The 942,480-nt window shown below is 43.3% G+C and overlaps 5 protein-coding genes and 4 long non-coding RNA genes across 22 annotated transcripts; 4 read left to right on the top strand and 5 right to left on the bottom strand.

Moving 5' to 3' along the window:
- Nucleotides 1-134,890: 134,890 nt before the first annotated feature.
- LOC310764847 lies at nt 134,891-652,571 on the bottom strand. The gene is made up of 3 exons (XR_014549272.1): nt 652,341-652,571; nt 641,006-641,145; nt 134,891-135,310 (listed from the first exon to the last, which is right to left on the bottom strand). It is a non-coding gene; the product is annotated as an uncharacterized lncRNA (long non-coding RNA).
- On the bottom strand, nt 526,937-582,323 carry DOK5 (docking protein 5). 2 transcript variants are annotated; one of them, XM_083619101.1, is made up of 8 exons: nt 581,909-582,323; nt 547,122-547,229; nt 538,952-539,066; nt 538,709-538,828; nt 536,234-536,423; nt 534,611-534,746; nt 529,652-529,772; nt 526,937-527,502 (listed from the first exon to the last, which is right to left on the bottom strand). In XM_083619101.1, exons 1-8 carry the CDS (start codon nt 581,972-581,974, stop codon nt 527,444-527,446), a joined length of 915 nt encoding a protein of 304 aa, XP_083475227.1. In that variant the 5' UTR covers nt 581,975-582,323; the 3' UTR covers nt 526,937-527,443. The 2 variants fall into 2 exon arrangements, with proteins under 2 accessions (XP_083475227.1, XP_083475228.1); XM_083619102.1 differs by having other exon boundaries at nt 536,234-536,384; nt 581,909-582,302.
- A 3,199-nt stretch (nt 652,572-655,770) lies between the features above and the next one.
- On the top strand, nt 655,771-657,013 carry LOC310764922. Its single transcript, XR_014549361.1, has 2 exons — nt 655,771-656,734; nt 656,786-657,013. It is a non-coding gene; the product is annotated as an uncharacterized lncRNA (long non-coding RNA).
- A 1,138-nt stretch (nt 657,014-658,151) lies between these two features.
- Nucleotides 658,152-664,927, bottom strand: PFDN4 (prefoldin subunit 4). Its single transcript, XM_083619282.1, has 4 exons — nt 664,732-664,927; nt 661,604-661,711; nt 661,071-661,211; nt 658,152-658,543 (listed from the first exon to the last, which is right to left on the bottom strand). Exons 1-4 carry the CDS (start codon nt 664,753-664,755, stop codon nt 658,412-658,414), a joined length of 405 nt encoding a protein of 134 aa, XP_083475408.1. The 5' UTR covers nt 664,756-664,927; the 3' UTR covers nt 658,152-658,411.
- A 17,555-nt stretch (nt 664,928-682,482) lies between these two features.
- On the bottom strand, nt 682,483-684,269 carry LOC310764863. Its single transcript, XR_014549291.1, has 2 exons — nt 683,926-684,269; nt 682,483-682,797 (listed from the first exon to the last, which is right to left on the bottom strand). It is a non-coding gene; the product is annotated as an uncharacterized lncRNA (long non-coding RNA).
- Nucleotides 684,270-684,306: 37 nt separating this feature from the next.
- Nucleotides 684,307-700,766, top strand: CYP24A1 (cytochrome P450 family 24 subfamily A member 1). Of its 2 annotated transcripts, none has more exons than XM_083618817.1 (12): nt 684,307-684,414; nt 686,051-686,241; nt 687,358-687,451; nt 689,010-689,106; nt 690,149-690,240; nt 691,515-691,626; nt 693,133-693,278; nt 694,792-694,958; nt 695,519-695,597; nt 696,931-697,122; nt 698,025-698,137; nt 698,984-700,766. In XM_083618817.1, the coding sequence occupies exons 2-11, from the start codon at nt 686,087-686,089 to the stop codon at nt 698,133-698,135; spliced, it is 1,245 nt and encodes a 414-aa protein (XP_083474943.1). In that variant the 5' UTR covers nt 684,307-684,414; nt 686,051-686,086; the 3' UTR covers nt 698,136-698,137; nt 698,984-700,766. The 2 variants fall into 2 exon arrangements, with proteins under 2 accessions (XP_083474943.1, XP_083474942.1); XM_083618816.1 differs by having other exon boundaries at nt 684,339-685,273.
- A 46,142-nt stretch (nt 700,767-746,908) lies between these two features.
- On the top strand, nt 746,909-802,314 carry BCAS1 (brain enriched myelin associated protein 1). Of its 7 annotated transcripts, XM_083618676.1 has the most exons (13): nt 746,909-747,078; nt 752,540-752,619; nt 756,112-756,199; nt 763,500-764,071; nt 776,995-777,171; nt 781,343-781,387; nt 784,078-784,212; nt 786,421-786,456; nt 787,330-787,557; nt 790,215-790,376; nt 791,230-791,295; nt 796,656-796,901; nt 799,253-802,314. In XM_083618676.1, exons 2-13 carry the CDS (start codon nt 752,548-752,550, stop codon nt 799,325-799,327), a joined length of 1,902 nt encoding a protein of 633 aa, XP_083474802.1. In that variant the 5' UTR covers nt 746,909-747,078; nt 752,540-752,547; the 3' UTR covers nt 799,328-802,314. The 7 variants fall into 7 exon arrangements, with proteins under 7 accessions (XP_083474802.1, XP_083474805.1, XP_083474804.1 ...); XM_083618679.1 differs by lacking the exon at nt 784,078-784,212; XM_083618678.1 differs by lacking the exon at nt 791,230-791,295.
- An 85,902-nt stretch (nt 802,315-888,216) lies between these two features.
- LOC310764929 lies at nt 888,217-895,547 on the bottom strand. The gene is made up of 2 exons (XR_014549367.1): nt 895,364-895,547; nt 888,217-888,457 (listed from the first exon to the last, which is right to left on the bottom strand). It is a non-coding gene; the product is annotated as an uncharacterized lncRNA (long non-coding RNA).
- Nucleotides 895,548-905,929: 10,382 nt separating this feature from the next.
- On the top strand, nt 905,930-938,854 carry ZNF217 (zinc finger protein 217). Of its 6 annotated transcripts, XM_083618442.1 has the most exons (7): nt 906,368-906,891; nt 923,844-923,955; nt 924,874-926,639; nt 929,379-929,504; nt 930,449-931,990; nt 934,624-934,750; nt 936,210-938,854. In XM_083618442.1, the coding sequence occupies exons 3-6, from the start codon at nt 925,238-925,240 to the stop codon at nt 934,731-934,733; spliced, it is 3,180 nt and encodes a 1,059-aa protein (XP_083474568.1). In that variant the 5' UTR covers nt 906,368-906,891; nt 923,844-923,955; nt 924,874-925,237; the 3' UTR covers nt 934,734-934,750; nt 936,210-938,854. The 6 variants fall into 6 exon arrangements, with proteins under 6 accessions (XP_083474570.1, XP_083474572.1, XP_083474568.1 ...); XM_083618444.1 differs by lacking the exons at nt 906,368-906,891; nt 923,844-923,955 and adding an exon at nt 905,930-906,186; XM_083618446.1 differs by lacking the exon at nt 923,844-923,955 and having other exon boundaries at nt 905,942-906,891.
- The last annotated feature ends 3,626 nt before the right edge of the window (nt 938,855-942,480 follow it).

Here is a 942,480-nt window from a genome sequence, read left to right as displayed (position 1 = left end):
GAATTCAGTTTCTTTTCCATCACTACTCTCAAGAAGGGAAATGACTTCAAAAGTGGATGTCTTATGGAATTGAGTGCTTTTTAATATATTTTTTAACATCCTTGATATGTTGGTTTTGCATTATGTTTCAGCAAAATCAGACAGGACCACAAATCTATCAACCAAATTCATAATCATCAGGTCCCTTTCTCCCGAAGGTGGCAACCTGTTAACTTTATTGTGATATCTGTGGGGGTTCATGAATGATCTGAAATTTTCAGGGCCTGGCATGGGGTTGCAACAAGACTTTGTTTGGACACTTGCAGGTGGGGGGGGGGCGAAATCACCTTATGTTGTGGATGTTGAGCTGGCTAAGAAATAGCTGCAATTTAATTAAAACCTGGGTCCTATATATCTTTGAGTGCTTAGTTGTTTTTAATGAAATTTTGAGATAAAAGAAGTCTTTTTAATTATACTCCTGCCTCCTGGTGACGGTTTCTTATTCATTTGCGCTATCATGTTCCCCCGATGCACCAGGCTGGAATGGGTCACAGAAGACTTCCCTGTCTTATTAAAGGTTATGGCAGCAAAAGACAACACCATGCACTAACCAAAGCACAGACACGATTAATGTAATCCTTTGATTTGATTAATGTGGCATTTGCCAAATACTGATGATTTGAATTTCAGTTGGGAATGCGCAAAGGATTTGGATGAACTGCAAATCAGGAACAGAACTAGGGGTGCTGTGTACAGATCTGGTGCTTGTCTGAGCCAAAGCAGGATCTTTTAGATGTTACCCAAACTGAAGCAGAGACCTTCAATCTGCTTTGGGGTGCTTCTTCCCAAGTTTGCCATATAAGGAAAATGCCAGTGTATGAAGAGAGGACCTCTTCTGTGATTGACAAGTGTAGCTTCTAAGCAGAGGGAATGAGTTTATCAAGGCTCTCCCATCACAGTACTTTGAGGAAGGAATGTTGATGCATCACCATGCTCTTGTCTGTTCTGTGTTTGGCCTGGCTTTCTTTGAAATTTCACATTTCAATAACTTGCCACTCATTTGAGGGCGCTTTAACCTTTAGACAAAATAATTGCTGAGCATAAACATTATTTACATCAATCTCGTCCTAAATTGTAAGCATATCTAAATCTATAGCATTATGAATGGAGAGTTAATTAAGAAGCGACAGAAGTGATTTGAGATAATGAAGGGATGAGCACTGCTTATTTGGAGACATGCCAGCTACTGGCAATTAATTGTGTTAGCAATTCAGTTACGTACCTGCTGATTTCTAAATCAAGTGGACACTTTGCTGAGAGGTTTTATCACCCACTATTCTGAAGATACAGATAGGTAGCCGTGTTGGTCTGCCATAGTCAAAACAAAAAAATTTTTTTCCTTCCAGTAGCACCTTAAAGACCAACTAAGTTAGTTCTTGGTATGAGCTTTCGTGTGCATGCACACTTCTTCAGATACACTGAAACAGAAGTTGCCAGATCCTTCTATATAGTGAGAAGGTGGGGAGGGGTATTACTCAGAAGGGTGGTGGGAATGGGTGGTTGGCAGATAGCTGAGATGAGCCTGTTGATGACTCTTAACGACTGCAATAGGTCTTACAGGAAAAAGCAAGGGGTGAGAAGGTGAAAAATGGCTTTATCATGTATAATGAGATAAGAATCCAATGTCTTTGTTCAGACCAGGTGTCTCCATGGTTTTAAGTTTGGTAATGAGTTGCAATTCAGCAGCTTCTCTTTCCAGTCTATTTCTGAAATTCCTTTGTAGTAATACAGCTACTTTGAGATCTTGTATAGAATGTCCTGGGAGATTGAAGTGTTCTCCTACTGGTTTCTCTGTCTTGTGATTCTTGATGTCCGATTTATGTCCGTTTATTCTTTGGCGTAAGGTTTGGCCTGTTTGTCCAATATAGAGAGCTGAGGGACACTGTTGGCATTTGATGGCATATACAATGTTAGACGATGAGCAATTAAATAGTCCCGAGATGGTATGTGTGATGTTGTTGGGGCCAGTAATGGTGTTGTCCGGGTGTATGTGGCAGCAAAGTTGGCATCTGGGTTTATTGCAGGCTCTGGTGCCAGTGTCCGTGTTACGTCTGGTTGTAGTATTATTGTGGGTTAGGAGTTGTTTAAGATTGGGTGGCTGTCTGTAGGCAATGAAAGGTCTTCCTCCCAGAGCTTGAGAAAGAGAACAGGTAAACAGCGTTTCCGGGCGCTGCTCTGGCTTGCCAGAAGCGGCTTAGTCATGCTGGCCACATGACCCAGAAGCTGTATGCCGGCTCCCTCGGCCAATAAAGCGAGATGAGCGTTGCAACCCCAGAGTTGGTTACGACTGGACCTAATGGTCAGGGGTCCCTTTACCTTATACCTTTTGTTGTTGCTGGAATCTGTCCAGAGGACAGCATGTAGCTTGTTAATAAAAGACAGACAGACAGACAGACAAACAGACAGACAGATAGATAGATAGTCTCAAGATCTGGGTTTTCCTGAGCTACGCCCTGTGCTTTGCTAATTTAGGCTGCAATCCAAACCCTGATCTGCTGGGCTGGAGATCGTTTTAGTAAGGCAGAGGTATCCCTCACCCCAGCTCCACTGATCTCTGCTGGTGTGGAGTGCCCATCCATATGGAGAATGTGTGGAAGCTCCTGCATTGGTATTACAAATGGCAATGACCTGTGCCAACTCTTGAAAAAGCACATTTTGGAGGTGAGTGAGCAGGAGGATCCTAATCCAGCCCTGTTGCCATTATGTGATAGCAACAGGCCTGATCTGGACCTCCTCGTTGCACCAGCAAGGGCAAAGGCATAATGAAAGGGCATTTCCCCTGCCCCACCGCCTGCCACTCTGGCTCACACAAAGGGCAGTGCTCTGTATATGCCCTACTGCTGCTGGCCAGAAACTTGGATTATTCTTTTGCAGTATCCTGAAGCCTTAGAAGAACAAAGCAGACAACTGAGGGTTTTGAGCAATGCATGGAGTCCAGGACATGGATGGGAAAATAGAGAAACAGTTTTACGTTTTGCATAATACACGTACCTGTTCAGTAAAGCAGGCAAATTTTGAAGGGATGGGCTTTTTTAAAATAAAAAATAATTCACCCCAAAAAAACTATGAATATTTGGCTCATTCTTACCCCCAAACTAATTATGAAGTTAAGAATTTCAGTAAACGAGGTGTGTTCTCCTGAATAGTTTTGTTATTCTGAAGTACCATATTGTATCTTAAAATACAGATCAAATTAATTTTTTTGCTGTGCCTCTAGTTAAATGTGCTGCAAATAATGTGCTCAAAATTACCAATTTCCACTGAAATAAGGAATAGATTTAACTAACACACTGATATTCCATTGGCCAGCATATTTCAATGGCCATCATTTTGCCCTTATGGGTCATTACTTCCCAGCCACACCATAAGAGTAGCCAAAAACTTAGCAGGCATTGTTACACCTACACTGCAAGAATAATTTAAAACTCATTTGCAAATGCAAATCTAGCCTTGCACTTTTCTTTGCAGCACACAGAAGCCACAAGCTGTGTGTTGAAACAAAGCGTTTAAATCCAGGAATAGGAAAAAAAAGGGAGGGGGTTATTCAGATGCAACGTTGGTGCTTGCTGTATGATTAACAGCGATGAGGAGGAAGTGCTAAAGTAATTGAATAAAGGAAAAGCAAATGAATCATTTAATTACTGGGTTGATTAAGCCCAGAGACTTGTTACACAGCACGTTTTTCATTACCAAACATTTATACTCTGAAGAGTCCCCCACCACTACCATCTCTTCTCCTTCAGGTACAATAAGGTGCAATTTCATGGAGGACTTATTTGACGCCAAATGAAACTGCTGAGGCACTCCCCGTTAATTCTACACTGGATTCAAGTCTTCCTGGCAAAGTTTCATTGTATAAATCATCATCTGGCACTGGAGTCAAGAGCACCAGAACTTCAAGATGAAAACCGCCTGGGAAGAAGAGAGGTGGTTGGCTCATGAGACTCCCTAAGCTCACAACAGAATTGTAAGAGAAGCCCGTTTTCATCAAGGTGGTTTAGTAAGGTTCGGGTAAGCAGGGCTAGTTGAAGACATTTTGCTGAGGAGAAAGGCAAGATACAGCCCCCCTTCAGAGCCGCGGGCTAAGTTGGTGTGTGTGTGTGTGTGTGTGTGTGTGTGTAAGTAATACACACAACTCTGTCCTCCAACACCTTACTACTGCTCCTCACCTTCCAGCATCTACTGGTTGAGGAGGGTGTCTCATTTTGCCAAATGGTAGGACTAGCCTTGTAGGTAACTGCTAGGACATTTGCAAAGCTAAGCAGGGTCCAGTATGGTTTAGTTTGATCCTGTCCTGAAGTTGCCTCAGCACAGTTCTCAGAGCAATAAAGCCCTCTTTGATGTGGGATATTTAAAACGTAGTCCAAACCAACAATTCCTGTCTTGCTAGACAGGCACACGATAGGAGCTGAAGCTCATAGAGTTTTCCCCTTAAGTTTGCTAGAGAGAACTCTGTGAGAGGTATACCCACTAGACTAAACTATGTCTTTGTAGCTGAATTGCCATTTTAAGCCTGCCTGAACAAAGCTACTGTATCTGTTACTCTTCAACAAGTATTCTGAGAGAGTAAATGTTATTTTTACCTTTTACAATACAGTTTTATTGTTTTAAGGGGGAGAAAAGAGGGAAATACCAGGAGAATCAAGCCTGCCTTAAAGCATCCTGGATTACTTAAACTAAAAGGCTAAAACTGGCCTAGCTAAGCCTCCTTTTAAGCTGCAAAGGGATGCAGCCTGCTTAACTCACAAATGTGAGGGAGGATAATATCTAATAAATATGTCCTCTACTGGCAGGTGTTACTGATGTCAGCAGTGTACCAGACTGCACTTTGATGGGGAGTGGTGGAGAATCAAACCAGGGCCCTGCCCTGTACAACATCATTTATTCAATTATTTGCAAATGTAAAGCCCACTCAAACCAGCTCAAAAATTAATAAAGAATACTATAAAAGCCAACTTTGAAATATAGCACAATGAAATTAAACAACAGCAGAACCAAAGGCTACCACATTATTTCCAGCTTCAGAATCTCAAAGGTGCTACCGTACCTGATCCCAAAGGTCTTTGAAAGTCGTCTGAATGTTAGAAGAGAATCAGTTCCCACTCCTCAAGAGTGAATTCCAGGGATTGGAAGCCACCCTTGATCTTGCCACCAGGTAATGCATACTTCTGACTGTGACTGGACACATGGCAGGGCCACATTGCACATTTCATGACATGAAAGGGAACATGGATCCATTGAGGATACTTGGAACAATCAATGAGACTTGGTATGTTTGATCAGGATGCATGATTCCAGACACATTTCCACCACATTTTTAACATGCAGATGTTGTTGATCTTGGCATAGATGGTTGAATTAGCAAGCTGATGACATTAGCTGTTAATGGGGATGTGTTCAAGTAGTGGAAGGAATTGAAGCTGCACTGCAACTGGTGTTAATCGGAAATGAAGACTCTTAGTTTTGTCTTTTATAAGCCAAAGCTGCTGGACCACAGGTGAAATAAAAAGAACATGGAAATAAAAGTTCCAGAAAGGTAACCCAGTTAGTTTCTTGAAACAAAATCAAGTGTCCTATGGCGCTTTAAAGGACTAACACATTTATTATGGCATACGTTTTTGTGATCACTGTGCTTTTTTTTCATCCAGGGAAACTTCAGCTCCTAAAACAATTTTAGTAAAATTGTCACAGGCTCTACCTTTTGCATTCCATGGCATTTGACCCCACTGTTTGCTACCACTTTTTTTTTACCCTTCTGCTCCCATGTGTATATTATACCTGTCAATGGGAGATAACATTTCTTGCATCTGAAGAAGTTGGACTCCAGCCCATGAAAGCTAATGCCATAAGACAATTGCCATTCTTTGACAGTCTCCAGGATTTTGTGTTTCTTTGTATGAAAATAAAGCAGGTTTCCCCCCAATAATTTATTGTTATAAATATTTATTAAATGTGTATACCACCCTATACTCATAGACCTCAGGGCAGTTCACAACATAAAATGACAATATATAAAAAAATGATATGTAAAGTTTTTGTTTGGTAAACCAAACTAAAACAACCTTTAAGTTAGAACTAACACTTAAAGAGAAATATGTATTAGCTGGATGAAGCAAGTCCTCTCCCTAATGATTTTTCTTGCAGTTCAGAGCCATTGTGGTGCAGTGGTTAGAGTACTGGACTAAGGCTGGGGAGATGTGAGTTCAAAACCCAGCTCATCCTTGAAGCTTATTGCATGACCTTGGACCATTCTCTCTCTCTCTCTCTCTCTCTCTCTCTCTCTCTCTCTCTCTCTCTCTCTCTCTCCATCCTCTATCCTGTCTCACAGACATTTAGAGGATCTAGAGAATACTATAAGAGATAATCCTGACTTCACAAGGCAGACAGGGGCCTGGCAAACACAGTCAAACCTTGTGGTATCTATTTAAATAAAATGTGTCTCTTTAAGACTGGAGACTGATAAGCTAAGCTGCTTTTATTACCCATTCTTTGAAGCATCCTCCCAGATACAGGGATATCATAAAGGTCATATAAAACTTTCACCTGTTCTCCAACCTTGTGAGTTATCTTACCATCAAGAAACTGTGTTTCTTGCAAGGTTCTCAATAGAGAGAGAACCTTCATAGATGTATTGTAGTGTGCAAATTTATTTAATCAATTTAATTGATTAGAAAGTAAACTGATTTTAAAAATCTTTACTTGATTGACAGACCGCAAAACCAATTTTCAGATTTGTGTAGTAATCAGGTCATCTTGAACTATAGGAGTGTCACATTCCATTTTTTTATGTACTATTTTTAATGAAATCTGCCAAAATCTATACTTCCATCAGGGGCTGCCATACGTCTGGATTTTCCCTGACTTTTTGGTGATTTTCTCCCAGATGCTACTAACAAGGGCCGGATACTGTCTTTGTCCAGGAAATTCCGGACATTTGGCAACTCTGTGTGGCTTCTAACCATGATTGCTATGTTCTACCTTCAGTTTGGAGGTATCATACCTCTCAGTACCAGCTGCTGGGAAGCACAAGGGCAGGGAATGCTCTTGCATCCATGCTCTGCTCAGGGGCTTCACATAGGCATAGTGGTTGGCCACTGTGAGAACAGGATGCTGGACTAGATGAGTCTTTGATCTAGCAAGCAAATTCTAATGTAATATCCTCACAAGTGAGTGAGGTCCAAGCATCTTCACACAGCAGTGGCTTGTCAGGTGGAGCGGCTAACTTCCCAGCAGGTGAGTTGCTGTTTCTTATTGGGAGAAGGAGGGGCGAGAAGGTTGGTGCAGTGCAAACACACCTGAAGAGACAATGTGATGCTCCTGCTGGTGTGCTTATACCACACTGAGCTCCCCACCTCACCACCTTCCACTCCTGAAAAGCATCAGGGACCCATTAGGATAGTAGCTTTTCCTTACCTAGCAAGCTGCTTCTGACTTCACATATATGCTTAATGGACAATTCATGGCTGCTTCCTCTGCTTTTATATACTGATATATTTACTTGCAAAGCAGCCAGAAGTGAAACTCTCCTTTTTTATTGACTGCTTCATATGATGTGTCTCCAGTGGTTTGAACTGCGTTGGTGGTTTCTGCCTAACTAGCTAATAGTGAATTTGAGTCAAGAGCCATTTGGGACCTCAGGCGCTGGGAATTTTGCCCCTTTAGAAACCTAGCACAGAATATTTATCTAAGAGTGCAATAAAGGTGTTGAAAATGCCAGGCTTAGGTGGAAATTTGCCCTCTGGTTCCAAAGGTAAGTGACAGCTCTTGGATGCTTGAGATATATAGAGCTGGCCTCAGAAGTTAAATGCACCTTCAAGCCAGAGTTTCTTACTCTCTAATTTCTCCTTAACCTTTGTGAAATGAATCAGCTTTCTCTTTCTGTTCTGTCCTTCCTGCTTCTCGTGAAGCTTTCTCCGCTGTGTTTTATTTTGTGAATGTGTAGCACAAGGTTGTTGTTTCATCAAGGTTCTCAAATATGCCCTTGAAATTATAAGGTAGATATTCTAATGCAAGCAGGGTATTCATTAGTATGAATAAAGTGCATTAATAAAGATAATGAAACTCTGCCAATTTATGGGTTTGTTTGGCCGAATCATGGGGTTTTTTTATTAGGAAATGTCAGGAAATGTTGATCTCACATACAGCTTTCCTCCCCAGAAGAGACAACACTGCCACTGACAATAATTCAAATGTACAGAGAGGCAAGGTAAGTAACGATGCATAAAAATGTATTTACTGCTTTGCTTCTGTGAAATGAGCAGTTAGAACAAGCAGGAGTGGTGGGTTAGAGATATGTGGCACTTGTGGCTAAAGGGGTACCTTTGAATGTGGGAAACCCATGAACAACTCAACTATGAAGCTCACCAGCTGGCCCTGGGCTAGTCATTCTTCATACATGCAACCACATTTGGAAGGGGCAGAACCACACCCCACTGGCCATACCCCAAATGCTGCTGCTGTGGCCAGCATTTATGCATGTTTAACTATATACAACGGGCAAGTGGTGAAGTTAATGGATAGCCACACACAGAAAACACACAAATCTGCCTTATACTGACTGGACTGTCTAGCTCAGCATTGTCTACACTGACTGCTGCATTCAGGGTTTTAGTCTATTTTAGCCCTGCCTGGAGATGCTGAAGATGGAACCTGACATCTTCCTCATCCATGGCAGATGCTCTGCCCCTGAGCCAGAGATGCACACAAGTCTTATGCAGTCTGCCCAACAGGAGGTCAGTGTGTTGTTCTCCTTAAGGTCGAGGGCCCATTTCCTCTATACCAGTTTGGAGCAGTTTGGCACAGACCTACTCTGACTGGGTTGCCATGCAAAATTAGGCTGCCACATACAGGCTAAGTGGAAATTAGTTTTTCCTTCTCTCACATTGGTGGCAGGGGTGAATAGGATGCTGCCTTCTTCTGAGTCCGACTATTGGTCCATCTAGTTCCACAGGGTCCATACTGATTGGCAGTGATTTTCCATGATTTCAGACAGCAGTTTCTACCAGCCCTACCTGGAGATGCCAGGGATTGACTCTCGAGACTTTCTGCATGCAAAGCAGATACTCTACCAATCAGTTATTATCTTTCCCTTTTTGTGCATGCTGAGGAACACAGAAAGCTACTTTACAATGAGTCATAACATTGGTCCATCATTCTCAAAACTGTCTACGCTAAAAGTCATCTGCCTTTCAGACTTTCAGATCCACCTTTAACCCAAATATGCACTAGAGGATCCAATTCTTCATGTTTTTAAACCATCTATTGATATGGAGGCAGTGCTGCTGTTGTGACCCACCTTAGATCAGGCCACAACTTGGTAGTGGGTCCCACCAACCTGCCATTTGAAGACCAATGGTCTACACCCACTGGCAGCAGCTCTCCAGGTTTTCAGGCAAGGGACATTCCCAGCCCTAACTAGGAATGCCAGGGATTGGATCTGGGACCTTCTGCATGCAGAGCTCATGTTCTACCACTGAGATGCAGTGAATAGTTTTGTAATCTGTTCTGCACTTTGATGTCCTGATGCAGTTTCCTTATGTGAAACACTGAATTTGTGCTCAACGTGCCATTTTATGTGATACATCACAAATATTCATACATGACTTCATAGCATCGCACTTGGTTGCAGTACATTCAGTGACTGGCACTGTTAAGCCATGTTTGTAGTCTCTGCCTTTGGAGGGTAGTAAAGGGAACTTCTCTTTATATGGGTGTGGATTGCTGTCTTCACATGTCTTCTATCAGCGTCCTTTGATACAGTCGACCATAACATCCTTCTGGATCGTCTAGAGGGGCTGGGAGCTGGGGGCACTGTTATACAGTGGTTTCGCTCCCTCCTCCTGGGCCGTGTTCAGAAAGTGGTGGTGGGGGATGAGTGTTCAGACCCCTGGGCCCTCACTTGTGGGGTGCCTCAGGGTTCCGTCCTCTCCCCCATGCTTTTTAACATCTATATGAAGCCGCTGGGAGAGATCATCAGGGGGTTTGGACTGGGTGTCCATCAATATGCAGATGATACCCAGCTCTACCTCTCTTTTAAATCAGAACCAGTGAAGGCGGTGAAGGTCCTGTGTGAGTGCCTGGAGGCGGTTGGAGGATGGATGGTGGCTAATGGATTGAAGTTGAATCCTGACAAGACAGAAGTACTGTTTTTGGGGAACAGGGGGCAGGCTGGTGTGGAGGACTCCCTGGTCCTGAATAGGGTAACTGTGCCCCTGAAGGACGAGGTGCGTAGCCTGGGAGTCATTTTGGACTCACAGCTTTCCATGGAGGTGCAGGTCAATTCTGTATCCAGGGCAGCTGTCTACCAACTCCACCTGGTACACAGGCTGAGACCCTACCTGACCACAGACTGTCTTGCCAGAGTGGTGCATGCTCTAGTTATCTCTCGCTTGGACTACTGCAATGCGCTCTACGTGGGGCTACCTTTGAAGGTGACTCGGAAACTACAACTAATCCAGAATGCGGCAGCTAGACTGGTGACTGGAGGCGGCCACCAAGACCACATAACACCGGTCTTGAAAGACCTACATTGGCTCCCAGTACGTTTCCTAGCACAATTCAAAGTGCTGGTGTTGACCTTTAAAGCCCTAAACGACCTCGGCCCAGTATACCTGAAGGAGCGTCTCCACCCCCATTGTTCTGCCCGGACGCTGAGGTCCAGTGCCGAGGGCCTTCTGGCGGTTCCCTCATTGCGAGAAGCAAAGCTACAGGGAACCAGGCAGAGGGCCTTCTCGGTAGTGGCGCCCACCCTGTGGAACGCCCTCCTATCAGATGTCAAAGCGATAAACAACTACCTGACATTCAGAAGACATTTTAAGGCAGCCCTGTTCAGGGAAGTTTTTAATGTGTGATATTTTAGTGTATTTTTGGTTTCTATGGAAGCCGCCCAGAGTGGCTGGGGAAACCCAGCCAGATGGGCGGGGTACAAATAATAAATTATTATTATTATTATTATTATTATTATTATTATTATTATTATGTTAAAGGGGGAAAGGCCCATTACTTCACCACTATTCAGCAGCAACTCTCTATAATGCCAAAGGGCTATCCATTAAGAAATATTTGAATTATTAGCTTCAGGCTGTCACGGTCCGGGTTGCAGGCAGTCGGAGTCCTGGCTTGGTACGTCAGGACTGGGGCAGAGGTCAGGAAACAGGAATCAGCAGTCCAGGGGTCAGGAAGCCAAGGGTCCACGAATCAGGAAACCGGGAATCAGGAAGCCAAGGGTCCAAGAGTCAGGATACCAGGAGTCAGGAAGCCGAAGCACAGCTAGGTGGGTAGTGTGTTGCTGTGGCAAAGAGCCAGAGGGAGATGCTGGTCTTATATACCCTCCCAGCCCTTGCTACCAGGTGCTACAAGTCTTCTGATAAGCCTCACCTGTGCGGCAAACTCAGGAAGGCCCGAGTGCTGCGAGGCCCTACCAGTCACAGGGCCTGGCTCCTGCACACACTCCTGACACAGGCATTTACCCATATGGTAGTCTGCAGCCTGGCTGTTTAAGAATGCAAGGAGAGCCTGCTGGATCAGGCCAATGGCCCAGCTAGTCTAGCACCCTGTCCTCACAGTGACCACCCAGATGCCTGTGGGAGACCCCCACAGCAACTGGTTCCAGCAACTGGTATTCAGAAGCACTACTGCCTCCAACTGTGGAGGCAGAGCATGCCTTTGGGATTATGGAAACTGCTTATCACCATACATATGTCTGAATCCCCCTAGTGAAGGGGAAACAAAGGACAGCAGCATAGAAGAATCCATTCTGTTTCTACGATCTGTGAATTGCCATGGGAAACCACACTCATGATTATACCTAGCCAAGAACTCCGGGTGACTTGGGAGAGGATATAGCGCCAATGTGAGAACCAAAAGGTACCAGGCAATTATCTACCTGTGTCGAAAACTCCTATGTACAGATGGACCATTATAATCCTGGGTGTCAGCCAAGATGTATTAGTTTTGCATGTTCCGGTTTTTTTGTGTAGGATAGCATAAAAAGGACACTTAATTAGAGGAGATTTAGAAGACTGAAATCCCAACGTCTGTGGAGCAGCTATTGGCTGCATCCACTTCCCTTGAGCACCTGAGAGGATGAACCTTGTGGATGAGGTGCAACAGTCTGCTAAAGACCTGTGGTAATTCTGTAACATTTTCACCATGCTTTTTAATTCACCGGTAGGATAAGAAAATTAGTTCATGTATCTAAATTTAGGATTATTTTGTATTTCTGGTTCTAGGGAATTAATAAACTTCTCTCTGCTTTTGACTAGGAATCAGGCTAGCATTATTATTACTACTATTACTATATTTATATCGCACCTTTTTTGCTGATGACACTCAAGGCAGCTTGACAGGACCCACTCCATGTCTCACAAGAAGGAGCTCTGAAAGCAGAACACTGTATAAGAGATGGGGGAACATTCTTTAGCCTGAGGGATGCATTCCCCACACATAGGCAACTTTCTGTGGACCAGGTGTCAGTAGGGCAGAGGACCAGAGGCAAAAAGTGGCTGAAACAAGAGATGTGATGGAAGGAAGCTTTTGTGCAACAGGCCACATTCCAGCTGTGCTAAAGTCACAGTTTTCAAGATGGTTTCCACCAAAGAATCCTGGGAGCTGTTGTTTGATAAAGGTGCTGAAAAACATTGGGAGACCCACTATTGTCCCTCACACAGCTACATTTCCCAGATTGGTTCAAGCATCAAGGCCCTAGAGTTTTGAATTCATTTAAAGTAGTTAGGTGTTCCCTTACCACCTCTTTTCCTATCTTGGGCTGCAGCACAAAGAAGACACCAAACATATGTGTCTCTTCTAGCATATACAGACCATGCTATTCTTTTTACTATCTATGTAAGTTGGATACAGACCCACCCTATGTAATGAAGCACTGGAATTTGGCTAGCAGCCTATTGCAATTTTTTTATTATTGGCATCGATCATTAATCATTGATCAGCTGAAACATTTACTATTATAAAAAAAATTCAGTGTCGCAAAAGTTTATGCGATGTGAGATGAGATGTTCACTTTTAGTATACTATTGGAAGAGCATTAAAGACTTGTCATTTTCTTTATAAGAATAAAGTTCACCTCTCACTTGGGAGCTTTACACTGCACTGCATCTAAATATTAAGGCTGAATTGATTTATGGATACTAGTCAATAAAGATATAAAGAAGGGGGAGGTAATTTGGGATATTGCTGGCAACAGGGGAGTAGCAAAATTTTATATGACACGCTAGTACCGAAATTGACGTTTTCTTTTGCATATTCATAGTGGAGTTCATTTTAGCAGGCAATATCTGGAACTAAGCCTTTTTTAAAAAAAAATCCAAAAACCTTGTTATAAGGTGTGTGTTTTTTTAATAAAAAAGGATGTCATTCTGTAGAATATTAGTGTTTTGTGATGTTAAATTCCTTTATTTTATTTGCAATTGGTTAGAGACCCAAATCAGAAGTGGCTGACCATCAGCCCTTGTTGTTTTCCAGATTTAGAACAGGCAAATGAGGCCCTACAGCAAAAAGTTACAGTATGAAGTGATTCTGTTCCATTTACTCTGTTCCATTCACTGTACATACCTAAGCTCAGTAAGGCATAGTTGCTCAATCAAAGCTTATCTGCAGCTAGGTGCTCTCTTATCGTCCTCCCTGCCTAGGAGCAGTCAGCAACTAACCTGGAAGGGTGGGGTCATTCTAGGGCCTGAGGATATTAAACTGCCTTTGCAGAGGCAGATGAACAGGTCATAGTGGAGAGTTTTGTCCAAACGTGATCCACCTGGAGGAGGAACCGGCAAGCCACTCCAGTATCCCTGCCAAGAAAACTCCATGGACAAAGACAACAGGCATATAAAAGATAATCTCACAGGGTGGCCTAAATAGCTCTATTTAGTTGGACATTTCCCAGTTTCCCTAGCAGCTCCTGACACCTCCTGTGCCTATTAATTGTCCCCCACCCCCAAGCCTCAGTTGGCAGCAATGGAGGCTTCCCTCCCAGGGCTAAAAGCCGGTGAGGAGAGACCATAGTGGGTGAGAAAATGATGAAATCTCCCCATCATCACTGCCACCACAAATATAAGTAGCAGTCCCAATAAATATCAGGCCCCTCTGCACTTGGTTCATGTTCCATGTTGGGTGAAAGATTCCTGTATTGCAGGGTGTTGGATTAGAAGACCCTTGTGATCCCTTCCAACTTGATTCTATGAAATCATTCTTTTTTAAAAAAGTGATTTCTTACAATGGGTGGGATTCACCCAACAAACCTCATCAGCAGAAGACCTGCACAAGGGCTTCTGCTTGTGCAATGGGACTCTCACCCCAACTGTGCTCCCTGGGTGTGGGGAGCAAGGTGATATGTTTGTGCATCTGCAGATGGAACATTTGTAATGTTGAATTTCACCCACAATGTTTAGGCACGTGCCTAATTTATCCCTAGTTTTCTAATCCTCAAAAATCAAGGGGTAATTGGGGAAGTTATTTACTTTTTAACAACCAAATACAAATTGACAAAGTCCATTCCCCCCCCTTGCCTCATCAAGGTATCTGAATCTATAAATGATATGTTTTTTTTAAAATGCCTTTGCAAATCTTAGCATCCTGGAGACAGACAGAGTTTACTTTTTAACACCCTATCTTTATGAGTGACATGGGTCTTTTTTCAGTATCTCATAATGACTTGGACAGTTACAAAGGTTCTCCTGGAAATATAAACTACTTCCTTTTTAATGCAAACCCTGAAGCAGCAGCCTCTCACCTGTCTGTGTCAATCAGGCGATATATATAATAATTCTATAGAGCAATGTTGCAATTTAGCCTTGCGCACTTCAAATTGAAAGGAACAGCCATGCTCTTCCAAGCCCCATTATTCTAAATGATGACCTACATAAGCCTGGGTAAGTTATGGCCTTTCTAGTGGAACAAATTTTACCAGGAGATTGAGTAGAAAGAATCCCCGATGCTTACAGAAATGTGCTGTGTTCTTGCTCTGCAACAAAGCTTTCCCCTTGTTTTGCTCGAAAGATGAGACACCAGCTGCTGGAGCTCAGATACATCCAGCTGTGGGATTCCAACCCCCTGCCCCTGGTACTTCCTCTTCTATTTAAACTATGTTGTTTTTTTAAATAAGTGAGAAGGGGAACACTTTAGAAATGTTTCTTCCAATTTTTAAAGGAATACTTTTGGGGAAATCATTTGCTTTAACGATCCTTTCACATATCATTACCAGAATCTGAATGTTCCCCATTTCCTTGCTCCTAACTGCTCCTATTTTTTTTTTTTTTGTCTCTACAAATCTGGTCTACAAATTTAAATGCAACCCCTGAGCCAAGGTTGCTGTTGAAATAAAGCATGGAGAATCAAAGTTAAGTGCTAGGCAAGTAATTAATAGAACTATTTAGGCCAGCAAGGGAGGTTAGGTAGAAGGCATGTAAGAACATAAGAAGAGCCCGGCTGGATCAGACCAAACACCCAACTAGTCCAGCATCCTATAGCCAACTGGATGGCTGTGGGAAGCCTTCAATCAGGTATCATCTAAAGCAGCAGCCCCATGTCTTCCACTAGGGCCATCCCTACCATTAGATGGAGTGAGGTGGTGCATGCTGTGGGTTGGACAGCAACAAGGTGTCTTTTAAACTCCCTGACAGCAGCCCTCTAGGGTTTCAGACAGGGTTCTCTCCTGGCTTTACCTGAAGATGGCAGCGATAGACCCTGGAACTATCTGAATGCAAAGAAGATGCAACCCTTCCCGGGGAAAAGGGAGGAAGGAGCTCTGCAGCTCATAGCTGTCAACTTACAGATTTGAAAATAAGGGACCAGCAGCCTCGAAAATAAGGGATCAGCAGCCAAAATAAGGGATTTTAGTCAACCAGCTCCTTTCCTTTCCCCCATAACAGTCAATCGAAGGAGCCTCCAAAACAAATCCAAAAGCCCCCCCTCCTACGAGATCGCCGCCCGCCATTGTACTCAACCAGCTCCTTTCCTTTTCCCCCACCATGTGCGCCCGCTCCAGACAGACCTTTTCCCTGGCAAGGGTGAGTGGGCCGTTGATGACGTATCCATCCGATTCCAAGCACAGGTATGTTCAACTTCTGAGCCCCTCTGAGCCAAAGACAGAAAGCCCAGCCAGCAGCCAAACAAAGCCTCAAGTGGTGGTTCCCACAGTGCAGCTACCCGGCAAAGGGGATGCAACAAGGAAAACCACCGTCACCTCTCCGCTGGAAAGCGCTGAGCAAAGGCGAGTCCACAGGCAATACGGCCGGGCACAAGGAATGCAAGCTCCACCCCCCAGTTGTTCTTAGACTCCTTATTGGGTGAGCAACGCAGCCAAGCAATACAGTTGGAGCCTCCCTCCTCCCCGGCCGGCAGGGAGGGAAGGAGAGGAGCTGCTTCCTTTGAAACCTGGGAAATCTAAGGGACATCATCAATAAGGGACAGCAGCGGGAAACGGCGCTGGGATAAGGGAGTTTCCTGCCAAATAAGGGACGGTTGACAGCTATGCTCCAGCTACACAAGACATTTTTGGTAGACCCCAATGTGTCCTTTCTCCAGGGCACTATCAAACAACTAGTTTCAACCTGAAAGCTGCACAATGTTGCACATTTTCGCTTTGTGCACTTGGAGGTACCCTTCCTTCCTTCCTTCCTTCCTTCCTTCCTTCCTTGATGATTGGCACATACTTGCTTTTCTTTTGTCCAACATAAGGTTCATTTTCAGTACTGCCTTCTGTGCTGAATAGTGTCTGACTAACCAAGGAGGCTCAACAAACATATCAATTTATTGAGCTCAATGAATGCTACACATTTTGAGATGGAGATGGAGAACTGAAGCAACCATTTAAGGAGTTGCAAATGAACTTCACCTGAAGTGTTTGTTTACAACAAATACACCTCAGAATGAAGACTTGACTGACAAGTCACTGACTTGACTGTGGTGAAAGGCCACGACTTTATTAACTATTTAATTGGAGATCTGCAGCCATTCAGCCAACATTAAGCTGTCCTGCTGTGGGCACATCTAACTAGCAGAGATGTGTCCTCTGGTGAGCAGCACCACTTGCTTGGCTCAAAATCTGGTAAGCCTTTCATTGTCTGCCCACCTTGAAGGTGAGCTGAGGGTGCACCTGTTTGACCACTCCACTCTAACTATTCAGAGTTCAGAAGTGTATTTCCTTCCAGATCCTAAGAGCATCAAACCAATACAACCTCCTCAAAGTAGGTCAGCAATGGAATGTGTTTTGTAAAAAAGTGCCTCAGGGTGCTTGCCATAGATAGCTATTTTACATCCCTACCAACACCAAATGCTAAAGCAGTAGTAGCAGCTATTATTATTATTATTATTATTATTATTATTATTATTATTATTGATTTACCCTTCACCCTTAGGTCCCAGACAGATCACAACAATTTAAAACACAACATTAAAAAACAGTTTTAAACCATTTAGCACCACAAGAATAGGAGGGATCATAAAGGCATACATTTCAAGTGTCAAAGGTCAGTGTAAAGAGGTGTGCCTTCAGCATACTAAGAAAACTGTATAATGAAGGTGACAGGCAGTTCGGAAAATCAATAACAGCAAGCCCAGTGTCAGGGACTGGACATTGGAGGAGGAATCCTGGAGACTGCCCCCCCACTTCTCCTGAACCTTCCCAAGAAGAGGAGGACAGTATAGATTTACAATGGTGGTTTGCAGAGAGTCACAGCTCAGAGATAGAAGAGGGGCAAAGCTCGGAAATAATGGGAGAAGCAAAGCAGGAACAGCTGGCTGACATGTTATCACTAGAGAGCATTCCAGACCCCCCCCCCTTCTTCCAGAACCTGGCGAACACTGAAAACCAGAGAGCAGAGAGCCCAGAGGCAATTGTCTCTAAGCAGACACCATTAGGGGTGTGTGGCTGCTGCCAACTGAGAAGGGAAGGGGGGAGGAAATTATCTGGAGCAATGAGAGGCGACATTTCTGAGCCTCTCTCTGTGAACTTTGAATAAAATACATTGGTAAGAACTTCTTGTCTATCAATTACCAGCAGCCTGCCATGAGGGGGAGGGAACAGATTCCCTGACTCCTGAAACCCAAGAACAAAAATGAGCTGGGTGGAATGTGTCCCAACAGTTAATAATAGGACACATCCCAAAATTTGGGTCCCTTCCAACTCTACAACTCCATGATTCTATGATTCTTACTTGGTTCCCAAAGGGTGAAGAAGTAATATCACACTATGGGTGGGTGCTGAAGCCAAAGAATAGGTTGGTGGTGCCTTTTTATGACTGCGGAGGCCATGGCATTGCATACATCTCTCCCACCCAGCGGGAAGTTTCATGAGGCTGTCTTAGAGCTCATCCACACACTTTCACTTGACCTGTATTTTGATCGTATTATGTACCGATTAATTCCCCGGAGTCTGAAAGCATTTCTTTTTTAGCTACGCAGCTGTGAAAATCTGATGTTATATGCTGAATTGAAGCTCAGTTAAGCAAAATCCCTCTTCAGATATTCTGTGCAGCTGCTAAGATCCGATACAGAGGGAAATATCAGATTTTCTCAAGGCATAGAAAGCCTTGAAAAAGGTTCTTGGACATAGGAGAATTAATCAGTACACGATACTGCAAAGTGTACAGAAATAGAGTATCCTGATCAAGGGAAGCAATTGTATCACTCTATACGGCCTTGGTCAGACCACACCTGGAATACTGTGTCCAGTTGTGGGTTCCACAATTTAAAAAGGATATTGACAGGCTGAACATGTGCAGAAAAGGGTGACCAAGATGTTCAAGGATCTGGAAACCAAGCCTTATGAGAAACAATAGAGAAAGTTGGGTATGTTTAGGCTGGATAAGAGGATGCTGAGAGGAGACATGACAGCCATCTTCAAATATCTTAAGGACTGTCACATGGAAGACAGAACAAGCTTGTTTTCTTCTCCAGAGGGTAGGACTCGAAACCAATGGCTTCAAGTTACAAGAAAGGAGATTCTGACTAAACATCAATAAGAACTTTCTGATGGTAGGAGCTATTTAACAATGGCACAGACTCCTAAGAGATGTGGTGGACTCTCCTTCCTTGTAGGTTTTTAAGCAGAAGTTGAATGACCATCTGTCACGTATGAGCTAGTTGAGATTCCTGCATTGCCGCGGGTTGGACCAGATTACCCTTGGGAAGCCTTCCAACTCTACAAATCTATGATTCTATGTGGATGAGCCCTTAGAGGCAGAAGAGAAACATCCTTTTCAGAAAATATATCCAATAAATGTTCAGAAAGGAAAAAGATATCAATAATAGTAAGATTTAATGGGGCCACCAAGTTCCACTTTTGAATTGAATTGTACCTCTCTTTTGGTAAAACATCCAACTAATCTCTAAGAGAGGACTTCCACATCAGTGCAAACATTTCAGCTTGTCAGATGCAATGATCCATCCTTCCACCATGTACTGTTTTGGTGGTTCTCATGAAGATCAGAGAGCCAATTGTGTGGGACAGAAGGTTGGAAGGAGAGGGAGGAAAGTCTTGCTGTGCAAGTGGAAGACTTTGCACAGGGCTTACGCTGACAAGGCTTGTTAGGTGAATCCCACTCATAGATTTGATAAGAGAAGCATATTTTTCTCAGGGATCCTACTCATCCCTAATATGCTGCAATACTTGCATCAATAATTGCAGTATCAGTTCCAGAGGGTTGAAAAAGGTGTTCATTTCAGCTCGACAACTGTATGATTGCAGGATGGAATGAAAGCCTCTAATCTGTCAATTATGCTCTTATTCTGCATCTCATCATGTTTGTTTAACAACCAAAATCATTCCATCATGTAAAATGCATAAGCTGCCAGTTTTTATTATGAGATGGGTTTAGATCAGATGAATAGCCTTAAGATTGTGTTGGGGGAAATAAAATCTTTTTTTAATGCACCCATTTAAAGTGGACCATTAATCTTCCATCATTCACATCCTATGCTAAGCAGAGTTTGTTGGATGGAATATTTCACTGTTATAAAGGAATTAAAAAGAACAATATTCAAATCAATGCTTCCATTCCATTTTATCTTGGATTTTCTTCCTCTCCCATTCATATACATAAACACACTCACACATACAAACTTTTCAAGCACCTTTTGGTCTACAAATGACAAAGAGAGGACCATACTAGGTATATTTATTGACTAAGCACATGTCAATATGAGTTTCATTTCAGCACAAGACGAATTTTGTACCGTTTTTTATTAAGTTTGAACTTGTTTTACTTCTCTCCCCTGCCTTGCGACTGCAGAATGAAAGGTGGCATATAAACATTTGTACAAATAATACAAAACAAACATTTCCAAGTTTGACTTCCCCACCAAATTGGAGCAGTGCAATGGTCTCCCCATGTTTTTCTAATTTATTTTTAATGTCTGAAGATGAATTGGGAAGTACCTATCTTAGAGCACTTGAAAGCTTTGATGCAATTTCCCAACCCAATGTAACAAGAAGCTAATTCTCCAACAAAAATGACTGTTACTGCCACACTGCTATATATATATTAAATGTTCCAATTTCTCTTCATGATAGAGAATCAAAAGCCTCAAAACTGTTTTCAGTACAAAGACCACCTAGGAACTCTGAATTAATTAAACCACAATAATAGCACACAGATACTAAAAGGAATCTCCAACTCACCTATTGGTGAGAGAGATAGGAGCAATTTATTTGCTGGTGTAATATCCAGCCACTCTTTTATATGTGGATATAGCACCTGCTATACACCAGGCATTTGGCCCTCAGGAGTCAGACCATTTAGATCAGGGTTGGGGAACTGTTTTCAGGCGGAGGGCCACATTCTCCCTATGTAACCTTTCAGGGGCTGCATGCCATTAGTGGGTGGAGCCAGGTGCAAATGTGGGTGGAACAGTGAATGCAAATTTTGCCTCTGTATAGTAGGCTGCTTTCCATCCAGGCAAGTAAGAGATATTATCAGAGTTTGAGGACAAAGCCACTCAGGGAGGGCTGTAGCAGAACCAGTGTGGGGTATGACAAGGAGAGAATCCTGAGGGCCAGATAAAGAGGCTTAGAGGGCCACATTCAGCCTTTGGACCTGATCCCTTAATCAGCCTTCTCCCTTGTGAGAGAATTCTGCTATTTCATATGAACTTAGAATCCACTATTGCACACCACCCTGACAAGAAGTTTTGGTATCAGTGAGCACCTTTAAATTTTCACAAGCATCTAGTGAGTGGTTCTCCATATTCTGTGCTGCCTGCTTGATACTAAACAGTTCTATGTGAGGGTGGACATAATTGGCATCCTTCCTTTTCTACGTCACGTATTCACGGAAATCGGCACACTCACACTCAACCTGCTTCCACAAAAGCAAATCAAAACAAAAATGTAGCCCACTCTTGAAGCAGGCTGGGGAAAACAGGCTAGCTTCCCTGTGCTGAGCACGAAGGTGAAATGGTCTTCTGTTCTGAAGGCCTAGGGAGGGTTGCTGACAGCAGCTGAAACCTCTGGTGAGCAGCTGCAGATCTAATCCTTTGATTTCCATTTCCTTTCATTTTTTTCATATATATCTATATAACACGAAGGCAAAGGGAAATACTTTGACACCACATGTATCCTTTGGGTGACAAAGGGTGGGGGGAGGCATTCACTGGTCTTAGGCTGAAAGTTGCCTGTTTGAAAAAGATCAGGAGAGCAAAAATGTCTGCAAACAGAACTGCCTCCTAGAATCATAGAATCATAGAGTTGGAAGAGACCACAAGGGCCATCGAGTCCAACCCCCTGCCAAGCAGGAAACACCATCAGAGCACTCCTGACATATGGTTGTCAAGCCTCTGCTTAAAGACCTCCAAAGAAGGAGACTCCACCACACTCCTTGGCAGCAAATTCCACTGTCGGCTCATGTCAAGTTTGTGGTCAACCAAGACTCCTAGATCCTTTTCACACATACTGCTCTCAAGCCAGGTGTCACCCATCTTGTATTTGTGCCTCTCATTTTTTTTGCCCAAGTGCAATACTTTACATTTCTCCCTGTTAAAATTCATCTTGTTTGTTTTGGCCCAGTTCTCTAATCTGTCAAGGTCGTTTTGAAGTGTGATCCTGTCCTCTGGGGTGTTAGCCACCCCTCCTAGTTTGGTGTCATCTGCAGATTTGATCAGGATGCCCTTGAGTCCATCATCCAAGTCCTTGATAAAGATGTTGAATAAGACCGGGCCCAAGACAGAACCCTGTGGCACCCCACTAGCCACTCTTCTTAGTCACTAGAAGATTCTGCTGAAGTGTGGATGTATGTGTGTGTGTTGGGGGGGATACAAAGGTGAAAAAACTCATTCTTTTTTGTTATTAATAATCACATTTGTTTTTATTATTCATTAGAATTACATTTTTTTTAATGATTTGGAGCAAGTTCATTAACTTCCCATTCTGTTATGTTTGCTTTGGATTAGCATGGAAGATCCAACTCGTATTCTGATGTTTCTAACTCTGGTGTTTCCTATCAAATAAGTATGAGATTTTCAGATATTCTGCTACTCCTCCAAGGCATCTTTGCACACTTATGATGCCCACCAGACCTGTAAGCAAACTTTTTTTTAAAAAAAGATCACAGAGTTGTAAGTTGTTTTAAAAAGGATGAAACTCCCATCCATCTTGAGTTGCCTTCTCTGAGTATTTCTGACCATGGTATCTCACCCTGTAGTTCCTTAAGCTTTTTGAATTTTTCTGATCTTATAGATCAGTCACTGAATTTTAAAGCTGAGGAATGATTTGGGCCTAGGTTTTACAATCCAATGCACTGCCCACTGACTTGACACCGTGCAGCTTTCTCAAAGAAGGAATTTTCACAAAATACTTTCCTGTGATTACGTAAATAAAAATAGCTGCATACTTTTGCTTGGACTTCTGACTAAGATTTCTCTCAGGAATTACTCTTGTTAAAAGCTAGTGCTGCCCTTTGACTGGTGGACATTGGCCCAAGTGAGTGGGATTTAATCCTACCCAAGCTATGGATTTGTTGGGTAGCCTTGGGCAGGTCTACGAATCTAAAAATGGAAATAATTTCCTCAGTAACGAGTGTTCTGAATCTAATGAGATAAGGAAATATTGTCATCTGCTGCAGGGATGAAAGGGGTGTTAAATGAAATGAAATGAAATTCAGTTGAAACACATTTCTATCTCAGTAACACTTTCCTGTTTGCCTCGTGAGGCCTATATCTGTCACACTTTGAACAGCTTGTTTAATAGGGAAAAGGGATATTTAGCATGATCCCTCATTTTGCATACATATATATATATTGTTAAGTAAATTGCAAAATGAGGGATAATGCTAAATATTCTTTTTTCTTATCTATCCTGCTTCGGGAGCTGATGAAGCAACGATTATATATTACCTTTGATAAGAAGAATGCAACATGAAGTAGTTTAGGTTTCCTTTTTGTTTTTATTTTATTTTATTTTTTACAATAATATTTATTAATTTTCAATAGCCATAACAAAGAAGAGAATATGCAACAACACAACAACATAACCACAACAACACAATAAAGAAGTGAAAAATAAGAAAAAAATGAAGAAAACGGACTTAACATACCTAAACCAAAAAAAAGAAACTCAATTAATTAAATAAAATCCATTTTCATAAACATTTTAGTTGACTTCCTCTAATCTCCTCCATCTGAATTTCCTCTTAATTTGAATGTAGCAGTTTCCAATATCATTATTTCATAAAACAATATTACAGTCGTATTCCAATTTCTTTACCTTTCTTATAGAACATTTTCTTATTTATACATTTAAGTCTAAATTAGTCCTAGGCCTGATTGGTTCTTTCAAGTGGTTACATATCTTTAATATTAGAGTATTTATTCAAATAGTCTTTAAATTTATTCCAATCTTCTTGGTAGTCCTCTTCTTTCTGGTCGCGGATTCTCCCGGTGTCACAAACCCATGTGGTATTGTTGTTGTTGTTTAAAAACACCCTAATATTGTTCATTCCACGGTGTGCAATTTAAACACCTTCTTCCTAGTGCTGGAACTGGTGTCATTTTCACTTTAAAACAGCAGTCCTGTACATCACATATCCCTCTTTAAGTCCATGGGTAGAGCCTCTCAAATCAGAGCCCAGGAATTACTGTATCAAGAGCCCTATATCATGCTCGGTTCCTGCTGTTAAGCAATGAGCTATAGCAGCCCTCATTTGCTGTTCAGCTGGAGATCCAGACCTCACAGCCCAGCTGTAAAATTAGGAATATGCAATATTTCTGCCTCATTCTAAGACATTTTTTTTAAAAAACTAATCTTATCAACGCTTTTTTGACTTTCCTCGGAGCTGTTCAGATACTTCTTTTTTCCCGAGGAGAACTCTCTTTCTCCAACAGTTGTTTCTAATCTCACAATAGACACAACACAGGATAATTGGGGTGGTGGTGTTACATTTAAAAATTGTCTGCAACATTTCAGTCAAAACACCTCCGACAGCAGCTATGGACAGGGAAAAATTCAATTAAACTATAATTTATTTATTTATTCTTTCAAAAAGAATTGCATTTTTCAATATACATTATACATTCATATTTACATCCCATCGGATCCTCTATGGACTTCCCAACCTATGTTTCCTTGACGTCCTTTTACACATTCTTATGTTTGCTACATTTCCATTGATTATCTGCTCTTTTCTACTTCTATTCATAACCCTTACTTTTGTTTGCTGCTGCTCACAGATTAATCCCTGTTTAATTATCTTGATATTACAATCTTTCAATCTATATTTCTTATCTTGGCCATCATGCTTGCTAGTTAGATATAGTCTATTAGTTTAAGCAGTCATTGGTCCTTTGTCGGAATAACCTTCTCTTTCCGCATTTTAGCGTACAATATTCTTGCAGCTGCTGTTGGATATAAATATGGGTTTTTAACTTTGTCTTGTATTTCCTGTCCTATTATTGCTAACAGGAATGCTTCTGGGTTTTTTTTTGGGGGGGGGGAGTACACTTATGGTAAGCATCTTTTTAAATTCCTTGTATATCATTTCCCAGAAAATTTTCATGAGTTTACATTGCCACCACATGTGGATTAGCGTGCCCTTTGCATCTGAACATTTCCAGCATAAATTGGATCCTCTTTTATATATTTTTTCTAGTTTGCTGGGCATGAGATACCACCTGTACATCATTTTTTGAATGTTTTTCCTGATTGTATAACACATTGAAATCCAGCTATCATTTAAAGGTGAACCTACCTAACTCAAACTTTTCAGAGCAATACATGAACCAAAACATAGTTGTCCTTCAAAATTCCAATTTTTCTGAATTTTGTAATGTAGTTCTCCAGCAAACTAATTCGTACACACACAGCGCTAAATTGCACATTTTAGTGAAAATGGTTTATAAAAATGCATTATATCAGGAGACATTGCTTTTCACCTTTCCTGGGAGCTTTTTCCTGGCTGGAGTGTGTCCTTGAAAGCTGATAATGCTGTTTGCTTGTCTGCATGGAGGATATATAGGACCCCCGCATGGTTAAGTCCAGTCAAAACCCCGCGACTACGGGGTTGCAGCACTCATCTCACTTTCAGGCTGAGGGAGCCAGCCTTTGTCCACAGACAGATTTCCAATTCATGTGGCCAGCATGATGAAACCGCTTCTGGGTGCAACAGAACACCGTGACGGAAACCAGAGTGCACAGAAATGCCATTTACCTTCCCGCCATAGCGGTACCTATTTATCTACCTATTTATCTACTTGCACTGGCAAGCTTTCGAACAGCTAGGTTGGCAGGAACCAAGATGCTCAGTGGTTTAGACCACAGTGCCAACAGCATACCCTGGAGGATATATAGAAGAAGAAGTGTTTGGATTTGATATCCCGCCTTTCACTCCCCTTCAGGAGTCTCAAAGCGGCTAACAATCTCCTTTCTCTTCCTCCCCCACAACAAACACTCTGTGAGGTGAGTGGGGCTGAGAGACTTCAAAGAAGTGTGACTGGCCCAAGGTCACCCAGCAGCTGCATGTGGAGGAGCGGAGACGCGAACCTGGTTCCCTGGATTACGTGACTACCGCTCTTAACCACTACACCACACTGGCATATAGATGTGTATGAAGCTGTGTATAACAAAGCCAAAAGGTACATGTGTTGCTGAACCTACTTCTTTGGTCTCTGGTCCTGCCCACCAATTGGCATGTAGGCCCCCAAAGGGAATGTGACCTTTGGAGTTGAAAAGTGTTCTCCCTCGCTGGCCTTAATGGAGTGTTTGATGTCAAGCAGAAGCCATTCTGTGCTCCCACATTGATGCCAACCACATTGTGCTCCCACCTATGATGCATCATAGGGCTCTTGTCATATGCCATGTAGGTCTTTAAGGATCAATGCGACAGAATGGAGAGCATTACAGCATGTTCTGCAGGAAGCACCTTCATATTATTTTAGTCCTTGTGCCTCGTTTTTTATGGTGACTTACATCCTGACTTTCATATAAAAGAAAACTCTGTTGCAGGAGCTCAGTTTCATTTTGATTCAGAATTATTTAGGTGTGTGGGACTAAGGGAATGAAAATGTCTATGGAGGTCTACTTCTCTCCTTTAAAAAAAAAAAGCACTGAAGCCCACCAAGCCGACCTCATCCACCAGCTTTCTCTAAAATATTTTTTTGAGTAGGCTCTATCTAGATTATTTCAGAAGTCTGAATTAAATGTTTTCTGTTTCTGCCTCAACTTCTAATCTGTCTTTTGGCTCCTGAAGAGACTGTTTGCAAAGATGGTGGTACATAATATCGAAAACAAATTGCTCAAATATTTGCTTTGCCATTCATTCCAGATCCTAATTCTGCCAGTCAGTTTACTCTACATCAATGGTTAAGCCCATTATAAATGCAGGCAATGTTCTCTCCTATTGCACATTTGACCTTGCCCAGATGGTTTGCATGAGTTTCAAATTTCATTCTCTCTTCCTCCACCAAGCATAATTTTGGGTGGCATACAAGTTGCAGCAAACTCCGTCAAGTTGATAGGAATATGGCACAAATGTGGTTGCATGATCCCATGAGAAATTCTACTCAGCTAGCTTGGGCAACAGTCACATTAGGGAGGCTTAAGACATAAATCATGATTAGTGGTTCTTATCCTCATAGGAGATAGTTCAGCTAAATTAGGAGTGAGTCTAGTACTATCCTAACAGATGGCCTTTGAAACAAAGTATTTCACAAACTCTGTGTATTCCTCAAGCCAGGAATCTCTGAGTTTTCATTTGCTCCCATAAATATCCCAGAGGCTGAAATCCCACGCATACTTATCCAATGGAATTTACTTGCAAGTAGACATGGCTAAGATTGCACTGTCCAGATAGGTTGATTTTAAAATGTGCAAAAGCAATACATTAACATGCCATTTGTGCTCACTGCCCCCAAATCTCAGAAAACAGAACAGCCCCATTCGTGGAATGTCCTTCCAAGAGAGACTCACCTAACGCCTACACTATTGTCTTTTAAGTGCTGGATGAAAAAGTTTTTTATACTCGCAGGCCTCTTCAATAGCCCGTATTTTTGGATCAGCTGACTGTTAGTGCTTACAAAGGGCTTTGCAAGTGCAACTTCCCTCCCCTTTTCTGTCCAGCTGTATCTTTACCTGCATATCTGCACCACAAATATACAATGTCAGGTGTAGGACATTTTGGTGCAGATGTGCAGGTAAAGACAATACTGTAGCTGTTAGGTATTGTGCTCCAAATTAGGCCCATAGCCTGGCAGTTTCCCACTAGTGCTGTCGGATACTGTTGTTAAGTGTTTGCTCTATCTTCTCGCCTTTGTCACCATAGATATATGGTTGGGTGGGAGAGCTGGATGGCTCATGTCTCAGACCACAAATGATGGGCCCATTTATCGCCATAGTTTGAAAGCCACTGCTTTATTCCTTTTTAATCTATTACAATATAGACTTTTAACGAAGTCATGCGAAAACCCAATTAAGAATGTCTTCGTATTTTATTACATTGCATTAAATATTAAAGGGTCATAATTTACATCTAGTCAGCAGATATAATTCTCTTTATTTTATTTTTTTAAGTTGTGGAACCCTAATTTGATTTTAAAGCCCAGGAGAACATATATTTGCATAATATCCAATTATTTAGCCGCTAGATCATGCTCTCGCAATGGCAGTAGTGTGGTTATTGGAAAGTCAAAAGGTGCCAAGGTAGTTTTAAAATACTTTTTTAGTAATCTGCTAAAACAGATGGCTCTAGCCGAAGTATTATTTTTCTATCCTGAGCTAATAGAGAAAGAAAAGGGGAAAGTTGAGAAATATTTAATACATGGCAAAGGAGATAGCCAAAAGTGTTTGCACTTAAAGTACCCAGAGAACTCAGCTCTCTGCAGATAAGTATGAAAATTCACTTTACTTGTTCCACCAACATAAAACAAAGCAAAAGAAGTTACACCATGAAATACCACGAATATCTAGAACAATATGCAGGTGTTCCATTTATCCAGTTGACACAAACAACTCAATTCTCATTATGAAGCAGAATCCTTTGAAAATTGTGGAATTTTCTTCTTGTCCCCTGGGGTGTAGCTTTGATGAATCATCATACACCAGCTAGGAATCAGGGCAGAATTAATTCATTTTGCATTTGAATATGAAGCAATCTAATTCACATTTCCCAAACCAATACACAAACCTAAAACACAGCTATCCGTGGAAATTTTCACTTCTCTGAATTTTGCAATGTAGTTCTCCAACCTGAAAAGAAAGAATGGATGCATTCAAGGGAAAAAAGAAGAAATAAAAAGCATACATTAGGCAAAATTGCATTAAAAAAATTGCTTTGTGGGTAAAAATGATTAAAAAACAGATAGTGAAAATAACAAAGCAGTATTAAAAGCCCTTTCCTTAAAAGCAGTCAGTTCCCCAAAGCCTGCCAGAATAAAATAGTCATCACCTACCAGTCGAAGGACAACAAGGAGGGAGCCACTGTAAAATAGTGCCTCTAAATCCAATCCCACCAAGGTGGACCAGGAGGACATAATGGTTGAAGGTACTGAAAGCTGCTGAGAGGTCCAGCAAAACCAACAGGTACGCACTCTGCCTGTCCAGTTGCTGGCGTAAATTATCCACCAAGGCGACCCAAGCCATCTCTGTCCCATAACCAGTCCTGAATCTAGACTTAAATGAGCCTAACTGATCAATCACATCCAGAAACCCCTGGAGCTGAGATGCCACCATATGATCCAGTACCTTCCACGGTATTGCATTATTTGAAAATGGCCGATAATAATCCAATATGATGGGGTTCAGGTAGGGCTTTTTCAGTAGAGGTCTTATAGCTGCCTCTTTTATGCATGTGATAAGCCCTGCCTTGTTGTAAGGAGATATAACTGAAGTCTGTATTGCTCTCAGTATTTCTAGAAATAAGCAAATTCTCCTTGTCAAATCTTTCTTTGGTTTGATGCTCATAGTACTTATCCCGGGCGGTGTTCATCTAATTGGCATTTTACCATTACATCAAAGCTTAACTGCTAAAAAAAAATGAAGTGCAATGGACTACGAGCAATTTCACGAGGGAAACATGCAATTCCAATTTCTTGTTGGAATTGTTGAACAGCCATAAAAAGGATTGTTCTGCTAGATTTGAACTTTTAGGACAAGATTGTGCACATCCTGAAGAGTGACTAGCTATGCCAGGTATCTGCAGATGCAATCATAAAATACCTGTGCAGGTCATGCAGACCAAGTTGGAACTGAATACATACTCTTTAAATAAATATGAAGAAAATAAGGGGGAAATGGGTCAACACTTTACCCCACAGTGCTCAAAGGGTCCAAAGATGCTGTGAAATGTCACAGCTTCAATGTTAGTTTATTGAAATGGTGAAAATTCAGCACATATTCGGCTGAAGCAAGGCAGGCAAGTTACAAGGGACAGGCAGAATTTGATATGAGATCTGGGACATCAGGCTGAGGTGGAGGTAGGAGAAAACATTGAGGCAATGAAACTGGTTCCCAGTCCCAGACAGGATCCAGTAAAAAGAAATGCCCAAGAAATTTCAGCAGGTGAAAAGTGCAGAAACTCAGGAGGGTCATTTCAGTCATGACCCTTCTGACTTTCCAGCACTTGCTGTAGTGTCTGGTTTCCATGGCAACGCTAGCAAGCAGAGTCAGGTTGATTAACTACAGGATCCGTTTACAGAGTTCTAGCAACAACTGGGAGAGAAACAAAGTTTAAAGCAAGCATACACTCCAATTGGTCACCTTGTCATATTCACACAAGGCAGGGGTGGGAAACTGGATTTGGGCACCAGGCTGGATGTTTAACTCCCCCACACATGCATGCCACAAACCAACTTTTGCAGGTGGGAGAAATTGCTCACCTGCTAGGCATCTGACATCATGATGAGATCAGGTGAGACCTTCAAAGGGGTACATTGTGACCATGGATTGTGTGTCAAGGCCCCCAAGCCACCCCCAGGAGAATAAAGAGACAAGGACACAGAATTTTAGGTTAAATGTTAATGGGCAAAATTTAGGCCACAACTTTATTGGTTACAGAATGTGAGCGGTATTGGCTTAGGCATTGGCACCAACAGACTATATCTGACTTCTGCCCGCCTTGCAGGAAGTCTGGTAAGGGAAAACCTCCAGTAGGGGGAGTCCAGCCAATGTGGATTGACTTGAGCAGCCCCTGGGTTCCCAATGGGGTCGTGGCATGGCCCTAGCCCCTCCCCAGGCTTTGGACAAGATCCACACCCCCGGATTCCTTTAATGGAATCCCCTGAAGCATGGAGGGGCAGGTGATGGCCACACCTCCTCTTCCCCACATGTTGCTATTCCATTGTCTAACTGCCAAACCTTACAAAGTTGTGACGATTGCTACGAGGTAGGTGAAAACCAAGTGGCTGGTGCCAATTTGCCAAATGGAAAAAGTCCTACCAGGCCCCTCAATGGCGACCAACCGAAGTCCATAGCAAGGCCAATGACGCAACCTAAAAAAAGGGTGGGAGGGCAGGAGATGCGTGGCGTGAAGCTGAAAGAGGAAGCCTCAGAATCGCGCCATGGCTTAAATTGTCCCTGGCCATGCCCCCAAGTGACCTGATTGGCTGCCTGGCAACCTGACATGGCTGGGGTCTCCCCCAGCATGACGCGTGATGCTGTCCTGCCCCAACACTGAGGGGAGTGGCTAGGTGGCCAGACCGCAACCCGGCCCCACCAGGAAGTGGACCCCATTTGGCTGATTGGTGGTTACAGTAAACCCCTTCAAAGTCAGTTTTCAGGTAAGAGTTTTTAAATATTTAGTTTTCATTTCTCAAAGGTGAGAGGTTTTTCCTCTCTTTACCCTCTGTTCTCCAAATGCAAGGAAACATCCAATTTTGTGTGTCTTGTGTGTGTGTGTGTGTGTGTGTGTGTGTGTGTGTAATTTAATGCACAAAGAATGAAGAACCAGCAGTAATTTCCTACCAAACAGAAGATGAGGCTACATTAATGCTTAAAGTTATGATCATGTTTAGGCATTTTTCTGAACTGGGATATAACTTTACATAGTGTACTGTACAAATACTGAGTTTTTGGTGTTTTTGGTCTTACTTAAATTTCTGTTTTGATTATATATTTTAGTACCTCATAAAAATGCTGGGAGCAACAGAAGAATGCCTGTGTGTTTTAAATTCTGGAGTGAAAGAAAGGAACGTTGGCATTTTATGTACAAAAACTCATGGATTGGGGAAGAAGAACTCTAATATTTAGGACATCATTTCTGACATTGGTGACTTTTGCTAGAGTCCCTAGGCAGCAGAAAGGTTTAGTACGTGTATCCCTAACTGGATAATGACCTGCAATGTGCAAGTGGCTTCGGTTGTGTTTTCTATCTTCAACAGGCATGGAATGGCACTGCATGCAAAGTCTTTAATTACCATATTGGCCCAAATATAAGCCGTACCCACAAATAAGCTGCACCTTTAAAATTCAAAGGAGGTGGGGAGAGAATTCCCGAATATAAGCCGATCCCTTAGAATTGGGTTACAGGCTGAAAATCGTTGCAGTTGGTAGAATTGTAACTCCGAGCCCATTTAAGCCTTTGATCTTGCAAGCCCGCATAAGTTACCGTATAATCGCTAAAATCACAAATCGCTATTCAATTGCTACAATTCCGCAGGCACTCATAGCCATAAATGGCAAATGAACAGTCTCAAGCTCGCAAATCAGAAATGAAACATTTGTTTGTTCCGTTTTACCATATGTCTATTTCTACAGTGATATCGTAAAAGCCAATGTTTGTAAGGCCGCAAATTCAAGCCGCACTTTAACTTTTTACAAAATCAGGGAGGGGAGGAGTGTGGCTTATATTTGGGCTAATAGAGTATTAAAGGAAGTTGATCAACTTTTGGAAAAATGGACAAGACTCGATAACCAATTCTAGCTGCCTTCACCCTCCTAAACAGTTGATCAATAGCACTTTAACCTCTTTATGTTTGTAGCCTCAGTGGATTTGTACATGCTGTATTGTATTACAGCCAATATTTCCAACATTTTATGCAAATAATTGAACAATATAAATCAGAAAAAAAATTCACAAGGGAAAAAAAAATCACTGAACACAGATATCACAGAAATACAGAGTACCTGAGCCTCACTGTTGTCGAGACTCAGAACATAGATGATTCCTCTTTAGAAAAAGAAGACAAAAACCACCCACATTTCCTCCTGAAAGAATTTCTCTCTTTTCTCTTCCCACCAGCTTTGTGGTTTGTGATCAAGTTTCAAAAATCAACGCAGCTCTAGTCAGGCACATTCCAAAGTTGGTACCTGATTCGCAACTCAATCTATATTTCAGCTTTCAGGGCACCCCACCCACAGCAGTGATTTACCCCCACACACCCCATTTTCCCTTGAGAAGCTGAGCTAGGAAACAGTTGCAACTTTCAAAAGCTTTGTTCCCTTTGGTCTGACTACCCTCATAATGCACAGTTTTAAAATCTCCATAATTATTGAGCCATTTCTGCTTCATCCTTCAGCAGTCTTGGTTGCAATGAAGTGTGTGACAGTACTGATATCCAATAGCATCAGCATAAAGGCAGTAAAATGGTCTTCGCCCAAAAGAAACAAAGTAGCAAATGTGAGTGAGAGGGAATAGTTTTAATGATGATTATGATGATGATGATGATTCTCTTAAAGGGACCCCAGACCATTAGGTCCAGCCATGACCGACTCTGGGGTTGCAGCGCTCATGTCGCTTTATTGGCCGAGGGAGCCGGCGTACAGCTTCTGGGTCATGTGGCCAGCACGACTAAGCCACTTCTGGCGAACCAGAGCAGTGCATGGAAATGCCACTTACCTTCCCACCAGAGCGGTACCTATTTATCTATTTGCACTTTGATGTGCTTTTGAACTGCTAGGTTAGCAGGAGCAGGGACCGAGCAACGGGAGCTCACCCCGTTGCGGGGATTCGAACCGCCAACCTTCTGATCGGCAGGCCCTAGGCTCTGTGGTTTAACCCACAGCGTCAGCCGTGTCCCTGATGGTATGCAACTCCTTCATTTTGTCAGCACAAGGATTTCCAGTTGTGCAAATAGACCTTCCCCACATCTACCCAACACTCTCCCCACATCTACTCTGGTGGGTTGAGGGAACTCCCGAGACATATTGGGGGTGTGTGGGGGAGGAGAGGAGACTTTTGTTGCACGGGTGGAAATCCTTGCATTGATGGAATGAGAGAGCTAGAGCTACACTGTATTCTAATTATTGTTCTTGTTGCACGTTCAGCAGTACTAGTAAAAGCTTCCCCATTGCAATGATTTTTCAATCATCTATTGTAAAATGTTAGCTAATTAATTTACGTTATCACCAAGTGCCCTCATTTGCCCTCTGTGATTGAATCTGATTGGCCATAAAGGCCCTGTGACACCATTCTGTGCAGAGTGTTCCTTAGCAGAGGGGGATTACCAAGGTGACGAATGAGGGAAGGGAGAAAGGAACAAAAAGGCAGCAATTTTGTTTTGCTTTTTAATGGTGCTGAAGCAGCAGTGAAAGGATCTGTGGTTCTGAATAAGACTGAGCAAAGAACTCTGTCTGCTGCTTCAATGCTGCATTGGATAGCTTGCAACCCATCAAACCAATCTGAGCCTGACAATCTGAGCCTGTATGGGAGCCCACTGGGACCCTGCTAATCCTCTTCTTTTTTTGCTATACTTGACCATGCTAAAACATGGGGCACCTGGCATCCAATGAGCATTAGTACATGGTTGGTGGGCTATAGCAGTGCTCTGAGCCAAGTGTAGTTCAACCTAGAAATGAGCTGATTTCTTCATTCTGTTTCATGATTTTTCCATGAGTTGGTTATGCCCTCCACTCTGCTTTGCTTCCAATCTGACTTATTACGGAGACTTTGTAGTTTAGCTTCGGAACACCTACAGACAGCTTGCTGCAGCTTTCTGGAGCTTCATTTCTTCATGTCATTTACCACCCACTCCATCCACATGGAGGGTGGTCCACAGGGACATGGAGGGTGCTAAACCACCGAGCCTCCTGGGTTTGCTGATCGTAAGGTCGGCAGTTCGAATCCGTGTGATGGGGTGAGTTCCCGTTGCTCTGTCCCAGCTCCTGCCAACCTAGCAGTCCGAAAGCATACCAGCACGAGTAGATAAATAGGTATGGCTATAGCAGGAAGGTAAATGGTGTTTTCATGCGCTCTTGCACTTGTCAAAGTGTTCCATGCACCAGAAGCAGTTTAGTCATGCTGGCCACACGTTTCGGAAAAGCTGTCTATGGACAAATGTTGGCTCCCTCGGCCTGATAGCAGAGATGAGTGCTGCACCCCATAGTCAAATTCAACGGGACTTAACCACCCAGGGGCCCTTTACCTTTACATTGCTGATACATACAGCTGTTTGTGAACAGTGATTTTTTTAATACATGCAAAAAGAAAAAGAGATAAAAGAATCCCATGGGTTTAAATTTTTGCACATCACTTCACACCCACATTTTTGCACACAAGTACTCATGCACATTCGTGGTCTAGAAAAGGAGGAAGAAAACTATGTACCAATGAAAGCAATTTAAAGTTGTGGCAAACTTAACATGCTCCGAAGTCTGAACAATGCATGACCTTCCAAATAAGAAATTGGGGAGATTTCTAACATACGGTGAGTGCCACTCACCAAATGAAATCCCAATATCTGGAGAGAAATGGAGATAATAAGAATTTGGAAGAGTCCACAGTACAACTCCTCTCTTTCCAAGGTTTATAAGGCCAAATTATTCCCTAATGGATATCGCTGTGGCCTACTCAAGCAGCAATAAGGTAAAATGAACTGCAGTTCATGAACTTTGTCCAATAGCATAACATTTCCCTGCTCCTATGACAATGCTATGACAATCACTGCTAACATGGCAAAGTTCTTTAAATGTGTTGCAGACTCCAAGGTATGTTCAACCAAATGGGTAATGAATTTCTCACCCTGTGCTGTTTCCTACCATGTCAGTTGTCTTTCATTTTCTCTGTAAACCATGGGATAAGCATGGGAAATCTAATGCAGTGCCTGCAAGGTATTGTTGGACTCCACCTCCCATCATCTCTGACCATTGGCCATGTTGGCTGAGGTTGATGGTAACCGAAGTCCATCAACATCTGCAGGGTACTATGTGTTGCGTTCGCAAAGTAAAGGAAGGATTGAACTCTGATTAATAAGAATGCACACAGAGACTTGACCCAGCAAGACTCTGGGAAGGGTGCGTATAATCGTATCTCTCTGTGCTTGTCCCAATCTGCAGCCCCCTCGCCCAGGTAGTTTTTATTCACAAAAGAGCTTTTTGCAGAGTGATCGTAAGAACCAATCAGATTTCTTCTGAGCATTTCCACAAACCCACGTGGGGACAAGTTAAACTACTAAAACTAATCAAGCACAAATATTTCTGGGGTAAACAAAGAACAGAACTACAAAGAAAGACATTTTGCAACCCCGGAGGTCATAAACAAGCAATACATATGATAAGGAGGATGGCCAGGAGGATAGCAATCAGTATCACCTTCATGTGAGATCTGTTTCCTGGCCCTAAGATTAACATCCTAAGATTACCTATTAGAAACTACAAAGACGAAACTGCCCAGTCTTTGAGGACACAGGATGCCTGCCTGTCTAAGTGTGTACTTGATTTGTCAGGCAAGGGGAAATGGGCAGCAGGGGCAAAAGGGCATGAAAAGGACATGAGTGTAGAATCTTATGGGATTTAATCAGAAATTATCGTCAATATATCAAACCCAGTCAACACAATGCTTTCATCGTGGACACGATGGCTTCATGTATCTTTTATAATTCCTCATGGTAATCATAGAATCATAGAATCATAGAATCATAGAGTTGGAAGAGACCACAAGGGCCATCGAGTCCAACCCCCTGCCAAGCAGGAAACACCATCAGAGCACTCCTGACATATGGTTGTCAAGCCTCTGCTTAAAGACCTCCAAAGAAGGAGACTCCACCACACTCCTTGGCAGCAAATTCCACTGTCGAACAGCTCTTACTGTCATCTGACCCATCCCATCTGACCCCTACACTATGCTACTATGCTGGCTGAGATAAACCATGACCTTGAGCTATGGAGAAGACGTCTACATGCTATTGAGTTTGTGACTGAAATCTGCCTCACGTAACAGCAGCCAACGACATTCGTGATAGATCTGATCAAGCACAGCTCAGAGATGGCTTGAAGGGCAATGCCACTTGACCTCTTGGCCAACTATGTTTCTAGTGAGGGTAGAAATTTATTGGGGAACCAATTACACACCTACTGCTTGGTCCTTAAACTAAATCCAAGTTGCTCTAGATGGCATATCTACTTACCCATAGAATGGGTAATTCATAGGAAAGTTTATAGTGTAGTAGTAGTCACAGTATTTTAAAGGGATTTCCAGCAACATGTCAGATGGGTCACTTGCAACATGTCATAGACATATTTTTTGAAAAGAACACAGCACCATAGAAAAGACAGTGAAAAAAGACATTTGTAGATCTATTCCATCTTTGAAATACTCTTTGCTTAGTGCTGTCCAAAGTGGTGGGAAAATACATTTCTGACCCACTTTTAATAGTTCAGTGTATCAGAAAAGGGGGTGAAGACTCTTGCTCCAACACCAATGAGTCCAACTCATGTTTTATGCAAAGTGGAGTTGCTAAATGTGAAGTAGCAGGTCATACCTATAGAGAGACTGTGAGGAGATGAAACACCGGTTGCCTGTGTCTACCTTTTGAAAAAGCACTGTAAAGACAGTCCTTTGACAGTGTGACAGGGGTCATGTTTTGATGTCGTCGTTTCAAAGTGTATACTCCCCACTTCTCTTTCAATGCAATGAAAACAAAAAACCTTAGAGGTGCCGGGATGTCATTCTGATGTTCACTGATTCATCTGCCGCTGTATATAGCTGCAGTCCCCAAGCATTAATTGGTAGGCACATTGTGAACCCTTAACAATGGTTTCCAGAACTTAACGTGCAAAGATATAGAAATGACAAGGAAATAATAGGTTGTGATAAATGCCCAAAGACAAGCCTCAGGTGATGAAAGCATAATTTCACAAGTTTGTTGTCTATATTTTTAAACTACATATTAATATAATTCAATTTTTATCAGTGCTAAGATGGGAACAACAAACTAGTTGCTTTGTTCGGTATCTCTAAGTTTGTGTCAGATCACATGGAACTATGTCCTCTGGATAAACAACAGGGTTGACTCAGTCAAAGGAAAAGATGTGACTCCCCCCCCCCAAAAAAAACCCCACTAAGCAGAGACATCACCTTGCCAACAAAGGTCCGTATAGTTAAAGCTATGGTTTTTCCAGTAGTGATGTATGGAAGTGAGAGCTGGACCATAAAGAAGGCTGGTCGCCAAAGAATTGATGCTTTTGAATTGTGGTGCTGGAGGAGACTCTTGAGAGTCCCATGGACTGCAAAAAGATCAAACCTATCCATTTTGAAGGAAATCAGCCCTGAGTGCTCACTGGAAGGACAGATCCTGAAGCTGAGGCTCCAATACTTTGGCCACCTCATGAGAAGAGAAGACTCCCTGGAAAAGACCCTGATGTTGGGAAAGATGGAGGGCACAAGGAGAAGGAGAGGACAGAGGACGAGATGGTTGGACAGTGTTCTCGAAGCTACCAGAATGAGTTTGACCAAACTGCAGGAGGCAGTGGAAGACAGAAGTGCCTGGCGTGCTCTGGTCCATGGGGTCACGAAGAGTCGGACAACTAAACGACTAAACAACAATACCACAACACCACAGAGAATATTAAGCAACATTCAGTGGGACTTACTTCCAAGTAAACGCGCATAAGATTGTGTTGCCTAGAGTTTAGTCAAATTCTTTTGCATTTTGAATATTTATTTAGTCAGTCTATATTAGTACTAGTAAAGTGAGGTGGGGACTCAATGTGAAGAAGAAGTATGCAAACAGATGCTGAGTATCCAAATACAACACTCATATCTAACATCAACTATCAGAAAATTAACAGTTGCAAAAATCCCAGATGAAAAGGTAAGTTTTTAGTAAGAGTCTGAAACATGCATGCATGTGGAGTTTGGAACTGACAGGGTCAGAACTCCGAAGTGTCCTGTATCTAGGGGGAGGAGGGGGAGTAGAAGGAGGAGCTTGTCGCAGAGCAGTGACTCACAGTGTGTGACTGCTTCCAGACTTCCTTTCACTTCTCGCTGAGCAGCAGAAGCTGCGAGTGTGCTTTTGGAAGCACGGCTGAGAATGCCTCCAAGTTCCGATGGAGGAGACTGATTTATGGCTTGTAAATAAACGCTTCTAGAGATAAGAACCGAACTGTCTCTGGACTTGATTTATCCCTCATCTCACACGGACCCAGGACTGCTGCGACTCTGCTCCCCTGCCAGGTCAGCTTCTGAGCAGAGCTGCGCAATGGAAGCGTGACTGGACGCAGGGGTTTGATTTTTCCAAAGGTTATGGACGTATCGCGTTTCCTGATAAGTGTGAGAAGGGAGAAGGCTGCCAGCGACGTGTTGCTGTAATCCTGCCAGGCAAGGGCAGTGGGAGATGCCGGAGAGCGGAGCCAAGAGCCAGAAGGAACGGCTGCTTCAGAGGTCCGGCTTGCTGGCAAACTTGTGAGTACGCTGAAGCCCCGGGGGGAGGAAGAATGGCTGCTGCACAGGCACAGCAGAGCCAAGAGAACTTCCCCGGTGAGAGGCTGAATGGGGCCAACTGGGAGGCCTGGTCAAGAAGAGCAAGGGGGTGGTTTGTGGCCACAGGGCTCTGGAGTTCAGTCCAGAAGGAGCTGGCCCCACCCATACAAGCTACTGCTCTGCTGAGTGAAAGAGAGCAGAGAGAGCTTTGCCTGCTGAAAGCAAGCGTGGACGCTTTGCTGTTGCCCCACCTGGAGGGCGTTAAATCGGCTCAGGCCGCGTGGCAGGTGCTGAGGAGCCTGTGCGAAGGCTCAGCAGGAGCCAAGGGCCGTGAGGAAGCCGAGGGCCAAGGGAGCAAGCCCCAGGCTGAAGGGAGAGCCAGACCAGAGGGGGCTGTTCCGGGAAGCTGTTTCTCTGCTTCGACACGTCTGTGTGATGGACTGTGTGCTGGAGAGCGGCTGAGAGCTGTGGAACAGGGCAAAGGCTGCACCCCAAGAGCGAGTGGGGGGGCAGGCCAGGCAGGCCATTCCAAGAGCTCTGAGAAAGCGAAAGGCTTCGAAAGTTGTTTGTGCTTTGAGGCGACGTCCAACAGCGCTGGGAAGCATCCGCTAGAGGCCCAGGCTGCCAAGGACACTGGCCGGCGTGGAATGTCAACAAAGCAGGTTCCCAGGGCCGGTTCCCAGCAACGACGTGGGAAAGCAGCAGGCCAGGAGAAAAACAAAGACAAGGCGTCTTATCACCTCACAGCTGCGCTTGCGTCTCTGAGAAAAGACAAGAGCCTTAGCCGGGGAGAGGCTGTGGCCATGGCAACCGATGGGAGTGTGAGAAACGCCACGGCATCTGTGGAAAACAGCCAGAGACACTCTTTATCTCTCGTTGTGGATTCCGGAGCGTCGCATTGTCTTGTGACCTCTAGAGGGCTGTTGAGGAACTGCAAGACAGTTAAAACTGGACGCTATGTTACTTTAGCAGATGGGTCTCAAAGACCACTGACTGAAACTGGGCTTCTTTATTGCTCTTTCATAGATCATTGGGTAGAAGCTTTTGTGGTACCAGAGCTTGCTCACTCTCTTTTAAGTGTGCCAGCCCTTATGGCTGCTGGGTTTGATGTTTTGTTTTCTAACAATGTGTGTTCCTTCTACAGGAATGGGAAGAAGATTCACAGTGTCCAGAGAAGAGGCACGCTCTTTCTGGTCGAGATGCCCATTGAAGATGGGGCTGGTGGGAAAATGGGGCTGGTGGAAGATAGGGCTAGTGGAGAGTCCATTGACGATGCCCAAGGGCAGTGTGCAAATGTCCCACCACACCATGATTGTTTACACTTATGGCACCGGAGGTTTGGGCACGTAGGGTGGTCGTATGTGAGGAAGGCCACAGACAACACCATTGGGTGCAGGTTCAAGGCATGTGACAAATACCTAGATTGTCAAGCCTGTAAGCAATCAAAGGTCACAACATGCTCATACCCCAGGTCTGAGAGGAAAACCAGTAAACCCTTTGAACTTGTGCATGCAGATTTGTCGGGACCCATGCCGACACCTTCGTTAGCTGGTTCTAAGTGGGTTTTGGTTCTGGTTGACGATTTTACAAAACATTCGTGGATATTTGCGCTGAAACAAAAGTCAGAGGCAGCTGCACTGATCAGGGATTGGATCACAGCGGTAGAGCTACGGTTCTCTACCAAAGTAATTTCCTTTCAGTCCGATCGTGGGGGGGAGTTTACAGGTTCTGCGCTGCAATCGTTCTTCAGGCAGAAGGGTATCAGTCATCGACTGACGGCCCCCCACTCTCCGCAACAGAATGGGGTTGCAGAGAGGAAGTTTCGCACGCTACAGGAGTCAGCGAATGCTATGCTGGCAGACTCAGGTCTGCCACAGCGCTTTTGGGCTGAGAGTTATAAAACAGCATGTTTCCTGCAGAATAGAGTGTTCAATTCCAGTGTAGGAGACACACCATATTTTCTGCTTCATGGGAAAAAGCCCAAAGTACATTTTCTGCGCACTTTTGGGTCTACAGCTTGGGTTCTGATTCCAAAGGCCATGCGCAGAAAAGGTGAGCCAAGATCCAGGAAAATGATCTTTGTGGGCTATGAGCCGGGTTCAAAGGCGTGGCGCTTCGCATACCCTACTGGCAACCAGTCCAAGCTGCTTATTAGCGGCAGTGCTGAGTTTTGCGAGCAGAGTGGGTGGAAGCGGCTTCACGGAAATCCGGATGTTCTGGTAGAATCAGATGAGGAAGAGGAAGAGGGTGAGGCTGAACCTGTTGCTGATGAGCACAGTCCACAGCCACAGAGTCCAGAGCCGGGATCTCCAAGGGAGAGGCTCCGTATCTCTCCAAAGGGAAGTCCCAGGACCCCTCCGCAGGTCTCTGTCAAGTCTGAGCCAAGGAGTGAACCATCCCCACCAGCAGAGCCAGCTGTTCGCCCTAAACGGCGCAGCAGGTCAGAGGGGGATGATGCTGACATAGAGGATAGGAGGGTTGATCCAGGTGAATCAGGCGCAGTTCCAGAATTCACGCTGAGGAGGTCAGCAAGATCAACCAAAGGGAAGCCACCTGAAAGGTATGAAGCCACAAGTGTCTGGGTTGGTGTGGCTAGATGTGAACCTGAATCCTTTGAGGATGTTCAGAAGCTGCCTCGGGAAGAAGCCAGCAAATGGCATGAGGCGATGCAGAAGGAGATGAACTCAATGGAGTCTCTAGGAGTGTTCTCACTCACACAGCTGCCGGCTAACCAGCAAGCTGTTGGCTGCAGATGGGTTTACCGTCTTAAACCCACAGAAGCAGGAGAGCCACAGTACAAAGCGAGGTTAGTGGCGCGTGGATTTACACAGAGACGTGGAGTCCACTTCACAGAGGTCTATTCGCCGACTTCAAGGGCGGAGACTTTGAGAATGCTTTTGGCAATAGCAGCACAGAGAGGTTGGAAGGTGAACCATTTTGATGTAGATGTCGCCTACCTGAACTCAGATCTCCAGGAGGAGTTGTACATGCGTCCTCCTCCAGGGTTCGAAGTCAGTGAGCCAGGCGTTGTGTGGCGGTTGCACAAATCCATCTATGGGTTACGCCAATCTGCCAGGAATTGGAATATGTGCCTACATGAAGCCTTAGAAGAGCTAGGTTTTAAGAGATCTCTTGCAGACAGTTGTCTTTACATTAGAGATTCAGGCTTGCAACAGCAAGTGGCACAGGTGTTTGTTGATGACATTTTGTTGATGACAAGGACAAGTGAACAGGTGGAGAAGTTTGCTAAGGAGCTTGGTAAGCGGTTCAAGCTGAAGCAACTTGGAGATGTCAAGTCCTATCTAGGCGTAGAGATCACAAGAGCAAGTGATGGAAGCTTTTTGCTTCGCCAGAAAGGTAAGATTGAGCAGTTGCTTGAGAAGTTCAGGATGTCTGATTGTGCAGGTGCCAGATCACCCATGGAGACTGGGTACGTGAAGGAGTGTCAGCAAGTAGAACGCGTGGTGTTCGAAAACACTGAACTCTTTCAGTCAGCTCTGGGTAGTCTGTTGTATCTGTCACAGTGGAGCAGACCAGACATAGCGTTTGCTGTCAATCTGCTCAGTAGAGAGGCTTCAAGTCCTAGTGTGCAGGCCTGGAATGGTGTTAAGCGGGTGCTACGTTACCTGCAAGATACCAAAGACTTTTGCCTCAAGATGTCAGCTGAGGGTGATGTCAAGCTGACCGCCTGGGTGGATTCGGATTGGGCTAACCTTGAGGACCGCAAATCAGTGTCAGGCCTAGTGGTGAAGTTTGGGGACTCAGTGATTGGGTGGAGGTCCCGAAAGCAAAGTCTCATAGCGCTTTCATCTACTGAAGCTGAGTTCAGTGCGCTATCAGAGGTTTGCAGAGAACTGGAGTTCTATGTGTGTTTGGTCGAGGAAATCTGTGAAGAGGATTGTCTGCCCGTTGTGGTGCATGAGGACAACCAACCATGCCTTAAATTAGCTGAGACAGGGCAATTCAAAGCGAGGACCAAACATTTGGACATACGCTTCCGAAATGTATGTCAGAGCGTTCATGAGGGGCTAGTTGCTCTGAAATACTGTCCCTCAACAAAGAACCTCGCTGATGGTTTCACAAAACCATTAACCTTCCAGAAGCACGAGGAGTTCTGTGAGGGTCTGTGTATGGGGAAAGCATTGTTGGCTATTGTCCCCAGATCCAGGACAAGAGGGGGTGTGGAGTTTGGAACTGACAGGGTCAGAACTCCGAAGTGTCCTGTATCTAGGGGGAGGAGGGGGAGTAGAAGGAGGAGCTTGTCGCAGAGCAGTGACTCACAGTGTGTGACTGCTTCCAGACTTCCTTTCACTTCTCGCTGAGCAGCAGAAGCTGCGAGTGTGCTTTTGGAAGCACGGCTGAGAATGCCTCCAAGTTCCGATGGAGGAGACTGATTTATGGCTTGTAAATAAACGCTTCTAGAGATAAGAACCGAACTGTCTCTGGACTTGATTTATCCCTCATCTCACACGGACCCAGGACTGCTGCGACTCTGCTCCCCTGCCAGGTCAGCTTCTGAGCAGAGCTGCGCAATGGAAGCGTGACTGGACGCAGGGGTTTGATTTTTCCAAAGCATTGGTGCCCCCCTCCCTCACAATTGCAAGAGAAACCATTCCAAAGAAGGTCCACATGTGTAATGGTTATATGGGGTTGCTCGTGCGTAAGTTGCTGCCGCTCTTGGCGAGGTTGCCTGATTAAACCTTTTCCTGGCTGGACAGCCCTTCACTTTGTGGCTGTTTCAGTCGCTAGCAGAATCCGTCAGTGGGCATTTCTTGAACCTCTTCCAGCATAAAAGTTCTTTGACGCCAAGTCTCTGCCTACTCTCCCTGCGCGGAAGTCTTCTGCGCAGGGTGGGTGTGGGCAGCGGAGGACCCATGCTCTCCCCGCTGGTCTCCGTCAAGGAGTCCTGGAGCCCCCTCTCCGATTCTCCCATCTGCCCCCCTTTCTCCCTGGTGTCACGCTGATTTCCTTCCCCAGCCGATGAGTCCCCTCTCTCCCTGCTGGGCCCTTCTCCGGCATCGCTTGGGAGCCTTGCCTCCACTCCTGGCTCCGATGACAACATGTGAATCTGCAGGATTACAAAATCCTTCCTCATTACTGGTGCCACATTACTATAATAATAATAATAATAATAATAATAATAATAATAATAATAATAATATATTATTTATACCCCGCTCATCTGGCTGGGCCTCCCCAGCCACTCTGGGCGGCTTCCATAGAAACCAAAAATACACTAATACACGTTAAAAACTTCCCTGAACAGGGCTGCCTTAAGATGTCTTCTGAATGTCAGGTAGTTGTTTATCGCTTTGACATCTGCTGGAAGGGCATTCCACAGGGCGGGCGCCACTACCGAGAAGGCCCTCTGCCTGGTTCCCTGTAGCTTTGCTTCTCGCAATGAGGGAACCGCCAGAAGGCCCTCGGCGCTGGACCTCAGCGTCCGGGCAGAATGATGGTGGTGGAGACGCTCCTTCAGGTATACTGGACCGAGGCCGTTTAGGGCTTTAAAGGTCAGCACCAACACTTTGAATTGTGCTCGGAAACGTACTGGGAGCCAATGTAGGTCTTTCAAGACCGGTGTTATATGGTCTCGGCGGCCGCCCCCCAGTCACCAGTCTACAGTCTACTAATGCATCTGTGGCTCTTAACTCAAAGCATGTGTGCCACATCTTTCTTTCCAGGTATGGATGCAAACAGCGGTCATCAAGTATTAAAGAATGGTAACAGGCAATCTGGCATAGAATTTTAAGGTATACATTTCTCCCACAATAGAAAACCATGGGACTAGATGGCAATTGTGCAAAAGGACTTGGTAGAAGCCGATTTCATATTGGCTGTGTATTGGGAAGGCTGCTTTTGATGTGATATAAATACATAATGAGATTGATTCAAGAAGAATTAATATGACTTAAAGACTCGTGATTATTTGTAAAAATACAAATCTTACTTAATGGTTTTTAATTTATTGCAATACCCTCTGGAATGCCCGCTAATGACTTCATACTTGTATACATATAGATACTTTTAAAAATTTGATAATATTAAGGAGATGGGTTTATTAGCTGTGCATACATATGCATAATTAATAAATTCATCTTCCTAATCATTTTTTAAAAGAAAATATATCAATATGTGTATAAAGTCATTAGTAGGCATTCCAGAGGGTATTGCAATCCCTGAGCTGGCAGACTAACTTCAGGAAAGCTTCCAAACCAACAAGACTATAGCTTAGGGCAGAGTCGCTTTATAGACTTACAGCAAGATTTTCTCCTGCCAGGGCTGGGTCTAGCTTTTGTTGACTCCCTGCCACATTTGCGAGCTCCTATTGTACCCATTCATCTCCCCACTGCAATGCACAGTCTCCACTCAACTTCCCTTGGAGGATAAGGCTATCAGTGGTTACTAGCCATACCTACAGTGCTTTTTTTCTGGGGGGATGCAGGGGTACGCATACCCTTAAACACTTTGTGAATCTAAGTTTGGCCCCATTGAGGGGCAGTATTTCAATATGCGTAGGAAAATGAGAGTGCCCCTAAACATTGTTTTAAAGAAAAATAGCACTGTATACTTATGTTCTGTTTCCACTGTCTGAGGCAGTATGCCTCTGAAAAGCAGTCACTGACAATCACAGGTGTGCAGTGCACTTGCAGGCATCCTATAGGCATCTGGTCAGCCATTGTGAGAACAGGTTGCTGGACTAGATGGGCCTTTGGTCTTCTCCAGCAGGACGTTTCCTATGCTCTTGTGTTCCTTTGTCCTCCTGCTCCCTCCCCATTGTATAAAACTCTGCTATCAACAAATGAATGGATGGATGATACTGTTACCTCCCCCGAAGAAGAGAAGAGAGAGAGGCAGGGGCAGAGGCAACAACACTAGCTGTGGTGACGGTAGAGGAAATGGAAGAGGCATCACAATGGGAAAGGAAGAGGTGGTGGTGGCAAGAAGGAGATGCTGGGCCCTTGGAAGTTGTCACTCCCCAAGCATCACCCTCTGAAAACAACCATCCAAGTAGGACCGGAGCCACTGCAAAGCACTCCTTAACAGCCACTCCAGAAGGATACCACAGTCAATGGTATCAAAAACCTCCAAGAGCATCTGCATCTGGTCCATGACCACCTGCCCAATAACTTTGCTGAAGAAGGGGTGACTGGCAACTGGTTGGTAATTACTTAGCTTTTCCAAATCCAGGGAGGGCTTCTTGAGTAGTTTTACCACTATCTCTGTCAAGCAGGCAGGGACCACCCCCTCTTGCGAGGAGGCAATAATCACCTCCGTGGCCCAGTCAGCTGTCCCCTCCCTGCTAGTTTTTATCAGCCAATAGGAGCAAGGGTCCAAAGCTGAAGTGGTCACTCTGACCAATCCAACCACCTGGCCCACATCCTTGACACTAACTGACACTCAGCCAACTAGAGCTCTGGACACCTCTTGAGATTCATCTGCTGTAACAATGGAGTCAAGGTTCTGGTGGATGCAAGCAATTTTATCCTCAAAAAAGTCACAGTGAGCTCCCATTGGTTATGTCACCCCCTCGGGCCAGACTGTAAAAGGCCCTACACTACCCAGAAAAGTCTCCTGGATGGCACAATAGAGGCAGTATTCCACCCCAGAGTATACACTATTGATTGTGAAACCATCACTAACTGATTGGGAGCCACAATGAGAGACAATTGCCTACAAACCCTAGTATGGACAATGTCAATGTACTCTGTAGCAGCAGAAATCCAGGGAAGGAGGGGGAGTATTACTGAGCCTACTGCATTATCAGGGGTACACACCCAATGCAAGTTGTTATGGCTACCATTTGGCACCCTTGAAAAAGCATTCTTTTTTCAATCAAATGTTAAGCATAACACATCTTTTCAACATATTTGCACTTTGTAACTCGTGTACCTTTGGGATGAGAAAGCGGTTTTTTTGCAGTTTAATGGTTTAACCTGAGTTGAGCTCTTGGGATCAGTCATAGAATAAATCTAAATGAATGAAGCAAATGCCATTTGTGCCTTTGAAAACCTGCCTCCAGACCCACCACGCTTCCTTCTGTCGGTCTTTCCAACATGGATTTACCTGCAGAACAAATATTGCTAGGGTGGGGGGATGGAGGTCCATGCATAGTTGTTTCTGTGCATTTCTTTGTCTCCAACCATCTCCAGCTAAATACAGTCCAGAGATTCTGCCTCCATGTCTGAGCCCCCCCCCCAAAAGGGTGCCTCACTGGCTGGCTGGCTGTCGAGGGTGGAGCTAAACTGCTTCTCTCTCAGAGACAGAATTGTTCATTGACTTTGTGGGTGCCCAACCATCACAAGTAAATTATTCTCGGTGCCCAAGCACCCATAGCCCCCTGGAGTTGACTCCTATGCCAACTGCCCATCTAGTTGTTGTTGTTGTTGTTGTTCTCCTCCTCCTCCCCCCTCATTTCTGAGCACAATTCAAAGTGTTGGTGTTGACCTTTAAAGCCCTAAGCGGCCTCGGCCCAGTATACCTGAAGGAGCGTCTCCACCCCCATCGTTCTGCCCGGACACTGAGGTCCAGCGCCGAGGGCCTTCTGGCGGTTCCCTCATTGTGAGAAGCAAAGCTACAGGGAACCAGGCAGAGGGTCTTCTCGGTAGTGGCGCCCGTCTTGTGGAATGCCCTCCAATTAGATGTCAAAGTGATAAACAACTACCTGACATTCAGAAGACATCTTAAGGCAGCCCTGTTCAGGGAAGTTTTTAATGTGTGACATTTTAGTGTATTTTTGGTCTCTGTGGAAGCCGCCCAGAGTGGCTGGGGAACAAATAATAAATTCTTCTTCCTCTTCCTCTTCCTCTTCTTCTTCTTCTTCTTCTTCTTCTTCTTCTTCTGGCCAACCAGGTGCCAGGGGAAAACCCACAAGCAGGACACAACACAAAAGCACTCCCCCAGATGGGTAAAAAGAAGGCCCGGAGCTTCATTGGAATTCCTTCTCATTATCATAAAGGGCTCAATAAAGTGAGATGTGAGGTGGGATTCTGAAGAAAAAGAAAAGCAAAAGACCCAAACACCTCTCAGCACTTAATAAAAATGTAACAGTTAGCAGGCATTTCAAACACATTCTAAAAATAAAAGGAAAAGACTAAAAACCAACAGTAGCTAAGAAAATAAACTGAGGCACATGCCAGCATTCTACATGGCTAAATAGGGCTCACCTAAACAAAAATGGTTTTAAGCAGGCACTCCAAAGAATATAGCGGAGGCACAGAAGAGTTGTGACCTCTGCGCAAGCCCATTCTCTCTCACTTGAAGAAAGCAGCAAGAAGAGGTGCTTGTGTGGCTTTGGGCAGGAGGTGTGAGGACTTTAACATAGAGTTCATCTGCCTTTCCCCCAAAGCCTAGTAAATGCTCTCATGCGTCCTTCCCAATGCTGCTGCCACCCCAGGAGTTGCTTCCACGGCCCTGCCCAGTGGCCGGGAGAAATCAGGGTGCCCTGGGGTCAAGTCAGAAGCTGTGACAGCTTTAGGTATTCCAGGACCATCCCAGCAAAATCAAGGCACTTGGAAGGTATGTTCTCCCCTCCTGTGGTTTCAAGCAACTTGTATTCAAATGCCTCCATTTATGGAGGCAAAACATAGACATTATGGCTGGTATTGAAAAATCTAAGCAGCAGGGTGGAGGGAGATGCAGCAGTGCTTGAGTTAACCAAATCCCATAACTTCAATTTCATTTGAAATCAGGCCATTGACACAAATGCCCTCTCCTGTTTTGTGGAGCCCACTTAGCTCCCTAGTATACCCCAGCGCTCAGGGTAATGAAACAAACTGGGAGATAGCTTGAACGCGAGTGGAAGAAAACTCCAGTCAAATGCCATCAAGCACTAGTCATCATTCAGCCTACTTAGTTGTATCTTCATTATTCCATCCACGTGGTACATGGCCTTTTATAGTCTGGTCCAAAATTGGTGGTAGAACTGATGGTAGCTCACTGTGACTTCTTTGCAAAGCATTTTGAGGATAAAATCACTTGCATCCACCAGGACTTTGACTCTGCAAATGAATCAATAGGGGTTTCCAGAGCAGTGTCTAGTCCTGTCATGTTGGATATGTTTAAGTAGGTAAGGCTCAAGGATGTTGACAATGTGCTTGGATCAGTCTGGGTGACTGCTTGCACTCTGGACCCTTGCCCCCCTTGGCTGATAAAATCTAGCAGGGATGGGACAACTGGCTGGGCCAGGGAGGGGGTGGTACCTGCCTTCTTGAAGTAGTAAGTTCCCTGGATTCAGGAAATCTAAATAATTAGATTATTAGATAACCAGTCCTTGCACACAGTTCTTGAACAGGTGGTTGTGGACCAGATCCAGCTGCTCTTGGAGGAAACTGATTTTCTAGATCCATTTCGGTTGGGGTTTTGGCCCTGTTTTGGCACAGAAACTGCTTTAGTCACAATGTGTGATGACCTCTGTTAGGAGAGAGACAGGGGAAACGTGCCCTTGTTAGTTCTCCTCAACCTCTCAGTAGCTTTTGATACCACCAGCCATGATATCCTTCTGGAGCAGCTGTCTGGGTCGGGGGTTGTTTCAAGTGATTTTAATTATCACTAAGGATCAGGCAGGAGAACTATAAAACAAAGAGCTTTATTTAAACAAGTTTTCTTTATCTCCTGATTCTTTCTAACCCTCCTGCTCTCTTTCTGTTCTGTCTCTGCTGAATCAATTCCTGGTAGCTGTTTCCTTAACCTCCGCCTTGCCTCTGTGTCACCAAGTTTCTCTCTCTGACTGCTGTCCTAAGCCTGTTACTTAGTTCCATGTGCATTGATACATGTTTCCTCTTATAACTGTAGCAAAATTAAACAACTTTTACAGTTAGCTATATAGTTTCAAAAGTCCATGTGCCACCTTTCCCCATATGATCCAATCCAGACCCTGCAATAATCATCTGAGGCCCTTTTTCACATGCCTCCTCCCTAAGAGGACCAGAGGGTGGCAACACTAGAATGGGCCTTTTCTGTGGTGGCTCCCCATTTGTGGAATGCTCATCTGGCACCTTTGTTGTGTATCTTTAGGTGTAGACAAAAACATTCCTCTTCTCCCAGGCCTTTGACTAATTAAACAATCTATGACCTTTTAAACTGTGGTGGGGTATTGCTTTTGTTTGTTACTATGGTGTGAATTTTTGTGTTTTTATTTTGAAACCACCCTTTGATGTTTGGCGGGATAGAAATTTAATAATAATAATAATAATAATAATAATAATAATAATAATAATAATATTTCTGGAACAGATCCAGGAAATCATGTTTCCCAATAGATTAAAAACCTATTGTAGCAGTGGCACTGTACATAGCGTGATTCAGAATATTTCTTTAGGCAAGTCTATCCAGACACATGTTGGTGTGTTTTAATCTCTTTTTTGCTGTTAATTTTAATCATATTTTAATGCGAGAAAGAAAGTAAGCCACTTAGAGGTTTTACCACAACCAAGCTATAACAATTTTGCTCTTTTCAAAGGGAAATCTAAGCCTAATTTCTATGTAGCAGACTTAGAGCCTGGCAGTTAAGTTTTTCAGTTCTGTTCTCTCTGGGACAAATGCCACACTAAGCGAGAGAGTTAGTCCTACTCTGTTATCAGCACAGAGAAAATGTAGGATTCAAGGATCAGTCGTTAGGCTCATAGGTCATATATTTCCTTTACCAAGCAGGACTTACTCAAACATTACAGGAAAGAAGATTAATAAAGTTACCAATGGTAAAGTTAGTGATAGCATTAAAAGATATAAGAACATTATAAAGTACAAGCTATCATTACAAAGTAGTCACTACTTATTCAGAGCTGAGAAGCCCTAATTAAATCAGAATTACCCAGAGCAAAGCTAGAATTGGACAGCAAGCAAAGGTGAGATGGCTCCTCTCAAATGAAACAGTGAGAGAGTCACAAAGGAAGTGATATTTATATCCAATTTTTCCTTTTGAATGAGATATTTTTTCTGAACTTTCTCAATTATCAAAAATGTAGAAGACTACCACCCACAAAATATCCAGCTACATGAAAAATGCATATGCAAAAATACATATATTGCAACTTCTGTAATAATTTTGGTTAAGCATAGGACTCAGCTACATTAGTCAAAATGCAGCGGTATAATGTGTTATAACATTGTGACACCAGATGGTGTTGTAGAGCTGAAATCACAACTCAGTGATATTTTCAACTGTGAGCTTTACAACGGTTTTTTGCAGAGCGCTTCAGAGCACTTTTTATAGCTGTGTAGATCTAGCCATAGACTACTGTCATCAAAGCAAGATAATTTTTGCAACATATGATAAAACTGCAACAAATACAAAGAATTGTTATTTTTAAAAAGCACATCTGGATAGCAGCATCATATACATACTATCAAAAGCTAAATTATATGAGAAAGTGTATGGTTGCTATCCGAGCATACTAAAAGTGTAAGTGTTACAAAATAGCATTTTCTTTAACAAATATCTAAAGGTGGGGTTCATTAAACCAAACCAATTGAAGGTTTTCTTCTTATAGCAGGAGGCAAAAGGGTATTGGTTCAAAATAGGGAATAGGCATTAGCTATGTACCAGTCTGCTTTGCATGTCTGGTTTATCTCCAAAGGACATCTCAAAAATAGAAAGGTGTATTCTATTCTCATTTTAGTAAGTTTAACTGTGTTGCATTGGAGTAAAGAAAATCAGCTCTAGGTCTGTTCCAATGTCTCTGGAACCAGTCAAATATGGTGCAAAAATGGGTTCAGAAGTGGCAATATTTGCCACAGATGGTAAAAAATAAATTGTTAAACAAACAAGCATGTATATACGTTATAAATACTGCTGAAGGAAAAATGGAGAAGCTGTGTGATCTATCAATGGCCTTTGAATGAGGTCCCATTTAACTGCACAGGCAGTGTTATACTTCAGGGAGAGAGGGTGAGATTGTTACCATTTTGTGGCTTCTCCTCTGAGGAAAGAACAATGAGGTAGATATATTAAGTATAACACCAGCTACACATCCCTCCGCATGCTCAGAATATTATTTTATCAGTTCCAAAGGAACATATCCCCTATCCAGAAATATTGCCTGGAGCTACAAATTAGATCCTATTATTCCCCTCTCTAATAAGGGTGTGATTGTTATGTATATTAAAGAATCAGGGTATTACAAGTTGGAAACTGTCCCATTTCCACATAGGGCACTTATTCAACCTTTTTGCAAAGAGATCATGAGAGAAGACAATGAATGTCTCTTTCCTTTTTATTGCAACTAAACAGGCTCACTGACAAACAGTTCTTCATTTACAGGTTATGCAGTGCTACCCTGGAAATCCTTCATGCCTAGCCCATAGGTCTCTTCTTTAAGCTACAGCTGAACACACACACTAATATATTTATTTGGCTTATATCACAACAACTCTAAGTGGCATGCAATGGAGATTTGGAATGGAATTGCAGCAATAAATAGCACAACTAACCCCTCCCCAGTCAAATCAATTTTAAAATATACTTTTCTTCCCTCCTCACTTATTGTCAAATCACTTTATTTGCTCCAGATCTCTGACTTTCAAATTTCTTATCTTCAGTTTTCATTTCTTGCTTTACTTTCTGACTGAATGATTCAAATTACAGAGCAAACACAGGCCATGAATTTCCTCTTGGCCAAGCAAATCAAACAAGGCTGTTCTACAAGGGAATTGCAGGCTTTTGGTGCTCCTCATTCCCTGCTAAATGGCAAGATATTTTCTATGGGACACAGAATAAATCGGTGTGATAAGTCCTCCATTTCTTCTGATCTGCACTAAAAAATAAATCATTAGAGAGGAAAGCTGACATGAGGCTTGTGAGTTCTTATCGTACTTTGCAAAGGTCAAGTTTAGTTAGCTACTGATTGCCATGGTTTGCCCTGCCAATAGGCAGGGTGAGGTGGCTGCCTCAGGTAGCAGATGCTAGGAGATGGCCTGAGTCCTCTAAGCTAGCTTGCTCTGCAGCTGTTGTTGTTTAGTCGTTTACTCATGTCCGACTCTTCGTGACCCCATGGACCAGAGCACGCCAGGCACTCCTGTCTTCCACTGCCTCCCGCAGTTTGGTCAAACTCATGCTGGTAGCTTCGAGAACACTGTCCAGCCATCTCGTCCTCTGTCGTCCCCTTCTCCTTGTGCCCTCAATCTTTCCCAACATCAGGGTCTTTTCCAGGGAGTCTTCTCTTCTCATGAGGTGGCGAAAGTATTGGAGCCTCAGCTTCAGGATCTGTCCTTCCAGTGAGCACTCAGGGCTGATTTCCTTCAGAATGGATAGGTTTGATCTTCTTGCAGTCCATGGGACTCTCAAGAGTCTCCTCCAGCACCATAATTCAAAAGCATCAATTCTTCGGCGATCAGCCTTCTTTATGGTCCAGATCTCTGCAGCTACTGCCCTCAAATACAGTAAAGCAGGGATGAGGAACCATTGATCCATTAAGTGTTGCTGTACTTCAACTACCATGATTCCTGACTAGTGGTAATGCTGACTGGGGCTGATGGGAGTTGGAGTTCAACAACGTCTGGAGAGCCACAGGTTCACCATCCCTGAAATAAAGGATGCTTTCTCATTATCAGGGGCTGGATCTACACAGACCTGTTTAATGTTATATCCCCCTCTTAAAATGATATTAGATATGTTGGTCTAAAATGTCACAGGACATACTTGCTAATTAAAATGTTTTTTTACCTTGTTTTTCCCCTGTGAAATATAAGTATTACCTGACCACACCATTTTCCAAAACGCCATTTTCCCCCCTGCTGCTGGTCACTCATTGCTCAGCTCCACCCTCCGGTGTCACATTTTAATTCTTCCTCCTTCCCTCCCTCCATGTCCTTTGTTATCTGCCCCTAAGATAGCATTAGAGGGGGAGTTGGCATTTGAATGCAGTTTTAAAAAGGGTAAAACACTACATAGGAACATACGAGCAATGTTTCACCAATATACAGTGGTACCTCAGGTTAAGAACTTAATTCGTTCTGGAGGCCCGTTCTTAACCTGAAACCATTCTTAACCTGAGGTACCACTTTAGATAATGGGGCCTCCCGTTGCCACTGCGCCGCTGCCGCACGATTTCTGTTCTCATCCTGAAGCAGAGTTCTTAACCCGAGGTACTATTTCTGGGTTAGCGGAGTCTGTAACCTGAAGTGTCTGTAACCTGAAGCATCTGTAACCCGAGGTACCACTGTAGGGGCATAAAATTATTTAAAATGAAGTGATAAAAGGACAAGGTAATAATGCATGATGAACGCAAAATGTAGGACACCATGTGTCCATCTATGCTATCAAAACCATTCCTTAACCCAGTGCTTTTTTTCTTTAAAAAATGTTTAGGGGTACTCTCGTTTTGACTCAAGAAAATCACCATTTTATAGTTCAAATCTGGAAAAATAAGGACAGTAAATGGACAAAAGTACAAAGAACATGCATTACCTCATGTTACACAGCTGATAGCTCACAGTAATTCCACATTGGCATGAGGTTGTGTGCACTAACATCTTCCCTCCTACTTTCAGGGAAGTTTTTAATATGTAACACTGTACTGTTTTTAACACTTGATTGGGAGCCGCCCAGAGTGGCTGGGGAAACTCAGCCAGATGGGCGGGGTATAAATAATAAATGATGATGATTATTATTCCAACTCCTACTTCACACATAAAACACCCGCTTCCATCTGAGATTCAGGAAACGCCGTGACAGGAAATGAGGCCACCATTGGGGGTAGCAATGGAACTGACGATTCACCATGCTAGAGAAGAAACAAAACTTTATTTTTAAAAAATTTCTTTTCCAGTTAGATTCACAAAATGTTTAGGGGTATGAGTACCCCTGCATCCCCCCAGAAAAAAAACATTGCCTTAACCCTTCCTTAACATTAAAAACCATGAGTGTAGATCTGCCCAGGGTTGAAATTAGATTCAGTTGGATTATACACATCTTTCAGCAAAGTGTGGGCGCCATCTTGTCTTTCACTCTAGGCAGCAAAATGTCTTAGACTAGACCTGCTGATTGCCTCAGTTTGCAAAGGCACTTGAAAGGTTAATAGCATTTTACTGATTCTAAGATATGCTCATATTCTTACTCTCCTAATCAATAGATAAACCAATAAAAGTCATATAGGAAATTATGAAAGCATAAGGAGTGAAAAGTGCTTTCCGATGCAAGTTCTCTAGAGCCCATAATAGACTGATTTCATTACCGGTTATTTCCCTAGGTTGATACAACAAATTTTATTTTCACATTGAGTAGATTTGAAATGGTAACACACTTCTAAATCCAAAGGAATCCAGAGATGTTTTTGATAAGATTTGCCTCCTGATAATCTTCTGTTGCATTTTCCCCATGCTGGAGATGAGGCTGTCATTTCAAGTTATGTGGCATATTCTCAGAAACATTTGGAAAACTTGTACCCTGGGACAGTTTTATAGTGTGGTAATTTCACTTTGTCCATAACCTTGAAGAAGTTATAATTGGGGGGGGGGTGTTGGTGGGGAGAGAGAGTTTGTTAGTGGCAGGGATTATAGCAATAACGTTTGAATGCACTTTCTCCCCTCTTCTGTGGAGTTTATCACTTTTTCATTATATGAATGTTAAAGAGGCTAAGATTCAGTATTCACAATGTATTGTAAGTCTTTAAAAAAGAGTCTGTTTCCAACTTTTCATCTCCTCGTTATGAAAAAATGCTCACAAGCATAGGGTGGAAATATCAACAAGCCTTCACAACTTGTGATCCCCCATGCTATACCCCACTATGTGTAGTTGTTGACTCACTAGTCATTCAGTGGTTGCAGTGGTTGATTGTGTGAGTTTTTTGGCCACTGACCTGTACTCCAGTATCCTTGTGGGGACTACTGCTGATGCTGGGCTTGGTGGCTGTGCACCCACAACACTCTGGGGCATTGTGAGAAATTTAACTGGCAGCTCCAAGCAACACTACCTTTTATGGGGGTCCTACTGTCTTCCACATCACCTCAGCTGATCAGAGCTCCTGGGGGATCTCCCACTGTAGGAGCAGTGCCACCAGAGGGCACTATGCTGAGGCCTTCCTCAAAGTTGGAGATGGCCCTAGCTCACTGAGTGCCCATAGGCAAGTTCTCTTAGTCCCCTTCCCAGAACAAGCCCGCCCATGAGGTGGAATAAAGCAGCCATTTCAGGTGTCAGAATCCCCACAGGGCAGTGCCCCTGTGAGCAGCCCATCTGCCACTGGGGTCTCATGGCTGTGGTGGCAGCAACAGTTTCCAGTGAGACTTTGCAGAACTCTCACGAGATCTCACTGGAAGTTGTCACTGCATGACCCCAGTAAGTGAGACTTGGGAAGGCAAGGGAGAATAGCACCTTTCCTTTTCACCTCAGGTGGCAAAATGGAACAGACCATCCCTACTCCTTCCATATATGGAAGTAATAATGTTACTTGACTTTGCAGATTTGTTGTCAGAATGACTGGAATAACATATCTGAATTTTTGCTTAGGGAAGAAGTACTACGTAAATATTCAAAATGAGCTGAAGATTCTGCACATCTTTTTAGAAAACTCACTAATGAAGAAAGGTTACAAAATATGTAATCCACTTTTATTGAACCACTTTCTGTCGGAGAAATAGTATGGAAGGTTTTACAAATACAGTAACATCAAGAAGAATGGAAAGATAACTCAGTCTGCAATCTGAACACCAGCCTACCTGGGAGTAAGCCCCATTGTATTAAATATGGCTTACTTATGAGTAGGAGCAGTTAGGATGGTGCTGCAATTGCATACAGATCAAGGTTACTCTTTACTGAAAACCTATTAGTTACTTCGAGCAGCGAGTGTCTGCATCAAAACAAATACTGCACTTCAAATAAATATCATAAATGGATTAAATGGCAGGGTTAATAATGTTGCTATTTCATAGTGGCCTATTATTATAAGACTGTCGTAGAACAATCTGACTGCTATGGCAGCCTGCAACCATGCTGATGATTAAAAATGTCGTCATTGATAAATAACCATCTTTTATATAGATACAATAGCAAGCTGCCTTTCTAGGTTGCCTGAGTAAGAGGTCTGTGTACCTTAAAAATATGTATATCCTTACAAAAGATTGGCAAATAAATGCCATCACTTCAGTGACTTTCTATATTTTATACATTTAGACAAGCATGGTAATACAGAGAACAATTTTATTAGCCCCATTTGTGCAGAGTGATATATAGCCTTGCCTGGTCTATTTGATGGGTTGCTGTGATCCTTCCTGTGTGGACAACTTCATACCCAAGTCATTCAGAGCAAAATGAGACTTTTGCATACCTCCCCTACCAGCTTTGAGCAGGTTAAGCACACAAGAAAGCCCTGCCAGATTAGACTAAAGGCTTATCTAGTCCAACAATCTCTTCACTTAGCAGCATACTTGTGCACATGGAATGTTGTTGCACAAGAAAAAAATGCAAATATATTACCAAATATTGTTGCATACTAGATTTCACAAGAGCCAGCTGTTGCTCAACATACTTCTGCTAGCACAGCAGTTGTGAGGAATGTCATTGTTGCATAACCTTTAAACTCTACCACCCGCTAGTGCCAGGACTCTTGTGCTAGTGGACAAAGATTGCAGGATAAGTCTCACTACTGTGATTTATATAGAAATACAATATGGTGGCAGGGTATACCAAATGTCTTGTGTGCTGGTCTGCTGATCAGGCACTGCAAACTTGATGGGCAACTTCAAGACCCCTTCTGATCTCCCTTTTTATGGCTCATCTTTAAAGCAGACTTGGACCGACTTGGACCAGACAGCCATCGCACAGGACCGTACTGTGACAGCATTTCAAAATATAGGTCTGTGCTCTGTAAATGAAGACACATGACTGCCCTAATTGAATAGTTCCTGTAGTAGAATTGGTTTCCACATTAAATATGGCTTAGCGGTCATTGATTGATATGGAGGAATCATATTGGAAAGTGTAACTTTAAATAAGGGACTATTATCCCTGATTGTTACATTTTGATGGACTGTTTTCTTGGCTCAGTTAAAACGTCATTGAAGCCTGTCATTTGGGTTTCAGCTGTTTATAAAGACAGCTAACACAGAGAGTTCACTTTTAAAATATACAGGAAATGCTCTTGGTCTAGTAAGTCAATTTTAAGATCAATATCCTTCAATTATTTAGCACCCAGTCCTTGTGGAGCACGCTCTGTTGTTCTGTGTTTAATGGGAGAGGGAAACGGAAAGGTTGTTTGTCTGCCAGAGCACTCCCTGACTGACATGAACACACATTGTTATATGGTTAGATAAGAGTAAGAGGTGATGAGGATTGCACCCATAAATAGGGATGTATTGTTAGAAGGACACTGGAGAGAAATGCTGGAATCCAAGCACAGATTCACATGCAGCCAGCGCTACCTCCCATTGTGAAACCTCAATTCAGAGACATAACTCACAGACCCAGCTCTAACCTTGGGTCACCATCACCAGTTTCATCTTTTCCTTCTGTGAATGCTTCAGGTTTAGGAAGCGGAGGGTTCCCCAGACATTCCTGCAATGATTTTGCAAAGTTTTTTTGCAGATAAAGTCGCTCAGATTCGAGAAGAGGTAGACTCCACCGTGGGAGCAGGGCTGGGGCGGGAGAGTGCTAGAGTCCTGTCTAGTCAAGTTGTATGGGATCAGTTCCAATCTGTTACCCCCAAGGATGTGGACAGGCTGCTTGGACAAGTGAAACCAACCACTTGTCTCCTTGATCCTTGCCCATCCTGGCTTATAAAAGCTAGCCGGGAAGGATTGGGTGATGGGCTTCGTGGGGTGGCGAATGCTTCCCTCCGTGAGGGAGCCTTCCCAGACCCGCTGAAAGAGGCGGTTATTAAACCGCTTCTTAAAAAAACATCTTTAGATGCGGCCACGATGGCCAACTATCGCCCAGTCTCAAATCTTCCATTCTTGGGCAAGGTGATTGAGCGAGTGGTTGCTGAACAACTCCAGGCACGCCTGGAAGAAGCAGACCATTTGGATCCCTTCCAGTCGGGATTCAGGCCTCATCATGGGACTGAAACTGCCTTGGTCGCACTGGTTGATGATCTCTGGCGGGCTAGGGACAAAGGCGAGAGCTGTTTCCTAGTTCTGCAGGATCTCTCAGCAGCGTTTGATACCATCGACCATAACATCCTTCTGGACCGTCTTGAGGGGCTGGGAGCTGGGGGCACTGTCATACAGTGGTTCCGCTCCTTTCTCCTGGGCCGTGTTCAGAAAGTGGTTGTGGGGGATGAGTGTTCAGACCCCTGGGCTCTCACTTGTGGGGTGCCTCAGGGTTCTGTCCTCTCCCCCATGCTTTTCAACATCTATATGCAGCCGCTGGGAGAGATCATCAGGGGGTTTGGGCTGGGTGTTCATCAGTATGTGGATGATTCCCAGCTCTACCTCTCTTTTAAATCAGAACCAGTGAAGGCGGTGAAGGTCCTATGTGAGTGCCTGGAGGCAGTTGGAGGTTGGATGGTGGCTAACAGATTGAGGTTGAATCCTGACAAGACAGAAGTACTGTTCTTGGGGGACAGGAAGGCGGGCAGGTGTGGAGGATTCCCTGCTCCTGAATGGGGTAACTGTGCCCCTGAAGGACCAGGTGCGCAGCCTGGGAGTCATTTTGGACTCGCAGCTGTCCCTGGAGGCACAGGTCAAATCTGTGTCCAGGGCAGCTGTTTACCAGCTCCATCTGGTACGCAGGCTGAGACCCTATCTGCCTGTGGACTGCCTTGCCAGAGTGGTGCATGCTCTGGTTATCTCCCGCTTGGACTACTGCAATGCGCTCTACTTGGGGCTACCTTTGAAGGTGACCCGGAAACTACAAATAATCCAGAACGTGGCAACTAGACTGGTGACTGGAAGCGGCCGCCGAGACCACATAACACCAGTCTTGAAAGACCTACATTGGCTCCCAGTACGTTTCCGAGCACAATTCAAAGTATTGGTGCTGACCTTTAAAGCCCTAAGTGGCTTGGGGCCAGTATACCTCAAGGAGCATCTCCACCCCCAGCGTTCTGCCCGTACACTGAGGTCCAGCACCGAGGGCCTTCTGGCGGTTCCCTCATTGCAAGAAGCAAAGCTACAGGGAACCAGGCAGAGGGCCTTCTCGGTAGTGGCGCCCACCCTGTGGAACGCCCTCCCATCAGATGTCAAAGTGATCAACAATTACCTGACATTCAGAAGACATCTTAAGGCAGCCCTGTTCAGGGAAGTTTTTAATGTGTGATTTTAATGTATTTTTTGTTTCTGTGGAAGCCGCCCAGAGTGGCTGGGGTACAAATAATAAATTATTATTATTATTATTATTATTATTATTATTATTATTATTTCTGCCTGCTTAGTGTTACTGGCTAGAGGTTGAGACAGAGGGAAAGACTTCCTCGCTTTAGGAAAAGGGCTGTGGAAGCCCACTGTATCTTCTGCTTCATAGCTCCAAGGAGCTGAAATCTGTCAGGATAGGATTTCTCTCCCTGGATTTTTACCCTGTTCACTGCTGAAGTGAGATGTGGGAATGCTGTTAAAGAACAGCCAGTCATTGAAGCAGAATGAGAACATAGAGAATATCCACAGGAAGAAGGCTGTGTGACTTGAGATGCATCCAACACTGTAGAGGAGCCATCCTTTGTTCTCTGGGACCAAAATAAGGTTCCTTTGGTACTTTATGCACCTTAGAGCACTTTCTGTGTGTTTGGAAGGCAATCACAGTATATAAGTAGAATACAGTACACGTCTTGGCAGGTACAAATTGTTCTTTCAAGCCAGTTGTTGGGAATCACAGTTGGGAAAGTGCTGTTGCATCAGGGTCTGCTTGCAGGCATCTGGGGTAGTAGGATGGTGGAATAGATGGACCACTGCCCGGATCCAGCAGGCTCTTCATATGTTCTTGTAATCCTAACCCTCCTTCTTTGCTGCTCCCTCCTGCCTGTCACTGCCTGAGCTCTTCCTTTAAAAAGAAGGTCATTGGGACTCCAGTGACATTGAGATTTACTCAGAACAAAATCAAAGATTTGTAGAATATGCATACCAAGGATTATCTAGCCCAACTCTCTGCAATGCAGGAATCACAGCCATGATGATGATGATGAAGAAGAAGAAGAAGAAGAAGAAGAAGAAGAAGAAGAATTACATTTCTATACCACCCTTTATCTGTAGATCTCAGGGCCGTTTGCAAGATAAAAACACAAAATACATAATAAAAACAAGAACAACAACAAGCCAAACCAATAACCTTCCACCCCTGCTTTGAAATCAATTTGCCTTCATTTGTTATGCCCATTACCTTCAATGGGTCTACTCTGAGTAGGACTGGCATTGGAATACAACCAATTATGTTCTCATTAGAGCTTTTTCCTGAAAGAAAGGGCTCAGGCAGCATGCCGTTCATTATAGTGCTCTTAAACCTTATATGGCAATATGCTTGGGGCCATGCCCACTTATGGTACATTTAGCATTGTCCATTTGAGTTGTTTCTGAGAAGGGGCTTCTCTGCATGCATATACACATGCGTAACATTATAACCACAGTGTGGTTTTTACATTTTGATAGTGGGTCCAGAAATGTTTCAATCTAGCACAGAGGCTGTTCCAATGTAGGCAGCAGTGGCCCACCAGGTGGGACGTCAGTTTGGCGCTGGTGGTCGGTTTGCATCTTGTCAACTTCCCTGCTATTTTGTCCCTTGTCCTCTTCCTCCCAAGCCAGCCACCCCACCCAGCAGGTTGCTTCTGAAGGTAATTTCCCCATGCTTGACATGACTTTTCTTGTGTGACTTTTTGTGTGCAGACTGAGCCTTTCGCTGCTCTGGATGACCCAGCTCAACCCCGCCATGATGTTTCCTACTGACTACCACATCCTGCAGGAGTGGACTCTTGACTGCAAAGAAGAGTCACTCTTCTGAAATACCTTCCTTTCCCATTTACATTGGGGCAATAACACAAACAACCCTCTGCACTATCATTTTCATCCGAAATAAAGGAGAAAATGTGATTACGAATGGTAAATACGCTTACCTTTGCCAAGAACAGATCGAGTGCAATGATTAGCTGCTTTCTAATTCATTTCAGTTTGATAGCCCTGCATAATCTATGCTCAGCCTAGGACATTGATTTCCACAGTGCTCCATAATGTGTTTTGCTACTTTTAAAAGAGATTACCAATAATACCCACAGAGATAACAGATAATACAGTGATTTTGATGAGAAGGAGTTGTCTTTGGAAATCATTGTGTTCCTTCACACCTCAGTTGTGTGACTAAAGTTGGCTTAAGAGACCTGCAACAGTGAATCTGTTTCACCCTCCTCACCCCCCTAATTGATTGATTAATTAATTGTGCGGTATTGTGGTTTACTAGGAGAATGATTGATGGTCTCCAGACAGAGATTACTGACTTCTGTATAGTTATTCAATTTGTCTGCCCTGGGATTTCACTGAGTGGAATACAGTCCAATACCAGCAGAGACTTGCGTACTCAGATAATCTTTCACTGTTGATGCCAGAAGAAACTACGGAATGATTTAGAGGCATGCAATAATAAAATAAGGATTTACATTGTTTCTATGGGAAGGAAATGTTCTCCATAGACAGCCTTGGAAAAAGAAAGATTGTTAACTACAATGTATCCTTCTATGCAATGGGATTATGATTTATAGCCATCAAAACCCAACAGACGGATACAAAAGGAAATGGCCTTAACTAACAAAATATATATCCTCAAACCACAGCAAACATAGAAATGGAAGAAGCAATTCTAAACAATATCTAAAGCCCAAATGTGCTTTCTCTGCAGTAAAATGTGCAATTTGATGCAGAGGTTATTCATTAGTTTTGATGCACATTGTACATTCTATCATCAGTAAAGACTTATATGGGCTGGAGGAACATATTTGGGTTTAAGATAGTATTTTATATGTACATATTATTAGGTGCTTGGCTGTTACCTGCCATTTTTACACCCTCGTTATATGTTCTGTCTGAATTTGTATATATTTCTTCCTGTATATTAAATGCTAGTCTGTGAGTTAGCATAATTTAAAGGCATGTCATCACACACTGAGGAAAACGAAATTTGCAGTTTTCCATGGGAAGGAAATGTTGTCCATAGCCTTGGACATGATATAATGATTTCTAGCTACAGTTTATCCACCTGTACATTCTGCACCAACTGCAGCTTCCGGATCAAGTGGGAGGGAAGCCCCACATGAAATACAGACTTGAAGTAACAAATGCATGAACTATTGTGGCCAAGAGTTCCCAGTCCAGATATGGTTGCAATTTGGGTACAAATTGTTTTTGGTGAAAGGCAAATGTTTGTACCACAACTAATTTAAATTTAATTTGACCTTGAGTCATAAAGGGGGGGGGAGTGTTACAATAAGTGCTCTTATTGTAAGTTGTGGCAACACATTGTGCCACAACTTAGCATTTTAAAAACAATGCAGCTGGGTTGGACCCCACACACCTTTGCTTTTTGCCAAGACAGCCAAACCATACCACTTTCAATAATGCACTAAATAATCTCTGATGTTTTAAAACTTTTACAGGGTGTCAAGTATTGAAGTCAGAATGAGCCTTTTATTTTACATCCTCTGAATGCGGGACAAATTAAGGAATTGAATGCACAGCAAAACACACCCTGAAACAGTGCCTGTTCTTGATAACAACATGATTTGCTGTTTGCACAAATGTACTGGTGCTGTGGGTTAAACCACTGAGCCTAGGGCTTGCCAATCAGAAGTTTGGCAGTTCGAATCCCTGCGACGGGGTGAGCGCCCGTTGCTCAGTCCCTGCTCCTGCCAACCTAGCAGTTCAAATCCCCGCGATGGGGTGAGCTCCCGTTGCTCAGTCCCTGCTCCTGCCAACCTAGCAGTTTGAAAGCACGTCAAAGTGCAAGTAGATAAATAGGTACCGCTCTGGCGGGAAGGTAAATGGCATTTCCATGCGCTGCTCTGGTTTGCCAGAAGCAGCTTAGTCATGCTGGCCACATGACCCGAAAGCTGTACGCCGGCTCCCTTGGCCAATAAAGCAAGATGAGCGCTGCAACCCCAGAGTCAGCCACGACTAGACCTAATGGTCAGGGGTCCCTTTACCTTTACTGTTAAAAACCCCCCAATTAACCTCTGCTTAAAAATCTCCAATGAAGAACTTGTTGCATTCCAAGTGGAAAGGTGGTGGACTCTCCTTCCTTGGAGGTTTTTGAGTAGAGGATGGATGGCCATCTGTCATGGATGCTTTCCGTGAGGTTCCTGCATTGCTGGGGGTTAGACTAGATGACCCTTGGGACTCTCCCAACCCTAAAATTCTATGGTTAGATGATTCAATGGAAGTTATCTCTCAGATGGACCTGCTCACCTCCATTACATTCCAGAAAGACAAAGCAAGCATGCCCTTAACTTACCTAGTCTCTCAGTACCGATCCTGAAAACTCCTTAAATCAGTCATTGTGTGGGGGTGGAAAATGTGCCATTTGCATCATTTCTAAGTCACGTCAACTAGCTGCACGATGCCAGGAGATTGTTCTTCCTCCCCCTTCCCTCTTTGCCACCCCCAAGGGAAAGGATTCTCAAGTAGAAAGTTTCCTTCCATTTTTCATTGGGAGAAGAAAGCGGAAGAGATACAAATGGAAATGAAAAATAACCCTTGACTTTAATGCCATTCATTGCTCTCTCTCTCTTTATCTCTTGGAATATCTGGAAGTGGGTGATTGCATTTCTGTACTCCATCCCGAGAAGATGCTATTTAGTTCTGCCACTGTTTACTTGCAAAGCAAAAGGAGAACTCCAGTGATTATGGGCCGAAGCCATCTAGCGCAAGACTGAGCTGTGGGCAGTCAGGAAGATAAATATTTCCCTTTTCACTTAGCTTTAAAATGGGAAAGAAAATTAGTTCCAGATGATTTTAAAGAGCAAATTGGAAATATGTCACAGTTGGTTCCCAAGGGCTTCTGGGACCGCTTTATAACAGTGGCTTATTATACTGTGGGCTAGCACAGTGTGGATATTGTTTCATTTTGAATATGTGGGTTCAGGGTGCTTTCTCAGGACAAATTGCAGGATTTTAAAATGAGATCTCATTCTGATGAGGGGGTGTATTAAAGGCTGGCCTAGGGTAAAGGTGTGTGGGGGGGGGAAATTAATTTGATTCCTGTTTTAACTCGAGCCTTCCAAATTCAGTTACCCGACGAATAGGTACACCAAAACACACTTACCGATTGTTGAAATTCCCACTTCTCTGAATTATGTGATGCAATTCTGCAAACAAAGGGTGTTTTTTAAAAAATAAAAAATACATTGGAGAGAATAATATATGCCACTATATTATCTTATGGGGAAATTGCTTGCAAAAATAAGTCTACTGGGCAAAACTGTGTGCAAAACAAAAAATGTATATTTTAGGAGACAAGTGCAGGAAAGTACATGTAAATTTTCAGGTGGTTTTTTTAAAAGAAAAAAGAAAAATTCACAAAATAACAAGGAAATGGGAGAGCTGAACCTACGGCTGGAAAATGAGAAACTGAAATTGACAGATTCATTCATCCCCAGCCACAGGTTGCCAGTTTTGCAACCAGCCACTGCAGGTTTGATCTGAAGGTACCACAAATATACTTCACAGAATGGAATGTGACAGACTTACTACATCTGGAATTCTTTTGCTTCCTGTGCCATCCAGGGAAAGAATAATTTATGAGCAAGAGAATAACATTCAGTATACACAGTGAGTTCCTCTGCCACAATAAATGTGTATTTGCATTTAGTTTGCAAGTGTTGTTGCTGTTGTTGTTCAAATGCCAATAGCATCCACTGTGGTTTATGAGTGTGTGTGATAGTTATTAAGGCTTCAGCAGGCAAGTAGGGGAATTTTAACCCTTCCCTCACCTGCATACACTTGATTCAGTGCTGTCCAATTCAGTATTCAGGTGAGTTTGTGGGGAGCTAAGAGCATGGGGCATCATGTAGAGTTAGGAGAAGTAGCAAAATAAGGAGTGCTGAGGGGAAAGGTACATAATCAGAGCAAATACTAGTGTGAGCCACGGAGTCGGGCTTGGGAAGAGCACAGAACCCAGGATAGGCAGTTATCCCCTACATACCTATTTGCAAGTTTATTTATCTTAGTAGCTGTCTTTTTACAATGGTATTTGCCTTTCAACGGTTATATTCTTCCTGATGGTTTTACCTGCTGCAAGCTTTCAGGAACACAGCAGGTTAACACTCCAAATAGGTCAATATGCAAGCAGAGAGAGAGAGAGAAAGAGAGAATGTAATCTGAAGCTTCTTCTTGATTATCAGAATTCTAAATAACCCAACTTTTGAGGAGCACACGGAGAACTCAATAATTTATTTGCTGCTTTGCTTCCTCAACAGAGCATTTCTTTTTTTATATATAAAAAAGGGGAAAAAAAACATTAAGGGCTGTCAATGCATTTCAAAAGCTGTTCCTTTTCATGGACTCCCTTGCCAGAGACACGTCTGCTTCATCTAACCGTCTGTACATGTTGAGGTTTAATTACTTGCTGGAAAGTTCACACACCACATCAGGAATCTAGAGCTTGTGCTCATTATTTAAAAGTCTACCAAAAATTCCTAAACTTCCTGGTTGAACAACAGTGAGAGCATTGCAGAGGGTTGGTTTCTGTTTCCCTCACTGAGCAGCTGCTGCTAGTCACAGGACTATGTTTTCATTCCACAGTCCAGATACTGTTGGATTCCCACGGGAAAGGGAGACGGGATGTGACGTTTACTGGTTTCCTGTTTCCTTTGTACTGTCGTTTCTTTGTGGAGTTGCTCTCTGCTTCTCACAGAGACAAGATGTATATTTGTATGCTCTCAGCATAGCTTAGTAATAAAGCTGAGCAATGTAGCCATACCTGCCTCATCCTTTCGTTGCGGACTCTGGGTTATACTCTGCTGGGCTCAGGCCAAGATGAGCCGTATCAGCTTGAAGGACCGGAGCTGAATTTAACTAACAGACAACCCTCGGGTACCTTCCAGCTCTTCAGTTCTTTTTTTAAAATAATTTTTATTAATTTTAACATATGAATTATAATACATACCACAAAACTTCACCACATATACAATCTTTTTATGGACTCCCATCAGCACCTCTGATGATTCCCCATTTTAGCCACTTCTTATGCATTTCTTAAATTCATATTGCCTTTAATTATTTTAACTAATCATCCTCCCCTTTATCCATTTTTGCAATAGTTCCAATAATTCACCTCACAAAACTTCTTGCAAACCTACAAACATAGTTTGATCATCACTATTACTTTTCAAATAGTCTGTAAATTTACACCAGTCTTCTGTGAATTTCTGGTCCCGCAGATTTCGAATCCTTCCTGTTAGTTTGTCTAATTTTGCATAGTCCATTAATTTCATCCTCCATTCTTCTTTTGTCGGTAATTCTTCTTGCTTCCAAAACAAACAAACAAACAAAAACAAAAAATCCAGCTCTTCAGTTCTATGATTCTGTAAACTTAAAAAGAAGTATTCAATCTAGGATCAATTCACTCTGTTATCTTTTGGACAGATTTCAAAACCAAGCTGATGACTTGACATCAATTTGGTCAACCAGGAGGAACAAATCTACTCTGCCCTCAAAGTTAACTAGCCAGGCTCACATTGTTACCACACAGGTGGGCAAGCAAATACTAAATGTTAGACAACTCACATGAGGAGGAGGGACAGAGACATTTTTCCTGGCTGAAGATACCTGTTGTTGTGGCTAGCATCATCAGCTACCATGCACAATCTACTGCAGCCAACACAACAACCCATTATAGAGCTTGAAGGAACATTGTAAAAGAATTGTGTGGATTTGCCCTTATCTTGACCAGCTGTCTGTAGAGGTTTAATTCATGTATTTCAGCACAAGATGGATTACTGTAATATGCTTCCAGCTGATCCCTTGGAGGTGAATGTTGGTAAAGTATGAGCAAAATGTTGCTGTCAATGAGTTGACGTTTGCAAAATGCAATGCAGGTGATTGTGTCAGTTTCATACTGACTGTCGGTTGCTGGCTGAAAAGAATATGAAATTAGGGTTGTCACAATCAGGCTAGCAAAAAGAACTGGGAGATAATGATACAAATCCTGAGCAGCCCATGTCTCCCAGTCCTTATTGTATGTCTGTCTGTTTGCTGTATAGTCAAACTTATTGACTCAACAAACACCGTTTGTACTGGGGAAGGGAAGATCAGCATGTTTCCAGTATATGCTTCTTTCACATCTATTTATTCCCAAGTCTCTTCCGTACTGTTGTCATGATTGATGGGAATGCCCACCACAATGAATAAGTCATGGCCTAAGTAAGGGGTGTGTGTCAGTAGTTTCAGCCACACAGAAAGACCAAGCCAAGGCAGATCAGTACCCTGGAGAGGTACCTAGGTGTGGGTTTTAGAACCATAGTTACTGAGCCTGCAACAGAGGTGGAACATGCAAGATGTCTTCAGCAGTGTCTTTGAGACCTGGTTTATCTTTATAGCCTGGGCTAGTTATTCACCTAGACCAGGCACCCCCAAACTCAGCCCTCCAGCTGTTTGGGGACTACAACTCCCACCATCCCTGACCACTGGTCCTGTTAGCTAGGGATGATGGGAGTTGTAGTCCCAAAACAGCTGGAGGGCTGAGTTTGGGGATGCCTGACCTAGACTAAAGGTCCCATGCTCTGAATGATGCATCTGGTCAGTTAAAGGGCCAGTGCTTCCCTCTGCAGCTGTTGGCTTCTTCTAGGCCCTTGGGTTTCAAGCTGTGGGGACGTCTCCTTGAGCAGTTTAGCTGCCCAGCAATTCAACACTAACTATACCACACCTCTCTATGTAAAAAAGTAATTTCTCAACCATCTGTCATATTTAAGAGTCCCAGCAACAGGTGGACTCAAGGATGGGGTTGAATGTACACAGCTGAAGAAGCTGAATTATGCAGATAAGAGCAGGTTTGATTACCCATAGCTGAGGACACCAGGACATCACCCACCAGGGTGTAGGATCACAGCAATTTATGAGGCACAGGTACAGTCCCTGATAAATAGGGACAATTTGGGCATAGGTAAAACAGTGGTTTTATAGACGGAAGTTTGTTGAATGTGTATCTATTCAAGTGAATTGTATTATTATGAATTGGGGAGGAAAGAAGAAGGTATGAGTGTATGTGTATGTGCTTTCCTTTCATTCTATTCTAGTCTTTCTTTTAAAAGAACACCTATTTACTTGCAAGTCATATTTTATTTACCTGTATTCAGAAGCGTCAAGGGAGGGGGAGCAGAAGAGAAAGGTATAAAAGCTTCAAAAGCTATGTCAAAGAAAGATGAATGCCCAATTTGTCTGAGAAATGCAATACCCTTTGATGTAAGATAAAAGACAGTGATTTTTCATTTACTTTGTTAATTATAAATACAATAGGCAGAGGAGACGGAAGTTTTTAATTATTTTGTTTCTTCAAGAAGCATGTGGTGCACGTCTTTTAAAAATGCATTCTCTGAAGTGCATTGAAATCCTTTTGGCAAGCAGGCTCTAATATAGTCATCAGAAAAAGACGGAGTTTTTCTTTGGAGTGCCCTGTTTTAACAAAGAGGGATGGCAAACCATCTAGACCTATTTTACCATCACACCAGAATGAAGACTTGAGTCAAACAATATTATGAGAAAACAGGTTATATTTATTAAAATATAATAAATTGGAGGATCTGCAAATCAACTTAATTAAACCAAATTAAATACTGGTACATCCAGGCAGGTGAATAGTAATAAATAGCTGCATCAGCAGAAGTAGAATGTCCCAATCAAGGGAAGTCATAACAATCACTCTGGTTGTTTTGCCTTGGTCTGGCCACATCTGGAATACTGTGTCCAGTTCTGGGTGCCACAACTGAAGAAGGATATTGACAAGCTGGAATGTGTGCAGAGAAGGGTGACCAAGATGACTGAGGGTGTGGAAACCAAGCTGTAGGAGGAATGGTTGAAGGAGATAGCTATGTTTAACCTGGAAAAGAGGAGACTGAGAGAAGATATGGTATCTAAAGGACTGTCTCATGGAAGATGAAGCAATCTTGTTTTCTCCTTCTCTAGAACCAATGGCTTCAAGTTACAAGAACAAAACAACAGGAAAGTTGTTGAGCCAAAAATTTTGATTTTCCAATGGACTTCCAGGACAAAGCACCACATTTCAGAAATTCCCCCCAGATGTCAATTCCGCCTTTAAATCCTGGTAGTGTCTGGGAAAATCCGGACGTATGGCAGCCCTAGCTTTCTGACAGTAAGAGTTGTCTGACAGTGGAACCGACTCCCTCGGGAGGTGGTGGATTCTCCTTCCTTGGAGGTTTTTAAGCAGAGGTTGGATAGCCATCTGTCTTTGATGCTTTAGTTGTGATTCCTTTATTACAGTAGGTTGGACTTGATGATTCTTGGGGTCTTTTTGAACTCTACAATTCTATGATTTCATGACTTATTCCCTTGCTTATTCTCTGCCTTTACCGTTCTCTGTTGTGTTAGCCCTGAGGGCCATTTTTAGTGGCGTTTTTAGGTATACTTTTTCACCACCTCCAAACTAGGACAATTACTTAAATACAGTGAATATTCTGGCTCCTCCACACACACCTTCTTTGGTTCAAATAGTCAAAGCTTCTAACGGAATAATTCTCCCACATTGTTCTTATGGGAAATGGCATCAACAAAGCAGAAATGCACTGAGGTTTCAAGCATATATTTCCATAGAGATGTCTGAAGCTTTTAGCACACAGTGGCAACCTCTCTGTAGCCTTTGTGTCTAATATTTCTGCCATGAAGGATCACCTAATTGAGTATGTTTCTGTTCAAAGAATGGAAGAGAAAAAGGAACACGAACAAATCAAAGACTGGAGTTGTAACTCACCAAGATCAGAGCATCAGACACAAAGATCGATGGGAATTTTGAATATTTTTCAGTCTCATTCTGCTTTTCTGATGTTCACAGAAAGCAAGTATTACGTGCTGCATGCAAGTTTAAAATGAAACCCCTAGAGAGAAAAATCCTAGGTATTTTGTTTGTATTTAGAAAACGGAGCAGTGCTGGGGAGGTATCCAATAGATCTGCATAATTTCTCATAAGTATTAAAAGAAAAAAATATTTATTTTCCTTAAAAGCTACCATGCTTTCCTTTAGCATTTATCACATATTTCAGATATGCACAAAATGTGTCCAGTTAGGAAACTGAAACATCCACACTTCTTCCCTTGGGATGTAGAAGAAAACCAATTCATTTTTTCTTGCATTTTGATAAGAATCTTGTTTGCAATTTGTGAACCAATATGGGAACTGAAACACAGCCACCCTTTGAAATTCATGCTCTCCAAATTTTGTGGCACAGCTCTCCAACCAACCAATGCGTACAAAAATGGACACATTAGGAGAAACTACTTTAAAAATATACATATTAGTCTAAACTGCATACAATAAAAAAACATACATTTGGATAATTTTGCGGCCAAATGCTGAATTGAAATTGGCAGATTTGCCCATCTGCATTTCTCCCACCCACATGTATAACTGCTGGCTCCAGAAGCAGGAATCGTAGGAAAAGGTATGTTGCTTCTGCTCTTGTGACATGACTATTTTCTCCTGGGAGAACTATTTCCAGCAATGAAAAATAGGCAGTCCAAGAAGAGACAAGTAAGTTTGAGCCAAGGGCCAGCTTGTACAATACATAGGCTCCATATCTATCTGTGCCTTTCTGTATAAGAGGGAGGTGGGTTTTTCCTTGGAAGAGAAATTAAAGCAACACACAAATTGCCAGTGCAGGATTCCTGATCCAAGCTGGGACCATTGCAAGGGTGGCAGCAGGTGGTGATTTCTTTTTCTGTAATATTTTCTGTAATATTTATATGGCACCTGATTGTGAAAAAGAAACTGCAAATAAGTTTGCCATTTTTTTAAATTTTTTTTTGCACCCGTAATTTCACCAGGAACCCTGGAAATATGAATTGCGGGGCATTTCCTTTACAAAATGAAATCTGTTCACTTTTAACTCATTTAAGCCAATCCCACATTTTCAAATCCATGTTTTCCACCTTGGAAAGAGGTGGCTGAGATTCTTCTGCTTGCTGTGTGAGAAGGTGCACCTGACTTCCCATGCTGAGCACGTTTCTCTCTTCCACACCTTTAAGTTTCTCTTGAAGTTGCATCAGGATATGCTCTTTCACTTTATTAAAACTCTGGTTATCATTTGCTTCTTGCTAAAAAAAAAAAAATGTGGTTAAATCCCACTTCCCCCATGCTAGGGTCTCAGTCTAGGCTGGCTTCCTATCTAGGATCGACACACATTGTCAATTTAGGTTTTGAAACAGCAACCCTGCACTTAAGAGTACAGATCACCTAGTAAGGCCCTCAGAAATGACACAGGCTTCTAAAGGGGATCAAGGGGTAAGCCAGGTCAGGATCTGTTAACCCTGTAAGGAACGGAGGACAGGAAATCTCATTCAGCTTCCTGAAGCCTGCTTCACTCTCACTGAAACCTTTTTTGGTGAGATGGAGAGGGCTTCAAAAATGCTTAGCAAAATGTTTCCCAGACAGCCCCACCTTTTTCACATGCACAAGCAAGCAAGCAAACACACTTCTGTTGCACCCCAGACAGAGAAATGGGCACAATGAACAAACTGAAACAGAATTCTTAAAAAAAAGAAAAAATCTAGCAAAATAGATCCTTTCATTTTTTCCCTCTTGTTGTTTCTTAAGAAAAGGTACTGGGGGGCGGGGAGAGGTTATTTTCATCACTGCAATGCAAGATCCTGATTAGAATTCATAGTGAGTTTTAGTTCTTATCTTTCTGAAATATATGTAAGCATAAATGCCTAGAGTCCCAGTCTCTTTCTTCCCTCCCCAGTTTCTTATGTATTTCTGCCTTGTGAGATATTGGGGGTAGGGTAGAATCATAGAATCATAGAATCATAGAATCATAGAGTTGGAAGAGACCACAAGGGCCATCGAGTCCAACCCCCTGCCAAGCAGGAAACACCATCAGAGCACTCCTGACATATGGTTGTCAAGCCTCTGCTTAAAGACCTCCAAAGAAGGAGACTCCACCACACTCCTTGGCAGCAAATTCCACTGTCGGGGCATGCAGTCTTCTGAGCCTGAATGAGAACAGCCCAGGGAAAGCCATTTGCACAGCAGTGACTGGCTTCACCATTGTGTCTATCCCTGTGTCATCAGCAGGAATTTTTTGTTTCATATAACAATGGTAGCTGGCAGCAGCGATTGCTGCAAAGCAAGTTAGCACCATGTTAACAAAGAGGAGGAGTGGGCGGACTGTGTTTAGAAAGCACAGGCCAGACACACAGAGAAAAGAACCTCGTGTTTCAGCATTGCTCGGGTGCAGAAGGTCAGAATCCTTTCAGGCAATGTCAAGGCTATATTTGGGAAGCATTTAATCATTTTAAAGTTTTGATTAGGCTCACTGAACACCAAATCTGCCTCACTGCTGAATTGCAAGCTTGACTAACACCCAAGTCAACATAGCAATAAATTAGCAGAGTCAATACAAAAGGAAATGTGTGTGTCATTGTTTGAAGGCTTGAGAGAGAGGACAAAGCTTGGATGCTGAGCGTACCGGAATGTGTTGCAAATGAGAGGAGAATGAACAACGCAACTCTTGGTTGTGTGATGGATCTGTGATGTGGAATTGCACAAAGTTCAGCCCAAATGATTGGAAAATTAGTGAGATGAGCTCACTGGGTAGCAAACAAAAAAGATGCAGTGAATTTGATTATCGCTGCTGGAAGAGAAAGAGAGCAACCCCAGCAAACTGTGTTGCATACCATGGCAATTTCCCAAGGAGCCTCCTGATATCCACTTTATTTTAGAAGGCTCCTTCTAACAATGGCATTCATTTAACCAGAGCTTTTACAGTGCTGTCCAACTTCAGATAGTAAATGAAATTGACCAGAAAGTGCACTTCATTGCATTTTCCTTTAAATGCATGAATCATTTCATTCCATTATCTCTGTACAAGTCAGGACTCAAGCCTACTGCAGCTCTTAACTTGAAGAAGGAGGAGGCAGTGATTTGGGCTGTATGACACTCCATAGCCCTGGTTGAAGGATGGATCAGGCTCAACAGCCAAGGGAGTTTCCTGATCCCATAAATGCTTATGGATTTGCTCAGTTGTTTGAAAAACAAAGGGATATGCTCTTGAATCTGAATTCAGACAAGGCAGCTTGTGGCACCTAACAAATGTAATCATGAGACTGATGACTTTCCATTTATATGACCAGATCTGTTTCACTCCAGTGTAACAATCTCCAGAGGTGTGGCCATGTTAGTCTGTGTTGTGGCAAACAGAACAAAGGTTCTTGTGGTGCCTGGGAGATTAACAAATTTATTCATGAGATTGATGGATTTCTATTTCATACAGCTAAATCTTCTGAGGATTACACGCCATGCATCTGATGAAGTGGACGCTAACTGATGAAAGCTTCTGCCTTCATAAATTAGTTAGCGCTTAAGGTGCCACAAGATTCTTTGTTAACTTTCATGAAATAATTCCAATGAAGCTTTCTCCTTTTCAGCCTTGGAAAGCAAAAGAAACTGTTGCTCCCTCTGTTCTCTCCTGGGTCTTTCCACTCTGCTGCTGGAACGGGCTCCTAGGTGTTCCTCGATGTCAGCTCAATTTGCCATCCTCAGATTACATCCTTGGATCACTTCCAGTAAAACCCTTTCAACCTGAGAAGCTACTTAGAAAACTGTGAAGGAGAGAAATTCTTCCCGAGAAGCAGTTGCTCCTTAATTTTTCATAGACATTGTGATCTCAGCCGATATGGTTAAGTAATTAATATCAACTTTGCTCAAATGTATATTTCTCTAAAGCTCAGGTGACTTACTGCAATCTCAAATGCATGGGATCGACTTGGGGGGGGGGGGGAACCTTGAGGTCAATGATAGAAAAATTATTGTGTTGATTCACAGAGCCCTAAACCTCCTGGGGTCAGTGAAGGTACTTCACCTTTGGCTGAAGTGACCTGAAATGAAATAAGCCAGTATGCCATCGTGGTTAGAGTCTTGGCCCAAGACCTGAGGTATCAGAGTTCAAATCTCCACTCAGTCCACTCACAGTCTCTTGGCTTAATCTACCTCATAGGGTTGCTGTGGTGATAAAATGAGGAGGAGGAGTATATGCACCACCTTGAGTGCCTTGGAGGAAAGGTGGGATATAAATATAAAAATCACTAAATAAATGACACTGAGGTAGGCTCAGGGTCAACCTTTCTGAAAGAGCATTCCAAAACCTGGGAACAGACACCAAGAAGACCATTTCTGCAGTAGCTACTAGAGATAGATGAAAGCCAGTTTCAGTTTATCTCGGTTTCTCATTTTTCCATTCTTAAGTTCAGCACACCCACACACAAGTACACAAGTTCAGTTCTCTACATTTCTGCATCAGTCTGAGCTTATTTTTTAAAAGAAAACTCTTGTGAAAATTTGTCAGCATCTCTCTTCATAGTCATTCTTGTTGTTGTAAGCAATTTCCCCTTGAGCAATGCATTTTTAAACACTGTTTTTTGCCAAGAAATGCATTTTAGGTGTGCTTTCCCCCTAATATGTGGGTTTTTGTACGCAATTTGGTTGGAGACCTGAATGGGATAGATAGGTGCACTTCAGTGCGGCGTAGATTATTTTGGGAACTGAATGTCCTTCAGTTGACATGGTCCCAAGCTGTGAAAAGAAGTTAAGCAGTGGAGGCTGGTCCATTAAGGCCCCTCACCAACCTCAGTCTGTGTCCCCAACCAGCCCCCACCTGCCTGCCTGCCTGCTTGCTTCCTGGCATCCAGTGAGTTTTGTCTTCCTTGGTTTCATTCTTGCCCTTGTAGAACTCAGCAGGGAAGAGGGTGGGAGCAAAGCTGCCTCTGTCTGTCATTGGCTCTCGTTCCACCCATGGGACCACCCTGCCTTCCACCCCACCACTCCCAATGGACACCAGCCACCACTGATGTTAAGATAAAGTGAATATTCTGAGTTGACCCTGGAAATTGGCAGGGAGTCAGTGGACCTGGTGAAGAATGAGTGTAATGTACTTATAATGCTCAGGCTTAGTTGGACTGTTGCTGCTGTCTGTGGATCATTTACCCCCTTTGTTTATCCTCTGACTTTATTTCTCCATAATAAAATAAACACAATTTAAAAATATCACTGGATGAATGCTAAATGAGCTTTGATTACTCTAGGGAAATTTATTTGGGGTGCAGTGGCTTGAAGTAGGATATTACATCTTCTTAACACTGCCACCAACTTTGGCCCCAAGTCAAAACGCTAAGATGAAATTTGGAAATTCCTGCTTACGTGAAATTTCAAAGGTAAGTGAACATTTCAATAAAATAAGCAACATTACTCTGGATAAAGCATAGAAACCCTGTCTCTGGAGACATTTCACAAGTTAAACTTCTTGCAGTATTTTTTTTTTAAGTTAATATTTCATTCACAGGTTCAGCAAAGTGAACCATTAAAAGTGAAACAAACTTAGTTGAGCAACAAATTAAAATGTGCCTCAAGCAGCCGACACATTTCTTTTTTAACTCCCATCTGTCGAGTGTTAGCTTCTGAGGTATGTGGCAGGAAAAAAGAAGAGAAAAGAAGATAAAGAAAAAGAAAGAAAAAAGACAATATTTGTTCACTCACGGCACTTCCCTCTGTTGTGTGGTTGTCAATCCTATTAATAGGCAGTGGCTCTGTGAATATATAGAGTTGTAGTCAATCAACCTTTCCTCAGAGTAGACCCACTGAAATTAATAAACCCAAGTTAGTCATGTCTGTTAATCAAAGCTGGTCCATGCTGAGTAAAATGTAGTTGAATACAACTCATAGGATTTTTACTCAGAGCAGATCCTTTGAAATTAATAGGCACAAGTAGCTTGGATGTATTCATTTTAAGAAGTATACTCAGTAAAATTTAGTTGAGTCTGACCCATAGTGCATGGCTATGGAACACCTGCTGACCCACCCTTCCTAGTCTGTTAATTAAATGAGGATAGAGGGGGAATTTGATTTTGTTCACATAAAATTTTGCATTTCCTGAAACATATAATGCAGTGTCCTGCTATGGGCCACACACCCTTTCTCCTAATCTAGGGTATCCTAATGTCCTACTTTACAGAGGACAGCTATCTATATGAAGGTGTCCTGTGTTTGAAGAGCTGTCTGATCCAAGCCCAGTTTATAAAGATAAAGAGCCATCAGAAGAAAGAGCAGCAAGAGCCTTGACATCGCCCACTGTTAGCACCCGACAGTAGAATGATCAGGCAGACAGAGGTCATTTGATCAGACCTTTCTCCACTATGGTGAGATGCATCATCTTCTGTCAGGAGTCCAGGTTCCCAGCATGATTACACAGTAAGTGTGGGTAATTAAAAAGGAGGCTTTATTGCAAAAACAAACAGATAGCTCCGGATGGCTCTGACAAAGCCTCTGGCATCATTGCCCAAGATGACCCTTCTGAAGACTTCTTCTGGCGTCTACAGAAGATATTGAACTTATGACCTTTATGTCTCTTGTTTTGCTTCCTCTCTAGCAGCCCTCCCATTCACCGACTCTTCAGACTTAGTGGATCAGCTCCAACTTCTTCCTGTTCTGAGAGGCTGTCTCTGAATCTATTCGCTCCTATTTGTGCTTCCGGACAGCTTTGGCTGTGTTCTATCCTGCTCTCAGCTACTGCCTTATCAGCCTGCCTGTCAAGGTCAGGAAGAGCTGAAGTCTGCAGCTGTAGGCTCTCCCCTGCCTGACTAACATCTAAGCCTTTCTGTTCCTGGCTGCTTTCTGCAGTTGGCTGCAAACCTTTGCTTGGAGCTGGCTCATTATTTCTTATTGAAGCATTTCCTTTTTCAGGGAGTCATGTGTAAGATGGGCCAACCTTCTTGTGCCATTATGTGTCTGGAGAAGGAAAATTGGAGGAATGTCCACACAAGCATTTCCTGTTCCTTTCAAGAAACAAAATTCAGGAACCTGCAATGCCCATCCATCATTCTGGGGATCATATTGGCAGTTAAGGAATATTTGTGACCTTAAGGATCATCTAGTACAGCTTTCTTCAATGCAGGAATCTCACCTATGACAGATGGCCATCCACCCTCTGCTTAGAAACCTCAAAAGAAGCAGAGTCCACCACCCTCTGAGGGAGTCTGTTCCACAGTTGAGCAGCTCTTACTGACAGAAAGTTATTCCTGATTTTTACTCAGAATCTCCTTTCCTGTCACTTGAAGCCATTGATTCAAGTTGAGGTCCTACTCTCCAGAGTGGAAGAAAACAAGCTTGCTCCATCTTCCATGTGAAAGCCCTTGAGATATTTGAAGATGGCTGTCATATCTCCTCTCAGTTTCCTCTTTTCCAGGCTAAACATACCCAACTCCCTCAGCTGTTCCTCAGGCTTGGTTTCCAGACCATGATCAGCTTGGTTGACCTCCTCCGTACAAATTTGTCTGCTTATGAGTGAGCAAGCAAGCACCCAGGTCTGTCTTCTATCCGTTACGCTGTCATCTGCTTATCCAGTTAGCACATGATGAGTGCACCTCTGACCACGTGCAGAGCATGTGTCCTGCCCAACATGAATCAAGCTGGAGAAAAGCTCATTGGCCACTTCTGGAGCAACCACTGCCATCCCCACTGTAACTCCCTTCCTTACATGAGCAGCAAAGGCCATGCAACGCTTGGAGCCAGAGACCTCACCTGCCACTTGTTTCTTCCAGGCTGGGGTGACTCTCCAAAGGAGAGAGAAGAACCCCAGGGTAGGGACATTAGAGGAAGTGGGATGGCAGTGCAGACATTTGCCCCCTATGATAAAATCTGCAGCACTGGCACTGAGCCAGCCTTTTTCTCCTTGGGTTGCCTCAGATAAAAATATATCTGATACTGGGACCACCACCCCAGACTTGTACGTCAGGCACATGGTCAATATATGTATGCATGCATGTTCACAGATGTGTGTACATAAACCTATTTTGTGTGATAAAGCTATTTTTCCTGTACTCATTCCCCCACTTCCCTTTCTTGGTGTTACACATGAGTCAAATGCCTGAAGAGGACTCCTATTTATCCTGATTCTTTAACTTTCTCTGTGTACAACTAGGGAAAACCTTGATCAAATAAATATGTCTTGAATAGAATTTTCTATGCTTGGAAGGGAAAGAGATGGAGGGAGAGCAATGTACACGGCTTTTTCAGACCTACTGGCTGTACTGAAATATTTAAAAAATACCTCAATAATTAATAGGGAGGCTGAGACACAGAGGAGATTCGCAACACAAATAAATTATATACAATACTTGATTCGAGATAAAACTTAATTTTGTTGGAAAAGATCTATCTGAGCTTGAGTAGTTCAACAAATATTTAATTTAACTTCTGCTCCCTTTGTTATATCAGAGCTGGCTGTGAAGCAAAATTGGAATTGAAGCTCAGCATTAAAAAAAAAAAAGGCGATAAAATATATATGATAGCCTGCTATCTATAAATACATTCCTTCTTCTAAAGAAAATGATTACATTTACTCATGAAGAAGATAGGCCGGGAATGAAAAGACGCAACAGCATTTTATTTTTAATGGTGTACATAAACATATTCATCAACCCAATCCTTAGATAGCACTTTCGCATTTGTATTTTGAATCTTCTCAGCAACCAGGCTTAGCTTAGCAAAATGCAACCCCACCAAAGCTTTGTCTTTTTATGATTCTCAGCTAAAGTTTTTCCCTCCCTAATTAAATACTTTATAGCAGACCAAATGTTGCATTTGTGGAAAAGACAGTGTACAATAAAAGACCGACAAAGCTTGAGTTGTGCTTTATTTTACTTCTTACAAGGTAGCCTTGATCTGTCTCTATATTCATAATGTGGCTTTAAAAAATATATATTTGCAGTTGCAGTTATTTGGGCCTCAAGCTCAGCCCTCCATGGGCATTCAGGGTTGCTAACAATATTTTGAAATCCAAGCCAAGCATGAATTGCAGAAATATTTCCCGATAGAACTGCCCAGTTAACTCTCAGCCACCAGAATTTGTCTGCTTGTCTTTCTACTTACTTGAAAGATTACACCCTCAACTTTTCAGCTCTAAAAACGGGTGATGAATTACATGGGTAAAATTAATTACTTATCAAAATGCTAAGATCAATTTAGTAACAATTAAAAAGAAATGAAAAAGTCAACAGATTCAAACAAGCAAAAGAAGAATAAGAGAAATAAAGAACATCAATCAAACAGAAAAAAACTTAAAAGTTTCTGAAAAGGAAAGAAGAAAAGAAAAGAAAAATCTTTAAGACCCATTTAGGATTTTAAAGATGAAAACCAGCACTTTGGAAATGGATCAGTAGCTTGCATAACAATGACTTTATATGCTTCAAAAACCTGGTGTAAGCTGACATTTCCAAAGTCTACAAAAGCAGCTCTAGGCAGAACATGTCACAGCAATCTGGTCTCCCATTTTGCCAGCACCTCTCTGGTCTAAGTAGGTAGCGTTGGCCACTTTTGGCCCCATGAATTCTTGCCCAGAAACTTCTGTTGAAGCACAGTCTCTGGACCCTTCAAGGAATGACACGTCTCTCAGTGGAGCTCATGCTAGTCATCCATATTGAACGTTAGCTTTATTTAATGCTCAGTCTGAGATTCCATATTGCTATGGCAGATTTCTTGCATCAGCAGGTGTGGGTGGGTGGGTGTACTAGATGGTTTTCAACATCCCTTCCAACTCATTGATTCTATGAAGTAACAGGTGAGCCTTCTGCCAATGTATCTCTGCCGTGAACCCTCTATGGAGCTCTCCAGGGTACTACTTGCATCATGAGCTCCTGCTTGCCTTGCTTTTCTTTAATTTACCTTGCTTTGGACCAATAATTTGCCATGCCTGCTTGCTTGCTTGACCCTTTGCTAAATTCTCACACTTTGCTCAGAAGCCTCACACTGCTGTGATAATTGTTTGTCATATAAAATAATGACACCCTCAGCTAATCATGACATCATAGAAGGACATTTCATAGGGCCCTAGATGCTGTGATCTCATTAGATCGATGTTGTTAAAATGTAGCTATTCTTCTAATTTCTTTTTCACAATTGAATCGTGTTGCTATTCAGCTTTCTTGGACATCTCCAGCTCAAAGTATTAGACATTGATTTATATCCAGGAAATCTGGAGTCCAGCTCAGATTGCAGCATGGCCTAAGACTTAAATTCACAGTATGCTAACCCTTTGCACATACAACACTTGATTCAGAAAGGGAATCCAAGTGTGCTTTGTCCTTACTGGATTTGAGAATGCATCTTCCTTTCTGGATTGACCAAAAAAGTTGAACTACTTGCAAGAAAAATCACTCCAGATTCACAAAGTGTTGGTCATTGACCAGCCCTGCAGCGATCCATTTCAAGTATTATGATATTGTATTTGTATTTAGAATATTTGTCAGTTGTATATGTTGCACAGTGATTTATACACTGCCATTTTACTAAATAATTGTTTAAAGGAGTATAACTCTGGGACAGGAATAGGGGTATCCTAACAACTCTTAGCATCCTTAACAAACTACAGTTCCCAGAATTCTTTGGGGGAAGCCATGACTCTTTAAAGTTCTTTAAATGGTGTGAATGGTGTGAATATGGCCAGTATGCTCATCTTCTATAGTAGCAAGGAAGCAAAGCCCAAACATGATTTCACAAGTCTTCTGTCAAGCAACATAAGCTATTGGGGTTTGTTGGTCCTTTCTGCATTTAGCAAAAAGTTGCAGTTTTATTTAAATTAGCATTTGACAAAGTAAGTTTTCACAAATAAACTCAGCACCTTCAAAACCAACTTCCCCTCCCTCCCCACCTGTACACATCTATTTTGCAAAAGTCTGTCATCATGGATTAAAATACAAAGTTTGCCTCCTAGGCTAAAATTAGCATATCATTTTAAATGTCTGGCATTCAAGTCTGAAAAAGAACAGGCCATTTATTTCAATATTATTGCCCTGTCCCTTTAGAAGGGGCATCCATTATGGCCAATTACTGGTTAATTGGGGCTCATAATTCAAACACTCGCTGCTTAGAAATTGAGAAATCATTGTATTTGATTCCACTGCTGTCTGTGAGATCTCAAAACCCTTTAATCAGGAAATAAGTCACATTTGTAATGTGAATTCTATTTTTGCTAGTTTAGCAACAATGATGCAGTAAATCAGCAGCAGTAAAATTAAGCTGTGCAAGAAGCATGGAGCTCATGTGATGTTGAAGTTGCTTGTAATGCAAATAGCTAAACATGATGAAGCAAGAAATGCAAGATATTAGCCCTCCTTAGACATTTCAATTATGTAAGCACAATTATGTAAGCACATATGGGGCTAGAGGCATGGACACACTAGGTCCATTCCCCTCTCTGCCATCTCTGTTGGCTTCTAATTCATGGTAGGTGATCTTGTGAAGCAGGGAGCCTCCTCTGCTTCTGAAAGCTCCCCGTGCATATTGGAACCTTGATATTCCAGGGGTCTAAAACACACATGAGACTCCACAAACACAGGAATCCCCTCACTTCAGAAGATCACCTATCAAAAATTGGAAGGAGAGGTGAGGGGAGCTAGTTTGCTCATGTATGCACAGGTAGCATCTGAAGAGGGTGTTAGAGACATAAAATGCTATGACTGGATGCACTGTATGTAAAATGCTATGCAGAGAGCATTGCATTAGACATGAGTTTTGTTTGTAGCAAATGCTTTTTCCAGTAAAGCTTTGTGGTGGAGAGCAAATTCATTTCTACTCTGCGCAAGTTCCAGATCAAGGATTCCATTCCAGCATCTCTAAGATAGGTTGAGTATGGTTTTTTTGGGAGGGGGGGGTTGAGTTGAATGTTCTGGATTTCTCCTTTGCTTCATCTTTCTCTCAAGAACATGTGAGCGTGCATCAGAATTGGAATTGTTCTTAAGAGGTTGTTATTCTTTTGTAACTTGTTTGCCTTCAGAAGGAGGGATGAGATATTTATTTATTTATTTATTTATTTATTTATTTATTAATTATCAGTAAATAAGGTCATTGGAAGAACACGTTGTTTCAGGCCCGTGGCTCATCTAGTCCAGCAACCTGTTTGCACAGTAGGCAGATGCCTATGGGAAACCTGACTGTAACAATACTCTCCCTTCCTGTGGCTTCTGATAACTGATATTCAGAAGCATTGCTGGTTCCAACAGAGGAGGTAGAACCTCGTCATCAAGGTTAGAAGCCGATATCCACCCTCCTTTATCTTAAGCTCATTATACTAGACCTCCGGTGTGGGGTAGGTGAGAAAAAGACTTCACCCTCATCTTTCTGACAGCTCTCTGAGGATTTGAAGAGTACTCAGTCTTCCCGTCTCAAGGCTAAGTTCCTTCAGCCTTTCTTCATAGGACTTTTCTGACAATTTTTGTTGTTCTCTATTCCAGCATGAGCTCCATCTCATATATAGATGAATGGCTAGAGCTTTGCCCTCTAAAATCAGTGGGAAATTCTTTGCTGCCTTTGAGGCACCAATCTAAGTTCTCTTTGGCTTTGTCGCTTGATGAAGTTCCACATTCAGAGTGTGGAGACAAAGAGCCACCTTCAAGTATTGTGCTGGGGAAATCAAACCCATCAATGAGGCCGAGGGCAACAACTAATTTTTAAGCTTCACTCCGGGAGAGCATTTACTGCATTGCTGTGCACTTTGTGGCCATAATTAGAAGTCAAATTAGCTGGAAGATGCTCAGGTGTTACGGCAATCTCTGCAGAGAAATAAACTAGATGAGGACAGAACAGAGCCAAGAAGTAAGGAAATTACATTCACGGTTTTCTAAATGCAGGTAATAAAAATGGTTCATGCCAGGTTTCAGAGAAGGAGTATGGGCATGGCACAGGGAGAGAGGGATGGAGGAATTGAGAGAGAGAGAGAGAGAGAGAGAGAGAGAGAGAGGGAATGAACTGCATGCACAGCTAGAGCATTACTTGTATATTGCTTTGCAGCTGTTGCTTCTGCCAATCAAATGCGTTCCTTTTTAAAATTTAAACCACCATAGCTCATCTCTTCAGCAATGGGAATTGTTGCAGAGAAAGTGAGATCAGAACTTATACTATGTGCATGATTCTGTTCCCGGCATATGAGCATACCGTACTTTGGATCTATGTGCTGGTCAGGTTTTTGTGGTATCACCAGGGATTGCCCATACACTAGCAAGCACATCGCTACAACCACGAAAGAGCAAGAAACATTTTAAATATGAAAAGTAAGATAAGGAAGCAGTTGAATTCTGAACCTAGTTGCACATGCTGCACTGCCAGGAACTCCTACAATCATAGCGTTGGGAGAGACTTAAAAGTTGATTTCGATGAGGTGTGTGTTGGGGGGCAGCGGCAAATATGTTTGTGTCTTCCGTATCTTTTAAAAACCCACCACCCATCTTGAATTCCCTTTGCCTCGAGCATTTCTCATAACAGGATTCCACTTCATTCTTTCTTAACTTATTGGAATCAGCTGCCTGGGCATGTGATACAGCTACCTATACTTGTTTTTAAAAGTTTATTAATCCTTTATCGTTGTTTTTAATTATGATGGTTTGGTGCATATTAGTTTTTAACTGGTTTGCAAATTTAAGCTGTGCTTTATCTACAATTTTACTTGCCCACCTCTTGGGCAATCCAATGTAAGGCTGGAGTAAGCTCTAAATTCTTTTCTCTCTCTCCTTTACTTCATACTGTGGAGTTTTCAAGAGCATTCGACACCATTTGTCAACAATGCTGCAGAGAAGGAGAAAAGCCCATAGGGCTCCCTCACCAGGACTAAATCTTTAGACAGGCAGTTTACTGAAGCTCAATTTAAAAACACGATTCCTCTGGATTATTGTCATGACTGTGGGCTGTTCTCAGGGCAAGTGGAATAACAACTTTCAACAACTTTACTTTAACTGATATATTTCTGCAGAACCATTCTTTAAGGAAGTCAGCAAGCAGGTTGAATTCTCCAATCAACCTAGTCTCCTATGTGGAAAAGAAAAGAATCATGAATGAAAAAACGATGGTAAAGAGCCGGCAAGATGCCATTCTGTTGGTTTTATTTTTGTTTTGTTTGTTTTTTAATGCACTTGGCAGCAGCCCGTCATTCATTTTTCATCCCTGTCTATTTGTTACATCAACAATTCTTTTGAATGGAAGGAGATTTGGCACAACACACACACACGATAGCTGCTGGGCTCTTGATGCATTCAGGAATCATTGCTCATCTTCTTCTTCATCTTAACGTGACACAAAGGGGCTGTCAAGGTTCCCCTAATAAATTAGGACTCTTGGTGATCTATGGCAGGAAGTTGTGGAAATGCATTAATATTAAAATCTGTGTCATCTAGGAAAAGTAACCACTGAAAAAGTTGTCAGTTTAATTACTCACCTGAAAAGCAAGGCCAAAGAAAAACACTGAATATTTGTCAGCGGGCAAGTGTCTACGAGGAGAGAATTTTTTAAAGCCTAAGTGGCTTAAATGGAAAACTTGACTGCAGTAATTTTGCATTCAGATGAGGCCAAGCCACCCCAGTTCATAAAAGCATAGAGTTGCAGGCTATGCAATAGGAAACAGTAACACAGGAAGCTGCCTTAGCAATTATTTGCCAGTCATTCAATTGGTCCAGCTAGCTCAGTATTGTTTACATTGACTGGGAGTGGTTGTCCAAGGTTTTAGGCAGGGGCTTCTCCCTCCCTGGAGATGCTGGGGATTGAATCTGTGACCTTGCTGTACCACTGAGCTACAGCCCTTGCAGAGCTAGGCTGGGCACCCAACAGATGGCTGTCCAGCCTATGCTTGAAGACCCCCAATAAGGAAGTTCCTACCACCCCTCTTGGCAATTGGCCCCATCGCCAAACTGCTCTTACCATCAGGAAGACTCTCCTATTGGTTCAACTAAAATATACCCTCCTGAAGCTTAAATCCATTTGATCTAATCGTTCTCTCTGGGGCAGCAGGGAACAAGTTTATCAGCAATCTACTCCCATCATTATTACTGGAGATAACAGAACACATAGATCTTGATGAAACCCTTGCTCTAGTAGTGAATCTACTTCTTTTTTTATCAAACCTGAAGTCGAGGTACTTGTTTTTCATTCATAAAGCATAAGGGGAGAGAGGAGGGAGGGAAGAAGAGGGAAGAAAGAGCTGGGGGGGGAATGCAATGATTCAGGTACACAAATTATATGATAGCGTAAACAGTAATATTTATACTTGTGTCTTTCTTTGTTGGGAAGGACTTACATTTCCAGCAACTGTTTGGGAGTTTTTCTTTCTTCTTCCTGTGCAACAATTATGTTCAAAATTATGCCCCCCTCCCAGTCAACTGCTGAACTCCATCTATGTTGGGAACAAGCTGGTGGGTGAAGAATATTACACCAGGAGTGGTGGTGGTGGGAAACAAATAAACCTTAGCTGAAGGTTGAATTGGGACTCAATGGCCATCATGGGGAATGGAGCCCACTCTGAATCACGCCAAGTGGGTGCAGGCCCAAGAAGACCCCAGAGGGCTCCCCAGAAGACCCTAGGAATGGGTGGAGACTGCTGTGGAGGCGGCATGATGGGGTGGGGGAAACTGCCAAGGATGGGGTGGGGGAAACTGCCTATCTTCCTACATATATAAATGTGTGTTCCTCTGGCAATTGGAAACATCCCTTTTAAAGCAAATTTTGTGATTCAATAGTTGCTCAATGTGTTGATTGTCAGCATGCTGCTCTTTTGCTTTTTTCGGCCTTTTTCAGTTTTTAGCATTGTTAATAGATGATTGAGTTATCGTTGCTTTAATGCTTGCTATTATTGGTAAGCTGCCTTGAGAAATTCATTTGTGGAGGACAAAAGAGGGGTATATACATTATTAAGATAAATAAAAGAAGGTATGGAATTTACCAGTGCAAGAAATGATAACAGTTGCTAGGGCTTGAGTGCTTCATACAGTAAGGTGGGATATACATTGAAATATTAAAATAAATAAATAACTAAATAAATACTCATCAAGCCAATTCTTATATCCCATTGTTCTGGTTCCCAAATGTAGACAATTAAAAATGAGACAGTGGACCCAATAGTGTCTGTAAGACCACCCAGTTACCTATATGTGTGGGCTTTTGAGTGATTGATTTTTCAGAATTTTTTTTATAAAGTTTCAATATGTTTTGACAATATTCATTTTTTTTTTTTCAGATACAGGAGAATAGACACTTGTTACCTATGTTGAAGGAAGGATATTACTCATCTTCCCAACTTCATGAAGTGTTGAATTGCAAAATTCACAGGAATGTTAGCAGCATTTGTCAAATAAATCAAAGTATGGTCTTTGAGATAAATACCCTTCATACAGACTCTGTCCGACAGAATGAAGGCAGACATATGAGACAGGGAATCTTCAGAGTCATTAGTAACATTAGAGAGACTCAGAAACATAGCCTTTCTTTCCAGTATATGTATTCATTATCCACCTTGATGAGGAAGCAGATGTTAAATACCACCTCTCTCTCCCCACCCATGGTCTCATCAAAATATATTATCTTCTCTGAGAGTTTGTTATAGGTTTTTAATAATTTAGCACAACTGAACTTACCATTGCATCCAACACCATAATGAACCTCATCCCAGCTGTTCAGAAGCATCCTTATGTGAGCAACTGGATGATAGAGATTGCTTTTGTGCCTCCTAAGACACTAGTAAGATCAAGGGTTCCACAGAAAGGGATGAGGAAGTAGAATTTCCATTCTTGCTGAGCTTTCCCTTCCTCTTCTCTTATACAGCGGTACCTCGGGTTACATACGCTTCAGGTTGCATACGCTTCAGGTTACAGACTCCACTAACCCAGAAATAGTACCTCGGGTTAAGTACTTTGCTTCAGGATGAGAACAGAAATCGCGCGGAGGCAGCAGGAGGCCCCATTAGCTAAAATGGTGCTTCAGGTTAAGAACAGTTTCAGGTTAAGAACGGACCTCCAGAACGAATTAGGTATGTAACCAGAGGTACCACTGTAGACTCATGTAACAATAAATATCCAGAAGGAAGAATAGATGATACATCAAGACATTAATATCTGGACATAAGAAGAACCTGAGGGATCATCTAATTCAGCATCTTGTTCTCACAATGACCAGCCAGATGCCTGTGATATACCTGAAAGTAGAACCTGTGCACAAGAGCACTCTTTCCCCTGTGGTTTCTTGCAACTGGTATTTGGAAGAATTGCTGCCTCTGACCATGGAGGCAGGGCATAGCCATCATTGCTACTCCTCGTGAATCTGTCCAATCCTATTTGAAAGTAATCCAAGTTGTTGACCAGCGCTGCTTCCTGAGAGAGAGCAAGCTCCACAGTTAAACTATGTGCTGTGTGAAGAAGTAGTTTATTTCATCTTCTAAAATTCAACTTCATTGGATGTCCATCAGTTCTAAAGTTATGTGAAAAGGAGAAAAACTATTTTTCCATCCAGTTTATCCATGACATGCATAATCTTATCATGCCACCTCTCACCTTTTCTCTAAATGAAAATGTGCCAAACAATTCACTCTTTCTTCATAGTCACTCCATCCCCATGATAAAGTTGATCAGCCTTTTATGAACCTTTTCCAGCTCTGCAATATCCTTTTGGGGTGAGGCAATCAGGCACCAAAACTTTCCACAGGAGCATTGTGAGTGGGTGGAGAGTGCACCAAGAGCATCACAGCCACTCACCGTGGCTGCAATGCCATTCCCACCCAAACAGTGGGGGGGGGGAACTGGCCACATCTCTCCCCTCCAAAGAGGACTTGGGGGGGTCAGCTGACTGAAGGGGCCAATCAGCAGGAGGAACAAAGCTGGCTGTTATAGGATTGCTCCTCCCCAAGCTACCCAGTCTGCTCTTTGCTGCATCCTCCCTCCCTCTCTCCCTCTGCAGTATGGGCTTGGGCTAGTCACCTGGTGTAGTGATTAAGAGCGGTAGACTTGTAATCTGGTGAACCAGGTTCGCGTCTCCGCTCCTCCACATGCAGCTGTTGGGTGACTTGGGTTAGTCACACTTCTCTGAAGTCTCTCAGCCCCACTCACCTCACAGAGTGTTTGTTGTGGGGGAGGAAGGGAAAGGAGAATGTTAGCCACTTTGAGACTCCTTCGGGTAGTGATAAAGTGGGATATCAAATCCAAACTCTTCTTCAAGGGCGGAGTTTTTAAATAGGCCCTGGACTCTCTATTTTTGCCTATGTCATACTGTTGGGAGCATTGTGTTCAGAGTAGCATTGTTTTTGGTTGGTTTAACTGGTGGTTAGTCTGGGCTGCTTTTGATGCTTTTGAATTATGGTGCTGGAGGAGACTCTTGAGAGTCCCATGAACTGCAAGAAGATCAAACCTATCCATTCTTAAGGAAATCAGCCCTGAGTGCTCACTGGAAGGACAGATCCTGAAGCTGAGGCTCCAATACTTTGGCCACCTCATGAGGAGAGAAGACTCCCTGGAAAAGACCCTGATGTTGGGAAAGATGGAGGGCACAAGGAGAAGGGGACGGCAGAGGACGAGATGGTTGGACAGTGTTCTCGAAGCTACCAGCATGAGTTTGACCAAACTGCAGGAGGCAGTGGAAGACAGGAGTGCCTGGCGTGCTCTGGTCCATGGGGTCACGAAGAGTTGGACACGACTAAACGACTAAACAACAACAACAGTCTGGGCTGCAAAGACAGATTGAGAGTGATGCAGGGCCGCCATCTTGTCCTCAGGATTGTGCCTGCTGCCGCAATGCAGACATGCAGGCATGTGCATGTGATGCCACACATTCATGTTGCGGCGGGCGGCGGCAACTCCTCTTCTTCCTGCTATCTGCAGCCAGCGGGGCACCCTTTTCCATGGGGAGGGCCTCATGCTTCTGCATCTGAGCTCCACCCCCTGGAAAAAAGTGCCTTGCTCATGGAGCTGAACTCCTTCTCTCTCGGAGGCAGCACCACTGCCACCTGCCGGCTTTTTCCATTGAATTTGTGGGTGCCCAGACTCCACAATTATATTATTGTGGGTGCCCAAGCACCCAAGGCCCCCTGAAGTTGGTTCCTATGGAGTGATGTGGTAATCAAAGGCAGCACTATTGAATTAAGGGTGCTCTTGGCCACCCTATGCTTTGCAACAATCATTAGGGGTGCCCTTATTCTTGGCATGTGTTCTGGGGTGAATGCTGAGCCAGAGGGGCCATGAATTTGTTGATTTCATATACCCAACGTGCTCAGAGCAAGGAGGAAGGGTTCCTTCCAATCTGTTTCTCTGACACCACAGACGGTGCCTGCAAACATGCTCATGAATAGGGAGGTTCTCAAATTATCCAGATTAGGAAGTTTCCCTGACTGGACTATATTTAGATTTGGTTAATCAAGTTATTGTTGTTGTTATTTGCAGATCCTCAAAATTGTTATATTTTAATAAATATCACCATCACTCAAAGATTGTGTCTTGAGTCTAATTTGTTGGCAAAAACCCTTTAAGTGGAAAAGTGATGAGAGAAGTCTTTGTTATTAGCAGTTTGGGGAGAAAAAAACCCTTATCTTCTCCTGTGCCCCTGAAGACTGGAACTCCCCCCTGTTTTCATATCCCTCAGTAACTGAAAAAGAACATTTGGCACAATACAACAGTTCCCTGCATCTGTTTTGCATCTAGATTGGCAATGGGACAAGAGGGAGGTGTTATCTGTCCTGGGGCAAGGTATGACTCACTCTTGTACTTTTGATGATCCATAACTTCAAATATTTGAACAGGTGAGGCTAAGAGTTATTCATATACCTAAGCTTGGAATGACAATGCAAGTTCTTTGTCTCTCCTGTGGATCTGGATATTTCAAATAATTAGAATCACACAAAATAATCTGATACCTGCTCTGGTTAAAGAAAACAATTGCTCTCCAGTTGGGCTATGAATATTGCATCTGGTCTTTAAAACAAAACAAAAGGTGGTGAAAACAACAGCAACACAAAAACTGTGAGCCTGACATCCTTTCGCATGAATTTCTACCATTATCACTTAGCACTGTGAGTACAGCAAAGATGCATCAAATGGTTTAAGCGGGAGGCAAAAAAGGAATTAGGACAAGCAATGATGTGGCAATTTATAATAGCTGGAAATTTCTCAGACTCACAAGAATCAGGCACCTACTGTAATTTAGGCCACTTAAGGAAACACAATCCGTGTAGGATGAAAGAATTTCATAATTTTAATGCCGAACATTAAACACAGCCTTCCAAAGTAAGAACTGTCACTCATGAGGATAATTAATGATGACTTTGTACAAATGGAAGGTTAGGAAAGCAAGCTAAACACGCAGTGCAATGCAATTTGTGAATTCTTAACTCCAATAATTACATAATTGGAGCATATAATAATCCTTGTCAGAAGAACGTATTTTCTTCCTTTTTTATTTCATGCATCTGTTTCTCTCCCCACCCCCCACCCGCCGGCAACCCTTGCTAATATTGTGGATTCATTTTCTAGCTGAAGAAATTCCGAGTGACAAAAGGGACAATGAAACGGCTGTTAAATGGTCAAATATTTGATTTAATTCCATTTTCTTTGGAGAAGAGGAGTTGTTTGTTCTGCCAGCGTCTGACAATAATTTAATTTAACTGCACAATAACATTTAGAAGATCATTAATATTTGATTACTATATGGCATCGTTATAGCTGTGTCATGTCATTTCTATTCTTTCTTTTTAATTATTGGCTTTTTTTTGAAAAGAAAAAAAAATATTATCCATTTCAGAGGAAATGGATGCTCGTCATAAACAAATGATTTAAATTGCTTTTAATGCTATCATTCATTCTTCTTCTGTTACAGATTGATTTTAAAAGGACATGAACTCCTGCTAGCAAGATGCTCACCAAAGGATGGTAATGTATATTGAAGTGCAATAAGCAAAACAAGCCGCAATAATGCGTCCTTGAACATATTTAAAGCACTATGATATCACTATAAACAGCCATCGTTTCCCCCAAAGAATTCTGGGAAGTGTAGTTTGTTAAGTATCCTGAGAGTTGCTAAGAAATCCCTTTTGCCCTATAACTACAATTCCCAGAGTAGTTTCACAATCAATCCTTCTTCCCAGGGAATTCTGGGGACTGTAGTTTTTTGAGGGGAATAGGAGGCCCCTTAACAAACTACAATTCTCATGATTCTTTGGGAGAAGTCACAACTATTTAGAGTGGTATCGTAGCGCTTTAAATGTATGGTGGGAATGTGGCCTTGGCCTTTTCAGAGCACAAACTGATTAGGCAACATTTTCAGCCTTATGTGGCCTTTTTGCTAGTCTCATATCCTCTCCTCCTCATCGCTGGATCCCATTGTCCTCCATGTACTGGAGGAGAATGCCTACAACAGGGAGCCTGTTGGGCTCACACAGTTAGAAACTTGTACAATCAGGGTTCCAACTTCTAAATCACACAGAGGACCTTCATGCATCCAGCAGAAATCCCCACCACAGACTTTTGCCCTCTAATGCACGGAGAGTGAATGGCCATGCTTCTGGAGCACAACAAAGAGAATGGGGCCAGCAAGTCCTGCTTTATTCTCTCTCTTGCACATTAGAGCATTGAAGACAGCCATTTAAAACTTTGAGATGTTCAGCCACGCAATTGGTGGTGGTTTTTAAGCAGAGTTTGGATGGCCACCTGTCATGAATGCTTTAGCTGAGATTCCTACATTGCAGGGCATTGGACTAGATGGCCCTCAAGTCCCTTCCAATTCTACGTTTCTATGATTCTATGAGCTACAGTGGAACCTCTACTCATGACCACAATCCATTCCAGAGGCCTGTCCTCATGGTGAAACAGGTCACTGGTAGAAGCGCGTTGTGTGCAGGAATATTTGGTGGCAGCCCGCTTCTGCGCATGTGCAGACGACGGTGGCCGCTTCTGCGTGTGCGCAAATCACGGCAAACCCAGTGTTTACTTCTGGATTTGCCGCGGTCACGACTTGGAGCAGGCCTAAGTAGAGCAGGATGTAAGTAGAGGTTCTACTGTATTTTTAGAAATAATAATAATAATAATAATAATAAGAAGAAGAAGAAGAAGAAGAAGAAGAAGAAGGTAAAGGGACCCCTGACCATTAGGTCCAGTCGTGACCGACTCTGGGGTTGCGGTGCTCATCTCGCTTTACTGGCTGAGGGAGCCGGCGTAAAGCTTCCGGGTCATGTGGCCAGCATGACTAAGCCACTTCTGGCGAACCAGAGCAGCGCCTGGAAACGCCGTTTACCTTCCCACCGGAGCGGTACCTATTTATCTACTTGCACTTTAATGTGCTTTTGAACTGCTAGGTTGGCAGGAGCAGTGACCGAGCAAAGGGAGCTCACCCCGTTGCGGGGATTCGAACCGCTGACCTTCTGATCGGCAAGCCCTAGGCTCTGTGGTTTAACCCGCAGCACCACCCGCATCCATAATAATAATAATAATAATTTATTTATACCCTGCCCATCTGGCTGGGTTTCCCCAGCCACTCTGGGAGGCTTCCGGCAAAATATTAAAATACAATAATTCATCCAATAATTATAGTGAATGGGAAACATAGAGATTGCTTTTATACAGAAGGTCAGAAGCTGGAGTATGGACAGAAGGAGCAAGAGCACAGAGCAACTCATTAACAGATCAGAATGATAAATTGTGCAGATAGAAGGAAGATCTTGTGGCCTAATATACATACACACAAATGCACTTTCCTTCATATAATAACCTAGCTTGTTAAGGAGAAGAGTTCTTCCTAGCTTAGAATTTTCTCTTAGCTTTCTATATGTAGGAAGGATGTGTGGGAAGGAAGGGCTGGATCAAGCAATGTCCCACCTGCACTTTGAACTAGAATAGACAATTGAGAGTAGCATCATGATTCTGCTTTACTTGACTAACTCATCACTAATTCAGAATCATCAGTGTGCATAGATCAATCCTGATGCTGCCAAATATTTGATTTTTCCCCCTACGTGCAAAAAGGGAAAAGTTGCTAGTCTAGCTTTCTTGCAACATTTATCTTAAATATAAGTAAAACAAAATAGTATGCAGAGAATGGACCATGTGCTATTTTCCTCCCCACTCCCCCCTTCTAGTTTTCCTTAGAGTAATATGTCTTTTCCAGTAGAGCGGGTAGGGATGAGTGCAGTAACACCACTTGAAAAAGATAAGAACCAGGTTGGTTTACATGTGGGAATTGCCAGCTGGGGAGTGGGGTGGGAAATATATTCTTGCATTCCAGAAAACTTCACTTGACCTTAAAAGGAAACCATCTGGTTTTGCTGTTTTGTTCTTGTTTAAGAACAGCTTGTGTTTGCCGATCACAATTTAACACATGGTAATAACTGGCAGGACTTTGTGAAGCATGAATCACTTTCCCTAATGTGGCGGCTTGGGGGGAGGAATAGAAAAGAGTTTTGGAAGCAGTCGTTTGCTTCTGATGACTGGCTTGTCTTCTGCGTTGGCTTATGTTGTCACAACTGCTGTAATGTTAAAGTGAAACCCCAAAAGCAATGAAGGAAATGCAATATGAGGGAGCCAGGCTTTCTCTGTTGTTGTGTCATTCTGCATTCATTCTCTTTGGAAAATGCAATGGTTTTTTTTTTTAATGGGAGGGTGGACATTGGGTTTCCCCAGCCACTCTGGGTGGCTTCCAACAAAAGATTAAAAATACATTAATGAATGTATTTTGAATGAATGTGGAGCAATGAATGTGACTTTCAGCTGAGTACAATAGACTAGGTTCTTCCTACTTGTACATCCCTCTCAAGCCTCCATCCAGGCAAGCAGGAGACATTATCAGCGTTCAAGTGCCATTGTGCAAGCAGAAATCCTATTAGAGCTATGTAGCTGGATACCACCCATGGTCCTTCACAGGGCAGGGATTGCAAACTTTGCAATTACCACTAAATATCTCCCAGCATTTCTCCGATCTAAACTAATGTATCTAGCAGAGGGCAGCTCCTGGATATGGTTCCTGGGGTTGACCCAGGCACCCCCAACCTTCGGCCCTCCAGATGTTTTGGACTACAGTTCCCATCATCCCTGACCACTGGTTCTGTTAGCTGGGATTATGGGAGTTCTAGGCCAAAACATCTGGAGGGCCGCAGGTTGGGGATGCCTGGTTATAAATGAACTCCCTCACCCTTTTTTCTTCAAACTTTTTAAATATTGTAAATACATTTGCCTTGTATTTAAATTTCAATTTTAACTTATTGTTCTTTTGCAGAGTGAAACCCCACCAACTGCCATGGTACCTGGATGCCAGATTTCAGATGTGTACCATTGATAACTATGCACCCTGCAGATCTGATAAATAAGCAAACAGATAAATCAGACTGCCACATTCGCGTCATGTACTGTGTGTGCTGCAAAAGCCTGAAATTTCAGCTATCTTATAACCTGCCAGAAAGCTGGCAATGCACCTAGAAAAGTTAGTGAACTTCATTACGTGGCAGCTCTGGGAAGCAGCTTGCTACATTGTCTGCTTTGAATAATACCCTGTAATGAGCATCATCACAAGTTTGAGGCGTCTGCTCATTCTCTCTCTCTCTCTCTCTCTCTCTCTCTCTCTCTCTCTCTCTCCATTCTATTGGGAGACTGGAGAAATTGATGATTTGGTCTGGCAAATATATGTTCCCATATGTGCCCTTATGATATCAGGCATCTGTTTCCCGTCAAGATGTCAGTTTCATTTGAAATAGCGGAGGGGAAAGAAGCACCTCTCTACTGTCTTACAAATTTCAGTTAGAGTATTTTGCAACTATTGAATGTGTGTATAAAACAATGAAGGGTGTACCAAGTCGGAAGAAAATGTGAATGAGAGCTCTGTGTGCAAATGGCCTCTGAAAACTCTCCATCCTATCTGTGCGCAGAAAAATGCGGGAGACCCCATCACTGAATTTCTCCACAGGGAGGATAAACTCTACAACAATGTCCTGGCAACTGGGCTCATCATATTTGCCACCATTTTGCATCTTCCACAGTGTCCCAGATCTATCATTGTTCCCAGGTACTGTGATTAGGTATTCCCATTGCACAATGTCCCCTCTTCTCCCATTAAAATTCTACATGCATTAGGGTGGTGAGATGAAGGGAGGGAGGTAGAGAGAGAGAGAGTTCCTGATCTTTCAACAGCAGTGTAGAGGAAAGAGTTTCTACAGGTGTAACTTGTCCTAGAAGCTATAAATGCTATAAAAGTCCTCTCTTCCACACAACTGCACCTACCTGGAACCGAAGCTCCTCTTTGAAGGCCCTATTCCTAGTCCCCCAGCCAAGTGAAATAAGGTGGAAGAGGGCTTTTCCAGTAGTAGCACACTGGAGAGGCCTCTCCTGTTGCCTTCTTTATGGCCTTTCGAATGGCATATGAATGGCACCAATAGGATTCTTGATCACAAGGTCATTTATGCGGTTGCCTTGTCAGGATTTCTGAACCTGAGGTCACTTGTACATAAGTGCTGACAAATGCTAAAGTCATGAAGAATGAAGGTGGAGAAGGTCCATCCAGAGAGATACTGGGAAGGGACTGGAATGAGCTCTCCACCTTTCCCTTTATGCACTTTTGTTGACATATGTCCAGGCCAAATGCCTGAAGGGGGCTTGTGCTGTTAACACACCAGATGTGAGCTAATTTCACAAGGAAATGAAAACCCAAGAGCTCAGTCATATTGAATAATTTTTTTGCTGGTTAACCAACATTCTGCATCCTGCTCATCAAAATGATAGAGACAGCGGTGATCATTGCTGCATCCACCGTCTTCACGGATCTACAGGGCTTTGACAGACTTCATCTGTATTGAATTTGAGATCCCTTGTTAATTTCTTCCCCATATATTATGAGGCACTGGAAGGAGTGGAGTGGGGGAACCTGAATTAATTTAACTTGGTGACCTTTTACAGCTGTCAGACTGTAATAATTTCACCCTTCTTGATCTTCACTGGACTTGCAGAGGGTCTCCAGAAAACTGCAATAATAAATGCTTTGCTGGGCTGACATTTCACATTACATCATACTAGACAAGAAAGAAACGAGGCTCTTACCTGACATTCTGCAGTGGGGAAATCTAAAGTGAAACAATATCTCTCTATTTTTAATAACATTAAAACAACAACAACACATACATCAAGAGGAGAACTCCATAACAGGGATGACCTTCCAGGGATGGTGGGAGTTACAGTCCAGTAATGTGTGGAGGGGAACAGTCTCCCTATCTCTGTTCCATATTCAGGGTGGTTTCCAACTTTACATTATGTCTGGCTTGTGGCTGGGGTTTACAATGAGGGTGTCCCTTTTTGTGGTGATGGAGGGAGCTAGGTGTGTCAGGGTCCCCCAATTAGGAGCTGTGGGCTGGAGCTAGAGCTGTGGCAAGACCTGAGCCAGGACAATTTGGGTCTTGGCCAGGGAGTTCCAGAGCTGGAGACCAATGGACTCATACAGGGGGCTGTTGACCCAGCATGTTCCAATGGTGGATAAAGGAGTTATCCTAAATATGGGAAACCATCACAATTCATGCCAGATTATGTTAAACCAGTGTAAAGTCTGTCAGATCCAAACTCGGTTCAGGAATGGGGCTGCTGATGGCCGAGTCAGCCTAAGCCTGGCAGCAGGAAAAGAAGCCTTTAAAATTAAGTTTGTCTTACATGTTGCCAGGTCATGTGGAGGAGCTGAAAGGAGCTGGGGTCCAGTGTAAGTCATCCTCGGGGACTTCCCTTGTATGCGAAGAACAGCTCTGGTGGATTGAGCGTACGGGACCAATAGTGGGTCTAAAGGTGGTTTCTGCACCTGCTGTAGAGGGAACTGAGGGGCAGATGGGGCTTGTCAATCTGGGATGGTAGCCCATCTAGGAGAAGGAAAACTTTGATCCTAAACCTCCACTGCTTTGTGGGATATCTTCAGGAGAAGAAAAGGCTAGGGAGTAAACCCTATACAAATCCAGAGTGGAGTACCTAAGATGGTCAGATGGTGCCTTGTACACCTCCTTCCAGCAACTCCTGCAGCCAAGCTGGTGCCAAACATACAGCTCTGCTGTCCTTTGGATCGCATCAGCAAAACTGGTCTTGTCATCGGGGCAGCCCAGGACCACCATACACACCACCCATGCTTGCGCCCCAAGAAGGTCACTTCAGTGCTGCTAACATAACAGTTTGACTTCACCTCCAGAGGCTCACTCCATTGTCTCTTGAGTCAGACAGATGCCAACAGCACCAGCCTAAAATTCATTTGTCTTGGCTCATCCACCTTAGCCAGCCTGAGTGTGTCAAACCAGCATATCTCCAGCTGATCCAGGATGAGGGAGTTCCACTGGCAAAGCCCAGCTGTGCCAGGAATTAGCCAGGCCCATAATCTGCTGGATCCTAAACTGCTTATTCCTGCGGATCTTGGGATTTCATTGTTCCCTTATACTGTGAGATCACCCCCCACCTAGTCTTCTGCTGGGTCATTGCTTGCAGCTGAGGTTTCTCCCCTCCCCTCTCCTAGAGATAGAGCTATCTGAAACCAAGTAGGCACTCCTCTGGAGACTCTTGGCTTCCTGTTGGAGCCATTTTAATTAGATTTAATTTTTTTAAAAAAAATTAAAAGTGAAACCATTTTTTATTATTCAGAAAAAGGGAGAAGAGGGGGAGATATTTCCACCCTCTGCATGTTTTTGTTGCTGTTGAAATTTCAGTATTTCTCAATGACAATCAATTGAGGGTTTTTATAATTGCAGAATGAGATGCTTTCTCTCTCATGCACATACAAGCAGTGGATATATTTAGATGGCTCTATCCACATCTTAATTACCCCAAGAGTTGTTGTTTTAAAATCTGTCTTGTCAGGTAATGAAAATATACTACTTTCTCCCATTAAAAGTGATGATACGGATTCAGACTGCTCAACTATGCTAAACAGCAGTAGTAAAAATGCTGTTAATGTTTTATTCTCCGAAATGCGGTTTTTATGTGATCTTTCCCAGCATAAATAAAATATGATCAAATTTTCCTTTTCACTGATGCTATTTATCTAGCCTGACCTTTACAAGTTAGATAATCACGTCCTTGCTGTGATATCTGTTGCAGCAGCATGCCAACCAGTGTCTATCAATCTCAGTTCAGGAAAGGAAAAAAATATAGTGTCAAGTAGATTGGTACTAGCTGAGTTGACAGCTCTCAACAGCATTGCAGGAGGGTGGGGTTATTTAATGTGGTGCCTTCTAAATGTTGTTGGACTACAATTCCCAGAAGCCCTGGGCACCATGGTAAGCAGTCAAGCATGATAGGATCTGCAGTTCAACAACATCTGCAGGGCACCATGCTGTCTACACCTGATGTACAGAATTCAGGCTGTCTAGAAAACTGTAGGGCATTAAAAACAAGAGCTGTGCACTAGATTTGGCTGAAGCCCAAATCCTAAACCAAACTGGGCCAATTTGGGAAGATCTAGACTTAAACCAATTGGGTTGGAAACAATCTTGGATTGCTATGGGTCAGGCCACCTGGAGTGATCTTGAGCTGTCAGGGTGTGTTTCTGGCACTGGGCAATTGGGATGGATTAGGGATACTGCTGGTTTACTTCAATGCTCAACAGCTTCCCTGCTTGAGCTGACAGAGCTGGTCTTGGTGTGGAGGACTCCTAGAGTACTGCTTTTGGGGGACTTTAATGTCCATGCTGAGGCGACTGGCTCTGGGTTGGCTCAAGCTTTCATGGCTGCCATGACAACCATAGGGCATGTCACTCAAGATGTCACCAATCTGAAAATGAGGAATACTGACATCAGTCCCTTGTCATTATCGCATCATTTCCTGTTGAGATTTAGGCTAATGGATCTAACAAGTTTCCAAATGGCTCTGAGGGATTTTCCAACCAATATAACTGGCACTCCAGTTGAAGCCCTGGCTGACTTCTGGAACATCCGTATGGCTCGGACTGTGGACACCCCTAAGCACACTCTCCCACTTTGTGGAATCTGGCTTCTTGATATACTCCAGAGCTTAGGGCAAGGATACAAGCTGGGAGACAGTTGAAATGCAAGTGGAGGAAAGATCTGGTTGGATGCAATCAAACAATGGCGAGGGCTCATCTTCAAGCACACCTAGTGACAGTGAAGGCAGCAAAGAAGGCATACTTCAGTGACTCCATTGCAATCACATTGTGCTGTCCAGCAGAACTTTTCTGGGTAGTGCAGGACTTTTTAGAGTCTGTCCCAAAGGACACGACAGAACTGACGGTAGCTCTCTGTGACTTGTTTGCAAAGTACTTTAAAGACAAAAATTACCTGCATCTGTTGGGACCTTGACTGCATTGTTACAGCAGATTAATCTCAAGAGGTGCCCAGAACACTGTCCAATCCTGTTATGTTGGATGAGTTTCAGTTATGGTTTGAGGACGTGGACAGATCAGTCAGGGTGACCACCTGAGCTCTGGAGCCTCGGCCATCTTGGCTGATAAAAGCTAGCAGGGAGAAGACAAGTGGCTTGGTCAGGGAGGCGATTGATGTCCACTTGCGAGAGGCAATGGTTCCTGCCTGTGGACCAGACACTCTTGGAGTTTAAGCCTGGTTTTGGCACAGAAATTGCTTTGGTCACCCTGTATGATGAGCTATGTTGGAAGAGAGATGGGGAAAATGTGCACTTTCTCCTTGACTTCTCAGAGGCTTTTGATACCATCACCCATGTTATCCTTCTGGAGCAGCAGTCTGAGTTAGAAGTGGGTGGCACTGCTTTGCAATGGTTTCAGTGCAACTTGGATGGTCATTTCTAGAGGGTGATGCTTGGGGAGTGTTCTTTGGTTATGTAGAGCCTTCAGTGTGGGGTTCCTCAGGGTTTGACATCTACATGAAACTGCTGAGGTCATCTTGCTTTTGATGCAGCTACATTCCCTCTGAAGGAGTGGGTACACTGCTTGGGGGTATGTCTGAATCCACTGCTGTCACTTAAGGTGCAGGTGGCCTCAGTGTCATGGACTGCTTTCCATCAGCTTCAGCTGGTAGTCCAGCTGCATCCCTATCTGGACAGGGATAGCCTAACTTCTGTCGCCTAGGCTCTGATAACCTCTAGTTTAGGTTACTGCAAAGTGTTATATGTGGGGCTGTCTCTGGAGATGGTTCAGAAACTTCAGGTGGAGCAGAGTTCAGCAACCAGGTTGCTCATCAGGGCAATATGTTGTGAGCATATAACACCAATCCTGATCTGACAGCATTGGCTGCCAATTAGTTTCTGGCCCACTCTGAAATGCTGGTTTTGACCTATACAGATTTAAATGACTCAGGACTACAACCTGCAAGAACCGACTCGCACAGAACCAAAAGATCTGCATCCTGATTTTCATCAGCAGAATGCTGGAGAATATGTGATAGCATAATGCAGAAGCAGCCTAAATGTGACTTCCACATTTTGTTGGACAACAACTCCCATCAACCCTGGTCATTGGCTTTGCTGGCTGCGACTGAGGTGAGTTGCAGTCCGACTTCCGGGTTGGCGCCTCTGGCAATGGCGGAGCTCCTCCGATCGGGAGGAACTTGCTCTGTGAAAAGCAGGGTCTGACCGCCACGGCAAAGGCGGAGACCCATTGAAATCACAAGCGGGAGAAGCTTGTGAACCTGGGATTCGGCTGGCACCTTTTGCGCCTCCCCTACTCACGGGGAAACCCTGTTTTGGGGATCCGGAGCAACGTGGGGTGAGTGGCGCGGTGCTTCGAATTGACTGCTTCTTTCACGGAGTGAAGCCGCATTGCTGTTGCCGGAGAGCGCTGACTTTTTCCTGTGGACAATTGGACTTTAAACAACTACCCGTGAGTAGAACGGAAAATTGGATCCTTAAATACCTTAATTTGGCACCAAAACGGGAAGGTCTTAAACAGGAAGTCCGCTTTCCTCTTTTGTAAATAGATTGAAGCAAAGACGTTACAAGCTAAAGTCTTGGAAAGCCTTTGGCAAAGGATTAAATTCCCATCGGTTAAAATTATAACCCCCCCCCCCTTGGAAGCAGGAGAAGAGGGGGGAAATTTTGGACCTAGCGAGCCTGCAGGAGAGAGTGAAAAATCAAATTACCACTGAACCTGGAAAAGGGCTGCCAGAAAGAGTGACGTTTTGGGTGACTTCATTGACTGCGAACAGAACGTATTTGACAGCTAGCTAAATAAGAGAAAGATACTGTTTCCATTGTCCTCTTCTGCGTTTAAAAAGGAGGAAAAGTAACTGAAAATTGAAACTATCTTTATGGCTTGAGTTGTGTTTGAAAGGATTGATACAAGTGGAGATTGTTTCCCTCTAGAGGAAGCTTTTGAAACTGTTGCAGGAGTGTAACTGGGGAATCTCCAGCTGCAAGAGAAGAAATTGTGAGAACCAGAGATTGACCTTGGACCATTTAAAAATGTTGACAGGAGAAGCCATAGTGACTGTATTATGCAAGATAAGCTATTCGCTGGAACAGCTTCATAAGAAGACGGATGACATGGCTTTTAAAATTGACAACTTGGGACAAAAAGTGATTAATATGGGACAAAAAGTGAGCACCAAGACAGAAATAATTCAGGACTTGGTACAGGAATCTACTTTGGCAGGACAAATTGTGGAGGAGAAGGAGAAAGCTGTAGTTATTGAGCCTAAAGTAATACAAGCGGGATCTTCAGTCTTACAGAAGAAAATTGAGGACTACAAGTTGAGGCCTTTTATGATCGAATCTAGAAAAAGTCAGATTCTGAGGATCGGATCCCGGCCTGGACTGAAGAAGGAAAGTTGGAAAGATCCCTCTATGCAGGGATTAACTGACTTCTGGGACATGGACTTGGGTCTGGAGGAGATTGAAGTTCTGGGGGCCTTTGGATTTGGAGGAATCTTGAAGCATGTCCTGAAACACTTTATGGATCTTAGATTCAACTATGGAAATTTGGCTGACCTGTCCAGAAGGAGTAAAAGTATTGTCAGGTTGGAGTCTTCCAGAGATCTGCTCTTTAGAATTAAAGAATATGAAGAAGACCTGCAGAAGAGACCTGGAAAAGAGTTAAGAGCCTCGGACATAAGATCTCCAGGTTGATGGACTATATGGAATTGACGGAAAGGACTGGCAGAATCCGAAACCAGGGAGAGGAGATGGTGGAAGAAGATTGGAAAATTTAAAGTTTATATATAGAAATACTGTAAAATTAATGAGTGATAGAAAAATGGTGGAATGAAATTTTATGGCCTTAGCAGAAATGTTATAAGGAGTTAAGCATATATAAGTATTTTAGTCTTAATGGAAGATAAGGTTAAAAATATGTTGAGATATTTATAATATGATAGAAAATAGAGAAAGATGGAAAGGATTTGCTGAAACAATTAATAGAAGTGGAATACAAAAAGGGAGGTGAGAGGAGGTCGAGGAAACAAGGGAATGAAAGATAGAGTATGGAAAAGGTGTGATGTATGTTTTTAAATTGTTTTTGTTTTGTTTTGTTTAGGGTTAGGGTTAGGGTTAGGATTTTGTTTAGTTTAGTTTAATGTGTTTAGTTTAATGTGTTTAGGTTGTGTTTTGTATTGTTTATATATTGTATTGTATTGCTTTTTTTCTCTTTTGTTTCTTTTTTCTCTTGTCTTCTTTTCTTTTCTTTTCCTTTTCTGTAATCTTTAAAAGTAATAAATATTATTTTTAAAAAAAGAGGTGAGTTGCATCTGGATTGTACCATGTTAGCTATCTCTGGCACAATGAGATCAAAGGCAAAATTATTAGAATCACCACAGCCTATGGGATTAAATGGTAGTGTAGGCAAGTGGAGCAAAGAGGAGAACTCTGAATGCAAACAAATAAGGAAACTGCACTAAGAAAAACAGCAGAGAACCACTGTGAATAAGTTCAGCATAATGGCCACAAATCACATACGTATTTGATGCAAGCCTTATGAGCCAGGGAGATTTGTATTTCTGAGCCAGGAAATATAAGTCTCAGCAGCACCACTTAACTCGGAACTTGCATCCAAGTGGGTTAGTTTAGAATTGCAATCTTGTCATATATAGAGGAAAGCCGGATGTGTATATATAAAGAAGGTGAAAACAGATTTCACCTTTCTCCCCTAGGCAACGTATATTTCCCATTCTCTGCACAGAAAGCTTTCCACTTTCTTGATGTGCAGGAAAATGAACGACCATAAACAGCACATAAAACAGTGCTGCAAGGCTGTTCCGAAGTACCTGAAACTTGTAACCAACTCAAACATTTTTATCAGCTCCATAAGGATACACAGGCCAATAATAAAGCCATGATTCACTAGCCAATCCAAATCCAAATGACACCAGCTTTAAAAACAAATAGCCCAATCAAAGCAACATTGATGCAGCTCTAAAACAATAAATATTAGCTCTGTCACTGCTTAACAGCTTCAAAGCGCTATACACTGTCTGGCTGTCACCACCAAAGATCTGAGAGAGAGAGGAACTGAACAAATACAAAACTGAACATTCTGTTCAGAGGCAGCTGCAACTTTCAGTCATCTCCCCCTCCTCTGAAGTTTTGCTGCTGTGACTTTGCTTCACACACAATATAATGATAGATGGGACATATGGTTCCCAAAATTGAATTTAATATTTTGCTGCTGCACTGAAATAAGAGAGAGCCACAACTACATATGAGGAGGAGGACACTGAAAAGAGGCACTTAGATGAAGAAGCTGCCGAATTGCCAGCACTTTGCTGTTCCGTGTGTTTACGCTTCAACAATGCCACTGCAGTTTAAATAACATTATCAGCCAGGGAAATGAAAGACTTACATCCCCCTGTGGGAGGAGAGGAGGGGGAAGCACCTCTCTAATGTAATGGAAAGACACCAGTTGACACACTGACAAAGCAATGGCCCTGATCCAAGGATCCTTGCATTTACATGCCCAGCAAACACATGGCCAGACAGCCCTAATCAGTAATCACTTGTTGGAAGATTCAGTCTCTCAGCTCCCAAACTGGTGATCAGTGCTGCTGAAAGCTTCAGAAAGCAGCTCACATCATCTGCTTGCTTGTTTTGTACTCTGTGCGTGGTCCCAATTTAAATAAGGGACCCGTTTGCAGGGAACCTCTACAAACAAATTCATGGATGAAAATTCATGGGGGATTGATGACTCTGTTCTGTCTCCAGTTCTGTTAGGACTATGCTGAGGGTCAAGTCAAACTAGGCACATTTGGAGGGTTTTAGACAAGTTGGGGATAGAAAGCCACAGATTGCTGTGAGTTCTGTTAGGACTGTGCACCAGATTCTGCTGAGGGTCAAGTCAAATTGGACATATTTGGAGGGTTTTGGACAAGTCACAGATAGGGGGTCAGCAAACTTTTTCAGCAGACCTTGTGGGGGGGCAGACTATATTTTTTTGAGGGGGGAAATGAATGAATTCCTATGCCCCACAAATAACCCAGAGATGCATTTTAAATAAAAGTACACATTCTACTCATGTAAAAACACGCTGATTCCCAGACTGTCCGTGGGCCGGATTTAGAAGGCAATTGGGCCAGATGCAGCCCCCGGGCCTTAGTTTGCCTACCCATAGGGATAGTCCCACAGAGATGAGTGGTTATCGGGGGGCAGGGCATTAGCAGGAAGGAGAAGCAAGCAGGGTGTGAAGATCATGTGAAAAATGCAGAAACCTACCAGGAAAAAGTAGGTCCAGTCGTGTGACTCCCTTCCTGACGTTCCACCTGCAGGACCAATGTCCCCGCTCAACAGCTTTCCTGAAGGAAAGTCATATGTGAAACAGCACTGGGCAGGTCCAGTTCATGTATTGTGCTGGCTGCTCCTTACTGTACAAAGCTTTCCTTTAAGCAAGGAAAGTCACTTGCAAAGAAGCAGCAGCCAGCTCACCATGCAGGGACTGAACCGCAAGGATCTGAACCTGCATGGTGCTTGCTCCTTCGCAGGTGGCTTCCCTGCACATAAGGAAAGGTGTTCACAAAGAGGCAGCAGCCAGCACCATGTGCGATTGTATTCTCCTACTCTGATCTGGGGGGGGGCATATACTGGGGCAACAGGGAGGATTAATGGGTCCATGCACAGCCCTTTGGGAATCCCAAGTGCAGAGAACATCTCCTGGGGAATCACAAGCGGAGAGCAGCCCTGTATTAGAAGATGCAGTGGAACGGAGACCACACTAGTCCAGTAACAGAATAATTGGTCCTCCCTATTATCAAGAAAATGACATCATCCTGTGTCAAGGTAAGGAGGGGAGTAGAACAGCAGCTCTCTTGCTAACCAAACTCCTTTAATGTTAGTTTCCTTAGTTTCCTTCCACAAAACCCTGCTTGGGTCCTATGAGACATTAGGCCCTGAGCACTCTCCAAGTGCTGAATGTTCACTGCAAGGAGTTAGATAACATTCCTTCTTACAATAAGGAGGGCCTCTGCCAGGTTGCTTAAGGGACTTTGTTCACAAAACAAAAACAACAACTTAGTTTTGGCTCACAGTAATATCAAAGGGCTACCAGTTGTGTTCAGAGGTGAGGTCTGGTCAACCTTGTTTTATATATTTACTTACTTATGAAACTTCTCGTTCATTGACTTCTAGGCTTCACAAAGCGCTTGGAGCAATGTTCATTCCAAAGCTAGAAACATACAACACAATCATCAATGATTAAAAGCAAAAATCAAACGTATTAGAAACAGCCACAGCTCTAAAACTAAAGAGTAAAACAAAACCAAAACTGAGTATACAAATCAAGTTTCAAACGTAGCATGAAAATGGCAGCAGATAGCAAATATCTTCCCAAAGAGAAACTTGGTACCAAAAGACATGCAGGGAACTTAATAGGTGAAATTTCTCTGATGTGTTTTTCAAGCACCACAACTAAGAAGATGTGTCCTCGTGCCTTGAACCAAATTAACGCTGGCCAAAATGACTCAAATAACACATGGCTGCCTATAACTTCAGCTTGAGTCTTTTATAATAGGAGGCCCATTAATAAGGAGGGAGGAATCTATGATTTCCACTTTATCTTAGCTTCTCCTTCTCCCAATCTTAAATTCAGCTCACTCCATTTCCATAGACTTTTCTGATTGTTGTTTTTTAAAATAGTCTGCATGAAAATTAACTGCAATTATCATGCAATCCATTCATATTGTTTGCAATTTTGCCTCGTGTACGTAATATACCTGTCAACTTTCCCCTTTTCTTTTGAGGAATCCTATTCGGAATAAGGGAATTTCCCTTTAAAAAAGGGAAACGTTGGTACGTATGTTTAAAAGCAATTTCCCCTCTAACACAGCATATATATAGTTGTAGATTATTTTCACCAATGTGGGCATTTTTTTGCTAATACTCACCCTTTGTGCACCCCTTCTTTGGTTGGAGAACTGTGTCACAAAAATCAAAGATGTGTGAATTTCAAAAGGAGATTTGTGTTTTAGATAGGATATCGTTTTGGGAATAGCAAATGTAGTAGCTTCTCATGAATGGAAACTGAATGAATTTCTTCTTCAACCACAGATTGTTAAGTTTAGTTTGGGGCAACTATCCACTCCTGCCCTGTACAACTTTCCTGAAGTCATAATAAGTTATGGCTATTTATTAAATCAATCAAAAATTCTCCCGCGAGTCTTGTTTTTCTTACACTTGGCATGCCATTGGATCATTATAGTGATTTTCCTTGCCACTTTTCAAAGGCCTTCTTATATGTGGGAGGGAGTAAACAAGAGAATCATAATCTATGCTGTCAGCTGTCAACTGAGCTGGTATACACAAAGCTTTCTCTCAGTGCCAGTATGCAGCAACAAGTGACCTTGACCTGAGCTGTTTGTCTTTTCATACAAATGTCACATTCTGAAATATAATCATTAGCACTTTGGTGACATGGCCATTGTAATGAGACAGCCCCCCAACAGCTACTTTTTTCAAGATAGAGTGGATTATTCATGGGGAAAAGGAGAATACAGGGGAGTGGGGGGGGTTGGCATTCAGCAAAGGAGTTTGGAAAGCATCAACTAAATCCACATGTTGGCCATAGGGGACAATTAGCTACTCAGCCATGAAGCATTTTTGAGCAGGATGGATAAGGGTGGATAAAGCTACCAATTTGGGTCCCTCTAATTTTTCCAGTTGTCTTTGTCCATGGACCATTTTGTCCATGTCCATTTTTCCAGTTCAGCATCTTAAAAAGCAGAGACAGCACCTTGCCAACAACGGTCCGTATAGTTAAAGCTATGGTTTTCCCAGTAGTGATGTATGGGAGTGAGAGCTGGACCATAAAGAAGGCTGATTGCCGAAGAATTGATGCTTTTGAATTATGGTGTCGGAGGAGACTCTTGAGAGTCCCATGGACTGCAAGAAGATCAAACCTCTCCATTCTTAAAGAAATCAGCCCTGAGTGCTCACTGGAAGAACAGATCGTGAAGCTGAGGCTCCAATACTTTGGCCATCTCATGAGAAGAGAAGACTCCCTGGAAAAGACCCTGATGTTGGGAAATATGGAGGGCACAAGGAGAAGGGGACGACAGAGGACAAGATGGTTGGACAGTGTTCTCTAAGCTACCAGCATGAGTTTGACCAAACTGCAGGAGGCAGTGGAAGACAGGTGTGCCTGGCGTGCTTTGGTCCATGGGGTCACGAAGAGCCAGACACGACTAAACAACTAAACAACAACAACAATTTTTCCAGTTGGAAATTCAGTTTGCCCCATTTCCACATATCTGCACATACCTCCAAACACATTTTCCCTAGTATACAGGTTTTTGTACACAATCTTTTTTTTGTTTTGTTTATTCATTTATTTATTGAACTTTTAGCTCACCTTTTTTCACCAAGGAGCACAAGCTGGTATACATGGTTCTCCCCTTCCTCAATTAATCTCCACAACAGCCCGGTGAGGTAGGTTAGGCTAAGATGCAATGACTGGGCCAAGGTCACTCAGTGATCTTCCTGGATGATTGGGAATTTGAACCATGGACTCCTGGGCCCTAGTCTGAAACTCTAACAGCTATACCACACTGGCTCCCAGTAGAAGCCCACTGAGTTCTACAAGGACAACAGTGAGACTAAGGAGAAGGAATCTGAAAGGTCGTGCCATCCTCTGGGCTGGTTATAATAAAGAAGGCAATCAGGCAGGGGCTAGCTGAGAGCAGAATGAGGTTGGTAGACCAGCACTTCATCTGCCAAAGTGGACCAGCCTCTACTGCTTCCAGATGCTGTAGGACTGCCATCATCCTTGTCCATTTGCAATGTTGACAGTGGGCATTTGGATGGCACAACGTTGTCAATCCCTGTTCTAAGTAGCTATTGTGGTTTTTTAAAATGAGTCAGTGGGGGACACCTCCCTCGGCCTCACTGATGTGGTCCAAAGGAAAGTAGAGCAATACATTTGGCACCAGCTTGGCTGCAGGAGTCATACAAGATGAGATGCAACTGTCTGAGGGACTCCACTCTGGATTTGTGTAGGGTTTGCTCCTTAGACTTTTCTTCTCCAGAAGGTAAAGGGTAAAAAGGTAAAGGACCCCTGGATAGTTAAGTCCAGTCAAAGGCAACTATGGGGTTGCAGCACTCATCTCGCTTTTCAGTTTGCCCACAGACAGCTTTCCAGCTAATGTGGCCAGCATGACTTAACTGCTTCTGGCGCAACGAGACACTGTGACAAGTGCCAGAACGCACGGAAACTCTGTTTACCTTCCTGCCACAACAGTATGTATTTATCTACTTGCACTGACATGCTTTTGAACTGCTAGGTTGGCAAAAGCTGGGACAAAGCAACGGGAGCTCACCCCGGTGCACAGATTCGAACTGCCAATCTTCCGATCAGTAAGCCCAAGAGGTTTAGTGGTTTAGATGACAGTGCCACCAACTCATCTTTACCGTCCTCCTGAAGATATCCCACAAGCCACTGGAGGTTTAGGATCAGAGTTTTCCTTCTCCTAGATGGGCTCCTTTCCCAGGCTGTTGAGCTCCAGCTGTCCCTCACTTCCTTCTGCCGCATTTGCAGAAACCACCTTCTTGACTGTGGGATCCACTATTGATCTTGTCTGCTCAATCCACCGGAGCTGGTCTTCGTTTGCAGAGGAAGTCCCTAAATCACCAAGGGTTTGAGAATGTTTGAGGGTTTAGCACAGTGGCAAACCTAATTTATTATAAGGTGAGGGAACTGTGAAGGTGATACAGGGAACTGGGTGTATCACGCTCTTGTAGCTCAGCTACAGATCAGCAATTTAAATCTCGAGTCCAAAACCAACAACAGCACAGTAACAGAGAAAGGGAAGTCTCTCTTCTTTGTAAAGGTCTTGTAGAATACTGACCAGGGAAGAGATTGTGGAGTGATTACAGGGAAATCCCTAAAGCTGTCTGCTCAATTTAAAGGCTCATGGAAGAAACTACACAAGACTCTCAGATTTCCAAGAGTTGCTGAAAGAATATAAATGATATTGGAGGTAGCTCAGCTGTAGCAAGCACTGCTTAGGCCTTTCCAGATGCACAATATCCAGTAATGATCACCGACACTTTGAGGGGATATAAGAATGATGAATGTGTAAAGCTGGCTGTGATAAAGAGGTTTTAAAGGCATAAGTTACGGAGAGCACTGGAAAAAATATGGCTTTTCCAGTTAAAGAAAAGGGGCTGGTTTCTGAACAAGACTCTTTAAAATTATGAAGGCACTAGACAAAAATACGATATATTTGAATGGACAATTTAAAGTCCTGGGTAATAATAGAATATATATCAATAGGTAGCGTAACCAGAGGCAAAGAAAGAAAGCGCTCTTTCACCTTTAGTTGGGGAGAAGAGGTAGTAGTTGTTAAAAAAGCAGCAGCTTTCAAAATTCCCACTTCTGCAAAATGTTGAAAGGTACGGAAACCTTTCTCTCTACATCCTTAACAAAGGATTCCTTGGGGGTGCCAAATGTGCATTAAATGTATGCCATAAATTTGACCTTATTCCCATGGGTGTAGCCAGGATTTATTTTAGGAGGGCAGACTTTATATTGGGGGGCAGATGCAGTTGATCAGTTAGTTAAGTATTTTTATTTATTTACTTGATTTGAGTGGGCAGCTGCTGCCCCTCCCCCAGCTATGCCCATGCAAATTCCCACTACTCCAGGGATAGGGAGTCTCAGGCCTGGGAGGCAACTCTGGCTCTCCAGGGCTTTCTATCTTGCCCTTGCAGTGGCATGGCATAGCGTGTGCTGCCAGAGCCCAGGGTCAGGAGGAGGGAAGGAAACAGACAGAATACACAAGCACATTCAACCGCCTAACTGCATTGGTGTCACCCAGAAGATCGCAGCCATAGCTAAGAAAGGAGGAGTTGTTTTGTTGCCTGGAGAGGTCACTTCCTGGTTCGTATGGAAAAGCCGTTATCAGTGGAGCCGTGCGAGGGAAGCACACAGAAATACTGAGGCAGCGCTGGGTGTTGAAATTTTGCACACCTAACAATTTTGTGCCAAGGGCAACCGCCCCTGTGCCCCTCATCCCATGCTATGCCACCGGGCCCTTGGAATCTCTCTGGCTACATTCCTAGACCACACCCATTTCTTCCTAGGCTCCACCCTTCAACACCCTGCTCCATGTCCTCCTTGAGTGCCTTTGACAGAATGGAATGTGTCCTTGATCTGTAACACCTGTAACACCTGAAGGAGCATCTCCACCCCATCGTTCAGCCCAGACACTGAGGTCCAGCGCTGAGGGCCTTCTGGCGTTTCCCTCCCTGCGAGAAGTGAGGTTACAGGGAACCAGGCAGAGGGCCTTCTCGGTAGTGGTGTTTTATCTGATGTTTTATTGTGTTTTTAATATTCTGCTGGGAGCCGCCCAGAGCTGGGGAAAGCATACAGGGATAAATTGTTGTTGTTGTTACAGCATCTCTTACTTGCCTAGATGGAGCAAAGTGTGGATAGAAACCTCTGACTTGTGCGGCTGAAATAAAATCTACCATCAAAGGTGAGAGTCAAATATGTTTCTCCACCAACCTTACCTCTGGCTCTTTGTATCACTGGCATATGGGCCCCAGAAGGCTGCCCATGATGCAATGTGGCCCTCAGGCTGAAAAAGACCCCCTGCCCCCATGCACAATTCCTATGTATGGGACAGCAAGGCTGTGTGTTGGTGTCAGATCAACATCTATAGTCTGGGGAGCTGCACCTAGGATTAATTATATATATTGCCCATTGTGCCTTAAGCCAACAATTTCCATATATATCTCAGCAATCTAAACATTAAAAGCTTGGGAAAGAATCTTCCTTCAGGTTCTTGTTCTTTAGCCTCTGGGAGCCAGGACACAGCTATAGCTATGCACTGGTGCCAGGTGAAAAAAATGTTTTATTTATATATATATATTTATATTGTAATTGAAGCATTAGCATTGTTTTAGATTTATTTGTTGTTGATTTATTATTCCTTTTATTGATATTTCTTCTTTCATTTTTTAAAAATGATATAAACATTTTCTTAATGGGTTATATTGAATAAATAAATAGTAGGGTGAGCATGTGAGAGGGATGTCTGGTCTAGTTAACTGCCCAGGCCAGAAAAATCTACTGTATTGTTGTTTCATTATATATCCTTCCACATTCATTTCTTTATTACATACATTAACTGGAGTGATGGAAGGAGCAGCCATCTGGAAATAACAATATTTTCTCTTAAGTTAATGAATCTTTAGGAAGATCCTGGCACCCCTCCCCCATGTGAAATATAGCCTATCTGTAATTCATCTGTTCTGCATACCATACACTTTCCAATTGGGGTTGTGGTTGTTTTTTTAAGATGACAGTCATGGCACAGAACTTTGATGCACACTCTGAGTTCCTCATGTGTAGGGACTTCCTGTTCCCTTCCACAGCTGAGCACATGTTCTGTGAATAACCCTGCTGAGTTTCCTTCAGAACATGCCAAATACTGACACAGAACCTGAGTGATTCCCAGGGGGATTCTTTGGGGGATGGGGACCCCTGTGGTCTTCCAGATGTTGTTGGATGGCAACTTCCATCATCCCTGACCCAGCAACATCTGGAGGACCATAGGTTTCTCATTCCTGTAGCAAAAATTTATCTTGAGAAAGGCCCTACTCCCTGTCGGGATCTCCGCTCGGCCAAGCTGATAGAGCTCACCCTCCTCCGGCCGAGTCCAACGTGATTAACGACCTGAGCCTTTGATGAGGCTCAGGCACATTCCCGTTCAGCAGAGAATCAAAGCAGCACGCGGAAGTGATGAGATTTATGGCTACATTGCAAAGAGTTTTATTTTCCTAACTACGCAGACAAAAAACACATCCTCTCTCTGTGAAAGCAGAGAGCAACTGAAAACAAAGGAACAAAGGAGCAGGAAACCAGTACGTCACATCCGTCTCCCATCTCCCGTGAGACTTCCAACAGCCTGGAATGTCACTGGAATGTAAACAGAGTTCTGTGACTCCTAGCAGCTGCACAGTGGCACAAACAGAAACTAACACTCCCCACAGTGCCTCCATCCCCAAGAGGTTCCTGGTGGTCCATTTGAGCTGAGTCTCTGCCTCCTGCCTCTGCTGTCTTCTGTACACTCCCATCTTACAGGAGTGGGAAAACTGGGGACCTCCTGATGTTGTGCTTCATCCATGTTCATTGGCCATGCTGGCTGAGGATGATGGGAGTTGGAATCCAATAAAAACTGAAGAGTCGCAGGTTCTCCATGCCTGCTCTGAGAAGGCCCCTCTTTTGTATTAAAATGAATTAAGCTTGTAGAGACCAACCAGTCTGGAATCGGACTCTCCATTTCCATGAGCGTATGTGCAAAATGAGCTTTGCATTGAGCTGGTGAAAAAGAAGGGAGGGGTCCAAAATGAAATGGACAAGTGGTTAGTAGAAGGGGAGGGGCAAACAGAGGAGATGGGAGCTTTAGAAAAACAGAGAAAGCTGCTAAAATGAAAAGGACAGAAGCATAACTTTAAATCAGGGCAGAACACATTGCAGGTGTGTAACACATGGTGGGAAAGAGGAATAAAGCAGAAGGAAGTGATGCGGGTGAAGTGTACAAAAAGTTTGGGCCTTAGGAACACAAGAACAAAGGAAGCTACCTTATACAGAGTCATGCCATTGTTTCATCTAGCTCAGTATTGTCTATAGCAACTGGCAGAAGCCTTCTGGGGTTTCATACAAGAGTCCTTCTCAGTCCCTGGGATGCCGGCGATTGAATTGAGGACGTGGTGTTCTACCACCAAGCTGTGGACCAAGACCTCTGATAAGAGGAAACCGTTCACCTCCCCATGCCCCCGTTTCATAACTGCATAACTCACTTTCTGACCTTTCAAACATGGATCAGATTTCATAACATCCATTTTTAATCTGGCTGCAACTATAAGAATTTTAGCCGTCTCAGCACTTCCCATCAGTTCTATGTGTATGGATGATGTATGGGTGAATGTGAAATGAGTTTGTGTGAACGGAATGAATGGGGTGTGTATATAGCTTTGACCACTTTCACCTATGTCTTCGGGCCAGCCTGCCACTGCTATGTAGCTCCTGGAAAGTTGCCTGCAAGGAAATGATGCCCTCAGACTGAAAATCATTCCCATTCCTTGATGTGTTTAAAACTTTTATAGTGAATTTGCTTTGTGCTCAATGCATATGAAAAAAAACAATACGTCTGAAGGTTCTGACATGCCCACTTTCCTCAAAAATCTGTAATAGGAGAGAAAGATTTAATGAAATGCCCTTCTATCAGATATATTAGAGTGAACATGATTTCCTCAAAGAAGCGAGTAATTCTCAATTTCAATCAATTTCTCGATCAAACTTGCTTACAAAAGTATATGATCCTCCACCTGCACTAGGTATTTGTTGGCATCTGCCTGTCTTGGGAGACAATGAAAGAGTGCACCTTTTGGGGTGAGCTCAAGCTGTCAGACAGTTGCAGCACCTGCTGTGGCTTTAGAGACCAACGTTGGGGAGACATGTTTTGTTGCAGCTGGGGCAGATGAAGGCATCTAGTTGTGGTGCTGCAGATGTACCATGGAGTTTATTCTCTCTGTGTTCCTCCCAGTGGTCATTTCTCCTCTGGTCGCTGCTATGGATGCCCAATATGGCAGGGTTGATGTTACCAGCCTTCATATCATGTTAGGAACCTAGGAAAACTAATAAAAAAAATGGATATAGGGTTAGGGATCAGAGATAAAATAGACACTGGTTCTCTAATAGCATTAAACAGCAGCTTGGTTAAACTGGATGTGTGCATCAACCAGATTTAAATGCTGGAAATGTAATGCCCTCTGAGTGGATCTATTTAACATGTGCTGGGTTTATCAGCTATTGCAGTGTAGACTCATTATCACAAACTGTTAGTCATAATGTGAGTCTAGACCCTCACATTACATTTCAGAGATTCCCAGCATAGAATATAGAGATATTGGGAAATAGTCAGGGAATAACCCTAACCGATGTTCAGATCTAGCAAAAAGAAAGAAAGAAAGAAAAGAAAAGAAAGAAAGAAAGAAAGAAAGAAAGAAAGAAAGAAAGAAAGAAAGAGAAAAAAGGGAAAGTTGACAAGGTATCGATGGAAGATCTGGGCAGCTAATATAGCTGACAAGTGGATACCTTTCATTGCATATTGGAATAGTAACTGTTGTCATATCATATTGTATAGCAGTTTTGTGTGTGATAACAATGAAGATAGATACATTGATGGATAGATTTAGAAATGTGCCCACACACAAATCTCTCAGTGGTTTTATACATTGCATGGCCATATTAATAACATTTATTTAGTGACTAGTGTCTCTGAAATAGAACATCTGAGCTTATGGTATTTTTTTTTTTATCAGATTAAACTAAGAAATTGCAATGTCAATTAAAAATAATAATTAACAGTTCTGTGAAGTAGACTGCTGCTATCCCCCTTTGACCCCAGCCCCCTCAGTGGCTCCATGGCAGAAGTGGAAATTCAAGCCGACAAGAATCAGGTTCTATTCTTTATCAACTGGATCTCAGCATTCGCTCAAACAGCTGGAGAGCGTTTCTGAGGCAGCCCAGAGATCTAAAGAATGTGATCGCAATTCACAAAAAGCTGAGCTGCCTATACCTGATTCACGTTCTAAGGCGAGACCCCCTCTCCCTGTTAGCATTAGCTGTTCAGCAGAGTGCTGGGGAGCCCGAGGCAATTCTCTCCATTTGGTGTGCAGAAGCTGAGCATTGTTATTCATTTCTGGTATTAGACAGCCAAAGCTGTGCAAGAATATTCAAAAGCCAAATTAGTACTCATCCCTGACTCTTGTTTGTGAAGTCAGAGGCAGACCTAGGGGCAGACTCTGCTGAGCCTGGAGGCAAAATTGTTTAAATTAGTATTACAAGCATGGGAAGGTCGAGCAGTGCATAATTAGAAGGGACCTCAAGCTGCACATTTTACTTACGAACTCCCTAAACTTCTTAGTCTTGGAATGTGTATAGGGATACATAATTTCTGGTTGTCGCTGAAATATTTCACTTGGAATTTAACTTCTTTCTTTCTTTCTTTCTTTCTTTCTTTCTTTCTTTCTTTCTTTCTTTCTTTCTTTCCTGTTCAAGGATGGGGTTTAAACAACAAGGGGAGGCGTTGCCTCCAGTAGCAGTTGATGGGGCAGGAAGCTGTTTACCTGACTTCCCTTCGGGGCAGCGAGGTCAGCACAGTGCAAATGCATTGGCAGGAAAATCCAATTGACTCTGGCAGGTATGTCTGCACTGCGCCAACTCCACCTTCACCTCATTCATCTCCCTCCTGGTGTGCCACAACTATGGTAGTGACAGGAAGTCACTGCCCCAACTGATACTGGTTGCCTCCATGTCCTGCCATCTTGTAGGCATCTTGTGGGCCTCTGTTTACAAGAGGATGCTGAATTAGACGGTTTCTTTGATCCAGCAGGTCATTTCTCATATTCTCATGTTCTCATGATGGGAGGAAAGTAGGAAACATAAAGGATACCAGTGCGATGCAAAGCATGTCTACGGAGAAGTGAGCTTTATGTAATTCAGTGTGGCTATCTCCCATAGGAATATAGGAAGCTGCCTTGTACCAAGTCAGATCATTGGTCCATATAGCTCAGTACTGGTCCATATAGCTCAGACTGGAAGCATCTTTCAGCCAGGGGGCACCCCCAGCCTTACCTAGTGATACTAGGGATGAACCTGGGACCTTCGACATGCACGTAGATGCTCTACGATTAGCTTTGTCCCTTCCCTGGGACATGTGTGCAGGATTGCAGTCTTTGAGGTCCAGTTATAGAGGCTGAGTTGGTGTGATGTGGCCCATCTGAAAAGGTGCAATGAACATCCCTCATGTGCATACTTGGCTACTATCCTAACAGAAAGCAGAACTAGGTTAATGCAAGTGTGAATCGTGATGGCTGCCTTAGATCTCATTTTAGGGAATCGCCTACTGTACTATTATAAAGCAATTATAAAGGAGGTGCCTTGAAGTCATCACAATATGAATTTCTTGATATAATTACATCATAGCAAAGTCACTCAGGTATGGCTTATTTTGAGCCTGAGCTGAAACATCCAAGTGGCAGCCTCTTCCTGGTTGTTGACATGAACATGGACTTTTCTTAGTCAACTGCATTTCGAAAAAATCCTTGAGGAGTGGTACCAAAGTACTGACACATCTATGATACCAAACACTCCAATGTTTTATATTGTAAATCACCCTGCGATCCTTGGATGAATGGCAGTATAGAACATATTATTATTATTATTATTATTATTATTATTATTATTATTATTAAACCTCTAATTTTACTGAGATTTATAATAGATTTTAAATAGTTCAGAGCCAGTCCTTACTTTACCTATGGGGCAGTGGCGTGATGATGGGGGGGAGCAATGGGTCCCATGTTGTCACATGTCTAAAGAAATGATCAAACTGTCGGTGTGTATTAAATTTAACACACAAACCCCCCAAAGAGGATATGTCTGAACTTACGAGTTACATGAAGTTCTGAAAGGTGTCACATCTAGGAAGCCTGCCAAAAGTTGTCAGACAAGTGACAGTGGCATTGTTCAGGATGTTCAAGATTCTTTTCATATCATGATAAACAGATGACAATGTCATGTCACTGCTGTTAATGTGTAGTGCCTGCCAAGTGAGTTCTTAAAAGATAAAACTGGTGGGAATAAGTTCTGGAGACCACAAGAGAATATACAACCAATCTGTAATGCTGTCATGCATGTTTTGCAAGATGACAGTGGTTTCCCATGATGGTTCTGAATATGAACCATTGAAATGGCAACTCACAAATAAGATTTGATGCAACAGACTCAGGGAAGCAATTTATGTACCTGGTAATATTTACTTTTGCTCTCTCTCCAATACATCAGTGTAGGCTGGGCAATGGAATTTGTTGCAGTGTTTTGTCACTTGATCACAGCTTCCCTTCAGTGAGAAAGACTTTCCAAACAATGTTAGTTCCACAGTGCACAAACACATTCTGAACCTGTGCATGGGCTGACCATATTTTAAAACAGGGATGGCCATCCTCTCTACTCTTGGATGGAGGAGTCTGGAAGTGTATTTTGAAGTCCAAACTGACCTTCTCATAGGTGGTCAGACTTCAGAATAATGTTGCCACCATGTAACAGCAAAAGTCTCACAATGATGAAGCATGTATGTTTGGATCCTACCTACCAAACTCAAAGGATGATGCAACATTGAAGAATAGAATCTCACTTTTAGTGCTGTGCAAAAAATAATCCCCTACGTTTCATGACCACTATCCATCAGATAATGAGACAAAGAATTGCTTTTGAAAATGATCAAAGGGGAGTGGGTGTGTGTGTGTGGGTGTGGGTGTGTGGTCAAAGGGTGTCCTTTCTTTCATTCTACAAATAATTTCTCCAGCAGTCTAACCTTTTTCAGTGGCCAGGCTTCCTCAAAAGCACATGATGTCCTCAGCTGAGCTTTCCTGTAAACATGGGAAGGTAGAGAGGCTGCCTGCTTAGTGCCTGATAGTTCATTATTATTATTTTAAAATGAAGTATTTTTACTACTAAAATATATGGGGTTTTTTGTTTGTTTTTTAAAAACTAACAGGAAGAACTTCCTTTAAAAGTAAAATCAGTGTACCAAAGCGAAACACTCAGTAGCCATCGTCCCTGGAATCTCACACTTCATTTAAAGTTCAGACATCACAAAGTAACTCATTCCATGGGCCTTTTTCAGATCAGGAAGCAATGGCACCTGGGGAGGCTGCAATGCACTGAAAAATGTTTAATGGAAAGCAAAATTTGCACCACCACTACCCTTTATCTATGGCAGTGATAAGGTCAGTTCAACCGTGCCTCCACTGAAATTCTAATGGAATTGTATAGTGCCCAAGGATGAGGCAGAAAAATGGTAACCTCTTTTGCAGGAGAAGAAAATATTATTAGAAATTAGATGACAGGTTTTGACATAGCACTGATCTCTGTTATATACAGTATTTTGAAAATCATTTTCTTTCCCTTATAAGCAGAACTGTGGGCAAATTGCCACATCTTGTTTAAAAATTGGAAAGACCAGATCAACTTGCTTAAGAGCTCCAAAGGGAATTGGTGAGTTGATTGCATAGTCACATTGAACAATTTTAACTCATCATTTTATAAAGTTTTTATTCTGCTGGTTTCACCTAGTGTCTGCAATATATTAGAATGCTGGCTTTAATTGTTTAATGCAAGTTGATTGCTGTTCTCCCTTTGGAGAATAAAGGTTGGTTATAAAATTTGAAATAATAAATCAATAAAAATTGACTTCCATTTCTCTTTCCAATAAAATACCTAACTTCTCCTGAAAATAAGATTCTGGTTGTTTAGCTACAGAAGATAATTATCTTCTACTCAGGAAATATTATCTTGACCACCTGGAGTCCAGGAAATTCAGCATAATTCACCGTGGACTTTAGAAACCCAGTTTTGTCTAATCCAAGGATGGCTCTCCAGGTATTGTTGGACATCAGCTAAAATTATCAGTCCCAACAAGCATGGCCGGCTAATGGGGGAGAAACACTTTTGATATATTGCAGGAATAAGCAGATGTTTTATACAAAATCTTGATTTTAGGCATCTGATGTATACAGGCATGTGTCACTGAAAGAACAAAAATCCAGAGGAGGCTGATTTTTACTCATTCAAAGGAAGATATTTCTGCTGTGTTCAAAACTGTGTGTTATCTAATCAACCATGTATCTCAATTTCAAACATTATACTGGTGCAGTTTCTTGAAATATCTGTTAAGCCCTTTCCGAGCCTGCAGAGGAGAGGGTGTTGCGGGCAGGGCCCTCCCACATTCGCGGGGGCTTCCCTTGCCCCCGCGAGAGCTGGGGAATCCCTGGGCGTGCCTGCAACCCAGCCCGCCAATCGGCGGGCGAGGGGAGGCGCAGCCTGGGCTACTTAAGGCCAGGCACGCCCAGGGACCGCCCTCTTTTCCCCCTCGCCCAGCAGCTGAGAGGTTTTTCTTTAGCGTTCTTCGTGTGTAGTTTCCGACGTCTCGGAGTCGTTCTGTTGATTGTTTAACCCTGCCAGCAAGCCTTTTTCAGCAATTAGTTCGCGCTCCTTTCCGCCTCACCTTTGTTCGGACTGCGGGGGATCCGGCTGCGGCTGCGGCGAACGGAAACTGCCCTCGCGATCAGCTGACGGGCGGCAGCGCTCCGGGGATCTCGATCAGCTGGCTGGCGGCAGCGCGAGCGCGCAGTGGATTTTTCGTGCATTTCCAGCAGTCCTTGAAGTCCAGGTTGTACTGTTCTTTTCCACTACTCTCGGTCTGGGATCGTATTAATTGCATTTTGGTTGGGCGGAGCGGAATTTGCAGGAGCGCGGGAGCACGGGGATATTAGTCGCTTCGAAATGCAATTGATTCTCTAGGTAAAAAACAGGGCGGCTTTCTATCGTCTTAGTAGGGGTTCAGCCGCGTACGGGAGGAGAGCCGCGTCTGTTGCCTAGCCCCTGGGGTGTTTTTGAGCAGCCGCTGCGCTTGGGGAGTTAGCGCTAGTCATATCACTTATTTCTTTGTATATACACGTGTTTTTTCCTTTGTGGCGGCCATCTTGCCAGAGGCAGGTAACGTGCGATCGCAGCTGACAATCCTGCCTTCCGACGCAGCATTAACGCCGGCAGATCGGCTCCCCCCCTTTTTTCACACTGCTTGGGGGAACGGGGCGCTCTTATAGGGATAGCCTATTCGGGGATTGCAGCGGGCTGGCGCGCTAGCCCTGCATAGGTGCTGGTCTCGTTGCTAGGCGACCGTCTTGTCCGACGCCATTTTGGAGACCACGTGGCTTGCCTGGCGGCCGCCATTTTAATAGGGGAGGACTATTTCTTTTCATTGCTTCCCGCGACCCTGTAGCTAGCGCATTAACACAGGCAGGGATCAACAGGCAGGGAAAACCCCCATTGTTTTACTACGTATTTGCTGCATTACCGCGACTTCGCTGTTTCATTGATTTAAGAGGTTTAATTCCCCGGTGATTTCCTCAAGGGACTTAAATATTGCGTCCTGTGAAAGCAAGGTTGTTTAGAGGCTGCATACTGTCTGGGAACACATTGAACTCGCAGATCCGCTTGTTTTTTCCTGGAAATTGATTGATTTAGGTAGACTGCTATATTAGACAGCTAATTAACAAGGCATCTCTTCATCTCTTCACTCTAATCCTGTGGGCAGTGGTCTAATTTTACCGCGGAGTTATTTTGAGGAAGTTTACATTTGCTGCCAGGGGTGATCTAATCTGTTAAGAGATTGAAGTCTTATTGGATTTAATTGCATAAGATATAGCATAAGGCAGTCAAAGGACAACAAATAATAATTCAAAAATAAATACATAAAATAAATAAATAAATAAATAAAATAAAATAAAATAAAATAAAATAAAATAAAATAAATAATATATATATATATATATATATATATATATATATATATATATATATAAATAAATAATAAATAAATAAACAAATAAATAAATAAATAAATAAAAATTAATAAAAATAAATATAAATAAAAAAAAATAAAATAAAATAAAATAAAATAAAATAAAATAAAATAAAATAAAGTAATATAAAATAAGAACACCAGGTTTCACCCAATAGCCTTTACCTAGCGCGGTTGCCAACCGCTACATCTGCTATTCAATAGTTGTTGCTAACAATTAATAAGCGAGTAAACAAGTAGAAGTAGAACAGCATCTGTGGCATTAACGGACCTTGACCAGTGAAGACAATACTGGACTAGGCGTACCCATAGGTCTACACCGTTACTTAACTAGGTGCGTTTAGTTGTGTAGACAGTACTGAACTAGGCATACCTCAGGTCAGCACATTAACTCAAGTAGGACGTTTAGGGGTGTAGACAATACTGAACTAGCTAAAATCCGCTGCAGCGTGCCCCTTTTCTGGAGTGGCCCATTTCTGCTCGGGGGCAACTCCTGCATAGCCCATACTGAACTGTCCTTTGAACCGGGGGTTATTTGCCTGGGAGTTGGGAATGGCTTCAGGTGGTGACCAGCAGCCTTCTACTTCTGGCTCCCAGCCAGCATCCAATAGTGCTGGTGGTGAGCAGGTACCAGCCATGCCATGTGACCCTCAGGCTTTCGCCCAATTTTTTGTGGCTTTCGAAACCTTTTACAGACAATGCAGGTCTAGGGGATCGCTAGCGCTTCCACAACCCGAGCCATCAGAAGACGTGATACCTGATACGCCCCCGAATATCCAAGGGCAGCAGGGTACTGAGGCAAATCCGGTGGTCAGCGCGCACCCCGGACCCTCAGTAGCAAGCCGCCCTAATACTCGTGCCCAGGCGGCCATTGCTAGGAAGGCTAGCCAAAACGCAGGCAGAGGGAAGGCGCCAGCGAAGGGTCCCGGTAAGGGTAAGGCGCTTACCAAAGGTACCAGCGGCAATGCCCTCTCACTTGCTGCAGATATCCCTAGTGTCTTTCAGGGACAGCACCCTCAGCACAGCTCAACAGAGGACAGTGCATGTTCCGCCTCCGAGGGGGAGCAACCGGATCCTCCAAGCGCTCAGCCGGCGGCCAGCGGGAGCACGCCAATCAGTGAGGCACAAGGGGGTAAGAGGAAAGCTAAGAAGAAGCATACATCGGCTAAGAGGAAACGGAACAAGCAGTCAGAGACCGAGGATGACTCAGGTACGTCTTCTTCCGAGTCGGACTCTGAGGACCAGATGGATGGGTACTGGGGGATAGGCGAGAGCAACCATGGGATTCCTCTCTGGGCACATGAAAGGAGGGCTAACTCCCACCGCAAAACGTTCAATGGAGTGCTGGAATGGAGGGATGGGGCGCTGGTCGAGGATGTGAAAGTATCTACCAACCAGGCTACTGATTTCATATTAGGGAACCATTTGTCCCAAAAGAAGAGGAATAAGATCCTCAACGGGGACTATGTCGATATCTTTACCCTCCTACCCCCTGCCAAACTAACGGGTAAGGGCGAAAAGAGGCGTTCCTACGGCAAACGGAGGTATAGAACGCCTCGGGCGGAGCGCACCTTTGAGAATTGGTTAGATGGGTACCAGGTTTTCATGGGCGTTGTTTGTGCTGCTTATCCCCGGCGATCCATGGATCTAGTGGCCTATCTGGCTCACGTGAGGAGGGCGTACTCACTCGCGGGAGAAAATGCTGCATTAACGTATGATGAGAACTTTCGTAGGAATGCCTCTCTCCTGCCGTCCACCCGTTGGGACCTAACTGATCCTAATTACTGGGGCGAGGATGTCAATCCCTACATAGGAAAGAAAAACCTGGACCCGGCCAAAACTGGTAAGATCGAAGCAAAAAGGCGCCGACAGTGCTGGGAGTTCAATCGGGGCGTCTGTTCTCGCCCCTTTTGTAAGTATGCCCATGAATGCGAGCGGTGTTGGGGAAACCACCCCGCCTCCTCGTGCTTTAAGAATAAGCAGCAGCCCTTTCGGGGGGGCAGGGGGTACTTCCACAACAACGCCAGAGGTGCCCCCGGACCATCTCAGCAAGGACCTAGTAACCGCCAGTAATCACGAGCTTAGGTTGGCCCATACCCCTATCCGACTCCAGCCACTAAAAGCCCTGCTAGATCTTTACCCGGACCAAAAAGCTGCGCAATACCTGTGGGAGGGTTTCTCAAAAGGCTTCAGAATCCCTGTGGCTGTTCCCCCTACCCCCAGAGATCCGCAAAACCAAAAGTCTGTTAGGGAAATGCCTGACATAGCCAGGAAGAAGATAGAAAAAGAGATTAAGGCCGGTAGGGTAGCAGGTCCCTTCTCTGCGCCTCCATTTGAAGGGCTTCACCTATCCCCGTTGGGCATCGTTCCAAAAAAGACCCCAGGAGAATTTCGCATGATCCATAACCTATCTTACCCGAGGGGAAGCTCAGTCAACGATGCCATCCCCCAGGAACTGTGTACGGTAAAATATGCCTCTTTTGACCAAGCAGTTAAAATGATTCGGCAATTCGGGAGGGGAGCGCTGCTAGCAAAGTGTGATATTGAGTCAGCTTTCCGTCTCCTCCCGGTCCACCCAGCTGATTTTCGCTGGCTGGGCTTTAAATTTCAAGGGGAGTATTTCATCGACAAAGCGATGCCTATGGGCTGCTCCGTGGCCTGTGCGGCCTTTGAGTCTTTTAGTACTTTCCTCGATTGGGCCCTCCGCTTTAGAACAGGTTCTGCGGGCGTGTCCCATTACCTCGATGATTTTATTTTGGTGGCCGATAGTAGGCAGGGCTGTTCCGCCCTCCTAGGGGCTTTCACAGCCCTGGCAGAGGAGTTAGGGGTCCCCCTGGCCGCCGAAAAAACGGAGGGTCCAGCCACTTCCTTGGTTTATTTAGGCATTGAACTGGACACAGTGGCTCAAACATCGCGACTACCTGAAGAGAAGCTGTCCGCCCTTAGAACGGTGATCCAGCAGCTTCTGCCCCTTAAGAAGATCACCCTTAGGCAAATCCAATCCCTGCTTGGCCATCTAAATTTTGCCTGTAGAGTTGTTGCGCCAGGACGCCCCTTTTGCATCCGCCTGGCTAGATTGGCCGCCGGACTTAGGGCTCCCCAGCATAGGGTTCGCCTTTCCAAGGAAGTAAAGGCAGATTTGGGCATGTGGCTCCAATTCCTCGACATGTACAACGGCGTATCCTTATGGCAAGGGTCTATGTCCCTAAAGGCCGACTTCCAAGTCCAGTCGGACGCTGCCGGATCCCTGGGCTTCGGGGTTTACTTCCGGGGACAGTGGTGTGCCCAAAGGTGGCCTGCAGAGTGGCAGGGCCAATCCATCACTCGGGACCTCACTTTTCTGGAATTCTTCCCTATCGTAGTAGCGGTACATCTGTGGTCAGAGCAGTTCCGTAATCATAGGGTTTGTTTCAACACGGATAATCAAGCTGTAGTAGCGGTTCTGTCCAGGCAGTCGGCGCGTTCCCCCAGGGTCGGGAATCTCCTGCGGTCATTTGTCCTTCGGTGTTTAGAGTTTAACATATACTTTTCAGCCAAATTCGTTCCTGGCATTAACAATGACATCGCGGATGCTTTATCTCGCTTTCAGATGGAGCGCTTCCGATCGTTAGCGCCGGACGTGGAGCAATCATCGATGCCTTTCCCGGAGCACCTCTGGAGTATTGGGAGCAAGAAGTGATGGAAGGGTTATTCGGTGCCGTGGCCCCTTCCACGATGAGATCATATAAGAGGGCCTGGGCCGACTTCTTAAAATTTCGTAGCACCAGGCCCAACGCAGGGCTGTTCTCCATTCCCTCTACGAGGGAGGTTCTCTGCTACTTGGCTCATCTGAGGGGGTTGGGCAGGGCCCCAAAAACTCTTAACATTCAGTCCGCTGGGATTGCATACTTTTGTAAAGCCTTTTTCGCCACAGACCCATGTTCAGCTTTTATTGTCCGTAAGACTCTTGAGGGTTGGCGTCGGCAGCACCCCCCCAGTGTGGATAAGAGGAGGCCCATTACAATAGACATTTTGACCCAGATTCATAAGAAGTTACGGGCAATTTGCTGGTCAAAATACGAAGCGCGCCTGTTTTCGGCCGCCTATTCCATTGCATTCTTTGGTGCTCTCCGCATTGGGGAGGTGGTCTGTGAACGCGGGGCGGCTCACCTCCAGAGGGGTATATTATTAAGTGACGTGTCCCTGTCCGAGACCGAGCTAATTGTCCAGGTGCGGAGCTCTAAGACAGACCAACATGGTAAGGGGGCGCTCCTACGATTAGCGGCCGTGCAGGGTAGTGGACCCTGTCCCGTAAGAGATACACGGCGTTTCCTCTATTTGAGACCCAGTGGCCCCGGCCCATTTCTGATACATGCGGATGGGTCACTCTTGGCTAGACACCAGTTCACGCGTGTGCTTCGCACCGCACTAACAGCTTGCGGTCTTCCCGCGGCGGAATTTGCAGCCCACTCCTTCCGCATCGGGGCAGCTACCACCGCAATGCATCTAGGACTCTCCACGGAAAGGATCAAGGATCTTGGGAGGTGGAAATCCAATGCGTACAGAGCTTATGTCAGAAAGAATCTATGACTCGCAGTGATAATCCTGACCGTGGCTTTTCTGTATGCTTCCCTTTCAGAATCCAAGAAGGTGCGCATCTGGTTGGTGGGCCACAGCATAGTGTACTGGGCCAAAAACCGCGCTATGAGTTCCGGAATTGGGCAGAATTTGAACCTGCCGTCGAATGTTGAGCTGGCGTGGATTGCGCGTAGAGGAATGCGCTGGAATGAATTTAAACCAGCTGTTATGGCGAGGGCTACCGCTGAGGGGCCGCCCGATGCATTATTAATTCAGTTAGGCGAAAATGATTTGGCGTACCGCAAAGCTATCGATCTGAGATGGAGCATTTTTGATGATTTGTCTGATTTGAGGGCGGCTTACCCAAGCATTACCATTCTGTGGTCCTCGCTGCTCGAGAGGAGGACATGGAGAGATTGTGTGAGCCCGGCAGGAATCAATAAAGCAAGAAAGGTTTTGGAGCGGGCTGTTGCGCGTAGAGTGGCGGATCTGGGCGGGTGTGTCATCGGCCACCCAGGCATCCAGTACAGCAATGAGGCCCTCTACAGATGGGATGGCGTGCATCTTTCAGATGCAGGAAATGACATTTGGTTGGGGGACATCATAGCAGGGATTAGGGGCTGGTTACGGGCCTGAAGGTATTGGCGGCGAGCTTTGCTCGTGTGGCGGCTAGGCATTGGCATGGGGCAATTTGAGGAAGAAGGAGGGGGGAAGGGAGCGCCATCACCTTCCCCCAAGAAGAAGGGGTAGTCCGGTAGAGGACTCCCAGGGGGGGCGTGGCCTTGTCCGAAGCCTGGAGAGGTAGGGCCGCCGGCACGCCCCCGAGCGGTGACACCCGTGGGATCCTAGTTGGCGTACTTCAACAGGACTCCCGCGGTTTGTGTTCAACCCTTCCCGGTCTCCGTGCCGGGTAGTCGATAGGAGCCAATGCCTAGGGCCAATACCTTCAATTCCGTAATCAATAAAGTTGTGGCCTTTTACGCCCATTAACCTTAACACAATGTGTCTGAGTCTTCATTTCACTGGGGGAGGTAACTTGCCACGCAATACAGCGGTGAACAAATCTTGTATGTAATTTACTGTTTTGAACCACCCTGTGATCATCAGATGAAGGGTGGTATACAAATTTAATAAATAATTATAATAATTTAAGATTCAGACTTTGGTTTGAAATCTAGATCTTATTACAAAAAACTCACCTAATAACAGTGTCTCCCCTCCCCACCCCACAATGGCCAGTTCACTAAAACGCAAGCTTTTAAATTCAAATGTTAAATCTCTTAATTAAAAATTGAATTTTTTTTTAATGAACAGAGAAATCCTATAATCCAATTATGCCGGGAAGGAAGATATGTCACTGTTACACTCATTCAATCATACATTTATGAGATTTATTTTTAAGATTTCTTACTCACTCTTCATCATAAGGTGCCAGGGCCAGCTACAACAATAGAATATAAAATTATATTAAAAACCATTACAATGATCAAACTCATAAAACTGTTCCAAATGGAGCAGAACAGTATCTATTTACCAAAAGTGGTGAGACCCACAAAACAAAATACCTTCTATAGTCCCTTGCTCCATGAGCCATCATCTGTGTTATGGTCTTCCTTTTCATATACTGGTGGTGGTGTGCTTTGATTAGGTGTTCAGTAACAATATAGTGATGTATGGAAGTGAGAGCTGGATCATAAAGAAGGCTGATCGCTGAAGAATTGATGCTTTTGAATTATGGTGCTGGAGGAGACTCTTGAGAGTCCCATGGACTGCAAGAAGATCAAACCTATCCATTCTGAAGGAAATCTGCCCTGAGTGCTCACTGGAAGGACAGATCGTGAAGCTGAGGCTCCAGTACTTTGGCCACCTCGTGAGGAGAGAAGACTCCCTGGAAAAGACCCTGATGCTGGGAAAGATGGAGGGCACAAGGAGAAGGGGACGACAGAGGAAGAGATGGTTGGACAGCATTCTCTAAGCTACCAACATGAGTTTGACCAAACTGCGGGAGGCAGTGGAAGACAGGAGTGCCTGTCGTGCTCTGGTCCATGGGGTCATGAAGAGTAGGACATGACTAAATGACTAAACAACAAAAACAATATTTCCTATGCTTTGACATGGCAATATGGGAGGGGCAATTGCCAATATGGGAATGGCTATTTATTTTAATTTCTCCCCTCCAACCGTTGAAGTAAATCATAGAGGAATTCTTTGTTCCAGGTCTGGTGTAAATTTGTACCATCACTGGGCACTGCGAGTGGAAGAGATATGGGATGTAACCTAAGTGTGGTCTTTCTTTGTGCTGCCCCTATCCTGCCTACAACTCCATGGCCTATAGAGTCATAGAATCGTAGAACTGCAGAGTTGGAAGGGAGCATCTAGTTCAACACCTTGTGCTGCAAGAATCTCAGCTAGATCATACATCACAGACGATCTTCCAATCTCTGGTAAAAATCCTCCAAGGAAGGAGAGTCCACCACCTCTTGTGGGAGTCTGTTCCACTGTCGACCAGCTCTTACTGTCAGAAAATTATTCCTGGTGTTTAGTTGGAATCTTCTTTCTTTTAACTTGAAGCCATTGGATCTGATTCTACCCTCTGGAGCAGGGGAAAAGAAACTTGCTCCATCCTCCATACCCTTTAGTTGTTCCCCTGGCATATCTTCAGTTAGTGGAACAGGTCTACTGGTGGAGTATTCTGCTATCATATCTATCGTGGTGGAGACATGTCTCACATTCCATGGCTGTAGTGGGCCTTTCACCAAATCCACCAGCATAACCCCCAAGTATAGCATTATGCCATGAGATTTTCACATGTAAATATTTACTTGGCATAAATGTATATTAAGGTTACTTAGTCTCCTTACACTATGGAATGCTCCTTTCCTCTTCACACACATCCTTGCACCCTCAAAATCTGCTGTGGGGTTTCCCCCAATCCTTCAGAGCATATTTGGGGAGCCAGAAGCACAAGAGGTAAGGAGAGGGATGGGAAGTTCTATTGTATAAGTCGAAGTCATTCCACTCATGCAACGATTTCATTAAATTCAACCCTGAAATTTGTTTCCCTTTCTAGTAAGAAAAGGTTTAGTGCTCTCCTACAGGCCAGTGCTAAGCAATATACTGCACTACTTAACTTCTGCATGTTAAGACATATTTAGGCATTTCAGTATGTCCAAGATTCTCCATATTAGATTAATAAAGATGGGATGTGCCTTGCTACACTTTTATTTGTTAGTGTGCTTGCAATTACTCCTGGTTCTCCAAGGACATGGCCTGATAGATGATGTTGCAGGGAAACAAAATACAAATTTTGTTATTCTCAGCACCTTTTTGCATCTTAATGAGCCTGAGAAGAGAAAGGAGGGTGGGGGAGGGAGAGGCAGGGAAGAAAAGAGACAAAGTGAGAAGGTTAAGCTGAAACCAGAGTGCTCCAGGTTTGCCTCTAGGCCGCTCATCAGGAACCTAAGCCCATAACAATTATATTGTTTGTTACTGAAATAATGAAAGGGAGTAATTAGAGTGATGCTGTTAAAATTACCTGCTCTTTGTAATATATGCTTCCTAAATTAGTTTGGCAAGTGTGCTTTGTAATAGTCCGTATGAAACAAAAAACAAAAAATGTACAGAACAACACAAACTAAAGTGTGGCAATTAGGCATCCAAGCCACCATGTTGACAGCTTTTTAGAGGCGCTTTCATTTTTAATTTTAAAATAGCCAGGTCCCACTGAGAACAATATCTGTGCACTGTGGTTTTGTTGAATAGGATGGTGTGCTGTTAGCAATTAATTATAAAAAAACCTACATAAAACTTTGCTCCACTCGCAGGGAGTCAATAGTCATAACTGTCACCTTTAAGTGTAGCCCTTTCTGTAATTAACCAAGGCGTCAGCTGAATAATTGTCATAGATCAACCAAAAGCTTGAATTCCTCCTATAGTGTTGGTTGTGCTCCCTTTAAAATGTGGTACAAAAAGTTCCACTGCAAGAACAGAGGAAAGGGCCGTGGGTCAGTGACAGAGCATGTGATTCATATGCAAAAGGTCCTGGGTTCAATCCTCAGGATCTCCAAAGAACCCGGATGAGTCACTGCAAGTCAAAACCAAGGGTAGAGAACCCCTGGTCTTTCAGATACCTGCTCCTATGAGCACCACCCAGCATGGCCGATGTTGAGTGTTGGTGAGAGTTCTGGCCCAACATCGTATGCAGGATGTCCATTTCCTCATTGGTGATGTAGACAATTCCATCTTCATATTCACTGAAATTGCAAAGTCTTGTTGACTTCACCCACCCTGCATAAGGAGCTCTTCAAACTGGCCCTAGGAAGTGGTGAATGACTATTCAACACAGGGATGTCATGAATGTCACTCAGCAGTGGTCTGTGAAGAGGAACCATGGTGCCCCAACACTGGCACCACTGCAGCTGACCTGGACTGAGCTGAGGTGAGGGCTTCATGGGTGCACCAGATCAGGAGAAGCTGCTTACCTCCACCAGTTCCCTCACAAAGCACCATTCTCATCACCTCCTTGCACTGCAGGACCCCATTCCAGGTAAGTTGCAGCAACTGTATCGCTGGAAAAGCATCTCTGTTGTTCCACCCCACCTCACAGGCTGCTGCTGATCTGACTGAAACAGTTTCAGTATTTCTCAGCTGTTTTGCCCAAGTAGAGGCCTCCAAATGAACAATGACTTTCAATTCCCTTGCAACCGAGGCAATGTGATAGTCTTATTGAAACTCTAGTTTCCCTGGCAATTATTCAGCAGAATCCTCTAAAATTCACCAGGAACCTCTTTTTTAAAAAAAGAAAAAAGAAAAAGAAAAAGATGGAAGGCAGAGACAACTACAGCCCTGAACACTGCTGAGTCTGGCTCAGTGCTTGCTGTCCACTGACTAGTGTGGGATATTTGAAGTGCAGTCAAACCAACAATTCGTATTTTGCTAGATAGGCGCATGAGAGGAGCTGAAGCTCACAGAGTTTTTCCTGTAAACTTGCTGGAGAGAACTCTGTGAGAGATACTCATAGCTGTCAACTTACAGATTTGAAAATAAGGGACGAGCAGCCTCAAAAATAAGGCATCAGCAGCCAAAATAAGGGATTTTCTGGGCACAGGTATGTTCAACTTCTGAGCCCCTCCGAGCCAAAGGCAGAAAGCCCAGCCAGCAGCCAAACCAAGCCTCAAGCAGTGGTTCCCACAGCGCAGTAACCTGGCAAAGGGGATGCAGCAAGGAAAACCACCGTCACCTCTCCCCTGGGAAGCGCTGAGCAAAGGCGAGTCCCCAGGCAACGCGGCTGATTTGATCGGCACAAGGCATACAAGCTCCACCCCCCAGTCGTTCTTAGACTCCTTATTGGGTGAGCAACACAGCCAAGCAACACAGTTGGAGCCTCCCTCCTCCCTGGCCAGCAGGGAGGGAGAGAGAGGAGCTGCTTCCTTTGAAACCCAGGAAATTTAAGGGACATCATCAATAAGGGACAGCAGCGGGACATGGCACTGGGATAAGGGAGTTTCCCACCAAACACAGGACGGTTGACAGCTATGGAGATACTCCCACTGTGCCCCAACACAGGGCACATATATAGAGGCATAGCTATATATTCTTCCACCTGCCTGGGCACTCCCTCTTTCCCTTTCTATCTCTTTCCACCCTGTCAGCAATGTAAGAACACATGCTAAGTCTGAGCTCCATGTTCAGACTACATTTTAAGCTTGACTTACGTATGTCTTTGTAACTGAATTACTATTTTAAGCCTGCCTGAGCAAAGCAGTTGCATCTGTTGCTCTTCAACAAGTATCCTTTTACAAGACTGTTTGTGTGACTGTTAGTTTAATGGGCAGAAAAGAGGGAAATACCAGAAAAATCCAGTCTGCCTTAAAACATCCTGGGTTACTTAAACTTAAAGGCTAAAACTACCCTATCTAAGCTTCCTTTCAAGCTGCAAAGGGATAGCATTCTGCTGAAGTCATAAGTGCGAGAAAGGAAGGATGATAACTCATAAATATATCCTCTCACAGCTTCTATTCACATCCCCAAAACTAGCACCTCAGGGTTAGGCATAGCAAAGAGTAATGGGGGAACTGTTCCCTTTCCAAGCAGCTCAACTGTAGGCAAAATCCTGTCACCACCAAAGTAAATGATGGTGGTATTAAACAAAATATTTGTGCTAGTGTGAGGAATAATGCTAGTTCATTGGGTTTCTGCCCTCCTCCTCTTCACCTTGCACCATCCTCATATCTGCTCTGGTGGCTTGTGGGAAACCCCAGAACAGATTCAGGGGGCACAAAGACAGAGGAAAGAGTGAATGTTCTATTGTGCAAGGAGAAATCCTTCCGCTGATGGAACACTCTCCTTAGCAGTACATTAAATGCAACCCAATATGTGCACAAAACTCAATGTTGCCAAGACTTTCTCCTTGACCAACATTGTATTTAGTTGTTTATTTTGGCAACCATGCTGCCATTTCAAGGGCAGACAGTGGAAAGAAGGGCTGCTGTATTCTATTCTTAGCTCTGCCTTCTGCTGGCTACGTGACCTTGGGCAAGTCACTTAGCATACTTCTAACTGATGTTTACCCATTTATAGGCATTACTTACCACCCCCTTCTGTTTAACCTTTAATCCATGCCTTAAATCAATAGTTTCAAAACATTAGGCTCTTAATTCAGATCGCTCTTATTTTCCTTTGTAAGCTAAAGCATTGTGTGATTTGTTTTCTTTATGTCGCAAAGCCTTGGAAACCATTGTGCTGCTGAACAGCTTTGCCGGTACTGTAAAAAAGGAAGGAAGGAAAGGAGGCCAGACTCTGTGAAAATCAACGTGGCCCTCCTACGCCCCACTTAAAATGGGGACAGAGGATAATCAAGGAGTATTGCTTCTACAGCATCATCACTGCTGCCACCCAGGTAACTAAGGAGCAAGGCAAGGAGGGATTGCTTGCTGCAATGGCAGGGATGAACCCCTACTATGAACCAGTGGTGGAGCTTCATGCTCCAGCACTGGGGGGGTGGAGAGCAGGCATGGCGTGGCTGGTGCATGTCCCAAGGGTGTGGCGACCACCCGCAGGGGTGTGGCACACATCCTGGGGGCGTGGTGCACCGCCTGCGGGGGCATGGTGCCCAGCTCAGGCAGGGGGCAGCTGTGATGGCACCCCACTGGGATCACGCTGCCGGGGGTTTTGCACTCCCCCTGCCCCCATCTTCCTCCACCAGTGCTATGAACCAGGTCCAAATTCAGAGGGTCCACCTTCAGCTAGTGGTATGCTGAGAATTTTCTAAACTGAGGTGGGATTGTATTTCAGTTCTTCATTAGTTCCACATCTGCCTTCATGGCATCTTGAGTTATACTTCAGTACAAAGCTAGAATGATACAGCAATCGAAACATCCTTGTGCTGGGCTGAAAAGCAGCAGGTGAAGATGTTGCCCCACCCAGCCTCCACCAACATCTCCCTATATAGTGACAGCAGTAGGCATTTGTGAGCAGGCAGAAATGCCAACAGAGGGATCCTTGCTGGCAGAAGCCAGCAAAACACCCCAAAATGGACTGGCACAGTGATCAATATACCCTCACCTTCTGCCCTAACTGGCAGTACCCCCCCCCCCCGTTAAGTTTTGCTGGCAGTGGCTGGGGTTAGCACTGAACTCTAAAGAAGAAATAAAACTAAGGTCAAAAGCTTTAGTCATAAAACTAAGGTCAAAAGCTTTAAAGGTATAGCTCCCCCCCTTTTTTAAAAAAGTGAAGTCAATAACATGCATTTTTAAAGTTTGTTCAACAGAGAACCATTAGCACAAATGCTATTGTACTAGAGCAGTCATCCTGGAGGCAAATCTATAGCTAACATTATACCAGGTCATGACAAGTAAGCATTGGTGTCCTTCCGTCAAGGTCCTTTCTGACAAAGGAAGCATATTCCATCATGAACGGCCTTGTTGTTTGATGGTGGGCCATTTCTAATGTGCATCTAAGAACAGGTTCACACATTCATTATGTTAATGAAAATACAGAAGCATTTCACACAGGTAAATATAACAGTACCTCCAGGTGTCCCTTATTTTCCAGAGACAGTCCTGGATTTACAGAAGTCGGACCAGTTTCTGATTTGATCCCAGAATGTCCCACTTTTCCTTATGATGTTCCTGTTTTCATTGGAGAAATGTCGGAGGGTATGGAATTATCCAACCCCCAAGCCATTTGAAGGCTATATAGGGAAGGTTTTTTTTTTAAAGTTTAATGTTTTACTATGTTTTTATATATGTTAGAAGTGGCTGGGGTAACCCAGTTAGATGGGCAGGGTATAAATAGCACAAAACTGCCTTCAGAGTTTCAGCCCCTTTTGGAGTTGTTGCGATTGTATGTTGTTGTTGTTGTTGTTGCTGTGGCTGTTGTTTATTATTGGGTTTTATAAACAAGAATAATGTTATAGAAACAAGTATACCAAGTTTTCCTTTTTTATTAGTTTCTTAACATATCATTTTCAACAGTAATTAAACATACGTTTACATCTTATTCAATTTTTTTTTGAGTTCCATCAATCCTGTCTGAAAATTTTCCAATCTACCGTATTTTTCGCTCGATAACACGCACCTGACCATAACACGCACATCGTTTTTAGAGGAGGAAAACAAGGGAAAAAACATTCTGAATGAAACAGTGGATGTATCATTTTTGTGCTTCATGCTGTGGCCACAGACATGTGATCTGATGGTGAATTTGGGGTGACCCAATGCAAAAATCCTGAGAATCCCTGTGGATCCATGCTTTGTAACCACATTTTTGCACCATTGCAGCCCCAGGCAACAGTGGGTGTGTGATTTTGGGGGGGCAGGCTGTAGCCATGGACATGCTATGTGCTCTGATGGTGAATTTGGGGTGACCCAATGCAAAGATCCTGAGGATCCATGTGGATCCATGCTTTTTAACCACATTTTTGCACCATTGCAGCCCCAGGCAACAGTGCGTGTGTGATTTTTGGGGGGCAGGCTGTAGCCATGGACATGCTATGTGATCTGATGGTGAATTTGGGGTGACCCAATGCAAAGATCCTGAGGATCCATGTGGATCCATGCTTTTTAACCACATTTTAAGTGGGGAAGGAAGGAAAAATACAGAATGGACAAGGAGCACGAGAGGGGTGTGCAGAGAAGCAGCTGGCTAAGAATGCAGGAGAGGGGTATAACGGGAGGGAGGAAAGGAAGGCAAAAGTTTTCCCTCACCTACCCACCCAAGCCAGCCAGCTCTCTCTCTCTCTCTCTCTCTCTCTCTCTCTCTCTCTCTCTCTCCCTCCTGCATGTTTTCAGCAGCACCGGAGCACAGAGACGACACTCTGCTTTCCCCTCTGCTTGCCTGGAGGGGAGGGGCTTTCCCTGCTCTTTGTTCCGTTTGAGCAAACACAGCAAGGAAACAGAGGAGGGTGGGCAGTAAGACCCTGAGGCAGAATGCAGGAAAGCAGCCACTTCCTCTTTTCAGGTTTCCCTTCTCCGAGACGCGCGATTTGATTTTTGCCTGATTTTTTTTGCCATTTGGCTCCAGGGACCACACATTCGCTCAATAACACGCACAGACATTTCCCCTTCCTTTTTAGGAGAAAAAATCTGCGTGTTATAGAGGGAAAAATACGGTAATCTCTTAGTATGCATTTCTTATCTTCCCTATTACATTTCCCTATTACATATCTTTTTCTGCTTTGTAACACTTCGTATATTTCTCCTTACAAAACTTCTTGTAGTCCTACTAGTGTAATTTGTTGATTACAGTTGCTTTTCAAATAATTCATATACTTCTTTCAATCTTCTGTAAATCTCTGGTCCCACAGGTTCCGAATCCTTCCTATAATTTTGTTCCATTCTGCATAGTCCATTAATTTCGTCTGCCATTCTTCTTTCGTCGGAATTTCTTCCTGTTTCAATTTCTGAGCTAACAATACTCTTGCCGCAGTTGTTGCATATAAAAACAATTTAACATATTGCCTATTAATGTCCTGACCTATAACACCAAGTAAAAATGCTTCTAGTTTTTTTAAAAAATATATATTTCAACATCTTTTTCATCTCATTATATATCATTTTCCAGAAGTTCTTTACTTTTTTACATTCCCACCACATATGATAAAATGTTCCTTCTTTTTCTTTACATTTCCAACATTTATTATTTGTCTTATCCATTTTAGCTAACTTCACTGGTGTAATATACTATCTATACATCATTTTCATCATATTCTCTTTCAAAGCATTACAGGCTGTAAATTTTATCCTTTCATTCCACAACCTTTCCCATTCTTCAAGCTGTATATTATATCCAAAATCTTTTGCCCAATGTATCATTACCGATTTCACTTCCTCATCTTTCAAATGCCATTCCAACAGTATTTTATACCTTTTAGACATTATTTTACATTCATTGTTTAATATTTCTATTTCAAATTTTGATTTTTTTTTTATCATCAAATCCTTTTCCCTTTAAATCCTCTTTTATACATTTCATTGACTTGGCGGTAGTACAACCAATCATTTACATATTCTTTAACCTCTTCATATGGTTTCATTTTCCATTTATTTCCTCCCCCTCCCCAACAATTTCTCATAGGTAACCCAATTTTTACTCATATTTATTTTTTTCACACTCATAGCTTCCAATGGAGATAACCACCACGGTGTTTTACATTCTAATAAGTTTTTATACCTTTCCCATACCAAGTTTTCTCATGTCATTTGTATATCGCAAAAATAGCATAATAAATGTGGAAGAATATGTACAACATATGTTTCATTATTAGTGGTCAATGTAAAAGTTCTTGGTTTTTGAATTAGTTTAAACAATTAGGAGGAAGAAGAAGAAGAAGAAGAAGAAGAAGAAGAAGAAGAAGAGTTTGGATTTGATATCCCGCCTTTCACTCCCGTTTTTAAGGAGTCTCAAAGCGGCTAACAATCTCCTTTCCCTTCCTCCCCCACAACAAACACTCTGTGAGGTGAGTGGGGCTGAGAGACTTCAGAGAAGTGTGACTGGCCCAAGGTCACCCAGCAGCTGCATGTGGAGGAGCGGAGGCTCAAACCCGGTTCCCCAGATTACGAGACTACCGCTCTTAACCACTACACCACACTGGAGAGAGAAAAGAAAAGGGGGAAAGGGGGAGAGGGGGAGTGGGAGTGGCGAGTGGCAAGTGGGGTGGGGTCAGATGGTTATGCTTCTATTATTCTACTCAGTGTGTGTGAGGGGTTGTGTCAGCGTTACTTGTATGGGCTCTCTTACTATCCACTTGTTGTATTTCCTTGGTGGTGAGGGAGATTGGGTGTGGCCTAGGGTGTGGTTGGTTGTCTTTGGTTGGCTGTAGTGAGAATTGTTTTTGTGTGTGAGTGGGGTGTGAGTGTGTATTTTTGAATCAGGTTAGCCAAATTGATTTGTATGCTGTTGGGGGATTCTTGTCATTATCTTGTTGGGCTGTGAATGTGATAAAGGGGAACCAAACTGGGGTGAAGGCGTCTTCTTCTATTTGTCCCTGTGTCAGTTTCAGTTTATTGGCTAGTTTTTCTAATAAGGCTGTTTCCTATACTATTTGATACAATTGGTCCATGCTTACTCCTGACATGTCTCTCAGGTGTCTGGCTACGATGTTTCTCGCGTTGTGATTGTATGTTGATGACTCATACCCTGTCTGTGTAAAAACAGAATGGATGAGAAACGTTTTATTTGCAGCTGTACAGCTGAGTCCTAAGTCTGCCTTGCACACATTCAAGGCTGCAAAACCTTTCAGTGCAGAGACTTGTCTAGGTTTTTGTGTGAGAGCAGGTAAGAACAATGAGGACTCTGTTCTCAAATAATAAAATAATAATAATAAAGTCATCTTTGAGCATTAGAGCAAAGAAAGCTGGAAGTACTTTAAAGTCAGAGGGATTCATTCAGAAAGCACTTAAGATGCCAAGAGGCTTCTGGTCAGCCTATAAGATCCCAATGCCTCTTCCACCATAGAATGTGATCAGCATGTTGCAGGAGTCATGTGCTGCCAGATCTGGCTTCTGTGTAGATGTGGGTGAGACAGGAGGCAGAGAGCAGTCAACAACTGTATGGAATCAACTGGAGCAGGAGGTTTCTTATTTAGAATAGCTTTCCTCATGCATTTCTCTTGTTTGGATGGATGATGGGACAGCGGTTGAGATAGCCTTTATACTACCATTCCTGCTTATAACACCCATCTCTATTTGCATGTTCAGACCCAGAGACCTCCCCCCTTAATAATTGGCAAATAATTGTGTTTCTAGTTTTAGGCTAGCCCTCTTCAGGCACCCATTAGCTGTATCCATGGGGGTGGCACACTGTCACATGCCCTTGCTCCAGCTCCTGCACCCAAACCTGCCTACCCCACTCCAAATATCTCCCCAACACCTTTTCCAAAGGTCCCTGCATATGCCAGTGTGTGTCCATTCATTTCCATGTATTTTATATTTGCAGTTCTGCTTCACATTTCTGCAAAAGTATTTGAGAAGTGTATGATTGAAGGGCTATAATCGATTCATTCCTGCCAGATCTACAGAGCTGTCATTGTTGTACACAATTATTGGTTTGCAAACATGCAAGAAAAATAAAATAAAAATTCTTTGCCGTGCCATGTGTGAATGAATTCTCCTTGGGTCTTTGTTTTCCAGTCGGGCAGAATGCCTTTATGATTACCGTTTTCTCTTCCTCCAGCAGAAGTGTTTATAAGAAACAACCTGAACATCTTTTATTTTCTTCAAAGAGCAGAATGGGAGGGTGGGAACTCCCAAGCTGAAATCAGAATTCTCTGAACTATCAGGGTTTGATGTTTTCTCTGATAATACGGATGCAGCTTGCAGTTGCAAAATAGCATTCTCTGACAATGATTTAGCAAAAGTGGTAAAACTCATGCTTTATTATTGTAGAAGCTTTGAACAACTGGGAACCAACCAAGCTGAATGAGGGCATCCAGCCAAGTATGGTTTCTGGCTTTACGCTGCCTATAGCTAGATTTTATTTTAAAAAACCCAAAACAAGCACCTGATTGGCTTGTAAGCTATATACAGCTTCAGGGGCGATTGAAGGCTAACCAATACCCAGGGCGGGGTAAACCACTGGCTGCGCACGCATTGCACTGCTATGTACGGCGCATGCATGGTGATGCTACATAGGGTGCATGTGCGGTGTCACTACATACAGCGCATGCATGCGACACCGCACATGCATTGTACGTAGCAGTTCACTGCCGGTGCTGCCCGAGCACCATATGAACGGTGGCGTGATCCTCGACTCGCGGCTGTAGCAGTGACGGAGGGATCCCACCGCCGTCCATACGGCGCTTGGGTGGCGCTGGCAACAAACCGCTATGTACAGCGCATGTGCGGCGTCGCTACGTACAGCACATGTGTGCAACACCGTGCATATGTTGTACGTAGTGGTTTGCCACTAACGCTGCCCGAGCGCCGTACAGACGGTGGCAGGATCCTCTGCTCGCAGCTGCAGCCATGAACGGAGGATCTTCCACATGTGGCTGCGGCGGCGTGATGGCTGCTCGCGCCACAATGCCCGGGGGCAGCAGGGTGAGCACCTTGCAGGGTGCCTTCTTGTCAACCCCCCCCCAGACATGGCACCCAGGGCACACCACCCCTTGCCCCCCCTTGTGACACCACTGTACAGCGTGAGTCTCTAGTTGTGATGGACTGTTTATTGCAATACTTTAATGTCAAGGATCTAGGCTGGAAGCTGTAGTATTTAATTCAAAGAATTTAGGGAAAACATTTTTTAAAAAATGAGAACATAATATTTAAAACTAAAGCCACAATCCCATAGGCAGATCCCTTTGATTTCAGGGGGCAGTTAGACACATGCTGACATTAATTGTATGTTTAAAGTTGCTTAGCTGTTGATTGTAAGGTAGCAGATGGGTCTGAATGAGACCCCCCCCCCTTTTCATTAAAACAAATTATAGCAGTGGAATCAGCATCCCTAATCAAGGCTCATGCATTTGTGGAAGGAGCTGCAGAAACCCATGTGCCAGCCACACAGCCTTCCCATGTGCATGAGCATGCAGTCTGCTGGAAATCAGATTGTGGATGCTTTGCTCCTCCTGTTCTGTTGTTGTGGCATTACTTTGAATTAAGCCATTGTTTGGTTTAGCATATAATCCAAACCACTTTAGACAAACCACCAGCTGTAACTAAATTTGTACTTGGGTTTATAGGTCATGGGTTGCCTGGAGGCTACAAACTATGAGCCTGGGTTCAGGTGGCACCCTGAACCAAACCATAACTTGGCTTGCAGCAGCAGTAGAGCCGGAGAAGGAGCAAAATGGTCATAATCTTCCCTCTGGGAACTCTCACACTTGTGCGTTTGCACCAAGCCATAGTTTGGCTTAGTAGTATGTGTGAACCAACTACAAATACAAAGAAATGCATTCACTGCTGGGCCAAATTGTCACAAACCATAGAAGCAGCAAGTCTGCAGGAATTTCTTCACTGTTTAAATTTAGAAGCAACACCTCACTCTCTGGCAGCCTGCCGGTGAGTCCATGTGCTGTGTGTGTATAGACTTTTTGGCTTAGCTTTCACTCCTTTCATTTGGGCCAAAAAGTCTTCCTTCAGTGCCCGCCTTCCTTTCATAAAAGGGGTAAGGAAAGATTTCATGAATTAGAGTTATAATGAAAAAGACAGCAATTTGGGCTTAAAGTTGGGACTTTGAATTGAATGGGAAGGGAAGAACAAGTAATCAAAGTTACTTAAATAAAGCATTCTTAAGGGAAAAGGTATGAACAGGGAAGGTCCCAAATTAGTTCCATTCTTTTGAATCTGCTGTAATTTGGCAGTTGAATGGACAGAGGAAGAAAAAGTGAATAAAGGAACTTAAATCAATGGGGTTCTGATTGGGGAAAGCCATGGACAACAAAAGATTGAATTAGTTCCATTACTGTTCTATTCTTTCCAGTTCTCAGCAGGTTTTTGAAATCAGAGTATCCTCCTGGTAAGAAAATAACATGATGTAGTTCTAAAATTCCATGCAGGTTAAATAGATCTCTCTTTTAGGTGATACTAAAGCCCTCTTTCATCACTCATAGGAACAATGTAGGAGGTGGAGTTGGATTCACCTAACGACATCCATCAGCAAAAGCCCCCACCCCGTCTTCCTTCATGTACCCCATGGCCCCCAATTTTGGCTAGAGTGGAGGGTGGGAGAACCCTCAAAAGAACACATGGGGGAGGGGAGCAGGGGCAGATTTAGGGCTGTGTAAGTGGTGCACACAGGGACTCGGGTGGCACTGTGGTCTAAACCACAGAGCCTAGGGCTTGCTGATCAGAAGGTCGGCGGTTCAAATCCCCGCAACAGGGTGAGCTCCCATTGCTTGGTCCCAGCTCCTGCCAACCTAGCAGTTCAAAAGCACGTCAAAGTGCAAGTAGATAAATAGGTACCGCTCTGGAAGGAAGGTAAACGGTGTTTCTGTGTGCTGCTCTGGTTCGCCAGAAGCGGCTTAGTCATGCTGGCCACATGACCCAGAAAAACTGTCTGTGGACAAGCGCTGGCTCCCTCAGCCAGTAAAGTGAGATGAGCGCCGCAACCCCAGAGTCATCCGTGACTGGACCTAATGGTCAGGGGTCCCTTTACCTTTACCTTAGTGGTGCACACACATTGGGTGCTGAACTGAGGGGGCGCCATCTCAAATCCTGGTAAGTGAGGAAGGGTCCTAGAGTCTGTCGGAATTCCGTACGACCGAGCTGCTCCTCCGGTCGAGCCTCTGTAATCTCCTCCGATGGTGATTAACGACCTAAGCCTTTGATGAGGCTCCAGGCACGTTCCCATTCTGCAGAGTATGCAAACAGCAGCAGAAGGATGAGAAATGTGTGCTACATCGCTATGATTTATTTCTAACTACGCAGACAGAAAAGAATATACATCCTCTCTCTGTGAAAGGCAGAGAGCAACTGGTACAAAGAAACAGGAAACCAGTAATATCAACATCCCATCTCCTGTGCGACTTCCAACAGTCTGGAATGTCTGGAATGTAAACAGAGTCTTGTGACTCCAAGCACTGCACAGTGGCATAACAGAAACCTCCCGTCTCCTTCCCAAAGCCTAGTTAGCACTTTCCCAGGTTTGAGAAGGAGGTGGAAGCCAACTGCTTCCTTACCTGCCTTTAAAAAGGCAGAGGAAGAGCTGGGCGGTGGTGGCGGGGGGCCAAATTTTGGGCTTGCACAAGGTGCCAGAGTACCCAAGTCCACCACTGAGGAGAGGAGGGATCCTTCCATGTGGGAAGCTGCTATGCTTGCACATAATAGAATAACGGTGCAATGCTGAATCCCACACTTGAGTTTAAACTGTATGTTTAAACTTGAAAATTATTTCCATGTATGCATCAAATGAAAGAGAAAGGGAAAATCACAGACATCAAAGTGATTTTCCATCACTTTTAAAAGAAAACTGAGCCTATCCACCCCCAAGAATAAGTAACCTTTGGAAGCTATTTTCATGGGCACATTTCATTTGCTATTAGTAATTTTCCTCCCACACTAATGGCATTGATGGTGAAAAAACAGTATGGTCACATCTTCCATTATTCTTATGATTCTCTTTAATATCATTTAGCCACTGAATGCATAGAGGAATAAAACCAAAAGGGGCAGGAGCATAATTAATTGCAAATCTTCTCACTGTAGAACCTGATGAGTAACTGTCGTATGAAAAACACTCGCATTACACAGTGCAGATAAAAGAGTGGTAGCTTTAATTCAGAAATGAGTTATGGAATGTTGTATAAAAATATATGAAACAGAGCACCCTTCGCCAACTGGTGCCCACCAGATACTTGGACTACAATTCCCATCAGCCCTAGCCAACTGGGCAGAGCATGCTGCCTGGGACTGATGGGAGTTGTAGTCCAAAACACCCTGTTAGGGAGGTTTGATACGGAGGAACATGAATTATTGCATTTGTGCAATCAAGATATGAGTAATCCTGTTTGATGTACAATGGAAACGTTACCTCTAATTTCTCATCTGATTTTGATGACTCAGATGGTTCTCCAAAGGGATTGGAAGCAGCTATCTACCCAATGGGAAAGTATCTTTCCCCTCTTTTTTTGCCAGCAATGTTTTGCCCAGAGTGGAGATGCCTGACTCAGGTGGCATGGTTGCTGCAGAGCTCCTGGGACAGGCCCTTCACATGTGCTGTCTAATATAATGATTTATTGTACGTCATTTTATCCTCATTTTTCGCATTTTATCCTCATTTTTCGCATACTTTTCCCTAACTGATGCATCTTTGCAAACATTGTTTGACTGGTGAACTGGAGAGCAAAATTTGGGCCAGTGTGAATCTTGGTGGATAGCTGTGTTTCGCTTCAGAAATGGTGGGTTTCATATATTCAATTTTAAATGTGTTCTGAATTGAATTTCTCCTCCATCACCAGCTAGAACTGATGGGAACTGCAGTCCCAACAGTATCTAGAGGGTTTGTACCACATTCAAGAAAGATTGTCTACCAGGACCAGATCTCAAGGCATGAGGCAACCATACGAAAAGAAAGGTGTTGGAGGAGACCATACTAATATGAGCATGTCCCTAAAGGATAAGTTCAGGGTGACCAATAATTGCAAGTTTCATGCTTGCATAAATTGAAGATGGAAGAACAACTAACTGTGTCCCATTATTGCTGTTGGAATATGCAAGGAAGGGAACTTTTTTATTGAAAGGATCTGTTTGGGGGTCCCTCAAAGTGAGGGCTCTGTGCCCCTGGGACAAGCTTGCTCTTCTCTGCATAGTTGCCTCCAAGAATCTGATTCTTGGCCATGGTAGCTATGACAAAATCTGCAAATGGATTGTTTAAGGATGGAACAGTTTCCCTTCACAGACACTGCCCAAATCCTGAGTCTTCTCAAACAGCAATGGAACCATTGGCAGTTAGCCATGTATTGATGTTAACAAACTGGCTAGTTGTGAAGTGTTGCAGTCTGATTAAAATATAGTTCGGCCAGATATATCTCCAAAGTTTAAAACTCAAATTCTCTATACTTTTCCTTCTTGAATATTGCCATATCCATGTGATGCTTTCTGACACAGGTGATTCTGGCTCTGCTGAAATCTTTGCCTTGCAAAAATTTTAGTTATTTAAAACTGCTTAATATGTTAAAAGCGTATGAGCCGTGTACAATGTAGAAATGGTACACAGTATCACTAAAACTAAAATGTAATAGAAATCGAGTAAAACTGTCGTATAAAAGCATATGAAATCAAAACAAATAAATTCAGAGAATTCAGAGAATTCATCAAGACAAAAACAGGGTCCAATCTTAGGCGTTAGGGAAAGCCTGGGCAGAAAAGGTATGTCTTTACAAGACATCTGAAGCAACCCATGGCTGCTGCTTCACATACCACAGAGGGAAGCTTATTCCATAGTAGTGAGACAAAAGTAGAAAATGTCCATCTTTGGGTCTGTAGGGTACAGTACCACAAACATAATTTTCCTGCATAGTGTTAAGGAAGCTTACATGTCTATATATTCTTTTTTTTGTGTGTGTTAAAATATAGTTTCTGTTGGGAAGAGTGAGGGAGAAAAAGTCACATTATTGCATGAAAGAAACTAAATCCAGATATATCATTTCCAAAGAACTAAGGGACTGTAGAATGCTGCCATGTTTGCTATTGAGGATGCAACAAGAATTTAAAGAAAGATTGCAAATTACACTGTGCTTGATGTAAGAAATCACAAACAAACTCCCCTGCAGGGGTTGGGTTGTTGTTGTTGTTCTTGTTGTTGTGGCAAAAAAATGCTGAATTGATGAGGATGAAATGCAAGTCAGGAAAAGGTCGCTTCTATTAATTTTAATCAATGCTTTTTTTAAAATAAAAAAGACAGCATTTTCTAGGCAGTTTCAGTTAGGTTTGTGACATTTGGGAGAATACATTTGTACTGCTTTTGACATAATTAATATTGCCCATGTTCAACATAGATAAGGATATTGAAAAGGAAGTCTCTGAAATTGAGATAGGCTTTATTTTAATATAGGCCTTTACTGGTGAACCCCAAAATGGTCACGTCCACTTTTAATAGCTTTTCCTTTCATCATATAATCACATTTAATTTTCTGCTCTGCCGATTGCCGGAATGATGGGATTTATAAGCTTTTATGAAATATCTTCTCATTTTAGTGCCATCTTGGATAGTATACTAGGCAATGCGGCTTCACTTTCCATTTGCACAAATCATTAAAGACCATATCCAGAATTTCACATTAAACATTAACTTTATCTATTAGTGAAAGGGTAGGAAAGGCAGCATCTAGCCCATTGTGACTCTTCTTGGAACTTCCAGATCACTAGTCACTTACTACATGGCTCCAGTGTGGGATAATGTGGGCTGGGTGGATAGATATATACTAGGCAGGCAAAAACTTGCAAGGAGCAGCATGTCCAGGGGGCAGACAGAGAGAACTGGTAGACCACATTTGGTCCCCAGGCCAGAGGTTCTTCATCCATGCTTTGGAAAGTGTGAAACCTTGTCTAGCATAGGTAAATTCCTTTGTTCCTGAACTGGTCCTCTATCTTATCAGGATTTCATTTCAGCTTATTAGCCTTCATTCATCCCGTCACTGCACCCAGATATGGGTGTGGAATTTGCACAGCCTCAACCGGGGGCACCAGCTCCTAGGGGCTGAGCCCTTTAGGGCCCCCCTATATTTTTGGGGTAAGGGCTCCCATCCCCGCCTGATGTCCCAGAAGTGCATAGTTGAAGCACAGAGCTGAGTGTGGCGGGCAATATGCTCCAGCATTCTGCCAATAAAAATTGGGACAGAGGCTGTGGCGTTTGCTCTCCTAGGTTTGTGACATCATACTGGGTTCATAGGGAAAGGGTTAACTAATTGTAAAATGGCTAACCAATGGGAACCCAGGGGGTGGAGTTAACTGTGTATAAGATTTAAGCACAGAGGGTTTTTTGGGGAGAGTTAGAGTTAGGGTGGAGAAGACAGTCTGGAGTTAGATGAGACAGATAAGATAAGTCTGTGGGTTGGGCTAGTCTGGTGTGAGAGAATGAGAGAATTTTTTAAGAGGAGTCAGTCAAACAGTTAATCAGTCAGAAGGTACAGTGGTACCTCGGGTTACATACGCTTCAGGTTACATACGCTTCAGGTTACAGACTCCGCTAACCCAGAAATAGTACCTCGGGTTAAGAACTTTGCTTCAGGATGAGAACAGAAAGCGTGCTCTGGCAGCGGGAGGCCCCATTAGCTAAAGTGGTGCTTCAGGTTAAGAACAGTTTCAGGTTAAGAATGGACCTCCAGAACAAATTAAGTACTTAACCCGAGGTACCACTGTATTAGGAAGGTATAAGCCGGTAAAGAAACTAAAGTTAAGATACTGACAGGAGTATTATCTGAGAAACCATAAACTTGTTAATGTCTGTAAAATAAACTTGTTGGGTTTTTTTGGTTCACTTTTAACAACTGTCTGGACTCAGTGTTTTACCAGAGAGTAACTGGTTGGTGGCAGCGGGGAAGCGAGCACAGTGGTGGCACAGGGATCAATAGACCATTAAACGTCCGGGGACCCTGTGTGATCACCACAGAGGCCACGCATCTCTTTCCTAAAGCCTGGGAAGCATCTGCCTGACTTAGGGAGGGGAAAGTAAGGTCCAAGAGTCCTCTCGCCATCTGCCCAAAGCATGCCCAGCTTTGGGAAGTGGGCAGAAGAGCTCTAGCATCCTGTCAGAGGCTTGGCACCTTCTTTCCAAAGCCCAGGAAGCTTTTTCCCAGCTTAGGGAGGGAAGCACGATGCTCACGCATATGCTCAGGCCCACCCCCACCCCCCAAAATTGCCCTTGCAAGCTGACACCTCTGGCCTCAACTGATTCAGATGTAATAGAGACTTAGAGCTAAGTATCATCAATGTACAGGTGAAACCTTGCTCAGGATGCCTTTATGACTGTTCCCAATGGCTTCCTATAGATGTTAGCACTGGGGATATCTTAAATAGCACTGGAGCCCTTAACACTCACCATTAATTTTAGGCAGGCAATGCAGGCCCCTGAAGTCAGTGACTTTTGTGTGTGATACTGCCAGTGGCTGGATCTTCCAATTTTATCAAGTAAAACCCTGTGAGTCTAAAGTACCGTCAGAAAGGGAGAAAAGAGCCCTTGTTTCCCAAGAGCATTGGAGGATGCTCTTGGAAAGAAACATTCCACTTTCCCAGCAAGAGATTTGAGGACTTTGCACAGAGCTTATGTATATGAAAATCATCTTGGCAGAGGCCAAGACAATCTCAGAGGGTGTCTGGTTGATTGCAGTTAGCCTGGCACATGTCCAGGTCTACATGGCCTGTGATTACATTCTGATCAATTAAGTCACCACAATTGGTTGCAGATGGCGGAAAAAGTGCAAGGTGTGTGTGTGTGTGTGTGTGTGTGTGTGTGTGGAGGGAAGGGGAGAACTGTGAATAAATATTTCATGAAGACTTTTTGACTGCTGCTGTACACTGCAGTGCGGAATCAGGATTTTTCACCTTGCTTTTGCTGACACATTCAGTGCTGACAAGGTAGTTGTCTGCTCAGCACGGAGGGAATCGTTTATATTATGCGCGTCGGAGGGAGGGGGGAGAAGGAAGGAGGCGACTGACATTGGAGCCAGCCCAGGTTAGAGAAGAAATGTTAAACTGAGATTAAAAGGTAATTACGAGGAGCGTTGTACAACACTGATCTTTACAGTGGATGTGGATGAGCCAGACTTTGTTTGTATCACATGCAGAATATCGACGGGATCTTTACACGCACATCTTTATTTCAAACGCCTTTCTTAGCGAGTATAAATGGTGACATTAATACATTGGAACTGAATGTAGTCTTAGAACTTCACAGGGTAGAGAAAATGGCAGGTCTCTAGAGTGCAGGAAAGTTAATAAAATGATGTTGATATAGGTCGCCATTAAGCTCTGCGAAAATTGGAGGAACCAGCAGAGATCATGATGATGGGGGATGAAATATCCCAAAGTGATTAATAATAAAAACATATTTTAAAAATAATTTCAAATCCATGACAGATACAGGCTGCGGTAAATAAATAAAAACTCTACTGTAAAGGCTTATTGGAAAAGAAAGGTCTTCAGTAGGCAATGAAAAGACAACAAACAAAGAATGAAATGAAAAGACAACAAAGGTCTTCAGTAGGCAATGAAAAGACAACAAACTTGATCTGCAGTTAGTCGAGAATGCTGCAGCACAATTGCTGACAGGAGTGAGGCCTTGTTAGCACATAACACTCGTGCATTTGTAAAACACTGCATTTGTAAAAACTCAGTCATTTAGTGCGGCCGCGTTTGCACACTGGAAGTCCCTGCCTATTGATATTAAGCAGGTGCTTTCACTATACTCTTTTTTTTAATATAATAATATTTTATTAGGTTTAACAATAAAAAGATACAACCAAACATAATACAATAAAGACACACAAAATATATAAGACACAATACAGTTTTTCACAAAAAAGAAAAAACAATCAACACTCAACAAATAAAATAAGGCAAACACAGATCGCTCTTTTCTAGTTATTCATCTTTGATTGACTTATTTTCCTGACTTCCTCACACCTCCCTTTTTTGTATCCCTCTTTAGCAATTAGCTCAGCAAATTCATATCTACTACTTTGTCCTTAAATATTTTATCTCCCAAATTTATAGTTTCAAATTTTATCTCTTGTTACTAGAACCTCTTCATTTTATTTCAAAGTCATCCACATTCATACATTTTACAATACTTCTGTAAATAAATTTTAAATTTCCTCCAATCTTCTTCCACCAACTCTTCTCCCTGGTCTCAGATTCTGCCAGTCATCTCAGCCATTTCCATATAGTCAATTACTTGCATCTGCCATTCTTCCAGGGTGGGTAGATCTTGCGTCTTCCAATGCTTCGCAATGAGTATTCTTGCTGCTGCTGTAGCATACATAAAGAAAGTTCTGTCCTTCTTTGGCACCAATTGGCCAACTATGCCTAGGAGAAAGGCCTCTGGTTTCTTCACGAATGTGCATTTAAGCACCTTTTTCATTTCATTATAAATCATTTCCCAGAAAGCCTTAATCCTCGGACATGTCCACCAAAGGTGAAAGAATGTACCTTCAATTTCATTACATTTCCAACATTTATTCTCGGGCAAGTGGTAGATTTTTGCAAGCTTGACTGGGGTCATGTACCACCTGTACATCATTTTCATAATATTCTCTCTTAAGGCATTACATGCCGTAAATTTGATCCCAGTGGTCCACAACTGCTCCCAGTCAGCAAACATAATATTATGTCCTATATCTTGTGCCCATTTAATCATAGCAGATTTTACCATTTCTTCCTCAGTACTCCATTTCAACAGCAGATTATACATTCTTGATAATATCTTAGCATTGGGTTCTAACAGTTCTGTTTCCAACTTTGATTTTTCCACCTGAAAACCAATTTTTTTATCTTGATTATAAACCTCTCTTATTTGAAAATAATGTAACCAGTCTCACACCTTCCCTTTAAGCTTGTCATAACTCTGCAATTTCAACTTGTCACCTTCCTGTTCCAAAATTTCACAGTACTTTGGCCATTTTGCCTCCATGTTAAGTTTTTTCATAGCTTTCGCTTCCATAGGTGATAACCACCTTGGGGTTTTGTTCTCTAAAAAATCTTTATATCTTGTCCAGACATTAAATAGTGCTTTCCTGACAATATGGTTTTTAAATGCTTTATGCGCTTTAACCTTGCCATACCACAAATATGCATGCCACCCAAATACATTATCATAGCCTTCAAGATCTAAGATGTCAGTGTTCTCAAGAAGTAGCCATTCCTTCAGCCAGCAGAAAGCTGCTGATTCATAATAAAGTTTGAGGTCCGGCAGGGCAAACCCCCCTCTGTTTTTAGCATCAGTAAGTATCTTAAATTTTATTCTGGGCTTTTTGCCCTGCCAGACAAATCTAGAAATATCTCTTTGCCACCTCTTGAAACAGTCCATCTTGTCAATGATTTGTAATGATTGAAACAAAAACAACATTCTCGGCAATACATTCATCTTAATGGCAGCAATCCGACCCAGCAAGGAAAGCTTCAAATTCGACCAAATCTCTAAATCTTTCTTCACTTCTGACCAACATTTCTCATAATTGTCTTTAAATAAATTTGCATTCTTAGCAGTCATATTCACCCCCAAGTATTTTACCTTCTTAACTAGTGTCAGATCTGTCTCTTTCTGAAACCTCTCTCTTTCCACCGGTGTCAAATTTTTCTCCAAAACTTTAGTTTTTAACTTATTTAACTTAAAGCCTGCCACGTGACCAAACTCCTGGATTAATTCTAAAGCCCTCTTGGTACTAGGTACTGGCTCTTGTAATGTCAATACAAGGTCATCTGCAAAGGCTTTAAGTTTATATTGTTTTGCTCCGACCTGAATACCATGAATCAGCTGGTCCCTTCTTATCATAGTTAGCAAAACCTCCAGGACCTTCACTATACTCTTTTTGGCAACCTCTAAAACATTATTTTTGGAGATGCCATGCCAGACGCTTAGAAAGTCGAGGCAATTTCAATCTGTTTTAGTATTTTAAATTGTTTATGTTTTAAAGTATGGTTGTGATTTTTTCTTGATTTTCTTGTTTTCTTGTTTAAGCTTTGAGGGTGTTTTTTTTTGTTTTACAATCAAGTATAGAAATAAATAAATAAAATAATGGCACCCGTCTGATACATAATGGGAAGGTATTCCAAAGATTAGGGGCCATCACACAAATGGGATGATTCCTGCATCATGTGCAGTAGACCTCCAGAGGAGAAGTTATCTGCAGGAGGCCCTTTCCTGCAGAGAACACTGATTATCAGGTATATTGAGTATATTCTTGCATATATTAGAATTCTGAGCACTAATTGCACACTAAAATGATATATGTCAGCATGCAACCTGGTCTTCCATCTTTATAGCAGGGGGTAAAGCTATAGGCACATCTGCATTGTGATTGTTGCACAGATTGGTTGTGAATTGGTTCTGGTGATCACCTCACCGATGGGATCAGCTTTATTGCCTGCTTCCAAGGGCTGAAGTCAAGAAAAAAAATGTGTCTGTTATCCTGGAGAAATCTTGAGTGGCATTAAAAATCTGGTTTCTGTCAGTGAAGCAGCTCCCTTGAAGCACACTCTCCCTGGTCCAAGGGACAAGATATATAGTCCTAACCCCACCCACCACTTCTTGACTGCCTCTGAGCAGGTGAAAGGAGAAATGTTGATAGCCTAAGAGTAATCCTGTTACACTGAAAGATGCTCCTGAACTGCAAAATCAGACAATGTGATCAATGACATGTGCAGATCATGCAAGATCAAGTCTGACCAAGAAAGCACCAAGTTCAGTACAGTGGAACCTTGGCTGTCAAACGTAATCCATTCCAGAAGACCGATCAACTTCCAAAATGTTCGACAACCAAGGATCAAAGGGCTGTCAGCAAACCTCATTGGGAAAAAAATGAGAAATGTGCCTCAGAAGCCGTTAGACTTCCGAGGCGCGTTCAAAAACGAAAGCAGTTACTTCCGGGTTGTCGGCATTCGGCTTCTGAAACGTAAAGCAGCTGAGACGTTCGACAACTGAGGTTTGACTGTACAAGCAATTCTGAATGAGATCAGCTATTAGGTTTCTCAGGAATGACAAACTTTCTAGCTACTTAAAATCCTGAAATATGCCACTAAACCCTCATATGTGAGAAGCATACAATCCACCTCTGAGGTCCTTCTGCAATCTATTAACATTTGAACAGCTCTCTCTATATATTTTTGGTAGATGAAACATTCCTTAAGAAGCAAAAACAAATGTGGACTGAGGAACTGAAAAAAAATTATCTCCCATTTTGTCTAAGGAAGAGATGGGAAACCTCAGCCTGTTGGGCAGATGCAGTCGTTCAGCCCTCCCCACCTGGCCACTGGGATGTTCTCTAGGCCAACTTCCCCTTCCCAGCTACACCCAGCAACAGACCTGCTTTGCACCATCATTGAGTATTTTTGCCTGGCTGGAAACATCCTTGAACTCTGAAGATTATTTTTCCTTACTTAGATAAAGATTGCTGCTACTGCTGCTGCTGCTGCTGCCGCCGCCACCACCACTGCCACCACCACCAGTTTAAACGTGTTAGTCACTTGTTACCTAAGAGGTTTTCAAGTGACTTACACATACCCTCTCATATACCTCAGATGAAAATCTGGAAACACGTCTTTTTGGTGCCACGCTCTCACAGGAGCCAGCTGATTCGTGTGAAAGTGCCACACTGCTACAAGCGCTGGCTGCAAGCATTGTCTCCTCCTCCCCAAGCTCAGTGGTGGTGGTGCTGGAGGGGGAAAACAGGACATTCCAGGATCAAATCAGAAGCCAAGATGGCTTCTATCATTCTTGGATGTCCTGGGACACTTTAAACATATGCTCACATTGTAGAACATATACAGTGGTACCTCTGGTTAAGAACTTAATTCATTCTGGAGGTCTGTTCTTAACCTGAAACTGTTCTTAACCTGAAGCACCACTTTAGCTAATGGGGCCTCCTGCTGCCGCCGTACTGCCAGAGCATGATTTCTGTTCTCATTCTGAAGCAAAGTTCTTAACCCAAGGTACTATTTCTGGGTTAGCGGAGTCTGTAACCTGAAGTGTCTGTAACCTGAAGTGTCTGTAACCTGAAGCGTCTGTAACCTGAGGTACCACTGTACATAAGTACTGTATTTTTTGCTCTATAAGACTCACTTTTCCCCTCCTAAAAAGTAAGGGGAAATGTGTGTGCGTCTTATGAAGCGAATGCAGGCTGCGCAGCTATCCCAGAAGCCAGAACAGCAAGAGGGATTGCTGCTTTCACTGCACAGCGATCCCTCTTGCTGTTCTGGCTTCTGAGATTCAGAATATTTTTTTTCTTGTTTTCCTCTTCCAAAAACTAGGTGTGTCTTGTGGTCTGGTGCGTCTTACAGAGTGAAAAATACGGTACATTATAAAACTAGGGGGCAGAGCTGAACTTAAAGGCTGCACAGCTTCAGTAGCCAGTGACTCCCCCTCTTCCTGCTGCCGCCAGAGTCTGCTTCCCTGCACTTTCCCCTTTGCCTAGCTCTGCACTTGGCCTTCTCTGCCTACTTTGAATGTTATGGGGGCCTGACCTCTCCCAAAAATACTGAGGATATGAGCCAAAAGAGCTCAGCCCCTGGGAGTTGGTGCCCAATTGCAGAAAGTGAAGTGGGGTATTAATGTGGATACGCCTCCAAACTGGGATTGAAAACATATAGAGAAGAGCGGACAATAGAGTCTGATCACAGGTAATCGGTGATATCTCCACACTCTGAAAAAAAGCCTCCATGTTTGGAACATTCAGAGCATACAACACTCTGAGATAGCCTTGCTGTAACCTTCCCTGAATCTGATTTACCTGTTGGACTGTAGTGCTTCACTTGTTCTGGCGAGTCACCTGGGGAAAGCGTCCTGTGCAGTCACTTTCTTCGTGTGATAAGGACCTATCAATATGGTAGTCCTGGGTGGCTAGGGATCTGCAAATTACACTAAGATTGTGGCAATGTCTTCCCGGAGACATTCTTATCTGCAGGCCTTGCTAGACAGTCTTAAATTGGCAATATTGTACCCTAGGAAGCATCCAAATTAGAACATAACTACTTAGCATGCCTAATTTACCACTTCATTAGAGCTGTTGATAATTTATAATAAAGGATTATTATCGTTGTGGGCTTGTCTCTTAAAAAAAAAATTCAGATACAAAAGACGGGGCAGGGATGGGAGTCAGGAATGTCAACTAAATTATATGCCAAGAATATAAAGGGACATTATTGTATATGAGAAATCCATCATAGGTGCTCTTTAAAAGGTTGTTTATATGTAACTGGGTATTTTTACAGGCCCCCTTACAAAGGGGTTCCCAGTTAAATGCAGAGATATAAATCAACACAAGCAGAGGGGAAACATTCCGACGCCTTGACTGTATGAGCCAATTACCTGCTGATTCTACAAATTTCATGAATTATTAAAGAAAATCAAAGATTGATGGGATCGACTTTCGCCCTTCAGAACTTGCAATAAAAAAACTATACAGTTTCCCCTTTCAGGGAAATTTGAGAGCAGGTGGGGGTTTTTGCCCGCCCCCCCCCCCCTGAAGATGGCTTTTTCATTGTGGCCATATGCTTTGAACATAGGCAGCCTTTATTTTAATATCTTTCTTACTAATAATAAATAGAAATCTTATGTTATGTTGAGAGATCTTAAAGAGCAATTTACCACAGTCAATGGTGCGTCTGATGCAAAGCAGGACAGATGGTTAGTAGAATTTTATTGACGCACTTAAAAAGTGTGGGATGCATTCCAGTTAATTCTTCTGGTCCTCTAGTGCATCCTTTGTTGACCCTGGGTCCTCAGATGTTGTGGGACTACAACTCCCATCATCCTTGACCACTGGTCCTGCTGGCTAGTTGTAGACCAGCAGGGACCCAAGGCTGAGAAAGTCCACTCTAATACCTTGCCTCTTCCTTTTCCTCCTCGCTGTTCTTTAGGCTGCAGCAGTAGATAACAGGGCAGACAGGACAACATTGCATGCACAGCTTCCTGATGTCAAGTTTCACTGCTGCTTACCATGAAGGAGAAGGGTGGTCAGAAATGGAGCGTCTACTTCAAGAAGAGTGCTTTCATTTATTTACTTTTTTTGCATATCCTTTTTATTAATTTTTCAGATTTTACAAATTCTTTTAAACAACAAACCTCTCATATCCATTGACTTCCCATCCACCCTTCTATGGTGTTCTTTTCTTATCATATAAAGCTGCCACATTACTTATATTTTACCTATTATATACATTAATCCCAATTTAATAAACTGCCAATTATCATCTGCTGCTATACTGCAAATCCTGCATGCGTTTTAACATAACCATGACACCCCCCCCCCAAAAAATATATTCCACAAAATATTTCCATCCTTCAAGAAGTTATTCCTCATTTTGTTCTTTAATTCTAACACTGCACCCGCTTCCAGGAATATGACAGCGGAGTAGGTCAGCCATAGCGGTAGCGGAGCCTATGGCGGAAGCTGCCACAGTTGCCGTGGCCACCCCAGAGGAGGCAGAGGAGGAGAAGGAGGAGGAGGAGGAGGAGGAGGAGGAGGCAAGGCAGAAGAAACAGGACATCTCAGACTTCAAACAGAAGCCAGGGCAGCTTCTGTGAATCCAAGATGTCCCGCTTAATTTGGGATAGTTGAGTGGTGTGCAAGGCAACACTGAGACTGGGGAAGAGGAACTTGACACTCAGTGCTTGGAAAGGCTGTAAGTAAGAAACCAGGCTGGCTTTGGAAGGAGCATTGACTGAGGGCAAATGAGTTTGGTGAGGAAGAATTCTGTTCCCCTTTATGGATCACCCTCCACTCTTTGTAATACATATTTTAATGTTAGTCCCTTACTCTTGGTGAAGCTCTTATTTTGTGCCTCTTGTTGATCACTGCAAAACAAATGAACCATGAAACCAGCTGCCTTGATGGTACTTCTGCAACATTGTCGGGGGAGTAAATATAAAAACACCAAGAAATTCTGAACTAAGCCAAGGTGAGTTTGCCTATAAGCAGGCAATACTGAGTTAGACAGATCAGTGGTCTGACTCAGTGTAAATCATGTCACTCTGTTTCTAATAAGCAAAGTTTAATAAGGCCATGGAAGCCAACTTGAAAGCAGCTTTCCAGCAGAGGTATAAACCAACATCTAACCAACCAATAAGTAGCTGAATCATCAAGAAATTTGAACATCTTCCCAAGTTATTGATGAATCACCAGCTTCTTGGTGGGTGGGATGTGATACAATAAATTCTTTAAGGGCTGAGTCAATCCTTCCAAAAGAAGCATGAATCACATTTCTAGCTTCTGACGCATTGTCCAAAACAGACGTCACTGAGGTCACAGGGAAAAAACCATGGGGGAGATCTGCAGGCCCCCCCTTTCCAGCCATTATAAGAACGCAAAGAATCAGATGTGTGAGTTGCTCGTGCTTCTTCATATCCACTTCTATGGTTCCTATTTATTGGGGATGGCTCCTGTTTTCTGCTGGAAAGAGAAACATGAGAAGTGACTTTATACTGATCTAGCTCAGTATTGGCTATACTGATTAACAGTGGCTTTCCAGGGTTCAGGCAGGAGTCTTTCCCACCCCTACATAGAGATGCCAGTGATGGAACCTAGGACCATCTGCAAAGCAGATGCTCTACCAATGATGTCCATTTCACATCATGTTGCCTGTCTTGGATAAACCATGTTACTTAATTATTGCTAGCTCTTGCTCTAATTTTTTTTTAACCCTCCCCCCCCACACACACACACAAAGGAAAGGCCATAAAGGCCAAGGAGAGAAACAAAAGAAAAGCTCTGGTATATTCTAGGCAGGCAAAAATAAGGCAAAGATAACATGGAAGCAAAAGAGGGTGGATGAAGGGTGCAGCTTTGGGAAGATGTGTGGGATCTAACAGTTGAGTCCGAAAGACTAGAGAAAACCCTGGAGGTAAAAAAGGTAAAGCTAAAGGACCCTGGATGGTTAAGTCCAGTCAAAGGCGACTATGGGGTTGTGGCACTCATCTCGCTTTCAGGCTGAGGGAGCCAGCGTTTGTCCACAGATAGTCATGCTGGCCACATGACCCCGAAAGCTAAGCTGCTTCAGGCACAATGGAACACCATGATGGAAACCAGAGTGCACTGAAACACTGTTTACCTTCCCACTGCAGCAGTACCTATTTATCTACCTGTACTGGTGTGCTTTCGAACTGCTAGGTTGACAGGATCTGGGACAGAGCAATGGGAGCTCACCCCATCACGGGGATTTGAACTGCTGACCTTCTGATCAGCAAGCCCAAGAGGCTCAGGGGTTTAGACCACAGCACCAGCCCTAGATGGTCTCATTAGCTGCCCACCCAGGCCAGAGGTCCCCCACCCCTGTTGTGATATCTGCCTGAAAAAAGCTTGACTGGTTGAGTTTGTTTTGCTTTTTACTGTTGTGCCTGAGAATATATTGGAGAGAGCATAAAGATTTCAGAACGATTCCTCTTGCTGTTGAACTCATTTAGAACTTCGCATTCTTTCCTCACATCTGTGAAACGTGCCTCCTATTGCTTGCACTTTTTTGCATTCAGATTCACACCCGACTTGTCTCACTTGACATGCCAATAAGATCCCAGAACATTCAACTTCGTGTGCCTCCTCCCGCCAGGGAGACTCTCCTGGCGCCTTCATTACATATCTTTAGGCAGCAGGCAAAAATGTTCCACTTCAACCAGGCCTTTGGCTGATTAATATTCTACAACATTTCAAATGTGCTTGTTGGGGGGGGGTTGTTTTAACTATTTACTTGGGTTTTTACCTTATATTTTATGCTGTGAACCACTGTGAGATTTTGTGATGAAAGGCAGTATATAAATTTAGTTAGTTAGTTAGTTATAATAACTTAATATCTCTGATCTGCCCAATGCATCTCAGTGTCTTGTATTTTCCATGCCAATTTCCTCTTTGATCCATTTCTCTTGCTCTTGTGGTGCTCCATAGGGGGGAAAGCTGCTTTTCCTCTCTCTCATATGACCACGAATCGCCTTGATGTGTGAATGACAACAGTAGGGGGTCCTGGGAGGGCAAGTCTGGTCAACCACTTTGCCCCAGAACCATAACAATTCAAAATATAATAAGCCCTACATGCTGTAGAAAAATCAGGACAAATGGACACCTGGAATGATTAAAGCACTAAAAGGAAATAGAATAGCTCCAGAAAGGGAGGAAAAAAAGAAGTATAATGATTAAGGGCACGTGCATGTTGAAATTTTTACTATGTGATCTTTTGATATATCATGACTTTGGTTGCATTCAGACAGCGCTCCCCCCCCCCCGCAATTTTCCTGAAGTTTCCTTGCCAGATAATTTCTCTGCGTTATTCTATCTTTCACACAATGCAGAAGCCACTTCTGGAAACCTAGCAGAATCTAGAGGAAATTTCATGCTCATTTCAGTGTTAATTGCTTCTAGAAAAAGATCTGTTTGCAACCCAATTAATCCAGATAATCACAGGGTGGAGGTGGGGGTGGGTTTGCATTGTAATCTCTCTGCGGTTTACACAGATTGTTCCATTTGATGAAATTTGGGTTGATATTCCAGCTACAGTTCTCTCCCACCATTTTCATTGGTGAATCATGAGGGAACAGAAGCACACATGCACAAAAAGGGCGGTGACATGTCCAGTGTTGTCTCACAGCACTCCCATTGATGTGAATGAAATTTAGCATGGCATGGCGGTATGTTGACCAAAAAGCCATAGCTCCATAATGCAACAGGTAATGCAGTGTACAAGAAATGTTGGAATCTAGGACTGAAGTCCTAGCATCATAAGCAGGAAAACTAACACAATAATCTCCATGTCTGAATGCACCCACTATTAAGTACATTTACTCAAATCTAAATCACTTTTTGGGGCCAAATTATGTCGCAAAAATTAAGATGCACATTAGATTCAATGGCATATTTACATTCACCAGCAAATACCTTTTTTTTTGGTTTCAAGGTTCTGAAAATTGCGAGATTGGCTTCATTATTATCAGATAATGGAGGCATATAATTTGGACAAGAAAATTGGCTTCCAGGTGGAAAAATCAAAATTAGAAACAGAACTGTTAGAACCCAAAACTAAGATTTTGTCAAGGATGTATAACTTGCTGTTGAAATGGAATACACAGGATGAAACGGTGAAATCTGCTATGATTAAATGGGCACAAGATGTTGGACATAACATTATGTTTGCTGACTGGGAACAGTTGTGGACCACAGGTATGAAATTTACGGCATGTAATGCCTTAAGAGAGAATATTATGAAAATGATATACAGGTGGTACGTGACCCCAGTCAAGCTTGCAAAAATATATCATTTGCCCAATAATAAATGTTGGAAATGTAAAGAGACTGAAGGTACATTCTTTCACCTTTGGCGGACATGCCCAAGAATCAAGGCTTTCTGGGAGATGATATATAATGAAATGAAAAAGGTATTTAAATATACCTTCCTGAAGAAACCAGAGGCCTTCCTTCTGGGCATTGTCGGCCAATTGGTGCCAAAGAAGGACAGAACTTTTTTTATGTACGCTACAACAGCAGCAAGAATACTTATTGCAAAGTATTGGAAGACACAAGATTTACCCACTTTGGAAGAATGGCAGATGAAGGTGATGGACTATATGGGATTGGCAGAAATGACTGGCAGAATCCGAGACCAGGGAAATGAGTCGGTGGAAGAAGATTGGAAGAAATTTAAAGACTATCTACAGAAATATTGTAAAATTAATGAATGTTAGAATGATGTTGGATAGAAATTAAATGGTTTCCAGCTGTAATGCTTTAAGAGAATATGAAAAAAGGGTTATAAATAGGTAAAAACATAATGGTAAGGATTTGCTGAACCAACAATTTGAGGTGGAATACAAAAAAGGGAGGTATGAGGAGGTCTGGGAAAAGCTAAAGGAAAATAAGCAATGGAAAATTTGTGTGTTTTTAATTATTTTTATTTTGTATTTTTGTTATTTTTTTATTTTATTGTAATACTTTAAAAAATCTTAATAAATATCTCATAAAAAAAGAAAAAGAAAATTGAGGTGCACTAGCGCATTAGACTCAAGTAAATACTGTATTACATTATTGGTAGCATGGATTTTTTATGATTATTTTCACTGGTGTAATGACCTAGGCCAGGATACAAAAAACCCTGTGTTCAAGAAGGATTGCTGCTGTGTTTTTCAAACAGTAGCACCATAATAAACAATAAATAATGCACAGTTACACGTCATTGGTTTCCAACATTTTTCCTTCTTGATTGTGGAAAGTTTGGAAACTATGTGACTCCAGTTATGTAAGTGATAGGAGTTGGAGAGGAAATTCTTTGATGTCAGAAGGTTAAAGAAACTCTAGTGCATCATGGGAAATGTAGTTCTGAATGATGCACCAAAAGGGAGACCAGCTTTGCAATGAGGTGTGTTCTCTTCTTCAGAAGCAGGAAGTGTGTTTCTCTCCCCACGTGGTGCTTTATGATGCAAACATCTAGCAAAAATTGAACACAGCAAAAATGGTTTCATTGCCAAAGCAGCAGCATTAACTTGGATTCTGTAAGTGTGAACTCACTCTAGATTGCTTCGTTTCTCCTTCTTCTCTTCTTCCATCCTACTTCTTTTCATTAGTTTGGACCAGCTGCAGTATTCTGAGTGCAGTGCCTCTGCAACAAAGGCTCCTTTTTTTAAGTCCTCTGTTAAAACTGACACAAAGATGCTGCAAATCAGGAAGGAGAGAGAAAGAGGGAGAGAGACAAAAGAGATTGAAACTTGAGATGGAGACTCATCACTTGACCCCACTTTTGCTTGTATTTGGCAAGACATGTATTTTCTCCACCTGAGTGTACTAGAAAATTGGAAAGAGTCAGAACATTATTAAGCTACTTGAAGTGTCTTGAATACTTTGAAAATTCTCTGACCTAAGCATGACAGAGAAAATAGGGATAAAACCACCAGCGGCTACGGAGCAGATTTTAAAGCATTTATACGCAGCAGAAGTAGTAAAATATCACATTGTGAATGGTCATAACTGCATTAGAGACAGTAGGACAGCCTCGGCTCCCATCCTCTTGGATTTTAAATGGATTGTTCCTCTGGACATTCAGATGGTTATTCTAGAGTCTAATTTGTGGAGATTGTGGGAGGAGAAACAGCAGAGCAGAGATGGGAAAGGTCACTCACCCACCAAAGCCTTTTGCTGTCCATGAATCAAATAACTACAGCCTATAAAAGGGATGGGGAATGTGCCCTATGTCAGGCATAGGCAAACTTGGCCCTCCAGATGTTTTGAGACTACAATTCCCATCATCCCTGACCACTGGTCCTGTTAGCTAGGGATGATGGGAGTTGTAGTCCCAAAACAGCTGGAGGACCAAGTTTGCCTATGCCTCCCCTAGGTCCTTCCAGATGATGTTCGACTCCGAGTTCCCTCAGTCCGAGCCCGCATGGTCAATGGCCAAAGAGACAGTGGGAGTTGTAGTCCAATGACATTTGGAGGGCCACATTTCTAGTTGAATAATTCCAAGATGTTTAAGGCACATCCCCTGCTAATTGTCTCAGAGCAGACCCACAACATCATATTTCTCCACGGGACTGTGAATTCTGTCAGTCAAAGGTAACTAACCCTGCTATCCTGTGAATAATATTGATATTCCCATACCCTCTAATGTTTCTGCAATGAAAATAGGGATGTCCTGTGTAATTTAAATTTTATTATTTATACCCTGCCCACCTGACTGGGTTGCCCCAGCCACTCTGGGCAGCTTCCAACATATATAACAACATAATAAAACACTAAACATTTAAAAACTTCCCTATGCAGGGCTGTGTTACTTACTTACTGTGTTACTTACAGTATCTCCTTGGCTCTTGGGTCACATAACTCCATACCCTCCAACATTTATCTGATGAAAATAGGAACGTCCTAAGGAAAAGTGAGACATTGTGGGATCAAATCAGAAACTGGGATGGTTTATGTAAATCTGGGACTGTCCCTGGAAAATAGGGATATTTGAAGGGTCTGTATGTCACCCCAACTCCATTGGTTATACTAATGAAGGTTATTAAGTAGAAAGCTAAGGCAATTATCTTACAATTGCTTAGTTAGCGATATAGTCCCCATCAGCCTTTACTGGGTACAGGACCCCAAGAACTGGATGCCTATCATAAAAATTGATTCCACCTTACATCCACATTTTAAAAATTGCACAAAACTCTCTCCAGGCACATGGCCATTCTTTTAGTGGAGTGAGATTTTTGTCCTAGTAGTTTGTGCAGAACAGTTATCGAGGTGTGCCACCCTGATCTCTCTCTCTCTCACACACACACACACTCCCACCCACACACTCCCCCCCACACACCCACACCCCCCCACACACAATTCTGATGCTTGGCCTGAAGCTGAATAGGAACCTTGTCATGTGTCCATTTTTTAACAAACACCTTTTTAAAAAATGCCTCTCGTTTATACTATTTTCAACCCTTGTTGAGAACATATTGGTTGGTTGTTTTGATAGGGTTCAGTGCCCCCTCTTTTTTTGCATTTACTGCCCTCACTGTCACCGTGTGAGGCTGAACCTGCCACTTAATCTGATTGTGGTGATGACCCACATTGTTTTGCCAATGACTTCATGCCTCTGTGTCCAAACAACGAAGTGGCAACTGCTCATAAAGAAAATCACATGGCTAATCACAGTCAGTAGGATCAAGCTGCATTGGGAACAAATGAAGCAGAGGGCAGGGAGGGGAGGGGAGAAGAGGAAAAAATAGCACAGGGAAGGAATGGTAGCCAGGGGGACAAAGGGACTCTGAATGAACTAATGTGAAATTGGCAAGGTGACTACCTTTTTGGACATTTTATTGACTGATCTGAATGTGCTAATTTGAAGTGACAGTTGAAATTAGAGAATATTTGGCACAGACCAAAGTTCTCTCCGATCCAAAACACATTATCTCAGAGGCAAATCTTATTGATGTTGTTGGGACTTTTCTCCAAATAAATGAGCTTAGGACTGAAGCCTTTGGCAAATTAGATCCTGGCTCATGTTTTGGGATGATATACACCAGTTGAAAGCAATCTTGCTCCAGCTGTGTGCTTTCTGCTTCCTTAGTTTTCTCTCTCTCTCTCTCAATATTCTCTAAGTTATCCTGAGTTGGTGTGTGAGCCCCTCAGAGTCTAATGGACATTTTATCCACCTTCATGCCAGAGAGGATACAATTACTGGGGGCATAAGATCCCAGGCAATTATAGTTCGATCATGGCTGCTGCAACTCTGATGGAAAATGTTGCCCAAATAACCAGTCACAGTGTGAAGCAGGTTTTGGAGAACATTCAGTTCTGTGTGCACTGAAATGGAGGTTTTACGAGTGCAATGGGAAGCAAAGAAATATGGAGGGGGGAGGTAGCAAGAGAGTGTAAAAACTCTGCAGTATATATTTGCATGATATAATAGCAGTGCTTCCACCAGCAGCAAAAAAAAAAAAAAAGGAAAAGAAAAAAAAGGAAATGGAAAGAAAAGAATCCCACAAATTTTCCAGGATTTGACCTCAAATGGAATTGGCACCTGCTGGAAAAATTGGGTTGAGAGAATAATCAGAGGCTTGAGAGAATTGCTTACCCTTTCTGAACAGAAATGTGGATGTTTGATTTTTTGGAAATGATTCCGAAGGATTGAGAAGACATTTTTGTTGTTGACAGGTCTGCTTAAACTTTAACATGAGTGAAAAACTAAAACTTCCCAGTGATTCTCTGAATTTGCTGAGCTGCTGTGTTGATGGGGGGGGGGGGGCATCCAGATCTAACATTTCTAGTGGTATATTCACCACACCCTGCAATTATACATTTTGCAAAAGTGTTATGGATTTTTTTCTGCTCATGCACACAAGTTAAAATAATTAATAAATCCCACCATTGGTATTCTGGAAATTTTTTAATGTTCTGTCAGTAAAAAAAATAACTATTGCTTTCTCTATGAGACCCCTGGCCCCTACAGCAGACCCCAGAACTTCCTTCAGTACTGCTTGCCATTCTCGCTCTCCTCAGATGACAGCTAGTGAGTCAGAAATGGTGTGAAACAGGTGTAACCCAAGCCACACTCTCCACTTTTACCCAACCATGCTGTGGAACTACACCCAACGTCTTCAACATCACTGAACATACAGAGGGGTCATACCAGATCTTTCTTCAAATATAACTTTTCCAACAGTAGGAAAATCAGCTTGGTGCCTCCATTATTCTGAAATACCAGTGGACTACCAATGATGTCATGTGGAACCAAGTGGGACATTCTAGGGAATAAACAGGCATGATAACTCTGCCAAAGCCACATTTGGAAGGATCCTGGGAATACTGGTCCCAGCAACTGAATGAGCAGGAAACATTTGTCCCCTTCTCTTAATAACGTGGGCCAACTTTGCTTCTGAGAGTGCCACCTTTTGTATATATCACTATGGCCCTTGAGAACACGATATATGGTTTTACTCAGCCTTATCCTATTCTTGATGCAAGTGCACTAGAACCACAGAGCACAGCCTTTTCCATGGTGACACCCATCTTTTGGCAAGACCTGCTAAGCTGATCTGCTAGGAGACTTCATTGGTTTCCCACCATTGCTGGGTGACTGTGAACTGAGAAGGGGGAGGCTGTGGCCCTACAGATGTTTGCAGCACTATAGCTTCCATTGTCTCTGACTTAAGACAAATAAGATACAGCAAATATTTTTGTTAGTCAAATGTAAACTATTGTTTGTACTCAGATGCTGAGACTAATTCGAAGAATCATACTAATGGGTTTTTGGAAAACTCCTGTATGTGTGTGTACATCAGTACATGCTGACCAACGCACAGCCTTTGCAGTAAGGCTGTATTCCGATGGCATGACTGATTGATTCTTATCTGGTGCAGCCTTCATCCGCCTTCACAGCCATTGTAACATACCGCTTGTTATCATCCACCTGTTCTACTGTTGAGGACTTTTTGGATCATTCTTTGTCTAGCTCCTCCCCTTTGACCTTACCACCTTTGGTGACCCTGCTGGGAGTACGAGACTGCTGATGGTTTCACTCACAAGGGTCATAGGAACGTGCAAGCCCACACACCACAACAAGGTGATGATCTAGCGAGGGAGTAAAGTGTAAACTATTGTCAAGGGTAAACTATTGTTTGTACTGCAGGTGCTGAGACTAATTCAAAGAATCATACTAATGATGTGGGGTTAGATCTAGACATACTCTTCTGTGGATGGAAAGGCTCCCACTGTCAGAAAAAGGGGGAAGCCTCCTACATTGTTCAAGAGATCCTACCCCCATCACGAACAGGAAGATTTAGCACCCCCTCTCAAAAAAACCTTAAAAATCACAATGAGTAGGCATGGACAAAACTGTCAGTGTTTGTTCTCCAAGTTTCTCATTTTTTCCATTCTTAAATTCAGTTCTCCACTTTTCCACAATTTGTGACCCTTAAAAAAATAAATCTCATGAGCATTCATCAGCATATGTATGTGAATTTCTCTTACTAAACATACTTTGTGTACAGTTTTGACTAATTTTTGCAATCAATTTCCCCTTCTCTAATTTATGCTGTGTGTTATTTGAACTAATATATGCAGAAAACTACTGTGAAAACCCCCCCGAGTTAGCAGTACACATTTAGCCATTCTCCATTTTAAACCTTCATTAATACACACAGGGTTTCCCCCATTTCTGTGTCAATTAAACCAATTACTGGTATACTTAACAGGTCCTGCTTCCAGGCATTTAAGAGGCACCTAGCTGGCCACTGTCAGAACAGGATGGGAGAGTAGATGGGCCTTTGGGTTCTTCTTTCGTTCTTAGAGAAGAATCACATCTGACTAGCAGTCTTGCTGAAATGATTTCATCGTTATAAGGCTGTTTCCCACATAGTCACCTTTCACCTGCAGATCACCATGTTACTCTGTAAGCCAGGAACTAACAAATGGCACATAACTGACCTCTTGCTTAATGAAACCTCTGTCTCCCTCTCTCCAACATTTTTATTGGTTCATTATGTGAAGCATTGGGAAATCTGCGTTTCCTATCCGACAGCTCAACATAAAAATTTAAGCGCTACTAAACGCAAATGCAAATGTAAATGCTGGTCTTCTGTTAAAAGCAAGCTAACACAAATTAAGAGTGTCAGGAATCTTTACTGGAAAATAACAAAAATATATTTGAAGGGCTTCGTCAGCACATTCCAACACTTACAGTTGTTTAGCTGAGGTCATGTTGTTCTTGGACAAAATTCACTGTTCTTAAAAGAGGTTGAATCTCACTGATCACACACGTTCAAGATTTGTTTTATAGTTGATTTAGAAAAACAACAACAAAACAGCAACACACGCTCAGCTTGGCCTTTTGGCAATTGTTCTAGCTGGTTTGCTCACCTAAATTCTCTATGGGCCTCTTATTGGATATTTGCATAGCAACATATTTTAGCCAAGAGCCTTTGCTGATGCTGGAGATTCTAGCTCCCTGCAAACTTGCAAATGCATCATCATCAGATTCAGCATAGAAATACACTAAGGTTCACACAGATGGCGGCCTTTGTACAATTGCGCTTGAGAGCATATGGAGTCGCTGGCAGGCTTGCAGTACATCCAGAATTGCAGTGACACTTCCATGATGTTCAGATGGTGGCTGAGATTGTAAAGCCACTCAAAAGGGATCCTGTGATTTCACAAGTCATGAGAATGACACAGAAAGACAGCAAGTGAAGGCAAATGTTCATATCAACAACGTCTCCAACATGAAATAGGGATGCGGGTGGCGCTGTGGTCTAAACCACTGAGCCTCTTGGGCTTGCTGATCAGAAGGTCAGCGGTTTGAATCCCCATAATGGGGTGAGCACCTGTTGCTCTGTCCCAGCTCCTGCCAACCATGCAGTTCAAAAGCACACCAGTGAATGTAGATAAATAGGTCCTGCTGCAGCAGGAAGATAAACAGCGTTTCCATGTGCTCTGGTTTCTATCACGGTGTTCCGTTGTGCCTGAAGTGGTTTAGTCATGCCGGCCACATGACTCGGAAAGGTATCTGTGGACAAACACTGGCTCCCTTGACCTGAAAGTGAGATGAGCACCGCAACCCCATAGTTGCCTTTGACTGGACTTAACCGTCCAGGGGTCCTTTACCTTTTTTTACCAACATGAACTTTCTTCAGCTGACAGCCGGCACATGGCCTGGCCTTGTACCTTCCCAAAGGTACCAGTCTGGGCACCGTCAAAAAGCTCTGACCAGAATGGCTGACCAGCATTGCTGGCAGCCTCCTATTCTGGTTCCCAGCTCCGCCTCCGGGGCTGCAGCCAATTGACTGATGGTGCAGATCACATGGATGACCTACAGCCTATGGGGATGGCCCAGGGGTTGGATCAATGGGCAGGCGTGACCCCGTGGGTCAGGGAAGCTTGTGCTGGGTTGCAAAAGCCACCCACTTCATGACTGGTGAACAGTCATTAATGTCATAAAGTTCTTCCAAATGTTTAGTGGACAAGATTGGTACGGTGCTATTTTAAAGGTATAGCATGGATGGGGCAATAGTTGCAATGCAGAACTCTTGGAAAGCAGACACACTGACAACCAAATGCCTGCCAAGTGAGATCCTAATTGCTAAGCCTATTCCAAATTGATTTTTGAAAGGAACTCACCCATCACTAAATGAAATCCCTAAACCCATCAGCATCTGCAATTACTAATGTTAACAAAGACAAAAATCCGTAAGAGAATAGAAATTTGCAGTTTTGGAAACAATTTTGTGCTTTACTTGGCAGTGCTTGAGAATCCCCCACCCCCAACTTACAACCACCAGGAACAATACCTCAATGCCTGCATCAGGAAAATTTTGGGCAACACATGACAGGGCAGAGTCAAAGAAAGATGTGGTGTCCCAAGTCCACATTTTCAGCATGTTCACACTCCTGCCTCAGCGACATCTGCTCTAGCTTAGTTTATGTCCACAGAATGGAAGGTGACAGGATCCACAAGGACATGCTCTATGGAGAGCTGGTGTGATGGCCTGGGATTTGGACTCGGAGGCTGAACCTGAGGAATCCCAGCCTGCACAGGAGTCCCCGCCTCCAGAACCAGCTGAGCCGGGGCTGGGGCTTAAGCCTGAAAGGTCCTCACTTGTGCTGGATCCTCAGGTGCAGGCACCACCTGAGTCTGCTCTGGCTCCAGGACCCATTGCCTGCAGGTGCTCCACTCTCAGCCCCGTCAGAGGAAGCTGAGGTTGCCTCTGGGTCCGGTAATCCTCCAGCCTTTCCTGAGCTGCGGAGGCTCAGGGCAGAGAGGCGGAGGGAACTAAGTTCCCGGAGGAGGAGTGCTCGCCTCCAGGCCAGGAGAGGCGAGTCACCTGTGGACCGGGGCCGCCCTATGCCTCGGGGCAGATAAAAGCCAGCCAGCCCCAGTCCCAGGTTGCGGGAGCAACATTGTTGGTAGCCTGTTCCTGCCTGCACCCTGTCCTGCTCTCCTGCCAGAGTCCTGACCTCACCCGACTCCCTGCCTTGAACCCCGCTTCAGCTTTGACAGAGAGCCTCCATACCGCACCCTCGACCTCGGACTGGACTCGGACTTCGCTGCACAGTTAACCCTTGGGACCAGCACAGCTGGCTTCAGGCATCAGACCCACCGGGTGACCAACTTTGTGTTACAATGATGCAAACATAACATGAAGGCTGGCAACCCCAACTCTATTGTGTGGGAATCCCTTGCAGACAACCACAATGCCTGGAGATAGGGATCCATAACAGTGACCAGAGGAGGAATGACTGCTAGGTGGGGTGCGGAAAGAAGAAATGTCATGGTGCACCTGAAGCAGCACAACCAGATGCCTTCATCTGCCCCAGCTGCAGCAAAACATGTCTCTCCTATATCAGTCTCTACAGTTACAGCAGGCACGGCAAACTTCCATTAGTTTGACTTTAATCCCGAGACATATGGATGCCAACAACAGTTAATATGTTGTTTAGAAAAGGTAAAGGGACCCCTGACCATTAGGTCCAGTCGTGACCGACTCTGGGGTTGTGGCGCTCATCTCGCTTTATTGGCCGAAGGAGCCGGCATACAGTTTCCAGGTCATGTGGCCAACATGACTAAGCCGCTTCTGGCGAACCAGAGCAGTGCACGGAAATGCCCTTTGCCTTCCCGCTGGAGCGGTACCTATTTATCTACTTGCACTTTGATGTGCATTCAAACTGCTAGGTTGGCAGGAACAGGAACTGAGCAACAGGAGCTCACCCTGTCGCGGTGATTCAAACCGCCAACCTTCTAATCGGCAAGCTCTAGGCTCGGTGGTTTAGACCACAGCGCCACCCGCATCCCATAATATGTTGTTTAGAAATGACCCGCGTCCCATAATATGTTGTTTAGAAATGACTAAACTAACAAAGAACACAAATATGGCACACACTTGAAGTAGCATCAACATGCCCTTAAAACAGTTTATTTCTCACTATAAAGTCATTATTCAAAACTGCATATCAATGATGAAAAATGGAATCTGTTTGTCTACTTTTAACTGCCCCTCCTGCCCCGTTCTTGCACAACACAACTCTCTGTGGCTAACTTCTTCAATCTTTGATAAGAAGAAAACTATTATTATTATTATTATTATTATTATTATTATTATTATTATTATTATTATTAAAAAATCTTTCCAAAAAGATATTAATGTTTCATCCAAGATGGTCAAAGCTGGGGCGACTGAGAAAACTTGACAGGATAATACTAAGTCTGAGGAGCAAGTGTCTAAAAATATCACAGCTTCATAGACGCAAAAAGCATTAAAGTAGAACATAGCTCAGCGTGTCGTAAGGCAAAGATATGCATTGTTGAATAGATTGGCTATACATCAAGGGCAGACAAAAGGTATGTGGAAATACATTGCATTGCATAATACCAAGAGTTCCACTGGATTGCTGCACTTCTGATCAAGGAATCCTGAGGATAAAACTCTTGCAAGGAGTCCTAAGAACTGCTGGAAGTTTCATTAAAAAGTATAAAGAAACTTTCACAATGAGGAACAATGAGAATCCAACCTCCAACTTCCAAATGGGAAATTACATGGATTCTGATTTTTATAAAGAGAGAACAAAGCTGTCGAAGCTGGCTGTGCACTTATAATGAGAATTCCTCTTGCCCCCTAAATCCCACTAATACAATATCAGTGTTGCATCGTGCTGCATATACATACTATTTCTTGCTGTTCTGTTTCTTAAAAAAAAGAAAATGAAATTGGGTTTCATTTAATAAAATGGCCTGAGCTAATCTGAAATAAGTAATGTGGAGATGCAGGCAATCATTGATAAAGGACATAAAAGAGTGAATGTCAAAAACTTCACAGGTATTAGCTACAACAAAGGGATGTGTGATAAGCTGCATTTAACCTCTCATAATTCTCTCTTCTTGATTTTGCATAAAAGTAAAAATAAAAGCTAGCAATGGGTGAAACCTCACAGAGGTTGTGGACAGGTTAGTAATGTGGTAGGATCTTGCCATGATTAATTTCATCTACTTTTTATAGAGGACAAAGGCAAAATGTGTTGCTTTTCAAGAGTATATAGCTGTCCCCAAGAAAAAAAACAACAAATTAAAACAGAGGGTAGTAGTCAACTAAGTTTTACTCAGAGTAAACCCATTGAATTAATAGGCCTAACTTAGTCATTATTATTAATTTCATTAATGGAATGCCACCCAGGGAAGTCTGGACGGCATCCAGTTGTGGCAATGCCTTACTCAGGAATCACCAGTTTGGTTCCAAAGTTGTTGAGCTTTACAACGGCCAAATCCCAGCTATGTCCAGAAAATTCAATACCTCCTATGTCACTTGTGAAAGATCTCAGCCAACATCCTCTCGAAAATCCACAGCACATAAGATTGTTTGCTGCTCCTGCTCAGTTCCTCTTAAACGTGTTCACATTTCATTGGATGACAGGATTGGACACTCACCTTCCCATCCATTCTGAACAGAAGGCAAATGTGAAGAGCTCCTCTCTGTATCAGCAGGTGTGGCAGTAGCTGATGGTGCAGCTGATGGGTGGCATGCCCAATTCATTTTGTGGTTCTGTCTTCTGTTCTGCTAGAGAACAGACAAGGAGAGTTCAGAAAGGCACAATTGATTGCCGAAGAATTGATGCTTTTGAATTATGGTGCTGGAGGAGACTCTTGAGAGTCCCATGGACTGCGAAAAGATCAAACCTATCCATTCTGAAGGAACTCAGCCCTGAGTGCTCACTGGAAGGACAGAACCTGAAGCTGAGACTCCAATACTTTGGCCAACTCATGAGAAGAGAAGACTTCTTGGAAAAGACCCTGATGTTGGGAAAGATTGAGGGCACAAGGAGAAGGGGACGACAGATGATGAGATGGTTGGACAGTGTTCTTGAAGCTACCAACATGAGTTTGACCAAGCTGCAGGAGGCACTGGAAGACAGGAGTGCCTGGTATGCTCTGGTCCATGGGGTTACGAAGAGTCGGACACGACTAAATGACTAAACAACAAACAACAACCAATGGTCAAAGAGAACATCCATGTTTTATCTATAAGCAGAAAGAGCAGCCACAAATTGCCCTCTGTTCTACAAAACTTTGGATGGCCTCATTGCTAGGAAAGGGTGAATGTCATAGCCTTACCAGCTCAAACCTGTGTAATTTTACTCAAATGCAAATCCCACCATGGCTTAATTCCAAGTAACAGTGCACAGGATCCCAGCCATTATAATAGTCATTATATTCTATGTCATGTCTACTTGAAAAGCACTTTAATAGCCTGCTGGAGTGATGGAGAAAGAGGAGGGGGGGCAAAATAGACATGTGGAAGGGAGCCCAGAGGGGAAGAGAGAAGAAGAGATGGCAAATGAGAGAGAGGGGGGTGGGGGTTTGATTTTCCATCTATTCTGACAGTGCCCACTTTCAGCCACCATTGGCCCCAGACATGAGATAATATGACCCATAGGTTAACAGTTCTCCACATGTGAAAAAAGAGAAAGAAACATTTCCCACCTGGAAAGTTTTCATGAGGATTTCTTTTTTTAAAAAAATAAATAAATCACAAATTGTTGCAGAAATGTGGCAAGCTGAATTTAAGATTGAAAAAATGCTAAATTTGCATTTTTTAAAAAAAAGAAATCCTCGTGAAAATTCATCATCATTTTAGTGCAAATGTCTCCTAAACAAGTAATTCTATGGTTCTCCTAATAGAACCATGGAATTATAGAACTGTAAAGATGAAAGGACGTGGGTGGCGCTGTGGTCTAAACCACAGAGCCTAGGACTTGCTGATCAGAAGCTCAGCGGTTCGAATCCCCACGACAGGATGAGCTCCCGTTGCTTGGTCCCTGCTCCTGCTAACCTAGCAGTTCGAAAGCAAGTCAAAGTGCAAGTAGATAAATAGGAACCGCTCCGGCGGGAAGGTAAACAGCGTTTCCGTGTGCTGCTCTGGTTCGCCAGAAGCAGCTTAGTCATGCTGGCCACATGACCCGGAAGCTGTATGACCCGGAAGCTCCCTCGGCCAATAAAGCGAGATGAGCGCCGCAACCCCAGAGTCGGCCATGACTGGACCTAATGGTCAGGGGTCCCTTTACCTAAAGATGGAAGAGACCCCAGGGATCATATAGTTCAACCCCTTGCAATGCAGGAATCTCAACTAAAGCATCCCTAACACTTGGCCATCCAACCTCTGCTTAAAAACCTCCAAGGAAGCAGAGTCCACCACCTCTATTCCACTGCCAAACAACTCTTAGCAGCAGAAAGGTTTTCATGATATTTAATCGGAATCTCCTTTCTTATCATTTGAATCCATTGGTTCAGATCCTACCCTCCAGATCACGAGAAACAAACTCACCCCATCTTCCATGTGAAAGCCCTTAAGATATTTGAAGATGGCTATCATATCTGCTCTCAGTCTCCTCTTTTCTAGACTAAACATACCCAGCTACTTCAACTGTTCCTCATAAAGCTTGGTTTCCAGATCTTGAGCAGCTTGGTTACCCTCCTCTGCACATATTCCAGCTTCATTATCCCCCCCCCCCGGTCTCTCTCTCTTTTGCATTTTTAAATATTCTGCTATGTTTTGTACACATTGCTTGCATCTGCACTTTCCCAAACCTTGCTAAACCCCAAATGCAGCTGTCCTCGAAATTTGCACTTTGGTGATTGTTACGATATACCAACTAAGCAATCAGTAGGGGGGGGGGAAATGCATATATTAGGTGAAAGTGTGCATCAGAATGCATATATTGGTGAAAAGAAAAAAAACAAACAATAAATTATTATATTAGAAGAAATTGCTTGCAAATGTGTACATTAGGCAAAATTGTGTTTGAAAGTGTATATAGGAGGAGAAATGTTCACTAAAATGCTGATGAGTTTTCATGAGGACTTTAAGAAAGATACAAAGGGATCCAGAAGTGTGATGAATGCAATATGAATGGAAAAATGAGAAACTGAAATTGACAGATTTCTTTTTCTCTAGGATAGGGGTCCACTAGAGCGTATATACAGTTTATTCCTGCTCCCTCCCACGTAGTAATACAGTTAATTAAGCTTTATTATGACTACAGTAATGAAATCTTATATTATCACTACACTGACCAGAAGCAAAGGAGCACAGGGCTCATGTATCTTTTAAGAACCAGTTTGTGTATATTTTAAAGACAGATATGGACCTCTCAGAAGGTCCTGCATGACCAGCTGCACCTGCCCCCTCCCAAACCCATTTTCTATACTTGCAAGAGCCTCCTTTGCATCTGAGCAAGTGGTGGCATGCCATGCTGTGTGAGTTGTGAGTGACACCACTGTGGTATGGCCTCCCTAGGACGTTACATAAGGAGAAGAGAGCTTGGTGTGTGTAGCCTGGGTAGCATAGGCAAGGGATATGGTTACCCAGTTGAGGAACTCCCTCCCATTGGAGACATGTTCATCCCACTTGTTGTTTAGTCGTTTAGTCATGTCCGACTCTTCGTGACCCCATGGACCAGAGAACGCCAGGCACTCCTGTCTTCCACTGCCTCCCGCAGTTTGGTCAGACTCATGTTTGTAGCTTCGAGAACACTGTCCAACCATCTCGTCCTCTGTCGTCCCCTTCTCCTTGTGCCCTCAATCTTTTCCAACATCAGGGTCTTTTCCAGGGAGTCTTCTCTTCTCATGAGGTGGCCAAAGTATTGGAGCCTCAGCTTCACGATCTGTCCTTCTCATCCCACTTACTGACATCCTTTTATCCTAAAGATGCATTTGTTCTGTCCAGCCAGGGTCAGCTCTAAAATGGGACACACAGTCATCCCACATGGGGTCGAGGTGGCAATTCTATGAGCAGTCTTTCCTTCTCTACCACCACACAGTGATGTTGCTTGAGGGACAATGCCAAAGGCCCTCTTCCCCTTCTAATTGGAAGTCGTGGAAGTCACGCCGGGTGTTCGGCTTCTGAGGCAAAGTTTGCAAGCTGGAACACCTACTTCCGGGTTTGCGACTTTCGAGTTCCAAGTTGTTTGTGAACTTTTTTTTTAAAAAAAATGTTTTTATTAACAATTTCAACATAACAAAATATCAAAACATATCATATTCATTTTTTCCCTCCCCCCATCAAACCCTCCCTCCCCCCGCAGAGACTTCCCTCAGCTCCTCTCTCTGATTTCTCAGCACATATTATTCTCTGCATGTTATAAAATTATACAGATCCTTACATTATCTATCTACCATGTTATCAACCAATAAATTTGTGTATGTTTATTCAAAACCTGCCAAGGAGTCCAATTCATTTTGTTGTCTTTTTAAATAATTTGTGAAAAGTTCCCATTTTTCTTTAAAGTCACAGTTGTCCTTTGTCTCGCAGTTTGTATGTCAATTTAGCCAGTTCTGCATAGTTCATCAATTTCTCTTGCCACTGTTCTTTTGTCAGGGTTTCCTCATTCTTCCATCCTTCTGCTATTAAGACACTTGCTGCTGTTGTAGCATACATAAATAAGTTATTTGTTTTCTTTGGCAGGTCTTGTCCTACAATCCCTAACAAAAATGCTTCTGGGTTTTTTTTACAAATGTCATTTTAAACATTTTCTTCAATTCATTATATATCATTTCCCAGAAAATTTTAACTTCTCTACATTCCCACCACATAGGATAAAAAGTCCTTTCTTTTTCTTTGCATTTCCAACATGTATTTGATCCAGTTTTGTACATTTTTGCTATCTGTACTGGTGTTATATACCATCTATACATCATTTTCATATAGTTTTCTTTCAAAAGAGAACAGTCTGTAAATTTGTTTGTGAACTAAGATGTTCAAAAACCAAGGTACGACTGTATGTATGAACAGAAGAGGAGGGCAAATCATATATTTTGCATGTCAAAAACCCTCTCCAGCTCCTTCTGGTCAGTGCTCAACAGCAACCATCCACAGCACCACCAACCAGCCACTGGTGGAGTTGTTCTATGCTCAGTGTAACACCCAATTTCTTAAACTGCTTTGCAGGAGATAGGCAGCTGCCACTTAGCTCTGTTGCACAAGAGCTTTTTTCCCTTTGCACCATCTATATTTCCCCAAAATTGTTAGTAATAAGGACAAATAATAATAGCAACAATGAGACTGCAATGTATTTTTGGTGGCTGGCAGACCGGCAATTTTCTTGTCAAAACATAATTTGTCCATCCCCACCCCTATGCATCTCTGGTGGTAATGTAGCTGAATTCCACCCCCCAACCCACCCCATAAACCAGGAGATGATGCACTCATTCCCTCCCACTTTTCTTTATTTGGCAACAGCAAAATATATCTGCGCTGAGAAACCAAAGGCGATATGGATGGCTTTTGTCGCTGTGGTTTGCATGTTTGTTTTAATCATCCAGTTTCTTGGTTTTGTTTTGTTTTTACTTTGGGAAAGACAGCTTGCAAAGGCTTCTCAGATGGATGAGATTGGATTTGCACAGGGCAGAGTCACAGGGATGTCATTTTTCATCACTTAATTGGAGACAGTTATGCCTCCGTGTTAAGAAGGGGCTTTATATTGATGGTGAAAATAACGATGGCGCAACAACAAAAAATGCATGACAAAGTGCATCATGTACCAATTAGCCAGGCTTACTCTGATACTATTAGGGGAAAACAAAAGACTGAGCTAGACACAAATGTTCCATTTGGTTTCGGTGAGGCTGCTGTAAAGATGCCTCTTTCACCCTCTGAAGCTGTTATTTAGCCATAGGAATGTGTGTAATGAGGCCTCACAGGGATCACTTTCTTCATAAGTCTTATTATTGTGCTTCAATAGGCCCTGGATGTCTTAGTTACTTCCCTCCATGCCACCCGCTCTTTCAGACGGAGACTTAGTTATCATACTGTAGTTCAGTGGGAGGTAGAGGGCAAGCTATCTATTTCACAGGTTTTTGTGCTTGCCGATTCACTGAAATTCATAGGCAAGAGAATTCTTGTCCACCTGCAATCTCTGAGCAACCAAAACAGGCAAAAGTGGAGCAGAGCTACCAATGTTTTGAGAAATAAACAATCAAGTTTAGGGGGTGGGTTGGAAATTTAGAAAAGAACACCCCCCCAAAAAAAGCACATAAATCTATTCCTTCTCAAAATAGACAAATTTGCGCAGACAGACAGACAGACAAAGAAATGCAGTCATGTTTGGCTTTCCCTTGCAGATTTACAGGAGTCTTATTTATGTATTGATTTATATATTTAAATCCTTTGTATTGTGTCTTTCATTTCAAAGAAATATTAAGATGGTTTGCAGAGCAAAAGAACAAACAGCAATTGAAAGCATATCAATAAAACATAAGTATCAGTTACAGTTAGTGATTTTTGATAATTCTGATGAAAATGTAAATAGGAGTAGAAACTGCCAACATTCAGTTATACATCTTGTGCCATGTTTGGAATGGAAATCAATGCAGTGAATACGTATAGTTGTTGTTCCTGTTTGGTTGGTTGGTTTGTGCTGGTGGTTGTTGTTTTCAGCCCACAATGATGCATAATGATAGACAATTGACTTGCATTGTGTTTCCTTTGCCCTGAAATTGTATGGAATAATGCAATGATAATGCAATGATAATGCAATTAATTATGTAAAATTTTGCCATAGTGGAGAATTATATAATGTAGCAAAATGAAAACAGTGAATATAAAGTAGAACAGAAATTGATGATTTCTTACATCCCTAATTACTGTAGCCAGAAATGCCAAGAGCTGGTATTAACAGTCAGGAAAAGCTTGGGTGAAAAAAGAGGCATGTTTTTAATTTTGGAGGTGGAAACAACTGACCGTCAATACTTGCCTGATCTCTATGGGGAGATCATTCCACAGGTTAGGTACCATGAGAAAGGTATGCGCCACCATACCATTCAGATGGATAGTTGCCAACCATGGTACAAGTGAGAGGATCATATCATGAACATTCATAATTCAGAAGCCTATAGCACTGTGCTCTCTCTCTCTCTCTCTCTCTCTTTCTCTCTCTCTCTCTCTCACACACACACACTACAGCCGGGTGTAAACCCAGCAGTGGCCTATGAGCAGTCCACCAGGAAAAAAAACTATGTGGTGGCCAATGACATAGAGAGGTTCCATATGCACCAAAGAGAAGACAACAGAGGCAGAGGACATTCAACCATCATGAATGTCAGTATTGCTGACTAAGACAGCCCCTGCCTCCACCCTTGTCTCTCCACACTATATCGACAACCAACAATGGTTTTGCCTAGGGGACTAGCTCTCTGGCAACTGCTGTATGAACTGGTTTGTAGATTCTTACATTATTATAGTATGTGTGTGCTGCATGTCAGAAACACTATGGCTTGTATCCAATGCTAGTACTATTGAGAGTAGAGCTATTGAAATTAATGAACACGAGTCACTTAGGTCCATTGATTTTGTTGGGTCTGCTCTGAGTATAAATTAGGCCACTTTCTCACCATACATTTAAAGCACCATGAGTCCACTCTAAACAGTCATGACTCCACCCCCCCTCCAAGATGGAAACCATAGTTTGTTAAGGGTGCTCTTAGTAGTTAGGACACCCCAATTCCCATCACAGAGCTACAACTCCCAGAGTCCCCTGGGAAGAGGGATTGTTAAAGCACTGCAGGAATTGTGGCTCTGGGAGGGTATTGGGGGCATCTTCAAACAGCTCTCAAAACAGCCTGCAAACTGCACTGTAAGAAGGAGAATATTCTTTTCTCCTTGGCACTAGCTTTAGAGACAGCTCTCAATGCTGTTTCACATGTTGCAGCGTAACACAGCCAAGTTTGCAGTGAACTATTCATTCAATAGGGAGGCTCAACCAATCTGGAACCAACCATTTATTTATTTGAAGCATTAATTTTTTTGCCCCGCTCTTCAAAAACACTCCCAGTACAGTTTACAGATCAATAATGATACCGAAAAAAGACAAGACCGTCTCTGCCTTGTGGCTTACAATATGGAAGACATAACACAAAAGGAAAAACAAAGGGTGGGGATGGAGGAGGAAAACAATGACGAACTTAGGCATCAGTGCTTGAGTTAAACAGTTATTATAGTGACTAGCTGGAATGGAGGGAGAGGAGGAGCCAAATGGAGCTGGGTTGTTGTTGTTTTTCTAGCACGCCCCATGGAGTGGCTCTGCTTCTTGTCTTCTGCTGCAGGTTGATGAATTGTGCGATGCACACCTTTGCCACGTACGTGAAATGAATCGGCCCCATTTCCATTTCACATATTCAAGTGGATTAATAGAAATTGAAGGGGATATACTTAAAAAGCCGCTAAATGCCTGAAAGGGACCCTGAATCTTCAAAGATGACTAGTTGTAGCTCACAGCGCTGCGAAAGAGCCTCTTTCAGTGCCTTTGTACTGCCAAGGCTCAGCTCACAATCAGAAGGTAATGATGCAACAATTGCAAATAGGCACCTGCCATGGGACAGGATTAATTGATTTATTAGATGAACTGGATTAACTTTCCAATTACAACCTGAATTGTTACTTACACAAGATAATTGACTAGATAGGGAGAAGAAAGAAGAAGGGGGTGGGAGGGAGAGAAGAGAAACCAAACTTTGGTTTGATTTTCTAAGACTTAAAAAAAGGGGGGGGGAGAGACTGATTTTGCCTGCAGCGGTTTTCCTGCTGTGAGGAAATGATCTCTAGTGGCAGGGAATTTCCAGGGAGTGCAGAACGGTCTGTGTAGTCAATGGATTCCCTGCTGTTCTTTGGGAGCCGTCAGTCACAGATGCTCCTTTCTGGTCTTGTTTTATCCCCTGATGTTTTTATTAGTGGGGAACTTTTTCTTCCTAAGTGGCTTTAAGTGATATTCTTGGATTGTTGCGCAGGTGAGGATGGCAAAGTTATCCCCCTGGGAAGAAAGCAAGGTCATGACAGCACATAATATAACTGCTCCCTACAGGGAGCCATGAAAATCCAACCTTGCTGAACCTTCCCACTGGGAGTGAAAGCAGAGCCATCTGTAAGGGGGTTGTTGTTGCTCTGCAATTATTTCTTCATAGGCATAACAGTTAGGTCATGTTCTGGCTTCTCATTTCTTTCCCATATCATCATGTTGCACCTGCATGTTGTGATCTTTCATAAGAACATCAGAAAAGCCCTGCTAGGTCAGGCCAAAGCCTCATCTAGTCCAGCATCTTCTTCTCCCAGTGGTGAACCACATGCCTCTGGGAAGCCTAGAAGCAGAACCTCAGTGCAACAACACTCTTCCCACTTGTGAATCCGAGCAACCAGATCCCAGAAAAAGCCTGTCTGCAACAGTGGAGGTAGAACATAGCCGTCATGACTACTAGTCACTGATAGCATAATCGTCAATGAATTTGTCTAATATTTTTAGAAGGACTTCTTGCATATCATTGCTTGCCTTCTACTTCCTGATTTTTCTTGCCCAGGGGGAGTTGTTCTTTTAAAAGGCAATAGCTTCTACTCCAGAGGTCGGCAACCTAAGGCCCATGGGCCACAAGTGCCCCATGGGGGTCGTTTAACTGGCCCACGAGCCGCCCCCAAACCGAGCCACCCACTCGGCGAGTCCCCACGCACTGCGCTAAACCAACCCAGCATGGCGCAGGGACTCGCTTCCACGATGCCGGAAATTGCGTCTGTGCATGCTCAGACACCGAAAATTGCATCTGCGCAGATGCAGACAACGGAATTCATGTCTGCACAGACGCAGACGCCGGAAATCATGGCCATGAGCACTCATGTGCGCGAGAGATCCAGTCCATGGAGGGATCTCTGCTGGAGTGAACCGGCCCAGCCGAGGTAACCCTTGCCGACCCCTGTTCTACTCCATCAGACCTCAAGACTGAATTAATGAAAAGCACTCTTTGTAGTACTGTCTTTGGCCATGGTCCAGAAACTCGATGAAGAGTGCAGTGACTAGACTGCTGGTGGGGGCAGATGGTTGACAGCATGAGATACTTTCGCTAAAACATCTGCAATGGCTGCCCATATGTTAATGGACCAGGGGCAAGGTTCTTGTATTAATATTCAAAGACCTGGACAACTTGGGTCTATTTCAAGGATGTCTTAAGAACCATCTGTGCCCTTATATTCCAGCTTGATTACTGAGATCATCCAGAGGCACGCCATTAGTTGTCCCACATATCACTGGTCCCATACTGTGGAATATACTTCCAATAGAAATTCAGCTAACCTTCAGATATCTCTCTATAGTTGCTTGATTTACCTTTTTTAAGTTGAGTCAATAATTATTTTACTTATTTTGTATAGTTTTACAATATTTTATTATATGCATGGCCTTGACATTTGTGTGAGTGGGTAATGTGTAAATACTTTTATAAATAACTGAAAATAAGAGAGAATAGTGTGCAGTTTAACGACCCAAGAGCTGCTGCTTTGCCCTGTGCAAAATGTGGGTGAGCCCCTACTCGGAGCAAAAGAAGAGCCTGGCCGGGATGGAATGCACATGCAGGAATGTAGCTCCACCTGGGGCAGAGCCAGCAAAGAGAGATGGGAAGACAGCATGGAGAGGAAAGATTCCCTTGGGCTCCTGTTGCAAGTCACCCTGCAAGCTGCTTTCTGTGCAGATGCAAAGTATCATGCTGGGTGGGGAAGCAGGAATGGACCCAGTTCAAATGTGGAAATGGCCGTCACCCAAAAGGTCCATGTAATGTATGTTCCTCTGTAGCTTCCAGAGGGCTCAAGTGCCTCCCTAGCAAAGTGCCTTCCACCAGAAGCTGGTGGAAACTAGGAAAGGCAGTGGAAGAGAACCTGTTTCACTCTCAGACCTTCATTCCCATCTGGGCAACCTTCCAATAGTCGTGTGCAAGGGTTGGGTGAGGTCAGAGGAAAAAATGAGTGAAGCAACAGGTGTAAATTTTACCATGTACAGCAAACTGCTTTCTGAATATGCACCCCTCTCTGTTCTCCAGCCATGTAAATAAGAGCTCCAAGATTTCATTCCAGACCAGCAAAGTCTCCCATCTGGGGTATGTTAGCAGGGGTGGTGAGGAATGTGGCCTAGGAGAATGTGTGGAGCTGAGGAAGAGATGGGGCCTCAAACAAGTTCTGAGAAAGAGATAAAGGTGCTCCCCACCCCTGCTAAAAGGGAGTTGTCTGGAAGAAAGATAAGAACAGCAAAAGAATGTGGATCAGAGGAGAGGGCTAAAAGAAGAGCTCTAGAGAGGAAAGAAAACAAAGTGAGAAAGGAAATTGAGAAAAGGTAGAATAACTGAGAACAACGGAAGAAAAAGTGGTGATCTACATACCGTCAAATATTTAGCTGCATGCTTTTCTAGGATTTCCCGGTGATATACAATAACTCCTGAAATTAATATGGAACTAGGCTGACTGAAAGGTTGGGTCAAAGCTGAGTACCGACTTCATTGTTTACATCTCTTGACGAATTAGTTATTCTAATTAGGAATGGATAACTGATCTCTGGAGCAGACATCCATGCCCTGTTCAGGTTCAATGAAAGAAAACCAAGAAGGAGTGTGAATATAACAATGCACAAATCTATTAGAAAATGCAAACAGTTCAGGGGCTATAACTTGCTCAAGGGCAAGCAGGAGCTCGAGTAATTCCAAGCAGATAACTCATTGTGAAGCTATGCTAAGTGGTAAGAATGAGCAATATTTATCAGGTGTTCAGACTAAGCTGGTGGGAGGACATAAAGTGAGGATGCTTAAGGAAGAAGGCATTCCTAAACTTCTCCTCTATCTGCTTTCTCCTCTATCTGCTTTCTCAAATAGCAGAGAGAAGCAGTGCAAGACTAGCATGGATTATAAATGAGAACTGGAAGATGAATTCTCACCCTTCCTTTCTCCCTGTTTCAAATTCTTGTGGTCATGGGAGGACTGAGACTCAAAGGAGGAGAGTGATATATTGTCCACCCCCCTTGCTGTCTACCCTTGTGGTCCATCAAACTCACATGCTCTTGCTGCAATGTTGGTCAGTTTTGAGCTTAGGTCAAAGAAATATGTGAGCTCCTTGTTTCCGCCTAGAGTTGGCTGGCCTAACTCAAGGCAACTGTTTGAATCATCTGGAGCTATTTGCACTTCATTGTAGACCACATGCAATGGTGGGTGCATAGTTGGGGACTTCATGCCAATGGGTTTAACTGAAGCCAGCCATTGATGAGGCTTTTCACACACATTCATAGGCACACACCCACTTCTGGGGAGTCTGCCCATTTGGAGCCCGATGTTTAACTTTCCCCATCTGAAGAGTAGACAATGCCCCCTGCTATCTGCAATTACAGGAAAGGCCAGCCAAGATTGGCATGGGATTTTCCAGAAGTGTGGGAACCCCAGAAGGCTGCAGGGTCCAGAAAACCACAGAGATGGTTTGCAGAATGAAGGAAATGGGAGACTCACAAACACCTCTTGGCTACCTCAAAAGTTAGTACAACAAAAACACTTCCTCCAGCCCTGAAAGTTTAATAATTTTCTAATGCAATTTCATTTCTCATTAGTTGATGGAGAATGATGTGGGAGAAATTTTTGGTACAGCACTACATGTTGCAAAACAGCATCTATCACTTCATGATGCCTCTTCTTTCCTAAATTCTGTCATCCATCATCTTCCTGTGGTTTCTAGTTTCTTCTCCTGCCCTAAGTTGGTTTACGGTGAGACAATTCCTTACCATTTGCTTTCTGTTAAACTCTGAATTCTTCAAAGTTCAACTTTCAACTCACCCTTAGTGAAAAATTTAATTTTCTGTCACAGTACTCAACCCATCTATCACTGCTGTATTGTTCTTTTTTAGGCAGAAGGTATCTTCATGCATGTGGTGAATTCCCACCTTCCCTGAGAAACCTCTTTGTAGGTTAGTAACAGTTTTGTTCTGTTTTAACTTCTGATCTTGGCCATTATATGTTGGGTTCCAAATTATGCCTAGGAGAGTTTGTCTCAATAAGGATTGAGTTGAAGACCTTTGAAAAGTAAATGGTGGTTAGCTTTCCAAAAATAAGCACTTGAGAGCAGCCTGTTTGATGATATTGATCCCTTTCTGCTAAAAAGGAGAGAAAAAAACTGAGGCACTTAATGGCCCATGTTATGTATCATTGTCTAAGGAGCATGGTATTGTTCAAGGATATGGAATATCATTTTCTTCCTCTGTGTATGGGGGTGAATAGACAGAATTAATTCCAGATTGTACTAATTCCTTGCTCTGAGGTTGGTATGAAAGAGGTATTCAGCACCTTTGAGGATTAAGCTCATGATTTCTGAATACATTTTGAATCATCTTTAGTTTTTCCACATCCCCTCTCCACTCCCAAGATAATCCACTTGTAATTATTAAATTTGTCTTACTGTCAATCTTTTTACAATACACCGACAGTCTCTTTTTCCTCTCTCATTAGATTGCTTTTCCATTAGTTTCCAATGAAGTTATTCTTGGTTTATTTAGAATGTTGGAAATGAAAGTCTCAAATCCTGAAGCCCTCCATTATATCACCTTCCTTCACATCCCTGTTATTTATTTGAATGTTTGCCCTGGCCTTTCTTGAAGGCTCTGTGTAAGTTACAAAGTGCTTAACAAACAAAAAAAAAAGCAATAAAAAGAAACTCTGAAAACACATCAGATCTTACCAACTGATTAAAATCTCATCTCATCATCGCCTTTTAACAGCGGGCTGCTCAATGGACTTGTCTTCTTCTGACAGTTTCAATGCATCAGAGGAAGGGGAAATAATCTCTATTCTTTTCCCTTTGGAAAAACCTCCCAGTTCGTATTTAGACAAGGATTCACAGATTATGTTCATCTCATCTTTTTCCTAATAAAACTTAAGTTACAGCACATATTTTAGCTATCTCTGTTTTAATTTGTGTTTTGATTGTACCTTTAAAGCCCTGAGACCTTGGTCCTCTTTTCCCTTCCCAGAAGCCTTACAATGGCATGACACTGTTTTGACCAAAGGCATTAATTTGCCCACTCCCGTGTTCTATTGGACAGAGACAGACTTCCCTAGAACCAAATTAATAATTCTTAGGTATCTAGACCAATATGGTCCACTCCCTAGACCAATATGTGAACTGAAATAAAGCCGTCCTTCAAAATGTGCACTTGTCTGAATTTTGCAATGCAGTTCTATTGCACCATCACCCACCTTCTAGAGTTCTATCACTTTTGCAACTGAATCTTGTATCCTTCACTCAAGCCAGTGGCATTCTTTACCTCCGGCAACACACACCTTGCAAATTTTAAAGCACATAGAATATTGGACAACAACTCATTTCCCCTCCTTCCCCTTTCCCCCCTTAAGCTGTTCCTGCTGGTCTTCAAAATAGTTTACTATTTTTAAAATTAGAGACTAATTGGTCTAGCAGCTGCTTTTCTTGCTGTACTGAATAATTCATGCTATCTGAGTTTAAATGTGCAATATTAGGGGTATCATAGCATGCGTATAAGAAAGGACAGGTCTGCTGCAGAATTACCATCTGCAATGCTATACAGAGCCAAAACATATTTTCAAAACCAAAATCAGCCCAGGAACAATAAAAATTCTCTTGGGTGCTCTCCGAATTGACATTAAAGTATATAGTTCTGAGGAGGGTTGGAACTAGGTGGAAATTGAACACTCATAGAGGAATGTTCAGCCTCCATGTCATTATGCCGAAAGAACAGCAGATTGTGTGTGTGTGTGTGTATTCTTGTAAAGGAACTTTTCTGAAAGCCATGGAGATTTGAAGATGGAAGCCTTGAGTTTGTTCACCATATTTGTTCAGAAGGATCAGATATCATGATCCAGTTTTGCAAACCCAAAACTCGCATATTCCCGTGGAAGGAGGAGATATTGCCACTAAACTGGGTGTGGAAGTCGCACTGTGCATGTGTGAGCATTGTTGTTGTGCATGTAAACTAAACCTAAAGGCTGGTGCCATTTCTGCTTTGTGAATATATATATTTAGACAAAAAGAATGTGCTCTGCGGGGGTCCATCTTGTGGCAGAGAAACTGGTGATTGGATTACGATAGCAGCACTCCACGTGGAGCTGCCCTTAGACAGCATTTGGGTAAACATCAGCTCTTACAACCCCTGGTAGCCAACTAGACATTCCAGGCAGAAAGTCACAAATAACATTGTGTTTTATCCAACATAGTGCTAAGTAACTGGCTCAATCGCCACAAGTATTTCCTCTTGTGCAACGGAATTTTCCCCCTCCTTTCTCCTATGCACCCCCTAAATCTGTTCTGATTGTTCTCTCCACTTACCATAGCAGATATGGGGAAGCTGCAGGGGAAGGGAAGTTCCATTTTGCAAGTGTAAATCCTTGTGCTGATGAAACAAGTTAGTTGCATACAATTTCAATTATTGTTACCCATCCTTTACCATAAGACCCCAGGGTGGAATACATCTGGAGAAAGCTAATAACATAAAATAAAGGGGAGAATACCCCACCCCTAAACCCCATGCAATTGTATGACACCAAACTATTTGAAGGACCAACTCCTCTTCTACAATCCTGCTCACTTACGTGAGCATTAGAGGCCTTGGTTGGCATCCTACCCCTTTTAGTGGCATGGCTTGATGGGATGCAAGACAGAGCCTTCTTTGTTGCAGCACCCAGGATGTAGAACCTGATTATTTCCCTCCATTTCAAGCTTCAGGTGAGCTCTTAACACTTCTCTGTCTTCTTAAAAGCACCTAGCTTTTAGTCTGTGGTACTTTCTTTGTCTCTCCTGTTAGTCTACCCTTGAAGCTGATCCAGAAGCTGGTGCAGAATGTAGCTGCCAGGTTTTTGAGCAGCACAGCAAAATGAGATCACATGTCATCAGATCTTTAAGAAGTGCATTGGGTACATTATCACCGAGTTGTCATTAACAGCTTTCAGGAATCAACTGATGAGGTATCTTATTCTCCAGGCCTTTGGGGGTTATATGTCCAGTAATTATTTTGTTTGCTGCTGAGTTCAGTATATATCTGTGCCTTAAGATCATCAAATGGTGTGTTTTGTTTATGAGCAATCAGCCCAGATAGCTTTTTCAGCCCAGATATCTTAACTGTTTGGCTCGGCTCTGATGGGAGTTGTAGCCCCAAATATTTGAAGGCCATCTTGTTGGGAAAGACAGCTTTAGCTAGAGATGTTAGGGACTAGCAGCCCCAGCAATTACATACAAATCATGGATTCTTCCACCAAATTCTGGCCCCTTCCCTAATCTTATAATTAGTTCATATCTCTATCTAGGATTGCATACATGGGGTTATCCCAACAACCCTGCTGAAAGACAATATCCAAAGCTACCCAGCTCCATAATTTTCACAGCAAAGCACGATTCTGGATGCAAGTCCAATGCACTATTTATGATACAACACTGGTTCTCTTTTACATAATATCACAATGCTCCTAAATCCAGTTTAACTGTGGTTCATAATAGCTTCATCACCCTCTGGTGCATTTTATTCATCTAGTTACTTGTGCGTTGCTTTTATTTTCTTGTGAGTTGGTCTTATTTTCAACTATTGACTAAGGACCATTTCCACATTGAATATAATGTGTGGTCTGTCTCTAGTAAATGAAAAAGAGAGTCAAATTATTCATGTATTAAGAGGGCTGACAAAAGCAGATTTAAACAATAAATCCTGCATTTTTAACTACTTCTCCTTGCCCAACAACCATTCCGAGGCAAATTTAAGACTGAAGGAATGAGTTCCAGCAATGCAGAACTGTTTGAAAGCCTACAATTCTGATCCTTTTCAAAGACATTCTTTGGAATGACGGAAAGGGGTGCAGATAAATGTAATGTAAGCTCCTTGTGGATCTGCTGATTCTTGCAAAGTGCAATTTCTAGCAAAAACCTACTAAAAGGCAAGGGATGTGATGACTTGAATAAATAATTAGATGAAAGTTGAAGAGGGGGACATTTTACTTTCCTGAACATGAAAGTGATCTCAGTCTCTTAAATATCGTTAGGCAGTAGAACTAATCAAGTTGAAGTCAAATAGAGTCCTAGATTCAAGTAATTTTACATCTCCTTTAATCTTCTTATCGAATGCTGGTCTTAGAGGTGGGAACCACAGTTAGAAGAAGTTGGCTTCTAGGGAACTTGTTCCATTTTGAAAGAGAAAAGCCCATAGTATATTAGGTTTTTTTAGAACCCAGACCTTTAATGACGGGATTTTTTATATTTATCTCCCTACAGAGAGGAATATAAAGTAATATAAAACCATAATTTAGCATTGAATAGTTAGCGCAATATTCAGATGACAAAAAGAGTTATATCAAATATCTCCTGAATATCTTCAGGATCTAGCAATGTAACCAAAGATGCAAGGCATAATATTAATAAAAATGGATACATTTTAATTCCTGCATAAATATAATAATAAAACTATCATGCATCACAGCAAGATGAAGTGGTCCATTTGCTTCTGAGTGGATGCACCTGTAGCTAAATTATCATGAAGCCCAGCTTTGTGCAAGGATTTGCTTCTGCTTAAAGAGGTGGATGAAGGTGGAGCCATTTTTTACTCCCGATAGCAGTGAATGGGGCTGGGGGATTGGATTTTAGTTTTTCAGACCACAAAGCACTTAGGGAGAAAGTGAGCTGCTGAATCCAGATCAGAGATACTTTGACATATATGTCACAACACGGATGAAATTCCTATAGGATGTTGTAGATGAGTCATATTTTGCATTGGCTGGACCCTCTAGCCATGCCATATGGAAGTGGTTGAGTATATCTTTCATGAAGCAAACATCATTGTGGCTAGTTAGGAAATAACTCTTCAATTGCAAACAATGCAACTGCTTCATTTGCATGGGCTTGGACAATTTTTCTGTTGAGAAAATTAACCCAATTCTTAAGGGCCACAGCCAGATTGCGCCTTAGGGAGGAATCCAACAGCATGCTAAGGCAATTGTTCCAACAGGGCAAGCATTTAGGCTTGCCAGATGCAGCAATCTTTTCCCTCTACATATTGTTCTAGTGGGGAAGGTTCTTCCTGACCACTCCGAACCAATTTTGGGGAGTGCAGGGGCACATGAGGGGGTGTGAGAGAGGAAAGCCTCATTGTGCAAGCCCCTACACTGCTTCTTCTGCTGGGGCTCATTAATTGAAAACTGCCCGCAGTTACTAAAGTTATGAAAATGCCCAAGCATCTGAAATTTGGGGTGGCCACCTATCAGAGATGTCTGGGAGTCCATTTCCTGTATCTGCAGTGGTTTCAACCAGATGGCCATTGAGGTCCCATGCAGCTGTATGATTCTATGATCTGGTCATCAAAAGAAATAGACTTGATCATGAAATAAAAGTTTCAAATTAAAAATAATGAACTGCAAGACGGTAACTCATTTCGAGTTTTCCTTAATGGTCCCTAATGTATTTAGATGAAATGCCTTATCGTTTTCCGTGACAAAGGGGAACTGTGTTTAACTTGTCATGGAATTCACTTGATATTGGTATAAATGAGCTATAAAGCATGTTTGTGATTGCCTTCTGAATAATATCCATGCATTCCTCCTGTAAAATTGTTTCATAAGAGATGAAATATAGTCTTGGTGCCAGATTGACACTTTAGGAACCTTAGTGTGAATGAAAGATTAATGTTAATCATAGGACAATGTCATTTCCTTACAAGACATTATAACTGTCTGTGTTAAAGTAGCTTATATTTATTGGGTGGCTATTTGACTTCAGGCAGAAGCCTTTTGCCCACAATTATGAAAAAACTGAGAAACCTTAGTAGAGAAAAGTTAATATAAAACTGTTAGCAGCTGAAATCCTATCTTATTTCTTGCGTTGTATTCTATTGTATCACATTATGAATTCTAGGGAATTCAGATGGTTATACAATGTAAAGGTGGTGTTTCGCCTTCGCATTAACACTCCGGCACAGTCAGCATTGGTATTTACATTCTTTATTACATATATACAAGAAACAGCTACAGTTCAGAATTACGCATCCGAACCCATTGAATCAGATTTGGGGAGTGGCTTCCTACGATTCACACGCCAACAAAGTAGGCGTGGGAATCGTGCAAGGTGTCTTTGATCCTTATGTTTCATTTCCCTCCTTGTCTGTGCTGATTTGAAAGCCCCCTCTCTTCCTGAGTCTGAGCTTCCTTCCCGAGCCTCTGGGCGGTTGAAGGGCTCTTCAGTATCCCTGAGCCCCTGTTCTGCCTCTTCTGTCCATTGCTCCTCCAAATCCTCCCTGACATACAATAAAATACAATATAAGGAATAAAAGAAGCAATTGAAATGCAATTGAAAATCATACAGCATCTAGCACAGACAGAAAAGTCAGGGCTCTTTTTACCTGGGGGTGCAAGGGGTGCGGGGCACCCGGGGGGCACCAGGTGCCCACCGCTGAAGCCGCCTAAGCTCTTAACTATCTACCTGTTATGAAATAATAAATAATTTTGATCAAGCTAGAAAAACAAAATACATATATATCTAGGTATTCCTGAAATGTATACCTACTGTTTCACTAAAGGACTTTTGACTTTGTACACCCATTTACCAAAGATGTGCCATGCCAGAGGTGGCACTTGTCATTCACAGTGGCGATGCTTGACTCAGTGATGGTGGTTGTCATTCACAACGGCAGCGCTTGCCATTCTCAATGGTGCTGTGCACACGAAATTAACACTTACATCAAAATATTAATAATTAATTTGGGGGCTAAACTCTATTTGGGGGTGCTGGGCAGATCTTTGCACTCTGGCAGCGCATATGCTAAAGTCTGCGCTGAGAAAAGTCATTAAGTGCCCCCAACCCTCACCAATTTTCAAGTGGTTCAAGTGGAAGGGATGTCTTGGGAACTACTGCCTTAGTTAAGTCAAACAAAAAGTTTTTAATCAGGCATTAGTGAACTTCACTTCCTGTCCTTGAGGCTGGTGGATAGAGAGAGAAAAAGAGGTAATGTATTCATTACGAGAAATGTTGATTGTGCATTGCCACAGGTAACTGATGTTAATTTGAGGGAGGCTACACATTCAGATAAGCAAGAAATAGTATGTGTACAAATCTTATGAGTGTCAATATGCATTCCTCTTTTCTTCACAACTCCTTGCCCTACCACACAAAACAAGCTAAGCACATCCAGTTAAGAGAAGGTTGAAAGGTGTAAACAGAATTGTGCCTTTGTTGTGCCCCCTTTGAAGGACAGAGAACATTCAAAGGGTGCCCTAGTCTCCCACCCTTAATTGACCCATTCTCCCATTGAGCATAAGCAAGGGTTGAACTGAACTAGGATGCTGGAATTTTGGACTCGGGTTACCTGAAAGTGTACCTAGCTTTGGTACTTTTCCACAACATCATCTATAACTTTCCTTTTTGTGACACTGTAATTAGCTGTGGTGGAATGGATGGCACTGCAAAGACTGAATTACGACTTCAAGTGCAGAGTAAGCCTTAGGGCAGGTGAACTTAAAAGAAACAAAGGTGCAGTTTTCATTCAGACATCCCTCATGATAAGAAAAGGAAATGACAGATAAAGAAAAAGAAAAAGAAAAAGAAAAAGAAAAAACTCATGTTGGAAAGATGAGATACTCACTGGACTTCATTCTTCCATTCAAAAGTTTGAAGACGTCTCCTAAAATGTGTGTATGCTTGCACACACTCACACGCTACAGACACAAGAGAAATTCAAATCCATTTGCATTTAAAGCCAAATCTGTCAAATTTGCACTTATGAACTAAAACACAACCATTCTTCAAAATTTACAATTAGCCAAATCTTGTGATTCAGTTCTGCAAACCAAAGAATGTTTACAAAAATGCACGTGTTAGGGGAAAGTATGTGTGCCCAAAAATGATATAGCATACACAAATGACAATAGCATACACAAATGCATCATATTATGGGAAAGTACTTGCAAAAAAGTGTACATTAGTCAACACTGCATATACAGAAATATGTTTATTAGGAGAAAATTGCAATAAGATGCTGGTGAATTTTCATGAGAAATTTGGAGAACTCAATTGAAGACTGGAAAAATGAGAAATGGAGCGAACCAAGAATGGCAGTCTTGCATTCTTACTAACTTTGCAGGTAAGTAAGTAGGTAGAGTACCTGAGTTTTGTAGAGAAGGACTGTAGATGGGGAACAGGAGGGAGGAGCAGCTATGCTTGCTTCCTGGCAGGTGGATCACTGTCATTATCAGGAGGAAGAGGCAAAAGGCTAAGGTGGCAGGAAGGCTGGTGCAGTGCAAATGCAGTGGCAGGAACAAAGGACTGACTTCCCCAGTGCATCTGCACCATGCCAACCTCCCTGCTGCCTCCCTCCATCTCAGTAAGCAGCAGCAAGCCACCTGCAAGTAGCATAGTCGCTCCATCCCACACAGCTCTGTTTTCCTGCACCTTCCAGCACAAGCTAAGGAAACTACAATTTAAGAATTATGAGGGGTCTCTATAAACAAGAAACTTTAATGTTCTATATACTTTGTTAAAGGGAAAGGAGGTTCTAAAGCAGACTTTCATCATTCTGTTATGAGTAAAATATCCTCCACAGCTACACAATCATCTGTCACCTAGCTTTTATAAATTTTGAGAAATTCTCCATTTACACTAAGTAAGAAATCATAAGGTTTTTTCACTTAAAAGCATTTCATAAGCAAATAGGCTTCTTGCAAGATGCGCGTTTCCATTATATTGCTAGTTTGGGGCAAGTATGTGTCAGTATATACATAAATATAAAATGATATTATTTCCACTTTCTTTTTCTTTTCTCTTGGAATAATACACATTTGGGTGGGGAGTAAGGCTTTGGAGCCTCTTAAACGTTGCATTGCTTAGGGGCCTCAATGTGTCTCAGTCCCAACCTGCTCACAAGGCAGCCACTGCCCTCTACCTAATTGTAGGACCGGTCACACAAGCTACATAATGTATGGAACCTGAAGACAAGAGATCAGACTTAAATCACCAGTGGTGATGGAGGCTGTGGAAAGCGGCAGAAGCGTGTCTGGGAACTCCCGTTGATAAATACATGGTTACTACTCTGGAACTCAACTGTTATGAAAGTGCTGTTGTTAAGATCGGGAGCTATGGACACCTCTGTTTATACATATATCAGTTTTATACAAAGGCAAGGGGGGGGTAGATTGCCCAAATGACAAAGATTGTGATAATGGGAGAGAAGTGAATTGGCATAATTGGCATAAATCTATTCAAGGACTTCTGCCAAGGTGGCAGAGAACAAAACTGGGCTCCATGATTCCGTAAGACTAATCTTTGGAAGTAATTAGTCCAGCTTGAATAAGAAGGGCAACATTAGCATAAGCATCACATAACTCCTACATTAAGCCTATCATAAAAGTTCCAAATGTTTAAATGAGTTCTTCCATTAAGGCAGTCTGGGCATTCATTCCGTCTGCGCAGGGAAAGCAAATCTATTTCTCCCCCCTCTCCCTGCATTTTCAATAAACCCTCTTGGCTACAGTTAATGTAAGAGAAACCCATCTCAAGGCAGATGAGCAATGATGAATTGCAATGTTTTGTAGCATTTTTCCAAGAGGCATCAATGAAGGTTGTTGTTGCTGGGGTGTGTGCGTGTGCGTGTCTGTTTTTACATACCAAAGTATGCTTTATTCATTTGAGAGAGAAATAAATTACATGAAAGCTGTATTTCTGAGTCACCAAGCTCACAATAATCACAGTACATAACTCAGTGCCAAAGCAGGATGCAACAAAGAAAACATTGACTCTTGGAGCTGGAGATCTGTGCAGCCCTAATAGATTATGAACCATAGATCTGTACTCTGATCTAGTTCTTTCCTTCTCTGTGCCAAGAAACACAATGCATTTCTGCATAATGGCAGATTAACAATTAAGGTTTTAAAGATATTTTCATAAACAACCATATACATAATGATTGCAATATTTGAAGTTCTAACATTTGATCTTTAGGGGTTGTCACTATAACCCTGCACAGGATTTAAGTCAAATTGGTCATATTCTGCTACACAAAACTATGGATCACTGCAAGTGGGGTTGAATTGGCCCATAGTGATCAATGGCTGTCAGGGGGCAGGGCAACAGACAGGAAGGTGAAGCAGAGAAGTCATGAAAAGGGCCAAGGCATAACTGACTGGCATGTGTCTCTACCCAAAAGAAGGTAGCTGGGTGCCTGATGCCCTGCAGGATCAATGCCTCTGCTCAACAGCTTTTGATCCTCTGAGGTACGGATGCTGCTTCTCAAGTGGCTCGAATAGAGCTGTAGTTCAATCTGAGTTGCTAGCCGCACCTCCAAGGAGAGAAACCTCTTCAGTGAAAAGGGTCCAGCCTATTCCAAGAAGCATTGACTCCAGAAGCAGAAGTGAGACTGTGGCTCTGCTGGGGCATCAGTGAGCAATGTGATCTCATCAGCCCAGACAGATGCTGAAAAACAGGTCTCCCAACAGTTCTGGGGCAGTGGAAACAACTGGGGCCAGATGGACTCAGACTCCTGGGCTCATGACAGCCCAGTCTAAAGATGAGCAGTGTCTAGCCTTAGTCATGTTATTACACATAGTCTAGTATAGGTGCAGTTTGAATAAAACCACAACCTGGGCCTTTGTGAGTCCTGCATTTCATTCGCATAAATATAATTTAATAAGCTGCCTTTTACTGGTTGTATGCTCATGAAAAGTCCTTGCAGAAATTGTTTGTGACAATGAAAAATGAGGTGATTAAGTACCTCTTACCCTCTGTCCCCTCAAATAATACAAACAGCATATTGGAAGCTGGAACTTTTCCATGAAATAATGTTGACCTCCCCCTTTCACATCCATTATTCATTTGCAGATTAAATCCTGAAAGGTATGGAGCACCCGCTTTCAAATAGACAATCAATGTTTCTGAGGTTCATGGTCATGAATGACTGTAACGGTCTTTCCTTACTATTCGTGGTCGAGACATTACTATAAGTTTTTGTTTGGACCATAAATGAGCAAGTAGCCAGCAAATTAATCAGTAAAAGAGAGTATATATCTCTCTTAAAGTATTGTAGCAATGTCACCAAAAATTGCATCAACTTGGTTGTTACATCATCACCAAGATTCTGGAGAAATGAGTAGGACAAGAAGAACACTCCAGTACACTAGCATGGTAAATTATATATTGATCTAATTGTTTCTAGATACCTTGGGAGTGACTGAGGAATGGCATAAAGAATACGCTAAGAAATTAATTAAATTTGAGTAAATTTCCTCATAAAGTACCATTGTTCTGGGAACTATGGTGCACGTGTTGGTGCTTGTGTGTCAATTGGACATGCACAAAATATACATATACAACCTGTATATGTAAATACTGGTTACTATTATTACTATTATGTAGGTTCCACTAAATTTAGGCACGGCAGTTGCTTACAAGAAACAGTACCTTTTTTAGTTGCAGCACCTACCCTTTGGAATTCCATGCCAAGAGAAACCTGCTTGGCTCTATCCCATAATCAGACTTAAGACATAGCTCTTTAGGCAGGCTTTGGGGAAAAGCTGAATGGAGAGTGTTCCTTCTGCTCCCTCCTTAGGGTGTGTGTGTGTGTGATGGTTGTCCTTTGTGGGCATTGTAGCTCCCATATTCATGAGCAAAGGAACAGTGGTGCAAATGCAGCTCAGTGGTAGAACGTCCGCTCTGCATGGAGAAAGACCCAGGTTCAATTCCTGGCATCTCTAGGTATAGCTGGGTATGTCTCCAGTTTGAAATCCTGGAGAGCCACTGTTGCTAATTCTGAGCTAGAAGGACCAATATTATGTCTCAGCATAAGGCAGCTTCCTATGTTCCTAAGTAACCCACTCCCCAAATCACATGCTCCTGTCTAGGACTTCCCCTGAGGTTCGTCTGTGGTGCCCAGATTTTTGCAGGAAGGAGTGTTATACATGCAAAGACCCCCTTCCTACAGACACATGCTCTATATACAGCAGATGCCTGGGATAGGACTATTGGACACAATCCTGCACCTTATTCCCACACCCACCAAGAAGTATCTCTTTCATCACCCAAATTAGTGGGGAATAGAATGGGTCTAATAGAATGGGTCTGACATCTTCTCCTTTTATACTGGATCCTTTTCAGTTTCCCCCACTTGATTTCCAAACCTAACCACTGACTTAAATTCACTAGTTGCTGAATCAGCAACACAGTAGAGAGCAATGTGTCTGGGCTCTCACAATTTTGAAATGACAGTTTCCATTTCTAAACTCATTTAATTCCCATCGGAAACTGTGATGCAAGTGAAGGTTTGCATTTCACCGTTTCCATCTCAGGTACATAAAACCTCTTTGTCTTGTGCTTCAAGTTTCATGCTCACAGCACCAGCTGGCATCAAAGAAATTCACACCAGCCATTCACCCCCCCCCCAAAAAAAAGCCAAACGTTTCACTTCTGTTAGCACCTCTTTAAGTTGGAAAACTGATATTTAAGGTTTTGCAGTGACAGCTGGGAGGCTTCTTTCCTTTCACTGCAACACAGGAAGTGAGAAAGTGAGCAAAAAGATGCTCTCTAATGGTACAAAAATCCATTGTTAAGTTGGTGTGTGATGCTGGTTTTCTACTTTTGTTTTTTGTCATCTTATCTTGTAACTGCCCCCCAAACGAGCCAGAGGTCACTGCAACTTGGAGCCAGTGCCACAATAATAAGGGAGTCATATATCTTCTAGATATCCATATATAAGACATGCTGAGATCCTGGCATAGGATTTGGTGCAATGCCTCACCCAGCATCTGCCAGGGAAATCCCTACATCAGTCTGTGATATTACTGAATGTCGAGTTCGCAGTTCCTGCTTCAGCCCGTTTCCAAGGAATGCCTATTTATAATTAATAGAAAAGGAATAAATTCTAATTTAACTATGTAACCTAATAGGAAGACAGAAGCAGCAATAAAAAGAGAAATCCCTCTGGTTATAATTAAAAATGTTGCTGAGTGAAGGTGAGCATTATCTGCCCAATGACAAACATTAGCTGTAAGATTAAATTGCAGACATTTGTAAACAGTAACCCTTGTGTGCTGCTAATGCTTGAGTGTATGACTCTCTTCCATTGTGGGGTGCAAAGCCACTTTGATTAATGATAATGGTAAATAGGTAGGTAAACTACCTGCCTATCTTCCCATTGCATCAAAGTAAATTCTGGCCTTGTGGGGAAACCACTGCAGCTATAATCTTGAAAGCAGGCGGATTTCATATCATCAGAAGAAGCAACCATGCTTGCAAAATACACCCAATTCCTTTCCCTTTGTTTCTTTTAAAAGCAAACTTTAAAGATGTGCTGCATGAAAAACTCTGGATGTATCTATCTACAATTTCAAATAATGCATTAGCCTTGGGAGGAGCTGCTTTGCCTGAAAATTTCACCCAATTCAGTAAGAAAATTATAGCCATTTTTAGTGGAGGGAGGGGAGGCAAAGCTTCATTTTTAACAGGTCTAATTCAGTCTGGAATAACAGGTTGATTTGGACAAACACAGAGCAGCTCCAAAAACTGATGGGTCTACTTCCCAAAGCTACAGATCCAAGACCATTTTTGTGGCTTTGTGCACATCCCTGCTAAGAACTGTGATTTGTAACACTGAAAACCCTGTGATGTTATCTTCTAGTCTGCTCTTCAGATTGTTTGCTGACTACTACTGGTTATGAAACTTGTCTCCATGCTGCCCAATGTAGGCATTCCACTAGACTGGCATGCCAGGCCTCAGCTACCATCAGGATCTGGGCCAGCAAAACCAAGGAGCACTGGCTATCAGTCCAAAGGAGCCAGGAGCTAGTGCATGGTCCAAGCCAGGTTGGAACCAAGATCCTGAGCAGCAGTCAGGAGTTTAGGCAGTGACCTTAGAGCATTTGCACTGAGGAGCAAGCAAGCCCTGAGATTAGGGCTTTATACTGTTGGGTGCAGCTGAAAATGCTGCCTGGAGGGTGTCCTTGAATCAAAGGGTTTGCAATGGAGTCTGAGTGTTGGTTGCAGAGATGGTAGGGTGCAGGAGTCCCAATGCTGGGAATCCATCCTGGTTTGAGATCTCCTGCCACCATTGCCTTACACAAACCCATCTTGTACTTCAGTTTGACCTAGATTTCTTTGGGATTCACATGTGCTGGATCTTTCACTGTGCATGGGAAATCTGATCTTTGCAGTGACCATGGCGGTACTGTTGTCCTTCTAACCTGTTGAATTGTAATGCAGCCTCAATGGTGTAATGGTGCTTTATTGCCAAATGCAGATCTGATGTCAAAGCTCTAAAATGAATCGTTGTTGTTGTTGTATGTGTATTCACTGTATGTGACTTTTTTGGAAAGGAAACTTTCATCTAAAATATCAAAGTAATAACTTTGCCTTAGATTTCACTGTGCTATTGTGAGGCCTCTTGTATCACCCTATATTGCTTTCTTATAATTTTGTGGGGGAAGACAAAAGATTATGATGGGTAAAGGCCTCAGTGCTTCCAAAATAAAAAGCAACACTATACTTTATGGGTTGCTTTAAAAAAGTCTAGATTTTCTAAAAAGCACACTATTTCCTCTTTATAATTTGACCAATTTTTCAAAGTCATTTTTGTAGCTTTCATTGCTCTAAGATTTCCAACAATTGGTCAAGATAGACTCAAATTGTCCCTTGCCTTTTTAAAAATAAAAGCAATATTTAGTTGCAATTGGAAATATGGATGCCTCAGTTCTCTGTGTACTGACTAAAACAACCAGGGAAAGAAGTGGGATAATTTTAGGTCCACCTGGAATAGAAGAAGAAGAAGAGTTTGGATTTGATATCCTGCTTTATCACTACCCTAAGGAGTCTCAAAGCAGCTAACATTCTCCTTTCCCTTCCTCCCCCACAACAAACACTCTGTGAGGTGAGTGGGGCTGAGAGACTTCAGAGAAGTGTGACTAGCCCAAGGTCATCCAGCAGCTGCATGTGGAGGAGCGGAGACGTGAACCCGGTTCACCAGATTGCGAGTCTACTGCTTTTAACCACTAAACCACAGTAGCACCCACCCCACTCCAAGTGCTGCATTTACAACAGGGGTGGGGAACTTTAGACCTGGGTGTTGAATTGTAGCCTCTGGCTCCTTCTACCACAAATACAGCCCTTTGAAGGCTGCCCATAAAAGAATGTGTCTCTTGGGCTGAAACAGATTCCCCACCTGTGATTTAAAGGATGATTCTCTCCATGAATTCACCTATGGTGAATAGCATGGGGATGTCAGGGAATTTCTGATTCAGGCAATGACAATCATTCCTGCATTGCAGGGGTTGGACTAGATGACCCTTGGGACCCCTTCCAGGCTCTACAATTACATGATTCTATTATTCTAACACCCTGCTGGCTTTTGTATGGTTGCTTTATTCTGTGCCTTTGGATTGCCAGTTTTTGCTAGACTCCAACTCCCATCAGCCTCAGGCAGCATGTCAGTGTTCAGGGATGTTACAACTTGAACTTGAGCAACATCTGGGGGGCCACAGGTCTCCCACCCCCCCAATCTGTACTTTATATCACAGTTTCTGGGATTTATTCCCTGTTCATGCTCTGTGCTGTTTGTGACAGAACATATTGTTGCTCCCACAAATATCAAAGCCTTTGGTGTTGATGGCTCCACTGAGAATTCCTAGAAGTATGGAACACCTGTAGTTTATTCTGCTTCATTCATTAGTCACTGATATAGCACAAAAAAGCAACAACATCACACAGTTCAAGGCATGTGTAAAAGAGGGATTAGACTTGATCTAAACTTTACATGCAAGTGCAAATTGTATATCCTAGCCACTTGTTTATTGCATCACAAAAACCAGCGTATTGAGGGGAGAGAATTTCAAGAACATTTAAGTTAGGTGTCTCTATTCAGCTGGCAGAGCAGACTGCTACTTTAAGATTTGAATATAAAAGTACAGCTGATAATGTAATCTACAGATCATTGCCCTTGAAACGGACTAATTCTTGGGATTCTGAAGTACATGCATGCCAATCAAAGCAGTTCACTGTAAGTATCATCTAATCTCCTGCAATGCTGTGGACTTTGGTAAATGAATGAATTCGTGGATGTAATCCTTGGGCAAATGTCAAATTGGCAGTGTTAGTGGCCAGAGTCCTGTTCTTTTCCTGAATGGGTGGAACAACTACATCATCAGTTCACCAATTAGCAATTACTGTGGTTTTTTTCCTTTGTTATTGTTGAATTCTAAATAAAGTATTATTCTCAAATATATATATATATATATATATATATATATATATATATATATATATAAAATACATCATCAGTTCACCATGTCTAATGGTACCAGGGGCAGCAGCTACATACCCTCCAACATTTTCCCAATGAAAATAGAGAAGCCCCCTCCAATATTTCTCCAATGAAAACAGGGACATCCAGTGCAAATTTTCTTGAAAAAAGAGGTGCCGGAACTCACATCGCCTTATAATGGCAATGGTGCCCACATGAGAGGTGCCAGAACTGAGTACCAGTGAGTTCCAGAATGCTTTGCAGGAAGCCTTTACTGGTATCACAGCAATTTAAATGTATGGGTATGCCAAAATCCCCAACAGTTATCTTGCAAGGCAGCCTTTCCAAGCTTGGGGTCCTCCAGATATTTTGAATAATAGCTCCTGTCAGTCCTTGTCAGCATAGCGAATGATCAGGGATGATGGGAGTTGTAGTCCAAAACAGCTGGAGGGCACCAGGTTGGGGAAGTCTGTTATAAGGTAAAGTGTTCTTTGTAGAGCAGTCATCTTTGCGGATGTGAAATGTTCATTTGCAGTGGTTCCAGCAGATGGGGTACAAATAACATCTTCTAAAATATCTTTCAAATGGTGCTGTGCACCTGCAGCATGTAATGAATTTGTTTGCGAACGAGTTTTCTTTCATTACACGGTTCTCTTCATTAGCATATACCTTCCATTAAGGGATATTGTTTAAGCAGGGATTTTCAATCCTTCTAAGTAAGATCATGTTGTGCAAATTATATTTATTATTTTCAATTCTGTGTAAATTATAGCAGGATTATATCCAGGAGTCCTGAAAACAATGAATCCCTAATGAGGGCCAACTATGTACTTCAGGAAAAAAATTAAGATATCAAAAGATGCCTTTGGAAAAGAAGAATTGTAAATATGCTGTGATGGTTCTATTAAGAATTACATTTTAAAAAGACTGTAAAAAGAGCAGTGAAATATTTGTCAAACAGCACTCGCTAATATGTAACATTTACATGAGAATTAATTCAAAACAGACGCAACATTTTTCAGAATGCACAACAACTTGCATATATTCAGCTGCAGTAGTAAGCCTTAGGCATAAAGAACAAGTGTTGACAAAGTTTGTAAGGAAGTATAGCCAATGCCCTACCTCACCCCATCAGCTCTATAGTTGAGTGGGAATTTGAACTGGGTCTCTTTCAGCCTCATCTAACACTCTAACCCCAACACTGCTGTAGCATTGATCTTGTGCTCTTCCCTGGCCTACGCAAGACACCACCAGTGGCACCTATAGAACTTAAGCAGGAGAGGGTACTATACAGTGTGATGATATTACAATATTGTTGCTGTTTAGTTGTTTAGTCGTGTCCGACTCTTCATGACCCCATGGACCAGAGCATGCCAGGCACTCCTGTCTTCCACTGTCTCCCGCAGTTTGGTCAGACTCATGCTGGTAGCTTCGAGAACACTGTCCAACCATCTCGTCCTCTGTCGTCCCCTTCTCCTTGTGCCCTCCATCTTTCCCAGAATCAGGGTCTTTTCCAGGGAGTCTTCTCTTCTCATGAGGTGGCCAAAGTATTGGAGCCTCAGCTTCACAATCTGTCCTTCCAGTGAGCACTCAGGGCTGATTTTTCTTTACAGCATTGGACTTTCCTTTCACTTCCAGGCAAATCCACAACTGAGCGACCTTTCGGCTTTGGCCCAGCCGCTTCATCAGCTCAGAATCTACTTGTACTTGTCTTCCGCTCTTCCTCAGTAGCATGTTGGATGCCTTCCGACCTGAGGGGCTCATCTTCCAGCGTCATAACTTTTATATGCCTGTTGTCTTTGTCCATGGAGTTTTCTTGGCAGGGATACTGGAGTGGCTTGCCGGTTCCTGCTCCAGGTGGATCACGTTTGGTCAAAACTCTCCACTATGACCTGTCCATCTTGGGTGGCCCTGTACGGCATAGCTCATAGTTTCTCTGAATTATTCAAGCCCCTTCACCATGGCAAGATAGTGATCCATGAAGGGGGATATTACAATATAGGAAGACATTAGTTTTTGTCCCCAACAGGAGAAAGCCAGCTTGCTCCATCTTCCACGTGACAATCCTTTAGATATCTCCTCTCAGTCTCCTCTTTTCCAGGCTAAGAAATACCCATCCCCCCTCAATTGTTCCTCATAAAGCTTGGTTTCCAGACCCTTTATCTTCTTGGCCGCCCTCTGTCAGGCAGCTGCAAGCAACTCCCACAGCCGGTTGCCAGGAACGTACAAAGACAAGGAAAAGTTTCTTACTGTCTGCTTTTTATTCAATATTTGGAACACAGCCTCCTGGATAATGGCATTGTCCCAAGTGAATCTCTATCCTCCTTCTCTCCCACTTCCTCATTTGTCGTCGTCATCACCTCCTGTACGGCTGCTGCTTAGTGCTTTCTGTCTTTGAGCTTTTTGCTCTCCTGCTTTTAAGGCTTGCCAGGTTCTGGGAGATGGCGGGTCTGGAATGCTTTCTAGTGACAACGTGTCAGCCAGCTGCTGTTCTGGCTCTGCCTACTCCTTCTCTTCCATTATTTCCCAACTTTCCCCCTCATCGGCCTCTGAGCTGTGACCTCCTTCAACCCCCTGTTGTAATTCTGAACTGTCTTCCTCTTCTCTTGAAGGGTCAGGCTGGGGAGGTGGTCTCTACCATTCCTCCTCTGCCCAGTCCCTGACACACACCTCTGCACACGTTCCAGCTTGTCAATATCCTTCTTAAATAGTGGCACCCAGAACTGTATTCCGGGTGGGGCCTTGACCTTGGTCTGTACATTATACTTCTGTTGATGCAGCCTAGAATAGCATTAGCTTTTTTGTTGTTGTTGCTGCTGTATCACACTGTTGACTCATGTTAGGCCTCTGGTGCACTAAAACTCCTAGGTCCTTATCACATGTACTGCTGGCAAGGCAGATGTACCCCATCTTATTTCTCTGCAGTTGGTTCTTCCTGCTTAAGTGCAGAACCTTACATTTGTCCCTGTTGAAATTCATGTTGTTAGTTTGGTCCAAGTCAGTAGTGCCACTGCTGCTTACGAGGAAGCAGGAGGGGCAAGGTTGCAGGAAGATTGGTGCAATGGGAGCACACCTGCAGGAGCACCAGATTGGTTCCACCCAGTGGCGAAGCTGCATGCTCCAGCACCGGGAGGTGGAGAGCAGGCGGGTGTGATAGCCTGTGACTCGGGCTCGGACTCGGAACCAGAGGAGACTCAGTCTGTACCGAATCCTTTGCCTCAGCCATCATCTGAACCAAGTCTGGGGCCTGATTCTGAAGAGTCCCAGTCTGCACAGGTTCCTCTGCAAAAAACACCAGCTGGGCTGAGTCAGGCGCCTGAGCCTGCCCTGGCTCCAGATGTGGGGATGGTTCACGGGTTACCCCTGGGCCCAGCACAGTGGGGACGTGGCTGGCACACATCCTGGGGGCATGGCGCACGTCTTGGGGGCGTGGTGTCCCACCCCACAGTGGTGTGGCATGCATCCTGAGAGCGTTGCATGCTGCCCGCGGGAGCGTGGTGCCTGGCGCAGTGGGGGGGGTGCGGTGGGGAGTGCACAGCGCATGTCGGGAAGGCATCCACGATGGTAACTGCTTCCCCGATGGTGCCGGGGGCGGTGCGCTCCCCCCCCCCCCCGTTTCTCCACCAGTGGTTCCACCAATGTGTTTGCACCATGCTGACCTCAGCACCTCCTCACCCCTTTGCCTTACCTCCCAGTAAGCAGCAGTATTGCAACCAGCTGGAGGTCATATTGTCCTCTGCTGGTTGGCCTGCTGGAGTTATGTTGCCACTTAACACACTTGAATGAAGCTTGATTGGAAACAGTTGCATTTCCATTTGCAAATAAGTGTGTGCATGTGCAAAATGCTACCTACCCATTTACATGCCCAAACATCTTCAAAGCTATTGATTCTCAGTCAATATCTACCTTAGCTTCTCTATCCCAGCTCCTACCCTTCTTGGAGCCTGGAGCTCATTTTCTTTGTGCAGCCTTTTCTGTTAAAGGTCTAACTAAATCAGGAATGTTTGATGAGACAAAAGGAATCTGCCACTGCGGCAGCTTAAATTATACAGTACTCAAAGCATATCTGAAGACCCGGCTCCAGGCAAACAAATAACGGTGTGATGTGGAAGCTTCAAGATAACAATCAGAGTAATAGCTTTTGATTCGAACTTGCTTTAGTTGCTTTTAGAACAGCAAGTAAAACCGGAGAAATGTGCTCCTATCAGATGACTGTCCTTTGAGGGTTTGTAAGTGATACAAAAAGGATTTGTGTAATTTCCAAGAGTGTTTGGAGGGTGGTGGCGGAAATCAGTAGGTTCTATCAAGTCTGTACTATTTGACCCTTTGCTTTCCTTCTGACATTAGATAGATATCTAATGTACTTTTAATCTGCACATCAGAGAAACTTTGGAGTGCAATCCACTCAATGAGATGCTCAGTTTCTGATGCACATTAGGGTTGTGGAGTTTGGGCAGGCAGGCATTAATTCAGTGGCATACGCTCCCATGCTTCCTTATTTTACCAAAGGTTGTCTCAGTAGACCTAAACTGACTTGAGGAATCCTGCAAAGTGTAGCAATGAACATTAGCCCAATCTATGCTATTCTGTTATCTGTTTGAGACAGGTTTACTTGTTTTTATAATTGTAGCTGTTGTATTTGAATCATAGAAGATTTGGAAGAGACCACAGGGATCATCAAGTCCAACCATCTGCAATGCAGGGATCTTTCACTCAATGTGGGATGACCCATGACCCTGGGATTAAGAGTCTCACGCTCTACTGACTGAGCGATCCTCTGTTTGTTTTATAATGGTATGCTAGAGTGTTGTAATCCATTCTAGGACCTTATGGGAAAGGCTGGGTAAGATATACAGTACTGTATACAAATAAATGGCTTTTAAAAGGATTAGGCAGATACATGGAAGATTTAGTGGTCCAGATTGATTCAGGACTTAATGGTCTCTCCCACTGGGTTGTGCATTTTACTTCACAATGTTGTAGGCCAGCTCTGCTGCATTTGCAGGCCCTCCTACTCATTCTTCTGGGCCCAGGGCCCTACATTGATGGTGCCAGTGGACTGCCAAGTGCTGTTAGCTATGAGAGCTCCATGGAATCTCCAGGTTCAGAGGCCAAGTGACTCAGAGTATGGGATTCTTGGGGAGGAAGAAACTAAAGAAGGACAGCTGCATTAATGCTTATGAGCTTCCTGCTTAATGCTTATGAACTACCTGCTGGATGGTCGCTGTTGGTCCCAGAAAGGTGGACTAGTTTGTTGTTTGGTCTGATGCAGCAGGCCTCTACTTGTGTAACCTCAGCATCACACCAAGAAATTTGGGGAATTAATTGTTCCTTAGTCCATGCTAACAGAAACAGGCAAAATCCTAGAGGAACATGCAGCTGTGATTTGTGTTGCATTTTTAATTCATAAGTGAAAAGTCTTGTAAATTTTTGCACCAATGCTGTTAATATTTTATGTAGTAAAGTAATGGCAAAATATTTCCTAATATTATATGTCAGCAATAAAGACCTTGCAAATCAGACTGCCCCTATACTGCTATTAAATGAGTGTTTATCTCTTGTTATTAATTTATCCCTCCATGTAATGAAAGGGCAGTTTATATCATAAGAAGACATATAGCTGTTGTGCTGTTTATGCTTTAGTAATAATTATGCTGCATTTTTTTTTTAAATGTTCAGATATGTAGACCTCTATTATATTGGGTGAGGAAGTGCTAGATGAATCATGGGCTTATTCTTCTGTTCAATTACTCCATTTTAATCATCTCATTAGCATGAATCTTATTTACATGTAGAACAAAATTTAAGGAATGATGATGATGATCATCATAGTAAGGATAAAGAGATGGTTTGCAAGAATTGGAAGCCTTATCAAAGATCACCCAAAAAACCTGCTGGGCCCACGTATTAAATAAAATGCTAGCTAGCTTCCATAAAAAGGATGTGGGTGGTGCTGTGGTGTGGAGCCTAGGGCTTGCCGATCAGAAGGTCGGCAGTTCGAATCCCTGCGATGGGGTGAGCTCCCATTGCTCAGTCCCAGCTCCTGCCAACCTAGCAGTTCAAAAGCACATCAAAGTGCAAGTAGATAAATAGGTATCACTCTGTGTGCTGCTCTGGTTTCGCCAGAAATGGCTTAGTCATGCTGGCCACATCACCCGAAAAAAACTGTCTGCGGACAATCGTTAGCTCTCTCGGCCAGTAAAGCAAGATGAGCGCCGCAACCCCAGGGTCGTTCGCAACTGGACTTAACTGTCAGGGGTCGCTTTACCTTTACCTTTTAGCTTCCATAAGGAACAGAAGAAGCAGAGGTTATCTTGATCCCTGGATGGCCCATGTTGAAGGCAGAAGCTTTACCTACAAAAAGGACAAAAAGTCATATTAAATGATCCCCCAAGCAGTGTCTAATTTTAACTTCACTTTGGGGGCCTAGTTTTGCATTTTAGAAAGTAACAGCTGCTGGGGACTAGATGCAGGATGCTATTCAAACACTGTGCATTTAGCCAGAGCACAGTGGTGGAGCACATTATTTCAATATAAATGGGCCCAGGTTCAATCTCGCAGGTAACAGAGCTGAGAATATTCGCTGCTTAAGATCCAGGACATTCACAACCAATCAGAGAAACCCTGAACTGTAACAACAACAACAGGGGATTGTCACATGTTGCAATGTTCTTTTAAGGCGCACATTAGAGCCCAATCCAGGCTTTCTGACTGGGACTTATATAAAAAGATGGGGTGGGGAGAACAATCATGAGCATGCTAGCTCTGCAAACTCCCCAGGTCCCTCTGCTTGTTCCAGGGAGGCTGTTTGGAGAGAAGATTTCTGCATTATTAATCAATCAATTAATTAAATTTCTATACCACCCTTCATCCAAGGTTCACAGGGCAGTTTACAATATAAAAACACAAAAAAACACAACAAAGTAACAAATAAAACCCTCTGGACCTCTCATGGAGGAGGCACATGAAGAAGTACCTCAAATAATGATTGCAGGGTCCAGGTTGGTTCATATGGAGAGAGGGGGGCCCTTAAAAAACAACAACCACACATTTATTCGAAAGTTACCATACAGTTACAATACAATACATTGTAAATCATGTATCCCCCTCCACAGAGACCTCTGTGATGATGGTGGCATTAAAATACCCTGTTCTTCAATATAAGAGAAAAAAGGAGACCAGATTGTGTCAAAGGTATCTTTTTTGAGATGCCTTTGATTAGTTGCCAATGGTATGTGAGGAGTTCTGATAGAGCAATGCTCCAGATGTTATTAACCCAAGCCTCTATTGGTATTTTAGAACTTTCCTTCCATCACTGGGCAATAACTAGTCTAGCTGCTATGAACAGGATGGAAATTCTTTAGATTTAAAGGTAGAATTTGGGGTCAAATCTAATGATAATAAGGCAAGTGCTAAATTAAGAGGGATAGATTGTTTAGTGATTTTGGAGGTCAGATTAAAAACTTTTTCCCAAAAGGTGTGGACCATGGTACACTCCCACCAAACATGAAAATAGGAACCCAGTTCTCCACAGCATTTCCAACACAATGGTGAGCTTAAAGGATTTATCTCTGCAAGGCATGTGGGAGTTCAATGCCACTGAAAGATAATTTTAAGGGAAATTTCCTGGAGGCAAGCCGAAATTGTTTTTAAAGATGGATTTTGCCGTATTGACTCCCATGCTTCTTCACTTATTGAAATTCCTATGTCAGTTTCCCATCTCATTCGGATATCTTCCGTGTTTCCCATGAAGCTGTCTAATATCACTGAGGCCTAGCCATGACACAAAATGGAGAGGGAGTCCTTGAGGTATAAAGGTTATACCTGAGGTCCTGAGTTATTTAAAGCTTTATAGGTCAGCACTTTGAATTGAGCCCAGAAATTCATTGGCAGGTAATGCATTCGGACCAGGAATGGTGTTATGTGCTCAAAGGTTTTTGCAAGAAGCCTTCCCTAAAACAATGCATTTTTGTGCATGGTGTTATATATATATATATATATATATATATATATATATATATATATATATATATCCCATGGGGTTTTGGGGTTGAAGAACTGCATTGCAAAATTCAGAGGGGGTGAATTTCATATACAGTGGATGCTCGGGTTATAAACATGATCCGTGTGGGAGGCATGTTTGCAACCCACAGCATTTGCAACCTGCAGCGCCGCATCTGCACACACGCGGGTTGCAACTCGGCGCTTCTGCGCAAGCGTGAAGCACGATTTAGCTTTTCTGCGCATGTGCGAGCGCCGAAACCTGGAAGTAACCCTTTCTGGTACTTCCGGGTTTCAGCAGGTCTGTAACCCGAAAAAATGCAACGTGAAGCATCTGTAACCCGAGGTATGACTGTACTGGTTCAGGAAATGCAAATTAAGAAGGCTCAGATGAATTTCTCTCCAATACTTAAGCAACTGGAAAAAGAAAAACCCTTATATCTAGCTTCTGGTGCTGTTGGGGTGCTTGGATTGAGCTCTGCTATCTGAGCCAGCCTCCCACCATGCAGCTACCAAAGGAGCAAGCAGGTGGGAGGCACAACGATGGTTTCAGGTCAGAGAGCTCTGAGATCGGGTGCTCCTCCAAGTGTAGAGATGATTCTCTGGAAGCTGACTTGGTTGCACTGCTGTTGTGTGATGGCATCAGGCCTGACTATCCTGCTCTCTCTACTTTCTGCTGTGAGCAGTTGACCTGAGGACATGCTGATGTCTCCACCACTCTGCAGAACCCCACTAGCAGGGGTTGGGTGTTTAGATTTCACCCTCAGTTGCACACACACCTCCCTCGAGGCAAAGCTTGCTTTTGCTTGAGGAATTATTCTGTGCAACAAAACTGACTGCATTAAAAAAAAACTTGATGCTTGTTAGTTGCTGAATTTGGAGTGGGCCATTCCCTCGCTGTTTTATAAACCAATAGCAGAATGCACAGATTAAAAGCAACACTGATTGGATATGGCAGTCAAACAGGTACATGGTGCAAAGCAGCAATCATCCTGGAACAAAACATTCCCGCCACACACTTCTTGACTAGGTACAGCTCCTGCTGTTTTTTCCCATTTTCAAAAAAAGTTCATCAGCAGGTGAACTGGAATTCAGAAGAAAAAAAAATTAAAGACCATTTTTATTTGCATATGTTGCAGGAAGGAACACGGGGAATAAGAGTCAGTCCCAATAAAAAGCACAACTGATGTGTGAATGTGAACAAAAGAAGGCATTTATTTGCAAAGTTCTTGTAAATGTATTATTAATGCAGAAGAGAGAATGCACAAGAACAAACCCACAGGCATCAGACTTCTCTCTCTTGGCATTACATCTCCACCTACGAGTGCTCTGATCTTCCTTCTTGTCTGGCTGCTAAGGATTTTGTGAAATAGCTGGTTCAAATATATACATTTCATATTCAACATTTTCCCCCCTTGCATTCATATTATGCAGTTTTTACCCACCATAGAAGGACCTTGGTGTGCAGCTGTATGTGCAGAGGCACTGTTTATGCAAAGCACTGTACCTTTCCTTGTGGGGTTTGAGTTCAGTGTCACTGCGATGCCAGGTGATTGACACCAAGTCTGCAGGGAGTGGGGGAGATAAGGATATGGCCCACTGACACTAAGTCGCTCCTACGGGAGGCAGCAATGGCCATTTGCAGAGAACATTATTAGGCCCAGAGGAGGTGGTGGAACCAACAGTAGCTCGCTGTGACTTATTTGCAAAGCATTTTGAGGATAAAATCACTTGCATCCACCAAGATCTTGACTCTGCTGTTATAACAGATGAATCTCATGGGGTGTTCAGAACACAGCCTAGTCCTGTTGTGTTGGATGAATTGCAATTGGTAAGGCTCAAGGAAGTGGACATGGTGCTCAGAGTGGTCAGAGCAACTACTTGCACTCTAGACCCTTGCCCCTCTTGGCTGATAAAAACCAGCAGGGAGGGAAAAGCTGGCAGCACTCTCCCTTCTACTGGTTTCCAGCAACTGGTGTTCAAAAGCATTACTGCCTTTGACCCTGGAAGCAGGACACAGCCATCATGGCTAGTAGCCATTGCTGTTTGGTTTCCCACAGGCAACTTGTTGGCAACTGTAAGAATCAGGAGGTGGGCCTTTGATTTGATCCACCTGCCTCTGAACTGACGAATCTGTCAATTCTATCAATTTCAGCTCTCTCAGTTTCTCATGTTTCTGATCTTAAATTCAGCTACCCAGTTTCCCACAGGAACTTTCTCCTTGTGAAAATCTGAAGAAGTGTACAGTGGTACCTCGGGTTAAGTACTTAATTCGTTCCGGAAGTTCGTTCTTAACCTAAAACTGTTCTTAACCTGAAAGGTTAATGGGGCCTCCCACTGCCACCGCGCCGCCAGAGCACAATTTCTGTTCTCATCCTGAAGCAAAGTTCTTAACCCGAGGTACTGTTTCTGGGTTAGCGGAGTCTGTAACTGAAGCATCTGTAACCTGAAGCGTATGTAACCCGAGGTACCACTGTATCTGAAGAAGTGTGCACGCACACAAAAGCTCATACCAATGACAAACTTTGTTGGTCTCTATGGCGCTACTGGAAGGAATTTTTTTATTTTGTTTTGACTACGGCAGACCAACATGGCTACCTACCTGTATCGTGAAAATTTGTTAGCATTTTAGTGCAAATTTCTCCCAATAAATACATTTTGTATGAAATTTTGACTGTACCGGAATGGGTTTCTTCCAGGTTTTGGTGGTCGCACATGCACAGCAGCGCTAAATCGTGCTTTGCACATGTGCAGAAGCGCCAAATCGCAACCCACACGTGCGCAGTGCCGCTGCAGGTTGCGGACACTGCGGGTTGCGAATGTGCATCCAGCACGGATCACGTTTGCAACCTGAGCATCCACTGTAATGCATTTTGTGCATTATCTTCACAAATATATGCACAATTTCCCCTAATATATTTATCCCCCCCCCCCCGGTGTTGGGAGAAGAACTGTGTTGCAAAATTCAAAGAAAAGTTGTGTTTCAGTTCACGTTGTGGTTTGAGTAGTACAAATTAGGTGGCTCTTCAGTAAAATACAAAAGTACCATAAACCTTGCCCTATGCTCCTCATTGTCCTCATGTATGGTGGAGGAAGCTGTCTCATAACCATATTCAGTGCATGCCAGTGCACTCATCTTCTGTACTTGGAATGCAGAATGTACTGTGGAATTTAGTCTCGTCCTGTTTGCAGTTTACTCTCATTTTTGCACATTCCTGAAATTTATGGTCCTTTTTTAAATTGCATGTGCCTGAACTAGTAGCATAGGTTGGAAAAGATGTTCCACTTCCCATTATGGAAATGTGCCCCAAGGAATTAGTCTAAAATTCAATTAATGAACTCATGTATAATTAGTCATGAACTGCAGTCTGATCTCTCAACCATAGTCCAGTTCCATGTTCTCAGCAAAAGAAAAATGTTTACTTATTTCTCTGTGGGCAAAAGATGACTTCATAAAAAGTGTTAAGAAAGGTTGTATGGTGTGTTTTTTTCTTCATTCCTCTGAAAGGCAGCGTAGTTGAGAGGAAGGAAAGAAGTTTAATTGCTGCTAGCTTCCATTATAATTCTGAATATGTTTGGCTTATTCTAATTCTAAGGGGGAAATAAAAAAAAAATTGCTAAGTTATTTCCAGAATAAACTTTTGAAAACTTTGTGGTGATGAAATGTCAGTTTTGCTAAGGGAATCGACAATTCCCCTCAAATTGCACCCCTTGTTCTTTTCAGTGATAAATGCTCCCTCCAAGCAATTCTTAAACAATGAAATGGCAAAGAGCTTATTTGAATACTATTGTATCACATTTCATTGACACAAAGAGAGATGAAAGCATTTAATACCTTGTACTCTCCACAATTTCATTATAACAGAACACTCCTTCCTGTGTCAGGAAACCAATGCGTTATGAATAAATGGCAAACGAGGCTCCATGTCTCCTAACAACTTTCAACATCCTTATCAAACTGCAACTCCCAGGATTACTTGGGCAAAGCCATTGCTCTTATAGTGGTATAGGAGTGCTTTAAATGTATGATTATGTATTATGATGATTAATTACTTATCATTATGTATTATGTATTTATTTATTACTTATTATGATGATTGATGTATGAATAATTATTATTATTATTATTATTATTATTATTATTATTATGGACCAGAGAATCAGAAGTCCATCTAGTCCTACCCTGTACCGTGCAGGAATCATCACTAAATAATCCCTTACAGGTGGGCATCCAACCTCTCTTTAAAAACGTCCAATGAAGGAGTGTTCATCACCTTCCATGGTAGTCCACTCCGCGGTCAAATGGCTCCCACCATCAAAAAGTTATGTTTAGTCAGAATCCATTTACATTGAATCCGTTCATTCGGGTCCTTCCTACCCTATGGAGCAGCAGAAAACAAGCTCACTGCATCTTCCATGTGGTATGGAAGGCCTCTCATTTTTCTCTTCTCCAGGCTAAACATACTCAGATTCCTTAACCATTCCTCACAGAACTTGGCTTCCAGACCCTTTATGTCAGGGTCAGCAAACTTTTTCAGCAGGGGACTGGTCCACTGTCCCTCAGACCTTGTGGGGGCCCGGACTATATTTTGAAGAAGAAAAAAATGAACGAATTCCTATGCCCCACAGATAACCCAGAGATGCATTTTAAATAAAAGCACACATTCTACTCATGAAAAAACATGCTGATTCCTGGACCGTCTACAGGCTGGATTTAGAAGGTGATTGGGTCTGATCCAGCCCCCGGCCCTTAGTTTGCCTACCCATGCTTTATGTCCTTGGTCTCCCTCTTCTGCACACATTGCAGTTTGTCAATATCCTGCTTAAACCCAGAACTGGAGACTGCACTGCAGGTTCCCACCTGACCAAGGCAGAATAGAGTGATACTATTACTTCCCTTGATCGGTACTGTACTTCTGTTGATGCAGCCTAGAATTTTTGCTGCTGCATCACACTGTTGACTTATGTCAAGCTTGTGGTCTACCAAGACCCCTAGATCCTTTTCACATGTACTGCTGTCAAGCCATGTGTTCCCCATCCTATATTTGTGCATTTGGTTATTCCTGTCTAAGTGCAGAACCTTACATTTGTCTCTATTGAAAGTCATTTTGTAACTTTTGGCGCACATCACCAATCTGTTAAGATCATCTTGAATCGTGATTCTGTCTTCTGAGGTATTAGCTACCCCCTGCCAGTTTTGTGTCATCTGCAAATTTGATGAGCATCCCCCATGGATGTGATTTTATTGTTGGGTGCAGATAGATGAGAGACAGATGATATTCTGTATCTATATTTCCTTTTCTTTTCCTTTTCCTTTTGTTGTATCTTAAAACCACTTAAACTACTATGTTAATGTCTTTCAAGTTCAAGAAAATACTGCTGAATTTCATTAAAATGAAGTTAAGCATCTCTGTTTGTTTTTTTAAAAAAGAGGTGAACTACACTCTATTTTTCAAAAGTAAATTATTAGGACATAAAACGTGTCATGTTCTTTCCTCTGAACTTTAGATATTGGTTTATTTGCAAGGGATAGGGGAATTCAGGGTCACAAAGCTGCAAAAATCAACATCATTAAGCTCTATACTTTATTTATATTGGTGGATTAATATAATATATTTTTAGTTGGGATTTAAAGTCATAGTTTGGAATTAAGAATTACTCTCTTTCCTGGCCCATGACATACATAAAAAACAAAGGAACCAATATTGATCAGTACAGGTTGAGCCCAACAGCCTAACCTACCTCACAGGGTTGTTGTGAGGGTGAAGTGAAGGTCAGGAGAAGAACCGTGTGCTCCAATCAATCAATCAATCAATCAATCAATGAATTAACACACACACACCAACATGAGGCTACAATGGGAAATGTCGCACCAGGAACTGGAATTTGCAGATGCCTCTGACTGTCAATATGTCATCCAATAAAAATCATATTGAGAAGCACACTTTTTAAAGATGTGAGCTGATTTACTTCTTAGATATTTGGTGAAGAGAGCGGCATGTGCTGTTTCATTCAAACTCTATCACATTTCAGCTCTTTCTTATATGACATAGCCTTTTGGTAATACAGGATGATTTTATGCGTATTTCATTTTCATTGATTTAAGTTAAATAAGATGATGGGGTGATTTCTTTTTTCTTTTTCTTTTTAGCTGAACTGCGATAAATATTGAGAGACACTTTGTGTAAGGAATTTGAGCCCTTCATATTAACACCCAGCACTGGATCCATTGCAGTACACTGGTTCTCTATGGTTGTGATCCAATACACATTCAGCTGGGGCAAATTCCATTTAACTCAGCTGTGCTGTCAGGGGCTGGACTGAGGGGGGCACCGCCCCCCTTCGACTGAACCTTCCTGAGAACAGAAGGACAGTATAGATTTAGAACAGTGGTTTGCAGAAGGGCATAGTTCAGAGGCTGCAGAGAGGAGAAGCTGGGAAATATTGGGAGAGGAGCAGGAAGAAGAGGAAGCACCAGGGGAGAGTCAGCTGACAGACTCAGTGTCTTTGGAAAGCATTCCTGACCCCCACCCTCCCAGGACCAGACGAGAATTGAGGGTAGCAGAACAGAAAGCTCAGAGGCAGAAAGCTCAGATTAGCTGTCTCAGGGGCAAATGAAGGCATCATGACACTCGGGGCGGGGCATCGCTACATAGGGTGCATGTGCGGCATCGCTACGTACGATGCATGCAACGTACGTAGCAACGCCACACATGCACTGTACATAGCGGTTTGCCAGTGGCGCTGCTTGAGCACCATACGGACAGTGTCGGGATCCTCTGCTCGCGGCTGCAGCTGCGAACGGAGGATCCTCACATGCGGCTGCGGCGGCGCGATGGCTGTGAGCCATCCCGCGGGGCGCCTTCTTGTCACCCTCCCAGACATGGCACCTGGGGTGCACCGCCCCCCCCCATTGCGATGCCACTGCTCAGGGGTGGCGTAGAATAGGAGAGACATACATATGGGGTAGGACTTTACTTGGAGCAACTCCATTATATACAAGAGACCACATTCCTTTGTCTCTCTCTCTCTCTGTGAATATTGAATAAACTACTGGTAAGAACTCTTCTTGTTTACCTGCTTCTTGGCATCTCACCGTGGGAGGGATGGGCTTCCCTGAAGCCTTGACATGTGCTTACTTCTACACTTATACACTTACATGGGTGTATAAATATTCAATAAAACAAAAGAATTAGATGGTTGAATTTACGTTGCTGGTGGTGGTTTTATTTGTAATTGAGTTCTGTGTTCTGTTTTATTAAATATTAATAAAATTATTAAATAAACAGAGTGACACACAACTCTAAAACGTCTGTCTCCAAACTGAAAACTGCCAGCTGGGTGGCAGGAACAAAACACAGATAGATGTAGTGGGTAAGCTCATTTGGCTGGCCACCTGAAATGTCATAGTTCAAGCTGAGAGCCGAAAGTGCTGATCAAACTGTATGGGGACTGGGCCTTCTTAGCCTCTCTGCTTTGCATTGGAACCAGCCAACCCTAAGGCCAACTCCTATTCCCAGCCTTGGCTCTATTCCTCAACAATCTACTTTAACCGCCTAGCTTCTCTCATCCGACTCATTTTTAAAGGAGCATGCGACTGACACATACAACTCCCTCTCTTATAATGATACAGCGAAGGCTATCTAATAAAGCTGAATGATGGAAGATTCAGAACAGGTAAAAGGAGGTGTATCATTAAATTGTGGAACTCGTTCCCACAAGATGTAGTGATGGCCACCAGTCTCGGTGGCTTTGAAAGGGGATTGGACCAAATTCATGGAGGGGTAAGGTTATCAATGACTACAGGTTTGCTACCTCCAGGGAGTCTGGTTTCTGAATATAAGTTGCTGGGAACTGCAGGTGTGGAAAGTAGGAAGAATACTGTTGTGCTCAGATACTGCTTCCAGGCTTCCCACAGGTTGGCAGCTGTGAGAACAGGGTGCTGGACTAGATGGGACACGGGCCTCTCTTTTATGTTCTTAAACAGAGTGGATCCATTTGAATCCATCCCTCCACAAAAGACAGAATGCATCAAGAGGACAAAGGATGACACAGATAGGTCAGGTGTTCAGTGTTGAGGGATGGAATTAAATCCGCTCCTGTCCCCTCTCTCCCTTCTCAGGATTCTTTGTCTTAAAACCAGACTTGGGTCAGACTGCCCTTCAGATAGATAACTCCTTCAAACAAAGTGCCATTCTCTGTAAAGTAGGATGCATGGCCTCCCTCGGCACAAAGGAAATGCCATAATAATGATTATCAAATTCTGGGAGGATGAATAAAATGTAGTTGGCACTGAGACACAGACAGTCCTCTCAGCCATTATGTTCTTTCTTTTCTTTGTGAAAAAAAGATTCATGCACTTTGCTGTCTCTGAGGTATACAACAAAATCAAGGCCAACTGAAGATGAACAATGGAAGTGGCTCAGAATCCAGCTCATTCTGTTTGTGCCCATGTCTGGAATAAAAATGCAAGACACGGTGGTGGTGGGCGGAGGAAAACATGGGCCAAAACTTTATCAAAGAAGGACAATGTGAAATCTAAGCTGTGTGAGAGCTGGCTGAAGATGACGGCCTCATAACCTCCTCCAAATACACCTAGTGAAGAACAAGCCTGGCAGGAGAGAAAACAGCCTGAGGTGGAATAATGGACTGGCCACTTCTGACCCATCAGGCTACACTTTTGGGTGCTGAGGAGGCTTCCTAAATCTTTACCCTAAAAGCTTCAGAGTAGATGGTCCTCACAAGCCCTAAAGGGGCCTTTTCTCCTTATGTTCCTGGCAATCATCACCTTGAATGCACAGCGCACCCTTTGAGATGAAGGATTTTGGCATTTTCTCTGACTGATTGATAGGCAGCATACAAAAACCTGTATCATTATTATTTTTCCTCACTACTCTCAGTTTCCAAAACCCTGAGACACAAATCTTGGGAATCTCTTTTCACTATATTGATGCCTCAAGGCAGTCACCATTGAGGCTGCTGGCAAATGCCTTTCCCCACAGTCTTGTCCCCATGAAACCAGTGTAAATATTTGATGCCATCCACTACAGCATTTCCTCCACCCACTGTGGAAGAGGCAAAAATCTCCACTTCCATCAGCCAATTTTGCCTACTTGGGGAACAAACAACAAAACCAGGTGGGCCTAGATAAGATCAGCAAGGGGTATCATGGGCCTTTGTAGTGTGTTGGTGCAACATGCACCAGAACTGACATTTGTCCATCTTCCCTTCATATAAGGCAGCACCCTCCTGCAGACCTCACGCCCCTCCTTTGAGATCTGGGGGGAAGAGAGTAGATTAGTCACCTGTGTTTGGCAGGTGGACACACACAGCGCTTACATGCTAGGCAGGGATGGAGCTTGTAGGTCATTTTAAGCATATTGTCTGCCCTCTCTGTGAAATAATTTCTTCCACAGAGCTTTTATTTTAGATCAGGAAGTTTGGGCAGCCAGGGACACTGCAGAGTACTAAAAAAAATGTTTCATGGAAAGAAAAAGGCACAACCATCCACATGCTCATCATTGTGCAATGATAAAGCAAGGCCAATCATGTAGTCCACAGAATTAAACGGAAATTCTAAACAGCAGCGATGTTTCAGAGGAGTGGAGCATTAATGACATCATCCACCTCATGGTGCTGCTGCATTCACCAGGAGGCAGCACCAAGGTTGGAAGAGTTTCAGGAGGACAGTTTGAAGAATCATTGCAGATCTCCTTGTGGCCCTAGTTAATCCAACAATGAGTGCCTCACCTCTTTATTCCAAGGATAGGAATTCAAATCCCAATTCTTTTACAAAGCCATTAGCAACCAAAGTTTATTTCTTTAGTCATGCCTGTTGGAGCTTGTCCCTGTCACAAAAACATTTCAGACATAAACATGAGACAATTTCTGTGTGATGGTGAAGTGGATGGATTTGCCTTCAAGACTGAGCAGATTCAGGTTCCTCTTCCTTGATTCTGGCCTCGCCTTCTCACATAAGCTTCACGAAATCAGCAGTGACTTTCATTCCAGAATGCAATGGAGAAAGGAAAACACATTTGGCATTGCATTGCTTTGATGGCTGCCCAAAAAACAGAACTGACAATCTGTATTTAATCAAAGCCATTGCATTTCCCCTACATAGCAATCAGTTCATTATTGCCATTATCCTAAAAGATGGCTCTCTTCATGATAGGTATTTAACTGTCCATAACCTCTTGGCACTTTGCATTGCCAGAAACATAAACCCATTGGTGCCAGGTTCCATAATGTTTGATACGGTACATGAGCTAGCCTGTTATTAGATTTCATTATTGCACAGTGTGTGCTGGCTCTAGCTGTCAAGACTGTTGCTGAATTGCACAATTAAAGTCAAATAACTTTTTTTGTCTCCTTACTTTTGTTATATTATCTATCTTTGGCTACTTTCTCAGGCAGTGCAATCGTATTATGCATGCTTCCTTGGAAGTAAGTCTCACTAAAGTTCAGAGGAATTACTAATTAGTAGGAATGTAACAAGGCATTGTTTTCCGTTCTGTTCTGTATTCGTCACACAGAACACTGTTTCTATTCCACCGCAGTTCATCGTTCATCAAAAACCATGTTATTAGTCTCGCTGTCCACTGTGGAAAACTTACATAATTTACGTACTTAATTACTAAAATTATGTAAAATCCATTTCAATGCAAAGGAAACACAATGCAAATGGGGAGAACACAATCAATTGCATATTGTTTACAGACTGAAAGCAACAACATTAAATACTGCTCTTCTTTGCAGGATTGCTTTCCAATACCAGCATGGGCTGGATAAGTGAGCACTGGAAATTTCTGCTTCCATTTCTCCCTGGATTCTCCGACATCCTTGTTTAAAATTGTGACACTTAGTCACAAGCGGTGCTAAAAATTAGGGAGGGATGGTCACTGTGCACAATTAATGAGCACGGGTGCATTTTCATACTTTCAGTGTTTATTCTATGAGAAGAGAAAATCAATATAGGATTCCAAGCCCACAGTTGTAGTAGGATGAAGTCCACAAGTACTGGACAAGTTCAAGAATTAGTATCAGAGCACTGAGAGGCGAAATGAAATGAAGCAAAAGTTCTGCCGTGGTGAGGCCTTGTTCAGTACCAAAGGTTTCCCTGAGTGTTTTCGGAACGAACTCGTTCAAAGCATGGTGTCTTTTGTAATAAAATAGTCTATTGGCAAGGTACTGACAGTTTACCTCTCCTGTCATTAGTTCTTCTTACAAGTCACTTTTGTAAGTAGAATGCAGGACACTCAATATGTAGTTGAAGGAAGACTCCATATTTACACAGATTAAACAGCTATCCTGTAAGAAATGGGCTGGTGTTAATACTCCTAATCTCTGTGACATATTCTTCAGCACACTTCTTGTATGACAAAATGATTTATACACATGGTATGATCCACCAAATTAATTAATAAATTACTCCATTAATAAATTAATCCATGAATTACTTATTCAAAGACTAATCCGAATAAAATTGTAGTTTAATTAATAATTATGTGAAGGTTAGCTCACAGTTAGTGAAAATATACTAATTTTCAACTACACAAATCATTTCCACCCAGTCATCTGTTGAATCCATGGATAGATTAGTTTCTGAAAGCTTCTCACTATTGTATTCCAGGGTTTAAGTCTTGAGTTTCTGACTTCTAAAAGCTGGGTGTTTAACCAGAGTTCCGCAAACTATATCACTGTCATTTTATTTGCATGCCAACTTTCTGCCAAAAGCATCGTGCTAAAAGCAGCTCATAAGAAAGAAAAAATGAATACATCTCAAAATCAACCACTGCAAGAACAATTTCATAATAACATAACAAAAAAACAAAAAACAATTTAATAGCAAATATTACAATATATACAAAAAGCAACATTGCAGTATCGTAAATATAACAATATTACAATAACAGCATTTCACCCTCCTGGCAGCAGCAAAAATAACAAAGGAGCTTGGCAGTTTCAACTTGGTCCCAGAAACATCTCTTCCATGATGTCATTCACCGCCCTTCTCCTTACAATGCTTTAAAATGCAGACATTAAAATAGATGGAAACTCTTCTGCCATGATGTTGCTGACAGCCCCTCTCGTGCAGCAACTTGGAAGACTTGCAAAGGCAGGGGGTGGGAGTAGCTCCTAAGGTACTACTGATTTTGTAGTTGCTTTTGTGATATTCTGAAAAAATACAGCAGTTTTCATTGTTCTACATAAGACTAGAAACTTGAATGTTAGGCAGCCTCAAGTATGCAGAAATATTTACTGCAAAGGCAGTATGCTCTAGCATCTTTGTGACTTTGATAAGCTCTAGGGTAGCTTCCATTATGGTGAATCTTCAAGCAAACAGCCTTGGGCAGGTTTACTCTCTGAAGGTGCCAGATGTTGTGTATTTGTGATTTCAGGCTCATCACATCACAGTCAGACTGAAGGATGAGAACTGGTGATGAAAACTTCCCCTTTGAAGTTTAGGAAATCAAGTGATGTTAACCTGAATTATGGAGGGGGAACTTCTCTAGCTTATAATTAATGGACAAATCCTGAGAACTTTGAAGATGCCTACAGAGTCTGATATCTTATGATGTGTCTGTGAATTAGATGTCTTAAAATCCTACCCCATCCCTAATTGGGGCATAGTGAGGACATTTAAAAGGGTGAGCGCACTCACCTACTACAGATTGTGGCACCAATGCTGCCCCCTGTTGGTGAATCTCATCAGTAAGCCCACCCACCCCTCACTTGCCAGTAGTCACCAGTTGGAACTCTGCCAGCCCCAGCTCTCTTAAACCTGAAGCTGTCCCTGAGCAAAATCTATCTCTCAGTTCAGTCCACAGTGGGAATCTGATGGTTTCACCATACATCAACACACAGATCTGGGGGTCTTCTTCATTGGCCCTTTGTGTGCTGCTTCGAGATCCAGTTTTTACCTGCTTGCATATCGGCATCAGAAAAGAAGAAACTTGTTGACTTGGTATCGCTATTCCATCTCAAAAATGTACACGATTTTATCGTATTACTCCCACTGTTAAGCGAAGCAATTTCTGGCAGTTTTGAGCAATTCCACATAGTTTTCCAAATTACGCGTTTTCTGAGCCCAGCATACCACTCCATCTTTGTTAGCATGCCATACCATCCTATACTTGTAAAACAAATAAGCCAGTCAAATTGGACCAGCGAGGAAGTGGGAGGGGCAGGTAGAATAGAACAAGTGGGAAAGAAATACAAAGCATCAGTCATTTCCTTCGCAGAAATCTGTACCGTTCTTTAAAACAAGGAGCTCTGTGCAATAAATTAACTGGAGATTGGCAGAGGAAGTCTTGTTTAGTGGCAAGCCTACATGACAACTGTGGTTAATAGCTTGAAAGAAATGACGAAGCTAAGCAGAAATTTCAGCAGAACTCAATCAAATCAAAAGTTTGCCATACTGCACTGTATTCTTTCATGGCAAATGAAGTTGAATGAACATTGATTTCCCCCTGTGTCTGCAGGGAAAATGCTCGTAGCTCAATACAAGCAACTCCTGTAGGTCTTTCACAAATTCAGCATGAGCAAAGAGACTTGAACTAAAGCAAACCCTTCCTTAGCCTCATTGCATACAGGGAAACAACAAAGAGCAAAGTAGTGTGAAATATCAAGATTATTGTCGTGTCTCTAGTTTGCCGCTCATCGTTATCAGGCTAATCTCTTAGCTGGGGACATTGTTACTCCCCTTGATATTCAGTGAATCACATCTGTTCCTAGTTCTTTCTCCAAGTTTCACGATGGTGTGTATGGGGATTGTGTCATTTCATTGCCGCAGTAACTTTGTAAGGTATCATAGGTTGAGATGTGTTCAAACATCATTTCTCCAGAACCAATATGAGGCCTGCACCCCTCTGAATCTGTCCCACGCACATGGCCAATCCTTGATTCCATGCAGACATGCCTCATCATACTCTGGCTGCTGGATTTGCACCAGTTGCTCTCTCCAGACCATCTACAAGGACAGACGCAGGTGTAGTGAATTACAGTAGTCCAAAGGAAAGATTATTTGAGCATGGATCACTGTGGTCAAGCTGTCCCTGTCTAGGAACATGGGTGCCAAAGTAGCTGGAGCAGGGAAGGTTATAATCAAATAGCACTCCAAGAGTACAGACCACGTATTTCAGAGGAAGTGCCACCCCATCTAGAATAAAACACATGAGTAGGGATGGGCAGATCAGTGGGTTTCAGTTTCTCTCTTTTTTTCACTCTTAAGTTCAGTTTCCACATAAGCCATTGAATTTTTAAAGAAAAAGTTGTCATGAAAGTCTATCTGCATTGTAGTGGGGTTTTTCTCCCAATATACACATCTTTTTGAAGCCATTTTCCTTAATATAGTGCAGCTTTGCACATTATTTTCAACATTTTTGTGTATGCTTCCCTTTAGTATATCCATTTTTCCCTGATTATCAGAGTTGTGATCACACTTTCTGAATTGGTGTAAGTCAAGCAATGCACAGTTTATAGACAGCTATGAGCAGGCCAAATGTAAGACCTTCTTGAATCACATCTCAAGAGGCTTTGTTCTCCCCCTTGTCTCGATCCTTCTCTATCCTTCTGGGGTCCAGTGGCAAAGCAGTGGTAGCAAGGAAGGCAGCAGAGGTGGCAGAGGGCATTGAAATTCCCTGATGGTGTTCATTGCCTGCAGCAACAGGACTGGGGTCACACGGGGAAGGTCTTAACTGTGAATCGCAACAAGATCTACTCTTTGCTTTGCTGGTTTTCTTCTCCCAGCTTCTCATGTTGGCAACCTTAAGTTCAACTTGTCTCATTTCAGAATCAATTTGCCTTCTTTTTTTTCTTTTGAAAGGTTAGCACAAAAATCCCATATGCATTTTCGTGCACATTAAAGGTTTTAACCTTTAAAGCCCTATACTGCCTAGGACCCTTGTACCTACAGGACCGCCTCTCCTGGTATGTCCCACGGAGGACCTTACAGTCTTCAAATAAAAATGTCTTGGAGATCTCGGGTCACAGGGAGGTTAGGCTGGCCTCAACCAGAGCCAGGGCTTTTTCGGCCATGGTCCCGATCTGGTGGAACGCTCTGTCACCAGAGACTAGGGCCCTGCGGGAGTTGACATCTTTCTGCAGGTTCCTGCAAGACAGAGCTGTTCCACCAGGCCTTTGGCCAAGGCATAGTGTGACCCCCTTTCTCCTTCTGTAATCCTCATAGAACTCTAGCCCAACGGTTGCCATTAATGTAATTCTGAATTGATTTTAGAATGTATTTTAATTAATTGACTGTGTGATTTTATGTATACTGTGCTATTTTTACTTGTTGTTAGCCTCTCTGAGCCCAGCTTTGGCTGGGGAGGGCAGGATATAAATAAAAATTTATTATTATCATTATTATTATTTCTTCTAAGATATGTATTTTTAGTGCAACTTTGATTAACATACATTTTGAGCAAGAAATTTTCCCTAATATAATATTGTACATTAGTTTCACTTAGAACATGTATTTTTGTCCACAATTTTTGATTGGCTGAACAAAATTCAGAGAAGTGTGAATTTTGAATAATATTCGTGTTTTGGTGCTCTTAATGGTTCAGTAAGTGCAAATTATAGACGACTTTTTGTTAAACTGCAAACCAAAAGAATTTCTCCTCCATCCCTAAACGAGCCACTTTTGGGATGAGCACAAGGATACTAATACATCCTTATCTGTTATATTTGTCCTTCCCTCCTTCAACTTGTAAAACTTTAGAGTTTTTGTCATGTGGACACATTTCTCTGTGTCTTTCAAAACAGAACTGAGCAATTTCTCTCTCTGTATGTGTACCTTTTTGTTCACTGCAAATAGCCAACCTAAGACAAGAAATAAAATTGTTGGTAATCTCATTACAGACTGCAATCTGAAGCTATTCAGCCCCATTTGCTTATGCATAAAGAAGTGGAGACATCTGGTGGCAGCTTGCTTAAACTCACTGATTATCCCTAGGGGATCTCTCAAGAGATTCAGGAAACTTGCCTTTGAAAGTCAGGAGTCTCTAGTCATTGGTCGAGTTGTCATTCTGGGGGGAGATGACATATCAATGTCATTAAAAATGATTCCTTGTAATATTCTTATGGTTGGGAGCAGTATTTGTGTTGTTATTTGTTTCATTCACTGCTTCTCACCTATTCAGTTGCCAACTGGGGAAAGCGTCTAAGTAGGACATGACAATGAGCCTCAAGCTGATTATTTTTTTAAAAAAATAATGGGTTCCATTGTAAACATTTTAATCTTTAAGGTGATGCACACCTTCTCGATTAGAAATTCACAAAAGAAATACACCATCCCTGAACTGCTTGTTTATTTATGGGCAGTGTAAAATGGATTATGATGATCTCTCTGTAGAGTACTGAGAATGGCAGGCTGTAATCTACTGCTCTGCAAGTCAGCTAATATATAACACCACAAATGTTTTTGATTTTTTTAAACACACACACAATGTTAGAAATTTCTGAATGTTAAAAATATTGAAACCAAGTGCAATGTTTTATGAGATTCCAAATCATAATATAGGATGCATTTCTCTCGATGCTAAGCAACCCTGGGGTGCACTACATCCAAGTGTTTTAAACAAAAGATTGCACACACATATCATGTACCATATTAGTAACTAACAAAATGAATTGTATTTCAAAGGAGCAGAGGTCCACTGAATATTAGAATAAAAATGTGGTTCCTATTAGGGAGCCAGTTTTGGAAATATTAGACAACTTCTTTACTAATTGACGTCATATGAATAGCTATGCATTTTTAACAGTTGTACTGTAGGCCTCTGCTCATCCCAATCCCAAAGAATTACTTTGGATACGGAATTTTGCTTTGAAATAAATCCTGAGAACTTGGGGGGCATGTTACCTATGGATTTAGGCCCAGGTAATGAGGTGATCAAGTTTTGAAAAGACTTACATAAATGGTAAAGAAAAGTGAATGCCATTTCAGGATGGGTAGCTTCTTTAACGGACTCTACATTTCTAGGCCTATCAGTTTGTTGTTTCACCATGAAAACATGTAATGGATTGTAGAGAAGTGATGGTGGATTGGAACAAATCCCTGGAGCATGTCTGTTGTAACCTGGAAAGGGACTAATTTCAGTGTGTCATCCTGGCAATCTTGGGCTTGGGGAGAGGGACAGGATGCAAAATTTAGGGAATTGCAAATTTCAAAGGATGGCTGTGTTTTGGTTCACACAGTTTCAGAATGTGTGAATCAAGCAGGATTGCTTTTAGATGCAAAATGAACTGAATTCCACCACACACACACCCGTAATATTTGGTAAAAATGCATAAAATGTGTATGTGTTGATAAATGTGCTCTAAAATTCAGATGAATTATTGCAAGGGCATTTGCAACAAAAAATACTGGTTGGAAAACATGATGAACTGAAGTTAAGGTTGGAAAAATGAAAACCAAAAGATTTATCCATCTGTGCACATGTTCAGGTTATGCACCTGAAGTGGGCTGTGCATTTCCTTGCACATTGCATTCTACATCCAGCTCCAGTGAGAATGTTTCACTCCCCTTTTTTCTTTCTAAGCAAGCTTTCTGGAAAGCACTGTATGGTGAACAGAAACTTTATAAATGGACCTGTGCACACAATGGTAACAAACAGACTGATAACAAAATGGGTAAATGAGAACCGGCTTTCAAGAAAGAAAGCTACTTTATTGTGCTGTTAGTGATGTTTTAAAAGCAGAGGGTCATTCTTTAAACAATGGCTGAAACACAAACACATTTTTCATTATCAGCAAGCTTCTTTCTGGCTGTTCAGAAGCAACCCCAATTGTGTACTATAATGTCAGTTATGATGTAAGATAGGAATCCACACACTTTCCAGCTTAAAAGCAATATTGCTTCCAACTGAGTCATACTGACAGTGAGGGAGATATAACTCTCTCCTACTCTCTAGAAACCTCTGCTTCAGGCTGTGGGGATGCGACTCAGACTTTCAATCTACTGTGCTGGAAGTCTAAAAAGAATGAGGGAAAGTTAGTATAACTGACAGGAATGCAGGAGCCTGGTGGAGGTGATGCCTTAGCCGCTTGCGGAGAAATAGTCGGGTGTGTGGAGCTCAGTCAATTGGGTAAAAACAGAGACATCTGCAAAAAAAAGGTAAGATATAAGGAGGAAGGGGAGGAGGAGAGAGGGAGGGAGGGAGAGGGAGGCCTAATCTGTCCTACGTATTTAATACTGCTGTATCATACCCCCTTTAATGCTCATGGTGTAGCAGATCTGACCACTTAATAACAACCATTAATAATGTGGCAGATCCAGTCCTGCTAACTGCCCCAAATTAAATATAGTGCACCTACCTCATAGTACACCAGTTACACGAATTTCTACGATTTACCATGGATTATCTAGTGGGGGCCTGGTGTGAGGGAAAACTTAATGATTTAGAGTCTCAGGAAGAAGCTGATCAAACAAACAAGAACAGTTTTATTAAATGAAAGGAAGTTTATGAACAAAGTGTGTCAGGAAATGTGTTCCTTCAGGTAGAAGCTTACTTTAACTAACTATAAGATGCCCCAGGCTTAAAAAAAATATTATAGGCACAACTCTTCTTAAGCTTCAGTTACTAAAAGTTGGTTGGTGCACTTCAGGTAGATAAATATTCAGGTTTCCAGAATAGACAGTAAAATGCTCAACTCAGTTTCTGTCACTTAGTTATTACAATTAAATATTTTCAACTACTTCCTTCACATACCACTTCCTTCACAGCTTAATACTTTGGTTCATGAGCGAGGGGCACTTTCCCTCAGTTACACACTCTCTTAACAATCCTACACCTGAGGTATAACAGACCCAGGGGATCACCTCACCCCTTGTTACTGGTTTGGGAGTCTTCAGTACCTAGAAGAACTCTCCCCTCCTGACTATACTGACACCTAGGTAGCCTGTATTCCCACAATATTGACCTCTCCCAGTTCCATCACAGCCCTCCCAGAACACTCCAGTCTGTATACCTTTCCCAGACCCTCAATCTGGTCTCCCTTTCCAAGCCGCTCTGTCCTCTCGCTATGGATAGTCTCCTCAACGTGTATGTTTGACTTGAATTCAGAACCAGTTCTCCCTATCTCACTCCCTATCTCCCAGCCTAAAACCAATCTAACATCTCAAATCCAGCCCTATCTCTCTTCTTAAACCCAGCCTTATCTAACTCTATCCCTTAGAAACTGCTGCTTTTACCCCCCCCCCAAATTCTGCCCCCCCCCACAGTGGCTAGCTCACTCTGTAGCTAATCAGAGAGAGGCTCCAATACTCTGATGGAGTTTCAGGGTGACTGCATCACCAGACTCTGATCTGGCTCTGCTGTCCATCACACATGGCTCCCCCCAAAGAACCCTGGGAGCTGTGGTTTGTTAAGGATGCAGAGAGTTGTTAGGAGACTGCCATTGCCCTCACAGAGCTACAATTCCCAGAGTGGTTTAACAGTCAACCCCTCTTCCCACAGAACTCTGGGAATTGTTGCTCTGTGAGGACAATAAGGGCATGATGGGGATAACATCTGGAGGGTGCCATGTTGGCTACCGCTGGATTAGATCATACCGCCTCCAACACCATCCATCAAAATAGGCTTGTCACTGGTCCATCACAAGTGTCCACAAATATCTAGGAAACCATGATTTGCTTGGTTTCATCAATCTCTTTTGCAATCCTGTTTTTCACAGTTCTCCATCCATCTTCTTGCATTGTGTTTCATACAGGCTATTTCATACACTGTACAATTCTCACTGTGCTCTGTTTCTTTTTAGGTGTGTGGGTTAATTGAGCAGGCCTAGATATGCTCGTTTTTCTCTGTGTATTCCATATTCTGGTAATTAACCTTCTGGCCAGGATCGGAGACATGAGAAATTTCCTCTCCCATGATCTTTCCACTGGGATCATTTGTTATGATTGGCTTTTGAATGCTACCAGAACTGCAAGTTGAATTCTAACAACAGGCATGGTCATATATTCTGTGAACAATATCACTTGCCATTTCCCCCCCATAGACAACACAATGGGCAAGCATTTCTCTTTTTTTCTTAAACTTTTTAATCAAAATTAACACAAACAGGATCATACACTTCATCAACAACTTTCTGAAGTTGTTTTTGGGCTTCTGGTAAATATTTCTAAAATTTGTATTTGCACATCATGTGAAATTTATTTCAGGGTGCAGGAAAATAAATAAGAAGTGTGGTTTTGTGGCTGGAAGACTGGGTGGAAGACCCAGATTCAATGAGTGACCACCAACCAGTTATTTTATTCAAGCCTAACCTACCTCTCAGTATTGCTGTGAAGGTACAAGTAGCATGTACAACTTTCCAATCATAGAACACCCAAGTCCCTGCCAATTTTGGAAGTCCAATATTATAGCAACATGGATAGATGATCATCCAACCTTTACCTAAATACCTCAAATGAAGGAGAGTCCAGCACCTCCCAAGGCAGTCAAATAGCTTGCATCATTAGGATGATGTGTAGTTGAGACCCATTCCCACTTATTTGCGCCTTATCCTCTGCAACAACAGGAAAATATGGATCATCTTCTATGTAAGATTTGGTCTCCAGGCCCCTCACCACCTTTTCCATAAATTCCAGTTTGTCAATATCCTCCTTAATACATTATGCCCAGAACAAGAGACAGTACAATTAAAGAAACAAGAAGTCAGTGTGATGTGGTGGTTGGTATATTGTATCAGGAACTGATACAATAGCCATGAAACTAACTGTGGACCTTTCCACACTTAGCATTTGTAGTGGGATAGTTGCTGTTTGATCTGACCTTTTTAAGAGTGAATTTGTAGCTGGTTGTCTGCACCTTGGTTTAGATGTTGCTGTTATTAGAGTGAGTGTGGAGGTTTCCTTTCCCACAGAAATGGCAGATTGTGCCTGAATTGAGAAAAGTTCCATGGCTATAGTCACATCCCTAACTTACCCTTCATGTTCCTCCAGCTAGTAAATGTCTGAGTTATGAGCATGCACAGGGGACAGTCCTTTTGTGGCTTAAAAAAATAATAAAATTAATGCCTAGTATCCCAGAATATAGATCTTCCAGGAATATAGCAGATTAGAGGAGGAACTACGTGTCTGCCTGAATTATGGCTCACCTGAACAACCTTGTTATTCTCATAACATTTTACGCACAGCTAATGATTGCTCTCATGGGTGGTGCTTTGACTCAGTAACACCACCTCTCCCTGCCATATAGCTTCTCTGAACTGAGCCTGCAAATGGACAGTTTGCACTGGTCGGACAAAAAGTGTCACAAAACAGACATCTTTCAAAGCATGCCCAGCAAGTACTGACCCCTCTGCACAGAAACTGGGAATATGCTTGTACCATTCTGCACAACTGAAAATATTGAGGATCAGTTCTGGATATTTCACAAAAGTTGGGGGTTTTGCAGTATAAATGGGTTTCCATGTATATGGATCTAGAATACTGGCTGGATGGTGCCGATGTTTTGTGGGAACTTGCCAAAAATTCCAGTCACCATTTTCAAAGCTAGAAAGCCACCTACCTAGTCTCAAGGTCAGTGGCGTAGCGTGGGGGGTGCAGGGGGGGCCGGTCGCACCGGGCGCAACATCTAGGGTTAGGGCAAATCCACGGGTTAGGGGGCGCAAATCCACGGGTTAGGGGGCGCAAATCCACGGGTTAGGGGGCGCAAATTACTTGCCTTGCCCCGGGTGCTGACAACCCACGCTACGCCACTGCTCAAGGTTAATTTTGCTTGCAGAGAGCAGAGAAAGATGGAAACTGAGCCCCCTTTCAAGTCTATGAGCTGTATTCAACTAATCCGTTGTATTAGTGGAAGCCAGAGCAGGGATTTGTTGTTTAGTTATTTCGTCGTGTCTGACTCTTCGTGACCCCATGGACCAGAGCACGCCAGGCACTCCTGTCTTCGACTGCCTCCCACAGTTTGGTCAAACTCATGCTGGTAGCTTCAAGAACACTGTCCAACCATCTCGTCCTCTGTCATCCCCTTCTCCTTGTGCCCTCCATCTTTCCCAACATCAGGGTCTTTCCCAGGGAGTCTTCTCTTCTCATGAGGTGGCCAAAGTATTGGAGCCTCAGCTTCAGGATTTGTCCTTCCAGTGAGCACTCAGGGATGATTTCCTTCAGAATGGATATGTTTGATCTTCTTACAGTCCATGAGACTCTCAAGAGTCTCTTCCAGCACCATAATTCAAAAGCATCAATTCTTCAGCGATCAGCCTTCTTTATGGACCAGCTCTCACTTCCATACATCACTATTGGGAAAACCATAGCTTTAACTAGAGCAGGGATTACCACTTGTCATTGGCATACATCTGTCTCAAGAGACAAGGGAGGAGTGTGCCTTGGGGGGTGAAGACATGTTTTGTTGCAGCTGGGGCAGATAAAGGTGTCAAGTTGTGCTGCTGCAGATGCACCATGGTGTTTCTTCTCTCTGTGCTCCTCCCAGCAGTTGTTCTGCCTCTGGTCACTATGGATGCATGACCTGGCTGCCTGTCTCAAGGCACTGCATTCATCTGCAAGGAACTCCCACACGCTGGGGCTGATGTTGCCAGACTTCATGTCATGCTTGCAGACAGCTTTGTAACACAAAGTTGGTCTGCCAATGGGCCTGGTACCTGAAGCCAGCTCCCCGTAGAGCACGTCCTTGGGGTTCCTGCCAACCTCACTACTGCAATGTGAATTTTCCCACCTCTCCATCCACACATATCCAGCACCATCCCCAAATCTTCCCAGAAGGACTAGGGGAATTCCAGAACAAGATTTAGTGAATTAGCAAGTTAGGTGGGGGAGCTGGGGAGGAGAATGTTGCATCACACAAGGGAAATGCTTACACAGATGGAACCTTAGCATAATGTTGAATAGAAGCCTAAATATTATTAGTATGACTAGTTTCTTTCTTTCTTTCTTTCTTTCTTTCTTTCTTTCTTTCCTACCATTTTCCTTGGTGGGAGTCAATGCAGCTTACAGATAAAAACAAGATCATTAAAAACCATAGGGGGAAAAACCCATATTAAAAACAATTAAACTTTATACACATCTAAAAAGCTGTTTTAAACATACAAATATGTTTACAAACTTACAAATATTTACAATGAAAACAGCACAGCCCCAGCCCTTTCATTAAAAGCAGTCAATTCCCAAAAGCCTGTTTGAACAAGAAGGTCTTTGCCTAAGTAATTAAAAGCAGAGGAAATTAAAGAATCCAAGTGAATCCAAAACATCATTTTATAGCTATAAGAACTGAACATGTTTAAATAGCTTAATTCTGTCCATTCCCCAGTCTCATCACTAGAAACAAAATGCAGAAAGATAAGATAATAAAACCTTGTCAGAAAGGATTTTGCACAGTGGGATGGGATGGGTGGGTGGGGTAAAATATTTTAGCTTGGGTTTGCCCTTTCATCTCACATTTGTGAAATCTTGCCATTTTGAGATTATAAGGGTGGAATTGTATTGCAAGAGCAAGAGCTGCCCTTAGTTAGTCAGGTTGGGCACGTGGCATGGCCAAAAGGTTTGTTTCAGAAAATATTTTCTATATGCATATGGTGTGACATGCATTTTAATTCACCCAGAATACAATCCCATGGCTCATACATCTATAGATGGCATAGGTATATGGGCTAGTGCACTGCATGGCCGATGAATTAATATGGGGGGCATTCACAGTGGATGAGAGCCAGTCTTGGCTCCCATTCAGAAGTAGCACCCACCAACCACTAAAACAACTGCTTGAGGGCCTAGCAATGAAGGTAGTCGGGCAACACATCTGGGTCAGGCTGCGAGAGTTTATTCTGACCCGCAAGGGCTTTCAGGAAGTGCTTGACCTGGCTAATTGCTAGCACTGTGCTTATATACACGTAGGCAGAAATTGTGTCATACACACTGAGTATCGCTCACAAAATTTATCTCTACATACGTAGGCCACTTTGCCCATATTCTGGCCAACATCCAGTATAATCACTCATTCACTGGGTGCTGATACTTACTTCCAAACTATACATAACAGACCTACATGATGTTTAGGTTTTCAGTGAGCCAGTGTGGTGTAGTGGTTAAGAGCAGTAGACTCGTAATCTGGTGAACCGGGTTCACGTCTCCGCTCCTCCACATGCAGCTGCTGGGTGACCTTGGGCTAGTCACACTTCTTTGAAGTCTCTCAGCCCCACTCACCTCACAGAGTGTTTGTTGTGGGGGAGGAAGGGAAAGGAGAACGTTAGCCGCTTTGAGACTCCTTCAAGTAGTGATAAAGTAGGATATCAAATCCAAACTACTACTACTACTACTACTACTACTACTCCTACTCTTCTTCTTCTTCTTCTTCTTCTTCTTCTTCTTCTTCTTCTTCTTCTTCTAATTCATGTAGTATTGCAGGACATGGGAGGGAAAGAATAATCTCTTCTGGAGCTCAAATATTTGCCCAACTGCCTCATCTCTAACCTCTAACCAGTGGTAGCTGCTTCTCAAACATAATCTAATTAACTTGGTGCATTTGGATTATTATTTTTAACAACTCTTTTTCAAAATTAAGATCATGCTACCGCTGCAGCCTCCAACAGTACAACTCTTTAAAAAAAAAACTTTAGCAGCACCAAAACCAAAAATAGCTCACATGTATATATGTGTATATACAGTACCTTTGGTGGTGATAAATGTGCCATATAATATCATTATGCTGACTCAGTCAAAGTAACCCTTCTGTCAGGGAGCATATTTAAAGCCTGCTTACTCTGCATCTATGGACATAATGAATGCAATGACAGTCTCTCAAGATTATCTATAAAGGCCACCTCACTTGTGTTGGCCAAGGTCAAGGCATGTCTAGGCATTATGTTCCGTCCCTATGCAAATGCCTTCCAATCCACAGCGAGCAGTGCATCGCTTTCCCATGTTGAACTAATCATTTTTGATGCCTCATCCGCTTCTGTGTGTATCTGCTTTATTTAGAGATGGTTTATATTGTTTACAAGTAATTGGATTACCAGCCTTGTTTTCTGGGCCATAAATTTTGCAATTACTTCCAGTTATTGCCTTGAAATCCTTTAAGCGCCGGCAAGTGAATGGGAAACCACTCTATGGTCTCTGTAATGCCGTGTTTGAGTTTTCAGGGTGGAGCATGGACATCTTTGCATTTTCCTTTACCACAGTGTTATTATCTTTCCGCAGTAAGGAAACCTGGTTAAATGGAGAAATGATAGATTCCATTATAGAAGTTAGCAGCGTAGCATTAACGTGGAGCACACAGCATGAGAGTAATTATTGTATTTCACTGCTAACTATCACATTGTTCTAACAATGTGGCATCTCTAGGAAGCCCAGGGCCATTGGAGACAGTTGCCCTGTTCACGCTCCTTCCTCCTGTCTGCTGTATTACTTACCCTTCAAGATCTGGCATTTCCCCATCCATATCTAACTCTAGGGCATAGGCAAACTCTGGCCCTCCAGATGTTTTGAGACTACAATTCCCATCATCCCTGACCACTGGTCCTGTTAGCTAGGGATGATGGGAGCTGTAGTCCCAAAACATCTGGAGGTCTGGAGTTTGCCTATGCCCACTCTAGAATGAGGGTCACCATCATTTTGTGGTAAGTGGGCACATTTGCAATTCTGAGCAAGTGCAACCCTCCATGGCTGTGACAAAATGGTTGCTGCATTCTAAAGAGAAGAGAAAGAAACATAGTTATGAAATGTTGTGGGAATGCACCCCCTTCAACCACCCCATCAATGGGGAGTGGAGAAAGCTCCTACATCAGACACTACTGCACTCACTCACAGAAAGGAGCTCTTGGCCCATTACTTTAGTTTAGAATACACAGGTGGGCCAGTGTCTGATTTTAGCATCAATTGAAATGTAGGCATGTTTAAGGAGGTGTATCCAATGCAGGAGAGGTTGAGCCAGCGCAAACAGGAACTGCGCAGGAGAGCAAATAGTCTCTTCTGTGCTGTGGATTTCCGAGGGGATGTTTGCTGAGACCTTTTGTGGGAACCACAGGAGGTACTGGTGGGCACACTGGTCCCCTTGTGTTGCCTTGCTGGTGACTGGTTTAGATACAAAATCTGAAACATTTGCATCTCACATTGCCTTCCTTAAGTGCAAATATTTATTGAAATTAAGATTAATGTTCCACATTCAGTGCAGGCTATGAGGGGGGATACAAATGCAAACAATATTAAGGCATCAGGATATTACAAATACATTGTTGTTTTACAGGAAAATATGAAATAGGATATATATATATATATATATATATATATATATATATATATATGGTGAAATATATATGAAATAGGATAGATATATATGGTGACAGCAGCCACGAAATTAAAAAACGCCTGCTTCTTGGGAGAAGAGCAATGACAAACCTAGACAGCATCTTAAAAAGTAGAGACATCACCTTGCCAACAAAGGTCCGTATAGTAAAAGCTATGGTTTTCCCAGTAGTGATGTATGGAAGTGAAAGCTGGACCATAAAGAAGGCTGATCTCCGAAGAATTGATGCTTTTGAATTATGGTGCTGGAGGAAACTCTTGAGAGTCCCATGGACTTCAAGAAGATCAAACCTCTCCATTCTGAAGGAAATCAGCCCTGAGTGCTCACTGGAAGGACAGATCGTGAAGCTGAGGCTCCAATACTTTGGCCACCTCATGAGAAGAAGAGACTCCCTGGAAAACACCCTGATGTTGGGAAAGATGGAGGGCACAAGGAGAAGGGCACGACAGAGGACAAGATGGTTGGACAGTGTTCTCGAAGCTACTAGCATGAGTTTGACCAAACTGCGGGAGGCAGTGGAAGACAGGAGCGCCTGGCGTGCTCTGGTCCATGGGGTCACGAAGAGTCGGACACGACTAAACGACTAAACAACAACAACAACATGTGGGGTGGAGTGCCCAGTGCAAGCAATTCTCCCTTTCTCATGGCCAAATGGACACAGTGAATTTTTTTCTGTTCTGTTGCAGTCCTCCCTGCCACTTTTCTTAAAGCGATCCCTCTGGAGAGTGCTAGTCTCTATAGAGGTTTAGACAGGCTATTAAGCCAACCGGATTTGCTCAGCAATCTCTTTTACTTCACAAGTATGAAAAGCAACTTTCTCCCCCTTTAATTAACCGGTTCAGTAAGTTGTCTCACCGGTTTAAGTTTTTTTATGTTGCAGCACTAAGCATTTTGCCACAAGGAGTCACTTCTTGTTCTGAGTATCAGGTCCTTATGGTGACACCAGACCTTAATATATCAACTGTATTGCCAGGAATCATCCTTTGGTATGACACTAATTGGGCCAACCAGCCAGCAGAGAAAACAAAGCACTTATGCCATGGGCCAAACTAGGCTTTCTTTCACCTGGGTCAAAAGACTCAGTTTGGCACACACACACACAACTGCACATTTGCATACACATGCACACACATCCCTCAACATATTTGTTCTTAAAAAACAACAACACACAAACATTTGTTCTTCAAGGGCATAAAAAGTAGGCAATATATTATTTGAACACAAAATTTTAATTTTTAATAGTGTTTTTATTGATTTTCAACATAATTTGCACAACAAAATATCCAACATAACTTATAACAACAAGGAAAAACAGAAATATATATATATATATTTACCGTATTAGGAAATAAGATATATATCAACTTACAGTATTGGAATTTTAAAGCTGGTATCAATGGATCAAGTTAATCAGTTTTGTTGAATTAATTAAATAGTTTTGAATTGGATTTTGAATAAATGTGCAATCGTTACCATTTTGAATTTTATTGTGTTGTTATTTTCCTTAGCGGGTCGTGCAAACTGCCATTCTGAATCATGCCTTTTATAGGATAGAGTATGGGGCATTGGGGATCAGTTTATGGAACCAAGGGGGCAGTGGCCTGTAAATGTTTTGGGAACCTCATGGTTTTGGTGGAGAGTGGAGAATATTCAGAAATAAAATAAATATTTTATTTCTCATGTCAGGAGCAGAAGAAGAGTTCGGCTGGATCAAGCCAATGGCTCATCTAGTCCTATCGTAAATGCTTTGATATGAACAAAGTAAAATCAAACATCTGCGTGTGAAAATGTAGAAGTACTTCCTGTGATTTAAGTGAAAATGCAATGCATCTCACCATAGTGTGCAGGTGCAAATGTTGATGGGCAACTTCAGGGCCCCCATTCCCTCTTATGTTTCATTATCTTAAACCCAGAATTGGACAGGGCAGCCCTTTAAACAGAGGATGGTCCTCCATCAGGTGGGGCACACAAGAACTGGTGTTGAATAATTGGTGCCTGATGCTTCCTCTCTTCCCCTCCCCCCTTTCAAACATTTTTTTTCTTTGAAGATGACAGCAAGCTTATTTTCTCCTCTCTGGAGGGTAGGACCCAAACCAATGGCTTCAAGTTACATGAAAGGCAATTCCGACTAAACATCAGGAGGAACTTTCTGACAGTAAGAGCTGTTTGAAAGTGGAACGTCCTCCCATGGGAGGTGGTGAATAGTTCTTCCTTGGAGGTTTCTAAGAAGAGGTTGGATGGCCATCTGTCTTGGATGTGTTAGTTGACCTACACTGGCTCCCAGTACTTTTCCGAGCACAATTCAAAGTGTTGGTGCTGACCTTTAAAGCCCTCAACGGCCTCGGTCCAGAATACCTGAAGGAGCATCTCCACCCCCATCATCCAGCCCAGACACTGAGGTCCAGCTCCGAGGGCCTTCTGGCAGTTCCCTCACTGCAAGACGTGAGGTTACAGGGAACCAGGCAGAGGGCCTTCTGGGTAGTGGCGCCCACCCTGTGGAATGCCCTCCCACCAGATGTCAAAGAGAACAACAACTACCAGACTTTTAGAAGACATCTGAAGGCAGCCCTGTTTAAGGAAGCTTTTAATGTTTAATAGACTATTGTATTTTAATATTATGTTGGAAGCCGCCCAGAGTGGCTGGGGAAACCCAGCCAGATGGATGGGGTATAAATAAATAAATAAATAAATAAATAAATAAATAAATAATAATAATAATAATAATAATAATAATAATTCCTGCACTGCAGGGGGTTGGGCTGGATGACCCTGGGGATCCCTTTCAACTCTACAATTCTATTATTCCATCCCTGTGCACTTTCCCCTTGTGCATCGTGGTTTTTGTGTGTGTGTGTTTTGTAAGCCTGATGGCAGGGACTACCTAATTTTAACTGATGGTACATGAGTTACTCTGGATGCATTTTTACCTGAAGACTGGCATACACATCCTCTAAACAAATAAACAATGCACATCCTTTCCCTTCACAGCATTTTCTTTTCAATTAAGGCATGCATTATTTTGGTCAGAGGATATTAATTCAGTTGTTTGCACTTATCTTTATGCCGTGTTGTTCAGCTCGGCTTGGTTTTGATTCTAGTCAGATTAGGCCAGGGGAGTATATATATATCTCCTAATAAATATTAATCGCAGACTTCCCTCTCCAAGGGAAAACCTTCAAAGTTCTCGCCTCCACCTGTTATGGCTGTGCAATGGACATACTTCAGTGACTTCAATAAGAGGTTGGCAACTCAAACCACAAATTCCTGATTTCCCCCAGTTTAAACGTCAGGAATTGATGATTTATTGATTAGCTCATTTCCCCTCTAAGCTGGCGCCAATCTCAAAGGCCTAGTTTGAGCAACAAATCATTAACATGCATATAGCGTATAACCATGCAACTGTGCTTTTCCGAATGGCTTTTGTCATCTGGCTAAGGGAGCATTGACCTGACACCCTCAGTGGCTTGCCGTAGCAACTCTGTGAGGCATTTTAGGAATGAAATTGTTCAGATTCAGATAAACTTGGGTGCCACAGTTAGATCAATAGAGCCACCCAGTGTTCCATCTGTACTGGATCAGTTCTGATTATTGCGGCCTGGGGATGTATCAAGCTGCTTGAAAAAGGGTGGCTGACCACCTGCCCTTTGACCTCTGCCCGTCTTGGCTTCTTAGAGTATGATGTTGTCTGGGGCTGATCAAGGTACTGTCCACTTTGAACGAGGTGGTGGTGCATCACCTGGCCCTGGATGTGTTAGCAATTGCCTAGTGGCAAATGCCTCCTTTGGGGGCATGGTGCCTGAGAAGATGCTGGTGGTCCCACTTCAGACACGTTTTGGGGTGATTGAATATCCATACGGCCTGGCCATGGCATTGAAACTGCCTTGACATTGCATTGAAATTGCCTTGACATTGCCTGCCATGGCATTGAATAGCCAGTGTGGTGTAGTGGTTAAGAGCAGTAGATTCATAATCTGGGGAACCAGGTTCATGTCTCCGCTCTTCCACATGCAGCTGCTGGGTGACCTTCGGCTAGTCACACTTCTTTGAAGTCTCTCAGCCCCACTCACCTCACAGAGTGTTTGTTGTGGGGGAGGAAGGGAAAGGAGAATGTTAGCCACTTTGAGACTCCTTCGGGTAGTGATAAAGCGGAATATCAAATCCAAACTCCTCCTCCTCCTCCTCCTCCTCCTCCTCTTCTTCTTCTTCTTGGTCACCCTGGTTGATGATATTTGCCTAGGGAAAGATGGTGGGGGATTTCTTAACCTCTTTTCACGGTTTGCTACCTCGGCCTCAAGGGAACAAACTTGTTCCCATACAGCCAGGAGCTCATTGCACCATGGACACACCCATGTCTATTGTCTAACAGGGAGATAACCATACATGTGGTAGAAGGTGCAAAATAGTGGAAAGCCCTCACATGTCTTATGGTTTTCTACGTCCATAATTGTTTTTATGGCTTAAATTGCTTTATTGAGTGTTTGGATTCTCTTTAGGTCATGGAAAGGAGGGGCAGAGTGTTGGCGCGGGGGGGGGGGGAATCTGTCGGAAGTTCCCCCAAAAATATCTATAATCAAATACATTGCCTATATGATACTCATGGCATTAGTGGAAATTATTTAATGTGAGTTGCTCCTTTCTCAGTGACAGGCGGAGATGTGACAGGACTGCACAGCAGAGAGTTCTTCATCATGACCAAGTACTCCTTGTATGTGGCACTGTTTCAAGAAGCCATTTATTTCTTCCACTTTGGTTTCTTAATAAATGGCTTTCAAACCATCTAGCCCAGTGAAATTAGAAGCATATATCTTGGAAGTTGGTGGTAAAAGTCCAATTGGCATAAGTGCATAGGGGAGGACAGCTATTTGTGCCAGTAAACCCATGCCCTCTGAACTGACCATGAAGGCATTCTGGTTTTGGAACACAAAATGAGCACTCACATTTTACATTGTGGATGCCCTTTGTGGGATCGTGTGTGGTGCTACAGTTGCCAGGGAACTTAATGGCAAACAGGGGCTGGCTTGCCTCTCAGTGTTATTATTTGGAGGTTCATGCCCAGTCTCAGTAGTCAAGTTTCATTGCTGAGAGGTGGGGCCAGTTGCATTTATATATATGGGGTGGAACCGACAGTAGCCAGGCAGTCGGCTCAGGAGATTCACCCACTCTCCCCTCCCTTAGTTTAATGTTTTCTTGTTTGCAGGTTAACTTTTTCTTCCTGTTTAGTGGGCGCTGCTAAGGTCTTTGTTTGCTGTTGAAGGACCGGGAAGAAAATTTCCTGCATTGGCAGGTTTTGTCTTCCTTGTAGCAATTCATCACAACTTTGGTGTTTTATGGTCTTGGGTGGAATCCTTTAGTCTTTTCTTCCCTATATGGGGGGGCATGAAGTGGTTCCTCACCCCCCTGCAGCGGCGATTCCAGGGCCCCCTCTTAAAAGGGGTTATATAATGGGTGTCACTAGCCATACAATGAACTACCCTGCATGCAGGGATATGGACTGGGCTGCCTGCGTACACTTACGTCTTGCAGAGCACCCCCATATCCTGTTTACCCTGATGAGCCCCAGTTTCCCCCCCCCCCCCCCGGCTGCGGGGCTGTGAGGGATACACACCCAAGGCCTAAGCCAAGGTCTTCCTGCATTCGGAAGTTTAATAAAGTTGTGGCCTAATTTTAATTCTATAACATGCTGTCAGAGTCTTTATTCCTTTCTTATGGTCCCTGGGGGCTGGGGCTGTCGCGGCCTAGTCAAGCAACAAAATTTCTCCATATCTGAGAAATTTGGGGCTGTTGAATGATTATACTTTATTTACAGTAAAACAGCATGGGTGCTGCTCACAACAGTTACAACTTAAAGTAACAGCAGCGGCAGTGATGTGAAACACTCCAAAACAGATGCAGTCACTGGAAACAAGATTATTTGAAGCTCCCCCATGCAAACAATTTTGGATTGGCCGTTATACCTTCTTTGATCTGTCCAATCTGAAAGAGATCCAGTTTGGCCTCACTTCCTGCTGGAGTATTTCTCAGATTGCATTCCCATCTCTCTTCTGAAATTCACTGACAGTAGCGAGTGATGGGTAGGTCTTCAAAGGTTGTCCAAATGTCCTACTTGACAGAGGACAGTCCTCTGTGTGAATGGTTGTTGAACCCAAGTTTGGTTTAAATATTTTTATTGTATTTTTTTTTTGAAAAAAAGGAAAGGAAAGGAGAGCAGAAAGGCAAAGCAAAATACAAATAATAAACCAAGCTAACAGTTGTTTTAACTGCGTGTCTTTGGTGGTTTTTAGCTCTTATCTGTTTTAATTATTAGTTTTTTATCAACCCATTATCTTGTATTTTATTCGGATGTTTTATGCCTGTTTCCTTGTCCTCATTTGCCCTAACAATTATCGGTCAAAAATCCCAACTGCTATTTTATCTATATGCTTTTCTCAATCCTGGTCTATGACCGTAATAAAGTTCATTCAAACCAAGCTAATCTACGCTTAACTGAGTGCCTGCATGTTCTCCAAATATGCAACTGTTCTTTTTGTCATCCTCTTTTTCTTTCTTTCTTTAAAGGTGAAACATGATTTTACATTTCACCTTTTGTCTACAAGTGGGAATCTATTTTCCTTCTCCAGAAAAAGAATGTGCTTGTGGCATCCTTCACTTGTAGCGTGGAAGAAAAGCTCACCTCCTTTCTGATCATCTTCCTGGGGTAGTATATCATTGTCATCGTATTCAGTAATAGTGGGGATTGAGACAGTTCCCTGTAGCAGCATGTGCCTCATTCTGACACAAAGAAGAGAAGATGCCCCCTAATGACTAAGTATTCACATTTTGTTAGAGTGATTGAGCCAGTGGGAAATACAAAGAAGACAGTGAGAGCATTTTGCTTCCTTATTGTGTTCATCTGATTTTTTTCCCCAACAATACATGGGTTCAAAAGGATAGATGAGACATCGATCTACAGGTGTGTGAAGAGGGCAGAATTTGTTCCAGTGAGACTGAGATTGATGTGCCCATCAATGTGACTGATATCAGGCAATGCCACACCCACCCTTGAGTGGGAATGAGTTTGCCAAGCCCTGCCTCCCCCGGGAAATTATACTCTAATGGTTTGAAAAGAGGAGCTGCTGAGATAGTCACATGAGAACCAATTGGCCAATTGGAATAGGGTGGTGTTCATGCTTTATAAGCCTGCCCTGCCCCAAAATATCCCTCACTTCTTCATTGCAGCTCCCACACACCTTTTGTACTGTGGGCTTTGCTAGATGCCTGTTTGGGGGCTGAATAGAATTTGGGGGGGAGCTCCCAATTGGCCTTGGGACTCCTCTTTTTCACGTACTTCACACTGGTGAGCGTTATTTGTTGCTGTTGTTTTCGTTGGCTTTCAGTTTGATCAGGAAATAAAATTTCATTTTGGGTAAATACCTGAAGCATTTCTGGGCCAAGCGCACCCTTTGTTCACCTGCCACTGCTTTGGAGGTCATTAGCAGGGGTCCCCTTTAGGCTTGGCATGTGCACTGGGCTGAACATTGGGCCAATGGTCTAATCAAATTTATATACCCAAAGTCCTCATAGCAAAGAGGGGGAATTAACTTCCTAAGCTTTGCTGTGGGGCCACAAATGGTAACTGTAAATGTGCCCAAGAGATGATGACGATGATTTGATTTATTATTCCCCACCTTTTTACCTGACGGGCTCATGGCAGCTTAAAAATAAAATAAGAACAGCTAAAATATAGGGGTATCATTTAGAAATAAACATTAATAGAATTAAAATATTATATATATATATATATATATATATATATATATATATATATATTTATATATATATATATAATGGAGCATGGCTCCAGCTCCTCATCCATCTCCCAATTAAGTAAGAAATTCCTACTTGGAAAATATTTTGATTCAGCTAAATCTGGTTAGGTCTGGTTAATTTGGTTCTGTTTGCAGATGCTCTAGTTATATTTGAACAAATATTTTTTTTTTATAATATTTTTATTTTTCCATATAAACACAATACAACAAACATAAACATACAAAAACAAAAACAAAACAAAAAACATGTATCATTTCATATCCTAATTTCATATCCTATCTTCCCCGACTTCCTCATGCCTCCCCTTTCTGTATTCCAAATTCTTATCGATTGTTCAGCAAATCTTCCCTTATTTTAATTTAAATTTAGACTATATTTGAACAAATAAAACCTACCCCACCCCAACATAACTAGGTGTCATTTGCTTCCAGTTGATAGTTTCAGCACGAGAAAAAGAGGTAGTCTTGGTTCCAGGAGCATTGACATCCCAACAATGCCTGCACCTTCCTGTACTCTCAACATCCTCCCTGCCTCCGTTCTCCTTGGTTGTCTCTGATCTTTATATGGGAGCCGAGAGGGTAGAAAATGCTGGGAAGAGAGCTACCACCCTCACAAACAACTTCCAGCCAGACTGTGTTTACATCCAGTTGGGCTGGACACAGCACAGAGTAGACACAGGAGCCCCAGTATAGTTGACTACATGCAAGATGTCCCAAGTTCAGACCTGGGCACCCCCAAGTGAAAAGGAATATTGGGAAGCAGTAGCAGTGTATAAGATTTGGCAAAGATCTCCCAGACAGTTGTTGCCAGCAGTGGGAGACTGTGCCATGCTTGACAGATACTTGATGTGACTAGGCATAAGGCAGCTTCAATGCACGTATGTCCACAGGTGAGCAACCTGTTGAATTATTTCATTATAAATCTATATTCTGCCTGGTTGCCATTTCTCATTAGCAGGGGCCACCTGCAATTTGCTGCTTGAGGCAGAAAAGTAAATGGCGATCTGTTTGGCCAGAGCTCAATGGAGGAGCATCTACTCTGCATGCAGAAAGTCCAAAGTTCAATCCCCAGCTTCTACAAGCAGTACAGAGACAAACTCATTGGCTTCTGCCAGCCAGTGTTGGCAGTATTGAGTTAGATGGTTCAATGGCCACCCAGCAGCTTCCTATGACTCCCTTCACAGGTCAAGGTGCATAATACCCACAGCTAGCTAAGTTATTCTGGCACATGCGACATAAAATACCACCAGCACCTCTGCCTGGGAGTAAAAATACAACAACCATAAATTAAATAACTAACAATTTGTTGCCCTTTCATGACACTCTAAATCAGCAGCCAGCCCTGTCTATGAGCATCAAACCATATGCGCCTGTGTCATTGCATTTGTGTTCTATTGCTTTTAAAATGTCTCCATTTCCATTCTTCCTCTGTTTCAGCAGAAATATTTTCAGCAGTTTATTACTTTGAAGATTAACTCAGCCACTGAAGCCATAACTCAAGAACACTTATTGTACTTTGATAGCACTTTAATTCTCTACCTCTGGATGAAGCCTAGAATATCTGCACTGCCACAGTTTGTAATGGAGCAGTGAAGTGTTTATATATATTACCAGTGGCAATTTTTTAAAGCACATTCACAGCAACGCTGAGCCAATTGCAGATTTAATAACACCAGGCACACAATTAAATTATTAGCATTGTGTTTCCAACACGGCTGCAAAAAATTATCTGTAAAATGTTAAAATAGATTTTTACAGAAGACACTAGCTATCATCCTGGTTTTCCTCAGGCAATCGGTTATGCCCTGTAATTTATCGCTCCAAAATTAACCTTTTGTGCCCATTTTTGAGTGCAGATGTCATGTTAATTTGATCTGTAATGGTCCACAGGCTTGATAACTTTATTATGATTGGAGAATCAATCACCATCACTGCTGCCCAACATTGGGACAGAATCACTCAATAGTTCAAGCCATCTGTAAAGAATTCAGTCAATAATGTTGCTGCAGTATAAAGCCATGGCAATAAGGCACTTGACACCACACCTTACCTTGGATAAAGATTTCCATCTGCTTTCATTTTACACAATAAATGACATTTGGAAAATTAAATCCCCCTACTTTAGCTGGATGAAGTGGAAAAGGGGCAATTTAACATTTACTATGGCACTTACTAGTGTGCCATTGTAATGTGCAAAATCTGCAGTTATTTTGAGATACGGGGGATGTGTTCCACTTTATTTATTAGCACATTAGTGCATGGGGTGTTAGGGGAGGGGTAGTACCTCTAATAGGGACACAGGTGGCACTGTGGGTTAAACCACAGAGCCTAGGGCTTGCCGATCAGAAGGTCGGCGGTTCAAATCCCCGCGACGGGGTGAGCTCCCATTGCTCAGGCCCTGCTCCTGCCAACCTAGCAGTTCGAAAACACGTCAAAGTGCAAGTAGATAAATAGGTACTGCTCCGGCAGGAAGGTAAACAGCATTTCCGGCATTTCTGGTTCGCCAGAAGCAGCTTAGTCATGCTGGCCACATGACCCAGAAGCTGTCTGTGGACAAACGCCGACTCCCTTGGCCAATAAAGCGAGATGAGCGTCGCAACCCCAGAGTCGGTCACGACTGGACCTAATGGTCAGGGGTCCCTTTACCTTTACCTTTAGTACCTCTAATGGAGAACACACCGGCCTCCTTCTGGGGTAGTTTGTCCACCTTTGGTCCCTGCCCTGGACTCAGCTCTCACCTGTGGCTCCTAGAAACTGTCAGCATGCAACAGTAGCCACACCACGGGAAATGGCTTTGACTGGCCAGGTGAACCACGTAAGGGTAGATGGGTCTCAAACTCTTGGTGAATTAGGAACTTCCCCTGCATGTAAAGACAGGTTCCAGAGCATGGAGCGGACAAGACCAATAGTGGGTCCAGTGGTCAAGAAGACTGATTCTGCACGTGCTTGCATAGTATCAACTACCAAACACTTAGTATGAAGCCATGCGATCCCAAACGTAGCTTTGTCTGAATATCTTACACCAAACAAAGGAGGAACAGAGCTCACCAACTATTGGGAAATGAGCGACCAATACAACACATGGCAGAATATAAGTAGTCAGTCAATATTAAGCTACCCCCTAGAATCATGTATTGTGGCCGTGTGGTTACTTCAGGGCCCCATAAGAGGAGGATGGGACTGGTCCTGTAAAACTTGGTTGCATATTGATTCAGGACCTGATGATCATATAGTTTTCTCCTATTGGAGCCTGGTAGGACAGGAGTCAGGGAGCCCAATAATAGTTGGAACCGCAGTCATCCCCTGACTGGTTCTAAATAAGGCTGCACACACATAGCAGTACATTCTATTTTCCCAATGTTTCCCTAGCTTTTAATTTCCACATTGCATTTGAGCTTCTATACAATGCTAAAGCCATTGCTAGAAATATAGTGGAATATACCACAAGTTTAATGCTGATTTCAGTGTTATTTGCTTCCAGGAGAAAAAAAAATCCATTGGCAAATAACAGAGAAAAGCGTGCTAAGCTTGCACTATATTCTGCTCACATATAATGCAACCATTTGCAGGAAAAGGAACAAACTTCCTTGTGAATGCAGCCTCAGAAGGCATGCAGGTGGGGGCTGACCCAGGGCAGACCCTAATGGACCAGCTTCCACTTATCACATCAAGGAAAGCCCTTTGTGCGGGTTGACCTCCAGGCTGGTGTTCAAGTGGAGTCGACACCTCTCTGCTTCACAACGGAAACCATCCATTTCACAGACCCAATAGGGCTCTGCAAGTCTCCCACATCTTGGCAGTACACCCGCCTCTGCCTTGCTTGATCAAACTGAGCTGAAAGCTTCTCAGAGAGACAGGTCCAGGGGCACATGGAGAGATGCACTGGTCCAAGACAAAGAGGGACATCCCCAGTTCTCACCTCTTGGACACCACCAGCCTGGAGGCCAGCCTACAGAGGGTCCTCACTGATGTGTGTGCATGAGTGCACAAATTATCTGATGCAAATATGGGTTCAAACACAATAGTGCACCATTCCTTTGAAGCCCAGCACGTGTGGTTTTTGTTTATGGTTTCCAAGTAGTCAATGTACAGCACATTTCATTTCAGATTATGACTGCAAGATTGTCCGTGCTATGGCAGTACTGAATACCAGAATGTTTTGAAAGGGAAAATAAATAGGAGGGTGTGTGAGGCTGTGTGTGGGAGGGGTGGGGATAATTGTTTTAAATGCTCTCCATTGTATGCTCAAGTTGCAAGGCAATTTTCCTGAAAGGTCAGAGAGCAGGAAGAAGAAAACATTTGGCAGCTGAGAAAATTACCAGCAAATTTGCTGCCATCCCTCTTAATTGAATGCACATCATTTAAAAATAATAATTCCAAAAAGGAAAGTGTGAGGGGAGAAAGATGTAATTTTGTTGCCTTTCAGCTTCAACAGGTCTGAAATTCTATGCATACATACTTATGAGTAAGTCCAACTGAACGCCATGGGGCTTACTTCTGTGTTGCCAAGGGAATAATTGTGCTGTAAAACATGTGATTGTGTACATGGTTGTGTGGAAGAGAGACTAAATTCTGCAAGTGTGTGAAAGCAAAGGGAGTCATAGACAAGTATACTTCGAGAAGGAGAGATTTTATATGATTAAACCAAGCATGAAGGCCTTATTAAATACAAAATGATGACAAATCTGTTCTTTTTGCTTCCAAATGTTGAAGCCAGTTTCTTAATCCTAATTTAAACATTACTTGACATAACGTACAGGAACTTTCATTTCACCAGCCAGCAGTATAACATCAGAGATTCCTTCTTATTAGCACTCCCATATGTTTCAATTTTGATTTACAAATAATCACTGACCCGCTTCAAGAAGTCTTCAGCAGCATGCAGGTTCTGATGCAAGCTAAGAGTTCAGGTTTGGGCAAGCAGAGCAAGGCAAAGATCTGGGTTGAGGCAAGGCCAGGGTTTCAGGATTCAGTGGCACCCTAGACAGGTCCGTGCAGGTCTCAGCCTGGAGACTCTATAAGAGCAGACCACAAATGTCATTTCAGCACCAGTCACCCTCAGACTGAGCCTTAGATAGGAGCTGGGGCTCTATCTGATATATCTTTGAGCTGGTGGCCTCTTAGGGAGGTCTGGGGCACATGAAGACATGTGTATATCAGTTACTAGAACAAAATATCTTGAAATGGTTTACAGTAAAGAGGGTCTTTGTTTATAGAGGCTCAGTCTGCTACAGTCAGTTCTCATAGAATAAGGTTTCATTAGATCTTTTGTGCTGAAATCTTCAGGGTCAGAGGACGATAATGTAGCCTCCTAAGGTTGGAGAGGTATTTGTACAATGGCTGTGATGACAATTCCCTCTCCTGTTCTCAGTTCCCAGTCTCATTCCCTGAAGATGGGAGAAACTGTCTGTCCTGAAAGCCATGGAAATTAATCTTTTTTCTTTCTTCTTCCTCAAACATTTTTTTCCTAAGTGGTTTTTTTCCCCCAAATGTTTTTATCTCTAACTAGCTAGCTCCAAAGTTTTCACCTCGTGGCAGCAAAATTATTAATTCCTCAAAGGTGCTTTTATTTTTGTCAGTGATTGCTGTTCTGCTCTATTTTCCTGGAATGTGTGTGTATGTGTGTTTTTTTAAAGAAAAGTGTTAAATGCTGTTGGGTTCACATACATTTCACCTCTTGGTGCTAAGAGTTATTTCTGAACTGATAATAAAAAGAAACATATTCTATTTATTATCAGGGTTTTGGTTTTGTTTTAAAAAAGTTTAACACCGTGAAAAACGTATGGAGACACAGAAGCTGGATTTATGATTGATGGACTTCAAAATTAGAAGTAACTGCTGATGGTAGCCTGGTGTTATAGCTTCATTTAGATGCAATGCAGAGATCAAAATTAGTGCTGCCTTCACGTCCCATTCATATGATGCCATTACACTGCTTCACAAGATGATGGGATGTTGAACTGATGCAACTGAGTATGTCTGTGCAAATAGCCACACTGGCATGAAAGTGCAGCCACAAAAAAACACTCCAATATAGCACATAGATGGTTTATGATGGGGCAGTAGAATAGAATAGTGATTGGTAGACATCCCAAAATAGTCCAAAGTAATCAGTTGGAGCAGAGTAATGTGGAAAATGTCCCTTTTCCTTAATTTGCCAAGGGGCAGTAAAAATCCCCTAGGTTGAGCCACTGACCAGGTTTTCTAGCATCTTCTATTAATGATTGTGGGGGAATTTTGAATCAGTGTGCATTTAAAGATTAATCTACCTAATTCACATGTTCCATAACAATTCACAAACCAATATGCAGCCTTCCTTTGAAATATGCACTTGTTGGAGATTCAGCTCTCCAGCCAAGTAATGCTACAAAAAACACATATGCCAGAATAAACTGTGCCTGAAATGCATATATTAGTAAAAAAAACAACACCCACAAAATACACTGTATTAGGGGGAATTGCTTTTCAAAGATCTGCATATTAAACAAAATTGCACACAAGCATGTATCTTAAGAGAAATTCACACTAAAATTCTGGTGGATTTTCCTGAAGACTGTTTATTTTTTGCACACTGATGCTGAAACTTGGAGAACTGAAGTTAAGTTTGGAAAAATGAGAATCAGAGAAATCGAAATTGGCAAATTTACACGTCCCACGTCTGCATTGTACCAGCACCCAGGAACTGGTGTTCAACTGGAAATGTTGTCCCTCTAACTTCTGATGCAGTTCTCATGATCTGAATTTCCTATGCCTTCAAGAAATCAATGGATTGGTACATAGGCATTTTGTTGGCCACTGTGAGAATAGAATGCAATACTTAATGGTTTTTTGGCTTAATGCAATAGGATTCTTATAATCTTGTGGATTTTCAAGGACTTGATGTAATAAGGCACAGAATTACTACTGCGGTCAACAAGAACTTGGTGCTGGTGGGACTATCAATCTCAGATGTAGTAAAAAAAATGCCATTCATTTTTAGGCCAAAACTTGCTGTTCCCCTATTCTTCTTTGTTCCTACTATTTAGGCATTTAAAATCACAGCACACAATTCCTCTCCTCTCCAAGTCTTCAGATAAACAGCGGCATGATTGACAGTTAGTAGGTGTCACCTATTAATTTAAAATCCAATTTAAAATTAACCATCACATTGTAAAGAATGGTATTTCATGAAATGCATTTCATTCAACAATTATACTTAATTGGTTTGAAAGTTAAAGTGGTACCTTGGCTACAAACATTACGAGTCTGCATAATTTCCAGCCCTCTATGGGGGCACTGTTTTAATCACATACTAATGTGTTATGGGGAAAATGTGCGTTTGAACCCCAAACCAATTCCAGTTGCACTTTGGAAAAGTACAGATGACCAGTATCCTCAAAAACATTGTGACTGTTATTCAATGCAGTGTTAAGTAACCACCCCATGGGTGGAATTATTTGCATTTGTGCAGCTGGAATTTCCACCTCCCCCTGTGTGGCTCCTAAACCTGTCCTGGGGTTTTTCCCAACTTTCTGGAGCAGATTTGGGGAGGGCATGAGGCATGACCAAGTAGGTGCACTTATGCTGCATATGCACAAATCGTTGCACTGATTGTTTGGTTACTCAGTGTATTGGATGTAAGCCTTTGTTCAACTCTCCTTCACCATAGCTTTAAAAAGAACACTGAAGTAGGTAGGTAGGTAGTTATTATTGAGGAATGCGTTAAAAAATGAATGAAGTATACCTCATCCTTGGCCAGTTTCCCCAACAGGGGCTCCATTGATGTATCATGCAAAGGAGCAACTAGTGATTGGGAGGCTGCACTTCATCCTCTCTTAACTAGAAATTAGCATTCTCCTGAGCATTCTTTCCTACTGTAAGTTTGGGATTTGTAAGTTGCTTTGTCTTCCATGCTTCCATATACGCAGCAGGGTGAGAAGAATAAACTGCAACCTCAAACCGCCAGTGTGGTAAATCCATATGAGAATGCTTCCCTACACAGAGAGAGCAGCAGATGGCGTGATGCAGGTACTTACCTGACCCTCAACTGGCTGTTGAGTACCTGCAGCTTACAAGGAAGGGAGCGGGTGCTGAGGGTGGTACAGTGCAAAGCCACTGACAAGACAGCTGGATTGGCTTGACTGGTGTGTTCGCACTGCGCTGACCTTGCTGCTGCCTGCCGCCTCCGTCTCCTGGTAAGCAGCAGCAAGCTCACCCATTGGAAGCTGTGGTAAATGCCTCTGCCCCACCACACCATCCCCTACTGCAGGAGGGAGTATTCTCCAGTGGTATGCCTGCAACAACAACAACAACAACAAAAGGAAACATGTCATAGGAGGAAGATTCTAGCTTAGCCCACTCCTTGCTGTACAAGTGTCCACTTCCAGGGAATTTGGTGGAAGATTTGGATTTATTTATTTTTAACACAGGAGGGCAATTAAAAATCTTCTACCTGCACTCTGAAGTGCCACAGTTCACTCTGCCATCTCCAAACTCTTAATGAAATGATTTTACATCTGTTAAATTACGACAACAATAAGGAAACTTCTGTGCTTTTACAGCAAGTCCAGACCTCTCTGTCTGGCCTTGAAATTTACCCAACTCCAGAACCATTTATTACTTTTACAAAGTGGCTTTTTGGAGCGGGGAAAAACATCTGGCAGATTTATCAACAGTCTGCAAAAAAACCCAAAGCTACCTCATTGGCTCTCCTGCAACTTTGCTTCTGTGATTTGTGACTACCATGCCTTGTCTCAGTTAGTTATCTGCAAGCTAGAGAGAAGAATTACAGCTAAAGTTGGCCAGAAGTGTTTCGACCTCCATCAACGAACCATTGCACTTTGTCTCCTGGGTAGCTGGCAGCATCAGGTTGTAAGTAGCCAAGATTAGCAGTTTATGCAAGAGGGAGTTTATGCAAGAGGGAGTTTTTATGCAAGAGGAGTACCCAGCTCAAGAAGTTTTTATTTGGTTGCCCTCTAATCACACATGCATGAAGCCTCAGTGATAAGCAAAAGGTACTTTGCTCATGGCAAGAGAAACAGTGCCATTAACAATTTGGGCTTGAAGACTTAACCTAAAAGAATGTGTGTGTGTCAAGTGACAGGGAAGGGAGAAAGAGAGATGAGTTTTGCAAGCAAAGGCAGAGTGCTGGAGAAGAGTCCCCCACCGCCTTTGCTTGCAAAAGTTGTTGCGAGCCTTTGTGAATCTCTCTCTCCCAACTTCAAGTTTGGAGCAAGATCAGGACCTAAAAGGGATGGGGGGAGACTTGCAAAGACTTTTGAAAGCACCCTTCTTGCTCTGATCTTAAAAGGAGGGAAGCTCACAAATGCTTTTTCAAGCTTCTTTCAACTTCCCTTTCAAAGTTGGAGCTAAAGGGTGACAGGTGAGTGGTTCTCCACCTCTGGTCTAGGCAATCCATCTCTCCGGGAATGTCTGCAGTTGGTCAGCCAGCACACTCTCAATCACCTTTCCCAAAACATTGACTAGCTGGAATGCACAAGCATCAAAAGAGCACATGGTCAGCTTGCTTTCTGGAAGTGTCGTGCCCAATCAACAGGCCATTGCAACCAATTGTGAAAACAAGTTCAGTGAGTATGCAAGTAGCTTTGCTGTTGAAATGTTTCACAAAACCAGCAGAGCATTCCACCGAGTGTTCTGTCATTGTTCATTCAAGGTCTGAGTTCATCAACCCCTTCAATATTCAGAAGAGTTTTGCTGGTCAGACCTTTGAGGATGCAATGGCGGTAGGAAAGTGAGCCTCCTTTGTTGCCTGCCATCACCTGGTAGGCACAATTATGTTTTCTAACCAGTGTTGAGTCATATTTGCTCCTAGTTTTGCACCACCTGTTCTCTAACCAGCTACCAGTCTGTTGCATAGCGGGATCTCCTCAGAAACCCAAGGAGCTTTCTTGGCTCCAAGGATCCCAAGAGTTGACATGTTGATGATCTTCTGCATCTCACCACTCCATAGTGAGACAAGGACCTTGACAGGTATGCCAACCAAGCTGAATCGAAACTATCATTCAGGAATCCTCCAGATACTGTAAGTCTGAAGGGTGGGTCAGCCACAGTCAGTTCAAACCTCACCATGTGGTTAAGCATCCATGGCACTTGGGGTGATAGACATGCACACAAACCATCAGCACACGTGTAACAAGAACCCGATTGAGGACTTAAGCCCTCCTATGCTATAGACTATGATGACTTGAGTCGTCATGGTGGCCATGAAATCCTGAGCTGGTCTCAACAAGGCAGCATCTACAAGGAGACTGGAGTCTCATTCTGTCTCTCTGGCCCAACACCAGGTGCGGATCCTCACATACGACTCCCAGTTGGACTGGTTTCCTGGTGACACAGTGAATATAATGAACAACTGCACTACAACACGCACAAAGCTCCAGATACTCCAGTCTCACCTGGTTCTGCACCAGATAACTGGGCAGGTAGAGTTGGGTCATGTCAGGACCTCCCAACTTGCCAGCCTAGGTCTGTGTGATACACATCTGGTTGCCACCCAGCCATCCCGTCCATGAGGAATTAATAGGTGAGTGATCTTTTATTGTGGACCAACTTGGCATTCAAAAGCAACACCACCAACATGGAGGGCAAACTATCACGACTATGCAAGACTTGCTGGCTCAGGAGCAAGTCAAGAAAGGGGACAAGAGAATAAAAATATCATCATCCTAATTATTTGAAATTCCAAGAAAATGGGCTAATGACCCTAAGATCTGAAACATTATCATGACTTCAGTATAACCCATGCAAATGCTGGCATTTCAGAATAGGGCTGCTTGCTTATTTTCAGTTAATTTTAATTTTGCATCAGTTCATATCAGCTGTTTTCCCTACTTTTTTGGCTTGAGATTCCAGACATCAAAGCATATTTCAAATTAGGTTTTGTGGCTTGTCTGCTTCCTTTGCCTCTTCCAGTCCCTCTAGGCTATTTACTACAAAAAGCTGGTTGAACTTTTTGTAGTGAATAATTTATTTGACAAATTTACCCCTTTATCTGTTTGGAACAGAACAGTGAGCAGGCTGTGCTTCTTATGAATTTGATCATCATTCAGATGCACAATTGCCTGCGAAATCCTTAGCTCAGCTCAAGTGAGGCATGCACTAATCATTCACTTCAAACAAGTCATTGGCCATTTGCTCATTGATCCTACTGTGAAAGATTATTTGTTCGTCAATGGCTGACGAATTGGCCCAGGACTCAGGAGTTAGGTATTGATAGCCACTGCTGAGGCAACTCTATTTTTTGGTTTGGATTAGACAATACCTTTCTGCCAATCTGTCCCATATCTATGGTTAGGAGGGTCAGCAGGCTTCCCTTCCCAACCATTCAGAGGAGCAGTCCCACCATTGATGTCACTGGACCCTGTGATCACGAGAAGAGATTGGCATTCCCGCAGGTTAACTCTCTGAGGCCTGATGTAGGGCTTGTATGGTAACCTGAAACTGCTTAGCTAATAACATCCTTCTAAGCTGAGCCCTACATAAGGAGTTAATTGTATACAAATGTATTACCGGTATGTCATGAGAAAGGGCTGTGGTCTTCTACTAAGACCACAGGGCAGGGGCAGCAGCTCTTGGGCACCGAACCCTTTTGGGGCCCCCAAACATTTTGGGGTGCTGCCCCCATGTCCAAAACGCTTGGAGACAAAGCACGGAGCCAAGCACAGCATGGCTCCAATGGCTGGCTTCTTCTTCTCCTCCTCCTGCCATAGAGGGGAAGGAGGGTTGAAGTAGCCTCCCACTGGTGGCTCCTCCCAATGCCCTGACATTGTACTTACATCTTCGGGATGTCAATGTCTCACATGACATCACAAGCGCAATGTTGGCTTCCACAATCGTCCTCACAAGCTGGTGCCCTGCCACAGGGTGAGAAAGTACAGTCATAAGGGAGGTGGGCTTCCTTTATAGACCATCAATATAAAGCACAGGAGAGCTGTCGAACATCTCCGATGCATGGGCAAAGTGAACTGCATCCTTTGGCCACCAGCCCATCCTTTGAAGTCACCAATTGGAAAGTGGAAATGTTTGGTGACTTAATATACAAAAACAGCTATATAAAACCCTTTGCTTATCCTGTTTAGGGAGATTCTGATTGTTGTCTTAGACTGATGGAGCGAGAGGAAGGCACCAAGTTCACCTTCGCTGTTTTAATGTCTCCTCACAAAAAGCAAAACCCCTAAGCAAAACTTCTAAATGGCACATTAGCAGAAGTGCAAGTTTGGGTCCTTCATAAAAGGTAATATTTCATACTAGCAGTCAAAATATTTGATGCCCCACCACCTGCATTCTAAAATGGTACAGTCTAGCAGTAGGTATGTCATGTTGGTGCGTTGGTTCAACTGTTTAGAGCCTGAGTGACAAGACATGGAAGTTAGGTTGTTATGTTTAATAAAGATGAATGGAAGGAGAATCAGGACAAACAGGCTATCAAAGGCTACTAGTCATGCTGGCCATTTGCTAACGCCGGGATCAGAAGGTATGCCTCTGAATAACAGTGACTAAGAAACAGCATCGGGAGAGGGCAATTGCACTCATGTCCTGCTGCTGGAATCCCCATAGGCACCTGGTTTGCCACTGTGGGAAATTGTCATTTGTAGCAGTCAGTGATAGGCTCACCTATCCTCTAATTCTTTTAAGATGCCACTTACATTAATCATAGCATCTCATGGCAATGAACTCACATACATAAGTTATGCACAACGAAGAGCTTCCTTCTGTCCATTCTGAAGATCTAAATATAAAACAGCTCCTAGGGTCAACAGTTGAATTTGGAAACTGTGGCTAGCAAACAAAAGCAGGTGAGTGCATTCTGGCCTTCCAAGATCTGATGTGGTTTAATGCATTCATCACTGAGAATTGAAATTGTGTAAAAGAAAATATTGACCTTTTAAGAGTTGGCAGGATTTGCTTGACAAATCCACCCAATATCCCTGTGTCTCTGTGTTACATATTTTAGCTTGCTGACATCTCGTGCCTGCACAACAGTTGGAATGAGAGCTGATGGATTGGCGGGCCTTTCTATCATATTTCATCACTGAGAAACAAACACAATTGCAAGTCTCTTTGGCAATTTGCAGTAGAAGGAGAAGAAAGAAGGCTCCAAGTGTATTTGTGTAAAATTCAGTCCTAAATATTCTGTGATACTCTGGCACAACCAAGAATCATATTCATAGGATTTCTTACACACCCTTCATCAGAAAATATCAGGGTGGATTATAACAAAACAATTGTATAATTTAAAATAAAATAGAATGAATACTTAGCATAACATAAAAATAAAATTTAAAATAGAAAACAATATCTCATCTGTTTAAGACCAGGGTCTAAATAGATGTGTCTTTGGCATCAGATGAAAGCTGTACAATGAGACCATTATTGGGGCAAAAATCCGCAATCAGGTAGCTGCCACAGAGTCAGGAACATGACACAACTGATAAATATGCCAATCAAAAAACCAAATTGTGTAAATAAATAAGTGTTTGAAAATGCATTTTCAGGTAGACTCCCCCCCCCCCCCAGCAAAAGCCAGTAAAAATGTGAGTGATTGGGGGGGGCATGAAAAACCCAATGGGAAACAAAATGGATACATCGCTTATTTCACTACGCATGAGTCATCAGTGGGGCTATTACATTAATTTAACCTGGAATGGGTTCCTTAGAGGAAGCCTGCAAGAGCAGACGCAAAATCCAGTAGAACATTAACTACTTACCAGATGTTAATCTCTTCAGTCATTAAAAGTAAACTCTACTTGTTAAGCAAATGAAGCAGAGTAATTTCTCTTACGCCCTACATATGGTCTTATTGGCATTATGATAGCTCACTTAATCATTAATTTCATCATTTATCTCTAGGCCGCTGGGACAAATTAGTATAGGTCTGCTCTTGTTACGAGCCTGTGAATTTATGCCTTTCCCTCTGGTATAGTGTTTCTGATTAAGCACCCATGCACCCTGTCCTTCAAAGCAGTAGCCCCAGCAAGGACTGGCTCTGCCTTTGAACCCACTGAAGCAGATCCCTACACCGGAAATAAATAAATCTAAGTCAAATATCCACTGACGGTATCTGAATTTTCGAATTTAACCTTGAAGATTTTGTGTGTGTTTTTTAAAATAATATTTATTAAAGTTTTGAGGGGTACAAAAAGAAAAAGTAAAAAACATCATTTTAAACAAAAAAACAATACAACACATCACAATAGGTAAAAAAAAAAGGATAAGATACAAAGGAAAAAAAACAGAAAAATAAAATCCATTAAACAAAAAAGAAAAAACAAAGAAAAATACAATAAATCTTCCCATTACTTATCTTTCATTAGCTTATTTCCTTGACCTCCTCACACCTCCCTTTTTTGTATTCTAGATCGATTACATATTTCAGCAAATCCTTTCCATCTTTTCAAATTTTAGTCCTGTAATTAGTCTTAGTATAATGTAGCTTTACTTTCCCTCCTTTCACCAATTAACAGTCAGTTTTTCCCAAATTCTTTATATCATTCCTGCTAAAGTCACCTAACGTCATTCCAACATCCTTCTAACATTCATTAATTTTACAATGTTTCTGTAAATAGTCTTTAAATTTCTTCCAATCTTCCTCCACCGACTCTTCTCCCTGGTCTTAACCTTGAAGATTTTGAATGATGTTTGAAATCGGTTACTGAACTTCGCAGCATTGGCACAGTTATCCATGAAGTTCACAAACTGCCTTGATTTCATGAGGATTGGTTCGAAAGGTCTTTTCAACATTTAGGGGTGGAATTTGGTAGCAAGTGGTGATGGGTAAACCATTCCAGGCTTGAGCTGGTAATGGGGCTCATCAAACCAAGCTATATTCCTAAGTAGTCAGAATACAAGTGAGGTATTTCTGAGCAAAGTGCTGAGCTATCATAGGGAGCATGATGTGATCTCAATTATTTCTCCAGGTCTCTACAGTTTCCTTGGTTGGCTGCTGTAAAACATTTGTCTCTACCTTTTAAACGATCTGTGGCGGCTGTGGCTGAGGCAGTGAGATAAATGTGTGTCTCACACCCTTTCAGTAGCAATGTTCCAGGAAGGAGGAAGGAGGAAGGAAAACATCCCATCCCACTAAGGAAAAGAGGGCTGGATTGCAATTTCATCCAGAGAACAACTAATATGACCATAATACTCATCTCAGATTTGTTGTTTTCTGTGTTCTTAAGAATGCAGCAGCTCACCTGCTCACCGGGGTGGACTATTCTGTTGCTGGGGATGGGCACTGGGGGAGGAAGAGGAGTGCGGGGGAGCGCACCACCCCCGGCAGTGCATCCCAGTGGGGTGCCATTGTGGCTGCCCCCCCTGACCGCGCTGGGTGCCATGCCCCCAGGATGCGTGCCATGCCCCCAGGATGTGTGTCACGCCCCTGCGGGCGGCACATCATGCCCCTGGGATGTGCGCCAGCCCTGCCCCCACCTGCTCTCCACTCCCCAGTGCTGGAGCATGAGCCTCCGCCCCTGGGGGTGGGGACCTGCAGTGGGTGCCAGTTCCCCCAAGATTGCATGTAGTTTGGCAAACTTTGTATACAGTAAGCTCTGAAATGTCAAGCCAGACTGCCAGTCACCAGAAGAGCTAAAATACCTCCCACAGTTCTCGCCTCAACTCTCCCCTTTTGTCTTTGTGACCCACTCTCATGACTCACCTTGTAGACATCCATGCTCAATGTGCAGATATTGATGATGATGGGTGGTATGTGCAATATCAGGGCAGAGCCAGTGGTACGGCCTTGATCCTCCACAATTATGTGTATACCTTGTATACGTGCATAACTTGTGGTCAGGGCTCGTATGATTCTCCAAAAATGTAAGCGCCTCCACCCTTTTTTCAGCACTCTCCCACACCTGCCCTGCTTTCAGCACGTCCTTTCACCACAACCCTCTCACTTGCTGAACATTGCATACATTCCCTGACCATTAGTCTTTTCTTCCATTTTCTTCCTCTAAAAGGGCTTGTGGCACAAGCTGAACATTTTCTTCATTTATGCCGCAGTTCTCTGACCTTGAGCTCCAAGTCATTGTCTCAGTACGAATACAGGAAAATAAGATACCGACAGAATCTGTGCATACCTTTTCCACTTTGTACCAACTCAAATAGATGCTCTTGTCTGATACAAAGGGGGGAGGGAGAAGAAATTGCTGTCTTCCTTCTGCACCAAGCAGTTATGTTAAGTAATGCACTAAAAATGATTGTCTGAATTTTTCTCAACCAGAAAAAAAAAGAATCTATGTCATTATGGGAAAATAAAGAGCTCCAGTTGGGAATCTGATAAGAAGTCTCACATTTTTTAATGGTCTCACAAAAGCAATATCCTTGAGCACTCTTTCAAGATTACTCTTGTAATGGTTACCAGCAATTTGATGCTTCTAGCCTAGTTGTTTGAGGAAGTGCTTCTCTTAAGGATTGTTTGGTACACTTTCTTTTCCCATGCAGGTATATCATCTCTCCAACTCATTCTCTTCCATAATTTCCATAAAGCTTTGATGGTAATTTCAGCTGAGGTACTGTAAATTGAATAGGTCTTTTGATATTTCCCTGGATTGTTTATTGATTTAGCAAAGCATTTATTTGTGCTCTAAACTTTCTTGATTATGTTAAAGAAAGCCCAGAATGATTTATGCAAATCTCTTCGGAGTTCATAGGATCTGAAGCAAGTCAAGGTAAATATGGATGGTCAGGATGCATTTTCTATTTTTCCTAAAACCACCAATGTCATGAAAGCTAATATAAGGATAGGCTGACTTGCCAAAGCAACCCAAGTTTTCCTCTCCCCCCTTCAACTTACTAACAATAGGAAGATACAGAAACCCTGTGGCATATTTCAGAAAAGGCAATGCACTAATGGGATACTTTCATAGAAATCCACATAAACTATGGAAATCTGGCTAATGCCAGATAAAGCATTAGCATGACTGAGGTTAATCCTAACACCAATTATGTGAAAGTAAGCCTCAATGACAGCATCTTAAAAAGCAGAGACATCACGTTGCTGACAAATGTCTGTATAGTTAAAGCTATGGTTTTCCCAGTAGTGATGTATGGAGCTGGACCATAAATAAGGCTGATCACCAAAGAATTGATGCTTTTGAATTATGGTGCTGGAGGAGACTCTTGAGAGTCCCATGGACTGCAAGAAGATCAAACCTATCCATTCTTAAGGAAATCAGCCCTCAGTGCTCACTGGAAGGTCAGATCCTGAAGCTGAGGCTCCAATACTTTGGCCACCTCATGAGAAGAGAAGACTCCCTGGAAAAGACCCTGATGTTGGGAAAGATGGAGGGTGCAAGGAGAAGGGGACGACAGAGGACGAGATGGTTGGATAGTGTTCTCGAAACTACCAGCATGAGTTTGACCAAACTGCGGGAGGCAGTGGAAGACAGGAGTGCCTGGCGTGCTCTGGTCCATGGGGTCACAAAGAGTTGGACACGACTAAACAACAAAAGCCTCAATGAATTCAACAGTACTTCTGAGTAGACACAGGATTGTTCTGTTAGTCTGGAACCATTCTTCTGCATCTCGCTTATAAAGTACACTTTTTGATTGATTAAAATGCCGTATCAGAATTAGGAACAGATGTATTTGCTACACTAAAAATGAAAACAGAGCAAAGTGGCGGCTGGAAGGAGTAGCTTGCTTGTAGTGAACGACATAGCACAGCATCAGACTAGTAATAATAGCAGCAGGCAATACACCTGGGATTTGAGTAACATACTGAAAATAGTTGTTTAAGAGGCAGGAGTGGTGCATGGTGGAGAGGGTAAAATTAGTCAGAATATGTCAGCAAAGACGTTTGTTTGAACTATTCTGACTCCAAGACACATTTTTAATGTTATTTACTGCCATGCCCGGAAAGTTTGTGTCGATTAATTTAATGGGAAACACTTGCACTAAATATATAGTCATTTTTGTTTTCTCTTTCATTTTAGTTTTCTTTGGTTTTTAAATTAAGGTTGTAGAAGAGGATGGTGCAAATGGGGAAGATAAACAGATGAAATTGTCTCCCCTTAGGTTTTTATCCCAGGCTCTTAACTAGCTCTGCAACTTTAATTGTTTTAATCAGAACAGTAAATAACTTAAATTTCTGCAAGCACCAACCTCAGCATGTTTACAGTGAAGTCAGCCCTACTGAGTTCAGTGGGACTTAGCTCCTAGCTTAGAGCTGAACTGCTAGGATACAACCCTGTGCTTATTTACTTGGCACTAAATCTGATTGACCTTAATGGCAATTACTCCTGCATGGACATTTATAGAATTGCCCTGACAGTAGCTTAATCATTGAAAGCATGGATGAGGAATGTGTGGCCCTCCAAATATTGTTGGATTCCAACTCCCATCAGTCCCAGGCAGCATGGCCAAGGTTCAATGAATGATGGGAGTTGTAGTCTAGCAATGTCTGGAGGGTTGCAGATTCCCCATCCTGGATTTGAGCTCATAGATAATTTAGACTTCTGAAAATGATAGAACTAAAAACAAAGGTAAAGTACCCCTGACAGTTAAGTCCAGTCGCAGACGACTCTGGGGTTGCAGTGCTCATCTCGCTTTACAGGCCGAGGGAAGCCAGCATTGTCCGCAGACAGTTTTTCCGGGTCATGTGGCCAGCATGACTAAGCCGCTTCTGGCACAATGGAACACCGAAACCAGACCAGAGCATGGAAATGCCATTTACCTTCCTGATGGAGTGGTACCTATTAATCTACTTGCACTTTTTGGGGTGCTTTCGAACTGCTAGGTTGACAGGAGCTGGAACCGAGCAAGGGGAGCTCACCTCGTCACGGGGATTCGAACCGCCGACCTTCTGATTGACAAGCCCAAGAGGATCATATGGGCCAAACATTATTGGCTACAAAATATCATCAGCTGCCTGCCTGCTGATCAGTGTCCCTCATCCAGCTTGCCTGTAATCAAATGATACCCACGCTTAAGAACAGGCTTCTCTAACCTCATGTCCATCAGATGTTTTTGGACCACAACTCCCATAATTCCATCCTGACTAGGCCTGAGAAGAATTGTGGTCCTAATTTTTTGGAGAGCACCGGGTTGGGAAAGGCTGCTTGGGAGGCATTTCTGCATATGATCGTAAACAGAAATGATTTTGAAAATTAAAATTTTATCACAGTACCATGCTAAAATGCATAAATGGAATACAAAAGCTGTTTATAGGAGTGTGATCGTTACACAAATTGTTTTTAAATGAATAAACATAAGAGCTCTGGAGAATGGGAAGAATCCTCCATTATTCATTAAAGACTTTTAGTGCTTCATTAATTTGGTTGCTACAATCCACTTCTGATTAACTGGGTTGTTAAACAGCCATTGTCAAGTACCACTAAGGTGTAAAGTATTTGCTTCTCTCAATCCTTGAGTCCCATTCGTAAGCAGCAGCATTTCATCAGGTGTTAATGCCTGAGCCTGCTGGGCATCCAGTAACCACAGCTCCGTTAGCACTTGACGAACCTTGCTTTCAAAATGATATTTTCATAGGAATTTGCATTTACATTTAACACAAGAGGCAAACTGTTTGCATATTTAGATGCTGTTTTTCCTTCTGCAACCGGGGAAACAGCTAGGTTTCTAACTCTACTGAGTCAACAAATGCCTTCCTGAACTTCAGTGGTTAATGCATTAATGCCTTACATACCAAAAGGAGAGGGGAGAAGAATTAGTCCTTCATATGCTGAGAAGTTCCATCCATGCCTGTTTCCAGCTGTGATCTCAAGGCACCCCAATCTTAAAACGCTTTTGCTCAGTAGAGCTTTGTGCAAAGCGCTTCCTAGAATTCTCAACCCTATCTGTGAACAGATCCTTTTTGTGGGTGGGTGGGGCATTTATTCAGGGGTGGGATTTACTATCAGCAGTGCCAATAGCACAGCTTCCCTCTTTCTTCCTTAAGGCACGGAGAATTGATGCTTTTGAATTATGGTGCTGGAGGAGACTTTTGAGAGTCCCATGGACTGCAAGAAGATCAAACCTATCCATTCTGAAGGAAATCAGCCCTGAGTGCTCACTGGAAGGACAGATCCTGAAGCTGAGGCTCCAATACTTTGGCCACCTCATGAGAAGAGAAGACTCCCTGGAAAAGACCCTGATGTTCGGATAGATGGAGGGCACAAGGAGAAGGGGACAACAGAGGATGAGATGGTTGGACAGTGTTCTCGAAGCTACCAACATGAGTTTGACCAAACTGCGGGAGGCAGTGGAAGACAGGAGTGCCTGTCGTGCTCTGGTCCATGGGGTCATGAAGAGTCGGACATGACTAAACAACTAAACAACAACAACCAACATGGTGCCTTCCAGATGCTGTTGGACTACAACCTCTGTCAATTAGCAAGCCAATGGGAAGGGATGATTTAATTGGTAGTCCAACATCATCTAGAATGCACCATTTAGCCACTTCTGTTCCAAGGTGGTGGTGTGGCTGTCACTGCAAGAAGCATCTATATCAGCAGCCTAGCCATTATTTTGCATCTTCCACAATGCTCTAGACCTAGAACATAGCTTAGAACATATCTGTACTTAGAGTAGTGGACGACAGAGTGGAGCACGGTGCAAACACACTGGTGGGGGCACCGGATTATCTCCCCTGTTGCGTCTGCAGTGCACCAGCCTTGCTATCACCTTGCCACTCTCCATCCTAGTATGCAGCACCAGAGATCAGGTGAGTGCTACCACCCAACCTTCCCATCTGCTACTCTTTTCCTGCTCTGGAGGGTAGGACTCGAACCAATGGCTTCAAGTTACAAGAAAGGAGATTCCAACTAAACATATGGAAAAGCTTTCTGACAGTAAGAGCTGTTCAACAGTGGAACACTCTCACTTGGGAGGTTGTGGGCCCCTCCTTCTGTGGGGGTTTTTAAGCAGAAGTTAGATGGCCATCTGTCATGGATGCTTCAGTTGGGATTCCTGCATTGCAGGGGGTTGGACTAGATGACCCTTGGGTACCTTCCAACTCTACGAATCTATGATTCTACTCTGTTCCTCGGGAAAATAAAAAGCAGTCCAGTGACCTATCAGTAAATGTAATTCCTCATTTCTGAGAGTCTTTAATTTGAAATGAATATTGGCAATCATGAACTTAACTGAATGTGTTTAAGTATCTATTGTCTAACATTTAGAAACTGGTCTTCAGTGAATTTGAAGAGCTCTAAACTGTAGGGCATTTGAATTAGAGCTGGGCTAATTCTTCATGAATTTCAATTTTCTTCTTGAATGTACATGTTCACTGAAGGAAAAGCCTTTCATGAACACCTAAGGGCTATATGTTACCTTGAATGCTTGCAGCATTGTCTGTGGTTTTTAATTTATTTATTTTCAATGTGAAGCAGAGGAGCAATTTTCATCAAGACCAGAGCATGCAAGGAGGGGAAGTCTCCAGCTGCTGCCCCAATGGCCAGCCTAACCCCTGGCAGTTATCTTTAGTGGGGGCAAAATATTCCCACTGAGACAAATAGGAGATCTTTTTTCCTGGGGGTAATAGCAGTGTGGGGAAGAGTTTCATCAGGACTCCAATTCCCGGCATTCCGGATGAAATTTGGATCCTGCTGTCAGGGAACTGCCATTGGAACTAGAGGAGGAGGCGAGGCTCCACAGCGATGCTGGAGAGGGGCCAAGCAGGGAGAGAGGCAGGTCTCCTGTTGGGGAAGAAAATCAGCGCAACACCAGGGATAGAGGGGGGCCAATGGGGGAAGCAGAGAGCAGGCTCCAGGACTCTTCACTGGACACCAGCGGTGAGAGCACAGGTCCTCCGCTACCCACGCCCTCCCTGCGCAGAAGACTTCCGCACAGGGAGAGTAGGAGGAGACTGGGCGTCAAACAACTTTTATGTTGGAAAAGGTTTAAGAAACGCCCACTGACGGATTCTGCCAGCGACTGAACAGCCACGGAGTGGATGGCTGTCCAGCGAGAAATGGTTTAACCAGCCAACCTAGCCCAGAGCAGCGGCAACTTATGCACAAGCAACCCCTAAAGCCATTACACCTGCCCTGCGTAATATAGGGGTGGTCTGAGCCCTAAGCTACTCACAAGAAAACGAAATATATCTCCCTGGCTTTTGCCCAAGTTGGGTTGTCTTAAATCAAAGTGGGGTGTCTTGGGAAGATTTAGAGGTTGCTAGATGCAAAGTGGAATCTGTACAAGACAGCACAAGTAGCAGGATGAATGCCTGAAGTGCTTTGTAGCACCTTGGTGATCCAGACAGGGGAGGGGGAATGCTATAGACAAGCATCTATTAAAAGCAAAACTAAATGTCTTGCGCTTACCATATCACAAATAACAAGAGAGCGGGGTAAATTCATCCCTTTTGTTTACAAGCTTGACCTGTCCAATCAAAATGAAGCTCTCCATCTGCCCACTCTGCACTCTTGTATTTGCTCTTCTTCTCCAGAGGGGGCAGATGGAGAGCTTCATTTTGATTGGACAGGTCAAGCTTGTAAACAAAAGGGATGATTTTACCTGGAACTTATCCCTTTTAGTTCTCTCCTTCCTTGAAAATCAACTGTAAGGTGCCTAGCACAAAAGCCCCTGAACCTGTTTATCTGTAATTTAGCAGGTTCCGTACCCAGGAGGACCTCTCTTGTGTCTGCAATTTTCAGATCAATTGCCCACAAAACACAAGAGTGATTCCTATTTCACCCATCTCAAAACTGTAATTACTGTTCTTACAAGCAAACCATTGGAGCTATCATTTTGAAATCTGGCAGGATCCATGCTCTCAGAAGGGGCAACCTTGACTGAAAATTTCTGCCTGAAACATACTGTATTGGCCCGAATATAAGCCACACTTTTTTTTCCAAATTCTGATCGTGAAAAGTGCAGCTTATATTTGCGATCTTATGCTGCTGGCAATGCGGCGTGGCTCCCCCCCCCCCAAAAAAAAAAACCAGCCTGGGAGTGTGGGAATGGCGCCTGTCCCATCTGCGGCTCCCAAGCCACACCCAAGCCACCGGATTTTAAAGGTGCGGCTTATTTGCGGGTGCAGGTTATATTCAGGCCAATACAGTATATATTTGCTATAGATATTTCCTTTAAAATAAAGAGAGCAAATTCTCAAAAGGTCCAGCACAAAAGTCTCTGGACCAATTTGCCTGTATTTTGGTAGGTTTTTGCCACGGTCAAAAGTGGGGAAAGTTATAGCCAGTTTTAAAATTCCTAGCAGCAAATAGTGGGACATGGAGGCGACTTGGACAGACCTCATGTAATATCAGGCAGTCTATGAAGTCCGTCAGGTCATGGCATGCTGTTTTCCATAGCACTGTACAAAGGCCTGACGTGCACACAACCTCAAGCCAATTGTGGGGCCACAGGGGAAAGATCGGGGGAAGCCTCACTGCACAAACAGAAGTCCTTGTGCAGGACTTCCACTGACAGAATTCCAAATGGTTAAGCAAACAGATATTACAAACTATTATTATTAATAATAATTTTATTCACAGTAAGATCCATTTGGGCAAGTATCAGTGGGATGGCTGAGTTTACATTTTGCAAAAATGTAGGTCATTGTGGGGCCTGAAGTTTGTCAGACATAGTCTTGGATCATTATTGATACAGAGCCTGCTATTTTATTTCGTCTTCAGCTTATTTCATCTTTGTAGCAGTCACTGCAAGAAAGGATATGTCTTGCAAAGGGCTGTACTACCAAATACAAGCTAAGAATAGTTGGGATGCTTTTGGCAACATGAAATCAAAAAACAGAATTTTATATTTGAGGGTCCTATCAAATGACAGTTTGATCAGCTGTTGTTCTTTTTGCACAAAGACAGACTTTGTGACATCAGCTGCAAATGGGTTTCACACCAACTCAAATTTCTCTCTCTCTCTTTTTTCAGCAGAAAAGTAGTGGACAAATTGTGACTAAGCAAATTTCAAATTACCCTTGGCTTCACCACTAACTAACCCTGGTAGCAAATCCAGTTCTCATACAAGGGATTGCATGACAAAAACAGCACCTGCACATCAGAGGAAAGTTGTAATAGTCACTCAGAACAACTCCCTATATCAACACCTTGTGGCAAACTGTCACTGGATCTGCCAGCAGCTGCCACAAGTAATTCCCAAGTATTAAAATGTAACACACAAAATGTAAGTGTAGCTTTCTGATGCTTGTCACAGGTGTCAACACAGCATTATAATATGCCAACAAAAACAATAGGTTGTATGAAGCATCACTGTTGTTGTTAGCATCTGAAAGACAATGGAGTGCAACTCCAGGGGCGAAGTCAAACCACTGCATTAGCAGCACTGAAGTGACTTCTCCAGGGCGCAAGCCTGGAGTGTGTGTATGGAAGTCCTGGGAAGTCCCAGATGACAAGATCCACCACCGCCTCTTGGCCTCACTAATGTGGTCCAAAGGAGAGCCAAGACTCCAGCTTGGCTGCAGGAGTTGCTAGAAAGAGGGGTACCAACCATCTTAGGGAATCCACTCTGGATTTGTGTAGGGTTTTCTCCTAGGCCTTTTCTTCTCCTGAAGATGTCCCACAAGGGGATACAGAGTTTTCCTTGGGGTTAACTCCAAAAGCATTTCTCACGATTGAGTATAGTTGTAAGCCAGTGGAGGCTTAGCCTCAAGAGTTTTTCTTCTCCTTCCCAGGTTGTCAAGCCCCAGCTGTCCCTCACTTCCCTCTACAGCACATGCAGAAACTGCCTTCTTGATTGTTGGACCCATCATTGGTCTTGGCCCCTCAATCTGCCGGAATCTGTCTTCCCACGCAGGGGAAGTCCCTAACTCATGGAGGGTTTGACACCCATTGGCTGCCCTCACCTGGTTTAGCCAGCCAGTCAAAAGCATTTCCGGGGGGTGGGTGGCGGCCACTGTCACATGCTGACAGCTTCTAGGAGCCACAGGTGAGAGCTGAGTGCACGGTGGGAACCAAAGTGGGCAGCCTAACCCAGGGGGAGCACAATGTGTCCCTCACCAGAGGCACCATCCCTCCCCAACACCCCATACACCCCATCATCATTGTACTAGGTAAAGGTAAAGGGACCCCTGACCATTAGGTCCATTCGTGACCGACTCTGGGGTTGCGGTGCTCATCTCGCTTTATTGGCCGAGGAAGCCGGTGTACAGCTTCCAGGTCATGTGGCCAGCATGACTAAGCCACTTCTGGCGAACCAGAGCAACGCATGGAAATGCCGTTTACCGTCCCGCCGGAGCGGTACCTATTTATCTACTTGCACTTTGATGTGCTTTCGAACTGCTAGGTTGGCAGGAGCAGGGACCGAGCAACTGAGCTCACCCAGTCCCGGGGATTCGAACCACCGACCTTCTGATCCGCAAGCCCTAGGCTCTGTGGTTTAACCCACAGAGCCACCTGCGTCCCACCATCATTGTACTAGTTAAAGATTAAAAGCAATAATTATTTTGAATTTACTCATAAAGCCCACAACCCATTAGTACAGACTTCACAAGCCACAGGTTGGGAAACTCTTGTCTAAACTGACTGGCAGCTGTTCTCTAAGGTTTCAGAAATGAGTGTTTACCATTCCTACCTGGTGATTGGACTGGGACCTTCCTCATGCAAAGTTTGTACTCTACCACTTATTTAGCATCCTTCTCTTTAAATGGGCTGTAGTGGTGCCTTCTCTTTCATTGTCGGAATTCTGCATCATCAAGTCATCTCCTCCTCCCTCCAAAACAACAAATGGACAGAGACAAACTGACAATCTAATCTCTTTGATGGACTCTAAGGAGTTGTGTGACTTAGCTCGGCTAAGCTATGACCCAGCATTGCTGCTTCAGAAATCAATAGGTAAGCTGAAAGAAAGAAAGAAATCTAACTCTGCTAGTCCCTAGGAGCTGATTTAGCAAGATGCAGCCATCAGTGTTAATGTATTCAGTTACAAAAGGCAGGTGATATTATCAGCACCTCGCTGGGTGAGACAATTTCCTCCCGATCAGCATCCAAGCATCTTCCACCCAGAGTCTCACAATTAGCTTTGCAGACACATAACATTAGCTTTTTTGATACAGACGGAAGAACTTAATTGGCAATGCTTTTATCTCCAATATTTTTAGCATTCGATTCAGCTGATGTTCTGTGTCGGGCCCCAGTATCATTTAGCTTAACAGAAGAAGAAGAGCAAGTACATTTAATTACTGGTGCTTGTTGCCTGCTCCTGCATTGTATATTTCTTTTAAAGCCCCTTCCTGTGAAAATGAGCCAAAGATTTATAATAGAGGCGGCCTGCTTTGGTGGTTCTTGTTGTTTCAGTTCTGGTGTAAGCAATAATCTGTGTTTCGAGATAAGTTTAATTGGTTTAAAAATGAACTTTTCCCATTGAAAAATTACCCTCACATATGTGTTTGTACCCAATATGGATATAGATCCAGGAGGAGATGGTTCACTTGCAGAGAAGCTCAGCTTTTACAAGGAGCTCTGCTCAACTCTAGTAATTAAAGTCTTACAAAAGTTTTTTTGATATCTAATTGGCTTATTTAAGGTTGGTCAGCTTCTTGCTTCTCCCCTGCTCAGTTGCTCAGGGATTCTAGTTTACCCAGCACAGTGTTTCCCAAACTTGGGTCTCCAGCTGTTTTTGAACTACAACTCCCATCATCCCTTGCTAGCAGACCAGTGGTCAGGGACGATGGAAATTGTAGTTCAAAAACAATTGGAGACTCCAGTTTGGGAAACACGGTGCTAGCAGCAGATGAACCTTCCCATGTGGCTGAGCTCTAATATCCAGTCAACTGAGCAGCATGGAGATTGGGAAGGTTTCCACATCTCCTCCCCACTCCCCATGCTGCTCAGCTAGTTGGCGATTACAGCTCAGCAACATGGGAAAGGGGGTTTGGAGAGCAAAGGTGTGGCTTAGGGAAAAGGTTGTAGCATACACAGAGCATTGGGGACCGCTTTCAGAAGCCTGATGAGCTCCAGTTAGCAATTATTCCTGAGACTGTTGAAGAACAGTAACCTTTACTCACATAATGAGTCATAAGTGGTACATTTTGTTCCATTTCTTGTAAATTGCTCTGAGATTGGGTTTCATTTAAAAGTGACTAATACATGTATCAAATCAATAAAAGAATAATAAACTTGTCTTTAGTAGACAATGCAGCTATACATCTCACGTTTTTATTTTTAAAAAAGTTTGGTAAATTTTTAATTAAACAGCTTTTCTCACCTCAAATCTTCTCTTGATCTTCTATATTCATATATACAGTGAGATGGTAATTAAACTTTTAATAATATATCCAGCCTATGATTGTATCTCGGAAAATGGTTTTTTTATTTATTTATGCAGTACTTTGATTTCACCATGTCTTTAAAATGCATAGGACATTATTTCACAGGCTGTGGTTCATAAGTATAAAGGCTTTGAAAAAAGTTTCCCATATCAGTTCCACTTTTTTATTTTATTTTTCTTAACTTAATACTGGGAAAGAGAGGGGAGGGGAAACCCTCCTGTGAACCCATTTTCTCTGTCACTACTGCAGGATGAAAGAATTCTTGCTGTGAGATGAGCTTTCTTGAGAAATCCATTAAAGTTCAAGTTTGTGTATTGCATCAAGTAAAGGCTGTGCTCATTTTCCCCAGAGTAGATCACAATTTTACTGTCACTTTTGGTTTCAGGAAAATAACATCTGCAATCAGCATCCTAAAGAAGAAGAAGAAAAGTTATTTTTAGCATTTCTTGACTAATAGATGCGTTAAGGTCCTATGAAAGGATCAAAACAGTTGGAGGCCAACTTTATTTATGCTTATTTATTATATTATACCATACATTTCCTCCAAAGAGAAGCTTCTGTCCCCAGGTGCTATACCCTTAAGCCAGCTTCCAGATTCAACGGAATTGCTGCACTTGATGTCTTCCCAGTAGTAGAGACTGCCCTGTTAGGACAATTGTCTGTTTGGCTGTAAGTCACTATGGGCTGCCCTGGGCAAGTGACTAATGACTTCAATAAATAAAATAACAATAATAAATGGGACATTGCCCCACCAACCTCACACTACCCTCAGCTAGCTCCTGCCTGCCTTCTTACAACCCAAACAGGGGGGTAGTGCTGCCTATCAGCTTTCTCATCCTGCTCAGTTTCAGTGTCACCCTTGTAGAACTCAACAGGGATGATGGAGATGAAACATGAATTAATTGGATCTGCCTATCATTGACTCCTGCTCCGCCTACTGTTTGTGCTCCCTCCCTTCTGCCCCAACAGTCCCAGTGGACAGCAGCCACCACTGATTTCCATGCAATTCCCTGGACCTTTCTTATTCGCTGTCAAAAAGCAAAGTGAACAAAAAAGAGTTTTATTTTCTTATTCTTTCCATTAGTGGTCAGCCTAACCAAAAGGAAGGGGGAAAGAAAATACTCACCTAGAGTATTTTGCTGGTTTTCCCTCCAAAAGCTTTCTGTCGACTCAGAGACTTTAGGCAAGGGAAAACTGAATGTAATCAGACATGCACTCTGGACTTTAAGAAGGCCAGTTTCGAAAAGCTGAAACAGCTACTGGGTGTGATCCCATGGTCAGAAATACTCAGTGAGAAGGGAGTCCAAGAAGGATGGAAGTTTCTAAAAGGAGAAACACTAAAGGCCCAAATGCAGACAATACCAACAAGAAAGAAAAGTAGGAGGCATCTAAGGAAACTGTTGTGGCTGCATAAGGAGCATACAGATGAGCTGAGAGTTAAGAAGGGCATGTATAAGAAATGAAAGAAAGGGAAAATCACAAAGGAGGAGTATACATGAGTAGCAGACAATTGCAGGGCGAAAGTCAGGCTGACTAAAGCTCAGAATGAGCTCAGGCTAAAAATAATAAAAAAGGTTTATTTGACTATGTCCGAAGTAAGAGGAAGAACAAGCAAGTGGTAGGTCCTCCATGTGGGGAACATGGAGAAATGCTATTGTGTGACAGAGAAAAGGTGGAACTATGCAACACCTACTTTGCCTCTGTCTTCATGCAAATGGAAAATGATGCCCAACCTGGTGATAACAGAATAAATGATGTAAGGGGGGAGCTGCAGCCCAAGATAGGAAAAGAGGTAGTAAGGGAACAGCTAGCCACTTTAAATGAAATCAAATCTCCAGGGCCTGATGAGCTGCATCCATACTAAGGTAGCTTTTAGATGTAATTTTAGAGCCTTCATCTATTATCTTGAAGAATTCTTGGAGAATGCAGGTGATGTCCCTACAGACTGAAGGCGGGCAAATGTTGTCCCCATCTTCAAAAGAGGGGGGGGAGAGGAAGACCCAAGTAACTACCAACCCGTGAGTTTGACATCGATATCAGGGAAGATCCTAGAACAGATGATTCAATAGTCGGTCTGTGAGCATTTAGAAAAGGATGCTGTGATTACTAAGACCCAGCATGGGTTTCTCAAAAACAAGTCATGCCAGACCAATCTGATTTCTTTTCTTTTCTTTCAAAGGTGTCATGGACTTTGAAGACACTCGAACTCAGAACGCAAGGGAGAAACGTGCTAAGAGGAAGGTACACTTGGCAAATCCACACTGTGATCAACTCCCACCCTGGAATCAATGTCCCCACTGTAGAAGGACGGCTGGGTCCAGAATTGGCCTCCATAGTCACTTACAGACTCAGTGTTAAAACCATGTTTATGGAAGACAATCTTACTCGGCTACGAGTGATCGCTAAAGATAAGAGAAGAAGCAGCAACAACAAAAAAGCTAATGCTATTCTAGGTTGCATCAACAGAGATATAGTGTCCGGTTCAAGGAAAGTACCAGTACCACTCTAGTCTGCCTTAGTCAGACCACACTTGGAATACTGTGTCCAATTCTGGGCACAACAATTTAAGAAGGATGTTGACAAGCTGGAACACGTGCAGAGGAGGGTATAATGAAGGTGCCAGGCGATCCTCCCTGGGGAGAACATTCCACAGATTGGGAGCAACTGCAGAGAAGGTTTGTTCTCATGTTGCCACCCTCCAGACCTCTCAAAGAGGAGGCACATGAAGGAGGGCCTCAGAAGATGATCTCAGGGTCCGGATAGGTCCATATGGAAAGAGGTATTGCAGTCCTGAGCCACAGTTAGCACTCGGTGGGATGATATACATATGTTACTGTATCTTGAAGATGAATAGAATCTTAGAGTCCTAGGATCTTAGAATCCTAGAGAGCCAGTGTGGTGTAGTGGTTAAGAGCGGTGGACTCGTACTCTGGTGATCCGGGTTCACGTCCCCGCTCCTCCACATGCAGCTGCTGGGTGACCTTGGGCTAGTCATACTTCTCTGAAGTCTCTCCACCTCACTTACCTCACAGAGTGTTTGTTGTGGGGGAGGAAGGGAAAGGAGAATGTTAGCCGCTTTGAGACTCCTTCGGGTAGTGATAAAGCTGGATATCAAATCCAAACTCTTCTTCTTCCTAAGGGAAGGTCTGTTTAGTTAGCTTTGACAGTTAATAATAAAGGTTAAGTTCAGTTCAGTTCGTCATTGTTGTACAAACACGTGCGCTTACTTAGAATCATATAATCGTAGAGTTGGAAGGGACCCTGAGGACAATCTAGTCCAACTCCCTGCAATGCCGGAATATGCAGCTGTTCCCCATGGGAATCGACCTTGACGTTATCAGCACCATGCTATAAGCAACGGAGCTCTGTTTGATATCTGTTTAATACTTGTTATTAAAATGTCTGTCCTAAATGGCCCAATGGTCCATATGATGTTGAACTCCAGTCCCCATCAACTGCAGCATGGCCGATAGTCAAAGATGATGGGGGTTGTAGTTCAGCAACCTCTGGCAGGCCACACAGTCCCTGTCCCTGTACTACAGTGTAACTGAAGTTGCTCTCCTAACCAAACTTTAGGAGTAACATTAGATTACTTGCTTCTGAGTATGCATGCATAGGATTGCTCTGCTGGTTTGTTTGTTTTTAAAAAGACTGTATATTGGTTCCAAAACCTTTTAGGATTTTTTTTAAAAAATAAAGTTTTGTAAAAACTAGCACCACTGATCCTTTCTTTTTCTTTTCTTTTCAATAAGTTCCAATATTTATCCTCTTCTTAGACAAAATATTATGTCTAAAAGACAGGTTAGTAATATGCAGTACAACTGCTGTGTGTTCAAAGCTCTACATGCTCAGAATAGACAAGCAGAGGGGGGGAAATCAAACCACATCAATTGACAATGATTTCTTTTACAGGAGTGGAGTTGAAAAGGAGTCAACTGCATCGCTCACCAAAAAGCCTGGAACAAATAATGCAAAAACTTTGCGCGATGTACTTGAAAAGAAGAACTCAAACGTTATTGCTTTTATTGTCGCATTTGTAGTCGATGTGCTTCTTCTCCCCCAAACTTTGTTTCCATGAAAACTAAATGACACCTAGAAAGTAACCTCTTTCAGAATAGAACTCAAGCAAAAAGAAATTGGATTTCTCCCCACCCACCCCCACTTTGCTTGCTTGGTTGCATAACAAAATTGCATCCCCTGTGCAGAAAGGTCTATAAAATGTTAATCGTAACGATAAACTTTCCATAAAATGTTTCAATCAAGCCATTAAAATTTCATACCAAGGATCTAGCTCTGTTTCTCTCTATACTATATTTGAGCTAGTCCATCATCTCACTTATTTTCATTGGCTGTTTCCCAAAGCTCTAAAGGCAGGGGCAACAGAAGGAGGAGGAAGCAAGAATAAATAGGAGGGGATTCACATCTGTAGTAAATGACCTGTGGAGGGGTTAAGGAAAGAATTGGGGAGGGGGCTCTATGTGGTGACAGAGAGGGATGGGGAAGGGTCAAGTGGAACTATTTGTTGGGAAATAACTTGTGAATACCAATTCATCCTGAAGTCCCACATGTGTGGGGAACTACAAGAAAAATGGGTGACTCCTGAATTCAAAAATAGTGGCTTGACTCACTCTTTAGCAAAAAACCCACAACCCCCATCAGAGTTTAAAACACAAATCTATGCAGCATTTGCAAAGCACAAAAATATAGATTGTTAGACCTTTAAATGTCCCAGTATTGAGCAGTTAAAATGCTGCTCCCTGACCTATACCCCTCTCAGAGCAAATAGACCACAAACTTGAGTAAGTTTAAATGCTTTACTTACAGTACCCATAGGTCTCACTCAAGCACCATTCAGTGCTACAGCAGAAACAACAAAGGCAAGGTATGCTTGGTTACACAATACAAAAAGTATTTTCAAACATGGAGTCTGGGCATGGGAGCTCCAGCCTCATGTGATCTGCTCAGGTTACATGATTCAAGTGGGGGAGGGGACAGGAAACAAACAATACTTCCTCCCTCCCCAAAGGGGGGAGGCATGACCTAGCTGTACCATCTCTAGCAATTTACACTTCTGTGGTCTTTAACCCCTTCATTTACTAACTAGCATAGATATGCATTGTGAGTTTTGACTGCAAAAACTCCCACACTATTTGTGGGGCTAAAGGTGGCATTTGGAGGAGTGGAGGAGGAATATGGGAGGTAGGGAGGAAGGTGGGTGCATGTGTGAGAGAGAAAGCTTTAGGGCTGTGGTGACAGGGGAGATGAAAGCTGGAGAAAAGGAGGAATTTGGAGAAGATGGAAATGGATGGATTTAAAGGATGTGGAGCCCTCAAATATTTCATAGTATCTTCACACAATGCATTTCACTCTTGGTACCATTCCTTCAACATTCCTTTAGAATGGATATTAACAACAAGCATCCGCATATGTATGTACGACATCTATCAACTGAACTTAACCTGCTCTACATGCTAACTGACAGCCTTGTTCTTACAGTTCTATTCATCTTAAAGATAATGTAACATATGCCATTGTGGGAAGTACAGTGGTACCTCAGGTTACATACGCTTCAGGTCACATACGCTTCAGGTTACAGACTCCACTAACCCAGAAATAGTGCTTCAGAACTTTGCTTCAGGATGAGAACAGAAATTGTGCTCCAGCGGCGCGGCAGCAGCAGGAGGCCCCATTAACTAAAGTGGTGCTTCAGGTTAAGAACAGTTTCAGGTTAAGAACGAACCTCCGGAACGAATTAAGTACTTAACCCGAGGTACCACTGTATGTTCAAAGAGAGCAGCAGCATAGTAGAGAGGAAGAGTCATGGACTTGAGAGTGGTCTGTGCGCAAGGGAGAGTTGAGATAAGGAAGGAGGAGGAGGAAGGCGAAGGAAAGATGGGGTACAAAAGAAAGTTGAAAAAAAGCAGGAGTAAGAAGCATGGTAATGGAGGTGGAGACGAAAGGGGCTGTGGAATAGGAAGAGACAGTGACTTCATTAGTGGGCAGAACTTGAAAAGGTTGTTAGTGGTTACAATGTGTGGGAGAAGGAAGGTGCAGGAGGTACTATTATTGGGGAGCATGGCAAATTAGTTCACATTAGCTAGCTCTGCCTCCATTCTTCTCTCCTCATCCCACCCCCAATAATCTCTTGGTATACACCTCAAGCAGTGTCGGCTACCAACTCATGTCCTCAGTGGAAGAAACAAAAGCCTTTCAGCTTCCATGCAAACTGTTAGCTCTCTTTCTCCTTCCTGTTGACTGGGTATTTCCCTTCAGAATATGGAAATGTTCTGACAGGGCAGTGGGAGTTACAAGCTTTCCTTGAGTGCCTCAGGCTAATGGTGCATTTCTGATGAGCGACTGGTCATCCTTTCAATTCCCCCCACATCTAAACAAGCAAAATACAATTCGTACTCAGCCTTAGAGCTTTGTATGCCTTACGAAGACTGTGAACCACAAGGCAGAGTTTACTCAGTGTAATCGGGTTACCTGAAAATACCTCTCTTAACGAGTTTTACTTTATTCCACAAGTCCTCCCGACTATGGGATTTATATAAGCACAGCAAGTAACCTTGTTCTGGGCAGACAAGTGCACATTTTTACATCACCAAAACATTGAAGCTTACATTTAATTTGGCTTGAGTACCAAGGCTACATTTGCCCTTTCAGAGAAGATTGGAATAAGCCTGAACTAAGCCAGGTTAAGCAGCGGCAGGATTTATCATGTTCTGGTAGGTGCTGCACAAGAAGCAGCCAAGATGTTTGAAATTGTCACACTCAAGAAGCCCAGTTTCAGACGTTGAAGGCTGTGATAATGTTCCTACAGTGCCCACCTACACATTGTCAAGAAAAAAGGTGGGGTTTTGCATAAAAGCTGCATATTCTAATTCAAATTAAGAAATAACCATTGTCATACTTCCTCCACCCCATCCTTTTGATCCCAGTGACCTGCAGAACCCCAGGGTGTCTGTTACCTTCAGAGACCTCCCGGTGAGCCCTTGGGACTCCTGCCATGATTGGATCCCATCCTGTTCTGTCTACTTGTTTGCTATATTGTTAGCCCAAACCTATCACAATCTTTCTCCCCCTTCTTCATGTAACTTGTCACTGGTGTCACTGGCTCCAGATCTTCACCTAAATACTTCTCTGTTTCTTCCTACTTCCCCTCTGCCTGCCCTTCTTCTCCCATTCTCCTCTTCCCCCCTTTCAATTTCTCCTTGCCTTTGACTTTTACCTCCCACCCATCTCTCTCTCTCTCTCTCTCTCTCTCTCTCTCTCTCTCTCACACACACACACACACACACACACACACCTCTCTTCCTTTTTAGGACCTGCTGAGAATGTGCTTCCAGCTGCTCTTCCAACTCTGGAAGAGTTGCTGCCTCACCTCCCCATTTTCATCCTGACTTCTGGTGTGTCCTCCCAGCTGGGGCACAAGATTAAAGGAGCAGCGAGTGGTTTCCTCAAACACTGTCTTCCTACATTACTTTAAACTGGAAAGAAATACAATGCATCTTACCATAGAGGGGAACACTCTGACCTGGTGAACTGTGTGTTTGCTGATGGGCAACCTCAAGACCTGTGCACCCTATTTAAAAATAATGCACCCTATGAAGGGAGAGAAGAGACTGCAACTGCAATACTCTTCAAATAGAGGGCTCTTGCAAATAGACCACATTATAAAATAGCTGTTTCCCACATGAACGATTTGAAATTCCTGAGCGTCTTGTTCAGCCACTAAGGGCTCATCCATGCTTCAACTTTAACTTGCACAGTGAGACTTTCCCTGTTCCTCACACATGCACCAACTAAATCTGTTCTATGGGTCTACACAACCCTCTAGAACACATTTGGGAAGGTGTGTGGTGCATGCTGGGAGGGGGGAAAGCACCATTGCTCAATCAGAATTCCTTGCACTGATGGGACATGTTTGTTGGATACTGCCCCATGCACTGGAACCACATACCTCCAACATCCCCAAGCCTGAGAACATTGTGATGCTATGGAACAAGGCCTTGTGATATCATAGGTCTTAGGGCCATGGGGAGCCATGTTCAGATGCCCACCCAACTGTGAAAGCTCAGTAGGTGACCATGAACTCATCACTCTCTTTTAACTTAACCTACCTCACAGGATTGTTGTGAAATGGAGGAAGCTTATAAGCCCACCTGAGATCTTTGGAGGAAGATAAGAATGAAAATGTTAATAAAGAAAGAAATATTAGGCAGGGCCCAAAGGTCTGGACCAACAGTAAAGGGGAGAAAATGTTGAAATTTTGGGGGGAACCCTATAATGCAATATTTTCTCTTTCAGAGTGCATTTTGAAGTTGTATTTTAAAACAATATTGTTACTGCTGCAATTTTTTAGTCCTAATATTCCAGGCAGTAGCTGATAGCCCTGAGATCCTAAATGCTTCCACACAAGAGAATCAATGATTGAGCTTCGAAAAAACAATAACTGCTCAATGTGTGAACCTCAAAGATCATGATTTGTCAGAAAGCAGATAGAACTTAAAATGCAAAAGATGCCCCCATCTCATGTTGACATTTCATTAAACCTTACACATCTAGTGTATTGCTTTTTACGGTCTCTAGCTTGTGCAGTTCATTTCTTACAGAAGGACCTCGGTAAGCATATAAAAGGAGTTATTTACCCTGAGACAAGGCAATGACAACAAAGCTGTGAAACGATTCCTTACCAACCTGCATTCCACGACCACCCCTTCTCTAACACAGGAACCAGAGTTTAATTTTGCTTTGCAAGTGTTTGGGGAACAAGCAAAACAAACAAAGGAAGAATCCATCTTTCCTCATTGGACCAAAGGGGGGAAAGAATCAGTCCAGGCTGTGAGAGGATGACATGCATCTCCCAGATTTACAGTTTGGATTAATGGGCTAATGCAGAACAAGTCTATGGGCTGTTTCCCACTGTGTCCCTCTGCTGAAAGAAGGCTCTTTGGGAACTTCCATGGGAAGAAGAGAGGGGGAGAGTGATTTTTGCAGATTCTCCCTTTCTCTTGCAGCACCCACCCCAGGTCACCTCCTAGGCTATTAATTATTATTGTTATTGCTATGCTATCACTGTATATTCAGTATATTCTATAACCCTCTGGAGTAAACTTTTTTTTTGCAGGGAGGGAGGAAGCTGGTGAAGACAAGGACAATCAACACAAACCATGTCTCTTTCACTTACAACCTCTTCTGGTTCAATGAGCTTTGAGTTAGTGGAGAGACCCAAACCAGTCATCCAACCCTTTGAATCAGTGTTGCAAGGCATTATGGGTACCACTCCAACTTTCAGGTTTCTGTCTAATAAAGATCCCAACATTTTCATTCTAAAGTCACCCTGGATTTTGGAGTTCAACATTACCTTGTCATATTTCTTAATAATAATAATAATAATAATAATAATAATAATAATAATAATAATTTTTATTTATACCCCGCCCTCCCCAGCCAAGGCCGGGCTCAGGGCAGCTAACAAGCAATAATAAAAACAAGTTGAATGATTACAACTTAAAACAAAATTAAAATACAGCATTAAAATATTCAAACATTAAAATATTAAAATGCCTCATTAAAATGCCTCATCGCAGGAGGAGAAGGAAAAGAAAAAAGAAAGAGAGGGAGGGAATCAAATGGGCTCCAAGCCAAAGGCCAGGTGGAACAACTCTGTCTTACAGGCCCTGCGGAAAGAAATCAGATCCTGCAGGGCCCTGGTCTCATGAGGCAGAGCGTTCCACCAGGCCAGAGCCAGAGTTGAAAAGGCCCTGGCTCTGGTTGAAGCCAATCTAACTTTCTTAGGGCCCGGGACCACTTGGGTGTTGCTATTTATGGACCTTGAGGCTCTCCGTGGGGCATACCGGGAGAGGCGGTCCCGTAGGTACGAGGGTCCTAGGCCGTGAAGGGCTTTAAAGGTCAAAAGCAGCCCCTTAAATCTGACCCTGTACTCCACTGGGAGCCAGTGCAGCTGGAAAAGCACTGGGTGAATATGCTCCCATGGCAGAGACCCCGTGAGGAGCCTCACTGCAGCATTCTGCACCCGCTGGAGTTTCTGGGACAGCTTCAAGGGCAGCCCCGCGTAGAGCGAATTACAGTAGTCAAGCCTGGAGGTGACCATCACATGGATCACTGTGTCCAGGTCGGGGCGGGAAAGGTAAGGGAACTTGGAACTCCCATGGACTGCAAGAAGATCAAACCTATCCATTCTGAAGGAAATCAGCCCTGAGTGCTCACTGGAAGGACAGATCCTGAAGCTGAGGCTCCAATACTTTGGCCACCTCATGAGAAGAGAAGACTCCCTGGAAAAGACCCTGATGTTGGAAAGATGGAGGGCACAAGGAGAAGGGGACGACAGAGGACGAGATGGTTGGATAGTGTTGTCGAAGCTACCAGCATGAGTTTGACCAAACTACGGGAGGCAGTGGAAGACAGGAGTGCCTGGCGTGCTCTGGTCCATGGGGTCACGAAAAGTCGGACACGACTAAATGACTAAACAATAATAGGGAAGAACGGCAGAGGTGAATTCAGGGCAGTGTGACCAGTTCTACTGGGTGCTGAGCCTCAAGGGTGCTTCAGGGTGCAGCAACTATGATGTGGTGAGCTGAGCAGAATGGAAGGTGAGAGAGGGAGGGGCACAGATTTTTTACCATATACATGGCACCCCTGAAATTTGAAAGGTCAAAGTCCGTTCCTGAGAGGAGAGCAGAATGAAGCCATGCTACACTAGTGGAACACTGCTTGTGTTTGGATACAAGTAGAATTGATATCCTTTGTGTTAACTGTTCCATTTTCTATTTCCAAATTTTACACCAAGCCTCGTGTATGGGCAGTTTCCCCACAACTCTTTAAATTCCTCTATTCACTATACAGCCAGTGACAATGTTACGCCTTTTGTAACACAACAGTGGGTGGTGACAGCGACAAGCCTATCAAACGGTGGAGGAGAAAAAGTTGTGGTTCATAGACCATGTTGGCCATTCTTGCCGTCTAGAACCTTTTTCAGGAAAGGCTGCTATGTTACAATATATCCATTACCATTTAAATGAGGCAAGTCCTTTAACCGAATGCTTCTTTCCCTTTCCAGCCACACATTTAACTACATTCCAGATACATATAAAACACCCCAGCATTCCTGGATTCCATTCAAAAGGAGCTCATTATCAGTTGTGTTTCTTTCCAGAAATGACCCTGACCAAGAAAAGAAATGTTAAGTAGAGGTTTTGCTAATTAGCGGAACACTACTTGTCCTTTTGCCAGACAAATCTTATTTTAAAAGCCTGCTTCAAGGGAATCACCTTTAAGGTGAAAGTGGCCAGCATCAGCAAAAGGTGAAGTCCGTGGTCAGATGTAACTCTCATTCAAGCCAAGTGCAAAATGCTTGCTGAGAGATGGAATCATAGAAATTGTAGAGTTGGAAGGGGCCATGAAGGTCATCTAGTCAACTCCATGCAATGCAATAATATTTTGCCCAATGTGGAGCTCGAACCCACAACCTTGAGATTAAGCATACATGTCTCATGCCAGTTTGGAAATACACCAAGCAAGCTAAGCCCACTGGGAGCATCACCTGTACAGTGGAACTTCGGCTTACCTACGGCTCTACTTAGGTACGATTCCCATTACAAACTTCAGTAGGTAATTCAACTTATGAACTTTCCTCTAGATATGAACAGAGGCCTTGCCAGCAGTCCAAAGCTCACCCCGCCGGCTGCAGAGCAGTGCTGAAGCCTCTTCTGCCAAGTAAAGGGCCCCCATCCCACCCCCAAAGCTTTGGAAGAGGTGCCGCCTGCAAGAGGCACAGCAGGGCGCACTGCAACCCCAAACCCCGCCGAGGAACTAACCTCAGGAAGTCCAGAGAAGAACCTGGCCTGGCAAGAAAAAAAAGTGACCCTGAATCAGCTCTTTACTGACCCTTGCCCACCCCCAGCTTGTAGCCAGGTAATCCCACCCACCTTCAGCGCACATAAGAAAATAAATAATTGTTTTTTTATCTACAATACTGTCTTATTTATTTCATAGTACAGTACATTGATTATTGCCTTCATTTTATGGATCTATGGTCTCATTAGACAGTAAAATCCGTGTTAAATTGCTGTTTTAGGGGGTGTTTTTCATCATCTAGAATGGATCAATTCACCTTTCCATTACTTTCTATGGAAAAGTGCGCCTCTACTTATGTACGTTTCTAGTTCTGACCGGACCTCCGGAACGGATTATGGTTGTAAGTAGAGGTTCCGCTGCACAAAGGCCAGGAAAGGGGCAGAAAATAGGGACAGCCCAATTTCTCATCTTCAATTTCTCTCTGTTTCTCATTCTTCCAATCTTAAATTCAGTTCTCCACATTTCCACGTCAATTTGCCTAATAAATATTAAAAATGCCCTTCTGAAAATTCATCAGCATTTGTGTGCAACTTTCTGCTAACATGCACATTTTTGCAAAGTGTATTTTCTTCTAATATTTATGTCTTCCCTGCTCTAATGCATTTTGTGCTATTTTTTTACTGGCATGTGCATTTTTTATGCACACTTTACCTCAGCACATGCATTTTTCTACACATTGCTTGGCTACAGAATTGCATTGCAAAATTTGGAGAAGTGCAAATTTTGAAGGATGGCTGTAATTTGGCTTGAGTATTATCCAGGCCCTCTTGAAGGAAACTGATATTCTACATCCATTTCAGTTGCATCTTAGGCATGGTTTTGAGATGGAAACTGCTTTGGCCGCCCTGTATGATGGTCTCTGTAGGGAGAGAGATAGGGGAAATGTGTCCCTGTTGATTCTCCTCAACTTCTCAGTGACTTTCAATGCCATCAACCATGGTATCTTTCTGGAGTGACTGTGCTGGGGATCAGTGGCACTGTTTTGTTGTGGTTCCACAAAGGTGGTTCCTGTTAGAATTCCTGCTCCATGATTGCAGTCATGGGACTTTTATCTATCACATGACGATATATGTTTTGACTCCACAGAGTGGGAAGTGACAGAAATAGGATGTTTGTGTTACTGTGTTCCATGAAGTGGGACTATTGTCCTTTGTCCTTTTTCTCTTTGCTGTCTGATGCTAGAGAGAGAGGGAGCCATGTTGCAGTGCTCCGTGTGTGTTTATATGTAAATAAAAGTAGATTAGCCAAAATGCTGAGTTGCTGAGGTCTGTTACACATGATGCGCAAACTCTGCGGATCCCTAAGTGTGCCGGTGTTGGTTGGTATCGGTCACTGTGATGTTCGGGCTGAAGAAGGCTTATGAAGCTCCTGAACAATTGACCAGGAGGGAGGGAACATGCCAGTCGGGCATGTGTCTCTGCCAGGGTCCTACTCGAGTGTAGGCTGAACTCCTGACAGTTCCTACTTGATTGGTTGTTTCCAGAGGGTGATACTAGGGTTTGGCCCAGTGGAACTTTCAAGGTGGTGTTCTTTGGGATTCTATTTTATCCCGTATGCTGTTTGACATCTACATGAAATAGCTGAGTGGGGTCACCCAGGGTTTTGGAGTATGTTGTCAGCAATACGCTGATGGCATACAGCTCTACTCCTTTACACCTGCAGGTGAGGCAGTGGAAGTACTACCTGAAAGGCAGCAAACTAAATCTCAATCCAAAGACTGACACCCCTAGAAGGGGTGGGTGGGAAGTTGCCTGCTCTTGGTGGGGTTACACTCCCTCTTAGGGAGTTGGTATACAGCTTGCGGGTACTTCTGGATCAGTGTTTCTCAACCTGTGGGTCCCCAGATGTTGTTGGACTACAACTCCCAGCATTCCTAGCCAGCATGATCAGTGGTCAGGCATGATGGGAGTTGTAGTCCAACAACATCTGGGGACCCACAGGCTGGGGACCCACTGTTCTGGATCTTTTGCTGTCACTTGAGGCTCAGGTAGCCTCAGTGTTGCAGAGTGCCCTCCATCAGCTTCAGCTGGTGGCCCAGCTGCACCCCTGTCTGGACAGAGATAGCCTAACTTCTGTCATCAATGATCTGTTAACCTCTAGGTTGGATTACTGCAAGAGGGTATATGTGGGGCTGCCTCTGAAAATGGTTTAGAATCTTCCACAGGTTCAAAATTGATTGGGCAAGTTCCTCACTGGGGCAAGACAGTTTGACCTGACTTTCCGGACTAAATTCAAAGTGAATTTATAGAACCTTAAATGCCTCAGGGCCACAATACATCAGGGACCACCTCTCCCCATGTAAACTGACCTAGACACTGCACTCATGTTCTGAGGCCCTTCTTCATGTGTCCCTTCCATGAGAGGTCCAGAGGGTAGCAACTCAAGAACCGGTCTTTTCTGTGATAGCTATCTGTTCACGGAATGCTCTCCCCAAGGAGGCTCACCTGGTGCCTTCATTAAATATTTTTAGACAACAGGCAAAAAAATAAATTCCTCTGTATCCAAGCCTTTGGGCTTTAACTATGTGGCCTTTTAGTGGTGAGTTGGATGTTTTTAATGTATTTCTCTTTCCTCTTAGTTTGAATGTATCTCTATGTGAGATTTATTGCCTGTTCATTTGTTTGGTTGTAAGTCGCTTTGGCTTGCCGTGGGCAAGACAAAGTGACTAACAAATTGTTGAAATATATATATATATATATATATATATATATATATATATATATATATATATATATATATAAACTGTCCAGTAGCGCCTTAGAGACAAACTAAGTTTGTTCTTGGTACAAGCTTTTGTGTGCATGCACACTTCTTCGTATCTGAAGAAGTGTGCATGCACATGAAAGCTTATACCAAGAACAAACTTAGTTGGTCTCTAAGGTGCTACTGGACTCTCTCTCTTTCTATATGTATATATTTCGACTGCATCAGACCAACACGACTACCTACCTGAATCTAACAAATTGTTGTTGCTGTTATGGAAACATGGATTATGTTGATTCACCCTTAAATGTGAAACGGATCAAATGTTATCTGCTCCTCTCCCCTCTTGCCACTAGGGAAGGGCAGAGCACAACAGATTATACTTGGGTTCACTCATCCCTCTGGAATAGGACAAGGCTAGAGTGGCTCTTAAGTAATGTATTGTAGATGTTGAATGCCAGCATGATCTATGCTCAAATTCCAAGAACGCTCTAACTGACAGAGCACTCCAGTTCAACAGAGCAGCTATCCTTCTGCACTCTCAGTCCAAAAGCATTGCAGAGCCTTCACACTGATGCATTTAAATGCCATCCCCCCAGGAGTCCTGGAGGGAAGATACTTTAAAAAGGAAAAGGAAAAAGAAACCTACCATGGAACACAAGTACTCCAGCGACTCTGGAAAGGTTGAGTCAGAGACCCATGTCTTCCTGTACTGCTCCCTTTTCTGTGGTTTGTGTTAAATTTTTATTGAATCCTTCTTATCAAATCTGCCTGGGTGTTCAGATGCATTTTATGTCCTTCTACTCCTTTTGGATAAAAATGGATCCATCACTCTCAGTGTGGCCAAGTACTGCAGCCCACCAGGAACTGATCCTGATTCTTCTTTGGAGTTCCTGACTTTAAATTGTCTATGCCAATTTTATATTTGTATTTTTTTATTCTCTTTTACTCTATTATACACATTTGGAGGATGTGCTTTATGGGCTTTGTATCTTGTCTCAATACTGGACGTTGACCTGGACAATAACGAGTTGAGTTGAGTTGATGTAGCCACCAGGGTTGGTAGCCACTGATAGCCTTCATAAATCTGTCTGCTGCACTTATAGGACCACCCAAGTTATTGGTTAACACTACCCCTTGTGAGAGGGAATTTCATAGTTTGACTATACACCATGAGAAAAGGTACGTTCTTTTGTCTGTCCTGAATCATCCAAAATTCAGCTTCATTGAGAGTCCATCAGTATTACAAGAGGAGAGAAAATGCACAGCTTTCCAAGTTAAACAAGTTAAGTCATAAGACTGCCAAACCCCAGTCCTTTTGTGCCCCCTGAGATGATGGTTTTGCTCAGAGAATCTCCTGTCTATGTTGTTGGGGTGTTGTTGTTTTTTAATGGAAAGTAAAATATTTATTTGCTTGATACCCAACCTTCTCAGGTGCCATAATTAAGGCTGGGGGAAGATTGCATTCTGTTAAATCATTTATTGACTTAATTAAAAGGATAGCCTTAATCCCCTTTCCTTGGGGCTATGGTTTGAATAAAAATCACATTAAAAAAGCATGAAACAGGTAATAAACCCAAGACACTGACTAGTTAATTAAAATGAGGGAAAGGGAACCTCCCTTCTTTCCTTCTATTGAGTGGTAACTGATTTCGTAATTGCCACTTCAGATGATAGCCTACCCAATGCTCCAAGAATTCTGCAATGTACTGTCCAGAAAGTGGATGGAAATGCAGTTTCAGCTGATGGCATCTGGCATACTATGGACAGTTTTTAAATAGCCTGCTGCTTGCCCATAGATGTCAAAACTGCCCATAATCTCTCTCTCTCTCCTCTATTTTCTCACCACAGTCTTTTCTCAGTTTTAGAGGGCACAATTGCTTTCTTCAGGGAAGAGTTTCTCTCTGTTTTATGTATGTTATGAATACTCTTCCCAATTAATAACCCGAACTTTCTAAGTGGCTATTGATTTTCTTTGAGAACTCAGATAATTTCATGTTTTTCTTGCTCCTTTTTTAAAGGACCTTTTAATTAAAGAAACAGGGCTGCTCTAAATGTTTTAACTCTGTATGTCAACAGAAATTGTCTACTGCTGTGTCAAAGAAGGGTTGGCCAGCTCTTATGAAGCCAACTGGTTACTATCCATCCTGTGCTCTCTCAGGATCTCACTTATCATCACATAGAAGAAGATCCAGAAAACAGGGTGTACCCTTTGAACTTTGGAACAGGTGGTGACCCAACCCCATTTTAGGGTTAGGAGTGTTGGATGAGGGTCTGGGGACTATGGCTCAAATCCTCATTGATCTTGGGCCAGTCACAGTTTCTCAGCCTAATCTACCCCAAAGGGTCATTGTAAGGATTAAATGGGGAGGGAAGGAACTATGTACATCAACCTCATTGGAGGAAAAAGGTTGGCTGTGATTGTTACAATCAATCAATCAATCAATATTTTAACTTTTTCTTTTTAAGAGTTTTGTAAGCCTCCACAAGAGACCATAGCTGCACTCTAAGGTGTGTTATAGCTCTTAATATCCACAACAAGGAAAATTACTCACTAGGGATGCTTGAGGAATTTGATTTCTGTGAATTCCAGTGGAAACTGGTCAGATGATGGAGTGCAGATCAGAACATGTGTTTCACACTTTCCCAAAATTTGTGTTACTGCTCTTGCCTCGGAAAATATAGCAAAATGCACTACTAAATGTGTTAATATGCATTTAGAATTAAATACACAGTGGGATTTTTTAATTAAAACATGTAATAAAACACGTTATTTCAACATGAATTTTCATGTAAACTTTTAAGAAGATTCACAGATTAATGCAGAAACAAGATGAGGCAAGTGCATGAATAAGCATGTGGAAGATTGATATGGACCAGAAATAGACAGATTTATCCACCCCTATTCCAAATTTCTATTACTTTGAAAGCTTGGTCCAAACTTAACTTGACTCTGAAAATCTCCATTACATCCTTCAAACCCCACTGGGTCTCTCACACAGTACTTTCTTTTTAAAAAGTGTATTGCTAGTGTGATTTTACAGTTTAGCCACTAAGTGGCAACAGACTTGGTCTGCATCTGAGTGGGCATTTCCTATGTGGGTACCGTTTTTGTCAGAAGAGATTGAGTTCATATCTCACGTCTTCACTAAAGCCTTCTCAGCCTTCCATGAAATAAGGCAAATCTTTCTTTCTTTCTTTTTGTTAAATCATTTTTATTAATTTTCCATTAAAAACATCCCATTAATGTATCAAATCATAATCCAATTAAAATAAATAACTAAAGAAGAAGAAGAGGAAGAGGAAGAGGAAGAGGAAGAGGAAGAGGAAGAGGAAGAAGAAGAAGAAGAAGAAGAAGAAGAAGAAGAAGAAGAAGAAGAAGAAGAAGAAGGCGGCAAATCTGATGCTTATAGTTACCACAGCTACCTCAAAGAGAATTTACAGCACCAGGAAAAATGGGGCAGAGCAGAAACATGTGGTAATGGCGCTTGGAAAACTGTAAAAATGCTTCTTCTTTTTCTTGAATTATAGAAAAATTCAATGAAAAAACAAAGCAAAAACACCACCACCAAGTAAGAAGAGGCTGAAGTTTAAAATCTGCAATACTTTTTTTAAGAATACATAAAGCAGTGCAGGTGAAGAATCAATAACTTATTTCTCTCTCTTTCAGTTTATAGATGTTTAAAGATACTGTCACAATGACAACACCCTAAGGCAGCAACTTTTAATAAAGCAAGCCTTTTATTTTCCCATAGTAGATTCTGGAACTACATTCCTCGCTGATTTAAGAACATGGAGGGCTGAATATATATTACAACAGAACGGTTTACTTGTAGCGGGGTCAATATTCATTAGATTATTCTAGACTCGCAGCAAACTTCTGCAGCAACCATATTCATACTAAGGTTGGCTACCTTTCCCCCAGTTTGGAAGTTTCGGATGCCCTGTTTTGGGGGCTTTCAAGAGCTGACTGACGGCAGCACTTCCTTCCACCCACACATCCAGCAGATGGAATGGGGAGTTCTATGCCAGGGATGTGATGCTGGCATCACTCTGCAGGCAGAGACTGGCAAGGCTGGGCAATGGGACACCCAATCCAACATCCTTCATCTCCCCCAGGCCAGCACAAAGGGGGTTTGGACTGCAGTGTTAATGCAGAGATGTAGTGAGGAGAATTAATGTTGTTACAGGGTAGAAATAAATCTGTTATCAGAAGACGTGATGTTGTTTGGTACAGCAGCCACTAAAAATGTAAATGTCAGCTTGTTTAAAACTAGTGCTGTTGATTTTAAAGGTGATGATTGAGAGATGCCTGTGTTAATTATTTATGCTGGCCAGTTTGTATTCCTTGTATTTTGACTCCTATATAATCTGTCCCGATTGTTATGGCCTTCAGCTATGCAATAAAATTTTGATTGCCTGAATTTTTTATTTTATTTTTTTAAAAAAGCTGCAATGACATGGTAAAATTCTCCTTGCTAGGCAGACAGATGCTCAAACAAACATCTCCCTGTGTGACTGTTTGCCTTTGGCAATAAATTACCAATTGGCAATTGGTGACTCACCTTGAATAGGATTGCTGCATCTGGGGACATCTTACCCAACCACCCTAGTTTCTTGATGGTAACATGGAGAGTTGTTCTTCCCCTGGGAGATCAAGCTAGCAGCAAAACTGGTGAGGGGTGGGAACTGAAGGTAAAACAGAGATTGAGACTTGACACAGTAAGCGTAGACATGTCTACTCAAAAGTAAACCCAGCTGAGTTCCGTGTGGCTTATTTTCAGGAAAATGGATGTAGCAGGGACGGCTAACCTGTGGCCCTCCTGATGTTATTGAATTCCCATCAGACCCATCCAACACGGCCAACAGTGAAAGATGATGAGGCTTGCAGTCTAACAACATCTGCAAAATCACAAGGTTAGCCACTCCTGGATCATTTTGCAGCCCTAAGAGAGGACCACCCTATGGAAGTAGGTCTGGGAGACTTGAGAATGACTGGTGGGAAATTTGGTGGGAGCTGGAGTGGAAGATCACTATCAAGAAATAGGAACAAAGGTAGCTTTCAGATTGCTGCATAGAATGAGACCACATCTGCACATTTTAAGCATGACATGTACCAGCTTCCTTATTTTTAGTTCAAACAATTAGACCATCGAAGGTAGCATCATCAGCACCAACTGGTAGCATCTCTCCTATCATTCAAAGAGAAGTCTTTCCTAGAAGTACGTGGAGATGCAATTAAGTTTTTGCATACACATGTGCTCTACCGCTTAGCTGCAGCCTGCATCCTGCCTGCCCTAGAATGGATGTTCCTACCCATTGCCTTATCGCCTGCTCCAGGTAGTTGACTTGGCTCATCTCTCCTCTTCTTCTATATTGGCTCCTGCCAAGCCCTGTTTGCTTGCCTCTGGTGCCAGCTGCCCCTTCAAGCCCAGATCTTGTCCAGAGCCACTCCACAACTGTGCTTGGCCCTGGCTGTTAATCACTGCCTTTGATCTGATACATGATGGCATCCGAAAGAAGAAAGTGAGGAAGCAAAGAGCTTCCTTTCATTTCCAATTGTGCCAACAGCAAGTCTCGGATATATCTTAATAAGTTATATCCCGTGAACTCGCTGAGTTATCTGTTGCATTTAAAACACCTTGTAATCAAGTCCGCCTAGTATTGTCATCCGTGGCACTTTATTAACATGGTTTCTGATGGGTTGTTTGTTATTGCTGGGTTTCAAAGCCTGATTGCATGGAGAGATTTGCATTATCTGTTGGAGGACAACAAAGGAAGCCAGTGTTGTGGTTCTTTTGTTAGCCGCTCCTAAGAAGACAACAGCGGGGTGCTTGTCATTTCACAGCTGATTGTAATGTTCAGCATAAAAAGAAAAACAACCCAACAACCAAAGGAAATGCTTAATGATTCATAGATTTCCTGCTTTTATGCGATAGTAGAGTTAGATACAAACGCCTTGAACTTTTGCAGTTCTCTTTTAAAACATATTGTAATCAAGCCTGAAAGGAATATCTATTTCCAAATTGTGAACTGCTTGATTGTAAAATTCCCCCCCCCCAAAAAAAAACCAAGCCAAAAGGGAACTGCAGAAGTTGAAGGAACAAACAATGGACCCAGTCTTTGTTTCCTATGTTTTCAGTCACCAGGAGTTTACTGCAACCACTTCATCTGTTAAGTACTTCACCTCTGAACTGCTCGGGAGGCGGGTGGCTCTGTGGATTAAACCACAGAGCCTAGGACTTGCCGATCAGAAGGTGGGCGGTTCAAATTCCCATGACGGGGTGAGTTCCCGTTGCTCGGTCCCTGCTCCTGCCAACCTAGCATTTCGAAAGCATGTCAAAGTGCAAGTAGATAAATAGGTACCGCTCCGGCGGGAAGGTAAACGGCGTTTCCGTGTGCTGCTCTGGTTCGCCAGAAGTGGCTTAGTCATGCTGGCCACATGAGCTGGAAGCTGTATGCCGGCTCCCTCGGCCAATAAAGCGAGATGAGCGCTGCAACCCCAGAGTCCGTCACGACTGGACCTAATGGTCAGGGGTTCCTTTACCTTTACCTGAACTGCTCATGCTGCCAGATAGCTTTGGGTGTGACAATGGCCTGGACGAAATAGGAAGTGCAGGTGCCAAACTATTCCTGTTTCACCATCTATCTCTTGGATAAAAAAATATAACTTGACAAGAAACAACTGAGGAAAATGAAACTTCGGGAAATCCAGTGGAGTACAATGGCAAATTCCTGTGTTATTTCTGTCTTGAACAACGGTCTCAAAACAGCAAGTGATCAATATTTGCTGCAATACCCGCTTCCAAATGGGTGAGTTAAAAATGGAGTTTCATTAATTGAATCCCCACTCTGTGCATGGATGGCTATTTGTTCAGTTCAGACTCTCTGCATTATCCAAGCCTACATTTGCTGATATCCAAACATATCTCTGTGGGAGAGAGATGGGCAGTTGTCGTCATTTCAGTAAATGGTCAAGAGATCCTAGAAGGTGAGGCACCTCTGCTATCTCCTGCAAGTTTTCCTTTGACATCTGCACATAAATACTAGCAGAGACCATCAGGAAACGCTTCAAGGTTGAGAGGGGAGGGGGAGAAGCCTCGGACAGTGCACTTGATCAAAGTCAACCACAGTGTCAAGAGATGGTCATTATTGCCTAGTAGATTTATAGCTTAGGTCCAAGTAAATTACTTTGGCTTTTCTCGAAATTCAGCTGCTTCTGTCTTCCCCACACCTCCTCCACCAGCACTCTAAACTGCAAACATTTCAGATGTCACTTTGTTGGATTGGGATCCGGCTTTTTGCTTTTGTTATAATTATGTTCGTAATTGTGTTCTGCTGAAAAACAATAAAGATTCTGAAACGGCACCTCAAATACTGGCAGATTTACTGCGGTGCAGATTTAGGGTTTGCCTTTAAGGTGCACAGAGACACTACTCAGTGTAGGTTTTATTGTAGGAGTACTCCTCCTCTGAAAATTGTTTTGAACAGGGGTGGGACACTGGATCCCATATGGCTTCCTACCTGTCAATTGCCTGGCATTACAATGACATTCATTGACCCATTGTGGCCCATGCAGTTTGAGCCAAATGGGCCAAGGCGTAGTGACCACTGACCATCATCCCCTTTTGGCACAGCCATGGCTTTACCTGCCCCACAGGTAAAGGTGGGGAAGGTGGATGTGGCTTGGCTGAAGCAAACTTACAGGCCTAATGGGGAAGCCGGGTGGGTCAAATTAGGCCTGTTGGCAAGAGATTCCCCCACCATTAGCTTTTCATGTTGCCACAGTAGACAAGGCTGCACTATCTGGGCAAATATTCTGATCTTTTGGTAAAGTATTTATGTATATGGAAAGTGATCGTATTCATGTTTCCACATTTGAAAATAATAAGCACTTGTCCCCAACCTTACTCTTTCTAATTATCTTTATTTGCTTGTAAGCATTTGAGAATAAAGAATAGTTTGAAGGTTACTGCAGTCAGGTGGAAGAATGAAGACTATGAAAGAAAGAAAAATGTGTCATTGCTAATGGCAGAGGAACACCCCACATAAAGTATTGTTAGTCACACTATTTTTACTATATGTTCTTTTTTTCTTGAAAACTCTGCAGTTGAAGCAGCAAAGCAGTTCTTTTAAAAAAGAAAATTATTTTTTTATAAGATATTTATTGAGATTTTACAAAAACATGAGTTTACAAAATAGAAAAAAGTCACACAGAAAGAAAAAGATACAAAAATAAAGACATAGAATAATACATAAAAAAGAAAAAAGAAAAATAGAAATACAAAAAACAAAAAACAAACAGATAAAAAAGAATTAAAAACAAATCCGTTTTTAGTAACTTTAAACTCATTAGCTTGTTTCCTTGACCTCCTCACACCTCCCCTTTTTGTATTCCCATTTAAATAATCAAATCAGCAAATCCTTACCCTCTTTCTTTTATCTTAACTCTATATCTTAACATATTATAACTCTATATTTTCATCCATTTATCAATTCATTTTTGCATATTCTTATTAACTTTGTTGCTAATGCCACTTATTTTCAATCCAACATCATTTTAACATTCATTAATTTTACAGTGTTTCTGAAGATAGTCTTTAAATTTCTTCCAGTCTTCTTCCACCAACTCTTCTCCCAGGTCTCGGATTCTGCCAGTCATTTCCGCCAGTTCCATATAATCCATCACCTTCATCTGCCACTCTTCCAGAGTGGGTAACTCTTGTGTCTTCCAATACAGCAGCAATAAGTATTCTTGCTGCTGTTGTTGCATACATAAAGAAAGTTCTATCCTTCTGTGGCACCAATTGGCCGACTATGCCCAGGAGAAAGGCCTCTGGTTTCTTCAGGAAGGTATATTTAAATACCTTTTTCATTTCATTATAGATCATCTCCCAGAAAGCCTTAATCTTTGGGCACGTCCACCAAAGGTGAAAGAATGTACCTTCATTTTCTTTACATTTCCAACATTTATTATCGGGCAAATGATAGATTTTTGCAAGCTTGACTGGTGTCATGTACCACCTGTATATCATTTTCATAATATTCTCTCTTAAGGCATTACATGCCATAAATTTCATACCGGTGGTCCACAACTGTTCCCAGTCAGCAAACATAATGTTATGACCAATATCTTGTGCCCATTTAATCATTGCAGATTTAACCGTTTCATCCTGCGTGTTCCATTTTAACAGCAAGTTATACATCTTTGACAAAATCTTAGTTTTAGGATCTAACAGTTCTGTTTCCAATTTTGATTTTTTCACCTGGAAGCCAATTTTTTTGTCCAAATTATAGGCCTCTCTTATTTGATAATAATGAAGCCAGTCTCGCACTTTATCTTTTAATTTCTCAAAACTCTGCAATTTCAATTTCTCTCCTTCTTGTTCCAATATTTCCCAATATTTCGGCCATTTGGCCTCCATATTGAGCTTTTTCTGAGCCTTCGCTTCCATTGGTGACAACCACCTTGGGGTTTTATTTTCCAATAAGTCTTTGTATCTTATCCAGACATTGAACAATGCTTTCCTGACAATATGGTTTTTAAATGCTTTATGTGCTTTAACCTTGTCGTACCACAAATATGCATGCCACCCAAAAACATTATTAAAACCTTCCAAATCCAAAATGTCTGTGTTCTCAAGAAGCAGCCAGTCTTTCAACCAGCAGAATGCTGCTGATTCATAGTAAAGTTTAAGGTCTGGCAGGGCAAATCCGCCTCTTTCCTTTGCATCAGTTAATATTTTAAATTTTATTCTGGGCTTCTTGCCCTGCCAGACAAATCTAGAAATGTCTCTCTGCCACTTCTTGAAACAGTCCATCTTGTCCAAAATTTGTAATGATTGAAACAGAAATAACATTTTTGGCAAAACATTCATCTTTATAGCTGCAATTCGACCCAACAAGGAAAGCTTCAAATTTGACCATATTTCTAAATCTTTTTTCACTTCTGTCCAACATTTCTCATAGTTATCTTTAAATAAATTTAAGTTCTTAGCAGTCATATTAACCCCCAGATATTTTACTTTCTTAACTAATGTTAAACCTGTCTCCTTCTGAAACCTCTCTTTCTCAATCGGTGTTAAATTTTTCTCAAGAACTTTAGTTTTTTGACTTGTTCAGCTTAAATCCTGCCACATGACCAAATTCTTGAATCAGTTCTAATACTCTTTTCGTACTAGATTCTGGCTCCTGTAAGAAAATTAAAAAAGAAGTGTTTGGCCTGATCCTGAGGTCAACAACTATGTTTATTTGCTTCTCAGAGCTGGCATGCAGAATATTTTGCTAGATGAATCATATGTGGCTTCTCATGATAAGGGAAATGAAATCCTACTGAAGTAAAGAAGAATCTTCTAGAGAGGACAAGAAAGAAATCTTCAGATTTTGCATTTGGCTGAGTGGACAAAAGTCCAGAAACATTCGCTGTGGCAGCCCTTAAGATGTGCAGTTGGCTCCCCACAAACGTACATCTACCACCTTCATTGTACAGCTTTTGTTGTATGTTGTATGTATTTGAATGTCATCACACAGCCTCCACTGGAGGATTTGTAGTGCTGCATCATGAGCCTGGGCCTGCAAGTCAGTAGGGGTGAGGGCAGGTTGCACAACATGGCATGGTAGTGAGGCAGGATGTACACTGAGAAGGGAAAAGTGGTGGTTAAGACAACAGCAGATGCTTTGAGTAAAGCAGGGTTGAAGAACACTGAGAAGAAAATGGCAATTTTAAACAACAATATATGTTTGCGTAAATTAGGGAATGAGGGTCACTAAGAGGAAAACAGTTATTTCAAAAAGCAGCAGATGTTTCAGTAAACCAGGGATGTAATGTCACTGAGAGGAAAAGAGTGGTGATTTTAAACAATGGTAGAGGTTTGAGTTGAGTTCAGGAATTATACCAGAAAGCTATGGAGGTTTCGTACACCCCAGGTAGTGTGGTTGCTGACCTTGAGCCAGACATCCTGGAGAGTGAAGTCAAATGGGCCTTAGAAAGCACTGCTAATAACAAGGCCAGTGGAAGTGATGATATTCCAGCTGAACTATTTAAATTTTTAAAAGATGATGCTGTTAAGGTGCTACACTCAATATGCCAGCAAGTTTGGAAAACTCAGCAGTGGCCAGAGGATTGGAGAAGATCAGTCTACATCCCAAAGAAGGGCAGTGCCAAAGAATGCTCCAACTACCACACAATTGCGCTCATTTCACACGCTAGCAAGGTTATGCTTAAAATTCTACAAGGCAGGCTTAAGCAGTATGTGGACCGAGATCTCCCAGAAATGCAAGCTGGATTTCGAAGGGGCAGAGGAACCAGAGACCAAATTGCAAACATGCGCTGGATTATGGAGAAAGCTAGAGAGTTCCAGAAAAACATCTACTTCTGCTTCATTGACTATGCAAAAGCATTTGACTGTGTCAACCACAGCAAACTATGGTAAGTACTTAAAGAAATGGGAATGCCTGATCACCTCATCTGTCTCCTGAGAAATCTCTATGTGGGACAAGAAGCTACAGTTAGAACTGGATATGGAACAACTGATGATACCTTGTTTTGTATTTCTTACTGTTATGCTGTGAGAACGGAAGTTAGAACTTTTCACTTCCGTCCTTTTTTCTGTTCTCTCTCGGAGCTGATGAGAGAAGACACACACCACGATTATTTTTTTATTTTGAAGCTGTTGTCAGGAGTGCGTGCAGGAGCCAGGGCTTTCCTAAGTTTGTTCTGAAGAGGCAAGGCACGGCTGCACAGGTGAGGCTGATTGGTAACTCACAGCACCTGGTGGCAAGAGCCGGGAAGGGATATAAGGTCAGCATTTCCCTTTGGCTATTTGCCACAGCAACACACTTCCTGCCTTGCTGCGTTTGGTTTCTTGACTCCTGGATTCCTGATCCTTGGACCCTTGACTCCTGGTTTCCTGACCCTCAGATCCTTGGCTTCTTGACTCCCGGCTCTCTGACCCTTGGACTCTTGGCTTCCGAACTCCCGTTCTTGCTACCTCCCCGCCGTATTGCCCCCGGTCCCCACATCCTCTGCCAGGACTTCGACTCCCCATAAACTGGACCGTGACAGCTGTAAATAAAAAATCCATGCCACTTTCCTACCAATGCAGTTTTCGCTTACTCTGCTAATGCATGCACACACCTAACAGTGTTGTTGTGGTGTTTCCTGAACTCCTGAACTCCAGACGTGTGGATGTTCTGTTACGCTGTTCTGGAGGGTGTCGCAGGCTCATATTTATTGATACAGGGGAAGTCAGAGAATGAGAAAAAGAATCAAGCAGAGCCTGTATACTTATTTGCTGTCTTGTGTGTGGTTAATGTAGCAGTTCCTACCCACCTCATGTGAGCAGTTTTAGTGGCAACACTTTTTTGCATTTCTAATTGAGAGCCAAAGGTTGCTTTTCGGGAGACTGAAGATCTTTTGTTAGAGCTTGATAGGTTCTACAGGTTAAGCCTATGCAGTCAGAATCAAACATACTTAATCCAATGGAATTTGTTCCCAGGAAACTGCACACAGGCTTGCAGTCATGCTGATCTTAATGAACTTGGGTCTCATGCTATGTTCTGCTGCCTTTTGGTGTGTGGGAGTGAGGATAAATTTGGATTATGAGAATCTTTGAAAAAATGCCTCTGCCATTGAGCTTTGACAATCCCTGTTCAGGGAAAATGTCAGAGGAGTTACCGCAGAAGCCCAAAGGAGTTTGAGGAAGAGGAGATTTCTTTGGGGTGTGAGGGGTTGTAGCTCAATGTGTGTCATGGCCCCAGGATCAAGCAATAATCTGGACACAGATCACTCTGGATGTCATCCCTGTGAAGAAATCCACTGTCCTTTAAGTCATGGAACCTCTAGTTCCTTCTCCTCTGTCTGAGATTGAAAACATTCTCTGAATTTTCAGCATCTTGGGTTTAAATTTCCAATTTAAACTATCATGCGGGGGCAAGGGAAAGTGAAACTTAAAGATTCCAGTTTTCTATAGTGTTAGGCAAGTTCCAGGTGAAAGCACAAAAATTAGATTCATTTCTCAATGTGAACGAAAGGTAAACTGCCATGAAATGGGGCTGTCATTTTTAACAATGCCTCTCTGGAGTTAGAAAATCATCATGCAGTCGATAATAATATTATGCGTATTCTGTGGGCAAGTTGGGACTCTGCTGCTAAATACAAAGAAAGTTAATATTCAGGCATTTATGTGTCGGCAATCATGAAGGCACAAAAAAGGCACATCAGGACTTCCCAGGCAGATGAAAAAAATAATTTTTAAAAAGCTGTTGAAGTTTCAAAAAAAGATAGAAAGCAATAAACTAAGTAGCACTAGATTGGGTAATGAGTCAAATGCAAACCTGGACTCAGTAAACCTTGGGACGGTAATAATAATAATACTATATTTTTAAAATGAAAGTATATCAGCAAGAAGTTAATTACCATTGGAGAGATATTCTTCAGGTTCTTTCTGCATCTTTATTTCTTTTTTGAGAATTGCACCTTTATTTCTTAAAGGAGTATTTCTACATGGGTTTGGAAATCAGGGGTGGTCATGAACCAGCTGGGTTTGGAAATCAAACTTAGGTCATGATCCAGCTGCAGAAGTGAAAGGGAAGCTTGACAAGGCTTCTGTCCCAAGGCTGGCTGGCTGGCTGGCTGGCTGGCTATCTATCTATCTATCTAGCCATTTAGCTATCTAATCTTCTATGTTTCTTCTATCATGGGACTCTAGGACATACATATGGGTCCACATGAAGCCCCCAGTCAAGCACTAAACTGGCCTGGACCTGCTTAGCTTCAGTGATTTTGCTGTACTGCATGGCCTGCAGGTGTACAGTCTAATAATAATAATAATAATAATAATAATAATAATAATAATAATAATAATAATAATAATAAATGCCCATCTGGCTGGGCTTGCTTACAGCATATCTAAAAACATAAAAAATCCAGTGTTACAAACCTCCCAATACAAGGCTGCCTTTAGAAGCCTCAAATTCCATGATTTTTGTGCCACTCACTAAATCTCCATGAGTGAGGCTTACAGGTAGTGCCATGGATGCAAGAAGAGAAGAAGAGTTTGGATTTGATATCCTGCTTTATCACTACCCTAAGGAGTCTCAAAGAGGCTAACATTCTCCTTTCCCTTCCTCCCCCACAACAAACACTCTGTGAGGTGGAGAGACTTCAGAGAAGTGTGACTAGCCCAAGGTCACCCAGCAGCTGCATGTGGAGGAGCGGGGATGCGAACCCAGTTCACCAGATTACAAGTCTACTGCTCTTAACCACTACACCACACCACACTGTAAGCAAGCTGCATTCCTTGGGCCCAGTGTCACTGCCTCACATATAGGGGCATTGGCAGGGGCCCACACAAGCTTTTAGGGTCCACCAGGATCAGTGTTTTCCTTGGGGCCCTGAGCTAGGCATATATAAAGCATTTCTTTCTTTGAAAAGCTGCCCAGTTGAAGTCCAGTTTAATGATAAAGAGCCATAAGATAAGGAGAGGTGACTTTCCTTCAAGTTACCCATCAACAGGGAGCAGACTGAGTAGGCAACACAAAGGTCACCTATTCACAGCCATCCCCACTTTGCTGAGATGCACTGTATTTCAGTTTATAGTCTTTGTCTCTTAACTTTGCATATATAGGGCTCAATTAGCATATGGATATTTTGTGCAAATCCGCCTCCTCTTTCTGGCAATGCATTTCTACTTTTTAATGCGTAAGTGACCAACCTACTGGGGGCTCCTGGAGATGGCAGTGCAGCATCTCTCAGCCTTCTCCACAGTTGCTTATCTGTGGCCTGACTTCTGAGGGTGCATGAGTGGGCAGCGGTCTTCCCCATGTGGAGAGATCATTTCTGCCCATTCAGGCTCCAACTTCATGCTGCTTCTGCCATTGCAGTTTCTTGCCTGCCCTTCACCGTAAGATCCCAAGGCAAGTTACTCTGCTCCCAACTTTCTGGCCCAAGTAGTTTGCCTTCCCTTTATCCAACAGTGCATTCCATTTTCTTGCTTCTTTCTGATTTTAGTTCCCAGCTGGGTTGATGACAGACCTCACAAGCTAGCTGCTGCCCCTGTCTTCGCTACCATTGCTCACTTGTCTTGTCATGCCCACCCCCTCAAAAAAAAATATCTCACTCTCCCAGGCCTTTTCTTTTCTCTATTCAACAGGGATAGGAGTAGCTGGTAGGGTTTGCCTTTTAAGGCCACCTACATTCTCACTTCCAATGGCTGGGATGTCCCTTCAAAGGTGGTTGTATTGGTCACCCTCCATTCTGCCACAAGCATTGGTGGGAAACTGACTCACAGAGCACCATTTCAGATGGTGAAATTATGGTTGCATAATACTTTAATTTCTGATCTGATTAAGACAGGTACAGGGAGCCATCTGCCCTTTAGATATTTTGGACTCAAACTCTGTTGGAAGTGCAACAGCTGGAATCATTCATTTTTATAACTTAAAGGGTTCATGATGTCCTCCGTGTTAGTCAATTACCCAAGAGGGGTCTGGAAGTGTTTGGTAACCAGGTGGAGTAGCAGGGTCTCCACTGAGGTAGCATGTGCTCTGATTGGCTGTACAGTCATACCTTGGATCCTGAACGCCTTGGTACTCAGACATTTTGGTTGCAGGAGCTTCCAGCAGCCAATCAGAACCTGCACTTTGGTTTCAGGTTCTGAAACAGACTTCCAGAATGGATTCCATTCGACTTCCAAGGTACAACTGTACAAGTCTGAGGCAGCATTCCTCTGCATGTTTGGCTGAATATTTTGCTGCTTGCTATAAGACATGAACTAAGTAAGAAAAAAATTCTCTGTTCTTTTCAAGTTATACACTTTTCGCTCAGTTTGCTCAATAAAGTGTTATGAGGACTTCACTCTCTGGACTCCATTTGTGTTATTTAAGTGACTTTGCTAACAAACTCCCATCATGCCTGACCATGGTGTTTAACAACATCTAGAGGGTTACAGTTTCTCCATCCCCAGACAACGGGTAATAAGGTTTTGAACCTAGAAGCTATAAATAAAAGCAACAAATACACACACACACACACACACACACACACACACTTTACCTTTGCAGCAGTTTGTTTCTGTGCCTTCACAGCCCATTAATCACCTTTTCCAGGTTAGGAAGTTCAGCGGCAGCAAGGCTATAACTTTAGAAGAGCTTAATGAAAAATAATATTGGTTTCCTCTTTAAATGCATAGATGTGCCTTCAGCGATACTTCAGAGTCAGTTGGAAATTCATTTCTAAGATTCAAACAGTAACAATACATCTTATTATTAAATGTGCAACACAGGGGGTTCTCCTGGCAAATAAATCTCCTGACAGCACCAAGTTCTCCAGGACTTTCTCTTGCGTTCCATTTCGCCTTCCATTTCAGCCATCCCCTAGGCCTTCTTCCTGCCCTCTCTCTAAAGGATTTGTTTTCTTCCCATCAGCTGTCCTTTCCTCTATTGCTCTGCTGTCTGGTAAATCATTTTTGTCAAGATAACTGGAGTTTCAAGGGCTTGATGCACAGGTTAAAGTCAAAGGCACATATTTATTCTTTCCCTTAAAACCAACGAATCAATTTTCTCTCTCCCCGGCACCCGCAAGCAACTTCTCTTCTAAGAAAACATTTCCCTCTTTTTTCCCCCTTTTCACTAAACACTCATCAATACATCTTGGAGCTGAAGAACATCTCCAGCTCTTCATCTTGTTGCCCAATCTTTCTGAGATTCACAGAATGAACATATCAAAAGTCTGGCATTATGAGCATGTGTGTGTTTGCTGCAATTTGCTCATGGGTGCTGTTTCCTTTGAGGGTAGGGGGAATCGTTCAGGTTTTTTATCCCACATAGCAGCAAATTTACCAGGTCACTTTTTAATAGGGTGAGTCCAGAAAAACAAGAACTCGCCTGTGACTAGAGGAAAGACAGCCTCTAGTGCTGCTCCATAAACGTTTCCATTATGGCTGAGAATTCTTCTGAAGCAAGGATAGCAAAATCGCAGCTAAGAAACTCAAATTATATATATGATTAACACTCTTCTTTGGAAATTAAACCAATGCCCAGACTTTAACATTTACTCACAGAAACTTATATAGCTGAATTAAAGCATAATATTTACAGTCACATGCTTCTCCAAGCATGGGCTTACAATCTCTTCTTCTAACTTCCAACAACTGTATTTTCCTCTCTTTCCAGAGCTCAGAACTCAGCTTTCTGTATCTCAACTAGGCCATGCCTTGCAGCTCCTATGAGAGATTCCCATGTTTACCGTATCCTGCAGCTTTGCTCTTGTTCTTTCAAGCAAAAAAGCACTCCAACACTCTATTCAACTTAGCAGTGTTCACAGTGGATTCTAAAAGACAGTCCTCTTGCTTCACATAAAACGGAATCTCTCCTTCTCTAGATACCTCCCATGTGAGCAACATTAACCAATCACATTACAACTACTAGAGAACTCTCTAGAATTCAATTGCCAACCAATCAAACGCAAACACATAGCAATGCATACAAGCATTTACAATTTCTGTGAATTAAATTATTAAGTTCAACAGAAGTTCTAAACAGGCTAATTCTGAAGTAGTTCTCATGCTTCTGCAAGAACATAAGAACCTTGCTGGATCAGAAAAAGGCCTATCTAGTCTAGCATTCTGTTGCCACATAGTAGTTGTCCCCCACTAATGCCACAGCAGCTGGTATTCAGATGCACATTGCTTCTGTTACTGGTTGTAATATATATCCTTCAAGACTAGCAGTCATCAACAGCCTTACCTTCTATTAATTTGTCTAGTCCTCATGTACAGTTGTCTGTGTTTGCAGCCATCACTGTTACTTTGGGGATCCAATCAATTTGAGGGCATTCCAATTCCTGGACAATGCACCAAAGCTATTTGGGTTCTTCCATTAGGGTTTGATTTTGCTCAGCAGCAACCCAGTGAGACAGGGTGTAAAGCACAGCCAGAGATAATGACAAGCGAGTCAAGATTGTAGCACAAAAACAATTGGTTTGTTGGTGTGCTAAACTTAGTGGCATGGTGAAATCTGAAGAAAAAAAATATTACGAAATTTAAAGAAAACGAAGAGAAAGTTAAGTGACTTAAAGCAATGAAACATAAGCTGCAGAAAGTTATTGACAAGGTAATCAATGAAAGTAATTAATGAAGTCCCCTTCTACATTCCACCAGCCCATCTAGTTGTGAAACACTCTTGCTAAGTCACCTAAGTATATGAGTGAGCTGGAAATTAATACATAGTTGTGAATCCACAAGTTTGTGGTCTTCAGCCGGGCAAAGCATGCAAAGCAGAGTTGGATTTAGGTAGCAGGCAGCAAGAGAAAAGGGAGTTATTCAAATTCCCTTGATCATTTTGTTTAGTTTTTCTGAATCATTTCCAAACACTACAGCAACCTTTATGTGGTGAGACTGTACACAGCATTCCAACAGAGATTTGTACAACAGCATTATGACATTGGCAGTTTTACTTTCAATCCCTTTCCTAATGATCCCTAGCATGGAATTTGCCTTTTTCACAGTTGACACCTGATGCTTCTAATGGTACTCCTATGTGTCACCTGAGGCAGGCCGCTTCATCCTGGTGAATGGCGCAGCTGCTCCTGGCTAACCTGAGTTCAGTTGCAAGCATTTTGAACCGTTCTAAGGACTGGTTCAGCAAGCATTAAGCAACTTACATTGTTGATTTCTTCAAGCTAAAATATGATCACTTCAAGTTCATAATGTTTCTCAATCCACCTGTGCATTGAGTCAGCACCCAGGGTTCTTCTCCTATCAGACTTATCTTGGTTCAACACCTTTTATAATAATAAAAAATCAGGACATTTTTAAGGTGCATCGGAGAAGTGGTTCTATAAACAACACACATGCTGGGAGAAAGGGAATGTGATTTTTGTGAGATGTGTCTTGCTAGGGAATGGGAAAGATATATAGAAGAATGGATTTAAGGAGCAAAACCAACCTACAAGTTGTAATCTTGAGTTGTGAGGATGATAGAGAACCCTGAATTATGAATGTGGTTTCATAAAATGTATGATGAATCAGACCAAAAGCATATCTAGTATACCTTCCTCTTCTGTTTCCAGCTAGATGCCTTTGGATGTTCACAAGTAGGACATTGTTGTTCCTGCATTTCAGAGGCACACAATCTGGATTTCCTTAATTATTTTTCCATAGAAAAATAATATTATACTTCTTTATTATACTTCTTTGTTTCACTTCTACTCTCGCTTGCTTTGACTTACCCAAGGGATGGAGAGGCTGTGGCCCTCCAGTTGCTGTTGGACTCTAACTCCCATCAGACAACATCACCAACATTCAAGAATGAAGGGATCTGTAGTTCATCTGGTGGGCCACAGGTTCCCCGTTCCTGACTTTCACCATTGCCCTAAACATAGATATTAAATGAATCCCATTTACGTACTTTCCAGTGTTTTGATTCTAAGCTTTGGAATGTTAGGTTGGGAGGAATCTACCCTTGATAGTAGACTATGACTTGGCAATCGTGGTGCATGAAGTGACACCACCTCTGACCCTTCCTCTTGGGGCAACGGTGAAGAAGAAGAAGAAGAAGAAGAGTCTGGATTTGATATCCCAATTTATCACTACCTGAAGGAGTCTCAAAGCGGCTAACATTCTCCTTTCCCTTCCTCCCCCACAACAAACACTCTGTGAGGTGAGCGGGACTGAGATACTTCAAAGAAGTGTGACTAGCCCAAGGTCACCTAGCAGCTGCATGTGGAGGAGCGGAGACGTGAACCCGGTTCACCAGATTAGGAGTCTACCGCTCTTAACCACTACACCACACTGGCTGGTGAGGGTGATGGAAGAATCACATTGGTGTTGGAGAGCACAGGTGTCTATGTATCTGCACCTACCAACAACCTGGTGTTCTCTGGCCCTTACTGCTGCCCTTCCCCACCCTGGTCCTGCCAAGTGGTAGAGCTACTGCAGCCAAGAGCTGGTGCCCCCACTTCATATGCCACGATGGCAAGCGAGAAACCATTCCTATCAGTGACTGCCTTTCCCCCTTACATATTTCTTCCATTTGTCCTTCCTTGGCTTTGTATGAATGCCTAGAGCCATAACTTGTAGTGATTGAAAAACTGAAAGCAGAAGCTTTTACAGGGAATGTAGACTAATATCCACTGAAGACAGGAGGTGATGCCTTTTCTGCTTCTAAGCTACTTTGAAGGGGGGGATATGAATCGTTTGATCTGAGAAAGCTGGAGGTAGAGGGCTGCAGAATGTTTCTGTTTACACCTGCTGGGGTGTAGGATTGTCCTGCAACATGGGAAAGGACAAAATACAGACACCCTTCATTTCACTGGGGAGGGGATGTATATTCAGAAAGAAAACTATGTTACAATATTCTTACGGTTTCAAAATTTGAAATTCAAATTTCTTCCTGAGCATATAGGCCTGATCCAATGCCAGCAGATGATGGCCAACAATCCTAGACCCTCTTACCTGTGCGGAAGCCACATTGAGAACAATGGACCCTACTTCTCTCTTTATTTTTTAATAAATTTCTATACTGCCCTTCATCCAATGGTCACAGGGCGGTTTACAAGATAAAAGCACAAAAATGCACAACATAGTAACAAAGTAAAACAAAAGCCCCTCAGTAGCCCTCTTCTGTGTAGATTCTTGTTTATTTTATTATCAGTCTCACCTTTCCTCTGAGCAGTCCAAGGTGTCACACATGGTTTTCCTCTTCCCCATTTTATCCTCATGACAACCCTGTGAGGTGTATGAGACTGAGAGGCAATGACTGGCCCAAGGTCATCCAGCAAACTTCATGGATTGACCCCACCAGGTCCGAGGCCAGCATATCTAACCATGGCTACATACGTATAGAATTGCATTGTCCAACACCCTGGGAGGCTCCAATATGTAACATGAAGTATTGCACAATGCTAGACAATATGTATAAGCAACTCCAAATTCAGTATTTCTGTACTTTGCTTTTTTCACTCTTAGATAAAATCTGACAGAGGTGGGCAGTGGGCTGGAGAAAGAGAAACTTCTTTTCCCTCCTCAGAGTTGCCTCAACTTCCTCTCCTATGCTGCACCCGCTTTCCCAAGAACTGGTGTGTTGCAGAGCACTGTACATTTCATCAATGGATCAGGAGCCTGCAGCTTGTTTTGGTTTCTGAGCTCCTCAGGAAGGGTTCAAGAGGCTGAATCTGCAAACTTTGTGAGGCTGGAAGGGGGAAGATGGATGACTAACCTGGACAGGCTGTCTCCTACATCCTTCCCCACAACCTGTGAGTGTTCCCTCCCTGGACATGCAGAGAGATCTGCAGGTGGTGGAGACAGCAGACAGAACTCTGCAGGGCCAGCTGTAATTTCACTGACAACAACAATGAAAACTCTTAAATGCTTGGAACGTGCAAGGAGCTTGGAATGTGCAAGGGGAAACCTTAAACAAAACCTACGAACTCACACAAGGGGGAAACCATTTAAATGTACAGAATGTGGAAATACTTTCCCAGATCCCAGAACCCTAATGAAACACCAGCAGACTCACACAGGGGAAAACAACAGGTATTGTGTGTATTTTAATGAACTTAATAGAGTTGGAGATTATAAGTCATGGGTGTGTGGAGATCGTGTGTATGAACTTAACAGTGCTTAGCTTATTTTATTTTTAGTTGCTATTTTGTTAATATGGTTTTAAAGATTATAAATGCTGTACTGATTTGTTAATCATAAGACTTTTGCTGTAATTGTGATGCTTATCTTACTTTTTAGTTGCTGCTTTGCTAATAGTGTTTTATAGATAGCAATTGTTTTGCTGGTGATTTGTTAATTGCTTTATATGATTTGTGCCATATTTGTGATGTTCCACTATGTCATTTACTGTTTGTAAGCCGCTTTGGGATTCATTTGTATGAAAAGTGGCATAGAAAAACAAACACACACACACAAACCTGGGACCTGGGTGGAGTTTGGGAGGCAAGATTTGGCATGGAACTTACAAAGAAACACAAAAGACATACTCCACACATCTAATATATGTGGGCCATTGCATGGAGTTACAAATCTTTCATCCCCAAGCAATATTATCCACCAACAATAGGGTAGGGTAAAGTACAATGCCCCCACAGATCATAACACCACTTTCACTTCATGGCTTTGATCCATCTTGAGCTTTTCCAGGTGTGCCTGTTCCTACATGAGAGAGTGAAAGTGGTTGTGTTTGTGGTTTGCTTTCTAAGAAAGTGAAAATGTTGCTCACTTTTTTCAGTTTCCTGTTCTACATATAAGCAATTTCCCACATTCTGTTTGCACTTTTATTGTCTGGATTCTGTTATGATCTGTGGGGGCATCAGAATTTGTTGGCCATCTTTCTACACCGATCAGCATGGGCATCATTTGTGAACTGGAAAGGTGGGAGATATCTTAAAGGTAAAAGTAAAGGGACCCCTGACCATTAGGTCCAGTTGTGGCCAACTCTGGGGTTGCGGCACTCACCTCACTTTATTGGCCGAGGGAGCCGGCGTACAGCTTCCGGGTCATGTGGCCAGCATGACTAAGCCGCTTCTGGTGAACCAGAGCAGTGCACGGAAATGCCATTTACCTTCCCGCTGGAGTGGTACCTATTTATCTACTTGCACTTTGACATGCTTTCAAACTGCTAGGTTGGCAGGAGCAGGGACCGAGCAACGGGAGCTCACCCTGTCGTGGGGATTTGAACCGCCAACCTTCTGATCAGGCTCTGTGGTTTAACCCACAGTGCCACCTGTTTCCCGAGAGATATCTTAATAAATATTAAATGCAGAAAGTGGCAGAATCAGATAGCAGCACATACAAATCCCTCCCATTGTGTTAGCTCTTTTGCTCTTATTTAATGGTAACGTCGGGTTCCTAGCTGCGTATTTCTCCCTGTGCTGCTCTGGTCATCTGATTCAGCAGAACTGCCAATGCAGATATACTTCCATAACAATTGAGGTAGTTCTCACATTGCAGCATTCCAAAGCAACTTTTGCTCTGCCAGTGCTTCATTTTTTATGACACTTTGTCCCTAGTGGTGAATTTGTGTCTGGAAACATCTGCCTTCCCTTGGCTGCATGAAATCAAGTAGTGCAGGAAATTCATTATTCAATGTAAGATAAAAGGATAGTTCCCTCAACACCCCCTTTCTCTTGCAGAAATGCATGTGCGCTGCATATATCTCTGAAAATGCTCCTTACCTGTGTGGCACAGGGTTCCTCTAAGATTGGATGAAGTTGATCAGAAATGGCCATACCAAAAGGTCAGAGGGGCGCCAGGAGGCCTCCAGATGAAGTTGGAAGTTGAGACATTTCTCACTCCCCTCTCAACTGACCCTCCTCAGCCCCCCACCCCATTTTTGTGCATACCCACAGTGCAGAGCATTTCCTTTCAGAAGAAGGGTGACTGTCTCACCACTGTACCCATGGATCACAGTACACATGGCCTGCATCTCGCAGAGAAAACCCTTTAATCCCAATTTTATTTTGTTTTATTCTTTGGCAGATTTACAAAACAAAACAAAACACACACTAATACTGTGGTACCTTGGTTCTCGACTGGCTTGGCTCCAAAGACATCGGCTCCCGAACGCCACAAACCTGGAAGTACCGTATTTTTCACCCTATAGGACGCACCGGCCCATAGGACGCACCTAGTTTTTTGGGGGGAAATAAAGGGGGAAAAATTATCCCCCCCCTCAGCCACGGCTTCAGCGCGCCCCGTGCTCCGGGCAGCAGGCTGCTATCTGCAGCCTAGGGAGCCCTGCAGGAACTCCCGTGGGCTCCCCAGGCTTGCTGATAGCTTCCTGAAGCCTGGAGAGCGAGAGGGGTCGGTGCGCACCGACCCCTCTCGGTCTCCAAGCTTCAGCAAAAGCCTGCATTCACCCCATAGGACGCACACAGATTTCCCCTTCATTTTTGGAGGGGAAAAGTGCGTCCTATAGGGCGAAAAATACGGTAAGTGTTCCAGTTTTACGAATGTTTTTCAGAAGCCAAAGTCCGACTCAGCTCCCACCGCTTCTGATTAAGTGCAGGAAGCTCCTGCAGCCAATCGGAATATGTGCCTTGGTTTTCGAACAGTTTCAGGAGTCAAACAGACTCTCAGAATGGATTAAGTTTGAGAACCAAGGTACCACTGTAAATAAGTTTCAGAAAGGGGCAACATCATCATCATCATCATCATCTTCATCATCATCATTATTTATTTATACCCCGCCCATCTGGCTGGGTTTCCCCAGCCACACATTAGATGCAGATCTTTTTTTCTTTTTTTTAAAATCAAGACTCCCTGTTTGGAACAGGGGTAAGTCTCCCACTGCTCTGACTTGCCCCTAACACAACCCCCTCTCCCAAATCCCCCTGCTTCAGAACTTACCTCACTTTTGGCTGAGTGTGGGTGAAGGACTTCAGACAGCATAGTCCTGTCTGAACCCAGACTTAGCTGGCTCAGCCAGAGAACCACCTATTCCAAACTCTGCTCATCTGAGCAGATCTTGGGGTGGTCTGCTTCTTTGCTATTTTCTGCGTGAGAAACCGTAGCCAACAGCAAATAAAATATTGTCCTCTTTGGCCAGAAGTACTTTTTTGGCACAATGAATTGGGAAACCTGCAGGGTTTTTGCTTTGCTTTGTTGTTGTTGTTTTCTAAAATCACCTGGATTTAAACTATACAATATAGTTTACAATGTACAACAATATGCTTAAATAATGGATTTAAGATGCACAATATTATGGTCATGTTGTTGCCATCTAGTGGCCAAAAATAGAGTTAATTTGTTTAGGAAAATGAAGGCTAAGCATGTGCGAGAGCTCAAGCTGTTTATAACCCTCCCTTCAAAAATGGATACCACTCTGAGGCCAGTGTAAAGAAACAGCAGCAGCATACTTGTCGAGTCACATTTCTGAGTAGAGCCTTCACAACGCATTCTGTGAACAAAGGGTCAGTGTGTTTAAACATGTTCTTTATACACCCATGGGTAGAAGAATTTGCTTCCAGGCGAGTGGGTAATAAGACAGCTGATTCCCTTCTAGGGTTGCCATATTTCAAAATGTAAAAACCAGAACACCCTGAAGTTGTTGAGCTTCTTTTTATAAAAATGCAATTTTTCAATTGACTTGCCTAAGGTCCAGGACAAAGCATCACATTTCCACCCAGTAATGTTTGGGATAATCCAGATGTTTGGAAGCCCTATGTACTTTGCTCTTGGGATCCAGAATGCAGCAGTCTGATTGGTCCGCAGGAGCCACCCAATCCAGCTCCAGGTGGAAGTGAATCAGCGACCTCATTGGCCTGCAGGAGCAGCCAATCAGGCTTCTGGAGGAGGTGAATCCGCAACCTGATTGGCCGACAGGAACAGCCAGGAATTAGCCAATCATGCGGAGCCCATTGTGTAAATAATATATATATAGCTAGACATTCTGGGGAAATATTCATTCATTGCTACTATGAGCTGAATAAAGAGCATGAAATTCACACTTGACTCCATGTATACTTCACCTATGCACCTCCCATCTAGAAAGGTGGCATGGGTAATTGACTCAGAGACCATATTGGCCATAGCCCACCCTCTGGGCTACTTTCCAGCCATGGACAGGATGTGGTCACATAGACAGGACACACACAGGCAAACACACAAAGGTACACAGACCCCTTCCTTAGTGGATCCATGTAGATCAGCTGGGGGTGTGGTGGTCATCACCTCTCTACTCAGATGATCGACTGGATGAGTGGGGAGGAAATGGTTTGCCACACCATCATGACACTGGGCTCTGCCTTCTGCAGAACTCTGTAATTATTGTTTTTGGGGTGCCACTGCCAAAAGCAACGGGCTGTTGGGAGCCAGAAAAACATTGATCGGGGGTCCCAAATCAGGCACCCTAACTTGGAGGTTGCCACCCCTGCTATCGTTGAATTCAAGCGCTTTTTAAAAGACAAATGCATCCACACCACTTACTGGCTGGGAAAGAACCCTTGGAAAACAAATTGTTTTTTCTCCTAAGCACTCTGAAAGAAAGCTAATAAATACTGAGCCAATTCTGAATCCAGCCAAAATGCTGTTGCTCCCTGGAATCTTAATCAGGTTTGGCACCAGAAAGAAAAAAAACACTGATACAGTTGTTGGGAGGAAGAACGAGTTGGAGGTAGCCTGAATGCCCATTTCTACCTTCACGGGCAATAGGGGAAGCATGGAGAAAGGGGGCAAAAATGGGCAAAGAAATTTTTTTTTGGGGGGTGAAAGTAGCTGCAGATAATCAACCTGTTCTTTTCCAGTTTATTTAAAAGTAGATGCCTATTTTCCAGGTTGCAAACCTGCCTACCTTACACTATAGCATTATAAAATGGAGAGATGAGGAACCTGTGGCTCTTTATATGTGGCTGAATTCCAACTCAGGCTCAGCCAGCATTGCTAAGGAAAGGCCACTGGTTTGTTTGTTTGTTTGTTTGTTTGTTATTAATACTACTATCCCACGTTTTTCTCCAAGGAGAACAAGGTTGGTGTACATATTTCTACCCTGCCTCCTCTAATCTTCGCAACAGCCCTATGAGGTAGGTTAGGCTGAGAGGCAATGACTCACCCAGTGAGCTTTATGACCAAGTGGGGATCTGAACCCTGGTCTCCCAGGTCCTATTCTGATACTCTTAACCACCACACCACACCGGATTCCCTGCCTATAAGGTGGAACCACACCTGCAAGGCTGCAGGTTCCCCAGCCCTAGCTAGTGTTGTGGGAGAAATTTGTTTCAGTTCATAATTAAAGGCGAATCTTACCAAACTTACACTGTCTGAAAAAAATATGCAAACTGAAACACAGCCACCCTTCAAATTCGCACTGCTCTGAATTTTGTGATACAGCTCTCCTGTCGTAATGAGCCCAGAATTGCACGTGTTAGGATAAAGTGTGCATAACAATGGATATATTAACGAAAATGACATACAAAACTGCAATATTTTTAAGAGAAATTGCTTTCAAAAATGTGTGCATTAGTCAAAACTGCACACACAAAAATGTGTATATTCAGAGAAACAGGCATGCAAATGCTGACAAGTTTTCATGAGGATTTTTAAAAATGCAAATTTCTGAGGAAATGTGGAGGCTTAATTTAAGACTGGGGTGGGGGGGATGAGAAACTGAGAAACCAAAAATGACAGAAGTATCAATCCCTACCCATGACTTTAATGCAGCCTCAATATAGGAGAGTTAAAATATGCTAAATTAGCTTCTTGTATGTTATTAAAACTTTGGGATTGATGCTTTAAATTGGGACATCACTTGAAGCATTCCAATAATATTTTCTTTTAAAAAGCCAAATTGTTTGAGTGAAGCTTCTGGGTTGTTTCTGGGAAGTCTCTTAGTCCCCAATCATGCCCAGCATTATTCATTCTCTCCTGCTGTGCCATCATTAGAGGAACACTTTGCATTCCCAGGGATTTTGCTTTCCAGCAGTCTGTAGAAAAGATAAACCTGGCATGAAACTTTGAAAAATAGACCTAAAACAGAGTAATATCATCAACGTATAGTGTAACAACTTAAATATTGTCCGGAGGCTCTAATCAGGAAGACATTGTATGCATAGGCTTCCCATTCCTAGTAGGTCATGGGGGAAGACTTGCAGCAATGACACGGCTGGCTCTGGGAGTTAGCAAACCTGGGCATGTGCCAACGTCCATGTGGCACTAGGGCTGGACTACCAACTCCAGGACCTTTAACCTCTCTTTGTTGTCACTGCTTGCTCACCTGCCCTCTGGCAAGTACCAGAGCAGTTTAACAACCAATCCCTATTCACAGGGAATTGTAGTTCTGGGGGAGGAGGAATAGGGGTCCCCTAATAAGTCTCAGAACCCTTAACAAACTACAGCTCCCAGAATTATTTTGGGGGAGCTGTTTAAAGAAGAATCATCGTCCTTTAATTGTAGAGTTGAAATATGAAGCTGCTACAGAATCAAGGAGAAGCAGCCGCAACCCCCACTGGCCTTCTTCCTCTGGCTGTTGGCATGGATTGGGTCCAGGGAGATTTCAGTTCAGCATGAAGCATGCCACTTTGCTTTGTGATGTGGGATTTGTCCGGATCTGATGCACAGTCCTAATAAATCATATATGTGTGTACATATAAAGAAATCACAAAAGAAATCAGAAACGCAGGTTGGATGGTGTGAAGCAAATCAGCAAATGCCATATTTGAACTGGCAAAGTGGCTTTAGGTGTTTATACATAAAGAAACTTTCTTTTTTAAAATGAAGCAAGCTGTTTAAAAGGGGGGAGGAGTAGCCAATTTATTAAACAGGATTTGCTGTGCATTTTGCAAGGCTGTGTCAGAACCCTAGTGTTAAGCAAATGCATGAGCTCACATTGTTAATGAATCATCCCAGCAGAAATGGCAACAGAATCTAATTTGGTCTGGGAAGATCCCATGTTGACAGTAGCCTTTCCAAGATTAATTGCATTTACTCAGAGTAGGTCTATTCTTTCCACACCTGATGGAAATATGTCTAAAAGCTTTTCACTGTATTTCCTGTTTACATATATGAGACTGCAATTCTACCTAATATGTATAGAAGAAACACAGGGGAACAATATTTTCAAACACAAAAAAGAAATTGTGGGAAAATATTTAACCAGCTGCCAAATCTCCCTCATAGCATTGAAGGGAACAATTTCTGGTGTTTACCTCATTTTACAATATACATTTTCAAGCACTTGGAGGACAGGATTAAAGGGTTATATCCAATTAAGCCAAATTCAGAACAAACTCACTGAAATCAGCATGATTAACTTACTCTGGGTTTGTAATGGATTCAATTCTGACCACATCTCACTTGAGGTAAGTTAAAAAGATTTGCATGTAAGACCAGTTCAGAGCACTAAAGCATCCTCAATTAAAGTATACAAGCAAAACAAGTTGGTTAAAAAGCATGACAATTATAACAATTAAAACAACAAGAAACCAATGTAAACAGTAAGACCAGAAGTTGAAGTTCAGGGGAATGCATGCGTAAACAAGTATGTCTTCAAGAGCCAATGGAATGCCAATACAGTGGTACCTCGGGTTACAGACGCTTCAGGTTACAGACTCCGCAAACCCAGAAATAGTACCTTGGGTTAAGAATTTTGCTTCGGGATGAGAACAGAAATCGTGCGGCGGTGCAGCGACAGCAGGAGGCCCCATTAGCTAAAGTGGTACCTCAGGTTAAGAACAGTTTCAAGTTAAGAACAGACCTCCAGAACTAATTAAGTTCTTAACCCAAGGTACCACTGTACTGATGGGGCCTCTCTTATTTCAGCAGGGTGGAAATTCCACAACACTGTTGCCACCTCTGCAAAAGCCCATCTCCATGTAACCACAAGTGAGTTTAGAAGGGGCTTAGACAAATTCATAGAGGACTAGGCTAACAATGACTAACAGCCAAGATGGCTGTGTATGACCTTCAGTATCAGAGGTGATATGCCTCTGAATATCAGTAGTCAGGGAGCACATGCAGAAAGAGTGCTGTTATTCTTGTGTACTGTTTGTGGGCTTCCAATAGTCATCTGATTGACCATTGTAGGAACAGAATGCTGGAGTAGACGGGCCTTTGGTCTGATCCAGCAAGACTGTTATGTTCTTTCTGGAGGTACTTAAGAACTTCTATCTCAGTCACAACAAATTGGGATTGTTTCCCAAATGGAAGAATGACATTTCCTTGGATGTTTGTTCCAAAAAGAAGCAAGGCTAAATGAAAGTCTGCTTCTTTCAATTAATAATTGCAATGCCTATTCCAAGAAACAGAACTCTTTACTAAGGGGAGGCTAAATAAATCAACAAATTAATAAAGAAGGTTTTTATAATATTCCATTCCAGCTCACAGGGCTGAAACGAACGATGCACACACTACAGTTAAGGGATGTATCATTTAATAAGGGTATATATAATACATATAGACACCCCTGCTGTCATAATTATGCCTTTTTAAAATTCTGTTGCATGACTGTGTACCTTCCTTGCCAAGAACATAACAGCAATTATCTTTGGCTCTCTTGTTGCTTTAGTTTTAATGCCTTCTGCTTCATAATAATCTGAAAGAGTCTAAGAGCCTGGCAGCATTGTGAATTCTGAGATTAATGATCAAGAAGAAATGGCAAAATAATCATCAAAATTCACAAGCCAATGGTTTTGTCTAAAATACTGTGGGATTGAATACTATGATAGGAAAGTTGTCTGTGTTGTCAGGAAAGTTGTCAAGAAGATGAAATGTGCCTTCATTTTTTAAATGTTCTTGGTCAAAACAAGAATGAAATACACATTTAAAACAAATGTTTGAATAATCAGTTATGTAGTATGCTTCTTCATTTTTAAAACTCAAAAGAGTTGCTATCAGTGTGTGCCTTCAGGTGTGATGTAACATGGAAGAATCTCTGAATTGTGCTTCCATGGTGTTACCCATCATTCACCACCCGATTAAGCAACTCTCTTTATGTGTTTGTGGCCACAAGCTCCTTTTTTTCTTTGTCATCCTACACATTGGACTGAGGACTTTTGAAGGCTTCTAGATGAGCCAGGAAATAGCCCTACCTTGAGCTACTTCTGGTGCAGTAGATAATGTGTCAGCCGTTGTCAGTAATCAGTACTAGACAGGGTTGGCCTGGCCCAATACATTTTGGCACCTGAGGTAAACCACAAAATGGGACAGCCCCCCACCCCCACCAAAGTGTTAGGATATTTCCGTTCCACCTTAAAAGAGAGCAGGCTTTGTGAGTCACAGAGTCTGCGTATTTCCTGTTCACAGGAAGTTTATGTTTTCTATTGCTTTCGTTTCTCTCTGTGCTTTGAGACACCGAAGCAGGCAGTCATGTTTTCTTTGTTTTGACCAACGCTGAATAAACTTCTAAATAATGCTCTCCTGCATGCATCTTTCGCTGTGCGAATTCTGCTGATAGAGCGTGCATCAGCTCTGGAATGTGGCAAGCTATTTTCTGGAGCTCGTGTCGCTAATTGCTGATACTGTATCTACGGGAGATTGATGGATTGTCCGGAGGCGACGTGGGGGCCATGATGGGCTTTATCTCCCTGGCAGTATCCCAACACAAAGAAGGGGTGAGAAGAAGATCTACATTGTGAGCAAGGTGGGGGAATCAAATCAACTTTACCTGATGGTTGAAGTGGGAATCAAAGTATGTCGCAGGGGGCAGAGGGGCCCACTTTGAATCACTCTGTGTGAGTGCAAAGCATAGGACCTCCCAGAGGGCAGCCCCCATCATTTCCTCCCTAGGGATGGGAGGAGACCAGCAGCACCTCTTATTTGCCAAAGAACTGCTATGGAAGTATCACTGGGAAGTTTCCAAAGAGGTGGCAGCAGATCTGTCCTCCAAGGAGCACACCACAGCTGGCACTGCGATCTCGCCAGTGGCAGCAGGCAAGGCATTCCTTGGCCAGATCTGCTGCCCCTGTGGATCATGTGACCTGAGGCGATTGCCACACCTTGCCTGATGGGTGGGCCAGCCATGGTACGAAAGGCTGACCGAAAAGGGGGAAATGTTTGGCTGTGTGCGCACAGGCTGACCGAAAAGGGGGAAATGTTTGGCTGTGTGCGCACATTGCAATTGCCCCCTTTGATGGCATCAAGGCCAGCTAACTTTGTTACCTCCCTTTTCCTTGGACCTCCTGATCTCTAGTTCGGAAATGGGGTCTCATAATATGCCAGTCAGTGGAGGCCAACAGAAACAGCCTCTGCATGGCAGGCAATCTGTTTGTTGAACTATTTGTGAATGTAAGCATCTTCCATGACTGAAATTGGACTCTATCTCATGTTGCTGTCCATAGGAGCCAACTCCCAGGGGCCGTGGAGGATTCGGCCCCCACAATAAAACATTAGAGGGGGCCGGGCACCCACAAAGTTGATGGACATTCCCATTCAAATGGTGTGTGGGCACTGTATCATGTGATCGATTATGTGGGGCGGGGCTTACCTGGCCCCCCCAATATTTTGTTCAAGTTGGCACCCCTGTTGCTGTCTCACTGCCAACTATTATGCATGGTAGCTTGTGCTAGCCCACAGAACACACGGGGTCAAGGAAACCAACTGCCTGCATTTTCCTCTTTTGAAACGTAAGACATCCAGATAGTAGATCCCCATATTCCAGTAACAGAGCTATTCTAAAGCCATACAAATGAACGTAGCATCAATGAAGCTGTGGCAAGCTCCCTCAATAAAGATGGGAACTGTTAAGTTGTGGGTGAACATTTCAGACGACACAGCGATTCTTCAAACAGCTCTTGTTTATTCACAGGCCAGAACAGAACCGAACTGAAGGGTTCAGCCAGCCAGCGTATATAGAGCTCCACTAGAACGCAACAGTAACCATTTTCTGTAAATATCCAATCACTGAACGTCACTTTCAATCCCTTATTTGCATATGTGGACCTGAGTGAAAACGAATCTCTAGTATCCCCTTGCTGGCCCAGGGTGAGAACTTCAGTACGTAACAGGAACTAGGTAACATCACTGGGCTTAGACACTCCTTGTCAGTAACACTTGAGAGGTCAATGAATCTGTATGAGGTAGCATTTGCTAATATCCAGCAGCAAGGACTCTTAACTACTTTCCCCTCAGCCAGAGGATTAAGGCAAGGATGAGACATCTAAACTAAATGGAAGTTTATTTAAACACACTTGATGAGGATTAAAGCTTACTGTTATAAGGCACAATCCTTCATCTTAGTCAAAAACACTTTACATAAATAATTAAGAACTGGCCTTAAAACTTCCACTTTAAACCTGCTTCAAGTTAAACTATTTCCTCCTAGAATGGCTATTTGTTCTACTAAGCCAATACAACACTTGCGGCCCCTTCCATGACCTTTTCCTTCCTCTCAGGGAAATAACCTGGGTTACCCTGTCTAGCAAACCCCTAACCATCCAGCTAATCCCTAGCTAAGTCTTTTTTAAGACCAATCCCAGCCCTGTTTGATGTCCACTCTAACTGACAGTTTAATTGTCAGGTTCTAACTTTTTGCTCTCTACTCCCTCCTGATTGGTTGACACAGCACCCAACCCTATTTGGCTTCCGGGTTTCCAGGAGGAGAACCCAAGGTCCATCACAGGAGTAACTTTATGCTTGCTGCAGGAAGCAGTTGACCGGAATGCACAATCCACACTGATATCTAATCAACTCATCTCTAGCTGTGTGACCCTCCTGGTACATTTTTCAGAGTGGAATTGCTTTACAACCTTTATACTAGGAAGATTTGAAACAATGGGCATGACCCATACCTTTGTACCCAAACTACCAGTGTAGCTCCAGGTGGGGAGGACTACATCTGAAAATGGGAGATGTGCATAAGGCTCCCATTGTTAGTAAATGGGTACATGCACTGCTGTGCTCCTACAAATTATTATTACTATTATTATTATTGTTATTATTATTTATACCCCGCCATCTGGCTGGCTTTCCCCAGCCACTCTGGGCGGCTTCCAGCAAAATATTAAAATACAATAATTCATCAGATATTAAAAGCTTCCCTAAACAGGGCTGCCTTCAGTTGTTGGTGGAGAACAGGATGCTGAGATAAAGATTTCCATTCATGGGTGTATCCTCCCACTGAGGATACAGGACAGGGTTAAAAATGACTCAAGGGTTACACAAAGGAAGAATGACCAGAACCAGAATAACAGAAATGATAGGTATCTGAAGAAGTGTGCATGCACATGAAAGCTCATACCAATAACTTAGTTGGTCTCTAACGCACTACTGGAAGGAGTTTTTAAATTAAATTAAATTAAAATTGTTTTGTTTTGTTTCAGATACGGCAGACCAACATGGCTACCAACCTGTAACTAGAAATGATATCTTTATTTGTTTTGACAAAAGAAGACAGCAGGGCTGGATCTAGACATGTCCAAGAAGCGATTCAGTTAAACGCGTTGTAAACTCATACAGGGAAATCCAGTAGGGAAAGACGGGACTCCACTGCGCCGTCCAGTGCCACAGTGTTATATCACATTACAACACGTATAAAATGATTTTTCTTTACCAATTTAGCTGATTCCCAGGTTTTTGTGATTCTTTGTCAGACAGATAGCCTTGTTTTCCAAAAATACCAACAAAGTTGGTTAAATACAAGTCAACAACAAAGCTGTTAATTGTCTAGGGAGGCAGTGCTGCAACGTTTTATTCAGAGCTGTGCTTATTGCTTTAATTTAACTAAAGACTCTTGCATGCAACCACTAATAGCAGCTTAACCTTTTTATGAAAAAAGATGATAACAATCATGGCATAGTGACATTTCCTCTTTTTAGCTAACAGTAATTCCAAAGGAAGACAACATTTCTTCTCTTTGGCCCACTTCAGAGGCAGAAAGAAACAAAGGGTAGCATCTGAAGTACAGTGACTGGAGGCTGCTGCATGCAAGATAAACACTTCGAAATGTCACCCGAGACTTCAACACTCCATAGAGTATACGTAAGACTAATGGTAATGTTTACAGATAATGAAGGAGGACATTCAATACGGTATGAGAACATTACAAAAGCAGAACTCATTTAGTAATATATATAAGCATTGGTGAGGTACTATATAACTAAAATATATTCCTGGTCATAAATCAGTACTATTCCTTGGTGCGAATGGTCACATGATATTTTGTGGGGGGCTAAAAATCTTCCTCACAATAAATAATCATTTAAACTGCATTTCCTTTTATAAAGAGAAAATATTGAAATTATTGCAACTTTAGAAAAAAATTATTTATTTGTGTACAGTGGTACCTCGGGTTAACGCACTTTTTCCCCTCCAAAAATGAAGGGGAAATGTGTGTGTGTCCTATGAGGCGAATGCAGGCTTTCGCTGAAGCCTGGAGAGCGAGAGAGGTCGGTGTTTACCGACCCCTCTTGCTCTCCAGGCTTCAGGAAGCTCTGCGTAGCCCTCGGGAGCCTGGCGCGAAGTCGCGCCGGGCTCCCGACGGCTGCGCGGAGGTGCCTGCAGCCCCGGGCTTCGCCCCGCTCTGCGCAGCCATCCGGAGCCTGGCGCGAAGTCGTGCCGGGCTCCCGACGGCTGCGTGGAGCTGCCTGCATTCCGAAGCCTGGGACGCGCTGAAGAGCGCGCCCGGGCTTCGCGCACCTCTTCGCAAGCCTGGGGAGACTGGCGCGACTTTGCACCGGGCTCCCTAAGCTTGCGGATAGCAGGCTGTTCTGGGGGCTGGGGTCGGGGGAAGCTCGGCCTGGGGGGGAAATAATTTTTTTTCTTTATTTCCCCCCCAAAAAAACCTAGGCACGTCCTATGGGGTGGTGCGCCCTATGGGGCGAAAAATACGGTAATTCATTCCGGAGGTCTGTTCTTAACCTGAAACTGTTCTTAACCTCAAGCACCACTTTAGCTAATGGGGCCCCCTGCTGCAGCCGTGCTGCCGGAGCACGATTTCTGTTCTCATCCTGAAGCAAAGTTCTTAACCTGAGGTACTATTTCTGGGTTAGTGGAGTTTGTAACCTGAAGCTTCTGTAACCTGAAGCGTATGTAACCCGAGGTACCACTGTATTCATATTGTATATACACTGAGGGTATGCACTGCAGCACTGGGAATCAATCCGATCGGTTCCAGGTGTGCTCCACATCTTTATAATTATTGAGGTCCAAATCAGACCTATTAAATCCAAAGTACTTTCCCCACCCCCAAATTATACTGTGGAATCCCAAAATGCAAGAAACAAAACAAAACATTTTCACATAAGCAGACAAAGGATCTGCCCCGGGATGATTAATTCTGCCAAACTGCAGAGAGAGCCATCCAGGGGTCTTCATGCAGTTAACCTTTAACATTTATTTTAAACGGGTGGGACTATCTAACTTACTTTACTGCCAGATTTGAATGCAATTTGCAGGCATAGTAGTCTATTATGGGGGGAATGAAGCTTGCCAACTTTCAGAATGGTAGATGCAATAGTTTTCTCATGAGGAAAGACTTCACCATTTTGAAGTGGATAAAATAGAAATAACTTAAGCTCCCAGTTGTCCCTGATTGTCAGACTGATTGCCCCCTGTTTTGTGGGCAATCAGTCTGAAAACTGGTAACATTAGGGACATTCCCTCCAGTAACTGGGTAATAACAGCCTGGCAATGAGCGGTACAAACTGAGAGCTTAAGACACAAGCAGGGTTGGGGATGGGGAAGCAGCAGGCTTAGAGGAAGAAGGAATAAACCATAGTAAAAGTATTGGTAATACCGAAGAGCAATAAATTAACATCATGAAATCTACAGATACTCCAAAAATGAAGAGAGGGGGATAAAGCTTTGAACAAACAAGCAAGAAACTGGGAGGGAAAACAACTGGAAATGAATAAAAAGTAACATGCAAAAAACAGTAGTGTGTGTGTGTGTGGTAATAATAATAATAATAATAATAATAATAATAATAATAATAATAAATAAAATAAAATAAAATTTTATTTATATCCCACCCTCCCCAGCCGAAGCCGGGCTCAGGGCGGCTAACAACAATAAAATAATACAACATTCTAAAATCATTTCATTATAAAATTAATTCAAATCAAATTGATGGCAACCATTGGGCTAGAGTTCTGTGAAGATTGCCAAAGGAGGGAGTCAGGCTGTGCCCTGGCCAAAGGCCTGGTGGAATAGCTCTGTCTTGCAGGCCCTGCGGAAAGATGTCAAGTCTGCATCTTATGGTTCAAGCACGATTATACCATTTTAACAATCATAGTTTCTCCCCAAAGAGTCCTGGGATCTGTAGTTGTTAACTGTCATTCAGTGTGTAGGGGGGGACATTGATCTCACTAATGGTTTTGGGGATGAATTTTCTAGCCAAATGAGATTCTCACCATGTGGGGGGTTATTTTGTTTTATTTGTTTATTTCATAAAATGTATACACCGCTTGAGTGTAGAAAACTTCAGAGAGGTAAACAAACTTTCAATTACAAATCACTGGAAGAAATTAATTTTTTTTTGATAATATAAACTGACTAGGAAAGAACTTCATTAAAACTGAGTACTGACATTAAATAATGCTAATCGTTTTGCAGGGTGCTTTCCCAACTCCACAGTGGGCCTTGTCTGTGGTGGCTCCCCATTTGTGGATCGCTCTCCCCAAAGAAGCTTGCCTGATACCTTCATTACATATCTTTAGGCGCCAAGCAAAAATGTTTCTTTTCAACCACGCCTCTGGCTTGGGCTGACTAACATGATCTTTTAAATGTGTTTGTGAGAGAAGTGTTATTGGCTTGTTTTTGTTCTTGCTTTTATTATGTATTTTGTGTTCTCATTTTGTATATTTATATTGGAACTGCCCTGTGATCTTCGGATGAAGGGCAGTATACAAATTTAATAAAATAAACAATTAAGAAGTCTGCAGCAAATCTCTCCTTGGTTAGACAGATGTGATTTGTGCCAACCCAACACACTTTCTTCACATTTCCTTGACCATTTGTCTATAAAAAAATTATGGGATGTTCTACTACCTGGAGCCGCTAACATTGTCTAGGATAGTAAACACACCCCAATGGGGGGAAATCAATGGATTTGGGGATCATCTCATTCTTCAGGGTTTTCTTGTTTTGTTTCCAGAAGGAAAACAGTAAATGGTGACTGACTGGTTGTACAGATGACACTTCTTGGCAATATCCTAGAAGGACTATTCTGTAGGTCTACTTATGTGTGGATTGCACAATAGAAGGTGTCTCAGGTGGGATAAATTGAATGAAGGTTAAGGGTGCTGAGAGTTGTTAGGAAACTCCTAGTTGCATCATGCAGCTACAATTCTCAGACTACAAGAAGTCTGCACAAACCAAAGGATACATAATGGAAGACAAATGAAATGAAAAACAAATAATTAAAGTAGATTCTATTCGTTGGTAAATGGAAAGGGATTTGAATAAAAGGGGGAAAGCCATACAACTGTACTGAGGGAGAAGGATAACGGAAAGACCATTTACTGAACTCTCCTAAAAGTTTGCAAACTACGAACAGAACAAACACAAACCAAGGGAAAGGGGGGGGGACAGCAAAACGAAAGCAAATTGATTGACGTATTGATTTCTAATTGTTAGTAAACAAGGAGCCAATTGGTAAGGATGCCAATCATCCACCATTTTGCTTTTAAAGGCAAAAGTCACAGAAGAGCAACGACTTTATTAACTTTTCAGATGTACCCTTGTCTCTGTGAATGAAGGTGTGTGGGCCAACCAGAGAGCTCCCCTCTGTCTGCCTTCTCTGTTTTGCTACTGCCAGATGGAAATACTTATTTCTCCCAGGCTGCTCCACAAAACAGCCTAAAACTCACTTGGGCATCTGAGAGAACACGTCTAGGTAGTGACAGGGTCGGCTCCTAAGTGCAGGTGGGTAAAATAAGCTTTGTTCTGGATGTGATCTGCACATGGGGTGACTTTGTTTGGTGGCATGCAACCTGGAGAGCAGTGGGGGAGCACTGTTATGTTTTCCCCATGCTGTGATCACGAACCACCCTGAGGGCCTCTTTTAGGTGGAAGTCTCTCCCTTGGTCACCCAATGAGCCCCCTAGATGCTTGGCTTGCATCATAACAAGGTTCAGCGCTGAGTGATTCCCAATTCCCAATGGCATACTGTTGCACCAGCACGGGCTGAGCGGATGAAGAAATGATCATACTTCTATGCCAACCCTGCTTTCTGCTGTAGTCCATAAAGATTTGGCTTGATTTCACCCAACACCTATGTCTTGTATCAGTTATTTCACTGCTCTTACAAGTTCTTGTACACTTTGCATCTGCCACAAGGCTTCATGATCCAAGATTATAAGTTAACTAAAAGGATTTGTTTAAAAAATGTTGTTGCTTTTTAAGAGTTTCTGCCATACGTCTGGTGGAAGCTCAACAAAGCTCAACAACTTTGGGAAATTTCTTAAAAAAAACAACAACTCAACAATTTGTTTGTGTTCAGATTTTCACTTCTTGAAATGTGACACTCTATTTTTAACATGCAAATGGTTATGTGCACACAAAACAATTCCCAAAGGAGGAAGAAAAATGCATCCAGCTAGCCATTAACTGTTTCCCTAAGTTTTTCATAGGATTTTACATCAGACATGCAGCTCTCTCCATATCCTCCAGCAGAGTGTATAAGATCTTTTGTTCTGAGATCCTCCTAACCCAATAAGCCCTGAAAGAAACTCTCTGATTTTACTTTCTAGCCACCTTACATCTTATATCCAATACACAAATATCCCAAACCTTGAAAGAAACACACTTGTTTCCATCCCATCTGCAGACTGGTCTGATCACAATCCGCATCTTGCTTAATTAATTTGTTACGTGTTCTAAAGAGTTTGCCAGCCAGCAAGGGCTGACTGCACACAATATATTAAGTTCTTTTTAAACAGTCCCAGCCCTCCCTATATCCCTTGTGTGTTTGTGTGTGTGTGTGTGTGTGTGTGTCCCGTTTTGGCAAAACAAAAATCCTCCTCCCAAAAATAGAGATTTGGGATACAAAACCCAAAAGTTATAAAAAGTCGGCTGAGCCCTACAACAGCAGGATATGTCTGTGCCTCTGTTCTAGTCACAGTCTCCCTCCCAGTAAGTGGAGTCGAGTGGCAGTTGCCTAGCAACTCTCAGCAGAGAAGACTCTCTTTTCTCCCCCCAATTCTGCTACAATAGTCTAGTTTTGGTGGGGAGATGAAGCCTTGCCTGGAGGTTCTGTTTGTGAGAACAATGGAGAACAGCTTCTTTTTGTGAAACAGCTGTCTCAAACAAGACATCTGAGATAACCTCCCATCCAAAAGTTGCACTGAAAAGATAACTCCTGCCACAGAATGAATACTGTGGGCTTCAATGCTGCCTCTCTGATGTCTGGAGGCTGGGTTGAAAGTTTCCCAACCTTCATCCTGTTATTTTTTTACCTTTCATTGTATGGCTTTTGAGATCTTAATGAATGGGAAGGCAGGCTTTTTGCTCAGAATGACTGAGATATATAATGCAACAGGCAGTACTGAGCTGCTGAGAAGAATAATTTTCCTCTGTGTGGGGATCAGCCAAATGCTGATGAATGAGTGTTGTGCTCATATGCAGCTTGCCTAGATATTTAAACTCTATGATGGCAGGTAACAAGACTACCTTTCCGCATATTCCATATTGGTGGCAACATTGTGATGTAGAGGCCTATAAGTCAGGATAGCCTAGGAATAACATTGATATGTCCTCAATGATTTTGGTGATTTCCTAAAAAAAAACTTCTACAATTTTTGCATCTTCAGGAATTTTACTTTTTGAAATATGGCAGCCCATTTTAATGATCTTTGGCACATCAAGTTATATTTCGAAATGTACCAGTTAAGATCAGAGTGTCCAACAGTACAGAGCTCTGTACTCGGGTAAATATTTTGATTCAGGATTCAAGTGGGGGAAGGCCTCACTGTTCCCCTTCTTAACTTGGACTAGTATGGTGGCTCAGCTGTCTCCCTCACTATAGAGGCCATCTCTGCAAGCACAGTAGGTTTCAAAAGTGCTGTGAATGGTCCAGGGAGCTTTATGAAAGAACTCAGATTGCCCTGGCTTGGTCTGAAGCTGTGATTTACTACTTCACAATGGTACCCACATACCTGTCAACAGTTCTGATTCAACTGGGAAATCCCGGAATTACAGAAGTCATCCCAGCTTCTGATTGGATGTCTTGTTTTTGGTGCCAAGCTTTCATGAGAGCCAGCGGACTCCCACAAGAGCTCAACACCAAAAGACGCATATCTTTCATGTGAAAGTAAGCACCAGAGCCCATGGTGGCAGAGAACTGCTGGTGGTACAGGTCAGGCTGCCCCTGCTGGGCTCAGAGGCCATGCCTTCTCCATCCAATGATGCCCCGCTAGAGAAGGAGAAGAAGCTGACGATGATGGTGGTGAAGAGGAGAAGGAGCTGGAGGCACCAGTCTGGCACTTACTGAGGGAACTGTTGTCAGTAGCAGAATGGAGTTGGGGTGGGGAAGTCCCAGCTAGCTCGCAGAGGAGCACGGCACTGAAATATGTGCGTCCTGATTTGAATTGTTGGGATGTTGGAGGGCATAGACTCACCAGGCCCTTTGACAATAGTCTACCAGGTCAAGCACAGGCTAAGGGACTCAAGGGTGTAGAAGGGCCTGTTCTAGCTATGCTACCACACACTGACCTTCATGCTGAATCCCCAGATGAACATTTTAGCAATGGGTGATCATCCAGTGCCGCTTCTGAAGCAGAGCCAATTCTGGTTCCTATCCGTGGTGTCAGGCTGCCATCTTAATTTACTTAAAATGCAATGCCCTGAGTTACAGATCTAGGAAAAGTCTAAAATGCCCATCCAGAATCCAGTAGGGAAGGCAGGCAATGGTGTTGCTGCCACTGCCCAGTGCTGGGGTCTTCAGAGGGAATCAGCAAAAATCACCTCTTCTGCCTCAAGCTGAAGTCTCCCCTGGATCTGCAAATATAACAAGCCCTTCCATTTGTGGATCCAACCCATTCATTCCAGATCATTTCTGGAGTCAGACAGGCCTCCTCTTCACTAGGCTCATGTAGAAAAGATGACACTTCACCAAAGCATGTCACTTTCCAAGCCCTGACAAATAACATGTGAAAATCATGGTGCTGGGACTGCATCTTTAAGAATAAATTTGTTTAAGTGCGACCTAGGATAAAGAGCAGATATGTCACATAAAACAGCAGCGCTAAGGAACAACCTCTCTCTGAATTCCTTGCCGAAGCCTGCGGCTGACACATACCATATTCTGATGTGATTTTATTGAGATAACTTATTCATTCATGCCGTTGGTGCATTTCTCTGCTATAGTTCTGAAAGCAATCAAGAGGCCTCCTGTGGATTACTGTGTTGGATTAAACATAATCATGAGTGTCTGCAAAGAGAGAGAGAGAGAGATGGGAGGGGGGGTTCTATTGCAGACTAGCCAACCAAATTCAAATGTAAATGAAGGCTGGAAGAAGTGATGGCACAAATCATACCTGCACATCTCCTTTTCCACATTCCCCTGGTGATGTTTAGTTAATAATAATAAAAATGCAATATGATCTTACTATGTATGTTTACCAACCCACTCAACCTCAGGCTATGCAAAAGGGCAGGGCTTAGGAAACGCACAGTGTAAAGGCATCCAGCCTAAATGGCTACCTTAATGACAGGTGTGTGTGTGATGAAAAGCCACTCTCACTGTAGGAAGTACCGTATTTTTCGCTCTATAAGACGCACCAGACCACAAGATGCACCTAGTTTTTGGAGGAGGAAAACAAGAAAAAAAATATTCTGAATCTCAGAAGCCAGAACAGCAAGAGGGATCGCTTCGCAGTGAAAGCAGCAATCCCTCTTGCTGTTCTGGCTTCTGTGATAGCTGCGCAGCCTGCATTCGCTCTATAAGATGCACACACATTTCCCCCTTACTTTTTAGGAGGAAAAAAGTGAGTCTTATAGAGCAAAAAATACGGTACATGAATTCACTTGTTCTGCTTACCTGGTCTAGCATTGTCTATTCCGACAGAGAGCAGCTCTCCTGAGCATGAGCTAAGGTCGTTCCCACTGCCTACTACCTGGTTTTGTAAATAATATTGTAAAACGCCCTGTGGTCTTTGGATGAAGAGTTGTATATAAATTTAATAAATAATAATAACTGGAGATGCCAAGGAATTGGGCCTGAAACCTTATGTGTGCCATATCCTCTGCCCTGCACCCTGTAAACCCTCATCATTCTGGAGGATGCTGTCCTGTCACCTGTATGAAAGTAAGATTCAACTGCTATTCTGGTTGGCACCTGAACATAGAATGGGGGTGTGCTATCTTGTACCACACCTCAAGCATAAAAATACATTGGACCAGCCCTGTCCCTTGAAAATCACCACAAACATGGTGCTTTCCAGTGAGAAAAGTTCACACGTTTGGCTGCAGGTCATCAAGAGTTGAATAATTAAGAGATGAGATGAGATGAGATGAGCCATCAAGCACTATACATGGCTGTGCAAACCAGCTCTGGCATCTCTCTACCAGCTCACAGTCATTTGAGATGAGAAGGAAATGGTTTCAAAGACAGAAGGCGTGCTTTTGAGACAAGTTAGTTTTCCAGCATCACCGCGTTCCATTAGAAATAAAGTACTAGAGAATCTATGAGGAGCAGGGAGAGGAAGTCTTATTCAGAAGGGCAAAGATGATAGCAATTCACTTGAACTTCTATTCTGGGGTTGTTTCTTAAGGCCAGCAGTGTGTGCATTGGGTAACGCACGTACAGCAAGATAAATCCAGGTAGCAGTTTCAAGCCATACAGAAGCATTTTTCCCCCAACTAGCATTTCATATCAAAATAAAGCAAATAAATCTTGGCTGTTGTGTTGAGAACGTTTGCTGTATATACTGGGCCCATGGGCTATACGATAAGACTGTCAAAGTTGCTCTAGCAAAGAGGGAAACAATTGCAGCTTTCTTGGAATATAATCAAATCTGAGCATCACTACTTCACACATGCATGCACCATACAATATTTGTTTTCTCAACACATTGGATGGCAGGCTGCTGAATGTACAACTGGACTCATATATATAGGGTTATGTAAGCCATACACTGCGAAAAAGGAAGCAAAACTGTCTCGCCTCCTTCAGTTTCCAGGGTGGAGGCACAGAACTCACTAGCACCCACTCAGCTTCTTCCTACTGCTAGCCACTGTCTCTGGTTTCTCATCATTCTCCCAGTGCCAATCCTTCATTGGCAAATATGGGACACCAACAGTGGTCTACTTTACATGGGGTGTTACGAAGTTTTGCAAAGCTTCCAGTAAGGGAAATAATTACACAAATACCCAACGTTAAAATTTAAAAATGTAAGTATTAAGTTAAAATAAGTTAAAAGTAGTAGTAGTAGTAGTAGTAGTAGTAATAATAATAATAATAATAATAATAATAATAATAATAATAATTTATTTATACCCCGGCCATCTGGCTGGGCTTCCACAACCACTCTGGGCAGCTTCAAACACACCATTAAAAATACATTCAAACATCAGTCATTAAAAACTTCCCTAAACAGAACTGCATTCAGATGTCTTCTAAAAGTCAGGTACAGTGGTACCTCAAGTTACATATGCTTCAGGTTACATACGCTTCAGGTTACAGACTGCGCTAACCCAGAAATATTACCTCAGGTTAAGTACTTTGCTTCAGGATGAGAACAGAAATCGTGCTCTGGCGGCACGGCGGCAGCAGCAGGAGGCCCCATTAGCTAAAGTGGTGCTTCAGGTTAAGAACAGTTTCAGGTTAAGAACGGACCTCCGGAACGAATTAAGTACTTAACCTGAGGTACCACTGTAGTAGTTTATTTCCTTGACATCTGATGGGAGGGCGTTCCACAGGGTGGGCGCCACTACTGAGAAGGTCCTCTACCTGGTTCCCAAGGAGGCCTAGGGATGTAAAAAAATAATAATTAAAAATTAAAATGCTGCTTCTGTCACTGTAGTGAATGCACAATGGTTGCACATAAAGAATTTTTTGGGAGCAACAATATTAGTGAGTACTACCAGGATTGAAATTACAAAGTGCTTTATAGCAATGCTGTGTGTGTTTGTGTGTGTAAAAAGATGTATAATATTAACCTCAAGAACTATACATCGAAGCAATTAACGTACAGAATGCAGTAATGACCTCATTTTAAAGAGCAGATTTCAAGTAATTTTGCATGCCACCCCAATCTCCAAGTGATGCAGGATTCCAGGGATTTGAGGCACTTACCCAGGGTTCATGTTTCCTTTTGGAAATGAGGCATGGCAAAGACTGTGGTGTCTTTATGATACATGGTTTATTTACACACATATACAACATGAGCATACAATGGAAGGGTTCACAACATTAACAGCCCAAAAGGGTCTTGTTTGTCCCATAGCTGCAGCCTTGGGTTCAGGGAGAAATCAAACATTGTTTTCAAATGTTGCTCTGACCCCCTCTCCAGGTTGCTGTTTTATTTTTAGGTCATATCACTTCAAAACTCTGCTCTAAACTCTGGCTTTATCTCTTGAGGGAAGGGGCCCCACCCATTTGCCATCTTGCCCCTTAATGACTCCTCACTCAGTCTATCACCTCACCAGGAGGTTAGCCAGGCTATTCCAAGAATTAGAAGCCTTGATTAAATTCTAACACTTGCTGGATCCAGGGATTAGTGGGATCTGGCACACAGCTTAACACCCCAAGTTCATAACATTACATTACATTTGAATGTTTTTTTCAGAGTCATTTTTGCATGTCCTTGACAAGGCCGCTCTTAATTACTTCTTCAAGGAAAATTATCAGGGTGGTGAGGAAGATGCCATTAAAAGGTGCCTTTGCATACATGGTTGCTGATTCTTCAAGCACTGCTCTAATTAAAGAAGAGATGAATGCCAAAATGAAACCGGCTTCCAAAGCTCTGAATCAGGGACATGATCAAGCTCAGTGCTTCTCAAACTATCTGAAGTGGTGGACCAGCAATTTCCCTGCAATGTGATCTCTCACGTGTTTCACCCATCCAGGGCAGTGGTGGAGTTGGTGCAGACCATCACCTATGGCTCACACCTGTGGACCACTACTTTAAGTAGCACTGATCTAGCTTACATTCAGCTGAAATCAATGGGGATTGAGGCCTGAACCCTATTTTGGTGTTCAGCATAACACACCTAGAATTGCATAAGGCAGGTGAGTTGGGACAGGTGAGTCTGCCATTTCTGGTTTTGCTCAGTGCTTAATTTTACCAGCCTTAACTTCAGTTCTTCACATTTCTACATCTGTTTGCAATAATAAAAAAAGACCTCAGGAATTTTAGTGAGACTTTCTCCTAATATATACGTTTTTGCCTAATACACACAGGTTTGCAAAGCAATTTTCCCTAATAGAATGCATTTTTGTATGTTATTTTCACAAATATACGCATTTTAACACAAACTTTGCATTTCCATACACATTACTTGGCTGGAGAAGTGCATTTCAAACATTGGATGGCTGTGTTTTAGTTTGTATACTGGCTTGGAGAGTTAAAATTAGGTAGGTTCACCTCTAAATGTGAAATGACTGCTTTCCCCCATTCCTGCAGATAAATGAGGGTGGATCTACACACAGGGGAAAATATGCTATAAATAAGTCAGAAATCAAATCGTTATAACAAAAGAAAGAAAGAAAATGCTCAGAAATTTTTTTTGCTCTCCGGGGCCATCTGGTGTTGCATGTTTATAACGAATTCAAAACATTGTTTTTTGACTAATATAGCCAAGTTGTGAGAGTATACACATTCACCTTGCACATGTCAGGAGTTCAGCCAACACTCGTGTAGAACCCTGGCAGAGACACATGCCCGACTGGCATGTTCCGTCCCATGTGCGTTCGGGAGCTTCAAAAGCTTTCTTCTGCCCAAACATCACAGCGACCTATGCCAACAGACACCAGCACACTTGGGAATCCGCAGAGTTTGCACAACTTGTGTGACAGACCTCAGCAACTCAGCATTTTGGCTAGTCTACTTTATTTACATATAAACACACATGGAGCACTGCACATGGCTCCCTCTCTCTAGCATCAGACAGCAAAGAGAAAAAGAACAGAGGGCAATAGTCCCACTTCACGGAACACAGCAACACAAACATACTGTTTCCATCACTTCCCACTCTGTGGAGTCAAAACATATACAGTGGTACCTCGGGTTAAGTACTTAATTCGTTCCAGAGGTCCGTTCTTGACCAGAAACTGTTCTTAATCTGAAGCACCACTTTAGCTAATGGGGCCTCCTGCTGCTGCCGCGCTGTTCTCATTCTGAAGCAAAGTACTTAACCCAAGGTACTATTTCTGGGTTAGCAGAGTCTGTAACCTGAAGCATATGTACGGTAACCTGAAGCGTATGTAACCCGAGGTACCACTGTACTGTTATGATTCCTATGACTGGAATCATGGAGCAGGAATTCTAACAGCACATGCCCCTGTGTCCCATGCTGGCCCTTCCCCATTGCTAACCTCACACTGGGGTCCTTTCTGCAGCAGACCAACCTGTTGAACATATGTAAGCTTCCACTGTGAGCTGGAACCCTACAGACTGCCCCTCCCTGTAGCAGTGCCCAGTTAACATTGGGCAGGGGCCTTTGCAGGATGCAAGGTGGGCATGTATAGCCCTGCTGTCCTTGTCTACACTATTATGACCATCATTCTGAATATCCATATGCAACCCTAGTCTGCCCAGAATGATGTACATCTGCAGCACCCATGGCTGCAACCCATCTCCCATGGCTGGCCATGCCCTGGTGTGCTGTTCCACAGCATGCCAGAGCAATGGAAAGAAGGGATGAAGGAAAGCAACCTCTCTCTCCTCTCACTGTACACATCCCCTCCTCCTCCCACCGCCAACTGATGGTAAGAAATCGGAGGGGAAGTGTGTTTTGGGACTCTGGGTAGCAAGAATGAATTTGGCACTGGTCCATGAGGGTGAATGTGGCATTGACTCTACAACTTCCATCTGCCCTCAACTAGTACATATCTGCCTGCCTTTTGTGAAGACTGTGAAGTTGAAAATTTAGATTTGCTTCAGCTCTGGTTTCCACCACACTAGAATAACTTGACAGACAAGCGATTGGATCCATCGCAATTCAAAGCATGAAAAGAACGTGGCAAGTTTTGCACTGCCTGAATTACAGCTTAAAATTCAAGAGGGATCATCTTTTAATATCCCCCCTTAATACCCTCACTTAATTTATCACTCTGGTATGAGCAGAAAAAGATTTGGAAGTATTGTTGTCATTTTCTTTAAATCCTTTCCTACATGAATTGAAGATGAGCATAATTGGTATTGACAATAAGCGCAGATGAAATGTCAAATCCACATTGATCTTGTTCTTCCATATGCAAAAATCCCCCTGATCATATTGCCCTTTTATAATTGGCATAATGATCTTGAACGGCCCTCTACTGAATGCTTTGCATGATGTAAGTGTCTGGGGCTCGAGTTTTAAAAAAGAATGTATTGATGAAAAACAGATATCTAACTCTGCTATTACGGTTAATGAATATATAAATAAATTGAAGGGCTGTTTAAGGAACCTCCAAGCCTTGGATCTAAATGGCATATCCTCCAACATTTCTTTGATGAAAATAGGGACGTCTTATTCGTTGTTGTTGTTGTTGTTGCTATATTGATACCCTGTCCATGTGACTGAGTGTCCATCTGATTGAGTGGCTCCAGCCACTCTGGGTGGCTTTCAACATATAAAAGCATAACAGAACATTAAACATTAAAAAACTTCCCTATACAGGGCAGCCTTCAGATGCCTTCTAAAGGTAGTATATTTACTTATCTCCTTGGCTCGAGGGGGTTGCATAACTCCATCCCTGCCAACTTTTCTCTGATGAAAACAGGGACATTCTACCATACCCTCCAGGGACGCAGGTGGCGCTGTGGGTTAAACCACAGAGCCTAGGGCTTGCCTATCAGAAGGTTGGTGGTTTGAATCCCTGCGACGGGGTGAGCTCCCGTTGCTCGGTCCCAGCTCCTGCCAACCTAGCAGTTCGAAAGCACGTCAAAGTGCAAGTAGATCAATAGGTACTGCTCCAGCGGGAAGGTAAACGGCATTTCCATGCGTTGTTCTGGTTTGCCAGAAGCGGCTTAGTCATGCTGGCCACATGACCTGGAAGCTGTACGCCGACTCCCCCGGCCAATAAAGCGAGATGAGCGCTGCAATCCCAGAGTCGGTCACAACTGGACCTATTGGTCCTTTACCTACCTTTACCATACCCTCCAACATTTCTCTGACGAAAATAGGAACATTCTAAGGAAAAGCAGGACGTTCTGGGATCAAATCAGAAACTGGGATGGCTTCTGTAAATCTGGGGCTGTCCCTGGAAAATAGGGGCACTTGGGTTGTCTGAAATGGGCCCACTAGATATTCTCATTCAGCCTGGAATGTGGTTAAGAAACTCTCTGTCTTTCAGACACAATTTTAAAATGAATAACCCCAAGTAAGTAACTCTAAGATCTTTGGAAGGAAGGTGTAAAGTAAATTTGATAAATACATACAAGCTGGTCCTAATTTTCCAGTAAAACATCTAAGCAGCAGCACTAGGTTATGTGTGTCTACTCAGAAATAAATCCCATTGAGTTCTCATAGAGAGGGAGGCTACCCCAAAGAGAAGTGCAGAGCAACTGGGAGGGGGAAAATTGCTTCTTCCCAGCTCCGTACACATCCTTAGTGGCCAAACGGCCATCAGGAGTCAAAACCGACTCCTCCGAAGGGCAAACCAGCTTAAGTACTCTCCTAGGGAGGTTGAGGTGTGGAAAGTTCACCTTCATTTGAGTGAGGAACCAGAATTATCAGAGTTCAGAACACAATCCAGCCAGGAAAAAACCTCTTGAGTAGGGGGTAGAGAGAAGTAGGTGACAGTTATGGCCTGAGGAGAGTCCCCACAGCCAGATAGGGAGCTTGGACTCAGGTTCCTCACTCCTCTTAATAATAATAATAATTTATTATTTATACCCCGCCCATCTGGCTGAGCCCCCCCCCCAGCCACTCTGGGCGGCTTCCAATCAAGTGTTAAAAACAATACAGCATTAAATATTAAAAACTTCCCTGAACAGGGCTGCCTTCAGATGTCTTTTAAAAAGAAGATAGCTGCTTATTTCCTTCACATCTGATGGGAGGGCATTCCACAGGGCGGGTGCCACTACCGAGAAGACCCTCTGTCTGGTTCCCTGTAACCTCACTTCTCGCAGTGAGGGAACTGCCAGAAAGCCCTCGGCACTGGATTTCAGTGTCCGGGCTGAACGATGGGGGTGGAGATGCTCCTTCACGTATACAGGTCCGAGGCCGTTTAGGGCTTTAAAGGTCAACACCAACACTTTGAATTGTGCTCAGAAACGTACTGAGAGCCAATGCAGATCTCTCTGGACCGGTGTTATGTGGTCCCGGCTGCCACTCCCAGTCATCAGTCTAGCTGCTGCATTCTGGATTAATTGCAGTTTCTGGGTCACCTTCAAAGGTAGCCCCACGTAGAGCGTATTGCAGTAGTCCAAGGGTGAGATAACTAGAGCTTGTACCACTCTTGCGAGACAGTCCGCGGGCAGGTAGGGTCTTAGCCTGCATACCAGGTGGAGCTGGTAGACAGCTGCCCTGGACACAGAATTAACCTGCGCCTCCATGGACAGCTGTGAGTCCAAAATGACTCCCAGGCTGTGCACCTGGTCCTTCAGGGGCACAGTTACCCCATTCAGGACCAGGGAGTCCCCCACACCCTCCCACACCCTGTCCCCCAAATAATTTGTATAATCTTTTGTTTTTTACTGTTATATTGAATTCAAAGGTCCAGCAAAAATGTCCTATCTCATTGCCCTATTGGGTTCTGGCCTACTCTGAAATGTGGGAAGTATATATTTCATGTCTTTCTCAAGAGGAACAGGATGGAGTAAGGGTAGGGAATCTCGTATTTGTTCTAAAAAGGGGGGGGCTTTAATTATTTACAGTGTCATGGACATGGTAATGAGGATAAACTGTGACAGTAATTAACTATGCAGTTCCTTGGCTTCTGCCCAATTGGTGAAGACTGCAGGTGTCAGCAGGCGTTCAGCAATTACCTCTGATGGCAGACTGTAAAAGTTTTAAATCCTTGCTTCTCTGGATGCAAATGTAAAGGGTAGTTTTGTATTCCAGAAAAAGAGGAGCTCATAAAACCTAAATTCTGGAAGGAACCTCCTGGGAATGATCTTCCTGGGTGGCCCTCTGGGTTCCTCAGTTACAAATTCTTCTACATTTTAGGAAAATGGGGGAAAGCCCTCTTAGTGAATGTTTACTAGACATTTTGATGTCCTATTTCCATATATTTTTTTAAAAAAACCAGGATTAAAACTGAAGGCTCAGTTCAAACATATCTATTTAATTATTTTGAGGGTCCATCAGTTCTTAGAAGATGTAGAGGTGTTCCTCTTTGGAACTGCATGCAAGTGAGGTAACTTCTGGAATGCTTTCTCTTACATCAACCCACCTGGCCTCTGAGATCCCTCCACCTTCTGGATGGTGGACAAAAACAGAACCCTTTTTGGGTGACGGCAAAATGCTTTTGGAATGCCCTCCCCACAGAGGTTCACCAGCTTCCAAGTTTGATGCCATTTCAACAAAGCTTTTTAAAATTATTATTCTTAGCGGCAGGTCTCATTAGTTGCCGGCAAAATCCCCCTAGTCCAATCCCTTACATCTCCAGGCTGAGCTAAGAGACACACCTGTCTAAAACCCTAGAGAGCTATGGCCAGTCAGGGTCAACATTACTGAGTTAGATGGACCAATGGTTCTGACCAGTGGTCAGAATTTTGTCAAGTATTTTCATGATGATGGTGATTTATTACCCAAAGGTCTCCAAGAAATATAACAACAACCTCATTAGATGGATTTTACTTGGCTGGAGAATTGCACTGAAAAATTTGGAGAAGTGTGAATTTTGAGAGTTGTGTCTTGGTTCTCATATTGTTTCAGAAAATGCAAAATAGGTAGATTTGCCTTTCAGTCAGATTTCTTCCCCCTGCCCCCAATTCCTGTTTAGGATTATAAATTTCTCAGGAGAAGGATTGGCTTGGGCTTTGCTGCTACTTCTTGCACATTGTCCTGTGTTGCTGGTGCTATAGAGATAAACGTTTGATCAACGAAGTAATCAGTCACATAGCGCAAAAGATGCCTCTTTTGCAAAGAGAGGAAAATGTGAAGAAACACTGTAGTCCTACCCTAAATTCCATCACTTTGCATCTTGTCTATCTTTGACCCACAATTAGACCAGCAGTTTATGAATCCAGATGTAGATTTACCACCACAAGAAAAAACAACCGCTCTCTTCTTGTTCCCTGCTATGCCTTTGAGGCAAAAGCAATTGCCCCCCTGTTTCACTCCTACCCTTTTAAAAGCTTAATATGCATGAAAAATAGCTCGAAATGCATTCTGTGCTAAACGCAGTTAAGTGATCAATTAAGATTGCCTGGTTTTTAAAGGCTAAGCTAAAAGGGGTGCTATAAAAGCTTCGTGTGAAGAGCCCACTCTCTCCATCTGATGTGCGCTTACAAGTCCTCCCTGGCAATTACTGGTCAGGTGATAGCTCAGCAAATGCCTTGCGTGGGATCCAAATGTTCTCCCATCATAAATATTTTATACAGCTAATATTAACAACTCAGGAGTGGGTTTTGTGAAAATCTTGATTAAAATATCTAACACTCACTTGTCTGTACCCGCCGATGGAATGCTTCACAGCTCAGAAACTGCAGCCTTTCCTATTGTGGAAACCAGCAGTTAATGCTTGCTTCCTTTCTTTTATTTGTGGCAAATAACATGGATTTGCAAGATTTCAAGCCGCACTGGGGAATTGTTTTGCAAATGGCGATTCTTTGCAATAGGACACCATGTCACAATATCTTTTATCCCAGTTGGAATGCCCTCTCAGTGACAGCAGTGAGATGAAATCCTTTTCAAACGACAGCCACTGATTTTGAAGGTGATCATGGGTTCAGGGTGAGCTTTAAGTGAATTTCAATTAGAAGGCTATAAAAGTAACAATGACATTACATGATCTTATTAAACAGAAAATTCTCATTAAGAACGCCCAACAGTGCTTCTATGAATACATGCTACTAGAAATTACTTCCCATGCAGTGGAATAAATATGCAGCTACGGTACCAATGTGCATTCAATGCTGTGAGGGTATAAAGAACAAGATCTTGACTTGAACTCTGCCCAACTCACCCTGTCAAAGCCTCTGGGCCTGGTAAGTGGTGACAGAGGCAGTATTTGCCCAGACCAAATATTTGAGCAGGCTGGACCCCTGCAAAGTTGATGGGCATTGCCATTCAAATGGTGTGTGCGCGCCGGATCATGCAATTGATTATGTGCGGCAGGGCCATCCTGGGCCCTTGCAATGTTTCATTTAAGTTGGCAGCCCTGCCCAGGGCTGTGATGAGCCATGTGTCCTACTTCGCAGAAGGTCATCCTCAGTTTGAAGCCTCTGGTCCAAGTCTGGATTAAAGAGAGGAAAGCAGGGGCTTTGAAGCTCCCCATCAGCTATTATCAGCACCTGAACGGCAAACTGAGTGATGCCAACATACTTCTGGGCAAAATTTATTATTATTATTATTGTATTTCTATTTTTAAAAAATAGCAACCAGAGCTTTTTCTGATTTTTAAAAAATGAGGTTCCAGTACTCATATCTTGATAAAAGTGCTGTGGGCGTTAGCACAAATGGCCTACCATGGGCAGCAAAATTTTTAAAAGTGTCTGTATTCCTTGTCAGTGAGTACCAGTGAGTCACACAAAAAATGACTGATAGTAATTATTTCTATATTTAAATTATAAATTATTTTTTATATTGATTTTTGTTGGGATATGTAAACAAGTTAAATAATATTTTTAAATGCCAATGTTATACGCATATATACAGGGACCCTTTTTGGTGACATTTGTTTTGGTGGTCACTCTAACCATGGGCGAGTAGAAACTAACTATGGACACTGAGGTGAGAACAAAAAAGAAAAACTCCCTACCTCAAAATGATAGGGCATCCACACTGAAGGGGGAGAGTAATTGTTATGTGGTAGATTAACATCATAGGTCCCAGTTTGTCATTCAGTACAGATCTGGCACAGGTGAGGGCCCTTCAGGTTCAAGCCCCTGCCCCAGCTCAGGTGGTCCTGGAGGCGGGGACTCCTGTGCAGGCTGGTATTCCTCAGGTTCAGCCTCTGAATCGGATTCCCAGGCCATCACACTGGGAAAGATTGAGGGCACAAGGAGAAGGGGACGACAGAGGATGAGATGGTTGGACAGTGTTCTCAAAGCTACCAACATGAGTTTGGCGAAACTGTGGGAGGCAGTGGAAGACAGGAGTGTCTGGAGTGCTCTGGTCCATGGGGTCATGAAGAGTTGGACACGACTAAACGACTAAACAACAACAACAACAAAGATGTATCTCAAAGTTCTCCAACAGGGGTCAGCAAACTTTTTCAGCAGGGGGCTGGTCCACTGTTCCTCAGACCTTGTGGGGGGCCGGACCATAGCTGTCAAGTTACAGATTTGAAAATAAGGGACCAGCAGCCTTGAAAATAAGGGACCAGCAGCCAAAATAAGGGACCTGCAGCCTCACCTGTTCCAGGCACTCCAGTCTTCCTGTCATCCTGCAGTCTGGTCAAACTCATGCTAGTAGCTTCAAGAACACTGTCCAACCAACTTTGTAACCAGAGGTTCAACTGAATAGAATCTGAATCACATGTACCACAAGGCCTACGCAGCCTCAACTTAAGATGGCTCCCCGGCCTGGCTTTGCACTGCAAAGTTTGCAGCAGCACATGCAACAAAATGGCGTCCAGCATTCAAAAACCCCCTCAGCTTGCAGTAACTAGCCACACACACACAGCCTCCCCCCCTCCCACGAGATCTCCTTTCCTTTTCCCCCACCATGTGCCCCCGCTCCAGACAGACCTTTTCACTGGCAAGGGTGAGTGGGCCTTCGATGACATATCCATCTGATTCCGATCCGAGCACTCAGCACAGGTATGTTCAACTTCTGAGCCCCTCTGAGCCAAAGGCAGAAAGCCCAGCCAGCAGCCAAACGAAGCCTCAAGGAAAACCACCGTCACCTCTCTGCTGGGAAGCGCTTAGCAAAGGCGAGTCCCCAGGGAACGCAGCCGATTTGATCAGCACAAGGCATGCAAGCTCCACCCCCCAGTCGTTCTTAGACTTTTTATTGGGTGAGCAACACAGCCAAGCAACACAGTTGGAGCCTCCCTCTTCCCTGGCCGGCCGGGAGGGAGGGAGGAAGAGAAGCTGCTTCCTTTGAAATTTAAGGGACATCATTTAAGGGACATTTAAGGGACATCCATCAATAAGGGACAGCAGTGGGACATGGCGCTGGAATAAGGGACTGTCCCTTCAAATAAGGGACACTTGACAGCTATGGGCTGGACTATATTTTGGAAGGGGGGAAATGAACAAATTTCTATGCCCCACAAATAACCCAGAGATGCATTTTAAATAAAAGGACACATTCTACTCATGTAAAAACACGTTGATTCCCAGACCGTCCGCGGGTCAGATTTAGAAGGTGATTGTGCTGGATCCAGCCCCTGGGCTTTAGTTTGCCTACCCATGTATCTCCAACTTAGCTGTGGGCACAGAAAGGGGGGGATGAGATACCACATTTTTTTTCCCAGAGGGAGAATAAATTCTTCCACAGTTTGTCAGGGGTGGGGCTCACCTTCAGCAGTGGGAGCACCACAGCATCTCCCCCCCCCCGGGGGGCTTTGTTGTTGTTGCCACTTGCAAGTGGCGACAGCAACAGCAACTGCATTGGTAGCCTGGCTGCCATTTTGCCCCATTCTGCTTCAATCCAGGATGTCGTGGGGGAGGGGGGGTGATAAGAAGGAATGGTGATAAATGAATGAATAAACTGCTCCAGAAAATTTGGAGAAAATTCCGTAGAGTGGAGCTGTGAAAAAAACAAATTCTCAAACATTTTTCTCTGAAAATGCCTCCTGTGAAATGTTGGCTCAACACAAATTTTAATTGTAGGGTCTCTTTGGCAAACAGGCTCCCAGATTAGCATTTGACAGCAATGCTTATCCATTTTGGAGAAGCCCACCTCCATTGCAGTTCTACTTCCCTGGCTTAATCTTGCAGGCTGCTATCTAGATAATGTAACAAATATCGCTTGGCGCTATCTGTGAAGACTAAAGGGTGTTCTCAGCACTGCACCGCAAGTTCTTTGCTCATCAAGTAATTGCATGTAACAGAAGGAGACATTGTACAAAGGTTGTGTAATTGACTTACTCGGGCTTGACAGCTAATGAATGTCTGTCTTGGAAATGCACCTGAGCAGAATACTGCCAACTTCTGTATATAAGACCAGCCCTTTGTGTTGGGAAAGCCCCGAACTGAGCGTGTCTTGCTCTTAACTACTTGCATAATGAGTACGGTATATAACAACAAATTGTTGCAATGTATCCCATGCAATTGTAAGCAAGTATAAGCTGCTGCACATTGGGGCCCAAAGTAGGGTTGCCATATGTATGGAATTTCTCAGACATATCCAGAATACTGCTGTTTCTAGCAGCGTCCGGGCAGAAATCGATCGAAAGTCCAGGAAAATCTGGATGTATGGTAGACCATGTCAGCAGTGTCATTTGGAGACCCAAGTTTGGGAAACACTGGATTAGACAAATGCATGGAGGATCATATAGCTATTCTCTACCTTCCCTTTCGGAGGCAGTGTTCCTCTGAAAAAGAGTTGCTGGGAATCACAAGTGGGAAGATACCTGTTGAATTCAGATCCCGCTTGCTGGCACCCATAGGCATCCATCTGGCCTCTTTGAGAATGAAGGCTGGACTAGATGGACTTTTAATTCCTTATATTCTTAACTAGGCTGAGACCACATACAATTAGACCAAGGGGTACACACCATCCTTGGATTGCAGTTTGCCCACCCCTGGTCTACAGTGGGATGATGTTGTCCATCACACACCCAAACCCTCTCATTCCATTTTGGATTTTGAAGAATTATTGCATAACCCTGTCCTACATAGCATTGAACAATTTCTGTCATTGAGGAATTTCTAGCTACCCAGATGAATTGCAAAACCACAGCTGTCCCTGGATAACTTCTATGTGGTTCATCAACACATTTCGCTCCCTCCCACCACCACCATTTTTCAGGAATGAGGCAACTTCTTTGTGCTGTGACCTTTTTAAAGAGAATTTTAATAATTTGAGCTGAAATATATCACCATAATGCAGATTGCACTGTCTGTGGATTCTGTTTAGGTTCTCCACAACTCCTCTGGATTTTCTCAGCTGCACGTGTGTATATCCATGTCATAAATTTCCTTGCCGGCTCATATTTTCAAAACACTCAGCAGTATCCAGGTGCTCACTCTCAACTTGGTCTTTACTTCTATCCCTTCCAATGAAACAAAACAGCTGTTTGTGCTAAACAGTGCTAAAGTCCATACTTGTCGAATTGCATTACTGATTATGTCCCCTGCAGGCTGAAGCCAGTGGAGGGGAACATGAGCTCATACACTTGAGCAGCTCTGACATTCTATCTGGCAGTCTCTGTGTGGATGCAAAAAGTATCACAGAGCTAGCTCTAAACTGAAACTGACACGCAAGGCAGCATAAGTGTGAGCTACAAGCCAGCTATACCCCGCATGGTTATCGCCAGTTCAGATGGCCGTCTTTTATATCAGATTATATCATGGTTCCATGAAAAGATAGAAGAATGCTCTAGGATGGGGGTTGTTGGTGTGGCACCCATAAGCACAATGGAACCTCGTAGCCTTCCACTTGCGCCCACAAAGCCTATAAGCCCCTCCACAGCCCTTTGGTCACGAGATAGTGAAAATGGTTAGTTTTTTTCTCTCTCTCTCACGATACGATACGATAATCTTTATTGTCATTGTCCCCATAGGGATGAAAGAGGATATTGGATGAGTGCCACTATTTCCCACTTCATCTTTCAGCTCAATGTGCCTTCCAAAGCTCAGATGAATTCTACTGGGTTGAGCTTTCATACAGATTTGGAAAAAAAACAAGGTCTGTTTCTGGGATGGAGGGGGATGGGTGAGAAGTGGCCAAAAGGGGTGGGGCCCATAATACAAATGTGCCATTGGGTTAGAAAAGTTTGGTGACCCCTGCCCTGGGCCTTTTGCCCTAGGCGCTGTGGGTTAAACCACAGAGCCTAGGACTTGCCGATCAGAAGGTCGGCGGTTCGAATCCCCGCAATGGGGTGAGCTCCCGTTGCTCGGTCCCAGCTCCTGCCTACCTAGCAGTTTGAAAGCACATCAAAGTGCAAGTAGATAAATAGGTACCGCTCCGGCAGGAAGCTAAACGGCATTTCCTTGCGCTGCTCTGGTTCGCCAGAAGCGGCTTAGTCATGCTGGCCACATGACCTGGGAGCTGTACGCCGGCTCCCTCGGCCAATAAAGCAAGATGAGCGCCGCAACCCCAGAGTCGGCCACGACTGGACCTAATGGTCAGGAGTCCCTTTACCTTTACTTTACAGAACTGAAGAATGCACTACACCCATCAGCCAAAAGAGTAAGGGCTGTTGAGTTGTGTATGTAACCCCTTTTGAGTTTGGTTCTGTGTCAGCACGAACCCCAGCCAAACCTGGGATGCAATTTGGTTGTCTGGGTAGCAATCTCGCTCCCCACTCACATGTACAGTACACCTAAGAGATGGCTAAACAACAGTATCCATTCAAATAGCATTCAATGACAACATAAACAAAATACTGGAGACATAGACTAAACCACAGAATTACCCCCAAGGTAAAAACTGCCTATCTCCTCCACAAGGTATGTATGCATCAATGGAAGTCTATATCCTTTGGCTTTACTCACAGTTAATTCGAGAATGCTATCAGTGTTGTGGGGCCCCTTGGCATAGAGATGCAAAAATTTGAGAGCTGTCCAGCAGGTGGCAGCGGCAAATCTGAGTGCATTCCAAATACTTCAACCACTGGTGGCAGCAGCAAAGCTGCATTCCAAGCAGCAGGTGACAGCAAAGAGGCTCCTGTGGCTCTTTTTGGTCTCTGCAGCTTCAGCAAATAGGAAGTGCAGCTGCAATTGTGGTCCCCAGAACTCCCATCCTGGTTGCATTGAGCTCACCACAGTTCATTCCTATCCTTGTGTTTTGAAATTTGTCCAAGTTTCCATAATCTTGCTCTTGCAATCACACTTTCAAGAGGCTTGGATACAGCCAATGAGAAAGACTAAAGGAAGAGAAAAGCAGGGTTTGATTTAAAGAAGCAATGATAAACGCATGATACATATCCTGTTTGCTGTGTCCAACTTGCCCAGAACAACATACATATCTAAATGCTGCAGCTTTAGTGATTTCTGAATTGGAATAGTTGATGTGCTATTGTTATAGTACTTGCATAACATTAACATTTTACACTAGGAAAAAATGAGAGATAGTCTGAACATTCCTGTTGGGTGTCAAATGCAATATCACTTTCTTTTTGCATTTGTAAGCAATGAAGGTTCTGAGCACCTTGCAGTGCTGAATTCCTTCTAGTGTGTAAAGTAAAGTTTGGTGAGAACTTTTGTTAGAATTTTAGAATAGTCCCGGCAGCTGGGCAGAAAATAGACCTCATGGTATTTGCCTGATTTTGATTGTTTGGATTTGCATTCTTGGTGGGATGCTAAATGGAGGAATTGTACTTGTGATTTGTCTTATGAATCCCACACTGATTGAGTAGATTAACATTTGATCCTGCCACAGACTAGGTTTCTTTAAAAAAGAAAAATGCTGTAGTAGCTTAAGTTGGCACACAGTTAAAGAAATGCTTCTGGAAAACGAATAGGTAGCAGAGATAATGAAGTTAGATTCCAGTGTATAAACCTTCCCGCCCCCACCCCAACTAACCATCACTTAATATCACAAAAAACGGTCAAAAGGGCAAAGAATTATAAACAGGCTGATGAGGCATGAAAAATAAGAAAGGATTTGCTTTATATTGTTAAACCAAGTAGAGGAAGTTATCCATTTATAGACGTGCACCTTTGGGGCTGATTGATGTCTATCAATCTGAATTCCTACCATTCTTTTGTTTTCTAAAAAAAAACTGTGCCATGGATTTGATTTTCCCTTACTTCTCATTGCATTACCTACTCTGGGACCTGAAATGGAAATCCGTAAAAAATAAGCTGGCATCCTCTGACATTCAAGTCAGTGCTGTGAAAAGCCTTCAAAGAGGGAGGAGGAACCTCAGTCTGGTGTGCTTAATACGTCCCTGCAGACTCATCTGTCGGGCCCTCAGAACTCTTCCTAGGCCACACACTCCGTTTTGTCAGGCCACACCCCTCACTGGTCCTCCTTTGGACCCCTTGGGTGGAATGTACCCTTGAACTCTGATAACGTTATAGTCTGTTGGAAGCCGTCCAGAGTAGCTGGGGCAACCCAGTCAGATGGGCGGGGTACAACAAAATATTATTATTATTATTACGATTACGATTACTGTTATTATGCCTCTCACTTGTCTGGATGAGGGCATGTGTGTAAAAACCAGCCTGCTCTACAATAGTAAAATTCCTATCCATTGCCCTCTCCACATTTGTCTCTGTTCATATATATATATAATTTTTTTAACATATCATTTCCAACAATCATTGAACATAACTTCTTATCTTATACAATATTTTAGACTTCCATCAACAACCTCTGAAGATTTTCCATTCTTTATCACTTGTTCTGCATTTCTTAATTTCTCTATAACTTTTAATTGTCATTAACTAATCATTCTTTTCAAAGTATTCCTTGCAATATTTCACAAAATCCTCCTTACATAACTTCTTGCAGTCCTACTAGCGTAATCTGTTTGTTACAATTGCTTTTCAAATACTTCAAATATTTACTCCAGTCCTATAAGAATCTCTGATCCTGCAGGTTTCGAATCCTTCCTGTTAATTTATCTAATTCTGCATAGTCCATTAATTTCATTTGCCATTCTTCTTTCGTCGGTAGTTCTTCTTGCTTCCGTTTTTGTGTCGATAATATTCTTGCTGCCATTGTTGCATATAAAAACAACTCACAATCCTGTCTGTTAATATCCCACATTTGTCTCTGTTCTTGCCCACCACTGCCTACAACCAACCACCAACCCTTTCCATGGCCATTCCCTCAAATAACCCTCATGAATGAGGCATTATGTCTGGAGGGCTTTGCAGGTGCAGTGGAAAGAGCCAGTGCGATGTTGTGGCTAGATCTGGGGAAATGAGATTCAGATCCCTACTCAGCCCATAACACCCTGCTAAAGAACTGGACCAACAATTAGCTGTCAATTCTGAACCACAGTAATATAACTGCAATGTTCAGGGATGTAACCAGGATTTTTCTTTTTGTGGGGCTTTGATTATGTGCAGGAGAGCTGTGTGTGCACTTGCCAGAAATTGTGCAGTGTGAGCATGGATTGTGACATTGGGTAAGTCTAGGGGGTTAGGCAACATCATGGGGGGAGGTAATAAGAAGGTGAGATGAATCAGAGATGCACATAAGGGACCCTGGGAAGGTGTTGAAGGATGTGATTTTAGTGAATTACAATACAAAGCAACCTTATTCAGCCCTCCTGGGCTAACGTGCAGATTGGAACATAAGTTTCTTTTGGATTTTTAACTTCTCCAAATTTTGCAGTACAGTTGTCTGCTCAAATACTTAGAATATGTATTTTGAGAGAAAATGCATTTAGCGATCTGTATTTTTTAAAAAATGTGTATTTAAATAAATGTGTGTGTGTAGCGGGGGTGGGGGCAATCTAAGATTAATTAGGAAACTGTCACAAAGCAGAAACAGCCTGATCCATCTACCCCTAGTGCAGGCGAACAAACATGGTGCCAATTTTTGCAAATGGATGTTTTTAGTTTGTTGGAATTTTCTGTAATCCTGAACAGTAACAGTAAAATGGAAACAATGAGCAATATTTATTTCATCCTTGAAATTCAGAAAAGCCAGTGCATTATCTCATTCAGAAATCAATTAACCATTATTTATTTTTCTTATGGGTAAACTATATTGAATGGCCGAGATGCAACTTAGAGAAACGTTCCAAGGAATGTCCAACCTTTTCTTGCCAAAATTTTGATAAAACCTTGTTTGTCATCTTGAAGGTCACCTCTTTAAGAAGAGAGAGACTGGTGTTCTGTATAGCTGTGCGTTGCTTAATAGAGGCATTAATTGCTCTTGGCTGTTTTGCTGCACCGCCTTGCCATCTGTCGACAATATGTTATTCGTTAACACTGCAATGCTATATTTTTCAAAAAGGTGTGGAGGGAGATGAGATGGGAGGGAGAAGCCCAGTTCGCACACGCTCACACACCATTCTCAGAATGCACGGGGGGAGGCCAGGCATTCGCATCCTGCTCTTGACATTCCTGTCCCTGGAGGCTCCACACCTGTGGCCTTTGCACATTCTGCAGGGTCAGGGTTCCTAGCTGCAAACTCCATTCAGCTGAGCAAGAGAAAATCCCTGCCTCGCACCAGAAACGGGGGCAAATTTGTCAATTTCAGCTTCTCACCTTTCCACGCTTGAGTTCAGTTTTCTGCATTTCCACATCAGTTCACGATTTACTTATTTTTTCATCAGAATTTTTATTGCAAATTGAGCCTAATATACACATGTTTGGGACGCAGGTGGCGCTGTGGGTTAAACCACAGAGCCTAGGACTTGCCGATCAGAAGGTCGGCGGTTCGAATCCCCGCGGCGGGGTGAGCTCCCGTTGCTCAGTCCCTGCTCCTGCCAACCTAGCAGTTCGAAAGCACGTCAAAGTGCAAGTAGATAAATAGGTACCGCTCCGGCGGGAAGGTAAACGGCATTTCCGTGCGCTGCTCTGGTTCGCCAGAAGCGGCTTAGTCATGCTGGCCACGTGACCCAGAAGCTGTACGCCGGCTCCCTCGGCCAGTAAAGTGAGATGAGTGCTGCAACCCCAGAGTCGGCCACGACTGGACCTAATGGTCAGGGGTCCCTTTACCTTTACCTTTATACACATGTTTACATGGAATTGAACATTCATCGCCATTTTAGTGCAAATTGAATCTAACGTACATGTTTGTATGTAATTTCATCTGATGTAAACACATTTGTGCAAGAAACTTGCTGCAGTGCAATGTGTTATTTCCACAAATGTACACATCTTTTGCACATTTCCCCCTAATATATACATGTTTGTATGCTTTTGTCACATGGAGAACTGCATCGCAAAATTCAAGTCAAGTGGATACTTCTGAGGACAGCTGTGCTGTTCTTACATTGTTTCAGGAAGTGCAAATTGGTTTGGTTTGCACTGAAATCCAAAGTGGGACGAATTTCTCCCCCCATCACTGCTTTAGACCGTTAGCTCAAAGGTCTGAGGCTACAGTCATGGGGAGAGGTCTATCCGAGAAGAAACTAGCATGTACAGCTGTTCTCCTCCCTCCACACATTCTGGGCAACTCCCTGAACAGTACTAGAGGAAAAAACAGACAGAGAGACAACGCTTTGTTAAATTAGCGCCTGTTTGTCTTGGATAATCAGAAAGAGAGAGGAATGAAACAAAACTAACATTTGTTTTCTCCTGCAGTGATTTAGGGTAGAATCAGATGTTGGAAACAAATAAACAGCTGCAGCTGCAGGCTTGCAGAAGAGGGCATTTGGACAGTTTAAATATACATTAAAGCCTCTTGACACCTGTAAAACCAACAAGCAATGCAAATTAGCTGAAATTTAATTTTGTTTACATGCCAGAGTTAGGGATTTATTTATTTATTTTTTTAGTTTTTGCAAGAAATTATCTTCCAGCACCAGCAAACGCACCAGATTGTCAGAGGTTTACTTATATTTCCCCATATACTGCATCAGAAAGAGTAGGAAAAGAAGGGATGCAGGGCCATCATCAGCTCTCCTGACAGGGCCCTCCATCAGCTGTCATTGGGCCACAGTCATTCTGTCAGGCTACAGAAGAGAGCGGAGGAGGAAGAGAGGTGCGGGGCCATTTGAGACACTTTTCATCCCAGGGGGTCATGACAACAACTCAAGGAAGAACTGGTACCTGAGTTCATTTATCTCCTCTTCCCTCCGGATCCATTTTCCTCTAGTGTTGTTACTTTTAGTCCACAAATCTCCACACAAGGGCTGTTGTTGCTTTTATTGATCTGTATGCTGCTCTGGTTTTGAATTATGGTGCTGGAGGAGACTCTTGAGAGTCCCATGGACTGCAAGAAGATCAAACCTCTCCATTCTGAAGGAAATCAGCCCTGAGTGCTCACTGGAAGGACAGATCGTGAAGCTGAGGCTCCAATACTTTGGCCACCTCATGAGAAGAGAAGACTCCCTGGCAAAGACCCTGATGTTGGGAAAGATGGAGGGCACAAGGAGAAGGGGACGACAGAGGACGAGATGGTTGGACAGTGTTCTCGAAGCTACAAACATGAGTCTGAACAAACTGCGGGAGGCAGTGGAAGACAGGAGTGCCTGGCGTGCTCTGGTCCATGGGGTCACGAAGAGTCGGACACGACTAAATGACTAAACAAATGCTGCTCTGGAAGCCTTTTCTTCTGGGGGTGGGATGGGAATGAAGTGCTGGCTCGAAAAATCAAATAAAAAAGATTTGAATAAAAAAATCACACGCTGCATGACTGTGCTCTCTGATAACACAGTGTCTGAGAAAGGTCTACTCTGAGTAAACCACCCTGTGCTTTGCAAGTCTCCTTTCCCCTACCCTGCTTATAATGCTTCACTGGCTTTCATCTTAACTGATGGGAACAGGTAGTCTTTAGACAAGTGTTTTCACCAGTAAATTGAATTTGAGGACAATGGCATGTAGGATTACAGTGAACTGGCTAATTCTTTCAAGAGTTCAAACTACAGTGTATCCAATTCTTGTTCTGTTCAGTTATCAAGCCTTTTTGTTCTTTTCATATCGAATGGAGCTGGTTTTTTAAAAACCCACACACAAAAACCCACCCATTTCTTTATTCTGGTTACAGTGTGAGGTGCCTGAGGACAATGAGGGAGGATGGTGGTGGCCCTAATTTGTTGTTATAGTAAGATTTCATTAAGTGTTAAAGTGCCAGAACTGTTCAGTGGTGCTGTTCAAGGCCATCTGAGGGCATTTTGCTACCCGAGGTGATAAACAACATGGTGTTCTACCCACACCCCAAATTTCACATACAGGAGCCAGCTGTTGTCGAATCATACTTCAATACTTGTAAAGGGATAGCCAACAGACATTTTCTTTAAAAAGGGGGGGAGGCAGGACGTAGTAAAAATGGAAGGATGCATGGGGGCTTAAGGGGGACAAGCAGAGAGCAGCTGCCTCCCCGCTTGCAACATCAGTCACCCAAAGTTGTATCCTTTCTTTGCCTAATGGTACGGTCACCTCTGGGGCTGTTCATGGTTTAATGACTGCCATTTCCAGCTTTTGTTTTTGTTCTTTTAAATCGCATATCAGATGAAGTGAAAGATGTCTGCCACAAACCCCAGATGTCTGCCAGTCAGAGCAGACATTACAGAGCTAGGTGGACAACCAGATATGAGATACCCTTTTCTATTTTCATGCTTGGGTATCTCACATGAATGATTAAACTCCCACGTGAGATACCTCTCACTGAGATACCACTCAGTTAGGACCAGATCATTTCATAACAGGACAACAGTTTCTTCAAGTGCAGCCCTTTGCTAATAATAATAATAATAATAATAATAATAATAATAATAATAATTTATTATTTATACCCAGCCCATCTGGCTGGGTTTCCCCAGCCACTTTGGGCAGCTTCCAACAGAATATTAAAATACAATAATCTATTAAACATTAAAAGCGTCCCTAAACAGGGCTGGCTTCTAAAAGTCTGGTAGTTGTTGTTCTCTTTGACATCTGGTGGGAGGGCATTCCACAGGGCGGGTGCCACTACCAAGAAGGCCCTCTGCCTTGTTCCCTGTAACTTGGCTTCTCGCAGGGAGGGAACTGCCAGAAGGCCCTCTGCTTCTCGCCATTACAGTGAATGGCAACCATTCACTTCTATGGGAGAAAATTAAAATGCATGCTCCACTGTAACCCTGGCTCTGGAGACCTCATAATTGAGAACTTTTGTTTATGGCACTTCTACAGTATGATGCTCATGATGGACAGCTGAGTTTTTGATACCAGCTTATTATTATTTTATATATACTGCTTATTGCAGAAAATAGACTTCTAGGCTGTTTATTGGGGGTCAAATGCCAGCTACACAAACATTAACATATAAGCACCCATAATTAAAATACATAACGAAACAATCCCACTAAAACAGCACACAGCAGATGAAGTATTCGATTCAGGGTGGGTGATCAAGAGAAGGCCTGTGTCTGCAAGAGCCAGGGGAATGCCAATACAGATGGAGCCTCTTGTATTTCGGCAGGGAGTGCTGAACACAATATTTTTAAAAAGGAAAGAAATATCCACATCTATGTGCTGTGTTTGGCAATGGAATGCTTCTCTACATATATTGACATGCAGCAGTGTTGTCAGTGCTTGTCCCTCAGCAACGCCATCTAATTGGTGCAGCTGATGCTCATAATTGCATGCCAATAAGCAGTTGTCCTGGTGAGGATGTGGCAAGTTATCACTGAGCATTTGGGTTTGCAATTTACTCTTTCTAATATTGCCGTTTAACATGGCGGAATGAAGCACCTCAGACAGCAGGTGTCTCTCTGGCAACGAAGCTTCGCAAATAGACAGCGGATAGTTGCGGAACAATCAAATGCAGTCATACATTTATCAGAAGCAAGATGGTATTCCACCTGTCAGTTTATCCATCTTTGCTGAGCTACCAGTTAATTACTTGTCTATGAAATTCAGGCTGCAGTCTAATATCTCAGGACAGAACCACAATACCTGTCAAGTGAGCATGGCTGTAGCAAGTGCTGGGCATTCAGCAAGGTTGGGGAATGCCTTTTCAGCACTGAGGGCCATGTTGCTTCATAGGCAACCTTCCAGGGGCCACATACAGTGCTGAGTGGAACCATAGGCAAAACATGGGTGGGACCAGAGGAGAAAGTGAGCAGAGCTAAGGATATAGGAGAAAATTGATTTTGTTTGCCATGCTTCTCGAACCAATCCAGTGTGAACCAAATCCAATGGTAAAAGTCTAGTTGAGCCTACGTTTCTGTGTGAAACTTTTATTGTTGTTTAGTCGTTTAGTTGTGTCCGACTCTTCGTGACCCCATGGACCAGAGCACGCCAGGCACTCCTGTCTTCCACTGCCTCCCGCAGTTTGGTCAAACTCATGCTGGTAGCTTTGAGAACACTGTCCAACCATCTCGTCCTCTGTCGTCCCCTTCTCCTTGTGCATCTTTCCCAACATCAGGGTCTTTTCCAGGGAGTCTTCTCTTCTCATGAGGTGGCCAAAGTACTGGAGTCTCAGCTTCACGATCTGTCCTTCCAGTGAGCACTCAGGGCTGATTTCCTTAAGAATGGAGAGGTTTGATCTTCTTGCAGTCCATGGGACTCTCAAGAGTTTCCTCCGGCACCATAATTCAAAAGCATCAATTCTTCGGCGATCAGCCTTCTTTATGGTCCAGCTCTCACTTCCATACATCACTACTGGGAGTGTGAAACTAGGAAATGTAGCTAATAAAATTGTTCCACTGTGCATTTGGAGTACACTGCGTCTGCACCTACCAACACCTCAGGATGAGGGGGAAGGCTGAATCCTCTAATCCCTCATTCAGCCTCCAAAGCAGTATTCACATGTTAAATTCAATGTGTATACCAGTGTCCACAAATAGTTGGCTTGTACTCTCACACATGTAATTTCCAAGCAATGTTCCAATAGCTGAAATGTACATATTGACAAATGTAGCCATGTTCACACCATGTAGAGGCAGCTTCTTCCTTTGTTTGGTGTGACGTGTGAATGTTGGCATCCATCTGCCTCAAGAGACAATGTGCCTCTGGGGGTGAAGTCTAACCACTGCATTAGAAGCACTAAAGTGACCTCCCCAAGGCTCAAGCTTGGGCAGTGGTCTGGAGGTTCTGGGCTGCCCAGACAAGATGCCCCCTTTCTGCCCTGCTGATGTGGTCCAAAGAAAAGAAAAGCAATACATTTGGCACCAGCTTGGCTGCAGGAGTTGCCAGAAGGAGGCATACAAGGCGCCATCCAACTGTCTTAGGGATTCCACACCAGATATTTTTAGAGTTTACTTCTGAGTCTTTTCTTTGGCTAAAAATAGGCAGTGGGGGTTTTGGATCAGAGTTTTCCTTCTCCTAGATGGCATCTGAAGGCAGCCCTATTTAGGGAAGTTTTTAATGTTTGATATTTTATTGTGTTTTTAATATTCTGTTGGAAGCCTCCCAGAGTGGCTGGGGAGGCCCGGCCAGATGGGCAGGGTTTAAGTTGTTGCTGTTACTACTCCTATTACTACTTCTACTACCTTCCCAAGTGTTACATTCAACCCCAGCTCCTGTATCAGTCTCTTCAACTCCAGAAAATGTGTACACAGTACATTTTTCAATATATGTTTCCTCTTTTTGGATCAGGGCCTCAACATTTTAGGCATTGGTTTGGTTTCCAGGAGGACTCCCATCTCTAGTGGGGCAGGAATTATTTCCTACAGCATTAAATATTGATTGTCCATTGATTTCCTGTGTGGTCAGGTGCAGTGAATTAACTCTGTACTGCGCTAGTCAAGTCTTCCTCCTGCCTCTCTACACTTAGAGAAGTTTTCAGGCCTTTCTTAGGAGCCTTACCATGGAGCTCCACATAACCCTCTTACATCATCAGCACCTGTATGGAGCCTGAACAATGAATCTGTTTTCAATCTACAGCATGTTTTGAATGGACTTGATTTTATGTGCTAATGTGGCCATATGCAAAACAGCTGAGCCCTTTTTTTTTTGTATAATTTATAATAAATAGATGCTCTCTTAAGTGCATTTACCTGGCTTCCAAATAAATAAAAGATCTGTTCAAATCAAAGTGACTTGCTTCCAAGTAAATATGCTTAGAATCTGGAGTGTTAATTCAATTAATATTGTTGATGCAATGCTTTTGTTATGTGCCGAATTGGCTTGGTCTCAATAGGGATATGAGGAGAGAGAGAAAAAACAAACAAAAGAGGATTATTGGATTAAGTATGCAAGATAAGATTCTGGCTCATGTGGTGTTTGTCAGAACTTTAAATTAGAGATTTTAGATAGGTATGGAAAATGAAAATCGAATTTTGCCATGCAGAGCGTATGCTTGGTGATAACAATAAAATAAGATATACCAAGATACAAAAGAGAATGTACTGTCTTTATTCACATCTGTAAAATATGCTGATTCCATGTAGTCTAGTAGAGTGAGAGATATCAAGACATAGGTTTTGTCCTCACAAAGATGGTAGCCAGGTCACAACCCAGAGATCTGCCATGAATTTTTAATTCCACAGTGGAGACAAAGATGAAGGATCATGGAGTCCTGATCATTACAAAAAGTGTGAGGGGATGAGGGGCCCTGTATAAAACAGAGTAGTAGGTTTTAGAATACAGTGGCAGAAACTGCATTTTTAAACTTACTTCTTGAAGGGTCTTATTACTGTAGTTGGATACGGAGTACCAACAATCAGTGTCCAGTGGGTTGCAATTGCACATGTAACTTAACAGACCTTTTCTTGGGGGGGGGGGGGAAACTACTTTCATGATGTAGTATCCAAGAGGCATTGTGGGGGCTCCTACTAAGGCTGCAATACTTTGGCCACCTCATGAGAAGCGAAGACTCCCTGGAAAAGACCCTGATGTTGGGAAAGATGGAGGGCACAAGGAGAAGGGGACGACAGAGGATGAGATGGCTGGACAGTGTTCTCGAAGCTACCAGCATGAGTCTGACTGCGGGAGGCAGTGGAAGACAGCAGTGACTGGCGTACTCTGGTCCATGGGGTCACAAAGAGTTGGACACAAATAATGACTAAACAACAACAACAAATCTCTATTATTTCCACTCTGAATAAAATAAATTTTGATATTTGGGACTAATGTGTGGAAGATTGGTACAGCCATTTAACACATCTGCCTCACCTTAGAGCTAAGGGGTGAGTTTGCAAAAATGGTGCCTGTACCAAGCTGCTCATGCTGCGACCTCTGTGTGGGTCACACACAGCATAATGACTCAGGGCTGCTGTCTTAAGCCAATAAGGGATATCCATTATTGCAGATATCAATATTGTGCAGCTTGAAGCAACTGGATGCATAAAACCTGACTCCTTTTGGAATGTAGCATGGTCCAGACCCATTAGATATTATTCAAAAACTTTACTTGCAGAACTTTCTTCAAAACAGAATAAAAACATCAAAGATATATCCAAATAATTCCATACAATATCTTGCGCTGTCCAGCACAGGCTCAACACCCTAGAAATAAAAGAATTTATAATCAGAACGGGCAAACTTACTTTTTCTTTCTTTCTTTCTTTCTTTCTTTCTTTCTTTCTTTCTTTCTTTCTTTCTCTCAGGCTCCATTCCAGCCCCTAAGGCTGTTGAGCTCCTGGAGAGACATCTTACTCCCACAGAGCTTGGAAACAAAAACTAAAGGCAACTCTCTTTCAAAATGGAGATTTGCAATTCATTGCTCTCCCATTTGATCTAAAGTTAATCACGCACGTGTTAGCTACTAGAGAACAACAATTACCAGCCTATGAAGGAGTTCAGAGATTCCTTTTTGCTGTTCTTTAGCTCTAATGGAATCTCTCAGTTAAACTCTTTCAGTAATACACATAGGCATTCTTCATTTCAGTGTGAATTAAACAATTATACTGGGCCAGGAGCGGATTGGTCCCACATGTGCTGTAGAACCCCAGGAGTGGATGAAATATTTTCAAACCCTCTTCTATGACTTAACTTGTATACCGTAGTGCAAAGCCCTCCATGATCGCTATCCCAGGAAACGGCTGAGTCAGCTCTCAGACACTGTTTTTGGTCTTCGGTTCTGCATTACAAATGGCTTTCCTCTCCATAAGGCATTTCTATTAAAGTTGTTTCTGCTTATGCAGCCTCTGTGCAGCCTCCTCTTCTTAACACTGCTCACGTCATCTTGTGTGCAACAGTGGTGGAACAGCTTATATTTATTTGTGTGAAAGCAATTCACATTTATGGGATGCGGGTGGCGCTGTGGGTTAAACCACAGAGCCTAGGACTTGCTGATCAGAAGGTCAGCGGTTCGAATCCCCGTGATGGGGTGAGCTCCCATTGCTCAGTCCCTGCTCCTGCCAACCTAGCAGTTTGAAAGCACGTCAAAGTGCAAGTAGATAAATAGGTACTGCTCCGGTGGGAAGGTAAACGGTGTTTCCGTGCACTGCTCTGGTTTGCCAGAAGCAGCTTCGTCATGCTGGCCACATGACCTGGAAGCTGTACGCCGGCTCCCTCGGCCAATAAAGCGAGATGAGCGCCGCAACCCCAGAGTCGGCCACGACTGGACCTAATGGTCAGGGGTCCCTTTACCCTTTACTCTTAATTCACATTTGCTGGGGCTCAACAGCACAGTGGGGTCCACAAATGATGCTTCTCCTGGGCCTCATTTTTTTTTTAAAAAAATGGTTGTCTCTGGAACTTAGTGTAAAATTCTCCACAATGCCCTAGGGGGATACTACTCTTGGAGTCTTGTAGGAAATGGCACCTCCTGGATCCAGCAGGTTCCTGCTTCCTGGAAATGCCTCCACCCACTGCCATCACCATCGTCATATGGCTGAGTGTCCCCTCATGCTAGAAACAAGATTTGAGATCTCTGCCTTGTGTGTCCACACGCACTGCCACAACGCAAAGGGATTTAGAACAAGCATATGAACTTTCAATCTAAGAGTGGGAATGTTGATGCCGGCATCAACAACTCTTCATCAAAAGGCATTTTGATTTAACAAGCTTGAAATCAGATTTCCCCATCAAATAATCGTGTCTCACTCCTGGGTATCTTAAAATTAGTAAAGGTATTTCACTTGTCGGTACGAGTGACAGATAAGGTTTTGGTTTGTTGCTTTGAAATATGTAGTACTGGCCATTGCAGGGGGCTGAATACTAGGCTAGCTTGACTAATAGTCTGATACTATCTGGCATTTTTAGAGGGAAACAATTTATTTCAGAATCTAAACTTTTTGTTTGCTTTAACTCAGGCCTTTTCGGATTCTACTCCCACTTTATCATACGGATTAAGGCCTCTTGTTTCTTCACTTTTAATGGCACGAAGGTCCATTTATTTCTGGGTGAGAGAGATGCACAGTCCAGAGATTTTACTTATGAATAGAAGCAGAGTTTATATTCAAGATTACTCTGGTGTAAATTGAACAATGTTACTAGGGCAGGGGTAGTCAATGTGGTGCCCTGCAGATGTTGCTGGACTCCAAATCCCTCAGCACAGCCAATTGGCCATTTGTCAAAGATGATGGGAGTTGACATCCAACAGCCAGGTTATTTGATTGCTTCCCCATAGTTTCAATTAACATATCATGGTAGGTACTCAACTGCTATCTAGTAATAGTATTTAGAGAACTGATCCATTCAATGGACCTGTTGCTGGTCACCTGCCCATGACTCACCCACCACATAACCAGTTTACACCAATTCTGGTGGAATGGTCTAAACTCTGGATTGATTAGTTTTACTGGAAAAGCCTAAATTTATAGAGCACCTAGTTTTCTTATTGGGTCTGAGAGTCATGAACTTTGAAGTTTAACAAGAGTCCCAAGTCTATCTGTCAAATACTTGCTGGAAAAATCAAAGAAGTGATTTTTTGTTTTGTTTTATTTTTGCATGAATGTATGCCTCTCTCCACCCTGAATCATTCACCTTGTCACGTCAGTGACGGCCACAGGTGCTCAAGTAATTCTGAAAATGTAGCGCCATCTGTTTATAATTTTCAATGAATTTAGCTTTTTCCTGGAAGTGTTGTTGTTTTGGTCATGCCATTATATTAATGGCTAGAATAATGGATCATTTAAAAAATGTGTAAGCTAAGCTATCATCTGCACTCTAATTGGTAATTAATGAGAGTGTTTACATGGAGAGGATAGTGCTGAGAGTACTTCACAATTGCATTCCAATATAAACATGAATTATTTGTTGTAGGCATCAACTGTTCATTTGTTTACAGTCTAGATGCCACATTTCTTTTTACCACTCTTAATATATACTGGGCATTCAATTAAGGGAGATGTAAATTATTGCTTTTACAGGTGTGGAAATCAGAAGCTTTGCCAACTAGGCAAATCCAGATTCTGAAGTCAGTAGAAGACCAATTAGTAGATATATTAATGAAGCTTTTTGAAGCAGAAAAGTCAGAACCGAGAATGGATTGCTTGTATATCCTCCTCTGGCATCTCTTCCACATGCTGAATATGCATTTTTCCTCTTCTGAGTAATTGTCCGGTGCCTAGATTTCCTGTTGTTTCGGCATGATGAATCATAGTAATTTGAAGCCTCTGTTAAAGCAGAAAAAAAACAATAGCCTACCACACTGAAAGCATTCAAAAGACACTTTTCTCAACTTCCCCTGAAAAAATAATTGGGCCAGTGAACTTTGCAAACTCATTGTGTCACTGAACTACACACGCATGCACACACACACACACACACACACACACACACACACCCTTTCTCAACCAGTTACAATCAGGCATATCAAAACAACAGTCTTAGGCATATGGGGTTTAACTCTGAATCCATCCTAAAATGAATGCAATATTTATCTAATAATGAACACACCTAATGCACATGGGCTTTGACCTTATTCTGTGTTTTTTTATGAATGCTCAGTCGTGTAGATACCCTGCTTCCCAGTTGGTGTCGGCAAATAGATAACTGCAGACATAAAATAATTGGTTTCCCTAAAGTAACTTTAGGACAAAAATCAGAAGCCATTGTTTGGGAAGTTAGGTCTCCTGGTATGACAAAGTAAGTGAGATATTAACCAGCAGGAGAGCAGTTACGTTTATTTGTATTAAAAGAAGGAAGGAGAGAGAAAAACCCTGAGTCACAAAATTGCAGTCAATCTCTCCATTTCTCATTTCTCCAATCTTTAGTTTAGTTGACCTTGCATTAAGAAAAAGTCCCCATACAAATTCATTTTAGTGCACCTTCCTTCTAATGTGAAATTTCGAGTGTAATTTTGCCTAATGTACAACTCTTTGCAAGCAGTTTCTCCAAAAATAATGCATTTTTGCATTATTTTCACAACTTAGGCATCGTTATGCATACATTATCCTAATATATGCATTGTACAGGCATGTTGTCTTTGTCCATGGAGTTTTCTTGGCAGGGATACTGGAGTGGCTTGCCGGTTCCTGCTCCAGGTGGATCACGTTTGGTCAAAACTCTCCACTATCACCTGTCCATCTTGGGTGGCCCTGCACAGCATAGCTCATAGCTTCTCTGAGTTATTCAAGCCCCTTCATCATGGCAAGGCAGTGATCCATGAAGGGGGCAGTGATCCATGAAGACCCTGATGTTGGGAAAGATGGAGGGCACAAGGAGAAGGGGATGACAGAGGACGAGATGGTTGGACAGTGTTCTCGAAGCTACCAACATGAGTTTGACCAACTGCAGGAGGCAGTGGAAGACAGGAGTGCCTGGTGTGCTCTGGTCCATGGGGTCATGAAGAGTCGGACACGACTAAACAACAACATAGGCATGTTTGGCAGAAGATCTGAATTGTGAAATTTAAAAGCGTGTGAATTTTGAAGGATAGCTGCATTTCAGTTCTCACATTGCTTCAGAAAGTGCAAATTAGCTAGGTTTGCATTTAAATGCAAATAAATTGATTTTCTAACCTCTCCTTAAATTATGCCCCATGACACTTGTTTGATATGCATCGTACTTCCCAGTTCCTAACCCTTTTTTTATGTAATGTTTGTCAGCTGCAGCTTAGACCATAAACTTGTACTGCATTATTCCTCATGCTAGTCTTCCAGGCTTTGACTGCATGCTTTGAATTACTGATCATTCCTGTGTAGCAGAAGCACAGAGTTAGGAAGACCCCACAGGGATAGGTTATGTACCCTGGTTGCAACAGGCCCTCATAAGGAAGTCGTGTAAAGCATACAATGGTTCTTCTACTGTACACTTCTTGTAGCATCAATAGGGCAGTGGTGTTCAAACATTCGGTCTTCAGGGAAACCCTTCCCATATTGCCTGATGCAGAAACCATTTACATCAGCCACAAAACTTTTGCACACTCTAGTACATGACCTCCGTCCCTGTTCAATAGGCCTGCATTATTTTTGGATGCGATTCAACTATGTCCATCTGCCAGTGTGGCAGAATAGATTCCCCCTCCCTCCAAAATCCTTCCAGAGCAAACTGGAGGGGTGTGGGGGCAGCAGGATGGAGAAGAGAAAGGAGAAGTTCTGTCACACAAGTGGAAGTCTGCTTATGTGGCACTAGATGTCATCCCTGATAGTGATGATGATTTCCCTTGTTCCTGATTTTCACATACTATGTATCAATGGTAATCTTCCATTAGTTTGTGATCATGTGTGTATTTTTTCCTGTTGTTGTTATCCTTGTTGGATTTGATGGGCTGGTGGGTAGAAGGAACTGATGAACTGGACAAACTAAACTCTTTGTAAGACAATGGCCATCGCTGGGCTGTTAAGGACCCTGACCACCATCTCAAAGAGTGGTCCATGTTGCCATAGCAACCACAAAGTGACAGTTCTATCCAGGAGAGGGTAGGCATTTCCCTCCACCCAACACATCTGGGGAGATACAACATCATGTGTTTGCCCAGAAACCTAAGCTACCTGTTAATTTCCACCCCAAAGACAATTTGGAGCCATATCCTCACTAAAGTCCTAATTTGTAACTGTATTCTCACAGAAATAAGAGGTGCATACAAAATGTGTGTACAGTGGTAGCTCTAGTTGTGGACTTAATCCATTTCAGGGTGCCATTCGCACCCTGAAAAGTCCGCAACTAGTGTGCCTCTTCCGTGCATGTGCATGACATGATTGAGTGATTCTTTTGCATGTGCGCGTGGCAAACCCGGAAGTAAACACTTCCGAGTTTGCCGCATTCATAAGCTGAAAGTCCGTAACAAGAGTGGAACGCAGCTAGAGGTACCACTGTACTCAGGACATAGTTTACAAGGTAGAATCGATTTTTCATAATTGCAAGAAACACTGTTTTAAAAAAATGTACGGAAGTGCCTTAGTGTTCTCCCTCCCTTCCCCTGCTCAGATATTCATAACAAAACTTTAAACCAAAAGATGTTGCCATCTCCAACAAGCTTTAAATGAGAAAGGTAGGCATCTGTTTGTTTCATATCCATCCATTCTCCATGTCTGTGTAGTCATCTCTTATACCCTTTAGCCTAATAAGAATCCTCCCAAAAAACCATGACAACCTCTTGATCTTTTGTTTTAGCAGATGCAGTCTTTCTCCAACTCAGAGGTCTCTGTTTTCCAAAGCATTTTCAAAAATGACAAAATGTCATTGTGCTTCCAAGGCTTTTTCTGTTTTTGTTTTTACTGCAGCCACTGACCAGGCGTTTAATCTGGCAAGGAAAAGGTATCAGGCGGTTTCTGCTATGGATCCTTTCAGCCCAAAGGTGGCCTCTTAGGTGACAGTAACCACTCCTGGCCATGTGTCATTTAATGGACCCCCTCGGAACAGCCTTCCCAAAAAGTGAATCGCTGCAACACACATGAGCCCCTGCCAGCATGGCCCAGTGATCAGGGATGAAGGGAGCTGTAGTTCAACAATATCAATACAATAATATATTTCCTTCAGAAACAAATAACCAGATTGGCATTATCAATAACCACATTAGCCTAAAGAAAGCAGTTTGCTAAATGCTGTTACAAAATAATACATGTTTTTCCATGCAAAAAAACATACACAAGCAGAACGCCAAAAATAACTGCTACCCATGTATACAGAACAATATCTGTAGGACATCAGGTTTGTGGAAAGCTGGCTTAGAACAAATAAATATAGAATTGTGGAGTTGGAAGGAACGCCATGGGTCATGTAGTCCAACCCCTTGCAATGCAGGATCTCATCTAAAGCATCCATGGCAGATGGCCATCCAACTTCTGCTTATAAGCCTCCACCACCTTCTGAGGAAGACCATTCCACTGCTGAACAGCTCTTACCACCAGAAAGTTCTTCCTAATGTTTAGTCAGAATCTCCTTTCTTGTACTTGGTTTGGGTCTTACCCTCTGGAGCAGGAGAAAAAAGCTTGCATCATCTTCCATGTAACATCACTTTAGATATTTGAAGATGGCTAACATATCTCTCAGTCTTCTCTTCTCCAGGCAAACCCGACCCATATCCCTCAACCATTCTACAGTTGTACAGAAGCTCCTGAAGCCAATCAGAAACTGCGGAAGCCCCATTGGACATTCGGGTTCCAAAAGAACGTTCACAAACTGGAACAATCACTTTCGGGTTTGCGGCGTTCGGGAGCCAAAACGTACTAGTTCCAAGGTGTTTGACAACCAAGGTACGACTGTATTGCCACCTTTTGTTTTTATTTTGTTTTGTTTTATTTTAATTTCCCAAGCAGATTTCAGTTCTCTCTATGAGACGGTGCATATTTCTTTCTCTTGGTTACGCCTAGCCACTGAGCGTATTTCTCTCTCCTCTTAACAAAGTTTTGCTTTGGAAAAGAAAAAATTGGGAGCATAAATCCCAGCTGTTCTCTCTCTTTAAATTTTGTGTTTTATTATCACAGTTGGGCTAAGCGTATCTCAGCAATTACAAGAGTTCTACAGGCGCTTCTCAGGCCACTTGAGCTGACACTCTGAAATATTAGCACGGCAGAGGTGCAGGTGCGGCTTGCTGGCAAGTATCCAGTAGCAAGTTAGCAAGCAGCCTGGAATATTAACAAGAGTTTGTATTATATGCTATTAAGCTCTTGAAATGAGAGATGGAAATCCTGTTCCTTTTTGGCAGGGAAATAGCTTCTCGAGGAAGAGCCGCAGATCATTCGAGCAAACACTAGTGTATGCCACAGGAGCGCCTACAAAGCAATTTTCTTTTTTTAAAACAACCACACCACCACCCAAAAAACAAAATACCTCCTTGGTGTGAGGGCAAACTATACAGCCAGAGTCTTGGAGCTCTGAAGGTTGAAGTATACTTTAAACAGTGAGTGGGGCAAGATATGAGCAAAGAGAAGAAGGGAAGGAAGCAACGATTTCTATTGATTCGCAGTGTTTTATGGAAGAGTAAAAAAAAAACCCCACCCAAAATCACCTTTCTAGTGCAGAAGCCATATACACCGGTTTAGCTTCAGGGCTCTAATATTCTGCAAATTAAAGAAGCAAATTACTTCTCCAAAGTGAAATACATATGTCTTCTATGATAAAACCTCATATATTTTGAGCAGGTAGCTGAAGATGGGGATGGAAGCAATATTTTTCTCGCATTCTTGAAAATTCAGCAGCCTCACATCAATTCATATTAGCCAGGGAAAACTAGAATTGTTTCAAGTCTTCCTTCAGGGTAACTCAGAAGCTGGAGAGGAATGAACGGGTCTGTGAAACAGGCTGTGAGAGGGTTACCCTTCAGCTTTGGAAGGAAAATAACCTGTAACTTCAGCTCGCAGGCAGGGATTTCACGCTGCATTTCCTTGGGGCACAATGCTCAGATTTGCATCTGGACACCACAACATTTTTTTTAAAAAAAAGGCTTACAATATCATGGAAGGACTGTTAAATGTCATTTGGGCCATCTCCCTGCAGGAGATTCACCACTACAGCATTCTTGATAGGGGACCAGCCAATCTCTACTTAATAACCTCTAGTTCAGGAGAGTCCACTACTACCTTCTCAAGCAGCATAGAACAAATTTGCTCCACCTTCATAATCACCAGTCATCATTACCATCTACAGTCGTACCTTGTGTGGCGATCACACAAGGTCCCCGGACGTTTGACGGTCTATTGATCCCTGTGCCACCACTGTGATTGCTTTCCCACTGCCACCAACCCGGATATCCCCAGCCGATGTGGACAGACTCCTCCGAGCTGGAAAGCCCACCACCTGTCCTCTTGACCTGTGCCCGTCTTGGCTGATTAGAGCGTGTCCAGACGAGGTGCGGGCCCCCCTGGGGGATATCATCAATTTGTCCCTTGGCACCGGGATATTTCCAGGGGAATTGAAGGAGGCAGTGGTGCACCCGCTCTTAAAGAAAACATCATTAGATCCCTTAGATCTATCCAATTACCGCCCGGTTTCGAATCTTCCATTCCTGGGTAAGGTGATTGAGAGAGCGGTTGCTGAACAGCTTGGTAGGTTTCTGGATGAAACATCGGCTCTGGATCCATTCCAGTCCAGCTTCCGCGCTGGTCATGGGACCGAGACGGCTCTGGTCGCCCTAACAGATGATCTCCACAGGCAGCTGGATCGAGGCGGGTCGGGGCTGCTGATTCTTCTAGACCTGTCAGCAGCCTTCGACATGGTCGATCACGAACTCCTGGACCACCGCCTTGCCGATGTGGGGATCCAGGGCACAGTCCTTCAATGGCTGTGCTCGTTTCTCTCTGGTCGGGGACAGAGGGTGGCGCTTGGGGGGGAATTGTCATCGCGCCACTCCTTGATGTGTGGAGTGCCTCAGGGTGCGATACTCTCCCCGATGCTTTTTAACATCTTTAAGTGCCCCCTCGCCCAGCTTGTCCAGAGTTTTGGGCTGGGTTGCTATCAGTATGCCGATGACACCCAACTCTATCTGTTGATGGATGGCCATCCTGACTCGGCCCCAGACACACTGACCAGATGTTTGGAAGCTGTGGCTGGATGGTTACGTGGAAGCCGGTTGAAGTTAAATCCTTCGAAGACAGAGGTCCTCTGGCTGGGACGGGACGATATGGGATTGGGGGGGGGCAACTCCCATCTCTTGCGGGGGTGCAATTAGTGCCAGCACCGTCCGTTAAGAGTTTGGGTGTAATCTTCGATACCTCCCTCTCTATGGAGGCGCAGATCACAGCTATAACAAAGGCGGCATTTTTTCATCTCCGCCAAGCTAAGCAGTTGGCCCCTTATCTCTCTCGCCCTGACCTAGCCACTGTGATCCACACGACGGTCACCTCCAGACTGGATTATTGTAACTCACTCTACGTGGGGCTGCCCTTGAGACTGACCCAGAAACTCCAGCGGGTGCAGAATGCCGCGGCGAGACTCCTTATGGGGTCTTCGCTGCAAGATCACATACATCCAGTACTATACCAGCTGCACTGGCTCCCGGTGGAGTACAGGATCAGGTTTAAGGTGCTGGTTTTAACCTTTGAAGCCCTATACGGCCTAGGACCCTCGTACCTACGGGACCGCCTCTCCTGGTATGCCCCACAGAGGAACCTACGGTCTGCAAATAAAAACATCCTGAAGGTCCCAGGCCTCAGAGAGGTTAGGCTGGCCTCAACTAGAGCCAGGACTTTCTCGGCTGCGGCTCCAATCTGGTGGAACACTCTGTCACAAGAGACTAGGGCCCTGCGGGACCTGACATCTTTCCGCAAGGCCTGCAAGATAGAGTTGTTCCACCAGGCCTTTGGTCAAGGCCCAGCATGACTCACTCCTCTGGCAACCTGCATAGAATTTTGCTTAACGGTTGCCATTAATTTGATTTTAATTAATTTTTATAATGAAATGTTTTTAGAATGTTGGATTATTTGATTGTTGTTAGCCGCCCTGAGCCCGGCTTCGGCTGGGGAGGGCGGGATATAAATTATTATTATTATTATTATTATTATTATTATTATTCTCTCGGGTACCCACAGAGTCCAGACAGTTGTTAACATTAAATCAAATAAGCAAGTTTATTTTTATAAGCATGAACAAGTTTAAGGTTTCAGTTAATTTTTCTTGTCAGTTTCTTAATCTTAGTTTCTTTTCTGACCTATACGTTCCTAACAACGTCAAACTGATTATCCCAACTATCTATCTGACTCCACCTAACAGTTCCTCTCACTCTCTCACCACACAACTCGACCAACCCACAGACTTATCCTCCCTCTTCCTTCTCCAACTCCCAACTGACTTTTCAACAGCTACCACTCTAACTCTAACTCCTCCCCTTGGGTTCCCACTGGCCAATCACTTCACACTCATTTAACCCTTTCCTTATGACCTACCTAGGAGGGCAAACGCCACACCTTGGTTCTCGGACGCCTTGTGACTCGAACATTTTGGCTCCCGAACGCCGCAATCTCAGAAGTGAGTGCTCTGGTTTGCGAACATTTTTTGGAAGCCGAACATCCGACACAGCGTCTGCAGTTTCCGAATGAGTGCAGGAAGCTCCTGTAGCCAAACAAAAGGTGTGCGTTGATTTTCAAACATTTTTGGAAGTTGAACAGACTTCCAGAATGGATTCCATTCGAGAACCAAGGTTCGACAGTATTTGTATGCCCCTTTTCCATGGTAAACCAAGGTGACTCACAGCATAGAAAAAGAATGTATGTAATAAAAATAAAATCTGAAGATAAGACACTAATTGTTACAAGACATAAGAAAAATTTCAATAGTATAAACTCTTCATAAGGTAATTGGAAGTTTTCAGTAATTTGGGATGTATGAACCAGCCTCTGTCTACTCTGACATTCATCTGTACTTCCATTTCCCAGGGTTGTTTTTTTTTTAATCTTCTGTGATTGTTTTGTTTGGGACAAGACTTTTTCCCAATCCCTTTGTTTGCTGATGTAAAGTAAAGATAAAGGGACCCCTGACAATTAGGTCCAGTCGTGGCCGACTCTGGGGTTGCGGCGCTCATCTCGCTTTATTGGCCAAGGGAGCCGGTGTACAGCTTCTGGGTCATGTCACCAGCATGACTAAGCTGCTTCTGGTGAACCAGAGCAGCACACGGAAACGCCGTATACCTTCCCGTCAGAGCGGTACCTATTTATCTACATGCACTTTGACGTGCTTTCGAACTACTAGGTAGGCAGGAGCTGGGACCGAGCAACGGGAGCTCACCCTGTCGCGGGGATTCGAACCACTGACCTTCTGATCAGCAAGTCCTAGGCTCTGTGGTTTAACCCACAGCACCACGCACGTCCCTGTTTGCTGATGTAGAAATATGCAATTTAAATGTATATCATAGCATACTGCAGGGTAGACCCACATATCTCAGCCATAAATAGGAAAAAATGCTCCAAAGTCAGTTCCCTGCTCCTGTTCTAGTGCTCAATTCTGTTTTATATTCAAGTAAACAGTCAAGTTCCATTGGTAAGTAGCAGCGTCTGTTGCGACTGAAAGTCTGAGATCACTTCAAACTCTCACTCGGCACCAGGAGAAGCCTTTTCTTGGGACTTTAATGGCCTATGAAATCCTATAATGGCCTTTTATCTGATACTTTTATCTTCTGTTTCGCCACTGGTTTGGGGGATTCATTTTGTTAGGTTGAGTTGTTTCTATTAGATTATTTTATTGTGTTTGATCCTTTAAGCCATTTCAAAGTTGCTTTATGGGTTAGAGTTATAAAACATAAACAATCAAATAATTCAAGGTACTAAATCTCCTTCCCTTAGAAACGCCGGCAAGCCTTCCTTACCAAAACCTCACTCGCATTCTAGTTTCTAGCCTATAACCCTGAGGACTAGAAACTGTTCTTAAAGCAGAAAAGCATAAATCAGAATGCTGAACCACACTTGTTGCATGTGCAGACATAGAAGAGGGACCTTGATACAGAAGGAGGCAAGAGTAGGGATGGAAGAGGAACCTGTTTTAAATGAATTGATACATGGAATTTGGTGAGTCCATCCTGATCAGAATGCCTCTTGTATCAAAGCAAGTGCCTACTTCATCCAATTTGTTAGATTATCTTTTTAAAAGCCTGAGTAATTATATGGAAAAATAAACACATTACATGCATAATGCATACAAAGAGTCATGCTATTCTCTATTTCTCCAGTATAATTTTATAAACACATTAATATATGCATGTATTAGACATATATTTTTAAAAAACACACAATGAAAATGCTTTTTTTAAAAAAATTCAAAGTCTATATTGAATTTGCCAGTAGCTCACCATTGCCACCTAGAGTCACATTTATATAATGCACTTAAAACATTAAATTTGCAGCTGTATAGCTGAGTCCCTGAAGTGTGTATACATTCAATAATGTGCATAATATGGAATAATTGACTGTATTTTTTAGCAGAATCAGTAAAACAAAAGCACACTTTTCATCTAGATCAAGGAATGAAATGGGAATCAGAAAATAAAATCATTTAGGTAAGGGAGAAAGGCAGATATTAGAGGGAGGAAATCCTCTTGGAAAAGCTTGACATTGAGATTTTTTTTTAAAAAAAAATTCATCCCTAGACAAGATTAATTGAATGAAAAAAATCAGAAAGAATGATGGATGGGCATCTGTAGGTATAAGTCTGTAATCTTATCTTTCTTCTTGTAACAAATCTGCCTCGATAACACTTTTAGAGTTAATAGAAGATGGGAGATTCAGTTACAGTTCTTAATGGCACAGGAAGTGAACATCAGCATTGTAAGACATTTTCATTATTAGGACAAAGAGTTGGTCTGATTTATTTTTGTACTTTATGTCGTGTTGCGGGTTTTTGTGGCTGTTTTCTCCCAACAGGTGATACAGACTAAGAAAAGACATGCACCGTTTTATTTAGAAATAATAATCTTGTAGTCTCCTGAAATTCTAAATAAATCCTTGGACACTGCTGTAGTGGTTGTTCTTTTCTTGCGCTGTGAACTGTTCACAGATAAATGCATTGCTAATTCTTTGGCCTTTTATACATCTGACACTAGACAGATAGCTAGATAGAAAACTGGCTAGATAGATAGATGAAGGGTAGAAAAATTACTGACAAATGTGGATGGCAACAGCTTCTAATGCAATTCGTGATTTGGTTTTGAAAGGTGTGTCTGTCATTACCTGTGTATCAGAGACCTATCAAATTTATTTAATGAGTCTCCAAACTCTTGATATGATCGCCGTGCTTATGTGAACCACAAGTTAGCAAGTTGGGTTAGCAAGCTATCATCCCTGTCTGTTTCCATGAAGCTTCAGGGGCTTCTCTAACCAAGAATCATCATGCCTGGATAATAGAAATAAGTCCTAATGTACTGTAGACAGCCTGCAGTGTCTGACAGCGTTGAGCTGCATTAAAAATGCAGTTTCCTCTTGAAGTCATGACTAATCTACAAACAGCGATGGGACCCTAGTGCCAAAAGATTTGGGGTGGAAGAGAAGGAGGGAGGCACTCATGAAGGGAGGACTGCTTGCCTGCTTTCTCAGATGGAAATCATACAGCTCATGTCAAGCTAGCATGGAAAACTATTTGTACCTGTAATTCTCTATATGCATATATCATTTTCTGACTCAGAACTAAAGATTGATGGTTGGCAGTCCAGACTAACTAATGAGGTCTATGCTGACATTTTCCTATTCAGAAACTTCATTCCCCAACCCCACCGTCTCCTGTAAAGATCTGGTGATGGTTTTGAATATTCCATTCCACAGTCCTGCGCTCGTCACTCTGGCTCAGATGTCATTTTCCTCCACGCTGGAAACTTCCTCGCTCAACCGCCAAGGCCTTCATTAAAATCATATGCCTGCTACTTGACAACGTCTGGAAGGAGTGTGCTTCTCACATGCTGCTTTATCTGACTCCGAAGGAAGTTTCGATGGGAGTGCCTGCAAAGCAATTGGTTTTGCTTATGCATTGGCCGAAAACCAATTGACCCAAACAATTCATTTGTGCGTATGTTAGCAGGTGCTAGATTTATTCCAGGTAATAAGCTGCATCTTATTAGCTGGAATAAATGAACATGTCACATGCATGGGGAGCAGAGCTGGGTCACAGGTTAGCCTTGCTCTTTTTCTTCCAATGCCACACCGCAGCAGCTGCAGGTTCAGAGTATGAGAAAGGGTTCTAATAGCATCCGAGAATATGCATTTCTGGCTTCCCCAGTGTGACAGGGAATCATGGTTCATTTGGGGAAAATTGGGGGATATCTATTGCATACATCTTTTCACAGGTAAGGCCCCTTCTTATAAGAACTGAACACGAGGCCTTTGGGGAACATGGTTGGTGGGTCAAACAGCAGGGAGTGGAGTGATCTCTGCATGATCTCACGGTGCATCTGTATCCCCCAAATATTGCTTCTCTCGTTAGGAAAGTGGATCTCACCGTTTGATATGTTGGGAAAAAATATTGTATTCTAGGAATAAAGCATTCTTTGTCTCCGGCTGTTGAAAAATACCAATTCATTAGCAGTTGTTGTTATGGTGTCACACTGCGGTTTCTATATGTTTTTTATTATTGAGAACAATACCACTGATTCATCTTGCTCGGTATTGTCAACACTGACTGGAATGGTTCTCCCAACCCTACTTGGATATATGAGAGACTAAAACTGAGGAGCTCTGCATGCAAAGCAAGTGTTCTGTTACTGAGCTATGGCACCAGGAGTGCTGGTTGTCGCTGAAAGCTGGGACATCCATTCTACAACATATAAAATGGATCATTTAAATAGAGGCATATGGTGCATCTGCATATTTACTGTGAATCATGTACTGTTGAATTTTGTAAACGATGTCTAAGTTTTAATCATGTTATCATATTACTGTTGATTTTTTTTTAAAAAAATGTATTTTATTGCAATATGATGTTGATAATAATTTGAAATCAAAGATCTAAAATTATTTCCCAAGTTGACTGCCAGAATCACACAACTGGCTTATTCAGCAAATAACCATACCTAAAGCATTTTGTTCCCATAGTGCTGGTCAGGAGTATCTGTTCTTGTCGTTCAAAACGTTGTGTGGAAAGCAGTCTTTTTGTCACTTCTAAACAGCTTTTCAGACACACTGAACATGCTACATAAATATAGGAGCTGTGACCTTTTGAAACGTATCCCCAAGTCTCATACCATTAAACCTGTGCGGCTGACATGATTAGCATGTTTCCTCCGGCTCCTGATCAGCAGAAAGCACACATGGCCATGCATATCTCCCTGGAGCTTTCAGCTACGCCTTCAACAGCCAGCTAGTAGACATCCTTTCTCAGAGACCTTTTCACATTTCTTCCAAAGCAAAAAGAGGGACCATTAATCCTCACTTGTCAACACAGGCCTGCCAACGAAAAAAAGGAAAGAAAGAAAAACTGTTGTGCTGGACAAACTCAGGTATCCACAGTGATTGTGGAGAAAATGGGGGGTGGGGAGCCAATGCAAATAAATTGGTTAATTAAATGCCAACTGCATTTAAACAAATCCCTTTGGTTGTTGTGACATTTCATATGGGTTGTGCCTGCACTTGCTTACTTTAGAATGGGGAGAATTCATAAGCTGGGAAGTATAAAGGCTTCCATTGATGAGCATTGATAAACAGGACTTGGAGGGGAGGGGGCAAAAGTACAAGGTCCCACTTAGCAGCATGAGCAGAGGATCCCCGCCCCCCAAACAACCCCAGCAAGAATAACTTAATAATAATAATAATAATAATAATAATAATAATAATAATAATAATAATAAATTTTTATTTGTATCCCGCTCTCCCCAGCCAAAGCCAGGCTCAGAGCGGCTAACATCATCTAAATAAGACAATATGCATAATACAATATGCAAATAAAATAACGTTCAACATTCATTAAAACAATATAGAATAATATTAAATATCAGCATTTCAAAATTAAACAGAAATCTACTCAACAGTTACAACAAGTAATTTCTAAACTCCAATCAATAAAACAACAGCAAACCACAGTCCACAACATAATACAATACAAAATGAGAAGCAGAGGCTGGAGGGTAGGGCAAGGCAGGTGGAAGGAGGCCTTGCCTGATGGAGTCTCTCCCCTCACAGTTCTTCCTCCAGGCATAGCTTCCTTATGAGGAGACCCAGGGCCGGAGGGTGGGGCAAGGCAGGTGGAAGGAAGCCTTGCCTGATGGAGTCTCTCCCCTCACAGTTCTTCCTCCAGGCATAGCTTCCTTATGAGGAGACCCAGGGCCAGAGGGTGGGGCAAGACAGGTGGAAGGAGGCCTTGCCTGATGGAATCTCTCCCCTCCTTTGAAGTAAGTACAGCCATGTGCATGATGAGCTAATGAGCCCTCCCCCCTCCTGCTAATATTATTAACAGGATCGGCCTTTGATGTGATCCAGCAGGGATCGTGTTATGTTTCCACAGCTTAATTTACCTAATTGCACCGCTCATAGGGACAGGGAGCAGATAACCTTGCTTGAACGTTTTGTGAAGAGTGCAAAGGGGCAAGCGGTTGCTAGCGCAACATCAGTAGGCACATGGGGGGGGGAATCACCTATGGCATGCTCTTCGGTTGCCCTCACGTGATTCACAGCGCATCCTCACATGACCATATAGGACTGGGTGCAGAGGGTAATGCGGCATCATCCCATTCAATGTGGGGTCCTTGACTGGGTGCAATCCCTCATGTGGCGGATCCAGGAAGAAACAAAGGCACAACGTCAGCAGGAATAAAAGAAGTGTGAATTCCGGGTCACATTCCCAAGGGATGAAGCTGCCTCCATGCAGTGACACAATTATGCATCATCTCCTCACCCCCAGCTTTGAACATCATGCAGAAGAAGCTTTAAGACACAATGGTTAAGTTACTATAGCCAGCGCTGGAAACAGTATGCCTCTAAATAGCAATTGCCCCAATGGGGTGAGTGCTTTTGGCCTTTCCGTAGGCATCTGTTTGGCTGCTGTGAGGACAAGATGCTGGACTAGATAGGCCTTTGTATGTGTTGTTGTTTAGTCGTGTCCGACTCTTCATGACCCCATGGACCAGAGCATGCCAGGCACTCCTGTCTTCCACTGCCTCCCGCAGTTTGGTCAAACTCATGCTAATAGCTTCAAGAACACTGTCCAACCATCTCGTCCTCTGTCGTCCCCTTCTCCTTGTGCCCTCCATCTTTCCCAACATCAGGGTCTTTTCCAGGGAGTCTTCTCTTCTCATGAGGTGGCCAAAGTATTGGAGCCTCAGCTTCAGGATCTGTCCTTCCAGTGAGCACTCAGGGCTGATTTCCTTAAGAATGGATAGGTTTGATCTTTTGCAGTCCATGGGACTCTCAAGAGTCTCCTCCAGCACCATAATTCAAAAGCATCAATTCTTCAGTGACCAGCCTTCTTTGTGGTCCAGCTCTCACTTCCATACATCACTACTGGGATGTATTAATTAATTAATTATTAATTATCTATCCTTTCACTCATTGAGTAAGACTGACATCTAGCTTAGCAGGGTTGAAAACATACCATCCTTTGCAGCATGAACAGGGAAACTTGGGACAAAGTTTTGTAGCTCAATCATCCAGGATGTCTTAGGTAGAGCAGATCTTCCCCTTCCCCTCTAAACAAAATAATGACACAAAAATCTGTAATGTAAGAAAATGGATTAAGCAAACAGCAGATGTGACTTCATGGAGTGTTCTCTAGGAGTACACAGGGAACTCCATGTGTCTTAACCCTTTACTCAGATAGCAAACATTGAATTTTATATTTTGACTGGAGCAGCATTTCCACACACTTTGGATCCAGCAGGGCTCCTGGTCTCTCTGCTTTCCTAGCCCAAATAAAAATTGAGTACCCCGTTTCTTGCCTTAAAGCTAGAAGGGGAAAGTCACAACATCATACCACAGTTGTCTTGTGGTAGGTCTACTTCAGTTTTTAGGTTCCCAAAATTTCAATGCCTCGGTCTAGAATGAATGGAATAGCCATTAGGCAAGAAGACATAAAGGCATTATTAATACAAGCTTCTGATTAATCAACTGAAGAAGTGAGATCCTGATGACTGAATAACACTTTATGCTGAAATCTCATGTAGGCATCAACTACTTGGGGTTGGTTGCTTTCTCCACAGTTTTGTTTATAGATATATGCCATATTCCTATTACTTTAAGTGCTTGTAAAACTATAAATAAACCAGAGAACGATTTAAATTACTCACATAAAAGCCTGATGGAAGAAAAAAGCTTTATTGGATGAGTGAATTTTGTATTTTATTTTAGAAATACATTAGAGATGTAATATAAACACATTAAGGATATTTTTTGCTTCTGATGGTCTTCTTAAAGTGTTTGAAATATTTAAAGCAGAGGTTTTCAACCCTTTTGAGTCCATGGCTCCCTTGACATTCTTTCTGCGGCACCCCTGTGGGGCCCAGGAGCCCAGTTATGTCACCCCTTTGCTGCAGAGCTTTTTTGAACACCCTCCCTTATGGAGTGTTCCCTCAGCCTCCTTTCCTCTCCTATCTCCTTGGGAGTCCTCTGGGCACCTGCAACAGCAGTTGCCACCCCTCTGAGCTGCCCCCCTGCCCAGGTGCCTTCTCGCACTGCCCCACAGGGTCCTGAGACTATGCCCCCAGCCTTAGTGGCCTGACGGAGACTGGCCAAAGGTGAATACGAAGCCAGCGGACACTGCCAGGCCTGCATTGTGGATAGGCTCCCTTCAGCACTGGGCACACAGCTGCCAGCCAGCCCCTGCACACAGCAAGCACAAGAAAGGCCAGCACAGTGCCTGTCTGCCTGCCGAACCTCCCACTTGCCTGTCCATTCCCAACAGCACTGGCTGGCTGGGCTCCCTCACCCACTTGCTTGTTTACTCCAAGGCCACCTCACTCCTGGTAACAAGCACCCCCTGTCCAGCCCCAGAGGCACCATTCGCCAGGGGAGCTTGTAGCCAGGGCTGCTGCCACAAACAGCTATGCAAGCCTTTGGGAGGCAGTGAAGTGAGAGGACATCAAAGGAAGAAATGAAGGAAAGAGGGACAGAGGCCAGTGTTGCCCGTGGCACCCCTGACTATCCTTCAAGGTACCCCAAGGAGCCACAGCACACTGGCTGAAAGCCACTTATTGAAAGTATACTTTAATGGTTTAAAAATATTTTTATTTTAATTTCACAGAGCCAGGCAAAATATGACATTAATTGCACAGAGCACATTAATGCATGTAATGAATTTAATTAAAGTACATTAACGTGTTTAATAAATGCAACTCGTGTGCATTTGTTTTTTATTGTGCAAATAGCAGCTTAGGGACCATATGGGAAGGGAAAGGGGAGTTAAAACTCTTTTTCTTTCCCTGCTCAAAGCCCAACAAAACTCACCTCTGGAACTGCTATTTCCATTTCAATGGAAGTGCCCACTGAGGCTTCTTGCGACTTGCAAACAGTTGGACTGTACACTGGATTTGACTGAGGCATACGCCAAATTGAGTGTATTCAGAGGAATTGGGGTGTTGGTCTAGTCAGGGTGAAGCAGCCATGCTAGATGGCCCAGAACAATCCAGGGCTGTTAGGGGCCGGGCATCTGCCCAGATGGAAATGCAACCATCAGGCAATAAAATCTGTGAAAAAAGTCAAAACGTATCTGCCCACCAGCTGGTTCCTACCAGGAGGAGCCTGACATTCCCTGATGCCCCCAGAAGATCATCAGCTGTTGAGAAGAGCAATTCTTGGAGGCCTAAAGGTTCCCCACCTGTTTTACACAGAATTCAGCCATTGCAAAGGCATCTAAGACCAGATTCTCTAGTTTTAGAAAAAAATCCAAGTAGTGTGGGCTCAGTTTGCCAAAAGAGATCTATGTGTCCATGCAGCATTATATAAATACCTTATGCTTGAATAGCTGGCAATGAGTGACTTATTTCTAAGTGTATTGGTAAAGCATGGTGATTTTCAAAATCTGATATATTTTGGAAACCAGAACTAATGCTACCTCCCTTCCTCTCCCTGACCTAAATGCATACATAATAATGGATTTTGCTGCCTGAAACCAGATCCCAGCGGACTTCAAACATTTTGTTCATTACGTTGAAACTTAATGAAGATAAACATTGCTTTCAGACGAATTTCACAGAGCCAAATTGGGAGCTTCTAAATTTGTTTTCTTGTTGTGTTGCTTATGCTTTAGCCATTTTAGGTGCTCAAAAGCTGCAGTTAGAAAATTTATAATGCTCTGTTATGATGAATGAGGAAAATCCATGGCATAGTTTTTGCTCCTGTAACAATTTCAGCTTGTCAGAATGAGCTAAGGCTATTGAAGGTAAGGGAGTCACCTTTGTTCTCCCATGCCTTTGTGTTTTCCTGGCATGGTAGCAAATTGATGGTGAAATGTAACATTCTTTTCTTTTCTTTAGCTGAATTTACAAGAGCTCTGCCTGGGAAAGTTTTGTTTTGCTGATGATTTTCATTTCAAGACCTCTGCTGGACTAGCTCAGGACTTCATGGCCTCCCCAGCAACTATGGAGCTGCCTCCATACATTATTGGCCTGACACACAGGGTGGGCTATGTCCTCAATTTAGTCTAGCCTCTGTGTGAGATGGGAACACAGCAAGTTGTCTTAAAATGAGTGAGACTGGGCACAGAAATGGAAACAAGAAGAACTACCGATGAAAGAAGAACGGCAGACAAAATTAATGGACTATTCAGAATTAGATAAGATGACAGGAAGAATTCGAAACCTGCGTGACCAGAGATTCTCAGAGGACTGGAGTAAATATTTGAACTATTTGAAAAGCAACTGTAATAAACAGATTATGATGGTTGGATTGCAAGAAGTTTTGTAAGGAGGATTATGCGAAATATTGCAGAGAAGATTATGAAGAGAGTAATTAGTTAAGGATAATTAAAAGTGATAGAGAAATTAAGAAAAGTAGATTAGAACAGTGATAGAGAAATTAAGAAAAGTAGATTCAGATGCAGTTGATGGAATTCCAAAACATTGTGTAAGACAAGAAAATACGTTATATGATTGTTGGGAATGATATGTTAAAATCATATATATATATATATATATATATATATATATATATATATATATGTATGTGTCAGGGAATCAAGAGCAGGAGCAATGGGGAGAGAGGAATGGGAGAGCGAAGGGGAAGAATCCGAGGGCAGCGTAGGGGAGTATGACAGTGGCCCGAGAGATTCCATGAGCTTCTCCAGCGAATCAGAAGATTCCCAGAAGGGGGCGCCGATGGTCAGGGCAAGGGGGGTCCCAGGGGGGACGCACAAGAAACAAGGAGCCAGAGGGGAACCCCAAAGCAGCAGTGGAGGATCGGGACCAGTTTCCCCACCAGAGCGTAGTGGGGGGGGAAGAGTCACATGTGTCAGGGCTAGCGTCTCCTCCAGAGAGGGAGTCAGGGCTGACCACGCCTCCATCGGAGAGTGGAGGAACGGAAGGGAGGTCAGTTGCAGCTAGCCCCCCCGAAGGGGGAAGCAGTGACAGCAGCAGTGAAACGGTCAGGAGGAAAGCTGCTGGCTGGGCGCGCGCGCCAAGTTCAAATGTGCAGGCGCGCGGGACAGCAGGAGACCCGGATGGGGAACCAGCTCCTAAAGCCCGCCGGAGGGAGGGAGACGGCTCAGGGGAATCAGCCTCAGAGGAGGCTAGAAGGGGCGAGACCCCGGCGGGCAGGCGGACCCAGAGGAGGAAAGAGCAGCGGAAAAGGTGGAGCAAGGCTAGAATCTTAAATTGGTGTCAAGGGGGAGGAGACTCAGACGGAGCATCAGCGGTCTAACAGTTGAGACGTAGAGCTGCGCGCTGCGGCTCTGGAAGTGAAACTGAACTTCAATAAAGACTTTTATACTTAACAACGAAGCAGCGTTGGTCCTTTGTGAGCTGGGACCTAGGGTAGCTCTGACAGTATGTATATGTATATATGTGTGTGTGTGTGTGTGTGTGTGAAGCTGTTGGGTCTATCTAGCGCAGCATTGTCTACACTGACTGGAAGTGGTTCCCTAGAGTTTCAGGCAGGATCAAAACTGGGAACTTTTTCAGGCAAAGCAGAAGGTTAGGGAGCCTCCTATTGTGGTGGTTCCAGTCCTATCTATGGGGCCTCTTCCAGAGTATCATCATCATCATCATCATTGTGTGGTGATTGTGCCTTGGTTCCTGGCAGTTATGCCATGGGGTGTTGCAGGGCATCATTCTGCTGCTGCTGCTGTCATTAGACATTAATATGAACCCATTAGAAATATTAGGAGTTTTGAGGTCAAGGTTAATCATTATGCTGATGACACCCAGCTATATTTCTCCATTTGCATCTGAGTCAGAAATGGCCCTGCATAACCTGGACAATGTGTGGGTGCAGTGGTGAACTCGATGTGGGTCAATAAACTGAATATGAATCTTGATAAGATGAGGCATTGTGGCTGGGCAGTTCCTGGGTTCAGAAATCAAAACATCTGCCCATGTGGGATGGCATGCTCCCTTTAAATCAGGGGTCAGCAAACTTTTTCAGCAGGGGGTCAGTCCACTGTTCCTCAGACCTTGTGGGGGGCCAGACTATATTTTGGGGAAGAAGAAAAAAGAATGAATTCCTATGCCCCACAAATAACCTAGAGATGCATTTTAAATTAAAGCACACATTCTACTCATGTAAAAACATGCTGATTCCCGGACTGTCCGCAAGCCGGATTTAGAAAGCAATTGGGCCGGATCCGGCCCCCGGGTCTTAGTTTGCCTACCCAGGCTCTAAATGGAAGGTGCATACTTTGGGGGGGTGCTCTAGGATCAATCTCTGTGATCTCAGGGGCTATGACGACAGCAACTAGTCCTGGGCAGGTATAGCTGTGCAACTGTGACAACCTTACTGTTGGGTTGCTATAATGCACTCTGTGTTGGGCTATTCTTGAGATTATTTCTGAAGTTGCAGCCAGGGCAGAAAGCTCCCCACCACATGCATATAACACTGGGGATGAGGGATCTGCCCCTCCTGACAATTAGCTCCCCAGCCAAGTTTAAGGCCCAAGTATCTTGGGACCAGGTTATCACCTTTTCTGGTATCATCTCCTCAGGTCACAGTCATATATGGTTGGGGCCCTCCTGATTGCCCCACAATCTGTGGACCTTTGGCTGGGCCATGATACAAAGGAGAGCATTTTCTGCTGTGGAACAAGATCCCAACAATAGGTTAAAATCACTTCTGTTTGCCCAGGCATTACCTAACTGTGCACATGGAGTACTTTTTTGGTTTCTGGCTGCAGGAGTTGCTGAAAAGTATTCTAGCATCTGGAAGTTTTAACTGTTGTCAATTATTGGTTTTATGGTATATAAGAGACACTTCATCTTGTTGATGGAAAAGTCTTGTGAAGTATTTATCAAAACGGATTATCATAAATTTGACCAAACTCATCCACACATCAATATCCTTGATGAATCATTCTCCTAGCTTGATTCTTCTGTATACATACATTGAAGCTAATTTTCTTCTCTGAATACTTTTAAAGTACAAAGCCTGTGACTCACTAAGAATACAATCAAAATAATTTTTAACTTGATGGATAGTTTCCATAACTTCACTATGGTTGCTATATCAAGGACTATAATGCCTAGCTGAGACTTAGTTGGAAACAGAAAATAAAATAAAATAAAAAGGTAAAGGACCCCTGGACAGTTAATTTCAGTCAAAGACTATGGGGTTGCAGTGCTCATCTCGCTTTCAGCCAGCGTTTGTCCACAGACTGCTTTCTGGGTCATGTGGTCAGCATGACTAAAATGCTTCTGGTGCAACGGGACACTGACGTAAGCCAGAGCAGCGCACAGAAATGCTGTTTACCTTCCTGCTGCAGCGGTACCTATTTATCTACTTGCACTGGCGTGCTTTCAAACTGCTAGGTTGGCAGAAGCTGGGACAGAGCAACGGGAACTCACCCCGTCACAAGGATTTGAGCAGCCGACCTTCCGATCAGCAAGCCCAAGAGGCTCTGTAGTTTAGACCACAGCGCCACCCGTGTCCAATTAGCAAATACTCTCTGAGTGACAAGAGACTCCAGGGGTTCCAGCACTTACCCAGGGTTTGGCTTCCTTGAAAGGAAGGCCACTGCATATAATTGGAGCCTAGGATAGAAGTGCTCATAACAAATAGTTATGTCACAGTTTGGAACATCCGGAGTGCTTTACATGCATTGGGCTGGGTCCAAACTTAGTGAATTAAATCAAATGAGATCAAATGAATTTAAGTAAGTCGTGGCTAACAATACTGTTACCAGTATTGTAAGTACTTGGCATGGATTGCAAGAATCAAGGGAGAAGATGTGAGCTATGATTAAATGGGCACAAGATCTTGGACACAACATCATGTTTGCTGACTGGGAACAGTTATGGACCACAGGTACGAAATTTACGGCATGTAATGCCTTAAGAGAGAATATTATGAAAATGATATACAGGTGGTACATGACCCCAGTCAAGCTTGCAAAAATATATCACTTGCCCGATAATAAATGCTGGAAATGTAAGGAGGTTGAAGGTACATTCTTTCACCTTTGGTGGACGTGCCCAAAGATTAAGGCTTTCTGGGAAATGATTTATAATGAAATGAAAAAGGTATTTAAGTATACCTTCCTGAAAAAACCAGAGGCTTTTCTCTTGGGCATAGTCGGCCATTTGGTGCCAAAGAAGGACAGAACTTTTTTTATGTATGCTACAACGGCAGCAAGAATACTTATAGCAAAGCACTGGAAGACTCAAGATCTACCCACTCTGGAAGAATGGCAGATGAAGTTGATTGACTGTATGGGACTGGCAGAAATGACCGGCAGAATCCGCGACCAGGGAGAAGAGTCAGCAGCAGAAGATTGGAAGAAATTTAAGGACTATTTACAGAAATACTACAAAATTAATGAACTTTGAAAAGATGTTGGATTGAACTTTTGCGGTCTCTAGCTGTTATGATAAAGATAATAGGGATTAAAATTGTTTAAGTCATTAAATTTTAAAAAAGTTGAGTGGAAAATAAGGTGTTATTTTAAAAGGAATGTTAAGAGATTAGGATTTGCTGGATTAACAAGTTGAATTAGAAAACAAGAAGGGGAGGTATGAGGAAGTCAAAGAAACATGTTATTGAAAAATTGTTATTGAAATTGACTTGTTTTTAATATTTTTCTTTTTCTTTTTCTTTTTGTGTTTATATAAAATTGGAAAATCTAATAAATATTTATAAAAAAAAGAATCAAGGGAGAAGATGTGCTAGCGCTGCTGCATGCCCACTTGTTCAAGTGCTAGCAGAAGGCTTTCTGAAGCAATGAGAACTTCTCTTCCAAGTTGAATAGCAGCTTTAGGTGCACAGTGATGGTCTTTCCCCCCACTTTCAGATTTTCTCATTTTCCCAGTACTAAATTCAGTTAACCACATTTCCACATTGGTTGGCTTTTCTAAAACAAAGAACCCTCATGAATATTTGTCAGCATTTTGGTGCACATCTGAATATGCATCTTTGTATGTGCGATTTTCCATAATAGACATATTTTGAAAGCAAACTTCCCTCATATAATGCATTTTTGTATGTTATTGTCATGAATATATGCATTCCATGCACACTTTTCCACAATATGCACAATTCAGTATAGTTTTGTTGTTGTTGTTCATGTATTTTTGGAAAGGAATGATTAGATGTGTTTGCACTCAAATGTGAACCCCTGTGAGTGGTGCGGGGAAGCCTAATTTTCACCACAACTATAGTGAAAGGGGGGGAAGTTAGTGTCTCTCTCCTTTCTTGTCCTGCAGTCACAAAATTGGGTCTGGGGGCGATCTCCTGGAGAAACACCTCCCCCCCCCTCCGAACAGCCCAAAGAGGTGGGGAGAGGGAATATCATTTCATCTGCCAAGCTAGAATGCTTCCATAGATGGAATCATTGGAAAATCGCAATGTGGAGTTCTACTCAGAGCCATTTTATACCACCACCCTCAAAAATGATCTTCTCTGAGAGAACAGGAGAAAGGGACTGAGTTGCATAACAAGGGGGGTGGGGTTCACCTTGTGTGCCGCATTGAGACCTGTCAGGGAACTGTCATCAGAAGAACCAGTGGTGCAAGGGCTCCCAGAGGTTGAGAGAGACTTATCAGCGGAGGAGGGAACCAGCAGGGGGCGAGAAAGAGCTCCAAGGGAAAGCGAGTCAGAAGAATGGCTCAGAGACAATTCCAGCGAGAACAGCGAGGAGGTTTCAGGACCTCCTATAGGGACACCCACTCCTCGCCGGAAATTGTCACGTAGAGAGTCCAGAAGACGTGTTTCCGTTAAGGAGCTGTTATGCTGGAAGAAATTCCGTAAACGCCCACTGTCGGATTCTGCCAGCGACTAACGGAGCCATGCTTATGGGGCTCCGTTACAGACAGTGGTTTGTGGACTTAGCCAAACACTGAGGGACTAGGAACTTTACGCGCAAGCAGCTCAACATCCCATCACAGCAATCCGACAGTCCCTGAAAGCAGCTTGTGCAGAGAAGGCATCATGAGCAACCCAGCCGGAACCGGAGAAGCAGGAGGAGCTGGAGCCGATCCAAGCCTGGAAGAAAGGTACCGGGTGTTGGAGGTCCAGCTAGCGCTGCAAACGGCGAGGCTCGATGAGAGGAGGGCTCAGGATGCAGAAAAGGCAAAGGCCCCCCCCACAAGCAAGAAAGATGCCAGGATTGGTGCAAAAGTTTGGGGGGGATCCCAGGAACTATCAAGCCTTTAGGACAGAGATGCAGTATGCTCTTAATCTGCAGTTTGATGACTTTCCCGACGAGGAATCGCGAGTGGCGTTTGTGGTTAGCCATCTCGAAGGGGGGGCGAGAGACTGGGTTAGACCCCTGATGGCAGGGCATAATGAAGTCTTGAAAGACGCACGGAAGTTTTTTCGCGCCATGGAGCTGATGTTTTCCAGCGACATTGAACAGGGAGTGGTGCGCAGACAGTTGATGGCTTGTAAACAGGGAAGCCGATCTGTCCGTGAGTACTGGACTGAGTTTACTATGTTGATACACAAATTGGGGTGGGATCTGTCAGCGGAACCCATTCAAATGCTTTTCGAAGAGGGACTTTCTTCGGCTGTGAAAGACGAACTTTCCCGGGCGCCCAGGGCGGAGTCTATGGACCAGCTGACCAAATCAGCGCTGACCATTGGAGCACGCCAGGAGGCTAGAGCCTTGGAGAAGCGGGAAGGGAAAGGGGAGCGTTGGAGGGATTTCCGCATTCCAGAGATTCCGGAGCCAACTTTCCCGCCCGCAGAGCCGATGGAAGTTGGAACAGCGCGCGCGGGGGCAGTTTCAAATCCCAGTGAAGGGCGGAAGAAGGAGGGGAAGAGCCCCAAGAAATGTTATCTCTGCCAGCAGCCAGGTCATTTTGCCAGAGTCTGTCCACAAAGAAAGGAATGGCAAGGGATGGCAGGAGCTGTTGGGGGGAAGGAGGAGGAAGGGCAGGACCAAGTAAAAGCCAGCGCCTGACTGCCACCATCAGGGCACAGCAGTCAGGCCAAGGAGCAGTAAAAGTGCCCACGCCGGAACCTCCGAGACCAGCCCTAGTGATAGAGGTGTTGCTAGAGCTGCCAAACGGACATCCCTTAAAGATAAGGGCGCTATTGGACTCAGGCAGCTCCTGTAATTTTATGAGCAAGGAGTTTGCAGCAGAACACCAGATACAGACTATCCCTTTAAGCAACCCCTTGCAGGTGACCACGATCGATGGGAGAGAGCTGTTGGGAGGAGAAGTCAGCTTACAGACCGTCCCAATGGTAATGAGGGTAGCCAGGCACACCGAAAGAATAGCGTTCAATGTGGCCACCTTGGGAGGGGCTCCCATTATTTTGGGGATGAGCTGGCTAGCGTTGCATGATCCGCTAGTGGGCTGGCATCAGAGAGTGGTCTCCTTTGGGTCAGTACATTGCCTAGAACATTGCAAAGAGGGCAAGGCTCCAGAAGGGGCAAAGGCCTTTCTAGCAGGAACAGAAGTAACGGACAAAGGAAAGGTGCCCAAACAATACGCTGACCTGAGCAATGTCTTCAGCGAAAGGGAAGCAGACAAACTACCACCGCATAGACCCTTTGACTGCCAGATCAATCTAGTCCCTGGAGCCCAGCTCCCTGTGGGCAAGCTGTATGCCATGTCAGACAGGGAAATGCAGGAGTTGAGGGAGTTTATTGACAAAAACCTGAAGAGAGGTTTCATCAGAGAGTCCAGAGCGGTGGGGGGCAGCCCAGTGTTTTTTGTGGACAAAAAAAACACGGATAAACCTAGACTTGTAGTGGACTTCCGGAGCATAAATGCAGTGTCGGAACCAGTGGCTTTCCCCATGCCCAGGATTGATGACATTTTGACCCGGGTGAGGAAGGGAAAAATTTTCACTAAACTGGACCTAAGGGGGGCATACAACCTGATACGGATAAGGAAGGGGGATGAATGGAAGACAACGATGTTCACCCCTCTAGGGGCTTTCGAATATCTCGTTATGCCCTTTGGATTACAAGCAGGCTCAGCATGTTTTCAATCGTTCATGAACCACGTCCTGGGACCTCTGCTCTACAAGAATTGTGTGGCCTTCCTAGATGACGTATTAGTCTATTCAGAGAATGAGGAGCAGCATGTAAAGGACGTCAGAGAAGTGTTGAGCTGACTGCAAGCAAACCAACTGTGGGTGAAATTAGAGAAGTGTCAGTTTCACACCAAGGAGGTGGAATTCCTGGGGTACCGCTTGTCAGACAAGGGATTAGCCATGGATCCAGGCAAGGTCCAGGCGGTACTGGAATGGAAGACACCGAAAACGAAAAAAGATGTGCAAAGATTCTTAGGGTTTGGGAACTTTTATCGGAAGTTCATCAAGAACTTTGCCCATTTAACGGCTCCCATCACGGACTGTCTCAGCAGCAAGAAGAAATTTGTTTGGACGGCAGAAGCGGAGCAAGCATTCGAAGAATTGAAAAAGGCCTTCGCTTCGGAAGAACAGCTCCTGCACGTGGATTTACAAAAACCCATGAGAGTGGAAACTGACGCATCAGACCGGGCGGTGGGGGCGGTGCTTCTTCAGCCGGGGAAGGATAAGTCGGAGTGGAGACCATGTGCCTTCTTCTCGCGGAAGTTAAACAAATCCGAGAAGAACTACACGGTATATGACCGAGAACTACTCGCCATTCACGAAGCGTTCCGGAAATGGAGACACTTACTAATTGGTGCACAACACAAGGTGCAAGTATGCACGGACCACAAGAATTTAGAGTACTGGAGAACGGCACGAGTGCTCAACCAACGGCAAGTGAGATGGGCACAGGAGTTCTCCAAATTTTATTTTGAAATTTGCTATGTGCCAGGCCCAGAAAACGTCAGGGCGGACGCTCTCTCACGCAAACCAGAGTATTTGGAGGGGGAGGGAGCACCCGAAGAGAGACATATCATTCCAGAGGACCGCTGGGTGTGTGGGGCGGCGTTGGTGGGGCAAAGGGAACTGGTAGAGGAGACGCAGAATGATGAATACGCCCAGAATAAGCTCCAAGGTCTAAGGAGGGAGGGAGAAAACGCCGGAGGTTTTGAAGAAAGAAACGGGGCATTGTATTACAAAGGGGCACTATATATACCCGAAGGGGAATTGAGAGGGAGAGTACTCAAACAGATGCACGACAGCCCTACAGCAGGGCATTTTGGGCAACACAAAACCATGTGGTTGGTTACCAGGGAATTTTGGTGGCCCAGGGTGAGGGAAGATGTAAGGGAGTATGTAAGAGGGTGTGACCAATGCCAGCGAGCCAAGGGAGAAAGGCGGGCGCCGGCGGGGTTGTTAGAACCGTTGCCCACACCAGAGAGGCCATGGGAGGCGGTATCGATAGATTTTATGACTGATCTGCCGAAATCCAAGGGGAAAACCGCCATACTGGTAGTAGTAGACCTGTTAACTAAGATGGGCCACTTTGTAGCTTGCTCACATGCAGTCACGGCGGAAGAGACAGCTAAATTGTTTGTAGAACATATTTTTAGACTGCATGGCGCCCCCTTGAGGGTGGTCTCAGACCGGGGCAAACAATTCACGTCCAGGTTCTGGAGGAAGCTCATGAGCTTACTGCACGTGGAGGTCAATTTTTCGACTGCCCGGCACCCAGAAACCAACGGGCAGGCGGAAAGAGCAAACGGTATCCTCCAACAATACCTGAGGTGTTATGTCAATGACAGAGAGAACGATTGGGTGGAAAAGTTGGCGCTGGCGGAATTTGCCTACAATAATGCGGAGAATGTGTCCACCGGGATGAGCCCCTTTTTGGCTAATTATGGGTGCCACCCCAGGGCATTTCCAGGGGGAGGAGGGGAGAGATGGAGCGTCCCAGCCGCAGAACTTTTTGTAGAAGAAATGGAAGCGATCCATCGTCAACTCCAACTCAACTTAGAAAGGGCCAAAGAACAATATAAGAAGCAGGCAGACAAGAACAGAAGGGAAGGTGAAACCATAAGGGTGGGGGATCAGGTGTGGCTGTCCACCCAAGGACTGCCGTTCAAGGGGGGTTGCAAGAAATTGAGACCCAAAAGATTGGGACCATTTGAGGTCATTCAACAGGTTAACCCCGTAGCTTTCAGACTCCGGTTACCGAACCACATGAAACTGCACCCAGTATTCCACAGGTCATTACTGTCACCGTATAGGGGGGGGAAAGAAGGGGTTTCCCCACAGGGACCAGTCTTAGAAGAGAGGGAAAGCAGCAACCATGTGGCGGAGATCCTCGACTCCAGGTGGAAGGGTAATCAGGTGGAGTATTTGGTAGCGTGGGAAGGGGAACCGGAGTCAGAAAACACCTGGGTAACGGCAGAGGAAGTCAATGACGAGGTCTTGATTGAAGCGTTCCATCAAAGGTTCCCCAGGAAACCTCAGTCAGTAGCGAGGTTCCGGAGGGAGTACTTTGGCACCACCGACGAGGAGGAGGAATTGGAAGGATTCACGGGGTCTGAGTGGGAAGAAGGAATAGATTCCGAGGAGGATGAGTACTTAGAAACCCGAAACAGCAACCGGTGGAGGAAAATGTTCGAGACTTCGGAAGATGAGGGAAGTTCTTTCAGGGGTTTTGCTCCCTCGCCTCCAGCAGAGGAAGGGAGGGGAGGGGGTGGAGGGGGCCCTGGAGGGGAGGTGGATGTCAGGGAACTGTCATCGGAAGAACCAGTGGTGCAAGGGCTCCCAGAGGTTGAGAGAGACTTATCAGCGGAGGAGGGAACCAGCAGGGGGCGAGAAAGAGCTCCAAGGGAAAGCGAGTCAGAAGAATGGCTCAGAGACAATTCCAGCGAGAACAGCGAGGAGGTTTCAGGACCTCCTATAGGGACACCCACTCCTCGCCGGAAATTGTCACGTAGAGAGTCCAGAAGACGTGTTTCCGTTAAGGAGCTGTTATGCTGGAAGAAATTCCGTAAACGCCCACTGTCGGATTCTGCCAGCGACTAACGGAGCCATGCTTATGGGGCTCCGTTACAGACAGTGGTTTGTGGACTTAGCCAAACACTGAGGGACTAGGAACTTTACGCGCAAGCAGCTCAACATCCCATCACAAGACCCCAGTCATTCAGTGGCGTTTTCCTTCCTATTAAGAGACTGTGAATAAATAAGATTACTCTGCAGTTGTTGAATGTCGTAGTCTTTTAGACTACAGCTTGGCTGATCTGCCAAGGTGTCAGCACAGATGAAGAGAGGGATAAGAGAGAGAGGGAGAGAGAGACAGGAACTTGGAGAATTACAAGCTACCTCTGCACACCACCTTTGTAGCTTAAACACTTGGGTTGCGTTTATGCAAGCAGGTTTTTTTGTCTGGATAATTATCTCTCTCTGTGTGACTACCTAAAGTGCAAGCACAAGATATTCACTGAAACAGAAGATCGGAACAGACTGTTATTCCAAAGAAAAGAGTTAGGAGAATACCGGGTGCAAGCATATACCGGGTGCAATGTGTTTCTGCCAGCTTCCATGTAGTATATAACTGGTGCTTTGAAATCCTAAGTGGTAAACTTAGAGGGCATGATCAACCACCCAGGCATTCTTTTGCAGGAGCTTCAGTGAAATGAGTTCTAGGTGGATGAATGACTTCCCTCCAACTGAGTCACTGCTGCATACAGTGATGGTTAGTAGGAGGGGTGAACCAGCAGTGAGGTCACTGCAGTGCAAACACACTAGCAGGAGTGCCAAATTCACTCTGCCAGTGTGTTTGCACCACACCAACCTCACCACTGATTCACACCTTTTCCTCTCCACTTCAGTATGTAGCATTGACTCAGCCAGAGGGAGGTCAGGTAAGCATATATACTCATAGTTGAGAATATTGTGGAATAATGTAGAACCGCTACCTTTTTTATATATAAAAAATGGAAAGTGGAAACTATTAAAAACAAGAGGGGGGAGCACAGTACAAAGAATACATATGAGTTGCTTGGAATGGAAGGATCTATGAGATTCATGAAACAGAAATACTTTGAAATGGGAAATAAAACCAATAAATTTCTAACAAAGAAATCACTTTGAGCATAAAAGCCGTGACTGGTTCTCCCTCTTAAAGAAAAAAAATAACTGATTTGTGGGATCTAACTGAGAAGTAAGTTTGCTCAATTTAATTGCACTCTCTCTCAGTGCTAAAAGAAAAAGAAAAGAAAAGATGGTTTCATGAGATGATTTAAAGATTGCATGGTTGACTGTGAATGAGCAATAACATTTTAATGTTCTTAATATTTAGGAGTGGAAAGGGCAAGTAACTGGGCTGAAACCTAACAGATTAAGTGGGTGTAATGTTTAATTTTATAATACATTAGAAGACAGCAATCCAGAAAGCTAAGCAATTTTAAGTCCCATTGATCAGTGTGTTGCGAGTTAAGGCATCTTGAAAACAAACCCCCAACTCTGAGTAAATGCTCAAGCCCTTGCAAAAGTGCAGAGGAGAAGGCAGCAACATTTTCAAAAAAGGCCATGCATTGTTTTAGGTTATTACACTTGAGATGGTGGAGGGTAGAGTGTTTGCTTTTGCACTTAAATAAATAAATAAATAAATCTACTGCACATAACATGGTGCCCATTCTGTGGGCCCAGTAAGAGCAAATGTGTCTGGGATTCACGAGGCCAGTGAGATAGCCTTGTCTCAATGACTAGGGCAGGGTGCTATTTTGAAATATTTTGTATAGTTGTGTACATAGAAGTGAGTTTGGCTTGTGCAACAGGACATCTCTCCCCTCTCCTCCCTCTGCACGCCCCACACCACTCCCTATAAATCTGCTCCAGAAGGTTGGGGGTAGCCCATAACAGATTTAGGGGGCATGTGGGGTGGGGGAGCAGAGGGTGCACAGAAGTCTCATTGCATGAGTGGAGCTCATTCTCTGTGCACATACCCCCACTTAGAGCTAAGTTGAATTCTACCCCGAGCTGGGTTGTTCTATCATCTATCTATCTATCATCTAGCTAGCTAGCTAGCTAGCTAGCTATCTAGCTATCATCTCTTTATTAGGGTCAGTGACCAATAACTTTTTTTGGGGGGGGGAGAGATTGTAAATATATAAAAAATAATACAAAAACAGAATAAAATAGAAAACTATAGGAATATAATTATTAAGAACTATACAGTACAGTTATACCTTGGGTTACAGACACTTCAGGTTGCATTTTTTGGGGTTACAGACCCGCCAAAACCCGGAAGTACCAGAACGGGTTACTTCCGGGTTTCAGTGGTCGCGCATGCGCAGAAGCGCTAAATTGTGTTTTGCGCATGCGCAGAAGTGCCGAATCCCAACCCGCATGTGCGCAGATGCGCCGCTGCGGGTTGCGAACATGCAGCCCGCACAGATCACGTTCACAACCCAAACGTCCACTGTACTATCAAATGCCAGGTACAGAAAACAGAATTATTAAGTTTGCTAGAATTTATCCCTGGTAATTTTTACATGCAGCAGCACAATATTTAGCCATATTGGAAAAGATGGATGCTTTCTGATCTGAAAATAGTAGGGAAAAAAGATGAAATACATTTTGTTGTTCTGGGAATTTCCATAAAGAGTGTTCAATAAAAATCTTATGCACATCACAGTAAAACACTAGCTTCTTCTAATAACTAAAAGCTGTAGTTGGCTTTGTGTGTATGTTTAATGGCTGTAATGTATTATTACATTTGGTTATATGTTCTGTGTTCTTTCTGGAATTATTTAGTTGCTTCTGTATATATTTACGTTGCCGCTGTGTTGTAGTGATTAGAACATTTGACTAGGACCTGTGAGACCAGGGTTCAGTCCCCTACTCAGCCATGAAGCTAGCTAGGTGGCCTGGCTAGGTAACATTTGGGGGCAGGGTTCATACTATGCCTCCTAAAAAGGGAAAGGTAAAGGGACCCCTGACCGTTAAGTCCAGTCGCTGACGACTCTGGGGTTGCAGCGCTCATCTCGCTTTGCTGGCCGAGGGAGCCGGCGTTTGTTCGCAGATAGCTTCCGGGTCATGTGGCCAGCATGACTAAGCCACTTCTGGCGAACCAGAGCAGCGCACGGAAACACCGTTTACCTTCCCACCGGAGCAGTACCTATTTATCTACTTGCACTTTGACATGCTTTCAAACTGCTAGGTGGGCAGGAGCAGGGACTGAGCAATGGGAGCTCACCCCATTGTGGGGATTCGAACCACTGACCTTCTGATTGGCAAGCCCTAGGCTCTGTGGTTTAGTCCACAGCGCCACCCTCATCCCTTACTATGCCTCCTACAAACTGCCAAATAAAGGTGGGCAGAAAATCGGCTCAGTTCTTTCATGCCTAGCTCTGACCTGAGACCACCCATGGAGTCCAAAGAGGAAGAACCAGATACAGTGGTACCTCAGGTTACATACGCTTCAGGTTACATATGCTTCAGGTTATAGACTCCACTAACCCAGAAATAGTACCTCAGGTTAAGAACTTTGCTTCAGGATGAGAACAGAAATCGTGCTCCGGTGGCGCAGCGGCAGCAGGAGGCCCCATTAGCTAAAGTGGTGCTTCAGGTTAAGAACAGTTTCAGGTTAAGAACGGACCTCCGGAACGAATTAAGTACTTAACCTGAGGTACCACTGTATCCTGAAAGCTGAGGACCTTGAGGAGCTGACAAGTAGAGAAGGGTGTCCAGCATTGTATTTTGGGCCCTACCCCAAAATATTGTAGATCCCTCCCAGCCCTGCCTTCCACTAATTAATGTAGCTCTCTGAGGTAGGAAAGCCTTTCTGCTTTTACCTGTTTATGTGCATCCTTCTCCAGATACTGGAACTCTGGTTGCACACAGTTGGAAATCCTGGGATGTATGAAGGCTTCCTCACCTCAGGTGGCCATGTCAAAGTCTGGGGCAGCACTGAAGGGTGCCGCACACCATGGGGATGGAACCAAAGCACCCCTAACCCCTCTGTGCCCACTTCCCCTCTCTGCTAGAGCTGCTCCAAGATATTTTGTTGCCTAAGAAAGCACCTCCCTGTTTCACATCCAGAAGCTGGAGCAGAACAGGCAGCATGGAATACACAGCTGTATCCTACATTAGAAGAGAATGTGCCTCCCTAACATCTGCCGCCTGAGGCGGTTGCCTCATGATAGGGCCGGCCCTCCTCTTTAGCTCATGGAGAGGGCTGTTGGTTTATGGAGTTCTGGAATAAACAGCACAATCCTTTGCAGTTCCCTCTTTTGATTGTAATAGAATTTTGCTGGCTTTAATGAGCTGAGGTTGGTATTTCCTGTCTGGAAACACTAATAAGCAAATAAGCTGTGCTATGCCGTACACTATCATTAGAGTGGAACACATTTCCAAAAGTGGATCCTCTTTGATTTTTACATTCTTCTCGGCTTCAAAGCAGTTTAGATAGTTTGTAACTCGCCATCTGTTAGACATTTGAAGATATGGGGACCAGTGCTCAGAAGCTGCAGGAAACTGCTGCCAACAGATGGGGATGTTGTCATTTTGAGCCGGAAAACATCTGTCCTCCCCATCCTCCCTGCCAACCATTTTGTCTCAGAAGGGAGGCAAAGGAAGCATGTCACAGGGAGAGCTTTCACTTTTCAAAGGCATTTGCATGGTTAATGCTGAGAGGGGGGGTCTCCTTGCAATGGGGTATTGGAAAGGGACAAAAGCAGAGAGAAGAAACGGCAAAGGTTTTGATCATAACCGGACAATGTGGCCTACGGCAGCTCTGAAAACATCATCAGAAGCTGAGCAGGGATGTTGCTCCCATTGAACAGCATGGCTACTTAACAGTCCCTACCAGATTTTAATAGGAGCAGCTTGCTCAGATCCAAACGTCTGTGTCACAATATTCAAACTTACCTCTACCTCCATGAGGGATAGAAACATTTCATCGTGACTCATGGGAGTGCAAGAGTGGAATCCACCGCCCCTTATTATTTTACTGTTATAATGAACCATAACTTCATTCCAAGTCTGCAGCAAAGAAAGAGAGCCATAATTCTACAGAGATACTCACCTGCCCAATTGGAAGACTCCAGGCACGGGCATGAGGTGGAATTGTCCAGCCAGGCCTCTTCCACATTTGCTTTATGCTCCCTGTAGTGTAAGAATAGCTGGTCACATATGGGCCAAAGAAGTGTTGGTTTGTTTCTTGACCATACAAGCAGATTGGCCTTAGTTAGCAAGGTCTGAGGTGTTGTGGTTGTCATTTTAGGTTGTGGGGTTGCTTTACATAGGAACCTGCTGTGTAAAGTTCTGATCGTCATACCTTCAAAAGGATATTGTAGAGTTAGAAAAGGTTCAGGAAAGGGCAACCAGAATCATCAAGGATATGGAGCAACTCCTATAGGAGAAAGAAGGTTGCAGCATTTGGGGATTTTTCACTGGCTTTGTCTCTCCTGTATTGAATATGTCCCTTTAATATGCCCACGTTACACTGGATGCAAGAAATCGACACTGACCTTCACACTGAGTGCAGCAGCAGCAGCTGTTGTATGTGCTTTTATTGGTAGAGCTGATGGGAACAAAGTCTACACCATTTCATGGTCCTCTTTCTGCTCTTTTAGTTGTGGCAGCCATGTTATTTTATGCTGTGCCCCCCATGGCAACCATTATGTCACACCCCACAGCAGCCATTTTTGGGCAGCCACACTCAGCCCTTTATCAAAATTCCAGATGTGGCCACTAGGCCCCCACGCACCCCCATGGCAATTGTTGGTTTAATCTGCAATGATTTTGTATTTGATGAAGAATTTTAGTGCTTTTTTTGAGAGAGAGAGAGAGAAAGAGGTGCCAAAACTCACCGTGAACACCTCCCTTGTCATCTTAGAATGGCAAAGGTGCCAGAGCAAAGTTACGGCAAGTTACAGCTGAAAAACTGTGTTTAATTGCCATTTTTGTCATGATATGTGGTTTTATAATATTTTGGAAAGTGCTTTGTGATTCTTTATAATGAAGAATGGTCTAAAAGTTCTATTAACAAAGAGGAAGCAAGTGTGTTTTCAGTTCAATAACTGGCAATAGATCCCACCTTATGAAGTCTCTATTATACTGTTTTTCCCTCTCAAGGTTTGTGCTGAAAAGTAATGAGGCAGATTTGCAGCCAAAGAGTGACACCTATTATAATTACACTCCTGGTGATAGTGAAGCATGATAACAAATAGATGAAATGTCCGAACCTCCTGCATTTTTCAGTCAAACAGGTGCCCTGTTGAGCATTTATGCTCAAAGTACACCCTGAATCTGGAACAGATGGGTATCTTTCCTGTATAAGCGAACTGCTTTTGTGAGCCAGACATCAGAGTAAATAATTTCGTGCAAAGGAAGAAGTTGTTTCTCAGACCTGGGCATTTTATAATGCCGAGAAAATAAACACTGAGCACATTTAGTAGAGGAATAGCCTTTCTTCTCGAAGCATTATAATGAGTGCACAAATCAGAAATATGGTGGCTTTGTTGCATAGCTGTGTTTGAAAACATTTTTGTAAAAAAATTAATAAATGTTGTTATATTCCCCCTATCCAACATGGAGCCTTCTACATTGAATAACCAGCTGGAAAAAAAAAATCTTCTTAAATTTCTGCTCTCTACTTATAAATGTGTCAGGCTTAGCGTACTGGCAGTAATTTTCTTTTATGTCTGTTTTTCAGGCTGGCTTAACCAGACGTCTTGCTATTTATAAGACAGGAGAAAAAGGCTGTTATTGTGCTCCCCCTTTTTCACACCTCACCTTTCTGCTTTCTGTGGGATTTGAAATGAATATTTAAAGTGAGGTTTTCATTCCTTTAATTTTCCAGATTTTTAGTTCCAGCTACAGAAGTCAAAGTACCCAAAGCAAATGGAGACAGCTTCAGTTTACTGAACTGAATTGCTAAGGCATTCATTAATTATTTGGAGGGGTTTTTTATTTCAGATTTTTGGATGGTTAGTAGGCCTCATGTGAGTAATGTAATGCCAACAAAACTAATCGCATTATGACCACATAGTGAATAAAATACAGTGTGCATGATACTTTAAGAAATATAGATGCAAGACTTAAGAGGAATACTGAAATAGCATACTTGTAAGGATAAGAACATCATCTCAATTTCACACATGTTTATTCATAAATCTGATCCATCCTGTTTGCACAATAATCTGAGTTCTAAAAACTATAGTGATTAGCGCATATTTTATAAGAAAATGTATATTTAAATACATATTTTATCAGAATGCATACATTTCCAAACATATTTTGTCTGTAAATATGCATTTTAAAAATATGTATAAGTTTGAGGTTTCAAAAATAGCAACATACAAACAAGACAAACAATATAAAACAAAGAATGACTTTGTGTAGAATATTATTGCAGTTAGAATAAAATAAGCATAAGATTCCATACACTATTTTTTATTTATAAATCATATCAGAGGAAGCCATACAATATCCACTGTTATACAGTGGTTCCACTCCTTTCTCCTGGGTCCAGAAAGTGGTGTTGGAGGATGAGTGTTCAGACCCCTGGGCTCTCACTTGTGCCTCAGGGTTCCGTCCTCTCCCCCATGCTTTTTAATATCTATATGAAGCTGCTGGGAGAGATCATCAGGGGGTTTGGGCTGGGTGTCCATCAGTATGCAGATGACACCCAGCTCTACCTCTCTTTCAAATCAGAACCACTAAAGGCGGTGAAGGTCCTGTGTGAGTGCCTGGAGGCGGTTGGAGGATGGATGGCGGCTAACAGATTGAACACAAAAGTATTCTTTTTAAGTGTAATAAAAACCATGTATTATCAACTGCAGTGCAGCTATATACCTGTCTCCTCAGAAGCAACCCCACTGAGTTGAATGGGACTTAATCCCAGGTAAAAATGTATAGGATTACAGTTTAAACTACAGGAAGCCTACGCTGAAGCTATACCTATTTTATTAGGATCCCTATTGACAAATTCTAAATTTTTTACTTCAAAACAGGTACCTCTGCTACATGCAACTGTTGGATCTTGCCTGTCTTTCCAGGAAAGGAGGACAGGGAGAGAAAACAAACCACAAAATGCAACTGATCTCTAGGAAAAGACTGTGCAACTTGGAAAAGGAGACAAAGCATGCACTTTTGCAAACCAAGAAAATCTTTAATAAAAATAAAATAAATAAAGCCACTTCAGAGATTTCTCTGTAAGCACCAGCAGAGCAAAGTAGACCATCTCATTTATAATACCAGCAAGCAGCTGGCTGCTATGTTATGGCTCATGATATAAAAGATGAACATAAAATTATCTGCTATAATTTAAGATGAGCAAAGGTTTCAGACAGGTCTATTGATATCTCTGCATCCTTAAAACGCAGCGGTAAAGGAAAGTAGTTTAGGAATCACACAATGGTTGACAGGCTTATTGTGAGAAAATGGTATTCTAGATTCTTTCTCCATTTCCCCCTCCCCACCCTAAGAGTCATCAGGGACTTCTGAAGTAACTGAAAAGCTGATTAAATAGTTCTACTTCACTCAACCCACACTCCTTTAGCAACTGGCTTTTTAAACAGTTGTAGGAAACATTTCAAGTTATCATTTTTCTTCTTCTCAAGTTATTTGAATTTCTATAGAAGCATTTTTTCCTAACAATGACAGCTGACTAATGTGGCTGGTATTATTCAGCAGCTGAATAGGGTTCAAAGCTCCAGAAACTTAACAATGCTTTCTCAAGGTCACTTCTCGTGAATTAGTTGGCTCTCGAAATTTTTTAATAAGTATTGATCGGCTAATGTAACATCACCATTGAAGCTTGCAACTATGGCATCTCCATGTTTCAAGAAGCAGAGATAAACTATGGTATCTGAGAATCTCAGGTCCAAATCCCCTCTCAGCTCACTAGGTGACCATCGGCCAGTCCCAACCTCTCGCCTTGATTTACCCCACAAGGTTGTTGTTATGAGATAAAAAGGGTGGGGAGAATAGCCTCCAATTCCTTTGAGGGAAAGGGTGAGATAAATATGTGGAATAAATATGTCTACAAATTATAAGTGTCGAGAGATTTTGGGTTGGCCATCGGGGGATGGCTTTTAATTTATTTGTTTATTGCATTTATACCCCCATCATTTTCTCTCAGGTACTCAAGGAGATGTACATGGTTCTCCCCCCCCCCAAACAACCCTGTGAGGTAGGCTAGGCCAAGAGGCAGTGACTGGCCCCAGCTCAGCCAGTGAAAGCTTCATGGCCAACTGGGTATTCAAACACTGGTCTCCCAGGTCCTATTCCGACACTTTAACCACTATGCCCCACTGCCTTTCTACATCACCTGCCTTGTCCCGCCACCCAGTCCTAGATACCTTCAGGAGGGAGCTAATCACTACTTTTTCTTGACCTATTAGTAAGCGGGATGCTTCCTTAGTAAGCTATATGTGCATGTAAAAAATGAAGCCTGTAATTCTACACTTACCTGAGAGTAAGCCCTCCTGAACTCAGAGAAGCTTGCTTTTGAAAAGACATTTGAAAGATTTCACAGTAAAGGAAGTTTGAGTAAGAGGGGCTACAGCCTGAAATGCTAATTCATTTTAAGCATTGAACACTCACCTTTCCCATACCCTCAGGTGGGCTTACAACCACATGTTAAGGTATAATCCAAAGCATAACTAAACAATTTGATTACGAATTGTTGGAACACAATACCATGAAGTTGTTCCATTAAGTGCTGCACTTTTAACCAGTGCTTTTCTTCTAGGGGGAAAAGGTGCCTGTGCTTTGTACGCTTGGCTACCCACAGGGGGAAAAAAGCACTGGCTCTATTGTGCATTTTAATTGTGGATCTTGCACAATTGGCTTTTATGCTTTGCATTTATGGAAGCCTATTCTGGCATTATGCGGTATATAAATGAATTATGATGGTGAGCGTTATAGAAATCATTACTATAGCGGCTGCTGCTGTGGATGGCCCCCGTCTGTCTTGGGAGACCATGGAAGAGTGCACCTTTGGGGGTGAAGTCAGACCGTTGGAGAGTCACAGCGCCTGCTGTGGCTGTAGAGACCAATCCAGGAGAGACATACAGTATTTTCTTGCAATGGAGGCTGATGAAAGCACCTGGTTGTGCTGTTGCAGATGCACCATGGCGATTCTTCTCTCTGCACTCCTCCTAGCAATAATTCTTCCTCTGGTCACTCTCCTCTGATCACTGCAATAGCGAACCTCATTTCCGAATATCCAGCAGTCCATTAAGTTCTCTAGCAGCCCGATGCATCCCTGAACATGGAAACTTTGGACTTTTTTTCTCCTAAAAGGGAAGCTGTAGGAGATGAAGGGGGAAGACTGAATTGTAGGAAAGAGGGCCTGAGCCCCTCCCACTGCGAAAAGAGAAAAGCGGGGGCAGGAACTCTCATGCAGGACTTGGCTTTGGTACTATGACCTCTCATCTCTCCCTCCCAGCAAATAGCTGTGATGCTGCTGACAGGAGACTGCTGACAGGTGACTCTGCTCCACCAGGTGATCTGCTCCAGGTTTTTTTGGAAGGGACCAGCAACTATTTGACTATCAAAACAAGGATAATAAAACAAGGCTCTGAGCATGCAGCAACCCACTCAGATCTCTTTTTGGGGGGTGGGGGTTGAATCCTGGCAATTGTTTAAAAGTCTGTAACTTTATCTCTGGTTTATTCAACATGGAATCAATATAAGCCTTTGTTTGTGTAAAGACTTTGGGATTTGACCCATGGTGAAGTATGTTATTGCATCTCGATACACAGGCCCAAACAATAAACCCAAGTTAATAAAGACAAGAAAAATCTAATCAACAAATACCTATTTTAGGCTTGCTCAGACAGGTGTGATGACATTTTCTTTTCTTTTCTTTCTTTTCTCTCGACAAAACATCATATTTGATCAAAGGCAGGCATGCTTGAAAATGACAACTTGACTCTACTCTTGGCTGTATGATAACAATTTTCTTTTTGTTTTGTTTCTCTAAAAGTAGGAGATACAAACAACAAACAAGGCATCGGGGGTACAAGAAAGTGACACGAGACAGATAGTTTAGGTGCCCATATCACTGTCTGTTGTTTTAGGAAAGAAAAGTCACCCATTTGTACTAGGAATCTTAACAGGTTCAGAGAGAGTTCTCAAACTATTATCAAACTCTGGGCAAATCCTCACCTCGGATGAATGTGGAATATGTACCCCTTGTGCGTCCTTTATCTTCCCCTCATCTATAAAACATTCACTAGAATCAGCTGCTGTCCCAAATTTTTCCTCTGCTTAGGCTGGAGTTTCCCTGTCCTTCGAAAACCCAAAAAATGACATAGTTGCTTTAAAAGTGCTCCTACCAGCTTCCATGGACACCTATACCATTAAAAGAGGGATGGTGGTATTATCAATATGTAGCAGCTTCAATAAAGACAGGGTTGCTTGGAAAAGCAAGTTGTAGAAAATTGGGTCCACAGAGGCATAGAATCACATCTGACTATTAAGTTACTCCAGTATGGACTGCCAGGGGACAAATTGATTACTGGTGGTAACCATTTCAAGTGGGAGTTCCAGTCCCAGTCCCTGCAAACATTAGTGGAGCACGTATAAGTGCACTTCATTCCATTCTGCCCTGTTCTACCCCGTTCCACCCCCCATTTTGCATTCTTCTGGGTCCAAAAGGAGCTGCACATTGGCTATCGTGCATCAATTGGTTATGCCAAAAATAGTCACTACCTTTACTTAAAATGTGGGTTTTATGGGTAAGTCTGGATGGGTCCTCCATTTCATAAGCCCTGCAAAAAGACTTACAATGCAATACTGAACGTATCTACTCAGAGGTAGGTCCCACAGAGCTGAAGAGGGATCCTTGCCATGCAAATGGGTATAGGATTACAGACTTTTGTGTTGGGGAACACCAGGCCAAATGCACCTCTCCAGGGCTCTCTATCTAGCCCATGGGACTCTTCAGGCCACGCCCCTCGCTGACTTCATTTCACACCCTCCTTGAATGCCTTTGCCTGGTAAGGATATGCCCTTGAACTTTAATCATACTTCTTGCTTGCATTGGCAGAGAATCAAGAGGGATGTGTGCATGTGTGTCGAAACTAGCGAACTGTACAAGGGTCAAATTGCATCTTTAGATTTGTTGCCCCACCCACTTTTGCCTTTGACCCCCACCCACCACTGCCATGTGGTGGCCAGAAGGTTGCCAAAAGGGAATGCTGCCTTCAGACTAAAATCAGTTTGGCACCCCATCTGTAAGAGGTACTCAAGTTAAAGACTCCAATTGTCACCTTAGCTTTTCTTTTCTTTTCTCTCCTTCCCTGTGTGCTAAATTGAGTCACCTTTGTCGGCTAACCAACATATTGCAAGGTCTACTGTAACACATATTTCATGGAGCACCTTGTATGTGTGTCATCCTGTCCAAGCTCTGAGGCTGCATTTTAACATGCTTACAGTGGACTCGTAAATAATTTATAAACTTTTCCCATTCCTTATTAAAATTCTTGTCTTCTTGATATCTGAGCTTCCCAGTTAATTTTGCCATTTCAGCATAATCCACCAACTTGTTTTGCCGCTCTTCTCTGGTCGGGGTAGTTTCTTCCTTCCATGTCTGGGCTAGTAGCATCTGAATGGAACCTTTGGTCTTGACCCAGCAAAGATGTTGGAGAAGTGGAACCTCCATCTCAGGTAGTTGCAGTGCTCTTGATGCTCCTTCTTGATTTTAAACTCAAGAGCTGCATAAAATCATAAGAGTTAGAAGGGACCCTGAGGATGGTCTAGTCCAGTGGTGGCCAAACTTGGCCCTCCAGCTGTTTTTGGACTGCAACTCCCATCATCCCTAACAGGACCAGTGGTCAGGGATGATGGGAATTGTAGTCCCAGAGTGGCTGGAGGGCCAACCAGAATATGCAGCTGTCCCAGATGGGGATTGAACCTGAAACCTTGCCATTACCAGCACCATGCCCCAAGCAACTGAGCTACCCAGGTACAGGTTGGACGGCTGTCAACAGAGAATAATACCTTTGAAGCAAATGCAAGGGAAAGAAACCCAATCTCAGATGCTGCAAAGCCATCTTAACTTTGCTTTATGTGCATATTGTATTATATATATGATGTTAGCCGCTCTGAGCCCAGCTCCGGCCGGGGAGGGCAGGATGCAAATTATTATTATTATTATTATTATTATTATTATTATTATTATTATTATTATTATTACTGTCCCTCAGGTGAGACTTCCTTTCTGTGTGCAGTGCAGAATGGTAGGTAGTTGCACCTAAGCTGTGGAAGCCCCTTTCCCTGGCAGCACAGGTGGTTGCATCCTTGATGAGCTTCCATCACTACTCAAAACACTACAGTGAGCTTGGTTAAGCCTTCATCTGGATCACAGGACCCTTTGCTATGCCATAATATTGTGACTCTTTCTGAAATCTACAATATTTTACTTGTTTATGATACTGTATTATTTAATACAGTTTAACAGTACTGTACAGTTAATACAGTTTTAAATATTGCATTACTTTGATTGATGCTTCGTTTTATTGAATTTTATTGCAAACTGCTTTGTGCCCAAACAGTGGTGGGAAAGGTATACAAATACTGTAAAATAACTACCGGTAACTAAATAAATAAATGATGTGCTTCTATTTGCTTGAGAAGCCATAGCAGCACTGAAAACTATTTCTTGCTGAGATTAATTAAAATCAAGATCTGATCATAGGTAAGGATTCTTATTTTTCATGAATTCTTCGCCATCTGCGGTACTGCACTAGTTTAATAGGAATCAACTCCTAGGGGCCGAGGTCTCTTCAGCCCCACCTCCATAAATATTTAAGGGGACAAGTGTGTCAGAATCTCCACTCGGCCAAGCTGATAAAGCTCATCTTCTGGCCGAACCTATCGGAATCGCCCTCCGACGAATAATTAACGACCTGGGCCTTTGATAAGGCTTCAGGCACGTTCCCCCATTCAGCAGTTTCCAGCACAGGAAAGAGACGAGAGGTTTGGGCTACATTGCAAAGCGTTTTATTTCTTACTACGCAGACAGCAAAGAGCAACATCCTCTCTCTATGAAAGCAACTGAAACAAAGGAACAAAGGAAACAGGAAACCAGTAACGTCACATCCATCTCTAGTCTCCTGTGAGACTTCCAATAGCCTGGACTGTCTCTGGAATGTAAACAGAGCTTTGTGACTCTACGCAGCTGCTCAGTGGCAAACAGAAACTAACATCTTGGTCCCCAAAGTTGATGGGCATTGCCATTCAAATGGTGTGTGTGCACTGCGTCCTGTGATCGATTATGTGGGATTTATCTGCCCATCCCCAATATTTTATTCAAGTTGTCACCCTTAACTGGTTGACAAATCTCTGGTTAGGATTCCCCATGGATGAGAAAGCAAAGAGAAAGGGAGGGAGGGAGGGAGGTAGGTCTGTGTTTTGCACTTCTGAAGATGAGAGAGCACATACGCCAAAAACTGCATGGTGGAACTTTTTGCGAAGCCATGCATTCTTCCAGGAAAATCTGACTTTGAAGCTGTATTTTTTAATAGTAGCTGCATCGCTTTATGACAGAGGTCACCAACAGGGTGCCTCTAGGCATACAAATACCCACAGGGCCCTTCTCTCATGCTCACAGAATCCCTGTCCCCACCTCTCTCCCTGGTGAAATGAGGCTTGCAAGAAGTGTTCTCTTGTAGCCAACATAATAGATTGTGAAGAATACTTGGTTGCAGTAGGTCTGCAGTGCTCACAACAGTTTTTCCATTGTTTGCAAATATGACCACAGGTCCCAAGAGGCCCATGACTCCTAATTTAAGACATGAGCTTTTACCTCGGATAACTTGAATGGCATTACATGTCCCTTGTCGGATTCACTGGAATTTTTGGCCTCCTCCTGTAGCAGTTGTAGTGGGCACAAAAGTCAATATCAAGATCACATAACCGAAGTAAATATTATTACCAAGGCTAACTTAGGCCCTTCCTTCCTTCCTTCCTTCCTTCCTTCCTTCCTTCCTTCCTTCCTTCCTTTTATTCCGAAATTATAAGTAGAGAGGTAAGCCAATTCAGTTCATCGGACCTGACACAAGCATTTCCCCAACGACTGTATTATTACGTAGCTCATTCTTCAGTTAGGTCTTTTTCTCTTGTTTTTTCCCCATAGGGAGGAGTAGGAATAGGAGAGGAGGGCTTCCTTGTTCTTTGCCTCCCAGAGCATATATTATTTTCTCTTCATGGTCACAATACGCTCCGTTCCTCTTATTTAAATTCACCTCTCTTCTCTAGCTGTAGCCAGCAGCACACAGTTAACTCATTGGAAATTCCAAGCACACACACAGTTCCTTCTCAACACACACCCTCAGCAACTCAGCAAGTGTGTTTGAGTTTTAAGGTTTGCCATTGGGAGGATCCATAGAACACTGTGAACTCGAGGAGATCCCCTACCGTTCCCTTAAACACAGTCTGGTGTTGTAAAATAAAATAAAAAAGTAAAATGCTTTTACTTAAAGAACTGTTATGGGAATCAGCTAAAACTTCAGCTCAGTCGCCTGTATTAGAAACTAACGGCAAGCCAAGCTGTATTTATCTTATAGTTTGAGAGATCCCATTTTAAGCACCGTTGTTCACACTTAGGTCACCTCTGCCTAGTTCCTTCCTTATGTTGGTAGAAGAAGACAAGTTTTGACAGTGTTCACTAATTCAAAAGATAGTGACGTCTCGATGAATTGGGTTTTGTTTACTCTCGGAGCTGCGAGCACCCAGCAAAATCTGATTAGTCATTTAGTGTCAAATTATATTTGATTTTATATATTCTTTGAATGTTTTAAATACAGTGGTACCTCGGGTTACATTCGCTTCAGGTTACATACGCTTCAGGTTACAGACTCTGCTAACCCAGAAATAGTGCTTCAGGTTAATAACTTTGCTTCAGGATGAGAACAGAAATCGTGCTCTGGCGGTGCGGCAGCAGCAGGAGGCACCATTAGCTAAAGTGGTGCTTCAGGTTAAGTACGGACATCCGGAACGAATTAAGTACTTAACCCGAGGTACCACTGTGATTTATTGTTATATTCTTTTTGTAAACCACTTTGGGGGGGGTTTACCCTTCTTACAGTCAAACGGTACATATATTTTATGAAATAAGTGAAGAAACAGAATCATGACTTTTCCCCAGTCTCTATGAGAGCTCTAATTATCAGATATCAATAATCAGACAAATCCAGGACTTATTACTACCATACCCTCCAACAGTGCTTTTTTCCTGGGGGGATGCAGGGGTACACATACCCCTAAACATTTTGTGAATTTTTGTACTTTTGTCCATTCACTGTATTTATTTTCCCCAATTTCCCCAAGGGTGGTTTTCTTGAGTCAAAATGAGAGTACCCCTAAACATTTTTTTAGGAAAAAAAGCACTGCCCTCCCAATAATTCTCAGATAAAAATAGGGACAACTCACGGAAAAGCGGGACATTCTGGGATCAATTCAGAAACAGGGATGGCTTCTGCAAATCAGTGATTGTCCGTGGAAAATAGGGACACTTGGAGGCTCTGCATTACCATATAATCAAACATGCTTAGCTGCATAGCATCACAATGTTGTCATGTCTCTGGCTGGCAAGGATTGCGCATGTGAGTAATCGAGGCGGAGGAAGAGGAAGACAGGGCAGCCAAGATTAAAGACAAACAGTGCTGCAGAAGCAGGTACCAGAATCAATGGAAGCAAACTGGGCTGAAGAGAAGTGAATGTTCTCACAATGCAGAGAGTGGGTTCTTTGGAAAGAATGGAAAGGGGAAAATACTCAGCACAGTCCTAATGGATATAAGAAGAAGAAGATGAGCATGCAAGTGCCTGCTGAACTTGTAGTGCATAATGTAAAATGACAGAGAGGCCATGGTTGAGACATTCAAGGTGAATTCTTAAAAGCAGCACAAGGAGTGAATTTAAAACATAACATTTCCATTAGTAATATCAAATATGCCTCTGTCCTGCCATAGATTTAAAAAAAATAAAAATCCAGTACTTTCATAACAAAGATAAGAGTGATGAAGATAACTTCTTTTATACCAACAGAATACATTTTAGGGGTTTCCCCCGTAAAGTTATTATTAAATTGTATTTTTAAAAGAAAATATGAAAATAAAGATTCAGTACATTTTTGAGGTCGTAACACAGTATGGTTAATGTCTGGATCCCTAGAGACATTTTTTACTCAGGGTGAAATCAGGGGAGGGAGGGAGAGAATGTGAAGGCAGTTTAACCATCCATCTGTCATGAATTCGGCTCATATGGATCCAGAATATATCCCAATGAGTAGTTAGCAGAGTAAAAACATAAACACGCTGCAGGATTCCCGAAAAACAGACCAGAGGCAATTAATTTCATCCAACAGAGTTTTTACTACTACTGAAGGCAAATGAGCTTAAGGGTCACAAATCCATACAGGACTTGAACAATCCCTAAGAAATCCAGTTGCAGCAGACTTAACTTAAACTTACAGTAACACCGCACCGGAAGGAAGAGAGAGACAGAAAGTGAAAATTGTGCTCCTTCTGGCATTATTATAGTCACCATTACCTTGACAGAAAAAGATAACAGAACCAGTTTAAACCACCTCTTCAACTTCTCTGAAGGAATATCCCAAACTTCAGGAACTTTCTGCTTGTTTCTAGGCAGAATAAAAACTTACTTGTCAGCTAGAAACTTCCAGCTTGCACCAGCTTGTAGCACACAGAGAAGCTTCCAGAACCCTCTTGAATTAATTCAAATAAGAAAGATATCTGCACATCAGATCAAATTTTTTTTGCACGGAGAAATGCAAACTGACAGCATCCTACTTTATTTATTTTTTAATTGGTTTTCCATTGGAAATAACGGGAGGGAAATAAGAAGTAGAGGTTTAGATCAGGGCAGGAGCTAGTCTAAACCTGTCCCTGGTTTGGGGCCATGTCAAGACATAACTTTGGATCCTTCCCTGGTCCTCAGATCACTCCCAAGACACCCACTTTCTAGCTGCAATAACTGATTATTCTAATTGCACACTAGCTTATTTTTCTAACATCGGGTTGTTGTTTTTAAATGCAGATAAGAAGAAATTGTTCTATGCTGGGATATCCAGCTTGGGTTACTTTATGCCTCTCTGGACGATATATTTTAAATATTGCAAACATCCAGATAGCAATAGATAGAATAGATAGAAATAGATAGATATAGCAATAGCAATATAGATATAGAAATAGCAATAGATAGATAGAAAGAATAGCAAAATCAGTGATTGGAGAAAATAGATTGTTAAATTTACTTGGGGTTATACAGAGGTCCGCAAATAATAATATCTTGGAGGTCCCAGGCCTCAAGGAGGTTAAACTGGCCTCAACCAGGGCCAATGCCTTTTTGGCTTTGGCCCCAGCCTGGTGGAACGCTCTATCACAGGGCCCTGCAGGTCTTGACATCTTTCTGCAGGGCCTGCAGGATGGAGTTGTTCCACCTGGCCTTCGGTCCGGGCCCAGTTTGATCCCCCTGTATGGGACCCTATAAGTTACTTCTTTGGCCCTTTTATCGGCTCATGTGGGACCAACATGGATAGCTGGCCCTGATGAATACTTGAGGTTCCTGACCCCTATGGTTGTAATTTGTGGGCAGTCATTTAATTTTATCCTGATTCTAATTTTTATGTTGTATTTTAATCAATTGTTTGATTGTGTTTTAATGTATTTGATATTTGATGTTAGCTGCCCTGAGCCCGGTCTTGGCCGGGGAGGGCAGGGTACAAATAAAAAACTTACTAATTTTACTTACTTCATCTGTGAGTTTATTGTTCTAAAAAGGAATGAGCAGGGCCCATCTCTCAATAAACTTACTCTGATAATTATATTTTAAAGCACTTCTGTTGTATGTGAGTTTTATCACCAATCACCCACATTTTCCTCAACCATTTCATGATAGTTGTAGAATCTTTCTTTTCCCATTGCTGGAATATTTCATTTCCTGACGTTTCACTTTTCTCATTTCCTCTATTAGCTATATTTTCATTGTTCATAATATTTTAAAATCCTATAATTTTGCTATAGAAGACTGAATAAATGGAATCATCAAGAAGTATATCACTTAACGTTAAGGGCTTAAAATCTCAATATAAACAATAATGTTATAAACAGTTGAAACAAGAACAAGCAAGTATTTTCTTTCTCCAAGAGACTCACATTAAAACAAGGAAATGAGATATATTTGGATCATCTTAAATTAGGGGGAAACGACACATCATGTGAGAAGACAAAAATAAGAGGCGTTGCAATCATAATCAACAGTCCTAACATTAATGTTCAAAAATGTGGAAAGAAAAGATGAAAATGGGCAACATACACTTCTGGGTGGAGAAGGCGCTGTTGCAACCCCAATAATTTCCCCCATTCATTTTAGGTGTTTTTCTTTTTTAAAAAAATGCAATCATATCTGAAGGCTGGCCCATCTACTCTGTGAAGCTGATTGTGATGTGCTTGGCTTTATCTGCTTCCATTCACTTGTACTTAAAATGATTGCAAATGGCAATGAGTCGGAGGCAGAATACATCTGCCCTGTGGACAAGGTAAATCAGTGCAGACCATTTGCTAGGCTATCAATTTTATATATATAAATAGCTTCCTCTTTGCCACTTCTAATCATTTCAGAGTATCTAGGTTTAGGCCAGTTGGTCATTGCCAACACACTTTGACAAGTTTTCATCTTTGTGCCCTGCTTTTTTCTTTTCACCCCTACCAACATAATCCTTAAGGCCACATACTGTTTCCTTCTTCTTCTTGTTGTTGTTGTTTAGTCGTTTAGTCGTGTTCGACTCTTCGTGACCCCATGGACCAGAGCACACCAGGCACTTCTGTCTTCCACTGCCTCCCGCAGTTTGGTCAAACTCATGCTGGTAGCTTCGAGAACACTGTCCAACCATCTCGTCCTCTGTCGTCCCCTTCTCCTTGTGCCCTCCATCTTTCCCAACATCAGGGTCTTTTCCAGGGAGTCTTCTCTTCTCATGAGGTGGCCAAAGTATTGGAGCCTCAGCTTCAGGATCTGTCCTTCCAGCGAGCACTCAGGGCTGATTTCCTTAAGAATGGATAGGTTGGATCTTCTTGCAGTCCACGGGACTCTCAAGAGTCTCCTCCAGCACCGTAATTCAAAAGCATCAATTCTTCGGCGATCAGCCTTCTTTATGGTCCAGCTTTCACTTCTGTACATCACTACTGGGAAAACCATAGCTTTTACTATATGGACCTTTGTTGGCAAGGTGATGTCTCTACTTTTTAAGATGCTGTTTCCTATGGTACACATAACAACAAAAGGAGAGCTTGCTGGATCAGGCCAATGGGCCAGCATCCTGTTCTCACAGTGGCCAACCAGAAGCCTACAGGAAACCCATAAGCACAACTCAAGCACAAAGTCCTTTCCCCTGCTGTGGTTTCCAGCAACTGGTATTCAGAAACCTTAATGCCCTCCAACTGTGGAAGCAAAGCATAGCCATCAGGGCTAATAGCCATTGATAACCCTCTCTTCCACAGCCCTCTCCTCCATGAATTTGTCTAATCTTTTAAAGTCATATAGGTTGGTGGTCATCACTCGCTCCCATGGGAGTGAGTTACATTCTATTGTTGTGATGGTACAAGTGACCGGCAATGTCACTTGTCTCATTGCAAGTAGAGAAATTTGGTTTGCATCTATGGAAAATGCTTCTGAGCTCCATTATGCCTGGTAGCATTTTTCTGACCAAGAATGCAGTTTGCTGATACTACACAAACAATCATTTCATTCCCACCAGTTCTGGTTCTTATGACAGAGCAGTTTGTGAAGGTTTCTGCAAGGGAAATTAGTTCCTTTGCACAAGCAGAAATCCTTGCTTTGCAGAACACAGTCGAATACTCTCCATAGACCACCAAGTAGAATAGCCAAAACTGGAACTGGACTGGCCAACCCTTCAAAAAGAGGACTCGGCCAGATTGCCATCCTATCTAAAATAAGACACACAGCCACCCTTGTAGGTAAAGGTAAAGGGACCCCTGACTATTAGGTCCATTCGTGGCCAACTCTGGGGTTGCGGCACTCATTTCGCTTTACTGGCTGAGGGTGCCGGCATACAGCCTCCGGGTCATGTGGCCAGCATGACTAAGCCACTTCTGGCAAACCAGAGCAGCACACAGAAATCTCCTGCATAAAAGTATTAATGTGGTACAGCAGTTAGGGTGTCAGACTGGGACCTGGTAAACCAGGGTTCACATCCCCTCCTAGCCTTGAAGCCTCATGGGGTTGCTGCAGGAATTCAACGAAGAGAGGGAGAATCATGTACACCACATTGAGTTCCTTGTCCATTTTCTCAAGAGATTCTGCAAGCAGGATCCTGTTTCTGCCTTGCACCATTTGCCTCTTCAGTACAGGAATGTCATCATAACCACTCACCATCAGGGTTTAAAATAACCATGATGCTAATCTCACACTATTTTCTCCTTGACTTATTACTCAAGTTGTGATAGAGATCTCCGTGTGACATTTAGGGGATGTGTCAGCTTAGTTTACTTCAGTTGTGTGAAAGACTCTAGAGCTCCTTTCTCCAGGCACAAGCAGTCAAAAAAGATCTCCGTGCTAAAGGACAAAATCATAACGCATGTGAGATCAAACACAGCCATGCACACAAAAAAGTAACACAAATTAAAGACTTACGGAGCCACAGGTTTTTCTGAGAGTAGATACTTTTAACCTGAACTGAGAAACGAGAACAGAGTTAGCATTAGAGATGAAATAAATGAGGAAGGAAAAAAATCCATGGCTTGAATTTGAGGTGTTTTCTGTTAACTGAAATTTGTAACAATATACACACTTCTGGATTCCACTGAATTTAGAAGGAATAAAGCAATATGGTAATGAATATTTGATTTGACAAGTCAATACCAGCCAACCATCAATTCCTCCAAAATCTAATCAACATGACTTTTACTTTAGGCCAAATCTGATGACAACCCTGCTTTCACACAATTGCCCAAGGCTGATCCAGCTCAGGAACTTTCTGGTCCAGTTTGTAACAATGGAAGTAGCTGCTTTTCTATCAGCACAAGGCAACTGTGGATTCAGGTGAAGATAACAGAGCTAGAGAAAATAGCTTTGCAGCCAAACTTCTTGAGCAAATTTAGAGAAGTGTAACAGCAGTATACAAAGCTAGGAAGTATTTCTCAAATGCAGGCATTCCCACCGAATTTCTGGCCTTGAAAACATGCCTGGATCATGTAAACGAGTAGTCCCAGATGCTGCAATACTAGAACAACTATTATCCCTGACAATTGGTCATGCTGGCTGGGGCTGATGGGAGTTGGAATCCAGCAACATCTGAAGTCTGAAAGGCTCCTCTCCTCTGATGTAAGGTTCTGACAGCAAGAGCCAGTGTGGTATAGTGGTTAAGAGCTGTAGACTCATAATCTGGGGAACCGGGTTCGCGTCTCCGCTCCTCCACATGCAGCTGCTGGGTGACCTTGGGTTAGTCACACTTCTCTCAGCCCTACTCACCTCACAGAGTGTTTGTTGTGGGGGAGGAAGGGAAAGGAGAATGTTAGCTGCTTTGAGACTCCTTCGAGTAGTGATAAAGCGGGATATCAAATCCAAACTCTTCTTCTTCTACTACTCTTACCTCATTGGGGTAACCCCATACGAAAGGATGAAGGAGCACTGGAAGCTGCCTTATACCGAATCAGACTTTTGGTTCACCTGGGTCAGTGTTGTTTACAGTGAATGGCAGTGGCTCTCCAGAGGTCTTTCTTCTTACCTGCTTCCTGATCCTTTTATTTTGATTGGATATGCCAGAAGGTTCAGCCTTGGCCCTTCAACATGCCCTCCGCCTATGAACTATAGTCTTTCCTAAGGGAGATTAAGGCCCCATTTCCACTGCACATTTAAAGCAACCCCATACTACTTTAAGAAGTCATGGCTTCCCCCAAAGAATCCTGGGATCTGTAGTTTGTTAAGGGTGGTGCACATTGCTGGGAGATTCCCCTCACAAAACTACAACTTTCAGAGATCCCTATGAAGAAGGATTGACTACTAAACCACTCTGAAAATTGTAAGGGAAATCATGGTTTCCTAAAAACTTTCACCAGCTCTTAAACAACATACAGGAGTCTTTGCAGGAAGCTTTGAACTGCTTAAAGTGGTTTAAATATATAGTGCAAGTGGGACCTTATAGTTGCTACTGAATTTTGCTAAAGGTGAAATGTTGAGGTGGATTCAGAAGTTCCCGCTTGGGCAAGGCCTTCAAAGAATTCAAACAAAAGCAAAAAAAATATTTTCTATAACTGAAAACATTCTCACCAGTTCAAACTCTCAAGGGGGGGGGGGACTCTTCTTTTCCAGGGGCTTATCTCTTGACTCATGAAGTTCACTAATGCTATTGAAAACCCACTCACACGTCTGTATTTTTCCCAAAAAGTTTTTTCTAAAAAAATAAAAATAAAAATTGGTGAAAGTTTAGGTTAAATTAAGTTTTTGCATTCGCAGGCAGAGGGAGTTTCCCACACATCATTAAAAACAACACCCATCTACCAGCTGAATTTCCCTCTCTTCTGAGCATTGTTATAGCAGAAACAAGTCTTTGCACTCCATTATAACTTCATCAGCTCAAACGTTTACCTTACACACATAACCAGTGGCTCATTTGAGAATCAAAGCTGCATGGAAGCTATGAACTCTGACTTAAAAGGTTTGGAGTCCAATTCCAAATATGTAGGGTGGATTGCAGTTACACACTAATAGTGATGGGTGAGTTTGTCATTTAGTTTCTCATTTTTCCAATATTAAGTTCGTTTTTCCACGTCTCTGCATTAGCTTACAATTATTATTATTATTTAATCACAAAATTCATCAGCATTGTAATGCATGTTTTCCCTAATAGACAGTTTTTTTGCAAGCCATTTCTCCTAATAGAATGCATTTGTGTGTGTGTGTGTTATTTTTCACTATTAATTTTTATACATGCATGTGTTGCTTATACAATCTAATACCCACATAATTTGGAGAAGCGTGAATTTTGTAGGATATCAGAGTTTCAGTTCACGTATTGTTTTAGGAAATGTGGTCAGGTATTTTCTCATTAAAATGCTAACCAAACCAAATTTCTCCATGTCCCTACTCAGTGGTAAGAGAAGCTGTTCTGCACATGATCTGAGACACTCCTATCTTTTCATAAATCGAGAGCTGGCCCTTGGCACTGAGAACAGGCTCCGGGGAGAAATCCTGTTGAGTCCTGGCTCAGACTGATCCCAGAACACATCATTAAACCAAGTCCCGTCCCCCCCACCCTGCAACTGATGCTGGGCCAGTCTGTGCTTGCACTTTGAAGCCATGCAAATGTATCATTTGAATAAGATGAGCAGCTTGTACTGAATGCTGTCTATCTGGGGAAAAAATGCCTCGGCTTCACAGTCCAATGTCCTGGTGCACAAGCTGCACATCAGTCATTTTCTAATTCAGAGATAACTTCAGAACTGCTTATACACATTAAAATTAAGTGTTCATCCATCTGTACGGCACAACACAGGCTCTGAGATTTAGGGTTTCCCATCATAGTGTAGAAATCAATATCTCACTTTAAAAAAAAAAATCTGTACTGCCATCCTCCATCTCCTCCTACAAATAGAAAGTTAAAATGAGTGGCATAATTTTAGGGAAGCTGTCAGGATTCACTTTACTGAATGTGGAAGGCAAGCAGACTCCAGGGCTCTTTGTCTTCTTCGACTGGAAATCGGTCAGTGATGAGCTCAAATAGGACACCAAGAAAAATGGAAGTGCCTGTACAGTGGTACCTCGGGTTACAGACACTTCAGGTTATGCGTTTTCGGGTTGCGCACCATGCCGAACCCGGAAGTACCAGAATGGGTTACTTCCGGGTTTTGGTGCTCGCGCATGCGCAGAAGCACTAAATTACGCTTTGCTCATGTGCAGAAGTGCTGAATCGCAACCCGCACGTGCGCAGATGTGGTGCTGCGGGTTGCGAACGCTGCAGGTTGCGAACGTGCCTCCCACACGGATCACGTTCGCAACCCGAGGTTCCACTGTACTGGTGATTTTAGAAGGTATGCATGACTTGACACAAGAACACCAAAGCAGATTGTTTTAAGCTAGTGAATAGGTTAGGTGTTTTTAATCTGGCAATAAAAAATCATTGCGGGATCTACGTATAAGCTAAACAAGCTATAGCTTGGGGCCCCACTCTCTTGGGGGCCCCCAACAAAATTAAAGGGAAAAAACCTGGATGTACATTTCCAAAATATAAGATAAAAAATAAATAAAATAAAACCCACAGACAGCAACAGTGTTTTGTGTTATGTAGGCTCCTATTTGTTATGTGCAAATGGCTTTAGATACCTATTAGGTCCATAAATTACCATATAGCATATATTCAACACAAAAGCAGTGACAATTTGTTGTTGACAAAGGACAGCTGGACATATAAAGGACCCCATTACCTTTAGTAGCTTAGAGCCTCATCAAACCTAAATCCGGCCCTGTAAAAAATATTATTTCATTTATGAATCACTTCCCACGAGGCATCCCAAAATAAGGAACAATACAGTGATCTATATAGAACAGTTACATAGATAAAAACAAATTAATACCAGTTTTTAGCCAGTGAGTGAAGTCAAGAGTTCTGATTGATAAGTGAGTTGTTTGGACGGCAGGCAATAAGAATCTCATGTCAGTTTGTATTTCTTAGTTCAGAAAGTATTGATCTGATGTGTAGAGATCTTTCCTATTCTAATTAATTCAAGAGGGTTCTGGAAGCTTCTTTGTGTGAAAAAAATAAGAACGTTCGTGATGTTTGGGTTATTCCTTCAGAGAAGTTGAGTACAGCTGGCTTAAACTGGTTCTGTTATGTCTTCTGTCAAGGTCATGATGATATAAAAGTAAAGCCAGAAGGAGCCTGAGTTTCACTTTCTCTTTCTCTCTCCCTTCTGGTGTGGTGTCCTGTACATAGTATGCATAGGTTTTAGACATATTATAAGTTATTGTAGGTTTAAGTTAAGTCTGCTGCAACTGGATTTCTTATGGACAATGACAATCCTGAATGTACTGGATTTGTGACCATTATGCTCATCTGCCTTCAGTAGCAGTAAAGCTCTGCTGAATGAAATACAATTGCCTCTGGTCTTTTATTATTATTATTATTTTGAAATCCTGCACGTGTTTAAGTTTTTTACTCTGCTAACTATACATTGGCGTTCTGCTCTGGATCAGTAAGAGTAGAATTTCACGACATCTCTAGGGTCCTAAAGAGCTTGTGTTTTCTAGTGCATTTTTCCTGCTTCTAGTCCCTGGAATCTCTGTTGTTAGCCCTTCCTTTTTTTTACATAGCAACCAGCATGCATCTTTCCTGTGGTGGGTTCACCTGAGATCAGGTCTTTTTCTGCACAGTAAGTGTGGGGGAATCCCCTCCCTAATGGTGGCAAATGTAAAATGTGAAAACTTTGCAAAGAGGTTTTAAAGAGCTCTTCTGCTCTGCAGGAGCAGATGCAATGGCCCTCATTAAGTACTCACTGTATAATGTACAGGGCAGACCTACATCTAAAGTAAGTCTCTTTAAGAGAACTTACTGCCAGGTAGATGGGCACAGGAAGGCAGTAACCACTGTGTGTTTGTGTGTTTAAATTTAGTTTAAAAAGAGAGATAGTGAAATGGTTTTAGATCTTCTTATTTCATACGCTTATAATTTAAAGCAATTGTGAGTTTCCGTCCCTATGAAACTGCTGTAATACAGGGCTGTATGATCCACTTAACAAACAGCATGTTCTGTGTACATTAAAGAGCCAATGGAGCTATTGAATGCAGTAAATAGTTATTGTCAGGTAATATAAAAAGTTAATATATTTGATCAGGGTAATAGACAGACTCCAGCCACTTGGACAATTTTTACAAAAGGCCAGTTTATTAATTTCTGGACTGCTGACTATCAGTCCATGGTTTCTATGAACATATTAATGATGTGACTTTTGAAATGCAGTATTGCAAAAACAGTAACGAGTGCTTTATTGTAGTACTTTTCACAAATGTGGGTGATATTCTGTTGTATTCAAACTGAAAAACCATAGTAGTCATTCCATTCTCCCATCATAGTAGACAGGCACAGGCTTTGGAGAAAAGAACGATACTGAAGCTCTACAGCAGCATCACGGTTGCAAGCAATGGCCTGTATAGAAACCCATTGAAAGCTATTCAGCAGGTGGGGGCATAAAGAAGAGGGCCCCATTGCTCCCTACGGCTGTCTCTTGCAGAACTTGCAGAAGGATTTGGAGTGAAGCTGCAAGGCTGCACCCAAGATACACCTTTAGGAGACAGGACAAAATGTTCCTCTTTAACTAGGCATTTGGCTGATGGACATCCAATGTGCTTTGAAAATGTGTTGGGGAGGGGGGAATTATTGAGTGTGTGTGTGTGTGTGTGTGTGTGTGTGTGTATATATATATATATATATATATATATATATATATATATATTGTTTTGGGAACCCTGAGACCTTCAGGTACAGGGTGACATACAATTTAATCATCATCATCATCATCTCAAAAGAGCAATTTTCTCTTCTCACTTCTCTTCATATTTCTCTTCCAATATAATGCCTGCTATGACATGTCTGCAACTCTGCATCCTCCAAAAACAAAGAAAATAAATGCCCTTTGCTCTGAAATATATTTTTTTAACCAGCATTCAAATTAAATCAACATATTAATCGACACAATGATTTGGGCTCATATGATCTTTTTTCTAATTGGGTTAGAGCTCTAAGTTTATTGTTTCCTGTGCTATTCAGTGCAGAACAAAACGAAATATGGAGGAAAAGAAGTTGGCTATAACAATATTTCCTAATGAAAAATGAGTTTGGGGTTCTGAGTGACGCTCTCCGTGTCAAAGAAGTAAGCTCATTAACAATCCAAGCTGGAAGGGAACAGCTGCTGCTTCTAAAGGTCTTAAATCTTGAAAGTCTAAAGAAGGTCAAATATTTTCCAAACTGTACCCTTCCTTTCATTATCACCACAGATATATGGTGGCACAGAGAGGCTCTGATTGGGCCTCTGTGAATGATCTTCTCTCCTCCGTAACAGCACCAGCAGGAGAGAAGTAATGGGTTTTTGAGTGGCATCCCTGAATTAGGAGTCCACATATGTTAAAACTTACACTTCTTACTGTTATAGCTATTACTGAGTTTGCCTCTCTCCGCTTTCTGATCTGTACCAGACACCCGACCGCTTTCCTGCATAAGTGGTAGCGCTGTTTTTGCAGCACTTCACTCAGTTGTGCATTTGATACAATTTTTCTCCAACAGTCTTTTCATATGTTTTACAGATTTTTTCTTGTCAATATCAATTTTTGCCCTTCCTTAAAAATAGACTTCACACAGAGCACAATGCTCTGAAATGGTTGGAAGATCAGAACAATCCTTTAATCATTCCCCCCCCTCTCAAAACAGATATAGGTTAATGCAATGAAGAAAAGCATTGCTCGCCCTAGGACCTGAGAGGTTGCAGTTTTCATCAGAATTGAGATAAGAAGCCAGGATCAACCTAGGATTCAGTATTTCCATTTTTGAAGAGTGAGAATCTGACCATGAATATTCAGATTTGAGAATTCTAATCCCAAAAGCTTTTCTGAACATTTTATTGCATTGTATTTACTGCTCTTAAAGTGCAGGCCATTCACTGCAAAGACTGCATTCATATGAGCCAGCCCTTAAAACACAAAAAGAAACTTGGTAGCATGCCACCAAATTCAAAAGAACTGTGACTATTTTTCATTAGCATTTTCTTTACTGTTGTGACAAATGCTGCCAAGCAAATACCAGCTGTAGCTCAAACCCATTGCCCCTCCATCAGTCACCATTGTTGTCCACAGAGATGTCGTATTTTAAGTCAGAACCCTGGTCCATCTAGTTTGCAGTCTGTTTGAGATGGAGCTGGAGAAGGAGCAGGGCTGGAATTGGCACCAATTTCAGATGATATCTTGCCAATATTGAGAGAGATGTGGTGGCACACAAGATGTCTCACCTGAAATTGGTGAGGCTTCTCTACCACTGGGGAAGAGGGCAGGGCAAGACTTCCTGTTTTGCCCCTGTCCGAATCAAAACTGCTTCCTCCAGAGAACGCAAGCCACCTCAGTTGCACCAGAGACTACCTGAGGGAGGACTTCCTGGGGCAGCTGGTCTCAGTGGGACTCCTTTTCATCAGTGACAGAGAGTGTCAGTCACAAAGGAGCAATCTCACTTCAAACACACTCTCTTTCAGCTCCCAGTTGTTCCTTTGTAGCTGCATCTGTACTGCCCCACACCTGACATCAGATATGACCAGCGGTGGAGCAAGCCGATTGGGCTTCTGGGGTGGCACATGTGCCCTGTGCCCAGAGGCGAGGCCAGTCACCCGTGGAGTGGGGTGAGCTGGGGCAGGAGGTTCCGTGGGGCCTCCGAGGCATCTGTCTGCCTCCTCAGCCATGCTACAGCTGAGGGGGAGATGGCGGGCTGACTGTTTGGGGCAGAGTGGAGCCTGCGGGTGCCCATGCCATGCGTCACTCCGAGGAGAGACACATGACTTGGGCGTGCTGCAGGCCCCACAGTGAGTGCTGCCCACCATTTTGTCACCCCCCTCAGTGGTGACACCCAGGGCCACCTGCCCCTACCACACACCCTGTCATGGCTACAAATTGGCCACTGTTTCTTTAATGCTAAAAGAACTAAGTCAGCATGAGTCAGCGGCCTACAATGACTCATGCAAACTTTCACCAAATTGTACTTGTATATATAGAGTGGTCAGTGTTAGTGTGGGTTGGGTTGGCTGGATGGTAGAAAGCTGTTTGTGTTTGGTGTGTGTAAAAGCTGTCAGTCATGGCTGGAGAAGGAGACTTTTTAAGAATAAAAGCAGCATTCTGCAAAGTACTCTTTCTTAAGGACTCTCTGTGCCAGCTAGGGTCTGAGGACCAGGCAAAGGAGGCAAGGGAGGTCAGAACCTTTTCTGTTTTCAAACACTGACTTCCTCCGCCCCTAGATATGACGTCAGGTGTGGGGCAGGTGGGTCTGATTTGGGGGGAATAGCCTTGTGAGCTATACATACAGGGTCAAGAAACAACAGAAAAGCAATGATGCCCCCGCCAGGATGCCAGGAACTACTGTAAATATCAGTGAATATATAATTTGCTAAGTAATTTATATACGTGTGTGGGTTGGCTTAAAAAAAAAATGTTTGCTGTAGGCACGTAGCAGCAGTCTGCGCTGCATTGGGGCGGGGGGCAAGTGGGGGAAGTTTTAGTTTGTTTTCAGTGGATTTCTCCGATATCCCTAACTCTGACACAGAGCTCATTAAGGATTGGACTGCGATGGAAGGGGCATTTCATGACAAAGAGTAAAAATTGTAGACTGTGATTAAACATCACAATATGGCTTTCCCACAGCAGAGTGGCCAGGAGGTCACATGGGGCACTTCAACCAATCAGGGCACACTTTAAAGGTCTTTTCTCTTTTTTTCTTTTTTAGCAACAACAACAAATAGCTCAATGTTCCATTTTCCTCATTTTCCTATTTTTAAAATCTCCTTAAAATCTTCTTCCCTAGCTCCTTCTTCCTTTTCCTAGCTCACCTCTCCCCCAAAGTGTATCCAGTCTTAAATTTCTTTATATTCTGAGAGTGGAGAGAGACTTTCATTTTGTTTAAAAATGTTGCTGATTTGGAATTCTCTCAGCAATGTATGTCTTTTGAAAGCTGTGTCTGCTTATCAGCAATAATAACAAAAATGCATTCTGTCTCTGGATGAAGTTGGGGGTTTTTTTGGTTGTTTTTAAAGGAAAACTTCCTTTCAGTTTGGAACTGCTTAGGCAGACGAAAAAGGAAAGAAGAGATTGTTGTGGCCACAATGAAGAAGAAGAAGAAGAAGAAATTATTGGCCCAGGTATGTTTGATAAGATTAGATCACTTATGCATTTATACATTTCCCCCTCTAGAAAGCACATTCAGATGAATTTTAAAATAACATAGGACCCTTTGCAAAACAATGGCATTTCGAGTGAGATTTTTCCTTTCTCTTACATTTTTAAACTGTGCTTTAGAGCTATAATTTATGAGTGTTTTCTTAAACTGTAGCAGCAGGACAGTCATTATTTAATGAAAACAATGGTAGAAATAAATGAATTGTTGCAGCAGATACTGTGGGCAGACCCACACCAGCACATCCACAATACATTTCGAGCAAATCCACATTTAATGCACAGCCCTCAAACAGAAGACACCTTTAAATTATTATTATAAATATTAATAATAGAATTAATTTCTATACCCCTCATATGCCAAAAATTGCTTCTGTCATTTAAATAGAAAGCTGAGCTCTGACAACCTGTGTGAAGCAGAATTGTGAAAAAAGACACAAAACAGTCCTGGTGCCATGAATGCTGCAATGGAGCTGTCCAAAGTACCAGGACCTACTGAGATATAATATGGATTTCACATGTCATGGAAACACACTGAAGTGACATTATGATGTGATGCTGTCAGAGATGCTGTTGGTCTCCTTGTCCGTGTCAGCTATTTCAAATTGTTTGTACTCATTTATTTATTATATTTGTTGTTTTTGTTGTTTAGTCGTTCAGTCGTGACCGACTCTTCATGACCCCATGGACCAGAGCACGCCAGGCACTTCTGTCTTCCACTGCCTCCCACAGTTTAGTCAAACGCATGCTGGTAGCTTCGAGAACACTGTCCAACCATCTCATCCTCTGTCGTCCCCTTCTCCTTGTGCCCTCCATCTTTCCCAACATCAGGGTCTTTTCCAGGGAGTCTTCTCTTCTCATGAGGTGGCCAAAGTACTGGAGCCTCAGCTTCAGGCTCTGTCCTTCCAGTGAGCACTCAGGGCTGATTTCCTTAAGAAAGGAGAGGTTTGATCTTCTTGCAGTCCATGGGACTCTCAAGAGTCTCCTCCAGCACCATAATTCAAAAGCACCAATTCTTCGGCGTTCAGCCTTCTTTATGGTCCAGCTCTCACTTCCATACATCACTACTGGGAAAACCATAGCTTTAACTATACGGACCTTTGTTGGCAAGGTGATGTCTCTGCTTTTTAAGATGCTGTCTAGGTTTGGCATCGCTTTTCTCCCAAGAAGCAGGGGTCTTTTAATTTCATGGCTGCTGTCACCATCTGCGGTGATCATGGACCCCAAGAAAGTAAAATCTCTCACTGCCTCCATTTCTTCCCCTTCTATTTGCCAGGAGGTGATGGGACCGGTGGCCATTATATTACATTTATATGCCACCTTTTCCTCCAAGGAGTTCAAGCTGGTGTACACAATTCTCTCTCTCTCCCCCCCATGCATTTTATTCTCACAACAACACTATGAGGTAGGCTGAGGGACAATAATTGGCCCATGGTCACCCAGTGAGCTTTGTGGCTGAGTGGGGATTCAAATCCTGGTATCCCAGGTTCTAGTTCAACACTCTTAACTTCACTGCACCATTTTCAGCACCTGCTGGAGACATTCTTGTTTAGACCAGCCTACCCAGATACTTAAAGATTGAGGCGGTTTTTTTTAAATCTGCTTCACTATTTTAACTTTTCTATGTTTTATAGTATGATTGTGATTATTTTCTTGATTTTCTTGTTTTATCTTTTTGTAACCTGCTTTGAGGAGGGTTCTTTAAAAAATAATGAAGGTGTGCATAAATTTTACGAAATAAATAAATTAGTAGAGGCAGTAGAGAGGCTATTTCTGCTTTGTAGGGAGTGGAGAATGGGATGGGGCAGATAAAGAGCAGAGGAGTTTGTAGGAAACAGTGGGGAGGGAGTCATTGTTTTAAATTCTACCTGATGGTGAGCTTTAGAACCCAGAACAGAGACCAAGAGTAGCTTTAAGCCTAGTCATTTGGCATACATTCACACTTTTTACCAGCTTCTCTTTCAGATCCTCCCTTATAAGAGCTTCCTTGTCAGGACATGGTAAATGCATTTTTGTTTCTGTTTATATATATATATATATATATATATATATATATATCTGATCATTCGGTTATCATCCCTGTTAGCAACTGCATATTTTGATAGGTTTTGGTAGCTGTTGAAATGTTTATTCTAATGAATAAATATAATGTGAATATATATATATATAATGTGAATCTTTCAAGAAAGCTCTGGGTAATTTTGCAGATTAAGTGCCCAAACACAGCATTTGAGCTTAGTGAGGTTAGCTAAAACATTAATATATTCTGAAAGATCCTAGGCTTTATCCATTAGTGACTGCAATTTTTGACGCAGAAGTAAAGGCAATTTGTTTTCTGTAATTTTCCTTTCCTTGGGTAGTTTTTCTCCCCATTGGTTTCCAGATATGCTATAGGGCTGTTCATAGCAAGAGCTACTTGCTAGCCCTGCACTGGTGCTAATGCCTTTGCCGGCTGTGTCTCCTTGGTAGCCATACAGAGAGCATTAATCAAAAAAATGTGGCCGGGATTCTCAGTTGTAAGGAAGAGCCATAGACATATACAGCTATCTATGACTGTAAGTACCTCACAACACTATTGGGCAGGATCCCAGCCAAGTCAGAATCCAATGGGCCTGGAGTAGCAGTGCCAGCTCTACTATTGGGCAGAATGAAGGCTTTAACATGGGGATTTTCCATGGAGATATTCAAAGCTCTCTGAGCTTCTAACTGGGTTAATGGTTAACTGAGAATGTTCTCTGTTCAACATGTGAGTGTTTAACTTTAGATCACATGGAAAGCTATTGAATTGCAAATCACTGTCTTGGGGAGTTGGTCTTTGGTCTTTCGTTCCCAGCCAGAGTGGGAGTAAGAATTATGGCTCTCTGGGAGCAGCATAACCTTAGGCATGATGCAGGCCAATGTCAGATGGAGTGGGAGAGAGAAACAGTTTTGATTTCTGAAAGGAGTAAAGTTATTTTTTAAGATGCCGAGCCTGTGTTGGACATGAACAAGATATTGCACAACTGTTTGGGTGCATCATTTATTGCTGTTTTGGTGTTTTGAAGAAAGTTTTGCAAGTAAAGCTTTGAATCAAACTTATTGGTCTGGACAATGTTTTATTCCAGGAGTCGGTTTTTGTGCATCCAGTTCTTTCAAGCTGCACAATATTAACATGTTCCATAATGCACACACACGCACCCCAGGCAGGGATTTCATTCTGGGGCCCTGCACACATAAGTGAAAATTGCATAAGTGGGGAGAACCCTCTAAAAAGCTTCTAAATGCCCTTTCCCCCTGCTATCCCACTTTCTCTCCTGTTCTCTCTCCAAACAACCCTCTCTTCAACTAGAACTGAAGCTCTGGGGCCAACAGGAGGCTGGGGGACATGCGAGAAAGCAGCAGCTGCTGTACTACCACACAAGCCAGCTGTTAGGCAGGGAGGCTGAGCAGCCTAAACAAAGCCCTGCTGTGCCTCCAGTCTCTTTAGGGCTTCCTCTGCCCTCACTGAAGACCTCTTCAGATTCCAGGGAGGGTTTCCTTGTGAGCCTCAAGGACTCTCCAGCTCTTTCCTGCCATTTTCTGGCTTCAATCTGTTTGTTTGTTTGTTTGTTTGTTTGTTTGTTTGTTTGTTTCCCAGCACCGCAGGTATGCGCAGTCACGTGCCAGTTGATCGTACGTAAGTGGGAGGAAGCCTATATGCTTCTGTATGTGTGTGGGGAATATTTTGAGCCCGTATTGTTGAGCAGGTACGTCTCTATTCTGGGTAGACATAATCAGAAGTCACCTTGTACTTAATATATCTCACACTCCTAAAGCTGTGTGAGTGTCAAAGAATTATTGGAAACATTAGCATGCTAATAATTAACACCAAGGTCATTTACTGCAGAGTAATCCAATAAACTAAGTGCCTTCACAGTTTGCATGGGTTAAATCAAGTACATTTTATCGCAGACAGAAATGTGTCCACTGGGGGCTTATTCTCAACTCATCTTTCAAGTTTTATACGAAAATGTGAAGGGAATTGTCATGTATTTATGTAATCTCTTTTGTAACATATAACGTGTTTCATTTATGTTGAGCTGCTAATATATGTGGTTACTATGACAACAGCATGTGTTCAGCTAAGTGATAGATGTTTGTGTGTGTGTATTCTGTCTCCAGATCTTGATATTTTCTCCAGTGCTGTTTTAAAAATGTCTGCTCCAAAGCAAGTCATTCAAAAGTGAGTTTGATGAAGTTTACTCCCAATTAAGTAGGTATAATATTTCAGCCATAAGCACTGAAAACACACATGGAGGGAAAATGCAATAGCAAAGCACTTGTAAATACATATGTTTGTTGTTGTTGTTTAGTCATTTAGTCGTGTCCGACTCTTCATGACCCCATGGACCAGAGCACGCCAGGCACTCCTGTCTTCCACTGCCTCCCACAGTTTGGTCAAACTTTGAGAACACTGTCCAATCATCTCGCCCTCTGTCATCCCCTTCTCCTTGTGTCCTCAATCTTTCCCAACATCAGGGTCTTTTCCAGGGAGTCTTCTCATATGTTTATGTACTAAACATATGTTTATGTACTAAACATATGTTTATGTACTAAACATATGTTTATGTACTAAACATATGTACTAAACATATGTTCACTACATTATGAAAACATCAGTCAGCCAACAAGCCACTTGTTGTTGTTTAGTCTTTTAGTTGGGTCCGACTCTTCTTGACCCCATGGACCAGAGCACGCCAGGCACTTCTGTCTTCCACTGCCTCCCACTTAGACCAGAGGTTTTCAACCTTTTTGAGTCCACGACTCCCTTCAGCAACTTCATTCTTTCTGCGGCTCCCCTTTGGCACCAGGCAATCAGCTCTCAGGCAGGCATTGCATACAGCAAACACAAAAAAGGCCAACATAGAGCCTGCCTGCCTGCCAGCCTGGCCTCCCACTTGTCTGTCCATTTGAAACAGCACTGCCTGGCTGGGCTCAGAGCCCCTTGCCTGCAGAGCTGGCAACCTCTCACCCATTTTTGAACACCCTCCCTTATGGAGAGTTCCCTTAGCCTCCTCTCCTCTCCCATCTCCTTGGGAGTCCTCTGGGCACCTGCAGCAGCAATTGCCACCCCTCTGAACTGCCCCCCTGCCCCAAAGAGAGGTGCCTTCTTGCACTGCTCCACAGCAGCCTGAGAAGAAGATGCCCCCAGCCTTAGTGGCCCAACGGAGACTGGCCAAAAGTGAATGTGAAGCCAGTACCTTACCTTGGGTGGCAGCAGTGGCAGCAGTGGGCACTGCCTGGCCTGCATGGTGGAAAGGCTCCCCTTCAGCCCTGGACACACAGCTGCCAGCCAGCCCTTGCACACAGCAAGCACAAAAAAGGCCAGTGCCTGCCTGCCTGCCCAGCCTCCCACTTGTCTGTCCATTCCCAACAGTAAGGGCTGGCAGACTGGCTGGCTGGGCACCCATGCCTGCTTGCTTGCTTATTCCGATGTCATCTCAGCTTCTGGAAACCAGCACCCCCTGCCCAGCCCCAGAAGCACCATTCGCCTGGGGAGCTTGTAAGAGCCGGAGCAACAAACAGCCCCACAAGCCTTTGGGAGACATGGACACGAGAGGGCATCGGAGGGGGGAGGGAAGGAAAGATGGACAGAGCTCGATGTGGCCTGTGGCACACCTGGCTATTATTCAAGGCACCGCAGGGTGCCACGGCACACTGGTTGAGAACCACTGACTTAGACCATTGACTTAAACTTTTGCATGAGTGAACTAAAACTGCCCAGTAGTAGCAATGCTTGATTTATTTGAATGTGGCAAGTTTCAACATGAACCAACCTGACCTGTACCCCCAGGATTAATGTGCAACTCAAAACATAGGTTAAACACCAACTTTCGTACTTCCTGAATGTTCTTGGCTCAATGTATCAAAATGCATGCACATTCCTGCATTGCAGGGGATTGAACTAGATGACCCTTGAAGTCCCTTTCAACTCCACAGTTCTATGATTCTGTGTAGAATGGATATGGTCTACTGCTTTATGATAACCCTTCCTCATTCACACAATACTTCTTTCAGTTATGGAAACCATCCCTGAGTCTGGCAGTTATTCGAGAGTCCATAAACTTGGTCAGTGAGTGTGAGAAAGAAAGAAAAAAAGAAAGAACACATTTCTCTGTTCCCACAAAAATATATTTTCTGTTTCTTTTCTTTCCTCCATGGAACCAACAGTTGGAACATCATGTATCCTACACAGTATTTCTAATACAAAGCATATATTTTATGCATATTAAAATTCTAGCACATGAGTGTATGCAAACACACACATTCATTTCTTCTGGAGATTAGATATATATTACAATCAACATGATTTAAAAGGTTCCAGTCTAAACTGATTATTTTTCCTTTGAAGACAACGGATGTAAAAACTTGATAAAGAAACCTCTTTATCTTCTTGCAGGTGTCTGAGCTACAGAATGGGCAAACTTCCACTACGCTTGTTCGCAAACTACACCATAACTCAGTTTTTCAGATGATCAAATAATTTTTCACAGCATTAACCGAACCCAAACTTCAGGTTGAAAAGTATTTCAGCAGCCTGCATTGGTTTGCAAGCGGAGCCTTTTAAAGCAAGTAAACCCACCTCAGGCGGCTTCAGAGAATTCAGAATGTCTGTGCAGATGACCTCTGCTGTGGCATTTCCAAGCTATTCCATGTGCCCACAAGCCCAAACAAGAAGACAACTCGGTCAAGCAGCTTGAGATACTAGCCTCCTCAATGCAAATCAGTGAACTCCACTTAGTTATTACTGACAAAAGATTACAGGTTCCCCAAACCCTTCAGTTCACCTTTCCAATGGTAAGTTGCTCCACCATTCTCAGTCAAGCTGATAAAATGGTTCAGAAGGCAAAATTAGTAGACATATGTGTAAAATATGATTATAAAAGGCCTTGATGGACACCTTTTTAATTCTTCACCAAAGGAAATGCAATGTTTTAATATATATTTACGATATTAATATATAATATAATATATATTTACAACCCATAGCAGCAGCAAGGAGACACTGCAGCTTGATACTTGAATAGATCTAGGATAGCAGTTCTCCATGAAATTTCTGGTGGAATCCTCTCCGGCCCACTGAGATCCATGGCTGTTGGACTATCCTAAAGCAATGGATGCTTACTTTGACAATTTGTTGTTGTTATTTTAAAGAAAATATTCCTGTGTGTACATAGCCTTGATCTGAATATTAAACTTGTTGCTGTTTCAGTTGCATTTCTGAAGCTGAATCTTTTCTGCAGAAAGAGAGAGAGAAAGAAAAACAACAACAACCCTGCTAAACTATAGTAGCAAACAGCACATAATATACTAATAACTTTCACAGAGTCTGGACATTAATCTTACAATAGTAGCAAGAATATGAAACAAAGCACTTCTGACCTTCCTTTGGCTCTAAACGGGATAATAAAATGAATCCGTTCACAATATCAAGTGGAATTATTGAGTCAGGAAGGAGTGTTAAATAACAATCAGCAGCAATCAATTTGAATCTGTTACAAACTGCTATTAATTAGACTGCTATTTGCCCAAGGCAGTTTTAATGAACATTTTGATATGAGATGATGACATTTATTGATAGTTTTGGATTGCCAAAGTGTAGTGTGTAGAACCTTGTCCTTAGCAACAACCGCCGCTAAGTAGGTGGGGCATGTAGCAAAGCATCTATCAGTGTATTAAAGACCTAATATTTCTCCATTGAAAAACCTTTATTGATTCTAGGCCATGTAGAAATTCAACAGAGTGGAGACAAGATGAAATCATGGGAAATCCTGAGAAAAATCTTCATAACCTAGCTGGTTGAATGAGGACTGTGAAACTACAGCCATACTCTCAACTCTATCTTGTTTTGTATCATAGGGGAATAGGAAGATTCCCTATATACCATTGGTCCATCTAGCTTAGCTCAGGAGATGTTGGGGATTGAACCAGCGACCTCTTGCATACTAAGCAAATGCCCTGTCAGTGAGCTACAGTCCTTTTCCAGGTATGCAAGGAACTTAAGGAGAAGTCCGGGAGAATTATGTTGCCCAAGTGGACTGCCAGTGTTCAATGTCATCCAAGATTTATATATTCTACACACTGAAGACACACCACATATTCAGAAAGGCAATCTGAAAGGCCATATGAAGATAAGAAATCTGCTATCATTTCAAGGCATGCGTGTGAGCTGGGTAAGTGAAATGACCGTCTGTCTCCTTATATCTTGGTAAGAAAGGTGGAAGTCAGACCTATCAAGGTTCCTGTTTCTGAGGAAAGTGGCATTAATTTTAAAAAGGCAACACATCCACCCAAACAGGCTTTCTCTGGAAATGAAGATGACAGACCAGAGAGGTTATAAATAATCCTTCAGGGTTGGGGATTTTGTACGTAGGTGTATACAAGGCATGATTAATGTTGCAATACTGACTTCCTGTGTCATATTTACATGTTGGCAATTTATAGCGACTAGATGCCTTTGGTTTGAACTGTGAAGGACTGGAGAATGGCAAGCCTCTTGACAACTGTGGTGGGGGCTGGAGGGAAAGCAATCAAAATTGAAAGGCAGGAAAAAATACAGAATGGCAGGCTAGCAGTCAAAGTTAAAATAGGAAAATTGTGATGGTCCCCATTATTGCTCTGCTTTACCATATTATTGGGACCTCTAAGCCCTGATCTTAGGGACGTGGGTGGCGCTGTGGTCTAAATCACTGAGCCTAGGGCTTGCCAATCGGAAGGCCGGCGGTTCGAATCCCCGCAATGGGGTGAGCTCCCGTTTCTCTGTCCCAGCTCCTGCCAACCTAGCAGTTCAAAAGCGTGTCAAAGTGCAAGTAGATAAATAGGTACCACTCCAGTGGGAAGGTAAATGGTGTTTCTGTGTGCTGCTCTGGTTTCACCAGAAGTGGTTTAGTCATGCTGGCCACATGAGCCGGAAAAACTGTCAGCTTCCTCAGCCAGTAAAGCGAGATGAGCGCTGCAACCCCAGAGTCGTTCACAACTGGACTTAACTGTCAGGGGTCCTTTACCTTTTTAAGCAGACAGGCTCTGCAGACAGGATAGCTCAGTTGGCAGAGCATGAGACTCTTAATCCCAGGGTCATGGGTTCAAGCCCCACATTGGGCAAAGACATTCCTGCGTTGCAGAGGATTGGACGGGATGAATCTTATGGTCCCGTCCAACACTCCAATTCTATGATTCCTCTGCAGGATTAGTGCTGCATCATGATAGTGCAAGACCATGTGGGCTTTCCATGCTGGTAATGGAGGTGCCACCATCCTTCTGCACACACCTTGAAGCCTGCCAAATGTGCATAAGGTGTCCTTTTGAGCTAAAACCCTACGGTTTCATTTTTTCAGCTTAGAGAAACAGCTTTAACTGCATTCAGGATCTTCAGACCTTTCCTCAACACATGGGCCAAAGAAAAGCTGGGTGATGCCAGGGCTATTTGGATGGGTGGTTTCCATGTCTGGGAGATGGGCAAGCTGCACTCCATCTGAAAGAGCAAGTGCATAACTTGGGGTTCTCCTTGGTACATCTTTGTCACTAGAATCTCAAGTGTCCTCTGTGGCTAGGAGTGCCTTATATCAGTTTGTTGGGTTGTGGAGCCCTATATACTGAGCACTTGAGAATGGACTAGAGGCTTTTATGTATACCAATTCATGACTTAGCTCCTCACTTTTTGAAGATATCAGTCAAGAGTGGCACATCAAATGAATATCTTGTAAATCTGCTTTATTCTGAAAGCCTAGGGAATACTTAAAAGAGGGATGAGAGATGCATATAGCAGACCGTATATGGCTCTGAGTGAAATCTTTCCATCCAAAGCTGGCCTGAAGAGTAGTGAGAGAGCTTCTGGACTCTCGAGTGAAGATAACTAGTCAAAGAACTATAGAAATATTCAACTGTTTCAAAGGAAACTTTGGAAGTGCAGCAAAGAGTTATGTCTTCACACCAAACTGCAGAATCATTGCTTCAGTTCCAGAATCCCCAATGAGATTCTGCTTCAATGTCACTTAATATCAACTTTGAGGCAAGTTTGTTTTTGATGGCTCTTCCAGTACCCTTTCAAAAGAGGGGTGTGTTGATGCTTTGCATCTTTTCAAAGGCAACTTAGGATATTTCTTTGTGGGGCGGGAAACCGGGTAAATCCTTTGATTGCTGAGTTGCTACCTTTCTGTTCTGATGCTTTTGTATGTTGACTTTTAAAGGTATTTGTAGTTTTAAATATTGTGTTTTTTGGCTTTGGGTATTGTACATGAACTTAAAAAAAACTAAATTCACACACACACACACACACACACACACACACACACACACAATATTATTTTGAAACATTTCTGTACTACCCTTCATTGAATCAGACATCAGGACGGTGTGCATCACATATAGAATTAATTGCTTTAATACACTACATTGACAACAAGAATAGTATCTGGTATTGTGGGCCCAATTCTGTAGAACTCCCTCCTGACTGAAATCAGATAAGCCCCTTCATTTGGTGAAGACTTCCTCCCTCCCATTTCATCCAGCATTTTAAGGAAGCTTTTCTGATTTTATGGTTAATTTTAACTAATTATAATCTCTAGCCTGCCTTTTTTTAGCCTTATCGCACACCGCTTAGAAACCAAAGTGTTAAGCAGTACATAAATTGTTGGAATAAATATCTAAATCTGTAAATCAGAACCAGAAAATGTGCCAGCAGAAAATGTGCAAAAGGACTTTTGTTTCCTATCCGCCCCTTGCCTTGGTTCATTACCAAAATCTGCTATGAGAAGTTTCCCCAACCCTCTGGAGCTGATTTTGAGGGTGCATGGAATGGAGTTGGAGGAGATAGGAGAGGAAGAGTCCTATTGCATGCATTGATGTCCCTTTCACCAGTGAAGCTGCAGTGTTGCATACAGCCCACAATATGTGAAAATTAATATATGAATCAATAAAATAAATGGCTATCGCAGGTATGCCTGGGACATGTCATAATACAGTGGTGAGGCTGGGGTGTCACATGAGTTGGGTACAGTTGCATACCCCACCGTCTACAGAGTTGTCCACTGAAACCGCATTAAATGATAAATGTTCAGTTATCCAACACGCTTTCCATTTATTTATTTATTTGTAAGCCACGATAAAAACATTTCCCAAACCCTTTATCTAAAACAAAGCTGCAATCAGAACAATTAATATGGCAGGAGAGGATAATCATAGCAATTAAGGCACAATATTGAAACCTTTCTCTAATGGCACAATAAGGGCAATTAATTATTTCTGCTGTTGGGGAGCTGGAAAACAACAACAAAAAGTGCCATTTTTCTAAGGAACTTGCTCTGGGGAGCCCTGTGCCTTAATCAAAAGCCCCTTCAGTGTCCATAACAGAAAATGAGTTTACCTCATGAAATCTATTCAATTAGTGTAATTTCATGAGCAATTAAAAAAAATGCTCGGTGACCCTCCAATACCCCATGGAACTATGCAAGTATAAAACACAAGGCAGGAATTGGAAATCAATAGGCCCAGATGCATGCAGGGGCTTCGCTTTGAAAGCCTAGCAACATGCCTTATTTCTGTTAGGTGGTACGGGTTGAAGTTGCTTGCGGTGAGATTAATGTGCCCCCAAATATTAAAAGCATGGCAATGATTCATTAACGAAGGTGACTGAAGTGGCAAATTCACACTGTCAGAAGTCACCACTAGCTAGGGCTGCCATATGTCTGGGTTTGCCCAGGTTGCAAATTAGCATTTGGGTGGATTTTTGTTGAATTGTAAAAATGTCTGGGTGGCAAGTAGGGCGATTTTTAAAAAGTTCAACAAGTTTTGGAAGGGAAGCACTTTGGGGGATATGGCAACCCTACTACTAGTGGCATAATATTTGACTGCTCACCCCTTCCCCAACCAAGTCCTCCACAACCAAGCCCCTCAGCATAACTTTCTATTTTAGCCTGAAATATGCTTAAAAAGGTAAAGGGACCCCTGACCATTAGGTCCAGTCGTGGCTGACTCTGGGGTTGCGGTGCTCATCTCGCTTTACTGGCTGAGGGAGCCGGCATACAGCTTCCGGGTCATGTGGCCAGCATGACTAAGCCGCTTCTGGAGAACCAGAGCAGCGCACGGAAACGGTGTTTACCTTCCCGCCAGAGCGGTACCTATTTATCTACTTGCACTTTGATGTGCTTTGGAACTGCTAGGTTGGCAGGAGCAGGGACCAAACAACTGAGATTCGAACCGCTGACCTTCTGATCAGCAAGTCCTAGGATCTGTGGTTTAACCCACAGCACCATCTGCGTCCCTTGAAATATGTGTAGGGTCTTGTTAATAAAAACGCAAGAGCAAGGGAGTGAAAAATGTTGGACTAGAACTAGGCAGACCTAGTTATTCAGCTTATACATCCAGTCAGTGCAAAGCATTTCAGCTTGCCAAAGAGAACAATGCCCCTCTACTCCACCCACATGGGGTTCTTGCGGTTCTCCTGACACACACCCCTGAGCCAGTTTTTGGGCTGTGAGAGGTACATGTGGGGAGGAGAGACGGAAAGCCTCATTGCGCAAGCAGTGTCTCCACTGATGGGACTCCTTAGGTGAGTCCTGCTCATGGTTTCAATCCCTGCTCACTTTCAGATGGTGATCTTGGGCCTGCCATTATCTCTCAGCCTAATATACCTTGTAGTATTGCTATATACCTGAAGGAGTGTCTCCACCTGCATCTTTCTGCCCAGACACTGAGGGTGAGCTCTGAGGGCCTCCTTGTTTTCCCTCACTGCAAGAAGTGAAATACACAGAATCAGGCAGAAGGCCTTTTTGGTATAGTCGAACCCAGCCTCCCAGCAGATGTCAAGGAGTTAAACTGTTGAAATCTGAAGCCTATAACAGTCAGAGGAATTGGCCACTCTCCAGGTGCCCGGCTTGGATTCCTTGTTGATCTCCCCCGTCTCGGCTCCCGGCAAGACAAGGCCAGATCTCTATCGGCCGATCCTTCTCAAACGTGAGAAGAACACAACCACTCCTCCCCCCCTTTTCCCCAGGGAGGGGAGAGAGACAGACAGAAATATATTTACATGCCTTTATTTCTGTCTTTCCAGCAGTGCAGAGGAAACATGTCTGCACTCTCTTTACATCAATAGCAGAGAGAGAATAACTCCACCCATGTACTTCTGGTACAGGGTCATGTGCCACTCTGAGCTAACATCCGGTGCTCAGTGCACAGAATAGACTGTCCCTTGTTCCCACGGTACAGTCCCAAAACATCAACATCCTGTTTGGCTTTCCAGCCATCTGGAGCACTCAGCAGCATTGCTCCTTTTCGTAACAACAACTATATAACTTTTCATGGACATGTGAAGGCAGCCCTGTTTTGGGAAACATTTAATGCTTGATTTCCCACCCACCCCCCTATATTTTTTGTTGGAAGCCACCCAGAGTGGCTGGGGCAGCCCAGGCAGGTGGGTGGGGTATAAAAAATAAATGGTGGTGGTGATGTAAAACCAGAACATTAGAAGAGGCTGTTGGATCAGGCTAGTGAGCCATCTAGTTCAGAATCCTGCCCCCAAAGCAGGTCCTGAGGGCAACAGCACTCTCCTCATTCTGAAAGTGGCATTCAGAGGCCATACTGTCTCCAGGGGTGCCCAGGAGAGACTGCAGCCCTTGGGCTGAAAAATGTCCCTCATCCTGTGTAGTCAACACTGACCTAAATGGTCTGACTCAGTTCAATGCAGCTACATTCCCTCCTACCCTAGCTTTATCATGGCAAAAAGTGCCTGTAGACGCAACAGAGGGTTGACCTCATACAACACAATCCAATCCACGTTTTGACTCAGAGGTTAACCCCACTTCATTCAGTGGAGCTGGCTCTCATGTAAGTGTGCTCAAGATTGCCGCCAACATTCAAAAACTTCAGGAAAGTAATAAAATGTGATCTGTTTGTACTAGGTATTCGTACAGCTCTTTGCTGGCTAAACAATTTCATTCATCCTCCCTTAATTCTGTCATAGACATTCAGCTGTGATTGCTTGGCAGATTATATAGATTAGAGTGAAAAACCGAGGTCAACCGGAGCTTGAAAAGCTGTGCTTCTTTTATTCTCTAGCCTTTTTGTCCTGCTGAGACCTAGGCGGTAGTCCTGTTTTCTGCTCTGTGACACTTATGAAACTACCCCTGTCAAAATGAAAAATGGATGTGAAATTACTTCCCCCCTATAAAATAGCTATTTTCAGTTGAGGTTCCCTGTCTTTTTGGCTTTGGTTAGGCTGACAAGAACCTCCTATAGTTAAGTTGAATAGCGAACTGTGACTTTTTGGATGACCCAGCTGTCAGGACCCAGATGGTGGGGGGGATACCCAGATTGAGACATTTAGGGTGAGAAGAGGCAGCAAGCCCTGAAAGCTGCTGGAGCCTGAAAGGTGACAATTTTCTGTTTACCAAGCAATGCCAGAAGAGGTCAACTAATCCAGAAGTTTCATATTTCCTGCCAATCACAGTATCAAACTATGTCCTACTCATAGCAAACCCATACAAATTAATAGACCAAAGTTCATAATGTCCATTAATTTCAGTGGGTCTACTGAACATCCTCAGTCAATGAGAAGAAAATGCATTCTCTCCCCTTTGAAATTATCAAAGGGGAGATAAAAACCTTGGTGAAATTCTCATGGGTCGGGTGCAAGGTTTGTGCTCCACTTCCCTTACAGTAAAGTAGGGTCATCTTGGAATGGAAGACATTCCCCTCTCTTTTTTAAGGCTTGTCAGCTCTCTATTTCGAGTGCTGTCCAGTCCAAGACCCCTTATGTGATATAAATTGAAAGTGGTACCATACCATTTTAAACAGTCATGGCTCCCCCCAGATAATTCGGAAAAGTGTCATTTCTTAAGGATGCTGAGTTAGGTAACCCCTATTCCCCTCACAGAGCTGCAATTCTCAGAGTTTCCTGGGAAGAAGGATTTAATATTCAACCCTGCCTTTGGCTATATAAGACTCAATAGGCACCAGCCATCACAGCTTTTAATGTATGTATGTTTGTTGTTGTTGTTCCTGTATTTTTGGTGGAAGCCACCCAAAGTGGCTGGGGCAACCCAGTCAGATGAGTGGGGTGCAAGAAATGGTTTTGATGACTGGTTTTTCTAGCTGTTCAGGAAACATATTTGCCATTAGCTAAACACAGTTCCAGAGATTGACTACAACAGCATTCCTGTTACAGTATTCATTCAGATTTCTCTACAGTAAGCCATGACACTTTGAAATACGCATTTATGTTTTGATCCAAACAGTTCAAATTTGACTCATTTCCCAATCATTAGAGCCTATGGAATGAAGAAATGCCCAAGATTTGGTCTGCAGACATTTGGAAAAAATAGACACAAACAAATGAATCAATGTTTTTAGGGAACAATTTTTAGCTTATATGTCTTACCAGGAAGGAAGGAAGGAAGGAAGGAAGGAAGGAAGGAAGGAAGGAAGGAAGGAAAGAAGAACTCTTCCTGGAAATCGTAACACTTTTTTATGTTAAGGATGAGATAGGGTATAAAACAGAATGAAGTGTTCAGTATACATTCTGACATTTAAAAGGACTGTGGGGCTAAAATCTTGCAAAATTGTTGCATTTATACTTTACTTTCTTAGTGCAGTAGGAGAAACTATCTTTCCCATGCTTGTAAAATGCAGAACAATTTACTTCTTTTGGCAGTTAAGGTTATTGCAAACCCACTTTGTTTAAAAGCACATAAATCTAGACTTCTTTCTCCCAGTAGTTACCCAGACAGACACCTATTAGCTGACAAGTAAAGGTTAAATTGGATATAACAGCACTTTATAGTCTCTGCTCAGCTCATATATGTATTTCATGTAAACATTAAATTGCCACTCGGCAAATGGCTACATCTCAGCTGACCTGAACAAATTGTTAAGCAGTCGTAGGTAGCTACCAAAGATGGAGGGGAAATTTAATTCAGGTATTGCACATCTAACTAATTCACACTTTCTAAAACACTATGCAAACCAAAATGTCACCAACCTTCAAAATGGACACGTCTATTTGGATTTTGCATTGTGGTTCTCAGACCAAGTACTGAGTACATGCATCCTACCCCTTATGTGTGACCAACTCGCTACTTCCGTGTTTTGCTCAAAATGACGTCACGCGCATGCACAGAAGTGGCGAAAAGAGACGCGCACGTGCGCAGACATGCCGTCACTAGATACGTTTACCTCTAGATGCAAAAGGGGCTCCAGAATGGATCCCGTTCGTATCTAGAAGTACCACTGTAGATGATAGATAGATGATAGATAGATGATAGATAGATAGATGATAGAGATAGATAGGATCATATCAGGAAATTGAATGAAAGTGCTGGAGAGTCCTTGTGGCTCATGAGGAGATCCTCCCCAGTGCCCAAAGAGGAGTTCAGTGAAGGCAGAGGAAGCTCTGAATAGACTGGAGGCACAGCAGGGCTTTGTTTAGGCTGCCCAGCCTCCCTGCCTAACAGCTGACACATGGGGTAGTGCAGCAGCAAAATCTGGAGAGCCAAATGTTCCATGCACCAAACATAAAAGGAGTTGGGCAGCCATAGAAACTTGAGAATAAAGGCCATTCAGTATCAGTATGTTTTATCCCCCCCCCCCCCCCCGGCAAAAATGTGACTAGTTCATTTTCTGTTAAAATATTATATTAACCAATGTTATCGCTGAAAAATTAGAACAGATGGATTTAGACTATGTTTCATTATTACACATGTGGCTATATTCTGCCTTATTTGTAATGTCAACAGCCAGCCATATCCTAGGTGTACATTTATGTTTTCTTTGGCAATGCAGGTAATGGTTATTTATATTTGGACCAGGAAAGTTGGAGAGAACGAGGGAAACTAGAGGGGAAACGTCTAATGATGAATTAGATTTTCAGTCACAAGGAAAACTAGCTGCAATTCTTATCCATTTCACATGCCTAGTTTATTACGTTCAGAGAGACAAATGCATCTAACAAGCTGACAAATGCAATTTTCTCTCAGCTTTATTACACAAATTGCTTCTTTCAAGGGAAAATGTCAAGTGTCATACCTCCTGAATGATGAACATGACTTTTGAGCAAACCTTTGAGATGCCAGTGAGCAAACCTTGTGACTCCTTTTATCGTTCTTGTCCCTACATTAGAGGACCAGCAACTGGGGAGGCACAGGAAGGGAATGTCACTCTTCATCCTGGCAAATGACAAAATTCTGATCTTTGGTCCATATGGACCAAGGTGAAGATAATGAAGCATTCTCTGAATTGAGAACTGACGTGCAACCATCCAAAGTACTTACTGGGTCCTTCTTTGAGGCACTTAACTCAACATGGGCCTACTATTAGGCAGAATGAAGCAATTGCTTCAAGTGGCAGACTTTGGTCTGCAGCAGTAGAAGCTCTCATAGCCATACCGCCTGAGTTCCTGGGCTATTCCCCTGCTTGGACAGCAGAACAACAGTGTAGAGGATTGTCACATAACCATTTCAGCATTTCCCCCCTATTTTCTCAGAGTGGAATTCATCATTAGCTGCAGCAATAGCACAGTTTATCCCCTCCACCAAGATGTCTTCCTGCTGCCACTGCAAATTATAGCAGCAGCAACTGTTAACAACTATGTTGGCAGCCTGGCTACCATCTTGCATCCTCCCCAAGCCATGGATCTAAGATTCATCTGCAATGGAGAAAGAACAGCACCCCCACATGGAAAAAAAATAGTTGATAATGTTTGGAAATAATTCTGCATAGTGGTCTTTTTTTCCTAGCTGGGAAGGAGGTGCTGGGGAGTGCAGAATGTCAGACATTTTTCCAGAAAAGCTTCACACATAATTTTTGGGCCTGACTAGAATGTACAAATTCATTATATTTAAATCTTTCTTTCCATACAACACGGGACTCCAAAGCAGCATACAGCAATTAAAATTCAACACAAAAATACAATTTAAGAGCAGATAAGGTATAATTAGTAGCTAGAGTGTTAGGCCGCAATCCTATATCTACTTACTTGGAAGCAAGTCCCCCTGAATTCTGTAGGATTTGCTTCTGAGTAGACTTGTGTAGGATTGAGCAGGCAGACTGCGGAGACTGAGATTTGAATCCTTGTTTGGATGGACTCTACTAGACTGGTAGCCATGGGCCAGTCATTGTCTCTTAGTCTAACTGGCTTCAGGGTATTGTTCAGAGAAGGGCATAGTCCACCTTGAGTTCCGTGGAGAGTATGTGGGATATAGATTTGGGACATATAAGTTATTCAGTTACAGACAGGTGTGGACTTTGGTCTTTCAAATTTCAGCAGCACCCCGTGCAAAGCCAAAATTTGGTGCCCCCGTCTCTCACCTTCCATTCTGCTTAATTCACTATGTCATAGTTGTGATGCCCTGTGGCACCCCCTAGGCTCAGTGGCCAGTGTGGCAGAACTGGTCACACTGGCCTAAATATTCTGCTGGCACAGTATTTGTTGACATGTGTCTCTCTTTAGTGGGAGGGGGCACAAGGAGTTGCAGGTGAACTTAGTTACGATAATTCTAGTTACAGGTAGGTAGCTGTGTTGGTCTGCCATAGTCGAAACAAAATATAAAAAATCCTTAGAGACTCTAAGGTGCTACTGGAAGGAATTTTTATATTTAGTTACGATAATGCATTATATTCAGGGGAAATGCTTTGCAAAAATATATACAGTGGTACCTCGGGTTAAGAACTTAATTGGTTCCGGAGGTCCGTTCTTAACCTGAAGCACCACTTTAGCTAATGGGGCCTCTCGCTGCCGCTGCACTGCCGCTGTGCGATTTCTGTTCTCATCCTGAAGCAAAGTTCTTAACCCGAGGTAATATTTCTGGGTTAGCGAAGTCTGTAACCTGAAGCATCTGTAACCTGAGGTACCACTGTAAAGGTAAAGGTCCAGTCGTGACCGACTCTGGGGTTGCGGAGCTCATCTTGCTTTATTGGCCGAGGGAGGCGGTGTACAGCTTCCAGGTCAAGTGGCCAGCATGACTAAGCTGCTTCTAGTGAACCAGAGCAGTGCACGGAAACGCCGTTTACCTTCCCGCCGGAGTGGTACCTATTTATCTACTTGCACTTTGACGTGCTTTCAAACTGCTAGGTTGGCAGGAGCAGGGACCGAGCAACGGGAGCTCACCCCGTCGCGGGGATTCGAACTGCCGACCTTCTGATCGGCAAGTCCTAGGCTCTGTGGTTTAACCCACAGCGCCACCCGCATCCCTGAGAGTATAATTCTGCACTAAAATGCAGATGAATTTTCATCAGGATTTTTATTTTTGTAAATCACAAACAGATGCTGAACTGTGGAGAACTGAACTTACGATTGGAAAACCAAGGAAGTGAGACCAACTTAAACTGGCAGATTAACTCATCCCTAGCACCTACCTACCCAGCTTTGATCAACATTAGGAGGTGCCACCTATTTGGTATTGCTAAGTTTGGAATCCCAGCTACATTTGATGTTGAACTGCTATATTTGGCATCGTTTTAAGTGTTACCTTCAATAATGAAGGGTTTGAGAGAGAAAGGAGAGGGTGGAGAGACTCTAACCAAACAAGACAGCCTCCCATGCAGCTATCAATCTTCAGGCACATCAGATGCACTAGAAAGGAAAGCTGTAATAAAGCGCCTTCCTTGTCACGAAGCTGCCTGTCACTGCACAATGAGAAATTTGGGCATGATAAATGTCACTTTTGTTTATACAGGGTTTATATGGGATATTTGTCCTCAGTTCACATTCTATTGAATTTTGACTGGATGATAATTCATGCAACGGCAAAATAGAAAAACACAACACCTAGCAATCATCAGGCTCAGCCCTGCGATGTGCTGTGCTTCTCCAATCATATATGCTATTGGTAGTCCAGGAAACCAAGAATAAACAAGGTGCGTTTGTTAATTCAGAGCGTTCCTGACAGGGCTAGCTGTGACCATTCGGTAGTGCAGTGGTGAAGTGAAACACTTTCCACGTGTTCAGAGGCACTCTTGACTTCATATTTATTCCCATTTGGTGGAGACTATGTATTAGATACATACCTTTGAATTTTTTTGGCACTTGTGTTAAGATGATAAATAAGAAAACTCAACACTGGTGATGGAGGCACATCTTTTTTTTGTACCTGAGGACAGCTTAGGGGGCATAAGGCAGGCCACATGATGCACACAGCTCTACCATCATGCATCCTTCCCACACAACCTCACCCTACCTAAAGGTATGATAGATGCTAGACAGGGAATGTACTCCCAAGCGAGATAATTTGTCAATTTGATGTCTTCAGTAAAGCTACACTTAGCCATTATTCAGGTGCTAATGGAGTGAAGAACACAGGTTCAATGGGGAGGTGCTTTTAGCCCCACCCCCAGGGTCAAGTGACTCCTAACCTAGCCCCTCGTGTTATGAAGGTGAATCTCTGCAGCAAGGAGCCATTTTGTATCCACGGGGGCTCCTCGTGTGAATTAGAACCCTGTTCTAAATTGCATAGGGAGCTTCCGCAGATACAAAATCTCTCTGAGGTGACCTTGGGCCAGACACTGTCTCTCATCCTATCCTACTTTGCAGGGTTGTTGGGTGGATCAAATATGGAGACCTACATATTCCTCCTTGGAGGAAAGATGGATATAAATGCAATGATAAATCAACACAATACAAGGCACCCTATTGCAGAAGTTTATCAGAACATGACCTCAGGGCCAGGGATTGACATGAAGCCCAATAGCACTACTGCACCTGTGTTGTCTTTTCACTTTAGTAATTCTTCAACAGATCCTACTTGACAGAGGATTCAGTCTGTAAAGTACATTATGTTATAATATCCAAAATATGTATGTGGCTCTATATACAGTGGTACCTCGGGTTAAGTACTTAATTCGTTCTGGAGGTCCGTTCTTAACCTGAAACTGTTCTTAACCTGAGGTACCACTTTAGCTAATGGGGCCTCCCACTGCCGCTGTGCATTTCTGTTCTCATCCTGAAGCAAAGTTCTTAACCCAAGGAACTATTTCTGGGTTAGCGGAGTCTGTAACCTGAAGCGTCTGTAACCTGAGGTACCACTGTATTGTCACTGAATACATCCAACCCACTGCTGCAATCCTTTAGATACCATGACATACTCGAGATATTCACCACATTAATCTATTAAATTATGTAAGTGGCTTTCATGAAAATACCTTTATAGTTCAAAGTGATTTTTCATGGGGAGCTTTCCATCATGCTTACTTTCCCTAAAAGCCAATTTGATGAGCTATTTCATGAAGACTGATGGATAACCACAGCTTGTTTGTAAAATGCCTGGATCCCGACTCTGCTGTAGGAAATGTCTGTTCTTTTCTCACAAGTTTCACATTTGCTTTCATTGAAGTCATTAGGACCAATCTGAATGTTAAGTATCCAACCATCTGGAGAATTAACTGGGATCAGCATAATGCATAGATATGCTTTCATGGACTGCAACTTGCTTCACTCAGTGCATTGGATGAAGTGGACTCTGGTCCCTAAAAGGCTATGCCACCATAAATCTGTTAGTGGTTAAGACATCCTTATCCTTTTGGAATTCAACAGAGTTTAGCTAGCCTCTGAATATCTACTTAAACAAATGGGCCTTATGGAAGAAGCCATGTTGTCACACATGCTTTGGAAGTTCAGTCAAAAGCCGTGAGTGTCTTCCAAAAAGAAAAACCTTGTCCTAATCACCAAGCTAATTTCCATACGTGCAGGGGCACCAACTATAGGGGGCTCTAGGTGCCTGAGCACCCACAATAAATTGTTGTGGGTGCTCAGCACCCACACCACAGGGCCCCCATGCAATTCCCAAGGTCTTGGAAGGCCTCAGACCCCATCTCTGAGGCCTCTTGATGCCTCGGAGATACTTTCTGAGGTCTTGCGATGTCTTGGAACCTGACTTCTGATGCCACTGGAGTGTGTGCATGATGTCATGATGTCACATCGCAACATGACATCATGACATCACACACACTGGGCACCCATAACCTGGGGCCCTAGTCCACTCCCCTGCATATGTGGCATCACCCTCACCAGAGACCAACATGTAAACCTTGACTGATGGAGGGTTCAGACTTCGGAGAAGTAATTTCTGGGCTCGGCAGATCACAGACCTTTCTTGTTTAAAGCTTCAGCCTGATATTCTGCCTCTCTGTTTTTCTTTTTAAAATCTCAAGGTGTTTCAGTGCTTGGGATGCAAATGCTTCTCATCTGTCAGTGTTTGCAAAGTACTCAAATGCCATGTAAGGTGTGTGTATGTGTGCATGTAATCTTAAGTAGTCGCCAAGAACAAAGCAGTGCGAGAGTTGTAATGAATTAGCAAATGCTCACAAACATGGGCGTGACTGTGTTACAAACATCAACGGAGTTATGTTTGCCCCTTTCCGGTGTATGATTCCTTATCCCTGTCACCTCTCTCAAGCTCCTCCGACATGTACATCTTTTACAATTCCAGCCTTTATGCTGCTCTGCAACATGCAAGGGATTCATGGGCTAATAAAAAAGATGTGCTCCAGGTTATGGATCCTCCTTTTTCTGTATATCTGTTTTCCTGTTATTAAATGGCAAACACGCAGGGCACTTTAGGGGCGGGGTGGTGCATAATCAATTGGGGAAAGGAGGGCTGAATTTATGTGCAGCACTGGTATTTATATTGATGTCAACTGATTGAAAGGTAAAGGTAAAGGTAAAGGGACCCCTGACCATTAGGTCCAGTCGTGACCGACTCTGGGGTTGCGGCGCTCATCTCACTCTATAGGCCGAGGGAGCCGGCGTACAGCTTCCAGGTCATGTGGCCAGCATGACTAAGCCACTTCTGGACAACCAGAGCAGCGCACGAAAACGCCATTTACCTTCCCGCCGGAGCGGTACCTATTTATCTACTTGCACTTTGACGTGCTTTTGAACTGCTAGGTTGGCAGGAGCAGGGACCGAGCAATGGGAGCTCACCCCGTCGTGGGGATTCGAACCACCGACCTTCTGATCTGCAAGTCCTAGGCTCTGTGGTTTAACCCACAGCAGCACCCGTGTCCTGTCATCTGATTTACTTAGCATCAAAGTCTCAGCAATATAGTGACATATTTTGATTATGTCATCCTGTGAAAATTTGCACATTCGCCAGGGGGCGGGGAGGCTGAATCCAAAAAACCATCTGTTGAGAGTCAATTAACATGATAGATTTCCAGTGGAGGCTTGCTTTCCTCTCCCACCCCCCCCCCCACCCATGACCTCCCACCTTCCCCAAATCTGCTTTGGAGGGTTGAGGGATAACCCATAACTAATTCAAGGAGAGAAGAGGAGTGAGTCCCATTGCACAAACAGAAATCCTTGTAAAGATGGAAGGTTTACTTAGTGTCACTTTGGACATAACCCTATGAAACCAGTTCAGTGATCCCAGTTGTCAAGAGGTGAGCCCAGAAGACATGCCAGAGCCATGGCATTCACAGAAACACAGCAGAGGGCAGAGAAATCTTCAGTGGAATTCTCACAAGTGGGGAAATAGCAATTTTATTGAGCTTATCTTTCTTTTCCGATGACCAAAGGTCCTTGTGAATGCCATTTAATCTCACAAATCATATCAGCAGTGGTCTTCACTTGGCAACCTTCCCAGGTGCCGGTGCTTCAGTGAAAGCCCAGAGGAAGAAATCATGAGGTAATCATGAAAGGTTTCTGTGCTTCAGAATTTGCCACACTACTGGGAGGGGGAGGGGGGGTTGGCAGACAAGATCTTGCCAGGGCCCCCTCTAAACCAAAGGTGGGCAGAAGGTAGATGGGGATCAGCTAGTAGACCTCTGGGTGATTCATAGAACATTGCCCAGGGGTTTTGACTCCAATTTTAAATAACTGAATTAACAATGTAGCTTTTCCTACCCATATCAGGCTGCTGAAATGGAGTGAACCAGAGTGGACTTTTGTGTGGAAAGTCTGCAAGCTGTGGAACTTGTTCCCATTATAGGAGGCAGTGATGGCCACCAACTTGGATGGCTTTAAATAAGGATTACAGTGGTACCTCAGGTTAAGTACTTTATTCGTTCCGGAGGTCCGTTCTTAACCTGAAACTGTTCTTAACCTGAAGCACCACTTTAGCTAATGGGGCCTCCTGCTGCTGCCGCGCCGCAAGAGCACAATTTCTGTTCTCATCCTGAAGCAAAGTTCTTAACCCGAGGTACTAGTTCTGGGTTAGCGGAGTCTGTAACCTGAAGTGTATGTAACCTGAAGCGTATGTAACCCAAGGTACCACTGTAGACAAATTCATGGAGGACAAGTGTCTATCAATGGCTACTAGCTACAATGGCTTTGTCCTGCCTCCACTGTCAGAGGCATTATGCCTCTGAATGCAAGTTATTGCGAATTTCAGGTGGGCAGAGTGCTGTTTCATTCATGTCTAGATAGCACCCTTTCCACAGGCATCTGGTTGGCCATTAGGAGAACAGTCTTGAACCAGCAGGTCCATCTTATGTTATTATGAGCCCCGTTTAGTTCTGGTATAGAAAACAAACTCCTAGAATTAGAAGATGATCAAAAGCACACCATTCTTTTGATTCTGGCTTTAGGTTTTTTTGCACTTGACTATTGCCAAGACTTTTGGGTTCTACTTAAAAGGAAAACAAAAACAAAGAGGATCCATCAAGCCTGAAGTCTGCTCACACCTGCTCTAAATGTGTAGCCTACTTTGGTATAAAGAGTGGAGATTAGATAGATAGATAGATAGATAGATAGATGATAGATAGATAGATAGATAGATGATAGATAGATGATAGATAGATATACAGAGGGAACTCAATGTCAGTTTTCATACTAGATCCTGAGAGAGATGTTGGCTCGTCAAAAAATGAAGTGTGACAACATCTCTTAGACCACAAACTCCCTTTAAAAGTTGATTCTGTTTCTTCTGCTAGTGTTCCCTTCTTTTCTACCTTCGTGGCCCATTTAGTGCACTTTCAGTGTTTTCTTTTAAGTCACTCTGGTGGCTGTCTGGTGGATTTGAAGCTGCCAGTATGAATGGGATTTATTCTGTTCTTTATTTTTTCCAGCTGTCATGCACCGAAGACATCTTAGCACCTGGTGTGTGTTTTTTTAAAAAAAATCTGTGCAACTGATATGAAGAATTGCCTGTTTGGTGCTGGGTGAAACTGACACTGTTCAGACAACTCTTTGCTGCCAATACCTTTAAATATAAAAGATATTTCCTAGGCTTGAAATGTATAGCACTGAACACATTGTGACAGCACCTTAGTCAGTTTTCACCTGGAGCTTCCAAGGGCATACAACAATGTGTATGTTAGGAGAAATTCACAGCATGTGGATTTAGTTTTTATGTTGCATGTCAGAGAAATCCAACACAAGAGTGGAACAAGTATACTGCTAAGTGAATAGTAATAGTAATAATATTGCTAGTTAGTAACAGCATATCAAAAGTTATTAACTACCCTTGAATATGAAACCTGTATTCAAGCTTCTTAACAGTCATATTAAACATTGAATATACCATACAAAGAACTTCATGTTTTTGTAACATTCATTTCTAGATTGCTATGTGCGGTGCTTTTTTCTGGGGAGACGCAGGGGTACGCATACCCCTAAACATTTTGTGAATCTAAGTTTGGCCTCATTGAGGGGCAATATTTCAATATGAGTAGGAAAATGAGAGCACCCCTAAACATTTTTTTTAGAAAAAAAGCACTGGCTATGTGTCACGAAGTCGTGCTCCATTGCTCGTTGTCTGCTTGAAAGGTGATCTTATCTAAAGTGAACATAGAAACCAGCATGCTACAAACCAACAGAGCCCAGCATCCTGTTCTCAGAGTGGCCAACCAGATGCCTGTGGGAAATCTGCAAACAAGACCTGGGCACAAGAGCACTCTCCTCTCCTGTGATTTCCAGCAACTGGTATTCAGAAATGCCTCTGACAGGAGTGGCAGAGCATAGTCCTCATAGCTAGTAGCCACTAATAGCCCTGTCCTCCATGAATTTGTCTAATCCTCTTTTAAAGCCATCCCATCTATAAGAAAGAAGATTCCACCTAAACATTAGGAAGAACTTCCTGACAGTAAGAGCTGTTCGACAGTGGAATTTGCTGCCAAGGAGTGTGGTGGAGTCTCCTTCTTTGGAGGTCTTTAAGCAGAGGCTTGACAACCATATGTCAGGAGTGCTCTGATGGTGTTTCCTGCTTGGCAGGGGGTTGGACTTGATGGCCCTTGTGGTCCCTTCCAACTCTATGATTCTATGATTCAGTTGGTGGCCATCGCTGCCTCCTGTGAGATGGGTGAGTGCAGGGGCATAGCGTGGGTTGATGGCATAGCTGTCAAGCGCCCCTTATTTAGCGGGACAGTCCCTTATCCCAGCGCCATGTCTCGCTGCTGTCCCTTATTGATGATGTCCCTTAAATTTCCCAGGTTTCAAAGGAAGCAGCTCCTCCCCCTCCCTCCCTGCTGGCCAGGGAGGAGGGAGGCTCCAACTGTGTTGCTTGGCTGAGTTGCTCACCCAATAAGAAGTCTAAGAACGACTGGCGGGTGGAGCTTGCATGCCTTGTGCTGATCAAATCGGCTTGCCTGGGGACTCGCCTTTGCTCAGCACTTCCCAGCGGAGAGGCGACGGTGGTTTTCCTTGAGGCTTGAGGCTTCGTTTGGCTGCTGGCTGGGCTTTCTGCCTTTGGCTCGGAGGGGCTCAGAAGCTGCACATACCTGTGCCCGCAAAATCCCTTATTTTGGCTTCTGATCCCTTATTTTTGAGGCTGCTGGTCCCTTATTTTCAAATCTGTAAGTTGACAGCTATGGTTGATGGTGCCCGGGGTGGGACAAGTGTTGCACCACCACCACCCCAGTGGACTGTGCAGCGGTCAGTTCCTTTGCTGGCCACCATCTAATCAAGAGAGTCTCTCCTTGCCAACTAGCCCCAACCTGGGAGCAGAGATAAGGCAGAGAAATGCGAAGCCAGGAGCACAGCTGACCTGGGCCTACCTGTCCTTGCAGCAAGGTGCTCTAGGAAACACACATGGCTCTGGCAGTGCTTTCCTGCTGTCCTCTTCCTCCCTCTCTCCTTGGTGGACTGCTCCCTCCCTTTGCTGGCCACAAGGAGAAGAAAGCGCTGCCCAGGCGCAGGGCTGAACCATCCCATAACAACACCCCTAAATTCCCAGCTGTGTGGCAGCCACTTGTAAACAAGGCTGTCAAATATATTTAGAATGCTTCTTTTTCCTGTTGAAATGAATGCATTTTTTTCATACTAAGATCTCTGTGTTTTAAGAAGTCAGTCTTTTTTAAAGAGAGAGAAAGAGAATATTTCATTTCAGTTCCATAAATCCCTATGGCTGTCCTTTATTACATACCAGAAAGAACTGACTTGCTAATAGAAAATTACTGTTTCCCCGAATTGTCTAATAAACTATATTAAAACATTGCTGAAGGGATAAAGGTACCAATGAAGAATTTCCTCCGAGGTCCTTTAAAAATGTAGAACTGTACTCATTTGGCATATTCATGCCACAGCTATGCATCCAAGCAACATAGTTATTGGATGCATCGGATCGGATCTTTGCTAGTAAACCTGATACATGTCAAAGATAAAAAAAGTTGTATATGATCATCTTTCCTGATATCTTCGTAACATAATACGGTTTTTAAATTCACAATGTGATAAAATAAAAAAATCTGGGTCGGCTCAACCTAACCCAGAATATGTCAGGTCACACTCCTTTAAAAATATATTAGCCGCATAATGCAACTTTATTAGCTGCATCAACAGACATCAAGATTACAATATTTTATTTGCCACAGCATTTACATCTAAGGCTCCTGCAATACCTTATATTAAGAGTTGTCTTGCTGTGATATTTCCTTTCCTGTAATATACTGCATTCAAAGGGAGCTCTAAAAATCAGCAAAAGGGACATCTGCATATTCCTGCATTGCAGGGGGTTCGAATAGATGGTCCTCAGGGTCTCTTCCAACTCTAAAATTCTATGATTCTAATTATACTTGATAGATATACATATACTTTGCACAAGTAGCCATTTATACTGTTGCCCTTGCCTCCACCTCCCTCCCTTCTCACTGTAGCCTAACACTTTCTGCCAAAATTTGAATGGTAAGCACCTCGGGCCAGTGAGAGCCAGTGTGGTGTAGTGCTTAAGAGCGGTAGTCTCGTAATCTGGGGAACTGGGTTCGCGTCTCCGCTCCTCCACATGCAGCTGCTGGGTGACCTTGGGCTAGTCACACTTTTCTGAAGTCTCTCAGCCTCACTCACCTCACAGAGTGTTTGTTGTGGTGGAGGAAAGGGAAAGGAGAATGCTAACCGCTTTGAGACTCCTTAAGGGGAGTGAAAGGCAGAATATCAAGTCCAAACTCTTCTTCTTCTTCAGGCCTGAGATTTACCTTTTGTTTTGCTTTTGCACCCAGGCTGGCATTCAAATTAGCATACTGTACCATGCCATGGTTACTCCAATTATAGCATCCTGTCCCATTGCTCCTCCTGCTCCCCCTTATCTCTCAGAAGTGGCCTCAAAGTGACCATGCAACCGATTTCAATAGTCCTCTGTTTGAAGGTATCCTCTATTTGAGTGTCTGCCCAGTCCAAGTAAAGTTTAACGATAAAGAACCAACAGAAGAGAGAGCATAGGCCTTTAAGTTGCCCATCCACATTTAGCAACTTAGCAGCAGGCAGAGAAAGAAGACAGGTCAGCTGTTTACATTATTCCCTGTACGAGAAAGAATGTAAAATCGTTAAAGAATACCTGGAAATCTATTGTAATAATAAAAATCTCCTGGCAGAACTAGAAGGATTCTTGTAAAATAGGAAACACAATGTTTTTGTTATTTGATAAAAACAAAGAAAACAATATAGTAATTTGGAACTGTGTGTGAAAGAACAATATAAATAATAATACAATGAGTCCAATCGGAAGTTAAATGTATTTATTTTTTCTTTTTAATTCTTTTCTTTATAAATCTCTTTTTTCCTTTTCCTTTTTTGTTTCTTAATTTTCTTCTCTTCTCACTTTTTCTTTTTTTCCCTCTCCCTTCTTCCTCTCTTTCTCTCTCCCCTTTAGTTTCTTTGCTTTCTTATCTGCTAAGAAAGAGATAAAGTCAAAATATGGAAAGTTGACTAATTCGAAGCGATGTTTTGTAGTTTGTTGACTATTGTTACAGATGGTTAACCGTAGCGAATAGTGAACTGATGTGTTAGTTATTGTTGATTTATTGTTATTGTTGAATCTTAAATAAAAAATTATTTAAAAACCAAAACAAAACACAGTATTCCCTGTACGGCGGCATATACTGGGCTACATTCAACATAGTTCCAGAAAGAGAACATTTTCTTTTTTCCTCCCCTACATACCCCCAGATCTGCGTTAGAGTTTTCACTACCACTCTGCAACAGATTTGGAGATGGTACAGGGCACGCAGTGGAGGATCTTTGTCTCCGTGAAACACAGAGAAAGTCAAACATTTTGCTTTCTTTTTTTCCCCATCAGACAACTATTCTTTCATCCCACTAGGCACAGTGTTTACTTAGTATTCTCCTATAAAATGAAAAGTTCCAGAATCCAAAGGGTGCACTTGCTCTCCAGGTTGCTGCTATAGCAAAAAACCGACTACCTTTGTAACTGCAACCTGAAAGTATTCACTGTGGGATTCAAAGCTAAGTGCCGGGCAAAAGTGCCTGAATGGGATGCTGCCAAGGAAGTGGAACAACGAGAACAAGGCTATTTGATCTGTACTGAAAGAAAAGAAGTCTGGGGCCCAGTTCCCACTGTATTTACATCCACGATATCCCATTCGTTTTCATAGGTCTACTCTTGCGTAGCCGTGGGACTGTGACATCATGTTCCAAATCAGTTAATGGAAAATAGCCAACATATAGAGAGGAAGCTATATTCCAGTTCAAAAGGTGTTTCATGTAATACCTCAGCAGTGAAATCAACAGGATTTATTTCCAGCAAGTAACATATTTGGTGTTCAAGGTGCTGATAATATTGCTCTGAAGCTTTGGTACCATCCCCATTGCTGGCTCAGCATGTCTGAAAAAGGAGTTGCCACTTACACATTCCTAAAAAAGGGGGGATGCATTATTAAAAAGAGGACAAATGATAGCACATATATGCATAAAATTTGCATATGCTTTTGTTGTTGTTTAGTCATTTACCGGGAGTCGTGTCCGATTCTTCATGACCCCATGGACCAGAGCACGCCAGGCACTCCTGTCTTCCACTGCCTCCTGCAGTTTGGTCAAACTCATGCTGGTAGCTTCGAGAACACTGTCCAACCGTCTTGTCCTCTGTCGTCCCCTTCTCCTTATGCCCTCCATCTTTCCCAACATCAGGGTCTTTTCCAGGGAGTCTTCTCTTCTCATGAGGTGGCCAAAGTATTGGAGCCTCAGCTTCAGGATCTGTCCTTCCAGTGAGCACTCAGGGCTGATTTCCTTCAGAATGGATCAGTTTGATCTTCTTGGAGTGCATGGGACTCTCAAGAGTCTCCTCCAGCACCATAATTCAAAAGCATCAATTCTTCGGCGATCAGCCTTCTTTATGGTCCAGCTCTCACTTCCATCATCATCATCATCATCATCATCATCATCATTATTATTATTTATTATTGTACCCCACCCATCTGGCTGGGTTTCCCCAGCCACTCTGGGCGGCTTCCAACAAAGATGAAAGATACACTAAAATGTCACATATTAAAAACTTCCCTGAACAGGGCTGCCTTCAGATGCCTTCTGAATGTCAGGTAGATGTTTATTGCTTTGACATCTGATGGGAGGGCGTTCCACAGGGCGGGCGCCACTACCGAGAAGGCCCTCTGCCTGGTTCCCTGTAGCTTTACTTCTCGCAATGAGGGAACCGCCAGAAGGCCCTCGGAGCTGGACCTCAGTGTCCGGGCAGAACGATGGGGGAGGAGACACTCCTTCAGATATACTGGACCGAGGCCGTTTAGGGCTTTAAAGGTCAGCACCAACACTTTGAATTGTGCTCGGAAACGTACTGGGAGCCAATGTAGGTCTTTCAAGACCGGTGTTATATGGTCTCGGTGGCCGCTCCCAGTCACCAGTCTAGCTGCCGCATTCTGGATTAGTTGTAGTTTCCGGGTCACCTTCAAAGGTTGCCCCACGTAGAGCGCATTGCAGTAGTCCAAGCGGGAGATAACCAGAGCATGTACCACTCTGGCGAGACAGTCTGCAGGCAGATAGGGTCTCAGCCTACGTACCAGATGGAGCTGGTAAACAGCTGCCCTGGATACAGATTTGACCTGTGCCTCCATGGACAGCTGTGAGTCCAAAATGACTCCCAGGCTGCGCACCTGGTCCTTCAGGGGCACAGTTACCCCATTCAGGACCAGGGAATTCTCCACACCTGCCCGCCTCCTGTCCCCCAAAAACAGTACTTCTGTCTTGTCAGGATTCAACCTCAATCTGTTAGCCGCCATCCATCCTCCAACCGCTTCCAGACACTCACACAGGACCTTCACCGCCTTCACTGGTTCTGATTTAAAAGAGAGGTAGAGCTGGGTATCATCCGCATACTGATGAACACCCAGCCCAAACCTCCTGATGATCTCTCCCAGTGGCTGCATGTAAATGTTGAAAAGCATGGAGGAGAGGACAGAACCCTGAGGCACCCCACAAGTGAGAGCCCAGGGGTCTGAACACTCATCCCCCACCACCACTTTCTGAACATGGCCCAGGAGGAAGGAGCGGAACCACTGTATGACAGTGCCCCAGCTCCCAGCCCCTCAAGACGGTCCAGAAGGATGTTATGGTCGATGGTATCAAACGCCGCTGAGAGATCCAGCAGAACTAGGAAACAGCTCTCACCTTTGTCCCTAGCCCGCCGGAGATCATCAACCAGTGCGACCAAGGCAGTTTCAATCCCATGATGAGGCCTGAATCCCGACTGGAAGGGATCCAAATGGTCCGCTTCTTCCAGGCGTGCCTGGAGTTGTTCAGCAACCACTCGCTCAATCACCTTGCCCAAGAATGGAAGATTTGAGACTGGGCGATAATTGGCCATTGTGGCTGCATCTAAAGATTGTTTTTAAAGAAGCGGTTTAATAACCGCCTCTTTCAGCGGGTCTGGGAAGGCTCCCTCATGGAGGGAAGCATTCACCACCCCACGAAGCCCATCGCCCAGTCCTTCCTGGCTAGCTTTTATAAGCCAGGATGGGCAAGGATCCAGGAGACAGGTGGTTGGCTTCACTCGTCCAAGCAGCCTGTCCACATCCTCGGAGGTAACAGATTGGAATTGATTCCACACAACTTGACTAGACAGGACTCTGGCACTCTCCCGCCCTGGCCCTGCTCCCACGGTGGAGTCTACTTCTTCCCAAATCTGAGCAATTTTATCTGCAAAAAACTTTGCAAAATCATTGCAGGAGATCATGTGGCCCGTAGTGGGCCCCGATGTCGCAGGTGGTTCCGCTAAATTGTGAACCACCTGAAAAAGTCTCCTGCTGCTGTTTTCTGTAGATGCAATAGAGGCGGCGAAGAAAGTCTTCTTCGCCGTCGCTATCGCCACTTGGTAGGCTCGACGTTGAGCTCTAACCTGTGTCTGGTCAGATTCGGAATGAGTTATCCACCACTGGCGCTCTAGCCGTCTCAACGATTGTTTCATTGCCCTCAGATCTGTGGAAAACCATGGGGCTCTCCGGGCTCCATGCAATCGGAGAGGGCGCTTCGGAGCCAAACAGTCAATAGCCCTGGTTAACTCCACATTCCAGCGGGCCACCAGGGAATCGGCTGAAAGGCCATCATATGCTTTACCTATATGTAAAACTGCAAATTTAGAATTAAATAGAAATACAATATGTCTCACCATAGTGAGGAGACTTTGCCCAGATGACTTGTCTGTCTGCTGCCCAGGTGGGTACTAACTGTTACTGGGCAACTTCCATCGCTCTGCCTTCTTAGGCTTCCTGAGATTGACAGCCCTTCAAATCTGCTCAAACAGAAAACTATATTCAGTACAGTAGAACATAAGAAGAGCTTGCTGGATCAGGCCAAAGGCCCACCTACTGGTTCTCACATTGGCCAACCAGATGCTTGTGAGAATTGCCCAGCAGTACCCAAACCCTCTTCCCCTTTAGTGGTTTCCAGCAACTGGTATTCAGAAGCATCCATGGAGGCCGAGCAAAGCCATCAAAGCTTCTTCTCCATATATTTGTCCAATCCTCTTTTAAAGCTATCTAGGTTGGTGGCCATCACTGTCTCCAATGGGAGCAAGCTCCATAGTTCAGCTATGCACTGAAACAAGAAATATTTTCTTGTATCTGTGCTGAATCTTCCAACGTTCGGCTTCATAGGATGTTCTAGTGTTATGAGACGGAAAACAACTTTTATCAATCTACTTCATCATCAATGTTTGGTCACCCTAGAGTCTAAGTATCTCCCAGTGTGCATGTACCAGTTCCTCCTTGCAACCAGGAGCCCTGTGTGATTGGGGCTCTTGATGGCATGGTGGATCAAACAGGTTAGGCTTGCCTGATTTCAAAAAGTAATATACCTGACACACACACCCAAAGTTGTTGAATTAAAGAAAGAGAAGGCAGGAGGCATCTGTGGTGTTTTGTGAAACCGTTTGAAAATAGGTTCATCGAGGTTGACTGAGGTGGAGTTTCTTCTACTGATCAAATAATGCATAAGAGCCAGAGAACAAAGCTCCTTCTGTTTTCCCCGTTCCTTTTAAAATTTACTTTAGGGAGCCCTGCATGCAGAACTGGGGAGGGGAGGTTGGCGGCCCCAGGGCTCCCTTTCCCCGCCCTGCCCCTCACACCTCTGCATGGGTAACTCGGAGAAGGCAAATGCGTCATGGGGAGAAAATGGTAGTAGGGCTGGAGGGAGAGGAAGGGGGTGGGGAGGGAGGGCAACTTACAGGCATGCATGCACAGACATAGACTGGCCCCATGTGCCCCCCACCATTTACTGTCAGTGATGCGATCTTTCCTCCTGGGCCCGCCCCCCTTTTGCCATTGGTGCCCTTGGAGACAGACAGGGCAAGAGACAAGTAGTTTGGGGCTGTGCCATGTGACACAGGGTGTGTGGGTGTGTGTTGAAATATCCCACCCGCTGCCATACATCCCAGAAATTCTGGAAATCTCTTAAAATTTTAAGAAGAAAACCCTCCCCGGGGCGCCATTTTAGGTATCCAATTTCCATACATGTCCAGAATTTTCCAGACATATGGCAAGCTTAATACAGATGCATACACCTGTATGCATATAAGCTCCCATTTCAAGGCTTCCACTCAATATGTTGAGGTCTGGGGATCTGAACTGGTGGCAACTGTGATGTTGTGGGTGGGGCGCTGTGGAGCAAACTTCTGTGTTTCCCCCATCTTTTTCATGTAAAGCAGCCTTGGAAGCCTGCAGTTCAAGTATGGAAGAGCAATGGATTAAGGATGGAGGGACTGGTGGGAGGGATCCTTCTTTGCCTTTCTCTGCTGGTTTTTTCTTTTTCTGGTTGTGAGAAGAGCACCTAGGAAAGCACCTCAAATTGCTGCCCAAACAGAAGGGGAGAGGGTTAAGCATCCCTTTACCTCACTGCTTTTGCTCAAATCTTAATCAAATTGAAGCCAGGGAGAGTAATAAAGGAGGAGTCTTTATGTTACAGAGACTCTGCCCCCCTGAAACCTCCAACATCGCAGCTCGTGGGAAGCCTAGAACTATCTACCTTGACCCTTGGCATATCCATCTTTTCTTAGTTGTGTGTGTCAAGATAACTATTGGCTTTTAAAAGTATCGAAATTGCCTGCAACAGAGCAATTGCCTAATGATCTGTTGTTGCCTTTCACACTTACTGTTAAGGTTTTGCCAATGTTTGTAATTCATCCCCAAATCTCTTCTTATTCAGTAGGATAGCACTCGCTGTTATGACCTGGCAATGAAGATTGTGCAAACACCAACTGTTTGCTTGTATGATAATTGCAGGATCTAAACGAGACCTTGTTTGCTGTTAAGGCTGACAGATTTTTCTCTAGAGTATTATAAGCTTAAATCCAACGTTCGGTTTGCTTCAAGGCAGCACGCTATTTGGGGAGGGGGAGGGGGAGCACTGCTAACAACCTTTTAAATGAAAAACTGACAGAAAGACAAGAAAGATATCCATGGGGCTGGGAGGTCTGGAATATGGCTTCCTGTTCATACGTTACACTGAACACAGGTACAAGCTTTCTGTACACCTGTACAAGTGTTCATGTGAAAAACTGTACATTTATTGATTGGTACGCGGGTGTCGCTGTGGTCTAAACCACTGAGCCTCCTGGGCTTGCTGATCAGAAGGTCGGCGGTTCGAATTCCCGCAATGGGGTGAGTTCCCGTTGCTCGGTCCCTGCTCCTGCTAACCTAGCAGTTCGAAAGCACGCCAAAAAGCACAAGTAGATAAATAGGTACCGCTCCAGCGGGAAGGTAAATGGCGTTTCTGTGCACTACTCTGGTTTCGGTGTTTTGTTGCACCAGAAGCGGCTTAGTCATGCTGGCCACATGAGCCGCAAAAACTGTCTGTGGACAAACACCGGCTCCCTCAGCCTGTAAAGCAAGATGAACGCCTCAACCCCAGAGTTGTCTGCGACTGGACTTAACTGTCAGGGCTCCTTTACCTTTACCTTTACCTTTACCTTCACAAGTCAGCTACTATGCACACAGGTAGCAGACTGTGCACTTGATTATCATTACATGTGAATAGCGGGACAATGTATGGCTCAACTCTTCGTGTGCACAGATGGTACATTCATTGAATGTAACATGCTAACACCCTACTCTTTTTTGCGTTCAAAGTCATTTGCATTCAGTTTTGCACTGAATCTTGCTCTGCCTCTTCAACATCAGCCTCCCTACATACTGTTCCTGACCACAAGAAATTTCTTCCAATTGAGAGTGCTATCATATCACCCATCAATCTTCTCTTCTCCAGGTTAAACACACCCAGTTCCTTCATCCTTTCATTGTAGGACTTGTTTTCCATACTTCAGACCATCTTCATTGACTTCCTCGTATTCTTTTGGCTATGAAAACTGACTCTTGGTCAGTGTGGAGAAAGATATATGCTGACCTTCCAAAATAAAGTCCATTAGGAATTGATCCTAGTATGAGAGGGGTGTTCTTCATATGTTGCACGCTAAATTAGTGATGTATTTATGATTTGGGAGTGAGCTATTTGATCACACAACTGAACGATTGGTGTGCACACAAAGCCATTTCTGTAAGAAAACACAATACGGATTCACCACTTTTTAGTACCTGCTTCAAATGAAATGTTAAGGCTTGTTTTGTTTTTAATTTGCCCTCTCTAGTTTTTCTGGCACATCTGTGCCTTGTGAAAAATGGCACCACTCCAAGCTGATTTGTCATTTCTGCTTGCAGGTAGAACTACTCATTTATTTCCTTAGAGAGTACCTGAAGTGGAATTTCTCAGCTACTTTGAAAATTCTTTGTTCCCAGGTTTAATTCATTTCCAGATGAATGAGTCCCATTCACAAAACTGAGACTATCTATATGCCCTAAATGCATTAATTCACAGTGACAGAGAAACCTTTTTGATGGTAAATGTAGACTTGAATTTTATGGCAGGTAGCTGTCAGCAGGTCCCCCTGGGATTCCATTATAGCAAATACCTGTCAAGCTGAGCATCTGAGTTTCATTATAGTCTTGCAGGCTTTAAAGAGCATCAAGATCATAATTACAAATGTGGTTTTATATAAACCTCTTTTGGTTTGTCCTTAGATTCTGAAGTAACAGACAAGGGCCTTTTGACCAGCAAACCATGCAAGAGAGAATATAATAAAACAGAACTGCTGAAATGGGTATTGGCCTTGTTTCTGGGATACTTGAGTTCAACTGGCTGGATCACCTTAGGAAAAGGGCTTTCTTCAAATGTTTTGTTTGTGTACTGCTGACCTATCTCCCAAGCTTCAGTGATACTGTGGCATTTATCTGACTTCTTGTCACTCCTGTCACCAGAAGGAAGGAGGAAAGCATGAGGCAGCAAGCAAGGTTGGCGCAGAGATGTGCACAATCTGAGTGGGTGTTGTATTCAGATCCTCCAACCAGCTCAGAAGCATTGGCTGAGGTCAGTTCATTGCAAAAAGCAAAGGAAACAATTTTCCCTCCACCCCTAGTATCTGATGAAGTAGATTCTGGTCCGTGAAAGCTACTGCTGTAATAAATGTGTTAGTCTGCAAGGATCATGTATTCAAAACAAAGCCTGCTCTGTTTAGTGCTTTGGCTATGCGCTTCTCACATTCAACTCATAAATAACTTTAATCGTTGAGTGTCGCCTTGAAAAAAGAGTGGGAGGTGGTCTTATTCCTCACCTCCCAAATCAGACCTACTTGCCAAGCCCTTTTGCTTTCAATCCTGCACACTGCACTTTTCCCTTTAGAGTTGACATTTGGCGCACCATATGGACCCCTGATTGAGTTACTGTGAGTCTGTTTTAGTGAACACTGATACCACAGCCATGTTCCAAGGATTTTCTTGGCCAATCTGTGTGTGCTCTGGTGGATATATTTTTGCTGATGCGATGCCAAATACCACATCTAATATGGTTCATGGAAGGCAGAGACATATTCCCACTGTGACCTGGGATTCATTCAAAGCAGTGAGCACTTAGCCAATGAATATCCCTTTGGCAAATCAGCAGCAGCAGTAGTTCCTTGAGACACTTGACCACAGAGAACTCACCAATGGCCCTTGCTACTCTTCACTCTCCTCCTTCTACGCTGAAAGTGTAAAATGAGGCATTCAGAAGCATAGGAGTCATCAACGCTCCTCCTTTAACCCTACCATCTTACAGTTTATTCAAAGACTGGCTGTTTGGATTTGCCTATGTATCCTCCTCTTGAAACCAAAAAGGAAATAGCTGATAAAATGGAATTATATTCTATGTGCACAACTTGGTGCGCGCGCGCGCACACACACACACACACACACACAGAGCTCTTCTAAGGTTTAATATATGATATGATTTCCATTTTAAAGAAAGACCTTTGAAATACTTCCAACAGTTTCTGTTCCTTTTAGACAATTTAACTCCCCCACACCCACCCCTGATCAGTCAGTCAGGTTGGCCTTTTCAGCAAGAATCCATAAGGTACTAAAATTCTCCTCCACTTATCACGGCAGGCAACATATATTCCAAATGGCATCCTGCATGACGTAGCCAATTAAAATCATGCTGGGTGAAACCTAGAGAACTTAAAGAACCTGACAGAACTGAGTTGTGTGTGTTTTCTTTTTTCTTATGCAAAGTGTTGTGCATCTTTATTAGGGTCTGGTAATTTACTGCATCTTTTAAACACTTTCTTTTTATAAATCTTTGATTTTTACCGATCGAACATGTAAACAGGAGGAACTGAAAGTAGGGAGGGAAGCTTTTATGTGCTACTTTCTCATCTTTAAATGTGTTAGATGTACAGAAGGAGTTGTAGCAATGTCAAAATTCAAAGCAAGATCACAAGTGTCTTTAAACTGTATGTTAAACATCTACACTGTTAAGATTGCAGTCCTGTGCAGACTTATCTGGGAATAAACTCCATTCACCGCAGTGCGACTTAACGTATTTCCATGTAAGCATGTTTAGGATATGTCTTCACATCATGATGTCAGCCCTTTGGGGTCAAATAAAAATAGTTATCAGCCCTAAGTAGGGATGGGCAAATCTGTCAATTTTAGTTTCTCCCAGATTCTCATTTTTCTATTCTTAAATTTGGGTTCTGCACATTTCCACATTAGTTTGTGATTTCTGTTTGAAAGGTGGAGAAGCTCTTTTCAAAATTTACCAGCATGTCAATGAGAACTTCTCCTATCGACCAAGTTTGTGTATGCTATTTTGCCTAGCGTCCACATTTCTGCATGCAATTTCCCTTAATCTGGTGCAAGTTTGTATGGTATTTTCATTAACATGCATGCATTTTTGTACACTTTCCCCAAATAGATGGTTTTTAATGTTGGAAAGCCTGAATGAACAGGGAAGTTTCTAGCATGTGACATAACCATAGGTACATGCCTGGAATAAAAGGAGGGGAATGCAGATTCTCAACATTTGTACCACTGATAGAAAGCTGATCCTGTATCCGTGGTTTCAAATTGGATGGGGGACCATGTGTTGAGATTCCTGCATTGCAAGCATTTGGACTAGATGACCCTCAGGATGCTTTCCAACTCTACAGTTCTATGATTCTATAAACAAATCCCTTGTGTGAGCAGAAAAGTCTCCACTCATGCAGCAGAATTTCTCTTCTCCTCCTTCTCCTTCCTATGTGTCTCCCTATTTGCACAAGAGGACTGTGGAGGATTGCTGGCACAAGAACTTTGTTAGATTTAACTCAGTGGTCTGCTCTTGCAATGTGTGTGTGCACATGACTGTTGTCAAAACAATCTTGCTATTGGGCAAGTTTGCTTCCCTGTATTCTGAAACTGTGTAGAATATGCACATACTTGTGCAGATGTTTGTTCAACAACCTACTTTGAGGGTGTTCCTGGATTCAACACTGCTCCTGGAGGCTCAAGTGGCCTTGGTGGTTATGAGTGGTTTTTTTTCCAGCTCCTGCTTTGGACAAAGATGACTTGGCCACTGCATTCCATGCTTTGGTAACTTCCAGAAAGGATTATTGCAGTGTGCACTATGTGAGGTTGCCCTTGAAGACCAATCAGGAACTTCAATAGGTCCAAAATCTTCCAACCTTCAGTTTCATTGGATGACCACAAGTCCTAGTGTTATAACAGAAGAATAAAAACTTTTATTTTCCCACTTTCTCCAGACCATATACATTTCTATAAAACCTCTAATATGTCTCATTGTACTCAACCTTTTCTCTAAAAGGCCCCAAATGTAGGAGAACAAAAGTGGGGAGAGGAAAGGAGGAGAGAGAGAGAGAGAGAGAGAGAGAAAGAAAGAAAGAAAGAAAGAAAAAAAGAAAGAAAGAAAGAAAGAAAGAAAGAAAGAAAGAAAGAAAGAAAGAAAGAAAACTGAAGTAACAGCAAACTGGAGAAATATTCAGAGCTTGTGTGGCTGCCCAGTGTTTGCTATGCGAATTGTGCTGGTCTCTTCTTCTAGGGATGTGGTGTGGGTTAGCTCCTCTGGATTGCCTTTTGTGTATTTTGGGTGACCTCTTAGCGAGACCAAAGTTAGCCATCTTGATATATTCACTCATTCTCATTAAAGCCTGGAGGCAGAGGCCACCCACACGACCCTCTTTGAATTCTACAGCATGAGAGCCAATATCCCACAAAGAAGTGCCCTGATTAACTTGGCTTTTTGTGGGTCATCCTGCCGGTGCCCCTGCTGCTTTGCAACAAATTGTACCACAGCACATAAAGGTCCAAGCTCAAAGGGATAGTTATCGTTCTTGGTGTGTTCTCCACATCAGTTTCAATCATTTCAGAGCAGGGATGATTTTGACCCTTTTACTCTGTTGAAAATAGCGGCCCTGCAACAAGGAATTTCAGCAAAGAATCATGACACCAATCATCAAGATGCTCATGGTGTTATATAGTTCATTGCAAGTGGGGTTGTATGCAGTGTAGTGCTACAGAGAACATTCCATCAGATTTCTCCTTGTGCAATAAAATGTTCTCCCCTGTCCTTCCCCTCATGCATTCCCAGAGCAGGTTTGAAGGTGTTGTGGGGTGCATGTGTGCAAATGTTCACTTGAATGCCATCTAATCAATTTTTTATTTATCCCAATCTTTTAAAACAATCAAAGAATCATAGAATTGTAGAGTTGGAAGGGACCATGAGGGTCATCTAGTCCAACCCCCTGCAATGCAAGAATCTTTTGCCCAATCTGGGGCTCAAACCCATGGCCCTGAGATTAAGAGTCTCACCAGCAGAGCTATCCCTCAGTAATGTCTAAAAATAAATGAATGAATAAAGGAGGGGGGTGTGGTATCCCTTAAGTCCTTTAGAGGGTCTTTAAGGGAAGAATTCAGTGGCCAGGTTGCTCACTGGGGCAAGACAGTGTAAGCATATAACACCAATCCTGGCCTGACTGCACTGGCTTCCAGTTAGTTTCGAGGCTCTCTTCAAAGTGCTGGTTTTGACCTGTTAAGCCCTAAATAGCTCAGGACTGCAGTACCTCAAGGACTGCCTCTCCCTATCTGAAACAATCCAGACCCTGCAACCACCATCTGAGTCCCTTCTTCATGTTGGAACCATGGCATGGAAAGCCAGCTGGACAGGCCCCAGCTGGAGCGTCTCCCTTCTCAGCCTTGCTGCTGCGGAGATCCATCAGTCATCCTCTGACGTGCATCTGCAACTCATGCTGGCATGCATGAGCATATGTTACTCAGCAGAGTAAACACACAACAGATCTGGCTCGAGGCGTGGACACCAGGCTACGTTTATTGTACATAAATCAGGATGAAGAAAACATGGCTTCTCTCCTTGTCGTTCTTCTCAGGGAGAGAGAGAGAACACAAAAGCAATACAGAGTGGATGTTCCACACACAAGACTCCAACAATCTGTGCTGGAATGTAAACAGACATGTGACATGTAACACTCCCACACATCTGCAGTGCGGGAGGAATGGAATTCCCAACACTTCATGTACCTTCTCTGTGAGAGGTCTGGAGGGTGGCAACATGAGAACAGGCCTTTTTGAAGGTGGCTCCCTGCTTGTGAAATGCTCTCTTCAGAGAGGCTCACCTACCACCTTCACTGTGTATCTTTAAAAAGATAAAGGGACCCCTGACCGACTCTGGGGTTGTGGCGCTCATCTTGCTTTATTGGCCGAGGGAGCCGGGATACAGATTCCGGGTCATGTGGCCAGCATGACTAAGCCGTTTCTGGAGAACCAGAGCAGTGCACGGAAACACTGTTTACCTTCCCGCCGGAGCGGTACCTATTTATCTACTTGCACTTTGACGTGCCTTTGAACTGCTAGGTTGGCGGGAGCAGGGACCGAGCAATGGGAGCTCACCCCGTCGCGGGGATTCGAACCGCCGACCTTCTGATCGGCAAGTCCTAGGCTCTGTGATTTAACCCACAGTGCCACCACATCCCTTTGTGTATCTTTAGGCACCAGCAAAAACATTCCTCTTCTTCCAGGCCTTCGGCTAATTAAACAGCCCGTGGCCTTTTAAACTGCAAGGGGCAGTATTCTTAGTCCTGAGCTAACAGTAGCCTCTTCCATTGCAGGGGTGGGAAACATTTGTCCTATGAAGGGAATGAAGCCCTCCAGACTATTCGGTCTTCAGGACCTTCCCCAAGTCACTCCCTTCTAACCAGGCCTCACCCCTTACTGACCTGGCTCTGAAACCACCCAGCCTGAGTGCTTTTGTCTGACTGCAAGGTATCTTTGAATCAGGGCTGGCCCAAGAAATTTTGCTGCCAGGGGCAAAGCACAAACCCTCTCTGCCAGCGAAGAAGGGGTGAGTGAAGCTCTACATCAGGAACAAGAGTGTGTGGAAGGGGGAGATCAACATTGGAATATGCGGTCCCTGTGGATCCTGCCTCATGGGTGGGCCAGCACTGCTTTGAACTCTGATCCACCTGTGTTTTGTTTGCCTGAATGGAAAATGGAAAGATGTGGCTGGCTGGTGCATAACCCTTTGGTGTTGCTGGAATATGCGCAACTGTAAAAATATAAGACTTATGCCCATTGCGCCACTCATTTTGGCTTTGCCTACCACTGGCATGTGCACACATGCACACACACACACACAGAGAGAGAGAGAGAGAGAGGGATGCAAAAAGTTTGCCCCGGCTGTGTCATTTTAGGAGAACTGATTTTGTGAACAAGCTCTTAATGTGGTTTCATCACATGGTGGCAAGTTTCCCCACTTCAGCTAGGATGCATGAATATATTCAGCTGTTCCAATATGCTAGCATAAGTTGACCCAAGTACATCTTTTACCCTGAGAAATAACTCATCCAAATGCATTAAAAAGCAAGTGCTCTCTCACTCTGAACTGAGAATCTCTGCCCCCACAATGGTACGCTTTCAGATGTTCCTAGAAGGAATCTTGCCTCCCTTAATTTGATTGCAAAGTATTATCAGATGTGCAATCCAGCAAAATGTGGGGAAAGAGACTCAGGAGAAGTAAAAAAACCAAAATAAAACAAATAGAAAATTATTCTTTCAGATCTGACACCTGCCGCCTATTCAAACAGATTGGATCTTGCACAGCAGATGGAGCAAGTGAGAGTCAGCCTCTTCCTTCCATGAATACTTATTAGTCTCCTGTCAAATTTCTATACAGATGTTTTTAAATAATTGAATAATTTCCACATGCAAGGCTACTTAAAGGGATCTAAAACAGCTCACAAATGTTTGAATCATTGACACATACTGCCATTTGCCATTTTAATGCCCATGCCCTCAGTTTGGAGATATCCTTTAGGAATGCTGCCTCTGGCTCAAGAGCAAAGCCGTCACCTCCATGCTGTAGAAACAAACAAGACTGTCAACATCCTGAAGTACCTACTATGGATGCTCCCCTATAAGGGTTTTGTGGGCCTTTCTGCACCATCACTATTTCTGGGTGGGATGAAATCACATTCCACGGGCAAATGTGGGGTAAAAAGTACCTGATGTGACATAGTATAACCTCCACACAAAGAAATACAAATGGGTAGCCATCATCTAACCTTCCCACAAACTTTTTGCAAACAAATCCAGATGAATGCTGAATAAATGAGTACATGCTGTGTGGGACTTCTCTTGGGATTGGGGCAGAAGCTGCAGCTGGTGCAGAGCACTGTGACCAGGTTGTTGAGTTGAGTGGTTAAGCAGAGGTCCACCTTCTAGGGTCTTCTGGCAGTTCCCACACTGCGAGAAATGAGGTTACAGAGGGCCTTCTTGGCAGTGGCGCCCTCCCTGTGGAAAGCCTTCCCGTCAAATCAAAGGAGATAAAGAACTACACAACTTTTAGAAAACATCTGAAGGCAGCCCAGTATTGGGAAGTTTTTAATGTTTGACATCTTATTATGTTTTTGTATATGCTGAAAGCCTCCCAGAGTGGCTGGTCAACCCCTGCCAAACAAGCAGGGTATTCTTATTCTTATATTAGCAGCTCTTATTCTTATTTTTATTCTTATTCTTATATTAGCAGCTCTTCAGTGTTTCAGAAAGGGAGTCTTGCTCAGCCTTATCTGGAGATATTGAATTTATTTATATTTCAATAGACACACACAAACAGAGAGAGAGGGAGGGAGGGAGAGGGAGAGAGAGAGAGAGAAGGAGGGGGGAGGTTTTATTTATATTTTGATAATGTGTGATGGGTTATGTTGAACTTAGTTGGATATAACCCATCATGTTTTATCTAAATATGACCCACTGGAATTCATAAACCTAAGTCAGTCATGCTCATTGACATCAACTCTGAGTTGGATTAGCACTGAACACAACCCGGGGTCAATGTGTTTTTAATGTTTGCTTTTTATCTTCTTTTTAGATTGCTCTTTGTAAGCCACTTAGGGGTCTCTGCAGCTCTGTAGCCTGTGCATTTTGTCAGATAAATAAAACAAGGATGGCATGTGAATTCAGGAAAAGGAGCACTAGCTCTGTCCCTCTACTCTCCCTGAGTTGCAAAGCGACTGTCTGCAGCCAGGAACCTCTTGGATGATGTAGAGATCTACTTTGCATGGAGAGCCTACATGAACAGAGCAGATCATGTTCTTTTTACTTATGAGTATAATGGCTGAAGAGGCTGATATAAGGTCATCAAAAAAGGAAAACCCAGAAGGTTGCTATTTTATAAAGCATAAGGACAAAAGAAATGCATTGCTTAATATTTTAGTGAAACGTGGAAATACTTTCTCATTCTCTTTTATTTTGAATTTTTCATATGGTGGAAAGGACGTTTCCCATGACTAGAACACCAATTTTTCACATTCCTTGCTTTCCTCCATCTATCATATCCTTACCAATGTAGAGTATGGGGGAATCTAGATAGCAAAAGCCTAATATCACTCATAGGACAAAAATATGTGCACTACTTAATATTTTAAAGAAACATGAAAATACTTTTAGTGGCCTTTTAATGGTTTGTGCATGGTAGTTGGGGCAGTGGGAAGAATACTTGCCTAAGAAAATTTAGGACGCTACTGGAGATCCCAGGGGATTCAGCAAAAGGATCTTATCTCACAAGCGAACCCTAGATGGGCCACTGTGTTGATCCAGCATGTTCTTACCGGACTTCCATTGCAACAGCTGTTTACATCGAATGTGGCTATAGGTCTATTCACCAAAGTAACCCCAATTTACATGAAAGAACTTTGAGATAATTTGCTTTGTTTTCTGTAGGTTAATTAGCATTTGTCAAGCACTTTGAAGATGTAACATTTGCTTGTGAGAGCTGTGCTCAAAGGTCTCTCTTTGGTTATTTATCCAATGTTGGTTTGTTTGCTTAAATGGGTGGCTACTTCACAGGAATTTCGATTCTGGGAGCTCAATACTTTTTCTCTGGATGCAGATCTTGTTTTAAGTTAGCTCTTTCAGAAAATGATTCCAAATAGGCTTTCAAAGTTGACCAGAAGTTTAATACTTTAATGAATCTCATTAAATGTGAGAAGGAATGAATTGCCATATTGTGCTCTAGGTTAAACCCAGTCAAACAAAGCCTATATTGTCTCAACCACTGTGATGGCCTGGGATTTGGATTCAGATGCTGAATCTGAGGGATCCCAGCCTGCATAGGATTCTCCGCCTCCAGAACCAGCTGAGCTGAGGCTGGGGCATGAGCCTGAAGGGTCCTCACCTGTGCTGGGTCCTCAGGTGCAGGCATCAGCTGAGTCTGCTCTGGCTCCTGAGGTGATGGAGGACCCATTGCCTGCAGGTGCTCCACTCTCAGCCCGGTCAGAGAAAGCTGAGGTTGCCTCTGGGTCCGGTAACCCTCTAGCCTCCCCTGAGCTACAGAGGCTCAAGGCAGAGAGGCGGAGGGAACTAAGTTCCCGCAGAAGGAGTGCTCGCTTCCAGGCCAGGAGAGGCGAGTCACCAGAGGATCGGGGCCACCCTATGCCTCAGGGCAAATAAAAGCCAGCCAACTCCAGTCCCAAGTTGCGGGAGCAACATTGTGGGTTGCTAGTTCCTGCCTGAACCCTGTCCTGCTTTTCTGCCAAAGCTCCTGACCCACCCTGGCTCCCTGCTTGCATGCCTGTTCCTGACTTCATCTGACTCCCTGCCGTGCACCCAGCTTCAGCTACTACGGACTGCCTCCACGTCGCACCTTTGACCTCGGACCGGACTTGGACCTCGCCTCTCGGGCTACCCACGGGACCAGCACAACCACTGACATACCCAATTCCACTTGACATCCTTTACCTAACAGGGAGAGGGTGGCGCTGTGGTCTAAACCACTGAGCCTCGGGCTTGGCAATTGGAAAGTCAGCAATTCAAGTCCACACAATGGGGTGAGCTCCTGTTGCTCTGTCTCAGCTTCTGCCAACCTAGCAGTTCGAAAGAATAGTAGCGTGAGTAGTACCACTGTGGAGGGAAGGTAAACAGCAGTTCTGTGTCTTCTGGCACTCATCACAGTGTCCTGTTGTGCCAGAAATCTGTCTGCGGACAAACACGGGCTCCCTTGGCCTGAAGCCATAGTCCAGGGGTCCTTTACCGTCCTTTACATCTACTTTTTACCAGGTTCTGCCCAAATAGGACAGGATATCACAGTGTGTAGCTAGGGGCTGCAGGAGGGGCAGATTGCCCTAGGCAGCACTGGGATTACAGGGTGTCCGAGCTACTGCATCCCTCTCAGGCACCGTTCAGGTGGAGGGCACCCAGGAGGGACACGGCTGGCATGCGCCAGTCCCACACTGTTTTGAGGGGCAGCACTGGGCCTGCACAATGCCTGAGCTGCTGCGTCCCTCCCAAATGGGTGACTGGAAGGGATGTGGCAGTTCAGGAACCCAGCAGGCCCGGGACTGCCCCAAAAAGCAGCACAGGGCTGGCATACGACAGCCGCGTCCCTCCCAGGTGCTGGCAGGGCCCACTACGGTGCTGGGATATCACTTTAGCCAAAGCCATCTTTGGTTCCCTGCTGAACACAAAATGGAAGCCTCATAAAAGCTTTCAAAATATCATTGCTGACAATGTATAGATACATGTCAAGGCAAGGGTCACCCCTGGGGACACCAGTGCGCCCATCAGCACCTCCTGTAGTGCCTACTAAAGGTCCCAGTAAATATACCCACAAAAACTGCTATGCGCAAGAGACTGTCTGCTGTTCCCGCTCAAGGGATTCCTGCCCCGTCAATGGAAGTAATTGTACACAATTCTGTTCTGTTAATAACACCCTATTCTATTTTGCCTTGATCAGACCATACCGGGAATACTGTGTTTAGTCTGGAGAAGAGGACACTGGGAGGAGATATGATAGCCATCTTCAAATATCTCAAGAGTTGTCACATGGAAGATGAAGCAAGCTTGTTTTCTCCTCCTCTGGAGGGTAGCACTCCGCAAGCAGTGGCTTCAAGTTACAAGAAAGGAGATACTGACTAAACCCCAGGGAGAGCTTTCTGACAATTAGAGCTGTCCGACAGTGGAAAGGTCTCCCTCGTGAGGTTGTGGACTCTCCTTCTTTGGAGGTTTTTAAGCAGAGGTTGGATGGACATCTGTCACAGATGCTTTAGTTGAGATTTCTGCATTGCTGGAACTTGAACTAGATTTCCCATTGATGTTTTCCGAGGGACAAGTCTTCAAACGTCATGCCTAACCCCTGCAAAGCCATGGGAAAATACTCTGAAGCTTTGCTAGAGAAGCTGAATTTTAGACCTACCTCCTGGAAAACTGGGATTGGCAGAGGAGATGAAAGCCCACCCTTGGAATAAGAGGGTCTTCTATTGGGGGTTGTTTTTGGCCTCTACTGCTAGGTTTGGTTTGGTGTTGTTGTTTTTCAAAACCTGGGGATTCTTTTTGCAGTTTTTATTTTAATTTGAGCCGGAAAAGAATTCCAGAGCTGCTAATTCTTGCTTTTCCTTTGAAGTGAGCAGTATGAGCCTCTGAAACTTATTTCCAGACCTGAGTGTGGCAAACTTGGGTGATGTGCCTGCAGAAAATTGCCAGGGAAAGGGAAAAGTGAATACTCTCAGCTATATGGTTTGCAGAATAAGTTATTTCGCACACACCCAAGCACTACTTTTGCTTCCAGTGATGAACAATTTGACATAGCCCCTAATGATATCGATTGCCTGATAGCACAAAAATATATTTTGATGGTCAGCATTATTAAAGGAAATGTATAAAGTGTCAAGAGATGTGAAGCGACCTGAAGTCCTAAAGAAATTCTCAGACTATTCTTCTTTCAGCTGAGGGTTGTGGCCTTTGATGAAGGATCCAGGAGCTCACCATCTTATTAATATGGCTCTTGAAAGTTTCAGAATAATGAGATGTTGGGATGAGAGGAAAAATGAAACATTGTGTGCCTTTAAAGAAAAAAATGATCAAACAATTTGCCCTCATGTGCCAATCAGAAGTGGCAAAGCACAGGAACTCTTTTTCTGTCTCTTCCATGGGCTTTTGAATAAGGGGGAGAAAGATACTTTTTTATGATTAAGATAATGAAATAAAATGATTATAGCTGCAGTTGCAAGGCCCCTAATTCTCACAAAGTGAATTCAGGCAGAGAAAGAGGCAGCAGCAGGGTCAATCCTGGAGTCCCCACTTGTGTCTGGGAACAGCTTCTGCCAATGCCCTGACATATAGTGAAAGAGATACTAATCCCAGCATGTAAACACATTCAGTTCACATCCTGAAGATATTCAGAAAGTCAACTAGAAATTACTGGTGTGCAGCAGGGAACCCAGGGGTATTAATTACCTTGCTTCTATGCTGCCACATGGGTGGGTGTGTTGTTCTTGTTTTAAACCTGAGGAACTGAGCTAAAAATAAACACCAACCTCTGCCTTTGAAGCATCACTCTGTATGGGCTACCGAAGACTGACTTTGAAAGCACAGGGATGCAACCATGTTCTTAACTGGAGGCTAGCAAGAATGCTCTGCTTACTTTGAGGTATCAGCAACACTATCCTGCAGAATAAAATGTTCAAGTCTCTGTCATGAAAATGTATGGCTTCATGTGTACATGGTACTTTTTGATGTGAAAAGAGGGTGAAGGAAAGAGGCTTGGTTCTCACAGAGTGGCCTGGTTCACACAGCACCAAGCCAAACCTTGACTTAGCAAAGCTAAGGCAAGCAAGTTCAGAGTGGCTCAGTCAGTAGAGCACAAGACTCTTAATTTATGGGTTGTGGGTTAGAGCACCACAATGGGCAAAATTTTTCTACATTGCAGGGGGTTGGGCTAGATGACCCTTGAGGTCCCTTCCAACTCTACAATTCTATGATTCTATGTGGGCTCCCAGAGAAAAATCCACAACTATTTTGCTGCCCTCTGGCCCTTTTTATGTTGCAGGTTTTGGCTGGATATGTCCAAACTGGGGCTTTTGGTTAAGCTCTCTCCCCACTAGCCACAAGCTGTATCCTAGATTTGTTTTGGGTTACAGCTTGTGGTTAGTGAAGAGAGAGATTAGCTCCAACGTGCTAAGCCAAACCTTGGTTTCACTGGATGTGGCAACAAAGAGAAGCAAGGAGGAGCAAATTGCTTATGAGCCTGCAGACTTGTGCGATTTGGCTTAGCGAATCATGCAATGTAGGTCAGTGGTGATTTGATGGCATTCTTAAAGGTCTGTGGGATTGCAAATGATATGCAACTCAAAGCCAGCTGGCCAGCTGACCCCCAACAACATCCAGCATTCCCAGAAATAGTCAACCAGATTCCAGAAGGAAGGAAGGAAGGAAGGAAGGAAGATTTTGACTTGCATCAAGGGAATTTGCAGAATTCTTTTTTTTTCTTAACATCTGCTACTTAGGATTTGTTAATCTAACAGAGAACTGTTGATGTTTCCTCTTCTCTAATATTTGTCTCATTTTGTGGAGTTAGGCAGGATGGCTTGCCATGGCTGTGCTGCGACAACTTGATGGATTGCAATATCCTTTTGATAATATGTTTGTTGACTAGGGCTGGCCCAGTGGGGCTGGCAAGGTCAAGCGACCACCTTAGGCAACAAATCTGGCCTCCGAAGAATGCATTGACCATGCTACTGCCACTTCTGCAGTGACAGTGATGTCTCTGTAATGCTTCTTGGAGGCCATTCTGCTCTTCCTCAGCAGCAACCTCAATGCTGCGTCTACAGCAACCTCTCGGCAAATAGGAGGTGCTGTTGGTCCCCTAGGGATGAAATGGCAGGGGCCACCCTCTGGGGTCTCCTAGACCCTGCAGCTCCCCAGCAAGAGTCAGATTGGGCCTCTTTCTCCTCTATAATAGCCTATGATTCCCATTCCAACCATCGGGTAAGGTTAATTTGATTTCTGACAGAGATATTTATTTTCCCCTTGTTCCTGATATAGATCTTCACTCAGCCCTTCTTCCCTAGTGGTGGGGGAGGGACACCATTTTGTGGTTCACCTCAGATGCCAAAATGTTTTGGGCTGGCGGTGGATTGTTCAAAAGTTGGCTTTTCCCAAAATATGCTTTTGGTGGTTATCTCGGTGGCTTGGCCAACTTTGCCACTTTGGAAGCCTTGGAGAAGAACTGGTAAATCTTTGTCCCTGAAAAACTACCTAGGCAAGGAGCTTCCCTATTACCTGGGATGAAAACAACTGAACCTGGTTGCTAAGCAACACACTTCTGGGGGAGCAATATCTTCCAGGGGCCTTGAGGATTTTGATCTTTGTGAAATCTAATAAGAACCGACCTGATCTACACCTCCCAGACAAACATGTGGATTGGAACTTAACTTTCTACTGCCTCTCACATTTCCTGGATGTTCTGACACACTTCAGATTCATGCAAAAGTGATGAAAGATTGATGAGTGAACACACACAAAAACAGCTGAATCTGAAACAGAATCAAGTCTACAAAAGCTTATCCCATAATGCAAAGATGAGGAACCTCAGGTCGGGGGGGGGGGGTCAAATGTGGCCCTCCATGCCTTTCTATATGGCCCTTAGGACCCTCTCTATTGGGCCACACCCATCCTCAAGCCATATCCATTCACACACCCCTTTCTCCACTCCCTCTTTTTCCTGGCTAGAATGTGACCTTGAAATGTGCCTCTTGCTTGCCTATAAGGAGAGCTGTGAATTAGTGTAAATGCTAAAGAGGGACCATTAAAGATCTGATATTTTAAAGCCACTGAGGGCCTTTTTGGCTAAAGGGTAGGGTACAAATGCTGTAAAGGAGCAAAACCTCTCCATGCTTGAACACTCTGATAACTCTCTGGACAATGACTGCCATTCTCTGAAAGAACTGGCTCTTGAGGAGAAGGAAAAATCTTTTGATGGATTTGTCATAGATCTGCCTCAGGTTTTCCGAAGCTCCCTAAAAATTAGTACCTGCAACAGCTCTTCTTCTTTGCATCTGCTGCACTAAAGTTTAATGAAGTAAAATTAGGAAATTTGTCTTTTTATTATAATCACAAGTACGTTCTCCAAAGCACGCCACCTGAGCCCGTGTGACTGTGGTTTATTTTAGATTTTCACTTAGGCTAATAGTTCGTAAATGACTTTGAGAGGAGAATTAAGAATGCGATGCAGCACCTAAGTGCTGCATTAGCATTGTGCTGTGAATGGTGCAAACTTCCTACTAAACTCCACATTCACAGAAAATGTGTGAAGAAAACAAAACTGTGAATGGTTGCTGTATGGGCGTGTGACTGGTTAGGCAGGAACTTTTGTGTTTCAAGACAGTGCTGATCCTTCGGGATGCTTCCACAGAGAGACCATGATTCTAACAATGAAGTGTAGTGGTTAGAGCAGGGGTGGAGAACCTGTGGTCCTCCAGGTTGTGCTGGATTACAACTCCCATCAACACCAGCCAATCCAGCCATTAATATGAGATGCAGTGCAACATCATCCAGGGAACTAGTCCCATGGAGAACTGGGCTCTAGTGGGAAGGGCCATAGCTCAATGGCAGATCATCTGCTTTGCACGCAGAAGGTCCCAATCTTGGTTTCATAGATATAAGATCCTTCTGACCTGTACATGAGGCATGATTGATTTGAAAAGCAATGTTGATGCTTCTCCAGCCTGTGGTCCTCCAGGTTGTACTCCAGGTTGTTGAGATTATTCTCAGTACATGACTGCTTCAGGCTTGCTCACTCATGTGCTCCCTAATAAAGGGATGGTCTATTACAACAGCCAGTTCTCAAAAAAATGATCTGTCTGGAATACAAGTCCTACCTGCCTATCAGGATGGACCTCTGTGTACTAAGGCAAAAGGGAAAGAGGCAGTTCTAATTGTTGAGAGAGAGAGAATTGTCTTCTTCTTCTTTGGCGATCACTCGTAGCCAACTAAGATTGTCTTCCATAAACACGGTTTTAGCAATGAGTCCATAAGTGACTGTGGAGGCCAGTTCTGGATCCACACATCCTTCCACAGTGGGGACATTGGTTTCTGAGCAGGAGTTGATCACAGTGTGGATTTGCCATCTTAGCACGTTTCTCCCTTGTGTCCTGAGTTTGAGTGTCTTCAAAGCCCATGACACCTTTGGTAAAGGCTGTTCTCCAATTGGAGCACTCACAAGCCAGTGTTTCCCAATTGTTGGTGTTATACTACATTTTTTTAAGAATTGTAGCATTGCTGGGGAAAATATACCAGGTAACTTTGGCACAAGCAACTGGAAATATTGGGATGCTTGACTGATGTTGCTTTGGGACAGGTGGTACTTGTCTCTGCTTTCCTCCCATCTGCTCAGCCTGTACATCTGTCAATAGGCAGAGCCGACGTATGGCTCCACAGCTCCCTCTCTACTTGTGAGCCTGCTCTGTGAATGTCTACTGCTCAGGGAAGTTTGATACCGTTCCAACAGCATCAAACACTCTTTTGTACTTTGATGAGGGATTTGCCACGTCAATATGCAGCGACATCTGTAACATTTAAAGATACTATTGCTCCCTGCTGTCACAGAGAGATTGTGGGAATAAATGCATTCATTCAAGTCCAAGGTGGTCTTGCAAAGGAGATGGCTGGCTGTAGCCCTATTCAGAAGTTATCTGTGCAGAACTTCTTCAGTGAGGGAGACTTTGCGACTACACCTGCACGTGCGAAGGATCCCTCTTGACAAACATTTGTGCTATAAAGGAGCAGAACTAGTGAGTACATGTGACATCAGGGGTGTGGCTACCCAGTGGTGCTCCACTAACCACTCACTCATGGATATTGTGCATGAGCATCAATTCTGAGCAGGAGTTACAGACCCTCCAAGTGTCCCTATTTCCCAGGGATGTCCCTGATTTAGAGAAGCCATGCCAGTTTCTGATTTGATCCCAGAATGCCCCCCTTTCGCTTAGGATGTCCCTATTTTCATCAGAGAAATATTGGAGGGTATGGAGTTTTCCGACCCCCAAGCCGTCTGAAGGCAATCGTTTATAGCGAAGTGGGGTTTTTTATGTTTAATGTTTTCTTATGTTTTTATATATGTTGGAAGCTGCCCAGAGTGTCGGGGGCAACCCAGTAAGATGTGTGGGGTATGAATAGTAAAATTATCATTATGGAATGGGATGTCCCTATTTTCTTCAAGAAAATGTTGGGAGGTATAGAGTTGCATTTAGACCCTGCAACAACAACAGAAAAGGGAACTTTAGGGTGGCTAGTGTTGTGTGTGGCACATTTAAAATACAGTGGTACCTCGGGTTAAGTACTTAATTCGTTCTGGAGGTCCGTTCTTAATCTGAAACTGTTCTTAACCTGAAGCACCACTTTAGCTAATGGAGCCTCCCGCTGCTGCTGTGCCGCCAGAGCACGATTTCTGTTCTCATCCTGAAGCAAAGTTCTTAACCCGAGGTACTATTTCTGGGTTAGCGGAGTCTGTAACCTGAAGCGTATGTAACCTGAAGCGTATGTAACCCGAGGAACCACTGTAGATCCAAGAAGACCACACAAATATGGAACTATGGAGAAAAGAACTGGCTAGGTCTCCACCCTCAATTTGTCCACTCACCTGCTGGTGAGAAGAGGATTCAACCCTGCAGGATGCTGCTTCTCAAGCCTCCCCTATAGGCTCTGCCACTGCATTTGCACAGTGCCAACCTCCCCAGCATCTCACACAACCCACTCTCCCAGTAAGCAGCAACGGCCTGCCAGCTGGGAGGTCAGGTAAGTGCAACCTTCTCACCCCACGGTCCACTACAGCCAGCATATCAATCTCCTACCATATACCTGTGCCAAATTTGTGGGAACTACACCCTCTCCAAGTAAAATGGTAAATATCAACTTGAGAGATGCACATCTTATAATGAGAGATCCATCAGGACAATAAGCCCTGAAGAAAGCACATTTTGCTATTTTGTTTCATTCCTAGCATCTATTTGTGTGTCTGTTTGACGGCCTTGGGAGAAGTGGCATGCGGCTAGCCGGTCTGACACTCTCTGTGATGGGTTGTTTCATAAGTTGGTTTCATATACAACTTTAGAAAGCAGGCCTGCTCAGATCATTGATGTTTACATGAAAAATAATTGAATATCAATCAAGGTTCACCAGCAACCCTTTGACAGCTTCAGTGCTGCTATAATTCATTCAGTTAATCAATCCCTGACGTTCTGATAGGTTATTATAGTACTAAGAAAAGGGCCAGAAAATTATAATTTTCTTTTTAAATAACTTTCATCTCCAGTGGAAAGTTTCCAGCAGAAGTAAATAAAACAGGCATATCTTAAAATCATACCTGCCAGGCTTTAGACTTCCAAGAGAGTGTGTTTATCTCCTCCTTCATGAAACTGCCATCTGAGCCATTTTTTAAAATCAAGGCTGCCTAACTTTTGATGCAAAGCCATTGTGACTTGCCAGATGTTTGACAATCCCTCTATTTTTGCAGTTTTGGAAAATGTAGCAGGGGTATTGTTTGGAGATGTCCCGGACCCCAAATCCACTGCCCTTTGCCCTCCTTTAAAAAACAGCTACAACAAAAACTGTTTCTTATTTACTCTGCTTACAGGTTGCAAAGCATAGTGCTGGTGAGAGCCCAACCAGCCACCATATTAATTTGCCCAAAGCCATGCAGACACACACAGAAAGATATTCCTACATGCATAAAAATGTAAGGCTGTTGTCACATTGCAGTTGCATGTCTGCTGATAGGGAACTCAGAGTATGTTCACACTCAAGGTTGGCCCACCCATGAGGCAAGGTGAGATGACCGTCTCAGACTCCACAGGGGCAGCATATCTGGCCGCCAAGGAATGTATCACCCACTGCTGCTACATGATGGCAGAATAAGGTGTAGTGCATTGTTGTGGAAGACAGCATGGCTGATTGATAAAACAGTGAAGAGGAGTGCTGGGCAGACCACAACATGTTGTAGTCTCCATGTTTACCAGCTCTGTGTCCTAAATGTCTCACTGACATGCTAGCTTTCCACTTGCAGGAGGTTTTTGTCACTTCTTTCACCATTAACCACAAATATATATATACCCCTGCTTTCTGAAGTGAACAGTTCTGAAACAGCAAAGCATACATATTCATATGATAGGCATATCTACTCAGAAGCAAGTCCTATTTTGTTCAATGAGACCTACTGCTAGGTAAGTATATTAGCAGCCTAAATCAGTCATATCACTTTCAGTCTAACACTCTTTAATTGGTGTTAATTATTAACTTCTTATTAGAGATTGTTTTCTCCTCTGTGTGAAGCCACATTGGTTCTAACGGTGCCTGTTTGGAGGGATTATTTTTTTAAAAAAACCATAGCTTTCTCTTTCCCCTCCCTAACATTGATTTTGGTCACGCATCTGATATGATTAAGAGTGGAGCTCCCAGTTCCCAGAAGCCCAAGTTCCCTGATTGATCTTATTAAACAGGAACGTGATTATATAAGGTACCAAGACTGAGGTTGTACCTGTGCAGTTCTCAGAATACAATTAAATCCCTATTGTCCTTGCTTGATCATGCTGTGCTTCATTATGGGATGAATTCTAGGAAGTGGCAGTCCTGGCAACACAAGCAGAGGTTTTGAACTGGAAGGAGACAGACAAGAAGGGGCATTAAATGAATGAGCAGTCATTCATTTTCTGTTACTATTATTATCGTCGTTACTATCATTATTACTTACTATTATACTATAATTAGGCTCCTTTTACATGTACCTTTCCTGTTATGGTTCCACTGCCTCCAATTTTTTTCAATTATCTGGATAAAGTTTTTTTAAAAATAAAAAGATTGGTAGTAGAAAGAGAAAGATTTGGTTCCACTTGAGAAAGGTTTGGCAAAGAGTGGGATGGTTTCACGGCATTTTGCCTAAACATCAGAATGGATTCCAAAGCAGATTTGGGGGAGAGATCAGTGGAAGGAGATGGGAGAAAGTCCTCTTGCACTAGCAGGAGCCCTTGCACTGGCTTTTGCTAGCACAACAGGTTGGTTGAATGTGGCCCAATGTCTTTACATATTGTCAGTGCCAGGCATACATCCCACAAGAGGACATTCCACAGCTGGGGCACTACATTAGGGAAGGCCTTCTCTTTTGCACATACACAATGTACTTCTCCCAAAGATGGAACATGGAGAGGGACTTAGAGGGACTTCCTCTGGTATTGAATTGGATAAGGTCATCAATGAATGCTAACTACAATGTCTACATTCTACTTCCACTATTAGATGCAAAACACCTTTGAATCCCAGTTGCTGAGAATCACAAGGTCTTGTTTGAGGTCTTCCCATAAGGATCCAGTTGGCCACTGTTCAGACACGACACTGGAGTAAATTGACCTTTTGCCTGATCTAACAAGCCAGATTCTCATTATCTGGATGCATGGGCAAGTTGATGAAGAAACCATCTCTGCTGGAAATCCTGCAATACCTACTCCTTGATTTGCTGGTCGATTTTTCACCTGGCCAGGGTAGAGATGGCCCTAACTGACTCTGGCTACAAAAGCTACTACTGAAGGGGCCCGAGACTACCTTGCTGTTCGTCTAGAAAGATTTCATACCCAAGATGCCTAGATTATTAGTGATGGGGTAATGACTTTTCTTGGGTCAACATTTAGTTTTGGAGGTGCCTTATTTTTGCTGTTATTGGGATTAAGTTTTTGTCTTTTTATTGCTAGACTTCTCTATGAATTACGTAGTACCTTTTTAATGTTATTGTGTATTTGTTGAGATGTTTTCACTAGTTTATTGTTTATGATTGTTTACATTTTGCCATATGTTGCAACTGTTAGAGTGAATTATTTTGATATTGTAGGCTGCCTTGAGCATGGTTTAACTATGAAAAGGTCGCATGCAATTGAGTGATGAGGATGAGGGCAGTGATTTTGACCAAAATGGTCAAAGGCCTGGAAACAATGCCTTATGAGGAACGGCTAAGGGAGCTGGGCATGTTTAGCCTGGAGAAGAGGAGGTTAAGGGGTGATATGATAGCCATGTTCAAATATATAAAAGGATGTCACATAGAGGAGGGAGAAAGGTTGTTTTCTGCTGCTCCAGAGAAGCGGACACAGAGCAATGGATCCGAACTACAAGAAAGAAGATTCCACCTAAACATTAGGAAGAACTTCCTGACAGTAAGAGCTGTTCGACAGTGGAATTTGCTGCCAAGGAGTGTGGTGGAGTCTCCTTCTTTGGAGGTCTTTAAGCAGAGGCTTGACAACCATATGTCAGGAGTGCTCTGATGGTGTTTCCTGCTTGGCAGGGGGTTGGACTCGATGGCCCTTTTGGTCTCTTCCAACTCTATGATTCTATGATTCTATGATTCTATGATCTATTTATCTGGTTTCTGGGTGAATTCTAATTCTGTATAAGTTAGAAACGAGAACCTCTCTTCTGAAAAACATATGGCTATCTTTTAAAAGAATGCCAGCGGGCAATAAATATTGTGTGAGAAGGTGATCTGCTCTTACTTCACCTCCAGCACAGGACAAGAAAGCACTTAAAATATACTTCAGGGAACACTCATTCGTTGACAAGCAGACAAGGCTGTGAGACTCACTAACATCCTTGATTTTGTAAAGTAAGCAAGAGCAGCTAAACACGCAGCCATATTCTAAGAAGTGCTGACAGTATGCAAAATTGCAAATGGAAGGTGTGCCGTGGGATCTCGTTCCTCTAGAAATGACCTTCCCAAGAAGTGGAACAAGAGGAAATGGGCAAAATGCAGATATGCATCCATGATGCTTTGTCTGCTGACTTTTGTGCAGGTTGCTCTGAATTCTCACACTCACCCAACCAAATATTATCGCTGTAGTGTGGAAGAATGAACACTCATGCTCCACCCATGCATAGATATGGCATGACCCAAATGATCTGAGCCTAGGCTCGCACATATCCCAGCTTCATTTACACAATGACAGAATCAGAATACAGTGGTATCTCAGGTTACAGACACTTCAGGTTACAGACTCCACTAACCCAGAAATAGTACCTCGGGTTAAGAACTTTGCTTCAGGATGAGAATAGAAATTGTGCAGCAGTGGCACAGTGGCAGCAGGAGGCCCCATTAGCTAAAGTGGTACCTCAGGTTAAGAACAGTTTCAGGTTAAGAACGGACCTCCAGAACGAATTAAGTTCTTAACCTGAGGTACCACTGTATTGGGGTAGGGCGAGATCTTGAGGTGGGGTAGGGCCAGTTTCCCTCATGTCATGCATTGCTGCTGCTTACCGAGAGGGAGAGGGGCAAGGCAGTGGGGAGCTTGGCAAAGCACACACTAAAACTGAACTTAAGATTGGAAATATAAGAAAAAGCAAAATTGACATTTTTTTTGTCCACTGTGTGGTGAAGAGGTGGAGGGATGAGTCGATGGAGAGGTCAGCCTGGTGCATTTGCAGTGTGTTGCTCTTACCACCGCCTTGCTCCTCTCCTCCATCAGCAGGGGCTCAGCAGGAAGGCCAGGTAAGCAGCAGTGCTTCTGATTCCCATCAGTGGGAACTGACAAAGTGTGTTTTTGCCAATGGGTGTTCTGGGACTTGACAACAGATCCTAGAACCTCCCATCCCACCCCCCACCAGGTGAGTTGGGATGCAAACACAGATATCCCTGGCCAAAAGTTTGCGCTCCAATCACTGCACCACTCTGGCTTTTACACATCTCCTAATGTGGTGCTCGCACATGCACTGTTAGGATCCAGCTAAATAACAAGCATTACTACTACTGAACACTTGGAGATGAACTGTAAGGCACTTTCAGAGTTAGAGGAGTGGGAAATACAACTTCATCCTGAACTTGTAGTCCAGCCTCTGGATATTTTCATTTGAAGCATGCCCCCATACATAGATTTCCATGCAATGTTACACTGAGTATTCTCAGTTTTCTGTGCATAGTACATTGCTTGGCAGCTCTGCCCTGATCTGCCCAAGCTGGCAGTGGGTCTCTATGGTATGTGATTGTGGCCTCCAGTCACTCAACTGAGAAGCAGTCAGATGGCTAGGTGAAAAGGACCTGCAGATGCAGACATCAGATACTTGATGGGCAACTGCTTTCCTTTAAGCACTGAAAATGTTTCCCTACATCTCTGCTTGAAGCAGACTTCACACACATGTATACAAATGGCTCGACAACATATTGGTTTCCCAAAGCACACAATGAGAACAGGCCTATCTTAAAGCAGATCTTCATGAACAAAAGCACAAGGAGATTCAATGGAGTGTGTTTCTTTTCTCTTTCTTTTCTCGTTTTGAAAAGTAACTTAGCAAAAAGCCCTGCCGCGTCTGCAACTCAGAGGGCATCAGTAATCACTTTAGGGGTACAGCATAACTCAATGGTGGTACGGATTTCTAGGGCTGGGGGAGAGAATCAATTTGGCTTGCATTGAAAGGTGTACCTCCCTAATTCACGCTTTCTGAAACAATATGAGAACCTGAAACACAGCCATCCTTCGAAAATCGTGTTTTTCCTAATTTTGTGTTGCAGTTCTCCAGCCAAGTAATGTATACAAAACACATATATGAGGGTGAAGTGTGCCTACATTAGTGAAAATGATATACAGAAATAGTGCAAATTGCTTTGCAAAAAATATGTAAGTTCGGAGAAAATTGCAACTGTCTCCTTTTATGAATCTGCCTGGGTGCTAAGATCCTCAGGTGAGCTCCATCTCTCAGTCCCATTAACATCAGAAGTATGGTTGGTGTTGACATGTCATGGAACCTTCTCTGTGACTGCGCCCATATTGTGGAATTCCTTCCCGAAAGAGGTTAAACTGGCTTCCTCTTTTATATTTCCACCAACAGGCTAAGATCTTCTTATTCAGACAGGCCTTTGAAAATTAAGATGCAGACAGCACTAATCACTGGGCTGCTATCAGGGCAAACTTTCTTGAATTGCTGGTTTTCAATTAGCTTTCATGTATTTTAGTTATTTTTAGCTAGTTTGCTTTTATTACTTCTTATTTGATCACATTGTTTTTCAGTGTTGCCATGAATGGATTCAAGTTAAAAGAAAGAAAATTCCAACTAAATGTCAGGAATAACTTTCTGGCAGTAAGAGCTGTTTGACAGTGGAACGGTCTCCCTGGGAAGGTGGTGGACTCTCCTTCCTTGGAGGTTTTTAAGCAGAGGTTGGGTGGCCACCTGTCATGTATGATCTAGTTGAGATTCCTGTACTGCAGGGACATGGACTACATGACCCTTGGGGTCCCTTCCAACTCCACAATTCTATGATTCTATGAATCACAATTTGGGATAAATGTGGGAAGCAAATCTATTAAACAAATAAATAAAATGCAGTAAAATGCAGCTGAATTTTCATGGAGACTTAAAAATATATATCATAAACTGTTGTGGAAATACAGTCGTACATTGGTTCTCAAATGCCTTGGTACACATAAGTTTTGGCTCCCGAATGCTGCAAACCCGGAAGTAAGTGTTCCAGTTTGCAAACGTTCTTTGGAAGCCGAACATCCGACGCAGCTTCTATGGCTTCCGATTGAGTGCAGGAAGCTCCTGCAGCCAATTGGAAGTCGCGACTTGGTTTTCAAACGTTTTTGGAAGCCGAATGGACTTCCGGAATGGATTGTGTTTGAGAGCCAAGGGACGACTGCATGGAGAACTAAACTTGAGATCAAAATGTTCAGAAATTGAGAGAAACAAAAATTGTCAAATTCACCTTTTCCTACTAAGTGTTTTTGTTGAAGAGGGAAAGCTGAATTCGTATATTTGAGGCATACACTGTCTTTTGTTTAAAAATAATGGTTAGTAGTGTAATGCACATTCTGCAAAGACCAACTATCGGGGCAGGAAAGGGGCTCTACTGAGACCTATGCAGATCCCTGGCCACATTTGCAAATGCACCCCTAATTCCTGGTCTTAATTTTGCAGATATGCACACAGCAAGGCTATTATATTAAAGGGCACAGTCTTTTGAAATATAACTGTTACGATTTTTTAGTAGCCAATGATTCTTTTAAAAAATTGCAATAATAAAAGGAGCCCTTATGGGCAAGAGGGTAATAAAACAGTTTCTTTTGAATAAAATATGTGCACTTCCGGAAAAGTTGAGCTTTTCCAGAAAGAAAATCCATTGCAACAATCAAATACAATTTCCTTGTGATACAATATTGAATGCAACAGTGGAGCTCTTAGATATTGCTCCCATTTGCCACTACCTAACAGAATCTCCTTGGTGGGATGCTTCCTGTTTTATTATTCTCCACATGCAATATGAATATATTCTTGTTTAGTAATTAATTACTGTTGCACATTTCCACAGCTCTGCTGCTTCCTTGGGGAAACTCTTGACCACACATTTAAAAAATGGATTAATGTGTATTTATGTAGATAGCCCCTGTGGAATAATTTACACTTTGCAATTATGGTTTCTTAGTCAAATAGATCTAAATGGCTTTGGAAAAGGGGGAGAAAGACTAAGAAAATGAGCAGTTACAAACAGATTGTTAATAACATTGACGTAGCATAGTGCAATAAACATTGGTTCCCTTGGGAGCTGATTACCCAGTTCTGAGATCAGCAGGGGTTGAATCCAACTCATTTATCCACCTTCCTTGGGAGATAGAAGTTACGGTCAGTTGGCTGGCTGTTCAGTTACTGTAAGCTCCTCCATGAACTTGTCTATTGAAATCAAAACAGAGAGGGCCTGTGCTAAATCTAATTTTATCTTAATAGATGGTTAAGGCATAAACTTTCAGGGCGTCTTCTTAATCATATAATGGTCATACCTCAGGAAAATGTCCATAGCTCAGTGATAAATCACATGATTTGCATGCAGAAGGTCCAGAATTCAACCCCTGGTATCTCCAGGTGACTCTGCCTTGAGTAAAACGTGATTGGATACAACCTAATAATAATATGATTTTGTGCAGGGTCCTACCCTGTGTTTCAGTGGGAGGGAGAAGGTATTGCATTCATCAATTTTTAAAAGCCCATTCATTTAGAAACCAAAGATGGTTTGACTCTTCATCCAAATGAATGGTTGCTGCATATCTATATATATATTTCTGCAGATGTACATGCATTTGCCTCACACCCAGTAGAGGCTGACTCAGAATAAAGTCCAAGCTTTGTAAGAATGGCAGGTTCATGCAAGATATATGGAAGCCACACTAAATTGCTCCCCAAGGTGGCTTCTTCTTGTAAGGTAAGCAGATTTGTGTAGCAATTCGGCATAAAAACAGGGAGTTGTTTTGATTTCCATGCCATTGCAAACCTTCAAAAAAAGAGGGCAAAAAATGCTCTACAGTTCGGAGAAGAAAACCCTCAAGATTGAACAGTGAACCACTGAACAAAATAAACTTTTGATATGGAAGTAGCTTCTACAGGGAGTCATTTCAGATAAATTTATGTATGCACTAGATTCCATCTATGAATCTCTTCCCATGAAACATCTCACAGCAATTTCACAGTAAAAACATCCACAATTTTAACAATTAAAAAACCCATTTCGTATATAAGAGCAATTCCATATATGCAAACAGTTAACAACAATTCCATATATAAAAACAACTTCAAATTCAGTGCAAACACAGATTGGGATAGAGATAGTGCCTGCCTGACTCATGTGTAAAAGGAGATTAAATGCCCATTTCCTTTATCATATGGAAAAGATCTCTTGATAAGCTGGTATGTGCAAGAGCTTCTCTCCTGCAGTAATTGTTTGGATATATAAGAGATAAGAAGGTCTTTTAGGTATCCTGGCCCTTAGCTGCATAGTGCTTTGTACACCAGAACCAACACCTTGAACTTGGTGGGTTCTTGAGGCAGATCCAAGGATGTGAACTGGAGGGAAGACAGAGGCTGGATCTACACTGATCTGGAAAATGCTATAAAAAACACTATGGATAAATATAGATATCCCAATGCAATTTCCCATTGGTGACAGATCACTGCTCTACTGCGTCCTTTGGTGTCTCATTTTTATAAAGCATTGTTAATGTTATAACTCACCAGTGTAGATTAGTCCTGTCTCCATTAGGTCATGGAGCAACCTTCATTGTGGTGGGCCTAAGAGTTGAGCAATTCCCTGAAGCATGTGGATTTGGGAAAAACATCAGCCAGCAGAAGAGCTGCTCAATGGCAGGATTCTACCCCTATGCCATGCCAAACTGGTCTTGGTTTTTAATTAGTAGTAGTAGTAGTATTTATACCCCACCCATCTGGCTGGGTTTCCCCAGCTACTCTGGGCGGCTCTCAACAGAATATTAAAAACAGAAGATAGTGAAGGGACAGCAAAAATCACAGATCAAAAGATGAGAACTTTGTCGAAGAGTGGAGGTTCTTTTCAGACTATTTGAGGAAAAGCTATAGCCAAATGAAATTGCAAGCAGGATTTGAATAATAGGCAGGGGGGGGAGAATAAATACATTATTGCAATGTAAATTATAATACAATTGAAAATAAATGGCAGTTATGGCAGCAGATAAAGGGATATGGGATCATCACAGATGTAAGGATGGGAAGTCAAAATGCGTTATATTGAAAGTGAATTGAATAATGTCTAATTTTGTGTAAAAACTAATAAAAATATTTTTTAAAAAGACAAAAATGAACATAGTAATATCATCTCCCTTTTTTTCCCCAGCTCGATGTTACAAAGGAGATTGACTGCATAGATGTGGTTCAGTGTCACCTGTGTACACACACACAGCCCTAACAACTTGCCAGACCCTTAAGGGACCACACAGGTTTCAAGGACAGCAAGGAACAAATTATTTTAATCAGTTTAGGAATGGATGGCTGCAAAGAATCTTCACTGCATCAAGTATCAAATTCACAATCATATCATTTTCTTCCAGTCCTCCTCTCTTTGCTCGGGTCATCCATTTCAGAACAAGTCATTAAAGATTTACACTGCAAAAAATTGCAGTGATTATTTGTAATTTAACATATTGCCAATCAAGCATTCACTTGGTGACCCGTTTTGACCTCTGCCTGCCCATTGATATGCAAACGTGTCTTTTGACTGGAATAAGAAATGCTGTGTACGACTCTGAACAGTTACAGGAAACCACAGGAGGGGAGAGAATGGCTCTTGTACTTGAGCACTGCTTGCGGGCTTCTCTCAGGTATCTGGCTGGCCATCATGAGAACAGGAGGCTAGACTAGATGGGCTCATCTTACAATCTTCAGAAGTTTGTTTTGACATGGAAATAGCTTCTCAGGCTGGATCTAGACACGTCAAAGAAGCGATTTAGTTAAATATGCTGTAAACTTCATACAGGGTAGTTCCGTTCACGAAAAACAGGACTCCACACCACCATCTGGTGCCGTGGTGTTATAACGCATATACAGTGGTACCTCGGGTTACAGATGCTTCCGGTTACAGACGCTTCAGGTTACAGACTCCACTAACCCAGAAATAGTACCTTGGGTTAAGAACTTTGCTTCAGGGTGAGAACAGAAATCGTGCGGTGGCAGCGGGAGGCCCCATTAGCTAAAGTGGTACCTCAGGTTAAGAACAGTTTCAGGTTAAGAACAGACCTCCAGAACAAATTAGGTTCTTAACCCGAGGTACCATTGGATACGTAAAGCGCTTTATCTTTGCAAATGTAGCTGAGTCCTCATTAGAAATGGGTATGAACGCAGCATGTATGTCTTATGTGAATGAATACGTGGCGGGAAAGCCACCAACCTCCCATGGAAAAGGTGGGTTGGGAGAAAGGAAGTGGGGTGGAATCACAGAGGCATTAGGGGCAGAAATGGAGGAAGTCTGGAATCATTTAAGAGAGCAAGAGACATTGCGACAAGGTAATGGAGATGGTTGAGCAAAGGTCACAGGAAGGGACATTTCCCTGTGGATTCTGCCACCCAAGGCGGTTGCTTCCCCTCACATCACCTTGCCTCAAGGGTGGACCGGCACCAAATAAGTTATACTGCCCCAGTAGATCCTGCTGCCTGAGGCAGTCGCCTCGCCTTGTCTTATGGGTTGGCCGGCCCTGCTAGGCTGGATGCACCAATGTTCTGACTGAGCATAAGGCTTTGTTCCTAGCTGTCTTCCTTAGTAGCTATTCCATGCTATAGAACATTTATATAACTCTGAGGAATTTCTTTCTGCTTTTGCCCACCCTCCCTCTCCCTTTTGCCCTCCTTTTTCTGTATCATGCCTGTGATGGCTTTAGGGGTTGCTTGTGCGTAAGTTACCGTCGCTCTGGGCTAGGTTGGCTGGTTAAACCATTTCTCGCTGGACAGCCATCCACTCCGTGGCTGTTCAGTCGCTGGCAGAATCCGTCAGTGGGCATTTCTTAAACCTCTTCCAGCAAAGAAGTTCTTTGACACCAAGTCGCCGCCTACTTTCCCTGCGCGGAAGTCTTCTGCGCAGGGTGGGTGTGGGCAGCGGAGGACCTGTGCTCTCCTCGCTGGTCTCCTGCGAAGAGTCCTGGAGCCCCCTCTCTGCTTCCCCCATCGGCCCCCCTCTATCCCTGGTGTTGCGCTGATTTTCTTCCCCAACCGGAGACCTGCCTCTCTCCCTGCTTGGCCCCTCTCCAGCATCACTGTGGAGCCTCGCCTCCTCCGCTAGTTCCGATGGCAGTTCCCTGACAATGCCTATTAAATTGTGAGGGACTGGGATGTTGTTGTTGTTTTAAATCTTTGTGCAGCAAACAAAAATTCTAAGTGCTTTATTGGTGATGGTGATAAAAGGCAGGAACCATTAACAAAGCAACATTCCCCCTTATTCTACCCTCACAGATACAGAATCCCAGGTTCTGGAAGGGGAACTAGGGTTTCATCCAGACTGACTCCCCAGTACTCAAAATAATATTTTGGCACAGTGATTGGATTACTGCTCCAGTATCAAGAATCTGTGTTGGCCTCATCCGCTATTTTTATAACTGTTTATTTAAATACCTTTCCAATGTTTAAATTCCAAATACAAAGTTTTTTTTTTTTAATAAGGCAGGAGATTGTAATATATCAAAGTCAGCATGTTTTAAAGGGAACTAAGTATGCTAATTGCATTGCTTTTCTGCCTCTTAATGGCAAATACATTTTCAGGCAGAAGTATAGATATACAAAGGTGAGAACTATGTAAGATGATCCTAAACGATATATCACAAAGTGTTCTTAGTAGTTCTGTTCAAATTTTTAATGGAGTGGAGTGAAGTCTTTAGTCTCCATAGAAACAGACAACCTTGGCCCTTTCCATGAAGGAAAGTAAATAGAACAAGATTCTGAACAAGAACCCAAACTAAGGCCGTGTTCACATTCTTGTTTATTTGGGACTGATGACCAAGCCAGCGATGTACAGTAAAATAGAAGTGGTCCTATGCAGTGTTAAACCACCCAAATATGTATATGTAGACTGTGGTTCTGGATTTTTAATATCATTTATTTCACATATTAATACCATATTTGATATAAAAAGTCCATAAACTCCTGACTTTTCTTAAAGGCTTCCAGGAAAATGGGGAGGCTGTGGCCCTCCATTGTCAAGGAGAATTTATAGCTTTGCTCCCTAAGGAGTATCTGCTGGACCAAATAAATTTTAAAACTATCAAGAGAGGCTGTCTTCAAAACCAATCTGGACAGGCTCACATTTTTAAGGAATTACTTTATTTCAGGTTTCCACCACTCTCTCAGCTATCTTGGAATGTAGGAAATACTTCTTTCATTTCTTCTTTATTTGCTTGCTTGACTTTATTCTTTTAATATTTGTTGGAAGCTGCAGGCATGTGTTTTCAAACAAATCTTTTGGTAAACCAAAACCTCATTTGTTTTGATAGCACTGAGCTCTACAGGCCAAGTGAAAAGTAATAGGACCTTCCAGACATAATTTCTAGTACCTAATTAAAAACTATCCTAAAATTAAATTCTGACAACATGTTGGACACCAACTCCCATCAGATCTGATCATTGGCCATGCTGGCTGGTACTGGAGCAAAATTGAGTCCAACAACCTCTAGAAAGCCACAGATTTGTCATCATTCGTTTGCAGAAAACTAGGTCATCTGATGTAACCAAGGTTCACTTTAGGTTAGAGACACGGATTGTTGAAAAAGATTATTGCAAGACCTCTGGGAACGCTGACCATTAAACAACTATTTGAGAAATTGGGACATGTCCTGGAAAACCACTTAACTTGGTAGCTGCTACTGATGGGATTAATTCTGATAGCTAAGAAAGATGCTCCTGTCAAATTTCTGAGCTGCCTTTTGATTTTAAAATAGTTTTGCCAACATGGGATGTGTACATTTTTCTCTTCAAGTATGTTGTTTTAACCAATCGAGGTCATTTACTAATTGTTGCCCTCCGAATTTGATTCCTAAACATTTAGGCAACCTGCTAGTTGACTTGTGACTTGTGTGAAGTTATTAGGTCTTGCCAGAAACGGGGGAAACAGGCCTTTTCTGCAGTGGCTCCCCGGTTGTGGAATGCTCTCCCCACGGAGGTTCAGCTGGCACCTTCATCGTTCACCTTTAGGCACCAGGCAAAAATGTTCCTCTTTAACCAGGCCTTTGGTTGATTGACATCCAATGCCCCTTTACGTGCTGGGGAAGGCAAGGTTATTGGGTTGTTGTTGATTCTGTGTTTATTATGTGTCAGGGTACTGCCATCGGAACAGGGTAGGGAAGCAGAGGGGCAGTTGGGTTACAGGGAACCTCCGAAAATCTTGCAAAGCAGTTCCTCTTCCTGTGGTGAGGAAAGCCACAGCTCCAGTGGGGAAGAGAGGAAGGGACCAGAGGATGCTGCTGGGAGCCTCAGCACCGCTCCTGGCCAAGCCGGCCAGGAGGGAAGCACGCGTCTTCCGTCGCCCACCCTGTGCAGGGGTGAAAAATGCAAAGAAGGAAGGAAAAGGCTTGGAGTGACTAAGCTCTTACGTTGGGGGAGGACCCAGAAACGACCACTCCCAGATTCTGCTAGCGATTGAGGCAGACATGAACTTGTGGCTCTGCACTGTAAATAGTTTTGCACCAAAATAAAACCTGTAAAAGACAGATTGGAGTCCTGACTGGTTACTCACGAGCAACCACCATTGCCATCTGGCATTATATATTTTGTGTGTTTATATTGTGACTTTATAATGTGAACAGCGCTGAGACACCCTTTGCCTATAGGGCAGTATACATTATTTTTTAAAAAAGTTGTTGTTGTTGTTAATAGATAGCAAGCATATGCATTAGCTTAAGTTTTTATACTGTAAGTATTGTGTGCTGGAGAGAGCAAGGGAAGTTGTATTTGTGACAAGACAAACAGAAACCACAAATTGGTTTTCAAGTAGGTGAATCATTCCCTCTCCTTCTTCACTACATGTTTCTTGAGAAGTGGGAAGAAGGCCTTGAAAACACAACAAAACAAAAAGTGGGTCTTAAATGAAGCTATTTCAGATACCACATCTTCGCAGAAGTGTTGATTAGAGAAGGCCTGCACAACTTGTGATCCACCCAGACAAACACACTGGCAGTGTTCTGTGACCTGCGCTCAATATGCGTCTTCCTTGTTTTTCTCCATTCCTGGCTGTCAGCATGAACAGGAGCTTTTGTCAAGCCTCCTGTGTCGTGGGGTGTCGTACGTGGCTTGTGGGCTGCGTTCAAGCTTTGCAGTTCACAGTTTGCGCAGACCCAGATTAGAAATGGAATGAATTTGAAATTTCAGATAGCAGCTCCATACGCAGATAAGGAGCAGTTGATTGAAACAAATCTGTTTTCAGTTCCACTTTGAAGACTGGCAAAGGATTGGATTAGGTGCCTTTCACCTCTTCAGTTTCTGTGATAACAAGTGAGTGAAGACATTAGGAAATAAGGAGCTTGTGCATTTTTTAATAGTTGCCATATGATATTACTCCCACAACAGAACCTGGAACAGGAAGACAGATCACTGGTCCATTTACACAGCTGTCCATCATCTTTACTAGGGATGGGGAACCTGTGGTTCTCCAGATGTTGGTGAACCCCATCCCTCATCAACCCCAGCTTCTGGAATTCATCTAGTAATCTGTGAAAAATTCACCGCATTGTTGTTACAAGCAGTAGGATTCAAATCCAGAGTATTCAAACCCAGGAATACCATTGTCTATTGAATGTTTTTGTTGTTCTTCCCACACAAAACACAATAGTATCACGTTAAATGAAAGCATAAATAAATAAATAAATAAATAATAAATAAAAAAATCCCTTCCTTCATGTTCTTGTAGAATAGTCTTCCCATGCCTACTTTTATCAGAAAGGTTTGGGGGTTTTAATTTTCACGTGAGAAATATATGTAATCTCTGGGCACTTGGTAGCAAATGTAAGAAGGTCCTAACAAACGTTGCTTTCCCATTCATGTCCCCCTGGCTTTGCTTTTACCCACTTATCTGGTAAGTTTATGAAACTTGTAAGGCAGTGTATGTAATGGATGGCTTGGGAGTTGCTATGGAAAGCACACTTACTTCAAGCAAATAGGCACATAAATCCCCTCCTAATATGTTCCTCACAAAGCAGGTCTGTCCTGGGAAATGCAGTATTCACAAAAGAATGATTTTCACACTTCTTTACTAAAGACCTCATAGCTGATTTCAAGCACTGTGATTTAGCTATAGAAGTGTTTTTTTTAATAGGTGTGCAAAAACAGCTTGGCCCTCTCACCTTGGTCTCATCATCCATTGCTCTGGGATGGGACTTAGTCAAAGGTCTCTGGTGCTGTATGATGGCTAATACGGTGGGACTCTGTGGCCCTCCCATCAATGGTGTTGCCCATTTAGTCCATCAGAGGTTAAATATAACTAAATTGGGTTATATTCTGAAATACCAGATTGGGTCCAAACCAAGTCTTGTGGTCAGTGCTTGCCCTTAATTTGGACCAGTCTGTGTCTGTTGCTACAATGAAGGAGTCTGTTGACAGTTCCCTTTGGCTTTTTTTTTTTAAGTTTTCAGTAATGATTTTTTGTGTGTGATACAAAACAAACAAATAAATAAGGAAAAGTACATATAGCATCTCCACTTTCAATTCACAGAGTATTTTACACAGTTTGTTTACATTCAGCGTGAGACACTATTGTCATAGACACTGGAGGGAAAGAGGGGGATGGGTGAGGGTTGGGGGGGGGTGATGATCTATTCATTCTATTGCACAGGGTTTGTACAGGGTTTTCGTGTCAGCATCTGTATTTATATAGTTATTTGTTTTTATTGGCACTGACAGAGATTGGAGAGTCCAGAGCTTGGTTGGTTGTGTTCAGTTGGTTGCAGTATGGTTTGTTTGTTTGTTTGTTTGTTTGTATGTGTGTGGTGGTGGGGTTGTTGTTGTATCAGATTAGCCATATTGATTCGTATGCTTTTTATGTATTGTAATTGATTTAGCTGGTCTCTTAATTGTAAAGATGTGTGAATGGATTTAGCTGCTCTCTCAATTTTATTGGAATTGTGTTACTTACATATTGATGTGCATTTTACTCTGCCCTGGGCTCATGTGATCAACAGTAATACAAAAGCAAATAAATTACCAACTCTCCTCCCTTGTGGCACACCGCGCCGGTAAGAGCAGGGGGGGCGGTGGGGGAGCGGCAGGGGTCGCCATGGGCCAGTTAGACAAGCCTCGTGGGCTGCTACCAGCCCCTGGGCCTTAGGTTGCTGACCCCGATCCAGTGCATTGCAATGAATACCATTCAAAGAAAATAACACATCACCATTTTAAATGCATACTACAGTGGTACCTCAGGTTAAGAACTTAATTCATTCTGGAGCTCCATTCTTAACCTGAAACTGTTCTTAACCTGAGGTGCCACTTTAGCTAATGGGGGCTGCCGCGCGATTTCTATTCTCACCCTGAAGCAAAGTTCTTAACCCAAGGTACTATTTCTGGGTTAGCGGAGTCTGTAACCTGAAGCGTCTGTAACCTGAAGTGTCTGTAACCCGAGGTACCACTGTACTATCATATCCCTTCTCTCTTCCACCTGCTATAGCAAATCAGATTCTTGTTGGGTTCATGGTTGTGCAGTAACAGGGCCATCAGTACCAATTAAGGAGATACAGTAAGGCTGTAGAAAATCCATAGAGGGAGTGTAGACAATTCCAGTCAAGACTGCATCTGAGGGCTGCCATTTATATAGAAAACTAGCCAAGCACACTCCTTACCTGCTAAAAAAGGGTTCCGCCCACCAAAGGGTGCATTCAAAATATGATTCCCCCTCCCCCGGTGTCTGAAATAGTACAGTCCTACCTGCCGCCTCAGAACTCAAACACATTTTCCTAACACCTTCTGTTCTATGTGTAGACCAAACCTAAGTGCCCATTTCTTTCTAAAGCAGCTATGACTATTTTATCTCAAATCTTATTAAACCTTATTAAAATCAATAGATATCCTCCTGCCCACAGACTGGGTGATTAAGGTGCAAATCCAGCAAGTGAGCATGGGAGCACATTATAGAGGACTTACTAGAGAAGTCACGAGAGAGAGAGAGAGAGAGAGAGAGAGAGAGAGAGAGAGAGAGAGAGGTGTGTAAACCTAGGAACTATGAAGAAGAGAGGTATCTCTGTTTGCTTAAAGGAAACACAGGAGTTTGCAGGTGGCATATCAAATCATTTACAGCAGACCCTGAACATGATTTCTCTGATTATTATTTTTTAAAAATTGAAACCTTCTTACTACCAAGAATCTTACACTGTGAGTGGTTGACTACCTCAAGGTCACCCAGTGAGCTTCATGGCTGAGTTGGGATTTGAACCTTGCTGTTCCAGATCCTAATCCAGAGCAAATCGGTGTTCTAATATGCCCTGATATGATTGCTGGCCATTTGAATACAGGCAACTCCCCATTTATATGGGGGTTGTATTTGGAGGTACCACGCACATCAGTGAGGCACCTGTACCCCAATCTTCCCTGTCCCACCCCTGCCCCCTTGCAGTGCTGAAGATAGTTGTGCAGGTGCCAATCACCTGGAAATGGGAAGTTGCCTGTACTAAAGTCAACCTCAGTTCACCACGTAGACAGAATGTCAGTGTGAGCACAGAGGAAGCTGTCAGCATGACCCTATATATGTCTATCCGTAAGTAAACTCCACTGAGTTCAGTAGGACTTACTCCCAGGTAAATAGATAGAGGACTGCAGCCTAAATCTCTTGTGTCTTCATCAGATACATTCAGTGGGAGGGGTGAAGAGAGAGAAAACTGAGATATTTTATTCACATCAGTTAGTTGCCAATTTTTGAAGCTTTTAGCATCCAGCGAGAAAATACATTGCCCAGCAGGGAGTGACAAATTGTTCTAATGACTTTTTAAAATGCTGCACCAGTTTCCCTTTAACACAAGAGGTCAAAGATGCAGTGATCATGTTGGGAGAAATTCTTGTTCAACAAATCGAAAGTACCCTTATCCACGATCTCTCGCCCCACCCCCCTGTATGAGTTTGTTAAAGACTCTAAAACTTTAAGGTTTCACATGTGTAGTTGATAGTGAGTCACCGATAAAATTATGGATATGTCCAAAGTCCAATGGGGTGCTAGCTGCATATGAATAATCGTTGCACTACATTTAAATAAGCACCATATATCTTTGTGGATATGGGTCTTTCACTTGTGTTCTGTTGTAAAGAGCCACACATATCTCCCCAGTTTTTACTCTTAGGTAAGTGTGTAGAAGATTGCAGCTTTCCTCCCTCACCCTCATAGCTCTACGGAGTGGTGGGGACACCACTGCAACTTCAGCCCTGATGTTCATGATACCTGAAACAGAATCGTAGAATTATAGAGTTGGAAGGGACCTTGAGGGTCATCTAGTCCAAGCCCTTGCAATGTAGGAATCTCCAGAAGATCATGTTTGACAGTCCCTGTCCCCCTGCAACCTCTGCTATAAAACCTCGAAGGAAGGAGAGTCCACCACTTTTACGGGAAGAAGAAGAGTTTGGATTTGATGTCCCACTTTATCACTACCCAAAGGAGTCTCAAAGCGACTAACATTCTCCTTTCCCTTCCTCCCTCACAACAAACATTCTGTGAGGTAAGTGGGGCTGAGAGACTTCAGAGAAATGTGACTAGTCCAAGGTCACCCAGCAGCTGCATGTGGAGGAGCGGAGACGTGAACCCAGTTCCCCAGATTACGAATCTACCGCTCTTAACCACTACACCACACTGGGAGTCCGTTCCACTCTCAAACAGCTCTTACTGTCAGAAAGTTCTGTCAGGAGTTCAGCCTACACTTGAGTAGGACCCTGGCAGAGACACATGCCCGACTGGCATGTTCCCTCCCTCCTGGTCAATCGTTCGGGAGCTTCAAAAGCTTTCTTCTGCCTGAACATCACAGCGACCAATGCCTACAGACACCAGCACACTTAGGGATCCGCAGAGGTTGCGCCACTTGCATGACAGAACCCCAGCAACTCAGCATTTTGGCTAATCTACTTTATTTACATATAAACACACGGAGCACTGCAACAGGGCTCCCTCTCTCTCTAGCATCAGACAGCAAAGAGAAAAAGAACAAAGGACAGTAGTCCCACCTCACGGAACACAGTAACACAAACATCCTGTCTCCGTCATTTCCCACTTTGTGGAGTCAAAACATATACCATCATGTGATAGACAACAATCCCATGACTGCAATCATGGAGCAGGAATTCTAACAAGTTCTTCCTGATGTTTAACTGGAACCTCCTTTCTTATAATTTGAATCCATTGGTAAAGGGCAGAACGACTGCAGTGCCAGCCTGGAGCTGGTATGACAATTGAGCCTGGTTCAGTGAACACCAGTCAAAACACAAAGTAATTCCTTCTTGCGGCCCTGGTAACAGCAGCTGGGATGTGCTGGAGGCATTGTGGGCCATACTGGAGAAAGCTTTGGCTCCATCTGATCCAAAGTCCTCCCATTTCCCCATGTCACCAGAATGGGGGGTTCAGGGTAGATTTACACCAACCCTGACGCCTGCATGCTTATTTTCCTTCCAGCTGCACACATCTGCCAACCTCCCTGGCTGGTGCAAGACCATCAGAGATCTGTATCTGGTGGTTGCTGTGCCTTGTCTTCTCTTTCCCTGCCTCCATAGCATCACTCTGCCCACATCTGAACATTTCTGGGCTACAGCTTCTATGTCACTTCCACTTTTGGAAGCAGGGGATTAGAGAAGAGAAAGCAAATATAAAAAGTAAAGTTTGCTGAGGAGGATCGGAAAGTGGCCCAAAACCTCCTCTCTCTCTCTCTCTCTCTCTCTCTCTCTCTATATATATATATATATAAAATCAAATTCCAGATTATTCCAGTGCCACAACAAGCTGCAAAGTTTATTGTTCTGTTTCCAGACTGAAGTCTACAGATAATAAATATCTGGGGCTCAGGGCATCTGCAGGTAATGAACATCCGGAGCTTGGCATGCACCCTGAGGTATTTTGGGAACAGTCTTGCAGAAAGAATAGAAAGCAGATAAAATAGCAAAGAGGAAATATGAACAGCAGAGGCAAGGAAAGAGGGTAAGATTTGGTTCAGAGGCTCAAACTGACTGGTAAATAAGGGGAACTTTCCACCCCTCGTAAAAAATAACTGCATTCAAAGTTTACTGGGAAATAGATTTCAGCTGACACAGCCATAGCTGGCTTCATGGCATTTCTGCCCTATCTTCTGCAGCTGTGGCAAATGAACTTGCAGACCCAATTAAGTGTCTGTGAAGTCAGAACCAGTCTGTTTGTATTCTTGACACTGCCATCTCTTCCAACTTGACCTGAAGGCAAGGAACTCATAACCACCTTGTTCTGTGAAACCTGGGTTATTATTTGTCTGAAACCACCTGGGCTCTGAAATGAAGGACCCAGCAAATGTGAAATATTAGACCTTGAAAATAAACAGGACACACACACTATTATTATTTTTAACAGACAAGAAGGGTAAGTGTCTGATATGCCATCTTTTTTTCAGTCCTTTGCATACAATGAAACTTTTGAAATGTCTTTTCTCCCTTCAACCTTGTACAGCAGTGCCACCCTTCGGAAGCTCATTGGGGTTGGATCCAGACTTATGGTGCATCCAGACAGGAACATACTATTGTAACCACGTCATTCAGATATCAGAAGCAAGTTGTTGGCAAGAGGTTTTTTTGTTTTTGTTTAATGGTAAATCTGGATTAAATGCAGGGAAATACAGGCTGACATTTTGAACACTGCAAAAAAAAATTGCATGTGTGAGGAGCAGTTATCTCAGAATAAACACCCACTTGTAAGTATTGCAGATTTTAATATTGTGCAGCTTGAAGCAATCGGATACATAAGAACTGACTCCTCTTTGAATAAAAATTGTCCAGACCCATAAATATGATACAAAGCTTTACTAACAGAATCTTCTTCAAAACAGGTATAAAAACAAATAATGATACAGTGGTACCTTGGGTTACATACACTTCAGGTTACATACGCTTCAGGTTACAGACTCCGCTAACCCAGAAATAGGACCTTGGGTTAAGAACTTTGCTTCAGGATGAGAACAGAAATCATGCTCTGGTGGCACAGCAGCAGCGGGAGGCCCCATTAGCTAAAGTGGTCTTCAGGTTAAGAACAGTTTCAGGTTAAGAACGGACCTCCAGAACGAATTAAGTATTTAACTGTACATCCAAATAGTTCCATAAGACATATGCTTGTCTAATTTCCTTCATTAAAGCATAGGTTCATCTTCTTAGTAATATTAGATTACTCCAAACAGACCTAAAATCAAAGGTCTCTCTCTCCAGCTTCCATTAGCCTGGCGCTGTTTTCTCTCCTGGGCAGAATCATTTGCACATTCTTCTCCCACTGTGGCTGGGAACAAAAGAGCAAAGGCAACTCCCTTCAAAATGGATATATGCAACTGATTACCTTACTCACATGATCTAAGGTTAAACACTCATGTGAAAGAGCAGAGAACATCAACAGTTAATTATCAACCTACTTAGAAGCTCAGAGAGCCCTGTTTTGCTTTAGTATATACCCCAATGAAATTTTCCAGTGTTAAACCCTTAGCAATACACATGCATGCATTTCCCATTTCAGTGTGCAACTAAACAATTTTACTTTGCAGTAAGGACCCTTAGTCATAGTAGAACTTTTGAAATCAACAGGACTTAGGACTCATCCAGACTTGCCCATGTCCCAAGCCTAGAAAGCACAGGTCTGAGTAGTTTTGACATTGACATTTGCTCTGATTTATCACTAAAGAGCAGGTATTCCTGGGGGAAGCAGCCGGGTAAAGGCAAAACCTCTTGGACCTGTGCTTAGAAAGGTCTCAGAAGATTGCCCTGAATGGAAAGCCCGCCCCCCAAGCATGCTGTAAGACAGCCTGTAGTTCAGCTTAAGCATGTGTGACTGGAAAAATCTTGCATCCTCCCTATATTGTTTGGCACATGGCACAGTTTAGATTATGAGGGTAGAATTGCTTACTTATATGAGGCATGAGGAACCTCTTTCAGCATGGGAGCCACATTCCCTTCTATGGGAATCACATGACAGTGGTGGGTAGGGCCATAGGCAAAAGCAGGCGGAGCCAAAAATGCTAATTTTACCATTGTTCAGTCGGATCGTTTCTACACACACTTGCACATTGCGTTCTATCCAGGCAAGCAAGAAACATTTTCAGAGTTCAAGGAGAAGCAAAGATTGAGGGCAAAAACACTCAAAAAAGCACAAACCAGTGTGGTGTGGGTTGTTTGGGGAGAAAGGGGTGTGGCAGATGAGAATGTGTGGCTTGCAGAATGACTCAAGAGTCAGATAAAAAGGTTTGGAGGGCTGTATTGGGGGGGACAAGCCTGAGATTCCCCATCCCTGATTTATACTGTTTAAATTGTCATGCACAGTGACAGTGCTTTTTATGGCCAAAGTTGTTAAGGTTTTTTTCAGAAAATCTCCATAAAAAGTAAACTTTTTAAGCTACTTTTTGGGATATTCGCCAAAAATGGGCTGCCATATGCCCAGGTTTTCCCTAACATTTTTACCGGTTTTCTCAAATTCCACCATTTTCGTATGGCAGCCCTAATATAAATAATTATTATTTTATTTTAATCTAGTTCTAAAAGTATGTATATACCATCTTCTTGCAAATCACCAGGGCAGGGTACAACAACGTAAAAACGTTTAAAAGCAATCGCTGAAATGACTGACTGCTCGAGGGACATTTTAGACAATTGCACAGGCCTGTCCGCATGGCATAGGCTTAGTGCTACGGCAACAGTGACAGCCGTATCTTTTGACCCTAAGCACAATAAAGCAGCGGCATACAACGGATCGATATAATGCAGTTTTTCAACATACTGAAACATTTTCTTTCTTCCAGCCGCGTGTTCTGTCACAGATGATTTATGTTGCAGGTAAATTATGTAAGTCCCTTAATAATTATTAAGGACTTTCCAGGGGCTTGTGCCATTTGGGGGTCCCTTAAAGCAGTCAGCATTCCTTATGATTAATGTTCTCTTCCTGATAAGGGAAAGCATGAAAGCTTGGTTTCCTGTCTTTATTTACTTCTGGGTGAGGTCCCTCTGGCTTGCCTCATAATTAGCTAAGGGAACTTTCCATAAAAAGGTGGGTCATTTTTTTTTAACTGAAAGTTTTCTGGGAAAGGTTAGAAAGTTGGCACACCAGGGAGAACTCCCCACTAGTCCTAACTGTGAACTCCTTCTCCTCCAATGTGGGCAGCTGCCACTGAAGGTTGTCTGGACCAAGGCTGGATTTAGGTTTGATGAGGCCCTAAGCTACTGAAGGTAATGGGGCCCTTTATATGTCCTGCTGTCCTTTGTCAACAACAAATTGTCGCTGGTTTTTGTGTTGGATATATGCCATTTTCACATAGCAAAATATGTATTTTATCAAAGTAATTGCTGAACTGAAATACACTTACAAAGAAGCATATTAATAGTGAAATACAATTAAGAAGAAGTATATTAATAGTGAAATAATTATTAAGCTCTAACTTAAAGTGATTTTTTATTCAAACTTAATAATGCAAACACATTAGCATTTGGCAATAACAAAAGTTCCTTTAGAAACACAGTTTACAAAGACTCATAATCTAGTCTCTAGAAACTTGCTATAATAAGAGGTGCAAACTACTAATAATTATAAAAAGCAAAATGTAGGCACCCTGTATATGGAAATGAGCAAACCAGTGATATTTTAGGGAGCAGGCAGGGACCATTACTTACATCACAGGAGCCTACACAACACAAAACACTGTTGGTTTTATTTTATTTGTTTTTTATCTTATATTTTGGAAATGTACATCCAGTTTTTTTCCCTTTAAATTTTTTGGGGGGTCCCCAAGAGAGTGGGGCCCTAAGCTATAGCTTGTAAATCCGGCACTGATCTGGACTCTGAAGGATGCAGCTCATTAAGAATGTGGGTGCTAGGTTGTTAAGTGGGGCAGCCGAACAGGACTGTATATCATCAGCCCTAGAGTCACTACACAGGCTGCCAGGGAGCTATTAGGCCTATTGTACAAAGCCTTCAGCAACCTGAGACTCAAATAGCTGAAAGTGTGCTTCCTCTAATATCAACCACCTGGAGCCTGACAGTTAGCAAGGGAGGCCTTGGGGTGTATGTGGTGCCACAGCCAGGGTCTGCCCAGGTGGTGTTGAACCATTAAAGGGCCTTCACAGTGGTGGCCCCATTTGTAGAATGCCCTCCCTTGGTGACATGCATCTGTCTCCCTTACTGTTAACTTTGAGGAGCAATTTTAAAACATTCCTCTTTGCCCAGGTAATTGATAGCTGAAATATACTGTTCTTCGTATCCTTGAAGTTATTAGCTGTGGGGTAGATAACTGTTTCGGGATGCGAGTGGTGCTGTGGTCTAAATCACTGAGCCTAGGGTTTGCCGATCAGAAGGTCAGAGGTTCGAATCCCTGTGATGGGGTGAGCTCCCGTTGCTCGGTCCCTGCTCCTGCCAACCTAGTAGTTGGAAAGCACGGCAAAGTGCAAGTAGATAAATAGGTACCACTCCGGCAGGAAGGTAAATGGCGTTTCCGTGAGCTGCTCTGGTTTTGCCAGAAGCGGCTTAGTCATGCTGGCCACATGACCTGGAAAAACCATCTGCCGACAAACGTCATCTCCCTTGGCCTGTAAAGCAAGATGAGCACCGCAACCCCAGAGTCGTTCACGACTGGACTTAACTGTCAGGGGTCCTTTACCTTTTAGATAACTGTTTCACATGGTGTTGTTGTTGTTGTTTTTTTAGATATCCTTAATTCTTAAGCTCCTGCAGCCAATCAGAAGCCGCAGAAGCTGCGTCGGACGTTTGGGTTCTAAAGAACGTTCACAAAGCGGAACACTCACTTCCGGGTTTGCAGCGTTCGGGAGCCAAATCGTTCGACTCACAAGGCATTCGTCAATCAAGGTACGACTGTATAGGGTCCTGCTAGAATATTGCTGCACAAGGACTTCTGCTAGTGCAATAGGATTTCCCCCTCTCCTCCCCCGCCACACACCACCCCCAAATTGGTTCAGGAGTGTCAAGACACGGGAGAGGTTAGTATTGGTGCCAGCACCATAGAGAATATTAAAAAGATCTCAGAACACCGGCTGAAATAGAGATGGTGTTCTTGCTACAGGCTTTCAGGTCATCTGAAACTCTTGGTGAATAACGGTCGAGTCAGCACCTTCCCTTTTTGCTCTGAAATGACAAGGTAAATTGAACCATCTGCTGCCTTTTATTAGAGCTGTGCGGAAAGTGCAAGAAATAATGTCAGAATATCTGACCTCTAAATTCTCCCTTTGTGTTTGTTAAATACAGATGTGTTTGGAGTAGATTGAGTTGTTGACATTTTGACACAGTTACATTGGACATGATAATATCCCGGGACTTATAAAAGGTATTGCAAAGGGAAATGGAAGGTAGATTTTTATATATATTAAAAAAAAGTCTTTTAGCCTGGCAGTAGGAATATAGCAACTATATACTCGTTAAGGTGCTAAATAAGTTGCATGTTATTACTAAGAATACTTGGAGAATTCGATCTTTGTCAGTTCAGAAATGAATTGATCAGATCTGCACCTTACAGATTGATGTGTGGATCAAAACTTAGGACATGTTATTGCTGCAATAATGGTGGCCCATCCAGACTTCAGGTTTTTTTAGTTGTTCTGCAATGCATTATAGCCATTGGACACCCTTGAGCTACAGCAGAACAAAAGCTACAGCAGGACAAAAGCAGGACAATCCACACACACCCCGCCCACAAATTTATGATCTGAAATGTCACAGGATTGTGGCAGGAAGCTATGAAGGAATGTGTCCACCCTGAAACATTTTCAGGTGCAAACGTTATTGAGAGGTAGATATAACTTCCCTGATGCCATCAGGAGTAGAAATCAATGCACAATAAAAAGGAAATCTGAGTCCTTCGTTATCCCACAGCTTCTGTACTTCCTGAGTGCTCAAAAAAAAAAAAGAATTCTCAAATTGCATTTGAAACTACAACTTTTGAGAGCAAATATGTTGAGAAAGTGTCTTTTTAGAGAAAATGCATTTTAAAATACATATTTTTATATAACTTTCAGAGGAGCGGTCACGTTAGCTTCATGCTGCAAAACAAAAACAAAGAGCCATATGGCAATTCTTTTGATGTATGCTTTTGTATATCTGGTTAAGTGGGCTGCAGTCTGAAAAATGCTAAAATAAACTTGTCTATCTCTAATGTGCCACAAGACTCTTTGGGTGGAATCCAGCTTGGCACTAAGGCAAACATTCCTTCGATGCAAGGATTTCTCTTCTGGAGCATATTTGCAGAGGTTTGCATCACACACAGGAGGGGGAGGAGAGGAGGGGAAGTCCCAATGTGCAAATGGAAATCCTTGCACTGACAGGACTCATTAGTAGAATATGGCTCTTTGTTATATTGTTGCAAGTATTTAAATCATTTTTGGATGCATTCCAGAAGCTCATTTCAAAACTTATTTTCATCTTAAATATATATATTATCAGGGGTGGAGGTTTTGTTGTCAATTTGATTCTAATGTATCAGGACTGTGGTTGTCCAGCTGTTGTAAAGCATGGAATCAGGGAGGGGAGTATTCATTGTGTATTCTTTACAGCTGAAATAATATGCATTAATATCTAAACAAATACCCTGTGAGACCTCGTCAGAATTCTGCACTGGCCGGCAAATTCTTACTGGGACAAATTCAGGGCGTTACTATTGGTATATGAAGCCGCTAACAGCTTGGAACAAGTTTATTTGAAAAACATATATGTGTCCTTGCAGCCAATGCAGATCTCCAAGCAGAGGTGTGATAAGCTGACAGAGTCTCACTCATTTCAGCAATCCTGACTATTTGATTGATTGATTTCTATACCACTTAATATATTTAAAGTATCTCTAAGCGGTGTACGAAAAACTGAAGCAACAGTTGCGTGTCGAGGTCCCCAGGTCCACCCCAATAACTCACACATCACACAGAATTTTTTGTTTAAGATTTTTGGCATAATTTTGGCCACAACTTTATTAAAATACAAATTTGTGAGTGGTTGCGTAGGCATTGGCTGCGACTATCTGCTCCCACCATGGGGGACAGACTGACATTCCGCACGATGCGAAAGTCAGAATAGGGGAATGCACTTGGGGGTAACAATGGAGCAGAGAACCTGCCCTCACCCCAAATGCAACCAGGAGCTCATTGCTATGGCCCGAGCCCCCTTGTCAGAGTGGACAAGCAATAGTTAGCCCCCAATTCCTTTAATGGAATCCCTTGCAGCAGCAGCATTAGAGGGGCAGGCACAGCCAATCCATGCCCCTCAACCAACCAAACCATAAACCAATGCCTAACCGCGAACCTTACAAGTTGTGACGATTTGCTACGCAGTAGGCAAAAACCAAATGGCCCCAGCCAATCAGCCAGATGGACAAAATTCCTACCAGGCCCCCACTCCAAAGCAGACGACCCCATGACAGGCATAGCAAGGTCAAAGTGAACAACCCTGTTCTAGGGAGGGAGGGACGGGCAATCCGATGCACGGGCGAAAAGAGGAAGCCCTAGCCTCGTGCAAGGAGTTTTAGTATTTCTGGCTGTCAATCAATAAATGGCAACATTAACTTCTTCCCAACAACAAGGGAAGCCCCAATCGCATCAGTGGCCAACAATCAATTAGCCTGCCCCCCAACTTTGGAGTGTCCTGGCGGCCCCCACCGCAACACGTGCTCTCCATGAAGGAGAATGCGCTTTAACTTAAAATATTACCAAAAAATACGGTTACATATAAAAACGTTGCATTAATGCAAAATTTCTAATATATTTCAATCAATATCCATTCGTTTTCTCCCTCTGCCTCTAGGTTTTCACCCAAACAAACTCTCACGTCACCCACAAAAGTCCCACAATGAAAAGAGTTACTGGAAACAGCTAACGTCAGCCTAGCCTATACCCGGGTGGAATCTACACATATATGGAAAAAACGCTGTGAAAATGTTTTATTTTAAAACGTTTTGAAAAATACATTGAATTTTGCATAGCTCACTGTCGCCATCTAGTGTCGCATTTGTATACTGCACTTTACAACACATATAAAACGTTTTATTTGCAACTGTGTAGCTGAGTCCTTGCTTTTTATGGGCAGGCTCAAGGTGGATGGTGCTTCTTCCGGCTGCCCACAGCTGTGTCCCGTTCAGTTGCACTCTGCACACCCAGTTCCAGGTACAGAAGGTTTGTTGAGTTTCCCCAGGGGGTTCAAAGGATGAGAAAAGGGTCCCTCTCAACTAACAGCTCTTTCTTCACCCTCTGTCCTCTTCTCTTCTCCTCCTCCTGCTATAATATTCTGCACCTAATAGTTTCCACACCGAGTGTGAAGGAAGCACCACAGAGGCTTGCAGTAATCTAGTTTGAAGAACCAATGCCTAGACTACTACAGTCAGTGCCAGATTTACGTATAAGCTAAACAAGCTATAGCTTAGGGCCCCACTCTCTTGGAGGCACCCAAAAAAATTAAAGGAAAAAAAGCTGGATGTACATTTCCAAAAAAATAGGAGATAAAAAACAAATAAAAGAAAGCCTACATACAGCAACTGTGTTTTGTGTTGTGTAGGCTCCTGTGATGTAAGTAATGGGCCCCACCTGCTAGTCAGCTCCCTAAAATATCACTGGTTTGCTCATTTCTATATATAGGGTGCCTACATTCTGCATGGACTGGTTGCAGGGCAACAAGCGCAGATGGCTTTAGATACACATTAGGTGCATAAATTACCATATAGCATATTTTCAACACAAAAAAACAGCGACAGTTTGTTGTTGACAAAGGACAGCTGGACATATAAAGAGCCCCATTGCCTTCAGTAGCCTAGGGCCTCGTCAAGCCTAAATCCAGCCCTGACTGCAGTCAAGGAATCTTGGTCCAGGAAGCATCCCCAGACTCCTTCAAGGGGACTGCAACTATTAAAGTACTCTCAGTCAGCAAAGCATCAACACCAGTAATGTTTTGCTGACTGCGGCACAGTATGCCTTCTGTTTGAAGCTCAGAACTCAATGCTGCGGTGGTGTGGTGTGTGTTTTTTTAATCTAGTGACTGCCTGTCTTACTTAATCGTTGCCATTCTGTAGGCTTTCATCAGGCAGAGGCGGTGAGAGTGGCTTTCTGTTTCCCCACATGTCTTGCTTTATTCCACATTTGGTGGCAAACCACCAGATAGGTCGTGTACATATTACAGTGGGAGAGACAAGTCAAATTTTAATTAACACATAGGAGGCTTTGCACTCACGATGCCTGAGATCTCCTTCGAGCTATGCTGAAATATGTCTAATTAATTTCTTCTGCTGCCCTGACTTTAAAGCAGGTGATTTTCATATTATCATTTAGATAATCTGAAATCAGACTTATAGATGCATTTATCATAGAATTGCAGAGCTGGAAGGATCCTCTATTCCAACTCCCTGCAATGCAGGAATCTTTCATCCAACATGGGGCTTGAACCCTTGACCCTAAGATTAAGAGTCTCATGCTTTACTAACTGAGTGATCCCAGGTCTTATAAGAGAGGGGTGGGGGAGAGAGATGATCAAACATGCAGCTTTGATATCAGTAAAGGGCTCCCAGTAATGTATGTCTGTATGTATGTATGTATGTATGTAGGTGATTTCTCTTCTTCTTTGGCGATCACTCGTAGCTGAGTAAGATTGTCTTCCATAAACACGGTTTTAAAAGTGAGTCCGTAAGTGACTGTGGAGGCCAGTTCTGGATCCACACATCCTTCCACAGTGAGGACATAGATTTCCAGGCGGGAGTTGATCATGGTGAGGGTTTCCTAAGCGTACCTTCCTCTTCGCGTGTTTCTGCCTTTTGTGGGGATGTTTAGGGAGACAGGAGAGGATATATTGTTTAATAATATCCTTCCTAACTTGTGTTAGCAAGTTCTCACATCCCACACCTTTCATCCTGAGTTCAAGCGTCTTCAAAACCCATGACACCTTTGGTAAAGGCTGTTCTCCAATTGGAGCGCTCACAGGCCAGTGTTTCCCAAATGTTGGTGTTTGTACTTTTTTTAATTTTTTTAAAATTTATTTACCTTGAGAGTGTCTTTGAACCTCTTTTGTTGACCACCAGCATTATGCTTACCATTTTTAGGTTCAGAATAGAGTAGTTGCTTTGGAAGACGATAATCAGGTATCAGCACATGACCTGTCCAACAAACTTGATGTTGAAGATCTCAGAGTGGTCCACAACATGAATGAGCAGACAGTTGTCTTTACAGAGGTTCACTGGGTATGCATGTGGTGGGCATTATGGTCACAGCAGCAGGCCCCACCCCTTCCATGTGCCCCACCACACCTGACTTTCCATACATTGGTCAGAATATCTGTAGAGCAGCCTCCATGCACTAGCCTTTATGCCAATACGCGGAAATTGCATGGTTCAGACCCCAGGGAGATGTGAGTGTAGGGTCAAGGAGGTGATCCATCTATGTGATGTCAAGCAAGGTTTGAGAGCCTTTTTCACCCCCAGGTGTGCACCCTCCCTGCAAGGGAAGATGGGGTGAGTGAAGATCAACATCAGGAACAAGGTGGGGAGAAAGATTGACATTGTGATCTAGTGATCACCCCACCTGGCCTCAGCCATTAATCTGGGTGTTGTATTTTGGAGCAGTTTCCAAGTTGTATTCAGGGGCAGCCCTGCACAGAACAGATTCTAAAAATCCATTCTGGAAGTAACCAGAGCATGGAGTACCAAGGCCAAGTCGTCATCACCTGGGAAACTTCTGCTTTGCAATACCTGTATGGAGCCTTGACTATTTATTCATGATGGGATGGAAAAGCCCCAGCTGAGTCAGAGTCAGTGAGCAAATCAGCTGAGCTGATGCTAAGTGCAAACCGATTGCCTCGCATTGGCTGTCCACATGATGTCTCCATGCATAAAGGAGGGGGATAAAGCTGTCAGCCTTTCAGAAGATGATATCCTGAGTCATTAAATAAATCCAAAGATACATGCATTGCTGCAGGCTTGAGAGAGGAGCCTGAAAGACGACGAAGAAAAAAACTAGGTTGGAAATCTTTGAGCGCTGTGTAGAAATTGTCACAAGACGACTTTGAGTATTGCTCGCTCAGTCTTCTATAGAATAATCTTTCCTTCACAGGTGGCAGCCCGATCCAACGGATCAGCTTTAGCAGCTTGCTCTTCAGAAGCTAAATCGGCATAGAATTGCTTTGCCTTATCCTGATGATGTCTGTAGCATGCTGTAATTCTGCACAAGAGCAGTAAAATAAACACAGAATGCTGCAGGATCAGCACCAGGACCTGAGAATGTCCGTGATAGGGCTGGGTGGGGCAGGAGTTGGTTCAGTTTGCCTCTTCATGTGGACCTACCATATTCACAGTTCTTGAAACAATGTGTGAACCGAAACGCGCTTTGAAATTTACACTTCTCCGAGGTTTTCCATGCAGTTCTCCAACCAATAATGTGCACGTTCAGGGAAAGAATGCCCAAAATGTATATATCATTTAAAATAGCCTAAATATGCATTATATTAGGGGAAATGGCTTGCAAAAAATACATGCGCAGGTTAGGGAAAATGCACAATGAAATGCTTACAAATTCCAGTGATGGCTTTCTAAAAATAATAATAGTTCCCAGTGTAAACATGTGGCAAACTGAATTTGTGATTGGAATAATGAGGGGGGCGGGACACAGAGAGAAATGGTGGGTGCTTGCTGGCACCGAGAGGGACAAGGCAGGAAGCTCTGGCTACTTCTTCCAGTACTTTTACCTCTGGCAAGACAGAGTAAGAGAGTAGGTGCAAGCAGAAGGGAAGAGGAAGGGGCAATTGTATCTATATTTATGGAGTTTTAGGGGAGGAGTAGTACCTCTGTATTGAAAAACAAGCAACTGTAAGGGGCAACAGAGATTATGAAGGTTAAAATCTTATCCGAGAATGAAAACTTTTGAAACCAGAGAGGTGGAAATGCAAGGAGCAGCAAATCTGAAGTGATTTGTAGAGCATCAGCTGCTTTTGCCAAAGATTCTGTAAGTAAGCAACTCTGGGACCTTCTACACAGCAGAGGGAAGAATATCTCCAAAGATGGAGCAGGGAAATCAGCAAATTGCATCTCACTTCACTCCCTTCACCAGAGTGGAACTGAAGTGAAGGACAGATCCATCAAACTTCTGACAGTTGTCTACACCTGCAGGATGAAGCCCTGCAGAGAAGCTACACGGCCTGTGTTTGCTTTGGTAGTACAATGAAGCAGGAGGATACGAAATAGAAATGAAGACTTTGTGGCTAGACTTTTAAAAGTTTGGCGACTTCCTGTGGAGAAACACAGAACGCAACACTGTTGTGCAAACGGCAAGGCGGTTTGGAGCGGAGCATTCTCGTCTCCTACGTGAGGCATCTCATCAAAGGAACAGAATGGAGAAAACCTACTCACAGTGGAGGAGCATCTGCCCGCGCTGCCCAGGGGGCGTGGCGTGCTCCCAAGGGGGGCGTGGCATGGAGGGTGCCCTCCCAGGTGCAGGATAGCTGATTGGGTGCCCGGAGCAAAACAACAAACAAACCTATGGTCACATAAAGCCTACTCAATAAACACATGAGATGTAACCGGCTGTGTTCTTAGATAAACAAGGTATACTATTCATAGTATCAAATTATAAATTGCAGTGGAAGTAACTCATAAAGTCCAAGAAACAATCAAAGCAGAAGACCCAGTGGATCAGATCATTCTTTAGTCAGTTCATGTGTAAGGTCCATCCGTGTAATGGTGTCTATTCCATCTGTCTGTTCGTAAAGTCCAAAAAAATCCACATGAAAGGTTGTTACAGTTCCACAAAATCCTTACACAGAGTCTAGATTTCCAGAATATTGGTCTTGTTTCGCCGTCCTGCAGCCAGGGGCAGAATTAGCTGCCCCCGGGGGGGGGGGGGTGGAGTGAGCCAGCCATGGTGGACATTCGGTGTGCCACCCACCCACAACTCCCAAGCCTCCCCCAAGCTGTCAAAATGAAGGAGGAAGGGGGGAAGGAAGCTGCCGGGAAAGCGGTGCAGCTCCCCCCCCCATTACACTGACAGCTCGGGGTAGGCTTGGGAGTCGTGGGTGGGTGGCACACCGAATGTCACCCCCCTCAGTTAGGGCACCCGGGGCATACCGCCCCCACCGCTCCCCTTCCTACGCCCCTGCCTACTCAGCCCTATCAAACAATGTTGCTTGCTACTCACTGCAAATAATAATAATAATAATAATAATAATAATAATAATAATAATGTATTATTTGTACCCCGCCCATCTGGCTGGGTTTCCCCAGCCACTCTGGGCAGCTTCCAACAAAGATTAAAAATACATTAAAATGTCACACATTAAAAACTTCCCTGAACAGGGCTGCCTTCAGATGTCTTCTAAATGTCAAGTAGTTGTTTATCTCTTTGACATCTGATGGGAGGGTGTTCCACAGGGTGGGCGCCACTACTGAGAAGGCCCTCTGCCTGGTTCCTTGTAGCTTTGCTTCTCGCAGTGAGGGAACCGCCAGAAGGCCCTCAGAACTGGACCTCAGTGTACGGGCAGAATGATGGAAGAACCTAAGAAGAGCCTGCTGAATCAGGCCAATGGCCCATCTAGTCCAGCATCCTTTTTTCACAGTGGCCAACCAGATGCCTGTGGGAAACCAAGAAGCAGGATCTGAACAGGGAGCAGAGAGTCTCTCTCCTCCTGTCTTTTCCAGCAACTGGTATGCAGAAGCATTGCTGCCTCCAGCTGTGGAGGCAGAAAACAGCCATCATTGCTAGTACCCATCAATAGCCTTCTTCTCCATGATAATCCTCTTCCAATGCCATCCAAGTTGGGGCCATCACTGTCTCCCGTAGGAGTGAGTTGTATAGTTTATGCAGTACATAGAGGTGGGCCTTTTTGGCCCAAGACATTTTGCTGCCTGAAGTGGAGAATCAAATGCAGAAATCCAACTCAGTTTGCATTGAAAGGCAAATGAACCTAAGTCCTACTTTCCAAAGCAGTGCATGAGCCAAAACATGACATCCATAAACATCTGCACATTTCTGATTTTACAAAGCAGGTCTCCAACCAAGAGATGTGAAACATGCAAGAATACATTATATTAGAGAAAACTGTTTTGCAAAAGCAATGTGTGGATTCAGCAAAATCACACCAAAACACATGCATATTAGGAGAAATTCACACTAAAGTGCTGATGCATTTCCATGAGGACTTTTTCTCAAAATGAAAAGAAAATCACAAACTGATATGGAACTGTGGAAAACAGAGCTTAAGATTTTAAGAACTGAAGAACTGAAACTGACATACCCATCCCTAGTAGAACCCAAAGCTGGTTAGGTTATTTTGACACCTAAGGAAGGAAACCCCACAATCCCATCTCCCGCTAGCCAGAACAATCCTATATTCAGCCACCTCTGCACCCACAGCCTTGCCACTTAGGCTAAACAGGCAGAAGGCAGAGGGGAGACAAAACTCTGCCCCATGCTATGCCAGCCTGGGGACAGTAGAGATATCAGGTCCAAATCGAGCCCAATTCTATCAAGTGATAACATTGAGGCTGTCTTAGCCATACAACCATACAACCATACAACCATACAACCATACAACCATACAACCATACAACCAACACTCTCTGGGGTCTTAGCTCCACCTGCACTTTGGGTATGTGGAATGGAGTGATCTACTCTCATGGAGATAAGTGGAGCTGTTTGGGGCTTAGCATCATCCAATCTCTCTCCCCCACTCTTTGGATTGCGGGTTTGGTTTGCAGCCTACACAACAATTTGCTGTCCTTTCAGGACACTGAAACCAGATACTAGAGGTGTTCATTTCACTCTGTCTAATGGAAGCGTTAATCAACCCTGGGCTATCCACCTATTTTTTTAATGCACAAAGAGAAATCTTTCTGGGTGTTTTAATTACCCTTTGTATGCTTTTTAAACACCAGTAGTTGCTATTTAGAAGTGTGTTAGTGCTTTTTGTACTTGCGCTTGTCATTTCTCATTTCTCATTTGTATTGTGAGATGGCCTGGGACATATATGAAGAAGCACTATATAACAATGTCATTCATAAATGAATAAATATTGACAAAGCAGTTGTGTGTTTGTGTCATCATCATGTGCGCCCCCTAGTGGGCTTTCCTTTGCTACAACTATCAGACGATGCAAGTGCATTATACTCTTAGCTTACCCAATGGCATCATGACCACATTAACAGGTGGCAGGATCCCTCAGGATCCTCCCCTAGGAGGAGCTGGCTTCAGGCAACAGGCCCATTGGCAAACCATCTCCGTGTTACAAAGACAGACGGTTGACATCAACAACTCAACAGTGCTTAATTTGATCTGCATGATAGCTAGGTGCAGCCTTCAAGGCTTAACCAATGAAGCAAGTGAAGCAATCTAAAAGAGATTGTTTCTGAGCATGCATAAGGAACTTTTCCTTTCAGCCCTGCTTAAGCCCAGCTACTAGCCCACACACAAACCATGCATCTATTTAGAAGCCCAGCTTCCAGATCAGATCGAATGATCTGGTCATGATCACACGTGCCTTATGTCTAAACTGATTACTGTAATATGCAGCCATCCTATTTCAGTTCCATAGGTGCGAACTCCCTGGGATTCTGGGTACCCAAGCACCCACAAAATTTCCCATGAAGGGGCCAGGCACCCATATATTTCGGTACCAGGTCACGCTGCATGGCACCTATGATCCAGGGTACCCACGTTTGTGGGGCCATGCTGGCACTCGGTTTCTATTTTGTGTTATTTCCATTGATTTCAATCAGAAGATTATGGGTCCCTTGGCTCTATTGGGATGTGGCATAGTTAGGTAGCCCCAGACAGACCAGGAGAAGGGGGAACACTAAGAAGGAGCAGATGGGGGAGGGGATGACTGGTACCCAGGGATAAAGAAGAGGGGTCCTCTCCTTGTGACTCTAGGTGCCAGAGAAGGAGATGGAAAGCTGTCAGATCCTCCCCACATCCCCCAGCAGAGCATGGGGGCTCATTAGGGTGGGGAGAGGACTTCAGCACACACTTTTGTATGCATTTCTGCCCCCCCCCCCCATGAAGGAAAACTGAATCACAAAGCTTGGAGGTGTGCACAAGTCAATTGTTAGCTGTGTTTCAATCTATGTATAAACCCAAGAGCTGCTAACTGGGCTGGTTACTGTACTAGCAACCCAATCCATGGGGAGGAGAGAAGGGGAGAAGAAAGCAGATGACCCCCACCCATATGGGATTTGACCCCGCCCACTTCTGCCAAACAGCCCCAAATAGACTATCTCCAAGGAAATGCAGCCCTTGATAGAAGGAATGATTCACACCCCTGTTTTATCTGGTTCCATTACTTATTTCAACACATCAAAATCCTTGAAGGAAAAAATAGAAATAGGCTATACTTAAGACATTCCCATTCATAATCTTCTTCTTCAAACTAAAGCAGTGAAATGCTGCTTTTAGCTTAGAATCTGGGCAGGACAGAGCCAAGGTGTGTGGAGCTGAAGCTAAAAATCAGACTAAATAGCTACCACTGAGGGTGAGAATAATGAATTAATCAGTACATTTCTACATGTAACGTGGTGAGAAAATGCTAAGGTTTGTATCCCTCCCCTGATGATAAGTGGGAGACTGTTACTAGAACCTCAATTTGTAGATTCCCAAATCACTTTTATTTCATTTTTCCAGCAGTGCACATTTGATTTCTGTGAGCCAAGCAGGGGAGGAAATCAGAAGATCGGGCCAGGGTTTTCTCTCTTGCTGATTGCACTCCTAAAAAAGTGTCTTATGTTCAACCTACAAAGGGAGGTTACGGTGAACCTAGAGACGGGCCAAACTCATTGGAGCAATTCCACAAAACAATGTGCCCAGATTTTGGCACATAACTGATTTGCCATTCCTGGGATACAAATCCCACTCATAGATAGATAGATGAACTTTATTTGCATTAGCCAACACCCATAGCAACATAAAACAAGCAATATATACAATTAAAAAGACAACAATGGGTAAAAAGGGCAATCAAATGACCAAGATTATCGTTCAGATAGTGGCCCTTAATCTCATTGAATCCCACTCATAGTGGCCCCACACATGCTGGTATCCTGCATGAAGGTCAAAAGTATATTTGGATCACATGGGGCAGGGCTCCTGTGAATGCCCAGACCATAGCTGTCAACTTTTCCCTTTTCTTGGGAGGAATCCTATTCGGAATAAGGGAATTTCCCTTTAAAAAAGGGAAACGTTGACAGCTATGGCCCAGACCCCTTTCCCACTCCAAGCCACAAGTGTTTGCCTCTAACACCTGAGTATTAGTGACTGAGTATTAGGAGCCAGTAATGCAGTTGGCCACTCATTGCTCCATGGCTGGAAGGTGAGTCAGATAGGCTGGAAGTCAGGACCACGGCAATGATATGGAAGACGCCTCAGGAAGTGCACAGACAGAAGAGAAAGCAGTGGCTGGCGCTGAACAGGGAAGGGAGGAATCAGCAGTCAGAGTATCAGAAAGGCCATGCAAGAAGGCAAGAGGCAGAGGTTTGGAAGCAGAGGAAGAGAAGAGAGAATGAATATGGTGGGAAGGAACAGTTGGTGGGTAGCCTTATCTCAGCCACAAGGGCAATAGGGGAAAGTCTGGGGCAGGTAACACCAGTGGAGTGCACAGGGGAAACGACAAAATTGTAGCAAGCAAGCGCAGATCCTACATTACAGAATGTAGGGCTGTCAGTAGGGATCATACACTACAAGGAATAGGCGAAAGGGCCCAGGAAATTATGCTGATGAGAGCACCCAAATTCAGAGAGTGAGGGGCTCACCAGGCAGTCTCTGAATACAGAAGACACTCTGGAGTTCTGAAGATCCTTGGGACCTTCGGGGGGTCTCCCTGAGAGTCATAAACAGCTGCGTCCAAAGTAGCTTTGATTAACACATTCTGCCAGCAGAATTGTTGTTGGTTAGTCATTTAGTCGTGTCTGACTCTTTGTGACCCCATGGACCAGAGCATGCCAGGCACTCCTGTCTTCCACTGCCTCCCGCAGTTTGGTGAAACTCATGCTGGTCCAACCATCTCGTCCTCTGTCATCCCCTTCTCCTTTTGCCCTCCATCTTTCCCAACATCAGGGTCTTTTCCAGGGAGTCTTCTCTTCTCATGAGGTGGCCAAAGTATTGGAGCCTCAGCTTCACGATCTGTCCTTCTAGTGAGCACTCAGGGCTGATTTCCTTAAGAATGGATAGGTTTGATCATCTTGCAGTCCATGGGACTCTCAAGAGTCTCCTCCAGCACCATAATTCAAAAGCATCAATTCTTCGGCGATCAGCCTTCAGCTAGCAGAATAACTTCCCCTTTCTCCCCATGCACACACTAAATATGTGCAAGGAATGCCCCAAACCCTCTGGAACAGAATTGGGGAAGGTGCTGGATGTTCAGGGGAGAGGGGGAGCAGGAATCCCATTGCACAAGACACAGATGGGGTGTGTTACTTGGCTGCCACCCACTGGGTCAATAACTCATGAGCCTTACCTGGTATAACTGGGCATAAATCAGGTCTATGCCGTTTGCATATGAACATGCGGGGCTTGAAAAAATAAATGTCCATTGTCTGGATCCATTCCATATAATGTTCTGATTGTATCTGAACCCAGCTATATTCTGCAGGACTTCTGTTTCCTTATTTACCTTTAAAGCTTGCAGTGATGCTACAAACAGCCCCATCCTTTCCCACCCCGCTTTCTCTGACTGCCTCATCCATCATAGTTACACACGCAGCAGCCTGCATAACCCAAATTCAACTGATATGAAACTGCACACTCCCAACAAGTGACTATTATTTTGCTGTAAGTGAGTATATATTTTTTGAGCAGACGGAGCTGAATAAATAAAATAAAGGACAGCCAAAGGGACCGCGAACAAACAGAGAGCTTAACACACGAGTATGGAGATGAAACTCTAATTAAATGCCTTGTTCTTGCTCAGAGCAAGCGGATCGCACCATTTTAAGCAATTCGCTGTGAGGACTCTGCCATCACATGCTGGAAAGCAAAAGCAACTTTGGATTGATTTGGTTTCAAGCTGTAAACAAGTAAATTGAATAATCTATTGGCAGAATAAATGTTATAAAAACACACGGAGAGACACAGGCCCTGAAAGAGACCTCGGCAAAATGTATTTTCTCTATTTCTGCTCAAGGTAAGCTCCATTTTCTATCGATCCTTATCGTCATCCTGCAAAAGGTCATCAAAGGTCCACCGCAAGACTTCTTTGTTCCCACAAATATTTGTTGCTTTCTCTTATCTGGAATGAAGCTGTATGATTATATGAGGCACTGAGGTTCCCCCCCCCTCCCTTCGCTCTGTCCGTTATATTCCTTTTTAATGTTCTGAGGAAAGATAAAACTGCCACTAGTCAAATTAAACTTTCTATTCTTCTTTTTTTCTTTTTTCTTTTGCAAAGGTTTGAAAGTCCTTTTCTTTCAACTTGGGGCGGGGGTGGAATCAGACTAAGACCACATTCACATCATAAAGCTCTGTAATGCCACTTTAAACAGTCATGGCTTCCCTTAAATAATTGTGGGGAGCTGAAATTTGTTTAGGGTGCCGAGAGTTGCTAGGAGACCCCTCATCCCCTCTCAACACAACAATTCCCAGAGTCAACAAACAATCATTCTTCACAGGAAACCTTGGGAATTATAGCTCTGTGAGGGGAATAGGGGGTGTCCTGAACTCTCAACACCCTCCAATGAAAATAGGGACATCCTATTCCATCATCATCATAATCTTCATCATCATTTTGCTGTTTATACCCCACCCATCTGACTGGGTTGCCCCAGTCACTCTGGGTGGCTTCCAACATATATAAAAACATAGTAAAACGTTAAACATAAAAAAAAAACTTCCCTATACAGGGCTGCCTTCAGATGACTTGGGGGGGGGGGTCAGATAACTCCATATCCCCCAACATTTCTCTGATGGACATAGAGACGTCCTAAGAAAAAGCAGGATCAAATCAGAAACCAGGGCAGCTTCTGTAAACATGGGACTGTCCCTGGAAAATAGGGACACTTGGGGGGTATGGCCACAGAGGTGCTATGAAGCATGGGTGGGGGTATAAGTTCTGAAGCCCCATTGGTCCCATGCTAGCCTCAGTCAGGCCAATAGGCAACAACAGGTACTGTCAGCAGCCTGCAATTCTGAACAGTGAGGATCAGAATTGGCAGAACTGTATTCCCAGTCTGCAAAGCAAGAACTGCATAGGCAAACCCTAACTGGAGGCATTTGTGATATAAAAATAGAAACATATGGCTGTAAATATAACATCTGTTTCTCAGGGCTTAAAACACTACAGGATATTATTGTGCATTTAAATATATTTTAAAAAGCACGCTAAATGTAGGTGCCCTTCTCTGCCTTGACTAAATTATGCTAAAAATAGAGATCATCCATCATTTAACACCGTGCATGTTTCATCTGGGTCATTACGTGTTTGTGAAGGAATCAGTGTTGATGCAAATATTAACTCCAGTTTTGCAAGATGTTTTGCAAAGGATGGCTTGCCTTTATTGCAGAAAGGGAGCAGTTAATCATTGCGGCCTGCGTACCTTTAATATCTTTATATAAAATGAAATATTAGCAGACATCCATTGAACATGGATGGGAAGGGGCATAGGAGGCAACTCCTAGGGGCCGTGGGAACTTCAGCCCTGGGCAGTCCCATTCAAATGGTCTGTGTGCAGTGCATCATGTGATTGATTAAGCAGGGCGGGGCTTACCTGGGCCTCTACAATATTTTGTGGGGTTGCGGGGAGCCATTCCTGGCTAGCTTCCTGGCAAGTCAGCTACTATTTTTTACCAGGAGGGGAAAAAACAAGGTGTTGGGAAAGTTGGCATGGGCCAAATGCTGTAACAACAGATGGACTATACCAAGGCATTTGCACCATGCTGATCTCTCTGCCACTTCACCCCTCTCTCTCCTAGATTGTGGTTCCACCCATTATCCACCCAGTGATATTTTTCTAGAAAAAAGAGATGCCAGAACTTAACTCCCTTGTTCTCTTATAATGCCAATGGTGCCCACCTGAGAGGTGCCGGAACTGAGTTCCAGAAAGTTCCAGCTGAAAAAAAAACCCTGGTTCCACCCCACCAGCAAGCCTCTTCTGTTTTAGTGTGGTGTTGGGTGTACTTTTTTTTCCTTTTATGATTGTTGTATATCAAGCTTGTTGTATGTGCTTTTTTTCTGGGGGTACCCAGGGTATACAGTACCACCACTCCCCCCAAAAAATATTAAAATTTTGGCACTTAGTGTAACATCTTCAGTGTGAGTATGGCACCCTTTTTCTATTTAAAAAAAATACACTGAGCTCCTATGGAAGAAAGGTGATTCATAAATAACTAAATAAAATAAATGCTATCATAGATATAATTACATCAGTGCTTTATTTTAGGCCATTACAGTGAATGGTCAGGTTGCGAACGTGAACTGTGCGGGAGGCACGTTCAAAACCTCCAGCATTCGCAACCGACAGCGCCGTATCTGCACATGCGGGGGTTGTGATTTGGCGCTTCTGCACATGCGCAAAGCACAAATTAGTGCTTCTGTGCATGCGTGAGCACCAAAACCCGGAAGTAACCCATTCCAGTAATTCCGGGTTCAGCACGGTGCGCAACCCGAAAACACACAGCCTGAAGTGTCTGTAACCCGAGGTATGACTGTACTTTGTTAATGTGACGTTACATTGTAGGTTTCTGGGAGTGGAGGGGTCAAAATGAACAGAAGGAATGAAAAGCTGCATGAAAATTTCAGAAATTATTCTACGTAGCTTGGTGTACCAGGATTCAGGAAGGGTGAGATGCAGAGCAGAACAAATCCAGAGACTGCACATGATCCCATCTACATGTTGAATGAAAATTGGGGGGGGGGGGAGCTGAGGGGCCTTGTCATATCCTTGCCACGCAGTGCCAATATTCACATTTCAGTGGACATCTGAGGAGCACAGAACTTTTATTGACCCATATGTGTAAAGAATGGCACAGATGACCATGAGTAAAAGGTAAGAAAGAACAAGAATGCAACTTCCTCCATGCACTCTTTGAATGCAGGGAGGGGGTTTGTGGACACCCAGAAGCAGCTCATCTGCTGAGGCACAACAGCAGCAGCAGCAAAGCACGACTGCCACTGTTGTGCCAGGAGAAACAGCAGGAAGGACCAGGCAGTGCCACTGGTGAATTAGGGGTTGTGCCAGATTGGCTCCCTCAGTGCCCTCAGGCAGCCCTGACCTTCTTGCTGGTAAACACCAGAGATGCAGCAGCCAGGAGGCTATTGCTGTGGCTCTGCCCCACCAGGCAAGCTCCCCCTATGCAAACCATCTCATCAAAGGAACAGAATGAAGGGGACCTGCTCAGCCCCATCAAACCCTGCTGCTTCCTAGTCGCTCCATTTTAAGACCCTAAGAAAAGCCTGCTGCACCAGGCTGATGGCCCACCTGGTCCAGCATCTTGCTCTCACAGTGGCCAACCATGAATTTGCCTAATCCTCTTTTAAAGCCATCTAGAAGATTGGAGGCCATCACTGCCTCCTGAGGGACCGCGTTTCATAGCTGAACTATACACCGTGTGAAGAAATACTTTCTCTCCCATATTCTCAGACTTCCGAGGTCTTTCAAAGATAAATGTCGGGGACTCTCTCTGCAAGACAGAGGCGTTCCCTCAAGCAATGTGTGCTGCTGCTTAATCCTCAGAGCAAACCCACATCTCCCCGGACCAAAGAAGAGGCAGAACCTTGAAAGAGAGGATTCTCTACTTAAACCCTGCAAGTTCTTGTTCATACCGCATGTGGAGCAGCAGCTCAGGAAAGGTTTGCCAGGGCCCATATATTTGCAGAGGAGACGATTACAGCACACCCCCCTTTCCCATTTACACTTTTATTGTTTTGTCTATAAGGTTTCGCCGGCAAGATCCCATTTAGAATAGCCCAGGTGCCTCACGCTGGCTCTATTGCTCCACGAGCAACAGGGGAGATAAAGGATGGAGGCTTGATACAGCAGAAACTGGGGATGGTTCCACAAGTGAGATAAAAGAAGAAAAAGTGTAAGATGTTTTGACTTTATTAGCTATAAACCCCAGTTTAGCCAGGGATCAAAGCACAGAGTAGGCACTGATAAGTAAATAAAGCAGTTGGCGGTTTCCTCTCTTGCCCTCTGAGATGGAAAAAGAGTGACCCCTAGTGGCCAGAGGCGCAACAACTTTTCCCAAAATGAAAGTTAAGAAGTAGGTCTAAGACCAACAAACAACAACAAAAACCCTCCTAAATTCTACAATGTAAAACTCTTTTTTCATGTTTTGTAATCATTTTTTTTAAATACATATTTATTAAAGTTTTACAAAACAAAGAATTCATCATTTCAAATTGTATCATTTCCATACATAAAGCTCAAAAAAACAAAAATATATGACAGAAAAAAGAGAAAATAGAAAAAAAGAAAAAAGAAATACACACTTTCTTAGATTTATAAAGTTCCATGCCCCTCTGTCTTGACCTCCTCACATCCCCCTTTTTTGTGTTCCACTTTATTCCAATCAAATTCAGCAAGTTCAAAACCTTGTTTAAACCATACTTAATTTTATATTCTAATTATTATGTCCCCATTTTCCATTATTTTAGTCCGTACCTCATCTTATAAAGTATGACATAATAATGTTCTGTTCATAACCCCTTATCCTTTTTTAGATTCTTCTTTTCACATACCTTTGACCAAAGTCACACAAACCCTGTTGCCTTTACTTCCCACATCCTATTAACACTCAAAGATTTTACAGTATTTTTGTAAATAGTCCTTAAACTTTTTCCAGTCCTGTTCCATCGATTCTTCTCCCTGGTCACAGATTCTGCCAGTCATTTCAGCCATCTCCATGTAGTCTATCACTTGCGTCTGCCATTCCTCCACGGTGGGTAGATCTTGTGTCTTCCAATATTTGGCTAAAACTATTCTTGCTGCTGTTGTTGCATACATAAAGAATGTTCTATCTTTCTTTGGCACCCATTGGCCAACTATGCCCAAGAGAAAGGCCTCTGGTTTCTTAGGAAAGGTACTTTTAAATACTTTCTTGAGTTCATTATATATCATTTCCCAGTAAGCCTTAACTCTTGGGCATGTCCACCAAAGGTGAAAGAATGTTCCCTCAGCTTCTTTACATTTCCAACATTTATTGTCAGGCAGGTGATAAATTTTTGCAAGCTTGACTGGGGTCATGTACCACCTATAAATCATTTTCATAATGTTCTCCTTTAAGGCAATACATGCCGTAAATTTCATACCGGTGGTCCACAACTGCTCCCAATCAGCAAACATAATATTATGACCTAAATCCTGCGCCCATTTAATCATTGCTGATTTGACCGTTTCATCCTGCGTGTTCCATTTCAACAGCAAGTTATACATCTTTGACAAAATCTTAGTTTTTGGTTCTAACAGTTCTGTTTCCAATTTCGATTTATCCACCTGGAAGCCAATTTTCCTATCCAAGTTATAGGCCTCTCTTATTTGATAATAATGAAGCCAATCTCGCACTTTGTCTTTTAATTTTTCAAAACTCTGCAGTTTCATTCTGTCACCTTCTTGTTCCAAAATTTCCCAATATTTTGGCCATTTAGCCTCCATATTGAGCTTTTTCTGAGCCTTAGCTTCCATAGGTGACAACCACCTTGGGGTTTTACTTTCCAGCAGGTCTTTATATCTTAACTAGACATTGAACAAAGATTTTCTGACAATATGGTTTTTAAATGCCTTATGAGCTTTAACCTTGTCGTACCAAAGATATGCATGCCACCCAAAAACATTATTGAAACCTTCTAAATCCAAAATGTCTGTATTCTCAAGAAGCAGCCAGTCTTTCAGCCAGCAGAATGCTGCTGATTCATAATACAATTTAAGGTCTGGCAGGGCAAATCCACCTCTTTCTTTTACATCAGTTAAAATTTTAAACTTAATTCTAGGTTTCTTGCCCTGCCAGACAAATCTAGAGATGTCTCTCTGCCACTTCTTGAAACAATCCATCTTGTCCAAAATTTGCAGGGATTGAAACAAAAATAACATTTTTGGCAATACATTCATTTTTATAGCTGCAATTCGACCCAACAAGGAAAGCTTCAAGTTAGACCAGATTTCTAAATCTTTTTTAACTTCTGCCCAACATTTCTCATAGTTCTCTTTAAATAAGTTCAAATTTTTCGCCGTCATATTAATCCCTAGGTATTTCACTTTCTTGGCCACCGTTAAACCTGTTTCATTCTGAAACCTATCCTTTTCCATTGGAGTTAAATTCTTCTCTAATACTTTAGTTTTTACCCTGTTTAATCTAAATCCCGCCACATGACCAAATTCTTTAATCAATTCCAAAGCTCTTTTCATACTGGATTCCGGCTCCTGTAAAGTTAGAACCAGGTCATCTGCAAAAGCTTTCAATTTATATTGTTTGGCTCCGACCTGAATGCCTTTTACAAACCGGTCCCCTCTTATCATGTTTAGCAGCACCTCCAGGACCGAGATAAATAATAATGGAGAGATAGGGCAGCCCTGACGTGTTCCTTTTTCTATCCTGAAATCTTCAGTCACCACATTGTTTACAATCAATTTCGCTTTTTGTTCTGAATATATTGCTCCTATACCATTTTCGAACCCCTGACCCACTCCCATCCCTTTCAAATTTTTCTTCATAAAACTCCAAGAGATGTTATCAAAGGCTTTCTCCGCATCAATAAAAACTAAAACAGCTTTCGTGTTAATATTCCTTTGCAACAACTCCAGAATATCAATTATATTCCTTGTATTATCAGATAAATGTCTGCCTGGGAGAAAGCCTGCCTGGTCCTTATGTATTACTTCCGTTAATACTTTTTTAAGTCTGCTAGCTAAAATGTCTGCGAAGATTTTGTAATCCACATTCAAAAGGGAGATGGGACGGTAGTTCTTTAGTTGTGTCTTTTCAGCTTCTATCTTGGGTATCAATGTGATGTATGCTTCTTTCCACGATTCAGGCGCCTTTTTCCCTTCCAAAATCTCATTGCACACCTCCTTTAATGGTTGAATTAAGAAATCTTTCAAAGTTCTGTAGTATTTGGAGGTTAGTCCATCCGGTCCTGGAGATTTGCCCAGTTGCATATTCTGAATGGCACCTTTAATTTCTTGTTCTGTGATTTGCTGATTCAGTACTAATTTATTTTCTGAAGATATTTTTTGTAATCCATTGGTTCTTAAAAATTGGTCTATCTCGGTTTCTTTCTGCGGCCCTTGCGTATAAAGTTGTTTAAAATATCTCTGAAAGCACCTTCTAATCTCCTCCGGGTTCTGTATGCTTTTTCCATCGATCTCAAGATTTGTAATCGTATTTAACTTCTGTCTTTTTTTCAATTGCCACGCCAATAATTTCCCGCATTTATTAGCTGACTCAAAAGTCTTTTGTCTCATTTGTTTAATTTTCCACTCTATTTCTTCATTAATCAATTTCATATATTGCACCTGATATAGCTTAATCTCTCTTAAAATCTCTTTTGAGTTTGGTTTAACTCTTAACTTCTTCTCCCCTTGTTTTATTTTTTCCAGAATTTTCGCTTTCTTCTCATTTTGAGATCTCTTTTTTATTGCATTCTGTTGAATCAGGAACCCTCTCATGACCGCTTTACTTGCGTCCCAAACTGTTCTTTTTTCAACCGTAGTTCTCATATTAATTTCGAAATAGTCTTTCAGAGTCTTTTGGGCCTTCCTTGCGATATCTTGGTTTCTTAGTAAAGTGTCATTCATCCTCCATCTGAAGGAACCGATAGGTGTTAGTTTCATTTCCATCTTTACCGCATTATGGTCGGAGCAGGTTTTTGGGCAGATTTCCACCTTTTTTATTTTAGGTGCCAGGCCTCTAGTTGTCCAAATTTGGTCGATCCTTGTCCATGTCATTTTGGCTTCAGAAAAAAATGTTCCCTCTCTACCTAGGGGATTTTTGGTCCTCCAAAGATCAATCAAATCCATATTGTCAGTCAGTTCAAAAAAAGTTTTTGGTAGTCTGCCCTCTTTCGTTATGGTCTGTCTTTGTGCTTTATCCATATTCGTAGACACCACTCCATTCATGTCTCCCATCATAATAATATTGTTATAGTCCATAAAGTCCATCAATGTCTCATGCAGTTTCTTGTAAAACTCTGATTTCCCCTCATTTGGTGCATAAATTCCTAAAATCAGAAATTTCTCTCCTTGTGTTTGGATTTCTATTGCCAAAATTCTTCCTTGTTCATCTTTAAAAAGAAGCTTTGGTGATAGGCTTTCTTTTGCATAAATTGCCACACCTCTCTTTTTAACCTTGTCTGATGAGATAAATTCTTGGCCTAATTTTTTATTAATTAGCACTTTTCTGTGCAGCCTAATCACATGTGTTTCCTGCAAGCAGATTATGTCCAATTGTTCCTTTTTTAATAAATGAAAAACCTTCCTCCTCTTTTCCGGGGAGTTTAGACCGTTGGTATTCCAACTTAGTAGTTGCAGAGACATGTTGAGATGATGTTATTTTCCTCCTGTTGCTCCCCGAAGTGGCGTGTCTTTCTTAGGATCTTTCAATTCCCCAGGTGCAGGTAATCATTGTCCCATTGGGCTGGGTGTGCTTATCTTCCTTTGCAAATAGGTATTTATTTCATCAGCTGAATTCGTGGTGCAATTTTTCAGTGATATCTTGATGTCATCTGTTGTGATATAAACTCATTCTGTTTGGTGAAGTCTCAGGGCCTAACTAGGTAATGGGCTGTATTCAGCTAAGGCTTATAGTCAAACCTCGGTTCTCGAACGGCTCCGTTTTTGAACGTTTCGGTTCCTGAACACCAAAAACCCAGAAGTAAATGCTCTAGTTTTTGAACATTTTTCAGAACCTGAACGTCCAACGCAATTTCCGCTTGGGTGCAAGAAGCTCTTGCAACCAATCGGAAGCCGCGCCTCTGTTGTCGAACATTTCAGAAGTCAAACGGTCTTCCAGAATGGATTACATTCGACAACCGAGGTTTGACTGTACTCAGAGTACACACATTAAAATGAATGGACTTAACTTAGTCTTGTTCACTAATTTCAGTGTGTGTGCTGTTTAGTAAAGCTTAGCTGAACGCCACTCACTAGGTTTTGTCACATTTACATACTTTTAAAAATGAGATATGAGAGGGGGCAAGGATATACCCCCTCTGTGATATTCCCCAACAATATCTCTTCCCCTATGCAGCTGCTATTTGTCCTGAGAGGGAAATGGATATGAGTGTAAAAGGGAAAAGAATTCCTGAAAAATGGGGTGGAAGAAATAGAAAAAAACTTTGGGAGTTATAACTGTGGGGTGGCAGCACTGATCCTCTCCCCTCGTGTACTAACTACCTTGTATTTTCATTGGGACCTCACCATGCACTTATGCCATTGAGTTCAATAAGACTTATTCCCAAATGGGTGAGCACAAAAATGCAGCTTAAATCTTAGGTCTGACATGATTTTAAAAGTGGCAAACACTATTCATACAGTTGTGTATGAGCCATATTGGGTGCCTTTCCACACTTGCAATTTATAGTGCTAGGGGTGTTCTGGATTTTTTGGCATGTTGCCACACAACATCATCAGTATTCAGCTAGTATTCTGGAATTACATACTCAAAAACCTGCTTTTTCCCCTCCTGCAAAAAACAAAACGAAAAATCTGACTCTTGTGAAAGACATCCCTACTCAAATGTAAGGCAAGCATGCCAAAATCACCCCACCTGTGAGAATTTCAGTGAAACGGTCTCTTCCCTTTGATGATTTCTTTTCTCATTAACCGAACGGTGAAAAATAGGAGACATTTTCAGCACAGCACCAACATCAATGGCTTACTCACACATAGGTGGGGAACCATGAATGAACAAGGTGTCTGCTTCATAACGACCACATCTGAGCCATGTCTGTCTTCAGAATCCATTTAAAAAGACTAGTAGACTGAAGACCTTGAAATATTTATTAAAACGTAGACATACCATTCAGGCAAATATGTCTTCTCCTTTGAAAACACACATTTTGACAGCGGGGGGGGGGGGGGGGCAGGGAGAAACTAGTTAGAGAGAATTTTCTCATTTTAAAGGAGGGCTCATCAGGTCTATTTTTCCTAAGCAATCCAACAGATCTACCTCCTCATCCAAGTTCCTTTCTTGAAATGGTTCCCAGTCACCAAATCTGCCAACACTTCTCTGGTAAAAATAGGAACATCAATAATAATAATAATAATAATAATAATAATAATAATAGTAATAATTTTATTATTTGTACCCTGCCCATCTAACTGGGTTGCTGCAGCCACTCTGGGTGCCTTCCTATATATATAAAAACATAATAAAGCATTAATCTTTTTTTTTTTTAAAAAAAAAAAAACCTTCCCAATGCAGGGCTGCCCTCAGATGCCTTCCAAAGGTTATATAGTTACTTATCTCCATACCCTCCAAGATTTCTCGGGTGAAAATAGGGATGTCCCAAGGAAAAGTGGGACATTCTGAGATCAAATGAGAAACTGGGATGGCTTCTGAAAATCCATGGCTGTCCCTGGAAAATAGGGGCACTCGGAGGGTCTGGATCACTTGTTCCCTAATATGCTGACAGGCTACTGGTTGCTAGCAAGAACTGACAGCAAACCCAGCCAGGTCATCTTTGTTATGTACTGAAGTTCTCACCCTGGGCCAGCAGGGGGTACTGTAGATAGTTCAGGTCCATATGCAAATAAGGGATCGAAAGTGACGTTCAGTGATTGGATAGTTACAGAAAATGGTTACTGTTGCGTTCTAGTGGAGCTCTATATAAGCAGGCTGCCTGAACCCTTTGGTTTAGTTCTGTTGTGGCCTGTGAATAAACAAGAGCTGTTTGAAGAATCACTGTGTCGTCTGATATGTTCACCCACAACTTAACAATCTTTGGTCCACTGAAGAGCATAGGAAGAGCCTGATGGATGAAGCCAGTGGTCCATCTATGCTAGCATCCTGTTGCCACAGTGGCCAACCAGATGCCTGTGAAAAACCCACAAGCAGGACCCGAGCACAACAGACCTCTCCCCTCCTGTGATTTCCAGCAACTGGTATTCAGAAGCCTTACTGCCTCCGACCATGGCAATTCACACAGCAGAGGACCGGTACTGTTTATTTTAGGATTTATTGCATCTCTATCCCACCTTTTTCTCGAAGGAGCTCAAGGCCATGCATATGATTCCTCTCCTCCTCAATTAATCCCCACAATAGCCCTGTGAGGTAGGTTAGGCTGAGTGGCAGTGACCCAACGAGTTTCATAGCTGGGCAGAGATTTGAACCCTGGTCTCCCAGGCTCCACTCTGACACTCCCAACTACTACATTACACTGGTCACAATATCATTGTCCCAGGTGCAGCAAGACTGAATATTGCTAAATTAAGAATGATAAGTAATTATGCTATAATAAAAATTATCTGCATGTTTCACTAATGAATGGGGATAATTTCCTGCTTATGCATGTCTTCTGCATGTCTCCTCGGATGTAAGTCCCATTGAGTTCAAACTGGGCTAGGGTTGCAGGCTTTGACTCCCAGCTTGAGCAGGAGATGTCTAGAAGTGGCTGAAACTAATAATTATAATAATTTTTTTTGTACCCTGCCCATCTGATTGGGTTGCTCCAGCCAGTCTGGGCAGCTTTCAACACATATAAAAACATAATAATGCATTAAACATTAAAAACTTTCCTATATAGGGGCGCATTTCATTCCTGCTTGGAACCAAGGTAGTTTACTCTGTCCTTGTTAAAATGAACAGCAATGCAAAGACAGAAAGTATGTCAGATTCACTATGCAGAGCCACAGGGTAGCAATGCTCAACCCTTATTTCCTCTGCATGCTGTTTATGTGCAAGGTCATTTAATTAATAGTAAGCTGAAATCGCAGTCCTGGGGTGTTTAAAGGCCTTGTTGGTTGCATTCCAGCACAGCTTTCTAAGCTCTTAAGTCTCATTGATTTCAGTGGGATTTTGGTGCACAGGAAGCCATGTGCTTGATCATGCACACTCTTGCTTTTATATCTAGATATATATGTCCACAGCACTTATGAAAACGAAATGTTGAATGTTAATGGATGGTTAACTTGAATAAACAGTTAAGCCATGCAAAGATTTATTACAATCACATACATATATATTCCATTGCAAACCGCTTAGCGGTCTTCTGTTGAGCAACTGGTATTTCCATTTTAAAATAAAACAAATAAAACAAAAATTTAAAACGTTAAATCAATGTTTCCCAAATCTTATGGGGAGGGGGTTATTATTATTTTTCTTTAGTACTATGTTATTTTATTTTTTGTGTTTTTATATTGTAAACCACCCTGTGATCCTCAGACGAAGGGCAGTATAGAAATCTAATTGATTGATTGATTAAATTTAATATTTCAGAATCTTTTGGTATTCCAGTGAACGAGGCATGTCAAAATTCAGTCACACGTGCACCATCTCATCATTACATGCAAGCCCTAAAGTATAAAGGAACCTATTAGAATTCATCTCCAAGCAGCCTTTTGGAAACCTTTTACCCAAAGCCAGAGGCGATCTGATCTCGCAATCCCTCTCCTTCTGCTTAGCTAATGACCTCTCTAGCTAATTCAGCTCACAATGGTGGAGCAACAACCCATCTGACAAATTGATTCTGATCATCAGTATCCACAGGTACACATTTGTCTAACAGTTTGCGACAGCTTTTGACACGAAATGTCATAAATGATATTCCAAATCATAAGAGGAATGCAAAACATTCGAAAGTAGCATGACCTCTCTGGGTCCCACTCCCTCTCTGCCACAACTCCAGAGGAATGTAGGCAGATATCAGATGCAGCTGACTAACGGGCTTATTGTTTCAAGGCCAGGTTTATGGAATTTCCCATCTTCCTTGTAACTGGACTATTCCACTGTATATATAGTTGCACTGTATCAATTACTAGTGGAAGACAGGAGTGCCTGGCGTTCATGGGGTCAAGAAGAGTCGGACACGACTAAACAACTAAACAACAACAATCAATTACTGGGTGGATATAGTCTTGATGGAGGCTTCTACAGAACTGCCACCTCCATGATAAACAGAAACACAAATGGATGCTGTCGTTAGCCCAAGGGAAAGTGCAAGCAGGACAAAATTTCCAAGATAGCAACCAATTCAGTCCCAAATTGCCATTTAAACCACTTATTTATGTGAGAAGCCCAGCCCAGAAATAAATAACGTTTTAATCTGTGTTCCTTATAAATTAAGCTGTGCGGGATTAAGCAGAGCTGTGCAGAAGGTCTTAAACAACAGTGTTGTATTGATTTCCTCGCTAAACAACACAATGCCATCTAACTATCCTTTATTTCACATGGATCCTTTGGCCAGAGCCAAGCAGATGAGCTGCACCTTTCTTTGTCTGCACCTACTTTGTCTCCGTATTTACTAGGACATCTCACTTTTCTACAGCCTTTCGATTCGGAAGGACTCCCAAGGATGATAAACCTGATAAAATTGCAAATCCAAAGACTATTCTTACCCACTGCCCAGTCATCAGACTAGCAGAATTATAGCGCATCAGGTGGCTTATGGGAATTTGTTCCCACAATTTTTTTGTGCTGCCATTTCAGAGCTACATTTAATGAAGGATTAGTTAGAATCCTTAGCTGTGCTTTCGGGTTTTCAGGAATCTCTTCTGCATAGCTGGGTACCATTTCATTCATTTCCATGCTAACTACAGAAAAATGCATTGGTGCTCTCTTTGGTCTCCCATTTCATTTATGATTGCTTTGTGATGCTCTGAACTGTTTAACTTTGCACAACTCAACAGCTGTGGACAACCTCTTCTCCTGTTGCATGCAGCCTCTCCATGTCCTCCTCTGCAAATGCTGTTAAGTGACATTTATCTTTACATCGCTTTCTTTGTTGCATGAGCTTCCTGGCTGTTGAGTTACTGTTGCTTACCAGGTGGGACAAGAAAGCTGGCATGGTGCAAACACACTGGCAGAAGCACTGGATTGGCTCTGCCAGGCCATTTGTACTGTGCTGACCTCTCTGCCACCTCGCCTTCCTAGTAAGCAATGGCAATCTACCTGCTGGGGAGTACCACCCTACCCAGCAAGTCACTTCTGGCACATTTCCTTGTGGTTGCACCCTTTGGGTCTGACAATATGCCACTTTGAGTGATCGCCTGGCCTTTGCTGGAATGCCAGGTGTTGCAGTGAGAAGTGAGTGGCAAGTAGCCTCCATTCTCATATGGAAAATCAGGTACAGACTTGGGCATCCTTCCTGGTCAGAATGCTTTGCCCTCAAGTCATATGTAGGCAAATAGCGTGGCGATACAATGCGTAGCAATGAGGGCATGCAAATGACTCTGAACACTTCTAAAAATTACATACTAAAATATTGCATCCAAGAACCGACCTGTGTGCCTGACTCAGCTGTCAGGGGAAAGGGCTATGCATAGTACAACCAGTCTCATCAACTGTGGGAAACTGTGTACGTGCAGCTACTCATGCAGAGTCAATTAAGGTTTGGCAGACAGCCAGAAGGAAATCTGAAGGAGTAAATCTACCTGGTGATAACAGAGGCATGGAAACAGCTCCCTGATTGGTCAAGCTCTCTCAAAAGAGTGATAATTAATGGTCTACTAACTGGAATGTGTTAGTTCAGTAGTTCAGTGTTCAGAGGTTCAGAGTTCTGTGTGTCAGTGTAGGAGTTGTGAGTCATGTATGAGAGAGCTAGCTAAAGATCCGTGGTCTGTTCCTGTAAATAGTCCACTGTATATAATAAACACCTAACTACAAGTTCCTGGTTTCTGCTTCGTCTATCCTGTCTGCAGCCAAGTCGCCAATTGCTTAGCAAAGCTAAGGCCCAGACTCCCTGACCAGCTTCCGTGATTCAGTGTGTACTCTGCTAGGTCTGGCTAAGGTCCTGCAACTAGTCAGAAAGTTGCGAAACACCAAATAGGTTTTGCCAATAAATAGTGTGGCGATACAATGCATAGCAATGAGGTCATGCAAATGACTCTGAACACTTCAAAAAATGACATACTAAAATATTGCATCCAGGAACCGACCTGTGTGCCTGACTCGGCTGTCGGGGGAAAGTGCTATGCATAGTGCAACCAGTCTGAACAACAGACTGGGGCAAGCATCTAGGAGCTGGTTTAAACACAATGCCAGAAGTGCTGAGACAAGTTGCCAACAGTGAATACCTAAAATTAGTTGTCACTCCCTGCCATGACTGAAAGGGGTCCAAGTTATAAATATACATTGTTAACTGAGAGGATACCTTGAAAACATGACGGCAAGCAATGAATTGCCATTGCTGAACTCTAGAATTTTAGTTTGTTGCATTGCTTCCACTCTTCATTTCTCCTACTCCCTGTGTAGTTTCTCCCAAAATCTCAAAGCTGCACTGTTTTCTGTCCCATACATCCTAAATTCATTTGAGAGGCTCAGCAAGACATTTCTGTCAATCTCCATTTCTCTGACCAGGCAGTTCTCTGCACCACTCAGCCAGTCTCAGTCCAAAAGTATTGCTGTGGTCAAGAGGTTCCACCCATCTGTCTACAGGCCAAAAAACACACAATATGATAGTAAATATGTGTACTAAAGGAGTTACTGGCTCTTAGTCTCAGTTGTGCAGTTCCCTCCTCCCTCCTGTTGTCATGTTGGCAATCCAGTCACATTAGCAGCTCGACTTTTCTGATAGATCCAGGAGCCTATACATCTGTTCTGAGCATGCTCAGAGCTGTTTCCTGGAAGGCTAAACCTATACAGTAGCAAAGCTAAGGCCCAGACTCCCTGACCAGCTTTGTTATTTGATATAATAATAATAATAATAATAATAATAATAATAATAATAATGCTTTATTACTTCTTTCAATATTTGTGTGAACCAACTCCACTGGACACACTCCTGTTTGTAAAATAAATGGGTTGGTTTTGTTTTGTTTCTTCTATTTATAAAGGTAAAGGTAAAGGTACCCCTGCCCTTCTATTTATAAAGGTAAAGGTAAAGGTACCCCTGCCCGTACGGGCCAGTCGTGTCCGACTCTAGGGTTGTGCACCCATCTCACTTAAGAGGCCAGGGGCCAGCGCTGTCCGGAGACACTTCCGGGTCACGTGGCCAGCGTGACAAAGCTGCTCTGGCGAGCCAGCACCAGCGCAGCGCACGGAAACGCCGTTACCTTCCCGCTATAAAGCGGTACCTATTTATCTACTTGCACTTAGGGGTGCTTTCGAACTGCTAGGTGGGCAGGAGCTGGGACCGCAGACAGGAGCTCACCCCGCCGCGGGGATTCGAACCGCTGACCATGCAATCGGCAAGCCCTAGGCGCTGAGGATTTACCCACAGCGCCACCCGCGTCTTCTATTTATACCATATTTTAAATGAATGGGGATGACTTAGATTATTACAGTGGTAACTCAGGTTAAGTACTTAATTCGTTCTGGAGGTCTGTTCTTAACCTGAAACTGTTCTTAACCTGAAGCACCACTTTAGCTAATGGGGCCTCCTGCTGCTGCCACGCCACCGGAGCACGATTTCTGTTCTCATCCTGAAGCAAATTTCTTAAGCCGATGTACTATTTTTGGGTTAGTGGAGTCTGTAACCTGAAGTGTCTGTAACTGTATTTGTAAAGGAGTTAACCACATATCCTGTAGCAGTTCACCCTCATTTAAATCTGGCCCCAAGGCCAAGGATCTTGGTATGCTAACATAGAGATACTGCCCTACATAGGTTAGAACCCTACATGAGTCAAACCATGACTATCGGGACAAGCTCAATGGTGGAACAGCTGCTTTGAATGCAGAAGGTCTCTGGTTCAATCCCTGGGATCTCCAGGCAAAAATGTGACTGTCCTTGACTGGAATTCTGGAGCACCTCTGCAACTCACTGTAGACAATACTGAACTATATGTACAAATGATTCTGAATAAGGCACTTTTCTATGTTTTGTAAATTCATGTTCTGTTGCATTCAACAGTTGCCTCAGTCTGGGCTAACAGGATATTCTGCATCCATATTTCTCTTCACTAGTCCCCCCCCCCCCTTAATATCTTCCACTTCACTTTCACCACCTTCATATTAAGGCTTGAGCATACTATTTCACTTCATGTTTTGCTTCTCGCTTTATTGTTTAGCTGCATGTGTACAAGCTACTATTATATAAGTTCAGCTTTATTAAAAATGCCTATTGCAATATTGTTTATTTTTCTCAGCTCCATAACTTGAACGTTTACAAGAAATGAAATCCCTCGATTTGAGTTCGGCAAAGGATGTACGTATGTGCTTACCTCTTGAGATGCCATTGGGATGCAGTGCACTTCCCAATAAGATGTTGAGAACGTCAAGTCAGACTCTTATTACTTCTTGGCTGCACTTTAGATATGGTGCTTCTGTTGATGTTCAGAACCTGTGTCTCTCAGAAAACTCGCATGCAATATTTCAAGCGATGTGGCAAAGAGCGTTTTACCTCTAAACTTCTAAATGGCATTTTAAAACACAGGAGTATGAAATGAAACATAAAAAGACAAGAGAAATGTCTGCTGATAACTTAGATTAGTCTTAATCAGACTTTAATAGACAGGGACAACAGATTCCAGTTCCAAAAAACTGGTCACCATTCTGAAAATTGCTATGCTCAGTGATGAATCAGGACACTGAAGTTAAAGAAAAATATACAAATATTTCGTGTAGTTTATACATGTAAACTACATTATCTAAGATACCATCGAAATGAATCTTGACCAACTGATAGCATAGGACAAATCATCAACAGATATCAATTATATTCCAAAGATAATAATAATCACACACCAAAGGAGAGCTTCTTTTCTTCTGGATGTAACTATGAAATATAGCAACTTTCCAATATTATCTCTAAGATGTATATCTTTTGGTTGAAGGTTAAAAAATAACATCGCAGTCTTAATCCAGTCTTTGTTTCTTCTGTCAGCATCATTATTGTTGGCCAATTGTCAATGAAAGCCTCTTTGCTGGAGCAGTCTATCTCAAGGAGCACACATTTCAAATGTCCTCGGCTTTCTTTTATCAATGCTCTGACCGATAGGTGGGGAAAGTCTCTGTCCGATGGATCTTCAGTGGACTATCTTCTCCAAATCAGATCAGGGGGTGGAGGGGGAAAAATCATATCAGTTCAACTATCATACATGTAATGTCTAATACATGGGTGGGGAATATGTGGCATTCCAGTTGCTGTTGGACTCCAACTCCCATCAGCCCCAGACAGCAAGGCCAGTGATCAGGGATGATGGGAGCTGGAGGCCCACAGATAGCAGGACAGTTATATTTATATATATATATATATATATATATATATATATATATATATATATATATAATACATATATATATATATATATATACACACACACATATATATATATATATATATATATATATATATATATATATATATATAATAAAACACCTTTAAAAGCAGTAAAAATAACCAACAGAAGGTAAACCCCAGCCTAACTTTTTCTCAGTCAATTGGGACTCAGGAAGAGCCCTGTGGTGTAGTGGTTAAGAGCGGTAGTCTCGTAATCTGGGGAACCGGGTTCGCGTCTCCGCTCCTCCACATGCAGCTGCTGGGTGAGCTTGGGCCAGTCACACTTCTCTGAAGTCTCTCAGCCCCACTCACAGAGTGTTTGTTGTCAGGGAGGAAGGGAATGGAGAATGTTAGCCGCTTTGAGACTCCTTAGAGTAGTGATAAAGCGGGATATTAAATCCAAACTCTTTCTCTTCTTTTTCCCTGTCCTTTTTGCACAATGGATTTTTGATGCTTTTCAGCATCAATTAATCCTAGTGTGTCCTTATTCCTGTTGACCAGGCCAGCTTCTCCTTCCTGCACCTGCTGCCATCTTACATAATTCCATTTCACACCTTGCCTTCCACTTCAGATAAGGCTTGGCTTTGCCCAGTTTTTAACCCTAGAAATCTACCTAGCCCTGTTCATGCTTAGCTGAATGTGGCTCAAATAACTTCTGGTCTGAATACTCTCAAACTAGGTTTGGGATTCCTATTAGATTAAGTCCAATTTCCATTGATCTGTTAATTTTCTCCCACATTTTCGTATGTTCTTTTGCTGTTCCAAATACGTTGCCAAGAACAGCCCCCACAGCTGATCCTCACACAGATCAAAACTTTATTATGTTGCCCACTGCACATTCCAGATAAAAGACCCTTCTTCAAACATAAAAGGAGGAGGAGAAATCCCTGTAGTTTAATTATCACATATTGGGAATATTTTGATTCATTTTATGTGCTTAAACACTGGGATCAACCTTCAGGTATACACGGCTGAGCAAAGATGGGCATTTTCAAGACTCCTTCCACCCTAGATTCTCAGGATTTTAATTTAGAAACATGAAGCAGCCACAGGAACTTCAGCTGAAGGTATGAGCACCCACCTTTCCAGATCCAGGCAATGAAATGTTATATTGAACATTAGTGAATGTACTTATCCTGGCCACTAGATGTCCCTCAGAGATCATAAGAAAACATATTTAACATGCTGTCCAGCGATTAGATGCATATATATGCCCCCCTCCACACACACACATCTGCCATGTTTAGCAGGGGAGGATAATTAAAAACTTTATTATAAAATTTCCTGTGATCATATGTGAGGAGATATGAGGTATAGTTCGCAGCACTTTTGCAAAATGTCCGGAATAACTATAGAAGAGGAGGGAAGTGGCTGTTCTTCTAACAACGATCCTGGCAAATATTTGGCCAATAGCCCAGAAAATATTGATGTGAAGGCTAGACGATATGAGGTAAATATCATCCAAGGACTGATGGCATCCATCTGTCTTTTCAGTGGGGAAATGTCTTCTGATAAACTGATCACTGTTGGCTCACATATGGCCATGACACTACACTAGCAAACCTTGGGCTCATCTGCTCCCTCTTTTTCTTCATTTTTTTCCTTTTGCCCTTTCCACTTGTCTCCTGAACCTCCTGGTTGACAGCAAACCAGAGTTTGTTACTACAACCAAATTGGCAAACTGTAGTTTGTGCTTGTCCTTCAACCCCAAGCTGGAAACCCTGGTTTGGAGAGTGAGCACAAACCATAGTTTGACATGGGAAGACAGGAAGAGAATCAGAGCATGTGAGGGAAGGAGGAAGCATGCAAGCCCATTCCTGGCATACCAAACCACCGTTTGGCGATACACGTGATATAGTACTTATTAATGTAAGAAGGCCTCAACCATTATTCCATCAGCTTCCTACCTTGTAAGCCAAAGAGCTGCCCAGTGCTGTGTTGCCGTGTGATGTGCTGCCAATAGGCACTGCGGGGCAAGGGGACCATGGTGCTGAGGGAAACAGCCCGGTCACTCATTTTCATCTGTAGCTGAAAGAAAAGGCAATGGACCTTGAGATAAACACCATGGCGATATAGTTCAATCATGAAAATGTTGCGTTAAAACCTAGTTCAAGCTTGTAGAAACTTTAGCCTGGAGATGTGTTACTGCAAAAGGAGCATTTTGCAAAATATGACTTGCCACTATTTTGTGACACTTCCGTTATTCCCAAGTAAAGGCACTGCTCAAATATGGATTTCAAGACTCATTTTTTTTTATCTCTCTTATGCACCAACATGGCTACCATTGTTTTTTATGTCACTTAGTCACATAAAAAGCTTGGATAGCTCAGCTGATAGACCATGAGACTCCTTATCTAAGGGTCATGGGTTCAAGCTCCATGTTGGGCAAAATATTCCTGCATTGCAGGGGGTAGGACTAAATGAGTCCCTGGTGTCCTCCAACTCTACAATTCTTCTTCTATGATAGAGATAGAGAAAGTAACAAATATGTCTGAATACAGTCATACCTTGGAAGTCGAGCGGAATCCATTCCAGAAGTCCATTCGGCTTCCAAAACGTCTGGAAACCAAAGCTGATTGGCTGCAGGAAGTTCCTGCAGCCAATCGGAAGCCGTGGAAGCCCTGTCGGATGTTTGGCTTCCAAAAATAGTTCACAAACCGGAACACTCACTTCTGGGTTTGCAACGTTCGGAAGCCAAAAGGTTCAAGAACTAAGCTGTCCGAAAACCAATGTATGACTGTATTGTGATTTTGATGATTAAGACTGTAACTCCTATTCTGCCTTGTAGAAGGGGGAAATGGGCCTTGGATGAATATGATCACAAGGGAAATAGCAGGCTAGATTTCTTTCATTCAGAAAGGAGACCAACAGAAGCTGGTGTTGCATGGTGAGAAATACTAGGCAGAATAGAGAGAAACAACAGAAGGAGCTGAAGATCAACACACAGTGAAGGAAGAATCTGACACAAAAAAGGCAGTCTGTAACCCCCTAAAAAAAGAAAAGCATTGCATTTATTAGAGCTGTGCCCCTGAGGAGCATAAAATGCAATGCATTGTCCAATAAATGCAGGCATTTATATATGGGGAGGGGGGTGCTGGTATCTCCTTTTTTTGCCTTCTTGACCTTTCTTAAGGGTCAAGTCTAGACTAAAATTTCAGAATAGTTTAGGAACCCTGTTAACAAATGTTAGCAAAGCTAACATTTTTAGAGCTTTGGGGCAGGAAAGAGAGAGAGACTGAAGTTTGTTTAGTTATGTGTATCCCATTTCTCTTCCATAATGGAACCCAAGTGTTCCAAGATGGCCTCCCATCCAATGAATGAAAAATATATTGAAGTTACTTAGGGGTTCTGTATTGACACCGTATTTAACGTATGGCATATCACAAGGAGTAGGGTGGTGGGCTTCAGCCAAAGGGAAACAAAAGAAGGCAGCCAATGGCAATTATAAAATACCTGCCCTAAGTGCTTAATGCAGGCTTCCTCAATCTCACCCCTCCAGATGTTTTGGGCCTACAACTCCCATGATCCCTAGCTAGCAGGACCAGTCATCAGGGATGATGGGAATTGTACAATGGTACCTCGGGTTAAGTACTTAATTCGTTCTGAAACTGTTCTTAACCTGAAGCACCACTTTAGCTAATGGGGCCTCCTGCTGCTGCTGCGCCGCAGGAGCATGATTTCTGTTCTCATCCTGAAGCAAAGTTCTTAACCCGAGGTACTATTTCTGGGTTAGCGGAGTCTGTAACCTGAAGTGTATGTAACCTGAAGCATATGTAACCCAAGGTACCACTGTAGTCTCAAAACATCTGGAGGGCCGAGGTTGAGGAAGCCTGGCTTAATGTGTTCCATACCATGCATTTAATGTGCATTCAATGTGCATTTAAACCACATATCTCCCACCCAAAGAATCTGGGGATCTGTAGTTTCCCCATCACAACCCTGCAATTCTCAGCACCCTTAACAAACTACAGTTCCCAGGATTCTTTGTGGGAGGGGCAACTGGTTTAAATGTGCACTGAATGTGCTTTAAATGTATAGTGTAGATCTGCCTTTAGATAAAAGGGTATCTGGAGAAAAGCATCTTCTTTACAAGTACAGTGGTACCTCGGGTTACATACGCTTCAGGTTACAGACTCTGCTAACCCAGAAATAGTGCTTCAGGTTAAGAACTTTGCTTCAGGATGAGAACAGAAATTGTGCTCTGGCGGCGCAGCAGCAGCAGGAGGCCCCATTAAGCTAAAGTGGTGCTTCAGGTTAAGAACAGTTTCAGGTTAAGAAAGGACCTCCAGAACGAATTAAGTACTTAACCCGAGGTACCACTGTACAGTTCATGTTCCCATCAAAAGGATGGGATCCACGCGACACTTTGTCATTTTTAGTAATTTAGTACCACTGGGAGGGGAACGGAAGCTATAACAAAGGACAGTTTTGAATCTTTACATTTCCCTTTTGCGATTTAACTCTTGGTCAGTTATGATATTCGGCTATATTGATTTAAGTCTCATATTTAACTTCTAATTTCTTCAAAGTTCAGACAAAGACTAAAAGTGCGGAGGGGATGAATTAATATGAAATCAACTAGTTATCTTTAAACACCCACACTAATCTAACGAACACTGAACATACAATAGATGCTTCCGCCCACAGCATGTTAAATAAATATGGTCCCTCAAGTAATGCTTCAACAGAACTTGTAATGTTATCCTACATTCCAGTGTCATGGAAACAACTCGGAATCTATTTTTGGAATTGCAGAACTCTGTCAAACATTGCACCAAAAAAAACCACACACACACACACAACCCACCCCATTTCTCAAAGCAGAACCCTCATGATTTTGATTTCACTGTTAACTCCTATTCAGTGAAAATGGGAGTGATCATTTTTTAATCGCAGAGAACATAAAACTTGCCAGAAGAGAACAGCTAGAGAAAAACAATTAGAAGGTGGGGGGGGGGGGAGCTCAAAAGAAAAGATTTTCATATATGCAACATAATTTGTATACTGCTTATTTTATATAAACCTCCAAGCGGTTTATATAAAATATGCATTAAAATAATCAATGAAGTCAGAAATTAAAAATACGTAGGTCTAAACCATTTCAAAATATAAATAGAATTGGCAGTTGCAAATATACATTATATATTAAAAAATACATATTAAAATGCATGCTGACTTGATGTATCTGGGTAGGTTTGCCGAAGCAAAAATGCTTTTAACAGGAACCTGTTTAATGTCAAGGGGCAGAGAATTCCTAGGTGAGACTCTCCTTCCTTGGATGTTTTCAAGCATGGCCTGGAAGGCCATCTCTCATAGATGCTTGAGCCAAGATTCCTGCATTGCAGGGGGCTGGACTAGATAGATCACGGGGTCCCTTCCAACTCCATAATTCTATAAAAGGTGCTCCCAGTTGTTTTATTTTTTTTTATTTATACAAATATTTATATACCACTGTCATTTTTTAAAAAATCAAAGTGGTTTACAGCAATAAAACATAAAACCATGCAATAAAAAAAATATGAAAAATGTTAAAAGTGGACATCAGTTAACCATTATGGAAGGAAATATTCTTAACTGCCTGCACAGACCTGGTAGAATAGAAAGGTTTTCAGCAGGCGTTTAAAAGTTAGCACAGATGGCACCTGCTGAATCTCCATGAACAGATTATTCCACAGGACTGGACTGATGGCACTAAAGTCTCAGTGTCTTGTTTTCAAATGCTTTGCAGGGGGTCAGACTAGATGGCCCTGGGGTGTCCCTTCCAACATGAGTCTTGCTGACATGGGAAGGACCAAAGATGCTCCTGCAGGTGATCTCAGTGATCAAGCTGGGATAAAAGGGTTCAGACTATCCCTTGGAAATAAGTTGTTTAGGGCTTTGTGAATCAAAATTGGGTAGCAGCTTTCTCTAGAAATATCATTTTAATATTAACATTTGTGAGTGACAGGCGCCATCTTAGAAAAGGCTTTCCTTTTCCTCTGTCATGCATGAGGGAATGCTTGATCTATTGTGACATTTGCCTGATGCTTGCGAGCATCAACTTTCTTCGTAAGCATAGGCTTGTTCCTAGGCAAATTATGCCAGTTTAAGCAATACTGCTCAAATAAAACCCATACGATTCTTCATAAGATTTATTTAAGATGGTCAGAGCCCTGAAGCTGATAGGTAATAGAAATAAGAACATAAACGCTGCCGGGTCATACCAAAGTACTATTTAGTCTAGCATCTGATACTAAATATGGATGTTGTTGTTGTTACTTATACCCCGTCCATCCGACTGGGTTGCTCCAGCCACTCTAGGCAGCTAAAGTATTGAAAGGGGTCAGAGATTCATATAGATCACATGGAACATTGGCTATACATGTGAAGATACAAAAGATGTCATTCTCATATACCCTTTTAAATTTGCATTTCAAGAATGCATCAGGGGCTTAGATGTAGAGTTATAGAAATAAGTATGAGGAGCAGGTATTTTACTTTTCATGCAAAGGCTGAAGGCCACCACCCTTCTCCATTTTGATATGCCATACATTACTCGTGCCAGTTGTAGCAACTTAGACAACATGCACACTTCTTAGAATGAAACAAAATCCATAAACCAATCTGCAAACCTGGTGCAGAGCCATTTCTTATCAGGCTAGTTAATTGAAAAGCAGCCATAGTTACAGACTTGTCCGATAACCCCATGCATGAAGAAATGAAGAAATTGAATGAGTTAACAAGGAGGAGAGGAAGACAACCCCACACTCAAATCTGTTTGCAATCTGAAAATCACAATCTGAACTCATGCTTAGGAAGGTGGCCTATGGATTTTATGTCATTACCGCTGACTGCTAGAGGATGACAGGCAGGGCCAGTAAGCATACCATTGAGTTTTTCACACTCTGTAATAAGTGGTCGTGTTGTTCTGCTATGGTCAGAGCTGCCGAGTGAACCTTCTGATAGATTGCCTCCCCATCTCTCGTCTGAAAGATGAATAGCCCTTCCCCTGTGTCACACATCCTGCCAGAAAGAGAACAGAGTAGGGTCACATGTGAGCGGACTGACTTATTAGCATGCATCTGTAGTAGTGCCTGCACAGGAATGTAACAGCATGAGGAGATAACAGCAGCTGATTGACATGGAGGGCCAGGCATTACTGTTTGGCAGAAGGAGGAGGTTGCCTTAGGTGGCAGATGCGGGGCATGGCAGCAAGCCAACAGCACTATGGGTGCCATGTGGCCTGCCCTGAATCCAGAAGAGCCTTGCTGGGTGGAGTGGGGCTGCTACATTAGTTTTATTGGCAGGTGGATCGCTGTTACTTACTGGGAAGCAGAGTGTTAGAGGCAAGATGGTGGTGCAAACACACTGGCAGGGGTGCCAGACTGACTGTGCCAGTGCGTTTGCCTCACGCCAACATCCCCACCACCTTCCTCTCTCCCTCCCAGTAAGAAACAACAACCGAGAAGCTAGTTCAACCCCACCCAATAAGACACTTCTTCTTGCACTCCTAGGCTAGCCTGCTACCCTCAAGCGTGGTGCAGGATACTGCTCTGTCATGAGGGCTGAAGGAAGAGTCAAGTGTCAGCCCATTTGGTTTCTGAACATCCAATGGAAGTGGGGCATCTTGTCCTTTGCCTCAGGCAACAAAATGTCTTGGGGTAGCCCTGTTAATATGTGTTAAGTCAGGAAGCAAATATATGCATCGTAAGTATGTGTGCATATTCATAAGCATGCAACTAATATGGAAGTTTAGATACCCAACTTCACAGCAGCTTCAGTGGCTTGGCAGACAGAATTTTCTTTCTTTCTTTCTTTCTTTCTTAGATTTATATAAGAATAAAAGCCTTACGAAAACATTCAGTGGAAAGGAGGACACAAAAGCAGAATAGCTCCCCTTCTTTCACTTTTAATTTTTATTTGGAAGATGATCATCACACATTCTGAAATTTCATCTATACTTGGGGCAGAAGTTATCAAATGCAATTGGTTCCACATTGAGCCAAAGTATCAGTCTTCTCGTTGTGAATAAAACGACAATCTACTCATTCAAGTTAAAATATATACGAAGGATCTAAGGCATGCGAGTTGCATACAAGGGAATGATGTTGCTGCTCAGTTTTCTGTGTGGCGGTTTTCTGTTGTTACCCCCATGCCCCAATTAAACCATTGTTTAGTATGCTGCTGGCATTCAACTCTAGTCAATATATGTATCTATGGTGGTGGCTCCAGTTTTGCCCAAGGCCTGAACCCCAAGTCAAATTTGGTGTTATTCAGAGGCATACGGATCTTGGTTGAGTGGGTTTCAAACAGCCTCAGATTGCTAAAAGTCAAGTTGAGCTCTGGGGCCATTTAAATAGGGATGGGGTTGTTCCCATAATTCTTTGGGGGAAGTCATGGCTGTTTAAAGTGCCAGCATAGTGTTTTAAATAAATGTATGGTGTGGAGGTGCCCAGAATTCCCGAGTCTGAAGAACTTGTGGAACAAGTTGTTGCAAAGCATTCACTCACCTCCCAGCTTCGAATGTAAACCATGTTGAGTCCCGCCCATATCGTCGGAGGGCACTTAAAGGCCAAGAGACGAGCTTTACTCTGGGATTCTGGATGTCCCAAAGACAGATATTTTCAAACGTTATCTGCAAGGTACATTCCCCATGCACATCTAAATTAGGGGATGGCATCAAATACACATTGAATCTCTCTGGGAGAAAAACAAAAGATTTAGACTAAAATCCTTGCAGAATCAAAAACAACATGACAGACATTGTACAATCATATCATAACATCATTTCTCAATGTCCAAAGAATTCTGCAGTTCTTCTTCTCATAACAGTCCTACAAAACAAGAGAGCAGTTGGGAAATTCCACAAATGGGGGGAAGGGGAGTTCAGAAATAAATCCACCGCCTTTGCCATCAGAATTGAAGGGTGATAGTCTGAATCAGTACACATGTAAGCTCATCACACAATGTAGGACCCTAGGAAATTGGGATTCTACAGTGTTCAAGGAGGATACACTAAAAGAAGGTCATGGGAGGCAGAGCAAAGGTCCTTGTCCATGAGAGCTTCTCCCCCTATGTGGAATTTCCCCAATTTTTATAATGCTGGAATAAGACTACATTCTGCACATCAGAAAGTTCAGTGTAGCCTTCTACCCAGGGTGGAAGACCACCCACAAAAAGTGACACCCACAGCTATCTTAGTAAAGTCTAGAATTCTACCAACTCATACTGCCAGCACTTCATTCTGCATGGTGTGTAGGAAAGATCTCATCTATAGCATTTCCCTGCCTCAATGTTGAGACAATGCATAACAAGGCACAGTATTCAGTCTTTAAAAAATTCAATTTTCAGGGACTTAGGAACTAGACAGCCACTGACTGCAGCCTTGGTTTCACATCCTTATGAAAGGACTATGGGAAGATGAATTTGCTATGGGACTAAGAGCAAACTCAACTCTTTGAGAATCAGTTGTTATCTGTCAAAAATGGTACCACCATATTACCTGGGAGATTATTATTTTTTGAGGGGGGACGACTCCAGTGAGACCTGAGCTCAGTGGGCACAGAATGGGAGATAAATATTAGATAATGAGAATATGGGGGGCAGGATGCAATGGAATGGCATTTCTAGGAACAGGGAATGTATTGTTCATTGGAAGATTCAACGCAAGCATTCTGCACTATTATCCTTAGTTTGATCTTTGCTCTTTCACTTTGACAATCTACAGGAAAGGGAAGTGATTGACTGTGTGAAAGCCTGCTACCAGTTTTAAAGGAGTTGACTGTGAAGCTGTTTGAGATAGACAGGCACGTAGCAAAATCTGTGCGGTTTTAGGTTGCTGCCAAGCTTGACGGCTGCAGAATCGGTGCAAAGGACATCACATGTGGGCATGTTGGAGGCAGATCTTGCATGTGTGCCTCTCTCCTCCCCATCCATACTTTGAACACTGATATCTTTAAACCAACCAATAAATATAAGTGTGCCAAGGGTGAAAAAATCTCAGGTCCAGGGATTGAATGCATCCTCTAGGCCTTTCGACATGACCTTCAAGACTCTTCATATGCCATTGCTCTTCCTCAGACTGCTCTCCTTAGCCCAAGCTCTATTCCATGGGTAGGCAAACTAAGGCCCGGGGGCTGGATCCGGCCCAATTGCCTTCTGGATGGTCTGGGAATCAGCGTGTTTTTACATGAGTAGAATGTGTCCTTTTATTTAAAATGCATCTCTGGGTTATTTATGGGGCATATGAATTCGTTTTTTTTTTTTTTTCAAAATATAGTCCGGCCCCCCACAAGGTCGGAGGAACAGTGGACCGGCCCCCTGCTGAAAAAGGTTGCTGACCCCTGCTCTATTCCCTTCTCCAATATCTTGAACTGGGGTGGTGCTTCTTATATGTTGCCCTGCAAGGACCCTTGAATTTTCTCTGGCTGGCACATAACCTACTATACAAAAGTAGGAGTCACAGCCTTTGCACCTCCCATTTTTCTTCCTCTGGCACCACTTCTGACTGGCATGCACCCGCCTATCCCAACATTTTCCCACGCAGCCCTCAGCCTGAAAAGTTTCCCCTGCTTCTGAGCCAGGCTCTTGAACCTAGAAGGATTCAGTCAAACACTGAACAACATATGAAATGACATATGAAATTCAAGGCAGGCTTAGCACTGTGCAGCAAAACGTTTCGGTTTCCTCTTTGTATCACAGCTGAGGTTCAATTTTTAAAATTGTTTTTAAATCCCAACTGTGTTACTGAGTTGGCGGAAGCTGAAACGCTTTAACTTTGGGTCATTGCAATATATCCGCATCTATAAATAGGGTAGCATTGGGAGCAGCAGCAACCGTGGAGCACAAAACACGATCGCATGGAAGAATGTCACACTCCGTTGCACTGGTCCACAGTATTTATGGATTTCATGAGCACATTGCAGAGGCAGCCTAAACGTTTCTATTTGTAGTTGTGTAAAAAAAAAAAAAAGGTATTTACATACCACTTTGTTCCCTCTCTACACCGGAAGCCAATAGGTCAGGTTCTCCAAGGCTAATATCATTAATCTGAGTCCCCAGGCACTCCACCTGCAAGACTTTACACCATTCATCCGCTTCAAGCTCTGCATATAAACGACCAAAAATCTGCATGTTGGTGTGGCATGTAACATTTATAACGTTTACAGCTAGCTGCAACAGTTACAGCTGCTACAGCTAATGACAATCGCCCATGCCACTAAACCCACCTGATTCACAAGCAAACGTCCTGGATGTGTCATCATTAAAATATATCCCTACAGCGTGCTTCCTTGTGCCCTTTGGCAAGCGCAATATATTCTTCACATGATTAAGTTCCGTAACCTGGAGTAAAAAGAAGAAGAAGAATGGGAGGGGGGAATAAAGTAAGACAGCAACTTGCAGCTCTCATTAAGATCTCTGTACAAAGAGGTTTGTATGGAGGAGGCTTGTGTAACTTGTGACTCAGTGCACTGAACACAACTCACCAGGCATGTATGACAGGGACTTATAAGTTTCTGTATTTGTTTCCTGCTCAAGATGGCAAAAGCAAGATGGCTTGTTAAGGACCTGGGAGGCTACTGTATGTGGCTGAATTGACTACATTTGGCTTGCTGGGTCAGGCATTTTTCAGGTTGGGTGAAGGCAAGGAGAAATAGGAACACAGTGTGTTAATCTGTGCGTTCACAATGAATAAAAACGATGCATCTGACCAGGGCCGGCTTACCCATAGGTGCTAGGGGTGCGGGGCACCTGGGCGCCAGGCTCTCAGGGGCGCTAGGCCAAGAGTCCGGGGCCCGAGAGTTGAGTCTGGGGAAGAGCCCGTCTGTCGGTCGGAGCACCACGGTGGGCTCTTCTGCAGTGGGCGGCTCTGCGCCGTGAGTTGGGGGTGAGCAAGCCAGCGAGGCTCTGAGGCGGCTGGCCGGCTCCGCCCCCTGCGTGCCTGGGACTGGGCAACCTGGGGGGGGGCACCAGGCAGATCTTTGCACCCCAGCACCACATATGCTTAAGACAGCCCTGCATCTAACAAGATGGATTCAGGGCTAGCACAATAGGCAGGGATCTGCATTACCAAGGTATGGGATTCTGAGTGCTCAATGCTCAAGAGCAGAGTGCTACAGCAGCAGTTTTGCTGGTGTACGTGCACAAGAAAGAACATCAGGTCCATCTGGCAATAGCTTGGCTCATATGCATGTCCTCCCAGATTTTTACCACTTGGGCAGAGAACTGGATAATGATGATGATGACTCCACCCTTCACCCTAAGGTCCCAGGGCAGCTCACAACAATTTAAAGTACATTAAAAATAGTTTAACACAAAATAGCTGGGAATCTCATGATTCTACCACGTTGCATAAGAATTTAAAATGAGTCTGCTGGTTTAGGCCAAGGATTCATCTGGATCAGCATCTCGTTGCTGACCAGATGCCTTTGGGAAGCCTGCAACTTAGACATGAGTGCAACAGCATTCTGCCCACCTGCAATTGCCAGCAACCCTTATTCAGACACATACTGTCTTGGATAGAGGAGATAGAACATAGTCATTATGGCTAGTAGCTCCCGATAGCCTTGTTTTTTAACAATAATTTTTATTAGTTTTCAATTACAATAATCCAACGGTAGTCTCATGATAGCAATGCCAAATTACAATACAATGCAATTACTAATCCCAATCATTTAGATGCCCAATTATATAATTGAGGTAGCCTCCCTCATGCTAGAATTGATGGTTTGATGATTTACTTTGTTTCTGCATTCCAAGATCTTATTCATCTGTTACATTCCATTCAGAATAACCATTCCTTATACAACAACTGCAAAATTGACACATTAAATGATTTATAAACCCTATACGTGAATCATTCAAACTATATCCTTATTCCTCCTGTGTGTGACATTTATTCTATCCGTGGTCTTCCCAGCTGTTACTGCTCTCCATCATGCCTTGGGCATGTTAATATCCCATTGTTGTTCCAGAAGTTCTCCAGCGCTCCGCCACATGGTTCATTGGTTTACAACTTCAAAAGCAGCTGCAAAAATGACACTGCTCCAGTATATATCCTGTTTTCTCCATTTTCCCCCCTCAGCCTGGGAAGGAGAGTGATCTGAGGCACTTCAAATAGCTCAGTAATGAACCTTCCTTGGCAAGCACACAGATTCCTTTCATCCCCCCTCTCAGCCGAAGATAGGCAAATATATTCTTCTCAGTGTTGACATTCATCTGTCTCAAGAGACAATGGAAGAGTATGCCATTGAGTCAAACCGTTGGTGAGTTACAGCACTGGCTCTGGCTGCTGAGACCAATACAGGAGAGACATGTTTTGTTGCAGCTGGGGCAGATGAAAGTGTTCGGTTTTGCCAGTGCACTATGGCATTTCTTCTCTCTGCACTCCTGCCAGTGGTCATTTCTCCTGTGGTCACTGCTGTGGATACATGACCTGTCTGTCTGTCTCCAGACACTGCAGTCATCTGCAAGGGATTCCCACATGGTGGGTTGCCAGCCTTCCTGTCATGTTTGCAGATATCTTTATGACACAGATTTGGTCTGCCAAAGGGTCTGGTGCCTGAAGCCAGCTCCCCACAGAGCATGTCCTTGGGGATCTTGCCATCTTCCATTCTATGTCTAATCCTCTCAAAAAGCCATCAGGTACCCTGCCATTCCACCGGGCAGACATACCGATAATTATCTGCACTTCACCTCTATTCCTATATATATTTCTCCTTCCTGCCTCTAGCCTTTCAGCTGATTCACACATTCAACTCCCAATGGGGTCATGAGGCTCATGGGGCAGTCATGACATCTCATCTTAACCTATCTCTCATTACTAGATTCTGCGGACAAAATAACAGCAGACGTTGTTGCCTTCATGCTTTGCTGGAATGGTTCCAAGAAGCTTCTGGCTCAGCAGTGTTTGAAGGAGACTGGTGGACAAGATGCCCTGTGGTCCAATCCAGCAGAGTTGTTATTATAGTGGCGTGCAAAGATTAAGGCTGATCTGAGGCAGGGAAGGGAAGACCTCCCAGGGTGAGAGATCAGGTGGGTCCACCACTTTCTGTATTTTCTTTCCTCCTTCTCTCTCTGTTTTTACTTTTATTTACATTAGTGTTTTTTTATCTTATTGTATTATGAGAAAGCTTTATTAATAAAAAACAAAACAAATATTAAGTCTCATCTGAATGCCTAAATTTCTACCATATGTAAATAATACTACCTTAAAGGTAAAGGTAAAGGGACCCCTCACCATTAGGTCCAGTCATGGACGACTCTGGGGTTGCGCGTTCATCTCGCTCTATAGGCTAAGGGAGCTGGCGTACAGCTTCCGGGTCATGTGGCCAGCATGATTAAGCTGCTTCTGGCCAACCAGAGCAGCGCATGGAAACACCATTTACCTTCCCGCCAGAGTGGTACCTATTTATCTACTTGCACTTTGACGTGCTTTCGAACTGCTAGGTTGGCAGGAGCAGGGACCGAGCAACAGGAGCTCACCCTGTCGCAGGGATTCGAACCACCGACCTTCTGATCTGCAAGTCCTAGGCTCTGTAGTTTAACCCACAGCACCACCCGCGGCCCGCAGCACCACCTTACCACCTGATAATTTCTCTCATTCTCTCATTCACACACATGCACACACATTAATGTTCTCTCTCTCTCTCTCACACACACACACACACCATACAAAGGGGAAGGAAAGACTTTGCCCAACCCAAACAAGGTGATTTTATTCTTGCCTTGCTGAAATCTAGCTTTCTTCGATATATTTTTCTGAATTAAATGAAAATATGCCATCATTTATTGTCTTTGGTTACAAAGGCTTAAAATTTTCAAGATAGCTTTAATCTGAATTGCGGGTGATATCCAGCATTAATCACACTCAGAGTACTTAATCATGCTTAAGTAATTAAGTTCATTAATATGATGGGGTCTCCTCTGAGTAGAAGGAAATGAGATATCGCACTCTATTTTGAAACGCTTTCTCATATCAAGCTCTTTATGAAGGTAACTGTATATGGATGAGGCATGGACTATTGGCTGCCTGTGATGGCTTTATGCTGTTTAGGAGGGAAGGAAGTAATAAAAGTGAAGCATTACTCGATTTATTCACATTATCAATTCATCCTTAAAGGTCAGACACCGAAAGAGCAACTGCTATGCAGAAATCCAAAAGGCAGAGCAATATATTTCAACGTACATCTTGCAAGCCTCAGTTCACATTTGAGGCTTCCAAGTTCATTCACCTGAAGAGTAAAATTTGTTTTCTTTTTGCTACTTGTCCTTCCCACTGTTTGCACTTCATTTTGGCATCAGTTCATAAAGCAGGCAAGGAAGATTGTTCATCTCCCATGATTGTTATCTTCATGGAGCCAAAGGTCCTGATTTGATATTGCAGAGAGCAAGAAGCATTCATCTATGTGAACACAATAAATACTGTTCTACTCAATAATAGCCAGACGATGCATACATTAGGGTGATATATAACCAAAACCGCAACTGGGAATGAGAAGCTGCCTGAGATCTGCTTTGAAGAGTTTGGGCAGAATGGATTCATTCTACTCTGCCAAAACTCCAGTGTACATTGTAATATCTGGAATGGATTCTACAAACTGCTGTGGACATTTCCAGAGAGGCCTAACACTCGCCATTGACATATCCAGTAGGGATTTTCCAAATTCTCCAAATATTGTTAGATGTTATATAGAAATTTTCCTTAATGTACACATTTTTGGAAAGCTATTTTCTGTAATACAATACATTTATGTATGTTATTTTCACTCACATATGCATTTTTGTACATGTTACTTGGCTGGAGAGCTTAACTGCAAAAGACAGAGAGGTGCCAATTTACAAAGATGTTTCAGTTTGCATATTGTTCCAGAAAATTCAGTAAGTTCTCCCCAATCTTGAATCCTCATGCTGTTCTAGGCCTCCCTACAGAGATGCTGTGCAACACTGTGCTGGCATGCCTCAGATAGAATAAGGGAGCTGAAAAAGATACCCTCATACCTTCTCCTTTCAAACATTTCTCCTATCACCTGGTTAGGCAAACCCTTCTGGATATAATTTCCCTTGACCACGACTTGGATCCAGAGTTCTTTACCATGAAAGAAAGGGCTGCCAATCCAGAACAGGATCTCACTTCTGGAAGCTGCAGGAAGGCAACTTTCACTAACTCCTACAGCGCCTCCTCCAAATGGACTTCAAGGGGAACATTTAAAGCTACCTTCCACCAGCAGGCACTGGGAGCATCTCATGCGTGTAACTATGCTCCCAGGATGCTGCCACTGGCAGAAGGAAACTCTGGATCTATGCCCATGTATCTATAAAGACAGATCATCAGAGTTATATGCCAGCATCATACATCACCAAGGCAAGGGAACATAAGTCAGATGAGCTAGTGCAATAAATCACTAGGAAAAAACCAGCTAGATTATATCAGTTCCAGGCACTGTGGAATTAAACTGATCCTAAATCATTGCCTGTGATGCTTATTAGAACACATTATTGATTCCAACGAGGCCAATAAAGGTTTGGTATGTTTTAGAATTCCTGGCTCTATACATAAAAAAGAGAGTGCTGTTGTTCATTGTGACATGACAAGAAGGCTTCTTCAGTGCTAGTACTCCTTCCATGAGATGTCTGGGCATCTTATTCTGTATTTGTGTTCTGCTGACAACTGAGCAAAAATCCTTTTTTACATAAGCTTTTTGATTCTGTTGTTGTTTGTTGATCAATGGTGAGTTTTGCTGCTGTCTTTAGTGTGGTAATCTAGGGTTTGATTAGTTGAATTACTGTTTACTTTTGATTAAGCGTGTTCTCACTAAAGGAGAGCACGTGTTGCGGATGGGGCCAGGCAAAGCACCCCGTAGTTGCCAGGCAGGATAGATTGAAGGGGCCTGGCTTGGATTGGTGGTTGGTGTTGCTGGGGTAAATTTGATGTTGCCAATTTGGGGGTGGGAACAGAGGTTATTTAAACAAGGTTCACAGCAAGCTGCTTTCTCTTTCGCTGTGGGCACCGGATCACCCGCCCGCCCTCCCTTGTTTGGGCTTGTGCTTTGACCTTGCTATGCCTGTCATGGGGTCGTCCGCCTTGGTGCGGGGGCCTGGTAGGAATTTTCCATTTGGCTGATTAGTGTGTGCCATTTGGTTTTTGCCTACTGCGTAGCAAATCGTCACAACTTGTAAAGTTGGCGGTTAGGCATTGGTTTAAATTGGTTGGTGGAGGGGTATGGATTGGCTGTGCCTGCCCCTCCAATGCTGCTGCTGCACGGGAATTCCATTAAAGGAATTCAGGGGCTTACCATCCTTTCGTCCAAACCCCTGGAATCGGGTTTGGGCCGCGTAAGCCCCTGGGAGCATGCGGGGAGATGCTGAGGGTCTGTGCCGCAGCTCCAGTTATCCCTGATCTTGTTCCTCCACACTGGCTTTCGCTGGAATCCGGGAGTCAGTGCTGTCCCCCAAGGCGGGGGGGACAGATAGTCATAACCAATGCCTAAGCAACCACTCACAATTTGTATGTTTAATAAAGTTGTGGCCAAAATTATGCCAAAAACCTTAAACAAAAATTTATGAGTGATGTGTGAGTTATTGGGGTAGGGGTGTTTTGGGGGAACTCAGCACGCAAATAAACCACAATAAATAAATAAACAAGCATGTCAAAGTGTCGGATTTATTTGTAATTATGGTTGCAAATGTAGAAGTTCTAGGAAGTCTGTGGATATCACCATACCCAGAATTGCCCTGTTTTTACCAGTACATCCCAAATTCCCAGCATTCCCAGCTTCCATCTGGATCTGGGAATGTCCCACTTCCCACCTCCAGAACTACTGCCGCTGAGCTAGGGGGAAAGGATGAAACAGCCAACTCTCTCCACGGCTGCCACCCCAGGAGACGCCACACGGACCAGTGCAGCCTGGTGGGTGAATGTCACATTGAGACGAGGCCTTGCTGGTGTTGCTATGGTAACCCGGAGCACCTGGAACCTTATCTCAGAACATCCAGATATGGGGATGTGTTCCTCAAGACATGAGACCAAGCACTGTGTAATTTAACCCACTGTTCACATTACACCAACATAAACAGGGTTTAATGGGTAGCTACATACCTTGAGTGGCAGAGAATCTAGTCTCTGGATTATGCAAGGGGAGGAAATAAAGACCCATTTTAAAGAAGCGAATGTTTAAGAGACCATGATCTTCCATTTCAGCCCTAATTCCCACATCATTCAGAGGTGGATGTACCACTTATACTTCACATTACCATGTGAAGAAGGGGAGAGAGTAAAAGAGACATAAGATTTGCATCAATAATTTGTCAGCTCAGTATCATTACAGATGACACACCTTCTGTGCTGAGCCGAAATTAAAGTGCTCTAAATATACATTCTGCACAATCCCAATAGGAGTTGAGATGAAGCAGAGAAAGGGATTTTGAGTCTCTTCTCGTGACTTTTGAAAATGGCCTCAGATAAATTTCCCCTGAACTTCTATTTCTAGACACACGTAGGGCCAATTGTCCCCCAGGCTTCATGGCCAGTCCTGTATAAATTATGCATCCGAGAGATGTAGATCGGAGCAAATAGTTTAAGGAGATTCAAATGTGGTATTCTCATGAGATTTATTCCTTAAACACCTCTCAAGCCAAATAAGAATGGATCAGCCACCAAAAGCTTATCTTTTCGCTCCCAGGCGCCGAGACTGTTTGCACACCTAAATCCCAATTTTCTAATATATTAAGCTGTTGCCGTCAAAGATTAAAAATTAAAGGGTCTATTATTGTTATGGTGCTGAGGGGAATTACACATGTACCTTCTCAGGCAGAGCGATCTCCAACTGATTTTTTTTTTAACAAGGAGTCTCAGAAACTTTTCTATCTAGCAACAACGATTATGCAAATGATGAACGAATTATATTGTTTCCATTGATACAACCCCTGATAGGTATTCTCTGAAAGGGACGTATTAATTTTTAAAGTTACAATTTAAATATACTATTTATATCTTCTCTAAGGCTGACTATAAACTGATAGGAAGAACAGACCTTAAGAAGCGCCTTTGCTGGGTCAGGCAAAAATCCCATCTAGTCCAGCATTCTGTGGTCAGCCAGATGTTCTTGGGTGGATGTGCAGAATGGGCCCAGAGAGGGAGGACTAGTGAAGTGCCAGTGGCGCATTGGGGAGATTGGGGAGACATGTGGATGGGTGGGCAGCAAGGGCAGTGGGCGGAACTGCCACCTGAGGTGACCACCTCACCCGGCCTCATGGGTGGGATAGCTCTGGGAATAGGGCCTAAATCACAATGAACCATTAGCAAAATTGCCGCTAAAGTCTAGATTAACCATGGGAGTTACTTACGTGGGAAAACCTGCTTGTGAAGGAGACACAGAGGAAGCATGCACATTCTCTTACCTTATGATAGCATCTGAAGTAAGCCGCACGCTCATCTGAAAATTTCTCTATTCTTTTGGGCCCTTTGCTTGATGCTTTCTTGAAGACTAGCCAGCATCTCTGATAAATCTAGAAACATTGAAACACATTATTATTATTATTATTATTATTAAAAAATGAACCTTATGACAAATAATTATTTTCAAATATTCCATTTGGGGGAATGAATAGTCCCACAAAATTGCAAGGGGCAGGTACTCAGCTCAGCAAAATTCCTTGAGTTGGTTTTGATTCCTCTTTCTCACACTCTTCCTCCTCCTGCTTTTCCAGATGATGTCCATTTCCTGCACCAACTTACATTCTCACTCACAAGCATGCATTTGTTGTTGCTTTTGGTTGCCAAAACCCTTATTTATTTATGGATTTCGATGCTTACTTATTTACAGTGCGCTTTTTTTGGTAACAAATGAGGTGTCAGTACTCATATCGTGATAAAAGTGTCATGGGCGCCAGAACAAAATGGCTGCCCTGGGCAGCAAAGAAAAGTGGTATCCATGACAACAAAATCACACAAAAAGCACTGCTTATTTATCTTATTTACATTCTGCTTTATAATCCCAAAAGATCTCCAAGTTGCTTATTTACACAACACAATCACCTTCAAGGAGATCTGCCTATACAGAGTGACACCCACCATTATCCAAGTGGACATCCTCTTCCTCCCCTCATAAGCTCTCCCCTCCTGGGTCAGCTGCTGGGAAGGCACTGCCAATGACCTCCACAGCTATTGTGCTGTCCCCACTGCAGTTCCCCAGATTCAGCCCCGAACCTCCTTTACACTCTTCCCCAGGAATGGACTCCAGTGGGCTTGGGTGTTGTAGAGATCTCCATCAACTAGGCCAGACATGTTTCTTACTTTACAGGCTTATGGCAGGCTTCTGTTTGAAGGGTGGTCAGGGGACAGTCCTCTGAAGGGAGAGCAGGAAGGGCTTTGAATTTCCCTGTCCACTCTTCACACCTGGGCAGAAGACTGAGAAGGCCCACAGATCACTTCGTCACAGTCTTCTCTACTATCTTAAAATATATAGTGTTCCTATTTCTGTTAGGAACATAGGAAGCTGCCTTATGAGTCACACTATTTGTCTATCTAGCTCAACCATGTCCATACTGACTGGTAGCAACTCTCCAGGGTGTTAGGCAGGGAACATTCCCAGCCCTACCTGGGGGTCCTGTATTTTGAACCTGGGACCTGTGCAATGTGTAAAGTAATTATTTCCAAATCTGCATCTGTACATATGAAGAAGCATGTTCGCTTTCATCCTTTTTTCATTGGTGGTGGTGGTGCATAAGTAGCAATCCAATCCCCAATCCCACGATAGCATATTTGCTGGCAGTGAGCACAGAGGAATGGCAAGATAATTTTTAAAGAGTATCCCTGTATTACGCTGGTAATTGCATAATTCAAGAGAGATTCAAATTGCCTTTGATGCAGAATAACAACTTCATATACACGCATTACAGTAGTGGTGGTAAATGGCTGAAAGATGTAAAATCCATTGGTAGTTGTTAGAAGAGGAAGAGGAAGAAGGAAAGGACTTCATCTAAAAGCTGGTACAGGGAGCTAGAAGGTCCTGTTTCAAATCTCCTCTCACCATGAACATACTAGGTGGAGGGGCAACCAATGAAGTAGTCTGCAGATGTTGTGGAATACAACTCCCAGCACTCAACCAGCACTGCCAATGATCACGAATGATGGGACTTGTAGTCCAAAACAGCTGGCAGGGGCACCATGCTGTCCACCCCTGTGCTAGGTGGTGTGTCAAGCAAGGTGGTGTCTCTCAGCATCAGTCTCATACTGACCCACCTTACAGGGTCATTGTAATGACTACATCTAGAACACGTGGTTGGTGGATGGATTTTTTTCCTGATATTTTATATGCGTCTATCAGTGAACAGTTGTCTCCTGGTGTTTCTGTAGTACATTTTTAGTAGAATGGGCAGAGAGATTGGTGATAGTGGTTGGCGACATTAGTGATAGTGACTGGGAGATACTGGAGCGTTTGGGTGGGTGGTGTGCTTAGGGATGTTTCTAAGGTGTGGGGGTAGTATGGGATGGCTAGCGGACATTGTACGACTTGTGTCAATATAAGGATCTGGGTGTGATGTGCATCTCTCTGTGAGTGAGGTGAACGTTGCATGCTGTGAGTAAGATGTCCCTTGGCAAGGAGGAGGGATCCCTGACTCTTAAGCTGCTTTCAAAACACACTGTCCATTGCATTGTAGCTTGTCCATTCATTTGCTGTATACATGTTACATAACAGATCAGTTTTTTTTGAAAACCTTTTGGTAGTCATATTTAGGAGCAAATATTAAATAAATAAATTCAATTAGGGGATGTCGGCCAGTCAGGGTCTTCCCCTTATGTCTTCACACTACGTGTAGTACACAGGCACAGCCCTTACCCATGCTGGCTGAACACACATCAGAGGGGAGTAATTTCTGCTGTGCGTATCTATGGTTGGGGCAGGACAGGAACATCGTGCCCACTCACAGTAGGGGGGCATTATTGGTGTTGGGGATACCCTCCACAGCATCCCCCACATGCCCTTTCGACCTGCAGGGGAAAGGTTATGTGAACCTCCCTAAGTAGGCAGTGGTGGAGCTTCATGCTCCAGCACCGGGGGCAGAGAGCAGGTGGAGCTTCATGCTCCAGCACCAGGGGCATAGCTGGTGTGTGTCCCAGGGGTGTGGCACACTGCCCGCAGGGGCATGGCGCGCGTCCCGGGGGCATGGCACCCAGTCTGGGGGGAGCTGCAATGGCAGCCCACCGGGAATGTGGTCTGGGGGCGGTATGCTCCCCCTGCCCCCTTCCTCCGCCAGTGCTAGTAGGCGATTGGCATGGAAGGCTTAGAGGACACACCAGTCAGGAAGCTAGGCAAGAACTTTATTGTCTCCCTTAAACAAGAGCAGAATAGACCCGGGAAATTTCTGACTCCTCCCAGATACAATTAAGTCCAGTGCCACCTAGTCCCTAGGCTGTACAATGACAATATCCACACCAACTCACAGATGCAAACAGGGAAAATTCTTTGATGCCTGTAATATATTCTGCTAAGCAATCCTGGAGTCCCTTTCCTTGCTGTCTTTGTTTCTTCTGCAACAGCTTGTTCTGCACCCGCTTCAGAAGCCAACATGTTGGGAAACCGATCATAACAATTCTCTTTGTTAAAAACCTGAGGATGGTTCGCACAATGTTTAGACACACGGCTGATTTGCTGTACTTATTATAAGATAGCTGCAACTTAAACAGCACCACTTACTATATGGGCAGATGGTTATGTGGGGGATAAAAGGGAACAGAGGCACTGTGTTTCGGAAACCGAGAAGGAACAAAACTTAGCTGCGTAATTGAAAACCAAAACAGGAGGTTGTGCCAGAATGAAATAACAAAGCATAGTTGTCCAGCAGTATATGTTACCATACTTAACACTTCGAAATGAACCTCACCAGCTACCACAAGTGAAATGGAGTGGCAGGTTGTACACCAGAGGGTGCCTTAGTGTCCATGCACCTACATGTGCAAGGAAGTCAAGTCAAATAAGCATGTTGCTGAAAGAGGGAAACTATATTTTGCTGAAACGAAGCAGATTTGAGATCAAGTGTAGAATTCTCTATATTTTCCAAAGGGGGCAATATACTAAGTAAACAACCTAATAGCCTAATATGAAAATGATTACTGAATAGCTCTGTGAGCATTAGCTTTTCTAGAGCCAACTGGGAAAACACAAGTGGTAGATATGCTAATGCAAAGCAATGTAGGGTCCCAGGAGAACAGGACCGCCTAAGGAGCTGGCTTTGTTGGTATTGAGATGCTGTACAAACCTAATGATTGTATAATTAAAGCTGGCAGTACATCTTCCTTTCTCATTACGTATCCTTGAGAAGGAACTGGGGGCTTTGTCTGCAGGACAGCTTACAGTATATTATATACTTGGGGAAAGACTGGGGGGTGGGAATACCAGGCAAAAGGATACAATGGGGTGATGCACTGGAATTAAACGGCTTTGACAGCGAATTCAGAGAGCTCAGGATGGTTTGGGAGTAATTTCAGAATGCAATGGTTTCAGAAGCCAGTTAAAGGTTTTTTTCTGATAGTTTCATTTGATAGGACTGGAGGCACCAGTAAAATGGGGAAATGACAGAATATGCAAAGTGGACATATGAAATATACAGTGGTACCTCAGGTTAAGAACTTAATTCGTTCCGGAGGTCCGTTCTTAACCTGAAACCGTTCTTAACCTGAGGTACAACTTTAGCTAATGGGACCCTCCCGCTGCTGCCAGGCTGCCGGCATGCGATTTCTGTTCTCATCCTGAGGTAAAGTTCTTAACCTGAGGTACTATTTCTGGGTTAGCTGAGTCTGTAACCTGAAGTGTTTGTAACCCAAGGTGTTTGTAACCCGAGGTACCACTGTATGGGACATTTATCCACCAAGACACACAGAGTTACCTTATACTAACTATCTAAATTAGCATTGTCCACAGTGACTGATAGCAGCTCTGCAAGATTTCAGGCAGGCGTCTATTGCCTCCTTATAGTTTTGCAGTTTCTATACTTAGAATGTGGAGAGGGCGCCATCTTGTCCTTTGCCTCAAGCTGCAAAACGTATTGGGCTGGCCTCGAGGGCTAGCTTACCATATTTCAAAGTGGGTGAGCATATTACCATCTAAAATGGAGGGCTGGATTTTGTAAGAAAAAAAAACAACCAGTTATTTGAGTCATGGAAGTCCTCTGTGTGTCACATCCACTTTGATCCTTACAGACCTACATAATAGATTATTTTTAAAAATCCATTGGGGGTGGGGACATCATGGCAGCAGACCTTCCACATGTGCATTCAAAAGAACAGGATGGAGACCCTCCAGATGTTGTTGGGTGACAAATAACATCATCCTCGACTGCTGAATGCATTGGTTGGGGCTGACAGAAATTGGAGTCTAACATCTGTGGGCTGGCAGCTTCCCAAACCCTTTATTAGAGCTTCTATAAAGAAAACAATACAACTCACAACACACTTCGTTCTACCACACATGAACCCCATTATGTCGACCACCCTCTACTACAGCTTGGAAAGTATTTACTATTAGTATTTACTATTAGTATTTACTATTAGTATTTACTAAGTATTTACTAGCGCTCTACGTGGGACTACCTTTGAAGGTGACCCGGAAACTGCAATTAATCCAGAATGCGGCAGCTAGACTGGTGACTGGGAGTGGCCACTGGGACCACATAACACTGGTCCTGAGAGATCTGCATTGGCTCCCAGTACGTTTCCGAGCACAATTCAAAGTGTTGGTGCTGACCTTTAAAGCCCTAAACGGCCTCGGTCCTGTATACCTAAAGGAGCGTCTCCACCCCCATCGTTCAGCCCAGACACTGAGATCCAGCGCCGGTGGCCTTCTGGCAGTTCCCTCATTGTGAGAAGTGAGGTTACAGGGAACCAGACAGAGGGCCTTCTCGGTAGTGGCACCCACCCTGTGAAGGATGTGAAGGAAATAAGCAGCTATCCTATCTTTAAAAGACATCTGAAGGCAGCCCTGTTCAGGGAAGTTTTTAATATTTAAAGCTGTACTGTTTTTAACACTTGATTGGGAGCTGCCCAGAGTGGCTGGGGAAATTCAGCCAGATGGGTGGGGTATGTATAAATAAATAAATAAATAAATAAATAAATAAATAATAATTATCACATCCACATTTGTACTACAATATTTTCTCTGTGTTTCTCAAAGCACATATTATACGAACCGCAGTCAGGATTGCAAGAGCGACTTGATGAGGCTTTTTTAAACATATTTTGTTATCCCTTTGAACAACATGCCATATCCCAAAATGCTTCTGAATCCCTCCTGCATTTCAAATGCAGGTTTGTCAGGTGACAAGGGATCCGCTTTCAGAGAAATTCAAACCAAACCCCGTTGGGGGGCATGCACAGCTAATTGCATGGCTCTTTGGATCCGAGCCAGTTTTGGAGAGCTCTGAAAAGGATTGCCTGAGACACAAAAAGGGCATTCATTTTTGTGAACAAAACCATCCAAACTGATGCGATATTTTATCCCCACTTGCTTGAGTTCCACGTTCAGGATGACAGATCTAGGTACCAAAGATATACATCATCACAAGAGAAGAATGGCGACGTTTGATGGTAAAATAACTACACAGGATTAGGAAACCAAACTCCGTTTCCAGCGAGTGCAGAGGTACTCCAGCAACTGCTGCGGCATCCAGGTGGCATTGCGTTCAACAGCTTGGCAAATAAAAGCACAGCTAAAGATTTAGGGAATCCAGCTGGTGGGTGAACAGTTTGTGCCTTATTAAAATAACCCTAGGATTATTTGCAAAGGTTAAGCAGGATTGTTTGAATCTGTAATGCTAGCAGCCAGAAGGTAAACATGCTTATTTGTTGAGTGTAATAACGATACTGCTGAGAAGGGATTTGCTTCTAGTCAAAGTGAATTTCTGTAAATTTCTCCCTTCTGTAAATCTACAAGTCATGACTCTAGGGCCGGTTTCTCAGCATCTGAAACCTTTGGTGGTATACTACTGCTTATGCTAACAATGGCGTCAATTTGTGTGGCATTTATCGAAAGGTTAGAAGACACCACACACTTATTCTTTGAGAGGTTTTGATTCAGTTCCCGTAGAGCAAGGGCTCTCAAACTGTCCACCCCCAGAGCCCACTTGAGGTAGCTGAAAATTGCTGAGGCCCACCAGACACAAAATGGTGGTGCAGGGGGCACAGCCTGCCACAAAATGGTGGCAGACAGAGGCAGAGTTTGGCATAATGAGTCAGCAGCTACAGACATCATTTTCTACTAATATCTCACCCATCTTTGGGTGAATTTTCTAAATTCTTTGCCATACACCTTTTCTTGCGGCAAGGAGTTCTCTAGCTCATCTTCTCTCGGGCTAAGCACAGACGTTGGCTTGGGAGGAATTCTAGCTCAGCTTCCCAATTTTAGGCAGAATTTGATAATTCAGAGGCTCTAAGTGGAGGAGGCTTTATGGAACGCCCCGGCTCCCACAGAGTTTGCTGAGAACCAGGGCGTTCCTGTGCACCACATGGCTTCCACATCACACCACCAAATGGAGAAGCCAAGCAGCAATGCTTTGCAGAAAGCTGCAGCTCTTGCCAGTGGTGAAAGTCGGGGTGGAAGTGGGAGGCAGGAGGTGACAATTCCAGTTTCCCCTCAGGTGGAGAAACAGGATGGGCCTTCTTTGCCTCAAGTGCAGCCCTGTGAAGGATAGCATAAGCATCTACTTATGACTAATGGCACTTTCTTGGGCTCCATGATCACTGCAGATGGTGACTGCAGTCACAAAATTAAAAGACTCCTGCTTCTTGGGAGAAAAGCAATGACAAACCTAGACAGCATCTTAAAAAGCAGAGACATCACCTTGCCAACAAAGGCCTGTATAGTTAAAGCTATGGATTTCCCAGTAGTGATGTATGGAAGTGAGAGCTGGACCATAAAGAAGGCTGATCGCCGAAGAATTGATGCTTTTGAATTATGGTGCTGGAGGAGACTCTTGAGAGTCCCATGGACTGCAAGAAGATCAAACCTATCCATTCTGAAGGAAATCAGCCCTGAGTGCTCACTGGAAGGACAGATCCTGAAGCTGAGGCTCCAATACTTTGGCCACCTCATGAGAAGACAAGACTCCCTGGAAAAGACCCTGATGTTGGGAAAGATGAAGGGCACAAGGAGAAGGGGACGACAGAGGACAAGATGGTTGGACAGTGTTCTCAAAGCTACTAACGTGAGTTTGACCAAACTGTGGGAGGCAGCGGAAGACAGGAGTGCCTGGTGTGCTCTGGTCCATGGGGTCACGAACAGTCGGACATGACTAAATGACTAAACAACAACAACAATGGCACTTTGTCATTACGTCTGACAAGGATAAGCTTTAAACTGGGAGTGAAGAACATCAGATCTGAAGAAGAAATGCAATCCTTGAGGCCTCTCTAGACCACAACTCTCACCAGCCCTACTCCATGGTTTCTGCATGGCTGGAATGTATCCTGGAAGTCTCCATCCTGCTTGCCCAGATGAAGAAACGCATGGATGGTGTGTAGAAACAAACCTTTTGTGTTATCATGTACCCCAGTGATACATAAGAGGAAGAGTCATGTTAAGAGTCACAGCCCCCCAGAAAACTGCTCACAGGGGAATGTGGCTCTCCAGCTGGAAATTGTTCCCCAGCCTTGGTGATGGTTTGCTGAAAAAGCAGAGATTAAACCATGGTTTCTGATCCTGGCACATATAGGCTGGATCTAGACACATCAAAGAAGCGTTTCAGGTAAACATCTTGCACATTTAAACAGGGGAGACAGGTAGAGAAAAACTGGACTCCACAGCGCCACCTGGTGGCATGATGTTACAGTGCATATACAACACAGATCACTTTGTCTTTACCAATCTAGCTAAGTCCATAGTTTCCAGTTTCCAGTTCTTCGGTTACTGAGTGGGTGGTACTTTGTAAGTCCTGCAGAAACTGTGACTCACCAAGCCAAACTGAGACAAGAAGTATGTATTTTCTCCTCCTAGATGCTGATGCGATTCTCCCTGCTTTTGCTTTTCCAGGCCAACAGCAAAATTGGTACATCTATAGAGCCCCTGCTACACCACCATACATTGTGAGCTATGTTCAGGCTGGTGGGTCATAAGTGATTCAGGTCCTGTTCAGACATAACTACAGACAACGTATCGTGGCTATATATTTTAGATCACTATAGTTAACATGGAGTGGCTAGGGTGGTAATAATAATAATAATAATAATAATAATTATTATTATTATTATTATTATTATTATTATTATTATTATTATTTTCTCATTAAAAATTCCAGCATTGAGCAAGTGAAATCAGGTTCACAAATGTCTAATGACAACATCCTTTGAGAGCATTTTGCTCTCTGAATAATAGACTTGCCTAGTACGTGCGCATTAATTCATTGTTTCTCTGGCTGTTGTCAAATCCATTCATAACAATTATTCAGATTGTCATCCAATATATAAAACACACTGTGCATTTCTGCTCAGCGGAGCGTGGGGGAAATGAAGTGGCTTGAAAAACCACAGCTGCATAAAGCTTCTCCTTGACAGTTCATGTTGAAACACTATCCCTGCATCAAAATATCAACTGAAAACCTCATTCCAGAGCCTGAACATTTCCAGTTTTTGCTAACTTAAGCCCCGTCTGCATTTTACACTTAAAGCAGTATCATCCCACTTTAAACAGCCATGCCTTTCCCTAAGTAAACCTGGGAACAGTGGTTTGTGAAGAGTGCTGAGAACTGTTCCTCTCACACAGCTACAATTCCCTCCATCCCCTGGGAAGAGGGATTGGTTGTTAAACCATTCTGGGAACTATAGTTTTGTGAGGGGAATTGGGGGGGTGTGTCTCCTAGCAATTCTCCAACCACCCCTCACAATTTCCCATGCACAATCTTGGCCATGCTCAGAACTGCTACATGCTGAGGTAGCCAGCCCAAATTATGTTTTGCATCAGAGGGTACACAAATGGATGTGTATGGGGTTTCATGTTCACCCATCAATTCTTAGACTGGCTCTTATACTGGTCCCAAACAGACAAGCATGTGGCCCCCATAAGGTTTTCCACCGGGGAATGTTGCCCTCAGCCTGAAAAAGGTTCCCCACCTCCGAGACAGAAAGTCCCATTGAACTTACAAGGGCTTACCTTTGATCTGGCTGCTGCATGTCGCAAGCAACATCTTCCGGATCAAGCCCACACTAATTGCAGCGCACAACAAACTTTAATTCAGGAAGCAAACTCACAGCGATAGCAATACCCAGAGAGATCAATAAAACACATTGTCAGGATTTCATTTTCTTTTGCATAAGGATTACGGGGAAATGAACACAGACAAAGACAAAGAGGTTTAATGTATCCCTAAGTGCTGATTCTTCAAAATGATTCATTTGCCTCCCTCTCTCTCTGGTTAAAGAGGAGGAAAAGCACTGGCTTCACACTTTTGTATTGATCCCGACACATGGCAGCTATTACAGCTGGATACTTTTCACAGCCAAAGAGTTGAACAGAAGCAATTTGTTCTTAAATGAGGAGGATCAAATATCTGAAGGAACACCAGGAGGAGATGGGGTTGGGTTGCCTGCCTGCCTTTCTGCCTCTCTCTGTCTGTCATTCAGGCACTTGGAATTTCTTCAGCTCAACATCTGCTTAGACAAACTGCCAACAACCACGAAAGCTAAAACAATGATAGAGATCAGCGTTCTGGGAGAGGGACAAAATAAGCAAATACAAAGAGTTTGTTAACATGTAATTGCAGAATCTGGCAGCAGGCCTTGCACTGGGTTGCGGTCATGGTCTGCACAGGGTTCAAACTTCTGCTCTTAGTCTTTAAAACAATTTGCCTCATTGTTTTTGGAAATGGCCAGTGCCTTCATGCAATCGATCCATCAGTCAGTCAAATGCTGTTAAGTTGCTCTGTGACAACCACTTTCTTAGAGTTGCTGTTCAAGCAGCAAACCAGGGCAATGGGTATGATTCTTACCTTTTTTATAGTCGGTTATACATTCCAGCTAGACAGAAGTCACAGGCCTATGGAGAACAGCGCACAAGAGGGATTTTCACAGTTCAGGACACTTAAAAAAATGCATAGGGGAAGGCTGCTGCAAGGGGTAAAAGGTAAAGGTAAAGGACCCCTGGATGGTTAAGTCCAGTCAAAGGTGACTATGGGGTGCGGCGCTCATTTTGCTTTGCAGGCCCTGGGAGCCAGCGTTTGTCCACAGACAGCTTTCCAGGTCATGTGGCCAGCATGACTAAACTGCTTCTGGTGCACGGAACACCATGATGGAAGCCAGAGCACATGGAAACACCATTTATCTTCCTGCCACAATGGTACCTATTTATCTACTCGCACTAGTGTGCTTTTGAACTGTTATGTTGGCAGAGGCTGGGACAGAGCAACGGGAGCTCACCCCGTCGTGCGGATTCAAACCACCGACCTTCCGATCAGTAAGCCCAAGAGGCTCAGGGGTTTAGACCTCAGCTCCACCCGCTCCCCTGCAAAGGTAGCCTAGGAAGAGGAAGAGGAGTGGGGCCATGGAACATGCCAAAGGACACCCCTGCACTAAAGGGTACATAGAAGTATCAAAAGGCTTAGGAGGGCTGTTTTGCAGGGTGGGGAGTGATGCTGATGAAATACAGCATCCATTTTGGCTCATCACTAACAGGACCACCAGGGCAGATAAAACTCCACTGTTGATGAACTCTGGTATGCAGGCCATCAGTTGACCATTCCTTGGCCTGGATCCCTGTTCCACCTCTCTCAATATTGTCTACAGTGACCAAAACAGCTCTCCAACATTTCAGGAAGCAGTCTTTCCTAACACCACCTAGAGATATTTGCAAACCAATGTGTCCTACCAATGAGCTCTCTCAATTTGAAGGTGCCTGGCATAGCACCATCTCTGAAGCCTCTGCCAGCCCTGACCTTGACCAGCATCTGTGCCAGTGACTGCTTGGGGGGGCACATCTAAGTCATTCAGGGTTCCTTGGAGGAAGGGTTGGGCATTGGTATAACCAATAGCTGAGTGTGCTGCCATATACAAAACAGGTGCACAGAGTCCAGGGCTAAGGAACAGTTGTCCACCTTGCAGCTACTGCACTGCAATGGTATTGATAAGCTAATTTGGGTGTTGTTGTTTTTAAAAAAACTTCTTTATTATATTGCAAAATAAACACATCAAAACAAAACTATACATAAAGAATAATATCCAATAAAACAGAAAGAAAGAAAAAGTAAAGAAGAAAAAGAAAAAATGTGAAGAAAAGTAGACAGTAAAGGAATAAAGAAAAGTATAATACTTCAATACAATAAACACTATTTTACAAAATAATAATAATAATAATAATAGTCATCTAATGTTATTATTGTCGCTACAGTCGTGTATAGGACAAATCAGCTTGCTCATGTCCGCAGAATGGAAGATGGGGAGCTGGCTTCCAGCACCAGGCTAGTTGGCAGACCAACTCTCTATTACAAAGACATCTGCAAAGCCTGGCAACATCAACCCAGCTGTGTGGGAATCCCTTGCAGATGACCGCAGTGCCTGGAGACAGACAGGTCATGTACCCATAGCAGTGACCAGAGGAGGAGGAGCGCAGAGAGAAGAAATGCCGGGGTGCATCTGCAGCAGCACAGCCAGATGCCTTCACCTGCCCCAGCTGCAACAAAACATGTCTCTCCAGTATCAGTTTCTACAGCTACAGCAGGCACTGAGGCCTTCCAACAGTTTGACTTCACTCCCAAAAGTTTACTCCTCCATTGTCTCCAGAGACAGACAGATGCTGACAACAACAATTACTGTCACTACTGTCCTGCATAGGACAAATCAGGTCAAGCTCTGCTTCATTGAGGCAAATGCAAGACTTTCTGGAAAACAGACATTTCACTTTATTTATTCTGCTGTTTCCACAACAAAAGCTGAATGTGCCTGCCGTGGTTGTACAAGCTGCCAGGAAACACCTATGAGAACTGACAGATCAGGTATTCTGAAGAATCTGGTTTTTTTATTCTATCTTTTTTTCTTTCTTTAAGTGAATGCAATACCCTACAGTGCAAGATCATATTCTACACACCTGGCTCTGTGCCCAAAATTTGACTTTTCTATACTTGAGATAAACCTGTAAAAATAGACGACCTAGAGATAGGGTGGCAGCTCATTAACGGAGACATTTCTCACCATGCCTTCTGCTTCACTAACGTTGTACTTACCTTAAAGGAGGGGGATCATGACAAAATTTCTCCATGCAGGGAATTTTGTTTCACAAAAGTTCTGAAACATAGTAAGATGTCAAGAGCTTTCCAGCTGGAATTATATGCTAAACTCGACCTGCATGCTTGGAAAAGGTCAGAGCTGATATCAGGTCTCTGACGGAATAAGCTGGAACCTATAGTATAGTTAAAGTCATATAGTATAGTTAAAGCCATGGTTTTCCCAGTAGTGATGTATGGAAGTGAGAGCTGGACCATGAAGAAGGCTGATCGCCAAATAATTGATGCTTTTGAATTATGGTGCTGGAGGAGACCCTTGAGAGTCCCATGGACTGCACGAAGATCAAACCTATCCATTCTGAAGGAAATCAGCCCTGAGTGCTCGCTGGAAGGACAGATCCTGAAGCTGAGGCTCCAATATTTTGGCCACCTCATGAGAAGAGAAGACTCCCTGGAAAAGACCCTGATGTTGGGAAAGATGGAGGGCACAAGGAGAAGGGGATGACAGAGGACGAGATGGTTGGATAGTGATCTCGAAGCTACCAGCATGAGTTTGACCAAACTGCGGGAGAAAGTGGAAGACAGAAGTGCCTGGCGTGCTCTGGTCCATGGGGTCACAAAGAGTCAGACACGACTAAATGACTAAACAACAACAACAATGAAAAGCCAGTCATTTCAAATTTTGAACCCTCCAAATGTTTTGGACTACAATAGCTAGAACTGATGGGAATTGGTCTCCAAAATATCTGGAGGGCAGCAGGCTGATGAAAGCTGCCATGGTGAGTTTTGAGGTTCAAGAACTGCTGTATGGTGGCACCATCAAGAAGCTACTCCAGTTGGAGATGCTGAACGTTACCTAGCCCCTTCTAATACCTTTGGGGGAAGGGGTGAGGTATGACTGCTACAGTGCCAGGCAACTTCCCATCAACTCCCAACCAAGATTATGGGAGTAGTCGTCCAGCCAAATCTGGAGAGCTGAAAGTTCCCCATTTTTGTTTTAAAGAGAACTTTCTCTCAGTGGTCCTCCAAGGTTTGCTGAAGGGGCTTCTAGTAGTTTAAAGCTGCCACACTCCCCAGCCAGATTATTGGTATAAATAACTGATTCCTTGCATCTGCAGTCTGGCAGGTCCTGACCCTTTCCAGCAATGTTTCCACTCCAGTTGATATCTGGGCTTCCAGTCTCTAGGCCAATGGTGGTGGAATTTGACAGCATCCCTAATTATTGGCAAGCCATCCCTAAATATTGTCAAGACATCATTGAACATTATGAACCTCCAGGAGAGTAATTGCAGTAAGGTAATTTTAGCATATGAAGGTGAAAAGAGATTCTATTATGAAGATTCTGTGTTATTCCCCTCTCTTTTTATTTCTCAATATTTGGTGGGTTCCAGCCTTTGGAAGCAGGGTGAGCTATCCCAGATGAGCTGTCCAAGTTGAGCTGTCCAGAGCTGGTAGCTTCTAGTGTAGGTTTGTTTAATATGCATTATGTTGTTGTGGTTAATATTATTTATCAATCGCCTTCAACATACATCCCAAGTCAATGTACAAAATATAATAAAAGCAGCACCAACAACACACACACCAAAATATGAATTTTAAGAACAAGACAAAGTAGACACACATGGCAGTAGACCTATGCAGCCAACTGGGGAAGCTTCTCAGAATAAGATGCCTTCAGTTGTTTCTGGAAAGTTCAGATAGTGAGTGCCTGCCATTCCTTGGCAGTCTAATGGGTCCATATCCATGACTACTCAAAAGTGCTGATTTCATCTCTTAAATCCGAATGACCAGGATACCTAAAAGAATGGCTACCCGAACTTTGAGGTCCCACTCCAGTTGGTACAACGGAAAGGGCCTCCTCAGTGGTGGTACCTCAGTTGTGGCATACCCTTCCTACCTTTCTTGTGGCCTATTCGATGCCAAGTGAAGACTTGTTTATTTTTCTCAGCCTTTCGAAAACCCTGTGGTTTTTAACATGTATGAAATTGCCATAGTTTTAGCCACCACTTTTGAGCTGTGGTTTGTTTTTATTTCTTCCAGGGAGAAGCTTTTCTGCTCTGAAAACTGCGATTTTATGATACTGTATTTTAATTTTGCATTTTATTGTTTTATATGTGCCATCCAGAGAACAAAGCTATTGGATGGCCATGTGTAAATATAAGAAAATCCAGAGAGGACAAGTTCCCAAACTATGCCTAACATGTTTCAGACTTAAATTCATTCAGTGGGGTGACACTTCTTATCAGAAGTGCTACAGAATTTTATGTGTCCTGGTTGATCTTGAGAAATGTTGCTGCTATCGAAAGAATTTCTTGATTCTGAAATGATGTGGGGATAATAAAACATTTTGGCACTCTGCGAACTTGTTTTTTTCCTCTATCTAGGCCCTTCTCTCTCCTTTTTGGCCTTATGTAGGGCGATAGTCAATTTTAGTCATACTCAAAAGTAGACCTATTGATTTAGAAAGTAGACCAGTTGATTTCAGTAGTCTGTCTACTTGGAGTATCACCCATACCAAACAAATAAACCATAAATACTTTTTTTAAAAAAGTGAACTATTTATCTATGTTTTTAAAGGATGACACGATCTTTACTTGTGGCATGCTTGATTAAATGGAAGCTCACCACTGCCACAAGATGCAAGGCATAAGAATGTAAGAGACCTGCTGGATCATGTCGGTGGCTTGCCTTGTCCAGCATCCCATTTTCAAAGGGAGCAAACAGATGGCTGTGGCAAACAGACTCGTTCCACCTCTGCAGCACAGTTTACATGCAAACTGTCTTTTTAATTAAAATGGTTAAACCAATGAGTAGTATGAAGAAGTAAGGCTTCTATGTCTGCATCCTAAAATATGCCTCAAATTTATTAAGCATGACACTGTTATTTGCCCATGACACTGTTATCACCCTCCTGCTGCTACAAACGCACGGTTCTTATTTAAAAAGGGACATTCACCAGTTGCAGAACTAACCACACATTTCATTTTACTACAGGGAGATAATGAGATACAGAGAGACAGAGAAAGGGAGAGAGTCTCCTTGCAGGAAAATATAGATGTGCCATAATGTGTGAAGTGCAAAATGAGGTGAGGGGTTTTTTCACCTCCTGCGGGCTCATGTCAGGGTTGGAGTCAGATGCAGGTCAGCAATAAAGGAAGAAGATCTGTTGTCAGGGAACTTAACACTTTATTCAAGGAAGCAAACATACAACTCGGTCTAATTGATTCAGCAACACTTCCCAATAGGTCCTGACCCCGTGGAGCAGTTGCCAGGACTGAAGATCTCTGCCTTCCACCCTCTCTAAGGCTCTTCCCCTCCCAGATGTTCCCCAAGCAGTCTCAAACTGTGACTGCACACCTCTGACCTCAGTTCTGCTCTTCTCATTACTCTCTGAGTTCTTGAAAACCAGGGGGAAAGGGAGTTTGTCACAGCCAAAGAGAAAGACTCCCTGGATTCTTGACCCCTCCTCCTCTGCTTCAGCCTTATAGTCTGTACTGTTCCCTTTCACAGGGTCCTCTTGCTCACTAAATCCTGCTGCCCCTTCAGCATCCAGCACTTCCTCCTAATCTTCTCCCTCAGACCTCTCCTTGGTGTCCCACCACCAATGCACTGGCATGTGTCTCCCACCACTCCTCTTCGTCCAGACAGTGCCTGACTGCTCATGGATTTGGAACATACGGCAAATATGGTGTTAAGCAGCCATGAATCTTACCACACCATGCATAAGCGTGGGAGCTCTGATGCCACCCATAAAGCAGAGGTGACAAACTGCTGCCCCCAGGACAGTTCTGGCCCATTAAGTCTCCCCATCCAGCTGTCATATGAATCCCTCGGAACCCTGTGATTCAGCAGAGGAGCAGGAGGCACCTAAGGATGAGGACTCAAAAATGGACAGGGATGAGACGAGGTCACAGAGCCTGCTTGATGAAACCTCCCTGCCCCCAGATGCACCTGGGCCTGACAAGGCATGGGACCCAGTGACTATGCTTTCAGAACCTATGGAGGATGAAGGAGCCTCAAGGTCCCTTCCAACTCTAGAATTCTATGATTCTAAATAGAATAGTTGTTGTTGTTGTTTAGTTGTGTCTGACTCCAGGTGGATCACGAACCGGGAAGCCACTCCAGTATCCCTGCCAAGAAAGCTCCATGGACAAAGACAGCAGGTACATAAATAGAATAGTAGCACACTCAATATTTGGTTTGGTTCTGAGACTCATCCTTCCAAGGAGGCCACTCCATCTCCTACCTGGGGTAGTGCAGACATTCCCACCCCAGCTCTCACCAGGAAGAGCCTTATGACCACCATTGTTGTGGGCTCTCACCCCACAAGGTGACCAACAGCTTTCCTTCCACACTCTCTCACCAAGCATTCAACCATGCTGGGGGCCATAAATAAGGTCTCAGAGTGGCAACTCCCCAAGTGGCCACCCCAAAATGGATTTTCGGTGTGAGAAACACAGGAAACTTCTGAGTCAGATCACTGGTCCATCTAGCCCAGGATTGGCATCAGTTTCTCCAGACTTTTGGTCAGGGGATATTTCCAGCATTACCTGGAGATGTCTGGACTTGAACCTGGGGCCTTCTGTAGACAAAGCAGATACTCTACCACTGAATTACAGATATTCCCACCAAACCAACCACTGCCTCTTCTGTCTAACTGGGGCTGATCCTCCAGAACACTCAAATTTATTCCGTGAGGAAGAACTATATCCAAAATCGTAATCTGGTATTCCTCCTACACTTGTCCCTAGTGCTGAAAGTCCACCTTGAGTGCCCACACTAATATCCATTCTGCTTCAATGTGAAGCTGGTTCCGGATATAAATTATATGAGTAATGTTCACAGTACAGTAACTAAGTCTATAATGACAAAGACACAGAAAATACTATCGATTCAGCTCAGTCCCTGCTACCTGACTGGAGCGCAGATCAGATATTGCTTAAAAATAAATAAATGAGTCAGTTCATTAATAACTTGGGAGGCCTGCCAGTGCAATACATCCAGTGACTAACTCGTGGCCATACAGACTTTGGAACTTGGGGGACTATGAGGACTTAGCAATTAGGAAGAAGGCTGTGGCATTTTAAGGTTCTCTCTATCCTACTTACTGCATTTAATTAGGAAGACGCAGAGGAGGGGGAAGAGCTGTCGTCTGTTGCTAATGTTGACGTAGCTTGTACAATGCATTCATTAACACTTTGCTCACCTCCATCTTCTGTGGTATGCTGCCTTCTTTCCTCCACTTTTAATAACGATGGTGATGGTGATGAAATGAGCCATAAGAGAATGACGTACAAAACAGATGGAACATGCCTTCTGCTTATTGCCACAGGGTGATACCTTCGTGGTACTTTTTGCTTAGGGACTGGTCCAGTTGTGCACACACATCTCTCGATTTCTGACCCCTTGGTAATCAATCAAGACTTGCAGTAGCAGGCTCAGGAATACTAGGAGTGTTTTGAAGGTTGTTTGGTTGTGGGGAGAAGAGTCGAGGTGGTCAGGAGGATGTGATGAATCTTGCCTTTTTATCAGAAATATATTTTTTTAAAAAAAAATGTCCAGAAGCACCTTAGAGACCAACTAAGTTTGTTCTTGGTATGAGCTTTCATGTGCATGCACACTTCTTCAGATACATTTTATCAGATGCCTTTTTATCAGAGCTGTTTGCTTTAAAAAAGCCTTGCTCATTTAATGGGCAAGTCGTGCTATTTAATGTTTTTTTAGAAAACAACAACAACAACCTCTGCTGGTTTAAGTTCAGAGCTAGAGCTGTCTGATGCTCACTCAAGCTCCACAAAACCAGAAAATCAGAAGCTAAGACCAAGGCCTTAACAGATGTGCCCCGTGATCAGAACTCCCTTGCTGTTATAATAAGCTACGCCATTCAATATTATTGAATTGAGTTTATCGTATACATACATATACTTGAACAAAAGAAGAAGTTGGGAAGCATACTCTTAACCAGGGATAGGGAACCAAAGTCTTGAGGACCAAATGCAATTGTCCAGGAATCTGTCTGATGCTCAGGACTCTCTTTAGGCTATTCCCCTCCCCCACACTGGGCCACACCCACTTTCTCCAGGCCACACCCCTCACTGGCCCTGCTCTATGACCTCATCAAGTGCTATTCTTTGAGCAAAAAATGCCCCTTGCTTGCCTTGATGGAGGAGAGAGGTGTGTGCATGTGTCTGTGTGTCTGACTTTTGCACAGCTGGATTGTAGCCTACTGTATCAAGGTTAAGAGTCTCATCTTCCCACTTTTGCTTCTGGACTTTTCCCCTGCTGGCATGCATCCCCTGGAAGGAATGGAGCCCTCAGATGGAAAAGGGTTCCTTCCCTCACCACGCTCCAAACTAAATCAGTAAGTTCACTGGAACCAACGTTTTTTCATTGACATCAAACAAATGAGGAGTCCAATTATTTAATCCTCTGCAGTTTAGGCACCAGGAAGTAAATGGTGTAAACATCCTAATGGATCAATAATTTCAATTAAAACCAGTGACATTAATTTCACTGAAGCAAAAGTCTGAGTCACTCTTGCAGCGTGGGACTCCGATCATATTTGCAGACAGTGCAATGAAAGATCTGTCAGCTCCAAAAAAAACCTATATGAATCAAATCCACATTATGTCACCCCAATTATTGCTGGTTATTTTGCAGATGGATAAAGAAGCCTTGAAAGTCTAACACTTTTGGTCTGTTTCTACGAAGGCAAGTGCCAGTGTTCAAAAGTGTGTGGAAAGCGCACGTTCTGACCTAGGTGCCCAGAGGGGGAAGATGATAGCAGCTTAGTCATGAGCAAAGTGTAACCCATATATTCTCAGAAACACCCTTCATGAATTTCTTTACATTTCTACGTAGCCTGTTACCTAAAGAGATGAGTGGTACAGCGGTAAACAAAGCCCTGAGTCATTTTAGAAGCGTGGGCCCTGGCCATACTTGCTGATGACTCAAGAAAATGAAAGTGGAAAGAAAAGTCCATCAACTCCACAAAAATTAATCTAATCCCCAGTTAGTCACTCCAATTATTGTTGGTTATCCTATATACTGTATATATGAGAAGAGGCCCCAAAAGTTGTACACTGTGGTCTGTCTCTGAAAAAGGCAAATGCCAAGTTTCTGCCTGGAGGGGGGAGACGGTTGCAGCTACTTAGTAATGAGCTATATGTAACCTGTACATGCTCAGAAGCACTCTTCACAAATTCCTCAGCACTCTGTGGTATAGTAGTAAATTTTCATAATGGCTCCAGCTGCAGCCACAGTCCTAATAAATGTCTATAGGCATGTCCCTCAGGGAAAGTCCCAAAATGCAGGCTGCTGAATGGATAGGGGTAGATAGAGAACAACGAGCACCAATAAATAGCATAATATCCAGTTTATCAGGACCATCAGGACTGCAATTCTATGCATAGTTTCTTTGGAGCAAACTCCACTGAACTCAGTAGAGCTTACTTCTTGCTGCAAAGGTTGAACCTGTAAAACACACTGAACTTAAAAAAAAGAAGATCTTCAGCCAGCTGACAGGCAATATTTAAGGCAGTGGTTTCCAGTTAGCTAAGTACAACAGTAGGATTGCCATATTTCTAGAAGTAAAATTCAAAAGTTCTTGAGATTTTGGGGGAAATGAAACTCAAAATTGCCGATTTTTGAAAATTTTCTGGAAGCTATGGCAACCGTAACAGCAGCCCCCCTGTTTTTCAAAAGCCAAGCCATTAACCCACTATTTTTGAAAATTTTGATATCTCTACAATAGTTTTTGTTATGTGAATGGTGCAACAGACACCCTGGGTGGGTTATGTAGGACAACCGGGGTTCACAGACCACCAATTGGGAACCACGGATTTGAGGCATTCAATCAGAAACGAAAACAACTTACAAAGAAATGTAACCATTTATACTGCATTAAAGAAAAGGTAATAAATAACCAGATTCACCATGATGATTCCCTCACCCTATGGCCTTCCTCTATGCTAATCTGTTGAAAACAAACTTGAAAGCCTCGCCGTCAACTCATTCATTTTCCAAAGCAAGAAGGCTCCATCAAATAACCTGCTGCTCTCATTGTTGACATCATCACTCCTGCTATGGAAAAAGTCCCACGCTGAACTCCCTAGCATTCTCCTTCTCCCTTACTACTGCCTGAGACCCAGTTCAAATCAAGGCCTTCCCTTTTGAAACTAAATGTAAAACACAGATGGGACCACGACAGTTTCCTAAGATGCCACGTTGTAAACGTGAACCATTCCTGGCAGATGTCTGCTCCTTCTTTTCTTGGGAAGGAAATTCCATAAGGCTCTCAGTTGTTTGTTCCAGTGAGCAGCTCAGTTTAAATTGTCATCTTATAGCACAGACAGCATTGCTATTGCTGCTTCTCTCAGTAGATCAAGAGAACAATTCCTCCCTTTTAGAACATTATATTTTGTGTTTGAGTATTATAATCATCTTGCAGCCTGATCTAAACACGTTGACTTTCCAACGAGTTCTCAGTGTGAGTGCTCAGAACTGCAGCCTTAACTGGCTTTTCTAAAATACCTTGCTATTTCCATTTGCCCACATATGATTTATCTCCCTGACCTTTTCCACTCTCATAACTTTCTCGAAAACCTCCCCAGTTTGTTGACTGTTGGTGTTACTGGCGCTGAAAGTTCATGCTTTAATGTTTTTCTTTGAGACACTGCCTTTGCTGATATCTGATGCATTATGCATTAAGTTTCTGACACAGTCCGCCCTGGGAAGGTTCTGCCCTGGAAGTTGTCATCTAAATGTTCTATATAAAGTAACTGGATTACTTTCAATCAGCTCCTGTGCTGATTTGGATCAATGCAACTCCATTTAATTAAGCTCCGCCAATGAAGAATAGAAAGGAAATAGCCAATGGCATGCATTACTTTAAGCAACTTCACTTAATTGTCACTAGTAACCAGCAAATCATTTCCCACAAAATTTAGTGGGGAATAACTACTCTAAAGGCTTAAGCACTGAGTCACTGAGAAGCAGTAAATTAGAGTTTATCACCTCACAACCTAGACTTATAAAATACAGGCAGCTGTGGTTCCTCTTGTGGGGAACTACAGGGGTACAGGTAGTGCTTTTTTTCTTTAAAAATGTTTAGGGGTACTCTCATTTTCCTACTCATATTGAAATACTGCCCCTCAAAGAGGTCAAACTTAGATTCACAAAATGTTTAGGGGTACGTGTACCCCCAGAAAAAAGCACTGGCTTCAGGAACCCTTGGCTCTCTGCACAACTGGGCTTGTAGGATGATGAGCCATCAGGCCTACAGGTTGGAGCATATTCCTAGAGAATGAAGGATGGTCAGTGTCTCTCCCATTCAAGACTGGCCACTATCTCTCCTCAACGGGAAGGGATGTAAATGCTTCCTTTTGCACCTAGGACTTTGCCTTGAAGATGCAAAATCATCTCTAGGTCTTGGCCTGGTTTCTGGTCCTGACTTCACATGAGAACAGTGATTGACAGGAAGGCTGTAGCTCTCTCTATGGTAGAAAATCCGCTTTTCATGCAGGAAGTCTGAGGTTAATCTTCAGTACAGTGGGACCTCGAGTTAAGAACTTAATTCATTCTGGGGGTCTGTTCTTAACCTGAAACTGTTCTTAACCTGAGGTACCACTTTAGCTAATGGGGCCTCCTGCTGCCGCCGTGCCGCTGGTGCACAATTTCTGTTCTCATCCTGAAGCAAAGTTCTTAACTCGATGTATTATTTCTGGGTTAGCGGGATCTGACACCTGAAATACTGGCCAACCACTGCCAGTCAGTGTAGAAAATACTGAGTTAGATGGACCAATGACACCAGCATGAGTGGGATGGATCCAAGCCAGTTACAGCCTAAGGCAGGAATATAAAACACGGAGAATGTCTTGCTGAACACAAGGCTGCTACTTTGAGGAACCACCCCTTAGCTTTGAGCTATACCACCAGGCGCTGGCTGAAAGTTACAAGCTGTCCTGGATAAATGGAAAACATACTATTGTTTGAGAAGTGTTCTGTTACAGTAACTACAATGGAAAGGGCCTCCTCAGTGGTGGCACCCCAGCTGTGGAATACTCTTCCCAAAGAGGCTCACTTGTCACCTTTCTTGTGGCCTATTCGATACCAAGTATTTATTGAAAGTGCCGGAGGCCACACACATGAAAGTCATGACAACACACTAAAAGCTAAAATACACAGCCTAAAAATAACAGAATAAAACCAGATTGGTTATCACAACTTGCCAAATGTTCTCCAATGAAAACCTATCTGACTAGGTAAATATATAATACACATGCACTTATATTTGGTTGTAAGTTGCTTTGGATTGCCTTGGGCACCTTAAAGCAAGAAAAAAATTAATCAATATAATAATAATAATAATTTCTTTTTTTCCAAAGGAATGAATAAGTATTTATTTCTGTTACGCACACTGTGGAAATCCTTCCAAAGGGAAATTATTCAACAGAATGCCAAAGATGACCAAAGCAACTCTTAACAATTCAGACACTCACATAAATATGTCTGTTATCTCTGTTCTACAATCCTAAAACAGGCTTGGCAGACATGATCAGCTATTATAATAACTTTAATAACTTTTAACTTCTTTCAAGAGTAAGGATCATATATTTTTTAGCTCATCTGACACATGAACCATCATCTCTGAGGCATGAAAGCATTTTGCAACTTTTCCCAAGATGCTGCTTCAAGATTAACTTTTTTAAAATATTCTTTTGTAAATCTTCAATGACAGCTAGCGGTTTGTCTTGGCAAATTTTCCGTTATGATGTGGCTAAAACATAAATCCATGGAATCTTGGGGGAAAACATGGCCTGGAATTACAAATTACACACCACTAAGAGTCAGCACAAGCAGGTCGTGCAGAAAAGCATCCAACACGAGCATGGTGAATTTAAAAATCACAGTGTGCTCTCTCTCACGCACTCTCTCGGTTTCCCCCTCGGTTCTCTAATAATTGCAAAACAGGGAAATCAAACAAATGGCCTGTCAAAAAAATTGGCAATAGAAGAAAGTCCTAATTTACATTCTAAAGATGGCGTGTGTTGAAATACCAAGAGATAAATAAAACCCCTGTACATTTGGGGATTGCAAATTAAAGCAAGTCTGAATGACTTGTGTCCCAGCAAGCCAAACACAGCATACTAGCCACATAGTATTATCTTCTGTAGGTGCCTGACACACACACACATCCTGTATTTACAGTCCCAGGTAAACAGTTATTTACACAGCCAAGCTGCATTTGGCTTGAAAGATTTCAAGTTGTGCTGCTTAATGATTGTCATGGACTGGTTGGGCACAGGAGAATGGTGAGAGAAACTGTTAAGTTGTGGGTGAACATATCAGACGACACAGTGATTCTTCAAACAGCTCTTGTTTATTCACAGACCCAGAACAGAACTGAAGTGAAGGGTTCAGCCAGCCTGCTTATATAGAGCTCCACTACAACGCAAATGTAACAACTTTCTTTAACTATCCAATCACTGAATGTCACTTTCAATTCCTTATTTGCATATGTGGACCTGAGTGAAAACTATCTACAGTATCCCCCTGCTGGCCCAGGGTCAGATACATAACAGAAACCAGGTGAGGAAGCCCCAAGGGAAGAAGGCTCCAAGACATGGGGGGGGGGGGTGGGAACGATGCTGAGTGGTCAGAGGGAGAAGACTGGGAGGAGGTGTCAGAAGCTGAAGAGGTAAACTGGGTTTGCTGGGAGAGTCTGTGGCAAAGAGAAGTCCAGAATCAGAAGCAGGAGAGTGGGAAGGCCAAGAGGCAGAGAGGAGTCCAGCTGGTGAAGAGGCACAGGTGTCTCCTGCTGCTGCTGCAACAAGCTCCCCTCTCTCCTGGTCTCCCAGAACCAGGAGAGGCATGAAGAGGGCAGAGTAGTTAGCTTCACACAGGCATAGTCCCAGATTACTTGGGGAAAACCCTGGGGAGGACAGGATTTAGGCAGCTGTGGGTAGGCAGGGACTTCACAACAAGACCTGCTAGAGATGAGCTGCTGGGCTCATTAGACATGACACTCCTGTGCAGATCCCGTTTTTGCTAATCCAGAGTTAACTCCAACTTACTCAGTGTAATTTACTGCTGGCTCACTCCTGTCAATGATACTGGCAAAGAAGATGAAACCAGGTAACTGGTAGAATGTGTAAAACACTAAGAGGGGCACTATTCTGAGGCAGATGTGCCCTTCTCTCCTGCCAGTCAAGAGCTTAGCAGACTACATGAGAAGAACCCTGATGGATCAGGCTTAAAGTCTAGTTTTCACGGGGGCCAACCAGGTGCCTATAGGAAGCCCCAAACCCCTCTCACAGTTTCCAGCAACTGGTATTCCAGCAAACTGCACTGACACGGCCCTGAATGCTCCCTAACAATGGATCATCACTGATCCATGCTGGATTTGTCAGCAACAATTTACTGCCTTACAGTGGTGCCCCGCAAGACGAATGCCTCGCAAGACAGAAAACTCACTAGACGAAAGGGTTTTCCATTTTTTGAGCTGCTTCGCAAGACGAATTTCCCTATGGGCTTGCTTCGCAAGACGAAAACGTCTTGCAAGTTTGTTTCCTTTTTCTTAACACCGTTAATACAGTTGCGACTTGACTTCGAGGAGCAACTAATAGAACGCAGTGTACATAGTAGCCTTTTTTGAGGTTTTTAAAGACTTTGGTGATTTTTGAAGCTTTTCCAAACTTCTTTTGCAGCCATTTGGTAAGTTAAGCTTTTAAAACTTTTTTGGGGGGTTTTGGATTTTGGGTTGGGGTGTTTGGAATTCAAGGACTTGGTGTTGGGGAGGGGTTTGCAAGAATCTGGAAGCTTGTGTGTTTTTTCTGCATTTTTATGATTTTTTGTGACCATTGGGGCACTCTGCTGTTTTTTAAAAAAAATTCTGGATTTGAATTTCTGTGTGCTGGGTGGCTGGGGGAACAGTTGGGGAGGGGTTTGCAAGAATCTGGAAGCTTGTTTTTTTTCTGCATTTTTATGATTTTCTGTGACCATTGGGCCACTCTGCTGTTTTTTAAAAAAAATTCTGGGTTTGAATTTTGAAATGCTCTTTACAGTATGTGTGACTTTAAAGAGCACTTAATAAACTCTTGTTGTACCAAATTTGGCTTTGTTTGGACTTTTTTTGACCATAGGAACGCATTAATTGATTTTCAATGCATTCCTATGGGATTTCGTGCTTCGCAAGACGAAAAATTCGCTAGACGAAAAAATTCACGGAACGAATTAATTTCGTCTTGCGAGGCACCACTGTATTATCTCAATGCAATTTGGGTAGGGGGGCATAGAAGGAGCTACTGGGTGGATGTTCTTATGTCCTCTGGTGTGTCATTTCAGAAAGGTTTCAGAGGCAGGTCACCTGCAGGCATGTGCAACAAGGATCACTGCACATTTAACTGTGGGATAGGTGTTGGGGGGGCAGGGAACAGAAGACACTATGTTTTAGAAGTACATTTGAAAAAACACAGGAATCTAGCAAAATGTTATCAACAAAAAGGAATTTCTGATCGAAGAAAAAGCGAGAGAATGAATACAACAGAGAATAAGATAGAAACACAGAATAAACAGGTGGGTATAGTGGGTGATAAAGAAGTTAAGAGCTGGCCATTAATAAGTATTAGAGTGGAAGAATTTGACAGTAATATCAAATAAAACAACCCAACTTTGCAGGGAGTGTCCAAAGGGGTAGAAAGCAAACCAAGGCTCTGCTTAACAGAAATATGTATAGGATTGAAAGACAAGAAACAACTTTAACATTCAGATAAATGCCTGCATGATCGCAAAATCCATGTGGTTATTTTAGAGATGCAACCATTTTGCACACACCTGGGAATGGGGCTGACTAGCTCATGGAAGGTACATGAGCTCAATTAATCTTGGTGCACCGCAAGGCCTGGTGAGCATCAGCTGGGTGCCTGGTGCCCATAGCTCTGTTACTGCCCCTTTGGAAGTCTGTAACTCCTTAACTGTCATTTTATTGGTCGATAAAATTCTAATCATTTCAGAAGCAGCAGGACGGGGAAGTGGGGAGCAAGGTAGAATTCAGAGTCCTCTGCCAGAAACAGCAGTGGGTGGCTCTAAACTGGTCTGTGAACACATTTGGCAGCTTGCATCCAAGATCAAGCTCTGCCAGTTCCAAGTCTTATCCTCAGGTTGCCCCATTAAAGAGGATATCAAAGATGCAGGAAGGAAGTCACTATGGAATGCTCAGGTCTTAGCAGTTCACACTCTATATATAACAGAAGCCTCTCCGCCTGGGATTCTTCTTCGTGTTACAATTGGTGGGAAAAGACGGTGTTATTTCTGAACACAAGGACACCCCCCCCCAAGTATGTGGCAGTGGATTTTGACAAGCCATACAAGGTTCTCAGGACACCTGCAAGGATGATACAAGATCTAGCAGGAAAACTGTAGGAGAGGCAGCCAATGGAATCGCCCGTAATTAGACTGAAGCATTGGAAGAGAGAAATGGTGATCATTTTACAAATAGTAGAATGAGTATCGCAGGATGTAATATAGTAGCTCATCCCTTCCACTGACAATAGAACAGGAAGCAGTGAGTTACAGGAAGGCAGATCTAGGTAGAGAGCAGAAAGTGCCCTTTGGATTCAGTTTTCATAGTCCAGATAAATAACTGTATAATATATTGCATAGGCAACGTAATATTGTGATTACAGATCATTCAGTCTCGCATATGTAGCAAGCGTATTGCAGACCCTCTAAGTGTCCCTATTTTCCAGGGACATCCCTGATTTAGAGAAGACATCCCGGTTTCTGATTTGATCCCACTTTTCCTTAGGGTGTCCCTACTTTCATGGGAGAAATGTTGGAGAGTATGGAGTTATCCAACCTCCAAGCCATCTGAAGGCAATCCTGTACAGTGGGACCTCGGGTTAAGAACTTAATTCGTTCTGAAGGTCTGTTCTTAACCTGAAACAGTTCTTAACCTGAAACACCACTTTAGCTAATGGGGCCTCCTGCTGCCGCCGCACTGCCACTGTGCAATTTCTGTTCTCATCCTGAAGCAAAGTTCTTAACCCGAGGTACTATTTCTGGGTTAGTGGAGTCTGTAACCTGAAGCACCACTGTATAAGGAAGGTTTTTTTAATGTTTAATGTTTTGTGTTTTTATATATGTTGGAAGCTGCCCAGAGTGGCTGGGGCAACCCCATAAGATATGTGGGGTATAAATAGTAAAATTATCATTGTGGAATGAGACATCCCTATTTTCATCTGAGAAATGTTGGAGGGTATGGTATTGTCTAAACCAGGACAACATTAGGACAATGTTCCCAGCTGTTTTTAATTTAGCAATGGAGAACAAGCAATGGAACAGGGAGTGTTTAATCCCCATCCCCAGTGTTATTTCCCAGCTGAAATATTCTCCTTCAATCACAGAATCATAGAATTGTAGAGTTGGAAGGGACACCAAGGATCATCTAGCTCAACCCTCTGCGATCTTTTTCTCTCCAGAAGGGCTAATAACAGCTTGCAGCAGGGGGTGGGGTAATTTTAGTGGGAGAGCTGTTCAGCATTCCCCTTCAAACTATCTTGGCCCTTAGATTACATGCTGAAATAGAAGTAGAGGACCAAAGCCACTTCATGGCACATTCCATTTACTAAGGAAGAGCATTCTGTAGATGCTCAGAGGTATTTCACTTACGAGGGGGAGAAACTGAGTCATTGTTTGGGGATCCTAACCAGAAGGTGCACATATAGTTTAAATCATCTAATTGATGTACTGTGTTTGTTTTTTATCTCATTTTTTATTGTTTTGTTGCGTTTTTTTTAATCTGGATGCCACATTGGGGGGCCTTTTGGAAGTCAAAAGGCAGATAAAAAAATTTGCAGAATGATAATGAAAATGACGACAACAACAGCCTTGAGATTCCTGGATTTTCTATAAGAATTTGGTATTTTAGAGAGGCAATACGATAATTTTACTTTTCTTTGGAAGGAGGATGTGATACTATTGCTTCCATGGCAACTATTTTTTTAATTAAATGAATATGCTAATTGCCCGTTTCAAATGGAATGTAAAATTGCACTTTTACTAACAGTAAATAACCCAAATCAGATTTTTAAATTAGCCACCAGCTATCATTTCTGTAATTCCCTTTCCTGCTACATGTATATTCACTTACTGTGGCCTTCAAGCAAAAACTTGTTTGTATATATAAATATTTCAGCTGGTTCAAATGTTTAGCAGGACTTTGTCTCCTGTCTTATCACAAATAACAAGAGTGAGGCTCATACCATTGGCTTGGAGGGGACCAACTGCAATTAGTCGCCTCTCCTCCTTGCCCCAAACTGAGTTCATCACAGTGGCTATTTTATAATTTCATTCTATATCATTATATAAGAGCAGGTACCTTAATTTCCTTATTTTCTTCTTCCTCATCCTTTGGCATTATGACTATTAGACTATTATGACTATTAGACTATGTGTCATTTTTTTAAAAAAAAATCAATTTGAGTATAATACATTTATATAATATATTTATGATGCCAAAGGATAATGGATGAGGAAGGACAAAGGAAGTAGAAAATAAGGAAATTAAGGTACCTGCTCTTATATAATATAATAGTGAATAACTAATCCTGGTTTATAATTCCTCAGTTGTTAACCCACACTGAGCCAGAATTCCCTGTGTCACATGCCAATGCTCTAAACAACTTGGGCCCCAAATATTTGAAGAAGTGTGTCATCCTATATCAATCTGCCCAGATGTTAAGATCAGCAGCAGAGGCCTGGTTGGCTGAGATGCCACCCTCCATGGTTCAAGAGGTGGTAGCATGTGACAGGGTCTTCTCCGTGGTGTCCCCCAGGTTGTGAAATGACGTTTGCCTTGTTCCATCACTTATGCTTTTTGGTGATTGGTCAAGTTGCACCTCTTTGGTCAAGGGGCACCTCAGGCCTTGGGCTGAGTGGACATCTTCCCTCCTCCTCTTCTTCCTCCTCCAGTGTAGTCCTACAGTTCTGTGCTGTCATTTTGTTATACCAATATTGGTTGTTTTTTCTGGTTTTTATACTATGATTTTAATTGTACATTGCTACTTGTTTTAATTCTTACTTTTTTTGACCCACCATCATGACCAAGGTAGACTTTAACATAAAATAGTAAACAAATAAATAAAGAGAACTGTGGCTTAATATGAGACAAGATCACACTGAAACCATTAGGAATAAGTCTTTGGCCTCAACACTCCTAGTTCACACCCACTATTCCTATCTCTGATTCCATGTGTGATCTTGTATTCAAGATCTAATTCTAGGGAGGCTAGAATGATGTTGTGTCAAAGCTAGTCATGAATGTTACAGATGTTTTAGTTGAGATTCATGCTCGGTGGCCGCAGCTGCGGTGCGCAAAGTCGGAGGCTCTGGTTCAGTTGCTGCTACAGCACCGGAGAGTGCTGCACGGCAATGACATCACAACATGACATGATGACATCATGCCATGTCACAACTTCACTAGAGCATGGTGCAGTGAGTGCCAACGTTGGGCACCCACAGTGGGGGGCCCAAGTTGGTGCCCCAGCCCTTCTGCTGCTACCTTGCTTCGTGCTAAGCCATGGTTTCGATTAGGGTGTCATCTAAACCCAGCCTTGTGGTTTGTCTCTTCCAGGCAAAGCACAAACTGTAAGCCAAGAACAAAGTTTGGTTACAGCTTATGGTTTGTCTAAAGCAAGAGAAACTAGGAGCCTGGGATTGGACAACATGCTAAGCCAACCGTGGCTTAATTCACAGCAATGGGAACAGAGGCAGAAAGCAGCCACAAACTCATCTCCAGGAGCCACAGTAACATCTTCTTTCTCCAAAACAATGTCTCCTGGACTCCATTAATTCTAACTATTCTATTTCACTTTAAAGGAAATGAATAGCAGTACTGAATTTGTAGGTTTTCCCTTTTCCTTTTGGCATCTCCGTAGGCATCCATGTTTTATTATAAGAAATAATAGCTTATAAATACATAGGTGAACAAATCAAATGGAGAATAGCATTTGGGGGAGGGGGATTTTTCCAATAGGTATCATCTATATAATAATAATAATAATTTATTATTTATACCCCGCCCATCTGGCTGGGTTTCCCCAGCCACTATGGGCAGCTTCCAAACGAATATTAAAAACAATACAGCATCAGACATTAAAAACTTCCCTAAACAGGGCCGCCTTCGCTGTCTTTTAAAAGTAAAATAGTTGTTTATTGCCTTGACATTTGCTGGGAGGGCGTTCCACAGGGCAGGCGCCACTACTGAGAAGGCCCTCTGCCTGGTTCCCTGTAACCTCACTTCTCGCAGCGAGTTAACCGCCAGAAGGCCCTCAGCGCTGGACCTCAGTGTCCAGGCTGAACGATGGGGGTGGAGATGCTCCTTCAGGTATACAGGACTGAGGCCATTTAGGGCTTTAAAGGTTAGCACCAACACTTAGAATTGTGCTCGGAAACGTACTGGGAGCCAATGAAGATCTTTCAGGACCGGTGTTATATGATCTTGGCGGCCACCCCCAGTCACCAGTCTAGCTGCTGCATTCTGGATTAATTGCAGTTTCCGAGTCACCTTCAAAGGTAGCCCCACGTAGAATGCATTGCAGTAGTCCAAGCAGAAGATAACTAGAGCATGCACCACTCTGAAAAGATATTCTGTTCCACACCATGAATTCAATATAAAGTGTACTCAAAAAAATATAAGCACCTCTTTCCACCTGAGCTCCCATCTAAACAAGCACCTGGTGGTGGTTTTTTCTCATTACACCTGGTGCAAAGCATAATTAATTAGCAATATAATGATAGCAGCAGCACTGACCATTTTGCTGTGTTTGTTTCAAACACTTTTAAAAAAATGACAGCAAAGCTAACAAGGGTAACACCATAGATGAGCACAATAATCACAGAAAGCTTACCACACCTGAGGTGACAATTTAATGTGAACTGTACCTGAGGGCCCTAGCACACGGTACAATTTGGCATATTTCATTATGATCTTCGCAAGGCATCATCTGTTTGAAACTTTTAATAACTAGCAAGCTTTATCTCCTTCTCCCAACAGGCCACCTTTCCCACGTTTACTGTACCATTGGAAGTGACTATTCTGTGGCTCCTTAGGATTCTTTCTTTGCAATGTAACAACCTTTATAATACATTACATATATATAGTACATCTCGTAGAGTAAATTGAGATTTCAATCATATACACACACACAAAAAACCACACACCCACATACTTGTCTTTTCTTACATAGTTATAAACCTTAAGCTTCAGGTGTGTTTATGCTACTTTTTATGCGGTTATTAACAAAGAATATTAACAAAATTTATTAACAAAAATATCATAAAAACTTTGGACCCTGTCAATTCCCGTTGTATGCTTTTATTCTAATAGTGAATGTACCTACCATTATTAATCTATTCTTTATATATTCTCTAATACATTCTTACAACAATTTGTACCGTTAATCTTATTTCTCCTATATTTCTTTATCCAAGGTCATTCAAATACTGCCATAGACAAAAAACCATTGGTATATTTTTGTACATAGCTCTTGTATTTTTCCGATTCCTAGTGAGAACTCTAGGAGTCAACTTGCAATTCAGATCTGAAATTCAGGCATCACCTATTTTTCTCTCTGCTACTTGCCACATGAGACACCTTAGTTATATGTTCTGTATGAGCAATCTCCAAGATCGGTCATAGTTCCCATTTCACAGATGGAAGAACCAAGGCAGAACTATAGTGAGCTGCCAACGTCTATCAAGTAAATTCATCAATGGGTGAGAATAGAAACATAAGAAGCTGCCATTGGTCCATCTTGCCCAGTAACGTCTACGCTGACTGACAACAGCTCTCCAGATTTTCCCATAAGAGTCTCGTATCATAAGAGTCTGGAGATGCCTGGGACTGAACTCAGAATCTTATGCAAGCAATGCATGTGCTCTACCATTGAACTATGTGCCTCCCTCAAATTTGAACCCAAGACTTCCAGAACCCAGTCCTAATATGGATCACTGTAGTTCAACATTGTGTGGCAGAGAGCATGATGGCGGAGTTAAGACTATCAGAGGTTTGCTACATAAACCTCCATGAACCTAGAGTACAAAATGGAACAGAAGTGTAAATAAATGAAATAATTGCTTAAACGTAAAATGTATAGCCAAACCAGGAAATTAAGGCATCAGTTTCTATTGCAATCAATAAAGCACTGGTCTGGAGATATATCTTTAAACACACACATGTTCATACAAGGTATTTCTTCTACACACACACACACACACACACACACCTTCCATACCGTGAAACTTTGTGAACATTTAAAGCCAGCAGTTCTGTTGAATATCAACCCCACTGGAATGGTATAGGTTCCTGTTTCCTCAAACTCTCCAACCAAGTAGAGAATTGCATGCTCACTTAGCACACTAAAGACTGTGGCTTTTTTTTAGGTATGTTGCATGGAGGGGGAACCCTTGGTAACATTTTGACACCAAAACTTAGACCTATAGATGCATTGCAGAGGTTTCCGACAAGTGCCATGTATGTAGGAAATGACATCCTCACATTTGCACCTGTATCCATAATGAGCAATACACATTTGAAAGGAACATCTAATATTTAGTCAGGTAGCAAGACATGTGTCCCTTCAAACAGGTGATTTGTTAATACGAGACTATGATATTCAAGAACTGTCATTCCAATTACCTACACGACGATATTTGTCACACTGCAGCCAATGTGAATTTTACATATTTGTCACATTGCGGCCAATGTGAATTTTACATTCCCATTGTAGCTTAATGTCTGCGCCAGCTCATGCAGCCTGCGATCCTATACACATTTAATGGGGTGTAGTATGGAGTCAATGGGACTTCAGTCAATGGGCCTTAATTCTGATTAGACATAGATATGACTGTCCATGTCCACGGTAGCACCCTTGCATGTTGGCTCAGAAACAAATGCATTACTGCTGCCTGTCATCTAGGCATATTACGTTGTTGATCATTATTCAAAAATTTTATATCTCTGCTTTCTTTATCAATGTTCAAGGCAGCATAGGAATGTAGGCAGCTGCCTTATACTGACTCATACAATTGGTCCATATGGTTTACTGATGACTCTCCAGGGTTCCAGACAGAGATCTTTCCTTGACTTACCTGGAGATGCCAGGGGTTTCACCAGAGACCTTTTGCATGCAAAAATACCACTGAATTTACTGCCACAGCATATTTATTGGGGTATAAATGTCACTGGATCCTGCAGGGCTTATTTCTGAGTGAGCTTGTCCAGCATCAGGCTGCTTATCTCTAAGGTGCTACAACACTCTTAATCTGCCAGGAAGTTCTTTTGGGCGAGCCCCATTGAAATGAATGGGAACTGCGCATGGGCACTGAACCACTGAGTCCTAAAATCTGCTTGCTAGCTCCTCTTCTGAAAGTGAAAAGTTAAGAGGGGACACTGGCTGACTAGGAGATCCCTTAGACAATTCTAATCTGATTGGAGAAGAAATTTATCTAAGCACGCTCATAAATCTTCGGAAATGAGCCTCACTTCCACAAACCCCATAACAGAAGAGTTCTGTGACATTCCAAAGCTTGCTACTTTCTCCACACACAAACACAGCTAAGGCACTGGAAAGATAGCATTAGAGCCAGTGTGGATTTTGCAGGCTTTCCTTCCCTCCACCCCGCTTGTATCCGTTATCGAGAAATGTCCTTTGCACGGCACTGCAAGCTGCTTCTATATTTATAATGCACATATGGCAGTGGAGAGAGACCTGGAAAAGGACTGGCCCTTTGCACAGTCAAAAATAAAATAAAAATAAAGCATGCAACCTTGTTTCCCTTTCGGATCCTCGGACAACCGCACACAACGCACGTGGCCAACGCTGTGGTTAAACAACACCGACCCATTGATAAATCAAACACGGTACAATAACGCCAGTGGAGGGTTTTGGTTTGTTTGTTTTTTTAAAAAAAATAAAAATACTTACTCCTAAACGTCTGCTCCTTATCTTGACATACCCTTGCTTCACTATGTCGTTAAAATTGGAAGCCATCCTGGACGGAGGGAACAGAAGGAGCGGAGTTGGAGCAAAGTTGCAATGCAATCCAGTTTGGGGCTGTGGGCTTGGGTGGTGCTGCTGTGTGTTGGTGTTGTTGTTTTGCTTTAAATCCCCCCACCGACCAGCCTTCGGAATATATCCTCCTCCTGACCCAGAAACTCCCCGGCAAGAGTTTTGTTGCTGCTGCTATCTTTAAAAAAAAAAGAAGAAGGAAGGAAGGAATCCACTTGGGAAGTGAGAGGAGAAGAGTCAATGAGAGACGGAAAGCTCTCCTGCTAGATCAGCTGACGAGAGAGGCAGACAGCTCGCAGCTGACTGGCTTGTGCGATGAGATCAGAGAATCAGCCCAGAGAGAGCTTCCCCCTCCCCAAGCCTCGTTCCTTCCTCCCCTCCCCGGTTGTGGGCGGCGAGATCCGCCCTCACTCGCTGCCTGGGTGAAAGAAATGCTACACTTATATATAACGACGTCTGTTTGCCCCCTTCCCTCTTTGAAAGCGGGTGAAGCTGCGCCGGGAAAGAAGGGCTCGCCTGATTGTGGCCCAGGGATGAGGATACCTGTGGACCTCAGTCCAGATGTTTTGCTGCGCTGCATCTCCCATCATCCCTGACAGCTGGCCATGCTGGGTGGGGTTGATGGGAAATGGAGTGCCTCTGGAGGGCCACAGGTCGTCCCCCCCCCCCCGGTCCTTGACATTTAAAAAAAGTGGGGGCAAGAAAATCGGGTTTTCAGCTGGAGACTTTGTCTTGGCACCTAATTGGTAGTAGCATCAAGAGTGAACTCCTGGAATATGGGTGCCCCTGAGCAGATGCAGAGGGCATTTCCGCCAACCTAAAGAGGGTCCCCTGGACGCGGGTGGCACTGTGGGTTAAACCACAGAGCCTAGGACTTGCTGATCAGAAGGTCGGCGGTTCGAATCCCCATGACGGGGTGAGCTCCCGTTGCTCGGTCCCTGCTCCTGCCAACCTAGCAGTTCAAAAGCATGCCAATGTGGAAGTAGATAAATAGGTACCGCTCCAGCGGGAAGGTAAATGGTGTTTCCGTGCGCTGCTCTGGTTCGCCAGAAGCGGCTTAGTCATGCTGGCTACATGACCCGGAAGCTGTACGTCGGCTCCCTCGGCCAATAAAGCGAGATGAGCGCCGCAACCCCAGAGTCAGCCACGACTGGACCTAATGGTCAGGGGTCCCTTTACCTTTACTAAAGAGGGTCCCCAGCTATCAATAGTGTCCTCTATTCATTTGTTCGGGAGGCAGTGGAAGACAGGAGTGCCTGGCGTGCTCTGGTCCATGGGGTCACAAAGAGTCGGACACGACTAAACGACTAAACAACATTCATTTGTTCGTTCAAATACAAAAGTGTATTGTTTGTTATAGGTGCTGTTATTATTTTGTAGTGTATTTTGTTGCTCTTTCACCTGACGGATACAAGAAGAATTTCTGTTAGCAAGTAGCTATTTAAACGCAGGACATAAAATACAGAACAAGTACCTAAAACTTACTAGGCTCCGAGTCAGAACAAGAATAAAATGAACAGGTCCCATAGTACTCACAATGTTGGACTGGGTCACCGGGGGGTAGGGGCTTCCAGGATGAACCCCATAAGTAAGCGGAAGAGGGGGGTTAACACCCCTAACATTGGCCCATTTGTTCTATGGCACAGAGCAAGTATTTGGTTATGCTTAGTGTGATGTTTATCTGGCTAGCCAATGTCACTACCTCAATGGAAGGAAAATGTTTGGCAAGCTTGTTCTTATACATTTTACCCCAACAGATAAGGTAAAAGGTAAAAGGTAAAAGGTAAAGGTACCCCTGCCCGTACAGGCCAGTCGTGACTGACTCTGGGGTTGCGCGCCCATCTCGCTTAAGAGGCCGGGGGCCAGCGCTATCCGGAGACACTTCCGGGTCACGTGGCCAGCATGACGAAGCTGCTCTGGCGAGCCAGCACCAGCGCAGCGCATGGAAATGCCCTTTACCTTCCTGCTATAAAGCGGTACCTATTTATCTACTTGCACTTAAGGGTGCTTTCGAACTGCTAGGTAGGCAGGAGCTGGGACCGAGTGACGGGAGCTCACCCTGCCGCAGGGATTCGAACCGCCGACCATACGATCGGCAAGTCCTAGGCACTGAGGTTTTACCCACAGCACCACCTGCGTCCCTGCACCCCAACAGATAAAGGAGCCCAATAACTGGAAGGGATCCAGGGCATCATCTAGACTGACCCCCCAACTCTATACAGTATGGTCATCTGGTAGACCACCAGAGTTTCATAAACTGTAAGCCAGAGAGGACCAGCAGGTCTTAGTCCACTTTCAGGGACACTTTCAGGCAGCATGCCAAGGGCCTTCTTGCTTGTTTGCCTTATTTCTGACAGCAGCAGCTCCAGAACAGGAAGAGATGGTTTGTAAGCAAGGCTAAAGAATGGGAATTTGACAGGGGGCAGGAAAAAGAAAGAAAGAAAAAGAAGGAAAGAGGAGAAATGGACGACAGGGGAACAGACTGGGGACTAATCTATACTGGTAAAATTTAAAATGTTATAAATGTGTTTTAAGCATGCGACACCAGAGGGCACTGCAGAGCAACGTAAAACTGACAATGTAAAATTCCATTGAGAGCTATAGAACGTTTCTTTTTTAAGCGTTTTTACCATCAGCATAGATCCAGCCTGGGTGTGTTCTAGCATGGGGAATATTGCATTAGTTTTACCGATTATAATACTAAAGCTTCTGTCCCGTTTTCTAATATTCCGTTCACACTGCAGTACTTGTTGCATTGTGGAATTGTTGCTTTTTGACCAATATACCAGCATGGAGCTGTTCGACAGTAAGAGCTGTTTGATACTGGAACAGACTCCTCTGGGAGCTTGTTGGCTCTCCTTCCTTGGAGGTTTTTAAGCAGAGATTGGATGTCCATCTGTCATGGATGCTTTAGTTGAGATTCCTGCATTGCAGGGGGTTGGACTAGATGACCCTTGGGATCCCTTCCAACTCTACAATTCTATGATTCTACGGTGTGCCAGACTTCATTCACATTGGTGGATGCCGTGTGACAGAGTGACGAACATCACTGGAAAATGTCTTTACTCCTCACCCACTTTTTCTACATGCCTGCTTCTGTTCTCCCAATGATTCACCCATAAAAGCAGCAGGAAAGAACTGGGTGACAGTATACTGCCTCAAATTTCATCACTTTCGCAGTCCTGAAATCAAATAACATGGAAATGAGCGCCAAACATGTGCAGTATTCCATTAGGTTTCTGGAAGTGGCTTTTACGTACCTCTTTTTGAAAGCTAAAATGTAATGCATAAAGTGATTGTTAGGGATACGTGGAGGAAAGTGAATAAACTTCCATTTGAATGCAGCCAGTGTCTTCCTGAGTGTGAAGAAAGGGGAAGGGGGGAGAATGGGAAGGAAAGGTGGTGAAAGGGATGGTTAGACTCAAGGAGAAGACAAGAAGAAGCACCCAGGGGTGCTGCTGCACCCTATGGCACTCCCCTTCACACATACACACACACTCATCACACCTGATATCCCACTTGTCCCTCTGAGCCAGGGTGACTCCAAGGTGACAGATCGGCATCTCCCTTCTCCCTCCACTATGGCAGGAAAGGCTCAGCGGCCCAGAAGGTACCACCACCCTAGAGGAGGAGGAGGAGTTTGGATTTGATATCCCGCCTTTCACTCCCTTTAAGGAGTCTCAAAGCGGCTAACATTCTCCTTTCCCTTCCTCCCCCACAACAAACACTCAGTGAGGTGAGTGGGGCTGAGAGACTTCAGAGAAGTGTGACTGGCCCAAGGTCACCCAGCAGCTGCATGTGGAGGAGCGGAGACGCGAACCCAGTTCCTCAGATTACGAGACTACCGCTCTTAACCACTACACCACACTGGCTCTCAGATGGAGATGGTGCTCTTCATCACAGGGAAGTTCTTTCAGGCGGCCTTGGTGAGAGGCCCAGCTCTGCTCGGCTGGTGGAAGCAGCCATAAGTGGTGAGGGTGGCGGTGAGCTTTCCTGCCAGCAGTTTCTAGGAACACTATAAATATCCTGATCTGAAGTCTCTGCATACACACAAGTGATTCATAAGACGTCTCTTCCCCGCATTGAGGGAGGACCTTTGCCAGCAAAGTACAGTGGTACCTCGGGGTACAAACACCTCGGGTTACAAACACTTCAGGTTACACAACTCCACTAACCCAGAAGTAGTACCTCAGGTTACAAACTTTGCCCCAGGGTGAGAACGGAAATCACGCACTGATGGCATGGCGGCAGCAGGAGGCCCCATTAGCGAAAGCGCACCTCAGGTTAAGAACGGTTTCGGGTTAAGAATGAACCTCCGGAACGAATTAAGTTCGTAACCCGAGGTACCACTGTATCGGCATCAGGCTTCCTATTAAATTCATTCTGTGCAAGCTGCAATCTTGAATGGAAATGAATGTGTGTGTGTGTGTGTGTGTTTCAGCATTTTCCACAATAGAATTATTATGTTGTCTCAAACCAGTGCTAGCATTTCTAATTGTGAGAGAACAAAAGGTCACATTTATGGGCTAGCCCTGTTGTTAATAATTTAAATGGATGATAATTATAAAATTACATTGTGGTAAGCATGGGAAAAAAGCATTTCGATATGTGGCTGAGATTTTTTTCTGAGAGGTTGTGAGAAAGGAATGTCCAATATTTAGACTGAAGCCGTCTGCTTGTTTCAGAAACCATCCACTGAGGGGTCTTCATGCCCATCTGTGCTTCTCAGGCTCTCCCTCAAGGTGGATTGGTGAATGCATCTGATCAATGTATCTTTCAACTGTAAGAGAAACAACTCATAATTTCTTCAGAATGTTGAAGAGATTAAATCAGGGGTGTAGAACCTGTGACCCTCCAGATGTTTCCAGACTACAACTCCTATCATTGCTGACCATTAACCACTGGTCGCTGAGGCTGATGGGAACTGGAGTCCAAACACATCTGGAGGGCCACAGGTTCCATACCCATGTGTTAAATATTCACCCTGCTCATCTTTTGTGAGCACAGAGAACCAATGATTACATGAAATGTCCGCCCTACAAGAGCTTCCACATTTGTTTCAAAAGTCAGGTCAGCTTTGCATGGGCTTATGGTCCTCCCGGCTCCTTAGAAATGATTGGGAAAACCCAGAAATGTAGGATCTACATTAGCACACAAGCAGGGAATCTTTGTTGTTGTTGTTTAGTCGTTTAGTCATGTCCGATTCTTCGTGACCCCATGGACCAGAGCACGCCAGGCACTTCTGTCTTCCACTGCCTCCCGCAGTTTAGTCAAACTCATGCTGGTAGCTTCGAGAACACTGTCCAACCATCTCGTCCTCTGACGTCTCCTTCTCCTTGTGCCCTCCATCTTTCCCAACATCTTTTCCAGGGAGTCTTCTCTTCTCATGAGGTGGCCAAAGTATTGGAGCCTCAGGATCTGTCCTTCCAGTGAGCACTCAGGGCTGATTTCCTTAAGAATGGAGAGGTTTGATCTTCTTGCAGTCCATGGGACTCTCAAGAGTCTCCTCCAGCACCATAATTCAAAAGCATCAATTCTTTGGCGATCAGCCTTCTTTATGGTCCAGCTCTCACTTCCATACATCACTAGTTTAAAAACATCTAAAGGGATCTTTAGATTGAAGCAAATAAATCATCCCTCTCTCATAACACTAGAGCTCATTGGCACCCAAGGAAGCTGAATGTTGGAAGTTTCATGACAGATAAAAGAAAGTCCTTCTTGGCACAGCGCATAGTTAAATTATGGGACTTGCTCCCCTAGCAGGCAGTGATGGCCACCAACTTGGATGGCTTTAAAAGAGGATTGGTCAGATTCATGGAGGATAAGGCTACCAATGGCCAGTGGTGATGATGACTATACGCGGCCGCCACCACCACTGGAGGCAGTGATGCTTCTGAATTCCAGTTACTGAAAAGCACAGGAACAGGAAATGTTATTGTTATGTACTGAAGTTCTCACCCTGGGCCAGCAGGGGGATACTGTAGATAGTTTTCACTCTGGTCCACATATGCAAATAAGGGATTGAAAGTGATGTTCAGTGATTGGATAGTTACAGAAAATGGTTACTGTTGCGTTCTAGTGGAGCTCTATATAAGCAGGCTGGCTGAACCCTTCAGTTCAGTTCTGTTCTGGCCTGTGAATAAACAAGAGCTGTTTGAAGAATCGCTGTGTCGTCTGATATGTTCACCCACAGCTTAACAGTTATTATGCTTGGGTCTTGCTTGAGCGCTTAACGCAGGGATCTGATTGGCAACTGTGAGAACAGGATGCTGGACTAGATAAGCCACTGATCTAGCAGACTCTTCTCAGTTTCTTAAATGCTACTTGTTTTTAAACTACAGCAAACTGATCCACACACACACCCCAAACCAGCCCTCGTCACAGGAAAGAAATCTGAACAGCTCCCCCAAGCCTGCCTGAACAGCTACTGAGTCAGAACCAAATACTTCTTTTCTCTCTTCTTTATCCCTCCTCCCCTCCCCCCTGAACTATTTCAAGTTGTCTTATTTCCGGCAGAACAATTCCATCTGTACAGACCTTCAAGGTCTTCTTTCGTCATTTAATGCCTACCTAATCAATTTGAATGGGTAGTCAGAGAACCAGGAAGAAAGTGGATACCCCAAGGATATTTCTCCCGAAACTCCTATGACATTTCATGCTTTATTGTCTGCATCAGATAATTGGTTTTATCTGGATTCACAGAAGAACTTTCGGTTTCCATGAAAAGCACAACAAACAAATGAGAACTCTCTTTCATTGCACATTAGGATTCATTTTTTAAAAAGTATTTCCTGGTTCTCGCAAATTCCTGAATGCAAATAAACATTTTCTGGTGCTTACTGAAGCTTAGCCTAACCACAGCAATTACGGCAAAGTCTTAATGAACCAGTTCACTAATGAGTGTGTCAGGCTTTGGCAACAGAGAACTGATTGAAGCAGAACCCGGACTAAATGGAAACAGTGATGGTCAGCAGATCTGGTGAACAGCAGGTGGTGAAGGGAAAATGGGTTCATGCCTAATTGATGGAATTCATTCTCCATCCAGGGTTTGTGATTGCTGCCTTCAGGCACTCCTGGACCCATCTCAGTTCCGGGCTACCTGACTGTAGATTACCCAAGAATTACTTTATGCAGACAGGGAGGGATGTGTCAATTTTTACTTTCATCCAACATAATCCAAGATGGCGGGAGGAAGGGTGTGTGGATTTATGGGTGTGTGTGCTACCATCTCATAAAATATCCGTGCAATACATAGCAATATTAAAACATAAGGTGGTTCTGATCTGCCTACAGGATCAGTACCATACAACCAACTTTAGCAAAAACCACTACAAGAAAACCAGTGTTAAGGAAACAAAGACCCCAGCAGTTAAAGTGCAAATCAACCATCTAACCCACAAATGGGGAATAGGGAATAATTCCAGTGTGGAGTGTCTTTCCAGAACTGTAACGGAAAGTATTGCAGTTTACGGGTGAAAGGGTCATTATCGACAGGAGAGATTAATGTCTGCCATATAATGCTCAGTCAGGTGACAGGGCTAGATCTTCCACCTAGCGGACACACAGCACTAGTGGCACAAGAGAAAAAATGCAGTTGGATGTTAGAGACTTCTGACAAAAACAGAAAGAGGAGTGGAAATTGCCAGTGATTGCATATTCCTCCCATGTCCAGAACACAAATAAATCCAGTGAATATAATCAGAATTCACTGCTATACTTACTTTCAGGGTTTACATTATAGGAAATTGATTTCTTTTCCTCCCCTTTGCATTGTGTTTCATTTACATTGAAATGAATGTAATGGAATAACGTAACGACAATTTAAGTTGCATAATTTACATAAAAAGGACGTAGCATAGATATGTTGTGTAATTTCTTGCATCCCTAGTGCGAGAGCTCAGCTGTTGAGTCCTAGTTTGAGAAACATACACAAAGAGCACCTTACAGACCCCTCATGTATTACCCAGCTAGTTTTTCTCGTTTTTATGTACCATCACATGCTCTTTTCCTTCCAGATCAGTTCCCTATCAGTCTCATGCACCTCAGTGGGCCCTGCTCAGCCATAGCACGATTGTGTGTTTGCACATTGCTCAAAACTGATCTAAAGTCTTCTCTGGTTGATTGAAAGCTTAATGCCTTGCTAGCCTCCTTCCCTCCCTCCCTTCTTCTTCTTCTTCTTCTTCTTCTTCTTCTTCTTCTTCTTCTCTCTCTCTCTCTCTCCCTGCCATTTTTATTCAACATTTTTGGTGCTGAAAATATGCGGTGACATTGTGAGGATGGATGATCTGCAGTGGGAGATTTAACACTGAAAGCTAAATTTACCATAGAGGTATAAAAATGGTGCTATTAGGAAAGACTGTCATGAAATGATTAATACTAGAAGGTTATGATCATTCCTTTCAGCCTTCAAACTAGTGAAGCCCATTAATCTGAAATCTGTACAGTCATGCCAAATGTCGCTTGTTCCAGAGAAGCCACGATGTCTTCTTCATAAGGAAATCAATATTGAATGTGACCTGGCCTTTGTTTCACACTAATAAAAAGGGGAAATAAAAAGGCTGTGTGCAAATGCATTTCCATGTGTTTGTGGATCTAACGAATTTGTAGAAGTGGAGTTATAGGCATCATTGAATGAATACTGAAATGCCACAAAAACTGTCCTTTAAAATGCTTTTCAGATATCTACCTATAAAGAGCCTCTCTATACTGGGCTGTGAATCAGCTGCTTAAGAGCAGCAGCTACGCCACGATGGAAATATAAGTCTTCTACCTTCCTTCAAATTCATCCCCAAAGCCTACCCTTTTTGTGTGATCTTTAGTTTATCCTTTTAATCTTCGTTCTCAGCTGTAACTAAGCTTTAGGTACATGTGATGGTGTCTGCCCACATTCTTTTCTTCCTACAAGATGACATCACACTGATCACATGATCTGTAGGTATAAATAGATGAATGAACAAAAATAATGGATAATGGTAGTAAGAAATGTCAGTCTTTATAATGTGCCACAAGCACAGAGTATTCTATTCTATCCTATTAATTTACAACAGGGATTGTCTTTAGGTCTGTAAGCACATTTGCAAACCAGAGGAACTGTTGTGAGAACCACAAGCATCATACAACACACACCACAACCTTGTCTAATGGTGACAATAGAATGCTGTTTTCCATACCTCACAACTTAAGCAGGGCATCCCTGATCGCAGAAGCCAATCCTAGCTTCTGTTTTGATCCCAGAATGTCCCATTTAAGACTGGCACCCTGGCACAAATCAGCAGTGCCAGCACAGTTTCTGGGATTGCTTTGGCGATCATCAAAAGGTTGCTGCCACCACTGCCACAGTTACAACAATGGCTGTGGCATGCCCCTTGGAGGCTGGATCTGAAACCTCCTTGGCATCCCATGCCCATGTTGCCTCTACAGCAACCTCTCAGTGAATGGCTCCCTTAGGGAGGAAATGGCGAGGGCTGCCCTCTGAGCTCTGCACCCAACTGACATTATTCAGAATGGGCATCTCCTCCCACAACAAGCATTGATTCAGGTAATGTTGATTGGATTCTCTCCTTGTTCCTGATGTAGATCTTCACTCACCCCTTCTTAGGTCCCAAAATGTCTTGGGATGGCCCAGCAGCTACAGCTTGAACCGATTATTCCATGTAGATCAGTCTATGCCCCTACAGATGTTCCTGAACTACCACTCCTATCAGCCCCAATGGTCAGGAATGATGGGAGTTGAAGGTCAACAACATCTGGAAGACCACAAATTCCCCATCCCTGTTATAGAAAGGATGTGGTATAAATGCACGATGTATAGGGACCTTATGGAAACTAAGCAGCTCTTTGGTCTGGTTGAGATGGAAGACCATCTGGGAACTCTGCATGCCATTGTAAGGTACAGAATTCAAAACAATAGATAAAATCAACAGCTGGTGGAGGTTTTTTAAGGGTGTATTTATTAAACTTATACCAGCATATAAGCAAAATTCTCTGCACACTTTGCTTTAAAAACAAACAGAACTCTCACAATAACATTACAGTCAACCAAAATAAAATCCACAACAGCAATCCAAAAATACATACTATAGGACAAAAATGAAAACTGTGATTCTCCCGTTTAAAATCAGCTTCAGTTAAAAACTTTCTGAATTTATTTATTTTTACACGTGACTCTCAAATGCAAAAATGGAAGGTGCTAAGGACCTCTCCTAGGCAGGGTAGCCTCTGTGGCAGCCCCAAAGTGACGAGATTCCCTCACCACAGAAGTCCATATGTAGTTTCCATTACATGCTGAAGACCAACTCTCAGCTTAGCTTGCCTCACAGGGCCATTGTGAAGATAAAGGGGGGAAGACAATGGAACACAGGCTAGAGCTTTTAGGAGGAAAACCAAGTTACAAACACACAACAAGCAAAGCAAATGTGCAGTTTCAGAACTCTCACACAAAACTCTTTGCCAACCTTGATAAACAGCAAAATTGTTTGTGTTAAAGTACAGTCTCTGGAAATTTTAACTTGCTGCAGTTGTAAGATGCTTCATTATTTTATGGTTGGATTTGCTTATTCATTTTGCATTTTATATTTTTGTTTTATGGTTACTGCCGATTGATAAATAACAGCCCAGTGATGACAAGCAGACCAGTAGTAGTCCGGGGGGAAAGGTTGGACTTAGAAAATCTGAGGAGGGCAATGCAATATCACATTTTTCCTCAATCAGAAGGAAGCCTCGTTTATATCTAGAGAGCTATTTCCAAGTGATTGTGTTTTGTTCTGCAAAGGCAGCACACTTGGGGAGTGAATGAAATCATGTGGACACAAGAAAAATGCTTAAACAAACATTCTCCAGTATCCTCCATCCAGCTTCTCTTGCTTTGCTGCTGCTCTGAGTCCCAGCTGGGGATAGTCAACATTTCTTCTTGTGATTGCTTAGCAATGGAGATTAAGCATCCTTAACCATGGTGCTGCCTGCGACGTTCCAAAGCCTTGGCATTGTCTTTGCATTTTGCTTTATAACTTTCTTTAGAAATGTTTGATTGACTTGCTTTTCTTAAAAAAATGTAAACATCTGGGGCCCCTACTGGCCCTGGTTGGTGGCCCTGATCCAGACCATCTTTTCACACGACTGAAACATTGTGAACTCTCTGGCATTTTCTCTGATCAAGAACAAGGAATGCAAACTTCGGTTTTGATGCGCACTCTGAAATAAAATAGAATCTTTCCCACTCCACTTTTCCCTTTCTCTGCCAATCATTACCATGAGGAAAAAGAGAGCTCAATAACCTCTGAGCCTTTTAATTGCAGAAGTAACAATGCTGCCTTTTCTCTCCATTTTCAGCACTCCTTCTCCTTAGCTCTTTTCTTTTCTTTACAGCCTCCCCACATATGCTGCTTCTCTCTTAATTTAGAAGGATTGATTTAGACTTACTTTTTTGCTTTTCAGAGAAAGAGACAGGGAGAAATAAACTTTTCTTTCAAAACAAGCTGTACATATCCATTAAGGAGGGACCATAGCTCAGCAGTCGAGCACATGCTTTTTCTGGCACCAGGCCTTAGTTTCAGTCTTTGGCAGCTGAAAGCATTAGGCAGCGGGAGATGGGGGCGGGGGAATGTCTGACTGAAATTCTGGGGAGCCACTGTATTGGAGCAGAAAATACTGGGTGAGGTGGACTGTGACAGAAAGGCACACAGTTGGGGGTTGCCGTTGTTCCGGGTGAATCCAAAATGGAAACTGAAGCTTTGGATGGGTCCAGGGGATCTGTAAGCTAAACATCTCTCTGGAGGTCCCTGTTTCAATTTGGGGCACTTTAAAGTATTTTGGGGTGCTTTGGAAATTTAGATATCAATAAAGCATTGCAGACAACACGTCTGCCAAAATGGAAACATTTGCTCACAAAGAAGCCAGGGTGAGTAGAATGGGAGACCTCTTTTTGTGACTGACAGGTCAGAGGGATTGGTTTCACCAGGGCCCTCCAATCACAGTGCTTTGAGGGAGGGGTGCTGAAATAATATATCACCTTGCTCTTGTCTGTTTTGTGTTCTCTGTTTGTTCTGCTAGGGTGCTTGCTTGGGAAATGTTGGACTTTCAAAGCCTTCTGGCTCAGTCACATGCCCACACAGCCACTTCTGTCAAATCAGCTTTGCACTTAGTTTCTGAGACTTTGGGTGCCAACTGAGCAGAACTCGAGACTCAAGCTTTTATCATTTCCCCATTTATTTCAACCCCCTTTGTTATGTACTGAGTTGAATAGGATCCAAAATGCAGCAGTCTGATTGGTCCTAGAACAATAGGATCCAAAATGCAGCAGTCTGATTGGTCCTGGAACAATGCAGCAGTATGATTGGTCCACAGGAGCCACCCAATCCAGCTCCAGGTGGAAGTGAATCCACAACCTGATTGGCCTACAGGAGAATCCAGGAATTAGCCAATCACATGCAGCCCATTGTGTAAATAATGTATATAAAGCAGATATTTTGGGGAAACATTCATTCCTCCTCACCACTATGAGGTGAATAAAGAAATCTATTCTCGACTCCGAGTATATTTCACCCTTCATCTATCCTTCTGAAAATTTACTGGCTACTTTCCTAGCAGCAGTTCTACAATGTGCGGGTGCCGCTGTGATCTAAACCACTGTTGGGCCTGTTGGGCTTGCTGATCGGAAGGTTGGTGTTTCAAATCCCCACACTTGGGTGAGCTCCCAATGCTCTGTCCCAGCTCCTGCCAACCTAGCAGTTCAAAAACATGCCACTGCAAGTAGATAAATAGGTACCGCTCCGGCGGGAAGGTAAACGGCATTTCCGTGCGCTCTGGCACTCGTCATGGTCCTCCATGCGCCAGTAGTGATTTAGTCGTGCTGGCCACATGACCCGGAAAACTGTCTGTGGACAAACGCCGGCTCCCTCGGCCTGAAAGCGAGATGAGCGCCGCAACCCCAGAGTCGCCTTTGACTGGACTTAACTGTCCAAGGGTCATTTACCTTTACCTCTAGAATGCATGACATTTTGCTACTGAAATCTTTCCCCACAAAACTACAGGGAGTGAAAACATCTTCTTCCTCAAAAAAAGAGAGGAAAAGCATAGACTTTAATGGCACCTAGTATAATGGGCACATACCACATTTAACCTTCTGATTTATTATTTTTAGCATAAATAGTAGAAAAGGTATGAAGCCCAAAAACCACCGGACCTATTTGTTCTTAATTTGGCAAGTTTATCCACTCAAGGGATGCTACTATGCCTATGTCATCTAATTCTGTAAAATAGGGAGCGGGGGAGTTGCAGACTTTTTAATGGAAAAAAATTAGGTACCCTCTGGAGTGCTTTTGATGCATTCGGAGTCCAAACAAAAACTTGTGTTTGGTGCATACCCTAATGATTTGCTAGAGTCACCCTGCATTTTTATCTACACTTGACCACCACCACCTACAGTTTATTGTGCTGAATCTGAACATGTGAAAAATTCAGGTTTACGGTGCTTAAAGAAGAAGAAGCAACCTCAAGTCAGTTCTGCTCCTGTGATTGATTAGTGTAAAGTAGAGGAGTCAGCTGCAGGTGAGCTTGTCCCAGTAAAGCTCATTAATCAATTCCTTGATTCGAATTCACAAAGTTTCTTTTATATATATATATATATATATATATATATATATATATATAAGATATTTATTAGAATTTTCCATTTTATACAAACAAAGAAAAAAATTAAAAAGAAAAAATAATAAAAACACATAAAGTTCATAACTTATTTTTCAATAACATATTTCCCTGACCTCCTCATGCCTCCCCTTCTTGTATTCCAGTTCAAATTGTTTATCCAGCAAATCCTTATCTCATAGCATTACAGCTAAAAAACCCCTTATTTTCTATCCATCTTCTTAAATTATTGTAGCTTAAACTTTTACTTATATACAAAGAAAAAAGAACCATTTTTTCATATTCTTTTGTACCATTACAGCTAGAAACCACTTAATTTCAAGGAATTCAAAAAGTTTCTTAGATGGTTAAACGTAATAATAATAATAAAGGATAAGAGATAGCAGACTGCATTTAAAAAGAAAACAACAGTACTGTGCTTTTTTTAAAAAAACTAATCCTGGACTGGTATAATCTTCAGATAGTTTCAACAACCTCTTGTTGTTTATTAATTTTTTATACCACACTTCATCCATAGATCTCAGGGTAGTTCACAGCATTAAAAGACAAGCGAAAAACACAAATATACAAGTAAAGAATATTCAATAGATTTTTCAGAAAGCACAAAATTCCTCAAAGCAAAACACCTGTCCCAATTAGAAAATGGTTAATCCTAGTCTAATATATTCTGCATCATTGTGAGAGCCAACTCACATTTGTCTCCATAATTTAAACAATGCCTTGCAATATCTAATTTCCTACATAATGTCCCCACTTGGTATATAATTATCTGCCACCCAGTTATTTTGGGAAAATATACAACAGCACATATTTTTAAGATGCATATTTTATGCCACCCACAGCTATGTACTCACAACCACTAATACAGGTTAGAAATTCTGCCATGAAACAGGCATTGAATGAGCACCTTTCCATAGGAACATACCGGTATATTTTTTTCACACAATGCATAAATAATAACTATTGGAATTCATTGTCACATGATGTGCTGATGGTAAGCACCCTAGAGAGCTCCTGTCCGCCATGGTCATCCAGGGAAGATGAAGAATGAGAGAATCAGAACAGGCAAGAATATGTTACACTTTACACAGCTTTACACAAGAAATAGTAATAAGCCTAGGACTTGCCGATCAGAAGGTCGGCGGTTCGAATCCCTGCGTCGGGGTGAGCTCCCGTTGCTCGGTCCCTACTCCTGCCAACCCAGCAGTTCAAAAGCATGTCAAAGTGCAAGTAGATACCTTCCAGCAGGAAGGTAAAAGGCGTTTCCGTGCGCTGCTCTGGTTCGCCAGAAGCGGCTTAGTCATGCTGGCCACATGAGCCGGAAGCTGTACGCCGGCTCCCTCGGCCAATAAAGCGAGATGAGTGCCGCAACCCCAGAGTCGGTTATGACTGGACCTAATGGTCAGGGGTCCCTTTACCTTTTACCAACGTAGATGGCTTTAAACAAGGATTAGACAAATTCATGGAGGATCAGTTTATCAATGGATGTTAGACCTGATGAGTATACGGAAACCAGTAGTGCAATGGTAACGTTCAGGGTCCGTTCATTATAGTCACAGCCACACCTCTTCTAAGAATAATATTATAATGATAAAATAATAATAATTCAGGGTGCGTTGCAATGATCAATGCAGATCTCCAAGGATTTGCCTTTTGGCTTAGACCTACTATTTTCTCTGCATGGGCATGGGCAAATCATCTGGAGTACTCCCATAGCTTATTTCTGAGTGTTGGCCAGCAGGCAATGACTTTTTCCACCTGCCTAAGGGAGCTGTTTCCAGAAGAAGAAATGTGAGGGGAGACAGACTCTGTTTGCCATCGTGGGGTGGTTGGTTTCACCTGGGCGGTTCCACCTCCAGCCCAAGAAACCTTCAGAAGGGAGTCACTGTGCCAGGAATTTGTGTATTTTAATGAGCAGAACAGAATAAAATATTATGAGTCATTGGGGTGTGGAAAGTGTGTGCATGAACTTAACAGTTTATTTTTGGCTGCTATTTGCTAATATGGTTTATATTTTTATAGATTATAAATGCTGCATTGATTTGTTAATTGATATGAGTTTTGCTTTAGCTTATTTTCAGTCCTTGCCTTGTTAGCAGCGTTTTATAGATTGTTATTGTTTCACTGAGGATTTGTTAATTATTCTGTACGATTTATGCTGTATTTGTAATGTTCTATTATGTCATTTTTATTTGTTGTTTGTAAGCCACTTTGAGATTCACATGAATGAAAAGAGGCACAGGAATATAACAAACCAATCCAAAATGAAATGAAATTAAGTTGCTCCATTCTCTTGAACTTGCACACCATTCTCTTGAAACTGAAATACTTTGGGTTTCCAGTGCTCCTAAATCAAAGAATCGCAGAATTGCAGAGTTGGATGGGATGATACGGGTTGTATAGCCTAACCCAATGTAAGGCAGGAATATTTTTGCCCAATGTGGGGCTCAAACCCACGACCTTTAGATTAATAGTCTCATGCTCTATCAATTGAGCTATGCCTAGCTTTGGAGCATACAGTGACTAAAATGTGCCTCTTTGTGCTGACTGGGTGGCCCTAGGACACTGGAGACAGAGACTTTGCTATAGTAACAAGTCCTTGCATATATGTACCCTGTAACTCTGGGTCCCTACACCACTGATGGAAACTACACTTTGTATGCCCTTGAAAACTAATTGCTGCCAGGTGAGGTCAAAAACAGGGCAAGGTTGTTATCCATGCCCTGTTTATTGAATTCCTGGAGGCAGCTGACTGACAACTCTTCCCAGTAAGAGTTTGGGAGGGCTGGACCTTAAGCCCAACCCAGCAGGGCTCATTTTATAGATGGACTACTGGTCAGTGTCCGTGTTTTCCCATTCAAAAGGAAATTAGCATTCGGGGAAGTGTGGAAGTGCAAAACACGAGATAAGGCCAATAAATAAAAGTCGAAAGAAGCCTGGTTTATCAGGGTTTCCGGTGTCTGGTTTTCGGTGACGATAAGGGTATTTTCAGGTATGCTGCCTATACGAATTCTTCATCAGAAAGATACATCGTTTACAAAAATCTGCAGGCACTAAAGAAAAATCTGTTGTTGTGAAAGCAGAAACAAGGATGATCCATTGACAAGGATTTCTACTGGCTGGTATAATTTTATTCTGTGCTTTATGCCAATGAATAATTTACAGGCAATGCATTTGAGATGAATAAGTCATTTCGTTCATGTAAAATTATAACTTTTAAATGAGGTTGTCCTTTGGGGTGGAAGAACGCCTCGTATTCTATGTTAGCAATTATAAATGCCATAAATTTATATTTATATGCCTGGGTTGGGTTATTTTATATTTTAAAAATCCTACATACATACCTGATTCATTCTTCACTACATCTTCAAGCAACTTTCAGCTGAATGTTTTGATCTACTTTCTGGGGGGGGGGGGCGGGCAGGAGTTGCTGCTGCTGGGATGTATACCATCAAAGGGCAACACAGCGACTTAAGACATTGAAGGGCTGGTTTACAGAAGCAAATTGATGACTTGATGACTAGAGTACTAAATGTTCGCTTCCACATGCAAATGAATCATCACAGAGCAAATGCCGTATATCATATCATGGCAAACACAGTGGGCTGGTCCAGAGCAACATATTCAGACTTTGTTGTTGTTGTTTAGTCATTTAGTCGTGTCCGTCTCTTCGTGACCCCATGGACCAGAGCACGCCAGGCACTTCTGTCTTCCACTGCCTCCCGCAGTTTGAGTTACAGATAGGTAGCCGTGTTGGTCTGCCATAGTCAAAACAAAAAAATTTTTTTCCTTGCAGTAGCACCTTAAAGACCAACTAAGTTAGTTCTTAGTTCCCGCAGTTTGGTCAAACTCATGCTGGTAGCTTCAAAAGTGGCGTAGCGTGGGTTGTCAGCACCCGGGGCAAGGCAAGTAATTTGTGCCCCCTAACCCAGGTAGGGGCAGAGAGCTGTGAGTGCGAGCGCCCCCCCCCAGATGTTGCGCCCGGTGCGGCCTGCCCCCCTGCACCCCCCACGCTACGCCACTGAGCTTCGAGAACACTGTCCAACCATCTCGTCCTCTGTCGTCCCCTTCTCCTTGTGCCCTCCATCTTTCCCAACATCAGGGTCTTTTCCAGGGAGTCTTCTCTTCTCATGAGGTGGCCAAAGTATTGGAGCCTCAGCTTTACGATCTGTCGTTCCAATGAGCACTCAGGGCTGATTTCCTTAAGAATGGATAGGTTTGTTCTTCTTGCAGTCCATGGGACTCTCAAGAGTCTCCTCCAGCACCATAATTCAAAAGCATCAGTTCTTCAGCGACCAGCCTTCTTTATGGTCCAGCTCTCACTTCCATACATCACTACTGGGAAAATTCAGACTTTAGCCCCCTTGAAATCAATGGGTGGCATTCAAGGTTAGCCACACTCAGAGAAGATTCACTGAAGTTAATGGACGCCACTAACTTGGTTCATTCATTTTAGTGGGCCGAATCTGAGAAGAATTTAGCTGAATAATAATAATAATAATAATAATAATAATAATAATAATAAATAGCCCGCCCATCTGGCTGGGATTTCCCCAGCCCCTCTGGGCGGCTCCCAACAGAATATTAAAAACATGATAAAACATCAGACATTAAAAACCTCCCTAAATAGGGTTGCCTTCAGATGTCTTCTAAAAGTCAGATAGTTGTTTATTTCTTTGACATCTGATGGGAGGGCATTCCACAGGGCGAGCGCCACTACTGAGAAGGCCCTCTGCCTGGTTCCCTGTAACCTCACGTCTTGCAGTGAGGGAACCACCAGAAGGCCCTTGGAGCTGGACCTCAGTGTCTGGACTGGACAATGGGGATGGAGACGCTCCTTCAGGTATACAGGACCGAGGCCATTTAGGGCTTTAAAGGTCAACACCAACACTTTGAACTGTGCTCAGAAACGTACTGGGAGCCAATGTAGGTCTTTCAGGACCGGTGCTATATGGTCTTGGCGGCATATACAATGTAATGGGACTTAAGCTGCACATGACTAATTTGTCCTGTTGATTTCAAGAGGACTAAAGTGTGAGTAGCTTAGTCTAGATTGTAGAATCATAGAACTGTAGAGTTGGGACCCAAGGGTCATCTAGTCCAACCCCATGGAACACAGGAAACTTTCGTCCAACATGGGGTCAGAAACCATGACTCTGAGATGAAGAGTCTCGTGCTCTACCGACTGAGCTATCCTCCACCCTACGTTTTTCCATTTACAGTGGCACCTCAGGTTACAGATGCTTCAGGTTACAGACTCTGCTAACCCAGAAATAGGCCCTCGGGTTAAGATGAGAACAGAAATTGCATGGCGGCAGTGGGAGGCCCCATTAGCTAAAGTGGTACCTCAGGTTAAGAACAGTTTCAGGTTAAGAACAGACCTCCAGAACAAATTAAGTTCTTAACCCAAGGTACCACTGTATTTAATTCATGATTTCAGCTACACATTATTGTTGAGAAAAATCCTATGATAGACATGTGAGGCTGAAGCTCTCTACTACCCAACAAGACTGAGAATGCTGCAACTATGCAACAATTTAAGCTGGGCTAAGTCAGTTCATATACTAACACATGGCTGTTTAAAATGGTTGTGGCATTCTCCCTCTCTCTTTCTCTCTCCCCCCACCCCAAAACCCTGCATTTCAACTTTCAGAATAAACTTTCCACATTTTCAGTCCTGCCCTTATTTAAAGGCAGAGCTTGCTCATTACAGACCCTTACATTTGTTGCTGGGTATTGCAGAATCTTAGCGAGTTCTGAATGTAGCAAGGGCAGAAAGGACAACTGTAATGCACATCTGCAAATCTCACACCGGCCAAGGTAGTAGGATAATATATATATTTTTCTGATAGGGCATAAGACTTGAAGTTATTCTGAGAGGTTGTTTTGGGTCTGGGTTTGTTTTTCCACAGGAGAACCAGCTTCTGAACAAATGCACTTTTAAAAATTCAATTTCCTTCTAGCTGCTAGAGGAAATTCACATCAAGTCTTGCCTGTGCATATGGCAGAAGTCGAAGCATAGGGGAGATCTATATGTCAGTATGATGTTCTGTCTCTAGTTACCGAGGTCTGTAATGGGTAATAGCTTAGACAATAGGACGAAAGGCTAAACAAAAGTCTCTCTCTCTCTCTCTCTCTCTCTCTCTCTCTCACACACACACACACACACACACACACACACACACACATTTATGCACCAACAATCCAAAGTAAAGTATTTTTAAATCCATCTGATTAAGCAACCTGCTAATAATCACCCATTGTACTCAATGGGCTTCGTTATGGCTGGATTATGCCCTACATTTAAAATACTAAGATTCTGATGTTTCAACACCAAATTAGTCCTAAATAAAACATGTTAATTTGTGTTGACACAGCGTTCAATGTAAAAAGGTGTGAAATCATAATATAACTCACTTTTTGACTTAGGAAACAAGAAAGGGGGGGAGTGTTTTAGTTTTGGTAGGTTATGCATGCAAACAGTTTGATATAGTGCAGATATGGATTACAGTTGGCTAAGTGGCTTGTTATTAACCAATGGAGGACAACTTCCCCTAAACAAATGTGACTGGGTTTACTGCTACATGCTTTCAATGTATGTATTGGGCCTTTATGTTAGAAAAGGACACAGGAGAGGCACTATGGTGTAATGGTTAGAATGTTGGACTAAGGTGTTGGAGTCCCAGGTTCATAATCCCTGCTCAGCCATTGAGCTTTTTGAGTGACCTTGAGTCAGTCGCCTTCTCTTAGTCCGTGGGTAGGGAAACTAAGATCCAGGGGCCAGATCCGGCCCAATCACCTTCTAAATCCGGCCCGCGGATGGTCCGGGAATCAGCATGTTTTTACATGAGTAGAATGTGTCCTTTTATTTAAAATCCATCTCTGAGTTATTTGTGGGGCCTGCCTGGTGTTTTTACATGAGTAGAATGTGTGCTTTTATTTAAAATGCATCTCTGGGTTATTTGTGGGGCATAGGAATTCGTTCATTTCTTTTTTCCCAAAATATAGTCTGGGCCCCCACCATAGCTGTCAACGTTTTCCTTTTTTTAAGGGAAATTCCCTTATTCCGAATAGGATTCCTCGCAAGAAAAGGGAAAAGTTGACAGCTATGCCCCCCACAAGGTCTGAGGGACAGTGGACTGGCCCCCTGCTGAGGAAGTGTTATGTACTGAAGTTCTCACCCTGGGCCAGGGTATAGAAAGTTTTCACTCAGGCCCACATATGCAAATAAGGGATTGAAAGTGACATTCATTGATTGGATAGTTACAGAAAATGGTTACTGTTGTGTTCTAGTGGAGCTCTATATAAGCAGGCTGGCTGAACCCTTCAGTTCAGTTCTGTTCTGGCCTGTGAATAAACAAGTGCTGTTTGAAGAATCGCTGTGACGTCTGATATGTTCACCCACAACTTAACAAAAAGTTTGCTGACCCCTGACTTAGTGTAACCTACCTCACAGGGTTGTTGTGAGGATAAAAGGAGAAAGGGGAGAATGATGCATGCTACTTTGAGCTCTTTGCTAGAAAGTTCAATATGTTACTGCTGATATGTAAAGTCCTTCGTGTCATGGGACTACTTTTCTTGTGAGAACACCTGACCCCCTAACTTTGATCTGCAGAACTGGTGCTGTTGTAGTTGCCACATAATACTTGTTATAAGAAATCAATCTTTTAGCGTGGCAGCACCTACATTCTGGATCTCCCTTTTTAATTTATTTTTTTATGGATGATTTTAATATTTCTGGTAAACCACTCACAGGTAAATAAAACTTTATGTGTAGGAACTATTTGCACAACTAGTTCCTTATTCAGTTAGGGATTTACAGGAGGAATTATTCACTTATTATAGCACTGCTCAAGCATGAATTAAAATAATATATTAAAATATACTTGAAATGCTTCTAACACTCAGAATGTACTGATGCTGAGGATGTAACACAAAGTGTTGCAGCACCAAATGCTTCTGTTCTGGGTCCCAGTTAACCAGCCATTCAGCTGCATCCTCTTCCAAAATACTCCATTATTTCTTTACTCCCTACCCACATTTACACAAGAGACAAACAGCTGTGGCAGTTAGCATCGTCAGACATCATGGGCTGTTCAGATTTTGTTTCATTTCCTCTCTTTCTTTCTTTTTTTGGTCCTCTTAGTGATTATTTTTTCTAAATATTTTTAGCCTTCTGAAAACCTTGGGATTCCCCAAGCATACCGACTCCTTCCTTTGACGCCTGAGTGCTGTTTTTTTCCTACACAATGATCAGCAGTCACTTCTGAACACAGCTGTTAGAGGGAGTTGTTGGTACCATTACTGCTGCTGCTGCTGCTGTTGCTGCTACTGCTAGTATTACTATGCGGCATCTTCACTATATTTATGCAACAATTCAGCCTATACTGAATACTTTATTTTTTGGTAGGAGGCAATTTTGATTAACAGTTTAACATCACATTGCATTTTAAGATTTGACTCTCATCCATTATTTTTACTGATAAGTTGCTTTCAGCCCCAACTCAAATAATAAAATTCGTTTATTTGTAATCAACCAAAATATTACTTTATTTGGAAGCAACTAATTCAGCTTTGTGATCAGCCACAGGAATAGCAGACCACCAGCCTCTCTCTCTCTCTCTCTCTCTCTCTCTCTCTCTCTCTCTCTCTCTCTCTCTCACACACACACACACACTCACACACACACACACACACACACACATTTTAGACCATTACACACTCCAGACCATCAAGTACATACATTGAAACTGAAGCTCAATTCGGATAAGACCGAGGACTAGGCTACATTGGTAAAGAAAAAGCGTTTTATATGCGTTGTGTATGCATTATAACACTGTGACACCAGATGATGCTGTGGAATTCTGTTTTTGCCCACACAAGTTCTCGTACAAAGATTGCAACGCGTTTTCCTGAAATGCTTCCTTGCTGTGCTGAGATCCAGTCTGAGGCACTGTTCGTGGGCAGTTTTCTAGATCGGATGGATGAGAGGTTACCTGCCCTTGATGGGCTTACACTTGATCTGAAAGAGCAGCTACATAGCTTGGGTTGCTTCCACTTCCAATGCTGTCTCTTGGACTCAATGGCGTGGCATTCCTTCCATCAGCTTTGGCTGGTAGCCCAGCTGCACCCCTATCTGGACAGGGATAGCCAAACCTCTCTTGTCTAGGCTCTGATCACCTTTAGGTTAGATTACTGCAATGCATTATATGTGGGGCTGCCTCTGAAGACAGTTCAGAAACCAGCTGGTACAGAATTCAGCAGCCAGGTTGCTCACTGGTGAGAGACGGTTTCAGCATATAATACCAATCCTGGTCCAACTGCACAGGATGCCATTTAGTTTCCAGGCCCAATTCAGGGTGCTGGTGTTGACCTGTAAACGGCTCAGGATTGCAGTACCTCTCCTCTGCCAGTGTGTTTGCACCTCACTGACCTTGCTTCTTCCACATCTTCGGCTCTACCCTGCAGCAATGCAACCAAACGGAGATCAGGTGAATGGCAGCAGCCTCCCCCTCCACACACATTGTCTGCTACTGGTTCCACTGATTTCAGTGGCCCTGGTGCTTACTAAGTGTGCACAGGATCAAGGCTGGTCAACGATGTTTTGCTACTGGAGGTAAAGCAGAAAATCGAGGCAGCCAAGGGAAGCCCCAGAATGCTGAAGTTGCGGGGGTTGGAGCCTGGAGAGAGGCAGTGGGGAGAAGGAGGGCAACATGCACAGGAGGCAGTGAGCAGCATGCTTCCAGCTAGTCCAACCTGCTGCCTGAGGCGACTACCTAACCAAGTCTCAGGGGCAAGTAGCCCTGCATAGGACTGCATTATCTTGATTTATTGTTTTCTCTCTCAAACATCCAACATGAGCCATGCCATATGCTGGAAATTTTATTTGGACACTTTAAGACAAAACCAAAAAAACTAAGGGTTCCTCTCTCTCTCTCTCTCTCTCTCTCCCCCCCCCCTCTCTCTCAGCACCTACCATTTCAATAATATGGCCCAGGAAAAATAATTTCCCACTGGGGGGGGGGGGAATCACAAGCAGCTGAAAGCTGATGGCAGATATTTTTTGGGAGAAGGGCAAATAAATTCTCACCCCATTATTATTTTTGCCAGATGACAAGAGAGAAAGTTTTCCATTAAAAGACTCTGACAGGCTGGGGCCTCCTTTGGAGACATACAAACAAACAGCAGATCGCAGCACAGCATCTTTAATACATTCCACCCATGACAGCAAATCATTTCAGACTTTGCTAGAGAATAAATATGAAGAGTGAAATTAGGTGCTGCTTTCTTTTTTAAAAAAAAGTTGTCAAAGATCAAATGGAACTTTTATCGTAATTCAAGTGATTCTGCACGCCTCTTCCCTTAGTTAGGTGGCAAACCTCTGGAGATCCCCGAATGTTAATTGAAACTTTGACACATTACTTTTTCATCTCTGGGCTGAAAAATACTCATGTTTACGTGTCAAGTACTGTTAAACTGGGAGGTGGAAAAAAATTAATTAAACTGCCATACTAGCAGTTTCACACCCAACACACCATTACCTGCAATTAAATGTAATTGAGGGAGATGCAGCAAGGAATTTATCCTTACGGTTTAGGGGCAAATGAAGGAACATGGGATGATACCTTATACTGAGTCAAACCAATGGTCCATCTAGCTCCATACTGTCATTGTAATTTTCAAGCAGAGGTCTGGAGTTTTCACGCAGGTGTCTTTCCAGGTTCTGCTTGGAGTTGCCAGGGATTAAACTTCATGCAAAGCAGAAGAATTATGGTTCTGGAGGAGACTCTTGAGAGTCCCATAGACTGCAAGAAGATCAAACCTCTCCATTCTTAAGGAAATCAACCCTGAGTGCTCACTGGAAGGACAGATCCTGAAGCTGAGGCTCCAATACTTTGGCCACCTCATGAGAAGAGAAGACTCCCTGGAAAAGACCCTGATGTTGGGAAGGATGGAGGGCACAAGGAGAAGGGGACGACAGAGGACGAGATGGTTGGACAGTGTTCTCGAAGCTCCCAGCATGAGTTTGCCCAAACTGCGGGAGGCAGCGGAAGACAGAAGTGCCTGGCGTGCTCTGGTCCAGGGGGTCATGAAGGGTCGGACACAACTAAACGACTAAACAACAACAACAACAACAAAGCAGAAGATCTGAGACTGTGTGATGGCTCTTCCCCAAATAATATTTTGCAGACCTGCAATAAATATTTATAATATTTATAAATGAGGAAAAATGTTTCACAGGCTTGCAATAAATGAGCTACTTATGATTATTCTGAGGCATGTGTTTGCAGGGCTTCCCTCCCCACCCCCAGTAGAGTTTATCCCATATCCTTTGGGCAAAATGGCCAAAGACTTCCTAGGCCGCAAAATCTGGGAAGGGTGTGCAGCCAGCTGCTGCAGTAACCAATCATAATGCACTGTAGTGGAAGTCAATTTTTAAATAGCTAGTAAGCAGCACAATGTGTGTATCCTACACCATTACAGCTCCTTCTGTTTGGTTATTCAGAAAAGTTCGTTCACATCAGCAACTACACAATGGGATGGCTAGTCTAGCATACAAATACGGCAGCAATTTTTCTCTGGCCCACCAATACGCCATGCCTTTGTGTGTTTGTAGATGGGCTTCTCTGTCTGCCTTGTGTTGAGGGGTGTGCCCAACAACTTTGGGGTTCCCCCCCTAAAAAAGGTCAAGAACTCTGGGCAACCCTTTCCTAAAATAATAAAGCATGATTTTTTTTTTTAAAAGTGTCCCTGGGTTCCTTGAAAAAAATCTGGTAACCATACTGAAGCAAGCAACTGGAACATGCTGTAGTAACCACTATCTTGGCACCAGGGTGACACAAGAAAAAATAAAATAAAAAATTATTTATACCCCGCCCTTCCCGGTTCAGAAAACCAGGCTCAGGTCGGCTAACAACAAATTTAAAACACTTAATTGATGCAACAAAAAACAGCATAAAATACAGTATAAAATGTGAATAACAGTAAATTCGGAATTCAAAAACCAATTTAGGGGGGAAATCCATCCAATAAACATTAGATGATCACCAGGGCTAGCTGGCTAAATTAGTCCTATTTGGGCCAGCGAGGAGACCAAGGAAGAATTAGCTGTGGTATCCCAGAGCGGGTAATCTTCATAAAAAGGGGAGGGGGGAAGGAAGGGGAATAAAAGTTCAAATTGAAAGCCAAGCAGTGATATGGGTGGAGTGAATGGGTGGGGGCACCTGCCCCTCCTGAAAAATGACTTATCCCTTTCCCTTCTGCCATGCTCAGCATGCACACAAGAGCATGGGATGCTCTGCAGTTGCATGGTAGGAATTGCTGCTTTCAAACGAGTTGATGGGCTTCCTGTATCCCTTCCCCTCTGCATAAAACAGCGTTCCCTCCCAGTTCTGTTTTGCCGCCAATTTGCCTCCCCACAACTCACTCCCCTCAAACACTTTTCATAGTCCCACCATTGAACTCTATTTCTACGCATGCCCCACCCTCCCAGCCTTGTCTGATTCGCAGCACCTTCGAGAAATTCATCAACAGACATCAGTATGCCCAGCGTGCTGTGTTTTTATTTCTTAGACTTTTTTCCTTAAAAAATAAAATAAAAGTGGATCTGAGATGATCTTGAAAAATGGGAGAACAGGCGAGAAATGCTGCCACAGGCCAATACAGTAGCAGCTGTTAATTTTATTTAAAAAGCCATTTGTTTGAAATGTTTCAGCTTGGATTCAGTTTCTGGGGGCAGACAGGCAGAAGGACACATTTGCCGAGCAAGCATCTGCCAGCACAACCAGTGCCGTCTCATGCATTCTGAGCAGGCAGGAGAGGGATGAGCTCACATGGAATTGAAATTAACTTATTAGACATCCCTCGCTTTCCCAGTGTGATTCCCCAGCATATGATTGTGAAGGCAGGAAGACGCTTCACAGGGCCAGCTCTTCCAAGAAGCAAAATAGACCAGCATCATTAATTGGGGGGGGGGGGAGGAAATTGTCAAGCTATTTAATTAATCAGAGTGCATTGTTAAACTATGAAATTCTCTAGCACGAGAAGCAGTGAGGGACACCAACTTGAATGGCTTTAAGAGAAAATTAGACAAAAATTTGGAAGATAAAGGCTTTCACCCTGATGACTATACATTTAAAGCAGTATCATACCACTAAAAAATTGTGGGAATTCTAGCTTGCTCTGAAAGTTGTTACGCAGGAAACTCTCATATTCCCCTCACAGGAGTACAGTTCCCAGAGTTCCCTTGGGAAAAGGATAAACTATTAAACCAATCTGAGCATTATAGCTCTGTGAGGGGAACAGGGGTCTCCTAACTCTCAGCGCCCATAACAAACTGCAGTTCCCATGATTCTTTGCAGCAAGCTATGAATGTTTAAAGTGGAACAGGTAAAGGGACCCCTGACCATTAGGTCCAGTCGTGACCGACTCTGGGGTTGCGGCGCTCATCTCCCTTTATTGGCTGAGGGAGCCAGCGTTCAGCTTCCGGGTCATGTGGCCAGCATTCTGGCGAACCAGAGCAGCGCACAGAAACGCCGTTTACCTTCTCGCTGGAGTGGTACCTATTTATCTACTTGCACTTTGACGTGCTTTCGAACTGCTAGGTTGGCAGGAACAGGGACTGAGCAATGGGAGCTCACCCCATCGCAGGGATTCAAACTGCCGACCTTCTGATCGGCAAGTCCTAGGCTCTGTGGTTTAACCCACAGCGCCACCCAACTCCATTGTTACCTCTGAATACCAGTTGCTGGAAACAACAGGAGGGGCGAGTGATGTCCTATGTCCCTATACAGTGGTACCTCGGGTTAAGAACTTAATTAGTTCTGGAGGTCCGTTCTTAACCTGAAACTGTTCTTAACCTGAGGTACCACTTTAGCTAATGGGGCCTCCCGCCACGCCCCCCCCCCAATTTCTGTTCTCATCCTGAAGCAAAGTTCTTAACCCAAGGTACTATTTCTGGGTTAGCGGAGTCAGTAACCTGAAGTGTCTGTAACTCGACGTGCCACTGTATCACAATCATCCAACAAGCAATGGGGAGTGTGGTCCGTGGCACTGCAACTATCATGCACGTTTTCAAAACAAGAGGTGAAAGGGTTGAGCGAACCCCCACTTAGGCAACCATATAAAAGAGTTGGTATCTGAATATTTTAAACTGCAAACTGCCTTGTGCACTTCGGCAGAATGTAAATGTAACTAAGCAAGAAAGGAAATAAATGTTGCACAAACCCCCAGTTCTCTCTTGCTTATGCACTCTGTGCTAAACAGCCTGAGGAGTTGAAAAGGGGTGACGAGAAGCAAAGCATCACTCTCTGCACAAGTCATTTCCTGCCTTAGTTTTATTGATTCACCACTATCCTCCCTCCAGCAGTGTCTCCATTTATTTGTATCTGGGAAATATAAAGGCTGGTGGGAGAGAAGCTCGTCCCCCAAGCATCATTGTAATGTTAATAAAACTCCACCCACCATTGGCTCCAGCTCCAACCACCATGTGACCACAGCACCCAATAGACTTTTCCCACTGGGGATGCACTCAAAGGGACAAATGTAGCTTATGTGGCTTCACGCATAAGATTTAAAGGAGCTCTTGCTTTAATTGGCTTCATAATGTAGAACTTTGAACAATTTCTAGTTCATCTTCACATTTATTCCCTCCCTCCCCTGCCCACCCCCCAGCAGGAGGCCTGGGCCCTTAGAATAACTTTTTCAAAAATAATGGAAGCTATCAGACATATAAAGAAAGTTAGAAAGCAAACTGTGGAGGCACCATTTTAGGGCTTATTAGGCAGATAGTGAGGTGCCATTGGTCCTAAAGACACTTGAGTCAATCACTGTTGCTAAGCAATAAGAAGGAAGGAATGTGAGGCCTTTTCTGTATCTTTTCTACTGAAGAGATTTGTTTTCTTCCAATGGAAGCAGTCTGTAGTAAGAAGTACAAAGTGAGAGATGCCTTGTCCTTTTAACAATGGTGCGGCTGGGACAAATTAAACAGGGTAAGTCTTTTCTAGTATGGAAATACAATGATGGTGAAACCTTCACTTGTTGACATTCTGTCTGTCTGTCAGAAATCTTATTACTTCTGTGTCGCCCTGGATTTACTTTTCAGCCCTGTACTTCAGCACAGTAGCTTGTAACTTGATGAACTCAAACTGAACTAATTCATTTTGTAAAGGGGCAAAACTGAACAGGAACTAGTTCCTTTTAAAAATGAACTTTCCAAGCTCTTCTCTCCTTTACTTCCTCTCTCTTTCTATTAAAGGTTTGTTTATTGTTTCGAAAAGGATATAATCAAAAAGAAAAACTTCGCCCCACTCCTCTTTGCTTTCATATGAATAGCAATCTGACATTTAACATAAATAGCAAGAGATGTTCAAATGTGATCTTTTTTAGAATCTCACCTGTGAAAGTGGCTGGTGCTGAAAGCAGCATGTTTTCTGGGAGATTTTCTAGCAATTTTGATGAAATTAATGTGGATTACGGACATCAGAGCAGTCCGTAGGTTTGGGACACTGTTCTGTTTTGATGGAGTTGCCAATTTCACTCCAAATCCTGCTTTTCATGAATTTTGATAACTGCGTTTCATGAAATGTACAGTAACCACCATTGGAAAAAGGGGATAACACTAGTCATGTTAAACGACATTGCTGAACAATCCTAGTAATCCAACATCCCTGATTTCATAGAAATCACACTTGGCAGCATTTTGCAATGTGGTGGGGTTTTTTTAGTTATTTTGTGGGCTGTGTTTTGAGTTTGGTTTCTTTGTTTAAGGGGTCTATTAGCAATTCAACAATCTTGTCATCAGTTCTGTTGGCTGAGCTCCCTAGAAGCTCTGCTCATATATGGCAACTAGTTGGAACAGGCAATCTTTATGCATACTTCCTTTACTTGTACTGTAAATAAATCACACTGGGCTCTCTGGACCAACTTCCTGCCAAATAACCATGCACAGAAGTGATCAACGCAGCCGTACCCGTAACACAGAGTTGTACATGCTTAATCCCATTGAAATCTATGGATCTAATACTTTGCTGGACCGTAGGGTAACACGGCAACCATATTCTTAGGTGTTTTGTAAAACATTCTATTGAACTCAATGAGACTTGGTTTGCAAAAGGCCTCATAGTTAGGATCAAACTGTGTATTTCGATAAAGCTGCAAAAAAATAAAAATAAAAAAATGCCATGCTTTCACAGATGGGGATAAAATTGCCTAAGGAAAAATAGGAAATTTGAAAGGAAAGTAAGAGAGGATAAGCATGATTATAATAACGCAGCAATTCAACACATGCTGAATGTCAGGCAAGGTCAAACGCCTGACTGTTCAGAGGATGAACATAAGTGCGAACAGTGGGACATCAGTGTTTCTGCAGTCCGCATATTGCTGCTCTGTTTAGAGTAAGTGTTTGAAATAAGTGCATAGCTCATTTCTGAACTGCACTTTCTTTTAGCAGAAATTGGAGGTGCATAACTACTTTTTTTCCTTCTTTGATTATCTTAAGTCATCCTGCTTCCCATCATTTAGAGACTGCCATCAATGAACACAATGTTTTCAAGAATAACGTCAGCAAATAGGACAAGTCCCTGCCCTGAGGCGCTTACAACTATGTCCATTACAATAAAGGGACAGGAGGGAAAGGGTGAAAAAGGAGGAGCAAGAGGAATAAGGGGGTCAAAAATTAGTTTGGTTTCAGCAGAGGATAAGGATTGGGGAGAAATCTGTTGACATTTAAATGTGAACCTTTGCTAATATTCATTTCCCAACCAATAAGTCACCTGAAGCACAGTTATCCTTTCAGTTTTGCACTGCTCCAAATTTTGTGGTGCACTGTGTGTGTGTGTGTGTGTGTGTTTGTAAAGTGCATGCACACACACACAAATGTGTGCCTTAGTGAAAGTAACATGTCTGGGGAAATTGCTTGCAAAAACAAGCAAACATTGCGTGTATACTGGAGGAAACTGCCTAGAGGTATGTGTATATTAGAAGAAATGTGCAAACAAATGCATATGAATTTTCTCTTTTTTAAAAAATGCTACCTGACACAGAAAGGTGTGGACTGAATTTTAGATTGGAAAAATGAAAAGCAGAAAAACCGAAATTGACATAGTCCTCCATCCCTAGTTGAGGTTGATGATTAATGGTTGCATCCATGTTAGTTCTACTCAAAGTAGACCCATTGAAATTAATGGACACAGCTAACAAAATAAATTGAAAAATTGTCCAGTAGCACCTTAGATACCAACTAAGTTTGTTCTGGGTATAAGCTTTCGTGTGCATGCACACTTCTTCAGATACGAAAGCTTATACCCAGAACAAACTTAGTTGGTCTCTAAGGTGGTACTGGACAATTTTTAAAAAATGTTTTTACTACGTCAGACCAACACGGCTACCTGCCCAAATCTACAACTAACCAAAGTTCGTTAATTTCAGTGGGTCTATTTTTAGTACAATTCAGCCTTCATCCGCACTATACATTTAAAGCAGTATCATATCAGTTTAAAGAGCCATCACTTCCCCTAAGAGAATAATAGGAGCTGTAGTTTGTCAAGGGTGCTGAGTGTGGTTAAAGGTAAAGGGACCCCTGACCATTAGGTCCAGTTGTGACCGACTCTGGGGTTGTGGTGCTCATCTCCCTTTATTGGCCAAGGGAGCCGGCGTACAGCTTCCGGGTCATGTGGCCAGCATGACTAAGCCGCTTCTGGTGAACCAGAGCAGTGCACAGAAACGCTGTTTACCTTCTCACCGGAGCAGTAACTATTTATCTACTTGTACTTTGACGTGCTTTTGAACTGCTAGGTTGGCAGGAGCAGGGACCGAGCAATGGGAGCTCGCAGGGATTCGAACCGCCGACCTTCTGATCGGCAAGTCCTAGGCTCTGTGGTTTAACCCACAGCACCACCCACGTCCCTGAGTGTGGTTAGGTGATGCCTATTTCCCTCACAGAGCTACAGTTCCTAAAGTTCCTTAGGAAGAGGGACTGGTGGTTTAATCAACCTAGGAATGTCTGAGGGAATGGGGGTCTCCTGACAACTCTAAGTGCTCACAAGAAGCTGGAAGATGCCAAAAAGAGGTGGAGCCTGCATGATATGAGATGGGATGGAGTTCCAAAAGGTAGGTATTGCATAGAATTGCTCTTCTCCTTGCTTTCCAATAATACCACTCCTGCCTACACCAACAAAGCAATTCTGGAACATGGGGCTGGAGAGGGGGAGAAAGAGGATGCATTTCATAATTACAGAAGCTTCTGAGACGCTAAACCCTAGCACCAGTTTTCAGGTGTCAGCCTTGTAAAAACCCTTATGGGTACCCATCTAAAGTGTCTGTTTGCTGACACAACGGATTCTGTGATTGGACTGCAAAAGCAAAATAAGATGAGATGCAAGATTTTGAGCATATATATACTCCATACCCACAGGAAAAGGTTTGGGAAGGAAGATTCACTTGACAACACAGGTGATGGCTCAGGAGGCAAGCACCATCCAGATTGCTCTTCCCTGCTTGACGTTTGCATCTCAGCTAGTTGTCAGCTCTGGCAATTAAAGGGAAAACATTGCCTGACTTCTAAATTGATGCCGTTTGACCTACACGCTGCGGAGAAGGAATAAATGTGTAACTCGGCAAACACATCCGCTTGGCCGTGTTCCAAGCGATAACCCTCCTTTCTTGGCATCCATTTCAACATGTGACGATGGGAAGCGACGTCATCGTGGCATTTATTTTGTATTTGGTCTGTAAGAATTGAAGGGCAGTGCACCATGGAATCTAGAGGGGCGGCAGGTCTCTACCGGGCTGAAGGTCTTCAAGTCGGGGCTAGACAGACATTTGTTAGAGATGCTCTAGCTCTGGGTACCTGCGTTAAGCAGTGAGTTGAACTTGCCCCTCTCCAACTCTATGATTCTGATCTTGTTGGGTCTCTGGACCATTATAAAGATTGATTTGATGATATGATTCTGATCCAGAAAATTCCCCACCAACTTTCAAAATCAGCTTTTCAGGGGACACAGTGATTATATTAAGGGGAAAGGACAAGAAAGACCCGCCCCTTGTGTGATCATCATTTTTTTATATATATATAGATTTTTATTGGTTTTTCAACACATATTAAAGGACAATACAAAACAATACATGAACAAACAAACATATAAACACGTATAATTTCTTAACCTTTTTTTCTTTAAGCCTTCTTTCAGCGACTTCCCCATACCTCCCTTTTCTGCATCCCTGTTTTAAATCTTTCCAGCAACCCCTAATTTCAATTTCTTATAACACTTTTTTTTATATCCTTTTTCTCATATCCAATTGTTTGTCCCTGCAATTCTATTTTGCCTTACCCATGACATTTTAACACTCATTAATTTTGCAACAGTTCTTAAGGTAACCTTTAAATTTCTTCCAATCTTCTTCCACCGTCTCTTTCCCTTGGTCGCGGATTCTGCCCGTCATCTCAGCCAGTCCCATGTAGTCTATCACCTTTGTCTGCCATTCTTCCAGCGTGGGTAGTTCTTGTGTCTTCCAGTACTTTGCTAAAAGAACTCTTGCTGCTGTTGTAGCATACATAAAAAACGTCCTATCTTTCTTTGACACCAATTGGCCCACCATGCCCAGGAGAAAGGCCTCTGGTTTCTTCACAAATGTGCATTTAAGCACCTTTTTCATTTCATTATAAATCATTTCCCAGAAGACCTTATGATCATCATCATTATCCTTGCCTAAGTTAGGACCCTAGACAGCGTCTTAAAACCTAGACAGCATCTTAAAAAGCAGAGACATCACCTTGCCAACAAAGGTCCGTATAGTTAAAGCTATGGTTTTCCCAGTAGTGATGTATGGAAGTGAGAGCTGGACCATAAAGAAGGCTGATCGCCGAAGAATTGATGCTTTTGAATTATGGTGCTGGAGGAGACTCTTGAGAGTCCCATGGATTGCAAGAAGATCAAACCTCTCCATTCTGAAGGAAATCAGCCCTGAGTGCTCACTGGAAGGACAGATCCTGAAGCTGTGGCTCCAAGACTTTGGCCACCTCATGAGAAGAGAAGACTCCCTGGAAAAGACCCTGATGTTGGGAAAGATGGAGGGCACAAGGAGAAGGGGACGACAGAGGATGAGATGGTTGGATGGTGTTCTCGAAGCTACTGACGTGAGTTTGACCAAACTGCGGGAGGCAGCGGAAGACAGGAGTGCCTGTCGTGCTCTGGTCCATGGGGTCATGAAGAGTCGTACACGACTAAACAACAACAACAAAGTTAGGACCCAAACCCATACATTAATTGGTCTTCAACTGGTCGCTTGGGACCCACCAAACATGGGTCACAACTAGGGTAGCTTGGTCAGGAGCATCACACGCCCTGAGATTTCAGGGCCTAAACCTGAGACCTAGGGAGGTCCCTGGTGATGTCATGGGTCTATGCAATAATTTGCAAGGACAGGTTATCTGGTAGAGGGAGGAGAGGGGGGCATACCCTGCAGAGACTCTATGCAATAACTTGCAGCCAGCTCCCACTGGGCTGAAGCTTGCAAGCAGCACAGTCTTCTTAATTTTTCAAAAAATGAAATAAGGTGTTCTCACCCACCTGGCCATTCAAGCGCTTACCTTGCCATCTGACAGCGGGGAGCAAGCAAGCCTGAAGACATCAGGTGAGCTCTGGCAGTATGGCAACCCTAGTTACGTCAGGAGCACAACCACCCTATAAATATGTTGGAGGGAGGGGTAAGAAATAGGTTTCCAAATGGATCTCTGGGTTAAAAAGGAGGGACCCAAATCTGGAAACCTTGATGAAGGTGACTGGTCTACAAAGACCAGAAGAAGCTCTCCAGGGTTTCAGACGTGCTGAAACCAGCAGCTTAATGGAAATGAGCCTGTACTAAGAATAATTGCTGTTTTGTAACTGTTCCTATCTACATCCTCCCCCACACTCTTCTTATGATGATAATGATTATTCAAAGCCAGGGCGTGTTGCTGCTATGTCTCCACAACTCATGGCCTTGTCATACTAAGTGTTCAGGAGAACCTGGGGAGCTGCAATCAATAATTGTCCTGAAAGCCAGAGTGATATTGATTTGTGCTTTTTAATGAGCTCAACTCCCATAATAGATCTGTTTGACAACTACATAATCTAGGTTTTATTATCTCTTTAAACATCCCACAGCTATTCGGTTAAGTAATAAAATAAAGAGCTTGCACACGGGGCAGGCTAAACTTGCCTCTAGAGTAAATGGCAGAGCGTAATTAAAGTTTAGGCAGGGGATTTGTGTGCCCTGCTCTGGAATTGACTGATGATCAATTGCTTCTTCAGTTCTGTTAAACTGGTTTATTACCCAGAGTAGCAGATTTTGACAAGAGGAGCAAGGAGGGGTGTATTCAGATTAGCCAAAGTATCTTTGCTGATGCAGAGTTAAGATTTCTCTCTGCTGCACTGTATTGTCAATGACTTTGCTTTGTTATCTTACAAAACTTAAAACTGCTGGTTCAAAACACAAGCAAAAAAAGTGGGGAGAGCATTTATAGAATAATATAATCATCTGGGTGGCGTGGGCCCTGTGTTGTTTGAATTTATAGATTTGGGGAGAATACAAACTAGAATACAGTACATGCTCCATAAACATAGCTGTCAGTGTTTTCCCTTTTTTAAGGGAAATTCCCTTATTCCAAATAGGATTCGTCGCAAGAAAAGGGAAAAGTTGGCAGCTATGTCCATAAATCACAAACCTACTTAATCTGCAGCTCCTGAAACAGTATGTGAAAGGAAAGACAGCTATCCTTTGAAATTCACACTTCTCCCAATGTTGTGGTTCTCCAGCCAAAAAATAATAATGAATATATCAGGAGAAAAGCAGACTTCCTTTTAAAAAAAAAAGGCAATGTGATGTGATGTGTGATTGGAATAATAAGGAAAAACTCAGAGAACCGAAACTGAGTGATTTGTCCACTGAGAAAGGCAAGAGGGAAGCTACAAGAGTTTTGATAAGACTTATGCAATTTTCTTGAAGGGGCTTAGTACCTCCCTACAAGGAGGAGGTGTTGGATGGGCATTGTCAGTTGGTAGAAGAGAAGAGGAGTAAAGAGTTTGAGGAAGGCAAAGCAAGTTGAAACCAGAAAGCAGGAAGTGGCCGAGGGGGGGGGTGAATTTTGCATATCAGTTCACAGTAATTGGCCAGGTCCTTCACTGTGGGTAGCAGGTAACACAGTGTATCTATGAAATTACACAGCCAATTTTTTTTTATTGTAGTAGCAGCAGTTCATCCTCCCAGTTTAATCAACCCAGTTATACAAAATCAGGTCTGCTCACATGAGTTGACCATATGGTGCTGAACCCAGCTCGGCTTCTAACCTCCAAGAAACCTTGACAGCCACTGTGACCGAGCATTCAAATGCAGAGTGTTAAGTCATTGCTCGTTAGGATCTTTGCCATCATTGCTGAAGTATCCCTAATATGAGGTTCTGCTCTGTGTCTAGAGCCAAAAGCTTTAATTGCATGTGCCAAAGCCAAAGTGCTTCACAGATGATCACTCATTCTTCTGGCTTTATCTCTGTGCATCCAAAGGCATGAGAGAATGGAAAGATAATAGCGATTGTTAAGAGTTGCTACATATCACTAAGAACACACACACACAAGTATAAGAATTCCAGGAAAATGCTGAAGCTGTTGGGATATCTACTGTGCATCCCAGAAACCCAGAATTTACCACAAATCTTTTGCAAATAGGGTCTGTGCATGAAATGGTAAACTTATGAAAACTTCACCATTGTTACAGAATTGCAATATGCATTTCGATTTAATTACTTTTAGGCCTTTTTCTATTATTGCTCAGATGCCTCTTTCTCTTTCTCTCGCTGAGGTCTACTAGATAAAATAGTGGCAGACGCATTTATCAGCAACTATAAGCAATTGGAGTTGCAGTTTCCCATTGCTGGTCAAATTCTTCCAAGCCTGGCTCAGGTAAGAACATTGGGGGCTCCTAAATATTTACCTCAGATTGGAGGTGTGCTTTGAAAGCCCCCAAATTCATATCCATTCTCAACTCTTCTTCATCCCTCAAAGTCCCAGCTGGTACACCCCCCAAAAAACACACACCCTTCCCCCTTACCTGGCAGGTGGCAGTGGGGTGTACACTGGTGTTTACCCTCCGTAGCTGGGTTTCTGTAGGCTGGGTTTCTACTTGTCCCTGTACCTTTTATACCTACACGACTAGATGGTCAGAGAACCATGCCATGTCTGCATTCCCACCTGTGCGAGTGTCAAAACAGTCACCCAACAGCTGTGATGCTGCACAATTTAAGTACAGCACAATGAACAGCCAACAGAATAAAGATGGGCCAGGGGGAAAGAGCAGCGCAATGGTGCTTCTCGATTTCCTTCTCGATATAGTTGTAGAAGGAAGCCAAAACACCAAAGAGAACTGCAGCTGATGAGGAAGCAGGTCGCACCAGCTTGTAGGTTCCCCTCATGACATTACAGAAACCAGTACCTTGGCAGCAAGCAAGCCAAAATGTTATATACTGAAGTTCTCACCCTGGGCCAGCAGGGGGATACTGTAGATAGTTATGCAAATGAAGGATTGAAAGTGACGTTCAGTGATTGGATAGTTTTAGAAAGTTGTTACAGTAATGTGGTCCTGGAGCTCTATATAAGCAGGGTGACTGAGCCCTTCAGCTCAGTTCTGTTCTGGCCTCTGAATAAAGAAGAGCTGTTTGAAGAATCGCTGTGTCGTCTGATATGTTCACCCACAACTTAACACAAAAACTCAAGACTATTCTCCAGCCATATTTAAGAGCCCTACTGGATCAGGCTGAGGGTTTATCTATTCCAGCATGTTTGACTCCAAGGACCATCATTCCTGACCAAGCTAACTAGGGCTGATGGGAGTTGAAGTTCAACAACATCTGGAGGATCTCAGGTTGTCTATGTGCCTCAGAGAAGGCCCAACAAGGAAGTGTTTAATTGTTAAAGCCTGATGCTTTTTGGCACAATTACGTTTATCAAGGGCTTATCTCTAAAACAGGCGTGGCAACATTTATCTATTTACCTGGCAGCATTCCCTACTGCGTGGGACGCGGGTGGCGCTGTGGGTAAAACCTCAGTGCCTAGGACTTGCCGATCGCATGGTCGGTGGTTTGAGTCCCCGCGGCGGGGTGAGCTCCCGTCTTTCGGTCCCAGCTCCTGCCCACCTAGCAGTTCAAAAGCACCCCTAAGTGCAAGTAGATAAATAGGTACCGCTTTATAGCGGGAAGGTAAACGGCGTTTCCGTGTGCGGCGCTGGTTCTGGCTCGCCAGAGCAGCTTCGTCACGCTGGCCACGTGACCTGGAAGTGTCTCCGGACAGCGCTGGCCCCCGGCCTCTTAAGTGAGATGGGCGCACAACCCTAGAGTCGGACACCACTGGCCCGTACGGGCAGGGGTACCTTTACCTTTACCTTTATTCCCTACTGCATACAACAAAACTCTTCTGAGTAAAGATGCATAGGATGGCACTGGCAATGTTTACAAGGAGATATAGTAATATTATCTTTGATTTTCCGCCTCTGAATTTCCAAATGCTATTTATTAGCAGCTGGTTGGGAGAATTAAACCATCTGCCCTTGCGAAAACTGGGTATCATTGTAAATAAATAGTTTGGTCTTGGCAGTAAATTTATCCTGACTGCAGCTTGTCTCATTCATACGTTTCCTACTAATAAGATTACAGCTAGAATATTACATCTGTCAGGAACTCTAATAATTGTTTTCCAATGTGAGATATGGATTGAAATGTTTCTATACTGAGCAATTTTGGAGCCCAACTTCTGAATTTTAAATGCAGACTTCTTTCATGCTCTCTAAAACTAGAAGCAGCTTGAATCATAACACTGACAAAATTTCAAAATTCAGGTTATCTATATCTCAACCATTCTTCTCTTGCACATTTGTACGTTCTGTGTTTTCTGGGGGGCCTGTTGGATTATTAAATAACTGCCACATGGAGCTCTCACTAAATTATTCCATATGCCTTGCTGTTTGGGTGCAGCCGAAAATTTGGCCATGCCAAAGCAGACATCCCCAAAGAAAGGCTTGCAGTGGCGTGGCAAAATATCACCATTCTGCATGCTGGCCATCATAGAATCATAAAATTGTAGAGCTGGAAGGGACCCCAATGGTCATCTTGTCCAAGATGCTGCAATGCTATGACAGATGGTCATCCTTCCTCTGCTTAAAAACCTTCAAGGTGTCAGGAGGTCCTACACAGGAGTAGGAATCCGGCAGAGATACATGCCCGACTGGCATGTTCTCTCCCTCCTAGTTGGTCGTTCGGGAGATTCAAAAGCTTTCTCCAGCCCGAACATCACAGCGACGGATACCAAGCGGCATCAGCACACTTCAGGATCAGCAGAGGAAAGGCAGTCAGCGTTCAGACTCAGTAGCACAGTTTTTTGGCTAAACTACATTTATTTACATATGCACACTTGGAGCATCTCAACTCAGCTCCCTCTTTGCATCAGACAGCAAAGAGAAAGAACAAAAGGACAAATATCCTACATCATGGAAACACAGTAATAAAAACATCCTGTCTCCGTCACTTCCCACAACATGGAATGAAAACATACACCATCATGTGATAAAAACAATGCCATGACTGCAACACAGGGAATGAATCCTAACACAAGGAAGGAGAGTCCACAACCTCCCAAGGGAGACTGTTCCACTGTTGAACAGATTTTACTGTCAGGAAATATTTCTGAATGTTTAGTTGGAATCTCCTTTCTTGTAACTTGAAGCCATTGGTTCGAGTCCTACCCCCCAGAGCAGGAGAAAACAAGCTGTTCCCTCTTCCAAGTGACAGCCCTTGAGATATTTGAAGATAGCTATAATATCTCCTCTCAGTCTCCTCTTTTCCAGACTAAGAATACCCAGCTCTTTCAAGTACTCCTCATAAGGCTTAATTTCCAGACCCTTGATCATGTTGGTTGCCCTCGTCTGCACGCATTCCAGGTTGTCAATATCCTTCTTAAATTGTGGTGCTCAGAATTGGACACAGTATTCCAGGTATGGCCTGACCAACGCAGAATAGACTGGTACTATTAATTCCCTTGATCTGGACTCTATACTTCACACAGACAGAGCTTATCATGTGGTAATAATAGTTGCTGCATGAAGCTATTTCACAGATAGTAATAATAATTCCCTCTAAAAGCAGCAGGAATGGGACCAAAATTGGGCCGGCGAGAAACATGGAGAAGTATCATCATACTCAGATCACCACACAAAGAAATTCACTACAGTGAGGATTGAGCATGCTCGGTGGCCACCAACTGCCACAGATCACTGAGTGTCAGATGGGAGAAAATGGAAATATTGGGACGTGGGATTGGATTGCCCTACCCAAGACCCCTACAGCAGATAGCATCCCTGAAAAGAGCATGGTTGGTTGGTTGAGTGGCTGGCACACAGAAGAAGAGCAGCTGCAGCTGTGGCTCATTTTGACTTCCCAGCTGGCTCATGGAAGCCCACCATGCAGCCAAATGCTCTTCAGCAGACTGGGGCCTGTGCTCCTTTTTACCTGAGCAGTGTGTGTAGTTTTGGGGAAAGGAGAAAGCAGTCTGCCAAGCCTTGTTGTAAGCAGAAACTTGTGCAAGATCAAACTACTATTTGCCCGTCTAGATTCCGGCTCAATATTATCTGCTCTGACAGAATCTCAGACTCTGAGGTCTTTCCCATCCCAGGCTACCTGAGCCTTTTAACTCAGGTATGGGGAACCTTGGCCCCTCCAGATGTTGTTGAACTACAATTCCCAACAGTCCCATCAAGCATGGCCAATCGCTAGGGATAATGGGAGCTGCAGATCTGCAACATCTGGAGGGCCAAAGGTTGCCCAGACCAGTTTTAACTAGAGGTTTTGGGAGCTGAACCCAAGGACCTTGTTACACAAGGCATGGACTCTACAGTTCCTCTTGTGGCTGGTCTCTCTGCAATTCTCTTCTTTATTGAGAGCTGGGGAGCTGGGTGAATTGGTTGACTGCCATCCCTCAGGCTACAGGCTGGTATCCGTGTTGGTCTGCTGTAGTCGAAACAAAATAAAAAAAATCCTTCCAGTAGCACCTTAGAGACCAACTAAGTTTGTTATAGGTATGAGCTTTCGTGTGCATGCACACTGTATCTGAGGAAGTGTGCATGCACACGAAAGCTCATACCAATAACAAACTTAGCTAGTCTCTAAGGTGCTACTGGAAGGGATTTTTTTATCCCTCAGGCTGCCAGTTTAAGAACCACTGTGGGCTTGAGTTCCGCTGACCATTTTACTTTGCATCTCCCCCCTGCCCCTCCCCCCAACACACCTGCTTCCATCCCGGAGAGCCTGTCTGATGCCACTCCTGCTGCTATTGGAAGATATTTTTTTAAAAAAATATTTGTATTCACCCCTTGATTTGTTCTGATTCTAATCACTGAACCCACGGGGTAAAATTAAACAAAATAAACATGCTCCAATATCTCATTGCTCATCATGTCTAGAGGATATTGCATAGAGATAAAAGGTTTGCTTGATTCAGAATCGGTGGCAAACCACATGAAATTGCTTGCATTGAGATAGGGGGGTGCAAGATATTCCTTAAGAAGAGCCCTGCCAAAAGGGCTACCCAGATGCCCCGGGGACACCTGCAAGCGGAGCGTGGGCTCAACAGCACTCTGCCCACTTGTTATCTTCAGCAACCGGCATTCAGAGGCATGCTACCTTTGACAATGGAGGCAGCATAGATCATAAGGATAAAATAACCCCCAGTAAAAACTGAATGAAAGCATGATTTCAAAATAGGTGCTGTATGAAGAAGTGTTTTCTTTTACCTGTCCTTAATCTTCCAACATTCAGTTTCGTTGGATGTCTACAAGTTCTCGAGTTGTGAGGGAGGCAAGAATGTTCCTCATCCACTTTCTCCATGCAGTACTTCTGAAAGTCAGATTGGTTGTTTCTTTCTTTGACATCTGACAGGAGGGCATTCCACACGGTGGGGGCCACTACCAAGAATGCCCTCTTCCTTTTCCACCTCTACAATATCCTTTTTCAGGTGAGGCGACCAGAGCTATACACAGTATTCCAGATGTGTTGTTGTTGTTGTTTAGTTGTTTAGTTGTGTCCGACTCTTTGTGACCCCATGGACCAGAGCACGCCAGGCACTCCTATCTTCCACTGCCTCCCGCAGTTTGGTCAAACTCATATTCCAGATGTAGTCAAACCATAGATTTGTACAATGATATCAGGTTTACTTTCAGTTCCTTTCCTAACAATCCCTAGAATAGAATTTGCCTTTTTCACGGTTTCCACACACTGGGTATTTATATTTATTCATCTAAATTTCAACACCATAATTCCTATTCCAGTAATCAGTAAGGGGACACCACTCTGTTACAAATATAGAGTTCAACTGTCTGCCATCCCTTAATCTTACTATCTCACTAATTTCTTAACTGCTGTGCTAACTGCCAAATCCTATTTATCCAGCCTATAACTGCCAATGCCATTGTGTTTCTCAGATATTCATGATGATCCAGTTTTGCATCTGTTAATGAATTGGAAACCATTGGCCGGTGTGATTTTAATGCGCATGAATGAAAAAGCTCAAACAATATCATTTTGGGGGGCAAAGGTTAATTCACATCCCATTGTTCTCTTAATGCGTCTTTTTACTTAGTTCCAGAACACTTGAATCAAGCAGTCTATATCAAGCTGCTTTAAATGCCTGCAATGATCAGCTAGTATTGAGTAGCTTTTAAGTAGCTAATGAAGGGATGGAAAAGTATTGGCCCAGGTTTAGCTTCTGTTTAGGCAGGTATTATCCAGATCCTCATGCTCCCTCCCTTTAACTCCAGAATACATCTGCATAATGAGGAATTATGTACCCCCAGACCTGTAGTTCCACCTTCTTCCTCTGAGGGGTGCTAGCTTTCACTTCGATCAGATTAGAGGACAAACTGCTGAAGAAGAGGCAATTGGAAGTTCATGATTCACTCAGCAGATGCCATTTTGGACCAGGGCTATAAAACAAAATAAACATACCCTGTCCCTCTCAGGGAGCAAACAATGATGGATTACATTAAAATAAAGCAAAGCAACAACCCCCCCAAAAAATCAATCTCCCGAATTAAAAATTATGCTAATATTTTAATTGACATATTGCATGTCAGCAGGAGTTAAAATGAAACCATCTATCTTCCTAGATATTCAATCATTTCTATGTTGCCAGAAAATTGTTCTTGCTTTTTAAATGTGAGGGGGTGCTGTTGTTTGTGCCCCCACGCTGTATATAGAATCTGCCAATCCCATAATGAATAATGTAACTCTATTATAAACACACCGTTGAAAAGGGAATTTATATTCATGAGACAGAAAGGGTTTCATGATTCACAGCTCAACTGAATTATTAGGCCCCTTGAACAATTTGGCAGACAAGACCCCCAAATTTTCACTGGCTTGAGTAATCTGGACCAGTAATCTTCAATGGGTTCTGAGCCATCTTTAACACACACAGCTTTGCTTTTGACATCTCCTCTTCCTGCTACCATTCTTCTTCCGGACGCCTTCCAAGCAGACAGTCTCTTGGGCTTTTCTAGTTTTCTGTTCAGCTACTTGTAAAGCTCTGTGTGACCTTGGAGTCAAAGGGGAAGGGGAGCTCAAGACAGAGGGACCGGGCAGCTGCTGTGAAGCTGTTGCAATGTCTGGCCCCTCCCTGTCCTCTCCTTCAGATCCTGAGCTCCATGTGTGTCCTTCTGCATCCAGCCCTCCCTGCCTTTGGTTCTTCTTGTTCACTCAAGCCTCCTGTGACTTCCACCTCCCAGCTTCCTCCCTCCTCTGATCTGTCTTCTGCACCCCACTACCCAGGGGCAGAGGAAGTGGGTGCGATGGGTGCAGGCCGCCCTGGGTGTCACCACTGAGGGGGGGAGAGACAAAATCCCAGGCAGCACTCACCGTGGGGCCTGCAGCGCGCCTGAGCCATGCGTCTCTCCTGGGAGAGACATGGTGGCTTGGGCGCGCGCAGGCTCCATGCCGCCCAAACAGTCTGCCCGCTGCATCCCCCCCCCCCGCTGTAGGGCGGCTGAGTAGGAGGAGGCAGACAGGCCCACACCGTGTGCCCCACCCCTATGGGCGGCTCGCCCCACCCCTGGGAGCACTGCCCCAAGCGCCCAAGCAGGCTTAGACCCTGCCCGCAGACTGTCTCGCCAGAGTGGTGCATGCTCTAGTTATCTCCCGCTTGGACTACTGCAATGTGCTCTATGTGGGGCTACCTTTGAAGGTGACCCAGAAACTACAACTAATCCACAATGCGGCAGCTAGACTGGTGACTGGGAGCGGCCGCCAAGACCACATAACACCAGTCTTGAAAGACCTACGTTGGCTCCCAGTATGTTTCTGAGCACAATTCAAAGTGTTGGTGTTGACCTTTAAAGCCCTAAACGGCCTCGGCCCAGTATAGCTGAAGGAGCATCTCCACCCCCATCAATCTGCCCGGATGCTGAGGTCCAGCGCCAAGGGCCTTCTGGCAGTTCCCTCACTGCGAGAAGCAAAGCTACAGGGAACCAGGCAGAGGGCCTTCTTGGTAGTGGTGCCCGCCCTGTGGAACGCCCTCCCATCAGATGTCAAAGAGATAAACAACTACCTGACATTTAGAAGACATCTGAAGGCAGCCCTGTTCAGGGAAGTTTTTAATGTGTGACATTTTAATGTATTTTTAATCTTTGTTGGAAGCTGCCCAGAGTGGCTGGGGAAACTTAGCCAGATGGGCGGGGTACAAATAAATTATTATTATTATTATTATTATTATTATTATTATTATTATTCCTCTGCCACCACCACTCCCTCATTCCCTTGGGTCTGAGCCTTCTTCCTCCATGGCTTCTCTAGGGAGTTCCTCAGCTGGGGCCTCCCACCACTCCTCATCCTCCAGCCAGTCCCTGACATGGAATTACTTGCCAGCACAAAAGCTGTGGAAGGGCTGTAGCTCAATGGTAGAGCATCTGCTTTGCAGGCAGAAGGTCACAGGTTCAATCCTTGGCCCCTTCAAGTATGACTGGGAATGCCCCCTGCCTGAAATCGTTGAAGAGCCACTGCCAGTCTGTGTAGACATGCCTGAGCTAGAGGGACTACTAAATTTGGCTCTGTGTAGGACAGCTTCCTATGTGTTCCTGCCATGTTGTGTTTTCATACGTTACTGCAAAAGATGAGATTTGACACCACGCTGCTTTTTAAATGAGAGGCTTCCCCCTTTGCACCCCTTTTGAAATTATTTGATGGTCATAAACAGCCTATCTTAACGGCATCAATAAAATCCCATATATGGTGCTTGGGAGCAGACAACGTTGCACTTTACTTCTTTAGGGATAAATGCAAGGCTGTCATTGGGATGGTAAGCAGATGTTCCTCCTCCCTGAAGGGATATAAAAGATCTCCTGACGCTACGTTTTGTGACACTTGACTTTATCCTTGGTGTCCTTGCCAAAGTTCTATTAAGCCAGGAGTGATCCCAATTTCCAGGGGTTGAACTACTCGGTGTAATACAGAAATAACTCCAGAAACAAACGCCTCACTTTTCATAGCTTGCCTATGGCAGCTCATATTTATTCTTAGGATATGGCTAATGAACTCTGACTTCTCGTTTTTCACCAGTCACTGATCATAAGAGTCACAATAATGAATCTTAATGTAGACATAGACTGAGACATAGATATAGATATCAGCAGCAACCGAGTTTTATTGGTTGGTTGGTAGGTTTAAAAATGAACAGAAGCGAAAGCAGCTTACAAATCTGTTCTGCTTTGGGGGAATTCAAATCGGTGAATTCAATGGCTCTCTAATCGCATGGTTTTGGGGACCACTGACAAATTACTGAGGGTCTTGTCAGACTTCTTAATAATTCCCACCACCCCCTTTATTGACAAAATAATCAACAAGCGCTATATTATGAAATCATAGGCCCTAGGTCAGGCTTCTGAGAAAAGCACCTTTAACTCAGGGGTGGGGAAACATTTTTTGGCTCCTTATTACATCCCCCTCAGCTGTTCTGATTTTCCTGGGACATCCCAGAATTACAGAAGCCATCCTGGCTTCTGCTTGGGTCCCAGAATGTCCTGTTTCCCCCCTCCAGCCCTGCCACCGAGCTCAGGGAGGAGAATGAGTCTGTGAAAAAGCCCAGCACCAAAAGTTGTGTGTCCCAATTTTCGTCGGTGGAATGTTGAAGGCCATGTCATTAGGATCAGCTGCACAGGCCAAAGTTGGCAGGAGGCTGAAGGTACCTACCTGTCCATTGCATGGCATCGTTATGACATCATTCAACTTTGGCTGGATGCAAAGAAACAGAATTAGCCAGCTGCAGTGATAAGCAGAAAATCAAAGAGACCAGTGGTAGGTGGAAACAGAACTAATAACAGATGGGGCCAACTAATTCTGGTGTTCTCTCCATCACATGGACCTCAAAGGAGATTGCATTCCACAGTTGTGGTGTCACTGCAGAGAAGATTCTCCCTTGCACCAACGCATAGTGCATGGTTCCAAAAATCTTGACACTAAGAAGGCTCTGACAAGCCATTTATGGCCTCACAGTTCATCACCAATGGCGTATTTCCATTACGTTCCTTATTTTCTACAAAACTGGGTATTTTATAATTGTGAAGCTACTGTATATGTTTGACTTCTTGATTAAAAGCAGGGCAGTCTCGGGAAAGAGATATGCGAGATACATACCAATCACCGAAACCGAAGGAGACATCTGCTCCAGCAAACACACCTTCTCCTCTTCCATATGTCTTATCACATTGGGAGCTCACATACTGAAACTGATTTATGCTTCCAAGACAAGGCGTCGTCTCCTCTTGGCCATAAAATGGAATCCAAATCAAAGGAGGTGTCTGAGCGAAAGAGATTCGCACAATAAGAAAATGAATAAATATAATACAAAAGAGTAGCATAAAGAGAAGGGGATTTAGAAGTTTAGAAACATTACACTTCAACGTTATGACCAGGAATATTTGTTTTCTGTGTCTGTGCAAATGAACTTTATAAAGATTCCAGTATCTAGTGCCCGATCGGATAGGTGAATTGGCTGCAATTCATTGCTTTTTTAAAAAATGTGTTTATAAAAATAATAAAAAGAGTCAGTTTCTGGTACTCGTGGTTGTAGAAATGTTTTAAAATGTGGAGACAGAGCATGCTCAATGTTTTGTTGTTCAGGAAGCAGAGCTTACGTAGAATCAGGCAGCATATAAACCAGAAAGCAAGTCTAAAGCTCATTCCCCCCCCCCCCAAAAAAAAATATTGGGAACTGTAGTCTATTTTTCACAGAGCTATAATTCCCAGCTTGCAACAATATGTATGCAAAAAATGTGTGTGTGTGCCAGAGGAAATGCATTCTAAAATTCAGTTGAATTTTCATGAGGACTTCTAAAACCTTGCAAACTGATGCACAAATGCAGTGGAGTGAAGACAGAAAGAAATGAGAAATGGAGAGAAACTGAAATTGAAATATTAATCCATCCCTAGCTTTCCCTGGTATTGAAGTGACATTCAATTGCCAGTCTATTCTGTAAGGAGAATAACGGGGGGCAGAAGAGTGGCAGAGAATCTGCTTTGCACACAGAAGTTCCCAGGTTCAGTACCCAACATCACAAGGTAGGGCTGGGAAAGATTCCCTGCCTCAGATCCTGGACAGCTGCTGCCAGTCAGTGTAAACAATACTGAACTAGATGGATCCATGGTGTGACTCCTTATAAGGCAGTTTCCTGTGTTCCTATGAGGGCAGCATCTTGTCCACCTGAGACAGCAAATTTTCTTGGGCTGGGCCCATTATGACTCTTTGGACTAGACTCTAAAGGGTTCAAAATACCCTTCGGTCTCTGAAAACAGACTATCGCAAATCACAGAAAGATGAGAATACCACCTTGCCAAATTCATGTATTTCATTTCAGCTTTGCCTCCTCTTTAGGCTGTTTGGCCGATCACTACAAAATCAGATTTTCAGCTGTCTTCTTATGTTACGACGTTCTGAGTCACTGAACCCCATGATAAATTACTGTTCTGTGACTCTTGCGACTTCGTCTTTTTTGTTGTTGTCAGTAAACAGTTCGCTGATTTATGTCTAATATAAATAAATGCATTGCGCTGAGATGCAGCCGTGTCACCGGGAATGGGAGAACCTTTGGGACCCTTCAGGGGCTCTGGCTGAACACTTCCACCCAAGCGTGTTAAGATATAAGAAAACAAACAAACTACAATAATAGAGCAAGTTACAGTTTGTCCTTTAGAACAGTTGGCAAAGCGATCATGGGAACGACTGCCCCAAGCCTTGCTCGCTGACAGGTGAACTGAGAAACATATGCCTCTGCTGTGGTTAGACGTCCAACGCTAGAACAAATCACAAAGGGACTTCACGGCACTGTTTTCTTTCCCCAGCTATGCAAGAGAGCCTAAAGTAATGGCTTTCCCCACTGCAATAGCCTCCCAGCTGCAGTCCTTGTTGCTTGCCAGGAGGGGCAAAATGGTGGGGTTTCCTATGCGCTTGATCCAGAAGCTGCAGTCAGTGCAGAATGCTGCAGCCTAATTGCTGTCAGGAGGCCTTGTAACAGCTGAGTTCAGAGATCAGCAGTGATTGCCAATTTGCTACTGGGCCAAGTTCAAGGCGTTCCTATTACAGTGGTACCTCAGGTTACATATGCTTCAGGTTACATACGCTTCAGGTTACAGACTCCGCTAACCCAGAAATAGTGCTTCAGGTTAAGAACTTTGCTTCGGGATGAGAACAGAAATTGGGCTCCGGCGGCGCGGCAGCAGCAGGAGGCCCCATTAGCTAAAGTGGCGCTTCAGGTTAAGAACAGTTTCAGGTTAAGTACAGACCTCCGGAACGAATTAAGTACTTAACCCGAGGTACCACTGTATATTACTTCAGCACCCCTCCCTCAAAGCACTGTGAAGTACTTAACCTGAGGTACCACTGTATTATTATTATTATTATATTTTATTTATACCCCGCCCTCCCCAGCCAAGACCGCACTCAGGGCGGCTAACACCGGTATAAAAACAAATGATTGAAATACAACTTAAAAACAAGATTAAAATACAACATTAAAATGCAGCCTCATTTCAGTAGAAACTCAAATCAAAAACTTTTTTGAGGATGAAAACGTCAAGTCTTCACCAAGGCCAACTATCCAGACTGGTCCTACATGGGCCAGAAAAAAGCAGGGAAGTCCCCAAATAGGAGCTCCATCACAGAAGGAGAAAGGAAAAAGGAAGAGGGGGAGGGGATCAATTAGGATATATAGCACTCAACAACTTGGGACCAGTCCACCTGTGATATTGTCTTACCTAGTGGCACATGTGCGCCAACCCAGCCCTTGATGCTGGCACCGCCGGAGTGACCCCAACCCCACCAAAGCAAAGCAGGGCCATGCTGAGCCACCTGCCCACACATGCAGGGGGTGCCTGGCTGGCCGACGTGGTCCTTGGCAGGAGGAGAGGAGCTGTCCTGGGGGTGCCTGTGTGGGGGCCACAGGTTCGCACCCCCTCAAAAATTGTGCACCCAAGGCCACAGAACCCCTGGCACCCTTACTCCCACACTACATCCCTGGTCTTACCCTCTATATAGGTAAAAAAGGGTAAAGGATCCCGGCCACAAGAATCCTAATAGCACAAGGATGGATGACTGAAGAAATTCCAACTAAAGAATCATGGCAAGAAAAACTGATGGATTATGCAGAACTGGCAAAATTGACATATAAGTTACGGGACAAGGATAACTGTGACTTTAAAGATGAATGGGAACCCTTTACAAAGTATTTGAAGAGGCAACAAAGTGAATTGGACTCCTTGGCAGGTTTTGAACAAACATTCACAAACTTTTTATTGACAATAATCAGTTGAATAATTTAAGGATTTATAGAACTTTGTAACATGCAGAGAACAGCATTCACAGAGAAACCAAAGACTGGAACTGAGTGAAGTCGGGGGGGGGGGTTGTGTGGGAAGGTGTGGGGAGGGAGGGAAATGGGGGGGGATTAAGGATGATATGTTTTTGGATAATATGTTTTGTTTAAATCTTTAATAATATATATATATATATATATATATATATATATATATATATATATATGGGGTAAAGGATCCCTGGATGGTTAAGTCCAGTCAAAGGTGACTATGGGGTTACGGCGTTCATCTCGCTTTCATGTCAAGGGAGCCGGTGTTTGTCCACAGACAGCTTTCCGGGTCATGTGGCCAGCATGACTAAACCACTTCTGGCACAATGAAACACCGTGACAGAAGCCGGAGCGCACGGAAACGCTGTTTACCTTACCACCGCAGCGGTACCTATTTATCGACTTGCACTGGTGTGCTTTCGAACTACTAGACTGGCAGGAGCTGGGACAGAGCAACGGGAGCTCACCCTGTCGTGGGGATTCGAACTGCCAACCTTCCAATCGGCAAGCCCAAGAGGCTCTGTGGTTTAGACCACCGAGCCGCCCTCTTCCCCGTTTATACCCATGCTTCATTTGGCAGAGATGGCATTGTTACAGGTGCCACATAATGCCCATTCCACTATCATTCTTAGAGTGGTTTAACAGTCAAGTCCTCTTCACAGAAAACTCTGGGAATTGTATCTCTGTGAGGGGAATAAGGGTCTCCTAACAACTCCCTGCATCCTTAACAAACTACAACTCCCAGGATTCTTTGGGGGAAGCCATACTGCTTTAGATGTGCAGTGCAGATGGGGCCTAAGAGTACATATCCTCCAACATTTCTCCGATGAAAACAGGGATGATGATAATAATAATAATAATAATAATAATAATAATAATAATAATACCATGCCCATCTGACTGGGATTCCCCAGCCACTCTGGACAGCTTCCAACATATATAAAAACATAATAAAGCATTAAACATTTAAAAAACCTCCCTATACAGGGCTGCGTTCAGTTATCTTCTAAACGTTGTATAATTACGGTACTTCTCTCCTTGGCTTGGGAGTCACTTAACTCCATACCCTCCAACATTTCTCCAATTAAAATATGGAGCATCCTAAGGAAAAGTGGGACATTCCAGGATCTGGGACAGCTTCTGTAAATCCGGGGCTGTCCCTGGAAAATAGAGACACTTGGAGGGTCTGAGAGTATCTGCTTTGATGGAGTCAGATTTTAATGGGGTCTCTTGTTAATTTAGGCCTTGGCTTCAGCATTAGCCATATGGATTTTAAAATTCTTCCCTAAGCTTTATATTTTTTTTATTGCATTGGATTTTCCATCATAACAGTTTGTTCTTCTAGGTGTATCCTCAGCTGATTCTCAAGACAAACAGAGTCAGAAGAGGGAAGCGTGGAGGGATGAAATACGATGACTTCCATAAAGGTTGGCACCCCACTCAGGTCTCTTTTAATTGGTCGTAAAGGAAGATTAAATGATGTGTAGCAAAATCGTTCCCAATTAACCACGTTAGACACAAAAGACAGACCTCAATTTGACTACCAACTTTGACAATCTCATAAAAATGTTCAATTATAATAAAGGGAGAATAAAAAAGTGCTATTTATTCGTTGCAGATCTTTTTTAGTGTTTCATAAAAGAAATAAGGGCATGTATAGTCTCAGCAGAGAGCATATGGTTGAAAAGACATGTTTTGAAAAAGTGTGAGGTGTCTGGAGTTATCAAACAGCAGATGCAATTGGAGCTGCTTGGGAAGTGAGAGGACTGAGGAAACGTGTTTATTTAAAACATTTTTACACCAGTTCTCGTACTTTAGAATGTGCTTTAAACAACCTGATTCACTGACCTAACCTATCATTAAAACAGCAATTTAAAACCACATAACATAAAAAATCCACCTGTGCAGCAGAGATAAAGCAGAAAACTTAATTTCCTTAATAGGCTGGAGCAGGGGAAATTCTCCCTTTATTGAGCCCATGGTGCAGAGGGGATTGCAACTACCTGCCCCCTCCCTCAATCTGAAGTGCTAATCCTGCCTCCAACATCATTGGTCATGCATGTAGGAACATCCCATTCTGTGATGTCAGGGGTGGGGAGCCTTAGCTTCAGGAGCCAAATGCAGCACTTTGGGCCTCTCCATCTGGCCGCCCCTAGCCCATGACCCCTCTGCAGGCCACACCCATCTCCAGTCCTGCTTCACACACACACCCAAGTGCTGTGGAAGTTGGAAGCATGGAAAATAATCCCGAAACAGTGCCTGCTCATGCAGGTGGCCTGCTCCTGATTCCGCCCCCCCCCCCAATTCTCACCTCCCACTACAGTGGTACCTCGGGTTAAGTACTTAATTCGTTCCAGAGGTCCATTCTTAACCTGAAACTGTTCTTAACCTGAAGCACCACTTTCGCTAATGGGGTCCTTCTGCCGCTACGCCGCCGGAGCACGATTTCTGTTCTCATCCTGAAGCAAAGTTCTTAACCCGAGGTACTATTTCTGTAACCTGAAGCGTAACCTGAAGCGTCTGTAACCTGAAGCGTATGTAACCCGAGGTACCACTGTACAGCCCAAGACCAACATCCCAGATCTTTCCTGAGCATCCCTCAACATGAGCAAGGCTTTGAGGGGGGCAAGGATCTTAAGTAGGAGAGGAGATGTGGGGTATTCCCCTCTCCAGATACACACAAGTACTGATTGGGATACAACCCAATATTCACAAATTCAAAGAATTGCTATTATCACACATGTACAGTGCAGGCTGGGGCCCCACTGAGCTCAATCTGCTGTCAGGCAACCCCCAACCGCCTGCCTTCTTTCTTATAACTAGTCAAGGTGGTGGCTCTGGAGGTCACTTGCCTCTTCCTCTATTTTGCCCTTGCAAAACTCTGCAGGAAACAGGATAGGGACAAACGATAATTTCTTGGCTCTGCCTGTCAGTGCCATAGCGTGGGTTGCCAGTACCTGAGGCCATACAGAAGGGGAGGATGGGAGAGAGGGAAACGGATGGAATATGCATGCACTCTCAACTGCCTTACAGAGTCTGCATCACCTGGAAGATCACAGCCGCAGAGATAAGGAAAGAAGAGTTGTTTCGTTGTCTGGAGAGGTCACTTCCTGGTTCGTATGGAGAAGCCATTTTCAATGGAGCCCCACAATGCAAGTGCAAAGCTGTATTGAGGCAGCATGAGGTGTTGAAATTTTGCTCCCCCTAACAATTTTATGCCCCCTGTGCTACGCCACTGCTGCCTGTCATTGCATGTCTAAGATAGGGCTCGACTAATCACTTTATTCTCGATCTGTGTCAATTGTGTATTTTTATCTCTGATTTTTTAAAAAGTTACAAAAAAGAAGCTTCATTAGAACATATCTACCGACGTAATGAACCACAAAGTATTATCAAAAAACATACTTCATATAGCCATATCTGAATATTTTATTGTAATGTTCACATTGATTGATTGATTGCATTTTTGAGCCAAGCACAGGGGAATAAAATTGGAAGAAGGGCAAAATCCAAAAGAGAATTACATTCTGAACTGTGCATTACTTGAGGAGTAGAAAATCTGTTCAGTCTGCTTAAAACTGAAAGATTAAATGTTCCTCCATCCATACCATAAGAAGACAAAGTCTGGTGTGTTTACATAACCATATGCAACCACTGATTTTCAATTATTCAGGTTGTCTAATGGGGCTGTGCACGTGCCGTTTTGCTCTAGCCAAAGCAAATTCATTAGCTTTATGAGAGGTTAGTTATCACTTCATCCACAGGTAGTTATGCAGCTAATGACCTGAAGAGGGGAGTGTAATTAAAGCCTTCGCTCATGGGCTTTACTCCTGCTAATAGTGCCTCACTCCCCTCTTTATTTAATGTACTATTTATTTCATCCACAAAGGCCACTAACTCATTAATAACTGAAGAACGCATATGCAAATATGCAGAGGCAATTTTGATATATCTCCCAGGTTGTGAATTATGCTCCACCATTGGGGAGAGGAGCTGTTATTACAGTTTGTCAATGAGATAGGTGCAGCAAGAGTTTCATAAAGAGTTTTGTTTTATCAAAGGAGGTAAGAAATCAATATGCTAGGTTTTTCTAAACAACAGTAACTCTGACAGTCTGCAAGCACATTAGCAATAAAGAAAAGACAACAGGTCTCTGGCTCCCCCTGCTCTCACCTCTTTGCTTCAAAAAATAAAAATAGAAGTTTTCTCTCTGAAACCAGTTTACACATCCTAGATATACAAACAACAAACCCATTCTCTGAATGCAGTTCCTAATGCAGCTGAAATAGGACCATACACATGCAAGAGGAGGTATTAACAGGCTCATGAGAATACTAATGTTTTCAGAAATGCAGAAATGACTGGGCAGGGGCCGTAAACGTGGAGGTGTTAGATAATCTCAAGCAGCCCAGTGAGGACTGTGCATGCTCAGTGGGCACAGGACTTGCTAATTGTTAGAGGGAGAAATGAGGTTTGTTCACTTCTTATTTTTGGCAATCACTCGTAGCCAAGTAAGATTGTCTTCCATAAACACGATCTTAACAGTGAGTCCGTAAGTGACTGTGGAGGCCAATTCTGGATCCACACATCCTTCCACAGTGCGGACATAGGTTTCTGGACAGGAGTTGATCACAGTCAGGGATTGCCAAGTGTCTCTTGCTCATAGCACGTTTCTCCCTTGCGTCCTGAGTTCGAGTGTCTTCAAAGCTGTTCTCCAATTGGAGCGCTCACAGGCCAGTGTTTCCCAGTAGTCCATGTTTATACTACCTCTTTTCCAAGGAGTCTTCTCTTCTCATGAGGTGGCCAAAGTATTGGAGCCTCAGCTTCACAATCTGTCCTTCCAGTGAGCACACAGGGCTGATTTCCTTAAGAATGGAGAGGTTTGATCTTCTTGCAGTCCATGGGACTCTCAAGAGTCTCCTCCAACACCATAATTCAAAAGCATCAATCAGCCTTCTTTATGGTCCAGCTTTCACTTCCATACTTCACTACTGGGAAAACCATAGCTTTTACTATACGGACCTTTGTTTGCATGTGAGGGGTTAGTCATGAATAAATAGTTCATGTCCCATTGGTTTCAATGTGACTAACTTAGGTTAGATCTAAGTGTGACTAACAAAAGTTGGCTCTAACCCAGTATTCTTCTTTTCCATTCTCATCTACCAGTGTTTGTGTATATGTGTATTTTAATGGTGGCTGCATCCCATGTTCAGAATTCTGGAGCCTGCAAGAGGCAGAATAGTTGTATTATAACGTAGGCAGTATAAATGATTTAAAACGTATGATGGCACATTTACAATTATCATTGCAAAAAAAAAAGGTTAATTAACAGGGTACTTAATCATGCATTCAGCCCACTTAAACCTCAGGTTTAAATGCAATTTTCATGAATGGGACTCAATATTTATATTTGTCAGGGCTCTGTAAGTTGTGAGGAGATCCTTAATGGACTTGAGGAAAAGAGATAATTTTCTGGCCAAGCAGAGTCTGTATGATAAAATGCCAGATCCTAGGTAACAAATGAATGTAACAACCTTTAAATCTTTTCCCACAGATAAACGGATGCATTTTTCATCATCCTATTACTGCGACTCTAGACAGGCAAGTGCCTCCCCTGACTTCCCCTGCGCGTGTCTGATTTACAATCCTGTATGGAAAAAGCGGAAGACAAATGTTGACAAGATGATAAACAGGCTGAAATAATATAATTTGTTCCACGTCATTTGCATGATGTGTCAGCATACAGATCATTCCCGAAATTACCCTGGGCAAATCTTTTAAACGATTGCTGCTGGATCGTTGATGGAGTTGCGACATGTTATCAGGTTTAATTTCCGCTCCCGATACGCACAAGAAATCTTTAAGGAACCCGGTGAGATATAGAAGCGGCGGGTTTCTTAAACTAGTGCAATGTCCATATATATTCAAATTAGGACTGCCACCTGATTAAATAAATATTTATCATTACTCATATGGGTTTGATCAGTCAGTTAAATTTGCATACATTTAAATGTAGGTAAGAACAAAAATAGTGCAGGAAGAATTATACCTAAGCACCTTTCAAAACGGGTGGGGAGCATGTTGCCCTCCAGATGTTCTTGGACCACAGCTCCCATTAGCTCCAGGCTGTATAGCCAGTGGTCAGGGATGATGGGAGTTGTAGTCTAACAATCAATCAATCAATCAATCAATCTTTATTACGGTCCAGAGACCCAACAAATTGTTACAAAGCAATGCACAATTCAGACAGCCTACCTCCAGGTTAAACAAGCATTTTGTTCAGACTTGAAGATAGGGATCGTTGGTTCTTGCAATGTCTAACAACATCTGGAGGGCCACAGGTTCCCCACCCTTTTTCTAAATTATGCACCCATGTGCTGTAGATGGCATCGCCTTGGAAATGGCATCTCAACAGGGTTTCCAACAAGCAGGGAAAGGATCATAGCATTTACATTCCCCAGAGGATGGGAAGGGCCATAGCTCAAGGCAGAGCAGCCATAACTCTATAATAGAGCACCGGCTTTGCATTCAAACGGTCCCAAACTCTATCCCTTAAGGTTGTATAGAATTCAGAAAGATCTTGCAGTCCAGGCAGCACCTTGATGACAATCTGCCAAGGGCCCAGTGTCCCTCTATCACGACTGCCCCTCTTCCTCCCCATGGTGGAACTGATTCATTCCTCCATCCATGACACTCTTCAGCATTGTCATGTCTTCCTCTCTCTGCCCCCTTTTGTGTGGGAACCTTCCATCCTTACTTTGATAGCAGACATTTAAAAGATGCAGGAGAGGCAGAATAAAAAGGTGAGAGCAGAGCAATGGTCTATTTAACTGTTTATAGCAGTATTCACAGAGTGTATAGAAGCTGTGGTTTGGCCAGACTCCCTCCTAAGGAAGAATTTCATATGGTCTGAAACACAAGGGTGTTGACAGGAAGGTTCCCCCTATCCCTGAATGGCATCACTGATTAAACCAGGGTTAGTCAACACCACCATATTGGCTAACTCTGGTTTAATCAGTGGTGCCATTCAGGGATGGGGGAATCTTCCTGCCAACACTCTTGTGTTTCAGACTGTGCTTGCTAGGGCTGATGGGGGAGTTGTATTCCAGCAACCCCTGGAGGGTACCACATTGGCTACCCCTGGATTAAGGTTTGTTGAAATTCATAAACCGAGTTTGTGAGTGTGTGTGTGTGCATTTGCATGCATGCATGTGACAGAGTCTATTCTTTAGAGTCATTTTCTTGATTGAACTAATTTACCTTGAAGGTTAATGTATTCTAAACTAATTCAGAGATTAATAACTGCTTAAAGATATATGAAAGACATTTTGATGTATACGAGACTAGTGTCATAACCTATTTTATTATCTCTGCAATGACTTTGGGAGTTCATCTGATGAGATTTAGGAGGAAATTTGATTGCATGATATTCAGAATGACAGGTGCATAGAAGGAAGCATTTTCTCCCCTCTCGCTTTTAATCCTAGATTCTCGCTCCTGTTAGTATCGAGAGTGAAGAGGTAATTCTATTTGCTTATATTACATTTTCTACTGAATAAAATTTGTTTATTCACAAGAGGACAAATGTTCTCTCTCTTCAAGCATTTCAATTATTATTATTTTCTGCAGGATGTTTACAGAAGTCAAACCAACAATCGCAAGTACTAAAAAGGGAAAGTGAATTCTCCATCTTGAGGTTGGTGTGACAATGACAGGTCTTTGGCCCACTGTGTGCATGTTTGTATTGAGTTAGCAGGGATGGTGAAGACATAGGAACATACTGATCCCCACTGAATTTGTGGCACAATTTGTTCGGAGACAACTTGAACACACAATGCCTCCTTAGATAGAGTCATCAAGTCCTATTGACTCCAAAATCAGGCCAAACTGAGATTTGTGGCTTTGAGAGATGTGTGAGCAGTCACCTGGCTGCCCTCTGCTTCAATGAAATACAAACTTCACGGGTTGCAAATTTGAGACATTTTTGTTCAGCAGGGTTGGGGGACTAGTCCAAAAGGAAAGGGTTAAAGACTCCATGTCTCAACTCATTGCCCTGATGAGACTCATATCAAAAAGAGGGGTGGACCATCAGAAGACTAACAATGAATCTCTCAGAATTCCAGTCTATTCTCCCTTCCAGTTCTCTTCCAGGTAAACAGAAGAGTGCTTTTTGTTCCTAGTCACCTGAAAAAACTGAGCCAACAACTGCTTTGATTGAGGTTGAGTCCCACAGCTCCCATCATCTCTGACTATATTGCCCATGGTGACTGGTGCTGATGGGAGTTGTGGTCCCCGGCATCTGGAGGGCACTGCATTAGCTACTCTTGTGATAGGAGGTGAAGGATGTAAATCAAATTAGTCAGTGGATAGCTGCAAACCCACATATATAGGCGGGAGGGCCTGGGAAAAACAGCTGTTTATGATGAGGTCCACCTCCAGTCAGTAGAGTGTGAAACTCGTAATCTCATGGTCTTGGGTTAGAATCCCATGCTGGGGGAAAGATTTCTGCATTGCAAGGGGTTGGAGTAGATGGTTCTCATTGTCCCTTCCAACTCTACAATTCTATGATTCTATGATTCAGTCCAACACCACCTGCCTGACTTTGGTGCACTGTGATATGTTTCTGGTCACCAAATGTATTTGGGCTCAGTATGAATTTTCCCTCTCAGATGAGCATATTGGTTTAGGGCAGGGATGGGAGACCTGCAGCCCTCCAGATACTGTTGGGCTCCAACTCCCGTCAGTCCCAATAAGCATGACCGATATGCATCCAGGATGATGCATGCTGTGGTCTCACAACATCTGGAAGGCTACAGGTTCCCCATCTCTGGTCAAGGGCCTGAAGGGGTGCAGGGGAGTCTTTAGCATATGCGCTGCCGGGGTGCAAAGATCCACCCAGCACCCCCAAGTCTGACAAGCACCACCGCTGCTGCGGCGCGTCTTTGATAAATGAGCACACAAAGTCGAAAGTCCTTTGGTGAAACTGTAGGTATACAACTCGGTAATACCTGGGTATATACCGTATTTTTCGCTCGATAACACGCACCTGACCATAGCACGCACATCGTTTTTAGAGGAGGAAAACAAGGGAAAAAACATTCTGAATGAAACAGTGGATGTATCATTTTTGTGCTTCATGCTGTGGCCACAGACATGTGATCTGATGGTGAATTTGGGGTGACCCAATGCAAAAATCCTGAGAATCCCTGTGGATCCATGCTTTGTAACCACGTTTTTGCACCATTGCAGCCCCAGGCAACAGTGGGTGTGTGATTTTGGGGGGGGGCAGGCTGTAGCCATGGACATGCTATGTGCTCTGATGGTGAATTTGGGGTGACCCAATGCAAAGATCCTGAGGATCCATGTTTTGTAACCACGTTTTTGCACCATTGCAGCCCCAGGCAACAGTGGGTGCGTGATTTGGGGGGGGGGCAGGCTGTAGCCATGGACATGCTATGTGATCTGATGGTGAATTTGGGGTGACCCAATGCAAAGATCCTGAGGATCCATGTGGATCCATGCTTTTTAACCACATTTTTGCACCATTGCAGCCCCAGGCAACAGTGCGTGTGTGATTTTTGGGGGGCAGGCTGTAGCCATGGACATGCTATGTGATCTGATGGTGAATTTGGGGTGACCCAATGCAAAGATCCTGAGGATCCATGTGGATCCATGCTTTTTAACCACATTTTAAGTGGGGAAGGAAGGAAAAATACAGAATGGACAAGGAGCACGAGAGGGGTGTGCAGAGAAGCAGCTGGCTAAGAATGCAGGAGAGGGGTATAACGGGAGGGAGGAAAGGAAGGCAAAAGTTTTCCCTCACCTACCCACCCAAGCCAGCCAGCTCTCTCTCTCTCTCTCTCTCTCTCTCTCTCTCTCTCTCTCTCTCCCTCCTGCATGTTTTCAGCAGCACCGGAGCACAGAGACGACACTCTGCTTTCCCCTCTGCTTGCCTGGAGGGGAGGGGCTTTCCCTGCTCTTTGTTCCGTTTGAGCAAACACAGCAAGGAAACAGAGGAAGGTGGGCAGTAAGACCCTGAGGCAGAATGCAGGAAAGCAGCCACTTCCTCTTTTCAGGTTTCCCTTCTCCGAGACGCGCGATTTGATTTTTGCCTGATTTTTTTTGCCATTTGGCTCCAGGGACCACACATTCGCTCAATAACACGCACAGACATTTCCCCTTCCTTTTTAGGAGAAAAAATCTGCGTGTTATAGAGGGAAAAATACGGTATGTATTTTGTTTTTCTAGCTTGATCAAAATTATTTAATATTTCATAACAGGTAGATAGTTAAGAGCTCAGGCGGCAGGCGCCCCCCAGAATTCAGCGCCCGGGTGCCCCGCACCCCTTGCACCCCTGGGTAAAGACGGCCCTGAAAGGGTGTTTGGTTTGGTTTTGCCTACACCACATTGTTCAGGATAAGTTATTAGGTTTGGCAGGATACTTGAGTATAAGCAGAGGCCATGCAAGTTAAAGAGGAAAAGTGGGAGACAAACAAAGGGAGGCACTTTCGGAGAAGAAATTGAGTACCCTCACATCTACTCATTGAGGCTGCAAGGCTTAGAAAAAGAGTTCCACTCAAGGCCTGTCTGGCTCATCATCAACATGAGGGGGATGTTGCAGGGGGAATTCCCCCAGGAAGCACTGGCTTGGTGGGGAACAACTATTTCAGGGTAATGACAGGGGCAGCCTCTCTCTTTTTTGGAAATAAAATGGCCCTTTGTGCATAGAATTACACAGGAAGTGATGTGCACCATTTTTAAAAGCAATTTGAACCTGTGCTGTCGAGGTGCCATCCTTTGAAGCTGCTCCTAGCAGATTTACACTATTAAAGCAAGGGAGGGAGGGAGACAGAACAGCTCTCCATAGACCTTGTAATTGCTGCTCTGTGGTATATGGGGTTGGCCCCAGAACTATCTTTTTAAAAATCCACAAAGAAGAAGGACAGGGTATACTTTAAGATGTCCACATGTGGAAACAGTACAGAAGAGACTGGGGCAGATTTATCTGTCCACAGCCTAGACATGTACTCACCAGTTTTGCATCTGAAGGCTGATCTTTCTTCTATTGAATGTAGGTCTTGGTGCTTAGTTTTCTGATTTTGCTTAAGCAAGCACATCAATAGGTTATGTGTATGTTCCTTAGAAGATATTTATGTGAGCTCATGATCCAATGCCTTTAACCGTACATTACAATTATTAGGTCTTCCTGTAAAGTTTCTTCAAGGAAACTTACACTACGAGTTTCTCAAGGCCAGGTGAAGACCTCTCTCTTCTCCCAGGCTTTTTAAAATGCCACGGTTGCTGGTTTGTAAGTACTGCATGCTTACTGACTTTAAGCTGTTCTGTGGTATTATGCTGATTTATATAAATTTTGTGCTGGTGTTGCTTTTCTACGATGCGTGATTTTAGCACTGTTGGTTGTGTTAGCAGTCTATTGATTTTAAATTTTTGAACTTCTCAGAGGACACAGTTGACGGGGTGGCATAGAAATGCCTAACTAAATATGTAAGAACCCCACAAAATGTCTTGTATCTTCATTACTGGGGTCGGGTGCAATCTTGTCTAGGGTTCGCCTTGCAGGTCAAGCTTTCTCCCAGACCTGTGAACCGTGACCTTCTATAGATGTAGATGCCACAATTGTAGCAGTCATTGGAGCAGGGCAGCAGCACTTACCTGACCTTCCACAGAATCATAAAATCATAGAGTTGAAAGAGACCCTGAGGGTCATCTCGTCCAACCCTCTGCAATGCAGGAATCTGAGCTAAAGCATCCATGACAGATGGCCATCCAACCTCTGCTTAAAAGCCTCCAAGGAGGGAGAGTCCATAACCTCCTGAGTTTGAGTTCTACTCTCCAGAGCAGGAGAAAACAAGCTTGCTCCCTCTTCCATGTGACAGACCTTAAGATATTTGAAGTTGGCGATCATGTCTCTTCCCAGTCTTCTCTTTTCCAGGCTAAACATACCCAGGTCCTTCAAGCGCTCCTTGTATGGCTTGGTTTCCAAACCCTTGACCATCATTGGGGTGGACAAGGTGATGGCTAGGTCAGTGTGGTGCAAACACGCTGATGGGGGTGCTGGATTGAATCTACTGGTGTGTTTTCACCATGTTTACCTCACCCCTTTCCCTGCTGGTAAGCCGCAGTGGTGATTGTACCTGGGGTACAATTGCCTTAGCAATTGTAACTGTGCTGTAGATGCACAGGGAACCTTTTGCATGGAAAGCATGTTGTCAGCTACTAAGTTATGGCATCTATTAGCTCTGAGCTGATCCCAAGCCCTGACAACATCCACTGCCTGCTGTCATGAATCTTTCCAGATGAGAAAGTCTAAACTCAACCATTGTTACACTTTTGCACTGCACTGCAGAGGACTTCAAGACCCACACAGTAACCTTTCCTTAATGCAGAGCTGGGCTTCTGTCTAGGACACAAATGCCAATGATCACACCACAATAATGAATGTCAGAATTGCCTGGGTATCTGGTGTCAGCCCAGAAGCATGAATAACAATTTGCATTCTTTTGACTCATAAATGTGTTTTGGTGCAGCTGAGCTGTCAGGGTTAATTTATGTGTTTTCCCCCTGACAAGTTCTCATTTGCAGACTAGTTTACAGTGGTTCTGCTTAAGGAGGAAGCAGGATGATCACCATTTATTTTCCGAGCATGCGGCTGAAAAATTGCCAGGGTATAGGAAGACTGCTTCTCTGTCACAAGAAATTAAGCTGCGTTAAGGCTTCCAATTTTGTTGGTCATCTGAGCTTAGTTTTTATTGAAGCTTACATACACACCGTTGGAGAATTTGAGACCCGTTCTCAGAGAATATTTGGCAAAATGTCTCCACCCTCAACTTCTGCAAATGGTGCGGAGAATTTTGAGCAGAACCATGGATACAACCCAGAATGCAAAATAATATTCAAAAAGGAAGCAAAATTTTGGAGGAAAAGCTCAGTCCTCTTCTTTTCACCCACTGATCCCTGCATACACCATTAGGAATGAAAGGTTGTATTCATCGCTGCCATGCCACTCACACATCCAATGTCTGCTTGCAGAAAGGAACATCCCCATCCTCTCCTTTGCAACCCTCTCCCCATAAAGTTGGCTCTAGGGGTTGGGGACCACCCTGAGCAGACTTGGAGAGGGGGAACACACTTGGAGAGGAGGGGAAGGGAAAGTTCTTTGTGTTAGCAAAATGCCTCTTGCACAGCATTGCATACAACACTATCAATATTCTGAGCCAAAATTTCTCAGAAGGTTTTTCTGAGCCATTTCAGTTTTTGTCCCCCCTCAAAATGGCTGGAGAATTCTGCCTCTCTAGAGGATGTTTGGCAAAATGTTCCCCTCCAATTTAACCTGCAAATGTGGAGAGTTTGGGGGAGTCCATTTTCACTCATTCCTGAAATGAAAACCTGAAATTCTCATGAGGTTTTCCTGCAGGTTTCCTATGAACACGCTGCTTGGTACCATTAATTTCCAAACGGAACAGTGTCTGGCCCCAAAGCCCTTGAACGTATTTCCCTGTAACTTGGCAGGCTTCATCCACCCTGGACATTTGTGTAAGAGCTGAATCCAAGCCAAACTGACAATTCCCCCTTCCTTCAAAGAAGTTGGATGCCAAACTACTTTGCACATTCTAAACCATCACACTGGGTCTCCCAGTGTAACCGATGCACAACAGAGATGAGTCTTTTCAAACTTATCTATAGCCCTTGTGAGTTTCTGTATATTATAAGCATGTGGGAGGCACATGTCTCGTCCACTCTTGACCAGCATCTCAAGGTCTTCAGGGGACCTGTAAGCAGGTAGCAGCTAGTTCAGCAGCACAGGTGGGCCTGTGTTGCTGACCCTGCTTCCTCGTGCCATGCACCACTGCCAGCTACTGAGAGATCCAAGGCAGCAGGGAGCTTGGGATGGTGCAAACACAGTATCTGGAGCAAAAACTGCCACTACTTCATGTAAGGATGTTTGTCTGATGATGCTTACAAACCTTCTCAGAGTCAGGACCTCACAGGGCCCCTGGCTTCAAGAAGACTTGTATCCACAGTGAGACAAACATCCTTACAAGTCCTTGTTGCTGAATGTAGCAAGGCCAATGGCCGGAAAGACCTTGAACCTCCTACTCCTTTTCGAAAAGTGGATCTTATAATGAAAGACGGAGATGCAAAGGGCATCTTGTGCTCAGCATGGCATTGTGTATGCAAAATCTTCACGGAGAAGGCTGGAAACAAAATGACTGCATGGCAGACACAGAAGGAACCACTATTATGCGCTGCGCAACATGGAACGAGATAGGCTTTCAGACATCCACACAATTAAAGTAAACAAGACTAAAAATAACCCCAGAGAGGGAAACAAATTGAGCAGAGAATATGATTATATCTAATTTCCATGGACTTCATGTCATCTTGCACTCTCAGTGTTGCTGCCGTTTCAGCGGAATAATAACTATGTTGTTCCTGTCTAATCATTTGTTTCTCCTGTCCCAAGGAACAAATTGAAGCAGGAATAAAATGGGGCTGGGAATGGAAATGATTTGAGTCTTCTCGCCAAATCAACTGCCCAGGTCAGACTGAGGATGTGGGCTACTGTGACCAAATCTAGGCATGTTCTGTAGCCCAGAGATGCTTAATACCGTGGGATGGTGCGGAGAAAGTAGATAGAGATATGTTTTTCTCCCTCTCTCAAATGAAGCTAGGTGTCAGGAGATTCAGGGCAGATGAAAGGAAGTAATTTTCCATGTGGCACATAGTGACGCCATCAAATTAAATTGCTTTGAGTGGGAACTAAGCATAAGAAGATGGGTCAAGGCTAGTGGTCCATTCATTCCAGCATCCTGTTCTTACAGTGGCCAATAGATGCCTGCGGAAAACACACAAGAACATCCTGAATGCAACAACACTCTCCCCTCCTGCAATTTCCAGAAACTGGTATTCAGAAGCATTACGACCTCTGACTATGGAGAATAAAGGTATCAATGGCTTCTAGTCATATTACCTCCGTGAATCAGTCAATGGGGAACAAAGTGAGAGAAGACTATCACTATTCCTTACAAATCCCAGAGTTCCCTGTGAAGAGGAATTGATGGTTAAACCACTCAGGGAATTGTAGCTCCAGGAGGTGGAGCATAGGGGCCTCCTGGCAACTTTCAGCACCCTTAACAAACTACAGCTCCCAGAATTCTTTGCGGAAAACAGGGCCATCTTACCCATAGGTGCTAGGGGTGCAGGGGACCCGGGCACCGGGCTCTCAGGGGCGCCAGGCCGAGAGTCTGGGGCCTGAGATTTGAGTCCGGAGAAGAGCCCGCCAATTGGTCGGAGCCCCACGGCAGGCTCTTCTGCTGCATAGAATCATAGAATCATAGAGTTGGAAGAGACCACAAGGGCCATCGAGTCCAACCCCCTGCCAAGCAGGAAACACCATCAGAGCACTCCTGACATATGGTTGTCAAGCCTCTGCTTAAAGACCTCCAAAGAAGGAGACTCCACCACACTCCTTGGCAGCAAATTCCACTGTCGAACAGCTCTTACTGTCAGGAAGTTCTTCCTAATGTTTAGGTGGAATCTTCTTTCTTGTAGTTTGGATCCATTGCTCCGTGTCCGCTTCTCTGGAGCAGCAGAAAACAACCTTTCTCCCTCCTCTATGTGACATCCTTTTATATATTTCAACATGGCTATCATATCACCCCTTAACCTCCTCTTCTCCAGGCTAAACATGCCCAGCTCCTTTAGCCATTCCTCATAAGGCATCGTTTCCAGGCCTTTGACCATTTTGGTTGCCCTCCTCTAGACACGTTCCAGTTTGTCAATGTCCTTCTTGAACTGTGGTGCCCAGAACTGGACACAGTACTCCAGGTGAGGTCTGACCAGAGCAGAATACAGTGGCACTATTACTTCCCTTGATCTAGATGCTATACTCCTATTGATGCAGCCCAGAATTGCATTGGCTTTTTTAGCTGCCGCGTCACACTGTTGGCTCATGTCAAGTTTGTGGTCAACCAAGACTCCTAGATCCTTTTCACATGTAGTGATCTCAAGCCAGGTGATGTTTGCAAGTTTGGGGGCGACCGAGCCAGCAAAACGCTGAGGCAGGCAGTCGGCTCCGCCCTCCTGCACGCCTGGGACTGGGCAGCCGGGGTGGGCGCCGGGCAGATCTTTGCACCCCGGCACCGCATATGCTTAAGACAGCCCTGGGGGGAAAGCCATGACTGTAAAAAACAATCTGATAAAAGCACGATGAAATTATGTTTATGGAAATTCTGCCTTACAGAGTCCTCTGTGTTTCCCGGTCTCTGATGGTCTGCTTCTCCTATAAGCATTCAGTGAATGAGTGGCGTGCATCTCTGGCTTCTGCAGATTTGAGAGATTTGAGGTGTAGCAGGGAGGAGAGTGGGCAGCACAGCAAAGTTGGGCTCGAGCTTGTGAGGAGCCCTTCTGAGTACCTTGCCTTTGGCCAGTTCCTGTGCTGCTCTACTACTGCTAACCAGGTGTGGCTGGAGGTATTTAAGCAGAGGATGAATGGCCATCTGTCAGGGATGCCATAGTTGCATCCTACATGAAGCCAGTCTATCAGCTGGATCACCTCCAGGTTCCCTTAGAGGTTTTAACCCCTATGTAATACTTCATAGCTCCATGGATGAGTGGCATTTTGAGAATTCCCCCCACCCCAATAGTCTACAGATTTAGTTATTTCCTAAAAGGGAAAGCAGAGAGCCTTGAAAGCAAGTTGCGGATGACCAACACAAATTGAATTTCAGATGAGAAATCATGAACATTCGCTTCCGGACTTTACTCTTTGAGGGACGCTTCCCTAATCGGGGGGGAACTGATCAATAGCATCCGAAGCAGTGTGCCATGTAGCATCTAAACACAACCTAAATATTGGATATTTGCAAGGAAACAGAGAGGAAGGAACGAGGGGGCAATTTAGCCACTCATCCTGAATAATTAACCCACCGGAGAAAAATCACGCTTGTTTTCTCACAGCCAATTTGTGACTCCAAATGTACCCGGTAAACTGTGCCCCATGAATTATTTATCGAGTTCTGATAGAAGGCTTTAAGCAAGGAAGCTCTCCTTCATCTGTGTCCGTCGAATCGAGATGCGCTAATGAAACGGCTTGTTGTTTTGGAAAGCCGCTCCCCTGAAGGTAGGAATAACCTTTAGTGGCCCCTGTCGAGTGCCGAACAAAGCATGCCTCCTCCATCCCTTTTGTTTCGCTAGAGTTGGAGATACTTCATTTTGCCTTGGATCTGGGCCAAGGTCTGGGGAAGAGCTGTTATGGGGTTGCCATTCAACATAGCAGCCCTGCAGGATGAATTCTTTCTCTCTCCACTCAAATGTGTACTGCAGCTTACCTCATTTCTGCCGAGACCATATAACACCGGTCCTGAAAGATCTTCATTGGCTGCCAGTACGTTTCCGAGCCCAATTCAAAGTTTTGGTGCTGACCTTTAAAGCAAAGCCCTAAACGGCCTCAGTCCAGTATACCTGAAGGAGCATCTCCACCCCCATCATTCAGCCCAGACACTGAGGTCTGGCACCAAGGGGCTTCTGGCGGTTCTCTCACTGCGAAAAGTGAGGTTACAAGGAACCAGGCAGAGGGCCTTTTCGGTAGTTGCGCATACCCAGTGGAACACCCTTCCAACAGATGTCAAGAAAATAAACAACTATCTGATTTTAGAAAACACCTGAAGGCAGTCATGTTTAGGGAAGCTTTTAATGTTTGATGTTTTATCATATTTTTAATATTCTGTTGGGAGCCACCCAGGGTGGCTGGGGAGGCCCAGCCAGGTGGGCAGGGTATATGTAATCTGTTAAGTTGTGGGCGAACCTATCAGATGACACAGCGATTCTTCCAAAGCAGCTCTTTATTTGTAAGCTGGAACAGAACTGAACTGAGGAGCTCAGTCAGCCTGCTTATATAGAGCTCCACTAGAATGCAACAGTAGCCATTTTCTGTAACTAGCCAATCACTGAATGTCACTTTTGATCCTTCATTTGCATACAAACTATCCAATCACTGAACGTCACTTTCGATCCTTCATTTGCATAACTATCTACAGTATCCCCCTGCTGACCCAGGGTGAGAACTTCAGTATATAACACTCCTCCCCACCGAGATAAGGCGTTAGTTACAATCGTAATGGTTTCCTTATATACAGCACTACACGTAATGGTTCAATTAGGCACAAAAGCATATCGGTTACATTTCACATACTTAGACCAACAGTCTCTGCGTTAGAGATGCAGTTGATGCCGGTGACTTCCAGGCCGAGGGCATCAAACCAGTCTAGCCCTAGGAGGCTTGGCCGCTGACCTTCGACCACCACCAGTTGCAGCAGGCCCGAAAAATCCTTGAAGGCGATCCGGAACCGGCCAACACCTACCACGGGAATGTCGTTTCCCTGGTAGTCTCTCAGGTGTACGCGGTGAGAGTTGAGTTGCCTTTTGGACACTCTGGGTACCAGTCTTTTGATGGTGCTCCAAGACACGATGGACAGGGCAGACCCGGTGTCGATCTCCATGTCACATGGAGCTCCTTCAATGAGCACCGTGACGTTCAGCTTGCATCGCATAGGCGAGTTGGTTTGGCCAATCATGGTTCCAGACGGGCAGCGGCAGTTGGTGAGAGCGAAACAGCTTTCCTTGGCAGACTGGAGTGAAGACTTGGACTTGCGAGTCGGTGAAGGGGGGGGTGTCAGACGGAGGCGATCGGCAGACCTTAGCGATGTATCCCTTCTAGAACATGTCCAACAGATGCCGTCTCTGAATCGACACTTGGCATGGGAATGGTTGCCTCCGCAGCCGGCACATTCCGGTTGGCCCTTGGAATTCTGTTGGAACTTCCTGCGCTCCTGCTTTGTCTGGTGCACGTCATCGTCTTCACTGGAGGATGCCTCATCACTGCTGGCCTCTTCGTGATGCACTGGAACTGGCTTCCTAGCAAGACGCGGGCTGCTGGCCTTGCGGATCTCCTGGGCAGAGCGTTCAGCAGCTTCCGAGGCCACGGCCTCCTCAATGGCTTTCTGCAGCGTGAGGTCTGGCTTGGCAAAGAGATGCTGTTGCAGATGGATGTCCCGGACCCCGCAGATGATTCGATCCATCAGGGCATCGTCTAAGTCTCGGAACTCGCAGTGCATTGCAGCCTGTCGCAGGGCGGTGGTGTAGTTGTTGATTGACTCCCCCTCTGCCTGGTTCCGGTGGTAAAACGCATGGCGGGCAGCAATCTTGGATGGCTTTGGCGCGTAGTGGTTGCGGAGCTTCTCTTGGATCGTGTCCCATGGTGTTGCCTGGACTGCTTCAGGCGCAACCAATGCTCGGGCCGTCTCAAATACCTCAGGCCCACAGAGGCTGAGGAATAGGCCCCGCTTCCGTTCCTTTGATACTGCTGTCAGCTCGTTGGCTTGGAGGTAGCAGTCGAACCGAGCGAGGTAGGAGTGCCATGATTCAGAGGCTGGCGCAAACAGCGGTAGAGGCACAAGTGAAGCCATGATTCCGATGCCGGCGTGAAGGGCGATGGATGGAACACAGTGCTCTAGCCAGAACAGTCAGCTCTGAATTGGTTCTGTTCAGTGATTTCGCTCAGTGATTTCGCTCAGTGATTCAGCTCAGTGATTCAGCTCAGTTCAGAGGATGGCCGCATCTGGCCGTGCTCTGATGTCCATCGATCCCATCCTCGTCACCAGTGTTAAGTTGTGGGTGAACATATCAGACGACACAGCGATTGTTCCAAAGCAGCTCTTTATTTGTAAGCTGGAACAGAACTGAACTGAGGAGCTCAGTCAGCCTGCTTATATAGAGCTCCACTAGAATGCAACAGTAACCATTTTCTATAACTAGCCAATCACTGAATGTCACTTTTGATCCTTCATTTGCATACAAACTATCCAATCACTGAACGTCACTTTCGATCCTTCATTTGCATAACTATCTACAGTATCCCCCTGCTGGCCCAGGGTGAGAACTTCAGTACATAACATAATCAATTGTTGTTGTTCTTGTTATCTCCTTATGCTGTGCGCTCCTGTGGTACATAACTGACCGCCATGCCAGGGCAGGTGGACACATAATGAAATGGTGTCAGAACACTGGGCCACTTCAGAACTAAGGGTGGGGGAGAAATTGGATTTGGTGTGCATCTGAAGGAGAATCTACCCAAGTCACACTTTCCAGAATAATATGCAAACCGAAACACAGCCAGCCATCAAAATTCACACTCCTCCAAGATTTGCAATGCAGCTCTCCACCCAAGTAGAGTGTACAAAAATGCACATGTGTACAAAAATGCATACATTAAGGAAAATGGCAAACATGCATTATACTCGGGGAATCAGCTTGCAAAAATGGGTATACTTTGTCTAAACTGCACGTAAAAATGTGTTAGGAGAAATTTGCACTAAAATGCTGGAGAACTTTCATGAGGATTAAAAAAACCAACCAACAACAATAGTGCAAATTGCTGCAGAAACATGAAAATCTGGAATATAAGGCTGGAAAAAGTAGAAACCGAGGAAACTGAAACAGAGAGATTTATCCATCCCTATTCTTCACTGTTGGAATGTTGCATGTGAGAGTCAACTGCATACCAGCAAATTCAGGTCATGCAATTGCAGTGGATTTGGTGTTTTTACACAACAAAGCCATTTCGTAATTACCGTATTTTTCGCTCTATAACACGCACCCGACCATAACACGCACATAGTTTTTAGAGGAGGAAAACAAGAAAAAAAAATATTCTAAACGAAACAGTGGGTGCGTGATTTTTTTGGTGCAAGATGTAGCCATGAACATGCTATGTGATCTGATGGTGAATTTGGGGTGACCCAGTGCAAAAATCCTGAGGATCCATGTGGATCCGTGCTTTGTAACCACGTTTTAAGTGGGGAGGGAAGGAAAAGCACTCAAGGGACAAGGAGCACGCGTGGGGTGTGTGGAGAAGGATGCTGCTAATAATGCAGAAGAGGGGTTTAAGGGGAGAAGGAGCACACGTGGGGTGGGTGGAGAAGGATGCTGCTAATAATGCAGAAGAGGTATATAAGGGGAGAAGGCTCCTCTCCTCTCCCACTTTGCTACTTTAAAGCAAGCAGGCTCTGCTTTTCTCCCCGCTCATCCCCCTTAGCGAGCTGAAAAACTTTGCTGCCATGTAGCGAGCTGAGTGGGGAGGAGAGAGGGACAGAGAGCCTGCTTGCTTTAAAGGAACCAACCGGACAGGAGCCACTTACACTCGTGTAAGCGGCTCCTCTCCCGCTTTGCTCCTTTAAAGAAGCAGGCTCTCTGTCCCTCTCTCCTCCCCACTCAGCGGCTCTTCTCCCGCTTTGCTGTTTCAAAGCGAGCCACGGAGGAGGCAAGGAAGGGGAACCATGGATCCTCTGCTCACGACTGCAGCAGATCCCCCCCCCCCCGCCATCCATAGGCATTCCCTCCATAACACGCACAGACATTTCCCCTTACTTTCTAGGAAGAAAAAAGTGAGTGTTATGGTGCAAAAAATACGGTATTTTTACTCAGTGGCAAAGCAAAAAAAAAAAACCCGCACACGTCACCAAGGGTAAATGTGCCACAAGCCACACACAAGCCTTTTCCAAACACAGGAAGAGAAAGAGAGAGAGTCTGTGCTTCCAACTGCCAAAATTGAATGACAATATATTCCAGGCTTCTGATTCCAAATGCTTGATGGCACAGCTAGTTACTATGAGATTTTCCATATTTCAGTGAAATGGGGTGGTCCCAGGGACCAATGAAACAGCTTTCTTATTTTTCATTTTATTTCTTCACTGTGTTCTTCCAAATGTGCCAAATTAAAAGATCCGGAATCCACAGATTGATAAATATATGATGTTGCTGCTTGTTAGCACAACTCTCTCTTAATTTATTATTACGTTGAGATCAAGCAGCTGTTAGCAGTGCTTAGCACCAATTTTGCATGCATTGGAAGGAGACGTCCATCATCCAGTGGCAGTTTGCATCTACTTGGCACGCTATTTTCAGACTTGCACGGTCCCTTTTTTCAGGCGGTATGCCAAGCCATTGCATATAGTTAAAAGAGAGAGAGAGAAAAGGTAAAGGACCCCTGACAGTTAAGTCCAGTCACGAGCGACTCTGGGGTTGCGGTGCTCATCTCGCTTTACTGGCTGAGGGAGCCCACGTTTGTCCACAGAAAGTTTTTCCGGGTCATGTGGCCAGCATGACTAAACTGCTTCTGGAGAAACCAGAGCAGCTCACGGAAACGCCGTTTACCTTCCCGCCAGAGCGGTACCTATTTATTTACTTGCACTTGACCTGCTTTTGAACTGCTAGGTTGGCAGGAGGTGGGACCGAGAAACAGGAGCTCACCCCGTCACGGGGATTCAAACCACCGACCTTCCGATCGGCAAGCTCTAGGCTCAGTGGTTTAGACCACAGCACCACCCGCGTCCCTAATAAATTCATCACTGCCCCTGGCTAAAAGCTTCCTTGCTGCCTAATTTTCCAAGCATTCTGTCTGAAGTGACAAACATCCAATCAACATGCACAAATTGGATGTCCCTTTATGTCAGGAGCATAAATTTAGCTTCAATAGCTAGTGTTGGACACCAGATGACATCAGGACACCTGTTTACATCCGTTTGATGATTTTGCAAACTTAGCTCTCCTACTTAAAAAACAAGAGCCATGCCAGGTGTTGGAGCCACACCCTCCTGCAAGAGTTGAAATGGTGAGGAGGGCTATAAGAATATAACAGCCCCTGTTGAAAAACCAATAAAAAATTTATATATATATAAAAAAGAATATAACAGCCCCTGCTGAATTAGACCACAGCCTTATCTAGACCACCTTTCGGTTTCCCAGAGTGGCCAACTAGATTATGACGATGATGACGATCAGTTGGATTTCTTACCTGCCCTTCACCATAAGGTCCCAGGGCAGATTAACAATATAAACATACAATATTAAAATCAATTAAATCCGAAGGACAACTGAAATGGATCCTGCAAGCCTTTGCAAATAAACTTACACCTCAAGGTTGGAAGGATAAATACCCACCCTTTGCTTCTCAGTGCTCTGAAGATCTTGTTCTTTTCTATGTTTGGATGTATATCTTATGAGTGTCCATCTCATATCAATATCTGTTTGGACCTATGGAGTGCTTATATTAATTTATACCCTTAGGTCAGGGTTGATGGGTTAGCTTTATTGTTAATGTAAGCTGACGCTGTTTCTTTTGGTTACATTTGCTTTTTTTAAAAATGAAAATCAGTTAAAACAACTTACAATTTGAATGGGGTAGATACCAAGATGATAGATAGACAGACAGATTAGATAGCTAGATCCTGGGCGTCAAAGGCCAGGATAAAGAGATGCATGTTCAGCATATACATATGGGAATCTCACAGGTAAGGCATGAGTGAAACAGCCTTCTCCAGTCCCAATGACTGGTGTGCTGGAGGTCCCACCTATCTATCACGACTAGTTGCCATTGAGACCATTATCCTCCATGAATTTGTCTAATCCCATTTTAAAGCCATATAAGTTGGTGACCATCACCACCACTTAGGGCAGCAAATCCCATTGTTTGTAACCATGCACTGTGTAAAGCAGTGCTTTCTCTTGGCTGGTTCAAAAATCGCTCTGGAGGATAATGCAGGACAGAATTGCTAGCTATGCAGTTAAAGACTGTGTTTGGCTCTCTGTTCACACATTCATCTAGTGCCGATAATCTAGTGTCTAGTGTACCCAAGAGATTCTAAAGCATGTGTGAAGTAGGCCTTTGTACCCACTGAAAGTTTCTGCCTTTTGAAAACATACGTCCAAAGTTTCTCCCTTCCGTACAAAACTTTTAATTGTGTTATTGGGCAGCAGAGATTGAAGAAACACAACCCAGAATCAAAGTGCACATCTTATTAGTTTACCCCCGAGTGCTAATTTTAAAACAGGCCAATATTGAGCCTGCTGTCTTTGTCCACCACTTTTCAAGCATTGCCTTTGCATGTGGCGCTTAATAAGCCTTCTTTGGCACCAGCTTATTGCCCTGGTGTTTCCAAAGACAATTATGTTGTGTTGTTCAATGATTAAAGAAAAGGTCTCTGCTGGTTACTGACTTCTTGCTTCTGCAAGTGGGTGAACTACAAGCGCACACGCACACAAGGAGAACAATAAGTTACCTGAACTATTTCGAGATATGAACTCACATACACATAATGAAGTCCAAACTACATGTGGCATGAGGCCCCCATGATAAGATCTCTCAACAAATTTCTTTGGTTAAAAATAGCCAGAGGAGGAGGGGGCGAATTTGATCAGAGCACGAAGTGGTGTTTCATTTTTATTTTTCTCAAAGGAGACCAGGGTGGCAAACACTTACATGATATAAAGTACAATTACAAACAAACCATATTGAAAACATTTAAAATCTGTTGGCGGTAAAACAAACCTTAGCTACAGCTCATGGTTTGCCTGCAATGAGATAAACCATGAGCAAAAGATCGGATGTATCACTAAGCCGAACCATGACTTAGCTCACAGCAGCATGGCAGCAGCAAGATTGGAAGAGGAGCAAAACAGCCACAATCTTCTCTCCAGCAAGCCATAATACATTTGCTCATTCGTGCTGAACCATAGTTTGGCATAGGGTTATGTGCACAAATTGGGTCACTGTCAGAGCGGCCAAAGCTGCTTCTTCCTGCCATTTTCACTTCCATCAGCCCATCCTTGTCTTGCCGAGACAGTAAAGACCAGGTCAAAAACATGCAAGGAGGCATCTAGAAGATGGCTGTAAGCAAATGTTTCTGCACTTTCCTAGTGGTCCAAAGGGCTAATATGAGCCAGCCACAACAGCAAATAGATTGCTGAACCTCAACTGGAGAGACTGGAGTTCCAAGTCTCAACCTAGTGGTGCAGGGCCCCACTCAGCAGAATAAGCAGAAGGGTCCCCAAGCACATGAGCTGCCTTACCTTCTGAAGTACCTTCTGAAGATCAAGCCTAGGATCTAAAATTACCTATCTGCACCACCAGCTCAGCCAAGGAAGTGGCCTTGGGTCAGACACTACCTCTCAGCCAAACCTACTCATCACCGGGTTCTTGGGAGGCAAGAGTGGGTGGAATGAGAGCTCCCTGGAGAAAGGACAGCCTACTACATGAGTCTCTCATTTCCTGTCTGATAGCTCAGTCAGTAGAGCACGAGACCTTTAATCTCAGGGAAGTGGGTTTGAGCCCAATGGGCAAAAAGATTCTTGCATTGCAGGGGATTGGACTAGATAGCCCTAGGGGTCCTTTCCAACTCTACAGTCCTGATTCAGCTGACAGAATGATTTGAAGGCATACGACGCAGCTCAGGGCCTGCCAGGATGTTTGCTATTGAAGAACACTAACGAAGTAAATAGCACTATGCTCTGTTCTTCCCTGTTTGTTTCTTGGCTTTTGAAAATCGGGTTTGGAGCTGGCTGAAATAATCTGAACCACTTTCTGTTGCAGGGGCAAGATAAGTATGTGATGTTCTGCTGCAGAGGTGAGCTAGAATCCAAGAGCAGATGGAAAGCCCTGCTGGTGGCACAGAAGTCAATTATTCTGCTTCCCATAGTGACCAACCGGTTAACCCCAGGAAATCCACAAAGACGACATGAGGGAAATTACGCTCTCCTGCTATCACTCCCTAGAAGCTGGTAGTTAGTGGCTTCCTGAACATGAAGGTTCCATATCATCCTCTTGAGTAACAGCCATTGACAGACCACCTCTCCATTAATTTATCTAGCCCAAGCCCCTCTTCCTGCTGAAATGAATTTGTGGTTCTTGGCAAATACGACAATTTATTCTGGGGAAATCTCTTTGCCCAATTCTCTGCCTAGAGATAGCTGGCATTCTAGTGCCATCTTCTGGACAGTCAATAATAGCAGTTTGCTTCATTAGCCACAATGGCACAGAAGACAAGGTTCTCAGTGGTATGTTTTTCTCATATACAAATGTCCTGGGATTTTCTACGCTTATGCTAGGCACCTTACATGTGGTTTTGAACATCATGAAAAAAGACTGCTCCATCCCCTGTTTTCCCCCCTTCTGCTTTACTTAAAGACTGTAGAGGCCTTGCTTTTCCATTTTTAAATGGCACCTGGTAAATCAATAGCCATGGTGTAAAAGTAAGTGATAGGGAAGAACTATTTGACCCTACATTTTTATAACACCAATGCTGGATGTTGCAATGCAATTAACACATTGAATACAGGAGATTATTAATACAGCGCAATTATTAATGGAAAAAATTGCACTTAGGGGTGTTTATTCTAAGTGCTAAGATATTCTCTGGTGGCAACCAGGTATCCATAGGACTTCATTGTCTCAGTCTTCACAACCAGCGTAGTACGTCAGTGTTATGAGCCCCATATTGTAAACGAAACCCTAAGATCAGTTTATCCTAAGCTCACAGACAAGATGACATTTGAGCTGCCTGCCTCCTGGGTCACAGCTCGGTCCCTCTGCCTCTATATTCCCATTACCATTAAATTGAAGGTGTTCAAAAATAATGATTGCCAGAAAGAAGACTGATCATTGAGTCTACAGAGCGATTTCACACCATCCCCTTGTTATACTACATTATTTTTGGAAGGACATTTTAAGCACAAGACGCAATAAGTTTGTTTGACTTTTATTATCATTTCAATAAGCCTTTAAGCACCCAACCTTGATAATGCACCTGCGGAATTTGGATTTATTCACTTAACATATATAAATAACGATACATTTGCAAAATAAGAATGCCGTCTTTAAATACATGAAACAGACAAGTGAATGCATTTTTCCTGAAAACGAACAAATATGTGGGGCTTCTCAAAACATTATTGCAAGAGCAGAATAATTAGTACAAAAACAAAATACTATTTCTACAATATTTAATTATCATCTGCCTCAAGATTTATATTGTTGCCGAACTTTGCATAAAGCTGGACTTTGAGGTCTGATAATACTCTCTGGATGGATTCTACTCGTGACTCCAAAGCGCCAATTTCTTCCTGCAGGTTTTTCTGAGAAAAAGAAGAAGAAAAAGTAACAACCCCAAACAAATCATAAAAAACCACAACTGCCTAACATCCAGTTCTCAGAAGAAACCTATAGATTTTCTACAGGACCAGCTATTATAAATGACAAGACACTGTAAACAAGCTTTTTGGAAACACGTTAATCAGGCTTAGGGGTTTAGAATATTGTTATTTTTGTAAAAATCAGAATCAGAGGAAAAGCTTCCTAATCTGTCCGAGCATAGACTCTAGAGCTTTTTAGAATAAAGCAGAAGAAAGATCTGTGCAGCTGCTTGGAAAACAGGATCAGATTGGATAGAATGGGAAACTATGGCTTAACAAACTCCAGGAGTCTGGAATTAAGGCATGAGTCAGGAGGGAGAAGGGAAGAAAGTGGTACGCATTACTGATCTAATAAACAATGGTTTATAAGACCAAGACTGATGCATTTCAAGTGATCCTAAATGAAATCTGATGAGCTTCATGAAAATCAGTGTCAGCCAGTTTTGACCACTATTCTAATTATAACTTTTTTTCAAGATGGGGAGAACATAGCTGGTTGTATCCAGAGTTAATCAAATTGGGGGCTGCAAAAGCTGCCTTCCCCATCCTCTCCGGCCCATGGCAAACCCCAGCCTCCACAAAATTTGGGGGAATTCACCTTCCTGCACCACAGCCCACCTCCATGAGCAGATCCCCCAGCCCCAGTGGAGTATTTTCAAAGATAAGGAGGCGGCGGGAAAGTCAGCTTCCACCAGCATCATTAGGCATGCTTAACTCTGGATCCAATCCAGCAAGTTTTATACTTAAAGCAGGAGCATATATATTAATGATAAATAAGAAGGCAAATGTATCAATGTCCCACTGAAAGGTATACATACTGAGGTGTTAAGCACTGAAGTTCAGGGCCACTAAGTTTTTCCAAATCCTGCAAACCTAGTTTTCCATAAGGTGGTAAACCTGTGTATGAACAGTACGACTTTAAACTGCAAATGGGAGCTCCCAATAATGAGCTTCCATGTGAAAATATTGCCTCTCCCAGCCTTACCAGGAGATGTCAGGGAACGAACCCGGGACCTTTTGCATGCAAAACAGATGTTCTAATGTGGAGGTATGTCCCTTCCACCTTTGCAGTGGAGTGATACATTCAAGATGCCAGCTTAACACCTCAGTGACGACTAGGCTCACAACCTCTAGTATCAGTACTGGGGGAAATGGCTTATCAGGTGCCAGGGAACAGGGCTGGCAACCGGTTGGAGGGGCCCTGCCCCATCCACCTCAGCATCTGCCTGCTGGGCCTTACCAAGCAGTGGCATGGGTAGGCATCACTGGAGAAATGAAGATGGCAGGCTGCTGCAGCCTCGCCCCAGCTTGTGGCTTCACTTCACAGCACCAGACTGAGCACTACCAGCCTACTGCCCTAGTGAAAATGGGTAAAGAAAAAAGAGAGACACCGGCAACCAGTGTCAGCCCAGAGGGCCCTCCAGAGCACATGAGCCCTGGCGTTTCATAGGAAGTTGCCATACACTATGACAGACCACTGACCCATCTACCTTTATGCTGTCAATACTGACTGGTAGCAATTCAGACAGGGCTCTCTCCCAGTCCTACCTGAAGATGCCAGAGACTGAATCTGGGACCTGCATGCAAAACTGATGCTGTGCTACTGAGCTGTATGCATGTCAGCTTCTGACACCAGGCCCAACTTCCTATAAGGCAGCTCCCCATCTTGCTACATTGGTGGGGCAGTATGGGGGCAAACCGGCCTGCTAATATGGATGCTGTGTGAAGTGAAGGAACGAGACAGGTGTTGATCATCAGGTGAGCTGTGTGTAAGCAAGCTGCCAGCTAGGCCCGCAGAAGCTCCTTTTATTGACACCAAGCAGGTACATTTTGGACTGTGACCTTTACACATCTTCCAATCCCGAGATCGAGCGGTGGCACAGGTTATTTTGGCACCTGTTTCCACTGTGTCACTTTCCCCTTGCACAATGTTTATTCGAAAGAGACAAAGGTCACAAATAGGGCATGGCAGACTACTAAGACCGCAAAAGGTTAGACAGAGGGCAATATGTTCAGACAGCTGTGGCTTTATCTGTGAGGGGTAGTGTGCTCCGCACCCCAAGGTCACATGTGCAGACAGCTGAAGCTGCCCACAGGCGGGAGTGTGTTCCACAACCCAGTGATCATTCCTACACTGTGTCTGTCTTATGCAGAAAACCTACACAGCAGAAATGTTTAATACTACAGTATTTAATATTACAGTGGTACCTCGGGTTGCATACACTTTCAGGTTAAGAACAAATTAAGTACTTAACCCGAGGTACCACTGTATTTAGTATAGTAACAAACAGAGAGAAGAGAGAGAGGGAAAGAGAAAGAGAAAGAGAAAGAGAAAGAGAAAGAGAAAGAGAAAGAGAGAAGACTCTTATCAGGTTTTCATCTGCCAGACTCAATGATGCTTCACACATAAACATTTTTTGCTGCATCACTGAGAGGACCCACAGAAGATCCACAAGGAATAAGCACCAACCTTTGCTTCCTCCAGCATCTCTTCTGTTTCTTCCTGTGGGTGGCTAATGAAGACATCTCCGATTTGATAAGGTATCAGTAGTGAATCGTCGTCAAGCATCATGAGGTCATCACATGCATCTTGCAAGTTCTGAAGCTGTTTCTGTGATCAAGAGATCAGTAACTCTCCCATCCAGTTACTAGTAACATACTAAAAACTGTAACCTACTAATTTTAGCATGCCTGAAGAGTTGTGTACATAAATATATGTGCTTCCTAGTGAACACCAGAAAAACATTAATCACAACTTTGATTTTTTTATTTGAATAGTATGCATTTTCAGTTACCCAGTTTGACCTGCACTGTGCCTCTTCATTTTGCTACCAACATTAAATAAACAATGCATTTCCAAAGAAGTGTGGAAAAATATAACATTTCCCACCTCACATCACTGGAAGTTCCACTCAGTTAAATGGGACCTTCTACACTGCTGGGCGTGCTTAGGATTTCATACAATGAACAGATTCCCATCCAGAGGCTTTATAGTAAGGGTACCTTTTTATCCTCTATTTCTTCTTTCAGTTCTGTAATTCTGCTGGTGTTTCTTGCGAACTTGTTAATTTTCTGTTGATCCTCAAAGGTAACATTGACATCTTCTGCTGCCTGGAAAAGACCAACAGAAACAGGGAGAGCTCAATACACATAACACACAAGACAATCATATGCGTTTTCAATCCAATTATGGAACACAGTGTGCTCACCATTAAAGTTTCTGCTTTAGATTAGTCAACATATCCACATTTTACCAGCATTATTTTCCAAAGGATTTCAAACCAGCTGGCTACTATGAACTCAACAGAAGCAAGACCAGGAAGGAAACAAAAGCACATTAACAAGGAGCATGAGGACATCTGCAGACAAACACCTTGGGACATTAGCATAGACAAAGTGACCATAGGTAACACCTGAGATCACAAAGGAGCCAGTGTAGTATGCTGGCTAGTGTTGTAATAGGTCCTGAGAGACCCAAGTTCAAATCCACACTTGGACGTAAAGCTCACTGGGTGGCCTTGGGTCAATCACTGTCTCTCGAACAATATTGTTGTGGGAGAGAGAACCACATACACTGCCTTGAGTGCCTTGGAGATGAATGTAACGTTAGAAGCCGACACAAGTAATGTGAAAAATTAGTCTTGGCTAAGTTAGGCTGCATGGATTTCAAAAGGGACAAAATTAAACTAACTTTGTCTGGATCCAAACGTAGTAAATAGATAAAATAAACAATGCCCTATAGTTTATAATGGGATGTGTGCATTTTTCTCCCTCAGTGCCCTTTGCATAATTGTACAGTAATCAAGATGTTCAATGCTGTCACATGTGGATTGAATTGACACGACAGATTTCTATGTATTAACTGCATGTATCAATCGGCTAACCAACGCAAGGATATGTCTTTTCAACTCTTATTTACTGTGAATGGTCACTGCTAATAATATAATTAGAACTGTCTATACTCTTCTGCTGACAAACCTAGACAGCATCTTAAAAAGAGACATCACCTTGCAAACAAAGGTCCGTATAGTAAAAGCTATGGTTTTCCCAGTAGCGATGTATGGAAGTGAGAGCTGGACCATCAAGAAGGCTGATCGCCGAAGAATTGATGCTTTTGAATTATGGTGCTGGAGGAGACTCTTGAGAGTCCCATGGACTGCAAGAAGATCAAACCTCTCCATTCTGAAGGAAATCAGCCCTGAGTGCTCACTGGAAGGACAGATCCTGAAACTGAGGCTCCAATACTTTGGCCACCTCATGAGAAGAGAAGACTCCCTGGAAAAGACCCTGATGTTGGGAAAGATGGAGGGCACAAGGAGAAGGGGACAACAGAGGATGAGATGGTTGGATAGTGTTCTCGAAGCTACCAGCATGAGTTGACCAAACTGCAGGAGGCAGTGGAAGACAGAAGTGCCTGGCGTGCTCTGGTCCATGGGGTCACGAAGAGTCGGACACGACTAAACGACTGAACAACAACATACTTTTCTGCATTGCATGTCTGTCTGATCGTACCAAATCCCAACACACACACGCACGCACGCGCACACACACACACACACACACACAAAATGTACCCACAACTCAGGAAAACACTTCCTGTATCTGATAAAGTGGACTGTAGCCTGCATGCCATAATAAATGTGTTGAGCCTTTTGTTGTTTTTGCAGCAAGAGACTAACATAGGTGCCCCTCCAGAAAGCCCTTCAAATGCACAAAACACACACCACCCAACACTCAACAAGTATGTCCAAAAGGCCAGATTCTTTGTAGGGTGAACACCAGCCTGCTTGTACACTACAACTTGGGAGCAATTCCTGTTAAATTTATTGAGACTTTCTTCCAAGGAAAAAATGCACAGGATGAGGCAGCAAGTCTTACAACGGGATCTGTTTGTATGTACCAAAGAACAGATTTAGCTAAAGCATGTTCGGCAACATTTACTATCTGGATAGATGGATAAAGGTAAGGTTCTGCACTAAGGCAGGATGAACCAGCTCCACGAATATAAGATGGGAAACAGCTAGACTGCTAGCAGTACATGTGAAAAGGACCTAGGGGGCTTTGTGGACCACAAGGTTAACATGAGTCAATAGTGTGATGCAGCAGCAAAAAAAGCTAATGCTATTCTAGGCTGCATCAACATAAGTATAGCGTCCCGATCAAGGGAAGTAATAGAACCACTCTATTCTGCCTTGGTCAGACCACACTTTGAATACTGTGTCCAATTCCGAGCACCACAATTTAAGAAAGATGTTGACAAGCTGGAATGTTTCCAACTAGTGGCTCTAGTCCAGGTTGGTTAACTGTCTTAATTTTAATGTTGTGAGGGTCCTATGCCCTTTTGAAATGTGTTTTTTTTTCGGGGGGAGGGGGGCTGTTTTTATTTTGATTGTGTATTTTGTGGTTTTATATTTTGATTTTATTCTGCGAACTGCCCTGAGATCTCTAGGTATAGGGCGGTATATAAATTAAATTAATCAATAATTTAATAATAAATTGCAGAGGAGGGCAAAAAGAGCCTGAAAAACCAAGCCTTATGAGGAACGGTTGAAGGAGCTGGGCATGTTTAGCCTGAAAAAGAGGAGACTGAGAGGAAATACCCATCTTCAGATATCTCAAGGGCTGCCACATGGGGAGGCGGGAGCAGGCTTGTTTCCTCCTGCTCCGGAGGGTAGGACTCGAACCCATGGCTTCAGGTTGCAAAAAAGGGAGATTCCGACTCAAACATCAGGAAAAACTTTCTGGTAGGAAGAGCTGTTCAGCAGTGGAACCGTCTCCTTCAGGAGGTGGCGGACTCTCCTTCCTTGGAGGTTTGTAAGCAGAGGTTGGGTGGCCATGGATGCTTTAGCTGAGATTCCCGCCTCGTAGGGGGTTGGGCTAGATGACCCCCGGGTGTCCCCTCCGACTCTAAGATTTTATGGTTCTATATTTGTTCTATGAGAGACTTGGGGCCAAGGATGGTTTATTGGGGGGGGAGAGGCTGAACCCCGAGGCTTCCCGGCCCCGCCGCCTCGCCTAGCCGCCCTCAGCCTCCCTTCACAAGGGAGCCGGGACCAAGGGCCGCAACCGGAGACGCCTCCGTAGCCGCCACAACCGCTCCCTTCCCGGCCTCCCTTCAGCAGCTCACTCACCGCTTTCTTCATGGTGGCCGCCATCTTGGGGACTGAACTACTTCCTCTCCTCTGGAGGGGGAGAGAGCTCCCCCACTCGGCTCTCCTCCAACCCGGTTTTTGTTTTGTTTCCCTCCCCTGAGGGAAAAATAAAATATACCCCCGGGGTTATTTTGTTTCCTCGAAGGGAATTTCGCTCCCTCCCCTCAAGCTTATCAGAGGGTACCACCCCCGTCTCTGCGGCAGATGTTGGTATCGCCCGGCTTCAAAGGAGAGTCGGAGGGAGGAGGCGAATGCCGGTTGGCCGGCAAAAATCGAAGAGGGAAAGCGCATGCGCCCAATAGGTCCGGTTGCCGCGCGCGGCGAGAGCCAGCAGGTGGCAGAGCGGACACGGGGAAGGGTTTGGGCTTTTGCAGGTTGGTGCGGGAATCTGCCGCGCTCCAGATGTTGCTCCCAGCATCCCTGACCTTGGGCCATCCTGGCAGGGGTTGATGGGACTTGGTGGTCCCGCAGCATCAGCCCCTCTTGGGAGAGATCTTTTTCTGATTTAAATTAAATTTCTAGATGTGCATCTGCTGGAGGAGACTCTCGAGAGTCCCATGGACTGCAAGAAGATCAAACCTCTCCATTCTGAAGGAAATCAGCCCTGAGTGCTCACTAGAAGGACAGATCCTGAAGCTGAGGCTCCAATACTTTGGCCACCTCATGAGATGAGAAGACTCCCTGGAAAAGACCCTGATGTTGGGAAAGATGGAGGGCACAAGGAGAAGGGGATGACAGAGGACGAGATGGCTGGACAGTGCTCTGATAGCTACCAGCATGAGTTTGACCAAACTGCAGGAGGCAGTGGAAGACAGGAGTGCCTGGTGTGCTCTGGTCCATGGGGTCACGAAGAGGCGGACACGACTAAACAACTAAACAACAACAACAAAGATGTGCATCTAAATTAATGTCACCGTGTAGCATGCACAACACTTTTTGTGCAACACTTGTATGTCTTCTCGCATCCTCTGTGTTGGTGGCAAAATTCTTTCTTTTGGGGGGGGGGTCACAGACACATTGTTTATTTTATTTATTCACTTTATTCAGTGGTCAGTGGTCTGTGATACCTAGCTGAGATTGAAGGTCATTGAACTCAGCAGGCCTTTATTATTTAAAAAAAAACAAACAAACATGCACAAGTTTGAGCTATGAATCAATAAAAATGCAGAATCAAAATACTAAAACAAGCTACAGAGCAGTGCAATTATAGGGAGAGAAAAGGTTTGTTAAGCGAAAGATAAAAACGCTGCTGTTCCCTATAGGTGAGAATGCAACAAGAGATCTATGTAGCTGGAGTGAAGCCACTTGCTTCAATTGCGGGAACTTCCAGATTTCCTGACTTGCTTATACGTAGAAAAAAATCCCTAGTTTCCCTTTTTGCTGTAGAGATCTGCAAGTTGCAACCTGGCCCTCTGTCCCCTATGAAGTTATTAATTAAACATAACAATTGTCTTTATATAATAATGAATGGTGCTCCCTCCACGATTTTGGTGGGGGTAATAGCTCTCTAATCCACCTTCGACATTCACTTTGTTCTACCAACTAATTCTGTATTCTATAATACAAGAAAAAAATCACGTCAAACAATAACATTTCACAAAGGCAGCTGCGAGAGACATGTTGTGCCACCAAGCCGTGTTTTCCTCTCATATGAGCCTCAAGCTTTAGGGGAGGGGGAGGGGAGACAAGGTGTGGCTCTGGCTGTGCTGGATGAGCTCACAGCCTTGGCACGGACTTTAGAGCAAATTGGGGAGATCAAAGCATTCTTTCGCAGCAGCATTTCCCTTAACTTGGATGGAGTCCAGATATCTGCACCCCTTTGGCACCGCATACCTCTGCTGGCTACCTCTTTTAGACTCAGTGCCAATGCCCAAATAAACACTGTGGATAGAGACCGTGAAACACATGCAGCTGGCTCCTTAATACTCATAAGGAGAGCTCTGCTGGATCACACCGAAGGCCCATCCAGTCCAGTATCCTGTTCTTACAATGGCCAACCAGATGTCTGCAGGAAGCCCATACGTATGGACCCAAGTGCAGCAGGGGTTTTCCCACCTGTGATTTCAAGAAACTGACATTCAGAAGTGTACTGCATCCAACAGCAAGCTCTGGTGTTAAGAGGATCTGGTTTATACTTTTCCGGTTTGTCAGGAAACAAGGACTTTTCAAAATGGATGAAGATAATGAATTCCATGACTAGGAAACATTCCATGGATGGGGATTCACTGTCCGAATTAACTCCATTTCAAAGAGAGACTGGGCGTATTTCTTTGGCTTCATTATGCCCACACGTTCACCCAGGAGGGCGACGCCTGGGAAAATATAAACAGTTGCTTCACCAGAGAACTTTGTGTTCTCCCAGCCTCAGTGATGTGGAAAGAAAATGGGCCAGCAATTTGACCGGAGTTGCAGAACCAGTATTTTGCCTCATTTTGATAATTTTGTGTTATGTTGAATTACACTGGCTTTTAGTAATGTTTTGAAACAACTGGGTTTTTTTTAGAGATTCTTGCGGCATCTTTTCGTATAATCTTCCATTGTACTTTATAATGTGTTCCACATGCGACATGTAAACCAATTTAGGAAGATTTTTTTCCTTGAAAAGCCATATGCAAATGCATTTGAATAAACAAGGTAGTAGCAGCTATGGAGCTCGGTAGGATTTACTCATGGTAGGGCACCTGCCTCATATGCAAAAGACCCCTGGTTCAGTCCCTGGCACCTCAAGCTACAGACCCCCTGCATGAAACCCTGGAAAACTGCTGCCGGTCAGTGTAGACAATACTAGATGGTCTGCTTCCATATAAAGCAGCTTCCTATGTTCCTAATACACTGTGATACTGTGATGCTGTTCTTTTAGGTAAAGGGACCCCTGACCATTAGGTCCAGTTGTGACCAACTCTGGGGTTGCGGCACTCATCTTGCTTTATTGGCCGAGGGAGCCAGCATACGGCTTCCAGGTCGTGTGGCCAGCATGACTAAGCCGCTTCTGGCGAACCAGAGCAGCGCACATAAATGCCGTTTACCTTCCCACTGGAGTGGTACCTATTTATCTACTTGCACTTTGACGTGCTTTTGAACTGCTAGGTTGGCAGGAACAGGGACCAAGCAACGGGCGCTCACCCCGTCGCGGGGATTCGAACCGCCGACCTTCTGATCGGCAAGTCCTAGGCTCTGTGGTTTAACCCACAGCGCCACCCGCGTCCCTGTTCTTTTACACAATAGCAATAAATGCCTTTTTGAATGTGCGTCCAACATTCTAACCACCAGGCCACACCAGCTGGTCACGAATAGGCAACAGCCGGAGCTTATTAAGTCCAGGAGAATTGCAAAGGGAGAGCAGAAAAACAGGTTGCTGAGTCCAACAGCTGGTCCTGCTGTGACTTTTCCATGGTGACTTTCTGCCCTCCGACGATGACATGTGTTACAAAAGAGCAGCATGGCCAAGCTTCTTTGTAGGTGGCCTGATGAACATTGTTGTCCGTTTTCCCCAGCAGGAAACCCCACATACCATTGTGGCTAGAGTCTTATTGCACTTGGAGCAGGAACACCAGAGGGTCAAACCAAAGGGCCAGAGTAAAATGTGAAGATTAATGTGTAGGCAAACAGGAGAGCTTCCACACTGCACAACAGAGGAATCCAAAGCAGCAGTTGCACTAGTGGAAATTCATTGCTCAGCAGATCCCACCATCTATTGTGCAACAAAATTGCCAGCAAGCTGTGCAAAAATATTTCACCAGCAGGACAAGCTGGTGGCTTTATCGTACTGCTACCTTGGCTACAACCCTGTGTTTCACTGGTACTGTGCCAAAACTTGTACAGTGGTACCTCGGGTTACATACGCTTCAGGTTACAGACTCCGCTAACCCAGAAATGGTACCTCGGGTTAAGAACTGTGCTTCAGGATGAGAACAGAAATCATGCAGCGGCAGCAGGAGGCCACATTAGCTAAAGTGATGCTTCAGGTTAAGAACAGTTTCAGTTTAAGAACGGACCTCCAGAATGAATTAAGTACTTAATCCGAGGTACCCCTGTACAGTGGTACCTCGGGTTACAGATGCTTCAGGTTACAGACTCTGTTAGCCCAGAAATAGTATCTCGGATTAAGAACTTTGCCTCAGGATGAGAACAGAAATTGCGCGGTGGCGGCGCAGCAGCAGCAGTGGAAGGCCCCATTAGCTAAAGTGATACCTCAGGTTAAGAACAGTTTCAGGTTAAGAACGGACCTACAGAACAAATTAAGTTCTTAACCCGAGGTACCACTGTATTCCAATTTCTTGAAAGTGTTTTTCCCCTTAGAAAAAGGATTCCATTTTTCTCTCTCCTTCTCAGGGCACTTAAGAATATCTTTGGAATGTATGTGGGTGCAGACTTTCCAGATTCCCTTCTTCTTGTTGGCTCAGCCTGGTGTGTGTGTGTGTGTGTGTGTGTGTGTGTGTGTGTGTTTCCTTCCAGTAAACATTTCCCCTACACTCTCCAGCCTCCCTGGCTGCTGACACTTACAAATGCCCCCCTCCGGAGTTTAACTGAGGAGCGGGCACCCAGGAAGGCTGCAGAGTGCAGGTGGAACAATTTGTAGCATTAGTGAAATCACAACTATAGGTATTCCTCAACCACGTGAGGGTATTTCTTCCTCTCCTTCGGTAACATTCTAATGCAGTTTCACTAACTGATGAAATACGGTCTGAACTTAATTACAGGAGGGTTGGGATTTTTTTGGCAAATGACTAAAATTCACACCTCTGATATACTTAATAGTTTTTTTTAAAAACAACAGTGTTTTGCAAAGGTGAGTGAGTTGCTTCCTCTTCTCCAAAGGGAATTACCCTAGGTGGGTTCTTTCTCCCAGAGACCCAATGACTTCCACATATGAATAATCCCTGCTATGTCTGAGTCAAAAAGAATTTCAGATAAAAATGTGGGAGGGGGGTGAGTTTGTTGTGAAGGCTAGGATGGCTTTACAGCTTGACAAAGAACTCTGTTCCCCCGCATGCACAGGCAAGACTGGTCCTGGGTACGTGTTGCTGAGACGGAGACTTATTTTAACTCCCTGGCCTTTAAAAGTGAAAGCCGTGTCCTTGGCACAATCAGATGAACTCTCTGAACTCGCTGTCCTTTACTGCAAGGAGGCGGCTGGCTGCTTTGAAGTTATGTGGGATGCCTTCCTGGTTTTTCTGCTTCTTTCCACAAATGTGAACAATGTCATGCTTGCATAACAATAGAATCGTCGCAGTGGCAACACCACAAAATCCAACACAATCAAGGGTCCCTTAAGAAGGCGAATGCAGCTGCATTTCATAGTTGGTGTTGCTCATGCATTCTTGCTAAGTCATCCTTACAGCTAACCTCCGTGAGGATATATGCTTATGGAGGAATTACTATTTATTTCATAGACAACTGAAGGCAGCCCTGTTTCAGGAAGCTTTTAATGCTTGATTCATACACACACACCACACACTATTTTTGTTTGAAGCCACCCAGAGTGGCTGGGGCAACCCAGTCAGATGCATGTTGTTGTTTAGTCATTTAGTCGTGTCCGACTCTTCGTGACCCCATGGACCAGAGCACGCCAAGCACTCCTGTCTTCCACTGCCTCCCGCAGTTTGGTCAAACTCATGCTGGTAGCTTCGAGAACACTGTCCAACCATCTCGTCCTCTGTCGTCCCCTTCTCCTTGTGCCCTCCATCTTTCCCAACATCAGGGTCTTTTCCAGGGAGTCTTCTCTTCTCATGAGGTGGCCAAAGTATTGGAGCCTCAGCTTCAGGATCAGTCCTTCCAGTGAGCACACAGGGCTGATTTCCTTCAGAATGGAGAGGTTGGATCTTCTTGCAGTCCATGGGACTCTCAAGAGTCTCCTCCAGCACCATAATTCAAAAGCATCAATTCTTCGGCGATCAGCCTTCTTTATGGTCCAGCTCTCACTTCCATACAGATGGGGCTGCATACTCTATGCAGTCAGATGCATAGAGTATTATTATTATTATTATTATTATTATTATTATTATCATCATCATCATCATTATCATCATTAGTGTTAGAGAAAGAACAACTATTTGTTTACCACCACCCTTCAATCATATTCTGAAATGACAGAAGGGTATTTTCTGAGCCAGCTTCCTGGTTATGTATTTGGAACTAGCACCCAAAGGTGCTGAGACTAGCCCCAGGGCCCATTTAGATTGGCGTTTTATTGCAGGTGTATTCTGCAACATGTTCTTGATACGGTAGCAGAGCTTTCACGGTGGATTTATTCTGCTTTAGTTTTGTTCTGCAATGTTTCCCCAGCGCTACCACATTATTGCTGTCCAGAGGGGCCATATAGCACAAGTAAAATGGGACAAAAATAAACCAGAACATTTCCAGCATGATGTGAAGGAATTTGAGCAGGAATTTGCAGGCTACACACTGTTCGGAAAGGAAGCAGTGTGACCACCCCGAACCTTTTGCAAGTGCAAACAGTATTGACAGCAGAATTGCATCATGGACACAAATAATCATGAATGCATAACAAAGACCCCCCCCCCCATACACACACACATTCCACATCCCAGAGCTGATGACTAGTAGTTGAATCAGGCTCCATCTGCACTATACATTTAAAGCAGTATTATACCACTTTAAACATTATGGCATTCCCCAAAGAATTCTGGGAACTGTAGTTTGGCAAGGCTGCTGAGAGTTGCTGGGAGACCATTCCCAGAGTCCTCTGGGAAAAGGGATTCTACTTTGGGAATGGTAGCTCTGTAGGGGGGGGGGCAGGGGGAATCTCCTAACAACTTTTAGTGCCCTGTCACAAGTTACAGTTCCCAGAATTCTTTGGGAGAAGCCATGATGTTTGAAGTGGCGTGACTCTGCTTTAAATCATAGCTGTCAGCTTTTCCCTTTCCTTGCGAGGAATCCTATTCAGAATAAGGGAATTTCCCTTAAAAAAAGGGAAACGTTGACAGCTATGCTTTAAATGTATGGCGTGAATGTGGCCAATGTTATTGCATTATCAGTGAATAGAGGGACACTCTTTTTTTAAAATAGAGGGACGCTCTTGCAGGACAAAAGAAAAAAGAAAAGAAAACCCCCAAACAATTGTGGGATGAAAATTTACAGGATTTCAGCAGGAAGGAACTGGGCATGCACTGATTAAAAATGAAGCAGTACATGTGCTTTGAAACTTTTGCAGCTGCAAACTGTATTGAAAGGAAGATCACATATAGCTGCCCCGTCGTGAACGCATATCATCACGTGGGCACAATTTAACAAAAGATCTTCGAGCGGGTGAGGGAGGGGGCCTTGTCTGTTCTTTCAGTATTGACCCTACTAGAGTAACTAGAAATGTGTCGCCTTCCCTTTGCAAAGTTCCCTCCCCCCATCTTTTCCTTCTTATTTCATCACTTAAGCAAACTCCCTGGGGCTTGAGCGGGAGACCGAATGCTGGTAAGGGCTTCTGATGTGCTCTAATTGGAGGCTGGGCCCTCTGAAGGGATAAGTGGTGCAATCATCCCCGCCCCCCCCCGCCCCCCCACCCTGTGGCAATATGTGCACTCCGTAATCCAAACCATTCCTGAGGAGGGAGAATTGCAGCTGGGCTGGGAATGGAAAAGACAGGCAGGATCCAAGGCAAAGAGTCTGTCCAAAGAGCCTCCTTGGCCCGACTCATCAAATCTTTAACATCAATGCACAAGAATGGAGATATCTAACCTGGTGCTTAGAGGGCACAGAGTTCAATCAACGGTGGCCCAAGAGTTTGAATTAACTGTCAATGAGACTGCAGGAAAATGGAGTGTGTGTGTGTGTGTGTGTGAGAGAGAGAGAGAGAGAGAGAGAGAGAGAGAGAGAGAGAGAGAGACTTCTGCAGGAATTCCAAAAGTTGGGGAAGAGGCATTTCAAAATGTCTGATCCATTGATAAAGCTTTAGAGCAGACCTTGGCTGAAAGCATACAGGTGGGAGAGGCGACAGGCTGGCAGAGATAACAAAGAGACAGAAATCTGGGTGGACGAGGAGTATTGAAGATCATGACCCCAATAACCGAATCCTGAATAACAGAACCAAGTGAAGAGACTTGCACTCTCCCTGCAACTTGCCCAGAGGACACTGATATGTGAGCCCACACAGAACTCAGTAAAGAACTAATCTAAAGCCTGCAAGTGGTTTCTCACAATGAAACACGGTGGTCGTGGTTCTTTAGGGATTCATGGAAAGATTTTTTGACAAGCAAGCAAGCACGCCTGGATTTTGCAGATGAGCCTGGCTCAGGAACAGACCCACTGGAAATGGGAGTTTGGGCTCAATATAGACCTAGCCTGGATGGATTTTTCAGCAGAGGCAGGTGTTATCAATTGGACCTTTTAAGCAGGAACGTGTGACTGGGCTGGCTGGTTGCCAGATCCACACCCCCCCCATCCCCAGTTACTATAAATACCTTACTAGTTCAACCTGCCTGCCTGCAGGCCTTCCCCTGGGACCCACTGCTCAATTCTTTTTTACACTACCTGTCTGCTATTTTAATCTTGAAAGAGGTAATTAAAAGTCTGGTGACATCTCGTGTGCCATCTCTTTTAACTGACTGGTGAATTTGGAAGGAGGATTTCCCAAAGATGTTGTTCCTCCTTGACAAGGAGGCAAGGTGCACAGCGGTGGCAAAGTAGATGGTGGCGACAAGATCAAGGTGGCAGTGCCAGTTGGCAGCGGCAGATCAAGGCAGCCTCAAGTGGCAAAACGGGACACGCCACCCCTGGGTGAAGAAGACACCTAGATGTCCTCATAAGAGCAAAGTCCATACAAAGTGTAGGCAGTTCAAAATGCTGTTGCTTGCTATTGCTTGCTATGCCAACAGAGTTACAAAAGCAAGCAATCGATAGACTTTATACAAATAAATAAATAGTGGCCTTGGTCAGCATTTGATTTCTAGTAATATTAATGGACGCGGGTGGCGCTGTGGGTTAAACCACAGAGCCTAGGACTTGCCGATCAGAAGGTTGGCGGTTCGAATCCCCGCGACAGGGTGAGCTGCCATTGCTCGGTCCCTGCTCCTGCCAACCTAGCAGTTCGAAAGCACGTCAAAGTGCAAGTAGATAAATAGGTACCACTCCAGTGGGAAGGTAAACGGCATTTATGTGCGCTGCTCTGGTTCGCCAGAAGCGGCTTAGTCATGCTGGCCACACGACCTGGAAGCCGTATGCTGGCTCCCTCAGCCAATAAAGCGAGATGAGCGCCGCAACTCCAGAGTTGGTCACGACTGGACCTAATGGTCAGGGGTTCCTTTACCTTTACCTTTAATATTAATGTGCAATCTGAAGTCCATCTAGAATCATAGAAATGTAGAGTTGGAAAGGACCCCGTGAGTCATCTAGTCCAACCCTCTGCAATGCAGAAATCCCAGCTGAAGCCTCACTGACAGATTGCCACCCAACTTTTGTTTAAAAACTTCAAATGAAGCTGAGTGTGCTACCATTCAAACAGCTCTCACCACCAGAAAGTTCTTCCTAATGCTTTGCTGGAATCTCCTTTTTCATACCTTCGGGAGCAGCAGAAAACAAGCTTGCTCCATCTTCCATGTGACAGCCCTTCAGATATTTGAAGATGGTTATTGTATAATCTCTCATCTGCAAACCCCTTCTTCATGTGTCGGGTGGGTTCAGCAATTACCCAGAAGTGACGTGCACTCTGTACCTGCTCAGAGGCATGTCCCTCCCATCTTCCACCACGTCAGAGCTGAGCCGCAATGTTGCCAGGTGAAAACCCTGGCACAGGTTATATTTCAGGCATGGCATGCACTCAGCTCTGGGAATAAGGGGCTTAGCAGTGTGAGAGGAGGAAGGGATGCAAAGTCTGCCTTCTATCCACACACACACCTTTCCCGAAGTCAGCCTTGTGCATTCACTCTTTTTTTGCTTGCTCTCAAAGGAAGGTGGAGGAACGGGAACAAACTGCACCCCAGGGCAGTTTCTCAGCATCAGCAGAGCCCAGAGCTCTGAGTTCAGCAGTGTCTCGAAGGCTGGAAGGTTACTTGCTTATCGTTAGTTTATTGTCTTTCTCAACAGCTCCAATTACTCACTTGGTGGTGAAAGATTGACAAAGTCATCTCTGTGTTTCACTTAGAACAGCACTGGAAAGGGGCGTATAGTCTGTCAAAATCTGTTGTAAACCATGCTCAATGCCACTTTTATCAAAGCACAAGTTGCACATGTGGTCCTGAATGACATCCACATAGATCACTTTCCTGGTGTGTGTGCCACATCATTCGATACATCGCACCAGGAAGGGGGCTTGAACACAAGGAATGTTGCAGTGTGGATTGGTTCTGTTCAGCCACTCCATTCCATCCCCGTTTTTCATTTTACTCTTTTCCAGCCATCAGGTAGCATTCTGTGTCAACTCAGCATGCTCATTCCTTGCAGAGCTGCTTTTGTGGTTTCCCCTCCTCAGGATTTCTCCACACACAAATACCACAGGTTTCTCCTAAGCATGTGGATATATCTTGCTTGTTTGTGGGTAGCCCTGTTCTGGCTACATATATGACAGCACATCAGGGGAATGATGATAAATTTCTGGAGATGCACCAAGGATACTTCCAGTTCATCAGCCTCAGCATTTGACATCTCGAGAATTTCAGTGTTTGTGTTTTAAGGACCAAAACAGACACAATGTTGGGAATTCATAACTGGGTCTCTTGGTGATTTCATCACCCCCTCACTTTGTAAAGCAGATCAGAGATTTGATCGGGGCACCGAATAGGTTCAACCAACTCCTCCCTCATGCCACTTCTCCTGTTTAAATTATTCTGTTTCCTACAGTCTCAAACCTACTCAGGATTCCTCATGGCTGTACAGTGGTACCTCGGGTTAAGAACTTAATTCATTCTGGAGGTCCATTCTTAACCTGAAACTGTTCTTAACCTGAGGTACCACTTTAGCTAATGGGGCCTCCTGCTGCTGCCGCCGCGCCGCCACCACACAATTTCTGTTCTCATCCTGAAACAAAGTTCTTAACCCAAGGTACTATTTCTGGGTTAGTGGAGTCTGTAACCTGAAGCGTCTGTAACCCGAGGTACCACTGTATTTACACAGCAACCACCACCAGCCAAACAACCAATCAACCTTGCATGTTAAATGCATTCAGTTAACTCTATGAAGCTTGGAAATAGAATTGTTTACTGCATTTATTCCCTTTCCCCCAAGGAGCTGAAGATGGCAATAGATGCAGGGCTGTCTTAAACATATGCGGCGCTGGGGTGCAAAGATCCGCCTGCCCCCCCCCCCGGTTGGCCAGTCCCAGGTGCACAGGTGGGCGGAGCCAGCCGGCCACCTCAGCGTCTCGCTGCTCGGTCGCAAAGCCGCCCACAGCCTCTCTTTAACACCATGTGGTGCAAATAATTCATAGCGTTGAAGCATTTGAGATGGAAGGATTTGAAGAGTGCATAGCTGAATACTTGGGCAGAGCCAGCTGAAATTAAGTTCTTTCTCTGAAAGGATCCAAAGGTTGGGGAATTATGTAAGAGACTTTACAAAGGGCTTAGCGAGATCTATTTTTGCATTGCGAACCTACCTTAGCCACACTTCATACAAGTCCTGAACATATCAGTTTTTGGGGGCTCTTGTGTTTGCTTACTGGTAAAAAGGCTATGTGGTGCACTCCCTATTGCAACATTTATGACTCAAAAGGGCTTCTCACAAAGGCTATCTGACTTAAGCCCTTGTTTAGTGTGCATTGGAGGAAGGAGCGGGGAGTAGAAACATTCCTACACCTTTCGGTTTTTCTAGCTGGATTCTGCTCCTGTTGAAGGCAACCTCCTTGTTTTGCCACTCTGCCGAGCTGATTTTCAAGTCAAAGTCCTTCTTAGAAAGAAGGTGTGCTTATCTTCTTCATTTATCGGCTTATATTAACACCTAGCTTTCCTCTGGTGGAGCTTGCTGTAACAAACACGAGTCTTCTCCCTCCTCCCACGTCTTTCCCTCACAACAACCCTGTGAGGTTGGTTTGGTTGAAAGGTATGGGATGCCTGGCCTGTGCAATGCATCCACTTCCAGTGGCACACAGGTATCAAGCGGAAGCAGGTCACTTCAGAGGTACTTGGGGCCTCCACCCAAAGTCAGGATCTCCCAGAGGCCTGTGGGTGAGAACAGAGTGCTGGGCTAGATATGGGCTATTGGGAGGAGGAGGGTCCAGCAGGTTCTTAATCATCATCATCATCATCATCATCATCATCATCATCATCATTTATTTATACCCCACCCATCTGGCTGGGTTTCCCCAGCCACTCTGGGCGGCTTCCAACAAAATATTAAAATACAATAGTCTGTCAAACATTAAAAGCTTTCCTAAAGAGGGCTGCCTTCAGATGTCTTCTAAAAGTCTGGTAGTTGTTTTTCTCTTTGACATCTGGTGGGAGGGAATTCCACAGGGTGGGTGCCACTACCGAGAAGGCCCTCTGCCTGGTTCCCTGTAACCTCACTTCTTGCAATGAGGGAACCACCAGAAGGCCCTCAGTGCTGGACCTCAGTGTCCGGGCTGAACGATGGGGGTGGAGATGCTCCTTCAGGTATACTGGACCGAGGCCATTTAGGGCTTTAAAGGTCAGCACCAACACTTTGAATTGTACCTGGAAACGTACTGGGAGCCAATGTAGGTCTTTCAAGACTGGTGTTATGTGGTCTTGGCGGCCGCTCCCAGTCTAGCTGCCGCATTCTGGATTAGTTGTAGTTTCCGGGTCACCTTCAAAGCTATCTTCTTATGAAGTGGCTCTTCCCAAAGTGGTTTGAAGTGAAGCTGGATGGTCCCAAAGCTTTGGATTTACTTTTTGAAAATACCAGGACAGCCATCATAGCTCCAATGCAGGCCTTTGAGCCTAATACTATGTAGGACAACTGCCACTGCCATCTGTGTATGAAGATAGCTGTCAAAGGAGGAAAATAAAGGCTGAAAATTCAGAACTGCCTGGGGAGGGGGACGAGAGAAGCTCCCTTTCCCCACAAGGACGCTTAGAGCAACAGGGTCCCTGCTCAGGGCTAGACTTTGCTCCACCCCAGTGACTTTCAGGACTTCAGCTTCCCCATGTGTGCTTTCAGAAAACCTACCATGTAGTTATTCAGTGGGAGAATCAGAAGCAAGACTTTGCTGAGAGATAAGAGGATCTGCCCATTTTGGCTTCTCATCCATCGTTCCATTTTGAAGTTCAGATCTTTGCATTCCCACACCAGCCTGCACTTATTATTTTAAACAAGTCCCTCATGAAAATTCATCAGCATTTTTGTGCAAATCCCTCCTACTATATAACCTGTCCGTATTCAATTTTGCCGAAGGTGCAGAGCAATTTCCCCCTAACGTAATGCATCTCTGTTGGTTGTTTTTACTAAGTTGTTTTAAATTGCTTTTAATATTCTGCTTTAATTGGTGTAACCCACGCTGGGACCTTAGGGCAAAAGGTGGGTATTAATTATAATAAAATAAATAAACAAACACATGAATACATACATAACTGCATTTTAATGTACACTTTATGCGAACATAGGCATCTTTGTACACATGACTTGTCTGAAGGACTACGTTGCAAAATTCAAGGGAATGTGAATCCCAAAGCATGGCTGACCAAACCGGTCATGCTCCCCTAAATCCACCTCTGGCGACATGCTAGGAGTTTATAAATCTATACAGTGGTACCTCCGGTTACAGGTGCTTCAGGTTACAGACACTTCAGGTTACAGACTCCGCTAACCCAGAAATAGTACCTCGGGTTAAGAACTTTGCTTCAGGATGAGAACAGAAATCGTGTTCCAGCGGCACAGCGGCAGCAGGAGGCCCCATTAGCTAAAGTGGTGCTTCAGGTTAAGAAGAGTTTCAGGTTAAGAATGGACCTCCAGAACGAATTAAGTTCTTAACCCGAGGTACCACTGTACATGGCATGGAGAGAGCAGACAGAGCAAAGCTTTTCCCCCCTCCCTCTCTCATAATAACACTAGAAATCATGGACATCCATTGAAGTGGAGTTTTGGAAGCTTCGAGACAGGTAAAAGAAACTGCCTCTCCACACTGAGCATAGTTAAGCTATGGAACTCTCTTTCACAGGAGCCAGGGATGGCCAGCAATTTGGATGGCTTTAAAAGAGGATGGGACCAAGTCATGCACAAGGCTATTCTCTGCCTCCAGAGTCTGAGGCAGTAATGCTTCTGAATGGCAGCTGCTGGGAAAACCCAGGAGGGGAGAGGGCTCTTGTGTTCAGGTCCTGCTTATGAGTTTCCCACAGGCATCTGGATGTCCACTGTGATGTCCACTGCTCCAGCCGGCTCTTCTTACGTTAACTGAGCTAGGGTGGCAGACTTCCCATATTGCAGATTTTGCAGGCTGTTCCAAGTTTGAGATATTGGAGAAACGTTTTATCTGCCAAAGCCAGAGGTTTCTAGACGCACACTCCGTCCAGGCAGGTAAGAGGCATTATAAGGACACAATCTATCCAGGCAGCAGCAGCAGCAGCAGCGAGGACTGTGGCCTGATGAGAGAGGCATGGTCTGTGGGCGAGATAAACAGACCTGAGTTTTCCCATCCCTGCTCTCAAAACTCAAAACAAATCTGCCCCAACGTGAACCTGTGCCAATTCTCAGTTCAGTACAAGCAAGTTAATAATGCAGATGCAAAATCAGTTCAAGTGATGTGAGAGGCCCGGGTTGTTTCGAGATCTCAAGGCAATGTTGGAACATGCTTTTCAACGAAAGGTTATAGCTAGCATCGCAGCTCTGTTCAGCAAGCAGGATAGCCCTGTTTAATTACTAGCGAAATTGCAGTTACCCAGTGAGATGATGATACCGATCTTTAATTAGTTATAGTTTTGATGGAAATCTCTACAGGTTTCAAATACTAGTGGTTTGCCTTTTCATGCTGCAAATGGATAGAGGATTCTTTCAGTGCCTCTCCAAACAAAAATAACTTTGGTTTGCATAAAGAAAGCATTGCTGTGTTATTTCTTGCCCCGCCACACACAGACACAAAAGCCTAGCTGATTCAAAAGGGAGGAATAGCTCCTTCATGTAAGGCCAACATCCTGCTTGACAGGATGAGTGACAGAGACCAAAGTAGATCTCAAATGTACCCTTCATATTTTAGGGCATGTTTTTGTCTGCTGGTTTAGTCTGGCATTTATTTGTATTGCCATCCTGTTTATGGGTGAAAACAGGCATGGGCACAGGAGATCTGTGATCATATTTTCCATTTTCAGGAAAGGCAATTGCAGAGGAGTCAAATTCTGATTTCATCTGCAGTGTTGGGTGTTAAAATTCTGTCCCCTGTGCTCTTTCCCCATCTTAATCACACAGAAATGTATCCACATGTGAACACTCACAAATCTGCCATCAAAACTTCAGCAGAAAACAACCTGTGCTATTATTCTCCACCCTCCCTAAGAGCAAATTCTAGCAGCAAATTCAGGGAAGTGAGCTTGATCAAGGAACCAGCTGCAATTAAAATTGAAGTGCCTCCCTTCACACACCCCAAGTTGCTTTAAATTAAGAAATATAGGGAAATATTTTTGACTCTAAGGCAAAAGGGCCAGGTCTATCCCACTACATCCATCAGACTACACACTGTAACACACCAAATGTAGTGCTTCAATTTCCAATAAACAACCCAAGTGTGCCTTGGAAGTCGCTGCCCATAAATGGCTACTATCCATATGGGCTATGTTCCAGCTCTGCTGTTGAATACCAGTGCCTGAATACCAGTTATTACAAACTGCAGGTGGGCAGAATGCTATTGTGTTCATGTCCTGCTTGAACATGCATCTGGTTAACCACTGTGAGGACAGGATCCTGAACTAGATGGACTATTCACTTGATCCAGCAGGCTCTTTTTATGATCTATGGACATTATACAGGTGTCCTGGCTATGCGGTTTTAGATGCTAGATTTCTGTAATTAATTAAAGCAAACCTACCCTCCCACTCAACCACACAGTTTACTTACCTATGTTGGTTTTTTTGAATTTTTACTAATTTTATGTGTTTTGAGGATGGGTTTCATTGGTTTTCTTGAGTGTTTCTTGGATTTTAGTTGCTCAATCTACAATCTTAATACAGTGGTACCTCAGGTTAAGTACTTAATTTGTTCCGGAGGTCCGTTCTTAACCTGAAACTGTTCTTAACCTGAAGCACCACTTTAGCTAATGAGGCCTCCTACTGCTGCTGTGCCACCGGAGCACGATTTCTGTTCTCATCCTGAAGCAAAGTTCTTAACCTGAGGTACTATTTCTGGGTTAGCGGAGTCTGTAACCTGAAGTGTATGTAACCCAAAGTGTATGTAACCCGAGGTCCCACTGTATGTACATGTTGCGAATAAGTGGCTTATAAATCTCTCAACATAATTTTAAAAATATTGTATGTCTGAGGTTTCCTACAGGTACTTTCACTTGCTGACAATTAAAGATGTAGACAAAGTATACAAAGCAGCACTTTAATGTTTATTCCATTCATGCATTATTCCATTCATCCCAATGCAATGTGAATGAAGCCAGGGAGTCTGGTGGACTGGTGATGGAAATGTTGCTGCCACGTGTCCTGCAAAGAGGCCGTATCCCACCCTCGCCACAGCCCTCCAGACATTATCAGTCCATGTCCACCCATCAATGAGATGGCATAGCAAGCTCTTGGAGACTGCTGTGGATGGCCCTGCCTTCAGACATTCAGTGGGTGGCTCAGCACAGCGACACAAGGGAAGTTTCTCAAAAGAGATGTTCACCTTGCTCTGTTCTGGGCAAAGTCCAAGTTATTTGGCAGTTTCTCCTTTCTTACTTTGTTTTGAAAGCCACTTAGTTGGTTTCTGCAGCACAGGTGATTAATTTATATTTATTTTTATGGGATTCCAAATAACAATAACAGTATAGGTAAAGGAGCCCTGGGCGGTTAAGTCCAGTCAAAGGGGTTGCGGCGCGCATCTCGCTTTCAGGCCGAGGGAGCTGGCGTTTGTCCACAGGTAGCTTTCTGTGTCATGTGGCTAGCATGACTAAACCGCTTCTGGCGCAACGAAACACCGCGACAGAAACCAGAGCGCATGGAAACGCAGTTTACCTTCCTGCCACAGTGGTACCTATTTATCTATTTGCAATGGTGTGCTTTTGAACTGCTAGGTCAGCAGGAGCTGGGACAGAGCAACGGGAGCTCACCCTGTCGTGCGGATTTGAATTGCTGACCTTTCAATAGGCAAGCCCAAGGGCTTAGTGATTTAGACCACAGCGCCATCCACGTCCTGCTGATGATGTAATAATATGGCCCTATACGGATACCAATCTACTGCATATTCATTAAAGTAAAATGCTAATATGTGTTAATATGCTGCACTGATCTCTATTTCTGGATTTGCCAATTGCATTCCTTTGTTTGTAGATTTTACAAAGCTATGTGCCTACCGATCTGATCTTTTTGAAAATGATGGGGGGGGGTAATTATGGCTGTAGTCCAATACACATTCACTTGGGAGCACACATAGATGAAATTAATAGGACTACTAAATATGCCTAGGATTGCACTGGAAATGAGGCCAACCCCACCTGCATGTTTTGAAATATACAGTATTTATTTAGCGGCATCAGGGAGTGGAGAGTGGCCAAGATTTTTCAAGCAATCATCTCTGATCCTGCAAAACCATCTTGTTCTGGGTGCTCTAAAGTTCATCAACCAACCTGCCCCCCCCCTTTTTGCTGGAAATTGAACATGTGTTTGTCTTGCACATGGGAAGGATCTGAAGATGGACAATGAATGGCTGTTATGTCTGAAACGTTTATTGTGACCTTTACAAAAAAACAAAATAGGAGGCAATGATTAAGTACTTAACGAAGGGAGTAGCAGATGTCTTGACTTCCTCGCCTGTGGGTTACATCACAACCACAGGGCTGGAATCAAATCTCCTTTTCCATTCCAGAAACTTCAAAAACAGCTTATGAAAACGGGGAGTGGCGTGCATCTTAGCAGGAAACTTCTGCCTCAGGCCAGTCCTGTACTTCCTGATGTAACAACTACATTCTCATTCAGCCTTCTTTATATTTATTCCAGCATTTCAGCAAGGAGCTAGCCCCTGGTGTGGAAGGAAAGAATTGGTCTTCTGCCTATAAACTATAAATCTCTCTCCCCCACCCCCAACTCGGAAGCGTGTGATGATCCACTAAACTTTAATAACAAACACTATGCAAATTGCAATAACAAATGCCAATTGCCATGTGCAAACTGTTCATGAATATGACTAAGCTGTGGGCCTTTTTTAAATTCACCTCGCCTCTGCACCTGCCTCAAAACTGTGGCAGAGAGGGAATCACTACTGAAGACAAATCTCAGGGACTAGGAACAACCTAGATGGGATGCCATTCATGTTATCTGGACGTGTGAGCAGATAGCTTTTTAAAAAGTAAATTCCAGGCATGGGATATGAGCCAAATCCAGCACACTGAAAAGGGGAGGGGGGTTAACTGTTTGCCACTTCACTGTGGTCCAAACTTGTATCCTGATAGGGGCGGGGTGCCCATGGGGGCTTCATGTATACTTACTAGATGCAGTGGCGTAGCGTGGGGGGTGCAGGGGGGGCCGGCCGCACCGGGCGCAACATCTGGGGTTAGGGGGCGCAAATCCACGGGTTAGGGGGCGCAAATCCACGGGTTAGGGGGCGCAAATCCATGGGTTAGGGGGCACAAATTACTTGCCTTGCCCCGGGTGCTGACACCCCATGCTACGCCACTGACTAGATGTCCAGGTAAGAGTGCATAGGATTTCAGCCTAGGATAAAACAATGTGATGCTCGATTACCAGAAAGTAAATTCCATTGAAACCAGCGAGACATACTGCTGAGTAAAAATTTACAGGTTTGGGCCTGAGTCCTTGAGACCACCCACCAAACTAGACCACGCACCAATATCATATACCCCCCCCACCCCACTGACAGCAACTGAGGGGAGGGGATTTCGTTTAGGGAATTTTAACCCTATCCCGCCCAGCGCCGCAGCCCTAATCAAAATGGTGCCAACTCCGCGGTGCGTAGTTTCCTTACAGAAACAAATCGGTGCGCGATGCGACGCCACAGGTTACTCCGTGGCATCTGCAAACTCCATTCGGACTCCTCTTTCGCTTTTTTTTTTTTTAGCTGGCGCGCCAAGAGCACAACCTCGCCTCCTAATGGCTCTGGCGCTGACGGTGCAATCCTACGCCTACTTACCTGAGAGTAAGTCCGACTGAACTCAATGGGACTTACTCCTGAGCCTAGGGCAGTCCTAGTAGCGCACGGTAGTTGGCGCAAAGATCGGAGGCTCAGTCAAAACGAAGGGAAAACTCTGGGCAAGAAGGCCGGGATAGTGGGGGGGGGGGGGAGGTGCCGAAAGACAAGGATCTCGCCGAGGGCATCCCGAGCCCTTTTAGCCTCGCGGAGAGGCTTCCCCGGCTGCGTTCGTCCTGCATCCACCGCGCGGGAGGGAGGCGAGAGCGGGTGGGTCGGGATTTCGCCTGGAAAGTCACCTGATCCGCCCCGCAACCCGCCAGCCCCGCTGCGGCTTCCCCCGAGGACCGGCCCTCCCCGCGCCCTGCTCTCCTCCCCTCCCTTCCCATTGGCCCTGGAGGAGAGTCCGGCGTCCGGCCCCGGAGGTTTATAAAAGCCGCGCTCCCAGCCGTCGATGGGACCTTCTAACACCTGGATCCGGCGCGCAATACAGTATCCCTTTGCGTTTAGTGGTTATTTCTTTGTCTGTCTCTCTAGTTTTTCCTCTTGCCTGGAAGGAGTTAGATCTCTTGAAACCAGATCTCTCGAGAGCAAGCAGCCCGTCGCAACCACAGCCCGGACGGCCGATCGCGAAGTCTTCCCCCCGAGACTAGGTTGCGCCGGGGGAGACTCACCTCTACCCTTTCTCGGCTTCTGCGCAGATCCCCGCATCGTTGCGCAGCGCGATCCTGTGGCTTAAAGCGCGCGGCTGTTAGCGGGGTAGGCGCTTTCCTGCACGACCCTCTTAGCGCTGCTACCCCGTCGAGCTAGGAGCCCGCCTCTCTTTTTTCCTCTCCACCTGCATTTAAATTCAACTTGCTGCATCCGGATCCCGCCAAGCTGCGCCCCCGAAGTTTTACCAGCTTCCTTCCGCGCGCAGCTTTTAAGGTTAGATCCAGCCTGTGGCCAAATCCCACCGAGCGCCGGAGGTCAGGTTAGATCCCTCCGCTGGAGAGAGAGACCCCGACGTGGTCGTGTGCGTCTCGATCCACGTGCGGCGAGCTCGATTCCTTCGGGCTCCCTCCCTCGGACCATTCCGGGCATCATGAGCGCCCCCTTAAAGCGCGCCCCGCTGCTAGGCTCCCTCGTGAAGCGGCGAGGCCCTGGCGGCGCGCCCGCCCCTCCGCAGCAGCAGCAGCTGCTGCCCACCTCGTCGGTGTGCGCCTTGCAGCCCAAGGAGGAGATGCCCGTCTGCCCCAGGCAGGCGCCCCACGCGCTTTCCGCGCTGCCTGGCCCCACCAAGTGGCCTCTGATGGGCAGCCTCTTGGACATCCTCTGGAAAGGGGGCCTCAAGAGACAGCACGAGACGCTGGTGAGTAGCTTCTGTGAGCCTCCACCGCCAATCTTTACAGATGGCACAAACCACCTGGTGGATTCCTTGGGTTCAAAATCCTTTTGGCACAACCTCTAAAACAGCCCAAGGCAGCCCCATAACTCAGTGCTCCAACAGAGGAAGCCACAAGTTTAGTCCTGAGCATCTCAAGTAAAAACTTGGGTCTCCAGTGGCATAGCTGGGAAGTCTTGACCTAGGGTGCTTCCAGACTACCTGCTTGTTGAGCATTCATTATTATTTGTTTGCATGGTGCATGGTGTGTGTGTGTGTCAAATATATTGCGTGAAATTGTGTTCCCCCGCAATTTCCAGTGCAGTCGCTCATCCCTTTCCTTATACTTTGGGGGAAACTGACTGGTTGCACCAGACTTGAAGTATGTGATTGAATCCTGCCTGAAAATAGCCGTAATCTGGAAGCGTCCCTTGATGGATAGACCGGGGATACAAAACATGTGGCTTGGGACCAGTTGCTGTTCTAGAGTAAGGTTACCAGACGTCCGCGTTTCCCAGGGACAGTCTCCGGATTTACAAATCAGTCTCCATACAAAATCCATTGAAGTTGAAAAGTGTCCCCGGATTCATTGAAAAAACTCTGGTAACCTTATTCTAAAGGGGAGTGATGCTGGCTTGCAGGTGCTTTATCTTCTACTTGCATTGTCACCTGGGTGAATCTCTGTAAGCGCACACTTGTATGTGCAACTTGGATCCACAGTGGCTCTCCTCTTTACCCTCCCTTTCCTTCTCCCTTTGGTTGCAGGCCGATTACCACCGCAAGTTTGGCAAGATCTTCCGCATGAAACTCGGGGCTTTCGATTCGGTGCACATCGGTGCGCCCTGCTTGCTCGAAGCCCTCTACAGAAAAGAGAGTGCCTACCCACAGCGCCTTGAGATCAAGCCTTGGAAAGCCTACCGGGACTACCGTAAAGAGGGCTATGGTCTGCTTATCCTGTGAGTTAGGACTGAGTTAGGAGTTAGGATAGTGAGTGGCATGCATAGCTGGGGGCAGAGCCAGTGGGCAATGAAGGAAGGCACTCACAGCATCCTGCTGAAATCACTAAGCGTCACAAAACTGCCTATGATTCTAATGGCTTGGCACGGAGTTCCAAGTGATGTTAATAACAGGATGGTTTTCTCGTGCTTATAAATTTAGCTGGGGGAAAGCCGCATTGATAAAGCAACTGCTTTAATTTGCTTAATTTGTTTTTTGAGTTTGATTTTAAAAACCCACAAGAACTTCTCTACCTCTCCTCAGCTATTTGTGCCGTGTGTGAATGTTGTTAAATAGAAGGTTGTCCACAGAAACTAAATGCCCATTCTGGCCTATGGAGGTTTTACATTCATATTGTGAAAATAGCTCAGCATAAGCCATTTCAGAGCATCTTCTGTGTACAATCTGGTGCACTGTCAGCATCCAGCTGCATGTTATTCTGGGAGATCTCTGACTCCTCCTCTCCAAAATGCTTTTTAATAATAATAATAATAATAATAATAATAATAATAATAATAAGCTTTAGGAAAATCAACCAGTCTGGTCACAGCTCTGGGACTGGGAGAAGAGTCTGTGTTATTTTTTCTGCTTTAATATGTTTCCCCTCAGCAGAAAAAATTACGGGAGAAAAAAAATAGGTATGGCAGGTGAAGCACTTTGAGATACAATGCACTATCTTGCTAATGCCACCATCTTTCAAATCAGAAGGGGAATAGAGAATGTGGGGAACATTCTGTAAAACTGATTTTGAGTGTCACTTTTGAAAACTACCCAGGAAGTGATGCTTTTAAGCATAAGGCAATTTTTTACACTGTCAGATTCATTTTCTAACCTTCCTTGGCATATTTTAGCATTTATCTGTAAATTGCTCAAACCTAGTATTTGCTCAAGGCACATCCAGCTAATATACTGCTTTTAGGTTTCAGCCATCAGCATTTTCTGACATTTCACATTAATCTACACACAGTGCTAACTTAAGTAGAAAATGTCAGCATTTGCAGCGTGTCTGGAATCTAGTATAGTAGACATGAGTAAATGAGGCTCTCTTTTAACTTTTCTCTTTTTCATTCACACAGAGAAGGAAAAGACTGGCAGCGAGTAAGAAGTGCATTTCAGAAGAAATTAATGAAGCCCACAGAAATTATGAAGCTGGACACCAAAATCAATGAGGTATTCATAAGGACTTGTGCTTAATTTTGTCTTCTAAGTTGTTAAGGCTTTAATTCAATAGCCACTGAACACTGTAAGGCTTACTTCTGCATAGATATGCATAGGATTAAACTGTAAAGCATCATGAAATCCAGTTTGGGTCTGATCCAGGCACAGATGTAATTGAATATTTTGAGCTACCTTGTTTGTGAATGGACTCATTTAGAAGAGGGAGTTAAGAAACAATCCCTGCAAAAATCTCAATTCTTTCACACACATAAATCCCTGCATGTAAAAACCTAGTATATCAAATAGAGGGCTATACTAGGGCTTTCTCCCTGATATGCCAAGTTTCTATATTCAGGGTGAGCTTTTATATGGAGTAATGTGTGCAAAATGCAATCCCCCACTTTCAGTTCCAATGGTTGAGTCCAGGAAGGACTATACACTTGATTTTGATGAATGCATGGCTCTGCAGTCAATCAGTTCCACAAGTTATGCGTCCATCTCTGCATTTGGTATTGGCTGTGAATGGATTCAGGTAATCAGACAAATGTTGGTTGCCAAGTAATGAGATTTTGTTTGCCAGTCTATAGAATCCAGTGTTCATTGGACCCTTTCAGTCTCACTTGATTTTTTTCCCAGCACATGGCAACTGAAGTTGTTGGTGCTCATGATGGGAGCAGCACTGAACTGACTGGTCAACTAAGTTTTATCTATTGAAATTAGTGAACCTAACATAGCCATGTTTATTAATTTCCTTGGGTCTACTCTGATTAATACTTAGTTGAATATCACCCACTGACTCCAATTTGGAGGCTGCCAGAGAAATCCCCCTTTTCTCTGTAGATGTGCACCTATGATTTTGCAGAACTCATTAAATCCCAGTTTATTTGCCTACCCCAGGCAGAAACAAGCTAACTTTTTTTTAAACTTTTATTGATAAATATTTATTAATACTTACAAACACAAAACAGAACACTAAACAAACTTATTATACATAGATACTTAGATTGCAAAAAAGAAAACAAACATACAAACTAATCATACAGACATAAATCTTGACTTCCCTCCACCTATATGTGGAGGGAAGTTTTTGTTTCTTTTCTTCCTTTCGCTGTGTTACCAATATTATGAAACAAGTTAACATGAGTTAGTTGAGACGTTACACTTGTAAGCGTCTTTACCTGCTCTTGTAAACAAATCACAACAAAGATGCATTAATCATTTGCCCACTGCTGTGAGATATTCTCCAATAGCAGCTGGTGTACATCAACCTTTACAGACGTGAGGTGGAGCTAGTGAGTTGACTAGTGATACAAGAACAAAGAATTCTCAGAGTGGTCTACAAACCTATCAGTACTAACAAAATGGAGTTTTTATAAGTCATATCTGTGGAGCTTTATTTTCAGCTTAGAAGGGGGAGAAATAACACATTCCTGTACTACGGAATGTGTGTGTGTGTGTGTGTGTGTGTGCACGCGCGCATGTATGTGCATAGCAAAAGAGTGTTTGTAAAAATAATGACCTGTGCATATTTTGCTTTTCACCAATATTCCAAATTTAATTCCCTTTTTAGGTTCTAGATGATTTTATGCATCGGATAGACACACTTTGTAACAAGAATGGAGAAATAGAAGATTTATATTCTGAACTGAACAAATGGTCATTTGAAAGTAAGTTTCCCTTTAGCCTGGGGTAGGTAACAAAAGCACAAGGCATGCTGCCACTCTTCCTCTTTTCCATCTTCCTTTCATCGTGTGAACTGCAGTGACTGATAGTTTGCAGGCACTGGGATTTCCCCCCCATATGGGGTAGATCCAAATTACATATTTGTGACTTTAAGCCCAGGCATAGGCAAACTCAGCCCTCCAGATGTTTTGGGACTACAACTCCCATCCCCCCTAGCTAACAGGACTAGTGGTCAGGGGTGATGGGAATTGTAGACTCAAAACATCTGGAGGGCTGAGTTTGCCTATGCCTGCTTTAAGCCTAAAGCCTGCCTTCAAGGATCACACTGTGCTCAGCCTGATGTAAGTAAGCTTCTTTTTGTTACTTTAAATAAGATTGTGGCGTCTTTATTCTTTTAAGAGGGATAAAAAGGGAACTTACCAGGAACATACAATTCAATACTAAATTGTATGATAGTGAGAGGCCTACACAAGCCTGCAACCAGCTATCTGCTGTGCTGTGTAAAGGGGAATGCACTCTGCTAAGTAAAGGAACTTGCTAACGCAAGTTAGGAAGGATATTAATAAACAATATATCCTCTCTTGCCTTCCTGAACATTCCCACACTGCTACCCCAGTCATGTTGAACACATGAGTAGGTTCATTTGATTTCCCCCCCTGGTGTTCACGGCAGACTAGGGAAAGAATCACTCTATATCGGAAGAAGGAAGAGTACATGAGTTTGAGTTCTGGCTGGGTGTGTAATGTCAAATGATGGTTTGGCATTGCATCTGAAATAAACCATAGTGCAGAGTGTGGCTGAACTCTTTGTTCCTCATCCCCAAACAAAATGAACTTTGTATGTGCAATTTGCTTGTCTATACCTCTCGTTGCTATGGGCTTTCCCTTCGCACCCCTTCTTCAGTTATATATAAGGATATAAGTTATCTTCAGACAAGTATTTGTGAGGCTCTTTTTTCTTTTGCTTCTGCTATAAGATGCCCTGATGGCAGTGCATCGATCCTTACGGCTTTCTTTTCTATGATAGGTATTTGTCTGGTACTGTACGGGAAGAGATTTGGGCTCCTGCAGCAGGACACTGGAGATGAAGGCCTGAACTTTATCAAAGCCGTAAAAACGGTATGAAAAAATAACATGCTGAACATTTTAGCCATTTGATGGACAGCAGTGTAGGAAGTTGCCTGATGTAGCGGTGGTACACATAACTCTGAATAGTCTGTGCTAGCCCTCTCCCAATCTAGTGTCCTTTGTACTTCAACTCTCACCAGGTCGGTGGGATGCAAATGGGCTGGTGGAGCCAATCCAGCACTTCTGCCAGCCCATTTGCCATGCCCCTCCCCTTTCCCCTCTGCTGTGGAAACTCAGCCAAGTGGAGGTCAGGTAAGGAGTGCAGTCTTTCTCCATCAAGGTTGGGGGATGCTGGTACAGTCGAACCTCTGTTTACATAACCCTCTGGTTATGTACACTTCGGGATGTGCACGCAACAAACCCAGAAGTATTTTACCGGGTTTCACCCCACATGCATGCACAGAAGCGGCCCTCGGGTTGCAAAAAACTTGGGATTCAACCGGACCTCCGGAATGGATCCCATCCACAACTGGAGGTACCACTGTATAGACCAACTGAAAGCAGATCTCCAGGGATTCGGACGGGAGTATTTTCCTACTCCTGCCTGGAAATTATGGGAACTCTGCATGCAAAACATGCTCTACCACTGTCATCGTAGTTGTGATGGTCTCTAGAAAATAGTGGTTTTCTTAAGTAATTTTTGGCATGAATGGACCACTCATGGGAATGCACGATTGAGTAAAGGGTCTTTTATATCTAGAAGGAGCATGAGTAAAGATGCTCAGGAGCTGCAGGAATTCTATTGACCCAGCCCTTCTATGCATTGCACAGAAATAGTACTTGGTGCTCAGTAGGATGGCTATGTTTTGCCTCCTCTGCTGGAGGCAGTATATGTCTCTGAATGCTGGCTGCTGGGAATTGCAAGTGGGAAAGTGCTGTTGCACCCAGGGGTCCAGCTTTTAGGCTTCCTGTGGACATTTGGCTGGCTAGGGGAAGCTAGACCAGATGGTCTTCCAGGCTATTTCAGCAGGGCTCTTAACCAGATGCCTAGGAAACGCTTAAAGCAGGACCTGGGTGTGCTCTCCTCACTTGCAATTCCCAGCGATTGGTATTCCGAGGCATACTATCTCCAACAGTGAAGGCAGACCATCCAGTACCATGACTAGTAGGCATTGATAGCCTTGTCCATGAACTGGTTGCATCCTCTTTCAAAGCCATTCACTTCTCTGCTGCAATCACAGGTTTGACTCCTGCTCTTCTTTGTTTTAGTGCACATTTTGTTTCATTTTAATAATGCGGTTCATCTCTTCATTGCCATTTTGCAGATGATGAGTACATTTGGGAAGATGATGGTGACCCCCGTTGAGCTCCACAAAAGCCTGAATACTAAAGTTTGGCAGGCTCACACAAAGGCGTGGGACAATATCTTTAAGACAGGTAGCTGAACACACCTTGTGGCAGTGGCAGTATCTTGTGAAATAAGCTTTGCATCTTACAATTTAGCAACTGTACTGCACTTGACCTGAAAGTTAATTTATCAATTACTCTCGATATACATTTGAATTCTCCTCTGTGGAGCAAATGGCAGCATACCTGGAGTTAGCGCGTGTTATTTTTCACAACAACCCTGTGAGGTTGGTCAGACTAAAATATAGTCATTTGCCCAAGTTTCCCCATTAAGCTCCATGGCTGAACCAATAATTAAAGCCAGGTGTCCCTGGTCTGACTTTAGTGCATTCCCTCCTAACCCCCCCCCCCAAAAAAAAAAACCTGCCTTGCCAGAGTGGCTGTTTAGCTTCTTGTTATTTATGCCACTATAAAATATGAAACTGAAATTGGTTATGGGGAAATATCAGGCTTGAGGGATCTAATTTCTTCTTTGCAAGAACCATGCGATCTACCAATTAGAGCCAGGTGCAAAAGAAATATACTCAAAGTAATGAATGCCGAGCCCAGGAATTTGTGTTTTTTCAGTACTAGAACTGAGTAGACCTCACAGTCCTTCCACACACAAAATCACTCCTGGGTGTGAAGCATTCCTTATTTTGGTGTTATCACTTAGGATGGGGAGAAGGGCATCCTTTTGTTGCTCCCATAGTTGGGAGCCTGAGATCCTTGGTGATCTACAACAGCCCTATCTTCTGCCCACCCCTAGCTAATTGGGTCGCTTGAGTTCACCACGGAAGCCTCAAAAGCTCTGGTAGAATAGACCAGTGCGTAAAGCAACTTCAGATTGCTTGGCTCTCTTCTCTCAAACAGCTGGCTCTCTGTTCTTCAGGCATTTCATAAGTGTATGCTGCAAGCTTCCTCTGAAGGAGCTCAGGGTAGCATTTCTGTAGCCTCACAACGACCCTGTGAGGTTGGTTAAGCTATGAGAGAGTAGCCTGCCTAAGATCAAACCAGAGAGTTGAATCTGGTTTTCCCATATCTAAAATTCTTCCCCTTGCTCCCTTTTGCAAACAGAGTGGTAGGTGCAGTATTTAAAACTTTAGGCAGTGGCTAGCATGTTTGAATGATCCTCTCTGTTAAGTTGTGGGTGAACATATCAGACGACACAGCGATTCTTCAAACAGCTCTTGTTTATTCACAGGCCAGGACAGAACTGAACTGAAGGGTTCAGTCAGCCTGCTTATATAGAGCTCCAGTACAACGTTACTGTAACAACTTTCTAAAACTATCCAATCAATGAACGTCACTTTCGACCCCTTATTTGCATAACTATCTACAGTATCCCCCTGCTGGCCCAGGGTGATAACTTCAGTAAATAACACTCTCTATAATACAATACAATAAAAGCCTGCACATAGAAAACTATTCAACGATTGTCCTCGACACCTAGTTTTCTGTGAGCAAGGAATTTCTGAAACGGAGGAACATTGCAACTTTTGAGGCCTATAAGCATTGCTTTTGTTTGCTCAGTACTTCCTCTCTTCCCTCCCACAGTGAAATGCTCTATTGACAGCAGGCTGCAGAAACACTCTGCCAACCCCAGCGAGGATTTCCTCTGTGACATTTACTTTGGGAGTCAGCTTTCAAAGAAGGAGCTATATGCTGCCATCACGGAACTCCAGATTGCTGGAGTTGAAACGGTAAATCCTAGCTTGCTTCTCTGCATTCGTGGCAAGGATCCTCTTAACGGTCACCCAGCTAAAAAGATGATAGTCTCCTCTTTCCTGTGACCCATTTTCCTCATTTGATTTCCTCCCTTCTTGTTCTTACTGACTATCATCACCATCATTGCCATTTAATAGGTTGCAATCCTGTTCCTCCCCTGAACAATGCCTTAACATCTACTAAGTCTCCCCTGGATTGTGCCAAGTTGTTTTTGATGCAATTTTTCAAAAATCTAAATACAGAAGGCCTAATGCAGGGATGAAGAACCTGTGGCCCTTCAGTTTCTGGTACTGCAGCTTCCATCAGCCTCAGCTGGCATTGCCAATGGTCATGGGAGATGAGAGTTGGTTAGGTAACATATGCAGTGGTTGTTGTTGTTTAGTTGTTAAGTCATGTCCGACTCTTCGTGACCCCATGGACCAGAGCACACCAGGCACTCCTGTCTTCCACTGCCTCCTGCAGTTTGGTCAAACTCATGCTGGCAGCTTCGAGAACACTGTCCAACCATCTCGTCCTCTGTCATCCCCTTCTCCTGCTGCCCTCCATCTTTCCCAACATCAGGGTCTTTTCCAGGGAGTCTTCTCTTCTCATGAGGTGGCCAAAGTATTGGAGCCTCAGCTTCACAATCTGCCTTCCAGTGAGCACTCAGGGCTGATTTCCTTAAGAATGGATTGGTTTGATCTTCTTGCAGTCCATGGGACTCTCAAGAGTCTCCTCCAGGACCAATACAGTGGTACCTCGGGTTAAGAACTTAATTCATTCTGGAGGTCCGTTCTTAACCTGAAACTGTTCTTAACCTGAGGTACCACTTTAGCTAATAGGGCCTCCCACTGCCACCGCCACGCAGTTTCTGTTCTCATCCTGAGGCAAAGTTCTTAACCCGAGGTACTATTTCTGGGTTAGCAGCGTCTGTAACCTGAAGTGTCTGTAACCCGAGGTACCACTGTAGCGTGTCACTGATATCTCATTCCTCTCCTGATGTTTCTAAATGCCTTTTGTACTACAGAGGTACCTTGGTTCTCAAACGGCTTAGTTGCCGAACAAATTGGCTCCCGAACGCTGCAAACCCAGAAGTGTTCCAGTTTGCAGACGTTTTTTGGAAGCCAAACATCCAATGCAGCTTCCGATTGAGTGCAGGAAGCTCCTGCAGCCAACTGAAAGCTGCGCCTTGGTTTTTGAACGGTTTCAGGAGTCGAACGGACTTCCAGAACGGATTAAGTTCAAGAACCAAGGTTCCACTATAGTAAGATTCCAGGTGGTCTGAATAATAACAATAATAATAATATTTATATACTGCCCTATGCCCGCAGATCTCCTAGGCTAGGGCAGAGCTCAGTTTTGAAACTTAAAGAAGCCAGCTGCAGATAATACATATAAATATTCTCCCATTGTGAAAGGCTTCATGATGTTGTTGTTGTAGCAGCTCCTTACTCATGTTAACGTAGTAATCCTGAGTGAGCTAAGTCAGTCTCTCTTACCGTTTTGCAGACAGCCAACAGTCTGCTCTGGGCTCTCTACAACATCTCCTGCAACCCTCACGTCCAGGCAAAGCTACTTGAGGAAATACAGGTTGTGGTCTCTGCTGAAGAGAACCCAAATGCTGAACATCTGAAGAAGATGCCCTATTTAAAGGCATGCCTGAAAGAATCTATGAGGTAAATTTCCCGGCCTAGTATGAAAATAAACGGCCTCTCTTTTCTTTGGCTACACTCATTTAAAGCATTTCGAACAGGCGAAACTGACAGGCAAGATCAGAAACCAGGAAGATCAAGTGTTTTTTAAAGACTGGAGTGAATTTATTTAAAAGACCACTGTAAACAGTTAAAACCATTGGCAGGGATGTAATGACACTTGTAATGTGGAATTAACCATGGTAACCATGGATATATAACAGATGGATAATGTTATAAGATGCAAAAATGTAATCTTAAATATGGAATCCATGGAGGGAGGGAAGGAGGTCCGAAGGTTCAAAAGACCCTTTTATTTCAATGTTTGAAATGGTTAACGTTTAAATGTATAAAATTGTGTAAAACCAATAAAAAAGTATTTAAAAAGTTAAGCATTTTGAACAGTTATGACTTCCTCTAAAGAATCTTGGGAACTGTAGTTTGTGAAGGGCGCTGAGAGAACAAACTACAGTTCTCAGGATCCGGCTCCTGGTAGATCTGTCTTTCAATCATAGTTAAAAATGTGCTTCTTTTTTTTGCTGTAGGTTAACTCCGTCTGTGCCGTTTACCACTCGGACCCTGGACCAAGAAATGGTCCTTGGAGACTATGCTCTTCCTAAAGGGGTGAGTTGCATTTTCCAGCAGCAAAATTAACTTCAGGTGCATTTGCAGCCCTATAATAAAAGTTTATTGTTTTTATTGCTATTCATAAAAGCACTGGGCACCCTGGTACATTGGTGATGGTTTCTTCTATGTGAGTGTGGGGAAAATTGATCAATTCAGCAAAGGACTTCCCCTGTCTAAGCTGTCATGTACTGTGCTTTATACGTGGTATGAGTGTAGAATTGCAGCTGCAAAGTCACTTTTCTAACACATTGTACTCTTGAAAGAGCTACTTTTCGGAGTGCACCGTTAAGTCACTCCAATGGAATTTGAGCACCGTAAGGTGCAATCAATTATTGCGACAACGTGAGATGTATAGGGGGAAACAGAGTGTGTCTAGCTGGCTTGACATGTTGCTTTGCAGTGCAGGTTAGTTGACTTAATTTATGAAAGAAGTTCCTGCGATCAAGCTTGCCTGGAAAACACACCCTCTCCAGGCGTCGCACATTTTCTTCTGACATAGCTCTTATGCCTTTAATACTGACAGGCAAAAATGCTCATCCAGACCTGCCTCACCACTTTCCCCCAAGGAAACCTAATCTTTTCTACTGAATCAGAGCCAACAGCAATCGAGTTTTCTCTGGATTGACGTTTGCTCAATTTATCACTTAAAGAGCAGGTTTTCTGAGGGAAAGCCATGGGGCAGCCACTTGGACCCATGCTTTCTAAGCACAGGGCAAGCTCAAGTCTGGATGAGCCTCCAGTGCAGCTTTCCCCCCCCCCATATGAAAATCTGCAGCAGAAATAGCACCTGTTGAATTTCTGACTGTTCCGCTATTAAAGGTATGGGCTTGAAAATTTGGGTGCAGACAGAAGCCTGATGAAATCTGGATCAAACTAAGCTTTACTCACATTGCACCTTGTTTGCTTGGTTTTTTTAAAAAAGCACGCTTAGCCTTTAAAACACTCACAGGCAAGAGAATATTATCTATTTTCTACTCTGAATTGGCTCTGAAGGCAATTTCACTGAAAAGATTAAGGCTTCATCTGCTTTCTTCCATTTTGAAACCCCTGCCTGGAAATAAATCCCAACTTGAAGTTTGTTTGGGGCTTCTTATAAAAAAAATTTAAAGTCTCCTGGCTGTTGCTCCATGCTTTTCTCGCTTGCCTTGGAAGCACAACAGCCTTTGATGCGACATCATGGTTCTGTCAGAGAAAACAACTTTTCCTTTTTACTGCAGCCCTTTTTTCCATTAGCAACACAAGGCTTGATGTTCCGTCTTTAGAAAAACTGCACCCGGCTGACCTTCACTCCCCTCTCTCACTCGCCCCATGCTGTTTTCCATGTTTACAGACGGTGTTGATGATCAACAGCCATTCTCTGGGATGCAACGAAGAATACTTCAACGACTGGACTCAGTTTAAGCCAGAGCGTTGGCTCCAGAAGAACATAAATCCTTTTGCTCATGTTCCGTTCGGGATTGGAAAAAGGATGTGCATCGGACGCCGCCTGGCAGAGCTACAGCTTCAATTAGCTCTATGTTGGGTAAGATGTTTGCAATTACATCTTCCCACCCTCCTTCAAATAGCAGTCACATTGTGTGTGTGTGCAGGGCTGAGTAGGTAAAAATTTACTTATGCCACAGCCTTCATCACAAGACCCTAAGGTGTGTTCCATACATCAAATCCTATTGGAGTATCCTGCTAAGTTTCACATGGAATAAACCCATTGAAATTATCGGACCTAAGTAAGTCGTATGCAATTAGCGTTGAATAAAGGTAAAGGTAAAGGTACCCCTGACCCTTAGGTCCAGTCACGGACGACTCTGGGGTTGTGGCGCACATCTCACTCTATAAGCCGAGGGAGCCGGCGTACAGCTTCCAGGTCATGTGGCCAGCATGACTAAGCCGCTTCTGGCGAACCAGAGCAGTGCACGGAAACACCGTTTACCTTCCCGCCAGAGTGGTACTTATTTATCTACTTGCACTTTGACGTGCTTTCAAACTGCTAGGTGGGCAGGAGTAGGGACCGAGCAACGGGAGCTCACCCTGTCTCAGGGATTCGAACCACTGACCTTCTGATCGGCAAGCCGTAGGCTCTGTGGTTTAGACCACAGCGCCACCCGTGGCCCTAGCATTGAATACACCCATATAAAAGAAGTGGGTAGAACTGTTAGGTGCCCCCACTCCCCTGGGCCATGTGAACAGGTGGGAGGGGCTGCTCACCTGTCAGTCATCACAGTGAGGGGTTAGCCACCCATGCTAAACTTGGGATGGATCATAGCCTTGTCATTGTGAGTAGCAAGGCTGTGAGCTGGCAGGTTCCGAGGATTGTCCCTGGCTCAGACTAACCCTTTGTTACAAGTTGGGATGAGTTCGTTCCCACAGGTACTCACTAGGGTGAGTTTGAGCAGCCCGGGTTTGATTCCTTCTGTCTTTGTGTTGCAGCTTATAAGGAAGTATCAGATTGTAGCAACCGATGACAAGCCGGTGGAAACGCTGCACTTGGGAATCCTCATCCCCCATCGAGAAGTTCCCATTGCATTCAGAAGGCGATAAAGGTAAATGAAGCTGGAGCTCTGTGGCCAGGCTGGTCCCAGAAAATGGCGCCTTAATGGACTCTCTTCTTGGCCCACTTCATATAGGGTTGCCATATTGAAAGTGAAAATCTGGACAAGTTGTTGAGCACATGTTGTGGGGGGTGTTGTTGAGCTATTTAAAGTTTTGCTGTACATTCCAATTTTCCCGGACATTTGGCCAATTTCTGCCCAGACACTGCTTGTGACTGCATTATTCCGGCTATGTCTGGGAAATTCCGGGTGTATGGCAACCCTACATAATTCATGTTTCTGAAAGTTAGGCAGTGCCTGAGTTTTACAGAGCTTCCTGAAGAGTTACGGTAGATTCAGAAATGTGTTTCTGCTTTTCAGGAGACATTGGCCCAATAAGAGCTTTTTTCTTGTCCGCTCCATCTGTTCCTGAACACTGAAAACACCACCATGTCATAATTTGCTGCAACGTTAAACAGTGAAACTATGAAATGAGCAGAACTGGCTTTTCATTTAACTATCATCCTAGAGCCAGGATGGGGAAACACTTGGCCAACTGACAATTCTCAGAGCAGCAAGTGCTCCTGGCTGATTCTAGCCTCTATATATTTTCAGAGCAAGTTTCTAGCCCTCGTTTTTGCAGAGCAAATCGGGAAGAACAGAAGGAAGCCAGGAGACAGCTACCATCCAGCCTACATTTCAAAAGTGTGCACAAACCATGTTAACCACATGATAAATTTTCCAATATGGCTTGTGCAAGATCTACCTCTAAATACCATCGGTGGACTACTAAGATAATTGATTACTTTGACCATGTAAATGTGTAAATGTTCTTTTCTCTCTTCCCCTTTCCCTCAGATACTTTTTGAAGAAAGACAGTTGCTTGAGTGCTGCCTTTTCTGAAGACAACCCCCTTGAATGCTTGGCACCCAACCTCCTTCAGCAACCAGGGGCTAAGCATGTTTTGACCTATGTGCTGTTGATGGAAGAGAGATCAAGGAGCATCTGAAGTTAGCTTTGACCTTGCTTTGGGGGCAGATCTGTCAAACCATGCACCTAAGTAATATTTTGAATACTGCAGTGAAAACCAACAAGGACCAGCCTTTATTTTAAAAGGTGCAAACTGAGAAAACAGCAAAAAGACTGGTGCGAGACAATGGATCTTTTCATGCAGCCCTGACGAAAATCCATTTCTGTTCACCTGCCCATGTGAAATCTGCTGGTCGTGGCTCGGTACAGCCTTCCTGTTAGATGTTTTTAGGATCAACTGGCCAAGGGTGGATGAAATGATACAGTGAGTTCAGTGCTGAGGTGTGTAGAGGGATGAAAATTTTGCTGTTTCTGACATCCTGCAGGAATTGTGTAGGTTTTTTAAAGTGAGGATTTCTGTCTGCTGCAGGTCTCGTTCAGCCTACCTCCTTTTACAAAGGAATGTTGTGATAAGGAGAAAGAATCACTCCAAGAGGGTCCTGGTGTTTATATTTTTTAAAATACTTTTTTTTAAAAGGGGAGAAAAACTGCACTAAATCCATTTCCCTTTATATATCTGTTAAAACTCAGAGCCTTGCTGCAGTAGCCGTGAAACTTTTGCCATTATATGATTTTGATAAAAACACACAAGTGCTGTATTTGGAAAAAAACAAAGTACCATACCTCTGCTGATGGTTCACACTGCAGAAAATGTGGGCTGATTCAGGCTAGGTCTGCCTGGAAAATCCTCATAAGCTCTACATGGTTCTTCATGCTCATGAACAGACCATTACAGGGAATCCAGTTCTCTGATGCTCTGGATAACAACTTGACAGGACTGGTGGGGTGTGCACAGGCCTACGGAACTGCTCTAGTTTTTAAAAATGCACTTGTCCACTTCAGGGCTTGAACTTATGGGTTGAAGAGACTAATTCAGCACAGTCAGGCCTGCATAAGGCATGACTCACACAGCACCCCAGTAATGTACTGGAACCCACCAGGGGCTGCCTAGAATGCTTTGGGGGGGTGTTTGCATAATGTGGGTAATGTGTGAAGCACCTTGGCTGCCGAAATAAGTGGCTGGTGGGTGTTTCGCTTTTTTCACGCAGTGCATGAGTGAATGAACTCACAAAAATTTGCTGCTGCAAGGCAATGTGATGGGCTGTAGCTTGGATGGCTCTGAAGTGGGATTGGACATTGTCATCTGTATGGTTGTATGTAGCCTCCCGGGTTCAGAGGCACAATTGGTTCTCAATTCCAGCTGCAGGGAGCAACAATAGGTGAGGAAGTGTTGGGAACAAGTTGCTGCTCTACATGGACCATTGCTCTGATCCAGTGCAGGTGATGTGGTCGTCTTGTATTCAGCTTAGAGAGGCTCAGAGACACATTTCAGCATCATGATCTGCAGTAGCATATGAGCATTACTGTTCATATTTTCACCCATTCCTGAATAATATGCGCACAGCTTCCTTGTTGGAAGGTTTTTTTACATGAATTTTTGTGTTTTTTTATATTTTAAACATTTTTTATATAACAAAGATCCTTGTACACTTTGGAGAACTGTCAACAGATGCTGATTTATTGTACAGAATTGCTATTTTTTTCAGTGTTTGGAATTTCTCTTGTTGATACCTAAACACATGCTTTTTTTTTAATAAAAAAGAATTTCCAGTTATGATGCCTCTGCTTGTATCGAACACGTCGTCCAGTATCGTTTTAGAAAGTCACCTACATTCTTTGTGAGTTGCTCATCATATTTTGCCACCAGCTCAGAAGGAAAAAAAATCCAAGCTCTATGTGCTGGGCCTGGGGGTAACTCGTGAAACAAGGTCCAGGACCGGCCCACAATCCGAAGGTTCCACTAGGAGTCAGTCCAACAGGGCCAAGGCAGGACACGAGGCAGGGAACGAGGCAAGGACAGGTACAGGATCTCAGGCAGGATCTAGCATACAGCAATGTTGCTCCCGCAACCTGGTGCAGGGTCTGACAGCCTTTTATCTTTGTCGTGGTAGCAGCCGGTCCTGATCCCCCAGCGACTCACCTCCCTGTTTTGCCCGGAGGCAAGCACTCCTCCTGTGAGTACTCAGGTCTCTCCTTCTCTCAGACCTCAGTCTCTGCAGTTCGGGAGACGTCGTGGGTTACTAGACCCAGGGGCCACCTCAGCCTCCCCTGACTCTTCCGGTAGTAGAGCAGCTGTAAGTGATGGCCCAGCTGGAGGCAACGAGGTAATCCCAGCATCTGGAGCCAGGGCAGGCTCAGGCCCCTGACTCGGCCCAGCTGGTGTTTGTTGCAGGGGAACCTGTGCAGACTGGGACTCTTCAGGATCAGGCCCCAGACTTGGTTCAGATGATGCCTGAGGCAAAGGATCCGGTGCTGCCTGAGACTCCTCTGGTTCCGAGCCCGAGTCCCAGGCCATCACACTCTAGTGTCTGAGAGCTCAAAAGAACTTTACTCAGAACTTTACTTGTACCATGGCTTAAGAGATCACCTGCAAGTCCATGAGGAACTATCAACCTGTTGAACCCACTGGTGGCTGATTAGTGCAAGGATGGCTGATCTTGAGAGTTTACAGTAGGGTTTGTCAACAGTTTTCAGATATTTAAAATGTAAGGAAGAGACAAAATCTCTGTGTGTGATACCTGAAGCACCACAAGCAATATATTTTTTAACTACAAAGAAAGCTAAATTCCACATTAGGAAGAACTAGTAGGATCTGCAATCAAATGTTGCTGTGTAGCCTCTTCATCTAGCAGGTGTGCTCCTATTCAGTCAACCCTGCTCGCCACACACAAAATAGTATTTTTCATTTCCAGCTATACGAGTATTATTTCACTACTGAGCATGCTCACTCTTCTAGGGTTGTGTTTGGAGTATTTCAACCAGTAAGGGTCATTAAAAAGAGATGGCGAAGAGCTCCGAAAAAGACCTCTCCAATGGAGTGAAGGGGCAGTAAAATGACAAATGCAATTCAATGTAAGCAAGTGCAAAGTGATACATGTCTTTGCAAACAAACAAAGAAACAACCCCCCCACCTAATTTCACATATAGGCTTATGGGCTCTGAACAGGTGGTGATTTGGGGATGTAGTGCACAGTTGATGAAGATGTCAGCCTCATGTGTGACAGCTCTAAAAGGCAAATTCCATGCTAGGGATCATCAGGAAAGGAATTGAAAGTAAAACTGTGCACTAGTCACCTTGCCTCAAAAAGGATACAGTGGTACCTCGCAAGACGAATGCCTCGGAAGACGAAAAACTCGCAAGACGAAAGAGTTTTTCGTTTTTTGAGTTGCTTCGCAAGACGAATTTCCCTATGGGCTTGCTTCGCAAGACGAAAACGTCTTGCGAGTTTGTTTCCTTTTTCTTAAAACCGCTTGAAGAGGTGCAGTTGCGACTTGACCGTGCTTCGCAAGACGAAAAACTCACAAGACGAAAAGACTCACGGAACGAATTAATTTCGTCTTGCGAGGCACCACTGTACTGCAGAGCTGGAAAAGGCTCAGAAAAGGGCTACCAAAATGATCAATGACGCCTCTATGAAGAAAAGTGGGTGGCATTTGGGACTTCTTAGTTAAGGGGAAAGGTGGGTAAGAGACCACATGATGGAAGTATATAAAATTATGCATGGCATGGAGGAAGTTCATAGAGAAAGGTTTTTCTCCCTGTCTTATAACCCTAGAACTCATGGACATTCAATGGAGCTGAATGTTGGAAGATTTGGGACAGATAAGAGAAAGGGCTTCTTCATGCAACACGTAGTTAGAATCATAGAATCATAGAGTTGGAAGAGACCACAAGGGCCATCGAGTCCAACCCCCTGCCAAGCAGGAAACTTGTTAAGCTATGGAACTCTCTCCCACTGGAGCCAGGGATGGCCAGCAATTTGGATGGCTTTAAAAGAGAATGGGACAAAGTCATGGACAAGGCTATTCTCTGCCTCCAGAGTCTGAGGCAGTAATGCTTCTGGGAACCCCAGGAGGACAGATTTTGCAGGCTGTTCCAAGTATGAGGAATTAGAGCAATATTTTATCTCCACAGTGCGGCATTCATCCTTCCACAAAGCCTATATATCAATGCATTATGACAACTTGTGGCAGCTGAAATTACAATCTATTTTACATAAGACCTTTATCTCAGGTGCATAAATCCTACAGTCTGAATTCCCAAAGCACACACTCTTGAGTTATAGGTATATGCACGCCTCACTTTCTGGGACTATCGCCTACTCAACTGCAATACTGCAAGATGTTTGGCACAAAAGCCAAGTTGCTGACACAATAAGACAGATAAACAACTATATTGTAGATCTTACATGTCACCAGCTTGGCTTTTACACTTGTAAAATCAGCATCCAAACTGAAACAGTCCTTAGGCAATTCAGAACAAACCTGTTAAGCTTGCCTTTAGGGTTTTGCTTTTGCTTCACGGACAACAATATATAGTATGAACTTTGGTGGTCTACATTGAAATACAACTCCCTTTTAAAATATTTGCATGTTATTTGAATCATTTTGTTATACTTTTCTGCATCAGTCAATATGTAAGCTAGTTTGTAAAAAAAAGTGGTTTTAAACCGATAGTCATATTTGTCTCGTGTTTTGCTTTTCAAACTATATAAATTAAAATTATTTTTTTCAATACAACACATTTTTCCAGAATGATTGATTGATTGACACCTGCCTTTTTCTCTGATGGGGCTCAAAATGAATAAGGGATAAAAATGGAAATAGGGATATCCTAAGGAAAAACAGAAAATTCCAGGATCAAAGCAGAAACCAAAACAGCTTCTGTAAATCTGGGACTGTGCTTGGAAAATAAGGATACTTGGAGGGTCTGTAAATGGCACTCGCCATGCTTTCCCTGGAGCTGCACTCATGGGCAGTCTACTCTCTCCTCCTTTCCTTCTTTCCCTACCTGCCTCTCAAGGATCATTTTTCAGTTGTCTTCCCAACTTCAGAGCACTGCCGGAGGCAGTATGCCTCTGAATACCAGTTACTGGGAATGGCAAGAGCTGTTGTGTTAATGTTCTGCTGGTGGGCTTCTCATAGGTATCTGGGTGTCCATGGTGAAAACAGGATTCTGGACTAGATATGCCTTTCGCCTGGCCCAGCTAGGCTGCTCTTTTTTCTTTTTTATACTTTATTTAATCATTTTTTCAATACAAACAACAACCGCAAAAGACACATACAACAAAAACCATAACACTAATAACACAATTTGACAATTCAGATTTGAATACTGATATACCTACACCTTTTTAACAATATTTCCCAACCTCTCCTCCCCCTACTTCCCACTACTGTCTGCCTTATCGCTTAAATATTCCTTCCAGATTTCTTCATATTCATCCATTCTTAATTTGCGTCGACATGCAATTTGTTCATATGTCTGTCCATATTATCAATCCATGGGCTCAATGGAATCTTTTTGCGGCTCTTCCAATTCATCAAAACAAGTTTTTTTTTGTTGTTTTTTTTGCTTCTAATATGGCACGGTACATCCATTTTTTCTTAAGTTCTCCTGAAATAAATTGTGGGACCTTCCGGTTCTGCAAAAGAGGTACTTGAAAGGGTTTCCCTTGCAGGTGGTTCTGATTACTGGAATCTGATTACGAGATGGAAGGCTAATTCATGCATTTCCCCCCCTGTGATGCGTGCCACAGGCAGCCTCCTCCGCTTCCCTTCTCTCCCCCGATAGACTCAGTCAGATGCTGCTGCATTCATGACAAATCAGCGAGAAACCGATCTAAAAAAGATTAGCTTACAACAGAAATGTGTGCCAGAGCGTGGGTGGCGCTAAGCACGACTTTGCGGACAAATGAATTCCAGACTTTTCAACAAGTGTTACGAAACTGAACTCACGTCCTTTTTGCCTAATTCCTGCTTTTGCATTGTTTCGAAGAGTATGAAGCCCTTAGAAGCACAGAGTGGGAATTAACTGCTCTCGGGCCATGTGTGTGACACGAAGAGGAAGAAGCTCTAAAAGGGGGGCGTCGGGGACACATGAAAAACGTTTATGGACTTTACAGGACACTGCTAAAGGGGCATTGTTCTACAACAGTGCCATGGCATATGCACTCAATTTATACCTGCAGGTACCTTAAGGCAAATTAAAGTGGCAGTGGCTGGGGTTTCTTGGTCCCTGTGCTTTGCCCGGGCCATCCCCTAACAAGAACTGGGTCTTTATCACTGAAATCAACTAGGGTTTTTATTAGTGCTAAATTGTTTATGCAAGCTCAGATTCTCTTGCTCCTTGTTAATAAGACTAGCACTTTTATTCTCCTTCTAAAAAGCCTTGATTTGAACCTCCATTTTACTGATAAATACCCTGTGAATAGGTTGTTGCGGAGACAACTCTATAACACTTTCGGGCAACCTTGATTGCAAACATAATTTGATCAGGGTGAATTGAAAGGACATGAGCAGGTAATAATAATAATAATAATAATAATAATAATAATAATAATTCCCCAGCCACTCTGGGCGGCTTCCAACAGAATATTAAAATACAGTAATCCATCAAACATTAAAAGCTTCCCTAAACAGGGCTGCCTTCAGATGTCCTCTAAAAGTTGGTAGTTGTTTTTCTCTTTGATATCTGCTGGGAGGGTGTTCCACAGGGCGGGTGCCACTACCGAGAAGGCCCTCTGCCTGGTTCCCTGTAACTTGGCTTCTCGCCGTGAGGGAACCACCAGAAGGCCCTCGGTGCTGGCCCTCAGTGTCTGGGTAGAACAATGGGGGTGGAAAAACTGATGGTTTCAAGGGACCTTGGACATATGCCTTTGAATTACTTCATTCGCCTGTTCTGACAGGTAGTAGAATGGTCTTCTTCCCAGAAATTAACTTTATCCAAAGGTCATTAGTTTGTTTATTAGTAGCTGGTGGACATCAATCCACCATTTTGTTCACTCAGAATGGTAGAAGGATGGATTCCGCTCCCCTCACCCCCCCCCACATTGCTTGCATTCAAAACAGAGGTGGAGGAAGGTTTATAGTCTTCTCTTTGTGGTTGCATGCTACTGGTAGGTGGGTCCAAAAGCAAAATATTCTTTCTCCTATGCAGTATTATTTCCTTATTTTAAAAGACTTATATACCACATAACATCTAGGAATTTCAAAAGAATGCAATTGAGATTCCAACATTTAGTTGATATTCCTGCATTGCTGTGGGTTGGACTATATGATCCGTGGAATCCCTTCCAATTTTATGCATCTATTTTATGTAAATAAATAAATAATACACATTACAGTAAAATGCAATTTCCACAGCAACCAGCAAGACACACACCTGTATCCATAGCCAGGAAATTCTTCGGAGAGCAAAAAGTTCTCCAGCATATGCTAAAGGTATGGAATAGATGGTGCATGTCTTTTTTCTAATATACTTTTATATTTTGCACAGTACCTCTGGACAGACTAGCCATGTAAAAGCCATATCTACATACAGACGCACACAACATATTGAACTTGCATCTCTCTATCCAGGCAAGCAAGAGGCATTATCAGAGCTCAATGGTTCATTCCAGTCAGGCAAAAGCACTTTAGAAGTGTTTGCAGGAGGTCTGATACGGCATATGGCTTGGAGTAGGGGACATTACCTGGATAGAGTCTCAAGGGCCAGGGCCAGAGGGCTGCATCTGAAAGATAGGAAAGCATTGTCATCAGAAGTGAGAATCAGAATCTCATGGGAATGCTTGGCATATGTCCATGGGCTTCTGCAAGATTTTCAGGCTTCTCTTCCACCTAAATTCACTTGAGCCAAGGTTGACAAGGGTTGAAATTTACAAGCGATCTGCCTTGGAAACATGGTTCATATGAACAGACCCAGCCAGCAATCCCCTACGGAAGGCAAGCAAACCTCCTTGTGTAATCCAAAATGCATTTAGCTTCTAGAGATATTCTCAAAACAACAGCAGAGAGGAATGCAGTTGATTACCTGAGAAAATTACCCTTTGCTTTCTTGGGCATGTTCCTGCTGGCAAGTTAGAACAGTTTGGCACTTAATTGTTAAACGTGTCCACTGAACTCAAAGTGGTTCATATGGATGGAAATGAAGTAGAGGAGGCGGCAAGTCACATGCCGAGGGCAGAAAATTAGCAGCATTTTATTGCTTGGTATCTGGTTTCCAGCTGGCAGAGGTACAGCCGTGCCATCAGGATTTGGGCTGGAGATGGCATGCCCCCCCCTTTCTGTAAATTTGAGAACCTGCAGGTCTGAATGCAGAGCCAAGGAGGCTCGTACGTGCCAATGATATGGATTTTGTTTTTGTCAGAGCTGTGAGTGTGAAAGAGTTGCACCACACAGCCATCGAGTCTGCTGCATGTATGCTGCTATTAATTCCGTGCTTCCCACACAGCAAACACATGCAGCAAGACATGAACACTTAAGCATCCATGTGCCTACATCGTGGAGTCCCAGCCAAAACAGGACTTCCAGCTGAATGCATATGCCAGTTTAAAACACACACAGCCCATGGTTCATACCAGGCCATATGCCTTGGAATGAATGCAAACACGTGTGGCTTCCCAATGGGCAGATCATGGCTGCTGCTTCTCTCAGCCATCCTGTTCCCACACCACGTGGGGCTAAGCCAGGCATAGGCAAATTCCAGCCTTCCAGATGTTTGGGACTACAATTCCTATCATCCTGCACTAACAGGACCTGTGGCCAGGGATGGTGGGAATTGTAGTCCCAAACACCTGGAGGCCTGGAGTTTGCCTATGTCTGGGTTAAGCCATGGTTTGGGCTTAGCATGACCAAGGCTCATGGTTTGTCTCACTCCAGACAATCACAAGCTGTAGCCAAGGTTTGTTTTTTGTTTGTTTGGAGGGTTGTCAGGGACTGGGCAGAGGAGGAATGGTGGAGACCGTCTCCCCAGCCTGACCCTTCCAGAGAAAAAGAAGACAGTTCAGAATTACAACAGGAGGTTGAGGGGAGATCACAGCTCAGAGGCAGATGGCTCAGAAGCAAAGAGCCCTCAGCGCCAACCGTAGAAGGGAGGATGAATGAGGAAGTGGGAGAGAAGGGGAGGGGAGATTTACTAGGAGCAACAACATTATTCCAAGAGGCCACATTCCCAAGCCTCTCTGTGTGAATATTGAATAAAAGCAGATGGTAAGGATTTTCCCTTCTCTTATCCATTCAGGGCAACCTGCCATGGGGGTTTGTCCCTCTGCTGCCTGGCAAGGGTTCAGACACCATGCTAAGTAGAAGGGCAAAAGATTCCAGGTTCAATCCTTGGAGTTTTCTGCTAAAATGATTTAAGATAGCAGATCTGGGAAATACTTTTGGTTTTGACCCTGGAGAAGACAACACTTAATTAGACATAGTTCAGACAGAGGCAGTCCAATGTCTGGCTTGGTGTCTTAGGATGGCATCATTGAGTATTTGTGACCAGCTGTGGCCCCACTAGAGTGGTACCTCTGGTTGCGAACGGGATCCGTTCCGGAGGCCCGTTCGCAACATGAAAAGAGCGCAACGGGTTGCGATTCGCCTCTTCTGCACATGATGTCATTTTGCGCTTCTGCGCATGTGCGAGCGGCGAAACCCGGAAGTAACCCTTTCTGGTACTTCCGGGTCATTGCGGGACATAACCTGAAAGAATGTAACATGAAGCGGATGCAACATGAGGTGTGACTGTACTGACTGCTAGAGTCTCCTGAACCTGATGACTGCTCTTGTTGCTGCTGTAGCCTCCTTGCCTGTTCTGACTCAGAGGAAGAGCAATGAAAGTAAACAGAAGGCACGGCAAGCAAGGAGAGTGAACAGAAGGAGCAGGAACTGCTGTCACCTGTAAAATTGTTTGTCCTTTCTAGCCGCACCAGCTCCCCAGGGCTGTGAGTGCCCTGGCCCCCACAATAATTTAAATGAGGGGGCAGGGCAACCACAAACTCCACACGCACACTGTGGGGGCATGTGCACACAAAATCATCATGTCCCCCTGGTGTGCATGTGTGTCCCAATGAACAGCACGTGCCCCAGGCACCCCTGGTGGTGGGTGCAAGTTGGTGCCACTGGTCCTTTCTCTCTGGGTATTGGTAAAGATTGAGCCCAGAGGCAGAGGATGTGTGTGTGTGTGTGGCAACTGCAAGGAGGCAGTGAGAGGCTCACTGAGTGTAACTTGCCTGAAAGTCTCCCCAAACCTGAATCCAGCACTGACCAATTGCCTGACTCAAAACTGAGAATGGATGGCAACACTCAGCTTTTGCATAATATGTCCCCACATTATAAAAGAAGCTATGTGGTGAACATTTGGTTAGCTTGCATTGTTCTCTGATTATCTCAGGGCACTTTTCCCTCTTGTGTTGCTTTTGTTTTTGCTGCCCTTATAATCATGCAAAACACTGTGTATTTATGGTAGCTTCTTACATAATACCCCCCGCAACAGAAATTAATCACCCAAAAAGATTTCACCTATGTGCCTTGCAATTGCACATGCTCATCTATACGTATACTTGCAAATTTTCTATAAATAATTACTAGAGTATAAATGCAATAAATTGTGTCACTGTGGAAAATTCTGTGACCTGATGGTCTGCTCACAGACTCTTGTCCTGCCCAGTCAGGTACTAATTGTTGATGGGAAATTTTAAGGGCTCTGTCCTCCCTTCTTGCTGTTTTTTATCCTTAAGTGCGACTTGGGCTGGACAGTCTTTCAAATAGAAACCTATCTTCACTCAAGCAGGACATATGGCTACACTATGAATCCACTATATCTATTTCAAGAAATGCAATGAAGCTTCAAAAGGACATTCCAGAAAGCCAAGGTCTCAGCCTGAGCGATCTTGCATGCAGTCACAAAGAAAAACCTGCAGCTTTATTTCTCTCCACTAACTGGACACTTTCTTAAGCCTATTATCAAACCATTATTGGCAGATGCAAGCACAGCCTTACCCATAATGTGTCTGCAAACCGTTGGCACACCAGAAAGGGGCACTTTTAATCATTAAGGGCTAAACCCAGGAGCACATTGGATTTTCCAGCCCATTAAGAAACATTGCACAACTAGCAGCATTGCGAAATCTCTGAACAACTTTGAAGGATTAAAAACAACAAAGTATATTTGTGCAAAAACAGGGTGAACCTGCAGTTTCTAAAGGCATAGACCAAGTGCATCATATTACCAAATTTAATGCATCAACTGTCTCCACTTCCAAGACAAAGCAGCGGATTTTGATACACTGCAAGCAATTGCTACAAACAACAGTACAGCACAGTACGCACAGGTCTTAGCTGGTTTCCCCAAATACTTGTTCATACCACTTATGTCAGGAAGTAACCACATCCCAGACATTTACTGGGCAAAGCGATTTCCAAGATTTTCCTGAACACTCTCCTTTTATCAAAATAAACATGCTTCTGACTGTTTTTACGTTACTAAGACCTGATTCACACAAAAATGCATGTCAATGGTGAGATGACTTCAGTCTTGTGTGGCCTAAATTCTACAGTCATTCTCCACTTCTTAATCCATAGTTTATGAAGCCAAGAAGGGAGAGTCAGGACCAGACATTCTTTCCTGCTTCCTCCCCACCCAACAACACATAATGGCTTAGGTGAAAAGATTCTGTCAGAGGTGTGCTCTCGGCTTATTTTCCTTGTTTGTTGCCCAACATTAAGTCAGAGTTCCCCAAATATGGGCATAATTCTATCTTAACATAAATCAGCAATTTCACACAAAATCTGGTGTGGAAACAAGGGAGAAAGGAGTGCTTGGTTCCAATGTTCATTTCTGGTTTCGTACACAATGGTTTATGAATCCAGGGGTGATTGTCAAAGCTGGGTCTACTCTTTTAAAAACAAAAACAAAATTGGAATCCTTGTGCACTGATGTATGCTAAATTTCCTAAGAAGAAAGACACACTCAGGATCTCTTTTAACAGCTCAGGTATAAATAATAAATTAATTTTTAAAAAGCTGCAATCAGTTATCCTGAGCGTGTCCTTTTGCTTAAGAACACGTGAAGTGACTTGCAGGATCAGACAAGAGTTCATGTAGATCAGAATTCCGGGCAAGAATTGAAAAATGTGTTTGGGTGACATCGTGTAAATTCAGAGTTCTGTAATGGGAGTCAGATATACCTGGCCATATCCATACAAGCAAGGGGCTGCTTGATGTGACATTCAGCCAGTGATGATCATCCTGGTGTTCAGGATGGACAACTAAGGGTGGGATGTCACCAAGAGGTGATCCTTCATGTGCATCCTCTGACACACAGTGATTCCCCATGCTTTTTTTTCTGGGGGGATGCAGGGGGACGCATACCCCTAAACATTTTGTGAATCTCCTGGTATGTCCCACGGAGGACCTTACGGTCTTCAAACAAAAACATCTTGGAGGTCCCGGGCCACAGAGAGGTTAGGCTGGCCTCAACCAGAGCCAGGGCTTTTTCGGCCGTGGCCCCGATCTGGTGGAACGCTATGTCACAAGAGACTAGGGCCCTGCGGGACTTGACATCTTTCCACAGGGCCTGCAAGACAGAGCTGTTCCACCTGGCCCTTGACCAAGGCACAGCCTGACCCCCTCCTTTGGCAATCCTCACAGAACTCTAGCCCAACGGTTACCATTAATCTGATTTGAACTGATTTTATAATGAACTGATTTTAGAATGTTGTATTATTTTACTGTTGTTAGCCGCTCTGAGCCCAGCTTCGGCTGGGGAGGGCGGGATATAAATAAATTATTATTATTATTATTATTATTTATCTTTGTACTTTTGTCCATTTACTGTATTTCCCCCGATTTGAACTGTAAAATGGTGGTTTTCTTGAGTCAAAATGAGAGTAACACTAAACATTTTTTTAGAAAAAAGGGAAGGGGGGAGCACTGGTGATCCCTATCGGTATACCCTGGAATGCCGGCTAATGGGAATCACAAGCAGAGAGAGCTCAGTCGAACTCAGGTTTTCTTTTCAGCTCCCCAGAGGCATCTGGTTGGTCACTGAGAACAGGATGCTGGATGAGCCACTGGTCTGATCCAGCAGTACCCACCTTATGTTCTCAACTTAGCATTGCTCTGCGGCAAATAATGTAGGAGAGCATTTTAAAACGACTGTCTGGTTTTATGTGATATTCTCTTTTGTTTATGGGCATCAAGCGATTGAGGAACTTTCTAAGTGATCTATCAACAGCTTTCAATTAAGTTTTACTAAATACACATATGATCTAAATCTCAGCATAGTTTTCAGTGGAACCCCTAATCCTCTGGCTCCATGGTCAGAGGCAGTGTGACTCTCTATTCCGAACTTAAAAATGGAAAGCGTAATGCTGGTGGTCATCAAAAGAGGTTCAAAGACTCTTTCAAGGCAAATCTAAAAAAATGTAGTGTAAGCACAGACAACTGGGAAACACTGGCCTGCGAGCGCTCCAGTTGGAGAACAGCCTTTACCAAAGGTGTCATGGCTTCTGAATACACTCGAATTCAGGATGAAAGGGAGAAATGTGCTAAGAGGAAGGCATGCTTGGTAAACCCTCACCATGATCAACTCCCGCCCGGAAACCTATGTCCCCACTGTGGAAGGACATGTGGATCCAGAATTGGCCTCCACAGTCACTTATGGACTCACTTTAAAAACCATGTTTATGGAAGACAATCTTACTCTGCTACGAGTGATCGCTGAGGAAGAAGAAGAAGCAGCAGCTTCTGAAGACCAGTTCCTGGAAAATGCAGGAGGGGAAAGTACTCCTGAACTCAGGACCTGCTTGCAGGTTTTCCACAGGTACCTGGTTGGCCACTGGGAGAATAGGGTGCTGATCCAAGTAGGGCCTCTCTTATTCTTATGAAGTGGTGCTTAACTTCTTAGGAAATGCATTTCTTGGAGGTGCAGGGTTGAAGGTGGGGAAGAAGAAAAAACTTTTTTTGGTGCATGGTCAGGATTTGGTCCTGTCTAGTGTTTGTACCTGAGGTCTGCTCAAAGGAGGGGCAGGATTTCACATTCCCAACCATGCACAGCTTCTTTGAAGTTCCAAACTCTGAGTTTTATGCACAGTCTTTCTGGAATGAGAGGAACTGAACAACACTGTCCTTCCTGTAGGACCTTTCACTATCTAAAAGAGACATGGCTGGCCTGGCCTTGAGATTGACCCAAATCTCCATGTCATAGCTGGTTAATGTTTGGAGGCCACACACACTTGTAAATATGTGTGTCCCATTTAGTTTCAAGAAAATCCAACTGTTCGTTTATTTCATGGGAGAACCTCTCCACATTAACACCGCCTGGTTGCACCCGATGACACAGAATGAGAAACTCTATCAAAACAGTCGACAGGAGGGTTAAGTTTCGCAGTCATTGGGTTCATTCTGGAAAAAACACACACAATGGCAAAATGAATTCTTTCACTTGCCTTCCACTATTGTGATTAAATCCCAGATCATGTCAGAATGACATACTTTGTGTTAAACAAATATTTGATTTTTCTGCTGAGTACGAAGCATAGGAATGTGTGACATTTGGAGAAAAAACAACAACGCAGGACAAATAAGAGAGAAAATCCTGTGTTTTATATAAGGCAGCAATACAGCTAAGCACATTCACAGCACAATTCTGTTCATTACTCGGAAGTAAATTCCACTGGGGCTTATTCCCTAGTAAACGTGATTAGGATTGTAGCTTTAACCTACAGGAAGGCTGCAATCCAGCTAAAGTTAGCTCTGCTTAAGACTGAAACCCTGTACAGTGTAAAAAAATAATAATACTGTTTTGATAATGGATGAATTTGGGGGACAGTCATAACTTTGGGCATCACAGCAAGGGACCTACAAAAGGAAGCAGTAAAAAGGTGTTTGTTTGTTTGTTTAAAAAAGAATGGCAATGATAATTGTTTTTATCCAATGTAGCACTATGCAACTCATTCCATTAGCACACAGATTTATGCTTCATTAGCAAAGTCATATAAATAACACATATGTAGCCCAGACAGAAAGTAAAGTGATAACACATTACTCTGTAAAACTGGATAGAAACAGTATATAATTTGAGGAGAAAGGAACAGAGGTTTTGTCTTTTGTTAAGAGTTCTGAGAATTAGCTAAGGGGAAATTACAGTTCCCAGGATATAACACTTTCAGTTAAACAGGAAGCTAAGATAATTTTACCTATAACAATAACAGGGGAATTCAAATGCTGTTTGTTATGAGATAAATACAAAACCATACCTGGCGGCCAGTTACCGTTTGTCCTGAATGAATGGACCTTTCAATGCGCAAGGCAACCTTCAGTGCTGATCTTTGAAAGTATTTCTGAGAAAGGGTGATAATTATGACCTTCCCAGGAAAAAAAGAATGTTTCATTTATTTGATTTTTATAAATATACAAACATTACTGAGTAGTTTTATAGTATCTGAATAACTTTGTCTGTTCTATGTCACTTGTAAGGCCTGTATAGCTATGGTTTTCCCAGTAGTGATGTATAGAAGTGAGAGCTGGACCATAAAGAGGGCTGATCGCCGAAGAATGGATGCTTTTGAATTATGGTGCTGGAGGAGACTCTTGAGAGTCCCATGGACTGCAAGAAGATCAAACCGATCCATTCTTAAGGAAATCAGCCCTGAGTGCTCACTAGAAGGACAGATCCTGAAGCTGAGACTCCAATACTTTGGCCACCTCATGAGAAGAGAAGACTCCCTGGAAAAGACCCTGATGTTGGGAAAGATGGAGGGCACAAGGAGAAGGGGACGACAGAGGAAGAGATGGTTGGACAGTGTTCTGAAAGCTACCAGCATGAGTTTGACCAAACTGCGGGAAGCAGTGGAAGACAGGAGTGCTTGGCGTGCTCTGGTCCATGGGGTCACGAAGAGGCGGACATGACTAAACGACTAAACAACAACATGTCACTTGTATATACATTTTCCCAGCATTCACAGTATAGTGTGCATGCACATGAAAGCTCACACCAGTAACAAACTTAGTTGGTCTCTAAGGTGCTACTGGAAGGAATTTTTTTATTTTGTTTTGACTACAGGCAGACCAACACGGCTACCTACCTGTAAGTATAAAATGTGACTGCCCCGGGACTGTGATAGCAGCACCACATATTCCTTAGTTTTATTAATGTAAAGGATTGTGCAAAGGATTATTTATTTCACTCTTCATCCCGCTGAATTCAAATGAATTTATTCCCAGGTGTATGGATGGTTCTATATCACCTTTGGAATCAATGGAAGCATTCTTCGACATTTTAAACAATTATGCAGATAAAAGGGTGGAGGGAATCCTTATCAAATCTGCATGTGGCACATAACTGGGAGCAATAGCTAACACTTCAGAGGATATGAATCTAATTCAAAATGAACTTGATAAAATGGGAAACTAGAAAAGTGAAATTCAGGGGCAGATGCAAAGTTGTGTACAACCCTTTATATTTTCTTTTCATGTGGTGTGTGCTGCACAACCACCCTGCGATGCAGTTTAGGCTGTGGGCTTCCCTTTCTCCATGGTTTCCAAGCATGGTGCGCACTTTAAAGCTCTGTGTTTGAGCACCCTTTTTTGCTGTTGTTCCAGAGCTTCCCCGCTAAAAACAACAACTCGCTCCTTAAAACTGAATTGGAACAAACAATAATCTGCAGCAAACCCAAACAGAGAGGACGTTACATCCACACCATTTAAAGCACATTTAAAACACATGGCTTCCCCCCAGAGGATCCTGGGAACTGCAGTTTACCCTTCACAGAGCTACAATTCCCAGCACCCTTAACAACCAAAGTTCCCAGGAACTTCTCCATGCACCGTGGGGCTTTCCCCCCATTTCCTCTTCCTGCTTGCCCCCGCACCCCAAAAAATTGGCTCTGGAAAAGAATCAGGAGAACTTCCCAGAAGAGTGCACAGTGTGCAAGGAGCGAACGCTGATTCTGTCTGGCTCTGGCAAGCCCAGATGCTTGCTTTACAGAACAACTGATGCAGTGCTACTTTGATTTCCTCCCCATGTGCTTTAAATGTGCTGGTGTGGATGTGCACAGCATGAGTGGCTCAAGGTCACCGGCAAGCTCCACGGCTCATCAGGGATTTGAACCCTGGATACTCTGGTTATAGTGTAACCTGTTCCAATAATCTGGTAGAGATTAGCATGCAAGGGTAAAGCTGCCCTTAGACTCTGTTTACATAATCAATACACTAGAACAAACAATCGCCTAAGATTCGGTCATGAGCAAGTTATCTCCGAATCAGAAGTGTTCTTAGTTTGCACCATTAAATAAGCATTTAAATGTACTCCCCATTCTGTTTCCCAGGCTCCAGACAGCTCGTAACATTAACAAAGAAATTACGACTGTTTAATAGTGATGCTCAGGGTCGAGTTCAGGCTTCCTAACACTCTCATCTTATTGAACAGAAGCATTCCCAGTCTTGTTTACTGCTGCATATTCCAGGCGATGTCAAAAGAGCTGTCAAGTTATCCAGAAAAGGAAAGCAATCCTATGGAGGTTACGGGCAGTAGAAGAGAACAGTAACTTCTTAAATCAAGCTGGATTTGTGCCAGCCATAGCACAAAAGGGTGTCGGTGGCTTTTCTGATCTGTCCAACCTTTCACAACTAAATCAATCAATCCCTCTCACTTGTAGCATAGGAGATAAAATAACAGCTCCGAGTCTGAGGCAGGTGTAGCTGATTTCCTTTGTCAGGGGCTTGCCAGTTGGGATGCACAAGTCTGTCTATTTCAGTTTCTCATTTTTCTAGTCTTAAATTCAGCTCTCTGCATTTCCACGCTGCTATTTATTTCCCCCTTTAAAAGTCCCCATTAAACGTCACCAGCATTTTAGTGCAAAACTGCAAAACTCACATATTTTTATGTGCATCGCCTGGCTGGTGCAACTGCAAAGTTGGGAGCAGTGTGAATTTTGATCAATAGCTGTGTATTATTTCAGAAAGTGAATCTGGTCACTTTGCCTTCAAATGCAAACTGAACAGAATTTCTCCCCTATCCTTATATCAGGGGGACAGGAGGACTTAATGAAGAGTGCAGATCCAAGGTACATAGGAACATAGGAAGCTGCCATACTGAATCAGACCATTGGACAATCCAGCCCAGCATTGTCCACAATGGGTTTCAGGCAGAGTGTCTCTCCCAGTCCTACCTAGAGATACTGGGGATTGAACCAGAGACCTTCTGCATGCAAAGCAGATGATCTACTACTGAGCCATGGTCCTTGGCATCGCCGAGAACCCTGAGATGTCCCTTTTTGCCAGCGGAGCAGCAACAGGGAAAGAGGTCTCCGCCATTGCAACCAGAAATCCTGCGGAGGTGGACCTCCTTCTCTGCTCATGGAGGGAGGTCAGAAGAATCCAACAGCCTCTCTGCCACAGTTCCCAGGAGTGTAGGATTTTTCCCTTAGAGCTGAACTTGTTTATTTATTTTTACTCCACACAATTTGCAGGGATTTGTGCAACTCTCAGCAGTGGAGTCATATCAACATGAGTGGCACCCTCAGCAGATTTGGCAAGATGCCTTCTGCATTGTGCCAAAACCAAAATAAGGTTATTTGGCAATGAACTCTTCATTATGATGCACAAAGTGCTCTGATGACATGAAATATGGCTGGAAGCATCATAAACATGAATATGGAGTGCAGAAATGTTAACAAGGGTGCTGCAATTTTACATGGCTTGGCTCGTTTTCAGGATCGGAAGATCCGTTTACCCTGTTACCAAACAACAGCAAAATAATAAAATGATCATTTCAACTTCCATCTTTACTATATAGTCCTCACATCTTTTATGGCATGTATGCAATCTCCAGGCTGGGTCCTGCAACAGCTTGTGCTTAAAAAAACCCCAGCACATCAAAAAACAACTCTGAAAACATGAACTATCCAAGAAAACAGTAATCATCCAACATAACATTCCTGCCTTCACCCCAATCAGAGTCATGTTTAACCTACTTATTAGAGGACAAAGTACTTGTTTCCAACTGCTTCATGATTCATGACTGCTGGAGGCAGGAGAGATATCTTGCAGATGCTTGGTTACTCAACAACAAATAACATTTTGGGATTCTTGGAGCATCCCAGAGGCTTATTATACAAGCAACACTAGAAAATTCTAGTTCTATTTGATATACCCCATAAAAGGCTTCCAAATGACCTAATTCACTTTCTGCAAGTGTGTGTTTATGTAACTCAACAGCCAGGGCTGGCTCAAAGCAGTTTGTGTCTGAAGCAAAGGACATGATGGTGCCCACCCCCGTTCCATATGCAGAAGCCAACCAGACTGGCAGCTGATTCGTACTTCCACACTGGCAATGGGGCACTATCTTCCACTGCACCTGAATTCAGCAGGCTAGCTTAGGGGATGCAGGGCAAGCTGTATGGGACACACCTAGTTCTAACACCTTTCTCCAGCATCCACAACTGAGGCAGCCACTTTGATTTGCCCGATGGTACAGCTGGCCCTGTCAATCAAGCCAAATGCTCTCTGTGCCAGCCTCATGGAACACCTTTTTCCTTTACCGTGGCCATGTCCTCTCCACAGAGGCAGCAACAGCTACTGCCCCTGTTCAGGACATCAGGAAATCTGAGATTGTGGGGGGTGGGGAGAGGGAGAGGAGAACAAAGACCCTTTGTACGAGGTACACGATCTTTCATGCTTGCGTACACAAATGTACAGAAACCGAAGAGTTGTACATGCCACACTAACTTGCTGCCAGTTGTTTTAGGGAAGGCAATGCCATGCAAGTTCCTAGCAAGTCTGTAAAGTTCCAAGCCAGAAAGCAAGGGCCTGTTGCTATGGGGCTGGCACAGGGTGGCGCTGTGGTCTAAACCACCGAGCTTCTTGGGCTTGCCAATTGGAGGTCGGCAGTTCGAATCCCTGCAACGGAGTGAGCTCCCATTGTTCTGTCCCAGCTCCTGCAGCTTCAACCTAGCAGTTCGAAAGGACACCAGTTCGAGTAGATAAATAGGTACCACTATGGCAGGAAGGTAAACAGCGTTTCCATGCGCTCTGGTTTCTGTCATGGTGTTCCATTGCACCAGAAGTGGTTTAGTCATGTTGGCCACATGACCCGGAAAGCTGTTTGTGGACAAACGCCAGCTCCCTTGGCCTGAAAGCAAGATGAGCGCCGCAACCCCATAGTCACCTTTAACTGAACTTAAGCATCCAGGGGTCCTTTACCTTTACCTCTGCATAATAAGCTTCCATGGTAGGCAGTCAGCAAACTGGTACCATGCAATCTAGCAACAGACAAACCAGTAACTAGGGTTGCCAGACCGTCAGGGCTGCCCTGAAGTCTCCAGGTTTGCTTGTCCCCCTCCAGGTGGCAGCAGGCCATACTTGAATATCCAGGTGGGTGTAAGTGCATTAATTTTTGTTTTGTTTAAGAGGGCTATGCATGCAGCTTTCAAGCTGCAGCCTGGCAGGAGTTGGCCGCAAATGACTGCATAGACTCTCTTGGGGATCTGCCTTCCTCTGTTTCCTGCTTCCCTCTCTGAATTAACCTATTTGCATTTTTATGCCAATATACCCAATTTGCATTTCCTGAAACAATGTGCAAGCTAAGCAGATTTGAGTCCAGAGAATGCCTGCATGGGGGACCAACTGGAAACTAAATGTAGAACACAAAGTGCTCTCTATAGAAGAGCAGCAGAAGGAAATCTAATAAATCACATGCCGTAGGGTTGCCCTATCTGTCCAAATTCACGTACCATCAAGATCTTCCCATTCATGTAGAACTTGAGTCATGCCTTTCATGTCCTCACACCACCTTGTTCTAGCAGCCCTTTCATGCTGTGACAAGATCCATGGATAAAGTGCACACTGTTGTTCGTCATTGCTGTTCTTCTTTTTTGGACTCTTTGGTCACAGGTTTATTCAACAGCTTGATCTCATGCAGTTGAAGAAAACCCTGGTGCCCTCCAGGTGTTTTGGACTACATCTCCCATCAGCCCCAGCCAGAATAATCAATAGTCAGGCCACTGGCTATACCAGCTGAGGAGACCAGATGTAAGTTGGGTCTGTAGTATCAGGTTGGAGAAGGCTGCCCTGGAGAGTTGCTATCAGTCAGAGTAGACAATATGGGTCTAAACAAACTAATGGCGGAGTGGCTTGAGAGATGAAGACGACAACAATGATAATGATGATGATGATGATGATGATGCTCTGCCCATCTGACTAGATTGCCCCAGCCACTCTCGGCAGTTTCCAACATAACTGAATTTATTCTGAAGTGCACAAAATCAAAATAAGGTAAAAGGAAGCAACGGAAGGTATTTGAGTGGCAGGTTTATAACTCAGTGATATAGCAGCTTTTTTGAATTCAAGAAATTGAGGTTCAATCCTCAACATCGCCAGGCTGGGAAGCTATCCTGCCTTAAACTCTGGAGAGTCACTACTGGCCAATATTGATGATGCAGATCTATGCTTCTCTCTTTGAATATTTTTAACTGGGAAGAAATGCATTGCAAAGGAAGCAGCTATCAAAATTGCAGACTCTGATCCTCAAGTGTCCCTGCTGGCAGAATCCAAATTTTATTCCTCTGGTATTTGGCCTACTGAAGCATCTTGAAAACTGAATTGTTCGTTATTGTGCTTATTCCACAGTTTAAGCAGCTCTTGAAGGCACAATGACCCGTAGAAATGTTTTTGTTGGCCTGCCAGGCCTGTTGTGGTACTTATTTTTACCTCAGCAAATTAAAGTTTTACCAAAGTTGGACTTTTGTCTATTTTTAACTTTCTTTCATAGAAAACTGACCAGGACAAACCTTCACGACTGACCCCTTGAACCTAGTGTGCTATTAATAGAAAGGGACTTTGGCCTTGTTTTCACTGAGGTGGCAAAATATGTCTTTGGTTTGTACCACTGCAGGCTGTAGCAGCGGTTCACAGCGGTGAATGCAAGAGCAAAACAAATTTTTCAAACACACAACACACACACACGGTGCGGGGAGGGAAGCCACCCATCAAACAGAATTCTTCAACACGGAAAGCTAACGTAATAACTAATGTTCCCTCTGATGTTTAGTTTTCCGTGTAGGTGGAAATTTTGAATGGAGGAGCATTGAATTAGGTGAGTCACAGCACAATCCAAATCCAAATTATGCTGGGTTGAGAGTGTCAGGATTTGTCGGATGTTAGGCTTTCGCAGGTCTCAGCCAGCATCAGTGTAATTTATGCTGGTATAAGTGCCAAAAAAGGGAGGCATTCTGGAAGTGTGGCCATGGCAGGCTGGGGCAAGGGAAGACTTATACCTGTTCCAAACTCCTGGTCTCAGGAACCATCATGCAAAATTTGGTTAAAGTCATTGCAGTTTTGAAAGGTTTGTTCTAACACCTTGATTCAAAATGTTGTCCAAATGTACCCAAACATAGTCAAAAACCTGCTATGTTGTGAAAAATTTGGTTATGATATCCTAAAAGCTGTCGAAATGCATAGCAACTTTCCAGAATATATAGTAGAAGATCCTAACCTAAAACACTTTAGGAATATTGAATGGAAATAGATCAAATACAAACTACTACTATTTTAGAAAACATCTGGATAGATATTACAAAAACTGATCTGCAAACTAGTACTTTCTGATAAGTGTCTTTGGAATAAAGTAGGATTTTAAATTTCTCTTGCTTTAAAATACCTTGGGTTCTGGCTAATGAGTTTGCTTATCTGTCCAGCACGAATCATGGCAGAAGCAATAACTTTCTGGCACTGTTTCTATTTTAGCAAGGCTAGAAGTATTTTAAAGCTTTTGTTCTTTATGCGAGGATAGACACAGTGTCTGGTTGGGTGCAAGAACAACTCGGGTGTCTTAGCTAATGTAGCACCTGTTTTGAGACTCTCAGCCACTGCCTGCTGGAAAGCCTGTTTCATAAAGAACCAGAATAAAGGAGGGCAGCAATGGTCTGGTGTTGCCCATTTATGACTGGCACCACTTGGGCACCAGGCTGAACAGGCACAAAGGTCATCTGACCACAGTCTTCTCCATTCTGGGGAGACGTATTTCTATTTAAATAATTATTCCTAGATCTGCAGCCAGATCGAAGAATAACCGTGTGAAAATGTCATGCAAATCTGTACCCTCTATTGTCCTCTTTTGAGGGGGGCTCCTAGGAATGGAGGGACGTGGGTGGCACTGTGGGTTAAACCACAGAACCTAGGACTTGCTGATCAGAAGGTTGGCGGTTCGAATCCCCATGACAGGGTGATCTCCCGTTGCTCGGTCCCTGCTCCTGCCAACCTAGCAGGAAGTACCACTCTGGCGGGAAGGTAAACGGCGTTTCCGTGCACTGCTCTGGTTCACCAGAAGCAGCTTAGTCATGCTGGCCACCTGATCCGGAAGCTGTACGCCGGCTCCCTCGGCCAATAAAGCGAGATGAGGGCCGCAACCCCAGAGTCGTCCACGACTGGACCTAATGGTTAGGGGTCCCTTTACCTTTTACCTAGGAATGGAGGGCGGAGCCTGCCCAACAGCATTTTGGACCAAAATGAGGTTTCCTAGCTATTCTCAAAGGAAAACCCATGTACGATAGGTTGCAGTAGTCTAATACAGAGTTCAGGACCGGAAAACCCTAAACCTTTGCTTAAATTTACTCAGTTCAAACCGGTTCTGGGAATTCACCCTGTCTTCAGAGAATGAGCTGTTATGGATAAAATTGACACTTTTCCTCTGTTTTTTTCTTCTTAATCCTTTCCCTTTCTTTGCCACTTGTCTTCCACGTATGGCTCAAAGGCTAAGCATCACTTCCAAGAATCGTTTTGTTTCCCAAGCTGCCAGTGACTAACATAAAGTTCAAGGGCTCAGCAAAAGGTCAGTTCCTCTAAAAGCAGAAGGGAAGTGTGAGGCAATTGGCACTCCTTGAAGAACCCATTAGATGGTCATTTGATACTGAACGTTGTGCAAACAAGTAGAGGCTGTGTTTTCTTTGGGTCAGGATACACTAATTCTTTAGAATTCTGCAAGGTGCAGCTAGGAAAAATGACAAAGGAAATGTCAAGGAAATGTTAGCAGTGGTTCAATACATGGAGAGGTGCATGGACAGGTTTTACATGCCATACTTCATCCCTGCCTTTGAGCATGTGCAGAGTAACTTTCCATCATCACTGAATGGCATTTCAGATAATTACATTTCCTTACTCACTTTTAAAAAATATGTAAGGGAAAGAAGTTGGGGGTAGCATTAAGAACTGGCTAAAAGCATTAAGAACTGCGCTAAAACCACAGCATAATTTGGAGATTAAATAGTGCTTTGAAAAGGTATGGGAAAATATGAAGGTATTTGCCTTGAGACAAAGATGAAAAGTCATTAAGTACAGTGGCAGGCAAGGCCTCTTTTGGGCTAGCATTCCACAACAGGGCTATGGCAGCCTACTGAGAAAGCCCCTTCTCTTAGGAGTATCCTCCATGATTCAGATGATGGGACATTCAGAGACTTAGAGCATTTAAGAGTTCAGGTATGGTCTGAAGGCACATTTGCTGAAGGTAATCAGGTCTAGGTCTGGGAAGCATCTGAATGACTGACTACAAAGGAACCCCATTTATGCCGCCTTGGGTTCCATGATGGAAGCAAAGCAGGTTATAACTGTAGAAGATAAAGAAATAAAAAAGAAATGGTCTGATCATATTGTTTCTTCATTCTTCAGGCTTGAAGAATAACTACAACAAGCATATTATTCATCTTTTCGTCTTCTGTAAACCCAACTTGCTGTTATCTGGGAAGGGCCATAGAGCAGGATTTTCAGGGGAATACAGCGTATTATTTCCCTGATAAGCCATATTATGATTGGTTTACAGCACGGAAACAAACAGCAGAGAGACAATTAAGGCAGATACTATGCTGAAATGCTGCACTCTCTCTTTTTCTTCTCTCTCTTTGAACCTTTCGGCACCCTGTGTACAACTTTGCCCTAATGGGCTTAACAAGACACCTGGATGAGTAAGTCATCAATAACACTGGATGAGTAAGAGTCATCAATGGCAATGAGAGTGGAGATAAGAATGACAGGGGCGGCTCATTAAATCACCCTTCCCCTCTGAGAACTCTGCCAAGCACTTGGTAACCCCAGAACTTCTAGAAAACAAGTTGTAGCAGCACACGACCTTATTAAAGGAGAGGTGGGTGAGAGAAAATGCTAAGTAAATGAGGGCATGATCCACTAAAGGCCACCACTTTATACAAAGGGATTTCAGCAAAGATGCATTGGAGGAGGGTACGGAGCAGTAAGGAGGAGTGTGTGCCATCCTCCCTTGCCACACCCTCCAATTGGCAGGGAGATTTGTCCCCTCTGGCACTGATAGACTGATTTGGCAGGAATGTGCTGCCCAGAGGAGACTTCTCGCTTCTAGGTTTGAAGCAGCAAATTCTGTCAATGCAGTAGGTTGGTGGGCAGTGGACTAGGGGAACTAGACCAGTCCCCTAAATTAGGGTTACCAGATGTCCCCTTTTCCCGGAGACAGTCCCCAGATTTGCACATTTGTCCCCGGACAAATTCCATCCCCGGAATGACCCCGGATTTCATCTAATGTCCCCGGGAAACATGGCAGCAGCAGTGGCAGTCTCAGCAGCCCAGAGCCAGCCTAGTAGTGCAGTTGGCTCTGGAGGGCTTCAGGAGCTTCCTGCTGCCGTGGCGCCCATCATTTTGCCTCGCTGGAAGTCCCCATATGATGTGTTGTGCACAAGATGTGTTGCGCACACATCATATGGGGACTGGGTGTAGGGGCTGAAGACGTGGTGCTGGGCGAGAGCTGCGCAGGGTCGTTGAGCTCGGTGCACCACTGCAACTTGGCACTCAGCTCGCCATCGGCACCGCTGCCCAAGGCCGTTGGCTCGGCCTCCGGGTGGTGCTTGGGCAGCTGTGGCTGCTGCTTGGCTTTGCCATTGTGCTCCTAAACTTGCAAGCAGCAGCTCAGCTTGTTGGCCAGCTCATCGTTGGCCATCGCAGACTAGAGGCAAGCAGGAGATGAGCTGATTCGGTCCAAGCACACCTCCTCCTCCTTGCTCACTACCAGCTATGCCTCAGACCTGCTGACTGGGTGCGCCACGGCACGGATGGGCGGCCACCGGACGATGCCTGCACAGGAGACACCCAGACAGGCAGGCAGGGCAGCAACAGGAGGAGGGGGTTTCTGCTAATGCTTACTCCTGAGTAAGCCTGTAGGGGATCGCAGTGCAAGGAGGGAGAGGGGAAGCACGGCTAGCACTCCAAGAAAGACCGGGACCCAGAGGAAGGCCGCTCAACAGAGGAGACCACAGAAGAGAAGATATTACTTCTTTATTTTTTTATATAACTTTTCCCCTCTTTTTAAAAATATTTATTTGTTTATTTATTGTGTCCCCGGATTCACTGAAATAAATCTGGTAACCTTACCCTAAATGTTCCTGGTAAATTAGAGTATTAAAGTATTAAAGCCCAGCACCACTTTTCCAAAGCCCGGAAAGCATCTGCCAGGCTTAGGGAGGGTGAAGCGATGCTTATGCCCTAGCTGCAACAGTTTGTGCCAAATTTTTTTTAAAGAAAATGTCTTCACAATAATTAGGGTGATTTTCTCCCCTAACCTATACATTTCAATGCAATGTTGCCTTATGTACACATTTTCCTCCAATATAATGCATTTTGTACATTATCTTCATTAATATATGCCTTTTTGAATGCATATTCTCCTAATATACACATTTTGGGGTTGTGGAAAACGGCATCAAGAAATTCTGAAAACTGAATTTCAAAGGACAACTGTGTTTTGGTCTGTGTATTACTTTAGGTGTTGTGAATTAGATACCTTCACACAAAGTATGAACTGAATTGAATTTTCTGCATCCCTAGAGATGAGTAATCTTTCTCTCTCTGAAAGCTTTCTCCATTCAGAACATCCCTGAGGACTCCATCTAACTCTTAAGCTCCATTATGGAACCATCAATCAGTCATCGACATCATTTCTGCCTGCCAAAGGCTATGGCCATGCGTAACAATACCTGTTTTAGCACAGCTCTGGTTGGAAATGATGGTAAAAAGTTTGCTGTTATTCAAAACCTCCATGCCCTATTGAAGAATACGCCTTTCCGAAATCTCGGAGATTTGCACATAAGCAAAAAGATTTTCACAACCCCTGATGTTTTAGCACAAACTTCTCAAGTAAATATTGGGTTTGGAGACATGTTCAAAGCATGCTTATGTCACTTCAGATTGCTGAATGTTTGAAAAGTCAAGTATCTCATGTGAGTGGGAATGAAGTAAACCACTTCTAAAACAAGACTGATCGGATTGCTCTTGATTTGGGACACTGTATTTACTTGGGAATGCTGGCAAAAAGACAAAAGCAAAACTGGTTCCCGGTCTATATCTGCTTTCTTATCTAGCAATTGCTGCACTTCAGCCCCCCCCCCCAAGGCATTTACACTTTGATTTATCAATAATTATTGGGTAAAGGGGCACCTCCCTCCTAGGCTGATGTCTTGAAAAAAACTAAACTGATCATAGTGCCTTTGCATCCGTACATGTAATAACATCACATTCTTAGCCAAACTCACATCAAACAGGCAAACACCCACTCACTTCTTTTTAATTCTTCAAAGAATTCTTCTGTTTCTTCAGATAAAGGTGTGGTATCATCTATTTATAGAATGGCCCCCAAATGACATTGTAGGAAGACTCTCCTACATGGACATGGAAGAGTGATTTTGTCGAGCCTTCAGAATTATATTTATATAACAATATATTTATTATATTCATATAATTATATTCATTTCCCTCTACAGCATGTGCAGAAACCACCGTCTTGGCTGTTAGACCCACTATTGGTCTCATCCGCTGAGCTTGTCTTTGCATGCAGAGGAAGACTATAACTCACCAAGGTTTTGAGACCCATTGGCTACCCTCACCTGACACCTTCTAGGAATCTCAGGTGAATGCAGGGTGGGGACCAAAGGTGGACAAACCACCCAAGAAGGAGCAGTTGAGAAGGAGCTAGTGTTTCTCAAACTTGATTGTGCCCCCAGCTGTTGTTGGACCACAACTCCCATGATCCTTGACCACTGGTCCTGCTAGCTAGGGATGATGGGAGTTGGAGTCCTACAACAGCTGGGGATACAAGTTTGAGAAACACTGCTGAGACCCCACACTCCTTGAATGCCTCTGCCTCCTTGAATTGAGATAATGTCTCTTGCTTGCTTGGAAGAAGGAGGAGGAGATATGTGGAGTGTCTGCATAGTGCCCATTTGCAAGGCTGGAATGCAACCTACTGCAAGAAGGGAAGAGTTGCATCCATTGCCCTGCTCACATCTTTGCATCAGGCCCTGCCCACCGCAGGCATGCCGCTGCATACTCTCTAACATTTCTCTGATGAAAACAGGGATGTCCTAATCAATACACACACATACACACACAATTTATATCCCACCTATCTGACTGGGTTGCCCCAGCCACTCACTCTGGACAGTTTCCAACATACATAAAAACATAAAACATTAAACATTTTAAAGCTTCCCTATACAGGGCTGCCTTCATAGGGAAGTTGTTAAATATTTGACGTTTTATTATGTCCTAAGGGAAAGCGGGTTATTTTGGGATCAAATCAGAAACTGGGATGGCTTCTGTAAATCCGAAACTGTCCCTGGAAAGTAGGGACACTTGGAGGGTCTGCCACTGTAGGAAGGTTGTCCACAAGTCTTCAGCCTGAAAAAAAATATTATGCCACCAATGCTGTAAACCCAGGAAGGTTAAAAAAAAAGCAACGAGGTGGGGTGTGCAGTTCCTGCCTCATGTCCCCATGAATGTGGGCCTGAAGAGGATTTCTATCCGTTGAGTGATTGGGAACCTTTGTCATGAAATGTTTTAAATCAGGGGTGAGGAACCTATAGTTCTCTGGATGTTGTTGGACTACAACTCCCCTCAACTCTGCTGGCAATGCTGGCTGGGGTCGATGGGAACTGGAGTTCCACAGCACCTCAAGGCCCCTTTTCAAAATGCCCACAAATCCTATAAAAAGGCTAGAAGTTACCTTGTGACCTAAACTTAGCTGGTACAGTGCGGAAGCTTTGACTCAGAGTCTTTTCCATTGAAATCATCAACTTCCCATTCCAGAGTAAACCATTTATTTGCACTGGAAATTGAGATGGTGCTAAATGTATTGTGTTGTTTAATCCCATAGTTGGCAACTATCCTGTGGGGCGAGGGAACTGTTCTAAGAAACTCAACCTTTAAGACGGGAAATTCCTAATGCATACAAATGTGTCTAAATTTTAAAAGTAGGAATTTGTTTTCCTTGTCGCAACTAAAGAGACACAGAGCTGACAGTGGAAGATTTGGATATCATGGCCTGCTGTCCATCACTAGGATCATGTATGCGACTATACCACCCATTCCTTCAATGATGAAAGTCATGGAGCTCAGAGCACAGATTTCCTGGAGCTGAAACCGCATTGGTATACAGCTGTAGAATCCTGTTATTATTGCTCAGAAGAATACAAAAGTGGAGATTGCTTAAGGGTCTACTTAGTGGTTAGGTAGAATGAGTGGGAAGAAAATCAGTATATCCATTTCCAGTAATGGAAACCTCCAAAAAAGTCTTCTCAAAGCAGCTGAAACCAGAGAGTTAAAAAAAGACACCAAAGCACTATTTTAGGGCTGTGGGGTGGACCAGAAGATGGGAAAATCAAAAATAGAATCATGTTGAGAACCTCAAGGTCTAAGTTTCTCCTTGTAGTACAAACCTCAAAGGTTTGGGTTAGCCAAGTTTCAAATGGGTCCTGGTCAGTGGGCAGACATAATGCAACCCAAATTGAACAATGTTGCCTCCCTGTTAACATGGACACAAGGGGTCACAGTTATAGTAAGAAAAGATACGATGTACATTACGTACAATATAAAAATAATATCCTTTAATACAAAAATACAACCTAAAACCAATAAAACAACAGTATACAAGAAAATAAAGCAGAGAGTCAGAGGATCTGCACACATAAAACAGGGTCCAATCTTATGAACCAGGGAACGACTAGGGAAAACATGGTACATCTTTACGCAACATCTAAAGCAACTGATGTTCCCTGCTTCGCATATGGCAGAGGGAAGGATTTTCCACATTACAGTAGTACATGTTGTCAGCCACGAAGTATGGATCCTGTGTTAGCAACCAATTTATAGGTGAGTAAGGATGAATCATAATGCCAAGAAGGAAAGTATGCAAATTTCGTGGTTTGGAACTAATTCCAGACAGCTCCCCTGTGGCATTGGCTGAATTTCAATTAAGGGTACTGAGTTTTATGTGGGGGTTTTCCCCCCTCCCCTCCTAAATCTGTGGGAAAGCAAGACATAAAATAGGTAGCCAACTCCACCAAACCACTTGGGGACCATTTTATTCAGGGCTACACCATATGCTCTAGTAAGCTTAAATGGATAATTCATACAGGCAGGATAAAATTAGGTTGCTCCATTGTTTGTGGTTTAACTAGCTAATGGAAGTTAAAAGAAATGAAATCTCAGTGACAAGTCAATGGTATTGCTACAACAGAAATGCATTTGGAAAGACTATGTTGAAGCATCATCACCTTCCTGTCATAGGAGCTATTTCAGATTTCATTAAGGGGGACCACATGCTTTTGGTGGGGGGAAGGAAGTGAGATGAAAGGTTAAAAGGCCCATTGTTGGATACATTCAAGGTAAATGTACAAAATAAATAAATGGATGTATTCTGTAAGCTGAAAACAAAATGCATACTCGGTGGCTGGTGTTCTATTAATAGAAGGAGACTTTGATGGATATTTAACCGCAGGAGCTTCAAATAGTGATGCTGCCCTTTCCTTAAGGGGTAATTGACGTGTTAGACGTGTAACAAAGTTCCAAAACTATTAATAAACAATAGACTTAGGGGCTGCTGTTCTGAGCAGAGGAGGGATTCTTGCCATTTATTTTCCATAGAAAATTGTCTTCTGATCCTTTCCAAATTAATGCTTACAAATAAAAAAGAATAGAAAAAGCTGGTGATTTGTTTCATGCATTAATGTTCAACACACCCTTAATTTTGTGGGATTGATGTATTATTGCCTAAATGAGATAGAAATGGCAGGGCTGTCTGCCATTAAAGCCTTGAATATGTGACATCTTGTGATGCTGGTGACGCAATGAAAACAGTGTTAGATTCGGACCATGAAGCTCACGAGGTGACCCTGGCCCTTTCCCAATTTCTCAACCTAACCTAATTCCTGGAGTTGAAGGCCCTGCCCGGCCCTGCCCTGCACTGTTACTTGGTATGCCGTCACAAACTCCTTCCAGGAAGATTGGGATGAAAAACCCAATAAATGAATTATGATTAACTATCTCTTCAGTGGTTCAGCTCATCTCCTGAAATCATTGGAGGAGTTCAGGAGATCAGGATAAAATGCATTAAATGAATTATGATTAACTATCTCTTCAATGATAAACTTTACCCAACATGCAGACTGGCTAAAAGTAGAGTGTGGGTTGAGGAACAAATCACATGTGCTCTGTAATACAGAGCTGGGGGTAGGGTGTCCTTCCTAAATGATGATGTTCACCAGGGTTGGAGGCAGGTAATGTGGAAAAACAAAATTGGCCTTTCTTAGGATAAATGATGGTCCTCAGTATGCGGTACCCTCATAACTCAGAAGCATAGAATGTTACTGTCCAGAGATGTTCTTATGAAGTGCCCAATGTACAGGAACAGGCCAAGACCCGGGGATACACTAAGACCTCCACCATTCCTCAGATAAAAATAGGGACATTTCTCATTCCCTACCCCAACTGACCCTCCTCAAACCCCCACCCCATTTTTGTCCCCCCCCCCAGCATTTTCTTTCATTAGACGGGCAAGTGCCACCACCACTTCACCAAGAGGACACAACACACACACCCTCCACTGTCCTGAGAAAATCCCTTAATTGTGAATTTTATTCTTTGGTTGATTTACAAAAAATAAAAATAAAAATATTTTATTTCTCTGTCTCTCTATATCTATCTATCTATCTATCTATCTATCTATCTATCTATCTATCTAAATCAAGTCTTCTTGTGCTCCACTCCTCTCTCCCTTTCTTCCCACCCAGGGTGGCCCTGCCCTCTGCCTATCCCTCAGAGTTGGCGTGTCATATGGGCTGGGCCTCAGCAGCCTCTCCTCTTCCTCTCCCATTATCCAGAAGATGCCATGACCTGCCCAAGGGAGGAGGCTGGCAGTGGCAGCTGTGGAAAGGCAACGGGATGCTCCCTCACCACTGTCGCCACTGCTTGGGACAGGCACCGGCTCATCCCAATCTCAGTGGCGGCAGCACTGGTGGGAGAAATAGGGACGTTCCAGGATCAAATCAGGAGCCAGGATGGCATTCGTAATTCTGGCACTGTCACTGGAAAATCGGGACCGAAGACTTAAGCAGAAGTTGTCATATATCTTTAGTTTTCAGCTGCAAAGGACCAGTATTTGCTCTGTTAGAGGGTGGGTGGCAAGGCAGAGGAAGCAGAGTTTTGGGGGAACATGAAACAAGAACATGATGCATACCCTACAACATTTCTCCGATGAAAATAGAGATGATCTATTCTATACCCTCCAATGAAAATAGGAATGTCTGAAGAAAAAAATGGGACATTCCTGCATCAGATCAGAAACCGGGGTAACTTCTGTAAATCCAGGACTGTCCCTGGAAAATAGGGACACTTGGAAGGTCTGCGATGATGCATGTAAAATATCCCAGGTTTTGTGGCATTTTTCAATAAAAGTTTGCTCAAACATTTGACTAAATTCATCCTAGGATCTCTTCTGCCAATTCAGTTTCTTCAGGCAGAGGCAGGGAATCTGTGGGTCTCCATATATTGCTGGACTCTACCTCATCGTTCCTGACCACTGGTCATGCTGGAAGGGACTGGTGGGAGCTGAAGTCTAGGAACACCAGGAAGGCCACAGGTTCCCCAACTATTTTAACACTTTGAATCCAATGGTGTATGCCTAAAAGTGGAGTTACTGATTAGAACAGGGATGGTAAATGTCTTGGCCACACTTGCTTCATACATGTGTATCTCAAGAGGGGATTGGAGCAGTAAACCCTGATTCTTGTGAACAATCTCCTTATTAAACTAAAACCACTAATTAGGAAAATCAGGATTGTCTTATATATTGCTCAACAGAGTGCTTCCCCCCCATTAGCTCCTTAATGATGTTTCACTTTCCTACTCTTAAGTTAGCCGAGTAAAGCAATACATAGGAATTTGACCTTTATCTGAAACACTTTGATGTTTTTGTAACACATCTGTAAGGAATTCCTCCCTGTGACATGGCTTGTTCCACTTCACATTTGCAAGTTCCTAGGAACTGATCGGCACAGAAGCTGGGAAGGGAAAATAAAGCTGCTAATGAAGGAGTTTACAGAAAGCAAGAGTGGGAACTGGTCCCAGGATTTTCCTGTAGTGTGAGAGTAAATGTTTCTACATTTCCAGACTATTTCTTGCACAATTAAGCTTTGGGCATGAGACAAACCAGCAAAATGCAGGCATGATTTCAGAAAGCTAAGCTCGCAGAAGGAAGGTGCATGTGCAGCTTCTTCTTCCCCTTCTTCTTCTTCTTCTCATTCTGAATCCAGTACATTCTCTTGGTTTGAGAAGCGGGGCACACATGAAGTTAGTCACAATCCATATCTATTCTTCAGTTTCATCCGAAATCCTTTGTTTTGATGCATCTTCCTCCCAAACTAGCTTTGATCCAAACTGAGAGAAAGAATGACCTAGCTGAGCTTTAAGTCAGTAATGTGTACACAGCCTTGGACTCCCACAACATTGGGAGGGCTACAGGTTCCTTGACTGCTTAAAATGGATGCTTTGGGCGTGTTTGTTTACCATGAACTTTCGTAGACATAAAGTACACTCCTAGTAGGTTTTAAGGGCTTTGTATAATGCCCTTCACCAGTAGGCCCCAGAGCAGTTTACATCAATAAAAATATACAACAGTAGAACAGACTAAAAACAAATATAATAAAATATAATAAAACAATTCACATCTGCACCACACATTTAGAGCTTATAGTACTATAAGCAATCATGGTATTCCCCAAAGAATTCCAGGAACTGTGGTTTGTTAAGGGAGCTGAGAGTTGTTAGACTCCCTGTTCCCCTTCCCAGAGTTTCCTGGGGAAAGCGATTGGTTGTTCAACTACTCTGGGAACTGGCTACACGAAGGAGCCTCAGGATTTCACATGCTAGTTCTCCATCTTCCATGCCCACAAGGATGAGTCAATGCCTTCTGTTTTCAGTTTTAAGCTAACCACAGTTCACCGCGATGTACAAATTTAGAAAACCGTGGTTTTGTTTAAACTGTATTAGAACAAGTCAGAATCAAGCTGTGGTTTGAGATCCTGGCTGGTTCTCAAACCACAATTCTTCAAGTCTGGCTGTCATCAGGAACTCTGGTTAGTTTGAAATAAAAAGTTTCTTCTCCCCACAGCAGGAAAGAAAGGTGAGGAGAGGCCCCACTCTTGGAGATCTGGCTTGTTCCATATGTCTCAAAGGGGCACTGCAGCAGCAACCTCCATGTTCTCTCCCCCCAGAGTTCAGAGAGATGTCTTCTTGCACAAAAACAGTATTTTTCATAATATATGTAAAAATAAAAAAATTGTCCAGTAGCACCTTAGAGACCAACTAAGTTTGTTCTTGGTATAAGCTTTTGTACACACTTCAGACACACAATTTTTCATAGTCAGTACATTCAGCTGTCCTCATAGCTGTCCCAACCACTAGGCAGAGTGAGATGACCACCTCAGGCAAAAGATGCTGAGGGATGGGAGGTGGTGACAATGTGATAGAGAGCAGAGATGTGCATGCACAGCTTGATCACTAAGCAATTCCGCTGCTCCTCTCAAGCACAGAAGAGGAAGGTGGTGGTGGTGGTGCCCTCTTGTCCTTCACTCTCAGTCAGCAAAATGTCTTGGGGCAGCCCAGCCCATCCTGATTGGTCCAGAAAGGACTGTCCAGAAAGGAGAAGACTATTTCGAAATGCTCTGAGGCAGTAGGGCACAGTTTTAAATGGGCCACTGAAATATACTCAGAGAGTGGATTTCATGCTCTTTATTCAGCTCATAGTGGTGAAGAGGAATGGAAGTCCCCCCAAAGTATCTGCTTTATAGACATTATTTACACAATGGGCTGCACGTGATTGGCTAATTCCAGAATTCTCCTGTAGGCCAATCAGGTTGTGGATTCACTTCCATCTGGAGCTGGATTGGGTGGCTCCTGTAGACCAATCATACTGCTGCATTGTTCTAGGACCAACCAGACTGCTGCATTTTGGATCCTATTCTTCTAGGACCAATCAGACTGCTGCATTTTGGATCCTATTCAACTCAGTACATAACAGCCACATGCCCCCACTCTTAGGACAAGAACCTTTCCAACCTACATCGCCAATGCCCACAACCTAGAGCCCCCTTCCTATTGCTTGAGGACAGTTGGGCATGTTCACAGAGGGTCCATGTGACTTCTGTGATGGAGTTGGTATGGTGGCCTGAAGTTCAGCATTTACTGGCATAATTACTGGTATTGTTGCACACCACCCCCAATCTCGGAGTGGTGTGAGATTCCAGGGGTTCCAGGGTTTGTGTTTCCTTTTGGAAATGAGGCTCGGTAGAGATTGTGGTATCTCTAGGATATACAGTTTATTTACACATATATACAACCTGGGCCTAGAATGGAGGCGTTCACAGCATTAACGCCCCAAGAGGGTCTTGCCTCTCCCATAGGCACAGCCTTGGATCCAAAACAAAAATCAACTACTGTACTCTGACCCTTTCGCCAGCTCATCGCCTTTACTAGGCTGCAACCATTTTCCTCCAGGTCACATCCCAGCCAACCCTAAAGACTCCAGTTGAAACTTGGCCTTTGTCTTCTAACTCACTCCAAGCTGAGGGAGGCACGCCTGCCATTTGCCCTTTTCTTTGGCTTTCCTAATGGCTCATCACCTTCCTTTTGTTCTTGTAATGGCCCATCACCCAGGCGATTTCACCAGGAAACTGGGTTGCCTTATATTTTAACATTTGAATCCAGGGGTTCAGTGTCTGGCACCCAGAAACTCATAACACAAGCGAGTCTGAAACTCTTAACATGGAGCAGTGAGCTGCCAAAAAACTGCAAAAATGTTTTACAGAAAACCCAGGGTCAGGTGTACATGTAGTGTGTGTATTTGTGTGAATGAGGGGTTATTTCCTCAAAAGAGATTAGTCCTATGGTGAGACAGGGAGGCTGTAAGAAAATCTGTTTTCTAAGCCCCTTTTCCCACTTCACTTCATGGCCTGATAGTTTTCCGGGCAAATTGGGAATATATTTAACGGCCTGCCTTTAAAATAATTCAATGCTGTCATCTGCTGACCGTATCAGGGATAGCAAGAATGTTACCTAGGCTGTGGGCATGTGCTGGTAATAAATACATAGGAAATAGAAAGCAAGTGAAATAAAATGTGATTTTGTTGGCCTAATGGGTCAGTCACACAAATGAACAGGTATAGTAAGCATCGATGGAAGATTAGCAAAGTATTTTGCCCATGTTTTTCATAATGGGCCAAGTACTATTACAATACAGGCAACCCCCAATTTGCATGGGGCTTGAGTTCCAGGTCATCATGCATGTTGACTGAATGTGCACAAGCCTGTCACACCCCCATTCAGCCCTCTTCTGGGTCCGAAACCAGCATGTGCATGCACAGTCGTGCGTGCTTTGAACGTACGCAAAATGGGAGTTGCCTGTACGTAGGGCTCATGCATACTTCTGTTTGTCCCTACCTATGCATTTGTTCGGGACACAGGCGGCACCTAGGACTTAATGATCAGAAGGTCGGCGGTTCGAATCCCCGCGGCGGGCTGAGCTCCCGTTCTCGATCCCAGTTCCTGCCAACCTAGCAGTTCGAAAGCACGTCAAAGTGCAAGTACCATAAATAGGTACCACTCCGGCGGGAAGGTAAACAGCATTTCTGTGCACTGCTCTGGTTCGCCAGAAGCAGCTTAGTCATGCTGGCCACATGACCTGGAAGCTGTACGCCGGCTCCCTTGGCCAATAAAGTGAAATGAGCGCCACAACCCCAGAGTTGTCTACGACTGGACCTAATGGTCAGGGGTCCCTTTACCTTTACTTTACCTATGCATTTGTTCTGTGATTTCTAGGCATGGGTCGGAGAGGCTTTTCATGGGCGGGGTATAAATAATAAATTATTATTATTATTATTATTATTCATTTGCCCACTTTCCCCAGGAAAACCTGCTCCCCAGGAAAATCATCTATCCCTGGCATTGTGGGGCAAGAAAAGAGAAATAGCAGCTACCACAAAAAATGGCGCCTCTCACTGGCAGCAACCATTTTATTGTGGATGGTCTTGTTTTATTTGCCCTAAATGTTACGGAGCCATGTAATATTTGGAACATCTTGGGCAAGGTGACTCCAAGTTCATTGCAGAATGAAATTGGCATCCTCCTCCTTCAGCCTCCTGGTTCATTGGGGCCCCATGGAAGCAGAGGACCAGCCCCAGATTGCATTCCTTGTATGCTCTTTGAGGGAGAAAGGAGCAGCATCTGACTGAAATACGTGGAGAGAGGTTTGAATCTGAGCATTGCAGGTTTACTATACAGAGCAAACCTGGAAGTGCATTTTCTAAAATTAACCCAGAGTGTGTTTTCATTGCTCCTGACACGGGACTTTAGCAGACTAGTATACAACCTCTGCAGTGGTACAAGAAGGTAATAGCCTCTGAACTTAATGTCCTTCCAGAGAGCTCTACATTCACTTGACTTTCTCCTCATATTGGATGCCCTCTCCCTCACTAACTCACTTGCAGGAATATTGTTGTTAGTGCTGTTATAAAAGTTCTATGGTGCCTTAGCTCCCAATGGAATTGAAAAATTCATCTAAAAACATTTTGTAAATATTTTCAAGGAGACAAGTTATTTCAGCTACTAATGTGTGTTTCCTCAAAAGAGATTAGTTCCTCCTGAGAGTTAATAATGCTGGAGACACATACACACATCACCAGAGAGGGCATCCCATAAATGGGAACCACCACCTAGAAGGCCTTGTCACCGGTCAACATCAACCAGACAGCAGCCAGTGGCGGCACCACCAACAGGCCCTCTCTAGTCCATTGTAGTGTCAGGTGACAGCCAAGATGGGCCCTGTCAAGCCCCACCACACCCCACTCTTGTAGTCCCATTGCCGAGCAAGTGTGCAGAGCTCAGTGGAGTGTGAGGCCAAGCAAATAGAAGAGTCTCTGAGATATACTTGCCTGGAGGCAGAGGCAGAATATGAAGTCAGGTCCATTCCAAGGGTTGGACAAACAGCAACCCATGTAGTCAGATAATCCAGAGGTCAGGGAGTCCAATGATCACACAGCCAAGAGTCCAAATGGAGAGCTGAGAGCAGCGAGCATTGTGACAGCTGCTGATAGCTCTGTTTAAGAAGGCTGCAGCCAGCTGGTTCTCATCAGTGCCAGCTGGTTCCCATCAGGGCCTTCTCTATGTCCTTGAAGGTTGATCAGCTGTAGGTGGAGTCATTCCACCTTCTTCCGCTTCAGACTGCTGTTGAGCAGGTGAAGCCATCTCCTGGCTCATGACACCCCCTATGGCAGGTCCTGACACTGGGCCTGATGATAATTCCAGGCTGGTATCTCTAGCTGGTATCTTACCCCCAAAGCAGGCCAGGCCATCTTTTTACTGGCCAGTTGGCAACCTGAATAGCTAGGCACAATGGAAGACGAGGGACCATAAGTCTGAAGCAGTCTGAAGTAACGGAGGGTGGGCAGCTAGGGCTCATCCACACTTCTGCTCTGTCAGTGATTTCTTTCATTTGTCCGAAGATTCCTAGGCATGGATCTGATAAGTTTTCCTTTTGTCCTGCTGCTTTCCCCAGGAAAATTTGTGGGTTACCACTGAATCGGAACAAATATCAATTCACAGAAAACTGAATGATATCTGTGAGCATTCATCCTGATTTTTTTGCAGGTAGGTTAGATTACGTTGTGTCAAAGCAAGTGTCATCGCACAATTTCCAGTGCATTTCCCCATCACTTTCCTTATTGCAAAAAGTCCGGTCTTTATTTGGGAAGCAGGTTGGCTACTTAAAACCTCCCAGCTGGAACGGTGCAACCTGGATTTACCAGTATGTGAATGAATCCCACTCAAAAATGCCACCAGTTTGGAAGCGCCCTGTGACAGGTCTGTGAGCAGGCAAGATCTGTTGACATGCAAATTCTACGTCAAAGGGCATTCATCCTGATTTGCTTATGAGATGTTTATTCATCTTCCCGTTAATCATTTGAGCATCCCACACTTTTCAATGGATTTATGTGTCACTTTCTTAAGCACAAATAGTCTGTGGTTGTTTTTAAAGTGGATTTGTTGCTGTGGCGTGACACTTTAATCCCCTTTAATTGCACAAACCTAGATTTCCGGTTTGTGCTCGAATCCCTAGAGCAAAACTGGTGGCAGTCTAGAAGCAGATCCTCCTGCTGGTGCACTATATCAGTGTTTGCCGTGGTATTAAAAAAGCCCCAGGCTGATCCTTGCAAGAAATGTTTTCTGTTTGATTACTGGTAGTAGCAGCTTCTGAGCTGGCACTGCAGCAAAATGCAGACACCACCACCATCAGCAAAGTGACATGAAAGAGATCAGTCTAGACATGAATAAGCCATTTGTTGAGTCAGCTGAGCTCCTCATGCTTTACTCTGAAAGAGAGGAAGAGGGGGGAAAGATGTCGGAGATAACAGCCTCGCTTAAAACGCTACAACTGCTTTGACAAGAGGAGGGGAACCGTTGTCTCCACTTTGCAGCAACTTGCATTAATGGAGCGAAATATTTAGCATGGTATTGCAATCAATGGGGCATATTTGGTGGGAACGCAAAGCAGCTCGCACAAGGGGAGCGATTGTGCTTCCCAAATGCCTGCCCCACCCACCTCCCGGGCATCCTCACAATGGCTTTCTGTTTTCGTTTTGCTTTCTGACACAGTAACCTTCTCTCTTCTCTGGAAGGCTCCTACGTGAAGAAATAGCTGCTTTCAGTTTTGTCATTCTTCTTAAACATTATTCCCTAGTTAAAAATACAAATATTAGAGGTGCATTTATTTCCTATCACTTTATTAAGAGCCTCTCAAGGGACAACCTTACCAAGATCCAGAGAAAGGAGGCCTTCTCACAAGGCAAATTTGCAGGGCACCACTTAAAGGTAGTGAGTGCCTGGAGGCGGTTGGAGGATGGATGGCGGCTAACAGATTGAGGTTGAATCCTGACAAGACAGAAGTACTATTTTGGGGGGACAGGAGGCGGGCGGGTGTGGGGGATTCCCTGGTCCTGAATGGGGTAACTGTGCCCCTGAAGGACCAGGCGCGCAGCCTGGGAGTCATTTCGGACTCACAGCTGTCTATGGAGGCGCAGGTTAATTCTGTGTCCAGGGCAGCTGTCTACCAGCTCCACCTGGTACGCAGGCTAAGACCCTACCTGCCCGTGGACTGTCTCGCCAGAGTGGTGCATACTCTAATTATCTCCCGCTTGAACTACTGCAATGCACTCTACGTGGGGCTACCTTTGAAGGTGACCCGAAAACTGCAATTAATCCAGAATGTGGCAGCTAGTCTGGTGACTGGGAGTGGCCGCCGGGACCACATAACACGGTCCTGAGAGATCTGCATTGGCTCCCAGTAAGCTTCTGAGCACAATTCAAAGTGTTGGTGCTGGCCTTTAAAGCCCTAAACGGCCTCGGTCCTGTATACCTGAAGGAGCGTCTCCACCCGCATCGTTCAGCCCGGACACTGAGATCCAACACCGAGGGCCTTCCGGAGGTTCCCTTATTGCGAGAAGTGAGGTTACAGGGAACCAGACAGAGGGTCTTCTCGGTAGTGGCACCCACCCTGTGGAACACCCTCCCTTCAGATGTGAAGGAAATAAGCAGTTATCCTATCTTTAAAAGACATCTGAAGGCAGCCCTGTTCAGGGAAGTTTTTAATATTTAATGCTGTACTGTTTTTAACACTTGATTGGGAGCCGCCCAGAGTGGCTGGGGAAACTCAGCCAGATGGGCAGGGTATAAATTATTATTATTATTATTATTATTATTATTATTATTATTATTATATTCGGTAGGGGAATTATCACGCAAATCCCCACCCAGCCATGAAGGATGACAGGGAATAGGGAACGGCCTTATACCGAGTCAGAACAACAGTCCATCCTGCTTAATATTGTCTGCACTGACTGGCAGCGTTTCTCCAGGACTTCAGGATAATTTCTCTTCCAGACACATAGACAGGGGCAAGTAGGCGAGGGAATGTATTGGGTAGGAACACGGGTGCCGGATCCTAGGGGGCAACCCCTTTTGGAGGCCCCTATATTTTGGGGGTACTGTGGAGCTGAGCGTGGCATGCCTCCAGTGGCCGTCTCCTCCTCCTGCTGCTCTGCTGCCACAGAGGGGTTGAAGCAACCTCCTGCTGAAGGTGGCATCATGGAGGAAGAACCAGCCACTGGAGGCACACCATGCTTGGCTCCGCAACCAGCTCCTCCAGACATCACACGGGTGATGTTGGGACATCATGCATGCAACATTGAGCCCCCCCCCCAGTCGCCCTCGCAAGCTGGTGCCCCTCGGTGGGAAGAGCAGAAGTGGGGGAAGCAAACCAGGACAGGACACATCCATAACATCTTTTATATCTCTTCTCAAGTCTAGATTAACTATCCAACTGCTTGTGTATTTTTAGGTATTATTACATTTATATCGCACCTTTCCACCAAGGGTGTCAAGGGGCCATGACAAGGTATTCCACCTCTCTGTGAGGCAGGCTAGGCTAGAAGACCGGGATTGGTCCAAGGTGACATTGGTGAGCATCATGTCTGAGTGAGGACTTTAACCTTCATCTCCCAGGTCCTGGACCGACACTCCAACGACCACACCATGCATTCCATTCCAGGAATGTGGACCTAAAGTATATCCCAATCTATTAAATTGCCACTTTCTCATTTAGAGCCAAGAATCCCTCAATTCACAGGTAGGAGAATAAGATCATTGGGAGGGAGAGACCTATTTGTCACACAGAGAGGCATGGTGATGATGCTGAATTGCACCACCTTGAGTTCCTTGGAAGAATGGCAGGACAGCAGCAGCAGCAGCAACAACAACAACAACATTAAATTAAACTAACCATTGGAAAGGGGTGGTTGGGAGAGCTTGTTCCTTGTCATACTTTCCACCCCACCAGCGCACCTTGATGGTAGACCCAGGTCTCCTTCAGATTATTTGTTTATTAACCATTCATCCTTATTTGCTTTACACAACAGTTACAGGGCAGTTACACGACAATGAACATTCATTCTGATTTGCTTGCAGGGTGTTTGCACAGCTACCTATTAGGTGTTTGTTCATCCCACACTTTTCGATGTATCACTTTCCAGAATACCATTTTATTTTATTTTTTGCCTTTTTATAAGTCAGTTTGTTGCACTAGGGCTAATGCACAAGCCTAAAGTTCCAGCATGAGCTTCTATCCTTCCTGCAAAATACTGACAATATATAGGCATCCCCAGAAGTCATAATCTACCTACACAAAGCCAGTTAGAATACATTTTAGTGAGTAAGCAGAATATTATTATTTCCACCATGGAGAGTTTCCCTTTTGCTTGTCCACATAACATGCAGATGTTTCGATCAGTGGTTGGCTCAGATCATGTGGGCCATTTCGACGCCACTGTCAGCTATTTGGAAACAATTACAGAGCACCTCTTACTGTCACCACAATGAAGTGTAATGCTGTAAATGTGCCACAAGATTACGAAATGATAATGGTGTTTCACTTGTTCACATGTGAGACAATGGCACCGCACAGGATTACAGCCCTGATGAACCAGATCTTAAGTTTCCTCCAGTAGTAGAACAAGCAGATGATAGATAAGCAGGGAAGCAAACAGAAGGCTTGCTAAGTAAACACTGAGTAAGTCCCACAACATTGAAACAGTATTAGTAATTGTCACTTGAGTCCGTTGTTCCTTTTTAGAAGCACACACCCTTCAGGTGCTTGTGGGAACACGATATCATTGTTGGATTAACAAAGCCAGTTGTAATATATCCCACTTTGGGGGGCAACCTGAAGCTAAGGAAACTGTGTGAATATAAAGACATAGTAAATTAACTAGCTGAACAAAGGATCCATCTCACGCCAATAATTTGTTTTCAGCAGTGACCAACCAGGTGATCCTGAGACAATCACAAGAAAGGCATGCAAGTAAAGGTAAAGGGAACCCTGACAGTTAGGTCCAGTCGCGGACGACTCTGGGGTTGCGGCTCTCATCTCACTTTATTGGCTGAGGGAGCCGGCATTTGTCCACAGACAGCTTCCGGGTCATGTGGCCAGCATAGCTAAGCCGTTTCTGGTGAACCAGAGCAGCACACAGAAACACCGTTTACCTTCCCGCTGGAGTGGTACCTATTTTTCTACTTGCACTTTGAGCTGCTTTCAAACTGCTAGGTTGGCAGGAGCTGGGACCGAGCAACGCGAGCTCACCCCGTCGTGGGGATTCGAACTGCCGACCTTCTGATCAGCAAGCCCTAGGCTCTGTGGTTTAGACCACAGCACCACCCAGTTGTGCCTCCAGATTTTGATATTCAGAGGACAGCAGAAGTGCTGGCCAGCACTACCAGCTGCCTTTATTGCCAGGGATGAGGAGCCTTCAGACGTTGATAGGCTCCAACTCCCATTATCCCTGACCATTTGCCATGTTGGCTAGGGCTGATGGGAGTTGGAATCCACAACATCTGGAGGATATCAGGTTTGGATGATTCATAGCTCAGTAGGAGAGCATCTGCTTTGCACAGAGAAGGTTGCAGGTTCTATCCCGACATCTCCAGGAAGGACTGATAAAGTCTCCTACCTGAAACCCTGGAGTCACTGCCTGCCAGTGCCAACAATACTGAACTAAATGGACCAATGGTCTTACTCTCTCCAAGGCAGCTTCATAAGTTCATCTGGTCTCCACTCCTGTTGTAAAGGCTACAATCCTCTCATTCATACCGGGGAGCCATTATAACCCGTAGGGCTTTTATAACCTGAATACACAGAGAGGCAGTATTGTGTAGTGGTTCAAGTGTTGTGTTAATATGTGGGAGACTCAGGTTCAAAGATTCAGTCAGGAAGCACCTTGGGCCACTCTGCCTAATCTCACAGGGTTTTCAGTTTTAAACAAACTCCAAGGAAGGGGAGCCCACCTCCATCCCATGGGCCCAAAAAGGGATACCAACTTTTAGGGTCCATTTGTAAACTGGAGAAACAATTGTGGGCATTGCACATATACTGCAAACAACTGCACACACCTGTGCACACTCGCTTTTCAATTTTGTAAGCCTATTTTGAAGTAGGCTTCTGGGAGAGTACAGCTGGGGAGGGGGGACTTGACCTTTCCTCTCCAGCTGTAGTCTCCAAGAAGATGGTCTCTTTCCCCCACTGCCCACCTTGTATAACTATTAGGCTTGGGAAAGCCTTTTATTGGAGCCAATGGAAGGCTCCTTTCAAGCCTGATTTCAGCAGGGAGAAGGGCAGGGCAGGGGACGCTGTAGGTGTGGACAGCCCATGGTGCAGAGGGAGTGATGGAGTGTCTGTGAGTCAGCTGTGTTCAGAAGAAGTGACCCCTCCCCAAATGCACACACACACACCACATCCAGTTTTTCACCAGCACCTCCCCACATCCCTTCTCTGGAGAGCCGTATCCATTCACTGCTCTGGTGGGTGGGCTAGGAAGCAGTTTTCTACCACCACCACCCCCCAAAAAAAACCACATTTCTTCTCCTTTCTTTCCATGCCGATCTTATCTGCAAGTAGGCAGAAGGAAAACAGAAAGAAAGCAAGGGAGTATTTTTAATTTCTGGAATGCATGAGTCAGGCTGAGATCAAGCCAAGTCAGGTGACACGTTAAAGAGAAATGTCTGGATAATGAGTGCCGCAGAGGGTGGAATAAACCTCAAGCAAATAAAGGAAAATGAATATCCACCAGGGCAAATACGGCAGGGCAAAGCCCAGAGGAGGACATCCTGCTTACCGCAGGCAAGTTATGGACTGGTCTTATTAAAAGGAGACAAGGTGTATGGACCCAAGCATCTGGGCATTAGATAGTCAGTGGTGTTTCTCAGGCATCTAGTAAGAAGAGACACAGATTTGCCAGTAATGAACTGAAACAAGTGAGGTCTATCACTTTACAAGAACAAGGTTTGGTTGGAAGGCACTTGAGGCCACCACCTTTCTGAAGGACTGAGTCTGGCCAGAGCCTGGATGGGGGACCACCTGAGAACCGTGGATGGCATCCAATGCACTTGCTTGGCATCCAAACCCATTGCTGATCCCCTCCCCTAACTTAAGCAGGGATGGGGAACTTTGTTCAGCTTAAGGGCCACACTGGCCCTTGGACAGCCTTCCAGGGGCCACATGTCAGTGGTAGGTGGGACCAGGGTTTTTTTTTCAGCCAGAGCTTGTCTCCAGCATCTCTGGTGGGCAACATTGCCATTCTAAGAGAACAAGGGAGAAGTTCGTGGTGGGCTGCAGCACCTCTTTTTCTAGAAAAATAGCACTGGACAGGGCCGTAAATTGAAGCTGGTGGTGCAACAGGTGTGATGCTTTGTACCATAGGCTACATTCCAGCCGTGCAATCAGCAGAGGTTCCACATTCCTCTCTATCCAGGCAAGCAAAAGGAATGATCCAAAACAAGCTTTCAGCCCACGTTAAAGATGCATGTAGCTGGTTCTTTGTGGTTGCTGCCTTTCCAGAAGAATGGTCACCAGTTATCACATGCTGGCAGTATTGTACCCAGCATTACTCAGGAAGTCTAAGAAACCAAAACATCAGAGCAGTTTTAAAAGGTTCAGCCCACCATCTTGATTCAAAATGGTGGCCAAACAAGCTGCTCCTTGATCTCAGGAACCATCATAGAAAATTTGGTTACAATACCTTAAGAGCTGTCCCAATTCATAGTGAACAAACAAACCACTTTCCAAAATATATGGATGATGAAGATTCAGCAGAAATAATGAATAGAGGGAAATTGTCGCATCTAAATATTTATTTTGCAATGCCGAAGGGGGGGAGGGAAGAAACGAAAACAGTTCTGTGATTGTAATCTTTGCTGATTGTCAGTGTCCATTATTATTTATGACTTGAAGTGTACAAGAAATGCTAGTTATTGCCCTTTATAAAGATAATGTTTTATTACACTGGTTTGCCTATGAAAACATTGCTCATTATTCCTAATAATTCCTGGAGATCCAGGATGGCCAAAACCATGGTTGGGCAAACTAAGGACAGGGGGCTGGATCCGGCTCAATCACCTTCTAAATCCGGCCTGCGGATGGTCTGGGAATCAGTGTGTTTTTACATGAGTAGAAGGTGTCCTTTTATTTAAAACGCATCTCTGGGTTATTTGTGGGGCATGCCTGGTGTTTTTACATGAGTAGAATGTGTGCTTTTATTTAAAATGCATCTCTGGGCTATTTGTGGGGCCTGCCTGGTGTTTTTACATGAGTAGAGTGTGTGCTTTTATTTAAAATGCATCTCTGGGCTATTTGTGGGGCCTGCCTGGTATTTTTACATGAGCAGAATTTGTGCTTTTATTTAAAACGCAACTCTGGGCTATTTGTGGGGGATAGGAATTCATTCATTCTTTTTTTCAAAATATAGTCCGGCCTCCCACAAGATCTGAGGGACAGTGAAAAAGTTTGCTGACCCCTGGAAACGCTGTGGGTCAAAGGTGGCTCTCCATGTTTCCCTTGGGACTCTCCTCAGCAATACCCCGTGTGTGTGTGTGTGTGTGTGTGTGTGTGTGTAACCCTTAACTTTTTATATCCTGCTTCCCTTTTACCCTTTCCATCTTTATCTTATGGACATGGAACTCAGTGTGATTTATATGCAAAATGTTCAAACTGGTTATTCTCAAAAGTCCTGACGCTTTCCTCCTAGGGATAATAGGGACGGAGGTTCCGAAAAAGATGGTTAAACTATTTACGTAAGCAATAACAGCAGCCAGAATCCTGTATGTGCAGAAATGGAAAGAATGAGAAGTACTAACCAAGGAGGAATGGCTTCAAAAGTTAATGGACTATGTGGAAATGGAGAAATTAACAGCAAAAATAAGAGATAAAAGAGATGAACTGTTCATGGAACTGTTGATGGAAAATGACATTTTCCATTTCGGACTATTTGAAGAGCTGCTACAGTCAAATGAAAATGTGGACAGGGTTTGAATTATGAGCAGCAGGATGAAAGCAATGATAAGTGAAATACAGTGGTACCTCAGGTTAAGAACTTAATTTGTTCTGGAGGTCTGTTCTTAACCTGAAGCTGTTCTTAACCTGAGGTACCACTTTAGCTAATGGGGCCTCCTGCTGCCGCTGCGCCACCACCGCGCAATTTCTGTTCTCATCCTGAAGCAAAGTTCTTAACCCAAGGTACTATTTCTGGGTTAGAGCAGTCTGTAACCTGAAACGTCTGTAACCTGAAGCGTCTGTAACCTGAGGTACCACTGTAGAGGATAATTGTATTAGTTAAAAGTATGTTATATAAAGCAATAGTTATAAGGTGGGAATAAAAACATCACAGAGATAAGGGTGGGAAGTCAAAATATTAGAAAAAAATATATATTGAAATTTAAGTAAATTTGTAAAGCTTGTGGAAATCAATAAGAAAAAATCTTTTTTAAAAAAGGAACTTGGTGTGATTTACCTCTGCACAAACATCTCCTTAAGTTGCATTCAGAGTACAAGGAGTGCATGATATCTGACTGTGCAGACTTTCATTTTACTCATACGGAGTTAACTGGCATCATCAACTCCAGAAAAGGACGCATGTAACTGAACAGGTTTGGGTGGCCCTGGAAGCCAGGAAGCAAAAATACTTGAGCAGGGACTCCACCCTCTCCATATGTGGCTAACCCAGTGTTTGCGCTATTTCGTACGGAAGATTGCCCAAGGCACAGCAAGGCACCTGTTCGCCTCTGGGAAGGACTTTTGTAAACTGCAGCACCTCTTCCTGAACAGCTCCGAGAGAACTACGCAGCAGTGCCAGGGTCTTGGCGGAAAAGCATCCAGGGTAAGCTGTCCTTTTCTTTTTGTTGCTATGGTCTTCTCAGAGCTTTCAGGCTTGGAGCATTTCCTCCTCCTCCTCTCTCCCCTGCCCCAAGGCATTTAGAAAGCTGAAGGATGGCCCTTCCTATGGGATTTTGCCAGCTTCTCGAGCTGCAAAACAGTGTTGTTTTGTTTGCCTGTCAACATGGCTGTGTGTGTGTGTGTGTGTGTGTGTGTGTGCTGTTCCTTCTTGCTTCTGCCTTAGAGTAGAATCATTCCTCCTCCCCTTGTTGAAATCAGATCTCTGATAGGGGATAAGGCCAGCTCAACTGCACAAGCAATCTCAGATTTCGCAAGGGTCGCAGAAGGAAGGTGGATAAAACTCAAGAGGTGTGCTTAAGGGTCCCTTGCAAAGTCTCAGAGGATCCAAAGTGGCAATGCTTTAGCTTAGGGCAGCCTACTTCATTCTCACAACAACCCTGTGAGGCAGATTAGGAGGGCGATGGGCTCAGGGGTCACTCTGTGAACTGAGATTCAAGCCTAGGACTCCCCAAGTCAGTTCCAACACTCTAGCTGCCGCATCACACTGCTTCTCAGTGGGATATTGATGCGATCCCAGCTCAGGCATGGAAGATCACTTTGCCCAGTTACCATTTCCAGGCTAATCTACCTCACAGGGTTGTTGTAAGGAAAAAATGGACTATGCTTCTTGCTTGGAGCCCCTTGGTGGAAGGTTGGGGTAAATGAAAATACAACCGGAGAGCTGTATACAGTTTGAAGTGACTTATATAGAACCATAGCTGTATCTTCCTTCTCATTTTGGTATAGTCTCTGCATCTAAACATACAATAGTAAGTTTTAATGTGATGATGCAGCCAGGAATCCAATACATTGGAGTATTTCTGTCCATTATCAGCTGAGTTTTGGACATGGCTACCAAAGGTGATGGTGGTATTACATTATCACTATTTGTAATTGTTGTTTTAATTATATTTATTACACACCCTTAACCAGAAGGTCCCAGGTTAGGTCACAGCAAAATAAAAAAAAAGCATTGAAGACAGTTAAAAAAAAATAGTCATGGCAGCAGTTGTTCCTCTAGTTGTTTACTTACACTGTGTGTAGCTTAGCTGGTGTAAGGTGTCATCTTTTTTAAAAAAGCATTTTCTTAATCATTTTCACAACACTCTTCTAAGGTTGATTACTATCATTCCCATTTTATAAAAGGTAACTGAGGCTGAGATAGAGAGACACATTTCAAACGGAGTGAGTCCAGATTGCGAGACGTTCCACACTTTATCATGAGACAGGGATAGGAACCTCACACACACCTTTTCACACTTTTGGAGTTTGCACAACTTGAGCATTATGCTGTCGGCAAGAGAATGCAGCTTGCATACTTCACCCTTTGCACAATACTCAGAAGTGTCGACAGAGGTTGCACAAATGGTTTTGCACATCTCCTCTTGCCAGTGTATTGTAATGCACAAATTAACCCTGAATCGGATTTGACTTGATTTCTTTCACTGAAAAGGACTGGAGGGCTTCGTGGGAAAGGTGGGCTCTGTGGAGGAATGTAGTGCATTCTCGTGAATTATATAAATACATTGGTTAAGTATGCCATGTTTGGAACCAACTCACATGTTACACCTGGCTGCAAATTTCCTTTTTCTTCTCTCCTCCAGCTCATATTAGCAGCCACGGGTGGCACCAGCAGCCAGAATCCTTGGGCAGCTGCCAGGGCTCCACTTGCCCATTTACTACCTCTGGTGTAGTGTTGCTCCCAGGGCATTGTGGGAAATTAAAATGACAGATCACATTACCTAGGTAGATCAGGCCTGACCCTATGACCAGCACTGGGTAACAATCTGATGTCTCACAAAGTTATGGCGCAACACTGCATCAGATGCATTATGCATTAAATTGGCACCTCACTCCCTACATCCAAGTGCTGCCTCTGCGAGGTAAGCCAGACATTGGGCCCCAATGATGCACGGTGAACTCTGCTAGAGGGCATTTCAGCAATTGCCTGGCACTGACCCTGCTTGCAACCTCTATGAATTTGCAATGTTGTGAATAGGCCAGGAAATTCCAGAGCATTGCAGCAGCAATGTTCGTGACACATGGCACTTCCAGATTAACTTCTTACTGAGCATTCACCCTGATTTGTGTAGAATAAATGTTGTCCACACTTTACAGTGTGTTTCCCCATCATTTTTCATATATCAAAAAAAGTCTGATTGGGGGGAGGCAGGTCTGTTGCACGAGATCACCAAATCTTTGTGCAACCTGAATTTGCTGGTAATGATTGAATCCCATCTGAAAATAGCAACAGTTTGGAAGTGCCCACAGTATTCTGACTTGCACATTACACTGGCCACCCAAGTAAACCCTGCATACAAGCAGGCAGGAAACAGAGATAAGAAGGGGCAATGAACATTATCACGTTAACATGCCCTGATCCTTGCTTTTTCTGAAGAAAAGGAGGCTTGATTAGAGATGTGGCAGGTGAAGAGGGGTTGCTTAACCCTTTCCACTGCCAGTCATTTTCCTGCTCCAAATCACCCTCCCCTGATCCACTTCCCCCCTTTCAAAGTTCCCAGGACCTGTTTGCCTGTGGAGTCCAATGTGTGAGTTTCCCCTGTTAGAAGAATTCAGCACAGGGCATGAGCAATCTGGAGGCTTGCCTTCAAGGCCAAGCAGAAATCACAGAGGCTTCAAATAGGACGTGAGCTCAGCTGGGTGCCTGTTTGAATTGTTCAAGGGTGGTTCTTGTTTACTCCGAGTGACTAATCCCAGTCCCTTCCCTTAGCGGTCGGCTCTGAAGCAGGGAAAGAGAGTAGAGACAGAGTAGAGACAGATAGAAAACTTTGCCCTCCAGATTTGTGGTGGGCACCACTTGGCACACATTTTCTGGGACCAGCAAGACAATTGCAGAAATGCCAAACAAGCGTTTCTACAGGTTGCCAACCCTTATTTCCCCTCGGGTGTGTACACAGGCAGTAGCATCCGTCTACTGAGTGCCACTGCTGGCTGTGCAGCCGGATATTTGTTTAGCAATAAGTCACGTGTCTGACATATTTCACATGTTCCACATTTTTCCCCACCTGTGTTTTTGTCATAGGCAGATTGGCACCTAAGGCTCATGATCCAAACTTCATATTCCTGAATTTGGTGACAAAACTTCCTTCCTTTTACATTGTATTAGATATTGTATACATCATGCAGGGTTGTCCATTGCTAAGCAAACTTAGGGCAGCTGACTAACTCTAGTTTGCTTTGTAATGTTATGTACTTAAGCCTAGGTTTTTTTTTATGATTGAATTTATTCTGCGTTTGCCCAATTGTTGATTTTTGTCATTCTTGAATTTACTGACATGTTCTGCATTTTGTATATTTGTATTTCCAATGCTATGTATTTTTATGATTTGAATGATTGCTGTAAGTCCCTTTGGGCACCGTTCACTGTGGAAAAGTGTCATATAAATAAACTTGTCCAATCAATTAATCAAAGTGGATGATACTTGATGGTGGCAGACTCACGCTTTTGCATGTAGGTCTGCCCCAATCATGTGCAAAGGCAGTGCAAATTAAAATATAAAAGTGAACAGTTTGGTGTGGGGTATTAAATTTTCCTGCCTGACTTTCAGGTACTTTTTGAATTATTGTGGAAATCCCTTCCAAGTGAGATCTGCTTAAGGAACCACACAATGTCTCTCTTGTTCGCTTCATTTTTAGTGAGTAGTTTGACTTGATTTATTGAGTGCTATCTTTCTTCCTTTGCATTTTCATAATGCTGTAACAGCTAGGCTCCAACAAGTGCCAGGTTCAGTCTGTGGAATTTCTGGGTCGGGCTAGGAAGGATTCAGTCAGTGTAGGCAGTATTGAGTTAGACATAAGGCAGCTTTCTATGCCATTGGTAAAATACATGCCGTACGTCAGTGGCGTAGCATGGGTTGTCAGCACCCGGGGCAAGGCAAGTAATTTGCGCCCCCTAACCCATGGATTTGCGCCCCCTAACCCGTGGATTTGCGCCCCCAGATGTTGCGCCCGGTGCGGCCGGCCCCCCTGCACCCCCCACGCTACGCCACTGCCGTACGTTAGGAGTGAGAGACCTCAGCCCTCCTGTCCTCTGTCCAGCTATTGGGGCTTTCCAGGCCACATGCCCATACTAGCCCTGCTCTCAAAATCCTCAAGGGGTTTTGCCTGGCTCTAGTCCTGCTTGCCGGCTTCTCATAGGCATCTTGTTGCTCCCTGTGAGAACAGGATGCTGGACAAGATCAGCATTTGGCCTAATTCACCAGGACTCACCTTATTCCTTAAGTTGTGAGCATAATTTGCATGATGGAGGGCAGAGGTGTCATGCCTTGTCTCTATCACATGAGCAACAGATCTGGGTTTGAACAGGAAAGGGTTAATGGTGTCAGAAGTACTGCTGGAGACTTCCTTAATGGGACATTTATTGTTAGGGGAGCTGCAGATTAATGGCTAGGGATGTTCATGTGATGTCGATTCCATGGGACTAAATTGTTGAACAATTGCTTATTGATAAAGCATCTGTAGTTTTTCAAATGGGAAGAGCAACACCTTCCCCACCCCAGCTAAGGATGCTGTGATCTAGGTGTTTGTGTGTGAAAAGAGCAAGACTACATTTTGAAATAGGTGCTGAGACAGAGCTGAGTTTGGGCTCTGCATCTTGAGGTGCAGCCTGCCTCTCTCAAGAGGTCCTATGTGGGTGCAGTGGATTGCACAGGGATAGAATAGATGCCCCTTTGGGTCCCTTCCAGGCCTACAATTCTATGAACCTATGGTTCTATGACTTTCACTGTCTGGTGGAGTATTTGTAAGTTAAGCTGTGCTTCCACCTGTGCTCTGCCCGTACATTTGTTAATACATGTAAATACCACCTAATGCCACTAAGCCTCCAGTAACCACCTCCCAAAGGTAATTTAAAACTGGGCAAACTGATGCATCTGAAACTTCTCAACGACTCAGAGAAGTGGTGGTGTATGTGAGAATACGAACTACGGTTTAGTGTCTCTCACATCCCCATGTTGTTGTTGTTGTTTAGTCGTTTAGTCATGTCCGACTCTTCATGAGCCCATGGACCAGAGCACGCCAGGCACTCCTGTCTTGCACTGCCTCCCGCAGTTTGGTCAAACTCATGCTGGTAGCTTCGAGAACACTGTCCAACCATCCCGTCCTTTGTTGTCCCCTTCTCCTTGTGCCCTCCATCTTTCCCAACATCAGGGTCTTTTCCAGGGAGTCTTCTCTTCTCATGAGGGTGGCCAAAGTATTGGAGCCTCAGCTTCAGGATCACCAAATGTGATCCACCTGGAGCAGGAACTGGCAAGCCACTCCAGTATCCCTGCCAAGAAAACTCACATCCTCATAGGGTCCTGCGAATACATCCCTGCTCTGAAGTGTAGCTAAAGGCTGCTCAGTCAACCCCATGTTTCCTAAATTCTGTATTTTCTCAAACACAGCGTCCACTATGGGAAACACAATGTCCATGCAAAGGGAACCTGAAGACGACGAACCTGTTCACATAACAGCATATTCAGAGGTAAAAATCTGTAGATTTCTTTGTTCTGCTTCGTCTGGTCAAATTGTATTGAAAATGCACAAGCAGCAAACTTTTTCAGCAGGGGGCTGGTCCACTGTCCCTCAGACCTTGTGGGGGGCTGGACTATATTTTGAAAAAAAAAAAATGAATTCCTATGCCCCACTACTCATGTAAAAATACCAGGCAGGCCCCACAAATAACCCAGAGATGCATTTTAAATAAAAAGGCACATTCTACTCATGTAAAAACACACCAATTCTCGTCCGCGGGCCAGATTGAGAAGGCAATTGGGCCGAATCTGGCCCCTGAGGCCTTGGTTTGCCTACCCATGGCACAAGCTGTGTCTCTGGCAGCCCCCGACTACACTTGCTGGGCTGAAAGAAATGCAGTCTGTATTTAGAGACTGGGAGGAGATGGAGACCCAACTATGCAGCATCTAAATTTTGCTTTTGTGTTTTGTACTGTGTCAGGAAATTGTAGGGTTATGTGCATGCTTGGATGGATGCCTCTACAGTGGTGCCTCGCAAGACGAAATTAATTCGTTTTGCGAGTTTTTTCGTCTTGCGAATTTTTCGTCTTGCGAGGCACGGATTCCCATAGGAATGCATTGAAAATCAATTAATGCGTTCCCATGGTCAAAAAAAGTCCAAACAAAGCCAAATTTGGTACAAAAAGAGTTTATTAAGTGCTCTTTAAAGTCACACATACTGTAAAGAGCGTTTCAAAAATTGAAGGAACAATAATTTAAGTTTCTAAACATGACAGAAAAGCATTTAAAAATCACCAAAGTGTACAGTACTGTACATACATTTTCTAAGACTCTGGGGGACAACTCGAAGAAGGTTCCTCTTCCACTCTTTGCTTCTTGCTGAAGAACCTGTCCATGGTCTGCTGCTTCATCCGCCTTTTCAGCACCTCCCTGAAAGACGACATGACCCTCGTATCAAAAGTGTTCGCAAGGTCACGTGTCAGGTCCTTGTCAGGGTGGTGCCGCTGTGCAAAAGCCTGCACATCTTTCCACTTCTGGCAAATGTCCCTCAGTTCTTTGGAGGACAGCCGTTCCTCAGTTGCTTCCTCCTCTTCCAGCGAGGCCTGCTCCTGCACAGCCTCTGCCTGCAGTTCGACCAGTTTGACCAGTTCCTGGGTGGTCAGCTCGTGGTCGTGCTCCTCTACCAGCTCGCTGACGTCCTCCTCTGTGACCTCCAGGCCCATGGTCCTCCCCAAGGAAACAATGTCCTGCACCACTGTTGACTCTGGTGCATCAGAGTCACTTGGTGCCACACAGTCCAGCCACAGGCTGCTCCAAGCGCAGTTCACATTTCTCTGGTTGATCCCGTCCCAGGCCGTGGTGATCATCTTCAAGCAGGTGATGATGTCGAAGTGGTCCTTCCAGAATTCCTGCAGGGTGATGTTGGTGCAATCAGTCACCTCGAAGCTCCTTGGTGTAGAGTTTTTTGAAATTGGCGATGAGCTGCTGATCCATCGGCTGGAGCAGTGGCGTGGTGTTATGCAGCAGGAACATGATGTTGATGAAGCTGAACTCCTCCAACAAGTCCTCCTCAAGGCCTTTAGGATGAGCAGGAGCATTGTCCATCAGAAGCAAAGCCTTCAGCAGCAGGTCGTTGTCCAGCAGGTACTGTTTCACAGCAGGGCCAAAAGCAAGATTGACCCAGTCCACAAACAGCACACGTGTGACCCAAGCCTTACTGTTGGATCGCCACATGACACTCAGCTGCTCCTTGTCGACCTTGTGTTTCTTGAAGGCCCGTGGGTTCTCCGAGTGGTACACCAGCAGGGGCTTGAACTTCAGGTCGCCGCTTGTGTTGGCACAGAAGAGCAGGGTCAGACGGTCCTTCATGGGCTTGTGGCCAGGCAACCTGGCCTCCTCCTGAGTGATGAAAGTCCTTTTGGGCATCCTCTTCCAAAACAGCTTCCAGATTCTTGCAAACCCCTTCTCAACTATTCCCCCAGCCACCCACCACACAGAAATCCAAACCCATAAATCTTTTTTTTAAACAACAGCAAAGTGCCCCAATGGTCACAAAAAATCATAAAAATGCAGAAAAAAACACACAAGCTTCCAGATTCTTGCAAACCCCTCCCCAACACCAAGTCCTTGAATTCCAAACACCCCAACCCAAAATCCAAAAACCCCAAAAAAAGTTTTAAAAGTTTAACTTACCAAATGGCTGCAAAAGAAGTTTTGGAAAAGCTTCAAAAATCACCAAAGTCTTCAAAAACCTCAAAAAAGGCTACCACACCGCGTGCTATGAGTTGCTCCTCGAAGTCAAGTCGCAACTGCACCTCTTCAAGCAATGCACCCTGGGTATTAATGGTTTTAAGAAAAAGGAAACAAACTTGCAAGACATTTTCGTCTTGCGAAGCAAGCCCATAGGGAAATTCGTCTTGCGAAGCAACTCAAAAAACGAAAAACTCTTTCGTCTTGCGAGTTTTTCGTCTTACGAGGCATTCGTCTTGCGTGGTACCACTGTACCTATAAAAACGGCCCATGTAAGGAAAAAGCTCCAGGAAGGTGGTAGGGATGGGATACATCAAGCAAGGACTGTGAAGGGCAGCAGTGAACAGGGTGGATCTCTAGCTAAACGATGATTAGGTAAGCAAATAGAACACCAACCAGGGACAGACAAAGCTTTGTGGCTCAGAAGGATCAAGTCCCATGCTATTTGTTTGTCGAAATACCCAAATACAAATGGGAGTGATCCAAGCACAAAAGTAAATTTAAGAATTCCATAGCTGAGTCTCCTCCACCCACACATCTCCTCCCAGGATGCAAACACACTAAACATTTAAAGCACATTTGAAGCACATTCTTTCCCTCAAAGCACTCTGGGCATTGTACAGTGGTAACTCGGTTCTCAAATGTAATCCATTCCAGAAGTCTGTTTGACCCCCGAAACGTTCGAAAACCAAGGTGCTGCTTCTGATTGCCTGCAGGAGCTTCCTGCAGTCAAGCGGAAGCTGTGTCTGATGTTTGGCTTCCAAAAAACGTTCGAAAACCGGAACACTTCCGGGTTTTCAGTGTTCGGGAGCTGATTTGTTTGTCAACTAAGCTGTTCGAGAACCAAGGTTCCACTGTAATTTGTTAAGGGTTGCCAGGAATTGTAACTCATTGAAGGGTGAACACCAGTGCCCAGAATTCTTTAATGCTTGCACATCTTAGGCTACCTTCCTCTTCCTTCCTCTACTCGCATTTTCTCATTCTTTCCCTGACTTCTAGTTCAATGGCAAGCCATGGTTTGTTGTTACACACCTGAGCCTGGAAAACTGGTTTGAGCAAAACATAGTTTGCCCAGTTCTGATGTAAAGGGCATAATGGGAACAGGGAGAGGAAAGAGGGAATGCATAAGCCCAAGGTAATAATGAACCACTCTCTTCTGAACCGAGTTAGGGTTTATTACTGCAGTGTTCAAAATTGTGCAAGGGTTTGTGACCAAGCAGTTTCAACGACTAACCTTCAGTCTGATGCTCTAGGTTTCATCTGAACCTCCTGAAAACCTTAAGAATGGACCAGTCACAATCGCGACTATACAGACTGTTCCTTCTGCAAATGGTGATGCAGGTATGTTCAGAGCAGGAAAGGCTGTCATGCCCATTTCTGGATGGGCCCTCCAACTCCAGCTGATTTAAACAAGCCCCCTGTACAAAGAGAAATCCACACCCACACATTTATGCAAATGTTCACTTCCTGGGTATAAAAACGTGCAAGATTTTAGGGGACAGTTGTTATGTAATCTGATATAAGAATGTGCGTTTGTGATGCATTTAGTGGGTCAACCTCTGCTAATCTAGGTGTTCAAACTCTTTGCTAGCTGCAATGGATAGTGTTCAGGACAGCTCTACGTGATTGCTACATATAATCCAGCCCTTGTTCTTGGACACATATGGGGACAATGGGTGTTTCTTAGTTATTTCGCTTAGATCATTGTCTAGAAACAAAATACTTTTTATTCTGTGTCATTCATCAGTTTGCCTTTTCCTATACTGATTGCAGTTCAGACCAATAAAAGATACGATCTCTTTGGCATTTCTCTCTGGCATTCCTTTTCACAGGAGACGTATGTAAATCATACAAATTAAGCAGACATTAATCATATTGGTATACAGTCCATACTATATGCTATAGTATATTATAGGCAAAGGCTGGGAGCCAGAAACAATGACAAGCCAGGAAGCTTTTATAAAACATGCATGAGATAAAACCATGTAAGACAAAACCACATCATTTATCACACCCCCGAGGAAACACCTGCCTACTTAGTACGAGCTGTGTGGCTTCTGCATGGCTAGTTTGCTGCATTTATGAAAGTGTGTGTTTAGGATCAAGGTATGGGAATCTATTTGCAAAACAGAGAGCTGCATTTGTGTCATGCAGTGAATATTAATGCAGCTGGCCCTTAATGTGATCAAGTGATTCCACTTGGGGTCTGTAATGACTCACTTCTCAAAATGAGTGCAACTTTAGTCTAAAATCTAAAATCATCAGGAAAATTGATAGGGGAAGAGAGAGGGACATGTTGCAAAACATAAAGTTGGACATGATTTGAGGGAAAGTTGATCATTGCCAGTAGACCGGAAAGGAGGGGTCTGGCCTAGCTGGTTTTGTTTTCCTTTGAAACTGTGTAATAGAAAAGCAAGGCAAAGTTTGAATTCTTCCAAACTCCTAGCCTATAAAGGGTTTGGATGCTTTTTGCTGTGGGCTTTAGGGCAATCTTCCAGTGTAATGATTGGGATGGGGACTGCAGAGCTTCCTGGGTGTGTCTGTGAACAGGTTACGGGATTACTACTGGATCTCATGAGCAGACAAATTTGTGTGGACTAATTTCTGCATAACATTCCCACAAACAGACCTCCAGGGGATTGTTTGAAAATGGCTGTCCATAATCTGATGGCACCAACCTACAAATGAACCCTATTCTCCATAGCCCTGCTTATATTTGATTTATTTATTGGTCACTTGACTCTTCTCTGTGTACAGTACATAGGTGGAGGTTCAGGCGCAGCACAAAAAGCAGATATGTCAATATCATATATAAGTTGTGGGTGTTAACTCAGAGTGATTAATGGTATTTGACTTCTTTCTCTGACTCATTCAGAAGTTGGCTTGTCTGCCAGACCATGCTCTCTGCAAAAGAGGACTGACATTTGCCCTTGCTTATGTCTGCCTGTCTTGTGTGTATGCACACTCAAGGACAATAGGAGTGTTCCCCAACTTGTAACACAGAGGTCACCAACATGGTGCCCTTGAAGTCTTCCCCTGATGTGTCCGAAACCTCTAAGCCCCTATACCCTGGTCATGAAGTGGTGGTGGAGAGTGTTCTTGTGTTTGAGTCTTGCTCATGGGTTTTCTGTGGACAACTGGGTGGCCACTTTGTGAACAGGATGATGCTGGACTAGATGGGCTATTGAACTGATCCTGCAGGGCTCTCCTTATGTTCTGATGACAATGCCTATACTCTCCCCACCCCCTTGGAGGGATATGAAGTGTTGAAGAAGGAAATCAGAAGAGTGCTGTTCTTTCTGGAGCCAGTGTGGTGTAGTGGTTAAGAGCAATAGACTCATAATCTGGGGAACCGGGTTCGCATCTCTGCTCCTCCACATGCAGCTGCTGGGTGACCTTGGGCTAGTCACACTTCTTTGAAGTCTCTCAGCCCCACTCACCTCACAGAGTGTTTGTTGTGGGGGAGGAAGGGAAAGGAGAATGTTAGCCACTTTGAGACTCCCTAGGGTAGTGATAAAGCGGGATATCAAATCCAAACTCTTCTTCTTCTTTCTCACTTCCCATTTTACTTTATGTACTTTTCAAAGCTCAGATTAATTTTACTGAATCCTACTGAGTGCACAGCACTCACTCAAAAATCCAAATGTGCCCATGGGCCCAAAATGTTTGGTGACCCCAGTTGTGTAGCACAACAAGCAGAAACAGCCCAACACCTGGGGGTTGATAAGCCTCCTGTTTTTGTTTTCTGCTGGGACTATAAAACAGGAAAAGCAAAAAACAAAACAGGAGGGGATGTCAAGCAATTGTCAGAATACAGACAACAGGTGTGCAGGCTTGGTGGCATTTAACTTGTTTTGTGTTACAACCTGAACAAGTGCAGCTGTTCACATAAAGCTTCTCTGAAGATGGTAACGTTTGTTTTAATGGAGATCTTGATTAAAAAGATAAGCACGTACTTGCCTCTGCCCCATGTCTGTATTAAATCAGAAGCGTTTCTTTCATTAGGCAGCATGTTTTTGCAGCTGTTTGCTGTCTGTCTTATGGTGCCACATCCAGCACACATCATTCTGATGCATCAAATTTTAGCTGAACCCCATTCTCAACAAGACACTATGCTTATGTGGACTGTTGCTTCCAAGTTGTTGGGTTCCACACGGCATTCAAAACTGTGCATCTCTCAAGGCCTTCCTGTTATTTAACATCATAGCACAGGAAGTATTTTTACACACCTGCCCTATACGCTAAAAGTAAAACCATTCTCTATTGTTTCACACAAACACAAGGAGATGTCAGCAATACAGCAGTCACACTTTATCCATGTTTGTATCCAGCCTTGCTCACAAACGAAAGTGGAAAAAAAGTTCTGCACTCCCTTTCTCAAAGGCAGTGGTGTGATATTTGGAGTTGCAGCTTTGCTTCAAGGTGCATGAAGCCATTTATATGCCTCTTAACGTATAGTCGTGGCTGAAGGTACAACTGTGTATTCAAAGCCCTAATTTGAGACGTTGGCCTAAATGCCATGGATTAATAACCCTTCCTGCCAGGGCAAATAAGTGAAGCCCTTTCTCTCAAAAAACAAGCCTGGTCTTTCTGAAAAACTGGCACTTGTTTACTGCACTGGCATGAATAATTTAAGAAAAACATAAATCATTGCAAGATAATCTGAAATGTGCTAGATCTTGAATTTCAAGAAATGTTGCATTACTCTGTTAAGCTACTTACAAACTAAAAACAGGTGCTGGTTAAGAGTCAAACAACAAGAACCCTGCTGAGAAAGTTAAGGTGTAGCATGTGTCTATAAATAGATATTGATAGCGTCTATACTGAGGTCTTTAGGAACCTCAAAGTGTTTTCCATGAGGCTCCCAGGAAGCCTCCTCCGCAGGGTAGGGCAGGGGCATCAGATGGGTGAGTTGGTGGGTAAGAAAGATGATGTCTCACTCTTACTCCCACTCCCCACACCATGCAAAAGGAAATTATATGGAGCAAACATAACCAGTCCCAGCTCACAATTACTCCATACACATTTATACCATTTTGAGATCAAGACCAATAAGCGGCCAGGCTCCAGTGAAGCTTTCTAGATCCTCCTCATGAGCAAGAGAATGAAGTATTCACAAATAAAGTGCCCCATCATAAAGTGATAAAGAACAATGTATCCCAGTGATGCCAAAGGAGACTATAGAGAAACAAAGACATCATGCAGCACCATCAAACTTACAATTTCTGATTCTTTCTCTGTATCTTTCATCTTGTTGATACTTTCCCAGACTTCATAGCACCCTGGCTTGTGTGTATTTAGCAGCATATTTAGTAAATGGGTGGCAGTAAGTTTACCAATCTGCTAAAATAACAAAAGCAACCCAGATAGTCAATGTGTCCAAGCTATTCCTGTGTTCTGGTGGAGCTCCAGTGCTTGAAAAGTTGCCCTCCTCATCTGTGGACCCAGTGGAGGCTACCTGCTTTGTTATATGGCCTGATTCTGCAACTAAAATACCCAGCTTGTAATTATTATTTATTAAATTTGTATACCACCCTTCATCCGTGGTTCTCAGGGCAGTTCACATTATTATAATAGAAGCTGGGTCATATGAATAGGCTGAAAGCTATGTCTAGACCAGGGGTGGCTAACTTGGGAGCTTCCAGATGTTGTTAACTCCCATCATTTATCATACTGGCTGGGGCTGATGTGAGTCGGGTGCCTCTTAGAGGTGGAACTGTATGTGTTCAGTGAAGATGCATTTCTAGCTAGATTCTGCTACACAGATGTGAATGGGGAGGAAAGCCAATATCTCTGATTTTTGTGGGGCAGTTAATTAGCTGGGTTTATTAGCCGATCCTGGATTGTTTGGACCAGCTGCTGAATATGCATCAAACATAAGTACTACTTGGTGAAATTCAACCTTGGTGGCTCACAAGCTGTGCAGACATGTTCGTGCAACAGGGCTTGAAATGGAAAGTGGTGACTGTTAAATATCATGTGAATATTGCTCACGATCACTTTCTTTTCCATTTTGCTGATGGTTCTAGACACCCAGAAATAAGCCCCATTCCTATAATGCTTTACTAGTTCACAGCTGCAAAGGCATCATCACAGTGGGATCTTTCCATTTTCCTGCTTTGTCTTGTACACTTGGCTCATGTCTTTCCACAGCTGTTTAAGAAACACATTTAGAAATGATTTTAATGTCTGTCTTGCCTCGGTGTAGTTTCTGAAATCAAAGGTATGTCAATCGACCGTGGCAGGCTTTTATCTTTGTGCTTGATTTCACTTGCGTGAGTGAAAGGATGCCATTTTCAGGCTAGATCCTGCTGCCTTGTACATGCTGATTAATGAGAGCTTATGGCAAGTTTTTTGATCCATTGCTCTAGAACCAGAGTTCTCAAATTAAAGCCTCTCTAAGGAGGTTCAGGGATAGGACAACAGTGACTCAAGGGAGCTTGAGGATTGCAGGGATGGCCCCAGACCAAGGACAAGGTGCTATTAAGGACAACAGAGTGGTAGGAAGTCATGGTTCAGCCCTCCCCAGTCCTGGAGCCTAGGTTCTCTCTCTCTCCTTGGAGAAGGAGGAGAAAGAGTGGGACCCCTCAGCAGATCTCCGCACAACTAATGGCCCTGAGGACCATAACAATCTGGCCCCAGGACTGCTTGGGTTCTTGGCTGGCCCTTGGATCGTCCCTTATCACCCACCCCCAGGTTTACAAGGCCAGAAAAGTAAGTAAGTTCAGCTAGCTCAGGATTTCCCAAATTTGGGCCTCCAGTTGTTTTGGAACTACAATTCCCATTATCCCTGACCACTGGTCCTGCTAGCTAGGGATGATGGGAGTTGTAGTCCAAAAACAGTTGGAGACCCAAGTTTGAGGAACACCGAGCTAGCTGCATGTGAGCTACTTGGGAGGAGGGTGAAGCACATGTAACACCTCAAATCAGGACCTGGGCTAACTGCTAGGAAAGGATGGAGCCTCCAGCAAATATGGCCTGCTCCACTGCTGATCAGCAGCAGCTGGCAGAACAGGGCAGGTGTGGCTGTGTTGCTGTCCTGACGGTCCAACTGGGAGGGTGGGTGGGCCACGGTAGCAGAGAGTTCGGCACCGTGCGGGCCTGGTAGCAGGAGCATCAGATTCGCTCTGCCACCAGGCCTGTACCTGCCAAGCTCCCTGCTGCCTTGCCACCCACCCAGCCTCCTTCCTTGTAAGTGTCCATGATGCACAGTGTTGGGAAGTCAGGAGAGCAAGACAGCCACACCTGCACCACCCAAATGCTGTTGCTGAAGTGGCAGTTCCAAGCTCTAGAGCAAAAGACAGTGGAATGCAGGTTAGCAGTAGGCTACTTTAGGGGGTTAATGATATGCTGGTTGGCACACTCAGCTCTGCCATTCAAGGGAGGGGAATAGCCAAAGGTAGGGCTGGCTCCGATTTAAAGGCAGCATTGGAATAGTCACAGCAAATAAGATTCCTTCAGCTATTGTGCTTTGATGGGAGTTAACAATTAGATTATTCATTCTGCAATAAAAGAACAGGTTTTGTTGCATTTCCACATTGTTAATTCTCAGAAACTGTACCTTGAAACCTCACAATTTTCCTTTCCCTTTGAGGACAATTTTACACTGTTTCTGGCAAGGGGAATCTTGCCTTTACTTCTAGAAATCTCATCTTTCTCACAACAATGCAAATACTTATCAGATTTCTAAAGATTTCCATCCCCACATTTTCAGGAACTAGCTACACTCAACTCAAAGCATGCTCTGCTTTTGAATTCTCCAGCATGCAGTTCCTTATGTGGTTTCAGTTTCTAATGATTCAACAAAGAACGATAACCGGGAAGCTACACTTTTGCAACTTTTGTCTTTAAAAACAAAAAATAATTGTGCCCGTTACCACACAGGGCATGCAGAGACAAAGCCTTTGACAAATTCAAACTGCTGCAAATGATTAACAGTAGGTTCCTTCTAACCCTGTCATTCTATGCCATCATCAGGGAGACCCCTACATCTAGCAGGCTTGAACCCTCAACACATCAGCTGGTGAGCGGAGAGTTCTATCCTGCTCAATTGGCTGTATCTACCTGTCCCCCTACTGTGAACAAACATACAAAGCCAAAATACAGTGCTGGGCTATTTAAAAGCCCTTTTGCAAACAGCCCCATGTTGCTCTTTAAACATCTGGGTTTTGGACATTCAGAGTGCAGCATGGAGCTGTTTGCAAAAGAGCTTTCAAACAACCTCCATGTTGCACTTTGAAGTCCCAGCAGTTGGGGCTTCAAAGCACAGCATCACCTGCTGTTTCTAGGACACTCACCTTTCCAGTTTAGTTCTCCAGAGGTAGGGAGATAAGGATCTGGCCAGCTGGCCAGAAAGAGTTCCTCACCCTTGCCCTATAGCTTAAGGGAGCATTCCAGTGTCATCAAAGTGTGGGCCATAAATAGTCAACAATGACAATACAGTGGGCTTCAGCAACCCATATTCCATGTGTAAGCGGATAGGCCAAAGCTCACACTTTGTAATGAGAATGACACGTACACACTGTGCTTGTTTAGCCATTGCAGTTTACAATCAGTCCATTAAATACGCAGGCAGCTATGATTAATAGTGCATCTTTCCTGTCATGATGGATAATTGCTGTTTTCTTGTTTGTACTTGTAGTGGATGCAAGAGTGAGTGTTGTCCAGGATAATGTGGCCGTTTCTTCCCAGAAGACAATGGAGCTCAGCTCCAGCTCCGAGGCCAGTGGAAATAATCTTGGGAAGGAGGCCAAGGCGGCCCCACCAGCTGCCAAATCTCGTTTTGTCTTTGCATTTTCACGGCCTGTACCAGGACGTACCGAAGAGAAAGCAGCAAATGCATCGGCTGGGTCGGCTCAGCTTGATGTCAGCTCAGAAGCACCCCAAGCGAACAAAGCCTTGAGTGAGAATGTGGACCTTCCTGCTGCAGCTGCAACAGAGGAAGCTTCAGATAAAAACCTAAGGGAAGAATCTCTCAGTGAAATTGAACTCACAGCACCGGGGAAGGCAGAGGAGGAGGAGGATGCCGCTTTGTCCAAGCCCAAAGAGTTAAGCTTTTTCGACAGACTCTTCAAAGTGGAAAGGGGGAAAGACAAGATCAAAGCACAAGACCAAAGCCAAGAGGAGGTGAAGGAAGAGAATCCAGGTGTCATCATCACAGCAGAAGGAACTGCAGGATTACAAAGCACGCCAGAGAATGTCTTGCAGGGGAAGGCAAGTAAACAAAACAGGATGGTATAATTTGTTTCTAATTAAGTCTGTCTGGAGGTGTTTTTGTTTTTTAATGGGACAAGATAGCATCACACTGTACAATGTGATAAGAAGCTAAATCCCCGTTGAGTGACATTGGTGGAACAGCCACCTGTTGGAGAGAAATAATAATCCACTGCAGCTGCAATGTTAGCCCCGCAGCACAATTTGCTGACTAGGAGCCCAGAAGCCAAATTTGGCCCACTGAGCATCACTGCCTGCTCCCTGCCCTAGTCTCACTGAATGGTAATTAAGGTATGGTGACAATTTCAACTACCTGAAATATTTCATTCATAAGAAAAGTTGTGAAAATTGGAGACATTTCTACCAATGCTCTTCTTATGTTTTTGTGTTCTTATCTTCTTTGGGTTTGGTGTTCAAGAGTCAGCCATTGGTCAACTTGTGGTGACCTTAGTGTGAGGCAGGTGCCACCAAATTTATGTATAGAGTTTCACCATGAAACTATATACACGGAGAAGGCAAGGTGAAACCAAAGTAGACTTCTTTCACTTTCCTAGAGCAATTTCTGGATAATACTCTTGAGATTACAACCATTTCTACAGTTTAAATTCAGCCATGCATTTTGTACTAACTTCATCCCCTGCTTGTAAAGAAGTAAACTCTATTGTGCAGGTTGCTCTTTAAAATAAAAGGTGGAATTACTAATAATAGGATTCTGTGAATCGGGGGGGGGAGTTTTTAAAATAATCTCTCTTGTACCCCACCTTTTTATTTTTATGTTTGGTTTTGAGTTTGCCTGCAGTTGAATTTTCAGCATAACCCTAACCCTAACCCTAACCCTAACCCTAACCCTAACCCTAACCCAATAGCTTTTATTTCTAACAACATATATTTTGGACACTTCATACATAACCCCCAAACATTCTGATGGCTTGAAAAAACCAAAAACTTCTGGGGAATGAGAATCCTATGTGAGTTATTCCATTACTGAGAGTTACAGGGCTTCATTTATTGTGGTTACATTTAGCTGAAGACTATCCACCCTGTCTGACAGTAGCTCTCCAAAGTCTCATGCCCTTCTATCAAAGGTCAAACTAAATAAGATGTGAATGATTAGATATCCCAACTTTCTTTTTTTCTTTTTTAAAGCACACACAAACCAAACTGGATTTCGACTATGGTTGACCTTCATCTGATTACATTTTTCTTATAGGGAGCCATCTTATCCCAACTCAGAACATTGATCCATCCAGCCTGGTATTGTCTACTCTGGCTGGCAGCAGTCATTTAGAATCTCAGAGGTCTTTCTATCACCAGGTCTTTTCCTAACCAGAGATGCCAGGATTGAACCTTGGATCTTCTGTGTTTAATGTCAGTGATAGGACATAAGTATGGTACTTGTGTGTTTTCCATGGTAAGGCATGTAGCACTTTCAGGGAAACAAGTGAGATTGGGAAAATGTTTTCCCCAGATATGGCCTTGGTGCAATTCACACCACCCAAGCACATCTGCAATTGCATGGGGTTGGACTAGATGATCCTCAGGGTCCCTTCCAACTCTACAATTGTATGAATTTGGAGAGAGATGGAAGTTACATCCCCTCTATGTTGGCCCTTAAACTCTGCAGAAAATTTAACTGATTACTCTCCTTTGTCTTTCTGGCATATCTTAGTTCTCTATCTAGTTTGGCTGTTTACTGACATATAACTACATCACACTTTTGTCACCATACTATGGGACATGGTAATTCATTGTGCAAGAAAACTGCAAAAGACCTAACCAGGCCACACTAGACAAAATTCACTACTGTGTTCAGCAAGAGGAGCCAACATGGGGTCCTCCAGATGTTGTTGGACTACAACTTCCATCATCATTGGCCATGCTGGCAGGAGCTGATGAGAGTTGTAGTCCAACAAAACTCTGTACGTCACCACAGTGACTACCCCTATGGATTGGACGAAACAGCATTGGTAGTGGTTCATCCCATGGTTTGGGTTCGCAGTTAGTTTTTTATTGGTCCAGTTGGTCAAGTCAAGTTTTGTGGAATGAAGTGAGGCAGGTGGCTCAAGCAACAGATGCTGGGCAGCAGGAAGGGTTGGCAATGTTTTGGAGCTCAGAACTGCATCCTCAAAGCTACCCTGAAGCCCTCTGGTGCAGTGAGTGAAGTTTTTCTGTCACTTGTATTGAAGTAAGATTCAGCTGCCAATCTAGTCAAATTCTTTTCCTGGAATGAGAGGGATGCCATATTGCCCTGTGCTTCAGGCAGCAAAATGTCCTGGGCATTTCTATAGCTCCTATTTACATATACCAAACCATGGGTTTTAACTGCATTCATGCAATTAATGTTTGTGTTTTACTTTGGTCCTTATAGCACTAAATTTTTAAAGAAGGCGAGCAAAAGATAGCAACAGTGAATGATATCCAACATGAGCCATATTCAGAATGGGCCCGTTGACTTAGTTAGATATCACCCAATTATTTTCCATGGATGCATTCCAGAAAACAGCAATATTTATTGGTAACTAGAAGCAGTTGGAGCCTAGGGTGCTTACTGCCAGGATACGGTTACTGAGATAATGTATAGGAAGCAGGGTTTGTTTGTTTGTTTGTTTGTTTGTTGAGAGTCTACTCAAAAAAACTGTGTGTAGAACTTGAAATTCCAAGTATTATGAAATGCTAATAATTTTTATTTTGCCATCAAGCCATAAGCTTTATGAGGCAGATCTTTACTTTTCCAGACATATCTTCTGAAATAAATGCAATCTGCAGCTCTTATTTGACTTCCCATTAATTCCAAAGTGGTTTATTTATACAAGTGTTCAGGTGGGCAGAATTAGGCTCAAATAAAAAGCTCAGTGGTAATCAACATACTTTCGATAAAATTGGTATCTTTGGCCTCTGACAGACGGCAGAAAGCTGAACGTCTGATTACTGTATACAGATGAGATATTTCTACTGGAAGTCTAAATATTTGATTTAATCATAATTTTCCAGATTTTGCTTCAGGCACACTTCACTCTTTAAGTAAGCCATGACTGATAGCTTCTGTGGGAGCTTAATCACTTCAAAGCTTTTTCCGCATGTCACAATGCCAACAAACAACAACTAACATTGCTGAGAGGGAGGGAAAGAGAGAGAGGGAGAGATGCCTCCATTTTAGATTCCAGTCCAGGAACTACACAGGCATTCTGTGTTTGGCTGAACCATGGCCTTATTTTCAAGCGCCACAAAACTACATTCAGGAAGCTGCATAATTAAAACAAGGGCAGGATTCATGAACCGATGAAGCGTTCGCTATTCAAGCCAAGGTAAATTATGTGACTGAAATGTTTCACTGAGTGAGCCGTGCTCTTCATGGGAACAAAAAAGGGCTTGGCAAGAATACAAGCTTTTCATATAGCTTCTCATTATACCCACCCAAAATGGCAGAGCTGATGCTAACACATACACATTTTATAATAACCAGAATATTCTGTATGTACAAAAAATTAAATGGGTAGTGCTGACTCCCCCTCTTGCCATAGCTGTCAACCTTCCCTTTTTTTTGCGGGAAATTCCCTTATTCCAGCGCCGTTTCCCACTGCTTCCTGCTGCTATCCCAGATTGTTAGATATCCCATAGACTGTCCCCAGGACAGGTGAGGCTGCTGGTCCCTTATTTTCAAATCCGAAAGTTGACAGCTATGCCTCTTGTACTATAGATTTTATAACCCCCCCCCAAAAAAAATAGATCTAGATGATATAAAGGTAAAGGTAAAGGACCCCTGACAGTTAAGTCCAGTCACAACACTCTGGGGTTGCGACACTCATCTCACTTTACTGGCCGAAGAAGAAGAAGAAGAGTTTGGATTTGATATCCCGCCTTTCACTCCCTTTAAGGAGTCTCAAAGCAGCTAACATTCTCCTTTCCCTTCCTCCCCCACAACAAACACTCTGTGAGGTGAGTGGGGCTGAGAGACTTCAGAGAAGTGTGACTGGCCCAAGGTCACCCAGCAGCTGCATGTGGAGGAGCGGAGACGTGAACCCGGTTCCCCAGATTACGAAACTACCGCTCTTGACCACTACACCACACCGAGGGAGCTGACGATTATCCGCAGACAGTTTTTCTGGGTCATGTGGCCAGCATGACTAAGCCGCTTCTGGCGAAACCAGAGCAGCACACAGAAGCGCCATTTATAGATGATATAGATATAGATATATTACTGCAGGGCTAAACCATTAAGCAGAGTGACATGGCAGCCTCAGGGTGCAGATACTGGAGGATGTGGATTGGTGGTGAGGTTTTGAAGGATAGAGCTGTATGAGCTATGTGGCCTGTTATGCACCCTCTAGATCAGGGGTGCCCAAACTTTTTTCAAAGAGGGCCAGATTTGATGAAGTGAACATGCGTGAGGGCTGACCAAACTTGTTGAGCTTTTAGCCCAGGACATATACTGCCACAGGGGCTGGATTAAATCAGCCGGCGGGCTGGATTAGGCCCCAGAAATGGACTTTGGATTTGCCTGCTCCAAATGAACCCTCAGGTGTGGTGAAGGAGGATGCTCTGCTGCCACTGCTGAAGTAAGGTTCAGCTGCCAATATGGTTGGATTTTTGTAACTGGGAGAGGTAGCCATCTTGTCTTTTGCCATAGGCATCAAAATGTCTCAGTAGCTCTGACAGGACAAATAGTTAAATGACCATCCTCAGAATAGCCATCTCTCTCTCTCTCTCTCTCTCTCTCTCTCTCTCTCTCTCTCTCTCTCTCAGAGCGCGTTCCCATATCACCTGTTTGTTGAGCATTCATCCTGATTTGTTTGCAGGCAGATGAGACATTGCTGGTTGTTTACTGAGCATTCATTCTGATTTGCTTGTGGGGAGGTTAGATGACGCTGAATCGAAGCAAGTGTTATCCCACACTTTCTAGTTCATTTCTCCATCACTTTCCTTACTGCAGAAACTCTGGTCTTTGGGAGAAGCGGGTTTGTTGCACAAGCTCTCCCAACCAACCATTGTTGCGCAACCAGAATTTGCCAGTATGTGACTGAATCCCACTCTGTTGCATAGCTCTGTGGCCTTTCTCCAGTAGTTCAGCCAGGAATTTTATTTATCAGAAATGCTTATGAAACCAACAGATGTCTTATTTGTCATCTGCTTACCCCCCAAAGCCCAACCCACTCAGCACACAAATCTAAGCCTTTCTGTTCATAACTCTTTTAGGCCCCTGTTGTGTCAAAGTTACCACACACAGAGAGATGTACAAACAAGCTTTTAGGCTTCCAGAATGCTCTCTGGCTTTCAGGGAGAGCCTCTTTCCCCACATAAATCTCCAATTAGGGGCTGTCTTTAGAGAGGTATGCAGACTTTTTATTATATATCTAGCCTTCTTCGGGCATTGTTAGCCTAGTGCTAAACATGCGAGGGAAGGACCAGTGTGTATGAGTGTGTCACCTCTACTGCTCATTGCCATACTTGTGCCTTCCAATTCATGGAAGGCAACTGAAACCACAATGGAGGGAAACCACAACCCCTGAGCTCCTTGGAAGAATGGACTACAAATTTAATAGTAAGAATAACTCTATGTACTTGCTTCTACCCTACCTGGCCTGGCTTGGCCTGGAAGCTTAATGTTTATTTATCTAATTAATCAAAATAAAGGAGGGAGATTTCTTCCTACATGGAAGGAAAAGGAGAATGTCAAAGTGACGCTAAAATGTTTGCTTTCCAATAAAGGTGCTACCGAACAAACAATTATTTCTCTTGCAAAGCCACAGTTTTATTAGTACAGTGGTACCTCAGGTTAAGGGACGCGGGTGGCGATGTGGGTTAAACCACAGAGCCTAGGACTTGCTGATCAGAAGGTCGGCGGTTCGAATCCCCATGACGGGGTGAGATCCCGTTGCTCAGTCCCTGCTCCTGCCAACCTAGCAGTTCGAAAGCACGTCATGTGCAAGTAGATAAATAGGGACCGCTCCGGCGGGAAGGTAAACGGTGTTTCTGTGTGCTGCTCTGGTTTGCCAGAAGCGGCTTAGTCATGCTGGCCACATGACCTGGAAGCTGTCTGCAGACAAACGCCGGCTCCCTCGGCTTATAGAGTGAGATGAGCGCCGCAACCCCAGAGTCGGTCATGACTGGACCTAATGGTCAGGGTTCCCTTTACCTTTACCTCAGGTTAAGTACTTAATTTGTTCTGGAGGTCCGTTCTTAACCTGAAACTGTTCTTAACCTGAAGCACCACTTTAGCTAATTGGGCCTCCCGCTGCTGCCGCGCCGCTGGAGCACGATTTCTGTTCTCATCCTGAAGCAAAGTTCTTAACCCGAGGTACTATTTCTGGGTTAGTGGAGTCTGTAACCTGAAGTGTATGTAACCTGAAGCGTATGTAACCCGAGGCACCACTGTAGACACTTGCTAAACATTCATTTATATCACAATATCACATTTTGATTCGGATCAAGTGCAGCACAATGACTGCAGGCTTGGCTTGCCTCATTTATATCTTTATCATTATTGTTACGATGACGAAGAATGTTAAAAAAATGTGCACATTCTATACGGCACATTATTTTTTCTTGGAAAGCCTTCGCACTACTTTTTGGCAGCTGCTCTTGACCGCTGCATTAAGTTTCTTATTACATGACATTTCTAAACAACGTTTTAGGACATTCCAAGCCAACTGATCTGTGTAACTTTTGGAGGTCAGCTTGCAAAATGGTAGGCGGGAGAGATTAAGCAGGCATTATCTTGTGCTTTTGCCTAATAAAACAGATTCATTTAACACATTGGATGCCAGCCGGAGAATGGGCCCTTTCTCCATGAACTTTCCATGAAGCTAAGAAGAACTTTTGTTATACTGCAATTCCATGCATGCAAAATTTCACACATATCAAGAATCTCTGTCCCCAACCCACAGCTGACCCACTCAGATGTATGTTTCCCTCTTAATAATATGTAAACCATTCTCTATAAATTCTTTATAAGAAGGGGAGGGAAGGAGAGAGGGCAGAACAGACTCAGCAATGTACCAAAGCAATATTACCTTTTTATTATTTTACAAATACTAAATAGATTCATAGTAGATTTGACTTTATTATGTACCCCCTGCAATGCCTGAAATTGCTCTTATATAGGGGCAAACATCCAAGCACACAAAAATAAAATAAAGTGTAAATATTTGGGATGTAGCAGTTGGATGCTGTCATTTGCAACAAGAACCAACAAGAAATAAAACTTACACAAATATTACACAAATACAAAGCTGGTTTTATCTAACTACTGGGTACCCTAAGGAGAAGCATAGGAACAAACGAAAAAATATGCATATTTCAAAAGGCCATCTGAACGTTATCATGATTTTGAAGGCATTATGATGTTTCTTAGTGCCAAACTATCTGTGAATAAAATCTCCCACATCTTTAGAAGAGTTGGGCTGCATTCAGACAGCACTTAAATCCCTCTGATGTTTCCTTACCTGATAGTTTCCACATTTTATGTGATCTTTCACATGATGTAAAAACAACTTGGAATCTATCGGATGTTTAGCATGTTGTTTGCATGTTAATTGTTTCCAGAGACAAAGAAAAACAAGTTAATAACCTCATTATTAACTCAGAAAATTACAGGAAAGTTGCACTACAATTTTCTGAGGTCAAATTTGGGGCGGTATCCTAGCGTTTAAAATTTAGCATGACATGGAGGTATATCCATCAAAAGGCCGCAGTTCCATAATGCAACAGGTACCGCAGTTTAAAAGGAACACTTGGTCAGAAGCACTAGCATTATAACCAGGAGAACCAACCCAGTAATCCCCACATCTGACTATCACCTTGATAGCGGCCTATTAGCCCACGTTCTGAGGGCACGTGATGGTTCCAAATTAAAGTTTACCTGGCTAATACAGTGGCCATATATGCAAAAGAGGACAAGGCTGTTCACTTCTAATAGTTGGGTAGAAAAGGGAAAATTCGGCAAGTGTAGCTACACCTGCTTAAATTCCCTCTCCTACACAACTATTAAAAGCGCAGGAGTCCTGTCCTGCCTGCTGATGTTAATGGTGAGGAGGAGAGCTTACATGGTGAGAGACACATCATAAGACAAGTGTGCTGGATCACGCCAAAGGCCTATTATCTAGTCCAGCATCCTGGTCTCACAATGGCCAGCCAGATGTCGTGGGGAAGCCCAAAGATAGGACCTGAGTGCAACAGCACTCCCTTCCTGTGGCTTCCAAAAACTGGGATTCAGGCACATGCAGGACTGCTTCCAATCGTATAGGCTGGAAAGTAGCAATGTGAACATAGCCACTGAGTTCAGGAAGAGCATAAACATGTTCCCAGGGCTACCAGGTCCTTGTCTTCTTCTTCTTCTTCTTCTTCTTCTTCTTCTTCTTCTTCTTCTTCTTCTTCTTCTTCGAAAAATCTCTTTATTGCTTAAAGATTGAATTTTTACATAACATGCAGGTACAATGAGAAAAAGAAACCCCAGTCACCCCATAATGGATCTGGCAACAATGCCAGCAAAATACATTCTTCCGCAAGTGAACATGTGCATTTGGCAGGTTCCAGATGTCTTGTTGCAGTTAGAAAAGGTTATGAATGGATGCGCAGTCTTTGTCTTGAGATGGTGCTTGCTCCTTTAAGTGCACCGAGCCTATATCCATGCTGTTTTTTTGCTCCATTGATCCTCCACTCCTCTTGTCTGTCCTGGGAGAGATCATCAGGGGGTTTGGGCTGGATGTTCATCAGTATGTGGATGATAACCAGCTCTACCTCTCTTTCAAATCGGAACCAGTGAAGGTGGTGAAGGTCCTGTGCGAGTGTCTGGAGGCGGTTGGAGGATGGATGGTGGCTTACAGATTGAGGTTGAATCCTGACAAGACAGAAGTACTGTTTTGGGGGGACAGGAGGCAAGTAGGTGTGGAGAACTCCCTGGTCCCGAATGGGGTAACTGTGTCCCTGAAGGACCGGGTGTGCAGCCTGGGAGTCATTTTGGACTTGAAGCTGTCCATGGAGGCATAGGTCAATTCTGTGTCCAGGGCAGCTGTTTATCAGCTCCATCTGGTATGCAGGCTGAGACCCTATCTGCCCGTGGACTGTCTCGCCAGAGTGGTGCATGCTCTAGTTATCTCCCACTTGGACTACTGCAATACACGCTATGTGGGGCTACCTTTGAAGGTGACCCCGAAACTACAATTAATCCAGAATGCGGCAGCTAAACTGGTGACTGGGAGCGGCCGCCGAGACCACATAACACCGGTCTTGAAAGATCTACACTGGCTCCCAGTACATTTCCGGGCACAATTCAAAGTGTTGCTGCTGACCTTTAAAGCCCTAAAAGGCCTCGGTCTAGTATACCTGAAGGAGTGTCTCCACTCCCCATTGTTCTGCCTGGACACTGAGGTCCAGCACCAAGGGCCTTCTGGCGGTTCCCTCACTACGAGAAGCCAAGTTACAGGGAACCAGGCAAAGGGCCTACTCAGTAGTGGCGCCTGCCCTATGGAACGCCAGATGTCAAAGAGAAAAGCAGCTATCAGACTTTGAGAAGATATCTGAAGGCAGGTCTGTTTAGGGAAGCTTTTAATGTTTGATGGTCTATTGTATTTTAATATTTTGTTGGAAGCCGCCCAGAGTGGCTGGGGAAACCCAGCCAGGTGGGTGGGGTATAAATAATAAATTATTATTATTATTATTATTATTATTATTATTATTATTATTATTTCCTCTCTTGCTGTGACCACCAGAAGCACAGGCACCAAGTGTGGGGAGCCATGGGGGCCAGCCCCCCTAATTTTCAATTAGAGGGTATGGGGCCCCCCAAACTTGTTTGCCAGCCATGCGCTCACGCTGTGGGGCATCCAGACACACACACCAGCATGTAGCATGCACATGCAACATCAGCACGCCACAGTGTGCGCCAACATCATGCGCAAATGCCTTAATGATGTCACACAGCCCTGGACCCCCTCAGTCACAGAGGTACGGTGGTGCATATGAGCAGAAGTCTAAGTCCCACTCCCCACCCCACACAGTAGGTGTGGGAGGGGTCTGGCAGTGCTTCTGGAAGATATTAAAGGGTTTGCGATTATGTGTAGAGTAGAGCATCTGCTTTGTAAGTAGAAGGTCCAAGAGTTAATCTCCAGCATTTCCAGGTAGGGGTGGGAAAGCCTCCCTGCCCGAATCTCTGGAGAGCCTCTGCCAGTCTGTGTAGACATTATTGGGCTGAATGGACCAAACGTTCTGACTCAGTACAAGGTAGATTTTAGCAATGTTCAGTAGTGCAGGTTACAAGAAGGCAAGAGAACCCCTTTCCTTATCTGTGAACAGCTGGAAGGTATGAAATCAATTCAGAATTGTCAGAAGGAGGAGGAGTGAGTGGATGCATAGCAGGTGCCAAAACTGAACTTTGGGCTGTGACTTGGCTTCTGTGCATCATGCCAATCAGCTGTACATTTCTTTGCACATTGGTGTTTTTGGCACCATTTGAAAGCAAGCTGCAATAAAACAGGGTTGACCCCAGCCAAAACTGCCACTCTCCCTCCAGCCTACAGTTAGAGACAGAAGAAGGTTCTTAAAGAAAACAAACGTTTAAGGCCTGAGAAAATGTAATATCATTTCTCCATGCTTATAAACTAGAGGAAACCTCATTTTAAAAATAATAATAACAGATTTGCCACAGCTTGTTTGGACTTCTTTGGTCAAGCATATACAGTGGTACCTCGGGTTACATACGCTTCAGGTTACATACGCTTCAGGTTACACACTCCGCTAACCCAGAAATAGTGCTTCAGGTTAAGAACTTTGCTTCAGGATAAGAACAGAAATCGGGCTCCGGTGGCGCGGTGGCAGCAGGAGGCCCCATTAGCTAAAGTGGTGCTTCAGGTTAAGAACAGTTTCAGGTTAAGTACGGACCTCCGGAACGAATTAAGTACTTAACCCGAGGTACCACTGTATCTGCAGAGGTTGCATTTAATGGATGGTTAAACTGTCTATGCATCCCATTAATTATATACTGAAAATACTAAAACAGCTTTCTCGGCTGTTCAGTTCTGCTCTTCTGAGAGCATTAGGGGAGACAGTTTTTGTAGCCACTCTAAGGAAGCAAGTTCCTCCCATAACAAGGATCCTAAGATGAGCTTTATTCATTTACAATGCACTGTGTCTAAGCAGATGTAAGCACCATTTAGCTCAATGGGACTTAATCCCAAGAACCTGTTCTTAGGATCACAACATTAGGGTACAATCCTATGCATGGGGAAAGACCGCAGCTCAGTGGTTGGGTTTTTGTTATGCATGCAGAGGATCCCAGGTTCAATCCTCAATATCTCCATGTAGGAGAATGTCTCCTTTCAGAAACTGTGGTGAGTCATTGCTAATCAATATGGACAATAAGAAGCTAGATAGACCAATGATTTGGCACAGGCAGTTCCTTGTGTTCCTTTTTTACCCTGGGATAAGCCCCACTGATCACAGAGGGAACTACTTGGTGGTAGAACAAAGAGTATTTTGCTATTAAGAGTGTAACCCAAAGCACACTTCAAGGGGAGCAAGTCCAGTGGAAATCCCGAGTAATTGTGTTTAAGACTGCACTGCATGTCAGCAGGAATGAGAAAAAGGATTTTGAAGAGAGCAACATTTTGATCACTCCCTGTATTTCCAAAATAGTGTTTTGTGAACGTTCTTATGGCCTGTAGGCACAGGAGACCACCACCTTACTGAAGCTAGGTAGGTCTGATCTGTGTATGTGGACCATTTTGGGTTCCATAATGGAAGAAAAATGGCATAGAAATGTAAGGAAATACATTTGGGAATGCTCTGCCACTGTGTATATCTGATATATATATATATATAGAGAGAGAGAGAGAGAGAGAGAGAGGGAGGGAGGGAGGGAGGGAGGGAGAATGTATACAGTGGTACCTCAGGTTAAGTACTTAATTCGTTCCGGAGGTCCATACTTAACCTGAAACTGTTCTTAACCTGAAGCACCAGTTTAGCTAATGGGGCCTCCCACTGCCGCCGAGCCACCGGAGCACGATTTCTGTTCTCATCCTGAAGCAAAGTTCTTAACCCGAGGTAATATTTCTGGGTTAGCGGAGTCTGTAACCTGAAGCATATGTAACCTGAAGCATATGTAACCCGAGGTACCACTGTATTTACTTTAAATAAACAAAGTAAATAAATACTTTAAATAAATAAATATATCAGTACTGTCTACACTAACTGACAACAGCTCTCCAGAATTTCAGTCAGGAGACTTTACCTAGAGATGCCAGGGTTGTACCTGGGACCTTCTTCATGCAAGGCAGATACTCTGCCCCTGAGCTATGGTGTTCCACTGTGAAGGTACATTCCCCTGAGCTCATCAGCTAATGGACTTCACCAGAGATTTAAAATCCTTGTCCTCTGATTCAGACTCAAGAGTGTCCCTCTCCTCAAGCAAGCAACACCGATTTTTTTAGCTGGATTTAAACAGATAAGCCAACAAACCTGAACTTGCACAGTGTGTGTGTGTGTGTGTGTGTGTGTGTGTGTGTGTGTGTGTGTGTGCCTTCCTGGAAAAGGATAGTAAACTGAGCACGAGTAAACTGTATGTGGTGTGAACTGACAGTAAAGAATTCAGAGATCTAAGCCGCAGACATGTGTTGCTTGCTATTCAGTGTTCAGCTGCACTGAACAGAAACGGAGATTGCGTGCCATATGCAACCTGGCTTCTTGTATTTGCTATTCTCTCTGGTTCGGAACAATGTTCCCCCGGCCAACAGCAAATGCTGCATATATTAGACGGGGCTTGCATAAATGCCCAATTGTTCTGGATATGTAGGCTGAAGAAATATGGATGGAATTAGGATTGTGGCTCAGAGAGCAACATGATGCAAGTGGCAAACAGGCTACTTTTACAATCTTCTACTGGGCATTCAACAAGCGAGGAACTGACCGAATTGTGCTCCCTTTTTATACAGGACGTAATAGATGAGTGCAATCAAAACACTCTGCAGCCGGATTCAGCAGGTGTCAATTGCTTGGCTGCTGAGGATCTTGCTCAAGAAGACGTAAAGCCAGAGAACGTTAAGACAGCAGCAGCTGGGACAGACTATAACAACTCTGACTCTGTCATCATGAGTTTCTTTAAAACCTTGGTAAGATTTTTGCCATCACTTTATCTGAATGGAATTGGTGTATGTATGAATTGTTGTAAGATAAAATTGTTGCCCCGCGGTTACAGAGAGACATTTAGGAGGGAAGAGGTGCTTTGCATCACATGGGCAGCACAAACTAACACAGTCAAAGCTGCAAAGGTTCAGTTCAATGTGAAATGATTGCAAACAATGTATGTGGGGCGGGGGATTCAATTTAGTGTGCATTTAAAGGCAAATTTATTTCATTTGCACATTGAAAAACACTACATGAATCAAACTGTCCTTTGACAGTTGCACTTCTCTGAATTTTGCAAGGCAGTTCTTCCTCCAAGCAATGTGTACAAAAATGCATATGGCAGTGAAAATACAAAAAATGCTTTGCAGACATGGGTATATTGGGCACAATTGCATGCAAAAAGTGCAAATGGAGGGGAGGGGGGTCACAAAACAAAAACAAAACTGCAAACCGAGGTAGAAACATGGAGAACTGAACTTAAGACTAGAAAAACAAGAAAGTGAGAAAAACCAGAAAAAACTAGAAAAACAAGAAAGTGAGAAAAACCAAAACTGATATATTCAATAGAATGAGTATCAGGTGTTGTTGACCGAGGCAGAAAGCAATTTATTTGTCATGTATCTAGATGCAAAAAATGATGGTAATTCAGCACTTTTAATAGATGTATAGGAGAGGGCATTTCTGTGGGTGTAGCTTATTATGCAAGCTACACCTGTTGAAACTCCTACACAATTAAATAAGAAGCAGGAGCCCTGTCCTCTTTTGCATTTAGCTACTCTACCTGAATGTTGAAATGTCATTTAACTAGAAAAAATCTATCTTAAGTGTACATGGGAATGTTTTATTCATTAGCTGTGAAGGTCAGATTAAAACCATTTGTTATTTTCTACAGTGGCGTAGCGTGGGGGGTGCACGGGGGGCCAGTCACACCGCGCGCAACATCTGGGGGTTAGGGTTAGGGGCGCAAATCCACGGGTTAGGGGGCGCAAATTACTTGCCTTGCCCCGGGTGCTGACAACCCACGCTACGCCACTGATTTTCTACACAAGCATTTCCATCTAGGCACAACTAAAAGCTCATCTACACTTCCCTTTGCCCCACTGCTTTCCCCCAAGAAAATCCACTCTCTTTAGCACTGAAAACCTGCTCTTTAGCACTGAATCGGAACAAATGGCAATTGGATTTTCTGCAGATTTCCATTTGTTCTGATTTAGTGCTAAAGAGCAGGTTTTCCAGGGGAAAGCAGTAGAGCAAAGGCAAAACCACTCTGAACAGTGTCTAGAAAGCATGGGACAAATGGAAAACCACTTGGACCTGTGCTTTCAAGGCACGGGAAAAGTGGAAGTGTGGACAATGCCTTGGAAAATTGTTCTGATGTTGTGGAAGGAGAAGGAAAGCTAAATTAACAGAGGAATCACAGACATCTTTATTCGGAGAGAAGGTCCACTGAGCTCAATGGAACTTGTTTTCATTTACGGAGGGCTAGGGGACTGGTTTAGGAATAAAAATGCATAGGGTTGTGTAATAAATCTAATAAAACATCTCTGCAATATGACAGGAAATGTTACCAAGGAATTTTAACTTTCCTAACATGCACTTTGTCTTTGTCTGCTTTTTAAGTATTAATCAATTTAGTTGTTGGCAGCATTTGCCACAAAAATATTGTGTTCAAAGTAGTGCACTGGTTCACCATGGGGTGGCCGGATGCAAAAGCAGATAGGGTTCTTAACACACCAAGAAGGTGGCCTGGCTATTCCAACAATTGAATCCTTGCCGGATTCAAAAATTAGAAGGGACTTGGGCATACGGCCTAACCCCATCCCTTCAAAACTCACAACAGTATGTTTATTTAGACATAAGTCCCATTGAGTTCTCTGGGGCTTACTCCATGGTCAGCAAGCAAAGGATTGCTATCAAACTTGGTCTAGGAAATCACTATTGCCTGTGATTGCTTAACTGCTGGTTAAACAAGCTTTGCAATATTTTTTTTTTAAGCCTAACTAAATATACATGGCTAGAGGCAATGGAAAACTTGAAAAATTGTGTACAGTTATGGCCACTACAGCACTAAAAGAAGATCATCAAGCTAGAAAAGGACAAGCCAAATGATCGAGGGGCTGGAGCAGCTGCAAGGGTACAACATTTGGGGCTATGCAGTTTTAGCAGGCAAAATGTGGTTAAGAGGGGACCTGATAGAGGTGTATATGTTAAGTTGTGGGTAAACATATCAGACGACACAGCGATTCTTCAAACAACTATTGTTTATTCACAGGCCGGGCCAGAACTGAACTGAAGGGTTCAGTCAGCCTGCTTATATAGAGCTCCAGTACAACGTTACTGTAACAACTTTCTAAAACTATCCAATCATTGAATGTCACTTTCGATCCCTTATTTGCACAACTATCTACAGTATCCCCCTGCTAGCCCAGGGTGAGAACTTCAGTACATAACAGCATAACATTACACAAGGTATGGCAAGAGTGGACAAAGAAGTTTTTCTCCCTTTCTCACAATACTAGAACTTGGGGCCAATCATTGAAGCTGAATGGTGATGGGGGAATCAGAGCAGGCGAGAGAGAACACAACACATAGTTAAGACTATGGAATCGGATGTAGTGACGACTGCCCATTTGGATGGCTTTAAAAGCGGATTAGACAAATTCAGGGAGAATACAGTAAGGCTATCAGTGGCTACTAGACAATCCATTGCCTCTAGTAACAGGGACAGCATGCCTCTAAATCCTAGTTGCTGGGGAGAGTTCTGTTGCACTCCTGCCTTGCCTTGCCCTGCTTGCAGGCTTGCAGAACCATCAGATTGGCTGCCGAGGGAACACTGAGCCAGACTGGCAGGCAGGCTTTGGCCTGACCCAACAGAGCACTTCTTTTGTTCTTGCATTCTTGGAACAGTATAATGGGAAAGAATAGTGGGCACACCACAAGTCATGATGGCTTTATCATTTACAGCTGGGATTCTGTAACTGGAATTCCTGCACTGCAGAGTGCTGAGCTACAAAACCCTTTGGGTCCCTTCCAACTTTACAATCCTATGTGTCAGGTGCTGGTGTGGTTGCTCGAGAGCAAACAGGCAAGACTCCGACCTGTCTTTTCCAGGCTTTATTCTTAGTGCAAACTATTTACAGTGAAGAGTGTCGTAAGTTCATGTCTGGCTCAATCGCTAGCAGAATCCGGGAGTGGTCAGTCCTTGTACCTCCCCCAGCATAACAGTCGTGTGACCCCCAACCTTCTCCTCCCCTCCCTGCGCCAAAACCTACTGCACAGAATGGGCGCTGGCAAAGGAGCACTTCCCTCCTCTTGGGTTTGCTCAGGCTCCGTGTTGAGGCTCTCCCTAGCATCCCCTGGTCCCACCACCTCCTCTCCACTGGAGGTGGGGCTTTCCTCGTCGCCAGAGGAGGAACTGCTTCGCAAGATTTTCAGAGGTTCCCTATAACACAACTGCCCTTCCACGCAGTGGCGTAGCGTGGGTTGTCAGCACCCGGGGCAAGGCAAGTAATTTGCGCCCCCAAACCCGTGGATTTGCGCCCCCTAACCCGTGGATTTGCGCCCCTTAACCCATGGATTTGCCCTAACCCCAGATGTTGCGCCCGGTGCGGCCCGCCCCCCCTGCACCCCCCACGCTACGCCACTGCTTCCACCTCATGCCTCTGAGCTGATGGCAGTTCCCTGACACTATGGTTCCATCTTACCCCTTTCAGCTTTCTATGGGGGGAGGGGGATCTACAATCTTGTCTTCATGCTGACAGATGCCCATTTAATTTGCCTTTGAGGAACACTTCATAATCTCCCTAGGTAGCTTGTTCTAGCTTTGAATTACTTTTACAATTAGGCTGTTCTTTCCAGTGTTTAACACAAGTCTGTCTCTGCATTCGAACACCATTGGCCTTTGTCCAGTCCTCCTCCATAGAATTGGAAGGAACCACTAGGGTCATACAGTCCAACCCCCAGTAATGCAGGAATCTTTCGCCTAGTGTGGGGCTCAATCTCATGACCCTGAGATTAGGAATCTCATGAGCTGAGCTATCACAATTTAAAATTTGCACACTTAATGTTTCTCTTCCAGCTAAATTCTCGTTCAGTTCATGTCTGGTTTTGAATATTGCACATTTCATGAATTGTTTTCTTTTCTTGAATTGAAAGGTATCTCCAAGCAAAGCAGATTCCAAGGGTGACACTGAGGACAAGGTGAGTGATTGGATCCTAGCAATATAAGTTCAATATAGACCCCTCCTCCTTTTCTTGGGATACTTTTCTAAACTGGCTTAATGTGTACTTTGGGACTGGTTCACACATGCATGTACAACCCAACCTACATTGCAAATAATTGCATTTGATTTGATGTCAGGCAATATTAAAGACTTGTGTTATTGGTTACTGCAATTTATTTATCTGACTTATTGCTTTTCATGCCACCTTTTTTTCAAGGTTCTCTGGGTAGCATACCAAATCACTGCCTTGTTTTATCTCTACAACAACCTTGTCATGTAGCTCACACTGAGATACAGTGACTAGCCCAAGGTCAACCTGATTCCTAGCTGAGTGGGGTTGCTACATTTTTAAGGACTATACCTGGGCAGAGGGTGTTTAGGTGCATGTCAATAATGTAAATTGGCAAATATATATCTGAGAGTACCTCTTTCATATAGGTGCATGTGTGAGAAAACTAAGGTGTGCTGCAACCCCCTGTTGCAGAGGGGTGTGTGTCTGGGGAGTTGCTTTTTTCTGTTCAATGTATGAAATGGCCCTTAGAACTGATTTGTTGTTCGCCTGTTTCAGCACTTCTCTTACCAAGCTGGAGCCCCAGCCTATTAAGAACCCAGACTTTGATATTCAATATTTCTTTGGCAATTTGACACATTTGTTTTGAAAGCGTTCATTGACGGCAGAAAACTAAATTCTGCATATAATGGTACATTTCTGCAATATATCAATTTACCTTTTTATGTATAATGTTGTGCCTGAGCACAAGCTTAATAACTGGGAGGTCTTTACCACTAGGTGGCACCAACTTTATTAGGAAGCTGGCTGTTCTTGGCCCCTAGATCATTTTCTGGAGAGTACAGTGGCCCACAAGACATCTGTCTTCTAGACTATTAGTCCTAAGCAGGAAGTTAAACAGACTAAAGAAAAAGAGCATATGACTATCCTTGGCAGAAGGACCAGTTTGCATAAGCAGCAGGAGACTCCCAATTATAGTATATTGCTTCCGAGCAGCCATTCTTGAGGAGCATCATGATACCTGTGGCAAGCTCTCAGTTGTTTTGGGGCTGCAGGACTTGGGACATTATGTAGGAAAAGGAAGCATCTTTGTGTGTCTGCCACCTTCTTGGCCCTGCATAATGAGAAGCAGTGGCTCAGGAGCATAGCTGTCAACGTTTCCCTTTTTTTAAAGGGAAATTCCCTTATTACAAATAGGTTTCCTCACAAGAAAAGGGAAACATTGACAGCTATGCTCAGGAGTGCAGCACACATCATTCAAAACACGTATTCTAAGTTGCGTTCATCCAGGACTGCTGCAAAGCTCAGCATGTGCCTTTTATGCCTTTGCCAAATGTTCTGCGACACCCCAAAGATGTAGCTGTTTCTCAGCAGATGAATCAATATTTGAAAGGGTTCCATGAAGGCTGAAGGTTTGACTAGCGCACAGAATGGTGTGCTTAAGCAGTACTCGTTATAATAGTGATTCCCCCTCCTGCTGTATGATTTACCTTAACACAAGGGTAGGGGGCATTTTTATCTCCCAAAGGCCACGTTTCTTCATGGACAGCCTTCTGGGAAACACATGACACTTGTATGTGGGGCCCAATGTAATGAAATAAAAAAAAAAGGAGGCCAATAGATGTAACTCTTGAACTTATTCAGTGGGCTGCGTTCCAGCCACACCAAAGCCAGACGTTTCTTCAGAAATTCATCTCTCTCTGTTTTCCACCCAGGCAAACAAGAAACACTATCACAGTTCAAGGACACATTCCAGTCAGGCAAAAGCGCTGAGGAGCAGGGCTGCTAAGGGGGGTGACCAGGGAGGGGGCTGTATTAGAGGCTCACCAGCCCAGCCTCAAGAATGTTTTGGGGGAGAAACAGTGAGATAATTCTTAAATAAGTGAAATGCAGAGTCCTTTACATTGGAGAGATGTGTAGATATGGGTACTATTTTATGACATTCTAGTGCATATAATTCTTCTCATGCATAGGCACATTTACAAGTGTCACAAAAGATTTGTTCTGCACTTGTAAGCAATTGATTTTTGAGTGTGCAGAACCTGTTTTCTTGAACTCCCTGCCTGTTAATATTTGGCCTAGGTTGTACTCAACACTGCTAAAAAGCTTTTTTCATTAGGGTGAGTGCCTGTTGCTCGGTCCCTGCTCCTGCCAACCTAGCAGTTCGAAAGCACATCAAAGTGCAAGTAGATAAATAGGTACCACTCCGGCGGGAAGGTAAACGGCTTTTCTGTGCGATGCTCTGGTTTGCCAGAAGCAGCTTAGTCATGCTGGCCACATGACCTGGAAGCTGTACGCCGGCTCCCTCGGCCAATAAAGCAAGATGAGTGCCACAACCCCAGAATCGGCCACGACTGGACTTAATGGTCAGGGGTCCCTTTACCTTTTTACCAGGATGTGTGATTGTATTATGTACATTTGGGGGGGGGGGGTTAAAGAGAGCTGCTGATTTTTATCCATATTTTGATACTGTTTTTACCTGCCCTTTTTAAAGGCTTTTTTAAAATGAGTATTTTACGCTGTTCTGCAAACCTCTGCCATAGAGATATTTCTTTGATTAAACGGTTTATATATCTTGCTAAGTAAATAAATGTTGTGAGCAAAAGGACAACACAGGCTGCAGTGGAGACTCAGCTTTGAATGATGTCGCCCAAAAGGGATCTCAAACAGGCCTTGGCGGGCAGCTTTCTGAGAAGACGGCGGCCGATTCCCACGTGAAAGGCACCAAGAAAAAGAAGCCAGACAGCCCCAGATTAGGACACAGTACATTTAGCAAACTGTTTAGGCATAAGGTTGGTACTGGAGACTAACAAAAATGGAACCCTGAATGTCAGCAGATGAGTCTTCGCATTGTTGACGCAGAATGAAAAACTGCAAGGATCAGACACCCTGAAGGGCAAAATCCGGCTTAGTGGGGAGGGAGAAAGAAGGCGTCTTGAGCGTTTTAGAGTCTGGAAATCTACTCCTTAAGCAACATCTGTGAATTCAGGGTTCAGGAAGGAAAACCCTCTAACCAATTCATATTGACCATTTCCCATGTTGTGTTAATAACTCCCTCTCACTAACAATGCCCGTGCTGCCATTAACCTGAGGTTCGATCTGACAAACAATGAAGTCAAAAAGAGACTATTAAAATTACACCTGACCTGCATGTAAAGCGTTCAGAGAATTTCACGTGCCATTATATTAACGATTCTGCAACAGGTAGGTGGCCCAGTGGTTGTGCTATTTGTGGTGTCTCTTTCTAGCAGTCTTGAAGAAGCTCCAGAAAACTACTGGACCAGCACTGTAAAATTGAAATATAGAACAATAGAATTCTATATAACTACCATCAGTGAAAGGGGGAAATTTGAATGTGCTCTCCACTCGTAAGAAGCATTCCACACCATAGCGGCCACTTGCGCCTCGAGTGACAATGATGGCTCCAACCTTACCCTCAAGCTACAATCTTGCTCCTTTAGGATAACTCTTCAGATAACTGTAGACAGCTAGTTCCCTGCAACTCCCTCACACTTGTAGAGCAAAGCAGTAGCCGCAAGTCAGCAGTAAAGACCCAGAATGAATGCATGGCTAATTTTGAAGAATTGTAGGATTTGTATTAGTACAGAATCGTAGCCAAAACCACGTCAACGTATTATTATTCAATATTAAGTATCAATATTTTTGTTTGGAGGGAAAGAATGGGAGCATTCTATCCTGAGGAATGCATATAGACAAAGACCCTTGAGCTGTGGATGGAAAATGAAGTTAATTTCTGAGTGCAGAAATTCCACTCAGACACCCACATGGAATTTTTGGGAGTAGAGGGGATTACATAATAAGTGCATTGATTTGGAATAGAATGGTAGTGGGAAAGGCACTTAGGCTGCTCTGAAACGAAAGTATCGTATCGGTTGCTGTATTTGAAAAGGAAAGATCCACACATTCACCTGAAGGGGGATGAGCTATAGAAGTTGTAACTACAAGATCCTATTTAGGGTCAAGAGAAAAGTTTTGAGGCTCCAGCCCTAACCGTTCTTAAAAAAAAAAAAATCTCAGGTAGTTCAGGGGTAAGTATGTCTGAGTAGACACGAGGATCAAGCTGGGGAAAGGCTACTTCAAAGTACGTTTTGCTAATTAAATATATACATTGATAGATGCATGCTCACACATCAGCAAGACATGCATCTTGTCACAGAGGGAGATGTGCAAACTTCATGCTGAAATTTATAAAGTGGCACAGTGAACAGGAGCTGCCAGACTTGCTTCCTGTTGTCCCTGTACCTCATATCTTCTAAAGCCAGCACATGCTTCCTTAAAGCCATGGTCACCTTCTGAACCAGGGAAACATTGTTTTTCAGGTCTTAATGTTAATACTAATTTCAACCAAAGGTATGTTTTCTAAAAAAAACACACCCGAAATAACATAAATACTAATAGCTGAATACAAGTTCATTGGTGCATTGGGATTACATGAGGAGTTCATTATTGTATACAGTGGTACCTTTATGGTGGAACAGGAACAGTTGCAATGACTGTCACTTTGAACAACAACAAAATGTCTAGGCACACTTTTTAATAGCAAGAATACAAATCTGAAAATGAAAGAACTGCAGTTAAAATATTATGTTCATTTTTCACATGGTCTAGTCCTTCCCCTGCCCACCCCCCTAATATTCTTAAGAGGGTCTCTTCTCCAGTCTTCAGAGAGTAGCTGGAAGTGGGGAGGCAGAAAAAGGTCCTTCCACTTTCCTTCCACTCTGCAGTTTTAATCTGAAATCTTAGGCGCAGTACTGCTCCCAGAGCTCAGAAACTGCTTGTGCTAATGAAATCCCCTGTCGCGGAATGTGCCTAAAACAATGGGAGTTTTGAACACTGTTCCAAGTTATAGGGTTTCATCATATCTACCGTAAGGCAAACTGATCGTGTGACTCTATCCCTGTTCATAATCACAGTTACTGGGTTGTATGGAATGACAAAGCCCCAAATGACTTGTGTATGTGTATTTCCTCGTCTTTTAGGCAAAGAAAGATGCTCAGCAGGCAGCAAATACCAAAGTGAGTAACACTGTTGAAAAGCATTCATGAGTTTCCAGTTGCAAAGAACATTTCTACAAGTTTCAGCTTAATAGAGAGCTAACAGTCTCGTACCTGGCATTGCTCAGGAATTCAACAAACTTTAAAAAAAAAACAGTGCCATTTTGAAACTAGTGGTTAAAATCAGTGCAGAACAGTTCAGCCCACCATCTTGATTCGAAATGGCATCCATTTGTATCAAAATAGACAAAAACTTGCTCTTTGATCTCAGGATCCACCATGTAGAATTTGGTTATGATATCCTAAGTGTCCAAATGTATAGAGAGCAATCATGTGCCCAAAATGTGACTTTAAAAGTCATTTCCTATAAAAGTCATTTCCTCTTTACCCATGTTATAACCCAGCCTTCCACAACTGGTATTCTCCAGATGTTTTGTACTACAGCTCTCAGCAGTATCAGCCGGTGCTGCCATGCTGGCTGGTGCTGGTGGAATTGTAATCCAAAACATCTAAAGGGCACCAAATTGGGGAAGGCTCCCATAATGCATGGGGTATGCATAAAAATGTAGGATTGGATGCTCTTTCGTAAGCTATAGTTGTGTCATGTTATCTTGTCTCTTTCCCCCCATCCTTATTATTCCCCCCACTTTGTGAAAACACACTCAGCACACATTTTTCTCCCCGCCCAAGAATCCTGAGAACTGCAATTTCTCCCTCACAGAACTACAGTTCCCAGCACCGTTAAGAAACAATTGTTCCCATGGTTCTTTGGGGGGAAGCCGTGTGCTTTAAATGTGTGTTGAGGTAAATGTCTGGCGTGGGCCAGCACCGCCCCATTCTGCAAATTTTTTAATGGCCCTTTGTCTATTTACAAATTCTTGTGTATGTTTCCAGATTGCTGAGCAGCCTGTAATCACTGCTACCGTGACATCGGAAGCAAACGTCGCTCCACCACAGGAGAGTCCAGCCGCAAAGCAGAACACAAGGGCTCCTGACCCTCCTGCGCCACAACCAGCCACAGCGACAGTGGTTGTCACCAACGAAACTCCAAAAGAAATAATAATAACAAAGGAGAGATCTTCTTCTACTCCTACACCCCTAAGTAAATTCTTTCGAAAAAAGGTACGTGTGGATTTTCTGGATAGCCATTTTCCTTTCTGGCTAGATTTATTTATAGGAGTTTTTTCATATACCTCACAATAGGTCCTGGGTTGACCCAGTGTTGAAAGGCTTCTTAGAACTGATGATGCCACAGCAAAGCCAGATTAAATGCAGGTTTTCCATGGGAGAGTCTTTATTTATTTACTTGCACATGTCAATGAATTGAAAAATTGCTCATTGAGCAGCAGAGCTAAAGGAAATAACCGCTCATTTGTCTTATATGCATGCCCTGTCCATTTCGCAAAAGCTCAAAGCAACCTGCAATATAATAGCAACTTGAAACATCAAACGTCGCTTTTATTTGTGCTAGATTTAATTACAGCCAATCTCTTCAAACATACCTCTATTAACACATCAGCTGAGGTATCCCTATCAGCAAAAGTAACTGTCATCAGCAAATGAGAGCCAAATCAGTAGCAGGGGTAGCATCAATACAACATTATGTTTTGGGTAAGCCATAAAATAGCCAGTCAGTTAAGCTTCCTGGGTGACTGGATATTTTCCTTGAACCCAGACGTGCCTGGAATTTCCTCCCAGGATACAACTGTTATCACTAGTGAAACTAAACCCACTGCATCAACATAGCATGAGAGACAGAACGCATTTGGGCTACAGCTGTAGCAGCACTGGCTGTAATATGATCCCACACTATACTGTTTTTTAAAAAACGAAGTCCCAGGAGATTGCTTCTGCTCTGCCTTATTGAGGATGCATTTTGCTTTGGGAAGAGAACAAACTCCTGCAGCTAGATAACTGGTTACATCTGGTGGGCTGGAAGACCAAATTTAATTGCATCAGTGCAACAGCTAATGCCATATGCTAATAAAATTTACATCAATGGGGATGCAGTTTGACAAGCACCACATCAATATTTGTTGTTCTGGAGTGGTTACAAGGGTTTCTTTGAACGGTGCCATTGGATTTTAATGTCCATGCTGTATTTTATTTCATAGCTGTGATTTAAGGTATTCTGTCTTTCTGTTCGCTCATCTTTTGTTGCAATATAGCAATGCTGCATTACATTTTATACTAAGAGTAAAATAAAAGTTGAAGATGACATGGTGACCATATCACAGCCGCTAATAATGGTGCTGGTTCTTTTTAAGGTTGTTTATTTTGTTGATTCCTGATTTATTATTTGTTCTAACTGTCTTGTCAGCAAACTCAGGACCTCTCCAGACATCCATTTTATGTGAATTCATGATTATTTGTGCTGATGGTGGTATCGGGGCTATTATTTGCAATCCTGCTTTCAGTGGGGCAAACGTACTGATGCATTTCCAAACAGTGCATCTCCCCAACTTCCTCCTGAAACCCTGTAACATTCCATACCACAAATGTTTGCTGGTTATAATTTGCTGTGCCATAGCACAAGAGTGCCCCTTCAGACTCCTTCCCAACATTGCAGCGGCATCTTCCAACAACTAATAAAGCGGACTGTCCAGTATAAATCCACCACTAATGAACACCCACAAAAAGTCTGGAGGGGTCCTCAACTGATGCAATTTCTATTACTACTGTTAATAACACCACAGGCTAAGTAGCTAATGGTTACTTCACTCTTGAATTTAAGCATGAAACTGCACATTGTGATGCAAACAATGGGCTGCTGGCAAGAAAAGCAGCTCTGTGTTCAGTTTTCTCCTTTTTCCTTGTGACTATTTTGCTAATCTTGCCCACATGCTTGACAACACAGCTTTATGGGTTTCCCCAACTCTGCTCCACATAACTGACTGCCCCCTGGTCAGCAGCAGGGTAGCACATTATGTTGGTCAATACCATGGGAAATTTCACTTCACGCTACCAAGGAGAAATGGCAGAACTGGATCACAGACTGCCACCTTTCAGCAGCAACTCTCTGCTGCCTAACATTCAGTTCCTCCCCAACATCTAATGTTATGGTTTACCGCACCAGTGAGTAAACAGGCAGTAGGGATTTCATAGCCTACCTCCTTGGCACTTTGTTAATCACAGTGTTGCAGAAATTCCACCATTGCCATGCCAAAAGTGGAATGAGCAGCAATATTTACAGATACCATGGGCATGTGAATCTGAGCTTTATCCATACATACAATGAAATCACTTGTACTCTTGCTATGCTATACCACTTCATGCTGCAGGTAGGCGGGATGGCATGTCTGAAGTTTATCTCACATAAAAATAAATGCCATGCGTGTAGAAATGTAGCATGCCAGGGGAAAAGGTTCTAACCTAATTTTCCACCTGGCATGCTAATTTTCTTTGGGAAGGGATCTGATGGTCTGTTTGTTTAAGTCATTTGTGGACTATCAACAGGTCTCAAAGTAGTTTATATCACTGAAGCAGTTTGTTAGCTTTTATAAGCAGCCAAACATATTCAGGAAGTTACCAGAAAGGATTTTCTCCAAGGAAACTCTAAAATATAGTTGTGTTTCACAGAAGGTGGGAGTGGCATCCAGGGTGCAAAAATCCAACCTGTTTCCTATAAAATCTGTCTCTTTAAGTTTGAAATAAATGTTCATCCTTCTGAGATGATGGCTCTTATTCCCGTAAGTGATTCTGAATTTCTAAAGTAGGCCATCTTAATTTATCTATATGCATTCCACTGTTCCTTAACATTTGTTACAAATAACCTGCAGACTCCAACAGATGACATCGAGGTGATAAACACGGAGAGGATCGAAGCATCTCCCCAAGCCGCAGCTAAAGTCGAAAGCAGAAGTCAGGAAGCAGCAGAAGTAAAGTCCAAAGGAGATGAGAAGCCCAGCAAAACTAAGGATCTGAGGAAATTATTTAAATTGGTAAGAAGGGTATTTTTGAATCTGTATGGGAGAAGGTATAAAGTATGACCTAGAAGGGATTAATTTGTAAAGTATTTGAAATAGCCAAACAGAGTAGTTAGAGTACCGCAACATTTGCTGGTGGCCTATGGCGGAGCAACTCCTCTCATGATCTCACCTCATGAGGTGAGCACGTACATCTGCTCCTTCAGCAAGGTCTCCTTCATGATCTGACCAGTTCACCTCTCTTCCTTACTCCCACCCCCTGCAACAGGCATTATATTAGAAACAGTCAGACCTATAGAGTAAACTCACCACCTCCATAAGTCATATAACAGATAATGGGCCCTTAGAAGTTCCAGACAGGTGTGTATTGTGGAACCAAAACTCTTCATACATGCAAGTTTCTTGCATTCACTATGACACTGCCAGCATCAAAATGCCAATGTATAATTTCCTCCCATTTAACCCACATTTACCCTGATTTCTGGAGAACCTTAAGGCCATTCCCTCTTCCAAATGTTTGTTGATTTTTCACCCCATACACTCAGTCAAACAACACCCACCAGTGAACTCTAACAGGACCTGCCCAAAGTTGTTGCCTGCCTTCAAAATCGCAGCAAGCCTATAAAGAACACCTGAGGAAATGAGAAGTCTCCACATTTGCCCTAAATTGACATGTTTAAGGGGCTCCGTAGATTGGCAAGAGGGAGGCATGCATTATCTGGATTGGATTCATTTGAAAAAAGTTCACAAAAAGTTCACAGGGTTGGGGCTAAGGAATCTAGCTAGCATTGCCTGTTAAAGTCCTCTGTAACCACAGTACTACAGAAACATGGTAAGAAGAAATGCATCTAACCCTTTGTTATTCTAGCCAGTCAGAGGTGACGCAGTAGTAGTTGCTCCAGAAGAGGTAAATGGGCAAGCCCCTGATGCCCAAGTAAGTGTATGGATTTGATCTTCTCTTGGTGATGGGTTCAGCTGGTATCTACTTCCAGAGCCTCACTTTGCTGTTTCTTCTTTCATGATGGCAGAACTCATCTGTCCATTGAGCATGTTTTGTTCAGCCTCTGACCAATTGTGTTCCATACTTCACTTCCTTCATTTTTTGCAGCTGAATTTGGGACTGTTGGGTTTAAAAACTGTCACTATCGCCTTTGGAAACAAATCTCTGTATCCATAATTGCAGTCAAAACTAAAAATAATAAATTGTTTGGGTTTTTAAATGACCAGATTTATCAAAAGCACTGCAAGCATATATCCAATAGTTCATTTTATACATTTCTAAAAAACCTCTAACATCATTTTAAGCTGTCAGGTCTATACAAAAATTCAACGTAAGGATAAATAAAGACAATTCCGTCTTATCTGTATGTTTGTTCTCAAGTTTGTCTTAAAACCCTCCCTATGTTCTTATTTTTATGTGTAGTGCATGTCAGTCTGGCATCTGTGTAAAGTTCTTAATACTGTATCAAGTCCATTCACTTCATATTAACTTAGTTTGCTATTTCTTCTACAGTAGTGAAATAATACATTTAAAAGTTAATGGGCTGTATCCAACACCGCTGTTCTGCTCACACAGCAGATTTTCACTTATGCAGAACTTCTCCCTTCTCTCCTTTCAGCCCTGATCACCCTCAATAACTGTTCCAGAGGGTTGGGGGACTTTCCAGAGCAGATTTGGGGTGGAGGGCGTCACAGGAAGAGAAGAGGAAGGTCCTATCTTGCAAGTGGAACTTGTGTTCCATTGCAAAAGTGAACTTCCAACTAGTATATTAATTTACTGCATTTAATTAAAGGTTAGCTCTTTATCTTGCAACCAGTGATTATAAGTACCTTTGCTTCTTTTTACCAGTTATGTACTGTTAAAACCTTTGCCACCATTAATACATAACAAAGTAGAAATGGCTGTACTGCAGTCTTCATATACTGGATCAAATGTTTTGAGATTTAGTACCTGATGTGGACAGTACAGGCAGCAGACTGATAGCTTTCATTTGTGAAATGTGGATACTGATTGCTGTCCATTGTGAACCACAAAACACAGGCCAATTCCTGAAGCCTGTGACTTAGCAGAAGCTTATCTTTTGGGGGCTCAGGGATCCCATTGGCCCATTGCAACCCCTCCAGGGGCAACATGAAATTGGAAGATGCACCCAGTGTGTGGGATGTGTAAGCTCTCTGGATGAAGGACTGACTGCCCATGAACCATATATAAGCCACTGTGAGCTCTTTGCAGGAAAATAAGTGTAACAAATAAACATCCCTTCTCAGTTTGCACTGGGTAAATAGGGGACACTTACTTTTCTTTACGATGTTTGGTGTTGGGCATTGCACTGGTTGTTATCAATTCATTTAGCCGACCGTCCCTTTCAGTAAGCCTTGAGGCCTTACGTTATAACACTGTACATATGCAATGTGCCTACAACACTTCAGCGTTGCTAAGGGAACAGTTCCCAATCAGCTCCATTTAACTTCATGGTGGTGGCAACAGTACAGAGCCCTGAAAGAAGAGGGGAGAGGTCACCGCACAGCAAAAAACGTGCAGAAGCAGACTCTTTGCTGCACCACTCTGGAGCACTGCCAGTGCAAGGGCCCATTTGTCCTCTGGTGGGGGCATCCACTCCTTGGATGCTCTGCTATCACTTTCCTGATCTTTACCGAAATGCAGTCCACCAAAGGTTGAAGAGTTTGATTGATTCAGGTCTCGAGTCAATTAAAATCTCTGGGGCAGACGTGAGTAGAATTCGTCGGGAAAACTATGATCCCGTTAATCTGGTTTTCCTTTCTCAAGAAATGCGAGCTGCCTACAAGCTGAGACAGATTGTTGGGTCTGGATCAGCTGTTAGGAAGGGGAGTGATACAGTTCATTATTTACAGCTTTCCTTTTCTATTTCCCTGCGTTCTTTCCTTCAACATTAAAATGTGCCAAATTTGCTGCTTTGAAACATGCTGATATTCTGCCTGATTCAAAGATAAGATGATATCCTGAACATGCTCTTTCCACTTAGCTCAAGGGCAACCTTTTCTTGACACCACCGTTTGTTCTTCACAGTCAGCTGAAACTTTTGAAGAGAAGGAGAGGGATGATCTTAGAAATCACAGGGTGGTTGCAGTGGGGCTGCATTTTAAAAATGCAGAGCTTCTGTGTTTTTAACAGTTTCGCGGCAGGTGGAAACAGGGGAAAACCAATTCTTTCCTCATAACTGTACATCCTTAGTAATTGCTAGAGGCTCACATACTTCCTTTAGTGCTTCCCCACCCCACCTTTCCCTTATGTCAGTCCCTCAGCTTTTAGTTCAAACCAGCCATGAATAGTTTGTGTAGACATAATGGCCCAGTCTGCATGGAACGCTAAACCAGATCATGGCTTAGTGCAAATGAGCAGGCATGTGGGTTCCTGGAGAGAACTGCTTTGCTTCTTCTCTGGTCCTGCTGCTGCCCGGCTGCAGAGAGCCAAGTCATGGTTTGGTTTGGTGTTACGTCCTAACCCAACCTCATTGTTTAACTAGCAGACAAACCAGGAACTGAAGCCAAAGTTTGTTCTATGGCTTACTGCTCATAGTTTGCTTGTTTGCACTGAGCCATGGTTCAGTCAGCCATCCCTAGCCTTTAGTCATGGTTTGTTGTAACCATGGTGGACAATGATGCACCTAAGCTAACCTTTGTTTCAAATACTGGGCTTGTGTTATCACAGTGGTTAATGGTGTGGCTGATAAGAGCTGTAGGTATTGGGAGAAATTGAAGAGCTACAGGGAGAAGAAGGGAAGAGCTACAGTGAGGGCAGGAGTGCCAGCATGGCCCCGCGACCATGGTTGCCTGGGGCCATGGGTGCCATGCAGTGTGCATGACCATGGCACCAAAATTTGTAGGTGCCCGGCCCCTTCATGGGGAATTTTGTAGGTGCTCCCAGGGTCCCAGGGAGTTGGCAACTATAAGTGGGGGTCTCTGCAATCAAGCAGCCCACACCTACATCTCTTAATTATGGTTTGAGTCTTGAGGAAGGCACTGCTTGTGCCTAGACAATAAAGTAGGGATGTTTGAAAAGAAACAGCATGGGAACTTTCTTCATGCAGACTCCAGAAGCTGATTCTGCAATCTGTAAATGTTATTATGTCAGAGGTATGGATTCAGAGGTTTCATACACCAAGGCACGCTGCCTGAGCAAATTAAATTCTTAAGAGTTTTATGTTAACCCACAGGTTGCCTATAAACCCTGAAAATATCATGACCTGTGACTTTCAGCCACCTTTAAAGCATGTGTGTGGCTTCCAGATGTGTAGCTTGGGCATAACATCCCAGATTCACAATAATGGCTAAAGGCAGGGAAAGGGGTGCATATTATTTCGTTTCACTTTGTAATCTAACATTGCCGTTCACTTCCTCATTCTTTTAAACAACCTGTAGCATTTTGTTGTGAACCTTTTTGAACTTTGTCCATATCCTGTTCTTATTTCACTCCCTTTGCTATAGTGAACTGTCTTGTAATAGTTGTTACTTCGGAAACAAAAACAATAATATTTTAAAAATGAATGGATGTAAGAAGTCATGTTTTCTCCATTTGCAATTCCATGCAGAATTTTCTATGGCATTGGACTACCTTGACCAAATCATGGCTTGTCAATCTTCTGGTGGAGTATTGTAATTTTACACTGTGGAAATTTGTCTGTGCAATCTTTCTCTTCTGTAGCCCAGCGTCATTTATCTGTTATCTTGTTCTTTCAAATCTTTCTCTGTCTCTGTCTCCCATCTTTTGGTTTCATGCTTCATGGCTTGGGAAGAGAACACTGTTACTGCTTTGTTGTAATGCTGTTGTTGTTGTTGCATGCATGCATGAGAAAACATTGTGTCTCTAGGGTTGTGTTTAGATGGTAACTTCCTAGGCTCCAGATTATAGATCCTATTATTATGCAAATTATACCTGATGACATTTCCTCCTCTGCATAACTCCTCTGCAGGAGCCCTGATCTCCTTTGCATCTGGCCAGCCTAGTTGCCAACATGAGAAACTGCATTATACCAAGTCAGGCCAGCAATCTATATAATTCAGTACTGACTACACTGATTGACAGTGGCTCTGCAGGATTTGAGAAAGGGGTTCTCCAAGCCTCACCTGGAGATGCCAGGGATTTAACTAGGGCCTTCTGCATGCAAATAAAGTGGTTCCATTAGGGATTCCAAATTTTAGGGTTCGTAGTTAATGTTAAGTACGAACCCTGTGTTTGGTGTATCAATTACTCATTTTGTGGGGTGCTGCGAAATGTGGGGTTTTTGCTGCAAAACAACTGCAGAGGTTTGGCACAGGTTTGGGGAGATTCCAAATTTGGGGGTTCATAGTTCATGTCCAGTACGAACCCTGTGTTTGATGTATCAGTTACTCAGATTGTGGGGTGCTGCAAAACACAGGGTTTTCGCTGCAAAACAACTGCAAAACTTTGGCACAGGTTTGGAGGGGATCCTAAATTTTGGGGCTTGTACTTAATTTTCAAAAAGAAACTGCCCTGTCACAAAAAGGGGGGTACCTTTTTGGTTTAGGAAACTGTGGTGGTTATTGCAGTGTTAAGCAGTACACCATGCAAATCCCACGTTCATCTGCAGCTGGTTCCAGTCAATTGGGTGAGAGGAATTGATTCAAACAGCCCATGTGTCTTGCCATGTGGTTCAAATATTGCCGCAGCCTTGAAGTCACTAAGCAGCCTTCAGCAAACTGCTACCTCTTAGCCTCAGAACTCCATCTATAATATGGGAATGGCAGTCACCCTGGGCTGCTTTAGAGGACTGTTGTAACTACTACCAAGGTTATATTTGTGGCGTGCTTTGGACACTCTCTAAAAACATGTTAGGAAATGCTGTTTGTGGGATGCCTGAATAAGATCCATCTAGACATGGCCCTAACTTAAATGCCTTCCTCAATTTTTTATTATGCATGGAGAAATATAGAAACAACAGACATGTGTAAAAAGAAATGCTTTGCAGAAAGCCACTTTCCTCCATGAGAGTAGTCCCACAACTGTAAAAAGGGCAACTTGTGTGTGAGAGAGAGGGGGGCAGGGGGGCAGGCAGAACATTATGATGTGCAGCCTGATCCTATGCATGTGCAGGGAGAAGTAAGCCCTACCATGGTTCTTATTTCCTCATTAAGTGTGCATAGGATTGCAGCAAATAGATTTTCCACCATTTGGGTTCCATGTGCATTGGAGGCGAGGTAGCTTTAATTTTAAATAAACTGGGGGGCCTCCTGCCAAATGCATTTCTTTCTTTCTCTCTTTTAAAAAATAACTGCTGTTTGAAACTGCTTTAGACACTGGACTTCAAAGACAGGCCCTTGACCCAGGCTGAGAACAGAGAACCTGTGGCTGAGAGGAGCCAAGAGAGTTCAACAGAGAACCAGCAAGGAAACAAACAGGAAGCCAAAGACCAGCCAGACTCCACAGAGCAACAAACAGCCGAGACAGACTCCCTTCAGAATGGAGGGGAAGCGGCGAAGGAAAACACTGTGAAGAGGATAGAGAAGAGACAGTCATTCGGAGGGTTTTTTAAGGGCCTTGTACGTTACCTTCCATTTTTCTTTAGCAATCCTGGTATAGTCACCATTCTGGGAAGCTTTCGTGTATAAGCATGTTGGGTCTTAGCCTCCAAATCTGTTCCCAGTTCACTTGTATGCCACAGTTTGTCAATTGGGGTTGTAATGTGTTTGGTAAAGAGCAGGGCCGGTGCTAAATTTGAGAGGGGCTGGGCGGGGAGCCTTCTGCTTAGGCATGGACAAATCTCTCAATTTTGGTTTCTCGTTTTTCTAAACTTATATTCAGTTCTCCATATTTCCATAGCAGTTTTCAACTTTTTCTTTTTTAAGTCCTCCGCAAAAAAAATCTGTGTTGTCTCCTAATCTATACACATTCGTGCGCGATTTTGCCTTATATACCGTATTTTTCGTCCCATAGGACGCACCTAGTTTTTTTCCCTTTATTTCCCCCCCAAAACCAGGTCGGGGAATCCAAACCAGGTCGGGGAACAGCAGTATGGCGGCGCTCTGCCTCCCCACTGTCCCCCGAGCTTGTGGGGCTGGCGCGCTTCTCCCCAGCGCCAGCCTCCAAACCAGGTCAAGGAACAGTGGGATGGTGGCGCTGCGCCTCCCTGCTGTCCCCCGAGCTTGTGGGGCTGCCCGATGTCTGCCCGAAGCACGGGGCGCTCTGCTTCAGCGCGCCCCGCACTCCGTGCAGCAGGCTGCTATCCACAGCCTAGGGAGCTCTGCGGCGCACGGGGTGCTCTGCTTCAGGGCGCCCACGCACCAGGCAGCAGGCTGCTATCCGCAGCCTAGGGAGCCCTGCGGGAACTCCCGCGGGCTCCCCAGGCTTGCTGATAGCTTCCTGAAGCCTGTATTCGCCCCATAGGACGCACACAGATTTCCCCTTCATTTTTGGAGGGGAAAAAGTGCGTCCTATAGGGCAAAAAATACGGTACGCATTTTCCTACTATGATGCATTGCTGCATGGTGTTTCTGCATTTTAGTACACATTCCCCTTTTTATACATTTTTGCAAACAATTTTTGGTTGGAGAACTGAATTGCAAAATTCAGAAAAGTCTGGATTTTGATGGATAATTGTGTGACGGTTCATGCATTGTTTGGGGACATACAAATTAGATATTTCTGCACTAAAATTGCATTAAAATGCAAGTAAGGTAAATTTCTCCCTACTACTACTCCTTCCACTTTCTACCCCAACCCAGTGCCACCCCTGGTGGTCCCCTAACCTTGTCCGGTGGCAACAGCAGTGGGGTGGCACTTAGTCCAGTATTGAAAAGAGAAACACTGGGTAAAAAGGCTGATTCAACAGCCACCACCATCATACATTTCCTGTGAATCTTGGACTGTGAACCTGACTGCCTGTTTTACATCTTTTCTTCTGCTGGATCAATCCCACTTCTTACCCTTTCCCATCTCCTGTTCATATATGTGTCATGTCTTCTAGATTGTGAGCCTTTGGGCAGGACACTTTGTGCTTTATTTTTTCCAATTGCTTTATTTTTTCCAATCATTTAGCAGGGGGGCACTAAATTAACAACAGCAATACATACGTGTATATACTGAAAGCACTTTTACTTCATCTCTTCCAACTGCTTGCTGTAAGGAAAGCTAAAGGGATAAGCAGAGACTCCTGGAACTTCTTGGGGCAACTTCTAATAACATCATTTATTTGAGCCTTCCTTTTTTTTTAACAATATATGTACGTAGGGTCAAAACTTTTAATATGTTAGAACTGGCAAATCTACACTGGTCTAAGCTCTTCTTGCCCACCGGATCACATAAGGCCCCACAACATACTGGATTTCTGCATGAATAATTCAAACCACATGAAGGTTATCTTATGAATGACATTAAATGCAAAATAAACTTTCCTGAGACATGAGCTTTCAGATACTACAGCCAGGACTGTATGTTTCCTGTGGTTCTGCAGAAACACAGAGAAAGTGCAAAATGGGATCACTGGGTGCATAACCTCGTCTTTCTTTTCTTAAAAACCCAAGTTTCTAGTCCTTTTGCTTACCAACCTTAAGTTGCAAGCATGCAAGCAGTCTCTGACTCAAGAGGTGCTGAACAAGATTTCCAGTAATCTGGGTGTACTATTTCAAAGTCCTGGCTCCTCCCCATAACTTACTAGTTATGGACACATTACAGGTTTTCTTTTGATACTGTTTTTGTTTTACTCAGCATTGTGCAGAATTGTTTTTAAGTGAAAATTTACACACAGCCTATTTCACTGTCTGTATAACATGGGCTACAAGCTTAGTAAGAATGTAAGTTGAAAACGCCTATGTGAGCCTCCAACATAATCAGCATTTTAGCATCTTCATCAATATCTTTACATCTCTCTCTCTGTTTTTTTCCCTGTCAACAGAGCCCCAAACGGATGTCCGATGCCGAAGTACAAACAGATCCAGTATCAATTGTGCCTTTTGTGAAACCCAAGTAATGAATACACCGAACCAAATGACAGATCGTTGGATCTCCGCCATCATTTCCCCCCACCCATGCAGTGTAAAAAAGGAGACTTCCTTCGGTTCATTTCTCTTCCCTTCCACCCCCTTGCTTCATATGGTTGTTGCCAAACAATAGCTGTACTAGGCTCAACAAAGACTGGTGTACATTCTGGATTTCTTCAGAAAGTTTTCTTCAAATAGGCTAACTCAAAGGTCACAGAAAAGCAGTGGAGAAACTCTTAGAGTTGAGGACAGCTCAGCTGCTGGGAAGGTTAATGGGGAGGGAAAAGACAAGAGAGTCGTGTCAGTCCAAGGGGTAGGGAGAGCGATATTGACTATGGCCACCAACATAAAAATCCTCACCGCATAAAAGCTCACCATTCTTAGGGCAAAGCCAGATGTTACTTTAATAGCTCTATTATCAACCACATCTGTGTATGTGTGCATTTTAAAATTGAATACCAGGGGCATGTTGGGAGGGGAGGTTTATCCCTCCTTCCCAGCTACGATGCTGATTAAAATTAACCAAAGGGAGCATCTTCTCCCACTCTGTCAAAGCTAATTGCTGTTGGTGGAGGACAATTTTTGTCAGGATTGCATCTGGGAAGAGAATTGTTAAGGTTCCCTTTCCTTCATGCTGCAGTCCCTATGAAAATTGGGGAGGCGGGGCAAGCACATGCCTGGTCTTGAGTTTTTCAAAACAAGATGTGGTTGCTAATTAGAGCATTAAAGTAATGCTTGGTTTCGACCGGAGACTTCTGCTCCCACATCTGGCCCTGTCATGCCATCCTATGGCAGGGTCCGCCCCCCATACTCTGTCTCTGGGCAGCCTCACTGAACCAAGACATATGTCTCTGATGACCAGATCTTAATGTGCATGCCTTTGTCCAGGGCTGAGCCCAGCAGATTGATCCACTTCACATCCCCTGCAAGGGGAAAGCAAAATTATGAGAGTCTCTTATTACCCCCAGCTGCAATAAACATGTTGGGCAGCTAATTAGAGCTGCCAAATTTAGTGCACCCAGTTAGCATATTCATAATTTCACAATATGCAGATTGTGTTTCCCTGGTTTGCAGGCTGATCACAGCCCTAACCGTGCCTTATCCCAAGCCTGTATTCCAAGCTCTCCCTGCATGTGTACCTATGCAGATAAGGTCTACTTGTATGTGTACCTATGTGTACCTATGCAGATGTCTACTGGTTAACAATCTTTACAGCACATCATACCATTTTAATCTGGACTGATTAGCATAACAGTGAGCACGCAGCAGTGTTGCAGTCAAGTGGTATAGAATCCTTCCTTGTCATAAGCGTGGAGAATAGTGCAAACTAAGTTGGTCAAGGAGATGGTGTTCAAAGCACAAAGTTTGCGTTGGCAGCAAAACTGCAACCTGAAGATTCAGATCTTCCCACTTGCCTATCTCTGAACATGGGGAAGTTATCTTATACTGTGTGAGACCATTGGTCCATCTAGCTCAGCATTGCCTCCTCTAAATGGTCACAGCCCTCCAAGATCTGAGGTCTTTCCCACCCAATATGTGAGACTGAATCTGTCACCTACAATATTGCAAAGTATGAGTTCTCTCACTATGCTGTTGTTCCTTTCGATTGCCTGTGGCTACTCTAGGAATCAAAATCAGTTTCAGTTGGGAGTTTTGTAGATGTATGGTCATGTGAGATAGACAACCTTTTAAGTCTTCTTACACCTCTCTGTAACCTGGTGCAGATATAATGGGCATGATTAGCATTTGTTGCTAACCCTGGTTCTATCCTTTGCAGTGAAAAGATCTAGTTTTCCTAGTTATGCTCTATAACCAGAGAATAGCTCAGTTCAGTCAATCAGTCTCAGCTTCATAAATATGTGGTTTCATAACCTGTGGCTTATGAAGCCTGAAACAATTGTCCAATGTATATAGGGCGAACTTGTTGCCTTAACCGTGGTTTGGTCATTACAGATGCAGTACATAACCACAGCTAATGCAAACTATGGTTTGCAAACACACTTCAGTCCATAGTTTCCCACCCTATTTTCCAGGCAACTCTTAATGATCATCTAATTAATCATATGCAGTGCTTAACCATGGTTAAGAAAACAAACCACAGTTAAGTGTTATGTCTGCATAGGCTAATGTGGAAAATGGAATGGTTATTCTAACAAACAAGGTAAGAAAACATTCTAAGCCTGCAATTATAAGCAAAATACAATTACTCAGAATTAAGATTTATTGAACAGTAAACATTGCATTGGGTTGCACAGCATAATAAGGGTCCTGTTTAAAATAATTATAGTTAGATGGAGGTGATAAGAAGGATTCTGTTTTTGTGGCAAAATTATGTGGAGGGTGGAAGAATAAGTATAAAGCTTTTAAAATCATCATTTGATAAATTGAACATTGATAAGATTTTTTTTAAAAAAAAAAAAGTTTGTGGTTATAAGTGCCAAGGTCATATAACTCAACTTTTAAGAGTGTGCTTCAAATTGATTTTCAAGTTATTAATATTGAAAAGGCTGAAATGTACAGGACTTCTAACTCATTCTCATCTATTTTCTTCCTTGATGTAATAAAATGGGGGAAATTAGCTTTTGAAAAGAAAGTGATTAAAGTATTAACAAAAATGCAGCACAATGGAGCCCTTTATATCACTAACTCAAAGGATGTATTTACTTTTGTTATTAATTTTTTTCTTATCATTAAAGAAAAACACTTCAGTTTTACAGAAACTTTTTTTAGTTTTTGCCTGTAACTAAACTTAATTCCTTAAACAAAAACTATACCAGATTATAAGACTGAACAAAATTTTGCCTGCTTCAAAAAGATCATATGAGATGCAAGTTTAATAGTGTTCATGGAAAATTCAGATATGTGTGTTATTGTAAAAGCAAGGAAGAATAAGACTAATGATATAAACTAGCACCTGAATTCTAAATAGTTGTATATTTTGATTTTCTTCTGATTCAATAAACATTCCTGAAGAGAACTCATTTGCATTTTAGTGTTTCAACTGAAAGTCATCATTCATGGTCACAGTTATTTTAAATCTGATATGGAGTTGATGGAAAAAGAAGATTATACAATATTATTTTAAAAGTGAATGGATGTGTGTCTGGAGACTAACCACCATGCAGACTGTTTACATACATTGTACCTAAGTCAGTTTTTGCACATCCCATTTCTACTAAACTGAATGGGACAGGGCGGTGGAACACCATATCAGCTAATACACACATTAGCCACAATCTAGCATGAATCCTAGAGCCTGCTAGTTGAGGAAAACAGAGCAATGGACTAGATCGGCCATTGCTTAGATCCAGGACACACATTTGCATGCATAATAATAATAATAATAATAATAATAATAATAATAATAATTTATTATTTATACCCCGCCCATCTGGCTGGGCTTCCCCAGCCACTCTGGGCGGCTTCCAAAAAAATATTAAAATACTGTAATACATCAAACATTAAAAGCTTCCCTAAACAAGGCTGCCTTCAGATGCCTTCTAAAAGTCTGGTAGTTGTTGTTCTCTTTGACATCTGGTGGGAGGGCGTTCTACAGGGAGGGCGCCACTACCGAGAAAGCCCTCTGCCTGGTTCCCTGTAACTTGGCTTCTCGCAGTGAGGGAACCGCCAGAAGGCCCTTGGTGCTGGACCTCAGTGTCTGGGCAGAACGATGGGGGTGGAGACGCTCCTTCAGACATACTGGACCGAGGCCATTTAGGGCTTTAAAGGTCAGCACCAACACTTTGAATTGTGCATAATACATACTCACCCAATTTTGCATGTCAGTGCACATGCAAATTTTAAGCAAATCTGTGTGCTCTTTCTTGGCAATGTGTAAGTGGGCCCCCTACAGCATTATATGCAGGGCTACTTTACCCTGCCGGTTACTGGTGTTTGGTAAATATAGTCTGGTAAGGTAAAAAGTAAAGCTAAGGATCCGTGTACGGTTAAGTTGAGTCAAAGGCGCTCATCTTGCTTTCAGGCTGAGGGAGCCGGCATTTGTCCACAGACAGCTTCCTGGGTCATGTGGCCAGCATGACTAAACCACTTCTGGCACAATGTGACGGAAGCCAGAGTGCACGGAAATGCTGTTTACCTTCCCGCCACAGCGCTGCCTATTTATCTACTTGCACTTTTTGGCATGCTTTCGAACTGCTAGGTTGGCAGGAGCTGGGACAGAGCAATGGGAGCTCACTCCGTCGCAGGCATTCGAACCACCAACCTTCTGATCGGCAAGCCCAAGAGGCTCACTGGTTTAGACCACTAGTTGAAAGGATAAAGAAAACTTAAGATTTATTACTCATGGCAAATAAAGCCATTCCAGGTCTAAGTTTTAAATGTGACTGTGACATTAACATATGAGAGTGCTGGAGGTGAAATAGTTAAACAGGTTACCCAATCAGAACCCAGGGGGGTGGAGTCAGAGGGACTATAAAACCAGCTCTGGGAGGGGCAAGAGGAGGAGTTTGTTGGGAGTTGGGTGGTTGGTTGGTGTGGAGTGAATTGGGATAGAGTCTATGGGTAGGTTGAGTTAGTGTAGCGAAATAAGCTGAGTCAGGAACAGTTAGCAGCTAGGAAGACAAGTACCGTATTTTTCGCCCTATTGGACGCACTGGCCCATAGGACGCACCTAGTTTTCAGGGGGGGGAATCAAGGAAAAAAATATGATTCCCCCCCCCCCACGCAGCTCTGGGAGCAGCGGACAGGTGGCACGCAGCCTGTGCGCTACTCCAAGACCTTCTCCCTGCTTTTGCGGGAGGTGGCGGAATTCCCCCACCTCCCGCAAAAGCCCACAGGAGGGAGAAGGGACGGACTCGGCCAGTCAGTCCCTTCTCCCTCCTCGGGGAAAAGCCCCCAAGAGCGGCGCGCTCTTCAAAGGCTGCACGGCTCCTATGGGCTTTTCTACGAGGTGGGGGAATTCCCCCACCTCCTAGAAAAGCCTGCAGAAGCCGCAGAGCCCCTTTAAAGAGTGCACGGCTTTTGCCTGCTTTTGCAGGAGGTGGGAGAATTCCCCCATCTCCCGCAAAAGCCCACAGGAGGGTTGGAGAGTAGCGGGAAGGCGTCGCATGCCTTCCCGCTGCCACCCAATCTCTGGGGCTGGCAATGGGGGAAGCGCTGCTTTCCCCACCGCCAGCCTCCAACCCGGGTTGGAGAGTAGCGGGAAGGCATCGCTCGCCTTCCCGCTGCCCCCCAATCTCTGGGGCTGGCAATGGGGGAAGCGCTGCTTTCCCCACCGCCAGCCTCAAACCCGGGTTGGAGAGTAGCGGGAAGGTGTCACTCGCCTTCCCGCTGCCCCCCAATCTCTGGGGCAGGCGATGGGGGAAGCGCTGCTTTCCCCACCGCCAGCCTCCAACCCGGGTTGGAGAGTAGCGGGAAGGCGTCGCTCGCCTTCCCGCTGCCACCCAATCTCTGGGGCTGGCGATGGGGAAAGCGCTGCTTTCCCCACCGCCAGCCTCCAACCCGGGTTGGAGAGTAGCGGGAAGGCGTTGCTCGCCTTCCCGCTGCCCCCCAATCTCTGGGGCTGGCCATGGGGGAAGCGCTGCTTTCCCCACCGCCAGCCTCCAACCCGGGTTGGAGAGTAGCGGGAAGGCGTCGCGTGCCTTCCCGCTGCCCCCCAATCTCTGGGGCGGGCAATGGGGGAACTGCTGCTTTCCCCACCGCCAGCCTCAAAGCCGGGTCGGAGAGTAGCCGGAAGGCGTCGCTCGCCTTCCCGCTGCCCCCCATCCTCTGGGGCTGGCGATGGAGGAGGCGCTGCTTTCCCCCACTGCCAGCCTCAAAGAGCAGATTCTCCTGGCTTCAGCGGAAGCAACACAAAGCCTCCGGAGCGCAGGCTTCGGAGGCTTCGCGTTGCTATCGCTGAAGCCAAGGAGCCTGCATTCACCCCATAAGACGCATATACACATTTTCCCTTCATTTTTGGAGGGGAAAAAGTGCGTCTTATAGGGCGAAAAATACGGTAAATATCTGAGAGGTGGTTTAGTGAGTGAGAGCAGGTAGCGGAAGTTATAGGTCTGGATAGGCACCCCATGATTGTACTTGACCGATACCATTTAAGAAACCACACGCTTGTTAAACTGCAATAAATAAACAAAAGTTTATGTTCCAATTTAACCCTGACTGGACTCAGTATTGTACTAGGTAGGGCCTGGGTGGTGGCAGCGAGAAATAAAGTGGTGGCACAGGGATCAATAGACGGTGAAACATCCGGGGACCCTGTGTGATCGCCACAGTGACCAATATGGATCCAAGAAGTTAATACCAGTACATGCTAACTCATACTGTCTGAACTTGCAGAAGAAGCAGGAAGGAAGTAAAGCCTGAGTAGACTATCTGCTCATGTTGCCTCTTATTCGCCTTTCTTCTAAACTAAGTCGGCCCGAATGCTGTAACCCTGGGCGGCCAACTCCCAAGAGACTGCAATCTACTCACAGAGTTAAAGACTTGCAGTGATCTACACCCTTTTTTGGGGGGGGGTGTTTCAGGTCAAAGTTGTTGAGCTTCTTTGGGGGGAGCCAGTGATCTACCGGTAGATCACGATCTACCTGTTTGATGTGCCTGCTGTAACCTTTCCTCTTGGGGGAATCACTCTATCCCCTTATCATTTTGGCTTACCTTTTCTGAACTTTTCCCAACTCTACAATATTCATTTGAGGTGAGATGACCAGGGCTAGTATTAGCTACTACAAGAACTTCAGAGCTAGCTCAGTAGCATACAATTGGTAGCAAAATAATTTTAATATCAAAAGTATGTCTCGCATGGGGAGAGGAATTACCATGTTCTCTGCATTTCGGAGGGTTTTTTTGTTTTTTGCTTTGCAGGGGGAGTTGACAAGTGTGTTGGGTCATTTCATTTCACTTGTATCCTGTCCTTCCTTCTCCTGCACTAACTGTAGTTGATGTGGTTCCCTTTAAAGCAAGAATCATCTGACTTCGTGAACAGCAATTAACAAGCATTAAGTGAATTGGGAAATGACTCCCAAGCAATTTCTACAGCACTTGAAAGAAGACATGTGTGCTTTCCTTTCACCCTTCATCTCTTCCACACACTGGAGCAATTGCAGGGCAGTTTTTTCCCACCTAGTGCATCTTCAGCTCCAGATGTGCTTGAGCGCAACTGAAATCTGAGCCTCGCTTTATAGTGCTACACAATTTGTCGCACCACAGAACATCAGTCAGGCCAGTGGAGTGGGGGAATTCAGTTTTTCATAACAATGAAATAAAATGCTCCTGGCTCTCCCTGTGACCTCTGTGATGTTTCTGAAGGATACCTTCAGTTTTATTAGGTTAGTTCGTGAACTTAAGCACAGATACATGGATGCAAAGTAACTTTTAAATCAAGGAGACTGACTGCGAACATCTGTCCTAAGAAGGAGGAAGGGACTGCATGAACAATTCAGAATTGGCTCTCGTAAGAGGTAGAGAAGGCCGCCAATTTGCATTGCTTTAAAAGATTAGACAAATTCAGGGAGGACAGGGCTTTCAGCAGCTACTAGTTAGAATGGTTATGCTCTGCCTCCACTGTGGGAAGTTGTATGCCTCCCGGGTGAATACCAGTTGTTGGGATTCACAAGTAGGGAGAGCACTGGTGCTTTCATGTCCTGCTTCCAGGCTACCCATGGGCAACTGGTTGACCACTGTGAGAAAAAGAATACTGGACTAAATGGGCCTTTGCCAAAAGGAAAGTTGAGGCTTTTGTACAAAGTAAGATGATTAGAAAGGAAAAGTAGATTGGAAAGAATTTGAGAGGAGATCTTTCAGGTAAGGCAGAGAATGCTGTCCAGGAAACGGTGGGAAGGAAGTCAGAAGGAAGAAAATCAAAAGGAGCTTTGGCTATCATGACATAAAGCAAATTTAAAGAGGGAAAGGAGTAGAGATGCAGGCCAACCTGAAAAAGGGCTGCGCAAGACAGAAAATAGTGGAAAGCTTGATTGGGATACAAGATACATTCAGGCTGGCACTGTGCTCATGTCACTCGTGCACGCTACACGATGTGTCATATGCATTGTGTTCATCTGACACATCAGCAAATCGCCGCTCCTTGAAAATTTGGGGGGCCCTTGGCTCTTCTGCCCTCCTTAGATGGCACTCCTGCCAGAACTGCAGTGATACTTGGGCCCTGTTGCAAAGATTAGGGATGGACAAATTGGTTTCTCTCCATTTCTCATTATTCCAATCTTAAATGCTGTTGTCCACATTTCTACATCAGTTTGCAATTTCTTTTTTTAAGGTTTCATGAAAATTCATCACCCTTTTCATGCAAATTTCCCCTAAAATACACATTTTTGTATGCCATCTTGCCTAATAGGTGGAATTTTGCAAGCGATTTTCCCCAATAGAGTGCATTCTTATAAGTAATTTTCACACATATACATTTTTATACATACTTTCCCCAAATATGTGCATCTTGTACGCATAATTTGGCTGGAAAACTGCACTGTAAAATCTGGTGAAGTGCAAATCTTGAAGGATAGTTGCATATTGGTTTGTGCCTTGTTTTAGTAAATGAGAATTAGAAAGGTCTGCCTTTCAATGCGGACTGAACCAAATGTCTACCCCATCCCTAAAAGAGATATACCATGACACAGAATTGGTTTGCTAACCTCTATAAATCCAAATACTTCAGCTTAATTAGCTTATTTGTTTGCCTTCAATTGTGTTGGAAATGAATAGAAAAGGACACAAGAATAAATGTTCTCTTCTGTACTTCCTGTTTCTGTTAAAATTCTAACACAAACCTTTTCCCAGATGACTCAGGATGCATTTTTCTCTGGAAATTACATTTCTGGCTCACCCAGATTTTGATTCACAAGAAAGTGGGTGTTCCAATTACATGTAGCTTACTCCAAACAGTTGTCTCTCTCAATATTTCTGTATGGTATTTGATTGGGTTTCCAGCTTGCCACCTTAAAATGGATCTCAATGATGTATAATACCAGTCTTGCCCAAACACTTGCAGGAAAGTAAAAACCCCAGCGAACCTCTAATTCCACTGATAACCAGTGTAACAAAGTAGAAACGTTTTTTGGAATACGGGCAGGAAAGCTCTGGGCTGCTGCTTGAACAGAACTGATGACTAACCATAAATAGAGCAAAAAACATGGCCTAAAGTAACTTCCCCTTCTCACTGCCTTCAGCCCGCAAAGTAGATGCTATCTGATACCACATCTTTGCTCTGCCTTAATGACAACAACAATAAAGAGATGCAGCGATATTGTTTATGGTGAACATAAGATGCCCACCCGGAATCCTGTTTCCTGCCCTGGCCACCAGATGGCAGAAGTCCACAAGGCAGTTGTTGTTGTTTAATTGTGTCCGACTCTTCGTGACCCCATGGACCAGAGCACGCCAGGCACTGCTGTCTTCCACTGCCTCCCGCAGTTTGGTCAAACTCATGCTGGTAGCTTCGAGAACACTGTCCAACCATCTCGTCCTCTGTCGTCCCCTTCTCCTTGTGCCCTCCATCTTTCCCAACATCACGGTCTTTTCCAGGGAGTCTTCTCTTCTCATGAGGTGGCCATGAGCCTCAGCTTCAGGATCTGTCCTTCCAGTGAGCAAGTGGGACATGAGGGCAATTAGATCAGACACTGAGCGAGTGCTCCTTCCTCTGTCTTTCAGCCAGCCAGCTAGCCAATCCTTCTTTAAGAATACTCCATTCCGTTCGCCTGCAGGATCAGACAATTGGTCCATCTATCCTAGATGGTTTCTTTCCAAGATCTCAGGAAGGAAGAGGATTTTCCCATCAACTGCTACCTGTAGCTCCCCCCGCCCCCTATTCACCAACACAGAGTGCCAGACCTCTTTCTTTATTTCCAGAGCAACCATGTTGTGCCCCCACCCTCTTATTAATATATGAGTACTGGCACCTCTTTTTTTACACCCCCCCCAAAGCACTGGCCACCTGAGATCCTTTTCTCCAGTGTGGTATATTGCGCACTGTTGGTAACATAAATTCTATTTCCCTAGTAAATTTCTGCCCAGAAGAGCAAGCACCCTTTTTGACTTTAAATCAAAGCAGGGCAGGCTGTTGCAAAGGAAATTAATTCAGTACATAGTAGGTGGATAAGAGGTTTCAACTGTATTTTCACTCCACTGTGTTTAATTATATTTTTATGATTATATTTAATGTATTGTTTACGTAAGCCAGTCAGACTACAAATGTGGAATAATGAGATATGTACATTATTTACTTACTGAAGCAATGAATGATACTTAGCATGTTATGGGATGGGGGGGTGATGCTTAGTGTGAGAACAGGTGTGCCACAAGTATACAACAGTATCCTTATTTTCATCTTGTCCCTTATGCACGTGCTGCTTGCATACTGGCCAAAGCACTAAAAAAGATAAAGGTAAAGGACCCCTGATGGTTAAGTCCAGTCAAAGGTGATTATGGAGTGTGGTGCTCATCTCGTTTTTCAGGCCGAGGGAGCTGACATTTGTCCGCAGACAGCTTTCCAGGCCGCAGACAGCTTTCCAGGTCATGAGGCCAGCATGATTAAACCACTTCTGGTGCAACAGAACACCGTGACGAATGCCAGAGTGCATGGAAACACCATTTACCTTCACGCCACAATGGCACCTATTTATCTACTTACACTAGTGTGCTTTCGAACTGCTAGGTTGGCAGAAGCTGGGACAGAGCAACGGGAGCTTACCCTGTCATGGGGATTCGAACCACTGACCTTACGGTTGGCAAGCCCAAGAGACTCGGTGGTTTAGACCACGGCACCACCTGCGTCCCAAAGCCAAAGCACTGCAACCATCTGGAGAAGCCTTCCTGACGATCCCAGTTATGTCATATTCATTTACTTCCTTTTAGCACAATGACACCAGTAATTTGGAGTCCCAACAGGGGAAAAGGTGGGGTAAAAATAAACAGAACAACAACAAAATTTGGAGCACTGTTCTACCTACAATCCTGATATTTCACCACCTGCTGAAAATGTATTTGTTTCACCAAGCATTGGCCTGATTCCATATTGGTCTTTTGTTCTGTATTTTACAATTTGATAATTTCATGATTTTTGATAAGCTTATGGTATTTAATGATTTTATTGTGCAGCAACTTGAATCTTTTGTATGCTCTTATAAACAAATAAAATAAATTGGTGGAATTTTGAGGAATACACTGTTGCTTTCTGCTGCTTGCAGGGATCCTTTTTCTTTTGCAGATGCAGATTTTTGAAAACTTTGTCCAGACATGCAATTATGTCTTCATGACACACAAAGATAAACACAAAAAGGAAAGATAGTCATGTTGCTCATAAGAAAAATGTCTTAACTCCACATTAGGGGGAAACAGTTATTAGCCCAACCAAAGTGTTATAAAACTCTCCCCATAATAGCCTTTTTCTCTTCATTACAGTCATGGATCCTGATATATAAGAGCCAGCATCCATAAAATATGCATGGGCCGCCTATGACTATCTCACAATGTCTTGTGACAAAGCACATTTTCTCCTCTTTCCTTTGATTAAAAAAAAACCCTACTCCTGCTCTATGAACTTTAAACTATAATACATCAATTGTACACGCCTCTCTCTCTCATTGTTTTGGCTCAAGGAGTGGCTGACAAGGGCATTGTAAACCAGCTGGTGCTTAGTGATTCCATTTAAATAGGTTTCAGAGTGAGCTGCCAAAACTGTAAAGACGTTCTGCTTTGTGCGGAGGAAAAGAAAGCAACTTGGACGATATCTCAGTTCCATTTTTCTAGAAACTTCTGTCTCACCATCTTTAAATGTAGAGAGAGAAAGAGAGAGGAGTATTAGCACAAGCCCTGCTAACAATAGCCCTCACTAATACTGCGATTATAAGTTGCCAGGTTTTGCCCGGTTTCATTAACAAAGATCCTTCAACAATTGCTTCACATCACTTCCACCCTCCAGTTTCTTCCTGCTTTCCCCCCACACAGAGACTCCCTTCCAGAGTTTTAACCTTCCATGACCAGTAGAGGGGGCCTTGCTCTAATTTCTGGAGACCTTGATCAATAATAGCTCTTTTTCTCTCTCTCTTTTTCAGAAAGCATGCAGGAACGCTGTGGAAATGCACTCATTGTGTCTTCGTCAGATAGTTTCCCTTCCAGAAACAAGCTCAATGCAACTTCTCTTTTTTTTTGGTCCGTTTGCTACAAAAGCCAGTACACAACCTTTTCTTCTTTCTTTTTGGCCAATTTGCGAGAGAGCTGAAGGAGCCCTATCAGCAGTGAGTCCCTGACCGCAGATAAGCAGCACACAGGTCACCTGATTAGTTTCACCAGCTGTAGTAGTGGTTCGCAAACTTTTTTCTCCGGGCCATACTTTCAGAATAAAAATTTGCTTGCGTCACACTGAAATTATTTTTATTGGTAAGAAATACATTGGAAATATATTAGAAAACAAAAAGAAACAATTCTCATCAGTGTTTGATTTATAATATAGAACACAACTACTTTATAATATGATCATGAGACATCCAGAAAGAATATAACAATGCAGCTACATAAGAACATGAATCATTTCCAAAATATAATTACAAATGAGCCTCTTACATATATCCCTTAAATATGTATACAAACTCAATGAGAGGTGAGTTGGCTTTTGCTGGTCCCCTCATTGAGAACAAACTCCCATCTCCTCATCAACACAAAGAAGCCTTTCTCTTTTCTGATCTTTCATATTTGTCATAGTAGAAAATCCCCATTCACTACAATAAGTCGTGGAAAACTATAGAAGAATAGCCAGTGCTCTTGAATCTATCCATATCCTGCAAATAAATATACTGATACGATACTATACTATACTGAAATGTTTAAATATTTCTATGATTGTCCTTGAATCTTCTTGCCACACTTGCCATTCTCTCCTGCCATGCCGAGAAACCATGTGCTATATTGCAATGTACTCTGTCTTCTGCTTAAATCATAGCAATTAGTTATAATCTAGACAAACATATTAACACACATAGATTTTATGCAAACCAGTACGTTCCTTTTCTCTTCTTTGTTGGAGAATGCATTTCCTGCTTCTTTTGGTGATGCCTATGTGGATGCGGGTGGCGCTGTGGCTTAAACCACAGAGCCTAGGATTTGCCGATCAGAAGGTCGGTGGTTCGAATCCCCATGACGGGGTGAGCTCCTGTTGCTCGGTCCCTGCTCCTGCCAACCTAGCAGTTTGAAAGCACGTCAAAGTGCAAGTAGATAAATAGGTACCACTCTGGCGGGAAGGTAAATGGCGTTTCCATGCGCTGCTCTGGTTCGCCAGAAGCGACTTAGTCATGCTGGCCACATGACCCGGAAGCTGTACGCCGGCTCCCTCGGCCAATAAAGCGAGATGAGCGCTGCAATCCCAGAGTCGATCACTACTGGACCTAATGCTCAGGGGTCCCATTACCTTTTATGTGGCCACTCTATCCTTGGCTGGCTTCTGTGAGTCCACCCCTGTGGAACCAACTGGCTTGAACCCCCTTTGCTGGGAATCCCAAGGCGTGCTGAGCAGCCCCCATTGAGCAGCCCCAATATATGGAGTCTACTAGCTGACTTGGAGGAAACAGGCTGATGCAGTTTGTTAGAGTGGCCCGTGCCAACCCCCCCCCCCCCAATTTTAGAACCAGTCCTACTGCCTCCACCCCCAGAATGCCTTTGCAACTTTAGTATCTTACAAAAATCATGGGATGAATGTACATTTAATGGAATATAGAGGTGGGCAGGTTACTCAATGCTTTAAGTGCCATGAGTAAGGTGCTTTAAACTGAAAAGCAAGGAACAAGGGGAGGCTAACCTAAAACATGGTGGATGACCAAATCACAATCTCATTGGTTGGTATTTACGTCTGTCTGTCAGAGCAAAGTTGGGTGCAGCTGGGCTTGTTCTCTGAAAGGAAAAACACATAGCCCCTTGTTTTTCTAGCAAGAAAAGCAGCCAGGTTGTCTGTTTCCCCCAGTTTGTTTCTCACTCTACAATAAAGCACTCTATGGTTTGCACCTCATTGTGGGCCAAACTATGGCTTAGTGGGACGGTGCAAATGTGCTGCCTCCCAGAGAGGAGCTCTCACCAACTTTGCTCCTTCCTGGTCCTTTTAGCTCACTAGCTAAGCCAAGGTTAGTGTGTCGTCCAAAGCGGGGATCGTGGTTAAGCTCTTTCCTTCTTAACCATGAACTGTAGCCAAGAACAAACATTAGCTGCAGCCTCCATAGCTACAGGAATCTCCAGCTGCTTAAATGTTACTGCTAAGGCCTCGGAAAGACTATTTGGGTTATAATGTAATGTTGCCAAATCCTTTGATCCCGATAAAAGTAAAGGGGGAAGAGACGAGAGGGAGTGGGGAAAGGAAGTTCTATCTATGGAGGCAGGAAATACCAGCCTTTACTTGTTTATGGGTTTTGCCACAGCGTTTTTGAAAAATTACAACAGAGAGACTTTCACTATGATGCCTTTCCTGGAAATCAGTTTAGGTTTTGTTGCAAGTAGTTACATGACTATGTACTATTTTCACAGAAGTTGCCCAGTGGAAAAAAAATTCTTCTGGGCAATTTCCTCCAGCTGATAAACTCTCCCCCCCCCCCATTGGTACAGTGGCAAGTTACACAAAAATGAGGAAATGCATCACCAAAAAAAAGAGAAATCAGACTTGCCTAAAATTAGCAGTTGCTAATGTACAGGTGTGGGATGCGGGTGGAGCTGTGACTTGCCGATCAGAAGGTCGGCGGTTCAAATCCCCACGATGGGGTGAGCTCCTGTTGCTCGGTCCCTGCTCCTGCTAACCTAGCAGTTCGAAAGCACGTCAAAGTGCAAGTAGATAAATAGGTACCGCTCCAGCGGGAAGGTAAATGGCGTTTCCATGCACTGCTCTGGTTCGCCAGAAGCAGCTTAGTCATGCTGGCCACATGACCCGGAAGCTGTATGCAGGCTCCCTCGGCCAATAAAGCGAGATGATCGCCGCAACCCCAGAGTCGGTCACGACTGGACCTAATGGTCAGGGGTCCCTTTACCTTTACCTTTAATATACAGGTGCAGAATTAGAAGCCATTACTAAAATTCAAACAGAAATACAATAGTGGGAAAGACTGTGGCCAGGTGTGCTGCCTGCTCAGTCTGGTGGCCAGGTGATAACAGCTGAAGGCCAACTCCAAGGCCCTTCCTGTTCTTATTTCTTAGGGTCCTTTGTCTTTAAAAACAGACACGTGCCTCATCCACACAACACATTTGAAGCACTCTTATACCACTTTTGACACTCATGGCTCCCGCTGCAAAGAATCCTGGGAACTGTAGTTTGTTAAGGTTGCTGGGAATTGTAGCTCTGTGAAGGGGGTCTCCTAACAATTCTCAGCACCCTTTACAAACCGCACTTCCCGGAATTTTTTTGGGGGTGGGGGGGAAGCCATGAGTGTGAAAGTGACACTTTAAATGTAGAGCGGGTGTGGCCTTGGACTTGGCAGTTCTTCAAACATAGCCCTTTCCAGGGCTCCTTCCAAAGCAGCAGCCAGCCATGCTGTACAAGAAGAAATAATGGAAGACCACCATTCCAGTGGCCTGCTTTGACTTAGTTGCATTGCTTGTATTCAGTTTTGGAAAAGAAAGGAGGCAACCTATATGCTAATAGTAAACTCAAATTCCTCAAGTGTGGATCCATTTGTTGTTGTAGTAGTAGTAGTAGTAGTAGTAGTAGTAGTAATAATAATAATAATAATAATAATAATAATAATAATAATAATAATTCATTATTTATACCCTGCCCACCTGGCTGGGTTTCACTAGCCACTCTGGGTGGCTCCCAACCTAATAAATAATAATAATAATAATGCGACAAAACATAAAAAACCCTTACCTAAACAGGACTGCCTTCAGATGTCTTCAAAAAGTTAGATAGTTATTTATTTCCTTGAGATCTGATGGGAGGGCGTTCCACAGGGCGGGCACCACTATTGAGAAGGCCCTCTGCCTAGTTCCCTGTAGCTTCGCTTCTCGCAGTGAGGGAACCACCAGAAGGCCCTTGGAACTGGACCTCAGTGTCTGGGCTGAATGATGGGGATGGAGACACTCTACCAACATGCAAGAGAGAGGTGTCAGCAAGCTGCATGGAATTCCAAGATTTAAAGAATCATAGCACTGTAGAGTTTGAAGGGGCAAAATGGGCCTGAAATGCAGTAGAACAAAGCTTTAGACATAAAATCCTTAAGTGCAGCAAAAAAAAACAAAACCCAACCCCCCAAAACCCCACCCAGTAAGGACTGAGAATGTAGTGGCTGTGGAATGCAGATGGAATGTTGTGGGAAGAGGGAGGAGAGAATGGAGCATCCCCAAAGATGGCATCTCTGGAAGCTGGAAGGGAAGCATCCTGCACTGTTACATTTTCATTCAGGTCCCCTTATATCCACAGAAAAAACAAACTTTTTATTCTGCATATTGTTCCCACACCCCCTTTCTCTCACCCTGGGCTCTGAGACTTAGTTGAGAGGGGATGGAGATGGCCTGATGGTCAGGGAGAGGAAATGGAGGATGAAGGAAGGATTCAGCACACCTCCTTTCACCCACCATTTTCCCATGCAGAACTCTGGACCTCCCTACCCACACACTTTAACAGATATTTGGAAATGTGCACATGAAGGTCAGTGTCTGTTATGTTCACATAATGTAGTTCTCTTGCTAAAAATAGTCTATAGGGTTTCTGGTTAGTGTGGAATTCCCACGGTTCAGGTACTTACAGAGAGCGCAAAATGCCAATTCTAGCTGTTCCCTTCCAGCTTTCTTCCTTCTAATCTTGTGGGACCTAGCCAAGGTGCTGTTTCATACATGTACAGTGGTACCTCGGGTTACATACGCTTCAGGTTACATCCGCTTCAGGTTACAGACTCCACTAACCCAGAAATATTACCTCGGGTTAAGAACTTTGCTTCAGGATGAGAACAGAAATCGTGCTCTGGTGGCGCAGCGGCAGCAGGAGGCCCCATTAGCTAAAGTGGTGCTTCAGGTTAAAAACAGTTTCAGGTTAAGAACGGACCTCCAGAATGAATTAAGTTCTTAACCCGAGGTACTACTGTAAAGCTTTACATGGACAAAGCTTTCTACCTGCACCATTCAGTCCATGAACTGGGCCCTACTGTGTCTCTCACCACCTTTAGAAGTGTTAGGACACAGGTATTGCCAGTTTGCTTCCAGAGATTCAAGGAAATCACATGAGTGTTTAAAACCCTAAACAGCTTAGCTCCCCTGAAAGGCCACATCCTTTCCTACAGACCCTCCTGAGTACTAAGATCAGCAGAGGGGGCGCTCTGGGTGGTCCTGCCACCCTCGGAAGTTCACAGGGTGGTGGCTCAGAAGAAGTCATACTGTGTGGCAGCACCTAGGCTCTGGAACGCCCTCTGCAGAGGAAGATCTCACAGGCTGTGCTAGTGCTATGTACACACACACAGAGAGAGAGAGTTTTATTGATTTTTACCTTTGTATGTGTCATTGATGTTTTAGAATTAGCTTTGATTCCAGGCACATCGTTTTGAAGACCTGGTAGAAAGGTGACTCAGAAATGTATCCATAAAGAAATAAGCCAGCCAGCTGAGGCCTTGTATAATGCTAGAAAATTACAGCCATTGTTTCAGGCTGAAGCCTTCTCGGTGTGTTTAGTGTATAGATCCGAGGACGTGTGCAACATGCTTTGCGTCATGAAAGATGGGAGAAGATGAAAAGGAAAAGGAGTGGAAATGTTGACAATAGATATCAAAAGAGTCTTGAAACAAAAGCCAGAAGAACAATCAGAGCCCTTCTCCCTGCCGCGGGAGGTATTCCTCTATTGTTGAAGTATCACCTTGAAAGCATTCCATTACCAGCACACGCCTAAATGCATAGAGGCAGACACCGGCGATCCTTCCAACATGACATTTTATGGGTTGTTTCTTGCCATGAGTCACCCTGGGTAAGTTCACCGGTTTTAGCTGTTTGTACCACACCTGTGGTTTTTATTTACCATTGCTAAATTTGCGGCAAGTATCGCTGTCACTACCTGATAAGCTGTTGAAGGGTTTGCTACATCATTTGCAGAGGTTACGCAAGTAGAACTTGTGAGCTGGCATTTGAGCGTGGTTGATCCAATTTGGCTGCTGGGATGGTGTATCCAAATGTACTTGCCTCATGCAATGAGGATGGATGCAGGCAGTTATCCATTGGTGACTTAGCTTGCTAGACAAACATACAGAGAAGTGCTGAGCTAATCGTCTGCCCACCTACGTGGAAGAGAAGAATTTTACCACTATCCTGCCTCCAATAACATATGTTAGGGTGCAGCCAAGGTCACCTCCTCAAAAAGGAAGCTGCCTTATAAGGAATTGGACCATTGCTTCATCTAGCTCAGCATAGTCTCCACCGACTGAGAGTGGGTTTCCAGGATTTCAGACAGAGGTCTCTTCCAGCCCATTGAGCCTGGGACCTTCTGCATGCAAAGCAAATTCTCTACCAGTGAACTACAGTTCAAAGACAGCTTTCCCAAGTGTGTGCATGCATGCATGCAGTGTTAGCAAGTGGTCAGCTGGCGTGCCTCTACTCCTGCAGCAAAATAAGTCTTACATGACTCAGATTTCTTCCACTTCTGTTACCAAACACTTACACAGCACAAGATCGACCCACTTTATACTTCGGTTTGTTTCCTTTCCATTTGCATTACTCATCCCCCCTCCTGAACGCTTATACCCTAAATACTTCTGGATAGTCCTCATATCCTCTCTTAGTCACTGTGTCATCAGTTTATATGACCCCAATTCCAGCCTCTTTGCTTGCAAATCAAATCCCAGAAGTATAAATTTGCTCCTGCTTTCCAAATCATCCACCACCACTCTGTTTACCAGTAGAGGCATTTGGTTTTCTGGTCCTGTAAGGCAAGTAAATGCATTTTGGTGAGTGGGCAGGAAGATCAGAGCAAACATGGGGAAGCTTTTGCAGCATGAAATCCACATTCCCTCATGGGCAACCGCCCACAAGCTGCATGCCAGTGGTGGGTGGGGCCAAATGTGAAAGTGGGCAGGGCTAAAGTCAAAAGTGGGTGAAGCAAAGGCTCTTGCCAGTGTGGTGTAGTAGTTAAGAGCAATAGACTCGTAATCTGGGGAACTGGGTTCGCGTCTCCGCTCCTCCACATGCAGCTGCTGGGTGACCTTGGGCTAGTCACACTTCTCTGAAGTCTCTCAGCCCCACTCACCTCACAGAGTGTTTGTTGTGGGGGAGGAAGGGAAAGGAGAATGTTAGCTGCTTTGAGACTCCTTCGGGTAGTGATAAAGTGGGATATCAAATCCAAACTCTTCTTCTTCTTCTTCATTCCGGCCATGCATAAGTTAGAGGTTTCTATACACTCACCCACACAGGTCTCCATCCAGGAAAACAAGAGGTAGTATTACTATTTAAAGACACATTCCTGCCAGGCAAACACAGGACCAGTAAGGAGTGTGGCCGAGGACAGGGGTGTGGCCTAGCAGTGTGGCCACCGTGGGGAACGCATTGTGTGTGCCTACTCAGTCTGCTGTCATGGTTCCAACTATTGATATTTTGACTACTGTATGTTTTGAGTTTTTTGATAGATTTTATTGTAATTGCATTAAGTATTTCTGTTGTGTCTGTAAGTCATTTTTAATGAGTAAAGTGACTAATGAATAATGAGGAAGATGTGCAACCTCAAGCTCCTCGCTTTTCTTTCTTAGGATTCTCTACCTTTCAACAAGACTTGGACCAGGCAGCCTTCAAACAGAGGGCTGCCCTCTGTAAAGCAGGAAACTTCGCCACCCCATCAATCCCTGTCTCAAAGGGCCATTCCCCTAAAAAGAGAGAGTTCCTCAAATGGCTGCTTTTCCTACGATACTTCCTCTCTCTCTGAACCAACCCTCTCTGTAGCATTGTGGCTTACTTATCTCACCGCAGCTGACTGCCAGTGGTTAGATGCATGTGAGAATCAGCTTTGGCAGTGCTAATATGGAGCGTAAAGATTCAATGCTGACCTCAACCGACAACATGAAAAGAGAAGTCCTCATTCTCACAATGCATTCATCTATTTAGTTACACTTCTATTCCATCTTTTTCTCTAGTAAGGCAGTGTACAAAGGTCTCCCACGCCTCCATTTTATTCTCTGAACATCTATGTGACGAAGGATAGGCCGAAAGGTCACCCAGTGAGGTTCACAACAGGGGGGGGGGGATTTGAACTTGAGTTTCCTCAGCTCAGCCCACTGCTCTAACCAGTACACCACACTGTCTGTAGTACAGAAATGATAAGTGCATGTCTCTGGGTTATTTATTTGCTATTATAATGCATATACCAGCCTTCTTCCTAAGGTCGTGGGATGAGTTACATCAATAACAACAGAAACAAATTACAAACCCAAAGTCTGGGTGCAGCTGTTTTCCCGTGTAGTATATTCAAGACCTGATCCAGCGGATCAGGGGGAGCTTATTTCCCTGTAATTATCACCCCTGCTAGATCAGGGCAATTGCTTGTTAATTACTGGTCTACCTTTTAAAAATATTGCATCACTGCTATTGACCACAATTACAAGAAAGCCTGGTATCTTTCCCAGACTGTGAGTCTATAAATTACTGATTACTCTCTCACGGTTTAGCAGAAATAGTAGAGCTTTGTGGGGAGGGCCCCAGGGCCTTAAAAGAGGTTTGAATATTACCAAGCCGGTTTACAGGAAGTCTAGATTTGGGTTGGAACTGCCATGCACAGAGGAATTTGAAAACACACACACACACACACACACACAGAGAGAGAGAGAGAGAGAGAGAGAGAGAGAGAGAGAGAGAGAGAGAGGATCAGTCACAAACCTACACTTCTGAAAACCATCATTGGAAAGTTCCTGTTTCCTTCTTCCTTCTTGCAGCTCACTACTGTTCAGTTAATAAATGGTGTTCTCTGCCTGTCTGACCTTCTGCTTTGAAAGATTTAAAGCTAATTTGCTTCGTCCCAAGTCGCTGTTCTACTTGTTAGAAAAGTTATAAAACAGAGAGCCTTCCTTCTTGCATACTCTCCCGTCCGTTCTTATGGATTATGTGCATTCCCACATTGTCCTTGTATACGTGATGTGCAGCCAGCACTGCAATCCGCTCCATGTATAATATTTCAGGAGAGGGACAGCTCTATCAATGTTAATGAGATTAATGGTTTGCAAGGATCAAAATATTGTGCTAGCTAAATAGGAATGTTGGGTGGATTAGCAAAAAAGTGGGAAGGGAGAAAGCAGGATCAGCTGTGCAATGCAAAAAAGGATGGGATGCACACCCCACACACACCCCAGGGATATGTCTAAATGTATAGATCCTGTGCATCTCCCCATTTGCAATTCTGCCCTTTGAACAATACACAAGAGCTGAAACTCCCCCTGCTTCTCTCTCTATCTCGCCTCTTCTAAGCATACGCATTGGATGTTTCCAGACCATGTTTATTGATGGATGCCTGCTCATGCATGCAAATAGTACCAGGATCAAAATCCCAGCCTGCATCCCCCCCACTCTGGTTTAATCTAAATATCTTAAAGCATTGGTAAACTGCTTTTAAAAACAAACAAACCAAAACTCTAATAGGTACACAAAAATGCAACATAAACACAATAAAATAGTGTCCTAAACACCAGTTTTAAAAAACCAGAGATACAACATCAGTTAAACTTGCGTTATAAAAATATGAATTCAAGGATAGTAGTCTAGTCTTAGGGGTGCGGGTGACACTGTGGGTTAAACCACAGAGCCTAGGACTTGCCAATCAGAAGGTTGGCGGTTCGAATCCCCACGATGGGGTGAGCTCCTGCTGCTCGGTCCCTGCTCCTGCCAACCTAGCAGTTCGAAAACACGTCAAAGTGCAAGTAGATAAATAGGTACCGCTCCGGCGGGAAGGTAAACGGCGTTTCTGTGCGCTGCTCTGGTTTGCCAGAAGCGGCTTAGTCATGCTGGCCACATGACCCGGAATCTGTACACCGGCTCCCTCGGCCAATAAAGCAAGATGAGCGCCGCAACCCCAGAGTCAGCCACAACTGGACCTAATGGTCAGGGGTCCCTTTACCTTTACCTTTAGTCTAGTCTTATGGGTCGTGGAAAGCATGGACAAAAAGAGATGCCCGAAGTAACAGATGGCTGGTGCTTCACTTACGGTAGAGAGAAGGGCAACAGAGAACACAGGGAACTTGCAGAAAATATCTAGTTTTGAGTCACCAGAATTTACCCTTTCTGGGACAAATCTGGTAAGGTGTTGTTGGTTCTTGTTTTTTAATATCTGTTGCCAGGAACCCATTTGCAATACTGAGCTCTCATCTAGAAGCACATGCATTTCCTCAGCAACTGCTTCCTTCTAACATATGAAACTACCTGCAGCAGCAGGTGGAAATTTAGACCATACCAAAGATGCACACCCCCCCCCAGGAGGTGGAGAGGGGGTAATTCTATACTTGTTGGCATAGGCAGGGCTGGCTGGTATGCTTAAACAGTTGGCTTCAGTAGAGCACCACAGATTTAAATTACTTGTGTTTAGCTCCAGTTCCCTCATGTGTGAGTCTCTGTAGTGCAATACATTATAAGGGAATTGTGGCAAGTTGGTTGCTTTGTCTCTGATTTCCCCAATCTAATAGTTTGGCTGGAGACAGGAACAGAAATGCACAGCGGTCCCTTTCTCGAAAATACAGCTATTGTCGGCCGCAGTGTGCAGCACAGAAAGGGAAATGCAAAGGAGAACCAGCGCACTAAAGTTTTAGAGAGTTTCTAATAGATTTCCAAATGGCAGGAAATTAACAGGCTTTCCATGAACATCTGTTCTACCTCAGGCTCAAAAGGTGGAAGGTAAATGCTATCTTGTTAAATTCAACAGCAGGCAAGGGTAAGCTTATTCCGCAGCGTCCATACAAAGGTTTTCATATTTCACCTATTAGTGACTTGTCATGTTATAGGGCAGCAGAATGCTGTATCCTCTTTTTATTCTTTAATTTATGTACTAGTGGTAAAGTAAAGGGACTCCTGACCATTAGGTCCAGTCGCGATGACTCTGGGGTTGCGGCGCTCATCTCGCTTTATTGGCCGAGGGAGCCGGAGTACAGCTTCTGGGTCATGTGGCCAGCATGACTAAGCCGCTTCTGGCGAACCAGAGCAGTGCACGGAAACGCCATTTACCTTCCCGCCGGAGCGGTACCTATTTATCTACTTGCACTTTGACGTGCTTTCGAACTGCTAGGTTGGCAGGGGCTGGGATCGAGCAACGGGAGCTCACCCCTTCGCGGAGATTCGAACCGCCGACCTTCTGATCGGCAAATCCTAGGCTCTGTGGTTTAACCCACAGCACCACCCGCGTCCCTTACTAGTGGTACCGTCTATTAATATACACTGCCAGGGCCAGCCGGGCCATGAGGCTTTGGTAAGGCAGTCACCTCAGGCGGCAGGCTGGGAAGGGCAGCAGATCTGGGGCCCAAGGAATGTGCCACTCGCCATTTCCTGCACGCGTTGTCCACCGCCACCAGCAACCACTGCTGCCACCACCTGCTCCTCTCTAGCTTCACGTTTTCTCTCCCACCTTCAGCACACCAGGGTTTCCCCAGTGGCAAGGGGGCAACAGCAGCAAAGAAGGAATCAGGTGGCACCATTTTCAGATTTGCCTCAAGCAGCAAAACGTCTGAGGTTGGCCCTGTACACTACTCCAAAAGATGACAAACTGATAGAGGTTGGGAACAACTGCATTAGAGCGTAGAGCAAATGGCTTAAATATCATACATAGATTTGAACAACTACTAGCCACATTTTGGCTACAGGTTTCCAGTTTAATCAGATTACTGTATGCATGTTTATGTCCAAGAGAACGCAGATCTCTTACGTACAGCAGGGGTACCTCTGGAAATGCGGTGGTGTAGTGCTCCGATTGAAATCAGATCAGAAATGGTAGCCAGCAATTACTGCATGAATGAAGCTTCTCTGCAGTCACCAGGAACGGCAAAACAATTAGTGCACTGCTAATTAACACTAATGTTTTAAAGTATCTAGCCCCTACATCTTATGACAAAAATGCACACATTAACCTTGTAATGAGGTTGTGCATTGTGGCTCTGATAGGATTTGGAAATGGGAATCAAATCACTTCCTCCTCCTAGTTATAAAAATGCACATTATTCTCAGAGGAATAGCTTTTTTTCTATATAAAAAAAAATGTTTAGTGGTACTCTAATTTTCCTACTCATATTGAAATACTGTCCCTCAATGGGGCCAAACTTAGATTCATAAAATGTTTAGGGGTATGCGTCCCCCCAGAAAAAAAGCACTGGCTATGTTAGTCTGTTTCTGCAACAAAAGCAACATTTGAATCTTTTAGCAATTTATAGGCCATCTCCAACTTGGTTTCCTCCAGAGGTTTTGGACTACAACTCCCATCTGCCCACACTGACTTGAGCTCCTTAGAGGAAAGGTATGAATGAATGAATGAATGAATGAATGAATGAATGAATGATGCTGCTGTGTTCTGTCCAGACTGTGGTCTGGACTGAGGTATGGAGGATTCCACCCAGGTCTGAATTCTGTAAGCTTCTGTGGTTACATAATGCTATCACTGACAATGAGTCAACCAGACTCTGCATTACTACTGAATCATCCTGATACAAGGGGGAAAATTTATATGCAAACACATTACACACTTATTTCCACTCAAAGTGGTAGATTGCATCTCCCTTTGAAAAGGTGAGTGTGTGGGGGGAAATTGTCATCTCTTTCTTAGGATATGTTAGAGCATACATCCCACCTGGAGCTGGAAGAAATTAAGAAGATCCCAGCTAATCTTCAGCCCCATCACTGTGCCTCAAGGCATCTTCCATCAATGTTCATCTTTTCAAAAGGTCCGTGGTGCTATGCAGTTGTTACTCTTCCATTGTAAACTACAAGAAAAATGCAACTGACTTTCTATTCTAACAGGGATTTTACACTTCTTTGGGTACATCCCGCTGTGTGTAATTCACACCAGTGGGTGTGATGTAGCTGCTATGGATGGAGCCATTTGATGGAGCCTTGTGATGGGTACCATTTTGTGACTCCATTTCTTAAAACGATTTTTTTAATTAGCAGTGATGCAACACATACACATGGCAGAGAGACACAGAGAGAGTGCGCATCATAAGACTGTGGTGACATTGTTTTAAGGCTCACAATTTGAACTTGTCACTGTCCGTGTCAAAACCCCACTGTTTTAAAAAAGATGAAAGTGTAGCGCTAAAGCATTTACAACTGTGCTGGTTTCACTACTATTTTTCTTGGCAGGGGGAAGGAACTTTCTGCAGTCTAAGAAAAACAGAAGAACTACAAGGAAAATTCTGGATGCTGATGACTGGATGACAGTGTTATCAGGATGCCCCATAAAAAGTGAGGGAACAAAGCGCTTTGTTGCTGTTGTGGAAAAGGGTGCGGGAAACTCTTTCTGTGGATGTATGGGGGAAACAATTCTTGCCACTCAGGGGCAGAGCCTGGGTGAGTTGGAGAGTGGGGATGAAAGGTATTAAGCTGTTTGTACACCACAGAATAGGTATCTGTTGGCACAGAGTGGGGCTTCTCAGAGTGTGAGGGACAGACTGGGCAGCACCAGGAAAGAGATGGGGAAGTATTCAACTAAGTTTTACACACCAACCCCGCCTTCCCTTCCACAACCCCCTTCACCAAAGAAACCCTCTTCTTTTACTCCTCACCAAAGCCATCTTTCTTGCCAAAGCCAGCCACCCCTTTCCATTAAAAGGTAAAGGGACCCCTGACCATTAGGTCCAGTCATGGCCGACTCTGGGGTTGCAGCGCTAATCTCGCTTTACAGGCCGAGGGAGCTGGCGTACAGCTTCCAGGTCATGTGGCCAGCATAACTAAGCCGCTTCTGGCAAACCAGAGCAGCGCACAGAAACGCCGTTTACCTTCCCGCCAGAGCGGTACCTATTTATCTACTTGCACTTTGATGTGCTTTTGAACTGCTAGGTTGGCAGGAGCAGGGACTGAGCAACGGGAGCTCACCCCGTCGCGGGGATTCGAACCGCTGACCTTCTGATCGGCAAGTCCGAGGCTCTGTGGTTTAACCCAGGCTTCCCCCACCAGCCCTGACAAACGCCTGAGCAGCTCTGGGGTAGCCCGTGAAGCCTCTGCAGGGCAGCGGGTAGCGGGCAGCTTTCATCCAGCTGCCCTGGGGAGGCTTCGCGCGGCTATCCCTGGCTTTTGCGGGAGGTGGGGGAAGGGACAGAGTGAGGCTCTCTCATTTCCCCCACCTCCTGCAAAAGCCCCCAAGAGCCGCGCTCCCTTTAAAGAGCTGCACGGAGTGTGTGTGTGTGGCTCTTGGGGGCTTCTCCCTCCTCGGGGGGTCATGAGCTCCACGCGGCTCATGAAAGGGAGTGCTGAGCAGAGCCTAGGGTGCATACAGGCTCTGCTCAGTGCTCCCTTTAAATATTTTTTTTTCCTTGAATTCCCCCCCCCCCAAAAAAAAAGTAGGTGCGCCTTATGGTCAGGTGCGCCTGATGGAGCGAAAAATACGGTACTCATTTGCCAGGGTGAGCCACTCACTTGGCTGCCTGCATCTCCATTTCCCCTCCTTGTTGGCTTCCCTCACCCTACTCTGACTTGAGTGTGCCGGCACCCTCTCCAGCAGCAGTGTGACAATTACAAATATGGTACGGGCTTATCTAGACTTACCTTTTCCCCAAGGATTTCCGTTTGCTCTGATTCAGCTTAAAAGAGTGGTTTTTTCACTTTTATGCGGAGAAAAGTAAGAGCGGGTAAGCCCAGAGACAAGTACTCTTAAATCCAGTTTTATGGAACACCCTACACTGAAATGATTATAATACCAAAATCCTTATATTGTGAGTTGCATTGCATGGTACGATATTTTCCAGACTGTATTTCAGCAAGGTATAGATGCCAATGTAACATGTAGTTGGATGCTTAATAATTAGGCCAATTTTTGCAAAGGTAAATCAATGTTACAACCAACAGCTCGAGACTGACATTTTAATGAAAGGTCAAAACATTTGTAGATTAATGAAACTATGAAAAGCACAATTTATCATTTTTGGATTGTACATGCTAGGTATTTTCAGTGCAAATTGATATGCAGATCAAGCACACAAACACAAAAGGCTATCTCATATTAAATATATGAAATAAAGCTGGTACACTGGCTGCCTGGCATTTTATTCTCTGTCATTTTTATTTTTTTTAAATAGAGGTAGTTTTCTTTCAGCATAATATATTCTGACTTCCTAACACATGTATACGTGACGGTTTTAACGATTCTTATTTATTTAGATATTTATAAACCACACTTTCATTTAAAAAAAAAATGCAGCAAGGCAGAGTACATCCTATAATAGTAACAGCAATAAAAAGGCAGTAAAGCATCAATGAACACCAGCCGGTAAAAAAAACTTCACACTGTAAAACCTGGTCTGAATTACAAACTGCAATTTATGTATGCAATTGTTTTATATATGTTGTTATTGAATGGCAAGGTCGCTTTGAGATGCATCATAGGAAGCAATACATAAATGAAATAAACAAGTGTAAAAATGCTAATAATATTATCCACTAAGGCCATGACCAAGACAAAGGGCTGGATCCAGATTTCACTTTCTGTGGACAGATGGACTCCGTATGTCCCCATAAGACTTTTGATCCAGCAGAAGAATGCTGTTGGAAGAGTAGGAGGATTTCCCAATTTTTTTCCAATCCCTGCAGACCCCAACACCATCTCACACACTGATCTGGAGTATTCCTTAAGTGGCAACAGTCACATTCCCCTCTCCAGGGAAGAAACATCCCCTGAACAGAACTCTGCTCCCCACTGGCAGAAGCCACATCTAGATCCAACACAAAATTTAGTTTTGATTGCTGTCTATTCTAATGTTTGTATTAAACCCATGCATAGCACGCTCTCTCTCATTTAAATCAACAAGACTTAGTGCTTAACTTTATTTGCATCATGCTCTAAAAGACTGCAGTGATACATACGCCTACTTTACCGGCACTTACTCACGAGTAAACAAGCTTAGGATAGTGCTGCATATGACTAAAATAGGAACAATTACAAAAGAGTTAAAACATTTATTACTTACTCGTTTTTTTCGCTTTCTAAAAAGTCTCAAAGCAACTTACAATAGATGGAAGTAGATAAAGGTTTTTTATTGATCTAGTAAACACTGGAAAAAGAGGTAGTGTCATTTTTTTATTTGGATGCCCTTTAAAATATGAGCGTTCCAGTGTGTTGGTTTTTTAAAAATAATAATAAATAAGGAGGGTTTTTTCATGAATGTAATTAGCCACTGAATGCATAGTCTAATTAAGGGGAAAAGAAGCTCTTAAGCTGCAGATAATTACACTTGAGTAACTTCACACAAAGGAGGAAGCTGTGGTTGTGCTCAAGAGGATTATTCCAGTGAGTTCACTTGGTGTAACAGCTAAGCTCGAAGTCTACAAACATACTTTTGATTTGCATCTAAGGTGCCTTAAAGATCAGCAGCAATTTGTAAAAACTTCAGTGCAATGAAATATTACATGGATGCTTTCTCACCCCCAGCCCGTCAAAATATCTCTTTGTGTTTTGCAGCTGCACCCTGATTGCAGGGGTGTCTGCTGGATATTGTTACAGCAGACAGTGGTGTTCCATCAGGGCAATTAGGCCAGATGTCCAGAGCAACACAGAGAAGAATGGGCAGGAGTGGCCTCAATGCAAGAGGACTGGCTTGCTCCATTTTGAAGCATTGCTGGTCACTGAGTAAAACCATGTCAGAACACCTATGCTCAGAGATCTACACTGGATGCTAATTTGCAAGTACAGTGGTACCTCGGGTTAAGTACTTAATTCGTTCCGGGAGTCCGTACTTAACCTGAAACTGTTCTTAACCTGAAGCACCACTTTAGCTAATGGGGCCTCCTGCTGCTGCCGCCGCGCCGCCGGAGCACGATTTCTGTTCTCATCCTGAAGCAAAGTTCTTAACCCGAGGTACTATTTCTGGGTTAGCGGAGCCTGTAACCTGAAGCGTATGTAACCTGAAGCGTATCTAACCTGAGGTACCACTGTAGGCCCTTAACAGTTTGGGGCCAGTTTCATACCCTCCAACATTTCTCCAATAAAATAGGGACAGCCACTCTGAGCACCTTCCAACATACGCATATAAAAAACATAATAAAACATTAAACATTAAAAAAAAAACTTTCCTATACAGGGCTGCCTTCAGATGTCTTCTAAGAGCTGTATACAGTGGTACCTCAGGTTACATACGCTTCAGGTTACATACGCTTCAGGTTACACACTCCGCTAACCCAGAAATAGTGCTTCAGGTTAAGAACTTTGCTTCAGGATAAGAATAGAAATCTTGCTCCGGCAGCAGTGGGAGGCCCCATTAGCTAAAGTGGTGCTTCAGGTTAAGAACAGTTTCAGGTTAAGCACGGACCTCCGGAACAAATTAAGTACTTAACCTGAGGTACCACTGTAGTTACTTATCTCTTTGGCTCAGGCGCCATGTAACCACTTACCTTCCAACATTTCTCTGATGGTTTCCATAAATCCAGGACTGTCCCTGGAAAATAGGGACACTTGGAGGGTCTGTAGTTTACCTATGAGATCACCTTACCCCATATAGGCCCACTTGACTGCTTTGACCTGCAAAGCTGGCCACATAATACTTGCTCCATATGTCTAAGAAATCAGTATTTTAATGCAGCAGCACCTACACTTTGGAACATCAGGGAGGCGCCATTGCTGTACTCCTTTTGGAGCCTGCGGAAAACATGTTTGTTTAGGCAAGCCTGCCTGGACGTGCAGAATGTGCTTTAAGCTATTTTTAACTTACGGTTGATTTTATTTGTCTTTGATTGTTTTTAAACACCTGTTTTAAACAATTCCTTATTAATAAGTTTAATATTTTTTTGTAAAGCACTTTGAAGTTTTATTGCAATCAAGGGGAATATAAAACTTGTTGATTAAGTACCATCAAAACAGAGCAAAATATGGAAGACCATTAAGACCAGAACATATAATCACGTAGCTGTGCTAGTGGGGAACATTCTGTGCACCAACTGATGCTGTATCCCAGGGGTTGTTGACCTGGTCCCTACCACCCACTAGTGGGTGTTTCAGGATTCTAGGTGGCTGGTAAGGGGTTCTACAGCACAAGCTGAATCCTCCTTCCATCGAGCACTGGTGGGCAGTGAGGAAATTTTACCATCAAAAAAGATGTATTAGTGGGTGGTAGGTATAAATTAGAGGGACGCGCGTGGCGCTGTGGTCTAAACCACTGAGCCTCTTGGGCTTGCTGATCAGAAGATCGGTGGTTCGAATCCCTGCAATGGGGTTAGCTCCCGTTGCTCGGTCCCAGCTCCTGCCAACCTAGCAGTTCGAAAGCACGCCAAAAAGTTCAAGTAGATAAATAGGTACCACTCCGGCGGGAAGGTAAACAGCGTTAACGTGCGCTGCTCTGGTTTCGGTGTTCCATTGTGCCAGAAGCAGCTTAGTCATGCTGGTCACCTGACCCGGAAAAACTATCTGCGGACAAACGCCGGCTCCCTCGGCCTGTAAAGCGAGATGAGCGCCGCAACCCAGAGTCGTCTGTGACTGGACTTAACTGTCAGGGATCCTTTACCTTTACCTTTTAGGTATAAAAAGGTTGAGTACCCCTGCTGTATCCAGAGGGAAAGGGATAAACTCTCCGCCTTTCTCAACGCAGTGAGAGTAAGTACAAATGCAAAACTGAAGTATCAAATTATAATCTTTCTCCTTAGATAAAATCTATGGTTTGTGCTTCCACCTGATTATTTAGACTATCTGTGATGAGCCCCTTAGAACTGGAGTTTCAAATTTCATTAACAACATTTGGTAAAATAAGCTGCCGTCACCTGCTGCTGGCTGAGAGGCTTTCAAATGTACCTCACTTGTGTGCAAGAGGTTTCGGATGCTTAAATGAGCATTGAGCTCTTCATAATCTCTGTGCAGTTTATGCAGAGGGAGTATTGTGGTTGTTCCAATCTGTCTCCGTCCAGCACTGAATAAAACGATGGCAACCGTAATCTTTTAAATAATAATAATAAAAAAAGAAAATCGAGATAAACAAATGACATCATTCTGTGTGTGGATGTGGAGCTTATTTATAAGTAGTAAGCGGGGAACAATGCTTTCAGATTCAGTATGTATTAGAACATGCTACCTATTCCTCTCTAAAAGAAAGTAAGGAATCTTACTGAATTAGTTTTGGTACAGTGGTACCTCGGGTTAAGAACTTAATTTGTTCTGGAGGTCCGTTCTTAACCTGAAACTGTTCTTAACCTGAAGCACCACTGAAGCTAATCGGGCCTCCCACTGCCACACAATTTCTGTTCTCATCCTGAACCAAAGTTCTTAACCGGAGGTAATATTTCTGGGTTAGCGGAGTCTGTAACCTGAAGCGTCTGTAACCTGAAGCAAATGTAACCTGAGGTACCACTGTATTTCTGCAGGTCTGAGAAAGCAGCAAGTCCTTAGGTCATTTCAGCTAAGCCTGATCCTATACATGTTTGTGCAAGAAGTAGCTGCCATTGAGTTTAATTATTTTCATGCAAAAGTTTGCAAGCGATTGCAGAATGATTGACTTGTTTCAAGCCAATATTATAATTCTTGGCAAATCCTTGTGAGCAGTAAGGCAGTAAGGGAATAATGGAATAGTATATCTTGGCAGATGGCATAGCTGGCTGGCTGCAGCACTGTGTTATAGATCCCGCATGTTCTTCACTAAACTCAGGTTATTATCGGCTCTTTGTAACCCCAGATCAGCTTGCAGCAGTGCAGATTTCTGCTTCTTCATTCAGGAAGTGGGCCGTCGTTTAGAGAGACTCTTTCAGGTTTGGGGTGTGTGTATTTGTGTGTGTGTACCTAAAAACGCAAAAAGGAAGTCAAGTTAAATGTCTCTTGGTTTCTCCAGTTCTGCAAACTAGTGTTAAGAAAATGCAACAGGTATTTCTTGTACTGCAACTCTTCAGGGCTGAGAGCAAAGCTTTAATTCCTTCCATTTACTACTATTTCTAAGCCGCTCTTCAGCACCGTAGCTTTCCCAAGACAGTTTGCATGAATAACAAATCCAGAGTTTTATCAATATCCAACATTAATAATTATAATAAATAATAATTTTTATTTATACCCCGCCCTCCCCAGCCAAGGCTGGGCTCAGGGCGGCTAACAAGCAATAATAAAAACAAGTTGAATGAATACAACTTAAAAACAAGATTAAAATACAACATTAAAATATTGAAACATTAAAATATTAAAATGCAGCCTCATCACAGGAGGAGAAAGGAAAAAGGAAAAAGAAAGAGGGGGAGGGAATCAAATTGGCTCCAAGCCAAAGGCCAGATGGAACAACTCTGTCTTACAGGCCCTGTGGAAAGAAATCAGATCCTGCATAGCCCTGGTCTCATGAGGCAGAGTGTTCCACCAGGCCGGAGCCAGTGTTGAAAAGGCCCTGGCTCTGGTTGAAGCTAATCTAACTTTCTTAGGGCCCGGGACCACTAGGGTGTTGCTATTTATGGACCTTGAGGCTCTCCGTGGGGCATACCAGGAGAGGCAGTCCCGTAGGTACAAGGGTCCTAGGCCGTGAACATTAAAAACAAACAATTCCATTTACAATAAAATGAGCCAATTTAAGTGAGGGCCATATCTAGCACCTTCCAGGTTCATTCTCTGACATGTCCACGTTGGCTGGAAATATCCCATGTCTAAAATCCTGGAGACTCAACTGCCTGTTGGTGCAGACCGAGGGTAGAGAACATCAGGTCCAAGGTCCAAGGGCCAAATGCATCTCTCTGCCTGGCCTGTGGAACCCTCCTCAGGCCACACACCCTTTTCTCAGGCCACACCCTGTCCACCATTGACATGTGGCCATTAGAACGTTGACCAGAAAGGAATATGATTCTTAGGCTGAAAAGAGATTCCTCATTCATGGTGTGGAAGCACTGAGCTAGGGCTCCTTTTATAGTGAATTCATTATGATTTGTGCACATGATGTATCAAGGCTATATACGTATGTGATCCTATTTGCCCCTGCAAAAGGTTTGGGGCAGGTACACCAGTTCATTTACAGTTACTGCATGCCCCATAACTTCCTGCTGAAATCCCGTGTCATATCATAAATGTTGGGCTGGGTTTTTTTGTCCCACTTTTGTCATGCTACAGCACAATAATTCCCTTGTAGATGGCAATAATGTGGTAACATTGTGGAAGCATTGCATAACAGTTAATAAAATGGAATGCTGTGTGGGTGGCCCAGTATAAATCCACTGTTATTGCATCAAAGTCATACTGCAACTGGGAAAAAGACTTGCAGAACTAAAATAAAAACCCCCACCAATCTAGTGGTCCCCTAGATAGACCAATGGTTGATTCTGTATGAGGCAGCTTCTGGTGTCCCTTCCTAGTTTACCAGCTACTCATTTCTTCCATTTAAGCATGAAGCTGCAGGTTTTAAGGTACTTCCTGAATGTCAAAGCAACCGTGTTTTCTGTTCTGGATTTCCCCTCCATGCATTTCCCCTGTTGTTGTACATAAAAAAAGAAAGAAAATCCAATCAAATGGCAGAACAGCCATCTCTCCCAAGGCTGTAGACCAAAGCAGGACAAAAGCAGAAGAAGAAAAAAACGAAATGAAACATGCATATCATACTACAAATGCTAAAACCTGACTTTCCTATAAATTCATATGCATGCATTAGGAAAGAATGAGAGAAAGAAATAATTGCAGGTATAGGACTTAAGAAATTTACCAGACAGACTGGAGACAGCTTATCTCTTTGATCAACAGATAGTGGTTTTAAATCGCAGTTTATCAAGCTATATTGGAGACATTTACGCTTCATGAAGAATGCAAAAAGTATTTTATTCTATCCATTTTGGGGGTGGGGTGGGGGAAAGTGAGCGGGTAGGAGAAAGAAAATGTGGGTTTCTTTTCCCCCCTTGAATGCAAGATTATGCCGTATGTGCTACATCCTCTGAGCCCTTTCATTACTCAACATGATATTGAATAACTGGCAGGGGGTGGAGAGAAAGAGAGTGAGTTAATGAACGGAGGTAACAATCTTTCTTGGGCGTTTCTGCAAAACACACATGAGCAATTTTGATAGCTGTTAGCATAAGCATCCAGTTCATCCAGTTTCTTCAAATAATTCATGTATACTAGATGTTTTGTGAGGAATGCCTTCTCATTTGCTGAATTGACCATTTATGGCCACTAGCCCTACCAGAAACATACTGAGTATCCCATTAGGCCAAATAAGATATTTATCATCTCAAAATCTGTACCGCTAAGGGAAACAACATGACAGGTTTCCTGAGCCATGCCTTCCATTGTGACGATCTATCTTCTCCCCACAAGTCTCAGATGTTGTGTTCTCTTTTGGGTGACCCACCCACCTGTTTGGCAGTCAGAAGGGGCAACGGCATCACTCAATCATGCTGATTTCTCCACAGGTGACTGATGGATCCAGCAGGGCTGGGTGGAGGGACCAGTGGCGTAGCGTGGGTTGTCAGCACCCGGGGCAAGGCAAGTAATTTGCACCCCCTAACCCGTGGATTTGCGCCCCCTAACCCTAACCCCCAGATGTTGCGCCCGGTGCGGCCGGCCCCCCCGCACCCCCCACGCTACGCCACTGGGAGGGACACTTCTACCAGTGGAGGCTGGACCATTAGGGCAAACCCCAGTCTGTCCTCAGCCATCACTCAACCTGCCTGCCTTCTTACACCCAGATCAAGGGGTGATGGCTGTCAGCTTATTCCTCGTCCTTAGTCTCAGTAATTGCCCTTGTAGAACTCAGCCAGGAAGATGGGGATAATACTACAGTACGCAGGTGGTGCTGTGGGTTAAACCACAGAGCCTAGGGCTTGCCGATCAGAAGGTCGGCGGTTCGAATCCCCGCAAAAGGGTGAGCTCCCGTCGCTCAGTCCCTGCTCCTGCCAACCTAGCAGTTCAAAAGCACGTCAAACTGCAAGTAGATAATAAATAGGTACCGCTCCAGTGGGAAGGTAAACGGCGTTTCCGTGCGCTGCTCTGATTCACCAGAAGTGGTCTAGTCATGCTGGCCACATGACCCGGAAGCTGTACGCCGGCTCCCTCGGCCAATAAAGCGAGATGAGCGCCGCAACCCCAGAGTCGGCCAAGACTGGACCTAATGGTCAGGGGTCCCTTTACCTGCTTTTACCAGGTAAAAGCTTTGGCTGCCAGCTTTGGCATGTTTGGTATGCTTTGGTATGTTTCTGGGAGGGCTAGTGGCCATAAATGGGCAGCTTTGGCTGCCAATGGCTCTGGCTCCACCTACAGTTGACCTCCGTGCCTTCCATGCCACCAGACCTAGCTGGCCCCAGCCTCCACTGAGCTCTGCCCAATCCAAGCCCCCCCCCCAGGGCAGAGCAAAGAGGGTTTGGTTTGCTTTGTTAAATCTGTGAAGGGTGGTGGTGAAGGCACATGCAGGTAAATTCAGACTTGAACATGATAGAGCCCTGCAAAACACACCCATTTCACATGCTGGTGAGGCTCGTTTTGAACTCTGATCAATGGGATTGTACAACAATTAGGGGGAATTCAACATAGCGCTAAGCAGGTTGCGCCGTCAAGACAAGCAATTCTGCTGCACTGATGGATTGCCCTCTCCTCCCACTGCATGCTATTTGGGTGGGGGGGGGGGTTCTTCTACCCCACCCCAGCCAATTTGGGGGTTTGGGGGTGGGGAGAGGAAGGAAAGATCTATTGAGGTAGCAGAAGTCATTGCTTGGGCTTCCACTGGTGGGGCTCCTTAGCTGAACTGACCCATTATTTTTTTCCTAGCCTATCTTTAACTCAAGTAACACATTACTGGATTTTAAAACACTGCAGGTGAGCCATTCCAGAGTAAACAATTACAGCAACTGCAGCAGACCTTTTAGTAATGTGTAATGCTTTGGATAGATGGAGCTTCAGCGCTGAACCTTGAGATGACAACTGAGATGTTTAACGCATGCCCTATTTTCGTTTGTGATTTCCTAGCAATGCTGCCACGGCCTGTGCCACTCTACACAGAGGTAAGTCCCATTGAGTTCAGTGGGGTTTAATCCATGCACAAAATTGCAACCTAAATATTTCATAGAATCAGTGCTGGTAAAAGGTAAAGGACCTCCTGGACAGTTACATAAGTCCAGCTATAGGGTGGGTGGTGCTGTGGTCAAAACCACTGAGCCTTTTGGGTCTGCCGACTGGAAGGTCAGCAGTTCAAATCCGTGCAATGGGGTGAGCTCCTATTGCTCTGTCCCAGCTTCTGCCAACCTAGCAGTTTGAAAGCACACTAGTGCGGGTAGATAAATAGGCACTACTGCAGCGGGAAGGTAAATGGTGTTTCCGTGTGCTCTGGCTTCTGTCATGGTGTTCTGTTGCACCAGAAACAGTTTAGTCATGCTGATCACATGACCTGGAAAGCTGTCTGTGGACAAATACCCACTGCTACACAGTACCAGCACCTTTCTCCTCCCCCCTTCAAATCAGAGCCTTGCCTCTCCTGCCCCAAACCCACCCTCATTTTTTCAACACTTTCATAACTGCAAAAAGTCCATATCTTTTTTTAAATAGTGGATTTGTTGTGCTAGGTTGACATCTTATTTTAATTCACTTTTATAGCAGAAGTCTAAATTTCCTAGAGTGCGCTTGAATTGATCCCGCAAAATACTGCCAATCTGGAGGTGCTCTTAGCCTTTTCATTTGATTTCCAGGTAGGTGTACGATTCCACCCTAAGGGTGGAATCCTGGTGATCTGTTTATTTAACATTCATCCTGATTTGTCAGCTGGGAGATTCAATGATGTGGGCTATTTGATGAGCATTCCTTCTGAGCCATTTGCAGGGAGGTTAGATGACGCTGTCAACACATGCATTATCCCACACTTCTTGGTGCATTTCTCGTTCGCTTTCCTTATTACAAAAAGCCCAATTATTTGATCGCCTTGCCCTTAAGTGCAGCTTGATATGAAAACAGGAGCATGTGATTATGTTTCCCCCCCATGCTGTGAAATGATTCATTTGCTGCTTTCAAGATCTCAAGCTGTTCAAAAAGTCACAAAAGCAAGCCAGGCAGTTCCAATGTTTCTGTATTTGTGATCGGCTGGCAGCCCCACCAGTAAGTGTGTTATATTTGCAGCCTCAACAAATGAGGTGAAAAAATGCAGCCCTACCAGCTCCACCCTCCACCATATTCATTTGTTTCTGTTCTAGTCACTTCACAGATTTTTGTTTTGATTAGTTTAGAGTTAGCTCTTCTCTAGAATTTATAAAGCAATGTTAAGCACACTTGTATGCATTAGAGACTTAAAATGCAGCGAGGTCATTTCCCCCACTGCTGCTTTCCAAGTTGCATTTGCACAATGTGCATACATCAGAGAGGGCGTGGGGATGTCTTTCATCCAACACACATGCCCAATTTTGTTCCCCCCATGGACCCCCCCCAAACTCCTATCATGAAGCTGTCATCTGCGCTTGCATGCTCATCTGCACATGTGCAGCAGCTGTCCCAAATGTGCACTCCTGGCTTAAGTATAAAATGAATTTAGCTTAAGTTCCCTAGTTGGATTGAAGTTGATTTGGGGGGAAACGTACCAAACAGCAATATTTCTCAAGAAAGGATTGGTTTGATGCACCTTGTGGCGTCTGTATGCACTTCCAAAACTAAAAATGGGAGCACACTGGATATGGAATAAATGGTAATGTGCACATAAAGGTAAAGGGACCCCTGACCATTAGGTCCAGTCGCGGATGACTCTGGGGTTGCGGCGCTCATCTCGCTTTATTGGCCGAGGGAGCCGGCATACAGCTTCCAAGTCATCCGGGTTTTGCTTCTGGCAAAACCAGAGCAGCACACGGAAACGCCGTTTACCTTCCCGCCAGAGCGGTACCTATTTATCTACTTGCACTTTGATGTGCTTTCGAACTGCTAGGTAGGCAGCAGCTGGGACCAAACAATGGGAGCTCATCCCGTCATGGGGACTCGAACCGCTGACCTTCTGATCAGGAAGCCCTAGGCTCTGTGGTTTAACCCACAGCGCCACCTGTGTCCCAATGTGCACGTACCCTAGAGCAAAAGGAACCATGGCCATTTAGTGCTGGCCACTTCTCAAGAGCTTATCCTGCTGTGAGATAAACTTTGCAAGAGGCCAGTTGAAAGTTAGCCTAGATCAAGATTTACAAATTCTAACATATATCACACCCTCCCTAGGAAATAGTATGCAATATTAGTTAGGGTGTGTATTATGTGTGTTTTAGTTTTATGACGTATGCCTGTAGGAGTGGGATCTGAACAAATGCAAGTATTGAAATCCCTGACCTAGATTTCTTGGCTTAAATTTTCCACATGGATGAGGGTGTGGACCGCTGGGTTACAGAGTGCTGACAGTAGGCAGGAAACTATGAAGAGTGAAGCAGCTTAAATTTACTATTACAAGATTTTGAAATGTTTGCAGGCGTGAGTAATATAGCCTAAAATGCCCTGGTTTCACCTTAAAGATTTATTTGGGTTGTTTTATTCTCCTCTGAAGCCACACCCTGCTACAAACTTTTCTTTTAATGGACTTAAATAATATGCAAAACATGCATATTCACAAGGCACAACTTTACGTTTGATCTCTGTGGTCTGTAAACCTTCTGCCTTATTTCTTTAAACCATACCTGTTGTTAGCGGCAAAACTTGCTGTATCTGTAATGAATTCTTTCCAGGACGTGCAATTACTGTGTGCAAGGATGTCTGCCTACAGTTCAAAGCAAATTGTTACTCACTACAGTGTAGTCAAAAAAACCCATAAGCTCAGGGGTTTGGCTCCTCTTTTACTGTGTAGGTTGATCTGCTGTCCTACTTGCTACTGTCTTGATTTTGCCCACTAGTTGGCTCTTTATCTAAAGCAAACTGATTATACTCTCATTTTAGAGAGGAAGCAAGAAAGGAACTGATTCAGTGCTTAGATGAAAAAGAGAACCGTGGCTTTAAAAGGGTGGTGCTGTAAAAGCAAGTGTTTTTTTTTAAACAAAGAAAACCTAAATTCTTCAAACTAAATACCAAGATTTTGTATGAAAACATAAAATCCCAATCTAGACTGTGTACACACTCCCATTTACTTTGTATTCAGTGATTTCCCCACTGTTGGTTTGGGAAAGTAGTGTACACATGTTAGCCACAATCCATATCTACCCTGTCATTTCCTTATGAAATGCTGTGTTTTGATCCAAATAGAGAAAAAAGAACATCTTAGTTGCATTTTAAGCCAGTAATGTGCACACAGCCTCAGTTACCACCTAGTGATTATGTCATAGTGTTAGGGTCCAATGTGCAGTAGATGGGTCATATTTATATTTCCATTTGTCTGATAAATCAGGACTGGCAATTTATATTTGCAATAAGCACCCCTTTCCCCCCACCCCCAATACATAGCAAAACTTAATTTTACCTAAAACGATAAGGATTTCATGCAAAATATTTCAAAGTATTGTTAAGGTGGCACATCCTTCAACTTTATTCTTGATATCTGACACTGAAGCTGAGTCATCTGTAGCTGAAACCAGGGATTTTACAGTGAAAGGGGGCGGGAATCCAATTTACTAAGAGTAGACTTGTTGAAATTAACGAACATAACAAGTTAGGCCCATTAATTTTGATAGGTTTACCCTGTGAATGACTTAGCTGATTACTATCCTGTGTTTGTAATAGCTAATCTCTCCCCCTTACCTTTCAAAAAACCAAACACCAGCTCTGTCGAAGATTTGCTGAAACAAAACCCACAATCTTACATGCAGCTGAATCAATGTGTAGTATTTATTAGCCAAATGGCACCTTGCCAGGATTCTGGGCAATCTACTCTCGTAACCTCTTTAGATTTATAAAGGTTGCCCTTGTGGGATTCATAGCTAACGAAAAGAAAGCCTCAGCAAACCGGAAGGCATTTGTATTTATTGGTATTACTCGGGATTTGGAAATGGGTGGGTCTGTTCCTCCCTTCCATGAAGACATTAGCCTGTTTAAAAAAAGTCTATCGTTGCAAGAAGGCAAATGATGAGAGGCTATAAAAATTGCACACGGTATTTGTGTTCTGCCTTCTGCATTCCTGGATAAGAACCGTCCCATCCAATGAACTGGCACCACATTTCTCACTCTTTGCTACGGGACACGTTGCACTCACTGGGGGCCTCTCCCAGCCTTTGCCATTCTTTGAATCACAGCCAGGAATTAACAGCAAGATGTGGTTAACCTAACTGAGTCTTGCCTTCAAGCTTTTGAGCCTCAGATTTGTTTACTGTGGAAAGAACAACTGGCTGTGTACACTGTACACTTCGAATAATTTTATAACTCCCTGCTGTCCAAGCCAGCAAGCAACAGTATCAGGAGTCAAGGCAATCTTACACTAGTAGGTCAAAAATTAGAGTTTGAAAGCTTTCTGAAAAAGTTAAAGAGGCACATCTTCCTTTCCAACCTTAAACAGGATTGCCAAACCACCTCCATCAAAACAATATCCTCAACTCCACACACATTAATCTGAAGTGGTTTAATTATTTTACTTGCAACAGCAGACAAATTTCAAATAGCTTGAAGCTGGAAAAGCACAACAACAACAACAACAACAAAAACAAAAACAACACCTTCCATCAGAGGATGGTACATTAAAATTTGGGGCAGCCTAAGTTACAATAGATAAGATCTCAACTCAGCTGAAATTGATATCAAAGCCTAAAACAGAGAGTCCTGAAAAGAAGTGGTTTCTATTCTTAATGGGCACTGACTCTTTGAAATCCTTTGGTTAACAGCTTCTAAAACGTAGTGGCATATTTTAGCATACTTTGTAGTTAATTTTCATTTGTAATATTTTATTTATTGAGGTTTAGAGGAAATTATGTTTAGTGGTTTACTATGTTTTACAACATGGAATTTTTCTTGTATTTTTGTATTTTATATTGAAGCTAAAGATGATGGTCTGTTTGGTTGTTAATTGTCTTATAGAACATGAAAATTTTCAGGGGTGCACGTATTTTTTTAAATTTATGATGTTTTGACCTTTGTTAAATATGATATTTAAATAGAAGCTGTCCACATTAAAAAATATATAATTAACAATGTTTATTCCCCTAACAAAAAATGCACATCTATGCAGGGTTGTTTTTTTTCAGGAGGAACTCACCTCTCAGGTAAGTGTCATTGCAATTCTAAGAAAAGAGGGTCAGGCAAAAATAATTGCACAACTCTATCACCTAACAGAAGGAAATCTAGACAAAACATTAACCGCATGATGCATACTTGGGCAGCAATATGCTCCAAATACAGTAATGCTTTTGCAATGTAAAATATGTACACATTTCAACATTTACACCACACCTTTATATAATTAATATCATAATCAGATGGGGCTTACAAATAAAAATACAAAATTAAAAACAACCATAAAAATAACACAAAATAAGCAGACGTAAAAATAAAAAAGCATCATGAAGGGTGTGTATTTTCTCTAAACATTAGCATAAAAAAACCTATAAAGTTATGGCACAATGGTGCATCTCACCAGTGTTATTAAATAAAGCAAATGGAAGCTAAGTACCCATGTGCTGGAAATGCCCCAAACAGGAAGAGATTGTTGCATGGCGAGACCCCATGCCCTACCCCCTTTCTTAGAAGGCCACAACTTTATTGGTTACAGGTGTGAGAGGTATTGGCTTAGGCCAGGGGTCAACAACCTTTTCCAGCCGTGGGCTGGTCCACCGTCCCTCAGACCATGTGGTGGGCCGGACTATATTTTTTTTGGAGGGGAGGAATGAATGAATTCCTATGCTTCACAAATAACCCAGAGATGCATTTTAAATAAAAGCACAAATTCTACTGTGGTGTAGTGGTTAAGTGCGGGGGACTCGTAATTTGGTGAACTGGGTACGCTTCCCGCTCCTCCACATGCAGCTGCTGGGTGACCTAGGGCTAGTCACACTTCTCTGAAGTCTCTCAGCCCCACTCACCTCACCGAGTGTTTGTTGTGGGGGAGGAAGGGAGGAAGGAGATTGTTAGCCGCTTTGAGACTCCTTAAGGGGAGTGAAAGGCGGGATAAATCCAAACTCCTCCTCCTCCTCCTCCTCCTCCTCCTCCTCCTCCTCCTCCTCCTCCTTCTTCTCATGTAAAAACACCAGCCAGGCCCCACAAATAACCCAGAGATGCATTTTAAATAAAAGAACACATTCTATTCATGTAAAAACACGCTGATTCCTGGACCGTCCGCGGGCCAGATTAAGAAGGTGATTGGGCCGCATCTGGCCCACGGGCCTTAGGTTGCCTACCCATGGCTTAGGCATTGGAAGGGAACCAACTATATCTGACTCCTGCCCGTCATGCAGGTAGTCTCATAAGGGTCAACAACCAGTAGGGAGAGCCCACTGCGAGCTTCCCCAGGGTCCCCGATGGGGTCGTGGCATGGCCTTAGCTCATAGCTGGGCTTCGGACAGTATCCACACCCCCAGATCCCTTTGACGGAATACCCTTAGAGAGGAGGGATAGGTGAGGGCCACAACCTCCCCTCCCATAAACCAGGTTTACCAATGCCTAACCGCCAAACCTTACAAAGTTGCAACGATTGCTACAAGGCAGGCAAAAACCACATGGCTGGTGCCAATTTGCCAAGTGGGAAAATTCCTTCCTGGACCCCTCAACAGGCGACCAACCGTAGTCCATAGCAAGGCCAAGATGGAGAACGCATGAAAATACAGCGGGAGATATGACACAGTAGGAGAAAGGAGACAGAGCCCCGGCCGCGCGGGGTTCAAATCAGGTAAGCCACACACACACACCCGGTCGACCCGATTGGTCAGCCGTGGGGCGTTACGCGGCCAGGACTCCCAATAACATGGGAGGCATCACCTTGCCCCCCCCACCGCTGTACACAGGGAGAACTCGTGACCAGCCTGCAACTCCGAACCCCAAAAAGGGGAGCGGTCTTATGTGGTGGGGCCATAAACTAGCAAAAAATTTAAAGAACTGGAATTGAATCAAGTGTCAAGTGGGAAAGATTTTAGTGTCAGTTCCTGGGAAAGATATTCAATTCCTTGCTACAGTTACATGAATCGCTTGATAAAAATTTAGAATACAGAATATATTGATGGTGTTTCCTGCTTGGCAGGGGGTTGGACTCGATGGCCCTTGTGGTCTCTTCCAACTCTATGATTCTATGATTCTAGAATAGCCTTGTATATGGTCACATTGGGGCTATGTGTGTGGATATTGTATCTGCAAGCATTCCAAGATGGAATGACACCCTCTCTGCTTCCCCCATAGGCTTTGGTGGGACTTGCAGTGGAAGAAGAGGGAAGAAAGTCCTTTTGTGCAAGAGGAAAATCTTCCTCTTCTACTGACAGGACTTCTCAGGTGGATCCCGCTCGATACAAGGGTTGTTCAAAAGAAGAATACGATGTGAAACATCCCAATTGCAATTAATCAAGATCCATGCCAGGCATAGGCAAACTGGGCCCTCCAGATGTTTTGGGACTACAACGTCCATTATCCCTGACCACTGGTCCTGTTAGGTAGGGATGATGGGAGTTGTAGTCCCAAAAACATTGGAGGGCTGAGTTTGCCTATGCCTGATCCATACCATCACATGGGCAGGGGCTAATTTGAGATAAAAGATTCTTATCATGCTACAAGTGTTAACAGCACAATCTTTACCATGTCTAGTCAGAAATAAATCCCATTCAATTCAGTGGGGCTTGTAACTAGGTAAATGGGGTTAGGACTCAGTGTTAAGACCGCGTTAATGGAAGACAATATTACAGTGGTACCTTGGTTCACGAACTTAATCCGTTCCAGAAGCCTGTTCTTAAACCAGAGCATTCTTAAACCAAGGCGTGCTTTCCCATAGCAGTGGGGGACTCGATTTACAAATGGAACACACTCAACAGGAAACATGTTCTTATTCCAAGACAAAGTTCACAAACCAAAACGCCTACTTCCGGGTTTGCAGCGTTCTTAATCCAAGTTTTTCATAAACCAAGCTGTTCTTAAACCAAGGTACCACTGTACTTGTCTAAATTGATAAGGAAGCAGCAGCAGCAGCCTTAAATAGCTCACCATTGCCAGGATCTGTTCTATCTATGTAAATAGCACCACTGCAGGTGTTAATGCAATCATTTCAGCAATGCTAAGCAAATTAATCACTAACCTTCTATTGCAAAAGGTGTGTCTATTTAACATACATTTAAACTCTCACTGGCTGTAATTTTTGAATCTATTGCCATTCTACTACAAGCTTACAATTTTGTCTTCCATGCATCCAAAGTGGGCTGGACTCCACAAAACTTTATGACACCATTGAGATGTTTGTCTCTAAGGTGCCACAAGCCTTTCTGCTGTTGTTTTTTGATAAAAGTGAAGTAAGAAAAAAATGTGGGAATTTGTCTTAATGGCTAAACTCACACATTTTGTAAGATTAAAAGAAAAGAGGCAGCAAAAAGATACACTGATCACAAACCAGTCTGTTTTAATTACCGGTAATTATTTTAAGATGCCTCTGACAAATGCAATATGGTTTTTCAAGCAAAAATTCATAGTGATTTAAGATCTTCTATTCATAGGTTAAAGGACTTTCTGTTAAATTGTGTTGTATTAGTATTGTAGATTTTTTTCGGATTTGTTTATGCTCAGTATAATTTGTGTATATTTTCAATTTTTGAATTTAATTCATTAATTTTAAATTTAATAGGAAAGGCGAGGGGGGAAATTTCAGGATCATTAAAGACCAGTTCCACGACGGCAGGCTAAAAACATGATCAAAGACATTCTCTCTTGGGAGCAGTACAAAGATTGGAACTGTACAATCTTAAGAGCCTTTTAAAAAGTGGGCAAAATAAACACCTCCACTTAAAATCTGTACTATGCACCATAAGAAAATGCAATGAAACCAATTAACTCTGAGCCATGTACAGTTTGGGCTGTTGGGTGGTCTAAAAAAGTACTGGAAGCAAAGATTACCCAAAATCAATACTGACATTTCTAGCAATGATAAGATGCCACCCATTTTTTTCTTTTTAGCTCCACAGTCATCTAAATGACAACAGCAAATCAGGGGTCATTATTAAGGGGGGATAACTTGTAGGAACCAGTTAATTTGTTTCCTTCGCCCATTTAAGAGTTACTGAATAACCCCTTTTTGCTTTCAGAATCTGTAAAGCTTGATGTTTTGTTTTTCTTTCAAAAAATAATAATAGCGGTCATAAGATGAAGCACAAATTTTGGTGATGCAGTAGCTGCCTTTGCTTGCACTGTTAACAAATGGAGATGCAAATATTGTCTTCCCATCTTGGCTCCTGGAGAGGCAGTTCCATTGATATGCTAATAGAGTCTTTTCTCAGATTCCTGTGACCCAAGACTGTAGAAGCTTCAGCACTGAGTATGACCCAAGGAAGATATCACTTCTATATGGAAATTAGATATTTTCCATGATTATGGATTAGGAAACGGGTGGGTGGGAGCAAAACCTTTATAAAACACTGGATTGATCAAAAGATGCTTTTGAGGTCAAGTAATAAAAAATATTTATTTATTCAGTTCGCAGTCCTTGGCCAAAACGCCCCGAGCAACTAGCCATAAAAAGTACAGTGAAACTTTATCACATGAGACACTAATAGAATGAATGTTTTTCATGATTGTGTCAGTATTTCTGATTGAATCAATAGCTTGGAAAAGATTGTTGCAATCTTAGAACCTGGCAGCTGAGATGCAGAAAGTAAAACAAAATGTAAGAAGAATAAAAGTGAAACAGAAGGGTCTGATTTACGTAGTTGCCTTTTTAAATTTTGGTTTACACTTTTCAGCACATTTTCATGTTGTCACTGCTAATCAATACTAAACAATTCAGTTCCATTCTATTCTATTTACTCTTCCCCTCATCTTATTTAATAGGTTTGAGAGTACAAGAACTCTTTCAAAGTAACCAGGCTAGTTAGTTTTAAAAACAACAACTCAACCACACAGACTAATGACAGATTACAACAATTTACCAGATAAAGCCTTAAGAAATTGGGTAGGTGGGCGGGTCTCCTATATTACCATAATGGTCTTTGTTACTCTGTTAGCCTGCTTCAGTTTTACCACCATAATATTGGGTGATTAATTATAATTATTTTGCAGCTAAACTGCAGGCGATCGAAGGTTAATCATACTAAGAGGAGACCCATTGAAATAAATGGATTTAAGTGATTTTAAGGCCTTTGATTTCCATGGGCCAAACTCTGGACATGACTAACTTCAGATCTCACCCTGTTTTATGTTACAAACAAACAATTGTAAACTGCTCTGAGAATTTTATTAAAAGGTTTTATATGTGGGGTGTGTGGGTGTGGGTGTATACACACACACACATATAAGCAGAATGTCATGCGGAAATGGCTGGGTTTCTTATTTGTTTTGTTTTTCGGAAGAAGGATGTCAGGGAGCCGGCTAATACATAGGGAGGGAATGTATCACAAAATCCAATGTTTATCCTTATGGAAGCAGCCTGAGCATTACTTGCATATTTATTGATTTTTTTTATCAAAATAAAACAAAAAAATAAATAAATGTAAATATAAAAACATATTTCAACATCTTGAAATAAATGCGGAAGAAGAAACACATACATCTGGGTTTTGCTTTTCCTTCCAAAGGATGTCAGCAAGAGTAAATGTCTACCACGGTGCTGTTGTTGTTTTATCGTTTTCCCAACTGCCTTTGAAAAGCATGTAAAACAAAAATAGCACAACTACAATTCAAATTGCTAGAAATCTCAAACAAGGGGTTTTGCCTTCTCTCGCTTTTCATCTTTGTTTATCTTTTGTCTCCACTTCCACAGCAGATAAATCATAGCTACAATGAACACATAGGCTCAAGTCTAGTGGTGGCCATGCTTTCTGTATACGCAATAACATGCGATTGTTATATAAGCAGTTGATGATTTAATGTAATTATCTATAACCTGCTTTTTTGTTGCTAATTCATGATTTTACAACAACAACAACAACAATAACCCCACTAAGTTATATTTAAAAATACAAACACGAGATTTTGCGTACATCTCTACTTGTATTTTCTTTGATCTAATATGTTACTTAGAGCAAACTTCAGCAGTTGAGTGAGGGAAAATATTTGTATTTGCTCCTCAGCAAATCAGCTACTTGCATTGTAGGAGAAAAAGATCAGCTCTCAACCCAAAAGAAAAAGGCATTCATATCATGTTTCTCTATAAATATGATCAAAGAGCTAATGAGGGACTTCCTTAGCAATATACTGCCATTGCAGGAGAGGTTGGGGGGGTGAGCCCCCCACACACATGGGATGCAGCCATTATATAAGCCTGACAACCCACTAGAGGGAATACTCTCCAGGGATTGCTATGAAAAGAGAAAAGGGGATGCATTTTTAAAGTGTGTGTGTGTGTAATTATTTATTTTTTCAGTCCTCATCATATGGAAATCTTAATGCAGCTTAGACAAAGCCTGAAATACTGATCGGTTCTTCCTGAAAGCTATTTTTAAGCAGGATTTGCATACTGCTGTGCAACAACGCCCAAGCTTGGCAGTGACAAAAGCCGTACTTGAGTGATGCACACACAGATGCCACACAAGGGGCCCTTTTGAAATGTGACAGCCTGGAATGCACATGCCAAAAAACGGGGTTTCACTTTTGGGGAGAAGAACTCAGAGGAAATCCAGCTTAAAGGACGTTAAGCATCCCACTCTTCTTCCCTTGGTTTTCTTTTTTGTTGGGTCTCCTTAAACAAGGCAGTTTAGGCACTAGGGGTGCTTAAAAACAGTCGCCATTTATCCGTTTCCTACACTTTTTGTGTAGGATTCAATTAAATCCCAGCTGTAGTTGATCAGGAGGTCTTGTGCAACAAGCCCGCTTGCCCCAAAAAGGACACAGACTTTTTGAGATAAGGAAAATGATGGGAAGATACACTAGATTCTAGAAAGATAACACTTGCTTCGACGCAACACCTCCTGCACACAAATCGAAGTGTTCGTTCTGAGTGTTCAGAGCATTCACTCAACAAACTGGGCATCTGGAAGTGTCCAAGATCTCACTATAAATGTACATTTAAAAAAGCAAGTAAGATGGTATGCATGTGTGCAAAAGACATCGGAAGAGCAAAGGAAGAAATGGGTGTCCTCCTGCATATGCCTATACATCAATGAGGGGTGGGGAGAGAAAGGCACACTGACTTGAAATTGTTGTTGTTGTTGTTTAATCGTTTAGTCGTGTCCGACTCTTCATGACCCCATGGACCAGAGCACACCAGGCACTCCTGTCTTCCACTGCCTCCCGCAGTTTGGTCAAACTCATGCTGGTAGCTTCGAGAACACTGTCCAAACATCTCGTCCTCTGTCATCCCCTTCTCCTTGTGCCCTCCATCTTTCCCAACATCAGGGTCTTTTCCAGGGAGTCTTCTCTTCTCATGAGGAGACCAAAGTATTGGAGCCTCAGCTTCAGGATCTCTCCTCCCAGTGAGCACTCAGGGCTGATTTCCTTCAGAATGGATAGGTTTGATCTTCTTGCAGTCCATGGGACTCTCAAGAGTCTCCTCCAGCACCATAATTCAAAAGCATCAATTCTTTGGCGATCAGCCTTCTTTATGGTCCAGCTCTTACTTCCAAACATCACTACTGGGAAAACCATGGCTTTAACTATACGGACCTTTGTTGGCAAGGTGATGTCTCTGCTTTTTTAAGACTTGAAATACCCAAGAATAACTCTGTTCCAACAACACATTGCCGAAAATAGTTTATAAATCTGAGCTCCTCCAGGTATTGTTCTGTACGTTCCTGAAAGCCAACCTGTACATCATCCCACTTACATTGCCACATAAAATCACATAATTTTAGAGTTGGAAGGTACCCCAAGGATCATCTAGTCCAACCCTCTGCAATGCAGAAATCTTTTGCTGGAAGTGCGGCTTGAACCCATGACCCTGAGATTAAGAGCCTCATATTCTACCAACTGAGCTATCCCACATAGGAGTGACTTACTTCTTCAGTATTGCTTGCTAGCTCCCACGTTTAGCCTTTTCGCAGAGACCATCATGCAGAATCCCTTATACTTCTGGGTCAAGATGTGAAACTATAAGCTGGGGTAAAGGGAGAAAAACCCTCACTCATCACTTCTAGATGATCTCTTTATTGAGCATTAATTGCATTGACTATGGCCCTGCCCTCCCTGCACTGACATTTCATAGTTAAATCTCTTGCCACAGTAAGAGGGTGCAGAAGCCCAATATTTGGCTTCAGCATCCTGCTGCATGTCTGAACAACACGCTGGGACAGTGTGTCTCATGACATAATATCAGGAATATAGGGAAAGTGTCTCATGACATAAAATCAGGAGAGTCCATGGCAAATAGAGGAAGCTGGAGTATCTACTGCATTCATTATGATTAATGGCGCAGGAGCACAGACAGTTAAAAACAACAACACGTGCTAGCCCTAGAAGTAATTAAAAGTTTTAAAGCATTAGGTGTTCAAAAAGGATCTGTCAATTTAAAACAGGGAGAGCAACCTGACTTGAAAGTGAGCGATGAACAGAATTGTCAGTTCCACTGGTTGTCACTGCAGTTCCATGTGTCAAAATCACTGGTGACATTTGGGTGTGAAGGATCCTGCACATAAATCCCAGTCATGTATGCATTTGTTTGCTGAATTCATATCCCACCCTTCTTCACAAACAATCACAAAGCGATGCAAACAATAGTAACTGCTAAATATTAATGTTAAAATTTTAAAAAGCTTTTACATCCCACAATAATAAATCAACCCTAACCTCACCTGCTCCCTACAAAAGACCTCCTGGACAAAGAGGTAAGTTTTGTAGTAGGTGCCGTAAACTTACCAGAGTCAGCACCAGTTTTGATTTTGGGTGGAGAGCACTCCAAAGCCAGGCTACCACCATGGAAGGCCTTTGCCTGTGTAGCTGAACAATGTACATTGTCCAGGGATGGAACCACAGAAGAACTTAAAGCCCAGGCAGGATGAAGAAGAAGAGTCTGGATTTGATATCCCGCTTTATCACTACCAGAAGGAGTCTCAAAGCGGCTAACATTCTCCTTTCCCTTCCTCCCCCACAACAAACACTCTGTGAGGTGAGTGGGGCTGAGAGACTTCAGAGAAGTGTGACTAGCCCAAGGTCACCCAACAGCTGCATGTGGAGGAGCGGAGACGCGAACCCGGTTCCCCAGATTACGAGACTACCACTCTTAACCACTACACCGCACTGGCTCTCTATAATAATACAGGGAGAGGCATTTCTTCATATACCTTGGTCCTAAGCTGCTTAGGGTCTTACACACTATTACTCACACCAAAGAACATTGTGTTAAGAATGTAAGTAGATTCTTGCTGGATCGGGTCAAAGGAGCACCAGGTCCAGCTTCCTGTTCTCACAGTGGCCAACCAGATGCTTAAGGAATTCCCTTAAGCAGAACCTGAGTTCAATACTCTTTAAAATGTATTTTTAATCTTTGTTGGAAGCCGCCCAGAGTGGCTGGGGAAGCCCAGCCAGATGGGCGGGGTACAAATAATAAATTATTATATTATTATAAAAACAGTTATTATGTAGTAGGCTAAGCCAGTCAAGAGTCTGCCAGCCCCTTTCTGCACCAGCTACAACTTCTGCATAGTCTTCAAGGGCAGCCCCATCACAGTGCATTACAGTAATCTAACCAGGTTACGGGAGCAAGGAACCTTATAGCCTCTGTGTATATGTATTTCTGTGTACAGTATATGTGTTAGTGCCTTCTTCTCCAATGAAACTGATTTGCATGCTTCCTTTTAACCTAGCAAAAGAATGTATTGTACCAAATATAGCTAGTTTGGAAATGAAAAGGTTGCCACCAATACTAGTCCCACTCAGAGATAATGGACATTACTAACTTAGGTTCAATAATTCCTACTCTATAGCACTGGCTATAACCCAAAACATTTTGCATGGGTTACTTTTAACCCAACTTGCCAATAGTGACTAGGACAAGTATTTAAAAGATCAACAGTGCATCCCTCAGCATGTTTACTGTGCCTAGTTTAATCACTATACCACCCAGACTTGCTGTCCTTTATGAAAATTTCCAACTGTGATATCAGTACATTCACCCTAGGGAATAGATGCCTGACTTGCTTGTTCTGTTCTGTTCTGTTCTGTTCTTTTCCTGTACTGAAGTTCAGGGTGATTTTTAGTGTAGTTTCTTTCTTAATGTTGACTAATGTCTTTCTTCCCTTTCCCACTTCCTCCTTTGATGGCACACGGATGTCATAGAATTGCTAAAGAAACTTCAGCCACTTAAGTATTTCTGTGTCTGTATGCTACTTCAGTAACTGTTTTGCTCACAGATTTTATCTCTCAGCTTGAATGCACATGGCCCACAGGGCAACGCATTGGCCCTTTTATTTTTATTTTTTAAGATGGGGGGAATTACTCACCCTATCCCACCCACTATGTCCTCACCCCTTCTAGTTAATGTTTGACTTGTGATCATGTGCATGGTACCTGATCCCATTTCACTTTTGAAATCAGTGAAAAGCGATCCAGTTTCAAATTCACTTTCAAGTTGCGTTGCACTTCCTCTGTTCTATAAATCATGATATTGCTTTTAAACTTTTGATTAATAGCTAGATTTGCCACCTTTTTTACTGACCCTGCTCCTGTGCTGTTAACAGCAATCTAGCACACAGAAATTGATTTTGTGTAGCATTTCCCTGCTTCCAGGAGAAAAGCACCCACAAAATGCCTCCTGCACCCACTTATTTATTTGTGTCTGGCTGCTGCTAAAGACACAGGAGCAGGACTAATTAAATGATATTTTTTTAAGTGTCAACGTTAAAAAAACATTTTTTTAAGGGCCAACCTCCCCCCCCCACTTCACATCTTCTTTTACCCTGTGCACTTACAATGTTTTATATAAAGGGTCAACCTAATAAACATTGCCAGTGTGATACAATAGAGGCAGTATCTGGTGTAGTAGTCAGAGTGCTTGTCGATGGTGGTGAAAACCCCAGTTCAAATCCTCATTCTGCTAGGATGTTTTGGACTTTGTATTCATATCATACATGTAAAGCACACAACTTCCTTAAATAACCCTGGGAACTGTAGCTTACCCCTCACAGAGCTACAATTCCCAGCACCCTTAAGCAAAGCGAGGAGAAAACCTGGTATGGGCGCTGAAACTGTTATGTTAGCACTAGTCAAAACTTCATTTTGGATAGTCTTAGAACAGGTGTGGCAACTGGAGGTGTCATGGTGAGCACCTGAACTTCAGAATCTGCACACATTTAAGGCACTTTGATACCATTTTAAACAGTCATGGCTTCCCCCAAATAATTCTGGGAGCTGTTGTTGGTTAAGGATACTGAGAGCTGTTAGGAGACCTCCAGTCCCCTCCTCACAAAGCTACAATTCTCAGAGGGGTTTAACTGCCAATCTCTCTTCCCAGGGAACTCTGGATTCAGACCAATATAACGCCTCCCTCTTCCCAAGTCTCCTGAATTACAGATATTCAGTGTTTTGCTACTACAATTTAATCAATATTTCCACCGTACAAGATAGAATATGAGTTCTTGCCTTCCCTCAAATGTTCCCCTTTCCTCAAATGCATCCCTAAAGGGTTGTCTTCTGAGCAAGAAACATATGGAAGCCGTATACCACACCTCAAGCTGATGAAGTCACTATCCGATTATGAGCATCTAGGCTGGGAATGAAAGACATGGTTGACAGAGAATGACTCATGAAGTCTTCCCTTTTAATAAGCTGGTGTGGGATGCTGTACAGAGGCCTTGGCATCAGCATCACTGATCATTTTTGAACTGGAGGAGGCCATTTTTTCTCATCTCTCTCCCATATCTTTTTTTTGTTATAGAACGCTTTCTCTCAAGGAAAGGGTGAGGGAAGCCGATAGAAACGATATGAGATTATATGCTTCTCCTTTCACGGTTCACCTCTAGAATATGGAAACTGAAGTGTGTGGGGGTTTTTTTTGGGGGGGGGCTAATTAGATCCATTTTCCTCCAATGGAGAAGCTGATAAGCTTTCCCCTGCAATGTTTCATAGCAAAATTGACAGATTGAAAAGTCCTATTTATTATCACTTTTATTTAAAGCCTTTTGACCCTGATGGTTAACCACAAAAGGCTCACAGAATGACTGACGTGTGATTAGTAAAAACAAAACAGTCCCTACACCTCAGGGTTACTGTCTAAAAGGGGGGAGGGAGCTTTCACACTTGTGGGATCTACTTCATTATTTCTTCTACTATAAGGTTACCAGACGTCCCTGTTTCCTGGGGACAGTCCCTGGATTTACAAATCAGTCCCCATACAAAATCCCTTGAAGTTGAAAAGTGTCCCCGGATTCATTGAAAAAAAATCTGGTAACCTTATTCTTCTAGGGTCCTGACAGTGCCAGGTGCAAATAATGGCTCGGCTGGGTGGATGTTACAGGTAGGTAGCCGTGTTGGTCTGCCATAGTCAAAACAAAATTAAAAAAATTCCTTCCAGTAGCACCTTAGAGATCAACTAAGTTTTTTATTGGTATGAGCTTTCGTGTGCATGCACACTTCTTCAGATATTATCAAACCAAAGCTCATACCAATAACAAACTTAGTTGGTCTCTAAGGTGCTACTGGAAGGATTTTATTTTTTATTTTTGGTGGATGTTGTTGTTGTTGTTCCACTTTATATTTCAACAGAAATCTCAAAGTGATTCACATCTCCAGTCAATAATAAGCTATACTACCGTTAATTATTATTTCCACAGTTCAAGTAATTAAGTAATAGTATCTCAAAAGAATGTAAAATAATGGTATATCAGTAAAATAACTGATGCCACTAAAGAAAATCATGGGCAAAACATCAAAACACACCAAGATAACAGCATCAAAATGCAATCTTGAAAAAGAATAAACATCACCTGACAAAAAGGCCTCACATATAGTATCACCACAACCATTCACATGACACAATCTAAGAACACAACCCCAACATGCCCAGTGTCTAAGAATGAGGGGGCCGGGGACCTTTGTACACATGCCCAGTCCAGGAATTTGCAATCAGTACCATAACAAAACTCCCTGCATGAACATCTCCTCCTGGTTTATCCTTCCCATCCACCCCCACACCATTATTTTTCAGGATGTGTGTGTGTCTGAGTAGTTTATATTCAACATTTGGGAGTCAGATGCCATTACCTATTTATTTCAAAACGTACCAGTAGATCCTGATCTAAAAGACATGAAACAAAAGTAGAAAATGAACGGGGAGAGGAAACAAACTCAGGCACCATCCATTCTTTAAAAAGTCACACGGGGATACTTCTGGTTTGCTCTTTTTAAATGACACACAATGTACCGAGGCCGAAATCTAGTTATTGAACCATCTCATCTGCCCAGTTTTATACGCTGCCTTGTTCTTCCCTGTAGTCTCTCTCTCTCTCCTTAGTCCTTTCAAAGGTTATTCCTTCTGCTGGGCTGGCTCCAGGAAGATTCGGAGAGATCAGATTTCTTTGTTCTAGCCCAACAGTTCAGAGAAGTGAAGCGGCCTCCCCCATGTAGGGATGTAAATGCAATTTAGTGAGAAGTTGTAAAACAGGCCAGGCGGGTTTCAGCTTCAAGCCTGGAGAGTTTAGCTTTATTTACTTTACAGCTTTCCTCTGCTGCTGGTTATACTAGAGTGACTTCATTAAGTGAAGGTAGTTACTTAATCACGCAACCCATACTGTCAGTGTCCTTTTGAGCTTCGCGCCATCTATTTTATTCAAAGTGCTGAGCCCGTTCCCTCCCAAACACTGATATTGCTCTGCCTGCCATTTTATATGAACAAAATGTCTCTTTGATCCCCCAGCAGAGTCTATGCTTCAGATTGAAATGAGGCTGAATTGGAAGAGAACCTAGGAACAGAGGAAGCTTTATTATATCAAGACAGACCACTGGTACATCCAGTATTGACCAATATTGTCTACACTGACTGGCAGCCACTCTCCAGGCTTTCAGGAAGGGAACATTCCCAACCTTACCTGGAAATGCTGGGGATTCAATGCAGGACCTTAATAATAATAATAATAATAATAATAATAATAATAATAATAATAATAATAATAATAAATTTATTATTTATATACAACCCATTGACTGGGTTGCCCCAGCCACTAGAGTGCCTCAAAAACAGATGCTCTACAATTGAGCAACATAGGGGAAAATAAAAAGCTATTCTAATACCAGAGGTCAAGGTGAACAGTTTGTGACTTCACAGAAGTTCTTAAATGACAAGATGCAAAAAGCAAGAAGCAAATGATCTCCTTGGGGATGATTAAATCAACGGTCAGCTTAGATGCTTCATCCATGTTTTGGCTCGTATCTCCCTAACCTTACCCAACATGTGGCCCCAGAAGCAAATGTGGTTCTTATGATGCAAAATTATGTCTATCCCTGTTCTGGCATAGCACATACTTGGACCTTCAGTAATTAAATCACACTCTCTTTGCCATGGGCAAATCTCTCTCTGTCTCTCTCTGTCTCTGTCTCTCTCAGCTTAACCTACCTTGAAGGGTTATTGTGAGGCTAAACTGCTCTGATTTCCTTTGAGGAAGGGCATAATAAACAGCTAACGACTGATGCCTCATGCTCCAAACTCTTGATAGATATTTCTCAAGACTTGCCGTTTTTCCACAGTTGTACCAGTTCTGCCGAGCAAAACCAGTTGCACAGAAAGCTGCAAAGTTGTGGTTCTATTTTCCAGAAAATAGGTAAAGTGGACACTTGCAAATCTGTGAACTGTTTCGTGGGGGTGTAGCAAACCTGAGCTGACCCTCTCTCTCTATTTTTTTGCTTTATTTCTGGAATTTGTCTGAACTTTGCAAATGTTACCAAAAATATACAAATCAGAACAATGTGTGTGTGCTTTGCCTCGAGAAATGCAGTGACAGCCTATATTGTGTGATGATCACTGATTGACTCAGAGAGGGAATATCTCCATGGGAACAGATGCATGCCTCATTTTCAGCAGTCACAATCCACAGTCCTGCCTATAATTTGTTTACTACATGAAGTGTGGTGGAGGAACACAGCAAGGGCTTTCTATACCTATTCCCTGGTATATAATCTTCTCCTGGATTTTGAACAAACCTTAATAGTTTGTGCTTTCAACAAGCAGGGGAAAACCAGGGTTCAACAAACATTTTATTATTTATTCATTCAGTGGTGGGGTGGGGGATATTAAGCATCATTTAAAGATGATGCATTACCTTGGTGGGCAGGGTGGGTGGGGAAGATCATGCCATTGTTCCAGACTTTAAAATATATGCAATTTCTAGCTACAATTCTATGCATGTTTACCAAGGAGTAAATCCCACTGAATTTGGTCATGCTACCTGTGAGTCATTATTTATAGACTTGGGCGGTGCAGGAGATGGAGGTGATCCAATCAAGATCACAGCCCAGGTTGGGAAGATCAATGCCTAAGTATTAAAACTCGGATCTTATGTAGACCAGCTGCTTATAATGTCTGTGTGGAATGTTGCTCATCAAGTACGTGAACACTGCAGCTATTGTACCCTAAGCAGGCCGACTGAACCCTAGATAATCGGCATGTAACCTTCTCTATTAATAGTGCAGACAGATATGTGAATTAGCTGAATGCCACGGACATATGCCATGCATTAACTCAAAGGCCTTACAATTCTCATAACAACTCGGGTAACGATTATGCCAGTAATTATTCTTTAGAACGTGATAACATCAGAGGAGTAAAAGAACAGGGTGGGGGAGGGAGATCAATAAATGATTTGTCGAGCCGATGAATAATCAGTCACATAATAACAAGCTGTTAAGGTTGAACTTTGTGGGTTATTTGGCCTCTAAAACGTATAGGTTTTGATATTTAACAGCTGCTGGTCTGCCCTTATTTTTCTCTATTTCAGCTCAGCAACACCCTACTAAAGAAAACACAACCTGAATCATAAACCTGCCATGATTTGCATTTCAGCACAACTTGTTAAAATATCTTGCCTGGCGTTTCCTGGAACTCAGAGGATGCTGGATTGCAGTAGTTGAAGTAATATTGGTGGTAGTAATAGTAGATAATTACTGGTAGAAGTATTAGTATTGGATGTAGTTGTTCTGATCTTATCCAAAAAGTCTTTCAGCAAAACAAGATGGTGTGGACGACTCATGGTAGTCATCACCCATGAAATCCCTCCCATGCTATATTTTTATAATTTCCATATTATTAAGTTATTTAGACCCTTTCTTACCACGTAATATATAAGCACTGTACAGAAAACTAAAGCAACAACAGGCGGCTTAACAAATGTTACAAAAATACAGTTACATGCACAAATGCTGAATGAAAACCAATTACTGATAAATATAAACCAATATCAGTTCCTTCTCTTTCTTTCACTGTCCCTTCTCCGCCTCCTGGCTCTCACCCAAGACTCTGCCCACTGACCCTGGTTCTTACAAACTTACAGACTATCCCAAAATGAGGAGGGTTCCTGGAAACTGATGGCATCACCTTAGCCTCTCCCTCAATCCTTCACCCGGCACACACCCAGCTCCAGGCTACACGTAGGTCTGGTAAGTTTCCCAATGATGGCAGATAGGGCATAAGAAGCGACCGTATACCAAGTCAGACTACTGGCTCATTTAGCTCAGTACTGTCCACACTGACTAGCAGCAGGTCTCCAGGGTAGACAGGACATTCTTCCAGACCCTCCTGGAAGTGATGATTGAACCTGGGCCCTTCTGCATCCAAAGAAGATGCTCCACCACTGAGCTATGGCCCTTCCCTTCCAATCACAGCTGTTCTACCCACTTCTCCTCCTCCAGCTGCTATTTAAATATACAGTGATGTATTCAATTGGATTTTAGATATGCCTGAAATATGTACAATGGTACCTTGGGTTACATACGCTTCAGGTTACAGACTCCGCTAACCCAGAAATATTGCCTCAGGTTAAGAACTTTGCTTCAGCATGAGAACAGAAATCGTGCTCCGGCGGCAGGAGGCCCCATTAGCTAAAGTGGTGCTTCAGGTTAAGAACAGTTTCAGGTTAAGAACAGAACTCCGGAACGAATTAACCCAAGATACCACTGTACTGGAAATGCTCTCTAAAAACAACAACATGTAAATGCATAATGTGGGACCCACTGCTAGTCTTCCACAGAACAGACCAATTGTAGACATGGCTAAGGTTCATTAATTTCAATGTGTTTACTCTGTATAGGATTAGGATTAGATAGATATATATTCTCTATATTCTCTATATATTCTCCACTATATAAGACCCTATAAATACTACTACACAGTATTTGTATGATGAATACCAATAAATAATCAATTTCATCCCCCAAAGGTGCGCTCCTCCATTGTCTCCCAAGACAGACGGATGCGAATAACAGAAAATATTTGTAAATCTATAAATATCCTATAAAAGCTTATGAAAGCATTATGTGCAGATATAAATTCCTGTTCTTATTTTGTTACAATAACATGAAATCTACCCTAGTTCCAGCAATCTCCTGATTCTCACTCCTTTGGATATAGAATTTAGATGCCCAGGTGTGTCATACATGAACTTCACATACGTGTGAAGAACAATCCTGGCTATCTATCCCTGCCCCTGCAAGGCCCTCAAAACTAAGTTGTACAGAGTTGTCCCCACTCTCAGTAAAGCTGCAAGAAAACATTGAGCTAACCCCAGTTGGCTAAGCTTTTGGCTGAACTCTCTTTAGGACAAATGAGGAATATGTTGCTTATTTTGCAAAACAACAGGAGCTATTTTATCTTTCTTGGATAAGCCTTCATTTCCCCCCACCTCCAAAGGAAAGAAGAAGTTATTCTTGTACAGTACAATGTATGACTCAACTTCTGGCCTTTTTGGAAAGAAAGAGACATTACAACACTGGAAGAGGAAAGAAATGTTCAGATTCAGAGAACTCAAGCTCTGGAAGCAGAGCAAAGGTCGGAAGTAAAGCTGGAAAAGTGGCCAAACCTGTTTGGGAGGGTTTTAGGCAGCCTGAAAGTCAGTCAGTAGCACAGAACAAACTGACCTGGAATACCAAAAATACAGAAAAGGAAAATCAATAAAAGATTGCATGCTGGAGGTGGGTTGGGGACACCAAAAAAGCTCTCTAAATCCCCAGCAACAATACCATGTAGTTTTATTTGCAAGTTATGTGCAAATACTAAAATTTTGGAACTTTCTTTTGAAGCTTTGTGTGAGCATGCCTTTTCTTTCAAAGAGTGCAAAACAGGGTGTGTACCTTATTCATCCTTAATCATGTTGGAGGGTATTTTTAGGGCTAAAACTGAAGGCATTACAATTCGACCTGACAAGCGGGGCCTGCAACAAAATGTTGCAGCATGGACTGCTCCAATTGGGTGTCTTATTCAGCCAGCCATGCCCTCCACCAGGACACTTCATTCCATTCCACCTTCATTCCATTCCTCGTCTGTGAGCTAACTGGTTCTGGATACCTAACCATCTACACTCACCCCTGAATTTCAGAATTAGAAGGAATTTTTGCTGCAGATCTGTATGTTGTAATAGCAAAACGAATGAAACTCTCCTCTGACCACAAATCACCTCCCTATACTCTTTCATCTCCAAACTTTTTCCTCCTAGAAATTCGTCGACTTGAGTGAAGGAAAATGTCAAAGAGAGATGGGATGGGAGGTTCTGCATCCCTCCTCTTCTTTTTACTTGCTTACAGGAAATCTTCTGGATGCTCCAAATCCTGCACCTACTTGGTGAGTATATAGCAGGGGTCAGAAAACTTTTTCAGGAGGGGGCCGGTCGACTGTCCCTCAGACCTTGTGGAGGGCCAGACCCCCACTCTCCCAAAATGACCCCCCCACCGCCACCACTCACGCAGGAGTCTGCAGGGCGCAGAGCCCATACCACTGGCCTGGGCAGCGGAGGCAGCCTCTCCACCGCTTCCTCCCGCTCAGCTCTTGGCCATACACGGCTGCCTCCGCGGGAAGAGGTGTCGCCCAGAGGCGTCCGCGGCTTCGGATTGGCTGCAGGAGCTTCCTTCAGCCAATCCAAAGCTGCACCAGTGTCGCCACCTGCCCAGAGGCGCCCACGACATCAGATTGGCTGCGGGAGCATCCTGCAGCCAATTCGAAGCCGTGCTAGCATCGCAGAAGTCAGACACCGTGCTGGTTTAGAGTCCACTGGCTAGATTTATGTTTTTTTAAAAAAAGATATTTATTAGAGTTTTACAAAAAACAAAGATTTACAGATTAAAAGAAAAACCAAAAAAAGAAGAATTCAAAAATACACAAAAAAGAAAAAAAAGGAAAATACAAAAAACAAATCCAATTTTTGATATTTCAAAGCTCATTTGCTTGTTTCCTTGACCTCCTCACACCTCCCCTTTTTGCATTCCCATTTACATAATCAATTCAGCAAATCCTTACCCTCTTTCATTTATCTTAACTCTATATCCTAACATATTATGACTCTATCTTTTCATCCATTTATCAATTCATTTTTGCATATTCTTATTAACTTTTGTTGCTGAATACCACTTATTGCCAATCTGAACATAATTTTAACATTCATTAATTTTACAATATTTCTGAAGGTAGTCTTTAAATTTCTTCCAGTCTTCCTCCACCACCTCTTCTCCCAAGTCTCGGATTCTGCCAGTCATTTCCGCCAATTCCATATAGTCCATCATTCTCATCTGCCACTCTTCCAGGGTGGGTAGATCTTGTGTCTTCCAATACTTCGCAATAAGTATTCTTGCTGCTGTTGTTGCATACATAAAGAAAGTTCTGTCCTTCTTTGGCACCAATTGGCTGACAATGCCCAGAAGGAAGGCCTCTGGTTTCTTCACACTGGCTAGATTTATGAGCCCGGTGTGCTGCATGCAGCCCCTGGGCCATAGTTTGCCCACCCCTGGTATACAGTGTAGGTGGTAGGGTCTTCTTGATGATAGCACCTTGGCTCCCTCAGACAATTCATGATTAGATTTTAACCACTTGGCCCCCAGCCTTACAAATGTTGGCTAAAACTCTTATGTATGCATATGCTTTTGCTGGGTGTGTTGTTGCTGCTGCTTCTCTCTCTCTCTCTCTCTCTCTCTCTCTCTCTCTCTCTCTCTCTCTCACACACACACACACACACACACACACACAATTACTGTTTTACCATTCTTCTGTGCTGCTTTGGGTGTGTTTGGGACTGTCTGTCTCCTCGGAGGGTCTTCTGCTGGTTTCCTCACTGCGAGAAGCAAAGTTACAGGGAACCAGGAAGAGCGCCCTCCCTGTGGAAAGCCCTGCCTTCAGATGTCAAGGAGATAAAGAATTGCACAACTTTTAGAAGACAGCTGAAGGCAGCCCTGTATCAGGACTTGATGCTTTTATTATGTTTTTAGATATGCTGTAAGTCACCCAGAGTGGCTGGGGAAGCCCACCCAGATGGGTGAGGTATAGATCAATAATAATAATAATAATAATAATAATAATAATAATAATAATAATATCAACTAGCTATATAGAGAGAGATCAGTTGGTTAGAGCATTGCGCTGATAATACCAAGGTCGCAGGTTCGATGCTCATATGAGACAGCTGCATATTCCTGCATTGCGGGGGGTTGGACTAGATGATCCTCAGGGTCCCTTCCAACTCTATGATTCTGTCACCCAGAGCAGCACAATAAATTTTGCCACCTGAACTACAGTCACCCTTTGGCTTACATCTTCTTTATCTTCTGCCAGCAACAATGTTCTCCACCTCTTCCCCACCCAGTCTTGCTTATGAAGGACTAGAGATCCCGCTCTCAGCCATACCTAAAATTTAGCAAGAGGTTAGTGGTTGAAAGATGTATGAAACTGATCTTAGTAATCCTGAACAGTTTTATTGCATTTAATGTGTTTATTTTTATTGTAAGATGCTTTGAGTTTATTTTGTAAAAGGAAAGCCGGTATGCATTGTTCAGCTGCTCAAGCTGAATGGGGAGGGTCTGTACTTCAAAAGAGTTTCTGGGGAGCTGCAGCAAGAGAAGGCTGTTGCTGTGAAGCTCTCCTTGTGGCCTTTTCTAGAAGCATCTCCTAGGCCACTGTGGGAAACAGGCTTTTATCATTAGTTCATATTGACCTTTAGTCTGATCCAACGGTGCTCTTCTTATGCAACCATTTGTAAACCACTCTGAGCTGCTTGGGAGAAGAGTGGGCTAGAATTATAACAAATACATACTCTTGCTTTCTCCTAGGCATCTGAAACGGCTGCATCAAGGGACAGACAATTGCTCAGAAGCCAAGCATATTTTAATGCTGGGTTGGGTAGAAGTAGGTAGATCAGATGCTATGATTGCTGGCTATAAGGCAAGACTTTTTGCTACCCAATTGCTTTATAACAATGACAATCAAGACCAGCACTATGTTTGTTCTGCCATGACTTGGGCAAACATTCACCAATGTAGGTTTCTAGGCATGTGTTCACATGGCAAAAGCATGTGCCCGTCACATAGCCTATATCACTTTTTTAACTTGACAATAAAAAGATACTTTGATGACTGGCAAAAAGATTATCCAATCTGAAGAGGAAATGGGTTGCTCAATTGTGGGTTTTTGTTTTGTTGTTTGGATCACTTACCTAAGCCCACTATAAATACATCACCATGTGTAATCAGTCCCATGTTTTGCAAGACATATTTTCTGCATCTACTCATTTCTCTCTGACACGTGCTGGTGAACATGGTCTGGATGAGGGTGCAATCCTAACCATTCCTAGCCAGAAATCCCATTGAATTCAATGGGACTTACTCCCAGGTAAGTGGGATTCTTTACCCAGAAACCCCCTTGAACTCAATAAATTTACTTTTGAGTAGAGAGGTACAAGATTGCATTGTTAAGAACATGGGGAAATTATGCATGTGTGTGTACTTGAATCTTCTTTAGGGGAGTGAGACATAATTTGTACTTCTGAAGATTACCAGCTCTTTCCCCCTTTGAGGGGAAAAAACCATAGCTCAGTGGTACAGCATCTGTATTGCATGTACAAGGTCCCAGGGTAGGGCTGAGCAAGAACTCTGTCTATAATCCCAAAGCACTGCTGCCAGTCAGTGTGTAGTTGTTGTTGTTTAGTCATTTAGTCGTGTCCCACTCTTTGTGACCCCATGGACCAGAGCACGCCAGGCACTTCTGTCTTCCACTGCCTCCCGTAGTTTGGTCAAACTCATGCTGGTAGCTTCGAGAACACTATCCAACCATCTCGTCCTCTGTCGTCCCCTTCTCCTTGTGCCCTCCATCTTTCCCAACATCAGGGTCTTTTCCAGGGAGTCTTCTCTTCTCATGAGGTGGCCATAGTATTGGAGCCTCAGCTTCAGGATCTGTCCTTCCAGTGAACACTCAGGGCTGATTTCCTTAAGAATGGATAGGTTTGATCTTATTGCAGTCCATGGGACTCTCAAGAGTCTCCTCCAGCATTCCTATGCTTCTATGAAAGGACCCCACCATCAGATACAGTATTTGGACTCTCCGTTTGAGGAAACAAGAGATCATTACATGGTCTCAGCATTAGCCCAAAGCACAGGACACACGATTCATAAATCTATAAGCAGGTGTCTAACATTTTGTTCCTTGACACACCCGTCCTGCTCTACTTTTGAAGCGTGGGGCAGGACCTTTCATTCACACAGATCTCGTCCCAGTTGAGAAGATGGTGCTTGCAATTGTTTGCTCCTGTGGGTGGGCTGTTTGCACTGGTGCAGACAGTGGCATGTCTTTGATGATGCCCTCTGCCTCTCCCTCCACCTCTGGTTCATCTGGTGATATTCAATGCTAGTACTGTTCAGAGTAGATCCATTAATTCCAGTGTGTCTGCTCTGGGTAAAACTTAATTGAATACAACCCATTGTAGCTGAAGAACATGAGTTCTATTTGTAGTATTATACCAGGGGTAGTCAATATGGTGACATCCACATTTTGAATTACAACTTCCATTAGCCAGCATGGTCAGTAGGCAAGAATGAAAATTGTAGTTCATAACATCTGGAGGGTGCAACATTGGCTATCCCTGGGCTATACCATAGTCAACACTAGATGTTGCACCCAATTTTGCATGAGTCAATTCAATTTGCATGAGTCAATCAATTTGCATGAATCAATTTGTATGCTGATGGTAAGACAGATGTGTGTATCCATTTTAAATTTTCTGATTCTAATTGTTTCTGGTTTAATTGTTTTTAAAGTCTCTTCTAACCTTTTTTTTTGGGGGGGGAGGAGTAACCAAGAACTGTAAGAAATAAATAAGTAAGTAATCAGGGGAATTAGAGTCAGAAATGAAACCCAGGCATTGTGTTTCTGTTCTTTTCCCAAGGACAAAGCTTATCCATGTATGTGTTTGTAGTCAGCCCTTTTGTTTACCTGAATTTTTGTTTCAATATTTAAATTCCCGTTGAAGATGACTGTGTGTTCAATTCAGCCGATGAAGCAATTTTTTTTTAAAAGTATTAAAATGCATTTCAAAGTCCTCTTGTTCGGGAATTTATGGCTCGGAATTTATTGCCTGCGAACAGGCCAGTGCCATGCCAGATCACCAAATCTGTAAATAATTCAGATTACTGTTACTGAAGAAAGAATATATGTGGCAAGTGCAATATTCACAAATGCATAAAAATCCAAAGTCAAGGTATGAAAACCAAAAGCCATGGTGTGAGCAGAAGAATAGCCCTTTTGGATCAGACTAGTGACCCACCTGGTCTAGCATCCTGTTCCCATAGTAGATAACCAGATTCCTTTAGAAAAACCACAAGCAGGATCCGAGCATTCCCCCTTTCTGCTGTTTCTGGCAACTGGAGTTCATAAGCATACTGCCTCCAGCAGCGGAATGTGGCAATCTTTTGCAATATGGTGACCTGCAAGGCCAAAATTTGGCACCCCCAAATGGATCTTCTCAATTACTGTATGGATATTCTCAGTTTTGTGCCCCCTCGGTACTCTGTGTGGTGCCATATACAGTGGTACCTTGGTTCTCAAACACCTTGGTTCTCAAAGGCCGAAAACCCAGAAGTGTTCCAGTTTTTGAATGGTTTTCGGAAGCCGAACGTCCGATGCGGCTGTCAGCTATTGTTTCTGGGGCACCTGCACCAATCAGAAGCTGCTCCTTGGTTTTTGAACATTTCGGAAGCCAAACAGACTTCCGGAATGGATTAAGTTTGGCACTTTTGCTATTTAATTTGTGTTTTTGTTTTTGAGGCTTTTTCCTTTTTGAGGTTAATTTGTTTTTGTGACTGTGTGGAACCCAGTTCAGCTACTGATTGATTGATTGATTGTGTGGCTGCTGAAATGGATAAAAGCCTTCCATCCAAACAATGACTATCATCAGTTCAGGTAAGGGGGGAAAATGTAATTTTTATCATCTACAATACTGTCTTATTTATTTTATAGTACAGTACATTGATTATTGCTTTCATTTTATGGATCAATGGTATTGCTAGATAGTAAAATTAATGTTAAATTGCTGTTTTAGGAGTTGTTTTTAAAAGTCTGGAACGGATTAATCCATTTTGTATTACTTTCTATGGGAAAGCGTGCCTTGGTTTTGGAACGCTTTGGTTTTGGAACGGACTTCCAGAATGGATTAAGTTTGAGAACCAAGGTACCACTGTATTCTAAACACACTACAGTCTCCATTAGCTTTCATTCAATGGAAACTGAACTCTGGATAGGCGCAGGGATACCTGAAGTGTTTTACTGCTCAGACATTGGGGTGTTCACAACAGGATATTGTTTGGCACTTGCAAAAGTGTGACTTCCACAGAACAAAGTGGGCATACACGGGGTAAAAAGATTCCTCAAGTAAACAGGCTCAGGCTGTTACGGGATTTATATCCAAACCTTGCATTTGGCCTCAGCATTTTTATTCTGTCCTCCTTTGTAGCGTAACAGTTCCACTGTGCATTTGGCCAGGTAACAAATCAGGAACTGGCCATATTTTATTTCTTTCATCAGAGCCACTAAATTAGTAAACTCTTTTTTTTTTTATGTTGTAAACTTCCCAGGAAACTTTTTGTCATAGGGCAGCCTACAAATGCAAAAATATCTGAACCAGCCCACAGAAAAGAAATAATGGACAAACAAGGCAGGATACTAAACTGGCCACTTGAAGGTATGTCTTGGGTGGGGGGTATAACCGCTTCCTCCCTATCATCTGATAACATTGCTTCTGATGATGATTTAAGTATTATAAAATAAAATAAAACTTCAAGAGGCAAGTTAGGATCCAAGACAATGTCACTTATACAATACAAGGTTTTTTTCTGGGTGATGGGGGCAAGAATTGTACGAAATGGTGATTGGCTAATCATTAGATACTAATATGACCAGTGCTGACCTTTAGACTCTGGATTATTTGGTCTGTTAGATGTGTGGCGTTAATGATGGACTCTTGGAATTGCTGCATGCATCATAATGGTGATCCAGAGACTTCCTATGGAGGTCTGAAGCTGAATTTGCAATCTTAACACGGGATTACAGAAGTTTATCAACCTGCTTTTTTCAAACAAGTTACAAAATGAAATGCCTGAACATATATATGGGTTTTTAGCATTCTGCATTGTTAACTGCAAGAATGCAGGCAAATGGTTTCGAGAATCCCAACTAGCAAAGTCAAATTCAAATTTTGTGGAATTCCAAAACAATACTTCACACAGTCTGCAACATAAGCAAAATGACCACTTGCAACCAGTAGAAATTAGGACCAACTTCTTTAAAAAAAACCTCCGTTCAAAAAAAAAAAGTTCCAATTGATATATTATTTACCTAGGTAATTTATATGCTGCTTATATTTAAACAAAACTCTTAAGCAGCTTACAACATAGGTTAATACATCTTAAATAAATATCAAAACAAAACAAAAAACACCAGAAAAATTCTACATTCTACAACACAATTAACCACTAAATAGGGCATCCTCTTTGATGCCAAAATAAACACTAGACATAAAAACTAGCCACAAAAATAAAAGGAAAATTCATAATGAACATAGTTAGCAAGTGAAATATCACAAATAAAAATAAAATAAGAAGTAGAAAATTCAAACTTCCATAATAGACAATCACTTCACAACCACCATACGTCAATCAATCATACCATTAAACAAACCAGACCAATTAAATTTCCAACCCTCTATATAGCAGTAAACACAATGTAATCTAACTGCAGCTGGATCGTGGCCATAGGCTTAGGGCCTTGACCATAAGATACTTGGCCACAGGCCTGGTTTGGTAGCTTTTCCAGGTTCACTAATCAAATGCAACGTTTTAAACATGAAACTCAAAATTTAAAGTTTCATTCCGAAACTCAGCTGCTTTATGGATACTTATCCCAAAACTCATCAGCCTTATTAGTTACACACGGCATTCTGTTGCACTGGAGACCCTTTTTGCCAGTCTAAACAAAGGCAGCAATCCTACAGACTGTTACTCATGCAGCAGTTCCATTGCTTCTAGCAGACCGTAGAGGTGAAAAACAATCTGAAGGACAGCAGCCCAAACATACAACATCCTGAAATGCTTTGACTCTGCTCAAGACCTCCATTTGCCCTTCCCTGCATCAGTAGCAGCCGAGTTACATCCTCAATAAATTCATACAAATGTGGTGATACAAAGTGAAACGCAGCCCAAATTTCCCAGATCCATAAATATTTTAATCTAAAGCAGTTCCTCTTGGCATGAAATGTCACAATAAAAGGCCTTCCGTTCAGCTTAGTTTTATTACAATTATGCACTGTCTAAGCTTTTAGCAAAAGTAAATTAAAAGCAGCACCATGGAGGGTGGAGTAATGGATGCATGCTTATTAAACAGTAACAGGAAAAGCTTGTGGCAAGAAAACAGGAGGGACACAATCCAGCCAAAGTTTAAACACATCTAACTCTTGTTGATATTAATAGGGGGAGAGTTCAGAATATGAAATAGACAGCTGCCTTATGCAGAGTCATACCATTGGTCCATCTGGGTCACTACTGTCTACCCCACTGATGGCCAAACTTGGCCCTCCAGCTGTTTTGGGACTACAACTCCCATCATCCCTAGCTAACAGGACCAGTGGTCAGGGATGATGAGAACTGTAGTCCCAAAACAGCTGGAGGGCCAAGTCTGGCCATCACTGGTCTACACTGATTGGCAGCAGCTATCCGGGGCTCAGGCAGAGTCTCTCCCACCCCTACCTGGAGATTCCAGGGATCAAGCCCAGGACCTTTTGCATGCAAAGCAGATGCCCTAATATTGATCTACGACCTTTCCCCTATGTTTCAGATGGTCCTTGGGAGGGCATCCCAGGCCCATAGAACAGAGCCAATTCCCTTCTCTCTGGATGGAGAAGGGTAGCTGATGGGTCTCAAACCCTCAGTGAATTAGGGACATCCCCTGCCTGTGAAGGCAGGATCCAGCAGATTGAGCAGATGAGACATTCGTGGGTCCAACGGTCAACAAGGCAGTTTCTGCACATGCGGTGGAGTGAAGCGGGGGGCGGATGTGGCTTGTCAACCTGGGAAGGCAGCCCATCTGGGAGAAAGGAAACTTTGATCATCAACCTCCACTGCCTTGGGAGAAAAAAAGGCTGAGGAGTAAACCCTACACAAATCCAGAGTGGAGTCTGCAAGATTGTTGGATGGTGACTTGTATGCAATGCTTGAAACTTCCATTGTTCTAGGTGCATTTTGCGACAGGGAATATTAGTGCAAGCACTTTCTGAGTTCTGAGAGCAGTGCTGCACCTAAGATTTCAGAGTGCAGAGTGGAAGGAAAGGAGGACCTTTTTCTACCTACCCACTTCCAGCTACTCTCTGAAGACTGAAGAAGAGGCCCTCTTAAGAATATTAAGGGGGTGGGCAGGGGAAGGACTAGACCATGTGAAAAATGAACTTCATATTTTAGTTGCAGTTCATTCATTTTCAGCTTTGTATTCTTGTTATAAAAAAGCACGTCAAGACATTTCATTGTTGCACCCATAACCTAGGTTTAAGGTGCCATTTAGCTCCTAGCTTTCATATCTCAGTTTCTAACACTGCTTGTATGCCTCCTTCCAGCAACTCCTACAGCCAAGCTGGTGACAAGTGTATTGCTCTGCTTTCCTTTGGACCACATCAGTGAGACCGAAAGTGAGGTCATGTTGTCTGGGTAGCCCAAGACCTCCATAAACACTCCATATTCCACCCCGCCCCCAATGGAGGTCACTTAGGTGCTGATAATGCAGCAGTTTGACTTCACCCCAGGAGGCACACTCCATTGTCTCTCAAGACAATGCAAACAAGAAGGATGGAAAAGAAGGTTTGCAGCTGTGGAAACCTCTGTCTACTAGATCCAAAGATCTACTAGATCTAAAGATATTCCCCTAACACACACACACACACACACACACAGAGAGAGAGAGAGAGAGATAGGAGGAGGAGTACATATATGTACTTTCCCTTCCCACTGTGATCAGCAAAAGGGGAAATAATAAAAACCAATGGAAGAGACGGAGCAAGAAAGCAAAAACACTTCCCACGTACCTTATATGCTGGCATGAGGCTAACAGGGCTTTGGCCACTGATGGCTATGGTCTACCTCCACTGATAGTAGTGGTGTGCTTCTGGAAACCAGATGCTGGAAACCACAGGAGGGGAGAGTGCTGTTGACCTCAGGTCCTGCTGGCACATTCCCCATAGGCTTTGTGAGAACAGGATGCTGGACTAGATGGGCCACTGGTCTGACCCAGCAGGGCTCTTCTTATGGATTTGGTGGTTTGTCCACCTTCAATAGTCTCACCGCTTCTGGATAGTTCTGCCTCTCACACATGGAAAACAGTAGGATTTCGGCATGCTGCACAATTAATTTTGGCTGGCTCAAACCTTAGTTATTTCCTGTGGCATCTAACCATCTAAAACAAATCCTTATGACAGCTGGTCAGTTGGAGGATGGATGGCGGCTAATGGATTGAGGTTGAATCCTGACAAGACAGAAGTACTGTTTGGGGGGGACAGGGGGCAGGCTGGTGTGGAGGACTCCCTGGTCCTGAATGGGGTAACTGTGCCCCTGAAGGACCAGGTGCACAGCCTGGGAGTCATTTTGGACTCACAGCTGTCCATGGAGGCGCAGGTCAATTCTGTATCCAGGACAGCTGTCTACCAGCTCTACCTGGAACACAGGCTGAGACCCTACTTGCCTGCGGACTGTCTCGCCAGAGTGGTGCATGCTCTAGTAGTAGCTTGGACTACTGCAATCCACTCTACGTGGGGCTACCTTTGAAGGTGACCCGGAAACTACAACTAATCCAGAATGCGGCAGCTAGACTGGTGACTGGGGGCGGCCGCCGAGACCACATAACACCTTGAAAGCTGTTCCCTTGAGACCTACATTGGCTCCCAGTACTTTTCCGAGCACAATTCAAAGTGATGGTGTTGACCTTTAAAGCCCTAAATGGCCTCGGCCCAGTATACCTGAAGGAGTGTCTCCACCCCCATCGTTCTGCCCGGATGCTGAGATCCAGCGCTGAGGGCCTTCTGGCGGTTCCCTCATTGCGAGAAGCAAAGCTACAGGGAACCAGGCAGAGGGCCTTCTCGGTAGTGGCGCCCACCCTGTGGAACGCCCTCCCATCAGATGTCAAAGCGATAAACAACTACCTGACATTCAGAAGACATCTTAAGGCAGCCCTGTTCAGGGAAGTTTTTAAGGTGTGATTTTAGTGTATTTTTGGTTTCTGTGGAAGCCGCCCAGAGTGGCTGGGGAAGCCCAGCCAGATGGGCGGGGTACAAATAATAAATTATTATTATTATGGTCATCTCACACAAGAAGGCACACACGGCATAGAAAAATTGAGAGAGAGGTCATGGGGTGACTTTGAGTTAATCTCTCTCTCTGTCTCTGCCTAACCTATCTCAGAGAACTGTTACCTTGATCTCCTTAGCAAATGTAGGAGAAAAACATAATACAGTCATACCTCGGGTTGAAGTAGCTTTGGGATGAATATTTTCGGATTGCGCTCTGCGGCAATCCGGAAGTAACGGAGCGCGTTACTTCCGGGTTTTGCCGCTCGCGCATGCGCAGACACTCAAAATGACGTCATGCGCATGCGCGGAAGTGGCGAAATACGACCCACGCACTCGCAGACGCACAGTCGTGTGTTACGTTTGCTTCAGGATGCGAACGGGGCTCCGGAATGGATCCCATTTGCATCCAGAGGTACCACTGTAACCATGTGGTGGCTGCAGGATCCAATGTTGACTTGAAGTTGGGATTGGCCATGATATCTATCATGATAAGATGGTTCACATTATGTGCTGTTGCCCAATTCAGAAAACAAGGGATGGTGATAATCACATAAGGGAGGGGAGTGGGACAACGTTCACTTGCCCCACTCCTGCTGTATCCCATCATGGCCCCTCCCCAAGAATGTCTAGATTCGTCTGTGATGGGGCATGACTGAAGAATGTGCATAGGTGTCCCCCTGGCTGCATTTCAACGATGTGTTTCCAAAGCAAGAAGCTATTTGAAGGACAACTGAGCTTTCTTCCTCGTCACATCCTATTGCCGTGCTCTTCTACATCATGCACAGCCGCTCCACTCTTTCTCAGCTCCTCCACAACTTGTTATGTCGGGTTAGCCTCAGAGACTGAAATGAGATGCAAAGCAGTAAATCACCAATGGCAGAACACAACAATATCTTATTAACCCCTTTCCTGCCTTTTTATGCATGTGCAGAAGAACACCAGAGCCAAAGCTATGCATACTGTGTGCTTTTAAAAGAATTTTAAAAGAATTTGGTATCCAAATTCTGCACACAAATAAGCTTAATTTCCTATGGATTTGCTGATGGTGCGAGGACTGAGCACGCTAAACCACCTGCTCCCAGCCACTGATAATCTTATACTGACCCTTTCCTCATACCTAGATTTGCAGAGCCATTGCCATGTGCTTTCAGTCATATGCTCAGAGTCGTAAGGATTTTCCCCTCTCTGAAATACAAGTCCAAATGCTCCAGTAGTTATATTCTGTGCCCTCTGCTGCATTCCACACCTCTGTACTTCTGCTGCAAAAAGACTGGTCAGTTCACAACATTCTGTTTCTGGTGTTTTATTGCAGCTGTTTTCTGCAACACTCTTGCTTCCCCAATGCTACCACATTATTGCTGTCCAGCTTAGCACAACAAAAGCAGGACAAAACCAAACCAGAACATTTGTAGTATAAAAAACAAACAAGATTTTGGTAGGAAGTTGAGGCGGGTGACAAGAAGGCACCCCGCGGGGGGCTCGCCCAGCCACCGCCATTGCAAATCAACCATTGCGCTCCTGCAGCCGCAAGCGGAGGATCCCGTCACCGCTGCACCACAAGCGGAGGATCCCGCCACCGTCCGTATAGTGCTCAAGTGGCACCGTCAGTACTGGTGCCATGTGTGCACCATACGTAGCAGCGCTGCACATGCGCCACCGGGCAGTTTGCTCTGCCCCTGTGGGCAGTTTGCCCCGCCCCTCAACACCCCGCACCGGGTGCCAGAGAGCCTTCCTTCACCCCTGAGTAGTATGATCCTTGCTGGCACAAGGAGTATTGAAAGTGGGATTGCATGTGATCACCCTGATAGCATCATGATCGTCATGAATGCACCACAAAAAGGATGTCTGTGATAAGAAATTGGGACAGCGTGTTTCCAATTTCTGCGAATCTGTTCTTCTCCCAGAAGAAATGGAGCAACCAAAACTGTGTAAATCAACCAAATTTGGAATACAAACAAAAATGCAATGGAAATGGTTTTATTTTATTTTATTTTGAGCAGTGGTTCACTCAAGCTCCCTGAAATGTTACCACTTTCTAAATGTAGTAGAATTACCACCACCAGAGAAAAAGGGTGAGGTCAGAGGCAAAAGCGAATGGAGCAACAAATGTAAATTTCACCTTTGTACACTGGGCTTGCTTATACACACACCCTTCTTTACTCTCCCATCCAGGGAAGCAAGAGACGTTATCGGAGCTCAAGGACACATTCCAGCCAGGCATAAACACCCGGGAAAGGAACAAAGCATGGCCAATGAGAGTGTGTGGCCTGGGAAAAGGACCAGACCGAAGGGTGTAGAAACCACATTTGAGCTGGGCCTAAAGTCCTCCACCTCTAATGTACGGTACTTGATATTCATGTTTGCAAACTAGGATTTCCACATACGCTTCATCTCTTGTAGTACATACTTAAAAAACATCCCAGAGCCTTGGCTGCATAAAGTTCTGATACCCCATATGGTGTTAATTATTGCAGCTATCCTACATTTCCTTAATGGCTGTGTACACACCATACATTTAAATCGCACCCTCCCCCCAAGAATCCTGGGAACTGTGGTTTGTTAATGGTTCTGGAAACTGTGGTTCTGTGAGGAGTAAACTACAGTTTCCAGCATTCTTGGGGTGGGCGGGTGCTTTAAATGCATAGTGTATATGCAGCCATTTATCCAGTGTCTAGCCACGTCCACTTGGCAAAAGGAGGGTCTACAGTACCCTGCCAAGTGGTGATGAGCTTCTCTGGATTCCCAATCCAGTGCAAAAGTGCTGTAAGATTTTCCTCTCCTTCCGGCAGCAAAATAGGTGAGGGGCCACATCTATCTACATGGTAGAACATATGATCTGCATGAAGAAAGGCCCAAAATCAATTCTCCACATCTTCAATTTCATGGATGCTTTAGCTGAGATTCCTGTATTATAGGGGGCTGGAATAGATGACCCTTGTGTCTCTTCCAACTCTGCAATTCTATGGTTCTATGATTCTAATTTTAAATACACACACCTTTAGGTAACAGGGCTGGGAATGTTGCCTGAAATCTTAGGATGCAGCTATCAGAGAAGATGGGCTAGATTAGGCCCAGTAATCCAATCACAGCTTCATGGGTTCATATGAATGGATTATACACAGAGCATTTAAAATTGGCTAATGATCACTTGTAGTCACCCAGTAGTCTACAGGAATATGGTGTCATTCTCTCTTTAAAGTACAGAACACCATGCTTGAAGTATAAAGTTTAAGCATGTTGTACTTTTAATGTCTGGGTGTTGTGACATCCCTTGTAACCTGATACCATAAGATCAGTGTTAACTATTACTCATTCTGTGTAATGTTCCCGATCCTCCCACGTAAGGGGCAGAGGCACACTGGGGAAAGTGTTGGCTATGGGCATGTCCATGTGACTGTGGTTTATAAGCCTTTAGCATGTGCTTAGATTAAGTCCATCACAGCTGAGCTCTTGACAAATGACTCCTTAATGACAGCTTGCCACACCTTTTAGAACTGGTTTTTAAGATGTAATCTTCAACAGAACAAGGCAGATTGCCTGCTAGAGTATTTGACTGAGTTATGCAAAGCAGCAGGAAGCACACAGCATCAACCTGAAGCAGTCTTAAGTCATCAGTTCAGCTGCCAGGAATCATGGCAATCTTTGTTATAAAACACATTAAGAAAATGGTGTTGAAAATTCTTATGTTTCTATGATTGAACTTAAAGAGAAACAAACAAACTTGAGGATCAGAGCTGTGCCTGAATTAGAGAAGGACAGCCTGAATTGATAATGGATTGATAATGGATGAAAATATAGAGTTATAATATGTTAAGATACAGAGTTAAGATAAACGAAAGAGGGTAAGGATTTGCTGATTTGATTATTTAAATGGGAATACAAAAAGGGGAGGTGTGAGGAAGCCAAGGAAATAAGCTAATGAGTTCAAAGTTACAAAGTTCAAAGTCTTTTGTATTTTGTATTTTTATTCTTCGTTTTTCTTTTTCATGTATTTTTCTATGTTCTTTTTTTTGTATCTTTTTCGTTTTATATGACCTTTTTTCAAATCTGAAGCTTTCATTGCTAGGCCGTATCGCTGTGATAAAAATGAATGGATTGCCAAGAATGTTGTTTTTGTTTCAAACATTGCAAATTTTGGATAAAATGGACTGTTTCAAGAAGTGGCAGAGAGATATTTCTAGATTCGTCTGGCAGGGCAAGAAGCCCAGAATAAAATTTAAAATACTAACTGATGCAAAAGAAAGAGGTGGATTTGCCCTGCCAGACCTTAAACTTTACTATGAATCAGCCGCATTTTGCTGGTTGAGAGAATGGCTGCTTCTTGAAAACACAGACATTTTGGACTTGGAAGGTTTCAACAATGTATTTGGGTGGCATGCATATTTGTGGTATGATAAGGTCAAAGCACATAAAGCATTTAAAAACCATATTGTCAGGAAAGCATTGTTTAATGTCTGGACAAGATATAAAGACCTATTTGAAAATAAAACCCCAAGGTGGTTGTCACCGATGGAAGCGAAGGCTCAGAAAAAGCTCAATATGGAGGCCAAATGGCCGAAATGTTGGGAAATTTTGGAGCAAGAGGGAGACAAATTGAAATTGCAGAGCTTTGAGAAATTAAAAGACAAAGTGCGACATTGGCTTCATTATTATCAAATAATGGAGGCTTACAATTTGGACAAGAAAACTGGCTTCCAGGTGGAGAAATCAAAATTGGAAACAGAACTGTTAGATCCCAAAACTAAGATTTTATCAAGAATGTATAACTTGCTGTTGAAATGGAACACTCAGGATGAAACGGTGAAATCTGCTATGATTAAATGGGCACAAGATGTTGGACACAACATTATGTTGGCTGACTGGGAACAGTTATGGACCACAGGTATGAAATTTACGGCATGTAATGCCTTAAGAGAGAATATTATGAAAATGATATACAGGTGGTACATGACACCAGTCAAGCTTGTAAAAATATATCATTTGCCTGATAATAAATGTTGGAAATGTAAAGAGATTGATGGTACATTCTTTCACCTTTGGTGGACGTGCCCAAAGATTAAGGCTTTCTGGGAGATGATCTATAATGAAATGAAATAGGTATTTAAATATACCTTCCTGAAGAAACCAGAGGCCTTTCTCCTGGGCATAGTCGGCCAACTGGTGCCAAAGAAGGATAGAACTTTCTTTATGTATGCTACAACAGCAGCAAGAATACTTATTGCAAAGTATTGGAAGACACAAGATTTACCCACCCTGGAAGAGTGGCAGATGAAGGTGATGGACTATATGGAACTGGCGGAAATGACTGGCAGAATCCGAGACCAGGGAGAAGAGTCGGTGGAAGAAGATTGGAAGAAATTTAAAGACTATCTGCAGAAATATTATAAAATTAATGAATGTTAAAATGATGTTGGATTGAAATTAAGTGGCATTAGCAACAAGGCCAATAAGAATATGTAAAAATGGACTGATAATGGATGAAGATATACAGTTATAATATGTTAAGATACAGAGTTAAGATAAAAGAAAGAGGGTAAGGATTTGCTGAACTGACTATGTGAACGGGAATACAAAAAAGAGGTGTGAGGAGGTCAAGGAAACAAGTAAACGAGCTTAAAGATATGAAAAAAATGGATTTGTTTTTAACTTTTTCTACCTATTTCTTTTTTGTATTTTGTATTTTCTTTTTCTTTGTATTTTTGTATTTTTTGTATTTTGTCTTTTTTTCTTGTCTTCTTTTTATTCTGTTAATTTTTGCTTTTTGTAAAATCCTAATAAACATCTTAAAAAAAACCAAATAAAAATGATGATGATGGTGATGATGAAAGCAGGACACACACACAGAGAGAGAACATTTGTGGCACAGAATATTCAGCAGGTTGTTAAAGGATGTGCACTGATTGGAAACAAAGCAGTATGTCCATTTTGCAGTTGCTTATACTATCATAAGCACAAATCATCAAATGTGCGATAAAAAGGATGTCTGGAGGTGTCCCAGGTAATTAAAGTACAGTAGTAAATCTGACCTCTAAAAAATATAAATGTAGAGAAGAGATTTTCTCCAGCCAAGCAGAGAAAAATTGGTGCATATGTAAGATGTTATATAGCTAGCCCAAGTCTATAAAGATAATTTATAATTTCTTTGCTCGTATTATTTTTTAAAAATGGTCTTTCAACCATTCTCTTCTTCTTTCCCTTCCCTTTAATGCCTCTTCCATGGATCCATTTCTTTTATGGATTTCATTTTTAAACTTTTTAAGTGAATTTAAACATGAATCTAATGCACTAGACTCTCAGCTTGTGCAGGTGTTGCATTCCAGAAATAAGCACATAAAGCCAAAATCGCGCATAGTCAAAACGCATTGGGTGAAATGGTGCATGAGATTACCAACGTCTCTCCCCCTCCCCCCCCCCGGACTTCTGCCTCCTTTTTAATTCTATTGCCAAGTGCATAAAGCTGAATGTGTACAAGTTAAATGTATAAATTGTGGCTCTACTGTGTATAACTAAACAGTTCACTGGGAATGCTGGCAGCGGGAAGGAGCTTGCAGCACTTTTGCCACTTGCAGCAAAAAAAGCAATTTTGGGAGGTGGAGTGGTTTTTCTTGGGACCATAGCACAGGGTAAAAGAAGAAGAAGAGTTTGGATTTGATTTCTCACTTCATCACTACCCGAAGGAGTCTCAAAGCGGCTAACATTCTCCTTTCCCTTCCTCCCCCACAACAAATACTCTGTGAGGTGAGTTGGGCTGAGAGACTTCTGAGAAGTGTGACTAGCCCAAGGTCACCCAGCAGCTGCATGTGGAGGAGCGGAGACATGAACCCAGTTTCCCAGATTATGAGTCTACCGCTCTTAACCACTACACCACTCTGGCTCCCCAGAATTAATCCTCTCCTTCTCACCCACTGCAGTTCAAATCTCTCCTTCCCCCAACACAGATACTTATTTTAACAAAAGAAAGCAAAACAAACCCAGATATGTTAGATGTGACCAGGCATTGTGTAGTTTGGCGCTAAACTCATAGTGCAGGTCTCTAGGTAGCTCATGTTAGTAAAGGTAAAGGAAAAGGTACCCCTGTCCGTACGGGCCAGTCGTGACCGACTCTAGGGTTGCACGCTCATCTCGCTCAAGAGGCTGGGAGCCCGCACCGTCCGAAGACACTTCCGGGTCACGTGGCCAGCGTGACAAAGCTGTAACTGGTGAGCCAGCACCAGTGCCGCACACGGAAACGCCGTTTACCTTCCCGCTATAATCCGGTACCTATTTATCTACTTGCACTTAGGGGTACTTTTGAACTGCTAGGTGGGCAGGAGCTGGGATTGAACGACGGGAGCTCACCCCGCCGCGGGGATTCGAACCGCCGACCTTACGATCAGCAAGTCCTAGGCACTGAGGTTTTACCCACAGTGCCACCCGCGTCCATGTTAGTAAGGTTACTTAAATAACACAGACAGAGTCCAGGAGGAGGGGGCGGTATTTTCTGTCTTGTCACTAGTGGTGCTGCCTCAGTCTGTGTTAGCTGGGGCTGATGGGAGTTGTAGTCTAAAACATCTACAGGGGACCAGATCAGAAAAAGCTGGTCTAAGTAACTGCAGTCAAGTAAATTCTTGGTCCTGGCAGGACTGTGTAACGAGCAGGATTTGAGCCAAGCATATTAATACTAGAATTAAAGCCTAATTCTGCTTCTACTCAAATCTCTAGCAGGCATTTCCTCTGTGTATGTGTGTATATATATGATTTTCCTCCTAACACTCAATTAGCCTTTCAGTTGTGGCTGTTTCCAAATGTGCTGACACCATACCGTTGTTCCTAAGTCCATGAGCCAGCTGTTTGGGCATGGAGGGGGTTCTTTTCATTATTTAAAACACATTAACTGCAGAATGGCCAGTCTTTTGAGAACCTTCACACACAAGAATGTTTATTTGTCGCAAGGCAGCAATAGTGTGGAGGTATTTGCACTTTGGTCTTCATAAAAAGAAGGGCTTATGACGATTCCAAAACAAGCAGAGGGGAAACTGCTTGTAGGTGTGTGCTTGCTGCTGTTGCTTTGTTCTGAGCATATTTTTTTGCCAAGAGCATTTTTATAACTACCAAGTCAATAAGAAAGGGATTTTATAAAGGACATCATACGGGGTGGAGGGAATACATTCTGTTAAGGTAAGCAAGAGTATAAAGCAGGATATCAAATAATTTCCTGTTTTAAGAACTTAAGCAGATGGGTTGTACCTAAGTTGCAGATCAACGACTTTGTGTGCAGAAGATCCCAGATTCAATCCCCAGGATTTCCAGGTAGAGCTGGGAATGTCTCCTGTCTGAAAACCTGGAGAGTCTCTGCCAATCACTGTGCACTGTGATGCCCCCCATAGGTTGTGAGAGGCCAACTCACAGCATCCCTGACCACTGGCCATATTGGTTCAGGCTGGTAGGAGCTGGGAGTCCAACCACATCTGAAAAACACCATGTTGTCAAACCCTGGAGTAGACAGTTCCAAGGTAGATGGGCTAATGGTCTGACTCTGGTTGCATACACATAAATTTAAAGTGCATTCAAAGTACACACACCCTAGCCTATCATGGGAATCGTAGTTTACCCCTCAGAGAGCTGTAGTTCCTAGCACCCTTAACAAACTACATTTTCCAGAATTATTCAGGGTGTGTGTTTTGAATGTGCTTTAAATGTATGGTGCACACCAGGGATGCCAGCAGGATTTCCTGGGTCTGGTTCACTGTGTGTGGCTTGGCCCTCTGCACCGCCGCCAATGTATTAGCGAAGGCCAGTTCCAGGTTTAAGGGGGCCCTTGGGCACAGGGTAGCATAGGATGGGAGAGTTGGAAGGGACCCAAGGGTCATCTAGTCCGACCTCATCCAATGCAGGAATCAGTAGGACCCTTGGCTCCTTCCTTCTCAAATCACACCCCTCCAAGACATTTTGCCGTCTAAGGAAGAGCAGCAAATGGTGTCTTGTTCCCTCACCATCTCAAGATGCAAAATACCCAATACAGGCACCTGAGGAAGAAAGTCCCACAAGCACCTCTCCCTTTCTTTATCAGTTAGAAACAAATAATCATTTGCTACCTTTTCATGACACCCAAAATCTGCTGCCCGAGGCAGGTGCCTCACTTTGCCTAATGGTAGAGCTGCCCTTGTTGATCAACTCTCAGGGTTTCAGTTTTCGATGGACTTTATGCAACCGGTTTCCAAATAAGCCGCCCACCTCTCCACCTCCACACCTGTCTTCAGCTTTAGACATCTCACTGATACTTTAAACCCTGAAACTTCTTGGATTCATAACCGCTTTGATATGACAGTATCTCTGCACAGTGGCATCAGGATGACAGGATGGTTAGTCATCCCGTACCCAGAGATCATCATCAATGTATTGTCCCGCGTTTCTCTGAGCCGCATTCCATTACCTCCCTCTGCCTTGCATTTGCTAAAATACAGTACTGTCTCATTAGAATGCATTACTGTTTGCTGGACTGACAAAATGTGATGAGTCACCATTCCAGAAGCAGCAGCAGCAGCAGCAGCAGCGAGCAAGCGCAAACAACACACTTGGCTCCATTCCTAGTTTTGAAAATGAAAGCAGGTTTTGCGGCCAAAAGCAAAGGGTCAGCTTCTCCGGAACTCAGTTTCTGCTAGGGGCCGAAATGATGCAGCAGTTTGTGCACAAAGGGGGAAGTAATGAGTGGAAGAAATAAAAGAGACCCGAAGCCAAAGATTTGTTTTTGTTGTTGTTGTTATAATTTGGCTATTATTGGGGGTATATTGGAAAACTAATTTTTAAAAAAATATTTAAAAACCCAAAGATTTGGCTTTGTTCGATTGAAAAGGTCAGATTCAGGCCCCATCTCCCTTTGATCTTGCGGCTGCAACCATGAATCATGGATCTCCAGCTCTTTGCTTGCCTCATCCGCTCCTGCTGTCAACAACACAGTCCTCCTTTATATGGGGATTGCGAAACAAAAACGAACTGACTGTTCTTTCCAGAAGCTGCAGAGTTTGACACACATTCTGTTGCTGGCAGTTTCCTCCTGAATGGCTAAATGTTTGAGAAATGTTTTTGTTTATAATGGGAAGCCCAAATAAACAAGCTGTGTCTAGGAGTTCTGGTGACACAAGCCCTTTTTTTGAATTGTTAGCTTCAGCTCAAACTTGATCTGGTGTGTTGTAATGGCTAGAGTGCGGGACTAAGGTTGGGGAAGTCCTGAGTTCAAATTCTGGCCCTGCCATGAAGCTTCCTGGGTGACCTTGAGCCAGTCACTCTCTGAACCTAACCTACCTTTCAGGGTTGTTGTAACAGTAATGGAGCGAACCCTGTGTGTTGTGTTCAACTCCTTGGAGGACCAGTGGGATAAATAACATAAGAAATAATCTTACCACATATACTTTCCTTACTACCCCAAATTTCAAATTAAGATGTCATATATGCGTATGTGTATTCATTAATCTTGCTTTAAAAATACTAACATTTTCAAAGTTGAAGCTAGCAAAGCTCAGTTCTTAGGATAAGTGATACTTTGGCATCCAAAGAGATTAAGGTGGAGATGATCCAGTGTTAAATACTAGTTTTTGCTCGCTATCCAGTCCATAGTAAGAAATAGGCATTGTCCCTCTTAAACATATGATGTAGTCATCTTAGGATAGATGTCCCTGTATTAAATTGCATATTTAAATTGCTATAATGGTCAAAACTTTCCTGCAAGGGACTTACAATTCCATAGAACATAAGAATTTTCTTTTTATATATATATAATAATATTTATTAACATTTCAAAAAATTACAAACATAAGAGAAAATAATAAAACAAAAAATTACAAAAAGCTGAAAAATTAAAAAATTAAAAACAAATCAATTTTTCCATAGCTTATCTTTCATTTACTTGTTTCCTTGACCTCCTCACACCTTCCTTTTTTGTATTCTAGTTCAATTAATTAATTCAGCAAATCCTTTCCATCTTTGTTTTTATCTTAATCATTTATCTTAATATGTTATAACTTTACATTCTCACCTGTTGACAACCCATTTTTACATACTCCTTTATAACATTGCTACTAAAACCACATAAGTTCATTCCAGCATCCTTCTAACATTCCTTAATTTTGCAATGTTTCTGTAGATAGTCTTTAAACTTCTTCAACCTTCTTCTACCGATTCTTCTCCCTGGTCTCGGATTCTGCCAGTCATTTCCGCCAGTTCCATGTAATCCATCACCTTCATCTGCCATTCTTCCTTGGTGGGTAAATCTTGTGTCTTCCAATACTTTGCGATGAGTATTCTTGCTGCTGCTGTAGCGTACATAAAGAAAGTTCTATCCTTCTTTAGCACCAATTGGCCGACCATGCCCAGGAGGAAGGCCTCTGGTTTCTTCAAAAAGGTATATTTAAATACCTTCTTCATTTCATTATAGATCATCTCCCAGAAAGCCAGAAAGAGAGAATATTATGAAAATGATTTACAGGTGGTACATGACAGTCAAGCTTGTAAAAATTTATCATTTGCCTGATAATAAATGTTGGAAATGTAAAGAGATTGATGGTACATTCTTTCACCTTTGGTGGACGTGCCCAAAGATTAAGGCTTTCTTCTCACCTTCCTTTAATTTCTCCAAAATTTTATCTTTTTTCTCATTTTGAGCTCTCTTCTTTATTGCATTCTGTTGTATCAGAAACCCTCTCATAACTGCTTTGCTTGCGTCCCAGATTACTCTTTTTTCAACAGTAGTATTTATATTTATCTAAACTAATACTGTAATACAGCATTAATATCACAGTTTAAAATGACATAGGTAAAAAAATAACAGCAATTTAAAACAAAAACAAAACGGAGCCCTTTCTGCCCAGCAGCAGCAGTGGCAGCAGTCCTTTATAGAGCCCATCAGGCCCCGCCCTGGGCAAGGTGGTGAGTGGCAGGACTGGGGCCTCAGGCGCTGATCAGGGGAGTCGTTCTGGGTAGTAGCCGCAGCAGCAGTTCTTATAGGCCTGTCAGGCCCCACCCTGGGCCAGGTGGTGAGTGGCAGGACTGGGGTCCTCAGGTGCTGAGCAGGGGAGTTATAGTGCAAGTCGGTCCCTCCAGAAGGCAAACATGCATCTATATTTTTATTTAAGAGGATTTATATACTGCTTAAAAGGGACGCGGGTAGCGCTGTGTGTTAAACCACAGAGCCTAGGACTTGCTGATCAGAAGGTTGGCGGTTCGAATCCCCGCGACGGAGTGAGCTCCCGTTGCTCGGTCCCTGCTCCTGCCAACCTAGCAGTTCGAAAACATGTCAAAGTGCAAGTAGATAAATAGGTACTTCTCCGGTGGGAAGGTAAACGGCGTTTCCGTGCACTGCTCTGGTTCGCCAGAAGCAGCTTAGTCATGCTGGCCACATGACCTGGAAGCTGTACGCCGGCTCCCTCGGCCAGTAAAGCGAGATGAGCGCCACAACCCCAGAGTCGGTCACGACAGGACCAAATGGTCAGGGGTCCCTTTTCCTTTACCTATATACTGCTTAATCATCAAATCCCAAAGTGGTTTATACTGTGGAAGATTACAGAACAATTCCAGTGTAGTACAGTGGTTAGAATGTTGGACTAGAGGCCATGACTCGGTCATGAAGCTCACTGGTTCTCATTGGGCCAGTTAATCACTCTCAGCCCTACCTACCTCACAGAGTTGTTGTTGGAATTAAATGAGGATGGGGAGAACCATGTACGCCACCTTGAACGCCTTGGAGAAAAATGGTTGGGTGTTAATGCAATAAATAAAAATAAACTAAACAAATAAAGTGCAAGGAAGTGTGGACTGGTATAAATCCACCACTAGTGCACTATTATTGTGTCAATGATACGTTGCAGAATACACCTGCCAAAAACCCCCCACCAGTCTGGAAGGGGCCCCTGCAGTCAGAACTAGCAGCAGATGAAGTGGATGAAATAAACAAATGGGATTCAAAGCCCGCTGGAGCAAGAGATCTGTGGACTTGAGAGCGCCCCTGCCTGATGCTACAAGGAGGGACGAAAACCGCTGTTTTCAACCTATGAGATGTGAAACCAGCTAGGAAATGAGATTAGCCCTGCATCCTGGAGAAATCCAGCCAGTGTGTGAATTTTCACAGCACTTCTGGAAGGCCTTAAGCAATCTTTAATATCTAATGGGGGGGGGGTTATTCCTCCCTTCCTCTCCTATTCTAACTGCCTTAGTTCCTTAATAGGTTACAGAAAAGCCATTTACTAAAGTCCCTGTATCTGGCTCAGCAGACGGGTTTCTAGTTTCCTTAAGGTTTTCGTTAGGCTCCCCATATTTTATGTCACTCTCTCACACGCAGGTGCTTAAGCTGTGATCCTCCCCACCACACACACACCAACACACCTCCCCTCCCCCCCCCAATTAGGCTTGTGTTCCCTTTTCTCAAGGCATCATCCATATGGCCGTAATCTAGGGGATCAGGTGAACTCAGAGAACAGCCAGTCTCCACAAGAGAAACAGGCAGGTGCTGCAGCTAAATGCTGGGCTGCGCACCTGAGATGAAGGTAACTAGGCAGAGCTATTGGGCAAAGCACCTGTGCCAGGTGCAACCTAGACAAGGGCACAAAATGAACACCCAGACTCCTGTAATATATAAACAGTTGTGCTCTTCTGATTTTAAGAAAGAATGATGTAACTAATGTGTGGCTTTGGGGATGGAATAATTAGGCACGTTTTCAAGTTAAAAGGCATACAGAGCTGATTCCTCAGAGGCTAAGTGAGGACAGCAGGCCAGATACCTGCCCCGTGCCTGTCATCCAACATAGTACAAAACACCTTCAGACACTGAATTCTGCAGCTGCTGCAGGAAGAGGGGGGGGGGAGATTAGAAGTACAGCCAGCTGCTGATCTAATAGCAGCAGGATTTTTGTTAAAACACACACACACAATTACCTTTGAGCAGGAGCAGTCTACCTGATAAACAAGAACTTTTCAATGCATAGACATGTGACTGTTTTGAAGCTCCACAGCCATTTTTAATATCTGTGAGGTGTGTCGGCGCACATACATGTTTATGGTCTCAGGATATGAAGATAAGGACTGGGTCTGCTCAGTGTCTGGGTGAGAAATCACCTGGAGATCCTTCATATTCTCCCCTAAGTTCTATGGAATGAATATGCAGTTCCGTAAAACTGTTCATTTGGCATCCTGCTGTGAGATGAGCAATTTATTTTCGCTGAGCGGAAATGATGAATGTCACAAGACAGAATCTTCTATTTGTAAATATTTTCAAACAAGATTAAAGGAGAAGAGGTTATTACAACTGCGTGGATCTCACTTCTTAAATAAAAAAAAATCTGTTTTGAACAAAAGCAAGCTCTTTTTTTAAAAAAAATATCTTCTTTACAGTTTAGAAGACTTGGCAAGTTGGTTGACAGTCATTTGGCAACACAACATCCATTTAGAAAAGCTGTGACAACTGGTAACTTCCATATGGTGCAAGTAGACTCTCTTAATACAGGACATATGCCCTGTTGCCTTAGTTCGTTCATTTCAATGAAGAACAACACTAGAAGCCTATGGGTGCTGGTTCATTAGGGCAGATGGAGTGTTGCTCCATCAACCTTGGCACTCCCTGGCTATGTACACACCATACATTTAAAGCACATCCCACCAATAACGAATCCTGGGAGCTGTAATTTAACACTCATAGAGCTATAATTCCCAGCACCCTTAACAAACTACAGTTCCCAGGATTCTTTGGGGAGGGGGCAAATGTGCTATAGCTGTATGGTATGTATGCAACCTTAAATCGGGCAGGTTACCAGTCAATAGTTTGCTTTCTGCCATCTGGTTCTTCATAATTCTCAGGGATCCCACTGCCTTCCTAAGACCAGATGAAAATGTCTTTCCAAAACATTAAAGATGACTAAAAAACACTAAGACTTAATAACTTCAAATAAGAAACAGAGCAGTAAAACCCATGAAAATAAAGCCAAAAGAACACCAATAAAAACCTATCAGTCCAATCAGCAGATGGATTCTCCCAAGGGCTTCATGATAATGTCAAACATATGGGTAGAAGATGGAACCCCATGGCACCCGATCAGCCAAAGACTCTGGAGTGTGTGACTAGGCTTAGTTGTAGGAATTATGGGTTTTCACTTTAGGATTCTTTTGTGTTTCTCAGTTGTTGCATCCTGTGTTCTGGATTACAGAGGCTGATCCTTTTGAGGCTCTCAGGTAGACAGTCCTGGCATTTGACTCCCTTTACCATCAGGATTATTCTTTTGTTAGCTGGGAAAAGTCTGCTTGGTTTTCCCCCTGCTATCTCTAAATCTCAGATACTTTGAAAGAAGACATTACTTTAGGAAGTGTAGGGTGCAGAACACTTCAGTGGTAGACATGCAAATCACACATCTATACACCAGTTAACATGATATGCAAAATCCCTAACACAGAGGTTAAATGCAGAGTTCCTTCTTCTTGCAAAATTCTTTCTGCCTGTTAAATGCCTTGATTGTGAGCAGGAAAATCTCAGCTGCTAAGTTCCTTTATGTGGGAGTTGCTCTCAGCTGTTATAGCAGTTTCAGTTATACTTTCATGGTGAATCATTTGCTTCTGAAGCTTGCAGCAAGTCACGCAATTCCCCAGACTCTTATTTTCACACTAGCTTTATAATGTGGGGGGGGGGGGAGAATTGCTTGCAGCAATACTCGTGGCATAAAGCCATAAAGTGATCAAAAGACATAAGTTAGTGTTTACACACACTTGTATAGTCTTGTTTCCCAGTCCTTTTGTCCTTTTCTCTAGATCAGGGACAGGTAATTGGATCTGGTCAGAGGGCCGGATCCAGAAGTGGCCAACGCTCTGTTGGCCGTTTTGACAGGTGCACAGCACTGCCCATCTGTCAATCACCTGACAGAGCAAGATGCCAGGTGACTGTAACTGCAATCCGCAGCTGCAAAGGAAGAGTCATAACACAGGATGAAGGCTGACAATTCTGCCCTCTTGCAAGGCCACTGTCACTTTCAAAGAGCTCTTTCACAAGTGAAAGTAGGATGGCGCTAAAGGTATGTGCTCTCATTTACTCAGCAGTAAACCTTTCCTCCCCTTGATTCTGAAGCCAGTTAGTAAACTGACCATAACAATTTCCTTTTTAAAAATCTTAAAGAAAGCTTAATAGAATATGGAGTGTCACACTGGATCTTGTTGTGTTTATTATAAAATCAATGCCACTCAGTGCAACATCCTGCGGGAACATCTGGATGGGAAGTTATAGGTAATATGGAAGGAAAATCCAGTGCATTCTAGAGCACGTGAGCACACTCTGGAAACATTTTCACAAAAAGCACAGCCAGACTCTAGGCACATAAAAAATGAGAGCAGCAAAACAAGACTGGTGAGCTACAAAGGACTCAGAACAGAAAATCAAGTTTGTCCCTGGAGAAAGAGGTACAGCTGGAGTGCAGAATAGTGTTTTCTCATACATAATCCTAATCAAAAGTCTGTGCACAAATTTGTGAGCTAGGAACTAAGTATCCAAATGGGAGCCCGCGATTTGTCTGGATCAGGGCCAGGGTCCTTTGCCATGAAGCACCAAGGGTGATCCACACATGGAAACTGGTTTCTAAAGTCTTTCCAGCCGCAACCTGAAACTCGTTTTGCACCTAGCATGATCTAATCTGATTGTGATCTAATCTAATTAACCCTGAAGTGCATGCTGTACTAAAGGTTATACAGAAACTTCATATTCAGGAAAAGAAGTGACTGGTGCTTCTGACTTATTCTTGAAACGTATTAGGCCTCATTAAGAAATGTGAGGGTGTATAAAGAATACGTTTCTTCAGCACCTTTCGCGGATTTCGTGGTTTCACTTCCCCAACTCTTCACCCGCCCTCACTCTTTTGCTTTTTGCATGCATGCAGGTGTAGCAACCCTAAGAATTCCAAGGAACATGTCAGTGGATCCTAATAAAGGTATTTACCCATTGCTACTGGCTTTCTTTTGGAGCCTCATGGGCAAAAGACACACACACACACACACATCCTGCAGCGAATATGCTGACATTAATACTACTAAATCAACAATAGCTATTTTAGGGAAAGGGTGGTAGCTCAGTCTCAAGAGCATCCGCTATGTATGCAGAACGTCCCCGGGGGAGGGGGGGTTGTTCCTGAATTAGCTTCTCAGTTCCAGGTGATGATTAGCACTGGCAGAGCAGAGTCTGTGTATTCCTGGATAGACACTACAATTTTACAGAAAGCAGGCTGGCAACTCTTCAACTCCCCAAACCCAAATAACATTTTGAAAGGTCCTTTAAAAAGAAAAAAAGAATGAGGAAGGAGAAATAAGATTACACCACTTTAGCCCAGTGCTCAAGTTCAGCTTTTCAACCACAAGACACTAAATTCCCAACCCTCTGATATTCTTAGCATAAAGGAAATACTTTGCCTCCAAACTAATAATGCAGTATGAGAGCTGACGATTCTGCCTTCTTGCAGAGCCATTCTCAGTTCCAAAGTGTTTTTTCACAAGTGACCCCTTTGTAGCACCGTAGGGTGGTGATAAAGGTTTGTGGGAAAATATGCTCTGCTACAAGGTCTATAAAAAATACCGGAAACTTGCAACAGGAAGCATTTTCAAATTCACATTGTTTATAGTACTAGATAAAATTCAGCTGCATCTGCTAAGGATGCCTTTTCTCAGGGCTGGAAGCTGATCTTGGGAGATCCAAAAGCAGCCAATCTTTTGAACAGCAGACTGGTTGTGGTATCCTTACAACAAATATGGTGGTTCTTCTCTGATCAACAAGTTGTAATGCAAATGTACCATATTTCTCTTAACTGATAAGAAATAAACTCAGTTTGTGGAAATGAATTATGCCCACTTTAGCTTCAGGCTGTGTTCCCCTGCTTTTCCTCTTCCTTAAAGGGGCAAAATCAATACAGAATCTTGTAGCACCTTAACAATAAAGGCTGCATTCCAGAGTGGGGGAGTTAATTTGCAAATGGGGTCCTTGAGATACTGCAAATGTGTCATTAGCAACAGGTTTGCATATTTTTACTTATCAGATTTTTCCTGGAAAGAATAGAACCAGATTAAGGTGAGGGGGGTACAGACTCTGCAAAAGCAACCCCCTCCCCCCCAAATGTTTGCATGACTTGCACTGATCCCACAATAAACACCCAGCCAGAAACATCCTAACATATTTTATTATGGAATAACTGTGGACATAAAGATGCTCCAAGACTCTTTGTTGATTTTGCTTCTGGAAGTTCTTAAAGGGCCAATATGCAACAGAGGACGAGATAGTTGGACAGTGTTATAGAAGCGACCAACATGAATTTGACGAAACTCCAGGAGGCAGTGGAAGACAGGAGTGCCTGGCGTGTTCTGGTCCATGGGGTCACGAAGAGTCGGACACGACTAAACGACTAAACAACAACAAAAGGGAGGGGTAAAAAGGGGAATGGGAATGGCAGCACACAAAGCTCCACAACAATTCAAAAGGTGCTTTCAGGCCATCACAATGTTTGGGTGGGATTCAATTACATACCAGCAAATTAAAGTTGTACAAGCTATTCCCCATGAAATCTGCTCCCCCCCCCCCAAATGGACTTTTCGCAATAAGGGAAACGATGGGAAAAGGCACCGTTTGTGCAATAGCCAGTGTCATCTAATCTCCCTGAAACAAATGCTCAGTAAACAATTTGTCTGGAAATGGCCTCAGATTCATATACTCTCTCCATCTCCATGAACCCAGTCCACTCCACTGTGTTCAATGCGGGGCAGTATTTAGCTAGCTGCACTCATAGGTTGGCTCCTCTATTTTTGTAGCCTCAAAGGCCCAGTAGCAGTCCTGTGTGGCTAGCAGATGGTTGAGTAGCTTGACACTCCTGTGCTCACCCGGAGGCAACTGCTGCACTCTCTGCAAATGAGCAGGGAAACTGCACATTACAAGCCTTTTATTACAACCAGATTGTGAAAGAGATGCAGTATCAGCAGCAGTAGACAGAGGCCACGTTCACCCTACACATTTAAAGCACTATGATACTATGTTAAACAGTCATGACTTCCCCCAAAGAATTTTGAGAACTAGTTGAAGGGTGCTGAACATTGCTAGGAAAACCCTATTCCCCCTCAAAGAACTACAGTTCCCGGAGTAGTTTAATAACCAGTCCCTCTTCCCAGGGAACTCTGGAAATTGTAACTCTGTAAAGGGAATAAGAGTCTCCTAACAGCTCTCAGCACTCTTATCAAACTATACTCCCCATAATTCTTTACCATGACTGCTTAAAGTGGGATCATGGTGCTTTAAACGTATGGTATGGATTTATTTTTGTTAAGTGTATGCTGCCTGATTATAAATAAAAACCCTCAAAGGATGGGAAAGGATGATTTCAGAAACTGGTGCAGTCAATGGGTGCAACTTCCTATAAAAATGCTTTGCCTGATTTCCGTCTCATGGACAGCTGATGAACTCTCATCTCCCCCCCAAAGGGTCAAAAGTCACAAAGGTCAGTTGGAAGATGACAGTTCATTGCATGGCTGGCGGGAAGCTTCATGGGGATGGCACTCACAGAATTTCCAGGAGGCTGAAGGCCCATGACTTGGGAGATTTCCCAGCAACTGCTGCCTTTCCCCACCAACCCCACCTAAAGGAGATAGAGTTCCTAATGGCAGCCATTCATGATGCCATGCTGTAAAACCTTCAGAGAAAGGGATTTTTTGTCCTGTAATAGTACACATTATTATTATTATTATTATTATTATTATTATTATTATTATTATTATTACACTATCCCCCTTTCTTGAAGTCAGTCAAGCCAAGCAAAATGACTTTAGTTAGTTAGTTAGCTATATAATTGTTGAAGTGTTCACATCCTACCTTTCTATCTGGTCAGCACACCCACAAAATTAGCAACACAATATAATAAAAAATAATAATATGGGAAATAAAACAGCCTAGCAGACAAAACAGGGATGGAGAGCCTTTTTCAGAGTAAAAGGGCTGAACTTCCCTCATGGATAACCTTCCAAAGACTGCATACCACTGGCAGGCAGGGTCAGAGGCTGATATCATGTTGGAAAAATACAGTAAATACCTATTTATAATAATAATAATAATAATAATAATAATAATAATAATAATAATTTATTATTTATACCCCGCCCATCTGGCTGGGCCTCCCCAGCCACTCTGGGCGGCTTCCATAGAAACCAAAAATACAGTAAAATATCACACGTTAAAAACTTCCCTGAACAGGGCTGCCTTAAGATGTCTTCTGAATGTCAGGTAGTTGTTTATCGCTTTGACATCTGCTGGAAGGGCGTTCCACAGGGCGGGCGCCACTACCGAGAAGGCCCTCTGCCTGGTTCCCTGTAGCTTTGCTTCTCGCAATGAGGGAACCGCCAGAAGGCCCTCGGCGCTGGACCTCAGCGTCCGGGCAGAATGATGGGGGTGGAGACGCTCCTTCAGGTATTTGTTTAGGCTATGGTGCAGAAGGACCTAAGAAGAGCCTGTTGGATTGGGCCAGTGGTCCATCGACTTCCGTTCTCCCACCAGGTGCCTCTGGGAAGCATGCAAGCAGGAACTGCGTGCAGCAGCACTCTCAAAGCCTGAGGCTCCCAGGACCCAGGGCTAGCATGCGGCATTATGGCACCTGGGGCAAACCACCAAATGGTGCCCCTCCCTGCCAGGGAAGAAAGGGTGAGTAAAGAGTCATAAGGGCCAAACTCTCCACAATTTTATTGCAGTTATTAACTTGCAGTTCTGTAAGCATGCAGAAAGTCAACGAGCCAGTCACTGAAGTAAAATTTTATTTAAAATATACAAAACAAAAACAAAATTAAGTAAGTTGCCTCTATCTATACCAACAAGAAAGAAAAGTGGGAGGTTCTAAGAAACCAGTGTGACTGCATACGGAGCTCACGGATGAGCTGAGAGTTAAGAAGGGCATGTATAAGAAATGGAAGAAAGGGGAAATCACAAAGGAGAACTGGGCACAAGCTAACAAAATGAATTTCAATAGGGACAAATGTAAGGTTCTGCACTTAGGCAGGAAGAACCAGATGCACAAATATAGGATGGGGGACACCTGGCTTACTAGCAGTACATGTGCAAAGGATCTAGAGGTCTTGGTGGACAGCAAGCTTAACATGAGTCAACAGTGTGATGCAGCAGCAAAAAATGCTGATGCTATTCTAGGCTGCATCAATAGAAGTGTAGTGTCCAGATCAAGGGAAGTAATAGTACCACTCTATTCTGCCTTAGTCAGAACAAACTTGGAATACTGTGTCCAATTCTGGGCACCACAATTTAAGAAGGATGTTGACAAGAACGTGTGCAGACAAGGGCAACAAAGATGATCAAGGGCAGGCGTCAACAACCTAAGGCCCATGGGCCACAAGCAGCCCACGGGGGTCATTTTACCAGCCCACAAGCCACCCCCGAACCGAACTGGCCGCTCAGCGACTCCCAGTGCGCTGCACTAAACCAGTGCAGTACAGCACGGGGACTTGCTTCTGGGGTGTTGGAAATCGTGTCTGCACATGCACAGAAGCCGGAAATCGCACCTGCGCAGATGCAGACGCCAGAAATTGTGTCTGTGCAGATGCAGATACTGGAAATCTCACATGCGCCCAATATCTGGCCCATGGAGGAGGCCACGTGGCAGTGAACTGGCCCAGGCAAGGTAAGCCTTGCCAACCCCTGATCAAGGGTCTGGAAACTAAGCCTTATGAGAAGTGCTTGAAGGAGCTGGGTATGTTTAACCTGCAAAAGAGGAGACTAAGAGGAGATATGATAGCCATCTTCAAATATCTTAAGGACTATCGCATGGAGGAGGGAGCATGCTTGTTTTCTCCTGCTCTGGAGGGTAGGACTCGAACCAATAGCTTCACGTTGCAAGAAAGGAGATTCCGACTAAACATTCAGAAAAACTTTCTGACAGTAAGAGCTGTTCAGCAGTGGAACAGACTCCCATGAGAAGTGGTGAACTCTCCTTTCTTAGAGGTTTTTAAGCAGAGGTTGGATGGCCATCTGTCATGGATGCTTTAGCTGAGATTCCTGCATTGCAGGGGGTTGGACTAGATGACCTCTGGAGTCCCTTCCAACTCTAAGATTCTATGTATTTATCTTTCTTTTCAAGAACAAACCCTGGAAGCTCATGGAATCCAGTAACCAGGCTTGCCTTTAACAAGTCTCTCATGCTAATAGGCCATTTTCAATAGATCTCCTTTTCTTTCGTTATGTGCACAATCTTGCAAACAGCACATTTTTGCCATACTGTGTTCCAAAAAGTTAAAGAGAGCCTGGGTTTTAAAATATTTTTGCAGTACTTTTCACAAGACAGAAACAGCAACTGCAATTAACTAAGAGAAGAATAAAAGAAGAGTATGATACTAGTTTCAAAAGAGATAAAAGCTGACGCTGCGACCAATCTTTTTTACCCTGAAACTATGGACAGCAAGAATGTCGAATCCTCTGGAGAGTTAAGTGGGAGGTGGTCATTTTGCCCCTGCAGAAGTGAACTGGCATACCATATAAATTTCAGCTACAGTCCAGAATCATAGAATGCTTAAAATAGCACTATGCAATGCATTGTTTTTAGGTTTTACATTCCCCACCCTCTAATATGTTGTGTAGCACAAACACAGTTTCTCAGTCACTGGACAACGCCCTACTGGGTGACACTACAATATGTACCTGAACTCTACATGTGTACAATGTGTATCAAGGCTCCCTCACCCCTCCCTTGTTCTTTAAAAATCTAGGCAGCCACAGTAGGTCAGAAGTACTTGGATCACAGCCCAAATCAGATTAAATTCTCATCACACTTCTTTGGCAATAAATGCCACTGAATCCTCAGTGAGGATTACTTCCAAGTAAATGTGTTTAGTGCAGAAGTGCCAAATACCGTAGTTTAAATCCTGTTACTTCAACTAAACTGGGCTGTGAGTTACGTTCTGTCTTCAGTCAATTGCCAATTCATTCAAGAATGTGTTTTATTATTTACATTAAGTGCCTGAGATTTCTCCTCCTCCTCCTCTATTTCTCTCCCATAAATGTGTAGTGCTTAGAAAAGGAGACGGCATGGGATGTTTTAGCGCTGCCAGATCTTCAGGTCTCACCTGAAGTCTCCAGGTTTCCCGGGCCCTCTCCAGGTGGCAAGTGGAAGGCTTAACTCTCCAGGTGAGTGGAAGTCCCTTTAATTAAATAATAACAATTAAGAAGACTGTGCATGCAGCTTGCAAGATTCAGCCCAGCAGAATCTAGCCGCAAATTCTAGCATAGACATTTGGGGGGCGGGTAGGTCCTTGCCCTCCTTAGCTCACCTTTCCCAATTAGCCACCATCACTGTTATTTTACTGGGGCACCCCATGAAGCATGACAGAATGGCTAGTTGGCTGAAACTCCAGCCAACGGAATGAGGAATTCAATTCAGTTCACATTTAAAGTTTAATTTATCATATTTCAACTTTTCAAAACAAAATGTGAACTGAAACACAGTCATCCTTCAAATTCCCTATTTTTTCAATGCAGCTTCTCCAACCAAATGATGGTAACAAAAATGCACCTATTAGGGGAAAGTGTGCCTAAAAATGAAAATATTAGTGAAAAGAACATAACAAATGTATTATATTAGTAGAGTGCAAAAATATGCGCATTTGTCAAAACTGCATACAAAAATGTGTCCATTAGGAGAAATTCATATTAAAATGCTCAATAATTTTCATGAGAATTTATTCATAGATTGCTACAGAAATGTGGAAAATTGAATTTAAGATGGAAAAGATGAAAAACTGAGAGAACCAAAACTGACAGATCCTTCCACACCTATTCTGCCTTCAGCATTTTGCAGGTTCTACTTGCCTTTGCTATCTTTGCCTTAAATAAACAAATAAATTAAAATTATGTAAGCATATACTGGTGATTTGGGAGGGACCTCAAAATTGTGCAGTAAGTGACTATGAGGCCACTGAGAGATGAGGGGGAATGGAATGGGTTATCTTGGAAAAGGTTATGACTGAACCCTGAACAAGGTGACACCCATACTGCAACATTTCATTGCAGCTACCAACTTATATTTTTTTCTGAAACAAAACAGGAAAAGTCATTTAGAAAAGCTACTTTCCTTTTTTGGCTAATTGGCTTCAGCATTGTTAAACAGCTCTACATTTCAAAACAAACAAACAAACAAGTTCTTAGCCTAGGAGTTTACAAATTTGGAATTAAATTTCTTTTTACTAGGCTCTGAATGGGGTGGTTTTTTTAGGGTGAGGTGGAGAAAACTGAATGGGTGTCCTAAGAATCTGATTCCTCCTATAAAATATCAGTAGGGGCAAGGATTTTATTGGCTAAAATTATCAACTAATCCCACTAACAAATGTTTGAGAATAAGAGAATGGATAGTTTCAACCAGATTTGCATCTTCTTATGCAATAACATTTCTTCATTTACCAGCCTGTCTTCACCTTTATATTTTAATGCTCCGAAGATGATAGTCAAGCTGTCATTAACCTCCATAGGAGCAGAACAGGTTTTGGATTTTTGTGTGAAGCAGTCAACATTCAAAACTTTGCTTAGCTTTCTTTTAAAATGTGAAATATTTTTTTCCAGCATTATTTCTGGGTGAACATGAACCTATGCATTGCTTCATCTGAAAACAATGGACAAGTAATGGAGAAGGGAGAATTATGTTATCCCTTGTTTCCGTTTGTAGAGACAAGAAACGCTGGTCAATGGCATTGAATGCCGTTGAGCAGTGCAGAACCACTGAGGATACTCTGTTAAAATACACCATTGTCTAGTATAAATATAGGTATGATCCATTTGGTAGTGTTGCACAAAAGGGATATAAGCCCATATCTGAAAAGGTTAATGAACTTCTCTGTAAAATATAGCTGCAGATCTTTTGCATAATTCTTTGGGAAGTGTTTATTCAATCATGGGCCGCATTAAAGGTGCATCTGGTAGAAAGAATTTGCATATAATTGATGGATGTGTTGTACGTTTTGTCTTAGATCAGTGGTTACCAAACTCCCCACCCCCACATGATTTTTCTGCCTGTTGTATCAATTGCAATGTGCTATGGTAGATGCTGTATGATTTTTTTTAGAGTATTTTACTGCTTCTTTTATTTCTTATATTGTATGAGAATTCTATGTCCCGCTTGCAAGTTTCCCACAGGCCATTGTGAGAACAGGATGCGGGACTAGACGGGCCATGGCCTGATCCAGAAGACTCTTCTTATGTTCTTACATAAGAAATAAAATAAACAATTAAAATACAATTAAAAATCAATATTATTGCTAAAAGCAGACATGCCACAGCCCACCTGAATATAGCTTGAAGACCACTAGTGGTCCACAGACCACAATTTGGGAAAGGAAAGGAAAGGCATATAAATGTAGGGTAAAACTGTTCCTGCATTGCTTTAAACCACCAAACTGGTGTATTATTAGAAAGATACCTATTTTAGTCAGGAAAAGGTTTTCAGCAAACTTGCAGAGGCAAAAATATCAGCATGAACAATAATTTTAAGACTATCCAAGTGAATATTGATACTTTGAACTGCTTTATTCTTAGAACCATCCTAACAGTGCCATCAGAGTGAAGAGTTAATGATGTATTGAAAACAGTGTTGGCTCCTGCTGGTCATAGTGACAGGGTTTCTTTTGAGGGGAGGACGTCTTGGGGATTTTTGCTGCACTGCCTCCAGGCGGAGGGGTCTGGCCAGCCTAATTCTGTCCCTTAAACACCCCATTTTGGGACCCAATTCTGCATCTGCAGCAGCAGCATAGTCCTCCACCAGCAGTGCTTCATACTAACCCCCACTCCAGCCATTAACATCCATTGGGACAGGATTGCTCTCCAAATTAGATTATCTGGCTTGGATTTGTTTATTTATTTTTTTAAAAAACACCAATTATACAAAGCAGAAACGGAATGAAGCACACACTTCATTCCTGGTAATCCTCAAAGCTGAGCCCTGGTAATCCTCAAAGTTTGGAATCTCTTGCAGGAGCAAAGCAGTTTTTTAAAGTCTCCTTTTTAAAGCCAATGCACTGGCAGAGGAAGTACTAGAAGGAAATTTATCAGCACCTTTGCCGTTGGCTCTGCTGTAACGAGCAAACAAGAAATAACTCGAATGACTCCCCTATCAGCTGCGAGAAGAAAGCACGTGACAATCATTAAACCTAGAGTACATTAGACTGTACCGCTGCTGCCAAAATTTGATAACTACATGTTTGTAAAGTGTACAGCCCTTTAAAAACAAAGCATGGACTTTCTTCCACAGTCCACACATTTTGTAAAAGACACAGATGATTCAAGGAAACTACAGAGGGGAGGAGAACAAGAATTCTGCTGTATGTTACAGGGGGGTCAAAAGAGAAGTGAACAAGTTGGCGTAATGGTTGGCATGTTTGTGATTACTTTCGGATCCAGGTCCAAATCCTGTGCTGCCATGAAATTCACTCGCCAGAGGGGGGCCCTTAGAATCTGGGATAGCAGACCCTAAGCTGTGAAATTTTCTCCCCACAGCAAATTCTGAAGATGCACCTCTTTATCCTGGTCTTTGATCATTGAGATGTATATTTTTAGGACCTACCCTATTCTTGAGATCTTGTGTGTAATTTGTTTTAAACTGTTTTTAATGTTTTGATTAAAAGTCTTGTGACCTGCTCTGGAACCCTAGGGTGGAGGAAAAAATAATGCTAATAATAATGATAATGATAATAATAAAAAATCTCACTGAATCTACCTTTCAGGGTGGTCGTGAAATAGAAGATCTCTATTGCACTTCCTTTTTATTTATAATAAACTAAACAATAGTGATAGATCTATGAGAATAGTACTGTGGTGATTTTTTTTTCCTGTGGGGATGGTTGGGGGACCATTTCCCAGCAATTAATTTAAAAAATTGCATTTGAAAATTATCAAATGGGAGAGAAAATTATGGTTGGGGAAGGATATTGCTTTTATGTGTTTATCTTTGAGGTAGCTGAGAGGTTTTGTAATAAGGTTGCTTTAAATGGACGGTGTGGATATGACCTTTCTTTCATCCTACACATCACCTCACCAGAGGTCTACATTCTGCACCCTCCCCAGAAATCAAACTTTTAGTGTGGCAGCACTCACACTTTGGAACTCCCCGCTTATTGATATCAGGTAGCGCCTTCACTGTATTCTTTTTAGCACCTGCTAAAAACATTTTTACTTAGGCAAGCCTGCCAGACATGTAGAAGCTATCATGTGTTTTAATCTGGATTTAGTTTACTGAGTTGTTGGGGTTTGATGTTTTAAATACTTGTTTTTAACTGCCTGTTTTACTGATAATTTTATTGTTATATTTATTTATTGGGGGGGCAAACAGCTTTGAGGTTTTATTACAATTAAGCAGTAAATAAATGTTGTTAGATAAATATATTATTCACCTTGGAGTTCAGAAAGGGAGTAAAAACAGGGCTAAAGTGACTAAAACGTTTGGCAAAGATGGTGGCCCCCGCGCTGGGATTGTGTGAGCAATGAAGAGTGGGTTGTTTTATTTATTTATACAAGTATTTATATACTGCTCTTTCCCAAAACGTTAAGAGGTGTGTACAACAACATAAAAATATTTAAAAGCAATACAATTAATTAACACGTTTAAGTAAAGTGAATATGCAGAGGGAGACAGAGGGAAGTAGCTGCACCCATGGGGCTTTTTTCATATCTGCAAGCATGGGCAGCCTGTTATGCTGCTAAGTCTTGGAGAACCATTCCCTGGAATGAAAAAAGCACAACCCACAATCTTGTGCCACTTTGCAATGCTAAGGTAAGCTCAAAACACAACATCTACTGAAATCCTAAAGCATTCTGAAAGTGAGGCGGAAAAATTGAAGACTTTTTTGTGTGCAAGGGAAGATAACTATTGAGTAATTGTAGGGCAGATTTTGGCACAGCATTCATGAAATTGTGGATCACATTCCAGCGGTAGGGAGGGTTTTGAAAGTCCTATGCCTGTTTACTGATCACCACGAAAGAAGAGCATAATACAGAGGGGAAAGCAGTTAATCATGTGATTAGCTGATGGTTCAAGAATGCAGTGACTTGGAGCCTTCTCATCAGAGCTCTTGTCTACAGTTTTGTAAATGTAATCATGTGAGTCTATTAGTCAAATCTGCTACCACATCAAGAATGGCAAACTGTCTGCATAGCAATCACTTCCTGTAAACATACTACTGTGTATATCCTTAACAGAGGCAAAAAGAAAGAAAGAAATCTGCAGGACTCAACCAACCTGTGTGTATGCATTTCCTTATTCCTCTTGCCACCGAGTTAACATTGAAACAGCTCAGAAACAAGCAAAGAATCCCCCAGTCTTCCTGAGAACTGCAAATGAAGATAATTTCTACCTAGAAGACTTTAATACAGTAGACTTCTCCAAACAGAATCCTGTTTATCCTCCCATCTTTTAGTCATGCTAATAGGCATGTGAGATTAATTAACATAGGTATCTGGGGCAGAGTCTCTCTTTCTACACACACACACACACACACACACACACACACACACAATTTCCTGGTGCAGCTGCAGTTCTGAACAATATGTTCTATGGAACTTTTGGAGTAGGATGTTTTTACAATAATGGTCTTACATTTAATATATAAAGAGCACACACGCAGGCACACTGTGACATTTAGTGTTCCTATCAGAACAATCCTAACCCCCAGATATGCTGGCGGGAGGCAATCAGGATTGTGCAGAAATGCCCCACAACTAGCAGAGAGAAGCTCCCTGAGTTTAGCTTTAAGTACCAGTGGTAGCTGGCATTAGGCTTTGTAATGTGGTCTTATGGGAGGTGGGACAGAAGTGGCGTTCTCTGGCGAGTGTTATCAGGGCCCACCCCCTACCATCCACATCAGCCTGGAAATGGTATAAACACCCCCCTCCCTGAAACTAGTAGCTCAGGGAAAATGGGTGGGTGGAAGTTCTGGTCAGCGCCAGCTGGCAAAACTTTGGAAGTGCTCAGCAGCCTCACTTAGGATTTGCAAAGTAAGGAGCAATACCAGTTCCAAATCAGTATTAATACTTAAGCATATTCCATTTACAGTTTTATCACATTCACTTTTATCCCAGTTTTAGAGGACCCTTAGGCAAGTTACTTATTTGTTAAAATATTTGATCCCCCACCTAATTTTGCTACCCTATGTAACGTGTAAGTTAGCACTTTAATACTATTTTTTAATTATACTTAAAAAAAAATCAGGACAATGGGCAACAACCTGTGATTACATAGGCAATAAGAAAGGTATACAACTTGGACATGCATTACTAGTATTTAAACAATACTTTTACTAATACCGTATACATATAAACCTTAAGGGGAGGAGAGGAGAGGGGAAACCTTTTTTTTCCAGGAACATGATTTGTTTAATCCTTGTAAAACACTTCAGAATGTCATTACATTCTATATAAATATACTAATATAAGTAATTAAATTTCTTTTGATCTTTCAAACTATAAACTGAAATTCACATATGCACTTATTGTACTTATGTATAATCTGAAAAGGGCAAGTAGTAATTTAAAATACCTATTAGTAAGCAGGATAGATAAGAAGTTTCTCCCAGCCCTTAAGCTACAGTACTGTTCTATTCTCCTGGCTTGTTGTTTTAAGTTGGATGTGGTGGGCTGATCTGACAAATAACAGAACAAAGTTTACCCTCTCTGTCCCTTCTGTGCATAGTTTTTATTTATACTGAAGAAATAAGTTGCTGCAACAACTGTTAAAAGGTGGATACAAAAGGAAGGCAAAAGAAGAGAACTAGCATATTTGTACATATTGATGCCTCCCATGTATTAAAATGAGCAAAACTATGAAGCCCTGTACATCTCCATGACTAATGGAACCAATCAGCAAAACATAATGGGTGGTATTCAACTAAGTTTTACTCAAGAGAAGAATTAATGAACCTAACTTAACCTTATGGGGTCTGCTCTGGATAAAACTTAGTTGAATACCACAAAATAGGATTAATTATTGCATCAATGTGCTATCTGTGATATATTTTAAGAGTGTATTAACAAAATCCCCTAACTTCTGAATATGTAAATTGCATATTTTATTAAACAGCAAAGAATGAGCAGAGGGGACTCTTCAACCTAGAAATGCCTTAATGATATGTGGTGGCTTGCCATATGTAGCTCTGAACTTGTGTCCTTTAGATAGCTGGGGTCCTGCTCATTTTCATAAAGCAACTTACACTTGAATGCCTGTTGGAAGACTGGTTGAATTATATATATAATTATATATATTTATTTAGCAATAGATATAGTGAGAATGTCAAAAGCCAGAGTATGTGTGATATGATCTAGAGGAGAAAACTGCAGGCTGGAAATGCAGAGAGCGAGTCATGGCTGATTTCCGCTTGAATCCAAGACCGTGGCTATGGGAGAAACAATATCCTTTCGACATTTTAATACTATGAGCCCCTACATCATATGCTCAGATTGTATACATGTGTAAATAAACCATCATAAGGACACCAGTCTTCTCTGTGCCTCATTCCCAAAAGGAAACACAACGCCTAGGAATGCGCCTGGAACCGTTGGAATCGCACATTGCTCAGAGATTGGGATGGCGTACAAAAATATGTCGGTCACCATAAAGTGTTTCATCTATTTTAATGGAGCTACATTTTATTTTTTAAGAACTTGTAAAACTAGCTTCTGTTTTCTACCAAAATACCCAACCAGCAAAATTAATGAATGCACCCTCAGCCCAGGACTGTCACTATCCAACATTAAAGAACCAGGGAAAACACCATCCCTTCCTAAAATACATGATGAAACATACAGATTTTAAACAATATTTCCAAATTTGTTTCCTCAGTCAGGAATGCAACAACCTTGAGTCTTTAAGCTGCATGAAAGCCAAGAATCTCATGAATCCATGAGCTAAAACTTAAAAGGGAAAAGTATATAAGTGAGATAGTAAAATTATGTGGGTTTTGCATGACACTTCCTACTGACCACAGAATTGTGATTCAAAGCTGAACACAGTTTTCCAAGAACAGGTATGTCAGGTTTAATCCCCAGTGAACAACACATTCCATTTGCATAGTACTACTAACAGCAGCATTCGTTTACACCACACTACCCAAGTGATCAAAATTATGTGTGTCTTCTGAGTTTTGAGTCCATGTAAAGATATGCAAGCATAAACAAGGTCTCCATGGTGCAATCTGTAGCGTGCCCAAGCTACAACTTGACAAAGGATAACCCTGCAGCTTCCAAGTTTCTCCTTAACTCACATTTTAACCTCCAAAAGCAAGCAGGCAAAGGCTATGCAATGCTTAGTTGGCACTAGTTATAAATTGCTAATGGAATGATAAACTGTATTTGCAGGAACAGGGCAGGGATACTATGGAAAACATTGCATAGTGGTGGTTACAAGGATGAGCGCTGTGTTGATCTCAAAGCTAAGGATATAAAATGGTTCCCTTTTTTACTGAGTCACACAGGCTCCTTTTGTTCCTGTCTGAGGATACATGGTTGTGCCTCAATCATAGCCCCTGCCTGTGCCCTGTGCAGCTTCTCATACTGCATGGTTTAGTGCTGTTGTTAGTCCAAGGCAGTCCTCCCAAATTCAAGGGAGTACTCTTATCTGTCTACATAATTGCAGTTCCCAGCATTCTCTCTTTCTCGCATTCTTTATCATCCAAGATACTGTCACACTCCAGTGTTGCCAGATTACTGATATTAGATATTTATCCCAAAGACTACAGATTCTTGTTTTCTGATAGCTAGAACCTCATACACACTCACTCACCAACTTTAGTTTTCTTCTATCCCCCTCCTCTTTGTGGCCACAAGCTTCTCCCTGCGCCTAAATAGTTTAAAGATTCTCCTCCTCCTATGTTCTTTTATATCTCTCTGTGGGTGGGGGTGGGGACTTTAACTTCTCATTCATCACTTCCCTAGCAGTACTGCTAGATCTACTGCAAATCCCTTGCTGATCTACTGCAAAGCTCCCAGAACTCTAGCAGTAGATTTTGATCTACATTCTGCTCTCCGCTGTAGGGCTTTCTCAGTGGTGACCCACAGGAGGTCCACTTCTCTTTTTCTTTTGCTGTTTTTCAAACAGATGGCAAATGTATATATAATTTAAAATCCATTGGATATTTGGGGAGCATAGTGTGTTAAGGGTTTGCTGTTTGCTGTTGTCTTACATACACCAAATTCTGGTTTTTATGTATTCCTTTTAGGTTTTTTATGCTAATTTTAAATTCATTTTTTGTGAACTTTTTCCTCCACTAAAGAGAGGAATGTAAATATTGTGGGTGGTTAGAGGAGAAAGAACACAGTATCAGAACTCTCCTTTGTGCCTGCTTGGGGCAATGTCAGTAGCAAACTAGGAAAAAATAACAGTCTCCAGCACATTCTCCCATGCAATGATCTTGCCTGAGTCTTCCTGTACACAAGAGGAAATTCCTTCTGTGCTGCTTTTTTCACTAAGAAGCCCTGAATAATTGTGCTAAGAGACCATCTGCCTGCAGCTATTCCTCAACAAGTTTCCATTGCGGCTAGTCCTTATAAGAACTGAAATTCTGAGAATGGGTGTCTGAGATTGCTTTCTTCCTCCTCCCTCTTCCCTCCACATCCCTTTTTCCTTTTTTGTTGTGTCATCTGAAATGCAAGGCTGAGAATAGGGACTGTCTTGCAATAGACTCTTTTGGCTGAAGAGCAGGGCATCAATCAATCAAACAGTCTTATGTATGAACAGGAATTGTTATGTATCTGGTAACACTGTTAAGAAACAACCTGGACCAGGGATGTGCAGGTGACAGGGTGGAGTTCTGCTCAGAGAGTTGGCTCAGATCTCAGAAATTCCCACTGAATTCTGTTACATCACAGTACATTAGCAAAACCTCACGATGACTCTGAGTGTGCACGTTATCCATTAGAAATTAATGGATGACATTCATTTCTAGGAGGGAAGCCTATCGTGAGGTGCTTGGAGACGACATTCCAGTGCAGACAAAACATGCACACTCAGCCAGTGCCAGTGACCTGGTTGCACAGAGAAGGTCGCCAATGAGGATAATGTGCTTTAATATGCAGGGTACATAGGATGTGTACACATTACTGGCTTAAAACATAGCCAGGTCATTCTTTAGTTCTAATTTGGATTCAAGTTGGTCTGGAGGGGAAATGCCAAAGGGATGCCACTAATTTTTCAACCCGGAATCACATAACCTGAAGCGTCTGTAACCTGAGGTGCCACTATACAGTTCAGCTGCCAGTCAGATAGGCAGGCTTCTCTATGTGGAACTGGGAGCAAAGTGCCTTATTTGCTTATTTTTTATTAAAATATTTCTATACCACAAATATTTCTATGCCTACCACAGCCGTCCTGAGGCAGCATAGCATCTATATCATCATCACCATAGAACTGTAGAGTTGGAAGGGATACCAAGGATCATCTAGTCCAACCTCCTGCAATGCAGGAGTCACAACTAAAGAATCCCAAACAGATGACCATCTGTCCTCTGCTTAAAAACCTCCAATGAAGGGGAGTACACAACCTCCCAAGTAAGTTCATGCCATTATCAAACAGCTCTTGCTAGAATACAGCTGGAAAGCACAGATGTATTTTTGATGCATCAAAACAGCTTCTATCTGCCTATCTGAGCTCTGGCCTTGTGGCTTCTAATGCCAGAAGTGAGCCTGGCTGGGAAAAATGTATGGGGATGGGCTGCTGGAAAAACGGGAAGAGTACAGCACAAATACCAGCTTATCCTTTTAAAGTGCAGCCTCACCTTACTGAGTGGGTAGACGTGTGTTCAAAGATCTAGGCAGTCATCAGGAAAATATCTGTCTTTGCTCTTTTTGTTTCATCCTTATATTGATATGTGTGGGAAAGTGTTAATGTATTCTAAATAAATGCAGCCTGACTGCCACACTTCCAAGATTCCAATAGGTAAAGACAGTAACAGTGTTGGATACAACATTACCGTAAAACACAGTCTTCCAAAACTGCACAGCTGCTGTTTATTGTTGCTCCAGTAGCCTTGGAGGACAGAGCAAAACAACAATACCTATTACTGGTATTTCAAATTTACAGAATGCTGCAGTTGTTGGGTGCCTGTTAACCTTACCTATGCCAAAGGAAGTCAGATAGAAGAAACAAAGTAAAATTTACAGTAGTGTCCTCTTCACTATTTAAAGAAGAAATTTACATACACACAGAGAAAAAGAGTTTGCTCAAAATGTACTTGCAGTGATAAAGAAACAACTCAACTTTTGTTAATAACCTTAGTCACTATTCCAAAGCAACCTTGAAAGCTGTTGTTTTGATTGATGAGGTACAACAGCTCAGGCCCAATGCATGGCCTGCTCTAGAAATGTACTGCTCTATCTGACCAAATTGTAAGAGTAAGGAGTAAATTACAGAACTCCATTCTCCTCACCACAGTTGTGACCATTATTTCTCCTACTTGTTGCTCAGTCCCTTTATTCTTGCTGGTCCTCCATTGTTTTTAAATTAATTCTTACACCACTTAAAATGCACTGAATAAATAGGGACACATTTAAAAAAGTACTAGCAGTGCCTTTTTTGATTCACATGCACCAATTTTAAACAGCACCATGCTAGGTTCTCTGCTGCATTGAGAGACACGCACCACCCCATACAGTGATAGCATTTTGTTTTGCTGCACTTTATGTGGCAGTCCAGAGTTCAAATCTCACCCCAGTCATGGTTGTCATCCATCTGTCTCGGGAGACAATGGAAGAGTGCACCATTCGGGGTAAAGTCAAACTGCTGGTGAATTACAGCGTTGTAGAGGATGTAGAGACCAACATGGGAGAGATGTTATACTGCAGCTGGGGCAAATGAAGCCATTCTATTAGACAAACCTCTATCACTCAACCTGAGGACCTCACCTACCATTTAGAAATAATAATGCCAGCCTGCCTTACCGAGATAACGCGAGGCATTTCAAATGCTTAAATATTGTTTTATAACTATTAAATAATATATCAGAGAGCCAGAGGGTTGCAGGTAACGCAGGGGAGATCCACCCCCATGACCTGGATAAGTGACCAATAAGACACTAGTTTTTGGCCTCACAGATGAATAGGGAACATCCCCCCCTGCAACATCTGGGGGGGGGCAACAGTTCCCCACAGCAGGCCTAACTTAAGTCACAAGGGTGTGAGCCTGTGAGAGTGCGGCCCCATGCACAACTCAATGTGCCAGATTCAGGGGTGGGTGGGTGACTGCACATAGTGGGGAGTGGGACAACACTGACCAGTAAATAAATACTGTATAAAACAAATGTATCTGCCTCCCAAAGCTAAACCGAAAGCATTTTTTCTTGGCCTCATAACTTCCTCACTTCCCTTGTTCTTCATCCATGTCTGAAATCTTTGGCCCGCCCCCCCCCAAAACAAACCCACACATTTTCTCTCCAAAACCCTCCTCAAATTTAGGGAGGCGGAAGATAAATAGCATTTTTCTTTGTTTCGGGGTTTTTCTTTATCGCCACGACTAGTCTTGCCTGAGACGTTCCCCACGGCAGGAGCTAAGCGACCTGCAGCCCGCGGAAGCCGACACCACGGTAAATTTTGCTGAATCTTTTAAGGTGCCCCCCACGCACCCAAGGCCCCCTCGTTGTCCCCTGCTCTCACAGACTAGGGAGGAGGGGGGCGTCTCTCTCTCTCTGGAAACTTTATTAAAATGCCCCCCTCTCCGCCCTAGATGAAAGAGCCCCATCACCAACAACTCCTTCTTCTCCTTCCCGCCCTCAGGCCCAACTGCCTTCCTTGGCGCGCGCGCGCGTGTGCCTTGATCTCCTCAGGCAGCGGCGGCCTCATCTCTCGATTCCCTCCTCCGAGCTGTTGGGGCTGAGGCGCCACGAGGGCAAGGGAAGAGCGGAGGAGGCCCCGAGGCGAGGGCTGCGGGGAGGCCGAAGCGCCTTGCCCGCTGCGGGGCGGACGACGAGGCTGGGCCTAGCCGAGTGGGCCGCCATGGCGACAAGCCAGCTCCTCAGCTTGGGCGAGTCACTGTGCAGGGAACTTGCAAGACCACTAAAATAGCCCCTTTCCCTGTGGGATTTTGTGTGCTTGACTATGGCGATTATGGCTCGAGGGTAATTTTTCCTCTCGAAGGTGACTAGCCTTCCCCCCTTTCTCCAGAGGATGTGCCCATGGGCAAACCACTAAACGTTAGGCCGCGCTTTTGTAACCACTGCCCCGGGAGTAAATGCCATTGAACTCAATGGGGTTTTTTATCTGAGTAGACGGGGATAGGACTGTGCTTTAAGGATTCCGCCCCCAGCTTCCATCCAGAGGGATTAAAATAACAGAATTACTGCCTTCAGAGCTGGCACTTTGCATTGGGGAATTGTTATCATCCTCATAATCATTTATTAAATTTGTATTCCGCCCCTTCATCCAAAGATCACAGGGCGGATCGCAATTTCAAAATACAAAATAACACAAAATGTGCAACGAACCAACACACACACACACACCCCTACCTCCCACAAACACCTTTAAAAGACTTTAGAATATTTCTTTCAGCCAAAGGCCCAGGTTATACAGAAACGTTTTTTGCCTGGTGCCTCAATATATGTTATGATCCCAAAATTTTTTTGTTGCTCAAGTGTGTTTGATGAGGAACGAGGCATCTCTGGAAGGAGGTGTTGAGTTATGGGATTAGGGGTTTAGGCCGCAACCTTTAGGCGCATGCACCCACAAATCCCATTGTGTTCTGTAGGTTTGTTTTTTTAAACGTCTTAGTAGTTGTGCCAAGGACTGTTCACTACACAGGGCCTCAGCGGATCTCAGCAAAGCCTTGCGACATGGCAGTGGGTATGGCGCTTAACAGCATCCTAGATAAGTTTTGAAACGGCTTAGTATTTGATTGTTATGGTAATGATGCATTGATTCTCATTTTAGTTGTTCTTTCGTAAGCATATTTACATGGAAAAGTGGCTTGCTTCAAGGAATATTATTAGTTTTAGATTTTATAATTTATGTGTTTTCCATTTGGTTGTGTACTTTTTGATGTGTTTTATTTATTGCTTAAGACTTTTGTTATGTTGGTAACTATGTAAATCTTGTCATGTTGTAAGCCATCTTGAGCACTGCTTTAACTATGAAAAGGGGGCATACAAATAAGATGATGATGATGATGTTTACAATTTAAAATAATTGAGGAGGGCATGTAGACACTTTAAAAAGCATTTTATATGGGAGGGGTCATAATCCTGTCCTGAAATTTTGTAGGGAATTATGGAGAAAACTATGGCAACGGGATGATCATGTGTATGTACTCTTTAATCAGTACAGTGGTACCTCAGGTTACATACGCTTCAGGTTACAGACACTTCAGATTACAGAGTCCGCTAACCCAGAAATAGTACCTCGGGTTAAGAACTTTGCTTCAGGATGAGAACAGAAATCGTGCTTTGGCGGCGCAGTGGCAGCAGGAGGCCCCATTAGCTAAAGTGGTGCTTTAGGTTAAGAACAATTTCAGGTTAAGAACGGACCTCCAGAAAGAATTAAGTTCTTAACCTGAGGTACCACTGTATTTTAGTGTGCGATTGTGTTTTCATGTTCCTCTTTCATTCCTTTTGGAACTAAGGCAGTGTATACATGTTTAATGTAAAGTAAGCAAATGAAATGTCCTTTCATACACATCCTTGCTAAACCCTGGGACATAAAAGGTGGCACATTAATTCATCTCCGCCGTTGAATTGGGGAGGAATCGCCCCCTCCCCAGTAAAAGTGGACAGGTGTGTGCTTGCATACACCTAACTCTTCTCCCACCCATCCCTTTTCAAGACTGGTGGTTTCCAGCAGTGCCCTCATTGCAGCATCTCTCCTCCTCCAATGACTTTTGTTGGGAAATGCCCTCCCTTAACCTTTCTCCCAAATCCTCCTTTTCCCCAAATGGTATCAGGAAGAGAAAAGCCAAAAGGATCAGGTGTGTGTGTGTGTGTGTGTGTGTGTGGCTGTAGCTCACGCAACCAGCCTTAAAAAAAAAAAAGCTAACTCCCAATAGCCCTCCTTCCTCCTCCCACAAGAATCCCTCCTCCCTCTCTTCTTTCTCATTCAAACGCAGCAACTCCTGTTGTGTCAGTTTTTATCTTCTTCCTACCACCACCAACAGCCACCACTAGGCAGAGGAAGATCAGCAGCAGGTAAAAGAAACCTCCCTCCCCCCCTCAAAAAAAGCACCCCATTTTAAAGGTCTCGTCGTTATGCTATATTTCTTCCTCTTTCTTTCCACCCCTCCCACCCACTAAAAGGGAGGAAGATAAATAGATGAGGAAGGGGAAGATTAGCCTCGCTTCCTCTAAACTTCTTGCTGTGTGTGATTTCTGCCTCGTCTCTTCTGGCTTGCAGCCTCTCTCTCCCTTCCTTCTTTCTCTGCCATCCAAGTAGAGGTTTGAAACTTCCATTAGAGACATAGGTATTTGTTTTCAATACTCGATATGTCGATCTTAAGGAGGAGGAGGTGGGGGGAAGAGGAAGCATCTTCTTTGTGAGTCAGGGATGTTCCTGGAGGAAAGGTTTGCAATGTGTTTTGCTCATGGTTTGGGGAGGGGGTGCGCGGGTGGAGGGGGGGGGCTTCAGATTTGCTAATGAAAAGTTTATTGATCCGTTTTTGTCAGTTTCATTTTGAATGCTGCTTCTGCGGAATCTAATCTGCCCCGGGGCGTTGCAGAGTTATTTCTCCCCCACCTCAAATTGTGTGTGTGTGTATACAGTATATATATATATATATATATATATATATATATATATATATGCGTGTGTGTGTGTACACAATTTTTTTTTAAAAAAAGGGGAGTGGAAAAGGAAGAGCTGTGGCTCTTCAACAACAATAGACTTTGCTAGGAGAGGAGGAGAATACAAATTCATTAAAGTGTGTTTGGTGATGTGAACTGACTTCCGTATACTGATACCTTACCTATATATGGGGAGACATTAATTATTGGCTAATCGGCTTCACTTTGGGTGTGTTAGGATTTCTGCAGTTGAAATAAACAAAAACCTATTCGCCAAAAGCAGTCATTCGACACGCAGTCCCGTGTGCCCACTCCTCCCCTCCCCCATTATAATGTATGCTGTGTGTGAATCGCCTTGTGAGTATCAGAATCGAAGTGTTAAAAAGAGTTTCTGAAGTGGTGGCCAGCAAAATTTCGGTCTTGGGTTTCTAGCTTGAAGGGCTTTTGGATGTTCGAATAACTTCGGCATTGTGGTTCAGATGGAGTGTTTGCAAAGGAAAACAAAACGAAAAGGTTCCTTGTGGTTATTTTTTTGTCCTTCCTAAAATGACCTTGAAAGCTAAAATATACACATCGCTTCTGATGGGTGGAAAGGGTGGGGGGGCTGAGGGGCGAGTAGAAGAAAGAATCTAGCATATAGCCAAAAGCAGAAATAGGAACTTAATCATGTAGATGAAGTGAAATCTTTTACAGAAGAATGTGAAAAGGGAAGTTTCTGCATGTAAAGGGAACAGAAGGAAATAACACACTTACAAATATGTCGTGGGGGGGAGAGAAGAGTCATATCATTCTTCACAATGTATTAGGCCTTGAGAAGCTTGCCTGATATGATCAGGAAGGCAGAGAAATAAAACGCCTAACTACACACTGAATAGCAGGCATTGACTTGCTGACCACTTCTGTTGGCAGCTAGGGGCTGGTTTTTTTGTCTGCAAAGGTATCTGAGCACAGTGCTCTTATAACAATGGCTTGCAAATGTTTTCTCTCGCCATGTTTTGTTACACTAAAGGGGGTCTTCTGTAGATTTGGGACTTGAGATGCCTTTTTTTAAAAAAAATGTTATGACTTCATGATTAGTTGTTTTCTGGATCATCATGAAAGGATTGGCTCACATAAGTAGGTTAAACTGCTTTCTTTGGAGGTGGGGGAGGGAAAGTAGGTGGAGTTTGATCCTCTCTTCTCTCCCCCCCCCACTAGTTTTATGTGAATTGATGAGTCAGTATTTAAGATGTGCAATAGGCATGCAAGCTTGTGATGGGACATCAGTTACTTCTTTTTATTAAGAACTCCCACTTGAGCGAATACTAAAATGTATATGTTGCATGGTTAATAAATCTGGGGGTGGGGGAAAGAGAGAGAGAGGAGAATTCCCTTGGTTTTCTTGAAGTGATGCTACTGTTGAGGCTTTATTCAGATAATCATCATGCATAACAAACAGCTGTAGCTGAGAAAATATTTCAGTGGACTATTGATTGATCTGACATACCAAGTTATATTCCCTTCTGCAAAGTTTGAGTCGTTGATTTCAGTTTCATTGTGGTTGTGTGTGCATGCATTGGATTTCTTTTTGTTTTTTGGAGAGAAAGAAGAGTGTTAGCCTGTTTGGAAAAACTTAGCATGTACATACAGCTACTTGATAATAGTGGGTTTTTTTAAAAATATAAAATAAAAATGTATAAGGTTGATTCAATTATGTCTTCATCGCTTTGGAGCTGCTTGAATGACTTGACATGAGATTAGGTGCAACAAAAGAGAAGGCAGGGGAACAACAGCTGCCTTCCAGTTCTGAGGCACTATTGCTCTTAGCAGGAAGGCATTTTATCTTTTAGTGCTGTGTTGTCAGGTTTAAATGTTAAATATTTATATTCCTGTGAAAGGTTGTTAGACTACACTTGTGTGTTAAAAAAAAAAGCACACACAAACCATGCATTTACTAGAGCCTTAAAAAAAACATGGCTTATATTTCTGCCCTTACCACAGCCTGTTTAAGATCTGATGTTAAAATACCAAATCATCCCAACTTTTAGCTCAACTTATTTTTTGGCTCTGAAAAGAGCCACCACTAGTTTGTACTTGCTTGGCTGCTGTGTGGTAAGAACTTTTTAAGGTGTGGCTTTAATGGCAGCTGACGATTCTTGCTGAGAAACAAGTCTTATTTTTGGTACGTGTCTCTATGGAAATTCTATGTGAGGCAAAATTGCAACATTGAATGTCCCTTTTAAAGGGGAAAAAAAGATTTTATATTGTCCACTGAATAGCTCTTCCTTAAAGGAAATAAAGACCAGTACTGAAAACTTCCTCCCAAGTTACATATACAGCATACATATTTTAAAGTATGGGTGTCTTTTCTATAAAGTTTCAACATAAATAACTTTTTCATGACCTATAGATGTTGGGGTTTTCTGATTGGTGTTGTTGTTCCAAACCACAGCATGTCTTATAATGGTAACCCATTTTAGAGTAGATGGGAAGCCATTTCCTGGATTTGTTTTAATTAAGCAGTGTTATTTATAAATTTGTGGTTCTTAAAAAGTGCCATAGCAAAGGGAGGCTATATTTATAGGGGTTTTAAGAGGATTGCTACTGACTCCTTCAAGAGAAATTGCATTAGATTCCAGATGGAGAGCTACTGGGTAGCTTGGAATATCTCCTTTGTTTTGGTGGAGACTGGCAAGGCGAGGGGGTGGCGATATGACTGGAAAAAAGGTACTCTGCACTATTCTTTCACATTTGTTTGTTTCATTTAGGGCTTATTTGAAAAACTCTCTGCCTCTCAAACACTTAGCTGCATTACTTAAGAGTGTTGCTATACTTTGCATCAGTGAAATTGCACGGTTGAAGATTTTATTTGCCTCCTATATGTACAAGATCAAAGTGAAAAGCACGTCCCTGATCCTAATCATGTTGCTTGAAAGTAAGTCCTACTGCTATTAGTGTGATATAATTCCAAGCAGTATGTTCAGCATCAAAGTGCAAATTATTGCATGTTTGCTTGGAAAAATAGTTGAAAATGAAATTACAGATCTCATTTGACTTTCAGTATGGTAGCAGCTGTGTAAAACTGAGACTTTGTAATTAGGCTTTTATAGGCCAGGGAAGTACTGTAGTGATAAATATGGCCTAGTTTTAAAAATATCTAAAAGAGAAAATTCTCACTACTTCTATGCCAGGTATGGCGAAATGTTATTCATACCACACACAAAAAAACACACTCTATTGGCGAATGAAGGACTTCTTTCAGCTCTTTACCTGTAGTTAAAATGACTAAGCTTTCCTATCTTTAGGCAAATTTGAAAGAGAAGCTTGACCTTTGAGTTTACTTGCTTCCACAGAGATTCAGATGATTAAATAAGTAAGGCTATTGGACTGTCATTTACTTATTTATCTCATGTCATCCTTTCCAGTTCAACCTACTATTTAAATGTAGAAAATCAGCAAAATTTCTGCCACAGCAGGGCTGCCATTACTAAGCTTACAAGCCCTCCTTTATTCTCATTCTCTTGATTAGAACATCAGGAGTCCAATACAATTGCCCCCCTTCACATAATTACATTTGCTACGCCTTTGGCATAAAAGATATTCATTCATTATGAACACTTTTTGAGCATTTTTAATGACACTCAAATCTGTGTAAGGCTCCAGCAAATAAAAATTAGCAGATGAATAATACAGAAAAGTATAAAAAGGTTGGATCCTATCACTGGAGATTTGTAACCACTTACAGTATTTGAATTGGGGAAAACATGTTTGTATAACGTCTTGTGTAATCAAGTTTTTGGACCTTAGAAATTGGGTGAGTAATCTGTGCAGCTTGTGTGTGTAAATGTGGATTAACAATTGTAAATTTAAGTTTACTAGCCCAAAGTTAGTGAGCTGGTAGCATTTATATTCTTGTTCCCAATCTGGGGCAAACATGTGGTGGTTCTTTAAAAGTATGTTTTGTAGTTTATCAGTAGTTAGCTGAATTCTTGGTTTAACCTTTTTAAAATTGGTTCATAATAAAGTTAAATAATGTTTTGCTCTAAGCAAGGAATCCTTGGGTCTGTTCAAGAATTAGAAGAATTCCACAAGTAGGAATTTTCTCCTTTTCTCAACCTCCTGAACTGTTCACATCAACTATATCAGCAGCTTTAATTAGCATCCTTGAATGACATAGCAAAAGAGGTTAGTAAATAGCATTTTGTGTTGCCTGTTTGTGTATGTTAGAAAAGTAAGGGGGTAGCACATAAATTGGCTCATGAGGGCATTCCACTTTTGGGGAAACAATTTCTGGCACTTTGGATAATATGACAAATTCCTTTTTGCCAGATGAGCCTCTTAGTCAGTTGGGTTGATCAAAAGGACCTCACATTCTCCACTTTAAATATTGAAAATAACAGTCCAGGTTTAGAAAGCATAGATCAGGTCAGCAACCTTTTTTCAGCCGTGGGCCGGTCCACCGTCCCTCAGACCATGTGGTGGGCCGAACTATATTTTGGAAAAGAAAAAAAAAGAACGAATTTCTATGCCCCACAAATAACCCAGAGATGCATATTAAATAAAAGCACACATTCTACTCATGTAAAAACACCAGGCAGGCCCCACAAATAGCCCACAGATGCATTTTAAATAAAAGGGCACATTCTACTCGTGTAAAAACACGCTGATTCCCGGACTGTCCGCGGGCCGGATTGAGAAGGCGATTGGGCCGCATCTGGCCCCCGGGCCTTAGGTTGCCTACCCCTGGCACAGATCTTGCATCTGATATATATTTAGGTTGCAATGCTATGCACACTTACATAGGAACAACACTTACATACCTGTGAATTCCATTTAATACAGTGGAGTACACATGCATAGGATTGTGCTGTTAGGAGTCTTCTGGTTTTGCTTCAGACACATTGGCTTGGTGTCCAGTAAACATTAAATGTAGGATTGTCTTCCTAAAAAGAAACAGAGATCTCCAGAGTAGGTAAAGGGACCCCTGACAATTAAGTCCAGTCACGAACAACTTGGGGGTTGTGGCGCTCATCTCGCTTTACAGGCCGAGGGAGACGGCATTTGTCCGCTTCCGCAGACAGTTTTTCCGGGTCATGTGGCCAGCATGACTAAGCTGCTTCTGGTGAAACCAGATCAGTGCACGGAAATGCCGTTTACCTTCCCGCCGGAGTGGTACCTATTTATCTACTGGCACTTTGACGTGCTTTCGAATTGCTAGGTTGGCAGGAGCTGGGACCGGGGGTTTGAACCACCGACCTTTCGATCGGGAAGCCCAAGCGGCACAGTGGTTTAACCCACAGAGCCACTAAATCTAGGGCAGGGACAATGACTTGTTTCCTCCCCAATACTAGATATCAGAGAAGACAACATTTAGTTCTTTGATACAGTTTTATTATGTAAACATCTACTCTGAAAGCAAATTAGCATGTGATTTTCCTTACTGGTGAATACATTTTGCTTGTAGGTGTCACAATTAAACTGTAGGAAAGGTACTTGGAATAAAACAAAACTTGTTGCAACATATTTTCACATGATCCTCAAATGCATTTGAATGGAGTAAATAATTTTACCCATTGGGAAATCTTTGGCCTATACTTTCAAGGATTATTGGGCTCCTGAGCTGCACAGATGCCGTGAAGTGATCATATTCTTGCTTGTTTAACTAAATATAATTTTTGTTCTTATTAAGGCCGAGTGATTGTAATTATATAACTTGAAATCATGCTGCTTGATAAGTTGATTACAGCATATGCTGGGTAAGTCAGGGTTGGTGACTATTTTAACAAATGTTGGTTGTTTGGTCAAAAAACACAAATACCAACCATTGCCTTCTTAAAGGTAAAGGGACCCCTGACCATTAGGTCCAGTCGTGGACGACTCTAGGGTTGTGGCACTCATCTTGCTTTACTGGCCGAGGGAGCAGGTGTACAGCATGTGGCCAGCATGACTAAGCTGCTTCTGGTGAACTAGAGCAGCGCACAGAAATGCTGTTTACCTTCCCGCCGGAGCGGTACCTATTTATCTACTTGCACTGTGTGCTTTCGAACTGTTAGGTTGGCAGGAGCAGGGACCGAACAACGGGAGCTCACCCCATTGCGGGGATTCAAACTGCCAACCTTCCGATTGGCAAGCTCTAGGCTCTGTGGTTTAAACCACAGCACCAAGCTCAATTATGTCTCGTGTATTGTTAAATTGGTCATAGTGATCTTTACAAAGAAGAAACCAGCTGTATTGCTAAATATTAGTTGTACTGCAATGATGTTTAGGTTGTGAATTATAAACACCTGGGAGTTACTTCCATGTACCTTCCTTTTTTTTCTTTTTTCTTTAGTAAAACCTTGGCAATAGGTTTAGTTTTTATTTGAAGAGTTGCAGCTAATCAGAATAGCAATAATCTTTCAGAGCTGTGGTTAATCATAGAAATTGTTCTATATTAGTCCATGATTTCTATAGAACTGGTTAATTTGGGTTATATGTCGGCCATGAACAAGTATGACTCTGTGCTTGCTAGGGTGAGATAGAAGAAACTTGAGAGTATAAATATTCAGAAGGAAGAGTTCGGTGTGTCTTGATTTTATAGCTACAATATTTCTGTGCTTACTGCATTCTGCAGTCAGCACAAAATGGTAGAAATTCCTAGGTGTCATATAATGTGCGAATGTTTGAAGTGGCACACTCAAAGACACACTCTTATCAGCTAGAGGCCCGCATGATGAATGTTCTGCTGGAGTGTATCTCTTCAGACTGCAGGTGGGGGAATCAAATGGTTGAATCTTTTCTCCATGTATAAAAAGTTTGCTAGCTTTTGTAGCTGTAGGGAGCTACATTCTCTTACATTAAAGTTGCAGGCGAAGTGTTCAAACTACAGGTGAAGTATTCAAACATTTTATTTTCCCACCTGCAGTGTGATGTAGTATAATTTAGCAGCAGATTATTTGGGGGGGGGCCCTTCTGATCAGTTGACTCTTAATGAAAACTCATTTATTGGCTACAGTCTATCAGGCCCACTGAAGCATTGACTCTGAGACAGTTCACACATTCAGATGAATAAAGTGGAATGAAACTCTGGGAATTAACCAGTTCTTCCTGCAGGTGTTGCATCATGTGTTTATATGCTGCCCATATTAAACAAAATTAAACACATCCCAGTATATGGAAAGCAGCAAGAAGTTGGTGTTTCATTCCTTTTCAGTTCATTCTGAGGAACATTTGAATGTACAATACTGTCCAGAGTTTAAAATGGTACAGTCCGAGTAACTTTGTGCCATGCAATTTATTTTGACTATGTTGTAAACTGGTTTGGCAAAACACAGATAAGGCCAAACACAAATTCTTACAGCTTTTCTACCTTAAGTGATGTAGGGCTGGTAGCAATATCAAAATCTGGTATTTTATACATGGTAGGCCTTAAATAGTAATGGCAGTAGTAGTAGGATTTCTTGCTGCAATATTACACACAGCATCAGAAAGAAATTAGATACTATTTGCCAGTTTGGGGTTTCTTTAAAATCCTTTTCACCATTGAGAGCCTTAAATACTGGGCTGAATCATCTAAAAGTTGATACCCTGCAATAAATCGATACAAATAATTTTTAGTACTTAATCCAATACTTATGAGACATAGGATAGCTGCACATTATCACCATGGAGGTATTTGATTATACTGTAGAATTATTCTTGGTAGGCTAAAGCTTGATCTTAATATTATTAAAATAAAATTGCTTTATAAAGTGAGGTGTTGGAATTAGATTAACCTTTTATAAGCAGTATTTTAAGGAAATTCAGAGAGTCTGAGAACTTTTTTGAGGACATAGAAATGTTTAAGTGCTGCCTGCTCCTATATAAGAATGAGAACCCCTAACATAAGGAAACTAAAGAACACTGGGCATTTACCAGGACCCATGCTAGTAAGTCTTCAAATGGGAGCCAGCCTGCATTCCACCCTGCTTCTGCCAACCCTGTAGCATTTACATATAAAGGATTACCAAATACTAAACATTCCCCGTCACTTCAGTAGATATTGTTTTTCCTAGACTAAGGTACTTTTAAAAAGCACCCCTTTCAAGGCTGAAGTATTTTAATGGTAGGTCTTAATATTTTCACACATAATGTATCTTATCCAAATGCAGAACTCTTTAGCCTAGGCTTCAATTCTCTCAAATATGCTAATCCATACACCTAACAAAAGGCAGATACAAAAAGACAGAAGGAGTGTTTCAGCTGTTTTGTTTCTGCTCTGGGTCAGGCTGACAGAACTAATTGGTCCCTACTCTGTATGTGCTGGAACTTCCAGTACTAATTAGAATGTGTTTAGTGTCTTGTTGGACACAGGTATCTCCATCCCAAAGATACTCCAGTGTTCTTCTGTCTCAAACTTCAGATGGGAACATAGAAAGGGATTAATAAAGGATATGGGGGATAAGATATTTTTTTTAGAGATGTCTGGCAATTCTTAGGCACATTACATGCCATGAATATTTTTCCATTGTTAACTGGAAGCTACTGCCTGTTTGCTGGTTTTAGTGAGATGTGTTGGTGATTCTTTGGATTGCAACCTCTTTCTTTCAATTGGGCTAGTCCTAGTGGGATTTTGGTTCCCTCTCTGTCAAATAACAGGCCCTTGAGATATATCTCAAAATTAATTTCTGTAATTTTGCATCAGCATTAAAAGTAGTTTGCCAAGCGGCCAGAGGCTGCCCTTCTAGAAACATCAATCCCCAAACCCCTTGGGCATGTGAAGCAAACTGAGTGACTTCTTTGAATCCTGACCACTACACTAAAAAGCATGAATGTGCCAGACAGCTGTGATACTGTGTAGATTGAATTGGCTCAAGTGGTGGTAATACTTGTAGAAATAATTCATTTAAAATGTTTGCATTTAGCCAAATGGTGTGTGTAGTAGAGGGAGCAACAGCAGTGCTCCTTTCTGTGGCTACTGGGAGGGTTGACTGCCTGGGGAGAGATTCTCAAAATCCTACTTTACGACACCTTCCCATGGACCATATGATTGTGCCCGCAATATGTTACAGCAAAAAAAAAAAAGGCCCTTTCCAGTTCTGATACCCTTATGGAACTTGTGTATGGAGATGTACATTGGCAACCTATTAACATGTAAAATGTTCTTGTGGCAAAACCTGAAAATGTCCTTAAGTACCAGCATTTACTCTTTTATGGACATGCTTAGTAAAGAAAAGGAATGTAGCTTTTTCTAATGAAGGCAGTCAACAATTGATACAAAATATGTGACTCTCAACTGGCTGTAGCTGCTCATGGCTGTAAAATCTGTGCCTGTAGTGATACATGACTATTCTAGCTTACTTGTAAGATCAGTGCATTTTAAAATAATGTTGATGCTAAAACTATGCAGCTGTTGGAAACATTTACATGGGAGTTAGGGTCAAATGCCCAAACTTCTAGATTATTTTATTTTGATCTCTTCTGCAGCTGAAACAATATCTAGGAAGTTCTTTTTCTCACAAAATAGTTATGCTTTGTGTCCTACTGATTTTAATCTTTTGAATCAAGTATACTTTGTTTCCTATGCATACACAGGAGTTAAATAGTTCCAGCATATATTCCATAAATAAAGCGTAGGCTGTAATACACAAAGTCCAATTTAAATGTTTCTCCCTTTTATGTGTGTATATTTAAAGATACCTTCTCTGAATGATGGATCCTACCTACAATCTAGGTATGTTATTATATAAAATATTAGGTTGATAAAATGGAATGAAAACTTTCAGTTGGTTTATAAACTTCTACTTCAAGTGGTTTTTCAAATGTTCTCTGATACCATTACCCAGAAATAGATCTTATAAAATTATATGATGATATGAAGATTCTTAGTTTCTCTTCTATAAGAAGAAACTCAATCTGATTACTAATCAGGTCTTTAAAAATTGTAGCATCTCAAATTTAAACAGGAATTTGAATAGATGATCGTTTGTGCTCATCCAGTGCAGAGTGCAAAATAGATTATCAGTTTGCATTTGTTGTCTCATTTTTGTCTGGAACACCAAGAATTTTGAATGAGCTGTGTGAAGTTGTTGTGCTGTGCCTTGCAATTTGGCTACCTTTTTACAAATGCCTCTTAATTGGTCTTGGAGTTTGTTTAATAAGAGCCTTAATACACAGCAGAGTTGAGTGTTGGACTAATGTGATGAGTTTTCCCAACTGACATTCTTTATCTACACAGTTGAACTTTTAATTAAACATCTGAATTCATACAGATACCTGCTCTGTTCACACATGGCATCTCAGTGAGTCAGCACCTGTACAGAAGCCACCCAGAACTTGGAGTGTTGGCTGCTGCCTACTCACTCCAAAGTAGCCTCATCTTTTCTTACTGAGAAGCACAAGGGAGTTGTGTTCCAGCTATTTTGCTTTCTGAAGCCAGCTGCTTTGCTTGCTGTTCATTCAGGAGCCAACAGGGAAGGAAAATGGTCAGGAGGCAACTTCCTTGTTCCTTTTTTATGAAAAAGTGAAGCCCTACAAGAATGCCATTGTTCTTCCTCCACTGTTGCAGGTAGTATGCAACTAAACACCTGTTGCTAGGAATCACAAGTGGGAGAATTCAGATTCTGCTTGCAGGTTTCCCATTGTCATCTGGTTGGCCTTTATAAGAACAGGATGTTGCACTAAATGGCCTTGGTCTGGAAGGCTGAAACAGAGTGTTTGGCTTAAAGGCTGTCGTGTGAAGAGAGTATAGAGAGGTAAAGCATATTTCCTCATTAAACTGAAGCAACAGTAAAATGTAAAACTGCTGTTAAAGCTTATTATTCTTGCAAGATGCATTGTGGTGTAAAGGTCCCTTAACACTTAAACAGGGAAATTGGAAGTGCTGCAATGCCAGGTCAGAATTAAGCTACACTATAGAAATGCAGTCTGGTCTGTAGAACTCTCTCAAACAGAAGTGGTCTGTAATAACATACATTGGTTATGTTTTATGAAGGTACCACAGATTCACTTCTCTTTTCACAAAATACCCTATATTAAAAGCCTTCTAGCAATTGGACAATTATGTTAATAAAAGGTATATCTTCATATACTGTATGTATAATTTTTAACAACCAGATAATGAGAAAATAGATTTGAATACTGTCAAGTAGAATTTAAAATTCGTAAGGTATTTTTGATCTTTCTGTCCTTCCCCCTGCCCTACAAATGGTAGACATGAGATTACACAGAGGACTTTCAGGCTTAATTATTCAACAAAAAGAAGCACACAGAGGTCTGTTCAGCTATCGGAGAAATATGAGCAATGTAGTTTTGCATTTAGCTTAAGATTTAAGGGCCTACTGACATGAATGGTTTCTAAGGTAATGCCTGTAAACACAATTATATTGTTCACAAAGAAAAGTCAGTTGACTGGTGTACAGAGAGAAAATATAGCACACATCTGCCAATGTTTGTTGGACTTAAGTAACAAAAAACAAAACAAAAAACAGCCATTATCCTTGTTGGATGAAGTAATTAAGAAAATATTGATATTTTTCATTACTAGGATTTGCTGGTAGCTTTTCAAATACATGATGAATTTAATGTGCGGTTATCACAGGACAGACATAAATTCAATATATGAAAGTGTTTCTGTTAGTTATGAAGTCAAGGGAAATCTATACAAAACAAGAATTAGCTGTTGGACAGGATTGCTGTAGCTACATGTCTGAAAACCACTAGGAATGATTGGTTCCCTGTGAGGAAAAAGGAGCAGTTCAAACTGCTTTTTTTAAAGCTGCATGTGATACATACTACATTTTATGTATGAGCACAAATGTGTATTACATAGGAGTTTAATTGACAGGAATAGGCATGATCCTGTGCCTTGTGTGCACACAGGAAAATTGTATGATGAAAATGGGGTAGTGAAACTTTTTTCAAAACTATATCCATTCTAGCTAGTTGAATAGCACCTTTAAAAAACACACACACACATTTATGGGCATCATACAGTGAGTTGGGCATGGAAACTTTTCAGTTTGGGCTATGATCCCAAGGCTGACCCTGTAATGTAGAAAAAGCTCACATAGGTAGGTTAAGTGGGTCCAGAAATCCAGATGTCATGTCTGCATGGGCAACTCATCATACCCCCATCATTCCTTTCCATCTGCTCACCCACCCTCTCTTGTGTATTTCCTAGAACGCATTAGTTTCTATTGTTCTCCAAAGCATGGTGTAAAGTGAAAGGAAAGACCCTTCCCCTCCCCTATACGTGCCAAAGGCCTTTGTGTGGGGGTTGGAGGCTCCTGCAGTACTGGAATTTAGGTTATAGAGAGGAAGATGCAGTGCTGATCTCTCTTGCTGCTTCTGCCACTTCCCATCATGAAGTGATGTGAACTTCAGTGGGCCTTGATTCCCAGTGATAGGCAAACTCTTTCCTAACTTGAAAGACATACAGTATACTGTAGTTTTAAATACGTTAACTCAAACTCTCTAGTTTTAAAAAGGAACAATTTAACTTATCTGCATGGTGATGGTGGTTTGGCACTGTTGCCTTTAGAGAAATAAAGTTCTGTAACTTTTCATGGGTGAATTTTCAACAAAATGAGGAAAGAAGATGATCCAAATTTGTCCTAATTGTGGTTTTCTGGACACAGATTTTTTTTTTTAAAAAAGTTACAGTCTTGTGCCTTATTTTGTATAAAGTCTGCATTGTAGACTGTTCTGTTTCCAAATATAGATTGACATCTCCCATTGGTTTCTGTCATTCTCCAAAGCCTGTTTACTGTGCTTAAAGTGAACACTGGATCTTGAAGCTACAAGAAATTCTCATGTTGATTTATTTTCTATGGTCAGTTTTCAGTACAGTCAGTGGTATGCTTGGGTGTCATTTCCGCATAAAAAGCTCAGTTCCTGCTCCTAAAAGCTTCCTGTCTGATCATTTCATTTGTCATATCTTCCCTTATGACTTGTCATCTGCTCGGTGTTAAAATGAAGTGGTTTACACCAGAAGCGGTTTAGTCCTTGCTGGCCACATGACCTGGAAAGCTGTCTACGGACAAACACCGGTTCCCTCGACCTGAAAGCGAGATGATCCGCAAACCCATAGTCACCTTTGACTGGACTTAACCATCCAGGGGTCCTCTACCTTTAACTTTACTAAATGTAGTGTGTGTACATGTGCCAATTTTGGAAGTGGCAATTTGGTGTTAAAGGGCTTTGGCTTTTCATGCTGACTTCTTTGTTTGCAAGAATGGAGCTTCTGAACCCTAGAGTTACATCCAGTACCCCATGTGGAAAATCTGATCAAGGATTTATGAGTTGTGGGTTCAGAAGACACTGAAATGAGTTGTGAAACTCCAGGTGCCTAGGGTGTTGCTTCTGTATTAACTAGAACATTTGGATTTCAAACCACAAGGAATTTGTGGTGTGCCTGCATGTTTGGCGAGGTCATTTTAGATTTGGAAATGGTTGCAGTGTCTACCATTTTTTAATACAGTACTGACAAATAAATTCTAGCTGCAGTGGGATCCATGGAGCTGAAAGCGAAGAGACATTACATCTAGAATAGGCATCAAGCATGTAATGGAAGGATGGGGAACCTAGGTTCTTCAAGGGGTTACAGGACTACAACTTCATTCCTCAATCCATGTCAATCTTGGTAGACATAATGCTATTGACAAGTGACATCTCTTGGTTTAATCAAAAGAACCGATGTGGTGGTGTGCTTAGAAATGTTTGACTAGGACTTGGGAGTCATGGGTTCAGATCCCCTGTCAAGTCATGAAACTCACTCTTGACTTGGGTCAAATCTCCTATCCTAACAGGGTTGTTGTGAGGATGAAGTGAGGGTGGAAGAACTAAGTGCCTTGAGCTCCTTGGAGGAAATGTGTTATATAAATGTAGCATTTCTTATTAATATGTTTTGGATTGTGAGTGAAGGCATAAGCCTGGTACGCTTGGAGGGAATGCATTGTGTAGTGTGGTTGCACATTGTGGTGTCTACACCAGTCCTGTGTCGGCATTGCACTTCATTTAACAAAGTTTTTATACTGCTTAACTGTAAATAACATATTTAAGTGGTTTACAAAGAATATGAAACACAGAAGTGGAAGGGACCATGGCGGTCATCTAGTCCAACCCCTGTCAATTGGGGAGTGCGGGTGCTTTTTAAAGTAACACAAAACTCTCCTCCCCCCATCTTGGAGAGGAATAGAAAGCTGAACCGTGTATAAATACTAGTAAATAGGGATAAAATTGTTCCCTGTTAAATGGCATATGCTGGTGTATTGTGGTGACTGACTTGGGGAAAAGCTGGTAGTCTTCTGTTCAATCATTATGAACTCATTAGGTGGACTCCAGGAAGACACTCTTTCCAACCTCTGCCCCCCCACTCTCACCATTTTATTTGCTTTTATAGTTGCAACCTTTGTGTGGTATACACCCCCTTTTTTATACAAAAGTAGTTTATAAATATTTAAATACATTATTAAATGGCGATAATAATACTGACCCATCTTATAGGGTTATTTAGACAAGAATTAAGCCGAAGTACTTTGAAATGCCGTTTTATTTCTGCCAAAATGCAGCCCTGTACAACTTGTTGAGCTTTGTTTTCTTTTCTTTTTTTAAATCAGAAATAAGTGTGCCTTGAAAGCTGGATTACCAGGTCTACTGGACCAATGAAATTAGAATAATTTTTTATTCTACTTGCTTCTCAATTGAGATTTAAACATGTTATTGCTTAGAATGGATCACCAAAATGCAGCTGCTCAGAAGAGTTTTATTTTAGGGCTAATGTAGTCTTAATCTCTTATCTGGTAGGTCTGCTGCTGATGGTGCTGTTAAGTAATCCAAAGGGTAGGAACTCCATTTGCTGAGTTGGCTGCCTGCTGAAGTAGCAGCAGACAGTGTAGCTTCAAAATGGCTGCCAGATGGGCACTATCCACAGCAGATGTTGCATATAGTCATGAATAAGAGCTTTACTCACACTTTAAATTAATATTAAAAGTTCAACCATTTTTGCAAGGTGAGGGCTCGTATAAAACAATCCAAATTGTTTGGATGCAATACAGTGGAATGTAATTCTGCTTCACCTGACTTTTTCAGCCAGAATGGAAATGTAGATTTAGGATTTTGGAGGCGAAAGAACTTTAGTAACAATCCTGACCAGATTTCTTTCACTGAAGCAGCTTCCTCCATATGAATATAAAAGCATGATGTGAGTATTAACAGTAACTCCCTAGGGCAGGTTCCTCGCAGAAATTAGTAACTTCCTTTGACAGTTGCATCATTTTAAAGATAACTATGTATTGAAATCTGAATTCAATAGCTGTGTTATACTTACTTAATTGTGGAATACGCAGAATTGTTTTTTAGACTTGCCTGGGCAAACTGTTAGCTGTAGTTGCAGTTTTTAAATGAATTCTAGGAAGAATAATGTTGTTTGGACTAAATGTGTGTGTTTTGCAATAATTTTAAAAGGGAGAAGTCACTTTTTATAAGACAGCCTTAAATATTAGCCATAAAAAGCCACTAGCATGTCAAAAAATAAGACAAAAGAAATACCTGCCCACTTTCGCAAGAGGAGCTTGGTAGGATAGATAGATGGTCAACCTCTCTTATGAATAAAAATCAGGCTAGTAAAAAGCCGTGAAATGCAACAGTCTGGCTGAGGAGGCATTAAGTGTTTCCTGCTCCTCTGCCTTCCTGCTTGATTTCTGTGCTAGTCGCAGAGAAAGGGCTTTGCCTCCTTTTTTGCCAGCTCATAAATGCAGTAGACTGGACAAGGAGAAATGCTTCACTCTGTCCCTTTTCCGTAAGCCCTGCTGCATTTCTATGCTGCGTGGAGAGAAATGACCTTCACTTTCTCCAGCATAGTAGCCTAGTAATACACATATTTTCCTCTAAGCTGTAATTTCTTTTATCGAATTCCATACATTTTCCTCCCTGACATTCCTGGTTATCTATGGTGACTTAAGGGAGTAGTTTATTACTTAATCTGAATATTGGTAGCAGTATAAAACATGAATAAATCATATAAAATATACTAGTTTAATCTCTTGTTTTTAAACAAAAGTATTTTATTATATCCATGTTTCCTTAGTTAATGTTTGTGTGTTAAATCTTCTCTCCGTAGGTGGTGAATTTCTTTGTGCTGCTAAACCATTTCCATATTTCTTTGGGCTTAAGAAGACCTGAATTTTTTACATGTGGAGATATATGCAGGCTAGTTTCTTTGAAGTTTAAATGAACTGAAAAGGCTTCACAGAGAGCATAAACAATCCAATACCTTCATTGGAGAACCGATGGGACACTTTTATAAATAGTTTGTATTGCGTGAGGATCTCTACCCCTACCAATGAGCAAAAACATTCAACAAACTTCTCTTGATGGTCCTCTGGGCTTGGACATTTGTGAGTAAACAGGTGGGAAGCCACTGAAGTGGCCTTAATCTCCAACGCAAAAAAGCCTAGAATCCATGTTAACATCTTCAAAGGAATATGCCTACTCAACCTCTTTTAGCATATATGGATGGACCAGATGGCATAGCAAGTACTGTTGGTTCACGTATGGAGAACAATGATGCCACTATGCCAATAAAAGGGGCCAACACAATCTCGTACAAGAACTTGCAAGACAAGTTCTTAATGCAAGGGGAAGGATGCATGCCTTTGGATTGCATGTTTTGTGATCAGACTTTCAAGCATCCAGAAGATCTTGGTAAGCATGTCTTAATGCAGCACAGGCCAACACTCTGCGAACCAGCAGTTCTGCGTGTAGAAGCGGAATACCTTAGCCATCTTGATAAAGGACAAGTGAAAACAGACTTGCCACCCTCAGATGCCAATGAAAAGGATAGCCAAGATTTCAGTTGCGTGGTTTGTGGACAAACATTTGAGGAGGCATATGATGTTGAGGCCCACATGAGAAAGCACAAGGACTCTTTCACTTACTGGTGCAGTGTTTGTGGGAGGAGATTTAAGGAGCCATGGTTCCTCAAAAATCACATGAGAACACATACTGGTAAGCCTGGTTCTAGAAGCAAGACACCTCAAGGATCAGAGAGTCCTATAACCATAAATGAGGTTGTACAGGACCAAGTAACTGAAAGTATTACATCACCTTACAAAATCTGCATGGTTTGTGGCTTCCTATTTCAGAATAAGGAAAGTTTAATTGAGCACAGTAAAGTACATACCAAAGATTCAGTAGCCAGTGATGATGGCTCACAAGCTGATCCAGATGACAAAGGAAATGGACCGCCCAGGGAAGAGTTTTTGCAGTTTTTAAACTTAAAACCACGTATGCCTCTTAGCAATAAAAAGCAAGAAAAGCCTGTGAAATGGATAGCAGAGTTGGATCCGTTCAGTACGTATCAGGCATGGCAACTGGCTACCAAAGGAAAAATTGCTACTGGCCATGGGCAAGTGAAAGAGCCAGGGCATGAAGGAAGTACAGACAATGATGACTCCTCTTCTGATAAAGAAGAGCTTGGGGAAATTTGGAATGCAAACAAAGCAAGCCAAATTGAAAGCACGGGGAAGATCAAGGCAAGCAAAAGTGGAAGTTTCACAGCGATTGGTAATATACCACAAGACAAATTCAAATATCCTGGCCGTGAAGTGCCTTCTATGGAGATGGATTCAAAATTGTCCCAGAACAAAGACAAGCCCACACATTGTTCAGAGTGTGGCAAAGCCTTTCGAACTTACCACCAGCTTGTCCTTCACTCAAGAGTACATAAGAGAGACCGAAAGAATGATTTAGAAGCCAGCTCTGTTGAAGGAAAGCAGCCAAGAGCATGCCTTACAGATGTCGGGACTGTGGATGAGAATGGAGTAGGAGAACGAGGGGAAGGAGGCTCTGAAGATGGATCAGAGGATGGACTAATAGAGACCTTAGGTAAGAGCTACTAAGAAGTTGTGATTCCTTTTTAGCTCACTTGTTTTGTTCACGTATACATTATCTAAACCACATTGATCTTTTTTTTAAAAGTTACTGACAGATTTTTGCTAGTAATGCTATATTAACACCCTTCTTCCTAGGTGCAGGTACTCAGCATTTTGCTGCTTAAAAGTCATGGCATAATTCCTTTCTTGTAAGTGCACTTAAGGGAAGGATGCTTGCGTAATCCTTTGTACAGCATGTTCCATGTACACATGACTGCATCTTGCCCTTTCTAGCAATGTGCAGACCTGTAGTTCAGGTTAGTATAATGGAGCACTAGCCATTCTGTTGATGGCTGAATGACTTTTGTTTCTTTGCCATAAAACCTGGAGAAACTTCGTTGTTTCTCAATTCTTTGCCAACTGGTACTGAGCTCCAAGCACTATAGGGACATGTTTGTACATATTCATGATCATTTAGGTTGTGGTGTCATTAGTGCATAGTTGCTAGTGCATTAATTGTTAAAATATGAAAATTTTGAGAAGATAAAAATTACTCTTATTTTATGAGATGACTAGGTGCATTTCCTGTCCATGTTTTCTGTGTGCACCACCATTCTGCAGCCGTAAATGAAATTGCACCTCCAAGCAATGGCATTAGAAAGAACCTAAAACGCCCTTTGTTGATTATAATACTGTGCTTGCTGCCCTCTAGTGTTATTTTGTGGGAGTTGCATGTAGGAGCTAGAGGGAGGGAGAGAAAAAACTGACTATCAAATGAAGAACTGGAACCTGCTGTGATGAACAGATAACAAAAGATTTCCCTCCTTTAAATGTATTACAGAAAACCAGGCACTTGTTAGGGTGAACATTTTTTTTTTACTCAAAACAATTAATTTTTATAAAAGAGAAATTCTTCTGTTCCAGTACTATGAAAGACTTATACAAGCAAATGAACTATGAAGGTGTCCCACACTACCGTTACAATATTTGAACAAAATTCTGTTTACTGTTGAACTAAAATACTTCCCATAGGGTTGGGTTTAATACTGTACATTCAGTAATAATAATAAATAATAATATTTGTACCCCACAGATTCGGTAGATTTGTTTCAACTTGTGCAGTGCACTTTGGGTTTGTTCCTCTTGGAAGTCTAACTTTACATTTTGTTTTTCCAGTACATCTCTTGTTGAACTAGCAATGCAAGTCTAATAAACTCATTATGCCCACATACACCATGCCACTTAACATTATTTCTAGTTTGGGGTGGGGCTGGGATACAGCAACCATACGTGTTGCTGTTGCATGCTCAATAACCCAGCCGAAGTGTGTGTGTGTTAAATGGCCAACAAAACTCCCAAACAAACATATTTAATCTCCATTCTGGTGACTCCTGCTGTTTCCCCCCTTTAAAATGGCCCCAGCACAACATAGCATCAGGTCATTTGGGGATTATGAAGAATAGTTGGGCCACCTATAGACTTGTTAAAGCTGTGTCAAAAGTTAAAACTAAAAACCACTCAAAACATCAGCCCCCACCCCCTTGTTGGTATGGTTCTCCATTCTCAGGTGCCCACTCGGAAGCCCCGTCTGGTGGAAACTGCTTGAAACTTAGGAGACCTCAAGGGAAATAATCTGTGTTCTCATGGGGTTTACAAACTCAAAATTAACTCAGAGTTAATTTTGTTAGAATACGGTGCATAGGCCAATTGATAGTGATGTTGATGCTGATAGTGTGTTAATACACTGCATGGTAGTAAAGGAAAAGGAGCTGTAGGGGTAGGAGATGCATGGCTCAAACTGCATATGTGTCTAGTGGTGGTAGCCACAATAACACATGCTGTTGTCATTATAGATGCCGAACATGCTTGGATCCAGTACAGTGGTACCTTGGTTCCCAAACCTAATCCGTTCCAGAAGTCCGTTCCAAAACCAAAGCATTCCAAAACCAAGGCACGTTTTCCCATAGAAAGTAATACAACACAGACTTTTAAAAACAACCCCTAAAACAGCATTTTTACTATCTAACAAGACCATTGATCCATAAAATGGATCCATAAAATGAAAGCAATAATCAGTGCACTGTACTATAAAATAAATAAGACAGTATTGTAGATGATAAAAATCAAAATTATTTTTTTTCCTTGCCTGCACTGATGATAGTCATTGTTTGGAGGGGGGACTTTTATCCATTTCCACAGTCACACAATCAATCAACCAGTTGCTGAACTGGGTTCCAGTCAGAAAAACAAGTCAGAAAAATGAAGTCACAAGTCAAAGTCCCATAAAAGTAAGAACAAGCCACATAAACAAAAATGCAAAAAAAAAGCAAAAACAAAAGCACCAAATATCACCTCAGAACACTGCAATTGGAAATGGAAGGCTTCAGTTACAATGGGGGGGGGGGACAACGAAAATAAGCAGCGCAACAGTACAAACAGAAGGCAGGAAGATTTAATTACGATGGGGGGGGGGACACACAAATAAGCAGCACAACAGTACAAACGGAAGGCAGGAAGCTTTAATTATGATGGGGGGGGGCGCAAATTAGCAGCACAACAGTACAAATGGAAGCTCAGGAGCACATTCGGCTTCCAAAGCAAAGTTCGCAAACTGGAACACTGACTTCCAGGTTTGCAGTGTTCAATTTCCAAGTTGTTCGGGAAACTAAGCTGTTCGAAAACCGAGGTACCACTGTATTCACTGTTATAACATGGTTTGTCTGTGTTTTTTCTTTTTTTCCTCTTTCCAAAGATAAGAACGAAGATGGCATAGAAAGGGCAAAAGTTAAAAACCTTGGCGCCTCTAGAGAATGCAGCTATTGTGGGAAGTATTTCCGCTCAAACTATTACCTCAATATTCATCTCAGAACTCACACAGGTAAAATGAATTAAACTCTCTTCACATTGGTTGGTGCCTGAACTGAAGGAAATTTCATGATTAGGATAATTCCAGCTTTGGTGTTTGATACACTTCCCAGGATCAGCTTACTGCATGCTGAGGAAATACAGTAGCCCCTAGCTGTGACCTCTAGACAGATGAGGTGGTTAAGAGCTACGCTATTAACTCCAAATGTCCAGAATTGTGAGCCAACTGGAAAGGATATTGGAAATTGAGGGATTTACAAATAAGAGAGCACTGCTGCTTGCCTTTTAAGATTTTAGTCTCTTTCCATAGTATGTGGTGTTCAGTGAACTGCAGAGAACTGTGATGTTCAGTGCTAGAAGCTATATGTGTGTTGGGAGGAGAGGCTGTTACACTTCCATATTGACTCCAGGAATGTAAGCATCTTCATCAACATTGATGGCTCAGAGCCCACCTCAGAGATTTAGCTTGTAGAAGGACGTGGAAATTCTCAAGTTGCTTTGCCACTTGCTTGAGGGTGGGGGAGTGTGGTAAAGGTCCTTGACATGCCTTATGCTATTCCAGAAGGATGTGATGGCACTCCTTAGTGTTCAGCTTCAGTTGCTTACGGCTACATGGCTCAATCCTGGCTAACCAAGAGACTCACACAGTGATGCTGACCTCTTGAAAATGTATGCAACTATAGGGAGGATTATCACTTTGGCTATATGCTTTGTTGTTTATCCTTACTTTTGTCATGTGTTTAGCAAAATGGTCATCTAAACTAAAGCAGCTAAAACTTCCTCTAAATCAAAGAGATATTAGTACTTAGTGAAGCTCCAGTGTTAGATTTTGGCAAAATATTGATTCCCCCAGCATATTTAGTGGAGATGGGAAAAGATAGCACAGATTCCCTTCTTGTGTTCTTTTAGCAGAGGGAAATGGTAACAGCTCTGACTTCTCGTTTGTAACTCTTTCAGGTGAAAAACCATACAAATGTGAATTTTGTGAGTATGCAGCAGCCCAGAAAACATCTTTGCGATATCACTTGGAGAGACACCACAAGGACAAGCAAACAGAAGCTGCAGCAGATGTGAAAATTGACAGTAAAGGTTTGCTATCTTCTCAGGAGATGGGCTTTTTGCCAGTCGGCGATTGTGTTCCGGAAACCAAAAATCTGAAAAGGCTCCTGGAAGATGCCAAAGATGCTAAAGGAGGCCCACCTGTAAAACAGCAGAAAGAAATGCTTTCCTCTTTTCAGACTGCACTGAACAATATCACTCAGGACACAAATAAAGGTACAAACTATGGTGGCTCAAATGATGGTGCATCAGTTCCATGCCTTGAAAACTTAAAGTTGGAAAAAATTGAAATAGAGCTTCAGGAAAACAAGCACGTTGATAGGTCTGAGAAAAGGAATTATGTTTTGCCAGAAAGTGTGCTTTATTCTGGTGCTGTGAAAAGTGAAACAAATATGGCTCTTCTAAGCGACATTTCAGAAAACTCGAAATGCAGACTAATAGCTCAAGAAAAGCCCTTAAATTTATCTACTGGCTGTTCTCTGGATGCTTCAGTAACTGCTGCCTCTCAGTGCTCCTTAGCAACCAGCACCTGCTCCTTTTGTACTTACCGAACACTATATCCAGAGGTTCTAATAATGCACCGGCGATTGATGCATAAGCCCCCCAATAATTCCAACGCTGCTAATAAAAATAGCATCAGAAATAGGGCAGCTCTTAAAGCCAGACGTACTGGATGCCCACCTTATCTTCTGGGAAAGGATGTGCACCCTCTGCCTCTTAACCCTGGGAAAATCAAGACTTCCTTGCCTACCCAGTCAAAATCCCCGCATGTGGAGAAGGCTAAACATTGTCCCACTCTACGGAGCAAAGCACCCATTTTTTCAGCGTTGAACTCTAGCAGCTCGGCACCAAGTAACTTGAAATCATGCAAACTGCAAGTGATTGGAGGTCAGATTACTAGCTCTAGACCACAGCATGAAACCCACAACAGCCCCAGTAGCACTCCTGTACAGGATAGAGGGAAAAAGCTGGATCCTAAAGCAAGAGTTTTGGCTTCTCAATTAGGCATAGCAAGTAGCAACATAAATGGCTCTCTTGAGACTCCGTTGAACGAATCTGCTTGGTCAAGCAATCGAGGAATAGAGTTTCTCAGTAACAGACCTGCAGGGAATATAAACTTGGAATTTGATGGACTGCCTTCTAAAAGAGCAAGGTCTAATCTTTTGGCTCCAGAACAGATTGACCCTATGCTGTATCGGAGAGGGAACGATGCTGGCAGATTACATATTGCAGGCAGATATGCAGGTCTGCTACCTCAGGAATATTCACACACCAAACCTGCTGCCTCATTCCTCCCAGCCAAACAAGGGCTCATGAGCTCTGAAGTAGATGCTATAAATCCAGTGACTATTCTGAAGCCATACGAAACATATGGTCCTGGGCCATATTACAGTTCCTGTGGATCAAGTAGCAGCCAAGTCCCCAGCTCTTCAAAAGAAGGTATTCACATTGTGTTTCAGCACTTTAAAAACAAACTAATGCTTTCTGCTTGCTGAATCAAATTATCATGTTTTAAGTGACTGCACTGCTCACAAAAACTAGAATTTACCAGCCATTTATCTAATCCTCAGTGTGTATTTAAGAACTTGGATGTGATTGCTGTTGTCTCATTAATCCTGGGCTTATTAAATGTATCTGGGGGAAAATAGGATAGCAGACATATATTTACTTGCTGCTACAAAGTGGTGCCCAATCACAACTATGGCAAAAACTTGGATTTCTTTGTGGGATATTTTGACTTCTGCCCCAGAGGAGATCAACGCATGGCTTCCACTGTGAACCCAAAAATTTCCCATCTAGACATTGTAAGATAGGTCACTCTGTTTTTCTTTTTCTGACCAATCACCAGTAATAATTTCTTTTTTAAAAAAATGAGAGTGATCACTTACCGCCTCCTTTACTTCCCCAAGGGCTTACATTACCAGAAGACAGGGATTTGGCACCACACTATGTTTTCACACAGCATGTTGCTAAGAGCAGCTGCCTTCAAGCTGCATAGTTTCTGTTTTGCAGAAACTGTTGTGCATGTAGATTTTATGTCAGCCACCCTGGGCGCTCTTTTGGGAGGAAGGGCAGGGCAGGAAAAAAGAACAATTAATAAAAAATTAAGGGAGGGAGAACAGAGCCCTAGTTCCTGCTCTTTGTTATACAGCACTGGGTGGGTTGGGGGAGGCTAGGTGTGGGACTCCCTGCCTCCTTTTCTAAACTTTGTCAGTAACTTCTTAAAGCTAGAAAGAAGAGTTATGCCCTATGCCAGGTTGGAGAAGGCTGCAGACATGCCAAATTCATGTGTATAGCTGGTGACCACACCTGCTGGCCTGAGTCTTTAGGTTCAGGTGGTGACCATTTTGTGCATGTCCAGTTGACATGTGACCAGTGACGTATGGGTTGTTTGAATCCAGAACAAGGGCAGAACAGTATGGGCTTATGCGCACTTGGGGGCCAGGAATGGAACCCCCACACAAAATGGCGACTGCCTGTATATGTATGCCAGCTCAGAGAAAAAAGCATCAGCACAAGATGTGCAACCTGGACTTAGATCCAGGGCCAGCACAACGCTTGAGAGTACCTGGGACAAAGTACTCTCACTAAAATGCTGCCTTGTTGCCCCTCCTGAAATAATAGTTTTCCAGGTGCAAGGGGAGCAGCAACAGGCACAAGTGGGAACAGACAGCAGTTGGGGGCCATGCAGTACTGAAAGTAGCGGAACTCCAGGTTCCTCAGCACAGGGAAGCACTAGGTTCGGTCACGTGGCTGCAGCCGCAGATTTCATTTCCCCAGAATGCTTCAGAGCTGCAAACTGAAATTGCGGAGGGATTACACATTTGGGTAGGGCATTGGGTTTAGTGAAGATGGTGGCACTGGAGCTGCTGGGCTCTTCACAGGTCCCCCCCCAAAACACAGGACCCTTCACAGGTCCCCACACCTAAATTAAAAAAGGGAAAGGGGATGCCATCAACAGCTACTGGACCCCTGGGATTTTTCCAGCCATGCCGTGTGCTGATTCAGCACTTGCCTGAATCATGTGACTAATGCACCACATGAAGCAGTAGTATGGTAGTGGCTCATGTTGCTTTATCTCTGCGATGGTATGGACTTACTATGGTTGTATGTCACAGGAGCAGTTCCTGAATTTCATTAGTGATATATAATTGCTATTCGCCCTTGGCTGCAGTGAAGTAAGAATAAAGAAAGCATGAGGAAGCATGTGGGAAGTGCCTGCACCTACATTTTCATGGCTTGTAATGGTGACGAGGCTTTCTCCATGTGTTCAGATCCCTCTTGTGCAGCTTCTGTATTCCTGTTTTCCAGAGTGGTCTCAATCGGATTATTTGTTTTGAATACTTCAGGAAATTATGTATGCTAAGAGTTGGGACAAAGCGGCTAAAGTGCTTTGCTGCCTCAGGCCAGGGTTTTCGCTAGATGATTTGAACCCACGGTTCTACAAACTCGCTGCCTTGTTTTGCAATAAAGCTGCATTCCCGTGGTTATTATTCCAGCACAAGTCCCGTCCTCCCCAAATTTGGGTATAAAAATAGCAAGTCAGTTGTCTTGTGGAAACAAATTGGTAACAGTGCATAAAACGGGAGCTTGATTTGGCTTGTGCAAGGAATCTGTGCTAGTCTTACAACATTTTTTTGCACCTCCCACCCAGCTTTAAAACAATTGGATTCATGTCATGCTACAAACTGCTTTTGGTTTCAAAAGCAGTTGGTGCTGTTTTGAGGGGAAAGCTACTGTGTAGCAACCCCCCCCCCCCGCCTTGAGCTTGTGCAAAAAAATTCATGGTTCATTGGCTCCTGACCATTGTGTTTCGTTGAGGTATGCAGATTATTATCATCATCTGAAGTAATTCTTCCAGCATTTTGCATTCAAGATAGATCCAGCTGAGTTCATGAAAACGATCAAAATGTAGTTGCAAAAAGTGTGTTTATAGACAAGTTATTCATTTGAGCAAGGGCAGAGGAAGAATGCCATGGTTATTTCACTAAGTTCTTGAAATAAGTTTTGTGGCTATTTCTGGCCTTACTGGTAATGTCTTCTAATGTGCTGGTGTTTTTTTTTTTTATTAGGAAAAAGGCCAGTGTCGTATCAACACTTGTCTAGCACCATGCTGCAGAAAAGAGGTTACGAGAGGCTTATTGGCAATACACATAATCGACTGAATGACAAGAGAACATGATTTTGCTACAATGAATGGTAAACAACTTGTTTATTAAAAAAATTAACCTCGGGAATAAGGTTCTCGCCCCTCCCCACAATTCACATATTGGCAGGAGGAACACAAAAAAGTCATGAGAATTGATAGTTGCAGACCCTCTTATCCCAGAACAAAAAGTGGGCATTATGTGCTTATCAGTGGTCAAAATGTAAAAATATCATGAGATACAACTAAAAAGGAGTTACTGTCCAGCATGCTTGTGACGTGCAGCTCATTATATGTTGTGCCATCCTGTTGTAGTTTAGTTTCGGTGAGTTTTAAGAGCTTTGCTTCTTTATGCGAAGCACAGAATCTTTATTGAAAGGCACTGGTTTATTCCTGTTCTCATGGTATCTAAAATAATGCTTTGATTTGCTTATGCTCAACTTTCGTAATTGAGATGGCTACCCAGAACTATTCAGTTTAAATATTCTCTGTTCTGTGGTCCTGCTGCCTGTCTGTCTGAGAAACTAGGGTGCAGCCCTAAGCTGTGTGGTTTCTCCATTTTAAGGAGAAAAGGGTGCTGTGTGAGAGGATTTGCTCTGTTATGTAAATATGAGTCTGAGTTACCAAGCACTCTTACTGGGCTTATTGAATGAATGGCTTTGGCCCAGTAGCTTTGATATTCCAGCGGTCAGGGTTGTCCTGTATTGCTGCCCCTAACAGTTTTAAGTATCAACACTTTGCAAAGTAACAATGTTTGTGTGTTGACATATCTCAAATAGTGTATGATTCACCTGAAGATTCCCCTCTTCACCTTCCTGGAAATGTTTTCTTACTTAGTTTTCTAAGTGTGTGTCCTTCATTTACCTTGCTTGACCCCCCCCCCCCCAGTTTGACTGGTTTACAAGAGGGTACGTGGTTAAGGCCATTTTACTGGAACATTCAGGTCCTTGGTAGTGCACTAAAACTAAAATATAACTCTTGTAAGGCAAGATTGAGGGGAAATGGGTAACACAATGGCAATGTGTCGCTGATCAAGCATTCCTTTATGTAATTGGGGAGAATTTGCCAAGGGGTGTGTGTGCTATTTTCTTGTTCTGCCACCAGAGTTTATAATCTGTAGCCTAAAGTTCAACACAGTTTTTCCTACATTTGTAATCACTTCTAAGTAGTATTATTTCTGAATGAGAGCCATTGTGGTGTAGTGGTTAAGAGTGGTAGACTCGTAATCTGGTGAACCGGGTTCGATTCCCCGCTCCTCCACATGCAGCTGCTGGGTGACCTAGGGCTAGTCACACTTCTTTGAAGTCTCTCAGCCCCACTCACCTCACAGAGTGTTTGTTGTGGGGGAGGAAGGGAAAGGAGAATGTTGGCCACTTTGAGACTCCTTCTAAAGCGGGATATCAAATCCAAACTCTTCTTCTTCTTCTTCTGAAGTTTTCAGCCCCACTATGCTCCTTTTTTGTACCTGCTGTGAATCATTGCCATAGAACCCTTTTTGTTTGTGTGTTCCAGGTATGAAGATGCAAATTTTGATTTCCCTTGCAGTTCATCTCTTGAGAATAATGAATGATGAAAGCTACCAAACTAAGCTGTGATTGTACTGTTGTATAGAGAGAAACACTACAGTTCTGTAATGGAAGGTCTGACCCCATTTGTACATTGTGGACCTAAACACTGTCTTCTCGAGACTAGCTTGCAAAGAACTGGCAAATGCATCTGTTCCTGATCTAGAATAATATTTTTTCTCAGAATTATCATTGACCAAATATTCAATATAAAGTATATTTTTGCATACTTGAGTGCTGCTGAAAAGAGATCCAATTTAGAAGCTGTGTGTAACCCTTGCACCTCAGGTAAATCTGTGCATTGAGTGTGTCTGGTTTAAATACTGGGATTATTTTTGTATAAGGGTAGTAGTTTGTCAAATTTTGTTTTGTGCTTTAACCTATGTACATTTTTGAAAACGTTTCCAAATGAACAACATACTTTTGTTTTCATCTTATGCAGTTTAAATACCAGTTGGAATAAGGCAAAAACATTAACACAAGTACCACAATCTTTTCAAAGAAACCGTGTACTTTATTTTCTATCAATAGGGAGTAACACGTCTCATAATCCTTGGCATGCAGTCACAATTCAGATAAAATGCTTTTTGGCCTCCAAGCTATTACTGAAGAGGGACTTGTGCTTGCATGAGAGAGATTCAGTTTACCCCTCTTCCTCCTAAATACTCAGTTTTGACTCCACAAATGGATCATATTGCAAAAATGCATAGCTTTAAAATATTTTGTACATATGCCTGAAGCAGAAAACAGCATTCCTGTTGAACCCTGATGCAACTTCTTGTACCAGTTACAAAACTTTATGTTTGCAAATATAGTACTCCTTGTTTGTCCAGCAGCCAAAGCAAGGACATGACCCACCCATTCATGTAGCTGTATGCATGGGAAAAGATTTCCACATGGTACTATGAAGTCCTATTCCACTGCCCACCCCAACATTCCTGTCCATTTTGGGCCAGAATATAATGTCATGTGCACTGCCATTACTTTCAACTGAAGGCCTGTCTCGCCTCCCCCTCCCACCTCACCCCACTCCTCCACAGATCTGTGTATATGGGGCAACTGTGGGCCTTCCCATGTTGAAGGCAATGGCCTGCACATTTCATTGTGCCCAGGGCTATATTCACCAAAGCAAAGAGGAATGGTGGTGGCTTTACTTAGGGACCCACTCCTTTACATTTGGAACTGTGTGCTGTGCATGCAGTGCAGCCCCAAGTTTTTTGATAGCCTATTCAAGGAACTGTTGGGGTTTTTTGTGTGTCTATGAACCCAATATTTTTTCCATTGCACATGACAATAATGAATGGAAGAGCCGTCTTGTTACCAGCCATGGTGCTGTGCATATTGATGATACAGCATGTGAAGCCTTTAATGACTCATTCTTTTCTTTGGGTTTGGATGTCAAACATTTCCAGGAAACAAATGGTTTCAAAAATAATTTTTGCACTGTTGATTGTGTGTTTCTTATCAGATGTAAAACAGCAGAACACAGACTTTCTTGGCGATTACCCCACAACCCCATATGCAACTTTGAGACATTTTAAATTAATTTCTTACTTCCTGTGTATTAAGGGATATGTAATTTTGATGTCTCTGTAAAACTGGCAATGTAATGAAGTGCTGTGTATCAGGAAATTGTACACAATTTACCATTTTCCTGTTCATAAGCTGAGCCATATGTACATAAAATCTAGATTTGTTTTCCTAGTTTTGCACTTTTATAGCCTATTTTTTGAAGATAAATTTGCGTGGAAGATGGTTATTCTATTTTTGCCTTACCCTTCAACAAGTCTTATAGGATGTGTAAAATAACTTGTCTGTATCCTTTTCTTCAAGTAATAAATCTTAAAATATAAAAGACCAGGGCTATGTTTAACTATAGTTTGTATGTTTTTAAAAGAATCTTCCTCTTCGTTTTGGTGCAGTTTTTCTAAAACTCTCAGTCTCTTTTCAGTATGGAAGAGAACGAAGAACGCTTTCAAATTTGATTCAGGACATCTCTCTCGTGTTACCTTTATTATGTCACTGGAGCTGCTCCAGCGCAAGCTTCTTCCTTCCCTGCAGAAATAATATCATAAGTCCTGCACTTGCTGGGTTGGTTTCCGGAAGGGGAGACACTGGTGGACCCTTTCCCCATGGCCTGGGGTTTCCAGTGCTCCTTTTGCAGCACAAAGCAAAGCAGCTCATATATTGTGAAGTTAACACAAGAGATGCCCTCAATTACAGCTGTAAACCCAAGCATTTCCACACGGGAGTGCCATGAAAGCCCTGTCAAAACAGAGGATCTGCAGCAGCAGAGCTTTGTAGATTGCAGCCCTGGTCTCCAAAGTAGGTTTTGCCCATCAGTATTAACTATGGGATACTACTGGTTTTTTTTGTTTTTTGTTTTGCAATAGCAATGAGTATACTGGTACAAATTATCAATTTGTTGTATTTATTTCCTACCATCTTGATTTGTTTTAATTGTGGAACCTCCCTTAAGTTTGTCAGGCTGTAGACACCAATTCAAGTCATTTAATTTATGATGTGTTTTCAGTTTAGTGGAATATGTTATTACATGTGGATGTAAATACAACTTGGTGTTTTTTTTGCAAATACTCTCGTCCTTGTTTCACTTTCTGAACACTAGTCAAAATTTTACAGGGTGGTTGCGTGGTTTTTGTTTGAACGCAAGTTGCATGCAAAATTCCAAGTACTGAACGGTCATTCTGCAAGAGGACTAAAGCAAGAAAATTACTGAGGAGTGTCTTAGGGGGATTTATGGAGCAAAGTGAAGTAGTAAAACTGATGTCAAGCGGGGGTGTGTGTGTGTGTGTGGAGGGAGTCTCGGTTGTTTTCAAAAGTTTACTAGGGTTTCTTTTTAAAATATACCGTATATAGTGGTACCTTGGGTTACAGACGCTTCAGGTTACAGATACTTCAGGTTACAGACTCCGCTAACCCAAAAATAGTACCTTGGGTTAAGAACTTTGCTTCAGGATGAGAACAGAAATCGCACAGCGGTGGCGTGATGGCAGCGGAAGGCCCTATTACCTAAAGTGGTACTTCAGGTTAAGAACAGTTTCAGGTTAAGAATGGACCTCCAGAACGAATTATATTCTTAACCTGTACTTGAATCAGTCGTTCTTTGGGGTCTGCTTGCGGTACTGGTGGTCAATATTACTTTTAAAATACTTTATTTGGGGGGGGGGTCCTTTGATTCAACAGATAGGTGTTCTTCCTTCATTATCAGTTCTTTGGAATCTGAATGAGGGAAAGGGCAAGGTCTGCTATATGCAGCCCCAGTAGTTAAGTGAAAATAAATGGAAAGGGCTCACTTTAGAACTAATACAAGTAAATACCAAGTTTCACTTCATTGCTCAAGAGAGGGAAAGAGCCCTTTCTCTCATGGTTGACATTACTGTGGTGTTTGAACTTCAATTTTAGAAATGCATCTTGACTGCACACACAAAATATCCACGATGTAGTATTAATCTTCAAGGCAGGTATAGCATTGTCACGCAAGTTGCATTTTTATTCTTCCCCCTAGAAAATGGGTGCAGAGGTCAAGCAGGTGTATGCATTAGTAATAAGAAAATGTCTCGTTGTACTTCTACTATTTATTAGTATTTACTAAATTTCTATACCAGCCTTCATCCAAAGATCAATATAAAAACACAAAAAATACCATAATAACAAACAAAAACAATACCTTCCATACGGAGTTGAAAAGGCGACAGATTGATATAATGTTTTTGTCTGGCTCCTAAAGATATGTAATGAAGGTGCCAGGCGAGTACTAAGAAAGTCTCCAAAAAGAACAGTCTCATAAGAATTATCACATGGAGCTGAGTTTGATTTCCTCCCACTTTTGCTATGTTGTTAATCTTATAATCAGCGATTCCAATGCAGATTTGGTTCTTGTGTCTCCTTCTGTGTGCCATGCAGGCAATCTGCCTTAAAAATAAAAATTAAGCACACACTTTGATTTATTTAAAAAATCATTTGGCACATTTTTTAAAAAGTACAATCAGCTGGGAAAAGATTGAAAAACTATCGTACAAAGCCAGTTTGAAGCTTCCTCTGCAGTTTCTTCCGAGTGTGATTCACAAATGGAACATGCACGTCTGATCAGCAAAAGGGCACAAACTTGTACATTAAAGTAGCTTTAAAAAACAGGATACATCTCTTCCATACAGAAACATGAAAGTATCACTTTTTGTATCTGACAGGCACCCTCTCAAAATTAGGTAGCAATTTGGGAAGCGAAATCTTCCTAGAGGCTTTTGCTTCTCCTGGAGTTGGTTATGCATATTTCTCAGGTGAAGAAGGTCTCCTTGCAGCTGTTTGGATCACTGCCAAAAAGAAACCCGGAGGACTAATGTGACTACTGTATCCAAGAGATGTTTCATACAAGCAGTTTTACACACATTACAAGTGTACACATCGGCTTCTTCTAAAGCAAGTATTGGCACCGTGAGCATTGACTACTGCCTGATTAATGCTCACAACGAACAGATGAAAGTAGCTCATGCCAAATCAGACCACAGGTCAGTGCTCCCATTCGCTGCCTGACTCACTCTCTCCACAGCAGCTTTACAATAAATCGGGAATGGGGGGCCTGTGCTCCTCACCAGATGTTGGCCTTTCTGACTGCAGCTGATGGGAATCGAGAGACCAAGAACGGTTGGTAAGCCACTGGCTCCCCATCCCTGGAGGACAGCATTAAAAACAAAAAGCTGAGGATAGCAGGGAGTGGCTGACCCCAAAGCAGAGAGCCAGTCCTGTTGTCTCCCCTGCTCAGTTGCAACTCCCAGGTGTCTGGTTGTTTGTTCTGTTGAGCCTTGACTACAGATTCAGGTACCGTGCATATATTTACGATGTAAACTGCTTTACTTACAAGGTTCCATGGGAGACAGAAGGGTTAAAAATGCCTGTAAAGGAAGAGAGAAGCACCTGGGGACATGTTGTTTAGTCGTTTAGTCGTGTCCGACTCTTCGTGACCCCATGGACCAGAGCGCGCCAGGCACTCCTGTCTTCCACTGCCTCCCGCAGTTTGGTCAAACTCATGCTGGTAGCTTCGAGAACACTGTCCAACCATCTCGTCCTCTGTCGTCCCCTTCTCCTTGTGCCCTCCATCTTTCCCAACATCAGGGTCTTTTCCAGGGAGTCTTCTCTTCTCATGAGGTGGCCAAAGTATTGGAGCCTCAGCTTCAGAATCTGTCCTTCCAGTGAGCACTCGGGGCTGATTTCCTTAAGAATGGAGAGGTTTGATATTCTTGCAGTCCATGGGACTGTCAAGAGTCTCCTCCAACACCATAATTCAAAAGCATCAATTATTTGGCAATCAGCCTTCTTTATGGTCCAGCTCTCACTTCCATACATCACTACTGGGAAAACCATAGCTTTAACTATACGGACCTTTGTTGGCAAGGTGATGTCTCTGCTCTGCGAGGTGGATCATGTTTGGTCAAAACTCTCCACTATGACCTGTCCATCTTGGGTGGCTCTGCATGGCATAGCTCATAGCTTCTCTGAGTTATTCAAGCCCCTTCGCCACGGCAAGGCAGTGATCCATGAAGGGGACCTGGGGACATAGGAAGCTGTTAACCCATTGCTTCATGTGCTTCAGTATTGTTTGCACTAGGGTCTGGATAACCACTTTCAGCCGGTAGGCTGGGTCAAAAAGTGACCAGGCATCTATGGTCCAAATGGAACAAGTGGGTGGAGCTGGCCATCTGTACAAATATCTGTTGTCACGTAACAGTAGGTGGATTGCATCCCTTCTGAAAGTAATGTGGCATGCATTCTGCACCAAAGTTTAAATAGCACTGTATTTGGAGCTCTGCTGCAAAAGAACAACGGTGCGCTCTAAGCTGTGTGCTTTACATGTGTGCCAAGGCTTTACCTGTCCCTTGCCTGATGTCAGGTGAGTGAGAGGTGCTGATCAAAAATAGTTTTGCTGGCTCATTCAGTCTATATCAGTGTTTCCCAATCTTGGGTCTCCAGCTGTTTTGGGGCTACAACTCCCATAACCCCTAGCTAGCAGGACCAGTGGTCAGGGAAGATGGGATTTATAGTCCAAAAATAGCTGGAGACCTGAGATTGGGAAACACTGGTCTATACGTTGCAGATTTCCTACAGGTGGTTTACAGGGGTTCCAGCCTTGCCTGGAGATATCAAACCTGGATGCAAAGCACTTGCTCTACTCATGAACCACATCTCCCCCCCCCCCGCCTCAT

The sequence above is a fragment of the Podarcis filfolensis genome (genome assembly GCF_964270895.1).
Source record: "Podarcis filfolensis genome assembly, chromosome: 6".
NCBI lineage: Eukaryota > Metazoa > Chordata > Lepidosauria > Squamata > Lacertidae > Podarcis > Podarcis filfolensis.
The sequence above is the reverse complement of the archived record's forward strand: the minus strand, read 5'-3'. Positions and strand labels throughout refer to the sequence as shown.

Excerpts from the sequence above, each read along its gene's own strand:
- PFDN4 (XM_083619282.1), bottom strand. The coding sequence starts at position 664,755 with ATGGCGGCCACCATGAAGAAAGCG. Across the intron at positions 661,712-664,731 it reads CGGCCACCATGAAGAAAGCG|GCAGCAGAAGATGTCAATGT; the intron begins GTGAGTGAGCTG and ends GGTCTTTTCCAG. Across the intron at positions 658,544-661,070 it reads AGATGCTGGAGGAAGCAAAG|AAAAACCTGCAGGAAGAAAT; the intron begins GTTGGTGCTTAT and ends TCTTTTTCTCAG.
- DOK5 (XM_083619101.1), bottom strand. The coding sequence starts at position 581,974 with ATGGCTTCCAATTTTAACGACATAGTGAAGCAAGGGTATGTCAAGATA. Across the intron at positions 536,424-538,708 it reads TGTAGAGAGGGAACAAAGTG|AGAGATTCAATGTGTATTTG; the intron begins GTATGTAAATAC and ends TTTTTCTCCCAG. Across the intron at positions 529,773-534,610 it reads AGAGTGTGAAAAACTCAATG|CTACAGATGAAAATGAGTGA; the intron begins GTATGCTTACTG and ends CTTTTCTTTCAG.
- BCAS1 (XM_083618676.1), top strand. The coding sequence starts at position 752,548 with ATGGGAAACACAATGTCCATGCAAAGGGAACCTGAAGACGACGAACCT. Across the intron at positions 790,377-791,229 it reads TGAGGAAATTATTTAAATTG|CCAGTCAGAGGTGACGCAGT; the intron begins GTAAGAAGGGTA and ends TTGTTATTCTAG. Across the intron at positions 791,296-796,655 it reads GGCAAGCCCCTGATGCCCAA|ACACTGGACTTCAAAGACAG; the intron begins GTAAGTGTATGG and ends AAACTGCTTTAG.
- CYP24A1 (XM_083618816.1), top strand. The coding sequence starts at position 685,007 with ATGAGCGCCCCCTTAAAGCGCGCCCCGCTGCTAGGCTCCCTCGTGAAG. Across the intron at positions 695,598-696,930 it reads ACTATGCTCTTCCTAAAGGG|ACGGTGTTGATGATCAACAG; the intron begins GTGAGTTGCATT and ends CCATGTTTACAG. Across the intron at positions 697,123-698,024 it reads TTCAATTAGCTCTATGTTGG|CTTATAAGGAAGTATCAGAT; the intron begins GTAAGATGTTTG and ends TTTGTGTTGCAG.
- ZNF217 (XM_083618444.1), top strand. The coding sequence starts at position 925,238 with ATGCCTACTCAACCTCTTTTAGCATATATGGATGGACCAGATGGCATA. Across the intron at positions 926,640-929,378 it reads TGGACTAATAGAGACCTTAG|ATAAGAACGAAGATGGCATA; the intron begins GTAAGAGCTACT and ends CTCTTTCCAAAG. Across the intron at positions 931,991-934,623 it reads CCCCAGCTCTTCAAAAGAAG|GAAAAAGGCCAGTGTCGTAT; the intron begins GTATTCACATTG and ends TTTTTTTATTAG.